We start from the raw sequence: 1,153,433 nt of genomic DNA, 5'->3' as shown, positions 1-1,153,433 counted from the left end.
AGAGGAAGACGGCCTAACGGTGTGCGGGACCGTAGCCCAGCTTCATGGAGACGGTTGCGAATGGTCCTCGCCGATACCCCAGGAGCAACAGTGTCCCTAATTTGCTGGGAAGTGGCGGTACGGTCCCCTACGGCACTGCGTAGGATCCTACGGTCTTGGCGTGCATCCGTGCGTCGCTGCGGTCCGGTCCCAGGTCGACGGGCACGTGCATCTTCCGCCAACCACTGGCGACAACATCGATGTACTGTAGAGACCTCACGCCCCACGTGTTGAGCAATTCGGCGGTACGTTCACCCGGCCTCCCGCATGCCCACTATACGCCCTCGCTCAGAGTCCGTCAACTGCACATACGGTTCACGTCCACGCTGTCGCGGCATGCTACCAGTGTTAAAGACTGCGATGGAGCTCCGTATGCCACGGCAAACTGGCTGACACTGACGGCGGCGGTGCACAAATGCTGCGCAGCTAGCGTCATTCGACGGCCAACACCGTGGTTCCTGGTGTGTCCGCTGTGCCGTGCGTGTGATCATTGCTTGTAAAGCCCTCTCGCAGTGTCCGGAGCAAGTATGGTGGGTCTGACACACCGGTGTCAATGTGTTCTGTTTTCCATTTCCAGGAGTGTAGTTCGTTGTATTTGTTCGTGGTGGATGCCACATGACACCTGTTCAGGTTGTTCGTTGGTTTTTTTTTTTTTTTTTTTTTTTTTACCGAGGGTAGCTAAGCCTCTGACCGAACACGCTGAGCCAACGTGCCGGCGCGTGCTTACACATATACTCCCCCCCCCCCCCCAAATCTCTCTCTTTTTCTCTCACTCACTCAATCACAACACACTCACACACAACTATGACAAGCATTCATCCAAATATTTCACACATGTAAACAGCAACTATTTACTAAAAAAAACCAGAGCCACACACTCGATCACTTCAGTGAATATTATGAGTACTGTAAGGTGCTCATTTCGTCTCTACAGATGAACGATTTGTCGTCATGATGCGACAGCCCTACTCTCAGCTTCGACAAACCATGTATGAAAGTGCAACGACGTCTTTGAGTAAGCACCGCTTGTAATCTTCAGCCGCAAAAGCATTTGAAGCAGCACAATGCGCACCCGCAGCCCGCCTGTGGGTGGTACCGGCGTCTACACAATATTCTTACATCTTAAATCTGAGCCACACAAACTCCAAAATCTGCAAGCCGTTCGCCTGGTCTTTCACCAGGCTGCTAATCTTCTTGTTTTGAGGTGTTATTCGAAAAGGATTATCAACTACATAGGCAGGCGTGTCAAATTCTTCATTATTGTACCTAATTACTTCATATGGATCGCAGCCTTTCACCCAGTCGATGAAACTGTCAGCATCCATATGAAGTAACTTCGGATCGGCAGAATTTGTGTTCATAAAGTCATAGTGAAAGCGGTACATGTGGAGTTTGGAGAGGTGCAGAATACACATATCAATATAGACAGGTTTAGTGAAATTCACTGAAACCATGGCCGTCTCCACAGCGACTACTGCTTGATTGAAGATGGCGACCCATTTGAAATTTGGCCTAGCGACGTAATCCCTTTCACCATAGCGCCCATCCCAGTAAACTAGATGAACTTAACGGTATTGTCTAACATTCTCCGAGGTTTTTCCGAAAAGTGAATTGTTAATAAACTTGTAAAACTATTTTTCGAAATCACATATTGTGAGCGCCTTCTGTTCAACGTGCTACTTCAATTAGCAATACACATAGCGGAAAATGGCTGTGCTCCTCGTGAAAATGGGTGGAATAAGCCAGTTCTACTTCCAGGAGGAATCCCTCAGCGGCATCCGCAGCCACATCATCCATCTTTTCTTTCAGTCTGACGATTTTTCCTTTGGACATTCATCGGAACCCTCCAAATTGTAGACTTCGTTGCCTAACACACTCGTTGCAGTTCTATACATCCAGGAAAAGGGTGTAACTTAAATCGTCAGATTGGCTGTACTCTTCCTCACTCATTTGTGTGTTATTCGTTCTGGTATACCTGTGCATGCACTGGCAAAGTTTGCCGCAAACCCCACATTTGAAGAAGAGCAGCGTGTCAACATCGGGCAACAGTTCGATGTTAACATGTGTTCTTATTAACATTGCATCCCATGAAAGACACGGTACAGTGTAATAGGAGGCAGGATCCAGATAGGATGTGCCGAGGCACACACTCCAGAATATCTCAAAGATGTCAGCGTGCATGTTTATTTCACACCCACTCTCCACATCCATTGTGGCGTGTCTGTTGCTTTACTGGAGAATGAATTTGTGTCATGCTCTGTGGTTTTGTGGAGGTTCTCCAACGAATCCGGGTATCCATATGGAAAGAACCCCTTCTTTATCACAAGCAGAAACATTGCATCATTGGTATATGCGGTTCTGGTAATATCGTATGCATCATGTCAGCAAGTTTATGAAGACGCATGTATGAAACGAAGAGAATTCGGGAATCTGTGCGATATTTTTGGCTCGATTCTCTAGGAAATAAAATACCAGCAATGACACTGACCTTATCACCCTTCAGTTCCAAATCACCAAAATGTTGAACAAGAAAATGGGCGGCATACCCACTAAAATTGTGGAGAAAGATAGGTATCTGTCATGGCAGTTAGTACTTCAAATTGCACAGGTTGTGACCTGTACCACGAAACTTATCCCTTACATGACAGTGGTCTCTACACGGAGCTTCCACGTCTCTGTTTAATGGCAAATATGACACTCTACTACTTGCTCTTACGAGGCATCGTTCTCCTGCGAGTCGATCATGGGAAAGTTGTTTTGATAAGTGCCATCAACTTCCCATGCAAGTTTTTCGAGCTCAGCGAGCAACCACCTCGCAGGATTATGACTAATATAAGATTCGAATTTGTTGTGACTAGACTCATACAAGTAAACCACTTATTGCATTGCTGAATACGGATATACAGCTCTGTGAAAATAGTATGGGAGGCTTCACCGCATGCTACAGAAGCTAGGAGGCTTTCGAAGCTGGCATATAAAACGAAAGGGTATGACTCTTGATGTTGGGTATTCTTAAAATTTAAGAACGTTTTATCCTCGATAGACATTTCCACCCAAACTGGTTCCTGACTAGAGCAATCAGTCGGATGCATTTCAATACCCTCTACTTTGGTAAAACAGTTGATACATGTTTGGCAAAAATGTCTTTCACTGTGTTTTTTGCTCATCTGTGCGAAAAGTAGGCGCGACATGCTTTTGGTCTAACGTAATGTTGCTCCTCGCCCTCAGAGAATAGCTACAAATTAATATGTTTGATGTACTGACAGGCTAATTTTGAAAAGTACTTTATGCTTCACTTCTCTGTTCTACGCAGTGTGCTCTTGGTCATCTTCTGGCTTGTAACCTTCCAGAGATTTGAATAACCAGGATTCTGCCTCTAGAATTTTGGTAGGTCCTGGAGTTTTACGGTGAATAATGTGCCCAGGAAATTGTATTATCGGCAGACATAACATATACCGTATTTACTCATATCCTGTGCATCTCTTATGTAATTCCTGTTACTAGCTAGAAGCGATCATGCAAAGCATTACGTATCCTTCTCATTTAAATTCTGGACGTTAATACAAGCATTTTTATTGGCAGTATGGCTGGGACAAATCTGGACCGCCCATTAAGAGGACAGTAGACATGTGAGTACATATCGAGGTGGAGTACATGGCTGAATGCCTTAACTCCATCGTCTTTCCTTCAAAATAGAAAATGGCTAAGTATGACGCTCTGGCAAAAGTTATGAACCACTCTGTGAATCAATAGCCCCACAATATCACGATAATTCTCCCCAAATTTGAACGATGCTTTTGTCCTCACGATTATCACTACACTCTTTAGGGGGATGTGTTAGCTCACAGTATAGAGTTGAGTTACACTTAATGGCAGGATACTATGAGTCACTGACTTTCAGACAGCATGCTTCTCAAAATCATCGAGGAAAGTGGCAGGATATTGATAGACCACATTCGAGTTATCAATGTGGGCTTGTGAAATCCAGTCCCCAAAAGCGCCATCAAATACCGAATAGTCCAGTGGAGCTGCAGGACCTTTGTGGTGATCTGTATCAGAGCAGACAGGGGGTGCTGCTGCTGCTAGGCCAGAGCGATTTCGAAGTGATGTCTGCTTAAGTCTATTACGACGATTGAGAGGAGGTCCAGAAAGCAACTACATTCCTGGAAATGGAAAGGGGAACACATTGACACCGGTGTGTCAGACCCACCATACTTGCTCCGGACACTGCGAGAGGGCTGTACAAGCAATGATCACACGCACGGCACAGCGGACACACCAGGAACCACGGTGTTGGCCGTCGAATGGCGCTAGCTGCGCAGCATTTGTGCACCGCCGCCGTCAGGGTCAGCCAGTTTGCCGTGGCATACGGAGCTCCATCGCAGTCTTTAACACTGGTAGCATGCCGCGACAGCGTGGACGTGAACCGTATGTGCAGTTGACGGACTTTGAGCGAGGGCGTATAGTGGGCATGCGGGAGGTCGGGTGGACGTACCGCCGAATTGCTCAACACGTGGGGCGTGAGGTCTCCACAGTACATCGATGTTGTCGCCAGTGGTCGGCGGAAGGTGCACGTGGCCGTCGACCTGGGACCGGACCGCAGCGACGCACGGATGCACGCCAAGACCGTAGGATCCTACGCAGTGCCGTAGGGGACCGCACCGCCACTTCCCAGCAAATTAGGGACACTGTTGCTCCTGGGGTATCGGCGAGGACCATTCGCAACCGTCTCCATGAAGCTGGGCTACGGTCCCGCACACCGTTAGGCCGTCTTCCGCTCACGCCCCAACATCGTGCAGCCCGCCTCCAGTGGTGTCGCGACAGGCGTGAATGGAAGGACGAATGGAGACGTGTCGTCTTCAGCGATGAGAGTCGCTTGTGCCTTGGTGCCAATGATGGTCGTATGCGTGTTTGGCGACGTGCAGGTGAGCGCCACAATCAGGTCTGCATACGACCGAGGCACACAGGGCCAACACCCGGCATCATGGTGTGGGGAGCGATCTCCTACACTGGCCGTACACCTCTGGTGATCGTCGAGGGGACACTGAATAGTGCACGGTACATCCAAACCGTCATCGAACCCATCGTTCTACCATTCCTAGACCGGCAAGGGAACTTGCTGTTCCAACAGGACACTGCACGTCCGCATGTATCCCGTGCCACCCAACGTGCTCTTGAAGGTGTAAGTCAACTACCCTGGCCAGCAAGATCTCCGGATCTGTTCCCCATTGAGCATGTTTGGGACTGGATGAAGCGTCGTCTCACGCGGTCTGCACGTCCAGCACGAACGCTGGTCCAACTGAGGCGCCAGGTGGAAATGGCATGGCAAGCCGTTCCACAGGACTACATCCAGCATCTCTACGATCGTCTCCATGGGAGAATAGCAGCCTGCATTGCTGCGAAAGGTGGATATACACTGTACTAGTGCCGACATTGTGCATGCTCTGTTGCCTGTGTCTATGTGCCTGTGGTTCTGTCTGTGTGATCATGTAATGTATCTGACCCTAGGAATGTGTCAATAAGGTTTCCCCTTCCTGGGACAATAAATTCACTGTGTTCTTATTTCAATTTCCAGGAGTGTAGTACATTGTAGTGTAGTTCTTGGGCCACACCACAGATTCACGTGAATGAAGTCAGATAAAGCGATTAGTCTTCTGGTTAGTGTCATGTGTCAATCCGCAGATGATCACTTTGTTCACCATAGACAGCATATCATTGAAAGCGTTTTTTTAAATAATGAAAAGTTTGTGCGCCGATTCTTTAGCCATTTTTTGTCTTGTGATGTTAAGAGTGAATAAATCTATTGTTATTTAGACCACAACTCCTCCCAGTGTACTGATTAACATATGCTTTGCCATTTTCTTTAAAGTCTTGATTGCAATTGAAAGTAGGAAGCTTTGCAGAATACTCGTCCCCCATTGGTTGAAATAAGCAAGGGAATGTCGTTTTTGGGTATAAATATGAGACGTTTTGGTGAGAGAAGTCATTGTAGTTTGAGATTTGCCAGAAACAACATTAGCAGCACCGATACAATCAACATAGATGAGGCACTTTAATGGAAATATTGGTTCATCAAAAAAATGGTTCAAATGGCTCTAAGCACTATGGGACTTAACATCATCAGTCCCATAGACTTAGAACTACTTAAGACTAACTAACCTTAGGACATCACACACATCCATGCCCGAGGCAGCATTCGAACCTGCGACCAGAGCAGCAGCGCGGTTCCGGACTGAAGCGCCTAGAACCGTTCGGCCACAGCGGCCGTCGTTGGTTCATCAGGAGCTAATTTGCAGCCCCAAATAGATGAAGTGTTTATCACATCAGGTCAGTTCAACTACAATGTGTTTACTGTACCTATAAACACCAATCATTTCGCAATTCAAAAATGGTTCAAAGGGCTCTGAGCACTATGGGACTTAACATCTATGGTCATCAGTCCCCTAGAACTTAGAACTACTTAAACCTAACTAACCTAAGGACACCACACAACATCCAGTCATCACGAGGCAGAGAAAATCCCTGACCTCGCCGGGAATCGAATCCGGGAACCCGGGAGTGCATCTCGCAATTAACTTCGAACTTCGTTTGTAGGCTCATTCAGTTGTAATGTTGTGATGGTTAGTCAGAATATTATATTATCAGACATCGCTGCAAATAACAATGTGATGAGGTACTCGTGGCCATATTAAGATGGGTTTAATTTATAATGTGAGTAAAGTACTACAAACGTATACATATAAGTTTTATTTGGTTATGCATCATACTTACTAAATTTTTCTTTCTTTACGGATGACATGGAGGCCGTGCGTGGATGTTAGCACCAGGAGTAGCTGACATGACTATGCTGCATCGTCGCCACAGCCCTGTACATCGAAGATGAATTCGCTGTGCCTGCAAAAACCACCTCCACAGTGTCCATCGTTATCATCACCTTCACCAACGTGGTATGGGCTGATGACACCAGATAGTTTGCTCAAATACACTCCTGGAAATTGAAATAAGAACACCGTGAATTCATTGTCCCAGGAAGGGGAAACTATATTGACACATTCCTGGGGTCAGATACATCACATGATCACACTGACAGTGTGTCCCTAATTTGCTGGGAAGTGGCGGTGCGGTCCCCTACGATACTGCGTAGGATCCTACGGTCTTGGCGTGCATCCGTGCGTCGCTGCGGGCCGGTCCCAGGTCGACGGGCACGTGCACCTTCCGCCGACCACTGGCGACAACATCGATGTACTGTGGAGACCTCACGCCCCACGTGTTGAGCAACTCGGCGGTACGTCCACCCGGCCTCCCGCATGCCCACTATACGCCCTCTCTCAAAGTCCGTCAACTGCACATACGGTTCACGTCCACGCTGTCGCGGCATGCTACTAGTGTTAAAGACTGCGATGGAGCTCCGTATGCCACGGCAAACTGGCTGACACTGACGGCGGCGGTGCACAAATGCTGCGCAGCTAGCGCCATTCGACGGCCAACACCGCGGTTCCTGGTGTGTCCGCTGTGCCGTGCGTGTGATCATTGCTTGTACAGCCCTCTCGCAGTGTCCGGAGCAAGTATGGTGGGTCTGACACACCGGTGTCAATGTGTTCTTTTTTCCATTTCCAGGAGAGTATTTATACCCTACTATTCCATAAAGAAGAACATGGTTCCAAAGGGCATGGTTCTGAGAAGCATATATTGGAGCACTACGCCAAAGCAGCGAATACTTTACCCACCTACTTACTGGTCAGGGCGGCAAACCAAGATGCGTTCAGCGACTGGAGTCATGGACGGCAGCAATCTGTTATTACTGGCACTCGCCCGAAAAATGCAAGCACGTGGTCTTGCGTTCAGCTAATTCGGATTGCAGGTACTTCACTACGAATCTCTGAAACCCCTGTGTATTCTAGTATGTAGGTGGACCTGTTTGCTGGTCTGTCAAACCAATTTGGCTCTGTACCATGACTATGCATGTCGGAATATGTCAAGTGTGTAGACTGCCGACTCAAGACAATTAAGTACACCCACACTTCGGTCATTGTGTGTGATGCTAGAAGCAGTACCTCTGACGGTTCAGATGGTGACTGGCACAGGCTCTAAGTGGAACGCTAGCAAAGGACACAAGTGTCACCGATTAGGTAAAGACCTGCAGTTCTTTACTAGCGAAGCACCAGTACAAGAGTGTTCTCTTCCCTTTCTCTCAGATATCCTCCCCAGCTCAGTATCATAGCACATTTACATCTTAGGCTACTCCCACTTTATCACAAGACAATCACGAGCTGGAGCGCCACATTCGAAACTGGGAGTCTGCCCATTGCTCTGCATACTCAGATTTGACCAACCAGAGACTTTAACGTTAACTGGGAGAAAAGAAAAAAATATTCAGGTTCGTGGCCCCTTTCCCACGTGTTTACACCATGTCTTTGCCAAAAGCATGACCTGTATGGACCCACAGCCATCCATAAAAAGATCGTTATCTCCCCTGTTGCGTACATTTCAAACTTTCCAAAGAATGGCCATAAACTCGCTAAAAGCCTCGTGCCTTTACAAATATGTTTTGTAACAGAGTCTGGACGTCTGGGCGCCAGTTAATTGTCCCACGGAAATTCAAAGAAACACACAGTCATCTCATCGGTTTCCTGCCCAACAGAGGCCATCCTCTGCCTTATTGCTGGTCTTCAATGCTCTGCCCATTACAGTAGCGACTCTTCGGCGCTAGTCAGCCTACCTGGATGCGGCTGCCGACCGACCTGCGCCATGCAACGTGTCTGTGCAATGAGACCGAGGAATTCGGCAGTCCACAAACGTTTTCACCCAGGTTCTGCAGAAAAAACGCTCTCCTCGGCCGTCAGCCGCCATACTCTTTCACAGCAGTCGTTTTAATCAGCACCCTCTTCCTTTGAACACAGGTAAAGCTTACCGCTATTCCTTCACAAAAGCACACAAGCAAGAGCATAAAACTATTACCAATCATTTCATCATATTAATGAAGTCAAATCATACCCATGTATAGCAACCAAGTAATAAAGATCAACTTGCCTAAGAACATTACGTTGCATGACGCCATACCAGAAGTGAGAGTGCCCTGCAACCCCTCACAACCCTCACAACCTCACTGTTTCTCTCAAATTTATTCTTGGCAAGTGTTACACTTTAAATTGGTTAGTGTGACATGGAACAGAATAAATTGTGACACTTTAGTCGGCTCATTATCAAAGAAATAAACATGAATCAGTCTTTGTTCACCATAAACCCTAGCACAATATTATACCCTGTCTTTACCACATTCAACCAGGGGTCATACGTACACTCTCTGCTGCATGCCTATAAAATTAAAATGAGAAATAAAAATGTGATGGGTGTACCATCGGGTCATATTCTTGTAGACCCAGACTTATATGACACATACTAAAAGGTTACAGGGTCATGCAAACATTTATCTACTCATTCATCCTGAAATTAGGGCCAGAGAAGGGTATTTCCCTAACCAGAATATAATAATATCCCTGCTCAATTACACACATGGCTGCATTCATGTCTTGACAGAACATATATCACAAACGTTCTCACATTCATCCAACATGAAAGATTCCTAGTGTTCAGTTTACATGTGTCATCTGTTCAGCTTATTTCTTTAACATATGTCAGTCTGTTCCTTTAGTGCGAAGATGTAAGTGTCAACACAACAAAACAACATATAAGTGACATAAAACAAGTGAATCGTTACACAAATCAAAAAATAATACATGAGTTCATTAAGAGAAAAAATTTGATAAGAAAATACATGTAATCTTGTAAAAATGAAATCAGCAATGACGTATATAAAACAAATTAATTGAATACAACAAATATCTCCTACTGTTCACTTCTCGAAAGTTTTTAAGGAGTCCGATTTTTAAATTTACAAATGTCACACTAACAAACACCGCACTACCCAAGTCATGTAACAGGTTAGATGTGGCAGCTATGCGGGATGAGATTGCCAAGATGGGTTACTGCTCTTACAGTACAAGTAGCACCTTTGGTGTGGCAGGACCTTGTCTGTGGCAACAATCAGTGGTGTCTCGATTACTGACCGTCTTGGATGATGTGGTTGTCAGCAATGCGTAGCCGCTGCTGAAGACGTTCATGGGGTGACCTGGGCAGCATATGGACACAGGTTTGAGGAGAATCTCCTTCCTCCGTCGCCGTCTCCGTCGACCGTGTCTCTAGACATGTAAGTACCTCCATCCAGCGCTCCACAGGCAGCCGCATCCCAGTGATGCACCCTCGTCCATCCATTCAGCGGTAGGTCCTTCAGGACCTTGGAGTCGGAAGCATCAGCGAAAGTGCTCTCGTGCCACCAGGGCACCAGCCCTTTCTTGACAGCTCGTGGCGTGATGGGGCACGTCCGCATCTGCCTCCATTCACATAGCCTGATGACGTCATGTCGACCAGCTGCCCTGCGGTAGCTATGTGGGTCACCTCCACCTGCTGACCAACTCCCGGTTCATAGGGCTGGCGGATGACCTTAACTGGCGCTTCAGTCCTTGCCGCCCCGTCTGCTCGGCTGCTAAAGCCGCTCCGCTGTCAGAGACCTGCCCAACTGCCATTCAGCTCCCGCAGTCTGCACAATGCTTACATGGGGACTTGGTGCCGTGTTAATTTCTCACAACCTTTCATGCAACTCAAAGTATTAAGCCAGCTTAGATCACACATTCACTTCAGTCACTATCATGCCATCTAAGTCTACTACTTATTCATGCAACCCAATTACTATAGAAGATCTACGAACTACTGAAGGTATGATATTTCCCATTACTTTTTCATTAAGGTGGCACTAACGCTGGTGTATGGCGTGGATCTCGATGAGTGCCGACGTCACCAGTCTGCTCTCTTCCCTGTGTGGCAAAACAACCACTATGAAATTCTCTTTTTTGCTGAAACTGACGCAGAATTTTCGCAGTTTGATGTACAAGTTTTCCACTCCAGCTCCTGAAATAAACATAAAGAAAGCACAAGGTATTATCGACATTTGACTGCAAAGCTACATTTCTTCTGTTCTTCTCCTTCTCACAAACTGATGATGTGCCTCGCTCACTCTGCAAAAACATACTAAAGTGACTCGCGCATTTCGTACTCACGTCACATAGTACAAACTATCACCGAAGATCTACCACTCAGGCGCTCACGAATTACTCGCGAAAGCCCACACGAATATCATCGCTCAATAGCGAGGAAAACCACATGCGAAAACCAAAGGCGAATAACCACAGTTAACAACAATCGCATAAGACGCGATAGCTCATCTGTGTAACCACACTCGAATAAAATATCCCATTCGTGAGAAACATTGCACCAAAGGCGGTATCCGTAGACGAAAAACACACCACAAATACGTCGCACCACTTGCGATGACAAGAATCAGCCCACAGCGAAGACACATTGCACTGGGCAATGGTCACAAACCACAGCAAAACACACAAGAAAGTCAACACGCCTCTAACGTGGACAATACACGACCATCCCGCAAATTACCTCCATGAGTCTCGCAAACTAATCTGAACGATGCCCTTATCTCACACACTGTACTACGAATTATATGCCGGATCGACCAAGGGCATTTCTGCAATGCACACCCAATAAACAGAAGAAATATGACTGTAGCTGAACTCCAAGATGTTACGGGAAGAATTATGTTCCCAATACTCGTGCACTTGTTTCGGACCCGAAGACATAAAATTCTATCGTTGTAATGACCCGAGTCTGTCGTTCCGTGCAAACTGCAAAACTGCAATGAGAACATATAAACTCGCTCGAAATAGGACTCAAATAATCAACGAAATTTCCGTGGTGTAATCGGCACATTTCTACGCTCAACAACTTTAATTATTCAGCTCTGGGATGACCAACTGTACATCTATAAACTTGATACATGCTACGAAGAAATACTTGTACAGTGAAATTCTAACAATGCCTCACTCTTACAACTAGCAGTAATGGGAGACGTTCCTATGCTAATTACCATATTGCATCACGAAACAAACTAGAGAAATGATTGTAGTCGTTAAAACTATTATAACTAAACAAAACTTATGCTACTATGCTTATGTTCAGCTATCACCGTGCATTAAACTATCTGTGGCTTGTTCACAATAGGAAATAGCCACCGTATGTCCTCCCTTCCATCTACATCTACATCCATGCTCCGCAAGCCACCTGACGGTGTGTGGCGGAGAGTACTTTGAGTACATCTATCGGTTCTCCCTTCCATTCCAGTCTCATATTGTTAGTGGAAAGAAAGATTGTCGGTATGCCTCTGTGTGGGCTCTAATCTCTCGGATTTAATTCTCATGGTCTCTTCGCGAGATATTCGTAGGAGGGAGCAATATACTGCTTGACTCCTCGGTGAAGGTATGATCTCGAAACTTCAACAAAAGCCCGTACCAAGCTACAGAGCGTCTCTCTAAGAGAGTCTTCCACTGGAGTTTATCTATCATCTCCACAACGCTTTCGCGATTAAATTATCCTGAAACGAAGCGCACTGCTCTCAGTTGGATCTTCTCTATCTCTTCTATCAACCCTATCTGGTACGGATCCCACACCGGTGAGCAGCATTCAAGCAGTGGGCTAACAAGTGTACTGTAACCTACTGCCTTTGTTTTCGGACTGCATTTCCTTAGGATTCTGCCACTGAATCTCAGTCTGGCACTTGCTTTACCGACAGTTAATTTTATATGGTCATTCCATTTTAAATCACTCATGATGCCTACTCCCAGATAATTTATGGAATTAACTGCTTTCAGTTGCTGACCTGATATAATGTAGGTAAATGATAAAGGATCTTTCTTTCTATGTATTCGTAGCACATCACACTTATCTACATTGAGATTCAATTGCCATTCCTTGCAGCATGTGTCAATTCGTTGAAAATCCTCCTGCATTTCAGTTCAATTTTCCATTGTAGCAAACTCTCTATATACTGCAGCATCATCCGCAAAAACGGTCAGTGACCTTCCGATCTTATCCACAAGGTAGTTTATATATATTGGGAATAGCAACGGTCCTACGACACTCCCCTGCGGCACACCTGAAATCACTCTTACTTCGGAAGATTCTCTCCATTGAGAATGACCTGCTGCGTTCTGTTATCTAGGAACCCTTCAATCCAATCACACAATTGGTCTGATAGTCCATATGCTCTTACTTTGTTTATTTATTTATTTATTATTGTTCCGTGGGACCAAATTAAGGAGAAGTCTCTATGGTCATGGAACGAGTCAATACATGAAATTATAACACGATAGTAGAAACAGATAAAATGAAATATAAAAGACATATTCAGGCGACAAGTCGTAAGTTTCAACAAAGAAAATCAACAATGTAACACTGGAATTTGCTTAATTTCTTAGCTCTTCCAGGAGCTCCTCGACAGAATAGAAGGAGTGAGCCATGAGAAAACTCTTCAGTTTGGACTTTAAAGAGTTTGGGCTATTGCTAAGATTTTTGAGTTCTTGTGGTAGCATATTGAAAACTGATGCAGCAGAATACTGCACTCCTTTCGGCACAAGAGTCAAGGAAGTGCATTCCACATGCATATTTGAATTCTGCCTAGTATTAACCGAGTGAAAGCTGCTAACTCTTGGGAATAGGCTAATATTGTGAGGGCAATGTCAGAATTCCCAGACTATTGAATAGGTGTCGACAAGAGGTTCTCGAACTTACACCACATATAGCTCGAACAGCCCATTTTTGAGCCAAAAATACCTTTTTTGAATCAGAAGAATTACCCCAAAAAGTAATACCATACGACATAAGTGTATGAAAATATGCGAAGTAGACTACTTTTCGTGTTTAACTATCACTTATTTCAGATACTGTTCTAATGGTAAATAAAGTAGCATTTAGTTTCTGAACAAGATCCTGGACATGGGCTTTCCACAACAGCTTACTATCTATCCGAACGCCTAGGAACTTGAACTGTTCCGTCTCGCTTATAATATGCCCATTCTGTCTGATCAAAATATCGGTTCTTGCTGAATTGTGAGTTAGAAACTGTAAAAACTGAGTCTTACTGTGATTTAGCATCAAATTATTTTCCACGATCCACGAACTTATTTCATGAACTACATTATTTGTTACTGTTTCAATATTACACACAACATCCTTCACTATCAAGCTGGTGTCAACAGAAAATAGAAATATTTTTGTATCACCTGTAATACTAGAAGGCATATCCTTTATATAAAAAAGAAACTGCAGTGGCCCAGCACCGATCCGTGGGGAAAGCCCCACTTAACAATGCCCCATTGGGACTGAACATCACTACCACTCTCAATATTGCGGTGAATTACCTTCTGCTTTCTGTTCTTAAAGTAACAGGTCAACCAATTGTAAGCTACTCCCCTTACTCCACAATGGTCCAACTTCTGCAGTAATATTTTGTGGTCAACACAGTCAAAAGCCTTCGTTAAATCAAAGAAAACACCTAGCGTTCGCAAACTTTTATTTAATCCGTCCAAAACCTCAGAGAAAAGAGAATATAGCATTTTCAGTTGTTAAACCATTTCTAAAACCAAACTGTATATTTGACAGCAAATTATGTGAATTTAAATGCTCCAGTAACCTTGTATATACAACCTTCTCGATAGCTTTAGCAAACACCGATGGCATAGAAATAGGTCTAAAATTGTCAACATTATCACTGTCTCCCTTTTTATAAAGTGGCTTCACTACCGAATACTTTAATCGGTCAGGAAACCGACCACTCCTAAAGGAAAAGTTACAGATATGGCTAAGGACTGGGCTAACATACGTAGAACAATATTTCAGTATTTTGCTAGACACCCAGTCATATCCATGAGAGTTCTTGGTCTTTAGTGATTTAATTATTAACTCAATCTCCCTCTTGTCAGTATCATGGAGGAGCATTTCTGGTAACAGTCTCGGAACACTTTTTTCTAAGAGCGCTATATGATTCCCTGTTGGGACTAGGTTTCTATTTAATTTACCTGCTATATTCAGAAAGTGATTATTAAATACTGTACTTATATGCAACTTATCAGTAACACCGACATTCCCACTACGCACTGAATCTCTATCCTCGACCTGTCTCTGTAGACCAGCCACTTCCTTTACGACTGACCATGTGGTTTTAATTTTATCCTGAGACTTAGCTATTCTATTTGCATACCACATACTTTTTGCCTTCCTAATAACATTTTAAGCATCTCACAATACTGTTTGTAATGGGCTGCTGCATTTAGATTTTGACTGTTTCTAACGTTTTGATATAATTGCCACTTTGTTCTACAAGATATTCTTATCCCTCTAGTCAGCCACCCAGGCTGCCTGTTTATGCTAGTACCCTGTTTTGAACGTTCTAACGGAAAGCAACTTTCAAGGAGCACGAGAAAAGTCTTGAGAAAAGCATTATATTTTTCGTCTACTGTATCAGCGCTATAAACATCTTGCCACTCTTGTTCCTTGATAAGGTTTACAAATGTCTCTACAGCAACTGGATCAGCTGTCCTAAACAGTTGATGACTATATTTAACATGTGTTGCAGTACAAAAGTCTTTTGGAGTTAAAATTTGTGCATCTTGATCTGAAAGTCCATTCACGTTTTTGCTAACAGAATGCCCTTCTAGTAATGAGGAATGTACAAAAATGTTGTCTATGGACGTTCTACTGTTCCCTTGCACTCTCGTTGGAAAGAATACGGTTTGCATAAGATTATATGAATTAAGGAGGTCTATCAGCATCCTTTTCCTTGCACAATCACTTATACAATTAATATTGAAGTCACCACATGTAACTAACTTTTTGTATTTCCTATAAAGTGAACCAAGAACCTCCTCTAGCTTTAGCAAAAATGTTGTGAAATCAGTGTCTGGGGATCTATAAATAACAACAGTTAGAAGTTTAGCTCCACTAAATTTAACCACACCTGCACAACATTCAAACACCTTTTCAGTGCAGTACTTCGAAACATCAATTAACTCAAATGGGATACCGTTTCTCACATACATGGCTACTCCCCCACACCACAAAGAGCTCCTAGAAAAGCTGCCAGCCAACCTGTATCCTGGCAAAGGAAGCCTCTGAATTATCTCCTTATTTAAGAAGTGTTCATATATACCAATAATTTCAGACTCAACATCTATAAGCAGTTCACTAACTTTATCTCTAATACCTTGTATATTTTGATGAAATATACTAATTCCCTCATTACTCGGATACCTGAGCTTCGTCAAAAGTGGTTCCTTTATTAGAGAGACTTCCCTTAAGCAGGAATACCTATCAGCTGACTTCAGTCTAAAAAAGGTGCAGCTCTAACACCCACTACTGCAGGAATTTTCCTATGAGTGATCCCACCACCCCCACATATGCTGTCACCTATCAGCTTTGCCAACCTCCCCTTCCATACGTGTTGAGGTGCAGGCCATGTCCATTGAAACCGGTCCTGCTGATAGACTCCACCGACACCACTGAAATGTGACCCATGCTTTCTGTCATCAGCGCACCCACAAGTCTCATGTTATTACGCCTGACGGCTGTATTAAGATGAGACCGATCGAGACGCTGAAACAGTTCCACGAAATGCACATTCGTGTTGCCAGTCTGAATGGCTATCTTTTCCAGGACACCATCTATGTCATACTTCTCATCCCTATCAATACTATTACCAGCCCCGCCCACAATCACTACCTGTTCATTAAACGACTGTGAGGAACTGTATCAAATGCCTTGCGGAAGTCAAAAAAAAAAAGAAATCTACCTGGGAACCCGTGTCTATGGCTCTCTGAGTCTCGTGGACGAATAGCGCGAGCTGGGTTTCACATGATCGTCTTTTTCGAAACCCATGATGATTGCTACAGAGCAGATTTCTAGTCTCCAGAAAAATCATTATACTCGAACATAATACTTATTCCAAAATTCTACTCTTCTTGAAATCGGGGATGACCTGTACCCTTTTCCAATATTTTGGAACGCTACGCTCTTCTAGAGACCTACGGTACACCACTGCAAGAAGGGGGGGGGGGGGCAAGTTCCTTCGCGTACTCTGTGTAAAATCGAACTGGTATCCCACAGGTCCAGCGGCCTTTCCTCTTTTGAGTGATCTGAATTGTTTTTCTATCTCTCTGTCATCTCTTTCGATATCTACCATTTTATCATCTGTGCGACAATCTAGAGAAGTAATTACAGTGCAGTTTTCCTCTGTGAAACAGCTTTGGAAAAATACATTTAGTATTTCGGCCTTTAGTCTGTCATCCTCTGTTTCAGTACCATTTTGGTCACTGAGTGTCTGGACATTTTGTTTTGATCCACTTACTGTTTTGATATAAGACCAAAATTTCTTAGGATTTTCTGCCAAGTCAGTACATAGAACTTTACTTTCGAATTCACTGAATGCCTCTCGCATAGCCCTCCTCACACTACATTGCGCTTCGTGTAATTTTTGTTTGTCTGCAAGGCTTTGCTATTTTTATGTTTGTTGTGAAGTTCCCTTTGCTTTCGTAGAAGTTATCTAACTCGGTTGTTTTACCACAGTGGCTCTTTTCCATCTCTTCCGATCTTGCGTGGCACATACTCATCTAATGCATATTGTACGATGGTTTTGAACTTTGTCCACTGATCCTAAACACTGTCTGTACTTGAGATAAAACTTTTGTGTTGAGCCGTCAAGTACTGTGAAATCAGCTTTTTGTCATTTTTGCTAAGCAGAAAAATCTTCCTACCTTTTTTTAAATATTTCTATTTAAGGCTGAAATCACCGTTGCTGTAACTGCTTTATGATCACTGATTTCCTGTTCTGAGTTAACTGCTTCAAATAGTTCGGGTCTAATGTCACCAGAAGGTCTAATATGTTATCGCCATGAGTCTGTTCTCTGTTTAACTGTTCAAGGTTAGTTTTCAGGTAATGCATTTAAAAATATTTCAGTGGATTCTTTGTCCCTGCCACCCGTTATGAACGTTTGAGTCTCCCAGTCTATATCTGGTAAATTAAAATCTCCACCCAAAACAATAACATGGTCGGGAAATCTACACGAAATATTTTCCATATTTTCCTTCAGGTGTTCTGCCACAACAGCCAGGGTGCCTATACAGACATCAAATTACCATGTTTGAACCTGCTTTAATCGTGAGCATCAGCCAAATTACACTCCTGGAAATTGAAATAAGAACACCGTGAATTCATTGTCCCAGGAAGGGGAAACTTTATTGACACATTCCTGGGGTCAGATACATCACATGATCACACTGACAGAACCACAGGCACATAGACACAGGCAACAGAGCATGCACAATGTCGGCACTAGTACAGTGTATATCTACCTTTCGCAGCAATGCAGGCTGCTATTCTCCCATGGAGACGATCGTAGAGATGCTGGATGTAGTCCTGTGGAACGGCTTGCCATGCCATTTCCACCTGGCGCCTCAGTTGGACCAGCGTTCGTGCTGGACGTGCAGACCGCGTGAGACGACGCTTCATCCAGTCCCAAACATGCTTAATGGGGGACAGATCCGGAGATCTTGCTGGCCAGGGTAGTTGACTTACACCTTCTAGAGCACGTTGAGTGGCACGGGATACATGCTGACGTGCATTGTCCTGTTGGAACAGCAAGTTCCCTTGCCGGTCTAGGAATGGTAGAACGATGGGTTCGATGACGGTTTGGATGTACCGTGCACTATTCAGTGTCCCCTCGACGATCACCAGAGGTGTACGGCCAGTGTAGGAGATCGCTCCCCACACCATGATGCCGGGTGTTGGCCCTGTGTGCCTCGGTCGTATGCAGTCCTGATTGTGGCGCTCACCTGCACGGCGCCAAACACGCATACGACCATCATTGGCACCAAGGCAGAAGCGACTCTCATCGCTGAAGACGACACGTCTCCATTCGTGGCTCCATTCACGCCTGTCGCGACACCACTGGAGGCGGGCTGCACGATGTTGGGGCGTGAGCGGAAGACGGCCTAACGGTGTGCGGGACCGTAGCCCAGCTTCATGGAGACGGTTGCGAATGGTCCTCGCCGATACCCCAGGAGCAACAGTGTCCCTAATTTGCTGGGAAGTGGCGGTGCGGTCCCCTACGGCACTGCGTAGGATCCTACGGTCTTGGCGTGCATCCGCGTGTCGCTGCGGTCCGGTCCCAGGTCGACGGGCACGTGCACCTTCCGCCGACCACTGGCGACAACATCGATGTACTGTAGAGACCTCACGCCCCACGTGTTGAGCAATTCGGCGGTACGTCCACCCGGCCTCCCGCATGCCCACTATACGCCCTCGCTCAAAGTCCGTCAACTGCACATACGGTTCACGTCCACGCTGTCGCGGCATGCTACCAGTGTTAAAGACTGCGATGGAGCTCCGTATGCCACGGCAAACTGGCTGACACTGACGGCGGCGGTGCACAAATGCTGCGCAGCTAGCGCCATTCGACGGCCAACACCGCGGTTCCTGGTGTGTCCGCTGTGCCGTGCGTGCGATCATTGCTTGTACAGCCCTCTCGCAGTGTCCGGAGCAAGTATGGTGGGTCTGACACACCGGTGTCAATGTGTTCTTTTTTCCATTTCCAGGAGTGTATTTCACATTTCGGATGTCCGCCAATTTCCTTCGATACTATTGCACTATTTATCGCTCCCCCTTCACTGTCCAGCCTGTCTCTGGGGTATACATTCCAATCAGAGATTAGAATTTCATTACTGTTTACATCTGGTTTCAATCAACTTTCCGTTCCAATGGTTCAAATGGCTTAACATCAGAGGTCATCAGTCCCATAGAACTTAGAACTACTTAAACCTAACTAACCTAAGGACATCACACATATCCATGCCCGAGGCAGGATTCGAACCTGCGACCCTAGCAGCAACGCGGTTCCAGAGTGAAGCTCCTATAACCGCTCGGCCACAGTGGCCGGCCAACTTTCCGTCCCTAGTACGATGTGGGCATTGTGACCGTTTACTAATGAGAGCAGTTCTGGGAACTTTCTATAGACGCTCCTGCAGTTTACTATTACCACATTAATATTTTCTTCTCTTCGCCTTCCTCCTGCTGTAACTGTTGCAATCGCGACCTCCAGTTTTATTCAATGAAGGCTTTAATGAGAGGTATGTAATGCACTCCTGCCAATCGTCCAGCTCTCAGGAACTCTAGCTCATACGCACGGCGTATCCGAAGCGGTCCACTGTACACATTGAAGAACTTCTGACACTGTTTCTTCTGTTTGTTTGAAAGCCTGAACGATTTAACGAGAATATTCTGTCCAACGCCAAATTCCCGGACCCGAGCCTTCCTACCTTCTCGCTCCCTCCTTCTTCTTCCACCTTCACGAAACCTTTCCAGCACCATCCCGATTATCTCTCGGTGCGGAATCTGTTTCCGCCGGAGAAATTCCACTAGCTCCAGTACTTTCTGTGATGGGTCTCTGTTCTTCAGCACAGTTATCGGTGCCAAGAGAGGTCGAACCATGTTGAAGTTCATTCACGACATTTTGGAAATCCTGCAACATCACGTCCCATGTGCTGTGCTGTCGATGACAGTAGATACGACACAGATTCCTCAGGTCCTTCATCCATCGTACGGCGGGGTTGGAACTCTGGTGATGTCCCAGTATGTAAATGGGTGCCATCCTATATCTTTCCAGAGTGTCCTTCCATCGTTTTGACCTGAATTGAGCCCTGTTATGTGTAATAATTTTGTCCACCTTGCCTACTTGCACTAGGAAGTCTTTCGTTAACGCTTTGCAAACAGTGACTGCCGTGTCTCGTCGTAACGGAGTATATGTAGCAAACTTTGATGTTCATTCAACGACTATTAAAACGTATCGGAAAACACACCGAGTGACAGGAAGCCGTCCCATTAAGTCCGCGGCCGCCATGTGTCGCGGTTTGTTTGGAGCGATTGGATGGAGAGGTGCCTTCATTGTCTGGCTGTCTGGTTTTGCCTTCCGACAGACCTTGTATACCTACAGAACCTTCCTTACGCGTCTTTCCATTTGATTAAAATGACACAGGTCCTTCAACGTAAGGAAGCATTTCCGTGGTCCGAAGTGGCAATAACTTAAGTGTGTGTACCAGATTGACTTATTAACTAACTCGTCTGGTATACAAAGGCTCCATATCGTTCTGGTTGCGTTTCGTCGGTGGAATAAGATACCCTTCCTTAGAAGGCAGAACATTCGTAGTTCGACTTCCTGGCGGTTCTTCCAACGTTCTTTCAGCTGCTTCAATTATGGACCTTTATCCTGCTCTCTTCTTATATCCCGTAATGATGCAGTCATGAAGTTCTAGAAGGCGACTTCCCGCAGATAGAATAGACTAAAGTGACTATCCCCCACATCTTCTCCCTTTGCATCTGGTCTCCCAATCAGTGAACATGAAAGTGCATCCGCAATTACAGTTGTTTTTCCCAGGAAAAGTGTGATGCTGAAGTCAAATTTTTGGAGGAATAAAACATACCGCGTCCGCCTATCGTGTTCCAATTTTGCCGATAGCAAAAATTCCAACGCTCTGTCCTCCGTAAAGACATGGATCTTGTGTCCAAGCAGGAAATATTCGAATATTTTGAAAGCCTACGCGATAGCCAATGCCTCTAACTCAGTTACTGAGTAATTCCTTTCGTACTTTGTAAGGAAGTGTCTCCCAAATACTATGGTCTTGTTTACTAATGTCCAATCTTCCATAATTTGTTGGAATATTACTACGCCAAGACCTGTTTTAGCTACATCAGCCCACATGCAAAAATCCGCTGTTAGTTCAGGGTGAGCTAGGATAGGTGCCTTCACAAGGACCTGTTTAAGCGAATTGAATCGATGATCCACTACCTCATCCCATATTCACGGAGTCTTCTTTCCTGTTAAGGCACAAAGTCTTGATGCGCCATTCTCCTTCGTTCTAATGAACTTCTTATAAAAATTTTACGAAGCCCATTAACTCTCTGAGGTCCTCCCTGGTCTGTGGTCTCGGGAATTGGGTTATAACTTCGAGTTTTTCCGGATTAGGTGCAATCCCTTTTGGCGAAATCATGTGCCCAATAAAATACACTTTCCTCGTTCCGAAACAAGATTTTTCAAATTAATTGTGACACCATGTTGCCTTAGTGTTCCTAGTAGTCCGCCAAGGACCTTGTTATGTTCGTCCCAAGTGGGCTTTGCGATGAGGATATCATCAACATAGGACATCATGTCGTTCTTCAGACTTCCCGACTAAATTCCGTTCATCCCCCTAATGAATGCTGCGGAAGGTATATTGAGGCCAAAAGGCAATCTCTGGAACTGATGACAGTGTCCTTCAACTAGGAAAGCCGTGTATTGACGACACGACGGGTGTAACTGAATTTGCCAGTAACTTGAACGGAGGTCAATGGACGAAAACACTTTGACATCATGAAATCTATGCAAGAGATCTTCTAGCTTCTACGGAAGGTCTGTTTCCTGCAAGATTATCGTGTTGAGCTGCCTAGAATCAAGCACGAGACGTATCGAACCGTCCGTCTTTTCAACTGCCCGCAATGGGATATTGTATGTGGATACGCCAGTTTCAATGATCCCTTCTTGCAGCATTCTCCATACTTCTTTTCGGAATTTCTCTCTGTATGCGATGGGATTGAGATATGGTGGGATGAAGAACTTCTGTAATTGTATATTGTCAATATCACAAACCCTCTCTTGTATCGTCTGACAGATCTCGCCCTCGGTGTCCTCTGAGTCATAGTGGCAATCTCTTTCATCTCTCGACACTGATTTCGACTTTCGTAAATGCCAGTCTTCTGAATCTACCCAGATCTTAAGGCACCTCTCCGGGACTTTCGCCCGTATCGCCCGATCGATGAATCGAAGCATGATGCTTTTATCCTTATTTAATGTCGCTGTACCACGTCCTAGATCCAATATTGTATTGTTTTCGCTTAGGAAATCAGTTCCGATAGTCAAATCAGCTGTCAGTTCTGGCACGATCAGGAAGTTTCCCCACCAGCAGGTGACATTGACATAGTAGCTCTAGCCTTGTCTTCATGTTCACTTCAGTTACCTTCCCTAATATTGCTCCTGTTTTTCTTAATCTTTTCACCGACAGTTCCGCCCAGTCTTGCAGTCCCTTACTCTGTCTGTAAGTCTCTTCCCCGATGGCCGAAATCCTATTCAGGATTGCCCTAACTTCCTTTCCTCCTATGGCTACCATAGCAATTTGATGCACGTCATTATGAGTGAACCCCGCTCTTTTAAGTTCACTTTCAGATGCGTTTTGTGCCTCGTCTGTATATTCAACTATTCATTGACGTTGGTTATCATTTCCTCGCGCCCCTCTACCTGGGTTCGGTGCCTGAATCTCAGTTTCCGTTTCGTCCGTTGTTCATTCGCGCACCTCTTCCATTATCGTTGAAACCGGAGCAATGGTTTTGCCATCCGTTGTTTTGTGGTCCGTAGCTTTCATTCCTCCTTCCATTCCAGCCTCTGTGGCGTAGTACACAATTAGTGCGATTCTCATTGCAGTCTCTTACTTGTTCAACTTCAACACTCCCGAAATTTTCTGACCGTGAATGGTTTCCGTAAGGCGTTCCATTGCGTTTATTTCAATTCCTATTACTACAATTGTTATGTTGTGGACGTGACATAGGGCCTGCGACATATCTGTCAGACTTTCCTACGTGTTCTCTGATATTCTCTGCTCAGAATGCGTACTCTAATTCGTAAAGAGTGTTACGGAAAGTACTGAGCTCCACATTACATATGCTAGCTAATACTAGTTGATATGGTGCAGAAGTTTGGTGTAACAGTGACGTATGATTTCACCTGTGGAGCATGGTACGTCAAGATACTGGTTCTTGTCAATCATTGTATCAAGGAACTTGACTGGGCTTTTGTAGCCTGAACTCGCGAAATTCTTGCCAACAATCATCTCGTACTTTACGCGCTCTTGCGTCTACTTGGATCAGTAGATACACTCCTGGAAATGGAAAAAAAGAACACATTGACACCGGTGTGTCAGACCCACCATACTTGCTCCGGACACTGCGAGAGGGCTGTACAAGCAATGATCACACGCACGGCACAGCGGACACACCAGGAACCGCGGTGTTGGCCGTCGAATGGCGCTAGCTGCGCAGCATTTGTGCACCGCCGCCGTCAGTGTCAGCCAGTTTGCCGCGGCATACGGAGCTCCATCGCAGTCTTTAACACTGGTAGCATGCCGCAACAGCGTGGACGTGAACCGTATGTGCAGTTGACGGACTTTGAGCGAGGGCGTATAGTGGGCATGCGGGAGGCCGGGTGGACGTACCGCCGAATTGCTCAACACGTGGGGCGTGAGGTCTCCACAGTACATCGATGTTGTCGCCAGTGGTCGGCGGAAGGTGCACGTGCCCGTCGACCTGGGACCGGACCGCAGCGACGCACGGATGCACGCCAAGACCGTAGGATCCTACGCAGTGCCGTAGGGGACCGCACCGCCACTTCCCAGCAAATTAGGGACACTGTTGCTCCTGGGGTATCGGCGAGGACCATTCGCAACCGTCTCCATGAAGCTGGGCTACGGTCCCGCACACCGTTAGGCCGTCTTCCGCTCACGCCCCAACATCGTGCAGCCCGCCTCCAGTGGTGTCGCGACAGGCGTGACTGGAGGGACGAATGGAGACGTGTCGTCTTCAGCGATGAGAGGCGCTTCTGCCTTGGTGCCAATGATGGTCGTATGCGTGTTTGGCGCCGTGCAGGTGAGCGCCACAATCAGGACTGCATACGACCGAGGCACACAGGGCCAACACCCGGCATCATGGTGTTGGGAGCGATCTCCTACACTGGCTGTACACCTCTGGTGATCGTCGAGGGGACAATGACTAGTGCACGGTACATCCAAACCGTCATCGAACCCATCGTTCTACCATTCCTAGACCGGCAAGGGAACTTGCTGTTCCAACAGGACAATGCACGTCCGCATGTATCCCTTGCCACCCAACGTGCTCTAGAAGGTGTAAGTCAACTACGCTGGCCAGCAAGATCTCCGGATCTGTCCTCCATTGAGCATGTTTGGGACTGGATGAAGCGTCGTCTCACGCGGTCTGCACGTCCAGCACGAACGCTGGTCCAACTGAGGCGCCAGGTGGAAATGGCATGGCAAGCCGTTCCACAGGACTACATCCAGCATCTCTACGATCGTCTCCTTGGGAGAATAGCAGCCTGCATTGCTGCGAAAGGTGGATATACACTGTACTAGTGCCGACATTTTGCATGCTCTGTTGCCTGTGTCTATGTGCCTGTGGTTCTGTCAGTGTGATCATGTGATGTATCTGACCCCAGGAACGTGTCAATAAAGTTTCCCCTTCCTGGGACAATGAATTCACGGTGTTCTTATTTCAATTTCCAGGAGTGTATTTAGGGAGCTGTCCTTGAACTCCTGGTAACTTCTACACGTTGCTGATATTCCGTGCATTTTCTCCGCAACTGAACTTTGCAAGTGTCAGCAAAAATAAAGTCTAATTGTTTTGTATTTTAAAGGATAATTTGGAGGTAAAGAGAGGTTAAACTGTGATATCCAAGTGCGTGGGTAGATAAAATTATCCTCATCTCGGAAAAATTCGAATTTTAGGACTTTTAAGAAGTGTTGAAAATCAAGTGGCGTTCCATCGACAACTTCCATCCTACGGAAAATATCAGTCCTTTCGAAGTCCTCGTTCGACGTCCCCTCATTTGTGCTGCCTCCATGGTTGGAGAAAATGCGACATCCATCTCACCATGTCTTCTGCTCGCTGCTAACAGTATGGAGTTATCCGTCCCGTCCGAATTTGTTTCTAGTTCTGTTGCGTTCGCCCTTGGCCGCATTTGAGATTGTTTCCTTAGCGCCTCCTCCAATTTCTTCTCCGTTCGCGTGTTGATCGCTTCCTGTTGAGATTTGAACGAGAGTCCGGACCTCTTCAGTCTCGCTCACTGGAGTTGCAGTTGTCACGTCCGAACAAGTCCCTAATTTGCGCAGCTCTGACTAATTTATCCATGGCCGCTGTCGCATGAAGATCCATGGCTTCACGTATTTTCGTGTCGATGCGGTGCTCCGCGTCATTTTTCCGCTTTTCCACACTCTCGATCGTCTTGTTCAAATTGACCACTGCCTCTCGTCCTTGCTGTTCTGTGCGCTTAATCGATTTCGGTGCTTCAGCTGCTACTTGTCTTCCGAACTTGCTACCGTCTTGGCGCTCTCTGCCGTCTTCTTAGCATCATGCGCAGTCTTTAAACCTTTCATTCCTTTGGTGTTTACTTTACGTAGGTTTTCCTGGAGTATTCTTGCCCATGACTTGTGTTCCTTCTGCATCTGATTTACCTGAGCACCGATATTTTTGATGTCCGTCCTCGTCTCGTTATTATCTGGCACTAACTCATTAATTTTCTCTTACAATTTGTTCTCCATACCCATTAAAAATGCCACCCGAATGAAGTCCTCTTCCTTTTCCTCAGTGTCGTAATCGAGCGAACTCAAACTTGATTTCTGCGGTGTTGTATCCGCATCATTGCGTACTCACACCGCCCTGTCTGCTCTGTCCGGATTTCGGCTAATCACTTCTGCTTCGATATCTTGTGGTACGCTCACATCTTCTATAACACGCGATCTGACACTGCCTGTCCCCTCAAGACAAGCCATATCGCTTTCGTCTCCCTGATTTCCTTGTTGCACAACATCGTTGTTGCTAACACCGTTCAACAGCAGCGCCTCCCTACATTCAAACTGTGCCTTCACCGTTTCATTGACCTCTTCCTCCATGACGGACGCTTTATTTTCCCGCTCCCAGTCTACTTTGTCTCCGTGCACCATTTCTCGTTATCATTCAAATTTTCTCTCCACACAAACTTTAACTATCCGTGCAACACGTGGACAACCGTATTATCTAACTGAAAGATATACGCAATACAATACAATGACTTTAAAAAAAATATAGCTAAGCAGTATGCAGTCCGAGACTGCGACAATTAGGGACCGATGACCCCAGCAGTTTGGTCCAGTAAGGCCTTGCGACAAATTTCCAATTTCCTACTACGACAGTAGTACACTAGATCCAGAATCGACAAACAACCAAAAACAAAAAATACAATAGTAAAAACCACAAAAATAATGCAACGCCGTTAGGAACGCCGGGAAAATGGTCGACGTGTGACACAGAAGTCACTGACGCAAATACACTGTAAATAAAACAAGTAAACACATAAACAACACTATCAGAGAATTAAGTATCTCAGCGCTAGTCAGCCTATCTGGACGCGGCCGTTAACCGTCTGGCGCCATCCAATGTGTCTGCACAATGAGACCAAGGAAGTCAGCAGTCCGCAAATGCTTTCACCCAGGTTCCTCAGAAAAAAAGCTTCTCTCGGCCCTCAGCAGCCATACGCTTTTACAGCAGTCGCTTCAATCGGCAACCTCCTCCCCTGAATGCTATTCCTTCACTAGAGCACACAAGCAAGAGCATTAAATACTACAAATAATTTCATCATATGAATGAAGTCAAATCGTATCCAGTTATAGTAACCAAGTAATAAAGATCAACTTCCCTAAGAACATTTCGTGGCATGCCACCGTATCAGAAGTGGGAGTGCCCTGCAGTCTCTCAATTCATATCTCTTGTCAAATGGTTATAGGTATGATGGTACCTGCAAGTGGCTATGCATAGGCCCCCGATAACTCACACCATTTTCAATGGTGTTTGTAAATATAGGAGTATATTTCAATGCAGATACACATTGGTCCATCACTTGGGCACCGTTTCCGCTGTTCAAAGAACACGAAGAATTTACCGATGCTTAAAGACTCCCTACATACAGTGAACAACTTCTGCAGCCCTCCAACCAGCACATCAGACACCACTGTCAAAGAGTACCATACATATTTCAGTAATGCACCTTTTGCAGACATTCGCTAGTGCAGGAGCCAATGATGTAAGCATAAGCCATCGCTCAGATTCCTCTAAATAGTTCTTCTGCAAAAATATTAATTATAATAATGGAAGGAAATAAGAATATTTTTAATCCACCAGCGAGGATCTTGCCTAAGATGCAGAGACGTCAGACAGGTGCTATCACCGAGAGCCCCACTTATGAAGCTGCTGCTGTTATTGAGAGATACAGGAGTGTGGCTGCATCGTGACACTACCAGCTCCTGATGCGTGCTTTAAAAAACTACGACAAATATCGGAATGATTTTGACAACATAACTCTGTGAGGAATCTTTATAAATCGTTGTGTAGTATTTCAAACGATCACGAGTTTATGCAATCAATTTCCACGTAAAATAATTGAAATTATAAATAGATGGATAATACTCTACATGAGACCCCACACATCAAACACAGTTACGTGGTTATCCATACTATTAGCAAAGACATATGTATAAGGATTCCAGATGATGGCACATTCAGCCATAACCTCTAAGTGTAGATGTAATCACACTGTGTGTGTGTGTTTGTGCGTGCACGCGCGCGCGCGTGTGTGTGTGTGTGTGTGTGTGTGTGTGTGTGTGTGTGTCTGTGTGTGTGTGCGTGCGGGCGTGCTTGCGTGTGCGCGCCGCATGTGTGTCATGGTTTGGATAACCCCAGGGTCAAAGGTAGAGTGGATGTTTTTCTTGGTATGCACACTGTTTCTCAAAACGCATACAAATGGACGAAAATGACTTTAATGCCATCCACATCAACCAAAACACTATTTGCGAAAACGCTGAGCAATAGTATTTGGTTCTAATGTAAGTAATGCAAACTTCTCTTGATTCCGTCTCTAGTAGTGGCATCAGTATATGACTGTGTGATGCATTTACACTATGCGATCAAAAGTATCCAGACACCTGGCTGAAAATGACTTACAAGTTCGTGGCGCCCTCCATCGATTACGCTGGAATTCAGTATGGTGTTGGCCCACGCTTAGCCTTGATGACAGCTTCCACTCTCGCAGGCATACGTTCAATCAGGTGCTGGAAGGTTTCTTGGGGAATGGCAGCCCATTCTTCACGGAGTGCTGCACTGAGGGGAGGTATCGATATCGGTCGGTGAGGACTGGCACGAAGTCGGTGTTCCAAAACATCCCAAAGGTGTTCTATAGGGTTCAGGTCAGGACTCTGTGCAGGCCAGTCCATTACGCGTATGTTATTGTCGTGTAGCCACTCCGCCACAGGCCTTGCATTATGAACAGGTGCTCGATTGTGTTGGAAGATGCAATCCCCGAATTGCTCTTCAACAGTGGGAAGCAAGAAGATGCTTAAAACATCAGTGTAGGCTTGTGCTGTGATAGTTCCACGCAAAACAACAAGGGGTACAAGCCCCCTCCTTGAGAAACACGACCACACCATAACACCACCGCCTCCGAATTTTACTGTTTCAAATGGTTCATATGGCTCTAAGCACTATGGGACTTAACATATGAGGTCATCAGTCCCCTAGACTTAGAACTACTTAAACCTAACTAAACTAAGGACATCACACACATCCATGTCCGTGGCAGGATTCGAACCTGCGAGCGCAGCAGCACCGCAGTTCCGGACTGAAGAGCCTAGAACCGCTCGGCAATAGCGGCCGGCCGAATTTTACTGTGGGCACTACACACGATGGCAGATGAAGATCACTGGGCATTCGCCACACCCACACTCTGTCATCGGATCGCCACATTTTGTACCGTGATTCGTCACTCCACACAACGTTCTTCCACTGTTCAATCGTCCAATGTTTATGCTCCTTACAACAAGCGAGGCGTCGTTTCACCTTTACCGGCATGATGTGTGGCTTACGAACAGCCGCTCAACCATGACATCCAAGCTTTCTCACCTCCCGCCTAATGTCATAGTACTTGCAGTGGGATCCTGATGCAGTTTGTAGTTCCTGTGTGATGGTATGGATAAATGTCTGCCCATTATACATTACGACCCCTTTCAACTGTCAGTAGTCACTGTCAGTCAACAGACGAAGTTGGCCTGTACGCTTTTGTACTGTACGTGTCCCTTCACGTTTCTGCTTCACTATCACATCGGAAACAGTGGACCTAGGGATGTTTAGGAGCGTGGAAATCTCGCATACAGACGTATGACACAAGTGACACCCAATCACCTGACCACGTTCGAAGTCTGTGAATTCTGTGGAGCCCCCCTTCTGCTCTCTCACGATGTCTGATGACTACTGAGGTAGCTGATGTGGAGTACATGGCAGTAGATGGCAGCAAAATGCACCTAATATGAAAATCGTATGTTTTTGGGGGTGTCCGGATACTTTTGATCACATAGTCTTTATCGCTTCTGGAATAACACCACTTTACATGGCATCCAAATAATTTTACCATTCTGTAACCACATAACTGGTCTTGGAACAGACTTATAGCTTTCTAGGAGCATATCAATGAACTCTCTAGGCACTGATTTAGTGCTTATGTTACAAAAATTTCGTATACTTTCTATGCATACAGATATCCTGTACGCCCACGTCGTATCCAAATTTTACCAAATTTTTGACACTTCCCACATTTTTCCTTTTTTTTTATTTTTCAGTTTTTCCGTATTCCGAATCTAAAGGTAGAAATGTATACGCTGATCAGCCAGAAATTTATAACCAATGACCTACTATCGATGTAAACCCGTTCAGGCGATAGCAGCGTCCCCTCTCAGGCAATGACTGCCAGTCAGACACATGCACGCTGCATGTAGCATTAGTGAGCATGCTGTCAGTGTGTAAAACGAGGAAGCCATGCAATCTATCTGAGTTTGACCCAGGTCAGGTTGTGACGACGTGTGGGCGTCTCTCGAGCATTTTGTAAACTGTACGACTTCTCGGGTGTTCGAGGAGTGTTGTGGCGAGTATCTTCAACTTGTGATGCAACCAAGGTGAAATCACGTCCAGACGTCATGGGGTTTTTGGCCACCAGTCATTACAGATGTCGGATGTCATAGGCTGGACACACTGGTAAAAGAGAATTGGTGGTGGAATGTGGCAGAACTAACATCATATTTTAGTGCTGGCTAGAGTACAAGTGTGTCAGAACACACAATGCGCTTAACACTCCTAACAATGTGCCTCCACAGCCTACGACCCATGCATATGCCAATGTTAACACCATGTCATCAACAACTATGACTGAAATGGACACATGGCCATCCACAATGAACGTTGGCATAGTGGCAGAGCATTTCAAGGTGTGATGAATCCAGATACTTCGTTCATCATGCTGATGGAAGTGCGCAAATCTGTCATCTTCCACCAGCACAGTTCCTTGACAGCTGTACTGAAGGATGGGGACAAGCTGATGGCATCTCAATTGTGCTCTGGGGAACATTTACGTGGGCATCCATGGGTGCAGTGGACCTCGTGCAAGGCACCATGAGGGCGAAGGAGTATTATACACTTGTTGCAGACCACATACACCCTTGATGACGCTCATGTATCCCGATGGCACTGACATTTTTCAACAAAATAACGCACCATGTCACACGGCCATGAGTGTGATGGAGTGGTTCGAGGAACACAGTAGTGAGTTCCAATTGACGTGCTAGTCCCCCAACTCTCTAGATCTGAACCTGATCAAGCACATCTGGGATACGATTTAAGATGGCATCAGAGCTCATCACCCCCGTTCTCAGAATTTACAGGAATTAGATTACTTGTGTGTGCAGATGTGGTTCCAGCTCCCTCCAGGGACCTACTGAGGCCTCACTGCTTCCATGCCATGAGAAACTGCCACTGTTATCTTTGCCAAATGTTGACATACTAGCTATTATTTAGGTGTTCATAATGTTCAGGTTGATCAGTGTATATGCTCTGATTAGTTACATTACCAGGTATGGTTAGCTACTCATTTGTACCACCCAACTTTGATACAGAGTTCCAGCCCAGCCAGGGTATCTACGAACTATACTTAATCCTCCATATGTCAGTGCTAAAACACACATGTACATTTATGTATAGCTGTGGGGATAGAGTGTTGATGTTATTTCGTTGTAAACACACATAGCAAAGTTGTGGTATTACATATATAGACTTCCCACTTGGTTCCCACTACTTACCCCCACCAATAGTAGAATTATAATCAGAGGCAGCACGGCCAGTTCCGGAAGTGGATATCAGCATCGCCATGAGGCTGTGTGGTAGTGGTAGCGGTAATGGGGCCAGCATTCCAGGGTGGTTCCAGAGTTGCATACAAACAGTGGATCCAACTGCATTAGGTGTGGCATATTTCTAATGGTGGATCTACAATGCGATACTTCTGGGAATATTATTAGATGTGGAACCAGCATATGTTTTGTCCAGGGATAATATTCAGGGCAGATCCACTTGCGCCACGTCTGGGATAGTGGCTAGGGTGGATCCAACTGAAAAAAACTATAATAATTTCTGTATTGATCCCCCAACATAAGATGCAAGGCATTGTCTGAAAGGTGGATCCAACAGTAGCTAACTGTACCTGATTATGTAAGGGATATCTGGGATTATTTTTCAGGCTGGAACCAGCATGCAGTACATCTGGGAATATTTTTCAGAGCGGATCCAACTGTGGAATGTCTTGGGCAATGAATGGGGTGGATTCATCTGTGAAAAAATTCCTGCATAATGTTCGGTATTGATCCACCAACATATGACCCAGGATAGTGCCTGATAGGGGGATATTCCTATGTCACCTCTAACACTGTTGATACGACTGCAGCAAATGCTTCGCCACCGCCACCCATGGCCTCCTCTGGCACTGCTCCCACCACCTCTAACACCCTCTTCACAATCAATTAGGGAAGAGTGGAGACCGCTCAGGAGGCCAATTCATGAACTAGCACAACGGTGCTATGTGTGTTTACAATGATGTAACGTCCCCACTCAAACTCCACGACAATCTATGTACATTATGTGACCAAAAGGATCCCGACACCTGGCTAAAATGACTTACAAGTTCGTGGCGCCCTCCGTCGGTGATGTTCAAATACAGTATGGTGTTGGCCCACCATTAGCCTCGAGGACAGCTTCCACTTACGGAAGCATACTTTCAAACAGGTGCTGGAAGATTTCTTGGGGAATTGCAGCCCATTCTTCACGGAGTGCTGCACTGAGGAGAGGTATCGATGTCGGTAGGTGAGACCTGGCACTCCACACAGTCTTTTCTCTGATGCTCAACCGTTAAATGTTTAAGCTCCTTACACCAAGCGACCGCCGTGATGTGTGGCTTATAAGCAGCCGCTCAACCATGAAATCAAAGTTTTATCAAGTCCCGTGTAACTGTCGTAGTACTTGCAGTGGATCTTGATGCAGTTTGGAATTCCTGTGTGATGATGTGGATATATGTCTGCCTATTACACATTACGACCCCTTTCAACAGTCAGCGGTCTTTGACAGTCAACAGACGAGGTCGGCCTGTACGCTTTTGTGCTGTACGTGTCCCTTCACGTTTCCGCTTCACTATCACATCGGAAACAGTGGACCTACGAATGTTCAGGAGTGTGGAAATCTCGCATACAGACGCATGACACAAGTGACACCCAATCACCTGACCACGTTCAGACCCCGTGAGTTCTGTGTAGCGCCCCATTCTGCTCTCTTACGATGTCTAATGACTACTGAGGTCGCTGATATGGAGTACCTGACAGTAGGTGGCAGCACAATGGATGTCATGTAAAGTGGTATAATTCCGGAGGCAATACACGTATTGACGCTAATACTACCAATGGAATCACGACAAGTTTGCATAGGTAGCATATGCAACTTAGATAACGAGAATCGTAGAATCTAATACTTTTGCTGGGCTGAAATTGGTTCAAATGGCTCTGAGCCCTAGAACTTAGAACTACGTAAACCTAACTAACCTAAGGAGATCACACACATCCATGCCCGAGGCAAGATTCGAACCTGCGACCGCAGCGGTCGCGCGGTTCCAGACTGAAGCGCCTAGAACCGCTTGGCCACCACTCCCGGCTTTTGCTAGGCGTTTTGTTTGTTTTTTTATTAAAATTTATCCTGCTTTAACTCTTTTTTCGTAATTTGCTATGATAGTATCAGTTGTACGACATTTGCAATGGCAGTTGCCCGACCTCTCTGAACACAGTGCAAGGCCCTCGCTGGAAACATAAAAGTTAGTATCGCTCTCTTCCGTTGTTGTTATTAATATTATCGTAGAAGAGCTTCGCATGCAGACTCTAAGCAAAGTGTGATGCTTACATCAATGGTGTCTGTACTAACGAATGTCTGCAAAGGGCGCGTTAGTAAAATGTATGGTACGCTTTGACAGTGGCGTCTGATGTCTTGGGTAGAGAGCTGTAGATGCCAGTCGCTGTGCGCAGGGTGTTTCTGAGCGTTAGTCAAATTTCCCTTACTCTTTCAACAGCGCAAACACTGCTCAAATGAAGTACCCGCACTGAAAAAATGTAATACTATATTTACGAACGCCAGCAGAAGGGGTGTGAGATACTGGGGGGCTATGCACAGTCACGGACAGGCGACATCATGCCTAACATCACGTGACTACAGATATGGATACTCATCTCCCATTGGTTTTCAGCAATAAGAAGGAGTCGTCTCGGCGCAAGAAGCCATCGCAGTCTGAGATTTCCTAGAAGGAACAACAACATCTCTGACAGAATCAACAGAGATGAAGAATGATGATGGAAATGAGGGTTCATCAGGAGCCGTTAACAGCCGCCAATTTGACCCTATTTATCCTACAGGTAATTACTTAAAATGATGTTTTGATCTGTTTCCAAGTTAACATATGATTGATATAGTTTCATTCTGATGATTAATTTCTTCTTCTGCTGCTGCAGATGTGATGGACGTTTTTGTACTCAGAAATGTACCAGCAACAACAACTCGATGACCTGACAAGCTGATGATGCATTTTTCATCTCAGTCTGGTTCGTCTATGACGTATTCACCATGTCTACAAACACAAACTTGATATGGACTAATGATGCTTGCTCAACAGCCAACGCAGCCGTGTTCTGGATTATCTAGTAGTCAGCATTGCCAATTGTTTCTGACACACTCAATGATAATACTGCAATGGGTGGAAAGAATTTGGTATTACAAGGCGTCGCTGCAAATAACGGCATGATGATGGCTCGTGGGCTTTTCAGATGCCACTAATTTAGAATGTGAGTGAAGTACTATAGATGTCTGTGTATATCATTTTTTTGGTTATGCATGATACTTATCAAATTATTCTTTCTTTACAAATGACATGCAGGCCGTACATGGTTGCCGGCTTGCACTAGCAGCAGCCGACATGACTATGATGCATTCGTTGCCCCAGCCCTGTACATTGAAAATGAATTCGCCATGCCTGCAAATACCACTTCCACGGGATCCATCGTTATCATCATCATCATCATCATCATCATCATTGTTACCAACATGGCATTGGCTGATGACACCTGCTAGTTTGCAGACGCAGCCGCACTATGGACGTTCGTCGTCACAGACCTAAGCAATATCAGACATAATTTCGACATCACTCTGGGCCTACCAGCAGCAGCGCCGCCTGCCTGCACTGTTACAGATTACCACAAAGGTCGTGTAGCTCCGCAGGACTACTCTGTGTTTGATGGAGCTTTTTGGGACAGGATTTCAAAAGCCCACGCTGATAACGAATGTGGGCTACCAATAACCAGCCACTTTCCTCGATGACTGCCAAGGCATTTTTAGAAGCATACTGTCTGAAAGTCAATGACCCATGGTATGCTGCCATTAAGTGTAACTCAGCTCTTTACTGTGAGTTTACACATTCCCCTAAAGAGTCGTTCAAATTTGGGGAGAATTGTTGTGATATTGTGGGGCTATTGATTCACAGAGTAGTTCAGAACTTTTGCCAGATCGTCATACTTAGCCATTTTCTAACGTGGAGGAAAGACGATGGAGTTAAGGCACTCAGCTATGTACTCACATGTCTACTGTCCACTTAATGGGCGGTCCAGATTTGTCCCAGCCATACTACCAATAAATATTCTTGTATTAACGTCCAGAATATAAATGAGAAGGATTCATATTGCTTTGCATGGTCGCTTCTAGCTAGTAACACAAATTACCTAAGAGATGCACAGAATACAAGTAAATACGATATATCTTATGTCTGCCCATATGACTGTGCGGCTGGTCTAGGCGGAGGTTCGAGTCCTCCCTCAGGCATGGGTGTGTGTGTTTGTCCTTAGGATAATTTAGATTAAGTAGTGTGTAAGCTTAGGGACTGATGACCTTATTAGTTAAGTCCCATAAGATTTCACACACATTTGAACATTTTTTTTCTGCCGATATTACAGTTTCCTCGGCACCTTATTCGCCGTAAAACACCAGGACCTACCAAAATTCGAGAGGCAGAATCCTGATTATTCAAATCTTTGAATGTTTACAAGCCAGAAGATGACCAACAGCAGACCCTGCAGAACAGAGAAGTGAAGCATAAAGTAGTCTGACCCCTCTACTTTTCAAAATTAGCCTGTCAGCACATCAAAGCAGCGCGGGATTAGCCGAGCGGTCTTCGGCGCTGCAGTCATGGACTGTGCGGCTGGTCCCGGCGGAGGTTCGAGTCCTCCCTTAGGCATGGGTGTGTGTGTTTGTCCTTAGGATAATTTAGATTAAGTAGTGTGTAAGCTTAGGGACTGATGACCTTAGAAGTTAAGCCCCATATGATTTCACACAATAACAAGAAAAAGCACATCAAATATATAAACAACACTGAGGAGCAGGCAGCGTTTATTGTGTGCTGTAGTAACCTCCATCAACGTCTCAGGTTGGTAATGTAACTTATTAGTATCACCTTCGGAAATTCCTTCAAGGTGCTTTGCTGGTTAAAGGAGTACATTGATGTTAACACTTGACAGAAGGCTCTCGTGAAATGCTATTCTGAAAAAGATTTTTATAAGTTAATGGACAATTCAGATTTCGGAAAAACATGGAGAATGTTAGAGAATACCCCAAATTTCATTTTGTTTACCGATGAGATGGATGTTATGGCTCACGTGGTTATGTCGCCAGACCAAGCTTCAAATGGGTTACCATTTACAATGAAGGTATACTCGCTGTGGAGGTGGCACCTCTCTATATCGGTATCTAATTTCTGGACCTATCCAAACTCCACATGTACCACATTCACTATGACTCTGCAAAGCCCAACTTCACCAATCCCGTGTTACTTTACATGGATTCAGACTGCTACACCTACTGCGTGAAAGGCTGCGATTCATATGAAGTAATTTGGTACAGTCATGTAAAATTCGTAACGCTGGGATATGTGGTCTATAATCCTTTTGTGATGACACTTCAGAACAAGAATATCGTTAGCCTGATGAAAGACGAGGCGAATTGTTCACAGGTTAAGGAGTTTGTGGGGCTGAGATCTAAGGTGCACACTGATCAACCAAAACATTGTGACCACCGACCTACTGTCGGTATAATCTACATCTACATGACTACTCTGCAATTCACATTTAAGTGCTTGGCAGAGGGTTCATTGAAACCACAATCATACTATCTCTGTACTATTCCACTCCCGAACAGCGAGCGGGAAAAACGAACACCTAAACCTTTCTGTTCGAGCTCTGATTTCTCTTATTTTATTTTGATGATCATTCCTACCTATGTAGGTTGGGCTCAACAAAATATTTTCGCATTCGGAAGAGAAAGTTGGTGACTGAAATTTCGGAGAAAGGTCTCGCCGCGACGAAAAACATCTATGCTGTAATGACTTCCATCCCAACTCGTGTATCATATCTGCCACACTCTCTCCCCTATAACGTGATAATACAAAACGAGCTGCCCTTTTTTGCACCCTTTCGATGTCCTCCGTCAATACCACCTGGTAAGGATCCCACACCGCGCAGCAAGATCCTAACAGAGGACGAACGAGTGTAGTGTGTGTCTCTTTAGTGGACTTGTTGCATCTTCTAAGTGTCCTGCCAATGAAACGCAACCTTTGGCTCGCCTTCCCGACAATATTATCTACGTGGTCTTTCCAACTGAAGTTGTTCGTAATTTTAACACCCAGGTACTTAGTTGAATTGACAGCCTTGAGAATTTATCGAGTAATCGAATTCCAACGGATTTCTTTTGTAACTCATGTGAATCATCTCACACTTTTCGTTATTTAGCGTCAACTGCCACCTGCCACACCATACAGCAATCTTTTCTAAATCGCTTTGCAACTGATACTGGTCTTTGGATGACCTTACTAGACGGTAAATTACAGCATCATCTGCGAACAATCTAAGAGAACTGCTCAGATTGTCACCCAGGTCATTTATATAGATCAGGAACAGCAGAGGTCCCAGGATGCTTCCCTGGCTATAGCAACATCACCTGGAGAGGAATGACAGCTAGTCAGACACACGCATGGTACACGTAATATCAGTGAGCGTGCTGTTTGTGTCCAGAATGAGAAAAGCACGAGATCTACCCGACTTTGAGAGTAGACTATGATTGCCTGGGGGCTGCGCACAAGCATGTCGGAAACTGCACGACTTTTCAGGCGTTTGAGAAATGCTATGGCGAGTGTCTTCAAGTCAAACCAAGGTGAAACCATGTCCAGACACTGTGTGGTCTGTGGCCACCCCACAGATGTCGGACATCGTAGCCTGGGCAGAGAGGCGACGAACTGTGGCGGAACTGACATCGGACTTTAATGCTGGGCAGAGTACGAGTGTGTCTGAACACACAGTGCACCGAGCACTCCTAACGATGTACCTCCACGCCCGCGACCCATGCATTGCTCAACGTTAATACCAAGACATTTGCAACTACGACTGAAATGGGCACATAACCATCCGCAGTGGACGCTGGCACAAAATCTCGATACCTTCTTTATCGAGCCGATGGGAGGGCGCGATTCCGTCATCTTCCACAGGAACAGCTCCTTGCTCCTGTACTACAGGATGGAGACTAGTTAGCGGTGGCTCCATTACGCTCTGGAGAACATTCACGAGAGCATCCATGGGTCCCATGGAGCTCGTGAAAGGCACCGTGAGGACCAAGGAGTATCATACACTTGTTGAAGACCACATACATCCCTTCATGGCAGTCATGTTTCCCTATGGCACTGAAATTTTTCAACAAGGTACTGCCCCATATCACAAGACCATGAGTGTGATGGGGTAGTTCGAGGAACACAGTGGCGAGTTCAAGTGGACTTGCTGGTCTCCCAACTCGCCAGATCTGAACCCGATCGAACACATCTTCGACGTGATTGAACATGGCGTCAGAGCTCATCGCCCAAAGGTGGACATACCAGCTGTCAGGTAGGTGGCCACAATGTTCTAGCTGGTCAGTTATGCATACTGTATACATGCAGCTGCCACCCACAACTGGGCTAAGGGTGCGCACCGTACTGCTTCAAAAGGTCTCACGATTAAAGGTTACAAGATGTACCTCCTAAAGGGTGTTGATGACGTTCCACATATGGCGCATAAGATGATCTTTTAATTAAGACGTCATGAGGTACATACTGCACTGCATCTTAAAGTAGGGGTGTGTATTTATTTGTACATAGTTCATGAGTGAGTGTCTGTGTGTGTGTGTGTGTGTGTGTGTGTGTGTGTGTGTGTGTGTGTGTGTGTGCCTCCTGCTGCTAGTCTTCGTTCCCCATATGTATATATTTTATTTTAAAAAATGATCAGAAAGAAAAGATTCATTAATTGTGAATATTCAGTATAGTGGAAGGAAATCAAAATATTGTATGTAGAATGATAAGCAAGAAAATGTAAGTATTTTATAACAGAGTAACAAGTCTATACAGAAATAAAGCCGAAAAAGTAGTATTTAACTTTCCCTTCTCTAGCTTTATTGTAAGTAAAAGTATGTGATAGTCATAAGCCACCAGAAAAAAATAACTCTGCAGGTAAAACCAATGTACGCAACAAGAAGAAATTATCGGAATTTTATTTTATTTACACGTCAAGTTCCGTAGGACCAAATTGAGGAGCGAATCTCCAAGGTCATGGAACGTGTCAGTACATGAACTTACAACATAAAATTATAACACATAAAAATAAACGTTCATGAACCTGAAAAAAAGTCTGGCCATAAGTTTAAGTAAACGCTATCAGCATTACAAAAGAACCAGCTAAATTTCTCAAGGAAATCCTCGACAGAATAGAAAGAGTGACCCATGAGGAAACTCTTCAGTTTCGATGTGAAAGCGCATGGATTACTGCTAAGATTTTTGAATTCGAGTGGCAGCTTATTTAAAATGGATGCTGCAGTATCCTGCACACCCTTTTGCACTGGAGTTAAGGAAGTTCGACCCAAATGGAGGTTTGATTTCTGCCGAGTATTAACCGAGTGAAAGCTGCTTATTCTTGGGAATAAACTAATATTGGTAACAAGAAACGACAATAAGGAATATACATATTGAGAGGCCAATGTCAAAACACTCAGACTCGTGAACAGAGGTCAATAAGAGGTTCGAGAACTCACATCACTTATTGCCCGAACCGCCCGTTTCTGAGTCAAAAATATCCTTCTAGAAAGGGAAGAGTTACCCCAAAACTTAATACCATACGACATAAGTGAATGAAAATAAGCAAAGTAGACTAATTGACGTGTCTAAATATCACTCACTTTTGATACCGTTGGACTAGTAAAAATGGCTGTATTAAGTCTTTGAACAAGATCCTAAACGTGGGCTTTCCACGACAGCTTACTATCTATCTGAACACCTAGAAATTTGAATTGTTCAGTTTCACTAATCATATGCCCGTTCTGTGAGATTAAAACGTCAGGTTTTGTTGAATTTTGTGTTAGAAACTGTAAAAAGTGAATCTTACTGTGATTTAACGTTAGTTTATTTTCTACAAGCCATGAACTGTGGTCATGCATTGCACTATTTGAAACCGAGTCAATGTTGCACACAACATCCTTTACTACCAAGCTAGTGTCATCAGCAAACAGAAACATTTTAGAGTTACCCATAATACTAGAGGGAATATCATTTATATAAATAAGGAACAGGAGCGGCCCCAACACTGATGCCTTGGGCACCCCCAGCTTGACAGTACCCTACTCAGACCCCACATCACAGCCGTTATCAACATTGCTGCCTGTTGCTAAAGTAAGAGGTGAACCAATTGTGAGCTACTCCCCTTATTCCGTAATGGTCCTACTTCTGGAGCAATATGATAAATCAACACAGTCAAATGCCTTGGTTAAATCAAAGAATACGCCAAGCGTTCGAAACTTTTTGTTTAGCCCATCCGGTACCTCACAGAAAAAAGAGAATATAGCATTTTCAGCTGTTAAACGACTTCTAAAGTCGAACTGTACATTTGATAGCAAATCGTGTGATATAAAATGATCAATTAACCTTACATAAACAGCCATTTCGATAACTTTTGCAAATACTGATGGCATAGAAATAGGTCTAAAATTATCTACACTATCCCTTTCTCCCTTTTTATAAAGCGGCTTTACTACTGAGTACTTTAATCACTCAGGGAACTGACCATTCCTAAAGGAAAAATTACAAATATGGCTAAATACAGGGCTAACATGTGCAGCACAGTACTTTAATATTTTGCTAGACACTCCATCATAACCATGAGAGCCCTTAGTCTTCAGTGATTTCATTATTGACTCAATCTCCCTCTTGTCTGTATCACAGAGGAGTATTTCAGACATCAATCTCGGAAAGGCATTTTCTAGGAAATTTATATGATTTCCTGTAGAAACTAAATTTTTATTTAATACACCAGCAATGCTCAGAAAATGATTGTTAAATACTGTACATTTATCTGATTTATCAGTAACAGAAACATTATTACTGCGACCTGACTTTATAACATCAAACTTGTGCTGCTGACCAGACACTTCCTTCACAACTGACCATATGGCTTTAATTTTATCCTTTGAATTAGCTATACTCTTCAGGGAGAGCATAAGGGAACTATTGACAGGAATGGGGGAACGAAATACAGTAGATGAAGAACGGGTAACTTTGAAGGATGAAGTAGTGAAGGCAGCAGAGGATCAAATAGGTAAAAAGATGAGGGCTGGTAGAAACCCTTGAGTAACAGAAGAAATATTGAATTCAATTGATGAAAGCAGAAAATATAAAAATGCAGTAAATGAAGCAGGCAAAAAGGAATACAAACGTCTCAAAAATGAGATCGACAGGAAGTGCAAAATGGCTAAGCAGGGATGACTAGAGGACAAAATGTAACGATGTAGAGGCTAATCTCACTAGAGGTAAGATAGATACTGCGTACAGGAAAATTAAAGAGACCTTTGGAGAAAGGAGAACCACTTGTATGAACATCAAAAGCTCGGATGGAAACCCAGTTCTAAGCAAAGAAGGGAAAGCAGAAAGGTGGAAGGCGTATATAGAGGGTCTATACATGGGCAATGTACTTGAGGACAATATTATGGAAATGGAAGAGGATGTAGATGAAGATGAAATGGGAGATATGATACTGCGTGAAGAGTTTGACAGAGCTCTTAAAGACCTGAGTCGAAACAAGGCCCCGGGAGTAGACAACATTCCATTAGAACTACTGACAGCCTTGGGAGAGCCAGTCCTGACGAAACTCTACCATCTGGTGAGCAATATGTATGAAACAGGCGAAATACCCTCAGATTTCAAGAAGAATATAATAATTCCAATCCCAAAGAAAGCAGGTGTTGACAGATGTGAAAATTACCGAACTATCAGTTTAATAAGTCACAGTTGCAAAATACTAACGCGAATTCTTTACAGACGAATGGAAAAACTGATAGAAGCCGACCTCGGGGAAGATCAGTTTGGATTCTGTAGAAATGTTGGAACACGTGAGGCAATACTGACCCTAAGACTTATCTTAGAAGAAAGATTAAGGAAAGGCAAACCTACGTTTCTAGCATTTGTAGATTTAGAGAAAGCTTTTGACAATGTTGACTGGAATACTCTCTTTCAAATTCTATAGCTGGAGGGGGTAAAATACAGGGAGCGAAAGGCTATTTACAATTTGTACAGAAAGCAGATGGCAGTTATAAGAGTCGATGGGTATGAAAGGGAAACAATGGTTGGGAAGGGAGTGAAACAAGGTTGTAGCCTATCCCCTATCCGTATATTGAGCAAGCAATAAAGGAAACAAAAGAAGAGTTCTGAGTAGGTATTAAAATCCATGGAGAAGGAATAAAACTTTCAGGTTCGCCGATGACATTGTAATTCTGTCAGAGACAGCAAAGGACTTGGAAGAGCAGTTGAACGGAATGGACAGTGTCTTGAAAGGAGGGTATAAGATGAACATCAACAAAAGCAAAACGAGGATAATGGAATGTAGTCGAATTAAGTCGGGTGATGCTGAGGGAATTAGATTAGGAAATGAGACACTTAAAGTAGTAAAGGAGTTTTGCTATTTGGGGAGAAAAATAACTGATGATGGTCGAAGTACTGAGGATATAAAATGTAGACTGTCAATGGCAAGGAAATCGTTTCTGAAGAAGAGAAATTTGTTAACATCGAGTATAGATTTAAGTGTCAGGAAGTCTTTCCTGAAAGTATTTGTATGGAGTGTAGCCATGTATGGGAGTGAAACGTGGACAATAAATTATTTGGACAAGAAGAGAATAGAAGCTTTCGAAATGTGGTGCTACAGAAGAATCCTGAAGATTAGATGGGTAGATCACATAAGTAATGAGGAGGTATTGAACAGAATTGGGGAGAAGAGGAGTTTGTGGCACAACTTGACAAGAAGAAGGAACCGGTTGGTAGGACATGTTCTGAGGCATCAGGGGATCGCCAATTTAGTATTGGAGGGCAGGGTGGAGGATACAAATCGTAGAGGGAGACCAAGAGATGAATACACTAAGCAGATTCAGAAGGATGTAGGCTGCAGTATGTACTGGGAGATGAAAAAGCTTGCACAGGATAGAGTAGCACGGAGAGCTGCATCAAACCAGTCTCAGGACTGAAGACCACAACAACAACAACATACTCTTTGCCTTGCTAATAACATTTTTAAGTACCTTACAGTACTGTTTGTAATGGGCTATTGTAGCTTGATTGTGACTACTTCTAACATTTTGATATAATTTCCGCTTTATTCTACAAGATATCCTTATCTCATTAGTCAGCCAACTGGGCTGTCCATTACTGCTAGTACCCCATTTAGAATGTTGTAATGGAAAGCAACTCTCAAAGAGCATGAGGAATGTGTTGTATAAACATCTTGCCACTCTTGTTCCTTGACAAGTTTTATAAAAACTCGCTATTGCTCTTGGATTAACTTTCCTACATCATTTGTAATTAAATATGACATTGGTTTGAGTACAAAAGCCATTTAGTGTTAAAATTTGTGCATCATGATCTGAAAGGTCATTCACACTTTTACTAACAGAATGCCCATCTAGTAATGAAGAATGAATAAAAATATTGTCTATGACTGTGCTACTTTTCCCCTGCGCTCTAGTTGGAAAGAACACAGTTTGCATCAGATCATATGAATTTAGGAGATCTACCAACATCCTTTTTCTTGCACAATCATATACAAAATTAATATTGAAGTCACCACATATAACTACTTTCTCGTACTTCCTACAAAGTGAATCAAGAACCTCTCTAGCTTAAGCAAAAATGCTCTGAAGTCGGAGTTAGGGGACCTATAAACAACAATTAGAAGTTTAGTTTCACTAAATTCAACTAATGCTGCACAACTTTCAAATATCTGTTCAGTGCAGTGTCGTGATACGTCCATGTACTCAAATTAAAAACTGTTTTTTTTACATACAGAGCCACTACCCCACCCCACAAGGAATTCCTTGAGAAACAGCCAGCTAATCTGTACCCTGGTAAAGGAAGCCTCTGAATTATCAAATTATTTAAGTTGGGCTCTGATATACCAATAATTTCAGAGTTAACATCTATTAGCAGTTCATTAACTTTATCTCTAATACCTCTTATATTTTGATGAAATATGCTAATTCCTTCTCTACTTGGAAACATTACATCCTCTGAAGGTGAGCCCTTAGTTAGACGGACTTCCTTTAAGCAAGTATACCTATCAGCTGACTTCAATCTAAAAAAGGTGCAGCTCTAACACCAACTACTACAGGAATTTTTGCATGAGTGACACCACCACCACCACCACCACCACCACCACCACTACCACCACCACCACCACAACCCACTACCCTGTCACCTATCAGCTTAGCCCGCCTCCCCTTCCCATACCTTTAAAGGTGCAGGCCATGCCTAGTGAAACCCCACTTACTGATAGACCCAACTGGCACCACTGAAATGTGATCCATGCCCTCCGCCATCAGTGCCTTCCCCAGCCCCACATTAACGCGTCTAATAGGTGAGGCTGATCATGACGCTGAAACAGTTGCACGAAATGCACATTAGTGCCACCAGTTTGAGTAGCTATCTTAATCAGGTCACCACTGACATCATATTCCCCGTCCCTATAGAGACTGTTCCCTGCTCCACCGACTATCACTACCTGATCCTTCTTCGTAAAATTCTTACATAACATTATGCTTTCACTCACCTCAACCAATCCTGCACTAGGCTTCACAATGCTGGTGACCTGGTACTCACTGCTCAATAATTCCTGCGCACACCTCTAACGTGGGAACTACCTAGCAGCAGAACCTTCTTTCTGCTAGACTTTGCAACTAACCTAGTCCTCCTAATTGCTGAGGACTGCTGCAAGTTACCTACATCTACGGCTGCACGAGGCTCCTCTCCACTCAACTCTGACAGTTGGTCGTCTCTATTGCATGTATGCAATGTAAAACTGTCTGGATACCTCCTCTTCCTAGCTACCTTCTTGCCAATGTGACGTAAATTCGTAAACGTGGTGTATCTCTACAGACAAACAAAATGAAACCATTTCAGAATAATTGGATTATTTTTGCAACAAAAAGAGCTCACAAATTGTCGAGTGGGACGTCGTTACAAGATGTAGCAGGCAGAGAAAGATTTTCGAGGGGCCATTAGGAGGTACTGGCCAGTTAGTCTGACGAACAGGTTTCGGACGCTATCTGTGACTGACGAAGTCTCTGAGCAAGGTGCAGTCGCTCGCTCTGTTCCGGACCAAAGAGTCTTGATATTCACAGAGGATGGGTTTACTAGTAGTTTGGAGCTCCAACATTAGGCTCAGACTGGGACCCCTTAGCGATGCGGCTGCCAGATAAGGGAAGAAATCCAGTCATTCTAAGCGTGGAAAGGGTGCTTCCAGATTCCAAGAAGAGCACAAGTGCAGCAAACTGCAGATGGTGGCTGACGCCGGTACCAGCTGCGTGTGACGCTTTGGATTAGAAGAGATTCTCTCTGGTTTTGGGGGGCTAGCTGAAGTGGTAAGGACTGCTAGTCTTGCTTCCAAGACGAGCTCACCATCTGTAGCATTTTCGACAAAACCGACTGTATTCCTTTGGTACAGGGCTGGGTCGACGGCTTGAATCAGAGGCTCAGACGGTTCTGAGATTATGTGGGCTGCAAATTCTTCGACTTGCCATCGGGTGGAAGGTTTCGAGGTCCCTCTTAATAGGTCATGGATCCACTACACACAGGGTGCGGCTACAGAGATAGTGGGGGCTGTGTGGAGGCGACTGGGCAATTTATTTAGGTTACATGGTCTCAGGAAACTACAGAAAAGGAATAAGGGGTGCACAGTGCAGGGAAAACATAGGAAGGTAGACCTAGCAACAATCGGTATTGTAGCTGTAAATTGTCATATCTATGTTGGAAAAGAACCAGAGCTCCATGCACTAATGGAAAGTACTTAAGCTCAAATTGGTTATAGGTATGGCAAGCTGGCTAAAGTCGAAAATAAGCTCAGCCGAAATTTTTACACAAGACGTGTTCGGGAAGAGTGGATTCAATGTAGTTGGCGGTGGAGTGTTTATTGTTGTCAGAAGTAGTTTACCTGCAAATATACTTACAGAGGGAAGAGATATGGAACAAGAGAGAGTACACAATTTAATCAGTTTAATTTGGAGGAAAGAAAGAACCCCATCGGAATGGAAGCAGTCTGTCATCTGCCCAATACTAAAGAAAAGAAACCAAATGAGATGCAGCAACTATAGAAGAATTACCTTACTATGCACAACTTTTAAGGTCCTGAGCATGTTGTTTCTGAAGCGGGTAAAACCATACGGTGACGAGGTACTTGGATTCGAAGAAGCAGGGCAGGGCAGTGAGAAATCAACTGTAGACTAATTACATATAAAAGGCAAATGCTGTCAAGAGCAGGGAATTTCACAGAGATGTTCACTGCCTTTCTGTGAACTTCCAAGAAGCCTGTGATAATGTGAACTGGTAAGCAATATGGCAAGAACTGTAAAGAGTATAGGTGCCTAGAAAACTAATAAAAATAACACAAGCATTTATACAAGAGACAACATGCATGGTGAAAGTGGACGGAAAGACGTCAGAGAAATTGAATGTGAAGACTGGAGTGCGACAGGGAGGCTGCCTCTCCCCTCCCCCTCTTCTGTTTAATCTACACTCCTGGAAACGGAAAAAAGAACACGTTGACACCGGTGTGTCAGACCCACCATACTTGCTCCGGACACTGCGAGAGGGCTGTACAAGCAATGATCACACGCACGGCACAGCGGACACACCAGGAACCGCGGTGTTGGCCGTCGAATGGCGCTAGCTGCGCAGCATTTGCTCAACACGTGGGGCGTGAGGTCTCCACAGTACATCGATGTTGTCGCCAGTGGTCGGCGGAAGGTGCACGTGCCCGTCGACAGCCCGCCTCCAGTGGTGTCGCGACAGGCGTGACTGGAGGGACGAATGGAGACGTGTCGTCTTCAGCGATGAGAGGCGCTTCTGCCTTGGTGCCAATGATGGTCGTATGCGTGTTTGGCGCCGTGCAGGTGAGCGCCACAATCAGGACTGCATACGACCGAGGCACACAGGGCCAACACCCGGCATCATGGTGTTGGGAGCGATCTCCTACACTGGCTGTACACCTCTGGTGATCGTCGAGGGGACAATGACTAGTGCACGGTACATCCAAACCGTCATCGAACCCATCGTTCTACCATTCCTAGACCGGCAAGGGAACTTGCTGTTCCAACAGGACAATGCACGTCCGCATGTATCCCTTGCCACCCAACGTGCTCTAGAAGGTGTAAGTCAACTACGCTGGCCAGCAAGATCTCCGGATCTGTCCTCCATTGAGCATGTTTGGGACTGGATGAAGCGTCGTCTCACGCGGTCTGCACGTCCAGCACGAACGCTGGTCCAACTGAGGCGCCAGGTGGAAATGGCATGGCAAGCCGTTCCACAGGACTACATCCATCATCTCTACGATCGTCTCCATGGGAGAATAGCAGCCTGCATTGCTGCGAAAGGTGGATATACACTGTACTAGTGCCGACATTGTGCATGCTCTGTTGCCTGTGTCTATGTGCCTGTGGTTCTGTCAGTGTGATCATGTGATGTATCTGACCCCAGGAATGTGTCAATAAAGTTTCCCCTTCCTGGGACAATGAATTCACGGTGTTCTTATTTCAATTTCCAGGAATGTATTTATTCCGTAGTCAGTTAGCACCAGACAGAGGCCAGTGCCGTTTCATCTGTGCTTCCAGAGTGACGTGTGCGAGCAGCAGAAGCAGAAACTAGTCGTATATTCAGTTTTTCTTATTAGTTCCGCAGGTTTAATTCAAATTACTTTGTGTGTTTATGTGCTTGCGTGGTAAAATTTTTCGGATGTTTCGAATTAGAAAGGGGTAGTATCAAATTTTAATAATGGTAGAGTGTAACATCGCATATGCGATTGTCATTTGTACTAAGACAGGGGTAAGACCGCATTGTAATATCTGTATAGTGGCGTAGTCGTGGGCATTTGATTGCTTGGTTCGTAAGTAATTATTCATATATAGCAGCTCAATCTGGCGCTGATGACGCAACTGTGCTGTCGCACATTACTGTTTTCTTTGTCGCAACTCTATACGTCCAGACATTAGCAGTAGGATGGATAGGGTGTGTGCATGCTGTGTGCGGGCGCAGGAGGAACTGGCCGCGGTTCGCGAGCAGCTGAGAGTGCTGTTGGCCACGGTCAGCCGCCTTCAGGCTGGTGCCTCGAGGTGCAGCGACGGCGGAGGGTCTGGCGCGTCGCTCGAGACACCCCAGGTGTCGCTTGCTGCGTCCGCTGACTCAGCCACCGAGGCACCTTCTAGTGTACCCGGCGCGTTGGGGCCGCCCTCACCTCAGGGTAAGTGGCGGACTGCAACGCGTTCGTGTCGCTCGAGGCGGAGGGCCAATGTGGAGGCTGGCCGGCTGGCCTCGCCCGTTCCTACTGTCAATGGGCAGGTGGCCGCTCCTTCAGCAGGGCCCGAGCAGCACACGGGGGCAAAGGCTTGCTGGTTATTGGGAGCTCCAACGTTAGGCGGGTGATGGAGCGTACAGGACTGGGAAGAATTCCAACGTGCACTCAGTTTGTCTACCGGGGGGCCTCATCCAAGAGTACGGGGTGCAGTCGTCTGCAAGTAGTTGCTCACGTCGGCACCAATGATGCGTGTCGCTTGGGTTCTGAGACGATCCTCAGTTCGTGCGGGCGGCTGGCGGATTTGGTGAGGACCGCTGGCCTCGCACGCGGTGTGCAAACAGAGCTCTCTATTTGCAGCATCGTTCCCAGAGTGGATCGGGGTACTTTGGTTTGGGGCCGAGTGTAGGGTCTCAACCAGAGGCTTCGTCGACTCTGTGACGGTCTTGGTTGCAGCCTTCTAGACTTGCGTTATTGGGTGGGCAATTGTAGGACACTCCTAGATAGGTCAGGGGTACAGTACACAAAGGAAGCGGCTACTCGGGTAGCAGAGTACTTGTGGCGTGCACATGGGTTTTTTTTAGGCTAGGCAGTAGTGCGAGGTGTCCTAATGAACACTCACCAGTCGACGTGCAGGCAGAGAAATCAGGACGCGCTCAGTGTAATGACACTTCAGCTATCAAGATAGTAGCAGTAAATTGTAAGAGTGTTCGGAATAAAGTTCCTGAATTTATTGCCCTCCAGGAAGCGTGTGGCGCGCAAATTATTCTTACGACTGAGACCTGGCTGAACCCTGAGATGGGAAGTTCTGATATATTTAGTGAGGGTTGGAACGTGTATCGGAAAGACAGATTAGACACCGTAGGAGGTGGTGCCTTCATTGCAGTTCACAAAAATATTGTGTCTACTGAGGTCGAAGTAGAGTGTGATTGTGAAGTTATCTGGACACGTTTAACAGGGCTAGGAGAAATAAAGTTAATTGTTGGGTGTTATTACCGGCCACCAGGTCCCACCGTGACAGTTCTAGAATCATTCAAAGGGAGTCTACACTCTGTATCGCAGAAGTGCCCGGATCATGCTATAGTAGTCGGAGGCGACTTCAACCTACCTAGTATAGACTGGGATGTCTATGGATTCGTTAAAGGTGGTACAGACAAGCCGTTGTGTGAATTACTTTCGAACACATTATCCGAAAACTGTCTTGAGCAGCTAAATCGACAGCCGACGTGTAATGGAAATATTTTAGATCTGGTAGCTACGAACAGACCAGACCTCATCGACGGTGTCAGTGTTGAGACAGGGATTACTGATCATGATGTTGTCATTACGACTATGGTTACGAAACTTAAAAAGTAGTTCAAGAAGTCTAGGAGAGTATTATTACTAGAAAGACAGATAAGCAGTTGTTAGCATCCCACTTAGTAAATGAATCGACTTCAATTACTTCCGGTACGATGGACGTGGAAGAATTATGGGCAAATTTTAAACACATTATAAATCACGCATTGGATAAGTACGTGTCAAAAAAGTGGGTTACGGACGGAAAAGACCCACTATGGTTTAACAGCGCAATTCGGAGAATGCTCATGAAGCAAAGACAGATGCACTCGCGGTACAAGAAAGATCGAGAGAATGAGGACAGGAAAAAGTTAGTAGAGATATGTGCAGCTGTAAAAAGAGCGATGCGCGAAGCATACAAGCACTACCACCGTCATAGCTTAGCAAAAGCGGGTCGAAGACTTCCATCCAGTCACTCACTGATCAGTCTGGCCTGGCAACGGAAGACAGCAAAACGAAAGGTGAAATTTTAAATTTAGCATTTGAGAAATCTTTCACGCAGGAGGATCGTACAAACATACCGCAGTTTGAGTCTCGTACAGATTCCCGTATGAGGGATATAGTGATAGACGTCCCTGGGGTTGTGAAGCAGCTGAATGGGCGAAAATAAATAAATCGCCAGGTCCTGATGGGATTCTAATTCGGTTTTACAGAGAGTACTCTACTGCATTGGCTCCTTACTTAGATTGCATTTATCGCGAATCTCTTGCCCAACGTAAAGTCCCGAGCGACTGGAAAAAAGCGCAGGTGACGCCTGTATATAAGAACGGTAGAAGGACACATCTTCAGAATTATAGACCAATATACTTAACATCGGTTTGTTGCAGGATTCTCGAACATATTCTCAGTTCGAATATAATGAATTTCCTTGAGACATAGAAGTTGCTGTCCACTCAGCAGCACGGTTTTGGAAAGCATCGCTCCTGCGAAACGCAACTCGCCTTTTTTTCACATGATATCTTGCGAACCATGGATGAAGGGTATCAGACGGATGTCATATTCCTTGACTTCCGGAAAGTATTTGACTCGGTGCCCCACTGCAGACTCCTAACTAAGGTACGAGCATATGGGATTGGTTCCCAAATATGTGAGTGGCTCGAAGACTTATTAAGTAATAGAACCCAGTACGTTATTCTCGATGGTGAGTGTTCATCGGAGGTGAGGGTATCATCTGGAGTGCCCCAGGGACGTGTGGTAGGTCTGCTGTTGTTTTCTATCTACATAAATGATCTCTTGGATAGGGTGGATAGCAATGTGCGGCTGTTTGCTGATGATGCTGTAGTGTACGGAAAGGTGTCGTCGTTGAGTGACTGTAGGATGATAAGATGACTTGGACTGGATTTGTGATTGGTGTAAATAGTTCAAATGGATCTGAGCACTATGGGACTTAACTTTTGAGGTCATCAGTCCCCTAGAACTTACAACTACTTAAACCTAACTAACCTAAGGAATGCCCGAGGTGGGATTCGAACCTGCAACCGTAGCGGTCGCGCGGTTCCAGACTGTAGCGTCTAGAGCCGCTCGGCCACTGCGGCCGGCGATTGATGTAAAGAATGGCAGCTAAATCTAAATATAGATAAATGTAAATTAATGCAGATGAATAGGAAAAAGAATCCCGTAATGTTTGAATACTCCATTAGTAGTGTAGCGCTTGACACAGTCACGTCGATTAAATATTTGGGCGTAACATTTCAGAGCGATATGAAGTGGGACAAGCATGTAATGGCAGTTGTGGGGAAGGCGTATAGTCGTCTTCGGTTCATTGGTAGAATTTTGGAAAGATGTACTTCGTCTGTAAAGGAGACCGTTTATAAAACACTAATACGACCTATTCTTGAGTACTGCTCGAGCGTTTGGGATCCTTATCAGGTCGGATTGAGGGAGTACATGGAAGCAATTCAGAGGCGGGCTGCTAGATTTGTTACTGGTAGGTTTGATGTTCACGCAAGTGTAACGGAAATGATTCAGGAACTCGTGTGGGAGTCTCTACAGGAAAGGAGGCGTTCTTTTCGTGAATCGCTACTGAGAGAACCAGCATTTGAGGCTGACTGCAGTACAATTTTACTGCCGCCAACTTATGTTTCGCGGAAAGACGCCAAAGATAAGATAAGAGAGATTAGGGCTCGTACGGAGGCATATAGGCAGTCATTTTTCCCTCGTTCTGTTTGGGAGTGAAACGGGGAGAGAAGATGCAAGTTGTGGTACGAGGTACCCTCCGCCACGCACCGTATGGTGGATTGCAGAATATGGATGTAGATGTAGATCGGCTGACTACCCAGGTCACTTGACCTCATGTGTCCCTTTTCTTCCTCTGGGCCGTGTGAAACAGCTGGTGTGTGACAATGTTGCGGAAACAGAAGAAGACCTCGTCGCTAGAATTACCATCACTGCTGGAACCACTGCGGATATGCCAGGAATGTTCGAACGAACACGACAATGATTCGATGATGTACTGCGTGCATGCAGTTAGTGGTCGCACATTCGATCAATTCGATAAGCTAAAGTATCTTCCGTGTGAATCATCCCTAGGGTCATAAGTTGCCATCAGGATCCATATCTAGCACAACTAAATATATTTGTTTTGATGTTCTCTACCTCGTGTATTAATTTGAACGAATACTTTCGTAATGCCCTGTATACCATCCACTAGTAGTGCTGCCATATGCCGTGTGTGGTTGGTTATTGCATGCTGACGCCGAACATAGGCAGTGGTCACATCAATGTGACTAGACTGTGTATGAATAATGGTTAGAAATTAATAAACCTAGGACAGGATTTCTACAACTGTTCAGTTTCGCAAGATAGAGTATGATTCAGCTTGAGGAGTATTCAGAAGAAACGTCGCTACATTTGAAGTGGGATCAGTCACTGTCGATGGTGTAGCTGTGGGTGGTGAACTCTGCATAGGGGTAGACACTGTATCTGAAGAAACGTAAGAAGCCAGAGATGATAATAAAAATCTCGACGTGTCCTTCTTGGCTACGTCCAGTTGCTCATTCAGAAGTAACAGGAAATTAGCTTTCAGATCTCTTTCATGCCAGTCACATAGTTTCCTAAAATCAGGGAGCATATACTGAAGAAACATCCAGTCAGCATTATCGACTGATGACTCCCGGTGCCTTTTCATTTCAGCAAGTTTTTAATATCCAACTTCGGCTTGTATGGGCAACATTCGAGAAAGAAAAGAACAAGGCAGCTCCACACTCCGTATAGTAGAGCGGCAATAGTGTCGCTCGTGGCGCGTTGCTGTCAATTCCGTCATGGACAACCTCAAATATATTTCACGTATTTTCTCGAGAATTTTGATATGTTAGGTACATTTCGTGCACAGCAATCAATGACCTAAAGCCCACCTAATGTAAACTGGCCAATGACTGCTTTCTTCACTGCAAACTTTTCCAAGTATGGCTGGTGATTTACTTATTTGCGAAGTGTCACAGTAACTATGGGTAGTAACTGAAATAAAACCAGTTTATTATAAAACTGTGATCACACACTGCAAAATGCTGAAAAATAATTTTCTTTAGCGAACAGTTCTCTGCCGCACGGGATTAGCCGAGCGGTCTATGGCGCTGCAGTCAGGGACTCTGCGACTGGTCCCGGCGGAGGTTCAAGCCCTCCCTCGGGTATGGGTGTGTGTGCTTACCCTTAGGATAATTTAGGTAAGTAGTGTGTAAGCTTAGGGACTGATGACCTTAGCAGTTAAGTCCCATAAGATTTCACACACATTTGAACATTTTTTCGAATAGGTCTCTCAAAATTGAGTAAGAAATGCACTACAGCAGTGGACATGTGTGAATCGCAAAACAGCGGTTTTTAAATTTTTACACAAAGAGAAAAAGTTTTATTGAGGGACTAACTACAGACACTGATGTAGCTGTTCTTCGTCTACATATAACAATTTTTTAGACACTTAGGTGACTTGAAATTTCCCTCGCCATCCATCGTACGACACAAGTTGCGTGGGGCTACCAGCTGGGCGCTATGACAGAGATACGTGGTGAAGCTGGGCGCTACGACACAGATACGTGTTGGTGTCACACTGACATTTCAGTGCATGTACTGCCTTACGACAGTAGTGTCAATAACACGACCTTTTGAAACCAAAAATCTTTGTTACGAGCACAACTGGCTTCCAGAAGAACTGAAGGCTGCTGATGACAAGCTACAGGTTTTCATCACCAATATGAAGGCACTGCATGTGGCAAACACGCAGCAGGAGTACTTTACGTCCGCTTATTTGCATTAAGGGGATGCACAAGTAGATAATACTGGAACTTGAGTGAATTCCAAGGTACCAAATGTTCAAATAACGTACGATAATGTTCCCGGGTAACATCGTTGACAACCACTAACGATGTGACAGGTGAACATCTTGTCATCAAGGGCAAAATGCAACAAGACATCGTTGTGCAAGGCAGTTCAAAACCTTCGCCGGTCCGGCCTTCACCGAAGTGGAAATTGAAAGACGGTGTAATAAGAAAGACAACGGTGTAAACAAAAAGCAACTGACAGCATCATCCAAAGGTGACTTACGTCAGACGTTATCGTTACTGGGACATGAACCATGAGTATGTAGTGTTAACTCTTTCCACTTGCTGTTTAACTAGGGACAGAAAGTGGCATTCCATATAGAATTTTGGCAAAAATTCTCAGCCTCTGTTTGTTAGATCACTTGCTATAGTTTGATTATAATTACTTGATAGTTGAAATCTGTCATTTGCTGCTACAGTGTTGCCAGATCTGCTGCCCGATACCGCGTGTTGTAGGTGACACACAACACGGCGGGTCACTTCACAAACACTGTTAATGAGTAACGCGGTGGTACATTGAAAGCGGCCACTGTGAGGTACGACGTGAATGGGAGATGCTCTGTCGACAGCCGATTTTAAATGACCGATGACTGAATTACGGTACACGACGGGTTTTATAGCCCTGAATTTAAACTCTTGTCCTAATTTAACAACACCCTCGTCCTGTGCAATGTGTCCGAGGAAACAGCAATCAACAATCTGCGGCAGAACTAATATCGCGACCACTTTGTTCACGGCGTTTAGGGCTAACATCTGAGAGCAAACTCAAGACAAAAGTTTCGTAATACGTTTGTTTTCATCGCCATCTGCCGAAGCAAAATTTCAGATTTAGTGGTAAAAGCAAATTGTAATTTCTCGCTGTCATTGGTTAACTGATGCTATCCTCACTATCCCAGGATGTACATGCCGCCTTACAAACCGGTGAGAAACCTGGTTGGCACTTGGTTGCAGATTATTCCGACTGAAAAAAGAATTGTAGGAAGAAAAATGAGAGCAAATAAAAAATTATATGATGAAAATGCACCAAAAGTGTTAAAAATAAAAGAATTATATTTAAACCAGTTGACTGTATGCAAAACATATCCAAGTCTTTTGATTATATTTAGAAAAATAAAAAAAATTCGCTGCATTTCACGAGCTGCGAATCTTCGACTTTCTGCTCATCAGGTTTCTGCGCTAATCACTACGCTGCGCCATTACACTACAATAAAGGTGCTTGTGTTTATGACCCAGGTCTCACAGTCGCAATAATTAATGGGCAGCCTTCAAAAATTCGGCTTCATGTAGTGTCATGGGAAGCTTATGTAATGTAAGTCGACCTCTGTGATTTAGTAACCACATAAATGTATGAAACTTGTGTATTTCGTTTGCATCGTTGTGTGTGTGTGTGTGTGTGTGTGTGTGTGTGTGTGTGTGTGTGTGTGTGTGTATTTTGTTCTTGGTGTCGTTATCACATGTGATGAAATACGACATCAAGGGCCAGACTCAGGATTCGAGATCCAAACACATCACAAAAGAGGATTTGGATGTGAACTAACTGTTGTGGCAGTTTGGCAACAGGGAATGTTTTGGGGGTGATGTTGAGTGCTCTGGTAGGAGCGAACCAGCTACAGCACGTGAAGTGTCAAAGTTCAAGTAATTTCAATCAGACTGTAGTTCAATCTCAACAGCTTCCTTAATGACACTATTTCAGTAACTTGTACTGCAGAGATTCTAGCGTGCAGTTACTGTGTGTGTGTGTTGTCTTTCGAAACAATACTGTGATAGTAAGTATGGAAAGTAAACACTATCCAAGTATTAGGCCTTAGACCCGTTCTGCCTGTCTGAGCGGTGATTGTGTGACAGATGATCAGGTGGGGTAATGGTGGTACTGGCGCACTTTCGATATCAAATTGATAGGCTAATCAATTAAACTGGACAGCTGATTGATTTATGGCCTTAACCTATTGTTATGCTAATTGATTTATGACCCTGTGTGAGCTGATTTATGACCCTCTTGGGTAATCTGTTCTTCTGAGAAAACCCCCACCCCATCACGCTCCCCCTTCTCCTCCTCCTCTCCCGCTCTTCTAGGAAATTCCCAACCCCTGTCTCTCTGTCCCCTGCACCAATTCAAGCACACTTTTGAAATCAAATTAATTGACTAACTAATTAAATAGATCAATTAATTAATCCCACCCCCTGATGATGTCATGGGTTTTTTCTGGCAGTTATGTGTTCCCTTCCCCCACGACCCCTCTGAGAACTGCCTTCCCCTCCACTATCCTCCCCTCCCCCAGCCAGAAAAAAATGGCGGGAAAAGTCGCACAGTCTGTGTTGAACTGTTGGAGTGGGAGAATCTCAAGACTGTACGCTAATATATCGTCAATCATATTGCATTAAATAATTTAAGGCATTGGGATAGGGTTCAAACAATTTTTAGGGATATTGTTTATTTAAACAATTTGCAGAAGCCACGGCAGAGCAGAATATTATTTATTTAAATAGTTTTTATGGTTTAATTTCACGCAGTTTATTTACTTCTAAGATCACAATACAGTTCGAAACTGACGGTGTCAAACAACTGGTGTTATCCTGCAGGAAAAAAAATTCACAGTACCAAAAGAAACTAGTAGGAGGCAGACTCAGATCCTATGTAGAGCGTTCCTTTCACCTACAACTCGAAATAAATAACTAAATACCTCAATATAATGAAAAGGATAATTTGCTACTCGCCATATAGTGAAGATGCTGAGTCGCAGAAAGGCACAACAAAAATGCTTTAGCTTTCGGCCAACAAGATCTTTCTCAAAATTAGACAACATACAGCTGTGGTGACGTGTGTGTGAGCTGCGTTTGCGTGAATGTGGGCATGTGCATATGATGTTAAATTCTGACAAAGGCCTTTTTGGCTGAAAGGTAATTGTTAGACAGTCTTTTTGTTGTGCCTGTGTGCCACTCAGCATCTCCACTATATGGTGAGTAGCAAATATTCTTTTCATTATATTCTCACATTGCATCCTGGATTTTCCACTGATTAACTAAATATATCTGTAACTCTAAATAGGACACTCACCACTTTTCGAATTTTAGCTATTTGTTTGAAGGCACTGCCAGAGAAAAAAAATCTGAGTCTACAGCTGCTGTGGTGTTTCCATAAGGCGAGGTTCAACAGCTGTAAAGTATTTTATGAAATGTATTTTAACCATCAGCTGTTTATTTATTCCATTAGTCACCTACCAGTTTCGGTTATCAATTATCATCCCGGATGCAGGGTACAACAGATTAGTTGAAAGCATCCCATATTCTTTTGGAGCTGAACAATATCGCAATTATCCAGTGAAATTGTACAAACAATTTGTCTTAGAATACTAATCCCCTCAGGGGCTAAGCATTCGTTTGCTGAGTACTGGCTTGGCGCCCCCGGGGTTCCTGAGATGGGGACTGGTAAGCGGCACCAGTCCTCTGTCACTGTAAGCTCTGGTCATACTTCAACGACCACCGTGCGGCGCGGAGGTGGAATGTTGTGTGTTTCGGAGGACGGGGGCCTTGGCTTCACCGCCTGGACTGCAAGGAAGGTACCCACATCTACCCTCAACCTCAAGGTGTGTTACGTGCTGAGGAGGTGAATGGTTGTTGAGGTGAAACAGTCTTTAGCGAGCAACCTCTGGGGCACCTGCCGCACCCCAGGCGAATCAGGCTTGCTCAGGCATGCTGGGCTCTGCCTGGGTCGACGGTTGCTTCCCAAGCGTCTCGTGGGATCTCCTTATGGAGCTGTCTCATGAAACTACTACTCCTGACGGGATGGGTGTACAGTCAGGCAACACCTACACCCACTCCTCCAAGAGAGCTCGGTTGGTCAGTCCTCCCGAAAAGAAGGCTCCGAGTAATAGTAACAGGGCATTAGTGTGCCATAACACTTTCATTTTAATCAAGCGAAATGGGGGAAGCTTTGAGAAGATATCGCCTTTCTATATTAACAAGGCACTGGGAGGTATTGCTGGCTCTCTGAAAAGTGTCAAACGACTACGTAATGGAACGCTTTTGGTGGAAACTGCTAATTCCACCCCAAATATCTAAGCTTCTAGGATGTAAGGCCTTAAGTGACTACCCAATCAAGGCTGAATTCATAACACCCTTCACTATAGTAAGGACGTGGTTACTTGGTGCTGAATTATGAGGAGAGTCAATGGCAAATTGGAAAAATCGGCAACGTTTATTCTAACGTTTAGTACTCTCGAATTACCGGAATATATCCTCGCCGGCTATATCCGCCTTAAGGTTCGCCCATTTGTTCCTAACCCCATGCTCTGCTATAAATGTCAAAGATTTGGGATGTAACAGGAAGGCCACGTGTGGCAATTGTGGAGACTGTCCTCACGAGTCAGGGACTTCTTGTACACTTCCTCCGAAATGTGTTAACTCTTCTGGGATCACCCAGTGTGGAGTAGAAAGTGTGGGGTTTACAACGAGGAAAAGAAAATTCAAGAGTTGAAAGTACAAAGACGTATACCCTATGGTGAAGCTAAAAAGGCTTACAAAGCCATGCAACCAACGGTTTTTGCAACTTCTTTCGCATCAGCCCTTAAAACACCAATAGCTAAATATGATGACTTGACACACACTGAGACCCCAGATTCAAGTACGAGCACCTGCACTTGTCACTGTACCTGTGGAGGAAATGCTCCACTTGCAACTGATGTCGCTCGGAAGCCGTCGGCAGTAGAGTTACCACCTTCAGAAGCCACCTAAGCTATCTCAGCAACCCACGCAGCCTCCTCCTCCTGTCAGTAAAGAAAACGTTCTTCTAAAAGTAGTTCTAAGTTCAAGAAAGCGCTAGGTAAGCCGTCGGATCGACGAGCGCTCTTCCTTTCTGATGGCGACTATGTTCTTGAAGATATGGACTCCCATTCGGAAGAACTAGAGAACGTGGAACCAGCTGATGTTCCCCCTGACCTCCACGGTAAATCACCGCCTACGAGGGAGAAAGGAAAGAACCACCATCGCTAACCAATGGCTTCCATAGGGATTTCTCTGTTGCAGTGGAATTTGAATGGAAGAATTGCAGCTGCTGGTCCAGGATAAACCATTCTGCATCTGCTTACAAGAAACGCATTTCAAAGTCACAGACACACTCACATTAGGGGCTACCACGTATAGAGGAAAGACGATACAGCCTGTCGGCGGGGCTAAAGGTGGAGTGGCTGTTTTTCTTGATGACAGATACCACTCCTCTGCTGGTCCTCTTGTCACGACCATCCAAGCAATTGCTGTGAAAGTTTTCTCACCGTTTACTATAACAGTGTGTTCTTTGTACCTGCTCCCCCATGACACTTTGGATGCGGACGCACTGGCAGACCTCTTCCAGGAACTCCCTGGCCCATTACTTCTTGTGGCGGACTTCAATGCCCACAATGTGCTGTGGGGCTCGACTACTACTTGCTCCAGGGGTCGGCTGATCGAGCGACTCGTCCATTCTGAGGGTATCTGCCTTCTGAACGCGGGTAGATGACTCACTTTTCGACAGCTACAGGGTCTTTTTCAGTTATTGATCTTTCCTTTTGTTCCTCAGCTATTGCAGATTCATTTCAGTGGGAAGTGGCTCCAGATTTACAGTCTAGTGACCACTTCCCAGTGTGGATTTGTCTGCCGCCTTGGACAGTGACCAGCAGGAGACCACGCAGGTGGATCATACAAAGGACAAATTGGTTACAGTACAGTCGACAGGCTATTTTCGAACGAAAGGATTGTGCACAAGAGGTGGTGGCCCATATCACTCATGAGATCCAAAGGGCTGCGGCAGAGTCCATCTCCAGATCTAGTAACCACCTCGGACGACGGCGTGTACCGTGGTGGAATGACGACTGTCGATTAGCAACCAGGGCCAGACTGACAGCTCTTTGGAACTTCAAACGGTGGCCAACTACAGACAATCTTCATGTCTTCACTTCTGCGAGAGCACATGCAAGGCGAGTGATCAAAGAACGGAACAGTGATTCCTGGAGGGAATTCAACCAATAAGATGGATTCCAGGCAAGGGTAGTCCACATCCCCTTACGGACTTGTCACATAATGGCGTCTTGGTTGACACGCCAGAAGAGATGGATCACGTTTTAGCTGAACACTTCTTTACTGTTACTAAGTCATCCAGACAAACTCCTGCTGTTCAAGTATTCCGTCGGACTGCAGAGATGAGGAAGCTCAATTTTTTCTCGCGTATTGAAGAAGTCTACAACCTTCCATTGTTCATGTGGGAACTGGAATCACCTTTATCTGCAGCCAAAGACACTGCTCCAGCACCTGATGAGATCCGTTATCTGTTCCCTGAAGCAAAAGGTCAGCTCCTCTCTTGTTTCAATCAGATTTGGTTTGATGGGCAGTACCCCACGACTTAGAAGGAGGCAATCTTAATTCCATTCTGGAAACAAGGTAAGGACCGGAGCGCCCCTAAAAGTTATCGGAGTGTCGCTCTTACTAGTTGTATGGGTAAGACTCTTGAACATATGGTAAACCGCTGCCTCGTTTGGCTGCTTGAATCCCGAGGTTACCTGAGCCGCTCCCAAGGTAAGACGTGTCTATTTCTATTGTCTATTGTCAAACTACAATTTATTAAAGATGTTTATATTTTATTAATAGGATTAAGTAGGAATAATTGATATTTGTCATGTTGGAAATAATTGTGGTAGCAGGGAATGTTTGCACCAAAGTAATGTTGGCAGGAGAGACCGCACATTGATATAATTTTAAAAAGGGCAGGAGAGACCGCGTATGGATACATTTTAAGAAAAGAGCGGGAAAGACCTCGCATTGATACATTTTGTTACGTTGGCAGGGATTGTCTGCACCAGAAAGCATTGTTGGCGTTCATAGGAAGCCAGTAGTAGGCGAGATATGAAGCGAGTCGGTAGCAGGTCTGAAGCGAGAGGTTGAGAGGAGCGGTGTGTCTGCCAGCCACCAGCTATGATTTACAAGAGATTATAAACGGATGTACAGAGACATCAGCTAACTATTATCATAAGAGGAACTAATATTATTGAATTATTTTTTGAGAAAATCAAGACTACTCAAGGTATGTTTATGCAATGCTAGTTGTAAGATTATTGTAAAAAGTAAGTCCCATTTGAACGTTTGTAAAATCATTTCATTCAGAATATAATTAATTTTTGCCAGCAATATTGCAATACTAATTATAAGCCATCCCAAAAACCATCAACTTTGCAAAATTTTATTGTTGTCAAGAAAAGTTTAACTATGAATTACCTAACTTCAGTCAAATTAATTAAAGAATAATGTCAGCTTTGCTATTACAGAATGTCAGCTTTGGTTATAAATACAGCCACTTATTATGACAGCCCACCAGCAGCTAATAGGAGTATAGTAAAACACAGTAAGTATATTTATGTCACAGTTCGATGTAGCAGTCAGATGGCGATCCAGTAACAGTAAAAAAGGTAAGGGACAGTTTTGGGATATTGCAGGTAACGACTGAGGGCCACGACGACGACACATTCTATGTTTCGTCGAAATAATCAGAAAATCACCTTTAATAAGCAGCATTTAAATTTCTATGCGAAGTTTGAGGAAGAGAATTAATTTCAAAGGGAAGATTTCATTTGTTATTATGAAACAAGAGATATAAATCCTAAAGGATTGTTTTATAAGTTACTGTAAAAGGGAAGGTTGCGTATCAAAAGGGATATAGAGGAGACCGGGAGGTTTCATCAGTGTGGTTTCAGGCGCTACCGTTCCACTATTGACAACTTAATTCTACTGGAGATGGCGATACAGGAGTCCTTCTAACGCCGAAACCATTTAGTTTGTGTGTTTTTTGACCTCGAAAAAGCATATGACACTACTTGAAGGTACAATATCCTTCGCCAACTTCATGAACGGGAACTACGTGGACGCCTGCCGCTTCTGATCCAATCCTTTCTCGAGGAGAGGCGTTTTCGTTATCGCATTGGCGATGCCATGTCTGATTTCTATGTTCAGGAGAATGGTGTGCCCCAGGGCAGTGTCCTCAGTGTCATTTTGTTTGCCATCGCTATCAATGGCATTTCCTCTGCAGTCAGAAGCCATGTCAAATGCTCTTTGTTTATGGATGACTTTGCAATTTTCTTCTCTTCCTCTGATCTTACGACGACGACGAGGCAGCTACAGCTCTCCATGAGGAGGCTGGAAACCTGGGCCCAGACAACTGGTTTTCGGTTCTCACCTGAGAAGATTGTGTGTGTCAATTTTAATCGTGCCCGTCGGAGTTTCAACCAACCAGAACTTACAATGGGGGACCTATCTTACTTTTTCAAGACACAGTGCGCTTTTTGGGTCTATTATTTGACTCGAAATTAACATGGCTCCCACACCTGAAATACCTACGAACAAAGGGCTTCCGGTTGTTGAACATTTTGAAATGCCTTGGCGGAAAAACATGGGGAGCTGACAGGTCCAGCCTCCTACAGTTTTACAGGGCATTTGTTCGATCACGCTTAGACTATGGCAGCGTGGTCTACGGATTGGCCCGTCCTTCCTACCTCCAGATGTTAGATGCTGTCCACCATGCGGGCATTCGGGTATCGACTGGAGCCTTTAGGACCAGCCCAGTTCAGAGTCTGTGTGCAGAGGCTGGTGAACCACCACTCTGGATTCGGCGACGTATCCTTTTGGCTCGACAGGCGCTGAAAATCTCAGCGTCACCTGAGTCGTTGGCATTTAGTTCAGTGATCCAACCCGCCTTCGAACGACTATTCAGGAATCGACCCCACGCGACCCAGTCATTTGGTGTACGTGCTACGGGCTGCCTCAAGGATCTCGATCTCTCGGGCATGAAAATACACACCCAGGGATGGGTGTATTCGGAGGCCCAAAGTGATTTTAAGCTTGACGCAGTACCCGAAAAATTATACTCCAGATATGGTTTTTATAACTTTGTTTTCGTCTGTTTTAAGTACGTACCATCGTTTTATCGTTATTTATACTGATGGATACCAGCAGGGGAATGCTCTTGGTTGTTCTGTGGTTTCCCCCGATAGGGTTTTTAAAGTGCGTCTTCCAGAAGAATTTACAAATTATGTTGCGTAGTTATATGGCATTCTAATGGCACTGGAGAAGGCTCACAGACATCATCGTACGAGTTTTCTTGTCTGTTCTGACTCTCTTAGTGCACTGCAAGCGCTTCATCAAATGTATCCGGCAGACCCGCTGATTCAGCTGATCCATGACTCCATGGCAAAGAGGTGATCTTTTGCTTGGTACCTGGCCATGTTGGGATACAGGGTAACGACATGGCTGATAAAGCTGCCAAGGAAGCATGTTGGGATGCTGCTGTCCACCAATGTCCCATCCCGTTGCATGCCATTATCTCATTTTCTGACAGATGAATTATGCGTCAGTGGGAGACTGAATGGTTGCAGGTGTCGGACAACAAACTGCGATCACTCAAACCGACCACAAAAGCTTGTTCTTTTTTCGTGTTAGCCTTGCCGCTGGAAGGAGGTTTTGCTTACCAGATTGCGCATCGGGCATAGCCCTTTGACACATAGCTTCCTGCTCCGAGGGGAGGATCCACCTTTCTGTGAAGTTTGTGGCGTGCCACTTTCAGTTCAGCATATGGTGTCCACGTGCGTCCTGTATACTGATAATAGGGCAGCCCTTTGTCTCACTGGAGATCTGCCCACCGTCCTCGCAGATACTGATATCAGTTTTAACAGAGTGGTGAAATTTTGTGAACTATCAGGCCTCATCCCTAAACTGGTGGGGAAGGGCGGCAGACTTTATTACATTATAAATGCTCTGCATGTGGGGACAACCTTCGTCCCCACCCATGAGATTTCCTGTTGATTTTTCGTCAGGGCCCTGATGTCGAGCACCCTCTCAACCCAACTCATCATCATAGAATACTGATGGTCATATCTTATGTCAGACAGACATCACAGGGTGGAGAAACATGACATCGTGTTTCTTCTGTGATGTCTCAAATTCTCACATAAAAATCGGAGAATACTCCCAACATACACGATCACGAAGGCTGCCCAACACATACGGAGTGTTAGTTCGCTATTCACCTGCCCAGAGGGCGACAAGGTTAGGTCAACTTCATCCTCATTCCTCACATGATTGGTCTAGGAGGCTCAGTTGTGGCTTGGGCCTTAAGCCGGAAATTTCCATTAGTTCCGCCCACTGTCTAACTCTGCCATGTGTCCTGCATGCCAAATGGTGTCGTCCTAGGAAACCAGCAACATATTTATTGGCTTAGTTACTATTAAATACTACGACTGCAGCACCTGTCTAGTGACATTTGACAATGACCGAAGTATTGGAAAAACCTCCTCCTAACCACTGTGGTTCTGGAAATATTAGTTTACCAGTTAAATATATACCCTCTTTCTAACTCGACCCAATTTTCCACATAAAATCTTTTATACCCATTATGGCTATCAATGCACTGATGTCGCAGTTTTCCACATCAAATATACACCTCTCTTACAAACAGATAGTCATTTTATCTGCACATGCCAGAACACTGACCACAGTAATGTTGCATTTCAGCGGCATAATATTCTTGACAAGTGATTATCATTTATAGGTGTATAACGTTCGAAAAATTGTAGTATGTCCACACTCACACGAGTTGGGTGTCGTTTCACACGTCCTACCACAGGGTCCCAGTACCAGAATCCTCCCGCCACATCGTTGTTGTCACAAATTTGTAAAGGAATAAAGGGTGTAATTACAATTAAAAAGCCCCTCCATCATTCATTTATGTTACATATACTTTTGCTTGATACCTGGCGTTTTCCGGAGCAGGAAGCACTGATACACCCAGCTGAGTCACAGATCCCTGCTAATTATCTCGAAATCTCATCAAGTTCCGACAGCACTGTTCCATAGTTAGAAGGCTGTCTAGTCATCCATCCATCGTCGACTAGGTAGAGAGCTATCACAATGAGAAAAACAGCATACTAAATTACAGCAAGTCATTCACAACGATGCCCCTAAGGGGCTCCATTACGCGCCTGACGTTGGAGCTCCCAACTACCAGTAAGCCCACCCTCTGCGACCGCCCGGATCTTGCAGACTGAGGGGCAACCTCTGGAACAGGACAAGCAGCCATGCCCAGCCGAAGATCAGTATCAGCCAAAGACAGAGCCTGAAACCAGTTCGTCAGCCAAACTGGAGAGGCCTTCCGTTCAGCCCTCCAGAATGTCTTTCGCCCCCTGCCACACCTCGAGACAACCTCCCACTCTACCACGGGTGAGGGGTCAGCCTCAATGTGGGCAGTATCCCTGGCAGCCATAGCCGTAGTCTGATCGGGGGATGCATGGGACGAGCTGGCTGTCCCCGACGAACCACGATCTGGACCCCCACAGTGATGCCCATTGGCAACAGCCTCAAGCTGTGTGACCGAAGCCAACACTGCCTGAAGCTGGGAGCGAAGGGATGCCAACTCAGCCTGCATCCGAACACAGCAGTCGCAGTCCCTACTCATGCTAAATACTGTTGTGCAAAGAACGTCAGAACTAATCTACAGGGAGCACAAACAATTTGACACAAAATTTAAACGGTTATTAAAATGCAAGATTACGTAGTAGATGCAGTAATGCTGCTACTTGTGCACTGCTAACATACTGCTAGGCGGCAGAAGGAGATTACGCAATTTTACACTATTAAGTTACTAAAATGCGATGCTACAACTCTCAAATACTTTAATACGCCCGAAATTTATGAATTAAACAATGCAAGTACCCAAAAATACGCAAAGAAATTAAGAATTAAACGATGTAACAAATAAGTGAGCTAAGAGTATACGACTTGCTGCTGACAGCTGCTTATCCAACGGCGGCAGGGTACAAATTTTAGGAACCATGTAACAGCGATAAACCACATACTGGATGCTGATTGAAAAGTGCACAAGCTATTTCAGCAGGAACAGCTGTTGCATAATAATGTTGTGGATGAGAAACTGGTCAGAAGTGTCCACCAAATTATAAAGTTATCTCAAAGGGACGGAGAGCATCCACCTATTATCTCGGCAAAGCAACTTTCATTACAGGTTTAATTATCTTGATCCGAATAGTAGTGTGCATCCTAAATTGTTGATATAAGACCGCATTGAAACGCTGCTGGAATACTACCGATAAAGGAGAAAGTTAATTTATAGTGGGGCATTTGAAAGAGAATGGATTTCGCTGGATGAATGACACTGAAAATACTTGTCGCAATTTAAAAGAGTTTCAGTATAGATCCCGGAAGGAATATTGGTCATCATAAATTCAGGGAGAGTTGTTGAGTTCCGAAGTGGAAACAGATACCAGCCAGATCGTGGAGCAATGAAAGGTTTTTATTGGTCATCATAAATTCAGGGAGAGTTGTTGAGTTCCGAAGTGGAAACAGATACCAGCCAGATCGTGGAGCAATGAAAGGTTTTTATGACTGCTAGTGGAAATGGATTTAGTGTATCAATATGGGAATGACTACAGAGTTGTTTGCCACTGGGATTGAACAGATATAGTCATTCTATATCCGCAAAGAATATATTGCACTGTTGAGAGATAATTACGAAAACTACATAAATTTCTTGGAAACGGTGGAATATTTACATGGACATGATGGCGGAAATACGAATGTAGTGTAAAGAGAAGATGACGGTAGGTAAATATGTATGATGTGTGACCACAGCAGCTGGTAAAACTCATGCAATGTACAACATAATGGGTGCAATGGCAGAATATGGCAATCCGTATATTATTCACGATCCATTAAACATTAATGGTTAATTTGGCATTAGAAGACACCAGCAGGAGGGGGAACGAAGTACGGAACGATGACGTAATATTTGACCTTCGTGGCATGAGACAGGAGAGCCTAGAGGCAAGAGGTCCGTTAGCTGTCCAGTTAGTACCGCTCATTTGTTGTTCTAGCAATTCTGGTCTTGGGGGTTATGTTGTGGTTGGCAGGAGAGCCAACACCGTGTTACTAGAGGAGACCGAATTGCACGCGTTTTAGCTCACGCGGGCTGCGTGAGGTCTGGAACAGGACAAGGAAATTAGACTTTAGAAAAACGGACGTAGCTGGTGGAATACTTAACTTTAATCCATTAATGATGAACGTCGGTTTTGACGGTACATAGTTTACAATATCAATAGTAATTGATAATGGCGCCTTGCTAGGTCGCAGCAAATAACGTAGCTGAAGGCTATGCTAACTATCGTCTCGGCAAATGAGAGCGTATTTATTCAGTGAACCATCGCTAGCAAAGTCGGCTGTACAACTGGGGCGAGTGCTAGGAAGTCTCTCTAGACCTGCCGTGTGGCGGCACTCGGTCTGCAATCACTGATAGTGACGACACGCGGGTCCGACATATACTACCGGACGTGGAGACGGGCAATGCATACAGCAAAAGACTTATGCACTGTCCTGCTCCATTTTCACAGTTTTTACAACATTACATTATAGACAAGCTCCGAGCACCCGGCATTGCAAGGTTGTTTAGCGAACAACAACATGACGCAGTTGGAAAAGATGGAAATAAGAGATCATTTAGTTTTGAGCTCCAAAACGGAATTTGAAAGAAAGTAAGGTTGTGAATGTTTCCAAAGGCCGTGGAATTTGATAAAGCGGAACAATTAAAAAGTGCAGGAGAGCCTACGGAAGAAAGTGATATTACACTCATGTTCAGAGAAAACATAACACCTTGAACGATTAGAGATAGGGAATTCAGATTCACAGGACACGTACATTAATATGTTCTGCAGAAATGATTAACATTTCAGTTCAGCATGTTTCCTGTTGCCTAGTAGACACTGTGTCCGCCATGGACTCTGATAACACGTTCCATGCGTGAAAGCATCGCCGCGTATAAGGGGCGAATGGCATCCTGTTGTATAGCCATCCACCTGGTTCCAAAGTTCACATGTGGTGGTTGGCATTGGGTCACAGCGCTGCACCCGTCGTTTCAGCGTATCCCACATATTTTCAATTGACAACAGGTCTGGTGATCTGAAGGGCCAGAGCAAAAGGCTGACATCCTGTGACACCAAGAAGGTAGCAACATGTGGTCGTGCATTGTTTTGTTGAAAAATGGCGTCTGGGGTCTTTTGCAGAAAGGGTATGGCTACGGGTTGCAGGAGGGACGTAGGTCACACTGGTCACAGTGCCCTGGACACACAGCAGCTGTGATTTGTGGTTGTACCCAATAGCACACCACACCAAAAGGCCTTGAGTTGGCACTGTATGTCTTGTGCGAATGCACTCACTGTGATGCCGCTCTGCCCCCGTCTGTGACGAACGAAATTCGGACATCATTTTCAAACAAAGAGTACCCGGATTCATCCGAAAACACTATCTGATGCCATTTCTGTCCCCAGTTCAAATGGTTCAAATGGCTCTGAGCACTATGGGACTCAACTGCTGTGGTCATCAGTCCCCTAGAACTTAGAACTACTTAAACCTAACTAACCTAAGGACATCACACACATCCATGCCCGAGGCAGGATTCGAACCTGCGACCGTAGCAGTCGCACGGTTCCGGACTGCGCGCCTAGAACCGCGAGACCACCGCGGCCGGCCTCTGTCCCCAGTGACGTCGTTCCATACACCATTGCCGTCTAGCATTTTTCTGCACATTCGTCAAAGGTAAGCTAACCCATGCCGTAATAAACGGGGACGGACTATCACCCCTGATGTACGATGTGTTTCACTGTTCTACTGTTGCGCCAGAGTCGAGCAGGACGCAGATATGTCCTGCACTGGCATTTGTATGAGGTGTCGGCCGTCTCGGGCGATGGTCTGGGTTGTGCGACCTGCCAATCTCGCCGTGTTCTACTGCCTTTCATGGACCATTTTGCTCACACCTGTTGCACTGCCGAAACACTTCGTCCCACACGAGCAGCAGTTTCCCACATGGATGTATCACATTCTCTCCTGCCAATAATATGCCCTCTTTTAGAGTCACTGATTTAACGGTACGGTTCGCGCATACGTCTGCGAAGCAACTGAACGTCTGCTCAAGTCATATCGATCCGTTACCTTCGGTTTATAGCGACAAAGAGAACCGCTGGCGCATTTTACCGGTGTTGCGCCGCGATATCGATGTTGACCTTGATCCTGCTGATCGACATGGTTCAAATGCTAATCATTTCTTCAGAACATACTAATGTACATGTCCTGTGAATATGAACGTATTATCTCTAGTCGTTCGAGGTGTTCTGTTTTTTTTTTTCTGGACATCTACAGATTTCTGTTCGTTGAGAAATCGTAATACGAATCGCCTTTCAGCCTGGGTAATAATGCTACATTGTTTTTGACGCAGAGAGCAGACTGGTGCGAAGCATAGTGCTTATGTGATCTGTCGCTTCATGACAGGATGCTGAAAGAGTGCCAATGTTAGCCTTTAGCGGGAGTAAAACCTAAAAATTGGTTGGTAAGCCAAGTTTTGACCGAAAAGCGGCGACTGAAGGTTTATTACATCATGAGGAGCTGCTACCAACTAGGGCTGACATTAGCCCTATTGTAGTTGTAGAAGTACGTGGGCTAGAGCCCAAGCTACTCATAGACAGTGGGTCTGAGGTATCTGCAGTTTTCCTAGATTATTTTGAGGCACTGCCAAGTAAAACAGACATTGCATTTCAAGCGCCAAGATTTTCAGATCACTAGGGAAACTGTCTAAAGCTTTTAGACGAGAAATGATGCAGCTTTTGAAATTTAAGGACATCTTGATAGAATATACCTTTTCAATTACTATGTTGCTTGGTGTAAATACACTGATGGAAAAAAAATTACAACATCAAGAAGGAGTTGTGCGACATAAACGAAAGCTGACAGGCTTGTTTATACATCTGAAAGATGACGTGTTTGCAAATTTCTCACCAGTCGCATTGGAGTGGTGCTGGTAGCGCCACTACAACGATTCAAATCAGGTTTGCTTTAAAAACACGCTGTAACGGTCGTGGGCCTAAGTTATCTTTGAGATTGGACTTGGTGAGTTGATGTTAGTCAAGAATGCCTTTACGAAGCGCTTAATTCAAAGACAGCTCCGAGCCAGACGCCTTCTAGCGTGCATCCCACTGATCCCAGACCACTGCCGTTTGGGGCTTCGGTGGTGTGAAGCGATAGCTCATTGGAGGGCAGGGTAGAAGTCTGTTGTGTTTCTTGATGACGGCTGGTTCTGCCTCGGTGCCAGTGATGGCCGTGTGTTCGTTAGAAGGAGGCCACTTGAGTATCTGCAACCATCCTGTCTGCGTGCTAGACACACTGGACCTACACCTGGAGTTATGGCGTGGGGTGCGATATGGCAGTAGGAGCACCCTCGTGGTTATCCCACGCACCATGACATTAGTCTGCTGATTCGACCTATCGTGCTGCCATTCATGAACGGCATTCCACGGGATGTTACCCAACAGGCTAACACTCGACTGCATACCGCTGTTGTGACCCAACATGCTCTACAGAATGTCAACATGTTACCTTGATCTACTCGATCACCAGATCTGTCTCCAGTCGAGCACATATGGGACATCATCGGACGAGGACTCCAGCGTCATCCACAAACTGCAATAACCGTCCTTGTATTGACCGACCGAGTGCAACAGGCATGGAACTCCATCCCATAAATTGACATCCAGTACCTGTACAACACAATGCATGCAAGTTTTCATTCTTGCATTCAACTTTCTGGCGGTTACACCGGTTATTAATGTACCAGTATTTCACATTTGCAAACTGCTTATATTGCCCTTACATTAACCTGTAATCTGGCAGTGTTAATCACTTAAATATGTTACCTTGACAAGTATATTTCTGAAATTTCATTACTCTATACATCAACCTTTTTTTGGTGATGCGGTTTTTTGCGTCAGTGTACGATTACAAGTACTGATTTTGTATGTAATTATTGTGCCAAGTCGGATTTTGATATGTGTAATTTGAAACTACAAGTAGGCGAGAGGTCGTTAGTGGTGCCTATCGTAAGACAAAAGGACAAATGTGTGGATAACTTGGAAGTTCAGTACTGAAAAGAACTGGGTGCAGAGCAAGGGATGAAATTAATCAATGTACAAAGACCTCGACGACAGAGAGAGAGAGAGAGAGAGAGAGAGAGAGAGAGAGAGAGAGAGAGAGATGGAGACTCAGATAGGAAGTGCAATGTTCTGGTTGGAGGGTAAAAGTGTAGGATATTTCCTTATCTATGAGAAGCTTCATAATTAAGCACTCGTGCTGTATAGAACAATTCGTCTTTTCCTTGTTTATGCTATTATCTTCCTTGTTCTATTCTTTCCCTTTTTATTTAGTCAATGTGCAATTTTTATTTTGTGAGTTTTGATATTTCGTATACAAGGGGAAGCAACATAATTTTGACATTTAAGTAATGTTTATGGGCGTGTATGATGGAACCTAAACGTTCATAGGCAAGTCGGATTTTGAATATATAAGGGATAAGAAAATCTGAGGGGCAAGTTAGAGAGAGACTTGACTGATCTGAAGATGACGGCAGAGATGGCCAAGGAGTATAGATGTGGACAATATTGGAAATGTGCTGGTTGGAGAGTTGTGATAAAGTTTCAGCTCAATGAGGATTAAGTCAAGAAACTGATGTAACAGCCGGAATTTTAGGTTCATTGATACATATACTCTTCGCCAGTGTAAGGCTATCATTAATGAGCAACTTTATAAATGATACGTATCACAGTGGAATCCAGGGAGAGAGATAAAGCAACACTGAGCAATATAAATATTTATATGTTAGTGTTGAATCTTAGGTATGTAAGAGAATGGGCTAAGCAGCCTTGAGCACTTCTGTAGGAGATTATCGTCTTTGGTGTTGTGAAATTAACTGGAGTGAGCTGCCACGGCTGCCTGTTTAGAAAAGTAAATTTTTTATCCATAGACATTTAAGGATTAAACTTAAGATGGGAATGAAAAACTAAGCCTTTAGATGGAAAGTTATTTGAATTGTAATTGATCGCACATCAGAATTCGCTATAGTGCACGGTGGCTGCATACAACCACTGAGTAGGTCACCCGTTATGGGGCCAGAGCAAAGTGTTAGGAGCGTTCTGGACAGTCTGAGAAAAAACTAAAACTAAGAGGAACTTTGCTGGTGGAGATAGCACTTAGCAATAGGCTGATGGACTCGTCTCAAACCGTGGAGTTTCTGACGGGAGAGGCAAAAGATGTCCATTAAAAAAAGTTGAGGGTACAGCACGATCAAAAAATTAATTGGCAATTTCAAGTTATTTTTTTAACTGTGGCAATACTTACATAGTTAGAGTTTGTAGCTTAGTTGAAAGAAATTAATGCCATGTTGTTACATCATCCCTCGTCTTACTGAGGGTTGGTAGGGCCCTGCTTATTATCTTGTTGTGAACGTTCTCAGCATTGTGTTAAGTAGCTGCTGATGACTGTTTTGGTCCCGACCATGGATGTCAGTTTTTATCATCTTTGAGAATATTGTGGGTCTTGTTGCCAAGCACATTCAGCGCTATCCTGGAATTTCGTTTTTCAGAGTTATGTGTAGATGCAGTACTATTGTGATCCCAGAAGGGAGACATTAATTAATGAAATTTAGAAGTGTTTCCTGTCAGTCAGAATTAGTGGCTACCATACAGGTTCCTGGAATTATGGTATACGAGTATGGTAAATGTATCCTTGCATTCCTTTGTTACTACTGTACACCAAACTAATCGGACTTTTATCCTTAACAATAGACTTGGTTCTTAGTAGAGTAGTGCATTATATATTTATGGTATCGACCGTATTCCTGAGTTTTATTGGGTTTATGCTAACCAGCTGGAGCGCAGCGTAAGAATGACTGCAGACCAGGTAAAGGGCAGGTAGGTTTCAACAGGTAGAAGACCTGTTGCTGGACTGCGAGTACACAGAAACACGCGATCACGTACTCATGTATGCAACTTACAGCTGTAGAAAGCTCATTTTGACATGTCGCCGGCTTGTTTTTGGTGTATTCTTCCTATCGGTTCGAAATCGATACAGTTATTATTCGTGTTCTAAATTATTATTATTATTATTACAGTATTAATTAATGCAATGATCAGTTAATAACTACATTTTGCTCTATTCCTGTTATCTTTTGCTATGCCTCTCTAGGTTCTCCAAGAACGTCATGGTCTGCTGCCTTTACAACTGCATTCTTTCTAGTTTTATTTCATTATTTTTCTCCATTCTTGATATTCTGGTGCTTCTTCGTAAATAACCCATTTCCACAGTTATTAGTCTTCTTTTGAGGTCAGTATTTAGAAAGTTCTGATCCATAGTATAGGACAGATTCAACAATTAGCCTACCACTCTCTACTTATTGTAGAAATGTTCTTGTCCCACCAAAAAGAATTCAGACACCCTACTACTTCTTTGCTTTTGCGTATTTTGTATTACGAATTCCACTTTTGTCAATATATGCCTCTAGATACTTGAAGTATTCTACCTTTATCATATCTCTTCCGTTACTGACGTGTACTTGAAATCTAGTGCCACCATTCGCTATTTTTGTTAGACTCGGCTGTGGTCCCAGTTTGTCATAGTCATGACATAAAGGTCGTATCATAAACTCCAGATATTATTCATCCTGAGCTAGAATGGCTTGTTCATCACCAGAACTTAACTAAAACACATGTACATCGTTAACAATGATTCCCATTATTTGCAGCTGTTCTACTACATTCGGAGAGCCACTTCTATGTATAAGTTGAACAAGATGGGTGACATACTGCAACTTCTAAATCAGCGCACTAAATAATAATGCGTGAGTAAGTTTATCGTTATATAATACACGATTAACAATTGAATTTTTGGACTCTTTCTTGTCCCCTGTTGGTGACAACCGGCACAACCAGGCGCAGAGGCGATATCCATGGCTCGTTTTCTTACAAACAGCTTCAAAATTACCATGGCGTTTCGTTTGCAAAGTCCCACGTGGTCTCAGACAGGAGTCGCTAATGAGCTAAATTTAATAGTGTTTCTTGTCAAACATTTGGTCTTTTTGTGTGTAAGTGCCGGTATAGACCTTACCCCTTTTCATTTTTATTGTGTTCACCCACTTCCTAGACGGGTTCGTTTGTTTCTATGAGCTACCATTCAATCTCTTCTCTAATATTTGTCTCTGTAGTTGCAGGTCCAACATCCGTTGCCACTTAAACGAAGCTTGTGTCGTGCAACATCTGTTTTTTGCGTTGGGGACAAGGAGACGTGTTGCCATATGTGTGAATCGTCAGAAGCTAAAAAGTGAGGATAGAATTTAATATCCCACTGAAGACGAGGTCATCTCGGATGAGACAGCAAATCTTCTGAGTTCTTGTGGAAGCAAGTATTCTCACATTCGTCAGATGTTATTTAGTAAAACTGCTGAAATCACTACATCATGATGGTCTCTCAATTGACTCAGTTATCTAGTCTTTACATCGTGTTTTTATAATTTTTAAAATATTTATCTTAGGCATAGTCATAGAAGCAATACTGATAGGGTAAACAGATGAAAAGAAACGGCAAATCCTTCCAAAGCGATAGACTTGGGGCTGTATCTCCTCCTGTTCTCCAATGCACAACAAATTATCAGTAATTTCATGGAAGTGAAGTGGTATGCCCTTTTCATACGAACACTCCGGTAGAGTGGTAGGCCAGTGAGATTTTCACCCCAATGGGTCCATTCTTTTCATATTGTAAACAAACTGGCCACTTGACTGTGGCCCTTATGTAAATAAAATGGCTGTTGGATGCTTTTATACTAACGAAAACAACTGCTCACTTGTTTTCATACTTATATTTATACATGTCCAATTTATGATCAAATGCTTGTAGGCTAATCTTAATGACCATAATTTATGACCCAAACTGGCTGTTCATGGAAGTATAATCTTAATTACCATAATTTATGACTCAAGAAAGGCCACCTCCTCCCCACTTCTGTAGGCCAATTGGAAGAAGAATACTATTTGTGTCATCTCATTGTCACTGTAGGCGTGTACCATGGGAAGCAAGGAGAGGATGTTTGGTGGCCATATTCTCTTCTATAACACAAACTGTATGCATGTATTAACAGGATTCTTTATTCACAAGAAAAAGAAGTTACTTAAGTTAGTGCAGGTGCTGTGGTACAACCTCATCCGTAATAGTCCACGTTAGCCTCACTGCTGGTGATGTATAAGTCTAGCTATTTAAACTACTTTGGTATCTAGGTAGTGACTGACTCTGTGGTAGAGGCTGAGCTAACTGCGACCCACTGGTCTACCACTGATGACTCAACTCATTGACTCACTAGATGACTGACTGGGTCCTCCAGTCCATGGTGGCAGTCTATGTACTGGCGGTCGAGAGGGCGTTGGCGGCACGTTTCTTGAGGGTTTGTCTTTGGCCTCTCTCCTTATAGGCTCACTTGCTCCACTATTAATTGTCGATATACTTGCAACCACTTTGCCGTCTGGAGTGCTGGCGCTAGCTTACGCCAGTACATTCCTCCATGCCCAAAACGCCACACTGTTGTCGTGAAGTGAGGCTGCAGACGACAACAGGCAGCGAGGCAGGATGCGGGACATAGAGATAAGCTGGGAGCAGCAGCTGTTGAGGACGGCATAATCCGGACCGTACCCCGCCATCTAGCTTGAGAGGCAACAGCAATGTCCTCCAGAAAACTCCTGCCAGGGCACACGTCCAGGCCTGAGGGCGTGTCCTTGGGTGATGACGACGACGGCGGCGGCGACGGCGACGGTGGGTTCAAATGGTTCAAATGGCTCTGAACACTGTGGGACTTAACTTCTAAGGTCATCAGTCCCCTAGAACTTAAAACTATTTAAACCTAACTAACCTAAGGACATCACACACATCCATGCCCGAGGCAGGATTCGAACCTGCGACCGCAGCGGTCGCGCGGTTCCAGACTGAAGCGCCTAGAACCGCTCGGCCACCGTGGCCGGCGCGACGGTGGGTCCAAGTCCATTGGGTCGGCGAGCGAGTATGGCGAGGGCGAGGCCGCATCGTCCATCCGCTCCTCCTGGGATGCCCTGGTGGCATCAGTGAGCAGCTGCGAAGGCCACATGGTGACATGAAGCCATGAAAGAAAAGCACCAGAATAACAGGGCAAATGAGATGCGCGAATTTGGTTCTGGTGGCGGCGCTGTAAACCATCAGGACCTGCTATCAAATACATAGAACAGCCAATGCGCTCCTGGATCACGCCTCTTTCCCAGCGTCCACGGTTGCCATAAACCCTAAAAAGATAATTGGCGTCCATTGGCGGCGCCGGATACTGCTGTAGGTTAGCACGTGTAGCGGCGGCCATGCAGAAGTTCGGCTGGTGATGGTCCATCTCGTGGGTGGGAGCGATAGGAGGCGAGAAAGAGTTGCAGCGCCTGTTCCCGTGTGTCTGTGGTGTGAAACGTGGCCATCTGCGTACGAAGTTGGACACTGGGTAAAATGGAGCACTTTTTGTATGACGAATGCCATTTCGTTCACAAAACTATTCCAAATCGCGTGAAGTGAACTGTGGTTCGTCGTCCGATACAAGTACTTTTGGCCACTCTTTGATCCAAAATATGGAGGACAACCCTTGGATTGTACTACGTGATGTGGTTGAAGCCATAGGCACCGCAAATGGAAACTTGGTAAAAGGGTATACCACTGTCACCAAGCGAGTGTTCCAAAAGGCCCTGCAGAGTCAATGTGCACTCGTTGCCATGGCGATTGAATCATAGGCCAAGCTGAGAATGTCTGTGGCAGAGAGGATTGGTTCTCCGCGCCTGCGCGACACTGTGCCGTGATCTGTTCAGTGTGGGGGTCTGTACACTGCCAAGCGCGGTGCGAATAATTGCCCAATGTCCTTGGTGGAGCAATCGCAACATATCCATTTGCAATACGAGGTGCATTCAAGTTCTAAGGCCTCCGATTTTTTTTCTAATTAACTACTAACCGGAAATCGATGAAACTGGCGTTACTTCTCGACGTAATCGCCCTGCAGACGTACACATTTTTCACAACGCTGACGCCATGATTCCATGGCAGTGGCGAAGGCTTCTTTAGGAGTCTGTTTTGACCACTGGAAAATCGCTGAGGCAATAGCAGCACGGCTGGTGAATGTGAGGCCACGGAGAGTGTCTTTCATTTTTGGAAAAAGCCAAAAGTCACTAGGAGCCAGGTCAGGTGAGTAGGGAGCATGAGGAATCACTTCAAAGTTGTTATCACGAAGAAACAGTTGCGTAACGTTAGCCTGATGTGCAAGTGCGTTGTCTTAGTGAAACAGCACACGCGCAGCCCTTCCCGGACGTTTCTGTTGCAGTGCAGGAAGGAATTTGATCTTCAAAACATTTTCGTAGGCTGCACCTGTTACCGTAGTGCCCTTTTGAAAGCAATGGGTAAGGATTACGCCCTCGCTGTCCCAGAACATGAACACCATCATTTTTTCAGCACTGGCAGTTACCCCAAATTTTTTTGGTGGTTTTGAATCTGTGTGCTTCCATTGAGCTGACTGGCGCTTTGTTTCTGGATTGAAAAATGGCATCCACGTCTCATCCATTGTCATAACTGATGAAAAGAAAGTCCCATTCATGCTGTCGTTGCGTGTCAACATTGCTTGGCAACATGCCATGTGGTCGTCCGTCAGCATTCGTGGCACCCACCTGGATGACACTTTTCGCATTTGCAGGTCGCCATGCAGGATTGTGTGCACAGAACCCACAGAAATGCCAACTCTGGAGGCGATCTGTTCAACAGTCACTCGGCGATCCCCCAAAACAATTCTCTCCACTTTCTCGATCATGTCGTCAGACCGGCTTGTGCGAGGCCGAGGTTGTTTCGGTTTCATGTCACATGATGTTCTGCCTTCATTAAACTGTCGCACCCACGAACGCACTTTCGACACATCCATAACTCCATCACCACGTCTCCTTCAACTGTCGATGAATTTCAATTGGTTTCACACCACGCAAATTCAGAAAACGAATGATTGCATGCTGTTCAAGTAAGGAAAACGTCGCCATTTTAAGTATTTAAAACAGTTCTCATTCTCGCCGCTGGCGGTAAAATTCCATCTGCCGTACGGTGCTGCCATCTCTGGGACTTATTGACAATGAACACGCGCCTCATTTTAAAACAATGCTCATCTTTCTATCTCTTTCCAGTCCGAAGAAAAAAAAATCGGAGGCCTTAGAACTTGAATGCACCTCGTACTTTGGGAATAAGCACACGGGATAGTCCACTGTCATCTCGGACTAGAATCACATCTTGCTGAATTGAATGTTTATGCAGACGTATAAAATATCGGCACACAACTCAGTTCTGGATACTGTTTAATGAACGAGGCTAAGACTTGCGAATGGAATGCAACAAAATGTTGAGGTCTGGGTCCGCTTCCGTGGCCCGTGCAATTTTTCTGTAGTGCAAGAGAAAATATTCCAGCAATTCAGAGTCCTGCGCATCGATTTGGTAACAAGATACAGCAGATGCATCAAAATCAGAGTGTGGGCCAATCGGAAAGCGAGATAGGATGACTGAATAACCATCCTTTGCCGTAAGTCTGTACACAATTTCGTACTGATGCCGCGAAAGCAACAAAGCCCAATGTTGCAATTTTTGAGCCGTGCATGTAGGACCCGGCTTTGACGGATGAAACAAGAACTGCAAAGACTTGTGATCTGTCCGTAAAAGAAATTGCGACCATACAAATAATGATGGAATTGAGTCACACCATACACAATAGTGAGAGCTTCGTTCTCAATTTGTGAATAATAGCACTGAGTTTGAGTCGACAACTTTGAGGCAAAAGCAATAGGTCTGACTTGTGTACCAATTCTGTGCGAAAGCACAGCGCCGATTCCGTAGGAAGAAGCGTCGGCTTGTAAAACTACCGGTTTGGCAGGGTCAAAATGCACTACACATCTGTCACTGCGCAAGGCATTTTTGAGTTTCTGCAATGCGTCTTTACAGTCTTTTGTCAACACAAAAGGTACATTTTTGCGACGCAAGCGATGCAGTGAAGCTGCTATCTGCCCTGCATTCGATATGAATAGATTTTAGTATGTCATTTGGCCTAATACTGACTGCAGTTCAGACATATTGCCAGGAACAGGCAGGTCGCGGATTGCAAGCATAATGAGACTGGAGAGGGTGCATACCCTGACTGTTTATCACTGTAGTTCAGTTTGAAAAAAGTCGCAGTTTTCAAGACGACACTTGAGTCCTTCTTCTGACAACACTGGAAAAAGAGTACGCAAATTGGCAAAGTATTCCTCTGGCGTCGAGGCACGACAATATCGTCAAGGATGTTTGAACAAAATGGCACTTTTTCAGTTAGCTGTTCCAAGTAACGTTGAAAAATGGCGGATGCGGAAGCACTGCCGAGGGCAAATGCAAATACTTTAACAGTCCCAAGTGTGTATTTTTCAACGAGCGCTTTCTGCGATTATTCATCCAATGGAATTTGCAGGTAGGTATCACGCAAAACTATCTCAGAAAATTAACGTCTTGCAGCAAGCCTGTCTATGATTCCTCATGGCGAGGTAACGGATAAGTGTCAACTACTGTCTGTGGGTTGACTGTAGACTTAAAGTCAACACAAATGCAAATGTGACCAGAAGGTTTAGGCTAACACCATGACATTAATGTGGATGTGTAAAAGCAGCCGGCCGAGCGGTTCTAGGCGCTACAGTCTGGAACCGTGCGACCGCTACGGTCGCAGGTTCGAATCCTGCCACGGGCATGGATGTGTGTGATGTCCTTAGGTTAGTTAGGTTTAAGTAGTTCTAAGTTCTTTGGGACTTATGACCTCAGACGTTAAGTCCCACAGTGCTCAGAGACATTTGATCCATGTTTTGTGTAAAAGCAGCAGGAAATTTAAAAAATATGTTTAAATCTGAGCGTTTCTATGTACACACACGAGACATCGTTAAATGACAATAACATTCAACACCTATGTTGCTGCCACCACGATTAGGGGCACGACTGGAATGGTAGAGGTATGCACTTTATTTAAAAACTAGCAAAATCCTGGGTGTCTCCACAGTCAACGTGAGGCACTGCACCGAACTAGGAGCTGCCCTGACTCTACATGACCCACTGCTGCCTTGGGATGGCTACCATTTCTCTCCGAAGTCTGCGGGCACCACCCAGAGGGGGCGGGAGAAATGGCCAGAGACGTGCAAAAGCAAGCATCAGTCGGAACCGTGGTCCTCTGTGCTTGATCACACCCCTCATGGTGTTTTTCTTCACACTGATCACCAGTTATTCGAGAATTTGCTTCTGTTTTAGCCATCTGCAATCTGCATACACCATCCAGTCAAAAGTATTCAGGTACCTCCTAGTGGATATTAATGTAAGATCTGTCTAGTGGTAGAATCGCATGCCATTTAAATGAGTAATGATGGCTGTGCCATTGTCATTGTGGTAACACACAGAACATAACTAGAGATTCTCTGGCTTTGGACACTGTCATGTGTAATTCATCTTTTTTCAACACATCTAATGTGCAATGTGCAATGCATATTAACGAAGATTCCCCAAAGTAGAGCTCCGTATATGCGCTTTGGCTGGGAACTTTAGCAGACTGTTGAAACTCTTGTAAAGTAACACACATCGCCGATGTCCAAGGCCATGGATCTCTAATAAACGCTAGTTGCGCTTGCTAATTAAACATATCCTTCTCTACCACAAAGAGTCTGAGAAAAGCTATTTTGTAAACAAGCTCATTATTTTCATTTCATTGTGAAGTCGGAATTTCTGCTACTACCATCTTTTAACATTCACCCCTGCTTCATTTACGAATGTCACGTGAAAAGAATATCTGTCAGTAAACTTCCATATGTTGTTGTTGTTGTCTTCAGTCCTGAGACTGGTTTGATGCAGCTCTCCACGCTACTCTATCCTGTGCAAGCTCCTTCATCTCCCAGTACTTACTGCAACCTACATCCTTCTGAAAACTTCCATATGAAACTTCTGAAACTTCCATATGACCTCAATTTATCGTCACAGTCATTGGAGGCAGTAATTGTTGGCCACATCATACCCCCTCCGATTTTTGTCACAATAAACGACTCCCTGGTGCACAATGCCTCCTTTGTAGCGTCTACCACTGGAGTTTGCTTAACGTCTTGTGCCAACTAAACGATCCCTTGACAATACACATCACTCTTCGTGGGATGTTCTATTAATCTGACGTAGTAAGGATCCTGACTGACGAGTAACACATGAAATCGGTCGAATAAGTGCACTGTAAACCGATTCCTTCGTTGATAAGATTCCCCCAGAAGAGCACATGATTTCCTATTATTTACGTTATGTGCTCATTGCACTTTAGATCGCTCCTGATGGCTACTTCCAGATTGTACAGTAGAGGACTTCGAGGCCTATTTATGTGGAATAGTTACATTTGCACACATAGGGTCAACAGCCAGCCCCTGCACTGATCTCTGATCCTTCACAGGACTTCCTGTAGTTTGCTACTGCCGTCTTATAGACAGCTGCATCATCTGTGAACATCTACATCCAAACAAATACTCAGCAAGCATTCGTACAGTGCATGGTGGGTGGTAAATGGTAGCGGTATTGCCGTTTTTCCTTCCATTCCACTGTCATGTATGGATTGAGTAAAAAAGGTTGCCTATATACTACCACACATGCCCTAATCTCGCATACCATATTCTTATGATCGCTACATTGTATATACACTGAAGAGCCAAAGAAATTGGTACACTTGCCTAATATCGTCTAGGACCGCCGCGCGCGCTCGCAAGTGCCGCAACACGATGTGGCATGGAGTCGACTATTGTCTGAAGTAGTGCTGGTGGGAGCTGCCACCATGAATCCTGCAGAGCTGTCCACAAATCCGTAAGAGTACGGGGGGTAGGGATCTCTCCTCAAAAGCAAATTGCAAGGCATCCCAGATATGCTCCCATAATGTTCATGTCTGGTGAGTTAGGTGGCCAGCGGAAGTTGTTTACACCCAGAAGAGTGTCCCTGGAGCCACTCTGTAGCAATTCTGGACGTGTGGAGTGCCATATTGTCCTGCTGGAATTGCCAAAGTCCGTCGGAATGCACAATGGATGCGAATGGATGCAGGTGATTGATAAGGATGCTTACGTACGTGTCCCCTTTCAGAGTTGTATCTAGACACGTCAGGGATCCCATATCACTCGAACTGCACACTCCCCACACCATTACAGGGCTTCTACCAGCTTGAATAATCCCCTGCTGACATGCAGGTTCAATAGACTCATGAGGTTGTCTGCATACTCATACACGTCAATTCGTTCGATACAATTTGAAACGAGACTCGTTCGACCAAGTAACAAGTTTCCAGTCATCAACAGTCCAACGTTGGTGCTGTCGGGCCCAGGCGAGACGTAAAGCTTTGTGTTGTGCAGTCGTTAAGGGTCCACGAGTGGGCATTCGACTCCGAAAGCCCATATCGATTATGTTTCATTGAAAGGTTCGCACGCTGACGCTTGTTGATGGCCCAGCACTGAAATCTGCAGCAATTTTTGGAAGGGTTGCACTTCTGTTACGTAGAACGATTCTCGTCAGTCGTCGTTCGTGCAGGATCTTTTTCCGGCCGCAGCGATGTTGGAGATTTGATGTCTTAGCGGATTCTTGATATTCATGGTACATTCGTGAAATGATCGTGCGGGAAAATCCCCCTTCATCGTTACCTCACAGATATTGTGTCCCATCGCTCGTGCGCCGACGTACCACTACGTTCAAACTCACTTAAATCTCGATAACCTGTCATTGTAGCAGCAATAGCCGATCTAAGAAGTACGCCAGACACTTGTTGTCTTATATACGCGATGCCGACCACAGCGCCGTAATCTACCTGTTTACACATCTCTACATTTGAATACGCAGTTTATTTGGCGCTTCAGCGTATTATGGTGGTGACAAAACAATATCCACAGTCCTGGTTGAATGCGTTTTCTCTAAATTTACGCACTAGTGTTTTGTGAGAAGTACATCATCTTTTACCCGAGGATTCACCTAGAATTTCCTGTCACATATTCGACAGCAGTATACCAACCTAATATAGTACTAGCAGCCACGTGTTGCGACTCCATACCAGGTCAGCCGCAGCCACTCACGTAATTCAATTTTATTAGTAGTAGTGTTTTAGAAGCCACATCTTATGTGGATGAATTACATTTACTAAGGATATCTGTCAGCATAGATTTGGTGTTTCTTTATGTACCCACTCCGCTTTAGGTGAGCAACTGCAAGGTAATTTACGATAGTTACTTTTTCAGCAGCTTATGATAGAACAGTACTGGATTTCTTCTCCTATGTATGCACAATGTGCTATCTTTATTTATGTCCAGTCTCTGTTCCAGTTATGGGTATTATTTTGTAAATAACTTCTTTCATGGATGAATTACATTTCCTTAAGACTTCTTGGTCCAAGCATCTGCTTTTGCTTTATGTAGCCATTCCACTTTAGGTCACCTTTAATTATATTGCGCTTAGTGTAGTATCCGCATGATACTGGCTTTTAACTAGAGTGGAGTATACCTCATCCCACACAGTCATAGCACAGTGTGAAGTCATCCCTCCTTTAGTTGCCTGACAGTGATTTGTCTGACCTAGGTTAAGCACACACTATCTGATCAAAAGTATCTAGCCACCTAACAGTGGATATCAATGTTAGGTATGTCGCCCAGTCAAAATGCAAACCATATTTAAAATAGAAAATCGCGACTGAAAAGGCTGGGACGTGTGAACAGGATTGAAGGCTGATTGTGTGTTCCACAGTTCAGCCTGAGAGTTGTTCAGACATATGTATATGTATCCCTGGACTTGTTTCTCATGTCCGCAGCATATGGGGATAACTGGAAGAACAACATGGTTCTCTTGAAACTCTGCTGGGTAATTTTAGTGAATGTATGTTCTAGGCAATGGTACACTGGCAATGGCAAGGAAATCGTTTCTGAAGAAGAGAAATTTGTTAACATCGAGTATAGATTGAAGTGTCAGGAAGTAGTTTCTGAAAGTATTTGTATGGAGTGTAGCCATGTATGGAAGTGAAACATGGACGATAAATAGTTTAGACAAGGAGAGAATAGAAGTTTTCGAAATGTAGTGTTACAGAAGAATGCTGAAGATTAGATGAGTAGATCACATAACTAATGAGGAGGTGTTGAATAGGATTGGGGAGAAGAGAAGTTTGTGGCACAACTTGACCAGAATAAGGGATCGGTTGGTAGGACACGTTCTGAGGCATCAAGGGATCACCAATTTAGTATTGGAGGGCAGCGTGGAGGGTAAAAATCGTAGAGGGAGACCAAGAGATGAATACACCAAGCAGATTCAGAAGGATGTAGGTTGCAGTAGGTACTGGGAGATGAAGAAAGTTGTGCAGAATAGTGTAGCATGGAGAGCTGCATCAAACCAGTCTCAGGACTGAAGACCACAACAACAACATGTTCGAGGTAGGCTGAATGATAATTCTACGCCAGACACTGTATATTTCCGATACAGGCCATAGGAATAAGATAAGATAAATTAGAGTATGTGCGTAGAGAAGATATTTCAGTGCTCTGTATTAATATAGGGCTGAAAAACCTCTAAAACCTATACTAAGCAACCTCCTCCATTTACAGTGATCTCTGATATACAGGGTGTAAATTAATAAAATCGACAAATTGTCTGGAGCTTGTACTAGGGTTCGGCTCAATACAGGGTGTTACAAAAAGGTACGGCCAAACTTTCAGGAAACATTCCTCCCACACAATTGCAGTCAGTGCAATGTTTACAAATGCGGAGTTGGCAGATGCCCATTTGATGTATGGATTAGCACGGGGCAATAGCCGTGGCGCTGTACGTTTGTATCGAGACAGATTTCCAGAACGAAAGTGTCCCGACAGGAAGACGTACGAAGCAATTGATCGGAGTCTTAGGGAGCACGGAACATTCCAGCCTATGACTCGCGACTGGGGAAGACCTAGAACGACGAGGACACCTGCAATGGACGAGGCAATTCTTCGTGCAGTTGACGATAACCCTAATGTCAGCGTCAGGGAAGTTGCTGCTGTACAAGGTAACGTTGACCACGTCACTGTATGGAGAGTGCTACGGGAGAACCAGTTGTTTCCGTACCACGTACAGCGTGTGCAGGCACTACCAGCAGGTGATTGGCCTCCCCGGGTACACTTCTCCGAATGGTTCATCCAACAATGTGTCAATACTCATTTCAGTGCAAATTTTCTCTTTACAGATGAGGCTTCATTCCAACGTGATCAAATTGTAAATTTTCACAATTAACATGTGTGGGCTGACGAGAATCCGCCCACAATTGTGCAATCACGTCATCAACACAGATTTTCTGTGAATGTTTGGGCAGGCATTGTTGGTGATGTCTTGATTGGGCCCCATGTTCTTCCACCTACGCTCAATGGAGCACGTTATCATGATTTCATACGGGATACTCTACCTGTGCTACTAGAACATGTGCCTTTACAAGTACGACACAACATGTGGTTCTTGCACGATGGAGCTCCTGCACAATTCAGTCGAAATGTTCGTACGCTTCTCAACAACAGATTCGGTGACCGATGGATTGGTAGAGGCGGACCAATTCCATGGTTCCACGCTCTCCTGACCTCAACCCTCTTGACTTTCATCTATGGGGGCATTTGAAAGCTCTTGTCTACAACTCCGGTACCAAATGTAGAGACTCTTCGTGCTCGTATTGTGGATGGTTGTGATACAATACGCCATTCTCCAGGGCTGCATCAGCGTATCAGGGATTCCATGCAACGGAGGGTGGTTAGGTTAGGTTAGTGTTGTTTAACGTCCCGTCGACAACGAGGTCATTAGAGACGGAGCACAAGCTCGGGTTAGGGAAGGATGGGGAAGGAAATCGGCCGTGCCCTTTCGAAGGAACCATCCCGGCATTTGCCTGAAACGATTTAGGGAAATCACGGAAAACCTAAGTCAGGATGGCTGGAGACGGGATTGAACCGTCGTCCTCCCGAATGCGAGTCCAGTGTGCTAACCACTGCGCCACCTCGCTCGGTAACGGAGGGTGGATGCATGTATCCTCGCTAACGGAGGACATTTTGAACATTTCCTGTAACAAAGTGTTTGAAGTCACGCTGGTACGTTCTGTTGCTGTGTGTTTCCATTCCATGATTAATGTGATTTGAAGAGAAGTAATAAAATGAGCTCTAACATGGAAAGTAAGCGTTTCCGGACACGTGTCCACATAACATATTTTCTTTCTTTGTGTGTGAGGAATGTTTCCTGAAAGTTCGGCCGTATCTTTTTGTAACACCCTGTATACTGTAGAACATAGTTCTTCTAATGTGGTTTGCGCACAATCCACCGCCTTCCTGCACGTTCTTCTGTCTGAGCCATGATCCATGATCAGACAGACGTCCAAAAAGGGCTTTAATGTTGTGTAATGTGGTTGGTGTCTATGAGGCTACCTGTTTTGATATAACAGTTTTGCCTTTCGGCCATTTCCATCTGCTTAGCTATGCACAAACACCATCCTGGCTTGCTCCTGACATGAATACCGGACCATTCTGCTGCTTACAGTTAGCTGAGACAATCACACGGCCTCCCACACACAAGGAGCATACGGCACGTGGACAGAGGAACTGTCACTCGTCAACGCCATATACCATGGCAACGATGCATTTCCGGACAGAAGTTCATAGAACCTTTTTTCCTCCATTTCCAATCAGGAACGTGTTACCGCAGTTTGTCGGTTTTATTAATGTTCACCCTGTCTATGGAACGAAAAGATGATTCCATACTTCGAGATTTGCTTCTCTTAACAATATTGTACATAGAACAACCAGATATGTAAAGATTTAGGGGTTTGATACAGATATTAGCCATTTTTACCATGTGCTGTTTGAGAGTGGAATAACTTAGACAACGGATTTAGGGCAGTGTAGCATATACACTGAAGAGCCAAAGAAATTTGTACAGCTGGCTGATATCGTGTAGGGCTCCCGCAAGCACGCAGAAGTACCGCAAGACGAACTGGCATGGACTCGACTAATGTCTGAAGTAGTGCTGGGGGGAACTGACACCATGAATCCTGTAGGGCTGTCTATAAATCCGTAAGAGTACGAGGTGGTCGGGACCTCTTCCGTACAGTACGTTCCAAGCCATCACAAATATGGTCAATAATGTTCATGTCTGGGGAGTTTGGTGGCCAGCGGAAGTGTTTAAACCCAGAAGAGTGTTCCTGGAGCCACTCTGCATCAATTCTTGACGTGTGGGGTGTCACATTGTCCTGCTGGAATTTCCCAAGTCCGTCGGAATGCACAACGAGCATGAATGGATGCAGGTGATCAGACAAGATGCTTACGTACATGTCACCTGTCAGAGTCGTATCTAGACGTATCAAAGGTCCCATATCACTCCAAATGCACACTTCCCACACCATTACAGAGCCTCCACCAGCTTGAATAGCCCCCTGCTGATACGAAGGATCCATGGATTCATGAGGTTGTCTCCATACCGTACACGTCCATTCGCTCGATACATTTTGAAACGAGACACGTCCGACTAGATAATGTGTCTCCAGTCATCAACAGCCCAATGTCGGTGTTTACGGGCCCAGGTGAGGCGTGAAGCTTTGTGTCGTGCAGTCATCAAGGGTAGGAGTGTCTCCGGCTCCGAAAATCCATATCGTTGATGTTTCGTTGAGTGTTTCGCATTCTGACACTAGTTGATGGCCCAGCATTGAAGTCTGCAGCAATTTTCGGAAGGGTTGCACTTCTGTCTCGTTGAATGATTCTCTTCAGTCGTCATTGGTCCCTTTCTTCCAGGGGATTTTACCGGCCGCAGTGACGTCGGAGATTCGATGTCTTAGCGGATTCCTTGCATTCACGGTACTCTCGTGAAATGGTCGCACGGCAAAGTCCCCACTTCGTCGCTACCTCGGAGGTGCTGTGTCCCATCACTCGTGCCCCGACTATAACACCACGTTCAAATTCAATTGAATTTTGCTAACCTGTCATTGTAGCAGCAGTAACCGATCTAACAATTACGCCAGACACTTGTTGTCTTACATATGCGTCGCCGACCATAGCGCCGTATTCTGCCTGCTTATATATCTCTGTATTTGAATATGTATGCCTACGCGTTTCCCTGGCTCTTCAGTTTATATCATCCATCTGTTGCAAGAACCCAGAAATATTTTCTTTGATAGGGACCTACTTGTGTCCGTTCAATACATTATCTCATTTTCTTACGGGCTGCAGAATAATAGTATTTGTGGCAGCTGCAACAGTTTATGGTGCTTTTTTCTTTTCTTAAGAACTATGGAATAATAAGATGTGCAATGTCCAGGCCATTACATATTCTCCAGCAGAATAAGATGATAATAGCCCTCTCAGTACTGTTAATTAAATAAGTTCTGTGATGAAATAAATGCACAAAGACTGTACCCTTAGTGGAAGATGGAGGAAACATAGGGAAAGGTGGGTAATAGGTCTACAGAGCAGTGATCAAATAGTTATTATTGGTGCACCTCAGCTGATACATTGTTCAGTATAGCAGCCACAGATGGGTATAACGTTGAACAACAATATATTCCTGCGAGGTGGCAACACACGATGCAGAACTACTTTAAGCGTTCGCATATGTCATGCATTTTAAGTTTTGCGTGTATTTCATATCCTCGGCGATTCTCTCGGAATCTGAAGATGATGCAATAATACCATTCCTTTAGATAAAAAGCTTGATCAATTCCTAACATATGCACATAGATATGACAATGGGGAAAAGACCCACCTGACTTGTAGCATCTACCACAGCAATTGCGCTAACTAAGACGTCATGTGCACTGCATCTTCTATTAATCCAAAATAGTCCCAGACTGATAAGCAATGTTCAAAAATCACTCATACAAGTGTCTTGTAATTGAATTCGTCTTTTATTGATTAGTTACACTTCCTCATTTAATCTTAACCTTATTTGATGACATTATGAAGTACAGTGTTCTGATCTGAGCGTCTTTAATGAGTGACTTCTTCTATCGATTGCATTTAATACATTTAGACAGTCCTCCACAGTGTAAAACATGAACAATCCATTCCATAGTTATAAATAGTAGCTTAAAAGTGTATTTTCTTGAAGCTGCCTCTGATGCCCTCTAGCCATTTTTTTCCAATAAGCCTCTTTCTGCTACTGTATTGCTGTTGTGTAGGAGAAGTGGTACCTTTGTCTCTAGATCATGCCTCTACTCTGTTTAGTCTTCCCATCTTCTACCACAAATTCGAATTACTTCTACTGGGTAGTGCTGTGTCTCATGGATATCTGTAAAACCGCTTTAATATTACTAAAGTAACAGGATATATTATTATAGGCAACGAATTATAATTGATATATTGTGGATGATTTGTGTGGTGATGGTGTCAGGTGTTTTTTCCACACAGTACACCCCGATACAGCATCGAGTCACTACTAACTTAACTTAGTGTATGTGTTGCCTCTGGAGTGTTGTTCCCACATCACAAAGCACTTGTTAGCCGAAGATACAAAACTTTGTAGTGCAGACGTGACAGATGGGTGTTGGCAACGAATTATGATTGTTATGTTATGGTATACTTCCCACTGCAACCTTGGGTCATTACCATGTTACTATATTAGGAAATTGCCTCTCACATGCTATTCTTATTTTGCAAATTTCTTGTTACCGCATGTGTAGCACAGTCTTAACAGTAGTGTTCTGCAGGGAATAAAATGTTGTTTTAAACCCAATGGAAGTCTGACTACATCGCCAAAGAGTGGTACTGTGTGTCAGTTCTACAGGTGACACTAAAATCAATATTTTTAATGTGGGTCAGTGTTTTCAAAGAAAATGGTAAGAGGATGGTGTAATCATAGCCACAATATTAAAAGGTGACCCATCTAGGTATTATCTGTGTGGGTATAAAATGTTGATGTTCAGTATATCACTCAACAAAAAAGCTGCTGTATCCTTTCAGTGTATGTAATTCAACGGAATTTTCTGCTAATTATACTATATAATTTTTGACTGAGTATCTCTAATACGATGTAAACTACGTTGAATATCCAAAAAAAATCTACTTATCTCACATGTAATAAGCAGTGGTAGCAGTTTAGAGTGATTTTTCCGTAAGACAATGTGTTCATCATCGAGTCCATCACACACTAACAGGGTTTTCACAGATTTTTTGCGTAGTAGTATATGCTTCATTTTTGACAAATGCACCAATGTGGAATGACCCTCCACTTGCATTAGCAGCAAAAGCAGATATCTTGTATCCGCCATTTTTATCTGTATTTTATTCATGTGCTCTGTTTAAAGTATGCTTTGGTTAGAGATCAGCAACAGCTTGGTCTTGTTTAAATAGCATTTATAGATGTCCTTAGTGAAAAATTTTTCCACATCAACTGCGCTCAAAGGCATGATTTCTTTGATAGGAATCGGCCTTAGTCTATTCTGTACCTTGCTTTTCTCTTAGTAAGATATGTGGAATGACAATATGCACTATGTGCAGTCCATCACATGTTGTTACAATATAACCATCCTTTTTTAAGGCGAGCCAACTGGGAGTAGGGGGTTATAACAGATTTTTTGTATATTCTTTAATCTAGTAAACACTTCAAATCCATTATCTTTATGAAAGTATGGAGAAAGATAAATGTATCAATTTGAGATAAGAGACTCTTGTCCAGAAACGACTGAGTCGAAAGTTGCTACTGAAAATCGTTCTGCTACCTCTGTCAATGGGATACACGTGCCGGTACTATTGCTGCTAAGATTTCCTGATGGGCAATTTTCAGAGGTGGTAGTGTGAACGAAACCAAGAAACAATGACTAGTAAACAAGTGATCTAAAATCCATAGCTTAACAGCTATGAGCATTTCTTCAACTTCAATACCGTGAAACACATCTCTTCACTGCAAGCGCTTTGGTTTCTCTGTTAATGGATGGTGTAGTATGGACAAAAACAATAAAAACTGTCCAGTAAACATAGGCTCTAAAACGCACACCTTAATAGCAGTAGTAATGATGTGTTTCATAGTAGCGAAGATGGCTCTGAGCACTATGTGACTTAACATCTATGGTCATCAGTCCCCTAGAACTTAGAACCACTTAACCCTAACTAACCTAAGGACATCATACAACACCCAGTCATCACGAGGCTAGCGAAGATGAACAACTGTCCATAGCTCTTACTTACTTACTAGGTTGGCCACACAAATTGTAGTCCGGTTTGGACCTCGTCAGTCAGCCTCCTCCATCTTCCTCGGTCCATGTAGTCTTCTCCGCATAGTCCCATCTTACACATATTCTTACCGAGCGGGGAGACCGCGTGGATTGAGGTGCCATGTAATGGGCAGCGCCGCCCATCCCGCCAGAGGTACGAGTCCTCCCTCGGGCATGGATGTGTGTGTTGTTCTTAGCGTAAGTTAGTCTAAGTTAAATTAAGTAGTGTGTAAGCCTAGGGACCGATGACCTCAGCAGTTTGGTCCGTTAGGAATTCACACACATTTGAACATTTTTACACATATTCTCTCTGATCCCATCACACCATTTCAGCTGGGGTCTTCCTTTCGGTCTGTTGCCTCTGATGTCTTCTTCCACGACGTGCCTGGTGATCTGGTCTTTTCGCCGCATTACGTGCCCGTACCAGATGAGTCTCCTCTCGCTAATCACAGCCACTGTATCCAGCAACTTGTACCACTCCTGCCATTCGCGGTTTTTCCTTTCCTCCAGTCGTCTCCATCTTTTATTGGCCCTAACACCTGTCTCTGAACAGCATTATCAAATATCAGGAGTTTTCTTTCTATCTTCTGTATCATAGTCCAGGTCTCTGCTTCATATAGGTCGACCGGATGTATTACTAGCCTGTAGATTCTAATCGTCGTGGAACTCGATAGAAGCCGGGACTTCAGCAGCTTTCTGAGTGCAGATATAGACCTGTTACCTGCCTAGATTCTTGCCATTATTTCCTGGTCAGTCCCAGTCTTTCAATAAGTACTGCCCCAAGACATTTGAAAACTTTTACCCTTTCAAAGATTTTACCATCTACATCTAAAGTTCTGCCATCGTTATCTCTGCTCACAAGATATTTGGTCTTATGCATATTCATCTTCAGCCCTGCTCTCAGTGCCTCTTCCATTAACACTGTTGTCATCTGAACCAGATCTTGCTGATCCTGTACTATTAAAACTACATCATCCGAATAAGACAGAGTTTTGATTCTTCTATCCAGTTGTATTCCTATCTCAGGCTTGTTACCTCTGCCAGTGCTCTTTCCAGAACTACACTCCTGGAAATTGAAATAAGAACACCGTGAATTCATTGTCGGCACTAGTACAGTGTATATCCACCTTTCGCAGCAATGCAGGCTGCTATTCTCCCATGGAGACGATCATAGAGATGCTGGATGTAGTCCTGTGGAACGGCTTGCCATGCCATTTCCACCTGGCGCCTCAGTTGGAACAGCATTCGTGCTGGACGTGCAGACCGCGTGAGAATACGCTTCATCCAGTCCCAAACATGCTCAATGGGGGACAGATCCGGAGATCTTGCTGACCAGGGTAGTTGACTTACACCTTCTAGAGCACGTTGAGTGGCACGGGATGCATGCGGACGTGCATTGTCCTGTTGGAACAGCAAGTTCCCTTGCCGGTCTAGGAATGGTAGAACGATGGGTTCGATGACGGTTTAGATGTACCGTGCACTATTCAGTGTCCCCTCGACGATCACCAGAGGTGTACGGCCAGTGTAGGAGATAGCTCCCCACACCATGATGCCGGGTGTTGGCCCTGTGTGCCTCGGTCGTATGCAGTCCTGATTGTGGCGCTCACCTGCACGGCGCCAAACACGCATACGACCATCATTGGCACCAAGGCAGAAGCGACTCTCATCGCTGAAGACGACACGTCTCCATTCGTCCCTCCATTCACGCCTGTCGCGACACCACTGGAGGCGGGCTGCACGATGTTGGGGGGGCGTGAGCGGAAGACGGCCTAACGGTGTGCGGGACAGTAGCCCAGCTTCATGGAGACGGTTGCGAATGGTCCTCGCCGATACCCCAGGAGCAACAGTGTCCCTAATTTGCTGGGAAGTGGCGGTGCGGTCCCCTACGGCACTGCGTAGGATCCTACGGTCTTGGCGTGCATCCGTGCGTCGCTGCGGTCCGGTCCCAGGTCGACGGGCACGTGCACCTTCCGCCGACCACTGATGACAACATCGATGTACTGTGGAGACCTCACGCCCCACGTGTTAAGCAAATCGGCGGTACGTCCACCCGGCCTCCCGCATGCCCACTATACGCCCTCGCTCAAAGTCCGTCAACTGCACATACGGTTCATGTCTACGCTGTCGCGGCATGCTACCAGTGTTAAAGACTGCGATGGAGCTCCGTATGCCACGGCAAACAGGCTGACACTGACGGCGGCGGTGCACAAATGCTGCGCAGCTAGCGCCATTCGACGGCCAACACCGCGGTTCCTGGTGTGTCCGCTGTGCCGTGCGTGTGATCATTGCTTGTACAGCCCTCTCGCAGTGTCCGGAGCAAGTATGGTGGGTCTGACACACCGGTGTCAGTGTGTTCTTTTTTCCATTTCCAGAAGTGTAGAAAGCACTGGCTGTCCAAAACAAACAACTGACTAACGACTCCGCGAATTTATACTCTACGGCTATCAATAAGCAATATTACTCCTCTCAAATACGAGAATACGCAAGGATTTTATGTAATTAAATATGCAAGCGCACAAACACTCGGAAAGAAATTAACAATCAAACTACAAAACAAATATGAAAGCTAAATATGCGACTCGCTACTGCACTGCTGCTGCACTGATACTTCACCAGCGGCTGCTTCCATCGATTCCACAATTAAAGAGACAAATTGGTCTTGGGGAAAAAACTGTTAGTAGGGCAAGTTTGGCACTTTTATGGCTTTAAGTTGGCGTCAGTGGGATGAGCCCTGATCAGCTGATGTATCAACATTGTTTTGTTTATAATCCCAAAAATACATTTCGAGAGGGTGAGTCCACTTGAAACGTCCACATTAGTTGAACAACGTTCTGGTATTCGTATTTTACATGCTGAAGGTGAGAAACCAGTGGATATAAACTGTAGAATGCCAAACGTTTATGGCGAAAGTCCTACGAATCGTGCAAATTTTTGCAAGTGGGTAGAGCAGTTTAAAAATAGTCGTGACTCAGTGACTGACGAACATCGTTCTGGCCCATCTGTTGCAGTTTCAACAGCCTCACTTGAAAGTTGAATTGATGGCATTATTCGTGCTGACCGGCGTGATATTGTGCAAATGATAGCTGATGAGGGTCAAGTTAGTACTGGTACAGTTCATAAGATTATCTGTAACAAGCTGAAGTACCGCAAATCATGTTCAACATGGGTCCGAAAGGAGTTGACGTGGCTACACAAGGAAACGAGGTTGAGAGTGTGCACAGAGCTAAAGGAACGTTATGAAACAAGGTGAGCACTTCCTCAAAAAAAATTAATGTGTGATTAAACTTGGGTTCACTATTACGAGCCAGAATCAAGAAGACAAAGCATGGAGTGGAAGCACACCAACTCACGTGTAAAGAAAAAATTCAAAACCCAAGCATCAACAGGAAAAGTCACATTGACAGTGTTTTGGGATAACGAAGGTCCAGTTTTTTATGATTATCTCTAAGAGCAGCGTACAATGAACAGCCTGCCATGTGAGAGAGATGTACTGGAAACAATCGTCGTCCTAAAAGACTGCAAAAGGGGGTAGTAGTTGAACATGCGTCTCCTAGATGTACAATCACAAACTGCCGAGGCCCTCTCAAGCCCCTCACTCCTCCTCCTCACCCCTGCCTCCCTCCGTCCACCTGCGGGGAGGACACATGCTTCTTCAAATGGCCAGATGCTCCGCAGGATGTCTCGCGCCCCCCTTACTACCCATCTATGACCACTGGCCACACCAGCTGTTCCGCTACCTTCCACAGTCGCTGGCAACACGCGGCATGCCTTGAGGCAACGGTCCTAGACAACACAAAAAGGAAATTTAGTAGCTTCTTCAAAAGTCGGCTGCTTGTGAAACAGGAAGCCCCTTCTGCCTAAAAAAGAGTGCAGCCTCACACCACAGTACCTTCAGTACAAAGCGAGATGCCGGCACCCCTCAGAACGAGATCATGACAAATGACTGCTATCCCGGCCGAGACAGAGCCGCTGTCTCTTACGGAACTCGCCCGCAGCTACCCGCCATTATGCGCTGGACTACTGAACATCAACGCAACTCCCATAATAAAGCAACTATTTATAAAAATGGAAAACACCCTCGCGACGATAATAAATGAAAATAGGTGAAGTCCATTTTATTTTAGTTTTATGAGCAAAACCGGTATAGATTTTACTTTCAACTGCACGATACACTTCACATCTCATTATTTTGTGACATCCAATGAAGTCCACCGCCACCATTCAGAAATGATCAGCAGAGACATGTCCACCATGTTTAAAATCAGGAACAAAGAAAACTTCGACTATTTTGCAGCGAAAATTAACGATCACCGCGGAATGTCCTCGTTATCTCCAAACCGTCATCGGAGTAAAGAAAAAGCGAGAATTTAAACTCCAAACACAAACATCTATATTAAGCAATTTTTTTCAGCTTGTTGAACAAATAGCACGACCTGAGAGCGTCTATCGCATTCAGCTTCTGTAAATAAACTATCATGCATGTGTGTATTACAAACATTTCAGACAATCTCTCACGCCAATGGCTCACAAATTGAAAAAAAAAAACCTCATTCATTTTACGTTCAACAATAACAAGCTATAATTCAAGGTGAAGTAGCTGTTTTGTACACTATGACAGGTCCCCTTTCACCAATGCGATGCTGTATCATACTAGCGCTTACGAAACAAATCGTGAGAGCCTGTTTCGCCCTGTGTAGGTGGGAGATTGAAATTTCGTTAAAAGATATCTCCACAACGAAAAAACAGAAGCGCCTATCAAGAACCATTCCGTGGTGCCCTAGCCATCTCTGAACCGCGCGATTGCTACGGTCGCAGGTTCAAATCCTGCCTCGGCCATGGATGTGTGTGCTGTCCTTAGGTTAGTTAGGTTTAAGTAGTTCTAAGTTCTAGGGGACTGATGATCACAGATGTTAAGTCCCATAGTGCTCAGAGCCACTTGAACCATTTGAACCTAGCCATCTCTTCCACCCGCCAGGTGACAATTCATTCCTATCAATTTGATAGGATAATTAATTAAATTGATCATGAGAGTCAGTCTGCATGGCGAGTAATTTTTCTTTTTTTTCAGTAGTCGGATTACACTCACCAGGTAGGTCAAATGGGAATCCGTGCAGGGAAGACGATGTTCTTTTCGAGGAACACTACTGAGAACAGACATTTGAAGCTGACCACAGAGAGATTCTGCAGCCCATATCATACATTGCGCATAAGGACTGCGCTATTAAATAAACGACCGTTGCGACTATGTTACCGTCACCCTACATAAAAAGCGGTCTTGAGTCTACAGGCGCGCACACACGAGTAACTGATAGCATTACGATTTCGGGTAGAAATGCTGTCTGCGATTTGGAACCAAGTTTATCCGTTCTATCACGTACTTGCGCTAGATCCTGTAGAGACATCTTTTAATGGCTCAAATGGTTCAAATGGCTCTGAGCACTATGGGACTCAACTGATGTGGTCATCAGTCCCCTAGAACTTAGAACTACTTAAACCTAACTAACCTAAGGACATCACACACATCCATGCCCGAGGCAGGATTCGAACGTGCGACCGTAACAGTCGCACGGTTCCGGACTGCGCGCCTAGAACCGCGAGACCACCGCGGCCGGCCATCTTTTAATGATTAGAGCCATTGACCAATCATATTCGTGCCACTCTCAGATTTCGAACGAATCACCTTTTTCGAGCCTATCTGCTAAGGATCCCATACAGCAAAGACTCCAGCGCTCTCCTTAGGCAGTCCCCCTGCAACTTGGTTGAGATCCAAATCGCTTCCACGGACCGGTAAAAAGCTTCATCACCTGTACTTTAGGATGACCATATACAGAGGCGATGTCTGTCAAGACAAAAATGTGGAAGACATCACAACATATGGAAACTGGAAGAGATCGAAGGTGACGATCTGTACAGTTAATTCATCTTCCCCATCGACAGGGTAGGGATGTCTCAGCGGTCCATTTCGAAAAGAGTTATTCCTCCATTTTGCAGTCATGTGCGTGATTACTGTTTCGGTGTTGTCCATCGCCGGAAGGTGCTGTTCACAACACACGTGGGATAGTACAAATAAAGAGAGGTACTGTCACTTTATTGGTGAAAAAAATAAAAACATGTGGAAGGCATTGCAGAATATGGAAATAGGACCAGTCTGTAGCATTGAGGAACGACACCGAACAACTGTATGGAGGTGATGACCTCTACACTTAATCGCATGCTCCACAGCGACAAGTAGCAGATATCCGGTGTTCTGTCAGGGCTCCCTCCATCTCAACCGGGTGGTGTTAGTCAATCATTATGCAGTTAGCACCAGTGAACCCAGTGGACGGCACGGATGGGAAAGATACCATTGATATGCAATGATGTACTGCAATACACACCACAGTTGATGGCGAGATCAATTTTACCCAGAAGTCGGGGAGATCTGTATTTCCCACATTCAGAAATCCGTGTAGAAACAGAGCGAGCTGAGTTAGTGATACAAGACCATGTTTCGACCACTCCGTAGAAATGGGAACATGTTGTCGGGTGATGGAGCCCCTTAGGGAAATTGCGGAAAGGTCGGGGAAGAAGGCCAGTGTTCACTCTGTCTGCTTGCCGGGGGGTCTCATCCGAGATGTGGTGGAGGCCCTACCGGCGGCGATAGACAGCACTGGGTGCACCCGACTGCAAATTGTTGCTCATGTCGGCACCAATGACTCCTGCCGTCTGGATTCAGAGGTCATCCTCAGTTCGTACAGGCGGTTGGCGGAATTGGTGAAGGCGGAAAGCCTCGTTCGCGGGGTGGAATCAGAGCTAACTATTTGTATTATCGTTCTCAGAACCGATCGCGGTCCTCTGGTTTGGAGCCGAGTGGAAGGATTAAACCAGAGGCTCAGACGAATCTGCGGAGATCTTTAGTGCAAATTTCTCGACCTCCGCTAAAGGGTGGAGAAATGTAGGGTCCCCCTGAATAGGTGAGGAGTGCACTACACGCCGGAAGCGGCTACAAGGGTAGCGGAGTACATGTGGAGTGCACATGCGGGTTTTTTAGGTTAGAGAATTCCCTCCCTACGCCCGACAAGACGCCTCCTGAGACGCCGCAAGGTAGGAGTAGGCAAAATTCAACAGGGAATAACAATATTAATGTGCTAATAGTAAACTGCAGGAGCGTCAATAGAAAGGTCACAGAATTGCTCTCATTAATAAACGGTCGCAACGCCCATATAGTACTAGGGATAGAAAGTTGGCTGAAACCAGACGTAAACAGTAATGAATTTCTAAACTCATATTGGAATGTATACCGCAGAGACAGGCTGGACAGTGAAGGGGGAGGCGTGTTTATAGCGATAAGAAGTGCAATAGTCTCTAAGGAAATTAAAGGAGATCCGAAATGTGAAATAATTTGGTTGAAGGTCACGGTTAAAGCAGGCTCAGACATGTTAATTGGATGTCTCTATAGACCCCCTGGCTCAGCAGCTGTTGTGGCTGAGCACCTGAAGGATAATTTGGAAAATATTTCGATTAGATTTCCCCACCACGTTATAGTTCTGGGTGGAGATTTTAATTTGCCGGATATAGACTGGGAGACTCAAACGTTCATACCAGGTGGCAGGGACAAAGAATCCAGTGAAATTTTTATAAGCGGTTACTGCATCGATGATTTCAGCTGTAAATAGAAATATTAAAAAAAGGTAGGATGAGTTTTCTGTTTACCAAAAGTGACAAAAAGCAGATTACAGAGTACCTCACGGCTCAACACAAAAGTTTTGTCTCAAGTACAGATAGTGTTGAGGATCAGTGGACGTAGTTCAAAATCATCGTACAATATGCATTAGATGAGTATGTGCCAAGCAAGATCGTAAGAGATGGAAAAGAGCCACCGTGGTACAACAACCGAGTTAGGAAACTTCTACGGAAGCAAAGGAACTTCACAGCAAACATAAACATAGCCAAAGCCTTGCAGACAAACAAAAATTACGCGAAGCGAAATATAGTGTGAGGAGGGCTATGCGAGAGGCGTTCAATGAATTCGAAAGTAAAGTTCTGTGTACTGACTTGGCAGAAAATCCTAAGAAATTTGGGTCTTATGTCAAAGCGGTAGGTGGATCAAAACAAAATGTCCAGACACTCTGTGACCTAAATGGTACTGAAGCAGAGGATGACAGACTAAAGGCCGAAATACTAAATGTCTTTTTCCAAAGCTGTTTCACAGAGGAAGACTGCACAGTAGTTCCTTCTCCAGATTGTCGCACAGATGACAAAATGGTAGATATCGAAATAGAATACAGAGGGACAGAGTAACAATTAAAATCGCGCAAAAGAGGAAAGCACGCTGGACCTGATGTGATACCAGTTCGATTTTACACAGAGTACGCGAAGGAACTTGCCCCCCTTCTCGCAGCGGTGTACCGTAGGTCTCTAGAAGAGAGTAGCGTTCCAAAGGATTGGAAAAGGGCACAGGTCATCCCCGTTTTCAAGAAGGGACGTCGAACAGATGTGTAGGACTATAGATCTATATCTCTAACGTCGATCAGTTGTAGAATTTTGGAACACGTATTATGTTCGTGTATAATGACTTTTCTGGAGACTAGAAAACTATTCTGTAGGAATCAGCATGGGTTTCGAAAAAGACGGTCGTGTGAAACCCAGCTCGCGCTATTCGTCCACGAGATTCAGAGGGCCATAGACACGGGTTTACAGTTATATGCCGTGTTTCTTGACTTCCGCAAGCGTTCGATACAGTTCCCCACAGTCGTTGAATGAACAAAGTAAGAGCATATGGACTATCAGACCAATTGTGTGATTGGACTGAAGAGTTCCTAGATAACAGAACGCAGCATGTCATTCTCAATGGAGAGAAGTCTTCCGAAGTAACAGTGATTTCAGGTGTGCCGCAGGGGAGTGTCATAGGACCGTTGCTATTCACAATACACATAAACGATCTTGTGGATGACATCGGAAGTTCACTGAGGCTTTTTGCAGATGATGCTGTGGTATATCGAGAGGTTGTAACAATGGGAAATTGTACTGGAATGCAGGAGGATCTGCAGCGAATTGACGCGTGGTGCAGGGAATGGCAATTGAATCTCAATGTAGACAAGTGTAATGTGCTGCGAATACATAGAAAGATAGATCCCTTATTATTTAGCTACAAAATAGCAGGTCAGCAACTGGAAGCAGTTAATTCCATAAATTATCTGGGAGTACGCATTAGGAGTGATTTAAAATGGAATGATCATATAAAGTTGACCGTCGGTAAAACAGATGCCAGAATGATATTCAATGGAAGAATCCTAAGGAAATGCAGTCCGAAAACAAAGGTAGTAGGTTGCAGTACACTTGTTCGCCCACTGCTTGAATATTGCTCAGCAGTGTGGGATCCGTACCAGATACATAGAAGAGATAGAGAAGATCCAACGGAGAGCAGCGCGCTTCGTTACAGGATCATTTAGTAATCGCGAAAGCGTTACGGAGATGATAGATAAACTCCAGTAGAAGACTCTGCAGGAGAGACGCCCAGTAGCTCGGTACGGGCTTTTGTTAAAGTTTCGAGAACATACCTTCACCGAAGAGTCAAGCAGTATATTGCTCCCTCCTACGTATATCTCGCGAAGAGACCATGAGGATAAAATCAGAGAGATTAGAGCCCATACAGAAGCATACCGACAATCCTTCTTTCCACGAACAATACGAGACTGGAATAGAAGGGAGAACCGATAGAGATACTCAGGGTACCCTCCGCCACACACCGTCAGGTGGTTTGCGGAATATGGATATAGATGTAAATGTAGATCTAGATGTAGCTCCAGCACCTGTGTACGATGTGTAAGGTCAGCGCTAAACGAAGCCTGCTCCTGCAACACGGCGTAGTATAAAAGACAATACAAACATTTACGTTGGTGTTTCTTATCGGGAAAATTAGGTAGACTGAACACCATACAGGTACTGCAGTCCAAAGCAGATGCGCGTCCCTCACGATCCATTTCCGTCTATCACCCAAAGTTTCTATCATCGTTATTCTGTACCATACAAGAGAGAAAAATTAAGAACTATAAAAGCTCCGTTACCTTCATCCTATAGATTTTTACCACATCTCTGATATATCGAAAACAATTTCCACTTATGTCCGTGCATCGAGCATATGAGGCGATCCTATTAAATATACAGGTATTGAGGTTCAAAACTGACATTAACATGTTGAGGTCCATGCACCGCCCCCCCCCCCCCCCCTTCCAACGGGAACTTGACATTGCAAGGTGTAAATAATGTTGCTGCTGCTGATCCCACAAATAAATGACAGTCACAGCATAAGGAAACTGGAAGTTTTTTGAGGCATTGTGGAGCGTCCAAACTGCTGTCGTATACCCGTTCCCATGTACAAGAATTGTTCTGCACCAATCAGAAGACATGCGAGTACTTTTTTTTTTTTTTTTTTTTTTTTTTTTTGCACTTTGCGACGTGACTTCCGTGGTCATCAGTCACCTAGAACTTAGAACTAATTAAACCTAACTAACCTAAGGACATCACACACATCCATGCCCGAGGCAGGATTCGAACCTGCCACCGTAGCGGTCAGGCGGTTCCAGGCTGAAGCGCCTAGAACCGCACGACCACAACGGCCGGCATGCAAGTACTTCCTCAATTTTCCCGCATTTCGGCGTATTTTCCCTCAATTTATACATATTGTCCAACATGTTAGCGATTTTATGTCACTTCTGTCCATGACATCACTTCTCATTCAGTGTTTTTTTATTAGTTGCTTTATTATAGGAGTCGTGTTGACGCTCAATAGTCTAGCACAGAGCGGCTGGCTGCTGTGGGTGAGTTCCCTAAGAGACCGCGGCTCTCCCTAGGTGGGGATAGCAGTCATTTCTCACGGTTTCGTTCTGAGGGGTGCTGGCATATCGCTTTGTACTGAAGGCACTGTGGCGTGAGGCTGCACTCACTTTAGGCAGAAGGGGCTTCTTGTTTCACAAGCAGCCGGATTTTGACAAAGCCATCTGGAGCGTTCTCCGGACAGGCGAGGTTGTGCTACTAAATTTCCCTTTTGTGTTGTCTAGGACCGTCGCCTCAAGGCATGCTGCATGTCGCGAGCGACCGTAGAGGGTAACGGAAGGCCTGACGAGGCCACGGTTGTAGAGGGGTGGTAACGGGGCACGCGACGCTCTGCATGTGTCCTCCTTGTAGGTGGATGGAGGGAGGCAGGGGAGAAGGACGAGGCCTGAGGGGAGGTGAGAGGGCCTCGGTTTTCAGTAGTTTGTGATTGTACATCGAGGAGAACGTACGTTCAACTACCGTCCCCTTTGCGGTCTTTTAGGACGACAATTTTCCCCAATACATCTGCTGCATTATGACCCATTCATTACGACTGCTGGTTTTTTTTTTTTATGACATTTTCGAAATGTAATTAGAACTGTGATGCATTTTTCCATCAGTTGTGATAGAATGTATTGGCTTCGATTACCTGGGCTGCAGGATTGTTTTGAGTAGGCGTCTGTAGTGAACTCTGATGTCAAACAGCAATAGATACTGTATGCTTACAGGTACTACAGGCCGGCCGGTGTGGCCGTGCGGTTAAAGGCGCTTCAGTCTGGAACCGCGTGACCGCTACGGTCGCAGGTTCGAATCTTGCCTCGGGCATGGATGTGTGTGATGTCCTTAGTTTAGTTAGGTTTAAGTAGGTCTAAGTTATAGGTAATACACTTTTTAAACTCCTGTCTGCCCAACACCAGCATCTCATATGTTGAACGTATATCCCACCAAAAAGAATAAAGAGTTCCTTACACCCCTGCCTTTTCCCCTCCATCTTTCAGGTTTAAGGTAAAGTCTGAGTGTGTCACTAGTTTCGGGTGGTATTGCGAAATTTTTTCTAGCAGGATAATACCAATTGCATGGTATCGTCAGTTTTTGAGACGTATTGCGATTTTATGCCGTCCTTGTGTAGCGCTGTACATATAGTTGTGTAATTAGGCCCGATCTTTATGATTAATTACTTAGTTAGGGCCGTTCTTTGGTCAGGTAAAGTACACTAACCTAACTTTCCTCTCCTGTATCTGGACAGTTCCCATGTCTTAGGGAGGTGCACATGGACTTCCTGTCCAGGAAGACCAGGGTTCGAGTCCCAGCAAGTGTACTGCCAATTTTAATTTATTGCCAATTACTGGGTGGGAGGGGAGGACGTCAGCACATCCCTGAGCCAAAGAAATTCCCGCCAAAATTGAAATTCCTGCCAATAGGGTAGGTTGAGGAGGGGGACGGGAGGAGGGGCTTGGGCCCACGTACAGACAGAGAAAAACACGTGGCGTCATCCAGGTGTGGGTGAGGGTGTGGCCGGGGGCGGGGGTTGATTAATTAATCAGTTTACTTAATTTTCATATCAATTTGATGCCAAAAGTGGAGTCAAAACTCCACTACCCTACTACTGTCCTGATAGAGCACCTAGTGATTTCCATTTGTTTGGTGCACTGAAGGAGGCATTATGTGGAAAGAGGTTCCAGGACAATGTGGACATGAAAAAGTTTGTGGGAAATTGGTTCAAACATCAAGATAAAGAATTTTTTGCAGCCGGAATAAAAAAGCTTGTAGCCCGTTGGAACAACTGCATATATGTTCAAGGGGATTATATTGAAAAGTAGAAAAGTAATTTTTTCTAAAAGTAAATGCGTTTTTCTCCAAACCCATTTGTCTCTCTAATTATTGAATGACCCTCGTACGAGACTAGTTCTGGAAGTACATTTTTTTTTAGGAAAAGTGTATTTGAGAAATAAGTACAGGATATTGTTGATACACTTTTTTACCATCTTTCTACATAATCGCCATTCCGTTCAGTACTTGTGGTGATCTGCAGCACAAGCTTCTTCACGCCTCCCTCGGAGAATTCTCCCACTAGTTCCTCCCCCCACTTCAGAACTTCTTTCTGCAACTGCTTATCGGCTGAAAAATTAATTGCACTCATGTATGCCTTCAGGGAGACAGAAGGATGATAATCTGAAGGCGCCAAGTCAGTTGAATATGGAGGGAGGGGGGTCAAAATATCCCAACCAAATGAGTCTAACAGCGCCTTGGTGGCTAAGGCTGCGTGAGAACAAGCACATTTCCCTCCTCAGCATTCCTCTCCTCTTGTTTTGAATGCTCCCTTTGCTTATTTCAGGGTCTCACGATATCGCTGTGCATTGATGACTTCCCCCCTAGCCAGAAATTCGTTAGACCATTTTTTGTCCGAAATTATGGTTTTGAATTTTTTAGCGAATGGGGAATTGGTGTGACGCCACTGTGACGACTGTCTTTTTCTATCAGGCGTGTAATGAGCCACCCAGGTTTCATCTCCAGTCAAAACAGAGCTCAGAAAATCCTCACCTTCTGCTCAAGAAACCTGCAGGCACTATTGACAGGATTTTTGTTGTGTTGGCCTGTCAACTGCTTTGGGACCCATTTTTCACACAGTCCCAACGTTTCCGTGAGTGTCTCATGTAAGGGTTCTGGGAAATTCTATAAATTCTATCACGGAAATTCCATACACTGTCTTTGGCGGCCTTCAGGAACAGTTTTCTCGATTTCTTTGCACCTATTCGTCAGTCAAAATGGAAGCTCTTCCTTTCCTCTATTCGCCATGAACATCAGTTCTGCCGTCAGTAAACTCCCTACACCAATTAAACACACTTGTTCTGCTCATAACGTCTTCGCTATAAATTGTTTTGATTCGCGAAAAAATTTTGGTAGATGTTATCCTTCCGCGAGTGGGAAGCGGATCACAGGACCTGGCTTGCACTTGGAGGGATTTCTTATCGACATCTTTCAAGTAACTGGGCATTAAAACTTGAGTTTATGTACCGCCGCGTTGTTGCGATACTCGCTGTGTTCAGAGAACCCGTGCCTGTTTTGCCCACTAGGCGCTAATAGGGTGCCAACGGGATGCTGCGTCCTCGGAATGCTACACAACAATTCAAACAAATAACATTAGTAGATTTATTTCTATAAATCAAAGATTTAAAAGTAGTAGTCGCAAACGAGGGGCGACTTGCTACATAGAGTCCTCGATATGTGAACTGCTCAGGCAAGTTGATGCACGCCACTGATAACTAATGTTCGCGATCCGGTGCCGATCTAAGCGGCCTGAGCTAGCAGGAGCGTCGCTTATATTAGCCTCTTCCAGAAGTCGCTCTTGGCGCGGCGCGGTTCAGTTCTGCGCACCATTGGCCGCCGTTTCCTCACCGACTTCTCTGCTCTCGCGTTCCTCACCTTCGTTCTGGCGGTTGTGGTTACGCCGGAACATTCCTCCCCCCTCCCCCCACCCCCACCCCCAAAGCGACGTGTATAGAGTGCGACCACGGCGGGGGATGCAGGAGCGTGGACGCTCTGATGGACCGCAAGCTGTGGCTGCACCGGACGACCAGCTTCGGGCCGTACCCCGCCATCCGGCCTGCGCTCCAGCGGAAACGTCCCCCGGAAAACGACCAGAAGGGTATGCGTCCACCTCCTGCTGCCATGAACCAGACGAAGGCGGCGAATGCTGCGGTGTGTGCGCGTGCAGCTCCGTCGGTAGCACGAGAGGAGGCGAAGGCTCCGTCTTTGCAGTGGCGTCCCGCAGTGCCGTGATGACATCCTCTGGCGGCAGCTGCGGCCGCGCAGTCCTCTGGACCGGTGAATCTGGAGGAAGAGAGACCGAACGACCATGGTGTACGTGACAGAGGCGAAGCTAATTTTGATGGCGGCGCTGCAAACCATCTGGACCAAAACAAGATACATGCAAGCGCAAAGTCGACGGACGATCTCGCCTCGTGCCCACCGTCTGCTACCGCTAAAAACAACCGTAAAAGACAATATCATGCGGCGCGAAGCGATACTCGCGGCGGATGCTGAGGAGGGTGGAGCAGGTAGAGCAGTGCGCGATGGCGGCGTCCGTGAAGCAATTCCGCCGGCGATGGCTCATCTCGTGGGTGCAAACGATACGAGGCGAGAAACAGTTGCAATGCTGGATCCCTGGTATGTGGAGTGAAGTTTGGTCATCTGCTGCTTGAATGTTCTGATAAAACGTCAAAACGTTCCGTTTCGCCGTTTGACTGTGCACTAGTTAGATGTTGGTTGCCATTGCGTTCACAGAATGTTTGAAATTCATGTGAAGTGAACTTAGGTCCGTTGTCTGACACTATTACTTCAGGTAGGCCTTCTAGGCAAAAAAAATCGATGACAGCACCTGAATTGTGGTACACGAAGTTGTATAGTTCATGGGCACAGCAAAAGGAAACTTGCTAAACGACTCAACCACAATCAACCAGCAGCTTTCCAAAAAGGTCCTGCGAAGTCTATGTGCACATGTTGCCATGGCGATTACGACTTAGGCCAAGCAGAGAATTTTTATGGCGGAGCGGACTGATTTTCCACACATGCGTGACGCTGTGATGTCATCTGTTCTATTTGGGCGTCCACACTCTGCCAAGTACAGTGTTGACGCGCGAACTGTTCCGTATGGACAATCAACCAGTGTCTTTGGTGAAGTAACTGCAACACTTTTTTTTGCAAAGCTTTAGGTATCAGCACACGTGACTGTTCACTGTCGTTTTGAACGAGAATCACTCCTTTCTCTATAGCGATGCTATGCCGACGTGCAAAGTATCGGCGCACTACAGAATTCTTTATGCTATTCAAGGAATGAGGTCAAGAGGGGCGAATGTATTTGAGTAAAACGTTGAGATCCGAATCAGCTTCCGTGGCCTGTACAATTTTGTTATAGTTTAGCGGAAAAGACTGAAGCAAGTCGGAATCCTGAGGATCGATGTGACAACAAGATGCAGCAGAAGCGTCAAAGGCTGTATCAGGGTCAATCGGAAGACGTGAAAGTGTGTCCGCATTACCATATTGAGCTGTCGGACGATACACAATCTCGTACTGGTACTAAGACAAAAACAAAGCCCATCTTTACAATATTTCGGCAGTTTGTACATCAACCGGTTTCGTCGGATGAAACAAGGACTGTAAAGGCTTGTGATCAGTTACTAAGTAGAATTTTCTGCCATACAAATTGTGGTGGAATTTGGTGACACCATACACAATAGTCAATGCCTCTTCCTCTACTTGTGAATAGTTACACTGAGCTTTGGACAACACTTTCGATGCGAAAGCAACAGGCCTGTCTTCATCACCAATTCTGTGTGAAAGCACAGTATCGATTATATTAGAGGAAGCGTCAACTTGCAATACAACTGGCTTGTCAGGCTCAAAGTGAACTAAGCATCGATCACTGAGCAATGCATCTTTAAAATTTTGAAAAGCTACTTGGCACTCATCTGGACTGGGAATTCCATGGAGACGCTGCGTCGATGAAGGAGACATGCAGGGAGTGCCAAAGATGGCGGACTTTGTGAAACCTTAATGGCAGACATTTCATAGTTCATATAGAAATTAATAGCAGCCAGAGGGATCATGATATCTCAAAAAGAAACATGTACATTATCATTATTTGCACGATGGTTCTCATGGTGTAATCAGATTTTCAATATCTTTATTAGTTTAAAGTTTAGTATCTGCCGATAAATTATACAAGTAACACATAGCAACGCATTTACAAAATCTAAACGGTTCATCCGATTTTGTCGATCGACGCGTCTTCAGAAAGCTATTAGTGTAAACCTACATTGGTATCAATTACAGGTATCTAACTTGAATAGTACATGAGTTATTGGAGGTCAAAGTGACCGATTACTATAGATCGCGTCAGGCCATAAGTACTCCACAGTTACTCGAAAACGGTAGCAGCAAGCTTATAAATATATTTATTCATCTATGTCTTTGTTTATATCCGATATACACTATTCGTGAAGAAATTGGTTAAATATTTACTGCGTTTTAGAAAGTACAGAGACATTAGGCTACTGGCCTACTTTTGTTTGCTATATCTTCGATATATGTCTATTTAATTTGTTTATGTATTTAATAATGTGTGTTAAAGCGTGTTTATGGTCCAGTTGTAGGAATATTTATTTAATTTCAAGTTAGTTAAATGTAAGTCCAGTATTTCGAATGTGTTTCAATATTTCTGTGAATGTGTGTGGCTTGAAGACATGGCAGGAGCGCTCTAGCCAATCACAGTGATCGTGAATAGGCAGATTGGATGGAAGTGGGGGAAGACTATGAGAGACTGCGGCGCGAGGGACGGGAAAGTCGCACAGGGCAGCAGGGGTGCTGGACGTGATGTGGCGACGGACGCACGGTCGAGGCAGAGACCTGCACAGTGTGGAGCCGTTTGCACGTGGTCGCGGCAGATGGAAGTACTTTGGAGTGCCAGCTTGTGCACTTGTCAGATTTCCGTGGCTTCTGCAGTGAAGACGTAGCGTGTGTTTAGAAGTGAATATCTCGCGAGCTATGTTGTTGCTCATAACTAATTACGTGAAGTAGGAATCTATTGTTACCCTGTTACTGAACTTATATTTTATTTAATTGCTGGACCATCAACACCAATAAGTGTTTTGCAGAAATATATCCCATCCTCTAAAGTACTTCTACTATCGTATTCATCATTTAAAGTCGTTAAGATAGTACCTGCAGATTTTATTTAATTGAAATCTGTGATTTATAAATTTCTACGTTACATTCGCAATTCCCGAGTGCTAGGAACCTTCGACCACTCGATTGATGTGTATATTCATATTGTATACTGTAGACTTAGCAGTATTTGGTTCAAATGGCTCTGAGCACTATGCGACTTAACTTCTGAGGTCATCAGTCGCCTAGAACTTAGAACTAATTAAACCTAACTAACCTAAGGACATCGCACACATCCATGCCCGAGGCAGGATTCGAACCTGCGACCGTAGCGGGCGTTCGGCTCCAGACTCTAGCGCCTAGAACCGCACGGCCACTCCGGTCGGCCAGCAGTATTTGTCTTGTAATGCGGCAGCTACGTATCCCAGCCCCTAGACAACGAAGCAAGCCAAAATTTTTAATGTTTCAGCTTTGAGTCCGAGGGTACGTAGTTGAGGGCCGCACACCAACTTTTCATTTTATTTTTTGAAAGCCCGAAAACTCAGTTCTAAAAAAATCACACTTGTCCAGTCTAGACTTTTGTCCTGCATCAGACAACACACGAAACAAAGCACGTAAATTTGCAATACGTTCTTGAGATGTTCGACCTGCTACTACAATATCGTCCAAATAGTTTGAACAAATGTTCAAATGTGTGTGAATTCCTAAGGGACCGAACTGCTGAGGTCATTGGCCCCTAGACTTACACTCTACTTAAACTAATTTATCCTAAGAACAACACACAGGCTCATACCCAAAGGAGGACTCGAAACCTCCGGCGGGAGGGACCGCGCAATCCGTGAAGTGGCGCGTCAAACTGTGCGGCCACTGTGGGCAGCTAATTTGAACAGTTTGGCACTCGTGCAGTCAGTTGTTCCAAACACCATGGGAAAATGGCGGGTGCAGAAGCATTGCCAAAAGGCAAACGCAAATCTTCAAACGAGGCCAAATGAGTATTTACTGCACACCTTTTGAGATTCTTCATCGAGTGGCACACTTTTTGAGATTCTTCATCGAGTGGTATTTGAAGACATGCATTGCGGAAATCAGGTTTTGAATAGTAGCTTACAGCGCCTAATTTGTTCACAACATCCTCTGGGCGTGGCAATGGATAAGTATCAATGACAGCTTGTGGGCTGACTGTAGACTTGAAGTCAACACACAGGCGAATACGACTTGAAGGTTTGGGGAGCAAAAGCAGTGGGCTTGCCCATCGACTTGCTGATATGGGCGCAATAACTCCGTTATCTTGCAATTCTTTAAGTTCAACAGCTACTTTATCCCGTAATGCAATGGAAACGGTTAGGGCCCGGCAAAATTTCGACTGAGCATTGCCTTTCAGCGTAATACGTGCAACAAATTTGTTAGCTTTGCCTAAACCTTCAGAAAAGAGTTCCGGGAATTCTTTTAGCAAGCTAGCTACACAGCCTTCTGTATTGAATGCACACACTGACAGTACATTGTCCTGAATGTTAAAGTCAAACAAGTCAAAAGAATCAAGACCAAATATGTTCTCACACTCGCGTGACAATAGCACTGTAAAACTCACTGTTCACGTATGTGAGGGATACATGGCAGGCAAAGTACATTTTCCGAGAACGTGAATGTCTTGTCCATTATAAGCCATCAGTTGCATGCCAGTTTTAGACAGGCGTGGGGAGCCTAACAGTTCATCTGTATGACAATTTAACAACGTGACATAGGACTCGTGCCCAACTGAAATTTCCCACAGAGAAGTAAATGAACAAAAAGTTTGTTTGACTGACATATCACTGACGAAACTGCTCGCTTGCTAGTTGCAGACTTGGAATATACTGGATTAATGGCTTGGGACTTGTGACGAGATTTGTGTGAGTGGGCCGAATTCTAATGGTTGTTCCATTGCAAATATACGGACTGCCTATGTCCTTTCCTACCACAAGCATAGCACTGAGATTGTCGGGAGGGGCAGTCTTGGCGTTTGTGCTGTGTACAACAGTGAGGGTAAGACTTAATTCTGTTCGCCTGTGTAGCCAGCTGTTTAACGAACTGCTTCTGCGGCGTGGAAGGTGGTTTACTTGACGTGGCTAGCGCACGCCGCCGGTGTGGAATGGGGCGATCACAACTAAGGGACTCAATCCGGCAAATAGCTGGCTGCTCAAATGTATGAGCCGACAAGGCACCGAAATCATGCTGATCTAGCATTTCCACTACCTGCTTCAAAATTTGTTCTCTGATTTTGACGTCAAGGACATTGTAGACGATCGCATCACGCGACGTAATATCTGAATGTAAAGAACAGCAAGCACATTTGAATTTGCATTTCCGTGTGCAAGTCTGTTACCCACTCACGATAAGTTTGTTCTGGCCATTTTTTGCAATTGAAGAATTGATACCTATCTGGGTAGAAATCTGATTCGTTTGAAACTGAAAAATCTACCTTAGCTGTGTGGCATCTAAAGCTTGCGGCTGCGGCGCCGGAGCAGGGGGGCGGGACAGGATTGATGGGAATGTTGGAAGGCACAAATGTAAAAAAAGAAAAATCTGTGGCCGTCGGCTCGTATTACGTTTGAAGAGTCGTCACCAGTTGTGGGGTCTTGGCCACACATCTCTAATAGGATGCCTACTGGATGCACCGTTTTCGGAATGCTATATGATAATTCAAACAAATAACATTAGTAGTTTTATTTCTATAAAGCAATTGACAATACTTAACTTTGGAGATTTATAAGTAGTAGTCGCAAACGAGGGGTGACTTGCGATATAATTTAGAGTCGAATGAATGGTTCGAATGGCTCTGAGCACTATGGGACTTAACATCTGAGGTCATCAGTCCCCTAGACTTACAACCACTTAAACCTAACTAACCTAAGGACAGCACACACATCTATGTCCGAGGCAGGATTCGAACCTGAGACCGTAGCAGCAGCGCGGTTTCAGACTGAAGCACCTAGAACCGTTCGGCCACAACGGCCGGCATGCTTAAGAATCACAGTAACTCGAACAGAACTCTGAAAAGTGTTTCGTTAATTAAAACAACGAGTGGTCCGGATGATTTGCATTTTTGCTAGAAATACTATTTTTTCTTGGACTCAGTTGCCCCAAAATATGTTTCCATATGACATTAAGGAACATTTTTGTGAAAAGGAAATGTGTTTCAGTAGCTCATCAGTGTGGACAGTAATTTAGTAATATAGATAACTACAGTTAAATGTGTTTGTTTCACGAGATTTAACTTACCATGGACCCCCGTCCCAGGTTTGCTCTGTGTGCTCTTTCACTACCAGTGTCAACATTGAAAAATGTACCTGTCCGCGTAAACAAAACTGTGTGTAAGTAATTGGATGGAGTGTGACACAAACCAATTACGAATCAGTCTGTTGGCTATGGATTAAGATCTCTTAAACATATTTTAGATAAAACCACTTTACACAAAGTAAAGTAAAAAATAACGAATTTGCCTTCAATTTGAAAAAAAAAAGTCAATACAAAATAAAATGTCACATACGTAGAAATACAATGGGAGCACAGTGTTAATTAAAAGCGTGTGGCAGTGCATTGGTCGGCAGTGTTTAAGAGAAACTATGCGGTGAAATGCATAAGAACAGCCAAATAAAACTGTGATGGTGGATTTTCTCGTTGTTCATTCCATGCATTAGATCATCTTATATGATCGTGTCATTCTTTTTATGGCTGGTTGCAGTCTGTCAGGCCCTTTGATCAGGTGTGTATAGGTTTTATGGGGAGTGGTAATCCATTAATCACTAACAGCTGATGCTAGCGTACATCGTTCGGTATAAAGACACTGGTATAACCACCTCATTCTCGCGGCTTGTTTTCTGCCCTACTTCAACATCCCTGGAAGATTGATCCGCCACTACATCAGTAACTGTTGTCACGCCTTGTTCATTAACCATCTGAAGTCCAACTTCATGCACTTCCAATGAGCGAATATTGTCATTGTCCTCTTGCTGCTTCCGTAATATTTCCTAAGCTACTAGGGCATTTATATCTAATGCTAATCGTGACAGCATACAAAAGGAAAAATTTTATTTGCTACGCAGGTTAGTGGAAATAAAACTAAGCTGCTGATTCAGGCCATAAGAGCATCGAAGAGGACTGGCTCGCGTATTAAAAAGAAACCACACCCACTAACATGACTGGACACCTTAATATGTGTCCAGAGGAGAAAGTAGAATCAAACCGCTGCAACAGGATTTGCACAAATAGAACATCTTATAAAGCAAGTCAAAGTAAAGACCATAAAGTAACATAAAACTTAGCGACCAACAGAAACGTGTCATTGGTTAGATAGTCTAGTTTTACATTGGCTCCGGCAGAATACATATTTCTGTGTGTACATCCTGGGAAACGTGCTACAATGGCTGTCTTCTTCCGCGTGCCAAAAACTGACGAGTTTTTGTGATGGGTTTGACAGTCAAATCGTTGTTTTCCTTGTATCAGAAGAAAATAACACATGAGCTCTCTGAAGAGATTAGTGCCCACACAGAGGCATACCGACCATCTTTCTTTCCACGAACAATACGAGACTGGAATAGAAGGGAGAACCGATAGAGGTACTCAACACACACCGTTAGGTGGCTTACCGAGTATGGATGTAGATGTAGATGTAGAAATCATTGTAAGTGCACATGTTCATTCAGCAGAACAGCTATTGTTACAAACAGGGAATTACGTCATCAAATATGGTAATTCTATAACTTACCAAGGTTGTAAATTATCGGCATGTTGACGAAATATTACGTAGCTTTGACTTTAACAATGGTCAGATTTCAGTGTTATCGGCTTATCGTGCCCTTGTTGTCAGTGCTGATAAGAATCCAATTCGCTCCTTCAGCATCTTCCAAGAAATGATAAGTGATTTTCCCCTTTTCTGCGATGATGATGATGTTTGGTTTGTGGGGCGCTCAACTGCGCGGTCATCAGCGCCCGTACAAAGTCCCAATTATTACACAGTCCGTTTTTTTTTCACAATCCAATCTAGCCTCTGTCACGAATGATGATGAAATTATGAGGACAAAAAAACACCCAGTCCCCGGCCAGAGAAAATCCCCAACCCGGCCGGGAATCGAACCCGGGATCCCATGAAACAGAGGCGTTGATTCCTTGACTCATTTTTTTATTACAGAGAGCACGCAGCCCTCTGACCGAACACGCTGAGATACCGAGTCGGCGCCACTAGACCACGAGCTGCGAACCCTTGTTGCGATGAAAAATATCATTCAGGACCATCCAGGATTAATATGCATCGAACGCCAGGAACAGTCAGGATGATTTGAATGGCAAATATTGGCCTACATCACATTAAGTGAGTGTTCATCTTATTTCATAAAACCTGTGTAAGTCTTTCTGTTCCAGTACGAAGTCGGAATTGCAAACTAGCCTGAAAATTTTTAATCAGATTCAGTTCATAATTCTGAGCAGAACAGTCTATAGCAGATACTTTTTGTCATGAAATTACTTTGTGGCAAACCACGCAGTATTGTTGAGTGTTCTTTCATACTAATACGTGCCAAGTTCATTTCTGAACATTTCTTCGAAAGTAGACAAGTAAGCAGACAGGCAGCGCTTGCAACACACTTTTCTAACGTTTCCATATAGAGCAACGAGAGCTGCTAGTCCTCTCGACAAAATGTGTAACCACACACCACCAGTAGACTGCAAATGTCAGGGAAGGTACTAGGCGATGCCATAGTTGTTGGTCACGCAACATTCTCCATTCCTGACCCCTTATGGCAAAAAAGCACATGTTTCGTGGGGTATTCGTAAGGTATCATCATACGCAGTCCAGTCACATTAATGTGCCCACCTGTCAAAAGCCTGAATAACCACTTTTCGTAGCGCGAACGTGCAGAAAAAGTCAGCGAGGTTCTAAAAGGTACCGATAGAAATGTGGAGCCATGACGAATCCAGTGTCGAGGCCAGCTGCGCCAGGTTTCTCCGCTGAGAGTCCATGGCATGAAGAGCCGGATATCATTGGTCCAACAGATAGTCGATAGAGTATAAATCCGGGATGTTTGGTCGCCAGGGAGTAGGTAAGCTCATTCTGATGCTCTTCGAACCACACATCTACACTGTTAGTTGTGTGACGCGTTGCATTGTCCTACTGGTCGATGCCATCGTGCCAAGGAAAATAAAACTGCACGCAGGGGTGGACATGGTCGGCAAGGATAGAGCCACACTTGTGATGATCTATTGTACCTTCCAGAATGACGAGATCATCCAGGGAATGCCACGACAATTATCCTCAGACCATAACGCTTCCCTCCTGTGGCTTGGATCCTTTGTTTTCATACCTTTCACACAGTACACGCCAACGGCCGTCTGTCTGATGGCGCATAAAACGTGATACATCTGGAAAGCCCACCTGTCGCCAGTCAGGGGACGTCCAGTTGCCTTATTGGCTTTCAAATTCTAGCTGTCGTCGCCGGCGAATAACAGTCAGTAGATTATATAGGCGCCTGCTGCAGAGGACCAACGTTCGCTGAAAGGTCGTTGAGGAGACACTATTGGTAGCCCCTTGGTTCAACTGGGCGGTCAGCTGCCTAACAGTTGCAGGTCTGTTCACCAGTAAACACCTCCACAGCCGTCGTTTACCCCTGTCATCTGTGGTCCACGGTGTATGATAATTGGCTCAGCATCCGTCTTCGATAGAGCCATTTTGCCATGCCTGGTATATTTTAAGCGAGGCGGCACGCAAAAAGTTTACAAACTTAGCCGTTTCGGAAAGGCTTCCATCCTCGGCCCGAAAGCCAATGATAATGCCCTTTTGGATGTCAGACAAATCGCTCCGCTTCCACATTACGACAATGACTGCATTGAAAGTCTTCGGGGTTTGCTGCCTGATTATAAAACCAACGTGATTCAATTTTTCGGTGATCCAACTGTCCGCCATCTTCAGGAGACGCTGCTGCTGCTGCTTAGTCCCACTGAAAACGGCTTTCAGTGGGCTCGGCAGCAGCATCAGCACCGTCTCCTGAAGATGCCGGACAGTTGGAGCGCCGATATATTAAATCACGTAGATTTTAGAATCAGGCAGCAAAACTGAGGAGACTCTCAAGACTTATTACGTCAGGGAAGCCTATGGAGTTTTCCACATCTCGGATATTCTTTATACAGGGTGGTCCATCTGAAGTTTCGGATGAGTATCTCGAAAACTATACATCGGGTAAAAATAGTGAGTAAGACAAGTTCGTAAGCTCAAAGGCGGACATCAAATGATACTGCACGTGACCTCCAGTCCCCGCCCCCTTGGGTGGGGAGGGGGGGGGGGCAACTCTTAAATCTTAAATGGAAACCCCCATTTTTATTGCAGATCCGGATTCTCCATAAAAAAATTTATTCCACCCGCCACAGTTTTTGACGGAGGGAGGCGGAATGGTATTAAAATCTCGTTCGGGAACTCTTCACAATTGCATTACTCGCCCGACAGTGGCGCTACCGTAGCCAAACTGCGAACTATGGCTCAGTATAAAGGTCGTTGCAATGTGATCGGACGTCACTTAACTTTCATATTGTGAACCATAAACATAAACTGACGAAAGTGAATTATTCTTCAGCGAAACATGGCTCACTATCCTCCTACATAGATTGTTGGTATGATGTTAATTTTAGGTGAATGCCATAACAATTACGCTGCAGCTGCGCAATTGTATGCGGATCGTTTCCCAAACAGACGACATCCAAGCGAAAACATTATTAGAAGCTGCACTCAACAAGCTCGAAATGGATACGTGCACCGTCCACCTCGTCATCGCGAATACAGTGAAAATGACGCTCGTACCCTCACCGTTCTCGCTTGGGTTCAACTGGATCCCGAAATGTGTAGTCGTGCGATTCAGAGACAAACTGGAATGGAATACTGAAATCAACTGTTTTGAGGATGGATTTTGAAGGCCCATAAATATCACGCGTATCATATCACACTGACACAGGCATTAACGCCGAAAGATATGCAAGTACGCGTGCATTTCTGCCAATGGGCCTTGGAAATGATAAGAGGTGAAAATGATTTTCTTAGATACATTATGTTCACCGATGAAGCCACATTCAAAAACAATGGCGAATTAAATCGTCACGATTGTCATTATTGATCCCCTGTCATTCCACACTGGCACAGACCAGCTGACAATCAACACAAATGGACTTTAATGGTCTGGTGTGGAATTTCAAATGGTTATTTGATAGGACCGTATTTTTTGACCGAAATGTTACTGGGGAATCTTATTTACAACTTCTCCGTGATGATTTGTTGGAGTTAATGGAAGATGTTGATTTAGAAACTAGCAACGAATGTGGTTCCAACTGGACGGAGCAGTTCTCTATTATGCTAAAAACCTGCGGAACATTTCAAATTTACGGTACCCTGGTCGGTGGATAGGACGCGGCGGAGAAATTCAGTGGCCTCCACGTTCACCAGACCTAACATCTTGCGATTTTTTCTTATGGTGTTATTTAAAAAATATTGTTTATGACAGACAGCCCACAGCCCGAAACGATATGGAGCAACGCATTAGAAGAGCGTGTGCAGCCATACCACGGGATGAGCTGCTCAAAACTGTGGACAACTTTCGCAGACTATTGACTTTATGCATTGAAACAAATGGGGATACTTTTGAACAATTTCTTCGTGGCTAATTTCATTAAGTAAGCACCCCAAATTGTGAGAGGCAAGGGGACTCACACTAATGAAGCACCCCAACATGTAAGAGGCAAGGGGACTCACACTGATGGATCATCCAATGGGAACATCATTCTACTACGTCCATGTCGTTGTTCTTGGCTAACATTAAAAGTAGGATACTGTACATATTGTACAAAAATAGCTTAATTTGGCGTAACGAAAGAATTGGTGCACATTTTTTATCAATTTGATGCGTCTTTCTCGGATAATTCAAAATAAATCAGAGTTCTTCCCCAATTTTACTTTTTTCTCGATTTCGGCGTTATCTGTCAATTGTTTAAAAAATGTTTCTCTCAAAACTTGATTACTTTATGGAGAATCCGAATCTGCAATAAAAATGAGTGTTTCCATTTAAGATTTAAAAGTTGACGCTCGCCTCACCCAAGGGGGCGAGGGCTGGAGGTCACGTGTAGTATCATTTGATGTCCCCCTTTGAGCTGGCGAACTTGTCTTACCCACTACTTTTATCCGATGTATAGATTTCGAGATAATCTCATTCGACACTTCAGGTGGACCTCCCTGTATATCGTCCACCGCAAGCCCTGCCACCTGCTGCCTGTGAATGGTTGCTGCACGCTGACGTCGAACATCGCGGTGGTCAGATTAATGCGTCTGGACAATGTATATAACCATTGACAGCTTATAACGAATTTGCGCGGATGCAGTGCCACATATTGATCATTAAGGAGCCATAGGAGACATTGTTTTCATTCAGTAGTCGTTTGTGTGTAAAAGCAAACGAAAATTACCTCAGAAATCGTAGCTCTAACCAGTGTCGAAAAGTATGTTGCAATTAGATTTTTGTGGGCGAAAAGATCTACAGCTACTGAAATTCGTCAGGAGCTGTTCCTAGTTAATTGGTCTATTGGTAATTGTTTGAAAATGGGGAGGAGCTCAAGATCACTGTTGCCGATTTCAGGGTGGAGATGTTGATACTAATCAAGTATTTAAGACACCAAACAGCTAAGGTTATCAGTCTCCTATTCAACAGCCAGGACAGAAGTAGTGTACTCAATCTGTATGCGTACAAAGTAAATTCTGTGAGCAAGAGTTCTAACTGTTTTCGTAGCATGTATCTGAGGCGGAACATGGTAATTAGCCCGATATTCACCTACTGGGATGTGGGAAACCACCTAGAAACCTCATCCAATCTGGCTGGCACTCCGTTCTCTCGTCGTCAAGCCCCCGTGCGAATTTGATCCGGGACCGCCATATCTCCCCGTCCGGATAGCAGTCGCGTTAACACCCGCAGCTACCCGCGAGGTGAATTTTTATGCGGAGGGCTTTAAGAAAATAGAGCAACTTTACGAGCAGTGCCTGGCAGTGAACGATGATTACGTGGAAAAGTTAAGTAAGTCTGCAAGAAACTAGAATTGCCAATACATGCTTTTTCTAACAAATATAACTTTTTTAACGATCGAATAGCTATTTCTTTCGAATATGGCTCGTATAACACAATTTTTAGCTGCAGATGACGTCTTTCCACTATCCACGCTCTTATGACGTACCTCCATAATGCACATCAAACAGAAACTTTCATCTCCTGTCTGACCACGAACACAAAGTTCAGCTCATCGCGTCCAACAGTCATAGCGCTATAAAACAGGCAGCGGTTGAGTCTGGAGTAATAGCAAAGTTAGATCGTTCATTAATCGGAGCGAATTTTTAACACTCTATCTATTCCGGAACGTTTTGGACACTGAACGTGACGTCACATTAAGTAACGTGCCGCAGCCTCATACTTCGACTCCTCTTAATATGTGTAATACTGTCCTTTCAAACCAGGTGAGCGCCACATCAATTTTAGAGAAGAAGCCATAGCAAGATAATACAGAGTTTAAACAGAGGGTTCCCCCGCTAAGGAAGCCATATTTAAGAATCAGTGTGTTTGTTTTGATTTAGATTTCCCACGGTTTATCTAATTCACTTCCGGTAAAGGAAGCTAGTTCTTGTTCTCCAATGACTTTCAGTGTGGGATGTTTAGATCAGGCTACATCTCCTGTTTCTACTGTGGTAGTCATTGAATTTACATATACAGTACTTACTGCGATTCTGACTTGAGGCTACTGGATTAACATTCTTATACTGTACACGTCCTAGGAGAACACCGGTTGCAAAACTGGCGATACCTCTTTCGTTCGCTCCAGTGCTCGTAGAACTTCTTTGCCCAAGAGCCAATACTGATATTATAACGCGGCTCATCGCGCCACCTAAGAACCTACATAAATTAGTATTTTACGAGGCCACAATAGATTAGCTACAGTAAGGGCACGATAAGTAGGTCGCTAGCCCTCCAAGTACCAAAGTCAGCACCGTTCGTAACACTTCGTGTCGATTGCTCCCAGTTTGAGACAGCTGCTACCCTCAGCCAACCCAAAGCTGAGACGCTATAATTGCCTGACAAAATGGTGGTGTTTTGTCTTTGTGAGTGGATGATTAACTGATTAATATCGGGAATTTTATTTATATTTAAATGCAATATGCAGTAAGAGACACTATTACAAATGTTTACTAAGTGCTTTGCATACCATTTCTTTCTACTTATTGCGTTGTATTACATTCTTCATTTAATTTCATATTCTTTGCTACAAACGCATACCGCATTTGAAGATGACTGTTTCTATAATGCTCTTACACGACTCCCTGTTATTTCTGTGTTAAAATTTATACCGTTAACAGCTGATCGGTACAAGTCGCCCACGCGAGTGAGTTGTCTCACATCCCCCAACCCCGCAGTGGCCGCTCTGCTTCTGGGCTAAGCTACCAACTTCACGCTACTGTCGGCCGAGTTCACCACCGTCAATTAAAATTAAGCACATATTAAAATATTACCGTCTCTGTAAGTATTTTATTTTGATAATTAGCAGGAGCACTACAATCTTAGGAAGCTCAAGTTAGTTGACATTTTTTGATTCCTCTCTAGTTGCTAGTAGGACCGTTGATATTTTTAAAAATATCGCGAATCCGGTAGATTGATATTTAACAAAATATTATTGGCAGCCGATATATCGAAATAAAATTCGATGTATCGACGGAAAAATATCGGCGTACCTACCTATAAAAACACCAGCTGCACATTGTAAATGTACTGCCAGTTTTAGAGCTGTATATTTAAGTATTGATTTAGCATTAGATATTCTGAACATCAACAAGCTAGCAGCCTGCTTGTCTCCCTTACAGCAATAATGAAAGGAAAAGGATGCACGTTAACGCTTGGAGATAACGACTTTGCTAAAATGGTAACTGCATGTAAGTGCACAGTAAAACGTGTCCGATGGGTCCGTCGTTCTGTTTCGTCACATATCAGATTTGTCTGGAATAATTCATGTCGAACCCTGTTTTTTTTTTTTTTTTTTTTTTTTCATTGCTGCAAACGCAAGCCGGCATTTCACCTCACACCGCTCCGCCCACCCAAAGACCAATCTTGTCATTTAGGTTTTTGTTTATCGTTTCCAAGAACTGTTCTTGAAGAATGCCGATGTGAAAAAGTAGCAAGCTAGTTGAGTTAAAAATTGTTTGTGATACTTCTTCACATCGGAACTCTTGTTATTTATTCTATTCATACCTCCCCCCCCCCCCCCCCCAGTGCAATTGGACTTCTTCTTTGTGCCATCTATACTTGCTTCACACAGTCAAAGAGAAAGAATTGACAGATGAAAGCTCAAAAAGTAGTAAGACTCCTTCACTCAGCGAAAGTAAAACTATACTCTACTACAATTTCAAATATTTACCGAAAATTGGGAAAAATAATGTAAAATAAAAATTTCGCCACCCAGTGTTACCATATCTATATATCGTTAAAGAATGTATCGCCGATGTGCCTTAGAAAATATGTATATCGATATGTATAAACATCGACATTTTATCAACAGCCCAAGTTGCTAGAAGCATATCATCATTATAAAACACGAATGTGAACAGCGGGCGGCACGAATACTTGACTGGGGCCGCAATTTGACAATCACTGGTCTGTACCATTACGGTAAGATAAAAGCATTTAATTCCAGTTATTTCAAGATGAGGAAAGTCTTATGCCACTGAGTGGATTCATATCACGTAAGTTCAACACGTAACGACCAGTCAACTTTTGAAAAGGAGTCTGAATAAGTTAACTTCACGTATTCGTAGCAAGTAACGTTGCGATTGCCACTATATGGCCCACAGAATGTGCTCCAAATGACAAAACTAAATTTGAGGACACGCAAATACAGACGTACTACATCCACATCAAATACGCATTTTCTCTCAGAATACGTAGAAAAAATCGCCGAATTTCAACAGTGCATGATTGTAATGTCCGGAAGTTTGAACACTTCCCTGAAAAAATTACATATTAGCTACAGGTATTTTGATCCACTGTTAATAATTTTTTGTTGCTAATTGGAAACACCAGAGAAGCACCAAACAGGCTCGTCGGTCTGCTACACTGAAGAAATAAACTGAAATCTTAAGTTTACTCTTCCAACCAATTGTCAGTGGCCCTTGGTCAGCTATTGCAGAGTACTTCGATGCGTATCAGGTGCAGAGGTAAGCAACAGGTCGATGATAACGGTATGAGTTGTCTCTCATGACCGTGCTGCCTCCCAGAATAAGATTAAAGAATTACTACGTGCCATCTCTTATAGTAGAGCATACAACGTCATAATTGGCCTGTGGAGCAGCGTAAGAAGGTATTATGGAGTGTTGTTCAATGACACAGAATGTGGCTTTTCTATAGGCGTGCAAGCATCTGTTGGATGCGTGGTCAACAGAATTTACCCGAATATGGTTTTTGTAGCGGTGAAGATTTTGTTCTATTCTGTTGTAGTTTTTCATAGTTTGGCGTCAGACCACTTTAAGCCGACGGCAAACGATCGCAGGTGTTTACGAAAAAATACTAGACATAAACACTGTTCCCCAACAGTGGAAATATCTGGGAATAACACTTTCTCTGTATCATCATGATAGTGGCCCTGGCCACAAAGTCCATCGTATTGTGATTCGAAGAAATAATGTGAGTCTGTTGCACTGGAGTGCTCAAAGTCCCGGCCTGAACTTCGTCCAACAACGCAGCTACAACTAATTGGGATGTTTCAGGAAAAACTCTGTGTTTAGTGTATCAAAGCTTCACACAAAGTTAAACGATGTAATGGTAGGATAAGGAGACCTCACGGGTTTGCTACTTGACAGGGAATGCAGAACGGTATACGGAGCCTTTGGCCATGTAGCGATGATAGGCAATGAGAACATATAACTCCATCTGTCTGAGAAAACTTATTAATTCCAGTAACCAGTGACTCCATTATCAAAGAGAGATTTGAAAATGCTTGTGTTTCTGTAATCTGCTAATAACTATTTTTCTATTATATAGTTACACGTGTCGCAACTGTATCTGTACCACTTCATATTTTTTTTAAGAAACTGTTTTCCTTTTTCCTGTAAAATTTAACAACAAAGTTACAAGGTTTCCATTGTCTACCGTCGATAGACTGTTTGACAAACTCCAGTACATACTGTCATGGTGTTGGTACAGGTTTCTTGAAAGTTTATTAAAGCACGTAACTTGAACCAGATGAGTGTGAAGGAGCGGACCGGATCTATTTAGCTCATTAGTATCCTGAATAATACTAGTCTTATAAGCGGACCTCTTTTAGAAAGCTTCCTTCGCATAAGCCTTTTGACACGTTATTGCTAGGTGAACGTGAAGAATAATAATTTATTGATGTGGAACAATGCAGAAACGAACACACCCCTGTCGCTCTGAAAGAAGATCTCGTAATGCAGATCGATAATAAAACAAAGTTTACGAATATTAGAGCAGTGACAATTTGATTTTTTAGAATTTTTGTAGCATGCAGTACCACAAAAAGTTTATGCTGAGAATAACGGATAACATATTGTAAGGCGAAATATATATATAGCTGATGTGAACAGTAATTCCCATTCGTAATGAATCCTCAGTTCAGCAGTGCAGTGTACTCTGTACTGAAACTTGCTGACAAATTAAAGTTTTGAACCAGGTTGATAATTCGTTGAAAACGAGCCTCTAACAGAATTGCTATTTCTCACAAGTGGACTACTTGCTGAGATGCCCACCACTAGTTCGTGGCTACACATACGTAAATCCAGGAAGCTGGCTTGGCAAGAGAATATAACGCGCTGTTTATTACTTTACCCGACTGCTATATTAATATTAAGCCTGAGCTCTCTTTAGCAAACTACACTGTTATTATGGGCATTAACAAATATTTACAGATTAGTTCTTATAATAAAAATTGTGGAATTCTTATCTCGTCTAGGGGATGATGTTCTTCCGCTTCTTCTGTATGAGTCGAAACGGTTCCTCTCGAAACATCAAACACTTGGGCTGCATTGATTACTCATGCACCCACCACACGAGCGCCAGGAACTTGAACACGTTCGAATGCAGTGAGCTCCGACATGATGCACACAACAACACAGAACACCGTTCTGACCACGACGCATTGAGAACATCGGACAGATGCCGTTCGCTGTGTAACCTTCCGGCTTGACTACCAACTGCACTTTATGATCAAACATGCACTTCTCGTGGTGTTTTAGTGTTTTCATCCAGCCCTAGAATTTCATCCTCTTTAGTTTTCATTTCGCAATAAGATATTTCTACAAGAATGATTTTTATCTGATAATATGTGACAAATAAGTCCCCAATTTTTGTTAAATGCACTAATAAATTCATTTATAAAGTACGGTTTTTAGTACAGATAGTACATTTTTCTCGTACAATTCATCTTTCATTCTATTTTCACATATTCTTGTATTAATCTAAATGAAGATTAGCTATCTTCATGCACACGACGAACGTTAGCTAAATTTTATACAACAATTGCCATCTTCACATGACGTAAAACAATGAAATTCCTGTCACCCGCATATTAATAATCTTGATTGTTAATTATGCACGAATTTACATTATAAATCAAGAACAAACAAAATACCCAACCATAGAAAATGTCAGTTACCTATACAAAATCGTAAGTTATTGTCTAAATTGAAGGTGGATGAGGGAGAAAGAAAAGTAATAGGGAGGCACTAATAATATCTGCTGCTTCGGGACTTTATGCGGAATCAGCGGCGACGAGCAAAAATGTGTACCGGACTGGGACTTGAAGCCAGGATCTCTTGTTCACTAGGAAGGCGCAGTAACCATTTCGTGGTCAAAATTTCTTATATGTTGGAAAATAGAAGATCAAAACCTGTCTTCCTTTGAGACAATAATACACTTTCCCAACTAAAAAAAATTTAAGCTGACCGATTTTGAAAATCGGTGAAGTAGGACATTTGCGTCCCAGGAACCTAACTAGACCCCTGTTTTAATGTGAACCTAGGATTTTCAGAGTTAAATATTTAACTTTAGAATCATTTTATCAGGAATGCAATTATGGAAAAAAGTATAATAAATCAGTACCAGAATACACTTATTCTTCTGACAATGAAAAACATGAGATATGGCACACAAGTTTTCAACGTAACATTTGAAAATGGCTTTTACATGTCACACACCAATGTTTTCTACATTCTATGAAGCTTTCTGGGGCATACATGTCCCGCCTCATACAAATTATGTGCCAACCAGCAGAATTACTAATGTGTGTAATAATGTTTCAAAACAATGTCTGTAATGTATAACGAAACACAATTACTTACTTCAGACATTCTTGGAATGGAGAAGATGGCGATTCGATATTATTTTCGCGAAACAGACACGCTACTAACACATGCCGCCCCATTTGATTGCTCACAGCCTTCTGTATAAACACCCCAATGCCCCCAGTAGTTTTTTCCAGATTCTGAAAGCCTCTCGCTACATGCTATCACTAGACAGACAGACGTCCCAACGCTCAAAACTGCATGTTATTTTAGTGGGACATGTGTGTCCCATCGACCATGAATGGGTTAACCATGCGCCACCTGGAATCAGTGCTCATCGCAAATGCGCGGACTGCCTCAGCACGCTCCCAGAAAACTCCCACTCCCACCAAGCGCCATCTATCTGCAGTCGCTGTCCATGTCCTCTGTGCTCGCTGATTTCATATTCCCGCTAGAGGTCAAATATAAATTAGCATCCACATTTAAGGCTGCTTCCTAATGCCTCCCTCACCCCTGCCCCTTCCCCGCCTCCCTCCCGCCAACCCCAACCCCCACGTCGCCCGCCGACCCTCACCGCCGTGATCACTCGGCTTAGTCCTACGATCACGGAGGAAGAGCTGTTGGCGGAGCTCAAGGCGCAGCCCCATCTGGAGGTGCGTGCGGTTCGCCGCATCCACAACTCAGGCGGCCCGACCCGTCTTTTCCAAACACGCCCCCTCCATAGACCGTCTCCTGAAGGAGGGTGCCCTTCTTTTTCACCAATGCTATCAAGTTGACCCTTCCCATTCCCCTCCTCAATCCCTCCGCTGCCAGAGGACTTGCGATATAATGCACACCCGACATCTGAGTGCCGCGAGGCCCCCACCTGACCTCACTGTAGGCAAGCCCACTTCTTATGGCAGTGCCCCAATCTCCAGCCCCCCCCCCCCCCTCCTGTAATACCTGTAATTTCCCTCATCCTACTTACTCCCAGAAATGTAAGGCCCGACCCCCTCCTACCATTCAGGAACTCACCGTTCCTGTCCGCCTTCTGGACGCCCCCACCCCTCCCGGCAATTCCTTTCACCCACCCCCTACCGCTGAGGACATCATCAAATTCCTCACCATCATCCTTCAGAATGTTCACCCTTTTCAGCGCCTGCACACCCTCCAACAGGTCTCCCTCTCTGCCCGTTCCGTTTTCCACCTAAAAATGTATGCCACCTACTCCAACAACCAGGCCCATTTCACCTTCTCCCGTCTTGACACCCTCATCTAAATCCCTGTCATGGAGCGACAGCACTGTATCCTTTTCAACAACATCTGCTCCCTTCCCGCCAACAAGAATCTCTTCCTGCATACCTTTGCCACCCATCGCGTGGATGCCTTCCTCCTCAATGAAACCTTCCTCCAACCCCACCACACCGTCCACACTTCTCCCTACCTCCTTCACCGCTCCGATAATCCCCTCCCGATTGCACGTGGCGAAGTTGCCATTGGTCACCACCGCCATCCCAGTTCGGCTCCAACCTCTCCTTCCCAACCCCACTGAACACCTGATCCTTAGTCTCTTCTTCCCCGGCCTTACCGTCACCTGCGCCACCATCTATGTCCGCCCTAACGCCCCTATTCCCTTCGACTTCCTCTCCCACATTGACCCTACCTTCTCCTCTTACATGATCGCCGCCGACATCAACATCCATAGTCCTTCCGCCGCCCAGTTACGGCGGTGGCATCGGTTCCTCTCCTCCCTTCAAAGCGACCTCATCCCCATCCCCCAGCACACCCGTCCCGAATCCAATTCCACTCCCGATGTTATCCTTCCCTCCCCTAACCTCCGTGGCTGCATAACAGTGGATGTCCTGGAGCCTATTGGTAGCGACCATCTCCCTGTCCTCCTCACCATTTCAGACAGTCGTCGCCCCCACCCCACCCCTCGTAATGACCCTCCCCCAAAGTACGTCCATGACTATTCCCGTGCCAACTGGAATGTCTACCTGGATACCCTCTCCACCCAGGTCGATAGCCACCCCTTCACCTACCACCACCCTGAAGATGCAACCCATGCCGCCTCCTTTCTCCAGCAGACCTTGTCTGAGGCCGTGGAGGCCCACATCCCTACTGTCGCCATCCACCCCCACTGTCCTAACTTACCCTCACAGGCCGCCTCCTCCTCTGTGAATCCTACCGTCTCTGCCGCGCCTTCCTCCACATGTGTGACCCAGACACTCTACAACGCCACCAGCAACTCCAGTGACACATTAGAAATTTGCTCGCGGCTAAGAAACGGCGGGACTGGCGACAGGCAGGCACTTGTTTAAGTGCTACCCTGCCTATAAACTCGTCCAAGTTCTGGTCTGCCTTCCTTCGCCTTATCGGAACTAAACCCTGCCCCTACTATCCTCTTCTCCATGATGATAACCCCTTCCCTGACACCCTTAGTAAGGCCAATCACTTTGCCTCCTACCTCTCCAATGTCTTTTCCGTCCACAATGATCCCAGTTCGATTACTCCCTCTTACCAGATGTCTGCGGTCGAACTGACACCTCTGCCCTCACCTCGCACCTGGTTTCCAGTACTTGGACAACATTGCACACACGGAACTCACTGCCCCTATCACTACACAAGATCTCATTGCTACACTCCACACAAAACGCAACACCGCTCCTTGTGTCACCTACCGTCACCTTCATGAAGCTCCTGTCTCTTTCCTCCCCACCCTGGCCAGGCTCTACAATGTAGTCCTGTCCACCGGTTACTACCCCAACCTGTGGAAAACCTCCCATATCCTGATGTTCCTTAAACCTGGTAAACCGCCGTCCGCCGTCTCCTCCTACCATCCCATCAGCCTTACCGCGGTCTTCAGCAAGGTCCTGGAGTCTATCCTCACCCGCCGCATCCACCAGCATCTTCGCCAGCACCGCATCCTTGCTGTTACCCATTGTGGCTTTCGGCCGTCCTTCTCTTCCGACGACCTTCTCCTTCACCTCACTCATCTCCTCTCCGAACAGCTTAATTCCCGTAGCTCCACAATCTTCTTCTCCCTTGACCTTGAACGTGCTTATGACCGCATATGGAATTCCGGTCTCCTCTTCAAGCTCCAAACCTTCGCCCTTCCCATTAACTATGTCCGTCTGATCGACTCCTTTCTTTCTCAGCGTCCTTCCTACGTCACCATCCATACCACTGATTCCTACACCTTTTTTCCCTTCGCCGGTGTGCCCCAAGGCTCTGTCCTCTCGCCCCTTCTGTACCTTTTGTATACGGCGGACATGCCGCCGCCGTCACCCCCCGTCCACCTTCCCCAGTTTGCCAATGACACCGCCTTCCTTGCCCTTACCCCCACCCTGCAGCGCTCCCAACACCTTCTCCAATCCCATCTTGACCAGTTCACCACTTGGTGCAACCAGTGGTTGCTCAAGGTCTATCCCTCCAAAACCCAGGCGCTCATTGTAGGCAAAACCACCCCCTCCTTCCGCTTCCTTGATTTCTGTCTCACCATCTATGGCCGTCCTATGGCCCTCACCCCCACCCTTAAGTACCTTGGTGTCACCCTTGACCGTCGCCTCTCCTGGACCCCCCATCACTGGACAATCCAAGCATAAGGCACCCTCCTGACTGTCTCTTCAAGCTCCTTTCTGGTCGTACGTGAGGTCTGGACCCCTCCACCATACTCCACACCTATAAATCCCTCATCCACCCAATCCTTTGTTACACCCATCCAGCCTGGATCTCAGTTCCCCTACCTTTTATAAATCCCTTCAAATCCTTGAATGCCATGCTCTCCGCCTTGCCTATCGCATCCGTCTCCCCTCCCCCACGCGGATCCTGTACGATCTCATTCCGTTCCCCCACCCTCCTCCTTTTCCTTGAAAGGATACAGATCCAGTACACCCCCCGTAAACTCGATCCTCCTCACCCACTTGTCTCGCCCATCCTCTCCCACCCCCGCCTACTGCCGCGCCTGTATTCCCACGTCCCACCCGGTCTCCATCTCTCCACCCTCCTTACCCTCTCCCAAGGTTGCTTCCGCCAGCTCCCCCTCCCTGATGATGTCCTCCTCCCCTCCATCTACCCCTTCTATCAACGCTGATCCTCCCCCCCCCACTTCCTGTGTTTTTTTTCCTTTAGGCACCCTCCCTACCTTCTCTCTCCTTTTCCCTCCATCTCCCTTCCTCCACCCCTCCTCCCCCGGGCTTCCCCTCCCCCTTCCTCACTTCCCCCTATCTCCCCTGCCAGTGGCATCTCTGCTCTCCCCTCTCCCACCCCCCCACCCCCTCCACCTCTCTTGGCAGGTCCCCGGACTCGTACACGCTCAGGCTCAGTGGACATTCGCGCGCCGGAGATCATCACCATCAGTGTCTCGTCTGTGTGCCTTCGTTTTGTGTTAAGTGTTCTTTCGCCATCACGCCACCACTGTTCACGTGTGCCGTCGCAGTCATCCGTGTTATGTTCGCCGTGTCAACAAGTGTTAGTGCTTTTTTCTTCTTGTCCAGCATGGACGGCTTCATGTTTATTTTTTTTCGTATCTACAGTTTTTTGCCCGCCGTTTTTATTGTATTATCTGTGCCACCTGTATGTCATATTATTGTACCACTCACGGCTGAAAAGCAGCGTAATATGCTGCTGACAGCCCGCCTTGTATAAGGTGCTTAAAATAACAATAAAGAAGAAAAAAAAGAAGGTTGTTGAGTCAGTCCATCAGGGCGAATCTGTTATATGAATGCGTGGTTTCACTCATATAATTGATTCGCCTCGATGGTCAATGAATCCACGGCCTTCAGTACAGATACACATTTACATTCGACTTCCAGCGGGATTCTAAAATGAGCGAGCGTGGAGGACATGGACGGGGACTGCGGATAGGTGGCGCTAGGTGGGAGTGTGAGTTGGCTGGTAGCGTGCCGGGCTGTCCGCGCATTTGCACTGAACACTGTGTCCAGGTGGCGCATTGCCAAACGCAAGTGCCTAGTAAGCAGGAGATCCCAGGTTCGAGTCCCAGTGCAGCACACGTTTTCACTCGTCGGTGCTAATTCCGCAGAAAGTCCCAATGCCACTGATACCATTAGTTCCTTTCCTTTCTCACCCCTCCATCTTCAATTTACATAATATGTACCACAAATGTGGATTCCACATGGTGTCTGTTCTCTAGGACATGTCCGAAAGAACAGGTATCATGCACTCATATAATCATAACTTATTGCCAAGCTATTGAATAACAATCGTAAGTATAAAACATATCGATGTATCGGGTTCTCCACTAATCGCCGGTCGGTGTGGCCATGCGGTTCTAGGCGCTTCAGTCTGGAACCGCGTGACCGCTACGGTCGCAAGTTCGAATCCTGCCTCGGGCATGGATGTGTGTGATGTCCTTAGGTTAGTTAGGTTTAAGTAGTTCTAAGTTCTAGGGGACTGATGACCACAGATGTTAAGTCCCATAGTGCTCAGAACCATTTGAATCTACTAATCAACTACATCGAAAGCTACGCTATGAAATCAAAGGCTAAAAATAAATTTAAATGTCGTGTAACTAGGGCCTGCCGTCGGTTAGACCCAGCCGGGAATCGAATCCGGGTCCTTAGGATTGACATTCTGTCACGCTGACCACTTTTGTTTAAAACAAAATATTCTCATTTAGTTCGTTGGATCTGTTAGGGGCTGACTTCGTAAGACATGAGTTTAAGTTCGTTGTTGATTGATTAACTCAGTTTTATTTATTACAGAGGGCAGCTAACCCTGTGACCGAACACGGTGAGCTACTGTGCCGGCTGACCCAAAATTCCAGTCTCAGTCCACCACGCAATTTTAATCAGTCAGGCAGTTTCATATCAGTTCACACTCTGCTGCAGAGTGATAAATTCATTCCAGTACTAGGTGCTGACTCCCACTGAAACTGAAAATGAGCCAGTGCGACACACTTCACTTGTTGGGAAGTCTGCTGTGTTCCGGGTCAGCAAGAAGTAAGCACAAAAGGGTAGGTGTCTGTTAATCGACAGTTGAAACGCACAATAATACCCCTTAGACGAATTGTAGCAAGGGAGCAAGGGATGGGAAAGATCGCCTTGGCACTCAGTATGTGTGCCTGGAGACCTCAGTCAACATGCTGAAAAGGATGTTTTGGCAACCACTGTGGAAACAGGGTAGAAATAGCTGAAGATTTTGACCCACGTTTGAACCAACGATGCCTGTGGCTTTGACTCAGAGGTCATAAATGGATGACCCTAGCGACTGGCAGACAGGGTTGGGAAGACCAACCTTGATCATGGAAGCTCACAACCTGTAGCATTGTCCACAGAACTGATTGTGGTCCCCGGATCTGAGATGAGTAAACGCTTGAACCAGAGGCTTTAAAGGTAGTGTGGCAAGTTGAGTTGAAACTTCCTAGAGTTACGTCGTATTAGTGTAAGTTATTGGAGTTCCAGTATGGGACACGGTTTTAAGCTGCCAGGAAGTTTTGGTCAGTACTGTCATTACTCAGAAGCAGCTCGAAACATTTAGCTCTTTAGTTGCGGCTTAAGTATTAGAGGAAGAGTTGACAAATCACTGGATAGATATGTACGTAGTGTGTGTGTGAAATCTGAAGGGACTTAACTGCGAAGGTCATCAGTCCCTTAGCTTACACACTACTTAACCCAAATTATCCTAAGAACAAACACACATACCCATGCCCGAGGGAGGACTCGAACCTCCGCCGGGGCCAGCCGCACAGTCCATGATTGGCGTGCCAATTAGACCGCTCGGCTAATCCCGCGCGGCTATGTACGTAGTAAAACATTCGTGATAGAAGGGATGCTTGATGGTATAGTCTATGTGAAGAATTAAGCGTAGCGCTATAGATGTAGAGATGCTAAATTAAACGCGTTTCACTGTGAGTAGGGCTTCGCCTGTAGCCTGCGACAACTACTGTAGTAGAATCTTATTTAAAGACCCCTCACGAAACCCAGATAACGTCTGGCCATATGTTCATGCTGTCAGTGGCGCAAAGATTAGTATCTAGACACTTATGAGTGACACAGAAACCGAAAATGTGCGTTGCAAATCCAAAGCAGAAGTTATAAGCTTCGTTTTCAAACGTTCCTTTACAGAGGAAGATCGAGGAGCAATACCCCCACTTTAATTCTCATACCACTGCAAAGATGACTCTACATCTACTTCTCTAGTCCGTAAACCACTGTGAAGTGCATGCTAAAGGATATATCCCATTGTAGCAGCTATTATGGAGGGTTTCTTTCCGTTCCATTAACGTATGGAGCGCCGAGGAATGGCAGTTTAAGTGACTCTGTGCTCGCTGTAAGTAATCTAATCTTGTCTTCACGATCCCTAAGTTAGCGATACATAGAAGGTTGTAGCATATTCTCAGAGACATAATTTTAAGACGATTCTCGAAACTGTGTAACTAGTCTGTCTTGGGATAGTTTAGGTCTATCTTCAAGAGGCCTACCAGTTCAGTTTCTTCAGCATCTCCGTGACATTCTCCCAAATCTATGATCATTCGCGCTGCCCCTCTCTGTAGACATTCAGTATCCCCTGTTAGTCCTTTTCAGTACGGGTCCCACATACTTGAGCAGTATTTTAGAATGGGTGGCACGAGTACTTTTTGTAAGTAATCTCCTTTGTAGACTGATTGCATTTCCCCGATATTCCACCAATAAACTGATGTCTACCATCTGCTTTACCCACGACTAAGCCTATGTGATCATTCCGTTTCATATTCATACAGATAGTTACACCTAGGTTTGTGTACAAAGGTATGAGATGCCTGATTCCACCTGTGCCTCATTGATATTATAGTAGTACGATACTACGATTTTTTTCCTTTTGTGAAGTGCATAGCTTCATATTACTGAGCATTTAAAGCAAGTAGTCAATCATCGCACCACTTTGAAATCTTATCAAGATCTGACAATATTTGTGGAGCTTCTTTCAGACAGAACTTCTTTATAGACAATAGTATAATCGGCAAAAAGTCTGAGGTTACTGTTAATATTGTCTACAAGGTCATTAATACACAACATGAACAGCAAGGGTCGCAACACACTTTCCTGGAGCACACCTGAGTTACTTCTACATCTGACGATGACTCTCCGTCTTAAATAACATGCTGCGTCCTCCCTACCAAAAACTTCTCAAGTGAGTACAAATTTCGCTTGATACCCATATGATCGCACTTTTGACAATAACTGTAGATCTGGTACTGAGTGAAATGCTTTTCGGAATTCAAGAAATACTACATCTACCTTGATCCAAGCCTCCAGTATGCCATGTGAGAGAAGTGTGAGTTTGGTTTCGCATGATGATGTTTTCGGAATCCATGTTGGTTGGCGTGGAGAAGGTCATTCTGTTCGAGATACCTCATTATGTTTGTGCTCAAAATATGATCTAAGATTCTACAACAAATCGCTGTCAAGGAAGTTAGACGGCAGTTTTGTGGATCACTTCTACCAGCCGCCGTGTACACGGTGTGATCTTCCAACTACTGGGCACGGTTTTTTGACCTATGTATCTACGATACATTACAATTAGAAGAGGGGCTAACTCATCTGCAAATTCAGTATGGAACCAAATACGAATAAGTTTTAACGATGTCAGCAGTTGCTCAATATCATTGGCACTAATACCTTTTTCACTCATATTTTCAGTGGTATGAGAATTAAAGTGTGGCAGTTTTCCTGGGTTTTCCTTTGTGAAGGAACATTTGAAAACGGAGTTAATCATTTCTGCTTTTGTTTTGCTACCCTCGATTTCAGTTCCTGTCTCACTTGCGAGTCACTGCACACTAACTTTGATGCCACTATCAGCACTTAAATACGACCAGAATGCCTTGGATTTTGTGAAAGATCGTTTGACAATATTCTGCTTCGGTAGTCACTGAAGGCTTTACGCATTGCTCCTTTGTCAGAGAAACGCGTTTCATTCAGAATCTTTCTATGTATAGCCCCATGCATTGTTTTACATGTACCGTGAAGCAATCTCCTTTTCTTAATTTCTTTACAGTGATTGTATACCATGAAGACTCCCTCCAACCATTAATTGTTCTACTGGGTACATCTTTGAAACCTGAGCCACAGTTCTCCTTCGCGCTCCTGTCCTGTGCTGGAAATGTCATGTTCCCCATCCCGATATGACTCTACCAGTACTATCTAGTTTACTGAACGTATGTAACATTATAATTGTTTTAGGGTTCCTTTGTACTTCTGTAATCGTTGCTGCCACAACTGCGTCATGGTCACTGATAACAGTTTCGATGTGAGCACCGTGCCCACCATTAACAAAACTGTAATTTTCCTAATTGACTGATGGATGATTAAATTCTCCACCGATGATTACAGTTTGACTGGGGAAATTACATACAAGTGAACTGAGGTTTTCTCTTAAGTTTTCAATTACATCAGGAGGTGAATCTAGTGGGCGATAGAAAGACCCAATCATCACCCTGATAATGAATACTGCCCAAACATTCTCACGTGCAGGTTCAGTTCCTGTTTCGATGGATTTTCTTGTCTACTACGACAAGTAGCCACTCCATTTCCCATTAGCCTATCCTTTCCATATACACTTAAATTTTCCCCAAAAATCTGACTGCTATCAGTTTCAGGCTTCAACCAACTTTCTGTACCTAGTATTATGTGAACCTCACTGCTTTTCAGCAGCACTTAAAACTCTGACACTTTGTTGGCAATGCCTCAGCAGTTAACTACAAGGATTTTAACCCTTCGGTGGGCGCAGCTTCCGTTCTTCCATGAGTGGACGCGTTGCGGCTTTTGCACCGCAATTAGTTTTACGTTTTTAACCCAAGGAAAAATAATCATCCCATCAGTAATAAATAGGTAAAATGCATCAATTTCTTTTTCCGTAATTTCAGCACTTGCTTTTGGACCTGGCAAAACTTTTAGGATGTTCTTGGCCTTGGTTTTAGGAGAAGAAGGAAGCGGTTCACTTATAGAAATAGTTTCTTTATCTTTTCCTACGTAAAATCGAAAATCCTCTGTTTGTTGTCTCCCCTCTTCAACCAGGTGGTCATCTGTTTCCTCTGCTGATTGTTCGGAGTCACTGTTGTGGTTTTCTTCTTCAGTAACTTCCTCTCCCGACTCAGATTAACATGTATCTGACAATTCTTGTAATTCTTCTTCTGACAATTCTTCAGGACGTACAATTAAACGGTGCCTGTCAAATGCCTTCTTTTTCTCCATTTCCACGCTTTTATGAGACCTAATGGAACTCATGTTTTTATAAAAGTAATATACTGTAACAAATCAATATCAAAGACTGTAAAAAGTAATGAAAATTGCTTATGGAAACTTTGATTCGATTCTAATATTCATTATATATTAATATAAAAGAAAGATTGCCTTGAGGCAACAGAAAAATACAAGTACAGAAAATATCTACATCACAAGGCGCGTGGCGGCAAACACACTGCAAACACAACACTCACGTTTTAACAACAATAGCGACCAAACTTCTGAAAGCATGAATAGCGCAAATGAAGTAAGTGGTTACATCCGTTGAGAACAACAAATATGTATCTCGACGTTGACGTAACTGTAACGCTATCTGTGATACTAACAGAAAACTAAATCTTCGGCTAACACCGAAGGGTTAATACTCTCGCTTGTGGGAGGGATCCTTTCGGATCTTAGACTTATACTTTGGGGTCTACTACAGCTGTCGCTATCTGGACTGTGTTAAGAGACGCCTAATGTAAAACACCCTAGTGTGCATCCCACAAACAGTCAGCTACCTGAGTAGCAGCCTCTGATGGATAGCGCGCACCTAAACTACACTCCTGGAAATGGAAAAAAGAACACATTGACACCGGTGTGTCAGACGCACAATACTTGCTCCGGACACTGCGAGAGCGCTGTATAAGCAATGATCACACGCACGGCACAGCGGACACACCACGAACCGAGGTGTTGGCCGTCGAATGGCGCTAGCTGCGCAGCATTTGTGCACCGCCGCCGTCAGTGTCAACCAGTTTGCCGTGGCATACGGAGCTCCATCGCAGTCTTTAACACTAGTAGCATGCCGCGACAGCGTGGACGTGAACCGTATGTGCAGTTGACGGACTTTGAGCGAGGGCGTATAGTGGGCATGCGGGAGGCCGGGTGGACGTACCGCCGAATTGCTCAACACGTGGGGCGTGAGGTCTCCACAGTACATCGATGTTGTCGCCAGTGGTCGGCGGAAGGTGCACGTGCCCGTCGACCTGGGACCGGACCGCAGCGACGCACGGATGCACACCAAGACCGTAGGATCCTACGCAGTGCCGTAGGGGACCGCACCGCCACTTCCCAGCAAATTAGGGACATTGTTGCTCCTGGGGTATCGGCGAGCACCATTCGCAACCGTCTCCATGAAGCTGGGCTACGGTCCCGCATACCGTTAGGCCGTCTTCCGCTCACGCCCCAACATCGTGCAGCCCGCCTCCTGTGGTGTCGCGACAGGCGTGAATGGAGGGACGAATGGAGACGTGTCGTCTTCAGCGATGAGAGTCGCTTCTGCCTTGGTGCCAATGATGGTCGTATGCGTGTTTGGCGCCGTGCAGGTGAGCGTCACAATCAGGACTGCATACGACCGAGGCACACAGGGCCAACACCCGGCATCATGGTGTGGGGAGCGATCTCCTACACTGGCCGTACACCTCTGGTGATCGTCGAGGGGACAATGAATAGTGCACGGTACATCCAAACCGTTATCGAACCCATCGTTCTACCATTCCTAGACCGGCAAGGGAACTTGCTGTTCCAACAGGACAATGCACGTCCGCATGTATCCCGTGCCACCCAACGTGCTCTTGAAGGTGTAAGTCAACTACCCTGGCCAGCAAGATCTCCGGATCTGTCCCCCATTGAGCATGTTTGGGACTGGATGAAGCGTCGTCTCATGCGGTCTGCACGTCCAACACGAACTCTGGTCCAACTGAGGTGGTGGTGGTGGTGGTTAGTGTTTAACGTCCCGTCGACAACGAGGTCATTAGAGACGGAGCGCAAGCTCGGGGTAGGGAAGGATTGGGAAGGAAATCGGCCGTGCCCTTTCAAGGGAACCATCCCGGCATTTGCCTGAAACGATTTAGGGAAATCACGGAAAACCTAAATCAGGATGGTCGGAGACGGGATTGAACCGTCGTCCTCCCGAATGCGAGTCCAGTGTGCTAACCACTGCGCCACCTCGCTCGGTGGTCCAACTGAGGCGCCAGGTGGAAATGGCTTGGCAAGCCGTTCCACAGGACTACATCCAGCATCTCTACGATCGTCTCCATGGGAGAATAGCAGCCTGCATTGCTGCGAAAGGTGGATATACACTGTACTAGTGCCGACATTGTGCATGCTCTGTTGCCTGTGTCTATGTGCCTGTGGTTCTGTCAGTGTGATCATGTGATGTATCTGACCCCAGGAATGTGTCAATAAAGTTTCCCCCTTTCCTGGGACAATGAATTCACGGTGTTCTTATTTCAATTTCCAGGAGTGTATTTAAAGGGACCCTGGCGCAAGTCCAGGAAGTTACAGTCTAGTTTGCCACAGAACTTTCAATGTCACTGTTTCAGTCCTTCCACTCGACTCAGAACCAGGGGGCCACTGTCTGTTCTGAGGACAACGCTGCAAATTGTGAGTTTCGTTAAAACTCCATGCACAATGCCGGTTTTCTCACCCTTCTCTGGCAGTCGCTGGACTGATCGAAGTATGACCTCAGAGACCAGACAACAAGCTTTGTTTGTTCCCACGTTTGCCACAACCAGTTGTTGGCTGCACCCTGTGCCCTTAATGGCTGTCGTTATAGCCTATTCAGTATGCTGAATGAGGTTCCCAGGCTTATACACTGGCTGCAACTAGTGTTCCTTCCTGTCCCTTTGATGCTATTTCCATAAAGGGTACCATTATTCGCCATATACTTGAATTACCGACGATTAATAGACCTTACCCTTTTGCGTTTGCCTTCACTTGATACAGAAAAAAGCAATGTTTTCTAAAACAGGTGAACTGGGTTCCACTGCCTCAGCTTCAGTTTCAGTGGAAGACAGCACCTCGAACTTATTGTTTAGGCGGGTCGGCATAATACCATGAGTCCTCCCTGTTATCTGCCTACCCCGTACAGGACACCTAGATTTACCATTGACACGCCACTCGCAGTCAAATGAAACAGTAATGACAGATCTCATGCTTTCTACAAAGGGGACAGGATCCACAGGAGAGGATAGTACTTCAGATACATATGGTACAGAGCGCATGACTCTAGGGAGCTCTTCCAACACACTAATTCACAGCAGCTGCCAATAGGGCGATTTCTAGCTGCTTGCGAACGTCAAGTAACTCATTCCGTGTTCGAGAACAGCATTCAGAGTGGGTCTGCATTATGGCTTGTGCAATGTTTTACAGGGCAGTCAACAACTAACTTTAAACAAAGCCTGCTCACTATCTTTTACTCTGTTGAACTAACAAACTACTAATTAACTATAAGAATTGAAGCAAAAACACAAAACGAGATTTCTGTTAAGGCAAGAGTAAAACTTTTCACAACAATTATTAGTTTCCTAAACTTTTTGAGGTTAATTACAGTCGCTAACGAACTCCAAAATAAAGCTAATTTACGATAAATATAAATAACACATACTCCCACTGAAAGGGAGAACTAGATGTAGCACAATATGTTGGTTATAATATGTGCTACAGTAACTAAATTACAAACGCCGATTTACTACGAATTAGTTTATGTACAGGACAACCGTAACTTGCTAAAATTCTTAAAAATATACGTTTATTTGCGTTGTTATACACTGAGATCTGTGATGATCTATTCTTTTGCAGTAACTGTGAATCACAAACGCTGATTTGCTAAGGAACTTGTTATCCACAACACTCGTAAATATGAAAATTTTCTAAAATATAGATTTGTAAGCGTCCGAAAATTCTAAAAAATAACCTCTCTCTCGCATACTTATACAATGAAATTAATGAACGATTGTCATGGACAAAGACAGGCATTCTAAAATATCAAAAATATTTTAATGCTGTAACTCACAATAACAGTACGAGTTTATCGTGGCACTCGCAAATGCTCGAAATTTCAAAATACATCACAATATAACGAGTATTCATATAATCAATGAAATATAATGCAGAAGAGCCACGAACAGTAAAATATGCGAATCTAGAATCTCAAAAATTTCAAATCGGCACGTGAAGTTCACACAAAGGAAAATTTCGAAGTCAGCTTTTATATATGTAAACAAATGTGTGCATTGCGCGTTTTTTTTTTTTTTCGTAGCTGATTCTGTGACAAATTCCAAATTCTACCCTGGTATGCTCAGTGGCAGAGATATGCGGGAGGGGGGGGGGGGGGCGTCCCATCACTTGTTGCAGAGTCGTCCGCCTTGCCACCCGCGCCGCCCCCACCAGTCAGTCCGTGCGCTATTCGTTCATTTCTTCGACTGACTGGAGTTATCGAGTAGTTGTACTTTCCTATTTAGCACGCGCGTCCGCGTCACCGTATTTTACACTCGTACGTTTCTGTCTGACACATAGGTAGCTAACACACACCTACGAGAAAAGTCGCGGCCATTCTAGTGATCTCGATACGTTATTTTATCTGGAATTTGTTCGAGAAAAGTCACGAATATTCAACTGTTTTCTTGTACAGAGAACCTTCAATACCTAGCATTATAAATACGGACTATTCATCGAATAGAAAGATAGTTCACATTCAGATGTACAAGAGTGACGATTAGTCGAGAGTGAGAGTGATCAATTGATTGTGAAGTACTAATAATAGTAATTCATTGTAATTCAAGGAGGATCGACTTAATGGCAAAGCTCTGTTGAACACTCTAACTGACATTGATTGTCCTATTGACGATGTAATTAACCAATTTGCCAGGAAGAATACGCGCATAGAATTCATCATTTAAGGAAGAGAACCACAATTGTAACTTTTTTATATTGTCGCAGAAGAGCTGAGTAGAGACGTGGTGTAGTGGTTACGATAATAATGTGTTGCACGGAGGGTCGTGAGTTCAAAACCGACCTGGACTGTACAATTTCAATTTCAATATTCGGTTCGAGTACATTCTAGAAGTATCCACAAATGGAAAGAATCATTGTACTGTAAAGTTCTGTAGCTGTATATATTCTGTATGTGTTCTGGCCGGAGGCAGTTCGCTCCGCGCTCTTGTATGTGCAAGTGCTGAAGTAACCTTCTTTAAGTGAAGTTAGTGTTCGTCATTCAGCTACTTACACCTTCTTCTACGTGACATTATTCTGGTGGAGACGCTGGGTATTGGAACCAGTGATAGCGCACATTATCGACGACACAGTGGCTCCCATCAGGCCACGACAGAGCCGCCGATCTACCGGAGATAGAAGAAGAAGAGGACGTTACGATGACAGCGACTGTGTGCCACCACATGAGACATCCTTCCGGGTTCTCTGGTGACGATGGCCAAGATCCAAAAAAGTGGATGAAGGTATATGAGAGTATAGCCAAATTTAACAAATGGGATAACACCGTGTGTTTGGCTAACGTATTTTTCTACTTGGAGGGCACTGCCAAGCAATGGTATGAGAACAACGAGGAGAAGTTCAGAAACTGGGAAGTATCCCAGTTGGTACTGCGCAAGTATTTCCGCGACACATAACGACAGAAGTGCAGTCTGAAGATGAATTAAAGTGCAGGGCACAGCGTCCAGGAGAAACCACGGCATCCTACATTTAAGACGTCTTGGAGTTGTGTAAAATAGTGGATCATAGAATGAAGGAGGAAAGTAAGGTTGCTTATCTCATGAAGGGTGTTGCTCATAACATGTATCGAGCCCTACTCCTGAAGGAGGTTTCGGCAGCAGACGACTTCTTAAAATGGTGCCAGTATATCGAGACAATGCATCAAAAAAGAAATACAGGCAAGAAGTTTGAACGGCTTCCAAACGTCGTATCGATGTCTGAGATAGAGCAGCAATTGATTTCACAAGTGTGCTTCGACAGATAGTGAGAGAGGAAGTTCAGAAGGCACTTGGACTGCACGGCGAGCAAAAACCCGAGACGCTTCAAAAGGTCACAAGGGAGGAAGTAGACCATACATTCAATCCAATCTATCGTCCTTCGTTTCCGTTTAAAATGGTGAAAAAGTCGAGACCCAGGCGGAGTTATGTTCCTACAATGCCGCATGAGGAACCTGTTTGGGCACCAAGGAAGACTGACGTCTGGAGGACTCAGGATAACCAACCAGTATGTTGCCACTGCGGACGACTGGGACATGTGGTGCGCTATTTTCGAGAAAGGCGGCGGATATTTGATAACACCGCGCCAGAAGACAGCAGACCGATCATAGCCGACGCCAACTCCGGGATGACGACGATGATATTTGGGTGCAGGACGACGTATGTCACCATCGCCACAAGCTAGCAGCTGAAGAGGACGCTCACCAGCGCGCCGATCAAGGTCTCCATCGCCGTTTAGAAGCTCCAGCCTATCACATAGCAGCCGCAACCTGGAAAACTGAAGGGTGCGACCTTCCTTGGAGGTGAGGCTGCCGAAGAGAAAAATCCTCCGCCGTCGATCACTATAAAAATGACAGGAAACTACGTCAATATTCTCATGGATGGTCCACCTGCTTTTGTGTTGATTACAGTAAGCTTAATTAGATAACTAAAAAGGACATTTACCCTCTTCCACGAACTGACGATACACTAGATTGTCTGAAGGGGGCTAAGTTTTTCTCAACCATGGACATATACTTGGGATACTGGCAAAACGAAGTAGAAGAGGCTGATCGTGAGAAAACTGTATCCATCACCCCGGAGGGCCTGTATGAGTTTAAGGTAATGGTTTGTGTAATGCACCAGCAACTTTTGAACAGATTATGGATAGTCTTCTACGTCAGCTGAAGTGGACGATGTGTCTTTGTTATTTAGATGGCATTATAATGTTCTCAGAGACATTTGATGAACATATAAAAAGACTATAGGCCGTATTTAAGTGTCTCAAATAAGGCGGACTGAAACTTAATCCAAGAAAACGTCCCTTGGAGCAAAAGAAATCAAAATACTTGGACACCTTGTCTCAAACGAAGATGTGCGGCCAGATCCAGAAAAGGTGGGAGCCATAACGGAATTTCCTGTTCCTAAAAGTATTAGAGATGTGAGAAGCTTCCTCAGAATATGTTCTTATTACCGTCGTTTTATCAAAGACTTCTTTATCAAAGCCAGACCACTCCAAGAGATGTTAAAAGCTGATGCTAAATTTATCTGACGACTTACACTATACTTGGTCTGTATGATGAGAGAGCACCTAAATAACTACACACAAATGCCAGTGGGTAAGGGATCAGTGCTGTACTGGTGCAAATTTCGGATGGAAAGGCGAAGTTTATAGCCTATGCTTCTAGGACACTTAAAAATCCGAGAGAAACTACTTAACTACAGAAAGAGAATGTCTTGCTGTGATCTGGGCCATGTGCAAATTTCGACAGTATTTCTATTGAAGGCCATTCACAGTCGTTACAGACCATCATTCACTTTGTTGGTTGACAGGGCTTAAGGATCTAACAGGATGACTCGCCAGGTGGGCACTACGTATTCAACAGTATGACATTACCATAGTGTACAAAAGTGGAAGAAAACACCGAGATGCCGACTGTCTCTCATGAAACCCTGTGCAAGACTATCAAGACTTTGATGAAGATGGTGACAGTCTCGCTACACTCCAGGACATCTCTGCTGAGCAGAAGAAGGCCGCCAAGATATTTCAAATTATGCTTGCCTTAAATCAGTCACAGGATGTGAAAAGACAATTTAAGGTAGTTAATGGATTACTTTGCAAGAAAAACTTTGATCCGTTTGGAAAGAGGCGGCTACCAGTGATTCCTAAACACATGTGCTTAGATGTTCTACAAAAATTCCATGACACACCTGAGGCTGGATATCTAGGTTTTATTAAGACATACGATAGAATCCGCAAAAGATTTTTTTGGAGTGTCCGTCACTATGTGTCGCACCGTCGATAGTGCCAGAGGAGAAAGGCAGTTCCTCAGAAACCACCTGGGCGACTCATACCAATGCCACCAGCCGAAACGCCTTTCCAGGGTGTGGGGATTAACCTCCTCGGACGATTTCCAACGTCTGCTAGTGGCAATAGATGGATTATTGCTTGCACTGATTATCTGACACGCTATGCCATTACAAAAGCAGTGAAAACAGCCGTAGCATCCGAGGTGGCCAAATTTATCGTGGAAGACATCGTATTAAAACACGGTGCCCCAAGGTCGTTTTTCAATCGATTCTTGTGACAGAGATAAACTGTCGGTGTAACATTACTCATCACAAGACGACTGCCTACCATCCGCAAACTAACGGGATTACTAAACGCCTCATAAGACCTTGGCCGACATGCTATCAGTGTTCGTCAGTTTTGAGCAGAGCAACTGGGATGAGGTGCTACCTTTCGTGACGTTAGCCTATAACACTGCCATACAAGACACCACAGAAAATACGCCATTTTTCCTGGTGCATGGGTGTGAGGTGACTACGACGATGGACAGTGTGTTTCCGTTACATCCTGATGACGTGGACGACGACTTCATCGGCCACGTGTTAACCAGAGCTGAGAAAGCTCGGCAGATAGCTCGACTCCTCACGCTGCAGGCTCAAAGAAACCAACGGTGAAGGTAAGACGCGAGCCACCGCCCTGATGTCTACCAGCCTGGTGACCTCGTCTGGATCTTCAGTCCTGTTCAGCAGGTTGGTCTCTCTGAGAAGCTCCTCAGGCGCTACTTTGGACCTTGTAAGGTTGTAAAACAGTTGCCTGATGTTACTTATTAAGTTGAAGATTTCGACCCCGACACTAGACGACGAAAATTAAGAGATATGGTCCACGTCCTTCGAATGAAGCCCTATAAGGATCCCTCAACCCAGGATAAATTCGAAGCTCCTGAGACAGGCAGCAAGCGTAAAGGTGACGAAGAGCGTAGCGGCAAAAGAAGATCACCGCCAGGGCGCTCGATACAATTTGAAACGATACTCGTCCAACTAGGCAACATGTTTCCAGTCATCAACAGTCCAATGTCGGTGTTGACGGGCCCAGACGAGGCGTAAAGCTTTGTGTCGCGCAGTCATCAAGGGTACACAATAGGGCCTTTGGCCCCAAAAGCCCATATCGATGATGATGCATTGAATAGTTCGCACACTGACACTTTTTGAAGAACCCAGCATTGAAATGTGCAGAAATTTGCGGAAGGGTTGCGCTTGTGTCACGTTGAATGATTGTCCTCAATCGTCATTGGTCCCCTTCTTGCAGGATCTTTTTTCGGACCGCTGCGACGTCGGAGATTTGATGTTTTAGCGGATTCCTGATATTCACGGTACACTTGTGAAATGGTCATAGGGGCAAATACCCACTTCATCGCTACCTCGGAGATGCTGTGTCTCATCACTCGTGCGCCGACTATTACACCGCGTTCAGACTCATTTAAATTTTGATAACGGCCATTGTAGCAGAAGTAATCTATCTAACAATTGCGCCAGTCACTTGTTGTCTTATATAGGCGTTACCGAAAACAGCGCCGTATTCTGCCTGTTTACGTATCTCTGTATTTGAATACGCATTCCTATACCAGTTTCTTTGGCGCTTCAGTGTATTTCATCAATGAGAAGCAGTACAATGTATCTTCTGTGTTCAGGATTTATACCTTTCTAGACAAATAACCAAGAAAATGTCTTGGATTCTGCTCTGTTATGACACTTGTGGAAAAATTATTGCACATGTGAGACAATGTAACAGGAGTTGCCAACGTTAACACACCCGTACACCGTAGAAATTTGTATGAGTGCGGTGATATTGAATGAAGCAGTGAACACAAGATTTCTGCTTCACAAGTGTATCTCGCTCTTGTTTTCGTAGTATTCAACATGCCAACTTGCTCTGACAAGAATTTTATGCTTTCTGTCTGACCTGACAGCTGGAGTGAAATGTTTTGTAGTAATGTATTAACAACACAGCTATCTTCTTCAGTATTACAACCATCTGCACAAGTAAACTTCTGATGTGTTTCTTCAGGTATTGAACCTAAGCTTCTCAAATTGTCAATCCTAACTGGAAAATCTGTTCTACCCACTTTCTTCGCCTGCACATCAGTAATTTTAACACAAAGAATTCAGTCATTACCAATGACTACATGACACAAAATTTTTGAGTATGGAATGTCTTTCACAAGCAAGAGCCGAATAGCATTTTCAGTATTTTGAAGTAGCGACTAACTATTCGTTTCACATTTATTTATCGTTCCTTTCAGTTCATGTAGGGACTTTTTAAATACTCTGCCTGACGGCTAATATAGAGCACTTTTAAGCTGCGAGTTCTCCAAACGTACTGTATCCTACGATCTTCTGGATGTTCCCAGCTCCGTGTTGGTGTAGATAGGTATGTACGGCAGCAAGGTATCTGAGTGCGAACTGCATCTGAAAAATCACGAATATTATGAAAGCTGCCTACAATTAATAACTAATTGAAGTGTTTTTATGGTATACAATGGTAAATATTTCCGACAATGAAAGCAGATGGTCGATGGGCTCCATATAAAGCTCGCAATTGCGAATATAATGTAGCTTTCATACAGTTTAAGCAACTAACCTTCTTCAGACGAGGACTATATAAACGAGCAGAGTAAGTTTCTACTGCATTGGTGTCGGTGACAGTTTCAATTCTTTCTATATCGTGTGGCTAAAAATGTTGTTCACAGATCTGTGAACAAAAGGAGGAAGAGATTAGAAATCGTATTCTAAGCATGAATTTGAACAACCACTAGACTTTTTGGTAGTTTACAGTACGTTTTTCAGCATGTCACACAAGATAGTGTTTTCTTTAGTAATATGTTTAGGGATGGAGGAAGAACAAATTTATGGCATACTGGAACTCACTAGAGATCGTCCCGTTGGAATAAAATTTTCTGTTTGTACCAGCGTGTCCACTTCCCACGTAATATTTTGTCAGCTGGGAAACTGAATACACTAACTTTAAGTCCTGACTCGTAATTGCTTTTGCAGGCAGGAACACAACACTTCCTTAGCATTACATACAGAGGCGCACAAAAGTATTCAGACACTGGAAGTAATCAGGGAAGTAAACCTTAAATGTGTTTTTAACTCAAAACATATGCTTTATTCTTTACAAATGTGTAATACATACACGTATGTCAATCTGAACATACAGGGTGTTTCAAAAATGACCGGTATATTTGAAACGGCAATAAAAACTAAACGAGCAGCGATAGAAATACACCGTTTGTTGCAATATGCTTGGGCCAACAGTACATTTTCAGGCGGACAAACTTTCGAAATTACAGTAGTTACAATTTTCAACAACAGATGGCGCTGCAAGTGATGTGAAAGATATAGAAGACAACGCAGTCTGTGGGTGCGACATTCTGTACGTCGTCTTTCTGCTGTAAGCGTGTGCTGTTCACAACGTGCAAGTGTGCTGTGGACAACATGGTTTATTCCTTAGAACAGAGGATTTTTCTGGTGTTGGAATTCCACTGCCTAGAACACAGTGTTGTTGCAACAAGATGAAGTTTTCAACGGAGGTTTAATGTAACCAAAGGACCGAAAAGCGATACAATAAAGGATCTGTTTGAAAAATTTCAACGGACTGGGAACGTGACGGATGAATGTGCTGGAAAGGTAGGGCGACCGCGTACGGAAACCACAGAGGGCAGCGCGCAGCTAGTGCAGCAGGTGATCCAACAGCGGCTTCGGGTTTCCGTTCGCCATGTTGCAGCTGCGGTCCAAATGACGCCAACGTCCACGTATCGTCTCATGCGCCAGAGTTTACACCTCTATCCATACAAATTCAAACGCAGCAACCCCTCAGCGCTGCTACCATTGCTGCACGAGAGACATTCGCTAACGATATAGTGCACAGGATTGATGACGGCGATATGCATGTGGGCAGCATTTGGTTTACTGACGAAGCTTATTTTTACCTGGACGGCTTCGTCAATAAACAGAACTGGCGCATATGGGGAACCGAAAAGCCCCATGTTGCAGTCCCATCGTCCCTGCATCCTCAAAAAGTACTGGTTTGGGCGGCCATTTCTTCCAAAGGAATCACTGGCGCATTTTTCATATCCGAAACGATTACTGCATCACGCTATCTGGACATTCTTCGTGAATTTGTGGCGGTACAAACTGCCTTAGACGACACTGCGAACACCTCGTGGTTTATGCAAGATGGTGCCCGGTCACATCGCACGGCCGACGTCTTTAATTTCCTGAATGAATATTTCGATGATCGTGTGATTGCTTTGGGCAATCCGAAACATACAGGAGGCGGCGTGGATTGGCCTCCCTATTCGCCAGACATGAACCCTTGTGACTTCTTTCTGTGGGGACACTTGAAAGACCAGGTGTACCGCCAGAATCCAGAAACAATTGAACAGCTGAAGCAGTACATCTCATCTGCATGTGAAGCCATTACGCCAGACACGTTGTCAAAGGTTTCGGGTAATTTCATTAAGAGACTACGCCATATTATTGCTACGCATGGTGGATATGTGGAAAATATCGTACTATAGAGTTTCCCAGACCGCAGCGCCATCTGTTGTTGACAATTGTAACTACTGTAATTTCGAAAGTTTGTCTGCCTGAAAATGTACTGTTGTCCCAAGCATATTGCAACAAACGGTGTATTTCTATCGCTGCTCGTTCAGTTTGTATTGCCGTTTCAAATATACCGGTCATCTTTGAAACACCCTGACTAAACACGCCTTATGTAAAAAAAAAAATCGAAATATACGATGGACAAAAGTACTCAGTCACTCATCAGTCATTATTGATAACGCGTCCCTTTCTCTGTATTACAGCCCTCAGTCTTTGTGACATAGAGTAAACAACCTTTTTCGTTATACCTGAACCGATATTCACCCATTATTCTTCTATCAGTGCACGCAAATGTGTCAAACTGCTCACATATCGTTTGAGTAGTCTTGTTTCTGTTCATTTCAGATGTTTTCGATGGGGCAGAGGTCCGGAGACTGCAGTGGGTAATGAGGCGATGAGTCCTGTTTTATGGGATCCACAGTTTGAGAATTTCCACTGTATGCTTAGGATCATTGTCTTGTTGGAAATAAAAGTCACCTCCAAAATCCAACTTCGTAGCACTTTTCGTCAGACTTTTTTGAGTATATCAAGATAGACAAATTTGTCCATGGTGCCTTCAATAAAGACAAGCTCGCCAACACCGCTGGAAGATCTGCATCCCCACACCATCACACTGCCGCCTCCATGTTTGATGGTTGCTTGCATGTTTTTGGGCTCCCACTCTCTGTTTGCGTGACACCACACTAAATTGCGGCCATCCACGTGGCTCTAAGTAAATTTGCAGTCACAGCAGTACTTAAGTAGTCATTCTCCCCGAGCTTCGTACACCATTGGAACGGGAAGACGCCCTAACTTTAATGTGCGGTACAATAGGAAGTACCCTCTGCCATGAACTTCTGGTAGTTTGAAGAGCATTGATGTAGACGTAGTTGTAAAAGCTGACAGTGAACAAAGTCGTCGTAACATGGGCCAATATTTCTGATATTCGATTGTCATTCTAAAACACTGTGTTGTTGCCAAAGATTTTTATATTGGCCTAGAGAGCAATTTGCGGCCAACAGTTCCCATCAGATCGCCGATGTTAAGTTCTGGGAGGTTTGGCTAGCACTCGGATAGGTGACTGCCCAGGTCTGCCGAGTGCTGTTGGTAAGCAGTGTGCACTCAGCCCTTGTGAGGCCAACTGAGGAGCTACTTGAATGACACTGTCAACTACCAGGAGAGTGGTGTGCTGATTGCAGGCCCGTCTGTATCCGCAGCCAGTGATGCCTGACAGCCAATGATTACGCCCAATACATGAATTCTTAAAACAAATTTAATATTTAGATTTTTTTGGAAGATTCTGTACCAAATTCTTGAAAAAAGGTCAAGTACTATATGAAACGATTTGTCTAAAAGTAAGAAAAAAACAGATTAGAGAAACATTGGACACAGCTTATTTGCTGTACATGATTTCTAGTGTCATTCAAAAGCACTTCAAATGTTTCTCTAATCTGTTTTATTTTCAACTTTTAGATAAATAATTTTGTAAAACTTTAGTCTGTTTTTATAATTATATTCTAATTTTGTTCAGAAAGCATGAAATATGTACGTAAGTACCGACTGTTATTTTATTATCATTATTAAGAGCAAGCCGAGTAGTTTCAGTTTACACTGTAATTTAGTATTCATTTTATTTTTTCAACATGAAAGAAATGCTTCCATCGTTTCTACAACAATGTAACTTTGTATGCGCAAAATACTTAGGCCATGAAGAGGAACTTTTTGAAATGTCATTTACATGGCTGGCAGCCGCTCGTCGTGAAATATTTCATTTTTCCCTCAAGTCACTGATTAAATGTTTCTTCATTACTCTTATTACTGTTATGTAATGAAACCTAAAAACCACAGGCTACATATATTTAAACAGAAATTTGTCTGTAGGGTAGGAGTAGTCATCTGGAGTAAATGGCTTTAGGTTAGATTTGAAACTTGTTTTGCTACCTGTCAGATGTTTTATGTTATTGTACAAATGATCAAAAATTTTTGTTACTGTATACGGAACTCATTCCTGAGCCACTGTCGGTTTTAATAATGGGTAATAAGGGTAATTTTTCTTCTAGTGTTGTAGGTGTGAACACAACACTTCTTCTCAAATTGTGATGGATTATTTATGACAAATTTCATACGTAAATGTATGTATTCTAGTAGTGCAGTTAAAATGCCTGACTCCTTGAACAGGTACACACATGACAAACGCAGATGAACACTACTCATTATTATTATTATTATTATTATTATTATTATTATTATTGCTTTTATTTGTGCAACCAATACTTTTTATTTAGGTGATGAGTTATGGCACACAATTATTTCATTAGACATTATTGAGTGGAAATATGCCAAATAGGTCAGTAGGTTGATTCGCTTGTTTTTAAGACTAGCACTTGCATGAAGACCAAAAGTAGCTGAACTTAATTGTCTGAGCAACTCAGTAATATCTTCTTCCGTTCATGTTTCCACGATATATACACCCACAAATTTGGAGCATTCTACCCTATTTTGTTACAGTATGTGCTATATCAATTCTTGGTATAAAAGTGTGTATTTTTCAAAACAAGGGAGAACTCATGTGCAGAAAACCACTTAATTCTTTGAAAAATATCATTAACAATCTCTTCTGTTGTTTTATCTCTAATGCAATTTATTATGACACTAACAATATAGGTAAAGACGGACTGTTACCTACCATAAAGAAGACACAGTAAGTTGCAGACAGGCACAATTAAAAGACACTTACTGTATGTAAGTATCTTTTCATTGTGCCTGTCTGCAGCGTAACGCATCTTCTTTACAATAAGTACTAATTTGTCTTTTTCCTACATTGTTGATTTTCCTACCTAGAGTTTTCATTGTTTTAGTATAACACTAGTATCATCTGTAAAAATTATCAGCTTAAGTTTTTCTAAGAGTGAACTACGTAATCAAACACCTGGAAAGATCACAAAAATAGCAACTGTAATATTTTATTAATTAGGCTTGGAAATTTGGTGGGTGACTGTACAAATAGCATTCTCAGTCCAACAACCCTTCTGGAATCCAAATTATGATATGGTAAGTAACTGTGGCTGCTTACATCTACATCTATACATATACTCCGCAAACCAACATACGATGCATGTGGGAGGGTACCTGGTACCACTAATAGTCATTTCCTTTCCTGTTCCATTCACAAACAGAGCAAGGGAAAATCGACTGTCTAAAAGTCTCCATATCAGTCCTAATTTCTCCCATCTTATCTTCATGGTTCTTATGCAAAATGTACCTTGGCAGCAGTAGGATCATTCTGCAGTCGACCTCGAATGCAGGTTCTCTAAATTAACACAAAAGTGCCTTGTGGAAAGAGCATTGTTTTCCATCCAGGGATTCCCATTTGAATTACTAAAGCACTTCTGTAATAATTGCATGCCGATTGCACCTATCATTAACAAATCTAGCAGCATACAACTGAATTGTTTCGATGATTTCCTTTAATCCAACCTGGTGGCAATCGCAAACACTTGAACAGTACTCAAGAATGCGTCATATATTCGGTCTACTTTACAGAGAGCTACATTTTCCCAAAATTCCCTCATTAAATGAAGTTGATTGTTCACCTTCTCCAGTACCAACCTGACATGCTCATTCAATCCCACATCGCTTTGCAACATTATGCCTAGATACTTAATCTAAGTGACTGTGTCAAGCTGCACGCTACTAATGCTGTATGCAAACTTCAATGTAAAACTACTCTTGGGTAAATTACTTTTTCAAATATTTTGGGGAAAAAATATCAGTTAGGAAACTGGATGGTAATTATTTAAGTTTTTTGTGACCATTCTCATAAAGGAGTTTGACAATTGCATATTTTATAATCTGTCTGGGAATATTCCATGTGTCATCAGGAGTACACTACACACAAGAAGCAGCTATATGGGTAGCGGGGGTTGTGTGTAAGCACGGTCTAATATACAGTATATTAGACTGTGGTGGAAGGGACTGTGCGGTTTTTTAGGTTATGGGGTCTCAGGAAACCACAGAAAGGGCGTCCGTCTAAAAGGGAACAGGTAAAATATAGTAAGGTAGTTGTAGAAACGATCGGTATTGTTGTTGTAAATTGTCGTAGCTATGTTGGGAAAGAACCAGAGCTCCAAGCTCTAATAGAAAGCACTGAAGCTCAAATAGTTACAGGTACAGAAAGCTGGCTAAAACTGGAAATAATTACGTCCGAAAAGTTTTCAAATGACCGAACAGTGTTCAGAAAGAATGGATTAAATACAGTTGGTGGTGAGTATTTATTATTGTCAGAAGTAGTTTATCTTGTAGTGAAATTGGAATAGGTATTTCCGTCGAAGTAGTATGAGTAGAGGCTATACTTGACAATTGGACTAAATTATTAATTGAATTGTTTTATCGATCCCCCCTGACTCAGAAGATGCAGTTGCGGAGCAGTTCAAAGAAAACTTGAGTCTCATTTCAAATAGGTACCCCACTCATACAATTATAGTCGGTGGTGACTTCAATCTACCCTTGACATGCTGGAAGTATTGTATGTTTAAACCCAGCGGCAGGCATAAAACGTCATCCGAAATTGTACTGAATGGTTTCTCAGCAAATTATTTTGAACAATTACACTCATCCTCATAAATTAAGGATAATGCTGATACAAGGTGAGACAACGCTCTGGTGGGCGGTTTGCGGGTTTAAATCACCTCTGGGTATGACCATGCAGTATACGCACGGTGGCGCTGGCAGCAGTCCATATATGCAGGGGTGTGTTGGTGAATGTCAGAGTACGGTGCAGCGAGTAAGTGTGCAGAAGTTTTCAGACGTGCTAATGGTAACTGTGTGTTGAAAATGACTCGAAGAACACGTATTGATGACGTTATGAGGAGTAGAATACTAGGGTGACTCGAGGCTGGTCAAACACAGCAGGTCGTAGCACGGGCCCTCCGTGTGCCACAAAGTGTAATCTCAAGATTATGGCAACGATTCCAGCAGACAAGAAACGTGTCCAGGCGCTACAGTACGGGACGTCCACAGTGTAAAACACAACACGAAGACCCACATCTCACCATCAGTGCCCACAGACGGCCACGGAGTGCTGCAGGAAGCCTCGCTTGGGACCTTACTGCAGCTACTGGAACAGTTGTCTCCAGACACACAGTTTACAGACGACTGAACAGACATGATTTGTTCGCCCAGAGACCTGCAAGGTTCATTCCACTGACCCCTGGTCACAGGAGAGCCCATAAAGACTGGTGTCAAGAACATGGTGCATGGTCATTGGAACAGTGGTCCCAGGTTCTACGTCTACATCCATACTCCACAAGCCACCTGACGGTGTGTGGCGGAGGGTACCCTGAGTACCTCTATCGGTTCTCCCTTCTATTCCAGTCTCGTATTGTACGTGGAAAGAAGGATTGTCGGTATGCTTCTGAGTGGGCTCTAATCTCTCTGATTTTATCCTCATGGTCTCTTCGCGAGATATACGTAGGAGGGAGCAATATACTGCTTCACTCTTCGGTGAAGTATGTTCTCGAAACTTCAACAAAAGCCCGTACCGAGCTACTGAGCGCCTCTCCTGCAGAGTCTTCCACTGGAGTTTATCTATCATCTCCGTAACACTTTCGCGATTACTAAATGATCCTGTAACGAAGCGCGCTGCTCCCCGTTGGATCTTCTCTATCTCTTCTATCAACCCTATCTGGTGCGGATCCCACACTGCTGAGCAGTATTCAAGCAGTGGGCGAACAAGCGTACTGTAACCTACTTCCTTTGTTGTCGGATTGCATTTCCTTAGGATTCTTCCAATGAATCTGAGTCTGGCATCTGCTTTACCGACGATCAACTTTATATGATCATTCCATTTTAAATCACTCCTAATGCGTACTCCCAGATAATTTATGGAATTAACTGCTTCCAGTTGCTGACCTGCTATTTTGTAGCTATATGATAAGGGACCTATCTTACTATGTATTCGCATCACATTACACTTGTCTACATTGAGATTCAATAGCCATTCCGTGCACCATGCGTCAATTCGCTGCAGATCCTCCTGCATTTCAGTACAATTTTCCATTGTTGCAACCTCTCGATACACCAGAGCATCATCTGCAAAAAGCCTCAGTGAACTTCCGATGTCATCCACCAGGTCATTTATGTATATTGTGAATAGCAATGGCCCTATGACACTCCCCTGTGGCACACCTGAAATCACTCTTACTTCGGAAGACTTCTCTCCATTGAGAATGACATGCTGCGTTCTGTTATCTAGGAACTCCTCAATCCAATCACACAATTGATCTGATAGTCCGTATGCTCTTACTTTGTTCATTAAACGACTGTGGGGAACTGTGTCAAACGCCTTGCGGAAGTCAAGAAACACGGGGATGACCTGTGCCCTTTTCCAATCCTTTGGAACGCTTCGCTCTTCTAGAGACCTACGGTACACCGCTGCAAGAAGGGGGGCAAGTTCCTTCGCGTACTCTGTGTAAAATCGAACTAGTATCCCATCAGGACCAGCGGCCTTTCCTCTTTTGAGCGATTTTAATTGTTTCTCTATCCCTCTGTCGTCTATTTCGATATCTACCATTTTGTCAACTGTGCGACAATCTGGAGAAGGAAGCACAGTGCAGTCTTCCTCTGTGAAACAGCTATGGAAAAAGACATTTAGTATTTCGGCCTTTAGTCTGCCATCCTCTGTTTCAGTACCATTTTGGTCACAGAGTGTCTGGACATTTTGTTTTGATTCACCTACCGCTTTGACATAGGACCAAAATTTCTTAGGATTTTCTGCCAAGTCAGTAGATAGAACTTTACTTTCGAATTCATTGAAAGCCTCTCGCACAGCCCTCCTCACACTACATTTCGCTTCGCGTAATTTTTGTTTGTCTGCAAGGCTTTGGCTATGTTTATGTTTGCTGTGAAGTTCCCTTTGCTTCCGCAGCAGTTTTCTAACTCGGTTGTTGTACCACGTGGCTCTTTCTCATCTCTTACGATCTTGCTTGGCACATACTCATCTAACGCATATTGTACGATGGTTTTGAACTTTGTCCACTGATCCTTAACACTATCTGTACTTGAGACAAAACTTTTGTGTTGAGCCGTCAGGTACACTGTAATCTGCTTTTTGTCACTTTTGCTAAACAGAAAGCTCTTCCTACCTTTTTTAATATTTCTATTTAAGGCTGAAATCATCGATGCAGTAACCGCTTTATGATCGCTGATTCCCTGTTCTGCATTAACTGATTCAAATAGTTCGGGTCTGTTTGTCACCAGAAGGTCTAATATGCTATCGCCACGAGTCGGTTCTCTGTTTAAATGCTCAAGGTAGTTTTTAGATAAAGCACTTAAAAATATTTCACTGGATTCTTTGTCCCTGCCACCCGTTATGAACGTTTGAGTCTCCCAATCTATATCCGGCAAATTAAAATCTCCACCCAGAACTATAACATGGTGGCGAAATCTACTCGAAATACACTCCTGGAAATGGAAAAAAGAACACATTGACACCGGTGTGTCAGACCCACCATACTTGCTCCGGACACTGCGAGAGGGCTGTACAAGCAATGATCACACGCACGGCACAGCGGACACACCAGGAACCGCGGGGTTGGCCGTCGAATGGCGCTAGCTGCGCAGCATTTGTGCACCGCCGCCGTCAGTGTCAGCCAGTTTGCCGTGGCATACAGAGCTCCATCGGAGTCTTTAACACTAGTAGCATGCCGCGACAGTGTGGACGTGAACCGTATGTGCAGTTGACGGTACATCCAAACCGTCATCGAACCCATCGTTCTACCATTCCTACACCGGCAAGAGAACTTGCTGTTCCAACAGGACAATGCACGTCCGCATGTATCCCGTGCCACCCAACGTGCTCTTGAAGGTGTAAGTCAACTACCCTGGCCAGCAAGATCTCCGGATCTGTCCCCCATTGAGCATGTTTGGGACTGGATGAAGCGTCGTCTCATGCGGTCTGCACGTCCAACACGAACGCTGGTCCAACTGAGGCGCCAGGTGGAAATGGCATGGCAAGCCGTTCCACAGGACTACATCCAGCATCTCTACGATCGTCTCCATGGGAGAATAGCAGCCTGCATTGCTGCGAAAGGTGGATATACACTTTACTAGTGCCGACATTGTGCATGCTCTGTTGCCTGTGTCTATGTGCCTGTGGTTCTGTCAGTGTGATCATGTGATGTATCTGACCCCAGGAATGTGTCAATAAAGTTTCCCCTTCCTGGGACAATGAATTCACGGTGTTCTTACTTCAATTTCCAGGAGTGTATTTTCCAAATTATTCTTCAGGTGCTGAGCCACAACAGCTGCTGAGCCCGAGGGCCTATAGAGACATCCAATTACCATGTCTGAGCCTGCTTTAACCGTGACCTTCACCCAAATCATTTCACAGTTCGAATCTCCGTCAATTTCCTTTGATACTATTGCACTTCTTATCGCTATAAACACCCCTCCCCCTTCACTGTCCAGCCTGTCTCTGCGGTATACATTCCAATCTGAGTTTAGGATTTCATTACTGTTTACATGTTGTTTCAGCCAACTTTCTCCGCTACCCTCGTAGCCGCTTCCGGCGTGTAGTGCACGCCTGACCTATTCAGGGGGACCCTACATTTCTCCACCCGATAGTGGAGGTCGAGAAATTTGCACCCCAGCTCTCCGCAGAATCGTCTGAACCTCTGGTTTAAGCCTTCCACTCGGCTCCAAACCAGAGGACCGCGATCGGTTCTGGGAACGATACTACAAATAGTTAGCTCTGATTCCACCCCGCCGATCGAGGCTTTCCGCCTTCACCAACTCCGCCAACCGCCTGTACGAACTGAGGATGACCTCTGAACCCAGACGGCAGGAGTCATTGGTGCCGACATGAGCAACAATTTGCAGTCGGGTGCACCCAGTGCTGTCTATCGCCGCCGGTAGGGCCTCCTCCACATCTCGGATGAGACCCCCCAGCAAGCAGACAGAGTGAACACTGGCCTTCTTCCCCGACCTTTCCGCTATTTCCCTAAGGGGCTCCATCACCCGCCTAACGTTGGAGCTCCCAATAACTAATAAACCCATCCCCCCGTGTGCCTGCTATGACCTTGCTGAAGGAGCAGCCACATGTCCACTCACAGGCAGAGCGGGCGATGCCACACGGCCAGCCTCCACATTGACCCTCCGCCTCGTGCGCCGCGAACGCCGCTGAACCCTCCACTGCCCTTGGGGAGAGGGTGGCCCAACCGCGCCCGGTATCCGCGAAGATGTCTCGACAGCAGGGACAGTGGGTGAAGCATGTAACACCTGGGGTGTACCTTGCGACGCACCAGACTCCCCACTGCCGCTACACTCCGATGCAGCAGCCAGAAGACGGCTGACCGCGGCCATCAACACGCTCAGCTGTTCGCAAAAAGTGGCCAGCTCCTCCTGCGTCCGTACACAGCAGTCACACATCCTATCCATCCTAAGGAATCAATTTACTGAAGAGACTTAATCAACTTTTGACTAGACTGCTAATTCACTAAAGGCGGCTGATTATTGACTAAACTGTGATTGCTAACCACTTCATGTAGAAAACAATGAAAATGGCACTACCTGTCTCTGGACTGTATTCAAAACAAACACTGACACTACTAGCACTATGACTGACTAAACGGACTCTCTCTGACTGTATTCAAAACAAACACGAATTCTATGGAACACTATTACTAGCACTCGACAATTAAAGCTTCCTAAAAGCAAAAACACACCGAAGAAGAAGTGACAAGTAAGAAAAATACAGTTAATACTTCAATTAAGGTAGCTCGCTACACAGCAGACGTGAAGCAGACGGCGGTTAGGGATGAGTCCAGGTATAGTCTGAACGGTGATTCTCGCCGGCTTTTCATCTGGCGTGAACCAGGAACCAGATACCAGTGGTCTTGAAAGGGGCCTGCATGGAGGTCGTGGTTTGATGGTGTGGCGTGGTATTATGATTGGTGCACGTACACACCTGCATGTCTTTCACAGAGGAAATGTAACAGGTCAGGTGTATCGGGACGTCATTTTGCACCAGTATGTCCACCTTTTCAGGGGTGCAGTGGGTCCCACCTTCCTCCTGATGAATGGTAATGCACGGCTCCACCGAGCTGCCATTGTGGAGCAGTACCTTGAAACAGAAGATATCAGGTGAATGGAGTGACCTGCCTGCCCATAGAGCACATCTGGGATGCTCTCGGTCGTCGTATTGCTGCACGTCTTCAAACCCCAAGGACACTTCAGGAGCTCTGACAGGCATTGGTGCAAGAATGGGAGGCTATACCCCAGCAGCTGCTCGACCACCTGATCCAGAGTATGCCAACCCGTTGTGTGGCCTGTGTACGTATGCATGGTGATCATATCCCGTATTGATGTTGGGGTACGTGAGCAGGAAACAGTAGCGTTTTGTAGCACATGTGTTTCGGGACAGTTTTCTCAACTTATCACTAATACCATGTTCGCTATGTGCCTATGCTATTAGCGCCAGATATGTATAGTGCCACGTTGTGTGGCACCACATTCTGCAATTATTCTTAATTTACGAGCACGAGTGTAGTTCAAGAGCCCACTCGAAGTGTTGCGAAAGCATACTTGACCGCTTAGCAACAAATAATCCTGGACAAACAGGGAGTATCATGACGAATACAGGGATTAGCGACCACAAGGCAGTTGCTGCTAGTCTGAATACCATAACACCCACAACCATAAAAAACACGAAGTGCATCTATTTTAAAAACCTAATAAAAATGCTCTTAACGCCTTTTTAAGAGACAGTCTTCACTCCTTCTGATCTGATCATGTAAGTGTAGAAAAGTTGTGGAATATTTTCAAAGACATAGTATCGACAGAAATTGAGAGATATATATACCACATAAATTAGTAAGTGATGGTACTGATCCCCCATAGTACACAAAACGGGTCACATCGCTTTGCAGAAGCAACGAAAAAAGAATACGAAGTTTAAAAGAACGCAAAATCCCCAAGATTGGAAACGTTTTGCAGAAGTTTGCAATATAGCTCGTAGTTCAATGCGAGATGTTTTTAATCATTTTCACAACGAAACTCTATCTCGGAATCCAGCAGGAAACCCAAAGAGATTCTCGTCATACATAATACACACAAAGAGAAAGACGCAATCAATATCTTCACTGCGCGATAACAACAGTGATGTCACTGATGACAGTGCCACGGAAGCAGAGTTAAAACATGTTTTTCCGAAACTCCTTCACCAAAGAAGACGAAGTAAATATTATTGAATTCCAATCAAGAACAATTGCCAAGATGAGAAACATAGAAGTAGATATCATCAGTGTAGCAAAGCAGCTTAACTCATTTAACAAAGGCAAGGCCTCCAGTCCAGATTGTACACCACTCAGGTTCCTTTCAGAGTATGCTGATACAATAGCTCCATATTTAGCAATTATATACAACCGCTCGCTCACGGAGCTCAAGTCACACCGATACCCAAAAAGGGAAATAGGAGTAATTCGTTGTATTACAGGCTCATATCACTAACGTCGATTTGCAGAAGGGTTTTGAAACATGTACTATGTTCGAACATTATGAATTACCTCAAAGAAAACGATTTATTGGCACACAGTCAGCACGGATTCAGAAAATATCTTTCTTGCGAACACAACTAGCTCTTTATACTGATGAAGTAATGAGTGCTGTCGACAGGTGATGTCAAATTGAGTTCACATTTTTAGATTTCCAGAAGGCTTTCGACACCTTTCCTAACAAGCGTCTTCTAACCAAATTGCGTGTCTATGGAATATCGCCTCAGTTGTCTGACTGGATTCGTGATTTCCTGTCAGAAAGGTCGTAGTTCGTAGTAATAGACGGAAAGTCAGCGAGTAAAACAGAATTAATATCCGGCGTTCCACAAGGAAGTGTTACAGGCTATCTATTGTTCCTGATCTATATTAACGACATAGGAAACAATCTGTGTAGCCATCTTAGATTGTTTGCAGATGTTGCTGTCATTTACCGTCTTGTGAAGTCATCAGACGAGCAAAACGAATTGCAAAATGATTTAGATAAGATTTCTGTATGGTGCGAAAAGTGGCAATTGACTCTGAATAAAGAAAAGTGGTAAGTTACTCACGAGTACTGAAATAAATCCGTTAAATTTCGATTACGCGATAAGTCACACAAATCGGAAGGCTGTAAATTCAACTAAATATTTAGGGATTACTATTACAAATAACCTAAATTGTAACGATCACATAAGTAATGTTGTGGATAGAGCAAACCAAAGACTGCGATTAATTGGCAGAACACTTAGGAGGTACAACGGGTCTACTAAAGAGACTGCTTACTCCACGCTTGTCCGCCCTATTCTGGAGTATCGCTGTGCAGTGTGGGATGCGCGCATCAGGTGGGACTGACGGATAACATCGAAAAAGTTAAAAAAAAAAAAAAGGTAGCTCGTTTTTACTATCGCGAAATAGGGGAGACAGTGCCACAGTCAAGATACGTGAATTTGTGTGGCAATCATTAAAACTAAGGCGTTTTTCGTTGCGACGGGACCTTCTCATAAAATTTCAATCACCAGTTTTCTCCTCCGATTGCGAAAACATTTTGTTGCCACCCACCTACACAGGGAGAAATGATCACTACGATAAAATAGAGAAATCAGGGCTCGCACAGAAAAACTTAATGTTCGTTTTTCCCGTGCGCCGTTCGAGAGTGGAACGGTTCGAGAGTGGACAGCTGGAAGGTGGTTAATTGAAACCTGTCAGCCACTTTATTGTGAATAGCAGAGTAATCACGTACATTTAGATGTAGATGCATAATATATATCACAAAGGACGTTTCTTATTAAGCTATAGCACCTTTTCAGAATTCTGTCTGAAATTCCATCAACACCACATGAGTCTTTTTTTTTTAAGAATTTTTATCATTCTACTAATTTGAGTGAAAGCTGTCTGTGATACGTCTAGTTGCTTGAAGTTCTGTGGAATGACATGTTTAATATATTCTGTTACTTCTTTAATGGAGCCATTTAACCGAAATTTCTCATAATTAGACATGAGAGGGAGCTATCTGTATTTGCTTTGAAGAAACATTTAATTCCACGATCAGTACTGTACTATTTATTCCTGTTGACTGGTTTCAGTCTTCTGATCTCCAAAAATGTCTTCTGGTTATACATTCTGTTCCATTAGGAGTGTATCACACACCGAGCGAGATGGCACAGTGGTTAGCACACTGGACTCGCATTCAAAAGGACGATGGTTCAAGCCCATCTCCGGCCATCCTGATTTAGGTTTTCCGTGATTTCCCTAAATCTTTTCAGGCAAATGCCGGGATGGTTCCTTTGAAAGGGCACGGCCGCCTTCCTTCCCAATCCTTCCCTAACCCGAGCTTGTGCTCCGTCTCTAATGACTTCGTTGTCGACGAGACGTTACACACTAACCACCACCACCACCACCACCACCTATGCCATACTGACATTATAGTGGATAATATATAGCACATTCCAAACAGGTTTGCTAAAAATAAAAACAATACAGTTACAAAACACCTTGTTTAACTATGGATGTCAACATGCACCCTTACTCCACCAATGCTTATTAGATGTCGAATTGCATAACAGACACATTTGTGCACTTGTTTACATTATCATGACGAATTAAATACATAATGGATCCACATTCCTCGAAGTACACAGCTGAACTGCATTCATTTCTACACAAGGTGCTTTTTAATTATTTTCATTTGAGACAAATCTGTTTTTATTTTTAACACACCTATGTGGAATATGCTACAGAAATGTCAACATGGCATATGTGATGCAGTCATACTGGAAGAGGACTTTATATAAACAAGAATTTTTGAAGACCAGAAGATGATAGTTTTATTGCTGAAACCTGTCATCAGGAATAAATATTACTGAATGTGATCTTGGCTATTAGAAGTTTCTTGAAACACTCAGACATATTTTTGCTGCTACATTTAGATAATGATGGTTGAAAGTGCTCATAACTTATGAATTATCTGTCACAACATTGTCACTTAGTCTAATTGTTATTGTATCTTGTAAACTCCCTGGCTATCCTGTCTCCCAATTAACAATATCCCATGTAGTTTTAATCTTGTTATCCTCATTATTTATTTCTGTCATGGTGTGCATACTTCTGGACATTTTAATGACTTTCCTTGAAATGATACTGTATTTTTCTAGTTTACGAGTAACATCAGATCATGACTTATTCTGGGCTTATATACATTTCTCTCTTCCTCTTATCTGGGATTTTAGTTCCCTTAGTTATCCTTGGCCTTACATTTCTCATGGAATTTCTGGACAACATTTTAGGAAAGCTACTTTCAAATATTGACACAAATTCACATACTTAATAGAAGCATCTCTTTCTATTCATACCTCATCCCATACCACCTCTCTTAAGTTACCCGTAGAACAATGTTGTCATTAATAAGCCACACTGCTCTTTATGATCTTGCCTAGGTTTGTAATGTGTGATATTGTTAATTTCCATTAACTGTGCATCATTATCAGGGAGCCCATTAACAACTGAGTAAACATTAATTGTTTTAGCTTGATCACTGTCAATAAAATTGTTATCAGGGTTCTATCTCTTGTTCCATAGGAGTTGAAAAACTGACTACTGAATTTAGATTTTAATACCTACATAATAACAACTTTTTTCCTATCTATATCATTAAAGAAATCTACATTGAAATCTCAGCAAACTGCTAACTGTTTAATCTTAACTGACAGATAGATAAATAATTCACCTGTATTTCACACAAAAAGCTGAAAGTTCCTAGGGCTATCTGTAGTCTACTGGAATTACCAGGGTTCTGATCTACACAAAAACAGTTTGTTTCAGTATTTTTGATTTTGTGTCCAACTCTTACATATGTGGCAACTCCCTTTTCCATATTAACCCCACATGTAAATGATGCTAGTCTATGACCCTTATATTCAGTTTCTACGTAACTGTGGTTACATGGTGTTCACAGAGGCACAGAACATCTATCACTTAAGAATTTTCCACATCTTCTAGACTTACAAGAGCCTCATCTATCTTGATATTCAGCCCCCTGATGTTCTGATGAAACAATTTAATTTTACTCTTCTGGAAAACATTACATATGTTATGGCCCTGTCCTACTTTAATTTCTTTTAAGACTCTCTGTAACCTGACCCTAACATAGGAAGTGTGCCCCCTCTGAGTACAGTAATCACAGAGATTTTGTCTTGTGTGCTTGTGCCCCCCCTTACATTTGCTTCAAAATTGTCAGCTTACCTGTTCTTTCCCCTGCAGGGCATGATTTGTGTATACCGATCTCCCAATTCCTGCACCAGGTACAACAGAAATATGAGACTTTTTTAGTCAAAAGCTACCCACTTAACTATTTGTTTATGTGGTTGACAGCTGTATTAATCCATGACTGGTCATTTCATAGTAAAACTTCCACAAAGTCCCACACAAGTGTGTGCTGATACTGCACTCACATTTAATACTATACTTTAAGTTGCTATCCAGGCTTTTTCCTGAAGCTACTACTATAAGCACCTGATCCTCTTCATCAGTATCTCTGCACATAGCCTCCATGTTCTTTGTCACCTGGCTAAGCTTGGCACCAGGTTTCACGATGCTTGTGACCTGGTATTCTGCACCTAGTTTTCCCTGTAGCATTTGGCCTCCACACCTCTTATGATTGTTAGCTAGCAATTCTTTCTGTCTGTCCCATTAGCTGGGTGCTCAGTGCATCTGACAGCCATGCAGTGGCTCTGGCTTAGATTCCTTGCTGAGTTAGTGATTTTCTCCGCTCAGGGACTGGGTGTTGCATTGTCCCATCATCATTTCATCATCATCGACACAGAAGTCACGTATTGTGGTGTCACCTGAAGAGAACTGCACCTTGGTGGCCGAACTTTCCCAACTCCTTACCATCAATGCTATATGATCATTTCAATTCAATTCCCTTCTTTCTACTGGACTTTTGTATCAACTTAACCTTAAAGTTGTTCCTTCAAGTCTGCTACACTCTGCTTTGATCAAAAACTGATTGAGAGTCTTCTCCTGTTCCAGGTAATAAGGCAAACTGAATGCTAAAGAGAATATTAATGATTTTTGATGTTTTCTTCTTTTGCTTATTACTTATGAGCATTTCTCAGCTGTTACTATCTCTTTCCCCTTCATCCTATCTAATTCAGAATATACCATTTCTAATTCCACCTGGCTCAACAATTGTCTTGTCTTGACTACACAATCCACAACTCCATGGGAGAGCCTCATGTGATACTCTGCTGGTTTCCTGTACAATCACCCCAGTGAAATACCAACCGACAGTCCTGATAAATTTGTGCCATACCAACTGACCTACAGCAACTCTGATATTTGTCACTCATGACTACACTTTTACCATAAACTAAAAAGCACTAAAACATACTTAAACTGCAATAAAGCAAGAATTAGTGAAAACTTACCTTCTGATGACCTGTGCAGCTAACTTCAAGTTGGCAGATGGATGTAAAACACGAGAATGTAAACATGGCACAGATATTCACTGAATGCAAGTTTTAGGTAGGAGATGACATAAAATGAAAGAAAACTGAAATGCACAAGTTTTTTAAGAATAAACATAAACTTACGCTATCATGAAATTGTTAATCGATCCTAACAAGGGAGTCTGGTTTTCATGCCGTTCGAGCATTTGACCAAAAATACAGTGTAACTGTTAAGCAAATCACATAAAAGACAATACTGTCATCTTTTGTAGAGTATTCCAGTGTTTAGAGGCCTTACCAAGTAGGAATTGTTGTCCTCTAAAGGCCTTTTTTAAGCAACTAAATGAATGATATTTATTTATTTATTTAATCCTTCAAATACTATATGTATAGAATATATACAAGGATATTGGACATGGTTAGGTATTTACAAGATAAAATACAGTTTGTATTGCAATCCTAAGGACTAGATATTGAAGTAATTTAGCACAGATTCATAAATACAACAAACATTACAGGCAACATACAAAGTAGAATATTAATAATGCATCTTTATTTTTGTTGTTTGGCTTTTATATATTCTGTCAAACTTTAAAAGCAATGATCAATTAAATATGCCTTTACTTCAGCCTTAAAACTACAGAGTTTACCAATTGATTTAATATGTTTAGGTAGATTATTGAAAATCTTTATCCCAGTATGTACTGTGCCTTTTTGGCACAATGATGTTCTCACCTGTTTCATATGAAGGTTAGATTTTTGCCTTGTATTGTGTGCATGTATATCTTCATTTTTTAATTAGATATCTGGGTGTCTATCAATATATTGTTTGATGAAAACTGATGGTTCGTAGATAAAAATGCAAGGAAGAGGAATAACTGACAGTTTTTTGAATATGAGTCTGCACGATTTCGTATTGTTTACCCCTTCAATAATTCTTAGTATTCTCTTTTGCATCCTGAAAAGTTTAATATTTGTTGTTGTATTGCCCCAGAAGATTATGCCATATTTAATTACAGAATGCACATAGGAGTAGTATACATTTAACAGGCTGGCTTTGCTGCAACAAGTTTTTAAGATCCGTATCATGTAACAGGTTTTGCTTAGTTTTCTTTGTAAATATTCAATGTGTACCTCCCATTTTGTGTTGTTCTGGAGCCAGAGTCCCAGAAATTTAGTACTGTCAACACTTTCAAGAACTCTGTCCCTAAGTTCTATTTCTATGTTTGGGTGGTGTCTTCCTTTTACATTATAGAAGTTCACTGCTACTATCTTTTCTTTGTTTATAATTAGCTTGTTGTAGCTGAACCACTGTTCTACACTGTTCATTGTTTGGATAGCAGAGTCTTTTAGTTTTTCTTCCGTTTTGCCACTAATAAGGAAGCTTGTATCGTCTGCAAACTGGAGGGTAGTTTGGCAATACTTGTTGTACATAAGATCATTGACATAGAGGAGAAACAGAATGGGTCCTAATACTGATCCTTGATGGACACCATATTTCTCATTTTCATATCCTGAATAGTAGTAGCTGATTTTGTTATGGTCAGTATATTGCACTTCAACCACCTGTTTGTGACCACATAGGTATGTCTTGAGCCAATCATTGGATATACCTTTAATTCCTAACTGGTCAAGCTTCTGCAGTAGGGCATTATGGTCAATGACATCAAAAGCTTTAGATAAATCAAGACATATGCCTGTCACAAACTCACTTGCATCCAGTTTAGTATAGATTTCATTAAGAAATTCAAATATTGCACTTTCAGTTGAATAGCCTTTCCTGAAGCCATGCTGTGAAGGAGAGAGAATTTTATTTTTATTTAGGAAATTAGACAATCTCTTATAAAAACTTTTTCTGAAATTTTAGAAAATACAGGCAGTAGGGCTATTGGTCTATAATTTGAAACACATTCTGGATTTCCTTTTTTGAACAGTGGTTTCAGCTTTGCTGTTTTTAAACATGAAGGGAAGGTTCCTGATGCCAGTGAGCTGTTGCACAAATGTGTCAAGGGTTCAGCTAAGGCAAGACAGCATTTTTTAATAATTGCATCTGGTATTCCATCAATTCCACATAAGTACCCTGTTTTCAAAGTTTTTATAACTGATTAAATTTCTTCAGAATTTGTGGGTGAAAGGAACAAAGATGTAGACACATTTCTCACACTATTGCATGATGGAGGTGATATTTTGTTGTGTTCTTCCAGTCCACTCACCACCTGTTAACCTATATTTACAAAATATTAGTTGAAGGTCCCTGCAATTTCTGTTGGGCAAGAAATCATTTGTCCTTCATAACATAAGTTCATATTTTTATATTGTTTAGTTTCACTTGTTGTTTGACTTTTTATAACTTCCCATATAGCTTTAGATTTGTTTTCTGAATTTTCAATGTATTTGTCATTTGCCATTGTTTTAGCTTTCCTTACAACGTTTTTGAGGATCCTCTTGTAATTCTTCAGGTACAAATGAAATTCATGAGGCATGTTGTGTGTCTTTGCTATATCGTGTAATCTTCTTTTCTCTACACAAGATATTTTAATACCTGTTGTAATCCATTTGTACTTTTTGAAGTTAGGTTGACATTTTTGCTTTTTTAATGGAAATGCAGCTTCAAAGTATGACATTTAGATTTCCATAAATTTTTCAAACTTTTTGTCAGTATTTTCACTTAGTCTCTGTACAAAAGGTTTATTTAAATAATTAATGGAAAATCTTATATAAAGATGTGAAACAAATACTAACAAAGAGATAGAGGGGCTGACCAGTACTTACCTCAGCTCAGTATAGCCGATAGATACACAAAAAACAACCGAAAATTTAAGTTCCTAGCTTTCGGAATAAATGTTCCTTCATCAGGGGGGAGAGAGGGGAAAGAAAGGGAAGCCTGACAACCATGCCTCCATCCTTGCTACCCTCCCTGTTTTCCTTTCCCTGTTGCTTCATAACCTGGGTTGTGAGTAACTAAATCCACTTTCCTTTCTTCCCTTTCTTTCCCCTCTCTCCTCCCTGATGAAGGAACATTTATTCCGAAAGCTAGGAACTTAAATTTTCGGTTGTTTTTTGTGTATCAAAAGGTTTATTTGTTTGTTAGTGGATTTCCTTGCTTCTTTTACAAGTTCCTCTTTCTCAGTTGTTTCACTTGGGGTGTGCAAAGCAATAAACTGTGCATAGTAATCACTGAAGCAAGTATTAAGATTTGCAGCACAGAAATTGTGATTTACATTTGTGTTTATTAATATCTGATCAATTGTTGAGCTAGTTGTTGGTGTAACTCTTATAGGAGAGTCTATGGTGGCTTTTATGTTATATGTTTCCAGTAGGGTCATCAAGCTTTGCTGGTCTTTTGAGATTTCTTGAAAATCAATATTAAAATCTCCACATATGATCACTGTTTTGTTGAATTTTTTTTATAGTATTTAAAGCTGCTTCTAGTTGATGACAGAAATCATTTAAGTTCCCATCAGGGCTCCTATATACACAGATGATTATTAATTTTAATGCAGAGAGTTCAACTGTGGATACTTTAAAAAATTTTTCTTCAGCTAACAGTTCAATGGGTTTTATGTTACAATAGACAATGCCATTTTTAACAAATATACACGAACCTCCATGACTGGATGTAATTTTACAAAATGATGATGAAAGATTGAAGTCTACATGTTTTGTGACTGACATTACATCTTTAGGCAGTCAGTGTTCAGTTATACACATTACAGAAACGTTTTTTAGCTCATCAGTACATAAAATTTTAACTTCACTTAATTTGTTTAGCAATGATTGGACATTTTGATGAATCAGCGTGAAAATAAAGGGTTTGTTAGGCTTTGGCATATTGTTAGACTTTGGCATATTTAATTGATCACTTACCTTTACCTTGTCAATAAAAAATCATTCAGGTGTGCTGGAAGTACTGCTTTTCTTTTCCCGGCTGCACCTATTCTTCTATTATCATCTGCAGCAGAATTTTCTTCTGTGTCTGGCTCCCCTGGTAGTTGTTCAGCTGCTGCTCCTACTGCTGATAATATTGCTGCTGGTGTTAGAGCTGGGTCTGCAATTAGTAGAGCTGTTACTGCATTCATTGTTGTTGCTGTGCCTGAATATTGGAGGCACCTAGTTCCTTCTTTTGTTGTTGATGTTGGTGAGTGAGGTCTTGCTGGCGTTGTTTCCTTCGAATATTTGGGGGGCCAATCCTGGATGATTTTGCTTTTGAGTGTTTGATGCCTCTTGATGATAATTTCGTCAATTTTTCCGACGAGCAATTTTTTCACCATGTTGTAACGTGCAATCCATGTAATGTGTGGAATCTGCGCCCCATATTATTAACATTTACGAGTTCTACATTTCTGAAATGTTTGCAAAGTAATGAAATTTGTTGGTTGGCATTGATTATTTCTTTATTTACGCATGACCAAGACGGTAAGTCATGCCGATGTGGAATGTTCACCACTAAAACATTTGTGTGTGTCAACTGTCCTAAGCACCTTTTTAGTTCTTGTTTTGCTTTGTGGGTTTCGTTTTTATATACGTCATTTGACCCACCAATTAGCACAACAAAGTCTTCAGAGGATAAGTCAGCAACGTCTGTTAATCGAACACGATTGCAAACTTCCGACATAGAAGCACCAGGCTTTATGTAAGCAATTGTTTGTAAACTGGACTGACCGTTCAGAAAGCGAGCAAATCCACGACCATAACTGTCTGCCATCAAAACTACTTTTCTTCGGTTAGGTTTCTCTGTATGTTTAGAAGGTCCACCGTCGTTAGGGCCAAACAATTTAGTATTAGCGCTGGACAAATACTTGATATTTGGGTCACGCAAGTGTTCAGGTCTTTCAGTTTCATTTCCTTTCGTAACAGTAGTTGAATTGTTAGGCATTCTTTTGGATGTATCACTCCGCGTATTTGTAGTTTCTTATCAGCTCCGAAGTTAGTTTTATCACATGCACAATGTTTCTTATCTTGCACGGTTGATTGCACACTGAACCTGCTTGTAAATGCGATATTACTCTCATACAATAACCTTCATTGAGAATGGAGAGGGATCAGGACTATAAGGAGAATTCTTGAGTGTCTCTCACTTGAGTTGGTGTAACTTCCGCATTGCGAGATTTGTGACATGGGGACATATATTATCATGAAGTAGCAGTACGGAACTTGGCACACCGTTCCACAATGACGGTTTTCGACAGATGTGCTGCCCATAAACATTCTTCATTCTCCAGTCAGTGTCTACTAGCATTTGCTCTTCAGCAATCAAGACAATAACAACAATACGTTGGTCCTGTTTGGACACATTTGGTAATAATGTTGCCATAATTCACACTTCCACATTTACCATCCACACATCAGAAAACCACAAATGTTACACTAATCTCTTGCCTACATGTCAGTGCCTATACACCAGCATCAGAGTTGCAATATGTTGCATATACGCTGCAGAAACGCCTGCAGATGGAAACTTTCTTATCACACCTTACTATTTCATAATAGATCAGTATAGTAAATTCAAAATTTTAACAGAGATGCTCAGAGAACATTCATGGAATAATTTTTCCCACAAATCGTGGTTGGGCACATTATGGAGGACTAGTATTTGAGGTGACTGCTGAATACAGGATGTTCATTTGATGGCACCCGATGTATAGAGCACTTCATCTCAGAAGTTATATAAGCATTAAGTTTTCACATGCCACTGTGTCAGGGTTGTACCATGAACACCTAGCATCTTGGGAAACTGCCACTAGCATCCGAATCAGCTGCCATGGGCAACAGGGAGGCTTAGTGCCCCCACTGATGTTGAAGATAGGTTAAAAAATGTGTTGAGACATTAATTTCGTTTCAGCATTTAGACAATACGTGTTTTACCATCATCATTTAATACCACACGCACAACAGTAAAACATATAATCAGTTATTCAGATTCAAAAATAACAACAATATTGTCACAAAAGAAACTGAGTAGCTCTATGGTGTAGTGGTTATGATACTAAAATGTTGCATGGAGGGTTGGTAGTTGAAAACTAACCTGGACTGTACAATTTTAATTTCTATATTTGGCTCAAGTACATTCTAGAAGCATCCACAAATGTAAAGAATCATTGTACTGTAATGTTCTGTAGCTGTATATACAGGGTGAGTCACCTAACATTACCGCTGGATATATTTCGTAAACCACCTCAAATACTGACGAATCGCTTCCACAGACCGAACGTGAGGAGAGGGGCTAGTGTAATTGTTTAATACAAACCTTACAAAAATGCACGGAAGTGTGTTTTTTAACACAAACCTACGTTTTTTTAAAATGGAACCCCGTTAGTTTTGTCAGCACATATGAACATATAAACAAATACGTAATCAGTGCCGTTTGTTGCGTTGTAAAATGTTAATTACATCCGGAGATATTGTAACTTAAAGTTGACGCTTGAGTACCACTCCTCCGCTGTTCGATCGTGTGTATCGGAGAGCACCGAATTTCGTAGGGATCCAAAGGGAACGGTGATGGACCTTAGGTATAGAAGAGACTGGAACAACACATTACGTCCAAATGCTAACACCTTTTTATTGGTCTTTTTCACTGACGCACATGTACATTACCATGAGGGGTGAGGAACACGTACACACGTGGTTTCCGTTTTCAATTACGTACTGGAATAGAGTGTGTCCCGACATGTCACGCCAATAGATGTTCAATGTGGTGGCGATCATTTGCTGCACACAATTGCAATCTCTGGCGTAATGAATGTCGTACACGCCGCAGTACATCTGGTGTAATGTCGCCGCAGGTTGCCACAATACGTTGTTTCATATCCTCTGGGGTTGTAGGCACATCACGGTACACATTCTCCTTTAACGTACCCCGCAGAAAGAAGTCCAGAGGTGTAAGATCAGGAGAACGGGCTGGCCAATTTATGCGTCCTCCACGTCCTATGAAACGCCTGTCGAACATCCTGTCAAGGGTCAGCCTAGTGTTAATTGCGGAATGTGCAGGTGCACCATCATGCTGATACCACATACGGCGACGCGTTTCCAGTGGGACATTTTCGAGCAACGTTGGCAGATCATTCTGTAGAAACGCGATGTATGTTGCAGCTGTTTGGGCCCCTGCAATGAAGTGAGGACCAATGAGGTGGTCGCCAATGATTCCGCACCATACATTTACAGCCCACGGTCGCTGTCGCTCTACCTGTCAGAGCCAACGAGGATTGCCCACGGACCAGTAATGCATATTCCGTAGATTCACTGCCCCGTGGTTTGTGAAACCCACTTCATGAGTAAACAGGTAGAACTGCAACGCATTCTCTGTTAATGCCCATTGACAGAATTGCACTCGATGATTAAAGTCATCACCATGTAATTGCTGATGTAGCGACACATGAAACGGGTGAAAGCGGTGACGATGCAGTATGCGCATGACACTGCTCACCGACCGTGGCCCGTGTTTGTTACAACACGCAACTGAACGTCGGAGGTTTCAAGCGTCAACTTTAGGTTACAATATCTCCGGATGTAATTAACATTTTACAATGCAACAAACAGCACTGATTACGTATTTGTTTATATATTCAGATGTGCTAACAAAACTAACGTGGTTCCATTTAAAAAACGTAGGTTTGTGTTAAGAAACATACTTCCGTGCATTTTTGTATGGTTTGTATTAAACAATTACACTAGCCCCTCTCCTCACGTTCGGTCTGTGGAATCGGTTCGTCAGTATTTGATGTGGTTTACGAAATATATCGAGTGGTATCGTTAGGTGACTCACCCTGTATACTGTGTGTGTTCTGGCTGGAGGCAGTTCGCTCCATGCTCTTGTATGTGCAAGTGCGGAATAAACCTTCGTTAAGTGAAGTTAGTGTTCGACATTCATATAATTACACCTTCTTCTACATGAAATTATTCTGGTGGAGGAGCCGGGTATTGGAACTTGTGATAGCACTCGTTATCGACGACACAGTGGCTCCCATCAGGCCACGACAGAGCCGCCGTTCACGTGGCGAGAAACCCGAGTTTGAGCCATATTCAACAGATTGCAATCTATCTAAGACAGAAGAAGAAGAGGACGTTACGATGACAGCAACTGTGCGCCACCACATGAGACATCCTTCCGGGTTCTCTGATGACGATGGCCAAGATCCAAACAAATGGCTGAAGGTATAAGAGCGTATAGCCAAATTTAACAAATGGGATGACACCGTGTGTTTGGCTAACGTATTTTTCTACTTGGAGGGCACTGCCAAGCAACGGTATGAGAACAACGAGGAGAAGTTCACAAACTGGGAAGTATTCCAGGCGGAACTGTGCAAGTATTTCGGCGACACACAATGACAGAAGTGCAAGGCTGAAGATAAATTAAAGGGCCCAAGATAACCAACCAGTATGTGTCCACTGCCGACGACTGGGACATTAGGTGTGCTATTTTCGATAAAGGCGGCGGATATTTGATTACGCCCACGTCAGAACACAGCAGATTGATCTTAGACGACACCAACTCCGGGACGACAAAGATGAACAAGGAGAGGTGAGTGCTGGACGATATAGGTCACCATCGCCGCAAGCTAGCTGCAGGAGAGGACGCTCCCCAACACACTGATCAAGGTCTCCATCACCGCTTAGAAGCTCCAGCCGATCACCTAGCCGCTGCAACCTAGAAAACTACAGGGTGCGACCTTCCTTGGAGGTGAGGCCGCTGAAGAGAAAAAACCTCCGCCATCGATCACTACAAAAATGATAGGAAACTACGTCGATATCCTCATAGATGGCCGACCAGATCAAGCTCTTCTGGACTCTGGGGCATCATATTCAGTCATTTTGGAGAAGTGCCGTAGCCAGTTGCAGAAAACCAAATTGGCGATCAACAAAACATCTCTGCTGAAGGTGGCTAATTGGAAATATGTAAAACCTAAAGGAAGATGTGTCATTCATGTGGGTATAAGTCGCCATACACACCCCTTATAATTCATCATCTTACAAGAGTGTAGTCATGATGTCATTCACGGATGGGACTTTTTGAAAGCTTCTGAAGCAATTATAGATTGTGGTTGGTCCAAGATTATGCTAGACAAGATGAGATATTGTAAACAGGAAGATGTGCATCGAAGTGTGTGGAGACTATGTGCTGGATGAAGTGATCATTCCTGCAGTCAGTGCTAGAAAGGTAGCTGTCATGTGCCGTGCCACGCATCAACCCATGGATCTTGTAGTGGAATGTAACAGAAGGATACCACTGAAGAATACTGTGGTCACCCTAGCCTCTGTCGTCTCGTTTAAGAACGGATTCAGTGACTAGTGGATAGTTAACTGTCGCCAAGAACCGCATATCCTTCCAAGACACATGTGAGTAGCGAACACTGAGCCGTTAATTATAGAACAGCTGAGCATCATAGAAACCAGAAACCTCCCACGCCGAGTCTGTGGGCGAAATCAGCGCTGCCACTACGAGACAAGATCTTCTAGCTCGACTATCACCAGCTCTCACTAAGGAACAACAGAAGAAGCTACTTGCCATTCTTCAAGAGTTCTCTGAATGCCTCAATCCAGAGGTTAAGAACAAACTAGACAAATCGATGGTGAAGCACCAGATTAGCACTGGAGACAATCAACATATAAGCCAGAGAGCATACCATGTGTCAGCAACAGAACGTCAAATAATTCGCGACCAGGTAGAGAAAATGATGAAGAATGACATCATTCAGCCTTCGCAGAGCCCATGGTCGTCACCAGTGGTCCTCGTCAGGAAGAAGGATGGCAGTTGGTGCTTTTGTTTTGATTACAGTAAGCTTAATAAGACAACTAAAAAGGACATTTACCACCCTTCCACGAATTGATGATACACTAGATTGTGTGAAAGGGGCTAAGTTTTTCTCAGCCTTGGACATGTACTTGGGATATTGGCAGATCGAAGTAGATGAGATTGATCCTGAGAGCCTGTATGAGTTTAAGGTAATGGTTTGTGTAATGCACCAGCTACTTTTGAACCGATGATGGATAATCTTTTATGTCACCTGAAGTGGACGACGTGTCTTTGTCATTTAGATGACAATATAGTGTTCTCAGAGACATTGAATGAACATATAAAAAGACTGACGGCCGTTCTTAGGAACAACAGAAGAAGCTACTTGCCATTCTTCAAGAGTTCTCTGGATGCTTCAATCCAGAGGTTAAGAACAAACTAAACAAATCGATGGTGAAGCACCAGATTAACACTGGAGACCATCAACAAGTCAGACTGAAACTTAATCCAAGAAAGTGTCTCTTTGGAGCAAATGAAATCAAAATATTTGGCCACCTTGCGTCAAACGAAGGTGTGTGCCCAGACCGAGAAAGGTGAGATCTATAACAGAATTTCCTATTCTTAAAAGTATTAGAGATGTGAGAAGCTTCCTTGGATTTTGTTCTTATTACCGTCGTGTTGTATCAAAGCCAGGCCACTCCAAGAGTTGTTAAGAGCTGATGCTAAATTTATCTGGGGTGGTGCTCAACAAGATTCTTTCTATGTGCTGCAAAAAGCTCTGACGACTGACCATGTAGTTCGTCTGTATGATGACAGAGCACCTACAGAACTACACGCAGATGCCAGCGGGTATGGGATCGGTGCTGTTCTGGTGCAAATTTCGGACGGGAAAGAGGACACTTACAAAAGCCGAGAGAAACTACTCAACTACAGAAAGAGACTGTCTTGCTGTGATCTGGACCAGGCGCAAATTTCGACAGTATCTCTATGGAAGGCCATTCACAATTGTTACAGACCATCATTCACTTTGTTGGTTGACAGGACTTAAGGACCCAACAGGACGACTCGCCAGGTGGGCACTACGTCTTCAAGAATATGACATTACCACAGTGTACAAAAGTGGAAGAAAACACCGAGATACCGACTGTATCTCAAGAAACCCTGTGCAAGACCATCAAGAATTTGATGAAGATAGTGACTGTCTCGCTACACTCCAGGATCTCTCTGCTGAGTAGAAGAAGGCCGCCAAGATATCTCAAATTATGCTTTCCTTAAATCGGTCAGAGGATGTGAAAGGACAATTTAAGGTAGTTAATGGATTACTTTTGCAAGAGAAACTTTGATCCGTTTGAAAAGAGGTGGCTACGTGATTCCTAAACACATGCACTTAGATATTCTACAGAAATTCCATGACATACCTGAGGTGGGACATCTAGGATTTATTAAGGCATACGATAGAATCAGAAATAAATTTTTCTGGCCAGGTTTATTTAAGAGTGCCCGTTACTATGTGTCACACTATCCAGAGTGCCAGAGGAGAAAGGCAATTTCCTCAGAAACCAGCTGGCCGACTCACACCAATTCCACCAGCCGAAACGCCTTTCCAGGGTGTTGGGACTGACGTCCTCGGACGATTTCCAACATCTGCTAGTCGCAATAGATGGATTATTGTTTCCAACGATTATCTGACCCGCTATGCCATTACAAAAGCCGTAAAAGCAGCCAAAGCATCCGAGGTAACAAATTTATCGTGGAAGACATTGTATTAAAACACGAAGCCATATTCTTCATGGGAGACTTTCTATTAAAACACGGTGCCCCAAGGTAGTTAATTACAGATCGAGGGAAATGTTTTCAAACAAATCTTGTGACAGAGATAAACCGTCAGTGCAACATTACTCATCACATGACGACTGCCTACCACCTGCAAACTTATGGACTTACTGAACACCTTAATAAGACCTTGGGTCACATGCCATCAATGTTCGTCAATGTTGAGCAGAGCAACTGGGATGAGGTGCTACCTTTGGTGACGTTTGCCTACAACACCACCAAGCAAGATACCTCAGGATTTACCCCATTTTTCCTGGTGCGTGGGCGTGAGGCGACTACAACGATGGACACTGTCTTTCCGTTACATCTTGATGACATGGACGATGACTACATCTGCCAGGTGTTAACCAGAGCTGAGGAAGCTTGGCAGCCGGTTCGAGAGGCCAAGCGGTCCTAGGCGCTACAGTCTGGAAGTGCGCGACCGCTACGGTCGCAGGTTCGAATCCTGCATCGGGCATGGATGTGTGTGTTGTCCTTAGGTTAGTTAGGTTTAAGTAGTTCTAAGTTCTAGAGGACTGACGACCATAGCAGTTAAGTCCCGCACGCTGCAGGCTCAAGAATGCGATCTCCAAAGGTATGACGTGAGCCACCATCCTGTTGTCTACCAGCCTGGTGACCTCAACTGGATCTTCACTCATGTTCGGATTGTTGATCTCTCTGAGAAGCTCCTCAGGCGCTAGTTTGGACCTTGTAAGGTTGTAAAACAGTTATCTGATGTTACTTATTAAGTTAAAGATTTCAAGAAGACGAAATATCAGAGATAGGGTCCATGTCCTTCGAATGAAGCCCTATAAGGATCCCTCAACCCAGGACAAATTCGAAGCTCCAGTGACAGGCAACAAGCGGAAACGTGACGAAGAGCGTAGCGGCAAAAGAAGTTCTAAGAAGATCACCGCCAGGGCGAGAATGAGTCATCAGGAGTCAGAGTATGAAGTGCCAATGACTCATTCCCGGACTAGGTGAACGTAACACCAAGACGGTGTTCTCGTAAGGACGGAGCAATGTCGGAGAAGAAGCTGAGCAGCTTCGTGGTGTAGTGATCTTGATGCTAAACTGTTGCATGGGTGGTCGTGAGTTCAAAACTTACCTGTACTATACAATTTTAATTTCTATATTCGGTTCGAGTACATTCTAGAAGTATCTACAAATGTCAAGAATCATTGTACTGGAATGTTCTGTAGCTGTGTACACACTGTATGTGTTCTGGCAGAAGGCAGTTCGCTCTACGCTCTTGTATGTGCAACTGCTGAATAAACCTTCGTTAAGGGAAGTTAGTGTTCGTCGTTCATCTAATTACACCGTCTTTTACATGACAATTTTTTACATAAAATATAGTTTTCTAGATTTAGTAGTCATAAAATCCATGATAACGTCATTTATGGGTCCTGTATATGTCGGAAGACATATAAAGGTGAATCTCCAAGACAACACATCATCTTCAAACTAGTAGTGGTACATGTTCCTAATTTTAAACCTCTTCACCTCAATAAAAGTAACATTTTCAAGAATAAAAGCACCAGCTTCATCTGAACACACTGTTGGCCATTAAAATTGCTACACCACAAAGATGACGTGCTACAGACGCGAAATTTAACCGACAAGAAGAAGATGCTGTGATATGCAAATGATTAGCTTTTCAGAGCATTCACACAAGGTTGGCGCCGGTGGCGACACCTACAACGTGCTGACATGAGGAAAGTTTCCAACCGATTTCTCATACACAAACAGCAGCTGACCAGCGTTTCCTGCTGAAACGTTGTTGTGATGCCTCGTGTAAGTAGGAGAAATGCGTACCATCACGTTTCAGCCTTTGATAAAGGTCGAATTGTAGCCTATCGCGATTGCGGTTCATCGTATCGCGACATTGCTGCTCGCGTTGGTCGAGATCAAATGACTGTTAGCAGGATATGGAATCGGTGGGTTCAGGAGGGTAATACGGACCGCCGTGCTGGATCCCAACGGCCTCGTATCACTATCAGTCGAGATGACAGGCATCTTATCCACATGGCTGTAACGGATCGAGCAACCACGAGTCAACAGATGGGGATGTTTGCAAGACAACAACCATCTGCACGAACACTTCGACGACGTTTGCAGCGGCATGGACTATCAGCTCGCAGACCATGGCTGTAGTTACCCTTGACGCTGCATCACAGACAGGAGCACCTGCGATGGTGTACTCAACGACGAACCTGGGTGCACAAATGGCAAAACGTCATTTTTTCGGATGAATCCAGGTTTTGTTTACAGCATCATGATGGTCGCATCCGTGTTTGGCGTCATCGCGGTGAATGCACATTGGAAGCGTGTATTCGTCATCGCCATACTGGCGTATCACCCGGCGTGATGGTATAGGGTGCCATTGGTTACATGTCTCGGTCACCTCTTGTTCGCATTGATGGCACTTTGAACAGTGAATGTTACATTTCAGATGTGTTACGACCTCTGGCTCTACCCTTCACTCTATCCCTGCAAAACCCTACATTTCAGCAAGATAATGCACGACCGCATGTTGCAGGTCCTGCACGGACCTTTCTGGATACAGAAAATGTTCGACTGCTGCCCTGGCCAGCACATTCTCCAGACCTCTCACCAATTGAAAACGTCTGGTCAATGGTGGCCGAGCAACTGGCTCGTCACAATATGCCAGTCACTACTCCTGATGAACTGTAGTATCGTGATCAAGGAGCATGGGAAGCTGTACCTGTACACACCATCCAAGTTCTGTTTGACTCAGTGCCCAGGCGTATCAATGCCGTTATTATGGCCAGAGGTGGTTGTTTTGGGTACAGATTTCTCAGAATCTGTGCACCCAAATTCCATGAAAATGTATAACATGTCAGTTCTAGTATAATATACACACCTGGAAATGGAAAAAAGAACACATTGACACCGGTGTGTCAGACCCACCATACTTGCTCCGGACGCTGCGAGAGGGCTGTACAAGCAATGATCACACGCACGGCACAGCGGACACACCAGGAACCGCGCTGTTGGCCGTCGAATGGCGCTAGCTGCGCAGCATTTGTGCACCGCCGCCGTCAGTGTCAGCCAGTTTGCCGTGGCATACGGAGCTCCATCGCAGTCTTTATCACTGGTAGCATGCCGCGACAGCGTGGACGTGAACCGTATGTGCAGTTGACGGACTTTGAGCGAGGGCATATAGTAGGCATGCGGGAGGCCGGGTGGACGTACCGCCGAATTGCTCAACACGTGGGGCGTGAGGTCTCCACAGTACATCGATGTTGTCGCCAGTGGTCGGCGGAAGGTGCACGTGCCCGTCGACCTGGGACCGGACCGCAGCGACGCACGGATGCACGCCAAGACCGTAGGATCCTACGCAGTGCTGTAGGGGACCGCACCGCCACTTCCCAGCAAATAAGGGACACTGTTGCTCCTGGGGTATCGGCGAGGACCATTCGCAACCGTCTCCATGAAGCTGGGCTACGGTCCCGCACACCGTTAGGCCGTCTTCCGCTCACGCCCCCCCAACATCGTGCAGCCCGCCTCCAGTGGTGTCGCGACAGGCGTGAATGGAGGGACGAATGGAGACGTGTCGTCTTCAGCGATGAGAGTCGCTTCTGCCTTGGTGCCAATGATGGTCGTATGCGTGTTTGGCGCCGTGCAGGTGAGCGCCACAATCAGGACTGCATACGACCGAGGCACACGCACACAGGGCCAACACCCGGCATCATGGTGTGGGGAGTGATCTCCTACACTGGCCGTACACCTCTGGTGATCGTCGAAGGGACACTGAATAGTGCACGGTACATCCAAACCGTCATCGAACCCATCGTTGTACCATTCCTAGACCGGCAAGGACAATGCATCCGCATCCGCATGTATCCCGCGCCACCCAACGTGCTCTAGAAGGTGTAAGGCAACTACCCTGGCCAGCAAGATCTCCGGATCTGTCCCCCATTGAGCATGTTTGGGACTGGATGAAGCGTATTTGTCCAATGAATAGCCATTTATCATCTGCATTTCTTCTTGGTGGAGCAATTGCCAGTAGTGTAATTTATAACTTTTTCTCATAGATAGATAAAGTAATAGATATACTGGTGACGTTGGAGGTAAAATGGGTGGACCACCAGTACAGAAATTTCAAAGTGGTTGACTCCATTAGCAATATACACTCCTGGAAATTGAAATAAGAACACCGTGAATTCATTGTCCCAGGAAGGGGAAATTTTATTGGCACATTCCTGGGGTCAGATACATCACATGATCACACTGACAGAACCACAGGCACATAGACACAGGCAACAGAGCATGCACAATGTCGGCACTAGTACAGTGTATATCCACCTTTCGCAGCAATGCAGGCTGCTATTCTCCCATGGAGACGATCGTAGAGATGCTGGATGTAGTCCTGTGGAACGGCTTGCCATGCCATTTCCACCTGGCGCTTCAGTTGGACCAGCGTTCGTGCTGGACGTGCAGACCGCGTGAGACGACGCTTCATCCAGTCCCAAACATGCTCAATGGGGGACAGATCCGGAGATCTTGCTGCCCAGGGTAGTTGACTTACACCTTCTAGAGCACGTTGGGTGGCACGGGATACATGCGGACGTGCATTGTCCTATTGGAACAGCAAGTTCCCTTGCCGGTCTAGGAATGGTACAACGATGGGTTCGATGACGGTTTGGATGTACCGTGCACTATTCAGTGTCCCCTCGACGATCACCAGAGTTGTACGGCCAGTGTAGGAGATCGCTCCCCACACCATGATGCCGGGTGTTGGCCCTGTGTGCGTGTGCCTTGGTCGTATGCAGTCCTGATTGTGGCGCTCACCTGCACGGCGCCAAACACGCATACGACCATCATTGGCACCAAGGCAGAAGCGACTCTCATCGCTGAAGACGACACGTCTCCATTCGTCCCTCCATTCACGCCTGTCGCGACACCACTGGAGGCGGGCTGCACGATGTTGGGGCGTGAGCGGAAGACGGCCTAACGGTGTGCGGGACCGTAGCCCAGCTTCATGGAGACGGTTGCGAGTGGTCCTCGCCGATACCCCAGGAGCAACAGTGTTCCTAATTTGCTGGGAAGTGGCGGTGCGGTCCCCTACAGCACTGCGTAGGATCCTACGGTCTTGGTGTGCATCCGTGCGTCACTGTGGTCCGGTCCCAGGTCGACGGGCACGTGCACCTTCCGCCGACCACTGGCGACAACATCGATGTACTGTGGAGACCTCACGCCCCACGTGTTGAGCAATTTGGCGGTACGTCCACCCGGCCTCATGCATGCCCACTATACGCCCTTGCTCAAAGTCCGTCAACTGCACATACGGTTCACGTCCACGCTGTCGCGGCATGCTACCAGTGTTAAAGACTCCGATGGAGCTCCGTATGCAACGGCAAACTTGCTGACACTGACGGCGGCGGTACACAAAGGCTGCGCAGCTAGCGCCATTCGACGGCCAACAGCGCGGTTCCTGGTGTGTCCGCTGTGCCGTGCGTGTGATCATTGCTTGTACAGCCCTCTCGCAGTGTCCGGAGCAAGTATGGTGGGTCTGACACACCGGTGTCAATGTGTTCTTTTTTCCATTTCCAGGAGTGTAGATTTATATGAAAAATAACAGACTAGCCCTTTTAGTTAATAGTCTGTGCCCCTTAAAACTCTACAAAAACGAAGCAACGTGAGAGTAGTAGAACCTGAGCAATAAACAACATCCTTAGTCCAGTGAAGCTTCACTGTATTTAGGATTTGTATGGAGGATCTGACACTTCTAACATTGGGAAGCTCTATTTCAGTGTGGTTCCAAGAGAAGAATATTAAGCTATCTGACTGTCCTGAGTTGACCCATTACTGGCTCAAAAAGGATGAACACTGTGATATGCCTGTAAGTGATAGTAACTGTTACAGAGCAATATCACTTTACCTCAGCTCTTTGTCCAACATGTTTCCAAGCAGTTGTTGTAGGAGCACACACTCTGCAGTTCTACTTTCAGTATGCAAATCAGCTATGCTTCCATCGTGAAGGACTGGTTGTTCTCAGTATGCAATGTCATACAGACAACACCAAATCTTCGTGTCTTAGTATTGTGATTTCTGTAGATGATAAGACCTCTGAGCTGGCAGTCAGTGACATCGTATATGTGATAGGTAGTGGTGTCGGGGCATCTGGCATAGTTTGATGAAAAGACATGAAATGGAATGTTTCATTATACACCCGAACCACTGTAGCACTCTGACTTAGTGACATGGAAAATTATCTTACTGGAAAATGCCATTTCTAGTGGAGAAGACATTGTCAATTAAGGGATACAAGTGATCAACAACGTTCACACATAAATTCATAGTAGTTTCTGTAACTAATAGACATTCCAAGGGTACTGAATGAAATGTCAGTAATAGAATAAAACAGTAATGATACACACCAGATGTATGTGCTCAGCAGAGATTCTCTCAAAGGAAGAAAGTTTCCTGAAATAAGCCTGATTTGATGTAATACAAAGTATCACTCCTCTGATGTAGCACATTTTTGTATCAACTGTAACATCATCAAGGAATCACAATAATGTTGGCTACTACAGAGATCATTAAAAATGGCTATGGGAGATACAGTCTGAAACATCTGCCATTTTGCTGTGTTGATAGTTGTGCTATAGATTACCTAAACTACTGGCCATTATCACCAAAATATCATATTTTACAGATGATTTGGGATATACCGTGTGCAAAATTTAGCACAAAGACCTGTCACCTCTATAATGGCTTGGCATACATTTGAGCAATACATCTATCCTCTCACTAGGTACCTACAATCCTGGATGATGTCAGTGACATTCCTCTTGAATCCGTAAATTCCATATTCAAGCACAAAGACCTGTCACCTCTATAATGGCTTCGCATTCATTTGAGCAATACATCTGTCCTCTAACTAGCTACCTACAATCCTGGATGATGTCAGTGACATTCCTCCTCAATCCGTAAATTCCATATTCATATGACAGTTGAATATCAGCTCCCTTAAATGGGTAAAAAATTTGCAAAGGAAATGGATAGATTTAAGTTAGATATAATGGGGATTAGTGAAGTTCAGAGGCAGGAGGAACAGGACTTGTGATAAGGAGAGTACAGGTTTATAAATACAAAATAAGATAGAGGTGTCGCAGTAGTAGGTATAATAATGAATAAGGAAAGAGGAGTGCGAGTAAGCTACTATGAGCAACATAGTGAATGGATTACCATAGCCAAGACATACACAAAGCCAATGCCCACTATAAGTTAATACGCCATTTAGGTTTTCAGATGATGAAGAGATTGAAAGAATGTGTGACGTGATAAAAGAAATTGTTCAGACAGAGAGGAAAACTTAATTGTGATGGATAAATCGAATTCAGTGATAGGAAAAGGAAAAATAGTAGGATAATATGGGCTGGGGGAATGGATTGAGAGCCACCCAGTAGAATTTTGCATACATACTTTCTAGGAGCAGATGTGTTAACTCTGTGCGGCAGCGCAGGGTCGGTCGTCTGTGTTGTTGTTAATACTATCGTTCAATCCACCTACCTCGATAGGATTCTTGCCGATGTCCCTTCAGTCTGTGGTAGCAGATACGTGCTAGGCAGTGTAAAGCAGCGTTGATGAAACCATTACCTAATACCTACCACAAAGATGCTGCGTTAACTCTAGTCGAAAGTCAGTTCCTGAACATTCATGATTAAAAAATCGGGCGTTCCGGATATTCAGTCTACTTGCATAAAAGCGTTTAAAATTATATTAACTTTGTTTTTTATTTATACTGAAACACATGTAATGGCTATCAAGTCCATATTTAATATGGTGAAACGTTATCATTGAAAGTTCACTGTCTGTATAACAAATATTCACTCGAAAAGCACCCAGAATTTTAGCAGGTCCAACCTAACTAATTTTCACGTTCTACCAGTCACAGACCCACAAGTATTTGCGAGTTAAACATTCGGTCGTTTCAGTGGTGGTCTTCTTCATAAGAAGCGCTCGCCAAAACATTCCGTACAGAGCACGAAACACGCCACGCGGAGTTGTTACTACGACCAGAAAGTTCACATGCTCGTATTTCTCAAACTATTTAACTTCGAAACACCAAACTTCCATGAAAGTGTTCCTAACTCCAGTCGCTTCAGTCACGATATGTTAGAACCGAAATTAGCTCACTATTTTCCCATCTTAAAGAGTGTTTTTAAGGAGCGATCTAACATCATGTTGTCCGTAGGCCGGCTAGCAAGCGACTTTCTTGAGGTACTCCCCTTTCTGCACACTCTTCTATTCGCACGGGAACAGCTTAACTCTGGCTGTTGATCTAAACGGCCAATCAGAACGTTCCTTCCTGATCATTCTCGTGGCAAATCTTGCCTTATCAAGTCATTAATTTGATAGTAATTAATGCCAGCAAAACTTCAATTTCTTGTATTATGTTTAATCAAAATAAGCAAAGTGCGAAATATTCTTCAAATTAATAAACAAACTTTTCCGCCTCTACTTTCAATCTGGCTGCGTTTATACAAAAGCACGTCACCTGAATCGGGGTGGCAACATAACTTTCCCACGGTTCGTTTGTACAAGGTTTTACTAAAAATGAAATATTAAATTTTAACGTATGTCCAACATACACTCTCTCAATCGTTCTCACGCACTTACACAACAAAATATAATCAGTTAATAATTTTGACCAATTTTTGTATTACTTAATGCAAAGTGACTCCAGTTTTAATAAGGAAATTCTAATTAGTTGATTTTTATGCGCAGACAACTTTGCTATGTCTTCAAATCATAATAAAAGTCAATTTGTTATTGTTCCCAACTTAGTTTTAAAAACAAGCGTAGGTCTTAGGACTTTTACGTACTATATATAAAGTATAATAAAGAAAAATCTGAAATTTTGACAGTATCATTCCATTAATAACAGAAGACTGTGTACCAAATTTGAACAAAATCAGATAACAACTCATATGGATTATTTAGATTCGTGGAGGGCATGATATAAATCTTCGTATCGACTGAATGTTACGCTATGCAGTTCTCACGGCAGGCAGCGTCAGCTTTGCTGTGAGCAGAGCGAAAAATAAACATACCCATCCTGCAGCCACCGTTCTTGACGGCTGCGTGCCTTGCTGCAGCGAATGTTATCTTGTAATAACTTGCTGCGTTACATCCGGTCACAATTTAACGGTTATGAACTGTAAATTAAAACCGAAGAATCTGCAAAAAGGTAGGAAATTAAGGAGCTGGGACCCAGATAGGAAGAACCAGAGCTTTTTGAGAATTTCAAAGGGAGCCTTAGGCAATGACTGACAGAAACAGGAGAAAGGAATACAGTAGAGGGCGAATGGGTAGCTTCGAGAGATGAAATAGTGAAGATAGCAAAGGCTCAAATAAGTAAAAAGATAAGACCTAGTAGAAATCTATGAATATCATAGGTGATGTTGAATTTAACTGATGAAAAGAGAACATATAAAATTGAAGCAAGTGAAAGAGAACACAAATTTTTAGAAACGAGATTGACAGGAAGTGCAAAATGGCTAAGCAGGAATGGCTACAGGACAAATGTAGGTCTATAGTAGGAATGGCTACAGGACAAATGTAGGTCTATTGGAGCATGTCTACCTAGGGCGAAATGATCGATACCATCTACAGGAAAATTAAAGAAGTCTTTTGAGAAAAGACAAACAGCTGTATGAATGTCAAGGGCTGAGATGGAAAACCAATACTAAGCAAAGAAGGGAAAGCTGAAAAGTGGAAGGAATATATAGTTTGGCTATACATGGGAAATGAACTTGAAGAAAATATTATAGAAAGAGGTGAGGGAGCAGAGAAGAATTTGACAGAGCACTGAAAGACCTAAGTCGAAACAAGACCCTTGGAGCAGACAACATTCGCTCAGAACTGCTGATGTCCTTGAGAGAACTGGCCAAGACTAAACTATTCCACCAGGTGTCTAAGATATATGAGATGGAGGAAATACTCTCAGACTTAAAGAGGAATTTAATAATGCTGATTCCAATGAAAGCAAGTGCTGACAGGTGTAAACATTAGCGTACTATCAGTTTCATAAGTCATGACTGCAAAATACTAACACAAATTATTTACAGAAGAATGGAAAAACTGGTAAAAGCTGACTTCAGGGAAGATCAGTTTTGGTTCTGGAGAAACATTGCACCATGGGAGGCAATACTGACTCTATGATTTCCCTTAGAAGATAGGCTAGGAAAAGGCAAATTATGTTTACAGCTTTTGCAGACTTAGAGAAAGCTTTTGACAATATGTACTGAAATACACTCATTGAAATTCTTAAGGCAGTAGGGCTAAAACAGAGGGAGGGAAAGATTATTTACAACTTTTCAGAAATCAGATGGTAGTTATAAAAGACAAAGGGCATGAAAGGGAAGCAGTGGCTCAGAAGGAAGTGAGAAAGGTTTGTTATCTATTTCCAGTGCTATTCACTCTTCACATTGAGCAAGCTGTGAAGGAAAGCAAGGAGAACTTTGGAAAGGAAATTAAGGTTCAGGGAGAAGAAATAAAAACTTTGCAGTTTGCCAGTGAATTTGTAATTCTGTCAGAGACAGCAAACGACTTGAAAATGCAGTTGAATGGAATGGATGGTATCTTGAAAGGAGAATCTAAGAAGAACATTAAGAAAATCAAATCAAGGGTAATGGAATGTAGTCAAATTAATATTAGTAAATGAGGTACTAATAGTAGTACATGAGTTTTGCTGTTTGGCCCATAAAATAGCTTACGATGGCCGAACTGGAAGGAATATAAAACAAAGCATGGCAACCACAAAAAAATCTTTGTTAAGATCAAATATAAATTTAAGTATCATATTAGAGCTTTGAGCTCAGATCCCATGCTTGCAGAAATATAATAATGAATTAAAGATGGGTACACCTCTTTGCTAGTACACAAATTACTTTTTTGTTTTATCATCCAAACATGTTTCACCACAATTGTGGCATTCTTAGCAGTTTTCTTTTATTATTTTCCTGAAATACATATACATCTCTTTTAGGTTAAGGGATATGATATATCAGATTCTGTTGTCATTTAAATGGTATGTACACTTCATATTTTATTTTACATTGTGAATGTCCTGTGGCTGCCAAGCAAAGCAGCCACAGTTCTAAATCAGTACACTATGTCATCTGAAAACATGAGGAATGTTAGATAATCATGTGCATTGAATTTTGCACAGTGTACCACCTTTAAAATTTATGTTACGGTAAAATTCATGGCATATGCCCATTTTTGGCCTTACCATTGTAGTACTTTGGTAGTTGTTAGCTGTGACAATTAGTTTTTATGTAACATGGTTTGTGTAGCATAAGTTTTTAAAGATTGGATTAAAAAAAAATCAATGCAGATGATTTTATATCATCAGTCGTGTTTGTAGATGACATGGTATAGAAATTTAGATCTGTGGCTGATTCTGGTTGGCAGCCACTGGACACACAGAATGTGAAATAAACGGTAAACTGCACGTACAATTTTACTGACAACAAAATCTGATGTATCATATTTCTTAACCCAAAAATGGGTGTATGTATGTCTTTGAGGAAAATAATAAAAAAAAAACACTAAGGATGCCACAACTGAGGTGAAACATGTTTGAGTGATAAAACAAAACAATAATTTGTGTCCTTGCAAAAAGGTGGACCCGTCCTTAATTCATTCTTTTAAATTTAAGTATTAAGAAATCTTTTCTGAAGGTACTTGTCAGGAGTGTAGCCTTGTATGGAAGGGATACATGTACAGTAAGCATTTCAGACAGAAAGAGAATAGAAGCTTTGAAATGTGGTGCTACAGAATAATTCTGAAGATTTGATGAGTAGACAGAATAATTAATGAGGTGGTACTGAATAGTATTGGAGAGAAAAGAAATTTGTGGTATAACTTGACTAAAAGAATGGATCGGGCAATAGGAAACATTCTGAGAAATCACGGAATCATCAATTTAGTACTATGGGAGGGAGGGAGAGAGAGAAAGAGAGAGGGAGAGAGAGAAAGAGAGAGGGAGAGGGAGAGAGAGAGAGAGAATAGGGGGTGGATGGGGGGAGGGGGGGCCGAATTGCAGAGGGAGACCAAGAGACAAGTACAGTAACCAGGCTGAAATGGATGTGGGTTGCCAGAGTCATTTGGAGATGATGAGGCTTGCACAGGATACAGTAACTCGGAGAGCTGCATCAAACTGGAACCCTCTGTAAAATTTTTCCTTATAGAAGTGTATAATCATCTTTGTTGTGTAACTGAGGCTAAGATGTTCATCATCTTGAATGTGTCTGAATATTTCACTATTATTCTCCCACTGTTGATACAAAATTATTGTCTTTTGTATATCATGTTTGGTGGGACTCTGCCTTCAACTGATAGTAGCAAGTCACTGTACATGTTGCATAACTGATGACTTGCACTCAGACAGCGTTTTTCTGCACAGTATTTAACTGCCAGTTAGAGGATTACCTAAAACAGTGCAACAGAAACAGATGATCAACATGGTGCTTGTAGAGTGAGGCTACCAGTTTTCTGTTATTGATAACAGAGACTACATGAGAATTGGTGGATGACATCATCAACAGAATTTGCTAAGCTGCTGATGCATTATTCCCAGAATATTCTTGGCAAAGCAAGTCAGGAGACATAAAAAGAGACAGTCTATTGCTGACAAAAAAAGTGCAGTTTGGCAAAACTGGGGATATTGATCATACTAAGTAGCTCCAGAAGCTCATCATCTGCAATTAGCTTCACAGTTTTTTTGATGAAAATTAGCAGTTTGGGGTACTCATCGCAGTTACCAGCAACCTTGCTAAAACATTCTGACACATGTGTCATTAAAATACCTAAAACGCAACCATTGATAAAGCCAAACCTTAGTTAAAAATCACACTCAATTTATACAACTCTCTCTCATATAACCACATTCATTCACCTTCAAACAAAAAAAAAAAAAAAAAAAAAAAAAAATTGTTTGAATTATTAAAATAACCTCATCAGAAAGGTACTGTCAAAATATAATGAATGGTGACTAAAATAAGTAGGTCTGCTGAACATGTCCAGCTGATATCTAGGGAAACCAGAGGGGGAAAAATAAGAAAAGAATATGTAAAGTTTCATTATTTCAACCATACTTGCATACTAAATACGTATCTTATTGGTTTCAAACAACAGAAAGTCCAGGTTGGAATACCAACAATTATGAATAGGACAGATTGCTGCTCACCATAAAGATGTCAGATTGGGTTGCAGACAGGCAGAATAAGAAGACTGTTACACACTAAGCTTTTGGCCAAAGCATTCTTCAGAAAAGAAAGGAGAAAACACACACGCACACACACACAGATATTTGCACAAGCAGGTGCACCTCACACACACAACCGCTATCTGGCCACTCTACTCTAGCTGGACTGCCCCAGCAGTGACCACGAGGACTATTAACAGGTACACACAGAAAGAGGGTTCAGCTCACAGCACCACTTGCACTGAATATCATTGACCTCAGGACACCAACTAGTCCATTTGCAGTGGTGACAGGCACATTCAGCCTGGAATCACATTGGCTGGAGTAGAATTGGCTTAAGTAATGATTCCCACTTTGAACTGAGCCCCGATGACCAGTGAAGACATATCTGGCAATACCTCAGAGAGTGGTGGGATACCAACCTGACTGTCAAAAACCATACAATCTGACAAACAAGAGTTATGGTCTGGAATGCCATTTCATTTCATAGCAGGACCCCTTTGGTCATTATCCATGGCACCTTTACAGCACAGCAGTATGTTGATGATATTCTACACCCTGTTTTGTTGCCCTTCATGGTAAGCCATCCTGGGCTTTACATTTCAGTAAGATAATGCTTGCCCAGCAAGAATTTCTGCTCCATTTCTCTGTGCTTGCCAAACCATACATTGGCCATAAAGGTCACCAGATCTCTCCTCAACTGAGAAAGTTTGGAGCATTATGGGCAGAACCCTCCAACCAGCTTGGGATTTTGATGATCTAATGGGCCAATTGGACAGAATTTGATATGGTATCCCTCAGAAGGACTTCCAACAACTCTGTCAATCAATGCCAAGCTTAATAAGTGCTTACATAAGGGCCACAGGTGGATGAACATATTATTGTCTTGTTCAGTTTGTGAAACTCTTTCTCTTGAATAAATCTTCCAATTTTTCTGAAATTGTGATCATTTGTTTGTCTGTACATGTCCATCACATCCACCAACTTTCATCATGTTCCAATGAGAGAGAGAAAGAGAGAGAGAGACTAAAACTAGAGTTTTTCCCTTTCTCTATGAGAGGATTAGAAAATATATCATGCTGATTAACTGTAAATTTACTGCTGACAGAAAACATCATACTTTCCTCAGTGGTTATCAAACTGCTGTACTCACAAGTTGCATAAGAAAGACACTTCAGAAGCCTTAGCAACATGGCCCTTATACCTCAGACACAACAAATGAAGTTCAACATGAGAGTTTAGACTTCCCATTGGAGCCTTCTAAAGGCTTAGTCCTTACAACATCTCTGCAGAGTCTCTTGAGTTACCACTTGTCACCAGGAAGTAGTATTGTGTGGTGTGACATGCATGCAATGCAGATAGTAGCACAACATGCATTTGGGCAGAAGAAAACCTTTAGAGGTAAAGGGCATGGATATGAAAATTCTTACCCATGGCTGCAATAAATTTCCATCAGGGCTCTGTAACAGGTCAGGGATCATTTCTATATGACTAAAATACAGTAAAATTAGTATCTTACATCTACATACATACTCTGCAAGCCACCATACTCTGCATGCTGCACCACTACCAATCACTTTCCTTCCTGTTCCACTCACAAACAGAATGAGAGAAAGACTGTCTGTATACCTCCATATAAGTCGTAATTTCTCTTACCTTATGTTCATGGTCCTTATGTGAAGAGTACATTGGCAGCAGTAGGATCATTCTGCAATCAGCTTCGAATGTTGGTTCTCAAAATTTTCTCAATAGCCATTCTTGAAAAGAGCATCGCCTTCCCTCCAGGGATTCCCTATTTGAGTTCTTGAAGCATCTCCATAATACTTAGTGTTGATCAAACATACTGTAAACAAATGTAGCACCCTGCCTCCGAATTTCTTCGGTGTCTTCTTTCGGTCCTACCTGGTGGGAATCCCAGACACTCAAGCAGTACCAAGAATCAATTGCAGTAGTGTTCTATGTTCAGTCTCCTTTACTGATGAATTGCACTTTCCTAAAACTCTCCCAATAAACTGAAGTCAATCACTCACCTTCCCCACTAGAATCATGTAATGCTCGTTCTATTTCATATCACTTTGCTATGTTACACCTAGATATTTAATGGACCTGACTGTGTCAAGTAGCACACTGTTAATGCTGCAGTCAAACATTGTGGGGTTGTTTTTCCTACTTATCTGCATCAACTTATATTTTTCTACATTTAGAGCAAGCTGTTATTCATCACACGAACTAGAAATTTTGTCCAAAACTTGTTGTACCCTCCTACAGTTACTCAACAATGACATCTTCCTGTACACCACAGTATCCCCAGCAAACAGCTGCAGATTGCTGTTCACCCTGTCCATCAGATCATTTATATACACAGGGAATAGGAGCAGCCTTATCACACTTCCCTGGGGCACAACGAACAATAAACTTGTCTCTGATGCACACTAGCTGTCAAGGACAACACACTGGGCTCTGTTAATTAGGGAGTCTTTGAGCCACTCACATATCTGAGAATCTACTACATATGCTCATACTTTCATTAACACTCTACCCTGGGGCATGGTGTCAAATGCTTTTCAGAAATCTAAGAATATAGAATCCGCCTGCTGCCTTCTATCCATAATTCACAGGATATCATATGAAAGAAGGACAAGTTAAGTTTCACATGAGTGATGCTTTCTAAAACTGTGCTGATTTGCAGGCAGAAGCTTCTCCATCTCATGGAACTTCATTGTTGTTGTTCCAGTCACCAGCACTGTAAGTTGGTATGATGCAGTTTCCATTACTCTCTCTTGTCTGGTATCCTCTTCATTCCAGCAATATTGCTGCATTCTGAATAAATAATTTGGATTAAACACTCATTTCTAAACCCTGTCTCTATGATGTTTTCTGTTCTTCATCCCTTCAATCATTGTTTTCAACAAGAACTCAAGTCGTAATATGTGCCCAACCATTATTTCTCTTAAATTTGTTATGTTTGGTATTAGACTTTTTTTTCTCATAAGCTCACTGTGGGACATCCTCATTCCATACTCAGGCAGACCATTATTTTTCAATAGTTGTCTACAAACCTACATTACAAAAGCTTCTAATTTTTTCAGTTCTGTGTTACCATTCGTCACATTTCACAGCCATGGAGAGTTCTGCTTCAAAAATTGCTTTTCATTAATCTTCTTTCTGGTCTTATAGTTCATATTTTTTACTGTTAACAGTTGTTTCTTTGTTACATAAATCTCTTTCATCTTGGGCAGTTCTTGCTACTGTGTGTTTCCATGTGCTGTCACTTTACTTACTTTGTCATTTTCTTTATATTTTAATCCCTTTCTTTATCTATTGTACTTCTGATATAGCATTATTTGTCTAACACTGTCTATCTTTTAAAAGTTTAATATTTAGTCACCAGCAAATTCAACTGCAAATCAAAATGACAATCTCTCCTACCTCACGCACATTGACTCACACAACCACTCCATCTCACATGCACTAAGACAGTGGAGAAATGGTGAAAGGTGCAATATCAGGGATTGAAACATAAAGAAAATGACAAAGGAAGTAAAATGACAGCACATGGAAATGTGACTGGCTGACCACTTACAAAAAACATGCGTAAGCCAGTCAACCTGTTGACACATTAAGAGCATCTCCTCAAAATCTTGCAAAACAAGGTGAAAAAAATCAAAAAACTTTGAAACTCTAACCACATTTGTTTGAATGTCACTTAAAATGGGGGCATATCTACTAGAAGATCTGCCGCTGGCCTCTGGTCTGAAAGTTAAAAACAGTCTGTAAAATATGGCGCACAGTGATCTGTACGCCACTGACACCACAGAGTGCACAGTTCACCCAAATTGTGATTTGGCAAGACTGTACTGGATACCCACAGGATGTAAAATAGAAAACATGGCTGGATATTTCTAAGGTGGTCTTTGGTGGAAGAACCCAAAACAACGATATCATCGAGGTAATTGTTGAAGCTGGCCACAGAGGCTATCAGCTGTTTTAAAAAATGCTGAAAAATTGCGGGTGTGTTAGTGATGCCAGTAGACAAGTGTTGATACTGGTATAAGCCAAAAGGTGTACTGACAGGGAGTAGGTGACTAGTAGCCTCATCCGAAGGGAGCTGGAGGTATGCTTCCAACAAAGGGAAGTAGTGGTTGCCCGATAATTTTGCAAACAAATCATCAGGGTGAGGCAAAGGATACTTATCTATGACAGGCTGTGCATCAATCGTGACACTGAAGTCGTCATAGCGGGAAAGCTTACCCATCGGCTTCTTAACGATGACCAATGGTGTAGTCCACTCATTGGAAGAAATAGGTCAAATAACACTGAGCGATGTCAAACAGGCTAATTCAGCCTAGACAGAGTCACGGAACTGGATAGGCACCTGCCGCACCCGAGAAGAATGAAAGCAAGTGCACTCTTTCATGGTAATGTGGACCTGAAAACCAGGTGCATAGGGGAAAACAGAGATGAAGACTCAGAGCATAGGGACTCCAGTTGCTGCTACGGGACTCAATCTGACACTGAACTTACCTCATCGCTAATAGATAAACTGAAAGCACTAAATGCATCTAACCCAAAAAGGTCTGCAGTATAGGAATGATCCGTGACAAGGAAGGTGAGAGGGCGAACAGCAGATTTGTAAGAGACACGAGTGAAGAACTGACCTAGGGTTGGAATCTTCTGTTTATTGTAGCCAACCGACTTCTGCCAAACCTGTGTGAGGGGAGGGGAGCCCAAGTCTATGTATATTCTCCAGGTCTACATACATTTGTGCATTTAGTAAACTCACTGCTGCTTCTGTGTCCACTTGCATTTTTAGCAGTTTATTAAAAATGCAAGTCAATAAACAATTTGTCTGGGAGACAGTCATTATAGATGAACTGTTTATGTCCATTGGTACTACTGTATCCACCACGTTTGAAGAGAAGTAACACCAATGCAGTGTGGCCTTTCTTTTGACACTAGTCATGAACAGTCTGCCATTTAGGGCACGCAGCATGCTCATGTCAGGTGAAGCAGTACAGACGAGACAATAGGGGGGCATGTGGCTGCCATCGTGACATGGCCCGTTGCTGCTATTGCCATAACCCTACACTGCCCCACATGACACTAAGTCGAAGTTTATGCAACTGCAATGGCTTCCCTGTCATTCTGAACACTTGTAGTGCGTCCAACAGCAATTGACTGAGCAACTTATCATACCTCCCCCCATGCAGCAATCTGATCGCCTGTGGACCATGACACTTCGAAGAACCGTGCTGTATTGAGCACATCCGTAAGTCTCGCATTCTCACACTGAAACGTTTTTTCGTGGACCTACCTATCCAGGGCCATACGAATAATGACATCATGCACCATGTGATCGGTGTAGGATTTGAGACAGATACTAGTGACAAATTTCCAATGACAGCTCAATCCATGCAATTCTCAGCTGAGGCTTTGTAAGATTGGTTTGGATGTTTCTGACAATGGTAAAATTCTACATGTGTTGCAGTGACATGCGCTCTGTCACAGAAATAGGTTGGGAGAAGCTTGCACATTTCATCAAATGATAAACTGGCAGGTTCTCGCAAAGGTACAAGTTGGCACAACGACTGATAAATGTGTGGTGAAAGCCAGGAAAGAAAAAAAAGTGCTATGCTACACACCCATGTGAAAAACCTGGAAATGTTGAGGAAACCATATCTCTTACGAGTCCCAATCTTCATCCAGTTCATCATATGCTTGAGAGGGTGACGGTTGCACTGACGGGAGAGTAACCTGCTGCAAACATGCAGATGCCACCCGATTGAGAGCAGTCATGAGAGCCTGCTGTTGTTCCGCAAAATCTTGCTGCTGGGCAATGAGTATTACTTCCCCCAAGATGTTTGTCGGGTGATATAGCACTGACACTAACACACGGAGAAAACCCAACGCTCACTCATTACCAAGTTTGCTGTAGCAAGAGCAAACATGATTTATGGAACAATATGTATAGAGCAACACATACAATACACTGTAGTACAGGTTGTGCGTAACACTGAACACACTGACTGGTCAATAGTAGCACAGGGTAAAGAATGGGCAGAGCACCCATTTGCGATCGCTTAAATAACGCTGTTTCTTTGGTGACTCACCAGAGCACATCAGGGGACCGACCCAGGTGGCCCATGTAAGCGGGCCTGTTAACTGTACGGATGCGTGACCTCTGAAATAGCGCGCATCATGGATGAAGGTACATCAGTCTTTCCTACACAGCTTGTTAGAGCAATGCTCCAGTAGCTACTGGGACACGTTCGGTCTTTTCCTGGTTTGGGGAGTCTCCCTCCACAGGTTGGGTAAGTGGTCTGTCTGCCATTCAGAATTAAAACATTGAGGGACGACTTCCTTTGATGCTAATTTCAAGTTCCGCAGCATGCTGTATCAGACGTAGTCGTGAGTGGGTGCAGTATTGAGAGCAGGAGACATGCTGAATACTGCTCCCATAAGGAGGGCAGTTGTAGGACTCCAAATAGTTGGACCTGAAGTCCCACTCACCCATTTACGTGGTAGCACGGTAATGCTGGAACCCTAGATCTTGGCTGGCAGTGGCAGTAGTCATTGCAAAATGCTCGGCCATTGTCTGCGCAATGTCTCCAGGTCTCGTTTGGAGACACCCCTGTTTCAACAACCCCATTACAAGTAACTGACTGCCTTTACCAGAAATCCTCCTAATGGCTTCCCATACTGTATCAGAACAAGTGGAAAGGTTGACAGAGTCTAGGAATGCTTGCCATGACCTTTTCTCGCTCTCCTAAGTGATATGGCGAGTCTCATCCTTCGGTAAGTGAAATGATGCGAGGTTTTCCACCATCGGGTGGCACTTAAACTGTCTCAGAGCCACACGTCTGACCCAGAGTACTAAATGGCATTCATCAGTCCACCTATAGATAGGTTGTGTCCGAGGATGATGAGAGGACTTCAGGATGGAGAAGTAAATGGCACAGTGGAGCATTACATGATGTGGTCCACCCACTCCTGGATGCTGTTGCAGCATTCAAACACAGCCAGTTAGCTGAACAGCATCTATTTAGCTCTGCTGACAATTCGTCGTGGCTGTGTCTGTTCAGGAAGAGCTCCATCGAGTAGGTGAATCCAGAGTGCAGAGTAGTCTATGGAATGAAGATCGTCAGTGACTTCTCACTGAACAGAATCCATGAGAGCTGGAGAGCAGAAAGAGAGGTTGATGGCTGAGGATGACCTAGTAGCAGCACACAGTAACGAGTGGGAGTGCCTGTGCTGAAGATGCACAGTCTGTGAGACGTCACGAGGCTTCCAAACCCTGGTCCCGAAGGCAAGTAGAAGTCAAGGCTCACAATACACAATGGGCATTGCAGTCTACAAGTAGGAGAAATGGTCAGGGGAGTTATTCTATAAGACCTGTGAGAGTCTCTCTTGTGGAGGTAAGTACAGTGGGCAAACAGTGATCCTCTGACACACACAAGGGAGGAGTGGTGTGTGTTACTGACAGACACAGCAACGCTGCCTTTGGCCCTTTCTCCAGTCAGATCATCCTTGTGTTGGAGGCTACAGCCCTGTAGCACAGGGATATCAGATGCTTTAAAATGTGTTTCCTGCAAACACAAGCACACGAGGCATTCCTGTGCTAGCAGTTTCAGTTCCTTCACATGTGTCCTTTCTTGTGTAGGCTGCTATGGGAATCAGCACTGACACAAACACGGAAGGAGAGAACTTGTGATTGCTTGTGCCATGAATCCAAAATGATCATATGAAACACTTGCTGATTAACGGAACACTTTATTTTTAAAAAGGAAAGAAAGATAACTTAACTTCATTCTGATGTGGCTTGATGTGCTTACTGTGACTCCTATATGCAATTGACACATTGTTACTACTCACAGAAAGCAGGCTGTGTATCGTCTTTCTATTACTATGTACTGATACTCTCAAAGTCTGTGACCGATCTGGACCTGACCAGTGATGGGCACCTGGCTAAGTCAGCATTGACAGGGAGCTCTGAACTCTGTCCTCCTGGAGATGTGGTGTTGCCCACTCTTTCCATATACGTGTGGATCAGCACCTTCTTGATGCCATTTTGTGACGCTGCGCTGGTCGTTGTTCAGTTGATACTTTAGCACTACACATCCTGAAACCATTAATGCTCTACAGATGTGTGGGAGCCATTTATCGTTGGGGTAGCACATATACCCTGTCTTTCAGGGGTGGAGGGGAGCTCACAATGGGTAGAGGCTCAGTCTTGGGGAGAAATGAATGCCCCAGGCCAATGTCAATGTCCATTGGCTCTGAAGGTCAATAATGGGAGATTTCAGACAGAGTGATGTCAACATCATCTGTTTATTTCTTGTCTCTGTCAGTAGTTGACATTCAGCTTTGTTTCTTTTGGCTTGGTGCAGTTTCAGAGCTACAACCACAGAAGTGGTAGTGGCACAACTGGACAGTGGACCAAACTGAACTTTTGGAGAGGCAGGAAACTCCACAACATCGGCAACCATGACCTTTTCTGATGTTCTGGGGGGATGTACGGGTTTCAAAATAACTGCAGCAGCCCAAGTACATTGATAAATGCAGGTACTAGTGGAGACATTAGCAACCTCTGTTTGTATAGCGGCATCAGCTTTCTGAACAGGCTTTTTAAGAGCGGAAGCAAAGGAAGTAGTGAATGTAGGGGGAATCTGTGACTAGATTGAGGACTGTTTGGTAGAAAGGCTGCAGCATGTTATCTTGGATGGAGAGTTATCAACAGATATAGAAGTAACTTTGGATGTGCCCAGGGAAGTATTTTGCAGATGATGCAGTTATCTGTGACGAAGTATTGTCTGAAAGAAGCTGCATAAATATTCAGTCAGATCTTGATAAGATTCCAAAGTGGTGCAAAGACTGGCAACTTGCTTCAAATGTTCAAAAATGCAAAATTGTGCACTTCTCAATATGAAAAAACATGATATCTTATGGCTATAATACAGGGTGATTCAAAAAGAATACCACAACTTTAGGAATTTAAAACTATGCAACGACAAAAGGCAGAGCTAAGCACTATCTGTCGGCGAATTAAGAGAGCTATAAAGTTTCATTTAGTTGTACATTTGTTCGCTTGAGGCGCTGTTGATTGTGCCATTTCAGCCAATAAAGTTTTTGGTCCCTTTTTCTTCGAAGGCGCTACTGTAACTGGACTACAGTATCTGGAGATGTTAGAGAATTGGCTGTTCCCTCAGCTCGAACAAGAAGCACAACAATTCATATTTCAGCAGGATGGAGCGCCACCACATTGGCACTTATCTGTCGGTAGCTACCTGAACGGCAACTACCCGAGGCGATGAATCGGCCGCCAGGCAGCCCCTTGACAGAGCACTTCATCACTGGCCTCCAAGAAGCCCTGATCTTACGCCCTGCTATTTTTTCTTATGGGGGTATGTTAAGGATATGGTGTTTCGGCCACCTCTCCCAGCCACCACTGATGATTTGAAATGAGAAATAACAGCAGCTATCCAAACTGTTACGCCTGATATGCTACAGAGAGTGTGGAATGAGTTGGAGTATCGCGTTGATATTGCTCGAGTGTCTGGAGGGGGCCATATTGAACATCTCTGAACTTGTTTTTGAGTAAAAAAAAAAAAAACCTTTTTAAATACTCTTTGTAATGATGTATAACAGAAGGTTATATTATGTTTCTTTCATTAAATACACATTTTTAAAGTTGTGGTATTCTTTTTGAATCACCCTGTATAATGAGTCACTGCTGGATCGGCCAACTCATACAAATACTTGCTGTAACACTTTGTAGGGATATGAAATGGAATCATCACATAGACTCAGTTGTGGGTAAAGCAGGTGCTAGAGTTCGGTTTATTGGTAGAATACTGGGGAAGTGCAGTCAGTCTAGAAAGGAGATGGTTTACGAATTACTCATGCGATCAGTTCTAGAATATTGCTGAAGTGTGTGGGACCCATACCAAGTAGGACTAACAATGGGTATTGAACACATACAGAGAAGGGCAGCAGGAATGGTCACAGGTTTGTGTGACCCATGAGAGAATGTCACTGAAATGATGAAAGAACTGAACTGGCAGACTTTTGAAGATACACACAAACTATCCCAAGAAAGTTTATTAACAAAATTTCAAGAACCAGCTTTAAACGATAACTCCATAAATGTACAACACTTTATGTATGGCTCACATAGGGATTGCGAGGATAAGATTAGCATAATTACGACACACACACAGGCATTTAGACGATCATTCATCCTGCACTCCATATGTGAACTGAACAGTAAGAAACCCTAATAACTAGTACAATGGGACGTACCCTCTGCCATGCACTTCACAGTGGTTTGCAGAGTGTAGATGTAGATGTATATGGGTCATTCCATGTCAAGTGTCCCAGTTTAGAAGACACTCCCAGCTCAACCATCTTCAATTTTGATGAAATTTGTACAGTATGTACCTGAGGGCCCTACATGAACTTATGCAAAGTTTCAGACTTAACCTGTAAATTGGTTCAGGTGCTAGAACCACTTTTGTGCAGACTACTTTTACTGAGACCGAAAAGTCGCAAAGAAATCGTCAAGTTTGGCATTCCAGTGTTTCTAATGTAAAAAAGCTAGACTCTTGGTTCTGGGTATACTGGTACAACATTTTGTCTTCTGCATACAAATGATGGAAGTAGAGTTCAGAAAGCAATGCATTTGGCATAATCTCAGTTCAAAGTGAGCAACAAATCATGTCACAAGAAATTTGTCCCATACTTTACGAGGCATAAGTAGTGGAGAAAGTGCGCTATAGACCTGGTATGCTGCCAAACTACTGTCTGTCTGGGTGTTTAGTACACCACAAATTTGGGCCTGGCTTGTGTGTTTAATTACTGTGCTACCATTCTGTAAATTAGCTAAAAAACATGAATGTATCAAAATATACCAGTGTTCAAAGTCATGTGTCTCAAAATGGACACCTACCACATTACATTCATTAACACCATTCAACAGAGCACATTTCATTCTATTAGAAAAACTTATTTTCATTTTGTGTCTCTTTGGGTAAGATGCAAATTGCACCTTAAATTTGAAATTTTGTTGATTATGTCTGCAGCATTTAAATATTCATTTTGCTGTTTTTTTGGTGATTTTAAACCTGGTTTTGACAAGTTCATTGCTAAATTTAACCATTTAACTATACTAAAGACTGCTACACAGTTTTTGCGAAGATGAGTGCTTATTAATTTTATTTCTTTTCTTTATTAGGACTCGAAAATTTGATTTTAGTGCCTGAACCGCATCTAGTTGCTGCTGAAATGGAAAAAAAGATCAAGTTAATGTTAGCAGTCTTGGAAATACTGATTCCCCATGACATTTAACGACATACAGCGCCTTAAAATGATTAAGCACTGTAAAGTACTACACAGATTTGAATTTTTGCAAAGATTATGCTGCAACCCATTTGGTGAGAAAAACCATACTGCACGCAAGAGTTTGACCTCAGTCAACACAGAAACAGCTGACTTGCTACAAAGGATCACTGTGTGTGATATTAAACGAGGCCAAAAAAATTTGTCCTTCCAGTAGAAAAGAATTTGATACACTGAAATATTCACAAATGGAAGTTACATAGCAGTCAGATGAAGATGATGAGACTAATATTGCTCACAATTTGTATACAAGCTTAAAAGTTGTTGGAATATCAGCATCAAAATTTCAATGAATTGGTGCAAGGCGTACAAAAGGATATGCAAACCACAAAATACATCAAATTGAAGGTGCAATTATTAAGAAAATTGCGGAAGTGGGAGGACTTGATTCCAGTGAACTGGAGCAACGATCCACAAGCAAGCAATGCTTGGCTTGTTCAGATTACAGTCAGCTGATCCAAGAATTGAAAGAAATGACATACATCAGATCATAAGGAGAAAATTCAAATTTTGACCTTAGATCCCCAAAGCTGGTCTATCAAAAAGACTATATAAGAGTTTTGTGTTTCAGAAAGAATGGTAAGAAAGGCTAGAAAGTTAAAAGCTGAACAGGGAATATTGGCACAGCCCAAAGGTAAATGTGGGAAAAAAATTTACGAGGCTGTGAAGGCAAGAGTCCTAGAACATTTTTATGCTGAAGAGTTTAGTCAGATTTGTCCAGGAAAAAATGCCTGTATTACTGTTTGGATTGATGGAGAAAATATTCAAAAAACAAAAATACTTATTACTGAGCAACCTAAAAGAAATGTTTGTTGCATACCGCAGTAAAAATGGACCAAAAATTGGATTTTTCAAATTTCATGTATTAAGGCCAAAGTGGTGTGTGACTGGAGGCACAGCTGGTTCACATTCAGTTTGTGTCTGCGCAATACATCAAGATGTGAAACTAATGTTGGCACATAGAAGATTACATAAAAGAAGATTACAAAATGTTACTGAGCAAAACTGTCTGGAATTTGGAAACAAAGGATTGCATGCTTCATCACTGTAAAGTACATCCAGGAACAAAAGCTCTAAAGGAATACTTGGAAAGCACTTTTGCAGATACCGATCCTGAGGATACAATTCAGTTGAAACAATGGACACACACTGACGGAGATACACTTGGAACCAGGAAAGTTACAGTGGAAGAATTCATTGAACTATTAGTTATGAAGCTTTTTGCCCTTTCTATTCACCACTACATTGCAAAGCATCAGGGGAAGCATTTGCAGTTCACTAAAGGTCTCAAACCAGGAGAACTGATTATATTAATGGATTTCGCTGAAAATTACCCCTTTATTGTCCAAGATGCAGTTCACAGGGAAAATAGCCAAGCTACAATACAGCCCTTTGTCATTTGCTACAAAGATAATGAAGACCTAAAAAGTGTCAGCTACTGCATAATCACTGATTTCCTCCGACATGACACAGTTGCAGTGCATGTGTTTTTAACGAACTGGATCAAATCCCTGAAGTGTATTTTTAAAGAAATTAAGCATATTCATTATTTTAGTGATGATTCTGCCACAGAGTACAAAAATTTTAAGAGCTTCCTAAATCTTTGCTACCATAAAAAAGATTTTGGCATTACTGCAGAATGGAATTTTTTTGGAACAAGCCATGGGAAATCACCATGTGATGGAATTAGAGGCACAGTTAAGCATTTAGCAGCAAGAGCTAGCCTTCAGTGCCAAATTGACAACAAAATCTCAACACCAACTGATCTGTTTGAATATTGTCAAAAAATGTGCATGACATTGAGTTTATTTATATTAAAAAATAAATTGTTGAAGATGCAAAAATTGAACACGAAAAACGTTTTAAGGATGGATGTACAGTGTCTGGTACAAGAGTCCCTCACCATTTTGTGGTAATTGATGAAAAACGACTTCAGATTCATAGAGTATTAAGTCATACATTGTCCTTTATAGCAAATGTTAACCGATATGCTAAAGTTGCTACTAAACATGTTGCCATTACTGAACTACAGCCTAGCCAGTATGTGGATTGCATTTATGACGGAAAATGGTGGACAGGAAATATCTGTGAACTTTCATGTGAAGAAAAAGATGCGTTGATTAATTCCATGCCTCCTCATGGAGCTGCTCAATCATTTCACTGGCCAACTAGAAGAGACATATGCAGGATTCCAGAACAAAAGATAACTGCAGTCATACCAGTTTCAGCTGCTTCAATGATGGGGTGGCAATACAGTTTTAGCTGGAAGCAATAGTTTTGGACATCAGCAACAAATTTAAATCATTTAACTTAAAAATTCCGCGTTACGGCTTGGGAACCATGAAGATACCCAGACGAGGCTTGGGAACCTGTTGGGTACCCACATTCAGGCTTGGGAACCTGCTAGACTCCCACCTTCAGTCTTGGGAACCTGCAGTAAAGAAACCTACCAATGGCTGACGTTGAATGGCTATCGGGCCCCTGGGCAATGGAGCTACCAGTCACTGTGATTAGTAGTGGCATAACCACCATGGACCAATGCAAGGATTTTTCTCGAATTACAAAAAATTTCAATAGCTTAGGTGCAATTTTTCCACATTATCCAAAGAGACACCAAACTGAAAATAATTTTTTCTAACAGAATGGTATTAATGAATGTAATGTGGTAGGTGCCCATTTTGTGACACATGGCTTTGAACACGGGTTTATTTTGATACATTCATGTTTTTTAGCTAATTCACAGAATGGTAGCACAGTAATTAAACACACACCTACACAGACAGTAGTTTGGCAAAAGACCACGTCCATAGTGCACTTTCTCCACTACTTATGCCTTGTTAAAGTATGCGACAAATTACTCACAACATGATTTGTTTCCCACTTTGAACTGCGATTATGCCAAATGCATTGCTTCTGAACTCTACTTCCATCATTTGTGTGTAGAGCACAAAAGTTGTACCACTACACCCAGGAACAAGAGCCTAGTTCTTTTACATTAGAAACAGTGGAATCCCAAACTTGAAGATTTCTTCGCGACTTTTCAATCTCGGAGAAAGTGGTCTTCACAAAAGTGGCTCTAGCACCTCAACCAAGTTACAGGTGAGCCTAAAACTTTGCATAAATGCATGTTGGGCCCTCAGGTTCATACAGTACAAAATTCATCAAAATTGAAGATGATTGAGCTGGGAGCCATAGGACACTTCACTTGGAATGAGCCATATGTAGATGTACTCTGGTATCTTCCATTCTTCAAGACATATGCTGCAGTTCCTACTCCAGACAGAATGAGCCCCAGAGCAGTTCGCATACTTCAGAGGAGATGAACAAATGATGCTTTTGTGGATGGCCCTACCCCATTTGCCACCAGTGGCTTCACCCTTACATCTTAAAGTGGTGTGCCCAAAGCATATTGGATTATGGACATGGGGTCGCAAACTTTAGCGGAGGTAAACTGCCTCGACATGCTCTGGGAGTTTTGTGCTACTGAAAGTAAGAATAAATGAGTCTGATTTGACTAGTGCATTTCTTTCAGCATCTCAGTGATACTCTCCCATTTCCTCTCTGGGAATATCTACAAGAGCCCTGCATGACACAATGCCCTTGCTATAGTTCAAGGTGGTTTGTAATTCTTCAAACCAATCACAAAGATTGTGGCCCAGTGACATGGTGCACTGTCATCCATAAAAATTCCAACATTGTTCGGGAACGTGACTGGCTGCAAATGGTCTCCAAGCACCCGAACATAACGATTTCCAGTCAATGATAGGTTCAGCTGGACCAAAGGACCCAGTCCATTCCATGTAAACAGCCTACACCATTACCGAGCCACCATCAGGCTGCAGAGTGCCTCATTAACAACTTGAGTACATGGGTTCGTGGGGTCTGTGCCACACTCGAAACCTACCATCAGCTCTTACCAGATGACACAGAGGCTCATCTGGACAGACCATGGTTTTCCAGTTGTCTAGGGTCCAACCAATATGGTCAAAAGCTCAGGAGTGGTGCTGCAGGCAATGCCATGCTGATAGCAATGGCACTTACACTGGTCATCTGCTGCCATAGCCCTTTAACACCAAATTTCACTGCATTGGCCTAATGGATACGGTTGTCATTCATCCTACATTGATTTCATGCAGTGTTGTTTGTGTGTAAAAACTGACAAGTCTACGCAAACGCTGCTGCTCTCAGTCTTTTAAGTGAAAGCCACCAGCCACTGCATTGCCCACGGTGAGTGGTAATGCCTGAAATTTGGTATTTTTGGTACATTCTTGACACTGTGAATATCAGAGTAATGAATTCCCTAATTATTTCCAAAATAGAATTTCCCATGTATCTAGTTCCAACTGCCATTCTGCGTTCAATTTATGACACACACAGCTATGCTATTTCTAGCATAAACCCCACTTTAATGTCAACTGACAAACATCTATACCTGTGTGAGCAGTGTTACATAGAGAGACTATTACCTGGACTATGTATTAGTAAACTTTTTGTATTGAGAAACTTATCACAGTAACATACAGCAACACTAACACTGCTATTCTTTACTGCATAAAATCACATGGGAAATCCAGTATCAGTATACACTGATTCTGAGCACTGTATCAATTCAGACACATTACTTGCTATTCAATACCAAATTAGACTGTTGTAAATTTGTGATTTAATCACAGTAACAGAAGCAGCAGACACTCAATGTTAAGATACCTTGAACACCTTTATTTTCAGATTCAAAAGTTGTAGTGACATAGTTTAGTCACATTTGAAATTGATGACAGGATTAGCAACACCAAAAAAATTACATTTGACACTGATGACAGATTAAGCAACACAGGAAAGAGCACATAAAGCAAAATAAATGGATACATCAGCAGTATAAAAGTATTCCCTGCATACACAGTTCTCTTCTAGCATATAAAATAAAATTTACAACCAGTAATAGACTGTATTCATAGATCAACACTCAGAAAATGGTATTTCACCATGACCTTAATCTCGATGTACTCAAAAACTTTGCTCATCACATCTTGTTGATATTATTCCTCGATTTTTAAGAAACTTACATTCATATTAACATAATTAGCTTAGACTAATATAGTAATAACTATACACAGATAATAACAAACTGGAATACAATGCAATTACTGATGGTTTCACTCTAGTTCCAAAGTATTCCATTTCTAGATAAATAAATATGAACTAGAGATTAATCACAACAGGATATGTACTGTTGGACCAATTTTTAAGATAATTTCTGCAGATTCTCTAGTTTCACTGTCCTCCTTGAGCAGAAGGAGTGTATGTGAACAATACAACCATCACCCAAATGTGAAGAAGAATCTGTAAAAATTAAGAAAAGAAATGGTAAGTACAATACAAGATCAAGAATCTACCTACACTGAAAGATTCTTTTCCATAATTTTGGGTGTTATTTGCTTACCATGTAAGAAAATACTAATACTCGGGCCAATGGGTACCTCCTTAAAAAGACACCAGTCCTAATACTGACAGCATCAAGTGTTGTATAAGCCCTTTTTACTCTGCGTGTCACTCCCGTGTCAAATGGTGATTCGACAAAAAGGCTGGGGACTTGAGCCTTGGCTGTAAACACACATTCACCTTCTTAATGCACCAAATAGAAGCAGAGTTAACACATACAAAAATGGCAATTTAAGTTTATGATGCTATTTAGTTGTTTTATTTCTGAATCTTGATTAGTTACAAAATAAAAGTATATAAAATGGTGTCATTTTACAGTACATGGAACACAAGATATGATGGAATAATCATTTAATGCAGAGTATAAGGCAGAGATGGACAGAATTTGAATAAATTTCTATCTAGATAATTATATAAATAAATAGATAACTAAAAAAATTTTATTTGCGAATAACGTGATTACTTCTCTCTGCGAATGCACGTGTTATTTTTCATCATGTGACTAATGAATAAAGTAGCCTACCACCACATTTTCTTTTTTTATTTATCGATTGGTACTGTGATGTGCATAGGCAGAGTTTCTTCCTATAGCTTGACAGCCTTTCTGTAGGACTGGTCCTCCCTCCCCCCCATAATCACTTGGAGAGTGGGACAGCCACAGCTGTATAAACCCACCACCATCCAACTGCACGGCATGGCAGTTGTTGCAGTTATTTAATTATTCAAATGCTCTTTTCTCTCCTGATGTCTTAACACATGTACTATCGTCCTGCCCCTTCTCCTTGTTAGTATTATCCATATGTTATTTTCCTGCACAGAACTACCACATTTCTGATCTTATCAGTCCACTTAATTTTCTGTAACCTTCTAAAGCACTAAATATCAACCACTTTGATTCTCTTCTTTTCTGGTTTTCCCACAGATCATGATTAACTTCCATACAATGCTGTGTTCTGCAATGAATCTTGCCTCTTCGGAACTTTCGTACAATTGAAATGTTTGATTCCATATAAATTTTGGCCAGACTCTGGTTAATTTTCATATTTAAATTATATATCTCACATCTGAAGATATTTTTGAACCTATCTAATTGGCAGAAGACTAATTTTCTGGTAATATATTTTTATTATTCATACCAATCCATTTCATAATATCTATCTTGAACCGTGAAAAGCAGTAATCACAATTGTCAACTTAAATGATCAAAGAACCAGTTTACAGCAAAAATAATACTATTATATGCTTCAGGTTTTATGCAAGCAAAATTTGACTCCTTTTGTAATTTTTCTAAGTTTAATTATTGATTACAAAATAAAACTTATACAATGACAGGAAGCTGCTATCTTTCACATTGTCAAAATTTACAACTTTATTTTATTAACCATTAGGCCCATGAATCTTCACATAAATAATAATTTTCATAAAACATTATATAAATTAAATATGAGAAACAACTTCACTTAAGACAGTCATGTTAATACTTGTTTGGACTACATCCTGTTCAGGAAGGTACTGGAAACTTTGTTTGTAATACTTATAGATAATTTTGTCATGAACTCTTTAGAGTTGTTTTAAAAAGGTTCAGAGGAAAGAGGGTTTAGCATCTGTTGAGTTTGGCACATGTTACTCTCTGATCAACTCAGTCTTTGTTTAGCTCAAGAATTTAGCACAATGTATACTTAAGAAGTGCTGTTGTAAAAAGTACATCAAGAACATAGCAGCAAATGAAGATTGTGTTTAAAAGCCACAGAATGTTCCAGCAACTTGTCATTTAAAAAAAAAACTGGACCAAACATTCCGAAATTTTATATAGGTGCAAATAAGGCTGCCTAGACAATGAGACCAACTTAGCAAGGTAAGTAATATTTATCTATAAATATAATATACTTTCTCTTACATACTAATTTAAGCATTGTCAGAACTATCATATAGGTACAACCACGTATGCACGCAAAGTTAAATTCTTCATTATATAGAAGCATTAAGTGGAAGGGAGTTACATTGTATGTGGGGGTGTCAGATAGAATAAAGACAATATTAGCTAGAATATTAACAGTGTTTTCATTTCGCAGAACAATTTGTGAAATAATGATACTAACAAGGGAAGTCTCTAAGCTTAAACAGGAATTTGGTGTTCCAATAGTATTTAGAAGCTTTACGTACAATGGCGATTAGAACTATGAAAGCATTCAATTGTGTTACTCTTAGATTGCCTACTGTCTGACGGTAAAAACGTACATAAGGTTCTTTGAGAAAATTCATGAAACAAAATGCATACTCAGGATAGGCACTATTGTCGAAAGCAATCTGGACAATTCTCAGAATCATATTATTGACCTGCAAAATCAAATGCTACTTTAATCACATTCTTGAGTTCAGCAACATGTGCAGGAGTGTTGTAGCCAGCTGTTTACAAGGAATTCTGAAGCATAGGCTGATACACTGAGCAGGCAGGTGGTTATCAATAATAAAATGCATTTCATAATGAATATTCTGTTTCCTAATTTAGTGTCAGAGTCACTGCAGAAAGTCCTTATAGAGTATTTTATCCTTCTTCCATACACACCGAAGAGCCAAAGAAACTGGTACACTCACCTACTATTGAGTAGGGCCCCTGCAAGCACGCGCAAGTGCCGCAACAGGACATGCCATGGACTCTACTAATGTCTGAAGTAGTACTGGAGGGAACTGACACTGTAAATCCTACAGGGCTGCCCATAAATCCGTAAGAGTATGAGGGAGTGGAGACCTCTTTTGAACAGCATGTTGTAAGGCGTCTCAGATTGCTCAATTATGTTCATGTCTGGGGAGTTTGGTGACCAGCAGAAGTGTTTAAATTCTGAAGAGTGTTCTTGGAGCCACTCTGTAGCAATTCTAGACATGTGGGGTGGTGCATTGTCCTGCTGGAATTGACCAAGTCCATTGGAATGCACAATGGACATGGATGGATTCAGGTGATCAGACAGGATGTCAGAGTCGTATCTAGATGTATCAGGGGTCCCATATCACTTCAACTGCAAACACCCCACACCATTACAGAGCCTCCAACAGCTTCAAGAGTCCTCTGCTGACATCCAGGGTCCATGGAGTTAAGAGGTTGTGTCCATACCCGTACACGTACATCCACTCAATAAAATTTGGAACGACACTTGTTCAAGCACGCAACATGTTTCCAGTCATCAACAGTCCAACATCAGTGTTGATGAACCCAGGCAAGGCATAAAGCTTTGTGTCATGCAGTAATCAAGGGTACACGAATGGGTGTTCGGCTCCGAAAGCCTATATCAATGATGTTTCATTGATGGCCCAGAATTGAAATCTGCAGCAATTTGCAGAAGGGTTTTACTTCTGTAACGCTGAATGATTCTCTTCAGTCATCGTTGGTCCTGTTCTTGCATGATCTTTTTCCAGCTGCAGCGATGTCGGAGATTTGATGTCTTAGTGGATTCCTCATATTCAAAGTACTCTTGTGAAATGGTGGTACGGGAAAATCTCCACTTCATCACTACCTTGGAGATGCTGTGCCCCATTGCTCATGCGCCGACTATAATACCACGTTCAAACTCACTTAAATCTTGATAACCTGCCATTGTAGCTACAGTAACCAATCTAACAACTGCACCAGACACTTGTAATCTCCACTTCATCACTACCTTGGAGATGCTGTGCCCCATTGCTCATGCGCTGACTATAATACCACGTTCAAACTCACTTAAATCTTGATAACCTGCCATTGTAGCTACAGTAACCAATCTAACAACTGCACCAGACACTTGTAATCTTATATAGGCATTGCCGACCACAGCACGGTATTCTGCCTGAACTATATACCTCCATATCTGAATAAGCATGCCTATACCAATTTCTTTTGTGCCTCAGAGTGTCTTATATATAAGACAAGTAAATCCAGAGGCTATACGTATTTTGTTGTTTTTGGTGGAATGGTCATCTATTCCATGTCTCTACCTGCAAATGAATCATTTGTCCAACATCTATTTTATAGCCATGTCTTTTACTGGATGAAGAACAGACTAAGCCAATTGTTGATTTTTCTCCATTTTCAGAAGTCAGTTCATAACTAAATCCATTTGGAATAAAACAATACCAGTCGCCATTTTTTAGGTTCTATTTTTAGGCTACTAGTTTCGACGATACACTACGTCATCTTCAGCCCTGCTTCAATCGAGTAACCTTCCTGTTACAAAATACAACAGCACTTTTAATTCGTCTCAGAATGATTATTAAGGGGAATGCGTGCTCCTTGGACAACTGTCAAAGCTGCTGACAGTTGTCCAAAGAGCACACATGCCTGTAATAATCATTACAGGACCATTTAAAAGTGCTGCCGTATTTTGTAACATGAAGGTTGCTGAATTAAAGCAGGCCTGAAGATGACGTAGTGGATCGTCGAAACTGGTGGCCTAAAAATAAAACCTAAATAACGGCAGTTGGCATTGTTTAATTGGATACTCCAGACAGAACATGGAGTTACATTCATCAAATCCATTTGGATCAGTTTTCCAAATGCAGTATGACTGTATCTGGAAACCTCCAGTTTTCTGGTTTAATTCTTTGACAAACCGGGCCCTAAACTGGCAAATATTTTGGTCTTCCTCTTGTTCTCTGGCTGTCATGAAAGTACAGCTGTGTCTACAGAAAATTCTGTATTCTTCATTGAGGCATACTATGAAAGCTGCACAGTATTTAAAACTTGTGCGCCCAGTTTCTCTTGCTTTTTGAATTGCCCAAAATTTCCTTCATTCCTTGTTAGTTCAAATTAGGATAGAATGGGTTGTTTCATCTCCATTTCTTTGACTGTCTTGTTTCCTCTAAAAGAATATTCATTATGTCTTTTTTGTTTTTTTTTGTTTTTTGCAGGTAATCAAATGTTGCTTTGATGTTTAGTGTGCTTTTTATACATGGATATTTCTTCAATAATAAGCTGTACGCTGCAACTTTACATGGAGGTGTATGGTAATTATCATAAATACATTTAGGACATTATTCTGAAAATTTTGTTAAAATATTGACAGTATTGGACTTATTTTCTTCTGGTGGAGGTTCATAGTCACCTGAACTGTTTGCTTCTCTTTGAGGAGTACTATTCCTGCCACTGCCAAGTGGACTATATAAAATATTTTTTTATTTCTGCTGGTATACTATGGTAAAAGTAAAATTAATACATGAGAGATAATGTAAGTTAAATAAAAGTAATATGATAAGCAGAGACATGACTATAAATTTTTATCACAAGTATCAGCTATTTTCAGTTAATTCACATATAATGTGAAGTATTTCAGTCAATGTAAAAAAAAACAACTGGTATGTAAAAAGTTAAGACTTTATCCTGAGGTGTGTGATATTGATAATTATGCTGGATTTAGTATTGGTAACATGGTAAGGAGGAAATGAATATTATGCTACTATCATGTTGTTTCTATATGGTAGGGTTATTGCTGTTGATGATGATTAGTGGTGAACTGTGAAGTGAAGAGAATATTTTGTGAGGAGTGATGATTAATGGAAATGCATTAGGTCTTTAGATTAATATGATGATGATGATGATGTAGAGTATGGAAATATAATGTTAATAAAGCAATGGATTAGGAACTTAGTGGCATGAATGGTAGTAATTTACATTCAGGAAATCATGTAAGTAGTTATGCCTAAGTATTTGTATCTGAAGAAAGTTGTCAAGAAAGAGTCTCATACAAGAGTGGGGGGAAAAAAGGCTGAGATTTGCAAATATGAAAGTACAGAGCAATGTAAAATAATAATGATTTAACTACACTAGTAACTGAAATGAAAAATTATGATTCCCATCGATGTTAAGATAGAATGACATAGAATCAAAGTAGAAACCCAATAATATAGGAAAAAAATTCTAATATACACTGAGATGGTAATTAGAGGATGTGGAAAATGTAATTCAAAAACAAAAATGTGAGTTGTAGTTGGAAAAAGATTCCTTACTAAAAACAATACATTTACTTTGTTACTGATGAAAAATATTTTTTATATAACATAATCTTAAGTGTACTTTGTACGTCCATTCTGTCTGTATGCTAAGGAAATTTGTACGTAATATTTGTATCTTTTTACTCGATGCCACCATAGACTATATAATTTATTTTTGTTTGTGAATATTACTTCACCAATTTGGATTTCCTTGATGCAATGTTTTTCTCTTACTCATCTGTTCATCTTTTTATAATCACATTACACTATACATTTATCTTCTACTTTCTTAGTATAAAAAACCAGATGCTTTCTGTAACAGTCTAATAATACACAATTATTAAATATGATGAATTAAAAATATATTTGGGGAAACTGGAAAGCAGAAAAATACGATTTATTTGCAGTTTATATTAGGAAACCTCCAATATGTAAAACATTCTAAGTATTTCTGGATTTTTTCATTGTTTATGTATCTAATTTGTGAACCCAAATAAGAAATGGGAAATTTTTTTGTCACGGATTACTTAAGCTATAATTACTTAAGCTATAATCTACTACTATGTACTACTGTTATTTGGAATTAACTGAAAAAAAAAAATATTTGAAATTACTGTCATGTTGGGAAGCTTAACATATATTTTGAAAAGAAAGTTTAAATTTTTACATAAAGAAATGTTATACTGAGATAATGTTACTATATCTATCCAGTGTTAGTAATACAAAAATATCTTTCGTGAATGAAAACTGTCTAAAGAAAAATGAAAAATTTTGTAAACTCTGTCATTTCAGTATTACTGTGGTGTTTTTGTGAGAAAAAGATAATAGAGAGTGGTGTTTTTCAGAAAAAAGCAAAGCTAATGGTTATATGAAGTACATAAAAATCAGTTATGATGCAAAATATATATTTCTTGGTTTAAAACTAATGTTGTACAATTATGAATGGAATGTAGAAATTATAATTCAGAGCAATTTTTCTATTTCAGGTATATTTATGATATTATGAAGAAGTTTTGTGAAATGTTCTGTAAAGCTAATGAAGTTTATGTTGAACTGAATTTTTGAGAGATGATTCATAGTATTGTGAAGTACAGCGATTCTTCGATGTTTCAGGTTTATGATACTGTGATGAGGTTTATTCCACAATATGTGTAATGATTCTGCAGTTGTGCAGACATTATGGAACTGAAATGTTAGGGACTTAATGGTATTCTGTTTGGTAATGCACTGTGCTTTTGCTTATGATGGTGTGCCGTATAATATTCTAAGATGGCCAGTAAGGCCTTCATCAAGAACAGACCTTCCCCCCCCCCCCCCCCCCCCCCACACACACACACACACACAAAACTTAGATGATGATGATTATGAACATTGGTATATAGTTATATTCTTGATGTTTATGAAGTTTGAGCTGGATGTGATTTGTTGGTAATATCTGAATTTTAATTAACGACTGTACGATTACACAGCATTGGTGTGAGAAAGAGTTAGCCTTGGTATGAAATGGCTTATATGAAGAGCTAAATATGTTGTTGCCAACTATATGAAAATTTTCAATGCCATCTGACTTTGTGAAAGTACAGCTTGGGGGATTGTACAGTGTAAAATAAATTGGTGAATTATTATGGTGAAAATACCTACCACATGTGACTTGTTTTACTAAAATGTGAGATTATTTGGACCAAGGCAACTGCCTGATGAGAATATTCCTTGAGATTTTAGAGGATTATTACTGTGTATAATATTTTTTTATGAAATGTGTTCTTACTGCTTTACATCAATATTTTACAACTGTGGTACCACAGCAAAACTCAAAAATTTATTTGAAATTTAAAAAGCTTAATGATCTTAATTCTTTGATGTTTACTACTTTATCCAATGGCTTGTTGTCCTGTGGATTACTATTTTACGTTTTTACCTCTATGGTTACATACAACTGATAGATTTCAGTGCTAAGCAAGTAGTACAATCCCTAGCTGGGTGACTGTATTTGTAGTTACGAAATCTTATCTGTAAAATCATAAGAAAGTTATTCAAAATGTCTTTTACTAAACATCAGTTCAAGAACACTTCATCCAGTTTTGGAAAGTGGTCCAGAATCACATTAGTACAATCCAATTGTATTGTACTGTAATTCTCAGGGAAATGTTTTCCAGGACATTAATTTTTCTTGTATTTCTCTTCATACAATCCTTGTATCTAGTATGTAGTGGAGGATCAAATTATGTCTTACAATCAGTTATTTTTTTCGATTCTACTAAAAATGTTATTTCCATGTGCTATGAAACTATATTTGTGCCATTTGCCAGTGTACAATTGAGTAAAAGAAATTGAAATAATTGAATATCACTATGTAGACATTTTATGAACATGTAAATTTTCTTTATTGTATGACTATTAAAATAATTTTATGGTTTTGAGGATTCTATGGAGCCACTTCAGTGCTCCAGTGAGCTAAGACAGACTTACGACACAGAAAGCCATTGTAAACTTTCTCCTATAACTGTCCAATTGCTAGATATACACGAAATTATGAAAAAGGTCTTTCAAAATCAAGGGTTCCATAACTCTCAACTTTTGATAAAAGTTTTTATAAAACACCTAATTTTCATGTGAGATATATTCCTTGGAGCTTTCTCACTTCAACTGAAATGTTCAATTCTGTATAAATTTTGGTTAGATTTGAGTTAAATTTTATACTTAAATTAAATATTCCACATCTAAAGATATTTTTAACACATCTGACTGCTAAAGGACTATTGTTCTGGAAATATATTTTTGATTAAATCAACAGTCAAGACCGCTATAACATTTGCTTATTATGACTGGTTTTGGCTTATATTAAAGCCATCCTCAGATTTTTTGGCTCTCTATGACTGGTGCTGACACCACCTCAGTTTTTTCATGTGATACCATTATCGTATACTGTGTAAGAGTGTGGTATTGTGACAAAACTGAAGAGCCATCAGCACTTGCCATACCAGGCCAAAAAATATGAGGATGGCTGTAACAGAAGCTGAAACCGATCATAATAAGCAAATGTTATTGTGATCTCGACTGTTGTTCTAATCAAATTTAGTACCAGATCACTGTGCTCCAAGGACAATGTTGTCTATATTTATGTAATATATTATTATTATTATTATTATTATTATTATTATTATTATTATTATTATAGATCCATTTCGTAATATCGATCTTGAACCACAAAAATTAATAATCACAACTGTCAACTTAAATGATCAGAAAACCACTTTACACTGAAAATAATAATGTGATGCTTCAGATTTTATGCATACAAAATTTCTACCTCCATTTATAATTCTTTTAATTTTATTACGGATTATAAAATAAATCTTATACGACAACAGGAAGCTGCAATTTTTTGTACTGTCAAAATCTGCAACTTTTGTTATAAACCATTTAGTGAGTCATATAAATCTTCGCATAAATAATGATTTCCAGGAAACATTTTATAAATTAAATAGGAGAAAGAATTTCAGTTAGTACTTATCTGGCCTACAGCCTGCTCTAGAAGGTACTGGAAACTGGGTTTGTAATATTTATTGAGAATTTTGGCATGAACTGTGTAGAGTTGCTTTAGAAAGGTTCAGAGGAGAGTGGGTTCAGGAGCTCTTGAGTTTGGCACATGTTATTCTCTGATCAACGAAGCTCTTTGTTTAGCTCAAGAACGTTGCACAATGCATATTTAAGATGTGCTGTTGTAAAAAGAATGTCAAAAACATAGTAACACACGAAGTCTGTGTTTAAAGGTCACATAATATTCCAGCAACTCGTTATTTCAAAAAACACCTGGACCAAATATTCCAAAAGTTTATATAGGAGCAAAGAAGCCAACCCAGACACCGACATGACTTAGCAGGATAAGTAATATTTATCAGCAAATTTAATATAATTTAAACGTTGTCAAAACTATTGTATAGTTACAACAGTGTACACACACAAAGTTGAATTCTTTGTTATGTATGAACATTATATACAAGGTAGTTATAGCTCTAAACGTAATTTCTATGAACTTTCTTCTCAAATTCAGTTCAATGGTGGGTACTAGATGACTCCTTTTGCCTAGAAATGCCCTCTTTGCCTACGGTAGTCTACGTATTGTGTCTTCCATGCTTCCTGTGTCATATCTTATTTTGCTGATAGCAGACTACTACTCTGTCTACTTCATGGTCCCCAATTTTGATTCTAAGTTTACTGCTGATCTTATTCCTGCTACTCCTGATTACTTCTGTCTTTCAATGTCAATACATAGTGAGTCTTCATTTGCCTGTCCATACCAATCAACAGATCCTACAATTCTTCACTTTCACTGATATTAGGAAAGTCATCAGCAAATCTTATCACTGACATTTACGTTCACGGTGAAAAATTATCAATAATAAGATGACACTGCTATAGTTGTCAGAGAACTGAGATTTAAGAAGTACACATGAAATTTATGAAATTGACAGTTAAAGCTTGTGTTTACAATAAATAACCTTTTATTGTAACTGGTGCTGGAAATTTTTCTGCACCCTATAGAGAAACAGTCACAGAGTTCTATACTATGGATAAAATTTACTTAATGTTATTTAGTCAGGTATTACGAACTGTCAATGCATTAAGAACATGTTAAATCAAGATGATGACCATTCAAGCAACCAAATTCAACCAAAACTGCCTTTTGTCTAAAGTAATACCACGCAAAATTAATTTTAATGTTAGGAGCCTCACTAAGTCAGCCAAAACAGTAAAGTCAAAGTGTGAACTGATTGGTTAAAAACTGAAATCAAATCATTATACAGACACGAAGATGCCCTTAAACAAATGCTCAAACTCCACTTGGCTCTAAGCAACTCCTTGACTCCAAAGCAATTTGTGCGTATTTTAGATAACATTAAAAATTGTGTGCGAAGAACAACTAGTTGTGTCAACTAGGCATAATCAGAAATTACTAGCAAATTACTAGCTGTCAATCCTAACAAACTACAAAGAGTAAAATCTCCTACCACATCAGAACAAAGGTTTTATGGCAGGGTGGTTAATTCAACCACTATCAAACTTGACAAAAACAAAACCGAATTACTTGAGAAGGGTCTCAAACATAATATCCCACCAATACTCACTGACAATAATATGAAAGAATTAATTGACTGCTCTAAAATGGCATGTGGCTCAGCTAAAATAAACAATAATGAAAACATTAGTATTGGGCTGCAAGTTAAGAATATTATACACAAAAACTTACAAAACCAAAAATCATGTAACTATGATTCCAAACTGCTCAGGGATATTAATAGAAAACTATCTGAAAACAAAGCTCTGGTAGGCAAACTGACAAGAGGAACTCAGCTGTTGTTATGTGTGAATTTGAATATATTAACAACCTCTAGAATGTTTCCATAATAACATCATGCATGAAATACACAGTGACCCCACATCCAGCTTAAGGAACTACTGAAATCTTCTGACTTCCTGCATCTGACTCTGATGTTCTAAAATGCCTTGTCATGAATCCATCGACACCAAAACTATATTTGCAGCCAAAGAATCATAAATACAATTGTCCTATATGCCAACCCAAGAAACAGTCCAGCATATTTTATCAGCAAGAAACAAAGACATTCCCAGTAACTTTTATACCTACGAAAATTTTTCAATCAAGAATAGCTATGAACTTATTGAACATATCAAAGACTTACCAATACCAGGAAGTGCCAAATTTGCTTCAATGGACATAGTAGACCTTTACACCAACATTCCTATACATGCCACTATTCAGATAATTAAAAACAACCAATTAAAACCCAAATGTTATCTAAGACTGAAATATATGAACTCACTGAACTGCTAAAACTAATCCTATCACACGATTATTTTATTTTTAATAACAAAATACATAAACAAGATGATGTTCTTCCAATGGGCAGTAGTTTGGCAGGAATACTTACATTAACCACTTAGAAAATAAATTTTTCCGATCAGATTGCTCACTTGAAAATAAAGTAATATACTGCTAAAGGTATGTGGATGATACTATTATCTTGTACAAAGATACAACTAAGGAGACAGAGAAACTTGTTAATGGTCTCAGCAGCATGCACAACAACAACTTCACTGTAGAACATCAAGTAGATAAGGGAATCAATTTTCTTGACCTTAGAATATCTAATGTAAACAGCAAACATGCCTTCCAGATTTACAGAAAACCCACCACTAGTGATGTTGTCATTAACAATTCCCCATGTCATCCAGTACAACACAAAATGGCATTCTTCAGATCTACACTTAACCGCACACATAAAATCCCACTCAGCCGACATGACGAACAAAAAGAAATTAATTTTATCAAAGAAACTGTACATAGAAATGGAGACAACCCAGATGTAATTGATAAACTTAACAACAAAATCAAAAGACACAATTCACTCCTCCTAAATCAGATTTGTTAGAAGGAAAAAACATATTCGCCCGCATACCCTTTATGGGTAAAATTTCATACCAAATCGCAAACCTCTTTTGGAAAACTGCTATTCAAATTTATTTTAGCACTAACAACAAGCTACAACAGCACATCATCCTCAACAATAAGACAAATAACCAATGCCACCACGAATCAGGTATTTATAAACTTTTACATGACAACTGCGCACAGTTATACATAGGCCAAACTGGAAGGAGTTTCGCTACAAGATGCCGTAAGCATATGGATGCCTTCCGGCTAAATAACTTTGACAAATCCACCTTTGCAGTGCATCTAAAAGACCATTGTCACTCAGCCACAGCCATTACAGACAACCTACAAACACTACACATTGTCAACAAAGGAAAGAAAATGGATTTGCTCGAAGAGCTAGAAATTTACATCCATAGCTCTAACTCACCACACCTTATTCTCAGCAAACATGTGGAGCTTGCGAACAAATCTTATCTCCATATATTTCATGAAATAGTCAAAAACAAAAACTCATTATCCTCTGATATCTAATAACAAAGTAACATGCTATGGAACTCCGATGTAGCAATCATACAACAGTTTAAGTGCCATATCGTAATTTCTAAAAGTCATATTGTAAACACATGCTTTAACTGTCATTTTCATAATTTGTAATAGCTTTGAAAATTTCATGTGTGTAACATCATTGTACTTCTTAGATCTAAGTTCTCTGAGAACAGTGGGGCTTAAAACAGTTCTGTCATTTTTGTAATTTGTAATAGCTTTCAGTAATTTCATATGTACAGCATCATTGTACTTCCTAGGTCTAAGTTCTCCAACAAAAATAAGAATAAAAAATTTCATAATGTGGATCAAAAAAATTTCGCAATATGTAACAGCTTTTTACGTTTGTATGTGTGCAACATCCTTGCACTTCCTGTGGCTAAGTTCTCTGACCATAACCTACCTGTTTCTGTATGAGAAACATCTTTGCAGCTCCTGTGTTTAAATTCTTTGATCATAGCCTACATATCTGTATGTAAACACAGTGTATATCACAAGTGCATGACACAGTACTGAAATATGCAGCTAAAAACGAGGGGGGGGGGGGGGGGGGGGCAGGACATGAAAATAATGATGATCATGACGATGATTGGTTTGTGGGGTGCTCAACTGCGCCATCATCAGCATCAGCGCCCATATAAAGTCCCAATTTTTTCAGACTCAATTTTTTACTCAGTCCAATCTAACCACTATCACAAATGATGATGAAATGATAAGGACAACAAACACCCAGTCCCCGAGCAGAGAAAACCCCATCCCACCTAGGAATCGGACCCGGGACCCTTTGATCCAGGGGCAGTAATGCTAGGCACTAGACCACAAGCTGTGGATGTGTAAAAATGATAACCAATGTGCAACTGAGTGAAAAAACTCCCACCACAGCATGATTATAATAAGGATGCTTCATCTTTATGTAAGTACTGACATATTTTCTAAAAATGCGGCCTTGCCATTTACAATTGTCCCACTTATATCTGTTTAGTCACAAGCAAATATTTTGCTTTCTATTTAGACAGTAATCTCCAGCAATATAAACATGTATACGAATGTATAAACACCTGAGGATGGGCATAAGCCCAAAACCGGTCATGTGACAAATACATAATCTTTTGCAGTCACTGGTAGTGGAAGTTTTTCTGCACCCTATATATTGAACATGTTTAAGGACAAAATTCGAGAGGACCTGGAGTCACAAGAAGGAGAAGTGTGTATGGTGTAATGGAACAAATTTATTTCTTATTTTTGCTGTGCCTCTCTCCGGCATGGGCACAGTGTCAGCTTGGTTATTAACAGATTTTGCATGGTTAATTTGCAATTAATTGACTGGATGCCCTTCTGGTTGCATCAGGGTGTCTCCTCCCTCCCCCTCCCCTCCCTCCAGGATGGAATGTGTGTACCCCACCTGTCGGGAGTGTAGTGTTATTCATGTGAAAGAAAACGAAAGTTATCTAAATGTCTGTGAATTGTGTAACTGAGACAGGACTTCGGTACCAGCCCAGTATTCACCTAGTAGAATGTTGGAAACCACCTAAAAACCACATCCTGGCTGGCTCACACCCAGCACACTGGCCCTTATTGTTAATCCACTGGGCGGACTTGATCCAGGGTTGGTGAGCCCCCTGTCCTGGAAGCAGTACTTTTAAACACATGGCTACCTGGTTGGAGCTTTGAAACATATTTAACTGATCTATGCAGTTACACAGAGTTCTCAATTTTTAAATTTTAATACAAGACACCGAGTTTGAGGACATAAAACAGTTTATAACATTTTCTGGTTCTACTGCTGAATCTGTGGATTACTCCCACGGAAAAAAAAGTGTTATGGTATTTTAGTTTCATGTTTGATGGCTATACGCAAAATGATACAAAAACTGGAAGACAGTCTCCTTAAACACAGCAGTATACTGACAGCTTCCCCTGAAGAAAGTGTCAAGATACGATCTGAAGTTTCTGTCACCCTTCAACAATAATCGGAGACTATGCAGGCTTACAACAAACTTCAGCCATATAGTAGCCAAAGAAATGTCACAGTAATAGGCAAGCTTACAGTAGCCAAAGAAATGTCACAGATATCGGATGACAAGTCTGAAAAGGAAGTTATGACACAGAAACATTACATATTTGGTACAAGCAAACTAACTGCTACTAGAGCAGTAGTGAGTCATGGTTCAGCAAATGTGCGCTAGTGGGGTGGCACTGAAGACAAAGACTATCACAGACAGTATCACATTACAATTTCAAGGGAAGGGTGAAAAGGAGAAGTATAATACAAATTTACCCAAAGACACTTAAGTAATAATGAGTCATTGTTGCAGAGATAAATATCAGCACAAACAGTGTGATGAATGCTCTCACAAGTGCTCAATATCTTAAAGAGTTTTCTGACACCAGATGACATAAACAAATTGGTAGACATTATCATCTATAAGAACATTTCTCAAAAATAATTTTAAGCATAAACTAACAACATAATATTCTTATTCCCATGTACAATGAAATAACTGCCATGTTTCATGTCAGGGAAAATAGAACATATGACAGTGCTGTTATAGTCCATCTGCATTTAATTTCTAATTTATATTCTCTCTCTCTAACCTGCCCCCCAAATTGTTCCATTGATAAAACTCATCCACCATACTCACTAAAGCTCACAATAACTGACTATCCACCATTACCTTAAAAAGTATCAAACCTTCTGCTTTCCTCTCCTGCAAACTTATCCAATTAATCTCTTCAAACTTTCCTTGTCCCTACCTCCACCCCTTGCACATGAAGCTAACCAAATGTACAGAAGCCTGCAACAATGCAGTGCCATGAACCGGTATTGCATTTTTCATGCTCCACCTTGAGACCACAACGTCATCACTATTTGTCATTCAGGCTCAGGTGAGGATGAACTGACTACACCAAGTGAATTGTAAGGTGCAAAATCATCAGAATATCAGCGATTCCAGGCAACACTGATTGAACAACAGATGCTACATCCTTTACCCCAGAGACCCCCCACCCCTCATGGCCACAGCTCAAGGCAGTAACCAAAGACTGTTGACCTCGGCCACCACAGTTCCTAACTTAGTAGACTGTGACTAATTCCTCTAGGACCCACACACAAGAGACAGAGTCCCTCAACATCATGCACCATTATACAGAATTAATTAAGCATGTGAAATAATTGAAAAGACCTACAGAGCTACATGACTTGACAGTTAGAAGAAATGAGGCATGATAAATATGTCTACAGATGGGTGAATTATTGTGGACTACTAATATTGAACACACAAACAAGTAAATAAAATAAAATTGCTACTAAACACAGACAAAAAGAAACACTTACTGTTTGCACTTTCAGACATAAATTTGTAATAAAAACTAAATTAATATTATGTAAAAACTAAGTACTGCAGATGCTGATTACTGCTTAACCCTGCTCAAGATTAACAGGATGATTTGAAGTTCTCATTAAGTATTTTTGGATCTTGTATACAATTAGGTAATTGTGTTCTTGCAGCATGGTTTTAAGTTTATGAAACAGGAAGAATTCTCTGAAAGCCAGTTAGGAAAATAGAGTGGGTGAGGCACAAAAGTTGTCCAACGTTGTGTCAGATGAGTGCCTTTAAGATGAAATGTGAGAGCTGATGCATTATCACGGCACCTTGCATACAACTGGCTTTCCCAATATTTGGGGCTCTCCCTGTACACAACTTCTCACAGGAGTGTCAAATACCATTGCTGTTAGTTTTTGTTTACAACGTGGCCTCAGTGTATGAACCTGTGATATATATTGCCTTTCTGTTCAACGAACATAGCTACCATAACTCACATGAGGGTGGCCTTTCATATTTTTACAGATGCTCACTAAAGGGCACAATGAGATGTGACATCATTATTGTTTTAAAATATGCCATTTGCTATGATTAAGAACGTGCAGCTTAGAAACTGGTTGAGTAGCTTTTTTGCTGTAAACCTTTAAAGAAACAGTGTAGTGAAAAAATGGAAATTTTATATGAATGTTTTTGCTGCTGGAAGACTTTTTTTACAGTTTTCATAAAGGCCTAACTCTAAACACTGTATCTATTCACTTCTTACAACTTTTGGTACTCAATCACTTTCAGAAAATACAAGATAAAAGCATTTTTAAACATACTGAAATATTGAAAACTGTAGTAATTTTATTTTGCACAAACTTTTAGCTGTGAAAAAAATCTGGACTCTGCACAATTTCACCAAACCTCAAAAACAAACTCACATCAACTGGTGCAAAGAAATGCTCAAAAAATTTGATTCCCAAAGAACAAAATCCATATATAACTTCATAACAGAGATTAAACTTGGACATATTCGTACAAGCCAGAAACTAAGCAGAAGTCCAAAGTTTGGGAGTTCAAAGATGAACCAAAACTGACAAATGTCATTTGTTTGCAAATAAAATGATAGCTTGTTTCTTTGGTTACACTGGACAAGTAATCATGATTGAAGAACAGCTGATGCTGAATGGCGTACGACATTTTGTTTGCCACAAGTTATCGACAAAATCAGGAAAACAAACAAAAATGTTGTGACATTATTCAGCATAATGCCAGCTGACAAACAACACATCAAACAATTGATTGTGTGATGGATATAAAAAACTGAATTAATGTCTCATTTTCTGTATTCTTGTGATTTATTGCCTAACAACTATTTTTCATCCTCATGCCAAACAAAAAATGTCTAGAGAGTAATTTTCATCACATTAAGAATCTGTTGGATCCTTAGAGAACCATGCTCTATCAGGTAAAAATATCAATGGGAAAAACATTGCCAGAATTGGTTTGGACTCGTGCAAAAAAATGAATAAAGTTTTAAAGCAAATATTTTGAGTACAATAACATTATTTGTACTTACACATTTTTCAGTATTCTTGTAATAAAGTAAACTCACAAATTTGGACTTCATTAATTTTGAATTCGCAGTAATTCAAACTGGTCTTTTGTCATGAAGATAGAAACACTGCCTTATGGTACTGAAAGACATTTGCGCCTTGCTCAGTTATTGTAAAATGTTGAAAGCATCCCCTCGTTTAGCACTTCCTTCACTTGTGGTCAATACTGAGTAACAAATGTATCATTTTTGTTCATGAGCATGCAACCAAGTCAAAGCCTTCCAAGTTCACTTGCTGAAAACCACACGATGAGTTATGTTAAATTCCATTTCCATGACCACTTAGAAGTATATTAAAGTGTTGTACAATACAAAACAGTAACTAAGACAAGTGTTAGGAGAAAACAGAAAATTGTTAAGTTTAGAAGATAAAATGTCAGCAACTTGAATGAAGTTAAAACTATCACTTTTCAAAATGATTGGAATAATCTTTTATGCAACAAAGAACAGAGTTTGGTTTTGAATGAAAAGTAAATTCAGATTTGTAGGATGCATTCGGAGCTCCAATCACGAAGGAAGTTTGTGACAAGCTGGATAAAGATGAAGATTTTGGCAACCAAATCCTGACTGGGCCAAGCACATGGAGTTTCCACTGAAGAGGGAGTCAGTGACATCAGTGAATGTACAAGTAACAGACAAATGAATAAACTGTAAAATGTAAGGGGAAACTTGGGACACACTAATCAACTTCACTGACATTAATCCAGATAACTGAGAGTACTATTTTACACTAAAAGAGATGTCACAACAAGTACTAAAAGAATAGTGCACACAAGGGTGTTGACCAAAAATAAGTTCCTTCTTTAAGCAGCTATCAATATATATTTTGGGATGAAAATATTGCCATTGCATCAACATCAGGTACAAGGTTGTCCTTGGCTGCCGTGGATCATTTTGTAGATCTAGATGACAGCAGCAATTAACAGGCAAAGTACATGCCACTTTACAGTTTGTTTGTTTTGTTTTGCTTTAGGGTGCAAAAAACAACTCGGGTCATATGCACCCAAGTCAAAACTATAGAACACGAACACAGAGAGGAGTTAAATGACTATACGTCAGTCCAAACTGACAGAATAGAAGACAGCTAAAAACAGGCACATGGAAAAAGGACTAAAAAAGGTACCATATAGAAACAGTGGTCCAAAACTAAAAATTAAATGGCGTTCGCCATATTGCTTCGGTGAATAAAAAGTAAAATGCACTGACAGCCCGCGTGTCATTCACTAACACGGCTGATAAATCGGACGGCAAGCCCCAGCTGGAACATAAATGGCTAAAAAAGGGCATTCCGTCAGGAAGTGGCAGACAGTTAATATTTGGGTGTAATGCAAACAAAGTGGTGGGGTAGCACCACTTAGCAAATGACAGCAGCTAAAAAGGCAGTGCTCAATGTGCAGCCAAGTTAAAATAATCTCCTCCCGGCAGGAGGGCCAAGAGGAGGTCGTCCAAGGCGCTGGGAGAGGCTTAGTAAGTCAAAGCTTATTTCCGTGAAGGGAGGACCATTGGCAATACCAAAGGGACACCACCTCCTGACAAACGGCAGAGATCATCGGAGGGATATAGGTAATGGCAGGCTGAGGTACGAGGACTGCAGCCTTGGCAGCAGCATCAGCAGCCTCGCTTCCTGGCAGACTGACATGACCAGGAACCAACTCACAGATACATGACATAAGATCCACCAAGAGTGAGCAAGTGACAGTTTTCCTGGAACTGCTGCACTAAGGGATGGATAGTGTACAACACCCACAGACTTTGAAGGGCACAGAGCGAGTCTGGGCAGAGAACACAATTGAAAAAGCTGTGTTGCAGGATGTACTCTGTGGCCTGATACAAGGCAATGAGCTTGGCTGCAAATATTAAGGAGTGTGCCGGAAGCTAATATCGAAGGACATGGGTGCCAATGATGAAGGCACAACCGACCCCATGGTCAGTCCGAGAGCCATCAGTGTATACAAAGGTACTATTGCAAAGCTCGTGAAACTGAAGGTGACAGACGAGGCTGGAGTAGTATCCTTAGGAAGCGAATGAAGGCCAAGGTTAACGTGGGCTGCTTCACGAAGCCAAGGTGGTGAAGGGTTCACAATCACCAGGAAAGTTGCAGGTAGTTTGAAGTTTAGCAGCCATAGCAAGTGATGAAAGTGGACTCCAGGAGGTAACAGAGAAGAGGGAAGAGCCCCATACTGAAAATCAAAGGAGTCATCAAACAAGGAGGCATAGGAGGGGTGGCCACGCATGGCAGACAAGTAGCATGCATCCCTGCTGAGGAGAAAGTCATGAGAGTACGACGTGGTAGTTCGGCGACTTCAGCATACAGACTCCCAACTGGGCAGGTTTAAAAGGCGCCCTTGGCTGAAAGAATGCCATGATGGCGGACAGTGTTGAGACGGCGTGCGAGGGAAGGGCATGAGGTGCATAAACAAAGCACCCATAGTCGAGTTTCCAATGGGCAATGGACCAGTACAAACGGAGGAGTTTGGATTGATCAGCACCCCAGAAAGTACCATTGAGGACATGTACAACATTGAGGGACTGCGTACAGTGGGCTGCCAGGTAAGATACATGGGAGGACCAAGAGAGTTTCTTATCAAGCATGAGCCCCAGGAATTTCGTAGTTTCAATGAACAGAAGGGCAACAGGCCCAAGATGTAGAAATGGTGGGAGAAACCATTTGCGCCGCCAGAAATTCATACAGACGGTTTTGTCAGTGGAAAAGTGAAAGCCACTGTCAATGCTCCAGGAGTGAAGACAATCAAGACAGTGGTGAGATCCATGGTGGGTGACAGGCCATTATAGGGTTAATGGCAATAGCAAAGAGGATGGCGCTCAGGACGGAACCCTGAGGCACACAATTTTCCTGGGTAAAGGTGTCTGACAAGGCAGAACCCACATGCACCTTGAAAACTCGGTCTTGTAAAAATGCCCAAAGAAAACAGGGCAGGCACCAATGGAAGCCCCACGTGTAAAGAGTACAGAGGATATCAGTTCTCCAGCTGGTGTTGTAGGACTTCTACAAATCAAAAAAACATGGCCACAGTCTGGGATTTCCGCAGAAAACCATTCACGACATGTGTGGACAAAGTAACAAGATGGTCAACTGCACAATGTCCCAATCAAAATCTACACTGTGCATATGTTAGTAAATGGCGAGACTCGAGCCACCACACCAGCACGGCATGAATCATACGTTACATCACCTTGCAAACACTGCTGGTAAGAGAGATGGGGCAGTAGCTAGAAGAAAGGTTTTTGTCCTTACTGGGCTTAGGTGTGGGTATGACGGTGGCTTCACGCCAGCATCCAGGATATGTGCCCTCTGCCCAGATGCAGCTGTACATGTTAAGCAGAAAGTTCTTGCCCGCAAGTGAGAGGTGCTGCAACATCTGAATGAGGATGGCGTCTGGCCTTGGGGCAGAGGATCGGGATGAACTGAGAGTATTATCTAGCTCCTTCCTAGTAAAGGTGGGCATTGTAGCACACACGATTCAAAAAAGATAACGGTATCACCCGAGCCTCCTCCGCACGTTTCCGATGAAGAAAGGCAAGGTGATACTGGGAAAAGCTTGAAACTTCTGCAAAATGGCAGCCCAATGCGTTGGAGACAGCTACAGGGTCCACAATGACATCATCAGCTACTGTCAGGCCGGAAATTGGAAAATGGATCTTGGTGCCAGGGAGCTGTCGGAGGTTGGCCAACATAACAGAGGAAGGTGTGGAACTGTTAAAAGAACTAGTGAATGAAATTCAGCTAGCTCTTTGAGAGCACATCTCCATGCACAAATTGCGTCGCAGCTGTGACTCAGTCCACCAAGGGACTCGAACATGATGTAGTAAAAAAGAACTGGGGGATGGAACATTCTGCAACAGTAAGCATAATGTTTGTGAAATATTCGACCTGGTTATCACAATTGGGGAAATGTTGTTCTTCGAAGGCCGCCAGGGAGGAGTAAAGCTGCCAGTCAGCCTTAGGAAGCTGCCATTTAGGCAGATAGCACACAGGAAGTGGTCGCTCGAGTAAGTGTCAGAAAGAACGGACCACTCAAGATGGGGGGCAAACTAGGCAGTGCACAAGGAGAGGTCCAAATGGGAATAAATGTGCAAGGAGTCGAAAAGGAAAGTGGGTGCTCCAGTGTTAGGGCAGAAGAGGTGAAGTTGGTTAAGAAGGTCAGCCAAGAGGACACCTCTGACAGGTCCTGGAAGAACACCAAAGGGGATGATGTGCATTAAAGTCCCTGAGAAGCAAAAATGGGGCAGGGACCTGCTCAATAAGCTGAAGGAAGTCTGACCTGGTGACATCAAATGACGGAAGGACATACATGGTACAGAGGAAAAAAGTCAGGTGGGGAAGGAAAAGACGAACTGCAACAGCTTGAAGACTAGTAGTTACGGAGATGGGTTGACTATGAATGTCATCCCGTATAAGCAGCATGACGCCCCCATGAGATGGACTGCCGACCTCATGGGGAATGTCAAAATGAATCGGTAAGAAATGTGAAAGCTCAAAGTGGTCATGAGGGCTCAATTTTGTTTCCTGAAGGCAGAGTACAAGGGGTTGCTACAACACTAAAAGCAGCCGTAAATCCTCTTTGTGGGAACAAAGGCCATGAACATTCCATTGGAGGAGAGCCACGATGAGGAAGAGATGTAAGGGTGTCACCTCGGCATCTGTCGAGTGACAGCTGGGGAAGAGCCGCTACTACAGGACACAGAAGCATGAGGATCTTGCTCCATGGGGTCCACAGAAGCACCAGCTTGCTTGTGTGATCAATCTGTAGAGTCAAATGCTGAAGAACAGTTGTTGGTGTGCACTGGCGACATGGAGGCTGGCCGGGCTAAGGTATCACATGGTGACACCATTGAAGAAGACTTTTGAGGTGGCGAAGGAGAAGACCGTTTGCCTTTGGTAGACTTCTTCAAGCCTTTACAGTTAGATGAAGACTCGAGTGATGTACGGCTGGAGGGATGGAGGATGTCTTCACTGGAGTACTCCTGTCTTTTGCGGCCTCCTGGTTGTGTAGCTGGTGGCTTCGCCCCTTGAGGCGAGAGCTTGAAGGCTTGTTGCACAGCTGCAATGCTATCTTGACACAGGGCGATTTCACAATCTCGGAGCTGAATTGGATGTCGCATGTCTCTGTGGCCATGTCCTTCATGGAGCAAGGAGTAACAAGAACAGAACCATAGGTACCAGATCGGAGAACACAGGGTTTGCAACTAGCCAGTAAGTTGCAAGCGACTGGATACGGTACCTTCCCCTTTACCCAGATTTCTTGAACAGCCTGCTCATTAATATACACTGGATAATCCTGAGAGGCGGCGGCATAGCCACCATTGCAGTTGATGCAGCAGGCAGAAGGAGAAGGAGAAGGACACACGTCCTTGTGTGCATCCCTACCAAAAGTGACATATTTGGCTGGGTGTCGACCAGATGTTCTAGTGTGGTTGAAATGATGACACTGGCAGCAGCGCTTTGGGTTTGGAACGTGCGGCCAGGCGGTGATAATTTCATAGCCTGATTTCAGCTTGGACAGAAGCACCACTCAATCAAACGTGAGAAAGAGTGCGGGTGGGCACTAAGAAGGAATCTATCTTTTTCATTATACAATGGACAGCAATGACACCCTGATCAGAGAGGTAAGAATGGATTTCAGCCTTGGTTAGACCGTCGAGCAGCCTGGTGTAAACTACACTATGGGAAGAATTCGAAGTTCTATGGGCCTCGACACGAACAGGGCGACTGAGGAGCAGCGAGGCAGCAACAGTTGTTGTACTTGAGAATCAGAAATGGCCTCCAAAAGCAAAGTGCCATTCCATACATGAGAGCAGGATTTCACAGGGCCAGCAATTGCATCTACACCTTCCTGAATAATAAACAGATTCACTGTGGCAAAGGACTGACCATCTTTAGTATGTGAGACCACAAGGAACTGTGGTGCAGTGGGAAGGATCATTGAATCATTAGCCTCGTAACACTTACGTTTTGTCGATGATGAGTGGGAAGATGATTGACTCATCGCAAGGAAATCCCCCTTGATTGCCAGTGTCTCTGATGGAGCACACCTTCCACCTGGGGGCCCCCTTCACAAGGGGGTGCACCCACCTTAGTTGATTGTTCACACCTTGGGCACACCTCCCGAACACCTGACAGAGGAATCAATCGGCAATTTTGGGGAAGGTTACAGCTCAGGCAATGACCCCTCCCTGGGCCTGGCCTGTACTGGGGGTATGTGCAAACACTAACTGTCGACCCGGGGCTGGGAATTAAGTGGTTACCCAGTCACCTGTTACGCATCAAACGCGTGGGCTGGCCATCAGTAGTGTACAGGGAGGAGGAAGAAAAAAAAGAGGATCCTCAAACGCTGAAGCGGAGGAACGAGAGGAAAAGGGAAACAAAGAAAGGAAATGGGAGCAAAAAACAAAGGTGAGACCGTTCTTACATCAGCGACAGAATGCATAACATTCCCAATAATTCCTGAGACATGTTCTCCAACAAAAAAGAATAGCAAGAAGATAGACATGCAGCACGGAAGGGAAAAAATGCTCTAAAGGCTGGAGCCTGGGGCACCGTTGTAGCCAAGCACGAACCCACCAAAGAGTGGCGAGCCCCTTGGAGGAAGGGGGGGGGGGGGGGGCGCAACTTTACAGTGAATGTAGTGCATCAATTTCCAGCAGACTGCAGACTTTCATTTTTGAAAGTATAGAGTAATATATACATGCAGTAGTGTACATAACAAGCTTGTTTAATGTATCCTTTGAATATTTATTTTAGCTTTAATTTGTGTAATCCTATTCTTCATTATTGTGATATTATCACATTACTTGATTTTATATTTAAATATACTGTACAGTACTTAACATGACCTTACAGTTCATTCAGTTTTCATTTAACCAATACATAAACTGTGATATTATCACATTAGTTGATTTTATATTTAAATATACTGTACAGTACTTAACATGACCTTACAGTTCATTCAGTTTTCATTTAACCAATACATAAACTGTATTCCAAATTATAACTTCAGATAATGATCTTAAAAAATTTATATACTTCGATGTTCCAGTGATTTGGACTAGGACTCACCCCAATTAGTATGAAGTAGAGAGGTATCATTGTAACTTAAAATTGTGGCTCTTGTACACTTTCTCTGGTGTGGCGATCCAACAAAGTGCATGATTATTTTGGTAGAGCCATATCTCATCTTTTGTCACAACACTTTTCCTGAAGTCTTCATCACTACCTCCATTTTGAAACCTCTCTTGATGAATGACAAAGCAATTCTCTTTCCATCCATTCAAACAAATATTTCAATAATGCAGTGCATGTACTGTTTAATGTCTCGATTGCAAGGCATAACAATGCCCACTTTGTTGGCGAGCTCTTTAACTTTTAACTAAAAATCTACATGAATCGTTGCATCTTCACATCACAATCTGTCGCTATACAAGGTTATCCAGGCCCCAAGTCTCTGTGTACTGACATTCTGGCTTCCCTTGTGAGACAATAGAAGAACTCTGTATGGTTCATGTACTCCTATCAGTAAATTCGCTCAGAAAAACTCTGATTTTTCCAAAATCATTTTCACTAATTTCCAGAGACCTATGCAATTCTGGAACACACTGAAATCCCTGTGGCACAGTATTGTATTGATTGGTTGGTTAATTTGGGGGAGGGGACCAAACAGCAAGGTCACTGGTCTTATCAGATTAGGTTAGGAAGTCAGCCGTGCCCTTTCAAAGGAACCATCCCCGCATTTTCCTGACGATAGCCCACTGAGCAAAGTTGAGTACTGGATGGCAATTCATTTTCTGCATTTCAAAGGAAACAACACTGCAACAATCCATGCAGAGTGGATGAAAGTGTATGGCAACAATGCACTAAGTTGCTAGGTGGCGCAGATATTTCCAGCGTCAAGAAAAATGTGGCACACTCACTCTCTGTGAAGAACAAGGAATCACGACATAGACGATAGAGGAAAAAAAGTGAATATGAGTCACTGATTAGTTTTCAACATCTTGCACAACATTTTGAAGATGGCAAAGGTAACACCTGCTAGTTTCTGTGACTGTTCTCATTGATTCAAAGAGTCCACTTAAAACTAAGCTTCCAGAAAATGCTGCAGCTGTGTTAGGCCAAGCCTGATGACTTCTTTAGCTACTTAATCATGGCAGATGAGTATTGAGTGTGTCACTATGACCACAAGATAAGGGAGCAAAGCAAGCAGTGGCCACACACAGTTTCTCCACCACTAAAATAGGTGAAGACTCAACCATCAATGGACAAGGTAGTGATGAGTGGTTTTTAAGACTGTCATGGAGTGGAGCTAACAGGAACACACTACCAAAATCTCCTGAGACTTGTCAAGATGAAGCAATGTATGAAGGGGATGATTTTGCTTCACCCAATGCCCCAGTTCACTCACAAAGGCACAAATGCTGCTTCTACAGGCTGTCAAATTTGGATCACCCATATTTTCTTGACATAGCAGCCAGTTACTTCTTCCTCTTTCCTCATATGACAAACCACTGCCCGATTGCCATGCCCAGAAAAATGAAGAGGTGATTTTTGAGGTGGAATGTTTCCTAAACATCCAAAATGCAGACTTCTACAGCCGAGGTAGCCACTAAGTCATCCACTATTGGGAAAAATTTGTCACACAGAAGGGTGAAAATGCACAGAACGGCTAACACCATCAGCAAATTTCATGGTCACAGCTTGATTTTTGAAGCTATTATTAAAACTTTATGATTACTCTCATTCAATTGTTATAGACTGAAATATAGTGGAACAAAGTAAGCTTTTTGTCCAAACTTGCTGCTAGAAACACCTAGTTCACTTCATGTATGGAACATTGTTCCAAAATTTTGATTCTTTGTTTTGTTTCCTAAATCTCACCCTCTATGTCAGATGGTTGGCCAAGAGGGACGCAGTAGCAAGAAGCTAAATTGAAACAACAGCCAATGAATTACATCTCTGAAATGTTCTTATTGTATAATATGATAGCTGCAATAGATCTGTGTAAGACTGCCAAGAAATGGTTGTTAACAGTAAGGCAGCCAAAGTGTTAGACATCTATATTCTATTAAAATTCCTTGTCCACTCAGAAACAAACATTTAGTTTCAGTTTATAATCTATAACACAGCTTCAATGTGGGGGAAAAAATAGTACTGAATACTGAAAAGATCATGTAATAAAATAAAAGTAAGTTCATCTTACCATCATCTGTATCATTCAGATTGACAAAGCCAGCCGGAGAACGATGGATGTGAGTGAGTAGCTCTTGATGTTTGTGCTGAAAAGGAAAGAAAGAAACCACCATAAAGGACAGCTTCACAAGTCAGTCAATAACTACTGTTACTGAACGACCCAATGTTGCAAATCAAACAAATAAAATTTCATCAAAACACAGTTTACAGTACAACTATTTTTTTTTTTTTCTCCATGAAATATTTACCTCTAATTTTTCTAGCTGCAACTGTGCAGCATTTCTTTCTGCTGTAAGAGTCTCCACTGCACTCTGTTTTTGAACAAGTGCATGAGTAAGACTATGCAACCGAGATTCAATATCATTAGATGAAGGCAAAACTGGTCTTTGGGACAGTTGTTTACGTAGTTTATTGAGTTCAATTTCACGATCACGGACTTTAGTAGTTAATGTGCTCTGCTGCACAAACAAATCCTCTCTTACCGCTCGAAGTTCCTAAAAACGGAGTTTTCAAAGAGTCAAATCAATATCTTTTAATATGACAAAATAATTGGTAATGCAAAAAACTTGATACAATTAAAAATACATTATGATAAAAGGACATTTTTTACTTGATTACCTAAGATTAAATATTTCCTGACATAAATATGGTCAGGTTTGCATGCAAATTGTTATGTATTCTACATTTTAAAAATTGCTTCACAATTTAAAATATTCCTAGTGTCATTTAAGAGTCGCTAAACAACTGAACTGGTCTGAAAATGACAGTGGCACAAAGCAATATGAACTAAATAAATTACATGGCATAGAATGGAATATTTTAACATTCAAATTTTCTAATTCCTATTGAAAGTGATGAGACATAAGAGAAACTCTTACTGTTTTACTGTCTTCACCTAATATTCACTGTCTTCACCTAATATTCATCAATATGAATTTAATATTCACAGTTCAATAGTGAGTCAATGAGGAAACTCTGAACAGTCAGCCAAGTAACATTTACGAATCCAACATACCTCTATGTGTGCTCGACAATCATCCTCAGCTGCTTGACGAGCTCGTCGTTCACTTTCTAGAGCTTCCTGGAGCCTACGTTCTGTGTCACGAGCAGTAGCCAAGCGCCGTTCTGCCTCACATAATTCTTCTCTCATACCTTGCAAGCGTGCTTCCAATTGCAAAACTTCTTCACACACTACTTCGTGTTCGTGTCGCAGAGCCTGCAGTTCCAGATAGTGTGTGTCATCTGTCGGGGTGACTCCTGAATTGATATCTGAAACTAATAATTGACCAGATGCCAATACAAGTAATGCTGACAGTTCTTTAAAAGTTACGTAATTGATAAACACGTGTTGTCATTAGACACACTGCCAGCAAAATTTATATTTTATTCATCATGGAGTTCTGCCAAGGGACTAAATGTAAGTATTGTATTGGAAGTCAGTTCCCCCACCACAGCGAGAAAAGATATTGAAGCTGTACTTAGCATATGCTTACTCACAAATGTACTTTTGAGAACATGCTAGGTTGATCTATTACCGTTCCCGTGCCTACCTGCCAACACATGGGTGTCTGTGGGCAGGGATGGGCAAATAGCTGATGTATGGGCAGTCAGATGGCTGAACTTCAGTGTACATGACTGTACTGCCCTAGTCTCGCACCCAAAGCAGGAGAGGCCATGTGCACAGAATGCATGCAATGGTGTAAACTGGCACGTATCCTATACCAGCAATGCCTGCCGGCGAGCGAGATGATGGGCACTCCCTTGTGCTCATGCTCCATGGGGCAGACTTGGGACAGCCTATCCCAGGTGAAAATCCAGCTAGGTCTCACACAGACAATAAAAGAATAAGTTGAAGAAAACTGAACACAATCAGTAGCTAAATCATTTCAGTAACCTACATTATGGGTTGGAATCTATTACCAGAAAATCAGCTCCCAGTCCAAGTTAAACAACACTGGAAATATAGCCAACAGACACATTACTCATGCAGTCACCAGAATAGATCAAGCACTCTAGTAGATTGCAGAAATTAAAATGGTGATGGAGTAAGCATAATTTATAAGCAGTGGCAATCCGGTGGTACTAAACTGCCACATGAAATAACATACATAGTAGTAGCAGCTTGATACTAATGTTGAGTTATAAGAGAGATGGAATTATTTATGACAAAGAATGAAAACAGGGCAAGTGACAGGACTTAGACAAATAACAGAGCCACTATAAGAGGAAAGCAAATATTAAAAGTGTAGACTTTATATCTTCCTGAGGGAGTGAATATATCACACAACTGAATTCTTGTCAAGGGGCAAGGGTCATTCTCTCTCAGAATTCTTCAACTCAGTTTTGCAACAGCACAAAGTCTGTTGATTGATGCTAATATGCCCAAAAAGACACAAAATAAAAATGGCAAAACTATCTTAATTAGAGCTCTTATGACATTAGCTGCATTGTTCAGTCAACTCTCTGCATCATCATGTCCAATTACATTTCTCCGAGTACTGTCTCATTGTCAACATGCAAGGTAAATCATTTACCTGGCAGCATCTGTATAAAACATACAGCTCATCCTCAGCCTCCCTTGCCACAGACACAGACTGAGGCAGCTAGTTTTTGTATATTTTTCCTCCACATTATATGATGTGAGCAAAAAACTGCAAAATATTTTCCTCTGTGCAATGCTGAAAATGATTGGGACTGATTTTAAATACCCAATAGCCTAATTATTAATGCTCTTACAAAAGCAATCCAAGGTGAATAAGATTAAAGTAATTAAAATATCAACACTAATTACATAAAATCTTCATTAAGATAAACCTTATTTTTCCCCAGTCTCATTAACTTTCACTTACAGATCAATCCCAAACAAAATTTTTACTAACTCTAGCTGTAAGTGTGCTGAAATTACACATACAGAACACATGGTAATCCAACGTGTTATAAAAACGTGCCTCATTGATTATCAAATAGAAGGTTGAGCTCACCATATTGAAAACACACATCAGATAGTCCTTTTATTTTTCTGTATTTTTTACGACACTATCACATGAGCATATCACAATGCTGCAACCATGTCCGACTAACCAGTGGTCATCTGCAGACTAACGGCACATGCCACAAACAGTTTCTGTGCATTGTATTGTTGACACACTGTAAACCATTTGCAGCCTGTGGTTTTAGTCTGTAGATGACCACTGGTTGGGTGAAACTAGTTACAAAATTGTGAAGTGCTCAAGTGATTGTCTCATAAAATAGATAACAATGAAGAACATAATCACTTAAAGTCCAAGACAGTATGTCTTTTTTTTCCAAATTGAGATATTGGTAACAGGAGTGTAGGGGTATATAGTAAACATTCTTTCTCCCATTGGGGTGCAATCATATGCATTAATGGCAAGGTGACAGTATTTTCAATAGAACGACAAACTGTGTCACAGTATCTCCAATACAGGAATACTTAGCTGCTTTTCCTGAAGCATTATTTCCTAAAATTTACATGTGCCATGAGGACCCTTTTTTGTGCCATATTGGATTCTCTTCTCTGCTTGGTAAATGCACACTATTTTAAAAGGAAAAATTAGTATTTGGGAGGGAAAGAATTCTGTAGCACGATCAGGTATTTTTAAAGAAACAATATTTGAACTCTTCCATTTGATGAGCAGTAGCTGGAATGCTGGAAGAGAACATAAAAACAGGAAAACAATCTACAATGATCAATAGATATACATCTGCAATTAACAGTATTCACTCATGACCTCCCTACCCAATTAAGGGGTCTAACATGCAACACACTGCCCACAGAACAAAAATTTTGTAATTCCTGAGCAATCCCTGGCCAGAATCTGAATGGGGGACACTTTACCTTTGAAATATTTTACCCACAAGGAAGTTGTCATCATTTAGTACTACAGTAATGCTGCACATCCTTGGGAAAAATAACAACTGTAGTTTTCATATGCTTTCAGCCATTCACAGTACAAACATAGCAAAGGCCATTTTGGCTAAAATTAGGCCAGATCAGTCAGCCATCCAGACTGTTGCTACTGACAGATGCTGCCTATCATCATTGCTACTGTGACAGATGCTGCCTATCGTCATTGCTACTGTGACAGATGCTGCCTATCTTCCAAGAACCACAGGTTTGTCTGGCCGCCTCTCACAGATAACCTTCTGCAGGTAAGGCACCTCACTTCAGCAAAATCCATGGGCAGTATGTCAACAGTGCCTTGGTACCTCATTAACTTACTTACTGTATATAGCAACACACTTATTTCCTGGAGTCTACCACTCAAGTAAGATATTAAGTACTTTTGCAATCATGTACATTTCCCCACAACCAGAGAGAGCAGCAGTGCTGGGTACCTACTGAGAAAAAACAGACCCTTCTGCATTCATGTAGAAGTGTTCAGCGAGGGTATAGAATGCTTCCATCCAGGCAAATTTTATGATAAAGCTAAATGGACTACTTCCACAACATGTCTTAAATGCTATAATATGCTCTACTGAATTTGATATTCTTCAAGGAATATTGTACAATACCCAGGCAAAGCAGAATTCAGCAGTTTTACTCTTTATTATTGATGGAACCACAGTTACAGTTACCTCTTGTGGCCAGATCATTTCCTTGAACTGTCCAGAATGTTCTTCAAATGAATCGCGAACAATTGTGGCACAGTGACATGGTGCATCACCACCCATAAAAATTCCATTATTGTTGGGGAACATGAAATCCTTGAATGGCTGCACTTGGTCTCCAGGTAGCCGAAACATTTCCCGTCAATAATCAGTTCAAGTGGACCAGAGGACCCAGTCTATTCCAAGTACATGCAGCCAATACCATTATGGAACAACCGCCAGGCTGCATAGTGCCTTGTTAACAACTTGAGACCACGGCTTTGTGGGATCTGTGTCACACTCAGACCCTACCATCAGCTCTTGTCAAGTGAAATCGGGACTCATCTGACCAGGCCATGGTTTCCCAATTGTCTAGTGTCCAACCGATATGGTCACGAGACCAGGAGAGGTACTGCAGACGATGTCATGCTGTTAGCAAAGGCACTCATGTCAGCTGTCTGCTATCATAGCCCATTAATGCCAAATTTTGCCACACTGTCCTAACGGATACGTTCATCGTATGTAGCACATTGATTTCTGGGGTTATATCATGCAGTGTTGCTTGTCTGTTAGAACTGACAATTCTACGCAAACATTGCTGCTCTCGATTGTTAAGTGAAGGCCGTTGGCCACTGTATTGTCCATGCTGACAGGTAATGCCTGAAGTCTCGTATTCTTGGTATACTCTTGACACTATAGATCTCAGAATATTGAATTCCCTTATGATTTCTGAAATGGAATGTCTCAAGCATCTAGCTGCAACTACCATTCCACATTCAAAGTCTTAATTCCCTTTGTGCAGCCATAACCATGCCGGAAACCTTTTCACATGAGACACCTGAGTAGAAACGACAGCCCCATCAATGCACTGTTCTTTTATACACTGTGCACGCAATACTACTGCCATCTATATACGTGCATATTGCTATCCCATGAACTTTGTTGCCACAGTGTAATCTGTCCCAAGGGAAATCAAATACAAAATCAAAGTACCATATTTATCTGAGTACACAACAATCCTGAATATAAGATGACCCACTTCAAGCATCTGCTTAAAAAGTTACCCATATGTCATTTACTGACCATCTACATTTCGATAATACAAGCAGAAATAAAATAAACAAAAAGAAATGGTTTACATTAATATGCAGAGAATTTTCTTTTCTATCCTTTTTGCTTGCTAACCCTGTCGTCTGTGATAGCACTATTTTTAATCACCACCGCCATCATCCGAACAGCACAGCTGTGATTTTATATCTTTGTTGCTGTCAAATATATTTAGTTGGTTCTTCCAAATGTGTTGTGATTTCTCAGGTTGTGGCTACAATGGGGCCTGAGAACCCAACTTTTTTTCCCCAAATATATTTCAGATTTCACAACTACCCTGACATGAGGATATTATAATATTTCTTGTTTAGAAACACACTGTCTGTCCGCTGCTCTCTCACTGATTGTGTAGAACCAGCAGCTGAAACAGCACCTTTTGTTCTAGTCATATGCCATGGAGACAAACATTGCACCATGAAACATGAAAGTACCCCACTGGCCCATGTCTAGACTTGTATCATCTGAAAAAATGAATACTGTTATTGAGTATTTTTAAAGTCAGTTCAGTTCTGTCTAGAAGGGGATTCCTCGTTCTCAGCCAAGCTGGTGTCACTGTTCTCCTGTAGTGCTATGCTTGAGCAACTGGGAAACACGGACTGCAATATCATCTAGAGTGCACAGGTCATGTGTAACAACTGCAACTACAACACAAATGAAAGATTGCAATCACAATTCAGACCTATTCTAAAACTTTCGCTTGTCCTGTGATCTACTGACGTCTGTTGGTACTGTTTCCACAACGGGTCTTTCCACTGTAATTCATTCTTGCAATAACAATTACAGTCAGTTTAATATGATTTATTTTGTTTGTTAGACATGTCGTTCTGGATTAATTTTCATTCTTGTTTCGTCTGAATGCCATCATGTTCTAAAGCTGATTAAAAGCTGGTTATGTTGTTTCTTGATATTCTAATACATGAACAGCAACAGAATTTCTTACTTGCAACCCACTTAATAAATTATTACAATCTCTCATAATCAAATAAAAATATTGATCTGGATTCTGAATCAATGGTTTTGGATGAAAACATTTTCAGTTTTGAATGTCATCTTTTTTTAATCATCACTTCTGTCAATTCACATTTCCTTCAAGAAGTCTCTGGAAAAAATCTTAAAAGTATTCTTTTTATATGCCCTTCAGATGGCCTTTCCAATGCAGTAATGCAATTGTATGATGTTTCCTTCAAAGGACCATCCAGTTTTTGGAAACAGAAATAGTCACCAGTGCCAAATTGGGTGGGTAGAAGATGAGGAGGAAGATTTGCTTGATTTTTGTCCAGAAACTGGCTGATGATAATCATGACATGTCAAAAAGCACTGTCAAGCTGCAGAAACCACTCCTAGAAATGGTTCAGACTGATTCGTCATATTGCACTTTCGAGTAAGCGAACTATCGTATCTTTTGTAGAAGTCACCAGTAAACATTTGTTCTGGAGGCATTAACTGTCCTTGAAAGACAATATGACCACTGAAGAACACTATGACCATTGCTTTCATCTTTTCTTTTGTAAATCTTACTTTCGTTAGCTTTGTTACCTGGAGGCCCATAGATTTGATTATTCAGTGACAAACTAGTTGCAGTACATGCCACCCTCTTCATCAATTCAAATATCTCCACTGCAGTTTTCCCCACATTTGAAGAAAAGCCTGATTGTTCTACAATGCTCTATTTTACATCAGTCACTGACAAAACACAACGATAACGACGACGACGACGACGACGACGACAACAACAAGAGAGATAGTATTAGTGGTTTTCCAGTGGAGAAGTGATTCTAGTAGCTCATCAGAAATACAACATACAACCTTTCATTCTTGTCTAGTACATTCATTCTTTCAGTGAAAACTGCCCTCTTTTGGAAACAGGGTACTATTAGATTAAGAATTACTTGCCCAAAAACAGAAGAACATGAAATTTCTCCAAACTCTAAGTTTCAGTTTATTCATATTTGCATGTATGTTGTTACAATATATGATCCACCACAATAAGAGCACTGTCATTATTGTGGTTTTTTTCCCTTAGCTGTTTCTCTCCTCACAGATGGAAAACCAAAGTCAAACACAATGTAAATTGAAAGCACTTGGTTGGTCATTCAACACACTTAAACTCTGATGTGGGACACATGATCATAGAGATTCCTGTTGTGAAGGAAGGAAGGAAGATTAGTGTATAATCTCCCATTGTCAACAAGGTCATTAAAGATGGAGCACAATCTGGGACTGGCAAAAGACAGGGTAGAAAATCAGCCATGCCCTTTCAAAGAAACCATCCTGTACTTCCTTTAAGTTTTTTATTAGGGAAATCATGGATAACATAAACCTGAATGGCTGAATAGCAATTTGAACTGCCATCCTCAATGTGAGTCAAGTGACTTACCGCTGTACCACCTAGCTCAGCGGTTTCTGATGTGCTTGAAAACACTTTGCTTCCTAAATTTTCTGCTATTGGTTTTCTTTAGCTTCACCTCCCTGAAATTGTGATTGAATCTGTGTTGGAGCACACTGTTTGTTGTATTTCTCTTACCTTTGCTACACCAACTGCTGAGAGTCTTCTGCCCAGTAGAACTCTCTAGCATTTGCAATGACTCACTGAGAGGTTCTGTTTTATAAGTGCATTTAAACAAGCAGTATTTAAGTTTGTCTTTACAATTTTGTCTGCATTGATACGTCATTCTTTTAGGCAGACTTCTCCGAAGCTACTGTAAACAATGACACAGATAAAAGAGAATTAGGGATTTACCTGCCTTTTTGGCCTCAGTGTAGAATAGATACAGACTTCAGAGTCAGGTGATGGGTGGAAGGGTGGTGGATGTGACCTCACCTGCACCTATTTACATGTACACTCCATAAATGCATAGGCATATACTTTTCCCCCACAGGATACAGCACATTAATTCTGTGCACCACTGCAACTGTAGAGCCACAGGAATTTCCAAAGGGGACATCCAAGAAGGGGCACCGAGTGAGACGGTGCAGTGATTAGTATCCTGGACTCTTATTTGGGAGGACAACTGTTCAAACCCATATCTACCCATCCTGATTTAGGCTTTCGTGTTTTCCCTAAATCGCTACAGGCAAATGCGCGGAAAGTTCCTTTGAAAGGGCATGGCTGACTTCTTTCCCCATCCTTTCCTAATCTGATGTGACCGATGACCTCACTGTTTGGTCTCTTCCTCCAAATCAACCAACCAACCAAGATGGGGCACTTGCCCCCTCCTCGTACCTCCAAGTATAGATTTTTTTAAAATTCGTTACAAAATTCTCACACTGTGATTTATCTGCGATTCTAATAAACCTAAGACTTAAGATTTCTGAGTGCAACAGAAAATTCTGTCTCTTTAGCAAACACTGAGTAACTTGAATTTTTTCGTTGGCATGCAGCTCACGGGAAAGTATACCATTTCCATGGTGCACATGTGGATTTGGCACTGTGTTGCAATCAAAGTGGACATGAATCTTTATGAAACAGAGACTCCAATCTCTTCTCTGTCATTTCCTTGCACAGCCCTTATTGAGCTGCTGAAAAGAACCACTCCAACACTCTGGTGTGATTCCACTAACTGTTCCCGAGTAACATAAATGTGCACCCTTTCTGCCTATTGTAAAACTTAATTACAAAGTATATACCATTTGTCAGTGGACAAAGAACACCTGTGATGGTTTCCAGAGTCGACTTTCAGGTTTATATGGCAGAGCTATTTTGGTAGTCTCTTTAAGATCACAGCCATGTTACACTGTGTGTGTGTGTGTGTGTGTGTGTGTGTGTGTGTGTGTGTGTGTGTGTAAACTTCCACATGGGAAAAATATATTAAAAACAAAGATTCCAAGACTTACCAAGCGGGAAAGCGCCGGTAGACAGGCACAATAAAATAACACACACACAAAATTTCGAGCTTTCGCATCCGGCGGTTGCTTCGTCAGGAAAGAGGGAAGGAGAAGGAAAGATGAAAGGATGTGAGTTTTAAGGGAGACGGTAAGGAGTCATTCCAACCCCGGGAGCGGAGACTTACCTTAGGGGGAAAAAATGATAGGTATATACTCGTACACACACACAAATCCATCCACACATACATATACAGACACAAGCAGACATTGTGTGTGTGTGTGTGTGTGTGTGTGTGTGTGTGTGTGTGTGTGTGTGTGGGCGCGCGCGCGCACGAGTATATACCTATCCTTTTTCCCCCTAAGGTAAGTCTTTCCACTCCCGGGATTGGAATGACTCCGTACCCTCTCCCTTAAAACCCACATCCTTTCATCTTTCCTTTTCCTTCCCTCTTTCCTGACGAAGCAACCGCCGGTTGCGAAAGCTCGAAATTTTGTGTGTGTTATTTTATTGTGCCTGTCTACCAGCGCTTTCCCGCTTGGTAAGTCTTGGAATATATCACACACGAACCGAAACACATCAGTCAAGGAGATACTGGACTGGACCAATGAGGTTTAAGGGACCAAACTGCAACTCTAACTGTATTCTGGGACGTTTAGACATAAAAGTTTAGAAATACACCTATACAATCATTTTCACATAAGTAGTCTTAGTCAGGCCAATACGTTATGAGGTGCCTTTACAATGAATCCATGGTTTATAAAATAAATAACAAAATTTTACCAACTGTTCTGGTGAATAACAGGGCCGTTTCCCCCCCCCCCCCCCCCCCCAAAAAAAAAACTACTGACGTCCTAAGTGCCCCATCATAACCTTAGAACACAAATATGTGAAAGTTAAAAGTGATTACACATTAAGCCCAATCAACAGAAGGAAAGAGAGCTAAAATCGACAACCTCCCCTTAGAGAAAGGTTCACAAAGTATGTAGTAGAGACAGTGGAGGTCCCAAACCAAAGATTAAAAGCCGTACACCATACTGCTAACAACAGCCCATGTGTCTTTCGCTAAAACGGCTGATAATGCTGATGGCAAACATACACTGGAATGTAAGGGGTTACAAAAAGGGGTATTAGGCCAGGAAATGGCCATCTGTCAAAGGTTGATGACAGCGAGCACAAAGTGGTGGCGGATCACTGCTTAACAAATGGTAATGGTTAAAAAGACAGTGACCAAAAGGCAACTAACATAAAATGATCTCCTTGCAGCAAAAAGGACAAGAGGTGGTCGGCCAGCTGTTGGGAGAGGTTTAATTCCCTGGAGCTTGTGCCCATCCCGAGAAGACCAGTGGTAATGTCAAAGTGACACCATCTCCCAACACACAGCAACATGAAGATCATCCAAAGGATTGGAAAAGCTAGTAGGCCGAGGTAGGAGGACTGCACCCTTGGCAGCAATGTCAGCAGCCTCATTTCCCATCAGACTGACATGACCATGAACCCACCTGAACATCACAGTGGCTCCCTCAACAGCAAGCAAGTGGAAGCTTTCTTGGATCCATTGCACTAAGGGGTGGACTGTGTACAGCACAGAGACTCAGAAGGGCACTGAGAGAATCAGAGCATGTGGCATAAGTAAAAAGCCTGTATCCCTAGATGTACTGGGTAACATGACAGTGAGCGATGACCTCTGCTGTAAAAATTCTAGCAGTGTTCTGGAAGTTGATACCAAAATGGTCTGTGCCGATGAGGACACACCTGACACCATAGTGAGTCTTAAAGCCATCAGTGTACACAAAGGTGCTATTGCTAAGTTGTGGGTGAGGGTCGAGAAACAGTTATAGATCAAATCTGGAAGTGAATGGAGCTCAAGATGATCATGGGCTGCCACACAAAGCCAAGGCTGTGAAGGGTTCACACCCACTGGGAATGTGGCATGTAGCATGAAGTTAAGCTGCTAGAGCAGTAGCTGAAAGCAAATTCCGGGAGGTAACAGAGACAAAGGGTGTGCTTCATACTGACGGTCAAGGGAGTAATCGAAAAAGATGGCATAGGATGGATGACCAGGTATGGCAGACAAACGACACATGTATCTGCTGAAGAAGACATCACACTGGTATGACTGTGGTAATTCGGCAGCTTCTGCATAGTCTCTCTCAACCGGGCAAATGTAAAAGTCAACAGTGGCCAAACACATTCCATGATGGTTGATTAGGTTAAGATGGCAAAAGATGGAAGGATGTGCAGAGGAGCAAATGAAACTCACAAAATCTAGTTTTGAATGGACAAAGGATCCGTACAAATGGAGGGGGGTGGTCCGATCAGCTCCCCAGGGAGTACTGCTTAGGACATGTAGCACACTGAGGGACTGAGTACAGTTTGCAACCAGGTAAGACACATGTGAAGACCAAGAAAGTTTCCTATCGAGCATATGCCCCAGGAATTTCTTGGTTTAGCAAATGGAAAAGCAATAGGCCAAAGATGTAAAGACAGTGGAAGAAGCCATTGTGCTGGCAGAAATTCATACAAACAGTTTTGTCAGTGGAAAAGTGAAAGTTACTGCCGATACTCCATGACAGGGTGTATATGTGGACAAGGAAACAAAATTCCCGGATCTCCCAGTTAAAAATACATTTTCTCCTCGATGAAAATACACTTTTTCCATGTTAAGTGACAGTATACTTGCCCTTGGAACTGTAAAGATTATCCTTTGAATGGATACGGTTCTATACAGCAGCGTAGAAGTTCCCGGCACATGGTGTGGGTTCCTGTACTCATGTCCTAGTTCATGAACCACGGGCAACGTATGAGTGGTCAAGTAAGTGGTCCCGACAGTAGGGATACCAGTTACTTTGGAATAAGGCTGCGCATCTCTGACATATTTCGAGTCGTGGTCACCTTTGTGCTCCTACGGCAAAGACTACCAAATCCACTGGTTAGTCCCTCAACCGTTAGGGTTAAAACGCAATGGGACGCGGGGCAAGTAAGGCTAGCAACCTGCTTCCCTGGCACTTTAAATATAAAGCTGGCAACAATCAGAACAAAATACCTCGGACCTTTGGAGGTGACGGAGTCCCACCTCTAACTGACAAACCAGGGACTCCTAAGATACGACTTGGCAAACAAATGGTAATGAGATGGGGAGCTATTAATATCAATGGGGGCTACTCTGGGAAGAAGGTAGAGCTGGCAGAGGCTGCGAGTAAGATGGGGGTGGACGTTTTAGCTGTTAGTGACATTCGGGTAAGGGGTGAGAAAGAAGAGGAAGTGGGAGAATACAAGGTCTACCTGTCAGGAGTCAAAGCAGGAATAGCACAATGGGGTGTAGGGCTTTACATCAGGAAAGAAATTGAACCCAGCTTAGTTGCAATAAGGTATGTAAACGAACGACTGATGTGGATAGATTTGACAGTGTCTAGCAAGAAAATTAGGATTGTGTCAGTATATTCGCATTGTGAAGGGACAGATCAAGATAAGATGGAAAGTTTTTATGAGGCACTCAGTGATGTAGTTGTTAGAGTAGAGGACAAGGGCAGTGTTCTGCTCATGGGTGATTTTAACGCCAGGATTGGAAATCGAACAGAAGGGTATGAAAAGGTTATGGGTATATTTGGAGAGGATATGGAGGCCAACAGAAACGGGAAACAACTCTTGGATTTCTGTGCCAGTATCGGCTTAGTAATCACAAACTCCTTTTTTAAACATAAGAACATTCACCAGTATACTTGGGAAGGCAGGGGAACCAGATCTGTCATTGACTCTGTAATAACAGATCAGGAATTCAGGAAGGCTGTGAGGGACACGCGTGTATTCAGGGGATTCTTTGATGACACTGACCATTATTTAATCTGCAGTGAAATTGGGATTGTGAGGCCGAAAGTGCAGGAGGTCGGGTCCATATGTAGGAGGATAAGAGTGGAGAAACTTCAGGATAAGGAAATCAGGCACAAGTACATAACAGCGATATCAGAAAGGTACCAGTTAGTTGAATGTAGTCAATTACAGTCATTGGAAAAGGAATGGACAAGGTACAGGGACACAGTACTAGAAGTGGCTAAAGAATGTCTTGGAACAGTAGTGTGTAAAAGTAAGATGAAGCAAACAGCTTGGTGGAATGACACAGTCAAGGCAGCCTGTAAAAGGAAAAGAAAAGGCGTATCAAAAATGGCTACATACTAGAACTCAGGTAGACAGAGAAAGTTATGTTGAAGAAAGAAATAATTGCAGCATCCAAGAAGAAATCTTGGGAAGAGTTTGGAAACAGGTTGGAGACTATGGGTCAAGCTGCTGGAAAACCATTCTGGAGTGTAATTAGCAGTCTTCGAAAGGGAGGTAAGAAAGAAATGACAAGTATTTTGGACAGGTCAGGAAAACTGCTGGTGAATCCTGTGGATGCCTTGGGCAGATGGAGGGAATATTTTGAAGAGTTGCTCAATGTAGGTGAAAATACTATCAGTAATGTTTCAGATTTCGAGGTAGAATGGGATAGGAATGATGATGGAAATAGGATCACATCTGAGGAAGTGGAGAAAATGGTCAATAGCTGGCAGTGCAATAAAGCAGCTGGGGTGGATGAAATTAAGTCGGAACTCATCAAATATAGTGGAATGTCAGGTCTTAAATGGCTACACAGGATAATCGAAATGGGCTGGGAGTCGGGACAGGTTCCATCAGACTGGACAAAAGCAGTAATCACACCAATCTTTAAACATGGAAACAGAAAAGATTGTAACAACTACAGAGGTATCTCTTTAATCAGCGTTGTGGGTAAAATCTTCTCAGGTATTGTTGAAAGGAATGTGCGAGTATTAGTTGAGGACCAATTGGGTGAAAATCAGTGTGGGTTTAGGCCTCTTAGAGGTTGTCAGGACCAGATCTTTAGCTTACAGCAAATAATGGAGAAATGTTATGAGTGGAACAGGGAATTTTATCTATGCTTTATAGATCTAGAACAGGCATATGACCAGGTTCCTAGGAGGAAGTTATTGTATGTTCTACAAGATTATGGAATAGGAGGCAAACTTTTGCAAGCAATTAAAGGTCTTCACACGGATAGTCAGGCAGCAGTTAGAGTTGACGGTAAATTGAGTTCATGGTTCAGAGTAGTTTCAGGGGTAAGACAAGGCTGCAACCTGTCTCCACTGTTGTTCATATTATTTATGGATCATATGTTGAAAACAATAGACTGGCTAGGTGAAATTAAGATATGTGAACACAAAATAAGCAGTCTTGCATATGCGGATGACTTAGGTGTGATGGCAGATTTTTATTGAAAGTTTGCAAAGTAATATTTCAGAGCTAGATCAGAAATGTAAGGACTATGGTATGAAGATTATTATCTCCAAAACGAAAGTAATGTCAGTGGGAAAGAAATATAAAAGGGATTGAGTGCCAAATGGGAGGAACAAAGTTAGAACAGGTGGATGGTTTCAAGTACTTAGGATGCATATTCTCACAGGATGGCAACATGGTGAAAAAACTGGAAGCGAGGTGTAGCAAAGCTAATGCAGTGAGCGATCAGCTACAATCTACTCTCTTTTGCAAGAAGGAAGTCAGTATCAAGACTAAGTTATCTGTGCACCGTTCAATCTTTCGACCAACTTTGTTGTATGGGAGCGAAAGCTGGGTGGATTCAGGTTACCTTATCAACAAGGTTGAGGTTACGGATATGAAAGTAGCTAGGGTGATTGTAGGTACTAGTATATGGGAACAATGGCAGGAGGGTGTCCACAATGAGGAAATCAAAGAAAAACTGGGAATGAACTCTATAGATGCAGCAGTCAGGGCGAACAGGCTTAGATGGTGGGGTCATATTACACGCATGGGAGAAGCAAGGTTACCCAAGAGACTCATGGGTTCAGAAGTAGAGGGTAGGAGGAGTCGGGGCAGGCCAAGGAGAAGTTACCTGTATTCGGTTAAGAATGATTTTGAAGTAATAGGTTTAACATCAGAAGAGGCACCAATGTTAGCACTGAATAGGGGATCATGGAGGAATTTTATAAGGGTGCTGTGCTCCAGACTGAACGCTGAAAGGCATAATCAGTCTTAAATGATGATGATGATGATGATTTAGAAAATGAAACTCAAGGGGAAAAAACATGTTTTGGAAAGATCTTTGATGTGCATATTTTCATATTATAAAAGTATAAATTCGAATTCCACCAACACGAAAAATCAAAGGTTTAAATCAATATACATAGTGTTGCTACAAGAAAGGCAAAGCTTTCGCATATAATATTTGTCTCTAAGATTAATAAGCTACAAGAAAAGCTAATCTTTCACATATAATGTTGATCTGTTTAGCAGATGTTACATTTTAAGATACATCACACAAATACGCCAGTAAAATTTTAAATACCAACGTAAATGTCTTCTGGCCTCGAAATTCTTCTAAATGGCTCGTCATCAAAGAATTGATTTTTTAAAGAGAGAAAACGGTCTGTGATTTAACAAATTCATCGTACATTCTCACACATAGTTCATCTTGTGTGACAGGATATTAACTTTGAAAATAGCGCTTTTCGAACAACAATTCGCAATATTTTCCCGAATCCTGTTAGAAATAGATTCATTTCAGCAGTTGCCAGCGAGCGCCAGATAAGAAGCGTCACTGCGCTTGTGCAGCTACGTATGTTCATACGTGTAAAACATTAAAAGATCTTACATTATGTCATAAAAGAAACACGACATCAGAGGATACTCCAAGAGCGTCGGAATCTCGTGAACCATACTAAAATGCATAGTTCGCCTTAAAGTGCACATTCATATGTCCAGATTCCCAATGATGTAGGCCTCCACCTGATATTAAGCTTTTTGGTGTGGTTTTCAGGACGTGAATTTTTCATTATGGCATAATGCCATACATGCTAGAAGATGAAAACATGCATTTGAAATGCAGCAAACAGTTGAAACTAGCCAATAGTGTGGAATTAAACACTTCATTTCAAGTAAATTGAATGCCTCAGCAGGAAAGCTTAATAAAAGCCAAATTTCTTTAGCAAACCAACAAAAATAACTTTATTGTTCTGCAAGGCGATTAATGCTTGACTGGAAAGGTGGAACTAAAATAAAATCTGAAACTAATAACACATTTTAGGCTTCCGTAATTATGTGAATGTATTTTAATTCACTTGATACCTCTCAGCCACAGAAATCCGCCTTGTTTCATTTGATGTGAGAGCAGTAAATGAAGAGGAAAAGAAAAATCAGTAAATGTGAACACGGGTCACGTGGAGATACACCCCCCACCCCCACCAGGGGTGCATTTCAAAATCACATGAAAAATCGATAGACCAACATGCGCTGGATGCTAGGTGCTTTGTGAAACAAAGTTTTTTTTCCTCAATAATATGAATTTGCCCCTCCCCCCAAAATTGCCGCCCGGTTCAGATACTCAGGTTTGCCCCCAACCCCCAATAGATCCAGACCTGATGCGCACGGGTGAATATGGCAGCTTGGGCGTGCCAGTTAAATTTTTTCAGGTACCATGTGGCTGGTTGCTGCTTACACAGCCAACAGCCACATTTCTGTAGCCAGAAGAGGGAGAAGGAACTACTCATACGCGACTCAACTGTGCGTGTGCATGAGGCTGCTCGTAACTGATCAAATGAGTCTAATGTAAACAGTCATGATGTCACACTCATTGGAGGCAATTTGTTGTTATGAAGTATTGCATAGTCTTCCGAAAGCCTTTGACACATTTTGCTGTTGGTAGACGCTTGTATGAGCACTGTGTTATTTTATATGGTGCATTTCCATTGCAATTTAAGTTTTAATTTCGTTTTTTCTCTTGTTCATGTTTTGATGCTGCAGTATTATTCTGCAGTAGCGGGATACAGTAATATCCCTTGTTGCAGTATCTGTTCTTACCAGTCAAAATTACAAAAATTTAACTGAAAACTAAAACAATGAAAAATTCCCGAGTTTTTCCCAGTTTTCTCCCAGATGAAAAAATTCCCGGGTTTTTCCCGGATCTCCCGGTTGTCCCGGGTAGTATACACCCTGCATGAGTAAACACATCGAAGACGTCACTCAAGGAGACAAGTCTGTGGAGAACTGCAATAGCTCACAGAGTCATATATGGAGCCGGAGGTGCCTGGTGGGAGACAGCCCACAATATGGTTAATGGCTATAGCAAAGAGGACGACACTCAGGATGGAGCCTTGAACCACCCTGTTCCCCTGGATAAAGGGGGTTCAACAAGGCCAAACCCATATGTACCTTGAAAACCCTGTCTTTTGAAAATTCCTGAAGGAAATGGGGCAGGCGGCCTCAGAAGCCCCACATGTACAGGGTGTGGAGGACACCAGTCCTCCAGCAGGTGTCGTAGGCTTTCTCCAAATCAAAAAACATGGCCCACAGTATGGTACTTGCACAGAAAACTGTTAATGACATAGGTTGACAAAGTGATGAGATGGTCAAGTGCAGAACTGCTTGCTCAAAATCCACATTGTCAGAGTGGAGCCACAATACCTGCTGGCCATGAATCGTATATTCTATCACCTTGCAAACACACCTGGTGAGAGAAATGAGGTGGTAGCTAGAAAGAAGGTGTTTGTCCTTACTGGGCTTATGTATGGGTATGGCAGCAGCTTTATGCCGGCGTCTGGGACATTTGACATCTGCCCAAATACAACTATACACATGAAGGAGAAAATGCTTGCCCCCAAGAGAAAGTTGCGGGAACATCCAAATGAACATCATCCCGCCCTATGGCAGAAGATCAGCACGAAGTAAGAGCATGGTCTAGGTGCCTCATAGTACGGGTGGTATCATAGCATTCATGATTCTGAGAGGAGAAGGATGTCGCCTGAGCCTCCTCCACTCATTTCTGAAGGAAGAATGTGGGGTGATAGTGGGTGGAGCTCAACATCTTTGTAAAATAACAGCCCTAGATGATGGAGATAGCAACAGGGCCCACAATGACATCATCTGCTATGGTCAGACTGGAAATTGGGATACGAACCTTGGTCCCAAAGAGTCGACTGAGGTTTCCCCACATGCCGGAAAAGAGAATGAAACTATTAAAAGAACTAGTAAATGAAATCCAGTTAGCTTTTCTGCTATCCCAAAGAATGTGACAAAACTGTGCACATAACTGTTTATAACAAATACAGTTCGCCATTGTAGAATGATGGTTAAAAATGTGGAGGCACATCCCTGCATGCATATCGCATCGCGGCATGCCTCAGTCCACCAGGGTACCAGTATACAGTGCAGTAAAGATGAATTGTGAGGTATGCCACGTTCTGTGGTGGTAAGGATAATGTTCATAAGATACTCTACCTTGTCATCATAACTGGGGAAATGTCGTTTGTCAAAGTGTGTCAAGGAGGAGCAAAGCCTCCAGTAGGCCTTAGAAACATGCCAATTGGGTTGACACTCAGATGGGGTAGGAGTCAGCAAACGGATAGTACATGGAAAATGGTCACTCAAGTACTTGTCAGAGAGAATGGACCACTCAAGATGATGGGCAAGCTAGGAAGTGCAGAATTAGATGTCCAAACGGGAACAAGCGTGCGTGGAGTCTGAAAGGAACATGGGTGCTCAAGTGTTACGACAGATGAGGTTGTGTTTTTTGAGGTCAGCCACGAGGGAACCTCTCAAACAGATTTTTGAAGAGCTCCATAGGGGATGATGGGTGTCAACAGGCAGCAAAACAGTCTGAGGGAGCTGACCAATAAACTGGAGTAAGTCTGCGCAGGTGACAATGAGTGATGGAGGGATATAGACATTACAAAGCGAAAAGGTGAAACGAGGAAGGAAAATGTGAACAGCAACAGCTTGCAGCCAGCCAGGGGTTCAAGGAGATGGTGTGCCTATGATCCTCATCCCAGATGAGCAGATGACTCCCACATGAGATGGAATACTGGGGAGGGGGGGGGGGGGGGGCGGGGCAGTGAAAGCAAACCAGAAGGAAACGCAAGAGGTCAAAGCATTTGCAGGTATGCAATTTTTTTCTTGGCGGCAGAAAACAAGCAGATGCTGCAATTCCAAGAGCAGCCATAATTCTCCCTTGTTAGATCTAATGCTTCAAACGTTCTATTGGAGACAAGTCTTAACACCCAGCCTTAGAAGACTCACTGCTACGGGGTGCAGGGGCTGGAGGATCCTGTTTCATGAGATCTACAGAGGCATCAGCATCCTCTCTGGATCATCCATGGCAGAAAAACAGTAGGTGGTGCACACCAGCGAAATGGAGGTCGGCTGGTTGAGGTATCAAGCACTGACACCATTGAAGAGGATCTCCGAGTTGGGAAAGGGGAAGGCCGTTTACCTTTGTTTGATTTCCTAGAGCCTTTACAAGTGGCAGACAAAGACTCAGATATTTGATGGCTGGAGGGGTGTAGAAAGTCTTCACGGGAGCATCCTTTTTGTTCTTTCTGGCCTGCTAGTTGTGTAGCAGGTGATTTCACTGCCAGGAGTGAAGATATGGTAGCTTGTTGCGCAGCTGTAGGAGAAGGTGCTGTTGATGCTACGGTGATATTTGGCTGTTCCACAACTGCAGTACTGAATTCGACGTTGCAAGTCTGCATGGCCGTGTCCTTCATGGAGCGAGGCATAGCAGGAACAGTACTGTTAAGTGCCAGATGGTAAAATGCAGGGCTTTCGACTAACCAACAACTTGCAAGCAATAGGGTGGGGTAGTTTTTCTTTCACCCAGACCTCATGGATGGCTTGCTCATTGAGATAAGTGGGACATTCACAGGACACGGTGGCATAGTTGCCATTACAACTCATACAGCAGGAAGGAGGAGGTGGGCAATTGTTCTTATGAGCATCTCTACCACAAGAAACACATTCGGCCATGTTTTGACATGACGTGTGTCTGGTTATAATGTTGACACTGGTAGCAACACATCGAGTTTGGGATGTACAGTCAGATGACGATGACTTCATTGCCTGCCTTAATCTTTGATGGAAGCACTACTCAATCAAATGCAAGAAAAAGAGTGTCTAGACACTAAGTTTGTACCAACCTTTTCCATTACCCGATGGACTGCAGTGATGCCCTGATCAGGGAGATATGTTTTAATTTCTCCCTTGGCCAGACCATCAAGCACCTGAGTATAAACAACACCATGAGAAGAATTCAGCATACGATGGATCTCAACATGAACAGGATAGCCATGGAGGAGTGAGGCTGTGAGCAGTTGTTAGGCTTGAAAATCACAATTGGTCTCCAGAAGCAAAGTCCCATTACATAGGCAAAGCAGGATTTCATAGGGCCTGAAACTGCATCAACACCTTTCTGAATAATAAGTGGATTAACTGTAGCAAAGGACTGACATCCTCCGGTACATGATACCACAAAGAATTGGGATGAAGCTAGGAGTTGTTTTGAATCTTTAGCCTCATTCCATTTGTGTTTAGTAAATATAGATTGATATGGGGATCAGCTCGTTGTGGAAAATTCACCCGTGTTTGTCAGTCTCCAATGGTGCACTCCTTCCAACTGGAGGGAGGGGGGCTCTAGAGGGGAGGGCTCACCCGCCTTAGGTGACCATTCACACCTCAGGTCACAGCCCGTAAACTCCTGACAGAGGTGCCAATTGGCAACTGGGAAGGTAACAGCTCACACAATCACCCCTCCTTGAGCCTGGCCTGTACCAGGGGGTAAATGCAAACCCTACCTGTCAACTTGGGGCTGGGAATTACAAGTTACCCAGTCACCTGTTAAGCATCAAATGCATGTGCCGGCCTTCTGGAGTGTGCAGAGAGGATAAAGCAACAAAAAGAGAGCTCAAATGCTGAAGCGGAGGAGATAGAGAATGAAGAAAGAAAGAAAAATATGAGGAGCTGTTCCGATGCTGGGCTATCAAAACTTCAGACCACATTACCAAAACTGTCCAAGACATGTTCCCCAAGGGAGGGGACAAACAATGGCAAGAGTATAGACATGCAGCATGGAAATGGTAGAGACGCTGCAAAGGCCGGGGTCCTGTGGTAATCAAGCACAAATTCACCAAAGTGTGGTGGGCCCCCTGGGGGGAATGCCAGTGGTGCGTACTATTAGCAAGGGAGGGTCACAGGCTAGAATTTCCTTCAACTTAAAAGCAGGTGGATTTTCTCCTCCTCTAGTTGTTTTTTTTAAAAATGATGTGCTCACAAAACTGTGCTATTCTGTAAATAATAAAAATGTTGCTATAAACACAAGTAAGATAAATGCTGTTTTACTAACTTTCTCCACGTAGTTGAGCAAGAGCGCGTTCCTTGTCTTGAAGAATGCGCTGCGCTCGTAATTTGTACTGGTCAAAGTCTTGTCGGGCTACAACAGCATCCCTGCGTGCAATCTCTTCCAATTGCAAGGCCTCCTGCCGTTCAGTTTCACTCTTCTTAACTGCTACAGATAAGACTTCCAGTTTGCGGCTAAAGTGCTCCAACAACTGATGCAGTAATTCTCTGAAATTCAACATGAGAAATTAGTGGCCCTATTTTTGTTTAACAGCCCCATAGTTCGCTAAGTTTTATTACACAATAGAACAAATATTCAGCTGGGTTTTAAAAAGAGATTAATTCCCCAGCACTTAATAGCCATTTCAGTTCGTTCATGGAGAAAACAAAACCTACAATACATTCAAGCAAGGTTAAATGATTTTACTAGTATTCTAAATTTTCATATTATAAAAACAGCAAAGAGTCATATGGTACTACAAACTGTCAAACAGTAGTTCATAAAGCATCTGTAACTTTAAGGCCTTACACTTAGACACAAGCTTAGTTTGCACATACATAGTTTCCACATTCTAACAGTAAAAAGAATCACATGGGAGCTGACCTGGGCAGCAAGCTGAATGCAGAAGACTCAGGAGTCCACAACACTTATTGTATTTTGACTACCCTCAGAACCGGTGTATTTCTGCGATTCAATACGATCTCAAGGAGACACGCCTTTTAGATGCTTTGCTTGGATTCAAAAAGCTTAATACTACTTAGTGCAACATATCAATCTATTGGCAGGGATCTGTTTCCTTTGATCTTGGCAATATGTCCACTTTTAGCAAAGAAAGTTCACACTATTTTCAAGGTCCATTCAGCAAGCTGCAAACACATGATAGTCACATTTTGTCAGCAGTTGTGATGTTGAATATAACATATCAAGCATCTTTCACTAGAATTATCATAACTAAATCTCTATTCCTATTTTAAGACTGTGTGTTATCCACTCATTGCAAATACTCCCCCCTACCTGTTATACCCTGTAAGCTTTTAAAATCATGATACACAAATGATCTCATTTCTGATGGTAACCACAAATACATACAGAAAATTGGGAGCCCCAGTGCCCATTTTGGGGGTTTTGAAACAACAGTGGTAAACCAAGCACCAAGGAAAATGTAGTGACCTCGGCTCGCAGGCCACTTCACACTTATCCATTAACACTGATGTCAATGACCAACACTGGTAACACAGCACTTTGAAACAGTCATGAGACCACTACCTGCCGTAGCATGAGCACTGGAGTGTGTGCGGTTGTTTGACACACAACGTGTGAAATAACCAGAGGGATGATAATAGTTTACACTTCAGTTATTTATCTTGTTGCTCAACAGACCAATAAAAGCACTTTTTTCAGTGAAGTGTACCATTTATTAAGTACCTACAAAGTAGTGACAAAAGAAAGTATCATGGAACAGCTACAGCAACAGTTACATAGCATCAGCAAAAACTGATGTTATGGCAGCTACAACTACTGTCTGATAGGCAGTGACAACACATGGAAGAGATGCCCATGCTGCAACAACTACACCAACAGTGGTTATGAACTCAAGTCAGAAACAAAGAAACCACCTACGGGGCATCTAAAGGATTTGCTGCAGTCATGCAGCCAGGTGGTGTCACTTGCCATCCACCTGCCACTGGTCACCACCACCTCTGCCTCCTCCCTGGCCATTACACTGCCTACAGCACAGTTAAACGGCATGGCATTTAAGGTAACAGCCCTCTGGATGGATTGTCTGTTATTGTGATTCATGCACATGGACACCCATTTCATCACCTCTAGGATAATGCACGACTCCACCAAATACGCACACGATATGGGGCTGTTGGACAGCGACAGTGCCAATGAGGTTAGTGACATTATCACAAATGCACCTGCCTCCGTAAAGCATGACTTACTAAAGAGGCAAGCTCATTCATCGCTTTCCCTCTCCAGCATGCAATGCTTAGGAAAATTGTTGCACAGGGAGGAAATTGGCAACATGGAGCTGTCACAGTTCATACATCATCTCTGCACCTTGGCCCCACAGCAGGTCCGAGACTCACTCCTATGGTCCACGTGGCTGTCTCAATTGCCTGAGATGCATCACACCCTGTTCTTGATAATGCAAAGATTGTGCACAGAGTAATGAAGTCTGCTACTCTGCATTTGTTTACTACAACACCTGCCAGAGAGAGGTTGGATGACATCACCTCGTGTCTTGACAAGTTGACAAATTGCAGGTTGCAGCCCTAAGCACATACAACCAACCAGATTGCATGTCATCACAAAGACAATGCAGTGTGGTCTCTTCAAGCTCATCAGACCAGAAAGAGTGTCTTTACCATTGTGATTTTGGCAAGAGAGCATGTAGGTGCAGATAACCCACCCCTGGGTGGTAAACATGAACAGTAGCCTCCAGTACCCAAAGGCCAAGTCAGTCAGCGTCCATCATGATGCTGGTGATAATGGTTGATTTGGAGAGTAAAGGGACCGCATCCATCATGATGCTGGTGGTAATGGTTGATTTGGAGAGTAAAGGGACCAAACAACAGTGTCATCAGTCCCTGTTGGTAATGGACAGGACTACTGAGATGCAGTTGTTGGTGGATACTGGCTTATTCGAGTGGCAATTTATCACAGAAGATGCAACCTGCACTATCATCAGGCTCGATTTCCTTTACTACTCTGACCTCAACCTTGATGTGAGGAATGCTTCCATTATGGACTGGGTCAAATAAGTTATGGTAGCATGCCAGCCCACACAATACAGTGAACCATTGGTATAGTTCCTCATCATGACATCAATGCTGGTGGGTCTGCTAAACCAGTTCCTGTTGATTATACAACCCCCTGGAGTGCTGTCATGGCCCATCCACTCAGCAGTGCATCACATCAAGACCTGATCTTCCTGTTTTCTCATGGTCAGATGGTTGCCATCCAACAAACTCCGCATCGCAAGAGAAGAATTTGATTAAATGATCCAAGCGTGCTGGGCACAACCATCAAAAATCAACTGTGCTTTTCCTGTTCATCTGGTACAAAGGAGGCTGCCAACCCTTTGGTGACTATAAAGGCATAACATTCTGACAATTTCTGACCGGTACCCTGTACACCACATGGGAGATGATTTTGTATACCAACTGCTGCAGCACACCATTTTCTTAAAGTTTGGATCTGTAAAAGCCTACGACCAAACACCTGTGACAACAGAGGACTTCAGAAAACCTGCAGTAAGTATGCCCTGTGGACTATTAGAATCCCATACATGTTATAAGCTCTACTGAATATGGCACAGATTTTTTAGTGTTTTATCAATGAAGTTTTGCAGGGATTGGACTTCTGCTCTGCGTACACTGATGACACATTGGTGGCAGTATTATCCATAGAACAACATGTAATATATCTACACACAATTTTACAAATGTTTGATAACTATGGAATCTGAATAAATCTGGCTAAACATGCCACTGGTGCTAACAAATTGATGTTCAAGGGAATCAGGGTGTCCACAACTGGTATGTATTTGGCAGCTGAGCACACTGCTGCAATTACAGCTTACCCGCCCCTGAAAATGTTGTGTGAAGTGCGTCAGTACCTGAAATCCACTTTTACCAAGATTTTTTTACCCTCAGCTGCCAACCCATCTGTCACTCCACGCCATTCTTGTCGGCCCAAAAGTGCACAGTTTCACACCTGTCACTTGGACTGATGAACTGGAGGCGCAGCCTTTGAAGCCTTCCAGCCAAGTCCCACATAAGCCACCTTCATTGTGCATCCGACTGCTTGTGTCCCATTGATGATTTTTTTTGGATGCCTTGTCCTACACTGTTGTTGCTGTGCTACAACAGAATGTGAATGGTTTCTGGCAGCCTTTGCAATTTATTCCCAAGAACATCACAGAGCAGCAGCACTCTTCATCACCACTTCATACAGAACTTTTAGCAGCCAAAGCAGCATTCAGGTATTTCCAATTCATGGTGGAGTGGCATGCCTTCACTATTTATAGAGGACATTAGTTCACGACCTTGAAATAACTATCCTCTGTGCAAATAAACTAAATTTGTTTTATTTTGCAATTTACAACAGACATTTAGCATGTAAGTTATTTGAAAAAGCAACCGTCGATGCTTTGTCTAGAGTGGACAGTAGCTCTGCAACTGTGGATTTCTGTGACCAGCAACAGAGGAAAATGATGAAGGGTAATTAAGGGATCTGCTGAAACACAAGATGAACCTACACCTGTATGTGCCTGCCCTCTGCAAGGTCTCAGTCACCCAAGAATTTGTGCTACTAGGGCACTAGTAATGCAGCATTTTGTGTGGATTGGTATACAGGACTGCTGTATGTGGATTTGGACCTGCATTCCCTGCCAGAAGCACAAAATACCATGGCAATGAGCTCCGAGCTGAAGTTCTGACATTCCACAGGGATGATTCTCAAACATCCACCTGGACTTAGTAGGTCCACATCCGGTCGCACTCAACTACCAGTACTGTCTCCCTTGTGATCAACAGATACACCAGGTGGCCAGAGGTAATACTGGTAACACAAATTGTGCTTGTTCATTTGCTGTTTGATTTCACATTTAAAGTGCTTCCAGAAAATTAGTTCTAACCAGAGTAGGCAGTGGGAGGCAGAAAAATTACTTGCAATAGCCTAGCTGTACAGGATACACAGGACAAGGAATTCACCATATCATACATCCACAAACAGCACTATGGAGTGCTTACACCATTTCTTGAATGCTGTTACAAGGTGTCATATAATGGTGTTGTGGATTGATACACTACCAGTATTGTTGCTGGGACTGCACAGTACATTAGAAGAAAACCTGCAGGCCTCTCCTGCAGAGCTGCTGTATGGAGAACCTCTGCATCTACCAGTAGAGTTTTTCAAACCATACCCAGACCCTCTCTCACACTCTAGCAAAAATTTCCTTGTGGTGCTTTTGGAGGCAAATGGGGGCTGTGTGTCCAAGTGGAACAACATGATGCAGAAAACACTCTACCTTTGTTTTCAAAGACCTAACAACGACAAAGTCCACCGCAGAGATCATTGTAGCTGCCCTACAATAAGGGCCCTTACACACTTATGGAACAAAAAGACAGGGTATTCCCTCTCTACATTAAAGAGTTAGATACAGTAGTGTCCACTAACTGATGCAAAGCACCTTACTTAAGTACACAACATGCCACTGGAATACAGTCCACCACAGGATGCAGAACACACCTTAGGCCACATATGCCAGCATTGCAATGTCATCCAGAGCAGTGACACTCAGTTGGAAACTGATTGGCCTCCACCCACCTACATGCAGCAGTCCCCTTGCAACACTAGACAACTACCAGCATCCAGCCACAATGGAAACTTGTTATGGATGAAAAATGTGGTTCTGTTTCAATCCAGTAGTCATTTCATAGTTCAAGTTAGTACTTTTTGTCTTATGGCAGTGGTGGTGGTGTAGAGATCTCAGCTCGTAGGTCACTCCTGATCTACCCATTGGCAATGTCGCGAATGACCAACACTCTCCAACAGAAAGAAGACCACTACCTGTTGCAGAACAATTATTACTGGTGTGTGTGCAGTTGTCTGATGTGCAATGCAAGAAGTAACCCGCAGGAAGATTATAGTGTATGTGATAGTACTTATTTATCTTCTTGTTCTACTGATCAATAAAGAGATTTACCTTTAGGTGAAGTGAAACAATTATTAAGCACTACAAACACAATGCTCTAGCAAACAGCATGTTAAATTCAATAATACTGATAAGTGCATGGGTACACAGAAAATTAATGCATTCTTTATTGGATGTTTTGTGGTAATCGATCCAGTAAGCAACACCGGAATTCCAATCTAAACTTCTAAGCAACACTTTGTGTTCCTCTACAACAATTATTGTAAAGTTATTGGGTGATGATCCTTTATTACACCACCTCTCCACTTTTACCACAGTTTCTCCTTGTGTACCTCTCTTCTTTCAGCCTTAAAATATGAAAATTTGGTTCAAATCTTAAGGTACATTCTTAATTTGCTATACTGTTGACAGTGTTAAAAATATTGTATACATACTGCAGTATACTACTCAAACGGCTATTCTGGTTAACACAGACTTTTCATGTGTATAGATAAAGTGTGTATGAATGTGGTGCAAAGCCTATGGGGGTGCAGGGGAGTGGGGAATGATGGGAGGGGGGAGGAGAAGGAAGCTATACAGCTATGATTTGGGGGAAATGTCATTTATATTTCAGTTTACTTTCAAAATGGTTTATTTAATTATTTATTTATTGTTCCGTGGGACCAATTTAAGGAGAAGTCTCCATGGTCATGGAACAAGTCAATACACGAAATTATAACACGATATTAGAAACAGATAAAATGAAATATAAAAAAAAAAAAACATATTCAGGTGACAAGTCGTAATTTTAAATAAAGAAAATCAACAGTGTAACACTGGAATTTGCTTAATTTTTTAGCTCTTCCAGGAGCTCCTCGACAGAATAGAAGGAGTGAGCCATGAGGAAACTCTTCAGTTTAGACTTAAAAGAGTTTGGGCTACTGCTAAGATTTTTGAGTTCTTGTAGTAGCTTATTGAAAATTGATGCAGCAGAATACTGCACTCCTTTCTGCACAAGAGTCAAGGAAGTGCATTAAACATAGATTTCATTTCTGCCTAGTATTAACTGAGTGAAAGCTGCTAACTCTTGGGAATAGGCTAATATCGCTAACAACAAATGATATTAAATAAAATATATACTGTGAGGGCAATGTCAGAATTTCCAGACTATTGAATAGGGGTCGACAAGAGGTTCTCGAACTTACACCACATATAACTCGAACAGCCCGTTTTTGAGCCAAAAATACCCTTTTTGAATCAGAAGAATTACCCCAAAAAATAATACCATACGACATAAGCGTATGAAAATATGCAAAGTAGACTACTTTTCATGCTGAAGTGTCACTTATTTCAGATACTGTTCTAATGGTAAATAAAGCAGCATTTAGTTTCTGAACAAGATTCTGGACATGGGCTTTCCACAACAGCTTACTATCTATCCGAACGCCTAGGAACTTGAACTGTTCCGTCTCGCTTATAATATGCCCATTCTGTCTGATCAAAATATTGGTTCTTGTTGAATTGTGAGTTAGAAACTGTAAAAACTGAGTCTTATTGTGATTTAGCATCAAATTATTTTCCACAAGCCACGAACTTATTTCATGAACTACATTATTTGTTACTGTTTCAATATTACACACAACATCCTTCACTATCAAGCTGGTGTCAACAGAAAATAGAAATATTTTGGAATCACCTGTAATACTAGAAGGCATATCATTTATATAAATAAGAAACAGCAATGGCCCCAGCACCGACCCTTGAGGAATGCCCCACTTAACAGTGCCCCATTGGGACTGAACATCACTACCACTCTCAATATTGCGGAGAATTACCTTCCGCTTTCTGTTCTTAAAGTAAGAGGCGAACCACTTGTAAGCTACTCCCCTTACTCCATAATGGTCCAACATCTGCAGTAATATTTTGTGGTCAACACAGTCAAAAGCCTTCGTTAAATCAAAGAAAACACCTAGCATTTGCAACGTTTTATTTAATCCGTCCAAAACCTAACAGAGAAAAGAAAATATAGCATTTTCAGTTGTTAAACCATTTCTAAAACCAAACTGAACATCTGACAGCAAATTATGTGAATTTAAATGCTCCAGTAACCTTGTATATACAACCTTCTCGATAACTTTAGCAAACACAGATGGCATAGAAATAGGTCTAAAATTGTCAACATTATCACTGTCTCCCTTTTTATAAAGTGGCTTCACTACCGAGTACTTTAATCGGTCAGGAAACCGACCACTCCTAAAGGAAAAGTTACAGATATGGCTAAGTACTGGGCTAACATACATAGAACAATACTTCAGTATTCTGCTAGATACCCCGCCATATCCATGAAAGTTCTTGGTCTTTAGTGATTTAATTATTAACTCAATCTCCCTCTTGTCAGTATCATGGAGGAGCATTTCTGGTAACAGTCTTGGAACACTTTTTTCTAAGAGCGCTATATGATTCCCTGTTGGGACTAGGTTTCTATTTAGTTCACCTGCTATATTCAGAAAGTGATTATTAAATACTGTACATATATGCGACTTATCAGTAACATGGACATTCCCACTACGCACTGATTCTATATCCTCGACCTGTCTCTGCAGACCAGCCACTTCCTTTATGACTGACCATATGGTTTTAATTTCACCCTGAGACTTAGCTATTCTATCTGCATACCACATACTTTTTGCCTTCCTAATAACATTTTTAAGCGCCTTACAATACTGTTTGTAATGGGCTGCTGAATTTAAATTTTGTCGGTTTTAACGTTTTGATATAATTGCCACTTTGTTCTACAAGATATTCTTATCCCTCTAGTCAGCCACTCAGGCTGCCTGTTTGTGCTAGTACCATGTTTTGAACGTTCTAACGGAAAGCAACTTTCAAAGAGCACGTGAAAAGTTTTGAGAAAAGCATTATATTTATCGTCTACTGTATCAGCGCTATAAACATCTTGCCACTCTTGTTCCTTGATAAGATTGACAATATTAAGTATATGTACAATAACCTAGCAGACATTCAAAAATTAATTAGTTCTTCATGCATAGTCCCATCAAGGACTGTCAACTTGTTGTCCAAAGTGCATGAATTTAAAGCCATCAAACTATTTAGGCCTATGGTACTATGGGAAATACTTTTATCAAGTCACAGCAAGGCTCTTTCAGACTAATTCCACAGCTTTTGTTATATGCACAGCTCTTTTAAAACCAAGATGCTTTTACACATTAATTCTTACAATAAAGTACAAAAAAAGCCACTGTTAGTAATGAAATTTTTTGAGAACAAACAGCAGCTTTACTGTTTTTGAACTGACATGTCATCAGATGGCTGTTCACGTTTAAAATTATTGTTTCACAGCCAAGACCCACTGGGAAAATTCTTGTAACATTCAAATGACACTTATAATCATGTCATGATCGCCATGGAAAAAAGAAAAAAGGAAAAAAAAACAAAGAAAAAAAAAAGACTGACCCCTTCCTCTTCTTAGGGTACACATCTACTAAATATCCACCAAATGAAGACAGACTGAGTGTAATAAGAGCAATGCAAGATGTGTTCAATGAATTCTTGAGTACAATTTTGTCTGCCGATATGACAAAAAACCTAAGAAGTGTTCGTCTTTCATAAAGTCAGTAAATGGACGAATGACATTTACTGAATCATTCAGCAATCATACTGGGATCAAAGCAGAAAATAGCACAGAAGAGCAAAATACTGAATTCCATTTTCCTAAACTGCTTCAATGAGAGTAGTGTACTGTGGTTTCTTCTTTTATTATAACTGAATGCTGGACTGATACTGAAATAAATAATAATATATAATCGTGTAAATAAAATAGAAAGAAACTTCCACATGGGAAAAAATATATTAAAAACAAAGAATCCAAGACTTACCAAGCGGGAAAGCGCCGGTAGACAGGCACAATAAAATAACACACACACAAAACTACTAGCTTTCGCAACCAACGGTTGTTTCTTCAGGAAAGAGGGAAGGAGAGGGAAAGACGAAAGGATGAGGGTTTTAAGGGAGAGGGTAATGAGTCATTCCAATCCCGGGAGCGGAAAGACTTACCTTAGGGGGAAAAAATTATAGGTATATACTCGAGCGTGCGCACGCACGCACGCACGCGCACGCACGCACACGCACACACACACACGCACACACACACACACACACACGCACACACACACACACACACACACACATGCAGACACATTTAAAGGCAAAGAGTTTGGGCAGAGATGTCACTCGAGGCGGAAGTGCAGAGGCAAAGATGATGATGAATGACAGGTGAGGTATGAGTGGCGGCAACTTGAAATTAGCGGAGATTGAGGCCTGGTGGATAACAAGAAGAGAGGATATATTGAAGGGCAAGTTCCCATCTCCGGAGTTCGGATAGGTTGGTGTTGGTGGGAAGTATCCAGATAACCCGGACGGTGTAACACTGTGCCAAGATGTGCTGGCTGTGCACCAAGGCATGTTTAGCCACAGGGTGATCCTCATTACCAACAAACACTGTCTGCCTGTGTCCATTCATGCGAATGGACAGTTTGTTGCTGGTCATTCCCACATAGAAAGTGTCACGGTGTAGGCAGGTCAGTTGGTAAATCACGTGGGTGCTTTCACACGTGGCTCTGCCTTTGATCGTGTACACCTTCCGGGTTACAGGACTGGAGTAGGTGGTGGTGGGAGGGTGCATAGGACAGGTTTTACACCGGGGGCGGTTACAAGGGTAGGAGCCGAGGGTAGGGAAGGTGGTTTGGGGATTTCATAGGGATGAACCAAGAAGTTACGAAGGTTAGGTGGACGGCGGAAAGACACTCTTGGTGGAGTGGGGAGGATTTCATGAAGGATGGATCTCATTTCGGGGCAGGATTTTAGGAAGTCGTATCCCTGCTGGAGAGCCACATTCAGAGTCTGATCCAGTCCCAGGAAGTATCCTGTCAGAAGTGGGGCACTTTTCAGGTGGTTCTGTGATAGGTTCTGGGTTTGAGGGGATGAGGAAGTGGCTCTGGTTATTTGCTTCTGTACCAGGTCGGGAGGGTAGTTGCGGGATGTGATAGCTGTTTTCAGGTTGTTGGTGTAATGGTTCAGGGATTCAGGACTGGAGCAGATTCGTTTGTCACGAAGGCCTAGGCTGTAGGGAAGGGACCGTTTGATATGGAATGGGTGGCAGCTGTCATAATGGAGGTACTGTTGCTTGTTGGTGGGTTTGATGTGGACGGATGTGTGAAGCTGGCCATTGGACAGATGGAGGTCAACGTCAAGGAAAGTGACATGGGATTTGGAGTAGGACCAGGTGAATCTGATGGAACCAAAGGAGTTGAGGTTGGAGAGAAAATTCTGGAGTTGTTCTTCACTGTGAGTCCAGATCATGAAGATGTCATCAATAAACTTTGGGTTGGCAGGCTTGGGTAACCAAGAAGGCTTCCTCCAAGCGACCCATAAATAGGTTGGCATACGAGGGGGCCATCCTGGTACCCATGGCTGTTCCCTTTAATTGTTGGTATGTCTGGCCTTCAAAAGTGAAGAAGTTGTAGGTCAGGATGAAGCTGGCTAAGGTGATGAGGTAAGAGGTTTTAGGTAGGGTGGCAGGTGACCGGCGTGAAAGGAAGTGCTCCATTGCAGCGAGGCCCTGGACGTGCGGAATATTTGTGTATAGGGAAGTGGCATCAATGGTTACAAGGATGGTTTCCGGGGGTAACAGACTGGGTAAGGATTCCAGGCGTTCGAGAAAGTGGTTGGTGTCTTTGATGAAGGATGGGAGACTGCATGTAATGGGTTGAAGGTGTTGATCTACGTAGGCAGAGATAAGTTCTGTGGGGGCTTGGTAACCAGCTACAATGGGACGGCTGGGATGTTTAGGTTTGTGAATTTTAGGAAGTAGGTAGAAGGTAGGAGTGCGAGGTGTCAGTGGGGTCAGGAGTTTGATGGAGTCAGGTGAAAGGTTTTGTAGGGGGCCTAAGGTTCTGAGGTTTCCTTGAAGCTCCGCCTGGACATCAGGAATGGGATTACCTTGGCATAATCATGTCAACTAGTATTGCTAAACAGACAAAACACAATGTGATCTGATGGGAAGCCTGTGATTGTGTTCAGTTCTACTCGCTCTGTTTGTCTTGGGGTACATACAAGCTTATGGAATTCTGGACCAGTTTTGTGATGGAACAAAAGACTTCTTAGCATACTTAGCAAAACCTGCTGTTATTAATGATGAGAAAGCATAAGATGTGAAGCACACAAGCTTCATATGTACCCAGTGAAATGTTGTAGGACTCTTACTGCTCACAAAAAATATATATGAGCTAATGGATAACACTGAAAGCTGCATGAGGCTGTTTAGAGAAACTGCAATGCCAGAAAATTCAAAATACGCGTTCCTCCGGATTTTACATCTTCTTTCTGCTATCACTTGATATAAACAACATTACCTATTTATATTTAAAAACAAAATAGGAATAGTCCATCACATTATTCAGAAATGAAAGTCAAGAGAATATTCAATAAAATCACTTCACTTTTAAAATGATCTACAGTATTAGTTGTTATATTACTGAATATTTCTTCTATCTGAAACAGTGCACATACAATAAAAATTTCTGTTATAGCTGTATGACAACATGACTAAAAACAGACATTTCTATCACTCTGTAAGCTGTTTGTATTTTACTCACAATACCACAATATATATATATATAGATAATTTTCTTAAATAATGGGAAGTTTCTCCTACATTATTAACTTTCTTATCTTTCTCACACTTTTCTGCAGTTATTATTCACTCTCTTCACATGCTCATACAATCATTACCATTCCACATGTCTTTTTCCTACATACTTGTAGTTTACCTTTCTTTCTTAGCTTGCATAAAGGAAAAGCCAAATAATGCTCTCTCCACTATCAACACTAAATATGATAATGTTTTTAAGCAGAATCAGTGTTGTAAAATACTCATTCACGAGTACATTAATGTTGGACTCTTACATTTTTGTTACCAAATTATGAAATGAAATAGGGTGCTCTTACAGCTGTTTCACAAGTTTGTGGTCCTCCTTAGGCCCCTTGTCCTCATTTTTAATTTGCATGAACTCCTCAAGCAATTGAACAGTTTTATTTGTTCCGATGACACCATTTTTTGTGTCACTGTCCTGGATGTGATGCCTAGGAAGAGAAAAAAAAGAGTCATCCATATCAGAGTATTTAATATAACAGCAGGAGATTTCTCATTTTTTTTATATAAATTAAGAAGGATAGTATTCTTACCAGTCAATATCGTGAGTATTTTTAAGGATTTCTTCAAGAAAACTCATCTTTTCATTAACATCTCTCAAGTGAGTCTGCATTTTTGTCATAGTGTTCCACTGTTGCTGAAGATACGCAACTCTGTCTTTGTACTCATTACAATCTAAGTTCATACAGAATAAACAGTTTAAGTATCAGAAAGTAAATGTCATTTATTATATAAAACCTACAGCAACAAAAATGGAGCAAAATTAAAAAAAGTGAACTTTAATATCAGTATATAAACAGCCAATAAAGAAACCAATGACGACTGTACTTAAAAAACGTCTATTTATGAACTGTCACGTGTGACAAAATTTAATTTTTTCCCAAGCAATTATGAGTTGTTTACAATGACATTATGTAGCTAACTAAAAATAAGTTCTCCACCATGATCCAGAAACGAACAAAAATTGTAATTACTTCACATCTGGCTCCAGCAGTAGGATGATCTTTTACTACTGAGGAACTGTGCAGATAAAAAACTATATCTGAAGTTCTATTTTGTTAAATACAGCTCCAGGGGGCATAGTGAAAAAGCACTCCAATTCATAACTGAAAAAAGAATTTAACTCTCAAATGTCACAGGAATTGTTTTGACAGACTATTAAGTATTTGTTTTCATAATGTTACTTCACAACTTAGAGAGTTATCCAAAGGAACATTTCTGTTGAAAGAATACAATTAATTTTTAAGTGGCACAGATCCAACAGAATAATTTATCAACAACGCTTTTCTTATAAAGTGAGTGGCAATAAAAGCACTAATTGTGTTCATGAATGAAAATACACAGTCCAGTCACATTAATGTGACCACCACCTATGTTCGATGTCAATGTGCAATAACCACTCTCAGATATATAAAGCAAGTCAAGGAATGAGGAAAACAATGCAGTCATTATGATACTGCAGAAACAGTGTAATTTATCCGATGCCCAGAAGGGCATGATCACTGGCTTTCGAGCCAAGGGTGGAAGCATTTCTGAAAGGGCTAAGTTTTGAACTGTTCGTGTGCTGCCACAGTTAAAGTATACCAAGCATGGCAAAATGGCACTATCCAAAACTGGAACTGAGGCAACTGTGGTGCACTATGGGCCGCAGATGACAGGTATGAACAATGGCTGCAGAGGTGTGTACAGGCAAATACACTTGCAACTGTTGAGCAACTGACAGCCCAGATCAACCAAGGGCTACTCTCAGAGTTTCCTCAACAACTGTTGCTGCGTATGGACCTCACAGCAGGTGCCTGGTTCATGAACCCACACTGGCTCCTATCCATCAGCAATGAAGGCTGGAATTTGCATGTCAATTCTGCAACTGGACAGACTGAAAACAAACACCCTGCAACAATTGTTGGAAGGGTCCAGGCTGAAGAGGGAATGTTATAGTCTGAGGAACGCTTTCGTGGCATTCCCTTGGTTGATCTCGCCATTCTGGAAGGCCTAACAGATCAACACAACAATTCATGTATCCTTGGAGACCACGTCCACCCTTACACACAGTTTTTTTTTTAACCTCTGCATGATGGTATCTACCAGCAGGACAACGCAATGTGTCACACAGCTCGAAATGTACATGTGTGGCCAAAGAGCACTGGGATGAATTTAGCATACTCCCTTGCCATTAAACTCCAGATGTGTATACCCAATCGAGAATCTGTTGGACACCTCTATTAGGTTATTCATACCACAGATCCTCATTCAAGAAATCTAGCCCAGATGACAACAACACTGGAGTCAACATGGCTCCAGTCTCCCTGTCAATACCTTACAGAACCTCTTTCTTAGCGGCCCGTTATTGTTAGAGGGCCCACACAACATAGACACAAGATGGGTTGCCGACCTCCTTTCAGGAGACTTTGCAAATAAACATGGAACTACTTCACCAGACAACATGTGACAGTGTTCCACCAATAGGAACTCATATGGCTCATGTAGCACTCTTGCCGACCTGGGTTTATAAGCACGCCTAGACTGTCAGACCGGCAGTGTTTACCAACCGAGAGGAACATCTCCAGCCAGTACGTATGCTGGCCCTAGCATCGTATTCACTCGCTGTAGTAGTACACTGTATTTTTTAGATTAGATTTTGGTCAATATTTTCTTCCATTGTTTTGTTTCCTTACCTGGTTTGCCACCACAAGAATTGTGGGGTTTTCCCTGTTTTTTCATGTGTTTAACACTTAGTGTATGCCAAGGAGGTGTCTTTCTTTAATTACAATGAAGTGCATTTAAATAGACTGTTAGTCCTTTCCTGCCGACTGCAGTATACTACAGTTATTGGCAACGAGGAAACAACTTTCATTTTCAAACGGAATGGTCTCCTCCGAAGAGCTTCTTCAGTCCTTGGTGGAAACTCTACAGCAGATTCAGCCAACGCTCACACATTCAGAAATTCACTCTCACTTGTCAGTGTTGCAAGAGGTAGCTCATAGAGTTGATTCCATCGCAGGTAAATTGAACACTTTGCATGTGGCTCCACCGGCATTTCCGACTTTCGATAGGTCTGTCTAACCATGGTCAAATTATCTCAAATGCTTGGAACAACATTTACTGGCACATGGGATCCATGATAAAAACCAAAGTCGAGCTTTTCTGAGCAACAGTCGGTCCACAAGTGCATCGTTTAGTTCAACAATTGAACCCCTAGCAGTCTCCTCGAGATCTCTCATTTACTCACATCAAGGGCTGCCTTTTTGAGTACCTAGATGCCCAAATACATGTCGCCTCTGCCCATCAGACTTTATTTTCTTGTCGAAAGTCACCAGGTCAGATTTATCAGGAATGGATTATGATGCTCCAGTGTTTCTCTGGCGATTGTAAATTCTGGTGCGCCAACGTTGCCTGCAAGTCGCCTTATGCATCATTGTTGATTCGTGATACGGTGGTGTTTCACACACCAAACAAGGAAGGGTCTTCGGGCTGATATTTTGAAGTTACAGGACTTGTCCCTCGACACCTGTCTGCCGATCACTCGTGCGTTTCAACAGTCTCACCAGCTACGACCACCACGCCTTGATCCAGCTGTTTACACGGGTCACCAGTTGCCTAGCACTGAGTGGGAGCCTTGTCGATCCATTGGTCCACTCCATGAGAGGAAGTCTTTCACCTGGCTTTCATCCTATCCGAACTGTTTCCAGACTCACCAACGGTTGGAGTGCCCTCACCGGTGAGCAGCCCAGTGGGCCATATTGCCGTGGTGTGTCAGGCTTTGCAAACACATCACATAGATGCCACACTTCCTCCGGATGCACAAGTTCATCATGAATCATCATCTCTGGACCTGGAAGCCTTGCATTCCATTGATGGGCAAGTATTCTCCATCATTCCCCAATCGGGTGCCCGTTTTCTCCTTACCTTGGAGGTTGCACATATTCCGGTTGTCTTCCAAATTGACACGGCATCATCCATTTCTATTGGGGATGGTGCCACATACCAACATTTGGGCTCACCGGCATTATCCCCATACACTCGCACGTTGCGCAGATTCAGTAATCACTCTATATCAGTCGATGGCATTTTTTCCCACACAAATCTCTTACAACAGTCGTTCCTTCACTGCTCAGTTTCGGTGGTTGGATCCCCTGGTGCTACTAACCGTCTGGGTGTTGACAGTTTTGGTTGTATGGGTTTATCAGTGAAGGATGTGGCACAGGCGGTGTCAATTCCCTCATCGGATACTCTCCTTGCCCCGTTGCTCAGCAAATATGAAATGCTCTTCTTATCCTCCACACCACTGGTGAAGGGTTTCACCATGCATGTGCAGCTTCTTCCCTCTGCTGTTCCTCATTTTTTAAGGCCCACCCAGTCCCCTTTGCTCTCTGAGACAGGCCCCAAGTGGAACTTCGCCACTGACAAAATGATGACATCCTTTCTCCCATTGCGCACAGTCACTAGGCGATGCCTATCATGGTAGTTGAGTAGTCGAACAGTGCTTTATGCATCAGTGGCTATTTTAAGGTCACAGTCAATTCTCAGTCCGTCACTGACGCCTATCCTATTCCATCAGTGGATGATGTACCCACACATCTTGCGGGCTCTACCATTTTTGCCAAAACTGGCTTGCATGATGCTTATTTGCCGTTGCCATTGGACAAGAAACTGCAGCAGATCCTAGTCATCAATACTCTGTGTGGACTTTACCGGCACCCCCGCCATTTTCCAACATTTGGAATGCCTCACAAACTCTGTTCCCAGGGTGTCCAATTATCTAGACAATGTCATAGTCAGTGGCATGGCCGCGGTGGACCTCGCAGACAAGCTGGATCAGCTGTTTCAGGTTTTTTCCAAGGCTAACCTGCCGGAAATAAAACTGTGACTTTTTTGCGTGGGAGGTCAGCTATCTCGGGTTCATCATGAATGCTCATGGCCTACACCTCTAAGGATTATGTCAAGGTGATTCAAAACCTGCCTCCTCCCATCAACGTGAAGCAACTGCAATCTGTCCTTGATCAAATCAAATATTATCAGTGTTTTATAGTCCACGCTGCCAAGATTTCGGTGCCCCTGACTGGGTTATTGCGCAAGGGTGCGCATTGGGTTTGGGACACAGCGTGTGAGCAGGCTTTCACACGTCTATAGTCAGCTTTCTTCCACCCTCTTAATCTGGTCGCTTACAATCCTTCCTTGCCTCTCATCGTCGCTGCCGATGCCTTGGACTACGGCCTGGGTGCAGTCCTCTCCCAAGTGGCTGATGGCATTGAGAGGCTGGTGGCTTTCGAATCCAAAAAACTGAGCAATGCTCGAACCAAATATAGTCAAACTAGAAAGGAAGCTTTGACACTGGTTTCCGCCCTGACGAAATTCTACGATTTTGTGTATGGTCGTCATTTCACGCTGCAGACTGACCACAAACCTTTGGTTTCTTTGTTTCACCTGGGTGCTGCTGTGCCCATCCAGAGAGCACGCCACCTCCAGCACTGGGCGTTCTTCCTGGTGATGTTCAATTTTGATACTGTCTACCGCATCTCTAAACAGCACACAAACGCCGATTTTCTGTCCCGGCTGCTTACCGTGGCAGAGCACGAGTTTGACACCTTCCCCTTGGTTTGTTTCCATGTGGAACTGGGCATGGACATAGCTCTGGATGTGCTTCCATTGGATGTTGATGCGGTCTGGTGGGCCACCACTCAGGATCAGACACTACAAAGTTCTCTGCTGCCACACTGCTGCAGGTTGGCCAACCAGCCGTCGTAGTTTCCACAATGCAAAGGTCCAGCATTCTTGGGATCATCCTTTTTCATAGTGATTCCTACGTTATCCAGGTGGTCATACAGCATGCGTTGCGCAACCGTGTCCTCGACCTCCTCCACAGATGCCATTGGGGCATAGTCCTCACTAACCAGTTGGCTCGGTTTGGATAAAGACATTGACCCCCCTCATGTCAGTCAGCATCACGTGCCAAACATGTCAGGCAGCATCCCCGCACCAGTATTTTTGTGGACGGATGCAGCTGCTCCATGGGAACATCTCCATTTGTATTTCACAGGGCCATTTCATGGTTCCCAGTGGCTCATATTTATCGACTCTGGGTCGGTCGGGATACCCTTATGCCTCCCGCATGATGAACACCACTTCTGCTGAGACTATCAAAATTCTCCAGTGCCTCTTTGCTGTCGAGAGCCTCCCCAAAACGATTGTTACAAATAACGATCCACAGTTTACTTCGACCAAGTTTAAGCAATTCTGTACTTCCAATGGAATTTCCCTCACCCATATCGCCCCATTTCACCCTGCATCAAATGACCAGGCGGAACGTTTCATGCGGACGTCCAAGACCCAACTCAATAAGCTAGTGAGCATCACCCGCTAGAGGAGGTAGTGCTTTTTTTTGGCTACATACCGTGCCACCCCCATGTCGGTGAAATTCCAACAGAGATACTTCATGGTCGACCTTTCTTCTCTCCCTTATCTGTCCTGGTTCCCAAGGCTTCTCACCCTCCCACTTGCCGACACACCCCTTTCACATCGGGCACATGGTCTAGGCGTGGACCTTCTCTCATCCATGGGCGTGTTGGGTGCCTGCTGTCATCACTGAACTCTGCAGCCAGGTGATGGCATCTCTCCGGTGGGCCAACAGTTCTGCCGCCTGCCAGCAACTCAACAACCAGCTCCGTCTGGTGGACCACAACGCCCGGAAGGGGGGGGGGGGTGCAGGGGGGGGGGCGGGACCCCACTAGTGCCTATCGCCGACCACCCTATGATGGAACCTCCGCTTCCGCCTCCACCTCAGTCGCTGTCTCTGCCGCCAGCTGCCTGTGCTGCGTCATCGCCGCCCGCCCCTGCCAGCCACAAACCCATGGATGTCAACCAGGACACCCCTACTCCTATGGACATTTGTGGTGCTGTGCATTTTTTTCCGCAGGGGGAGGAATGTTGTTGTGGCCCCTTACTGTTAGAGGGCCCGCACAACTGACACACAAGATGGGTTGCCGACCTCCTTTCAGGAGTGCAAGGAGAAACATCGCCAGCAGACGGAAACAATAACAAACTTTCCAAATAAACATGGAACTAGTTTGCCAGACAACATGTGACAGTGTTCCACCAATAGCAACTCGTGTGACTCATGTAGCACTCTGCCGACCTGGCTTTATAAGCACGCCTAAACCATCAGACCGGCAGTGTTTACCAACTGCTAGGAACAGCTCCAGCCAGTACTTACACCGGCCCTAGCATTGTATCCACTCACTGTAGCATTGTAGTAGCACATTGTATTTTGTACAGTAGATTTTGGTCAGTATTTTCTTCCATTGTCTTGTTACGTTATCTGATTTGCCACCACAAGAGTTGTGGGGTTTTTTCTATTTGTTCTTGCATTTAACACTTAGTGTATGCCAAGAAGGTATTTTTCTTTAATTATAATAAAGTGTGTTCAAATTGACTGTTAGTGTTTCCCTACCAACCACAGGACACTACAACTTCACTGACACTCTTCCTGCACACCTCACAGCAGTCTGTACTGCAAAAGGTGGTTATGCATGCTTTTGACAGCCAGTCACATTAATGTGACTGGACAGTCAGTAAAACAGAATGACATTGACGGTAAACATTTAAAAAGGCAGCAGCCATCAAGGAGAGAAACCACAGCTACAGCCTTCAATATTATTCCACAACCAAGGTGCTCACATCTTCCAATGAAATTGTGACCATATAGACTGTGGAACAAATAGCCAGATGAAGGAAATTTGAGACTCAACTCATCTAAAACAAAGTTAATGAATAAAAACTATGGAACAGCAAGTGAAGACAAGTAGTGAAGTATGAGGATAAGAGCTAGATCATTCTGAAAAACTTAGGAAAAAAACATGATGTGGACACAGTAATGCAGCACATATAAAACAAAAAAACACTAAGTAAGTTAAAAAATGTCTCTATACTGAATGCATTAATTCAGTCAGGTAATGATGGAGAGTTACAACTAGATGATCACATTAGTGATGTGAGAAGTGGATGAAGGGTGTAGAAATCACTTGAAATTGAAATACAGAAGCATAAAAATAGAAATGTGTAATGTTGAGGAAAGAAAATATGCAACAAGAAATCTTCTTCATATAGAGTACAACATGCAAAAGCAGGAGGAGGGGTTAGGGAAGGGTAGCTGACAGCTCACAGCAAGGTAGCAGGTGTGCGGAATAGGAAAGCAAAACAGAAAGGCAGTTGTACGGGATAGGAAAGTAACATACGGGCACTGGAGCTGGTGAACTAGTGCAGCACAATATGACGATGACATGGAGTACTGGATTAGGAGAGAGGGATAGATCAGAGAAGTGGAGACTGGGGGGCAGAGGATGTGGGTGAAGAGGGTCAACAGTGAATGAGACTGAGAGAATTGTGATAGCCAAGGATGTGTTGCAAGAACTACCTTCTGCATAGTTCAGAAATGCTAGTGCTGGGGGTAAGAATCCAGATGACACAGGTTTTGAAGCAGCCACCAACTTTGAGCATGTTGAGCTTGGCAGCGTGTTCTGCCACTGAGTGCTCAACTCTGCTCTTGGCTATCATCTGACTGTGGCCGAGAGCAGAGTTGATCACCCTGTGACAGAACACACTGCTGAGTGCTATGTGCTAGAGTCCAATGATTGCTTCAGAAGCCGTGCCATCTGGATTACCCCTCCCCCCGCTTTTCTTAACTATGCCGATGGGAGTTTTCCTTGCAGCACATCCTTCACTCCCATAATCTTCTCAGCCTCAGTCTCCACTAAATCACTGCACCCGCACCCTCTGCCCCCACGTTTCCTCCCCTATCCCGTCACCGTTTCCCCATCATGGGCCGCACGAACTCACCGGCTCTGGCGCCTAAATGTTGCATTCCTATGCCATGCACCTGCTGCCTCTCCCTTCCATATTCCAATTCTGCAAACCACCTACTGCCTCCTTCCAAGCCATCAGCTACCCTCTCCCAACCCGTCCTCCACTTCCACCTCTTTCTCCCTTTATCCACCATACCTGATACAGCCCCTCATTCCATTCTACATGACAAACTACAGTCCTGACACTTTAGTGTTCAGTTGGCATGATGTAGCTACACATTATTCGGTGAGTTGTCTGCTTCACTTCTACATTATTTACCTATCAGCATTTACTATCTTCATTGTGTTCCTTACATCAATAAACACTATCTTCTTGTTACTACTCACCTTTATACTCAATAACATCCATTTCCATTAGTCTCTGCAAGATTCTGCACTCTTAATGAAATTCAGTGAAGCTCAGTAGGTATTGGTTATTCAGCGAGCAATTTTGCCTTCTGTAGTTGTGTGGCTTGCAGAGATATACGAGGGCATGCTGGAAAGTAATGCCTCTGAATTTTTTTGTGAAAACTCTTAAGCTTTTTAAATTAAAAAACTGTATGAACATTCTACATCCTTATTTTCATTTCTATATATTTATTTCCCAACATAGTCACCCTGGCAACAAACACATTTCTCCTAACAAGCTATCAGTTTGCTGATACCATCACTGTGGAATGTTTGACTTTGTTATCACAAACACAACCTCACCTCTGTCAGCACAACTTCATCACTATCAAAGTGATGCCATCGATGGTGTTCTTTGTGTTTCGGAAATGGATGAAAATCAGATGGGGTCCAGTTGGGACTATATGGAGGATGATCAATGACAGTGAACCCAAGGCACCAGATTGCTGCAGGTGTCACAGTGCTTGTGCGTGGCCCCACATTGCCATGCTGAAGGAGAGGATTGTTCCACGTATGGAGGAACTCTCCGAATGTGTGGTTTCAGTTTCTCTCACATTGACATAGTCACATTACACGCTGCCATGTTACCCGCTACAATTCAAAGCTCTCTAGTGGCAAAGGGTTGCAACTTGCATCAGCTAAGTGGGAAAGTCAACCTAGTAATATACATCATTTGTAATACCTTGACCAACATTGTTAACAGAATAAAAAAATTCAGTGGCACTACTTTTCAGGATGCCCTCACAGATATTTCTGAAGTCAATGTCGCACCCTTAAGTCACTATTCTAATTTAAAGATTCCCGAAGTACACTAAATCACTTTATGAATACCTAAGGTTGAGACCCTCTCTTCAACCAAGATCCCCCATTTTCTGCGAGACATGAAATTCCACTTTCATGCCTACCAGTTATTGCTGAAGTGTGCTCAAGGTTTAGGGTAATAGATGGCAGGTGCACCTGACCAGCAGTAGTTCAGGAATCCTGTGTTTTCCAAGTTCAAACTTTGTCAACAAAGACTGGGCTCCTTGATGTGTTCCATTATTTAGCACCACCCACGAGGCGGAATGCGAAATGATGAGCACACTCCTCTCTGCATATCGTATACATGCCAACAATGCAGACAAACATTTTCAAAAGGAAAGTACATCGCAGAGTGTTTGCCCAGGAGAAGCTAGTAACCACTCTCAGACAAAGACCAACTTCTATAACACAGAAAAAGTCTGGTGGCCCTGGCTTTAGATAACCAGTTTCCTGCATCTTCCCTGCAAAGTGGTGCCCACAGATGGGCAGAAAGAAAACTGTCTCAATACATGCAAATAGTAAAAATATCTGTTTTTTTTTTTTTTAAGGAAACAAGAGTTCAATGAGAGAAAGATAAACTGAACTAGCTTGCTCTGCATTATCACCAGGCATATGGAATATGATATGGATGGAAGGAACTGAAATCCATGTTTGCTATTTGGACATGTAGGCACACTGAAAATCAATGAAGCCGCAGAAATTTCTGTAAGGAAGCTAATAGGCTTGCTTTGATTAGGGGTACAAACCAATAAATAACCTGAAATTTCTATTTTCTAACACACTCAGCAAGCACTTGAGGCATTGTAGGTTGACTTATAGCAAGTAAGGTTATGTTCATTGTCAACAAGAAAATTTATAAAAATATATGGTCAATATAATAAAAGCAACAGCTGCCAAGGAATCTCACAAATGCTGAGCCCCTGCACAATTAACAGGAGCAAGGTGGAAGGTAGAGAGATTAAGGTTCAACACCCCATTGGCAATGAGATAATTAGAGATGGAAATTAACAGGAGCAATGAAAATTATCTCTGAGCTAGGCAAGCATGCCTCCCCTCCTTCCTTTGTCTAGAAGTGATTAAAACAAATCTCACAATTTCCTTCAATACAGTTTTTAATTATGTTGAACATATTACATCAAAAGTTAATTTCCACTAAATGTTGGCCATCTTACACTGATAGGAGAGGAGTTGAATCAACCTTTCTCGATATAATATTTTACAAATTTTGCAGAAGCAGTTACAAATTCATATTTGTAAGTACTGTCACTTTACATCTAATTTATATGAACTGTGTCATTAATGAGTTTCACCATAAGATCAATACATCTCAAAGAAGAATGAAGTAACAGTAAAGTTCAACACTGCACCAACAACAAGGTCAACAGAGACAGCACAAGCTCAGACTGGGCAAGGAAGGAGTAGGAAATCAGCTGTGGCCACTCCGAAGGAATGATTCCAATATCAATCTTAAGTAATAATGCAACAATGGAAACTCCAGGCAGGAGTGTCAACAATGTAGGAAAAGACACATTGCTACTTACTGTTAAGATGATACGTCAACTTGCAGACAGATACAATTAGAAGACACTCACATAGAGCTTTTGGCCATTTGTCTCTCTCTCTCTCACACTCACACACACACACACACACACAATGTGTGTGTGTGTGTGTGTGTGTGTGTGTGTGTGTGTGTGTGTGTGTGTGTGTGTGTGTGTGTGGTTTTACTGATGAAGGCTGTGGCTGAAAGCTCTATACGAGTGTCTCAACTGTGCCTGTCTACAGCTTGACATGTCTTTGGGGTAGTTATTTTGAAGCTGTGAGAAAGGAGGACAGGTGTTCCAAGGCGTGGAAGCAGAGACAATGCTGAGGGCAGACGAAGCTAGGAGAGATATTGTTACATGAAGTAAACAGTAACATGAAGTAAACAGTAAGGGGAGAGCCTTGCAAAAATGCAGACGTCCCCAGATGCGGTCCCAAGGCGTTAGTTACTCTTCAAGGAATTAACATATAACTTCATATGTCGTCTAGACGCTGTAGTAGGTTGTCACCATAGAACTTTGTAACCAACAGGCACATACTAGTGTATAAAGCCAGCTTAATACCAGCCCTGAGATTTTACATTTAGCTTTCAGCTGAACAATGTTGATACTAAATAAGGACATAGTTAGTGCAACTGCATTAACATCCCCACTTTAGGAGCGGTAGAAGGGACCTAACTAAATCATGATTGGCAGGCACCTGCTAGAGACCTACGGGATTGGATGGGTGGCTTTAAGTGGGAAAAACAGTGCCCCCATGCGACTCTTCAAAACCCCTAAGCCCCTAGATTCCGCATTTTGGCAGAGTTCTCAGTCAGACGATCTGGACGCCAAATCCATGTTCGTCGACTCCAGCCTTAGTCCAGCTCCGCGTAAGTCTTTTCTCTCTCTCTCTCTCTCTCTCTCTCTCTCTCTCTCTCTCTGAGTGCCTCAGTGAACAGTATCGCTTTCAGTATGTTTTGTTTTGCAAGTAAGTTGTTGCCTTAAGATGCTGCTAGTGTTTGCTAATGTGGTTAGCATCCACTCCTGGGACTTCTGCACTGGCTTCTGTTGTAACAGTGTTATTCATGCTTTTTCTAACCCTAGAACTAGCCTCCAGTGTATTAGTTAGTCCTGTCTGGAATAAAAAAAATGTTTCAAAACCCTGTTTGTCCAAGAGTCTCCACAACGAGTTCCTACCGAGTCTCACCACCTGCATTTCTAGTAAATGCCTGTACCAGTGTTGGGTCAGATAGAAGAAAACAATCAAATGCCTTCACTGTGAATTATTGTTCTGCCTTCTGCTCTGTACCACACGGGAGTGCAGACTGACCAGCAACCCCTTTTTCCCTCTCCCACCTGTGTCAGGACATGACAGATTGTGTGACAAATTTAAAGTCTATCCTTCCATTGCTTTAACCATTGAATCTTTTTAGTAAAAACAACTCATGTGACGAAGTCGTATTTCCAATTAGTTACAGTTACTTCACAAGCCCAGGCAAGGCATTACTTATTATGCTGTAGGCTTAACACAGGCACTATTGAGTCGTGTGCTGCCGTATTCTATCAAAGATAATCAACAACTAATATGTCTATCAGGCACATCTCAAGTTGCTGTGAGGTGCATCTATAGTTGACCCTGCATTACATTCTAATTTTATATTAAGCCCATAGTTTTTTCTGGTTCTCTTCAAAATTCTTGATAATTGTTGATGGTCCTCATCACATATGAAATGTTTAATGTCTGTGAAATACTGGTAATTGTGTGGCCCATCTATCAAACTCTTACTGCTAACACCTTTTCATATACTAAAATGTTTACCATTTCATCAACTACAGCTTAGTCTAGAATAATCAAACAACTGAGAATGATGTGCGCATTCACAAGCCATTGAATGCTGTACGTATTTGCTAGTAAAAATCACTCTTACTATAGTCCCACCACTGAAGAGTGGATTATGCAGCTCATAAATGTTAATGAATTTTTGAATATGACAGCAATCATCTAACATAATTTTGAAATGAGTGTCACTCTATATGGTATAAGCCTGATAAAATGAATACAGATAGACTAAACACAAAAATTTGACATATGGCACAAAAAGCACAAAGTGATAAAGTGAAATGTCAACACTGACAGTATCTAATAACCAAAGTGCCAATACCTGCTCCACACAAAGATCTGCTTATGGAAATCACCGTGAAATACCAAGGGCACTATGAGAAAGATTTTTGTTCAAGTGCCATCTCTGATTTGTGCATGTTTTTGTACAAAATAGTAATACATGTGACATGACTTTTTGTTGCTAGCACATTATGATAATTTGGACAGGTATGTAGAATGTTTTCTGTCCTTAATTTTATATACTGAACAGAGTTGTCCGAAAATTATTTTTACAACCTCTGTCACAAGTCATTCAACAATTACATGCACCCAAAACAAAGACTTCAGATTTTTTTTCATTACAAATCAGTAGTATATCTTGTCATCTGACCATTAATATTATTATTATTATTAAAAGTGTTTGTTGATTGACAAGTCATGTAGCTTTAGAGCATTGCCACAATAAAAATCAGTCGCCCCTTGGGAAAGGCTCAGTCAAACAACACGCAAGCTGCAAGTGTGAGTAGAACACATTTTACCCTGCTGTGCTCAGTGATAGTCAAACAGCCAGCAGTATAGCATGTTGTCATATTATGAAAAGCAAATATACTTGTTAGGACTCGTTGCCTTGCCTAACCTGTGATTATATACCTTGAAAGAGTATCAGGCCACAGTCACAGTACAATATTCTCTATGGCCTGACCTCCCTGTTGTGGTACTTGTTTTAAATCCGATATTGATCTCTATGTATCATTCTTAAAGCGATTCGAAACAATATTCAGCAATGTAATGTTACGAAAGTTCTGGTATATAAAGAAAAAGTAAACAAATCATATAAAATGAAAATCTCCTGCACAGAGATGACATGCTGCTCTAAAATACAAACATTAAAGAAGAAAACAATTGAAATAACTTTTTAAACAAGTCTTTAGTACTCTCCTATTGGTTACATCAGTCAATAGTACCCACAATGAACTATTACTATTCATACTGCTTTAATGTATCCTTATGGAGGTGCCAACTGGTCACTGCTGTAGAATTGCACACAATGCAGCTAAATGTGATATATAAGAAGCGATCAAGAAGTTGAAGGCTATACAATCCTGAGTTGGTACGCCTGTCAGGTCAAATGTTCATGTGCACTAAGGCGATCATCTCACCGGTGAACCAGGGTGACGATAATACATCATGTCCTGCTGTGTGAAGTATGTAACTGCCTGTTGCACATCCTCATCTGATAGACATAATCGACAATTCAAACCCTTCTTTAGGAGACCGAAGGCATGATAATCGCATGGGGAGAGATCAGGACTACAAAGCAGGTGTTTGAGTGTCTCCCAACTGAGCATTACAACATCTGTGTTGTGGGGATGTGCGTTATCATGAGGCAGCAGCGCCCCTTTTTGCAGTTTTCATGGACATTTTGCGTTAATTGCATGCCATAATTTCTCCAGCATTGCACAGTACTCTTCCCTACAGATGTAAACACCATATTCCTCAAAATCAATAACCAATGCACCCTGATAAAGAACAGCGTGAGCGTCACCTTTCCAGCATATGGCTGGCTCTTTAATGTCTGAGGAGAAGGGGACACTGGGTGACAGCATTGCACCAGCAATGTTTCTGGCTCCACTTCCTAGTGGTGTAACCAGCTTTCATCGCCTGCAATAACACGCTCAAGAAACATGTTGCCTTCAACATTGAAGCACACCAGATACTTCAGGTAAACAGACATTCACTTCACTCTTTGTTCTCGGTTTACATGCAGGCACCCACTAGCTGTAAACTTTTTGGTAGATTAACTCCTACCAAATAATGTGAAGCCTAGCTCCTGCCAGGTAATGTTATGCACACTACCAAAACTGAAGTCAAGATACTTTCCTAGCTCACAAATGGTTATGTGCTGGTTCAACCTGACTGCATCGTCAACTGGCTGCCTGTTCTTGTTCATAATAGATGAGGCTGGCCTCCCAGATTGATGGTGTCTTGTGTTGAATACCAACCAGTACAGAACTTGGCGCATCATGCACAATGCTGGTTTTTGACATACATGCTGCCCTACACACATTTTTCATTCTCCAGTTTATATCTACCAGTGTTTGTCCTTCGGCAGCCAAGAAAATATAACAGCGCGTTGATCCTTTTTGGACGCATTAGGTAATAATGACACCATAGTTCACATTTTTTTCATTTACTGCACCCATGTCAGAATGTCATGAATACCACACTAAAACCCTTCCCTAAAGCATACAACACAGTTTTCATATGGTGTCCCTTGAAAGTTTCCTTTGTCACTGTGCCAGTTTCTTCATTCCTCTGGATTCTCAAGTGCACCAGTATGCAGTAGAATGCTACTTAATTCCTGTACCTTTCTAAAAAGAGAAGGGAATGATCTAAATCTTCCTCTCTTCTGATTAAAATTTGGGTTGTTTTATGGGTAGTTATGGGGACTCTGAACAGATGAGAAAACTCTTTCCCATCATGAATTCTCTCTTCCACAGCCACAAGCATCACACAAAGTTTTGCACTGTGAATTTTGAATATGTCTAGTAGGTGGTGCCTATGGGCATGACAAAACTGTATAATAACTGTCAACTTCATGTATACTCCTGCCACAACACTGATATGCACTCAACGGGAGTTTTAAAAAGAAAAATAAGTCATTACTATAGCTCTCCAGGCAAGTGATAATACATGGGCAAGAGAAAAGAGGATTCAGTAGCTATTCTCACCTGTCTCAACAGCTGTCAGTCTTTGTTGCAAAAGTTCGTTATCTGTCTTTGCATTTTGCAGTTCTCTCATAGAAATAGCATGATCTGCCATTAATGATGATTTGGATTTAGCAGAACTATTTTCATGTTTTTCACTTTCAGTCTTTTCGGTTTCAGCCTGCTGCCATACGTGCATTGTTGTCACAAGCGCTTCAGTTAACTGATCATTCTGTTCATCTTGGGGTAGATCAGTTGGTACCTTCTTCACACTAATGGCATCATCAAACATTTCTTTATCAATGTTTCTTACTGATGTGGAATATTCTAATGCATCATTTGTTGCAACAGTAATAATTTCTGGCACATTGGGCACCTAAAAAATAACAAAACAACAATGAGAACAGCAAACAAAAAGTATCCTGGCTGTGGTTGATTACCCATAAATTTTAGATTTGTCCGACTACGTTTGGTGTTATTTTCCTTTCACAACTTCAAAACTTTTTATTTCAGTTAAGTTTTTTTACAGGTTCCAAAGGGCACATTCACAACAATTCATCAAGGTGTGGAACATCAAATTAAAAACTTTTCTTTGTGAAAATATGGCTGCACACTACATGTTGGTCATTAAAATAAATGTTTTTTTGTTTGTTTATACTTACTCAGAAATTCATCTATAGAGTGGGATTGGACATATAATTATTTCAATTTTTTTAAAAAAGCTCTCATTATCTGCTAGCATCTTTAACTCACAAGGGAGGTGGTAGTCCAATATTTTCATGTCTACTTACCTTGTTCCTTTCTGAACAAGACTACGGTTAAGTTGTGGATAGTGCATGCTATTTTTGTTCAAAGTGAAATATTGATGAATGCTACTATTATATTCAAACTGAATCTGATTCTTCACAACAAATTTCATACAGGATCAAATTTATTGTGAAGCTTTGTTAGGATGGCAATTTTTTCAAACAGTTGCATACATGAAATTGTTAGTATGCCAGTTTTTCAGACAGTTACCTACATGAAATTTTAGGGTACGTACCATATGTTATCCTGACAGCACTTTTCTGTGTAATGAATACTTTGTGTATATGTGTGCAATTGCCCCATAAAATTATTCTGTGTGATGCCAGTTAATGGAAACTGCACAGTAAACTAATTTTCTAATAGTTTCATCAACTAAATCAGCAATTACACAAAAGGAAACTGGTGCTGAACTTGAGTGTTTGAAGAAAATCTATAAAATGTTATTTCCAATGCCAATTTTGACCAATATGCACACCTAGGAATTTTGATCAATGTGTTTTATATATTTCATTTCCCCCATGCTCTATTGTTATTAACGGTGATACATCTCATATGTACAAAATCGAATGAACTGTGTTTTTTCTAAGTTACATACCTTTTACTGAGGACTAATCAATAATACTTCTGAATATTTCATTTCTCTCTCATTTTGTTGATGCAGCTCCGTTGACCTTGATTATGTTAATTGCTTCATCAACAAAGATTTGCTTTATCAGCATCAAATGGTAGGTCATTAATATATAGCAAGGACAAGAGAGGTCCAGAACTGAGCCCTGTAGGGCACTCATCGTAATTTGTGCCCATTCAAAGGTACATCAGAATCAAAATTTAAATCTCTCATCACTTAGTTGCATAAATCACTGATTTAACATACTGGTGATCTTTTAATATATAGAATATCATTCAGACACACACAGAGTGTCATAAAACCTAAATCCTTTATCATTTACAACCATAAGTACATGTTTATTGCTTTATAACAACAGCTTGATCAGCATTTGAAAATCCTGTGACTGAATAACGATATTTATACATAAGGATAAAATATAATTTTCTTTCCGATTAACCTGGTTGCATATGAAAATGTTTTTACCTTTTAATTTATTATAAATTAACAGCCTGGGAATGCTGCTAGGAATAAAGTTTTAATCCATGAGCTAGCAACATGAAATTTTCTCTGTTTCTAGTATTACCTACATAAGTTGGAAATGGTTTCCTATAAATAAAAGGGGCATTCAATAACAAATGTAATGTTTTTTTTTTTTTTTTTTTTTTCCCTCAGGCTATTTTGGTTGATAATATGAGAAATGTGTTGTGTGATATAGTGGAATATTCCCACTTCAGCCATTATAGTTTCATTGGCTGGTAAAGCCATGGAAACACTCTTCTGGGACTCTGAAGGCGTTATACTGTTTGATGTCCTCCCTCATATTGCAATGAGCAACTCCTCCGAAAATTGAATAAACTGCTTCAGTGTGTTTGTCACCAGAAAAATGCAAATGCACTTCTCCTTCTCCATGAAAATGCAAGGCGTCACCCAAATCTGTGCACCTGAGAGGAGCTCACAAAACTTCACTGGACTGTTCTTCCTCAAACCCCATGTCAGTACAGACCTCGCAACTTCCGATTCCCGTCTGTTTTGGCTTAATGCGCAAAGTCTTGTGGGTGTCCCTGAAATAATGTTCCAGTCTGAGAAACAATAGGTGGTACTTGACACTACAAATACCCGTTGCTTTCTCTCTGTTACCAAGTGAGCTGGTGCAGTCATTAGCACACCGGAGTTGCATTTGGGACAATGGTAGTTCAAATACCTGTCCCGCCATCCAGATTTAGGTTCACTGTGATTTCCCTAAATCTCCTAAGGCAAATACTGGGATGGTTCTTTCAAAAGTGCATGGACAATTTCCTTCCCCATATGTTCACAATAAGAGTTTATGCTCCATCTCTAACGACCTCGTCGTTGATGGGACGTGAAACTCTAATCCTTATTTTTGTCTCTCTATGTTAAATACAAGCTGAATCATTTCAAAGCACTTTCTAATTTATGGACCATTAGGGAAAGGTCTGCATAGTTTAAAGGCTTTGTACAACATTATCTTTTAATGTGTCTTAGCTGCAACAGAAATATTTTTCCCCAATGGAAACTTCATTTACTCAATTAAGTGTGTTCAATCTTAACGTCACACACAAGTGCTGCCAACTGTTGGGCATCACTATCAAAACATATCAACAAGTCAATCTAGCAGCACACAGCAACTTGTGAGCGCCAGAATACACGAAAGTTGTTGGTTGGTTGGTTGTAGTCCACTGTATAACTGAATATTCTTATTATTATTATTGTTATTTTGTGTTACAGTGAATTAACAGTTAATTTATTACAACAGTGAATATTTCAAAATTAGTTACTTTGGTAAATAAAAAGATGTGAGGTGTAGAAACTATTACTCTGAAAATGGATACATACACTCCTGGAAATGGAAAAAAGAACACATTGACACCGGTGTGTCAGACCCACCATACTTGCTCCGGACACTGCGAGAGGGCTGTCCAAGGAATGATCACACGCACGGCACAGCGGACACACCAGGAACTGCGGTGTTGGCCGTCGAATGGCGCTAGCTGCGCACCATTTGTGCACCGCCGCCGTCAGTGTCAGCCAGTTTGCCGTGGCATACGGAGCTCCATCGCAGTCTTTAACACTGGTAGCATGCCGCGACAGCGTGGACGTGAACCGTATGTGCAGTTGACGGACTTTGAGCGAGGACGTATAGTGGGCATGCGGGAGGCCGGGTGGACGTACCGCCGAATTGCTCAACACGTGGGGCGTGAGGTCTCCACAGTACATCGATGTTGTCGCCAGTGGTCGGCGGAAGGTGCACGTGCCCGTCGACCTGGGACCGGACCGCAGCGACGCACAGATGCATGCCAAGACCGTAGGATCCTACGCAGTGCCGTAGGGGACCGCAACGCCACTTCCCAGCAAATTAGGGACACTTTTGCTCCTGGGGTATCGGCGAGGACCATTCACAACTGTCTCCATGAAGCTGGGCTACCGTCCCACACACCGTTAGGCCGTCTTCCGCTCACGCCCCAACATCATGCAGCCCGCCTCCAGTGATGTCGCGACGGACGTGAATGGAGGGACGAATGGAGATGTGTCGTCTTCAGCGATGAGAGTCGCTTCTGCCTTGGTGCCAATGATGGTCGTATGCGTGTTTGGCGCCGTGCAGGTGAGCGCCAGAATCAGGACTGCATACGACCGAGACACACAGGGCCAACACCCGGCATCATGGTATGGGGAGTGATCTCCTACAATGGCCGTACACCTCTGGTGATCGTCGAGGGGACACTGAATAGTGCACGGTACATCCAAACCATCATCGAACCCATCGTTCTACCATTCCTAGACCGGCAAGGGAACGTGCTGTTCCAACAGGACAACGCACGTGCGCATGTATCCTGTGCCACCCAACGTGCTCTAGAAGGTGTAAGTCAACTACCCTGGCCAGCAAGATCTCCGGATCTGTCCCCCATTGAGCATGTTTGGGGCTGGATGAAACGTCGTCTCATGCGGTCTGCACATCCAGCACGAACGCTGGTCCAACTGAGGCGCCAGGTGGAAATGGCATGGCAAGCCGTTCCACAGGACTATATCCAGCATCTCTACGATCGTCTCCATGGGAGAATAGCAGCCTGCATTGCTGCGAAAGGTGGATATACACTGTACTAGTGCTGACATTGTGCATGCTCTGTTGCCTGTGGTTCTGTCAGTGTGATCATGTGATGTATCTGACCCCAGGAATGTGTCAATAAAGTTTCCCCTTCCTGGGACAATGAATTCACGGTGTTCTTATTTCTATTTCCAGGAGTGTATTTTTGTATAAATCTTGCATCTAAAGTCATAAAAAAAATCACCTAAGAGCATTACAGCATAAAGAAAAAATGTCCTTCGTACAGAAAAGATTCAGGTTTGAAATAGTAAAATAATCAATTAATTCATCATAACAGCTGCAGTAGCTTTTGCTTCCTACCAGTTAAATGTGAAGTGAATCACAAAAACCATTGTACCTTTAAAGCCATAAACATTAAATTTCTCCAAATGAATGCTGCGACTTGCACAGTTAAATGCCTTGGACATCCAATAAAAAAAACTTGTTACGAACTATCTTGTCATTCTGACACAGATGGCAATGAAGTTGTAGATGGTATACTCAGTAACGAAGCTTTTATGGAATACAAATTGTGAACAATTCCAAATCTATACTGCTAGACATGCAAAACCATTGTTAACTTTGCCAAAACTTTTGAGAAGGAGCTTAATAGTGAAACCTATTAGTGGTAATTTCTTAAAGAGTGATCTAACGACACATATTAGTTATGTCTAGAGAGACACCTTGTTAAATTGATGCATTAAAAATATGGTCGTATACAGAAACTACAAAACACATTGCCATGCCTAATATCGTGTAGGAAATTCATTGGCATTCTAAACAGCTTTCAGTTGTCTCAGAAGTATAAATACTGGTCCCATATGGTTTTCAAGAGTATCTTATACCATTCTTCCTGCAAAATAGTGACAAATTCAGGAAATGATGATGGCAGTGGATAGTGACCACGCACCCTTCCTTCCAAATTAGACCACAACGACTCAATAATATTGAGATCTGGTGGCTGAGTTAGCCAGGAGAGATGCAACAGTTCATCCTCATGCTCACAAAACCAGTCGTGTACTGTGTAAGCTGTGAAAATAGGAGCTCTGTCAGCTTGGGACACAGCATCACCGTTGGGGAATAAACATTGTACGATGGGATGGACCTGATCAGCCACAATGGTCACATTCCCCTTGGCAGTAATGTAATCTAGTAGAGTAACCATGGAATACCACGATATGGGTGCCCAAATTATTACTGAACCCCCGCCATGTTTCACTTTGGGACATAACCTCAGCAAGAAGATGTAAACCATGTGAAACAAAATTCATTTGACCAAACAACATTCTTCCATTGCTCCACAGTCCATGTTTTATGGTTAAGGCACCATACTTTCTTGTTACACGCACATGCCTCACTGATAGTTGTTTTGGAATTCCAGCTTGCCCTGCAATTTCCTGTTCATGGTGCTTCCTTCATCTTGTTTTGGTATTAACAGGGTTTTGAGTGCGACATTCATTTCTGCTGTGACTTTTGCAGCTTTAATCCTCTTATTTTTTGTCTCTCCAATGACAGTCTGTCACGATCACTCAATAGACACTTTCATCTGCATTGTGACTTTGTGAACGACGTTTTTCCACCTTCCGTGTATGCAGTCTAAATCTTCAAGACAGTGCACATTGAAACACCAAACACTGCAGCTATCTTATTTACCATACAAGCAATGACAATCTGCCCATGTTCGAATGCAGTGAGCTCTGACATGAATGAAGAATAATTTCTCCAAAGACAAGGATGGTTTGAAAAAACAAACATAATGTCTTATGGGATAACAGCAATCAGTGATTTTATAATGTTAATTAAAAACTGTCTTGATTGCAAATTTTTTTATTCATATGACGGTTTCGGTTCATTCAGAACCATCTTCAGATCTCATATTTCAGTTACAGCAGTAACCCGTCTAAATCCAGCAATTTTCACATGCTACGTCACGTCACGTCATGTTACTCCTGTAACTGAAATATCAGATCTGAAGATGGTTCTGAATGAACCGAAACCGTCATATGAATAAAAAAATTTGCAATCAAGACGGTTTTTAAGTAACATTACAAGGATGGTTGTTTCACAGATGAAACTGAAATTAGCACTCTGACTGGAATCATTTTCCTTATTGGTTTTTGCCGTTGTAGCAGGACAAGTACTAGAGCAGTGTAGGACAACTCCAAAGGGAGTAGAACACAAGCCTGCCATTTAGCATTGAGCAAACATAAGATTTGACTGGGTGTTCTAATCCCATTACAGGTTTTTTTATCGCATTTGATCAGGAATGATATTTCTTGATGGTTCTTATAGCAGTAATGACAATAATTATAATAATAATATCAAATATGGTATAAAGGTATTCGCACTTTTAGATTGTAGAATAATGAACATGATGAATTTAGAAGTTTATTGTGGAAAACAGGAACCAGGGCCTTATTTAGTCAGCAATGAAGGGAGTGATTTCTTTCGCCTTGCCAGACCAATTTATAGTTCTAATAGGAACATTACTAATTATAATTGGTTTTTACAGCATTCCTCTACTGGAAGCATCACTTAAAAAAATATTATTTATGTTGGGTTACAAGTAGATATCCTTAGAGTAGCAAAGTAGCTTATATCACTTAATAAAAGCAAGGCCTCCAGTCCAGATTTTATATCAGTCAGGTTCCTTTCAGAGTAAGCTGATAAAATAGGCTCTGTACTTAGCAATCATATACCACCACTTGCTGCTCAAAAGATCCATACCTAAACACTGGAAAACTGCACAAGTCACACCAATATCCAAGGAAGGAGATATGAGTAATTCTGAATTACAGACCCATATCACAAACGCAATTTGCAATAAGATTTTGGAACATATACTCTGTTTGAACATTATGAACTACCTCAAAGAAAATGATTTACTGACAAATCGTCAGCACAGATTCAGAAAATATTGTTCTCGTGAAACATAACCAGCTCTCTATTCTGAGAAAGTAAATGGTGCTATCACAAGAGAATGTCAAATTATTTCCATATTTTTTTATATTTCCAGGTTTTCAACATCATTCCTCACAAGTGTCTTCTAACCAAATTGCCTCAATTGTGTGACCAGATTCACGAGTTCCTGTCTGAAAGGTTGTAATTCATAGTAATTGATGGAACGTCACCCAGTAAAACAGAGTAATATCTGGTGTTCCCCAAGGAATTGTTATAGGCCCTCTGCTGTTCCTGATCTACATATATGAAACAGGAGACAATATTGGGCAGCCCACTTAGTTTGTCTGCAGATGACACTGGCATTTACTGTTTTGTAAAGTCATCAGATGATTAAAATCAATTGCAAAATGATTTACACAAGATATTTATGTGGTGCAAAAAGTGGTAATCAACTCTAAATAATGAAAAGTGTGAAGTTATCTACATGATGATTCACACAAATCTAGAGGCTGTAAATTCAACTAAATACTTACGGATTCGAATTATGAATAACCTAAATTGGAACAATCACGGAGACAATATTTTGAGGAAAGCAAACCAAAGGTTGTGATTTATTGGTACAACATTTAGAAAGTGCAACAGGTCTACTAAAGAGACTGCTTACACTATGTTTGTTTGCCCTCTTCAGGAGTATTGCTGTGCCGTATTTAGTTCACATCTGATTGTACTGACAGAGGACACTGAAGAAGTTCAAAGAAGGACAGCTCATTTTCTATTATCACGAAATAGGAGAGGGCGTGCCACAGAAGTTATACATGAATTAGGGTGGCAATAATATAAACAAATGTGTTTCTCATTGTGGCAGGATGTTCTTGTGAAACTTCTATCATCTGATTGCAAAAATATTCTGTTGGCATCCAAATACATAGGTAAAAATGATGATCATAATAAAATAAGAGAAATCAGAAATCACATTGTTCATTTTTCTCGCATGTTGTTTGAGAATGAAACAGTAGAGAAATAGCTCGAAAGGCAGTGGCAGGCACTTAACTGTGGTGCAGAGCAATCAAATAGATGTAGATATATTCAATAGACGATGATGGTTCAGTCAGTGCGTCTTCTGGAGATAAAAGAAAACCTGTAATAGCCACTTTTTACAATTAGGCAAAAGTTGGAATTGATGTAGTGGGACCAGCTTTGTGCAAACTATTCAGTGGCAAGGAACAGGAGATGGCATGCCATTATTTTCTTTGATCTTCTGAACTTGTCTGGGATAAACACACTGCATATACTCAGTGAATAACAGCTATACAACAGTCAAATGAGATGATTCTTCAAAATCATTTTGCTGGGAGCCGATTTCACAGCAAATACAGAAGCAAGTTGAAAATCCTTTGGTGCCAGTCAAAATTAGGAACAGAGATGTTGTTTTAGTCAATACGGAAGTATCTAAATCCAGTCATCCTGAATACTGGCCTGTAGGTTCAAGGTGCTGTAGATTCAAGGTGAAGGTGCCACATGTGGCCGAGCAAAAAATAAATTACCAGAAGGTTCTGCTAAAAGTGTCTAAATTGGGTATGCTCAGATAACTGTTTAAGAGGTTAATGACTGTTTATTAGTTTTATCAGATTCAACTTTTATATTGTCAAATTTACCTTTACAAAATATACTGCAATGGTTTACTAAGTTTGCATACTTTATGTTTCATAATTGAAAGCTACTTTAAGGTGTAATTTGTTTTTAAATACATATTATGGCATAATACGTTTTAATAAAAATAGACTGTGTAAACATATAACATTGAAAAATTCAATGGATGACAACTATCATCCACACAACCTATTGTAACATTTTTAGGAGTGACCACTGACAGGTTAAAGAGGTTTGCTACATGTTTGATGGCATGTATCATTAGTTATTATTGTTAATTACTAGATTATCTTGTTCCCTGCTAGATTCCTCTTTCCTTTCTAACTACACTTCACACTGTTTTGATTTTATTTTCAAACCTTTTAATCACTAACATGACAAAAAAGCATTTTGATTTTCTTATAACTCTTCTCAATTAAAAAAATGCCTTTTTTTACATGAGAGAGAGAGAGAGAGAGAGAGAGAGAGAGAGAGAGAGAGAGAGAGAGAGAGAGAGAGAGAGAGAGAACACTGATTTTGCTGTGATAAAGAACACATGCGAAAGCTGTAAGGACAAAATTAGCAAACTGAATGAACACACAATCAGTTTACAGTTTATTGTCAGTACTTTCAAAACAGATACCACGAAATTACAGCTTGAGAAATATGAACTGAACACACTACAAGATAAAGACTTTGTCATACCTTTGGGAGGTTCTAACGACGTATACAAAAACAAAACAGTGAGTGCTACGTGTGATCTTAGTGTCTGAAAAGTATCACACATATAAATGTTATAATTGTGAATATTACACATCACCACGATCTTATGAGGCAATCGTGTGTTAATAAAGAGATACAAATTGCCAATAATCAGTTTGGTAAAATGTGCAAACATATTAAAACGTTAAATCCAGTGACATGAGTAATATAGGGTATAGATTTAGCACACAACATGGACTACACTTTAAGGGCTTGGGAAAAGAATATCAGGCAAAAAAATAAAAACCACCTTAAAATCTTCAAAACCAAACCCACAGTCACAATGCCATCACCAGACCCAACAGGAACAACAAAAAACACCTCAAAAGAAGGTAGAAGCTGCAGTTGCAGCAAAACACGCAAAAAACGTGAGGAGTAAGCAGAAAAAACTGAGACATACACATGACATATGCTTAAATATCTAATGAAAATGCCTAATCCAAGTATTATTATTATCATTAATTTTAGTGGCAGTGCCCGGAAACATTGGCACCTTTAACTCTTCCAGTTTCTGCCAGTTCAGACATCCTGCAATTAAGTGATTTACGAGCAAAGAATAACAATACTATGTGTTCTCTCAGTGGTGACATAGATACACTCATAACAAAGTTAATCCGAACTACTAAGCCTTGGGGTAAAATTATTATTTGTGGGGGACTTCAACATCAACACACTGAACCCAGATGGATTCTGCAACACATTTCTGAACATTATGTACAGCAATAGAATATCTCCATTGATTAACACAGCCACAAGGTAAATAAGCATTCAGCATAAATCACTGACTGACTTGGAGAAAGAAAATTGTGATGATGTTCTAAGTAACCTGTGCCTTTCACACCATTCCAGTCAGCTCTCAAAATTAAACATAGCTGTTACATACAAAACAACAATATTCATGTATAGAAGGGTCTTCTCTAAGCAAAAAAGGGTCAACTTATCATGCGAGTGAACAATGGAACACGGGGAAAAAATGTACACGAAGACTAGTACAGATAGGAAGTTTTCAAAGTTTCTATCATAATTTAAATTCAGTTTCGAAAATGTATTTCCAAAAGTACTACAAGTCACTAAAGCACAAAACAAAAGTAAATGGGTGACCAGTAGCACTCAAATATCTCAGCAGCATAAAAAAACCAAAATGACCCTGAATTTCAAAAATATATGCAGAAAAATTTTAGTAACAGTAAAAAGGTATCAAACTGATAAAATTGCAGAAACGGCAGAAAACAAAATAAAAGCAGCCTGGAATGTCACCAAACACACAGAAATAATTAAAAAAAAGACAAAACAGTTGAACATACAGTTACAGCACAATGGTACCACAATAAATGTACAAACACTGAACATGTTCTACACAATGATGTTGCGACTCACCACTTCATATGAAATGAGCAATGTTGTTTGTTCAGAACTTAAGAGATAAAATCTCAGCAGGTATAAATCAAGTGCCTGTGAGCTTGCTGAAACACTATATAGACAGTGCAAAGACCCTTTAGTGCACATCATAAATGAATCATTCACCATAGGTTGCTTCCCAGAGGCATAAAACATGCAAAGGTTCTGCCCCTACATAAGAAAGATGACCCCAAATATATAGAAAATTATAGGCCCATCTCTTTACTGTCATCACTTTCAAAAGCAATGGAAACCATAATGAAAATTAGACTCATGGAGTACCTAACAAAGTACAATCTTTTGTGTAAAGAACAGTTTGGATTCAGGCCTGGTAAAAGCACACAATCAGCTACCTCTACAACTATCCCAGGCCTACCCAAATTGCCCTGTATTTAATATATTCAGAACAAACTTCACAACAAAAAGAATACCAGTCAAGCACTGTTCGCTCACTCACACCCACCTCATGTCCACAGATGATAACTCATCAACACAATCTCAAGCATGCCCAACCTAGATTTCTCGAACCAGGAACCTTGACGTATAGAGCACTATACATTATCCCTCCGACATCTCCACATATAGCAGTCCCTGGTCCGAGATGCCGCAACTTTGGTAAGCCTCATAGGTTCTCCACACAGCAAACACCACATGAATTCAGCCAAAAGACCGAAAAGTTGCAGGAAATTTATAAGCAGCAAGGGAGTGTCACACATAAGCCTCCATAACCGAAAACTATTAATCTTCTGGGTCATATCCATACCTAACAGAGACATAACAACATTAATGTTAAAAATTCACACACGGCTAACAGAAAATGACACTACAGTAACTTACACATAAAAAAAACTACACAATCAACTCAATGCAAAATATTCCACACACACAATCAGCACCACGACAAAACTAGTCAACGTCTACCAGACAAATGAACCTAATACTACACACAACACGCAACTCACAAACACCACCAGAGAGCACCACAGACCCCAGCAAAACACCACCTACAAACACACCGCAAGTGCAAACTAAACCCACACCACCACCAAACACGACACTCCAAACACACCACCAGAGAGCATCACCGACCGCATCAACATTATACCTACAAACACACGAAACACACAAACTAAACGTCGCGCCACAGTGACGTCACACACCACAACAGCCTTACGTCATGGGTCAAACACGACCGGTGGAATCGGATGCTTCCGTTGACCCGATTTCCCCCCAAGCGTCAAACATGGTGTAGCAGTATTGTTTGCTGATGACAGTAACATTCTAATCAGTGAAACATCACCAATTATACAAAAGGACAAAGCTGAAGAAACTCATATATTTATGCAGATGGGTAGACAAATGAACTTTAAATGTAAAAAAAAACCCACAGTGTTAGTTTCCAAATAAGCAGAAAACCTAAACTCAACTTTTAAAAAGTGGAAGATGAGCTCACAGAACGTGTATCACAAACAAGACTTTTAGGGGTGCTTGTTGACACATAACTAAAATGGACTGAACATGTTACTGTCCTAGAGAAACAAATAGCTTCAACATGCTTTGCATTTAAAATAATAAATTCTGCATGTAGTAGTTCATGTACCAGAACAACATATTTTGCGTATGTTCATTCTGTGATGAGTAATGGGATAATGTTCTGGGGAACAAATGAGCAGAACAGACAAACAGTCTTTAAGCTACAAAAAAAGGGCTGTGTGAATTACAAAAAGTAGCGAGAGAAATCACTGCACGTCAGCTGAAAATGTGCAGTGTGCCATGAACGCAGGCTGGTGGGAGCAATATTATGCTATGGGAGACATTTTCCTGTACGTGCATGGGACCTGTGATAGTAATCGAAGACACACTGACAGCTGTGAACCACCCACACCCCTACATGCTTGATGTCTTCCCCAGTGGCGATGTCATCTTTCAGCAGTATAACTGTATGTCTTGGAGCCAGAACCATGCTACAGTGGCCTGAGGAGCATTATAATGAACTCAAGTCGTCGTCCCAGCAATCAAATTCACCTGATGTAAATCCTATGGAGCCCATCTGGATCACTATTGAAGGCCATCAGCATGCACGCAAATTAGCGGCCCATTAATTATGCAAATTACATGCACTCTGCATAGACATATGTATTTCATTCCAAACGTGGGCAAACACGCTATTACGCAAGTGGTCATAATGTTTTGGCTCATCAGTGTATTCACTGTCCCATTCTGTGATGCAATTGGGAAGCTGCCTCCACTGGAGCTACAGGCTGATGAGTACAGAATTCTGTATAAATTTCCAGGGAGGATTTTAACAATTAATAAGTTTACTTTCAGAGACAGCAAAGGACTTGGAAGAGCAGTTAAAAGGAATGGATAGTGTCTTGAAAGGAGGATATAAGATGAACATCAACAAAAGCAAAACTAGGGTAATGGAATGTAGTCGAATTAAGTCGGGTGGCGTTGAGGGAATTAGATTAGGAAATGAGACACTTGAAGTAGTAAAGGAGTTTTGCTATTTGGGGAGCAAAATAACTGATGATGGTCGAAGTAGAGAGAATATAAAATGTAGACTGGCAATGGCAAGGAAGTGTTCCGAGTATAGATTAAAGTGTTAGGAAGACATTTCTGAAAGTATTTGTATGGAGTGTAGCCATGTATGGAAGTGAAACATGGACGATAAATAGTTTGGACAAGAAGCGAATAGAAGCTTTCAAAATGTGGTGCTACAGAAGAATGCTTAAGATTAGATGGGTAGATCACATAACTAATGAGGAAGAATTGAATAGGATTGGGGAGAAAAGATGTTTGTGGCACAACTTGACCAGAAGAAGGGATCGATTGGTAGGACATGTTCTGAGGCATCAAGGGATCACCAATTTAGTATTGGAGGGCAGCGTGGAGGGTAAAAATCGTAGAGGGAGACCAAGAGATGACTACACCATGCAGATTCAGAAGGATGTAGGTTGCAGTGGGTACTGGGAGATGAAGAGGCTTGCACAGGATAGAGTAGCATGGAGAGCTGCATCAAACCAGTCTCAGGACTGAAGACCACAACAACAACAATGTATTTTGTCAATAGAAGTTTTTGTAGTGTGTTTCAAATAAAGGATTGATACTCATATTCATAGACATGTGTTTTTCACCAATATCTATCTTAATATTTTATAAAACATTCAGTTTCCAATGGAGATCATTGAGATCTCTTTGCAGGGTCATACTCATACTGCATTGCACTATTATTTATCATTGGACCACTGTGCATGTGTTTATATACAAAAAAATGAATGGTCAATGTAACCCCAAGTCATGGGATAACATTGACCCCTTTCAGTTATGTTTTCCTAGTAACCTATGAAAAATATAGCATACGTAGTGCACAATAGGTGATTGTATAGAAATAATGTACAGTAATAAAAATCACCATGAATAGAAACTGATAAATGCAAGAGATATTCTACATAAAAAAAGGTTACTGAATCAACTGTTACCTATCCTACGCGCTTCTATATTTCAACCACTGTTGCCCAGCTGCAGTGAGTACGGTCCAGGCAGTAATCAATAGTAATGACTTTTCCATTAACCTACAGTCAATTTATTGTTTACAGGCAAATAAATCGTTTCCATGCTATTCTGTGGGAAAATGAAAGTCTCATCTGGGAGGGGGGTGGAAGGCCAGTGTTTAAACTCCCATCAACAAAAAGGTCTTTTGAGATGGAGCAAAAGATCAGATTGGGAAAGGATACGGAAGGAAACCAGTCTTGCCTTTTCAAAGGAATCATCCAAGAACTCACCTTAACCAGTTTACGGAAATCTTATAAAACATAAATCTGGGGGTCCAGAGTGGGACTTTAAGTGATGACATTTAGTATCTTGACATCGCAGCACATGATTCGGCTAGTGGTGGGGGATTCATTTGCTGTATGGTAATATCACTGGAGCCACGATTTCACAGTTCTTAAAAACAAGAGTACTCTGGTCATTCAAACTGTGTTTTTTACGTCCCACTTATCACGTAGCTACATTTTTCATCGATTACTTTGGACACTGGAATGGAAATAATAGCTACTGAGATTAATATAGACACTGATATACCTCGAATCCATTTTCATACGGTTCTGTGGTAAGAATCTGTTCTGAAGTCGTGGAACCGGAGTCAACAACGATTGCAAGTGCATCGGTTTCCTGATACGAATCCTTTGTTTCTGCCAGTTCACAACTCAAACTGCTGAAAAAAATTCAATTACAAAATGACATATTTCACGATGGTAACGTTGTCATGGACTAAATGAGGTTGTTTGTACCCAGACTGAAATGACTCCCACGTTGGAGATGGTGAGTTCATCTTCTCTTTCTTTTCATTTTGGAAAGCAACCGCAGCATTTTGGTCTATTTGATTCAATAGGTCTTCAGCTTTTCCAGCTAAATCTTTAAACCACGCCATTGAACGAATGGCATGTGCTAGCTGCTATTGTTGACCTTTTGTATTAAGCAGTAGCTACCTACAAATCATTTTAAATCACAAATTTTGACGTCTTTCCTGAACGTAAACAAATCCAAAACTCAACAAATCACCCTCTGTCAACTTATTAGCCACATACACCTATTTTCATATCAAACAAATTAACATCAAAGATAGTCATTACACTTTTATGTTTAATACATACTTCGGCATCTGGTCTCCTCAGTGCAATGATTACTGGCGAAACTATGTACGCAATGAAAGGTCGTGAGCTAACTGAATTCAATTCTTTCGTAAATCTATGATGCAAGAAGTGAATGTGCTTAAGCTCTGATGATTAGACTGCACACTTCTTTGGCCTCTTGCGTTCATTTATTCATCGTGTTGTCAAAAGGGTTAAATAATAAGACTGATAATCCTGTGCCGTAATGGCTTTCGTATAATATTTATATCTAACCATAGGTTATTTGATCTAACTAACAAGAAATAGCACATCATTTGTAAACGATAACAAAATTATTTTAACCGTTTCACTGCTCTCTACTTTAGCAAATAATATGACTCTAACTGCTCGCATGACTCTGTGATGAGTTCAGCAGCAGCAGCATAACACCAGAGTCTCTTTGGATTTTTCTGCCAGATTTCGAGACAAAGTTTCGTTGTGGAAACTATTATACATATGTCACATTGAAGTCCACACTAAATTAAAGTTCGCCGATCTTTGGGGTTTTGCATTCGTTTAAATTTGGCATTCTTTTTTCGTTGTTTCTGCAACAGTATTAGGACATGTTTTGTGTACCATTGGAGACCAACTCCGTTGTTTGTTAATTTATTTGGTATTAATCTCTCAATTGCTGTCGACACTATCTCTTTGAATTACAGACACATCTGGTTCACACTTACATTGTTAATTCGAAAAGAGTGGAGATTGTCTTTCAGGAAGGCATCAAACGAGTTTTTATCTGCTTTTTTGAACAGATATATTTTTCATTTATCTTTGGTGGATTTGTCAGTTACGGTACTCAGTCTCGCTACGACAACCCTGTGCTCACTAATCTCTGTATCTGTTTTGAACCTCGTTATTATCTCAAGATTATTTGTTGCTAAGAAGTCAAGTGAGTTTTCACTCCGTTTGCTATTCGAGTGGGCTCGTGAACTAACTGCTCGAAATAAATTTCAGAGAATGAGTTTTGCACAATTTAGGATGATGTTTTATGCTTACCTCCGCATTTAAACATGTATTTTTGCCAACATATGGAGGGTAAATAGAAGTCCCCACCAACTGTAATTGTATGAGTCAGGTACATGTTCAAAATTAGACACGAGTTTTCTTTGAACCTTTCAGCAATTGCATCATCTCAGCTGGGAGGTCGGTAAAAGGGCACAGTTATTATTTTATTTAGCTTCTCAAGAATGACCTCTAGCCATACTAACTCACAGGAACTGTCTACTTCAATTTCGCTACAAGATGAACTACATCTAACAGCAAGAAACACGCCACTGTCAACAGCATGTATCCTTCCTGAACGCCGTTGTGTCATTCGCAAAAATGTGGGCTGAACTTATCACCAGCTTTAGCCAGCTTTCAGTGTTTATAACGATTTGAGCGTCTGTGCTTTCTATTAGCGCTTGGAGCTCTGGTACTTTACCAACACAGCTACAACAATTTACAACTGTTACTCCGATGGTCCCTAGAGCGACGTTCTTGTTGTGTTCGACCTTCACCTTTCCCTTCCTTTGTTTCCCTCTAATCTAAAAGTTTAATAACTATATCTGTTAGACTAATACTGTAATGGAAATTTGGCAGGTGTTTGATGAAACCTAATGACCACTACTATAACACTACCCCATATTTAAATTCATATGGACTGCTGAAAATAGTCAATTTTGATAGCTTTAGAGAATAGCCAAAAACTCCAGTAAAGTGAAATAACTGTAAAAAATAATTATTTGTGAACATTTTGTGAGTGCACAATTTACGTACATACAATGGTCTTGAAACAACTCTGTACCTGAAATTATTGTAATATCTCATTAAATTTACACTTCAGCGCGAACTATATTAAGAAAAGAATATAAATTTTAAGATTTTTGATTTGGCTTGATTGACATCCAAGCATATAGTCATGAATTACAAGCGATCATCAGTTGCCTACAGCACATTTCTAGAAAAGAAATGTCACAAAACTCCTGTTTGTTGTTAAGGAGCTCCAGATCAAAAAGGAGAAGAGAAAGAAGGGCAAATATTTGTGGAAGAAAAGATTTGGTGATTTTTGCAAAAACTTTCATAAAATGCAGAGCAAATACAGTAAAAAACTGATTTGCAGGACATGGTAATGAGACATAAAAAAACTTCTAAGTCAATAAACTGAGGAATGCGAGTTAAATAAAATCAAAACTCTGATGGGCACTAATTAGTCATTGGACATTGTACAATATACCAAATACAGTGCAAACAGAAAGCCTGCGAGCATCTTAACATCATGCAGCAGTGTTATTGTTACATTGTGCCATAAATACACTGAGCTGGTGCGCGTGAGGTATTAATTCATTGAAGATCTGTGCAGAAGATGGTCTGTGACTTCACATTGTGCTTGGTTTGTCATGGACAGTAGGGGGCAGATGTTGTTCACTGTGTGAGATGTGTATACAATAAAATGGAACTTTGTGAGTAATAGGATTATTCACCTTGCAGATATTTGGTCCTTGTTCCCTTCATAAGTACTTTCCTCCTTCATTCAAAGAGTATTTCCACGTCGCTTCACAGTGCTGAAAACGTCTTTCGGAATGTCCGTCCTTTAGTGCTCACGACGAATTATTTTTAACGTCATCGATAATGTGGAGACGGCATCTTTTCAGACGTGACCGTAACCTTGGGAAAAAGAAAAACACACGTAGAAGAAAGTCTATGAAGTAAATTGGCTGTGAGATAACAATCACATGATTTTTTTTTACATAAAAGTAGCGAATTATCAAAGATGATTGAGACGGTACATTGCCACAATTTTGATTTCTTCTTCAGAATTTTCTGAGGCAATCTTTTCAGTACGCTAGCGTAGTAGTAGTATGACAACAGTCCCCGGTTAATGGAGAAACAACGATCTTATCACATCTGGTGTTATGTTACACATCTGGAGTCAGGTTACCCAGTTGGGCTCCATGGTGCTCCCAGCTCCATCTGCCAGGGGAACTACCAGGAATTAATCAAGGTCGCAAAGTGGAATCACCAGCCCCTCCCATCTTCCCTGAGAACTTCAATTCTATCTGGACCAATGAATGTCATGTACCACCTCCACACCTTCGTCTTTTTTTTTAACTTGGACACTTATGTTCAAGGGAGTTGGACGGCATAGGGAAAGGATGTGTCTATTTGTTTAATAACAATTTGTTTAATAACAGCAGCAGAGACCACACCCTGGCATATATAAACTCCTGGAAATTGAAATAAGAACACCGTGAATTCATTGTCCCAGGAAGGGGAAACTTTATTGACACATTCCTGGGGTCAGATACATCACACGATCACGCTGACAGAACCACAGGCACATAGACACAGGCAACAGAGCATGCACAATGTCGGCACTAGTACAGTGTATATCCACCTTTCGCAGCAATGCAAGCTGCTATTCTCCCATGGAGACGATCGTAGAGATGCTGGATATAGTCCTGTGGAACGGCTTGCCATGCCATTTCCACCTGGCGCCTCAGTTGGACCAGCGTTCGTGCTGGACGTGCAGACCGTGTGAGACGACGCTTCATCCAGTCCCAAACATGCTCAATGGGGGACAGATCCGGACATCTTGCTGGCCAGGGTAGTTGACTTACACCTTATAGAGCACGTTGGGTGGCACGAGATACATGCGGACGTGCATTGTCCTGTTGGAACAGCACGATCCCTTGCCGGTCTAGGAATGGTAGAACGATGGGTTCGATGACGGTTTGGATGTACCGTGCACTATTCAGTGTCCCCTCGACGATCACCAGAGGTGTACGGCCAGTGTAGGAGATCGCTCCCCACACCATGATGCCGGGTGTTGGCCCTGCGTGCCTCCGTCGTATGCAGTCCTGATTGTGGCGCTCACCTGCATGGCGCCAAACACGCATACGACATTCATTGGCACCAAGGCAGAAACGACTCTCATCGCTGAAGACGACACATCTCCATTCGTCCCTCCATTCACGTCTGTCGCGACACCACTGGAGGCGGGCTGCATGATGTTGGGGCGTGAGCGGAAGACGGCCTAACGGTGTGCGGGACCGTAGCCCAGTTTCATGGAGACGGTTGCGAATGGTCCTCGCCGATACCCCAGGAGCAAAAGTGTCCCTAATTTGCTGGGAAGTGGCGGTGCTGTCCCCTACGGAACTGCGTAGGATCCTACGGTCTTGGCGTGCATCCGTGCGTCGCTGCGGTCCGGTCGCAGGTCGACGGGCACGTGCACCTTCCGCCGACCACTGGCGACAACATCGATGTACTGTGGAGACCTCACGCCCCACGTGTTGAGCAATTCGGTGGTACGTCCACCTGGCCTCCCGCATGCCCACTATACGCCCTCGCTCAAAGTCCGTGAACTGCACATACGGTTCACGTCCACGCTGTCGCGGCATGCTACCAGTGTTAAAGACTGCGATGGAGCTCCGTATGCCACGGCAAACTGGCTGACACTGACGGCGGCGGTGCACAAATGGTGCGCAGCTAGCGCCATTCGACGGCCAAACACCGCGGTTCCTGGTGTGTCCGCTGTGCCGTGCGTGTGATCATTGCTTGTACAGCCCTCTCGCAGTGTCCGGAGCAAGTATGGTGGGTCTGACACACCGGTGTCAATGTGTTCTTTTTTCCATTTCCAGGAGTGTATAAGTATACCCACATTTACGCATTTTTCCATATTTTTCGTGATTTCCTCAATTTCATGTACGTTGCGCCCATTTTCCACAATTTTTCTGTTTTATGTCTGAAGACACCCTGGAGCATAGAGAAAAGCTATAGACAGTGTCTTTATGTTTATAGAAAATTATGCCACTTTAGGTCTACAGACGTGTTCAAATTATTAGACTAAAGGCATTGTTTACAAAACTTTACATTTATTACACATTTACATCCACAAACAGAATATATTTGTGCACTCAACACTTTATTTTTGCATGCCGTTCTTCTTAATATACATTTTTGTCTTGTGTGGCATAGTTTTTTATCTTTTCACAAGTCATTTTAATATCATTGTCATGGTACCAGATTTCCTCCAGTTCCTCCATGAGATCTTGTTTGGTGGTTATTGTAAATTTCCTTACCCTATGTTTTACAATAGGCCATAAATGTTCAGTTGGGTTCATATCAGGGCTATGCCCTGGCCATAGCAACACTTTCAGTTGCTTTTCTTCCAAATACTTGGAAACACTTTTTGCTTTGTGGTAAGGTGTCCCATCATGCATAAAATGGCATCTTATTAGGAAACCACTCACTTAATTGGGGGAAAAGTTTCTTTCCAAGGATTTCTTTAGATTGTTCTTGCCTCATTGACCCTTCAACAATGTGTAATTTGCCAGAACCTTTCACAGACATCACCCTCCAGGCCACAATGAAAGCTGGATGCTTCACACATTCCTGCATATACTCAGCTGTGAACTGTTCTCCAGGAATGCAACGAACATATTGGCTGCTTTCTTCGATTCCAGTGAATACAAATGCATCACTGAAGCAGACCTGAAGCATGTGCACAAAATAGCAAATTAGAAAAGATGAGAATAGCAGCATAAGAGACCTCAACAGTCCCAAAATTCTTATGTGCATTTCTTTAGTATCATTAAAACATCACAGTTTCCAGCCAAAACTCCTAATGATAGAGATCAGACCCACTTCATTAACCATATCACTGCACATACCTTAGCGTAGTAATCACTTGTCCACTCCTGAAGTTGTTTAGCCCATTTCAATCTTTTGGTTTTGATGGCAGGTGTGATTTTCGTTTTTTTCCATGGTCGGCATGCCTTTAGAGCACATCCAAACAGCCTCCTTTTGACTGTCACAGCTGAAACTTCAACATACAAACCTTTCGGCTAATGGCTCATGTCTGTAGAAGTAAGTTGCCCTGTTTTAAGTCTTTTCATTGTTCTACGTCAGATTTTTTTCTTTTACATCCACATTTTCATTTCCTGTTTGGTTCTTATTCACCACATTTCTGCATTTAAAGTTTGATTCTGGTGGCAGTTTTCTGTGATATTCTCATTCTGTCAGCAATTTCTTGCTGCGTATAACGATTTTCAGTGAGAAGTTCTACCACAGCCGAAACTTTTCGAGGTGAAACATCTTTCGCCTCCCCTATGACCTCATGTTCTTTGGAAATTCCACAATTTATCCCTATAGCTAAAGACATACAAGTCCACAAGCTATATAATGGCCTGTTAATGTAGCAATAAGTTGATAGAACAAAGAGCAAGCTGAAGTACACCACAGAAACATGAAACATTACTGTACACACAGTTTCAAAGTATGTACACAGACAACTAACGCCAACACTATTTGGAGGGAAAATGGCAAATTTAACCAATTGTGAAAAATTCAGTGATCTGTGAGTTGCTTGGAAAGCAAATATTGTGACATCAATCAAACGATTAAAAGAAAATAATTATTACACTTTTCTCTCCTATTTTTAGACCAGATAACGTAAGAGTATCAAAAATAATCGTTTAGTCTAATAATTTGAACACGTCTGTATATGTTAATAACAAGTTAGTCATACGTGGCATCAGCAGAGACCACAATTAGTCAGATATATAAGTACTCTCATTATTCCATGTTTTACATGTTCTTTCACCGATCATTCTATTTTACAACTGGAGATGTTCTGGAGCTGGGTAGCTTAGGGAGAAGTTGTAGCGTGTGTCTATCGTTTAAACAAACACTTGAGTTCCGTTTGTTAATACAAATATTGCGTCATTTGAGGCACCAGTAGAGACCACACCCAGATAGAGATGGGATTACTCTCACGTATCGCAAATTTTATGTATTTTTTTCATATTTTCTACAATTTTAGGCATTTTGACCAATTACGCAAGACTGTTCGCCACGTAGCGTCGACGTCATGATGATCTCAGTATATCACAATGCAGTCCGGGCTCGAATTAGATATTGCTGATACAGAAGCATACGTACCCAAATGCATCTTTTACATCTGTGTCACTAGAGAGCTATTTTTTATAACAGTCTAATATTTCGAGGCACCAGCATAGGCCTCATCTAGAAAGATGTGTAAGTACTCTCATTCATCCCAAATATTATGTATTTTTTTCTAATTTTCCGAAATTTTGCGCACTGTACCCAATTAAGCGAGTTATGTGTAAAAACCGCGTAGCATCGTGTCACAACGTCACGTCATGATGTCACATTAGTGTCAAGTCTCGTACATGATGTGAATCAATCACAATGCAGCATGGTTCCGATTTACGTATCATTGCTAAACCATCATTCCGTTGCTACAATGTGACATCACAGTGTTAGAAACTAACACATTGGTAGAAATAGTGATATCACAGAGAATTCTATAAGTACTACCGATTTATAACCAAAGATATTGTATAAGAAATACGACTCTACATTACTAGATTGTTTGATGTCATAGTAAAATTCTGAAGCCTCAACCAAAGACTCTGTATTTGTAACACATCGCTACAAAATACACCTCTAGAGAGGTGAGCAGTGGAAATCAAGTAGCCTGCAGGGTTGATACTCTATATCACTCCTCAGACTCCGACGTATGTGTGTATAACCACGAACGCTGATACTTGCAGACACACTACCCAGCAATAGTCGTTAAAGTTGCGTTATAACGCTCTCCAGCTTGTTGGGTGACATAGCTGCTATAACAGTTCTGGCCGAGAGATTCCCCGCCCGCGATAATAACGGCAAAACATCCTAAGGCTTATTAGGAAATACCGAAGACTGGCGCAGATCCACACTGCTCTCCCCCCTGTATTCGCCGGATACTGCCGTGGCCACCAGGTCACGAACAGGAGGGGCTTAGCAAGGAAGTGCGACATACCGATATTGCCGGAGGGTGATGCGAATGTAGAGCTGGTGAAAGCAGTTACTAAGGCGGTGAGGACAGCTGTATCAACCAACAAGAGAGCCGTTGCGGCCTCCCCTTCACCATGGTTAGCCGAATTGGGACAGATGCACCAATCTGTAAGGAGGGCGAGGAGGTATTACCAGCGAAGTGTCGTCTGGGGAGAAAAGCAATGATGGCTGCAAGTGCACATAGAAACCAAAGAACAGTTCCAACAGGAGCTCAGGGCAGATAGGCTGAGGAGTTGCGACAAGTATGTACAAAGACAATTGGCTACTGACCCCTGGGGTGTCCCATACAAATTAGTACAGGAAAAAATAAGGCCACCTATGGTGCTATCTACAGTCACAGATGGGGACCGGATGACCGGGACTTGGCGGGAAACTGCCGAGGTCCTCCTCCAGGTCCTGTTACCTGACGATACAGAGGAAGATGACTCAGATGAACAACAAAGGATCAGGAGAGAAAACCAAGAGGTCTACATAAATAACATCATCGTTTATCCCTTCTCCAAAGAGGAGATAGGTGCCCAAATAAAGGACCTTGAGAAGGGCAAGGCTCCTGGCCCAGACGGCATTACAGTGGAAGTAGTACAGTTCCTCACCCCCCAGCTGGTGGCACCTCTCACTAAATTATACAATGAGCGTCTACGGCTGAGAAAATTTTCATTCGTTTGGAAAAAAGCAAATGTGGTAATAATCGAAAAAGGTCCAGATGAAGACCCCAAAGAAGTGAAATCTTACAGATCCATCTGCTTACTGGCACTGCTGGGCAAACTTTTTGAGAAGTCGCTAACAGACAGACTGACAGCACACCACTTGCTGTGTGTCGATGAGGGACAGACAATTTGGCTTCCGGTTGGGACGATCAGTGTCTGATGCAATCGCCCTGGATGCGAATGTCTGTGACTCTGACACAAGTACATTGTCGGCATCATGGTGGACATCAGTGGCGCCTTTGACAACCTGTGGTGGTCTGCGCTCTTTTATGCTTGTGGGAGAAGAACTGTCCAGGGCCGCTATACAGCTGTCTTAGGAGCTATTGCGAAGACAGGGAGGCCTGGCTATCGGCCTCTAGCGGAAGAATTAGCAAGAAAATAACAAAGGGGTGTCCGCAGGGCTCTGTCCTGGGGCCTCTCGTTTGGGACTTAAACATGGAACCCCTTCTGGATGAGTTAAAAATTAGTAACGATCTGCTAGAAGTCATAGCCTATGCAGACGACCTTCTCCTGTGGGTTGGCAGCCGTAGCCACGAGGATTTAGAACCAAAAGTTGAAAGAGCTATATCTATTCCCACGGCATTGTGTCACAAAGCAAAAATGACAAGCGAGCCAAGCAAGTCCACATACTTGCTACTAAAACGACAACTTATTAGGAATCCAACTGTTAGGATAAACAGCTCTCCATTTCTTCGGCGCCGTAAGGCGCGATATCTAGGTGTAGTCGTCGACGAGAGGTGGAACTATGCATCATATGCTGACACCATAACACAAAGATCATTAGAAACGTTAAATAACCTAATTGGAATTGGCCACAAACGCTTCCATCTCTCACCCAACCTAATTAAATGATATCACAGTAGCATCCTAATGTCAATTGTGGGATACAGGTCAGGGGTCTGGGCACACAGGCTCACGAGGGTTATGCCTGCTATGGCGGTAAGAAGGGTGCAGCAAAACATGCACTGGGGCGGTGAGGGGGGGGGCACTGCTAGTACTGAAGGGGCTCTGTCCCCTTGACATAAAAATCAGAGAACAATCCACCTGGTACTGGGTGAAGAAGAAAAGAAGGGAAAAGGTAGTGGAAATACTGGGGGTATACGTTGGGGATAAGATTGGAATAAAAAGAAGGGGGGAAGAATTATGTCAAGAGCAGTGGGATAATGATGAAATGGGGCGAAGAACATATGAGTTGTTGCCACACATTGAGGAGCGATTACAGCTTAAATATCTTAGACCAACCATAGGACTGCTGCACTTTCTTACTGGACATGGACCCTATGCGATACACCTATGTCGGTTTGGGAAGCGGGCTACATCACCGTGTGACTGTGGTGCCGTGCAAGGCACTCCAGACCATGTGGTGTATGAGTGCCCCCTCTTCGACGACGTTGCAGACGAACTTAGACAACAACTTCCTAACCACGACACGCTCAGGCATGAGAACACCTTTCACGTCCTGAATAAACTTTCAGATACAGTTTTCAGTAAAGTTCTCAAATCATTTTTACGGAACAATCGATAATAATTAATACCCGAATTAGACTCCCTGCACCTATCCTGATCCGCCGGGACATGGACTTGGCCAGCCGCTTCACGGCTGAGATCCGCCATGTCTCGGATTAGGGGGGGAGGCGCAAACTTTTCACCGAAGATGAGAAGTGCCGACAAAGACAGTATAGAAAAGAAATAGGTTAGTTGTAGGGTAAGTTAGGAAAACCCCTTAGGACAGTACTGCAGCGATTAACGTCTCTGGCCAGCCGAGTGCCTACAGGGGTTAGCTCGGTTGGCAAGGCCAACAACAACATAGGTTTGTTAAACGCTGGCACATCTGTAACGCTGCAGGTAGTGTAGATTAGTTAGGTATAGATAGTAGCATATACGTCAACAATAATAACTCTAGAGAAATAATAGTACGAGTAGAATCTGCAAACTTGTAGGGTTATCAATTAAGCTGCAGTAGTTGTAATATGGTTGTAATATTAGGACCCACTAATGTAGTAACGTGGTGGGTTAATATGTATCCTTGTAATTAATTTGAATAAAGATATTTTTTTCCGCTCCGGACTTGTCAGGGCGTACAGATCTCAATCGCCACTTGCTCTCAGCTGCACCTATGTAGAGAACTTGTAGTAAATTTGATCAATCAAATTCTGCTCAGCATCAGATCAATTCAGATTGCGTTATCCACATTTTTAGGGTCAGAGTGCTTGACTCGCTTCTGCCACCCAGGATCCTTGTCCATTGTGCTCTTAAACCACCTGTTAGTTGTTTACGGTATTCAATCAATAACTTGTTGAGCATAATTTATGTCTGTCTTTGTTTTGGGAAAATAAGTGTTGTTAGTAAACTAAATTCTGCATACATTCTCGTTCATTTATATAGCCTCCAAATAGGGTGACCTTTTATTGTGGCGTCCTCTGCCAGGATCTAGGATTGATGGCACCTTCTGCGAGCGTCAGATCGAATTGCCAGCGTAGTCATTCAATTTGACTTCCCTTGCGCAGAATTTTGAATTGATGGCACCTTCAGTGACCGTCTGCTAGTAGATAGTATTGCCTAGTGAAGTTTCTGTTTCCCATGTTTAAAGTGGTGCACTGGGTAGAGTAGATTCACCTTGCTGGCACCTAGACATAGTACTAATATTTAATTATTGTATGTGTGTATTTTCATGTTGTGATTGTGACTTCTGTGTCACTTGATTGTTTATTTCCGATGGCGAAAGGCGTTGTGCAGATTTGTTCGGATAGATTGAGGTTTTTGTTTGTTAGCGTAGACAAGCGTGCTGTTATTTGAATTCGTTGTCAGGAACTAGGAATCAGCATCTCACGGGAGCGTAATTTAGAGTAGAATCTGTGTAGCATAGATATGTGTAGTGTTTAAATTCGTTTGGGTCAGAATTAGAGTGCATGCTTACAAGAAGCTAGGCACATTCGCTGCAGAGTACCGGTAGTAATTGTGTTTTATTAACTATGGATCCACGTCAGATTATTAGCGGTGACCAGACAGATATTACACAGGATTCTCAGGTAAATTCAGTTGCAGACCGGGCAGAAACGTCGAACGTAGAACTTGCAGAGCATGACGACATGTCTCAGTCAGGTGACGAAAGTGAACGGGAGGCCGCAGCAGAACGAAATGTAGGCGCTGCTGGTACGCGACTCACTATCAGTGAGACTGGCAGACCAGAATCAAGAACGAAACGTCACAGAATGATAGAATGTCGTTCACCTAGTCTGGAAGGTGTCATCGGTGGATCTCAGTTTGAGGCTCTCATGCAAGAGGCAGAAGGGAAGAGACAAGAGGCAGAGAAAAAGAGACAGGAGGAAAAACACAAAGTAGTCATAAGAACGGTCACAGACGATTAGATGGAGTCAAGAAAGTGATCACAGGAATCCAAGAAGAGCTAGAGAATATCAATAAAACGACAGTAGAAACGTGTGAGGTCACGGACCAAGCGAAGCGCGATGCCACAACAGCGCGATTGGTAGCACGAAAGGAAACATCAGTGGCCAAATAACGAGTTAAACTGGCAAGAACTGAGGTGCGTAAGACAAAAGAGGCACTTGCAAGTCACCAAAAGCAAGGCAAAAAAATAGTTCAAGAAACGCAGGAAAAAATGAGTGAGCCTGCGAAGCGAATTGAAGAAACAGAAATCAAACAGGCCGAAATCTCTGAAGTTAAAGATCAGTAGGCCCGAGTCGCAGCGCAACAAAACGAGATGGCTAACGAGGTTCGGCAAGCACATGAGCGGGTCGCGCAATTGCAAACACAAACTCGTCCGGTAGAGCGCCATCGAGAGGATGACAGAGGTGAAGAAAATGTTTTGCGATGCACCGAACCGCTATATGAGGACACACCCCATGCACATGGGCGAATGCAGCAGGGATATGCTTCTGCCACGGCGAAACGCGTAATAGAACACGCTCCGTCGGTAACACATGGCATATCGGAGATTGAGCCGCAAAATAGTTGTACACGTCCGCGGAGGTCAGAAACGTTATTACGTGAAACTGACAACACGAAGGGATACCATAACAGTGCACAACGATCGTTTGGGCACGGATACATGGAATCACGGGCTATAGATGAGGAGGAAAATTCGTACGGCGAACCTATCGACCACAAACTTTTCTTTAGCACCCAGAATTTTCAATTCTACAAGGAGGCAAACAAGGCATTACATCCAAAGACCTGGGTGGCACTTTACGATCACGTGCTACCAGAATATTGGCCACTGAAGTACAAGCTCCACTTTATCTGTGGTTTCTTAGAAGGGTCGATTGCAGAACATATGCGCGGAGTTGCAGAGAGTTGTCGCTCCTACCAATAATTTAAGGACGCATTCCTTAGCATATATTGGTCGCAAGACACACAGGAGAGGATAAAACAGGAGATTACGTTAGGAAAGGACATAGAAGCGTCAGGATTTCGCAGTCCTGTCAAATTCTTAGAATCCCTGGTCAAGAAGAACCGATTCGTGTATCAACCGTACAGTCCCAAGGAAATTATAAGGCACTGCTACATTAGGTTACCTTTACGTTACCAGCAACTGCTCATCGGTAGATGCTGGGATGCAACCGTAGCTTTCAAGAGTGCGATGTGCGAACTAGAGTACATGAATAAAATTCAAAACCCGCGGGAAAGAAGTAAAAACAATGACCGTAACTGGCCAGATTGGCCAGAGAGGAATGACGATGGGCGAAATAGTGGAAAACATCGATCGAATCGAAACGAAAATTCTAACTTCAATGGGAATAACCAGCCATCATGGGAAAATAGAGGAAGACGAGGAAATTATAATCATAACAACAATAACTACCGATGAAACGAAAACTGGAGAGAGTAACAGAACTTTAACCAGGAACAACAGAATTCTAGGGACCAACAGCAGAGCAGTATCAGGACATACAACGGTCAAGGTCAGTGGAATGACCAACGTAGCGAATATGTGGAATTGAGGCCTCCTAACCCATCGCAGGGGTCACGCAGAGAAAACTCAACCTGGAATTGATACACAGCCGCTGCGGACTCCGCTCAAAACAATGCCGCAGAAACTATCGGAAACAGCGATATTAACCTGTTAGAGTACGAAGATACAACAGAACTGTTACGGAAAGTGAAGGAGATCATGACACAACCGGATTTGCTCCCCATCATTCGCATCACAGTTGGCAAGGTCAATCTAACCGGGATTGTGGACAGTGGGAGCCAAGTGACTGCGATATCGTTCCAGGTGGGGGAACACACTAAATTCTTCTTGCCTCCCTACCAAATCCCACACTCCTACAGACAGAAGGTTCCTCTCGAGATCAAGAGGATGCTTGACGAAGAAATCATTGAAGCCGGCCGGAGTGGCCGAGCGGTTCTAGGCGCTACAGTCTGCAACCGCGCGACCGCTACGGTCGCAGGTTCGAATCCTGCCTCAGGCATGGGTGTGTGTGCGATGTCCTTAGGTTAGTAGGTTTAAGTAGTTCTAAGTTCTAGGGGACTGATGACCTCAGAAGTCCCATAGTGCTCAGAGACATTTGAACCATTTTTGAACATCATTGAACCAACAGGCTCCACGTACAACAATCCGCTCACAGTGGTCGAGAAGGCTGACGGCTAGATCCGTTTGGTGCTGGTTTCGCGCGAAATCAACAGAATCATTGAGCCAGAGACAGATCGTCCGGAAAAGCTCCTGCAAAATTTCCGTGGTGTTACGGTTTTTCATCTCTTGACTTGTGGTCCAGTTTCTGGCAAATTATGCTCCACCTAGAATGCAGGAAATGCACGGCGTTCCTTGCATTTGGGAAATGCTATCGATTTAAAAATCTACCATTCGCGCTAACCGTGTCTTCATCTGCCTTCATCAGAGGACTTGACAGCATCTTAAAGGATTCCATGAAGCAAAGGATCACCGCCTACGTAGACGACCTCTTAATAGAGGAACCGACGTGGAGAGGACACAATGCGATCCTCAGAGAAATCCTACAGAACTTCAAAGAATGCGGCGTAACCGCCAACATCACGAAGTCATGCATGGGAACTTAACGAGTAAAATTCCTCGGACATATCATTATCGCGGAAGGAATCACACCAGGCCCGCACAAAATAGAGGCAATTACGAAATTTGCCACACCAGCAACCAAGAAACAACTACGAGGCTTCCTTATCATAGCAAATTTCAATAAATGATTCGTCCATGTGAAGACATTAGCGACACCGCGACTATGTCAGCTCAAAGGGGAAAAAAAAAAACGCCGTGGGAATGGAACAACGTGGTGGAAGATGAATTCCAAGCACTCAAAACCGCGCTGATTAATGCGCCAATTCTTTCGCACCCCAACCTGCAGGAGGACTTTTGCATGGTGTCAGACAGCTCCTACTTTGGGATTGCTGTAGTGATTTTCCAACGATATCAACAAGCAGGAAACATGGTGCCCAAGACCATCTCGTTTGAAAGCAGAGTCCTTAGCAAATGTGAAAGAAATTATTGGGTTACTGACTTAGAGACTTTGGCGGTTGTTTTCGGCTTCGAGAAATTTCGTTTTTTATTGTATGGGAGGAAAACAAGAGTATATTCCGACCACAAAGCCTTGGAATTCCTACTCACAGTGAAACGCTGAACCAAACGTCTAAGGTGATGGGCACTCTTGCTCAAGGAGTATGATTTTTCGATCACACACATACCAGGGGAGGAGAACATCATTGCGGATGCGCTGTCACGTGCACCCGTGGGGCTACAAACAAGTGAGGCCAACCTACTGGAAGACGAACACTGCAGCTTGTTCTATACGAAAAAGGTTGCATTTAAGAATTATGTAACCTCGAGCCTCAAGGACATCAGCAAGGAGCAGGACATTTTGCTATATTTGCTCTAAAACAGAGGGTGAAAGGCAAGAGGGAATCTAAACTGAGGCAGTGTTACTTAGTACGAAAAGGCATTCTGCTCTTTTGAAGTGAGGGAGAAGGAGTGCCCTGGCCCGTTTGCATTCCAGATGAACTGGTGAACAAGATCATCTGGCACGCGCAACGGAGTCACAAAAATTTTGACCCCGGAAGTGCTACTTAAAATTATGCACACTGTGCTATTTCAAGAATGTGGACAGAAGAATCAGGAAGGTTTTGGCTGCCTGCAAAGCGTGTCAGAAGTCAAAGCACGTCACTGTGACAACGCAAGCACCTCTACATCCCATCAAAGTTGAAACATCTTGCAGCAACAGATTTAATGGGCCCACTAGTGCGAACAAATAGAGGATACTGCTACATCCTTGTGGTAGCAGAGCTGACATCCAAGTATGTCACTTTAATCCCGCTCAAGAAAGCAACTGCGCAGTCAGTATGTAGAGCATTCTGCGAGGATTTCCTCACGCAAGTCGGCCAAGTCGACAGGATCATCTCCGAAATGGACCTTAGTTCCAGTTAGAGAAGTGGAAAGAGATGTTGCGGAAGCACAGAATCAAACCCATATTCGCTTCTATACGACATCTACAATCGTCGCCAGCAGAGAGTGTGATGAAAAGTCTGGGAAACCTCTGCCGTACCTACTACGCGAAACGACACGCCACCTGGGGTATTTTCCTACGTGACTTTCAGGACGAGCTGAACGAGTGTCACCAAAATAGCACCAATAACAATTCTCAAGAACAGGCAACCTACAGATCTCATCCATGAAGTTGTAAATTTCACCCCGCGAACTCATGAACAACACCTACAAGTTGTTGACCTTGCGCTCATGAGATTGTGTGAGGCAGGAGAGAAACGGAAAGAGAGTTGGTATAGAAAAGCACGCGAGAAAAGGCACCGAACTGGGGAAAAAGCGCTCGTTAGAAGTTTCAGTATATCTAACAAACAGAAACAGGTCTGTCACAAATTCTATCCCATCTATTATGGACCTGTCCGTGTCCGGAGAATCGCTCACTTGGACTCTCTGGAGTTAGAGACCTTGAAACCAAGGAAATCTCTTGGCATCCATCATGTCTGTCATGTCAAGCCATTCGTAGAATAAGTGTACATAGTAGATTTATAGATCAGAGAAGGTGCAGTATGTAAATAGTTTCAATGGATGAACTGTTTAACGTAAATGTTGATACTGTGTTAATTAGGGTAATTTTCCATTTGTTCTATTTCTCTTTTATTCTTTTTGTTCGTCATTTCAATTAGTTTTCAGCATGAGTCCTTGTTGGACGTGGTCAAATGAGTTGTGCATTTGTGACATCTTCACGACAACATTCACTTGCAGGTAGCAGATTGAATTAAAGTTCCGTTGCCAATTATATCTCATCACCAATTGGCACTTGTTGTGGCATACCAAACCAGGCACGTTGCAATACTGAGTACTCCAAACAACTGAATACTGCTATTAGTTCTTTGGACCTCACAACTGTTGTCCGCTTTCCGCAATTGAGCATCGTACTCTGTCTTAGCATTCTCGTAGAAGAGCCTTCACAATTATCACCATGGTCGATGAAATTATTTCTGTTTCCTTTCCGTGGTTTCTTGTACACTGTCCAAGGGATGGATTTAAGTCACTGTATGTTTTTCATGGTGTCTAGATAGTAAATCGTGCCATAGAGCATGTGTGTCTCGATTTTTTGATGTGTTTCGTATGGTGTTAGCGGTCCACGCTTTGGGCATGTGTGGCGCTAAGACTGGGTGTGATATGAGCCATCGTCTGTCGTGCGATGTAGCCTGTCTCGTGGTGGAATTTTACCAGCGCCATGTGAGCGCCATCGGCGATTTATTGTGTATGGGGAATTAGCATGGACAAGTGCAAGTCATGGTAGAGTGAAGAACCACAGATCCCGAAATGGGAAGCAGAAACGAAATGATGGACCATGGATGATACTTAAATTAGAAAAATATTTATATGTATATAATGCAGATGCTTCTGTTTCACTTCAGCAGCAGTGATCCTGACAGAGGAGACAGGGGGCATTCTTGTACTATGTAAAATTATGTGTACACAATCATAAAATGCCACTTCAAAGTTTTCAGGCAAATCACCAGCACCTGAGTGAGTAGACGCATTTCCTGGCCACTTCAGCGTCAGCAGACAACACCGCCAGATATCGAAAAATAAAAGAGGAGTATACAAGGAATAAAATGCATGTAATTTCTCTTCTGCAGTATTACCAAAGGCATAGGGTAGTACAATACGTTAGTATCTAGTATTGAGAGAAGTCTGCACGTTTGGTGGAGGTATAGAGGTAGCGCCAGCGTAAAATTAGCGTGCATGAGAGAAGTAGAACTAACCAAAAACTAACAAAAACACCTGCACACACAAACAGAGACACCTCACACCATAAAATTTACGTCCATACAACGTTAACAGGGCCCTGCAGTTTTGTATTCATCATTATTTTCTTTTTATGTAAGTGAATTACATCGATGTGATGACATATGTGAGAGAATATGGTACTTGACTACGCTTGAGGATTGTGCAGACTCCGGAATCAACACTTGTTATGTGTATACAGTATGGTGGGAAGAATACATGTCTAAAGCTTTAGACGATTAGGGGTGTACAGGATGTGGAAGGCACTAGCCACACCTGCCACGTCTATCGGCGACAGTGGCAATAATACGCCTGGGTATCGAGTTGAACTCAGCCTGGATGGCAGATAACGGTAGGTCATTCGATTTCATCCATCGTAGTGACTGACACCTTGTTACGTGCCAGTCTCCCAACTATACATTATCATATATTTTCGCCGGCCGCGGTGGTCTCGCGGTTCTAGGCGCGCAGTCCGGAACCGCGCGACTGCTACGGTCGCAGGCTCGAATCCTGCCTCGGGCATGGATGTGTGTGATGTCCTTAGGTTAGTTAGGTTTAAGTAGTTCTAAGTTCTAGGGGACTGATGACCACAGCTGTAAAGTCCCATAGTGCTCAGAGCCATTTGAATCATCATATATTTTCAAGGGCTGAGAGAAATGCTGGGGAGCGCAACAGCCGAACACTTTCTATGTCGAGACAGGCCACAACAGCACAGGTAACACATAGTCTTGCTTTATACAGGGTGAATATTAATAAAACCGAAAAGCTGCAGAAACGGACTCCTGACCTGCAAATGGAGGGAAAAAAGTCCTATGAACATGTGTCCAGAAATAAACTGTGTGCATGCAACGACAACAGATCGCCCTGGAACACAGTAGCGATCTGCATGTCATCCACGCTACAACAGATGTTCAAAGTGGCCTCAACGGGAGGCAATGTGCTGTTCTGCGTCGAGGCGTTGTGGAATAATAAGCGATACAAGTATGTGGTCACCAATAATCTCTGCCCACACATGATGCTGAACTGATGCTGATGAGACGCCTCAATCATTTCCTGGTGATTGTCTGTAGCCCACAGAAGACGACTATGCACATTAATGATGCCAGTTCTGGTGAAGGAAATTTTCTGCTGATAATCCCTGCACTCGTTGCAGATGACAGGGTTAGTAGGGGTTCCCATGAAGGATACACATAATAGTACTTTGGCTTCCATAATGTTGGAGAGCCACTTGCCTGGAGCTTGTGCTAGGGTTTGTCTCAATATCCAGTAGGACTCGGTCCTCCAAATCTGGCGTACGCAGAGTCCGCCGCCTCCCTGCACTTGATCACACAAATGCCCATAAAGGGCTTGAAATGTTGTGTGATGGAGTTGCTGTGTGTGACGGTACTTGTTTTGTTTAAGCTGTGGTGCCTCTGGACCATTTCCATATCCGTGGCCGTACACAAACACCATCTCGGCTTGTTCCCGACGTGAATACCGGACCATTCTGCTGCTTACAGTACGCTGTGTCAGTCACACAGTCTGCAACACACAGGTAACACACGGCGCGTGGTCAGAGGACCTTTCATTCGCCAGCGCCACGTACGGTGTCAACGACGCATTTCTGGACACATGTTCATAGGACCTTTCTTCCTCCATTTTCAGTCAGGAATCCGCCCCCGCAATTTGTCGGTTTTGTAAATGTTCACCCTGTGTAATTGATTGACAATGTTATGGAGATTTTGAACAAACGTCAGAAACGTAATACCTGCTGTCAAAATTACTGGCCATGCGAATAAAAGATGATCGCGTTGTGTACCGAATGATACCACACACCATCACGCCACCTGCTGAGTCCGTATGAGGATTGCGAATGCAATCTGGCAACGTTATTCTCGCCGAAACATCCATATGCGAATGCGTCCATCGTAATGACTTTGGTACAGACCTCCTGATCCAATCGATTCCATAGTCGCATTATGGTTGTTGGCTACTCACGCGTGCGAGCAATAATATAACGGAACCATAAATCGCTATCTGTATAGGCCACCACCCAGCCAGTGTTATATACCGACACAGGCTAGTAGACATTTCTCCTTCTTACACAATGCGTAACACGATCTTCTCACAAACAACGAAAACTGGAATGTCATTTCCGAATGAGAAACCTACTGCGTAATCTTTCCTTATATGCAAAATGTAGATGGCGTTATCGTATGTGCTTTTGTGTGGTTATGCTGAAATGCTAATCATTTGCATATGAAAACATGTAGTACTCTTCATCCTAGTTCCATGATTTTTGCCTGTTGCCCTCATGATATCGCAATTTTAATGAGCTACATTGTAGTTTCTATGATGATGTGGATTTCATTTGGCTTGGCTCCTGATGTCTTGGTCTTTAGCATTCATAGTAAAATACTTAAACACAGTGGATGTCAATAACGATAAAAGATTCCATTAAATCAAATACAAAATATCTCGCCCCTCCCTCCACACGAACGAGCGAGTGAACGCGTGCCCCCCTCCCCCACGCACAGAGAGAGAGAGAGAGAGAGAGAGAGAGAGAGAGAGAGAGAGAGGGAAGGAGGGAGAGAGAGGGAGGGAGGGAGAGAGAGGAAAGAGAGAGAGAATGAATGGCGATAAACTGAGCCCTCAGCATGAAAGCCTGTGAGAGACATCTGACGATGTATTTAAAAAGGAGAGGGAATACGTGGTACACACTAAGACAAAAAAAGACACGCCACGAAGGTATTATGCGAATGGGACGAAAATCGGTAGAAATGATGTATATGTACAGACAAAGAAGTGATTGCAACCTGCACAAAACTGGATGAATTATTCAAGAGAAAAAGCTTCGCAAATTGAGCAAGTCAATAATGTTGTGGTTCGCCTCTGGTGGCCCTTATGCAAGCAGCTATTCGACTTGGCATTGACTGATAGAGTTGTTGCATGTCCTCCTGAGGGATATCGTGTCAAATTCTGTTCAATTAGCGCGTTAAATCGTCAAAATCCCGAACTGGTTGGAGAGCCCTGCCCATAATACTCCAAACCTTAACTGGAGACAGATGCGGTGATCTTGCTGGCCAAGGTAGGGTTTCGCAAGCGCGGAGACAAACTGTAGAAACTCTCGCCGTGTGCGGGTGGGCGTTATCTTGTTGAAATGTAAGCCCAGGATAACTTCCCACGAAGAGCAACAAAACGGGGCGTAAAATATCACTGTGCTGCAGCGGTGCAATGAATGGGTCCTGCTAGGAAAAGCAATGGCACGCCAGAGTATCACTCCTGGTTGTCAGGCTGTATTGAGGGCGACAGTCTGGTTGATATCCCATGGCTGTCTGGACCGTCTGTAGGAATATCTTCGGCTTGGAATCTTATTGGTTAGAGTAGAATTGTCTTCATGGATGAATCTCGCTTCGAACTGCGTCTCTATGACCAGCAAAGACGTGCATGGTGAGTCGTTTTTCTTTTATTGCTTAGAATGTACTTACATATAAATAAATTTATACTCTCTCTCTTCCTTCCTCTCTCTCTCTCTCTCTCTCTCTCTCTCTCTCTCTCTCTCTCTCTCTCTCACACACACACACACACACACACACACTGATATACTTGCTACGAGATTTTTGACTTATAATGAAACAAATAACACTTTAGAATGGTTACAACTATTTTTAAGGCGAGATATGCACAGTGTGCAAAAGTTAAGGACGAAAGTAACTTTGAATGATATGTCACTGCCAAATAACATTGCTCAGTAAAACTTGGACCATACATGGGATGAACTGCTACAGTATAGTACAGAAGGTACACGAAATAATACGCAATGAGACGAACAGGAAAGACACTTTTATTTAAAGACAATAGTTACATTGAAGTCATCGTGACATTGCAGATGGCGGGAGACAGTTGTTAATTAGTTGTGTGATGACCACAGATGGCCATGCCTTGCTCTGCAGAGTCCTCCAGGAGTTCTTATGGTAGGGCATCCATCCCTCCACCAGCGCGGTTGACAACTCCTGGATGAACGTTGGTGTATGCGACGTTGTGCAACACGTGTCTCCAATGCATCCCCCAAGTGCTCGACGTGATTTAAGTCTGGGGAACGTGCAGGCCAGTCCATTCGCTGAATATCCTCTCGTTCCAAGACTACCTCTACTTGCGCAGCTAGATCTTGTAGCGCATTGTCATCCATCAAAATGAAGTCAGGGCCGAATGCATGCCTGAAAATCCTGGAAAGACACAAATGTGAAGGGAGGGCAGTGTCAATAACGTTGGCCAATGAATGTAACTTGTTCAAAGGTTTGGAGGTCAGTACACCTACGTAACGTTGTGCCTCCCCACACCACAACACTTGGGGACCACCAAGACGTTCATGTTCGACAATGTTCCTGGATACATTATACACTGAAGCGCCAAAGAAACTGGTATAGGCATGTGCATTCAAATACAGAGATTATTAACAGGCAGAAGATGGTGCTGAGGTCGGCAACGTCTGTATAAGACAAGTGTCTGGCGTAGTTGTTAGATCGGATACTACTGCTACAATGGCAGACAATCAAGATTAAAGTGAGTTTGAACATGGTGTTATAGTCAGCGCACGGGCGATGGGACACAGTAACTCCAAGGTGGTGATGAAGTGGTGATTTTCCCGTACAACCATTTCACGAGTGTACCGTGAATATCAGGAATCCGGTAAAACATCGAATCTCCGTCATCACTGTGGCTAGGAACAGACCCTGCAAGAACGGGACCAACGACGACTGAAGACAATCGTTCAAAGTGGCAGATGTGCAACCCTTCCGGAAATTGCTGCACATTTCATTGCTGGGCCACAACAAGTGTCAGCGTGCGAATCATTCATCTAAACATCACCGATATGGGCTTTCTGAGCCGAAGACCCACTCGTGTACCCTTGATGCCTGCACGACGCAAAGCTTTACGACTCGCCTAGGCGCGTCAACCTCGACATTGGACTGTTGATCATTGGAAAAATGGTGTCTGGTCGGAAGAGTCTCGTTTCAAATTGTATCTAGCGGATATACGTGTACGGGTATGGAGACAACCTCATGAATTCATGGACCCTGCATGTCAGCAGGGACTGTTCAGGCTAGTGGAGGCTCCGTAATGGTGTGGGTCGTGTGCAGTTGGAGTGATATGGGATCCCTGATACGTCTAGATACCACCCTGACGTGTGACACGTACGCAAGCATCCTGTCTGATCACCTGCATCCATTCATGTCCATTGTGCATTCCGGCGGACTTTGGCAATTCTAGCAGGACAATGCTACACCCCACACGCCCAGAATTGCTACAGAGTGGCGCCAAGAACACTCTTCTGAGTTTAAACACTTCCGCTGACCACCAAACTCCCCAGACATGAACATGCTGAACGTGCTGTTCAGAAGAGATCTCTACTCCCCAGTCCTCTTACAGATTTATGGACAGCCCTGCAGGATTCATGGTGTCAGTTTCCCCCAGCACTACTTCACACATTAGTCGCGTTCATGCAACGTCGTGTTGTGGCACGATATCAGGCAGGTGTATCAGTTTCTTTGCCTTTTCAGTATATATTTCCACCTCTCGACATATGGAGGTACGTTCAGTACTGTCGAACGTAATCTTTCAAAGGTGCAGGTATTACGGTGTGAGGAGGCAGAATGTTACACTGGCGAACTGACCTCCAAATCTCTGAACTTGGTACACACACCACTCAACGTTATTGTGACACTGTACTGTACCTCTTCCCCATGGGTGTTTTTTCAGTGGTGCATGCAACCACGATTTGATTTTTATGGATCATAATACGCGACTGCATCGAACAGAACAGATGGAGGGGCTCTTGGCACGGAGAATATTTGGCGAATAGACTGGCCTGCCAATGCTCCTGACTAAAATCCCATCGAACACATGTGGGATGCTTTGTGAAGACGTATTGGAGCATGTCCCGGTGCACCTTCGAGCATCTAATACACTCCTGTAAATGGAAAAAAGAACACATTGACACCGGTGTGTCAGACCCATCATACTTGCTCCGGACACTGCGAGAGGGCTGTACAAGGAATGATCACACGCACGGCACAGCGGATACACCAGGAACTGCGGTGTTGGCCGTCGAATGGCACTAGCTGCGCAGCATTTGTGCACCGCCGCCGTCAGTGTCAGCCAGTTTGCCGTGGCATACGGAGCTCCATCGCAGTCTTTAACACTGGTAGCATGCCGCTACAGCGTGGACGTGAACCGTATGTGCAGTTAAGGGACTTTGAGCGAGGGCGTATAGTGGGCATGCGGGAGGCCGGGTGGGCGTACCGCCGAATTGCTCAACACGTGGGGCGTGAGGTCTCCACAGTACATCGATGTTGTCGCCAGTGGTCGGCGGAAGGTGCATGTGCCCGTCGACCTGGGACCGGACCGCAGCGACGCACGGATGCACGCCAAGACCGTAGGATCGTACGCAGTATAGGGGACCGCAACGCCACTTCCCAGCAAATTAGGGACACTTTTGCTCCTGGGGTATCGGCGAGGACCATTCACAACCGTCTCCATGAAGCTGGGCTACGGTCCCGCACACCGTTAGGCCGTCTTCCGCTCACGCCCCAACATCGTGCAGCCCGCCTCCAGTGATGTCGCGACAGACGTGAATGGAGGGACGAATGGAGATGTGTCGTCTTCAGCGATGAGAGTCGCTTCTGCCTTGGTGCCAATGATGGTCGTATGCGTGTTTGGCGCCGTGCAGGTGAGCGCCACAATCAGGACTGCATACGACCGAGACACACAGGGCCAACACCCGGCATCATGGTGTGGGGAGCGATCTCCTACACTGGCGGTACACCTCTGGTGATCGTCGAGGGGACACTGAATAGTGCACGGTACATCCAAACCGTCATCGAACCCATCGTTCTACCATTCCTAGACCGGCAAGGGAACTTGCTGTTCCAACAGGACAATGCACATCCGCATGTATCCCGTGCCACCCAACGTGCTCTAGAAGGTGTAAGTAAACTACCCTGGCCAGCAAGATCTCCGGATCTGTCCCCCATTGAGCATGTTTGGGACTGGATGAAGCGTCGTCTCACACGGTCTGCACGTCCAGCACGAACGCTGGTCCAACTGAGGCGCCAGGTGGAAATGGCATGGCAAGCCGTTCCACAGGACTACATCCAGCATCTCTACGATCGTCTCCATGGGAGAATAGCAGCCTGCACTGCTGCGAAAGGTGGATATACACTGTACTAGTGCCGACATTGTGCATGCTCTGTTGCCTGTGTCTATGTGCCTGTGGTTCTGTCAGTATGATCATGTGATGTATCTGACCCCAGGAATGTGTCAATAAAGTTTCCCCTTCCTGGGACAATGAATTCACAGTGTTCTTATTTCAATTTCCAGGAGTGTAGTTATGAACCTCGCTGGTGGAGGAAAGGAACACAAGAATTCCTCACCAGCCATAATGCCATCATGGCAGCACGTTGCAGAGCATGCGTTGCCGTCAGTGGTGATCACACACCCTATTAAGAACCATGTACTATGTACTACCTTCTGTAATGCCCAGGGGACCATCACAAATAGCGGTGACTTCAAGGTGGCTTCGTTTTTGAATAAAAGTATCGTTTCTGATCGTTTAGTTGCGTGTTTGTTTCAATTATCTTCTGTACTATACTCTAGCAGCTGTTCCTATGTATGGTCAAAGTTCCTTCAGCGAATTTTACTTGGCTGTGACACATCAAGCGGAAGTTAGTTTCATCCTTAAGATTTGCACACCAGTGCATATTACATTTTTTTAAAAACTTGCTTTGAAATTGCACACATGTAGTGGACAAAAAGGAACTACGTTAGAATACGTCCATTCTTCTACGATTTTTCTCAATAGAGTGACACTAAATTTGAAGCTTAGGATGTGAGTAAAAAACATGTTTTATGACTGTGAATTAGTTTAATCACAGCCTACACATATGGTTATAATAACTTAAACGACATATTCATATAATAGCCACAAATACGTCTCCACGCAGTGACGAAATTAATTTGTACTCTGCGTGATGTGACGATGCGTTGAGTCGGATATCGTCGTTTTCACCTCTGTACATATTTGGCTTTCATAACTCTTTTTTCCCCAGTTAAATTCAACGCCTCCTCGTAAGCTATTTGACCTACTCAGTACTATTCTGTAGCATCACATTTCAAAAGCTTGTATTCTCCTCTTGTCTGAGTCGTTTACTGCTTACATTTCACTTCCAAATGAGAGTACACTCAAAACAAATACTTTCAGAAAATATTTTCCTAACGTCTAGATTTATATTCCATGTTAATAAATTTTTCTTCTTTAGAAATGACTTCCTCACCATTGCTAGTATGCATTTCATATCCTCTGCTTTGGTAATCAAGAGTTACTTAGGTGCCAAAATAGCAAAACTCATCTACTACTTTCAGTGTCTCATTTCCTAATATCGCATCGCCTGATTTAATTTGTCTACGTCCCTTTAGCTTTATTTTACCTTTGTTGATGTTCATCTTATAATCTCTTTTCAAGACACCATCCATTCCGTTCAACTGCTTTTCTAACTCCTTTGTCACCTCTGACAGAATTACACTGTCATCAATAAATGTAAAAGTTTCTATTTCTTGTTCTTGAAATTTAATTTCGTTTCCATACGTCTTGTTGGTTTCCTTCACGTTCCAGCTTGTCAGACGTTCGATTCACCTCGGTGATACTTCCCTGTGACATCACTATGACGTTACCATGTCCAGTTTCGACTGTTTGGGCAGTCTATCGACTTTCGTGGTCGTACCGAGTTCTGAGAAGTATAGAAGCCATAATAGATTTCGCCAGTTGACTCGAAGCTCGTTTTAGATAGGTTTTAAACTACAAAGTATGTCCTATGAATATAAGTTGCTTCAAACGTTGAGGATCTTATATGAATACTCAAAGCAAACCACAAATCCTGTATTTATCAACTACTTTAAACAATATAAACAAATACTTAAGACAAGTTATAACAAAAGCAAAGAAAATGGAAAATGACAAACAGATAAAAAATTCCAGGAATAAGACTAAAGCAACCTGAAGTATCATAAAAATAGAGACTGGTACTACATCATTAGCCCACAATAATATAGAACTTCATGAAAACTACAATAAAATATTCAAGCCCACAGTAGTGGCTAATAAATTTAACAACTACTTTTACAATGTAGCACACCACCTGCTTACCAAACATTAGAACTCACAACCAGACACTCCATTCAGATACAAAAATTCTTACAAGAACCCTAATCATGTCTCCAACAACACCTGAGGAATTATCTGTCATTATAAAAAGGTTACCCAATACATATTCAGCAGGTACTGATGAAATACCAGATATTATCATCAAAGAATGTGTAACATCTATCGTAGAACCAAGAACCATTAACAGATATTTTCAATTCATCATTCATGAGTGGTATATTCCCAAAAAAATCTGAAAATGCCAAAGGGACAACACTGTACAAGAAATGGGACAAACATGAAGCTGCAAACTATAGAGCTGTATCAGTAATGTCAGGCTTTGGTAAAATTCTTGAAAAACTATTTCTTAGAAGGTTGATAGTCTTTCTAAATAAAGAAAACATAATAAGTGATGTGCAACACGGATTCAGAACTGGCAGATCAACACACTCAGCTATTTATACCTTCTTAAATGAAATTCTAACTGCAGTAGATAATAAGCAACATGTATCTGGCATATTTCTTGACCTTAGTAAAGCCTTCGATGTAATTGACCATAATACTCTGTTGCAGAAGCTAGGTAATTATGGAATATGAGGCCTGCCAAACAAGTAGATACATTCCTACCTTAATGACCGTCAACAGATCACTCAAATAAAATACAAAGACATAAAAACACAAGAAAATTGTAATTTTTACAGTAATGCACAAAGCATTACATATGGAGTTCCTCAAGGGTCAGTCCTTGGGCCAATTCTTTTCATTTTTTTATGTTAATGATTTGTCAGAAAAAATAACTAAAAGGACAACAGTACTTCTTGCAGATAACACAAATATCCTAATCAAATCACGTGAGGAAGAAAGCCTACAAAAAACAGCTACAGGTATAATACAAAATTTGACACAATGGTTCGGAACAAACAAGCTAATAATAAATAATGAAAAAACAGTGACAGTCAATTTCCACAATTCACAGAAACTACATCCTGCAAGACCAATTTTTAAAATTGATGGAAAAACTCATCTGCGAGCGACACAAAATTTTTAGGTATACATATTCAGCAAACCCTAAAATGGGAGACACATTTTAACCATGTAAATAAAAAGCTAAACCCACTTAAATACTCAATAAGAATCCTCCACATGGCAGTACTCAGTCACTGCTGATGTACGACATTATTTTTTGGGGGAACTCTGTAGGTACAAACAAAACATTTAGGCTACAGAAAAAGATTGTTAGAATAATAAACCATGCTAAGTACAGAGACTCCTGTAGCCAATATTTGAAAAACTCAGTATACTGCCTCTTCCCTCCTTATATATGTATGAAATATTAAATTTCACAAAAGGAAGTATTTTAAAAATTGGAAAAATCTTCAAGTATAACTGTGATTACCACCCTCATGATACTAGGCAGAAGCTTTACTTGCCTGTCAGTACAGTAAGTACAAATATTTGTAAGAGAGGAGTGTATCATACTGGCATAATGCTGTACAATCACATGCCACCCTATTTGAAACAGATGCAAAATTACAAAAGTTTAAAGTGAAACTGAAAGAGTACTTGGTTGACCACTGTTTCTATTCTGTTTCCAAGCTTTTAGAGTACCAGAAAAGTGTAGTGTAACTGCTCAAATATTCTTAATAAGTCTATCATTTTATTTCATTATATTAAATTTGTCATCAATGTTCAACATGTACTGAATAATTTTTAATTATTTATCCTTTCAAAATAACAATGTGTATGATGTTGATATACTGTACTAACCTGATTTGTCCTACATCCTTTGTGCAAAATATGTACCACACATGATTTATGGAACCGATAAAGAAATACAAATACAAATACAAATACATATCTCTCAAAAACGTATCGTGCACTTAAATGGGAGAAACAGTCGCCAGTTATAAGTGTCTGTAGTGGCATAGTGGATAGCAAGTTGGGTTATGATGATAAGTTTAAATAGTGCGCTAGTTGGCGTATTGCTACTTTTAATTCTATTATTATATTCACTTTTCTAAAATATGTTATGTAATATTTGATGACAATTACATGTAATAGCGTTCTCGTACATGAGTGAACTGTCATTGTCAATAACTTACAAATTGAACATAAAACACGCAAATGTCAGCAATACGTTTGAAATAAGTTGACTGTCTGATAAAACAAACTAAGTACCACTTAATGTAAAAAGTATAAAAAACTAATACATCTGAAAAACTTAAAAGGTAATTACGTCTCAGCAGACTATAAAGTATAAATGAAAATTTACAAGAGATTCTTTTCTGAACCAGAACATCTTACAGAGGTACAGATAAAATGTATTCTTGTACTGGTGGAGGAATGCGCCTTCTGCTGTTTTTTGTCGTTGTTTGAGTTTCTTTCAAGTGCAAAGGAAGAAGTTCATCTTCCTTCCAGAGAAATTAGAACATACTTCACAGAACCAGTACACTTCCACTATTGGGAAAGCTTATTGTTAAGTACTTTTCACAATATATAATTATGTAAATAACGGGTATGAAGTTCTCAGATGCTCACTTTCAAAGAGAAAAAGCCAACAACAGTTTCCAAAATTGCAGTGAATCTACAAAATGAAGATATGAGTTGCTGCTGTAATTTGTGCGCAAGAGTGGCTACTACATGCACGTCGATTCTCCGTGTTTGAATCTTTGTACGGTTTCAGGAGAGTGCTATGGTAATACTACATTTATTATTCTGGTGTGCAAAACACGTATAATTTTGTATATGTAACTAGACGTCATCACGTTAAGTATATTGCCCTCAAATGAAAAAAAACAGGTCATAAAACAAAGTCAAGAAATCGAATAACATGAGGGAATGACACTATAAAAACAAATCTAAGACCGCTGCTTCAATTGAATTCAAATTTATAATGTCATCACAAGACTTGTATCACGCTGCGGGCTCAAAAGAAGGAAAGAGATGAGGGAGGTGGTGACTTATCCACTGGTGCGCAACCTTCAAATACGTTCTATTTATTAAGACACATACAACGACTGTGCATTTGTAGAAGGCTTTCCTGAAATGATCATAATCTGGTTAGCCACTCATTAGTTTCATGCTTCAAAGTAAATGGAGACTAAAAACAGCTTTGACGCATATTGCTTCTAAGAGGCATTAAGTTACGGCCGTAAGTAAAATGTATGCCAGATGTGAGCGTTATGCAACGAGAGGCTCACCGCCCTCAGACTCGATACGACCACGAAAGTCGATAGACATCCCACGCGGTCGAAACTGGGCATGTTCACGTCATCGTGACATCACGGAGACGTATGACCGAAATGAAGCTAACGTCTCCCTCACGACTTGCTCAATGTATAGGCTGAGTTTTTGTTGTTGATATTGTTTTCTTCAGTCCAGAGAATGGTTTGATGCAGCTCTCCATGCTACTCTATCCTGTGCCAGTCTCTTCATCTCCGAGTAACTATCGCAACCAATATCCTTCTGAATATGCGTAGTGTACTAACCTCCTGGTCTCCCTCTGCGATTTTTACCCTCCATGCTTTCCTCCAGTACTAAATTGGTGATCCCTTGATGCCTCAGAACGAGTCCTACCAACCGATCCCTTCTTCTAGGCAAGTTCTGCCACAAATACCTCTTCTCTCCAATTCTATTCAGTGTCTCCTTATTAGTTACATGATCTACCCATCTGATCTTCAGCATTCTTCTGTAGCACCACGTTTCGAAAGCTTCTATTCTCTTCTTGTCTAAACTATTTATTGTCCATGTTTCGCTTTCATACATAGCTACACTTCATATGAATACACTCAGAAAGGATTTCCTGGCACTTACATCTATACTCGATGTTAACACATTTCTCTTCCTCAGAAACGCTTTTCCTTGCCATTGCCAGTTTCCATTTTATATCCTCTCTACTTCCACCATCATCAGTTATTTTGCTCCCCAAATAGTAAAACTCATATACTACTTTAAGTGTCTCATTTTCTAATCTAATTCCCTCAGCATCACCCGAGTTAACTCTACTATATTCCATTATCGTCATTTAGCTTTTGTTGATGGTCACCTTATATCCTGCTTTGAAGACACTGTCCATTCCATTCAAGTGCTCTTCCAGGCCCTTTGCTGTATCTGACACAATGTCGTCAGCAAACCTCAAAGTTTTTGTTTCTTCTCCACAGATTGGAGTTCCTACTCCAAATTTTCCTTTTGTTTCGTTTACTGCACATATAATGTACAGGTTGAATAACATTGGGGGTAGGTTACAACCCTGTCTCACTCCTTTCTCTCCCTGCTTCCCTTTCATGTCCCTGGACTCCTGTAACTGCTATTTGATTTCTGAACAAATTGTAAATAGCCTCACGCTCCCTGTATTTTACCCGTGACACCTTCAGAAATTTGAAGAAGTATATTCCAGTGAACGATGTCAAAAGCATTCTCTATGTCTACAAATGCTAGAAACATAGGTTTGCCTTTCCTTAATCTATCTTCTAAGATAAGTCGTAGGGTCAGTATTGCCTCACGAGTTCCAACATTTCTACGGAATCCAAATTGATCTTCCCTGAGGTCGGCTTCTACCTGTTTTTCCATTCGCCTGCAAAGAATTCATGTTAGTATTTTGCAACCGCGACTTATCAAACTGATAGTTTGGCAATTTTTACACCTGTCAGCACCTCCTTTCTTTGGGATTGGAATTACTATATTCTTCTTAAAGTCTGGCGGTATTTAACTTGTCTCATACATCTTGCTCGCTGTGCGGGATTAGCCGAGCGGTCTCAGGCGCTGCAGTCATGAACTGTGAGGCTGGTTCCGGCGGAGGTTCGAGTCCTCCCTCGGGCATGGGTGTGTGTGCTTGTCCTTAGGATAATTTAGGTTTAGTGTGTAAGCTTAGGGACTGACGTCCTTAGCAGTTAAGTCCCATAAGATTTCACACACATTTGAACATCTTGCTTACCAAATGGAAGAGATTTCTCATGGTTGGGTCACCTAAGGTTATCAGTAGTTCTAATGGAATGTTTTCTACCCCCAGGGCCTTGTTTCGACTTCGGTCTTTCAGTGCTCTGTCAAATTCTTCACGCAATATCATATCTCCCGTTTCATCTTCATCTACGTTCTCTTCCATTTCTGTAATATTGCCCTCAATTACATCGCCTTTGTATAGACACTCTATATATTCTTTCCACCTTTCTGCTTTCCCTTCTTTGCTTAGGACTGGTTTTCCGTCTGAGCTCTTGATATTCATACAGGTGATTCTCTTTTCTCCAAAGGTCTCTTCAGTTTTCCTGTAGGCAGTATGTCTTACCCTTAGAGATATGTGCTTCTACATCCTGACACATGTCGACTAGCCATCCCTGCTTAGCCATTTTCCGGTTCCTGTCGATCTCACTTTTGAGACGTTTGTATTCCTTTTCGCCTGCTTTATTTATTGCATTTTTATATTTTCTCCTTTCATCAATTAATTCAACATCTCTTCTGTTACCCGAGGATTTCTACTAACCCTCGCCTTTTTACCTACATGATCCTCTGCTGCCTTCACTATTTCATCTCTCAAAGCTACCCATTTTCTTCTGTGATATTTCTTTCTCTTGTTCTTGTCAAACGTTCCCTAACGCTCTGTCTAACACTCTTTACAACCTCTGGTTCTTTCAGTTTATCCAGATCTCATCTTCTTAAATTCCTACATTTTTGCGGTTTCTTCAGTTTTAATCTACAGTTCATAACCAATAAAATGTGGTCAGAGTCCACATCTGCCCCTGGAATTGTCTTACAATTTAAAACTTGGTTCGTAAATCTCTGTCTTACAATTATACAATCTATGTGAAACTTTCCAGTGTCTCCACGTCTCTTCCACGTATACAACCTCCTTTCATGGCTCTGAAACCAAGTGGTAGCTATGATTAAGTTGTGCTCTGTGCAAAATTCTACTAGGGGGCTTCCTCTTTCATTCCTTATCCTCAGTCCATATTCATCTACTACTTTTCCTTCTTTTCCTTTTCCTACTATCGAATTCCAGTCCCTATGACTATTAAATTTTCATCTCTCTTAACTATCGAATAGTTACTTTTATGACATCATATATTTCTTCAATCCCTTCATCTGCGGAACTAGTCGGCATGTAAACTTGTACTACTTTGGTAGGCATGGGCTTTGTGTCTGTCTTGGCTGCAGTAATGCGGTCACTATACTGTTAGTAGTAGCTTATCTGTATTCGTATTTCTTTTTTTTCATTATTAAACCTACTGCAGCATTACCCATATTTGATTTTGTATTTATAACCCTGTATTCACCTGACCAGAAGTCTTGTTCCTCCTGCCACCGAACTTCTCTAATTTCCTCTATATCTAACTTTAAAGTATCCGTTTCCGTTTTTAAATTTTCTAACCTACCTGCCCGATTAAGTGATCTGACATTCCACACTACGATCCATAGAATGCCACTTTTGTTTTTCCTAATAATGACGTCCTTCTGGGTAGTCCCCGCGCAGAGATCCGAATGGGGGACTATTTTACCTCCGGAATATTTTACCCAAGAGGACGCCATCGCCATTCAACCATACAGTAAAACTGCATACCCTCGGGAAAAATTACAGCTTTAGTTTCCCTTTGCTTTCAGCCGTTCACAGTACTAGCACATCAAGACCATTTTGGTTGATGGTACAAGGCGACTTCAGTCAATCATCCAGACTGTTGCTCCTGCAACTACTGAAAAGGCTGCTGCCCCTCTTCAGAAACCAGAAGTTTGTCTGGCCTCTCAACACCTATGGTATGGCTATCCGTATCGCTGAGGCACACAAGCCTCCCCACCAAAGGCAAGGTCCATGATTCATGGGGGGGGGGGGGGGGGGGGGACAGAGACAGGCTGAGTAAGATGGAAGTAGTGTATAACTCTGTGTCACTCCCTTATCAACGAATGCCTCCCTTTCATGTCCATAGACTCTTATGTCTGCAATCTGGCTTCTGTACAAGTTGTGAATAACCCTGTAAGGCGTAGCTAAATGTTATTATTTTCACATAAAGAAAAAATTTATATTGGCCAATAATCTTCAAATCGTGTGCTACTTACATGAGTCTTTATATGAATTGGTGAATTTACTCATGGCTCTTTAGTTGTCCTATGCATGAAATCGCTTTCAGAAGTCAAACTGATAATCAAATTAACTAATTTAATAATACTGAACCTTATATTGCTGGTGTACCCATGCACCACTACAATAAAATAAAAACTGTGAATAGTAGAGGGAGTATGAATGAGAACAGTGGTGTAGTTAAGTTTAGACAATAATGACAAGTGTTATTAAACCTTTAGTAACCACAACTTTTTGGAGTATCAGCTCATAAATCCCACACAAAAATGACAAACACAAATCAGTTACGAAATGGTATTTGATAGGCATAGCATACACTGGAGTGGAAGCTATACAAATTCGCCCAGGAGTTTGTCCCTTTTACAACGCAATCAGCCTTTGTTTACACGAATCCACTGTGAGCTGCAACTCTATTCAGATGGAGTCAACTACGATCAATTATACCAAAAACTATGGTTCACATGAGAACAGGGAGCTGTGGATCTCATTTAACAGCCCCACGCCAGTGCAGCAGTACTTAACCGTTTCACCTTAATTCAGGCGGCAGCAGAAAACGGCGAGATGTAGCAGTTGTAATGTTCTGACACGTCCACGAAAATATGCAAACTACGTGCCCTGGCGTTCTGATTATCAGAACGCAGGATGTCTATCTCAATGGAGAGAAGTCTTCCAAAGTAAGAGAGATTTCAGGTGTGCCGCAAGGGAGTGTCATAGGATCGCTGATATTCACAATATACTTAAATGACCTTGTGGATGACATCGGAAGTTCACTGAGGCTTTTTGCGGATGATGCTGTGGCATATCGAGAGGTTGTAACACTGGAAAATTGTACTGAAATTCAGGAGGGTCTGCAGCGAATTGACGCATGGTGCAGGGAATGGCAATTGAATCTCAATGTAGACAAGTGTAATATGCTGCGAATACATATAAAGATAGATCCCTTATCATTTAGCTACAATATAGCAAATCAGCAACTGGAAGCAGTTAATTCCATAAATTATCTGGGAGTACGCATTAGGAGTGATTTAAAACGGAATGATCATATAAAGTTGATCGTCGGTAAAGCAGATGCCAGACTGAGATTCATTGGAAGAATCCTAAGGAAATGCAATCCGAAAACAAAGGAAGTAGGTTACAGTACGCTTGTTCGCCCACTGCTTGAATACTGCTCACCGGTGTGGGATCCGTACCAGATAGGGTTGATAGAAGAGATAGAGAAGGTCCAACAGAGAGAAGCGCGCTTCATTACAGGATCATTTAGTAATCGCGAAAGCGTTACGGAGATGATAGATAAACTCCAGTAGAAGACTCTGCAGGAGAGACGCCCAGTAGCTCGGTACGGGCTTTTGTTAAAGTTTCGAGAACGTAACTTCACCGAAGAGTCAAGCAGTATATTGCTCCCTCCTACGTATATCTCGCGAAGAGACCATGAGGATAAAATCAGAGAGATTAGAGCCCACACAGAAGCATGCCGAGAATCCTTCTTTCCACGAACAATACGAGACTGGAATAGAAGGGAGAACCGACAGTGGTACTCAAGGTACCCTCCGCCACACACCGTCAGGTGGCTTGCGGAGTATGGATGTAGATGTAGAAAGCGGGAATTTTTCCTAACTGAGTCCTAAAATCCTGGCAGATCTCAGTTTGAGGTGCACCCGTTTGCTTACCTGGCCAAACCAATTTCACTCACAGGCATGACGGTGCGTGGTTGAATTATCACCTATCTGATGGCCAAGTCAGGACGAATAAGGTCATCCTCGTGACACCCTATATGTCCGAGACGATGTGCAGTTCCACTGTTGGTACATTTCTAAACTCTCACAGCTCTTAGTCCACCACAAGACACAGACCACACGTCTCACCCACCAAGGAAAGATCTGAAGTTAGCCACCAGTGGAGGCCCAGAAGACAAGGACCCCAAAGAATCACAACTAATTTCCACCAAGCCTCAGTATGGGAGCCTAATTAGTACATTGCAAAAACCAATCGAACTTTACTCATGATTGGCCCCTCTTGACTGTTCAGTTGGCCTGGTAGACATTCCAGATACAGCATTGGGATTCTCATGCTGAGCAGAAATCCTCTCCTTTGCATATACTGAGAGGACCCAACCAGCGCCTCCAAATCTCTCTTGTATGAAAAAAGAAGACTTTAGACTAGGGAAGCGTCGTTCTCACAGTAAGCATGGCCATGTTTTGCCAAAAAACATCTACCTAGACGGGACCAAATGCCACAGACGTGTCTCTGAGATTCACTGTCACTAAAGCAAGCTGCAAATTGATATTCACCTACCTCTGATCGGTGTCTGCTCATTTTCCCTTCACTCTGCACCGTAGACACTTACAAGGTGATGAAAAAGTAGCATTCATGAAAACAGCACCTAATATCTACAATTACTGAGGCCGCGTAAATCTCGTTATGATAGTTTCTGTAAATATTCGTAATAAATTTTCGGGTGGACAAAGGAGTTCTGATCTTCATTGAATGTCCGGAAATCTGGTAAAAGTAGGTTTTATTTTCTTTGCTTAAACATCAGCCCACATTTAGTATGCAAAACTGCTATTATAAGTTCCCAGTTTATGTCACACGTAAAGGAGCCAGAATTCTCCTAAGTCCATTCCGAGAATAATCACGCGAATATACAATCACTTTCTACACATAACGTTGATTTCTTACGTAAGTCATTCAGTGTGTTTCTTTCACAAAGATTGCTCACCAAATATATTTTGTAGTAGAACACAGAACATCGCCAACAAGTCATACGCGTTTATCTCCCGAACAAAATATCCAACGACTCTCAAACTTTTACAAAATGTTTGTAGTAACAAAAGCCACCATTACTAATCCATCTGAACGCGAAGGACCGAACATGTCTTCATCTTACACATTTTACGGACGGACACATTTAACATGACCTTCGCGTCTCAAAAGTTAGTTCACGAGTCTCTCAATGCTGTTGCTCATAGCGCATATACTATTCGATAGAGTGCTGGAAAGTCTTCACTCTGATTGGTTGATCAAATGAACAGCCAATCAGATCAGTCTTCCAAGATCATATTCGCACCTAAACTGTTCTGAGCCAATCACTACATCAGATTCGTTGGCGTCTCTTCCACAAGCAAATTATCACTGTAATACGAGGGTCGGTCAAACAGTAATGCCTCCCATTTTTTTTCTACTTAAAAAAATTAAGTTAAGTGAAAAATTTGAATTTGGCGCCATTCCTCAAACCTTCTTCAGCAATCCACTCCAGTAGTAACTTTCTGTGTCAACAGGTGGCAGCACAGCAGAAGTTTGTAAGATGGCCGACATCGATGTTCGTTTGAGACAGCGTTGTGTGATTGAATTCTTGAATGCAGAAGGTGAAACGCCCATACGCATTCATGAAAGACTGAAGAAGGTGTATGGTGTTCTGACAGTGGATGTCAGCACTGTTAGACGATGGGTTCGTCGTTGTAAGGATGCTGAAGGGCAAACACCGTTGACTGACGAAAAGCGGAGCGGCAGGCCGGTGAGTGCAGTGACTCCACACAACATTCAGCAAGTTGATGACATCATTCGTGGTGACCGTCGGGTGACTGCAGATGAAGTGTGTCACATTATTTCTCTTAGTAAAGGCAGTGTGATCACGATTATTAAACATTTGGGGTACTCAAAAGTTTGTGCACGGTGGGTTCCAAGAATGTTAACCGATCAGAATAAAGAGGCAAGGAACACAATAGCCTCCCAACACTTGCAGCGCTTCCGTTTGGAGGGAGATGAGTTTCTGAAAAAAATTGTGACCGGGGACGAAACATGGGTGCATTTTTTTGAACCCGAATGAAAGAGGCAGTCAATGGAGTGGCGTCACACAAGCTCGCCGAGGAAGAAAAAATTCAAAACTGTGCGATCGGCAGGGAAAGTTATGGCAACAGTTTTCTGGGATACAGAGGGTGTGATTCTGGTTGATTTTTTGGAGCAGGGATGCACAATAAATTCTGTTCAATACGTCACAACCCTCAAAAAACTTAAAGCACGTCTTCAGCGAGGTCGCCCAACAAAATCAATGGCAGATGTTCTTCTTTTGCATGACAATGCAAGACCACACACCAGTCGTCACACCTCTGACGAGATTGTCAAAATTGGATGGGAAGGTTTGCCTCATCCCCCATACAGCCCTGACCTGGAACCATCAGACTTCCATCTGTTCGGGCCACTAAAAGAAGCTCATCGTGGGGTTCATTTTGAAGATGAGGAGGCCGTCAAAACATCCGTGCGTCAATGGCTTAGGAAGCAGAGCTGTGATTTTTACCTTGCTGGGATACATGCCCTTGTTCAAAGATGGACCAAAACTGTAGAGATGGGCGGGGATTACATTGAAAAATGACAAAATGATCCTCAATGTTGTGGTTTTCAACCTATGTAATTGCATTTAAATTTCCTGACAATTAAACGTAGAAAAAAAATAGGAGGCATTACTTTTTGACTGACCCTCGTATTTATTAATTCAAACTAAACGAAAATTAATATTGAGATAACTTTAGGAAAACATTACTCTACAAGTAACTATTCTGGCTGCCTTCTTACAAAAACAAGTACGCTTGGACATACATCATCAGCAATGTGGGTACGAACATCTTTCCCACGCTATGATTGCGTAATGCTTTACATAAAATTAATTTTTAAATTTAACTTATATCCCACATATGCACTCTCACTCACTCTTATTTACTCCCACAATGACATACGACACAAATAATAATTTTGTCTCAATTTTATATTACGAAAATGAAAATTAAAGCTTTAATACGAAAAATCTCAATTAATTAATTCTGCACACTGAGAGAACTGTGTACGTTTTTAAATAATACCAAAAGATAAACTATTGTAGTTACTAACTGAATTTAATTCCCTAAGTGTCAGTTTTTGGTATTTTAGGTAATTTTCTCTAATTTTTAAAATACCCCAGCCAGAAAACTGAGATTTTGCAACCATCTTCTTTTTAAGAACGAAAGGATACATATTAAGTTTTATCAAAATTGAATAATATTTAGTACCGTTTATTTAGATTGTTAGGGGCTTGAATATTCTGTAGCTGGAACTGACACTAGTAGCACTTCCGACGGCCGTGCTAGCGACAGGTGCGAATGAATCAAGCCAAGATACAAGCGGCTGTCACTGCCACCAGCTCCAAAGCTACGAGCCCGTACTGCATTAAAACACTACTGAGGATTGACTCGCGACGTTACACACAGTCCTTCATTTACGGAGTGATCTAATCGTTCGGGACCAACCATTTAGAATTTCTGAAAGAAGGCCGTTAAGCTGCCCAGACAGTTGTGCTGATGAAATACATGATTTCTCCGCTCACTAAGGAAACCTGAACACTTCCTGGTGTCAGGTTGGGGTGGGGGTTTACAGTTGTACCTCCACAAGGCATGTACGCCAGATGCGCTGCGCATATCGTTCCAACTCCTAACACGAGAATGCACGGAGTTTTATGACCTTCCCACATTTTGCACAAAAGCTCAGTTTACAGCAGTCTCTCTTAAATGGCTTCCTCCAACCACCTGCAGCCATCCGTGCATCTTCCACGATTGTCTGGCGCTTAGTTCAGGTAAAATGTCTTGCAATCCGGCGCCCTTCTGTCCGATGCTAAGTGGAAGGAGGAAAGAGCTTCGGCCAGAAGTCCCTTCGCAAGTAAGAACCACTGAACATTGTTACGAGAGTCACCCTCACAGCCAGTTCGCTGCACTCAGGATTTATGGCCCCCAATTCGGCTTACTCTCTGTTCTCGGTCACTACTGCTACAGCTGCCTCTGTACGCACAAATGTAGTATCAGGGAGCACCAAGATCATGACCTAAAATATGAACGTTAATCTGAGGGATAATGTTGTTAAAGTAAGAGAGGGAGGTGTCACCTCACAACATTCTGCTCGCTTTAACTTACCCTGATTCTTACACAAATAAACAAACATATATCCATACAACATTATCAAAAGCATTCTCTAAACCTAAAAATGACATAAATGTAGGTTTCCGTTTCTTTAAAATAACTATCAAGATAAGTCATAGACTCAGTATTATGTAAATTGAAGGTGGAGAGGAAGAAAGGAAAGGAAAGGGACTACTGATGTCAACTACACTGGGATTTTATGCAGAAGCAGCGGCGGCGAGTGAAAATGTGGGCCAGACTGGGAATCGAAATCAGGATCTCCTGTTTACTAGGCAGCACAGTGTTCATCACAAATGTCCAGACTATCTCTGCTACCCCCAATTCCCACCTAGCGTCGACTGTCTGCAGTCCCTTTCCATATCCTCCGTGCTCGCTACTTCGAGATTCCTGCAGCAGGTCAAACATAGTTGTGTATCCATAATGAAGGAGCTGGATTAATTGCCCATCAAGGTGAATCAATTATACAAATGAGTGATGTCTGTTGTTTTATATGTGTCCGACACAACAGATACCACCCAAGTAGTGGAACAAAGTTCGTGCCACCCCACTCTCCATCGTTGCCAAATTTATTCAAGATGGTGGATCCAAGATAGCAGCGATAGATATGACAATGTCGCAATGACGTCATGGTGGGAATTTAAAAATTTGGCGGAAAGATAGATCAATTGGGCTACCTCCACTAACCTAAGCCCATCCCCCCTCCCCTCCCCCAGAAAATGGCGGGAAGTTCAAATATTGGGGGGGGGGGGGGGGAGGGGAGAAAGCTCAATTGGGTTACCTCCACTAACCTAAGAAAATGGCGGGAAAGTAGGTCACTTGGGTTACCTACATTAACTTAAGTCATCTGACCACCGCCTCTTCCTAGGAATTGGAGGGGAAAGGACTCAGCCTGTGCTGGATAGGACAGATGTAAGTCTTCATTTAAACAGTCTTTATTTAAACAATATGAGGCAGTAGCTCCATCCAGTGTGTACTCCATGAGGTCTAGGGTCCAACTGACCTAGTACACAGTACTGCCACCAGAGGCCGCCGTCAGCCCTCCCATGACATAATCCAAGATGGCAGTATGAGGGAAAATGGCGGGAAAAGGACTCAGCCTGCGCTGGGCTGCTGGAGAGAGGAAGGGGTGTACTTTATTTATTTTTGAAACAATTTATTTAGGGACGAATTTCACATAGTTTATTTATTACACTGATACAAAACACTCACCCTGATGTGCTAGGGGTCACAGTAAATCGTTTGCAGGTTTGCAAACTACTTGTAAACTGTCGAAATAATGCAGTACACTGATGTACAAACACGCAAACAACCCGTGTCTTACCGAAATAATGCAGTACACAGCATACAGAAAAGCAAACTACTCGTAAATAACCGAAATAATGCGGTACACAGATGTACAGACACGCAAACAACTCGTAAACTGTCGAAATAATGCATTGCATAGCCTACAGACACACAAACAACTAGTAAATTGTCAAAATAATGCATGTAAAACGCCCTGCAGACACGCTCACAACGCTTGAATAGCCAAAATTAATGCAATGCACAAACACTTAGTTCACGTTAAAATCGCTTTTGAACTATCATCAACCGCAATGTATCAGTGAACAGTTCCAACGCGCACATGCATCGATGGCACCGTGAGCTATTGATTTCGGCCTGCTGCAGATGGCAGCCAGCAGGTGAAAGTTTCGTCTATTTTCGGGTATACAGTTAGAGTTCTTCGAGTATTATACTGATGTCACATGTCTATGTAAATAAGAGCCAAGTCACACTCTGGGCCACGCACGAGTATTTACTGTTGCTATCGCAATACCTCACTACCTGTGGATACCGATATCACAGGTTGCGCTATAGAAATCTGTTACAATGCTTCCCAGAATAGCACAGGGTTCATTGTTCATAATAATCCTAACGGGACAAGCGCATGTGTTTTTACCTGTCCAGCGTGGCTGGTGCATCGCCACAAAATGTTCGTGTGGCAACTCACCATCTAAAAGGTTCTCAGTGTTATACTGACGTCACATGGCTATGTAAATAAGAGCCAAGTCCACCGCTTGGAAATTGTAAAGTGCTGCAGAAATAGTTAACGGTCACTTTGGTAGAGCTTTCTTGATGACTCATTTTGTTTGAATCGAAATTCTTGTCCTAACAGGACCTGTTAACGAAAATAGCCCAGAATAACACCGATTCCATTCTTCCTGATGGTCCTAACGAGGCATCATGTGTTACCTTTCCTGGAAATCATAATATCCTGCTTTCAACATAAGTCTCAGAAACAGTTAACTTCTCACCACCAAAACCCTTCATCATATATGTTCATACTTGCGAAAACACCGTTAATCCCTAAAAGCATTCTTGTTACTTGGAGAGAGAGAGAGAGAGAGATGATGGTCGCATCAAGCCCTTCCAGAAATAGAGACCTTCCATAAAAGTTTCTCATTGGCTGAACATTCAAATGAAGCTCTCTCATTGGTCGCCTCAGTCTATATATAAACCCACAACCAACCTTCATGGTCCTCAGTCCGCTGCGGTCCGTCTTGTTGTGTGTCCCATTGTCTCTGTGTATGTACTTGTTCTTTTCTCTCCACAAGATGAAGATAGGTAGCTGTAGCAATGGTTCAGAGAGTAGCACCCAGAGGTTTAGAGTTCTGCAGACAGGATTACCAAGTGAGTAAATAATTTCTATTTTGAGTGTAAATTTTCGTGTGTTTATGTGAAATTCGCCTTATTAATTCCGTCTTCTTGTTATAGTACAACTCCAGGATTCTGTCTGGAGTGTGAGGAGAAACAGGATGGGGCTGGACTGTGGCAGACTCTCGAAGTACAACCTCCTGTGTTGGACAACCTCCTGTGTTGGGGTCACAGCCAGATTGCTATGTGAGTATAATTTTCATTGTAATTTGTTCTTGTATAGAAGCGTTCAACATTTTCTTATTTCATACTTGCTTTTCCCCCCTCTATCTCACTTGAGGCAATTGAAAACTCAGCTGGAGGCAGAGCTGGGGGCTAAAAAAAAAAAAAGAACTATCTACTGCAGCAACAGCACTGCTATGTTAAACAGCCTCCAACTGTGGATAGCCAACAACAATACTCAAGTAGGTATAGAAAAAAAATATCCATATGTGATATTTCTGTGGGACACGACATTCAAAATAAATAAAATTATGTCTCGTCATGTTACAGAAATAGCTCTAGAGGAGTTAGAGTAGTTGGACAGGCAGCTGGAGGCTTTTCAACAGCAGATGCAGGAACAGCCTCCAGCAAATAATGTGATGCGTGAGCACCATACTTATAAGTTTTCAAGAAAAAGAAAGATTACGTTTGTATGGCGCGCTAGTAGTATTGTCAGTAGTATAGGAAGTTTTCTTCTGTAACAAATCGCTTTACATATCTTTGTTGTAGGCGAGACAGACCAATTTCCAGATTCTGACGAGGACAGACAGATGTGCTCTGATCTGGCCCTATTAAATAATGATGATGACTTTTTTGAGGGTCTGGTGGAGTCACCTGATGAAGTGTTAATGCCCTGGAACCAGAGCGAAAGAGGTAATTACTCACTCTGCTTATAACCTTGTCATCGTCAGAGTTCTTTCTTTCACCATGCCAGCAGCGGTAAGCAATGTATTTAACTATTATTTATTTTCACTCTTCTTCTCTACAGCGGTAGTGTCTCCGCAAGCTCAACACGGTGCGGTGCGCATACCGGTGGTAGCTAAACCTTCTTCCTCACCAAAGTTGTGTCTGGTAAGGCAAGCCTCGCCTGTAAGGGCGCCGCCACCGCCCAGGCACCGCCGCACTGGCGTCCATGGGCCAGGCAACGAACCACCACCCCTCAAGTTACCGGGCTGGGTCTACAACAGCATCGGGAGTCATCGCCGCAGCCTGGCTGTTCCCATTGCTCTGACCCGGAAGCACCGCAACATCCTCCTCTGCCATCATCATCATCATCATTGTATGAGCCTTGTTGGTATTGACATACACACAAGGTACGTGCGCCTCTCCACATACTGACTTGTCCCTCCCCAACACCATCATAAATGGGGTGGACTCAGAACAGTATTGATACTAATATAGATGATGTTGTTGGTAGTGGCTGTTCTCTCTCCCGTCCTTTTAGTAAACGGCATCAGGTCAGTGATACCATACCGCAGTTAGAATACTCGGTGACTGTGGACACTTTTGAGGAGCGAATATCGTTCACGAGGATTGACAACATGGCAGGAGGGTACCATGACCCTGTTGGTTTTCTCTAAGGCGTGCCTTGCTGACATGGAAATGGAGCTCTTCAAGGTAGTCAATAATCTGCGGTATCCCGCCATTAAATGCAGTGAGGTGCTTTGCATCGAATTATTGCACCCTAGAACTTGAGTATGGCGTTGAAGAAACAACTCTTCATTATCTTTGGGAGGGGGGGGGGGGGGGGGGGAGAGATAGCGTGATAATGCGGAGCACATCAATCACTGTTTGGTTTCGTAAATGCACCTTGAGTGCTATACTGGCTCAGTTTTCCGAAATGGAGGTTAGAGGGTCAGCTAAAGCAGTCAGCCGAATACTACACCTGGACATCCATACACATGCCTATGATCCAGTAAATGGAGGGTCAAGCTATATCAAGCTCTCTAAAGATATAGCTATCAAAAGGGCATGTATTAATGTCTAAAATAGAAACGATCAGGCTTGTTTTGCGTGGTCAATCCTGGCTTGCGAAAGAAACTGCAATTACAGAGACCATTTGGGGCGTTCGAGTACATACCATGGGTGTTATAACTCTGATGGTAACTGCTGTCTGTTTCACATTTTCTGTGCAGCAAACTACGTAAATTTAACTATTAACTGTGATTTTCTTACTTGTCACTTCTTTTTCCGTGTGTTTTTGCTTTTAGGAAGGTTTAATTTTCGAGTACTAGTAATATTGTTCCATAGATTTGGTGTTTGTATTGAATACAGCCCCGAGACAGTTAGTGCTTATTTTCATTGTTTCCAACAAGAAGTGTCTAGTAACCATAGTTTAGTCAGCTATCAGCCGCCTTTAGTGAGTTAGCAGTCTAGTTAAGAGTTGATTACTTAACCCCCTATAGTGAATTATTGATTTCGTAGGATAGATAGGATGTGTGACTGCTGTGTACGGACGCAGGAGGAGCTGGCCACTGTTCGGGAACAGCTGAGCATGCTGATGGCCGCGGTCAGCCGTCTTCAGACTGCTGCCTCGGAGTGTAGCGGCAGTAGGGAGTCTGGTGTGTCACATGGTACACCCCAGTTGTTACATGCTTCACCCATGGTCACTGCTGTCGAGACATCTTCCCGGGTACCGGGCACAGTTGGGGCACCCTCTACCCAAGGAGAGTGTCGGGTTCAACGGCGTTCGGAGGGTCAATGAGGAGGCTGGCCATGTGGCACCGCCTGCTCTGCCTGTGAGTGGACATGCGGCCGCTATTTCAGAAAGCTCCGAGCGGGCACACGGAGGTAGGGGTTTATTAGTGATTGGGAGCTCCAATGTTAGGCGGGTGATGGAGCCCCTTAGGGAAACAGCGGAAAGGTCGGGGAAGAAGATCAGTGTTCACTCTGTCTGCTTGCCGGGGGGTCTCATCCGAGATGTGGAGGAGGCCCTGCCGGCGGCGATAGAGAACACTGGGTGCACCCGACTGCAAATTGTTGCTCATGTCGGCACCAATGATTCCTGCCGTCTGGGTTCAGAGGCCATCCTCAGTTCATACAGGCGATTGGCGCAGTTGGTGAAGGCGAAAAGCCTCGCTCGCGGGGTGGAATCTGAGCTAACTATTTGTAGTATCATTCCCAGAACCGATCATGGTCCTTTGGTTTGGAGCCGAGTGAAAGGCTTAAACCAGAGGCTCAGACGATTCTGCGGAGATCTTGGGTGCAAATTTCTATCAGGTGGAGAAATGTAGGGTCCACTGAATAGGTCAGGCTTGCACTACACGCGAGAAGCGGCTACAGGGGTAGCGGAGTACGTGTGGAGTACACATGTGGGTTTTTTAGGTTAGAGAATTCCGTTCCTAGACCCGACGAGACGCCTCCTGAGACGCGACAAGGTAGCAGCAGGCAAAACGCAACAGGGAACGACAATATTAATGTGGTAATAGTAAACTGCAGGAGCGTTTATAGAAAGGTCCCAGAACTGCTCTCATTAATACACGGCCACAGTGCCCACATAGTACTAGGGACGGAAAGTTGGCTGAAACCTGGTGTAAACAGTAATGAAATTCTAAACTCAGATTCGAATGTATACCGCAGAGACAGGCTGGACAGTGAAGGGGGAGGAGTGCTTATAGTAATAAAAAGCGCAATAGTATTGAAGGAAATTGACGGAGATCCGAAACGTGAAATAATTAGGATGAAGGTCGCGATTATAGCAGGCTCAAACATGGTAAATGGATATCTCTATAAGCCCCCTGGCTCGGCAGTTGTTGTGGCAAAACACCTGAAGGAAAATCTGGAATATATTTAGAGTAGATTTCCCGACCATGTTATAGTTCTGGATGGAGATTTTAATTTACCAGATGTTGCCTAGGAGACTCGAACTTTTATAACGAGTGGCAGGGACAAACACCCTAGTGAAATTTTTTAAGTGCATTATCTGACAACTGCCTTGAGCAGAGAACTGACTCCTGGCGACAACACATAAGACCTTCTGGTGACAAACAGACGCCGGTCGGGGTGGTCGAGCGGTTCTTGGCGCTACAGTCTGGAACTGTGCGGTGGCTACGGTCGCAGGTTCGAATCCTGCCTCGGGCATGGACGTTTGTGATGTCCTTAGGTTAGTTAGGTTTAGGTAGTTCTAAGTTATAGGGGACTGATGACCTCAGAAGTTAAGTCCCATAGTGCTCAGAGCCATTTTTTTGACAAACAGACCCGAACTATTTGAAACAGTTAACTCAGAACAGGAAATCAGCGATCATAAAACGGTTACAGCATCGGTGATTTCAGCCGTAAATAGAAATATCAGAAAAGGTAGTAAAGATATTTCTGTTTAGCAAAAGTGACACTAAGCACATTTCAGAGTACTTGACGCCTCAACACAAAAGTTTTATCTCAAGTATAGGTAGTGTTGAGCATCAGTGGATAAAGTTCAAAACCATCGTACGATATGCATTAGATGAGTATGTGCCAAGCAAGATCGTAAGAGATGGAAAAGATTAGATTAGATTAATACTAGTTCCATGGATCATGAATACGATATTTCGTAATGATGTAGAACGTGTCAAATTTTCCAATACATGACATAATTAAGTTAATTTAACAACATAATTAAGTTAATATAAGAACTTTTTTATTTTTTAAACTTTTTTAATAATTCTTTGTTTGGTTTTTCTCTTTTTTTCTTAATTTACATCTAAAAATTCCTGTATGGAGTAGAAGGAGCTGTCTTTCAGAAATTCTTTTAATTTCTTCTTAAATACTTGTTGGTTATCTGTCAGACTTTGGATACTATTTGGTAAGTAACCAAAGACTTAATTGGCAGTATAATTCACCCCTTTCTGTGCCAAAGTTAGATTTAATCTTGAATAGTGAAGATCATCCTTTCTCGTAGTATTGTACCTATGCACACTGCTATTACTTTTGAATTGGGTTTGGTTGTCAATAAAAAATTTCATAAGAGAGAATATATACTGAGAAGCTATTGTGAATATCCCTAGATCCTTAAATAAATGTCTGCAGGATGATCTTGGGTGGACTCCAGCTATTATTCTGATTACACGCTTTTGTGCAATAAATACTTTATTCCTCAGTGATTACCTCAAAATATGATGTCATATGCAAGCAATGAGTGAAAATAGGCGTAGTAAGCTAATTTACTAAGATGTTTATCACTAAAATTTTCAACGACCCTTATTGCATAAGTAGCTGAACTCAAACGTTTCAGCAGATCATCAATGTGTGAAACGTCCCCTTAGAAAAATTATAAATGACTGTGCTTAAACTGTCACACAATATTTTTAGCGCAACGCAATCTGACTTTCAAAAATCCCTACAAAAGAATGGCCCTGACTAACAATAACCTATACCTTTCATGAATCACTTACCTCACAAAAATCTTCGTTACTCAAATTACTGCAATACAGCGAGTGCCAATACTGCCAGATAAATAAAAGATTCTAACTACTGAAGTCACTAACCACTGATAGGCATAGTTAGCAAATGAAAGATTTTCATAGAGAACGAACAATATATTTACCTTAATAGTGTTCAAAAGTCATAATATATATATCAGTTCATGACATCCAGTCTTACAAATTTACTCTTTCTGTTGGACGCACGTCCAGATCGTCTGCTCTCAAAATTCCGCCATCTCCCTCCCCACATGTGTTTCTTCCAAGTTAATCTCTCATCAATGGACACACATAAAAATTTTGAATATTCTACCTTAGCTATATGCTTCTGATTAAGGTCTATATTTATTAATGGCGTCATACCTTTTACTGTACGGAACTGAATGTACTGTGTCTTATCAAAATTCAGTGAGAGTCCATTTACAACGAACCACTTACTAATTTTCTGAAAGGCAATATTGACAATTTCATCAGTTAATTCTTGTTTGTCAGGTGTGATTACTATACTTGTATCATCAGCAAAGAGAACTAACTTTGCCTCTTCATGAATATACAATGGCAAGTTAATAATATACACTCCTGGAAATGGAAAAAAGAACACATTGATACCGGTGTGTCAGACCCACCATACTTGCTCCGGACACTGCGAGAGGGCTGTACAAGCAATGATCACACGCACGGCACAGCGGACACACCAGGAACCGCGGTGTTGGCCGTCGAATGGCGCTAGCTGCGCAGCATTTGTGCACCACCGCCGTCAGTGTCAGCCAGTTTGCCGTGGGATACGGAGCTCCATCGCAGTCTTTAACACTGGTAGCATGCCGCGACAGCGTGGACGTGAACCGTATGTGCAGTTGACGGACTTTGAGCGAGGGCGTATAGTGGGCATGTGGGAGGCCGGGTGGACGTACCGCCGAATTGCTCAACACGTGGGGCGTGAGGTCTTCACAGTACATCGATGTTGTCGCCAGTGGTCGGCGGAAGGTGCACGTGCCCGTCGACCTGGGACCGGACCGCAGCGACGCACGGATGCACGCCAAGACCGTAGGATCCTACGCAGTGCCGTAGGGGACCGCACCGCCACTTCCCAGCAAATTAGGGACACTTTTGCTCCTGGGGTATCGGCGAGGACCATTCGCAACCGTCTCCATGAAGCTGGGCTACAGTCCCGCACACCGTTAGGCCGTCTTCCGCTCACGCCCCAACATCGTGCAGCCCGCCTCCAGTGGTGTCGCGACAGGCGTAAATGGAGGGACGAATGGAGACGTGTCGTCTTCAGCGATGAGAGTCGCTTCTGCCTTGGTGCCAATGATGGTCGTATGCGTGTTTGGCGCCGTGCAGGTGAGCGCCACAATCAGGACTGCATACGACCGAGGCGCACAGGGCCAACACCTGGCATCATGGTGTGGGGAGCGATCTCCTACACTGGACGTACACCTCTGGTGATCGTCGAGGGGACACTGAATAGTGCACGCTACATCCAAACCGTCATCGAACCCATCGTTCTACCATTCCTAGACCGGCAAGGGAACTTGCTGTTCCAACAGGACAATGCACGTCCGCGTGTATCCCGTGCCACCCAACGTGCTCTAGAAGGTGTAAGTCAACTACCCTGGCCAGCAAGATCTCCGGATCTGTCCTCCATTGAGCATGTTTGGGACTGGATGAAGTGTCGTCTCATGCGGTCTGCACGTCCAGCACGAACGCTGGTCCAACTGAGGCGCCAGGTGGAAATGGCATGGCAAGCCGTTCCACAGGACTACATCCAGCATCTCTACGATCGTCTCCATGGGAGAATAGCAGTCTGCATTGCTGCGAAAGGTGGATATACACTGTACTAGTGCCGACATTGTGCCTGCTCTGTAGCCTGTGTCTATGTGCCTGTGGTTCTGTCAGTGTGATCATGTGATGTATCTGACCCCAGGAATGTGTCAATAAAGTTTCCCCTTCCTGGGACAATGAATTCACGGTGTTCTTATTTCAATTTCCAGGAGTGTATAAAATGTCTACGCAGAGAATGATAGAAGCCCTCAGTGTTTGCAACGATGTTCACGCCTTAAGATGGTATTGGTGCAGCACCGCCGGCCGCGGTGGTTTCGCGGCTCTAGGCGTGCAGCCCGGGACCGTGCGACTGCTACGGTCGCAGGTTCGAATCCTGCCTAGGGCATGGATGTGTGTGATGTCCTTAGGTTAGTTCGGTTTAAGTAGTTTCAAGTTCTAGGGGACTGGTGACCACAGCAGTTGAGTCCCATAGTGCTCAGAGCCATTTGTTGCAGCACCTGTTCATTTGTACATCTCGTTGCACAACACCAGTTATTGGGCAGTAGTTGATCACACGGCCATGTAGAACTAGAGCATACACCGCAGTGTGTTCTGGGAAATTTGTCGAAGATTCAAATTCGGTCAGCACATCAATAGGTCCAGACTCAATTATCTCGTTCTGTTTCGAGCAGTCTATTACGATGAGCAGTGAAAGCTCCTTGAACTTCCGTGGACTGAGTAGTCACCCTCCTCCCTCTCCTTCAGTAATTTCATAGTAAGAAGCACGAAACCTTGCATACATGTCATAGGCTAGACTGAATACATTTCCATTCCACTGCAGGTCTAAATTTTCATATCGGCAGAATTCAGGATTCAGGCAGACTTTGGCATTAGTTAGCTTGCAGTTGTCAAATATGTGGAATCATTTGCTATATTACCTCTTCTATTAGTCAGAAACGCAAGTATGATGAATCTAGGTGTCTATAGCTGCGAGGAGATTTCAGTAGCTCATGTTTGTCTGCTCGCCTTCGGTAACACTGGGCACGCGAAAACGTCCCACGAGCGAAATGTCAGTGATAGAAATGTACCAGAATTCAGGACTTTTAATAGTTTCAAACGCTCCTCGTCTGATAAACTGATGTGAGTCATTTTCCATATTATCTTGCTGATTGTGATCACATTCTCTACTTGAGCTCCTTGAATGTATGAGTTATTATCCGTTGCACTCCGTACCAGATTGAGTTCTTGTTTAGCTTTCATAACAATCTGTCTCATGTCCTCAAGTAGCTCATAAACATTTTTAGAGGTATGCATGCTGCTCTATTCTACGGGTCATCTATGAACCACCCCGCATTTTCTAAACTATACAAATTAGCGGGTGATGCAGAGACGTATGTTTTAAGGGTTGATGTAATGCTGACATTGCGTGTATGGTCGATCGCAGACCCACTGACTTCATAGCGTATCTCTTGGAACAAGAATGCTAAAGCGTTACGTGTAAGCTTGGATCCCACTGTATAGCTGCCGTCAGTTTTCTTGAATGACCCCTCTAGATAAATGAAACTCTTACATGGAAGCGTCAGTGCGTCTTGCTGCTGAATGACAATCCTCATTTCATCGTTCTTGTTAAATGTGGTTGAAGCGTAAGGTTTATGAGAGAAGTATTCCTGACGTATAATTCTCTCATCATACTCTACTGGACTGGTTATACTGAGTGAGGATGTCATTGCGAGGTTTCAAGCCAACTGATTTAAGAAACTCATGGTTCGCACGTGTAATCACTTTGTGGTTCGGTAGCGAAGTTACGTGCTGTGGATTGCGTGCACTTGTTTTATAACGTACGTCCATCCTGCCTTAGATGTAATTGTGCATTGATTTTCTCACCACGAAAGTCAACAAGTTGATTATTCTGGTCCACAATATGCAGCTCCAAATAGTCCAATGTCTGAGCTGTCACTGGAAGGTACATTGCATTGGCAGGGGTCTCAACAATCTTATAACCCGTTGCAACTAAGGGGAAGAATCCATAAATAGTATTAATCAGACTGTCGTTGAGATAGGAGTTCGTTGCAATGTTACACTCGACTCGGATTGTCCTGACGGGAAGTATGTAAACAGTCTGATCTGAATTGTAAAATTTACTTGGATCCTTCTACAAAACCTGCTCTTTTGTGAAACCCTGTATGCGCCGTATTGAACCTTTCTGATTACGGTCAACGGTTGCATTTACAGTCCTTGATTCAGATTTAATTCTATTGGTGATTGCACGTAGCTCAATACGTTTCCCAGACTGTTTTAAGACTTCCTTTAAATTGTCGATATCGTTTGTACCCGGTTCTATTTCCACAATGTCTTTTTCACCATTAATATCCAGATGCAGTTTGTTGTTAGTCTCATTTATATTTGGGATGCTGTTGTACGCCTCGTGTGCAATCAATGCAATACTCCATTCACCAATACACAAATCATTTGGCCGTAAGTAATTTGCAAGCAATACAGATGATCGTTCTTTTAACGTCAAAGCGTATGACATTGCATCTGAACCTCAACTGATAAAGGAATGTTTAAGGCTCCTCCTTATACAGCATGCTTCTTCTTCTTTGTAAACATCAAGAGAAACATGATGCATAGATGTCCACAGGGGTATGTATTAAAGTCCTGATAGCGCCGATAATTGTAGAACACACGTCTTCTGTGAGTGAAGTATCACTGTAATGTTTCTGGCGGTTGCAGGTCATCAGATGAGTTGAAATAGTAGACGGTATCCGCATTTTTCATAACATATGATACCCATTGGGTGCCAGAGCCTCCAGCAACATCTACATTCACAATGCCATATTCACCATTTTTCCATAGCCTTCGGTAATGTATCCCGCATAAACGCACCACGGAATCTTGGACTCTTGAATTTCTTTCTAACAATCTTAAGAAGATCAGTATTTGTGAGTGGTCGACCTGGTAGGTCCGCCAATGAGCTTTTTTTAATTTATGAATAGACCAAGCCCTTTACTGTACGGTTTCAAGTATAGTCCTTTTCCGATGGCTGCGGCTTCCATCGTGTGGTTATGTCTTCTTGCCTCTTCTAACTGCGCTTGGGAGTTTTGTCAGTTCTTGGCCGTTCGAGCAATAGCTGCAGCACCACCAGCGAGGGACTCCACCGGAGAGAGAGTGGATAGGGCTGGGATAAGAAATGGAAGAAAACCGCCAGATGTCTTGGGTATTGGTAGAACTGGAGGTGCTTTAACCGATCCTCTTCTTCTCCGTATCGCCTTAGCCTTTTCAGCTAAAATCCTGTCTGCAATGTGACGACTTGATAGATCTTTATTCGCAGCGTATGCAATGTCATGTTCCATACACGCTTCGTCGAGCAGATTAACCCCCTTATCACCTCGTGCCAAGCGTTTCTGAAGCTTTGTCCCAGGTCCACAATAGTTATATCCAGCGATGTGTAATTCAACTGGCAGTTTGTCTACAATACCACCACCTCCTCTAATGCGTCTCCTAGCACGCATGTTATGCTACTGCGGTGGTTCTGGACTGTGTGCCCCCATTATATAGCATGTCGTTAGCATCAATTCAGGTGTTTTTTGTAGCAGGAAAACCAAGCCATTTGACTAGTGGTTTATTTCCCCAACGTCTTATGATTCTCTCCACGAGAAACACATACGGCTCTGAGCTTCTCTGCAACTCCTCGGTGTAGAAGCAGCCTGCAATTTCTTACCTTTACTGACCTTCAATATATAAGTTCCAGGATTCATTCCTTGCACCTTTGAAACAGTAAATATCTCTGTTGACCAGTTCAGTAGGTATGATTTCTCAAATGCCATCTTGTGCTTTGAAATAATTACCAAATCACCTATATTAAATTTCTGTCTGCGTGGATCCAGCATTTTAATGCGACAGTACACCGTATCCATGAGTACATTATCACGAACGTCGATTGGTCCCATTTTTATTGTGGTATGTTTGGTTCGATTGTACTGAGCAGTTATTTCTGGGAAATATCTGTCCATCTGTATGAACCGCGAAGGTTAAAGCACATCCACATTCGATCTTTTATTGTGCTGTTCAGACGCTCCATGATTCTTGCCTTCAGGTGAGTGAATGTTGAGAAGTGATGTATTCCGTACCGCTGCATCACGGTCTTGAAATACCTATTGTAAAACTCTCCGCCGTGATCGGTTTGGAGGTTGTCTGGGTATCGATTCGTCCCTGTCTGTAGCAAACGCTCAAAAACATCGGCGACATTTCTACCTGCTTTTGTTTTAACTGGTAATGCTCAGGCAAATTTGGAGTTTGTATCAATAACCATTAAATATATTTTGATCCAGTATTCTCATGTGAATATTCCCTCATATCTACAAGATCAGCTGGCCATAAGTCACTTCTACATCTACATCTACATCTACATCTACATCTACATCTACATGACTACTCTGCAATTCACATTTAAGTGCTTGGCAGAGGGTTCATCGAACCACAATCATACTATCTCTCTACTATTCCACTCCCGAACAGCGAGCGGGAAAAACGAACACCTAAACCTTTCTGTTCGAGCTCTGATTTCTCTTATTTTATTTTGATGATCATTCCTATCTATGTAGGTTGGGCTCAACAAAATATTTTCGCATTCGGAAGAGAAAGTTGGTGACTGAAATTTCGTAAAAAGGTCTCGCCGCGACGAAAAACGTCTATGCTGTAATGACTTCCATCCCAACTCGTGTATCATATCTGCTACACTCTCTCCCCTATAACGCGATAATACAAAACGAGCTGCCCTTTTTTGCACCCTTTCGATGTCCTCCGTCAATCCCACGTGGTAAGGATCCCACACCGCGCAGCAATATTCTAACAGAGAACGAACGAGTGTAGTGTAAGCTGTCTCTTTAGTGGACTTGTTGCATCTTCTAAGTATCCTGCCAATGAAACGCAACCTTTGGCTCGCCTTCCCGACAATATTATCTATGTGGTCCTTCCAACTGAAGTTGTTCGTAATTTTAACACCCAGGTACTTAGTTGAATTGACAGCCTTGAGAATTGTACTATTTATCGAGTAATCGAATTCCAACGGATTTCTTTTGGAACTCATGTGGATCATTTCACACTTTTCGTTATTTAGCGTCAACTGCCACCTGACACACCATACAGCAATCTTTTCTAAATCGCTTTGCAGCTGATACTGGTCTTCGAATGACCTTACTAGACGGTAAATTACAGCATCATCTGCGAACAGTCTAAGAGAACTGCTCAGATTGTCACCCAGGTCATTTATATAGATCAGGAACAGTAGAGGTCCCAGGACGCTTCCCTGGGGAACACCTGATATCACTTCAGCTTTACTCGATGATTTGCCGTCTATTACTACGAACTGCGACCTTCCTGACAGGAAATCACGGATCCAGTCGCACAACTGAGACGATACCCCATAGGCCCGCAGCTTGATTAGAAGTCGCTTGTGAGGAACGGTGTCAAAAGCTTTCTGGAAATCTAGAAATACGGAATCAACTTGAGATCCCCTGTCGATAGCGGCCATTACTTCGTGCGAATAAAGAGCTAGCTGCGTTGCACAAGAGCGATGTTTTCTGAAGCCATGCTGATTACGTGTCAATAGATCGTTCCCTTCGAGGTGATTCATAATGTTTGAATACAGTATATGCTCCAAAACCCTACTGCAAACCGACTTCAGTGATATAGGTCTGTAGTTAAATGGATTATTCCTACTACCCTTCTTGAACACTGGTGCGACCTGCGCAATTTTCCAATCTGTAGGTACAAATCTATCGGTAAGCGAGCGGTTGTATATGAGTGCTAAGTAGGGAGCTATAGTATCAGCGTAATCTGAAAGGAACCTAATCGGTATACAATCTGGACCTGAGGACTTGCCCGTATCAAGCGATTTGAGTTGCTTCGCAACCCCTAAGGTATCTACTTCTAAGAAACTCATGGTAGCAGATGTTCGTGTTTCAAATTCTGGAATATTCCACTCGTCTTCCCTGGTGAAGGAATTTCGGAAAACTGCGTTCAATAACTCCGCTTTAGCGGCACAGTCGTCGATAACAGTACCATCGGCACTGCGCAGCGAAGGTATTGACTGCGTCTTGCCACTTGTGTACTTTACATACGACCAGAATTTCTTCGGATTTTCTACCAAATTTCTAGACAATGTTTCGTTGTGGAACCTATTAAAGGCATCTCGCATCGAAGTACGTGCCAAATTTCGCGCGTCTGTAAATTTTAGCCCATCTTCGGGGCTAAACTTAAACCTTTAATCGCAACATGCCTACGAGGGTATGTTTTGCGTACTAGTTTGCGCAGTTCTCGAACTACTGTCTCCATACTTATTCGATGATACCTCTCTCTCTAAGCTCAGAGGTCGCTGAAGCAGCCTCATTCGAATGAGCTGTATTACCTGCAGCAGCTGATGCCATGAGTAGCCGTAGTCGATCTATTAGCTGGTTGAGGTCGTCATCATATATATACTGCGGGATTCGATTGTTCACTGCTTTATGCTCAATGTCAATACCATCACGGCTGCTGCTGCTATTGTTGTTGTTTTCGCCATCAGGTATTGGTTTTACAATGGTTTTATATTTCTTGTTGCTCAGGCTTTTCGCTATCTTATGTACATCAGTCATGTGTATTTCACGGCAGTTTCCTTATCATTAACTGAATAATTTATAGGTTTTTTTGGTAGGCCTTAGGAAAATAAGATTCATTAAGTCAGGTGTTCTCTCAAACCACCTATCACCAATCTGTATTGTGTCATCAGTTACAGTTATAGGATGCATGCCCAACATGTATAGTCTTCCCCTGCTAATGCGGAATGTTCTGTCTATCTGACCAGGGGCGTGACGTATAATGAATTCGTCAATGACAACGCCATCGTTATCGGGTGTATTTGTTTTTGCTGAGAGCTGCCTGAGAGATTCAGTAATCGGCTTAATGGTCTCTCTTAGTGTTTGCTGTCGATCCATATGCCCTAACCTCAGCAACTGTAATTTCTCTCGAACTGCTTTCCGCGCTTGAATCACTTTCTGCTTCGTTGACATCTCGGTGTATACTAATCAGACATCACCGCAGCGTTAAGCTTTATATATCCGGTCTTCTTCTTCCTCTTACTTTGTTCCTGCTCACTCTTCTCAACAACAAGGAACTCTACATCTCTTTTCCCGTCAACAGCCTCAGCCTTTTCGCTTAAGTCGCTTACTTTCTTACTGCCTTCGTTAACTAACTCATTTGATGCATTCACCATTCTCAGAAGAGTCTGGTAATACGTCTCTAGTTCTCAGCGTATACCTCCAACTTTATGGACAACAGTCTGAATTTTCGCCTCCATGTACAGGGGAATGTTCTGTCTGTGTACACCCATTCACTCGGGTTGAGAGCTAGGCATGTCCGCGAATTTGTCCATGGTGCAGCGTATACAGATGCATTAAACTCTCTTACCGTACTATACAGGGTGGTCCATTGATAGTGACAGGGCCAAATATCTCACGAAATAAGCATCAAACGAGAAAACTACAAAGAACGAAACCCGTCTAGCCTGAAGGGGGAAACCAGATGGCGCTATGGTTGGCCCGCTAGATGGCGCTGCCATAGGACAAACGGATATCAACTGGTTTTTTTTTAATAGGAACCCGCCGCCCCCACTTTTTATTACATATTCATACAGTACGTAAAGAAATATGAATGTTTTAGTTGGACCACTTGTTTCGCTTTGTGATAGATGGCGCTGTAATAGTAACAAACGTATAAGCACGTGGTATCACGTAACATTCCGCCAGTGCGGACGGTATTTGCTTCGTGATACATCACCCGTGTTAAAATAGACCGTTTACCAATTGCGGAAAATGTCAATATCGTGTTGATGTATGGCTATTGTGATCAAAATGCCCAACGGGCGTGTGCTATGTATGCTGTCTGGTATCCTGGACGACATCATCCAAGTGTCCGGACCGTTCGTCGGATCGTTAGGTTATTTAAGGAAACAGGAAGTGTTCAGCCACATGTGAAACGTCAACCACTACCTGCAACGAATGATGATGCCCAAGTAGATGTTTTTTTCTGCTGTCACGGCTAATCCGCTAATCAGTAGCAGACAAACTGCGCGAGAATCGGGAATCCCAAAAATGTCGGTGATGAGAATGCTACATCAACATCGATTGCACCCGTACCATATTTCTATGCACCGGGAACTGCATGGCGACGAATTTAAACGTCGTGTACAGTTCTACCACTAGGCACAAGAGAAATTACGGGACGATGACAGATTTTTTGCACGCGTTTTATTTAGCGACGAAGCGTCATTCACCTACAGCGGTTACGTAAACCGGCATAATATGCACTATTGGGCAACGGAAAATCCACAATGGCTGCGACAAGTGGAGCGTCAGCGACTTTAGTGGCTTAATGTATGGTGCGGCATTATGGGAGGAAGGATAATTGGCCCCCATTTTATCGATGGCAATCTAAATGGTGCAATGTATGCTGATTTCCTACGTAATGTTCTACCGATGTTACTACAAGATGTTTCACTGCATGACAGAATGGCGATGTACTTCAAACATGATGGATGTCCGGCACGCAGCTCGCGTGCGGTTGAAGCGGTATTGAACAGCATATTTCATGACAGGTGGACTGGTCGTCGAAGCACCATACAGTGGCCTGCACGTTCACCGGATCTGACGTCCCCGGACTTCTTTCCATGGAAAAAGTTGAAGGATATTTGCTATCGTGATCCAAGGACAACGCCTGACAATATGCGTCAGCGCATTGTCAATGCATGTGCGAACAATACGGAAGGCGAACTACTCGCTGTTGAGAGGACTGTCGTTACACGTATTGCCTAATGCATTGAGGTTGACGGACATCATTTTGAGCATTTATTGCATTAATGTGGTATTTACAGGTAATCACGCTGTAACAGCATGCGTTCTCAGAAAAGAGAAAATATAAAAATGCAGTAAATGAAGCAGGCAAAAAGGAATACAAACGTCTCAAAAATGAGATCGACAGGAAAAGCAAAATGGCTAAGCAGGAATGGCTAGAGGACAAATGTAAGGATGTAGAGGCTTATCTCACTAGGGGTAAGATAGATACAACCTACAGGAAAATTAAAGAGACCTTTGGAGACAAGAGAACCACTTGTATGACCATCAAGAGCTCAGATGGAAACCCAGTTCTAAGCAAAGAAGGGAAAGCAGAAAGGTGGAAGGAGTATATAGAGGGTCTATACAAGGGCGATGTACTTGAGGACAATATTATGGAAATGGAATAGGATGAAGATGAAGATGAAATGGGAGATACGATACTGCGTGAAGAATTTGACAGAGCGCTGAATGACCTGAGACGAAACAAGGCCCCCGGAGTAGACAACATTCCATTGGAACTACTGACGGCCTTGGGAAAGCCAGTCCTGACAAAACTCTACCATCTGGTGAGCAAAATGAAACAGGCGAAATACCCTCAGACTTCAAGAAGAATATAATAATTCCAATCCCAAAGAAAGCAGGTGTTGACAGATGTGAAAATTACCGAACCATCAGTTTAATAAGCCACAGCTGCACTGCATATTGCTGCGATAAGCCAGCCGCTGGTCCGCTGCCAAGATTGCGCAAGATGGTTGGCGGGTTGGGTTACCCGGCTTTGTAGGCGCAACATGCTGTTACATCCTTGAGCACCCCGGTTCTAGATGTATCCTTGTCTGGTTAATGGCTAACGCTACAGATCAGTTTGCAGAAAAATTACTTTATTTATGAAAATATACAGTGCAATCACCTACGAACTTTACATACTCACATACTCCTTTACCTTTTACCCAAATGAAGACAGACTCATTTAGAGATATTTTTCTCCTATTACGAGTGTATCTAGCAAGGCTTAAGCCGCGACAGACTTGACTTGTATGCAATTCTTCTTGTCTCCAGATGCTGTAGCAAACTCGATGTTCTTGACAGTTTTGTATACTGTCTGTCTTGCACGACGATGGTATCTCCTGTAAGGCATCTTGACAGCGTTCAATGCAGTTGCCTGTGCAGCAGCAGAGCGACTAGGCCGCTGTGCGGCGGTCGCTCGCTTATATAGCAGTCTGCTAACGGATGACCTTGAGTGGGACTTGGATTATTGCACACTGCCAGTGGAGCGCTATCCCGCTGGCAGCGGGCCAGCGACTGGCTTATCGCTCAGGCGTACGCACGCACTAGAAAGGCTAATGCGCGCATACCGGATAATGCTCCGCTGGCAGTGTGCAATAATCCAAGTGCCACTCAAGGTCACCCGTTAGCGGACTGCTGTATAAGCGAGCGATCGCCGCGCAGCGGCCTAGTCGCTCTGCTGCTGCCGCATAGGCAACTGCATTGAACGCTGCCAAGATGCCTTACAGGAGATACTGTCGTCATGCAAGACAGACAGTATACAAAACCATCGAGAACATCGAGTTTGCTACAACATCTGGAGACAAGAAGAATCGCATACAAGTGAAGTCTGTCGCGGCTCAAGCCTTGCTAGATGGACCTTCTGTGTTTTGTGGATGTCGACTTAATTTTAGTCTAGACATTAATGATTCTTTTCGTCGTGGTAATGGATGGTTTACTGTAGCCATTGTCCATAGAGGCACAGGAGTATCTAATGTCGGTGGACTTGAAAGTTTCGTTGACAGAGACATTATTGCCTTTCACATCTATTATATCGCAGAGCTTTCCAGTAAAGACATTGATAAATCAGCTTATATGTCGCCTTCTGGTTTGTCCTTATACACTCGTAATAAGAGAAAAATATCTCTAAATGAGTCTGTCTTCATTTGGGTAAAAGGTAAAGGAGTATGTGAATATGTAAAGTTCGTAGGTGATTGCACTGTATATTTTCATAAATAAAGTAATTTTTCTGTAAACTGATCTGTAGCGTTAGCCATTAACCGAACAAGGATACATCTAGAACCGGGGTGCTCAAGGATGTAACAGCATGTTGCGCCTACAAAGCCAGGTAACCCAACCCGCCAACCATCTTGCGCAATTTTGGCAGCGGACCAGAGGCCGGCTTATCGCTCAGTCGTACACGCCACTCAAGGTCACCCGTTAGCAGACTGCTATATAAGTGAGCGAATGGAAAAACTAGTGGAAGCCGACCTAGCGGAAGATCAGTTTGGATTCCGTAGAAATACTGGAACACGTGAGGCAATACTGACCTTACACCTTATCTTAGAAGAAAGATTAAGGAAAGGCAAACCTACGTTTCTAGCATTTGTAGACCTAGAGAAAGCTTTTGACAATGTTGACTGGAATACTCTCTTTCAATTTTTAAAGGTGGCAGGGGTAAAATACTGGGAGCGAAAGGCTATTTACAATTTGTACAGAAACCAGATGGCAGTTATAAGAGTCGAGGAGCATGAAAGGGAGGCAATGGTTGGGAAGGAGTGAGACAGGGTTGTAGCCTATCCCCGATGTTATTCAATCTGTATATTGAGCAAGCAGTAAAGGAAACAAAAGAAAAATTCGGAGTAGGAATTAAAAACCATGGAGAAGAAATATAAACTTTGAGGTTCGCCGATGACATTGTAATTCTGTCAGAGACAGAAAAGGACCTGGAAGAGCAGTTGAGCGGAATGGACAGTGTCTTGAAAGGAGGATATAAGACGAACATCAACAAAATCAAAACGAGGATAATGGAATGTAGTCGAATGAAGTCGGGTGGTGCTGAGGGAATTAGATTAGGAAATGAGACACTTAAAGTAGTAAAGGAGTTTTGCTATTTGGGGAGCAAAATAACTGATGATGGTCGAAGTAGAGAGGATATAAAATGTAGACAGGCAATGGCAAGGAAAGTGTTTCTGAAGAAGAGAAATTTGTTAACATCGAGTATTGATTTAAGTGTGAGGAAGTCATTTCTGAAAGTATTTGTATGGAGTGTAATCATGTATGGAAGTGAAACATGGACGAAAAATAGTTTGGACAAGAAGAGAATAGAAGCTTTCGAAATGTGGTGCTTCAGAAGAATGCTGAAGATTAGATGGGTAGATCACATAACTAGTGAGGAAGTATTGAATAGGATTGGGGAGAAGAGGAGCTTGTGGCACAACATGACTAGAAGAAGGGATCGATTGGTAGGACATGTTATGAGGCATCAAGGGATGACCAATTTAGCATTGGAGGGCAGCGTGGGGGGTAAAAATCGTAGAGGGAGACCAAGAGATGAATACAATAAGCAGATTCAGAAGGATGTAGGTTGCAGTAGGTACTGTGAGATGAAGAAGCTTGCACAGGATAGAGTAGCATGGAGAGCTGCATCAAACCAGTCTCAGGACTGAAGACCACAACAACAAACAACACATGTATCGCATTGGAACAACCGAAATAAAATGTTCAAATGTACCTACGTTCTGTATTTTAATTTAAAAAACATACCTGTTACCACCTGTTCGCCTAAAATTGTGAGCCATATGTTTGTGTCTATTACAGCGCCATCTATCACAAAGAAAAAGAAATGGTCCAACTAAAACATTCATATTTCTTTACGTACTCCACGAATATGTAATAAAAATGGGGGTTCCTATTTAAAAAAAACGCAGTTGATATCCGTTTGACCTATGGCAGCGCCATCTAGCGGGCCAACCATAGCGCCATCTGGTTTCCCCCTTCAAGCTAGACAAGTTTCGTTCTTTATAGTTTTTTCGTTTTAAGCTTATTTCGTGAGATATTAGGCCCGGTCACGATCAGTGGACCACACTGTATATGCAGAAACTCTTGAAAGTTTTCGTCTGTACCCACCAATATTCAGTTTTCTTGTTTTATCAATAACGAGAAAACCATACTGTGAATGATTCCAGCAATCAGCACATATCTTTACAAAATCATTGAACGTCATGTCAGTTCCTACTTGTGCCTGGTAAATGTGTTTTAAATTCAGATTGTCTTGTTTGAAGGCTATAATGAGGTTTGAATTATCCCTAACCAAGTGTTTCGCTATTTTGGAATATGTTTGGCTTAGATAAAATACATCAGCACCCATATGACGACCGAAACAGAAATATTTTCGAATTTGGTCTTGGTTTTCCACAGCAACATCGTCAAATGTGAAGACAGTGTTTGGCTTTGCTTTTTCAGGTGGAGGGATATTACCGCTTTCACTGAATGTCGTGTATGTAACACCATCTACACCGCGCGATATCTCCTGTAATAGCTGATACTTGGGTTGAAACAGTGTTTTTGAGAATACACAAACACGTTCAAATCGGACTCCATCTACATGTGTTAGCAGCGTTATGAGGACATAAGTCTTGGCACAATTGGATGGACCTACTATGATATCGATAGCTACGATGTCACAACGTAGGTGCGCACTGCCAGGTTGGCACTACGACAGACACCGACGACAGCGCCCTCTAGCCGGCGCTGTGCAGCTCTACGAGCGCCGCTCCAGATTCAGCCCATTTGATTCCGCATAGACGACCAAGCAACGTTGTTTCTATTTCATACCGGGCGAGTCACTACAGATTTTGCCTTTGTACCTTCTAGCCGGTGTTTGATTGATGAACGACTTCGCACCTACGTGCTCATCTGTACGCAAAATTAAGTAAAAGAGTTACAACCCATACACAGTAACCGAAGCATTTCACATTTTCGTGCTCCTACTCACTTCCTACATTCGGCCTACCCTTCAGTTTACAGGAGCAGACCCACGCGCCGCCTTCCAGGCAGGATACAAAAAGTGCCGACGAGGATCGCTGTTTCTCCTCTTACCTATTTGTTTTGCTCGGTACTACTTTAGTTGTTGTTGTGATATTCCATGTGACTGAATGTCTCTAAGTGCTCCCACCTTTTGTTATAAGACTTTCATTTGTGTAAACCATAGCTTCGCCACAGGAACATGTTTCGCTGTCCAATCTTGTTCGTTTTCAGGCTCAGCAAATGACGCAGCTGCTTGCTGCCGTAAATGGACTGGTCACATTACAAACTGCAGCTACGTCGGCGCCTCAGACGCCACCGCCTGTACCGACGCCGACGACGCCTCCAGCGCCGCCATTTCGTGCCTTCAATTCTGACGTTGAACGCTGTCCAGAATACATCACCCAGCTTGAGGCACACTTCGCAGCATACAACATACCAGTTACAGAGCGGCTTGCCTTCTTCATTGCCAACGCGGGTGTTGTGTTATACCGTCTGCTCGTAAAATTATTTCCCACCACCCGCCCAGAAGCTAAAACTTACGACGAAGTGATTGATGCTTTGAACTCCTACTTCCTTGACAGTGTAAATGTGGTAGCTGCCCGCTACAAATTCTTTCGCCTCCGGCGTGGTCCTACGGAGTCTAATAAGGCTTGGTTAGCGGACCTTCAGGGACTAGCTTCTGATTGAGACTTTAATTGCTCGTATGGACGCTCAAATGCGGATATAATGATTAGAGACGCTATTGCGCAGAATGTGGCGGATCACTGCATCCGCGAGCAGATCCTCAAATTTAAAAACTCTTCTTTGCAGGAAGTAGTGGACTTGCTAGACAGACAAGATACACTCCTGGAAATTGAAATAAGAACACCGTGAATTCATTGTCCCAGGAAGGGGAAACTTTATTGACACATTCCTGGGGTCAGATACATCACATGATCACACTGACAGAACCACAGGCACATAGACACATGCAACAGAGCATGCACAATGTCGGCACTAGTACAGTGTATATCCACCTTTCGCAGCAATGCAGGCTGCTATTCTCCCATGGAGACGATCGTAGAGATGCTGGATGTAGTCCTGTGGAACGGCTTGCCATGCCACTTCCACCTGACGCCTCAGTTGGACCAGCGTTCGTGCTGGACGTGCAGACCGCGTGAGACGACGCTTCATCCAGTCCCAAACATGCTCAATGGGGGACAGATCTGGAGATCTTGCTGGCCAGGGTAGTTGACTTACACCATCTCGAGCACGTTGGGTGGCACGGGATACATGCGGACGTGCATTGTCCTGTTGGAACAGCAAGTTCCCTTGCCGGTCTAGGAATGGTAGAACGATGGGTTCGATGACGGTTTGGATGTACCGTGCACTATTCAGTGTCCCCTCGACGATCATCAGAGGTGTACGGCCAGTGTAGGAGATCGCTCCCCACACCAAGATGCCGGGTGTTGGCCCTGTGTGCCTCGGTCGTATACAGTCCTGATTGTGGCGCTCACCTGCACGGCGCCAAACACGCATACGACCATCATTGGTACCAAGGCAGAAGCGACTCTCATCGCTGAAGACGACACGTCTCCATTCGTTCCTCCATTCACGCCTGTCGTGACACCACTGGAGGCGGGCTGCACGATGTTGGGGCGTGAGCGGAAGACGGCCTAACGGTGGCGGGACCGTAGCCCAGCTTCATGGAGACGGTTGCGAATGGTTCTCGCCGATACCCCAGGAGCAACAGTGTCCCTAATTTGCTGGGAAGTGGCGGTGCGGTCCCCTACGGCACTGCGTAGGATCCTACGGTCTTGGCGTGCATCCGTGCGTCGCTGCGGTCCGGTCCCAGGTCGACGGGCACGTGCACCTTCCGCCGACCACTGGCGACAACATCGATGTACTGTGGAGACCTCACGCCCCACGTGTTGTGCAATTCGGCGGTACGTCCACCCGGCCTCCCGCATGCCCACTATACGCCCTCGCTCAAAGTCCGTCAACTGCACATACGGTTCACGTCCACGCTGTCGCGGCATGCTACCAATGTTAAAGACTGCGATGGAGCTCCGTATGCCACGGAAAACTGGCTGACACTGACGGCGGCGGTGCACAAATGCTGCGCAGCTAGCGCCATTCGACGGCCAACACCGCGGTTCCTGGTGTGTCCGCTGTGCCGTGCGTGTGATCATTGCTTGTACAGCCCTCTCGCAGTGTCCGGTACAAGTATGGTGGGTCTGACACACCGGTTTCAATGTGTTCTTTTTTCCATTTCCAGGAGTGTACATTAGACATGGCTACTTCCGCGTTTGACGTGACCGCGGCACAACACGTGAACAGCACAGCCAGCCACGCCGCGCCGCTCGCACGCACGTAAACAAGTTTCAAACCAGGCACCCACTTAGAAAATGAAATCCTATCCGAACTGCTTTCGTGCCCACCCACGGGACAGTTGCCCATACCGTCAAGCACAGTGTTATTATTGTAGAAAGAAAGGACATGTGCAAGCTGTGTGTAGTAAGAGAAACTCTAATTCCCAACTTGTCTTCCATTGGCGTGGCTCGCGTGGGCGTCACCGCAACGGAAACAACCATAATCATGGTTCACATCAGCCTCTGGACTTTAATGGCATTTATTCAAAGCCTTCTGCATCACGCGCGTCAACAGCTCGTCGCGAGAATCAAGTTTTGTCTGACACTTCCTCTCGCATTCGGAGCAATGCGAGCAAACTTTTTGTGGCTTTGAACATTTGTGGACGCTCTGTTCGCATGCAGCTGAACACTGGTGCGTCAGTTTCTTTACTTAACAGATCAACATATGACTTGATTGGTTCGCCCCTGCTTCGTCATTCGCATTCCACGCTGACTGCATTTACTGGACAGGAAATCTCAGTGCTCGGCGTGTGTAGTTTGCAAGCCATGTATGGTGTAACGACCCGTACAGTGTCTTTCTATATGCTCCGCTCTAGTGATGCTACGAACATTTTTGGCATGGACGCATTTGAACTTGTTGGCCTCGCAAATCAGGACAATGTACTTTGCATCAACGCTAGTGACCATGCAGACAGTGTTGCCGCCTTGTGCGATGATTCTGCTGCACTCTTTTTCTGATGGCCTTGGTTGCGCCGCAGACTTTGCAGTGCATGTTGTAGTTAAAGACAATGCCATGCCTACTTTCCTGTACGCACGCCCGGTACCGCACGCACTGCACGACGCCAGAGCTGCTCAATTTACGCATTTGCAAGACAGCGGTGTCATTGAACCTGTTTCTGCTTCGCCATTTGCTTTGCTTCGCCTATAGTGTGTGTGTGAAGAAACCAAACGGTCGTCTCCGTATTTGTGCTGACTTTAAGTCTACAGTAAATCCCCAATGGTCGCTACGTTTCCCTTACTGCGTCCTGAAGACATTTTTGATAAGCTAGGTGCGAAAAAATTGTTTTCCACGATTGACTTGCGGGACGCATACTTTCAGATTCCGTCGACGAACAGTAGTAGCTCACATTGGATTGTTCAAGTTTCGCTGCCTTCCGTCCAATTGTGCTTCGGCTCCTGCTATTTTTCAGTCTTATTTGCAGCAGTTGTGTGCCACTGTCCCTGGTTGTTCAAATTATCTGGATGATGTAATTGCATCAGGCCGCACCCCTGACGAGCATTTGCAGAACTTGCATGCCTTGTATACTGTACTTTGGCAGGCAGGACTCAAGCGTAACAGAGAGATTCAGTATTCAGGACATATGATTAACGTACAGGGTATCCACCCCTCACTGTCACATCTCAGTGCGGTTAGAGACTTGCCAGCACCCAGGAACTTGAAAGAACTTCAGTCTGTGTTGGGCAAAGTTACATATTATATTCGGTTTGTACCAAATGCCGCGCAGATTGCAACGCCTTTGCATCGCCTTCGGCATAAGAACATTCCTTTTGCTTGGTCTTTAGAATGTGACGCTGCTTCCCACAAGCTCAAATCTGCTTTGTTGAGTGATCGCTGTTTGATTGCTTTCGATCCCTCCAAACCAGTGGTTTTGGCTGTCGATGCATCTTCTCATGGCATCGGAGCGGTTCTCTGACACTGCATTCATTCTGTCGATCGTCCGATCGCTTTTGCGTCTAAGTTGCTCAGTTCTGCCCAGCAGTCCAGAAAGATTTAGCTATTGTCTATGGAGTGACTAAGTTTCATGTACGGTCACAAGTTCTATTTGCTCACCGACCATAAGCCTTTGACGTTGTTATTCCACCCGTCAAAGCCAGTTCCGGCTTGTACTGCACAAAAGTTGCAACGTTGGTCTTTTGTATTCCTTCTGACTACAATTACGAAATCTTGTTTTGGCCTACGGCCCAGCGTGGCAATGCTGATGCTTTCTTTGTCTTGTCTACCTATCGGTCCTGACGATGTGTTTGATTCTTCCGAATTGTCCTGCATGTTTTTTGATTCGCAACATAAGGAATTAGCTGATGGTTTTCCGGTGATTTTCGTCGCATTGCTTCCGTGACAGCCGCCGATGCATCTTTGCACATTGTTTTGCAGTATATTCGTACTCAATGGCCTCCATCTGCTACGCAGATTCGTGATGCACTTGTTCGACGTTACTTTGCACAACGTCACAACTTGTCTGTACACCACGGTGTTATCTTGTTATGAACTGACAATGATCAGTCTCGTGTGTTGTAGTTCGTTCGTTGCAGTCGGAAATCCTCTGATTGCTGCACGCTGGTCATTGGGGTATAGTGCAGACAAAAAACAATTAGCGCGTCAGCACTGCACTTGTGTCGACATTGATAAACAAATTGAGAATTTGCTTGCTAACTGTCGCTCTCGCGCGGAGCATCAATCTGCTCCCTGCCAGCGCTTCTTTGCGTGGCCGACTCCTACTGTGCCTTGGCAGCGCGTTCATATTGATTTTGCGGGTCCTTTCTGGGACAACCGCTGGTTTATAATTATTGATGCATACAGCAACTTTCCTTTTGTTGTGCCTATGTCTTCTACTACATCTGCCAATACTATTCGGGCTTTGACATCTATTTTTTGTATTGAGGGCGTTCCTGAAATTATTCTCTCCGACAATGGCACCCAATTTGTGTCCTCCGAGTCTGAAACGTTCTGTGCTGCTAATGGCATTCGCCACCTGACCTCGGCCCCATTCCACCCCCAGTTGAATGGTGAGGCTGTGTATACATATAAATCGCAGATGAGCAAGCTGCGCACCATGCACTCTCGCGAGCACTCACTATGGATTTTCCTTCCTTTCTATCGCTCCCAGCTGCGCGCCACCCATTTCCCAGCGGAATTGCTACATGGCCCATCGGTCGCTCCTGCAGCTCTTGCACCCGCCGCAGGCGCGCTCGCGCTGCTTCGCCTCGTTCTGGCTTGGCGCCACAGGATTGGGTGTTCTATCGCGTTTTCTCTGGCAAGCGGCGCTGGGAGCAGGGGTGCAGTATTCGCCAGCTTGGCACCGCTTTATTTGTCATTTCTGGTCCCTCCGGCACTGTCAAACGGCATCGGAACCAGATCCGTTTGTGCCGTCCTCGGTTTTCTGCCGCTGGTTGCTTTCAGGCAGAATTGGAGGCTTTGCAGCTTCCGCCGCCTCAGCCCACGACTCCACCGACAGCGCCTCCACCGACAGCGCCTCCGCCGCTCGCACCTCCGCCGCAGGCGTTCCTGCCAACGCCACCGCTGCTTGTCTGGACACCTGCACCGGATGAACGCCTCTTGCCGCCACCACGGCCCCACCTCCGGCCACCGCCGTCGCCGCCGCTGAGTTCCTTCACAGTGCCGGAACCGAGGGATACTGAGGCTGCCCTAACGCCGCCACCGCCGTCGCCAATGGAGGTCGTTGCTCCGCCTCCTCATCTGAGCATACCCAGTGGCGGTGCGTGGCCTGGGCACGTTTTCCACGGGGCGTTTTCCTCACCCCCTCGTGAGCAGTTCGGGGTTGCTGGTGGACAGCGCTCCTTGGCAGTTCTGCTGTCCACCCTCTCAGTTGCGCCACCCCTGGGTCCCTCCACCCGCCGTCGGAAGCCCTACTCAATGACAGTGCGTCGTTTCAGGGGGGAGGGATGTCATATCGATAGCTACAATGCCACAACGTAGGTGTGCTCTACTAGGTTGGCACTACAACAGACACCGACCTCTAGCTGTGCAGCTCTACGAGCGTCGCTCCAGATTCAGCCCATTTGATTCCGAGTTGACGACCAAGCAACATTGTTTCTATTTCATACTGGGCAAGCCACTACAGATTTTGCCTTTGTACCTCCTAGCCGATGTTTGATTGATGAACGGCTTCGCACCTACGTTCTCATCTGTACGCAAAGTTAAGAGTTATAACCCATACACAGTACCGAAGCATTTCACCTTTTCCTGCTCCTACTGACTTTCTCCATTTGGCCTACCCTTCAGTTTACAGGAGTAGACCCACGCCTTCCAGGCGGGATACATAACCTACAATAATTGCACGTATATTATCAAAAAGGAAAATTCCATTCTTCTTCTTCAGCAGATCTTCTTTTGCATCTTCACAGGAACGGTCACCAACAATAAAGTCATTGTGATGAGGATGTTTTACACACCTTGCCATCATACTAACTTCACCAGGTACTGACAAGTAGGTAGCATATATAGTAAGATACACTTGAAGGGACGGTAATAGTATGTGTAGCCACTAAACTAAATCACTTAACCGACTGAGCTGTATTGGCTACAATTATTACAGTTATCAACATCATTATTTTTCAATGCTACGCCAGTTACTCAAAAAATGAATGATATAGTTACTCTTCATGGGTTATATATATATATATATATATATATATGATGGCAAGGTGGGTATATATATAACCATCTGCTGATTGATGTAGCGCTCTGCACGACATATTTCGTCCCAGTCGAACTCAGAAACTGGCACTTTAACATCCTTCGATACATTTTCCATTTCTATTCTAGCATGCAAGTACCAGACACGATGTGCTACTATACCAACTTTTACAAATTTCATTCCACTGGGAGTTAAATTGTATGTAGAACTGAAAAGCATGGCTATCGTCAATGCCTTCTTATACACAGCATCTACACTCTGTGCCTGCACTAGCACAGGGATGTTCTGCAGAGGTTGGTCATATGTCGGTGACCGGTACTGTCTTCCATCTTGCTGTTGTTCAGGACCACCAGCAGCATTCGATGTGTTGGGTGCAGATCGCAAGTTCTCATCACAAAAATCGATGAGTGGGACAGACAACAAAGACGAGTAAGCATTTACATGGACCAAGCTGTGGCCGGCCGGGGTGGCCGAGCGGTTCTAGGTGCTACAATCTGGAACCGCGCTACCGCTACGGTCGCAGGTTCGAATCTTGCCTCGAGAATGGGTGTGTGTGATGTCCTTAGGTTAGTTAGGTTAAAGTAGTTCTAAGTTCTAGGGGACTGATGACCTCAGATGTTAAGTCCCATAGTGCTCGGAGCCATTTGAACCAAGCTGCGAAAACAACCAATAACAACAACAGTGATAATGATAGTAATAATAATAATAATAATAATAATAATAATAATAATAATAATAATAACATTAAAATAAACGATCCACCAAACATAACAGACATGGAACACTTCTGGAGCAACATATGGTCAAACCCGGTACAACATAACAGGTATGCACGGTGGATAGAAGCAGGAACAGACACATACAAGATGATACCACAAATGCCTGAAGTGATAATTTTTCAACATGAAGTCACCAAAGCAATTAATTCTACTCACAATTGGAAAGCCCCTGGAAAAGGTAAAATAGCAAATTTCTGTTTAAAGAAGTCCACCTCAACACATTTACACGTAACTAAATTATTTAACAGTTACGTTGCAGACCCATACACATTCCCTGATACACTTACACATGGAATAACTTATATGAAACCTAAAGATCAAGCAGACACAGCAAACCCAGCTAAATACCGCCCCATAACATGCCTACCAACAATATACAAAATATTAACTTCAGTCATAACACAGAAATTAATGACACATACAACACAGAAAAAAATTATAAATGAAGAACAAAAATGCTGTTGCAAAGGAGCACGAGGATGCAAAGAGCAACTGATAATAGATGCAGAGGTAACATTTCAAGCTGAAACTAAACAAAGGTAGCTACACTACGCATACATTGATTACCGAAAAGCTTTTGATAGTGTATCCCACTCATGGTTACTACAAATATTGGAAATATACAAAGTAGATGCTAAATTGATACTGTTCCTAAACGTAGTAATGAAAAATTGGAAAACCACACTTAATATCCAAACAAATTCAAATAATATCACATCACAGCCAATACAAATTAAGCGTGGAATATACCAAGGAGACTCATTAAGTCCTTTCTGGTTCTGCCTTGCTCTGAACCCACTATCCAACATGCTAAATAATACAAATGATGGATACAATATTACTGGAACATTCCCACACAAAATCACACATTTGCTATACATGGATGATCTAAAACTACTGGCAGCAACAAATCAACAACTCAACCAATTACTAAAGATAACAGAAGTATTCAGCAATGATATAAATATGGCTTTTGGAACAGACAAATGTAAGAAAAGGGAAAACAAACTAAACAAGAAGATTACATGTTGGATAACCACAGCGACTGCATAGAAGCGATGGAAAAAACAGATGCCTATAAATATCTAGGATACAGACAAAAAATAGGAATAGATAATACAAATATTAAAGAAGAACTAAAAGAAAAATATAGACAACGACTAACAAAAGTACTGAAAACAGAATTGACAGCAAGAAACAAAACAAAAGCTATAAATACTTATGATATACCAATATTGACCTACTCATTTGGAGTAGTGAAATGGAGTAACTCAGACCTAGAAGCACGCCATACACTTACACGATCGCAATGCCACGAATATAGAATACATCACATACATTCAGCAAACAGAAAGATTCACATTAAGCAGAAAGGAAGGAGGAAGGCGATTTATCGACATAAAAAACCTACATTATGGACAGGTAGACAATTTAAGAAAATTCTATCTAGAACGAGCAGAAACTAGCAAAATACACAAAGCAATCACTCATATAAATACATCGGCTACTCCACTGCAATTTCATAACCACTTCTACAACCCTTTAGATCACATAACATCAACAGATACGAAGAAAGTAAATTGGAAAAAGAAAACACTACATGGCAAGCACCCGTATCATCTAACACAGCCACACATCGATCAAAATGCATCCAACACATGGCTAAGAAAAGGCTATATATACAGTGAGACGGAAGGATTCATGATTGCAATACAGGATCAAACAATAAACACCAGATATTACAGCAAGCATATTATTAAAGATCCCAATACCACAACAGATATATGCAGACTTTGCAAACAACAAATAGAAACAGTAGATCACATCACAAGCGGATGTACAATACTAGCAAATACAGAATACCCCAGAAGACATGAGAATATAGCAAAAATAATACATCAACAGCTTGCCTTACAACATAAACTTATAAAACAACACGTTCCCCCATAAAAGTAAGCACCACAAAATGTACTGGAGAATGATGAATACAAATTATACTGGAACAGAACCATTATAACAGATAAAACAACACCACATAACAAACCTGCCATCATACTTACCAATAAAAAGAAGAAATTAACACAACTAATCGAAATATCCATACCCAATACAACAAATATACAAAAGAAAACAGGAGAAAAAATTGAAAAATACATCCAACTGGCTGAGGAAGTCAAGGATATGTGGCATCAGGATAAAGTTGACATTATACCAATTATACTATCAACTACAGGAGTCATACCACACAATATCCACCAGTACATCAATGCAATACAGCTACATCCAAACTTATATATACAACTACAGAAATCCGTAATTATTGATACATGTTCAATTACCCGAAAGTTCCTAAATGCAATATAACATATACCGTACAGTTAAAAGGAAGTCACGCTTGATCAAGGTCCGCGTCACTTTCCATTTTTAACCAGACATAACGTCTGAGAAAAGGATGATAATAATAATAATAATAATGCTAACCACAGAGAAAGATGCTATATGGGATACTTACTTTTCCAATTCTTCCAGTTCTGCAGGGCTGTGCTGCATTGCGACTGCTGTTGATGCTTCATGGTTCTTCTTCTTCTGGTGCTGCTGGATGACTGAGAGAGACTGAGGTCCTAGAGCTGCTGAGCCTGTCCTATATCCCATCCACTGACGTTACCAGATACCGCCGTCCTACTGTATTAGGGGTTCATATTGGTTCCCGCCGTTTTCTCCCCAGACCGCCATCTTGGATTACGTCGTGGGAGGGACGATGGTGCCCTCTGGTGGCAGTACTGTGTACTAGGTCAGTTGGACTCCGGACCTCATGGTGAACACACTGGATGGAGCTACTGCCACAAATTGTCTAAATAAAGACTGTTTAAACAAAGACTTACGTCCATCCTATCCAGCACAAGCTGAGTCTTTTCCCCGCCAATTCCTAGGAAGAGGTGGCGGTCGAATGACTTAGGTTAGTGGAGGTAGCCCAAGTGACCATTTTTCCCGCCATTTTCTTAGGTCAGTGGAGGTAGCCCAATTGAGTTTTTTCCCCCACCAATACTTTAACTTCCTAGGCATCATATATTAGACGAGTGGGCGGGATACTACACTTATAAGAATCAGTATTGCCTCACGTCTTTTCTACATTTCTCTGGAACCCAACCTGATATTCCCCAAGGTCGGCCTCTACCAGTTTTTCTATTCTTCTTTACATGATTGTCAGTCCCTTGCAACATTGATTTATTTAATTGATAGTTTGGTACTATTCACACCTGTCAGCACCGGTATTCTTCTGAACTGGAATTATTATATTCCTCTTGAGGTCTGATGGTATTAAAATTGATCTCCGTGCAAAATTCTGCCAGGCTTCTTCACCATTCATTCATTTTCTCCAATCTATCCTGTACTACTATCTTTCCATCTTACATTTCCTCCTATCGAATTCCAGTCTCCCACCGTAATGAAATATAGACCTTCTGTAACTTCCTGAGTAACTCGTTCTCTTTCGTGAAAGATTGTTTCAGTTCCTTCATCATGTACAGAGCTAGCCGGCATATAGACTTGTAGTTCTATGGTGGTTGTTGGCTTCATGTATATCTTGGCTGAGATGATGCATTCGCTATGCTTTTAGTAGTAACTTACCTGAACTCCAATTATTTCATTTATGTTTAGTCCTGCTACCACATCAGCCCTTATGGTATTGTGTTAATGACCCAATACTCACCAGACCAGAGGTCCTGTTCTTCCTGCGACTATGCTTCAGTAATTATCAAAATTCCTAATTGGAACCAGCTCGTTACCCTTCTTAAATTCTTTAAACTATCTACCCAAATGAGGGATTTAACATTCCACACACCGACCTGTGGTATGCCAGTTTTGTTTCTACTAATGACATCATCCTCTTGTCTGGTTTGGAATATTTTATCTAAGTGGATGCCCTCATCATTAAGCCATACAGTAGAGCTGCATACCCTCAAAGAAAATAACAGGCGCTCGCAACACCATTACAGCAAGAACATGTTGGCTAATTTTACGAGGTGCGTTCGATAATAATGCAACACATTTTTTCGGCCAATTTCGGTTGAAAACATGCACAATATGCTGTGTGACATCGTGGAAATTCCCATTTCATCCACTATAGTTTCACGAGGTTCCGATAGGTAGCGACACTCTAGGTAGCCTTCAGAATGGCGTTTGTAACGGAGGAGTGTTCCAAGCAGAATTCTGTCACTGAGTTTCTTTTGGAGGTAAACCAGAGCATTGCAGATGTTCATTGGCGGTTTCAGAATGTCTGCGGAGATCTGGCAGTGAACAAAAACATGGTGAATCGTTGGGCAAAGCATCTGTCATCATCGCAACAAGGTCTCGCAAGCGCCGACTGGCCGCACTCAGATGTGGCTCCTGGAATGTTGGAACGTGCGGACACTCTCATTCGAAGTGATCTGTGGATCACTTCCAAACACATCGGTGGTTAAATGGACGTATCTGCTGGTAGTGATGAACGCTTGTCCACCAGTTGGGGTACTCAAGGGTGTGTCCTCACTGTCGTTCCTTGTCGCCTAACGGAAGACCATAAAAAGCAACTAAGTACCATCTGAGCGGAATTGCTTGCACGTCATGAGGCTGATCGTGACAATTTTTTCTCGGGTATCGTCGCAGGCGATGAAACATGGGTTCATCACTTCGAACCGGAAACAAAACGGCAATCCATGGAGTGACACCACACCACCTCTCTTCCAAAGAAAAAGTTCAAAGCCGCACTGTCAGCCGGTAAAGTGATGGCAACTGTCGTCTGGGAATTCTGTTTGACGTCGTCCCTTATAGAGCAACGATCAGCTTTGAAGTGTATTGTGATATCCTCAAGAAATTGAAAAAAATTACTTCAGCGCGTTCGTCACTACAAAAATGGGAACAAACGTCTCCTTCTCTATGAAAACGCAAAGCCTCACCCAAGTCTGTACACCCGAAAGGGCCAGACAAAACTTCCTTGGACTGTGTTCCTCATCCATCCTACAGCCCGGATCTTACACCTTCCCGACTTCCATCTGTTTGGCCCAATGAAGGATGCCCAATGAAGGATGCAGTGCATGGATGATGGGGAGGTTATTGATGCAGCAAAACGTTGACTCAGACATCGATCAGTAGGGTGGTACCAGGCGGGCAGACAGGTCCAAGTAACGTGCAGTAACGCCTTCGCGTTGTACGGAGGTTATGTTGAAGAACAGGATTTTGTAGCCGAAATAGTGAGGAATAATGTGGTGTATTGGAATCTTCAATAAAACCGACCTGCTGTCAGCAAAAAAGTGTTGCATTACTTGTTGAATGCCCCTCGTACAAGGTGTTGCACCATCGTTCTTAATATGCGATTCTCACCCAGAATTGGATTAGAAAGTGTAGGTCTAATATGAATGTATCTCATAAGTGTACGATGATTATTGCTCAAAATTGTTAATCAGAGTTTTTCTCATTGAAGTAAAACGTTGATCAGTTTGGACTGTTTTCATTTATTCCCATTTTAATGAGAGATCTTAAACAATTAGTGAAAGTTGCATTTATCTGGTAAGCGTATCGTTAACGAAAAAGTACGTTCAAATTAGGACGGGCGACAGTTTGTTAAAACTGCACAGTTTGAATAAGACTGTATTACCTGAATTTCTGTACTAATAAGAATGCTACGTTTTAAATCTTCTTTATAACATTGTGGAAATACAGGATATCGCATTGACATATGTTTATTTCAGTATATACTAAATGAAGAAGAATGACTTATCCTAAATTTAGATAACTCTTTTCGCGTCTGTCATAGCAACAGTAAAATTAGAAGTTACAGCTTTAAGTAAACACGATTAGTACTACTATTTTATCTCTTGTGACATGACGTTCCTGTAGGAAATGTTCCGACCAAAGGATTACTACATCTTCTCTAAGCAATATTCCCCCACGGCCATTTGCTTCATGTGACACGAGTGCACAGCACTTAACGAGAAGATGAATGTCTTGTCCTGGGTAGATTCTGCAGCATTCGTAGTGAATACTGTGCACATATGCCACACCCACACCTACGTCACCTTAGTGTGATGCAACAACTCCCGAATCTCATATTTTCCTATTCGTCGCGCCAAAAATCTGAACAAATGATGCTTGCTTATCCTGTTGTAATTAGCCACGAATAAACCAGCGCTTAGGTGCACTTGAAAGCGTTTCTTGCTGAATTCAAAGGCTCTTGTTGCGTTTTTCTGTTTCTGCACTAAATTTGAGTTTTTTTAAAAAAAACGCCTTCTGTAAAAGAAAAAGTTTCTTTTTTCTTAATTTTTGTTATGCAAATATGTTTCGATACCTACATGGAAGCTTCCGCTGTCTCGTCTATTTCTGTAAAATAGTGCACAAAAATCCTTTTTTGTTTCTTTTAGGCCTAAAAATATTACTTATGCTTTATTTTGTTATTATTGCTTACCTTACGAACACTCACAAGAAAGTAATTACATATATTTTAGGCCTAAAATAATTAACTTAAAAGAGATTTGTATATCGTTCACAGAAATAAGTATGAGATCCACAGAAAATGTCAGATAGGCGTCACAGCATATTTGGGTAAAAAATAAGAAAAAGTAGAAACACTGTATTTCAAATAATGTAGAGTGTCGATTGAGCCGTTTAGCATAGCCGTAAGATGCTGTAGGTCCGATCCCGGGTGATCTACAAAAAAGGAAAGAAGGAAGCTCCCCCAGAATAACGCAAATTTTAAGAAAACGAGAATTCCACACAACGGAAATGTCTTATTGAAAGATAATAGTAGTTCATAAAGCATGAAAACATGGGTACTGCACAACAAAATGGTTCAAATGGCTCTGAGCACAATGCGATTTAATTTCTGAGGTCATCAGTCACCTAGAACCTAGAACTTAGAACTAATTAAACCTAAATAACCTAAGGACATCACACACATCCATGCCCGAGGCAGGATTCGAACCTGCGACCGTAGCTGTCGCACGGCTGGAGACTGTAGCGCCTAGAATCGCACGGCCACTCCGGCCGGCAATGCACAACACATGGATACATTAATGAGAAGGTGGGATCATCTATCTATACCAGTAACAAGCGGTCACTGTAATAATGAGATTTATTAATGTAAAGCATCAACTATTAATTGCCCACTGAGATAAGTAAATGAACATTTAGCAAATGGGCAAGGGGTTATAATGGAGAAATGTAACACTAGCACAGGTGGGTAAGCACAATAAAAGCGAAATTATGAGGATAAATTGCGGATACGGGCAATGACTGTAATAATGGTTAGTGGCTTAAAGAAACAACCCAGAAAAATAAGTGTGAACACCAGTAGAATCGCCCAAGTGCGTTATGGAGGCAACGAGCTGGCCAAGAACGTTAAAACTGTGCAAATAACCCCCGATAAAAGCTAACTAGCATCGTGTCCCTTCTGAATCAGTGATTGCATCGCTCATTCACGCGTATCTCTCTTTCGATAGGGGAAGGTGGTGGCAGTAACGGCTGGAGAGCTTGCATGCAGCTCACCTTCTTTATTCCGTACTTAAGTGGAGATATCCTTCAGTATGACAACAAGATTCGTCTCATCAATCACCCAGAAGAAAGTCTTTACTCATCGGTCACCTATCAGCAAGTCTTCTCTATTTTAACCGTATGAAACTTGGCTGTTTCTACTATTATAGGAAGCTCGCCATCCAGTTACAGTGTGCTGCCTGGGGCACGTCCACCTAACGAGGGAAACTCCCCACGGAACTCCCACGAGATTTAGTGGTAAGATGGCCCGGAGGATAGCCCGTCAAAAACTGAACACAGATCAAGCATGAAAACAGGAAGAAAGTGTACTGAACTGTGGAACAAAAAGCAAAATACACTACTGGCCACCAAAATTGCTACACCACGAAGATGACGAGCTACAGACGCGAAATTTAACCGACAGGAAGATGATGCTGTGATATGCAAATGATTAGCTTTTCAGAGCATTCACTCAAGGTTGGCGCCGGTGGCGACACCTACAACGTGCTGACATGAGGAAAGTTTCCAACCGATTTCTCGTACACAAACAGCAGTTCACCGGCGTTGCCTGGTGAAACGTTGTTGTGATGCCTCGTGTAAGGAGGAGAAATGCGTACCATCACGTTTCCGACTTTGATAAAGGTCGGATTGTAGCCTATCGCGATTGCGGTTTAGCGTATCGCGACATTCAATGACTGTTAGCAGAATATGGAATCGATGGGTTCAGGAGGGTAATACGGAACGCCGTGCTGGATCCCAACGGCCTCGTATCACTAGCAGTCGAGATGACAGGCATCTTAACCGCATGGCTGTAACGGACCGTGCAGCCACGTCTCGATCCCTGAGTCAACAGATCGGGACGTTTGCAAGACGACAACCATCTGCACGGACACTTCGACGACGTTTGCAGCAGCATGGACTATCAGCTCGGAGACCATGGCTGCAGTTACCCTTGACGCTGCATCACAGACAGGAGCGCCTGCGATGGTGTACTCAATGACGAACCTGGGTGCACAAATGGCAAAACGTCATTTTTTCGGATGAATCCAGGTTTTGTTTACAGCATCATGATGGTCGCATGCGTGTTTGGCGACATCGTGGTGAACGCACATTGGAAGCGTGTATTCGTCATCGCCATACTGGCGTATCACCTGGCGTGATGGTATGGGGTGCCATTGGTTACACGTCTCGGTCATCTCTTGTTCGCACTGAACAGTGGACGTTACATTTCAGATGTGTTACGACCCGTGGCTCTACCCTTCATTCGATCCCTGCGAAACCCTACATTTCAGCACGATAATGCACGACCGCATGTTGCAGATCCTGTACAGGCCTTTCTGGATACAGAAAATGTTCGACTGCTGCCCTGGCCAGCACATTCTCCATGTCTCTCACCAACTGAAAATGTCTGGCCAATGGAGGCCGAGCAACTGGCTCGTCACAGTACGCCAGTCACTACTCTTGATGAACTGTGGTATCGTGTTGAAACTGCATGGGCAGCTGTACCTGTACACGCCATCCAAGCTCTGTTTAACTCAATGCCCAGACATATCAAGGCCGTTATTACGGCCAGAGGTGGTTCTGGGTACTGATTTCTCAGGACCTATGCACCCAAATTGCGTGAAAATGTAATCACATGTCAGTTCTAGTATAATATACTTGTCAAATGAATACCCGTTTATCATCTGCATTTCTTCATCGTGTAGAAATTTTAATGGCCAGTAGTGTAGAAACTGTGAGCGGTCCAAGTTTAACAAGTGTAATATTGAGCAAAGACGACTATCCGCAGCGTCGTGGCTCTGTGGTCACGATATTAGTCGGTGAAACGGCCGAGCCTTGTTCAACACTCTCGTGCCGTTTCTCTTTTTTATTCTTTTTCACAACATTATAAACTGTCATGTCGGTCACTGAAATGTTTTTTTCTCTTTCTGTAGTCTTGGCATCTGTCATACTATACATTGGTTACAGAATATGAGTCATGCTGTAAGAATACGTCACCATCACAAGTAAACGTGATGAATAGTGAGAGCAGGTGAGATATCACATAGACGTCTCACAGAAATGAAAACAACAAACGCGTGTGAAGTATGTTACAACAAAGAAATTAAAGAGTCAAAACTTCCAAAATTGAATGCAACTTAAAAAACGTGTGTTTTGACTGAGCACAGAAAAACTGTGTGATTGTGAAACTATTGCGTTTATTTGTTGCAGCTCATGCGACAAACTGCTATGTTTTCGCCGTTTTCTTGGGAGTGACCACATTCACCTTCGTACGAACATCTAAATCGTGCAAGGAGGTGTATCTCACTCATTTACCAGGCGTACAAATTAGGTGCTGCGGTAAGAGATTCCTGTCATATGACATATGTATTGTCACTAATGCCGTTTAAGACACACCAGACGTGTTTCCCGGTGGAGGATTCGGCTGACTTGTCGCCTGGTCTTCAAACATTTGCGGTTCCCTTTCAAAAACCACTTCCTTTCAGATGCTAATAGAATAGTTGTGCAGAATCAACTGTCATTATAGGTCCCTTCCTACCACCTCGCTGATGCAAACGGACGTTACACCACGACACAGACACAAATTTGAGTACAGAGAACAGTGTAGAAAAAAAAAATTGACATCAGGGAGGTTTGAATACGGCTCACTCGTTTGGCAGTCCAACACCGTGACCACTTAAACCTGACACCGTTTTGTTTACAGGCTGCTATGTATTGCAGTTGTCCTTGGACGGTTCACTGTTTCTGGTTTGCTTTTTTTCACTGTTCAGTACACTTTCTTTCTGTTTTATGGTTGATATGTGTTCAGGTTTTGACGGGCTGTCCACTGGGCCATCTTACCACTAAATCTGAGAGAGGTGCGATGCGGAGTTTCCTTTGTAAGTGTAATATCATAGCTGGTGAGAGGGCTGCTTTATGTTCAGTAAGAGGAGGAGGAGGAGGAGATTAGAGTTTAACGTCCCGTCGACAACGAGGTCATTAGAGACAGAGCGCAAGCTCGGGTGAGGGAAGGATGGGGAAGGAAATTGGCCGTGCCCTTTCAAAGGAACCATCCCAGCATTTGCCTGAAGCGATTTAGGGAAATCACGGAAAACCTAAATCAGGATGGCCGGAGACGGGACTGAACCGTCGTCCTCCCGAATGCGACTCCAGTGTGCTAACCACTGCGCCACCTCGCTCGGTACGTTCAGAGTAAGAGTTGATCTGCATATTGCAAAACATGCTGTTTTTTTCTGTCTGATTCAGAGTATCGTAGGACCGGTGCTGACCCCACGAAAATTGCTGAGAGAAAGACTAATAGCCCCCTGAACAAAGTTACCATATCTAGCAGACTATCAAGAGAAATAAATGGTTCTGAGCACTATGGGACTTAACATCTGCGGTAATTAGTCCCCTAGAACTTGAAACTACTTAAACCTAACTAACCTAAGGACATCACACACATCCTTGCCCGAGGCAGGATTCGAACCTGCGATCGTAGCGGTCGTGTGGTTCCAGACTGAAGTGCCTAGAACCCCTCCGTCACAGAGGCCGGTACTATCTAGAGAGTCTCAATTCTTATTGTGCTGTTCCCCCTACGTTATATGGGCTCTCTAAGGTCCGCAAGGAACGTGTCCCTCTTCGTCCGATTGTAAGTAACATTGGTGCTCCGACTTATCGTGTAGCAAAACACCTTGCTACTGTGTTGAGTCCTATAGTAGGTCGGTGTGAACACCACATTAAGAATTCTGCGGATTTTTTACGTCGATTAGAGCCAATGTATTTGAATGACTGATATTCTAGTAAGTTTTGACGTGATATGTCTCTTCACTGAGGTTCCCTTGCCTGGTTCGTTATGGTTAATTCATGTTAGGTTTGGTGCTGAATTAACGAACTTACTTCGACATGTGTTGATTTCCACTTACTTATAATTCAATGACCAGTTCTATGAGGAGACAGATGGAGTTGAGATAAGAAGCACATTGTCACATTGTCAATTCGTTTATGTGCTGCAATAAGCTGTCGCCAGCACACTGATCGGCAAAGACTTAGCAAGAAGATCGATAGTAGGCTCAAGATCAAGCGCACCTTTCAGAAGAGAGGCCAACGACACACTCACAAGCAACATACCGCCAACTCCCTCTGGAAAGCAAGTATTTAGAAGGCCGCTACTGACCGGAGAGGCTCAGTCAGTCTGTCACTAGCGCAGTCGCTCAGTCACTGGAGCACTAACTCGCACTCCAAGTAGGCGTCTGTCGGTGCATTGCGGCCTGATTAGTGCACATACAGGGACTTCTACTTTGCCCATAGCGATACTAAAGTTTGTAATAGCTAGAATACCGATATTGTGTGCAAGAGGACTATTTCGGAAGAGATTTTACCACAACACATGGACTCTCTTCAAAATAAGTAGCTTCCTGACATGTGGAACAATCGGGTCTACTGCTGGATGTTTGTGTCGCTCATACATTGGCCAGACAACCAAGACGGTGGACGTCAGGTGCAAAGAACACCAGAGGCACACCAGACTCGGGCAGGCAACAAAATCTGCCATAGCAGAGCACTGTCTGGAGCTCAGCCACTCAATGGACTATAACAACACCAAAATTGTGACACAGACGCCAAGATTTTGGGACAGTGTCATAAAGGAGGCCATCGAGATCAAGGTCACAGACAACCTAATAAACAGAGGTAGCGGTTACCAACTCAGCTCGGCGTGGAGTCCGGCTCTGGAGCTTATCAGGGCTCAACGAAATGAAGCAACAAACTCCTCCAGAAGCAGTGACACTGCAGGAGTAGCACCAGGCGGGTGCGGACCGCGAACGCCACTCCCGACGCAGGACAGGCCTCTGACAACCGCCACGACCGCAGATGATGGACGAGCCGAGCACGGACGACCGTCGGGCACCAGGGAAGTGCCAACACCGCAGGTTCAGCGCTAGGCGGGCGCGGACCACGAATGGAGCGCCAACAAAAGACAGGCCTCAGAGAGCTGCCACAGATGGAGACCAAGTCGGGCGCGGACGTCCGAGGGAGCACCGGGGAAGAAACAACACCTTACAAGCAGCTCCAGGCGGGCGCGGACCACGAACAGAGCCCCCGACGCGAGACGGGCTTCAGACAGCTGACACAACTGCAGATGGTGGACTAGGCGGGGACGGACGTCTGTCGGAGCACCAGGGAAGTGCCAACACCTTGGGAGCAGCGCCAAGCGGGCGCGGACCACGAACGGAACGCCACATGCGGATCCGGCCCCAGACAACTGCCACGACCACAGATGGTGGAGGAGCCGGGCGCGGACGTCCGTGGGAGCACCAGGGAGGGGTAAAAACCTCAGGAGCAGCACCTGGCGGCCGCGGACCGCGAGACACAGGACAGGCCTCAGAGAGCTGCCACAGATGGCGCCCAAGTTGGGCGCGGACGTCCGAGGGAACATCGAGCAAGAGACAACACATTACAAGCAGCGCCAGGCGGGAGCGGACGGCAGAGAGAGCACCCAGCGCCCTCTGGCCATAAATACTGGACAAGATCCTCCAACACGGCGGTCTCAGGTAGCACCTGAAGAAGGCAACGAGGTACGTGGCGGAGTGGCCGTGTGGTTCTGGGCGCTACAGTCTGGAACTGAGCGACTGCTACTGTCGCAGGTTCGAATCCTGCCTCGGGCATGGATGTGTGTGATGTCCTTAGGTTAGTTAGGTTTAATTAGTTCTAAGTACTAGGAAACTGATGACCTCAGAAGTTAAGTCGCATAGTGCTCAGAGCCATTTGAACCATTTGAGACAGTGGCCGAAATATTGTGCCAGAGCGACACAAACATCCGGCAGTAGACCCGATTGTTCCACATGTCAAGATCTCGCCAGGAAAGCCTGAAGAGTTACAAGTAGCTTCCTGTTTACGTAAATAAAGAACCCTGTTAATACATGTATGCAGTTGTGTTGTAGAAAGAGGATACCGGCCACCAAACAACACCCTCTCCGTTGATTCCTATGGAACAAGAATCTGCAGTGGCGACGAGGACGCTGTAGTTTATGGAAGGTTTCCAAGAACGTGCCTTAGAACATCTGAATTCAATCCACCCGAAGATTCGTGGTGAAAAAGAAAGGCTGTCTTGCTTTCTTTGTGTGTGTGAATTCATAAGTGACCAAACTGCTGATGTCATCAGTCTCTAGACTTACACACTATTTAAACTAACTTACTCTAAGAACAACACACACACCTATGCCCGAGGAATAACTCGAACCTCCAGCGAGAGGGACTGCGCAATCCGTGACATGGCACCTCGGCGCATCAAACCACGCAGCCACTCCTCGCGGTTCCTTTCTTTGATGTGTGGGTGAGGAGGAAGGTGGACGGTACGTTGGGGCGTGCTATTTATAAGAGCCTTACACTGTCTTGTACCTGCAGGATGACAGTTGTCATTGTGGCTAACGTGAAGGGGTACTTCTTACCTTGGTTCACAGGGCATTTGTCATTTCGGACCTTGAGAGTTAGTCAGCTGAGTTAGCACATCTCGAAGTCATCTTCCTTCAGAATGGTTATAGTGAAAGGCAAATTAGACGTGCGTTGTCCTATCGACCAACTGTGCACCGGTTGCGCGGTTTTTTTTATTTAATCGTATGGCGAGAGCTATCCCCATTGGGCAGACCTTTCGCCGGGTGTCTGTCTTTCAATCTGACGCGACGTCGGCGACCTGCAGTCGATGAGGATGACAGGATGAAGATGATGGCAGCACAACACCCAGTACCTGGGCGAAGAAAATTCCCCGACCCGGCCGGGAATCAAACCCAGGCCCAGAGGACTGAGAATCCATCACGCTCACCATCCAGCTACCTGGGGCTGACGAGGGTGAGCGATGATAATACCGAGGTGACTCCAAAGTCTGCGGCCTGTTTGCCCTACCCAGGGAGCGTTTCGAACAGGATTTGTCGTATGTTGCGGAAATTTGATGTGAAGTGTGTTTTTTCGACTACTATCTAAAATCAGGATCTTGTATAAGGCGGGTGTGTGTCGTATTCATATCAGATGTGGCATGTCATACATTGTTCAGACTATCAGAACCGTGAGGGACCGGTGTACCGACCACAGGCGACACAGCCAAGTATATCTGCCATTCCAGAACATTGTCTTGGTACCGGTAATCCTATGGAATATAACACGGAGATACCAGCATGCGCTCCCAGCTGTTGGGATAGGGTATTAAGGAAGCTGTTCAAATTAATTAGCAAATAACCTTATTAATACAGATGGTGGTTCTTGTTTAAATTCTGCGTGGAATCCTGCTCTCACACTTGCCAGAAAACAGAGGGACAGCGTTTATGCTACCACCCCAGTTTATTGTTAATTTCGCTATCGATTACTTCTGACGCCGGTCATCTTCGGCCTATGCTGATGTTAGTGTTTACTGGGCGTGTGTGTGTTGTCTTTAAGGAGTTTCTTTGAAAACCGATGTTTTAAATTCGCGTGTACAGGGCATACTTGCTGCAGTTTTGCCTTGAAAATGGGAGCGTGTGCTCCTGTTGAAATACCGGCTGTTGTCGATGACGTTATCTGCCTGCATTCCCGTAAACTATTTGAACATTTTATACGCCGAGAGAAACTTAAGTCTCACATTACTTATGAAATGTTTACGAAAGTACCTGGACTCCACGGTCTCTAAAACTGGAAGAATTAAATTCGGGCTGCTAGAGCTGTTAACAAATGATCAACACATTTAAATATAAAAACATAAGCATGACTTTATATTAGCCAAATTACCATAGATCTTAGTGAGGTTCACTGGATATTAGATGATAAATTGGTGTTGCTAATAGCAGTTAGTGAAAATGCAGTGTTGTTAATGTAGATTACTTCCTATTATCAAATGTTCAAATGTGTGTGAAATCTTATGGGACTTAACTGCTCAGGTCATCAGTCCCTAAGCTTGCAGACTACTTAATCTAAATTATCGTAAAGACAAACACGCACACACACACACACACACACACACCCATGCCCGAGGGAGGACTCGAACCTCCTCCGGGACCAGCCGCACAGTCCCTGACTGCAGTGCCCTGGACCGCTCGGCTAATCTCGAGCGGCTCCTGATTATCATGATGTGATTTCCTCTCTCTGATACTTACTTCTGTTTATCATCCTCCAATAAAAATGTTTTCTTTAATCTGCAACTCGTCTGAAAAGTCTCAAATTACAATGTAATGACAACCCTTAGCTGCTTACAGGCATTGACATACGTCAACGTGGACAGATAAAAATGTGTGCCCCGACTGGGACTCGAACCCGGGACCTCCTGCTCACATGGCAAACGCTCCATCCATCTGAGCCACCGAGGACACAGAGGACACTGCGACTGCAGGGACGTATCTCTGGCACGTCTCCCGCGACACCCACTATCTCAGCGTATTGTCCCGCACTACATTCGTAGTGCCCCGCCCATTATACTCATTACTCGCGGCGCGCTGCCGATTACCGCAAGAGTTCGGGCACTTGATGTGCATCTGCACAGAAGAAGAAGATGGTCAAGTGGCCGGTGAGATACACCACCTTAGTATATATAAAGTTCTGAAATACACAAGAATATATGAGCTTAACTTAAGTCTGACGACTCCGTAAACCTTTGAGATACACTCATCAGAATTGCAAAATATTTACATACTCCACATACAATACCTTTATATGTCTCCTCATATTATCCATATTTTTTACGTTAAGGTGTTCCTCACTAAATTCTACACACATCAAAAAAAAGGTTTTGCATCACCTCGGTTCCGACAGTTCTGAAACCTGTACAGAAAATTGGAACAGAGGTCAACATAAACATCATTTTCGCCCTTTTTATTGCTCATGAGAACCACACATTGCATGTTGTACCACCATACAGCGAGACCTTCAGAGGTGGTCGTCCAGATTGCTGTACACACCCGTACCTCTAATACCGAATAGCACGTCCTCTTGCATTGATGCTTGCCTGTATTCGTCGTGGCATACTATCCACAAGTTCATCAAGGCACTGTTGGTCCAGATTGTCTCACTCCTCAACTGCGATTCGGCGTAGATCCCTCAGAGTGGTTGGTGTGTCACGTCATCAGTAAACAGCCCTTCTCAATCTAACCCAGGCGCATTCGATGGGGTTCATGTCTGGAGAACACGCAGGCCAGTTCTGGGAACTGGGGTGATGCAAAACTTTTTTTGATGTTTGTAGTATCTGCAGGTGGTATTTGTATTGCTGTAAAATTATTTTAACACCGCAAAAGTGGACTTACCTGCATGACAGGTGCACTCCTGTGAACAGCATATATAAAATACACAAAGAAATTCGGCTTGAATTCACGTACCTCTGCTTGCGTGACGTGTTGCTAAACTAACCTTCCCTACGCAGCCAGTCAGTGAGTCATGGTACTTGCATATTTAACCAGAAGGACAATAAAATATCCTCATAAGCTCAGTAATCTATCGCGTTCGGCAAAAACAACAACCTCGGCACTCTATAGCTACCGATAATTATTGCAAATTTATCTCACTACTGCATCATCTGCATCTACATCCATACTCCGCAAGCCACCTGGCGGTGTGTGGCGGAGGGTACCTTGAGTACCTCTGTCGGTTCTCCCTTCTATTCCAGTCTCGTATTGTTCGTGGAAAGAAGGATTGTCGGTATACTTCTGTGTGGGCTCTAATCTCTCTGATTTTATCCTCATGGTCTCTTCGCGAGATATACGTAGTAGGGAGCAATATACTGCTTGACTCCTCGGAGAAGGTATGTTCTCGAAACTTCAACAAAAGCCCGTACCGAGCTACTGAGCGTCTCTCCTGCAGAGTCTTCCACTGGAGTTTATCTATTATCTCCGTAACGCTTTCGCGATTACTAAATGATCCTGTAACGAAGCGCGCTGCTTTTCGTTGGATCTTCTCTATCTCTTCTCTCAACCCTATCTGGTACGGATCCCACACTGCTGAGCAGTATTCAAGCAGTGGGCGAACAAGCGTACTGTAACCTACTTCCTTTGTTTTCGGATTGCATTTCCTTAGGATTCTTCCAATGAATCTCAGTCTGGCATCTGCTTTACCGACGATCAGCTTTATATGATCATTCCGTTTTAAATCACTCCTAATGCGTGTCCCAGATAATTTATTGAATTAACTGCTTCCGTTTGCTATTTTGTAGCTAAATGATAAGGGATCTATCTTTATATGTATTCGCAGCACATTGCACTTGTCTACATTGAGATTGAATTGCCAATCCCTGCACCATGCGTCAATTCGTTGCAGATCCTTCTGCATTTCAGTACAATTTTCCATTGTTACAACCTCTCGATACACCACAGTATCATCTGCAAAAAGCCTCAGTGAACTTCCGATGTCATCCACAAGGTCATTTATGTATATTGTGAATAGCAACGATCCTATGACACTCCCCTGCGGCACACCAGAAATCACTCTTACTTCGGATGACTTCTCTCCATTGAGAATGACATGCTGCGTTCTGTTATCTAGGAACTCTTCAATCCAATCACACAATTGGTCTGATAGTCCATGTGTTCTTACTTTGTTCATTAAACGACTGTGGGGAACTGCATCGAACGCCTTGCGGAAGTCAAGAAACACGGCATCTGCCTGTGAACCCGTGTCTATGGCCCTCTGATTTTCTGCCAAGTCAGTACATAGAACTTTACTTTGGAATTCATTGAACGCCTCTCGCATAGCCCTCCTCACACTACATTTCGCTTCGCGTAGTTTTTGCTTGTGTGCCTGGCTTTGGCTATGTTTATGTTTGCTGTGAAGTTCCCTTTGCTTCCACAGCAGTTTTCTAACTCGGCTATTGTACCACGGTGGCTCTTTTCCAACTCTTACGATCTTGCTTGGCACATACTCATCTAACGCATATTGTACAATGGTTTTGAACTTTGTCCACTGATCCTCAACACTATCTGTACTTGAGACAAAACTTTTGTGTTGAGCCGTCAGGTACTCTGTAATCAGCTTTTTGTCACTTTTGCTAAACAGAAAAATTTTCCTACCTTTTTTAATATTGCTATTTACGGCTGAAATCATCAGTGCCGTAACCGCTTTATGATCGCTGATTCCCTGTTCTGGGTTAACTGTTTCAAATAGTTCGGGTCTGTTTGTCACCGGGAGGTCTGATATGTTATTGCCACGAGTCGGTTCTCTGTTTAACTGTTCAAGGTAGTTTTCAGATAATGCACTTAAAAAATTTCACTTGGTTCTTTGTCCCTGCCACCCGTTATAAAATTTCGAGTCTCCCAGTCTATATCTGGTAAATTAAAATCTCCGGCCAAAACTATAACATGGTCGGGAAATCTGCTTGAAATATATTCCAGATTTTCCTTCTGGCGTTTTGCCACAACAGCTGCTGAGCCAGGGGGCCTATAGGGACATCCAGTTACCATGTTTGAGCCTGCTTTAACCGTGGCCTTCACCCAAATTATTTCACATTTCGGATCTCCGTCAATTTCCTTCGATACTATTGCACTTTTTATCGCTATAAGCACTCCTCCCCCTTCACTGTCCAGCCTGTCTCTGCGGTATACATTCCAATCTGAGTTTAGAAATTCATTACTGTTTACACCTGGTTTCAGCCAACTTTCCGTCCCTAGTACTATGTGGGCATTGTGGCCATATATTAATGAGAGCAGTTCTGGGACCTTTCTATAAACGCTCCTGCAGTTTACTATTACCACATTAATATTGTCATTCCCTGTTGCACTTTACCTGCTGCTACCTTGTCGCGTCTCAGGAGACGTCTGGTCGGGTCTAGGGAGGGAATTCTCTAACCAAAAAAACCCACATGTGCACTCCACACGTAATCCGCTACCCTTGTAGTCGCTTCTCGCGTGTAGTGCACGCCAGACCTATTCAGTGGAATCCACATTTCTCCACCCGATAGAAATTTGCACCCCAGATCTCCGCAGAGTCGTCGGAGCCTCTGGTTTAAGCCTTCCACTCGGCTCCAAACCAGAGGACCGCGATCGGTTCTAGGAACGATACTACAAATAGTTAGCTCTGATTCCACTCCGCAAGCGAGGCTTTCCGCCTTCACCAATTCCGCCAACCGCCTGTATGAACTGAGGATGACCTCTGAACCCAGACGGCAGGAGTAATTGGTGCCGACATGAGCAACAATTTGCAGTCGGGTGCACCCAGTGTTCTCTATCGCCGCCGGCAGGGCCTCCTCCACATCTCGGATGAGACCCCCCGGCAAGCAGACAGAGTGAACACTGATCTTCTTCCCCGACTTTTCCGCTGTTTCCCTAAGGGGCTCCATCACCCGCCTAACATTGGAGCTCCCAAGCACTAATAAACCCCTCCCTCCGTGTGCCTGCTCGGACCTTGCTGAAAGAGCAGCCACATGTCCATTCACAGGCAGAGCGGGCGATGCCACAAGGCCAGCCTCCACATTTACCCTCCGCCTCGTGCGCCGCGAACGCCGCTGAACCCGCCACTCCTCTTGGGGAGAGGGTGGCCCAACCGCGCCCGGTACCCGCGAAGATGTCTCGACAGCAGGGACAGTGGGTGAAGCATGTAACACCTGGGGTGTACCATGCAACCCACCAGACTCCCCACTGCCGCTACACTCCGAGGCAGCAGCCTGAAGACGGCTGACCGTGACCATCAACACGCTCAGCTCGTTACGCTCTGCGATTATTTGTGATATCTTATTGTTCATTTAAAAGCAAATTTTTATTTACTGCATACACACATGCGCAAATTCCTGTTATTAACTAATTTATAACCTAATCTATTGTCTTCCAGTGCATAAAATACCTCCTTATTACTTAATTCCTAGAAGTACACTAACTACAGCTTACCAATTTGCAATGAAGGCCACCAGGGTTGCATTCTGTCTAACGGCGAATTCGGAGCACCTGCCGTTCACTAAACTGGTCTCACATTTTTCTCTTCATCACGTCCTCGTAGATTCCTTCACGGATCTGGGCCACGTATTTCTACAATTTTCCAAGTCCTTCGTCTTTGATCATCACGTCCTCTGTAATCTCGCCTGTCATTTGACCCTCATCGCTGCCCCCATGTAAATGTAAATGTCGTGTGACTCGGGCCTCCCGTCGGGTAGACCGCTCGCCAGGTGCAAGTCTTTCGATTTGACGCCACTTCGGCGAGTTGCGCGTCGATGGGCATGAAATGATGATGATTAGCACAACACAACACCCAGTCCCTTAGCTGAGAAAATCTCCGACCCAGCCGGGAATAGAACCCAGGTCTTTAGGATTGACATTCTGTCGCGCTGACCACTCAGCTGCCGGAGCTGCCCCCATGAACTACGAGGATTGTGCCTATTCCACCTGTTACCATTTCTATGGGATGGATGCCTCGCTCGTCAGTTCGCATTCGGTGGTTCATATTGTGGCGATCCGTAAAGCACATGTAGAAAGCGCACTCGTTCATTGACATCAACTTCACGGTCATAACCAATCTCGTCAAGCCAATGAAAAAACGCCCCTGCATTGTTTATATCACGAATGGATAACATAATTTCTTACTGAACTCAGTTTGGTAGTTCTGTCTGGCAGATGCATATTACGATACGATATTACGATGCCTGTGTTGTTAATAAGGACGATGCAATGTTCCTTTGGACATGCAGGCACTGCAATATCGCATTTATCCGCCGATACCTCGCAGCGACTTTCACTTAAAATGTCCTTCCCTGTGCGGGAATTATATAGTGTGTGTACGAGCACAGGTTGTGAAGTTTGCGTCTGGTCATAGGTCGTACTTCTGCTTCTGCACACAGCGATCGGGATATCTGGATTCGAGTTCCTATCCGGCACAAGTTTTCACTGTCGTCATTCCACTATACAGCTGATGGTTGTTCGTATTCACAAGTACTAATATATTTCTTGTAGATTCATATTAGCTCCATCTGCTCAAACGGTGCATCCAAGGAATGGTTTCTTTTTACCATTTCTTTAAAATACTGCATCGGATACAAAACTACGATCCTGCATACGGTTTCATCATAAAATGCCTAATTTGACACTATCCTGTTTCTCTTGCACTCAAATACGTAGAGAAACACCTGTTTAAATTCGTACTACGTCCTGCACTTTATTACGATCATGTGCATGGTTGCAGCTACGTCTTCTCGTAGATGTGTTCCAATGATTTTATAACTGGCAGACCAAGACTTCTGAAGTCCGTCCTTAAACTGTTCTGTTCAAATTTTGGCATGCAAACTGTTCAATCTGTCCCGAAAGACCTCATAGTTCCGAACGGAAACAAAAATGTTTTCTTATTTCGTTCTCATCCGCGTCCAGATAATTTATTCTTACCAACACAGATGATTATGTGTTCACAGGAGGTAGTATGAGTTCGCTAAGTATACGACAGGGTCTGTCGGTTAATTCATGTAATTCCTCCTCTTCCTTTTTACTATTTTCATCGCTCATTTACGTCTCTTAGATCAGTGTACTGCTACCTTATCCATTATTATGTTGCTTCCCTTTAAACAATTCTACCAGCACTTCACGACTGCGGCGGTTGGCAGGTGCTTGTACTTCTTTAAACTGAGACAACACTTTTATTTCTTCTTGCTATTTTGAGTTCAGAAACATGGTCGTACCTGAGATACAACGTCCGTGACCACGTCTTTCTACTATCTGAAGACATCACCATCCTTTCGTAATTCGACGATTACATCCTTTCCCTCTTGAGTTGCCATGCCTAATTTATTTTCGCACTAGTATTTGTCTATCCGTTCGTCACACACTTGTCCGCGACCTGTTAACTGCTGTTGTAACCTGTTACATTCATCACTGTTTTCCTTGAACTGTTCTTCAATCTTTTTGAAACACACATCTTTTTCCTCGTCTTGCTTTTTGAAACATTCATCTGTGTTTTTGAAATTGTTGTCTATAATTTTAAAATTTTCATCGGTCTTTCTGAAAAATTCTACCATCTTATTGTGACGCAGATCGCTCTTCTAGTACTGACGCTTGTCCTGTAATGCCATTTCGGTTAGAATAAAGTGTAGATCAAAACGTGTCCGTAAAGAAGAATTTGGTGCATGATCGGTAACACCCTGTGACACATTTTTGCGACCAGTGGCTACGGAACATTCCACTGCTTAAGATAATATCACATTCTCTTCCCATAACAACTGCGCTTCAGATTTTGCAAGTGAACGTATCGTTATCATTTGCGCGACCCAAAAGCGCTTCACATATTGCGAGCCAAAGGCCTTACTGATCTTGACTCATTAGCCGTGGGACGGACTTGGCAGCAACACGATGCATTCCAGGATGCTGCGTCAGGATTTCATGACATGATCCAACTGAAATGTTACTTTCTTCTGCAATCTCTCGGACAGTCAGTCTTCGATTGGCAAGCACAATTTCACTGACGTTCCTAACATGAGCGTCGTCAGCAGACGTCGAAGGGCGTCCTGAACGAGTGTCATCTATAAGTACAGTCCGGCCATTTTTAAACCGTGTCAGCCATCCGTAACGGCGCGTACGGCTTAAGCACTTACCACCGTAGGCCTCCTCCATCATTTGGTGTTTCTCCGCAAAGATTTCTCGAGTTTCACGCAAAATTTAATGCAGACGAGTTGCTCCTCTAACTCTACCATCTCGAAATTCTCAAACTGTGCGACACTGCGTACTACTGAATACAGCACTGAATAATAACCAACAGATATACAACAATGAAACTTACGGCAGTCACACATTATACACAAACGTGTGCAGGGATGCCAACCTCATTTCGCTCCAACACACCATTGGCGCGAAATAACGAATGTTCCGGAATTTTTCCAGCTGATCTCGTAACTTGACCAAGGCCGCATCGACATGGATGATGCTGATCCGGAAGGAAGGTCATCGAGATCGACCACAGACCCAGGCAATCGAGGAAATGATCCGTTGCAATAGCAGATTTTCCGACGATCAAGATGTTCACACAGTGGTTCTCAAATGGCTCCGTTACCGAGGAGCAGATTTCTATTGTGTAAGAACTGAATGACTGTTACAACGGTTCTATGGTTGTTTACAGAGACCTTGTGTCTAAATGGTTCAAATGGCTCTGAGCACTATGGGACTTAACATCTATGGTCATCAGTCCCCTAGAACTTAGAACTACTTAAACCTAACTAACCTAAGGACATCACACAACACCCAGTCAGCACGAGGCAGAGAAAATCCCTGACCCCGCCGAGAATCGAACCCGGGCACGGGAAGCGAGAACGCTACCGCATATTGAACAATCAAAATGTCTTCGAATTAAACTAACCAGTCGAAGGTCTTACTCTGAATTTAGCTTTATCGATAGCAGCTGACGAGACCTGTGACATAAAGAATACAGGGCAACTTTCCCTTTTGTACGATTTATTTCATGTAGGTGTTCTCCAAAAGAACTTTTAGTGTTATTGCCATTGAAACGTCAAGTACACGGAGACGATATAGCAAATTCTGTGATTGTGTAGATTAAAAATCATTATATTCAACTCGATAAAATTGTCTCATAGTCAACTATGGGCGGAAAGTATGACCGGCGTAACAGATATGTTTGTGGCTATTTTGAAAGAAAAACTTAATAACAAGATACTTATTTACCATTGCATTATTCATAATGTAGCTCTTTGTGCACAGATATTTCCAGTAGAAAATTGCAAAGTTATCATAAATTTCATTACAGCTTAAGTTCCTAATCATCGAGAGTTTAAAGAATTTTTAATTGAAAGAGAGGGTGAGTACTGATGTCTTCTGTTGCACAACACTGTTCTTCGGTCATCAAGAGGAAACGTTTTGAGAGAGTGCGCTTCCTTATTAATATAAATTAAAGCATTTCTTCTTGAGAAGGGTGTTCATTATCCAGAAATAACAAACGACCAGTGGATCGAAACGTTTCAATTCATGGTTACATATCACTTAAATCAGCTCAGTTGTGAACTTCAGGCGAAAGTAAACAATTTTTTCGATGTCAGAAGTTATTTCATTCGAAAATAAATCATCGAATTTTGCTCAAGATTTTGAAAGAGAAACGTTAATTCACTTCTCAAGCCCATCGAAACATCGCTAGGAAAATACGAGTATTTCTAATATTGACATTTGATATTTCAAAACAACACTTTTAAACTTGAGAAAAGGTTTTCTCAACAGGTTTCAGTAAATCAGAAACAGGAAAGGGACATTAGTCTTTGACATCAAGAAAGTTAGTAATGCTGTTAATGCTACTGTAACAGAATTACACTTTTCTCCATTTAACACTGACAGACAAATGCAGCTGCTGGATTTAAAGATCAGAGTATTATGGTGCTCGAAATCTGAACATCTTTGCGCTGAAATAGAAATACTGGAGCTACACAAATTTGAATTTAGTACGCAGCACATGTGGTCTGCTTTGAAAGACCTGGAGAAGCAAGATATGTTGACTTTTTAAACAACTGGGATAGTATTCCTGCCTCATATAATTAGCCGAAAAAAATCTAGCTTATGATGTTCATTTCTTATTCTGGTCTACATATTCATATGAACAATGATTTTAAAGCTTGAACCTTATCAGGAGTAAATTGAGAAGTTGTCTTATTGATGAGAACGTGAAAATCGTGCCTACAATTAAAAAAACAAACATCGTAGAAACGTGACTTACCAAAGCTTTCTGGTGTAATGCAACTCCATTTTTCACAGTAGTGTTTGTCAGACATTGCCACAATTTAATTTTATGGATACCTTACAATTTAATTTTATCAATAAACAATATCGTTAACTAATATCATATCCAATTTTACTCAACGAACCTATATTTTAATTATGACTTAAAGCCTTAATTAAAGTTTATAAAGTTAATTTTAGGGAACGTTATGCATGAATAAAGATGTAGTGTCACGTATTGAGTAAGGTATGTTGAGATCGTTAGGGCACAAAGAGAGAATAACCGAAAGGAGTATTTATCTATTTTATTTATTCATTCTTCACAATTACCGTCTACTACCTGGGAAAGTAACATAGATATGCAAATCACATTTATGTTGATAATAAACGGTGGATACATTAATTCTTGATATTTATAAGTATCCGGCTCCAGCCGTCTGTCACACGGGGTTCAAGGTTGGATTCCTGGAATTGTCAGGGACTGGTACTAGGTGTATGCAGCCTCCTGAGACCAACCGAGAAGGCACTCGAAGGATTAGTAGCGTTTCCAAGGTCAAGGAACCCGACAACGGTCGGGAGAACGGTGTGCTGTCCACATATCCGTCAGTACCGCTTCCACTGTCTCCACGGGCAGGGGATGATAGGGTGGGCTTTCGGACGCGGAACTTTACGTTTACCTTACTTACAAGCATCACGGAAATGAAGCTAGTATATCAGTATGGATGGGAGAATTGGAATTGGTCGACCTCAGGGAACTACCTCAATCACATTAGGGACGTTTTCACCAAAGGTCACCTTAGGAGCATGCCACTTAATTTAATAACAATGCATCTACTCATATAGCTTAAATTTAAAAAAGAAAATGGTCTCGAAAGAAATTTCAGTTGTTGTACTGTTAATTATTTTTGAACTCAATGCTGGAGAAAGTCAGCGATCACAATGTAATATTTGAAAATAACTAAGAAACAATCTAGGTCGTAAGGCACGTTTCAATCATCACATAATCCTCGTCATATATCCAAATATATTGATGGATGATGGTTGTGTATGGTGTAGGAACTGCTGCACGACGATAGTCAACTTGTAAGTTTCTATGAAAAATTTGGTCTATTTGTATGATTACTGAATATTTTGTTCTCCAAATGTTTATCCTCTAACAATATTACGAAAGTCTCTCATTACAAAAATAGCACACGTCTCAAGCATTTGTGTAATTTGTGAAATAATGAAAACAAAGAGGTCAAATTAATACTAATCATAAATATTATTAGTTATCCGAGGGACAAAGATTTACTTCAATCGATAGTTCTGACAAAAAATACTATTCTTGGTTACCGTTAAAAATTCTTCCAAAAATCTTCTCCAATATTACAAGGAATGAAACAGATTTATAAACAAATTTTCATCTCCATAATAAAATACTCCAGATAGTTTCTCCCAGATCACAAATAAAAGACCTCATTCGCTGAAAAACTCAACTGTTCCCTCAAATAAGAACGCCCAGCGCTGCACAACTGACTGACTAGCGAGTGAATCAAAGATAAAACTAAACACAGGTTCAAGGCGATTAGTCACTAATCGTGCATTGCGCTGATTCATCTTTGTCCCAATATAGTAAAGGCGAATTATTTATAATAGCAGAAAACATAATGAAAACCTTATAAGCTGCTCACTCACTATCCTCATTCAGTGGTTCCTGCTTCATGCATTGTCATTGTCCATCAGTCTCGTTGGAGATTTGACGATGGTCATGTGATGACCGAAACCTGCCTTGCGATATAGATCGTTTTATAATTAATTTCAAGTTTTACTATTACCTTTTGGTTGTTTTGTCTTATGAGTTTGCCGACCAGTGTGTTAGGTGATCCATTAGCAGTGTCTTGAACCATCACCGTGACAATGAGCTGACTAGCAATGATGCACATTAACTAAGAAATGTCGCTAAAATTTTGGTGCCTACTATAGCGTTAAAATTTTCATCTGTTCATGTGTGAGAGTGGTAACTGTTCTTGATTCCGTCACAAAACACACTCTGAAGAATCAGTTTGCCGTTTAGTATTTTCTGACTGGCACTAATTCATTCCCCAAGAAAAGGCGCAGAGACTACACTTGAAGACTTCAAAGTACACATTTCACAAAAATTCATATTCAACTACTCTTTGGATTGATTTCAAGAGCTCGAAGGGTTTTCTAAGCGTCACATCGATTTAGCTGGCTCTCAGCCCTATACATCTCTGTCACTGGGAAGGAAACCTCATTCACACAGCGCGACGAAAAATATAGAAAAACTTTTTATGGGGGAAATTCTTCGCTCAGCTAACCGTCTTTGGTAGTCTTGAACACATAACCTCGCATTTCGGTTGCAGTGACCGTACAAGTACACCATCTCGGTGTAATCTGCATGTGTGAATATTTATGGCATCACAGGACAATATAGGAAGTACACCAATGAACTTTCCAGTTAAGACAAGCTAGAACAAGAAGACTCATCACTACACCGATTTGCGCAAGTGGCTTGTCTAGTTTTCAGCCACTGAACGGAGCATGCAACTGACCTACAGGGCAAATGCTGTGAATTTCAAATAGCTTTACCTTGAAACCTGATGACAATAGAGTGTATAGTTTCATAATATGGGAGTTTTTCCGTCTTTTGCAACTGTATATAGTCTGGTTTGGGCCGGACGCCCTTCGTTTTATTTAAAACATCTTCAGTGGGCAGTTTTTTGGCTCGTGTATCATTTCCATGCGTTCTTCTTTACACAGCCGTTCGATTTTTAGCACAGTGCACTTCACTGACCAACAATTTTTTCTCGTTTGCGTATTTTTACTTATACACACTCATCTCGTGTCCTTTCTGTATCTTTTTAAACAGACAGCCGTATCGTAGGTGCTACCACAGCAGAGGGGTATACGTGGAGAGGCAGGTCTAACCAGTGTTTCCTGAAAATGGGCAGCTATCATTAAAGTAGTTGCAAGGGCAACAATCTGGATAATTGACTGATGTGGTCATCTAACATAAGCCAGAATGATATTGGTTGTACTGATTCTCCGAACGGCTGAAATGAAGGGGGCGCACAACTCTACTTTATGGCTTAATAATGATGGCATCATCTCAGGAGGTAAAATACTGGCCTATTCGAATCTCTAAGCGGGAGCTACTTTAGAAGATGTCGGTAGGAAAAACAAAACTGGCATTCCACGGGTCGGAGGATGGAATGTTAGACCCCATAATCGGTTAGATATGTCAGAGAATTTAAAACGAGGACTGGATAAGTTGAAGTATAGTGAAGATAAGCGAAGATTACAGGGAGGAAGAGCAAGATACTTGTCGGGTGCGTACAGGGTCATCAACACAAAATCAAATGGGTTAATGCATGAGTAATACTAATAATGAGTAAGGAAATTTGTGCGGTCGTAAGCTGCTATTAAAAACAAAGTGAACATATTCTTGTCGCCAAGATGGACACAAAACCAACACCCACCACAGTAGTACAAGTTTATACGGCAAATGGTTCCGCAGACGATGAAGAGATTGAAGAAATGCATGATGAGCTAAGATAAATTATTCAGATACTCAATTAAGACGTAAATTTAATTGTGGTGGGGGACTGGAATTCGGTAGTAGGAAAAGGAAGAGAAGGAAAAATAGTACGAGAATATGTTCCTGGCGGAAAGAGCGAAAGAGAAACCCTCAAGATAGAATTTTGAATAGAGCATAGTTTGATCATAGCCAACACTTGCTTTATGAATCACGCAAAATGGTTGTACACTTGGAAGAGACCTGGAGGCATTGGAAGGTTTCAGATTGATTGTATAATACACTGAAGAGCCGAAGATACTGGCATAGGCATGTGTATTCAAATACAGAGATATTTAAACGGGAAGAAGACAACACCGCGGTTGGCATCGCCTCTATAAGACAACAAGTGTCTGGTGCAGTTGTTAGATCGGTTGCTGCTGCTACAATGGTAGCTTGTAAAGATTTAAGTGAGTTTGAACGTAGTATTATAGTTGGCGCACGAGCGATGGGACACAGCATATCCAAGGTAGCGACTAAGTGGGGATTTTCCCGTACGACTATTTCACGAGTGTGCCGTCAATATGAGGAAACCGGTAAAACATCAAATCTCCGACATCGCTGCGCCCGGAAAAAAATCCTGCAAGAACGGGACCAACGACGACTGAAGAGAATCGCTCAACGTGACAGAAGTGCAAACCTTCCGCAAATTGCTGCAGATTTTAATGCTGGACCATCAACAAGTGTCAGTGTGCGAAACATTCAACGAAACATCATCGATATGGGCATTCGGAGCCGAAGGCCCACTCGTGTACCCTCGATGACTGCACAACACAAAGCTTTTCGGCTCGCCTAGGGCGTCAACGCAAACATTGAACTGTTGATGAATGAAAACATGTCGCCTGGTCGGACGAGTCTCGTTTCAAATTGTATCGAGCTGATGAACGTGTACAGGTATGGAGACAGCCTCATGAATCCATGAACCTTGTATGTCACCAGGGCACTGTTCAATCTGGATGAAGATTTACAGTCTTCAGGTCATTCGGCAGAGTGTTGGCCCATCACTGTCTAGGTCATCCCTTGGGTTTCTTTCCCACGACTTCCACAGGGTACGCTGATTTTTCAGTGCTATCGTCCTCTGCGCGTAGCACATTCCAAAGTCACAGAAGACGGCTTTCTCACATTTTCTTATGGATTGCTACGACTCCAAAACGTTTCCTGGTAGCGTCGTTCTAACCTGATCCAGTCGAGTGGCGCCACCTGTCCATCTAAGCATCCTAAGCACCTTACTTAGCCTCCTCTCCCCAACATGTATATTAACCAGTTTTTCCAATTTTTTAAGAATGAAGGAGGACAGACTGATTGGTCTCATATCCTGGAAAGATCCCATCTGGGCCAGGTGGCGTGAACGGTTGGAATGTTCCCACTGCTCATTCGATTTCACTGAAGTCAACACGCTCCTTGGCCGGTTCCCAGTCTTCTCTTTGAATGACTGAGAACCATTGTCTCTCAGGGATCGCATTCTGGTCTGTATTATCCGCCAGATCATATTGAGGGAAGTGAGTTTTAAGGAGCAATTCCAGCATCTCATGTGCTGTCATTGTATATTCCCCATCCTCCTTCCTCAATTTACCTCCTGGATTAGTTGATACTCTAGCGAGGATTTTGTGAAATCTGGATTGAGCAGCTGTTCCCTCCACTTCCTCACAGAATGCCTTCCAGGATGCCTCATTTGGCTTGTATAATTGTAAGGTCGTAGTTGACAAGGGCCTTATGACATTTTGCCCATTGTCCTTTACGTCTCGCAAGGTCAAACAGTCTTTGTGCCTGTCTTCTTTGCGTTTCCAAGTTGTTCCACCAAGGCACACTCCTGTTTGTGCACTTCTTGGTAATTGAGTAGTTGTCCTGGTATGAGGTCGCTAAGGCAGAGGTTACAGACTCTGCTACTTTCCCAAACTCTACTGCACACCTTATCGAGGTTTTAATTTCTGATAAGCTTGAAACGTCCCCTTTGAACAATTATACATGACTGTGCTTAAACTAACACACAATATTTTTAGCTCAACGCAATCTGACTTTCAGAAATCCCTACAAAAGAATGGCCCTGACTAACATTAACCTATACGTTTCACAAATCACTTACCTCACAAAAATCTTCGTTACTCGAACTACTGCAATACAGCGAGCGCCACTACTGCCAGCTAATAAAAGATTCAAACTACTGAAGGCACTAACTACTGATAGGCATAGTTAGCAAATGAAAGATTTTGATAGAGAACAAACTATGTATTTACCTCAATAGTGTTCAAAAGTGATAATATATATAACAGTTCATGACATCCAGTCTTACAAATTTCAACACTCCACCATTTCTCTCCCCACATCCACCACTGCTGGCGGCTCACCTCCAACTGCGCAACGCTACTCGCTGATAACAGCCAACTGCCCAACGCTACAATGACAGACAACAATGCAAACTAGCCATAGAATGCACACAGCACAGCCAGTGATTTTCATACAAAGCGCTAAGTGGCGTTACCAATAAAAAAAACCTAAACAGCCCACTTACATAGCCCCAATGTTCCCCACAAAAAATTTTTCAAATTGTTTTGGGCAGTGGCCGATAAGGATTTGATAAAATTTTTCATCATTACAGTAACAACGATATCAAATGCACACACTTATTGATACAAAGTTGGTCAAAAGCTAAAATTTTCTCACAGTCCCATAAAGACAGTCCTGATCATTCATCACAGTAAAATTGCAGTGTATTTTTTTTCAAAGTCTGAGTAGTAAAAGAGAATGCACACGGAAGTAGTGGATTTCCATGCCATCTTGAAGAAGTAGTGTTGTCCTTGCAACGGAAAGACAGTGCTGACTCTTGTCATGCACACAGGTAATGGGCCACAACAGAGCAAACCCACAGCAGAGTCAGTCGAAGTTTCGAAGAATATTGGTAGGTAGGTCATAACAGAGCAGATCTACTGCAGTCCTTGTAGAAATAATGGTATTGGGGGGCCATCAAAGATGCAGACCCACTGTAGTCCTTGTAGAGATGGCCAGCAGCCATCTGTTGCGACTGTGCAGGTGCACAACCACCATTGAAGAGTCTTGCAGAGAATAAAGCAAGTCCATAAACCACCACTTGTGTACTCACAAAACTTTTTAAAACGTCCTTAGAACCAGCAATGCTGTTATCCAGTCCCTTGATGAATTATCAACACATGTGCAAACACTAACAGTCCCTACTTCTCACATACTGTCCATATACTATGACCAACAGAAACGTGTGCAGTGAAATGTAACTTACAAGTTACTTAATTTGATGAACTGGTGTCAATTACAATTTTATAAGATAAGAATACAATAATAATGGTACAAAATACATCATTAAAAACATAACACTACAGATAACATTTGTAGTAATAGGGGCTTTACAAAAGAATAGAAATAAACATAAACATCAGTGTTACAGAAATTATGACATAAGTAAATACATAAAAGATCAGAATAATTATTAAAACATAATGAGCATTAAAACAAAACAGAATAAATAATGTCTAAGCATCTTTAGAAAGTATATAACATATTATCAGAAAAATTCTACAAGGTAACTCTCATCAGATCACATAAAGACAGGAAGAACACAAATACCCAAGGGTACACAAACACATAGTGGGATAACACAAGGAAAGGACAGTGTTTGTTTTACTGCAGTATTTTGCAAACAAAACTTTCTTTACTTCTCGGAGAACTCCCTTTGTTCTTCATTACGTCCAAAAAGTCCTATCTACACCTGCTTTCTGTACTTTTTTTGTATAACTTGTCAATGCATATCTTCCAATTCATCACAACTCATTCTCTTATATAGTCTACCCCCTCTTAAGCTAACTTAAATGTACTGAGCTCAGATGCATAAACTAAGGGATGAGGCAATGCAGCAGCACAAAACAATTAATACAAACAGCAATGACAAAAAAATGCAATTTGGCAAAGCAAGCAGCAATATATAGAAGTTATATATAAGTTAGCAAAGAAAATGCAACATTATCACTAATATGAGCCAATGTGCAGCAAAAAGAAAAATAAAGCAGTAGTAAAACTGGCTTAACAGAGTAATACAAAGAGAAATTCAGTAGCACTATGCCTGGCACACAGCAGCAGCAAATGCAATAACTTATATCTAATCATGACAAAGCTCAAGCAGAAAAAATATTACACTAAAAATGGCCATGTTTAATACCTATATCACATCTTAACACTATGTCTTTTTGTGCTCCCTCGTTTTTTTTTAAGTAGATCATAAAATGGTTATTTACTGGATCTGTAGGCATATCTATATTAGTACATCTATTAAACTTTATTTTAACCAATGCTGCAGTGCAGATAGAAACTAGATACTAAACAAAATGAGCAATCTCTCAACTAGAAAGACAATAGATGAAAAATGTTTCTCATCATTTCATTAGGCATTTTGGCAAATATCATAAATTAAGAGCTCCACAGTATAATCATACGTTTTCATGTTTGAGCGTGTCGCATTCGCGATGCTTTCTACAAAGGAATGTCAATGGCGAGGATAATGGCCCCCTTTTTTTTCTCCGCCTGGCACACACTAATGGCTTTTTTCCAGGCATCTGTCGCTCAGCTGGGTGCCCATGACGCATTACGTGAAGGTGGTCACTCAACTTACTTACCAAAATATTTACGACACCAGTTTGCACTACAGTGACAGTCTCATATAAAAATTTCACAGGTCGAGAATTTGTGTTTCAAATCTGTAGAAACAAAATCCTGTAAATATAACAGTGTCCAAAAAACTTTCGCCAGCATAGTGATAGATTCACGCATATACACACATTTCATAACTCTTAAAGTATGATTCTCGGTTTCCAACATCCTTTTCCACAAACCAGAGTACCTAACCACTACTCATTCCTTGCTTTATTACACATATACATATTCGTAGACACTTCTTCAATATTTCATCATAATAAATACATAGCATAATCAAATTCCTCATATAGCATCAGCTTATTGATCATAGACATACCGCAACAGCGTAATGCACATCGTCATCATAACGTCATAAAACCTCAGCCAAATCTCAAAAACATCGTAGCTTCCTCCAATAATTTCAAAACCTAAAAAAAATTATCTTCTCATGTCCAGAGTTTCATCTACCTCCAACGTACTTTAAAAATCGTGATCGCATACCAAATACATCATTCAAAGCTCTCATGATATCACAATGGTTCCGAAAAAATATGAACAGTTCACAAAGTACAGACAAAAGACAATTCCATAAGTGTGAAGTTATCCAATAGTGTAATCACGTAAACATCTGTCACTGATGTAGTAAAAAAATGTTTGTCTCTCTCAGTTAAATTATCAGATAGCTGCATAATTCTGTGTTACAGAAATATGGTACCGATGTGTAAAGTTGTATAAGCAAATACCATATTAGCTAGGGCTCCTTGTGCTTGCCAAACACATGGTACACAAAGTAAGCGTGTTCCCCCCTGAGGATTAATGTAATTATACCCTCAGGTGTTACAGATTACAGCAATCGATTGAAATGTGTCACGGAAACCCTTTGTACCACTGTAATTCAAAAATCTTTAAAAATAAATGTTTGAAGTACAAAATTAATCACTCAAATGCGTGTCCTGTAGCACTAAATGTGCGTCTTGCTGTAAGATAATCTCTGTGGAAATGTCGTAGTTATCGTCCTCCGAAAGCTAAGTTCTGAAGAAGTCAATGTACTTACCTCATGATAAACAAAAGTGAAATGCTTTGCGTATAACTATCTTAGTTATTACGCTTATTGCCGTGATGAAGAAAGTACTGTGCTGTAACGTATTGTTGTGCTACGGAAAAGGCTGTCTCATTGTAGCTATACCACAAAAGTTACTACTAAAACATGTTTTCCATTCCAGAAGAATTCAGAAAAACTGTGCAGATATAAAACAGAAACACCGCAAAAGCAACATGGTAAATTGTCAGTCATTAGTAGCGTCGTGATAAAATCGTGTAGCTGTCAAAGAAACCAAATATTAAGACATCTTTAATGTCACAAAAACTACTTGAAATAAGGAATGTCTTTTCAAGTAAACCAAAATGTTGCATTAAAATCTCATTAGCAGTATATGTTCTAAGTATGTAAGCCTTATAGTCGTTAGTAATCGTGCAACTATCAAGCAGGAATGTACACACACAGTAACACTGTGTCCTCTGTTCACTATCACAATGCAGTGGTAATTACTGTCTAAATATGTTCCGTAGGTTCTAGACTGGATAGTTAACTTCAAAACATTGTTGCATGATAACAGTTGCAAAGTGTGACAACGCATACTAGTAACGTGAAGTGAAAAGTTTTATGGCAAAGACAAAGTTAAAAAGCAGATTATCTTTCAATAAACGGTTTTACATGTGAAATGTGGTGTAAACCTTTACTCTTTCTAGTACGCAGAGTTTCAACTTCAACGCAATTATCATGTGGTATACGTCGGATTCTGTAAGGTCCATAGTAAATCAGAAAGAATTTGTGACTCAAGTGTTTCTTCTTATGTGACAAAGAATGAGCTTTAATGAGAACTTTCTGACCAATATATAATTTCTTTGCATTTGCTTTACCGTGTAGTCTTCTCCTTTTGTCTGCTGCAGAATGTATATTTTTAATAGCCAAATCAATTATGTCTTTGTGTCGAAGTTTATGTGTATTCGGAAAAGGTACAAGCTCTCTGATTCTGTTCGGTGGTTCTTCATTCTTCAGTACAAGAATAGGTGGTAAAGCAGTGGAGTCATGAAGCATTTCATTCAGCACGTTTTGAAATAAGTGTAAATATCTGTCCCAATGCTGATGCTTTCTGTGACAATAAAGTCTGCAAAGCTTATTGATTTCTTTCATAATCCGTTCAGACGGGTTACAATGTGGTGAGTACAATGAAATAAAAACAGGTTTGATTTTATGGTTCCGAAGCATGCGTGACCAAAAACCAGATCTGAATTGCGATCCGTTGTCTGAAATGACTTTACTAACGTGTCCAACTTCACGTAAGAAATTTTTAACAAAGGCGTTGGATACATACCGTCCAGTGGCTTTACGTAACGGAGTGGAAGAAACAAATTTTGAAGTAAGCTCAACAGCGACTAGAACGTACGAAAATCCATTCGATGTTCTGACAAGGGGTCCCAAGAGATAAACAGCAGCAAATTCTTTTAATTTAGCAGGAATGATAAGAAACAACGGAGCACGATGTGAGATAGTAGATGGTTTAGCCTTTTGACAAAGTTTACAAATAGACAAGACTCTTCGAATTCTCTTTTCCATATTGCTAAAATAACAAGTCGTTCGAAGAATATGATAACATTTTCGTGGACCAAAATATGCGTAGCTGAAATGAATGTACCAAATGAGCTTATTAACAAAATCGTCTGGAATGCAAAGTACCCATAGCTTGTCATCAACAGTGCAGCGTTTGAAGAGTATGTTGTTTCTAACCAGATAATAATGCCGAATCTGAGTGTGCGGCTTTTCATGACATTTACTTTTGATGTCTTTCCAAATCGGACCTTTATCTTGTTCATGAGCAATGTCCTTTAAAGAGGTGGTGATGAAGCTTTAGGTTGCCTTCTGTGTTACTTTTCTCAAGCCCAGCCGGTGCGCGTGACAGTGCGTCCGCAACAATGTTCTCCTTGCCGGGAATGTAGACTATTGTGAAGTGGAATTCTTGCAGAAACAATGCCCAACGTTTTAACCTGTCATGATTTAATTTTGAAGACATAAGAAATTGTAATGCACGATGATCACTGTATGCTTTTACGTGCTTACCAGAAAGAAAGAAACGGAAATTGTTAAATGCCCAAACGATAGCTAAAGCTTCTAATTCAGCAACGGAATTTTTTTCAGATTTTGTTAGCAAAAGCAATGGTTTTCTGAACAGTAGTGTCATTTTCTACGGCTTCTTGAAAGAAATGGGCACCAAGACCGACTTCAGAAGAATCCATGCTAAGGCAAAAATCTTGTGAGAGATCTGGATGAGTTAGCATTGGCGCATTAAGTAGCGATTCTTTCAAAGAATTGAATTCCAACTGTGCTTGTTCGTCCCAGTTCCAAATAGTATTTTCTCCAGTGACAGAAAAAGTTTTGGTGTAGAATTTGCATATTCAGAAAACGACGGTAAAAATTGACGAGACCTAGAAAACTGCGGACTTGTCTTTTTGTGGATGGAACTGGAATGGCTCTGATTGCTTCTAACTTTTCAAGATCTGTCTGGATGCCTTCAGAAGAAATAATATGTCCCAAAAACCTCACCTTTGACCTACCGAATTCAAGCTTTTCCAAGTTAACTGTAATTCCAGATTCTGCAAAAATACGTAACAAACTGTTGAGGATGCGATTATGTTGTTCCCATGAGGCTTCTGCTATTAGAATATCATCCACATATAAGGTGATGTGACGTTTTAAGAAATCAGGTAATATGGAATTTAGCCCGCAAATGAATGCTGCCGAAGAAATGTTCAAACCAAAAGGAAGTTTCCGAAATTGATAACAAACGCCGAAACAAAGAAAAGCTGTGTATTTTCTACATTCTGGATGAAGTTTGATCTGATAAAAGCTGGATTTGAAACCAATAGAAGACAACACTTTTACACCATTAAATTTTTGAAGAAGTTCTTCAATCGTTTGCGGCCTGTCTGTTTCAGGAATAGTATTGATTTGTCTCGAATCTAAGACAAGCCTGATCGATCCATTTTTCTTTTCAACAACATGTAATGGATTGTTGTATGAGCTTACTGCAGGCTCAATAATGCCCTCGTCAAGCATAGATTCTATTTCTGTTCTAACACGGTCCCTATAATGTGCTGGAATTACGTATGGTCTAACACAAAATTTAGTATGCTCACGAACACGAAATTGGTATTGAAATCCCTTAATTGTTCCTGTTTTGTGAGCAAAAACTGTGGAATGCGCTTCTAGTATCTCAAAAAGGTCCTGCCTATCAGTGTCACTACAATTCTCAATTGTTTGAATTTTATTCTGAATTAACTCATTAGTATCAAATATGCCGTCGATATCATCCTAGTCAGTACTTGCAGAGTGATTGTTAGTGTCTAGTTCCGTAGAAAATTCCGAACTGTTGTCTAACAGAAGGTAAAGCCGATTAACTTCCTCGTCATGGTTTGAGAGCCAATCTTCAAATTTCAAAGCTATTGACTTACCTTCTTTCTCTAAACTTATTTGAGCATCGTGAAAGTTTAAGATTGCTTTGTAGTCATTCAAAAAGTCTACTCCCAATATAATTTCCGTCGACAATAATGGAACAATAAGAAAGTTCATAGAGAAGCTGTGGCTTTGACAAAAGAATTCTAAGTTGGTTTGTTGGCGTACATCTACACTTTGTCCAACGACTGCACCTTGTAGTTTAATCTTACGTAACGGAAGTGTGGGGCAATCGTTCGATTTGTTGCATTTGGTAAAGGCTGTTTCACTAATTACTGAAATGGGACTGCCAGAGTCAAGTACTGCCGTAAATTTTACGTCATTTACTGTAATGTGAATCACAGGATATGCAATGTTGTTATGTTTTACGTCGTGTTCCTGGAGTAAGATGTCCCTAATGTCTTCCATTTTTACGTAATTACTAGCTACGGCAGCTGCGTCGTCAGTTTCATACGTACGTTTTGTGGCTGCCAGCGGTATGAGTCATTCCATATTGTCTCTTTGTTGGCGCGCGTCGTTATTGGGATTTGGAGACCTAACTTCTACAAATTCACCTTGTCGAGAGAGCTCTGCTTTGTTTGAATCCCGCCAGTTCTGATGCAATTCAGGTCTGTCGTTACGATCATATCGTCTGTCGTCAAGTCGGTAGATTCCATAGTTACTTTCTTGTCGGTCACGTGGTGGAGAATTTCTCCCTGAATCGTAACTGCGCGCTGGTCCGTTGCGTCTAAAGTTTTTCTGTCTCCCTTGATAATATTTATTTTGGTTCCCATATTGTCTGTTTTTCTGATTGTCTCTGTGATAGTCACTACCACGGAGAGGTGATCTTTCCATGTAATTATTACTACTCTGCCAACGGTTGTCATACGGGTGGTGTCTGTTTTGGTCACGATTTGTGTTGTGAGAATAGCCTTGTCGTGTCCAGTTATTATTTCGTTCATTGCGGAATTGCGACGGATGTGACCTGTAATTGTTGTGTTCCTGTTTTCGCGTTCCGCGATTGTCAGTGTCAATTTCTAATTCTTGTAAGAGTCCCTGAAAAGCTTCAATGTCGTCTTTGCAACGTCCTGCCAAAATAATATGTCGTAAATGTTCAGGTAATTTGATTAAGCAAATGCGGATGAGTTCTGAGGGGCTGTATGGGTTTGACAGGTACTGATTCTTGTGCAACATGTCTTCAAAATATTTCACAAGACTGGAAAATTCAGATTGTTCGAAATGTTTCATCATTATGATGCTATGTTTTACTCGGTCTTGTGTGGCTTGAGACCAATATGCTGAGAGGAAGGCATGGTAAAATTCTCCTTCACTGTGGCAATCGTGAATGACCGATCGCATTCTTACAGCTGGTTCATTCTCTAAGTAGCCACACATAAATTCTAATCTGTGCTCTAATGACCAGTTGGGAGGAAAACAATGAGAGAATTGATGGAGCCATGCTTGTGGGTGAATGTCGTTGCCAGAATTCTTAAATGTTTTGAATTTACGTATAGTAATAAACAGCTTATAGTCAAAATCATCATGTCGGCGAGTCGCATGTCGGTCATTGTTACGTCATTTCGGCGTCTCCATCTCAAAATTCGGTGTACCTTGCCAATTTCTTTCATAATTTCCGAAGTGCCCTGTGTTATTATTTTGTGGCTGTTCCGTATTTCTATGTCCCTCTTCCCGTATTGGAGCGCGAGTGTCCTCTGAAATACGTAATTCTTGTATTACCTGTGTCAGCCGATCTTGTGTTTCCCGGATTTCTCTCTGGTGTTTCGTATTAATTTGATTCTGATTTTGTTTGAATTTCCTAATTTGTTCGAACTCTTCTGTGTCATTAAAGACTACCGGTTTTGTGTCATTCAGATTATCATCTACCTTCGTAGATAAACTATTTAGCTGATCCGAAAGTTCAACTACTTTCTCTGATAATGAACTGATTTCCTCCATGTGTCTTTCTGAACCAATTTTCAGAGAGTCTACTGTGTCCTTTAAGTTCTCCTGAGCTTTTGCAAGTTACGTAAGCGAATCGGTAGATGCAACTGAGTCAATTTTAGCTTGCACGGTCTCATGATTTTCATGAACAATAGTTTGCAGTTCTTTTATGGCTGGTTCATGATTCTGTAATGCATTTTCATGCCGCGAAAAAATAGGTTGGAAATGCTCACAAATTTGTGTTTTTACATCATTACAGACTTTTTGATATTTCGATTCGATTTTATGTAATTCAGTAGTTAAATCTTCACGTGTTTGTCCAAGTGTGGTGTCTAACTTTTGAAGTTTTTGCTGTGTTTGTCTCTGACTTTGTTCCATTTGTTGCATTAATTGCAATAATAATGTATTAGTGTCTGGAATCTGTTTCTCTATGCTTTTTGGCAGTGCATTTTCACCGGCAACATTCACATTTTGACTCATTTGAGAAAACGATGAGAACCCAAAACCTGAATCTACAGTATTTGCAATACTGTGTTCTGTCATTTCGGAATCCTGAGGCGAGCTCTTGCCGTCCGATCGATCGATAATGCTTCCCTGTTCACTAATTGTTTCACTGCCTACACCATTATTTGCAGACCGCTCCATTTCCCTATGCACAATTGCCAAATTACTACTTTGAACATTAGTTAATTCATTACTCGGCGGCGCTAACTCACTGCTTTCGTGTTCACTGTCATTTCTCAGTTTACTTTGAAGCCTAGTATTACGTTTTTCACACGCCATTATTGCCACACTATTTCACACGACAACACAGAAAAGCACAATTTGAAGAGCAAATTAACAAAACACATTAACATAGCATTGAAAATAATATCTAGTTAATTGCAAGCGCAGCTGAGAAATACTTGGTGCAAATCTACATGCATGCCACAACAGTTTTACTGTACAACAATGAAAAACTACAACTACAAAGGAAATTCTCTCTATAATTACGCGCTAGCAGTATACAAAAACTACACTAATTACACAAACTACAAGAAAAAATCAGAAGATTCCAGTGAGGTATCCTCGGCTAAGGGTCGACATATGAAACGTCCCCTTTGAACTACACTCCTGGAAATGGAAAAAAGAACACATTGACACCGGTGTCTCAGACCCACCATACTTGCTCCGGACACTGCGAGAGGGCTGTACAAGCAATGATCACACGCACGGCACAGCGGACACACCAGGAACCGCGGTGTTGGCCGTCGAATGGCGCTAGCTGCGCAGCATTTGTGCACCGCCGCCGTCAGTGTCAGCCAGTTTGCCGTGGCATACGGAGCTCTATCGCAGTCGTTAACACTGGTAGCATGCCGCGACAGCGTGGACGTGAACCGTATGTGCAGTTGACGGACTTTGAGCGAGGGCGTATAGTGGGCATGCGGGAGGCCGGGTGGACGTACCGCCGAATTGCTCAACACGTGGGGCGTGAGGTCTCCACAGTACATCGATGTTGTCGCCAGTGGTCGGCGGAAGGTGCACGTGCCCGTCGACCTGCGACCGGACCGCAGCGACGCACGGATGCACGCCAAGACCGTAGGATCCTATGCAGTGCCGTAGGGGACCGCACCGCCACTTCCCAGCAAATTAGGGACACTGTTGCTCCTGGGGTATCGGCGAGGACCATTCGCAACCGTCTCCATGAAGCTGGGCTACGGTCCCGCACACCGTTAGGCCGTCTTCCGCTCACGCCCCAACATCATGCAGCCCGCCTCCAGTGGTGTCGCGACAGACGTGAATGGAGGGACGAATGGAGATGTGTCGTCTTCAGCGATGAGAGTCGTTTCTGCCTTGGTGCCAATGAATGTCGTATGCGTGTTTGGCGCCGTGCAGGTGAGCGCCACAATCAGGACAGCATACGACGGAGGCACGCAGGGCCAACACCCGGCATCATGGTGTGGGGAGCGATCTCCTACACTGGCCGTACACCTCTGGTGATCGTCGAGGGGACACTGAATAGTGCACGGTACATCCAAACCGTCATCGAACCCATCGTTCTACCATTCCTAGACCGGCAAGGGAACTTGCTGTTCCAACAGGACAATGCACGTCCGCATGTATCCCGTGCCACCCAACGTGCTCTAGAAGGTGTAAGTCAACTACCCTGGCCAGCAAGATCTCCGTATCAGTTCCCCATTGAGCATGTTTGGGACTGGATGAATCGTCGTCTCACGCGGTCTGCACGTCCAGCACGAACGCTGGTCCAACTGAGGCGCCAGGTGGAAATGGCATGGCAAGCCGTTCCACAGGACTACATCCAGCATCTCTACGATCGTCTCCATGGGAGAATAGCAGCCTGCATTGCTGCGAAAGGTGGGTGTACACTGTACTAGTGCCGACATTGTGCATGCTCTGTTGCCTGTGTCTATGTGCCTGTGGTTCTGTCAGTGTGATCATGTGATGTATCTGACCCCAGGAATGTGTCAATAAAGTTTCCCCTTCCTGGGACAATAAATTCACAGTGTTCTTATTTCAATTTCCAGGAGTGTATTATACATGACTGTGCTTAAACTGACACACAATATTTTTTTGCACAACGCAATCTGACTTTCAAAAATCACTACAAAAGAATGGCCCTGACTAACATTAACCTATACGTTTCACAAATCACTTACCTCACAAAAATCTTCGTTACTCGAACTACTGCAATACAGCGAGCGCCACTACTGCCAGCTAAATAAAAGATTCAAACAACTGAAGGCACTAACTACTGATAGGCATAGTTAGCAAATGAAAGATTTTTATAGAGAACAAACTATGTATTTACCTCAATAGTGTTCAAAAGTGATAATAATTATAGCAGTTCATGACATCCAGTCTTACAAATTTCAAAACTCCGCCATTTCTCTCCCCACATCCACCACTGCTGGCGGCTCACCTCCAACTGCGCAACGCTAGGCGCTGTTAACAGCCAACTGCCCAACGCTACAATGGCAGACAACAATGCAAACTAGCCACAGACTGCACACAGCACAGCCAGTGATTTTCATACAGAGCGCTACGTGGCGTTACCAGTAAAAAAAACCTAAACAGCCTACTTACAAGCTAAGTCAACATCCCTCCTATATGTCTCTGACTTTTTTTCCTGGGATTCCTACAGGCTGTGGTCTGTCTGATTCCCATTTCAACCTTCAATTTAATGTCATGTAGTCCAATGAGGATGGCTCTAACGCCACATACCATTGTTTGAAATAGCTGCCCATAATCATGGAACCAAAGGCTGTGTCAATTACTGCTTCCCTTATGCTGTTCCTGAATCTAGGTCCACCACCCCTATTCAGGACCTCCAGGTTGTCAGACAAGAGAAATTCAAGATGGTACTCACCTCTACTGTTGGTGTCCTTGCTGCCCCACACTAGGTTGTGGACATTGGCATTACATCCAACCAACAGCTGGTCGCCTTGCCGATGGCTAGCTTCCATCAGTCTCCTCAACTCCAAAGGACGAGGTGAGGTGTCTTCGTAAGGAGGGTATGCTGAGGCCAAAACAATTTCCTTCTTAATACATTCCTCATGTTACTGCATCCTGATGGTCACCAGGTCCCTGGAACAGAAATCCGTCATTGGCATCAAAGAAATTCCATTTCTCACAAAAGTGCATGTCCTGGAGTTTCTTAGATTTCTAGCATAAATCAAGTTAGCTCCAGTACCGAGGCCTGATACACCCCCCTTATGTAAGTAGTGTTCTTGTATCAGAGCCACATTCACTTTCTGTCTCCCCAGGCGACGGCTCAGGGCAACAGTGGCCCCTTTACTGTGCTGCAGAGTAATCGGCAGCAACTCAGGTCTCCATCTTGCTGCTATCATTGCTTTTGAGGTCTTTGATTACCCTAATGGTGACCTGCGAGAACCCTAAAAACAATTCCATGTCTTGCTCTCGCATCGCCTTCAGGGACTTCCCTCTGACCTCCACTACCAGGATTCGTCCTTCCGGTACAGCCTTCTGGTTGATTACACTCCAATCCTCTGTCGAGACTTTTGTGTTCAGGACCCCTATTTTCTCGAACAGAGTCTTTGGAGAGACATCCTTAAGGCTCTTTGTTACTATTATTGATACCATATCCCGCAGGGATATCATGGGCACCTTGTTCTTGAGACATTCCACCATATCCATGCCCTCAGAGACAAAAATGGGGGCACCACGATCTAGATAGACCCTCCTGAATTTGCACCCTGGACCAGGGTCCCCCCCCCCCCCAATCTTTCCAAAGAGTGCCATGTGCACGACCTCCTCCTGCTGTGAGGTGATTCTCACCAGTGGATAGCCTTCTTATATAACCGCCATCCTAAAACCCGAGACTCCAGTAATATAGGTCTGTTTCCTTATTTCTTGCCTCGGCTTTTACTGGACTTGCTTATCCTAAGCCAGCCGGAATGGACGAGCGGTTCTTTCTAGGTGCTACAGTCTGGAAGTGCGCGACCCCTACGGTCGCAGGTTCGAATCTGCCTCCGGCATGGATGTGTGTGTGGTCCTTAGGTTCGTTAGGTTTAAGTAGTTCTAAGTTCTAGGGGATTGATGACCACAGCAGTTAAGTTCCATAGTGCTCAGAGCCATTTGAACCATCTGAGCTTATCCTGAGAGGAGGGAGTATTAGATTCCTCCCCTATCCTCTTGGTACCTGTCTTTGACATTGAGGGGACTGTGTATCCCCTTCAACCTGGGACAGATTTTTCTTGGGGGTCTTGGGCTCAAGCCCTTTCAATTCCCTCCACTTTTGTTTGGGAAGCCACTCTTTTCCTTCCTTTTCTTTCTGTTGCCTGAGAAGTTTCCTCCTCTGGGCCCCAGACAGGGCTTTAATCTTGATCTGGTCCAACTTCTCAGCTACAGTTCCCACTACTTGCTCAGGCCGAGCCTGATTCAGTAGTTGGAGTGCATGCCATCGGTCCTGACCCCTATGTTTGGGTGTCTGAGGTCTCAGTTTGCCCCTAAGCTTGTTTGAAATTATTTTCATCAGTTGTGTCCATCTTGGTTCCACGATATTTGTGGATCTACATGGTCCATACCACAGAAACCCCACACAGTGTAAGGCTACTTACTCAGTGAGGTTGCCCGGTATCCCTGAGGCTCCATTTGCGACATATCTTCCCATGTGCCACACACCCCTTGGCACAGATCGCATCACACCTTGGATTGGGGAAGGGAATTGGGTAAGGAGTAGGAGAGGATAAACAAGAGAGGACATTGTGGGACACTCTTAGTCCGATCCATCAGCTAAGGCCTATTCGGCTGTAGTTCCTCTACCTCTGGCATAGCCCTCAGCTTCACACAAATATGCAAACCTCTCCACCCACACAGACTTTGTCAAGGTGGTGTCCCCCTAGAGAGGGTCCTCATCATACTTAGTTAGAAAGCTCCAAGACAGGAGATGTGGAATACAAGAGTAACTAATGCTTCACAACACTCTGCGTGCAATGACGACGTTTCTGCGTTACAGATAAGTCAAGAAACCAGCACTGGAGATAAACTGTTTATACCAGGGTTCATATTATTTTGTTCACCCCTTGTAGGGTACTGTCTACACTATGTGATCAAACGAATCTGGACAGCTGGCTGAAAATGACTTAAAAGTACTTGGCGCCCTCCATCGGTAATGCTGAAATTCAGTATGGTGTTGGCCCACCCTTAGCCTTGATGACAGCTTCTACTCTCGCAGGAATACGTTCAATTAGGTGCTGGAATGTTTCTTGGGGAATGGCAGCTCCACTGAGGAGAGGTATCGATCTCGGTCGGTGAGATCAGGCACGAAGTCGGTGTTCCAAAACATTCCAAAGGTGTTCTATAGGATTCAGGTCAGGGCGCTGTGCTGGACAGTCCATTACAGGGGTGTTATTGTCGTGTAACCACTCCACCACAGCCGTGCATTATGAACAGGTGCTCGATCGTGTTGAATGATGCAATCGCCATCGCCGAATTGCTCCTCAACAGTGGGCGAAAGAATGTGCTTAAAACATCAACGTACGCCTGTGCTATGATAGTGCCACGCCAAACAACAAGGGGTGCAAGCCCCCTCCAAGAAAAACACGACCACACCATAACACCACCGCCTCCGAATTTTACTGTTGGCACTATACACGCTGCCAGATGACGTTCACCGGGCATTCGCCATGCATACACTCTGCCCTCGGATCGCCACATTGTGTACCGTGATTCGTCGCTCCACACAACGTTTTTCCACTGTTCAATCGTCCAATGTTTACGCTCCTTACACTAAGCGAACCCTCGTTTGGCATTTACCATCGTGATGTGAGGTTTATGAGCAGCCGCTCGACCATGAAATCAGAGCTTTCTTACCTCTCGCCTAACTGTCATAGTACTTGCAGTGGATCCTGATGCAGTTTGGAATTCCTGTGTGATATTGTGGATAGATATCTGCCTATTACGCATTACGACCCTCTTCAACTGTCGGCGGTCTCTGTCAGCGAACAGACGGGGTCGGCCTGTACACTTTTGTGCTGTACGTGTCCCTTCACGTTTCCACTTCACTATCACATCGGAAACTGTGGACCTAGGGTTTTTTAGTAGTATGGAAATCTCGCGTACAGACGTATGGCACAAGTGACACCCAATCACCTGTCTACATTCGAAGTCCGTGAGTTCCGATGAGCGCCTCATTCTACTCTCTCACGATGTGTAATTGACTAGTGAGGTCGCTGATATGGAGTACCTGGCAGTAGGTGGCAGCACAATGCACCTAATACGAAAACCGTATGTTTTCGGGGGTGTCCGGATACTTTTGATCACATAGTATATCTTACTACATACGATCCGTGAATGACATTATGATAGTAATAAACTATTTACCCCGTGTGCAGGCTAACTGATGTAGATTACTGTGCATAAGAAAAGAATGTATAAGATATGTAATAGATAACACATTCACATAAATAAATGGCGCTTTTCTAGTACCTCACCCTCTACTGGAATATAAAGGTAAGATTTTGACACCGATCAGCACTTCAGTAGGAACAAGCACAGATTGAAACACGCAATTCTGTAGTTGTATATTGTAACCTCCAACCTATTAATACCATGTTCTTTAGCCAAGGAAGACACAAAAGTTTTTAGTAGTCCCACGAGCATTTTATTAAATCTATAAGGTGATTACCAGTAGTTTTATTCGCTCCTGGGCTTAAGATCTGCCATTTAAATTTGTTATGTATCTTAATTCTACAGTTACAGTTCAAGCACGTCTTACAGTCAATCCCAAATTTCTTATCGTTGTCCAAAATCACACTGCTGTTTCCTTGGCAGTCTCCTTCTGTGCAGAGGTCGTGTTTTGATATTAGATAGTCACACATCTCCATTTTGTTAAAATCCCGATAATATATAGTGTTACGTCCAAACCCAAAAGGTAAGTCGTCTACAAAAAGCTGTTGCAATATTACTGGCAGCTCTTCCACGAGAACATCCACTTTAACGATATTGCAGTGCCTGTGCTGTTCAGAAGTACAATGCAATGATTTTCGGACATGAACGTGTGTCTGAAGGAACAAATACGATAATTACAGTGATATTTCTCGCAATAAGAGGGAAAATCGGGTTTGAGTTACAATACGGCACAAATTTTCATTGCCGTCATTCCATACGCAGCTCATAATTGTGTGTATTCGCAACTGCGAATATATTTCATGTATTTCATAATGACTGTAGTAGTCATTATGAAATACATGAAATATATTCGCAGTTGCGGATACACACAATTATGAGCTGCGTATGGAATGACGGCAATGAAAATTTGTGCCGTATTGTAACTCAAACCCGATTTTCCCTCTTATTGCGAGAAATATCACTGTAATTATCGTATTTATCTGGCGACACAGGGCAAGAGACTTTCAATTAAAATGTCTCCCCCGTAAGGGAATATATATAATGGATGTAAGAGTGCACGTTTTTGACACATGGTAAACGATGTATCGAAGATTGGATCTGGCATGAAGCGTGCTTGGATAGTAATGGTAGGGCGATTGCTCGCGATAAACGAGGAATCCGGGTTCCAGTCTTTGTCCCAAATCTGTGCTGATGTCACACCTCCAGAACCTGCCAGGGAACTGGGGGGGGAATTCAAAATGGTGGGTGCCCTTTCCGGGGCTCTAACCCCACTCCTTGTAGGTGGAAAGCCCAACTGCACCTCCCTACTCAGGGAAAGGGGTAAAACCGCTCCCTCACCCCATCCTCCAGAAATTTGCGGGAAATTCGAATTTGGGTGAGAATTTTTTTCTCCACTCATATGACTACAACTGGTGGGGAAGGCTCAGTCTACACTGAACAGTGGTTGTTGCAGCATCATGATGTGTTCAATCAATGAGATGAATGTGAAGGATAGAGCAGCTTTCAGTATCTAGATCACATGTACATATTTGAGAGGATACTGTAACTGTAGCTCACTACACAGTGGCTGGAAGATTATGAAATTGAAAGAGTGTAGGACAAAGAAGCAGAAGAATTCGGTTCAGCAGATTGTGACAATGCAGTGGGATGGAGCCAAAATGCATGTTGCAACTGTTACATACTCATGCACACATGTAGACTGTTGACATATTCCACATGAACCATTCACTCTTCCAAAATGTAAGAGGCTAATTCACTTCAATGGAAGTATATTATGTAATAAATACCACTGAAAAGCATCAATTGCTCATCCCCATCCACTTCCTCCTCCACCAACCCATCCTCTCATTTCATTATCAGTGGTTCGCCATTCTTGGCGCTATGCGGAATGTGTTATATTCAAGAGGTGCTGGTGTTTAACTGGTAGGAGTTTAACAGCAATGTGGCCTGTAAGCATAAAGCAGAGGGGATGTGTCCATAGCCTCCTTCATGCGGAATGGAAAGGAGTTATATTGGATGAGTGCCTGAAGAAGAGGAATACTGTCCAGCAGATAATGGCTATGCTGCAGAATGCTATCAAGATGCAGTCCACAAGTCATGAGAACAATGCTGTTGTTATAAATGCTTGTCATTTTTGAAATTCTCAGGCAGTTTTCCACCTTACGAGAGATGTGTGCCTCCAGTTGAGAGCAATTGGTCCAGTTTACATTTATGCCACCAGTGGCGCTTCAGATTGACAGTAGCCAATAGGAACGTAGCATCCAATCACACTACAGATATAAGGCGGGACCAGCAGCTCTGCAGTCTCAGTTATAGTCAGTCAGTCAGTCAACATGAAGTGCCAGCTGAGATCGGGCAATGCTGCCCAACTGCAGCAGCATCAATATAGGAAGAAGCCATGGAAGAGTAAGTACCCCTTGCTTAATGTCTGTGTTTATTGTCATTGTAAAAAGATGAAATCTTTTTGCTGCTATCATCGCTTGTAACGGTTTTTCTTCTGTCTACATAAGTGGATGCAGCATCCTTCAGGCTGTCAGGACCTGCAACAGTGATGTGTCCCATCCTGTTGGGACATGCATCAGTGGCACCATCCAGTGTTTCAGGACCCACAGCAGTGATAGCACCCTGAGATCCTGTTGCACAGCTGGTCAGCTTGTTGGAGCAGGAAAATGAGCTGTTATTGTCGGCTGAAGACACCCAATCATTTCCTGACTCACAGATGTGCGTTAGGATTCCTAAACAGCATGACGCAAGTCGGCACTAGACCACATCATACACGCCATTGCAGAATATTCCAGGGATACTGCATGGACAAAGTGAGGATGTAGTCGATGACAATATACTGTTTTTAGCTTGCAGTCTCAGAGTACAGTGAGAAATGTACACAGCAACTTTTTGCATTACTTTATTCTCCTTTGGTATATTTTCAAACTCAGTACTGCAATTTGAGACCTTATATTTATTTTATACACAGTGCGATATGACTAGGGACTGTGCTTGTTGTTAGCGGATACAAGGAGAGTTGGCTGTTGTTTGTAAACAGCTGGAAGCTTCGTTGGCTACTGTCGACAAGCTTCTCGCTAATGTTCAAAGTTGCGGTGAAGTCGGGGCGCGAGTGACGAGACGTGCGACACCTTTGGTGCCACTGGAAACCCCTGGTGACCTGGACGTCGCTGTGGCTTCTCATACCCAACATCTGACAGGTCCGTCCTCACTCCAGAGTGGGTGGCAGGCCATGGTGGGTTCGCGTGTCACTGGGTGGAAGGCGAAAGAGGGAGCAGCCATGCGGCTGGCTCCCTACTTCTTAACAACTGGTACGAGGTGCTACCCAGTGTTGATGACAACTCTGGTCCAGCACAGGATGCCTCTCCTTTTAGGCCAGCAGTCGATTTTCCTGCCCAGTCCGAACAAGTACAGAAGGTGGGTATGTTAGTCATTGGGAGCTCCAATGTTAGGCGAGTGATGGAGCCGCTCAGGGAGATAGCAGGCAAGGTTGGAAAGAATTCCAGTGTGCATTCGGTATGTTTGCATGGAGGCATTAACCTTGATGTGGAGGAGGCCCTGCCGGCGGCTATCGAGCACACTGGGTGCAACCGTCTGCATGTAGTGGCACATGTCTGCACGAATGACGCCTGCCGCTTGGGTCCTGAAGCCATCCTCGGCTCCTTGCGGCGGCTGGCTGATTTGGTGAAGGCAACTAGCAAAGCCTGCTGGGTACAGGCTAAGCTGTCTATTTGTAGCATCGTACCCAGGGTTGATCGAGGTCATCTGGTTTGGAGCAGAGTGGAAGGTCTAAACCAGACGACTCTGCGACGGAATAGGATGCGAATTTCTCAACCTCTGGTATCAGGTGCAGAATTGTGGGATTCCTCTTAATAGTTCAGGTTTGCACTACACAGAGGAAGCGGGTGCTAGGGTAGCAGAGTATGTGTGGCGTGCACATGGTTCTTTTTAGGTTAGACGAACCCTCCCTTGGGATCAAAGACGATTTGCCTGTTAAATCAGCTCCAGAGTCCTAAGAGAATATTGGTCCTCGCAGATCAAAGATAGAAAAAATTAATATGATTTTAGTAAACTGCAGGAGCATCCAAGGAAAGGTCACAGAATTAGTATCGCTTACTGAAGGTTACAATGCACAGATAATATTGGGAACAGAAAGCTGGTTGAAACCAGACGTCAATGACAACGAAATCCTAAGTTCAGATTGAAATGTTTATCGTAAGGATAGGTTAGTCGCCAATGGTGGCGGCGTGATTATTGCAGTAAAAAATTCGATGCAGTCTAGCGAGGTTATCACGTATTCCGAATGTGAATTAATCTGGGTGAAACTGAGTGTCAAAAAACGGTCAAAAATGGTGATCGGATGCTTTTATAGACCACATGGGTTAGAATCTGTAGTTGTAGAGCGCTTCAGACAGAACTTGCAGAATATAATTAATAATTTTCCTGATCATGTCGTTGTAGTAGGGGTTGACATCAACTTGCCAGGATAGACTGGGAGTGTTATGCCATCAAAACTGGTGCCAGAAATGGGGAATCGTGTGGCATTGTTTTGGATGTCTTGTCCGAAAATTACCTTGAGCAGATTGAGAACCAACTCGTGAGGGCAACGTCTTAGACCTCCTGGCGACAAACAGACCTGAACTTATAGAATCAGTTAACGTAGAGGAAGGTATCAGTGATCATAAGTCTGTGACAGCATCTATGACGATGGGTCCTACGAGGAATGTTAAAAAATGTAGGAAGATATATTTGCTCAGCAAGGATGATAGGATACAAATTTCAGAATATCTCAGCAGTCAGCATAAAATATTCGGTGATGAGAACGAAGACGTGGAGAACAAACGGAAAAAATTCAAAGGCATCGTTCAATATGCCCTAGGCAAGTATGTTCCGAGTAAAGTTTTAAAGAATGGGAAAGTTCTACCATGGTTTAATAGCCGTGATAAAAAAGCTCTTCGTAAACAAGGAGTACTTCATCTCAGATTCAAGAGAAGTAAAAACGTAGCTGACAAACAAAAGCTGAACGAAGCGAAAATGAGCGCAAGGAGAGCACTGAGAGAATCGTTCAGTAATTTTGAAAGTAAGGCGATGTCAACTGACCTGAGTAAAAACCCTAAGATATTTCTGTCGTATGTAAAATCAGTTAGTGGGTCAAATTATCTATTCATTCTCTCAGCGACCACACCGTCACCGAAACGGAAGATAACAGAGAGAAGGCCGAAATACTGAATTCGGTCTTCCGAAGCTGATCCACCGCGGAAGATCGTAGCGCTGTCCCTCTTTTCAATCGTCGCACGAACATCGGAATGGCAGATATTGAAATAATCGATCGCGGAACTGAAAAGCAGCTACAGTCACTGAGTAGCGGAAAGGCTTCAGAACCAGATGAGATACCTATAAGATTTTATAAAGATTGTGCAAAAGAACTTGCTCCCCTTCTAGCAGTAATTTATGGTACATCAACTGAGCAACGAAAGGTACTTAACGACTGGAAAAGAGAGCAGGTCATTCCCGTTTTTAAGAAAGTCCGTAAGACAGATCCACACAATTACAGACCTATATTGTTGACGTCAATCTGTTGTAGTATTATAGAACATGTTTTATGCTCAAGAATTATGACGTTTTTGGAAAATGAACATCTCCTCTATAAAAATCAACATAGATTCCGCAAAAAGAGATCCTGCGAAACTTAGCTCGCTCTGTTTCTCCATGAGATCCACGTCAAGCAGCAGATGACCACTGAGTATCATCCGAGCCGTCCTCCTGTGGACATTTACTGTGGTGCTCTAACTCTGTCCATTACAACAGTATATGATGACTCTGCACTCCATGTGAATCGGGTGACGCATCCATTTATCTACAGCTCTCCACTGTTGCAATCTTGTTTGGTCTACAGATGGTGCTATCCATTGTGTTGGAAGGACTGAACAGAAGGCTGCTTTGTGTTAAAGCTGTGTTAGCAACACTGCGGAGTATCTCTGTACGAAGAGTGTGCGTGTAGACGATTTCGAACAGTGGGTCAGTATGCAGCTGATGGAAACTAATGAACTGCCAATAAGTTAGAGAAATACATGCTGAATTCTGTGCTTGCAAGAAAGCTTTGTTTTCTATATTCAGTACTGGTGTTATGATAAAGAAAGACTCTGTTGATTTAGTGCACTCAATGTAGGATTACTGAATAAAGATGTATATAAATATGTATGTGTTTTATTTCTTACCCCTCATTATACTGCAAGTACTAAAGCTGCTGCTACCAGTATTTTCACTGCAATCAGCAGAGGATTATGTCATACAACTAAATTCTCTACAAAAGCCCATTGCTGCCAGTAGCTAACATAGTCGGTATCATGGCAGGGCATAGCGTTCATTACTTTTGTATAAAAACTCAGTGCACGCTAGTGCCTGATGTAGTCGTTCTCATGGCAGGGTGGATGAAGCATCAAGACTTTGTTGTAAGCTACTGGAGCTGTGATGGTGTGCATGAAGACCGAAGGAAGAATGGCATACTCCTACCTGACAATATATGTGCAATAATTATATGTCCATCCAACTGTTCGAAGACAAATGTTCTCATGTCACTGCTAACACACCTAGATGGAGTCTGCTTTGAGCATGTATGTGTATTTTTAAAACCAGTGTTCAGCCTAAATACCAACTATTACAGGACATATTGCTGGGTGTAGATGGTGTAACATACATGACATTCAGTGAGAGCAGTGATATTTCTCTACTGGAAAAAGTAAAGCAAAATACAGTGTCCATATTTGAGAATGTTGTTGGGTAAAACTAAGATCAAATTCGACGATATTTCAGTTTTGGTCGCCATATGGCTGCTGATGTATTTTAGCTCAGTCAGGCATATTCCAGAATCCCAAAACAGCTGGTGAGGGAAAACGCAAACCTAATTACAGCATTTAAATCGGACAATCTAAATTTAAAACACATTTACCAGGATCATGTAGCAACCGATGCATCGTTCAATGATTTTGTAAAGTTATGTGCAAATCGGCTGAATCACTCATAGTATTGGTTTCTCCTTATTGGTAAAACGAGAAAACTGAATGATAGCAAATGGAGACAAAACTTCCAGAAATTCTTATAAACAGCCATGGAAACAGGTGAGTACATCAGTATATACATCACCATGGATAAATTCTCATGCATGTTGGGCACTCAGTCTGATACGATGGCTGTGCATAGACAAATCATTTGGTTATACATGGACGCTAGAATTCCAACTATCGAACGTAAAGTTGGAGGCATACGCAAGGAACTAGAGATGTACTGTCGTACCCTTCTGAGACTGAACAGTACACTGAATGATCGGGTTGATGCAATGGAAGAGAATGTAAACGACTTAACTGAAGGGAAACAGCTGTTATTGACAACCAGGCATTGTATAGCCGGGTTAATGCAATCGAAAAGAAAACAGGCGACTTAACTGAAGGGAAAATAATTGTTACTGAGAATGAGAAGCAGCATACAGAGAAGAAGATCATATATATAAAGCCTCATGCTACACAGAAGTCCGATTTGTATACAACGAGATGTTCACTAAGCATAGAGTCATTGAGGCACGGAAGTCCGTTTGTGAGAAATTATGGCTGCTGAGGTTAGGGCATTTGAAGCAGAGCCAAACACTAAGAGAAACCTTTAACCTGGTCTCTCAGTCAACTCAGAGCAGAGTTACGTAGTGACAACGATGCCATTGCCGATAACACTAAGCGTTACAGTGATACTAGGGTAGACAAATTATTCGGCCTCCGCAGAGTAAAACCATACATACAGGGCATGCAGCCTATATGTTTAACTGGAACACAAAACAGATCGGTGATATACAGTTTCAGAGAACACCTAGTATACTGTAAGTTATTTTCCTAAGGCCCACAAAAACTGTAAATTATTCACCTAAAGCTCAGGGAGTGTTGAGAGGCACCCACATACCTTGCTCATACTGTGGCATCAAGCAGTCAGGCCTACAAGATGAGCGGTCTGCCAAGCGAGTGGATTCATTTTTTATTTATCAAATAACATGAGCTCTAGTACTCACAATTAAGTTACAAATTATTCTTCTGTTTGAATCTTAACCAATGGAAACGGATAACGCACATCTAACTATTAAAAATTTACACAACTCTGATTGTTCACTACGCACTGGCAATACCACATTTTCTTTCTTATTCAACGGCTTTGATCAACACGTGGCCATCGCACTGAATATAAATGGTACACACATTTTAAATTCTGGGTATCATGACAACATACTATTCGAAGGAAAAGGCTACCAATCTTTTTCTTTTCACTATCGTATTTATTCTGATAAATTCTATAACCTAAACACACAAATTCTATAACCTACAACAATAAAACATGAGAAATTCCGCCCAGTGGGCATGGATTTGCATTGGTGATTCTCTGTCTTATGGTCTCGTAATTATTTAACACTACAGTGCACTTTATGGATAGGATGGTGGATCTTTTGCTATATCTCACACTTCGACTCTCACACCCAACATCACGAAAATTCCCTCCAGACCGAGCGGTACAAAAAGGAACATGCATTACTCACTGCCTCTGAATCTATCTTGTTACTCTCCCATGCCAACCACTCATACTTAAATTTCATAAAATACATCACACTGGGACAAAGAACAGTCACAACGTTATAATCACATCACTTTCAGCTTTCCCACTTAAATTAGTATTTATCTCAGTTTCACACGACACTGCCCCACTTCGTAACTTTTTCTTTCCTACTATGAACTCTGGAGGATATGTGCACGTCTTACTGTGCAATGCAAGCCAAGTAGCGTTGCTGGATAGACGGCTGACTCACCTCGCTTCTCTCTCAGAGTATTATAGTTTGCATCAAGCGTCACAAGGAAACATAACACGCAAAGTAATATTAAAGAACATATTCATCCCACACGTGAGTCCTCAACTGATACCATGGACGAGTACTTCTCTTTATCCTTTGTCTCATACACAGATTGAGACTCACACAGTACTCACCACGTGGATGTACTCGTCTCTAATTCCAAGTCCTGCACACGCCATTTCTTAAATATTTCCAACTTATAGTACACACGCTAGTAATTCAGCTTAACTTAAGCACTCGGAAGTATTTCAACTTATTGCTACACGTGGTTTCATTGTGACCGTTGGTCACTTCCGAAGATTACTACGATCCCCTTAATATTACCTGCCTGACATTTAATTCTCCCCACAAAAGTTCCTGTAATAGAGAAATTATTATTCCAAACGACACTTAAGTATTTCACATGCATACCATGTCTCCACTCTTTTTTCTTTACGGAGCACACCTAAGACAGGTCTTACCAACACAAGATCCAGAGTGCTGAAACATGGCCGATCTCGCACCTCCGCCAAGGTGGGGGAGCACCATGCTACCGTATTGGTCAGCCACATTTCAGGCACTCAAAGCTCAGGTAAATTTCATCTCTTTGGTCCCACTAAAGGTGACCCAAGTACCGTCTCATAGATGATCATATATTGCACATTCACTATCTCTGGTTAGCAGACGACCATACATTCATTCATTTCGCAGATCTCACCAAATTGGATGTAGGGATTTATTTTGTGGGAGTGCACATGTGATCAATTAAATAAATAAATTGTCATTCTTTCCTACACTGGTATCCGGCTTCGGTGTATTAAGTGAAATTGAGTTATTATTACAAAAAAATGTTGTTCTGACAAGAATAACGGAGAATTTTGTACCTATTTTCAATGTCAAGCGGTACTGTACCCTTTCAGTGTATCATGAGATGTTGCATTTGACTAATCTGCATAAGAATGTGGAAAAACAAAGCAATGTGAAACACAAATCCATTATAAAACCTGTTTGGATGGTGAAAAAATAGCTGAGGTGATGGTATTGATATCCAGCATAAAAGAGAGATCAATTGACTCCCGCGGTATATATATTACGACGACGCCAATGAGCTAATAGATCGGCTATGGCTGCTCATGGCATCAGCTGCTGCTCGTAATACAGATCATTCAAATGAAGTTTTTTCAGTAATTTCTGAACTTAGAGAGAGAGGTACCATCGAATAAGTATGGAGACTGTAGTTCAAGACCTGCACAAACAAGCACACAAAACATGCCCTCATAGATATGTTACGATTTAAGGTTTGGATGACCTGTGGCAGCTGCGTCTTGTCGACATGAGGGAATATTTGCGTGTCAGTAACTGCTTCAAATATATTTCAATGGTCATTGATACTTATTCAAAATTTTTCTGGGCATTAGCTACGAAAAGGAAAATGGGGAAGGATGTCGCATAGGTATTTGAGCGATTGCTGCAGACGGGGGCGAATCGAAGCCCAGACAACCTTCAAATAGATCACGGAGGTGAGTTTTTCAACAGATATTTCAAGACTGTGATGAAGAGGTACGGAATTCATCACTACTCGACATTCACCACCTTAAGGCGAATATCGTGGAACGTCTGAAAAGAACAGTGAAAGCCCAAATGTGGGTGCATTTCAATCTTCGTGGCTCACACAAATGGACCGATACCCTGCCGCAAATAACTACGCAGTATAATCGAACCAAAAACGCACAATAAAAATGAGACCATTTGATGTTCATGATAATAGATTCCTAGATACACTATGCAATCATATTGGAATGCTAGATCCACGCAAACAGCAATTTAATGTAGGCGATTTAGTACGTATTTCAAAACATAAGACAGCATTTGAGAAATCGTACATGCCAAACTGGTCAACTGAGATACTCACAGTTTCCAAACTGCAGAGAAAAAATCCTAGAACTTACTTCTAAAATGACATCAGTGGTACTGAAATTGCAGGATGTTTTTACACATAAGAGTTATAGAAAAGCTTAGAACCAGATGTGTATCTCATACAGCGGGTGCGTCGAGGGAATAGAGCGTTAGTTAAATGGCTTCGTTTTCCTGCATCACAAAACAGATGGATTGTCGATAGCAATTTTCTATATAGCAGGGTGCGCAGACCACAATCACCACAGTAGTATAACGTGCGTGATAGCAGAAGCATTAGAGGATGAGGAGGTGGTATTCTCGACAAACTATCAGTCGAATTACACATTCCTGAATATAACTACTGTGGATCTGGAACAAAATTTCAAAAACGATTGGTACTCAGTGATAAGGGGATAAATCAGCTTGACGAAGTATGTGTAGAACGCGACATCGCATACGCACCAAATAAAAATCGTCACACTGAAGATCCATTTTAGTTGATATTGCTGTAGGTCAAGTGATTACAGCATTTGCAGCATTTCCACCAGCAGGGCCTCACACGGTAATGTGTGACGCTGTGGAGTGTGCTTCACATCCACTTCAGACCTGAACACTCGCGCTACAGCAGGCTGAGGCATCACCTCTGTGAAAGAATAACAACAGTTAAGTATAATGTTCCACATAGAGATCGATGATTTCAGTGTTATAATCAGAGTGAGTATAAACAAAAAACAATTACCTTTTACACTCTAGGTCCACGACATTGGTACTTCATCAACATTATCAGGAATTTGCCCCACTCACGCATATACGTCTTCCTCCTCTAAAAGGGCCAAGCCACAACGTCTTCGTGTCTCTTCCTCAGAGGTTAATTCCTTGGCGCACTCAGGCATTTCACCCTCACCAGAACTGCCGTGACGCCAGCAATCCATATCACTGAAATCATGCACAACAGGATAGTGATTATAAGAAACAACAAAAAAAATCGGAACTGAAATTGCCTACAAAGAGATATTGATTATAACTACGAAAATTATAACTATTATAACTACGAAAATTAAAGTTCTTTCCAGATGGAAGTGATGACTTTCTGGTCATCATCCTCGACGCATACCCCTGTTAGATTCTCCACTTGCTCCATAGCAAATTCTACAACAACGACGAATATATGTCTCTCACAACTGAAGATGGTGAAAAAAAATTGTCGAACAGCAACATGTTACAAATGCACTCACGTTTTTGATGTGTGGCTTGATGCTGCTGCGTTTTGGCTTCCAGCAGCCCCTCAAGTTCGGTCAGCTGCCGCTCTAATGCTGCAACAGCAAGGCCAAAACATTTATTAACGCTTGTTACGATCTGAACACATCAAGAGCCGTTTTCTGAACATGTAAACTATCACACGCACAGAATTTGGAGATGTACTTACATGGCTGCTTCTCAGCTTCCTGCCAAAACTCTAGGTCGGCGAGAATTTCGGTAATGAATGCTGTAACAGCAAGAAAGAGAACTTTCATAACTACTTGTTATGGAAGCTGTTGTTTTTCGTATAGATACTGTCACGAAAATGTAGCATGATCTCGAAAAATTTGAAAACTAAGACAACATTTTTTAACTGTCGCAGTCTGAACTCATAATTTTTCAATAAGATTTACAAGGCGATTCTGAGCTATTACTCCAAGGTTTGGCATTTCCCATCACTTCTGCCACTGGCGCTGCTACTGGCTGAACGTTTCATACTGCAATGAGCACACCAACTCAACTAGACAATGCCAAATTCATATTGACAATGATTGTGGAGGGGTTGGGCTTTATATACCTTCAGGCTCCACCCTCTATTTTTCACAGGACCAATAGGAATTCAGAAGGCCATTCTGGTAAGTTGGAACATGCCTTCTTCTTGTTCAAGCAGTGTGGGTTATGCCTGGTGTAGGTGGCTGAGGAAACAGAATGTTGCTGTGATGGGAGAGCTATGTTTAAAAAGAAACACCCTCTGTTCACTTTGGGCAAAAAGATAGACAGAACTTTTGAATACATCCTTTGTTTGACAGCAAGTGGCTGCATGCTGCTGGAAAAGACGATAGAGCTGCTATCTTTTGAAAAACATCCTTTGTTCGTTCTGTGACAAACGGATAACATAGCATTTCCTCAGCTCCTGCTGCAGGTGGTTGGAATCATCATTGTTTGCTGGTAGGAAGTTTGTTTTATTCGAAATCAGTCTTTGACAGCTGACTTCAATCAGCTGCATTCTTTTAAATAGATGTCTCTGTTGGTCAGAGCACAGCTGTGGCAGGAAGCTGCTGTCTTTCAAATACAAGTCTTTTGTTCATTCTAGAGGGTGCAGCAGGCATCCACTGCTGCGTGCTTCAGAAATAGTGGCTCAGCTCGCATTCCAATCGTCTGCTGCTTCCCTTTGATTGCTACCTGTCTCGGTGGGAGTGTTTGCTGGCTGCGGACTGTTTCATTGTGTTACAGGTGGACTGGACTGGCTAAGGTCACCTGGGGTTGCTGCGACATGGTAGGGGGCAGGCAGTGTGGAGTGGATCAAGGCCCCCCCCCCCCCCCCAGCTCATGTGAGGCAGCTGCTGCTTAGCAGGCAGGCGGCACAGAGCATGTGTAGGAGGCAGGAAAGGGTTGGAGCCAAGCACACCACTAGCAGGAGGTGGAAAAGGGCGGGAGGGGACCTGCTGACATGCAGCTAGCAGGCTCTGTGCTCAGACAAGGCCTATTCACTTGCGAACACCAATGCTGGGTGGATGGAGTCAAGGCATTGCTTTCTCAGTGCGCTCGCACCAGGCAGCGTACTGCAGAGTGTCTTAATTATGGTGAAACTGCACTATACAATATGGCCGGAAGTTAAAGAAGAGTATCCCAGTCCTCTGATTGCTAATTATGTCCTCTGTAATGCATAATTTCCCGATTTCCGTCCTCTGAATTTTTTCGTTTTCTACACCTTATTTCCATGTTATAAACAATTTCCATTTTATAAATAATTTCCATCAATAATTTCTGTTAATGTTACGTCCTCTGAATGCACAAATGAATTTTACCGTGAAATTCTCTCGAAATTCGATTTTATCGGGAAAATTCAGAATTGCCGCGAAAATTCGAAATTCCTGCCGATAAGGCAGATGGACGATGGGGATTGGAGAGGAAGGGAGGGGAGGGGGCAGAGGAGGGATAATTTGCATAATTAAATTGATTAATTTGGATAATTAAATTTATTTTTTTAATGTCCCGTCGACAACGAGGTCATTAGAGACGGAGCACAAGCTCGGGTTAGGGAAGGATGGGGAAGGAAATCGGCCGTGCGGGATTGAACCGTCGTCCTCCGAATGTGAGTCCAGTGTGCTAACCACTGCGCCACCTCGCTCGGTTTAAATTGATTAATTTGTATAATTAAATTGTAATGTTGCCACATCTACCACTACAACACTATACCAGGATGGGGGAGGGAGAGGAAATTTGACAACAATGCAGATTGCTTTTGGCTACCACACCAGCAGTGACAGTAACGCTGTATTCCATACATTTCACTTCAATGTGAATTGGCATTAAGATTTAAGTTATACCTCTCGTTGGTATGACAACACTTGTATCCAGTATTTGCTAATACACTGAGCAACACAATTAAAGAGTCACTTTTCTAAATGCATAATTGTCTCCCTTTGCGAAATAGAAGTTTGAGATTTGACTTCAAAGTGCCTACAACTGTCCTCTGCAATCGTGCAAATGTGTGGCATCCTGTGACATCACCCTTGGGGCTGGCAACGCTTCAGACAGCAAGGGGTCGGCACATGGAAACAAGGCCAGAAACAGGTATGTTTCTGTTGGGTACCAGGACACATGGGTATTGTGGGGAACGAAAGGGTGGATGTAGCAGCTGAGGAGGTGTGTAGTGATCCTCAGCTTTTTCAATGTGGTATCCCTCTGCAAGGTATCACCTTACTCTTGAGGTACAGAGTTATGTATCAACGGGAAGACGAGTAGCTGGAAGTGACTGATAATAAGTTACATCTAGTAAGAAAGCTGTGATGGATCTTCTTCCAGCCTCGCAGATGGGATGAGGTCCTCCTTACTCATCTAGGTGTGGGCCAGAATCTTCTGACACATGGCTTCTTGCTCCAGCGTGACAACCCTCCAATGTGTGGTGCTTGTGGTGTATAGATCACTGTGCGACACATTTTATTAGACTATGTTTTAGCTTTTGACCAGATGGTAGTGGTACATTTGTCGACAGACCTGCAATCTATTTTAAGTGACATTGAAATTAATGTAGTTGGAGTTTCAAAGTTTTGTAATCTGTCCGACTTGTTTCCTCAAATTTTAGGGTGATGGTCTTAATGTGTTAAAAGGGTGATTCACCCACACACGTTTCTTATAAGTGGTCAGCCAGTCACATTTCCCTGTGCCATTCTTTTATCTCTTCTGTGGATTTACTTCTGTTTTAATCCCACGTATAGCACCTTTCACCATTCTCCGTTGGATTAAGAACTGTGAGGTAGAGTGGTTGTGTTGGTTAATGCGAGTGAGGTCGGAGTGAGTGAATAAGTGTCATTTTATAGGTTTCCTCATCACTATGTGACAACATATGATTTTACCTGTATTCCTTTCTTTTACAATGTGTAAGTGCGCTGATAACCTCAGCGTTGAGTGCCCATAAACTTCACCTCTCCTTTTGATGCCTCTGTGATGGAGGTTAGAACCATGATGACCAGCATTGAATTCGTGCGGTTTTCTTATGGGTGGCTGAGGAAAGCATTCCAGACATACCGCCCTCAGTACCGACACAGTGGCATAAAGGGCGTAAATGAAACCACCTCTTCCCCTGCTTGTTGTGAACAGAATTGTACAACATATCAGTAGGTATGGTGAGAAAATATAGTCAGATGTTGTCTTTTTGCGACCCTAATGAGGCCAGACGACTCTTGTAACGTCAGGTAACCCTATAACCAATGGCTTGAGGTATGGGAACCTGGGAGGCCAAGCATGACAGAAGTGGAAGCTCTGCACGCAACCCTCAGAAAAGGATGTGAACAATAGGTCTTTCATGTATGTAGCAATATGGGGTGGAGCGCCATCCAGCATAAAAGTCGTACCTTCAAGCAGGTGTCTATCAGCCAGGCTTGGAGTGAGGCAATTCCGTAACATGTCAGAATATCTCGCATCTGTTGCGCTGACAGCTGAAAATGGAGCATCCCGTGTTTCCTGAAAGAAAAAGGATCCAATCATGATTGCTGTGATAAATCCGCGCTACACCATGACTTTTCTCGTCATGCACTGGGGTTTCCATGGCAGTTCTAGGATTATATTACTGTGTGGTGTCTGTTCATCTGGACATGTCCGAAAGGACAGACACCATATGGAATCCACAACTGTGATATATTATATGTAAATTGAAGGTGGAGAGGAGAGAGACCAAAGGAATTGGCCTGTCTAGATGATGAGTAATGAATCCACCTTCCTCAGTGCAGATGCACAAGTGCGTCCAACCTCTTGCATTGATCTCAGAATAGCGAGCATGAAGGAAATGAACAGGGACTGCGGATAGTGGCACTCTGTAGGAATGTGGTTTAGCTATGAGGTCTGTTCCGATAGTCTGCGCAGTTGTCCCGGATGGCACAGTGGTTAATGCACCTGCCTAGTAGGCAGGTGATCCAGGGTTCGAATCCCGCTTCGGCACACATTGTTGCTCATAGCCACTGATTCCGCATAATGTCCCAATGCAGCTGACATCAGTAATCCTTTTCCTTTCCTTTCCTCTCCTTTCTCCCCCTCCACTTTCTATTTACATGTGGTTCTAGAGTTTTTGGTAGCCCAAGTTCTGCAGTTGTGGGTGTTGACAGACCCTCTGAGTGTGAAATGGGCTTCATAGGTCAACAACATGTTAGACAACAAATTGTCATCTTCCCCCATATTCTGAAGTGCCCACAATTCAAATGCTCTTGACGTCACAAAATCAGTGGCTAATACTTCATGATGACAGATAGCATTGGATGGTACGCCCGTGTGCTCTGCAGAGAGCAGTGTGTGGAATGCTGCTGTGATACAAAACTTCACTAGCGCCGACTTCACCACGCAGAGATGAACTCGCAAAAGTCTCCATTTCTTCCTGAACTGTCCAAGAAGCAGCAGCATTGGGTCTGGTTGCCCACTATGGGGCCGATCATATAAACAACCTAGTGTTTTGAACTTTGTAGTCATTTTCTTCACAGCAACACCTGTGATGGGACCTTTATCCATAAAAATACCCTTCTTATGGCGACAAGATCGTAAAGCTGCAATAGTAGATTATCCATTCTGATAGTAAAGCTTCACTAAAAGTGCCGTTTCTGGTAAAGTCAAGATGCCATGTCTGCTAGCACGTCTGACTACCTCTCTCACTATCGTTCCTTTTATACACAGTTCTCATGCTGTATCACTCACATGTTGCTGTCCAGTGCCAGCTGTAGATTGTTTTTTAACTTTTTTGTTTCATTAAAACCGAATGTCATTTTAGGCATGTGTGACAAGTTTTACCTCTCTACCTACGTTGCTCTGTGAATTAGTGTATTTTTAAATGTTAATGGACTATTGGGTCACACTGTACACACACACACACACACACACACACACACACACACACACACACACACACATACACACACACACACAGATAGAGATGATGTGCAGCTGGCAAACTGGCCTTCTCTCAGAGTCCCAGGAGCTAACCACATAGAGAGCCAGCAGACTCGCCATAGTGTCTACACTCTGGGAGCACACAGACAGTGACTGCGCTCAGCCATAATACCCCCATCTATCCCATCTGACACCATCATTCAAAACTCCTACAGGAAAGAGAAGCTTTAAATCAAATAATAATTGTAAAAATAATTGTTAACATATGTATGATTATGATCATAATCTTAATTTATTAGCAACGCTTGTTCAATGATTCCCAACCAGCCACCTCACTCTGGAGCACAGATTGAGGTCCAGTGTTTACATGCCATCATTGGTGATGGTATGCTGCAGTCTATAACATCAAAGAAAATCGTTAGATCATGACTATATACAAAAACAGGCACACGCACTCAGATTATTTTCGACATATAACAGGAATATTGTCACTACTGAAATGAGTGCACCTGCAGTCTTCGTTACTATCACCTGGTTTATCCTAAGAGTGCTTCATAGCTACAGTTTCTAATGCTGACAGTTGGACTAACACTGAAATGGACTTAAGCTGTATAGCTCGAATTACATGTAGTCGAGTGCTGGAGAGAAGCAGGATATACTGGCATATAGTTTCTGTACGTTTATGGGGGTCAAATGTGGCCAATGGGATAACTTCCTGCCATTTTTTCAATCAGTAGCAAAAGAGGGTGTTGATACAACTGTTTTCATTGCAAGTGTTGACTGAAGGATAGTTGGATATATGTATGGTTTATTTATGCAGATGTATTACACATTGATTCCTGCTACTGTATGGAGGGTTGATAGCGCACGGGAGATTTACCAGAGGCTATAAATTTCGAGTATTTATTATTAAACGTCCCTGTCACTCTCCATTATCATACAGAATGTGTGCATTATATCGGCTAGTTATCCAAATGCATATAATTTCTGATAGAGGTGAAAAATTGGAAAATGTCTGCTTTGTATTATTTAGACTGTGTTTGGAGTTTATACGGGAAGAGTCGGATGTGCTGTTTAAAATAAGAGCAGCCTATATGATGAAATGAAATTATGCTGCACTTCCTGGACTGTGATGCACAGCGGGTCTTACGAGTCGGCAGCTGTGGCTCAGTGAGATATCTGTCTGGCCTCTGCGATGAGTCGACAGCCTCTTCACCTCTGTGCATGTACAAGTAGCATGTTGCTGTACCTTGAGTGAACTGACTGTTCATATGCACAGAAGACTTCCTGCTGCCCAGCATGTTAATAGGTGAGTGATCACCACACAGTCCTGTGTAAGAATGGGGGTGTCTGCAGCGGTAACACATAAGCCACTCAAGTTGCCAGCCAAGTACGTGTCACTAATCTGTGCAACGACCATCACCTGAAGTGCGAATTTTTTTACACTTGCTCCTTACAGCACATTCGTTTTTAAAAAATTATAACACGCAATTAAGTGCAACGTGAAGTATTTTGACACGCCAATAATATGAGAACAAGATGTTTACATATTTCAGAAGGTTATGATATGTCGGTAAGAGCAGTGCGATGTATTTTAACACAATGATAATTTGAGAACAAGTTCCTTATGTGCTTCTAAAAGTTATAACGTGTCAGTAACTGGAGTGTAACGTATTTTAGCACACTGATCATGTGAGAACAAGTCCTTTAATTTTTTCTGAAAATTACAACTGCACATCAGCACTGTGTGGATGTGTTTTCTAGTAGATGCATTCTATATCAGTTGAATTCTGCATATCCACTGTAATGCCAAAGTGTCTGGACAGTCATCACGTCTTTTTTGGGTCATAAATTACAGAAATTAAGACATTTCAGTCAGCAGGGTAACGCTCCTTTGAATTTCCCCCACATTTTCACACATCTGCAGTAATGTCAAAGTTTCTGGACAAGCAGGCCACCAAAGCATTTATACATCACCCAACTGGCTTAGAGGAGTGGGGCACGGGTATGTTGTCTCTTTTTTGGGCCATTATTATAACCGAATCACAAATCAGATGTTTTTAAACACAATATAATATCACCAAGTGACTGGTTTGTGTACCAAAGAGTTCCAGGCCAAGTGGACAGTTTTTTTATTCAAGGGGCCCATTGAGCTCGTGCTGGTACAACCCCCCTGCTATGGATCCGCTTCTCGGTCAGCGGTTCATTTACATTTGGGCATTTGATGTGCACCCACCGTGATTAGTTTATTTTGAACAGTCAGTCGTTGGTGTGAAGTGGGCTTAAAGCCGTACTGAACTCTGTAAACAGGCTCAGCAGCGGTGAGAATTAAACAAAAAGGATGAGATTTCACTATTTAGGGATGGGGAGGGGAGTGTGAAGTTGAAGTTTTCACTGGACGCGAAGCTACCTCCGTTATGCCACTACAACGTATCATCCGCTACCGGCCATAGCGACAGGATCCTGCATCCCTGGCAGCAGTGCCAAAGCCGCGCCTTCCCCCCTGGAAAACTACCTTTCTGCAATTCTTTCTACGCAGATTTATAAAATTTTATAATCTTGTAAATACACTCCTGGAAATGGAAAAAAGAACACATTGACACCAGTGTGTCAGACCCACCATACTTGCTCCGGACACTGTGAGAGGGCTGTACAAGCAATGATCACACGCACGGCACAGCGGACACACCAGGAACCGCGGTGTTGGCCGTCGAATGGTGCTAGCTGCGCAGCATTTGTGCACCGCCGCCGTCAGTGTCAGCCAGTTTGCCGTGGCATACGGAGCTCCATCGCAGTCTTTAACACTGGTAGCATGCCGCGACAGCGTGGACGTGAACCGTATGTGCAGTTGACGGACTTTGAGCGAGGGCGTGCGGGAGGCCGGGTGGACGTACCGCCGAATTGCTCAACACGTGGGGCGTGAGGTCTCCACAGTACATCGGTGTTGTCGCCAGTGGTCGGCGGAAGGTGCACGTACCCGTCGACCTGGGACCGGACCGCAGCGACGCACGGATGCACGCCAAGACCGTAGGATCCTACGCAGTGCCGTAGGGGACCGCACCGCCACTTACCAGCAAATTAGGGACACTGTTGCTCCTGGGGTATCGGCGAGGACCATTCGCAACCGTCTCCATGAAGCTGGGCTACGGTCCCGCACACCGTTAGGACGTCTTCCGCTCACGCCCCAACATCGTGCAGCCCGCCTCCAGTGGTGTCGCGACAGGCATGAATGGAGAGACGAATGGAGACGTGTCGTCTTCAGCGATGAGAGTCGCTTCTGCCTTGGTGCCAATGATGGTCGTATGCGTGTTTGGCGCCGTGCAGGTGAGCGTCACAATCAGGACTACATACGACCGAGGCACACAAGGCCAACACCCGGCATCATGGTGTGGGAAGCAATCTCCTACACTGGCCGTACACCTTTGGTGATCGTCGAGGGGACACTGAATAGTGCACGGTACATCCAAACCGTCATCGAACCCATCGTTCTACCATTCCTAGAGCCGGCCGCGGTGGTCTCGCGGTTCTAGGCGCGCAGTCCGGAACCGTGCGACTGCTACGGTCGCAGGTTCGAATCCTGCCTCGGGCATGGATGTGTGTGATGTCCTTAGGTTAGTTAGGTTTAAGTAGTTCTAAGTTCTAGGGGACTAATGACCACAGCAGTTGAGTCCCATAGTGCTCAGAGCCATTTGAACCATTCCTAGACCGGCAAGGGAACTTGCTGTTCCAACAGGACAATGCACGTCCGCATGTATCCCGTGCCACCCAACGTGCTCTAGAAGGTGTAAGTCAACTACCCTGGCCAGCAAGATCTCCGGATCTGTCCCCCATTGAGCATGTTTGGGACTGGATGAAGCGTCGTCTCACGCGGTCTGCACGTCAAGCACTAACGCTGGTCCAACTGAGGCGCCAGGTGGAAATGGCATGGCAAGCCGTTCCACAGGACTACATCCAGCATCTCTACGATCGTCTCCATGGGAGAATAGCAGCCTGCATTGCTGCGAAAGGTGGATATACACTGTACTAGTGCCGACATTGTGCATGCTCTGTTGCCTGTGTCTATGTGCCTGTGGTTCTGTCAGTGTGATCATGTGATGTATCTGACCCCAGGAATGTGTCAATAAAGTTTCCCATTCGTGGGACAATGAATTCACGGTGTTCTTATTTCAATTTCCAGGAGTGTAGTTTAATAAAAATTAAGCACAGCGAACCCAACGGTCCAGTGAGATTCGTTACAAGAGCTACACGTGTTAAACGCTTAGTTCAGCGATTAGCAAAGAAACCTAACACTTGATGCTTTGACATATGTCAGAGATTCATCTGCGCTAGAATAACAACAGAATGTTTAATACGTAAGCATTCGTCAGTGCTATTTCTAGAGTGTTGCCACACCAGATGCTTAAGTAATGCAGCCAAATCAGCAGTAGCAGAGCATACCCTTGCTTTCAGGAGAATTCGACTTTTTAGATAACGAGATCGTAAGACGTGCTTGAACCAATCTGGCATGAAGAATTTCCAGCCGACTCCAGGGCAGCACTTTCCAGAAGGAGAAAGGGCAAAAACCCGTTGCTGGGTTGGCAGGCAATTTCGGTCACCAACTATCCCTCGAGTGGAGGGAGATTTTCAAAAGGACACCGTAACTGTGGATCCTATCATGGCGTGATATCACAATTCTTGGAACTACATTTATTAGCACAGTGAGCAATCTGTTTTAATAAATAAAAGAAATAGGGGAATATAATGACTTCTTTAAACGGAGACATATCTCTCCTATTAAAAGTAATAAAATATTAATGTTTTGCAACAAGGAGAAGAGGACTGGCTTGTGGTTGGAAACTTTGCGATTGCCTGTCAGTCCAGTTCGAAATCGAATGGTTGGGTGCAATACGGACACTAGACCGCTAAAACCCGTGGGACAGAACTTCACTCCTGAGTGCATCTTCATAGTCGCCGGACGTGCCCCGGGGGCAGCACAACACTGGCTGAAGTGCCGTACAACGCATGGATCAATTACTATACTCGCTACCATGTGTATTATTTATAGAATATCTTTCACAATACCAATATTTAGTCATAGGAGTAACATGTGGGTAAGTATCAGGATAATCGTTGCAGGAAACTTCATTTGGGGTTCTGTGCTCTTAAGGTGATATTGTTGTGGCTCGTGACAGAATGATCACGATAACACGTTATTAGACGTGCAACTTCTTTGTTAGGACTTTGACATGGCGATGAGCCAAACATTTTTCATTCTTTTGTAGGTGATAAGGCTTAGTGGTGACAATCTTATTCGACAGTTAACTTGTTTTGGTATACTACAAAGCAGTCAGCTGCCTTATACGAGCGACATTATGAATTCGCATTCTTACAAAATGCGGGGCAGTGTGAGAGGGAAACAAAGGAGTTTACATCGTGGAGGAAATACCTGTCACGCCCACCCAGGAAATAGGTGTAAGCACGGTACACTTAGGTGAACAGAATCATACTATCTGAAGACACAACGGTTAGCAACTCGCATAGTATAATTAATGAGCCACAGAAAACTTATTCTACAATTCTTTTTTATTCACACAGTAGGTCGTCCCAACCAAAATTTCGGAGCAGTATTCGGAAATCGTTAGGGAATTCAGTATTCTGAGATCCACAGTGTCAAAAGTGTCTCGAGAATAACCCCATCACGAACAACGCAGTGGCCGATAGCATTCAGTGAACGATGGAGAGCAGCAGCGTCTGCGGAGAGCTGTCAGTGTTAACAGACAAGCAACGCTGCGTGAAGTAACCGCAGAAATCAATGTGAGACATACGAGGAACATATCCGTTAGGACAGTGCAGCGAAATGTGACGTTAATTGGCTATGGCAGCAGACTACCGACGCAATTGCCTTTGTTAACAGCACATCGCCTGCAGCACCTCTCCCAGGATTGTGACTCTATCGGTTGGATCCTAGCTGGCTGGAAAACCGTGGCCTGATCAGTCGAGTCCCGATTTCAAGAGCTGATGGTAGAGTCCAAGTGTGGCGCAGAGCCACGAAGCCATGGACCCAAATTGTAAACAAGGGACTGTACAAGCTGGTGGTTGATCCACAATGGTATGGGCTGTATTTACATGGAATGAACTGGGATGTCTGGTCCAATTGTTCCGCTTATTGACTAGAAAAAGTTATGTTCGGCTATTTGGAGGCCATCTGCAGCCATTCAGGGGCTTCATGTTCCAAAACAACTATTGAATTTTTACAGATGACAATGCGTCATGTCACCTGGCCACGATTGTTCGCGATTGGTTCGAATAAAAATCTGGGCAGTTCGAGCGAATGATTTGGCTACCCAGATCTCTCGACGTGATTCCCATCGAACATTCGTGGGACATAGTCGAGGGATCAGTTCGAGCACAAAATCTTGCACCTCCAACACTTTCGCAATTATGGACGTCTGTAGAGGCAGCATGGCTTAATATTTCTGCAGGAGACTTCAAAACAGTTGTTGAGTAGCTGCACTAAAGGACAAAAGGAGGCGCGACACGATATTAGGGGGTACCCCATGACTTTTTTGACCTCAGTGTATATACTCCCCTGTATTTTGTTGGCTTCGTCTACCTTCGCAGCTCACCATACACAGTCCTCAGTCGACAAAAATCGAAATCCTTCCGTCAAATTCAGCACCGGTTCGTCGTCCTTTCAGATCCTGCATTACCGTAGCGAAGTAGCAACAAGGATTCCATGCTGAACACGAACGAGCTGTGTAGGCGGCAGCTGTGTGAAACAAGCGCATTTTGTCACATAAACCATTTTAGCTATCGACGTTTGTTGAGTAGTAGTAGTTTATGTATGAAGCTACGAGGGCGTGCTGAAAAGTAGAGCCTCCGAATTATTTATTCTGTTCTCATTATCGGATGTGGTATTACATGTCATGCATATTGCTCGGTCGACTTTCCCGCTTCGATGACGCAAATTACAACCCTCGAACGCTAGATGGCTCCGAACTGTTGCGTGTAACATGACGGTGCATAATGTAACTATGTCTGTTCGTGAGGCACAGCGTGCTACAGTCGAGTTTCTAACCGCAGAAAACGTCGTCCGCACATAGAACACTCTCTCCTTTAGCATGAAAATGCCAGAACGCATACGAGCGCTGCGAAATCTGCGATAACCCGGCGTCTTGGGTTCGTTATCATATATCATCCTCCATACAGTCCCGATCAGGGCCTATCCGATTTTCATCTGTTTCTAAAACTTAAAACGCACCTTCGAGGACTTCACACTGATAGTGATGAAGCGGTGCAAACATGTTGTGGGACTGTCAACAAAGTCAAACATTCTACCGAGACGGTGTCAACAAACTGATCTCTCGTTGAGAGAAATGTGTTCGTCTCAACGGTGACCACACTGCGAAATAAATATGTAGACGTGAAGCGCAAAGATACAGAATGTTAACAAATGTTTTATTTAAAAAAATTTGAGAGTTTCACATAAAAAAACTCGCGGCATCACTTTTCAGCACGCTTTCGTGGAAGAGTGAGACTGTGACAACAGCGTGGGTGTACAGTTGTAGGGCGAGGGAAAGGCTTGTTCTCGTAGGCAGAAAATAGGAACATGAGGGGTGAGAGAACTTATGTACCTCTCGCGGTTAATTCTGACATCACCTTTCCTTTTTTTTTCAATCTGTCAGCTATTGCGCCCTCTCGATACGGTACTCTTTCCGGTAACTACTGCTGATCAATGTTTGCAAACATGTTTGAATCACGGAAACAGCTATCTGTGCCAGAGTCAGCCCAGATCAAGGGCGCTGGCGTTTGAGTGTGTTTGAGCCCCCTTAGTTCGCCTATTTTTGCGTCTGCTTATACTTTCAATGTCCATCGGCTTATGCATTCGGTTTACTGTTCTGTGAAACTGATACTGAAATGGAGTGGACAAGACAGCGTGCTTTGTTACTGATGTAGTATGATGCAGAGGAGTGCCTATAGAATGTGTGCAGTTCAAGTAACAAGGATGTAAATGAGAAACAAGGATCTCCGGAAGTAACTGCTGCTGCATTAACAGCAGCAACTGCTGAATCGAGAAAAACATCAGGTCGCTAATCGTTCAGTATCGTCGAGGCCTTGAGCCAGTGCTTCAGATAGAGTATCTGATCCAAAGTATACAGACACCTGTGTGTAATGCAGAATTTACCGCTAGATGTCACGAGAGGTGGCCAACCGCACAGTGGGCCAACTCCTCCAAAACCTGCACAGAACAGAAACAGGGAAGGGTGCGACTTCCGAAATTTTCTGTAGATTGCGCTGGTGCATACTCGTCCACTGCTGCGGTGGCATTCCAGCCACAAGTCGATAGACGTGCCGTGACAGCCGCCGGTAAACAATGTATCGGACACATTTTTCGCATATTGTTTGTGGGGCCTGTTTAATGTATGACAGCGATCTTGCTCAACTCTCAGGATAAAATAAGATACGTAGCACTACAAAGGGTATGTTTATGACATGTTTAAATGGTGTAATGATATATATCGGCTTAAACTAAACTACTTACCACCCGAAATCGTTAGCTGCAAAATTACTTCTGCGTCGCTCCACCTTTATAAGTGGCTCTCCTACTACCTTAATAGTATAGTTATCGAGTTCAACTGTATTTGAGTGCGCATATTTATGCGTTTTTACTGGTCAGTTATTTTTCTATCATGCGTCAATGTCACAGGGTAAAAATATTATTCCTTATTATTGCAATTACTTCATAAACTATTATTTGCACAAAAAATGGCATTAGGGTTTTTCTGCATAACTATTCAGAACTGTGATGATAATTTTTTTCGCAATGTATCAAACAATTTTTTGGAAGATTACAATTTTCCTGATTACTATTTTTTTGCTAAATTCCGCAGAACTACTCAAATTTTGTAAAGATAACTCTAGAACTGTAGCATATCCGTCACGAACTCTGTAAAAAATGTATATTTCTCGAAAGTCACATGCCAGCTTCACCAGCCTCGCAATATTCTGCGATATGCCCGATACCGACATCACTGTATATAGTACTGATGCACAGATAAGCCGTAATCGAAACTGCTCCGTTGCCGATTGGTCGGCTATCTGAAGTTGCCCAGTAAGCTGGGAATAAGGATATTCAGTGTCACCGAGAAAGTTTTACACGTAAATACTACCGTGAGAGAACAATGGATGATGTCTGCCATCGGCTTCTGGAATCTTCGTATCCGCTCGTCTCAAGATGACAGAAAAAAACAGCTGAGGAAGATGAGTAGATGCCACGTGAGGTAGAAGAACTGATTTTCGAACCATCTCCCAGTGGACAACCCGACAGCGACGCTGCTGAAAGCGGTAGTGATACAGGTGAAGAATGTGACGACGATTTCAACTGAAAAGCGTAAAATATTGAATAAAATATTTCAGTAAGGCAATTTCGATTCCTAATGCGTTATCATCGACCTCAAAATACTTCATACCCTAAGTTTTATTCGAATCCGCTAAATCTATAATTTTTGATCCATCAAATTGGATCCGCCATTTTGAATTACGTTATTCCGACGAATTGTCAATCAGCGACCCATACACTCTAAAAGGAAGACTATTTTGTGGGATTTTGTATCCATTTTTCTATTATGTCCACGTTTTAAAGAGAGTTGGCCCATTGTGCGCCGGTAATAAATGAAACGTGGAGTACTGCGTTGTCAAAGAAGTAACAGCAGGAGGACTGAGTGACTTCGTACGTGGACTAGCCATAGGACGTCACCCGAGTAACAGACCTATCAGGAACATTTCAACACTTCTAATACTACCCAAATCGACTGTTGCTAACGTATCTGTCAAAGGGGAAACGCGAAGGAACAACTACAGCTAAAGCAAGACCAGGCAGACTTGATGTACTGACGGACTGTAGAACATTGCGGAAGTTGGCTGTAAAAATTCGTATGAAATCAGCGTAAGAAATCACTCGTGGGTTCCAAAGTGCTACCGGCAATCCACCAAGCACAATGACTGTGCACAGGGAGTAAAAAGAACGAGGCATAATGGTCGAGCAGTTCCTCATATGCCATACATTCAACCTAAACGAAGCTTAGGTGCCGCAAAGAGTGACGCCACTGGATGGCGAATGAGTGGAAACGATGAATCACGCTGCACCGTGCACCAATCCGATGGATGGATTTGGGTTCTGGAGAGCGTTACCTGCTATCGTGTGCAATGCGAACAGTGAAGCACGGAGGTAGTGTTATGGTGAGGAGGATTGTTGTGGTTAGGGTGTGGTCCCATGAACACTTCAAAATTGTGTACTGCTTAAGTAGAGGTGCAGTTCGGATACTATGATTGTATCAGCACGGGAGGGCACCCTGCCATAAAGCAGCGTCGGTAAGGCAAGAAGAAGGGAAGAAAGAGTACCGTTTAATTACATCATCAGAGACGGAGCACAAACCTGGATTGGTCATTTAAGGATGGGGAAGGAAATCAGCTGTGCAGTTTCAGATGATCCATCCTGTCACTTACCTGGAGAGATTTATGGAAATTTCGGAAAACCTAAATCCGTCAAGTCAGACGCGGACTCGAACCGTCGTCCTCCCGAATAAGAGTCCAGAGTGCTAAATATTGCACGAACTCGTTCGGTATATTCGAGACAATAGTTTGTGGACAATAACATGCCCAATGTCCCAATCTGAAAGCTATAGAACACATATGGGGTGTCGAATTCGCTCCACACCCCAGCGTCCAGCACCACAACCTCGTCTGGTTTCGGTTGTTGAGGAAGAATGCTCTGTCATTCCTCCACAGACATTCAGGTACCTCACCGGAAATTTTCCCAGTAGAGTTGAAGCGGCCACAAAGGCGAAGGGCAGTGACAACACATGTTGGTTTAGAAGCTTTACATAGCATTGTTATTAGAATGATGAAAGCATTCAACTGCTCTTAGTTTGCCCACTGTAGCTGGTTGTCAGTAATAGAATGCGTTTTCATAATGAAAATTCTATTTCCTAATTAGTGTCGAAGCCACTGCAGAAAGTCCTTATAGAGTCTGTTATCCTTCTTCCATATATTTTATATTCTTAGAAGACACGTAAATCTAAAGGCTGTACGTATTTTGTTGCTTTTGGTGGAATGATCATCCATTCATTGCTTTTACCCACAAATGAATCATTTACTATTGTCGTGTCCGTGAGAGCACTCCAAGAAACACAAAGTAGTGTATACTTCCGTTAATTGCGACATTGTCATAAACAAAATTCACGAAAAGAATTTTTAATTGCCTTTTAAATTTTTCCCACTTGTGCTATCCTCCAAATGTATGTTTCGTGGGAAATTGTGTTCAACAGCCTTTTCAACTTTCTCGTCGAAAGTTTTATTTTTTCTGAAGACAAATTTATAGCTCTTTTGTTAGGCGTCCACTCGTTGAAAGTCTAACATCTATTGCACGAGCTGTATTGTGCGCAGACTAAACCGAGATGACTGTTGATTTCTTCTCCGTTTCTAAATAGTGTCGCACCAGAAGTTAGTTCATAATTAAATCCACTTTGAACAGTTTCCAAATGCGGTGTAGCTATGTGTAGAGTTTTCTTGTTTACTTCTTCGGCAAAACGGGCCCGAGACTGGCGAATACCTTGGTCTTCCTGTACATATGTGGCTGTCACGAAAGCAGTGATGTGTCTGTGGTACACTCTGTGTTCTTTCTTGATACGTGCTATGAGAGCTACAGAACATTTAAACTTCGTGTGTCCAATTTCTCTTGATTTTTGAATTGCCCAAAATTTCTGGTGATGGTAATGGACACATTTTCCTTCGTTCCTCGTTATGTAGAATTAGGGTGTCCTTTTATCTCCAATTCCTTGACTGCCTTGTTACCTCGAAATGGATGTTCATCACGCCTTTTTTCTGCACATAATCAAATATTAACTTTGATGTTCGATGCGCTTTTTATAGATGGATGCCTCTTCAATAATGATATGTAGGTCGCAGCTTTACCTGGGGGTGTATGGTAATCATACGTTCAAGATGTTCTTCCGGCAATTTTCTTAAAAGCCTAACAGTATTGGATTTCTTTTCTTGTGGGGATTTATAGTCACCAGAACTGTTCACTTCTCTCTGAGGAGTACTGCTCCCGCCACTGCCAATAGCACTACAATCCTGAATACCATGAATCATGTTATCGTCTTATAAAGTCGTTTTCTTAATCCACTATTCTATCCAGTGTAACTTCGGCTGAGCAGTCAAATGAATATTCTTGTTTCTGAATAACCAGATTAATCAAAAACATCGCGAAAGCGTCGTCATCGCATCCTACACCGCGTTCCGTTGGACAACGCCTGCTTAACTTGGATGCCACAATATTTAAAATGTTCCAAACATTAATGGTCTCGCTCATTTTTGCTCTGTATGTGTGCCAATACTGACACATGTATACTAAACACGTCCTCGATAAATCAGCATCATAAAGTTAACAGTGTAAAATATTATGGTTCGTTGTGACACTTCCATATTTCATTTGAATGGTCACACAGTTTCATCAGAATTAAATTAAATTCGCGAGTAATTCTTCAAATGATACCGTTTTCGCTTTTAATTATAACTGTTTTATTGCAGTATTATAATTTCGGCTTCTGTGTCATTTTCAAGCATAAGATGGATATCGTATTATGGCACAGAAATAGTAACTTCTTCCCCGCGTTGACTCTCTGGAGTCAGCATGTAAATTGTACAGGTACACTAGCTGAGCTAACTATTTGACTGGCGTGTTAACCCCATCCCCTTTCCTCCGAGACTGCAGGTGATGTGCACAAACCGAGAGCAACGTGATCGTACGCCGTCGCAGGCGTGAGCCGGGTCTGCGTACAAATTGTTGACTACAAGTTCCCGTTCGAACGGAGAGACGTCTCTTGTCAGGGCAGTCGAGTCACGATCTACGTCACTGACCACAATCGCGACGTCGTCGGCGGCAGAAGTTTGTCCCTGTTACGACACTGCAACGTACCCTCCGCCGTGCGCCGCAGACCGGCCGGCGGGTACGAACGTCATCGCAGAAGTGGAGTGCGCTCGGCGGTAGTCGGCTGCGAGAGCGACACTAGCGCCACTGTTGGCGCGCGCGCCGGACAGTATTGCCATCTGTGAACTACGCGCAATGCCGGCCAGGTGGTGGTGACGTGCGCCGGCGGCCTTCGACTGGCTGCGCCTGCGGCACACGCGGGAAATGAGTTTTGTGGGCGCAGAAGGCGCGCGGTACCTGCGGCGCGCCGCCTGCCACGAGATGCGCGCCGCGCGCAGACGCCTGCGCCTCGCCTGCGCCGCCACCGCCGGGGCGCTGCTGCTGCTGTACGCGCTCGCCGCCTTCAGTCAGCGCGCCACGCGCAAGGTAGCCCACTCTCGTGTACGCAGCCGCAGCATCTCGCGTGCGGATTATCATTCTCTCGCTGGTTTTGCACACCGCTCGGCAAAGTGTTACTTACCACGATTAATTAATCACGTTAACTTCTTTCAAAACGAGTCCACAGCCTCTATAAATTCTTTAACTGACTTCATTTTTCTTTTTCTTGTCATTGTTTTATGGCGCTATTGTATTTTCGGCTTTTGTGCCATTTTGGAGAGTAAGATCTGATGTCATACGATGGCATAGAAGAACTTTAAAAATAACGATCTCGTTGGGCTGCATCACTCACGGTGGTTGTTATCAGGGACACGAGTATATTCGTGTTATTTACATGCAGTCTTAAGAGAGTCAACGACAGGCGGCAAAGATTATTATTTCTATGCCACAACGTGACATCAAATCTTACGCTTGGAAGTGACACAGAAGCCGAAGTTACAACAGCATAATAAAACAGTTACAACTAAAAGCGCAAATGGTGTTTTTTGAAGAATTAATCGCGTATTTAATCTAACTGCGATGAAACTGTGTAACCATCCAAATGCGTGTGCCGCAACCAGTCAAAGTGTTTAAAATTTTATGGCATTGATTTATCAACGAAGTGTTTCGAGGCGCTAAGTGCTCACTATTAGGCATCAAGGTATACAAATTACTTAAACATTATTTCCGCTCCCGATAGTTTCTTGAGTTAGCTACAGTCTAGTTAATAATAACAGTAGCGTAAATTATGTTTGAGTGATTTTTACGACTCAGTACTTGACGGTGAACACTAGTGTCTCTAAACGCTTCGCTCATACATTAATGTTATAAGATTAACAATCTCGAACATTGTGACCGGCTGCGGTACATACATATTTCCTTTATTATACGCAGCCACAGAAATTATCTGCCGACATAACTAGTATTATACTCAATAAATGCTTACCTTCCATTGGACAGGACCCTTTTTTCAATAACTAATCGTTTCTCAAGATAATTTTTAAAATAAATGCCTTTCGTTTGGTGTGAAGGTGCCCTCGGTGTATTTATCACAACTATTAAAAATTTATATTCTAATTACGAACAAATATTTACTATTCTTTCCACTTCCAGTATTAGACCTTTGCCTGTTACGGCATATTTATATATGTATGTCATTAATTATTTGTAACGGTCACTTGAAATTTTGATGTATTCGACATTTTGGGTTTGTTGCCACCCGGAAAAACCGAAAATATTGATTAATTATCAATTGTGCAGTTGCAGGGATGTAGAAACATGATTTATGCTATCATTAAACATTATTTTACATAGGTTAAAAATTTGTCTAGGTTTGACAGAAATAATTCACTCTCTCAGCTGCTTTCACGTACACTCGATCTTCGGCATAGGTTATCGATTTTCGACTGTTTCTGTTAAAATAATGACGCTAAACGCAATGTAGCTCGATGCAGCCAGACCGCGTGTGTTGCCAGGTGACTGCAACATGCACATACGAGTATTTTCCTTAACATAATAAGTAAATTCATGGTTTGTTACCAAACGTCAACACCATGCAATAGAGGGTTAAGCACTAGGGAGCCATACCAATATTCCAAAAAATCATAAAACTAGGCTACAACTACACGTTCCCGTACAACGAAAACAGAGTGAGGTGGCGCAGTGGTTAGCACACTGGACTCGCATTCGGGAGGACGACGATTCAAACCCATCTCCGCCCATCCTGATTTAGGTTTTCCGTGATTTCCGTACATCATTTCAGACAAATGCCGGGATGGTTCCTTTGAAAGAGCACGACCGATTTCCTTCCCAATCCTTCCCTAATCCGAGCTTGTGCTCCGCCTCTAATGACCTCGCTGTCGACGGGACTTTAAACACTAATCTCCTCCTCCTCCTCTGAGTTTAACGCGCCGACGATGATGAGGGCATTAGAGGCGGAGCACTAGCTCAGATGCGACATGGATGAGGAATTTCGCTCATGTCTTTTTCAAAGGAACTACCATGGCATTTGCCTTCGATCTGGGGAATTCAACGAATTTCGATTGTTGGAGGTTATGGGCGTATTTAGATTGTAAAAGCATGCTAGTTATGTAAAAAAACGTCAACATCGAAGACGGACAAGCACTTACGTCTCACCTGAAGAAAGGTGCAACCGTACCGGAAGACTGTAGTAAATAAAACAATTAACGGCAAACGCAGAACCTAATTACGTAAAATAACACCGATTTCTTCCATTACATGCTGCAAATGGCGAAGCTCATTTCGGGTATCATTTGTTGCTGTTCAGGCATTTGAATCTTAACTTTTGCGTTTGGCTGATACAAATTTGTATCCTACATACATGAAAAATTCCACATGTCGATTAGCCTCGATGAATCTCAGGCAGCAACAAAGTTTTATCATTTACAGAATTGTCTTCAGTTTGAATGAAATGTTGCACAGGTTGAACGTTGAAACACTAGGCAGAAACATAATTATCACAAATAGTGGGCCCAATGTGTTCTGTAATTTGTATGTGTGTTAATTTAATCCTGTGGAACAATCGAACGTCATATATCTTTATTCGAAATTTGCATTGCTCGCTCCGCAGGAACCAGTGTTACGCTAAGCCATCAAATATAAAGATTCTCACATTTGAACAACAATGCATGCCATCTGATGATCAGCTCGTAACCGATAATGGCACGAATAAATGTTGCTTAAAGTGCAAAGTGAGTCAGAGCTTCAATCATTAATTAATTATTCGATTGCTTTTAACTATCGGATGGCTTCTTATATACGCTGAGTGCAAAACTTAATAAAGGTAAGCACGATCGTTAGCTCTCAACGCCAGAGACAACCGATCCGGGAAGAATGACCTACTGGTAAATTACGGTGATTGACGGAACAGTTTGTGAAACTCCTGAGGTATAGCGACCTAGTCTTCCAGTACACCCACTACATTTTGGGAATTACAGTTCTGTTGTCAAAGATTTCAAAGCTAGAAATTGTGAGTTTGAAATGAAATGAAATGCGATAACTAATCGAAAACACGTAACTGTGTGCGGAAACTTCCTTATTCTTTGCACAGTCATCATTAGTGAAAAACTTTAACGCATGCACTGGCGATTTCATTGCCAGTCACTTCTTTATCTTAGTCTCTTAAAGTCATTTACTCAAAATTAAAAGACAATATTGTTCTGTCACTGAATTCTACTGTTATACGTGAAATACACTCTAAAAACTTACAACTCACACTTTATGCTGAGCTTTCAGTAATTAACATTACACATCGAAACTACGAGAGCATGCTGAAAAGTACTGCTTCAGAATTTTTATGTGAAATCTCTTAAAGATGTTTAAGTAAAACAAACGTTATTAAAATTGTACGTCTTCATTCTTCATGTAATCATATTTATTTCTCAACATAGTAACTCTGGCGGCGAACACAATTATCCCAACGAGCGACCAGTTTGCTGATACCGTCACTACAGTCTGTTTGATCTGTTTGACTTTGTTGACGGAACCAAGCCCTCACCTCTGCTTCAACCGCTTCATCATTAACAAAGTGAAGTCCACGAAGGCGTCCTTTAAGTTATGGGAACAGATGAAAATCGTATGGGGCCTACGCGGAAGTGTATGGAGGATTCTTGCAGATGGCACAGCGCTTGTGTATAGTCTTGCATTGACATGCTGAATGAGAGAGTGCTCCATGCGTGGACGAACTCTTTGAATTCGAAACTCGATTACAGTACGCTGTTTCTCACGCACCGACATAGTTACATTACACAAACCATGGATCAAGGCAGTCAGACAGAAGCAGTTTTTCTTGACTTCCCAAACACATTTGACTGAGTACAATGCACAAGCCTTTTACTGAAATTACGATCATATGGGGGAGGGGAGCAAGGGAGGGGGGGGGGAGGGGTTACCAAGCGAGATTTGTGACTGAATTAAGGATTTCTTGGGGGCGAGAACACAGCACGTTATCTTGGGCGGAGAGTAACAGACAAATGTAAAAGTAACGTCAAGCGTGCCACAGGATGGTGTCTTGGATCCTTTGCTGTTCATGTTGTACATTCATTACCTTGCAAGCAATATTAATAGTAGCGTCAGGTTCTTCGCAGATGCTCCAGTTATCTGTAATGAAGTACTGTCTGAAAATGCTGCATAGATAGTTAATCAGACCTTGATAAGATTTCAAAGTGGTGCAAAGATTGGCAACTTACTTTATATGCCGAGAAATGTAAAATTGTGATTTACACAAAATGAAAAAAATATGACTACAAAACCATTGAATCACAGCTGGAATAGGTCAAGTCGTAGAAATGCCTGGATGCAGTAATTCGTAGGGATATGAAACGGAACGACCACATAATCTCAGTCGTGGGTAAAGTGGGCGGCAGACTGCACTTCTTTGGTAGAATACTACCGAAATATAATCAGTCTACAAAGGATATTGCACGAAAAACACTCTTGCAACCATTCTAGAATCTTGCTCATCTGTGGGACCCGTGCCATGTAAAGTAAAGAAGGATGTTGAACGGATATAACGAAGGACAACAGGAATGATCACAGGTTTGTTGGACACGTGGGAGAAATCACGAAGAAGCTGAAAGAACTGAACTGGCAGATGAATGAAGACAGATGCAAACTATTCCATGATAGCCTAATTAGAAAGTTTCTGTAACCAACTTTAAGTGATGAATCTAGGAATCTATTATAACCCTTACCTACGAATATGTCACTTCCATAGAAACCGCGAAGATAAGATTAAGCTAATTACAGGGTGCAAAAGGATGTTTAAGCAGTCATTCTTCCCGTTAATGGAACGGAAAGAAACCCTAATAACTTGTACACTGTGCCATGTGCTTCACAGTGTTTTGCAGAGTATAGATATAGATGTGCCTTCGAGGTCAGAGGAGTGACAGATTGCATTACTGACAGTGACACTGTTCCATGCACACCCGCCTTCGTATTTTGCAATAGTCGCCTATGGGGTGCTTGAAAATCTTTTTAAACTAATCTTTCCAAGTGATATTCTTCATTACTACTGAACTGAGCCGTCATTTTTTATCCTTCGAAAGCGTTAGTACGAAATCCATATACCAGGATATTCAACGGGGCTTCGGAGTAGTTATAGGCATTTCATTGAAATTTGCTTGTCTTATTGAGCTTCTGGAGTCTTGTATAGGCAACTAGAGAAAATGATTCTGTGTAATGCCGTCCAGAGAGCATTTTTCTCAATGAACAGCTTTTGCACTCTATTCTACGTCGATGGGTTCAAGAATACGTCTGCTTATTTTTAATAGTGCGTTGTAGTTAATGATATTTCATTCATATGTGTTTGCTGTTTCATGATTTTGATTTGAACATTAAAGGATTATTTTCATTACTGATAAATACGCGGTGACAAAAATATGCTGGCAGTAACTTCTGCCGTTGAGAATGATGTATTGTTTGACATTAAGGCGTCAGTGAAGTCACGGGAGATTACTTCTGGAAGAGTACCATTAAATGATTTTTAATCTACGTCCATGCGAAAGCTACACACAGCAGCTCTAGCAGTGTATTTTCTGTCTAATGAAGGAAGTCAACATAAAAAAGCGTATATTTTGCTGGTATACGGTCTAATATTTTATTGAAAAACTGCCTATTGGCTTCTGTCTGGGGTTCTTCGGCCGACGCTCATCTAATGACCTTACTGACGTTTCGCTAACACCAGTGGCTGGCATTATCAAAGCTTCACCCTCCATTGCCGGTGGTGAACTGAAGGGTGAAGCTTTAACAATGCCAGCCACTCGTGCTGGCGAAACGTCAGTAAAACCATTAGATGAACATCGGCCGAAGAACCCGAGACAGAAGCCAATACGCAATTTGTCAACAAGTGACCACGAAAGCCTTAAAATTTTGTAATATTTTATTGATATATGATGCAAGTCTCATTAGTCATGCTGAGAGGGACATCGAAATATTATCCTCGGCGTTCGTGTCTATTTAGATAGTTATCCTGTAAAGTTGATTTATGATAACACTAATAACATGGGGAATCCAGCTTCAACATTCCGTCTTAAATTGAGAGCTATTTACGAACTTTTTCTAACACAGTTAATCTGTGCTTCCATTTACTTATAACGCATAAAAGGCACCCTTTAGATAGGCAAGATAAAATTAAAACACTCAAAGAAATATATATATATATAAGACTAAAAAATGAACAGTGTTCTTTTCCGTTGTTTTGATTTTTAATTGCTTTCAGTCATTAGTTTCAGATAAAAACTGAATGCTACGAAGGGGTGTAGCAGCCAACTGAGCTCCATGCTCTTGATCAGACGCTGTGTTATTAATTCAATGGTCTTTTGCACAAATTCTTGGGGTAGCGGTTCTTAAAACAAACATTAACCATTTTTTTCATAAATCAAAGTCACAAATCTCCAGAATGCGGTATGTACAGTACGAAAATTATACGGTTATTATGCCACGCGGGGTAGCCGTGCGGTCTCAGATGTCTTGGCACTGTTTGCGCGGCTCCCCCCGTCGGAGGTTCGAGTCCTCCCTCTGGCATGGGTGTGTGTGTTGGCCTTAACGTAAGTTAGTTTAAGTTAGATTAAGTAGTACGTAAGCCTAGGGACCGATGACCTCAGCCGTTCGGTCCAATAGTTCTTACCACAAATTTCCAAATTTATACGGTTATGACATTGTTTTTCTCAGTTCACGTTCTGGACTAAGTTACAGATAGTTTCAGATTGTTTGACGTCAATAAAAGAATGAATAACGTTTCAATGGCTATACCTTGCTGGTTATCATGGATAGCTAACGTTAAAAGTAGACAGAGTTTTACGGGTATAATTGCAGATATTTTTATTGGTGACAGCGGATAGTGTACTGAACTAAATTACAGCAGTATTTACTTCATTTGAAGAATAATAATTATATCTAATAGTGGTAGTATGTTTTAGGGTGGTTGGTACCTCAAAGTACATCAGCCTATACTGAAAGGCGTAGTCCAGTTAGTGACGCATTACGACGGTGCAAAAAACATCAGGTAGTAAATTATGTGACGAGTTTGGGAAATACTGGTAGACGCTCAGAAAAAAATACTAACACACTGAAGTGGGTAATTATTAAGGTACCAATGATCACAGTATGTGAAGTCAAACCTCTAACATCCTGCATATTGGTGGTAGGATGACACTACGGCTCGAAAATATGCGGCAATGGTTTAATTGTACGTCTGTGGAACATCTATAAATAAAGTTCCAAACCACCTAATGATAATCAACCTTCAAAGGGAGCCAACAGAACAAGAAGAAAAGCAGAAGCATAAGGAGAAGAAGAAAAGTGCACGAAAATTAGTTATCAACATTTCTATCATTAGCTGTGTATTTCTTACTGTAATTGCATTAAAGTTAGTTTACCGAGAGTAATAACACGAAGAAACTACAGAAAATTCAAAAGGATTCTGGCTTCTGCTATCAGGTGTCGCTTCTCCGTAACCAGTGTTGCAAGATTAACGGCTAAGAAAAAGCTAAAGTAAACCAACGTTATCTGAGTTAGAGTGATCTTATCAACGGAATTTTATTTCCGCGTGTAACACACTTCTGCTGCTCAGATCATCAGAAGTGTGACTTCGTATATCGTTACGAGTACCGCTTCTGTGGAAAGAGGCTGAACAAATAGAACATTAACTGTGAAGACATAACAGACATAAGAATGTAGCATATAATTAATCAACTGCAAGCAGCGAGATTTGAGAACTCATTAAACACTGATGCTTAAGCCAAGAAGATAATATTGTAGAGGCTGTCTAACTGCAGGCTCCTTTTTTCTTTTTTTTTTTTTCGTGTCAGTTCTTGAAACGGAAGGGATAAGTGAGAGGCGTTATCTTCTTATCGACAACGATATAATTACAAACGAACTAATTTAGTCTTTACTAATGAGGGCTTAAGCGATCCAAAACTATCTGCAACTGCAGAATGTTAGCTGTTAAAGACTGAAAAATCATGTGAAAGGAGTAGGTGAGGCGCTTGAGAACAGTTGGTCATTTGTTGCGATTTTAAGGAAAACAGACCCTACAAGCAAGACACTGGTACGATTTTTTCTTGAGCAATGTAGAGCTTTGTTGAAACCTCACCAAGTTTCACTTAGGTGTATACTGATTTAAACACGCGCTGCTATCAAAATCCCATGTGTCCTTACACAGGAAACTTTGTAAAAAGACAATATTACCACATCTACATCCACAGCTACGCGGGTTGGCCAGAAATACGGAAACAGCGGAAGAAATGAATGCCTGGACATAAATCGAGATGCTAGCCAAGCCTCCAGGCTGCGCTGTTGTTCTATTTGACGACGGACAGCTCTTGTTCATGTCCTCTGTACGTTACACGTGTCCGTCGCAGTCAGGACGTTGTTCTGTGTAGTTGTGAGGCTATTATGTCAAGCATCGGTGCATTATAACGTGGTAAGGTTGCTGGTGGTTCGCTAATCAAGGTAACCGAAGTGTTTGTCGTTTCAAGAGACACCGTACCGACGATTTACAGTCATTTCCACAAGAAAGTGTATGCCATAATTTTAAATGTAACGCCCGTAGCGACATCACTGGTAGTGGTCTCGAATCTGTATTCAGTGCGCTTTTGCACAGTGGATAGATAAACAGTGTGAGAATTGAATGTTTTGTTTTGTTGCTTGCAATCTAAAAGAGTGCAAAGTATCTGAAGTATCACGAGGCAGTTTATCTTGTAAATCATCCAAATGTCCGTTAAGAAGCTATTTGGCTCGAACGAGGCAAAGTGGGTGCTTCAAGAGGATAATGATCCGAAACATTGCAGATGTCTCTGTACAGCGTGGAAGTAAGACAATGGGGTGTCCACGATGGATTGGCCTGCAATGTCTTCGAACTCAGCAGCATTAGTGGCAGAACAACTGAGAGAAAATCAGGAAAGCATTTCACATAAATTTTCTCAGCATGTTATAGTCTTAGATGGAGATTTCAATTTACCAGATAGAGACAGGGACACTCAGCTGTTTAGGACGGGTGGTAGGGACAGAGCATCGGGTGACATTATATTGTGTGCACTATGCGAAAATTACCTCGAGCAGTTAAACAGAGAACCGACTCGTGGAGATAACATCTTAGACCTACTGATAACAAACAGAACCGAACTTTTCGACTCTGTAAGCGCAGAACAGGGACTCAGTGATCATAAGACCGTTGCAGCATCCCACAATATGGAAGTAAATAGGAATATAAACAAAGGGAGGAAGGTTTATCTATTTAGCAAGAGTAATAGAAGGCAGATTTCAGACTACCTAATAGATCAAAATGAAAATTTCTGTTTTCCGACACTGACAATGTTGTGTGTTTATGGAAAAAGTTCAACGCAATCGTAAAATGCGTTTTAGACAGGTACGTGCCGAATAAAACTGCGAGGGACGGGAAAAACCCACCGTGGTTCAACAACAAAGTTAGGAAACTACTGCGAAAGCAAAGAGAGCTTCACTGCAAGTTTAAACGCAGCCAAAACCTCTCAGACAAACAGAAACTAAACGATGTCAAAGTTAGCGTAAGGAGGGCTATGCGTGAAGCGTTCAGTGAATTCGAAAGTAAAATTCTAATTACCGACTTGACAGAAAATCCTAGGAAGTTCTAGTCTTACATTACATCAGTAAGTGGCTCGAAACAGCATATCCAGACACTCCGGGATGATGATGGCATTGAAATAGAGGATGACACGCGTAAAGCTGAAATACTAAACACCTTTTTCCAAAGCTGTTTCACAGAGGAAGACCGCACTGCAGTTCCTTCTCTATATACTCGCACAAACGAAAAAATGGCTGACATCGAAATAAGTGTCCAAGGAATAGAAAAGCAACTGAAATCACTCAACTGGACCTGACGGGATACCAATTCGATTCTACACAGAGTACGCGAAAGAACTTGCCCCCTTCTAACAGACGTGTACCGCATGTCTCTAGAGGAACAGAAGGTTCCAAATGACTGGAAAAGAGCACAGGTAGTCCCAGTCTTCAAGAAGGGTCGTCGAGCAGATGCGCAAAACTATAGACATATATCTCTGACGCCGATCTGTTGTAGAATTTTAGAACATGTTTTTTGCTCGCGTATCATGTCGTTTCTGGAAACCCAGAATCTACTCTGTAGGAATCAACATGGATTCGGGAAACAGCGATCGTGTGAGACCCAACTCGCTTTATTTGTTCATGAGACCCAGAAAATATTAGATACAGGCTCCCAGGTAGATGCTATTTTCCTGAACTTCCGGAAGGCGTTCGATAGAGTTCCGCACTGTCGCCTGATAAAGAAAGTAAGAGCCTACGGAAGATAAGACCATCTGTGTGGCTGGATTGAAGAGTTTTAGCAAACAGAACACAGCATGTTGTTCTCAATGGAGAGACGTCTACAGATGTTAAAGTAACCTCTGGCTTGCCACGGGGGAGTGTTATGGGGCCATTGCTTTTCACAATATGTATAAATGACCTAGTAGATAGTGTCGGAAGTTGCATGCGGCTTTTCGCGGATGATGATGTACTATACAGAGAAGTTGCAGCATTAGAAAATTGTAGCGAAGTGCAGGACGATCTGCAGCGGATAGGCACTTGGTGCAGGGAGTGGCAACTGACCCTTAACATAGACAAATGTAATGTACTGTGAATACATAGAAAGAAGGATCCTTTATTGTATGATTATATGATAGCGGAACAAACACTGGTAGCAGTTACTTCTGTAAAATATCTGGGAGTACGCGTGCGGAATGATTTGAAGTGGAATGATCATATAAAATTAATTGTTGGTAAGGCGGGTGCCAGGTTGACATTCATTGGGAGAGCCCTTAGAAAATGTAGTCCATCAACAAAGGAGGTGGCTTACAAAACACTCGTTCGACCTATACTTGAGTATTGCTCATCAGTGTGGGATCTGTACCAGGTCGGGTTGACGGAGGAGATAGAGAAGATCCAAAGAAGAGCTGCGCGTTTCGTCACAGGGTTATTTGGTAAGCGTGATAGCGTTACGGAGATGTTTCGCAAACTCAAGTGGCAGACTCTGCAAGAGAGGCGCTCTGCATCGCGGTGTAGCTTGCTGTCCAGGTTTCGAGAGGGTGCGTTTCTGGATGAGGTATCGAATATATTGCTTCCACCTACTTATACCTCCCGAGGAGATCACGAATGTAAAATTAGAGAGATTCGAGCGCGCACGGAGGCTTTCTGGCAGTCGTTCTTCTCGCGAACCATACGCGACTGGAACAGAAAAGGGAGGTAATGACAGTGGCACGTAAAGTGTCCTCCGCCACACGCCGTTGGATGACTTGCGGAGTATAAATGTAGATGTAGATGTAGATGCAAATCCGATCGAAAATGTTTGGTCGTATATTAAGATGAAACTTGAAGGGAAGCCAATATATACGTCGACGTAGCTGTCATATAAACTCACAATGATGTGGAGATCGTTACCGAGAGAATATACAGAAAAACTCGTGAAAAGCATGCCAAAAACGTTCAAACTATAATCGTTAATGGCGGCGATTGTAATAACTATTATTGTGCAATAATCAAAAATTTATTTGGCAAATGCCATTTGTTTGTTTTTGGATGAATTACATTTACTTAAGATTTTTCCAATGTCTCAGCCTGGAACCTACTTTTCCCACATTTAGTTTTTGTGCTTATTCCACTTAAGATTGCTCCGGACGATTATGATTAGTACTGCTTCCATGGATTTTTCGCCAATAGTGTAATTGGACAGTTACGGATCTTTTCTTCTATTAATGTGCAGTACGTTATATTTATTTACGTTGTAGGTCCCTGCACCAGTAAACTGATCCTGCGCAAGCCTTCCTGCACTACAGCCTTACGGCGTTGAGCCTTCCTATAGTGAACCTTGTTTTAGTGAACAGAATAAGCAACGATCTCAGTGTTTCTATTCGGAGGACGTCACGAAATTATCTCGTTACTTCTGTCATACCTTTCATGTGATGGATGTAGGAGCAAAGTTACAGTTATTATCTCTCTCGTGAAAGCATAAAAACTCATTTACTCAGCGACGTGGGATAGCGGTTAATACATACCACTTTTATTCGGGAGAAGCAGTAAACGAACGCTCGTTCTGTTGACCTGATTTTATTCGACAGTTCTTTCCGTGGATCGCTGAACCCAAATGTCGGGACGGTTCCTTCGATAAGGGCACGGTCGATTTCTTCTCTCAGAGCACGTGCTCCATGTCTAATGACCTCCACGGCGACCGGACGCTGAACAGAGATAACCTCCCTTCCTTCTTTTGTTCCTCCTTGACGATAAAGCAATTGTACAGAAGGTAGATGTGTCAGCGAACCATCAAATATCATCCTGCGTTTAAACTACTTTCAGCAGACACGCTGAATTTTGTAACACATTATCTACCATAAAATTGAGGAACGCAGAGAAAACGTTGTGCAACGCCGAATATTTTATGTCTGTCTGTATTGCGGCGTATTTAAAGGGCAAAATTAAAAAAAAAAGAAAGCTCTATTTATGTGTGTTGCGTTCACCTGTAAGAAAATTATAAAATACCGACCTGATATCAGACTATTTTCCGTTATTAAACCAGTGCCGCACGGGGTTGCCGCGCGGCAGTCCTCCCTCAGGCATAGGTGTGTGTATTCTCCTTAGTTGAAGTTAGATTAAGTTGTGTAAGCCTAAGGACCTTTGGTCCCATATGAACTTACCACAAATTTCCAATTTTAAACCTGTGTTTTCCATGACCGTATTTAGTGAGATGGCACAGTGGTTAAGGCACTATTCTCGCATTAGGAAGAATGGGGTTCAAATTACCTCCATCTTTCCAGATTTACGTTTTGTGGATTTTTCTCAATCACTTAAGGCCAATGTCAGGATGGTGTACTTGAAGAGGGATCTGCCTCCGATCTGTCCCTAATGATTTCAGCGTCGATGGGACATACATTCAGATCTTCCATTATTCCACGATCACATTAGCGCTCTTTATTTCTAGAGCTTAATGAAACCGCATTTAAGTCCTACCGGATGTTATCACGTAACTTCTGAGGAAGATTTTGAAGCTACCTTGCAAGGAAAGCTCCTTCAATCGATTATATGTCAAACAGGAATGAGACCTTAGCCAAAAGCGGTTTCACTGTTTCTTTTTCAACAGCTCTGTCAATTTATTTTCTTATTACATTTTGACAAAGAATCGATAGAGGAGGAAACTTTTCCTTCATATTTGAAGAAGCATCGACACTTATGTAGAGTAGAAATTTGTAGAAAATCTAGATGAAGATGAATTCATCAGGTTTCGATTCACAACCTTTGATCTAAGAATGCTATTTATTATCAATACTCTCGCAAATTTCTCCTAGTTATCCCATAGTTTACAGAGCAACACTGAAATGTATTCACTACGGTTAAGGGATAGTCTACTTATTTCAATAGCAGAAGGCACCATAAGCAAAATATTAATCCTATGAAATATGTAATATTACGTGGAATGATTAGAAAGTATCAGCAAACAATTTTTAAGTAGGTTTTTGGCTTAAGTATTTGTATCAGCAGGTACATACATCATAGCACTACGCTAAAATAATTTACTCAAAATTTCTCACGGCGAGCAAGTACTTTTCCTCTAGTATAGAATGTGTCACATTGTTTCCGCTAAGATACATACCAACAGACTCGTACACTACAACCTTCAGGTGGCGGCGTACATTACACTGTGCTCACATTAACATTGCAAATTACCTCGTTTAGAGAATGCATCCTTTCTCTGCGTTATTCACCGATTTTGACTATACAGAGTTTACTGGATGAATTACACCGAAGAGCCAAAGAAACGGGTAACCTGCCTAATATCGATTAGTGCCCCCGCGAGCACACCAAAGTGCCGCAACTCGACGTGGCATGGACTCGACTAATGTCTGAAGTAGTGCTGGAGGGAATTGACACCATGAATCCTGCAAGGCTGTCCGTACATACGAGGAGGTGGAGATCTCTTCTGAACAGTACGTTACAAGGCATCCCAAATATGCTCAACAATGTTCATGTCTGTGGAGTTTTGTTTAAACTCGAAAGAATGTTCCTGGAGCCACTCTGTAGCAATTCTGGACTGTGGGGTGTCGTATTGTCCTGCTGGAATTGTCGAAGTCCGTCTGTATCCACAATGGACATGAATGGATGCATGAAATTACAGTGAAATTCTGACCATTAGTTGCTTACAGGCATTGATTAACATCGACGGGACCAGTTGGAAATGTGTGCCCTCACCGAGACCCGAACCCGGGATCTCCTGCTTATAGGGCAGACGCTCTATCCAACTGAGCCATTGAGGACACAGAGGATAGTGCGACTGCAGGGACTTATCTTTGGCACTCCCCCGTGAGACCCACATTTCCAACTTACTGTCCACACACTACATTTGTTGTGCCCCTGCCCACTATTCTCATTACTCGCGGCAGTCAATCTACCGACTCCCGTAAGATTTTGAGCAATGTGAGTGCATCCACACTGAAGAAGATCATTGGCCGGTAAGCCTTTTCCATATGAATGTGAGATCTGTTCTTTCGGACATATCCGCACAACATTGTAAAGTAAGTGTAGAGTGGTTCTCAAGACTAATGTTGATCTGAACACAGCTGTGCTTCGTTAGAGTTGGTCCTGCTGGACTTCGTATAGTCTTGCTTTTCTTATACCTTTAACTCTTTTATCCATTCGATTATAGGGGGACTTGTGGTATAATGTGAACACCTATTTATGTAACATTGACTTATTATGCTGCTCGCATTAAGCTGCGGTTGTCAAGGCTATAGAGAAGCCCAGCTGACTTGTTTAAGATCCCACCATTGTGGGCCTTGTTATGTTATGAGGATTGACACTGAGCGCTAGCAGGGGTGATCAGACATGCAGGGCCGACAGTTTTTGATGGAGCCTTCCTAGAATTCCACGAATGTGATCACAAGGAAACCATATAAAACGTAAGTCAAAGTGGGTGGATTATGATTTCATTTCGGTTCCTCGCTAGTATGAGTCCAGAACTTAGCCTAAGCGGCGATCTTCTAGGACTGTGCGTTCTCTAGAACTGCGGGCCAGTCCCACTGTGCCAGCTTTTCAAATTATTTGTTCTGAAGCCATCTCACGAATCAGTGCTGGGAATGTTACGCGCCAATGTTATGGTGATTACTTTTGAAATAATGAACAATTTATTTACTTTTTCTCGTCAGTCTCGTTTTAATTTGACTGGCCCTTACGGAAGAGCAAACACCCGGTTACTCGCTGTTCACCCAGCTACACTGGTCACTTATTGCTATGCCTGGAGAAGTTTTTAACCACTTCCCACCATGAATTGTCTTCTTAGTATGAGTTTTTAAAATAGAGCCAACCATACTAGACTATTTAACGGGCCAGCGCTATGTTGATGGCATTCTTCAACCACATGTGCAATCATTCCTGTATGGTCTACCAGTGGCACTTTTCCAGTGTACACATACAGCTCGAGTTAGGTCGTGTTCAGACTCTTCCACGGCTGGCCTGCTTCCCAGACTTACACCTACAGAGCACGTGTGGGACCAGTTGAAACGCCAAATGCCGCCGTGTCACTCTGTACCTGAGTTGAGAGTGGTTGTTCAGGATTTGTGGGCCAATATGCCTTAGAGTAACATCAGACGTTTAATCAACTCGATGCCGGACCGTGTTGTGGATGTATTGCTGCTAAATGTGGTCCAACGCGTTATATATTTTGCATTGCATTTGTATACATGTCCCCACTGTATTTGTTTGCAAGTCTTGACTTTGGGACCAAGTGAATCTCTCATCTGTATCATTATGTCTAGTAAATTTCATTTTGTTCCGATGCTCCTCTCTTGGTGAGCTGTTTTTACTGTTCCAGAGTGTATGATGCAGTAACATTTTACGAGCTTCTACAGACCACCAGCAACATTCAAACGATATGTTTAGGCGAGCTATTCGTATGGAAGTAGGTATATGCACTATCGCCCGAACGCTAATGATTAGAGTATGATGGAACAACCAAAGTAGCTGCTTGTTATTTGTAATTACATCAAAGAGGTAAGTGAAAATCCTTGTAGAACACTTTCGATTGATTCCAGTAAGATAGGCCACAACTCGCTGGAATTGGTCCAAGAGATATCATCGTGGTCTACCGACAACGTTAACCACATACATCGCAACGAGGTGTCAGTATATTATCAGTCCAAGTACGAACCGTTGTAATTCTCCTTCCACCACAGATCCAGCTACTTAACTACATTACTGCGGATACTATTATACTTTTTCCTCTGATCAGTACTTCTCACGACGCTTCACTCACTTCTTGAAACTTTGTGGTAGTCAACCAAACCGATATATTCGTTCGCTCGAGCACATTTTTTCGTCATTACTGATATTCGTACATGACGAAGCTGATGAAGGTCGTCATATCGCCATAGGAGGTAACTGCACGGCTATTAATAGCGAAATATCGCGAACAGCAGCGAAAGACAACTTAAGTCCTGTTTATCTACGTCTGTCTACTCGGTAATCACTGCGCTGATCATTTACTCTAGTAATTTTTAATAATAATGTTCAATGGCGGGAGCGATCTACACTTAAACATGGAATCCGAACAGCGTATCGTACCTGGAGAGTCATCACCTCATTGTGAGATATCGGCTAGGTAAAAGGCAGACTGAAATATACCGTGGTCCGACTGGTATACGATCCCGTAACCTTTCTGTTTCCAGACACACTCTTTACCACTCGATCACCAGGCCACGAGTAGTGTGTAATAACGCTCCCTCTGCCACCATATCGGGGCGTTTCTGTATTTATGCATTCCTCTTTGTCTCTCGAACGTAAACGCGAGATTGGAGTCACTCTAGTAGGAACCACAGATCGCATTGTCGTGCGTTATTTAGCTTTATTCCATACTTTCCAAGCCATCGAGCACTTGCTCCTTGTATCATAGCCGCACCCCGTCTAATTAACTCAGAGCGAGGAGCAGACAGAATAACAAATGAAGTAAGCCTTTCCATGTGCAGTGATGTGTCACAGTGCCACCTGCTCTGGTTACGTCACTGGACGGAAGAGAGTGTTTATGGCCGAGATTTTCACTCGTTGAAACTGCCGGCTCTGCCGCGAAGGACCGCGCAGCTGTTCTGCCTCAGGGCGGAGTTTATTTTCTGTTGCTAAACTAACTTATAAAGCGACACTTCCTTAAATAAGTGAGTTCTGGAGGTTCTGGCACGGAAATCTGTTAAAAACTTCCGCTGCTTCCTCTCGGAGTCGTACCGCATCTCAGGGCGCGTGCAGACGGCCAAAATGTAACAATGGCTTTTATCGAAAGAAATAGAAAGGCACGGGACATCTTTCGCGTCACATCTTCGTCGTTTAAATGTTTAAAAATCACTAAAACACGTCTAACTTTGTGAGGTTTCTCATTTATATGAGAGTATGCAGTTCGGACATGGGTTTCGATTCCTTTTTTTCAGGTTAGGCAGAAACATTTGTGTTCTGAATGTGTGATCAAACGATATCTGCAGCTAACGTTTTCATGTCTTTCCTGTTGAATCCTCTACCTGTCATTATACAGTAATAAATTTTCTGATAGAACTGGGATTTTGAGCTAGGGTTTGTTGTTCCGTCTACATACAAACCATCAGCGACGGATTGACTTGACCACTATTATTTTCTGTTTACTTGCATTAGCTGTTCTGCAATATTTTAGAAACCATAATATTTTCCGCCTGGAATGTTATTAAACGCATTTATTTACGACCGTGGCTTCGGCTATTGTACCATTCTCAAGTAATTGCACTCTGTGAACTGAATCAATGCATATTCATTCCTCTGCAGTAGACACCGTCCTCATGTCATTCTTTTTTACATATGTTATACAGAATACATAAGAAACATGATTTCTCATCATCTGTATAAAAGAATGCAATTCATTAATATATTGCAGTTGTGAAGGTTTCGACGAAATAGATACCGTCGACAAACAGTGTGAGAGAGATGACAATTTCATATTACATAAAATAACATCGATGATTTTAATTATTTACTGACAAAGTAGTCAAAAGGAAAGTAGCATACGTTAAAATAAAGTCACTGGAAGCTCGTGCGAATGGGTGTGTTGGGAGGGCTATCAAGAGTCATGCACCAAAGATACTAAAGGTAACTCAAGACTCAAGTAGTATCGTTTCCTGTGGATGCTGTGTTCTCTACAGGAAGTACAGAATCTACCAACAAATCCGAGTTGCTGTCTGCCACTAAAACTGAAATTGAATCAGTGAGACCCACTTCATCTATTGGGAAAACGTTAGTGTCCCGTTTCAGTGGGAGGCGAACATAAAAGAGTAGGGGTCTATTAGTTGCCGACAGTTCAAACGTGCGGCGAATATTCACTTAGGGAAATGACAGCAAGGCTGGGAAGGAACACCATGTGCACACAGTGTGTGTGCCTGGAGGCCCCATTCAACGTGTTCAAGAGGCTATTTCAGTGCACACTGAGAGAACATGGTGTAACCAAATGCATATTGTGGAGCACGTTGGGATAAACAATGCCTGTCGTCTAGGCTTTGAGGTCATACTCGGATCATTCCAGAGACTTGGAGAGAACGTTGAGGCTATCAGCCTTGATCATCGAGTTTCAGTAAAGCCCACAATCTGCATCGTTGTTCGCAGAACATATTGTAGCCCCCTGGTTACGAGACGAGTGGAAGGCTTGCACCACAGACTTTGAATGTTTTGTGAGAAGTTAGGTTGCGACTTCCTAGACTTGCACCACAGGGTTGAGAATTTTGAGGTCCCGCTAACTCGGTTAGGTGTGCCTACACATCAGAGGTTGCTATCCAAATAGTTGACTGTGTGTGGGATGCACAAAAGGGCTTCTAAAATTAGGTGATTCTCTATCAAGTCTAGATAACGATAGCTGTAGGAGACCGGGAAGTATCAGTGCACAATCCAAAGAAGTATTCCAACAGACGAGAGTATTAAAGTCCTAGTGAGTAACTGCTGAAACATCCGCAACAAAGTGTCAGTGTTTGAAGCACTTCTAAAAAGCAGTGAAGCTCACATAATAATCAGAACCGAAGGCTGGCTAGAACCCGAAACTGACAGAAGTGAGATTGCTGGAGAATATTTAAACATATACTGAAAGGATAGGCTAATAGGAAATGGAGGTGATGTATTTGTTGTACTAGACAAGAAAATCACATCAAAGAAGATAGAAATTGAAGCTGCGTGCGAGACTGTTTGGGTAAGGCTCACTATCAGAGGTGGTCCCTTCTTTCAGGAGTGCTAGTTCTGCAAGGTTCGCAGGAGAGCTTCTGTAAAGTTTGGAAGGTAGGAGACGAGGTACTGGCAGAAGTAAAGCTGTGAGGACGGGGTGTGAGTCCTGCTTGGGTAGCTTAGATGGTAGAGCACTTGCCCGCGAAAGGCAAAGGTCCAGAGGTCGAGTCTCGGTCCGGTACACAGTTTTAATCTGCCAGGAAGTTTCATATCAGCGCACACTCCGCTGCAGAGTGAAAATCTCATTCTGGTCATTAAATTATTACTGGATTTTTCTAAAGTAAAATGTTCAAATGTGCGTGAAATCTCATGGGACTTAGCTGTTAAGGTCATCAGTCCCTAAGCTTACACAATACTTAACCTAAATTATCCTAAGGGCAAACACACACACCCATGCCCGAGGAGTCGAACCTCCGCCGGGACCAGCCACACAGTCCATGACTGCAGCGCCTTAAGACCTCTCGGCTAATCCCGCGCGGCTTCTAAGGCCAGACTGGCCTCCTGATGTAGCCCGAAACTTAGAGAAAACCCGAGTTCGCTAGTACGTAAGTTACCCAATCATACTGTAATTATCAGAGGAGACTTTAATCAACCAATAATCAATTGGTATAATTATTGTTCTGTTAGTGTCGTGTGTGACAAGATACCCTGTAAAATATTACTAGATGCGTTCTCTGAAAACTATCTATAAACATATATCGCAATCCCAGTCATGATGGAAACATACTGGATCTAATGGCAACAAACAGACCTGACGTCTTTCAGAATGTCCACATTGAAGGTAGTATCAGTGACCATGAGACAGCTCTAGCAACAAAGAGTACCGAAGTGCAAAGGAAACTAAAATAAGAAGAAAGATCCATGTTTTCAATAAATTAGATAAGGAAGCAGTACTGTCATATCTGAATAAGGAAATTGAAACTTTTAGCTCAGGACAGGAGCATGTAGAGGAACTATGGCTGAAGTTTAAAATAATAGTTGGCCATGGACTTAATAGATATGTACCAAGTAAATCAGTTCATGATGGGAGGGACACTCCATGGTGCAACCATCACTATAAAGAAACAGACTACTGCACAATATGTTGAATGTTACGTCTGGCGTGTTCCAGATCTGTCTCGAGGAGCGTTAAGTGCAAAGCTTGTTATGAAACAAATCTTTGATCATACGTGGCGAGCGAGTGCATTGCTCGTTCTTTTCTCTATATTCTTAACATAATTCATCGTTGACTTTGGCCACTGTACACAACGTAAACACCGCCACAGTGATAATAACAAATTGGGTGTACAACAGGTTATATTTGTTATTTATGGGTCGCCCAACCACAGAAACGCTCTAGGGTAGTGAGGGCTCTAGAAATCTAAGCAGAGACGGTAACACTTATTTATTTGCTCTAATCATTGACACAAAGCACAGTAAAGCTAACACGAGAAAATTCTCTAAAACTCAAATCTGTGCCTGAAAATAGGAAAGATTGTACGGAGAAAGCGCAACGAAATCTACTGTACTGGGCAGCTCGCAGAATCAAAGTTAACGCTGTAACTAGACGCAAAAACTTATAACGTGACAACGTAAGCAAGTAACGAGCTGTTTAGAACGTAGATGACGCCATCGCAATTTACGACACTTGCTTTTCTCCAAATCAGCTGGTGTGCCCCAGTTAGCACCATAGGAGGCCGGAGACTGCCTGTCAATGACGGCCCAGACACGAATACACTCCAATTTGTACTTTCAATAAAGTCAACATGGAGGGGACGACTCAGATTTGTTGCAAATGTGATGGTCAAGAATATTACTTACTACGTGAAGAAGCCAGGGAATGCAGAAGCAATTTCCCACTCTTTGTGTACAAAAGGCACAGTAATGAACACGAGGTTGGTATCAGCCTTGAGCAGTGTTTCCTCAATTAGTAGGATGCCTCGTACCAGGCATGGTGGTGGGCTAGCTCAATGAGATTGGATGGCCAACATTTTGGAGCAAAAGTATCCATCTTTCTCACACTGTTCAGGCATCTCTGTCTTCAAAGTGTGTGCAGAAAAGGCAAAATGTCAAACTCAATTATTCTCTAGGGATGGCTGTGGCCACACAGCGCCCCCTGTTCACAACAAACACAACAAACTAGAGCACCAGATGTGTACACAACAGCGAATTGTCGTCCATGAAGACGAATGCCTTGCCCATATGCTTCCGATATGGTTGCAATATCAGTCGGAGGATGGCATTCACGTATCGTACAGCCTTTATGGCGTCTTCCATGACCACCAGCGGCGTACGTCGGCTCCATATAATGGCACCCCAAAACAGCTGGGAACCTTCGCCTTGCTGCGCTCGCTGGACAATGTGTCTAAGACGTTCAGCATGACCAGGTTACCTCCAAACACGTCTCCGACGATTGTCTGGTTGAAGGCGTATGTGACACTCATCGGTGAAGAGAACGTGATGCCAATCCTGAGCGGTCCATTCCACATGTTTTTGGGCCCATCTGCACCGCGCTCCACGGTGTCGTGGTTCAAAGATGGAGCTCGCAATGGACGTCGGGAGTGAAGTTGCACATCATGCAGCCAATTGCGCACAGTTTGAGCCGTTACACGACGTCGTGTAGCTGCACGAAAAGCATTATTCAATACGGTGGCGTTGCTGTCAGGATTCCTCCGGGCCATAATCCGTAGGTAGCGGTGATCCACTGCAGCAGTAGTCCTTGGGCGGCCTGAGCGAGGCATGTAATCGACAGTTCCTGTCTCTCTGTATCTCCCCATGAGCGAACAATATCGCTTTGGTTCACTCCGAGACGCCTGGACACTTCCCTTTTTGAAAGTCCTTCTTGGCACAAAGTAACAATGCGGATGCGATCGAAGCGCGGTATACTCGCAGACCGTCGAGGCATGGTTGAACTACAGACAACACGAGCCGTGTACCTCCTTCCTGGTGGAATGGCTGGAACTGATCGGCTGCCGGACCCCCTCCGTCTGATAGGGGCTGCTCAAGCATGGTTGTTTGCATCTTTGGGCGGGTTTAGTGACATCTCTGAACAGTAAAAGGGACTGCCTCTGTGATACAATATCCAAAGTCAACGTCTATGTTCAGGAGTTCTGGGAACCGGGATGATGCAAAACTGTTTTGATGTGTGTATAACGTATGAAAAATGGTTCAAATGGCTCTGAGCACTATGGGACTTAACATCTGAGGTCATCAGTTCCCTAGAACTACTGAAACCTAACTAACCAAAGGACATCACACACATCCATGCCCGAGGCAGGATTCGAACCTACGACAGTAGCAGTCGCGCGGTTCCGGACTGAAGCGCCTAGAACCGCTCGGCCACCGCGGCCGGCTATAACGTATGAATTCGAGAAGTGGAATGTATCAATTACCTTCTCCATCCATGTGTTACTAGGACAACTGAATTTGCGAAGACCAGGTGTGTTATGCAGAATGGCCCAATGTACAGGAAAAATATCAGGGACAGACGGGTATTGCGGAAGCAGTCACAAGTATCAGAAAAGTGGCAGTGCTACAACAAGGAGGAATACGAAGAACGTGAATCCACGTGTCTTCTACGTAGGATAGAAGCTGCTGGTGAGAAAGCACTGCTTCTTCTTCAAGAATAAATCACAGAAGCTACTTTCCCTGTACATTGGACCATTCTGGATAACACACCTTGTCTTCGCAAATTGAGCTGTCCTAGTGACACATGGATGGAGGAGGTAATTCGTACATACATCTACATCTACTTGCATACTCAGAAAATTACATTTAAGTGCCTGGCAGAGGGTTTATCGAACCACCTTCACAATTCTCTATTATTCCAATCTCGTACAGAGCGCGGAAAGAACGAACGCCTATACCTTTCCGTACGAGCTCTGATTTCCATTATTTTATCGTGGTGATCGTTTGTCCCTATGTAGGTCGGAGCCAATAAAATATGTTCGCATTCGGAGGAGAAAATTGGTGATTGGTATTTCGTGAGAGGATTCCGTCACGACGAAATCGCCTTTCTTTTAATCGTGACCAGCCCAAATCCTGTATCATTTTAGTGACACTCTCTCCCATATTTCGCGATAATACAAAACGTGCTGCCCTTCTTTGAACTTTTTCGATGTACTCCGTCACTCCTGTCTGGTAATGATCCCACACTGCGCAACAATATTCTAAAAGAAGACAGACAGGCGTAGCGTAGGCAGTCTCCTTAATAGATCTGTTACATTTTCTAAGTGTCTTGCCAATAAAACGCAGTCTTCGGTTAGCCTTCCCTACAACATTTTCTGTGTGTCCTTTCCAATTTAAGTTGTTGGTAATTGTAATTCCTAGGTATTTAGCAGAATTTACGGCCTTAATGTTTGACTGATTTATTGTGTAACCGAAGTTTAACGGATTCCTTTTAGCACTTATGTGGATGACCTCACACTTTTCGTTATTTAGAGTCAACTGACAATTTTCGCAACATTCAGATATCTTTTATAGATCGTTCTGCAGTTTGTTTTGATCTTCCGATGACTTTATTAGTCGATAAACGACAGCGTCATCTGCAAACAACTGAAGACGGCTGCTCTCGTTGTCTCCCGAATCGTTTATATAGATAATGGACAGCAAAGAGCTTATAACACTACCTTGGGGAAAGTCAGAAATCACTTCTGTTTTACTCGATGACTTTCCGTCACTTATTACGAACTGTGACCTCTCTGACTGGAAGTCACAAATCCAGTCACATAACTGAGACGATATTCCGTAAGTACGCAATTTCACTATAAGCCGCTTGTATGGTACAGTGTCAAAGGCCTTCTGGAAATCCAGAAATACGGAATGGATCTGAAATCACTTGTCAATAGCATTCAACACTTCATGCGAATAAAGCGCTAGTTGTGTTTCACAAGAACGTTGTTTTCTAAACCTATGTTGACTTTGTGTCAATAGACCGTTTTCTTCGAGGTAATTCACAATGTTCGAACACAATATATGTTCCAAGATCCTGCTGCATGTCGACGTCAATGATATGGGCCTGTAATTAAGCGGATTACTCGTACTACCTTTCTTGAATATTGGTGTGACCCGTGCAACTTTCCAGTCTTTGACGAAGTGGCCGTGCGGTTCTAGGGGCTGCAGTCTGGAACCGCGAGACCGCTACGGTCGCAGGTTCGAATCCTGCCTCGGTCATGGATGTGTGTGATGTCCTTGGGTTAGTTAGGTTTAACTAGTTCTAAGTTCTAGGGGAGTAATGACCTCAGAAGTTGAGCCCCATAGTGCTCAGAGCCATTTTTTTATGTCTTTGGATACGGATCTTTCGTCAAGCGAACGGTTCTATACGATTGTGAAGTATTGAGCTAATGCATCAGCATACTCTGAAAGAAACCTAATTGGTATTCAGTTCTCAAGTGTGAAGCCATTCATACATTATATAGTTATTTTAGTTAATGGTGTATGATTTGTATTTATTATGAAGTTTGCTATGCATGTTGTAATGGAACAGACAGTCAGCTAGTCGCTTGCAAAATTCACGAAACTACACGCATTTCCTGCTTCTGTCACATATATTCACCAAAACTAGTCTGGCCCGACACTGTTCGGCAATGGGCTAACTTCTTCAGATGCCTGCTGTTGATAAATCCGTACATTGTGTTGTACAATTTTCTTGCGAAATTATGTTTTTGGTGGGCGAGCCTTTTGTGTTAAGTGGCGAAACATTGCGTCCTTTACGAAGAAAACGTAATTTAAGCTAACATGTGCGATAAGCTGGTAGTGAGAAACTATTGCGGTAAATAAAAATAACAGGAGCATAAAAAGTGTGCAGGTTTGTAAATATCGGAAGATAGTCGTTGACATCAATCATTTCCATTGCAATAGAAGCAAATTTCAGAGTTCACATTGATTCTGTCCAAAGTATTTTTCTAATGGTGTCTGTCTGTCTGTGGAAGGTCCCAAAATGTTACTCCATTGTAACTACGTACAGTGACAGACCAAAAATAGGGAAACACTATAAACACCACACATTATCACGCCTAATACGGTGTAGGAAACATGCTGGCATTTAAAACAGCTTCTAGTTGTCTCGGAATGGATAAATACAGTTCCTGTATGGTATTCGAGGAGCTTTTGTGCCGCTGTTCCTTGCAAAATAGTAACGATGATGTAGGTGGATAGCGATCACGCGCGTTCCTCTCCAAAGTAGGCCACAATGGCTCAATAATATTGAGATCTGGTGACTGTAGAGACCAGAAAAGGTGCGAAAATTAATCCTCGTGCTCAAAACCCAGTTCTGAATGATGCGAGGGTTTGTGAACGGCGGGCCCTGTCGTGTAGGAGCACAGCGTCACCATTGGGAAACGAACATTGTACCACGGCATAGAACCGATCAGCCAAAATGAGCACATAACCATTGTCAGTAACGCGACCTTGCAGAGTAACCGTGGCCCCTTGGGTATGGCTTCCCAAATTATCAACGAACCTCCGTAATGTTTCACTCTTGAGATGTAAACTGGGCAAGAAGCTGGAAACAGTGTGAAACAAGACCAAATGACTTTCTTCCATTCCTCCACAGTCCAGGTTTTATTGCTTCGGAACCACGTTTTCCCGATACGGACATTTGAATCACTGCTGAGTGGTTTTGGGATTCGAGCTGGCCCTACAATTTCCTGCTTATGCAGCTCCCTTCGTGTTGTTCTGGTGCTAACAGGGTTCGCTAGTGCGACATACAGTTCTGCAGTGACTTCTGTTGTTGTCGACCTCTTATTTTTCGTCACACTCCTCTTCAGTTACCTTCGGTCGCAATCGCTCAGTACACACTTTCGTCCGAGTTGTGACTTAGAGGATGATGTTTTTACGCTTTCTCTGTATGCGGTATAAATCTGCGATATGGTGCCTCTTGGAACACTGAACATTTAGTCTACCTTGGTCAGAAAGCATCCCCCATACGACCATCAATAATTTACCCACGTTCGAATACTCCGAGCTCCGACAGAATGCATTCACAACTACTGAACGTGACTGATACTTTCAGTGTACTGAGGAGATTGCAAGGGTCAAATACAAGAGCGCGGCATCCGGGTTTGGCTGGCATCTGTATGCGTTTGTCGCGGTGTTTCCATATGTTTGTCCAGCCCCAGTTTTTTTTTCTGAACAGATACTAGTAAGAGACAAGACATTCCCAATATGAGACAATTGACACAATGAGTGCAAATTTGAGTCATTCCTTACAAGAAGACGGGAACCAGTAACAATTAAGTAACAGCATGGGAGAAATATTATGTACATAATTACGTACGGTATGATGAACCAGAATACTGAAAAATACATTTAATTTACTTGACAATGTTATCACTGGCATAGATATTTATAAACCACGATCATAAATATTTTGACCTGCTCATACAGCTTAAAGTGCAGCGCGCTAACTATCGAATGTGCACGGCGGGTTAACGGCCGTTGTCCTGACGTACTGGCCAGGCTGAGTGTGATTTTCAGACGGTTTTGCACACTGGCTTTGGCAAACATAGGACTGGATAGCAAGTCTCCATCTCAGATAATACAGTACACACACTGCCAAAATAGACGTAACACAGAGAACAAACTCCTCAGCTGACGACTGTGGTGATAGGAAGTGTATCTGGGCAGAAAGTTAAAAGCAAAGTAAAATGATTTATCCATTCGTGAAAAAACGCGGGCCCTGTACGACGGGATAATCTCTAGAAGAGTGATTTTAATTATTAGTTCAATAAAAGGAGAACTGGTGCTGCGTGGGAAACAATGTATTACATACACTGTAACATGGCAGAGCAACCACCAGAGGGGCTGGTCTTGTTATAAAACTCGTTTCTCAATGTATGAACACATGTTAGCGTGGCAGTATTGCCAGTTTAGCGGGGAAAATACTCCGGTACGTGACATAGGACGGCTTTACCAAAATTCGTGCTTGACAGAGGGGCTCGCCGTGTCGTCTGCGGTATCAGCTTCGAGCTTGACATAGCTTGTGAGACTCCCCTACGAAACAGTGTGGAGGCTGAAGTGGCCTCAGTTTGCACCTGTCCGCGCCTTCAGTCCTTCGGCGCACCGCAGCGGCGATGCACTCTTTCTGCGCGAGGTTACCACGCGTGATGCTTGTGTGATCGCTGCCCCTCTGTCCGTCGCCCTCAGCATTCGCACACCCAAATTGTTGTTCGATCTTTGAACATTTCAGAGTCAGTTTATGATCTTAACCTCCGCCATTCTTTAAGCAGAGGTAACTCGGATGTGGGGAGCGGGGCAACAAATCCCCGAATTCACAAGGCTTTATGATGTGGGGTGGAATTAGGGACAAACACAAATCACAGATGGTACATGTTCAGCGCACTGTGACCAGTATGACCTACGTGAATAACACCCGTAGCCATACCCTTTCTGCACAAAACCCAGATTGCATTTTTCAGCAACACAACGAATGACCACATGTTGCTGCACGAACACGCGCCTTCCTGGTGTCACAGGATGACAACATTTTTCCCTGCCCCGTCAGATCACCAGACTTGTCGCCAATCGAAAATGTGTGGAATGTGGTGAAACAACGGGTGCAGTGCAGTGACCCAATGTCAACCACCACAGATGAACTTTGGAACCAGGTGGATGCAGCACGGGTAGCTGTGCTACAGCATGACATTCGCTCCTTACACGCGTCGATGCTATCACACGTGGAAAAAGTTATCCGGACTATGGCGGACCCTGTGCTTACTAGGCAACAGGACATGTGCTGAACCGAGGTGGCTGAAACGCTAATCATTACTGCAGAACATACTAATGTGCGTGTCCTGTGAATATGAACGTCGTACTCTAGTCTTTCAAGGTTTTTTGTTATTTTCTGAACACGAGTGTACATGTAGCAATGTATTGGTAAGAAAATTCGTTCTACAGGACAGCATCCGGCCATACATACGAAGGTTCTTTTTCAAGGTTCCTTCGATATCCTTGCTTAACGTCGGGATACTAAGCTCAAAAGTGCGACAAAAATATTTGTCCATCTTTTTTTCTCCCGGGGCACATTTTTCAATAGATGAACGCCTCTTTATTTTCTCATATGGAATGTAAACGAAATATACACATCAAAAAAATTTTGCATCACCCCAGTTCCCAGAACTCCTGAACATAGACGTCGACTGTGGATATTGTATCACAGACACAGTCCCTTTGACTGTCCAGAGATGTCATTAAACCCGCCCAAAGATGTAAACAACCAAGCATGAGCAGCGGCTATTAGACGCAGGGGGTCCGACAGCCGATCAGTTCCAGTCATTGCACCAGGAAGGATGTACATGGCTCGTGTTGTCTGTAGTTCAACCATGCCTAGAGGGCCAATACCGCGGTTCGATCGTGTCCGCGTTGTTACTTTGTGCCAGGAAGAACTCTCAACAAGGGAAGTGTCCAGGCGTCTCGCAATGAACCAATGCGATGTTGTTCGGACATGGAGGAGATACAGAGAGACAGGAACTATCGATGACATGCCTCGCTCAGGCCGCCCAAGGGCTACTACTGCAGTGGATCACCGCTACCTACAGATTATGGCTCGGAGGAACCCTGGCAGCAACGCCACCATATTGAATGATGCATTTCGTGCAGCCACAGGACGTCGTGTTACGACTCAAACTGTGCGCAATAGGTTGTATGATGCGCAACTTCACTCCCGATGTCCATGGCGAGGTCCATCTTTGCAAACACGACACTACACAGCGCGGTACAGATGGGCCCAACGACATGCCGAATGGACCGCTCAGGATTGGCATCACGTTCTCTTCACCGATGAGTGTCGCATATGCATTCAACCAGACAATCGTCGGAGACGTGTTTGGAGGCAACCCAGTCAGTCTGAACGCCTTAGGCACTCTGCATCAAGGTGGAGGTTCCCTGCGGTTTTGGGGTAGCCATCCGCCGACCGATAGTGCAACCATATCGGCAGAATATTGGCGAGGCATTCGTGTTGATGGACGACAATTCTCGAGCCCATCGTGCACATCGTCTGAATGACTTCCTTCAGGATTACAACATCACTCTACTAGAGTGGCCAGCATGTTCTCCAGACATGAACCCTATCGAACAAGCCTGGGATAGATTGAAAAGGGCTGTTTATGGACGACGTGACCCACCAACCACTCTGAGGGATGTACGCCGAATCACCGTTCAGGAGTGGGACAATCTGGACCAACAGTGCGTTGATGAACTTGTGGATAATATGCCACGACGAATACAGGCGTACATCATCGCAAGAGGGTATTAGGGGTACTAATGTGCACAGAAATCTGGACTACCACCTCTGAAGGTCTCGCTGTATGATGGTACAACATGCAAAGGTGTGGTTTTCATGAGCAATAAAAAGGGCAGAAATGGTGTTTATATTGATCTCTATTCCGATTTTGTGTACAGGTTCCGGAGCTCTCGGTACCGATGTGATGCAAACCATTTTTTATGTGTGTAATTGGGAAATGAAATAGTTTCTGGACTGACACGCACTAACCGCTTGTATGGCTTGTAGAGCATTAACTGCCTAGAGAATAAAGTCTCCCACAGGTTTTATACCCTAATAGTCATACACTGACCAGCCTTTAGGTATTCACAGTTTACTCTTAGGAATGATTTTGTTATGGTTATCACTGAACTTAGGTACCAACTATCTGATCAAAAGCAACCAGACACTCGTATGTAACAGGGAACTGACCTCTAGATGTCAAAAGAGGGGGGGGGGGGGGGCATCAGTATAAATGGAGGCGTGCAGTGGAGCATTGTGTTGTCAGTAGAGAAGCAGTAACAGCGATATGGGTCGTTCAGGAGAGATTTCGAACGTGGACTACTCATTAGGTGTCACCTGAGTAATAGTTCCGTCAGGGACATTTCATCTTCCTAAAGCTGCCCGAGTAGACTGTCGGTGATGCTATTGTCACTACAGATAAATTGAGACTAGCTATACCTCACTGTAGTGACGGAGAGAGACTGTCGAGCATTGTGGAGGGTGGTTGTAAAAAAATGGCACGACATTAGCCGAAGGAGTCACTCGTGAGTTCTAAACTGCTACCACAAGTCCAGCTAGCACAATGGCTGTGGCTAGGCAGTTAAAAACTATTGCGTACAGTTGTGGAGCACCTTGTTGTAAGACACAGGCCTCTGTAGTCAATTCTAAACGTCGCTCGAGGTGGCGTAGAGAGCGACGCCACGAATTCTTTTGTGTGAATAATCACGTTACACCCTGTGGCACTCCGATGGAAGGAGCTGGCTTTGGCGAATGCCAGGAGACTGCCTAGAGAATAAAGTCTCCCACAGGTTTTATACCCTAATAGTCATACATTGACCAGCCTACCATCATGTGCGGTGCCAGTGGTGAAGTAGGGAGGAGATGGTGATGCAGTATGGTGCTGTTCTTCGTTGCTAGGGTGTGGTCGCCTTATTGCGCTTAAGAAAACGCCAAATTCGGAAGAATAAGAACACATTTTAGTGCGCTGAGCGCTGCGTAGCGTTGAGGAACAGTTCGGAGACGATGACTGTTTGTATCAGGATGACAATGCACCTCAACATAAAGCAGCATCTGTGAGGTAATGGTTTGTGGACAACAACATTCTTCAATGAACTGGTCCTCTCCGAATCCCGACCTGTAACCGATGGAGCACCTTTGGGATGAGTTAGAGCGTCTACTTCGCTCCAGACCCAAGCATCCAACATTAGTACCGCCACTGGTTTCGGGTCTCGAAGAATAATGGGCTGCCATTCCTCCACAGACATTGAGATACCTCACTGAAAGTGTCCCCAGAAGTGTTGAAGCCGTCGTAAAGGCGAACGGTGGACACACCAGTTATTAATGTCTACTAATAGGTGTCTGGATACTTTTGATCAGATAGTGTACAGTGTAAGCATTACCTGAAGATGGTTGCTAGTCGCCCGAAACTTGTTACCCTCTAGTTGTTATTACATTATATTGCGATCGATACCGTGAAATTTTATAACTCGGAAATGAACCGAAGCAAGAAGTCTCACCCGAGCGGTCTAAGGCGCTGCAGTCATGGACTGTGCGGCTGGTCCCGGCGGAGGTTCGAGTCCTCCCTCGGGCATGGCTGTGTATGTTTGTCCTTAGGATAATTTAGGTTAAGTAGTGTGTAAGCTTAGGGACTGCTGACCTTAGCAGTTAAGTCCCATAAGATTTCACACACATTTTTTTGAAGAAGTCTCACCGAGCGACGTGGCTCAATTGTTAGGATGCTGGAAATCGTATTCGGCAGGGCCGTATTTCAGGCTATCCTTGTTTAGGTTTTATGTGATTTTTCTAAATCGCATATGCCGAGGTGGTTTCTTCGAAAAAGGACACTGTCATTTTTCTTCCTCATTTTCCCTCAATCCGAGTCTATGCTCCGTCTGTAATAACCTTATCGTCGACGGGCCATAAAATCCTAATCTTACTTTCTTTCAGCAATCCGTGCGCCAAATTAACAATAAATGGTCCGATACACTTGTTGTGTGTAATTCGTAGCTGACTCTCCACGTTCGGTTATAAAGTCACCGTTGTAATTCACTAAATACACTTCAGACACACGAGACAGGAATAATTTTAAAATACTGAAACACACAACTCACAGTTTATACGTTCACAACGCAAATTGAGTACATGGCCTCACGTCCTCCTCGAAGCGAACCACGTGTAAAGTTGTAAGGACAGGAATTACATCTGAGCACATGAACGACAATACTGCAACTAACTGATGTTTATTAAATGAAACAAACAAGCCGACGAAACACAGACGATAGCGACTTTGGACAAATTCCGCATCCGAGAAAGTGCCGCTCTTTGTTATACGATGGAAGTTTTTAGTGTAATGTCTCTTTGAGATGTTACTTATTGAAGCAGGAGCGCCAGCTAGTCGGGAAAAAAACGTGGAGAAGGAAATACTTGGTTTCCCAAATCATTCGAGCGAATGCTCCTTAAACAAAGCCTCGTCTTGCCCCATATCCCAGTGTCACGTCAACAACGGCACAACATTAGACTCTAATGAGCCACATCCTCCTCGCCTTCATTATTAAAAGTATATTCAGTGATTCAAGAATAATTTGGTCAACATGGAACGGAACTCCTGCTCACTTTATTGTTTAAATATTTCCGAGGGATGAAGACACTCGAGATAGATGCATGGAAAAGCAGTTCCTCAGTGACAAGTACTTCCATCTGGCTGTATGAACTGCTCTTGAGCAACTTTGCTTCCTATGATCACAAACGAGGTCTGTTTCATCGATGAATTTATGGAACAGTTTGTTTGCACTTCGGTCTCAGGCTGAGGGACGAGGGCTGGCCTTCATCTCGGCCATTTGGTTCCTACCTCGGCTTTACAATTTGTAATGAAAGATTCTTTTTTTCTATTGACTGTTTTAATTCACTATTTTTTCTGTTACGAAAGCAAACCTCCGATCGTGATTTGCGCTTAAAATCAATATGTAAGCAGTAAACAATTTTTTCCGAGCACACGAAAAACAGCAAATCGATCTCAGCTTCTCATTTTCGATTACTGAAACCGTGAAACGTTTACTATTTGTACCTCAAACATATAATCATTTATGGTATCATTTTCTCATTTCACTCATAAAATTATCCTTTCAGTTGTTTGCGAATCGAGATCCCTCGTCTCAAACTGATACCTTTGCTTTTCTGTATCTTCTCTGACAGTTTGAACCTTCATCATCATTACCATCATCATCATCTTGGAAATATCCTGTAATGATTTACATAAAAATATTTAGAATGTGATGTGTAAAACTGTCCCCGCAGATTGCAGGTCCAAGAAAAACAGAAACGAGGGTGATGAAAATACATGTAAGTAGCCCATGAAAACAACATTTAAGGTGTCGCATTTTTTAACATATGATAATTTATCGATGTGCAAAATAAGTATGGGTTTAAGATGCCACATGCAACATCGAAACCCGTCACGTCATGCTACTGAACGAACACACTTGTGGTCATGTTATTGCGGAAGCGTGTGTCAGGTTCCTTAGGCATAAATCCGGAGATAATTGGTGGGGGAGCGGTGAAAGTGGCCGGTAGACCAGCTCCAAGGCAAACACGGTGCCCACATTTTCATTAGTGGTCACGCTTGATGAACTTGCTGGCCAGTAAAAATGATTTTATTCTTCGACAAAGGTGAATAGTCATCGAGCAATTTGACGCAATAGTTGGAACTCTGTATTCATGTTCGGAAGAGCCAGGTTAAAGTCCTCGTCCGGTTATCCAAATTGTAGTTTCCCGTAATTTCCTTACATCACTTCAGATAAATGCCAGATAGGCTTTCCCGACGTAGTAAATGTCAGATGGACACTTCCCGGAGGCCTGGTATTACTCTTAAGGAGCCAAGATGACGAACATTTGTTTAGCCAAAATATTTTGAAGTTTAAGCGACGTCTTCCGACGTTAACATCTGAGAACGGGATGGTTGCTTCAGAAACAAAAGACAAATTTCTCTCTTATCTCTTTTCAATTAAACACTCCGCCTCGAACGACCGATCGTCTAATCTTCCGTCATTTCTGAAAAGCTGGAAAGTTACAGGACCATCTGCACACTTTTGGAACATTTTCAAGATCACAGTTACAGAAAAGATGTTACGTCTGATCTTATTTCTAAGGTTTTTAAAGGCGTGTAGGTTGAAGATCTTTGTTGACGACGTATTTACTCGTCAGGGTAACTATAACCGTGCCGAAAGATTCCTTTTTTCACGGACTGAAGTGATTTTGGGAAACCAAGGAAAACTAGATTAAGTTGCTTAAGTTGGAATTAGAACTGCGACTTTCTTAAACTGGAACCGAGGATTGTCACCATTGTACCACTCACTTCAAGATAGATTTTTAAGAATTTTGAGCCAGAGAAGAATTGTTTTCGAAGACTTTTAGTTCAGAGAAATTTTAATTTCGAAAGTAAAAAAGAAAGTTGGTTTCAGCCTACAAGAACCAACCTCGAGGAAAAAAATCACTTCTATTCAACTGAAAAAGAAATTTAAGTTACTACTGTGGTGGTCGATCGAGTCGTAATCCTATTGAAATCTACTGTTGTTACAAAGTTTCATTATCAGTGCTTGCTGGCGGGATAATGGGAGGTACTGGCATTTATTTGCAGACTAATGGCCTGCGTCCAATGTCCGGGATTAAATTCCAGACATTTGCACAACTTCATAAGGAACAAGGGCGTGTTGAACTATTCATGGTCATCCGTCCGTTCGATGGGGTAGCCACCACTTGGAGTTGTTTATCAATTTCCAGTTTTACTCTTATCTCCTATCGCCACCAACCGTATGAGCACACCACTTCACTGTTTACCTGTTCCCCCAAACGAACATTTACTCCTAAAAACTTAACAGACGTGCCTCCAGTATGGTGTCAGACTGACATGCTTGCAGCAGACGATGAGTCACGTTACGAAGTATGTACATAAATAAGAACAGTAGCGCCACCTCTCTCGTTGCTGACATATTGTTGGCGGACTGGAACGCGTGGTTTCACACAAAAACTTTCAGCAGTTCTATAATTTAGTATTCTGCCCTCATGGAATTTCCATTGCTTTGCTTCTTGCAAATTTTATTAATTTTTAATTGGCTTCTAGTAAGTTCTCATTGTCTTACAGATGAGACAGCACCTCTTTTTATTATCAAAACAGCGCAATACCATATTAACAAAGGCAGAGATTGGCAATTTAATTGCGATTATGAATGAAAAGGAATATTGACATAACACTAGATTTTCTGAAGAGCAACAGTATCACCAAATTGACCAGTGACCCAAAAGCAAGGTACAACGAAAAGATCCAATAAACACTGAAAAGCATCAAGAACACCTTCACAGGGATCCAGATAAAAAGAGCAACACAGGAAAGGCCAAAGGCACCCAACCAAATTTCTCTACCGAAAGTGCACGAACAAAATATTCCATTAAGATCAGTCATTAAGTTCAGAATGCTCTGTCCTATCACCTAGCCCAACATACACACAAATTAGTAAAGAAAATATATACTTTTGAAAACAACAAGAACTTGGGAAACTCAAAAGAATTGGTTGACAGAATCAAGAACACAGGAAGCCTTATGTCATTTGATGTCACATCAATATACACTGTGTTCCAGTAGATAAAGCGATCACCATCATCACACGAGGACTAAAACCTCAAGGCAACACAGCAGACACACCCACTGAGCCGGCCGGGGTGGCCGAGCGGTTCTAGGCGCTACAGTCTGGAACCGCGTGATCGCTACGGTCGCAGGTTCGAATCCTGCCTCGGACATGGATGTGTGTGATGTCCTTAGGTTGGTTAGGATTAAGTAGTTCTAAGTTCTAAGTCCCATAGTGCTCAGAGCCATTTGAACCATTTGAACACCCACTGATGATATGTCAACCATACTCAGGACCATAACAACACAGAATTACTTAGTGTTTAAAAAAGAATTTTATTCCCTACACAAACGACTGCAATTTCGACCATAACAACACAAAAGTACTTTTTGTTTAAAAAGGAACTTTATTCCCTACACAAACGACTGCAATTTGGATCAGCGATTAGTGGCTTCTTAGCCAAAATATTCATGGTATCATTATGTCAAAGATATAATACGTCTGATCCATGAACTACATACACACATAAATACAGCTTCACAATGATACAAACAATGTAACTCAAAAATTCACTTCATATTACAAACAGAAACAGAAGACACACTAAATTTTCTGGATATCACCAAACAAAGAATAAACAATACTCATAATTTCGCAATGTTTAGAAAATAAAAACCACGAGCATCACCCTTCACAATCACACAAACCACCCATTGACACACATACAAGGAAAATTCATATTCATGCTTCACAGATTAAAGAGAACGTCTATAAACGAATTGAACTACACACAGGAGCTACACACAATGAAAGAAATAGGAAAGGAAAATGTTTATAATATACATATGATAGAGAAACACAACCACCGAATATATATACAGAAAAGAAATGAACAGGTCACATATACCTTGCACAACACAGAAAAATATAACACACAGACAATGACGTCATGCAAGACACAACTGAGCAACAACCCACACACACAACAAAATGGAACATAGTTGTCTACAATGATAAAATAGAACAGATAACATTTGAAAGAACACGGACTTCAAATAGGACAGAAGACAGTCAAAACAACGCGGGAAAAGCTCAGAACATAGGAAACATCCAGAGATAAAATTCAACAGATCAGGCATATATGAACCTTCATGCAACACATGTCAGACGGTATACATAGGACGAACATACAGGAACGATAAAACAGGACACTCAGAACATATCAGAGCTCCAAACAATAGCAGCCCCCTTAGCACGTTTGCTGACCACGTAATAGCCCCCAACCTTCACCCATCTAAAATAGAAACAGGTTTAAAAACACTAAAATCCAGCCACAGCCTATATCATATACTAACAACAGAAGAAAACTTCCACGTGCAGAAAGCATTAGCGCCAATAAAACATATTGTAAATTGCTACACTAGACCACACAAACATTATTTAACACATTAAAGGATCTTTACAGAAATGGTAACACGAACAGATAAAACACACACACACACACACACACAAAATAAAAGAGAGGGCAAGAGGGAACAATTTGGCACGAGACGCAAATGAACGCCAACTGATAGACACACAGTAACAGCGTTTGCACTGTGTGTTGACGAAGTGAAAAGCATTATTTACGAACGAATTTCTGCAAAATACGTGTAGGATTTGTGCGTGGCTTTCAGTAACGCCGCACGGGAACGTAGCTGAAAAAGGATTTGCCGAAGCTAAACACAAATAATCGCAAATGTAGGCGCGAAATATCCTCACACCGCAAAATTACGTCTATATCTAAAATGATGTTTTAACTAGACAACCAAATTCACACTAACATCATTTAGTAGTAGGTGACAAGGTACTGGCACCTGAGAGACCAGCTTAATGCTGTAATTGTGTACCGTGATTCGTCACTCCACACAACGTTTTTCCAATGTACAATCGTCCAATATCCTTACACCAAGCGAGAGACCTCTTGTGGCATTTACGGTCGTGATGTGTGGTTAATGAGCAGCGGTTCGACCATGAAATCCGAGTTTTCTCATCTCCCGCCTAACTGTCATAGTACCTGCAGTGGGTCCTCATGCTGTTTGGAATCCATGTGTGATGGTCTGGATAGATGTCTGCCCATTACACATTACGACCCTCTTCAACTGTCAGTGGTCTCTTTCAGTCAACAGACGAGGACAACCAGTACGCTTTTGTGCTGTACGTGTCCCTTCACGTATCCACTTCGCTATCATATCGGAAACAGTGACCTAGGGATGTTTAGGAGTGTGGAAATATCGTGTATAGACGTACGCCAAAAGTGACACCCATTTCACCTGACTACGTTCTAAGTTCTTGAGTTCAGCGGAGCGCCCCATTCTGCTCTTTTGTAAGTAGGCTGTTTAGGTTTTTTTTATTTGTAACACCACCTCTGTATGAAAATCACTGGCTGTGCTGTGTGCAGTCTGTGGCTGGTTGGCATTGTTGTAATACTGGCCATTGTAGCGTTGGGCAGTTGGCTGTTAGCGGCGCGTAGCGTTGCGCAGTTGGAGAAGAGCCGCCAGCAGTGGTGGATGTGGGGAGAGAGATGGCGGAGTTTCGAAATTTGTAAGAATGGATGTCATGAACTGATATATATATATATATATATATATATATATATATATATATATATATATATATATATATATAATGACTATTAAGGTAAATACATTGTTTGTTCTCTATTAATATCTTTCATTCGCTAACTATGCCTATCAGTAGTTAGTGCCTTCAGTAGTTTGAATCTGTTATTTAGCTGACAGTAGTGGCGCTCGCTGTATTGCAGTAGTTCGAGTAACGAAGATTTTTGGTGAGGTAAGTGATTTGTGAAACGTATAGGTTAATGTTAGTCAGGTCCATTCTCTTGTAGGGATTACTGAAAGTCAGATTGCGTTGCGCTAAAAAAAAAAAATATTGTGTGTCAGTTTAAGCACAGTCTTGTATAATTTTTCTAAGGGGACGTTTCACTTTCGGTATGTCTAATGACTACTGAGGTCGCGGATATGGAGTACCAGGCAGTAGGTGACAGCGCAATGCACTTTATATGAAAAACGTATGTTTTTGGGGATGTCCGGTTACTTTTGATCACACAGTGTATCATCCCCGGACGTAACAGTATCAGAACAACCTCCACTACGACAAACTTTGTCGTTGTCTGTTACCATCAAATCTCTCCCATAAACGACAATCGCTGAAGGTCGGTCTCACTCACTTATTCAGGTTATAACATTCCCGTCAGGCCTGCTATATTAAGTAGTATCTAGCTTGTGAAGCACAGATACGCAATTCCTGTGCTGAAATGGCTCTCAGCTGAATATTTGATGCCTATTTTTAAATCACTGTAGAAGGAAGTACCCCGTACTGTACTCTCCTCCCCCCCCCCCCCCCTCTCTCTCTCTCTCTCTCTCTCTCTTTCTTTCTCTTACACACACACACACACACCAAACAAACACACACACACACACAAACATACACAAACAAACGGGCGAGCGGAGAATCACATACTTGATTAATGTATGTACACTCCTGGAAATTGAAATAAGAACACCGTGAATTCATTGTCCCAGGAAGGGGAAACTTTATTGACACATTCCTGGGGTCAGATACATCACATGATCACACTGACAGAACCACAGGTACATAGACACAGGCAACAGAGCATGCATAATGTCGGCACTAGTACAGTGTATATCCACCTTTCGCAGCAATGCAGGCTGCTATTCTCCCATGGAGACGATCGTAGAGATGCTGGATGTAGTCCTGTGGAACGGCTTGCCATGCCATTTCCACCTGGCGCCTCAGTTGGACCAGCGTTCGTGCTGGACGTGCAGACCGCGTGAGACGACGCTTCATCCAGTCCCAAACATGCTCAATGGGGGACAGATCCGGAGATCTTGCTGGCCAGGGTAGTTGACTTACACCTTCTAGAGCACGTTGGGTGGCACGGGATACATGCGGATGTGCATTGTCCTGTTGGAATAGCAAGTTCCCTTGCCGGTCTAGGAATGGTAGAACGATGGGTTCGATGACGGTTTGGATGTACCGTGCACTATTCAGTGTCCCCTCGACGATCACCAGAGGTGTACGGCCAGTGTAGGAGATCGCTCCCCACACCATGGTGCCGGGAGTTGGCCCTGTGTGCCTCGGTCGTATGCAGTCCTGATTGTGGCGCTCACCTGCACGGCGCCAAACACGCATACGACCATCATCGGTACCAAGGCAGAAGCGACTCTCATCGCTGAAGACGACACGTCTCCATTCGTCCCTCCATTCACGCCTGTCGCGACACCACTGGAGGCGGGCTGCACGATGTTGGGGCGTGAGCGGAAGACGGCCTAACGGTGTGCGGGACCGTAGCCCAGCTTCATGGAGACGGTTGCGAATGGTCCTCGCCGATACCCCAGGAGCAACAGTGTCCCTAATTTGCTGGGAAGTGGCGGTGCGGTCTCCTACGGCACTGCGTAGGATCCTACGGTCTTGGCGTGCATCCGTGCGTCGCTGCGGTCCGGTCCCAGGTCGACGGGCACGTGCACCTTCCGCCGACCACTGGCGACAACATCGATGTACTGTGGAGACCTCACGCCCCACGTGTTGAGCAATTCGGCGGTACGTCCACCCGGCCTCCCGCATGCCCACTATACGCCCTCGCTCAAAGTCCGTCAACTGCACATACTGTTCACGTCCACGCTGTCGCGGCATGCTACCAGTGTTAAAGACTGCGATGGAGCTCCGTATGCCACGGCAAATTGGCTGACACTGACGGCGGCGGTGCACAAATGCTGCGCAGCTAGCGCCATTCGACGGCCAACACCGCGGTTCCTGGTGTGTCCGCTGTGCCGTGCGTGTGATCATTGCTTGTACAGCCCTCTCGCAGTGTCCGGAGCAAGTATGGTGGGTCTGACACACCGGTGTCAATGTGTTCTTTTTTCCATTTCCAGGAGTGTATTTAATAAATTCCGTTCCGAGGAAACCATGCGCATTCGTCAAGAATGTCCTTGGCTGAGAACAAGTGGGTCGTGTTGCTCTGTGGTGTCAATTCACGAACTTCGTGTAGGCCGTCGTTCAGGTGTCGTCAAATTCAAACTCTGCCATTCTGTGCTGATATTCCATCATTCGTTGTTGAATCATGCAAAAGAAACTAGAACATTCATTCAGTGAATGCTAGACAGAAAAAGACATGAATATCGACAATACTTCCTTAAGCATCATACAGAAAGGTGCGTACTATTCAGCAAGTTTGAGTTTGAATTAGCTTCCGGCAGAACTGAAAAAAGAGTATTAACTCCAAGTATTTAATATCAAGCTGAAAGTTTCACTTGTGGCACACTCTTTCAATTTTGTACAGGAGTTCCTCGCAATAGTTAAAGTTATCTCTTACTTATTCTTACAAAATATTTTTATGTTTTATTTGTTATTTAATTCTTTCGTTCATAAATTTTCTATTGAGAATTCTATAGACCATACATTAACTCGTTTGACGATCAGGTACCTTTGTTTCGCAAGGTCCCACGGAAACTAATAAATAAATCAATAAAGTAAAACAAATAGTAAGAACGAAGATGGTGAATGAGTTATGAGACCAAACAAGGAAATATATTCATTCCGCCCTCAAATTACATGTTAAGGTAGAAAAAAAGAATGTGTTATACCCTATAGACATCTAGAGAACGATGGAAGACTGATTAACAGCGAAGAGCCGCACATTTCTTCAGAGCAGGAAACAGGCAAAGATAATTAGTTGGGAGGCAAGACACAAAACGACTTAGAAGAAATTGGACATTGGACAGATGACCCTACTCAACAGATAAAAATTCAGACTACAAGTCAAGATATTCATAGGTTTCCAGGAAGATAAAACAAGCATAAAAATAACTAGAGTCAATTGGTTCGATGAGAGTAAAAGATCTCTTTCCGAGAAAATGAAAGTGTTTTGGGGAGGATGAAGCAAACGAACAGTAAATAGTTATCTTGACGTCATCCTTAGTTGAAATAAAAAGGTGTTAGTTTTAATAATTAACACTGAGATGAAAAGGTAATTATGTGTAATTGGTGCAATTCGATATATTGCATTCACCATGGAGGGGGGGGGGGGGGGGGGGGGGGGACAGGCAAGATTAACTGACAGCGAATTACCATAAGAATTGTATACTACTTTACGACGTCATATACTGGCGTATTATTTATGTATTTGCAAGCAGATGCTATAATGCCTAAGCGTAGGTCTTTGCAGACAATTAATAGTAATACTTGCATTTGTGCAGTATGATAGTCTTATTGAAATAAAGTAACTGTGAGTCCATTAAATATTCTAGGCACTTCAGTCCAGAACCGCGCTCCTGGTATGGTCGCATGTTCGAATCCTGCCTCGGGCATGGATGTGTGTGATGTCCTTAAGTTAGTTTAAGTAGTTCTAAGTCTAGGGGACTGATGACTGATGTTAAGTCCCATAGTGCTTAGAGCCATATGAACCATTTTTGAAGCATTATATATTTAGGTATTATAGCCCCAGCGCAAGAAACTCGCGAGTTTTTATCACACAGGAATTCGATGCCGTCTATTAACTTAGCCTGTCCACGTGAGCTGTCTCAAGTACAACAATAGTTTTTCTGGACGTAGCACTCGCCTTAGACTTTTTATAATTAATTTCAGCAGCGCGTTATTTCCTCTTGCAGATATATCTATTCCTCCCTTCCTATACGATTCACTTTCGATGTTATCAGTAGATTCGTTACCGAATAAGCAAATGGAGAACTCAGGTTGCAATACGACTAAAACTCGTAACAATACAGCACCAACTTTTCTACATTTTTAATGAAATTAATTTACAATAAAATTTTATATTTGCCTTAAGTGACGACCTAGATTTCAATATGACTTGACATTTACAATGTAACATAAACAGAAGCAAAAGGACAATATTAAATCGCACAGAGCAAAATAAATGAGCAAATTTTACAGTGCACATTACGAAATGACATTAAAAACGAAACAGTTTGTGACCGATCAACTTCTTGTTGGGTAATGCTGTTATTCACTGAAGTAACTCAAACTTTTTGAGGACAGCACGGTACTCTGTTCATTGTGTGGTAGTTGCACATCATTTGATCGACTTCATTATAGAATTAGGGAATTTTAATATCAGGTATGACAACCAGGACAGAACTTCTTGCGAAGAAATTCTAAGCCAAGTTCCAAACAGATGCCCATTACACGTAGTTTGCAAACGCACTAATTGAAATTTATATCCTAACAGTTCTGCCTTGAGTTTTGAAATTTTAAGCCACAGACGAAGTCGTTTATGTCTCACTGAATGAAAACATGTGGGTGTGATGTCGAAAAGGAATATTCCAGTGGATAATGGTACTTAGATTATCACTCTGTATATAGTAATATAAAAAATGAAAATGAAAGGTACACGACACGTGATGTATGTCCATCTTTTCAGAGATGGCTGCGGGACTCAGCTGTTCGATTCAGGATGTCAAAGTAAACACCTTTCAGCCGTCTAGTTTCCAAACTTATTTTATTTGGCTACCAGTTTCCGCAATTTCTTACTCCATCTTCAGGCCCCTCATCTACGTGTAGGACGCTTTCATTTCGGTTCTGATCAAAACAGGGGCCAGCAATAGTGGTATTAGTAGATTTCTGCTTGCTATAGCGATACCTTCAAATATCATCTGCAAGCAGAAATCTATCAGGCATCTGTCTGAAATAATGTGCCGGCAGATGATGGTTCAAGGTAGCGCTATAGCAAGCATAAATTACTAATACCACTATTGCTGGCCCTGTTTTGATCAGAACCAACATGGAATCTTTCTATATGTAGGTCAGGGGCCTGAAGATGGCGTAGTAAATCGCCGAAACTGGTAACGAAATAAAATAATTTTAAAAACTAGACGGCTGAAAGGTGTTTAATTTGACAAACTGAGTGACGGAAAAGTCCTGAGGTAACATACGGAAAGAATGACAAATAACAAAAAATTTATTTTTTAGTATTATCTGAGCTTGTTCGCTATGTAATAGTTACAGCGCGATTCGTGGTGCATCCCATTTCATAAATTATTCGGCCATCAATAATTTTCTACCCATTGTCAGTAGCGTATAGACATTATATTCGTGGCACTATCACTGTCTGCCATCGACACAACAGTTCCATGACTGAGGACTTCATGTATTCTGCCAGTATAGAACTTTTAAGGAGGACGATGCGAGTTTTCTGAGCCTAGTCTGTTTGCGATTGGTTCGAAATCATCCAGAAACATTTGAACTTATAATTAAATCGTATAAATCTCCAGGAGATTTACCCAATGCATCATATGCGGTATATGATAGAGAATTCTGGATACGACAAATGTTTCTGCCTGCTAATATTGTGTTATTAGAAGTGGCTATCGGGAAAGAATCTATCTTCCTGAGGCTGACACCTACCGACTTATTCCATGCCTCGACAATGTCGAACTCTTCGACGGGCGAAATGAGGCCTTCCGTGAAATTAACTGGGCATCACATAGCTTTGGAAACATTGCACTTTATTTGTTGTCACACAATTTTTCGGTAGGATACAACATTTTGTTTGCAAATGTGACCCTAATATACATTTTCTGAAGTTTACTACATACACTTCTCACCAGTGTTTTGAACCAGTATCTTAAACAAGCTGAGTGTTTTATGTTTGAACACCAACTTAAGCAGGCCATTATTTATATACCTCTATTGGACTCGTACTGGAGAAGGGCAGGATATGAATCTGCTTCCAGGCATCCTGATTTATTGGTGCTATGGTTTCCCTACGTCGTCGTAGGTAAATGTGGAACTGATTCTTCCGGCAAGACCACAGCCGATTTCCTTCTCAATCATTGCCCAGCTGTTACTGCACCATATCCAGTAACCATGATGTCCAGAAGGTGAATTATAATCCTTTCTTTCATTCAGAATCTGTAAAAATAGTTTCATTAGTGATGTCAAACAAGTTACTGAAACATACGTTTCAAAACGAAGTGTAAGTTGAAAGTATCGTAGAGTATTCGCGACCGAGGACAACGTTATTACTCGTAACGCTTCAAATGCTATGTATCTTTTAGGAAACCAAAATGAGAAGATGTATACAGCAATCTTTAAAGTTACAAACAATATAGTTTTAACATAATTTCATGAACCTTAAAGTATCATTATTTTTTTTTCTGGTTCCATGAGATCAATTGAACCAAATCTTCGCAGTCTGTAACGAATCTCTACATAATTCTCAGTCCGCTGATAAAAAATGAAATAAAGAAACACGAAAGAATAGTATTTGCGATATATGTAAATAAAAAACACATTGCAAACATAATCACTCAATTATCGTTACTAAAAATATTTAAAAACGAAATATAGGAATGGTACTAGAGTTGAAAATGAATGGACCGTTGCGTTCTACAGAGGTGACACTGCACATTAACGTAGATCTTCCATTGGGTGCACTGCCCCCTTTTTCTTCAAAGGTGTGTCCTGTCAGTCAATCATAGGCCAGGCAGAGGACGTGCTGGATGCTGCACAGTGAAACGTAATTTGAGCAATGAGGACAGGCATATTTTCTGAGCGCGCTGTCCGGTGAACTTGTCACACAGAGAAACAAGGCTCTGTAGCTTAAAATAATGCAGTTTTTCTTATGGTAAGAAGCAATGACTATTCCGCAAGAATGCTGTTACATATTTAATTACAAATCAAACGGATTTAGATATTTCAAATAAACGTGAGTGGCAACTTTTTAAGTATAGGCGAATCTGCTTGCTGTTAACTACAAATTCATTGTTGTAGGTTCGTCCAAAATTGTGTGACAGTACCCCTTGTACAGTACTTAGACGTTATAGGTTAGTTTGTTTCGGTTGAATAAATATTTTTAATGATTGGCTAGTTATTTTCTACATATGAAACGTGCTGCGTCCTAAAATAGCCAGGAAACAAATTTTCCTGTTGGTAGCGATCATTATTGGTCAGTTGATTCTTTTCCTAATGAAAATGTGTTCGTTTCTAATGCAATTGTCCAGAGAGGTAATAAAATTATCATTCTGTTTCAAAAGCATTCATATTATACATTTTATTAACACGGTATTGCATCTACCACTTCACCGTTTTAACCTGACTTTCACTGTGGGCGGAAATGTATGCCACTTAACTTGGATTAAATTGCGGTCGAACATAACATACCGATCCACACCATTCTAGCCATTTGAGTCACTTAGAGAGACTGATCTGCTTACTTTCCCAAATACCCCGTTTCAGTTTGATACGAATCCTAATATTCTATGCCCAACGACTCAGAAGATACTGCAGTAGCCTTTAAACTCTTATATTGTTCACAGCAAATTAAAGTATCTCTAATATTTAGGGGCAAATGTATCTAAAAGTTTGAATTTAATAGCGGAGTAGTATTCTGCCTGATCGAGCAATTTTATGAAATAGTGACGAATCTTCGAGTCAGAAGCAGAAGTGGCAATTTTCATGCACCGTTGCACTTACGTCACAGATCATTATCAGGCTGATCGAGTAAACTGGCTCAGTTTTTACAGCTCTGGATCCGCATTCTGCGGAATCGTGATTCTAATAGCCTGTAACCATTCTGATTTAGTGCTAGTTTGTCGAAAATTGATATGTTGAGGCCATGGCAGTGTGGAAATACAAGTCAGTTCTGACGATAAAATAAATCAGCAACCATACGCTGTTAATAGTGTTATTCATTTAGCACCGTAACCTGTTTCGAACCGACAGGTTCACCATCAGACGGCTGCTCGCATTTAAAATTACATCTACTTTATATAATTTTAAACATGTGAAACGTCCCCTTAGAAAAATTATACGTGACTGTGCTTAAACTGACGCACAATATTTTTAGCGCAACGCAATCTGACTTTCAATAATCCCTACAAAAGAATGGCCCTGACTAACATTAACCTATATGTTTCACATATCACTTACCTCACAAAAATCTTGGTTATTCGAACTACTGCAATACAGCGAGCACCAGTACTGCCAGCTAAATAAAAGATTCAAACTGCGGAAAGCACTAACTACTGATAAGTATAGTTAGCAAATGAAAGATTTTAATAGAGAACAAACAATGTATTTACCTTAATAGTCATAATATATATAGCAGTTCATGACATCCATTCTTACAAATTTCAAAACTCCGCCATTTCTCTCCCCACATCCACCACTGCTGGCGGCTCACCACCAAATGCGCAACGCTACTCGCCGCTAACAGCCAACTGCCCAATGCTACAATGGCGAGTATTACAACAATGCGAACCAGCCACAGACTGCACACAGCATAGCCAGTGATTTTCATACAGAGGTGGTGTTACAAATAAAAAAACCTAAACAGCCTACTTACATAGCCCCCATGCTCCCCACAAAAATTTTACAAATTGTTTTGGGCAGTGGCCAATACAGATTTGAAAATTTTTTTCATAATTACAATAACAAAGATATCAAATCCACACACTTATTGATACAATGTTGGTCAAAAGCTAAAATTTTCTCACAGTCCATAAAGACAGTCCTGCTCGTTCATCACAGTAAAATTGCAGTGTTTGTCTCAAAGTCAGAGTAGTAAAAGAAAATGCACACGGAAGTAGTGGATTTCCATGCAGTCTTGAAGAAGTAGTGTTGTCCTTCCAATGGAAAGACAGTGCTGACTCTTGACATGCAGACAGGTAATGGGCCACAACAGGGCAAACCCACAGCAGAGTCAGTCGAAATTGAAGACTATTGGTAGGTAGGTCATCACAGAGTAGACCCACTGTAGTCCTGGTAGAGATTAGGGTATTGGTGGGCCATCAAAGATGCAGCCCCACTGTAGTCCTTGTAGAGATGGGTAGCAGCCATCTGTTGCGACTGTGCAGGTGCACAGTCACCATCAAAGAGTCTTGTGGAGAATACAGCAAGTCCATAAACCACCACTTGTGCACTCACAAAGTTTTTGAATTGTCCTTAGAACCAGGAATGCTGTTATCCAGTCCCTTGCTGAATTATTAACACACATGCAAACACTAACAGGCCCTACTTCTCACCTATTGTCCATATACTATGACTAACAGAAACGTGTGCAGTGAAATGTAATTTACAAGTTACTTAATTTGATGAACTACTGTCAATTACAATTTTATAACATAAGAATACAATAACAAAGGTACATAATATATCATTAAGGAACATAATAGTAGAGATAACATTTGCAGTAATACAGGCTTTACAAAAGAATAGAAATAAACATGCACATCAGTGTTACAAAAATTATGACATAAGTACATACATAAAGATCAGAATAACTTTTGAAACATCAACTTCACATATGAGCAACAAAACAGAACAGATAAATAATGTCTAAACATCTTTACAAAGTAAATAACATATTATCAGAAAAATTCTACAACGTAACTCTCATCAGATAAACACATAAAGACAGGAAGAACACAAATACCCAAGGGTACACAAACACATAGTGGAATAACACAAGAGGAAAGGGCAGGGTTTGTTTTCAGTGTAACATTTGGTACCGCAGTCCAACCCAAAACTTCATTCCATAGATCGTCCCTCTTATTTCAACATTTGCTCCAGCCAAAAAAAATCCTATCCAAGCATGCTTTCTGTATTCTATTCACATCCTGTTTCAAAAACAGTTTTTCTCCACTGTACACTACATTTTTTGGCCAAATAATTTTCTTATAACTTCTCAATGCATTTCTTCCAATTCCTCATAGTTAGTTTCTTATATATTCTACCCCCTCTTAAGCTAACTTTAAAATCTACTGAGCTCAGATGCTAAACTAAGGGACAAGGCAATGCAGCAGCACAAAACAATTAATACAAACAGCAATGGAAAAAAAGGAAGATGTCAAAGCAAGCAGCAATATTACAACTATATAAGGCAATGCGCAGCAAACAAGAAAAATAAATCTGTAGTAAAACTGGCTTAACAGAGTAATGCAAAGTGAAATTCAGCAGCACTATGCCTAGCAAACAGCAGCAGCAAATGCAATAACTTATATCTAAACATGACATAGATCAAGCAGAAAAAATAGTACACTGAATACAACAATGCAGATAAGGGAAATGTCTATTCACATCTTAATATCTATGTAATTAAAGTGGTGCACCACAAAAATTAATTCTACAAAAAATTACCAAGTGCTTGAAAAGAAAATTATATATGCAGTTATTGTTATTAGTCCCTTCTTATTGTTCTTTCCATTCCAAGAGCTCCTTTTTCGACGAATGTGGATCATAAAATAATTATTTAATAGATCTGTTGACAGAAAGTGTTCACATTAGGAAATGCGTTTAAGTTTATTTTATAAAACCAATGCTGCTCCGCCATCTCTCTCCCCACATCCACCACTGCTGGCGGCTCACCTCCAACTGCGCAACGCTACGCGCCGCTAACAGCCAACGGCCCAACGCTACAATGGCGAGTATTACAACAATGCGAACCAGCCACAGACTGCACACAGGACAGCCAGTGATTTTCATACAGAGGTGGTGTTACAAATAAAAAAACCTAAACAGCCTACTTACACATGAGTAGCCGACTGATGATAAACCTGTCTGTTAGAAATTATTTTTTCTTAGTAAATAGCATTATTAAAAGTTGCTGGTCTGTGTTTCTATTTTCCTATAAGAACTAGCCGATATTCCGATTTAGGTTATCATGATTTCTATAAATCACTTGGCTGTTTTCAAAAGTTCCCAAAATATTAATTCAGATTATGACGTCGTACCTAGATCTTACTCTCCCTTTCACTTTCAGTGTAACGCCTTCTGCACCTTCGTGACTACCCTGCAATTTACACTTAAGTGCCTGGGAGAGGGTTCATCGAACCACTTTCACACTATTTCTCTACCGTCCACTGTCGAACAGCTCGCGGAAAAAACGAACACTTCAGTCACTCCGTGCGAGCTCCGATTTCTCTTATTTTATTACGATGATCATTTTTCCCTACGAAGGACGCCATCAACAAAATATTTTCACATTCGGAGGAGGAAGCTGGAGATTGAAATTTCGTGAAAAGATCTCGCCGCAACGAAAACCGTCTTCATTTTAATGGTTGCAACATGAACTTGCGAATCATATCGGTGACACTCTCTCCCCTATTTCGCGATGGTACATAACGAGATGCCCTTCTTTGACCCTCTCGATGCCCTCCGTAAATCTTATCTGATAAGGATCCATTTGCGCACATTCGTACGCCAGCAGAGGACGGACAAGCGTGTGTAGGCAGTCCCTTTAGTGGACAGTGGGAGCGAATATAACGATACCAATTTTTCTGCTTCATAAGGGAATATATATACTGTGAGGTTACTGTGAGGATCCCTCGATCCCTAAATAGATGTCTGCAGGATGACCGTGGGTGGGCCAAGTTCAATGCACACTTCCACGCATTATTGCTTCTAATTTTCTTAAAGGATCCGTGACACAAACTTAGTCGGAATCCTTCTCATGTTCAATTATTTTGACACAGTACGTTCGGATGTTGGAGAATCGAGTCCTTCACTATGTCAAAATTTTCTGGTATGATGCCAGTTGACGGTCGACCGGAGCAATAGTCATAAATGTTTCTAAAACGCTTATGCCATTCTTAAGGTTGTGTCTGACCGAAAGTATTGTCTCCAAACATGTTTTTCAACATTTGATGCAATTTTACAGCGCTTTCCCCAAGTTTAAAAAATGGCTCTAAGTACTATGGGCAGATGTTGTTGAGGTGTCAGCGAACTGCAATGCGGAAATGGGATGGTGCAAATGGCTCTGAGCACTACCGGACTTAACATCTGATGTCGTCAGTCCCCTAGACTTAGAACTAGTTAAACCTAAATAACCTAAGGCAATCACACACATCCACGCCCGAGGCAGGATTCGAACCTGCGACCGCAGCAGCAGTGCGGTTTCGGACTGAAACGCCTAGAACCGCTCGGTCAAAGCGGCCGGCCCCAAGTTTAAAACAATAATTTATACAGACAGGCTGCTGTTTCAGATCAGCAAAAAAGCAAACTCAGGGAAACACTACAATCGAAATATGCTCACCGACTAACCAAACAACTCAGCTCGCAGACACAGTTATTCAAGAAAGAGGTATGGAGAGACGCCTAGCAATATTTCAATGTACTCGTTGCCACCTGTGTGCAAAATATTTAGTTCAGGAACTTTTGCATATTACCTCGTTACATTGGAAGAAGATAACTTGTCCGTGCCATCTGGCTACAACTGTCAATACATAAAGATGGAGGATTAATCCGATTAATCCTTCGGAACCAGTAGCGTTATTAAGAAAGAAAATTATGGCCAAAGTAGAATTTTATTTTAGTCTTTGAGTAGTTGCCACAGATACGTCACGACACGTAAGTGTATGATTACTTCTTAAAGCATAAACTAACAACGAACCTCTTGAGTGTGAGGTCGCAAGTTCAGTCTTCAACAATTTTGTTTGAAGATGCTGTGTTAGCAATTATGACAGGAAAAATATTAACTGCTAATGACTCACCACGTGCATCAGGAACGCGACAGAAAATGAGTGGCAGAGAGGTGCAGAGATCAACCTTCTATGGGATGCACGTATCACACTTCACAAAATGGACATCGTCGACATTCAAGACATGTTTACAAAAAACGTTAATTTGCACTATGAACACAGAATGAACAATGGCGCGCCACAGTGGTCACGAAGGTTTGCGCTATCAAGATCCAAGGCGAACTCCATGGCAGTTACTAACCGTGCAGGTCGTTCAGATAGGTATCCACTCTTAAAGAATGCACATAGAATCATACGTGTGTGATGAGAACTGATGGAATGTGATGGCATTCGACCGAATGTGGAGCTTATAGTCAAACAGACTACCCTTTAAGGCGTAGCTGCAGGTAGAGCGATAATATGTTTTATTGTCACGGGAAAGACAAATATCTAGAGGCTGAATTTTCCATCGTTTCCAGCTGGTGTGAATTGCAATGTGACACACTTTTCGGGAGGAATAATTAATTTCTAAAGGAATATGATTTTTATACGCAGACCTGGAATCAAGTAACAGCAAGTTATTTTGACCAGCTATTGGTCATAAACAGTGCTTATACCATAGTTGTAGTTCTCCTATGCCAATTTCCCCACTCTTGCTTGTTGTAACGTAAACACTCCCTACTGCCCTTGCAAGATCACGTAGACGAGAAAGAATCGTAGGGGGCATAGTACCTCTAGCGTCTCGCTGCACAATAAATAAATTTCCTGCCAATTTACCATTCATATTAACAGTCGCCATAATTGTATACGAATGCGTTAAGGCACTGATGTTAGCTAACATCCAGGGTTCTTTTCATATGCATTTTCTCTTCAAATACCGATTGGTCGGAGTTGAAAACAAATTCCCTACTGAACGATGGGATGAGTTTGTTTCATTTACAAATTTTCGATCCCATTCCGCAGTTTGCTGTGCATCTTCAAGTTAACGCTGTGTTACAAATGTCATTATCTTACGTCTTCAAATTCTGTAGCAACGTTTGTAGTTATGGAACCATCCACTGCTTTCCTTGAAATCACTGTAATCTATATCGCGCGCAGTTTTATGTGCATAACGTAGTAGGTCACTAGGATACACATCCTGTAAATTGTATGGAGCGTCAAAGAAACGCTAGACACCAGTTTTTGTAATAAGTGCGTCTTGTTCTCTCTTGAATATCCGTAGGTTTTCTTGTGCACTACACGGTCATATTGTTGAGGACTTAACCGAGATATGTTTCCAATTTTTTTTTTTTTTTTTTTTTTTACAATGCCGCTGATAATTTCCATGTAGGTAGTTGGGTTTAGTACGCGCTCCTTGGAGAACGATTGTCCTTTAGTACGTTTCATCGGAGACGGGATTTGTGGCTCCCTGTCCGACAAGGATGATGAACTAAATGGCTCGACGCCTATTTCATTATCACTTTCACTTGTTAAGCTCTTATCGTCAACATTGCACTCTTCATGTACATTATCCGCACAGTAGAGCGAATACGACACCACGCATTGCATCTTGCAGAAACGCTAATATTTCATCTGACATTTCTTTTTCATTCTGTGAAATTTCTTGGTTCCTTTCTGACGAAATGTCAACTTCTGCAACTGTTGTTGTAGATGTAACTGAAGGTTTGCTTTGTTTATCGTTGCCATTGCTCTGCTTCAACAGCACTGTAGCCTGTTTTGAGTTACTCATTGACTAAGCAATTGAACTACGCTTCATAGCCTCATGCTGTGCACACTGTTAGATACCTTCATTTCTGCCCCATGTTGCCGTTAGCAGCCAATATGTGCGGCGTCGAATGCCGTAAACATCATTGGCCTTTGACGACTTTGCACTCAAGGGGTTCCTTGTAAGTGGAAAGGGCAAAACCTATAGTAAGGCGTGGCAAGGGTGTGTAGGAAGGAAGAAGCAAGTGTAACTTTCCGTCTACACGAGGTCATTAAATAATGGTTAAGAAGTCAGTGATACAGCAGACAAATTAATTAAATATTTGGACTGCAGCATATCTCTGTAGTCGAAGCGCTGGCTCATCTGGGCGAGACCGTGGCAGAAAAACGACGGTAGCGTTACGGTGCAACCACCCCGGGCTTCGTCTATAATGATTTGAGAAAATCATGCAAAATTTAAATTTGGATGTTCGGATGGGGATTTGAGCCCTGCCTCCGGTGAATACAAGGGCAATGACTTAAGCACAACATCAGTTCGGTCTATGGATTGGAACAGAAGAGGTGTACTGTACGTAAAATGTGCATGTCTAGACACTGGACTACATAAAGGAAGAAAGTAAGTATACGATGTTCTACACACAATACCAGAACCATGATTTATCTTAGCGACTGTTTAACCTATAGTGTGCTTTGATAGACACTTCAAGTCTCGATGATAAGAAAATAAATAGGAAGATATAATATTACCATGTCCTGCCGCATGTCGACGGAAAATTCAGTTAATATTTGAATGATATATTTTACATACAAAAAACTAATATTTTAGAAAAATGAAACTGTTAAATATTGTACATAATAATAGTGTAGTGTAGTTAGTTTTCACGGAGGTAGTTGTTATTCCACAATAGCGCCGAATAAGAATTTGCCTCATTCACAATCACCTTGTGGTGATCATTAAACAGTTAGACATTTCATCTACAGCTTTACGATAAATACGTTATGTAATGAAATTATTTATAAATATTACACCTTAACTACAATACTAAACGAAAATATGACTTTTCTTCTGAGTAGAGCTTGGACAAAAGACGACCGAGTTATGTGGAGGAAAAACCTTTTTATCACTTTCTTAATAAGTTAAATTGCCTAACAACTATGAAAGTTAATTTTAAAAGCAATCTGAATATGTCTGCAAGTATACACAAATTCCGCAAACCACTGCACAGCGCATGCCAGAAAGTGTCTGTTCCACCTTCACAAATACTGTAGAGAGTCACTAAAACCAACCAATAATAGCTACTCCTTTACTTATTTACATTGAATTTTTAGGAAAGGCTAATTAATGTGGTTACGACTCTACTTTCGAGGTTCTTGCTTCTACTCCTTACATCGTGTATCCCTTTTGATACAAACAATAAAAAGTTCCGCTAGAGTGTGGGCAATGTACGGCTATTAACTCTGAGCGTAGCTCACTATCATCAACAGGAGGTGGCCGTACACGGTTGCTTTATAACCCCACAACACAACATAATAATGTTTATCCCTAAACCTTATACTAGCAGTGAGACATTGGCGAATAATTTAATGAAAGATGTACTGGAATTGAATCTGTTGGTTGAAATTCCGAAGTGTAATTATATTGCTCAAAACATTGATTTTAACTTTGGTATAAATCCCTTTTATTTTCCAGAAAAGCGCAACGAATGCAAATGGTGGCCACATACATATACCACCAGTGAAAAATTTGGAATTACTTTGTGCAGCCACAGCATTTACACCCAACGGCTTGCGCTAAATAATAACGTACAAGTCCCGCTACACGAAAATAACATTCGTAGCATTGACATCGCCCATAACATTACCAATTACAGATGAAACCAAGAAGAAAATACCTCGCCAAAACTCCGGATGAAAGACAATGAGCCAGTCACGTGACCACTCCTCGATTCGTTGCAGATACTTTGATGCCGACCACCATTCGTAATTTTCACAATAATCTCATATAAATACTTAATATAAAAATATATAAAAATCTTGGCATGCATTTTACAACCTCTTAATAAACTCATGTGTACATTATTTCAACAATTTTAAACAAATGTCACATGTAAACCGCCACTTCTGGCTCTCGAGTGAAAACACTAACTTGATCTATTTCATAAATCAGAACTATACTTAAATAAAGATCGAAAGTTATTGGAATATTAAAGAAGGAAACTCATGCTGATAAGATCATTTGTGTCTCTGTGGAGGATTCCGTAATTATGACACTATTTACTAAATAAACTTATTACTTTGTTAAATAAAAAATTGTTTGACTAGAAACATTATTTGCTTATTATATTGCGGACATTATTCTCTTTCCTCCGGTGTAGCACAAGTGTGACTTACATGATGGGTTGAGTTGTTACAATTTATTATAAACAATAACGGTAATAACGTTAATAACTTTATAGTGTTAAAGCTCCAAACGTGGATTTGTTTTTAGCGAGCTCTTTCCACTGCCGCGGTTCCAAAACAAAAAAAAAAAAAAATGGTTCAAATGGCTCTGAGCACTATGGGACTCAACTGCTGAGGTCATAAGTCCCCTAGAACTTAGAACTACTTAAACCTAACTAACATAAGAACATCACACACATCCAAGCCCGAGGCAGGATTCGAACCTGCGACCGTAGCAGTCACGCGGCTCCGGACTGAGCGCCTAGAACCGATAGACCACCGCGGCCGGCAGTTCCAAAACACTTATTGGTTTTTCTCTAGCATGCTTGTAACGGCTTTTACGTATTTTCATTAAAACTATATTAGTAACGACATTCCAAGTCACAAGCCTCGTCATCTTAGCTCGTCCTGTGGCCATGCCACCGAAACACACCCCTGTTTCTGCCTGGGAAAAACGCGATGACCGCTCAGCCTCGTGACTTGCTAGCCCCCTTTACTTGCCTCAGCTCGCCTGTCCGACAGCTGGACGCTCAACATTCACGCCGCCCCACAACCGACCTGTCAGTTTCACTCCGTCCAGTGGCAGTCGAAGCAGGTGCTTGTAACGTTACGTGGTCTATGAGAACTACGGACATATATTCTCTTACTGATTATTGTCGTCGTGAAATACATTTATCACTAAATGGCATGTATGTTGATTGATTTGGAGGGAGGGGACCAAACAGCGAAGTCATCGGTCCCATCGGATGAGGGAAGGAGGGGGAAGGAAATCGGCCGTGCCCTTCAAAAGGAACCATCCCTGCATCAGGATGACCGGAAGCGGGATTGAACCCTCGTCCTCCCGAATTCGAGTCCAGTATGCCAACCACTGCGTCACCTCGCTCCTTTGACAAGTATGCGAGTCGATCCACATCACATCCTTACGCCTTACGGAAACATTACTCAGTTAGGTACACTGTAAATGTTTCCCGCCTCTTTCTGCTACTAAAGGAAGATTATTTACTATCAGTTCATACAGCATTTTGGAGAAAGAAAAATCAATACGTTTATTGAGCTTTATAGAAAGCTATCGAAGCTCTTTTTCTCACCATTAATGTGATCTAAACATATCTTAATTAAATTAATTAACACTAGATGGCCAGGGAATGAAACGAAATTATAAGAGTTCCAGCAACAGTGAATTGTCTACGACATAAACCAGGTTTCTCGGTTTTCATATTGTGTGAATACGAAAAAATGCCACATTGAGTTGTGTGAGCAGGACAAGAGATGCGGAATGAACTCAGCATGATTCAAGTGATGAGAAATCCCTGAGTAAGCATTATCAACTTGCGCTTCGCATCAGTAAACAGTAGTTTTCCGAGCCAGGGATTCCAGCAGGGTTGGTGCACTTGTTCCTGCACTTCTACATCTACATCCACATTTATACTCGGCAAGCCACCGTACGGTGCGTTTCAGAGGGTACCCTGTACCACTACTAGTTATTTCCTTTCTTGTTACACTCGCAGATAGTGCCTCCGTGTGAGCCCCAATTTCTCGAATCTTATCTTCGTGGTTCTTACGCGCAATGTATGTTGGCGGCAGCAGAATCGTCCGGCAGTGAGCTTCAAATGCCGGTTGTCTAAATTTTCTCAATAGTGTCTGTCGAAAAAAACGTCGCCTTCCCTCCAGTAATTCCCATTTGAGTTCCTGAAGCATATCTGTAACACTTACGTGTTGTTCGAAATTACCGGTAACAAATGTAACAGTCCGCCTCTGAATTGTTTCGATGTCTTCCTTCAGTCCAACCTGATACGGATCCATAACACTCGAGCAGTAATCGAGGACAGGACACACCAGCATCCTATGTACGGTCTCCTTCACAGGCGAACGAATCTTCCTAAAAATTACCCCAATAAACCGAAGCCTTCCCTACCACAGTTCTCATATGCTCGTTCCATTTCATATCGCTTTGCAACGTTACGACCAGATATATAAACGACATCAGTGTGTCGAGCAGGACACCAGTAATACTGAAACCGAGCATTACTGGTTTGTTCTTCTTACTCATCCGCATTAACTTAGATTTACCCATATTTAGAGCTAACTGCCATTCATCACGCTAGAAATTTTGTCTATGTCGTCTTGTACCTCACACTCCTATTCACAGCATCTTCAACAAACAACTGCAGATTGCTGCCCACTCATTCCGACAGATCATTTATGTATATACAGTCCTGGAAATGGAAAAAAGAACACATTGACACCGGTGTGTCAGACCCACCATACTTGCTCCGGACACTGCGAGAGGGCTGTACAAGCAATGATCACACGCACGGCACAGCGGACACACCAGGAACCGCGGTGTTGGCCGTCGAATGGCGCTAGCTGCGCAGCATTTGTGCACCGCCGCCGTCAGTGTCAGCCAGGTTGCCGTGGCATACGGAGCTCCATCGCAGTCTTTAACACTGGTAGCATGCCGCGACAGCGTGGACGTGAACCGTATGTGCAGTTGACGGACTTTGAGCGAGGGCGTATAGGGTCCATGCGGGAGGCCGGGTACCGTACTGCCGAATTGCTCAACACGTGGGGCGTGAGGTCTCCATAGTACATCGATGTTGTCGCCAGTGGTCGGCGGAAGGTGCACGTGCCCGTCGACCTGGGACCGGACCGCAGCGACGCACGGATGCACGCCAAGACCGTAGGATCCTACGCAGTGCTGTAGGGGACCGCAACGCCACTTCCCAGCAAATTAGGGACACTGTTGCTCCTGGGGTATCGGCGACGACCATTCGCAACAGTCTCCATGAAGCTGGGCTACGGTCCCGCACACCGTTAGGCCGTCTTCCGCTCACGCCCCAACATCGTGCAGCCCGCCTCCAGTGGTGTCGCGACAGGCGTGAATGGAGGGACGAATGGAGACGTGTCGTCTTCAGCGATGAGAGTCGCTTCTGCCTTGGTGCCAATGATGGTCGTATGCGTGTTTGGCGCCGTGCAGGTGAGCGCCACAATCAGGACTGCATACGACCGAGGCACACAGGGCCAACACCCGGCATCATGGTGTGGGGAGCGATCTCCTACACTGGCCGTACACCTCTGGTGATCGTCGAGGGGACACTGAATAGTGCACGGTACATCCAAACCGTCATCGAACCCATCGTTCTACCATTCCTAGACCGGCAAGGGAACTTGCTGTTCCAACAGGACAATGCACGTCCGCATGTACCCCGCGCCACCCAACGTGCTCTAGAAGGTGTAAGTCAACTACCCTGGCCAGCAAGATCTCCGGATCTGTCCCCCATTGAGCATGTTTGGGACTGGATGAAGCGTCGTCTCACGCGGTCTGCACGTCCAGCACGAACGCTGGTCCAACTGAGGCGCCAGGTGGAAATGGCATGGCAAGCCGTTCCACAGGACTACATCCAGCATCTCTACGATCGTCTCCATGGGAGAATAGCAGCCTGCATTGCTGCGAAAGGTGGATATACACTGTACTAGTGCCGACATTATGCATGCTCTGTTGCCTGTGTCTATGTGCCTGTGGTCCTGTCAGTGTGATCATGTGATGTATCTGACCCCAGGAATGTGTCAATAAAGTTTCCCCTTCGTGGGACAATGAATTCACGGTGTTCTTATTTCAATTTCCAGGAGTGTAGAAAACTTTAGTGTCATCTCGTTGTCACTGTAGGCTTGCACCATGCGAAGCAAGATGAGGATGTTGTTGGTGACGGTATCCTCTTTCTACAACACAAACTGCACGCATATATTAACTGGGTTCTTTATTCGTAAGAAGAGAAAATTACTTAATTCAAGATACTCCAGGTGTTGTGATAATAGCTCTCTGTAATAGACCACGTTAGCCTCACTGCTGGTGAAGTAAGAGTCCGGCATGTACAGTGCTGTGGTCGCTACGTTCTGCCTGACTCTGAGCTAGCGGCTGAGATAACTGATACTGTGACTTTCACTGGGCTGCGACTGATGACTCGACTCGTTGACTCACTCGATGACTGACTGGAACTCACAGGGCCGCGGCGGCGATCTAAATACTGGCGGCGGAGAGGACGTTGGTGGCGCTTGTCTTCCGAGTCTGTCTTTGGCCTTTATTGATCTTCCCATAACCTCTTTGCCACATGGTGTGCTGGCGCCAGCTTACGCCACCACAAGAACAACAGCGGTCTTATCGCACTTCCCTGGGGCACTCCTGACGATACCCTTATCTCTGATGAACATTCGCCGTGAGAAAAACTTACTGGGTTCTATTACTCAAGAAGTCTTCGAGCCACTCACATGTCTGTGAACTTATTCCATACACTCGTACCTTCGTTAACAGCCTGCAATGGGGCACTGTTTCAAATGCTTCCCAGAAGTCTAGAAATATGGAATCTCACTGTTTCCCTTCATCCATAGCTCGCAGTATATCATGTGAGAAAAGAAGATGTATGCAAAGACCTTATGTTCCTGGTGATACGAAAGTGAGGATGCACACAAGCCTTCAGGTTTAATGACTTATATGGAAGGTTAATGGCTTCCAGGGACCTGTAAACATATAAAAGAAACACACCAGATACAAAAGTGATATCGAAAAACTTACTTTTCAAGCAGAGGAATAAGCATTGATGATGTAGGGATCACGTACATGCTAGGAACGTAGGAACTTACTCGTGGAAGTGTCAGTGAAATGGACAGCTGGACACATGAGAACATACTGTCAGATCTACGTGCTGAGTAATTGTTTCTTGTGTGGTAGTAATACCATTATACAGTAGCAACCTTTCTCTTCAGCTCCACTAACTCTCCTTTACAAGTCTCCATGATAGTTCGTTTACACTGAAAACTTATTTAAGCTCTAAATGTATTCAACTGACATTTCAGACGAAGACCTTTTTCTCGTCCTTCTTGTAAAAAACCATATTTTTCTTTGCTTGAAAGTAACTGAGAACAAGTTTTCTGTTCCTATGTTCCATGAATTAATCGTAAATGTAGTTATGACTGGTTTTTATAAACATATAAGCCATTAATAGTGAGGCTGAAGCAAATATTTACAACGCAACTACCCAATCTAACTGATTCCATAAACAAGCTGCACCATGTGAAACAATAATAAAAACAAACCGTAATAGAATGAGAAATTGTACAATTTCACAACGAATTATGGCGGGTATAAATTAGTGTTATAAAACCACAAGATCATTGTATCGGCACATTAGCCTACTCCTCTAAAATAGCACTACAGGACCGCCGAATTATTTGTGCTCTTCCAACATCAACAGTTTCTCACGCCTTCACTCCTCAAACTAATGCCAAGAACGTCTTTTTTAATTGGCATTTACCCACCACTATAGAGCTATCCATCACACCTGCATAGTGTAGTTATTAAAACAAATTCCATTTTGCATCTCATTAAAAACACCAGATTCATTCGATAAGAATGGGAAAGACATCACTTTTTGTCGTGTGAACCCTGCTTGGCGGTGTTTAGACTGCAACAACCGATAATTTTTATTTTTATTTCATTTTATTTTATTGGTTTCAGGTAAAGTGTATTGCAACATTTTAAATTATATCACATAATTATACAAAGAGGATATTGGACTGATGTCATTACCACAAAATATAGAACACAGCTGTGCAAGATAATCAGTCTACAAAGAAAATTAATCTGATTGCACCATTACAATAAAAGCCACAAAATTTTGATATAAACTCTTATGCATATCTTTTACTGAAATGGTGCAATCAGATTAACTTGTTTTGTAGATTAATCATCTCCCACAGTTTTATGTTTGTATATACTCGTATATATGGAAGATAAGAAAAATTCTCATAATTTGAAGTTCCCTTTTACGAAGACGGATTAAATGTTAAATACATTTCAACATACCTACCCACAGAACTAAGAGCTACTGTAAAAGAAAATTAATCCCCAATTTTTAGAATTTTGTTCAGTGAAATTGTTCTTGGATGATCGTATTTATCATATTCCATTAGTATATGTACAATGTCCTCGTCAGTGAGGTAGGAATCACAGCTTGGAGAGGATATTAACTTTAAGTAATATCTCATTTTATTAGTGTTTGTGTGGCCTGCTGTTAGTCTGTTACTAGTAATAATTTATTTTCTAGAGAGCACCGAGCTGAGAAACCAAGGATGACAGCCAATTGCAGCCGCCTTGGTTTTCAACTGAAGCACATTTCCTGAATACTTATGCGAGTAGTTTCAACTACAACACTAACAAAATATGTACCTCTGCACTCCTATTTTAGGAGTTTCTGAATGGCGTGAAGAAAAGTTTATTGTTCCATTAAAAATCAGTACTAGTTTCAATATCTCGGTTAATACAAAATTTAGGAGGAGTAAATAAAGAACTTCGTCACGTGCCTCTCAGCGTACTATAATTTTCCGAAAACCGCGCTCCACTATCTTGACCAGTTCACGAAATAAGATGGGTGGTACGTCTTCTTGCGGGACACTTAAAATTTGGAGAGCAGTTATCTATATTGCTTGAAGAGGATCAGTGCCTCCCCTATCTTACTTCGTAGAACCTCGCGATTTCGCACATTGTGGGGGAGACTCTCCGAGGCTTAGGTATCTAAAAAACGAAGTAAAAGGAGAAGCGTTTGCACGCGTCGGCTGTGGAACAAGGCAGATAAGAGGCCGCATTTTGCAGTGGCGCTCCCACGGTATACTCCCTACCTCAAAGACCTGCCGCAAATCACCAATTCCGCCAGCTTGTGCACTCGCTTTAACACTGGTAAATATACAGGGTAGTCTGAAACAGTCTGAAAATCTTGTAAGGGTGTTGCAGGGTAGGCTGTGCTGAGAAATAATTGTTAAGAAAAAAAATCGAGTCGTTTCGCCGTTTCCGAGTTAATTAGCATCCAGGTAGCCAATCAGGCTGTTGCGCGTGCAAATTCAAATTCCGTCAGAGACGGTGTCGCCACATGTGTTCTTAATTTGGTTTCCTAAAATCGTACAACAGAGCGATACAAATATTGGTCATGGGAACGGTAGTTAGGATCGAACCCCAGCCAAAGTCTGAGAAGTCTCATGCGCCATCATCTACGTTATGAGAACAACTGGCATTCATTGTATCTCGCGGACTGCTTGAATCTGCGCGCGGAACGGCCTGATTGGCTAACTTAAATGCTAATTAACTCAGAATCGGCGCGACGTATCGATTTTTTTTCTGAACAATTACTTCTCAGCAGAACCTATCCTGCAAAATCCTTACAAGCTTTTAATATTGTTGCTGACCATCATGTTTATACCACTGGTCGTGAATGGTGTTCATTTACTACAAACAGTCGATTTGATTGATATTAATATATTCGCAGTAGATTAACTGATAGGTATGAACACTATTTTTATGTTTCTAAGTCGGTAGGCTTGGGATGTCAGCGAACAAGTGAGTGTAATATGTATATTTACAGATGACCTATGTAACATTCGTCTTCCGAGCTGGTTTTGTGTTCAGTTAGCATTTGTCACCTGTGGATTTACTCTTCTTTCTTCTGATATGAGCGCCCGTAAGTTCAATTCAGAGTAACAAGACCTACATTATAAAGTATAAAATGAGTACAGGAGTCGTCTTTAAGATTTTTTTCAGGTAGTTCATTCCGCGCCGTACATGTAAACAAATATAGCGTCGTGAATTCAGTTCCGAGTTATATCCAATTTTGTTGATTGTATGCTGTGAAATGCTTCTTCTAATGAAGAATCAACATTGAAAATATTACGTCACACATTATCTCGAAAATGTTATCCGCTGAGATAATGTAAATTACTTCCGGCGACAGAGCTCGTACAGAATGAGTTCCAACAATATGCAACATGACGAAAACAGTTTACACACACACCTGAATGTAATACACGTATTATTTACATATTTTTGGTTATGTTTGATAGTTAGAGGGATCATACTGACATTCGTGAATATTTATTTTAGACCTATAAGAATGACTTCATAGAGGTGGCATAGTTCCATGGCAAATGTATTATTGGCTGATCATGTAACAAACCGTTGGGAAGAGATTACAGAGGCGCACGCAGAAGATTCAAAATCTGGAGAAGAATCTGATGCAGACGATGTAGCTACTATTTCTACAGTTTCATACACTACTACACTAACTGATGATAGTGTGGCTAACACGGTGTCAAGTGGACTAGTGGGTAAAACGTCTAGTACAGATGCAGCATGCAGGGTAGACAGTTTGCCTGCGCTCCAGGGAGTATTTCATGAAAGCCGTCAAACTGACTCTGGCACTGAAGTGCCTGCAACTATGAAATTATATGCATGGTCTAAAGCGGGTTGTGAGTTCCAGTCTTCCACGAAATTTATTCATCCTGGGCGTACGTTTGCTAACAGAAGTTGACATCGCTAATTTCCTGTAAATTTTTCAGACTTTTTTAGCACAAATTTTGTGCTACAGATCCATTTGTATGAATATTTACCGTTCCATTAATCATGATGAACTTGGAACTACATTACAACTTGAACAGTTTTATTGATTACTATTCCCAAAACGTACATATCAATATGTATTTCTTTGTTATTCTGAATAAAACGATTTATGACTTATGTGGATAAACTTAGCTGTCAGTGCTGGGAGTTCCTCCAGTTTATTGTTTTTAAGTACGACTTACATTCATCAACATTTACACCTGCAAATATCCTGCTAGGGGTCAGCACTCACTGAATGCGGAATGTTACTGCGTTCCATTATTAACGAGACAGATGGAAAAAAGTAAGTAAACTGTTTCTTATTTCAAACGCAATCGCCGTAACTGTTAATACATGGATCCAGCTTGATACAAGACGATAAATGCCTCCACGGAAAAATGTTTGCGGTTGCTTACGGAAGCAGGCGTACACCTATTCGTCTGAAGCAAATCGACGACCCCGAATGTCTTTGTTGAGGGCTCCAGAAATATGGAAATCGCATGGGGAGGGGCCGTATGGAGGATGTGTAAGGTTTTCTCAGCGAAACATGTGCGGCGTACTCGAAATCACAGGCACGTAAACTCCGGGAAAATCCTGATGACATTTTCCTTTGAGCGCAATGGCCCAGTGCTCATTGCCTTTCTGGAACACGGCGCCACAATTACCGCATGGTAGGTGTACACTTGGAAATGCACCATCAAGTCCAGACGCCCGGGAATGTTGACGGTCGACATTTTTCTATTGCAGGACAATGACTGCCACATGTTACACGGTTGTTTCGACTAGGCTGCAAGAGTTTCGCTGGGAGGTCTCTCCACATCCTCCAAACAGTCCCGATCTCTCCCGATCCAGTTTCCAATACCTGCAGCTCTGAACAAAGACATTCGTACTTTTTGGCCATCCGTCTCGTTTTCATTTGACTGCCCTTTATGCAGGGTAGTCAGTAACAGTATAAATATCTTGTAAGGATGCTGCAGGGAAGGTTTTTCTCAGAAGTAATTGTTAAAAAATAGATACGTTGCGCCGTTTCTGGATTATTTAGCATTGAAGTTAGCCAGTCAGGTCGTCGCGAGCGCAAATTGAAGCAGCCCGCCAGAGATAGTGTCGTCAAACGTAACGTGTTCTTCATTTGGCTTCCTCAAACTGAACAAACGTAGCTTTTGTTCAGCTTGCTAAAATTTATCACATTCAAAAAAGGCGCATTTTAACTAATGAGCATGTGAACAAGTGGTAACACACGGACCCACAGATGTCGGCGCATTGCCGCGTTTTAACGCGTGAGCATCTTGCTGGCGCAAGACATAGTTGGATAACTTCAGTGCTAAGTAACTCAGAAATGGCGTAACGATTCGAAGTTTTTTCTTAATAATTGTTTCTCCCCTGCAACACACTTACTAGCTTTTTAGATTGTTTCTGTCCGCCCTGTACAAGAGGCAGTCAAATGAAAACGAGAGAGGTGGAAAAAAGTAAGCAAACTGTTTATAATTTCAAAAGTTGTTGCCAAAACTGTTAGTACAGTCAGTGCCTTCAGTGCATAATGTTTGCGTTTGCCTACGGAAGATTTTACCCAGGTGTGTATCTACTCATCCGAGGGAAATCAACGGCCACGAATGTCTTTTTTGAGGACTCCAAATACTGGAAATCGGATGCGCAGAGATCGGGACTGTATGGAAGTTGTGAAAGGCCTTCCCAGCGAAATCCCTGCAGCCTAGTCGAAGCAAGCTTGGGAACTCGTAGGCGTTCCTTGGCATTTGGAGTTGACGGCACACTTCAGTTTTGGAAAATATTCACGTACCGTGCGTTAATTGTGGCGCCGTGTTCCACAAAGTCAATGATTCTGAGCACTATGGGACTTAACATCGATGGTCATCAGTCCCCTAGAACTTAGATCTACTTAAACCTAACTAACCTAAGGACATCAGACAACACCCAGCCATCACGAGGCAGAGAAAATCCCTGACCCCGCCGGGAATCGAACCCGGGAACCCGGGCGTGGGAAGCGAGAACGCTACCGCACGACCACGAGATGCGGCCGGAAAAGATCTCACGACTTGTTGCTGTGCCTGTTATTTCGACAACGCTGCAGTCGTTTAGCGTGGAAGCCCTTATACATAAGGGGCAGTCAAATGAAAAAGGGACAGATGGACAAAATGTAAGTGTTTGAAGCCTCCATACATGGTCTGATCTCTCCTGCCTTGATCTTACCGCACTTCTGCGAAATATACGGTGTTGTAGCATAATCAGTTTACAGTTTAACTAGAATATTAGTCCTTCAGTAGCAGAATTAGTTTACAGTCTAGCTATAATATTAGTCCTTCACGGTTGTTCGACAGGGTTTTGAGATAAGAAATAAGTCTTTATTTTAAGGATTTCCACGTAAGGGCCTTGAACATCCCCGCAATACTCTGCCTGACCCGACTAAGTTATTAAGAGGGCTTGTCATAAAGTTTGATTTTCACCTAGAAAAAGTCAAGTTGCGACCACGAATCTCGGTGATGGTGTTGACCCTTCTTTGCATATTCACATTTCAATGTGACACATATTTCGCAGTGATGCATGACTTGACGAAGACATTGACTGTACAAGTCTGCATTATGAGCGTTTAGGAAACGTTCCACCTCGAAGAATCACATCTGTGCAGTTCTGGAAATGCCTGCCACACGGTAGTTTCTTCATTCGAGAAGTCTCTGGGTGCCATCTTAGGAGATTACGTGGGTTAAGGCAAAATTTGATAGCCCAAAGAAGCACACGTTTGGCTGCGGACTGCGCAGAACGAGCTGGGGCGTTGAAGCACCACCTTGTGCAGCTTCCCTCGAGGCCCCGTCTTCACGACCTCCCGTAACCTTGTCAGAGTTATCGGTAGTATGCTCCTGTGACGGTTTGCCCTTTACGAGCAAAAAAAGAAAAGAAAAGAAACCAGCCCAACCTTCCCCGACTTTTTCAGGGGCGGTGAACCCACGTTTGAGCTGCCTGCCTCGTTCCTTTGCCTCGGGGTATTCGCGATACCTCCAGCACTCGTTCACGGTAATTAGGGGGCTAAAAAAGTCATCTGCAACGGCTACACACTGCTGCAATATTTCCACTACTGCTCCGGTTCGGCGGGCTTTTTGAATGACGTGAGCACTCGAGGGCCATAGTGGGCGACAAACTTTACCGTGTTGAAGATATCGTGCAAGGTTTTGAAAACATTCACGACGGATTTTCACTTTCTCCACTATCACCTTAGTTGTGATACGTTTTCGTGCGCAAGGACCTTCACTCCTTTTTGTGATGCCCAGTTTTTCAGAGAGAGACGGTTTGTCTCTTTGTTTGAACACACTGAAATATTTCGCGCCATGTAATCACTAATCAGTGTCTCATAAGCTCTCTGGACAAAAAACGATTAATCTGTGCAGTGGTGTAACACACTTCGCTACGAAACACAACTTCGGAATTGTGGTCGAAGAAAGATCCTGACAGAGGAACCGGAGATGCGTTTCACGGCTTGCGAATCAAAATCACTTCCAAACCCGATAGTAATTGCTGCAGGCAGTGAATGGAGGTTCAGCCCAAGCTGTCAGGAGAGAACACGGCGACGGGGGCTGCATGCAGGGCACATTTGGATTTGCTCACCGCACGAGCGACCATTGCTCCCCATATTTTTGAAGACAACAGCAAAATTGATCGGGCAGAAAGAATGTGTGAATGGGTGGAATGGCGCGATCAAATCGTCAGCGAGTGGCTTAACCTGGATGTGACGCATCTGCATAACCTTGTGGACTCACTTCCTAAGCGAAGCCAGGTGGTTTTCAAGTCTAAGGGAGCAGTTACACGGTGCTTTCTCTAGGGGTGACTAAGCTTTGGCCGGTGAGCTTTTGATGGTGCACTGTTTTCCAGAACTCCAACCAACTCGCCACGGATCGTTGAAACGTTGTTCCTCTTCAGATGGAGAACACGTGTTAACGCACTATACTCCACCTTACAAATGCGCTACGACTTTTTGTTTTGGCCCAGGGGGCTGGCTATGGTACAGTGGCAGGTGGATTTCAATGTGTACCAATGCTGCAGACATCGACTTGCAAACAAACAATAAATTAATCACGTAATTTGATTTTTTCGGCACGATAATTATAAAAGGGAAAATAAGGGAAGACAACACTGTATCTGGATGAGTGTAAGGTAGAACATAATTTCTACTCACGAATTTTGACATTTGTATTGAGGATCAGTAAGGACGTAGAAATAAAATTCCGATTCAATTTAAAAATTCTGTGGGAAAAGACTAAACAATAAGATTCATTGATGTTCTTAACCCTCTGACTCAAATTAAGGACAGCTTACGGGAACTGTTCCAAAGAATGAGCGAACTTTACACATATTTATATAAACAGTCGTTGAAGTTTTAAGGCTTGCACAAGGTGTTATGTACTGCACAAGTCGGACTTAAGTGTGAGTTTAGAAAAATAGAAACTCGCTAAGCTTTAAATCTGCTGATAAAGCAAGATCTTAAACATAGTGTGACTTGATGAAGCAGTGAATAAATGATCGTATGGCACTGATGCCTGAGAAACTCTACATGGAGTAGTTCGGCCGTCGAGTTGCAAGTCTTTTCAGCTGACGCCACACTGAGCGGCCTGGATGTCACTGAAGATGAAATAATGATGAAGACAACACAACACCCAGTCCCCAAGCGGGCAGGACCTCTGAGGCGGCCGGGAATCGAACCCGAGTCCGCTGCATGGTAGTCAGATTCGCTGACCACTCAGCTAAGGAAGCGGATGGTTAAGCAGTAAACAGAAAAAAAATCTGTCTCAGATGGAGGAAGACGAATGAAGAAATCAACCGTTCTCTTATGTAATGCACTGTCGGCATTCGTCTGACACACGGTGCCGGACGGAACTCTCGAAAATTCTGAAACAGAATGGCTATTCCAGAATTCGAATAACGCTTCCCCTGCATTTGAGTCCAATGTGTTAACCCGTGTAGCACATTTTCTTTAGTTGAAATCAGGAGAAGTCAGATAGATTTTGAAAGGAAAAGAGGACTGATGGAATCTTTCCTCAGATGGAGGATCGGGTTCCTGGTACTAATGATAATGGAAGATGAATTACAGGGTAAAAAAACCGACAAGAGTTTATAACGTTTCTCCAGTAAGAAACAGAGAGAGAGAGAGAGGGACAGAGAGAGAGAGAGAGAGAGAGAGAGAAGAGGAGGAGCGAAACGAGAAGAAGAGAAAGAAGTGGAGGAGAAAAGATTAAACCCAAGATACGAATCACACCTTACTCCATTCACATTACTGTCAAGGTCTGTCCAGTGTTGCTTGCACGACTAAGGCTGCTCTGATAAATTATACTGCGCACCTATGTCACATAAAACGGGTTATGGTCGTTGGCTAACGTGTCAAATTACTGAATTTTCAACACGCCTAATGCTGTTGTGAGAAATTATATCGGACACCAGAGCCACACGAAACGGGTTGTGACTGCGATTTGCGCCACGTTAGCTCGCCCGTGTCCCAGAACTAGCGACCAAGTCTTCCATCATGATGAAAGTTTTCTGCAGTATGCCCTAGGAAAGTTTTAAATAGTGCTGTACTGTCGGTTTAGATGAGAAGAAGCAAGAATAAAATAACTGAAACTGACGCTGTTCCTCTTTGTACCTGACTGCAGTCAGTGAGCATTTCAGGAGTGGGTGAAAGTTGTTGGATTTGTACATAACTCCTCTAATAATTCGTTAAATGTAAACAGACATTCAGTTTAGAACTATCGATTTAATTGTAAATGACATCCTCTAAATTTCAAATTCTTCTTCATGGAGTAATCGTAACGTAACCTCGGAAGGCTCTCAAGTTGCTTGGTTGCTAGAAGTGTGTTTTATGAAAATAAATCTATACAACGCGTTGTACTCCCAACGATTTGTCACCAAAAAGAAAAAAAATTGTTATTTGATAACTGCTGGGTACAAAATTTCTTTAAGCTAAAATTACCGAGCGAAAAGGCGAAGCTGTCAGTTCAGCGCAATCGCGTTCGGAAGGTGTTCCTTGGTTACTCGAAAACGATTAAAGTGAAATGGGCGATTCTAAAACGATTAAAATTAAATGGGCGTGATTGATTAAGTCTTAGTATCTCGTCGACGATGAGGTCATTAGAGGCGAAACATATGGACAAGAATGGGGAAGGGAAACATTCGGGAATCCTTCTCAGTCGATTTAGTCCTTTCATGGTTAATTTGATACATATGTGTCTAGTGTTACGATGTAGCAAAATGCTTTCGCAGAAAATTACCACGGACCAGAAGGCTGTGAGCGATCAAACGGACGGCGTGTATTTATAGGTGGCAGAACGCGTCTGTTACATGTAAATCAAATCAAATCACTATCTTCTCCATCCCAAGAATGTCTGAAGTAACTAATTGTGTTTTATTATACATCACAGACATTGTTTTGAAACATTACTACACACCTCAGTAATTTATTTCGCTAGTTTGTACATAATTTGTATGTTGTTGGATGTATATGCTCCAGAAAACTTCATAGAATGTAGAAAACATTGGTATGTGGTATGTCAATGCTATCTACAAATGTTATGTTGAAAACTTGTATGCGATATTTCATCTTTTTCATTGTCAGGAGATAAATGTGTTTTGGTGCTGGTCTGTTGTATCTTTTTCCGTAATTGCCATCCCGATAAAATCATTTTACAATTAAAAATTTCACTCCGAAAGTCCTAAGTACCCATGAAAACAAGGATCTAGCTATGTTCGTGGGACACATCTGTATCACTTCACCGATTTTCAAAATATGTTAGCTTAAATTTTTTTAGTAGTGAAAGTGTATTATTTGCTACAACGTAAGACTTTTTTGACCTTTTATTTTTTTAATATATGCAAAATAATGTTTAACATGGAAGGATTAAGAATAACGCATCCGCCTGTGGGCTGAACGACAGATAATCCGGAAGGAAGTGTAGAAGATGCTTCAAGATGACATCAGTGAACCTTCAGAGTCCTTGGTCCTCTGATGTGGTCCTTGTGAAGAACAAAATGATGGCATATGGCGTTACAAAACTGTACTGTAAGTTGAGGTCATTGATGTGAGTCTCTTATGTAGAAGATTACTTCATTTTCCTTTTTTGTTTGTTGGTGTGAACTGTGCAACTTTCCATCCTTCCGTACGGATCGTTCGTCGATCGCGCGGTTGTATATGATTACTAAGTATGGAGTTATTACTTCAGCATATTGTGAAAGGAACCTAATTGGTATGCACTCTAGACTGGAAGACTTGCCTTCATTAAGTGACTTAAGTTGGTTCGAATTCTCGAATATTTACGTCGTCTTCTTTGGTGAAGGAATTTCGGGAACTAATTTCGAGTTCCTGTAAAACATCGCCAGTCAATTCCGATGCAGAGGAAATAAGAGCAGCCACAGATTTTCCGACGGCTCGGTACATTCGTGATACAACTTTACTCGGAAAGTGTTCGTACTACCTGCGATTCAAGAAAGACTTCTGTACCATGGCACTTTTCTAGGAGGAACTACTGCAGAGAAACGCTAAATTTTCCTGGGACGAAGTCCAAGAAAGATCTTTCCTTGTCCTTAAGGAGGCACTATCATCTTCTCCTGTCTGAGAACTGCATGATAAGAATGCCGCGACAGAACTTCACACTGACGCTAATGGCTATGATACAGGTGCAGTTGCAGTGCAAATTCAAGAAAGTGCCGAAAGCGTACTCTGTAAATCCTAGACAAACTACTCTACAGCGGAGAAAAATTGCTTATACAAACAAAAGGACACCGACTGCCATTCAAGGTATCCCTTGGTGGGACACGGCAGCATGTATGAAGTCTCGCTCATCTCTGTACTAAATGGAGCTGCTGTGAACAGAGGGAAGATCCAGCACTGCTGAAAAACATCTAAGCCTTAAAGTTGGAGGAACCGACCAAAGGAGAATTCCAATTAATAAATGAAACAGTGTATAAGACGGAGAGGAAAGGGTTGCTCGTCATCCCAGCTCATCTACAACCAGCTATTCTGAAGTTTTTCCACGATATTCCAACATCTGGTGAATTGAGATATGTGAAAAATCTAGACGAAATCATACTCAGGTACCCCTGGCCAGGTTTGTGCCGATCTATTAGACCCTATCTGAGTTACTGTATAGAATGCCAGCGACAGAAGCACGTTCCACAGCTACATCCGGGTCAACTGGTAGTATTTCTGTCTGCAGCAGCACCACACCACCGAACTGAAATCGACCTCTTGCGGAAGTTGCCGAAGTCGACAAATGACTACCTCTCTGACTGCCTCACTCACTATGCTACCACCAATGCTGTGCCGACTGGTGAAGCTATGGAAATAGCAAAGTTCCTTGTAGAAGACATCATTTTGAAGCATGGAGCACCCATATGTTGATCTCTGATCGTGGAAATATTTCCATCCGACACTACTATAAGAGATAATTTCACGTTGCATCATCACGCATAGGATGAGGACTGCCTGCCACCTGGAGATAAATGGTCTCACAGAATGCTGTAATAAGAGGTTGGAAGATATGCTGTCGACGTATATTGATGTCGAACAGAAAGACTGCAATGCGATATTGCTCATCGTGACATTCGCACACAACACGGTGAAGCAAGAGGCTAGATGCTTCACACCATTGTTTCTGCCCCACGGTCGAGAGGCCGAAACAGCAATGGATACACTGTTCCCAGTTCAGCTGAACGATACGTGAAACACCTCATCAGCAGGAAAGACGAAGCAAGACAGCTGGCTCATATACGGTCCCTGGACACACACGAAAAGGATCGACAGTGATGTACAGCCAACCACCGGCCAGTGAGACACAGCCAAGGTGACTTCGTACCGATTTTTACGCCTGTACGAATTATCGGAAAAGTTACTAGAGCGCTACTTTGGGTGATATCGTATCCTTCGTCGTTTGTCGGACGTCACATATAGAAATGACGCTTATCCCTTCCCTTGGGTGCGAGGTCGCAAAAGGCCAATGATGTTTACGGCATTCGACGCCCCACATATTGCCTACCATGCAACCACAATATTGGCTGCAAATAGCATGGGGGGGGGGAGGGGGGGGGTGGCACGGGAGGTATCCAATGGTGAGCGTAGCTGAACTGTTTAGGTGACAAGTGGCAAGTAACTCAAAACAGTGCTTCAGCAGATCAATGGCTACGATAAACAAAGGAAATATTGTATTATATGTATAACAACTGGTGCCCAAGTTGACATTTCGTCAGAAAAAAATGGTTCAATGGCTCTGAGCACTATGGGACTTAACATCTGAGGTCATCAGTCCCCTAGAAATTAGGACTACTTAAACCTAGCTAACCTAAGGACATCACACACATCCATGCCCGAGGCAGGATTCGAACCTGCGACTGGAGCGGTCGCGCGGTTCCAGACTGAAGTTCCTAGAACCGCTCGCTCACACCGGCCGGCATTTCGTCAGAAAGGAACCCAAGGAATTTCGCAGCGTGAAAAAGGAGTGGCAGATGAAATATTAGCGTTTCTGCAATATGTGTCAGTGGAATGTGTGGTGTTGTAAACACTCGACTGTGCGGGCAATGTACATGACGAGTACGATAATCTCGAACGTGTTTAACAAATGAAAGTGCTAGGCCATGTAGTTCATTATCCCTATCGGACAGAGGGCCATAAATACCATCTCCAGCGAGACATAGCAAAGGGCCGGCCGGAGTGGCGGTGCGGTTCTAGGCCCTACAGTCTTGAACCGCGAGACCGCTACGGTCACAGGTTCGAATCCTGTCTCGGGCATGGATTTGTGTGATGTCCTTAGGTTAGTTATATTTAAGTAGTTCTACGTTCTAGGGGACTACTGACATCAGAAGTTGAGTCCCATTGTGCTCAGAGCCATTTGAACCAACCATAGTAAAGGACAATCCTTCTCCTTCTCCAAGGAGTGGGTACAAACCATAATTACGTACATGGAAGATCGTTCGCAGCATAGTAAAAAACCATTATGAACATTTCGAATAAGTGCGCTGCAATATCATCGTGTATAGCATAAGAATAACTACGGATATTCAAGGAAGAAGAAGACGATTTATTACAAAAACTGGTGTTTGGCGTTTCAGGGATGCTCGATACAATTTACAGGATGTGTATCATAGTGACCTACTACGTTATGCACATAAAACTGCGTGCGACATAGGTTACAGTGATTTCAAGGCAAGGATAGACGCATAACTTTAAACAGTACTCCAGACCTGGAAGACTTAAGATAACGAAATTTAAAACAAAACCTCAACTTGGTGATCCACAACGAACTGTGGAACGACCAGAAAATTTGTGGATGGTAGGTGAGGTAAACAAACTTATCCTATCGTTCAAAAAGAAATACGTTTTCAATACGACCTATCGGGAATTGAAAAAGAAATGCATTTTTTATTTACATGTCAAGTTCCGTAGGACCAAATTGAGGAGAAAATCTCCAAGGTCATGGAACGTGTCAGTACATGAACTTGCAACATAAAAGTAATAACAGATAAAAATAAATGTTCATGAACCTGAAAGAAAATCAGTCCATAAGTTTAAGCAAACGCTATCAGCATTACAATGAGAATCAGCTTAATTTTTCAAGGAACTCCTCGACAGAATAGAAGGAGTGACCCATGAGGAAACTTTTCAGTTTGGATTTGAAAGCGCGTGGATTACTGCTAAGATTTTTGAATTCGAGTGGCAGCTTATTGAAAATGGATGCACCAGTATACTGCACACCCTTTTGCACAAGAGTTAAGGAAGTCCGATCCAAATGGAGGTTTGATTTCTGCCGAGTATTAACCGAGTGAAAGCTGCTAATTGTTGGAAAGAAACTAATATTGGTAACAAGAAACGACAATAGGAAATATACATATTGAGAGGCCAATGTCAAAATACCCAGACTCGTGAACAGAGGTCGACAAGAGGTTCGTGAACTCACACCACTTATTGCCCCAACCGCCCGTTTCTGAGCCAAATATATCCTTCTAGAATGGGATGAGTTACCCCAAAACATAATACCATACGACATAAGTGAATGAAAATAAGCAAAGTAGGCTAATTTGCGTGTCGAAGTATCACTCACTTTCGATACCGTTCGAATAGTGAAAATGGCAGTATTAAGTCTTTGAACAAGATTCTGAATCTGGGCTTTCCACGACAGCTTACTATCTATCTGAACACCTAGGAATTTGAACTGTCCAGTTTCACTAATCTTATGCCCGTCCTGTAAGATTAAAACGTCGGGTTTTGTTGAATTGTGTGTTAGAAACTGTAAAAACTGAGTCTTACTGTGATTTAATGTTAGTTTATTTTCTACAAGCCATGAACTGAGGTCATGTACTACACTACTTGAAACCGAGTCAATGTTTCACACAACATCCTTTATTACCAAGCTAGTGTCATCAGCAAACAGAAATATTTTAGAGTCACCCATAATACTAGACGGCATATCATTTATATAAATAAGGAACAGGAGCGGCCCCAACATTGATCCCTGGGGCACCCCCAGCTTGACAGTACTCCACTCAGATCACACATTACAGCCGTTATCAATATTGTGAATAATGACGTTTTGCTGCCTGTTGCTAAAGTAAGAGGTGAACCAATTGTGAGCTACTCCCCTTATTCCGTAATGATCCAACTTCTGGAGCAATATTGTGAGATCAACACAGTCAAATGCCTTAGTTAAATCAATAAATACACCAAGCGTTCGAAACTTTTTGTTTAGCCCATCCAGTACCTCATAGAGAAAAGAAAATATTGCATTTTCAGTTGTCAAACGACTTCTAAAGCCGAACTGTACATTTGATACAAATCGTGTGATATAAAATGATCAATTAACCTTACATACACAGCCTTTTCGATAACTTTTGCAAACACTGATGGCATAGAAATGGGTCTAAAATTATCTACATTATTCCTTTCTCCCTTTTTATAAAGCAGCTTTACTACTGAGTACTTTAATCGCTTAGGAAACTGACCATTCCTAAAGGAAAAATTACAAATATGGCTAAATACAGGGCTAACATGTGCAGCACAGTACTTTAATATTCTACTAGACACTCCATCATAACCATGAGAGTCCTTAGTCTTCAGTGATTTAATTATTGACGCAATATCCCTCTTGTCTGTATCACAGAGGAGTATTTCAGACGTCAATCTCGGGAAGGCATTTCCTAAGAAATTTATATCATTTTCTGTAGAAACTAAATTAGTTAATTCACCAGCAATGCTGAGAAAATGGTTGTTAAATACTGTACATATATCTAATTTATCAGTAACAGAAATATTATTACTGCGAACTGACTTTATATCATCAATCTTGTGTTGCTGACCAGACACTTCCTTCACAACTGACCATATGGCTTTAATTGTATCCTGTGAATTCGCTATTCTACTTGCATACCACATACTTTTTGCCTTGCTAATAACATTTTAAGCACCTTACAATACTGTTTGTAATGGGCCACCGTAGCTTGATTGTGACTACTTCTAACATTCTGATATAATTCCCGCTTTGTTCTACATGATATCCTTATCCCACTAGTCAGCCAACCGAGTTGTCCATTACTGCTAGTACCCCATTTAGAATGTTCTAATGGAAAGCAACTCTCAAAGAGCATGAGAAATGTGTTATGGAAAGCATTGTATTTATCATCTATATCATCTATATTATCGACACTATAAACATCTTGCCACTCTTGTTCCTTGATAAGTTTTGAAAAACTCTCTATTGCTGTTGGATTAACTTTCCTACGTAGTTTGTAATTAAATACGACGTTGGTTTGAGTACAAAAACCTTTTAATGTTAAAATTTGTGCATCATGGTCTGAAAGGCCATTGACCCTTTTACTAACATAATGCCCATCTAGTAATGAAGAATGAATAAAAATATTGTATATGACTGTGCTACTATTCCCCTGCACCTTAGTTGGAAAAAACACAGTTTGCATCAGATCATATGAATTTAGGAGATCTACCAACATCCTTTTCCTTGCACAATCATGTACAAAATTAATATTGAAGTCACCACATATAACTACTTTCTGGTACTTCCTACAAAGTGAATCAAGAACCCTCTCTAGCTTAAGCAAAAATGCTCTGAAGTCGGAGTTAGTGGACCTATAAACAACAGCAATTAGAAGTTTAGTTTCACTAAATTCAGCTAATGCTGCACAACTTTCAAATATCTGTTCAGTGCAGTGTCGTGATACGTCTATGTACTCAAATGAAATACTGTTTTTAACGTAGAGAGCCACTGCCCCCCCCTCCCCCCCCCCCCCCCCCCCCCCCCCCGCGCAAGGAACTCCTTGAGAAACAGCCAGCTAATCTGTAACCTTGTAAAGGAAGCCTCTGAATTATCAGATTGTTTAAGTGGTGCTCTGATATACCAATAATTTCGGAGTTAACATCTATTAGCAGTTCACTAACTTTATCTCTAATACCTCTTATATTTTGATGAAATATGCTAATTCCTTCTCTACTTGGAAACACTACATCCTCTGGAGGTGAGCCCATAGTTAGAGGCACTTCCTTTAAGCAGGTATACCTATCAGCTGACTTCAGTCTAAAAAAGATGCAGTTCTAACACAAACTACTACAGGAAGGTATCCTGGCAATTAATAGTTCCAACAAAGTTGTATCAAAATTAACTAACATCAATGCTTTAACGCATTCGTATGAAATTATGCCAACTGTTAATCTAGGTGGTAAATTGGCTGGAAGATTATTTATTGTACTGCTAGAATTTGGAGGTGCTCTTCCCCTCTACGATTCTTCTTCGTGTGCGTCACCTTGCAAGGGCAGTAAGGAGTATCTACGTCACAGCAACCAAAAGTGGGAAAATGGGCATAAGAGAACTACAACTGTGGTACCAGCACTGATTTTGGCCAATAGCTTGTCAAAATAACTTGCTTTTGCTTGATTCCTGCTTGCATATAAAAATCATACTCCTTTAGAGCAAACTATCCCTCCTGGAAAGTGAGTGACATTGCAGTTCATAACATCTGGAACCACTGGAGAAAATTAGCCTCTGGATATTTGTTTTTCCCTAGCCTACAAAACATATTATCGCTCTGTCTGCAGCTACGCCTTAAAGGATGGCCAGTTTCACGAAATGTTCCACGACAGACTGTTTCGCATTCGTTGCATGCCTTCACATTTCACCACTTCTTATCACGCCCTCTTTAAGAGTTAATACCCAGCTGAACGTCCTGCACGGTTTGCAACTCCCAAGGAGTTCGCCTTCGATCTTGATAGTGCGAACCTTAGTGATCGCTATGAGGAGCTATTTTTCATGCAGTGTCCATGGTGCAAGTTATTGGTTTGTTTTAAACATTTCTTGAATGTCGACGATGTCCATTTTGTGAAGTGTAATACACTCCTGGAAATTGAAATAAGAACACCGTGAATTCATTGTCCCAGGAAGGGGAAACTTTATTGACACATTCCTGGGGTCAGATACATCACATGATCACACTGACAGAACCACAGGCACATAGACATAGGCAACAGAGCATGCACAATGTCGGCACTAGTACAGTGTACATCCACCTTTCGCAGCAATGCAGGCTGCTATTCTCCCATGGAGACGATCGTAGAGATGCTGGACGTAGTCCTGTGGAACGGCTTGCCATGCCATTTCCACCTAGCGCCTCAGTTGGACCAGCGTTCGTGCTGGATGTGGAGACCGCGTGAGACGACGCTTCATCCAGTCCCAAACATGCACAATGGGGGACAGATCCGGAGATCTTGCTGGCCAGGGTACTTGACTTACACCTTCTAGAGCACGTTGGGTGGCATGGGATACATGCGGACGTGCATTGTCCTGTTGGAACAGCAAGTTCCCTTGCCGGTCTAGGAATGGTAGAACGATGGGTTCGATGACGGTTTGGATGTACCGTGCACTATTCAGTGTCCCCTCGACGATCACCAGAGGTGTACGGCCAGTGTAGGAGATCGCTCCCCACACCATGATGCCAGGTGTTGGCCCTGTGTGCCTCGGTCGTATGCAGTCCTGATTGTGGCGCTCACCTGCACGGCGCCAAACACGCATACGACCATCATTGGCACCAAGGCAGAAGCGACTCTCATCGATGATGACGATACGTCTCCATTCGTCCCTCCATTGACGCCTGTCGCGACACCACTGGAGGCGGGCTGCACGATGTTGGGGCGTGAGCGGAAGACGGCCTAACGGTGTGCGGGACCGTAGCCCAGCTTCATGGAGACGGTTGCGAATGGTCCTCGCCGATACCCCAGGAGCAACAGTGTCCCTAATTTGCTGGGAAGTGGCGGTGCGGTCCCCTACGGCACTGCGTAGGATCCTACGGCCTTGGCGTGCATCCGTGCGTCGCTGCGGTCCGGTCCCAGGTCGACGGGCACGTGCACCTTCCGCCGACCACTGGCGACAACATCGATGTACTGTGGAGACCTCACGCCCCACGTGTTGAGCAATTCGGCGGTACGTCCACCCGGCCTCCCGCATGCCCACTATACGCCCTCGCTCAAAGTCCGTCAACTGCACATACGGTTCACGTCCACGCTGTCGCGGCATGCTACCAGTGTTAAAGACTGCGATGAAGCTCCGTATGCCACGGCAAACTGGCTGACACTGACGGCGGCGGTGCACAAATGGTGCGCAGCTAGCGCCATTCGACGGCCAACACCGCGGTTCCTGGTGTGTCCGCTGTGCCGTGCGTGTGATCATTGCTTGTACAGCCCTCTCGCAGTGTCCGGAGCAAGTATGGTGGGTCTGACACACCGGTGTCAATGTGTTCTTTTTTCCATTTCCAGGAGTGTACATACATCGCATAAAAGGTTGATCTCTGCACCTCCCGGACACTGATTTTTTGTCGCCCTCCAGATACACGTGGTGAGCCATTAGCAGCTAATATTTTTCCTGTCTTAATTGTTAAGACAACACTTTCAAATGAGCCTTACTAAAGATTGAACTTCTGATCTCTCTCTGAAGGGGTTCTTTGTAAGAAGATCTAGATCCAAGGGGTCGTTTTCGGCACCAGTGACAACAGTTGGTCACCGTTTCATCAATGGCGCTATATGTAATGCATGCAGAGTCGTTGGCTGACGAGATACGGGTCGCCAGTTTAACCCCGACCACCAGCAATTGTTTTATTTAGTAGGTATTGTTCGTGGAATGGTTTCGAAATTTCGTCTTCTGTAATGTTTGTATACTCTAGAATATTCAATGTATAAATAGCAGCCCTGTCTGCCCAAGAGTTCAGTTCTGTCCATATTAAAGGCGCTTTCAATACCAAGTACTGTATTTCACTGGCAACCCTGCTCTCAGATTGGACGATAGCGTGGTTACGATGTGTCGATATGAACTCCACTACATTGTATTCCTTACAGAATTATTAAAATATTTTTCTTAAAATTTTACGGTTGTTGTTGTTGTGGTCTTCAAAAGTAGTTGGAAATCTCTGCAGATAGTAGGCCTACGGGACGTAGGAGTAATAAAATCTCATGTCAGTTCAACGCATGATATGAAAAACGAATATCACATGCAATTCATAAAATACGCACCCTTTAAGTTAACAAACAACTTATTATTTGCTGCAATACAACTTGCTTGGAACCTCCGCATGTGCAATATTGATAATAAGAACGAAGTCTCACCGAGTTCTGGCACCAAAGAGTCGTCGCTACTAATTATTACGTACATATTAGCTGCATCGATTTTAACAACTGTTCTTTTGGAAGTAGTTGTCATCCTAGTTTTTTACAGGTGCCGTATTCCACAGAACGAAGTTCTCTTAGAAATAAAAGTTTACATATATACACTCACAGAGCAATAGCAGACTCTCCGCCATTGCACTGTCCTAAATACCTTGTGTACGTGATACTATCGCCAGCTCTATAGGCGTCAGTCTGGGTGTTTCGAGCTATTGTGCTCCATTTATGAACAACATTCTATGTGGTGTTTTCCAACAGGATCACGCTCACCCGCATACGGATGTTGTAACCCAACATGCTTCACGACATATTGTCTTAACCTGCTCGACAACCAGATCTGTCTTCAAATGAGCACATATGGGACATCATCGGACGACAACTCCAGCGTTATACGAAAACACCACTAACCGACCCTGTATTGACCGACCAAATGCTACAAGCATGGAACACTATCCCAAAAACTGACATCCGGAAGCTGTAAAAACAGTGCATGCACGTGTGCATGCTTGCATTCAACATACTGGCCGTTACACCTGTTATTAATTTACAAGCATTTCACAGGTTCAATGGCACATCTCGCGCTTACGTTGAACGGTAATTTGCAATGTAAATCACTTAAATATGTTACCTAGACAAATTTAATCGAGAAATTTCATTACTCTACATTTATTACTTTTCGGTGCTGCGATTTTTTTCTGTCCGTGTACTTACATTACGCACTTCAATTCGGAGCCCTAAGAATGATAACGTTAATTTTGTCTAAGAGTTTTCCCGTAAAAAATTCGGAGGCATTACTTTTCAACATGTCCTCTTACTTTGGCAGATGCGCTGATGCTGCCTTCAGTTTGTATCAGTTTGAATGGTCGCCAGTGTAAATGAACAATATTTTACTACGGGCATTAGATGTGAATATGTCAACCCTGCGAAGATCCCATTTATAGCGTAAGTGTTTACGACGCATCACAAGGAAGAATAATCAGAATTATCAACGTAAAGGTCTAATGACATTTTGTCCCCAAGAACGTGACATACCGAATAATAACTTCGATGAATGTAAAACCGTGCGTTATAAACTGCACTGCCTGAAAGCTTCAGTAGAAACAAAAACTAAAAGTAACAGCTCCTCTTTTCAACTGTATATTTGCTACCTACTGAAGGTGCACTCATTGAAATACTAGCCGACACTCTTATTCCGCTAATCATCGCTATATTGTCAACAGTTCTGGGGCGGTTCTCCGATTTGGTACTTCTGTGTTTGTTCCTGATTTAAAGGGGCGCCACCAGCTCTGACTGATTTCCAAGAACATCGGTAGTTTCTTATCGCATCGGACTACCAGGTCTTGCGGAAATGCTTCGTAATCAGCCAGCATATTCTGCCCGCACCAGTTCCCAAGCGGCGAGCGTGACTAACAAGCTACTGGCCAGGTCGAAAACGGTCTTATCGTTTTCCGGCCGCTGGAACTCACGTCTACTTTTGGATTAATTTTACACGGGCCTATTCATCTTCGCAATTAAAGTACAACACTAAAAGGAACTGCACGCCTCTGGCGTCAGTATTACGGGACTGCTAGTTTACAACTACTTCACCATCTTCTTTGCCTTACACTGTAAAATCGACAACTCGAAAACGCGGCCAAAAAATCTGCTCCGTTACGTAAATAGAAACGTTACGTCCTAGCAAGCCGGTGCATAGCACACTACCCTGTACTGCAATCGTTATACAAGATGCGTCTGGAAAGTTTAGTGAATGGAATCAGGAAGTAAAATGACTAAGAGCTACAAACAAAATACCTTTACTGGCCTTCAGATATATCAGCACTAGCTACAGCACACTTGTGACATCGGCTGGAAATCTGGTGCAAACTTTCAGCAAACGCTTCTTGCGGAATCGCTAGAAGCAACGTGTCCGCGCGTTGTTAAATATCCGCGACCTTTGCAAACGTTCGTGAACAATAGTTTTTACACTGTCTTTGCTTATCTTCATACCTTCTCCTCTCATTATCAAAGACAGCCGCCGATCGTCCGCAAGCATTCCTAGCATTCGTGTCATTGCAAAATCGAGCGTGAAATGGAGTAACGTGTTAACACGAAGTTTTGCTTCCAATTAGAGAAAACGGCGACGGTGACTCGTGGAATGTTGGTGCAAGTGTGCGGCGTTGAATCAGTGAGTAAAAAGTGTGTGTTTGTATGGTTTAAACGCTTTATAGAGGAAAAGGATGGTGTCGAGGATGAGCCGCGATTCAGTCAACTCACACAATCCCCGTAAAATCGAACGAGAGCGACGGATGCTTGAGAATGATCAGCTGCTGTCTTTGAGAATTAGAGCAGAAGGATTGAAGATAAGCAAAGACAGAGTAGGCACTATTGTTCACGAACGTTCCCAAACGTTGCGGATATCCACCAAAGCGTGACCACGACGCTTCGAACGATTCCACAAGAAACGTTTGCTGACGGCTTCCAACGGCGTTACAACCGACGCCAGAAGTGTGCTGTAGGTCAGTGATGACTACTTTGTAGGCTAGTAAAGATCTTTCATTTGTAACTCTTGTTTCTCTTATTTTATGAAATCTTTCACCGAACTTTTCAGACGCACTTTGTAAAACGGTCTTTCCAATGACGGGACGACTGTTTGTTGACACTTCTCAATATTTTTCTTTGGCGATTTCTGGGTGTTTTCAAGTTGTTAAATTCGGTGGCTCAGATATCTGGTAATGCTAAATCTCTGAGCAGCGGAAAATCTTCCAGTAGCTGTGTGAATCAAATAGAACCTAATGTGCACTGAAAAAGTGAGAGCCATAATAAATTTCATTCTTTAAACATGCGTTAGCAGTTCGACTTTCCACTTTTCTTTAGACGCTTGACTTGAGGGCGGTACTGCTCGCAGGCCACTGTCTGTGGAAGAGCAATCTGTCGCTGTGAACAGTCATTACTTCCGACATCTTCCAACTGACTGCTCTTAGTGTGTGTGGTGTTTTTCTGGTTATCACGAATATCTTTGGCCTGGGCTCCTGGACAGCATTCAAATAGATTCCCGTTGAAGAATAGTATCATTTTCGGGATTATATTACATCCCTACTCAGTTTCACAAGAAGTGGTATTGCTTCGCTGAAAGACAGGTTTTGAGATAAATATGATCGTTTTATACGATCGACTTTCCCATAGTATCCTGTGCACAATCCTTACCTCAGACACTGAAAGGTAAAAGGATTTGTAATTAACAATTCTGTCGGCACGTTCTCTATTTTTTTAGGAGACTCTAAATGTACTAGCATCTGATAAAGTTAAAATTTTCACGTTTCTTAGGTTTACGAACAAAAGAAAGGATTTTCACGTAACAGACTAGTCAACAGATTGTTACAAATTCGTATTTGTTCCAATTTGTGCATTTTTCCCTGGCGTTATTTAGAGAAAAACGAAATTGAGATGACTTTCCAAAATTTTTAACGGCATTTTTATTTAACTTCGTGGACACTGGTCATCATCAGTTCAGCCAGTCTCCCTTTCATGATATCCGAACAGAATATGAACTGCATTCTAATGCTGAACTACATATTTTCTCTCCCTTTATTTTATTTATTTACACGTCTATTCCATAGGAACAAATTGAGGAGCAAACCTCCAAGGTCATGGAACGTGTCAGTACATGAGATTATAACATAAAAGCAATAACAGATAAAAATAAAATGTTTATGGACCCGAAAAAGTCAAGCCTTAATAATCAACAATACAAAAAGAATCAGATTAATTTTTCAATGAATTCCTCCACAGAATAGAAGGTGTGAACCATGAGGAGACTCTTCAGTTTTCGATTTGAAAGCGCGTGGATTACTGCTAAGATTTTTGAATTCTAGTGGCAGCTTATTGAAAATGAATGCAGCAGTATACTGCAAAACCTTTCTGCACAAGAGTTAAGGAAGTGCGGTCCCAATGTAGGTTTGATTTCTGCCGAGTATTAACTGAGTAAAAGCTCCTTATTCATGGGAATAAGCTAATGTTGTTAAGAAGAAATGACAGTAAGGAATATATATATATTGAGAGGCCAATGTCAAAATACCGAGACTCGTGATGAGGGGTCGACAAGAGGTTCGAGAACTTACGTCACTTATTGCCCGAACCGCAGTTTCTGAGTCAAAAATTTCCTTTTAGAATGTGAAGAGTTATCCCAAAACATAATACCATATGACGTAAGCGAATGAAAATAAGGAAAGTAGACTTCAACAACATCCTGAACGTGGGATTTCCGCGACAGTTTACTATCTATCTGAACACCTAGAAATTTGAACTGTTAGGTTCATTAATCATATGCCCATACTGTGAAATTGAAACGTCAGGTTTTGTTGAATTGTGTGTTAGAAACTGTAAAAACTGAGTCTTACTCTGAGTTAGCGTTAGTTTATTTTCTACAAGAAATGAACTTAGGCCATGAACTGCACTATTTGAAAACAAGGCAGTGTTGCACACAACATCCTTTATTACCAATCTATTGTCATCAGCAAACAGAAATATTTTAGAGTTACCCGTAATACTAGAGGGCATATCATTTATATAAATAAGGAGCAGGAGTGACCCCAAAACTGATCCCTAGGGCACCCCCCCCCCTCCATTCCATGTGACTGTACCCCACTCAGATCCACATCACAGCCATTCTCAACACTGTGAATAATGACCTTTTTCTGTCTGTTGCTAAAGTAAGAGGTGAACCAATTGTGAGCTACTCCCTGTATTCCGTAATGGTCCAACTTCTGCAGCAATATTTTGTGATCAACACAGTCAAACGCCTTGGTTAAAACAAAAAATTTGCCTGCCGCTCGAAACCTTTTGTTTAACCCATCCAGTATCTCACAGAGGAAAGAGAATATAGCATTTTCAGTTGTTAAACGACTTCAAAAGCCGAACTCTACATCTGATAGCAAATCGTGTTATATAAAATGATCAATTATTCTTACGTAGACAGCCTTTTAGATCACTTTTGCAAACGCTGATGGCATAGAAAAAGTCTAAAATTCCGGGCACACAGACACACACACATTATAGGGTTGCAAATTCGTGCGCCTAGGATAAGTTCTTTAAAATATATAATTATTTTCCCAACGACTATAATAATTAGAGTTCATAATACACTGACGGAAAAATTGTAACACACAAAAAATGTGTACTAATGAAATTTCGGGAATATATTTGTCTAGGTAATGTTTAAGTGATTAACATGCAAGATCACAGTTTAATGGAAGATACAGACAATGCTAGTACATTAATAAGAGGTATAACTGTCAGAATGTGAATGCAAACATGCAAAAGTGCATGCACTGTGTCGTACAGGACCAGATATCAGTTTGTTGGACGGAGTTCCATGGCTATAGTACTTGGTCGGTCAATACAGGGAAGGTTAATGCTGTTTGCGTATGACGCTGGAGTTGTCATCCAATGATGTTCCAAATGTGGCCGATTGGAGATAGATCTGGTGCTCCAACAGGCCAAGGCAACATGTCAACACCCTGTAGTGCAAGTTGGGTTACAACAACGGTATGTGGACGAACATTACCCTGTTGTAAAATATCTTCTGGAATTCTGTTCCTGAATGCCAGCGAAACAGAGCAAATCATCAGATTGACGTACAAATTTATAGTCAGGATGTATGGGATAACAATTCCGTCATACGACATCACACTCCAGGTCATAACCCCAGGTGTAGGTCCAGTGTGTCCAGCATGAAGACATATTGGTTGCAGACACTCAACTGGCCTCATTATAATCAAGACGGCCATCACTAGCACCGAGGCAGAACTGGCTGTCATCAGAAAACACAACAGACCTCCAACCTGCCCTCTAATGAGCTACCACTTGACAAGCCTGAAGTCGCAAGTGGCGGTGATTCCCGGATAGTGGAAAGCACGCTACAGGGCATCTGACTCGGAGGTGTCCTTGAAGTAAAGTCATTCTTGACTAACTTCGATTCACCACGTCCAGTCTCAAAGGCAACTAATGCTCACGACCGTTAGAGCGTGTCTTTAAAGCAAATCTGATTTGCTAAATATGAATAGACACCATCCTTAAGATGTAGAAACGCGCCTACCAACTTTCGTTTATATCGTACAACTCCTTCTTCATGTTGCGATTTTTTTCCCGTCAGTGTTACTTTCAACATCTTCGCACTAGTAGAAAACAGTTGTCTTCGCTTTACTTGACGGTGTAGTAAAGTAGTTGCGACTTAGGATCTCACACGGAACCCCTTGCGAACGAGGTTGCAAGTCCAATCTTTAGTAATGTTCATTTTAAAGTGCTATTTTACAGATGTAACAGGAAAAATATTAGCTGCTAATGACTCACCATGTGCATTAGGAAGACGACAGTAAATGAGTGGCCGGGATGTGCAGAGATCAACCTTTTGTGAGACGTATGTATTACACCTCACAAAATTGACATCTTCAATATTCAAGAAATGTTCAAAACAAACCATTAACTAGCACCATGAACACCGCTTGAAAAATGGTGGGCCACAATGACCACAACGGTTCGCACCATCAAAAACTCCTTGAGAGTTACAAACCGTGCAGGACGTTCAGATGGGTATTCACTCTTTAAAGAATGCATATAGAACCATATTGGTGTAACGGGTTGATAAGAAGTGGTGAAATGTGAAGGCATGCAACGAATGCGAAACAGTCTGTCGTGGAGCATATCGTGAAACTGGCTATCCTTTAAAGTGTAGCTGCAGACAGAGCGATAGTATGTTTTACAGGCTCGGGAAAAACAAATATCCAGAGGCTGAATTTGTCCAGTTGTTCCAGGTATTATGAATTGCAACGTCACTCACTTTTCAGGAGGGACAGTTTTCTCTAAAGGAGTATGATTTTTATATGAAGACCAGGAATCAAGCAAAAGCAAGTTTTTTTGACCAGCTATTGGCCAAAAGCAGTGCTCGTACCACAGTTGCAGTTCTCTTACGCCCATTTTCCTACTTTTGCTTGCTGTGACGTAAATTCTTCCTACTGCCCTTGGAAGATCACGCACACGAAAAACAATCCTAGGGGACAGAGCACATCAAAGTTCTCGTAGCACAATAAATAACTTTTCAGCCAAATTACCACCTGGATTAACAGCTGGCATAATCGTATAAGAATGCGCAAAGGCACTGATATTATTTAATCTTGATGCAGTTTTCTTTGTACCTCTAATTGCCAGGACGCCTATCATATGCATTTCCTTTTCAAATACCAATTGGTCGTAGTGGAAAACGAATTTCTTACTGAACGATGGGATAAGTTCGCATATGTCATCTACAGACTTTCGGGTCGATTCCACAGTTTGCTGTGCATCGCCAGGTTGACGCTTTGTTTGAAATTTCGTTATGTTATCTTACAATTCTGGAGTAGGCCCTACTGCTTGAAGTTATGCGAGCATCCACTTCTTCTTCTGAAATCACTGTTTGTTGTGCATAATGTCGTAGGTCACTATGATGCACAACATTAAATTGTATTGAACATCCCTGAAACTCCCAAGCACCAGCGCGCCTTGTTCACCTTTGAATATCCGTAGTTTTCCTTATGCACTACACTGTCATATGTCTGCGGAATTATTCGAAATCTCCTCATAATTGTTTTTTACCATGCTGCTGATGATCGTCCGTGTACGCAGTTCCGTTTAGGACCCGCTCCTCGAACGATTGTCCTTTACTACGTTTCACCGGAGACGTGATTTATGGCTCGCTGTCCGACAAGGATGATGAACTACGCGGATGGACATCTGTTTCAGTGTCACCTTCACTTTCACTTGTTTAGCACGTGTCCTCATCATTGTACTCCTCATGTACAAGGTCCGGACAGTCGAGGTTTACACCATACTGTGAAATTCCTTGGATTCCTTTCTGACGAAATGTGAACTTCGGCCAGTATTGTTGTAGAGGCAATGCAATGTTCCCTTTGTTTATCGTAGCCATTGCTCTGCTTCGTGTAAAGACCACTAGCACTGTAGACCTGTGACTTACTCATTGACTAAGCAGTTGAGCCACATTCCGTAGCCCCATGCTTTGTGCACCATTGGATACCTCCAGTCCCTCCCCACGTTACCACTTGCAGCCAATACGTAGGGCTTCGAATGCCGTAAACGTCATTGGCCTTATGCGACCTCGCACTGAAGGGGTTCCTTGTCAGAGCTCAGCCGCTGATGCTACGGATGGTGACATCTCGCAAAAGAATGATTGCGTCTATTGCAGTCGATGAGTTTGCTGTCTAAATCTTCTTTGGTTTCAAAGAAATTGAATTATTGCCACCGGAAGTTTAAGAAATAATAACACGTTACGCACTGCGTCACAGTTATGAGATACTCGAGACTGTCTGCACGTAGCGTTGTTCCTTATGCTGGCAGGAGAGATGCAACGTGTTCCTATGTTTACCTCTAATATGTAGCCGCACTCCCTATAGGAAATTGATCGTATGTCTTTGTACCTTTAAAAGCTGCCTCATTCGCAAGAACATCAACTACTTCACACCTTCTTACACCACGGTGTCCTTCCACTACATACTGATATCCATTCTATCTACATAATATGTAGCGACCACCTGTTATTTAGTCTATTATGCCGAGTACTTGTTGGTTCCCTACCAGCATCGGCGCTGAGCACAAGTCTGATATTTTGACGATTGTATGTTCGTTTATGTTGTCGGGATCATCATTATATCCTCCTAGAGTTTCGATGTTAGCTCTAGAGTCCTCCGACTATGTACGAATGATCCATCTAGTTACACGTTTTCTCCACAGCGTGCGCTGTCCCGTAACGCATTTTACCACTCCACTAAGAGAATTCTGTCACGATTTCTTTTGGTGTAAAATTGCGCATTTATAAAAAATAAAGAGAAAACTGGCGAGGAACGTGGTACTGTACTGGAGACGTTCGTGAGGTGTGACTATAAGGTCTGAGCCAATGATGCAACGGAGTCCGTCGAGTAATTGTGACACAGAAGGAAGAGAAAACGCAAGTCAGTTCTCACTCCGGTGCCGCTAGTGGGAATAAGCGGCGCGGCACATTTTCACAAGCTATCTAGCATACATATCCTTCGTCGATGTTTTTTCGCTCTCACTTAGGCAAGTAATATACTGGATCCCGTCTACAGAAGAGCAGGGCAAGTCGACGTATCGTGTAACACTGCACCGTCCCGGGGCCTGGGAGGCGCCTTACGGTGTGGAAGGCCGCTGCGATCCGAAGCTTTTTTGTATTTGCGTGCGCATTGGCGTCTTCCACCGCCGCTTCAGTGTTGTTTCTGACGTTCGGTGTGGAAGGCTACGGCGGAACGTGCAACTCTAACAAAAAAGAGTGTAGGCGACTGCGCGGTAAGAAAGAATTAAATATAGTGTTACGCCAGTGGTGTCGCTGACGCAGATGAGAGAATGAAGGATCCTGGTGCCTGTACGTAGGCTGCACGAGATCCAGTCTACCGAGGGGACAACGAGATGCGTGAAAATCACCGCCAAGATTGTATTGTGCTCTCACTGCTTAACATATCCCAGAGGCATTATACTTGTACTAACTCGAATACAGGGACAGTTTTACCTGTCTCGGTCCGCGGCCTAGTGGAGGAACGTTCAAACGCCTTACTATTAATATCAGGGACTTGGAAGGCAGTGTTCGCGTACCTCTCTTTCGGATACCAGACAAAGTTGAGAGATAATAATTCATTCCAATCGAGCTAGGGATAACAGCAGAAAGTCTGAAGGTAGAACAAAAACCAATTCAGTGAGTATTAATTATGTGTGTACAATACATAAAGTTTATCGAATAGAAATCTACACCTAACTGAGAAAGCGCCAGTTTCTATCATCTATTCTCATCATTGGAGACAAATGCGTTCAACTGCATTTTGTGCCGGCTACAATACGAAATAATACAGAAATCTCTATTTACAGCATAAAACCCTGCAATACTTGATATAGAAATTCAGCCACTAAATAGTCAGCATATCTCAATGTCTCACTGCCTCTACTGATGCCCATATAAGAAGACCCATAGATAGCTGGTCGTTAACATAAGGTGCATTAGTATAATTTGTATCTGCAGTTTCGAGAAAGGATACCACGACAGGCCTGACAAGCAGTGACAGATTACGGAAGGCGGATAGTTTACATACCACATGGAGAAAATGGTAAGAGAATACGGAAATATGGAGTTGTGATGTGAGAGTCGCGTATTTGTACGCATTTTATAAAGCTGTATTTCTATGTTTGAATAGCTCAGGCTCTGTGCGCAGGACGTACGCGACGTTCAATTTCTCCCAGGTCTGGTTGGGGCACAGCGATTAGGGCGAAGGCTCGGCGAAATCCATCGATTCGAGGCTTCTACGGAAGTAGATGAAAGTACTTAACTAGGAATTGATTTATTCACTTATTTACTATTACTGCCAAGACTACGGCCATCAGGCCCTATCATACATCTAACCAGGCTCCTAACAAGTCGAGTCAAATTAATATCTTAAATACGTTTTTACATATAAGTTAGTTAACAAAAATTAAACATAAGTGCCGGCCGGTGTGGCCGTGCGGTTCTAGGCGCTTCAGTCTGGAACCGCGTGACCGCTACGGTCGCAGGTTCGAATCCTGCCTCGGTCATGGATGTGTGTGTTGTCCTTAGGTTAGTTAGGTTTAAGTAGTTCTAAGTTCTGGGGGAGTGATGACCACAGATATTAAGTCCCATAGTGCTCAGAGCCATTTGAACCATTTGAAACATAAGTGCCGCAACAGCAACTAGAATTTGTTGGTAGATTCTGTACTTACTGTAGAGAATACAGCATCCACAGGAGATGATACTACTTGGCCTCGCGGGATTAGCCGAGCGGTCTGAGGCGCTGCAGTCATGGACTGTGCGGCTGGTCCTAGCGGAGGTTCGAGTCCTCCCTCGGGCATGGGTGTGTGTGTTTGTTCTTAGGATACTTTAGGTTAAGTAGTGTGTAAACTTAGGGACTGATGACCTTAGCAGTTAAGTCCAATAAGATTTCACACACATTTGAACATTTTTGAAACATAAGTATATCGTGTTCCGACCAAGTCTCCCTGACGTGCAATACAGACCCTCTACCGGACGGGAAAGTGCACGAATTGCTCTAGAAAAAATTCTTTGGCCCTGTGTGCAGCCACTCGTGTAAAGCCTGGTGTACCTCTTCATCCAAATGAAATTCCATTCCTTCCATCATCTGTTTCAGCGGATCAGTCACTTAGGACGAATATGGAGGACGTCGAAGAGCATAAAATGTAGATCAGTGATGGTTGCAACTGTTGCACAGGGAGTATGAGGTCGAGCATTTTCATGTTGCAGACGTCCGAGTCGATCTGATCTGATCTGATCTGACTGCAGACTGCGGATACTGTTTCCCCTTGGTGTGCAGGGTTTTAAAATAACGCATCGTTCAGCACGAAAGAGAGTCAGCTAAACTTCCCTGCAGATGACTACGCCAGGAACGTCTTGGGTTACGGTGAGGGTAAATGGCTTCATTACTTGCTTGCTATCTCTGTTCCGCGCTGATGGTAGTGGAGCAGTACTTATTGATTTAATGATTGCCTCAAGAAAGCCTTCACCTTCTGCTTCCTAGCTCCGAAAAAGTTCTTCACAGTCGTCAACGCTCTGCTGTTTCAGTTCTGGACAGATGACGTGGCGTTCACCTTGCAGATACTCTGTGAAACCCAAACTCGTCACGAATAATGTGACGTGCTGAGCCATGGCTAATGTTCAGATCCGCGTCTGTTCCACCCATCGCCATATGGCAATGGCCCATCACAATGGCTTCAACTGCAGCAACAGACTGGCACCATAACTCTGTGGGACCAAGCTGGGCAAGGAGTATCTGCCACATGAGTCACACCGTTTCTGAACTTCCATTTCCGGTTGTACACTTGCTGCAGTAATAAACGTACCTCACCATACTGGACTTTCATTCGCCGATAGATATCAGTAGGTTTCGTAACCTCGCTGCTCGGAAAACATATGACAGAACGCTGTTTTTCATTGGTGCATATCGCAAGCTGGTTTTCGGCAGCATTTCGCTTGTCTACAGGATGCTGCCACCTGCTGGACGATTTTTAAAGCACTGGTAACTCTGCTGAGAAGTTGCAGAACCATGGAGCGGCAGACTTAATGCCAATTACGTTATTAATGTTTTCGTTTCACTCCTTCTCGTACATATTTTACGTTATGGTCATATAAAATTACTTATATTTAATAAGGGATACAATACTTGGAAGTAACTCTAATATAAATAGTGGACAGTAGTAGTCGCTATAGGAGAAAAATGGACTTTGTATTAGTAAATGACAACTTGAAGAACGAAAGCAGATTACAGTCAGGTAAATAGAGAAAGAAGAAAGTTACAGAATTGCAAGTAATGAAGAAAGGGGAAAAAAAGTGGCATGGCTGTCAGGAAAACGAAAACAAAGTGAAGCGTAAGTCGGAAAAGATGGAGGTAATAATGAATTAAGGACAGGTTCGCCGTTTTGCAAGTACGCAAATTACTGTTTTGTTTTATCACCCAAACATGTTCCTCCACAGTTGTGGCATCCTCAGTGTTTTTTTTAATTCTTTTCATGAAATACATACACAGGTCATTTTCAGGTTAAGGAATACGATAGACCATATTATGTTATCATTTAAACTGCATGTGCATTCCACCTTTAATTTTACATTGTGTGCGTCCTGTGGCTGTCACCCAAAATGAGCCACAGTTCTAAATTAGTGCATCAAGTCATCTGCAAACATGAGGGGTGTTAGAAAATCGTTACATTGAATTTTTTGTTTATTATCCAGTCTTTAAAATGAATGTTTTGGCAGACTTCGTGGTATATGTCCATTTTTGGCCTTACCGTAGTAGTATTTTGCTGGTCCTTAGCTATGACAAGTTTGTTTTTATGTATCAGAAGTGTTTTTGTGTAGTTGAGCTGAACCCGTGGACATCGATAGAAGTTTCATGAAGCTTAGATACGGCGAAATATTTCGTGTAGTTTTTTATTCGTTGATTATGTTTCGTATTTTGACAGTGTTACGTTTTGTCCTGCTCGTTTGTAAATACTGCATCCTGTTATGTTTCTGTGGGTTGGGGACACGTTTCACTGAACAAGTTTACGTCTGTGGTGCGTTTCCGACTGTTGATGCTTTTCTGTTTTAAATTGGTTTGACTTAACTTTGGATCTGTTCCGTTTATTTCTGTTCTATCGCGCGCGCACGCGCGTGCGTGCGTGCGTGCGTGTGTGTGTGCGCGTGTGTGTGTGTGTTATTCTTTGTTGTCCGGTAATTTGTTTAGAGTGTTGACTAGTGTTTTGTTACATCGTACTTTCTGGTCACTGGGAACTTTTTTGCCTTATGTGACAGCTTTCTGGCTGTGGTACTGTTTCTATGCCACTGTGGTTGTGGCTGTTTCTGATGAGGTAGACTGCAAATGTGGAATATATGCTTTCACTATCCAGTGCTCTTAAATGTTCTGAGTATCTTACCCTGAATTTTCTACATGTCTATCCAGTATTCTTCGCACGTTAACTGCTACATACCTGATTTGTTCAATTGATCTGTGGTGGTGGTAGGTATTTTTAATATTTTCTGCAAAGTGTTGTTTATTTTTTATGGCATATTTATACCCGTTTTTCTCATGATGTTTCCTATTCTTTGTGTCCAAATGGTTCAAATGGCTCTGAGCACTATGCGACTTAACTTCTGAGGTCATCAGTCGCTTAGAACTTAGAACTAATTAAACGTAACTAACCTAAGGACATCACACACATCCATGCCCGACGCAGGATTCGAACCTGCGACCGTAGCGGTCGCTCGGCTCCAGACTGTAGCGCCTAGAACCGCACATCCACTCCGGCCGACTATTCTTTGTGTTATTTTGTTGTCAAACGTCAGTGTGTGTCATGTTTTCTTGTTGGTTGTGGTTTCATCATCTTCTGTGTATTGTGTGTTCTCTGCTCGTGTGTTGTGTTGTAATACTGCTGAGTGTGTTCTGTGTCAGTTGTGTTGTTATTTTGTGGTTTAGTTTGTCAATAACGTTTATTTCTTAAAGATTTTCTGTGGTAATCTCTCTGATTATGTTTAGTCCTTGTGTGCAGCTATCTTTGTCCACTGAAACTCTGTTCAGTCGGCGCAGGAGGTATCTGAGGCTGGCCTGCTTTTGGGCTCATGAATGGTTTGCTCTGTTGTGAATAACTGTACTGGTTGATGTAGGTTTCTGTATACTGGGAACCGGTGTCGGTGCCTTTTGTTTTCTGTTGTGGTGCCTAGGAGATCTATTTTTTGTCTCTTTCAGTTTAAAGGATGAAGTGTATTTTTGGGTGAGTAGTATTGATGTCTCTGAACAATTGCAGCACCCGGCCATGTGTCACATCTATCAAGCAAATTATGTCATCAACATAACGGTACCAATATATATTATTTTTTACTGTTTTGGTTTTATAATCTCTTCAAAAATTTTGCTTTCAAGATGGATAAGGAAGATGGTGGCCAGCAGGGGTGACCCCATCGGGAGTCCTTCCTATTGGATGTACAATTCATCTTTAAATCTGTGATTATCTTCGAAATAGTTGAGAATTCTTGTGTCTGTGTATGCGGGACAATGTTTGTCTGTCTTAATTGTCTTTCAATTATTTTGATTGTTTCTGAAGTTGGATCTGGATGTACTTATAAATTCATGTGGTGTCAAATGAGAGTGGTGGAGCTGTGTTGGGTACATTCATATCTTTGATTTTGTTTATTAGATCATTAGTGTTTCCTAAGCTTTTGTTGTTTGTATAAGCGTAGTGTTTTTGTAGAAACGTGTGCATGTGCCAGGCTGAATGATACCCTGGTGCAGTTGTGCAATTGTGAAGTTATGAAATCAATCACAGGCCTTATCGGAATATCGACCTTATGAATCTATTGTAAACGTATGAGTATGGGTTCCCTGGGGTTCTTTCGCGTTGTTCTTTTAATCTGTATATTTAATGTTTTATAGTACTTTATATATGTCTCTTTTTAATCTGTGGATGCAGTCACTTTTTAGCTTTGTTATTTGGCATTCAGTTATGAAATTCAGTATTTTCTCGGTATAGTCTTTTCCATACATGACAACCAAAGTTCTTCCCTTGCCTGCTATTGTGACAATTGTATTGTGTTATTTCAGTTTTTTGTGTGCGTCTTTGGCTGCTTTTTCCTCTGTGATTATCTTAATATTGCTGATGGTTTTTTTTCTTTCTGATAATTTGTCTGATATCTTCTTCTATTAGTTCACTGGTTAACCCTGCATTAAAATATCCTATATTTTCCCCTTCTTCCTGATAGTATATTCATTTCCTGTTTATGTTTGCTATTGCTGTTATGTGACTGTGTGTTTAGATTGTGTTTGGGTTCCCTTTTGGAGTAGTTTTTCTTCCTGTATTGAGAATTTTATTTCAGTTAAATTCGCAAATTTTGCATAGAATGCATGTTTTGTGTACTGTTGTCTGTTGTTCAACAGCTTGTGTAGTTGTGTAGTTGTTCCTCAAGCTTCTTTTGTATTTCTGTTTCTGTTCACACAGCTGTCCACAATAGTACAGGGCACCTTATTCTAAAGTCGTACAGCAGTAGCAGAAAAGTAGTTCTGAATGCTTTTGTGTCATGGAAGGACACACTGTCATACTTGATAACTGAGACCTTGTGTTGTGATTATGACAAGTACTTGACCTCTAATGTGAAGTACTGTGGCACATGCACACTGAAGGTCCGATGAAGTTAACAGAATGTATGCTAGTTCCAAACTCACTCAACAAGAATAATTTTCTTACTGTTACTTTTATCTTTCGCCTTTCCAGATATTTACTCTTATGACCTCCCGCCCCCACTCCCGCCTCTCTCTCTATGTCTTTACGATCGATACAGGTGCTGTACTTCAATTAACCTAAAACTGTGATCTGTCATTAATATATTAATATGAAGGTAATGCCTGTACTGAAATACATCACCACAGTCCAATGCAAATAACTTGCACTAAGTGCCAGTGTTCGAACCTTTTATAATATATCACAAACTGAATTATGTATTAGCGTAATTTAAGCTTTAGAGGTTCAGCATTGTATGCTTCATATCGTTTCAAAGTTATATGTAAGACTTTCAGCTTCCAAACAGGTTCTGAGGATCCACTTCTGCACAAATATGACAGAGAAAAAAGAGGAACCATCTTTTCTCATACACTATGTCATCAAACGTATCCGGAAACTTGTCTAAAAATGACTTAGAAGTTCGTGGCACCCTCCATCGGTAATGCTGAAATTCAATATGGTGTTGGGCCACCCTTAGCCTTGATGACAACTTTCACTCTCACAGGCATGCGTTCAATCAGGTGCTGGAAGGTTTCTTGGAGAATGGCAGCCATTCTTCACGGAGTGCTGCACTGAGGAGAGGTATTGATGTCGGTCGGTGAGGCCTGGCACGAAGTCGGCGTTCCAAAACATTCCGAAGGTCTTCTATAGGATTCCGGTCAGGACTCTGTGGATGGCAATCCATTACAGGGATGTTATTATCGTGTAACTACTCTGACACAGGCCGTGCATTATGAACAGGTGCTCAATCGTGGTGAAAGATACAATCGCCATCGCCGAATTGCTCTTCAACAGTGGGAAGCAAGAAGGTGCTTAAAACATCAGTGTAAGCGTGTACTGTGATAGTTCCACGCAAAAGAACAAGGGATGCAAGCCCCATCCATGACAAAACACGACCACACCATACACCACCGCCACCGAATTTTACTGTTGGCACTACACACCCTGGCAGATGATATTCACCGGGCATTCGCCATACCCACAAACTGCCATCGGATCGCCACATTGTGTACCGTGATTCGTCACTCCACACAACGTTTTTCCAATGTCCAGTCGTCCAATGTTTACACTCCTTACACCAAGCGAGCTCTCGTTTGGCATTTACCATCGTGATGTGTGGTTTATGAGCAGCCGTACGACCATGAAATCCGAGTTTTCTCACCTCCCGCCTATCTGTCATAGTACTTGCAGTGGATCCTGATGGAGTTTGTAATTCCTTTGTTATGGTCTGGATAGATGTCTGCCTATTACACATTCATCTACATCTACATCTACATCCAGACTCCTCAAGCCACCTCACAGTGTGTGGCGGAGGGTATCCTGAGTACCTCTATCGGTTCTCCCTTCTATTCCAGTCTCGTACTGTTCGTGGAAAGAAGGATTGTCGGTATGCTTCTGTGTGGGCTCTAATCTCTCAGATTTTATCCTCATGGTCTCTTCGCGAGATATACGTAGGAGGGAGCAATATTCTGCTTGATTCTTCGGTGAAGGTATGTTCTCGAAACTTTAACAAAAGCCTGTACCGAGCTACTGAGCGTCTCTCCTGCAGAGTCTTCCACTGGAGTTTATCTATCATCTCCGTAACGCTTTCGCGATTACTAAATGATTCTGTAACGAAGCGCGGTGCTCTCCGTTGGATCTTCTCTATCTCTCCTGTCAACCCTATCTGGTACGGATCCCACACTGCTGAGCAGTATTCAAGCAGTGGGCGAACAAGCGTACTGTAACCTACTTCCTTTGTTTTCGGATTGCATTTCCTTAGGATCCTTCCAATGAATCTCAGTCTGACATCTGCTTTACCGACGATCAACTTTATATGATCATTCCATTTTAAATCACTCTTAATGCGTACTCCCAGATAATTTATGGAATTAACTGCTTCCAGTTGCTGACCTGCTATTTTGTAGCTAAATGATAAGGGATCAATCTTTCTATGTATTCGCAGCGCATTACACTTGTCTACATTGAGATTCAATTACCATTCCCTGCACCATGCGTCAATTCGCTGCAGATCCTCGTGCATTTCAGTACAATTTTCCATTGTTACAGCCTCTCGATACACCACAGCATCATCTGCAAAAAGCCTCAGTGAACTTCCGATGTCATCCACAAGGTCATTTATGTATATTGTGAATTACATTACGACCCCCTTCAACTGTCGGCGGTCTCTGTCAGTCAACAGACGAGGTCGGACTGTACGCTTTTGTGCTGTACGTGCCCCTTCAAGTTTCTACTTCGTTATCAGATCGGAAGCAGTGGACCTAGGGATGTTTAGGAGTGTGGAAATCTCGCGTACAGACGTATGACGCAAGTGGCACCCAATCACCTGACCACGTTCGAAGTCCGTGAGTTCCGCGGAACGCCCCATTCTGCTCTCTCACGATGTCTAATGACTACTGAGGCCGCTGATATGGTGTAACTGGCAGTAGGCGGCAGCACGATGCACCTAATATAAAAGAAAAGTATGTTTTTTGGGATGTCCAAATATTTTTGATCACGTAGTGTGTTAGTTAGTTTGAATGAGTGAATGTGTGGCATTGTCCTTTAAACGACTGTTCGCACAGAGATACACGATATAGCAGAAATATCGAGAAATGTGTTTGGTCATAACGATCTCACCTGCCACCCGACACCCACGTACAGCGTTCGTTGTCGTAACGAAGAAAGGACTCAATGAAGGGAGATTAGGGATGAATCTCCCGCGGACGAAGAGGTGATTATTTTCGCAGCACAAGCTCCAATATAAGAAGGACAGGGAAGGAAAACGTCATTTTCCTCAAGCGATTTATTACTGCGATCTGAACCGCTGCCGTCGTGAATGCTAATCCACGGCTTTATTACGGAGCGACGTCGCTCTACGTGTCGTGACGAGAGACCACGAGAGAGTGGAATGGATCTGGGTTCCCACATGTTGAGGTGTTGGGTGCCACACGAGTAAAATGTTAATGAGAAAAAACTTCAGCATTGTCATATCTTAGTGAATTACTTCCGGTGTTATAAGTAACAGAAACTTGGCGGGAGATTTTCAAACCGAAAACCGACAACCCACAGCAGTGTTTGCGTGTAGAGAGAGTGGAAGAGAGTCCTTTTCAGATATAAGCGATTATCCATCGCTACTCTCATTGAATAATTCCCTCAGCAAGGTGGCTCAGAGACTCGAACTTTGCTAGGAATCGGGTTCATTTCACCGTCCGACCATACTGAATTAAGTTTTCTGACGTTTCTGTAACTCCCTTAGGGGAACAGCGTGGTGTTTCCTGCCCAAGTACAAATCCATAACTTACACAACCTATCGACAATTAATGGACGGCACTTCTGTTACTTTATGGAGTGACACGACTTGACGATGAAATAGTTAGAAGCGGAAACCGATTTGTAGAATGATGAATAACTGTTATAATTCGACTTTACCGTGAGACACAATGTTTCGAGCTTGTCTGCAGTTTGCACATCGGCTGTAATGTTACCAGATGAAATAAATTTGCCAGTGAATAAAGGTAAATAGAGAAATTAGGTCGCGGGGATGTTGCATTGTTCTCCTGTATACCATAAACCGGGTATACTCTGACCGATTTTCGAATTTAAATCTGATTATCATGACTGTTTTTAACTTCTATAATATTTATGTTAGTGAGCGTGGGGATTTGTATTAAAGGATTACATACTAATTACTACAATATTTTTTCTAAAATGCAGAGGAAGCGATGGGAAAAATGTAGGTGGTCCATGTTAGCATGGATTCTGGGATACATTGACTGGCTACACTTCCGCAACAACTATCAGCTAAAATTTCATTTGTGGGCAGTATTTAAAAAACACGATGAAATTAAGACCACCCAAAAATTTATGTTTGAATAACAAGTACACTGTTTTTGTTCTGAATATAGAATTGTTCTACCAAGAAATAACAGAAGAATACATAAATAATATAAACAAATACACTGATATAGTTAAGTGATTTATTAATGCTCATGAAAGGAAAATCGTAGTACGATACATAAATCGAAGTGTGATCCAACATCAAAGTAACTATAATGAAAGGTGCTAAGATGAGCATCAAACTGAAAGCTCCAAATTTAGCTGAGCATAATGCCCTCAGTTTCATCCATCTTGGGCCTAAATCCTCGTTTCAAAACGCCAATTACAGCTAGAGTTAAGATTTTATGTTCTTCATTTATCGAGACAATATCTGGCACTTGTGACCAGACGAGCATCATTCCTTGTTTCTGGAAATATTCGACATTATATGTTGCACCTGAATCACTACGTGAACCATAACTGTTTGCAGTTTGAGCAATATGCGATGGACATTTGTTTTTCTTAGATGTAGCCACATTAACAGTCACAAAAGGGACTTCGTCTATGTACCGATGGTTAATGTATTTATTCATTAGTGTCACACTGTCATTGGCATCAACACCGTTTAATAAATTGTGTATCTCTAATCCTGAGGTAACAATGACCAGTCGTCAAAGTAGCCTTGAAACAGAAAAATCATGCACATGACCTCAGAAATCGTAATATAGTGGCAGATATATACATGTGAACAAAAAACTAATGAGTGGTGTATTTTGACAATTAATCATAGTTGAAAGCACCTATCGCTTTGCTGTTAAATGATATCGATGGGTCGCACGGGATTAGCCGAACGGTCTCAGGCGCTGCAGTCGTGGACTGTGCGCCTGATCACGGCAGAGGTTCGAGTCCTCCCTCGGGCATGGGTATGTGTGTTTGTCCTTAGGATAATTTAGGTTAAGCAGTGTGTAAGCTTAGGGACTGATGACCTTAGCAGTTAAGTCCCATAAGATTTCACACACATTTGAACATTTTTGATATCGATGGGTTCTGCAAATCCTATTTTAACACACTTTTTCAAATACAATTATAAGTCGAAACAGGTTCGCGGGGCCATTTAGCGTATATTGATGGAGCTTTACCACCAAACAATATATACTAAACACCCAACTGAGAGCTAGTAGAGAGCTGTAAAACGTTTGATGTATGAGTGATCAAAGCAACCACGGCGGTCGAAGAGTACCCGCTTTACCGCACTTTGAAAGGTATTGGGAATCTTATCGCTCTACCCTGAAATGTCACCCCAGAAGGTTACATAGACATTCGTACCAATTACGTGCAGCCTGGTAAGATTCAAGAAACTTGCCCTTCACAGCCGACATCGCTGATGCACTCATCAAGCTGTCGCTCCTCCTGTAGGCAGCCGATAGAAATCCTAGTCCTAAAAGAAATTTCCGTGTATAGATTTAACGGACAAGAGCACGAAAAGTGCTGGCGTACATAGTCTGATCACCAGATTCCGCGTCACTGGCCTAACTGCAATGCTGAAGCTCTACACAATATCTCACAGAAAGAGAGCGTATGGCACTGTTGACAGTGACCCACAAGACGGCTGTGGACATTAAAGTCCCTTCTTGTTATTCAAATGCGGTAAGCTACGTGCAGCTACTGGGAAAAAGCCCGCGCCTTCATTTATGCACAACTCATCCACAACAATAAAAACCTGACAGTACGCTGTACAAGTATGATTGCATCTAGCACCGAGACACAGATTTACAACTGACACTTCATTTGACAGTTGCTTCTACATTCGTGTATAGTTCACCTATAGCATTACAAACACGACAGCACACGGTACAAGTTACCACCACGATACAGCTACCCGTATGACGCTTCACTGAGGAAGGCATCGGTAGACCACTTCTTCTAGAGTGACCGAGCGAAATGACGTCGTGGTTCAGAGATTATACTCTCATTTGAAAGGAGCGGGGTGCAAAGGTTTGTTTGGTTATCAATATTTAGGTTTTCTGTGGTTACCACACATCTACTAGGGTGAATGTGAAGAATATTCGACTGTAAAGGACACGACCGATTTCCTTCCTTATCCTTGTCATATCCAAACCAGTCCCCCATCTCTAACGATCTTGTGTTCGATAGGGCGTTAAGTTCTTGTCTTCCTTCCTTCCACATTGATCTTTGCGAGAAGGCAACGCGGTATTCCTTCTCCGCTTCGAAGATGAGAGCTGAGCATGGGTCTGACATTGACTTTTGATTATGCAAGACAGTATTGAAACTGAATACTGTGGGCATCAGTTTAAAGGGAGTACCTGTTCATAAAGTAAGATCCGTACTTCCACGAATTGTTAGTGATCTGTTGCTTTGGACATCGTTCGGATTTGAGTCCGATTATACGATTCTGCAGATCAGTGGTTTCTCCACAGGTTATAAACTCTTCCGTCAACATCTTCACATCAGCCATCACTGAGGGATAGGACGCCTTTCCATATGTTCACATACAGTAAATACTGTCCTACAGATATGCACGTGTATCGAACTGTTAAGTCTCGATACTTCACATATGAATAGTATCGTAAAAATGCATCGTACTTATAAAAGTATCGATACACTGAAGTAACGATAGTTATCTTTGAAAAAAAGATTACATACTGTCTATCACCTCCAATCTCTCTACCTCTGTTTTTGAAATCTATCTATAATAGAGAGATGTAGTCGGTTTCCAAAAGGCTTAAACAGTTTTAATGCCTTAAGCAGCTAAAAAATAGCAAATCTTCGGCGGAATACAATGTCCTTGCAGAAATGTGAGAAAACACAGACTACAAAAAGGAGTCGATGATATCTGGCAGACTTAAAAAATACCAGAAGATTGGAAAATAGAGCTGATTATCCATTGTAATTGTATACAGTTACCGAGGGATATCTGCCCTCCCAGTGACGTATAAAATCGTCTCAAAAGCTTTGCAAAAGAAGATCAAAAAAATCAAATGGAGGAACACTTAGGAGTATATAGGGAGGGTTCAGGAGAGGAAGATCATGTGCATTTAACTTACAGCTGTTACTCAGGTACAAAAAATCTCGAACACAAAATATTTATGTAACTTCTGGTGATTTTAAACAAGTCTATGAGTCAGTCGATAAAGACATATCACTTGATGTCCTTGAAGAATCTGGAGCTGATTATAAAACAATGGCAATTATTAAGCAGTCTGACTAACACAGTTACCAAAGTCAAATTTTTAAGTTAAGTATAAAAAACCTTTCGAAATTAAAATAGCCGTGAGACAGGGGGATAGACTGTCTCCGTTATTATTCAACTGCGTTTTGGAAAAAGTAATACGCGGATGGAGAAAAATAACAGAAGAAGTGGGACTACGTAAGGTGAAGCTTGGAAGAAATACAGAGAAAAAATTTATGCAGAAGGGGTTTACAGCTTTAACTAAGGTTAAAATCTGCATTGTGCAATACACAGCCGTATCAGCATATTTTATTAGAGATAATAAAATATACTGATACAGCTGTGTATTGAATAATTCCGTTTTTAAAGAGAGATAGCTTTGAAATTGATCACTTACGTTTTGCTAATGATGTATAAATCTTAGCAGAGAACCTACAAGATACAGTAAAACAGATAAACATCATCCAGAGGCAGCAGGAAAAACTGTATTAACATTTCATTTGAAAAACCATGTCCCAAAACATGTAAAAATAAAGGAAGTGTCAGAATTTAAATACTTGAGAGAAATGATCCAGCCAAATGTTCTCGCCGGCCGCGTTGGTCTAATGGTTCTAGGCGCTTAGTCAGGAACCGCGCGACTGCTACGGTCGCAGGTTCGAATCCTGCCTCGGGCATGGATGTGTGTGATGTCTTTAGGTTAGTTAGGTTTAAGTAGTTCTAAGTTCTAGGGGACTGATGACCTCAGATGTTAAGTCCCATAGTGCTCAGAGCCATTTGAACCAAATGTTCTCGAGAAAGCAGGTAACAAAACTAGAGCCAGGAAAATGGAAATGTCAACTCACTTGACAAAGAACAAGTACAATAAGAAATGCTTATCTATTACATGAAATTGAGGCATACAATGTAGTGATTAAAACCGGGTGTCCTTAAGCTTTAGAATGCCTCCCCATAAACAGAGCCAAACCGTTTTTGAGAAGGAAGAAACAAAGAAGAGTAATCGGAAAAACTTTGGGTCCAGAGTATGAAAATGAGATTAAAAAATTGAGAAGCAACCAGATGGTGTATGAAAAATAGAGAATATGACAGAGACAAGAAGAAAGCGGAGGATTACATGTTATGACCGCTTAAAAAGAATGGATAACAAAACGCTGACAAAACAAATATTCAGCTTCTTTGACAAAAGTCCAAAAACTCATAATTCATCGTTTATAGAAGTGAAGAAAGATCTACAGGAGTTGGGAATAACGGACAAAGACCTAGGGAACACATTAATTCATGAAAAAGATAGAAAGCGCCAAGGGTTTCCAGAAGAGAACACAAAGGAAGAGAGGAGGGTCATGCACAGAAGAAAGATGAGAACAACAGAGCAAGAATGAAGAAGTATTGGCAAGCCAAAAAAGGAAAAGAACATGATTTCATAAATCAGCTGTTTTACGTGGTCGTGAGTTGCCCAAATTCGAATAATAATAATAATAATAATAATAATAATAATAATAATAATAATAAAACAAGCTCTAAGTCAAGCAATTATTTTATTTTCATTAAATACTACAATCCTTAAAAATTTGGAACTGGAAATACGAAATTACAGAAAATTTTATCAGAAAATTTGGTGAATAGTATCCGAAAGTGAATAAATCATATCTCACCTAAACTCCCCATCTTCCTCTGTACAATCACTGAAAAACAATATTTTGTCTAGTAGTTTCACTGATAATTTGTTTCATGACAAATGACAACTTCACTATATAGGCTCTCTGAGGACACTGACGTCGCTGCAGTTGACAGTTATTGGTTGGCTAGCTTTTACAGTGTGGTCTAAGTAAAACTCGACTGGAAAACATAAGGCTGACCCTTGTTAATGAACGGTAGAACTGCCCATCACAGAAAATACTGCAATCGCTTGCTGTTACATGTCTGCGCATGTCCATCTCCCGCATGCTCTGTCCCGAGTACCTCGCTGCGTCATTACGTTTGAGGAGTGACTTGAGCAGACAGGTTGCATGCGACACAAAATGACGGTTACGAAAAAACAGTGCTTGCTCGTTGTCGAGTGTTAGGCGAAGCACAATTCGTGGAAAACGTGTGCGGAACAGTCTGCGGAGGACTTTAAGACTGGAAGTGCATTAGCAAAACCCCGAGCAAGGTTTTCAATGCAAAACGTAGTGATAAAATAGCGAGGAACGGACCCTGTAGCGAATAAAAACTGTAGCTATCCGAAAGGAGAACGTAAGCCAGAAAACATTGCTCGATTGAAGGAAAGCGTGAACCAAAGACCAACGAAATCTCAACGTCATTTACAGTGCAAGAGAGAATTAACAGATCGAAACATTAAGAAACTGGACTTGCATCTGCATCCTTACAATTTAACCGTTGGCATGAGTTAAAGCATTCAGAAGAACTTGTATGTGTTGAGTTCAACCAGTGGTTTCTGGGTTAAGTGGAATCAGGACTTTTGGATACTCAGGTTTCCATTTCTTCAGATACGGCGTGGTCCAGTCTGTCACGGTATGTGAACTCATAGAACATGCGCCATTGTGCATCAGAAAATTGAAGAGCCGTTGCATAATGTCAAGATGGTTGTGACAATGTTTGGTGTCCGCACTGTAGCACGATTCTTTCACCAAACACTTAATGCTAAACTGTCTGTCCAGAAACTGTTTAATCTGTATAGGGATCACCTGGCAGAAGATGAACGTCTGTATTGATATCTTCAACCAGACGGAGCAACAGCACATACGTCCATGACAACATTGTCACGAATGCAAGAGGTGTTCGGTGAATAGAGGACAATCTACAAAGGCACTACAATCTCCTGGCCACCTCGATCATGTGATTTGTGATTTTTACTTATGGGACAAATTGAAGGCTCATATGTACGCATATAACCCTCACACACTGGAATGTTCGGATACAGCATTAGTAGTATAGTGCTTGACACGGTCACGAAGTTTAAATACCTATACGGAACGTTGCAAAGCTATAAGAAATGGAACCAGCATATGAGGACTGTGGTAGGGAAGTTGAAACGTTTATTGGGAGAATTTTGGGAAAGTGCGGCTCACCTGTAAAGGAGACTACATAAAGAACGCTAGTGCGACCTATTCTTGATTACTGCTCGAGTATGTGTGATCCGTACGAAGTCTGATTAAAGGAAGACATCGAAGCAGTTCAGAGGCGGGCTGCTACGGTAGTTACCGGTAGATTCGAAATCACACAAGTGTTATGGAAATGCTTCGGGAGCTGAAATGGGAATCCCAGGACGAAAGACGACGTTGTTTTCGAGGGACGCAGTTGAGAAAATTTAGAGAAGCTGATTCCAGCATCTTCTGTGATGTTCATTAACAACGGTCAACCCACGACTGCATTACTTTTATTATTTTTGAAGAGTGTTTTATATTGCTCACCCTACACAACCGGGGGAAGAAAACTTTCATGTTTTCCCATTATTCGAAAGGATTATCCCACATTGCTAAACACAGATATTGCCAAATAAAGGCTCACTCCGCATTCTTGCTCAGCCAGAGCGGATTCGGAAGAGGCGTCTTCTCCAGATTTTTGTCTTTTGTTTTCTGTGTGCTAATGTCTCATGAATGTTTCACAAGCCATATACGAGTTTCAAGAGAAGAATCACTATGCGATCCGTCACTGCTTGTAGCACTGGCGGTAGCAGCAAGACTAATTGCTGAAAAACATGTTATTGTAGGTATTGTCTTAGGACTCGTTCTGGGATTCTGAAAATGTACGTTTCTTTGAATCTTGGGTCACCCAAACGGGATATTGCATCCTGATGATTATCTGGTTTGCCTGCTGATACAATAATTATCGCGCATAAATTGCTGTAACCAAAAATACAAAAGCAGACAAGTTAGTCGAATGTTGAAAGCAAAGGGACTCCAGGTGAGCCAGCTACCTACGTTTCCAAGGTTGCTGATGCCTCGCATACTTTTTATTTTGTTTATTTTCTTTTTCTTTTTTTCTGACTCTCTCGCTCGCACTCACATCGCTCATTCAGTTCTTGGCCTGACTTGTTCTACCTGCATCGTTGAAAGTGTTGGGACTGAATCATGTAGCCAACGTTTCGGGTAAATAATAAAAATGTAATAAATCTTTATTACAATCATTGGATTGTGAAAGATGGAGATATGTAGGTGGACTGCACATTTATTTGCAGATAGTTTCAAAATAAGTGGAAATTTCATGTTACGAGAGCGAAGCAGTCGCTTGTAACAGCTGGGGAATAACCGACTTACGGTAGTGACAGTAGTATCTCTGAACTTCTGTATCTTTGTCTCAGTTGTAGAGCAGAGAGTAGTCAAGTGTTGGACATGGAATAATCTGGCAGAACGCTTAGTGCAGTGCATATTGGAGGATGATTTTGCTCAAGAAAATTGTTGGGAATTATTAATATGATGGAAGGACTTACAGACGCAGCATTTATGGAACAGAGAGAATGGATCTGTATTATGGATATGTTTTTAAGGTTATAATTTTCTTTCTGGCGCGCACTGATAATATTAACGATTCTTGCAACAGACAACTCCACTTCTCCATCTCACATTAGGTCATTTCAGTTAAATTCATTTCAATATGCGTAATAGTAAATGCATTTCCTTGTAAGTCTTTTGCAAAGAATGTGAAGTTTTTGGCTTTCCGTGAGTCTTATGTTCTTATGAAATAAGAGTTTGAAATACAGCATTGTCATTATAATTAACGGCTTAATATTTTCATTTCAAATAAGAAGTTTTTCTAAGTGTCAGAAAATCGTACCAGTAGTTCGGTTTTACTGTAGCATATTTTAGCTGGCGCGATTTCTTCATGCTGTGCTGTTGCTGCTGATTATGCTGCAATTTTTCTGGTGAGATTCGTTACATTTCTTGTTAGTTCTTTTGTTTCTCATCTCACGTTTCCATTGCGCAAAATTCTAAATATGTTCTTTCTAATTAGATTTTTAATGGGCCATTGAACAGTTTGTGTTTCATAGTATTGCAAAGTAATTTCAGTGTTTCAGTTTTCTCGGCAGAGCACGGTGTGATTTTGGTAGTGGTTTTTCGAGCAACAATTTTGATTTAATTTACTGCACAGTGATTGCCAGTTTTGTCTTTATGTAAATGTGTGCAACGAGACACGCTGTTCGAAATAGAAATTTCAGTTCAACCTTTTTATAACGGAGGACAGTACATTTTTTGAGTAAAAAGCAAGCAAACATTTTAACGCTCACAAACGAACGATCGAGTCAGGCCAAATAACTTTCACTTGCTATAAAGTACTCATGTGAGAAAAAGTGTCAGTTCAAATGAATCGAATAAAAAATTATGTACTAGACACTAAGAAGTATCCACACTTTTTCAGTGTCTCTACTTACACGAAGAAGGCGGACGGCCATTCGTTGGACTCTGCTAAATCATAAAGCTTTGACTGCAATTATTGAGATGGCCTCAAATATCCTATATAAGTTAGTAAGGATGCCTCCTGCGTGCCTCTTCCAGCACGGAGAGGCAAGTAAGTGCGGGGCTTCCTCTGTTCAGTCGCTGCCGAGCGCGTGCCCTTGTCGTGCAAGGTAGTACGGGAGGGCTAAAACACAAACGCTTCTTAATGAAGCGAAAGAAAATGCGCTGACTCACACCTAATCGGAGCTCCCATGTATGCATACGATCGTGAGAACATCATTGTGTGGAATCATTGTTCATATCTCTTTTACCGAATCAGGTGACACAGCGGGTAAGGATGGTCTTACAATCGGAAGCTGCCGAGCACAAAATATGGGCTCGTCAATCTAATTTAGGAACCATTTCATCAGCGTTAGAGGTCAATCTGAAATGTGGTCTACAGCTGTTCTGCTATGTTTTTGTTTCTGCCCTCCGCTCTTCATCTATTTATAACAGTCAGGTGCAGCATAATCTGATCATTATAGTGAGATCGCAGTCTTCGCCGTATTGTCTTTCTGTTCACATGTCTCTCGGTTATTATCTGTAGCAGCCCACTGTCTGACCAGTCAGCAACCACTCGGTGACGAAAGGTACGATTCCCAGGCCAGTCGAAAACTTTTCCTTGTATTGAGGACTAGAAGAAACTTTTTGTAGTCAGTTTGGTTACAAAAAGTTAGCAGGTATTTGAATTATGAGAACGCGCTCCGGTTGGAAGAAGCAGTCAGGAATGACCGGGAGGCGGGAATGCAAATCGTGTGTTCCTCCATACCGACATCCAGAGTAAAATGGATGACGGTCGGTATCGTATAATCCTTAGTCGAGCATAATTTTAGTAAGTTTTGGTAACTAAATGTCCATAAAGGGGCAGACGCTTAGTAATTATGGAACTCCCTATCACTGTTCGAAGGACCTCAGTTTTTATTCTGCTAGTCTATTGCATGTTCATCACTAATCTGAAGCGCACCGTGTAGAATAAATGACGTCTTCAGTGTCAGAGAGAAGTGAGGAAACCCTGGACTCACATCTGCATTCAAATTACCTACGCTCCGAACATAGACATTTTTGTTTCCTGCAGTTTCTCCAAATTGAGTAGCGCGAAATATGGGCTGATTGCTTTCTAAAAGACACGACAGATTTGTTTCCTTATACTTTGCAATGTGAGCCTGAGACTCCTCTCATTGCTGGGGCCTCAGCTATAACCTTACTGCCTTCTCCTTCTTTTTATGAGTCAACAGTTTCCTGACTTATTTGCTGATGCAGCCCTTTCCTCTTCATCTGTGTCACACCTGTACCCCGTGTCTTCAGTTATTCCAGTCTCTGTCTTCGCCTTCAGTTTTTACTTTGTCTTTCAGCACAAATATTAGTCCCACTCTTGAAAATTTATTTTATTTTTGTCATTTCGTATTCAATGTATCGACTGAACAATAAGCACAAAAGTCTTCATCCTATTTTATACTCTTTCTATTCCGAGAACTTCGTTCTTTGCCTTCCATTTTGATTTTCCTCTTGTTCTTACTGAATAGCACCAATATTTCGCTACACCTCACATCTATTTTTATGAGAATTTCGAACACCTTGCACCATTTTACATTATCGAGTGCTTTGTATAGGTCGATCAATCCAATGCATATATCTTGATTCTTCTGAAGTCTTGCTACCATTAACAATATCAATGTGAGGAATGCCTCATTGGTGTCATTACCTTTCCTAAAGCCAAACTGATAGTTATCTACCAGATCCTCAACTTTCTTTTTCATTCTCTGTATATTATGCTTGTTAACGATTTGGATGCATGAGATGTTAAACTGACTGTGCGGTAATTCACGAACTTACTTGTTCTTGGTGTATGTGGGATCGTGTGTATGAAATTTTTACAAAAATCTGTTGGGATGTCTTGACACTTATAGATTCAGCAAGCCATCTTGAATAGTTGTTTTGTTACCACTTCCTCCAATGAGTTTAAAAATTCCGAAGGAATGTTATCTATGCCTTCCTCCATATTTGATCACAAGTCTTTCATAGCTGGATAGCTGACTCTAATACTGCATGCCCCATTTCTTCCCTACCGACTACCATTTCTTCTTCTGTCACCTCACGAGACATCTTCTCCCTCTCGTAAAGGCATACATTACTCTTTCTACCTGTCTGGTCACTCCTCTGCTTTTAACAATGGAATTTTCTTGCATTTTAATGTTGGCATCTTTGCTTTTACTGTCACCAAAGGTTGTGTTGACTTTTCTATGTGCTGAATAAATCCTTACAATTGTTCTTTTTCAATTTCATCGCATTTTTCCTACAATCATTCCGCATTGCCTTCCCTGCACATCCGATTTATTTCATTTCTAAGTCACTTATATAGCTGTATACTTGTGTTTTCCGAAACATTGTTGTACTTTCTTCTTTCTTCGATCAGTTGAAGTATTTCTTCTGTTACTCCAGGTTCCTACTTAGTTACCTTCCTTGTATCTATATTTGCTTGTCTATACAGATGCAGATTCCGATTCGACTGAAATGCCCACTTTGCTGTTCTTATCGCAGTATCTACGGTCTTAGAGAACTTCAAAAGTATCTCACATTCCTTAGTACTTCAGTATCCCTTTGCTTTCCAAAATGATTCTACTGTTCGATTCTCTTAAACTTTAGTTTGATCTTCATCATTACTAAACTGTGATGTGAGTCTATATCTGCTCCTGCGTATCCTTTACGATCCAATACCCAATTTCAGAATCTCTGTCTGACCATGATGTAATCCAGCTAGCGCCATTTCGTACCTCCAGGCGTCTACCAAGTATACTCTTCTTCTTGTGATTTCTGAACTGTGTATTTGTCGTCACTACCTGAGATGTATTGCAGAGCTTAACTAGTATTTCTCTTCTCTCATTCCTACAATGGAGCTGATATTCTGCCATTCATCTCCGGAGTCCAGATTTCAAAGGCATTTAACACAAAACTGTAAACAAGAAAGGGCTTTACATGATTTCAAGGGAGCTATATTAGGACATTAAATTCGTTTTCTTTTAGGTGAGTGCGCCTAGTAATCTTCATTTTATCGTCTCTACACAATTTCAAATGAATTAGGGGATAGTCCCGCCAATAAAGATACAAGCCTTTTAGAATGTTAAAAATGTAATATGAGTTTCAGAAATATACATAATTTTATCACATATGTATTTCCTTATCTACATCTACATCTACATGATTACTCTGCAATTCACACTTAAGTGCTTGGCAGAGGGTTCATCGAACCACAATCATACTATCTCTCTACCATTCCACTCCCGAACAGCGCGCGGGAAAAACGAACACCTAAACCTTTCTGTTCGAGCTCTGATTTCTCTTATTTTATTTTGATGATCATTCCTACCTATGTAGGTTGGGCTCAACAAAATATTTTCGCATTCGGAAGAGAAAGTTGGTGACTAAAATTTCGTAAATAGATCTCGCCGCGACGAAAAACGTCTTTGCTTTAATGATTTTCATCCCAACTTGGCGTATCATATCTGCCACACTCTCTCCCCTATTACGTGATAATACAAAACGAGCTGCCCTTTTTTGCACTCTTTCGATGTCATCCGTCCATCCCTCCTGGTAAGGATCCCACACCGCGCAACATTATTCTAACAGAGGACGAACGAGAGTAGTGTAAGCTGTCTCTTTAGTGGACTTGTTGCATCTTCTAAGTGTCCTGCCAATGAAACGCAACCTTTGGCTCGCTTTCCCCATAATATTATCTATGTGGTCTTTCCAACTGAAGTGGTTCGTAATTTTAACACCCAGGTACTTAGTTGAATTGAAAGCCGTGAGAATTGTACTATTTATCGAGTAATCGAATTCCAACGGATTTCTTTTGGAACTCATGTGGATCACCTCACACTTTTCGTTATTAACGTCAATTGCCACCTGCCACATCAAACAGAAATCTTTTCTACATCGCTTTGCAACTGATACTGGTCTTCGGATGACCTTACTAGACGGTAAATTACAGCATCATCTGCGAACAACCTAAGAGAACTGCTCAGATTGTCACCCAGGTCATTTATATAGATCAGGAACAGCAGACGTCCCAGGAAGCTTTTCTGGGGAACAGCTGATCAATTTTACTCGATGATTTGCCGTCTATTACTACAAACTGCGACCTTCCTGACAGGAAATCACGAATCCAGTCGCACAACTGAGACGATACCCCATAGGCTCGCAGCTTGATTAGAAGTCGCTTGTGAGGAACGGTGTCAAAAGCTTTCCGGAAATCTGGAAATACGGAATCAACTTGAGATCCCCTGTCGATAGTGGCCATTACTTCTTGCAGTGAAGCGTGAAGCGTGTATAAAGTTGATGAGCATTTCTAGTCTTCTATTTTTGTCAGTTTTCAACATTTTGTTGACAGGGAACCAGAAAATTTATTAAATTTCTTAAAGCGTTTATTGACGATTCTGGCAACAGTTGCAGTACGTGTATTAGGCGACTAGTTTCAAACTTTAGAGGTTCATTTCCAAGCCTGGCCTCCTGAAGCTGCACTGACAGTGCCTGATCTTATTGATAAACATCAAAGTGGCAACACATGCTTTGTAAATGTTTGCACAATGAATGTCGCAGTTCACACATGCCTCTTATCTAGTCAAAATCAGATTCGACTAGACTAGGTGAGAGGCATATGTGGATCTTGACATTCATCTTGTAAACATTTATAAAGCATATGTTACCACTTTCATATTTATTAATAATATCAGGCACAGTCAGTGGAGCCTCATTAGGCCAGGCTTGAAAATGAACCCTTAAAGTTTGAAACTAGTTGCCTAATATAAGTACTGCAACTATTGACAGAATCGTTCACAAAAAGTTTAAGAAATCGTATCTCATCATCAACTGAACGTTAACTGCACTTTTGCTGATGAGTTTATATTTGATTTTCTATAAAATACGAGTGCATTTCGGAAAATCAGTGATCTTTGAAAATCCGCTCCAAAAATTGTTCAGCTCTTATGTCCTGAGTCTTTGTTTGCAGCATTCAGATGATTTACATGTATCAACAACACCCTGCCGCTAACTACCCGCACTTCATCAAACATCAGCTGTTTCGGAATTTTGTTTATAACTGTAGTATGGGCAAATATTAATGGATTCTGGACAGTGGTCTGATGAGGAGCTGATAGTCGAGACATGGGCGTAATATATCTAATAGAAGATAAACGCTATGTACAGTATATTTTAGCGGTTTTGTGACTGCTCTATAGAAATTTTCGCTGTACAGTAACGAATACTCTACAAGCTGAAATCCTTCCTTTGTTATTATTGGAGGGACGTTAAGTTTCGCTCAAAAAAATCACTAGTGGAGTCAAAAAGTTTTGAGCATTTGTAAAATGGCTTTAAACGTTGTAATAGATAACAATTGATTTCGTTTTTTAAAATGTTTATATCGTTTCGCCCTATAGACCGGTCGAAAACTAATCTCAGCAGATATAGCTTAGCAAATCTGTGCGAAACCTAAGCCTATATGGGTGGCCTGGAATTTGAATTCGATTTATCTTCTTTACGAGTTCAGTGTTTTGTCACTGAACATCTGTCAATGAATTTCGTGAAATTGTTTTCTTACCTCACCTCTTCTTTAATGTTATCGTTTTTTGTAGGTCTAGATGGGAATTGTTTAAATTGACAATTTGCAAATTGTCAATGTCGTTTAATGGCACCGAACTTTATTTTAAGTGAAACACGTGTAGAATAGTGAGTAAAATGTTCAAAATATTTCAAAATGTATTTACATGTTGTACACCTGGTGCCCAAGGAAAAAAAGTCTTATTTGAAAGAACATATACATAGTATGTTTATATGGATGACCATCTTCTAGAGTATTAGAAAAAGTCAAACAATAATTGATGATAGAATTTTGGGACCTCCAAGCATCTGAAATTTCCAACATACATAAGAAGACTGTAAAAATACCTACGCACAATTCAGTGGGCAATCTTGGAAGGAAAAGAAATGTAAAATATCCAACACACTTAAGAACAAACAGAAATGGTGAAAGACTGACAGATATGTGTAACATAAACCATTTAAAACTTATGTCCACACATTTTTGCAAAATTCGAAGGAAAGCAAAAACTTGTATATATCCGCATCCAAATGTAGGATAATTTCAGTTGATCACAGTTCCATTCCCAAAAGGGATATCAACGAAATTACGATTGTTAAAGCGACCATAAATGTAGAGTTTGATTCAGATAATTATCTTTCTAATGTTAAAACACAGCTTCTCTCATCTAAAACAAAAACGGAAACCCAAACGACTAGCCGAGCGGTCTAAGGCGCTGCAGTCACGGACTGTGCGGCTGGTCCTGGCGGAGGTTCGAGTCCTCCCAAGGGCATGGGTGTGTGTGCTTGTCCTTAAGATAATTTAGGTTAAGTAGTGTGTAAGCTTAGGGACTGATGACCTTAGAAATTAAGTCCCATAAGATTTCACACACATATGAACATTTTGTTTTTTGAAACCCAAAAGTTATCAGACACAACTACAGTAGAGCCAGTTTGCAAGAGAAAATATGGAAAACATTGGAGAAGAAATTAAGACAGCTAAAAAGGGAGATTGGAATGAACTAGAGGTGCAAATTATTGCAGCGGCAGAGAAAACATTAGCAGAGCCAAAGAATAAAAATAACATGGACAAACGTGGTGTGTGAAAAAGTTCTAGACCAAAGAGCTCAAAATGGAGGAAATAGGGATGTACAAAAAAGGGGAACACCTAGAACCATACAGACAGCAAAGGAAAAGAACTAAAGTAACCATTAAAATCATAAGAACCTCTGAAAAATCTCAGATTATAGAAATACAAGAAAATTTCACCAAAATCAATATTAGAAACTTTTAGCAAACTTTTAAACCGTACTGAAAGTGTGTCAAGCACCAAGTATTTGTTTCAAACATGAAAATGACAAAATAGAGTTAAATAAGCAGGAAAGTTGAGAAATACCAACAAAAAATTGTTAAAGTTTAAACAGTAGAAGAATTACCAGTAAATCTTGAGAATTATTTCCCACCAACACAGCTAGAAATTCAAGGAGCCAGAAAAACGCTGAAAACAAAGAAAGAAAGTGCTGAAGACTTCATTACAGCAGAATTATTGAAATGGTCAGAATCTAAGATCATAAATGATTTACACTTGCATTCTGACAGCATTTGGAAAAGAAGAAAAATTCCAGAAGAATGGAAGATAGCAATGACTCACTCACTACATAAAAAAGGAAACAAACAAAATGTAACCAGGTACAGAGAAGTTTCATTTCTGCCAGTGGAACACAATTATTCAACATGGTGGCGCTGCTGTTCGTGTTCCTCCAAGCCATAATCCGTAGGCAGCGGTCATCCACTGCAGTAGCAGCCCTTGGGCGGCCTCAGCGAAGCATGTCATCGACAGTTCCTGTCTCTCTGTATCTCCTCCATGTCCGAACAACATCGCTTTGGTTCGCTCCGAGACACCTGGACGCATCCCTTGTAGAGAGCGCTTCCTGGCACATAGTAACTATGCGGACGCCATCGAACCGCGGCATTGACAGTCTAGGTATGGTTGAACTACAGACAACACGAGCCGTATACCTCCTTCATGGCGGAATGACTGGAACTCATTGGCTGTCGGACCCCCTCCGTCTAATAGGCGCTGCTCATGCATGCTTGTATACACCTTTTGGCGGGTTTATTGACATCTCTGAACAGTCAAAGGGACTGTGTCTGTGATACAATATCCACAGTCAACGTCTATCTTCAGGAGTTCTGGGAATGGGGGTGATGCAAAATGTTTTTGATGTGTCTACAAGTAAGAAAAGAACTCAAAAGAAACATCAATGAATCAGAAATAAAAGTGCTAAAAGTATTTAAGAATAGTGCTTTCAAGGCAGACGAAATAAGAAATCGGGAACAACATGGACAGAAGAAATGAAAAGACAACATGGGAGGACGATGAAGGAGTACCGCAAAAATAGCAAACAACAAAGGAAGGAGAGGAACTGAAGTTATTAAGTGACCCTAGTTTGTCAGTACAAAATTTAAAAAAATGATGAATATCTGAATTTAAACATGATAAGTAATGTTGTTGTTGTGGTCTTCAGTCCAAAGGATGGTTTGATGCAGCTCTCCATGCTACTCTATCCTGTGCGAGCCTCTTCATCTTAAAGTAACTACTGCAACCTATATCCCTCTGAATCTGCTTACTGTATTCATTTCTTGGTCTCCCTCTACGATTTTACCCCCCCCCCCCCTCACGCTTCCCTCCAGTACTAAATTGGTGATCCCTTGATGACCAGAATGTGTCCTACCAACTCATCCTTTCGTTTAGTAAGGTTGTACCACATATTTCTCTTCTGCCCAATTCTATTCAGTACCTCCTAATTAGTTATGTGATATAACCTTCTAATCTTCAGCATTCTTCTCTAGACCACTTTTCAAAAGCTTCTATTCTCTTCTTGTCTTAACTGTTTATCGTCCATGTTTCACTTCCATACACGGCTACACTCCATACAAATACTTTCAGAAAGAACTTCCTGACACTTAGATCTGTGCGCCATGCTAACAAATTTCCCTTCTTCAGAAACGCTTTTCTTGCCATTGCTAGTCTACATTTTATATCCTCCCTACTTCGACAATCATCAGTTATTTTGTTTCCCAAATAGCAAAACTTATTTACTACTTTAAGTGTCTCATTTCCAAATCTAATCCCCTCAGCATCACCCGACTTAATTCGACTACATTCCATTATTCTCGTTTTGCTATTGTTGATGTTCATCTTATATCCTCCTTTCAAGACAAGGTCCATTCCGTTCAACTGTTCTTCTGCTGTCTCTGACAGAATTACAATGTCATCGGCAGATCACAAGGTTTTTATTTCTTCTCCCTGGATTTGAATTCCTAGTCCAAATTTTTCTTTCGTTTCCTTCACTGTTTGCTCAGTATACAGATTGAATAACATCAGGGATAGGCTACAGTCTTGTGTCACTCCCTTCTCAACCACTGCTTCCCTTTCGTGTCCCTTGACGCTTATAATTGCCATTTGGTTTTTGTACAAATTGTAAATAGCTTTTCGCTCCCTGTATTTTACCCTACCACTTTTAGAATTTGAAAGAGAGTATTCCCGTCAACATTGTCCAAAGCTTTCTCTAAGTCTACAAGTGCTATAAATGTAGGTTTCCTTTTCCTTAACCTATCTTCTAGGAGAAGGCCTAAGGTCAGCATTGCCTCACATGTTCCTACATTTCTCAGGAATCCAAATTGATCTCCCTCTACCAGTTTTTCCATTCTTTCGTAAAGAATTCGTGTTAGTATTTTGCAGCCGTGACGTATTAAACTGACAGTTCGGTAATTTTCACACCTGTCAGCAACTGCTTTCTTTAGAAATGGGATTATTACATTCTTCTTGAAGTCTGAGGGTATTTCCCCAGTCTCGTACATCTTGCTCTCCAGATGGAAAAGTTTTGTTTTGGCTAGCTCTACCAAGGTTATCAATAGCTCTAACGGAATGTTATCTACTCTTGGGGCTTATTTCGACTTAAGTCTTTCAGTTGTTTACCAAATTCTTCACGCAGTATCGTATCTCCCTTCTCATCTTCCTCCACGTCCTCTTCCATTTCCGCACTGCCCGCAAGTACATCTCCCTTGTACAGCCTCTCTATATATTCCTTCCACCCTCCTGCTTTCCGTTCTTTGCTTAGGACTGGTTTTCCATCTGAGCTCTTGATGTTCATACAGGAGGTTCTCTTTTCTCCACAGATCTCTTTAATTTTCCTGTAGGCAGCATCTCTCTTCTGGTGTCTCCAGGTCTCTTCCATGTTTACAATCTTCTCTCATGATTCTTAAACCAAGTGTTAGCTATGATTAAATTATACTCTGTGCTAAATTCCTCCAAGCAGCTTCTTCTTTCATTCCTTCCCCCCAGTCTGAATTGGCTCTGAGCACTATGGGACTTAACATCTCTGGTCATCAGTCCCATAGAACTTAGAACTACTTAAACCTAACTAACGTAAGGACATCACACAATACCCAGCCATCACGAGGCAGAGAAAATCCCTGACCCCGCCGGGAATCGAACCCCCAGTCTGTATTTCCGTAGTACTTTTCCTTCTCTTCCTTTCCCTACTATCGAATTCCAGTCCACCATGACTAATTAATTTTCGTCTCCCTTAACTATCTGAATAATTTCTTTTATCTCATCATACATTTTCTCAGTCTCGTCCTCATTTGCAGAGCTAGCTGGCATATAAGCTCGTACAACTGTGGTGGGTGTGGGCTTCGTGTCTATCTTGGCTACAATAATGCGTTCACTATGCTGTTCATAGTAGCTTACCAGTTTTCCTATTTTTATACTCATTATTAAACGTACTCCTGCATTACCCCTATTTGATTTTGTATTTACAACCCTGTATTCTCCTGAATAGAAGTCCTGTTCCTCCAGCCACCGAGCTTCACTTATTCCCACTTTAATTCCCATGATATGTATTTATGAAGATAAATTTAAGAAAAAAATAATTTCATTGGTGCCTGACTGTTTAACTTACTGTACAAAAGTGAGACCATGTACGTTACACTCTTTCTTGATCCCAGTCTAATTAGTTTTTTGCGACTAGCATCTTTTTTGTCGTTATGTTTGATTTCATGATATAGTACATAATTTGAAAGATTTGTACGTTTTCTAATTTGCAAATAATACTACTATCGTAAATTTCAAAAACTGGTTAGTGGTTGCATTTTTTCTGGTGCGTCAGTGTGAACTAGCCACGTGTTTTATGGGCATAAAATTTAACTCCTAACACGGGCAGGAGAAATGACATTCCGTAAAACCTACTGAGGAAATTTTTGTCTAAGATCTTAGGTTACCAAGCGATGCAAGGATATTGCATATATTACTTATAGTTCGTTAGAAATAGCCGGGGACAGGCAAGGTAACTTTTCTAACGCAAGCTTTTCGTACATGCATGCCCCGGAATGAGACGGTGTCACGTCATAAAGAAAGATGGGTGACCAGTTTTTGTCTATTACCATGAAAAACCTTTACTAAGAACAAGGAGTCCAATGTCCTCTTCTTAATCGTGGGTCACATTGGTCACCGGCACGTCTTTTCTTGTCACAGATTCTGTGAGTTGAGACGTCAGTAATATCGTTGCTTTCCGAAAGGAACTGTCGCGGTGTTGGAGTCGGATCGTTTAGAAGGTCTTCAAAATATTTAAAATAGAAAGATTAATTGGAGAGACCAGTCCCCGAGCTGCAGAAAGACGTCAAGTATCTCTGTGTCGCCAGCATCAATTATTTCTGTATTTCTTAGTTACTACAAAAGGACGCTTAGCATGTGAGTTCTGTATATTGCTTAAGAAACCGACGTTCTTGGTGTAACTCATAAATCAGCGGCCCCTTATCTGTGCTTGCTGCATCACAGTTTATGCCCGCCGGTTCATCTCAAGAGACCCACAAATACTCCTTGATTTCATCACGATGCGCGCAGCATACAGCAAGAAAAAGTGTTCCATCGTTTGTGGCGTGAGACTGATAAGTTCGATCTTGTTTGTTATTACGAGAACTTTCCATCACCTTCTTAGCATCCTTTCTTCCCCATATCACCTAGAAAATTTCAGCAAGAACAATAAGGTTTCCTACAAATTTGTGTTCTGTTCACTTTGCGCCTGCGCACTTACCTCACCAGTATAACACATTCTAATGTTACAACAAAGCAATAACTGGGAATATTTACGTTTTGGGCAAAAACTGGCTGATGATCTTGACTAAAAGCAAATATGACTAAATATTATGTTCATTAGGGAACAAAAACAGAGAATGAACATACACATTGTGTTTTTATGAAGTCTCGACGTTTGAACTTGTAGTGTGAGTCATTAAGGGCATGCACCCTGTTTCCGTGTGTATTTGTACAACAGATGAACATGCAGATAGGGAAAAGTACCACGAAAATAACTATGGCAACGTAAAGAGAAATGATACGTGGGTCTTACGGAAACTAAAATTCTAGGGACTATCACGTCAATAAAATTAACCACTGAAACGTATTTGAGCATTCAAAATTATAATTGCTCGCATAGTAGGCGGACTTAGATTCCTATTATTTAATCTGCAAACATGGCTGCTGTTACACATCCGAAGCTAAATAATGATGTTTTACGTCTATATACTGTATTTATTTACACATCTTATGTCAAACAGCTCTCACTGTAAGAAGAAGTCAACCAACAGAACTTAGCATGTGAGTTGAACAAGGTATAACAAGTAATGAAATGTTCATTTTTGATATGAACCGAATTGTTTCCGATATACCTTTAATGTATTTTTTTAGTGATTGGGAAGAGCTTCAGTATTTTCTAGTTCCTCTATTTAAGGGATAAACAAATTTTAAATCAGTGTGTAGTAAATCAAAGCAGAAGCAAAACATGGTCTTAATTACGATACACATAGGAAGGCAGAACATCCAATGCGAGTTTGTATTACGTGACAAGCTAAACTGAAGGCCCCGATCGCTCCGTTGTTTTTGTGAAGAAGTTAGAAAGATACAGACATAACAAACAACGTACGCTCCGGTAAAGTTACAACTGAAACATTGTCAGGCGATAAACGACAGTTAAAAGTTCAGCACTTTTCTTTAGCTATACCACTCACCAACTATCATTAAATGAGTATTTATTTTCCAAGCGATGTCTCTTGATTCCACGTCTAGTCTAAATAAAGTACTGTCCACTTGAATCCCGTATCTTTATTTTTCCGAAAAACACCTTGTATGTTCTTTTCGCAGTCTTTTTTCATCGTTTACACGTGATCATTCTCTCAATCTGTCGGCTTTTGAAGCCGAATACATCAGTTAGAGTAATTTTTCCTAGAGTTTCTTTGCTAATCTTGCACTCCATGTATGTACAACAAAAGTTGGGGAGCGCAGCGAGTAGAAGACTACTCGCAACGAGAAATTTTCGCAGCGTTGGTATCCTTTTTAATTCTTAGTAGTATTACATAAATAGCTGATTAACAGCACATTTATGCGCAGCATCAATGGAATACTTACTGTGAAACGCTTCATATTTGGGGTATGTACTGTATCCCACTCCTTGTGTATCATGTCCTTCCTTCGATATTATGCACACCATTGACTTAACACAACGCCACCATTGATCAACCACACTTCTGCACTATCTTCGCTAAAACTGGCGCTCGTTTCTTAATAACCTAGCTAACAGTATTAATAGTAACCTTTGACTTTTTGCAGACGATACTGCTATCTACAAAATAATGTTATGTCTGAAAAAGGACCGAGCGAGGTGGGACAGTGGTTAGCACACTAGACTCGCATTCGGGAGGACGACGGTTCAAACCCGTGTCCTGCCATCGTGATTGAGGTTTTCCGTGATTTCCCTAAATGGCTTCACGTAAATGTCGGAATGGTTCCTTTGCAAGGGCACGACTGACTTCCTTCAGCATCCTTTCCTAATCCGATGGGAACGGTGACCACGCTATTTGGTTCCCTCCCCCGCGACCAACCAAAAATATGAAAAAGAGACACGAATGTTCCGTTAGCTCTTGATATGATTTCAGAGTAGTACGATCTTCGGCAGCTTTCTTTAAATGTCCAGAAATGTAAAACTGTGAAGTTTGCAACATGCGTAAACGTTTTATCCTGTGATGAGTATACCAGTGAGTCACAAATGGAATCAGTCAAACCATACAAGTACTTGGGTGTAACAGTTTATGGGGATATGAAATGGAGTGACAACATAGGCCCAATCGTTAGCAAAGCAAGCGACAATGTGAATGTTGCAAATATTTCAACGAGACACCTGCTCGTTATTTTCAGGTGCTTACTGAAGTGTTGCTGCAGTGACTCGCCAATATGTGCGCTGACTCGCTAGAAGACGGAAGGCTCCACGGGATGGGGCTATAATGTCATCTTACACGAGTCACAGACCACGGCAACAACCAGTGCCCCCTGCTGGAGAAACGGGCCACGGTCTTCGCATGCGTGACGCGCCGCAAAAGCGCGACAGCAAATCGAGGACCAGCGCGCGAGCGGGCGGAGCATTGGCATCCTGTTTAAGTGTGTGGACTTCGATTGCCCGTCTGTTTGTACTTGGATACGTTCTTCTGTGGCCAACTCTGCCTTAGTGCCGCCAATGCTGGCTCCCGTGTATTGCTGAGTTGAAATCCCATGTCTCTGTTAATCAGGTCGTTACTCAAACGTGTTTCGACTGCTTCTTTACTCATGTAGTCCCAGTACGTGGAGACGAACGAAACGATCTTTGTCTCCCCGTAGTTCACGCTATGTCCCGTGTCACGACAGTGCCTAGCAACAGCAGACTTCCCTGTCTGACCCATTGTGGTGTGACGCCTATGTTCAGCTACACTACTGGCCATTAAAATTGCTACACCACGAAGATGACGTGCTACAGACGCGAAATTTAACCGACAGGAAGAAGATGCTGTGATATGCAAATGATAATCTTTTCAGAGCATTCACACAACGTTGGCACCGGTGGCGACACCTACAACGTGCTGACATGAGGAAAGTTTCCAACCGATTTCTCATACACAAACAGCAGTTGACCGGCGTTGCCTGGTAAAAACGCTGTTGTGATGCCTCGTGTAAGGAGGAGAAATGCGTACCATCACGTTTCCGACATTGATAAAGGTCGGATTGTAGCCTATCGCGATGCGGTTTATCGTATCGCGACATTGCTGCTCGCGTTGGTCGAGATCGAATGACTGTTAGCAGAATATGGAATCGGTGGGTTCAGGAGGGTAATACGGAACGCCGTGCTGGATCCCAACGGCCTCGTATCACTAGCAGTCGAGATGACAGGCATCTTATCCGCATGCCTGTAATGGATCGTGCAGCCGCGTCTCGATCCCTGAATCAACAGATGGGGACGTTTACAAGGCAACAACCATCTGCACAAAGAGTTCGGCGACGTTTGCAGGAGCATGGACTATCAGCTCGGAGACCATGGCTGCGGTTACCTTTGACGCTGCATCACAGACAGGAGCGCCTGCGATGGTGTACTCAACGACGAACCTGGGTGCACGAATGGCAAAACGTCATTTTTTCGGATGAATCCAGGTTCTGTTTACAGTATCATAATGGTCACATCCGTGTTTGACGACATCGCGGTGAACGCACATTGGAAGCGTGTGTTCGTCATCGCCATACTGGCGTATCACCCTGCCTGATGGTATGGAGTGCCATTGGTTACACGTCTCGGTCGCCTCTTGTTCGTTTTGACGTCACTTTGAACAGTGGACGTTACAGTTCAGATGTGTTACGACCCGTGATTCTACCCTTCACTCAATCCCTGCGAAACCCTACATTTCAGCAGGATAATGCACGACCGCTCGTTGCAGGTCCTGTACGGGCTCGTCACAATACTCCAGTCACAGCTGCATGGGCAGCTGTGCCTGTACACGCCATCCAAGCTCTGTTTAACTCAATGCCCAGGCGTATCAATGCCGTTATTACGGCCAGAGGTGGTTGTTCTGAGTACTGATTTCTCAGGATCTATACACCCAAATTGCGTGAAAATGTAATCACATGTCAGTTCTAGTATAATATATTTGTCCAATGAATACCCGTTTATCATCTGAATTTCTTCTTGGTGTAGCAGTTTTAATGGCCAGTAGTGTATCTTTAACAGTGCGACCCATATGATTTCCCACACTGGCACGGGACGTTATACACACCAGTCTCCTTAGACTTAGGATGTCTTGAACAGAACCCAACATTGTTTGTACTCGCAATAGAGAGCGGAAGACACATTTTATTTGATGTTTCTTGAACAACCTGCTGATCCTAAAGGAGACGCCACCAACAGAGAGTAGGAAAACAGTCCACGTGGAGTTCTTCCTTTCTTCTAGCTATTATTGAGGTTTATAACGTGCAGGTTGAAATGTATTACAAATCTGTTCATCAGAGTACCCGTTTTGTATAAAGACAAAGCGAAGATGGCTAAGGTCTGCCGATAAGCTCCCTGCATCCGAGATAACTCTAGCCCTGTGAACGAGAGTCCATAACACGCCTCTGTGTTGAGATAGGTGATGGCAGCTCGGAGTTCGTTGATACAGGCATCTAAGAATGGGAGATCTCCTTTTTCTCCATCTCCATGGCGAAGCAGATACTTAGACAGAAGGAGTTAAGGTATTCCTGAAATTCAGGAAGTGTTGCTATCCTGTGTGGCCGTACCCCAAAGGTGTCGTCCGCATATCTCGAGAAATATTTAGGTTTCAATTCCGCTGAATGAAGTGCGTTTTGCTCGAAGTCTTGTTTGAGAAGATTAGCTACTATGGAAGACAAAGGGCTATTCATAGCAACACCGTCAATTATCTCAGAATGTTATTTATAAAATAAAAACTAAGTCGAGGTAAGGTCCTCCTCCACCGAGGTCCTGTAGGTTGTAGTGAATCACCGGAGGAACTCATGTGAACAAAGAGACCACATCGAAACTCGATATCTTACATCTATTCAGATACATTATCCAACATGACACCCGTGTACCAATGAAGCAGTTATTACGGCAGGAAAGTCTCAAACAGCACATCACATAAATATTTATGTCATTTGCAGAGTAACAATTATAACTATTAGAAGTCGTATTTTTTTAGGTTGGGTAGTACCAACATGCACATGTGGGAAGAACAATCCATTAAGCTTATTTTCCCCTGGGCAGCAGGTTTGGTATCGAATTGTGGACGTACGGATGCAACATGGTTGGTCTATACTCACAGGGGTAGTCCACTTAGTGGCGCAGCTACAACCGTACTGAAAACATGGGGTAGTAAATTATGTGACACGTTTGTGGGGAGACTTTTCCACACTTTGTACTTACACAGAACATTATAATCACCCACTTAATAACCGTATGTTCTCATTGGCGACACATCATGGCATGGAAGCAGTGAGGCCTTGGTAGGTCGCTGGAAGGAGTTAGGACCACATCTGCACACAGAGGTCACCTAATTCCCGTAAATTCCGAGGAGGGGGGTGATGAGCTCAGACGCCACATTCAATCACATTCCAGATGTGTTCGATTCGGTTGAGACTTGGCAAGTTGGGGGTCCAGCACAGGAACTGGAACTCGCTAATGTGTTCCTCGAACCACTCCATTACACTCCTGGCCTTGTGACATGGCGCATTATCTTGTTGAACAATTCCACCGCTGCCAGGAAACATGATCGTCATGAAGGGGGCGTCCATGGACTGCAACCAGTGTATGATACTCATCGGTCATCGCGGTGCCTTGCACGAGCTCCAATGGACCCACAGATGGCCATGTGAATGTTTCGCAGAGCGTAATGGAGCCCCCGCCAGCTCGCCTCCGTCCTGCAGTACTGATGCCAGGGAGCTGTTCCCCTGGAAGACGACGGATTCGCGCCTTCCCATCAACATGATGAAGTAGGTATCGGAATTTATCACTCCGTGAAATCCTCTGCCACTCCGTTAACGTCCAGTGTCGATTATCACATGCCCATTTCTGTCGTAGTTGCCGATGTTATGATGTTAATATTGGCACATGCAAGGGTCGTCGGCTACGGAGACCCATCGTTAGGAGTGTTCGGTGCTCTGTTCAGACACACTTTTACTCTGCCCAGCACTCATGTCTGATGTTAGTTCAGCCACAGTTCACCGCCTGTCCTGTTTTACCAGTCTGCCCAGCCTACGTCCGATATCTCTAATGAGGGGTGGCAGCCCAAACCCACGATGTCTGGACGTGGGTTCTCCTCGGTTTCGAAACGTGTTAAACACACTCACGGAAGCAGCAGTTTCCGAAATGCTGGTGCCGAACTTCCGGGACATCACAATCTACCCTCGGTCAAACTCAGATGCATTGCGTGCCTTCGCCGTTCTACACACGGAAGGCACGCCCACTCATACTACATGCACCGCGCGTGTGTCTGACGGCAGTCCTTCCTCGCCAGGTGACGCTGCTATCGCCTGGACAGGTTTATATCGATAGTAGGTCGGCGGTCAGAATGTTCTGGCTGGTCGCTGTGTAAAGGTAGCATATATAAAAATATGTGCACTTATCCCTGTTGCACCTATGTATTACCACCCCCGACGTATTGCTTCTGTACGGAACGCAGAGATGATATTTAACTAATTACAGACAACACAGACACATTTAAGCAGTCATAAGAATGGAACGGAAAGAAATCGTAACGTGTGGAACAATGCAAAGCATACGCTCTCATGCACTTAAAAGCGATATGCTATGTATGGATGTAGTTGTAGACCTCATCGTCAATAAATTTAATTACGTTAATAACGAATTTCGTGCGCTTCCTTGAAGACATTTCCCGGGGTTATTTCCTCGCTTAGCTTGCACGGTAACAGCATGATCTACTCTGAAATGGATTGTCACGTAACCCGGTTCAGTCGTAATTGCAGTTTGTTTTGTACTGTAATACAAGATTCTTGGTTGACGGTGAAAAGATGAAGACAAGGGAAACAGAAGCAAAATCTCTCTAGATGGAAGAGATCTACAGTCAGTTCCACAAGAAAGTGTACGCCGTTATCTGTGTGAAGTAAAACGCACAATTATAAATTTATGTTTACATGAAAATACATGTTATTACTAATTCCACATTTACCTAATAGTTACTCCAGTCGCCGCCATTATAGATTATAACCACATTAGCACTCTCTCCGGTACGTCATTCACGTTTCCAATCTCTAAATATCGTTCGACCTACTTCGCAACAGATGTCTTTGATCCTCTAAGAATTTTAGCAGCAGTTCCATACGAAAGCTTTGGTCGCTTTGGATGATTTTTGAGGAACACTGCCTTGTGACGCTTCAGATATTTTGCACTCATTTCAAACTGCAACCGACAAAACAAAACATTCAACTTTCACACTGTTTATCTATAAACTGCGCAAAAGCACATTGATTACAGATTCGAGGCCAATACCAGAGATGTCGCTGCGGACTTTCTTGTGGAACTGACTATATATATAACTTTTGCAGTTTCCAATAGCCGCAGAGTTTTGGATCCAACTTCCTCGGATGGAAGCTAGACCATCTGTGGGAGAGTAAGAGAGTTTGTTTGCAACTGGCTTTCACTTAGATGTGGCTGCAAATAGCACCAGACTCTGAGTAGTGTGGCTGCCTGCGCCGTCTCGATTGATTACCAGGAGTTGACGTTGCGATAATGGCCCGCCTCGTGGGATAAGAACATGGCACAACACGAGAGCCGCAGCGCTTGTTATTCGCCACTCACCATTCTCCTCGGACCCATAACACACTCGTGCGGCAGTCTGAACACGGCTACCCCTTTTACCCGAGCGACTTTCCTGTCAAAATCGAGTAGTCGTTCTAGGTGCGTGTCACACATTTACGTGTAAGTCAGTCGCCAAGCAAGTCGATAGTGGATCAGTGACGTCAGTCATCCATTAACACTGCCGAGTGTGGAGTTCTGAATCCTTGACTGTGAGGTAGACTGCCCGTGAGAATTGGCGTCATCTGCTAACATCGGATTTAATCTATTCCTGCCGAGCTCCTCCTGTTATACTAATGGATTTCTGCTTCTCTGTCTTCTTAACCTTTAGTCGTAGTTTTAGAAATTCTCATGAGAAATTACAAAGGTCGCACTTCGAAAAGCAAAACGTATTTACCTTTCAAAACGCACAGATTGAAAATACCGCTTCAGTTGCAAGGTTCGTTTTATTTTTCAGTAGTTCAAACACGACAGGTTTCGGGCTCTTACTTGCCCATCATCAGGTCTGTATATTTTTTTATCTTATGACTACGGCGCATTTTTGTGCGTCACTATTTGTGTCCTCACTAAGTTAAAATTTTCCTATCTTTCATGATGTAAAATGTGTCTTGGGTCTTATCTTACGTAAGGCTCGTCGAGTCGTCGGCTTTTAGTTAGCATCTTTTGAATTGATCCTACTTTTAATTTGTCCCTTTAGTGCAATTCCTGCTAGCTATTGATTGGTATAGTACTTTTTCACAGTGTGGACTGTAAGGTATTTCTACCTTCCATTTTGTTCAGTAGCGAGATGCTTTTTAATAGGTGTGGCACATGTGTATGTTCTTTTAACTCATGACTGTGGCCCGCTGTTTCACGTCACCATATACACTGAAACGCCAAAGGAACTGGTATAGGCATGCGTTTTCAAATACAGAGAATACGGCGCTGCGGTCGGCAACGCCTATATAAGACAACAAGTGTCTGGCGCAGTTGTTAGATCGGTTACTGGAGCTCCAGTGGTAGGTTATCAAGCTTTAAGTGAGTTTGAACGTAGTGTCATAGTCAGCGCACAAGCGATGGGACATAGCATCTCCGAGGTAGCGAAGAAGTGGGGATTTTCCCGTACTTCCATTTCACAAGTAAGTGTACTGTGAATATCAGGAATCCGGTAAAACATTAAATCTCCGACATCGCTCCGGCCGGAAGAAGATCCTGCAAGAACGGAACCACGACTACTGAAAATAATTGTTCAACGTGACAGAAGTGCAACCCTCCCGCAAATTGCTGCAGATTTCAATGCTAGGCCATCAACAATTGTCAGCGTGCTAACCATTCAACGAAACGCATCGATATGGGCTTTCGGAGCCGATGACCCACTGCACGACACGAAGCTTTGGGCTTCGCCTGGGCCCGTCAACACCGACATTGAATTGTTGATGACTGGAGACATGTTGACTGGTCAGACTAGTCTCTTTTCAAATTGTATCGAGCGGATGGACGTGCAGGGGTGTGGAGACAACCTCATGAATCCATGGACCCTTCATGTCAACAGGGGACTGTTTAAGCTCTTGGAGGGCTCGTAATGGTGTGAGGCGTGTGCAGTTGGAGTGAAATGGGACCCTTGATACGTCTAGATACGACTCTGACAGGTAACACGTACATAGGCATCGTGTCTGATCACTTGTAACCACTAATGTCCATTGTACATTCCAGCAGGATAATGCGACCCACACACGTCCTGAATTGCTACAGAGTGGCTCCAGGAACACTCTTCTGAGTTTAAGCACTTATGTTGGTTACTAAACTTCCCAGACACGAACATTATTGAGCATACCTGGGATGCCTTGCAACGTGCTGTTCAGAAGAGATCTCCTCCACCTTGTACTCTTACGGATATATGGACAGCCCTGCAGGATTCCATCCATCACTACTCCATACATAAGTCGAGTAGACGCAACGTCGTGTTGTGGCCCTTCTGTTTGCTCGGGGAGGCCCTACACGATATTAGGCAGGTGTGCCAGATTTTTGGCTCTCCAGCGTAGATCTCCACTAAATTAAAAACTTGCATGCCACTAATGGAAAGGGAAAATTTTCATTGTGTTTTACCGTTCATATATAAATTTTAAGTCGCCTGCTTCCAGTTAGTTTTACCACAGCTCTGTTCTACCCCTGTTCAGTATGGTCCTTTACCGCTCTTAACGTACTTTTAACGCCTTTCATATAAGTTTCAATGTAATTTTTTTTTCGTTTTGTATGTAAATCACCAATTCAAATTGTGAACGACCGGGCTAGTTGTCCGCGCGTTGTTCTTCTAGTCAACAGATGGCAGTACGTTCGCCACTTTGGTTTACCAGTTAACTTCTCCCTCCGTGGTCTGTCCTCGCCGGTTGTACACCGCGTCCTGCACTCGTCCACCGCGGCGCTCGGGGCCGCAGCACGGAGTGTAAGTGTCCTGGTGTTCATTGCACATTTCTTTACCCAGGCAGTCGTCCGTAGTATTGTCTGGTGTCACTTTGCCATTGACTTATGTTTTACCGCACCTAGCCCGACCGCTGTTTTCTAGAATGTTATGTGGAACTTCTTTTTTGCTTTTTAATATGTACTACTGCGTGTAAATACTATTATTAGCTCCGGTCTCTTGTTTATTTTCAGCAAAAAAACCCGATGATGTGCATGTAAGAGCACGAAACCGGTCGTGTTTTAACTGGTTAGAAATAAAAATAACTTTACAACTGAAGCGGTATTTTCCACCTCTGCTATAATACTCAGTTACGGATGCTGCTCCGGCAGGATTGTTTGCTTTTTAAAACGACTGGACAGAGAAAAAGCCTACAGTATGCGTAGAAAAGAACGTAAATGGATAAACATTTTTAATGAAAGTTCTTCAAACAGTGAAAAAGTGAGATCTACTGGACGAGAAAAATAAATTTTGACGTGTAATTGGGACTTGGTAGGAATACAGTATACAAATTATAAGGCAAGAAGGCGCTGTTCACTGCCTTCTAAATACTGTGGATGACACATTTCCTGTTCTTCCAGTACTCAGTAATGTGGAAAGTTGTAAAGAACATTCACTCTGAAGTTTGCGTTGGTTATTAATAATCTCTCTCATCATTGCTTCTTCCTACATTCTGCTACTACATTAATTTTTTTCGTGAAAACGACGCTGTCACATAAACCTACTTTCACAGTTCAAAAATGGTTCCAATGGCTCTGAGCACTATGGGACTTAACTGCTGAGGTCATCAGCCCCCTAGAACTTAGAACTACATAAACCTAACTAACCTAAGGACAACATACACATCCATGCCCGAGGCAGGATTCGAACCTGCGACCGTAGCGGTCGCGCGGTTCCAGACTGTAGCGCCTAGAACCGCTCGGCCACTTCGGCCAACCCTTTCACAGTTCAGGTGCAAAACTTGACAGCAGACACCTCTCTCAACACACGAAAACGACCTCTCGTCACAAGCGAGTGCGGTACAGGAATAATCCTCCAGGGACGCTACAGTAGACACACTTTCCGGGAATGATCGATTAAGACCAAGTCGCTCCCGTAAAATGGGCTTAAAGTGCCTGCATACGTTTAGTATTTACTGATAACCCTAGATAGCCGAACTCTCAAATACTGAAACGGCCCTCACCGCATCTAGAATACTGTCTGTATTGTCTGTTAACAACGCGATTTTACTCGGTTAAGATGTCGAACAATAAAAAGAAAGCTTGTGACGCAATTACAGTAGCTATAGCTGGCAAGAAACAACAGAAAACGACGAAAAAGAGGAAATGGGTCCGAGAATGGCTCTAAAAAGGAATAACTTGTCGCATATTAATATACCGACTGAAATCAGAACCATGAACGCTAAGGTTTTCATAAATTACGTGCGGATGGGTCCTGCGTCATACGACAAATTATTAATGTCTACTCGACGTAAAATAGAGAAGCAAAGTACGTTGATGAGAGAACATTTCTTGTGGATACTGTTCTGCAACCTCATGCATTTCATATAGTTAATGAGAGAGAGAGTCGAGTCGACGAGAGAAGAGGAGTAGCTTTGAGGTTGCTGACGACAGGCAGTTTATTGGAATGCTTCAAGTTTACAGCAGTAATATTAGAAAAACCGACATGGAAACCTGAGAAGCAATTATATATTCGTTTCATTCATATATACAGATAATTAACGTAAACCTTTTTCACGTTCTGTGATACAAGTAGTTTGGTGAGCCTGACATTGATTTCACAGACAAAAAAAAATGGCTCTGAGCATTATGGGACTTAACATCTGTGGTCATTAGTCCCTTAGAACTTAGAAATAGTTAAACCTAACTAACCTAAGGACATCACACACATCCATGCCCGAGGCAGGATTCGAACCTGCGACCGTAGCAGTCGCGCGATTTCACAGACACTTACTATTCATTTCATATACGCATATGACTTCCTTTTCGGATTAGAAGCGTTTTCCCACACTGCCGAGTAAATCAATAAGCTAATACTCTGTTTTCAAATTAATAAAAAATGCCATAATGGTCTCTTCATCGACCAGTCTAAAGAGGTAAATACTACCAATATCCCTGCGTAGGCCTATTAATACTGGTGTGTGTCAGGAGATTACTTGAAAAATTGAATCTGAGGTATGTACATAGAAAGACGAATTGAAAACATAAACCGTACACTAACTCCGTGCGGCTGATTTATGAAGCTCTGTCAACACCTGAATGGTGAATTTTATAAAATCGTCAAGATTCAACCTCCTTGTAACATAATAGTACATCTGTAACAATTTCATCCAGACAACTAATTTAAGAATGTTTACTCCAACATGTACGTGTGAACATCTACATCTACATTTATACTCCGCAAGCCACCTAAAGGTGTGTGGCGGAGAGCACTTTACGTGCCACTGTCATTACCTCCCTTTTCTGTTCCAGTCGCGTATGATGATATAGACTGGTGTGCAAAACTTAAGGAGGAAACTAACTTTCGCATGATGCGTTACTGCCAAGTAACACAGCCCGATGAATCTTGAACTATGCACAGAAAGAACTGCTACAGTATAGTACAGAAGGTAACTGAAAGAAATTTTCATCCAGACGAGACTCGCATTCGGGAGGACGACGGTTCAATCCCGTCTCCAACCATCCTGATTTAGGTTCTCCGTGATTTCCCTAAATCGTTTCAAGCAAATTCCGGGATGGTTCCTTTGAAAGGGCACGGCCGATTTCCTTTCCAATCCTTACCTAACCCGAGCTATCGCTCCGTCTCTAATGACCTCGTTGTCGACGGGACGTTAAACACTAACCACCACCACCACCACATCCAGACGAACAGAAATTCGAAGACAGTAATTACACTGAAGTCACCGCGACTTACACTGAGGTGACAAAAGTCATGGGATATCGTATTGGACCTCCTTTTGCCCGGCGTAGCGCAGCAACTCGACATGGCATACACTCCACAAGTCTGTGGAAGTACCATGCAGAAATATTGAACCGTGCTTCCTCTACAGCTGTCTATAATTGCGAAAGTGTTGCCGGTGCAGGATGTTGTGCACCAACTGACCCCTCGATTATGTCCGATAAATGTTCGATGGGACTCATGTCGGCCGATCTGGGTGACCAAGTCATTCGTTCGAATTGTCCAGAATGTTCTTCAAACCAATCGCGAACAGTTGTGGTTCGGTGAGATGAAATCGTTGTTAGGGACCATGAAGTCCATGAATGGCTGCAAATGGTCTCCAAGTGGACGAACATAACCATTTCTAGTCAATGATGCGATCAGTTAGACCAGAGGACCCACTCCATTCCATGTAAAAACAGCCAAACCATTATGTTGCCACCACCAGCTTGCACAGTGCCTCCTTGTTGACAACTTGGGTCCACGGCATTGTAGGGTCTGCACCACACTCTAACGCTAACGTCAGTTCTTACCACCTGAAATCGAGATTCATCTGACCAGGCCACAGTTTTCCGGTCGAATAGGGTCCAACCGATATGTTCACGAGCCAGGAGAGGCTCTGCAGGCGATGTCAAGCTGTTAGCAAATGCACTCACGTCGGTCATCTGCTGCCATAGCACATTAACGTCAAATTTCGCCGCACTGTCCTAAGGGATACGTTCGTCTTACGTCTTATATTGATTTCTGCGGTTACTTCACGCCGTGTTGCTTGGTGTTAGTACTGACAGCTCTACGCAAACGCCGCTGCTCTCTGTCGTTAAGTGAAGGCCGTCGGCCACTGCGATGTCTGTGGTGAGAGGTCATACCTGAAATTTGGTATTTTCGGCACACTCTTGACACTGTGGACATCGGAATATGGAATTTCCTAACGATTCCCGGAATGGAATGTTTCATGCGCATAGCTCCAACTACCAGTCCACGTTCAAAGTCTGTTACTTCCCGTCGTGCGGCCGTAATCATGTCGGAAACGTTCCCACATGAAGCACCTGAGTTCAAATGACAGTTCCGCCAATGTACTGCCCTTTTATACCTCGTGTACGCGACACTACCGCCATTTGGATATGTGTTTTTGACTCTCCTATCACTTTTGTCGCCTCAGTGTATGGTGGTCCCGTGGACATTACAAAAGGCAGGACAGAGTTCTTAATAGGGTGTGTGATGTGACCACCGTAGCCGATATTGCATACCATGCAAGCGCTCCCATGCTGGCCACGTGGTTGGTAAGGAGTTCTTGTGGTAGGGCGTTCCATTCCTCCACCAGCGCGATTCCCAACTGCTGGGTGGGCATAGGGGCATGTGGACGTACTGCAACACGTCTGCCCAACGCATCGATGGGATTTAAGTCGGAGTCACTGGCAGGCCAGTCTATTCGCCGAATGTTCTCTCGTTTCTAGAGCTACATCACCTGCGCTGTTCGATGCGGTCGCCCGGCCGAATTAGACCAGTTGTATATGCCAGAGCTGGCAGAAATTTCGCACCCAGTATACTTTCAAATCCCCTACAAATTTAATCACGTATTCTTCCTACTCTACTCTAGTCTGTAAAATTTCGATATTGTTTATCCTTTCCAGTATTGCAATTTTAATGGCCAGCAGTGTAATATAGTCTTAGCACAATTTTTCTTCTAATTAGTATTTGTTTTGTTTGGGTTGTGCGTTTGGGTACTTACGGTGACAACATAAAAGTGGAATACTTTATTGTCTTATTACACTCCTTTTCTATCCACATTAATATCATGAAGATACACAAACTTTACTGTCATAACTACGCATTAAAGAAACAAGTTTATATAGAAAAAAAAGCTTTTCAAGACGTATACTCTTTGGGTCTTGTATTCTCGGTTGTTGCGTTAACTCTTTCGGGAACCACTTCGCACTTGTTTTTCTGTACTAGAGCTTGTTACCGATAACATGATGAACTGCGTCATCACTTACTTCATCCGTTTTTGTTACATGTTCAGCCGTAATACGTCGATCTTCAAGAATAATGCCGTCACTTCGGGTTTCAAGTGATGAAGTTGACACTTCAACTGGACAGCCAGGACGTTGTTAGTCAGTAACTGCCGGCCGGAGTGGCCGTGCAGTTCTGGGCGCTACAGTCTGGAACCGAGCGACCGCCACGGTCGCAGGTTCGAATCTTGCCTAGCGCATGGATGTGTGTGATGTCTTTAGATTGGTTAGGTTTAATTATTTCTAAGTTTTAGGCGACTGATGACCTCAGAAGTTAAGTCGCATGGTGCTCAGAGCCATTTGAACCAGTCAGTAACTCGGGTTCGAGCATTTTTGAGCTGTTCAGCTCACTTATAAAAGTTTCTGTAGTGTACACAACTTTTACCATACTGTAAAGTGGTTCGAAAAAAGTTTTTAGCTGGTTTTCACCTTCAGAAAGGAAAAAAAACTATCACTGAACATTGATCAACTAATGTGGCAACTTCAAACGGGCATGCTGTTGTTAAATGCAATATTGAGGTTATAAACAAAATACTTTTCATCCTTCAGCTGTTGACAGCTCAGCCGCCCCATGTGGCCGAATGGTTCTAGGCGCTGCAGTCTGGAACCGTGCAACCGCTACTGTCGCAGATTCGAATCCTGCCTCGGGCATGGATGTGTGTGACGTCCTTAGGTTAGTTAGGTTTAAGTAGTTCTAAGTTCTAGGGGACTGATAACCTCAGGTGTTAAGTCCCATAGTGCTCAGACCCATTTGAACCATTTTTTTGAATTTTGTTGTCAGCTCATCCCAATGATCCCAATCTACAGTGATGAAAGTACAAAACTCCTCCTAAAACCTCTTTCATTTCTACAACAATTTTTCTCTTTAATCCTCGAATGCCCTCGTAATTTTTCTAATCGTTTCGCATTTGATTGGTCGTGCTGTCGCCTCGGAATCGTATAGCGACAGATCAGAGCGCATCGCTTCAACTTCTCCAGGTTGTAACTTTATTGCGTTATCTGTCAGAGAAGGAGAGTCTCCGCATCTAGAGAACCTGTTTCTACTGCAATTCCTTGTCTTGGTAAAGACTTCACTATTTATTACGTCAAGTCTCAAGAACTATCGCAATTCGGCGCAGAAGAGCGGCAGTTCTATGAAGTTGGTTCATAAGTTCGTAGCGTTTTTATTTCGCATGTTAGTATTCCGGTTCATATGGGTTTATTTATCGATTGTCTTTTATTTGAGGTTCGTATTGGTATTTGAATTTACATTTTGTGATTTAGATATAGTGAGTGGAGCTGTGGACGCTAGAAAATGGAGTGTCAAGTGGCAGATATTCTTCTGTTTGAGTACAGTAGAGGGTTGAAAGCAGAGGGAGCAGCCAGAAACATTTGCGCCGTGCATGAGGATAATGCCATTCGACAGAGCACAGAAAAAGAGAAGGATCGTTTTTGACATTAGTGACTCTCCAGGTTCAGAAAGACGTCCGGGGTATGATGAGCATCGTTTAAACGCATTAATCCACAATGATCCACGTGAGTGTGCTCGAGAACTGGCAGATGTGATGGACTGTGATCATTCCACCGTCGTGCGATATTTTCGTGCAATGGGGAAGGTTCACAAATCGGGTGTATGGGTACCGCATGCTCTAAGCCAAATTCACAAAGATCAGTGGGTGGCCGCATGTGCGTCTGTGCTTGCGCGTCACCAAATGGCTCGTGAAAATACCGACCATTCGTGTCCTGTTTCGTTACTGGTGACAACAAACGGGGTCTTTATGCTAATGTAAGGAAAAGAAAGGAATGGCTGAGTCCAAACAAAGCAACAACTCCTCGTACGATGACCCGCGTGCGTTCACAAAGATTATGTTTTGCCTCGGGTGGAACATCGCGGTGTGGTGTACTACGAATTGCTTCTACGAGATGTAATTATCAGTGCTGACACTTATTGTCAACAACTGAGACGTCTTCCAGACGCAGCCCAAGAACACCGCCGAGCAAGAGTGCGTGAAGTGATGTTGCCCCACGATAACGCCCGCCCGCATTGTATTCGACTGACAAAAGACACTGCACACGAATTGGTTTGGGAACTCATCCCACACCCATCTTATTCACCCGATCTTCCGTCCTCAGATTTCCACATTTTCCGCTCTCTATCGACCAACTTTCAAAGAACTTTTCCGGATGAAAATGCACTCCGAAGATGGCTCGACGAAATCTTCGCCTCAAAACCACGTGATTTCTACTGTCGCGGGATCGAAAAGTTGCCCCAGCATTGGAAGATCGTTGTAAATTGTGAAGCACAATACTAAAGTCTCTGTTATGTGTATCTGTTGTGTTTATCGCGGCAGAGCGCTACGAACTTATGCACCAACCCAATATTTTGAAGCAGGTTGAATTCTAGGGTTTCATTACGATGTTACGACGGCTCAGTCATCACTGATGTGTTATTGACCGGTGATTCTTAGACTATCTGGCAGTTTCACCTAAATTTACTTAGTTTTCTGAGTACGTCATAATTTTACTACCTCTTCCCAGAATGGAGCACGTAGTGTTGCGGACGTAACACCTAAAGGCCAGCTACACTAGCCTCAGTATTACGCTTTACGGCATTCCATTCCGCAAATTAGCACGCTGGGCACGGCACGCTGAAATGGATGCTACGGCTCACGGTATACTGCTGTGGTATGTCCAGGCTCACAAGAAACACGGGATGTGATCTAAAGCTGTAACTGATAGCCGCCAAGCAGTAGACGTTGTCGCCAACCATGTATGGGGTTCATACGTCAGTGCTGGATTCCAGTGTTGTCAGTTATTTAGCCTAACTGTTACGACCATCGTTTCCTGCGACGATAGCGAAATACAGGGTTTTTGTGTTACTGCTTATGCGTTTTCTCCGTCGTTGCGCACGAACTAATACACCCGCTAGGCAGGCTGCTATCACAGCATGATGTCCCGGCTATTGCTTAGATTGTGGGAGAGGTGGCGTGTTCGTGTTCGTGTTCTTGTGTGTGTGTGTGTGTGTGTGTGTGTGTGTGTGTGTGTGTGTGTGTGTGTGTGTGTGTGTGTCTATTTAGATTACTTTGCGATCGATATACTTTTTCCCTCTCATTCTGCATGTAGTTTCCCTTCACTACGTTACATATGAACAATCAGCGAGTGCTTGTTTTCTCGAACAATGAAAGAACAAAGTTGTATGTGGAATGTTAGCTTGTCTCCGTACAGAACTTTGTTTTCCGAAAGACTCGACGGTACATACATCAGTAACTTAATTTCAAGACATTGGATCTGTTTGAAACTAAAAGAAGTCTAAAAATGCAAGTGCATTAACCGAATGTAAACTAAACTAGTTAGGAGACATTTCGGAAAAAAAGTCCACAAAAGCCGTCATTCTGTTAAAAACTTCTTACTGGCGTGTCATTTGTATTTGCTCCAGTAAATCGTAACTTCTGATAAGTATGTGAACAACCGTTCTTCATAGAACAACTAACTAAAATACCTACGGTTGTGACATGCAGGACAGTGCAAGAGCGCACACCGCCAACGCATTTGCGATAGTATTCGGAATGTCTTCGATCATAGTATATTTCATTTGTTTCCTCATTACCTATATCCAAATACATGTGACTTTTATCTTTGGCTGGGGGTGGGGGTCGAGTCCTCCCTCGGTCATGGGTGTGTGTGTTTGTCCTTAAGATAATTTAAGTTAACTAGTTTGTAAGCTTAGGGACTGATGACATTAGCAGTTAAGTCCCATAAGATTTACCACACATCTGAACATTTTTTTCATCGTTGGGGATGTTAAAAGATATCATGCTAACAACTCTCTTACAGTCGAAGAGTTAGAAGACAGTTATCCGCTTGTTATTTCAAGAATTTCAATAAGCTTTTAATGATTAAATAGATTTCAGCTGTGTAGTCATTATTAATAGCCCGTAAACACTGAGTCAGAACATGGCAGGAGTCAGTATGTCCATGAGTATTCTATCAGAGAACAGAAATGCGGTTGCGTTGCGAGGTACCAACCTTGCTTTAGCACCTCGCTCTTCGGAGGACACCACAAAAAGAAAGTTTAAGTGATATGCTAGCTGATGTCCCTTATCATTTAGCTACAAAATAGCAGGTCAGCAACTGGAAGCAGTTAATTCCATAAATTATCTGGGAGTACGCATTAGGAGTGATTTAAAATGGAATGATCATATAAAGTTGATCGTCGGTAAAGCAGATGCCAGACTGAGATTCATTGGAAGAATCCTAAGGAAATGCAATCCGACAACAAAGGAAGTAGGTTACAGTACGCTTGTTCACCCACTGCTTGAATACTGCTCAGCAGTGTGGGATCCGCACCAGATAGGGTTAATAGAAGAGATAGAGAAGATCCAACGGAGAGCAGCGCTCTTCGTTACAGGATCATTTAGTAATCGCGAAACCGTTATGGAGATGATATATAAACTCCAGTGTAAGACTCTGCAGGAGAGACGCTCAGTAGCCCGGTACGGGCTTTTGTTAAAGCTTCGAGAACATACCTTCACAGAAGAGTCAAGCAGTATATTGCTCCCTCCTACGTATATCTCGCGAAGAGACCATGAGGATAAAATCAGAGACATTAGAGCCCACACAGAAGCATACCGACAATCCTTCTTTCCACGTACAATACGAGACTGGAATAGAAGGGAGAACCGATAGAGGTACTCAGGGTACCCTCCGCCACACACCGTCAGGTGGCTTGCGGAGTATGGATGTAGATGTAGATGTATATGTAGATGTAGATGCCTATAGGACGGCGACTATGTTGAAGAATTTCAGTAGGCGAAATTCGACAAGTGTTTGACACTGCATTCATAAGATATGACGGTGCTCGTCCCACAGAAGGACGTCATTTGGGGCTTTTGCTATATATAAAGGTAAACTTAATTTAGTCAGGCATGGGCCTTGGCGCAGTAGATACACCGGTTCCCGTGAGATCACCCAAGTTAAGCACTGTCGGGCGTGGTCGGCACTTGGATGGGTGACCATCCAGACCGCCTTGCGCTGTTGCCATCTTTATGGGCGCTCTCAGTCTCGTGATGTCAATTGAGGAGCCACTCGATCGAATAGTAGCGGCTTCGGTCAAGAATACCATCATAACGACCGGTAGAGCGGTGTGCTGATCCCACGCCCCTCCTATCCGCATCATCCACTGAGGATGACACGGCGGTCGGATGGTCCCGGTAGGCCACTCGTGGCCTAAAGACGGAGTGCTTTAATTTATTCACATTGAGTCCTAGATTATGCTCAACTCAGGGAAGAAGCACCGATCCAGCATGTGGCAAATACCGGAGAACACTACCGCTGTTGTCGGCTGTGGCTAATTTCATCGAAGTTGCAGTCGATCACAACAAGAATCGTTAAATTAAACGCCGCGACTATTTCTTGGTAGGCAATAAGCATTTCGGACAAATACACTGACAGAAAAATAACTCAACATCAAGGAGGAGTTGTGCGACATAAACGAAATTTCGTAAGCGTGTTTCTACATCTGAAAGGTGATGTCTATCCAAATTTCGTGTCAGTTTCATAAAAATGGCGCTAGTAGCGCCGCTATGATAATGCACATCAGGTTTGCTTTAAATACAAGCTGATACGGTGGTCAGCGTTAGTTACCTTTGAGATTGGACGTGGTGAGTTGATGTTAGGCATGAACACCTTTAAGGCGACGAAGACGCCACGATCAGTACTTCACTGAGTTTGAACGAGGTCGTGTAGTAGCGCTACTAGAAGCTGGATGTTGCTTCTGCGATACTGCAGAATGACGTGACAGGAATGTAGCCACAGTACGTGATAGCTGGCAGCGGTGGTCAGGAGAATATACGGTCGCAAGAAGACCGGGCTACAGACGGCCACGTGGCGCTACCGAGAGGGAAGACCATCGTGTTCAGCGTATGCCTCTGTCACAGCGTACTGCATCTGCTGCAGAAATCTGAGCTGCAGTTGGCACCTCAGGCACACAACGGACTGTTAAAAATCGGTTACTTCAATTATAGCACCGAGTCAGACGCCCGTTAGCGTGCATTCCTCTGACCCAAAATCACCGTCATATGCGACTTCAGTGGTGTCAACCGAGAGCTCATTGGAGGGCAGGGTGGAGGTCTGTTGCGTTTTTTGATGGAAGCTGGTTCTGGCTCGGTGCCAGTGATGGCCGTATATTTCTTAGAAGGAGGCTAACAACCAACCTGTTTGTGTGCTACACACACAGGACTTACACCTGGAGTTATGGTTCGCGGTGTGATTTCGTATGACAGCAGGAGCGCTCTCGTGGTCATTCCACGCGCCCTGACTCCAAATCTGTACGTCAATCGGTAATCTGACCTGTTGCGCTGCCATTGGTGAACAGCATTCCAGGGGGTGTTTCCCAACAGGCTAATGCTCGCCCACATACCGCTGTGTAGCCCAGTATACTTTACACTGTCGACATGTTGCCTTGGCCTACACTATCACCAGATCTGCCTCCAGTCGAGCATGTGCAGGACATCATCGAACGACAACTCCGACGCCATCCACAAACAGCATTAACCGTCGCTGTACTGATTGATGAAGTGCGTCGGGCGTGGAACTCCATCCCACAAACTGACATCCGACATCTATATAACACAATGCATGCACATTTGTGTGCTTGCATTCAACACTCTGGCGGCTGCACCGTTTATTAATACACAGCATTTCACATTTTGCTATTACTTATCCCGCTCTTAGACTAACCTGTGATCTTGGAATGTTATTCACTTAAATATGTTACCTAGACAAATATATATCCGAAATTTCATTGCTCTACATTAATTATTTTTTTCCGTCAGTGTAATCAGTCACTCCCAGAAGAAATGGCACAAATAGCTTCTAACAGCTCCTCCAGTCTTGTTAATGGCTTCAGTTCAACGAAAAAGAGAGCTCACAAGTTTCTTCACGTATGTCATATTGTGCTGAAACCATTGATTGTTGGCCGGCCGGAGTGGCTGTGCGGTTCTAGACGCTACAGTCTGGAGCCGAGCGACCGCTACGGTCGCAGGTTCGAATCCTGCCTCGGGCATGGATGTGTGTGATGTCCTTAGGCTAGTTAGGTTTAATTAGTTCTAAGTTCTGGGCGACTGATGACCTCAGAAGTTAAATCGCATAGTGCTCAGAGCCATTTGAACCATTGATTGTTGACTGTATCCCGTAGAGCTACCAGACTGTAGTTATGTTGATGGCTACGTTTCACCCACTGTCCCAAATAGTTACAGATATTTTCTATGGGTTTAAGCTCTGGTGATTTAGCGGGCCAGTTGTATTGCGATTGGGTGTCCGAGTCAAACTAGATACGCATGCGTGCACCTCTGTCAATAAGGCTGTTCTCATTCAAAAATAAGGAAGCATCCACAACATACTCCTCTTGAAGAAGCAGGTGAAAGGGCAATACCTGATCACTGAGAAGACTCAAGTAAACAGCCTGGTTCTTGTTCTCGGTTACCTGAATGAGTGGGTTCAAGTCACGGTTCAACATACACCCCCAAAACATCAGAGAACCACCTCCGGCCTGGCCTGCTCCCTCCATATACTGCGGGCTACACATCCCCTTCGGCGGTCGGCACAGTCGAAAACAGGCAAAATCGCAACTCATTGGACCATACTACACATTTCCATTCAGCCCCTTCCCAATTTCTGTGTTGTTTGGCCCACTGAAGACGAGCAGCTTCATGTCCTGCTGCACTCAGTGAGCGTTTTTGACTTACCCGACTCCGAATGTCCATTTCATGCAGCCCCCTTCGCAATGATATCTCGAAAATTGGTTAAGATGGAGCTGCACTCACTGACAGCAGCAGCAGCTTTGGTCTTATGTTGTGCTTGACGGGGCGTGACAGTCGTGTCCGGTGCCTATGTATTAGGAAAATTTTAGGGCTACTGTTACTAAGCCGTCTTGCTCGGTTCAGGCTGAAATACCATTCCTTGTAAACACACTGGACAGTCCGCGTTGAACACCATCATATCGGACAACTTTGTTCACCGTGTGATCATGGGTAAATGCAAAGACAATAGCTCCTTTTTGCCATTCTGCACGTTTCCACCTCCCTACATCTTAGGCGCTGATTCCATGAAACTGACTGGGACATACACTATTTGATTAAAAGTATCCGATTGGGTGTCCTAGTCAAACTAGATACGCATGCGTGCACCTCTGTGAATAAGGCTGTTCTCATTCGAAAATAAGGGAGCATCCACAACATACTCCTCTTGAAGCATCAGGTGAGCTGTGAAATTACTCACTAGATGGTGCGAGAAGCAGACACGCCAGTGTAGTGTGTTGTCAGTAGAGAAGCAGAGACAGCAGAATGGGTCGGTCAGAAGAGCTCACTGACTTCGAACGTGGCTCTGTCACCTCAGTAAGAAACCCGTCAGCCCGTCTAAAGCAGCCTGGTTGTGTAATGGAAACGCGAAGAAAGAACCACAGCTAAACCAAAACCAGGTATACCTCAAGTACGGACGGACAAGGACCGTCAAGTATTGCACAGGGTCACTGAAAGCAAATAGCACGAAATGAACGGAAGAAGTCACTTGTGAGTTCCAAAGTGCTAGCATCAATCCAGCTGGCACAACAGCTGTACGTAGGGAGTTAAAAAGAGATGGGGACAGTGGTAGAGCAGCTCCGTATCTGCAGTCAGTGCTAAGCGACGCTCGAGGTGGTGTACAGAGCGACGCCAGTGGGAACGAGTGATGCTGAATGACGAATCACGCAGTCCGATGCCAGAGTTTGGGTCTGGCGAATGGCTGTAGAACGTTACTTGCTATCACGTGTGGTACCAACAGGGAAGTACAGAGGAGGTGATGTTACGGTATACTGGTATTTTCGTGTTTGTGGTGTGGTCCTCATATTGCACTTACAAAAACACTAAATGCGAATGGATGTGAACTGATTTACGGCAATGTGTACTGCATAGAGCAGAGCAACAGTTCTGAAATGATGGTTTTCTTGTATCAGAATGACGGTGCATGCTGTCATAAAGCATCATCAGTGAGGCAATGGTGTGTGGACTATAATATTCCCGAAACGGAATAGTCTGCCCAGAGTTCCGAGCTGAACCCAATACAACATCTTTGGGATTAGATGCAACGTCGAATTCGCTCCAGACCCCAGCGTCCAACTTCACTTTCGACTCTCGAGGAAGAATGGACTGTCATTCCTCCACAGACATTCGGACACCTCATTGAAAGTGTTCCCAGTAGGTGGACTCACGTCATATTAATGTCCACTAGTAGGTGTCTGGATTGTACACACTACTTCTCGGTCATTAATATGTCAGCGGTGGATGTTGATATGACGGCCTGGTACCACTTTTACACCATCCGCAGCGTTCCACTGAGACCATTGTGTCTTTTTAACTGCCTAAGTAATATTTTGTCCAGTGAGCTGTTTACATAATGGCAGCCGCACGGAGGACCAGATACTCACAGTGACGCTATTGGGTGTTTATGGTGGATAAACGTCACCCACAAAGCTTCGTACGGAAAATGGAGGAACTACTTGAAGGGAAATCGGTGACTTCGGTTACGAAACCCGACATTAGGGAAGGCATCGTGCAGACCACATGCCTCTCCAGTACTGCTGTTCACCGACAATTCAGTTACCGGACGAAGGAGAATTCGTCGTCAGGACGCATACGGTACGGAATTTAGTTAACCTTTAAACTTATGCTAGGAACTTCATGACATCCGTATTTGAAAGACGAATAAGGTAACGAAATACGAGAAATATTTCAGGCTTGTTAAACAACCCAGTAAGGTATATGAGACTGTGCGTTCATCTGTGCTGCTTCTCATTTTATGAAAAAGGGGGGGGGGGGGGGGTACAGTCGCCACAAATACATTCTGGCAGATTAAATGTTTTGTCACCACGATGACGGTAGACTGTTGAATTTTATTTTGAATATGTCTCTTCGTTTTAGTTTATGATCAAGCTTACGGCGAGTAAGCTTATGTAAAATACTTTCAGCAGAATTTAATTTCTATAGATAAATGAAAAATTTGATTTTGTCTCGGCAATGCAGCATCAAACTGGATGCGTCGCTTTTCACTAATGCAGTCGCACAATCATCTCAGATGTACAAATTCCACGCTCATCTCATTCAGTATTCTTGTTTTCGAACGCTAGGTTCCTAAAAACTCAGTCGTAAATTTTCAAAATTCAAATACTCAACGATGTAGCAGACATTTTGGTCATAAGTTGCTCATTATCCCTGATTCAAAAAAGACAATTGAAGTTTGGTGCCACCTGCAGCTTTGCTGCCTCACAATAAAATGATTTTTTTTCGTAGCAAGAAAAAAAAATGGTTCCAATGGCTCTGAGCACTATGGGACTTAACATCTGTGGTCATCAGTCCCCTAGAACTTAGAACTACTTAAACCTAACTAACCTAATGACATCACACACATCCACGCCCGAAGCAGGATTCGAACCTGCAACCGTAGCGGTCACGCGGTTCCAGACTGAAGCGCCTAGAACCGCACGGCCACAACGGCCGGCCGTAGCAAGAAGATAACCATCTATTGGGGTATGCTGATGCACGATTGTACATGAAGACTTCCGCAACAGAGCGTATTCCCTACACGTTCGCTGAATAATTACCAGCACAGCTGCGAGTACGGCAAGCGTAATTCCGTGTACTGCTGCCAGAGTTGCGCAGTCGTAACGGGGAGCCGGTGCCATGAACGAGATACGATGTTCTTCCAGGGAACTCAGTTTCCCTTCTGGTTAAAAAAGCACATCCACGTGTTCTCTCATTACATTCAATTCTTACTTATAATCCACTGAGTTCCAAAACACCCGCCGTGAAATCAAAGATGAGCTATCTAAATCACACGGATCAGTAAATGTAATAGAACAATGAACGAGTTAGTCTTCGTTCATTAATACGAATAGCGTGGAGCGAACAGCCTATAAGGCCAAGGCTACACCACGTTCTCCTTTACCATGCCTATTAAAATAAGCGTTTACAATTTATGTGTATTTTCTTCTAGATTTTGTTTATAAACAGGTCTGGCAGTGAAATACTGTGTTAAGTAAAGAATACACACGTTTTGTCGTAATCATATTGTACGTCACTCTATTTTTCCGACATTTTTCCCATCCCTGAAATGCTGTTCTTCAAAATCTGCAAAATATCCATCTACGCTTCCCGTAACATCTTAATTTGAAGCAACAAAAAAAAAAAAAAATACCGTCGCAAATTACCTTACATAAGTCAATTGTTGGAAGTCAGAGGGAGTCAGATCTCGTGATCTAGATGAATGTGGCTACACCTTATAGTTCAAATTGCTACGTTTACCACTGCCAAATCATCTTTCGTGGTAGATTTAATGTCGTGACTACTTTCGTTTGCAATGCAGACCTGTTGCGTATTTTTCAAAAAAATGGTTCAAATGTGTCTGAGCCTATGGGACTTAACATCTATGGTCATCAGTCCCCTAGAACTTAGAACTACTTAAACCTAACTAACCTAAGGACATCACGCAACACCCAGCGTATTTTTCATCAAGCTAACTTAGAAGTCTGTCTTTGCATAAGATGAAAACTACTTCACATTTTTAGAAAAATTTAGAAATGAGACCAAACTGCTGAGGTCATCGGTCCCTAAGCTTACGTACTACTTTCCATCAGTCCCAAGTTTGATTTGGACACGAGTGCTTTACTGAGCCTGGCCCTACTGGAGCTGTTACGCCTTCCTCAGACTTTTTTAACTGTCTTACTCAGCCAGTCCTCCTCCATGAACCATGGACCTTGCCGTTGGTGGGGAGGCTTGCGTGCCTCAGCGATACAGATAGCCGTACCGTAGGTGCAACCACAACGGAGGGATATCTGTTGAGAGGCCGGACGAACGTATGGTTCCTGAAGAGGGGCAGCAGCCTTTTCAGTAGTTGCAAGGGCAACAGTCTGGATGATTGACTGATCTGGCCTTGTAACACTAACCAAAACGGCCTTTCTGTGCTGGTACTGCGAACGGCTGAAAGCAAGGGGCAACTACGGCCGTAATTTTTCCCGAGGGCATGCAGCTTTACTGTATGATTAAATGATGATGGCGTCCTCTTGGGTAAAATATTCCGGAGGTAAAATAGTCCCCCATTCGGATTTCCGGGCGGGGACTACTCAAGAGGATGTCGTTATCAGCAGAAAGAAAACTGGCGTTCTACGGATCGGAGCGTGGAATGTCAGATCCCTTAATCGGGCAGGTAGGTTAGAAAATTTAAAAAGGGAAATGGATAGGTTAAAGTTAGATATAGTGGGAATTAGTGAAGTTCGGTGGCAGGAGGAACAAGACTTCTGGTCAGGTGACTACAGGGTTATAAACACAAAATCAAATAGAGGTAATGCAGGAGTAGGTTTAATAATGAACAGGAAAATAGGAATGCGGGTAAGCTACTACAAACAGCATAGGGAACGCATTATTGTGGCCAAGATAGATACGAAGCCCACACCTACTACAGTAGTACAAGTTTATATGCCAACTAGCTCTGCAGATGACGAAGAAATTGAAGAAATGTATGATGAAATAAAAGAAATTATTCAGATAGTGAAGGGTGATGAAAATTTAATGGTCATGGGTGAGTGGAATTCGGCAGTAGGAAAAGGGAGAGAAGGAAACGTAGTAGGTGAATATGGATTGGGGCTAAGAAACGAAAAAGGAACCCACCTGGTAGAATTTTGCGCTGAACATAACTTAATCATAGCTAACACTTGGTTCAAGAATCATCAAAAAAAGTTGTATACATGGAAGAACCCTGGAGATACTAAAAGGTATCAGATGGATTATATAATGGTAAGACAGAGATTTAGGAACCAGGTTTTAAATTGTAAGACATTCCCAGGGGCAGATGTGGACTCTGATCACAATCTATTGGTTATGAGCTGTAGATTAAAACTGAAGAAACTGCAAAAAGGTGGAAATTTAAGGAGATGGCACCTGGATAAACTGAAAGAACCAGAGGTTGTACAGAGTTTCAGGGAGAGCATAAGGGAAAAATTGACAGGAATGGGGGAGAGAAATACAGTAGAAGAAGAATGGATAGCTTTGAGGGATGAAGTAGTGAAGGCAGCAGAGGATAAAGTAGGTAAAAAGACGAGGACTAGTAGAAATCCTTGGGTAACAGAAGAAATATTGAATTTAATTGATGAAAGGAGAAAATATAAAAATGCAGTAAATGAAGCAGGCAAAAAGGAATACAAACGTCTCAAAAATTATATCGACAGGAAGTGCAAAATGGCTAAGCAGGGATGGCTAGAGGACAAATGTAAGGATGAAGAGGCTTGTCTCACTAGGTGTAAGATAGAAACTGCCTACAGGAAAATTAAAGAGACCTTTGGTGATAAGAGAACCAATTGTATGAACATCAAGAGCTCAGATGGAAACCCAGTTCTAAGCAAAGAAGGAAAAGCAGAAAGGTGGAAGGAGTATATAGAGGGTCTATAAAAGAGTGATGTACTTGAGGACAATATTATGGAAATGGAAGAGGATGTGGATGAAGATGAAATGGGAGATACGATACTGCGTGAAGAGTTTGACAGAGCACTGAAAGACCTGAGTCGAAACAAGGCCCCCGGAGTAGACCACATTCCATTGGAACTACTGACGGCCTTGGGAGAGCCAGTCCTGACAAAACTCTACCATCTGGTGAACAAGATGTATGAAACAGGCGAAATACCCGCAGACTTCAAGAAGAATATAATAATTCCAATCCCAAAGAAAGCAGGTGTTGACAGATGTGAAAATTACCGAACAATCAGTTTAATAAGCCACAGCTGCAAAATACTAACACGAATTCTTTACAGACGAATGGAAAAAGTAGTAGAAGCTGACCTCGGGGAAGATCAGTTTGGATTCCGTAGAAACACTGGAACAGGTGAGGCAATACTGACCTTACGACTTATCTTAGAAGAAAGATTAAGGAAGGGCAAACCTACATTTCTAGCATTCGTAGACTTAGAGAAAGCTTTTGACAATGTTGACTGGAATACTCTCTTTCAAATTCTAAAGGTGGCAGGGGTAAAATACAGGGAGCGAAAGACTATTTAGAATTTGTACAGAAACCAGATGGCAGTTATAAGAGTCGAGGGGCATGAAAGGGAAGCAGTTGTTGGGAAGGGAGTAACACAGGGTTGTAGCCTCTCCCCGATGTTATTCAATCTGTATATTGAGCAAGCAGTAAAGGAAACAAAAGAAATATTCGGGGTAGGTATTAAAATCCATGGAGAAGAAATAAAAACTTTGAGGTTCGCCGATGACAATGTTATTCTGTCAGAAACAGCAAAGGACTTGGAAGATCAGTTGAATGGAATGGATAGTGTATTCAAAGGAGGATATAAGATGAACATCAACAAAAGCAAAACGAGGATAATGCAATGTAGTCGAATTAAGTCGGGTGCTGCTGAGGGAATTAGATTAGGAAATGAGACACTTAAAGCAGTAAAGGAGTTTTGCTATTTGGGGAGCAAAATAACTGATGATGGTCGAAGTAGAGAGGATATCAAATCTAGACTGGCAATGGGAAGGAAAGCGTTTCTGAAGAAGAGAAATTTGTTAACATCGAGTATAGATTTAAGTGTCAGGAAGTCGTTTCTGAAAGTATTTGTATGGAGTGTAGCCATGTATGGAAGTGAAACATGGACGATACATAGTTTGGACAAGAAGAGAATAGAAGCTTTCGAAATGTGGTGCTACAGAAGAAAGCTGAAGATTTGATGGGTAGATCACATAACTAATGAGGAAGTATTGAATAGGCTTGGGGAGAAGAGAAGTTTGTGGCACAACTTGACGAGAAGAAGGGATCGGTTTGTAGGACATGTTCTGAGGCATCAAGGGATCACCAATTTAGTATTGCAGGGCAGTGTGGAGGGTAAAAATCGTAGAGGGAGACCAAGAGATGAATACACTAACCAGATTCAGAAGGATGTAGGTTGCAGTAGGTACTGGGAGATGAAGCAGCTTGCACAGGATAGGGTAGCATGGAGAGCTGCATTAAACCAGTCTCAAGACTGAAGACCACAACAACAACAACAAACTCAGCCAGTTTGGTGGCCGCTGTGACCGAGCTGTTCTAGGCCCTTCAGTCTGGAACCGCGCGACCGCTACGGACACAGGTTCGAATCCTGCCTCGGGAATGGTTGAGTGTGATGTCCTTAGGTTGGTTAGCTTTAATTAGTTCTAAGTTCTAGGGGACCATAGGCCTTAGATGTTAAATATGCTCAGAGTCATTTGAACCATTTGAACTTACAGTTTCATGTGAACTCCGAGTCACGGGACAAAACTGGTATCATACATATAAATCGTTGACAGAAGTGAAATGAGTAATAAGTGACAAAAAAATAATAGGCGAGACTGTGGATTTAAGGCAAGATTACTGGATTTGTAGTCTGACACCGGTTTAGTCACCAGAAGGACGGGGCTTCGAATACGCGTCCGCCCATCCAGATTTAGGTTTTCACGATTTTCCTAAATCGCTTAACGCAAATTACAGGATGATTGCTTTGAATCGTACACACGCGATTTCCTTACTGAACCTACCCCACTGTGACCGTGCGAACCTTTTCTAACGACCTCGTCGTCAATGGGACTTCTGATAGTAAGATTCGTGCTGGATTGGTGAAGGCTGTGGTCTTGTTTAAGGAATGATCCTAGCGTTCATCTGAAGTGATTTACAGAAACCAAGAGAAATCCGTGTTAGTGCCGCCGTACGGAGCATCTGAACGACTTTTCTTCAGTACAAGTTATGTGTCTTAATCGATGAGTGAATAAAAAAAGGAATATTGACGACTATGATGACGGGATACAAGTTAGATGTAAAGGTAAAGTATTGGCCTGACTGCCGGTAGAGAGCGCTAGGAGAGGATGGTGGCGGGCCCACAGCCCCGCCGATGGTCGTTTGATATCAGGCTGAGTGGACATGGGGCCGTCCCCGAGGGACTAGAACGGAAAACACCGCCACCTACATCCGGGATCGAATGTAGGACCTCCAGGACTGGAGTCCAGTGCTTTATCTGCTAGACCACCACGGTTACACAATTAAGAGGAACACAATAAAAATGCAGTAGCGCTGACGTGATCACAGAAAACAGTTGTCTATAATTTGTCGCTTTTTCCCTCACTGGTTAATGCAGGAAGTCCAGTTGCTACCACCGATTAAAATACGGCTGTAACCGAGCACGCTAATGCCGCTTGTGCAGTGGCACTTGACTCGGAAATAGTCAGCCTGAATCCTGGTAGAGGAGCCAGTTTTCATCGCTACCATTAGAGCGGCAAGGGAACGAGAGGCGGTGGTATAAAAAAACCTCTTAGTTACAACTTACACCAAATTTCTTTGCAGTGTTACACCGAGAGCATGCAATTCTATTGTACTTATCCGTCTGTCGGATTGCACAGGCCTTTATCCTCTTCCTTTCATCCATAACAATGTAAAGCGGCATACTGTACAATTACCTATTAAGATTACACACATGACACTCCATAGCGTCAAAACCACGTCCACTACGACCTTGCCCGAGAAGGTAATGCGGGATTCCCGTATCTGCAATGAGCGTTGATTTCCTGACTACGTGACTGACTCTGAGTGTCATATAAGTAAATACATCTATCAAATCACATTAGCACGTTACACCCACAAAATTTTACCATTCCTTAGGAGTCTTAGAATGCCAAACACCTCACCTCAACTTTGATATCCGTCTTTCTTCTTCTGACATCCTTTACCAGCTGATGACACTCCCCCACCCTCCCTCAAACTCATCGAACACATTCGCAGTTCCCACGCATCCCGTAAACTCTAAGATGAAACCCGCACTATCTCCCCAATCCTCTCCAGTCTTGGGCTGCTGCTGACACCCTCATTGCACTTTTATATCCACAATACCCTACTCTAAGAAAAATTCAACAGGCTCGTTGTTTTTAAACCAAAAATCTGGCCTGGAGTCTACTAGTGCTACAAGCTGTAGCCGTCCATCCCACGATATTTTCCATAGATTAAGGCTCCTAAAAAATGGTTCAAATGGCTCTGAGCACTATGGGACTTAACGTCTATGGTTATCAGTCCCCTAGAACTTAGAACTACTTAAACCTAACTAACCTAAGGACATCAAACAACACCCAGTCATCACGAGGCAGAGAATATCCCTGACCCCGCCGGGAATCGAACCCGGGAACATGGGGCGCGGGAAGCGAGAACGCTACTGCACGACCACGAGCTGCGGACCTAAAGCTCCTTCTAACTAATACACCCTACCCCCACCACGTGGCCGAGCGGTTCTAGGCGCTACAGCCTGGAGACGCACAACCGCTACGGTCGCAGGTTCGAATCCTGCCTCGGGCATGGATGTGTGTGATGTCCTTAGGTTAGTTAGGTTTAAGTAGTTCTAAGTTCTAGGGGACTGTAGACCTCAGAATTTAAGTCCCATAGTGATCAGAGCCATTTGAACCACCCCACCAAGTCAATCTATACATCTGCATTGCCCTTCATCTCTCCACCCTCCCCTTCTACCATCACGGCACTTAATGAGAGCTGGCTCGCTAAATAGCAGCACCGTCTTCCATATCGTAGCACCTGTCACACCATCACCAACTTTATTTCTGTAGTAAATAACCGAAAGAAAACATTTCATTGTAATTTGATTTTATTGTATTAATCGTTTTATCTATAAAAATGTTATGTTTGTATTTTTTAAATAATTTGGATTGAAGAGCAGCAGCATAGCTGCTGACAGCCCGCCCTGCCTCAACTCATCCCCTATGAGGAAAATGTAATGACCAATAAAGAAAAATATATGTTACCCTTGTCTTTCACTCTTAGAAATAGAACGCGTAAAAGCATTTGAATATTAAGGTAGATTCTTATTGAAAGCGAAAATAGAACCCACCACTGTTAATGATGCTATTCATTTTTTTAAAAAATAGAACCGTTATAACTTGTGAACCATTTGACAGCTGTCTGGAGACTAACCTGTCTTTTCGAAACAGATAGAAGCACTATTTTTTTAAGAAGCACTATAATTAATGGTGGTGTTGGGGGGGGGGGGGGGGCGGGGGTCTGCTATCAGTAAGAATCTCCCTGTATTTGCATACAGCAACGTTTTCATTACGTCACTTTTTGATGAAATTTCATATGGAAAATTTTAATAAGTGAGTCAATAAATGATAGAATACAGGCAGAAGTTAAAGAGCCGTCGATTTGAAGGTAATCAAATACCGAGTTCTAGTTCGCTTGGAATAATGTTGGAAAGCCTTGTTGAAAGGCAAATCCGACCCAGCCTTCTTGAAAGCACCGTCCTGGCGTTCGCCTCACGTATGTCAGGGAGAAGACGGTAGATCAAAGTAAGAATGAAACTCAGTTGGAGAGTAGTACTGTAATTGGCGTCGTTTCTTCCACGAAAATTTCTCTCTTGCAGAACAGTGTCACAGCTTTACCCAAAATATAACGGTTACAAATATGGGGTACATTTTAGAAGAATGAAATGATACATGTGTAATTATTAAACGACTCAAACTATTAGAAGCTGCGCAGGAGTAATGCTACAAGCATATAAATTCATGAAGCGACTTGCAATTTCCTTACGGCGTGAAAACCAATTATTGCACAAGAGTAACAGTCATCACTGCAAGTTAAATGCAAAAAAGTGAGTTGTTTTGATTACTTGCGTGGAGAGAGAGAGAGAGAGAGAGAGAGAGAGAGAGAGAGAGACGTCTTAAAAAAAGAGTTGCAACACTGTTGCTCAGCAGTTCAGTTCAGTAATTATCTTTCACCACTGAGGTCTCTTTCTTGTTTGCATCTACACACACTGTTGCTAGAGCGCTGTTTCATGCGCTTGTGTGTAGTGGAACCAAAGGTTCACGTTCTCTAACAACGAATTGCCCTTTGATTTGTATGTTGTGTAATTAAGCTTTTCGTTTCTCCTGCTGTACCTGCTCCTTCTTTTTCTATTTCATCATCATCATCTTCTTTGTCACTACAGCCTTTTAATGGACCTTGGCCTCCTTAACAAACAGCCGCGGTTTGAGGCGTCATGTCACGGATTGCGCGGTCCCTCCTGCCGGAGGTTCGAATCCCCCATCGGGCATGGTTGTATGTGTTGTTCTTAGCATAAGTTAGTTTAAGTATTATGTAAGTCTAGGTACTGATGACCTCAGCAGTTTGGTCCCTTAGGAATTCACACACATTACAACTGTGTTCCCTGCCTCAGATCTCCACGTGCTGGGAAGCACAGCGAACAACACTTTGTCCCAAAAAAAGTGGCTCCAATGGCTCTGAGCACTATGGTACTTAACTGCTGAGGTCATCAGTCCCCTAGAACTTAGAACTACTTAAACCTAACTAATCTAAGGACATTACACACATCAATGCCCGAGGCAGGATTCCAACCTGCGACCGTAGTGGTCGCGCGGTTCCAGACTGTAGCACCTAGAACCTCTCGGCCACTCTGGCCGGCCACATTGTCACACCATCTTGCTCTTGGTCGGCCCTTTCTTCTGACTGAATAGTCTTCCTTTCATTATTCTTTAGGACATCCTGTCAGCTGCCATCCTCTCCATATGTCCTGACCAGCGTATTCTCTTAGAGCTAATAAACGTTAGTGGTTATAATTTATTCTCCATTTCTGACCCATAAATAACAACTGGTCGTATAAGAGAATTGTATACTCTGATTAGAGAATTCTGTAACACTTGTAAATTTCCATAACAGGCCCTCCTCCTTGTGTCTTTCTGGGGTTTATTTTTTCATATTATTATCACTAGTTAAAAACGCACACAGATAATGAGAGCAGCATTTTTAAAGTTAACATTTACTTGCCTTTGTTTTTTGAATAGAGTGCTAGCTTGACTTTGGCAGTCACATTTCCTAATAGCCGAGGTGGACCATCTCGTGAGGTAGCTAATGGAATTGAAGATATTTTCATCTCAGAAACTGGCCATCAGTGAGACATCCCCCATCAGACTGTGTGCCTGTCTTGAGTGATAAAATCAAAACGTCTTATTGGATGAGGGTGAACGACGTTCTGAGAATTTTTAAGCTTTCTTTGCATTCATAACTATTTCTCGGTCAGCCTTATCTTGCAGACCGATAGATTTTCTCCAGCGATAAGCATTTGAGCAATTCCGCAGTATGTTCGCATAGCGGTTGCAGGAGGTCGGTGTGTTTCCGGGGTGAGCACCGCGCCCACAAGCTACTGCGAACCCAATGCCGAAGTGTGCGCCTATAGTGCTGAGGCCGGCGAACAGCACGCGTGCTTAGTTAACAAGGATTAAAGGCCACGCCTGAGTCACTGAAAGATAATGAGCGACAAATTCCGAGTAATTCATTTTGAAATACTGCCATTTACGCTTTATCTCTTTCAGGCTAGCCGAAACTGAATACAAATAATGCTGTTTGTTCTTCTCCGAGATACGAATCGATGACATAATTTCCCAACTTTATAAACGTCGGAAGCGTTGCCTCTTAGCTGTATGCATCGTAGTTTCCAAACGCGAACACTCGAAAAACAAAATATACACTGTACAAATACTGTCATTATCCTGCGCAAATATTCATAAATCTGTAATTTGTAATAAACGAAACTACCAGCTTTATCGCACATTGTAGATGTTTTAAATTAAACTGTGTTTCTCCTTTCCGTTTAAAACGAATTTCAGTCGGCACCCTGGGATACTCCACAATTCTTCTTGGTTCCACATGACACAGACTACAGATGTATAGCGCATCATTTCTTTATATCACTCTAAAATGAAATTATAAATGAAAATGCAAAATTTTCTACAATATTAAGTTCCCTTAACCGATTTTCCGGTTACAAGGCTATCATCAGGCTATAACTGACAGTCGTTACCGAAAAGGATATAGTGCTAGTGAGCACACTGAACAGATAGTAACACGCAGAGTGAGGTGCAAACACGGAGTGAAAGTCATCTTCGACAGAGTGACAGATCGAAGCAAAAGAGTAAATATATCTTGTATGCGTGTGCGTGCATGTGTGTGTGTGCACGAGTGCTGGTGCGCGCGTGTCTCTGTGTGTGTCAGGAACATGAGGAGGATGGCAGCATAAGCAAAGAATTACAGTCAACAGAACAAAGATGTACATGCAGAAATACAACAAAATTTCTATTACAGGTTTCTAGGGGTTGCGGATGGGACTTAGTAGATAAAATTTTGACAAGGAACCGATGTCCGGAAATGTATCGTTTAGATGTAATATAAGTTTGACAATAAGATCAATTTCAAATCTCCCTCTTCACGGTACGCTCACAGCGGAGACAATGTGTGCTCTACAAGACCCTGTGACATGGGCATTGTTTCGAGTACTCGTCGCCGTGCTGCCTTATACGTGACGAAGGATGTCCTGTTCTAATCGAGGTGCAGCGCATCCTTGGAGCACCACAGACAATCCTTGCAGGTACAATCGTTTCAGCTTCTAGTAAACTTTGTTGTAGTCGGACAAAAATATTTGTGCTATCACAATTACGACAAGAACTGACGACAGCGCTCTCTTCTGTCCGCATGCGTAACGTGAAGCGGGAGATCGGAAAATGATTCGATTTTCAATCTTATTTTATAACCAAACGGTATATTTCCGAGCATGGGTTCCTTATCAAACGTTTATCTACCAAGTCCCCTGTATACCCATAGAAGCCAGTAATATGAATTGTGAATCAACCTCTATAACAATTTCACTTAAGTTATCAAGAAACGAGTATTTGAGAACAGCTTGGAAGGTAATGCATATAGATGATGATACAGAAGCAGAGTAAAAGATATGATTGACAGCTGCACCAAGCTGAGTACCAGGTATTGCTTTGTTATGTATTTATTTTAATCTTCTATTGGTCCATCTCCTGCTCACTCTTTCTGTGTCCATTTCCTGCTCCACCTCTCCCCATCTATCTCTTCCTGCCCCCTCTCTCTTCACCTCCTCTACTCCTCTCTCTGTCCATGTCATCCTCCACCATGTCCACCTGCTTCTTCCCTCTCAGTCCACCTCTTCCTCCCCTGTCAAAGTCCATGTCTTCCTTCTCCTCTCTTTGCCTCTCTTCTCTTCTCCCTCGTTCCTGTCCATCTCCTCTTTCCTCTCTCTGTCCACCTGCTCCTCCCCTATGTCCATCAGCTCCTGACCCCTGTCCATCTCCTCCCCCCCCCCCCCCCTTCTATCTTCCCCTCCTCATGGCCTCCTCACCCAGGTATCTGCGCCTTACAATCTCTAAGCCCATCTCCTTCTCCTACCTCTATCTTTCCATCATCTACTCACCCCCTCTCCGTCCACCTCCTCCATCTCTTCCTCCTCCTCGCTCTGTCCATCTCCACCAGTGCTCTCTCGGTCCATCTCCTCGTACCACCTCTCTCTATTCATCTCTACCTCCCCCTTGTGTCTGTCCATCTCTTCCTCTTTCCTTTCTCTGCCCATGTGCTCCATCCCCACAGACAATCTGCTATTTCCCCATCCAGCTCTTCCTTCCCCTCTAAGTTCACCCCCTCCACCCCCACTATTTGCTCATCAGTCCCTCTAAGTCCATCTCCTCCTTCCCCCTCTCTCCATCTACTCCTCCTCTTCCCTTTCACTCTCATTTACCATCTCCTCCTCTCTCTGTCCATGTTCTCCTCCCCCCTCTCTCTCCTATTTCTCCCCCTCTCTCTGTCCATCTACTCCTCCTCTTCCCTTTCACTCTCATTTACCATCTCCTCCTCTCTCTGTCCATGTTCTCCTCCCCCCTCTCTCTCCTATTTCTCCCCCTCTCTCTGTCCATCTACTCCTCCTCTTCCCTTTCACTCTCATTTACCATCTCCCCCTCTCTCTGTCCATGTTCTCCTCCCCCCTCTCTCTCCTATTTCTCCCCCTCTCTCTATCCATCTCCTCCTCTTCCCTTTCCGTCCAGTCTCCCCTTCCCCTCTTCTGTCCATCTCTTCCTGTCTGTGTATGTCCTTCTCCTCACCCCATTCTTGTCATTCCGTGTAATCAGTCCCACCCCAATAAGAGGTTGCTGGTTATTACCTTCACAGTCTTTATTTCCAGATAATAAGTAATTTGTTTACTGTGCGGTCCTGCCCATTCGTCACTTATAGGTTGCCCAAAGAATGCTGCTTTTTCAGATAGTTATACCACAATTCAAGCAGATCATATTAATGGTTTGTATTACTATAAAGAAGATTGACAATATTTAACTTCGGATTTACAACGAGCTGTCGCAAGCGATGGGCGACATGCAAACAGTCAGTGTCCTTCACTGTATACAATGTCCATGTAAGCATTCACACTCGCTCATAAGTCACTGCTTTCGTTAATGTCACTGCTCATCTAGGCCTCTTTGCTAGTGTCCGTCTTCTACTCTCCCTTTACTGATCCCGAGGCTGGCAGGAGCGGCGCTTATATTCTCTTCGTATAGATTTAATATATTTCATATATGTTTCTACACATGTTTCACCTGTATCTCTATCGAATTTCGCTCTGTAGTTTCGTATTCACGCAGCACAACGTTTATTACCTTATTGCTCCTGAACAGTGATATAATTTTCCAGGTACTTCCAGTGGTATAAGTGAATACAATCTGCGAAATGTGTTGCGAACAGAGTTGGTAGTAAAGAAGTATTAAATTAAAAAGTCATGCATGACGCGGTAGTTCCTCATGTATCTCATTTTCATGACATCATATCTCCTGAACTGTGTGTCGTACAACGAAATTGTCGCAGCAGAAGCTGAGTAGCACCGTCGTGTAGTGGTTATGATACTAAACTGTTGTATAGAGGGTCGTGAGTTTAAAACTCACCTGGACGGTACAATTTTAATTTCTGTATTCGGTTCGAGTGCATTCTAGAAATATCCACAAATGTCAAGAATCATTGTACTGGAATGTTCTGTAGCTGTATATATACTGTATGTGTTCTGGCCGGAGGCAGTTCGCTCCGCACTGAAGTTAAGTGAAGTTAGTGTTCGTCATTCATCTAATTACACCTTCTTCTACGTCACAATATATTTCTCCAAGTACATTCAGTGGTGTATGTGAATACACAGTGCAAAATGTGTTGCAAGTGCAGTTAGTAGTAATGACGTTCAAATGTGTGTGAAATCCTATGAGACTTAACTGCCAAGGTCATCAGTCCCTAAGCTTACACACTACTTACCCTAAATTATCCTTAGGACAAACACACACACACCCATGCCCGAGGGAGGACTCGAACCTCCGCCGGGACCAGCCGCACAGGTAGTAATGAAGTAATAAATTAAAAGATCATGGCTGATGCGGCAGTTTTACTGCATTAACAGCGAAATTGTACTAAGAGATAAAAATTTTTCCTTTCGTTATTTTGTGAGGGTGTGAGCCAGAGAGTCTCGTAAAGACTTGAAATAATGTGTAAGGATGGTTGCGAGTTCCTAAGTGCTCTCATTCTCAAATACTGGGTGAATATTGTTTGGCTACTTGTGCGTCGTGAGCTATGCATTCTTTTAACCACCAACCCTTTGAAAGGTAGTGTTTCTTACTCTCACAGCGGTTCTTTCCAGTAAGTGATATTGGTACCAAACTAAACTAAACTAAACTCCTCCCGAACAGGCCATGAAGGCCCAACGGTACCTACTGGCCGCCGTGTCATCCTCAGACCATAGGCATCACTGGATGCGGATATGGAGGGGCATGTGGTCAAGACACCCCTCTCCCGGCCATATGTCAGTTGCCGAGACCGGAGCCGCTACTTCTCAATCAAGTACCTCCTCAGTTTGCCTCACAAGGACTGAGTGCACCCCATTTGCCAACAGCGCTCGGCAGACCGGATGGTCACTCATCCAAGTGCTAGCCCAGCCCGACAGCTCTTAACTTCGGTGATCTGACGGGAACGGGTGTTACCACTGCGGCAAGGGCGTTGGCGATATGGGTACCGAGCCTGGTTGAATTCGATGCAGCGGTTTAGGAAAAAATGTCGAACATGCATACTTAGATACATACATACACATTTGTAATATGTATGGGTATATGAAGAATTACGCTTACTGCATGGAAAACGTACATACGAATATAGAAAATCCAGGAAAAAATTGAGCAATAATATCTAACAGACAGTGTGAAAATAATTGGGGCAATTTGAGTTTCCAGAGGGAAAGTAGGCCTATTAAGCTGTGATTTATCATTTAGTAATAAATATTAAGATTCCTGTAGCACATTGATAGTGGGTGGTATTGTAAACCTAAAACCACTTATCAATATTAATTTATGCTGTAGGACATTCACAGTTTCGTGTTTTTCGTTCACAGTTATAACGTTGTTCTACCAGGCCACTACTTACTTACTTGCTTACTACCTTGGCCACACAAACCGCAGTCGGTCTTTGGCTTCACCAATCAGCTTCCTGCAGCGTCCTCGGTCCATGTATTTTACTTCAGACAGCACCAGCGTACTCATATCGTTTCTGACCTGCTCAATCCATCGGAGACGTTGTCTTCTCCGTGGTCTTTTGCCTCTAATGTCTTCCTCCACTACCTGCCTGATGATCTGGCCTTCTCGACGCATTACGTGTCCATACCACGTCTTCTTCTTGTGATCACTGCAACGATGTCCATCGACTTGTATAGCTCCTGCAATTCACAGTTCTTTCTTTTCCTCCATTCATCTCCATCCTTCACTGGCCCAAATATCTCTCTGAGGATGGCATTATCAAATGTCAGGAGTTTTCTTTTCATATTTTGGGTGATGGTCCAGGTTTCTACTCCATACAAGACTGCAGGTTGTATTATTGTCTTGTAGATCTTGGTCTTTGAGGATCTCGATAGAAGCCGGGACTTTAACAGCTTTCTCAGAGCAAACCTTGATCTGTTTCCTGTTTGTATTCGTGCGGTAATTTCCTGGTCTATCTCGTTCCTTTCATTGAGTATAGCCCCAAGATATTTAAAGTCTTTTATCCTTTCAAAGACTTTATCCTCCGTTTTCAGGGGTCTGTCACCATTTTCTCTGCTAACTACGAGGTATTTTGTCTTACCCATATTCAACTTCAGACCTGCTCTCATTGCCTCCTCCATTAATGTGTTTGTAATCTTAACCAGGTCTTGTTCTTTCTCTGCTATTAAAACTACATCATCCGCATAGGCCAGGGTTTTGCTCCTTCTTTCCAGCTGTATTCCTGTCTCTAGGCTTGCTACCTTTCTCAGGGCTCTCTCCAGTACCAGGTTAAACAGGAGAGGGGAGAGGCAGTCCTCACCTTGAACTTCTTTGATATGTTTCCATTTACTTTCACCATGCATGTTGTCTCCTGGGTACATATCTGTGTCAGTTTTGTGAGTTTGCTGGGAACTTGGGCACTTTCGAGTTCTTGTCAAATTGCTTGTCTATTCACACTATCATATGCTTTATGGAAGACCACAAAAATGCAGTGAACATTTTTTCGGAATTCCCAGCTCTTTGCTAGCACTTACCGTATTGTATGTAAATGGCCTACAGTTGACTTTCCTTTCTGAAACCTGCTTTTTGGAATCCCAGTACTTTCTCGACATGAGGTGTTAGTCGCTTCAGTAACAAAATGCTCAAGATATTATAAGCTCTACATAGTAGTGTGATTCCTCTATAGTTGCTACATCCCGTTGGGTCTCCTTTCTCTAGTTTAGGGCAGATGACAGACTCCTTCCATTCGTCTGGGATCCTTTCCTTCTTTCAAATTAAGCAGATTAAGTGGTATAGTCTAGCTCTTCCCTCCTTCAGCATCTCTGGTGCCTTCCCACTCTTCAGCAATTTTATGGTCGCTCTTACCTCTTACATGCTTGGTAGTTCATAGTTACAGTATCTCTGTTTTCTCTATATGATTCTTCTTTTTCATTTTCTGTTGTAGCACTCATGTAGCATCCACATTCAGGAGGTTTTCGATGTAGTTTTTCCATTCCTCCATAGCTTCCATTTCATCTGTGATTATCTGTCCTTCTTGACCTCCGATCACTTCAATCTTTGGATTGTATCCTTTCTTGAAGAACCTGACTGACTTCTGCCAGTTTTATTTTGCTGCTTATCAACTCCCGCTTTTTTGTTCGAAGAACGTGTCTTGTTTCTCTAGCTGCTTCTATGTATCCCAACCTTGTTCTTTCAACCTGTTCGTTTGTCAGCCACAACAGTTTCGCTGCTTTTCTCTTGGTGACTGCATCTCTACACCTATCGGTAAACCATCCTTTGCTCTTCCTCCTTTTCTTCGTGGGTTTCAGCACCTCACTTGCAGGATCTTTAAACGTGTCTTGATTCTCGACCAAAACATTTCAATATCATCTTTTTCTTGTTCTTCTATGGAAGCAAACCAGTTTCCAATTCCAAGTGCATATCTTTCCTTAATGTGGTCCTCTTTCAGTAGGTCTGCATTTATTTTCTGGTCTGCTTCTCTTCACCTGCTGTACGGCTTTCTATTTTCTCCTGTATGGTTGTCACCACAAGGTAATGCTCTGATCCTATTTCTGCACCTCTTTGAGATTTTACATTCTGGATAGCATTTCTGTGTCTGGCATCCACAAGTATGTGGTCTATTTGGTTCTGACTCTCCCGGTCAGGTGACTTCCATGTTGTCTTATGGATGTTGCGAGGAAAGTAGGTATTCATCGTTCTTAAGTTTTTTGAAGCTGTCAGTGTGCCTAGTCTCATTCCATTGTTGTTAGAGGAATCATGCAGACTGTGAAGCCCAGCGTAAGGTCTCAATATATCTTCTCTTCCTACTTTAGCATTGGCTTCACAAAGGAAAACCTTCACATCGTATGATGATGCATCTTTATACACAGATTCCAGGTCTTCGTAGAAACTGTCTTTTTCACTGTCATCTTTATGTTCTGTAGGTGCATGGAATAAAACCAGAGTTAAGTAGTAGAATTTTCCTTTTATTCTTATCCAACATATTCTTTCATTAGCAGCCTTGAAGTCCACGATCTTTCCCCTTACTCTGTTCGCTACTAAAAAGCCCACTCCAAACTGATGTTTACCTTCTTTATTTCCACTGAAGACGTAGCTGTACCACTTTTCTTTGTGCATTCCTTCTGCAGGCCATCGCCTTTCTTGTAGTGCCTCTATGTCTAGCCTGTACCTGCTCAGTTCTTCATCAAGGACCTTCACATTTTCAGGTGAGAATAGTGTTTTTGCATTCCAAGTGATCAAATATTCCGTCAAATATATTTGACAAAGATCTTTGACATAGCGCTAGAAAGGGTATTACACCGTCATCAAATTTTTCGTCAAAGTTCAAGATGGCTGACAACAACTTGTTATTAACCGCATGCACATACCGCAATTGCATTGTGTGCACATGCGGAAAAGAAGAGGGGGGGGGGGGGAGGAACCATATGTACGAGGTTGACAGTCTTAAATTCCTGGGATTACAACTTGATAATAAATTCAGTAGAGAGGAGCACACCACAGGACTGCAGAAACGCCTTAACAAATCTGTATTTGCAATTCGAGTGTTAGCAGACATTGTTGTTGTTTTTGTTGTGGTCTTCAGTCCTGAGACTGGTTTGATGCAGCTCTCCATGCTACTCTATCCTGTGCGAGCTTCTTCATCTCCCAATACCTAATGCAGCCTACCTCCTTCTGAATCTGCTTAGTGTACTCATCTCTTGGTCTCCCTCTACGATTTTTACCCTCCACGCTACCCTCCAGTACTAAACTGGTGATCCCTTGATGCCTCAGAACATGTCCTACCAACCGATCCCTTCTTCTCGTCAAGTTGTGCCACAAACTTCTCTTCTCCCCAATCCTATTCAATACTTCCTCATTAGTTATGTGATCTACCCATCTAATCCTCAGCATTCTTCTGTAGCACCACATTTCGTAAGCTTCTATTCTCTTCTTGTCCAAACTATTTATTATCCATGTTTCACTTCGATAAATGGCTACACTTCATACAAATACTTTCAGAAACGACTTCCTGACACTTAAATCAATACTCGATGTTAACAAATTTCTCTTCTTCAGAAACGATTTCCTCCCCATTGCCAGTCTACATTTGATATCCTCTCTACTTCGACCATCATCAGTTATTTTGCTCCCCAAATAGCAAAACTCATTTACTACTTTAAGTGTCTCATTTCCTAATCTAATTCCCTCAGCATCACCCGAATTAATTCGACTACATTCCATTATCCTTGTTTTGCTTTTGTTGATGTTCATCTTATACCCTCCTTTCAAGATACTGTCCATTCCGTTCAACTGATCTTCCAAGTCCTTTGCTGTTTCTGACAGAATAACATTGTCATCGGCGAACCTCAAAGTTTTTATTTCTTCTCCGTGGATTTTAATACCTACTCCGAACTTTTCTTTTGTTTCCTTTACTGCTTGCTCAATATACAGATTGAACAACATCTAGGAGAGGCTACAACCCTGTCACACTCCCTTCCCAATCACTGCTTCCCTTTCATGTCCCTCGACTCTTATAACTGCCATCTGGTTTCTGTACAAATTGTAAATAGCCTTTCGCTCCCTGTATTTTACCCCTACCACCTCTAGAATTTGAAAGAGAGTATTCCAGTCAACATTGTCAAAAGCTTTCTCTAAGTCTACGAATGCTAGAAATGTAGGTTTGCCCTTCCTTAATCTTTCTTCTAAGATAAGTCGTAAGGTCAGTATTGCCTCACCTGTTCCAGTGTTTCTACGGAATCCAAACTGATCTTCCCCGAGGTCAGCTTCTACTACTTTTTCCATTCGTCTGTAAAGAATTCGTGTTAGTATTTTGCAGCTGTGGCTTATTAAACTGATTGTTCGGTAATTTTCACATCTGTCAACACCTGCTTTCTTTGGCATTGGAATTATTATATTCTTCTTGAAGTCCGAGGGAATTTCGCCTGTCTCATACATCATGGTCACCAGATGGTAGAGTTTTGTCAGGACTGGCTCTCCCAAAGCTGTCAGTAGTTCTAATGGAATGTTGTCTACTCCCGGGGCCTTGTTTCGACTCAGGTCTTTCAGTGCTCTGTCAAACTCTTCACGCAGTATAATATCTCCATTTCATCTTCATCCACATCCTCTTCCATTTCCATAATATTGTCCTCAAGTACATCACCCTTGTATAGACCCTCTATTTACTCCTTCCACCTTTCTGCTTTCCCTTCTTTGCTTAGAACTGTGTTTCCATCTGAGCTCTTGATATTCATGCAAGTGGTTCTCTTTTCTCGAATGGACTATTTAATTTTCCTGTAGGCAGTATCTATCTTACCCTTCGTGAGGTAAGCCTCTACATCCTTACATTTGTCCTCTAGCCATCCCTGCTTAGCCATTTTGCACTTCCTGTCGATCTCATACATCAGACGTTTGTATTCCTTTTTGCCTGCTTCACTTACTGCATTTTTATATTTTCTCCTTTCATCAATTAAATTCAGTATCTCTTCCGTTACCCAAGGATTTCTACTAGCCCTCGTCTTTTTACCTACTTTATCATCTGCTGCCTTCACTATTTCATTCCTCAAAGCTACCCATTCTTCTTCTACTGTATTTCTTTCCCCCATTCCTGTCAATTGTTCCCTTATGTTCTCCCTGAAACTCTGTACAACCTCTGGTTCTTTCAGTTTATCCAGGTCCCATCTGCTCAAAATCCCACCCTTTTGCAGTTTCTTCAGTTTTGATCTACAGTTCATAACCAATAGATTGTGGTTTGAGTCCACATCTGACCCTGGAAATGTCTTGCAATTTAAAACCTGGTTCCTAAATCTCTGTCTTACCGTTATATAATATTTCTGATACCTTTTAGTATCTACAGGGTTCTTCCATGTATACAACTTTTTTGATGATTCTTGAACCAAGTGTTAGCTATGATTAAGTTATGTTCAGCGCAAAATTCTACCAGGTGGCTTCCTCTTTCATTTCTTAGTCCCAATCCATATTCACCTACTATGTTTCCTTCTCTCCCTTTTCCTACGCTCGAATTCTAGTCACCGATGAGTATAAAATTTTCGTCTCCCTTCACTACCTGAATAATTTCTTTTATCTCATCATACATTTCATCAATTTCTTCATCATCTGCAGAGCTAGTTGGCATATAAACTTGTACCACTGTAGTAGGCTTGGGCTTTGTGTCTGTCTTGGCCACAATAATGCGTTCATTATGCTGTTTGTGGTAGCTTACCCACATTCCTATTTTTTATTCGTTATTAAACCTACTCCTGCATTACCCCTATTTGATTTTGTATTTATAACCCTGTATTCACCTGACCAAAAGTCTTGTTCCTCCTGGCACCGAACTTCACTAATTCCCACTATAATTAACTTTAACCTATCCATTTCCCTTTTTAAATTTTCTAACCTATCTGCCTGATTAAGGTATCTGACATTCCACACTCCGATCTGTAGAACGCCAGTTTTCTTTCTCCTGATAACGACGTCCTCCTGAGTAGTCCCCGCCCGGAGATCCGAATGGGGGACTATTTTACCCACCAACGGCAAGGTCAATGGTTCATGGGGCGGGGGGGGGGGGGGGGGGGGGTAGCAGACATAGGCAACATAAAAATGAAAAAGCTTGCATACTTTGCCTACTTTCATTCCATAATGTCATATGGGATAATATTTTGGGGTAAATCTAAGTCAATGGAACGAAAAACTAATCTAATCTGTGTGAAGCCGTGGGTTTTACGACGACACGATAAAAGCATTCAACAAAGCTTGTTACGTGAGCTTACAGTGGAAGACGGCAAGTCGTACATCAATTACTTAAGAATGGATGAGCATACATTTCTGTATGTGCTCAGTGAAGTGTATCCTCATATCACAAAGCACAATATTCACTTAAGAACCGCTACATCTTCAGAAGACAGGCTCACTGTAACACTCTGATTCCTTGCTACAGGAGAAGGTCTGTTAGGTTAGGTTAGGTTAGGTTAGGTCAGGTCAGGGCAGGTCAGATCAGGTCAGGTCAGGTCTCCAATCTTCTTAATCTGTTTTTGTATTCAGGGTGCCTCACGTTGTAAAGCGCCTCATCAGCTTCATACATCTCTATTAATTTTGTAGTTGTCGGCACACACCAATTGTATTTACCGCCAATGTTTATAAAAACACTACAGACGACAGAACGCTACAGCGATGCTAGCGCTCCATGTGGTAACATGTCACGTTGCAGTGAACAGAAGACAAACGATTTCTTTGATCAAATCTACAGCGAGGCCCTAGATTTGATCAAATATTGGACGACATTTCACAAAGTCCCTATTACACCATCAAATATCTTTGACAAAGATATTGGACAAAGAAATTTGATATTGTCATACCAGCCTTAGATAGAAAAAAAGTTTTGTCTAGAGCAACAGATATAAGCATGTGCCTGTCAACTTAAACTGAAGGAGGGCTCTTTTATAACTGTAACAGTATACAGGTCCAGGAAACTTTCATTTATTCCTGGAAAACTTGGATGCCTTGTTGTGCTATCTGTCAGAAAGGGGAAAGCAAATTGTTATTTTTGGGGACTTCAATGTTGATTCACTGAAAGAGTGTAATAGGAAAAATGGCCTGTAAGTCTTGCTCGGTTCTTTCAGTTTGAAATCTGTCATTAATTTTCCTACTCGAGTAGTAAAGGACAGCAGTACATTGATAGATAACACTTTTATAGACCAAGATAGGTTTAAAAACACACATTCTTGTCCTGTTGAGAATGGACTTTCTGGTCGTGACGCTCAGCTAGTTACAGTATATTACATAGTTCCATTCAGTAATTCAAAACTACCCTCCAAAGTTGTGCGTTCAATTAATGCCTCAACAATTAGAAATATCAGACAAAATCTTCAGCAGTTAGACTGGGATGAGGTGTTCAAGGAACCCGATGCTAATTTAAAATATAACTTATTTCATGATACACTGTAAGAGAATTTGAAAACTGTTTCCCCAATAAAGTAGTTAAATCTAATTATAAGAAACCATGCAAAAACCTTGGCTTACTAAAGGAATAAAAATATCTTGTAACCACAAAAGGGAGCTGTATCTAACAACAAGAAAGAGTAATGACCCTGAAACAGCCAAGTATTATAACAACTACTGTGCTACATTAAGAAAGGTTGTTAAAAAGGCCAGAAGCATTTGCATCATTTCTGAGATTAATACCTCTGATAACAAAATCAAAACAATTTGGAATATTATTACGAGGGAGACAGGGCAACCAAGAGTACAGGATGACGACATCACCACCAAAGCGAATGGAAACTTGATTAACAACAAGCCAGAAGTCGAAAACGTTTTGAATAATCATTTTTTAAATGTTTTAGAGAAAATAGGATCTAAATGTTCATTAGAAGAAGCAATGTAGTTAATGGAAGAGGCCTTACCCACACCATTTGATAAATTGAAATTCCACCCACCTCTCCTTCCGAAATTAGGAAGATAATAAACTCTCTCAAGAATAAAAGCTCACATGGAATTGATGGCGTTTCCAGCAGGATAATAAAAGCTTGTTCCCAAGACATAAGTGGGATTCTTAGCCACATATGTAATAGCTCTCTGAAGCCGGGTATCTTCCCAGATAGACTGAAGTATGCCACTATTAAACCACTGCATAAAAAAGAGGATGCGTCTGATCCCAAGAACTACCGCCCAATCTCTCTTCTGACTGCCTTATCCAAAATTCTTGAAAAAGTAATATATTGTAGAGTAGCTTCACACCTTTGTAAAAGTAAAGTTTTAACAAAATGTCAGATTGGTTCCCAGAAGGGTTTTTCAACGGAGAATGCTATATATACTTTCACTAATGAAATATTAAATGCTCTGAGTAACCGAAAGCCACCCGTTGGGATTTTTTGATTGTGTAAGTCATGGAATACTTCTAGGTAAGCTCAAGTACTGTGGTGTGAATGGGACAGTACTCAAATGCTTTAAATCATACCTACCTGGAAGAGTGCAGAAAGTTGAAGTAAGCGGTTCACATAATATACACACAAAAAAATGGTGATTTCTCAAACTGGGGAACAATCAAGAATGGGGTGCCGCAAGGTTTGGTCTTGGGTCCTCTGCTGTTCTTAATATATATTAATGACTTTCCATTCTATATTCACTATGATACAAAGCTGGTACTTTTTGCCAATGATACAAGTATAGCCATCACACCCAACAGACAAGAATTAACTCGTGAAATTGTAAACGATGTTTATCAGAAAATCATTAAGTGGTTCTCTGCAAATGGGCTCTCATTAAACTTCGACAAAACAGAGTATATACAGTTCCACACAGTAAATGGAATGACACCATTAATAAATATAGACTTCGATGAGAAATAGGTAGCTAAGGTAGAATATTCAAAATTTCTAGGTGTATGCATTGATGAGGAGTTGAACTGGAAAAAACACACTGAGGATCTGCTGAAACGTTTCAGTTCAGTTACTTATGCTATCAGGGTCATTGCAAATTTTGCCGAAATACATCTCAGTAAATTAGCTTACCCCGCCTATTTTCATTCTCTGCTTTTGTATGGCATCATATTCTGGGGTAACTCATCATTGACTAAAAGAGTGTTCATTCCACAAAAGCGTGTAATCAGAATAACTGCTGGAGCTCATCCAAGATCATCCTGCAGACACTTATTTAAAGAGATGGAGATCTTCACTGTAGCCTCACAATATATATATTCACTTATGAAATTTGTTATTAACAATCCGAACGAATTCCAAAGTAATAGCAGTGTACATGGCTACAACACCAGGAGAAAGGATGACCTTCACTACTCAAGGTTAAATCTAACTTTGGCTCAGAAGGGGGTTATTTATGCTGCCACAAAAGTCTTTGGTCACCTACCTAATAGCATCAAAAGTCTGACAGATAGCCATATAGCATTTAAAAGGAAATTAAAATAATTTCTTGATGGCAACTCCTTCTACTCATTAGATGAATTTTTGGATGTAGTAAGTGAGTAATTTCCCCAATCGCGACAAAAAATTAAAAATATTAACTGTCATCTAATATTTTGTGTAATGTAATATCTTGTATCGACACCTTTTATTAACCTGACACGTTCCACATCAGTACGAAGTGTCGTATTTATGATCTATGGAACAAGTACTAATCTAATCTAATCTAATCTAACTCCTTATTCGTGACTCGCGCAGTTCATATGGCTGCTGCGAAAATGTCAGCTCCAACAAACCTCACTTATATTTTCCTTCATCGTCGTCAGAGACCCCTAATTAGTAATAACATAAAATCTGTAATGAGCGCGTCGGTGCACCCATTCAACTTATGACCCAGAGTATGTGTATAATATTCATAATATAATGCTTTCCGATTTACCTACAAGGAAAGAAAAATTTCTCCTCGCAGAAGACCTTTACTTTTTGTTGGAGAAAGTTTTATCTATAGCATGGAAAACCGTTTAAGGGCAGAATTCTGGAACACAAAGTCCCATTGTCCTGGCTCTCTCTGCGCGGTGCAAACACGCTCGGGTTTGCACGTACGTACGTGTGTGTGTGTGTGTGTGTTGGGTGGGGTGGGGGAGGGAAGAGAGAGAGAGAGGGGGGGTCATCAGGTGGCAATCAATGTACAGTGACTGGACTTGACGGATGTTTTGAGAGTAACGAAGTGTTAATTACTGCATTGTTCTGTGTATGACAGCCATCTATAATGATCTCGTTCTCGATGGGACGTTAAACCAGTCTTCCTTCCTTCCTAGTAAATGAGATATCCAGACGATTCTACAAGTACACTAAACAACGATCGAATCTAAATTTACGGGAAAAATCGCTGTAGACGTGCACATGCTTCCGTGCCGGAAACAGGAGGGCATATACTTTCCTAATGATGTCACACAAAAGAATCGAGAGCAATTCATGTACATTTCACTAAGCGAAGAAGCAGGAATATCCACAATTTCACCTGCTTCGGTTACGACACTTCAGTATCGAAACCGTCTGCTAATCTTTTTTTGTGTATGGCGTTCATGTATTCCATTGGTTTTGTCTTGCTTAGGTTATTTTTCTTTTCAGCAAGAGGACTATAATGCTTTCATTGGAGGCATGCAATATTTTCAATCATATTTCTGTAAGTAGACGTTGTTGTGTTGTCATATGTTTTTACCCTACTCGTTACCGAAATACGAATGTGGATTTCAACGAATAGATTAAAATCTAACGGAATGGAAGAGTTCGTAAATGGATAACGTGGATTTTTATTCTGGACTGCTGCTGGGCGGATGCACCGAAAACGATTTAGCACGTCGACATGTATTTTGTGTCAAGTGTACAATCTGTCTCATTACGCTGTGTTTTATCACTTCGTTCAGACTCTGCATTTGCACTTCAATGATGAATGTTTCCCACAAACACGTCACATGATTTGCTACCTGATGTTTTCTGCGAGGTCGTAATTGCACCACTAAGTGAACCACGCCAGTCAGTACAGACTAACCGTTTAGTGCCCAGCGTCCAAACTTCAATACCTGACCTGATGGCCAGGGAAGAAAAGCATTAATCGCTTGCTCTTGCCACATGTACTTCGAGGTACTAACCAACCTAAAAACATATTACTCCTAATAGCTATAATTATTAGTCTGCAAATGAAGTAAATACTGATGTAATGTTGTTCATGGCATTGTCGTCTGCCACCAGTAAAAGTATCTGCACTTATACCGCTAACACCCTGGTTAATCTTTAGTTGACAGCCAAATAATACATCATTTCGGACTCTTTTTTTTAATCTACAGGTTAGGCTTGTCTGTAACAGGGTGGTGTTTGTGCTTGTGTAGTCTTTCGTTCGTAAACTTTCAAACATCGATCTTACACAAATACAGAGTTTACACATAAATTATACTGACCATTATTAGACCGTCTATGCCTCTGTATTTTAAAATCATTGTTATTCCTTTATTAGTGACAGGCTGAAAGTTTCACTCGAACTTTGAGGTGTTTTAGGAAGAGTACAACCTAGGAAAGGCCGGTTGACGTCATTTCCAGCTTGCACTTCGAGCATGACCCTGCTTCACGCCAGCCCCAGAACACAGTTCTTGTTTATCGTGAATGTCAAGCGCTGTGTATCTTCCTCTTAGAATAACGGATTGCATTGATGTATCGTGCAGCGCTTAACGCCATTTTTAAGCGACTGATCATTGTGTGTATGTCCCAGAAAGATTGCTATATCTTCTACCGTAGTTTATTACTGAAAACTAGAATGTCCAGTATTGAGCACCTGCAAAACAGAACCACCAGTACTGCTACTTATCTGTACCTGTTGCACAGCAAGCAATTTTCTTCTATCGCACACTGAAATTAAATCAGATTACGTCCAAATGAAAAAAATAACAGTACTTCTTCTCCAATTTACTGTCAAGGCCGGTTGTCCAGGTGCACGTGCAGGCAGTGAATTGTCTCAGCAGATCACCTTGGCGGTGCAAGTATCAAGGTTATATGCGTTCATCGGAAACCACGGCGGGTCAGATTTAGTGTAGGAGGACATGAATTTTAAGATCTGCATACTCCTGCTCATAACAAATCACCTGACAAGTAATAGGTCCTTCGTAACTGCAGCACCACATTTGCACAGTAGTTTACGAGATCATTTAACATACACCATTTTAATTCTGAATAACAAACACAGTAAGTTCACTGGGAGATATTGCCATGTCGGAGACTTATTGTGGAGATAGTATCTGACTGATTAACTAAGAGCATGATTTTCAGATTGCCTGATGCTCACGTCTTCAGTGCTAATTAGCTCGGAAACGGCGCAACGTATCGAATTTTTTCTTTATAATTATTTCTCAGCTCTACCTACCCTGCAACACTCTTACAAGCATTTCAGACTGTTTCGACCACTCTCTATACATGATGGATACATTGGTACACTGGGTATTCTACGGGTCATGCGATTCCTAGGCTTGTCTTTAAAAAGAACCTAAAAGAGGCTAATGTATTGTTTCCTCTGTTGCCAAAAAGTAACAATTAATTGACAGAACATGGCGAAGAACAGTAAGGTTCGATACACCTTCTACAACTACGACCGATTATAACTGATATTATGTGACTCGTGGTGATATAATTGCCTATAGTCAACAAATTAACACGAATTCTTCTCCAAAAAATGATCTGATGGACGTTCTATACGATCTCTTTATAATGAGGAATGCTCCACGAAGAGCACGTTGTGTCCCAGCAGTTCTATGTAGACGAGCATTCTGTTGTAGCACATCACCGTCCTGTCGAAGAAATGGCAGCAACACAGATGTAACAGCCTATGCAGTGTAGCGGTACCATTAAGCCCGGGAGAGGACTTGGGTGTCTACCTCTACATCTACATCTAGATATATACTCCGCAAGCCACCTGACGGTGTGTGGCGGAGGGTACCTTGAGTACCTCTATCGGTTCTCCCCTCAATTCCAGTCTCGTATGGTTCGCGGTTTTGTAATCTACTTCCTTTGTTTTCAGACTGCATTTCCTTAGGATTCTTCCAATGAATCTCAGTCCAGCATCTGCTTCACCGACGATTAATTTTATATTCCATTTTAAATCACTCCTAATGCCTGCTCCCAGACAATTTGTGGAATTAACTGCTTCCAGTTGCTGACCTGTTATATTGTAGCTAAATGATAAAGAATCTTTCTGTCTGTGAATTCGCAGCACATTACAGTTGTCTACATTGAGATTCAATTGCCATTCCCTGCACCATGCGCAAATTCGTTGCAGATCCTCCTGCATTTCAGTACAGTTTTCCATTGTTACAGTCTCTCGTTATACTACAGCATCATCCGCAAAAAACCTCAGTGAACTTCCGATGTTATCCACAAGGTCATTTATGTATGTTGTGAATAGCAACGGTCCTACTGCACTCCCCTGCCGCACACCTGAAATCACTACTTCGGAAGACTTCTCTCCATTGAGAATGACGTGGTGCGTTCTGTTATCTAGGAACTCTTCAATCCAATCACACAATTGGCCTGATAGTCCATATGATCTTATTTTTTTCATTAAACGAATGTGGGGAACTGTATCAAACGCCATGCGGAAGTCAAGAAACACGGCATCTACCTGGGAACCAGTGTCTATGGCCCTCTGAGTCTTGTGGACAAATAGCGCGAGCTGGGTTTCACACGAAAGTCTTTTTCGAACCCCATGCTGATTACTGAGGAGTAGATTTCTAGTCTCCAGAAAAGTCACTATACTCGAACATAATACGTGTTCCAAAATTCTACAACTGATCGGCGTTAGAGATATAGTTCTGCACATATGTTCGACGTCCCTTCTTGAAAACGGGAACGCTATTCTCCTCTAGAGACCTACGGTACACCGCTGCAAGAAGGGGGGCAAGTTCCTTCGCGTACTCTGTGCAAAATCGAACTGGTGTCCCATCAGGTCCAGCGGCCTTTCCTCTTTTGAGCGATTTTAATTGTTTTTCTATCCCTCTGTCATCTATTTCGATATCTACCATTTTGTCATCTGTGCGACAATCTAGAGGGGGAATAGGCAGCTCACCAGGCGTACGCCTTCCACGTGTACGTCGCATACAGACAGAACCTACTCTCATCGCTGAAGACAACGGAGCGCCATTCCACTCTGCAGTCACTTCTTTCACGATGTAGCTGTGCTTCGCAGAAGCGTGGCGTCTGTGGTGGTCTTCCTGCTGCAAGCAGACGGTTCCCAAAGGCCCTCAGCAGGTGCAACATGTGCTCGGACTTCATAACAGTCGGCCATCACTGTCTGCATAATGCGTCGATTTTGACATGCGTCTGTTCTACAGTTGTGCGTTTCACACCTCCGATATATTATGCCGATCGTGAACAGAAAGCCGTCATGTCCATCTAACTCCCTGTAGGCTGAAGCTCTTCAGCAGGAGTACATACTCGTGAGTGGGGCACGGTTGTACCCTAGAACGGCTGTTACTAACATTGTCACTTCTAAACTGAGCACAGTTAGTGCCTGTCCTGTAGAAGACACCCATCGGGATAGCCGTGCGCATTAAAGCGCCGCTGCCGGGACGGAGAGGCGCGCAGGCTCCAGATCCAATCAGCACGGAGGATTAACTACGAGGGTCTGTGTGATGGCCATCTCGGTTGCAATTTTTAGGAGATTTCCCACATTCCGCTAAGTGAATACTCGGCTGGTACCCAAGTCCCGTCTCAGTGACACGATTCGCAAACACTTCCAACACTTTGCTCACTTTCTCACGAATAACGCTACAGACAGTTGGGGTACGCGTATTCCGTCCCGGGGAGTAACGGGGTGGCAACATGGAGGGTAGGGGGTAGGACGTCAAATAGGCCTATTTGGAGCAGCAGAGGCACCTCAGGACCTTTTAATTTACACTGTCTATACTTTTACAAATAAATTAGTAGAACTTTGTCAGCATTACCAGGAAGGATTCAGGTTCACACTCATAGCAGTGGAAGTTAAAAAAACATAACAAAATAATTTTCTTACATGTGAAATTTCATCACATTTTCACTTACTATTGGCTGTATTTGTTGCTATAGGTACACTTTTCTTCCTAAGTTAGAGACATTCTTCGATAAATTTTGCACAGAATACAAGCCATACTTACAGGTGTATGAAACTCTAAAATTTATGTAATTTATTTATTTAACATTTTATTTAATTTTTTAATTTTTTTATATATATTTATTATACATTTATTATATTTATTTAATATTGTTAATATTTATTTTATTTTATTTATTTTTTAATCGATGAGGTGTTACATTTTAAATTTCACGTTTAGAAAAAAATCAAATTTTATAGTTAATTACCTCAGTTTTTACCACAGTTTTTAATATATTTGGAAAATTCGAGAGTTAAGTACACCTGTAAGTATGGTTTGTATGCTAGGCAAAATTCATCGAAGGATCTCTCTTACTTATGGAAAAAAATGTACATACAGCAACAAATGCAACCAATAGTAAGTGAAAAAATGATGAAGTTTCACATGTAAAAAAATAATTTGTTATATTTTTGAACTTGCACTGCTATGAATGTGAATCCTGAATCCTTCCTGGTCATGCTGACAGAGTTTTATGATTTATTTGTGAAAGTATAGACAATGGAAATTTAAATATCCTGTGGTGCCTCTCCTGTACCAAGGCGGCCTGTTTGACGTCCTACTCCCTTAATAACCGTTCCGATGCGGAACACAGGCACAAGAAGAGAAGAATAAGTGTGTTTCCATGATGGTCAGCTGATTGTGCTGGAGGAAATAAATTGGCCACGTGGTTGAAGGAAGTTGTTGCACGAAAATGTGGAAAACATACATCAGGATGGCTGGACGAGGAATTACATTCAACGCTGCAACGGGTGCAACTTTCTCGATGGGTGATTTGGAGCTACTAGGAATACTAGTCGACGAGAGGAATATCAGAATTAATGAAGATATTCCCATCAACTGTTTCTACATCATTGGCGCAACGGATATGTGAAGGAACTTTCACAGCGTAAAAGTGACCGGACTGAAGAAACATTTTGACGTCCTTAAACCGGTGAGCGTAGAAGAGACGTATATATTTTTTCCGGATGTAAGCTGGCACCCATAATCCTCACATCACACTAACTTATGTGCTGTCGCTCTTCGTGTATGCACATCACAGAACCGTGGTCCGATTTAGTTATACAACGAGGAATCGAGATACGACATCTGCTGTTCTTATAAAAGTTGCGCTAGCTGGGACTATATCTGGTGAATATAATCCGCCTGCCTGTATGGATCAACGGTAACATTTTCAGATGTGAAAGTTACGATGCGATTCCGTCACTTGTTTTGAGCAGAGAATGAAGAAGGAATTTTAGAGTTTAACAGCACTCTGACATAAGAGGTTAAAGGGTATTGCGGAACGAACTGCCCGCCTGATACGATTAAAGGAAACTACGCTGCACCTAAGCGAGGACGGTCAGAAGGGCTTTAAACCCGAATCTCCCCGAACAACAGTCCAGCGCCTTAAACACTTTAACATCTACCCATTTTATACTGAGTAATGAAGCTCTTATTGTTTTGTGAAATTGTGACACAGATTTGGATTATAAGAATATTCTTAGCATTTACGAACTATCACCCAAGAACACACCAACAATGAGCTGGTGCTTCTTAACAAGAGGAACTTCCATTCGCACGAAATAGTGTGCGAAGGAGTAATTTAACAAAAAACATTAATAATCTTGTCTGCTTATAATAATCATGGTATGAATTAGACAACACAAACGCTTATACCGTTTCCTATCCACTTTGTAGTATTGCGTGAAAATAAGTGTTTGCGTTCTGTTTGCTCCAAATAATTGGTGCAACGACGAGGGAGTAACCTATAATTCCCTGAGGTGACAAAGTCATGGGATAGCAATATGCACATATACAGATTGTGGTAGCATCGCGAGAACAAGATACAAAAGGGCAGTGGATTGACAGAGCTGCCATTTTTACTCAGGTGATTCATGTGAAAAAGTTTCCGACGTAATTATGACCGCACGACGGACATTAATAGACTTTGAACGCGGAATGGTAGTTGGAGCCAGACGCATGGGACATTCCATTTCGGAAATCGTAGGGGATTCAGTATTCCGAAATCAAGAATGTGCCGACAACACCAACTCTGAAGCATTACCTCTCGCCAAGGACAACGCAGTGTCTGACGGCCGTCACTTAACGACAAAGAGCAGCGGCGTTTGCGTAGATCTGTCAGTGCTAACAGTCAAGCAATACTGCTTGGAATAACCGCAGAAATCAGTTTAGGACGCACGACGAAAGTATCCGTTAGGATAGCGCGGCGAAATTTGGCGTTAATGGGCTATGGCAGCAGACGACCGGCGCGAGTGCCTTTGCTAACAGCACGACATTGCCTGCAGAGCATCTCCTGAGCTCCCTACCATATCGGTTGGACCCTAGATGTTTGGAAAACCGTGGCTAGGTCAGATGAGTCCGACTTCAGTTTGAAAATTTGAAATTTGTGGTAAGGTCTTATGGGACAACACTGCTGAGGCCATCGGTCCCTAAGCCCACACACACTACTTAATCTAACTTAGGCTATGAACAACACACACACCCATGCCCGAGGGAGGACTCAAATCTCCGACGGGGGGAGCCGCTCGGACCGTGACAAGGCGACCAAGACCGCGCGGCTTCCAGGCGCGGCCCGATTTCAGTTGCTAAGAGCTGATGACAGGGTTCGAATGTGGCACAGACTTCACGAAGCCATGGGCCCAGGTTGTCAACAAAGCACTGTCCAAGTTGGTGGTGGCTCCATAATGGTGCGGGCTGAGTTTACATTGAATGGACTGAGTTCTGTGGTCCACCTGAGCCGATCACTGACTGGAAATGGTTATGTTCTGCTACTTGGAGACCATTTGCAGCCATTCATGGACTTAATGTTCCTCAACGACGATGGAATTTTATGGGTGGGAATGCGCCATGTCACTGGGCTACAGTTGGACAATTGGAACGAATGATTTTGCCTCTCATCGAACATTAATGGGACATGATCGAGAGGTTAGCTCGTGCACCAACATCCTGCACCGGCAACACTTTCGCAATTATAGACGCCCATTGCGGCAGCATGGCTCAATATTTCTGCAGGGGACTTCCAATGGCTTGTTGAATCCATGCATACCACGTCGAGTTACTGCTCTACAAACTGCCTATTGGCTTCTGTCTCGGGTTCTTCGGCCGACGTCCATCTAACGATTTTACTGACGTTTCGCCAGCACGAGTGGCTGGCACTGTCAAACCTTCACCCTCCATTGCTGGCAATGGAGGGTGACACTTTGACAATGCCAGCCACTCGTGCTGGCGAAACGTCAGTAAAATCATCAGATGAACGTCGGCCGAAGGACCCGAGACAGAAGCTAATGGGTAGTTTGTCAACAAGTGGCAACGAAAGCCTTAACAATTTTGTATTACTGCACTACGTCAGGTAAAAGGATGTCAGACACGATATTAGGAGATATCCCATGACGTTTGTCACCTCAGTGTAAAAAATAGTAGTGGTTACAACCCCAGCAGACCCCATCCAATAAAATAGATATGTGAACGTACCTGTATTGCTGTTTGACGTCTCCGGAAAATTTTGATTGAATAGATGCTAGTTATAGAGAAGTGTTATCCCTAGAAATTAGTTAGGAATTGCAACAGAAGTAATACAAAAGTCAGACCTCGGCACAAAATGTGTATTTTGGTGCACTGTATATGCAAATGCGATTCCTGTGTACAGAACAGATAATGTTTAACCATATTATCGATCATCAGCTGCTAATTTCATTCACAACATTAAACTTTTATTCTTCATCACCCAAAGAGGCGTGAAGTGGAACAACCGCCTACACCTGTAACTACGAAAAATAAACTATAAATTAATATACACTGTAAGACTTGTGATGTGTAACTCATCCGAAGAGGAGGCCGCTCTCAAATGTGTTAGCAGACCTATTCTTGAGTATCCTTCACCTGCTTTGGTGCCATGCCAAGTATGACTGACTGAAGAGACAGAGAAGTTCAAAGTAAGAGCAACTCGATCCAGTTCTGGATTGTTTTATCAGTACGAATCTGTGTCACAGATGTGTAGTAGACTCCAAACCAAAACTCAACAAGAGAAGAAATGTACGCAACGAAATAACTTTTTTTTTTTAAGACTGAGGGAGTCCGCATCGTTAGAAGAGTGTCTAAGAATGGCTACCACATAAGTTCATTTTTCCTTATGAAAATTACAACATCCAGAAGGAATGAGAAACAAATTGACTTTAGTATACCTATTAACTATTATGTTGCAAAGAAACGTTAAACTTTTTTCTGTCCAACAGGAAACTAGTATCTCTGTTGGCTCTGAGCACTATGGGACTTAACATCTATGGTCATCAGTCCACTAGAACTTAGAACTACTTAAACCTAACTAAACTAAGGACATCACGCAACACCCAGTCATCACGAGACAGAGAAAGTATCTTTGTCACACTGCAAACATTTTCTCATCGCTTTACATTTCTGTTTTCTTCCTCCCATCTAATCTTCTTATCTTACCCTATTTCTCGTACTTCATCTGACCAGTCACAGTTTTCTCCTCATTGATACCTCCTGCACCAGTGGTCGTCAAACTGCGGCCCGCGTGCCTCATGCGGCCCAGATCACGTTTTCGTGCGGCCCGCGACCCTCCTCGGCTTCGCACGGGTAGCATTAATTATCTACTTGTCTGGCGTAGCGGTGTTTTGTTTACGGAAACTGCGTAGAATTGTGATTAAAGTCGGGGAAGTAATTAGGTAACTGAAAACTATCCACCACTTTCATTTAACGCGCCAGTTGCTGGTGTTCCGCAGCGCTGAAGGCGTGAGCGGCCTGCTAGCCAACAATGTGAGCCGTGCATCAAACTCGCTCGTTTGTCGGCGGCGGGCTCGTTCCGCAGTCGCCTCAGTGTTAGCTTTGTGGTGTCGGTGTGTCAGTCGTGAACTAAGTTACGGTGCCCCTGTGCGTTCGTCGCCTATTGCGTGTATTTATGCTCATATTTCGTGATATAATTATTAGTGGAATAATTAATGTCTGATGTACCCTCAAGAACAGTGACTAAGAGGAAAACATGTGAAGAGAAAAGAAGTTTCCAAGAAATATGGGAAGAAGAGTTTTGCTTTGCAAGTAGACACAAAGAAGGTACTTGCTTAATATGCCGGGACACATTTGTGGGACTGAAGAGATACAATTTATTTCGCCACTACACACGTAAGCACAATTCATTTACAGTAGCTTTTCCTTTGAATTCAGATGAAAGAAAGGAAAAAATTGCTCATCTAAAATCTACCATCCGTCGTCAACAAAACGTTATGTTAGCAGCAGTTGGGCAAAGTGAGGCTGTCACAAGAGCATCGTACCAAGTATGCAATATTCTGGCAAAAAAATGAAAGCTTTCACTGATGCTGAATTAGTGAAGCAATGTATGATGACCGTTTCTGTAATTTTGTTTCATAATTTCTTCAACAGTAAACAAATATCAGCTGAAATAAATAAGCTCACACTTTCAGAATCTACCTGCCGACATCGTATAGGAGATATTTCAAAATATATATTTGAGGCAGTAGTAAATAACGTTAAACTATGCAAATACTTCAATCTTGCATGTGATTCCAGTACAGATTTAGCGTCGATGCCTCAGTTTTCATTATTTGTGCGTTACTGCACAAATGATGGGGTAATACAGGAAGATTTTTTAGCAGTTATAACCATGAAAGGTCACACAAAAGGATGTGATTTTGTGGATGCAATTAAAGAATTTGTAAAAAAAATGACTTATCTATGAGCAAATTAATAGTATGTTCCGATGGTTGTCCGTCAATGACGGGCGTCAACAATGGTTTGATAGCACTGATTAAGAAGTAACGGAATTTGCCAAATTTGCTCTCCTTTCACTGCTTACTCCATCAAGATGGTTTGGCATGTCAAATTTCAAATACCATATTGAAGAATGTTATGCAAACGGTTATAAGCATTATAAATTTCATTCGTACCCGTGAACTTAATCACTGAAAATTTAAAGAGCTTCTGCAGAAATTGCAAGCTTGTTACAGTGATGTTCTCCTACATACTGCTGTCAGATGGATAAGCAAAGGAAAACTGCTGGAACGGTTTGTCAGTTTCAAATCTGAAATTATTTTATTCTTGCAACAAAGTGGCACAAATTATCCTGAACTTGATGATGATGAATGGTGGATACTGACAGCTTTTTTGACGGATATTATACAAACATTCAACACACTTAACTTCGAATTACAAGGACCAAACAAGTTAATTGGGCAAATGACTAACAAAATATTTGCATTTGAAGCCAAATCGCAATTATATATAAATAAACTCGAAGTAAATGATCTGTCTAATTTTCGAATTTTTGCTATGCTCCGATCAGGCTTAACTATCGCCGAAACTATTTACCAAAACATGAAAGAAAATTTGGACGTCTATTTGGAAGAAATAAAAAACAGATTTGCAGATGCCAGATATATGCAGCTGCTGTTTCACTCTATTAGAGAACCCTTGGCATATTGGGCATGATGATCTCAAATTATTTTGCCAATTTGGATTTCCTAAAACTAATTTGCTAAATGAAATAATCGAACTAAAGCATGACACACAGCTTGAAGTTCTGTTTATAGAACATCGTGAAACACAACACTACACTGAATTTTGGAAATGTGTGCCTAACAATCATAAAAATTTACGAGACTGTGCGCAGTTCATTTTAACGCTATTTCCTTCAACTTACCTTTGTGAAGCTTCATTTTCAGAAATGAAGTACCTGAAAAATAAATATCGTAATCGGTTGTCCAGTCATTCAGAAGACGCAGTGAGGATTACATGCAGCCCAAACGACGCAGATATAGACGACAGCGCCAAAAAAGTTCAACATCACAAGTCACATTAATGAAAAATTATTTATTTGTATTTACGTTTGTTTTGCAATTATAATGAATAAAAACCAGAGTCAATAAGGGACCTGTAGCTTTGTTATATAGCCTGTTGCATGTGCAGTGCATCTGTCCTTTTCTTATTTTTTAAATTTCTTACTTATTTTTACATTTTTGAAAGTCTGAGATTAATGCAATTATAATAAAGTTTTTGTGGCCATTTGAATATTGTAATATAATATTTTAATCATACATCTATCTTATCTTGCATGAAAGTAGTTTAAAATAAATTTCAGGAACAAGATACACTGATCCCAGATTTTTTTCTGGTAGTGGCTCAAAATTACTTATGATTCCCTTCCTTCCCTTCACCTTTCACATGCCCCTGCCTAGCTACATGAATATTGTAAGATTATTCAAGTCATGTGAATTTTATTTTCATAGAGATAATTAAACTGGAATGAATTAGTCAGATGCACTGTATGCTTTTTTCCAGTTTACTGAAATTTGATCAGGAGCATTTTATGCATTTTTCAACACTCGTAAACATGGTGACAGTCATTCTGTGAAAGTCTGTGAATGGCACATATCATCATTGACTCATGCTACCACAATGATTATTCCAGTCGGTCTCAACACTCGACTCCTGTGAAGACTGACTAAAAATGCAATTGTTGACAACGTGGCACAACTACTCGTATGTCTCCTACGAATATATCCCTCATAATCTAATAGTTGTCAAACCGGCGGACGGGTATTTAAAAATGTTTTTCCCTATATTGCAGAATTTCAGTGTCATAAACATGACTTATAGTTGTCAGAAACTGAACAGCAATGTTATTTGGCGAAGGAGTCACATACATCCAACAGTTGCGAGTGATTTGTTTCCGAAAGTACTATTTCATTTTAACAGGTGCTAATGTTTGCAGTTTCTGACGAATGATAAACGATATACATCGAAATCCGGTAAAGAATAAATGGTTTGCAGCTGTCTGTTGTACCTGTCTCCTTCGTCATATGAAAAATATACTGGAAGAATTGTAAGTAGGAGCGCGTAAAGTTGTTCTATCACCTTCATAGGTGCCACTTGGTAGAGGGGCAGATAGATTTCTCGTTGCGGTGGGAGGGGACGTAATAATGGAAATGTTTTCTTGTTTGTTTCTCAGTGCTGACAACAAATGGGTGTGTGTGCCTCGTACCAATTATCCGCTATTGTATCAGTCTTAAATGAAAGTGCGTTGGATTCATGAATACGCATTATAGAGACGGTCATATGCGGTACAGATTTGTTAAAAGAAATAGTTAGTCATTAGCTCTTAAAAACGTATGTGTGTGTGTGTGTGTGTATGTGTGTGTGTGTGTGTGTGTGTGTGTGTGTGTGTTTATCTTCCACTTCTCCCCCTAAACCCTCGGATCGATTTCAGCCACACTGTTACACATATTATTTTCAATCTGTAAATAAATATTGTGGGGTAAGCAAAGGCAACGCCTTATTGGGGCGTGGGATCGTAAAGTGGAGGGAGAAGGGGGAAGAGAACGTGGACACATACAGAGGGGGTGCGATATGGACAGATAAAGGGGCGAAGAGATGGTGAGTGAGGGGAAAGTCGAGATGGACGATAGAGAGTGAGGGAAGGAAGAGACAGAATAACATAAGATTGGAATAAATACATATCTAGCCAATGCCAGGTATCGCATCTAGTGTGAAATAAAATTAAGGCTGTTGTAGTTCAGTCAAGTGAGTTGAAGAAAAATGACTTTCAAAACATGTAGAAAACAGTTGTGATCGTGTCTCATGTTACATAATACATTTAAGTATAAGTCCATTTGCTGTTATTAACCATCTGTTCACAAAGACAACGCAGCAACATTTCGTCGGGCAATTAACAGTGCTACAGTTTACAGGTCATGGCGGGTGACAACAAACTGGAACAGAAAACATTCTATATGTACTGGTCCGAATGGTATCGGCTTTAACGATAAGTGCTAGAAACTCAGTGGTAAACCTCTCGCTTCTTTACTATAGCTAGTCTATTGGAGATTCATAACACCATTTACGTGATTTGTCAGTTAATAAAAGACCTGGGAATCTGCGGCCAGAGGTGCCACATCATATTGTTAGTTTTGGCCTTTGAGCAAAAAAGTTTGACGACAACTGTTCTGCACTGTTCTCGCACGTTTCTGTTAGATAAAACTACTCAGATTCGACAAGAACGTTGAGGAAATTCCTTGGTTGAAATAACACTGGCATTTGTTAAATTCGGCGTATTCATTATTATATGTATTGCCATTATTATTATTATTATTATTATTAAATTTATTATTATTATTGTTTTATATTGCTCATGTGTCATACAAGTTGTGATTTTGACTCACTGAGGATGTCTGGCTAGATGTAAGAGAGCGCCTTAAGGTCCTAATCTTGTCACGTGAAATAAATTCATAAACGAATAAAATAAGACTACATACAATTAAAACTTTTAGATGCCACGTGCTGCAATAAGTGCTGGCATCAGATCAGACAGACCTCGATAGTGACACTGAGAAATGATTTTAAAGTTAGTTTATATCTGTTTCTAGAGGTCATCTATATTGCTTACAGGACGAGCATCAAGAGTGTGTCATCTTACCGAATTACTAAATCTTACACGTTTTTAATGGGTGACATTTGTGGGGATGCGTGCCCTATGGAGAAAGTCTACTTTCATGTACAGTGACGTACAGAGAAGTGGTCTTGCACATTTCTTGCAAAATATGAACGGATATTGTCCTTATGGAAAGCAGTTTTTGGCATATGTAGAAGGTGGAGAATGACGCTTAATATTCCCTCATCGTGGAGGTGGAGCCAAGCTGTCGCTCATGTATGAGAAGATGAAGAAAGAAATCGATCAACGTTTTTTTTTGAGGAATTACAAAAAATCCTCCTCGTGCTATGTAGATAACTCACACTGGAAATAAGTTGCAAAAATAAAGGCTCTACAACTTCGTTGATGAGGTGAATACTAATATCACCCAAAATCGGGATTGTCAGTTATACCTAATGACATCCCAGAGGTTCATGTCAAGCATTCGTCCTAGTGAGATGAAATTATGCACTTCTGTTGCGTCTCTAGTGAGCTCTGTCACCGGTGTAAGACAGTCTGAGGCGTCACTCGTCAGAAAGGACAAATTATTTCAGGTCAGAAAGTGATTATCTCCATGACGAGGCTATCGTTTTAGAGGCGTCTTTTTCCTTGGCATCAGGGATATCTTGGCTTAGATGAATACTCATGTAGCGTTCATGTCACTCTCTGGTGAACTTTTGAATAACTGTAGCCTTGCTCCAATGTTGTCCCGTCGTTACACTGAACCACCATGTTTTGTTGTTACCGTTGTAATTCAAGTGACTGTTCTCTCACACTGGCGGTACTTTCTGTTGCACATTGATTAGTTTTTGATTATTTCGGTTTTATTTAGTCCTTGAATTCGGCGCATTCATTACTATATTAACATTGCAGTCTACTTTAGTACATTTCTCTCAGATGAGCTATATCCTTAATTCAAATTACGTACAGGTAATACATTCCGTGCATTGAGTATCTTGTAAACGAATTAAATGGCTTAACTGTTACAATACTGCAATCGAATTTGGAAGGTTTGTTAAAAAAAAATTGTCCGCCCCTAGTTATCTACGTTTTCTGCATTTTTAAAAAATCCGTTCAGGCAAATACACGAACGATGCGGAAAAGCTCGACGGCTTTCCTGCCCCTTCGCTGTACAGTCTAAGCTTGTGCGCTTTTCCTCATGACGGGAAGACGTTAGATCCTAAACTTTATTTTGAAAGTTATGGAAATTTCATATCGCTTGCTTCGTTACTCCATGGTGCTGCGATGTACACGGACAGTTGTGTACAAATGGACGTGTTGGAGTGTATGGATGCTTCGAGATGTTCACCCTTCTCTTGCAGCGATGGTGATTAGAACAAGAAGGAAGACAGTTACCGGTACACCATTTTCACAAAACAGTGATAAACGAATTAACGATAGTTGTAATCACATTCAGTCCCCACCAGTTGGCCTCATGCGGACATCTCAGAAACATTTGTTGACCAGCCACAGCATGGCTAACACGCCGTAATAGCGTGTTGGTCCACCTTAGACCTCATAAAAAATTGCAGCTGGTCGTGACATCGATTTGAAAGTCTTTGTATCGTGACTGAAGAAACATGGCACGAAATACCGACGTACAGGCAACAGCTCTTGTAGATTAAGAGAAAGGAGTTTGCGGATTCAGAGCTGACTTTCTGAACGTTTTCTCTAGGGATGATATCCGCCAAATCTAAGACAAGTCTTAAATTTGGCACACTGGACTCGCATTTGGGAGGACAACGGTTCAATCCCGCGTCCGGCCATCCTGATTTAGGTTTTCCGTGATTTCCCCTAAATCACTCCAGACAAATGCCGGGATGGTTCCTATCAAAAGGCACCGCCGACTTCCTTCCCCGTCCTTCCCTAATCCGATGACCTCACTGTTTGGTCTCTGCCCTCAAACAATACAATCCAAAATAAATTAGAATTTATGATCCGGTTCACTAAATGTATCGAGGAATATATAAAAACCTTCCTGTTTGGCAGTGAATGATTGTTTTACGTATGAAAGCAACTCATTTTAATAAAATCCCTTTGAGTGTTAGGCTTTGTTATAATGAAACCTAAAACAACTGTAAAGCTGACGTCTCGATCGTCTTTGCACCGGTTCTCTTTAAACAGCTGTAGTTTGGCGCCCTTAAGAGAACCGCTACAAACACGTTCGAAGTGTCGGCTTTATAACTGTGTTAGTGCTTCACTATAGCGCGGCCTAACATCCACTGGCCGTCAAAGCATACGTACCTCTATGAAATACACTTATTTTTTACGCATGCAATTTGTAGATTTCATTCGAGATCTGGGAAGACAGCAAAATAGCCACATGTGGTTGACACAGCTCGTTTATTGTACACAAAAAGTTTCCTACTATAAATTTCTTTAGACGTGGGAGTGAATAACCGAAAGTCAGAAGGTCCCAAATCTGAGTAAGAATAACTATGTTCCTGCAAGTCCCTTAGTATTCCGTTTCTTGTTTGAAGTGGTAGGTCAAAGACTCTCCCATAGTAAAAAATTGATATAATTGGACCTTTATTTCAAAACGGTCGAAGAAGAACAATTCTCATTTCACACAAAACTACACATAGTCAGTCCGAGTACAAACCCGAGTTGAGGAAAGAAATCGATCGTGAGCTCGTCTGAGCAAACTTTGTCCTAAGAGATTTACGGAAATCAGGGAAAATATTAATCTGGATGTATCGGCGGGAATTTGAACCGCCCTCCTCCCGAATGCAAAAATAGTGTCTTAACCACTGCGTCACATCGATCGGTAAGGTGTGCAATATTCCAAAACCATTCATCAGTGATGCAAATGTCCGTGACAGGAAAACGTGGTGCCGAAGCCATAAAACCCTGACTTTGGAGCAATGGGATAATGTCATTTGATCGGATGAATCTTGTTTCACACTGTTTCCAAATTCTAGCCAAGTTTATTCCCCAAGAGTGAACATGGCGGTGGTTGGGTGGTGATTTGCAAAGCCATATCGTGGGAGTCCATGGGCCCCACGGTTACTCCACAAGGTCGCATTATTGTTAAGGATTACGGGACCATTTTGGCTGATCAGGTTCATCCCACGGTACAATGTTGTGATCCTGTGTGACAAGATGACGGGGCCCTTTCCCACACAGCCGGTTTTGTAACCACGAGATGAATTGAAGGAATCACTGCCGGCCACCACAGACACCAGATGTCAGTAGTATTGTTACCTAAACGTTCCACTGCTTTGCAGGGAAAATACTGTAAGATCTCCTTGGAGACCATACGAGGCCTGTATTTATGCATTCCGAGACGACACGAAGCTATTTCGAATGCCAATGGGTTTCCTCCAGCGTATTAGGCATAATAATATGTTGTGTTTCCGTAAGGTGACCACATTTTCTATACTCAAATTCGGGACATTAACATATTTCCTAGGCCCAAACCCGGGACACATTAAAAACTTTGCAAAATAGGCTATATTTATTGTATGGGAAGGTGGTTTCAATTAAATGTAATAAATACAAAATATGAATTAACTTTGTTACAAAGAAAATCACATTTTCATCTTATTAATACCTTCTAAGATGAATAAGTGTGACCAGGGTAACTGTATTTATCAGTGCCGTGAATTTTCTTTATCAAGTCTGTATTTTTCGACAACATAAGAAAAAACTCGACACAAGTTTCATCATAATTTATTCTACTTACTAATATTGCTTTCATGGTTTCTACAGCCAACTGTGTTTTGTCACTTGTCCATATACTGTTCATGTGGCAAAATACCCTTTCAGTAGCATCATTAGTGCCAGGAAGGCAGAAAAGAAACTCCACTAGCTTGAGTACATTTGAGAATGGCACATGATTCTGGCTGAAATGAGAAATCGTCTCAACCCATCTTTCACCTGGAACAGTGTTGTTAGCACAACTGAACTTGTCAAACGTAATATACCATAACACGACGTAACACAAAATTCAATCTGATATACTATGGCGCACACAGATGACAAATAGTAGTATTCTAGAGACCAGCATACACTGCGTTGGCGACGCCAAAGTCAACGAGAGCGTATATTACTGTTCGTCTGTTCGAGTTACTTTGTATTTCGTTTGAATGTTTGCCATAAAACCTCCTCTGCCTCTTCCATGACTAGCAGAAAATATGCACATTTCTTCCTTCTTCGGGTTCGAGTTACGGTTAGAACCGTTTCGACCGCGCGAATGCGTTCGAGTGCGACATTTTTCCAGTTGCCGTGGTCTCTGGCTGCCCATTAGCTGTTCGAGCTGCGGCCAACACGTGTTTGCACAGTAGAAACAGTTTGATAACGGTTTCGACAGTTTTTCGTACTCTCTTGTCAAACAATTTACCACCATAACTAAAACTAGTAATAAAATAGACCAATACAGGTGAAATGAATGTCTAATTCGTGACAAATTTGGTCATTATTGTTAATTTCTGGACAAACAGGTGTTCCGAATGACCTTTGGAAAAATTCGGGACAGACACACGAAAATCGGAACTGTCCCGAAAAAAACGGGACGGATGGTCACCTCAGTTTCCGCCGTTTCCATATTTCTGTCCAGCCCCTGTAAGTAGACGTAGATTTTCTTCTCCGGCACTGTAGTTTGCATGTGGACTCGTGTGCATCTTTTGAATAGATCAGGGATACCAGCTGTGCAGCGTACCTAGAAGTGACGAGAGAGTGTGCAGACAGAGAGGCGTGGCTGCAGCCGAAAAGCGGGAGGCACCTCTGGGGGCCTGGTGGCCTCCGCGAATCTTGCCCCCGCCACTGCCCTGTCTCCACATCCTTCAACTCTGCCTGGCTGCGCGCAGGTGTGAAAGGCACACTCCTGTCGTGGTCTGGACAGTCTCAAAAAATCAGTCTTTACTCGGTACTGAGTACAGCAAAATCAGCTATAAGCTGAAGCCAGCATATATGACTACAAAGGGGTCGTTAATCTCTTCAAGAAGCGTCGTCGAGCAGATGCGCAAAACTATAGACCTATATCTCTGACGCCGATCTGTTGTAGAATTGTAGAACATGTTTTTTGCTCGCGTATCATGTCGTTTGTGGAAACCCAGAATCTACTCTGGATTCCGTAAACAGCGATCGTGTGAGACCCAACTCGCTTTATTTGTCATGAGATCCAGAAAATATCAGATACACGCTCCCAGGTAGATGCTATTTTCCTTGGCTTCCGGAAGGCGTTCGATACAGTTCCACACTGTCGCCTGATAAACAAAGTAAGAGCCTACGGAATATCAGACCAACTGTGTGGCTGGATTGAAGAGTTTTTCACAAACAGAACACAGCATGTTGTTCTCAACGAGAGACCTCTACAGATGTTAAAGTAACCTCTGGCGTGCCACAGGAGAGTGTTATGGGACCATTGCTTTTCACAATATATATAAATGACAAAGTAGATAGTGTCGGAAGTTCCATGCAGCTTTTCGCGGATGATACTGTAGTAAACAGAGAAGTTGCAGCAGTAGAAAATTGCAGCGAAATGCAGGAAGATCTGCAGCGGATAGGCACTAGATGCAGGGAGTGGCAACTGACTCTTAACACAGACAAATGTAATGTATTGCGAATACATAGAAAGAATGATGCTTTGTTGTATGATTAAATGATAGCGGAACAAAAACTGGTAGCAGTTACTTCTGTAAAATATCTGGAAGCATGCACGCGAAACGATTTGAAGTGGAATGATCATATAAAATTAATTGTTGGTAAGGCGGGTACCAGGTTGAGGTTCATTGGGAGAGTCATTAGAAAATGTAGTCCATCAACACAGGAGGTGGCACAAAAAACACTAGTTCGACCTGTACTTGAGTATTGCTCATCAGTGTGGGATCCGTACCAGGTCCGGTTGACGGAGGAGATAGAGGAGATCCAAAGAAGAGCGGCGCGTTTCGTCAGAGGGTTATTTGGTAAGCGTGATAGCGTTACAGAGGTGTTTAGCAAACTCAAGTGGCAGACTGCAAGAGAGGCGCTCTGCATCGCGGTGTAGCTTGCTGTCCAGGTTTCGAGAGGATGCGTTTCTGGATGAGGTATCGAATATTTTGTTTCCCCCTCCCGAGGAGATCACGAATATAAAATTAGAGAGATTCGAGTGCGCACGGAGGCTTCCCGCGAACGATACGCGACTGAAACAGGAATGGGAGGTAATGACAGTGGCACGTCAAGTACCCTCCGCCACACGCCGTTGGGTGGCTTGCGGAGTATAAATGTAGATGTAGATGTAGATGTAGATGGTCGGCAGATTATCAAACTGGACAGCAATTCCTTATAGCACGGACGAATATTATACGGCCGGCCGGTGTGGCCATGCGGTTCTAGGCGCTTCAGTCTGGAACCGCGTGATCGCTACGGTCGCAGGTTCGAATCCTGCCTCGGGCATGGATGTGTGTGATGTCCTTAGGTTAGTTAGGTTTAAGTAGTTCTAAGTTCTAGGGGACGACTGATGACCACAGATGTTAAGTCCCATAGTGCTCAGAGCCAATATTATACTCTTAACATTTTTTGGAAAAGTGTATGAGGCTAAAATCACCATTTATCACATTTTACATACATTACAATATGAAAGTGGTTACGATTCCAGTACTGTACATGATCTTTGAGAAATTAGTATGCTATAACGAGAGCTTCTAAATGTCGCGATATGGAATCAAAGAACGCTCAGATAGGTTCCTTGCAAGTAGCGTTGTAAGAGAGCTCACAGAGCATCGACAGTGGACCCTGAACATCTGTGATGGACATGTTGCCGACTAACGTTATGCCAGCAATTTACAAGTGCCTCTATACTTTGCTGGCCACCGTATGTTATGTCTAGTGTATCACTGTCACATCCTCCATCTGCCGTTGTAACCGCAAATGGTGTGCGGGTATAGTCTCCGTATGAACTCGAATCTCTATAATTTTATCTTCGTGTTCCATACGTAAGATTAAGTAAAATTTTGATTGCCTCTCCTGGAAATGTAATTTTAACAGTAAGTCACGCCGTGGTGCACAACGCCTCTCTTGTAGCCCCTGCCACTCGAGTTGCACTAGCATCTCCGTGACGTTTTCATTCTTACTAAACCAACTCTTGGAGCAACGCGCTGCTCTTCTTTCGATCGTCTCTATTTCGTCTGTCAATCTTACCTGCTGAGGATCCCAGACTGAGGAACTGTACTCAGGTATTGGTCAAACGAAAGTTTTGCAACTTGCCTTCTTCACGGATTGACAGTATTGCTGAACATTTTTTCCATGCTGCTGAGTATGGCATCTGCCTTTCCGACGATTTTATTTACGTGGTCACTGCTCCAGATATTTATAGACTGTGACTGTTTCCAGTCATCGTTCAGCAATCACGTAACCAAACAACAGCCGGCCTTTCCACTTATTCGTGCTCAGTACCTTATATTTCATTATACTGATTTCGAGTTGCCAGTTTCTGCACCGAGCTTTGATTCTCTGAACGTTTTTCAGCATTTCGTTACAATTTTCTAGCATAGCGACTTCTACACATGGACACACATGATTGTCCCACGCTAATAACGTTGCGCAACAAGAGGGGCACATTGCCAGAAGAGAACAAGTTCCAGGTTTCCTGCAGAGACACTTCTGTTGCGGTACGGCTTAAAGGGGCATCAGAGTGTGCGATTCAAGATATATGGCTATTGGGAACGTATTCTAAAGTTGACGTATGTTGGACACTAGGATTTTGTAGGCAATACGACTAAGTTGCACACAGATTGACCGTGAAATTATGGCGGTATGTGGAACAAATGCAATGTCACGTCCAGCCGTAGTGAAAAGGCGCCAGCAATCTGATCGGGGGCTCACAGACGTGGGTGATGCTGATCGGAGAGTCCAGATCTTACACCGTGTCATTTCCATCTATTCGGCAAGCTGAAAGGTCTACTGGAGGGAAAGAGATTTTCTAGTGATGAAGATGTTGACACAGCGGTTGTGGAAAGCGTCCGTGGCCAAGGAACAGATTTCTGTCGTCGAGGAACTGAACGTTCCGACCGATGATTACGAAGTACGTTTACTTGCGTCACATCTTCCGAAAGACGAAAACGGAATTTTCGCTGTAGTCTTTATATGTCAAGCTCTGAATGGGATTTGCTAGCCCACTTACATATGGAGTCTCGAAAACAGCTGTTCCAGTTGCTGAATTAGAGAGCACAGACGCTATATATCTTCAAAACAATGGCTCTGAGCACTATGGGACTTAACATCTATGGTCATCAGTCCCCTAGAACTTATAACTACTTAAACATAACTAACCTAAGGACAACACACAACACCCAGCCATCACGAGGCAGAGAAAATCCCTGATCCCGCCGGGAATCGAACCCGGGAACCCAGGCGCGGGAAGCGAGAACGTTACCGCGCGACTATATATCTTCACTTGAATATTAGACATAGACATGCTCAGTCTAATATTTTTGTTTCTCCTTCACTGCACAATAAATCACTCCTTCCATATTAGTTGAATGTTTTGAAAACGAGACGTAATTTGAGAGCCGAAGCATGTTTCAAAAACAGTTCTGCGATTAAATAGGAGCGAAAGTAGATTGTGGAAGTGGAAAACCGGCAGCTAGAAAAGGATTTCCATAATTGATTTTGGAGTGTTTACATGGCCGACCAGAAACGGTATGGATAAATCGGTTTGCGAACTCCGGTTTTTGGAGCGCAAGTAAATACACTACTGGCCATTAAAATTGCTACACCACGAAGATGACGTGCTACAGACGCGAAATTTAACCGACAGGAAGAAGGTGCTATGATATGCAAATGATTAGTTTTTCAGAGCATTCACACAAGGTTGGCGCCGGTGGGGACACCTACAATGTGCTGACGTGAGAAAAGTTTCCAACCGATTTCTCATACACAAACAGCAGTTCACCGGCGTTGCCTGGTGAAACGTTGTTGTGATGCCTCGTGTAAGGAGGAGAAATGCGTACCATCACGTTTCCGACTTTGATAAAGGTCGAATTGTAGCCTATCGCTACTGCTGTTTATCGTATCGCGACATCGCTGCTCGCATTGGTCGAAATCCAATGACTGTTAGCAGAATATGGAATCGGTGCGTTCAGGAGGGTAATACGGAACGCCGTGCTGAATCCCTCGTATCACTAGCAGTCGAGATGACAGGCATCTTATCCGCATGGCTGTAACGGATCGTGCAGCAACGTCTCGATCCCTAAATCAACAGACGGGGACGTTTGCAAGACAACAACCATCTGCACGAACAGTTCGACGACGTTTCCAGCAACATGGACTATCAGCTCGGAGACCATGGCTGCGGTTACTCTTGACGCTGCGTCACAGACAGGAGCGCCTGTCCGCAGCTCGTGGTCGTGCGGTAGCGTTCTCGCTTCCCGCGCCCTGGTTCCCGTGTTCGATTCTCGGCGTAGTCAGGGATTTTCTCTGCCTCGTGATGACTGGGTATTGTGTGCTGTCCTTAGGTTAGTTAGATTTAAGTAGTTCTAGTTTGAGCCATTTTTGAGGAGCGCCTACGATGGTGTACTCGACGACGAACCTGGGTGCACGAATGGCAAAACGTCCTTTTTTCGGATGAATCCAGGTTCTGTTTACAGCATCATGATGGTCGCATCCGTGTTTGGCTACATCGCGGTGAAGGCACATTGGAAGCGTGTATACGTCATCGCCATACTGGCGAATCACCCGGCGTGGTGGAATGAGGCGCAATTGGTTACACATCTCCGTCACCACTTGTTCGCATTGATGGCACTTTGAACAGTGGACGTTACATTTCAGATGTGTCGCGACCCGTGGCTCTATCTTTCATTCGGTCCCTGCGAAACCCTAGATTTCAGTAGGATAATGCACGACCGCATGTTGCAGGTCCTGTACGGGCCTTTCTGCATACAGAAAATGTTCAACTGCTGCCCTGGCCAGCACATTCTCCAGATCTCTCACCAATTGAAAATCATCTGGTCAATGGTGGCCGAGCAACTGGCTCGTCACAATACGCCAGTCACTACTCTTGAAGAACTGTGGTATCGTGTTGAAGCTGCATGGGCAGCTGTACCTGTACACGCCATCCAAACTCTGCTTGTCTCAATGCCCAGGCGTATCTAGGCCGTTATTACTGCCAGAGGTGGTTGTTCTGGGTACTGATTGCTCAGGATCTATGCACCCAAATTGCGTGAAAATGTTATCACATGTCAGTTCTAGTACAATATATTTGTGCAATGAATACCCGTTTATCATCTGCATTTCTTCTTGGTGTAGCAATTTTAATGACCAGTAGTGTATATTAAATGAGATTTCGTGACTATGTTGAGAAACAGTGTCATGTATCTGCGAACTTTGAAGTGTAGTACACCATTCAGTTACCGTTATTTGGCCTTCCATAATATGTGTAATTCAGTTTTTGAAATCTTATCGACACACCATTCGTCCAAAAAGTTCCATTCATTTTATTCCAAGCGTATAAGGGTCGTCAGCGCTGTCACTGTGGTAGCAGCTTGAACTAACAACCGTAAACAACAGATGTGCATTCCAACAGTCAGCTGTGAGCAGGTGGTGTTAAGCAGAAGACGTGCTGCTAAATGTGCCAAATTGTTGTGTCACAAATCGCAACTGAGGAACATTTTTAAATCGAGTGTTCAAGGCAGTCTACAAAATGTTTTTAAGAAGAGAAAAATCTGTGTGAAGCTTTTCCCGCACACCTTGACTCCCGAACGACTACAACGACTCGTGGACGCCTGCGCGACTTGTTTGAACTGCAAAACGCGGAAAATTCGCTTCTGGAAATAATCATGACGGGTGACGAGACTTGGTGCTATCAATACAAACCCAGCACAGGATGACAAAATTTTTCGTGACTGGAGACATAACCGACATTCAAGTCAATGTGACGCACACGTTGAACCACAGCCAAAAGAATAGTCTTTCTGACAATTTCACGTGGTTGTATGAACAGTGTGCCTTGTACTGAAGGGGGGGGGGGGGGGGGGGGGGGGGGAGAAACTATATAGAGCATCTGAAACATTACAATCACCATCTAAATTTTTATATATTTTTTATTAATCTACTCTCGAAACTATTTGGATTGATGCACACCATCATCTTTTAACAGCTTCGTGGAGGTTCTGACGTTATCCACTAGGTCACACATATTGCGAACAGTAATGGTCATATAATACTCAACATCTAATTAGTAGGGAGACACGTCCTTTGGTTTATTAGTCAAAGATAGTACCCAAAACGACGGCTGTGCAAGAAGGTAAACTGTTGTACTCATCATTATTTGAAGAAGGCTGCACATTCCCTGTGATATGAGGCCAGGATCTGTCCTACTGAAATGCGAGAGCTATTCGGAAAGTAAAGTCCGATAGGTCTCGAAATGGAAACTACAGTGAAAATCTGATGAAGCTTAGCACAGATGTTTTGGGCGGTGTTTCTAGTATGCCTGTCGACCGCGTCACATTGCTCTTTTCAGTTCTGAGCACACAATGAACACGTAAAGCTATCTAGAACAATAGCGTCTCCTACCAAGTATGGGTGCCCGCTGCGAGATTACGCCTAACTTCATCAACCCCACATAACCCACCTGTCATGCATTTCCTCCTTCGCGACAATTCTCGGCCGCATACTGCAGGGACAATGAGGATACTCCTCTACCGTTTCTGATGGAAGGTGTTTGATCACCCAACATACGAGTTCGGACTTGGCGCTCTCTGATGTTCATCCCAGCTCGTACGAACCGCTGTCTCTGGAGACAACATTTTGGTTCAGACGACGAACTGCAGACCAGCATAGAGACGCAGAGGCGGCTGTCTTATAAGACGAGGTTATTGGAAAGTTGGTAGAATGCTACGACAAATGTCTACGTCGGAGTGGTGACTATTGGAGAAGTAGCTGGAAGGCGAAGCAAACTGTTGGAAATAAAACAGTTTTGATTTTCCCTGTGGTTTCCATTTCGACGACGTAGACAGCTGTACACTCAATGCGGCAGTCGAGTCTCGAGTCAACATTGAAGGTGTACAGCATATCAAAACTATGCGGACAGAATGTCACTGATCTCATGCTGTGATTACACTATGTAGCCCAGTATCCGCTTGTCGCTGCAGACGCTCAGCTGCTGTCCTCTGGTTCAAATGGTTCAAATGGCTCTGAGCACTATGGGACTCAACTGCTGTGGTCATTAGTCCCCTAGAACTTAGAACTACTTAAATCTAACTAACCTAAGGACATCACACACATCCATGCCCGAGGCAGGATTCGAACCTGCGACCATAGCAGTCGCACGGTTCCGGACTGCGCGCCTAGAACCGCGAGACCACCGCGGCCGGCCTGTCCTCTGGTTTCACACACATATTATTATCGCAGCAGCGGCATTTTCTAGATCCAGTTGTTTTGTTCTTTTTGAAGGTTCTCAAATACTGGTACTGCACCTTGATATTGTCGAGACATAATGGCCCTTACTTTCACGTTTCCACTTCGTTTGATGGCTCTTCAGTGACTGGGCTTGACGGAATACGTCTTCTGTCTTTGGATTCATTAACCCACTTTTGGCTTAAATAAGCTGCCAAAATAGACATTTCAGTAATGACAAGTTTCCTGTTTGGCTTGCATAAGATTATTTTCAGGACTATAACATCGTTATTCATGCACTTCTGAAGTATTTATACCGCACCTTACATTTTGTTTAAGACAAAAAAATTCCGTAAAATGCGGTAAGTAGAACCAGCTTACAATTTTAAAAGAAAAAATTGGTAATTTTAAAAAGAAATATGAACATCAAAATTATGTGAGACTAGAGGTCTTGCGCCTAACTTTAAACTTATAATTAGATTTGAGGCCTAGCTCATGCTTTTATAGCACAAAAAAAAATAAAAACTTGGTGTTTCTGTTCATCCTGCAGAGAACAAAAACAGCAGTGTTAACATTATTATTTTTTATGTTTATTGGTCTTTGGGGTAGATAGGGACTTATCTGGTCCAACAAAGTCCTCTTCAACGCAAAAATTAAAAATATTACATGAATTTTGGTTTTTATGCTGTTTTCCAAATAAATAATGTTACATCTCTAAGTACTGTATTGTAACATTAAATTGATGAACTTGGTTTGTTCGTTGATGCATTAAGTCACTGACATCGTGTTTAAACATGACGTCTTTGAATCTGCAGGTCGTACATGCAGAAATAACAAAGAGCTTACGAACAACATCTCCTTGACTAAAAAATGACTTCTCATCAACCTTGTTTTTGTTTCCTTCAAAGAAGACGACATAATCTTTGCGTTCTAAATAACAAATATCACTTGCATAAACTATAAATGACTACTTACTCTTCCCGTATACTGTAATCACAGCATAATTTCCTGGGGTGAGAATAGTACTTGGTGTTTCTTCACTTACGTCAAATTCTTGATATTCTGAAGAAACATTGACAATTACTGTTCCTATTCACCCCCCCCCCCCCCCCCCCCAAATTCCGAAAACAAATCCTACGTTTTTAATCAGCCGAACCGCAAATCAGGTTAAAGTATACTTCAAAACTGAACTTGCGATTAATGAAACGCAATTGCGTATTTCCTTACGATGTACTTAAACTAAAACAATGCTATTTAGCTTAATATTTACAGAAAGGTTTGAAATAAGGAAGTGCAGCACGAGATGGTTGTCATGGAATGAATAAAACATCAAGTGACAGTGTCGCCAAATTTGAAATTAATAATTTCCCTGTTAGACTGGTTGACTGGCAACCTACACAAACGAATCTTTGAATCATATTCCCATTTGTCTTCTGACACTATAGCCTACACATATTTCTGGAAGTTTCGCTTCTATTCATCCCGCTGTTTCTATTTTCCCCACTTTACGGTACAATCCCAGTCGCATGTCTCCCATGAGATCCAGTGTTTACAGTTCTGAAGTTAGTATGTTCGTGTTTCTAGGTCTCTTTTCTTAATAACGTTTATCTCGGTACGAGAATAAGAGACATTACTTTAAAAAGATTCCTTTAATTACTGCGCATTTCAACAGTTCATATAATTTTCATAAAAGTGAACCACAGCCTGCGGGAAAACAGGAACGGCCGAGTCGAGACATTTGAGATGTGATGATATAAAGGATGTAGCAAATGAGCTGAACTGATAAGAAATGAGGAGGCTCTTCGCAAAATCAGCTATGAGATAAACATGTAGAGAACAGGACAGGGAAAATGGAGAAGACGGTAGGACACTATTAAGACATCAAGGAATACCAGCCATGGTCTTCGAGGGAGCTGTAGAGGGTAAAAACTGTAAGAAAAGATGTGTGACAAATAATTCAGAAAGATGGGTGCTAGTGCTGCTATAAGGGGTGGAGGTTGGCACAGGTGCGAAATTTGTTGCGGACCGCATTAAACCAATGAATAGACTGATGAGCCAAAACAAAACATTACCGAATGAAATGATACTGCACGGGCTGGATCAGTTTGGAGTTTAAATGCATGCTTCGGAAATATTTGATTACATGACACCCTGTTGTGCACTAATAAATAGAGATCAACAGGAATGCCATAAGATTCGGTATTTATAGCTCAGAAATATGGTATTGAAGTTAATTAAATATGAGGGCCTGTGCACTTTCTTAAGTATCCCTCATTTCGGTGTATGAACAATAGATAATAAATGATTTCTTTAGTCATTATGCATTTTTGTCGCATGTATTGTCCACTAACAAGGGAATGGTCAGACTTGTCATGGCGAAAAATGTATTGCTTTTTTTTAGCACTGTTATTTAACTGTGCAAAAGGTCCGTATGCAAAATCGTAGCTGCTGACATGAACTGGAAGTGACCTAAAAAAAATCACGAACTTGGCTGTGTTTCCTGCTTGGCGCTTGCAGTGACGGCTGGCCACCCCTGGAAATGGTGAATCGCGAGCGTCGTGCGCATGGTCGTGGAGTGCGGCCGTCTTATCGCGGCGTTCACTAAAGAGGAATATCGCTGCACGGTTTTGGTGGAAAGGGAAAACGAATATTCGTTTCTGTGGCACGCACGTCCTTTTAATTTCTGGTACGTATTTCGAAACATACCGTCGTGAATCTGGTTAGAGATGTGAAAGATGTTCTGTACATGTTCATCTATACTCCGCAAACCACTTTACGGTGAACATTCAATCTCCCCTCACAGGTGATGGCGAACCCTGTAAATGTTTTGCTGCTTGCCATGGAGATATACCACAGACGCCAAATGAAGCAATCAACAGAAAACACGCGTGAAGACTATGTGTGTGCGACATGGTTGTTAAACTTCTAGACGAGCATGTAAATGGCGCAGACATGTGATTAGAAACAACTGAAACACTCGATATTGCAGACTGTAAATCTACAGACGGCGAAGACACCGACGAAAGTTGCACTCATGAAGGCCCTTCGAGTGATAGTGCCACGTACCATCATCAATTATCTCCGAAAGTAACACCAGCAACTACAATTACCTTATCAAACAAAGAAAAAGCGGTGACGTATTGCTTGAACGAAATTGGTAAGAAACGCCTACGAGTCAGTACTGTTCAAAATAAGTATCGCTTTGTCCTTTCTGAACGTGAGTTGTATAGATGGAAAAAAGGAATTTTCTGGACGACGTATGAGTCGACTGAAAATTGCGACGGAGGTAAATGCGCGACTTTATGAGCTATTTACCGATGTCAGACAACAGTCATTTAGTATCAGCGATACAACTTTGCGTGATTGGGCGTTAGAGATTGCCAACGCGATAGGCGCTAAAGAATTTACAGCTTCACAAAGTTGGATTAGTCGCTTCAAAAGATCACATAAAATTGTGGCAAGAAAAATAACAAAATTTGTATCGAGAAAAGGGTCGGAAAATGAAGTGACACAAATAGAAATGATAGAAGCTTTTCTTACGAATGCAAAAAATAAGATCGCTAGTTTTAGTGAATCGTACGTGTTCAATGCAGATAAGTCAGGTTTTCAAAAAGAAATGAGTGCAAAAAGAACACTGTCATTCAAAGGGGAAAAACATATTGAGGCGATTGCGCAGTCCACGACTGCACTCAACCACCCATTCATACACTATAATGCCCATAATTAGTCTGAATGGTTCATTGCTGCCTAAACTAAATGTGTCTCTTCAAGAAGCAAGTGGACGTTTTGGACCACGTGTCAAAAGAAGAATGTTCTACGCAAACAATCTTGTGGTAGACGCATCGAAATCTGGCAAAATGGGAAATGAAAACGTTACACTTTTCATGCGTCATGCTTTTCTTCCGTTCTGCGGGAAGAAATCTTTTGTCCTTCTAGATTCGTGGTCAGGTCATAAAAGGTCTGATTCATTAAAAGTTGTATTTCGAGCCCACCCTGACAAAGAAGTAGAGATACTTCAGATTCCACCCGGCACGACGAACGTAATTCAACCTGTAGACAGAGAATTTTTCAGTCAGTGGAAGGCATTTTACAGAAAACTAACAGAGAAAATTATTGTGTGCAGATCACTGCAAGTTCCTACCACCGTGACAATATTCTCAAGCTGCAATCAGTAGTACATTATCAATTTTCCTCCCCACAGTTTCAGAATTTGGTTAAATATGCGTAGCACTCCTCGAAAGATACTGATTCTAGGCCTGATTCATTCCTAACACCTGCCCAGTTTTGTCTTCGGACTTCTAACAACGTCTGTGATTCGCAGGGCTATCATATGTCGTCTGTGCTTGTATGTTCTTGGTGCACAAAAAACCTATGTTTTGAACATTGTATCAATATTTCGCATTTTTGCGGTAATTACAAGAAATAAAATTTGGACGTGTTCTAAACCGTATATTTATTTGTTTCTATTTCATAGCTATTTGGAATGAATGTTGTAGATAACATATCAGCCATATTTGTCAACGAATATTTAATTATCATACGATCGCTTTCACTGGGGGAATCAGCTCTCTCACTGCTGTGGCAAGAGAGCGGCTCGTAGCTAAACGCCACCTTGTCGCTAGATGGCGTTGGTATAACGTAGCGAGAGAGGTCAGGGTTGTACAAGAGGCAGTTATAAGCGCGGAAACCATGCGACAATAATGTCTTATTTCATAAAATTGTTTACAGATTTCCAGGTCATGTCAGCAGCTAAAATTCTGCATACAGACTTCTTGCAATGTTAACTCACAGTGGTAAAAAAAGAAACACAGGTTTCGACATGACAGGTCTGACCGTTTCCTTGTAAGACATTAGTGTGTGCTTGTATACTACATAAGCAGCTTCAGATTGAGTTTAAATATGTGAATGGCCAGACTGTTTTGTGTAACGCTACGGTAGAACTCGTAAACGTGGCTTCGAAAGGCTAATGGCCACAAAATGAGTTTACTCGAAGCTGACGTGTCGTTGACTTGGCCTACACAGACCACATGGCGGCAACGAACGAACATTTCTTAGTGCTCATCTAAAAGCATACAACCCAGCGATGTTGTTCGAACACACCTACTGCGTTCGGGTCGCTGAGTCACTTTGTCTGACACTCTTGTTTGTGGTGCGTCTGAACCTGAGTCATCTTCCATTCACCTGAGTTAAGCTGACATCGGAAGAAGGGAGCTTGCGCTGGAAGTGAAAATTATACTTTCCAAACACATTTCCTTTATTGCCTGTGCACATACCCTCTAAGACAAAAAAAGACACACCACGAGGGAATTTTCTGAGTGGGATGGAAATCGGTAGATGTATTGTACATGTCTTCGGCCTAGAATCTCGTAGATTGGTGTAGAATTGCCTTCAGTGATGTGTATCGCTTCGAATTGAGCGTGACTGAAGACGCCCCGGCCAGATCTGCTTTTGAGTCCCACCAAACGAATAGTTTGGTAGCTAGTTTCGTCGTTGTTAAGTAACGTCGTATTTTCTCATACGAAAAACACCTACTTGCCAGGAAAGTTCCCCATAAAAGCATTTCACGACAGAGTCTAGTTTTCTGATATTCCTCTCTCAATATGAAATTTTACAAAGCTCCATGTCAAATAGGATGAGATCATTTTGTGACACCTGAAAAGAGATCTACTTCGTCCTTGTAAGGTCCCTCCCACGATCACAACACTGCTCTTAGCCTCACCCGTTGTGACATTGCGCAACGAGATGCATCGTTTTCCCGATTTCAGAAGCTCTCGATGTTACAGACACCTTAAAAAATGTTGTACACATATTTTAATTCAATTCATAGCTACCGATAAGGAACATATTTCTGTTTATTTTATTTAAGAAATTAAGCATTTCATACTCTGAGAGCTCATTTTCAGGCTGTCCATATATTTAAAGCACAAATAACAAAAATAAAGCTAACCTGAACAGCAAAACATTTTTGATAAAATCTATTAGCGTTTGCAGACAGAATTTGTTACCACGATGCTATGTTAGTTGGTGGACGGCACTACTTGTGTCGTGGATTCTGCTAGAATATGTAAAGTTTTGAGAATAATGCACTTCACATCTTGCTATATAACCCATACATGTTCTGGAAGTTTGATCTGCATCCACGTCAATAGTGTCAAGAATTCTCGCACCAAGTGGACAATAATGTCTTCAAAGGCAGTGCCAAACGGGACACTGCTAAGATTTGGAATTTAATAAGTGCATTAAATTTACTTCTACACAGTGCCTGCAAAAAATTATTTAATAAGTAAACCGTAGTTTTAAATGGTATCTGTGAAATACATTTTAATCCTTTTGTCAGTCCACTATTACAACCCGAGCCAGCCGAGAAGGATTCCCGGCATCCAAACGTTGTTGATAATGGCCGTTGACCCCAACATGAGAATATATTTCTAATAGAACAGTCTGTAAACAATGCCAAAAACTCACAGCTGGGGTCCTGTGCCAGTTCTTTCAGTCCCGCCACTTTCTTTCCATGCTCCCTTTGTTATTTCCAAGACATTCCTCTATCTCTGTTACACAACCATTAATGCAAGTGAGTAGTTTAAATCAACCTGGGTATAATTAATCTTTACTTTTACAATGGAATATCAAGTTTGTTTCTTTCTGCTCTAGCTGCGCCACCCATCCAAAAGTTCTGAGATTAATGTTAGTCCTAGCGCATAAACGACTTCAGCGCAGTAACTACGGCAGCAGCTTGAATTAACAATTATACACAACAAATCTGCATTCGACCAATCAGTTGTGAGCCGCCAGTGTTAAGTCGTGGGGCATGTGGCCATAGTGTGTCAAAACTGTTGTGTCACAAATCGCACTACTGCAACTTCTCTAATCAAGTGTCAAAGATATTCTCCAGAATGTTGTGAAGAAGAGAAATATATTTACGAAGTATGTCCCCCTAACCGTGACTCCCCAACAAAAACAACGACGCAATAATATCTGCTGCAGCTTGACTTAAATGCAAATTATGAACAATTGTTTTCTGGAAAGAAAATCACGGTTGACGAGACTGACACAATGCGACGAGGTGCAGAAATTCACGCGAAGGGTCAACACTTTGACGAAGTTACTGTCGTTCGAGCCAATGTGATGGGCGAGGTGGAAACCACAGAAAACAAAATCTTTCAGTCAGTTCCACGTGGTTGTATGAACATTCTGTTCGTTGTGCTCAAGTGGGAGGGGAGAAGGGTGGGCGAGACTATGGAGAACACCTGAAGCATTAAATCCACTATAGTAGTTTTTCTGTATTTTTTATTAATCCAGGCTCGAAGCTTTGTGGACTGATGGCGTATTATCGTTTCCATTATTTATACCATAACCTTTTCCTAATACTGAATTCCATACTGGATGTAAAAATCTTGTAACATGCATCGTAATGAATGTAACGTAAAATAAGATGAATGATTGATTATACGTAAAACAGGGCCTAACGACCGCAGTTGTGTTAGGATCAAAAAAGAACAAGAATTCACTTACAGTACTATTGCAGGTTGCCCGCACGATATTCAGTATGGACGTTAAAACTCCTCATTATTCCTCATAAAGGTGAGGTTTTGAAAATTTATCAGCTTCAATCTTGGCAAACACGATATAAGTTAATTCAGTTTTGCTATCTAGACATCCCTAAACACACACACCACGTTTAAAGCATAAAACCACGCCATAGGAGCGACATGCTCCCGTGAAATCCTTTTTACTTTAGGGGGGGATGGGGGGGGGGGGGTAGGTAGACACTGGCCCGATAGTTCGGGATCCCACGGATCACGTACTCATCTCTTTAAAATTATTCGCAAAGGATACTTTCATTAATCCATCGCTTGAGTGTGGGAATTATCTTAGTTATATCTTTCTTTCAGTAAAACTCACTGCTGCAAAGACATCTGGTGCAGAGAATGTGTTGCAGTAACGTTACCATGGATAACCGACTTTCTGCAGGCTATGAGAGGCACAAACTCATAGTCAGCAAAGACCTTGATAACCATCACATCACTGTCAGCAGTGGGACACGTCAGAAACACTTCAAGCTATGATAATTAGTGTGTCCTAATACAATTTGTTCTCCTTGCTCCGTTACAGTCTTGAAACTGCAGACGGATCTGCAAAACTTCATTTAAACCAACGTCAGCTATGTTCAAACGGACTGATCACCGCAGAACAGTCTGGTCATGTTAACCTAATGTTACTGTTAACTTTTAGCATCTAATACTTCACTAATGTATAGGAAACGAAGATTGTCTTCCAAAAAACAAAGCAGACGCCAACAACACCAGAATGCGACAGAAGAAAATGTGTGGAGTATATATGTGAGCCTTCAAGAACCAAACGTAGAGGTTCACACGTCCACTTACTCAGATTCCTGCCCAAATCATCTGTTTTCTCCCCCACGGTATTCAAATGTTTGTTGCTTAAATCTGGACATCCTTTCTTTATTTTCCGGTAAAGTTGTGAACACGTAGATTCCTGCCCAGATCATTTGTTTTCTCCCCCACGGTATTCACATGTTTGTTGCCTAAATCTGCACACCCTTTCTTTATTTTCCGGTAAAGTTGTGAATACACATCGCACGACTCCTGGAAGTTCACTATTTGAACTATACAATATTTACTACTGTTTTCACGAAATGTAACATGATCAGATTCAGGAACACGCGATCTCTGTGTAACCATACAACTTTTTAATCGCTAGATAGCTACAACAATTAAAAGGCTACCGGTTGCATCCGTTACATGCAGTCATCTTAGCGCCTATTGATAAAAATGGTAAATCTAAAATTGTCAGACAACACCAATGGATTACAACAAAACCATGTTGTAATGCGTTGGCTTTGTGCCATCTTTTTACTTTCGGGGTGGCCGAGCGGTTCTAGGCGCTACAGCCTGGAACCGCGCGATCGCTGCAGTCACAGGTTCGAATCCTGTCTCGGGCATGGAAGTGTGTGATGTCCTTGGGTTAGTTAGGTTTAAGTAGTTCTAAGTTCTAGGGGACTGATGACCTCAGAAGTTAAGTCACATAGTGCTCAGAGCCATCTTTTCACTTTCTCTGTTTTATCAGTAGTTCTAAGGAAACTGGTTCTCTTGTAATGATCAGGTCGATCTACACATATTAAAAAGTTATATGCGTTTGCTAGTACGTCTAATTCGCCCGCCCGGCTAGCCGCGCGGTCTAACGCGCCGCTCCCCGAACGGGAAGGCGTGCCGGTCCCCAGCACGAATCCGCCTAGTGGATTAGTGTCGAAGTCCGGTGTGCCGGCCAGCCTGTGGATGGTTTTTAAGCGGTTTTCGATCTTCTTCTGCAAATGCGGGCTGGTTCCACTTATTCCGCCTCAGTTACATTATGTCGGCGATTGCTGCGCCAACACTGTCTCCACGTATGAATACACCATAATTACTCTACCATACAAACATTTGGGGTACACTCGTCTGGTATGAGACGTTCCCAGGGGGGGGGGGGGGAGAAGAGGGGGGGGGGGAGGAGTTCACTGGGTGCCGAACCGCACAATAACCCTGGGTTCGGTGTGGGGCAGCAGTGGTTTGGGTGGACTATTGTGGGGTTGTGAGCCACTGAGGGCTACGGCAGGACGAAGCCTCTCCGTCTTTTCTAGGTCCCCGGTTCAATACACAACCCACACAGACACACACACACACACACACACACACACACACACACACACACACACACGTCTAATTCAGCCTAGAAAAAACAAGTGGTCTACTCCCTTTTCCTGTAATACTGAGCTCATGTACTCTACTCTATTGCTGGCCCATCATGCTCCTCTGTATGTATCAGGACATTTTAAAATGAGTTTCATCTTGCTGTTGTTTCTCATCAATTCAATCAATAGTGAAAATTTTCTGCGCTTATTTGTAATAGTACAACTTCTCGAAAGCAATAATGGATCGTTTCTCGTCAAGTTTATGTTATGTAACCCCTGGAAATGGAAAAAAGAACACATTGACACCGATGTGTCAGACCCACCATACTTGCTCCGGACACTGCGAGAGGGCTGTACAAGCAACGATCACACGCACGGCACAGCGGACACACCAGGAACCGCGGTGTTGGCCGTCGAATGGCGCTAGCTGCGCAGCATTTGTGCACCGCCGCCGTCAGTGTCAGCCAGTTTGCCATGGCATACGGAGCTCCATCGCAGTCTTTAACACTGGTAGCATGCCGCGACAGCGTGGACGTGAACCGTATGTGCAGTTGACGGACTTTGAGCGAGGGCGTATAGTAGGCATGCGGGAGGCCGGGTGGACGTACCGCCGAATTGCTTAACACGTGGGGCGTGAGGTCTCCACAGTACATCGATGTTGTCGCCAGTGGTCGGTGGAAGGTGCACGTGCCCGTCGACCTGGGACCGGACCGCAGCGACGCACGGATGCACGCCAAGACCGTAGGATCCTACACAGTGCCGTAGGGGACCGCACCGCCACTTCCCAGCAAATTAGGGACACTGTTGCTCCTGGGGTATCGGCGAAGACCATTCGCAACCGTCTCCATGAAGCTGGGCTACGGTCCCGCACACCGTTAGGCCGTCTTCCGCTTACGCTCCAACATCGTGCAGTCCTCCTCCAGTGGTGTCGCGACAGGCGTGAATGGAGGGACGAATGGAGACGTGTCGTCTTCAGCGATGAGAGTCGCTTCTGCCTTGGTGCCAATGATGGTCGTATGCGTGTTTGGCGCCGTGCAGGTGAGCGCCACAATCAGGACTGCATACGACCGGGGCACACAGGGCCAACACCCGGCATCATGGTGTGGGGAGCGATCTCCTACACTGGCCGTACACCTCTGGTGATCGTCGAGGGGACACTAAATAGTGCACGGTACATCCAAACCGTCATCGAACCCATCGTTCTACCATTCCTAGACCGGCAAGGGAACTTGCTGTTCCAACAGGACAATGCACGTCCGCATGTATCCCGTGCCACCCAACGTGCTCTAGAAGGTGTAAGTCAACTACCCTGGCCAGCAAGATCTCCTGATCTGTCCCCCAATGAGCATGTTTGGGACTGGATGAAACGTCGTCTCACGCGGTCTGCACGTCCAGCACGAACGCTGGTCCAACTGAGGCGCCAGGTGGAAATGGCATGGCAAGCCGTTCCACAGGACTACATCCAGCATCTCTACGATCGTCTCCATGGGAGAATAGCAGCCTGCATTGCTGCGAAAGGTGGATATACACTGTACTAGTGCCGACATTGTGCATGCTCTGTTGCCTGTGTCTAGGTGCCTGTGGTTCTGTCAGTGTGATCATGTGATGTATCTGACTCCAGGAATGTGTCAATAAAGTTTCCCCTTCCTGGGACAATGAATTCACAGTGTTCTTATTTCAATTTCCAGGAGTGTATTTATTTAATATCGCAGTTTCAGTTTAATAAGGTTATTTCTCCACTAATTTTAACCTAGATTTATAGTAATATTCATGATAAATACGTTGTGCATCTTTTCTTCAAAAATTAAAATTATGTTGACTGCCTTAAGTGCACTCTTCTATGGCACCGTTTTCAGTTCCCTGTCACGTGTCCGTTCTATGTCACAGAAAAATAGTCAAGTTTTCTCTATACTTTATCCACATTCACTTATTTTAATTTAGCTCACTACTATTTTTAGAATACCCACTACAACTATTAACCTACCAATATTGCAACAACCATTATTCTTCGCTTACAAAACTAGTAACATTACTCGCGATCATATTTGTAAATCTGTGTTAAACTGCTAAAGTAACAAAATATTAAGCGAAAATTCACTTAAATGCATATTAATTAATCGCGGTGCGTTATTACAACCTTGGTTAGGTCGTGAGGAAAATGAATTGGTTCCTGAGCATAACCATCAGAAATTCAGTGTCGTTACAATTTCCGTTGGTCCAATATAAGCAGTAAAGGTTTTATATCTGATTTTTTAAATTTTCCAGCTGACACATCTACATCTATGTCACTACTGTGCAATGTATACTGAAGTGTCTGGAAGAAGATTCATCGAACCTCCTTCAGACCATTTCTCTACCATTCCATTCTCGAACAGCGCGTTGGAAAAATGGACACTTAAACCTCTCCGTACGAGTCTGATTTCTCATATTACGATGATAATTTTTTCCCTATGTAGTTGGGTGTCAACAGAATATTTTCGCATTCGGAGAAGGAAGTTGGTGATCGAAATTTCGTGAAGAAATTCGACGCACCGCTAAACGCCATTGTTTTAGTGATTGCTACCTGAACTAGCTTATCATATACGTGACACTCCCTTCCCCATTCCACGATAATAGGGAACGAGCTGCCCTTCTTTGGACTTTTTCGATGTCGTCCGTCAATTCTATCTGGTAAGGATCGCATACTTCACAGCAGTACTCTATCAGAGGACGGACAAGCATAGTGTAGGCAGTCTCTTTAGCAGACCTATTGCATCTTCTAAGTATTCTGACAATTAAATGCTGTCTTTCGTTTGTCTTCCCCGCAACATTATCTATGTGATCGTTCCGATTAAAGTTGTTTGTAACTATAATTCTTAGGTATTTAGTTGAATTATCTGCCTTTAGACTTGTGTGACGTATAGTACAATTGAAATTTAACTGATTTCTTTTAGTACCAATATGGATGACCTCGCACTTTTCCTTATTTACAGTCATATGGCACTTTTCGCACCATAGAGATATCGTGTCTAAGTCATTCTGCAATTGGTTTTGATCGTCAGAAGATTGTACTAAACGGTAAATGACAATATCATCTGCCTAGATAGATACATACCGCATGAGTTAATAAGAGACGGGACTGATCCACCATGGTACACAAAACACGTCAGAACACTGTTGCAGAAGCAACGAAAAAAGCAGGACAAATTCAGAAGAACGCAAAATCCCCAAGACTGACTAAGTTTCACGGAAGCTCGAAGTTTAGTGCTGACGTCAATGCGAGATGCTTTTAACAGTTTCCACAATGAAACATTGTCTCAAAAAATGGTAGAAAACCCAAAGATATTCTGGTCGTATGTAAAGTACTCCAGTGGCAAAAAATAGTCAATACCTGTCACTGTGCGATAGCAATGGAAATGTTACTGATGATGGTGCCACTAAAGCCGAGTTACTAAATACAGTTTTCCGTAATTCCTTCATGAACGAAGACGAAGTAAATATTCCAGAATTCGAAACTAGAACAGCTGTTAGCATGTGTGACATAAAAGTAGACATCTTAGATGTTGCGAAACAACTCAAATCACTTAAGAAAGGCAAGTCTTCCGGTCCAGTAGGTATACCAATCAGGTTCCTTTCAGAGTATGCTTATACAATGGCGCCTTTCTTAACAATCATAAACAACCACTCACTTGACGAAAGGTCTGTTCCTAAACACTGGGAAGTGACACCAATATTCAAGCACTGACCTCAAACTGCAGTAGGATTTTGGTGCATATAATGTGATTATGAATCACCTTGAAGAAAATGACTTATTGATACGTAACCAACACGGATTCAGAAAATATCGTTCTTGTGTAACACAGCTAGCTCTTTATTCCCATGGAGTATTGAGTTTTGTCGACAAGGGATCTCAGATTGATTCCATATTACTAGATTTCCAAAAGGCTTTTGATACCGTTTCTCACAAGCGACTATTAATCAAATTGCGTGCATACGGAGTATCGTCTCTGTTATGTGACTGGATTCGTGATCTCTTCTCAGAGAGGTCACAGTTCGTATTGATAGGCTGTAAATCATCGAGTAGAACAGAAGTGGTATTTGACGTTCCGCAAGGTAGTGTCATAGGCCTTCTGCTGTTCCTGATTTACATAAATAATCTAGGTGATAATTTGAGCAGCTCCCTTAGATTGTTTGCAGATGACGCTGTAATTTACCGTCTAGTAAAATCATGAGACGATCAATTCCAATTACAAAATGATCTAGAGAGAATTTCTGTATGGTGCGAAAAGTGGAAATTGGCACTAAACAAAGAAAAGTGCGAAGTCATCCACATGGGTACTAAAAGATATCCGATAAATTTTGGGTATACGATAAATCGTACAGATCTAAGGGCTATCAATTCGACTAAATACCTACGAATTACAATTACGAACAATCGGAACGACCACATAGATAATATGGCTGCGCTTTGTTGGCAGAACACTTAGAAGATGCGACAAACCCATTAAAGAGACGGCCTACATTACACTTGTCCGTCCTCTGCTGGAATATTGCTACGCGGCATGGGATCCTTACCAGGTAGGATTGGCAGAGGACATCGAAAAAGTGCAAAGAAGGGCAACTCGTTTCGTGTTATCGCGCAATGGGGGTGAGAGTGTCACTGATATGATACGCGAGTTGGGGTGGCAGTTACTGCGCCGAGATCTATTTACGAAATTTCAATCACCAACTTCCTCTTCCGAATGCGAAATTTTTTTGTTGACACCCACCTATGTAGGGAGAAACGATCATCATAATAAAATAAGAGAAATCAGAGCTCGAACGGAAAGATTTATGTGTTCCTTTTTTCCACGTGCCATTCGAGAAAGGAATGATAGAGATGTAGCATGAAAATCTTTGCTGATCCATTATTGTATCAACAAATAGTATGAAAACGGTTCGATGAACCTTCTGCCAGGCACGTAAGTGTGAATTGTAGAGTAACCATGTAGGTGTAGGTAGGTTTAGGTGTAGGCAAGCGAAAAGGGCTGATCAAATTATCTCCTAAACCTTTACATGCGTCAGAAGCAGTGGTGGTCTTGTAACACTACCTTGGGGACCGCCAGATGTCTGTTTTACTCGGTGGCTCTCGTGACCTCTGTGACAGGACATGACGAATCCAATCGTACAACTAAGACAATGCTCCAGAGGCACGTAATTTGATTAGCAGTCTCTTTTGAGGAACAGTGTCAAAAGTCTTCTAGGAATCTAACAATATAGAATCGTTTTGACATCCCCTGTCGATAGCACTCGTATGTTTAGTATCAAGAGCTTTGGTACAATATTCAAAACTTTTACGTGCATGTGAATTTAAGGCTGTGAAACATGGCATTATTAATCACTGTTAAGTTTAGTGATTGGTTAAGAAGAGTTTTATTGCTAAGAAGGCTTAAGCCGGTGTTCGTATTTCAATGATCTGATGTCCCAATGACATCTACATCACAAGAACAGCTATTTAACCACAGTTTTTGGCATTTGCTGGTGAGAAATATCGGCATCTCGCTGCGCTCTTACTGTCTGAATCCTGAAGAACCCGCCCACTCTCTCACGCTCTCCCTGTCCCCTTCGGAAACCTGGACCAAGGTGACTAGGTGGGGATACATTCCCGTCTCTCGGAAATTTGGATAATGTACTTTGCCAGCAGCACTGACTATGAAAGCTAATGGCATCAAAGAAACGGAAGAGTCTCGAGTGGCCAGCCTCCAAGTTAGCGGTAGTTCTAAGGAGCGGCACGTCTGGTGTTAGTGGGAGGTTGGGCAAGAGCGAATACGTCACCCGGAAGCGCGCGCTGTCTGGCAACAAACACGGAGCCCCTGCTCCAGCGGCCCACTTCCTCAGCACAAATGTCAAACACTCATCCACGCCCAGCTCTCCCAATCCATTTACAACCATTTCAGTGGCTGCTCGCGACAATGGGCAGCTCCTCTCGCTTATTTCGGATGTATGCTGTCGCTGCTGTACTTAGGCTATTCACGTAAGATTTTTGTCCGTATTTTTGTAGGAGAATGACATCCTAACATGCGTTTTCAGCAGAGTGCACTAAAATGGTTCTACACGGTAGCAATCGATGTGAGGGTAGATAATTCGAATCCCATGCCTGGAAGACATTTTCGTGACTTGAACATTGCCGGAGATAGAAGAAGGATTTCGACGTACAAATCCTAATCACTAACTTCTGTGCCAATATACTGCGTTAAACTCCAGATGTTGTATCGTCTTCTGGAGTGTGGGATTGATACAGCATTGGTGGTTTTCCATCTATCCTACGGAGACATTCAGCTCATCTACTCCCTTGGTGTTTTGAAAGCATCGGATATCAGTATCTCATTTTCTTCCATCTAATACTCATCGATAACCACACACTCAAGAACTACACTGTGCAGTTATCGACGTGATAGAGTTACACATCTAGCATGTACTACACGGGTAGGCAGAAATGACTAGTAAATTATATTCATTGGCATAAAGACACCCATACTGACTTGCTGTGTTTTTACTAGCACTCATCGAGTACGGGACCTATTTCGAATACAATATGGAGACTACTACGGATGTAGAACCATTTCTTCTGGGTAAGGATAATGTAGGAAACCATCAGTCTCCTTACTGAAGTTCTATACCTCTGTTTGCCTGGTATAACGTAAAAAAGTGAGATGACCATTATTGGATTTTAAATCTGATCCTCCAGAAAACGACCAATTGTTGTGGTACACAGATGGGGAGTTTCAAATACACTTCCGACCATACTGATGCGATTTTCCTTCGTTTTCCTGAATCGCTTGCAGCTTAGTTCGGAAGAGTTTCCTGCCCACATTCTTGTGCAAACTAAATAGTGGTCCGTCTCTGTTGATCTCCGTGTTGTCTGGATGTTAGACGCCAACCTTCCATACTATCTTTTAATTAGAACGAAACTTCTCATTCTTATGTCGAATAACTGACCGATGTACAAAAATCTTAGATTTCAGAGATTTATTTCTTCGCCACCTGTAATTGTTTAATTACGAAAACAGCACACTAAGGCTCATATTTTAAAAGTCTATTATTATTTTTCTTATCATCATCATCCATGTGTCGGAGCTACTAGACCACGGTATGTACAACAAGAGCCATTTTCAGACTTTTGTATTAGTTTTCCTTGGTGTCTAAATTACATTCATTCTTTCAGAATGGGGTCTTTTCAGTTCGTCAAACCATGTTCTTCTGGCCTTCTTGGGCTTTTCTGCTGGGTCAGCTGTCCATTCGTGAATTTTCTGCCTGAAAAATGTTCTGTCTGGTGCACCACGTATGATAGTCTTGCTTTCTTTAGGTCTGCTTTTACTACACCGATCCACTTTATTTTTTCAGTTTTAACCTTACTGCGAAATCCACAGAATTCCATAACGTGTCTTGTTAATCTAGTTGGTTCCATTCTTTTAAACTGTCCATAGATTCAAACCTATGTTTTTTCTTATTTCAATAATTGTTGGTGTGCTTTTCAATGTATTTATTGGCTCTTACTCTGATTGTGCCTTCTTCAGCATACTTTACAGCTATTATTTTTCTGATTACTTTTCATGCTATCTTTTGGATTTCTTCAGTGACACTCTTTCTGTTTAAAATGAGTGTTTCAAGGCCCCTTTAGTTAACTGAGTTGTAGTGTCTCCGTTTTGTGTATTATTATTACTTTTATTATTACTGCTCCTACTAGCTGTTACCTGTTGCTGGCTCCCATATCAGTAGTTACGTTATGAGGAGTGACTTTTTCCATTTCATCGGCTTTCGGGACGTACCCATTCGAATGTCAGCTATGACATTAAGTAAATTCAAATAGTCGTGAAAAGCTAAATCTGTGATGTCTCTGGTTCTCATGAGATAGCAAAGAATGTAATGAAAGGGTGAAGTTTTAACTCAGTTGCATCACTTACCTAGGATGGTTGAATTAGGAAATGAAGAACAATGATTAATGTATCGCCAACGAGACGGCAATTGTAGGCACGAGATGGAGTACTTGCTCACATCTGTATATATTACTAAATTAAAGACTCCCCCCTCCCCCCACCCCCCTGTGTTTCTGTCTGTGTGAAGGCTAATATCAGCAGAAACTACAGGGATTTTGATACGATTTTCACTAACAGATAGATAAGCCACTAGGAGCATTTGCGCGTACAGGGTGTCCCAGGTGAATGGTCGATATTCAGGAATATGACAGGAACGATCATTCAAAGCAAAAAAATCTAGTAACCAAGGGTTCTAAAATGTATACTGTAAGGGCTATGAACGCTTGTTCATCTTCGCTATTGTGGAAACACGTCTCTTCTGCTGAGCAAGTGCTCATAGCTCTTAAGGTATGCATTTTAGAGGCCATGTTTACTAGACACTAGATCGTTTCTATCATATCCCCGAATATTGACCATTCCGCCTAGGACAGCCAGTATAATTTATGATCGTTGCTCCAGACAAATCGTCCGGCAGTACATACGAGGGTGTTCAACAAGTAATGCAACACTTTCTTTCTCCCTCTCGGTTGAAACAAATTTGTTGTGGGACGTCGTGAAATATTCCCGCTTCATCTGCTATAGCTTCATGAAGTTCCAATAGCTGGCGGCACTGTACGTAGCATTCAAAATGGTATCTGTAACGGAGGTGAGTCCAAGCAGAAAATTGTCATTGAGTTTCTTTTGGCTGAAAACATTTTGGACCGTGCGGACACTCTCATTCAAGGTGATCGACGGATGAGAATAAAACACCTCGCTGCTCAGCTGGACGTCACTGTCGGCAGAGCTAACACATTCGTCCACCAGTCACAAAACTTCAAAAATGGTTCAAATGGCTCTAAGCACTATGGGACTTAACATCTGAGGTCATCAGTCCCCTAGACTTAGAACTACGTAAACCTAATTAACCTAAGGACATCAGACACATCCATGCCCGAGGCAGGATTCGCACCTGCGACCGTAACAGTAGCTCGGTTCCGGATTGAAGCGCCTAGAACCGCCCGGCCACAAAACTTCATTGGACTGTCCTCCCTCATCGATCCTACAGTCCGGATCTCGCACCTTCCAACTTCATGAAGGATGCACTCTGAGGGAAGCAGTACGTGGAGGGAGGTACCATTCGGGCATACAGGCCCTCCCAGTAAGGTGGCGTAAGGCCGTCGCATTCAACGAAGATTATGTTGAAAAATAAGGTTTTGTAGTAAACGTTCAAATGTGTGTGAAATCTTATGGGACTTAACTGCTAAGGTCATCAGTCCCTAAGCTTACACACTACTTAAGCTAAATTATCCTAAGGATAAACACACACACCCATGCCCGAGGGAGGACTCGAACCTCCGCCGGGACCAGCCGCACAGTCCATGACTGCAGCGCCCTACACCGCTCGGCTAATCCCGCGCGGCGTTTTGTAGTAAAAACCATGGGAAATAATATGGCGTATTCGAATCCTGAATAAAAACAACCTACTTTCAGAAAAAAGTGTCGCATTACTTATTTAGCGCCCTTCGTACTTACAAGGAACGCCTTGAGGGAGAGGTGTGCAAGTTAGATCTTTAGTAAATCTAATTTTACAGTGTTGTATTAATAATTGGGACAGGAAAAATATGTGCATCAGGAGGGCGACAGAAAATTACGTTCGATGATCTGCAGAGATCAACCTAATGTTCAAAACAAACCATTAGCTTACACGTTGAACAACGAATGAAAAATGGCGTGCCACAGTGGTCACAAAGGTTCGCACCATCAGGATCGGAAGTGAACTCCTTGGGAGCTAAGAACCGTGCAGGTCGTCCAGATAGGTATCGGCGCTCGAAGAATGCGTATAAAATCATACTGGTGTAACGGGTGATGGGACCTGATGAAACGCGACGGCATGCAACCGAATGCGAAACAGTCTGTTGCGGAGCTTATCGTGAAACTGGCTATCCCAGCTGCAGAGAGTGCGATAACGTGTTTTATAAGCACAGAGAAAAACAAACATCTAGAGGCTGAATTTGTCCAGTAGTTCCTTGTGATGTGAACTGCAATGTCACTCATTTTTCAGGAGGGCTAGTTTGCTATAAAGAAGTACGATTTTTATTCGCAGACCAGGAATCAAGCAAAAGCAAGTTTTTTGACAAGCTATTGGCCAAAAGCAGTGCTCATACCACAGTTGTAGTTCTCTTACGCCCATGTTTCCACCCCTGCTTGCTGCGACTTAAATATTCCCTACTGCCCTTGCAAGATGATGCACATGAGAAGAAATCGTAGGGGCAGACCACCTCCAACTTCTCGCAGCATAATAAATAATTTTCCAGCCAATTTACCATGCAGATTAACAGTCGGCATAATTGTATACGAATGCGTTACGGCATTGATGTTAATTGATCTTGATGCATCTCTCTTGGTAGCTATAATTTCCGGGGTTTCTCTCACACGCCTTTCTTCTTTAAATCCCAGATGGTCGGAGTTGAAAACAAATTCCTTACTGGACGACGGGATAAGTTTGTTTATCTCATCTACAAATCTTCGGGCCGATTCCGCAGTTTGCTGTGCATCGTCAAGTTGACGCTTTGCTTGAAATTTTGTTATCTTTTTACGTCTTCGAATTCTGTAGCACTGTATGAACTTAAGCAACCATCCACCGCTTCCCTTGGAATCATTGTACTCTATGTCGCGTGCAGTTTGATGTGGATAAGGTAGTAGGTCACTATGATGCACGTCCTGCAAATCGTATCGAGCACCAAAAATGGTTCAAATGGCTCTGAACACTATGGGACTTAACATCTGAGGTCATCAGTCCCCTAGAACTTAGAACTACTTAAACCTAACTAACCGAAGGACATCACACACATCCATACCCGAGGCAGGATTCGAACCTGCCACTGTAGCGGTCGCGCGGTCCCAGCCTGAAGCGCCTACAACCGCTCGGCCACGCTGACCGGCGTTTCGAGAATCCCTAAAATGCGCAAACACCAGTTTTCATAACAAGTTCGTTTTGTCCTTCCTTGAATATCAGCAGTTTTCTTATGCACTACACGGTCATATTGCTGCGGACTTATTCTAAATCTATTCATATATATATATATATATATATTTTTTTTTACTATGCTGCGGATGATCTTCCCTATATGTAATTATGATTAGTACCGGCACATTGGACAATGATTGTCCATTACTACGTTTCACTGGAGACGGGATTTGTGGCTCCCTGTCTGATACGCATTATGAATTACATGGCTCGACACCTCTTTCAATATCACTTTTAGTTTTACAGCATGTGTCGTCATCATTGTACACCTTGTGTACATTGTCCGCACATTAGAGCGTATACAATTCCACCCATTCCACTGAATCATCTTGCAGAAACGGTAATATTTCATCTGTACCTTCTTTCTCACTCTGTGAAATTCCTTTGTGCTGGAATGTGAACTTCGGGAACTGTTGTTGTAGATACAATGCAATATTTGCTTCGTTGCTCTGCGTTGTATCAGCGCCCCCAGCATTGTAACACTGTTGTGAGTTACTCGTCGCCTAAGCAAGTCAAGTACGCACTGTAGCCTCATGTTGTGCTCACCATTAGGTGCCTCCAGCCGCACCCCCTGTTGTCATTTGTAGCTAATATTGTGATTCCATGGTAGACAACATGTGCCGTGCCCTAAATATCGTTTGCTGTTTGTAACCCCACAATAAAGGGGTTCCCTGTTAGCGCCACCTGAGCGAAGTCGGAGCAGGTCGCTAGAACAATTTTATTTTTGTCAGTTGTAATCATTTACATATATTTACTTATTAATTTACTCTGTGCCGTACGTTTGAAGTCTTCGTTCATCATCGGATGCCTTACTGGACCGACATCCGCTAAGAAAAACGCTTTTTTATGTGGTTTATCGATCCCCACTTTTTAACGTATGTCATATTTATTGCAGTCTGTATGCTGGGTTTCTGATTGCTCTGTGTTTATAAGCACATGTTGAGAAGTGCATTGAAGACTCTGACGTCGACGGAACGTGCTATTTTCCTGTTATGCGGCGGTGGATTGAATCTGCATCAGCCGGCCGCTGTGACGGAGCGGTTCTAGGCGCTTCAGTCCGGAGCCGCGCGACTGCTACGGTCGCAAGTTCGGATCCTGCCTCGGACATGGATGTGTGTGATGTACTTAGGTTAGTTAGGTTTAAGTAGTTCTAAGTTCTAGGGGACTGATGACCTCAGAAGTTAAGTCCCATAGTTCTCAGAGCTATTTGAACAATTTTTGAATCTGCAGCGCCAGCATACTGCGGGCAAGTGGAGGAGAAGTGGCGATGTATTGTTCTCATTAAACAAGCTGTGCGCAATCGTGCTGAGTTACATCCCAAAACCTCTTCGCGATGAGCAGGCAAAGTGCTGGCACTCAATTTCATCGCCTATCCTCTCTCTCATTGCCATCAGCAACGAACACACCATATTGTACGCTCCATACATTCATTACAGTCTTCTTTTCTGAGCAAATACGTGAGATTCAGAACAGTCACATGTAGCATGGAAGAGTGTGTGAAGGAAAATATCGCAGCTGATCTGCCTCCCGCGGTATCCTGCCCAATTATAGTCTGTGACACTCCCTTTCCTTTTTTTCTTACTAACTCTGCATGTGATGAACTTTCACTTATTATTGTAACATCTGTTACCGGAGCCTGATGCCAGTTCTGCAACCACATCAGCTTCACCTGAGCAACAGAAACCGTGATTGCTATTTATTAAATTATGTTGAAGTGATCAGTTTGTTTTCCGGCAGGGTACTTTCGGAGGTAATAGAGCAACAATTGAAAACCAAAACCAGACGGGCCAGTAATCAACTTAACAGTCGTTAAACCGCCATTGCTATTCCAGAGGATCTGATTCACCTCCTTATGTTACAAGTTATCGCCTTAGCCTGTGCGCTATAAGAGCAAACCTGGTGTTAAAAACAGCCACATGTCATAAATAAATGCTGGCAACAGAGAAAAAGGTAATGAAACAAAGTTGCAGCTCGTAACCCCGATTTTACGCAGTTTCGGAAAAAAATTATGAATGAAGTGAAACAGTAGCTTGCTACTGTTGGAAAGAGACATTATATGATAACAACGTTTACGGCTTAGTCGACAGACTGCGAAATGTGTTACTGTCAGTTACATGCAAATTTATAATAACTTTCTTTTTGCATAGCAGATTTACCCTCAAAATATTATACCATAAGAAGTATACGCAAATAAATAATTTACTGATTTAAATATCAATAAATTTTGTTTTTACTGGCAAACTTGCTGAGCCTATTCGTTTCAGGAGGTGGGCTATTTGCTACTTGATTCTTACAGTTTGTTCTCAAAAATGGTTTTACGGGAGTTGTATTCGTAATGAACAGAAAGGTAGGAAAGAGAATGAGTTACTGTGAACGATTACTACCGTCAGAATCGACAGCAAATCGAGGGCAACAACAACAGCTCAGGTGTACATTTCGACATTATAAGCAGAAGATGAAGAGAGAGAAAAGTATATTGAACGTGTAATTCAAAATGTAAATGGACATAAAAATCTAATAGTCGTGGGTACGCTGTAGTGAGAGAAGGAATAGAAGACAGAGGCACGGGAGAATATGGACTCGGAAGTAGGAATATACAGTTGAAAGACTAGCAGAGTTCTGCTGTAGACTTGAGTTAGTAACAGCGAATACACTGTTCAAAAATGACAAGAGGAGGAAGTATACTTGAATAAGAGCTGGAGACACGTGGAGGTTTCAGCTGAATTACATCATGATCCAACAGAGATACAGAAATCACATATTGTATTGTAAGGCATACCAAGGACCAGATACAGACACAAATCACATTTGTGTAGTGTAGAGCAGTGGACTGAAGTTTAAGAGAATCGTCCGGAACAGTCAGTGTATGACGAAGTGGGATATTAGAGTACTAAAGAATGATGAGGTGCCTTTGAAGTTCTCCAACAATGTAGATACTGTGACATTGATGGTCACAACAGTCCGTTCAGTTGAAAAGAGGTTGACGTCCTTGGAAGAGTAATAACAGAAGTTGGACAAACAAATATTCGTACGAGTAGGGTAACTACGAAAGAAGCATGGAATACAGAAGAAACAATTCAGTTGTCAAATTAGTAAGGAAGTGTAAGAAAGTCAGGAAAGGAAAGGAGTGCAGCAATATAAGTAATTTAGGAATGAAATTAACAGGAATTTCAAGGAAGTCAAGGCGAAATGTTTGCAGGAAAATTTGATGAAGTTGAAAAAGGAATGGTCGTTGGAAGGACTCATTCAGTATATATATATATATGAGAGGTGGCGCAGTGGTTAGCACACTGGGAGGACGACGGTTCAATCTCGTCTCCGGCCATCCTGATTTAGGTTTTCCGTGATTTCCCTAAATCGTTTCAGGCAAATGGCTGGATGGTTCCTTTGAAAAGGGCACGGCCGATTTCCTTCCCAATCCTTCCCTAACCCGAGCTTGCGCTCCGTCTCAAATGACCTCGTTGTCGACGGGACGTTAAACACTAACCACCACCACCACCACCACCACCACCATCATTCAGCATATAGAGCAGTGAGAACAACGTCGGTGAACCGAAAAGCAAAGGCGTCGATATTAACAGTGCAAGAGGAATTTCACTGTTAAACGCAGAGGAAAGAGCGTATAGGTAGAAAGAGTACGATGTAGGCCTCTGTGAGAGGGTGTAAATGTCTGATGAGATGATCGAAGAAGAAATTGGAGTCAATATGGAAGACATGAGTCATCCAGTACTGGAACCAAAATCTGACAGATCTCTGGAAGACTTCAGACCGAATAAGGTGGAAGGAATACAACACATTCCTTAGAAGTGTTTATAACCATTGCGCGGAGGTGACAACAAAACGACTATTTGAGTTAGTTTGTAGAATCTATGAGTCTGCAGTCATACACTATGTGATCAAAAGTATGCGGACACTTGCCTGACGTAGCGAGGTGGCGCAGTGGGTAGACACTGGACTCGCATTCGGGAGGACGACGGTTCAACCCCGCGTCCGGCCATCCTGATTTAGGTTTTCCGTGTTTCCCTAAATCGCTCCAGACAAATGCCGGGATGGTTCCTTTCAAAGGGCACGGCCGACTTCCTTCCCCGTCCTTCCCTAATCCGATGAGACCGATGACCTCGCTGTCTGGTCTCCTTCCCAAAAAATAACAACAACACTTGCCTGAAAATGACTTACAAGTTGGTGGCGCCCTCCATCAGTAACGCTGGAATTCAATATGGTGTTGGTCCATCCTTAGCCTTGATGACAGCTTCCACTCTCGCAGGCATACGTTCAATCAGCTGCGGGGAGGTTTCTTGGGGAATGGCAGAAATTCTTCACGCAGTGCTGTACTCAGGAGAGGTATCGATGTCGGTCTGTGAGGCCTACCACGAATTCGGAATTCCAAAACACCCAAAAGGTGTTCTGTAGGATTCGGGTCAGGACTCTGTGCAGGCCTGTCCATTACAGGGACGTTATTGTCGTGTAACCACTCCGGCACAGGCCGTGCATTATGAACAGGTGTTCGATCGTGTCGAAAGATGCAATAGCTATCCCCAAATTGCTCTTCACCAGTGGGAAGCAAGAAGATGCTAAAAACATCAATGTAGGCATGTGCTGTGACAGTGATAGGCAAAACATCAAGGGATGCAAGCCCCATCCATGAAAAACACAACACAATAACACTACACACGATGGCAGATGACGTGCACCGGGCATTCGACATACCCACACCCCGCCATCGGATCGCCACATTGTGAACCTTGATTCGTCACTCCACACAACGTTTTTTCACTGTTCAATAGTCCATTGTTTACGCTCCTTACACCAAGCGAGGCGTCGTTTGGTATTTACCGGCGTGATGTGTGGCATATGAGCAGCCGCTCGACCATCAAATCCAAGGTTTCTCACCACCCGCCTAACTGTCATAGTACCTGTAGTGGATCCTGATGCAGTTTGGAATTCCTGTGTGATGGTCTGGATAGATGTCTGCTTATTACACACTACGACCCTCTTCAACTGTCGGCGGTCTCTGTCAATCAACAGAAGAGTCGGCCAGTACGCTTTTGTGCTGTACGTGTCCCTTCAGGTTTCCACTTCACTGTAACATCGGAAACAGTTGACCTAGAAATGTTCAGGAGTGTGGAAATCTCTTGTACAGACGTATGACACAAGTGACACCCAATCACCTGACCACGTTCGAAGCCCGTGAGTTCCGCAGAGCGCCCCATTCTGCTCTTTCGCGATGTCTAATGACTACTGAGGTCGCTGATATGGAGTACCCAGCAGCAGGTGGCAGCACAATGCACCTAATACAAAAAAAAGTATTTTTTGGGGGTCTCTGGATACTTGTGATAACATAGCGTTTCATCAGCTTTCTGGAAAAATATCATTTACTCGAGGCCAAAGATAGCAAGGCTGTATAAGTGCGACAACTATCGCCCAATCTTATGAGCACAAACCATGGACTGAGAGTAAACCGAAGGCAGACCATAATTAATGAGGAGTAGCAGAAATGACAATAGCGATAAATTTAACACCAAAACTGGGGTCCCCACGTAAACGAATTCTGATACTTTAAAAGCAAAACATCGTATGACGGACGAAGCAAGTAGAAGGTAAAAAGTAGACAAGCATTGCACGAAAACAATATTACTAGTACTAATCAGCTTCAATTTTAGGAAGACTTTTCATAGAATGTACGTCTGGAGCACGGCAGCGTATGGAAGTGAATCATGAACTATGGGGAAACAGGAAAAGTGGAATAGATGCATTTGAAAAATGGTTCAAATGGCTCTGAGCACTATGGGACTTAACATCTGGGGTCGTCAGTCCCGTAGAACTTAGAACTACTTAAACCTAACTAACCTAAGGACATCACACACATCCATGCCCGAGGCAGGATTCGAACCTGCGACCGTAGCAGTCGCGCAGTTCCGGACTAAAGCGCCTAGAACCGCTCGACCACCACGGCCGGCAAAGAATAACAATCTATCGAGAAATCCACCGTTTTATTACAGCAGATCTAGATTTCAACTATTACATAGTCACCTTCAGTGCGTATAACAACATATAACAACTATGGACTAATGTCTCTTGTTGTTATATGCGCTGCAGATGACCACGTAAAATTTGAAATCTAGATCTGCTGTAATAAAACAACGGATTTCTCGATCGATGGCTGTTCTTTTCTCCATTGTCTATAGCAGTTTAAATTATGATATTCTTAGTTTCCTTCTTCTTTGACTTTCATGTCAGTCTCCTTCTTAACAATTCTCCATATTAGTTTTGCTTTACTATTCGAACTTCCCACTTCAAGGTATGCTGTGCACGCACTTTTGCTGAGTTTCTTAATATGACACAATATCGCCTAAAACATGTAAGATCTTCCTTATCGACACATGTTCTACTCATCTTCTAAATTTCACGTTTTGTTTTTGAGAGACTTTGTCAATGAAATCCTTTTTTATAAAAAAATAAATAAACTTTTCACGGGAAGTTTTAGTTTTATTGCTAGAATTTGTTTCATCACAAAATTAGTCAACGCCGGCCGCTGTGGCCGAGCGGTTCTGGGCGCTTCAGTCTGGATCCGCGCTGCTGCTACGGTCACAGGTTCGAATCCGGCCTCGGGCATTGATGTGCGTAATGTCCTTAGGTTAGTTAAGTTTAAGCAGTTCTAAGTCTAGGGGACTGATGACCTCAGATGATAAGTCCCATAGTGCTTAGAGCCATTTGAACCATTTTTGAAAATTAGTCGTCAACCTTTTTCTCTCTTTGATCACTTCCAAATGGTTCATGCCAACAAAAGCTGGCGTGTACTAGCTTAACTTCAGCTTTATGCGCAAATAAAATTATCTGCTAACGTTATGTGGCATAAATCTACATCAGTAACCAAAATTACGACTGATACTAAGTTATAAATACCTTTACATAAATTTTTTCTATTAGAATACTTCGAAAAGCTAATATCTAAATGATTAGAAATTTGTAATCCATGGTCTTGATTCAATAAAAGCACTATAAAGATGTATGGAATACAGCCACAATTACAACTACTTAAATTTACAGTATTAACTTTAATCGTCATCTTTTAATTTTCTTATGGGTACCCAGTATAAGAGTGCCTATATTCGTCTTATCAGTCATTCATCATGAATTATTCAAGTCCTCATGCTGGCATAGTAGATTTATATAGCTATGTAGAAAGTTGTCAGTAATTACATTCAGATTTTCAGTAAGTGGATATGACGTTAGGAAAGAAAGTTACACCAAGTTTCTCCTTGTTCTTGAGAATCAAAAACGTTCATTTGATAAGAAACTGAGTAGCAGGCGCCTGTGATATGAGAGAGTCAGCGATTTGATAAGGCGGCACATAATTAAATGTAATTATTGTACAGAGGGCTGAGTCCATATTTGGTTGATGAGCATGGTGCGTGAAACAATAAACGAAATTGTGTTGACTTTTCTTATAATTAAGGGATAGGATGATATTAATTTATAGTATACTGATTATTCCCCTCAAATAACAGGTTAGGGAGCGCCGATCATCCTAATGACCAATCACCAACAGCATTATCACATACTCCTACTCAGTGTGAGACTGCGGAGATGGATGGGATTTAACAAAGCACGCTGGTATATGATCGGACAATAAGCAACTTTACGATACCATTTTCTCTCCCTTTGATGAGCAAAAATAGTCAATGAACATTTCTTCTACTACCAGGATTCGAACAGGCCACCAGAGAGGATCGAGGGCCACTGCAGTTTCTTGCGTCAGAAGCCTGGTCCATGGCGAGGAGCATCTGTTACCTTCTTGATACAAGAAACGGTTAAAGAGTGACAGCTTTCGTAGAAATCAGAAACGAAACACAAGCGAAAGTAAACTTAAGGATATTGTCGACTACTCAAGTCATTTTGAATTTGAGAAAGTACCAGAAACACAGAACACGCATCGGAGCAGAAATTGGAGTGCAGCATTGAGACTTTTTTGCATATTTTCAAAAGGGCCGAGTAGCGGAGATGACTGTGTGGCAACAAAGCAGTGAGTGACTTTCAGGAATTCCGAAGAATAAACAAATCTCGGTTGGCGAGAACGCGCCTGCACACATGGCGAAATTGCAGCGACTACGACGTGCAAGCAGTACGCTTAAAGTGACGTCCCACTATGCTGGGCGGCGGAGAAATACACACCCGTAAAACAAACTTACGCCTCTTGTAACAACGTCATTTCTTTTCTTAAACTCATAAATCCCGGACTAAATGGATGTTAGAAACTTGATTCCGATGATTTGGAAGGGGTGACGGAAACTTTAAATAGCGTCTTTATGTTTTCAACCAGTAAAAATTATATCTTTGTATTATCCGCCCTTGCCTGTATCCTGGTAGGTATGCTGTGTATAGGGTAGACGAATTACGTTATTAATGCCCAGGTTAGCCTGAGATAGATTTTAGGTAACTTTCTATTTTCCTTTAGGTTTCCCACTGGGGCATCTGTTCAGTCTCATATGAAGCGTGAATAGGTGCTATAGGGAAAAATCACAGGAAGCTCTTCTTGGCAGGTAGAACAACAAAGACGTTAAGCTCAGCTTCAGTCCAAACACACATACGTATTTTTCAAAACATTTGGCAGTACTTTTATTACTTCAACAGCACTGATTATTGTTGTACAATAGATTATGAGTGTATGTTGCCAAGCATAGCTAGATAAAGGCTCCTCATTCAAACAAGATATGTTTACAGTGCTATTCACGTGCAGTGAGGGGGATTGAAATGACCGTGGCGTCGCAGAACTTCATTTTTTATTAGTTTCTCCTTCATTTCCTATTCGTTCTCATTACATTTTATGTCCACCCAACATTCTTCTCTTGCATTCTTAGCTCTTTCCACTTCCTATATCAGCACGATCTTACACTGGTGCTATAGCAAAATCATTCATTTTCTTCTTTGCTGTTTCTACGCTATTGCCTATTTATTGCCTCGTATGAATTGTAATGACGGCACTATCACAAAGTTCTTTTAACATTAAGGTATGGTAGTTTTAAAGAATAGTACAGATGATATTATCAATTCAGAAAGCATTACGGATACAAATCTTGTCGGAGAAATAGCTGTCTGGTGTAGAAAATGTTTTTCAGCTCCAGAGACAAGTGCTATTTGACAGAAATTCAGCTAGAGTGCAATATTTCACCTTTACGTGGTTGCCGCTGCATTATTGAAACAATAATCACTACTTTCACTCAGAGTAATTTGAGGACACTACGGAAAAAGTGAGTCAATTTCTTATGAAAATACAACTGGTATGTTGGACAAAGTTTGCCAACCCTTTCGACGTCGTGAAAGTTGGACATACGGCATTAGCTTCAGAGTGGATAAGGACGAGGAACGAAACTACGGGACTGTGTTCATGTAACTATACTGGCATTTGCTGAAGAAAAGATTGCCGGACGGGAGTTTAAATTATCGTGTCTGTGTTACCTCTCTATATTTCTAACACGGCTTCATCGATTTATTAGTTCTCCATCGTATTAGTTCTAGGATTAAAAGATTCTGTCGGTAATAACGGAACACTAGTAACCTTGTGATAGGTCTACTGAAACACACTCACTCCGCATCCTCCTTCTTTATTATCCTTGGTCAGATGTTACATTTCGTGGCAATCTTCCTCTGTTAATAACTGGTTTCCCAGGATGGGGCTGATGAGCACTTTTTCGACGTTCGTCAATCTTAAGCTAGACGTCTTTCAAGTAAAGCTTCTCAAGCTTACGTTACGCAAAAGAGTAATCTTGTCTTCATTTACTATGTTTTAATCGTCACATTACGTTCGTTAAATGATCGCTCGAGGAGGAAAAGAACAATTAACTGAGCGATGGAAAAAACTATTTTGATAAAGAGTACGATGGCCTTGCCGTGGTCCAATCCTGTTATAAGAGAAGGTTAAAGAACTCTGCCATACATCTCGAAACACTCAAAGCACTTGCAAACCAACGTATTCGATAGGACATAGTTTCAACATTAGAAAGAAAAGTATTGTAGAGATCTGGGAAATGAGGTAAACGCCTGTCTGACATCCTAAACTGCAGCAGGAGACGTGTTCAAAAGATAAAATACATATTTCACCTGTTGTAGGTCAGTCCAGACCTCTCCTCCAACGACACGAGAAACGAAATATGGTCTGAGAAGACAGTAGAAACTGAATGGACAGTCAGCCATAAAATGAAGCTGCGAAGGACACATAGGGATCGGACTTGCACAGATAGTAGCCACTGAAAGAGGTTATCTGACTCACCAATAACAGGGAAGAGCTGCTGAAACTAACTGTAGTTCACGAATAAAATAATAAGCACAAAAAGGAGATAAATTGTAATGGAAGTGGACTGTGGGGAGAAGTGATAAGTAACACTTTCAAGCCGAATCAATTCTTTTCTGTTCCCATAATAGAATACGTTCATTAGGGTTCTATTTATCGCTCACCGTACTAATCCAGCTTGAAACTTCGCTACCAATATTTTCTTGACTGTTGCCATGTGATGTTTTCCGACATATTTTCCTTAATGTAGGAATAGTGATAATGTTAAAGCTTCTAAACGCTCAATTGTATTTCTTGAATGAGTTTACACAACGCTTACTGCTGTCCCTTATTCTACTTTCGAGAGTGGCACATACTACAGCATTTTGCCGTGCGTCCTAGTCGTTTTGTCCCACATCAATCACAAGGCATTAGGCGAAATCATAAATTAGCAGAAATGACAGCGTTAAATTCTGTTTGTTGCTTATACATTTCCTTGGCCGTTTTATCGAGTAGACACAAGTCTTAACCTTTACGGTTTTATTAGTATAATTTTCTGTCTACAACTCTCTCTCTCTCTCTCTCTCTCTCTCTCTCTCTCCCTCTCCCTCTCCCTCCCTCCCCCCTCCCTTCCTCCCTCCAGCCTCCCCTCTCTCACTCTCTCTCTCCACTTATTTGCCGTACCAGGAAATATGTAAAGAGAGTCAAAACTTCCCATGTGAAGATAGAAAAGGTTGTAATGTAGAGGCAAATTCTGTTGTGCAGAGCATGTCAAGGCACTGCACTAATGATCACCATCAAGTAATGAACCTTCTAGCGAAGATAAAAACGTGTCGAACACTCTGGTTCGCGGCCTGTGCTACCTCCCGTTGGTATGTTCATTTGGGCGCACGGGTTCCTACTTCAGAAATAAGAGCGTACCCACGGTGCCACCTGAGGACCAGGTTCGAGCTGCGACAACAAAAATAATGTCGTGTATAATGTTGCAATTAAAAGTGAGTCCGCATTTACATTGCTGACTAGACGGCCCTGGTGAGGCAGCCACCTGCAGCTCCTCCGCTCACAGGCCATCACGTCACGTCTTCAGTGGCGAGACCGTTAACAAAAAGTTTTTCAAATGAATTCATCGAATTTTCGTTTGAATACTTCCTTTAGTTTCAATCGTAGTTAATTTTAAATCCAGTTTTCACCACGTGTGCTTGATTTCTGCCGAACAAGAGCGTACAGAGTGCTATGAAAAGAATAATATTGTTCAATAGAACCTATACCAGTTCGCTTTTTAGGCTATTGATATGAAGCTCTTTTACTTCTAGAAAATTTTGTACTTTTACCATCTGTTTGATACACAAATATGGATGTGTTACCTGCTTACATGTTCCACCACCATTTAACTTTATAGCACTGCTATACTTGTCTGTTTCTCTCACGCAGAAACTGCATGCGAAGCATTAATCCCTCTATTAGGAAGAAACAGCTCAACGAATAAGGAGCTAATATTGTCGTAACAATTAAAGTAGAGAAATGTGCAAATCATAATTCAGGTCATAAGCGTCCTGCAACTCCTTTTTCAGCTAAAGTTTACTGTCATCGTTGGAAACACTCTGCCGTCACGCTTCGCAGTTTGGGTCTCAATTTAGATCTAATAGTACTTTCAGTCTCAGCTCTTCATTTATTCTTCATTTATTCAAGCATTAGGCATTTGCCTACTACGTCCTCTTGCTCTGAGGTTATTTCCTATCTGATCTCTCCATCTCTCTCTTGCTCTGTCTATTGGTCTTTTCCCTGTTGGTCAACAATTCATTATTATTATACGCATTGTATTTTCATTCATTCTTGTGACACGATCTCTATATTTATTGTTATACTTCTTGATCTGTTCATTTGTGCTTTTAAGTTTTAGTTCTATTATGACTGTTGTATTCGTTATCATATCAAGCTGTCTATAGCCTATTTCTCTTCCTGAAAACCTCATTTCCACAGCTTGTATTCTTCGTTCATTTTCAGCTGTTATTGTCCAGGTCTCACCGCCGTAAGATATACACTGACAAGCCAAAACATTATGACCACTGCCCACCGCGATGTTCAGTGCCTTATGGTAGTGTTGCGGACATGTGACGCAGTAAGAAAGAACGTATCCGTGAGAGAGACTAATGGGCAGTCATTATAGCGAAGGTGCGGACCACAGATGCGGAAAGCCACTGGTATGAGCGGTTTTCACAAATGGCACATTGTTATGGCCTTGAGGCTAGAAACGATACTCTCTGAAACGGCGAAGGTGGTTGCGTGTTGGGATACTACTGACGCGAGCACCTATGGAAAGTAGTTGAAGGGAGGCGACATAACGAATAGGCCGTATGGTATTGGATGACCACGTTTCACCACAAAACGTAGAGGTCGCAGGATCCCCCACTGTACAGTCTAGGATGGGCAGCGATCTGTGGCAGATCTGACAACAGAGTACAGTGCTGGAGCAGGCGCAAGTGTCCCGGAGCACAGCGTTCAAAGGCCATTTTTGAACATGCAGCTCCACGTCACACGACTCCTACGTGTTCCTGTGTTGACCCAACGACATCGTCCCCTATGATTGCAGTGGGCACAGCACCACTGAGTTTTCACCGTGGATCAATAGGAACGTACCGCATTTCTTGTTGCACTAGGTCGATGGTTGGCCGTCATCGAGGCGAATGCCTAGACGAAACATGCACCGCGCCGCAGGTGCACGCCAGTGAGGGCAGAATTTTGCTATAGGGTAAATTGACTTGTGCTCCCATGGGATCTCAGCTGCCACTTGAAGGCATCATGACAGCAACGAACTACGTGAACGTTTTGTGGACCAGCTGCATCGCTTCATGGTCCATGTCTCTCCCTATGGTGATGACATCTTCCAGCAGGACGACTGTCCGTGTTGCGAGGCCGTGCTGCAGTGGTTTGAGGGGCATTATACTGAACTCACATTGATGTCTTGGCCAGTAAATGTGCCTGACCTGTACCCACTGGAACACATATCGGGCGCAAGTAGCGTGCCCGTAACCCACCATCCCGTCATTTGTGGGAATTACTTGATCTGTGGTAGACGTCTGGTGCCACATACTTCTGTAATCCTTCCAAGGACTTGTAGAATCCATGCGAATCAGAATCTCTGTTGTACTGTATTTGAAAAGGGGAACAACACGCTATTAATGTTTTGGCTCATCGGTGTAAATGGTATTGACATTGTTTTGTAGAATTTTCGCAGGGCATCTTTCTTCGCCTTTCATTCAGAATTCTGTATATGGTCCCATTAATATATCTGACCCTTTTAATACTTTATGTACGTCTTTTTCATTTGTGAAGAAGATAAACTCGTTCGCTCTCTCTATTTCCTGGTCGTTTACTATAATTTTGCATGCGACAGCCTCTTGACCTTTAAAAATCATGACGTTTGTTTATTTGGTTGGAGACTGATAAGTTATGGCTCGTGGCTGTAATACGCACATCACAAAAAAGTTTTGCGTCACCCCAGTTCCCCGAACTCCTGAAGATAGACGTTGGCTGTGGATATTGTATCACAGACATAGTACCTTTGACACTTCAGAGATGTCACTAAACCCGCCCAAAGATGCAAACAACCGTGCTTGAGCAGCGCCTATTAGACGGAGGGGTCCGACAGCCGATCTTTTCCAGTCATTCCACCAGGTAGGAGGTACCCGGCTCGTGTTGTCTATAGTTCAGCCATACCTAGACGATCAACACCGCGGTTCGATCGCGTCCGCATTGTTACTTTGTGCCAGGAAGGGCTCTCAACAATGATAGTGTCCAGGCGTCTCGGAGTGAACCAAAGCGAAGTTGTTCGGACATGCAGGAGATACGGAGAGATAGGAACTGTCGATGACATGCCTCGCTCAGGCCGCCCAAGGGCTACTACCGCAGTGGATGACCGCTACCTACGGATTATGGCTCGGAGGAACCCTGACAGCAGCGCCACCATGTTGAATAATGCTTTTCGTGTAGCCACAGGACGTCGTGTTACGAGTTAAACTATGCGCAATAGGCAATCGTCGGAGACGTGTTTGGAGGCAACCCGTGCAGACTGAACGCCTTATACTCACTGTCCAACGAGTGCAGCAAGGTGGAGGTTCCCTGCTGTTTTGGGGTGGCATTATGTGGGACCGACGTACACCGCTGGTGGTCGCGGAAGGTGTCGTAATAGCTGTACGATACGTGAATGCCATCCTCCGATCGATAGTTCAACCATATCGGCAGCATATTGGCGAGGCATTCGTCTTCATGGGCGACAATTCGCGCACCCATCTTGTACATATTGTGAATGACTTCTTTCAGGATAACGACATCGCTCGACTAGAGTGGCCAACATGTTCTCCATATATGAACCCCATCGAACATGCCTGGGACAGATTGAAAGAGGGCTGTTTATGGACGACGTGACCCATCAGCGACTCTGAGGGATCTACGCCGAATCGCCGTCGAGGAATGGGACAATCTGGACCAACAGTGCCTTGATAAACTTGTGGATAATATGCCACGACGAATACAGGCATGCATCAATGCAAGAGGACATGCTACTGGGTATTAAAGGTACCGGACCTCTGAACGCCTCGCTTCATGGTGGTACAACATGCAATTTGTGGTTTTAATGAGCAATAAAGATGGCGGAAATGATGTTTATTTTGATCTCTATTTCAATTTTCTGTACAGGTTCCGGAACTCTCGGAACCGAGGTGATGCAAACATTTTGATGCGTGTATCTAATTTATCAATCACCTTTTGAAGGTTGTTCTGCACGTAAATTGTAATTAGTAGCTGGTCACCAGCAAAGAGTGTTGTCATCAGATAGTTTCGTTGGTTAAAGTTACGATTATAAAACTCTGTTTCTTTTAGTCACTGTCCCCACCATCGATATTAAAAAGTATTGGAGACAAACTGCATCCTTGCCCTTGCGAGTCTTCGGTCATACACTATATCCAGATATGAGTAGAGAAATACCCTTTCAGTTCTCTTTTCTTAAACAGGAATTTCATTAATATGTTCGCTATCTTTGTCCATACATTTCGGGTTTGTAAGTAATGTCATTACAATGACCTATGGAGCATGTAACTACGTAGTACGCCATATTATCAATAAATTTGTTATAAACAAGAGAAAGCAGATTCATCTGGAAATCCAGTTACGTAGGGGCATTTTGCTCCTGTGTATTCACATTTCTGGCTCCAATAATAAATTCAGCCTTTTAGGTTAGACTTCACCGTGACCGTTATGAATATCAGTTCTTCTTCTTCCTGGGCTTTCACTGGATCGGCATGATAATTTATGGACTTGGCAATGTTAGTGGTAGATGGTGACCAGACCGCCTTCCTGTCGCCACCGCTTCCGCCAGGGTGCGGAATGTGTGTATCCCCTCTGCTGCGAATAGTGTTATGTGAAAGTGTGCCAACGTTTTCTAAATGTAACTGAGGCGGGACAGGAGTACCAGCCCGGCATTCACCTAGTCAGATGTGGCAAAGTGCCTGAAAACCACATCCAGCCTGGCCGGCACACCTCCTCTGTCGTTAACCCGTCGTGCGAAGTCGATCGACAGCTGTCGCGCCTCCCCAAATCCCGGAACCGGTGTGCTAACACGCACATCTATCCTGGAGGGCTAAGTTATGACTGTCAGTTGAAAATATAAATTATTGTAACCAGTCTCATTTATTATACGTCTCCTTACTTGTTTGGGAGGGTTACTTTTCATCAGCTGGCGGATTTCTGCCAATTCATCAGCTATGGATGTATTGTATATACGACTTTCGGATATCCAAAGACATTGTCTTTCTGCGATCTCAGGCTGCTTTTAGATGACATGCGAGGTGTGACTATAAAATAATGAGACTGATGCTGTCACAGAGTAAGTACGCATGCGCCGAAGGTGAATGGCCAATAGCTGTGAAGCGTGAAGCCTCAGTCGAATGCGATATCTCTGGTGTTTGAAGACAAATCAAAGTGGGCGTGAGCTTCGTCTGTGTAAGAGCTGCTGCAACTAAACTGAGTGTATGGAGCACAATGTTTCTCAAGTAAGCGAGTTTCTGAGTGTTCAAGCTTTTCCAAGCTGGCTGAAAAGACGGAGATTACGCGTAACCGGGACGCCCTTCAACGTCAAAAGTCGATGAAAATATAAAAAAAGTGGGTAATCTGATTCGGTCTGACCGTCGGTCGAGTATTCGATCAATTTCTCAAACTGTAGGAATTGACAAAGAATGGGTAAGGCAAGTTTTACATAAGTAATTTTATACGAGAAAAGTGTGTGCGAAAATGGTGCCGAAAATTCTTACTGTCGGACAAAAAGGAGCTCGTGAAAATATTTACGTTGACACTCTGAATACCGTTGAAAATGATCCTAATTCCACGGTAAGAGTGATTAAGTATTACGAATCTTGGTTTTTCTCCTATTATGCAGAAACTAAGTGCCAGTACGTCAAATGGAAGGGCGAAAAAAGCTCGAATGAGCAAATCATGATTCGAAGCAGTGATGAGTGTGTCTTTTCGATATTCATAATCAACGTTGCTACCTTGACGTTGCTCAATTTGTTCAGAAAACAAGGAAACAACGACCGTAACGGTGCAAGAATGAGTCATGGGTTCTGGATGAAGAAAACGCACCGGCTCTTATAGCACCATCTATAAAGAAGTATAGCAGCCCTGTGTCAGATCAAACGCCTCATTCGCCTGACCTGGCGCCATGTGACTTTTATCTATTCCCCAAGGTCAAATCTGCTTCAAAAGGAACATGATTTCAGTCTGTTGAAGCAGTGAAAGAAAAAGCGGCTCTCGTCATCGAGGAGCTCACAGAGGAATCCTTCCATCACTGTTTCCATCAATGGGAAATTCGTATGGGGCGTTGCAGGGATAGAGGAAGGGACTATATTGATGGTGACAATAAATAAAGACGTATATTTTTGAAACAAAATGTTTTACAGCAATCGTTTCGTTATTCTATACCCATACCTCGTATACTTTCTGTATGGCATGTTCGTTTAGTTCAGTTTATAGAAAATGCACACGATTGGAAAAGTAGCCTGAAATCACTGAAAAGCAACATACAATACATCCGTGGCTTATCAATTGACATAAGTACACCTGGTGTCGGAGGTGTAATGCTCAGAAAAGCACTGTAGGAAATATAATAAATGTGACTGGGTACTACTGTAACTTGTTGTTTCAGTTGATAAATTCACCCGTGAAAAACAAACTTGGGTGCAGAGCCCAGAGGCAGAAAGCAATTTACTGTTGCGCAAGCCTCCGTCAGCGTGACTCGACGTCTATGTCGTTCCTTGACTCGTGTTAAAGGCCTGCCACTCATCACAGTATAGCTCCCAGCCACGAGCTAATAAAGAAATTACTTTCCTCTTTTTCTTCCCCGTAGGTAGCGCAGCCGTCAAATGGCCCGCCTCGCACTCGGAATTCAGTGATTGGAATCCCGATCCATCCCACTTGAGTTTCTCCTTACTCTTCAGAGAGGAAGAGGAAACTCGATATTATCCGACAGCACTGCATCAATGTAGACCCCGCATCAGAGGAGATAGTGGTGTGTGAGGTCGACACCTGGGACGGAGCGCATTCTGTTCCCAGGATGTACCACGGGTCTCTCCTCCCGAGTCCCTCACGAGTTCCAGTGATCCCATCCTGGTGAAAAAAAAAAAAAAAAGACAGCACACCACTTCACGGAAACAAAGCCGGCCAAAGGAGAGGACCTCAGTCACATGACACTCGAAATGCCAAAAGCACGAAGATCAATGTGAATATCTGCCAGTACAAAGGAGGACTTATTTTCTGAATCCGACACCGAGAGTTGGAGGTGGTACAGCTCTCCGGATACGGGGTCGTGGGCTACAGATGGTGGATTGCCTTGATCCTTTGTAGATAAAAGAATAACAGAATTACGGACAGTTACGACCTACGCATAGTATTATTTCACCAATCTCCGTAGCCTTTTTTGCCATTGCTGGCAATTTCTTTTCGTTATTTTAAACGTTTGTTTTAATTTACTGTAAAGATAAACTGTTATAACAACACGATGTTAAAGTCCACTACTGTCAACATTGCATATTTAGCGGAAACTACCACATTTTGCTGCAAATCATGCCTATAGTCGTACAAGTCTATCTCCGCAGTGTCTGGGCTATTGTTGGCATCCCTTCCGTCCAACGCTCAGTAGACTACACGTAACCAGACATCTCGCCTTTACTTAACTGTGATGCCTTGAAAAGCCATCCTGAGGTTTCTTAGACTTTTAATCTAGTAAGCTATGAAACATATAATCGGTTAATCTTTCTGACTTATCATTTCACTTACATTTCTGTGTATTAATGCCTGCTTTCCCACCGAGGCAGTCTAGCTATTACATTCGATACACAAACTTCCCCATTATATTCGCAACCTCGCGTAAAGCTTTTCCCTGAAATATACAAATAAAATGGGTAGCAACCATAATCGCCAAGGTAGTGCGACATTCCATGCTTTCGCAGAAAAAATCGTAATTTTAGTCTCTCTTGTGCAATAGTAAACACTTCAAAATTTCTGCAATCTGCGGCCGTTGTCTCTGCAATATGTCTAATATGGTAATCTTAATTTCATGCTAATCAAAGGTGGTTGAGTAATTATCTGTTTAATCTTTCCAGTTTCCCAGTTTGTATTTAGATTGACCATTCAATAGGACATACACCCAAATGTTAATGGTACTATGTTCGTTGAAGTAGTCCCAAATGCCTCAATACTTCTGAGAATTGCATTTCTCTGTACTCTTCTTAGCGCTGCGGTAGATTTCACGAAATTAAGTCCGTGGGCTTATGAGCCTGAACTGCAGTCTGTTACTAAAACACGGAAGCTATTACGATAAACTTTTATAGCAATAGGAGGAAAGTCTTCGTCAAACACTAATAAGTTTGTTGGTCACTAATATAACTCTCCCGTTTACTTGCTCAGTGCGTAAAGTAAAGCTCTATCTTTCTTAAAAACGTAATAAGTGATTCTATCTTCAGCTGGTCCTTCGTCTGAAGACGAGATGGACCCAGTACGTTGTCCTCGATAGTGAGTGTTCATTGGAGGTGAGGGTATCATCTGGATTGCCCCAGGGAAGTGTGGTAGGTCCGCTGTTGTTTTCTATCTAAATAAATGATCTTTTGTGTAGGGTGGATAGCAATGTGCGGCTGTTTGCTGATGATGCTGTGGTGTACGGGAAGGTGTCGTCCTTGAGTGACTGTAGAAGGATACGAGATGACTTGGACAGGATTTGTGATTGGTGTAAAGAATGGCAGCTAACTCTAAATATAGATAAATGTAAATTAATGCAGATGAATAGGAAAAAGAAACCCGTAATGTTTGAATTCTCCATTAGTAGTGTAGCGCTTGACACAGTCACGTCGATTAAATATTTGGGCGTAACATTGCAGAGCGATATAAAGTGGGACAAGCATGCAATGACAGTTGTGGGGAAGGTAGATAGTCGTCTTCGGTTCATTGGTAGAATTTTGGTAAGATGTACTTCATCTGTAAAGGATACCGCTTATAAAACAATAATACGACCTATTATTGAGTACTGCTCGAGCGTTTAGGATCCCTATCAGGTCGGATTGAGGGAGGACATAGAAGCAATTCAGGGGCGGGCTGCTAGATTTGTTACTGGTAGGTTTGATCATCACGCGAGTGTTACGGAAATGCTTCAGGAACTCGGGTGGAAGTCTCTGGAGGAAAGGATGAGGAAATTTGGAGAACCAGCATATGAGGCTGACTGTAGTACAATTTTACTGCCGCCAACTTGTATTTCGCGGAAAGACCACAAAGATAGGATAAAAGAGATTAGGGCTCGTACAGAGGCATATAGGCAGTCATTTTTCCCTCGTTCTGTTTGGGAGTGGAACAGGGAGAGAAGATGCAAGTTGTGGTACGAAGTACGCTCCGCCACGCACCGTATGTTGGATTGCGGAGTATGTAAGTAGATGTAGACAGCAGTTGGATCCGAACCTGACTGTCACCCGCCATACGGGCCGACAACTAGGAGTCATGGTCTGGGGTGCCATTTCTTATCATAGCAGAACCCCTTTGGCTGTCATCAGCGACACCCTTACAGCACAGCGGTTCGTCAACGATACTACGCCTCGTTGTGTTGCCCCTCGCGACAAGCCATCCTGGGCTTAGTGTTCAGCAAGATAATGCCTGTCCACACACGGCGAGAGTTTCTATTGCTTTTCTTTGTGCTTGCCAAACGCTACCTTGGCCAGCAAGGTTGCCGGATCTCTTCCCAGTTGAGAACGTTTAAGGCATTATGGGCAGGGCGCTCCAACCATCTCGGGATTATGACGATCTAACGCGCCAATTGGAGAGAATTTGGCACGATATCCCTCAGGGGGACATCCAACCACTCTATCAATCAATACCGGGCCGAATAACTCCTTGCATAAGGACCAGTGGCTTTTTTTACAGGAGCTAAGGAACGAGTAAATAAATAAACTGAAAAAACAGTCAAATATTTTGTAAAGTGATATGTCTAAAAGTAAGAAAGAAAATAGATTATAGAAAAAATTGACATGCCTTTGAATTATGGTCGAAATCATATACGAGAAGCGAGGTGCTGATCTGAAATTTAAAGTTTGAGGTTTAACTTAGAAACTTAGAATCCTAGAATTTTAGAGTGCTACAGGATATTTTTCTGGTAGATTATTTAGATCACTAGATAAATATCCTCTAGTACTCTGTAAAATTCTAAGTAACTGTACATGATTTGTAATTCACTAAACCGATCCGAGGAGAAAAGATCCTAATCGTACGTGAATATTGCCGATTACTTCGCGTTACCCAGGACTCTTAAATAACCCGTTGTGCTACTTTACTGGAAAGCGACAACGTAACGGGACAGCACTGCCCTTAATCTACATGTTTGTAACGAGAGCATAGTAAATATAGATCAATTTCAGTGGCAGCCAAATTTCTCACCGGTCCGAGGCTATTTTGACATGTTAGACAGAAAATTAGTTTTCCGTCATTGTACGTCACTTTTAGTGTTCTCTACCTTCACCTTATGGTGATAATGGAAGTAGAGGATATGTCCTCCGAATCGGGGTGGACACACTACGAACTGACATGGCACGAATCCCGAGAAGATTTTATTGTCTTGAAATTGTCTCCAGGTTTTATACGACACAGTCAGCTACCATTATAATTGAAGAATAATACAACAGATATCACATAAACATTGCCGCGGCACATACTGGACAACACACACAAGTCACAAGCCAAACTTTTATTTCATCTTGCTTCAGATTTCATTCACACTTACTACACTTCCCACACCTACAATGAAACGCCAACATTGGGCTAAACACGGTTCTACAGGTTTTTGAAGGTAGTATAAACACTTATGGCTGCCAATATACTAACTAGATGGCGATTCAATTCAATGGTCTGTCATTTTTTAGCCTACATATTGAGTACCGTAGTCCACCTCAGCAATATTACTAGCAAACAAAAGCTGTCCAATCCCATTTGATGACAATCCCATTTGATGACCCACAGAAGGAAAAAAAATCACATTTAAAATCTGCCGCAGGCTTGCTTCCTCAGGCAGCTGTATTAAAATGCATCGCTTGGAAAACACGTAAGGATGGAGCCAAAGAAGGAACTAAATGTATGTGCCTTCCAATGGCTGCATTTATATTCCAACCACCAAATGAAGCAACACAAGTGACAGATTTTAGACATCTTAGGACTGCAGCAGATTTTGTTCGCTTCTGATATTGTTAATGTGTGCCAGACAAGCAGTCGAAATTTCAATCGCCAAACATAAATGTATTAACAGCTATAAATATTATTTATCATATTCGAAAGTGACGACAATTTAGTGAGAAGAGTCATTGTCTCTAGATGCTAGTGTCGTCAGTTAACAAGTTTCTTTGAGTGACCATCAAGCGTGGCTAGCAAACACAGAAATATTCGTTTTGTAAATAAAAACCGCCTTTTCTTGATGCAAAGTATTTTATTCCTTCCAGAAGCGCCTTTTACTTTAAGGCATCTTCAGTGGGATCTAGAATGATACAGTTTTGATATTTGATATGTGACATTTATAGATACAGTCTCACATCTCGTTTTTTACGTAAATAAGTGATTACTTAGAGTTTTTCGCGTTTTTAGTTGGCATCGGCGTTTGCTCTCATCTGGTCACATGCTTGAGATCGCGCTACAACTCCACTTACGAAACGCACGCAAGTTTTCGTATTTCGAACTTTTTCCACAATTTTCATATTGTTTACCCACACACACACACACACACACACATATATATATATATATATATATATATATATATATATATATATAGGGTGTCTCACCTAACTTTGCCTATCTCTGGAACAACAATATATAATCGAAAACGGTTTTCACCAGCATGAACGTAAGGCAGGGGCTTCAGAAACCAAACACTCACAAACTAGTGTACTTTTAAATGGACACCCCCTATTATTTCATATGCAGTCAATGGCATGAAAAATCACAATAATAATGGCGTTGGTTGCATCGCAATACGTCAATTACATCGCGAAAAATTGCGAAGCAAAGTCGACGCTTGTAATAAATAAAGCGCACAGCTAGGGCACGTCCTGACAATGGAACCTCCCCATCGCACTCTCCTCAGATTTAGTTATAAGTTGGCACAGAGATAGGCCTTAAAAAACTGAACACAGATCAATCGAGAAAAAAGGAAGAGGTTGTGTGGAACTATGAAAAAAAAAAAGCAAAATATACAAACTGAGTAGTCCATGCGCAAGGTAGGCAACATCAAGGAGAGTGTGAGCTTACGAGCGCCGTGGTCCACGTGGTTAGCGTGAGCAGCTGCGGAACGAGAGGTCCTTGGTTCAAGTCTTCTCTCGAGTGAAAAGTTTAATTTTTTATTATCAGACAATTATCAAAATTCAGGCACTCACACATAATCAACTTCGCTATCCAAAATTCCAGGACATGTTCAGATTTGCTTGGACATATGCAGAATTTGACGGTCTACACACGGAAACATTTGAAAACGTAAAAAACATATGTTTTGACAGAGCACAGGAAAAACTTTGCGACTGTAAAACTGTTGCATTCATTTGTTGCAGTTTATGTGACAAACTCTTGTGTATTCATCACTTTTTTGGGAGTGATTATCACATCCACAAGAAAACCTAAATCGGGCAAGTGTGCAAGTTAGGTGAGTCGACAACATATTCCTGTCATGTGACGCACATGCCGTCACCAGTGTCGTATAGAATATATCAGACGTGTTTTCCTGTGGAGGAATCGGTTGACCTATGACCTTGCGATCAAATGTTTTCGGTTCCTATTGGAGAGGCACGTCCTTTCGTCTACTAATCACACGGCTTTGCGGTGCGGTCTCAAAACACGGAAACTAAACTTATTACAGTGAACAGAGACGTCAATGAATGAACGTACAGATCGTAACTTTGCGAAAAGAAATAAAGTAAACTTTTCACTCGAGGGAAGACTCGAACCAAGGACCTCTCGTTCCGCAGCTGCTCACTCTAAACACGGGACCACGGCGCTCCTCAGCTCACAGTGTCCTTGATGTTACCTATCTTGCACATGGACTACTCAGTTTGTATATTTTGCTTATTTTTTCATAGTTCGACACAACAACTTCTTCCCGTTTTCTCGATTGATCTGTGTTCAGTTTTTCAAGGCCTATCCACTGTGTCAATTTATAACTAAATCTGAGGGGGGTGCGATGGGGAGGTTCCCTTGTGAGATTCAAGCGTGCTATCCACGCTGCCGGCAACCGTGATGTGATTGACGTACTGCATCAGTGGAGTGGTAATGTATGGTGTGATACTGTACGACAACACATCAAATGGTTCTAATGGCCCTAAGCACTATGGGACTTAACATCCGAGGCCATCAGTCCTCTAGACTTACAACTGCTTAAACCTAACTATCTAAGGACCTCACACACATCCATGCTCGAGGCAGGATTCGAACCAGCGATCGTAGCAGCAGCGCGGTTCCGGACTGAAGCGCCTAGAAATGCGCCGTCACAGCGGCCAGTTGACAACACATCATTGTCCCATATTTCATTGATGGCACTCCTAAAGGGGGACAGTTTAGCCCTTTCTTGAGTTGTACCTTATCGAACCGGTCCACCTCTTATAATGTGTCAAATAATGCGGTATCAGAATGATAGATGTCCTGCACATAATGTTTATTGTTGCGAAATGACAACTAGAGGTACAATTAGTGGTAGCACACTTGGTTTCACGTTTCTAAACCTCATAAGTCCTGAAATATGTGGCTTTTAAAGGATAGCAACGTCGTCACAGTTTCTGACGTAATGCATCGCATGTAGTACTGCGCTCAGAGCAGCGGTTACCAGCACTGGCGCCTGTATCCTGCCGTAAACATACCAATATCACCACGGCACGCTCTACCTTCGGTGTACAAGTCTCTCCTAATCTGGTCTGCTGAACTGCTTTCACACTGTAACGTAATTCACATTCGTTGCCACATTAAAACCTGTTTTCTTGTGACTTGTTACAGTTGCCGTCATCTAGTCTATATGCCGACCTTCAGTAATGAATAAAAACTAGATATTATTTTAATTTATGACGAATGTCACAGAGATGCAACCGCAGCTGTAGCAACGTATGCTGAATGCTACCCAAATCGGCGGTGTCTGTGACGTCGAACCATTGGCAACATCTGCAAGACACTCACGGAAACAGGAAGCTGGGCTCCCACAAAACGGCGACATACAACGCCAGCGACTGGCAATGGAAACAAAATTGCTGTTCTGACTGATGTAGCGCACAAGGAATAAGCCACAGTAATGTGTGCACAGTCTTGCATCGACATCAGTTTCATCCGTTCCACATCTCACTGCGCCAAGAACTGTACGGAAATGACTTTAAATCCCGCATTGCATTCGGTCGTTTTGCACTTCAGCAGTTGCATGGTAATCCAGTATTCCTAAGCAATACGTTGTTTACGGACGAGGCTTCATTTACAGGTCATGGTAATGTGGATCTGCGGAACATGCACTACTGGTCCGAGCCAAATCCCCACTGGATTCGCCAAGTTGCTCATCAACGACAGTGGAGTGTCAGTGTTTGGTGCGGTATCATTGCTACCTGTATTGTAGGTCCCTATTTTTAGTATGGAACATTGAATGGACAGCGATATGCATCATTTCTTCAACAGACGCTAGCGCTCCTCATGGAGGATCTAGGACTGGAAACTCGTTTATCAATGTGGTTCCAATATGACGGATGTCCCGCACACAATGCAAAAGTTGTCAGAGACGTTCTAGATGCGACGTTTCCAAATAGGTGGACGCAGCGGGGAGGTACTGTGCGATGGCCAGCACGGTTCCTCGACTTGACGCCATTAGACTCTTTTCTCTGGGACGCAGTGAGAGACAGAATTTATCAAGAATCCCCAACGACAGTAGAGGATATGCACCATCGTATTACTAAGACGTGTGCGGCAGCATCTGTAGAAACTCTACAATGTGTGCAACACTCTCTCATTACCCGTCTGTCGGCCGGCCGCGGTGGTCTAGCGGTTCTAGGCGCTCAGTCCGGAACCGCGCGACCGCTACGGTCGCAGGTTCGAATCCTGCCTCGGGCATGGATGTGTGTGATGTCCTTAGGTTAGTTAGTTTTAAGTAGTTCTAAGTTCTAGGGGACTGATGACCACAGATGTTAAGTTCCATAGTGCTCAGAGCCATTTGAACCCGTCTGTCATTTCGCTAGAATAAATATACATTTACAATTTTGAAAACTTAACTTTGCGTTGGACGTGTTACTTGTTTATTTTTGTGGATTGTGCATACCTTCCCATCGTGTGAGCCGCTGACACAGGCAGCGTGAGGTGCACGCTTGAGTCCCAGGAGGCGCTCTATCTGTGCGCTTCATTTAGTTCAAGCGTCAACTTCGCTTCGCAATCTCGGGATGTAATTGACGTATTGCGATGCAAATCAACGCCATTATTTTTGCGATTTTTCATGCTATTGATTGTATACGAAATAATAGGGCATGTCCATTTAAAAATACACAAGTTTGTATTGAAAATAGTATTGGTTTACGTTTTAAAATTTCGCATAGCATTTGGTTTCCTAAGTTCCTGCCGTACGTTCAAGCTGGTGAAAACCGTTTTTAATATCTACTGTTGTTCCAGAGATATTTCAGGTGGCAGAGTTAGATGAGACACCCTGTATATACACACTCTTTCTCTCGCTCTTACACACACACACGCACACACACGTACATAAACATAACAGAAATGAATATATTTCGTTAAGATGGCAACATGTACGCAAACAAACAAAACAGTATAAGACAAAGTGAACTCACAGTACCTACGACTTTAAATCACTGTTTTCGATCAAATATCTGCAACTAGAGACAGAAGATTAACAGTGCTCCACAGAAATAAGGGCAAAAAATATGAAAATTGTGCAATAAAAAGTTCTGAATGTGAAAACGTGTATGTGTTTCGTAAGTGAAGTTACAGTGCGACCTGCAACATGTGACGAGATGAGAGGAAACGCAGGTGCCAACAAAAACCGCGAAGATCTGTACCTTTGTAAGTAATCGCTTATTTACGTAAAAAACGAGATGCGAACTGTTTTATAATCTACAAATATCACATTTCAAAACGAAACTGTATCATTCTAGATTCCACTGAAGATACCTTAAAGTACAAGGAGAAACGTGTCTGGAAGAAATAAAGTACACTGCAACAATAAAAGGCGGTTTTTATTTGCAAAACGAATATGTTATCAGTTACGTACCCAAATGTTAAGAGTGCTTTCCAGCGTGAGACTAAATGCCGGCTGCTGGCGTTGCGGTCACGTTACACGGTACGGAAAGTATGTTAGTATAGCGGCGATACCGACTGCAAATAGGACAATCCACTGATAAGTCACTTTCACAGATGGACGGTTGTTGCAGCCCGGCACCTGAAAACGAGCATCGCGGGAATGGCGAAACTCGTCCGCTGTTCGCATCGAACTCTTGCCAGCATCTATGGAAAGTGGTTGACAGGCACTGAAACCCGAGCGGGTGACAAAATGGAGATCGGAGACTTGACCGCTCTATATAGGAGGGTAGTCAGTGATCTGTCGCAGATATGACGACAGAGTACAATGATGGTGCTGGCACTAATCCTCAACGCACAATCTTGAACATAGGGATCCTCAACAGACGACCTTTAAGTGTCCCCATCGTGACTCAACGACACCGTCATGTACGAATGCAGTGGGCACGGGATCATTGAGATATGGTCGTGTGTCAATGAAAACGTGTCGCTTGAGGTATAAATCACATTTTTGGTCAAACCAGATCAATTGTCGTCCACGGATACGCCGTCACAGAGGCGAATGGCTGCTCGAAACATGTACCACGATACGGACGCAGGCCGCTGGAGGGCAATATTTCACATTGGCTTTCGTGGGTTGTAGTAATCGAAGGCACCGTGGCAACTGCAGACTACGTGAACGTTATTGCGGACAATCTGCATCCCTTCAAGCTTTATGTCTTCCCCGACGGCGATAACAGCTTTAAGCACGGTAACTGTCAGTGTCGCAAGGTCAGAATCGTGATACAGTGCGTTGAGAAGCATGATAGTTAACTCATATTGATGTCTTGGCCGCCAAAATCGCCTGACCTTAACCCAACGACAGACACTATCGGGCGCCAGCTCTGCGCCCACAGATCGCGGGCCCGTAGTTTACGGAAACTGCGTGAGCTGAGTGTAGACGTGTGGTGTCACATACCGCCGGATACTTGCGACTCCGTGACACTAGGAATCGCTCGTTGCTGTTCCGCGTTCCATAGATGGCCAACACGCTATTACGTAGGTGGTCATAATATTTCTGTTCATCAGTTTACGTGTAGAAGCATGTCATTTTTTAGTAAATGGATTTATTGGATTTGTTTCAATTGCAGTGTGCAGAACAGTTTACTACATGTCATCACTGTATGAAATGAAACAAAGTTACGTTTCAAGATCGCTTTAAGGTCGATGTGAATACAGACGATTCAGGAATTCATATTAAAGTTTTAGCCGTGCTTGATGTCAGTGTAAGTTCATACTCAAATATTTACTACAGAAACATACAGCGTGATTCTTATTTACGTTTAAAAACCCTCAAAGCGACGCAGATGGTGCTGAGACAAGTAAATTAATATAAGACACATAGGGCCGCAAATGTCGGGAAATACCCCAAAAGAGGATGCCAAATGTTGAATATGTGACATCACCAGGTGCCGTATCTCGCTGCACATGCAAGGTTGGGCTCGTCGCTGGTAGTGGACAGTACTACACATCGTCCCGCTAGAGTACTCTGTTTTCGTAAATGGCAACCGAATCATTTTTGTCTCATATTTCAACTACTACGAGCAGTAAGCGTATCACATCGGAACGTGCATGAACGAAAACAGAGTACCCTAGCGGTGCGATGTGTAGCACTGCCCCTATCGACGAGGGTAGAATCGACAAGCCCAATCGCTTCATGCGTGACGAGGTATGTGTACTTGTGAGGCCCTACAACCAACCGTTCTGTGTGCTAGACACTGTGGACCTACACGTGCAGTTATGATCTGTGATGCGATTTCGTATGACAGCAGGAACATTCTCGTGGTTACCCCACGCACCCTGACTGCAAATCTGAACGTCAGTGTGGTGATTCGTCCTGCTGTGCTGTCATTCGTGAAAGCCGCTCTTGCTGGAGGTGTTTTACAAAAGGATAAAGCCCGCCACATACCGCTGTTCAGTCCAACATGCCCTACAGGATGTGGACATGTTGCCTTGGCCTTCCACATCACCAGATCTGTCTTCAGTCGAGCACATATTGGACTCATCTGACGACAACTCCAGCGTCATACACAAACAGCATTAACCCTCCCTGTATTGACCGATCAAGTGGAACAGGCACGGCACTCCACCCCAAAAACTGACATCCGGCACCAGTGCAACACAATGCGTGCACGTTTGCATGCCTGCATTCAACATTCTGGTAGCTTCAAATCGTTCAAATGGCTCTGAGCACTATGGGACTTAACTTCTAAGGTCATCAGTCCGCTAGAACTTAGAACTACTTAAACCTAACTAACCTAAGGACATCACACACATCCATGACCAAGGCAGGATTCGAACCTGCGACCGTAGCGGTCGCGCGGTTCCAGACTGTAGCGCTAAGAACCGCTTGGCCACTCCGGCCGGCTTCTGGTAGCTACGCCGGTTATTAATGTATCAGCATTTCACATGTATAATTGCTTATCTCGCTCTTACATTAATCTGTTAACGTGCAATGTTAATCACTTAAAAATCCATAAATTTCATTACGCTATATTAATTATATTTCGGTGTTGAGATTATTTCCGTTAGTGCATATTCTTATAATGCTTGATGGCGACCCCCGTCCTTATAAAATTATTTCCCGGGGCAGGTGCCTTTGACGGTGGCAGTTTTCTCCATCGGACGTTCTGTTTTCTACAGAAAGACTGCAACGCCAGCAAATTGGAGGTAAATGCAGGAAGAGCGAGGAGGCTCGATCATTGTTACTGGGGCTGGTAGATGGCTTTGAATGTAAATAAATGTAATAATGTATTGCCCATAAACGGGTGAAGATATCCGTAATTGTTCTATTGCTCCGCAGGTGATCAGTCAGTGAAAACAATAACAAACGCAAAATATGTAGGAGTAACTGTCCGGAGCTACCGTTAGTGAAATGAGTACATGTCCAAGCTGCAAGTGTCTAAGGTCCATAATAGAAATGTCCCACAACAGAATACCTACTGTGATGGCCATTAAAATAAAAGCACCGCAAAAGAAAAAAAATAGCGAAATTTTATTTACTGTGTGAGTACACTATAGTAGCCCGCCTGGCTAGCCTCGTGGTCCAACGCACTGCTTCCCGAGCGGGAAGGCGTGCTGGACCCCGGCACGAATCCACCCGGCGGATGAGTGTCGAGGTTTTCTATCTGCCTCGACGAATGCGGGCTGGTTCCCCTTATTCCGCCTCAGTTACACTATTGCTGCAGAAACACTGTCTCCATGTACGTGTACATCATAATTACTCTACCACGCAAACATTTGGCGCACAATAACCCTGAGTTCGTCCTGGGGAGGCGGTGGGGTGGGTGGAATGCTGTGGTCTGTTGTAGCGTTGTGAACCACTGAAGTCTACGTCGGGACGAAGCCTTTCCGTCGTTTCTAGGTCGACGGTTCAATACACACATACACTTACACGCACACTATAGTGGCAAGAATACAAGATTGAATCTGGAGCAAATTTGGAAGTTTGCGCGGAGAGAAGTTTAGTAGGCACAGATGCCACCTCTGGCTGCAACAGTGACACTAACCTGGCTGGGCATCGAGTGGGAGTGACAGATAGGGGAACATCACTCCATGTGGCTTCAGTGCTATTCCAGAATTCATGGCTAGCAGTGGTGGTCGAGCGGTTCTAGGCGCCGGAACCACGTGACTGCTACGGTCGCAGGTTCGAATCCTGCCTCGGGCATGGATGTGTGCGATGTCCTTAGGTTAGTTAGGTTTAAGTAGTTCTAAATTCTAGGAAACTGATGACCTCAGATGTTAAGTCCGGTAGTGCTCAGAGCCATTTGCACCATTTGAACCGAGCACCACCCCATTTCCGCATTGCAGTTCGCTGACACCTCAACAACATCTGCCCCCGACGTTGGATAGTACGCGAAGGTCCTGTAGCATGGCCTGCTAGATCACCGGATTAAAACCCCCTGGATTTTTACCTCTGGGAGCATCTGAAAAGCTTTGCGTATACTGAACCAGTTCCTGATGTGCAGAACCTTCAACAGCGTGTTCACGACGTAAGTGACGCTATTCGGTAAGAGGCCGGAACGTGCGAAAGAGTGCATTGCATCTCATGGAGACATCTGTTGTGACATGGACGCGATGCAACTTTTTACTGTGTTCCGGGACGATCTGTTGTCGTTGCACGCACACCATCCATTTCCGCCCCCGTGTCCATAGGGCCTGTTTTCCTCCATTTCTATTCAGGAATCAGTCTTTGCAGTCTGTCGGTTTATTAATGTTTACCCTGTATACAATACGTAGATCTCAATTCTCCTCCCAACTTTTATGTTGCATTCCGCTTTCATACTGTTGCCATTTTAGTGGTCAGAGGTATAGTCTTCTTTCATAACAGAAAAGTACATAACCAGAGGCTTAATTTAAATGAGCATCTGCCGTTTTTACCAATTCTCTGCGCGCCTCTTCTTCTGACTCTACCTTTATGATTTACCTGCTTTTGCATTTCCACAAATTTTAATGCTTATTATAGAAGAATCTGGAAAGTGGCATTGCCAGCTGTAAAAATATGTTCACCTCATAACCGTAAAGCAACATTCCACCTAGCTCCGTATGTTTTGACCACTAGAAGTATCTTTTATACCTTTCTGGGTGCGGGAAGTTGGCGTTGCCTTTTTAACCGTGGGTGGCATTTACCTTAGCAACCTAAGGGCAGAAAACTGAACATCTGTCCTCGGCCTTAGTTCGACTATTGGGAGCTAAGTAAATGTCAAGTGACGTCCATCATTCGTATAAGGCACTCTGCACATTTACAGCGATTAAAAATTCTACTGTCTGGGAGTTGTGATCAGGATCAAACTAACGGAGCCGATCTGAATCGTATAACAATGGCATGCACGAAGTACAAGGAAGAGAAAGAAGTAGTGAATAGGGAATTGGACGCACGGGAGTTTTCCCTACCTGCAAGTATTACCTCCGTAACTGCTAAAATTTTCATAGCATAATACTTAAAACAGGCAAATATACAGATTTCAACTTTATACCACTCCATTCGAGTAATCGTATGGAAACAGCCCCTCATTGGAATAATACGTTGTGACTTGGTACATTTAAAAAGAATAAAAACTTAATTTTGCATATGAAGGCTCGAGGCATATCGAATGAGATACTCCATACACAACCATTCTAAGAATACACTTGTACGTAATATCCCCATGATTATAATTAAATCTCCTTGATATATTGTACTATCGACGTAGCTGAGCCTATTCTGTAAGCTTAATTTAAGCCAGTTTCACATTACATCTGTGCAGTTACACTGATTATTGGTTATAAGGTCGATGTAAATAAATATAGAAAAATATAGAAAAAACAAATAGAAATAAAAAATAAACATTATTTCGCTTTAAAAATGTCCATTTACGTCCCAGTCTAGTCCTGATTCTTCGCTGGCTATCATCTCGAGCACTTTATGTATCAAACGCCAATTCTTCATCTCGTTTCGTCAGTAACGGCTGAGACCCATTAGGACACGTCTCGCTCCTTTCAGTAGTGAGATTAACTGCGCCGATTATTGGTTATAAGGTCGATGTAAATAAATATAGAAAAATATAGAAAAAACAAATAGAAATAAAAAATAAACATTATTTCGCTTTAAAAATGTCCATTTACGTCCCAGTCTAGTCCTGATTCTTCGCTGGCTATCATCTCGAGCACTTTATGTATCAAACGCCAATTCTTCATCTCGTTTCGTCAGTAACGGCTGAGACCCATTAGGACACGTCTCGCTCCTTTCAGTAGTGAGATTAACTGCGCCGTGCAGTGGCCGCACGGTTAGAGGCGCCATGTCACGCATTGCATGTGTGTGTGTGTGTGTGTGTGTGTGTGTGTGTGTGTGTGTGTGTGTCTGTGTGTGTCTGTGTGTGTTGTTCTTAGCGTAAGTTAGTTTAAGTAGTGTGTAAGTTTAGGGACCAATGACCTCAGCAGTTTGGTCCCTTAGCAATTCACACATTTAAACATTTTTTGAGATTAACTGCCTGTCGCTCTTCGGGGCTTCCCTCGGCGCAACTTCATTACAACCTGTAGAACTGTCACATATTATCGTGCCATTTGACATTAATGAAGGGAGATACGCAAAGCAAACTGCTTTCTGTCATTTTGATCACTAAAACAAACAATGGCGCGCACAAACGTTGCTTAGCAATAACGTTTAGTAAGCTCTATAATGTTCTCAGTTTTAGATCTTATCAGTACACAGACCCAGAATTTTGTGCTTTACGTCGGGTTAACCGTTTTCGTATTTTACTGTACACTATTTGAGACCATCTATGTCAAATAACTCGTGAGACGTAAAAAATTCGAAACCCGTTCCATCCGCGTGTACTTGCTGCAGAATAAACCGCTTTTTCTACCTCGTGGGCTGTTTCGTGCGTTCCAGAACCTGACCACCGGTGCGGGCACGAAACATGCCGCGCGAGTTCATGCTAATACAGCTGGAGCAACAACAACTTGCTTTTTGTTTGTTGCCTGTTAAAGCAGCGGCTCAGGTGACTGTCTACTCGCTTAGTGCACCTTCGACATGGACCTGATTATGTTCGCTACCTTTGTGTTAAGAAAGACATTGACCATCGAATGTGTGGTCAGTGATCTTCGCAGTGCCTCTTGTCGTCATCTCGCAGGTTACAAAACGCACTAAAGGTGGCATGAAAACGGGACACGCACACTCGTCATTAGTAGATATGGACTGCAATTTAGGTACAAGAGGAAAATACGAGGTTAGTTGTGCCAGTCCGGCGTCATTAACGAAAGGCATTCTGCTTGGTTAGAACTGAAACTCAGCGTATGTTTTGTGACGACACGTACTCTGCAACGTTTCTGGAACTGGGCTCGAATCTTGTAGGAGCAGAGCTTAAATTCCATCCAATCACTCCAAAGAGGTTTTTCGTAGTGCATGTAGGTCATCTTAGGTGAATTTTGAGATAGTAGATTGAAGAAAGGTACATCCATTATTCATCCTCGTCCTCTATCTCTATTTTGATCTCCACTGACTCTGTCTCGTCAGGGCGCCAAACTTCTTCGTAATCTAATGGTGCAATCACACGAAAGAGTATAGAGAAACGGGAGGACAATAAATGACAAAAAATGAGAATGGTAGGAAGTTATAACCAATACAAAAAATTTTTCAGCGTAACGAAGAGTTTAGATCGAGTATAGGTAGATGTCAGGGCCTATACTGATACCGTTGGTTATATACAGTAAAACTACTTTGTTGATGAAGTCATCACCGATAAAGGTATTGCAGGTATATCTACAGATATCTGTAATAATAATTACTTTGTGGTCAACAGTTAAAAGACATTGAGAGTGTTACGATTTTCATCTATTTGCGTGATATGCGATCGGTAATAATAAATATTAACGTATTAAATGTTCGTAGCTCGTGGTCTAGTAGTTGATCGCAGGGTCCTGGTTTTGATCACAGGTCAAAAAATGGCTCTGATCACTATGGGACTTAACGTCTATGGTCATCAGTGCCCTAGAACTTAGAACTACTTAAACCTAACTAACCTAAGGACATCACATATCCGTGCCCGAGGCAGGATTCGAACCTGCGACCGTAGCGGTCACGAGGTTCCAGACTGAAGCGCCTAGAACCGCACGGCCACACCGGCCGGCCTTTTTATCACAGGTCAGGTCGGATTCTTCTTGACTCGGGGACTGGGTGCTGTGTTGTCCCAATCATTTCATCTCATCTTCACAGACACGGAAGTCTTCTGAGTGTTGTCAAACAGAGGGGCTAACACCAAGGGGCCGAACACCGTCAGACGGGGACCCTCTGCCAATGACGCAATACGATAATTTCAAGTCATTTCAGTTTATTAAGTCACTATATTACCTATACGGGACGTATTGTCACTAAATTGACTTCAGTGCCCAGTGAATGGTAGATGCGTTGTTTACATCTACAACAACTACAGATGGCGACATGCCCCCCTCCTTAGTTTTCCGAAACTCCTGGACATGCATCCTGCTTCCATCGTATCACCAACTGCCTTACGTCTGTGCGATTCTTGTTTCTTTTGGAGTAACAGAGGACACATACAAAGTTACCGAAATCTGCCACAGCACGACATGGGGCTGTTCTAGGATACTCCTTCCCTTGGAACCTCTGTTTCGTGGACACACTTCTGTTTGTTTACCACTGACGACAGAAATAATGTTGTGTATAAAGACAGTGAATCTATCAATGTTTCTCTTAAACATATTTACAAATATATAATGCAGTGGTTAATAAAGTGAGAAGTGTATCATTAGATATGATTTACAGGGTGACAATTATTGAACTACATGGAAAAAAACCTAAATTAGTTACAAACTACGGCATGCAGACACTTTATTCAACATATAAACGTCACTACAGATTTTCGGATTTAGGTTATGGTGAAACTGACACGCCTGCCATCATTTTCGATGACGTGGCGCAGACGAATAGCGAAATTCAGCTGGATCCGCTAAAGTGCCGGAACATCAATGCTGTCGATGACCTCCTGAATCGCTGTTTTCAGCTCAGCGATGATTTTGGGGCTATTGGTTTGCAGCTTGTCTTTAATATAGCGCCACAAAAAGGATTCGCATGTGTTCAGATTTGTAGAATCAAGGTGCATGCCAGTGGCCTCTGGCTACCCCAGAGCCAGAATGCGGTCCCCAAAGTGCTCCTCCAGGACATCAGACACTCTCCTGCTTCGATGGGGTCGAGCTACGTCTTGCATGGCCCACATCTTGTCGATATTAGGGTCACTTTAGATAATGGGGATGAAATTATCTTCCAAAACCTTCACGTGCTGTTCGGTAGTCGCCGTGCCATCAAGGAATATCGCACCGATTATTCCGTGAGACTGTACACCCCACAGTCACCCGTTGGGGGTAAAGAGTCTTCTCGATCGCGAAATGCGGTTTCTCAGTCCCCCAGATGCGCCGATTTTGCTTATTGACGAACCCATCCAAATAAAAGTGGGCTCCGTCACTAACTGAAACCAACAAGGCGCGTGCGCAAGCGAATACTAATACCCATAATACCCCGCGGCCAACCGTGCAGTTTGAATGTCCCAACGCTAACCGTTCAGAAGTTATGGCGATTTTATTTCATATTGTTCAATAACTGTCACCATGTAACATTTAGGTGAACTAGTGTAAATTTAATAAACGAACTATATGACTAATTTTCAACAGCCTGGAATATGTGACGACCACTTGTAAGACGACTTCATTTGACATTCCAAGGTTGCGGGAATGTTTTCCACCAAGTTCATAAAATTCGTTTCAGGCTCTGACCGCTATGGGACTTAACATCTGAGGTCATCAGTACCCTAGAACTTAGAACTACATAAACGTAACTAACGTAAGTACGTAACACACATCCATGCCCGAGGCAGGATTCGAACCTGCGACCGTAGCGATCGCGCGGTTCCCGACTGAAGCGCCTAGGACCGCACGGACACACCGGCCGGCAAAATTCGTTCCAGTAATTACAACAGAAAGATGTAACTTGTGGAACATATCAAGATTATGACAGGCTATGTTGAATTAAAGTATTCTCATAATCGGCCTCAGAGTTATTTGGTAACAAGATAAATTGCGCAGGACAGGGGCAAGACTGCTGGCAGAGTACCGACGCACGGCTTCGAATTCTATACAAAATTTTAATATCCTTAAATGTGGATGCGTTGGTGATTCTCTTATCCGCAGACGTTTGTCTGTCAACGTACTAAATTTTGTTTCATAACACTACTCTGTACTTCTTGTCACTGTTCTCAAATGGTTCAACACGTTAGATAAAAAGCTTGTCAGGTGATCTGCGACCATCTTTGGCACTAAATGGCAATGCACTTGTCTTAGTCGCTAAAATAATATTTCTATATATCATCTCATGACGCGTTTTCGGGAGTACCCTATCATCAGATCAGTTAAAATCCATACAAAGCATTTTGTCGCTTGCTGCTCCCTTCCGTAACATCATCTGTTCCTAAGGTTACGGAAGGGACAAGATATTTTGTATTGATTTTAACAGATCTGATGATGAGGTTCTCACGAAATGCATTATGAGATGACAAATAAAAAAAATTGGCGATAAAGACAAATCTATTAGCATTTAATGTTTTGATACATACTTTTGTTTACTTTTATGTAGCTTTAAAGATATACTTTGATTTTACTCTCCGTGATGCGTACACTGTTTTATCGTTTGTGACTAGTTAAAATTGTATGTTGATCCGGAATCTTGAAGATGAGTCTTGAAAGTAGCTTAATCATAACACTACAGACAGTGTACGGCCGCCATCCGCGCACAGTTTTAAACAATCTTTTTCACCAGGCGAGCAGCCGTCGAGGGCTTAAAAGTGCTGCTGCAGCTACGTGTCTACGAACCAGACCAGTGGCACTAACTCAGTTACTTCATATTTTTACCCTTCAGCACACATAACGCAGCAGTTCAAGCAACATGTTCCACTTCCAAGAAAAATTGCTTTGAAACGTCATTCGTCATGGACACCTATGCACGATTTCAAGAAGAAGTTTCACATTTGTCTGCTCTGTGCTTCTTCATTAGAAAGATTTGAATTCCAGTCATTAAAAAATCCTACGCATTCATTTGAAGACTTTAAGACACGGCTTGCGGCTTAGAGCCTCACCGTCGATGACAAAGGATATTATAGAAATACTGTGTATGTTAATAGTTTCTTTCTAGTTATTTTAAAAAATGGCTCTAAGCACTATGGGAATCAACTGCTGTGTTCATCAGTCCCCTAGAACTTAGAACTACTTAAACCTAACTAACCTAAGGACATCACACACATCCATGCCCGAGGCAGGATTCGAACCTGCGACCGTAGCAGTCTCACTGTTCCGGACTGCGCGCCTAGAACCGCGAGACCACCGCGGCCGGCTCTAGTTATTTTATATCGATGACAATTTTTCATAAAAAGTCTTTGGCTTACAAGCCGATTAATTTCTCTTTGTAGCTGGAAATTTTGGATGCTATCTCGTTCTTATTACCAAGAACCATCGCTGGTACCTGGAACTAGATGGTTAAAGAAAGATGAAGGTTTGACAGTATCACTGAATTGCATCATGAAAAGCTTCATTCTCAGCGAAACGATTACACTTTTTGATTATTGGGTTTCACAGACGAGCGTAAAATGTAATTTACGTGCGGGAATGGCTCATACTTCGTTCGGAAGACACGTCTTTGAATGAAGGAAACAAGATTAATGTTTAACGTCCTGTCGCCATCGAATTCATTAGAGATTCAGTACAACTTCGGAATGGTTAAAGAACGTGGAAGGAAATCGGCCGTGCTCTTGGAAAGGAACAATCCCGGCTTTTGCCTTGAGCTATATAGGGAAATTGTGGAAAAGCTAAATCTTGGTGGCCGGACGTGGATTTGAACTATCGTCCTCTCGAAAACGAGTCTAGTGTTACTGCGCCACTTCGCTCGGTAACATGTATTTGAGATACAGCTGTTTAACACTTGGCATTTAATGCTAGTTACAGTTCCAGTTTTGAAAGCTACTTGATACGGCAGCGGTTGTCACGCGAGAAACGATGGACGAGCTGTCTCCCTGTAAGGTCAAACAGCGATAACTGACGTGAACATCTGCAACTCTTATTGACCGCGGGTCTGCCCTCACAGGTTCAAGCGTCGGTAGAGTTTCAAAATAGAAGCTTAATCGATTGAGATACACGTTGTTACACATATAACTCCCTAGGATTGCCTGTAGCATTACGCAGCTGGCTCATAGAACCGACTGACCATATGGCACACCAACTAAACTGCACCTGGGAATCTGGGAGAGTATGTGAGTTTAGATTTAAAGGAACAAGGGAATGAAGTAATAAAACTTATACAAGCGCATTGTAAAATACAGACAAAACAGTAACCGAAGTAACGGCTATTTGTTTGCAAGTGCAGATGTTCATATATTTGTGAAATCGCTATCTGGTGCCGGGTAACAGTCAGAAGCGTATTTGTACAGCCCATGCGTGACAACGTGCTTGGATGCTCCTTGGCATGCTACACACAAGAAGGTCGAGACGTGCCAGCGACACGAGCCCTGCTGGGGTCATCCAGTGCGAGACTAAGGGTCTTCCAGCAAAGTAATGCGAGTTTTAGGTTGTCATAGCCACGTTCAGTCAAGTTTATATCATCAGATAATGTAGGCCACTTCATTCGGCTCATTCCTGCGTTCTGGAGGAGTTTTCGCGAGTTGGGCGTGGTGTTCTCTTGCATTATGGACCTGAAAGAAGAGTCATCGTCGAAATGTTGACTGCATGGCTAGACAATAAGTTGGAAGATCCTCTCCCGATACTGCACAGTCGTGAAACTACCTTCGATAATGGTTAGGAGCATCCGTTACACTTGTCTGAAATGTAACTGGCTCACTCCGATGATAGCCGGAAGGACAGCAACCGAAACGTCAGTGGAAGAGTTGTGATATGCACGGCTCTATGCCCGGAATTTAAGAATTACTATCTTTTTATCCGCGGCTTCACCCACGTATGGCCCAATATCTCCTATATCTGCCCACTACCCATCTCCATGTTACACCTTCCCCTCCTCTCCCTCTCTCTGTCTATCCGCTCCTCCCCCTCTGTCTGTTCATCTCCTTCTCCCCCACTCTCTTCGCATCTTTTCCTTGCCCTCTCTCACTTTCCATCCCCTTCTCTCCCTCTCTCTGCCCATCTTCTCCTCCCCCATCTCTCTTTCCATCTCTTCCCTTCCACATATCTCTGTCCATCTCATCTTCTCCGCCGGCCGCGGTGGTCTAGCGGTTCTAGGCGCTCAGTCCGGAACCACGCGACTGCTACGGTCGCAGGTTCGAATCCTGCCTCGGGCATGGATGTGTGTGATGTCCTTAGGTTAGTTAAGTTTCAGTAGTTCTACGTTCTAGGGGACTGATGACCACAGATGTTAAGTCCCATAGTGCTCAGAGCCATTTGAACCATTTGAATCATCTTCTCCCTCCCCTCCCCCCCCCCCCCCACTCTTTCTTCGTTCACCTCAGGGGAAGCGACAGGAAAGGCACTTGGCCACCCTCTGCCAGTAATGTTGCCACATCCAGATTAACATACTCACCGCGTGAAGATACGGGATAAGGCCATGAAAGAAAAGAAGAAATGCTCAATTTTTGCCTGTCACTATACGTCCTTTCAGCTAACACCATATCATCATAATGTTCCTTCTCCTTCAGAAACTGATTAAATGGTAGGAACACGTTTTATATCCACAACGTCTGCTCTGCACACTTACACCAATGTCGCATGCACCCTCATCGCTTTTTTTCGCAATATATAGCAATACTTGATGTTGGTCCATTATTTGATTACACTGTGACACAAGTCTTCGTGCCCACTACGTCTGACAGGATGTGGTTCATAAGTTCGCTTCGGGGTAGAGTATCAACGTCGCTTACGCCCCTCTGCATATTTCTGGATGTGAACGCCCACACATGCAACTGTAACACACGTTGGCAGAGATATAGCAGTCCATCCAACAAAATAATTTAAATGTACTTCATAGCTCAAAGGAAACTACATCAGTGAAAAAGAAATGTGGGCATCTCAAAATACACTGGGTAGAAACGTTAGCCGTGAATTAGGCACCTACAGTAGATAATAAAACCAAAGAGTCAAATTGTGAATGGAGGAAAAGTCGTGTACTATGTATTAAATTTTGAGGACATAACAGTTGGTTTTGGCTTGTTGAAAGACTAGGCTGTTGTTTCGCTCATCGACGGGGTTACTAAACATTGTAGACATGACTGGGCGGCGTAGAAAAACAATTCGCACAATAAATTGAAATGCAATGAGGTGATATTATAGCCATACGAGAGGTTTCATTGACCTTCTGAGAAATCTGGAAAGGTTTCTCTGTAAAGAACACAGGCAGTTTCCTGCCCCAACCTTCCATTATACGAGCTAGCTCACCGTCTTAAATGACATCGTCCAAATCGTAACATTCACTTCTTCCGAAAAATTACCCAAAAATTTTGGTGTGAGGTGTTAGCTGACTATCACTGTTAACGCCGGTGTTCCGTAGGAGGCACACTGATTCTGTGTGTTGGACGTAAACGTCAGTGGTGTACAAATTGTCGTCTCGACCGCCGTGTCAGGTGAGTTTTAGTTGTCGGTTGCACGACGATCGCAGGACAAATAGAGAGCCAAGCTGCAGATACAGTGCAGGAAGCCGGGCTGCGATGAAGACTGCCGTTTGTCTGGATTTACATCAATATCTAACATCGCACGGCTCCGTACGGAGATCACAGTATTGTCCACCTGTCGTTAAAGCCCCAGAGGTTCTCCAGTTTTTCTGATTTTCCCGTCGCAGTAATATCGTGAAATGTGTATGGGAGCTTGTAATATTCTGCCTCACTTCTTCGAACGTACGACGTCTTAATGTTAAGAGTAATCGTCGTGATGTAGAACAGTTCCCTTGGAACGTCTGCCACTGGACTTTGATGACCTTCTTCGTAATATATACTTATATGGATATATATCCGTATAAGTATATAGTTCTGCCAATGCCGGCCATGACCTTCTTCTTCTGTGTGGATGGACACATATTCCCGGAACTCTTACGGGACTTGGTAAGAATGACTTTCACGAGTAATGAGTGTGTTGGGGTGGGACACTACGAATGTAGTGTGTGGACATACAAGGTGAGAATGTGGGTCTCGCGGGAGGCGTGCGCGAGATAGTCGCTGCAGACGCACTATCCTCTGTGCCCTCGGTGGCTCAGATGGATAGAGCGTCTGGCATGTAAGCAGGAGATCCCGGGTTCGAGTCCCCGTCGGGGCACACATTTTCACTTGTCCCCGTTGATATATATCAACGCCCGTCAGCAGCTGAAGGTATTAATGTAATTCTAATTTCTTTCTTCGTAATGCTCTCACTGTTACAAGATGAACCCCTGACAGAATGCAATTGTCAATCTCCTTACACTTCATCTCCGTACAGCCCACTTCGGATGATGTACTGAAAGTTGCTGTCGGACGTATAAATGGAGCAAAATTGTGTTCAGTGATGAAAGGAGATTCTCGCTTGGCGCCATTGAGGGTCGTCATTCGGGGAGGTAGCAACTAACGGAGAATTTCTGCCAGAGATATTACGAAACAAGAGCGGGAATCTTGCAGTGTAGAGCCACCAAGTGCAAAAACCTTGCAGTACTCTTCCTTCAGGACAATACGCGTAAACAAATTCATCACGTTACCCAATGCTATCCCCAGATTGTTGGTAAACTTCATTGTCCCGTTTGGTAACCACATTTGGCGTCTCGATAAACCTGTCACGTAATGGGAATGCGTCTGGTCCGAGGTGCATACCGGCAACATACCGGCACCATCGCGACAACAGGAGCAAGTAAAGTGGATGCTAGAGTTGTGTGCAAAACTTAAGGGTGAAAGCAGATGTCGCATGATGTGTCACTGCCAAGTAACATAGCTCGATGAAACTTGGACCGTACATAGAAAGAACCGCTGTAGTACACTAGAGTACAGTACGGGCCAGAAGACAACTGAAAGAAATACGCAATGAGACGAACTGAAATGACATACTTATTCGAAGACAATAATTACACTGAAGTCACCGCGATTCTCGAAGGTCCCCTAGACATCACAAAAGGCGGAATATGATTTTTAACAGGGTATGTGATGACCACGGACGGCAAAGTATTCTCTGCAACGTGCTCCCATGCTGCGGCAGGACGTTACGTTCCTCCATCAACGCGGTTGACGGCTTCTGGGTGGTCGTTGGTGCATTAGGACGAGCTGCAATACTTCTCCTCGACGCATCTCACACATGTTTGATGGGATTTAAATCGGGTGAACTCGCAGGCCAGTCCGTTCGCTGAATATGCTCTCGTTCCAATGTTTTCTCTCCACCTGCGCTGTTCGATGCGGCTGCGCCTTATCATCCGCAAAATATGGTTTCAGTGCCGAATGCACCCCCGAAAAGAGACAGATGGTAAAGGAGTAGTGTCGCAATGACGTTGTCTGGTGAGTGTACCACAACAACCGGACCACCAAAACGATCGTGTGCGACAATGTTCCTGGGTACGCCACGTGTTCCCACCTCTCTCTGAATCAGGATACTCCAATATGATCGCTTAGGCCGCCCAGGTGTACTTTGGGAGGCATAATGGTGTATGGAAGGACTGACCTCCAAACTACTGAACACGGTACACTCACCAGTCAACGTTACTGTGACACTAAACTCCTCTCCCATATGCGTCTTTTCAGGTGTGTGTTTGTGCATTCCTCTCTGACTTCATTTTTACGGAGGACAATGCGTGATTATATCGAACGACGTAGGTGGACGAGCTCTCGGAACGAGAGGATGGATATTTGGCGAATGGACTGGCCTGCCCATTCCTCCGACTTAAATCCCATCTAGGACGAGTGGAATGCGTAGGGGAGACCTACTCTAGCAGTTGTCAGCCACCCTGATGGAGGAATCAAACGCCCTACCACAAGAACTCCTTACCAGCCTCGTGGTCCACATGGCATCACGTTGCAGAGCATGCATTGCCGTCCGTGGTGATCGTGCACCCCATTAAGAACCGTGTCCAGCCTTTTGCAATGTCCAGGGGACCATCGATAACCGCGCTGACTTTAGTGTGATTATTGCCTTTCAATAAAAGTGTCATTGCTGTTCATCTCATTGCGTGTTTCTATCAGTTGCCTTCTGGACCGTACTGTACTGTACTTAAATGTAGCGGTTCTCTGTATGTACGGTCTAAGGTTAATCGAGTTATGTTATTTGGCAGTGACACATCGTGAGAAAGTTACATTCGTCCTTACGTTTTGCACACCACTGTGATATCCACACTACGTCCTCCTGTGGTCGCGTCGGTGACGAAATGTTTCCGGTGTTCACCTCGGACCAGATGCGTTCCCATTACGTACCAGGTATGTCGAGACGCAAATGTGGTGACCAAACGGACACTGCAGTTGACCAACAATTTGGGAACACCATTGCGTAACATGAGAAGCTCGTGTACAGGCATTGTCCCGAAGGACGAGTACGCGAGAATTGCAAGAGAATTAGAAGTATAAAACATGAAGGGATATAAGTGTCCGTAATAATATTCACGTAATTCTTTGATGTCGTACAGCCTTCGATTAATACTACAGGTCTCGTGGAAACCCGGGTGAATGTCTGAGGACATTCCAGCAGCTGTCAGCCACTCTGATGGAGGAATAAAACGCCGTATCACAAGGGCTTGTGTCCGTATGGCGGTGCACGTTTCGATCATCAGTTCACTTTGATGAAGGCGTATCAGGACACGACTATCGACCTGGTGTAACACGAAATATGAGTCATCTGACCAGGCACACGTTTCCATTGGTTCACGGTCAAATCTCGACGGCCCGGGCCCATTGCTGTCGTAATTGACGATGTCGTCGGATCTACTTGGGAACACGTAGGGATCGTCTTTTGCGGAGTCCGGTGTTTAATAATTAGTGGTGAACAGACTGCTCCGAAACACTTGTGGCTTATACTCTGCCCACCTGTCCTGCTTTACAGAGCAGCAAGCCTTAGACTTGTACGTTCTGGGATGAGGCGTTGACGTCTACCACCTTGTCGCCCGCTCGTGTTTTCAGTGCTCTTCAATCACTTTTCATTGATGCTCACGACAGTAGCACGTGAACAGCGGACTAACTTCGCCGTTTTCGAAAAGCTTGTTCGCAGGTGAGCCATAACAATCTATCCTTTGTCAGAGTCGTTTATTTCAGTGGATTTCCGCATTTGCATTCCGTATCGTCGCTAGAATGATTCTCCAGTCTTTTTGTTCTTTATTGTTGTCTCAGTTCCCCACAACGGGGGTGAGCTGCCAGTGGATAAAAACTATAAGTCTAGCACGCAGAGGAGAAGAAGCCAGCCAGGTGAAGTACAGGTTTTAGGTCTGTCCAGCAAGCATAACATCACAGTCAGCGTATACAAATTCAGACGCGACTCATATAAATTCAACCGTACTGTTAGCACTAGCGGTTAGCACCAGAGTGAGACACACACTGGCTTCTATCAGAAAGCGTCAGCACTTCCGCGTTTGAAAGAAAAGTCTGCAAGCGGGACCGGACGGCCACACGTGTAGCTGCAGATTTATACTGAATTTGAATACTACACACAGCAGTGGGTGCAAGAGGATACCATCCATGCTCCGCAGGCAAGAGAGCCATCGTCTGAAGAGCAATTCGAAATTTTCTATTACGGATAAGATACGGATTTATAGCTCTACAGAAGCCGCCTAATTGAAATGATTTAATATATATGTGGTGTCTGTTCTTTCGGACATGTCACAAAGAACATACACAACACATACACTGAAGCGCCAAAGAAACTGGTATAGGCATGCGTATTCAAATACAGAGAGATGTAAACAGACAGAATACGGCGCTGAGGTCGGCAACGCCGACATAAGACAACAAGCGTCTGGCGCAGTTGTTATATCGGTTACTGGCGCTACAATGGCAGGTTATCAAGATTTAAATGAGTTTGAACGTAGTGTTATAGTCGGGGCACGAGCGATGGGACATAACATCTCCGAGGTAGCGATGAAGTGCGAATTTTCCCGTGCGACAATTTTACAAGTGTACCGCGAATATCAGGAATCCGATAAAACATCAAATCTCCGACATCGCTGCGACCGGAAAAAGATCCTGCAAGACTTGGGCCAACGACGACTGAAGAGAATCGTTCAGCGTGACAGAAGTGTAAGCCTTCCGCAAATTGCTGCAGATTGCAAGACTGGGCCATCAACAAGTGCCAGTGTGCGAACCATTCAACGAAATGTCATCCATACGGGCTTTCGCAACCGAAGACCCGCCCGTGTATCGTTGAAGACTGCACGACGCAAAGTTTTACGCCTCGCCTAGGCCGTCAACACTGACATTGAACTGTTGATGAATGGAAACATGTCGCCTGGTCGGACGAGTCTCGTTTCAAACTGTATCGAGCAGATGGACGAGTACGAGTATGGAGACAGCCTATGAATCCATGAACCTTGCATGTCACCAGGGCACTGTTCAGTCTGGTAGACGCTCTCGAATGGTGTGGGGCGTGTGCGGTTGGAGCGATAAGTGACCTCTGATACGTCTAGATACGACTCTGACAGGTAACAGGTACGTAAGCATTCTGTCTGATCACCTGCGTGCATTCATGTCAGTTGTGCATTCCGACGGACATGGCCATTTCCAACAGGATAATGCGACACCCCACACGTCCAGAATTGCTACAGAGTGGCTCCAGGAACACTATTCTGAGTTTAAACACTTCCGCTGGCCACTAAGCTCCCCAGACATGAACATTATTGAGAATATCTGGAATGCCTAGCGACGTGCTGTCAGAAGAGATCTCCACCCATCGTACTCTTATGGATCTATGGACAGCCGTGCAGAATTCATGGTGTCAATCCCCTCCAGCACTACTTCAGACATTAGTCGAGTCCACGTCACGTTGTGTTGCTGCACTTCTGCGTGCTCGCGGGGGCCATACACGATATTCGGCAGGTGTACCAGTTTCTTTGGCTCTTAAGAGTTGTCAGGCGCATTTTCTCTCGTGTTTCGGCAGTTATTTGCAATTTATTTTTTGCAGTTGTAGCTGCAGTCGGCCCAAACAAATACTGATCATCACGTCTTTCATGTGACGCCCAGTGTCGATGGGGGACAGTGAAACACGAAACGTAGCCAATACTCCACCAGCGATTGACCACTACGTCGCTGCAGGTCAGTAACAGTCATCGCGAGCCAGGGAGCTGCTATCACTGCTGGAGTATTCTTCGTCTTATACTGGTCCCTTTTGTTACATATCGATAAGATGAATACTGCACTAGATTAATTTTGGACGCTCTATCGAATGGGCACGTAAAATTGTGTTTCAAAAATCATTTTGTTCGTAATATGAAATAAACCGTCACTTTCCGGTTACACTGGGCGTCGCACGAAGGGCATGATGAGTAGTATTTGTTTGGGCTGCCTGCAGCTAGACATTGCAAATAATACATTGCCAATATCTGTAGAAAGACCAGAGGAAATGCGCCTGACGACTCTTGGGAGACACATCCTGTATACAAGGTGGTCCGTTGATAGTGACCGGGCCAAACATCTCACGAAATAAGCGTCAAACGAAAAAACTACAAAGAACGAAACTCGTCTAACTTGAAGGGGTAACCAGATGGCGCTACCATCAGTCAAACGGATATAAACTGCGTTTTTTTTTTAACTAGAAACCCCCATTTTTATCACATATTCGTGTAGTACGTAAAGAAATATGAATATTTTAGTTGGACCACTTTCTTCGCTTTGTGATATATAGCACTGTAACAGTCACAAACGTATCAGTACGTGGTATCACGTAACATTCCGCCAGTGCGGACGGCATTTGCTTCGTGATAGATTACCCGTGTTAAAATGGACCGTTTACCAATTGCGGAAAAGGTAAATATCGTGCCGATGTATGGCTATTGTGATCAAAATGCCCAATGGGCGTGTGCTATGTATCCTGCTCGGTATCATGGACGACATCATCCAAGTGTCCGTCCGTTCGCCGGATAGTTACGTTATTTAAGGAAACAGGAAGTGTTCAGCCACATGTGAAACGTCAACCACGATCTGCAACAAATGATGATGCCCAAGTAGGTGTTTTAGCTGCTGTCGCGGCTAATCCACATATCGGCAGCAGACAAATTGCGCGAGAATCGGGAATCTCAAAAACGTCAGTGTTGAGAATGCTACATCAACATCGATTGCACCCGTACGACATTTCTATTCAGCAGGAATTGCATGGCGACGATTTTGGACGTCGTGTACAGTTCTGCCACTCAGCACAAGAGAAATTACGGGACGGTGACAAATTTTTGGCACGTGTTCTATTTAGCGACGAAGCGTCACTCACCAACAGCGGGAACGTAAACCGGCATAATGTGCACTATTGGGCAACGGAAAATCCACGATGGCTGCGTCAAGTCGAACATCAGCGACCTTGGTGGGTTAATGTATGGTGCGGCATTATGGGAGGAAAGATAATTGGCCCCCATTTCATCGATGGCAATCTAAATGGTGCAATATATGCTGATTTCCTACGTAATGTTCTACCGATGTTACTACAAGATGTTCCACTGCATGACAGAATGGCGATGTACTTCTAGCATAATGGAAGTCCGGCACATACCTCGCGTGCGGTTGAAGCGGTATTGAATAGCATATTTCATGACAGGTGGATTGGTCGTCGAAGCACCATACCATGGCCCGCACGTTCACCGGATCTGAAGCCCACGGATTTTTTTCTGTGGAGAAAGTTGAAGGATATTTGCTATCGTGATCCACCGACAACGCCTGGTAATATGCGTCAGCGCATTGTCAATGCATGAGCGAACATTACGTAAGGCGAACTACTTGCTGTTGAGACGAATGTCGTTACACGTATTGCCAAATGCATTGAGGTTGACGGACATCATTTTGAGCATTTATTGCATTAATGTGGTATTTACAAGAAATCACGCTGCAACAGCACGCGTTCTCAAAAATGATAAGTTCACAAAGGTACATGTATCACATTGGAACAACCGAAATAAAATGTTCAAAGGTGCCTACGTTCTGTATTTTAATTTAAAACACCTACCTATTACCAGCTGTTCGTCTAAAATTGTGAGCCAAATGTTAGTGACTATTATAGCGCCATCTATCACAAAGCGAAAAAAGTAGTCCAACTAAAACATTCATATTTCTTTACGTACTACACGAATATGTAATAAAAATGGAGGTTCCTATTTTTAAAAATGCAGTTGATATCCGTTTGACCTACGGCCTGGTCCGCAGCTGGTGGCCGTGCGGTGGCGTTCTCGCTTCCCGCGCCCGGGTTCCTGGGTTCGATTCCCGGCGGGGTCAGGGATTTTCTCTGCCTCGTGATGACTGGGTGTTTTATGATGTCCTTAGGTTAGTTAGGTTTAAGTAGTTCTAAGTTCTAGGGGACTGATGACCATAGATGTTACGTCCCATAGTGCTCAGAGCCATTTGAACCTACGGCCTGGCCATCTAGCGGGCCAACCATAGCCCCATCCGGTTTCCCCCTTCAAGCTAGACAAGTTTCGTTCTTTGTTATTTTATCGTTTGACGATTATTTCGTGAGATATTTGGCCCGGTCACGATCAATGGACCACCCCGTATATGCGGTAAAGTACTCATGCTGTGCTGTGGGGCGATCGGTATGATCGGAGATGAACATACTTTGTACGCCGCGGTCGCAGTGTAGACACTTTTATTGTTCCAAGATGTCCGGATTTAACAGTCTAATGCTACCATCACCTAATCTTATGGAACTAGTTATAAAATTGTCATGTTCATTACGTGAACATGATACAAATCAGCTGCATTTTTATCAAGAGATGTATACGTGGGGAGTGGCTTTTATGCTTTGCCGATGTAACATGGAAATTTTATTACAAGGTCCATAAGACCAGGCGGGGGTATCTTGGAGCAACAAAAGTGACTACACTGCGATCGCAGCGTACTACGTGTGTTCATTTTCTGCATATATGCGAATGATGACACCTTCAGTACAGATGCGCGCTACGACAGACCTCTTGCGGGAATTACGTGAAGCTGCAAACAGAGATGTTAATAGACGGTGGAAGCTACATATGAAGTGTGCTACAAGTTGATATTTTGGGCCAAAGCAATAAGGCGACCGCTTGCGCAAAGCGGGAAATCCTGGTTCGGGGCCCGGTCCAGCAGAAATTTTCACTTGTTGTCATTATATTTATTTCAGGGCCGAATTGCTGCTGAGGTCTGAATTTCTCTTACATCATGAAATGATTTAATTCCTTCACACGCATTGGCAGATCAGGTGATGGCAGCCTAAGACTGTTGAAACCGGGCATCTTGCAAAGTGAATATTATATCTCAGGCGTAGTTAATTAACGTACATGATGGTGATATGTGAACGAAGGCTATAGAGCTATTTTCGTACTGTTCTTGATGATGATGATGATGATGATGATGATGATGATGATGATGACAGATGGCAAGAAGCTGGCCGGTGTGGCCGAGCGGTTCTAGGCGTTTCAGTCTGGTACCGCGCGACCGCTACGGTCGAAAGTTCGAATCCTGCCTCGGGCATGGATGTGTGTGATGTCTTTAGGTTAGTTAGATTTAAGTAGTTCTAAGTTTTAGGGGACTGATGACCTCAGAAGTTGAGTCTCATAGCACTGATAGCCATTTGAACCATTTGAAGATGGCAAGATATGAAACCTGATGCCTGCTCGTAGCGTACTTATGTGGAGTAGCGCACAAAGCCGCGCAACTTAACGACCTCTTCTGACGGACGTATGACCGTGAGCTCCGAAACAATTGTGGCTGCACCAGCGTTGTACGCTGTCGCCAGGCCTACCACCTATCCTGCTTTTCAAAGAGGACAGTCTTCCGACCTCCAAATTCTGTGATAAGACGTGGACGTACACCTTGTTGTCTACTCGTAGTTTCACCATTCTGAAACCACATCTCAAAGATACCCACGACAGTGTCACACGAACAGGCGACCAGCTTCGCTATTTCCGAGGTGTCCTTGCCAGGCACCGCGCCGTAAGAATGTGCCCTTTGTCAAATTGGTTTATGCCATTTGTGCCCCTTATCGTGGCTACACCATTACCTCTTTGTTTCTACTCCGCTCATATACTTTCCTTACAGTGGCGGGTGGCCACATCGCCAACAGGCGGAATTTAGTCTTGCGGCGGACAGCGATGATAATGTTTTGGCTCATCAGCGGAAGAAGCAAGATTAACGTATAATGCGCTGTCGAAATCGAACAGCCAGCCGGTGTGGCCGAGCGGTTCTAGGCGCTTCAGTCTGGAACCGCGTGACCGCTACGGTTGCAGGTTCAAATCCTGCCTCGGGCATGGATATATGTGATGTCCTTAGGTTAGTTAGGTTTAAGTAGTTCCACGTTCTATGGGACTGATGACCTCAGATGTTAAGTCCCATAGTGTTCAGAGCCATTTGAACCATTTTTTGAAACCGAACAAAAACTCGGACTTGGGAAAGGTAGGGAAGGAAATTGCTGAAGTCCTTTCCAACGAACCATCCAGGCATTCACCTTAAGCGATTTAGGAAATCATGGAAAATCGAAATCTCAATGGCCGGCAGGGGATTTGAGCGGGTGCTTTGGCACTGCACCACCTCCGTCGATGAGCTCTTTGAATACAGGGAGATTGGAAACGAGTGCGACATTGGGACATGAAGGGAGTATTCATTTGGCTTCAGTAATGACTTTATTTCAGGAAAACCTGTATAGACTGGAAGGGTAACTCTCAGAGTATAGATTGGCAGCAATGAAACAAACATAAAAAGTTGTTGTTCTTCATCGTTGGCGCTAGTATTCAGAGTGGTGACATCCGCGATAGAAAGGGCAAATTGTGCCACAGAATACACAAAAACATCATCAGTAATCGTTGTTCAGATATATTTTAGGACCAAGTCTGGTATAGTGACACCGCACACCACACCGTCACCCCATTGCCGCAGGATAGTCAGCGCGTTTAACTCAGCTACTTTAGAACAGCAAATGCAGTAATGGATAGACACCTGCCGTGTCACAAATGGAACCCACATCGAACATTTGTAAACCTCCATAGCAATGGTAGGAGTTAATCTTTCAGTCTATGTGTGTATTTCTGAAGTGAAGTCCTTACAGTAGTCACGGGAATGATTGGTCTTTGTCACATTCATTTTTAATCGCCCCGTATATCTTCCGGTGCTATAATAGCGATGAGACTAGACAGTGGCAAGCTTTCTACGTCGTCCATCACCCAGCCGGGAGAAAGGAAGGTATGTAACTTCGACTTCAACGTCTCGTGGACTCGTAGTCCTTAGAGGCGGAGCACTGGCTCAGTTTACAAGGATGGGGCAAGGAGTCGACCATTGCCTTGTCTAAGGAACCATTCCGACATTCATCACGAAGTGAGTTACTGGAAACACTAAAGGCTCGTAATGGTTGGAGGTGAATTTGAAATTACCTGCTCCCGCATACGAGGCCTGTGTCCGACAATTCGGGGAAAACGACGAAACGAAAACACTTCAGTAAGAGGCTGCAGGTGGACGTGTGAGCAAACTCTCACAGCCGTGACAAGCGCTGCGCGGAGCCGTATCTCGTGGTGTGAGGCGAGCTACTCGCACGCACACGAGGACATTATCAGTGCAAACAGCCAGCGGCGCTCGCACTTCACAGGTGGCGAGACAAGGCGCGTGCTTGGCGTGGCTCACGCTGTGTATCCGCTCGCTTTCACCACTTGAGCAGCACTACGCTAATTTTTTCGTGGGGAGTATTGAACCTGCCGATACCACACGTATTTTTTGACGCATGGCGTCCCAATAATGGCAGACGTAAATCGCTCATCGAATTACATATTTACTACAGTGAAAAATTTTAATTCACGTTCATTGGCTTCACCAGCTCACAAACACGTGCAACTTAACCTAGACCTCAGGCTATGCTGCAGATCAGATTGTCACCACAACCCATATTCCAAAAAATTATAGAGACGCAAAATAAATATACGATATTGCACTGCCTGTGTTATTCTGATTACGATGAAAAGTTCTTTCGGAGATGCAAGCAGCTGGTGGTTGTCCTTATTCGCAATTGCGAATTCAATTGATGCACAAAATAAATATTGTCATTGTTCTGTTAGATCTTTATTTCTTCACGCATGACGCCACAGGGCAAAGGACTATTATATCACAGATTAAATTCGACATCATATATCGTCACAGGGCAAAGGACTATTATATCACAGGTTAAATTCGACATCCTATATCGGAATCAAATCATCACTTTCATGATCTGTTTTATGGACATCTGTTTGCCTTTTGCTCTAATATAGTAAATACGAACTTCCCTAGATTTGAAACTTTCTCTCAGGTGAAACTCTGTGCCGGATCGAGGCTCGAAAAGGGAGGCTTGCGCTTTGCGAGCAGTGTTCTGAACAGACTACGCCATTCAGGCAATGCGCAAACATTGCCTGCACAGTTTCAGTTTTTCGAGTACCTTCCTCCTACAGCCCAAACTACACGAAGGATCTCCTGCTAATCATGCTGGAGTAGCACTGTTGAAAGAAAGGACATGGCGGAGAAATGGTTTCGATACACTCTATGGGTTGTTCTCGAATGTACCTTTCACTTTGCTTGGATTGCGTGCTGCTGTAAAACATTGTGACAGATTATAGTTGCGTTCATCGGACAAGTACATGCAGGCAAGACGAAATGGACACTAGAACAAATGCATCGGTTATTTGGTCAGACTTCAAATGATACACACAGAAATAATAGGATTTTCACAATTAATGAGAAGTTGCTCAATTTCTGGTGAAGAAAGGGAGACATATCGGTTACAAAATGACGCTTATTAAGCTGGACGTAATTGTTTTTTACTAAGGACAGCAGCAAACTTTTGCTTGGTGCAAATCATAACATATTATTCAATTAGGAGTTACTTGAAATACAAATTGCTTTTTTTCTATCACAGTAAGTTGAGAAATTAAAAGGAGTCAAGAATATCTACAGTCTGATCCTGTAATCAAAAACATTTCTTAAGTGACTGTGGGTACGTACATTAAACATCTCAGCCAAGAAATTTGTACCTCACGAAAACTGTTATATCTTCCAAATACCTCGTGAAAAATGTTACAACGATTTAGTTTACCGTTTTAAGTTCTGCGAGGTTTATCTTAAGGATAAATTGTTAACATAAAGTATGAGAAAACATATAGAGGATAAATTAGTACATACTACATCAAGCGTACGTGGCTACCATTTGCACACATTCAAGAATCTCTCTTCATATCATTCTAATGAAATCTCGCTCTGTAAAAGTAATGTGTAAAATTAAGATTACAAAAACTATGCCCCCATTGCACGAATGCACAGTTGTGTATGCCTGACAGAATTAGACAGCTAAAAGAACATGAGTAAAAAATATAAACATATCATAGAAAACTTTCTTCTTTACAAACGAACATCTGATGGTTATTGCAGAGGTCATGTGACACTACAACCAATGGAAATGGAAATGAGCGTATGGCATTGTTGGCCGGGACGCCCCAACCGGGAAAGTTGGCCGCTGAGTGCAAGTCTTATTTTAGTGGACACTACGTAGGGCGACGTGCGTGCCGGTGATGAGGATGAAATGATGATGACAATACAACACCCAGTCCACGAGAGGAGAAAAATCCCCAACCCGTTCGGGATTCGAACCCGGACCTGCTGCATAGGAGGCAGGCACGTAACCACCCAGCTAAGCATGCCGACACTACGGCAAATGTTACCGATATAACAGTACATCCCCCCTACCATTTTTCTTGAAAGCGAAAGTAAAATAAGGGTTTAACGTCAGGCCTGCAATGAGGTCGTTACAGGTAGAGATAGAGCCGAAGCTGGTATAGGCTTAGCCAGACGATTCGAATTGTCGTCTTTTCGAACGCGACACCAGAGGCACAGTAGGGGGATATCGAATCGATCAAAAATTGTCAGATAACCATATGCTGGAAACACTCCGTTCTGGCACTGAACGGCAGCCAATCAGCGAGGAGTGCGCGGTGCTCAACAGGTGTTGTTCGTTGCGAGAATTTTTGAGGTCACGATAGTAATTTGCAACATACCAGGAATTTTTGAGAGAGTTAGTCAATCATTCTACAGGGATATTTACCTTTTAACGGAGTTGAAGCCGGAAATTTCGAGCATTTATTGTAAAAAATGATACGGGCGAAAACAAGAGTGTTGAAAATCTAATTTGTCTACAGTTACCGATCAACTTTTCAGAATACTAGTTCATTTGTGCTCCTCATACAGCAGGACAAATTAATTACGTAACCTTTAGATTTTATTATTAAAAACATGGCACCTTACAGTGTCACATGTCCTCCACGGTACTGTAATGCTGTCTCTTTAATGCAGTGTATTACACCGTCTAACAAAAAGAATAGAGCGCCCATAAGGAGAGGAGCAAATGAAATGAAATTTATGGATTGAGCTGGTATGTGATGTTATTTCAGTGATTACAAAATCGAGTCAAATGTACAAGGAACTTTGCAGAAGGAGTCCACTTATTAGTATGACCTTTTACCCCCCTCTGACCTGGATGTATGCAATGATTCGGTTGGGGAAGGTGTCATGGAGCTGTTATACCCCTTCCTGAGGCAAGTTGTCTCGCAACTATTGTAACTCGTCCTTGATATCCCCATTATAGGCACTGTAACGGAACTGACGTCTGCGTTGGTCCCACACATGTAAATCGGAAACAGCTGGGGTCCTGCTGGCGACGGGAGAACCTCAGCATCATGCAGACAATTCATAGAGACACCTGCCATGTGTGGAATGTTGTGTGTGACTTCATATAAGAGGTGGGCTACAGTGTGATGCTGCAACTATCGTTGTGCGAAAGCTGGACAGGAGCAGAAGTGATTAGCGAACAATATAACATTACAAACAGAAGATTCACATATCTTGTATTTCTTCAAGTGTACGAAGACTAGTCACAAATAATGCAGCAAGAATTAGAGGCCAGCTCGTACAATAGCAACTTTGATGAGACTCGCTGTACTAAGCACAAACGATGATGTCGTACAAGTGCGTTGACTCGCTGCCGCCTCCCGTCCTATGTTGCGACGGCCGAAAGCGCTCATGGTCCAGAGCAGTAGGTGTACACCATTGGGTTCTCAGACCCTGCGCGACTGCTATCGCCGTCTAATAGAAACTTTCAATTCCACTGCTGTGACGCCTTTAGCATGGTATCTATATGTGATACCACATAGACGAATACACTGATCACCCAGAACATTATGTCCACCCACCTAATAACCGGTATGTCCACCTTCGGCACGGATAACAGTGGCGACACGTCATAGAATAGAAGCAATGAGGCCTTGGTATGTCGCTGGAGGGACACACAAGTCACTTAATTCCCGTAAATTCATGGGAGGGGGGCGATGTGCTCTGACGCTACGTTCAATCACATCCCAGACGTGCTCGATCGGGTTCAGATCTGGCTATTTGGGGGCCAGCACGTCAACTGGAACTCACCACTGTATTCCTCGAACCACTCCATCACACTCCTGGCCTTGTGATATGGCGCACTATCTTGTTGAAAAATACCACTGCCGTCAGGAAACATGATCGTCACGAAGGGGTGTAAGTGGTCTGCAACCAGTGTACGATACTCCCCGGTCATCAGGGTGCCTTGCACGAGCTCCACTGGACCCATGAAAGCCCACGTGACTGTTCCCCCGAACATAATGTAGCCGCCGCCGCCGATTGTCTCTGTCCCGCAGTACAGTTCTCAAGGAGCTGTTTCCCTGGAAGAGGACTGATTCACGGCCTCCGATAGGCACAATGAAGAACTTATGGGGATACGTCAGACTGTGCAACGCTCTGTCACTGCGCCAATGTGGTCATGTGCCCATTTCAGTCGTTGTTACCAATGTCGTGGTGGCACATTCAGGGATCGTCGGCTGCAGAGTGTTCGGTGCACTGTGTGTTCAAACAGACTTGTACTCTTCCCAGCATTTAAGTCTGATGTTAGTTTCGCCGCAGTCCGCCGCCTGTCCCGTTTAATCAGTCTGCCCAGCCTACGACGTCCGGAATCTGTAATGAGGGGTGGCCGCCCAACCCCACGACGTCTGGACGGTGTTTCACCTCGGTTTCGCCACATGTTGAAGGTATTCACCACAGCACTCCTAGAACACCCGGCAACTCGTGTAGTTTCCGAAATGCTCGTGCAGAGACTCCGGCCATCTCAATTTGCCCTCGGTCAAACTCAGATCGCGCACCTTCCCCATTGGACACACGGAGAGCGCGATCACTGACACTACTTGCACCGTTCGTGTGCCTGACTAACAGTCATACGTCGCCAGGGGACGCTGCTATAGTGTGAACGGGTTTATATCGATAGTAGGTCGGTGGTCATAATGTTCTGGCTCATCAGTATATTTTCCTATTGAAAAATGGACCAATATACTGTTACTTAAGACGTCTTTGGCGTACTGTTGTGCCGTCAGATTTCCCTCAAAGATTACCAGCCATGACCTGAAACCAAACTGATTGTCCGAACACAATAATGTCAGGAGTAGCAACGTTGTGCCTCACCAAAACAGTAGAAGAACGGAACCTCTTCCCAGGTCAATACCCACCGACGAAGTTCATCCGGGGTAGCGCAAAACCGCAGTTCATCGGTGAACACAGTGCGAGGACTCCATCCTTCCTGATAACGGCAGCCCTTTGTGTTGTGGTGATAACGGCGCCTACGGTAATTCTTCAGTCCAGCCGCTGCTAGTCTCTGCAGCATGACACAGAATGTTGCAGCGAGTCCATTATTTGACAACCACAGATGTGCTCGGTGCACAATACGGCGACCCTGCCTTGTGGTTGACATGAACATTGGCGATGTGTATGCCTGCTCCAACATGGGGCCACTGTCATATCCGAATGCCCCACAAATTAAGATATTGCACGATTCGATCAGTCGGCCAAGTCTAGACGCAAAATGAGGCCCCTACAAAGTCTGTTAGGTGCCGATAACGGTGTCTCACAAGAGAACGTCACATCTTCGTGTCTTCCATAGGGATCTGACACTGTTCGTGCCCCTTATATTCCTTACAAGGCCTGGTAACAGCAATAAACGCGAACAGCGCTAATAAGCTGTGGTGGACTTTCTACCAGTCACACTCTCATCATTTACATAACTGCCAGTGGTGTAGACGTGTACCAAGTTACACTGATATCCGACCGTGTTTTCTGGGTGCTTCACTTTTTTGTCAGGCAATGTATCTTAAAATATTAAGTGAATTACGATACGCATGGCATAGTTGATTTAATAGCCAAGCTGTTTCCAACAAACATAACAGAAAAGTCGCGTCTAAAGTAACTAGCAGCGTAGAGAATTTTAAGTTCGCATAACTCTGACCATTCAGCTTCAAAAATTTCCTCGAGCTTGTTTAACACTTTATTTAATGTAATTAAAAAACATAAAATCAGGTTTAAAAATTTTTGCTTTAATACTTCGTTAATTCCTATTGAATTAATCCTAAATTGCTTTGAAACTTCCTGGTAGATTAAAACTGTGTGCCCGACCGAGACTCGAACTCGGGACCTTTGCCTTTCGCGGGCAAGTGCTCTACCAACTGAGCTACCGAAGCACGACTCACGTCCGGTACTCACAGCTTTACTTCTGCCTGTATCCGTCTCCTACCTTCCAAACTTTACAGTAGCTCTTCTGCGAAGGTTCGCAGAAGAGCTTCTGTAAAGTTTGGAAGGTAGGAGACGGATACAGGCAGAAGTAAAGCTGTGAGTACCGGACGTGAGTCGTGCTTCGGTAGCTCAGTTGGTAGAGCACTTGCCCGCGAAAGGCAAAGGTCCCGAGTTCGAGTCTCGGTCGGGCACACAGTTTCATATCAGCGCACACTCCGCTGCAGAGTGAATATCTCATTCCGGCTAAATTGATTTGTTTCAAATATGATACAAAGTCATTAAAATGCATAAAATATTCAGATGGCATGTAAGCCCCGACCGTATTATACAGGCGAAGTATATTAAGGGTCTGAAAAGTCCCAAATAATCATACAGCTAAGATTAGTGCTTCTGGTACTACTTACAACAACATTTTTTCTCTCATTAATGTGCAAAAAATATTGCGTTCTCAATACTTTAAAAGGGGTCTAGATTCCAAATTTGCAGATGAGCAAAGATCAAATCTGTGTCTCTAATTAAAAAATGTTGGTTAGTAAGATCCTGTATTCCCAAAACATACGTCGTTTGGTACCGAAAATGCTCTCTTTCGTCTCACTGGAGTTGAAAGAAAATAATTTTGACCCTTCTGGACATTTGCTTTACAATTGTGAGTAGACCAAGTGCAGTTCTGTGTTTGAAATCAATCAATTTAAGTGTCGATTTTACGTCACAGTATGAAATATAGGAATTCGCTAGGGTCAGGTCGACCATTGCATAAAACATTCTGTATCAATGCTTCTTTGACCTCCTGTCTGATTCATAAGGAGACCTCAGCAAGTCAACTTTATCACCGCTAGCTACGTGTTCATTATAATCTTATACAACTGTCAGTGCCACTACTTCAATCTTTCTGGGTTCTTGATACACTACGCACTTCATTTCCACGATAATTTGAAAGAAAGTGAACTTCACGATTGTCCATCCATATCCTGTGAAGTAGTAGCACATACTTGAAGTCATATAGTTTGAACATTTTCTTCATTGTCTGCCTCTTCCTCAATAGCAGTTAGTTCAGGTTCTGTCATATTTTGTGAGGTACAGGCACGCACCTGAAGAGTTTTTGCATTATTATTTCATAGAGTAATCCGCATCATTCCATCTGCATTGTCATCACTTCATCAGATGGTGTATGAAAATCATATGGAAAATTTCCTTGTTGAGTATAAATTTTTTCGTCTGTTACCTCTATTTTGCAATAGGTAGCCATGGCCCGAAACAAACAAAATCATACTAAGTTCACCAATGTTTTACAAGTCACGTATTATATCTATTGTTTTTTATAAAATGAAGTGCTACATTGTCCTCTACAAGAATCTGTTTTTGTTTACAGAAGTTTCTCTGAAAGCAGAAAAAGTTCTAATGATCAAAGCGAAGCAATAAAAAGTTAATGTAACCTCAACTTGCGACGTCACTGTGTTGGACCTAACAGGTCATATTTTACGCTATAATTGAATACCACAAGGGTTTTGTATTAATATTTTATCAAAATTAACATCAGTGTTTATAAAGGTAAGTATCCAGCAATTGTCACTCACCTCAGATCACATTCGAACCTCAATTTTATTTACGTAACCCTGCAGCATTGTTTCACACACCAATCAGCCATTTGCAATACAGCTATTCACAATTCAGGCTGGTGTATAGGCTTCAGAATGGCGTGTACTGACATCTCCGGTAGGATGCACAGACTGTATGGAGTGGCACCTTTCAGTCGCTATAAGTCTAAGACTGCAGTCACAATGGCACAGATATCGGTGGATTCCGCCGACGTCCGACATCGGTCGGAGACGACCGATCATTTCAAATCAGAAAGCCATAACGTGCGCGGTCACATAATAAAATCTCACTGTCATAATACTGCACCACTTTACTCGGTGAGAAACATTTCAGCTGCCGTTGACGAAGAAGGTAACGTATTTTAGATGCCTCCGCAGGAACTAGTGGGAGAGTCCACCTGTTTGCAGACGGGGTTGTATTCGATTTTTTTTTCTTTTTGTAAGTGTCACTTGGCGAACATATCATGCAGCCAGTAGCCTGTTACGTAGATAGTTCATCAGATTACAATTATGTATAAGAATATACAGAGCATATACCTGTAGTAGTGTCATTAGCTAACACGACATAAAATGTACTTTTGTACAAAGAAGACTATTATCTGGACTTCACTGTGTGTGGATCTGTGCACAAGATGTTTAAGGGGCTGATCAGTACTCCAGATATTTGGGCTCCAGTTCCTCGTAAATTCCGATGAATTTAGTTCCCTGTAATATCCTGATGAACGATCAATGAAAAATATCAATTTATAAACGGCTCAACGTTGTGCGGTAATCTCTATGTGTCCTACATGTTGCCTCAAGAGCTCTGCAGAAGATTTTTCACAACCTTCTGGTACACTGAAAGCCGAATTTCTTTAAATTCTTGTGAAGCATGTTGAACAGTTCTTGTCAGGTTTTTGAGCTCACCAGAATCGATGATGTTCAATGGGTTCAGATCGCTGCTTTTACCAGGTTATACCAGCAAATTAGCCTAGTTTTCTAATAACCACGATGTCTTCGTTCATCTCGTCAGATACGAACGGGACCAAACGAACCACCAGTTTCATCCTCTTTGCTGCCGCTCTCACCTATACTGGTGGTCAAAATGGATCTGACGCCGGTTTCTTAGTGATAATTGACGAATCAGAGAAATAAATTCTGTAATATTTGACAAAAAAAGCTGTTATCGTTTCACACTATAGACTTCAGAGTTCCGCAGAGCCTACCAGTTAATTTCTTAGACCTACTTTCACGGCTCCTTCGGAGTCACTCATTTGTCTTTCTTATGACATTCTGAAAGAAAAGAAGTACTTGATGCTGATGCATACCTCCAGACGAATACGCTTATATCACTCGTAAGGTATACAGTGCCCTGGAGACTTTCAGCAATACATCGTATTATACAGTAAGCCTCCTGTAGTGTTAATGAACAAGCAGTTTGACTTGTGGTAGTGTCCTAACTTCACTGTTGCATAGTAATTGAAGCAATTTGCTTTCTGATGCAAAATCCGTTATTGTTTCCACTACACACATACAGACTGTACAAGACGGAAGTGAAGTAGAATATTTGGCTTGAAGAATATTGGCTTGAAGATGAAGTTGTCTCTGGAATACGATAACCCATCGGCATGTAACTTATTATGAAGTATCCCGACAACAGTGTCGTGCGGCTGCCCGTTTTTTCTGTACCGCGCATTTGACTTTGATTGTATGCGTTATGGGTGTTATCACTCGTGTTTATACAGAGGAATATAATTGGTATTCCAACGTGATACATTCGGGCAGCGAAAGCTACTTTTTGTTTTTAATGAGTGATATTAGTCGTCAAATCAGAGTTCTTGCCTGTTCAAAAAGCAGTAAACGACGAGTCTCGATTAATAAGTCTCTTCTTACATTCCATTATAATTACCCGGTCGCAACACAACAGTCACGACTTTCGGTTGATAGCATTTTCCTCAGCCTTTCTACAGCTGTAATTTGACATGCGACGATTTTCGCTCGTTTTTTAGTGTTAGCAACATTTCTTACCAGACTACGTGTCGGTGGACAAATGAAAAATACTGTAATCAGCTCTTTATCTTAACAGGCAGTAAATTTTCTATCAATGGATGCAGGAACGGTTCCGATAGTACCATAGAATAACTCAGAAATGAAGGCAATGGACGTATGTACAAAATTTGTGGAAGATACGTACGTGTGTGTATAATAATCATCAATTATGATTTAATTTTCATCACAAAACGCTTTCCCATTGATCCATTTAGGTTAAGAATCTAATAGAAGCCTCTCTAGTGTCGATAACGGCTCTTTTAGTTGTATTAGGAATATTGACATGAGACTAAAACTTATACAACTTATATAACCGGAATAACATTGCCGTGGGAGGATCTTGTGTAGTACACATTTCTGCCACTACGCGTGTATAGCGCAACTCATTGCCAGTTCAGTGTCGCCTGTGTTGTCGACCTGGCTCGTTCTGTTCATCTGCAGTGATTGTTTTTGCTAGCGCTGTTTTGTTCTTGTTTCGTTTTTATGATGGAAAGTCAAAGTGAACAACGTGCAACAGTGTAATTTTTGTCTGCTCGGTAAATATACTGCTGAATCTGTTTTAATGTTGGAAACAGCTTACCAAGATGACGCTCTTGGGTAAAACTCAAGTGTACGAGTGATTTGCTCGATTTGAAAATGGCGACATGTCGATTGATAACAAACTGAATGGACGTCCATAAACTACCCGAATCGATGAAAATATCGAAAAAATTCGAGAGCTTGTTCTCACAGACCATCGACAGAGAATTGGTCAACTGACAGAGATTAGTGGGTTACCTTGGAGCTCGGTTCAGCGAATTTTAACGGAATATTTAGAACTGAAAAGGGTAGCTGCCAAGTTTGTTCCTCGGGTTCTGACTGACAACCAAAAGGAACGTCCAGTTGAAACATGTGCTTTGAACCAAAAGCTTGAAACAGATCCAGATTTTCTGCCAAACGTCATTACTGGTGATGAGTCATGGTGTTATGGTTACGACCCAGAAACGAAGAAAGAGTCAAGCCAATGGAAGGCGCCATCGTCACTCTGTCCAAGAATATGTCGTCAAGTCAAATCAAACATCAAAACAATGCTGATTTGCTTTTTTGATGCCAAGGGCGTAGTTGATTCAGAGTTTGTTCCCCCAGGTCAGACGGTCAATCAAACCTTTTATTTGGAAGTTTTGAGAAGGTTGCGCAATAGTGTTCATAAAAAGACACGATTTGTGACAGACAGGAGACTGGTTCTTCCACTACGACAACGCACCTGTACACATCAGCCATTTCTGTTAGACATCGTTTGGCTAAAAATGCCACGGTTCCGCTACTACACGTAGCTTACTCGCCTGTTCTGGCTGCGTGCAACTTTTTCTTATTTCCACGCATGAAAAGGGGCATGAAAGGACACCTATTTGACAATATTGCAGAAATAAAAAAAACGAGGGAGGAGCTGTCAGCCATTTCTAAAGATTACTATAAAAAACGTTTCGAACAGTGGAAGCACTGGTGGGACAAATGTATTAGCTGTAATGGTGAGTATTTTCAAGGGGATAAGATTGTTTCGTAAACAATTTCAATATATATAGCTTTTAAAAAATAGTTCCGCTTTTCTTGGGTACCCGCTCGTAGAAGGTGAACATTAATAAAACCTGACTGGAAGTGGAGGAAAAAATGTTCTAAGAACATGAGTCCGGAAATGCATCGTTGCCACTGTAGATGGCGCTGACGAATGAAAGTTCCCTTGACCGTGTGCTGTGGGTTCCTTCTGTATTGCAGGCAGCGTGACTTACGCAGCGTCTGTAAGAAGCAGAATGGTCCGGTTTTCATGTTGGGAACAAGTCGAGATGGTGTTTGTACACGGCCAAGCAGATGTAAACTGTCGTGTGGCAATATCCGGTCCTCCAAATCTGGTGTAAGTACAATCCGCCGCCTCCCTGCACGATCATCTGTCTGAAGGACCCATGATCACACAAACTCCCAAAAAGGACTTGAAATGCTGTGTGATTTGCTTGGTGACTGTGAGGGTACTTGTTTTCGTACAGCCGTGTCGCTTCTCGACCATTTCCATCTGCCTGTCCGTACACAAACACCATCTCGACTTGTTGCCGACATGAATACCGGACCATTCTGCTGTTTACAGACAATCACATAGCCTACAACACACGAAGAACATAGGACACGTAGTCAAAGGAACTTTCATTCGTCATCGCCATCTACCGTGGCAAGGATACATTTCCGAACACATGTTCATAGGACCTTTTCTCCTCCATTCCCAGCCAGGAATTCGTCTCTGCAGTTTGTCGAGCGCATCTTCCACTTATAGCACTCGGGAATCAGTGCTTTGTTGGTAGGATGTTGTCTGGGGGGTGCGGCTTTCATCTGGAACAGTGTTGATGCTCCCAGAGAAAGTAGTTCCTCATTTCCGCTACGTACAAATGTATTATGGTCAAATGTTACATGGAACAATATGCCAGTTGCTCATAATTATACGACTTGGTACTAAAGAGCTTTCTTGAGATCCACAATTCCGTATTCTAGACTCTAAAGGATCCGGAGCAACAGTAGCCACTTAGGCTACTTACGATCCTGAATCCATACTGGAATCCATACTGGACAGACATGTCAAACAGAGATACTTAATAGCAGTCAATTAATCAAAAGTAGTGTTGCAGTCTGTTCGTGACTCGGGGCAGGGACTGTTTGTTATGGACTTCACAGGTAGTATTTGGGTAGCTTCATTACAACTTCATGAACTAGCTTGCCTTTCAGTACGTCGTCATAAAGTTGTGTACACAATATATTCTGATCATAACATTTTCCTTGTAACGTACATGTTGAATAATGCAACCGGTACTACGTCTTCACCAAAATGTAACGAAACTATCCAAATTAAATGTATCATATCTTGAAGCTAAGTCTCCGTTTCCTTAATACATTTCTAATGATAAAATTAAAAAAAAAACTATCTACACATAACTGCTTAGTCATTCTTTCATTACTACCAGATGCGTTTCAATTTTTGTATCAACGGGCCATCAGTGCTTTACTGGAAGATTTACGAAGGGTCAATTTCATCATGGTATATCAATAACAGAAAGTAATTGGCGAGCATATGTGTTTCTGTGTTAAAGCTCATGTTTTAGTGGTCATTCTGGTCATGTCTGTCCCTGTTTCCAAATGGACACCGACGAATCTGTGGTCGATTTTATCACTTACTTTCATTTTTGTTGTGTTCATTTAATGCACCTAACTAGTGTAAATGTGAGCTAGCGTGGTGCTAATTTACGAATTCCCTCTTGTCTTTTGTCGTGTGTATGTACCGTCAGTCTTTGCCTCTCTTTTTTTGCGGCGGACGGAGAGGGTCAACTTGTGTGTGTACATACGGCGAATGAGGTGCGTATGCTGTGTAATCGTTGTGTTCTTTCTGTGTCCCGATAAATAATTATTTTGTTAGTGGTAGGGTTGCGAGTGTCTAAAATGTAACGTGGTTTCGTGCGTCGATCGTCTACTACGTCTCAGAGTTACGAAAGTGATGAGTCACAAAATTTTGCAGTGCGCCAATGACGATGCTTTGATACAGAAATCTTATCATTGTAGAAAATAACAAGGGAAGGTGGCTACAAGTAAAATCTCTGTATTAATGACGGAAACGAGTTACAGGTATAAGTCTATCACTTTGTACTTCAAATAAATAATATCTTCCTAGGCCGCCGAGGGAATTTTTTTTTTTTTCTATTGAAATGCTCTCTATATCCGATGATAGCAGTAGACGAAATACGTCATACGGGGAAAGCCTTAACCGATTCAGAGAGAAATTATTTGTTTGAAAAAAGTTTTTGTTGGAATAAACCAGTAATTTAGAACCGCGCGGGTTAGCCGCTCGGTTTAGGGTGCCTTGTCACGGTCCGTGCGGCTTCCCCCGTCGGATGTTCGAGTCCTCCCACGGGCGTGAGTGTGTGTATTGTCCTTGGCGTAAGTTAGTTTAAGTAATATTAAGTAGTGTGTAAGCTTAAGGACCGATGACCTCTGCAGTTTGGTCCCATAAGATCTTACCACAAATTTCCAAATTTGCAAAACAGACGTAGAATGAGTTGTTGTACATTAATCTCTCTTGATTGTGCCACGAAGTGAAAGAGCGTGTCATTTTTGGTGATCTGGACATCGATTGGAACCGTAAAACTCTTTTTAGAATTCGTACTTGAGTCGGCGTAATCAGAAGCCTTTTAGAATCACTTCGTTGTCGGTCCGTTTATCCGTCTCTCCGAGTGTAAAGCCCCATTTTTTCATTAACGGTTAGGAATGTAATGTTGAAATTTATGTCACATACGGAAGTCTACGATCCCTTGGCATAGAAAAAACTTCAGTTTCTAAGTCAATGCAATAAAAAGAGTTATTTAGCACAGGCCTGCCGGGGTGGCCGAGCGGTTCTAGGCGCTGCAGTCTGGAACCGCGCGACCGGTACTGTCGCAGGTTCGAATCCTGCCTCGGGCATGAATGTGTGTGATGTCCTTAGGTTAATTAGGTTTAAGTAGTTCTAAGTTCTAGGGGACTGATTACCTTAGAAGTTAAGTCCCACAGTGCTCAGAGCCATTTCAACCTTTTTTTTGTGTAGCACATGATGAAGGCTGGCAGAGTTTTGTTATCACAGTGTATATTCATACGTGTCGTGTAAAATTGTGTGATGTGGTACCAACTGGCCATAAAAATGGAAGGAGACAGATGTATACCTACAACAAAACCCGCCCATACTATCGCAAGTCAGCATCCAGCGTTATGCTTGAAATAGCTGTGTAACTTCTGGAAAACCATCTGAAGAAGAGCCTGAAAAGGTTCCGATTATGGAATGAATAAATAACTACGCCAAAAAAGTGACTGGTTGCAGTTTTATGTATGTACATCTTCACAAAGTCCTATAGGGTGAAGATATGTGACTACTTTGATCGTGATCTGCCAATCACCTGGAAATGTTAATGTCCACGCCCTCCTTCGCGGTAAGAGCCGTCACCGGTTTTCACCCTTGCCGTTTCTTTAGTATCCCTATCATCCACAGAGGCGACGTCCTTTGCCAATCCTGTATAAGTAATTGCAGCGCGAGAAAGACTTTCCTGTACGAAACAACTGTTCCAAGGGGACACAACAAAAAGAACGTAATTCGCGAATGTTTCTACTGAACAAGAGATGAAGGCACTCAATCTAAGTCAGGTGGGCGGCTCTTCAAATCACCGTCCAGCCATTGAGATTTAGGTTTTCCGTGGGTTTCCTAGATAGATTAAGGCAAATACTGCGATGTTTCTAGTGAAAAAGACGAGGCCGATTTCCTTTCCCAATCTGTCGCTAATGATGTCGTCGTCGACGGACTGTTAAGGCTCACTAATGATGTCGTCGTCGACGGACTGTTAAGCCCTAATCCTCACTGATCATGAAGCTGCGTGTAAATGTAATAAAAAGTACTGTCAGTTCACCGTCATAGTTCTATTGGAAACAGTTTTCATAGTTCAAATTGAATGTAACTGATATCAGAGGTGCAGGTGGAAAGCTGTCAGCGCTGGTGGGATGGTCTTTAACAAGAATGAGACTTCTAAGCTGAGGCGTCTCTAGGAGACTACGTTGTGAATATGTTCGAAGCCGGTGATCGTCTCTCGTCAGTGCTTGACGAGGCCGGTAGCTGTGGACAGCAGTCCCTGCGCACGGCCGTCCTAAGGTCGCAGACTTGGCTTTTTCAGTTGCTCAAGAGATACGCCGTGACGAGAAAAACGCACAGATGCATCCGTCAAGGTCAAGCGCCAGTCCCCTGCGAATATCGCTATGACGCTCACTCCGCAGCCAAGGACTGCGATTAACCATTTAATTGCTGTATTCCGAATTGTGGTTTGTCTCCCACACCTCACAATTCCGCGTATAATACAATAAAGCAAACAAGAACTTGGCCGTAAAAAGTAATGAAAATTAGATTTTTGTTTCATTACCTGGCTTCAGTTTCTTTTTATGTCCCCACGGTCACAATATCCTTGCTGAGCGAGATGGCACAGTGGTTAAAACACTGTACCTGCGTTAGGGGAAACGGGTTTCTTTTTACAGCCACACATTTTTTTTTTCGTTCCTTTCTGTACATTGATGAAGGAGAGTGCCGGTTTTGTCGTTTTCTTTTTTGTAGAGGGGGCGGTCGATTTCCTTTCCCTTCCTCTTTCCAACAAAACATTTATATTCGAAATATTCTGAAAGAAGTAGACACATTTTTTTAGGGTTCCATACCTTAGCCGGTGAAAACAGAGCCCTTAAAGAATCACTTTGTTGTCTGTCTGTTCAGACACCCATTTCACAGCAACAGTAGATGTATCAACCTGAAATTTGTATAAAATACTAATGTGTACGGTCCCTTGGTGGTGTAAAAAAGTAAGATTCTACGTCAATGCACTCTGAAGATATGACCATGTATACAAACTCGCTCAGCAATACTTATAGATGAACTGTCTAATAGTATCAGAAAAAGTCTTAAAGTGTGTTAAAGGGGAGGTTGTGATGAGAAACAATTGCTAAGAAAAAAATTCGAAATGTTGCAACCGTTTACGCGTTATTTAGTATTGAGATTAGCCAATCAGGTCGCCGCTCGCGAAAATGCAAGCAACCTGCCACAGACAGTGTCGCCAGACTTGTTCTTCGTTTGGTTTCCTAAAACCGAAGCAACGTAGCTCTTGCTCATCCAGCTTTAGTTTATCATTTCCGAAAAAGGCACATTTTAACTAATAAAGAGCATTTGAACAAGTGATAACTCTCAGACCCACAGGTGTTTGTGCATTACTGCATTTTAGCTCGAGGAATTGCTCGAATGTGCGCGTACAACGACTTGATTGGCTAGCTTCAATGCTAAACAATTCATAAACGGCGCAACGTATAGAACTTTTTTCTTAACAATTATTTCACGACGGATCCTCACGTGCAACATCTTTACAAGCTATGCACACTGTTTGTGACCACCCTGTATACATAATTAAGTTTGCAGGAACCCTCAGAGCGTGAGTCCTTCTCCCACTTACCCAGTGTTACATATACACACTGTTAACACCGAAAATGCAGATAAAATACCTTGTGCAAACATCAAAAATTTTTCGCCGTTAAATATTAGTTGATAATCTTCACTGTACTTCTGATTCTGAATCTGTAAGCTTTATTACATAAACTACACTCATGGAAATGGAAAAAAGAACACATTGACACCGGTGTGTCAGACCCACCATACTTGCTCCGGACACTGCGAGAGGGCTGTACAAGCAATGATCACACGCACGGCACAGCGGACACACCAGGAACCGCGGTGTTGGCCGTCGAATGGCGCTAGCTGCGCAGCATTTGTGCACCGCAGCCGTCAGTGTCAGCCAGTTTGCCATGGGATACGGAGCTCCATCGCAGTCTTTAACACTGGTAGCATGCCGCGACAGCGTGGACGTGAACCGTATGTGCAGTTGACGGACTTTGAGTGAGGGCGTATAGTGGGCATGCGGGAGGCCGGGTGGACGTACCGCTGAATTGCTCAACACGTGTGGCGTGAGGTCTCCACAGTACATCTATGTTGTCGCCAGTGGTCGGCGGAAGGTGCACGTGCCCGTCGACCTGGGACCGGACCGCAGCGACGCACGGATGCACGCCAAGACCGTTGGATCCTACGCAGTGCCGTAGGGGACGGCACCGACACTTCCCAGCAAATTATGGACACTGTTGCTCCTGGGGTATCGGCGAGGACCATTCGCAACCGTCTCCATGAAGCTGGGCTACGGTCCCGCACACCGTTAGGCCATCTTCCGCTCACGCCCCAACATCGTGCAGCCCGCCTCCAGTGGTTTCGCGACAGGCGTGAATGGAGGGACGAATGGAGACGTGTCGTCTTCAGCGATGAGAGTCGCTTCTGCCTTGGTGCCAATGATGGTCGTATGCGTGTTTGGCGCCGTGCAGGTGAGCGCCACAATCAGGACTGCATACGACCGAGGCACACAGGGCCAACACCCGGCATCATGGTGTGGAGAGCGATCTCCTACACTGGCCGTACACCTCTGGTGATCGTCGAGGGGACACTGAATAGGGCACAGTACATCCAAACCGTCATCGAACCCATCGTTCTACCATTCCTAGACCGGCAAGGGAACTTGCTGTTCCAACAGGACAATGCACGTCCGCATGTGTCCCGTGCCACCCAACGTGCTCTAGAAGGTGTAAGTCAACTACCCTAGCCAGCAAGATCTCCGGATCTGTCCCCCATTGAGCATGTTTGGGACTGGGTGAAGCGTCGTCTCTCGCGGTGTGCACGTCCAGCAGGAACGCTGGTCCAACTGAGGCTCCAGGTGGAAATGGCATGGCAAGCCGTTCCACAGGACTACATCCAGCATCTCTACGATCGTCCCCATGGGAGAATAGCAGCCTGCATTGCTGCGAAAGGTGGATATACACTATACTAGTGCCGACATTGTGCAAGCTCTGTTGCCTGTGTCTATGTGCCTGTGGTTCTGTCAGTGTGATCATGTGATGTATCTGACCCCAGGAATGTGTCAATAAAGTTTCCCCTTCCTGGGACAATGAATTCACGGTGTTCTTATTTCAATTTCCAGGAGTGTATATTTAATACGTAATCGATGTAGTAGAGTATCTATTTCTGACTGTATATAACTTATTCTAATTATAATGAAAGTATTGTAAATTGCTGGCTAATAGCCTAGGGAGCTTCATTTAAATGTATCGATAGCAACGACGAAACGGTAATAACTGTGTCATTGTTTATCTTTGCGTATGAAGAACCTCTGTCGCGTTGCGAGCAGAGAGGAAGCAGAGCAGCTTGAGTGATGAAAGAGTATGGAAGTGTTTGTTGGGAGCTCCAGCAGACGCAATGTGCAGCTATGCTCGCACCAGTATAGACGCGCCGGATTCGTTTTTGAACCTGTGAAGTCACAAAAAGAAACCGCTGCGTTGAGCCGCGCCGCGCCACACGCGCTATACGCGTCTCAATTTGCCCATAACAACTGGTGTTATCATGCAGGGAAAAGAATTCAAATTCTACTCGAAACTAGTGGCAGACGAGCTGAACTCTACATAGGATGATCCCTTCAATTACAAGCTGGTGGGAATAAGGCTGGAGTGAACAGTACTATGTATGTTCAACTGGCGGGATTTTGGTGATGGACAGAGAGGAGCTTAATAAGTCTATTACCTTTAAAGAAACAGTAGAGGACTTCGTTTATCGCTGTTTGACGTCAAAGTTGGCTACAGACGCTTCCCACAGCATTGCTCGACAATCACCCTGCAGCCCTGGTCTCATTTTTCACAGAGGCCAATATACGCTACCACAACTGTTGGGAAATGCTTCGCTGTTCTAGTTACACATAGCAGTTGTCATGAAAACAAAACCAGAACTCGTAAACAATGGGTCGTAATGCAACATATGTACTGAGGATTGTGGAAGTCATTGTTAATAACCGACCCCAAAAGATAGCACTAGGAAAGAGGGGAAGCAGCATCATGTGTGTTCACCTCAATGTGCAATCAGGAAGTAACCTGCTTAGAGCGAGTCCTATCTCCCCCCTGTCACCCCTCATCCCTCCCTCTCTTCACTGTAGGTAGGGATACTGGCCTGTTCTATCCTGTCACTGATGGTCCAGAAAGAGATCCATCTAGTGGCGGTGATTTACTGTTCCTGATCTGCGGGAACCAGTCACAGATGAACAAAAGACGAGAACAGGACGCTTCCCGCAGGCTGTTAAACGTACCACCAACAACAAACTTTCAGAGAACTCTCCAGGTTACTTTTTGAAACGTCTGCTACTAGGGGAAACAGGTAGCTGCCACTGCGACCAATTGCCCTAGCTGAACGTATAGCCTCCAGCCTGCCACCTCGCAATCCACTCCAGCAGGCAGGCGCGGCCAGCTGTAGCCAGAGGTCCAAGCGGTCCAGGCGGTCAGAGCTATCGGCGCCGACGTACACAATAAGCCACAGAGCAAAGTGAGATAAATGGCAGCTACCCCGACTGCGAATTGTTTGTCTAAAACTGCAGCTGCAATGCACTGTCTCTACCATAACTGGTTGCTTCTGCTGGCTCACGCCATTCTGTGAAGGATGGCATTTCACTGTAACAGTTGTATTTAACATCAACACACCTCACCTCTTATAAGCGAGCACCTGTTTTAAAACAAGCGCAATTCTGGTGGTAATAAATGTCCTGTTTTCACGAAATTAGGCGCAGTCCATTTTCTTTTAGTTTTATGAGCAAAATCGGTATAGTTTTTTTACATCCGACTGCAGGATACGGTTCACATCTCTCTCCCCCCGCCACCTCTTATTTTGTGACATCCAACGACTCGAAAAGAAAACTACAGCACTGCCGTCGGTTACAGATGACCAAAGTACAGAGGTCAATGGTCTATGGCGATGCGTCTGACAGATGTATTAACTTATCTTACATCTCCTATACAAGCCCACCTTGCACAAAATCGAAAAGACTTCTATTATTTTGCTGCAAAACTACTGATCACAGCAGACTGTCACTGGAGTAAAGAAAAAGCGATCATATAAACTCCAAAGAGAAAAACACCTATGTTAAGCAATTTCTTTCAGTTTAATGGACAAAATTACATGGTTTGAAAGCGTCCCTGGCGTTCAAATTAGTGTCGGTAAATAAACTGCCATGCACGTGTGTATTAAAAACACTTCAGACACATGAAATAACATTACAGAATACAGCCTTTCATGCCATTTGTTCACATGTCGGAAAAAACACAATCATTTTACTTTCGGCAACAATAAGCTTTAATTCAAGAAGCCATTGTTGTTTTGTACATTATGGCAGGTCCCGTTTTACCCATGCAGTGGTATATCACACTGGCATTTGCAAAAAAAGGCACAAAAAGCACTCCGTCTTCAGGCCACGAGTGGCCTACCGGGACCATCTTACCGCCGTGTCATCCTTAGAGGAGGATGCGGACAGGAGGGTTGTGGGGTCAGCACGCCTCTCTCCCAGTCGTTATGATGGTATTCTTGAGTTAAGAAGTGACTGTATGGTGGACAACATGCAATGTGTGGTTTTCATGAACAATAAAAAGGGTGAAAATGATGTTTATGTTAATCTCTGTTCCAATTTTCTGTACAGGTTTCGGAACTCTCGGAACCGAGGTGATGCAAAACCTTTTTTGATGTGTGTAGTATTGTCACGTTCCTGCTCCAAAGACCATTCCAGATATATTCTTCACTTTTCAGATTAGAGGACAGAGCTCTCTCCTCTATGCTTAGAATTGTTGTAGTTCGTGAAATGCATTCACCATACGAGCTCAGTGTGATCGAGCGTTGTCGCATTGTTGGATGCTGTTGGCACTTAGTTTACCACCATAACTACGTACACAATTATATAGAATGAATTTTAAATTTCGGAATTTTAAACATGGTGGCGCTTTAGCAACGGTGCACGTAGAAACTTGTTAGGATTGGAAAATAACAGCTAGCCAGTTGCAGAATAAAAAATTATCAACGCTTTGGCATGGTTTCGACAAATATTAATTTGTTGTCTTTGATTCCATTTCAGGTTTTCATTTGTAACTATTTAATGATAATTTGTTCAATAGGTCAATTTCCCTTCTGAGGACGACAAATTTGTATTTGTCTAAATCATCGTAAAGGGTTAATAAACTTTTATTTCTGCAACTGGTTGGCTGTTGTTTTCCAACCTATCAAGTATGAAGAATGACATCTCTGGAGACCTGTGGAGACACGATTTCACGTGAAGGGACCTAGAAGTCTAAAGATCCACAATCGAAAACATATACAGACACTGCCTCTTCCTAAGCTTTCCTTTCACTGATGGTTGCTGGGTGGGAATGAGTTCAGGCATTTGGCCGAACCACAACACGGCAGCTTTCACTATGCAATCTAACTCGGAAGTCGACCGCGCAGAGATCGATTTCCGTTGCTGTGCAGTCCCTTGTGATGAGCGGTTAGCGGTGCACACAAACATACGACCTTCGTGAAGCTTTCAGCTCGCAGTACTCGATGATATCACCCTTCCGGTGGCTGCAGCACGGGCAGCCCGCTGTTGGAATGAGATCGTGACCCCATGACTTAGACTGCAAAACAGCAAATATGTTCCGTGTCGTAATCAATGGCTGACCATTCAGGATCACAAAGCTGTGTTAAGAAATCTTTACCCGCGTCTTCTCAAGACGCGGTACAAACATTTGATTACCTGAGCAGAGTGTGATGCACTTCAATCTGCTAATGGTCCTCATCGTAGTTTTTCCACCAAATAATGCATTTGCGGCAGGTGATGAAATTGGGCATCTCATCAATTTAAATAAACAAATTACTCATTTCGTAGTGGTATTTTCCAGACAGCCGTATATAAGCTGTTTTCAAGCCTCTTCACAAAAAAGAGATCTGTGTATGGTGCGAAAAGCGCCAGTTGTTTCTGAATAAGGAAAAGTGTGGTGTCATCTACTTGAGTACCAAAAGGATTCAGTTAAATTTCGTTTATACGATAAATCACACAAATATAAAGGATGTCAATTAAAGTAACTACCTAGGAATTACAGTTATAAACAACTTAAATTGGAAGGATCATATAGATAATGTTGTGGGGAAGCAAACAGAAGATTGTGTTTTATTGGCAGAACCATTAGAAGATGCGGCAGGTGTACTAAAGAGACAGCCTACACTACGCGTGTCCGTCCTCTGCTGAATATTTCTGTGCGATGTGGAACCTTGGCAGGTATGGCTGATGGAGGACATCGAAAGAGACCAAAGAAGGGCAACTTGTTTTGTATAGTCGCGAAATACGGGAGAGAGTGTCACGGATATAGTAATCGACTTGGGGCGGCAAGCATTAAAACAAAGGCGTTTTTCGTTGCGGCGTGATCTTTTCACGAAATTTCAGTCACCAACTTTCTCCTCTCAATGTTTTATTATATCCTACCTGCATAGGGATAACAGCTCATTGTAATAAAATAAGAGAATCTGAGCCCGCACATGAAGAGTTCATTTTTACCACTCTCTGTTAGAGAGTTGAACGGTAGAGAAATACTGTGAAAGTGTTTCGAAGAATTCTCAGTTGGTACACAAGTTTGGAGTGTAGAATAGCCACGTAGACGTAGAACAGTACGCAATAACCAACGTATTTCATTATAACCAGAAATTTCAAAATTTTTTGAGAAGATTGTGCACAATGAAATTTATGAATTGTGAACACTTAACATATGAAAATATTCTCAATAACAAATAGTTTGGATTTGAAAAGTTACTGTCCACTTGACAATATACAGGGTGTTTCAAAAATGACCGGTATATTTGAAACGGCAATACAAACTAAACGAGCAGCGATAGAAATACACCGTTTGTTGCAATATGCTTGGGAGAACAGTACATTTTCAGGCAGACAAACTTTCGAAATTACAGTAGTTATAATTGTCAACAACAGATGGCGCTGCGGTCTGGGAAACTCAATAGTACGATATTTTCCACATATCCACCATGCGTAGCAATAATATGGCGTAGTCTCTGAATGAAATTACCCGAAACCTTTGACAATGTGTCTAGCGGAATGGCTTCACATGCAGATGAGATGTACCGCTTCAGCTGTTCAATTGTTTCTGGATTCTGGCGGTACACCTGGTCTTTCAAGTGTCCCCACAGAAAGAAGTCACAGGGGTTCATGCCTGGCGAATAGGGAGGCCAATCCACGCCGCCTCCTGTATGTTTCGGATAGCCCAAAGCAATCACACAATCATCGAAATATTCATTCAGGAAATTAAAGACGTCGGCCGTGCGATGTGGCCGGGCACCATCTTGCATAAACCACGAGGTGTTCGCAGTGTCGTCTAAGGCAGTTTGTACCGCCACAAATTCACGAAGAATGTCCAGATAGCGTGATGCAGTAATCGTTTCGGATCTGAAAAATAGGCCAATGATTCCTTTGGAAGAAATGGCGGCCCAGACCAGTACTTTTTAAGGATCCAGGGACGATGGGACTGCAACATGGGGCTTTTCGGTTCCCCATAGGCGCCAGTTCTGTTTATTGACGAAGCCGTGCAGGTAAAAATAAGCTTCGTCAGTAAACCAAATGCTGCCCACATGCATATCGCCGTCATCAATCCTGTGCACTATATCGTTAGCGAATGTCTCTCGTGCAGCAATGGTAGCGGCGCTGAGGGGTTGCCGCGTTTGAATTTTGTATGGATAGAGGTGTAAACTCTGAAGCAAGAGACGATACGTGGACGTTGGCGCCATTTGGACCGCAGCTGCAACATGGCGAACGGAAACTCGAGGCCGCTGTTGGATCACCTGCTGCACTAGCTGCGCGTTGCCCTCTGTGGTTGCCGTACGCGGTCGCCCTACCTTTCCAGCACGTTCATCCGTCACGTTCCCAGTCCGTTGAAATTTTTCAAACAGATCCTTTATTGTATCGCTTTTCGGTCCTTTGGTTACATTAAACCTCCGTTGAAAACTTCGTCTTGTTGCAACAACACTGTGTTGTAGGAAGTGGAATTCCAACACCAGAAAAATCCTCTGTTCTAAGGAATAAACCATGTTGTCCACAGCACACTTGCACGTTGTGAACAGCACACGCTTACAGCAGAAAGACGACGTACAGAATGGCGCACCCACAGACTGCGTTGTCTTCTATATCTTTCACATAACTTGCAGCGCCATCTGTTGTTGAAAATTGTAACTACTGTAATTTCGAAAGTTTGTCCGCCTGAAAATGTACTGGTGTCCCAAGCATATTGCAACAAACGGTGTATTTCTATCGCTGCTCGTTTAGTTTTTATTGCCGTTTCAAATATACCGGTCATTTTTGAAACACCCTGTATATTTACCGTAAAATATGATTTTCTTGATTCAATCAACAATAAGAAATGATCAACATTGGGAGTACTGTATTTTCTCTCTTGGCTGAGACTTTGAACGTGTGGACCACGGTAGGCACATCGGACAAAAAATTAGTCACTCCAGGAGAAATAATGTTAATACCGCGTAACACCGCCTCTGGCGACGACAATGCTCTCACTTCTGCGAAGAACAGAATCCACGCCCGACAAAGTTCTGCACGTGAAGGCAGTCACTGTGATTAGATTCTGTAGAAATACAAAATTCCAGGGATATTGATTGCAACGTTCTACACGTTCCACACATGTTCTGTGAAATTAAGATAGGGTGATTTAGCGGCGCAGGCGAGATACAGTAGGATGGCTGAGTGTTTGTCAAACCAGGACCGTATACGTTCAGCCCTGTAAACACGGTTGTTGCTATCGTGGAAGATGGGAGTGTCCACCATACTCATCATACAGATGTAGGAGAAAGGGCAACACTTACTCATCGAAGATGTTGTAATGCTTCATATTAATGGCAACCCAAATAAGTGGACTCAAGTCACTGTACGAAAAACATGACCCCGAAACATCAGAGAAGCACGCCCGCCCTGAAACACATCCTCCACACATTGTGGATGTAACCTCTTATTGGGCCGTCGTCGCACTCGACTCCGTGAACCATTTCGTTGGTTGGTTCGTTGATTCGGGGAAGGGGACCAAACAGCGAGGTTATCGGTCCCATCGGATTAGGAAAAGATGGGGAAGGATGTAGGCCGTGCCGTTTCAAAGGAATCGTCCCGGCATTTGTCTGAAGCGATTTAGGGAAATCATGAGAAACCTAAATTAGAAAGGCCCGCCGCTGGTTTGAACCTTGGTCTACATCTACATCTCCATCCATACTCCGCAAGCCACCTGACTTTGTGTGGCGGAGGGTATTTTGTGTACCTCTATCGGTTCTCCCTTCTATTCCAGTCTCGTATTGTTCGTGGAAAGAAAGATTGTCGGTATGCCTCTGTGTGGACTCTAATCTCTCTGATTTTATCCTAAGGGTCCCTTCGCGAGATGTACGTAGGAGGGAGCAATATACTGCTTGACTCCTCGGTGACGGTATGTTCTCGAAACTTCAACAAAAGCCCGTACCGGGCTACTGAGCGTCTCTCCTGCAAAGTCTTCGACTGGAGTTTATCTATCACCTCCGTAACGCTTTCGCGATTACTAAATGATCCTGTAACGAAGCGCGCTGCTCCCCGTTGGATCTTCTCTATCTCTTCTATCAACCCTATCTGGTACGGATCCCACACCGGTGAGCAGTATTCAAGCAGTGGGCGAACAAGCGTACTGTAACCTACTTCCTTTGTTTTCGGATTGCATTTCCTTAGGATTCTTCCAATGAATCTCAGTCCGGCATCTGCTTCATCGACGATCAACTTTATATGACCATTCCATTTTAAATCACTCCTAATGCCTACTCCCAGATAATTTATGGAATTAACTGCTTCCAGTTGCTGACCTGCTATATTGTAGCTAAATGATAAAGGATCTTTCTTTCTATCTATTCGCAGCGCATTACATTTGTCTACATTAAGATTCAATGGCCACACCCTGCACCATGCGTCAATTCGTTGCAGATCCTCCTGCATTTCAGTACAATTTTCCATTGTTACAACCTCTCGATACACCAAAGCATCATCCGCAAAAAGCCTCAGTGAACTTCCGATGTTATCCAAAAGGTCATTTATGTATAATGTGAATAGCAACGGTCCTACGACACTCCCCTGCGGCATACCTGAAATCACTCTTACTTCGGAAGACTTCGCTCCATTGAGAATGACATGCTGCGCCTGTTATCTAGGAACTCTTCAATCCAATCACACAATTGGTCTGATAGTCCATATGCTCTTACTTTTTTCCTTAAGCGAGTGTGGGGAACTGTATAGAACGCCTTGCGGAAGTCAAGAAACACTGCATCTTCCTGGAAACCCGTGTCTATGGCCCTTTGAGTCTCGTGGACGAATAGAATGAGATGGGTTTCACACGATCGTCTTTTTCGAAACCCATGCTGATTCCTACAGAGTAAATTTCGTTCTGTAACGTCTGCACTGATTCGATACGAGCGACAGGCACATGCAGACCACTTACTGCTGTGACTTACTACATAAGCCGTGGGAAATCACATGACCCCAGTTTTATACCATTTACAGCGCCAAAAAGCGACCAGTGTTCTCTCTTAATTAATAGTTTTTGATGGACTTATCTAAGCGCGAAAGTTAAAATATGGTGGACTAGTAGACACAGCAAGTTCATGGTTTCCTTTGTCTCTTCATGTCAAACACAAAGTAAAAAGCAGTCAGAATTTGAAGCAGTCAGACACGTTGTACCTCAGAGTTCAATTTTCGACCCACTATTGTTTCTGATACGCATACACTGAGGTGACAAAACTCTTGAGATAGCGATATGCACATATAAAGAAGGCGGTTGTAAAGCGTACACGAGGTATAAAAGGCGGAACTGTCATTTGTACTCAGGTGATTCATGTGACATGTTTCCGACGTAATCGTGGCCGCACTGCGCGAATTAACAACCTTTGAACGCGGAATGCCAGTTGGTGATAGACGTGTGGGACATTCCATTTCATATATCGTTCATGAATTCAATACTCAGAGATCTACAGTCTCAGGAAACTGCCGAGAATACCACATTTTAGGCGTTACCTCTCACCACGGACAACGCAGTGGACGACGTCCGTCACTTAACTACCGAGGGCAGCGGCAGCTGCGTAGAGATGTCAGTGATAACAGACAAGCAACACTGCGTGAAATAACCGCAGCAATCAATGTGGGACGTTTGACGGACATATCCGTTCGGACAGTTGGGCGAAATTTGGCGGTAATGGGCTATGGCAGAAAACGACCGACGCAAGTGTCCTTGCTAACAGCACATCACCTGCAGTGCTTCTCCTGCATTCGTGAGCGCATCGCTCAGACACTACAGATGGAAAACCGTGGCCTGGTCAGATGAGTCCCGATTTCTGTTGGTAAGAGCTGATGATAGGATTCGAGTGTGACGCAGACCCCACGAAGCTATGGACCCAAGTGCGAGCTGGTAGTGGCTCCGTAATGGTGTGGGCTGTGTTTACAATGGACTGGGGTCCTCTGCCCGAACAGAACCGATCATTGACTGGAAATAGTCGGAGATCATTAGCAGCCATTTATGAATAACAATGTCCATGTCACCGGGCCACAACTGTTCGCTATCGGTTTGAATAACAATTCTGGACAGTTCGAGTAAATGATCTGGCGACCCGGATTGGCCGACATGAATCCCATAGATCATTTATGGGACATAATCGAGAGGTCAGTTCGTGAACAAGATGCTGCATCGGCAACACCTACGCTATTATGGACGGCAGTAGGGGCAGAATTTGTCAATATTACAGCACGGGAGTTGCTGAATGCATGTCACTTCGAGTGCTGCACTACACTGGGCAAAGGGAGGTCCGACGCGATACTGGGAGGTATCCCGTGACTTTTGTCACCTCAGTCTAAATGATCTTTGACTTACAGCTTCAGAAGCTACAAGTTCGATATTTCCTCTTACTGGAAAGCAGCTAATGAACTATTTGAAAACAGCGGTATGTGGTTCAAGGCTAGAGGATTAGCATTCCGTTTTGGCAAGGCACAGTACAAACAATTCAGTACTACTCAAGCAATGAAATACTAGAAGCAGATAGTGTTAAGTTTTTGGAACCACAAATAGATCACAACCTTAATTGGAAAAACCAACACTAGAATTAAAAAGTCCTGCAGATCGTTTATGTCTTTAATACGAATTATTTCTTATATAGGTGATTTAAATATTAAGAAACTAGTTCCTTTTACATGTGTCCCTTAATTAATGAGTTAAGGGGTCATTCTAGGCAAAGGTCATCTTACAGATACAATATATTCAAATACAAAAGCGTTTTTTAATAATTAAATGTGTTGTTGGTTCTACGACATTCTACAGGAAACTCTTCAGAAAAATTCGTACACTGTCAACGGTTTTAGCGAAACAAAGTAATTATGAGGTAACATCCTCTGTCATTACCAATGCTTCTCTTTTCTCAATAAATAATGCATGACATGAACATACAGTAGTTCTGCGACTAACATCAACCTCTACAAACTCTTCAAGGGATTACCGTTATTGCAGAAAGGGATCAAATGTATTCAAGCGTTCAACAAACTGCGATAGCTTACAGATTGTCTCATGAGTAAACTGGTGGAGCTGAATTGTTAATTAAGGGACTTCCTATTGGGGAAACCTTTCTTTTCTGCTGAACCGTGTCTTCTTGGATATGTTTATAGTTAGCGCTTTATGTTATTTTATAATTAATATTACCACATGTTTCATAATATTAAGTAATTTTACAGAATTTTGCTGGAATAAAATGTTGTTCCTTGACTTCATTCGACATCCCAGAGACACGTCTCAATGGGATCGATCGAATAAGACCAATATAATGTGATGTAAATATAAATTGTCTTATTTCGCTTTCCCTGAAACGAACTGCCGTCCGACTCAAAACCAAATTGCTATCTGCTCTTCTCAGATAGCTAAAGCAGATTGTAGCGCCGCTGGCTAGCAGGTGGCAGTTTTGTGCAGCGTTATTGCGGTACTCAGCTTTGTGTCAACTGCTTTTTTTCTCGATTTTAGATTTTTTTTACTTTTCCTACGTTGTATAGCCTTGTGTACACCAGAATGAATTTTCACTATTCAACGGAATGTGCGCCGATGCGAAATTTCCCGAATATTGCGGAGAAATCCTCTCTTCGAGGAGTACTAGTCCCGTTAGGTATACAGAACTTCTGTGAAGTTTGGAAAATAAGAGTGGGTTACTGGCAGCAGTAAAACTGCGATGGCGAAACGTGTGTCGTGTTTCATTGTTCAGTCAAATGGTTCAAATGGCTCTGAGCACTATGGGACTTAACATCTATGGTCATCAGTCCCCTAGAACTTAGAACAACTTAAACGTAACTAACCTAAAGACAGCACACAACACCCAGCGATCACGAGGCAGAGAAAATCCCTGACCCTGCCGGGAATCCAACCCGGGAACCCGGGCGTGGGAAGCGAGAACGCTACCGCACGACCACGAGATGCGGGCATTGTTCAGTCAATAGAAAAATTTCCGCGAACGGCAAAGGCTCCAGGTTCGAGTGCCGATCAGTCACACGGCTTTAATCTACCAGGAAGTTTCAAACCTCGTTTTCTGTTAAGGCCAATAGTTTTCAAAGAATGCTGAACGCTGGTTTATTTTGTTCAGAAAATTTCTGCTTCATTACTGCCCTCAGACGCTACTTATCCCCGTGCTTCTTCAATAATTAGGAAGTTACTTACTGACATTGAACAGATTTTTTCTTTAATTCCGTGTGTTATTATCTCGTGAAAATGAGCCGAGTACGGGTCCATCACACTTAAATGACTTCCGTAAAGGTGACATTACAGTGTCTATGGAATATCAAACAGATATTTTCGTATTTTTTCTTTTTTTGTGAAGACTTCCTAGCAAATACACTCCTGGAAATGGAAAAAAGAACACATTGACACCGGTGTGTCAGACCCACCATACTTGCTCCTGACACTGCGAGAGGGCTGTACAAGCAATGATCACACGCACGGTACAGCGGACACACCAGGAACCGCGGTGTTGGCCGTCGAATGGCGCTAGCTGCGCAGCATTTGTGCACCGCCGCCGTCAGTGTCAGCCAGTTTGCCGTGGCATACAGAGCTACATCGCAGTCTTTAACACTGGTAGCATGCCGCGACAGCGTGGACGTGAACCGTATGTGCAGTTGACGGACTTTGAGCGAGGGCGTATAGTCGGCATGCGGGAGGCCGGGTGGACGTACCGCCGAATTGCTCAACACTTGGGGCGTGAGGTCTCCACAGTACATCGATGTTGTCGCTGCACGTGCCCGTCGACCTGGGACCGGACCGCAGCGACGCACGGATGCACGCCAAGACCGTAGGATCCTACGCAGTGCCGTAGGGGACCGCACCGACACTTCCCAGCAAATTAGGGACACTGTTGCTCCTGGGGTATCGGCGAGGACCATTCGCAACCGTCTCCATGAAGCTGGGCTACGGTCCCGCACACCGTTAGGCCGTCTTCCGCTCACGCCCCAACATCGTGCAGCCCGCCTCCAGTGGTGTCGCGACAGGCGTGAATGGAGGGACGAATGGAGACGTGTCGTCTTCAGCGATGAGAGTCGCTTCTGCCTTGGTGCCAATGATGGTCGTATGCGTGTTTGGCGCCGTGCAGGTGAGCGCCACAATCAGGACTGCATACGACCGAGGCACACAGGGCCAACACCCGGCATCATGGTGTGGAGAGCGATCTCCTACACTGGCCGTACACCTCTGGTGATCGTCGAGGGGACACTGAATAGTGCACGGTACATCCAAACCCATCGTTCTACCATTCCTAGACCGGCAAGGGAACTTGCTGTTCCAACAGGACAGTGCACGTCCACATGTATCCCGTGCCACCCAACGTGCTCCAGAAGGTGTAAGTCAACTACCCTGGCCAGCAAGATCTCCGGATCTGTCCCCCATTGAGCATGTTTATGACTGGATGAAGCGTCGTCTCATGCGGTCTGCACGTCCAGCACGAACGCTGGTCCAACTGAGGCGCCAGGTGGCAATGGCATGGCAAGCCGTTCGACAGGACTACATCCAGCATCTCTACGATCGTCTCCATGGGAGAATAGCAGCCTGCATTGCTGCGAAAGGTCGATATACACTGTACTAGTGCCGACATTGTGCATGCTCTGTTGCCTGTGTCTATGTGCCTGTGGTACTGTCAGTGTGATCATGTGATGTATCTGACCCCAGGAATGTGTCAATAAAGTTTCCTCTTCCTGGGACAATGAATTCACGGTGTTCTTATTTCAATTTCCAGGAGTGTAGAACCCAGGATGTCATTAGCAGCGGGGAGGTAGGACCACAAGCGACAGAAGAACGTTCCATATCTCAGGGAAGGGTGACAGGATCGTCGCGGTTCACGACCAGTTTTCCACAGGGAAGTCACGCCACTGTAAAATTGTTGCAAACTTCATGAAGACTTTCAGATGAGCACAGCATTCTGCAAGGAGGTGCAGCAGATCCTCAACAAAAATAAATGCTTTAGGTCTAAATAGACGAAAAGATCCGGTATCGTTTGACAATGCGATTTACGATCAGTGACAAGAATCAGTCACGACTTTCAAATATCTTCTCCGAATGAGGGACTTTGAACGACCAGGTAAATCTAACCGAGAAAATGCAGACACCAGACTGAGCTCTGTTGGAAAAATCCTACGGAGTTTAACGCACCCAAGAAGGAGGATGCTTGCAAAATGCACTTTGGCCCAATTCTTAACTATATTCGTCGCTCTGAGATCCTTACCAATCTGAATTAACGAAAGAGATCAAAAGAAGAGTTGTGCACTTCATCAAGGTTGTTTGATTACAAGAACCGTCAACATCGCAGCGCGTCAGCAATCGTTGGTTAATATATTAAAAAAACTAGAAACCCGCCTCGACTCAGAAAATAGCACCTAGTGTTAACCTATGTTTCGGCGTAGATAACTACACCTTCTTCAGGAAAATAAAACGCCCACAAGTGCCTAAGAAGACCTTTGTCAATGATTAAAAGAACACCATAGCTATACATTTCTAAACGAAAAAAAGGCAAACACAAACAGTACATATATACAAAGTCTAAACCACTACTTAACTCCACCTCACCCCGGCCTATGTTCGATGGGCCATGACCCACCATAAACTGCAGCTATAAATGGTCGCTCACATGGTAGCGGGTCGGGCGTGTTCGGACATGGAGGAGATACAGAGAGATAGGAACTGTCGATGACATGCCTCGCTCAGGCCGCCCTAGGGCTGATACTGCAGTGGATGACCGCTACCTACGGATTCTAGCTCGGAGGAACCCTGACAGCAACGCCACCATGTTGAATAAATGTTTTTCGTGCAGCCACAGGACGTCGTGTTACGACTCAAACTATGCTCGATCGGCTGCATGATGCGCAACTTCACTCGCGACCTCCATCTTTGCAACCACGCCACCATGCAGCGAGGTACAGATGGGCCAAAAAAATGCCAAATGGACCGCTCAGGATTGGCATCACGTTGTCTTCACCGATGAGTGTCGCGTATGCCTTCAACCAGACAATCTTCGGAGACGTGTTTAATGGTAACCCGGTCAGGCTGAACGACTTAGACACACTGTCCAGGGAGTGCAGCAATATGGAGGTTCCATGATGATGTTTTGGGGTGGCATTATGTGGGGCCGATGTACTCCGCTGGTGGTCATGGAAGGCGCCGTAACGGCTGTACGATACCGAGTGCAACCATATCGTCAGCATATTGGCGAGGCGTTTGTCTTCATTGACGACAGTTCGCGCCCCCATCCTGCACGTCTTGTGAATGACTTCTTTAAGGATAACGACATCGCTCGACTCGAGTGACGAGCATGTTCTCCAGACATGAACCCTATCGGACATACCCGGGATAGACTGAAAAGGGCTGTTTATAGACGACGTGACCCACCAGGCACTTTGAGGGATCTACGCCGAATCGCCGTTGAGGAGTGGGACAATCTGGACCAATAGTGCTTTGATAAACTTGTGGATAGTATGCCACTATGAATAAAGGCATGCATCAATGCAAGAGGACGTGCTACTGGATATTAGGGGTACTGGTGTGTACAATAATCTGGACCTCCACCTCCGAAGGTCTCGCTGTATGGTGGTGCAACATGCAATGTGTCGTTTTCATGAGCAATAAAAAGGACGGAAATGATGTTTATGTTGATCTATGTTCCAGTTTTCTGTACAGTTTCCGGAACTCTCGGAACCGAGTAGATACAAAACTTTTTTTGATGTGTTTATTTTATTGATGCCCTCCTACATAGGGATAAGTGATCATCATAGTAAATAAGAGAAATCAGAGCTCATGCCGAAAGATTTGAGTGTTTATTTTTCCAGTGTGCTGTTCATTAGTGTAGTAGTAGTAGGGAAATAGCTTGAAAGCGGTTCTATGAACCCTCTGCAAGGCCTTTACGTGTGAATTCCACAGCAGCTATGTATACGTAGATGAATATGAAGACAACAACAGCAACCACACGACACCCACCACTAGACAACGGTCGAGGAATACTTAGTCGAAAGCTCGTGGGTTTTAAACTGCTTGACGCGGCTGGAAAACCGAGAGAATTTTATCAGCATATACGAGGGTTACCCACAAAGTACATTACGTTTTGGAATTAAAAATAAATAAAGTATTGGAAATTTTTTTATTATATACAGATGAAAGCCACACTTAAATACTACTTTTCTACATAGTTGCCATTTAAATTAAAGCACTTATCGTAGCGATGGACGATCTTGGAAATTCCTTCGTCGTAAAATTCGGCCGCCTGCGCCTTCAACCACGTAATGACTGTCTTTTGGGACAGAAAAGGTGTGATTTTTGTTGATTTCCTGGAAAGAGGCACTACAATAAACTCTCAAAGGTATTGCCAAACTCTGCACAACCTCAGAAGAACGATACAAAACAAGCACAGGGGAAAGTTGGGTTCAAAGATTCACGACAACGCCCGGGCCCACACGGCAAATGCCACTCGTAAAGTTCTCGAATCTTTTAAATGGGAGTTGTTTCCTCATCCGCCGTACAGTCCCGACCTGGCACCGAGCGACTTCCACTTATTCCCAGCAATGAAGAAGTGGTTGGCTATGCAGCGTTTTGATGACGACGCAAAGCTTCAAGAAGAGGTAACCACGTGGTTGAAGACACAGGCGGCCGAATTTTACGACGAAGGAATTTCCAAGCTCGTCCATTGCTACGATAAGTGCCTCAATGTAAATGGCAGCTATGTAGAAAAGTAGTATTTAAGTGTGGCTTTCATCTGTATATAATAAAAAAATTCCAATACTTTATTTATTTTTAATCCCAAAACGTAATGTACTTTGTGGATAGCTTTCGTAACACCGCGAAGCCATGTATTCGTATATTATCTCAAATACAAATCACAAGTGTAAGACTGAATATTCTAGGTGCACACAGCGGATTCACAAAAAATGCGTTTTGTTACGTGTGAATCAGTGGAACAACTGATGTTTAACGTTTGGGGAACTGCTTATTATTTCTGTAAAAAAAAATAGCACAATGATTATATGTACCATCCTATTCCATCCTCGGCGCTAGCGTTCAGTCATTGTGAAGATCAGAGACATAGCTTTAGTTCAGTTAGATGAGTATAAGAGAAGAACTCGGCGACAGCCCTCATGAAAGCATGATATGGTACTCAACGTGCAACCGAAGACGAGTTAGGAATGGGTCATAAAATAGAAGGTGACGAGGATAGGAATTAAAAATCGACTATGTCCTTTTCAGAGCATCTGTACCAACATTCAGTTTAGTCGACTGTGGAAAACCACGGAAAATCTAAGTCTGGAAAGCCGTCCCTCACGAATGCGAAGCCAGCTTCACCTTATCGACGGGTGTCTCTCTAATTCTCCAAAACTCGTACTCTTATGGCGTAATTGGTGGCTCACCACGTGGGATAGACAGAGATCTGGGTTCGCATCCCAGTCAGGCACACAGTTTGTAGCTGAAACATGTATCATCGCATAAAATACTCGGCATGGCGTAAAAGAATTAATTCACGTAAATCCCTGTCTAGAATGCCAGACCGGGATTGGAAGCCAGTAAACGAGCACTGTGTTTTACCGCTGTACAGAGGAACCACGTGTGGAAGATGCTATGACACCCGATTGCATTCACCAACTGGTTTCTAGGTCAAGAAAATGAGGCAGAACCCAACTGTATTCGTGAGTCTTTCAGACGCGCTAAGCAATATTTACTTGACGTTCAAGACCTTGGCAAACGTCTGTTTAAACCAGTGCTCCGAGAATGCACAATTGATACCTCCTACCAACATTACTCAAAAGTTTGAACCTCAAATATCGAAAATAAATGTTAACGAAAGAAACGGGTATTACCCAAGCCTTTTTCCCAATTTTCCCGTCTTTAACTAAGCATGGGATAGATTAAGGAACAGCTGCAGCAGTAAACAAGAAGTTCACAATGGGGTATGATGGGGATGGAAATCGGCCGCGTCCTTTCAGAGAATCATCCAGGCATCCTCTTTAAGAGATTGAGGGAAATCACGGACAACTCAAAGCTGGACGGCCAGCCGGGGATTTGAACTGCCGTTCTTCTGTGTGTTGACCACTGGTCCACCTCAGTCGATAGTAAGCTATTAGTACCTGTGAACAAAGGTAGCACGTATCAGGAAGTGCAACTCCGCGTAAAGATGGAATTAACTATTAAATTTATCTCGTACGATCTCACGTTGACTCTAAGGTCATATGAAGTATATTATAGTGACTTTTGTGCTGCTCAAAACTAATGATTACTGACAGGGAATCATATTAACAGTAGATTAGCTCTCGGAATCAGAAGGAGATTTTCACTCTGCAGCGGAGTGTGCGCTGATATGAAACTTCCTGGCAGAGTAAAACTGTGTGCCAGACCGAGACTCGAACTCGGGACCCTTGCCTTTCGCTGGCACGTGCTCTACCAACTGAGCTACCCAAGCATGACTCACGTCCCGTCCTCACAGCCTCACTTCTGCCAGTACCTCGTCTCCTACCTTCTAAAGTTTGGCCCGCGTAAGGCAAAGGTCCCGAGTTCGAGTCTCGGTCCGGCATACAGTTTTAATCTGTCAGGAAGTTTCAGCTGTCAGAATCTTTTTATTGATCTTTTGCTTCTATAAGCAGACATATAATCCAGTGGCATCCGAAACCATGAGTCCCTTACACCTAAATAGAATATATGCCTCAACAGCCTCCAAAATATTGTCGGTGAAGTTTGGCTTCACGCTGTATAACTTTCAGGTACTTGCGCTGGCCTTTCTGCATTCATCTCTTTAACATAGTACAAAACCAGTTAACAAGGATATCTGAATAAAATCTTTTTGGTTAGTAGGCCGCGTCATTATGAAACACTAAAACAACTAAAATTCCAACGTTCTACATCTACATCTACATCTACATGACTACTCTGCAATTCACATTTAAGTGCTTGGCAGAGGGTTCATCGAACCACAATCATAGTATCTCTCTACTATTCCACTCCCGAACAGCGAGCGGGAAAAACGAACACCTAAACCTTTCTGTTCGAGCTCTGATTTCTCTTATTTTATTTTGATGATCATTCCTACCTATGTAGGTTGGGCTCAACAAAATATTTTCGCATGCGGAAGAGAAAGTTGGTGACTGAAATTTCGTAAAAAGGTCTCGCCGCGACGAAAAACGTCTATGCTGTAATGACTTCCATCCCAACTCGTGTATCATATCTGCCACACTCTCTCCCCTATAACGCGATAATACAAAATAAACGTAAGGGGACACCAGAGTGCTGCTGAAAAGCAAATAATTATAGTTATCTGCTATACTATTAATTGCACACATAGTATTTCGAACAAACCTAAAACACTGCGATGAATAGTGGTAGATAAAGTGGTGAAATGGAGACACCCGAGAGTTTTAATACACCGAAACTGATTAGTGAGGCTAAAATTAATGACTTATAAAGAATATCGAAGTCTTCCAAATGTGGACCAGTCAAAAAATTCCTATAGGCATCTGAAAGTGACGTTGTTACTACTACCATTAATCTAGAAGATTTGCGCTTTCATTTCGTGGGCGAGTTTCAGTTAAGCGATTGAATCCTGACCATCGTACAATGTTCCTTTGTCATACAGTGAGGCACCAAAGAAACTGATATAGGTATGCGTATTCAAATACAGAGAAATGTAAACAAGCAGAATACGGCGCTGAGATCGGCAACGCCTCTATAAGACAACAAGTGTCTGGCGCAGTTGTTAGATCGGTTACTGCTGCTACAATGGCAGGTTGTCAAGATTTAAGTGAAGCTGAACAGGGTATTCTTGTTGGCACACGAGCGATGGTACACAGCATCTCCTAGGTAGCGATGAAGTGGGGATTTTCCCGCACGACCATTTCATGAGTGTGCCGTGAATATCAGGACTCCGGTAAAACAACAACTCTCCGACATCGCCGCGGCCAGGAGAGATCCTGCAAGAATGGGACCAAAGACGACTCAAGAGAATCTTTCAACATGATAGAAGTGCAACCCTTCCGCAAATTGCTGCGGATTTCAATGTTGGGCCATCGACAAGTGTCAGCGTGCGAACCATTCAACGAAACATCATCCATATGGGCTTGCCGAGCCGAAGGCCCATTCGTGGAACTTTGATGCCTGCACGACACAAAGCTTTACGCCTCGCCTCGGCCCGTCAACACCGACATTGGACTGTTGATGAATGGAAAGATGTCGCCTGGTCGGACGAGTCTCGTTTCGAATTGTATCGAGCAGATGAACGTGTACGACTATGGTGAAACTTTAGGAATCCATGGACCCTGCATGTCATCAGGGGACTGTTCAAGCTGGTAGCGCTCTCTGATGGTGTGGGGTGTGTGCAGTTGCAGTGTTATAGGATCCCTGATATGTCTAGGTACGACTCTGACTGACAGGTGACACGTACGTAAGCATCCTGTCTGACCACCTGCATCCATTCATGTCCATTGCGCATTACGACGGAATTGGGAAATTCCAGCAGGACAATGCTGCACCCTACCCGTCAAGAATTGCCACAGAGTGGTTCCAGGAACGCTATTCTGAGGTGAAATACTTCCGCTGGCCACCAAACTCTCCGGAGACGAACATTATTGAGCATATCTGGGATGCCTTGTAACGTGCTGTTCAGAAGAGATCACCACACCCTTGTACTCATATGGATTTATGAACAGCCCTGCAGAATTCATGGTGTCAATTCCCTCCAGCGCTACTTCAGGGATCAGTCGAGTCCATGTCACGTCATGTCGCAGCACTTCTGCGGTATTATACAGGTGTACAAGCTTCTTTGGCTCTTCAGCAATGTGTAGCTTAAGATGTGCAGTTCACGGTCTCATTCATTGCGTGTTTAGACCTTCCCATATATGCACTGTAGCAAAGAGTGCCAGTTTCTCCTATCAGGTTTACTGTAGATTTTATTCACTCACTTGCAAGAGATGTCACGATCTGGGAGTTAAGATCGCCAAGCAATCTTGCGGTAAAATTTCTCTTGAGGGTAGCAGAGGTATACCCAGTACTAATGTTGCTCAACTACATTCAGATTGTTGCTGAGAGATGACGTCAACCTCGAGGACCATGCTGGCTCGGTTCGATTTCTTCATCGGCTACTGAAGAGGGAATAAAGGAGGGAAGAGATAATGTACTGTCGACACTGATGCCATCTGAGAGGTAACACGAGGTGGCAACAGCCTACTATGGAGAAGGTAATCTGATGTAACTTTGCATAAGAAACTGCGTCGGCATTCACTTCAGGTTATTCATGGAAAACACAAAAAACCTAAATCATCATGATTACATGAGAATTAGCCATTCGTCCAGACTATTTTACCAACTAATCCACCTTGGTCGGTTTCACCGAAGAGGGTGTTGCTACAGCGCAAAACCTGCTTCAAGAAAATGGTGTGCCTCACACCGTACGGAAAATTCTTGGATAAGTCTGCATCTGCACTTCATATAAATCTGCATTATCACAGTAATACAGTTAACTGTAACTCTTAGGTAGTCGTAGAAAATGAAGAAGAAAGTGTAGAAACTAAAGAAAAAATTGTTACTGGGCAGCAGATGAAAGTGCAGGAAACAAAAACTATAGACCAATTTTCAGCAATTGGTTGCTTCAAATTCCATTCCGACAATACCGATCAGAATTTTTCTAATACACACAAAATGAATGACACTACTAATTCTCCAGCTCTTGATGTAACCGATAGTTTTCGCCACAGATGACTTCAACACCAACGAAAGTTAAATCCCACGAGAAAAAAGTCGAACCTAACTATGACCTAAAATTTTCACAAGCTGATGGAACAACACTATCGTGTGTAAAATTGCAACAACCAGAAACAGTGGCCCAAAAGGACCCAACAGAATCCAAATTCGGATGCTGAAGTACTTCTACAGACGTGAATCTGTCTGCGGCGACAGGTATCCGGCGTCTGCTTCGAGTTGAGCAAGTGGCGGCATACACGTTGCAACGGCTTCCGTTGTCCAGAAATCACAATTGCTTTCATCCTGCACGCATACGATCTAGACACTACTGTGGTAATCTCAACATGGTAACCTGCGCTGTTGGGAACCATGGTGCACAAACACTAAGTGTGGTTTTGGGAGACATTGGATTCAAAACACTTTTACATATTGAGGACGGTCATTACTGCAGATGCTACATCTGGTGCCTCCTATGATTCGAACACACTTTAAGGTAGCAGCCGGCAGCGGCGTAAACAAACAAGCTCTTAGACTGCAGTAGGGAGAGAAGCGGTCTGGGGGAACAAGCTCTGCAACCCTCTCGTATGGCTGGAAGCACAAACCAGTGATATGTGCTTCTGCGAAAGCGGAACTGACACAACGAGAGCGACCGCCGCCCATAGACCAAAATTAGTGTTTGGTATTTTCTGTACTCTGAGACCCTACAGAACATTTCTGTAGGATTTAATGTATTTACATACTTTATAACATGAAATAAAACAAAATTATGCTATTTTTATCAGATTCTTTATTTTTTATCAACAATAACTACGTATTATTCAGATGACGGCACCCAGTCTTGTTTATTTGAGCAGTCTGTTTCTATTGGGGACTTCTCCTATTCATCATGTTCAGCCTAATCCGTCCTTCATCTGAGAGCAGTATATGTCTTGTTCCTTTTATGAAAGGTGTGCTGTTTTTCCGGTCTCATGCCTGGTATTCTACACCTACATCCATACTCCGCAATCCAAATGACGGTGTGTGGCGGAGGGTACCCTCAGTACCTCTATCGGTTCTCCCTTCTATTCCAGTCTCGTATTGTTCGTGGAAAGAAGGATTGTCGGTATGCTTCTGTGTGGACTCTAATCTCTCTGAATTTATCCTCATGGTCTCTTCGCGAGATATACGTAGGAGGGAGCAATATACTGCTTGACTCTTCGGTGAAGGTATGTTCTCGAAACTTTAACAAAAACCCGTACCGAGCTACTGAGCGTCTCTCCTGCAGAGTCTTACACTGGAGTTTATCTATCATCTCCGTAACGCTTTCGCGATTACTAAATGATCCTGTAACGAAGCGCGCTGCTCTCCGTTGGATCTTCTCTATCTCTTCTATCAACCCTATCTGGTACGGATCCCACACTGCTGAGCAGTATTCAAGCAGTGGGCGAACAAGCGTACTGTAACCTACTTCCTTTGTTTTCGGATTGCATTTCCTTAGGATTCTTCCAATGAATCTCAGTCTGGCATCTGCTTTACCGACGATCAACTTTATATGATCATTCCATTTTAAATCACTACTAATGCGTACTCCCAGATAATTTATGGAATTAACTGCATCCAGTTGCGGACCTGCTATTTTGTAGCTAAATGATAAGGGATCTATCTTTCTATGTATTCGCAGCACATTACACTTTTATACATTGAGATTCAATTGCCATTCCCTGCACCATGCGTCAATTCGCTACAGATCCTCCTGCATTTCAGTACAATTTTCCATTGTTACAACCTCTCGATACACCACAGCATCATCTGCAAAAAGCCTCAATGAACTTCCGATGTCATCCACCAGGTCATTTATGTATATTGTGAATAGCAACGGTTCTACGACACTTTGTTTATTAAACGACTGTGGAGACCTGTATAGAACGCCTTGCTGAAGTCAAGAAACACGGCATCTACCTGTGAACCCGTGTCTATGGCCCTCTGAGTCTCATGGACGAATAGCGCAAGCTGGGTTTCATATGACCGTCTTTTTCGAAACCAATGCTGATTCCTACAGAGTAGATTTTTAGTCTCCAGAAAAGTCATTATACTCGAACATAATACGTGTTCCAAAATTCTACAACTGATCGACGTTAGAGATATAGGTCTATAGTTGTGCACATCTGTTCGATGTCCCTTCTTGAAAACGGGGGTGACCTGTGCCCTTTTCCAATCCTTTGGAACGCTACGCTCTTCTAGAGACCTACGGTACACCGCTGCAAGAAGGGGGGCAAGTTCCTTCACGTATTCTGTGTAAAATCGAACTGGTATCCCATCAGGTCCAGCGGCCTTTCCTCTTTTGAGCGATTTTAATTGTTTCTCTATCCCTCTGTCGTCTATTTCGATATCTACCATTTTGTCATCTGTGCGACAATCTAGAGAAGGAACTACAGTGCAGTCTTCCTCTGTGAAACAACTTTGGAAAAAGACATTTAGTATTTCGGCCTTTAGTCTGTCACTAACGTATTAATGGAGCAGATGTCAGTACTAACCTGTTTGTTGGGTCCAGATTGTATTCTTATCGTGAGAGTTTCCTAGTGAACGTTTGTGTGTACAGAAAAACGTGCTGGTTGCAGGCCTCGGCTACTTCTTCTGACAAACTGCCTGTGGGTAAGAGGGCATGTTCAATGACCGCTGGACTTGTGTACTGTGGCAGACGTAGGATACCATGGATATAAATCAACATGCAGTCCTGCTGTTCCAATAGCATAAGAAGAAAATTTGTCTGTGCCTACCTTATGTCCACTGGAAATAGCTTCAAGAATAACCCTGAATTGACAGATGAGTTGCAGATCTATACCTGACATTTCTGCTGATGTTTCAGGGTCTGCAAAAAATCTTCTACTGCCATTTCGATCATTGTTCTTTCCATAGCCTTGCTTGGGAACATGTACTGTTAATCCCAATCGACTTCTAAACATTTCCTGTGTGACTCATTTCCTCTCTTGGACATGTTTCTTTTCCTCTATTGAACGGTTTTCCCACTTTTTGGTGTTTATTTTATAGGGCCAATGCAAAAAATTCATAAATGTAATACGGGAGTGGAGTACAGACAGGCTGCCCTGAAGAGCCTCTGTATTTATTACTTTTGTTTTTCACAAGTCATTGAAGTATTTTGAGATAGCCTTGCAAATGTAGCATCTCATTGTTGATGCTGTCTCTGTTGCTGCATCTAGTCATTAGCAATGTGTGTTAATGCGACTTTTGTTTATTGTAATATTTCAGTTTGCCTGTTGATATAACCAATTTCTTCATTAGTAACATAATCTGTTTTGTGAATAAATTTCATTTCTGTTGACCTGCAATAGCGAGATTTTCCAAAAAATTACGTCTTTATACGCAAATAAAGATGACTGAGATATGTTCACATCAGAATCGTGATATTTTCAGATTTTCGTTTAAACTGAATTTACTGTGAAGCATCACAACCGCATTTATAGATAAGTTCCAATGCATTTATGTCATCATTTGCAAGTCTTTAAAATCTCTCACAAATATATTAATCGCTCACATGTGTGACCGAGCAAGGCTCGTAGTTGAATCTCCACACATGTGGTAGTCACCTGATAAGATTCAGTCACAGGCTGGCACTACCTCTTGAAGGGACAGACCTTCTTATCAGCTGTTCGGATTATTTCGTAATGTTTTCTTGTCAGCGAGGCTTCCAAAAGGCCTTACAAGGCTAGCATACGTGAAAGTAGTTTTTGTGCTTGTAAGTCTCTACGACCCCGATCTAATACTTGTCTGCATTTAGCTCCCCGTGTAGGAGATGAAGTAATATCTTTAACCAATTTCGAATTCTCAACATTTCCACGTTTTCAAAGCTTTATTTGACGAGCATACGTTAATTCTGTGGGGCCACAATGGTTTCGTAATAGCTGTGTCTTACGCCTTTTACTGCTTTCGCTTAACTTTGACGGTCTATCAACTCGAGTGTTTCAATGGTTCAAAAATGGTTCAAATGGCTCTGAGCACTATGGGACTTAACATCTGTGGTCATCAGTCCCCTAGAACTTAGAACTACTTAAACTTAAGTAACCTAAGGACATCACACACATCCACGCCCGAGGCAGGATTCGAACATCCGACCGTAGCGGTCGCGCGGTTCCACACTGAAGCGCCTAGAACGCTCGGCCACACCGCCCGGCGTTTTAATGGTACTTTGCAGTCAATTATGGTTATGTTTAAGAAGGTACTTTCAACTTTCTTTAATTGTGACTTAATGTAAGACAGTTTATGTTTAAAACCTTTCTTTTCTTCGCCAGGGAAGGAAGGAACTGATAATATATACTTTTTCATGAAGTCCAATATTTTTACAAACACTTTTCAAAACATCTCTTCGTAGGTTCCAGAGGCCTTCTCTTGTCATATTTTTTACTTTCGAAGGACCTAGGATAAAAACAAAATGCTTTCAGAATTCATTTCGGAAATGATGTTTTTTCTAGCTGACAGCTCATTAATGTAAAACAGTCGTACAAAATCAATCTGCGGTTTTCAGCGGCTATTCTCAGAAGAGGAATACTTTTGTATCACACTATATAAACAAATATGCAAGGAAACACACTGAAGTATATCAAAAAGAATGATTACTAATAGAAGTAGTAAATAATACGAATGAAGATAACTGTAAATAACGGTATATACTCGGATCTTCGGAATACATATTGCTTTTCACCACACTTCAAGTGAAAACACACTTTGACACATTTACAAACGCAGAGTGATTTCAAGCCAGTAGAGAAGCTTCAGATGCACTGTAACCGAGACGTAAATGCACACTAGATCTACGGCGTATCAGTGCACAATAAGCAAATAACACACTGCCTCAGCAACGCCGCACCTATCAGACTATCGCAGGAAGTTATGCCATTCCGAGAATTATTCGCACTTGAAAAGCGGACTTTTGGCCAGCTTTTAGGGCAAAATACTCCTATGTTCACCGAACGATTTGGGGTCGCGGGAGGCATACTCGAACATCTCGATGGTTCTGGAGTAACCCCTTTACTAGCTCAAAATAAGGAATCGACGAGTAAAACACAAGATAAAACGAAGTTGAGTACACAAAGCATGCAGTAGTGGCTGTCACAATAGCTTGCTGAGGTAGGTCATGTCCGTAATAAGGTAATAAAGGCCCGACCTTTACTCGTACTTTACGCAACCGTAGTTCAAACACCCCCCCCCCCTTTTACACTTAAAATGCCACATTAAAGTGTCCGCACAATAGAGTCCGAAGTATTGCTCCACCTGCAGGCAGCGCTCATGCCATATTTCCGCCTGGTTGTCAGCCTCCGTAGCTGAGGGATCAGCGATGCTGACGACCACGCGGAAGACCCGGGCTCCATTCTCGGAACTTCCAGGGCTTTTCCGTGGTGGGAAGATTGGTACGGGTGTACTTAGCCCGTTGAAGCTAACTGAGTACCTATTCGACAGATCAGTAGCGGTTCCGAGGTGAAAAAACCTGACAAAATGGTTCAAATGGCTCTGAGCACTATGGGACTCAACTGCAGTGGTTATCAGTCCCCTAGAACTTAGAACTACTTAAACCTATCTAACCTAAGGACATCACACACATCCATGCCCGAGGCAGGATTCGAACCTGCGACCGTAGCAGTCGCACGGTTCCGGACTGCGCGCCTAGAACCGCGAGACCACCGCGGCCGGCAAAAAACCTGACAAATACCGGGAAAGCGGTTTTCTGACCACGTGTCCAACCATGCCGCATTCGGTGCCACCAGTGCTGGATGACTTTCGATATGAATAAGGAACGTAAGAGTTTTCCTTGGAGATCGACACCGAGCGAATTGACTCGGATTCGGAGATTTACTTTTCCGCGGTTTCATTAAATCGATTAACGCGAATGATGGGTTAGCTCATTTGAAATGGACATGACAGATTACCTTCCCCATTCTCGTCCTATTGCAGCTTGTACTTTGTCTCTAATGATCTCGTCGTCGATAGACCGCTACACACTAATCGTTTCAGGCCAAAGCCGGGATGGTTCCTTTGAAAGGGCACGGCCGATTTCCTTCCCAATCCTTCCCTAACCCGAGCTTCCGCTCCGTCTCTAATGACCTCGTTGTCGACGGGACGTTAAACACTAACCACCACCACCACCACTGTTCCCTGGCCTTACACTTGTCTGATATGTTTCCTATAGAATATGTTTGGAACGTGGGTAAAAGAAAGCATATACGTTACGATCCACCACACGCACTACTGACACTTTGAAACTCGAATACCACCCACGAGGAAAAAATTCGCCAAGAACATGTCCAGGCCCGTTTTGAGTCCATACTATGAAGTTTAGGGTCTCTGACTGTGCCATAAATCTGATGATTTATGCATTACCGGGCACCTCCTCGTGATACGAAATTCGTTTCACTAACACGCAAGGTTACAGTAATTTACAAGTTTTTTTTTTTTTTTTCTACGGAGCTTTGGGGTTTCAGAAGATGACTGTGAGAAAAATACAATACATGCAGAAAATTTACACTTATGAGCATCTTCAAGTGTCGATTCATAATACAATCCGTGGCCTAGACGCAGAGTGCACTATTAGGGATACATGTATCAGAACATGTAGACAAATCATCGATTCCGTATTGTCGGATCTTCTCAGGTCGCCCCTGCATATAGGCAACACAAAGTGGGCTGCAGACGTTGGGCCTACGTGGACGACACCAGCAGCAGCAATGCACGTGCTGTTTCACTTCTATCGATGTTCACTACGTCACAAACGTCGCCCAGAGAAAGCACCCATAATTTGAGTTAAAACCTTGAGAGATGCTCTATCCGTTGAAATATGTCTGTTCACTGTATGTTATTTATTATTTATTTATTTACACGTCAAGTTCCGTGTGACCAAATTGAGGAGGAAATCTCCAAGGTCATGGAACGTGACAGTACATGAAATTACAATGTAAAAGTAATAACAGATAAAAACAAAATGTTTATGAACCCAAAAATATGAAGCAATAAGTTTAAGTAAACGCAATCAACAGTGCAACACAAGAATCAGCTTAATCTTTCAAGGAACTCCTCGACAGAATAGAAGAAGTGACCCATGAGAAAACTCTAGAGTTTCGATTTGAAAGTGCGTGGATTACTGCTAAGATTTTTGAATTCTTATGGTAGCTTACTGTAAATGGATGCAGCTGTATACTGCACATGTTTCTGCACAAGAGTTAAGTAAGTTCGATCAAAATGCCGGTCTGATTTCTGCTAAGTACACTACTGGCCATTAAAATTGCTACACCAAGAGGAAATGCAGGTGATAAACGGGTATTCATTGGACAACTATATTATACTAGAACTGACATGTGATTACATTTTCACGCAATTTGGGTGCATAGATCCTGAGAAATCAGTAACCAGAACAACCACCTCTGGCCGTAATAAAGGCCTTGATACGCCGGGGCATTGAGTCAAATAGAACTTGGATGGCGTGTACAGGTACATCTGCCCATGCAGCTTCAACACGATACCACAGTTCATCAAGAGTAGTGACTGGCGTATTGTGACGAGCCAGTTGCTCGGCCACCATTGACCAGACGTTTTCCGTTGGTGAGAGATCTGGAGAATGTGCTGGCGAGGGCATCAGTCGAAAATTTTCTGTATCCAGAAAGGCCCGTACAGGACCTGAAACATGCAGTAGTGCATTATCCTGCTGAAATGTACAGTTTCGCAGGGATCGAATGAAGGGTAGAGCCACGGGTCGTAACACATCTGAAATGTAAATTCCACTGTTCAAAGCGCCGTCAATGCGAACAAGAGGTGACCGAAGACGGTAACCAATGGCACCCCGTACAATCAAGCTGGGTGATACGCCAGTATGGCGATAACGAACACACGCTTCCAATGTGCGTTCACCTCGATGTCGTCAAACACGGATGCGACCATCATGATGCTGTAAACAGAACCTGGATTCATCCGAAAAAACGACGTTTTCCATTCGTGTACCCAGGTTCGTCGTTGAGTGCACCATCGAAAGCGCTCCTGTCTGTGATGCAGCGTCAAGGGTAACCGCAGCGATGGTCTCCGAGCCGATAGTCCATGCTGCTTCAAACGTCGTCGAACTGTTCGTGCAGATGGTTGTTGTCTTGCAAACGTCCCCATCTGTTGACTCAGGGATCGAGACGTGGCTGCACTATCCGTTACAGCCATGCGGATAAGATGCCTGTCATCTCGACTGATAGTGATACGAGGCCGTTGGGATCCAGCACGGCGTTCCGTATTACCCTCCTGAACCCACCGATTCCATATCCTGCTAGCAGTCATTGGATCTCTACCAACGCAAGCAGCAATGTCGCGATACGATAAACCGCAATCGCGATAGGCTACAATCCGACCTTTATCAAATTCGTAAACGTGATGGTACGCATTTCTCCTCCTTACATGAGGCATCACAACAACGTTTCACCAGGCAACGCCGGTCAACTGGTATTTGCGTATGAGAAATCGGTTGGAAACTTTCGTCATGTCAGCACTTTGTAGGTGTCGCCACCGGCGCCAACCTTGTGTGAATGCTCTGAAAAGCTAATCATTTGCATACCACAGCACCTTCTTCCTATCGGTTAAATTTCGCATCTGTAGCGCGTCATCTTCGTGGTGTAGCAATTTTAATGGCCAGTAGTGTATTAACAGAGTGAAAGCTCCTTAATTTTGGGAATAAGCTAATATTGTTAATAAGAAATGTCAAAATACTCAGACACGTGAACAGGGGTCGACAAGAGGTTTGTGAACTTACAGCATTTATTGCCCGAACCGCTCGTTTCTGAGCCAAAAATAGCCTTTTAGAATGGGAAGAGTTACCTCAAAATATAATACCATACGACATAAGCGAATGAAAATAAGCAAAGTAGAATAATTTTCGTGTCGAACGATCACGTACTTCAGATACCGTTCGAATAGTAAAAATGGCAGTCTTTGAAAAAGATACTGAACATGGGCTTTCAACGACAGTTTACTATCTATCTGAACACCTCGAAGTTTGAACTGTTCCATTTCACTAGTCATATGTCCATTCTGTGAAATTAAAACGTCGAGTTATGTTGAATTGTGTGTTAGATACTGTAAAAACTGAGTCTTACTGTGATTTTGCGTTAGTTTATTTTCTATAAGCTATTAATTTATGTCATGAACTACACTATTTGAAACCGAGCCAGTGTTACACACTACGTCCTTTACTACCAAGCTAGTGCCATCAGCTAACAGAAATATTTTGATTTACCTGTAAAACTAGAGGGCATATCATTTATATAAATAAGGAACAGGAATGACCCCAACACTGGTCCCTGGGGTACCCCACATTTCACAGAACCCCACTCAGACCCCACATCACAGCCATTCTGTGAATAATGACCTTTTGCTGTCTGTTGCTAAAGTAAGAGATAAACCAATTGTGAGCTACTCCCCATTTTCCGTAATGGTCCAACTTCTGGAGCAAACATTTTGTGATCAACACAATCAAACGCCTAGTTAAATTTAAAAAAATATGCCCATCGTTCGAAACCTTTTGTTTAACCCATCCAGTACCTCACAGAGAAAAGAGAATATAGCATTTTCAGTTGTTAAAGGACTTCTATAGCTGAACTGAACATTTGATTGCAAATCGTGTGATATAAAATGATCAATTATCCTTACATACACAGCCTTTTCAAAATGACTTTAGCCGGCCGCGGTGGTCTCACGGTTCCAGGCGCGCAGTCCGGAACCGTGCGACTGCTACGGTCGCAGGTTCGAATCCTGCCTCAGGCATGGATGTGTGTGATGTCCTTAGGTTAGTTAGGTTTAGGTAGTTCTACGTTCTAGGGGACTGATGACCACAACAGTTGAGTCCCATAGTGCTCAGAGCCATTTGAACCATTTTTGAAAATAACTTTAGCAAACACTGATAGCATAGAAATAGGTCTAAAATTGTCAACATTATCCTTTTCTCTCTTTTTACAAAGCAACTTTACTACTGACTACTTCAATCGTTCAGGAAACTTACCATTCCTAAAGGAAAAATTACAAATATGGCTAAATACGCGGCTAATATGTGTAGCACAGTACTTTAATATTCTGCTATGCATTCCATCATATCCATAAGAGGCCTTAGTCTTCAGTGATTTAATTATTGACTCAATCTCCCCCTTGTCTGTATCACAGAGGAGTATTTCAGACGTCAATTTCGGAAAGGCATTTGCCAAGAGAGTTATGTGAGTCCCTGTAGAAACTACATTTTAATTTAATTCACCAGCAATGCTTAGAAAATGATTGTTAAATACTGTACATATATCTGATTTATCAGGAACAGGAAAAATTTCACAACGAACTGACTTTATATCGCCGACCTTGTGCTGCTTACCAGACACTTCCTTCACAACTGACCATATGGTTTTAATTTTATGCCGTGAATTAGCTATTCTACTTGCGTATCACATACTCTTTGCCTTCCTAATAGTATTTTGAAGCACCTTACAGTACTGTTTGTAATGGGCTACTGTTGCTTGGTTGTCGCTACTTCTAACATTTTGATGTAATTCCCTCTTTGTTCTACATGATATCCTTATCCCACTAGTCAGCCACCCAGGCTGCCTTTTAGTGCTAGTACCCTGTTTAGGACGTTCTAATGGAAAGCAACTCTCAAAGAGCATGAAAAATGAATTAGGGAAGCATTATATTTGTCATCTATGTTATCGACACTATAAACATCCTGCCACTCTTGCTCCTTGACGAGGTTTATAAAACTCTCGTTTGCCGTTGGATTAACCATCCTACACAGTTTGCAGTTATATGTGACATTTGTTTGAGTAAAAAACGTTTTAGTGTTAAAATTTGTGCATCATGGTCTGAAAGGCCATTCACCCTTTTACTAACAGAATGCCCAGCTAGTAATGAAGAATGAATAAAAATATTCTCTATGACTATGCCACTGTTCCCGTGCACCATAGTTGGAAAAAACACAGTCTGCATCAGATCACATATGAATTTAGGAGATCTACCAACATCCTTTTTCTTTCACAATCGTATACAAAATTAATATTGAAATCACCACGTATAACTAATTTCTGGTACTTCCTATAAAGTGAGTCAAGAACCTTCTCTAGCTTGAGCAGAAATGCTCTGAAGTCAGAGTTATGGGACCCATAAACAACAAAAATTAGAAGTTTAGTTTCACCAAATACAACTGCCTCTGCACAGCATTCAAATATACGTTCAGTGCAGTGCCGTGATACGTCTACGGACTCAGATGGAAACTGCTTTTTACGTACATGGCCACTCCCCCACTCCGCAAGAAACTCCTTCAAAAACAGCCAGTTAATCTGTATCCTGGTAAAGGAAGCTTCTGAATTGTCAAATTATTTAAGTGGTGCTCTGATGTACCAACAATTTCAAAGTCAACATCTATATGGAGTTCACTAACTTTATCTATAATACCTGTTATATTTTGATAAAATATGCTAATTCCTTCTATACTTGTAAACATGACGTCCTCTGAAGATGATTTCTTCCTTAGAGGGACTTCCTTTACGCAGGTATTCCTATCAGCTAACGTCAATCTAAAAAGGTGCAGCTCTAACAACGACTACTACAGGAATTTTTCCATGGGTGATCCCACCACTACCCACTACACTGTAACCTATAAGCTTTACGAGCCTTCCCTTCTCATAACCACTGAGGTGCAGGCTATGCCTAGTGCAACCCGATCTACTGATATATTCAACTGGCACCACTGCAAAGTCTTGTAGTTTTCACACAGTCGCCTTCTGAAACCATGGACCTGCCTGTGAATAACCATGTTTGCTGTGTGTCGTCAAGATCGGTATTACTGCATATCGCGACGTTCATAATTATGTCTTTCCTTGAGTGTATTAGCACGATAACGACAGTTGCCGCCACGTAGTCTCCTAAGGAACGTTTTCAGTATGATGAAAGTTTACTTTATAATGAGCAAATCCGGTAAACATAAATGAAAGCAATTCATCTACCTGTATTTAAATTGCACAACCTGTAAGTTCTCGAGAAAAAATTAACTGGAGCTTTTTAATGGAATGTAGTTTAATTTTGTACTGCAACAAGTTTTCTCTAGAGGCCGCCGTTTTCGTTTTATTCAAGAAATACACACATATATAACTTTACATATGTTCCATCGCAGAAACCATTTGGAATAAGGTATCTGTCTGTATTTAGTTTTTTTATTCAAATGATCGTTCATATCATATCTCCGAATATTGACCGAGACAATCTTTATACATGGGCTATCATGTATGTTAAAATAATTATGTGTTACATAAACCGTTATATTTAGTATCAAATGGCTCTGAGCACTATGGGACTTAACTTCTGTGGTCATCAGTCGTCCCCTAGAACTTAGAACTACTTAAACCTAACTAACCTAAGGACATCACACACATCCATGCCCGAGGCAGAATTCGAACGTGTGACCGTAGCGGACACGCGGTTCCAGACTGAAGTGCCTAGAACCGCACGGCCACACCGGCAGGCTATGTTTAGTATCCTATCCACCCACAGTATTAAAACCTTTATAAAGGATACCAACACAGAGACAAGAATAACAATAAATGCAACAGACATAGAACAAGACATAATAGTACATCTCACAACACTATTCAGACAACAAGAAATCAGAAGAGTAACAAAACAAAAAGACGACGACTAGAACAAATCAAATAAGGATACAAAGAATAAAGATGTGAACTCGGATGGAGAGGTTTTCAGTCAAGAAAGCGAGTTGCAAGCTGTATCACTGTGCCAAAAGCGCAACGAACACAGTGACGCCTCAAGTCGCCGTGTGTTCTGCTCCGCGCGATCTTGTCGGTAAGAGTGCTGGGGAGGGGGGGAGGGCAGTAAGAATGGTGGGGGAGCAATGAGTGCTAGTGAGCTACCTTGCAGTCCGATCCCTGAGAATGGTGGGGAGAAGTGAGCTAGAGAGACAGCATACGGTCCGATCGGTGCTGGGGAACGCTGAGCTCTTGGGAGGGGAGTGATGCCTGTATCGCACTGCGATACTCTCCGACGGCAGCTTTTATGATCACACATTCCGAGTATGATGCTATGCCAAAGGATAAGGCGTAACAACTCACTCTCAAAGTATGTAAACGTTTATTGAGCTTCTGAAATTTGAGACATTCTTTTGAAATCAAAACTGGAAACATGATGCTTGAAGTGTTTGCTACCTGAATGTGTCGTACTGAAGCGACGTTGGTAGTGTGTGCCTCGATAGCTGTGCGGCCATCGCAGTGTACTGTGAAGTAAAGGGATACAGATTCAATTCCTGGTTGGGGGTAGAAAATTTTTCTTTCAACTCCAAGATTGGGTGTTGTGTTATACTTACTTTCATATCGTCATAATTAGTATTACTATTGAGATGAGTGAATGAGTACTGCCCGACAGCCAATAAATTGAAAAAAAAAGAAAGAAATGGATGAGGAAAAGTTCGTGTACTAATAAGGTATGCAAATCCACATGTGCACATGGTCTATAAAACAGTTTTGGGAAACGTCTTCTTAAGGATGTGGGGAGGGGTGCCATTGCAGCAGCCTAGCGCAGAAGTTTCATGCTGCTCATTACAGCCACCAGAGACGCATTTTGAAATCAGATGAGCTACCATTCTTATTTTCCGAATCATCCATCATCCAATCTTTAGAAAGATGGGGCTCTTTGTATCAATTCAGGAGTGGATAGCCCATCTCTAGCCCACACACATAAAAGGAGTAATCAAAAGGAGTTTAGTTGATGAGTCGGATCATAGTCCTCCCAAATGGAGGTTTCGGTACTCTGCGACACTGTTCGATTAACAAATTTATAAAAACATGTAAGTCATGCGTATAAAAGAGTGATTTTCACAATCGCTCGGTATTTGTCGGGACGACCTTCACCATCAAAAACTAGTTGTTTACTGATCCTCGAATTCAGCTCAAGGCAACAGACGGACATGTTTGTCTTCACGGAATTCTGCCTTGTTTTATCTAGAAGTGTTGGAACAACAGCATTCCGTAATTTCGTATCTCTTGATAATCTTTTTCTCTGAGACACTCGGATCTACGTATGAACAGCGTTCGCACATTAGCTGTTGCAGATAAATCTTTCACATTTAAGTCACAGGTCCAAGTAATACCTTGTGAACAGCTGATATAATTTTGAGCAGAGAATTACTTCTTTGTACACCTCTTCGTTAAGAGGAGGAACTTCGTTTGGACTAATAAGTACGTGATATCATGTGCAGCTTGCCGTCGTTGAGATCATTAGAGGATAAAGAGTTGGTTTTCAAAATAACTACTATCTCTCTTGCTCTTTCGTACTGTACTTAAGTGCTACTAGCTCGTCCAAGTGATATATTGTTTTCCCGTAAAATAAAATCATTGCACGATTATGAATCAAATTCGAGGCTCAAACTTGAAAGTTTTACACGTCTGTCAATTGAAGTTTGACTGTATAAAAAATTTTCGAGAGAAAATACTAGCAGCTTTCAGTCGATTTGCGTCACATACGCTGATGAGCCAATACATTATGATCACCTGCTTAATAGCTTCTTTGTCCGTGTTCGGAACAAAATACATCACTTATTATGCGTATCAGTGATCTGACAGTTTGATGGTAGATGTCTGGAGGTATTTGGTACTATGTATCCATGCTCATCGTCAAATATTACGTCCAGCCTTGTCGTCAAATATTCGGTGTCTAGGAATACTTCATACTCGGTTCGCTAGACAATCAAATCAAACAAGTCGTATTAATGAGTTTTATTACAAAAAAGTAAATGATAATACTTAACTTTGACAGTTGCACAGAAGTGTCTTAAGCAAAGGGAGACATACAAAATATTAAATCTTCTTCATTATAAACAGTTCCAAGTCTGAGCTACGTAAAGTGTACAAGTGAGGTAACGAGCGTCGACGCTTCTATCCAAGTCGCTAGTCTTGAAGCTACTATTCAACTGGGCCTTCGCCAGTCGATCGCAGCGCTTGTGTCCTCTTCACATAGGGGCCGCTGCTGTCGCTTTGTCGTTCTGGAGAGAGGTCGGTCAGCGTGCGATTGGCTGACGTCTTCTCACTGCCATCTCTTCTCTATCGTTTCCGGCTCGCGTCCCGGCGCTTGACTTAGCGACAACCATGTGACATTAGATGTCTACGCACAGGCTATGTAATTTGCGTAAATAATAGGTCGCTGATTGGCATATGCGGTGATGGCGCCCAATAGCGACACAGGCGAGTTCCATAGGATTTACCTCACGCCCACGTGAATTCACTATAATGCTCCTCAAACCGCTGTACCACGGTTCTGGCTTCGAGACACGGACAATTATACTGCTCAAAGATGACATCTCCGTCGGGGAAGACATCAAGCATGAAACGATGCAGATCGTTGACAGCTGTCAGCATGTCTTCGATTACTACCAAAGGCCCCATGCAAGCGCAGGAGAATGTCTCTCGTAGCATCATACAGGTTCCATCAGTCTGCGTCCATAGAGCGCTGCACGCTTCGAGCCGCCGTTCACATCGCTGACGGTGTTTGTCGCGACGACCAGCTTCGAGCGATCTAGAGTAGTATAAATGTAATTCACCTGAGAACCGACATGTTTCCATTGATCGACGGTCGGATCCCGATGGTCCCGTGCCCACTGCATTCGTGATTGACAATGTAGTAGGGTCAACATACGAGCACCTAGGGGTTGGGAGCTCCACGATCAACAATATGCGATGTACGATATGAGAACGAAGTCTTTCGCGACGGCTCTTATACACTCCTGGAAATTGAAATAAGAACACCGTGAATTCATTGTCCCAGGAAGGGGAAACTTTATTGACACATTCCTGGGGTCAGATACATCACATGATCACACTGACAAACCACAGGCACATAGACACAGGCAACAGAGCATGCACAATGTCGGCACTAGTACAGTGTATATCCACCTTTCACAGCAATGCAGGCTGCTATTCTCCCATGGAGACGATCGTAGAGATGCTGGATGTAGTCCTGTGGAACGGCTTGCCATGCCATTTCCACCTGGCGCCTCAGTTGGACCAGCGTTCGTGCTGGACGTGCAGACCGCGTGAGACGACACTTCATCCAGTCCCAAACATGCTCAATGGGGGACAGATCCGGAGATCTTGCTGGCCAGGGTAGTTGACTTACACCTTCTAGAGCACGTTGGGTGGCACGGGATACATGCGGACGTGCATTGTCCTGTTGGAACAGCAAGTTCCCTTGCCGGTCTAGGAATGGTAGAACGATGGGTTCGATGACGGTTTGGATGTACCGTGCACTATTCAGTGTCCCCTCGACAATCACCAGAGGTGTACGGCCAGTGTAGGAGATCGCTCCCCACACCATGGTGCCGGGTGTTGGCCCTGTGTGCCTCGGTCGTATGCAGTCCTGATTGTGGCGCTCACCTGCACGGCGCCAAACACGCATACGACCATCATGGGCACCAAGGCAGAAGCGACTCTCATCGCTGAAGACGACACGTCTCCATTCGTCCCTCCATTCACGCCTGTCGCGACACCACTGGAGGCGGGCTGCACGATGTTGGGACGTGAGCGGAAGTCAGCCTAACGGTGTGCGGGACCGTAGCCCAGCTTCATGGAGACGGTTGCGAATGGTCCTCGCCGATACCCCAGGAGCAACAGTGTCCCTAATTTGCTGGGAGGTGGCGGTGCGGTCCCCTACGGCACTGCGTAGGATCCTACGGTCTTGGCGTGCATCCGTGCGTCGCTGCGGTCCGGTCCCAGGTCGACAACATCGATGTACCGTGGAGAACTCACGCCCCACGTGTTGAGCAATTCGGCGGTACGTCCACCCGGCCTCCCACATGCCGACTATACGCCCTCGCTCAAAGTCCGTCAACTGCACATACGGTTCACGTCCACGCTGTCGCGGCATGCTACCAGTGTTAAAGACTGCGATGGAGCTCCGTATGCCACGGCAAACTGGCTGACACTGACGGCGGCGGTGCACAAATGCTGCGCAGCTAGCGCCATTCGACGGCCAACACCGCGGTTCCTGGTTTGTCCGCTGTGCCGTGCGTGTGATCATTGCTTGTACAGCCCTCTCGCAGTGTCCGGAGCAAGTATGGTGGGTCTGACACACCGGTGTCAATGTGTTCTTTTTCCATTTCCAGGAGTGTATATTCTCGGTATTCTTGCCGTGTCAGTCCGGGATAAAATCTCAAGCTTTCGACGATAGCCTCCATCGTTATCGTTAGGAGCAACTGACTGTTTTCATTGCTGCTGTGTTGGTCTTTTATAGCCCGTGGACGGCAATTACGTACTGCGCTGGTGGCGCCACCGCTTCCGTTGGAACGTAACCCTGCAAGGAAGTGTCTGCTGCTTCTCTGCATTGAGCGCTCGTTTCCATGCACCGCTCAGATTCTTATTTCAACAGCCTCCTTAATAACAGAATCCCAGTATGTGGAAGCAATGGGTAGAATTTTTGTTTCATCGAACTGTATTTTCTGTTTGTTCGCGAGGCTATGCTTCGCAACTGCCGATTTCTCCATTTCTCTATTTTTAATATGACGTTGGTGTTCTTCACAGCTGTCGGAAACGGTACGAATGGTCTGACCTATATAATTGCTTCCACACTCACAGGGGATATTATAAATTCCAGGGATCCTGAAGCCGAAACTGTCCTTACAGGGTGCATCATCTCCTTAATTTTCTTAGGAGGACGAAAAATCGGTCTTATACCCCGTCTACCCAGGACTCTTCTCATTTTGCCTGATACGCAAGTGGGGTAAATACCTATATTGATGCAACGTAGTTAAAAGTCAGTCTTGCAAAAATAAGTCAGTTGTTCCAGGTTTCAAAGAGCAAGACTCAATGAATTAATGTTTTATTGTGATTTTATTACGACTTGGAATCAGTAATGAGAGAAAAAGGATTTAATTAAATTTCAGTTTAGAAAAGGCAAAGATATGTACTTCTTTATTCACTTAATGGTTATTTCAAGGATTTCAATGCCGGCACGATAGCTCAGCGTGTTCGGTTGGTGGGTTAGCTGCCTTCAAGTGGTTCAAGTGGCTCTAAGCACTATGCGACTTAACTGAACTTGAACAGGTGTCATGGGAGATCAGCAAAAAAAAAAAGGTGGTTACGTGCTTGTCTATCATACACTGGACGCAGGTTCGATTCCCGGCCGGTTGGAGATTTTTTCCGCCCATGTGTGTGTTGCATTGTCCTCATCATCACCGACGCGCAAGTCGCCCTGAATTAAGACTTGCAACCCGGCGACTGAACTCTCCCGATGGGCCCTCCCAGCCAACAATGAATGCCACACGATCATTTCAATTCACCGTAAGGAAGTGAAACGTTGGTTCGTAGTAGACTATAGCAATCGTTAGCGAGCCGGCCGCGGTGGCCAAGCCGTTTTTTTTTTTTTTTTTTGTCGTTGCGGACGTCGCAAGACATCCTGTTCAAGTTCGCTGGTTGATCCTTCACTCAATTTTTTATTACAGAGGCCAAACGGCTCTCTGATCGAACACGCTGAGCTACCGTGCCGGCGTGAAAACCTCATTTTGTTCGATTTTGTTCGTTACATCTGCTCGGGGCGGACATCGTAAGACATCCGTTTAAGTTCGTTGTTGATCGATTAACTCAGTTTTTTTATTACAGAGGGAACTAGCCCTCTGACCGAACACGCTGAGGTACCGTGCTAGCATTCTAGGCGCTTCAGTCCGGAACCGCGCGTCTGCTACTGTAGCAGGTTCGAATCCTGCCTCGGGCATGGATGTGTGTGATAGGTTAGTAAGGTTTAAGGAGTTCTAAGTTGTATGGGACTGATGACCTCAGACGTTAAGTCCCATAGTGCTCAGAGCCATTTGAACCATTTTGATCGTTAGCTTGAATATAGTAAATAACCAGCAGATCCTTTATTGTATCGCTTTTCGGTCCTTTGGTTAGATTAAACCTCCGTTGAAAACTTTGTCTTGTTGCAACAACACTGTGTTCTAGGCGGTGGAATTCCAACATCAGAAAAATCCTCTGTTCTAAGGAATAAACCATGTTGTCCACAGCACACTTGCACGTTGTGAACAGCACACGCTTACAGCAGAAAGACGACGTACAGAATGGCGCACCCACAGACTGCGTTGTCTTCTATATCTTTCACATAACTTGCAGCGCCATCTGTTGTTGAAAATTGTAACTACTGTAATTTCGAAAGTTTGTCCTCCTGAAAATGTACTGTTGTCCCAAGCATATTGCAACAAACGGTGTATTTCTATCGCTGCTCGTTTAGTTTTTTTGCCGTTTCAAATATACCGGTCATTTTTGAAACACCCTGTACTTATTGATAGAACAGGGTTTTTGTAAGTACGCCTGGGGTTTGAGAAAAAGACTGCGTGAAAACTACAAGACAGACATTATATATATATATATATATATATATATATATATATATATATATATATATATATATATATATATAACTCCTGGAAATGGAAAAAAGAACACATTGACACCGGCGTGTCAGACCCACCATACTTGCTCCGGACACTGCGAGAGGGCTGTACAAGCAATGATCACACGCACCGCACAGCGGACACACCACGAACCGCGGTGTTGGCTGTCGAATGGCGCTAGCTGCGCAGCATTTGTGCACCGCCGCCGTCAGTGTCAGCCAGTTTGCCGTGGCATACGGAGCACCATCGCAGTCTTTAACACTGGTAGCATGCCACGACAGCGTGGACGTGAACCGTATGTGCAGTTGACGGACTTTGAGCGAGGGCGTATAGTGGGCATGCGGGAGGCCGGGTGGACGTACCGCCGAATTGCTCAACACGTGGGGCGTGAGGTCTCCACAGTACATCGATGTTGTCGCCAGTGGTCGGCGGTAGGTGCACGTGCCCGTCGACCTGGGACCGGACCGCAGCGACGCACGGATGCACGCCAAGACCGTAGGATCCTACGCAGTGCCGTAAGGGACCGCACCGCCACTTCCCAGCAAATTAGGGACACTGTTGCTCCTGGGGTATCGGCGAGGACCATTCGCAACCGTCTCCATGAAGCTAGGCTACGGTCCCGCACACCGTTAGGCCGTCTTCCGCTCACGCCCCAACATCGTGCAGCCCGCCTCCAGTGGTGTCGCGACAGGCGTGAATGGAGGGACGAATGGAGACGTGTCGTCTTCAGCGATGAGAGTCGCTTCTGCCTTGGTGCCAATGATGGTCGTATGCGTGTTTGGCGCCGTGCAGGTGAGCGCCACAATCAGGACTGCATACGACCGAGGCACACAGGGCCAACACCCGGCATCATGGTGTGGGGAGCGATGTCCTACACTGGCCGTACACCTCTGGTGATCGTCGAGGGGGCACTGAATAGTGCACGGTACATCCAAACCCATCGTTCTACCATTCCTAGACCGGCAAGGGAACTTGCTGTTCCAACAGGACAATGCACGTCCGCATGTATCCCGTGCCACCCAACGTGCTCTAGAAGGTGTAAGTCAACTACCCTGGCCAGCAAGATCTCCGGATCTGTCCCCCTTTGAGCATGTTTGGGACTGGATGAAGCGTCGTCTCACGCGGTCTGCACGTCCAGCACGAACGCTGGTCCAACTGAGGCGCCAGGTGGAAATGGCATGGCAAGCCGTTCCACAGGACTACATCCAGCATCTCTACGATCGTCTCCATGGGAGAATAGCAGCCTGCATTGCTGCGAAAGGTGGATATACACTGTACTAGTGCCGACATTTTGCATGCTCTGTTGCCTGTGTCTATGTGCCTGTGGTTCTGTCAGTGTGATCATGTGATGTATCTGACCCCAGGAATGTGTCAATAAAGTTTCCCCTTCCTGGGACAATGAATTCACGGTGTTCTTATTTCAATTTCCAGGAGTGTATATATATATATATATATATATATATATATATATATATGCTCTGTTCATATATACGTTAGTGGACAGAGCATCTATCCAAATTTTTAAGCTCACATTACACGTGCTCGATGTGGGCGCAGTTCATGACGCGGCAAACGTGAATTTGTGGAAGTCTCAGACGCAAGTTTCCTGAGAAGGCACGTCGGCAGCCCGTTCTGAAAATCTGTTCACTAGGTTGCCTTTCTGCAGACGCGATGCGTTAATACAGAGAACTGATTTGTCTTCATGTTCTGATACGTCAGCCCTCTAGTGCAACTACGCCACTGTGCGTGTTACGAATTGATTGTTGAAGGGATGCTGTATCCTCTACTTAATTAAAATGAGAAAAGCCCAAAAAGAACGAATTTCTGTTTACAACAATATGAACTAATTTTTTTCATAGTTTCCTTTGAACTCAATACACTTTGACCAATGTTTCTCTAGTAAATAATTATGTGTTATACAAACCGTTATATTTAGTATCAAATGGCTCTGAGCGCTATAGGACTTAACATCTGAGGTCATCAGTCCCCTAGAACTTAGAACTACTTAAACCTAACTAACCTAATGACATCACACTCATCCATGCCCGAGGCAGGATGCGAACCTGCGACCGTAGCGGTCGCGCGCTTCCAGACTGAAGCGCCTAGAACCGCGTGGCCACTGCGGCCGGCGACACTTATAACTGTAGTCTGTTTTCTCTACGAGTTTTAAACTATATTTTATCCCTGATGTGGGCTCTTGCCCGCCCGTTGCTTACAGGATGCCTAAAGGATGTTACGTTCTCGGAATGCTATAAAACAGTTCAGACAAATAACATTAGTAGTTTTATTTCTAGAAAGCAAATTGACAATACTTTACTCCGATTACAGCAAATGTCGCTAGCGAGAGGCGACATGAAAACAGTGAAGTTCTTGCTATACACAAAGTCCAAGTAAGCACTCGATACGAATCACGACAATCTGATAGCGTAGCACTAATGTCAATTGCAGACTGGGCAGATCTGAGCGACCGAGGCTGACAGGAGCGGCGCTTATATTCACTTCTTCAAGGTGTCGCTCTTGGCGCGGCGCGGTCCATGTCGGCGCACCATTGGCCGACGTTTCCTCACCGCCTTCTCTGGTCTTCCATTCTGCATCTTCGTTGTGGTGCTTGTGGCTACGCCAGAACACTTGATGACTTTAGAATTTCAAACAGTGAATTGCAGTGAAAACTGGAAAAATCTTCTTGTAACTATACTTAGTCGTAGGACAAGTATTGCCTCTTGCGTTCCTGCATGTCTCCCGAACTCTAACATCTTCTTCAAAGTCGACTCCTACAAGCTTTCGCATTCTTCTGTAAATAATGAGTATGAGTATTTGGAACCACGACTTATCAATCTTATCAATCGGACAGTCTGGTAATATTCGCACCTGTCAGCATCTGACTTCTTTGGAAGTGCAATCAATACATTCTCCTGTTTCATCTATCTTTCAAACCAGATGGAATTGTTTTGTTATGCCTGGTTTTCCCAATGATTTTAATAATTCAGATGGAGTGTCAGCATCTCCAGGTACCTTGTTTTCACTTAGGTCTCTCAGAGCTCCATCAAATTCATCTTACAATATCATGTATCCCATCACATATTCATTTACTTCCTCTTTCCTTGCTATAAAACAGCCTTAAATTTTATTCTCTTGTGTAGCCCTTCTATACATTCCTTCCACCTTGCAACTTTTCCTTCTTTGCTTACAAGGGTAACTCCCCCTCGCAAACCAGTCAGGTTTCATGGTGAAATGGCCCAGTGGATAACCCGTCAAAAACTGAACAAAGATCAAGCATGAAAAAAGGAAGAAGATGTACTGAACTGTGAAAAAAGAAGAAAACGGTCCAAGCTCAAGATATTCAATATTAAGTAACTAGCAGAAACCATGGGTTCGTGGTCGTGTGGTCAGGGTGTGAGATTTCAAAGCAGAAGGTCCGCGCTCAATTCTCCCTTGTCCCCTAATTTTTTATTCACTAAATTACGAACTTTCCGTCCGTTTATTGACGTGTCTGTTCTCCTTCTGTAGTCTTGGGAATTGTCATGCTATACTTTGGTTATAGAGTATGTCATGTGGTAAGAACATAGACCTCTCACAGAAATGAAAACAACAAATAAATGGGTGTGACCTATGCTACAAAAAAGGAATTCAAGAACCAAAACCTCTAAAAACTATAGACAAGAGTCACAACATGTGGTACTCGTGTAGAACAAATAGGAGGTACGTGTATCTGGAGGTCCCTTACTTCCACCTCGCTGTTGCAAACTGGCGTTACACCACGACACAGACACGCATTTGAATACAGCGAACAGACTCGTCAACGCCAGTACGGCCAGTTCATAATTTTGTGAGGAAAAAAATGGAGCACGAGGGAGCTTTGAACACGGGTATCCGACCTCGCAGTCCAATGTGCTCGATGTCGCTTATCTTAGGCGTGGACCGTTAACTGTTTCTATTTTCCTTCTTTTCTCGCAGTTCTGCTCACCTTCTTCCTGTTTTCATGCTTGATCTGTGTTCAGTTTTCGACAAGCTGTCCACTGGGCCATCTTACCACTAAATCTGAGGGGGGTGCGATGGGGAGTTTCCCTTGTTAGTACTGGCTTTCCATTTGAGCTCTTGATATTCATACAGCTGCTTCTCTTTTCTCCAAAGGTCTGTTTAATTTTACAATTAGCGACATTTGTGTTCTCCTATTTATGCAATCTTCTGTATCTCCATCTACATAAATACTCCGCAATCCACTGTACGGTGCGTGGCGGAAACCTCACTCGTACCATTACTAGTCATTTCCTTTCCGTTACTACTCGCAAATAAAGGAGGGAAAAACGACGCTTCGTGTGCATCCGCACGAGCCCTAATTTCTATTATCCTCGTGGTCCTTGCGCAGACTATACGTTGGAGCCAGACGAATCGTTCTCAGGTTCAAATGCCGGTTCTCTACATTTTCTCAATAGTGTTCCGCAAAAAGAGCGTCGTCCTACCTCCAGAGATTCCCACTTGAGTTCACGAAGCATCTCCATAAAAAATGTGTGTGAAATCTTGTGGGGCTTAACCGCTTAGGTCATCAGTCCCTAAGCTTACACACTACTTAACCTAAATGGTCCTAAGGACAAACACACACACCCACGCCCGAGGGAGGACTCGAACCTCCGCCGGGACCAGCCGCACAGTCCATGACTGCAGCGCCCCAGACCGCTCGGCTAATCCCACGCGGCATCTCCATAAGACTCGGATGTTGATCGAACCTACCGGTAATAAATCTAGAAGCCTCCCTATCAATTGCTTCGGTGTCTTAATCCGATCTAATGGGGACCCCAAACACTCGAGCAGTACTGAAGAATGGTCGCACTAGTATGCAACTCATGGTCTCCTCTTCACAGATGAACACACTTCCCTAAAATTCTTCTACGCCTTTGCGTTTATCCTCTAGCGATTGCTGGTTGCACTTCCTGTCAATCTTATTTTTAGATGTTACTACTACTTTTCGCCTGATTCATAACATTATATGTATATATTTTAACATTATCTGGCCACAGTACAGTTATTTGGCTGCTGCCAGTCTGTCCCCCATGTGAGGGAAATGAAATGAGGACTATAGTATTGGGTTGGTGCATAAGTTCGCAGCGTTTTACCATCACAACAGAGACACATAACAGAAAATGTACTCATCAATAATATATCCTCCTTCATTGCTTACAACAGCCTGCGAGCGCTGAGGAAATTTTTCGATTCCGCGACTGTAGAAATCACATGGTTTTGAGGCGAAGAATTCGTTGAGGCATCTTCGGAGCGCATTTTCCTCCTGACAGGAAATTCCTTGAAGTTATTTGATGGAGAAGGACAAGGCGAAAATCTCATGGCGCAAGATCTGGTGAATAAGGTGGGTGCCGAATGACTTCCCTACCCAACCCCTGTACAGGACTTTTCCTGATCGTAGAGAGTCACTACTGACACACCGGTACTCCTTAAAACGAGAAAACCATTTCCTGGCGTGTTCTTTCCAATGGTATTATCCCCATATACAGCGCAAATGTTCCTGGCTGCCTCCGCTACTGTCACCACTCCATTGGACTCAAACAGAAGAATATGTCGGAAATGTTCCGATTTCTCCACTTGGCACTGTATTTTCAAGCATCCACATCCCCACTCGCTATCTCCAAATGACAAAATGACAATATGTAAACTCAAATAGCAAACATTAACTACAAATAAAAAGTGACAATCGATAAATAAACCCATACCAGTGGGAATACCAACATGCAAAACAAAAACGCTACGAACTTATGCAACAAGATAATAAAAATATGAGTCTGTCGAGTTTATTGCTTTATTTTGTAGTTGATCGTTGCTGAAGTTTGCGGCGGGCTGTTGGCAGGTGCGGACGGGTGGGTCTGACGGCGCGCAGAGCCATCTGTGGGCAGCGCTGGTGCAACAGGGCACCTACCTGCAGGCAGGCGCGGCCGGCAACGAGCCGTTCTCGCGTCACGCCTTCAGCGCCGCCGCCAGCAGCCGCCTCCGCTGCGACCGCCCCTTGCCCGACACCAGGCACCACAGGTAAAACGCCTTCTCCTCGCTCCTCCACACCTTTTTGACTAACCCCGACAGCGGGAGCTCTGTGTTTCTCGGGTTATCGAATCCGTCATCTTGCTTCGCATTCAGAAACATCAGAACTATCGAATACTTCTTCGTATTGACCATTGTGGGTTCTATCCCAACTTCCAGTCTGGAACGGCGCGACCGCTACGGTCGCAGGTTCGAATCCTGTCTCGGGCATGGTTGTGTGTGATGTCCTTATGTTAGTTAGGTTTGAATAGTTCTAAGTTCTAGGGGACTGACGACCTCAGAAGTTAAGTCCCATAGTGCTCAGAGCCATTTGAGCCATTATCCCAACTTCTCTTTCGATGACCGATACTAAAATTTCGCATTTACTATCCCATAAACTGAGTGCCAGTAATAAGTCATCTTTTTAACTGACTCTTCCTTTGCTTCTTGATAGAACAACATAATTATACACCATCATCATCATCATCATCATCATCTTCATCTTCACTTCAAGCATTAGGCCATCTCTTGTTTTGGTTTTTACGGTACCCATTGCGTCTTCGATCTTTCTTGATATCTTTTCCCAACTTGCTTAAGCCTTCTTATAGGGAGAGGTAATCTTTCTCCACTCATTGTTTCGAGATGTTCATTCTGGCATCTTCTATTTTCTGTATGTTGTTGAGGATGTTAAATATGTTCAGGCCTACCTTAATTTCCAGATTACGAAATCTATTGGCTCTTGTGCATCCTTGTATTGCACTTAGGAACCTCATCTCCATTGCTTGTACGCGACTTTCTGGACGTTCAGCTATAAACCACGATTGACTTCCGTAAACAAGCACTGGAACTGCCATTTTCTTATAAAATCGCAATCTTGTTTCTTTCCTCGTATTGTTCCGCGTATATTTCCAAATTTTGCTAACTTCTTCCCTGTATCTTCGTCATACTCATATGTGACGTCAAAATCTAAATAATTAAAATATTTGACCTCTTCTATTGTGCTGTTGTTGACCATAATTTTTGGTCGTACGGGATATTTCTCTTCGAGAACCATTGATTTTGTCTTCTGTTCTGGAATCGTCAACTGGTACTTTTCATAAACCTTACCTAATAAATGTATTCCCCTTTGAAAGTCATCTTCATTGCCGGCCGGAGTGGCCGTGCTTTCTAGGCGCTACAATCTGGAGCCGAGCGACCGCTACGGTCGCAGGTTCGAATCCTGCCTAGGGCATGGATATGTGTGATGTCCTTAGGTTAGTTAGGTTTTAATTAGTTCTAAGCGACTGATGACCTCAGAAGTTAAGTCGCATAGCGCTCAGAGCCATTCGAACCATTTCATCTTCATTATCTGCCAGCAGTGTGACATCGTCTGCATGTAAGACACAATACAAGCAGGAATTACTGTTATATATACATGAAAATCGCTATATTGCGTACGCTCTAGAGGATTAGTTCATTTAGTTATGATAACCGGTTTTCCTTAAATGCCATAATCAAACTTTAATTATTGTCGTCAAACACGTTACAACGTTTCTAAACAATATCAGAGGGGATACTATTCATCTAGGCTGAGACACGAACTCACAGTAACTGTCACGTTTGACAGTGCAGTGGTATGCAGTTAAGAAGGTAAAAAAATCGAACAGAAAATAAATGTAAAGGAAGTATGTTCCGGCGTAACGTCAAGCGTCGGCACACCGTCAAGAATGGAAGAGCAGAGAGGGCTGTGAGACGACGTCAGCCAATAGTACTCTGACCGACACTTCTGTAGGACAACACCGAGACAGGAGCGGCCTCTACACGAAGAGTCAGGTTGGAGACCTGACAGTGTTTACTTGCGAGTATGTGCGCGTTGTTCGTTATGGTCACGAGTGTTGCTCGGCGTTGTGTAGTCGTAATGTCTGAGTGAACGTTGACTTGTCGTTCGCCTTGTAAGGCAGCGTGGTTATTTCGTACGCGTCCCGTTGTACTTGGTATATATAGGCGACCGGCGTTCGTGTCCATATCCTGCCAGCGCCCTGACTACATCAATCGGGCCGGGGCTTAGCAAGCATGGGGCTAAGGACAGGAATCCGCGGCCAGGCGTCTCTGCCGCCGCCCCTTGGAGCAGTAATGTGACACCGACCGCTAGACGGCCGTCCCGGCAAGCTTCCCGCTGCGCTGATAGTGCCACCATCCAACTGGCAAAGGACCGAGGGAATCGTCCCTGCCGCCACAAGTCCACTGACAGTGATACAGTGTCGCGTTAGGGACCAATCTTTCTCTTCGTCCTCTAACGATTCCCGTGGTCTCCTGGTGATAGAACTCTCACATAGTGACAGTCAAGCCATGTCGGCCCCCAGCATTAATACAACCGACCGCCACACAGACGCCCCATCGGGTGCTCCCTCGTCTACACCATCTTGTCAGCCCAACGAGCCTTCTGGGGATTCCGACCATGTCGGTCCCCCCTGTGATCGACACTCTAAACAATCTTCAAAAAAATGTGCAAATGGCTCTGAGCACTATGGGACTCAACTGCTGTGGTCATTAGTCCCCTAGAACTTAGAACTACTTAAACCTAACTAACCTAAGGACATCACACACATCCATGCCCGAGGCAGGATTCGAACCTGCGACCGTAGCAGTCGCACGGTTCCGGACTGCGCGCCTAGAACCGCGAGACCACCGCGGCCGGCAAACAATCTTCCACTCGTACCCGTCACAGTGGTCGTGATTCGGATACCGATGCCTCCGTGGACCAGGACGTCCACCGCCAACACCACAAAAGAAGGAGAAGATCCCCCCTATCGTTGTTTACAATCCCAGAAACTACATTAAACTGAACACTGAACTGCAAAGCCTTATTGCTGGCCAGCTGCAGGCAATATAACGGAAAGACAGCGTCAAGTACCTGCTTGACATCATGGATGATTGTCTCCTAGTCCTCAACTTTGTGAAGTCCAGGGCTATGCACTACTACACGCATCAGGCTTCTGCCGACAGAAGAGCAAAAATTGTCATCAAAGACCTTCCTTGTGAAGCTGCAGAAGCAGATGTCAGAGATGAGTTACTCTGTCTCAATTTCCTGGACCCTTTGATTCACAAACACAATAATAGGAACCCAGAGACCCGCAAGTTAATTGGTATGCTATCCATGTTGTCTTCCTCTGCACTGTTGATGGCTTAACCTATGATGCCCCCCATGTGGTAGAAACTCTGGCCGACACGTTTGAGGCCCAAAACCAGTTTCGTATCCAGGACCTCACGCATGATGAACACGATATTCTAGCGGCCGTTGGCGCTTTCAGACAAAGACCATCTCCATCTGCCCCTCAACTTACTTCCACGGCGGAAATCCAGCGGATCCTCCGGTGGAAGCATGGACGGTAGGCTCCAGGTTTCTATGGTGTTTTAAACGAACGCCTCTGCCGGCTCCCACACAAGCCACTGGTATTATTTATCAGCATTCTGAACCGCTGTCTCACCAATGGCGCATTTCCCCCACTGTGGAAGCAGGCCAAAATGAGTGCCATCCCAAAGCCCTCAAAGGATCCTATGGTGCCTACTAACAACAGGCCCATTAGCTTTCTGAATGCCATGGCCATGGTTCTCGAATCTTTGATCCTCCACCGCATTTCCCAGCCTCTGGCGGTGGCTGGGACCATCCGTCTGGAACAGTTCGTATTCGCTTCCCACCTGTCAGCCGAACTCCAAGTCCTCTGGATCACGGAACATGTCAGCAAGGGCTTTAACTCCACCATGTCGACACCAGCGGTTTTCCTGGACCTGCAAAACTCTCATGACAAGATATGGCAGGACAATCTTGTGTACAAAATGCTGACACAGACGACCATACCCAACATCTATGTGAAGATTGTAGATAATTTCCTCCTTTCATGGTTACTCGGTGAGGTCGACACTCCAGCTTATGTCACGTGTTGATGGATACACCTCAGGGCTCTGTGTTCTCTCCCATCCTATTTAACATTTATTTTAACGATATTCCAGTCCCCCTACATTGCCACCTGGCACAATATGCCGATGATACGACGCTCTATACAACCGGCCGCAACACAGACAAGCTCAGTACTCGCCTCCAGAGACAGGTGGAAGTGACAGTGACCTGGTGCTGTTCCAACAAGATTGCCCACAATGCCGCCAAAACTACAGCAGTCTACTTCACTAAACAGCGCCCCATCCTCCACCACAACATCACTATATCAGGCGTCCAGGTCCCATGGTCCCGATACCAAATACCTAGGTGTCTGGATGGATAAAAAACTGCTCTTCCATCGCCCTGCAGAATGTGTAACCCAAAAATGACTCAAGCTGATCAAAGCGTTGTACCCAGTGTTCATCAGCAGGGATCTGAACCTCAAGCTCCAGCTGTACTGGATGGTTGTCCACCCTTCCCTCACCTATGACTCCACTGCGTGGGCTACGATTAGTGCTTCCCAGATCCTCTGGTGCCTGCTGAATAAGGTGCTTCGGTGGAGCCTGCATGCCCCTCCCCTCTCGAGGGTAGTTACCCTCCACAAGGAAATGGACATGGCCACTCTCAAGATGTCCATGCGAGAGAAGGCAAGGCATCTCTATGTCACAGTACAAGGCTTACACGACACGGTTGCTGGTTTACAAAACATTGGCACCACGACACCCTGGCACTGGCACCAGCACCCAGTTCCTCTCACCATCCTTGAGGACTCCGATTCTGATCACAGTTAACATTAGCCTTCTTACGGCCACTCACTCAGGGTTAGTATTGACTTGACCACTGGATGGGTGTCGACCATCGTAAACAACCGGTGTTGATACCTAATGTTGTTCATCATTATGTTACCGCTTGCCTGGAACTTGAACATCCACCGTCAGAGCGTGGTATGCGACTTCAAGTCTCACTGCCACATCTTCAAAGTGCACCCCGGTGATGTCTTTGGAATGGCATCACTGTCGAATGGAACAGTTTTACCATACACCAACACAGCAAGGTCGTGAGCAACCGATGAAGCTGTACTTAAAAAGCCGCAGCCCAGTGGAAGACAAGCTGATCTACAAACGCTACAAGGGTGATTTAGGATTTGTACTGCTTTATTTTTATTGCGAATTGTATATTCTGAAGAAATTTCTTATTTGTCTGTTGCCCACTGCTTGCGACACTTCCGTATTTCACAAAAGTTAAATATTGCCAAATATCTTACTGTAATAAAATCTCATTAATGCGATTTGCTTGAATTGTTGGCTACCGATCCGGGAATGCAGGTTTCCTATTAGGCGAGTGGGCAGAACACAATAAAGTAAACCAGGAAAAACATTAAAAATAAACTCGGAAAACGGTGCCTATATGATAATTGAAATTAAATTAACTGTTCCAATAAAATAAAATTAGGTCCTGACAAGAGTACTGAAGCATACCTTAAAGACGTATTATACGTGGACAGTGATACAGAAAAACAGTTAAAAGTAGAACTGATAATTGTAATAACACAATATATGGACTACATATGCAATGAAAGTAAAATAAATAAATATAGAAAAATGGAGGACTAGAAAGGGATGGATAGTGTGGAGAGCAATGTACAGTGAGGATTAAGTGAAGCTTAGAAGATGGGAAGTGCTGAGTGGTGTTTAGTCATTTAATGGTCTATTAAATCGAGACCGTGGGAAAGTTATTCGTTGATATTTAGGGCTTCCAGTAGGTTAAGTTTTTGACATTTGTTTGCTAATGGAGGACATGAGACTGTGGCTGTTATCTGTGACCCTTACTGAGTACATGCTCAAAAAACGTGGAGTCATAATTCTGAAACCTCCAGCTGCACTAATGTTGAGGCAACATAGTTACTATGTCTCTGCCTGACCGACCAGTGCCAAACGGTTCACAATCTGGGAACGTAATTTTGTAAGCCACACTACTGGCTAATAACTGGGTCTTAACTTTGATATTGAAAACATACTTGGCTGTGGTGTTCCTTACATGGTAGGAAAATCTATAGTTGGAGAATTACACAGTTTCTTCTACACTCTGTGATACCAGTCCTAGCTATGGGAGTGTACTCCACTTCCTGTGGACAGTGAAAGGAGCAGCACAGGGACCATAGAAGAAGCATATAATTTTCAGTGCTGGTTTCCTATGCAAGGTGTGGTCAAACATGACAGGATTGTAGCCGTTGGTTGCGGCAATAAATTTCAACTCTTGTTTGGACATAGCAACAGCTGTGAGACAGTGTACAATGGAGTGGAAAGATGCATGTTTGTATGTTACTGAGTGTTGCGAGAAAGAAGGTATTAATGTGTCTGTTGTTGTAGGCTTTCTATTAGTTTTGAAACACTGTGTTTGGGTACAGATGGCAATAGTTAGATCAAGACAGTTTATAAACTTGTTGCCAATCTCCATTGTTAACTGAATATTTTAATGTTGACTGTATAAGATATAAAAAAATTGGGTTGGTTGCCTTGCAGTACCTGTTCACATCCACAGTAAGTCATCCACATATCTAAACCAATATTTAATATTTGCACTAAAAGGCTCTTTAGCCAATTTAGAGAGCTGATTTTTCCTGGTTTTCTCCCTTTATATGTATTTACTGTTCAGTTTTTTTACCTTTTTAATTGTATACCACTGCACTGTCAGAGATGACATTTACTGCTTGTCCATGCCTCAGTCTTCATGAGCAGTATCGGTTTCAATGTTGTTTACAAATTTTGTAACTTCTTTGCCAGTCGGAGTGGCCGAGCGGTTCTAGGCGCTCCTGATGACCTCTGCAGCTAAGTCCCATAGTGCTCAGAGCCATTTGAACCATTTTGTAACTTCTTTGACAATGGTAGGCAGTTAGTCCTCTAGAACATATAAACTACTGTGCTTTTCATTTATAATAAGCAATCTTCCATATTTTCTCCTTGTCCTCGAAAACTCCTACAACCGTGTTTGGCATGACCTCCAAACCATATTTATCTATACCCATCTTACTGCATCCTTCTTATTCAGTCGACTGTCTTATGAATCTATAAGCAGTACCAATTTTAGGACGATGGTTCAATCCCGCGTCCGACCATCCTGATTGGTTTTCAGTGATTTTCCTAAATCGCTCCAGGCAAATACCCGGATGGTTCCTTCGAAAGAGCACGGCCGACTTCCTTCCCCATCCTTCTCTAACCCGATGAGACCGATGACCTCGCTGTCTGGCCTCTTCCCCCAAACAACCCAACCCATCCCAAATAATTTTAGTTTGTTCCACTCCACTGTGGGCATCCCCTAAGTGTTCTTTCTTTCTGCACTCATCCATATTACAGACATATATATATTTTTGTGTTGTCTCGTTGTCACTGTAGGCTTGTACCATGGGAAGGAAGGAGACGATGTTGTTGGTGGCTGGTATCCTGTTTCTGTAACACAACTGCACGCTTGTATTAATAGGGTTCTTTATTTATAAGCATAGAAAATTACTTAACTCAAGATAGTTCATGTGTTGTGGTACAAGCTCTTCTGTAATAGTCTACGTTAGCCTCACTGCTGATGAAGTATAGGTCCTGCTATGTTCACTATTCTGGTCGCTAGGTACTGACTGACTCTGAGCTAGAGGCGGAGCTAACTGCGACTGCCATTCCCACTGGGCTGCGACTGAAGACTCGACTCACTGACTCAGTGGAGGACTGACTGGGTCTGACTGGACCCTCTGGTCCACGGCGGCGATCTAAGTACTAGCAGCCGAGAGGGCGTTGGCGGCGCATTTCTTGGGAGTCTGTCTTTGGCCTCTATCGATCTACTCGCAACCTCTTTGCTGCTCAGTGTGGTGGCAACAGCTTACGCCAGCACATACATAATTCTTCCTTGTGTTCAACTCTCCAGTTGACTAACTAAAATATTACTGTGATGATATTTTGAGTTGCGTTGATGTACTGGAACAATGCTCTGAAATACAGTAGTGGAGGAAGTTGGGGACATTCAGAAATTATTTCGAAATGGGATGATTTCTATTTTATGGGCATTAGACTGTAGTCTAAATCATGTTTCTTTCCCTAATGTTTCGTCTCCTAATGCTGCAGACATCCTCAGAGAGTATGAACACGTTATTATTTAATTTTTAAACTTAAATTCAGCAAGAAGTTTATATTTGAAAAGTAAACAACTACATCTTTATAGTCTCTGAGGATATCTCAAGCATGAGAAAACGAAACATTAAACAAAGAAACTGTTGGACTGGACGAGGTAATACTCGTCGGTACAGTGGTGGGTTCTTAGCTTTACTGCTAGAGGGGTCCGAGTGATACTTAACATATAGAATATTAGATCACTTTATTGTAACTTGAACAAGATGAAACACTTAACTTTGTTATGATCCGTGTCCACAGGAATGTCGTGAGTATTTATTACTGTCACAAAACATTAATGTATCACTTGATACAGAACAAGATACCAGTCTCTTCTCACAGAGTACAATTTACTATAAGATTTTATGCAGAGTTCTGTCTTATACAACTGTCACACAGCTGGCTCGGTAGGGAGACGGTGCTGTCGTGTTAAATGATGATTGCCGACTGACCTGAGCGGCATTGTACTAAGCGAGCTAATGTGGTGGCTCAGGGAAACTCTTCTGGCTGTTCAAATGGCTCTGAGCACTATGGGACTTAACATCTGAGGTCATCAGTCCCCTGGAACTTAGAACTACTTAAACCTCATTAACCTAAGGACATCACACACATCCATGCCCGAGGCAGGATTCGAACCTGCAACCGTAGCAATCGCGCGGTCCCGAACTGAAGCGCCTAGAACCGCTCGGCCACCACGGCTGGCTCTTCTGGGTGTGTCTATGCCACTGTCTCTCATTCTCTGCTGCTTCTAGCAGCGACTACGTTTACTTAAGGTTCTGTCACAAGGTACCGACCTCGCCTCGGCACCCCGTTCTTGAGACTACACCGCAGAAACTGTTATATGCAACAGATGTGCTTCGTGTACTACATAAAGCGGCAGGAAGAGAACCCCTCCCACACAAACTAACTGCTGTTATTGATGTTGCTTGCTAAACGCACAGTAACACAGTCTTCTCACAGGAAAAGAATGGAACTACGACGAGATAATGTTGGCAGTACAGACATGTGTCAATATACAATACTTGCCTTTATAAATACTTAATTTGAGTATGATACTGGGGCGAAACAAATTAGTTAAAGTTCACTAACTACGAAGACAGGCTTATACCTGACTCTAGTAAACGCTAACTAAACTAGTAGTCTGCCCAGTCCGGTTCTACTAGCGATGACAATTTTGGCAAATACTGCGACACTGTGAGATTGTGCAGACGCTGTCTGATGAATGGAGCTATGTGTCGTCTTAAATCCATGGTTGGTAGATGTATGTTCGTTTCCGAACTATTTTCCCGACGTCAGGCGTAGCCAGGATATAGTCCCTTTTTGAGCGCTTACTGAAGTATCGGAACGTAACTATAGCTGATGGATAGGACTATGTGAATGGCGTAGGGTGGAAGCAAAATATATTCCGTTATTTTCGCCCTCTATGGCGTCCGATCAGAACTACGTGACGCCAGACTGAAGCCTGAGTTGGTGTGCGGCAGCATCTGTATGTATGTTCGTGTGCCGCAGCAACCGGAGGACACAGCACAAACGTGCTTAGATCACCACCTAATGTCCATAAAACAGAAATTGACAGGAACGTAAACACCAGCCATAGAACCCTGCGTTGTACTACCCAACCATTATTGCACTTGGCCTCCTGTTGCCGTTATCGGAAATGAGCGGTGTCATTGCAGTAAACAAAAACCACATCATTTTTTTGGACTGTAGTATACTCAGTGGAAGTCCAAATAACTTCACGAGCAAGATGTGTGGCCAGAGCTGACTGATCGGCTTCGAGCGCACAGGTAAACACACGAGCCGACCGTACAGCCCTCACTCCCAGGTGCAATAATATTGTGGTCGACTAATATAATTGCGAAACTGTTGTATCCGATTTCTACGAGGTGTCCAACAAAAATATCACTTCGCGCATTCTGTAGCTCAGCCATGTCTCCGCAGTATCCTTTGTCTCGAACACTGGCAATAAATCCAACGAAATTCTGGTCGTACGTAAAGTATGACACCGGCAAGAGATAATCTATGCCTCCACTGCGCGACATTCATGAAAATACTATCGATGACAGTGCTGCTAAAGCAGTGTTGCTAAACACAGCCTTCTGAAATTCTTTCGCCAAAGACGACTGAGTAAATATTCCAGAATTAGAATCGAGAACAGGAGTACTGTAGCAACTTAAATCACTTAATAAAAGCGTGTCTTCCGGTCCAGACTGTATACCAACTAGGTTCCTTTCAGAGTATGCTGATGTACGAGTAATAGCTCCACACTTAACAGCCATACACAACCGCTCACTAGACGAAAGATCCGTACCCAAAGACTGGAAAGTTGCACAGGTCACATTAAGAATAAATATAGATTTGGATCAGTAACAGTTCCATTCATCGCATGTTATTCTGTCGCACAAAAAACATTGGCATGTATCCTTTAATGAGCAAGGTGGTGTGATCTCGTTCTCGGATTGAACAGGCTTCAGATTTCCTCCGTTTCTCTAAAGCGTATCAGCGAGAGAAGAATTTTATAGTCAGTCACAGTTTCGGTGCCTGAATGACTTACATGTACGTGTATATGTTCCACGAGTTTTAGTCTTGCAAGTTTCGCAGGAGAACTTCTGTGAAGTCTGGAAGGTAGGAGACGAGGTAATGGAGGAAGGAAAGCAGTGAGGATGGGTCGTAGGTCGTACTTGGGTCGCGATAGGCAGGGGCCACGAATTCGAGTCTCATCCAGGCACACATCTACATCTACGTGATTACTCTGCTATTCACAATAATGTGCCTGGCAGAGGGTTCAATGAAACACCTTTAACCTGCCTCTCTACCGTTCCACTCTCGAACGGCACCCGGGAAAAACGAGCACTTAAATTTTTTTGTGCGAGCCCTGATTTCTCTTATTTTATCGTGATGATCATTTCTCCCTACGTAGATGGGTGCCAACAGTATGTTTTCGCAATCGGAGGAGAAAACTGGTGATTGAAATTTAATGAGAAGATCCCGTCGCAACGAAAAACGCCTTTGTTTTAATGATTGCCACTCCAATCCACGTATCATGTCTGTAACACTATCTCCCATATTTCGCGATAATACAAAACGAGCTGCCCTTCTTTTTACTTTTTCGATGTCATCCGTCAGTCCCTCCTGATGCGGATCCCACACTGCACAACTATACTCCAGAAAATGGCGGACAAGTGTGGTGTAAGCAGTCTCTTTAGTAGACCTGTTGCGCCTTGTAAGTGTTCTGCCAATGAATCGCAGTCTTTGGTTTGTTCTACCAACAGTATTATCTATGTGATCGTTCCAATTTAGGTTATTTGTAATTGTAATCCCTAAGTATTTAGTTGAATTTACTGCCTTCAGATTTTTGTGACTTATCGCGTAATCTAAATTTAGCTCATTTCTTTTCAGACTCATGTGAATAACTTTACACTTTTCCTTATTCAGGGTCAACTGCCACTTTTCGCAGCATACAGATATCTTATCTAGATCATTTTACAAGTCGTTTTAATCATCTGATGAATTTACAAGACGGTAAATGACAGCATCATTTGCAAATAATCTAAGACGGCTACTCAGATAGTCTCCTATGTCGTTAATATAGATCAGGAGCAATAGAGGGCCTATAGCACTTCCTTGGAAAGTGAAAATCCTTTGAGTAATCCTACAAAACTCTTACCTGTTTCTCGAATACCGGCAAATTTTGTTCGATAACTTTCATTTTCACCAGCTTTAAAGGGCGAGGGAAGAAGAATGTTTTTATCCTTATGCGCTTCAGATCAATCGGGGACATAATATACGACCATGTAATTGGTTACATTGTCTTGATCCGGTTGTACACTTAATACTGAGCGAACATGGTCAACTAGAATGAGTTTCCCGCTATTACAGAACCTCTACCGCTCGTCATAACTGAAAGAAGAGAGATAAGAGTGTATACTTCTCTTGGAATTCATAAGTAAACACATCCTGCGGTTGATAGGACAGTTTTTTATGTTCTTTTCACCACTTAAGTCGTTTCTTTTCATACACATGACGTATACGAAATTTTTCGATAACAGTACTACAATGATCGCTTATGTTCACTTTCCGTTGTACTGTTAGAGTTGACATAGTGCTTTCTAGACGCATATCAAGCTCAGAAGTGATCTGTTTATTGAAGGCAACAATCTTCATCGATTCCCCCCGCTATTCATTATTAAATTTAGGCCTTTTTTCACCATTGTGACTAGCGGTTGAAAGAAGGAAGGAAGTAAGATTAGGGTTTAGCGAGGACACTAGAGACAGATTAAGCAGACGACGTATCCAAATGAACTCCATATGCTGTCATGACACTCGATGCAGTAGCTCTCTGGTGCACCTACTAAGCGGAAACTGACATTCTTCTTTGTTGGATGTCTGTTCGTCCCATTGTGATGGTAGATGTACACCATATAACGATCTCAGACGTACTAACAGGTCAGAACACTTTCAGAAATTCCTAGTGCTGTAGACAACGGCCGTCAGGTTGACATTTAGTGGGCAGAACGAGACTTTACCAAGTGGCGGACAAGGTTTCTGATTAGAAATAGCACTTCCTCACGGACAGAATTCAACACTGAACGGAACAAGATCGACAGATGTAAACGTAGTTTCTGGGGTTCTGTAAGGGAGTGTTACGGAGTCGCTACTATTTACAATTTATATTAATGATCTAGTGGATAACGATGGAGCATCCATGGGGCTATGAGCAGTAGATTTGTTGTCTACAGTGCGATTGCATCCCAGTGTGGCGGAAGCGAATTGCAGGAAAACCTGCAGGGGACTGATGAATGATGCAGGGCCTCGTAGTCTACCCTGAACTTAAATAAATATAACATATTTGGGACGAGTTCTACTACTTTACTACCACACCACTGGTGTCAAGTCGCTGGAAACAGTCACTATCGTAAAATACCCAGGAGCAGTGATTCATTTGTGACGTTACGCACCGTTACGCCGTATCGATACTTCTAACGAGAAAAAATCATAACCGCAGATTTTGAGATGTGGAACAACAGAACGTTTGCTGCGGTTGAATAGATGTAAAGCAAATGTTGTATTCGCACTTTTCAAATGCTCAGAAAAGCGTTAAAATAACATTTGAAGAAGTCTACATATCAAAAACACACCCTGGAAGGTTGTCACAATACCGGAACCTCTTCTTTTACAAATCAAGCACTACCTAGGAGTAGCCATCCGGAGCGACCTGAAATAGAAATTGAATGACCACATAAAATAAATAGTAGGAAAAGCAAGTGGCAAGCTGAGATTCGTAGTAAGAATCTGAAGAAAGTATAATTCGCGAAAGAAGTGGTGTTCAAATCAGTCGTTCGACTTATTCCTGATTGTTTCTCAATTGCCTGGGACGCTTACCAGGTTGGTTTAATGGAACAGACTGACAAGATGTAACGAAGAGCGGCACGGTTCGTCGCGGGACCGTTTAGTCGGCGCGAGAGCGTTATGGAGGTGCTCAACAAACTGCAGTGGCAGACGCTACAACAGAAGCGTTGCGCGTCAGGGGAGGTTTACTGTTGGGATTCCATTTCGTTAACGTTTCGGCAACATACTACATTCTCCCAAATACTTACCACGAAATGCCCACAATAGGAAAGTTACAGCTATTATAGAGGTTCATACCACAAGCTGTCGATAATGGAACAGGGAAGGGGATGGGGAGGGCGAATCAGATAGTGGTACCAGAAGTACCCTCTGCCAAACACCGCAGAGTGGCTTGCGGAGTACAGACGCTAGCTGTAAGCGGAGTAAGATGGTACGAGGAGTCGTGACAGGGTGGCAGAAAAGACGTATCGTATTTGGACGTGCAGAGTGGGAATGAAGTGCCCGGTGTACCAGCAAGAGTTGTCCTGCGTGTCTACAAGGAATGGTTTACCACTCACAGACATGCAACAAGCCGTAGCAACGGTGGTCGGAAGAAGATCCCAGCAGAAATGAGCGGAGGCGGGTGTCACCCTTTGTCAATGACAACAGCAGCTCTCAGAGAATGCACATCCGTCTCAGTCGGTTTGAGAGAGAACACTGCGAAGGAAACTGCACGCATTGGACCTTTGGAGTCTCGTACCTCAGAAAATGGCATGCCTCTTAGCAGCATATGAAGCTGTAAGTCTGCAGTTGGACAAACAAGACAGAAACTTGACAATAGCTGCCTGGAGGCGTGTACCGTGGTCTGACCAGTCATAACTTGCCTCTTTTCAAATTATTCTAGGAGTTGAGCGCATCAATGGCCCCACCAGGTGGCTAATGCACAGTGTGTCGAGGGCGAATTTCAGCCTGGAGGTTGTTTTGTGATGTTTTGCTGACGATTTTCATCAAATAACTTCAGCTTATTCAGTCACTACCGTGTGTAGTGTGGCAACAAGGACATAAGCACGATTTGTTAGTGTGAGTTACCTACATCAGGGGTAGGTATGCACTCAGGGGCAAACCTATTGTTCTCTTTTGAATAATGCACCCTCTTCATTGACAGGTTATGACCCCCTGGGGATAATCCACTCTTTTGATTGACAGGTCCTTAGCCTATTGTTACTGTCACCCTGCACAAAAAGCGGTCTTGGTTCTACAGGCACACACAAAAGTCGATGATAATGTAACGCTTTCTGGTAGAAATGATGTCAGCGATTTGAAACAAGTCTCTCCATTCAGCCACATACTTGCGTTGGATCTTATGCAGATGTCTTTTAATGATTACAGCCACTGGCGAACAGTATCAGTGCCACTCTCATATCTCGAAACGAGTCACCTTTTTCGAACCTATCTGCTACAGGAAAACTCCAATGTGTTTTAGAGAATTCCTCGATCTCTACCCCGGCCTCCCTGCAGATTTGTCCATGTTATCGCCCCAATTTAAGTCGGAACTGAACGAAGTTGGAGAGCACTAAACTACCACATTCTGCAACCCGTGTAGAAACAGAGTGAGCTGAGTAAATGCGGCAGGCTTTGTTTTGACCACTCAATGGAAATGGGAACATGTTGCCGTAGCTCCGCCAACCGTGTACAATGTGTAAGTCAGCTCCAAATGAAGTCGGCTGCTGCAACGCTCGGTAGTATAAAAGACAGTACGAACAGTTATGACGGTGTTCCTTATCTGGAAAATTAGGACGGCCTCGCATCATACAGGTACTGCACTACGAAGCAGATCTGCATCAATCAGGGGCCATTCACATCTATCACCCAAACATTCTATCATCGTTATTCTGTATCATCCAACAGAGAAAAATTAAGAACAATAGAAGCTCTGCTAACTTCATCCGACAGAGAACTCGGTAAGACTTTTACCACATCTCTCTCTTCCGATATATTGAAAATAAGGGCCATCTGTGTGCTGGCGTCTGGAATATGTGGTGATCCTATTAAATATAGAGGTGTTGATCCATTGGATGGAAGTTGCTTGGACAGACCAGTGTTAAGTCTCATCGCCTGTACGGTGGGAGGTCCATATCCAACAGACTATCAGTCGCAAGAGAGGGTCTCCTTTTTGTTGTTTCATACATTGTTTTTTTCTGCTGTATCACACTTTGTACATTGCCGTACATTTTGTTTCTTCCGCTGCTCCTTCGAGGTCTGTGTCTGGTTCTAAACTGGCATTAACACGTTTCGACCCATTACCTCTCACAGAAAACTAGACATTGCATAGTGTAAATCATATTGCTGCTGCTACCACAACACACACACTGGGTGATTTTAAATAAAAGACAGACACAACATACAGAAACTGGGAGAGTTTTGCACTGTTGTGGAGCATTTCCAAACTGCTGTCTGAAGATGATTGACGACTTCTACATGTAAACTCATCTTTCACAGTGATATAATAGCTGACGTCTCTGTGTTCTGTTTCGATTAATTCCTCACATTGCAGTCATGTACGTGATGACTGTTTTGTTGCTAGCCATCCCCTGAAGGTGCTCCCACTCCAACAAGACTCTTTTGTCCATTTCAAACAAGCAATGTCAGTCAGTCATTATCTGTTAGTCAACAGTGATCAGATGGGATGGAAAAGACACTGTCAATGTATTGTAGTAATAAGCATCACAGCCGATAGCGCGATAAATTTTAGCAATTTTACCATAACATCGACACCGACCATGATGTGGCAGCATGCTTTCAAAATGCTGCATCATCGCTAAACCACCTCTCCGCTGCTTTGTGAGTACCTGCAGCACTGGCATCAATTTAATCTGCAGCTGACCAGAAGTAGGACACTACATTCCACTTCTGTGAAGGAACAGTGAAAGCCGAGTCCGTAAACGCTGTCCTGCACCCATACAAGGGCATAACATTGCTCCAGATGCACCCCTTATTGGAGAATTGTAAATATGAAACTGTTATCATGATATAACAGATGATTAAGAACAAGAAACGGGTGGTTTTTATGCATCATGGAGCCCCAGACAGATGGAGTTTGGAGAATTTCACATAAATTAACTGTGCTATCAATTTTAAAGTATTGTTCTAGTGTCTGGAGCCACTACCAAGAAGGTATTGGTAAGAGAGAACATAAGCACATACACCCCTAAGGCTACACGGTTCTGCACTTAAAACATGCTATAATGTTAGAGCAGTGTGGATTCCAACCTATTACCCATAGGGAATCCAACGCTGTTATTACACCGATGTAAGAAATATATCTCCAGTGCATGACATACATTCTCCTTGCAGGTTTCTCTACCATAAACTATGGTGAAGAACTGTGAAATGGAAAAACTACTTTCTTAAAACATTAATTCTTTGCGATACATGCACAATATCGCTTTCCAGAGGTATATTTGCCCACTGTTAATATCCGATCATGGTTCAGAAATTATACTATGCTCGCATCAGTGCTGTATAAAATGATTGTTAATAACGGAGAATACCTCTTACAAAGAAAGAGTCAAACGCACTGATGTTTGACATGTGAAATTACATGTCATGCAACCACTAACTCCACAAACAGAGCATCTATCAAACAGATGTATACACGAGGATTGCTGTATCTCTGTAGTTATGAAACTGAAGGCTCGATTTTATGCCAAACATGCGGCAGGGGAATGGAGTATGTCCCATAAATCTCCGTTTGTCTAGACAAAAGCACCGAAACAGGATGGACATTTTTTATCACACATGACATGGAAGTCATGTGATGATTGAGAGGTTTACTGTTAATGATTGCTCTAAGTCACACAAGTTATGCCACATGCCTGATGCACCCCAACAGAACAACGTGAAAAAGTGATTAAATGACCTACAGCAACATCTTCCTCTCTCTCTAGAATGCATCACATCATCAGTCTACCATGAAATCATACCCTGTTACGACTCCCTCTCAACCGATAGCGCCATCCCCTTTCTTTCACCCTTTAACGCAAATGCAAGTACGTTTAGTGGCAGATGGTTCTCTTTTTTCCAGGAAAGCATCAAAGACAGCTGTCAACTCGAGTGTATCACTATTAACTTGACGAAAAAATTGACTGTTTGCCTCGTTCCCATTGCTTCCATGTTAACGTTTCCTCATATTCCTCTTCCTATCGCATGCTCGTTTTCATGTACAGGAATTGTTCAGTACCAACCAAAGACATATAAGTTCTCCCTTAATTTCCATGTATTTCGCCGTATTTTCCCTCAATTTATGAGTATTTTCCGTCATTTTTCGTAATTTATCGACTTTATGTCACTTCTACCCATGCGATCATGGCATCACTTCTAATTCCGTATTTTAGAATTGCTTGTAGTACAGCTACTGCAAATGCAATTTTTTTTTCAGGCGCCATAATATAGCACTGCACTCAGTCATGGAGCCTTCCTTCCTCTTTCTGAATGTAGTGGAGGGAACCACTTTAGGAATCCTATAGTACTTTTAAAACCCTATCGCATTTCTGATAGGTGTATTACACGCAGGAATGTAATCAGGTATGGCTCTCTCTCTCCTATGTGGTGCAGACGGGGGCTAGCCTGCAGTCAGCTGAGGGCGCGCGCCTCACGATTGCTATTTTGTGTGATTGGTAGGATTTTTTCAGCAGATATGTTTAGTAGAAGCGGTGTCGTGGAGGAGGGTGTTGTGCTCTCAAACACTGGTGTGTACAAGACCTGTTGTTGTTGTGGTCTTCAGTCCTGAGACTGGTTTGATGCAGCTCTCCATGCTACTCTATCCCGTGTAAGCTTCTTCATCTGCCAGTACTTACTGCAACCTACATCCTTCTGAATCTGCTTAGTGTATTCATCTCTTGGTCTCCCTCTACGATTTTTACCCTCCACGCTGCCCTCCAATGCGAAATTTGTGATCCCTTGATGCCTCAAAACATGTCCTACCAACCGGTCCCTTCTTTTTGTCAAGTTGTGCCACGAACTCCTCTTCTCCCCAATTCTATTCAATACCTCCTCATTAGTTATGTGATCTACCCATCTAATCTTCAGCATTTTTCTGTAGCACAACATTTCGAAAGCTTCTATTCTCTTCTTGTCCAAACTAGTTATCGACCATGTTTCACTTCCATACAAGGCTACACCCCATACAAATACTTTCAGAAATGACTTCCTGACACTTAAATCTATACTCGATGTTAACAAAGTTCTCTTCTTTAGAAACGATTTCCTTGCCATTGCCAGTCTACATTTTATATCCTCTCTACTTCGACCATCATCAGTTATTTTACTCCCTAAATAGCAAAAATCCTTTACTACTTTAAGTGTCTCATTTCCTAATCTAATTCCCTCAGCATCATCCGATTTAATTTGACTGCATTCCATTATCCTCGTTTTGCTTTTGTTGATGTTCATCTTATATTCACCTTTCAAGACACTGTCCATTCCGTTCAACTGCTCTTCCAAGTCCTTTGCTGTCTCTGGCCGAATTACAATGTCATCGGCGAACCTCAAAGTTTTTCTTTCTTCTCCATAAATTTTAATATCTACTCCGAATTTTTCTTTTGTTTCCTTTACTGCTTGTTTAATATACAGATTGAAGAACATCGGGGAGAGGCTACAACCCTGTCTCACTCCCTTCCCAACCACTGCTTCCCTTTCATGCCCCTCGACTCTTATAACTGCCATCTGGTTTCTGTACAAATTGTAAATAGCCTTACGCTCCCTGTATTTTACCCCTGCCACCTTCAGAATTTGAAAGAGAGTATTCCAGTTAACATTGTCAAAAGCTTTCTCTAAGTCTACAAATGCTAGAAACGTAGGTTTGCCTTCTCTTAATCTTTCTTCTAAGATAAGTCGTAAGATTAGTATTGCCTCACGTGTTCCAACATGATCTTTCCCAAGGTGCTTCTACCAGTTTTTCTATTCGTCTGTAAAGAATTCGCGTTAGTTTTTTGCAGCTGTGACTTATTAAACTGATAGTTCGGTAATTTTCACATCTGTCAACACCTGCTTTCTTTGGGACTGGAATTATTATATTCCTCCTGAAGTCTGAGGGTATTTCGCCTGTCTCATACATCTTGCTCACCAGATGGCAGGGTTTTGTCATGACTGGCTCTCCCAAGGCCGTCGGTAGTTCTAATGGAATGTTGTCTACTGCCGCGGCCTTGTTTCGACTCAGGTCTTTCAGTGCCCGGTCAAACTCTTCACGCAGTATCTTATCTCCCATTTCGTCTTCATCTACATCCTCTTCCATTTCCATAATATTGTCCTCAAGTACATCGCCCATGTTTAAACCCTCTATATACTCCTTCCACCTTTCTGCTTTCCCTTCCTTGCTCAGAACTGGGTTTCCATCTGAGCTCTTGATATTCATACAAGTGGCTCTCTTTTCTCCAAAGGCCTCTCTAACTTTTCTGTAGGCAGTGTGTATCTTACCCCTAGTGAGATAAGCCTCTACATCCTTACATTTGCCCTCTAGACATTCCTGCTTAGCCATTTTGCACTTCCTGTCGATCTCATTTTTGAGACGTCTGTATTCCTTTTTGCCTGCTTCGTTTACTGCGTTTTTATATTTTCTCCTTTCATCAATTAAATTCAATATTTCTTCTGTTACCCAAGGATTTCTATTAGCCCTCGTCTTTTTACCTACTTGACCGTCTGCTGCCTTCACTACTTCATCCCTCACAGCTACCCATTCTTCTTCTACTGTATTTCTTTCCCCCATTCCTGTCAATTGTTCCCTTATGCTCTCCCTGAAACACTCTACAACCTCTGGTTCTTTCAGTCTATCCAGGTCCCATCTCCTTAATTTAGAACCGTTTTGTAGTTTCTTCATTTTTAATCTACAGTTCATAACCAATAGATTGTGGTCAGAGTCCACATCTGCCCCTGGAAATGTCTTACAATTTGAAACTTGATTCCTAAATCTCTGTCTTACCATTATGTAATCTATCTGATACCTTTTAGTATCTCCAGGATTCTTCATGTATACAACCTTCTTTTATGATTCTTGAACCAAGTATTATCTATGATTAAGTTATGCTCTGTGCAAAATTCTACCAGACGGCTTCCTCTTTCATTTCTCTCCCCCAATCCATATTCACCTACTACACTCCTGGAAATTGAAATAAGAACACCGTGAATTCATTGTCCCAGGAAGAGGAAACTTTATTGACACATTCCTGGGGTCAGATACATCACATGATCACACTGACAGAACCACAGGCACATAGACACAGGCAACAGAGCATGCACAATGTCGGCACTAGTACAGTGTATATCCACCTTTTGCAGCAATGCAGGCTGCTATTCTCCCATGGAGACGATCGTAGAGATGCTGGATGTAGTCCTGTGGAACGGCTTGCCATGCCATTTCCACCTGGCGCCTCAGTTGGACCAGCGTTCGTGCTGGACGTGCAGACCGCGTGAGACGACGCTTCATCCAGTCCCAAACATGCTCAATGGGGGACAGATCCGGAGATCTTGCTGGCTAGGGTAGTTGACTTACACCTTCTAGAGCACGTTGGGTGGCACGGGATACATGCGGACGTGCATTGTCCTGTTGGAACAGCAAGTTCCCTTGCCGGTATAGGAATGGTAGAACGATGGGTTTGATGACGGTTTGGATGTACCGTGCACTATTCAGTGTCCCCTCGACGATCACCAGAGGTGTACGGCCAGTGTAGGAGATCGCTCCCCACACCATGATGCCGGGTGTTGGCCCTGTGTGCCTCGGTGGTATGCAGTCTTGATTGTGGCGCTCACATGCACGGCGCCAAACACGTATACGACCATCATTGGCACCAAGGCAGAAGCGACTCTCATCGCTGAAGACGACACGTCTCCATTCGTCCCTCCATCCACGCCTGTCGCGACACCACTGGAGGCGGGCTGCACGATGTTGGGGCGTGAGTGAAAGATGGCCTAACGGTGTGCGGGACCGTAGCCCAGCTTCATGGAGACGGTTGCGAATGGTCCTCGCCGATACCCCAGGAGCAACAGTGTCCCTAATTTGCTGGGAAGTGGCGGTGCAGTCCCCTTCGGCAGTGCGTAGGACCCTACGGTCTTGGCGTGCATCCGTGCGTTGCTGCGGTCCGGTCCCAGGTCGACGGGCACGTGCACCTTCCGCCGACCACTGGCGACAACATCGATGTACTGTGGAGACCTCACGCCCCACGTGTTGAGCAATTCGGCGGTACGTCCACCCAGCCTCCCGCATGCCCACTATACGCCCTCGCTCAAAGTCCGTCAACTGCACATACAGATCACGTCCACGCTGTCGTGGCATGCTACCAGTGTTAAAGACTGCGATGAAGCTCCGTATGCCACGGCAAACTGGCTGACACTAACGGCGGCGGTGCACAAATGCTGTGCAGCTAGCGCCATTCGACGGCCAACAGCGCGGTTCCTGGTGTGTCCGCTCTGCCGTGCGTGTGATCATTGCTTGTACAGCCCTCTCGCAGTGTCCGGAGCAAGTATGGTGGGTCTGACACACCGGTGTCAATGTGTTCTTTTTTCCATTTCCAGGAGTGTATGTTTCCTTCTCTCCCTTTTCCTACTGACGAATTCCAGTCACCGATGACTATTAAATTTTCGTCTCCCTTCACTACCTGAATAATTTCTTTAATCTCATCATACATTTCATCAATTTCTTCATCATCTGCAGAGCTAGTTGGCATATAAACTTGTACCACTGTAGTAGGTGTTGGCTTCGTATCTATCTTGGCCACAATAATGTGTTCACTATGCTGTTTGTAGTAGCTTACCCGCATTCCAATTTTCCTATTCATTATTAAACCTACTCCTGCATTACCCCCATTTGATTTTGTGTTTATAACCCTGTAGTCACCTGACCAGAAGTCTTGTTCCTCCTGCCACCGAACTTCACTAATTCCCACTATATCTAACTTTAACCTATCCATTTCCCTTTTTAAATTTTCTAACCTACCTGCCCGATTAAGGGAATTGCCATTCCACCCCCCGATTCGTAGAACGCCAGTTTTCTTTCTCCTGATAACGACGTCCTCCTGAGTAGTCCCCGCCCGGAGATCCGAATGGGGGACTATTTTACCTCCGGAATATTTTACCCAAGAGGACGCCATCATCATTTAACCGTACAGTAAAGCTGCATGCCCTCGAGAAAAATTACGGTTGTAGTTTCCCCTTGCTTTCAGCTGTTCGCAGTACCAGCACAGCAAGGCCGTTTTTGTTAATGTTACAAGGCCAGATCAGTCAATCATCCAGACTGTTGCCCCTGCAACTACTGAAAAGGCTGCTGCCCCTCTTCAGGAACCACACGTTTGTCTGGCCTCTCAACAGATACCCCTCCATTGTGGTTGCATCTACAGTACAGCCATCTGTATTGCTGAGGCACGCAAGCCTCCCCACCAACGGCAGGGTCCATGGCTCATGGGGGAAGGTACAAGACCTAGGATATATTTAGTGCTAGGACCTATTTGTAGTGGAAATTTCAATATTTGATTTGCATAGTGTTTGTGTGTGATATTCTAATGTACTCAGTCGATTTCCCGACAAATTCTGTAACTAAATAAACAAACTATATTCCATACACTGCCATAAATAAATAAACAACATTCCAAACACTACAATCGATTCCTTCCAAATGACCGATCAACTGAATCTTCTTCCCACCAATTTCCAGGTAGGGGAGGGGGGTTTCCCAGAGGGTGGATTTTATTAATTGAGCTGTTTAATTAAGTAGTCAGTCATAATGATAAGAGCGAGAGGGGGCTATTTGAATATGTCAGGCTTGAAAGTGTACCTGTATCAGCGAGGTGAAGGGGGTAGGTTGGAGGTTTCCAGAGGGCTTGGGAGGAGGAGGGGAGGGAAGTGGTGGGAAACAATAGGTTAAGAACCTGTCAATCAAAAGGCTGGATTATCCTCAGGGAGTCAAAAACTGTCAATGAAAAGGGTGGATTATCCCCAGGGATCATTACCTGTCAATTAAAAGAGAACAATAGGTTTGCCCCTGACTGCATACAAGCTCCTGATCTAGGCAACCCATACTAACAAATTGTGCTCATGTCCTTGTTGCCCCACTACTACCATGAACATGAACCAGCATGTTTATTTCAATGATCTTAAAAGGTCTAGTGTTGCCATTTCTTCTAAATCTCGCATCTCCATGGTCATTATGCTGTTGACACTGCCACTTTCCCCTATGACAACAGCCGTGTCCGCAAGACATTTCTGGTTTGTCAAACACTGACATTGTGTCGCATGTCAGCTGGTACGCTGTATCACCCGATCTTAATACTATAGAAAATGTGTGGGAATACTTGGAACAGCACGTGAAACGCAGCAATAAGCTTCCCCTCAATCTGGAAGCTCTACAGGATCTAATGTTCAGTGAGTGATTCGCCTGCATATGACATACCAGAGGAAACGTGTGGATTCTCTTACTCGCCGCAATGAATCCATTATCAAGGTTAGAAATGACGCTGTGTAAGTGTTTAGGGAGTCGAAACAGCTAAGGTCATCAGTCTCCTATTATCCACCCCACCAGGACAGAAGCAGTATATCCAGTTTGACTGTGGATGGAGTAAGCTCTGTGTGGAAGTGTGAGAAAATGTACAAAATGTTTGCATAGCGAGTGTCTGAGGTAGAACAATGTCACCAGCCCAGTATTCACCTATTGGGATGTGGAAAACTGCCTAAAACCAATTCTAAACTGGTCAGCACACCAAATCCTCAAGACTAATCTGCCAACCGTATTCAGCTGTGCCATCATACATCCCCATCCCGCAAATGGTCGTGTTAACACATGCAGCTACCCAGGCGAGATTAGAGGTGATGTTGCAAGGTATCAGAGTGATGTGTCTTGTGGGTAACTAGCTTTTTATCCGCTGTGCTTATGTGCACATATAGATGACATTACACAAAGCTCTGATAGCGTTTCAGTTAAACCTGAAGCTGTGTTTGTGCTCTCAGTATGGCACTCGGCTTAGTAGTTTCGTAACTAGAAATTACATATGTATGAATCTAAAATGTGAAATACGTAGAGAATTTTGTGATGTATCATCACGATCTATGGCGTAACAAACTTCCTTCAGAATCTCAAAGATTATTGTGTCAGCTAATTCATTCTCCTTAAATCGTTTTTGATATTCGTCAGTCATACTTAAGAAGATAGTCGTCTGTGACCCTTTTCATTACTTTAGAAAATCGATGTAATACACTTTCAGAAAAAAAATGTTGGCCCTTTTAGACGTTTCCAGTACCTCATCTATGGGTATGAGAACCTTTACGTGATCAATTACACTAGCATTGTTGCATAACCGACGCGGAATATCCATCTTGTGTGGCAGTTCTCCGGAATGACCATCCCGCCACCCGGAAGACCACAATTTGACCCATTTCAAACTCGCTCATTTGGCTGTAGGAAGCACGAGTGCTTCTCCGTGGCACATTTGCTAGCTTGCTTCATACGTCTGGACCACACTAAACCTTCTGGCTGTTAACATTCCGAATTAAAGGGTAGGCGCAGATGGCGCTCTGGTAGCTGTGATACTACGCTACCTGTTGGCGGACGCTGCTGAAACCATTATCAGTATATCTACTATTCCCCAGGCGGCGTATGCCGTCATCCGATCAAAATCGACATCGTCTATCCATGTCTGGCAGTGTACTTTGACTGATCTGTAGATGTTTATGTCATTCTTTTTATGAAGTACGTGATTGTTTCAGGTTTCCTGTGAAGATTCCGGTGGTAAACGTTTTCTGCGATGATTCCGGTGAGATTCTATATTGCACGCACTTCGTTTAATGAGCTTATATGTGATACCACTGCACACAACCGTTGTCGGAATACAACATACAGCACAGGACATTATGTAAATGAAGGACTTAAAATTAAACTGCACACCTTTGCCCAGTGTCACTCTCGCTACTACAGGTTTTTATCCGAAAGCTGTCTCAGCAAGCGCAGATCGAGGCAACGACACTCCCACTATTGACGCAAAAAATGACGAGCACAATAGTGTTCTGGCTAAGCGAATGCAGCGCTAGCTATAGAGGGCCGGTGCCCGGAAACTCGGCCAGTTCCCATCCGACACGCCATTGTCTTTGAAACTGGCCCGGCGAGTGGACCGTTGGTCGGCTATGACACTGCGTGCTCAAGAGTGCCTCGCAGAACGAAAGACAGGCGTGACTGTGGTGACCATAAACAGGTATCGTCGGAAAGTCGGCTAACAAGTGTAACCACCCTTAGCAGTACTCTACGTCAGGGTTCAAAGCCCTACTCACTACAGTATACAACTGAAAATTTTAATTCTTTTCCAGAGCTTAAGGATACCCTTCCTGCTTCATTGTACGTTTATACGTTACTTATTGCCTTTTATATGGTTCACACCATATTTTACAAGTTGAGCGTTAACAAATATCCAGACAGTTTAAGAATGTGTTCTCATGCCAATACAGTCATATTATAAACGTCGTTTACTAACTACTGCCTCTCAGTATATTTAATCCTTATTGAAATTTGTCCTAAATAATAGCCGGCCGCGGTGGTCTCGCGGTTCTAGGCGCGCAGTCCGGAACCGTGCGAATGCTACGGTCGCAGGTTCGAATCCTGCCTCGGGCATGGATGTGTGTGATGTCCTTAGGTTAGTTAGGTTTAAGTAGTTCTAAGTTCTAGGGGACTGATGACCACAGCAGTTGAGTCCCATAGTGCTCAGAGCCTAAATAATATATCTCTTTTTCCAACAAACAGCTCAGTTCATACATACAATACCAGGAACAAAAATGATCTGCACAAGGACTTAAAAGCACTTACTTTAGTTCAAAAAGGGGTCCACTACTCATGGACACTCATCTTCAATCATTTGCCAGCAAGCATAAAAAATTTAGTTACAAATAAAGATCAGTTTAAAAGGAGCCTGAAAGACTTACTAGCGGCCAACTCTTTCTACTCCATTGCCGAATTTTTTAATAGAAACTAATGATTTATATATTCATACTATTAGTATTGTTATATCAGCTTTAAAAAATTGACATGTTCCACATCCACGAGGATCTCCTCAGCACGGATCTATGGAACGAAAAACTAATCTAATCTAATCTAGTCAGCCAGTCGTGATTCATAAAGCGCTTTCTGTCACTTATTATTGGTTCTCATTGTTGTTCCCTTCTTCCTTTTCCAACGTGCCACAACTTCAGTTTCAGTGTTTTATTTGAGTTTTATGGGTATACAAATATACGATGCTGCTTTATAAATTGTCATAGTAATGCTACCGTCACAGACGCTCTTTGTTACGCACTTGAGCTAGAATGTGAAGACATGACTAGTAACTGTATATATATTTTAAATGAACCGGAAAGTTGCAGACTAAAAACTGATTTTAATACTATATTTTTATATTACGATATATAAGATTCTTACATATCCACAAATGTAATTAGAAAACTGATATTTTTATTTAAACGAGAGACTATGTTACTATACAGGGTGAACTGTAATAAAACCGACAAACTGCAGAAACGAATTCCTGACTGGAAATCGAGGAAACAAGGTCCTCCTGCAAGGTTCGCACGAGAGCTTCTGCAAAGTTTGTAAGGTAGGAGACGAGGTACTGGCAGAAATAAAGCTGTGATGACGGGGCGTGAGTCGTGCTTGGGTAGCTCAGTTGGTAGAGCACTTGCCCGAGAAAGGCAAAGGTCCCGAGTTCGAGTCTCGGTGCAGCACACAGTTTTCATCTGCCAGAAAGTTTCATATCAGCGCACACTCCACTGCAGAGTGAAAATCTCATTCAGGTATCAGCTGATCCAGCCCTTAGGATCGTCGCAAATGGTCAGCGTAAATGCTCACTTGGTAACAGTGACATCGAATGCAAGCAGTGATATTAAAAAACCGACAGTTTTTACAAGTGACATGGCAAGATTTTATCAGCATAAGAATAAGATTTTCTATTCTGTGACTCCAAGGATTTCACCTAGATGGCTTCGCTGCCAAAGAAAAACTTTTAAGTATTTATGATAATAATAACACGTCTGAAGAAACCTTCCGGTTATATTAACTTATATGATTTACATTGCAAAATTACGGGAATTGGACCACAAAAACAGAACACCAAAATTTCACAGGATAATATCTGAAGTCTAGAAAACAGAGAAAATTCAAAAATAATGGAGGAGTGCCTTGATGGGCCCACTCCACAAGAAAGGAGACAAAACGAGTCCTCATAATTATAGAGGAATCCCACTTCTTCCAGTAACTAATGCAATTCTCTCTAAAACATTGTTGAACCGATTCGAGTCCGAAGCGGACCCACAGACTGGCGAATACCAGGCGGATTCATTAAAGGGAGATCTTGTATTGAACAGATTTGGAATATCAAAACCAAACTAAACATCACAAGATGCCGGAGCACTAGTCTCACATTTGTGGAGTTCAATTCTTTTGACGGACAAACTCTGCTTAATAGCGTAGAAGAATTGGGGGTTGACAGAAAAACCATGGCCGACATCCAGAAAACATTATCGTCACCCCCGTCAAAAGTGATATTCACGGGAGAAATCTCATTCATAATTCACGTAAGGGTCGGACAAGGATATAGCTTATCGCCACTCTTGTCCAACGGCGATTGGAAAAAAAAATAATGAGAGAATGGGAAAAGCACATCAAACGTATCCCAATTGAAAAAGAGAAAGAGTCACTGTGAAATACTTAGCTTTTGCAGATGACGTAGCTATATTAATAGACAACAAATGTGATGCCAAATTAGCGCTAGATAAACTTAATGAAATATCTTGTAAAACCAGACTACAAATTTCCTATGAAAAAATTCAGTACATGGACACCAAATCAACCGGAAAACTCTCACTGAAAACACAGTGCGGAAAAATAACTCGGGTCACTCACTTCAGTTACTTAGAAGAAACTATTTAACTCTCAGGACTGAATACGATCTCTAACATAGAAAGAATATTCAAACTTCCAAAGACGTACAAACTGACATGGAATCTCTGCACTAAAAGAGCAGTATTTCTTAATACAAAACCACGAATGGAATCTCTGCACTAAAAGAGCAGTATTTCTTAATACAAAACCACGACACTCCTACAATGTTGTTTAACCAAGAAACTTGTATACGACAGTCTCCATAGTAATTAGAGGGATGACAAAAATTCACGACCTTACGAAGCAAGGACGGAAAATCCTTAGAAAGAACTATGGCGGTGTTCTCCGATAAGGATCATGGGTCAGGCGACCTGCAACGGAACTCTACAAAAACACAGACAGCATTGCAAATAAATTTAGGGAAAGACGCCTGCAGTTCTACGGACTCCTGTGGAGGACGGATGAATATAGACTCACTTAGAAAATTTTCAACGTCGTTAATGTAAGTAAATTAAAAACCAGGTAGATGAAACAAACACAAGAAGACATGGAGCGATTAAAAATCTCAGAAGAAGAAATTGAGGACAGAAAACAAATGAGAAATGAAGGCAGAAACATGAAAATTTGACAATCTTAAAAAAAATCAAACAGCAGGGTAAAAAATATGGACAGAGAAAAGGGAAAAACACAGTGCATTAATAAAGAAGTCTTGAGAAGAAATGAAATGAGGAAATTAGGAGTGAAGCTGTGACTGCCACAAGTTCACACGCACTCCTAAAGGGAATAATCGAAGGGAATTACAAAAACTTGGAAACACCAAGAAACACAACACAGTACCATGCCTAATACGTTGTAGGAAAACTATTGCATTCAATACAACTTCAAGTTGCCTCGGAATGGATAAATATAGATCATGTACCATTTTCAGGAGAACCTTATACCATTCTTTCTGCAAAATAGTGGCAAATTCAGGTAACAACAGCGATCAGGCACCCTTCTTTCCAAAGAAGAACACAAAGTGCCAATAATGTTCAGATTTCGTGACTATGGTTGCCAGGGGAGATTCGATAATTCATCCTCGTGTTCTCAAAACCAGTCCTCGAAAACGCGAGTTGTGTTAACAGCGGCTCTGTCGTCTTGCTACACAGCATCACCACTTAGGGACAAATATTGTACCGTGGGGTGGACCTGATCAGCCAAAATGGTCACCTAATCCTTGGCAGTAATGCAGCCTTGCAGAGTAACGATGTGGCCCACGTAATAGAATTATGTAGCTGCCCAAACTCTCACCGAAACCCCACTATGTTTCATTTTTGGGAAGTATACTCTGCTAAAAGCTGGGAACAGTGTGAAACAAGACTCATCCGACCAAATGACACTCTTCCATTGCTCAAAAGTCCAAGTTTTTATGGATTCGGCACGATGTTTTGCTATTACTGGCATTTGCCTCACTGATGAATGGTGTCGGAATTCCAGCTCACACTGCAGTTCTCTGCTTATGGAGCTCTCTTCATTTTGCTTCAGTGTTAACAAGAATCGGGAGACCGACATTCAGTTCTGTAGTGACTTTTGCTTCTGTCATTCTCTTATTTTTCGCCGCAGTCCTCTTGGACGACAGCCCGTCACGATCGCTCAACATTCATTTTCGACCGCGTTGTGACTTAGCGGACGCTCTTTTTCCACAATCCCTGTATACTGCATAAGTCTTCAATACGGCACCTCTTGTAACACCAAACAGTTACGCTCTCTCGGTTACGGAATAACCCACCATACGAGCACTAACAATTTGCCCACGTACGAAATCACTTAGCTCCGACGTAATGCACTCACAACTGCACAGAACACAGTTCTGACCGTGACTGACACTTCCAACGTATTTAGGACATTGTACAGGTGCCGTACGTGGTAAAATACATCAGCACAGCCTCATTTTATTGGTTTGTATTAACAGGGGCATTAAAACACGAAGAATATCCAGTACTCTAGCAGCGACTGCGCAGCGCTGCTGCATGGCGATAACGGTCAACCTGGGCCACGATGGCACACAGTCGCTACAGGAGTCTCCTACTTTTTTCTCCCTGTTAATACATATCGATAAAACGAATATCGCACTAGAGTAAATTGAGACCGCACAGTCGAAAAGGCACCCTAAATTCCTCTTTAAAAATGTTTTTGTTTGCGACAGTAAATAAAGCGACACATACCGTCTACAATGAGCGTCACACGAAAGACGTGATGGACAATATTTGTTTGGTATGACTCCACCTACATATTGCAAAAGATAAATGTCAAATATCTGTCGAAGCACCAAATAGATTGCACCTGACGACTCTTGGGAGAGACAGCCGGTATATATCGGTGATCAAAAAGTCAGTATAAATTTTAAAACTGAATAAATCACGGAATAATGTAGATAGAGGGGTACAAATTCACACACATGCTTGGAATGGCATGGGGTTTTATTAGAACCAAAAAAATACAAACGTTCAAAAAATGTCCGACAGATGGCGCTGCATCTGATCACAATAGCAATAATTAGCATAACAGGAAATGCTCAATATGTCCACCATCATTCCTAAACAACAGCTGTAGTCGAGGAATGATGTTGTGAACAGCACTATAAAGCATGTCCGGAGTTATGGTGAGGCATTGGCGTCGGATGTTGTCTTTCAGCATCGCTAGAGATGTTGGTCGATCACGATACACTTGCGACTTCAGGTAACCCCAAAGCCAATAATCGCACGGGCTGAGGTCTGGGGACCTGGGAGGCCAAGCATGACGAAAGTGGCGGCTGAGCACACGGTCATCACCAAACGACGCGCGCAAGGGATCTTTCACGCGTCTAGTAATATGGGGTGTTATTTTTTGGTTCTAATAAAACCCCATGTCATTCCAAGCATGTGTGTCAATTTTTACCTCTCTATCTACATTATTCCGTGGTTTATTAAGTTTTCAAATTTATACTGACTTTTTGATCACCCGGTATTACGGGGTGAGTTAGATAAGACAGGCCACCCCAAATATATTCAGAACGAATAAATGTACAGAGATGCTGCTTTCACCAAGCTATAACGGACAATGTGGTTATTTCGCGAAGTTAGAACTACTTCTTATCGTTTATAGCCCTCGACCAACGATACCGACTTTGTTTTCTTCCAGTGGATCTTTATACGTCACAGTCGAAAAAGTCGCCAAATTATTACAGCAGCGGTGCGTTTCTACGCTGAAGAGTATTCAGGCACTGCCAAGCGCTCACGATCTGTCTTTGAATACTTTAAAAGAAAGTTCTAGAACCTGAAGTGTGGAGAATAAAGCACGGCAAGGAAAAAGAAGAACAACTGATGAAAAAACGGAACTAACATTCTAGCAGCAGTAACACATAATGAAAATGTCACTAAGAGGCATCTGAGAGTACGATCGGAAGCAACAATAGGAGTGTTCTGCGGACACTACAGTCCAACGCATTTCACGCTCTTCACTTTTCACTGCATGACAGTGACTTCCAAAATTATTTACAGTTCCCCGAATCTTATCTGCAGAGAGTGGAAAGTGATGCGGCTTATCTACGCAAAATTTTGTTTAAGGAAGAAGACTCATTTTCAAAATATGGGCAGGTCAATCTTCGCACTATCCATTAATCTTCAGTTGAAGTCCGCAGCTCGTGGTCGTGCGATAACGTTCTCGCTTCCCACGCCCGGGTTCCCGGGTTCGACTCCCGGCGGGGTCAGAGATTTTCTCTGCCTCGTGATGACTGGGTGTTGTGTGATATCCTTAGGTTAGTTAGGTTTAAGTAGTTCTAAGTTCTAGGGGTCTGATTACCATCGATGTTACGTCCCATAGTGCTCAGAGCCATTTGAACCATTTCTTCAGTTGAAAATACACGCTAATTCAAAAAAAGTTTATTGATGGGAATCTAAATACACTCAAGCATCTCGTGTTCGTAAGGCATGCTGTTGCCGTGGTTATAGGAAGACGTCCCGCTGGACATACGGCAGTCAGTGTGGTACCAGCATGACGGATGTCCCTCCCATTCCACACATGTAATGATAAACCCTCTTAAAGTAACATTTGGTGAGCAATCAGACAACTGGTCAGGGAACGCAGAATAAAAAACACTTCTATACTTTTATCTCTGCCGAAAATTGAGACAGGAGGACTACTAGGAAACACAAACGATCTTCGAAGGCAAGAAATGCCTTGTAACAAGGGCCTGTGCTGCCGTTAACTCCAAATGAAATTCAACGTGCATTATAATTTCTCCAGAATCAATTTACAGCGTGTATCAATGCTGAAGGCCAACATTTTGAGCACTTGGTATTTCAGATGTGATAGTAAAAATACGAACCGTACCTGAGATACGTGTTCGCTTACACTTGGTATAATAGGGCAGGCGTTTGTGGAACCTCTCCTCCTGACGGTAGCACAGTCGTTTGCGGCGCTGTTATATTGATACTATTTGATCAAGTCCCATACATGTTCTGTCGTTGGTGTTCTCTTACAAGCTTGTTTCAAATGTCACAGAAAAAAGTATATGGTTCCATCAGAAAATACAAATTCGATGTCGCCATTCGGCGACTATAGATGATAAAATGTACTTGCGAAGGCCAGGAAATTCACAATATTGTCCGCTATAACTAGTCGAAAACCGCACATGTATATACACTGCAGAGCCAAAGAAACTGGTACACCTGCATAATATCGTGTAGGGCCCCCGCAAGCAACGCAGAAGTGCCGCAACACTACTTGGCGTGGACTCGAGTAATGTATGAAGAAGTGCTGAAAGGAACTGACACCATGAATCCTGCAGGGCTGTCCGTAAATCCGTAAGAGTACGAGGGGGTGGAGATCCCCTCTGAACAGCACCTTGCAAGGCACCCCAGATATGCTCAATAATATTCATGTCTGGGGAGTTTGGTGACCATCGGAAGTGTTTAAACTCAGAAGGGCGTTTCTGGAGCCACTCTGTAGCAATTCTGGACGTGCTGGATGTCGCATTGTCCTGTTGGCATTTGCCAAGTTCGTCGGAATGCACAATGGACATGAATGGTTGCAGATGATCAAGCAGGATGCTTACGTATGTGTCACCAGTCAGAGTCGTGTCTACACGTATCAGGGTGCCATATCACTCTAACTGCACTCGCCCCACGCCAATACAGAGCCTCTACCGGCTTGAACGGTCCCCTGCTGACACGCAGGATCCATGCATTCATGAGGCTGTCTCCATACCCGTACACTTCCATCCGCTCGATACAATTTGAAACGAGACTCGTCGGACCAGGGAACGTGTTTCCGGTCATCAACAGCCGAATGTCGGTGTTGGCGGACCCAGGCGAGGCGTAAAGCTTCGTGTCGTACAGTCATCAAGGGTACACAAGTGGGCCTTCAGCTCCGAAAGCCCATATCGATGATGTTTCGTTGAATGGATCGCACGCTGACACTTGTTGATGGTCCAGCATTGAAATGTGCAGCAGTTTGCGGAAGACTTGCACTTCTGTCACGTTGGAGGATTCTCTTCAGTCGCCGTTGCTCCCGTTCTTGCAAGCTATTTTTCCGGCCGCAGCGATATCGGAAATCTGATGTTTTACCGGATTCCTGATATTCACGGTACACTCGTGAAATGATCGTACGGGAAAAACCACACTTCATCGCTACCTCGGAGATGCTGTGTCCGATCGTTTGTACGCCAACTATAACACCACGTCCAAACTCATTTAACTCTTAATAGCCTGCCAGTGTAGCAGCAGTAGCCGATCTAGCAACTGCGCCAGACCCTTGTTGTCTTATATGGGCGTTACCGACCGCAGCACCGTATTCTGCCTGTTTACATATGTATGTATCTGAATACGCATGCCTATACCAGTTTTTTTTGGCGCTTCAGTGTATTTACTCATTCTAGATGTATTTGTGGTAGCCTGTCTTGATGAAAAAAGGGAAGCACTCAGAAGCCGAGGTGCAAACGAACTGAAACTTCACGGCTTGAGAGGGATGTGATGTTATTTCCGTGATCACAAACTCGAGTCAAATTGGCAAGGAAATTGGCAGTATACGGCAGTGCGACGTTGCACTCCCTCTGGCCTGAATGCATTCTCTGATTTGGTTGGGGAGGATGCCATAAATCCGTTGTATCCTATCCTGAGGCAAGCTGGGCCACAACTGTTGTAACAGGGCCGTAATATCTTTGGTACAGACACTGGGATAGAGTTTATGTTCAAGCTGTTCCCTTACGTTTTATATCAGAGACAGATCTGTGGATCCTTCCTGTAATGGCCCATGTCATTGTCTGCGTAAGGAAATTAAAGCCCAATAAAAAGCAAATTTAATGAAATGAAAACAAAGCTACAATTCTCCTTCATCAAAGCATAATTACGCAGCACAAGAAATAGTTCACAGTTACGTCTCTGTCTTTGAACTGGGTGAGAGACGTTAGCTCAGTGGTGTGTCAGCCACTGAAAACTGAATCATAATTATTAGATTCGAAGTAGTGATTCACGGGGAACTGATTCTAATTACACAAACATTGCCTCTCGCCATTATACAAAAGTCCTGGAGCTCCCCACTGTAGAGGCGAAGGCCCGCCATAGCTCGAGAACCACCGCTTGTGGCTACACGTAATGTCGGAGATGGCGATCCGAGGCAGGTAGACTTCCATCGGATGACAGTTCCAAGGAGGATTCCAGGAGAGTGGAAGCTGTCAGCGCGAAGCCCAGAGAGCTCGTCTGTGCAGAACTGACTAGCCTTAACTGTGCACAGGCCTAAATAGTGTTGAGGAGCCAGGATACTGTGAGACCTACTTTCGAGCACCTGATACTGTAAATGAAAATATGTCCACCCTGACTGCTGCCTCTTGGAATGATGCTGGTGACACCTGTTGGCGAAGTATGTACTCAGTACTACAGCAGCGGTGTTCGCCATTGTAGCCCCAGCGACTTTTGGCATCGGCCACCTATGGTGCAGCACTGTTATGCTAGAGGGCTATCAGCCTCAATATTGACTCTGTGCAGGATACGGTGACCGATGCGCAGTGACCAGTTTTCGTCCAAAGCGCCGGGCGAGTTCATTCGTTTGGTCGGAAGGGCAGGGCGACAAGTGTTTGCCACTTTTGGGCCGGTTCAAATGGTTCAAATGGCTCTGAGCTCTATGGGACTTAACTTCTGAGGTCATCAGTCCCCTAGAAAGTAGAACTACTTAAACCTAACTAACCTAAGGACATCACACACATCCATGCCCGAGGCAGGATTCGAACCTGCGACCGCAGCGGTCGCGCGGTTTTGAGCCGGTCACCGATCGCAGAAGCGAGGCGCATGCCCTGCAATCTTTCTCAAACGATTTTACAGAAATTATTCGGTAACCTTATATGTCATATTCGTTATGATGTGCCCATCATTTCGTTAATAGTCATAGTTATTGTGATATTTACTTGAAAGGAAGACACTGCGCGAAATTCGGATAAGTTTGCAATGAAAAATAGGGATCAATATGATTTTGTGTTTGGTGAATATATTGAATTTTTCTCTTAGTGTCGGGTGCGGGTCACTGTCTATCACCAATCTTGAGAAAACTGATGTGACGTAGCACACTCATTTGTGATGTCGCCGCACCAGCGATAAATTCAGAGTGAAATATCCACAACATGTCATATATTTTATAAACGGTTTGAGATATCGAAATGAAATGTTAGCAAATGATAGTACACAAAGAGGAGAGTATGTTTCCACATGGTTATTAGGCAAAACTTCATTTTCTACCGTGTTGTTCCTCTAACAACAGACTTCTTGGGTGAAAGAATGTAATTTTTAACGACCATCGATACGTCGTGAAATGAGAAATGCAATGGGTTTTGGAACAACATAAGTGAAGAAATTACATTTTTATTTCGTACCGAGGATGTGCTTTTTCATAAGATACTGACCCTGCTTTTCCTCAGCTCCTCGCTTAAAACAACAAAAACAAAAAAAACACAATTTCACAATTATCTCGCCATTACGTCTGCACGACATGTTAGTGAATTGAAACTGTGTAAACTCTGCTGTGTTTTGTAAAAAGAATTAGATTTTAATTTGCCAACAAGAGAAATGTGTAGGTTTTACTCAAATTTCGTTGCTCGTGACACTTCTATGAAAGTTACAGATGGTTAAGAAGCCTGGCCAAAATAAATCGCTGCATTTTCAGCAAAATTCCTTTTAGATACTAACCAAAGCAGAGGTAACAGATCTTTTTGGATGATTACTATGTAAGTGTGGACATGGAGGGGCCTCGCTTAATATTTACAAAAAAATGCGAGTGTAGGCTTCAGTTTAGAATGGCACTTCTCCTCCAGCACTTGACATTTCCCCTACAGCGTCTGCCCGTAGCCCCACCACTACCACTCTCCCCTCGTGTGCCCTGCCGTCTGCGCATCTATCGGCCACGATATTCTGCGAGAAATATACCACCCGGCCTGCCCTTACAAGAGAGATAGTAAAACATCATTGCTTCCAAGGAGGTGGCAGTGCTACTGCAGTGTATGGGGGAAGCAGAGAACCTGGGGGACTGCTTTCAGTGTCCATGAGAGTGGGCGCCAGGCCTTCAGGAAGGATCGTGCAACTGGGATGTCTGGCCTGAGGGCAGCCAGCAGTCGCGATGGACACTCTTTGGCGTCAAGGGGACTAATTCTGGAACAGAAAACTCTGGGAATTTCTCTGTTTGGGCAGATCGCGCACTCCAAGGTCGTACTTCGTTGATATGCCTCTGCTGCAGGCATCTGGACTTCGATCATTGCTCTGGCCGAAAGGTGTGTGATGTGAACCGATATACACTCTTGGCGACCCTGCTAAAAACTAGTGCCCAGACTGCATCCTGAGGGGTGACTGCGCGAATGGCAGGTGGTAGACAGGAGAGAGTTGGGATGGATGACAGATAATTGCTATCGATACAGCTGTCCATGAAGTTTATCGGCCATACCGGATCTATCCTGTGGATAAGAGCGGTAGAAGGCCAGAAATAAACTGAGCACTCCATGTAGATTATGATGTCAGTGCAACTTTGCCAGCTAAGTTTTAAAAGTGCAGAAAAATCTCTCTGCCAGTTCGTTGGAAGCAGGCTGGAATAACACTGTTCACATTAAAGCTATGCCATTGTCCACACAAAAACTAGAATTCTGCTGACATGAATGGAGGGCCATTATCTGTCACGAAGGTTCCTGGGAGCACTACTATTGAGAAAATGCGACATGAAGCCTGGATGATTTTTGCTGATGGTGTCAAGTGCATCTGTGAAACATAAGGAAAACAGCTGACAGCATCTATCATGATTAACACAGTAAACTAGAAAGCGTTGTGTAAAATCTAGATGGGTGCTAGCCCACGGGAATATCACGTCAGGTAAAGGAATATACAGTGGGGTGGTGGTGCCTACTTCCTTTGACATGTCGAGCTCGCCACAACCATGTTCTGTACCTCTGTGGATCCCCCTCCCAGAAGATATGTTGGTGGGCCAACCATTTGGTAAGGACCATACCCCAATAACCTTCTTGAAGTAATGTCAAGACACAGTGTTGGAATGCTTGTGGAATGACCACTCTGATGCGGCCATCATCTCCTTGGAGCAAGAGGACACCATTGAGAGTAGACAACTCATATCGGTAGTACAAGTACGCCTGAATGTCCAGATGTTCAAGGATCTTGTGATCTGCTGGCCAATTATTCTTCACCAACTGCCTGGCTATTGAGAAGACCAGGTCCTCTGGCGACCAGCGGATGATAACTTTGGCGTCAATGATTAAGCTGGCCACTGCTGCCTCAGCTTTGGCGTCAGTATGAAAGCAGACGTCAGGAGCTACATCTTTGGGTCTTGTCCCACTGGGAGACATGTTAGGATGACCACATCAGCACTTTGCACTGTAGATCATAGTGATATCCCAGGAGGAACAGCGCCCATCTTTGCAGGTGTCAGATAGTCCTGATCAGAATATTAACGTGGGCATTGAACAATAGTAAGGGAGGCTTATGATCTGTTATCAGGATAAACCGCATCCTGTGAACATATTCATGAAATTTCTTCCATGTAAATATGATAGCTAAGGCTTTCTTTTCGATTCGACTGTAATTTCGCTGTGTCTGCGTTAAAATCTTGGAAAAAAAATTCATTTGGTCGTCCAGCTCCATCGATGTGTGAGAAAGAATGGTCCCCAAGTCACAGTGGGATGCAACTGCCACCACTGTCAGGAACTTGGAAAGATCAAATGCCGTAAGACATGGTGGCCGGAGCAGAGCCTTTATAAAGTCTCTAAAAGACATGCTGCAAGTGAAGGACCATTGACACACCACATTCCTGCAAAGGAGCTGATGTGGTTCGACAATAGCTTCCAAATGAGAAATGAATTTTCTGTAATAGATCAGTTGACGTAATATGGATCCGAATTGTTTGACGTCTCTTAGGACTGGTAGGTTTGTATGTCGTCAGTATGATACGGAGTGTGGCGTATCCCTAATACGCTGAAAATATGCACTCAGGTATTCCACGTGTAGCTCAAAGAAAGAGTATTTTTCCTTATGACATTTCACGTTAGACTGTTGGAGCTCACTGAACATGAAGTCCAAATTATCCTGTGCATTTTTGCCAGTAACAGTGATATTGTCCAAATAATTTGCCATCCCCAGAACATACCATTTCAGGTGTTCCAAATAGCATTGGAATATGGCTGGTGCATTGGCGACAACGATGGGCAGGCGATTCTAACGAAAAAGACCAAATTGATTATTGATAACCAGGATGGTATTGGAGGTTTAGTCCAAGAGGAGCCTCAACATAATGAAAACAGTTCATGCAAATGTGTGCCATGTGTGGAAGAATTTTGTCATGTTGTAATATGCCACCATGACTCTGTCGCATGAGATGTAACACATGAGGATGCAGGATGTCCATGACGTATTTTTCTTCTGTCAGAGTTCGCTCAGTTACTACCAGCCTTGGCCTGAAGTCATACCCTACGGTTCCTCACACCATGGCGCCACTATGCCTCTCTAAATATTGGATGAATGGGACGTTTCCCCAGGTCGCCGCCATACTCGTGACCATGACCGCACAGGGTAATGCAGAAACGCGATTCATCGCTGAACACACTGAAGTACCATTCATCAACAATACATTCCTCCCAGTCACAGCATCACTCCAAAAGCAGCGTATGTTATGTTAAACACAGGCTGCGCGTGGGACGGTAATTCCATACCCCAGCTGCTGCAAGTCTCTGACTAGTGGCGATTGATGACACATTATTTTGGAAGGAGACCATTACTTGTTCTCGGATGACAGGTGCAGATGCGTAGGGTTTGTTATGTGCTTGTTGCATAGTACAGTAATCCTCCCTCGTGGTGGCAAGACGTGATCGACCGGAAACCTGACGATGAGTACGCCTGGGCTCACATCCCCATGCAATATGACATCGGGCCATTCTAGCTTCTGAATGCCCCAGAAATCTTGGACATTGCAAGATTCGATCAATAGGACAAATGGAGACCCACAACGAGCCTCTTTTCAAACTGCTTCAGGTGTTGACAACGTTTTCCCACACAATTACACAGCATCTCCGTCCCCTTTACGTTGACCACTCTGTATCTGACGCTGGTCACTCCCCTTATATACCCTGCCAGGCCTGGTAACAACAGTAAACATGAACAACAATAATGCACTCTAATGCCCATTCTGGTTGTCACAGAGAATTGCTGTTCTAATCATTTACATGCCCACCGTTGGTGTATACGTGTAAAAAGTTACGTTACATTGATATCTGACCATGTCTCCACGGTGCTTCACTTTTTTGCTATCGACAGATGGTCAAGTGATTAAACCCAATTTCAACTAATAAAGTAGACAATACAGGTACTATCCGCGGAAAACAATGGCGTTTTTTTAAAAATACACTGAAGCTGCTCACCCAAAATATTTTATATCGTTCCAGTAGCATTCTCTTTTTTTCTTTTCTTTAAATTGTGTTTTCTAGATGCGTATTACGCTCATCAGTCACTCTCGTGTCTGTATTCATTTTATTTAAGATACTAACCCTGTCTGCCTCCTGTCCCCAGTTTTACTTCCACTGTATTTAGCGGATGCGAAGTTTTCTCCTGATTTCTCTATTAGATCTGCGATTGTTGAAGGAAGCAGGGAAAGAAGATTAGGGTTTTACGCCCTGTCAACGGCTAGATAATTAGAGACCATAAGTTCGGACTGGGAAAGGTTGGAGAAAGAACGGTCATGTTTTTTTTCCAAAGGTAGCATCCGGTCGTCCGTCTTTAGTGTTTTAGGGAAACCGTGAACTATGCAAAACCTTAATCTGGAGGCCTGAACGGGAATTTGAACCTGATGTGCCCTAACGCGAGTCCATTTGTGACTGTTGTCACTGACACAACTGGGAGGACTCTGGCAACTTGCTTTTATATCATGAACGTAAGATCGCAACGATCATTGACGTCAGGTGACTTACAACACATGATGATTGTTATAACAGTTTCCACTTGTTGCAAGAAAGCAAGTAAACATAGCCTGAAAGTTGTATGTTTACACATGGATCTACAGCCACCAGTTAGAACTAAAACTGAACATCTAGAAAGACGATATGTATAAATACCATATTGGAATTGGGTATTGATATAGGGCAGTAATTTAATGATTCTAAGGTATGTTCCCCCCCCATGAACCATGGACCTTGCCGTTGGTGGGGAGGCTTGCGTGCCTCAGCGATACAGATGGCCGTACCGTAGGTGCAACCACAACGGAGGGGTATCTGTTGAGAGGCCAGACAAACGTGTGGTTCCTGAAGAGGGGCAGCAGCCTTTTCAGTAGTTGCAGGGGCAACAGTCTGGATGATTGACTGATCTGGCCTTGCAACATTAACCAAAACGGCCTTGCTGTGCTGGTACTGCGAACGGCTGAAAGCAAGGGGAAACTACAGCCGTAATTTTTCCCGAGGACATGCAGCTTTACTGTATGATTAAATGATGATGGCATCCTCTTGGGTAAAATATTCCGGAGGTAAAATAGTCCCCCATTCGGATCTCCGGGCGGGGACTACTCAGGAGGATGTCGTTATCAGGAGAAAGAAAACTGGCGTTCTACGGATCGGAGCGTGGAATGTCAGATCCCTTAATCGGGCAGGTAGGTTAGAAAATTTAAAAAGGGAAATGGATAGGTTAAAGTTAGATATAGTGGGAATTAGTGAAGTTCGGTGGCAGGAGGAACAAGACTTCTGGTCAGGTGACTACAGGGTTATAAACACAAAATCAAATAGGGGTAATGCAGGAGTAGGTTTAATTATGAATAGGAAAATAGGAATGCGGGTAAGCTACTACAAACAGCAAAGTGAACGCATTATTGTGGCCAAGATAGATACGAAGCCCACACCTACTACAGTAGTACAAGTTTATATGCCAACTAGCTCTGCAGATGATGAAGAAATTGAAGAAATGTATGATGAAATAAAAGAAATTATTCAGATAGTGAAGAGAGACGAAAATTTAATAGTAATGGGTGACTGGAATTCGAGTGTAGGAAAAGGGAGAGAAGGAAACATAGTAGGTGAATATGGATTGGGGCTAAGAAATGAAAGAGGAAGCCGCCTAGTAGAATTTTGCACAGAGCACAACTTAATCATAGCTAACACTTGGTTTAAGAATCATGAAAGAAGGTTGTATACGTGGAAGAACCCTGGAGATACTAAAAGGTATCAGATAGATTATATAATGGTAAGACAGAGATTTAGGAACCAGGTTTTAAGTTGTAAGACATTTCCAGGGGCAGATGTGGACTCTGACCACAATCTATTGGTTATGACCTGTAGATTAAAACTGAAGAAACTGCAAAAATGTGAGAAATTAAAGAGATGGGACCTGGATAAACTGAAAGAACCAGAGGTTGTACAGAGTTTCAGAGAGAGCATAAGGGAACAATTGACAGGAATAGGGGAAAGAAATACAGTAGAAGAAGAATGGGTAGCTCTGAGGGATGTAGTAGTGAAGGCAGCAGAGGATAAAGTAGGTACAAAGACGAGGGCTGCTAGAAATCCTTGGGTAACAGAAGAAATATTGAATTTAATTGATGAAAGGAGAAAATATAAAAATGCAGTAAATGAAGCAGGCAAAAAGGAATACAAACGTCTCAAAAATGAGATCGACAGGAAGTGCAAAATGGCTAAACAGGGATGGCTAGAGGACAAATGTAAGGATGTAGAAGCTTATCTCACTAGGGGTAAGATAGATACTGCCTACAGGAAAATTAAAGAGACCTTTGGAGAGAAGAGAACCACGTGTATGAATATCAAGAGCTCAGATGGCAGCCCAGTTCTAAGCAAAGAAGGGAAGGCAGAAAGGTGGAAGGAGTATATAGAAGGTTTATACAAGGGCGATGTACTTGAGGACAATATTATGGAAATAGAAGAGGATGTAGATGAAGACGAAATGGGAGATACAATATTGCGTGAAGAGTTTGACAGAGCACTGAAAGACCTGAGTCGAAACAAGGCCCCCGGAGTAGACAACATCCCATTAGAACTACTGACGGCCTTGGGAGAGCCAGTCATGACAAAACTCTACCAGCTGGTGAGCAAGATGTATGAGACAGGCGAAATACCCTCAGACTTCAAGAAGAATATAATAATTCCAATCCCAAAGAAAGCAGGTGCTGACAGATGTGAAAATTACCGAACTATCAGTTTAATAAGCCACGGCTGCAAAATACTAATGCGAATTCTTTACAGACGAATGGAAAAACTGGTAGATGCAGACCTCGGGGAGGATCAGTTTGGATTCCGTCGAAATGTTGGAACACGTGAGGCAATACTGACCTTACGACTTATCTTAGAAGAAAGATTAAGAAAAGGCAAACCTACGTTTCTAGCATTTGTAGACTTAGAGAAAGCTTTTGACAATGTTGACTGGAATACTCTTTTTCAAATTCTAAAGGTGGCAGGGGTAAAATACAGGGAGCGAAAGGCTATTTATAATTTGTACAGAAACCAGATGGCAGTTATAAGAGTCGAGGGGCATGAAAGGGAAGCAGTGGTTGGGAAAGGAGTGAGACAGGGTTGTAGCCTCTCCCCAATGTTATTCAATCTGTATATTGAGCAAGCAGTAAAGGAAACAAAAGAAAAATTTGGAGTAGGTATTAAAATTCATGGAGACGAAGTAAAAACTTTGAGGTTCGCCGATGACATTGTAATTCTGTCAGAGACGGCAAAGGACTTGGAAGAGCAGTTGAACGGAATGGACAGTGTCTTGAAAGGAGGATATAAGATGAACATTAACAAAAGCAAAACGAGGATAATGGAATGTAGTCAAATTAAATCGGGTGATGCTGAGGGAATTAGATTAGGAAATGAGACACTTAAAGTAGTAAAGGAGTTTTGCTATTTAGGAAGTAAAATAACTGATGATGGTCGAAGTAGAGAGGATATAAAATGTAGACTGGCAATGGCAAGGAAAGCGTTTCTGAAGAAGAGAAATTTGTTAACATCAAATATAGATTTATGTATCAGGAAGTCGTTTCTGAAAGTATTTGTTTGGAGTGTAGCCATGTATGGAAGTGAAACATGGACGATAACTAGTTTGGACAAGAAGAGAATAGAAGCTTTCGAAATGTGGTGCTACAGAAGAATACTGAAGATAAGGTGGATAGATCACGTAACTAATGAGGAGGTATTGAATAGGATTGGGGAGAAGAGAAGTTTGTGGCACAACTTGACTAGAAGAAGGGATCAGTTGTTAGGACATGTTTTGAGGCATCAAGGGATCACAAATTTAGCATTGGAGGGCAGCGTGGAGGGTAAAAATCGTAGAGGGAGACCGAGAGATCAGTACACTAAGCAGATTCAGAAGGATGTAGGTTGCAGTAGGTACTGGGAGATGAAGCAGCTTGCACAGGATAGAGTAGCATGGAGAGCTGCATCAAACCAGTCTCAGGACTGAAGACAACAACAACAACAAACAAGGTATGTTCCCTGTACGATACATGAATCAAGCTACATGACAACACTAGCCCTTATCGGCTGTATTTACCTTACTGAAAGTTTAATATCCGACAGTGATTATGATTCCCTGCTGTCCTGTGTATCGATATGCTCCACCTCAGAACAATAACTAAGAGCCTCGAGAACGATAAGGATGTTTAAAAAATTACACGCTATATTAATTTTAATACAGGATTTTTTAAGTTGCTTTATTGAGAACTTGCTGAAGTGGATTGTCTTACAGCCTGACCAGCTGCAGGAAATATTCCAGTTACGTAAAGATGCCCGTTCATGGGCTGATTGTACCTGATGACAGCAACAAAATCGACATGGTTTGTCAGTCTAAAGGTAAAACCAGAAAACCACAACAAGTTATGCGGGATAGGAAGGGTAAAACCCTCCACTAACATAATCAAACAAAAAACAGGAAAATTCACTTTATCAAACATAAATGGGAACGCTTGCATAAACATACCTGTGTTCAGAATTGTAATTCTGAGTGGAATACCGGTAAAATAACGGCAGCTTCTTAACTTACGCTCTGTTTACATTAACCTATGAAATCTCCAAAATAATTTCAGATCAAATGGAGCATGGCAGCAAAGACAATCACAAAGGAAGAACTGACCAATGTATACTACAAAGAATTAATAAGCACGTGATGCAATAGGTACAAAAGCTGACAAAGGCAACACGTTAGTTGTAATACAAATTGATATTTATAAAATTAAAGTTTCTAATTTTTTGAAAAGAGTGATGTACAAGGAACAACATGATCACGCAAACAAATTTAGTGCACAAATCAGGAAAGCCATTAAGGAATGTAACTATTTCTTCACAGACGAAGAAGAAACAGAATGGATTATTATGAACACCATAGCCCCAGCATTGTGTGCACAAACAGAAATTCATAAAAAGACATCATTATTTGAACTATCATTGATAGTATTGACAGTCATCTCCTATATTTTATGCAAAAAAACTCAATTATTTACTCAACAAATTCTGTACATGTGAGAAGAACTACACAATAAAGAATACACAAGAACTAAGTGTCCAAATCAATACTATTACTATTCATGACAATGGTACACTGATTTATTTCTATATTACTATTTCAATTAAAGAAACCCCAGATATGGTCGAAAATAACTTAATAAAGCCCAAGAAACTATCCAGTTCAAATCTGTCACCTCATTCAACTGTTGCAACCTACTGTTACTTAAACAGCTTTAGTTTCAAGATGGTATATATTCACAATTTGGTGGTTTAGTCATGGGGAACAAGATGGCTGGATCTGTGGCCAACATATTAACTAACCATAATGAAGACAAAATTTTTGATCGATTTAAATAGAAAGTTGACAAAACTGTTTACTGTAAATGAAACTTTAGTCATTTTGAAAGGTGTAGAGGAGAATGTCGCTAGTATTCCGTCATGATGAAACAGTGTACATGATAATATCAAACACACCAATGAAGTCGAAGTAAATAACTGAATAACTTGTTGAATGTGAAAATAAAGAAAAAACTCAATACACAAATCCTAAATTTTTCAGAAACCAATTACTACAGTTACATTAATCAGTAATGGTTCATGCCGCCCAGTAATCCATTAAAAACATACTGTCATGCAGTGATGTGTAGAATGATAAATCTTCAGCTTGATAAAAACGAATTCAACCGAAAAATAGTAACCCCTGAAAATTTAGCTAAACTGAATGATTTCGAACTAAAAATGGTTCCAGAAATGTTCAAAAAAAGTTAAAAATAAAACAAAAGTCAGCCACAAACAAATTAACTCAAGAGAGAGAAGCAGCTAAACAAAACACAATTTTTTTCCATATTATGATAACATTTTGAACAAATAACCAACACTTCCGAAAATGTGAGAATATACTTCCGATTTTCCTCCAAAAAATATTAAAAGTATGAGGTGATACATTGTACATACAAGTGAACCATCAAATATATAAGTAATGTTTAAAATTGCATGTGGCGATTGTAACATGATACACATCAGGTAAACCAGAAGAAATTTTCGGATTTAATTGGTATGACAAATGGAATCTAATGACAATATTGCAAGAGCACCCACAGTGCATCTCGTAAACAACAAACGCACATCCTAGAATATTTATGATAAATTCTAAATATTTCACCACACGAAGAAAGGGAAGAAAATTAATATTCTAGGGGAAATAGAAAATTTTAGTCAATTAAAAATCAACCACATACGTTTATCAATGAACAAACTGAACAACAAAACGGAAAGCATCCTTGTATTCTGCTTGCATCTAAGAACACTAAAGTAGCAATTCCATTCATAGTTTAAACACTGTGAGATAAAGCTATTTATATTGTTTATATACTAAGCGAAATTTTAAAATTTCTCGTTTTTGTGCACCATTTTTTTCTTTGTATTGAGCAGATCGGATCATGCAATAATTTCAGTTCATCATCTTTCTTTGTTGTTTCTTGTTTCTCTAGTAGTCTTTCACCTTATCCCCATGTTGTATTTCCCTAACTTCTCTCCATGTTGTTTCCAGCTTCTTATTTCTTCCATTTTGAAAGCTTTCTAAATGTAGTAGTTTTTGCTTAAAAATATTCCTTTCTATTAATTCCAATTCTTTAATAATTCCTAGTTCTTTTTCTGTATCTGTAATTCATGCTACTGTCGATTCCTTTGACCTGAAATACAAGATTATTTGTTTTGTTAGCCTGTTCACACTCATTCAGCAGAGTCGTCCCAAGAAAATTAATCTTCGCTTTGCCATTACTTTTGATGTTTCCTGTATATTTTCGTAGATCTGCTCATTACTTCTCACTTTCTAACCATCTGTAGTTTGTTCAGCTCTCATAGTTTTCCTCATAATATATATTTCATGTACCTCTATTCTGTGCTGCTAGTATTTCATTGTTAAGTATTCACATGCATTCAAACATTCCACCATTAAAGTGCACAGTTTTAGTTTTGTTTTTGTACACATGCATTTCTTGTTGTAGAATTGTTTTTCACATCATATGCTCATTCTAATTTATTAACTCTTATATAGGCTGCAAATTTTTCTACTCGGTTCTGCTATATCCTTTCTCCAAGGTACGTAAATTTACTAACTCTTCCTATTTCACCTATTTCTGTTTTTGTGTATTTACATGCTTTTTTGTATTTGTCATGAATTTTTTTCTCCTGAAATTTTATTAACAGATCTATTCACTATTTTTTCCACAGGCCTTATCTGACTAACTACTTCCATCAGATTTTCTGAAATCACTCCAAAGTTATTAGCAAAAGCCAGGCACTTTAATTCAATTTGATTTCCTTCCCTGACTTACTGATTCAAGTTTGTGATTCTTTAGCTCCAAATTCCAAGTATTTACGATTTTTCCTAGAACACAGTTAAGGCGATAAGTTGTTCCTTGTCTAACGACAGTTTTTTTTTTAAATAGCTCAGACACTTCTCCCATAATTTTAACTTTTGATATATTTGTATGAGATCACAAATTATGTTTACTAATTTTGCTTCAACGCCTAATTCTCAAATGATTTTTGTGTTATTTCTGTCTTTAGAGAATCAAATGTTTTCTTGAAATCGATATATGATACTGTTACAGGTTTGTAGTTAAACATTCTGTGACGAATTATTGATTTTATGTTAAAATATGTTCTGTACTGATCTGACATTCTCCCAGTTCCTCCTATTCTGTTCATGATAATTTTTCATAATATTTTGTATGCCATTGACTGAAGTGACACTACTCTGTAATTTTTGACATTTTGTTGCCTCCATTTTTATGAACTGACCGTATTAACGCTAATTTTCACTCTTCAGGAAACTTTTCTGTTTTTCAAATGTTCTCAAGAAGCAATTATAGGTCACTTGTAACCTAGGCGTCTGATCATTTAAATAATTCTGCTCTAATTGAGTATTCACCTCCTGCTTTGTGGTTTTCGAGTTTTTGGGTGGTTTCACTAATTTCTAACACTGTTGATAGGAAACCTTCCCCAAGATTTTCTAGTGCTGCTGAAAATTCTAGTGTAACTGTTCAAATTTGACAGTTTAAGAGACTGTAAAACAATTTGACTTATAATCACAACTATCCTTGTTATTTAATCATTTTTTCCCTTTTCATAGATGAAACAAATGCTTGGTTCTTGGTATACTTTAACTATATGATTTAAGTTAATTTTGTAATTTTGATGAAAGTTTCATGTATTTGTAAAAATTAAGTCGAAACAGGGCCCCGGGAGTAGACAACATTCCATTAGAACTACTGACAGTCTTTTGAGAGCCAGTCCTGACAATACTCTACTATTTGGTGAGCAAAATGTATGAGACATGCGAAATATCCTAAGACTTCAAGAAGAATATAATAATTCCAAACCCAATGAAAATTACCAAACTATCAGTTTAATAAGTCACTGCTGCCAAATACTAACACGAATTCTTTACAGACGAATGGAAAAACTGGTAGAAGCCGACCTCGGGGATGATCAGTTTTGATTCCGTAGATTAAGAAAAGACAAACCTACGTTTCTAGCATATGTAGACTTAGAGAAAGCTTTTGACAAAGTTGACTGGAATACTCTATTTAATATTCTGAAGGTCGCAGGGGTAAAATACAGGGAGCGAAAGGCTATTTACAATTTGTACAGAAACCAGATGGCAGTTATAAAAGTCGAGGGACATGAAAGGGAAGCGGTGGTTGGGAAGGGAGTGAGACGGGGTTGTAGCCTCTCCCCGATTTTATTCAATCCGTATATTCAGCAAGCAGTAAAGGAAACAGAAGAAACATTGGGAGTAGGTATTAAAATCCATGGAGAAGAAATAAAAACTTTAAGGTTCACCGATGACATTGTAATTCTGTCAGAGACAGCAAACGACTTGGAAGAGCAGTTGAACGGAATGGACAGTGTCTTGAAAGGTGAATATAAGATGAAAATCAACAAAAGCAAAACGAGGATAATGGAATGTAGTCGAATTAAGTTGGGTGATGCTGAGGAAATTAGATTAGGAAAGGAGACACTTAAAGTAGTAAAGGAGTTTTGCTATTTGGGGAGGAAAATAACTAATGATGGTCGAAGTTGAGAGGATATAAAATGTAGACTGGCAATAACAAGGAAAGCGTTTCTCAAGAAGAGAAATTTGTTATCGTCGAGTATTGATTTAAGTGTCAGGAAGTCGTTTCTGAAAGTATTTGTATGGTGTACAGCCATGTATGAAAGTGAAACATGGATGATAAATAGCTGGACAAGAAGAGAATAGAAGCTTTCGAAATGTGGTGCTACAGAAGAATGCTGAAGATTAGATGGGTAGATCACATAACTAATGAGGAGGTATTGAATAGAATTGGGGAGAAGAGGAGTTTGTGGCACAACTTGACTAGAAGAAGGGATCGGTTGGTAGGACATGTTCTGAGGCATCAAGGGATCACCAATTTAGCGTTGGAGGGCAGCGTGGAGGGTAAAAATCGTAGAGGGAGACCAAGAGATGAATACACTAAGCATATTCAGAAGGATGTAGGCTACAGTAGGTACTGGGAGATGAAGCAGCTTGCACAGGATAGAGTAGCATAGAGAGCTGCATCAAACCAGTCTCACGGCTGAAGACCACAACAACAATAACAACAACAACAAGTTTTTTAAAACTTCTTTTGATCACATTTGATGTTTCTTAGCTTTGTTGCCTGAATTTTTCTAGGTTTTCTCCTCTTTTTAGCATCTCCATTTCCTTCATGTCCACCCCCGGTAGCTGAGCACAGTCTGCGTTCGGCAGGGTAGCAGTGCGCACCGCGCTCGGCCGTCCACGCCGCTGCGCGCGCGAAGTGTTTTGTTTACTTCCTCGTCACAGGGCTTCTCAGTCGAACACGCCCTAATGGCCAACTCTTACAGGAACAACACTCTTAAGTTCACCTTCTCAAATGAATACGGACGACCCAAAGCACTGGCCGTCGAACGCTTCCTACGCGAAGACGTGAAGATCCCCCTTGACGAACTCATCGGCATACACTTATCGATCATTACCAGCGTCGGTTATATTAAGATGACTTCCGACGCTGCCTGCAATGAGATTATTCAAAGGACGCGACATGGACTAAAATTTCGGCACTCCGACGGAAACGTCGGGCCTGTGGATGTCGACCATGCAGGACTTTGCCTTCGGATGATCCGTGTATTCGAACTTTCGAGGTGAATGAAAATGAAGTCATCGTGGCGCTAAGCGCGTTCGGAAAAGTCCAGAGCCACGTAGCCGAGACATGGGCACAGTTTACGACGTATCCGGTGCTGAATGGTGTGAGACAAGTCCGAATCTATCTCAAACGGCACGTTCCGTCGTACATTTCTATCGGCGGCTGCCGTGCGGTGGTCATTTACGACGGACAACCTCGAAGATGTTCCGGTTGTGGCAAAGAAGGCCACGTCCGTAATGAATGCCTGCAACGCCGCATCACACAACTAAGGCCCAACGATACGAACACCGACAGAACCACGACCACCCTTCCAGTCACTTATGCGGCGACACTGCACGTCCAGCCCACACAAGACGCCGTTCATGAGCGTCTCTCTGGTCCGATACACCCGGAGGCGTCCCAGCACATTGACACCGGCGATGCGGCCCGTGAACATGTCCAACAGCCGGACACACCCACCCTAGAAGATCACAAGGATACCAATGAGAGTGTTCTGGAGAATGACGACCGCATCATAGCACCCGCGGCTTTTATACCGGAACGACGTGAATCTCTTCCTTCCTCAGACACCGAAACTCATTGCCGAAAGCAGAAGTCGCCCAAACGACAAAAAAAAAAAACGCCGCAAGATATCAGAATCGACCATTGAGCCCCCTCCGCAGGACGAAGAGATGGCGCATCACTCTGACGGAGAACACGATAACACTTTCTCCTCTGCCACGGAGACGCGTCATCCACAAGACGGTGAACCGTCCAACAGAGAGCGTGCGCAAGCCCCGCGCCCAGAAGCCATGGAACATAGCACGCCTGTTGTCACCGACGCAACTGAGCCGACTCGGCCGGCGCTGCCACCTCTCGCCGATGTCAAACCTGTCGGACATTTTTCATGGGTGGATGACACGGATTTCCCACCTCCATCTGATTCGGAAATGAGATTTGTTCCTCCGTTAGACCAACACTAAAATGGGAGAAGTTTCTACTGCGACTCCTGCGACTTCTATGGACTTCCAGCATCCACCACAACAATCTTCACCAGCTACGAACCTATCGGCAGCACGGATCTCCCATCAGGCGTACCGAATATCTACTATCAATACTAACAATATCGGCTCCCACGCTAAACTTCAACTACTCCGTGACACGCTAAGAGCAGCGGACATCGACATCGCTCTGTTACAAGAACTGAGGACAGCAACTTGGACTGGGTGTTATGGATATAAGACGTACGCCGCTCCTGCAGCTATGGAACACACAGGCGCAGCCATCCTCCTCCGAGAAGGGATTGCAGTTTCCGATGTCGCATACCTCCCAACAGCGCGAGGGATGGCCATAACAGTTGAAGGACTCAAAATCATAGATATCTACGCCCATCGGGCACTGATAAACGGAGGGATCGCTCCCAGTTCTACGCAGAAGATATCACACCTTTATTCCTCGGTCGATACGATCATCTCATCGTAGGTGGAGATTTCAACTGTGTTCTCGAGCGCACAGACCATGAACCTACGTCGACAATCTATATGGCGCAGTGCAGGACCTTGGAAACTCAATGTCGCGCTACTGCGGGACCCTGAATGTCGACAACAGGTCACCGACACGTGGCACACCTGTGTTCAACGAATTATGCGTTACGAGACCACACTGCAGTGGTGGTTGCTGTGCGCCAAACCGGCCATCCGACGCACATTGACACACTATGGCAGAGCCAAAGCCAGGTGGAATCACCATACCACTGATTTCTACTATAGCGCTCTATGTGAACTCATGGATCAACCTCCATCCCCGGATCGTCTAAAAGAAGCTCAACGCATTAAGGCAAAGATTTTAACCTTAACCAGATGCTGTCTAGAGGGAGCTATTGTACGAGCACGCAGCAAAGATAGGATTAACGGTGAAGAACCTTCTATGCATCATATTATTCAAAATGTTCATCGACGCCGACAAGCTTTAATGACAACTTTAGACTTACCTGATGGACGACGGCTGACTTCGCAAGCTACCATTGCGGATGCATTCACAACGCACTATAGAGTTTTCTATCAAGAGGTACCTGCCGGTGCAGAGGCCATTGCTGATGTTGCCCAGGAGACACTTGGTACTCTAAACGAAGCAGCATCAACCCTCCTGACTTCTGAAGTGACCACCGACGACGTCCAAGGCGCTGTGGCCAAAGGGTCTCTGAATCGATCTCCCGGCCCGGATGGTTTACCTCTCGAATTTTACAGAACCTTCCAAGATTTGATGATGTCACGATGGAGGGACATGTACTGGGAACTTTTGTCCGGCGCGGCGAACCCGCCACCAATGTTCATGAAAGGCTTACTTGTACCAGTTCCGAAACCGGCAGGAGGAACACGACTCGACAGTTATCGGCCGATCACGTTACTCAATTCCGACTTAAAGGTTTTCACACGCCTTCTAGCAGTGCGACTCACACATGTCTTACGAGAAGTTGTTTCCCACGAACAAACACCTTTAGGCGGCGATCGTAATATACAGACAGCCCTCAGTGAATATCGAGATGTGATCGCTGTGGCATCACGCTCGCGACTGCCAGACGCTTTAATCTCCATCGACTTCAAACAAGCGTTTGACCGCGTCAATCATGCATTCCTCAACGCAGTGATGAACCGAATGGCAATTCCCCCTACGTTCACGCAAGTGATTATGCGGCTCCTTCGTGGAGCAACGTCCAGACTTCTGGTCAACGGCAGACTTACAGAACCTATACGGATTGAACGCTCAGTACGGCAGGGTTGCCCCTTGTCGGCGGTGCTTTATGCCATTGCGATGGAACCACTCATTGGCGGATTACGGCGACGTTTCACAGATATTCCACTCCTTGATCATATGTTCCGCTGCCGAGCTTACGCGGACGACTTGCCCTCGTCGTACGTTCAGCGGCTGACGTACAAGCTGCGATGCAGTGGATTACCCGTTACAGTGCAGGGGCAGGGAGCGCTATGAACGTGGCAAAATCATGCGCCATGAAGATCGTTCGCGGCCTTCCCGCAGACAGCGTAGTCCCATTTCAACTGGTGGACACCCTTCGCTGTCTCGGGTTGGTGCACACGCGAGACATTCGCCGCACCTCGGCGATCAATTTACAGGCGCTGCTGCAACGCATCCGGGCCAACATACAAAATCAAATACTACGCCCGCTGAATATGTGCCAGAGAGTCACCTTCGTCAATACCCATCTGGCAGCCCGGATACCCCATATAGCGCAGATTCTGCCCATCACTGCGACAATGGCGGCCAGATTACAGGCGGCTTTCGGCTATTTCATTTGTTCTGGACACATCTTCAAAGTCCAGTATGAAGCTCTCACCATTCCGAAGCGGGATGGTGGCCTCGATCTGGTTAATGTGAGAGCCAGGACTACGGCACTTTACACCAATACTATGCTCCGGTTATGGAAAAGCCAAAATGCTAGTTTTACTGGAACACCGAGCTCGCACCTGTTTCCAGACGCCCACCGACGTCTTTGGCACACATCCCACCTCCGATGTCACATATCGGACGTTTCTTTTTGGAGTACAGCTACATATGCACCGAGCTCCCAACGACCAGGAAGACGACCACCCGCGACATCTACCGCCTTCTCCGAAAGTCTCCACCCCGCAACCCCGTCGAAACACGTCACCCCGAGGTTTCATGGCCTACAGTTTGGAAAACTATCCACCAACCATATCACACCACTGACACCACCTCTATGTGGTACCTTCTCGTCAACGGCAACTATACTACAAGACAGAAACTGCATCGTATCTCACTGGTGGACTCACACCTGTGCCTCAGATGCAATGTCGAAGATACAGATTTACATTGTTTTGAGTGTGGGCCAGCAGCAGCTGTCTGGACCCTCGTACAGAAGATTGTGGCTTTCTACCTCCGAGTACCACCACATCACGTTTCTCCTACTATGATGATATATCCCGACACGACCTACTTTCCACCGGCTAAGTGGCACGCCAATAGATGGATCAGTGGCATGGCTGTCAACTACCTCTTCCGGGACGACATCGTCGATCCGGCGGACTTTTGGACACGCCTCCAAGTACATCACCACACCCTTTGCCGACATCGACACTATCGGGCCACTTTCGCGAACTATTTACAGAGTATTTTCACCAACCCGCCTCAAAGCTGGAATCTCAACGAACAGTGCCAGCCAAGACTGGACGATCCCACGTTCCCCTTCAATGGTCAATGAGAGAATGCATTTTGTTCTCATGGCGCACCAAAGTGGAGCATGGCGCGGAAAGTATTCCTATTTTATTTCACTTCTCTTTTCTCCTCCTCTTCTAAGTTTTTTTCTCCTTATACATGTTTTTCCTTTTCACACATAGCTCTCTATCTGCAGCCTATGGTGAGACTGTATACTCATTTATGTTAACAAAAAAAATAAAAAGAATAAAAATAAAGAAGAATAAAAATAGAAGGCCTTTTCCTGAAATATAGCTACCTTTTATGTTTTCCGTTTTCAAAGGATATGTGTTATTTTATGAAGAACGTCGTCTTTTATTTTCATACACAAGAGGTTCTTATTTGTTTTCTTATGAGCTGCAAAATAAAAAAAAGATGATAGAGCACTTGCCCGTAAAAAAAATTCAAAAAAAAGGAGCAGCTGGCAAAAAAAGTGGTCACCGCGACAGAATGTCAATCCTAAGGGCCCGGGTTCCATTCCCGGCTAGATCGAAGATTTTTTCCTCTAAGGAACTGGGTGCTGTGTTGTCCTAATCATCATCATTTCATCCCCATCGACGAGCAAGTCGCCGAAGTGGCGTCAGATCGAAAGACTTGCACCCGGCGAACGGTCTACCCCACGGGAGGCCCTAGTCACACGACTTTTTTTTTATTTCCTCCATTCCGCTTCTTTACACACCTCATTCCAGCATGTACTCTTTTATTTTTGACCAATCGTAATGTTCTCTTTGCCTGGAGGTCATTCCAGTCAACTTTTCTAGCAGTCTCAGATTCTTCTCGAGAGTTCTCTACATTTATTTATTTATTTATTGATTTTGTAATACTGACTCTACTGGAGTCGTATCTGATTTCGTTCTAGGTTTTCTTTTTCGTTTTAGATGGGAGGAATCATGTTTTAACCTTAGAGAGATAATGATCTGAATCAAGTTTCTCATTTCTGATTCCAAACATTGACAGATTCTCCATTATTCTTCCTGCTGGCTTCCCTTTACAACTTCGGTAGTGTTTTGTGTATCAACTACATTCTCATCTAAGAATCTCGTTTCTGCATTGCTAAGTTTTGTGTATGGATCTCCTGTAAAAATTATTGTAAGTGGTGCCTCATATCTTGATAATACCTGTATTTGTAATAGGTTTTTTTTTCTTTGGATATCCACATATAGCTAGCGTTACTCCTAAGAGTTGTCAGCCACATTTCCTCCTATGTTTCGTCAGACATTTTCAGTATTTCGTTTTTGCAAAATGCAGCTCGAATCAGTCTGAACACATAGTGTTCATCACATCTTTCATGTGACGCGCAGTGTCGATGCAAAGCGTCGGCTTGTCTCCCTTTACAGTAAAAATTATTTGTCATGGGAAATTTGAAGTGCCCGTTCAGCAGAGCTGTCCAATGTTAGTACAGTGCGATATTCGTTTTAGTGGTATGTATTAACAGGGAACTTATAAAACGAAGAAGAACCATTATTGCAGCAACAACAGCGCCGCCCTGGCCCGCACTGACTGCTACCACTATGCAGCAACGTTGCTCAGTGGCTGCTGGAATAGTTGTTACTCTCCGTGCTTTACTATCCCTGTGAATACGTACGGCTAAAAGGAATATCGCACTGAATTAATTTGGGACGACTCTGTAGAATGGGAACGTGAGATTTCCCTTTAAACATAATTTTCTTTTTAATGGGAGATGAACCGACGCTTTCCGTAGACACTGCGCGACACACGAAGCACGTGATGGGCAATATTTGTTTAGGCTGACGGCAGTTGCTCATTGCAAAAACGAAATTGCAAACATCAGAGAAAATACGCCTGATGACTCTTAGCAGGAACACTTGGTAAATGTGTCAATAGATCTCTGAAACTGTTAGGCTGTTCTCACTTTTGTTCATTGGTCAACGTTATATACGATTAAGAAAAATTAAATTTGTGAACCAAAGCTAACGGATGCACACCATTTAAATACACTGCTAATTTCGTCTTTTTCCGTTTAATTTACGTTCACCCCATTGTGTTCCCATTTCGTGGCGACAACGTAGTTTTTTTATATAGCTAAGCACTGGACAATGGCTTAAAAAGCTTAAACTAGTAGCGAAAAGAAGAAGCAGTTTAAATAAATACAGTGGGAAAATTAATTCATTTAATGAACTTATGACTATGGCACCCAGTATCAAGAAGTCGAAATACTGGTAATACCATGTAAGTTATAACATTGTCAAAATGTGAGAAGTATTGCTATTATAGTTCTTATTTCAGTTGAATGACACATGAACTTCTCAAATTTTCGTACAAATGTTTTTAAAATAATGTATTTTCTGCATTGCAGTTTATATTAAATTGATTAACTAAGCAGTAATGTAAACAAATTATACTTTTCTATATATTAAAACACTTTAAATTATTGTTGTTATTTTTTTTAAAATCTGATGTGTGTTCCACTTTAACATTTGTAGTCATAGCAAATTATATTACAGGGGATAGCGGAAGTAACAAACTGTGACACCCCAAGAACCCAAACCTAGATATGCACCTGCCTTGACAATTTGTGCCAATTATAGCCTAGATTCGCTAGCAAACGCATGTTACATGCATGTTTGGGCCATTTGGGGAGTAAGTGCATATCTCGGAGATTTCATCGATTTTAATGCGTTAGCACGAAAAAAATGGTTCAAATAGCTCTGAGCTCTATGGGACTTAACTGCTGAGGTCATCAGTCCCTTAGAACTTAGAACTACTTAAACCCAACTAACCTAAGGACATGACACACATCCATGCCTGAGGCAGGATTCGAACCTACGACCGTAGCGTTCGAGCGGTTCCAGACTGTAGCGTCTAGTTCCGCTTGGCCACGTCGGCCGGCAATGCGTTAGCACTTTTTACTGTTTTTTTTCTATAAATTACGGCAAAGTGCAGAACATGAGCAATTTCGAGAATTTTGTTGTAGTCTGGAAATTCCATAGTGAGCTCAAGCGCCCTAGTTCTGTTTGGTAGATGACGGTAGAAGTCAGTATACTTCGCACCAATAACTTTAAATAAAAAAAAGTCTTGTTGTTGTTAAACAGCGCTGCTCTTATTTCGTGAAGGCTGGGCAAGCAAACAAAATATTTTATCCTTATCGGAAATGTGTTACATGTTTAGCCTACATGTTACATCGTGTAGCTGAAACAGTACGTCACAAATACGACAATGTGGATACGCTTATATCTTCAACAAGTAACGTAAATATATGCACGAAATGCGAAGGTTGAATAATGATTCTTACAGCATTAACTAATTCATATACTGACTTTTTTCCTGTTCGTGTTGCTTCATTTACAGATATACTGTCACATTTAGCTTTGCCACCACAACCGGTATAGCGTATTGGATATGTGCCGTGATAATTTTGATGAAGTCTGTAAGAGACCATAAATTCCCGTAAATTTATTGAAATTAACATCTGTTTGCTTCATTCCCTGAAGAGCCTTAAGTTACTGCCCCCTATTTGGTTTTTTTTTTCCTTTTTTTCAGTTGTGGGTCGTAGACAGTTTGGGAGCGACTGATACAGCTTACATTAAAGACACGGAAGTGGTGTTCAAGATAGCGGATTAGAAACAAGACCCGATTTATATCAAATCAGAGTTTTGTGCATTTGCCTGCCTGCACCAATAGCGGTGTTAAAGCCATAGGTAACTGGTGGAATATTTATTTAAAAGACTGAAAAACCTTTGCAACCATCCTGTGGAGAAGTGTGTGATGCAGCTAGAGATGAGATGATCGAAATTAACGTGCAAATCCTGGTTCTGTGTTTATGAAGTGGACAAAAAAATGTTTTGTGGTGAAAATGTAAGAGAATTTCAACATGAAATTTCTTAATTATGCGCCTGTCACTTCTTGCGACGCAGAAAGGAAATTTCTTTCGTACAAATATGTTCTGTCTGATAAACGCATGAGCCTAAGTGAACAAAGGAGAAATTGGTTGCAGTGAACTTCTTAGAAGAAAATGGAAGTAAATGTAGAACTGAATGTTGATACCACATGATTTTATAGTTTTGTGACTCTCTCTGCATGTTTAACGGCGTGACACTCCCAAAGTGCATATACGAAAATCCGCGCTCTAGTGATAATAGAGGGAAACAGTGTTGTAGTAGACACTTGCATTACCTTTTTTATAAGTAATTTCTATGTCTATATTGTAGCTAGCGAAGAGTGTGCAAGGTATTGAAATTATTACCCAAAATAATCTGTTCACAGTTGCATAACTCTGCAGTTAAACCGAGCGAGGTGGCGCAGTGGCTGGCACACTGGACTCGCATTCGGGAGGACGACGGTTCAAACCTGTCTCCGGACATCCTGTGGTGTGCGTACTGTAAGATCTTCGGTACACACACCATCAGATAATTTGACTTGTCGCTCTAATGAAGTAGGCGAGTGCCAGCAATATGTCTCGTGGTTTTATCGTGGCGTGTTTATCTTCTGCCGTTAGGTCAGACGATAGAATGCCACTTCCTCGCTTGGAGTAGCAGATTGACGGTGACCAACTTAAACAGAACTTGATTAATTTTCACACATTTATTAAAATAATAACAATCATAAACCTTACTTAACTTGATTCTGGATGCTATTTACAATTGACAATCTGAAGTTCCTTTGGTCTCGGTACGTTAATCTTATTCTCACATATCTCTAATACTTGACAAAGTGTCTATACATTTATCTTCATGGCTATGTACAGGAATATGATAGTCTTATTAGGCGCAGACTAAATCTTGACTACAGACTAATGCAGACTGGTACAGAGTAATGCAGACTAACTAATCGGAGGTCTGTACACTTGTTATAATACCTCACGCGTTCAGGTATCACTGCGCGAGTGTGATCCGCGAGGAGAAGAGGTTCTACGTTAGCACCAATCTCCCTGGCTGCGTTACATATTAATACGCGGATCGGCGGAAGCAGAATTTGGTCCGTCTCTTAGTCAGCGCCATCTCGTAGTGCGGAGACGGACGAGCGCTGCGCCTGTGCTGTTGTGTTTAGTGGGGCGCGCTCTAGTGGGAAACTTGTGTACACTCTGACTACGCGGGACTATGTACACAACACATCCTCACTTAGGTTTTCTGTAATTTCCTTAAATCGTTTCAGGCAAATGCCGGGATGGTTCCTTTGAAAGGGCACGGCCGATTTCCTTTCCTAATCCGAGCGTGTGCTCTGTCTCTAATGGCCTCGTTGTCGACAGGACGTTAAACACTAAAAACACCTCCTCCTCCCTGCAGTTACGATCATATGCAGCAAACAAGCTATATAATACATCACATTATGAGCACGGGCTTGATAACGCGTTTGTCCAGCTTTCGTGCGCGGTGTAGTAGCGATTATGCATGGCAAGAATTCCATATGTCCCTGGAAGTATGTTACACCAGACGTCTACGCAGTACCGGTTAATTACAGGCCAGTGGTATGTAGGCACCAAGCTACCGCCAGATAGCATTCCAGATTTTTTCATTGGGTTCAGATCAGGCAGTTTGGTGGCCAAGACATCAACTTACGTCCACTGTGCTACCTTTCTGACCTTGTAACGCAGACATATATCGTGCTGGAAGATGCATCCCTTTCGGGGACGACATCAAGCAAGAACGGATGCGCATGATTCACAATAATGTTCACACAGTCCACAGCTGTCGTGTACCTTCTTTTACTACAACAGGTCCTATGGAAGCTCAGGTGAATCCTCCCAGTGCAGTGTTGCTGCTACCGACGTAGTCTGAGACGCAGTGGATGTTTCGAGTAACTGTTTGCCTGAATAACGGCATATCCATACACGACAATCGACCAGGTATAACAAGAAATGTGATTTCTCCGGCCAGGCAACCCGTTTCCATTGATCACTGTCCAATCTTGATGATCTAGGGCCCACTGCAATCGTAACTGACGATGTTGTTCGGCTAACATTAGTGGGGGTTCGTGCAAAATTTTAACAGTGTGCTACAATGTGGTGGGCTATAGCCTTTTGACTTGCAAGGATATTAATCGTAACTAACTTGAATATACTAATTTTACGTTCATAAATTTAACTGTTTAAATACATTTTAATTTTGTAATTAATAGTTTATCATTGTGAGGAATAAAATAAAATAAATTAAAGTGAAGAAAATGTTGATAGTGGTGGAAATTGAACTAGAGCTGACAAATTGCTAGTCAGTGCGATAAGCCACGATTAACCACTTTTATTTTTCTTTTATTGATGACTTCAGGCTGGATGGAGACAAAATGGACAGGGGTAGTAACCCGATGTCGGGTCACGACGCCTCCTTCCCGCCTGTTACTGTGCTAGTCCCTGACATGATACTGGCCTGTTATTTTACTTATTTTAAAAAACTTTTACAGACATAAATTTCACAATTCGAGGAGTCAATACAAACCAATTTTTTTTCTCTCTAGGAACAACACAGTGAGAGAAGGATCCAGAACAATGGGAAACAAACAGAAACCATCCACTACCTTGACGATTAAAGGAAAGGATCAATATTGCAAATAAAACACGATAACTTGGTAGCCTCGGCCACTTCCAACGCGAAAAACACGGCGATCGGGATCACTGTCATGCGCGACTACATAGTGGACGTGGTGTTAGATCGTTGGTTGATTGTGGGTTGGGTTGGGTTGTTTGGGGGAAGAGACCAAAACTGCGAGGTCATCGATCTCATCGGATTAGGGGAGGATGGGGAAGGAAGTCGGCCGTGTCCTTTCAAAGGAACCATCCCGGCATTTGCCTGGAGCGATTTAGGGAAATCACGGAAAACCTAAATCAGAATGGTTGATTGTGGGGGAGGGGACCAAACCGTGAGGCCATCGTTCCCATCGGATTAGGGAAAGATGGGAAAGGAAGTCGGCCGTGCCCTTTCAAACGAACAATCGCTGCGTTTGCCTGAAGCGATTTAGAGAAATTACGGAAAACTTAAATCAGGGTTGCCTCCCGAATGCGAGGCCGGTGCGCTAACCACTGCGCCAGCTTGCTCGGTGGACGTAGTGTCCGAGAAGCCATATAGTCGTATTAATCTTCTATCGAGTTAAAACGTTACGCCATATAAACAATACTGAGGCCTGATGTTGGAAAGCGGTAAACCTCCAAGGGGACGAAACCTTGCTACCACTTCATACCGGAGTCGAAAAATATGATTTTTCCATAGGAAACTACCGGATTATTGCATTATTTCTGCGCCACCATCGCTGGGAGCAAAAATATTAGTACAACATGATACACTTCGTGAAGAAGGCCAAGGAAACGGCCTTCGTGTTCACGAATTGCCCCTTGAATTCTATCCGTCACGTCCCGCCAGTTTAGTGGAGCCATTTTCATCGGGTAGTAATCCCCAACTATTTGTGGCGAGCAACCACCGTGGAATAGGATGACAGCTTGATGAAAACTCCGAATTGGTAACAGGGTACATTTCCGTTCATTAACGAGGGCCCCAGAGAGAGAACAAAATGAATCCAATATGTCGTCGAGCAAGGATATGTCATCGAAATGTCGTAGCCATACTATAACATCATCCACGTACGCTCACACCGAGAAAGGTTTTCCCAATATCTTCCAGCCATATAATTGATCAGCCACATGGTGAAGTAGATGCTCTGGGGACAACACAAAAATAGACAGCGAGAGGGGGCTTACCGCAGTATGATTGAGACTGGTCACCTCGAGCACCTGCACGAAGAAGCTGTGACTGACCTGGTCAAATGCCTTATTAAAAATAATAAAAAGTAAGGCTCTAGAAACAGAAATAAGTTCAGCCACCGAGACGACGTCCCGGCATTCGATTACAGAAGTCAGGATCATGCGCCCAGGCACACAGCTTTGGTGAACTGCAAGAATTTTCTCCAGAATGAGATTTTCACTCTGCGGCGGAGTGTGTGCTGATATGAAACTTCCTAACAGATTAAAACTGTGTGTCGGACCGAGACTCGAACTCGGGACTTTTGCCTCACGCGAGCAAGTGATCTACCATCTGGCTACCCAAGCACGACTCACGACCCGTCCTCACAGCTTAAATTCTGCCAGTACCTCTTCTCCTACGTTCCAACCTTCACAGAAGCTCTTCTGCGAACCTTGCTAAACTAGCACTCCTGGAAGAAAGGATATTGCGGAGACATGGTTTAGCCACAGCCTGCGACATGTTTCCAGACTGAGATTTTCACTCTGCAGCGGAGTGTGCTTTGATATGAAACTTCTTGACGAATTAAAACTGTGTGCCGGACCGAGACTCGATGTAAAGGTCCCGAGATCGAGTTTCAGTCCGGCACACAGTTTCAATCTGCCAGACAGTTTCAAGAATTTTCTCGACGAACGGCTATTAAAGGTAGGGTTGACAGTTTTTTAATCGAAATTAAGGAATGAGATCGGGCGTAGTTCATCAATGCCTGGACCTGCGGTTGTCTTTGGAGTTAGATCGATTTTACCAACCCTGAAAGGGGCAGGAATCACCTCATTAACCAGTGACGTCATGGTATCACCTATAAGAGCCCAAAATTGTACGTAAAATTCCTTGGGAATACCATCAAGTCCAGGCAATTTTTGCGACGGTGAACCAACAATAAGGCGATATATGTCATCTCTAGTAAAGTCCCTTAGGAATTCATTATTTAATGCAGGAGTAACCACGCAATCCACGAGACGAGTAATGCATCACAGAAAATCGTATCAGTTACACGGATGTCATAAAGGTCGGTAAAGTAACTGTAGATCCCTCTCGAAATATCTCGTTGGGACGTCAGCACATGACCATCAGTGTGAGTGAGGGATACGATACATGCACTTCTTCGACACTTCCGTGATCGGGTAAAGTGATATTGGGAAGTCAGTTCATTCTGTAGGAATGAGCGTGATTGTGATCACACCCTAAGTCCTTTCATATGTTGTATTTTCAAGTTATAAGAGTCGAGGGACATGAAAGGGAAGCAGTGGTTGGGAATGGAGTGAGGCAGGGTTGTAGCCTCTCCCCGTTGTTATTCAATCTGTATATTGAGAAAGCAGTAAAGGAAACAAAAGGAAAATTCGAAATATGTATTAAAATCCATGGAGAAGAAATAAAAACTTTAAGGTTCGCCGATGACATTGTAGTTCTGTCAGAGACAGCAAAGGACTTGGAAGAGCAGTTGAGGCGAATGGACAGTGTTTTGAAAGGAAGATATAAGATGAACATCAACAAAAGCAAAACGAGGATAATGGAATGTAGACGAATTACGTCGGGTGATGCTGAGGGAATGACATTAGAAGTAGTAAAGTAAAGTAGTTTTGCTATTTGGGGAGCAAAATAACTAATGATGGTCGAAGTAGAGAGGATATAAAATGTAGACTGGCAATGGCAAGGAAAGTGTTTCTGAAGAAGAGAAATTTGTTAACATCGAGTATTGATTTAAGTGTTAGGAAGTCGTTTCTGAAAGTATTTGTATGGAGTGTAGCCATGTATGGAAGTGAAACAATGGACGATACATAGTTTGGAAAGAAGTGAATAGAAGCTTTCGAAATGTGGTGCTACAGAAGAATGCTGAAGATTAGATGGGTAGATCACATAACTAATGAGGAGGTATTGAATAGGATCGGGGAGAAGAGGAGTTTGTGGCACAACTTGACTAGAAGAAGGGATCGGTTGGTAGGACATGTTCTGAGGCATCAAGGGATCACCAATTTAGTATTGGAGGGCAGCGTGGAGGGTAAAAATCGTAGAGGGAGACCCAAGAGATGAATACACTAAGCAGATTCAGAAGGATGTAGGCTACAGTAGGTACTGGGAGATGAAGCAGCTTGCACAGGATAGAGTAGCATGGAGAGCTGCATCAAACCAGTCTCTGGACTGAAGACCACAACAACAAGAGCAACAACAACAGCCCGCATCTCGTGGTCGTGCGGTAGCGTTCTCGCTTCACACGCCCGGGTTTCCGGGTTCGATTCCCGGCGTTGTCAGGGATTTTCTCTGCCTCGTGATGGCTGGGTGTTGTGTGATGTCCTTAGGTTAGTTAGGTTTAAGTAGTTCTAAGTTCTAGGGGACTCATGACCATAGATGTTAAGTCCCATAGTGCTCAGAGCCATTTGAACCATTTTGAACAACATTTTCAACTGAAAAAGCTTCTCCTTGACATAGCGGACTGGTGGACATCCAATCCACAATGGAGATTGTCTGGTACCTTCACAAAATTGTCGGAAGACGAAACAATAAAATTCCTGGGTCTGTCGAAAAGCCCTCGCACTGTCAGCGCCGTAATGCGTTAACGCTTTCTGTGGCAACGGCTTTGCATGCTCTGACCAACGTTCCATAAGACAAGGATAACGGTACTGGGAATGCGAGTTACAGGTTTAAACCTCTCGAACGATAATCTCGGGGGAACTGTCCTCTAAGACAAATGTGTTTAACATCCAGGGGAGACAATACGGTTTTAGTGGTTGTAGCTCATGGTATAATGTGACACGTAGGGCACAGTAAGAGTGAAACAAGTAGGTATCACGTCTATCGGTAACAGATGCCAGATAAAGAATCAGACAGATAAAAATAATCGATTCTGCTGCTGGAATAAGCTGTAAAATGCGTATACCTGGAAAGAATTAGTGACACATTCATGAATCACGTTTTTGCGAAGAGTGCATCAAATCATCTAGTTTCTTGCTAAAATTAAAACTGGGATCTGATCCGCAGGACACTAAACATAACAGAAGTTTCTGCGGAGTTTTACGAAATAAATAAACTATATCGTTTTTTGTAAAAACGCATTCAGTCCGTGAAATGACCACAATTTGAAGGATCATAAAGAAGAATTAAACTAAGGTTACAAAAGTACAATCTATCCATTGCCTATCCATTGGCCGTTATCAAGAACTTCGAAATCTGTCAGTGGTATTCCCTCTCTGTAAAATAACACACTATCAGTAGATCGCTTAGGAATCACATTAAAGAAAGTAGAAAAGCTAGGAATAGAAAAATAATCAAATACCACCTCTAGCAAAAATATTATGTCTTCATTTGAATCGTACATAAAGTGTCGCAGAGCCACAGTCCACGGCAGATTCAACAGATGAATCTGGATGTCAAGTGCTGCAGCACTTTCTTCCAGCCAGCCGTGGTGGCCGTGCGGTTCTCGGCGCTTCAGTCCGAAACCGCGAGACGAGACTGCTACGGTTGCAGGTTCGAATCCTGCCTCGGGCATGGGTGTGTGTGATGTCCTTAGGTTAGTTAGGTTTAAGTAGTTCTAAGTTCTAGGGGACTGATGACCTCAGATGTTAAGTCCCATAGTGCTCAGAGCCATTCGAATCATTTTGAACTTTCTTCCATCCTCTTTTTGTTTCTTCTTTTTTCGCGACGCCGCATGCTCAGGCTGAAAACGCTGTTTATTGCGGGACAGGAGAGAGACTTCCGCATTGGGTGACGTTAGGGGGGGGGGGGGGGAGGGGTGCGGGTGATCCTGCTGAAATTTAGCATCTGGCACAGGCGACACACCCCACTCCTCCACAGGTGGGCGGCGCGGCTCCTGAGAATCACTGGAAACGAAAACGGCCAGTATGTCTTTTACAGTACACTGGTACACTTGTGCCGATATAGGTCTCATCAGCAGCGGCCGGTGGCACACTTTCCCTATCCATAGGTACAGAAGATAGGTTTTGACCATAGCGCAATTACAAAAACTGCTCCTCTAAAATTTCTCTTACTCTATGTTTGACAATATGTTACACGTAAGTTCAAGGAAAAATACTGACCATGGGCTGTGAGGAACATAGCACTCATAGTGCTGGTAGGTAAACATCACATCAGAGCAAGCATAGTCGAAAACTGAGAGCTGCGTCACTCGTCTGAGTTGATCATAGAGCGGCTGACAATCATTTCAGTACTCGGTAGTGGTTTCTAGTTATCACGGGGAGAGTGTTACAAAACATGCTTTCATCCATTTTATTTGCATACCAGCACGCATTCAAGAGAAAAGGCGTCATTTTAGTGCGATTTCCGACCCGTATTCAAAGCGAAAATAGCGCAGTTTTTCTGCAGTATTTACAGTGAGCAGTAGTGTATTAGCGTATGATAACCTGCCGCCATTGGTCAACATGATAACATGTTGGAATCATCTCCTGTGGAGCGCCGTGTTCTACAATGTCCTGCCACAGGTCGCCACCTATCTCGTTTTACTGAAATGGCGAACCTCCAACGTGCACGTGTGACTTGGACGTCTAACACCTTCATGCCTACTTGTGGTTTCCCAGTCCATCAACCACTTTCCATAGATGATCACGACAGTACCATATGGATAACCGTCCAGCTGCGCCATTCCCGATATAACACGTTCCACATCATTACGAAGTGTCGTATTCATGATCTATGGAACAAGTATTAATCTAATCTAAATTCCCCGGCAACAGACAATATCATTCTGCCCTTTGTGACAATCGCTTGTACTATTGGATTTAACCCGTTGCGGACTGTGTCGTCACTAGAATGATTAGAATGATTCCCCATTCGTCTCTGCTCTGCTTACATACTCTATGTGATCAAAAGTATCCGGACACCTGGCTGAAAATGACTTACAAATTCGTGGTGTCCCCCCCCCCCCCTCCATCGGTAATACTGGGACTCAGTATGGCGTATGCCCACCCTTAGCCTTCATGACAGCTTCCACTCTCGCAGGAATACGATAAATCAGGTGCTGGAAGGTTTCTTGGGGAATGGCAGCTCATTCTTCACAGAGTGCTCCACTGAGGACAGGTACTGATGTCGGCCGGGGAGGCCTGGCACGAAGTCGGCGTTACAAAACATCCCAAAGGTGTTCTATCGGATTCAGGTCAGGACGCTGTCAGGCCAGTCCATTACAGAGATGATATCGTCGAATAATCACTCCACCACAGGCCGTGCATTATGAACAGGTGCTCGATCGTGTTCAAAGATGCAATCGCCATCCCCAAATTGCTCTTCAACAGTGGGAAGCAAGAAAGTGCTTAAAACATCAATTTAGGCCTGTGCTGTCATATTGTCACGCAAAACAACAAGGGATGCAAGCCCCCTCCATGGAAAACGCGACCACAACATAACTCCACCGCCTCCGAATTTTGCTGTTGGCACTACACACGCTGCCCGATGACGTTTACCAAGCATTCGCCATACCCGCACCCTGTCATCGGATCAACAAATTGTGTACCGTGATTCGTCACTCCACACAACGTTTTTCCACCGTTCAATCATCCAATGTTTTACATCAAGCGAGGCTTCGTTTGGCATTTACCGGCGTGATGTGTAGCTTATGAGCACCCGTTCGACCATGAAATCAAAGTTTTCTCACCTCCTGCCTAACTGTCATAGTACTTGCAGTGGATCTCGATGCAGTTTGTAGTTCCTGTGTGATGGTACGGATAGGTGTCTGCCTATTACACATTACGACCCCCATGAGCTGTCGGCAGTCTCTGTCAGTCAACAGACGAGGTCGGACTGTACGCTTTTGTGCTGTACGTGTCCCTCCACGTTTCTACTTCATTATCACATCGGAAACAGTGGACTTAGGTATGTTTAGGAGTGCTGAAATCTCGCGTACAGACGTATGACGCAAGTGACACCCAATCACCTGACCACGTTCGAAGTCCGTGAGTGCCCCATTCTGCTCACTCACGATGTCTAATGACTACTGAGGTCGCTGATATAGAGTACCTGGCAGTAGTGGCAACACAATACACCTAATACGAAAAGCGTATGTTTTTTAGGGTGTCCGGATACTTTTGATCACATAGTGTACTTTCCTGACCGCCTCCGGTTCCCTCAACGCCGCAGGGAGCATTCAGTCCCATCGCGACGTTGGATGCCGCCTGGCTGCGCTTTGGGCATGTGACGCGGTTAACAGAAGTGAGTAAGCGGGGCAGACACAGGCGGGAGATCACCCTAACGAAGATATGGGCTGCAAATGGAGAGCTACATTGAGATAAGTGACTTTGACAAAGGGCAGATTATTATTACGCAGATCACGATGGTTGTCTCCACAAACGGCGTCATCGAGGAAAACGGCGGCTCGAAACGTACAGCGTACCACTGACGCAGGCTGGTGGCAGCAGTACTGTGCTATCGGAGACATTCTCCTGCGCTAGCATGGGACCTCTGGTAGTAATCGAAGACACGCTGACAGCTGCCAACGACCTGAATCCTTTCGTGCTTTGTCTTCCCCGACGGCGCTGTCATCTTTCGGCAGTAAAATTATCTGCATCTCGGGGCCAGAACCGTGCTATAGTGGCTTGAGGAACGTTGTAGCACATTCATGTTGGTGTGTCGTCGACCATATTCGCCAGATGTAAATCCTACGGAACCGGTCTCGGTCGCTATGGGGCGCCGTCACCGCGTACAAAAATCAAGGTTCCGTTATTTACACAAATTACATGACCTGCGCGTAGATTTTTAATGCCACATACTTCCACAAACCTACTAACAATCTATCGGATCCCTGATCAACAGAATCAGTGATTTATTTCGTTTCAAAGACGGACAAACAAGCTGTTAAGCAGGTGGTCATAATGGTTTGGCTAGTCAGTGTATATGTAATAAAACTACTTTCGGGAAAGTGACTCCTCTTGGCATATATTTTTCATTTTCCATGTTTTTATGATTTTGTCCGGCCACAACAGTAATGCAAGACCAACATACTTCCTTCTCCTGAATCTGGCTACAAATCAGCTGCAGCCAACACCAGAGATGGATTCTTTGCCCATTTTAGTAACTAAACTTGTCCTATACGTTACAATGTGGTACTGTCGAGCTACATCTTGTGCGTTTTGTTTGTCTAGTTGCAGAGAGATGATATACACCATAGACAGCGACAAGACAACGAGCGTGGTGATTTCCTTCCACAACGAGGCCCGCTCCGCCCTCCTAAGGACTGTCGTCAGGTAAGTTACTGCTCTCCAACTTTAATACCAACTTCGATATCGAAATCGACACACAAATAATCCAGTTTTCTATCGAGTATCATTTTCACCCACCTCAGAACACAAATAATTTCTTTCTGATAAGATAATTGTCCAATCCAAAAGGTCAAAACCTGCCCTTATTTTTACACAGGAAGAATACACCGAAAGTAACATATTGTCAAAATTTTAGTTGCTAAGTCACACTGCAATTATTTGTTTAAAAAATGTTGGAAATTGCCGTTCGCAGCTCACCGGGCGACTGGAGAACTATACGACGCTGCCGTAGTTGTAGCAAGCAGAGCATGCGCAACATGGTGGCTACATATCATTCGTTGACAACTCATCGGTAAACAGACAACAAGGCACAACGTGATCATAATTCGTAAAGCGAATTCCAGGTTCCTTTGATAGTTCCTCTACCACAACAGATTTTTCACAGTTCCCATTCACTCGTCTCGAAACTCATTTAATATCCATAACAATTAGCAGTTGCCTTTACGGTATCACTAAGTGTTAACAATAGAGATAAAGCTTAATTAATTTGCTTTGTGATTTCTTCATATATACTTGCACCTGTCTCTGTGCAGGCTCCAGAATTTTACAGTAACGTGGAATCCAATTAATGTTTTCAACCTTACAATGATCAAATGCAGAGGAACGCGGTATGCAGTAGAATTCACTTACTTCTCCTGAAGACCTACATGTGTGTTTTTTATTAGTCAAATCTTGGACATTCATTTCAATGATGTCGATATTTGATTAGAAATTGTGGAAACATTAGAAGAAACACTTTTCGTAAAATTTCAACATGTGTTGTATAAATGGAAGAAAGATTTACGTAGAGTACGAAACATGCACCAAAATGAAACTCGCACAAGTGTGAACAAAAAACTATTCGAAAGGTTTAAAACTGCTCGCGAGATAACTATGAAACAACGCCGCACGGTATAGCCGCGCGGCCTAGGGCACCTTGTCACGGTTCGCGCTGCTGCCCCTATCGAAGGTTCGAGTCATCCCTCGGCCATGGGTGTTTGTGTTGTCCTTAGCGTAAGTTAAAGTTCGATTAAGTAGAGTGTAAGATTAAGGACCGATGACCTCAGCAGTTTAGTCCAATAGGACTTACTATAACCATAAAATTTCCAAATTGAGACGAAACGCTGGGCGCTCTGAATACCAGGTGATATGAACATTACTGATTTGCAGTCTTTTTCAACCTGAAAATTATATGGAAAGGAAGTCGCAAAATTATGAAGTGTACCTCAAGTAAACCTCAAGAGCAGACGTCATTAATAGGTCATACTATAGAGAAATTCGTAGCTGATGTGAAAATGAAGCTTCTTATTATCCCCTAAAATGATGTACAAAGCCAATCAGTTACGTTTTGTGCAAGAACTACGTGCAAACCGCACTTTATCATTTCTAGTGAAAAAAAGGCAATCACTTGTGCGGTCGGTGAGTGCTGTGACTTATTCTTATACAACAGTGCTAATGAGAAATATCATTGGGTTACTACTTCCGCAGCTTTATATCTGTCTTCAGCAACATCAAGCCAAATTAAAACAAAATATTAGAAAACGAAGACTGTTTACTTACAAAAATCTTGTAATCGACTTATTAAAATCTGGAAAGATGCAAAAGAGTAATTTTCAATGTTCATCTGAACGTCTTCTTATATAAATGTAAATGTCGTGTGACTAGGGCCTCCCGTCGGGTAGACCGTTCGCCGAGTGCAAGTCTTTCGATTTGACGCCACTTCGGTGACTTGTGCGTCGATGGGGATGAAATGACAATGATTAGAACAACACACCACCCACTCCCTGAGAGGAGAAAATCTCCGACCCAGCCGGGAACCGAACCCAGGCCCTTAGGATTGACATTCTCTAGCACTGACCACTCAACTACAGGAGGCGGACAGTCTTCCTATCGTTTCTATGAAATAATTCATTCTTTTTGTTGGACTCTTGATCTGGGCATAATGATACCTCCGTCTTTAGGAGGACAACGAAAAGAAATTCATATTCCACCCGGAATTAATAATGTAATTCAATCTCTCGACATTTTTCAAAAAGATGTAGGAGAATATAATTTCCAATAGCTTTTTGCCATTTCAGGTTTATCCGCGGTACATTAATGCTTAACTTCAGTCATTTCTGCAGTGTCAGTTTGCATGACTAATTTGGTCAGGTATGCCCGGTACGCAGAACAAAGCCAGAATCATTTCCTACCCAGTTCTAGTTCTATCTGAAAAACGCTAGTAATTACTGTAGAGTGCCTGAATGCGTTAATTCTTATTTTATCAGGCATGTCTGGTGTAAGGAAAATGTTAGTTTTCGTCTTCCAAAAGAAACTTCGCATTTTTGTGACAACTACAGGAAATAAAAAAGAGATTGATTCCTCATTATTATTCAAAAATTATCATTAGAACTGTGCCACAGGTACAGTTATAAAATGTTTTATGTCAATAAAATGAAGTCCCGCCTGATAGATGGTTCAAATGGCTCTGAGCACTATGGGACTTAACATCTGAGGTCATCAGTCCCCTAGAACTTAGAACTACTTAAACCTAACTAACCTAAGGACATCACACACATCCCTGCCCGAGGCAGGATTCGAACCTGCTACCGTAACAGTCGCTCGGTTCCGGACTGAAGCGCCTAGAACCGCACGGCCACCGCTGCCGGCCGTGATGGATGAGTCTGTAATGTAACATCATTGCCTTGATTTTATTTCCTCTGCTAGTCACTTGTGCAACAATTACAACAGTTTAGCTGTTGATATGAATTGCAAGTTTGCAAGTTGCCCAAAAAATTGATTATTTGAGACATTTCTGGTATGGTTTAAGTGGTTAAAATTCGCGAGTGTGCTCTTTGGACTTAGCGCTACGCGGCGCTACGTTCTCTTATCACGGGTGCGTCTGCTTATCCGCCGATTCACACACTAGGCAGGAAGCGTTGTACAAATCGCTGTCATAAGCGGTTTTTCGTACGGCAAAAATGAGTAATTTTAACATTTTTAAAAAAAATACGTGCAGTGCGCCTTATCAGCTAAAATTTTGGCAGTGCGTTTCTTTTGTTGTATTCTTCCTGTGTGAAAAATTTCGGGGTAGGTTTCGACATGTTGGATTGGACCATGCCGTAGTGAGTCAAATGATTTACAACAATGAAGAGGCCGTCGGATTACAAAACCAGGTTTACGTGTCTGACTCTACTGACAAATATACTAATACATTCGTTTTGAAGATATCATTACCTAAGTATTTCATGTAACAACAAGTTTATAATTGAGAAGCACAAGGGAGCTACAATAAATATTATATATCGTTTTAAGGTAAACTGGTCGTGACAAGTTATTGTCTTCGAAAAGCAACCTTCTGGTGTTTAGGAGACACTACAGTATATAAAAGATTCAAACGTTTCTGAGCAACTAATAGAATTTAAAACACAAAAACAACTTTAGCATGTAATATGATACAGCAAGAAGAAATAGCTCTACGAAGAAATTAAGTGAAAGCTGGAATTGAAACTTTTGGCGAGCTTCATTCGCTGTTCCCAGTTACTTTTTCCACCGCGAAACACTTTCCTCCCACTCTAACTTCCTACTTTGTCGTTTACCTTGAATTGCTGACAGTTTTCCTGTGAGCTACGATACTGGCAGTCATTAGGAGTAACCGTGTAACTCCTTAAGCAGAACCTGAAAGCAGTGAATGTAATATCATTTTCATAATTTCGCAGAATTATAATATTTCGAGTTTTGACATTACAGCTGAGTACCTCAGTTGACAAAAACAGCATAGAGGCAAGGAGCGGCCCTGTAACGATATCCCGCTTCATTTCGCCGTCTTATTTTTCAAGAAGTTCTGTGTACTTCAAGATTGTGAGATCGAGGAGTTATTTAGGGAAGGTTTATCTGCGAAATGTAGTAGGATCGCTCCAGCACCAACTCCGCCAATGAGCTAGAAATAGTACGGCTATTTTGGATAATCTTGAAAGATAAATCATTTACTAGACATAATTTTCTTCCTTCCGAACGTTAACTACCGCACAAGCTCAGTTGAATGGCTGTACGAGTAATTACGAAAAGAATTCCACATTCTTCCCCTCGTCTCAGACTAACAAATGGAAGCGCTTAGAAATTTCATATGCTGTCGGGTTCACGAGCTCTTTCGAATGTTATATTACTCTTCAAAAATTGAGGTATGAGAGAAAGAGGGAACATCCATATACTCACTTGGAACACGTACTCATGAAATTGTTCTTATGATTACTATCTTATTCTGGTAACTGAAAAACGCGTTGGTTCTACACCAATGAGCCAAAACATTGTAATCACAACCACCACGAGTTGCTAGGGTTACGGGCACCTGAACTTTGACGAATGACAGAATGTTATGGCTGGTGCCTGGGGACGAAGAACTCGGAAATAGAAAAGCAGGTCGGATGATCGCGTGTTACTGTCATCAGCATCTATGGAAAGTGACTGAAGGACGGTGAAACTAAGAGTTAGACGACAAATTATTGGACGTTTAGGCCCATCACAGATCGTGGATGGAGAGGCTTACCCGCTGTGTGAAGCAGGATAGGTGTCAATGTGCGTACATAGCTGGTGTAGGCAAAAGTATTTCGTAGCACTCCACTCAGCGCACATTGTCGAAGATGGAGCTCCCCAGTAGAAGACCCAAACGTGTTTCCTTTGTGACATAACAGTGCTGTCAATTACGATTTCAGCGGGCACGGTATCGTTGAGATTGGGCCGTGGATCAACGGAAAAGTGTCGCACGAGTCACATTTATTGTTACACCGTGTCATTCGCTGTGTCCGAGTATGCCATCAGCCGGCTTCCAGAAACGCGCCCCGCACAACGGTCACAGGCCAATGGGCGCAGCATTTCGCTAGGGGGGGGGGGGGGAAGGGGGGGGGGGGCATTCACTTGGCTTTCCACGGGAAGTGCAGAAGTAATCAAAGACACCAAACAACTGTGAAGAACATGAACATTGCTGCGGACCACCTAAGTCCCTCCGTGCTTGTTCTCTTTTCGACGGCGATGGCACCTGAACAGTGGGATAATTGAACGTGTCACAAGGCCAGAATCGTGCCAAAGCTGTGTGAGGGGCACGACAGTAAACTGACCAGCAGATTCGCCTGACCTGAACCCGGATAACACATCAGGGACGCTATCGGGTGTCATTTCTGCGGCCGCAACCAGCGGCCCGTAATTTAGGGGAACTGCATGAGCTGTACGTAAACATGCGGTGAGATGCACTTCTGAAAACCTATCAAGGGCTTGTCTAATCTACAGCACGCAGAATCGTTGCTGTACTACGTTCGAAAGGTGAACCCGCGCGCTACTAAGCAGGCGTTGGTAATATCATCTAGGAAAATCGGGTTTTCTGCCGACAATCCACGTCGTCCTTGCAGGGTATTTCGATCGCGTAACTCTCAGTCTTTATTGCGTGCTCTCTGAGGTTCCTTGAGGCCTCAGAGAGCACCTGATGAAGATTGCGAGTTACGCGATCCAATATCGTGATGATGATGTTTGATTTGTTGGGCTCTCAACTGCGCGGTCTCAGCGCCCGTACAAAGTCCCAGTTTTTACACAGTCCAGTGTGTACGCAGTACAATGTAGCCACTGTCACGAATGATGATGATGATGATGATGATGAAATGATGAGGATAACACTAACACCCAGTCCCTGGGCAGGGAAAATACCCAACCCGGCCAGGAATCGCACCCAGGACACCGTGATCCAGAGACAGCAACGCTAGCCACTAGACGACGATCAAATATTGTGGAGATATAAGCGGATTACCGGTAGAAAACGCAATTTTCCAAGATGACAACGTCTCTCTGGGAAAGCCTGAAGAGCTACATGTACTGGTAACGTTTTGGCTCATCGGTGGAAATTACAGCATCAAAGACACGAAATCCTCAACGGCTGTTTTCTCAGCAGTGAAACGTATATGTCCGAAGGAACTATGCATCGTATTTCTGAATAACACAGGCACTGCAATATCGTATTTATCCGCCGACACTGGGCAAGCGACTTCCAAGTACAATGTCTCCCCTGTACGGGAATATACGTAATGGATGTACGAGTACAGGATGTAGACAAATGGTTGACGACATATGGAAGTTTGGGTGTGGCGTCACTCGAGCTTGGATAGACACATGATAAGGCGACCGCTCTCGACGAGCGGGAAATCCGAGTTCGAGTCCCGATCCCCCACAAATTTTCATTGTCGTCCTTCCATTATGCTGCTGATGGTTGTCCATGTTCGAAACTTCGAGTACATTTAATGTATTTCATAACGGGTGTAGTCAACGCTGTGCCTCTTCCTTTGGACATGCATGCATCGTATTTCTGAATAACACAGGCAATGCAGTATCCTAATAATCAGTTTGCTTCAGCGTTACACGCAACAGCGCTATCTTCTACCATGAATTTCTACTGCAGGCAGTCTTTACGCATGGATTCAATGGGACTGTCTAATGTAAAAGGATAGAACTGAAGAGCATATTTTTGTGATATCTTTTGCTGTGACTAATGTAAGGCAAAAGGACGGAAGATTAGATTTTAACGTACCGTCGATGACGAGGTTATCAGAGACGGAAGCACTAATGTGACGCCAAATAAAGATATCTCAGTATATCAGGTGCGATAAGAAATATTGGTGCAGTGGTAACAAACCTGAAATATTTCGTTGTGGAATGCTAGATAGAATATCTATGAGCTACCATAATATTTTATGGCGAATAGATAGTTGGACTCTGGATGGACTGGAAAGGAATCTACCCGAAGTTGCTGAAATGTGGATGCGGAGAAAAATGACAAAAACATGCTGTTCGGGAAGACGAGTCAACCTGAAAGTCTTAGGGGAAGTCAACGAATAGAGAAGATTATTAAGTTAGATTGAAAAGAAAAAATAACGTTCATTGGTCGTGTCATCAGAGATATCATTTTCTATCATTAACGTTGTTGGAAGGAAAGTGCTGAAAAAGAAAAAGTATGGACCCGCTTGCCACCTATACACTGAAGAAACGGTGATGTTTCGAAAACGGTTCTAGACAGTAGTTAGGTAGTTAGTTTTGTGTTTCATGGATAATTTGCATAATAAGTCGTAATGGTATGGAATGCGTCATTTTACATTCACATCGAAAATTAGTTTGTAAATATGGCAACATGCTGAATATTTATAAGCTTTCTTTTTTAAAAAAAAATATGTGTGCAGTTGTGAGTTAGTAATTCTTTCTCACCATCCGAGAGGTGGCATGAGCCCTCTCTTATATTTCTATCTTTGAGTAATTCGATTTTCCTCTCTAATTGCATGCGGTGAAAAGTCGCTATTCCTTCACAGGCGGACTTCCCATGCAGCGTCTTTCGTCACCCGGGTGGTCCGGTGACAGGCGGGTTCTGCTGGTCTTGAAAGGGTTAAGCTGACGGGTGTGAAGGAGTCGAGTGGATGCTTTCCAGACGCCGACATTGTCATAAGAGCGGCGGCGACACGCCCACAGGGGCCTGAAGGAGCGGCTGGGCTAGAGATTCCGTTAGTTCGCAGAAACTTAGTGAAAACACTTTCTGGCGGGCTACCAGCCAGGCGTGGGAATGACTAGTGTTCCCAGGCAGTCTTGACGGGCAAATTCCCATGTTTTCTGCAAAATCATAACTGTGATTGACTAGCTTAGGGAATAGCTCCGTGACGTAGCAAAATCGGCACAGAAAATGGCGCCAAGTATCTCCATTGGTGGGATAGTACTGCGTCGGCAATAGAGGGGAATTTGCCGCCGGTTTTCGAGTTGCTGATTGGCACGTTTAACCACGACCACTGTCGTGGGGGCGGCAATGTTCTGTGTTCGACTTGTACGGGTGCTCTTCAGAGAGTCGGCTCTCCCCTTTCGGCCGGAGTAGGTTACAAGACTGAGCTCTCGCTGCTCTGGACAGCCTGCCTTCCATTGGCTGTCTAGTATACTTTCATTTAATTGTAACTGTTTGACGAAGTTGCTGAACTTTCGACTTCAATGTAACTTTCAGAGTGCAGTTGGCAATTGAGCTTTCTGCGTACAAGCGGCCTATTTTGTCCGTCTTGAGCAGTTTCTTCCAATGAATCTCAGCCTGACATCTGCTTTTCCTACAGCTAGTTTATGTGGTCGTTGTTAGTACGCTTCGAACGGTTGCTCCTACGTATTTTACGGTTGGTACTGTTTCTAGTCATTTATTGAGAACAGCGTAATTGGCCAGCTCGCCTGTTTGTGAGTGCAACGGGTTGGTTCAGATGGCTCTGAGCACTATGGGACTTAACATCTGAGGTCATCAGTCCCCTAGAACTTAGAACTTCTTAAACCTAACTAATCTAAGGACATCACACACATCCATGCCCGAGTCAGGATTCGAACCTGCGACCGTAGCAGTCACGCGGTTCCAGCCTGAAGCGCCTAGAACCGCTCGGCCACCACGGCTTCTGAGTACACTGCGACATTTGTTCACGTTGAGGATCGACTGCCACTCACAGTACCAGTTATCGATCCTCCGCAAGTCGTCCTGTATTTCGCTAAAGTTTCCTGGAGCCGCAACTTCAGCATTGTCCGCTTGGAGCTTCCAGCGTTATCCACTAGATCCTTTACATATATTGTAAACAGTTGAGGCCTTATAACGTCCTCGAAATTACTTTTACATCTGTCCACTTCATCCCATTAACAACCACGTGTTGAGTTCTGTCTGCTTAAAAGTCCCGGAACCAATAGTTGGAAATCTGGTCCGAAACTTGATAAGTTTGTATTTTTTTTAACGAAGCGAAGGTATGGAACGTGTTCAGTGCCTTCCGAAAGTCATGGAACGGGAAGTAAACCTGGGCGCCGTTGTCACGGACAAAGACAGCGAAGTTTCCAAAGGTCTCTGTTTGTGGATCCATATTGATTCCTACAGAGGAGATTATCGTTCTCCAAAAATATACGTGAGTATGTACTGTGTTCCATAACCAGGGCAGGTTTTAAGGTCAAGCGGCGCAAGCAACTCTGGAAAGGGAAACAAGTGTAAGAGTTCTGCAGAAGAAGTATCACAACTAGTAGGGCCCGCTTGGAGCGCCAAACTGAAACGGGCGCCAGGCGTGCAAGCGTGAAGTGTGTATATAGTGCGTATCACAGTTGTCAAAACTGACGCAAGTCACAGAGAGAAAAAAAGAGGGGGGGGGGGGGGGGGGGGGACGCCAAATGATAAGTCGCTTGTGCGGAGAAATGTTCTCGAATCGATCGTGTCCATAACTATATAACAGATTGACGACAGCGATACAGGTCTATAATTATGTGAATCTGCCCTATGACCCCCCTTGATAACGGGTACAGCCTGCGCATTTTTGCAGTCGTGTGTTACTCCAGCGACCTACGATAAACTTCTGATACAGTGTCAGCAGTTGTTTTCACGTAATCTTTAAAGAATCACACAAGAAGCTCATCAGGTCCACAGATATTTCCTCTGGCCACAATTACAGATAATTTTCTGTTCCACGATATCTGAATATCTGCGATCTCGGCTTTCCTGCAGTGACTGAAGGAGGAATTGCAGTGAAGCAATTGCAGAAGACAGAATTCAATATTTCGGCCACAAGACAGTATAGCCGCTATATAACCTGAAGTAAATTAAGAGCGACGTAGTATCTCCACTGGGTGTACCGAATGGTGGATATGTTGACACTAATTTAAGATCAGTGGAAAACTTCAAAAGCCTCTCACTTCGTTTAAATAAGCACAGCAGGAAAAAAAGTAACCACCCCCAGTAGTCATCAAGTTAATACCGTATACCATTACCTTTAGCCGTGATAAAAGCCGCAATTTCGCCGGGAAGGGAGTCCTCAAATTTCTTCGTGTATGCCACATCAAGCTGAAGGTACTCACTGATGGTTACATCCCGCAAAGCTGCCTGACTGCGTGACGTCGATTGCTATGTTTCTCCCGATTTTCCAAATAGACTCACGTATTCACTGTCTAGTAGCATCCGGTGACTTAGCAGGCCGGTCGATGTGCGATATGGCACCTAAGTACTCGTCAAACCGGCGACCAATGCGTGCAACCCTGTGAACACGGGTGTTGTCATCTTGAAAGACAGAAATGTCCACAACATAGTCATTATGGAAATGTGAAAGCAAGAACAACATCTGGTTATCGAGAATATTGAAATCAACATCCTGGTCCATATTCACTGTGACTTTGATGAGTGGGCCCAAGTCATGGTACGGAAAACACCCTAAAACGTGACCGAACCACCTGCCGTCTGAACTAGAGCCTCCACACGCTGCTAGTTAAACCCGTCGTAGGGCCTCCGATGCACGCGGCAGCTTGTATCATTCGAAAAAGAGATAAAATTACAATTATTCAGACCACACAACTTGCCTGCAGTCACCTACCGTCAAGTTTGTGTTTTTTGGCCCATTGAAGGCGTGGACCTTCATATACCGCTGTGAGCAACGGCCTTTTGCGAGGAACCCTGTTCCAGTTGTCTACTGCATGCACTTCCTTTCGTAACATTCTTTCGGGAACTGATTGAGATGGACCTGTATTCATTGAGAACAGCAATTACTATTGGGTTAGGTACGGATTGTCACTAGTCACGAATCCCTGTCGTTTAGAATTTCTTCACGACCTCTGTTCCTACGCCGTACACGCGTTGGGCAGCTCGCGTTAATAAATCAACAAATCTGGCAACGTAATTCATGGTTTTGCCACGGGCACATACAAACTCCAAGGCTGCTGTCACGTCTCTATGTCAGGTCATCTTACTTCGCTGATTACACCCAGCTGACTGGCATATACACACGACTTCACTGATAAGACTTACGTCGGGGCTGTAGGGTCACATCACCGCCTACTAGCAGTTATGCACCACCTGCAGCCCTCCAAAGCGTTCTGTGGCCCCTTTACGAGGGTGACAGGTATTTTGTTTATCTGTGGGCCAAACTACAAAGCGACACGATGTGAGACTAACGCGTAAAATCAACAAAAGGGAAACTGAATGGAAGGCACATTTGTCGGGATAGTGTTGTGGATCTCCACTGACGAGTCAAAACGTTACGACCACCTGCTTAATAGCCAGTTGGTACACCTTTTGGACGCACTACAGCAGCGAATACGCGTGATACGGATTCAAAAAGTCCTCGGTAGGTTTAAGAAGGTATATGGCACCAAATGGCCACGCAAAGGTCACGTAGTTCCCATAAATTACGGTCTGGTGGTTTTTTGACTCTTAGCTGGTGCCCGATGGCGTCCCAGACGTTTTCTGTTCGATCCATGTTGCACGAATTTTTTCTCCATAATGACAACATGACTTGACTACCATGCTCCTCAAACAACCATAGCACGATTCTGTCGTTCTGACACGGACAGCTATCCTGCTGCTCCGACGTCATCGCAGTCGGGGACGACATCGACCACGAAACGACGCAGGTGGACAGATGTCTTCCACTACTATCACAGCACCCCCCCCCCCCCCCCCCCCCGTAGTATGACACTGCTCCCAGCGTTGTGCGTCCGTCATACCGTGCGTGTTTCAAGTAGCTGTTCTCCTGGATGACAGCGAATCCATACACTACTAGCAACCTGGTTTAACAACAAATATGATTCCTCCGACCAGGCGCCATGTTTCCATTGATCCACGGACAAATTTCGAAGATTCTGTGCTCGCTGCAAAGGTAAGTGACGATGTCGTCGGATCATCCTTGCCGTACATAGCGGGCAAGCCTCCGTTGAGGCGTGGAGGTCCAACAACTTACCGCCTACTCGTGTTTTCTCTGGCCTTCATCCAATTTCCATAGATAATATACACACATCAAAAGAAGTTTTGCATCACCCTGGTTCCCATAACTCCTGAAGATAGTCGTTGACTGTGGATATTGTATCACAGACATAGTCCCTTTGACTGTTCAGAGATGTCACTAAACCCGCCCAAAGATGTAAACAACCATGATTGAGCAGCGCCTTTTAGATGGAGGGGGTCCGACAGCCGATCAGTTCCAGTCATTCCACCAGGAAGGAGGTACACGGCTCGTGGTGTCTGTAGTTCAACCGTGCCTAGACGGTCAATGCCACAGTTCGATCGCGCCCGCATTGTTACTTTGTGCCAGGAAGGGCTCACAACAAGGGAAGTGTCCAGACGTCTCGGAGTGAACCAAAGCTATGTTGTTCGGACATGGAGGAGATACAGAGAGACAGGAACTGTCGATGACATGCCTCTCTCAGGCCGCCCAAGGGCTACTACTGCAATGGATGACCGCTACCTGCGGATTATGGCTCGAAGGAACCCTGACTGCAACGCCACCATGTTGAATAATACTTTTAGTGCAGCCACAGGACGTCGTGTTACGACTCAAACTGTGCGCAATAGGTTCCATGATGCGCAACTTCACTCCCGACGTGCATGGCGAGGTCAATCTTTGCAACCACGACACCGTGCAGCACGGTGCAGATGGGCCCAATAACATGTCGAATGGACCGCTCAGGATTGTCATCACATTCTCTTCACCGATGAGTGTCGCATATGCCTTCAACCGGACAATCGTCGGAGACTTGTTTGAAGGCAATCCGGTCAGGCCGAGCACCTTAGACACACTTTCCAACGAGTGCAGCAAGGTAGGCGTTCCCTGCTGTTTTGGGGTGCCGTTATGTGGGGCCGACGTAGGCCGCTGGTGACCATGGAAGTTGCCGTAACGGCTGTACGATACGTGAATGCCATCCTCCGACCGATAGTGCAACCATATCGGCAGCATATTGGCGAGGCATTCGTCTTCATGGACGACAATACGCGCCTCCATCGTGCACATCTTGTGAATGACTTCCTGCAGGGTAACGACATTGCTCGACTAGAGTGGTGAGCATGTTCTCCAGACATGAACCCTATCGAACATGCCTAGGATAGATTGAAAAGGGCTGTTTATGGACGATGTGACCCACCAACCACTCTGAGCGATACGCCGAATCGCCGTTGAGGAGTGGGACAATCTGGACTAACAGTGCCTTGATGAATTTGTGGATAGTATGCCACGATGAATACAGGCATGCATCAATGCAAGCGAACGTGCTACTGGATATTAGAGGCACCGGTGTGTACAGCAATCTGGACCACCACCTCTGAAAGTCTCGCTGTATGGTGGTACAACACGCAAGGTGTGGTTTTCATGAGCAATAAAAAAGGGCGGAAATGATGTTTGTGTTGATCTCTATTCCAATTTTCTTTACAGGTTCCGGAAATCTCGGAACCGAGGTGATGCAAAACTTTTTTGATGTGTGTATTTTGGTTAAATGGCAGAATAGGTAGTAAATATTCAAATCCTTTACTTTGCTGATCAATTTCGGTCACCGTGTGACCATCTTCAGTGCTAAAAATGCATAAGAACCATCAGACATGATCTTAACAAAAAAGTGGCCTTATTTATATCAGCCATTGTCATATGGGACATTATTGTATTTTTGTTAATTTTTTATTACTTTTTGTAAATACTTATGCTGAAACATCGATTAGATGTGAAAAGGCTATTTTTGATGATAACTTCTCTGTATTTGTTTTTAAAAAACTATTATGTGTTTTTACGTTGGGTATATTCGTATAAAATTTTATCTTGTACTTTGGGTCATACGGGGTAACTTTATTGCATATTTTTCTTTTTATTGTGGCTGTACTGCGCTTTTAAAGTTTTTCTGTGACTTCTGGCAGTAAAAAGTCGTCATCTTATTTTAAAAGTTATGTTTTATGTAAGCTTTGGTTTTTCTGTTGATGGTATTTGTTGTTTTTGATGTCTTCGTGGTGTACGCTTTGTAATATAGAGGGCACTATGATGCTTGTTTTGCAATACTGAGCTTAGTTAGTTGGCTGTGTAAACTACACACTCACCGTAAGTTGGATCAGCAACTGCTAAGGTTATAAGATTGGCCTCTCTGTTAATTTAAAAATTATTGTATTCAGTAAAAGTGAATATATCTGTTGGAAGTAGTCGTCGTGGTACATGTCACACCCCATAGAAAATTTTGTGTTATTATGATATGAGCGTACAACATTCGAATAATTTGGTACGTACGAGAATCTGTACATAAACGCAGGCTTCCGCGGCCATTGTACGTTCAATAGTTTTTTTTCTGGGTTTGTGACCACATTGGCAATATTTAAAACTACCGACGTTACGGTCCCTGTTGCAAGTGACCTTCTTCAGGGTGTTTTTGTTTACTGCTGAATGAGAAAACTTTGTTTCTTATATACCCGCAGACGCGGCTGTTATCTAATTCTGATAGACTGTTAAGGTTGAAGGGAAGGGATGTTAGAAGTCTTTATTGGTATTTTTATTATTTCTTTTCGTTGGTGGAAACCCGCCGTTTTAATTGGTGTTTGCATTACTGCAAAGAAATAATAAAAACACCAATGAAGACTTCTAACATCCCACCCCTTCATCATTAACAGTCTACCAGAATTACACTCCTGGAAATTGAAATAAGAACACCGTGAATTCATTGTCCCAGGAAGGGGAAACTTTATTGATACATTCCTGGGGTCAGATACATCACATGATCACACTGACAGCACCACAGGCACATAGACACAGGCAACAGAGCATGCACAATGTCGGCACTAGTACAGTGTATATCCACCTTTCGCAGCAATGCAGGCTGCTATTCTCCCATGGAGACGATCGTAGGGATGCTGGATGTAGTCCTGTGGAACGGCTTGCCATGCCATTTCCACCTGGCGCCTCAGTTGGACCAGCGTTCGTGCTGGACGTGCAGACCGCGTGAGACGACGCTTCATCCAGTCCCAAACATGCTCATTGGGGGACAGATCCGGAGATCTTGCTGGCCAGGGTAGTTGACTTACACCTTCTAGAGCACGTTGGGTGGCACGGGATACATGCGGACGTGCATTGTCCTGTTGGAACAGCAAGTTCCCTTGCCGGTCTAGGAATGGTAGAACGATGGGTTCGATGACGGTTTGGATGTACCGTGCACTATTCAGTGTCCGTTCGACGATCACCAGAGGTGTACGGCCAGTGTAGGAGATCGCTCCCCACACCATGACGCCGGGTGTTGGCCCTGTGTGCCTCGGTCGTATGCAGTCCTGATTGTGGCGCTCACCTGCACGGCGCCAAACACGCATACGACCATCATTGGCACCAAGGCAGAAGCGACTCTCATCGCTGAAGACGACACGTCTCCATTCGTCCCTCCATTCACGCCTGTCGCGACACCACTGGAGGCGGGCTGCACGATGTTGGGGCGTGAGCGGAAGACGGCCTAACGGTGTGCGGGACCGTAGCCCAGCTTCATGGAGACGGTTGCGAATGGTCCTCGCCGATACCCCAGGAGCAACAGAGTCCCTAATTTGCTGGGAAGTGGCGGTTCGGTCCCCTACGGCACTGCGTAGGATCCTACGGTCTTGGCGTGCATCCGTGCGTCGCTGCGGTCCGGTCCCAGGTCGACGGGCACGTGCACCTTCCGCCGACCACTGGCGACAACATCGATGTACTGTGGAGACCTCACGCCCCACGTGTTGAGCAATTCGGCGGTACGTCCACCCGGCCTCCCGTATGCCCACTATACGCCCTCGCTCAAAGTCCGTCAACTGCACATACGGTTCACGTCCACGCTGTCGCGGCATGCTACCAGTGTTAAAGACTGCGATGGAGCTCCGTATGCCACGGCAAACTGGCTGACACTGACGGCGGCGGTGCACAAATGCTGCGCAGCTAGCGCCATTCGACGGCCAACACCGCGGTTCCTGGTGTGTCCGCTGTGCCGTGCGTGTGATCATTGCTTGTACAGCCCTCTCGCAGTGTCCGGAGCAAGTATGGTGGGTCTGACACACCGGTGTCAATGTGTTCTTTTTTCCATTTCCAGGAGTGTAGATAACAGCCACTTCTACAGGTACATAAGAAACATCCAACAGTAAACAAAAACATCCTGAAGAAACTTGCGATAGGAACCAAAACTTCGTTAGTTTAGCGTATTGACATTGCGGTCACAAGCACAGAAAAAAATTTATTGAATGAGTATCTGTACATTTGTATATGTTTTATGTTTCTGAATTTTTTTGATGGTGGTTATAAACAGGACCACATTTGTGTTAAGATCCTCATGTCTGATGGTCCCTGTGCATTTTTAGCACTGAAGATGGTCACACAGTGACAGAAATCTATCTGTAAAATAAAGACTTTCGATATTTATGACCGATCATACCATTTATTCAAAATATATTGGCAATAATACGATCGTGGTGCACATGGTTCTCAGTGGAACTAGACATAAGGATTCCCATAGATTTGCACTATAAGCACGCCAACAAACGTTCAGCTTCGGCGTTTCCGACAAGCTCGATTTCAGACAGTGGGAATAACAATCTGCTCTTTATGAAAGCCACTTACTTTGGTGGATTTCCCCATTTGCGGTCCGTATTGCGGTTACAATGTTCGTGTTTGCTCCGCTTAAACGTTTCCCTTACTGGGCCATGTACCAGCAACGCCTCGAGGCGGTATTCTATATCGCGGTGAGCAGCGGTCATACTATTTTGGCTCACAAGTGTATAAAGGAAACAGCATACAAGACACTAGTGTTACCAATTCTCGAGAACTACAGAATCGTTTCGAATCGTCACCTTATCTAGCCTACATGATTGTAACGAACAAATCCATAGAGGGGCTGCTAGGATCGCAACGGGTCGGTGCAGCCCATACAAAGGGCTACCACGTTGCACGGAGGAACTTAAGCGGGAATATTTGAAAGAAAGGAGACAATTGCTTCGTAAAACTTTTTTGGGTAATTTTAGAGAATCAGTATTCGATGCAGACTGCACAACAATAAGCTGTTTCCATCGCGTACCTCGTTTAGGGATCTTGAGACTAAGAAGACAGAGAGTAGAGCGGGTATCGAGATTCTTCTTGTTCCTCTCTAGGCAAATGGAATAAGACAGAAGGTAGCTAATGGTGGTACAAAGTATCCTCTATATGTACTGTGCGGTGACTTCTCGAGCATATATGCAGATTTTCAGATGCCTAGACGCGACGTTTGCAGAGGTTTGTCCTGTATCTCGTACTAACAGCTATCCTGATGTTGTTTTCGGTGTAACATTACGGACGAGTGACGTTGGTGCAAGAATTATCTTACTGAGTCTGCACGAAACAGGCTCGAGCAAAGAGTTCTTTTATGATATGTGAACACTATGTAAAGCTCGTGCTGACTACCATACACTTCGGCTTATTAGCGTGCCCGCTCCATTTATCGTACTGTATATCTGTATCAGTATTTTTTCTTATGAGGAGGAAACTGTTCTCACTACATTTTTAGGGTGTTTTGCGCAGACTGAAGGCGACCATTCTCGAATTTCCGGTACACGTCGCAGAACTACTTTGGATGGCTATTACCACAAGCTACTGGACAAACCTGTTACAGGCGTATGTTGCACCGTGTGATTGTCCATTCGAATCTAGTTATTCGTTGTGAAGTAACATCAACAAAAGGTACAAGTTATTGGTTGCGTTTGTTTTAATAATGCCTAATATTCCTATTTAAGTTCCCTCCTGTGAGCTATACTGACGTGTTTTGTCCCTAGTAGCTCGTCTCTGAATTACTTCGACATCCACTTTCAGGACTGCTTCATAAACATCCCAAATACTGAAGCAGTATTCTGGAAACACGTAGTGCTCGACAATACACTTTGCCTAACGCTGCTAAAAACTGTTCTTTCCAACATTTATGTCATCGTTATTGTAACGGCTTTTTGTTTTTATCATAATAGCATAATCAACCGCACACCCGCCGAGCTGCTGGAGGAAATACTGCTTGTAGACGACTTCAGTGACAACGGTAAGCACACACACACACACACTCACTGTAGACTGTCCTAACTGCGTGTTGCGGAGATGACAACAGCATTCTTTTTTACAGAGGAGGACGGTACGCTTCTTGAAGCCATTCCAAAAGTTCGGGTCATAAGGAATACTGTCAGAGAAGGTAAGTAGAACTGTCCGTGTGACAGCACTGTCACTAATGTCAACTCGTTTTTCGAATTACAATAGGCCTCTGAGATGAAAGATCATTGACACAGAAATTTCACTATTTTTTTAAGCTTCGCTACTTTTTCAGCTTATCATTCCAAAATCGCGATTACATAAGCCTATCGCAAACCGAATAAAGATTTTTCCCTGCACTTCTTCCACCATACTAGAAACTAAGATGACCAGACAAAATATTAACCACTACGCTTGAAAGAGCACACTCGTGTCTTTGGAACGCTACAGATGGTTTCCACCTGGCACCGTCGTCTAATTCTCCATCGCTGACAGCAAAGTGCTGTATATGTGTCAGTCAGTCTTACGGAATCAGCGCAGTAAAATGAGTCGAGCGTACTCGTAGCAGAATGAAAGGAGCTATTGCTTTTGACGTGACCGTGACAACGCCGTGCTGAAGTGCTTTGTTGTATCAACACGGACTGTCCAATATCTCTACCTCTCGCAGTTGTATAATATGACGTAAGAATAGTGGCCGCGTCTCCGGACGAACATTCCGTGAAACGAACGTCTGGAGTCAGGTCCCTCACAGAAGACCATTGATCACCCTTAAACAAAAAGCAGCACATCTTTAGTGGACCAAACAACATAGAAACTGCACAGCAGATGTCTGGATGCGTGTAGTGTGGTCAGACGAGTCGTGATTTTGTCTCTTTTCCAATGACGCAACGTGCAGAGTGCACTAGTCGCCGTATGATGCGTTTAACTTGCAGAGTATGCACAGGGGTGACAAAAGCCATGGGGTATTGATATGCATATATCACAAGGTATAAAAGGTGGAGCTGTCATTTGTACTCAGATGATTCATGTGAAACGGTGTCCGACACAATTATGGCCTCACGACGGGAATTAACAGACTTTGAACGCGGAATGGTATTTGGAGCTTGACACTCCATTTCGGAAATCGTTAGGGGATTCAATACTCCGAGATCAGCAGTGTCAAGAGTGTGCCGAGAATACCACATTGCAGGCATTGCCTCTCACTACGGACAACGCAGTGACCGACGGCATTCACGTAACGACCGAGCCCAGTGGCGTTTGCGCATCGTTGTCAGTGCTAACAGACCCTGCTTGAAAAATCCGCAGAGATCAATATGGGATGAACGATGAACATATCCTTTAGGACACTGTGTTGTTAATGGTCTGTGACAGCAGACGAGCGAGCCAAGTGCCTTTGCTAACATCGCATGTAGCGCCTTTCCTTGGCGGCTGCAAAACCATGGTCTACTTAGATGAGTCCCGATTTCAGTTGGTAAGAGCTGATGGTAGGGTCGAGTGTAGCGCAGGCCCCACGGTTCCGTGAATCCAAGTTGTCAATAAGACATTGTGAATCTTGGTGGTGGCTCCATAATGGAGTGAGCTGTGTTTCATCGAATGGACTAGGTCCTCTGGTCCAACTGATTGTGTTCTGCTACTTGGAGACCATTTGCAGCCATTCACGGACTTTGTGTTCCTAAACAACGATGGAATTTTTATAGATGACATTGTACTGTCACCAGGCCGCAATTGTTCGCGATTGGTTTGAAGAACATTCTGGACGGTTCGAGCGAAAGATTTGGCGACCCATCGAACATTAATGGGACATAATCGAGAGAATAGTTGGTGCAAAAGATCCAGCACCGACAACACGTTCGCAGTTATGGACAGCTATAGAGACAGCATGGCTCAATATTTATGCAGGGGATTTCCAACCGTTTGTTGAGTCCATATTACGTCAAGTTTCTGCACTACGCCGGGCTAGAGGGTTTCCGGCACTATATTAGGAGGTATCCCATGACTTTTGTCACCTCAGTGTAGAGGGTCTAGTTGAGGCAAGAAATGGTTCTGTTATGTTTTGAGGGTGTTTTTCGTACCATGGCCTACTTATTCTGCTTGCCACTAACGTGGTCAAGGATATTTATTTCACCATCAAGTGTTGCCCTTCTTTTACATCATCACGAAGGATATGGTGTGAAGAGTATTGTATTCCAAGAAGGCAGTAGCTGTGTTCACAAGCCTGCATGCGTCAGCTGCTGCTATAACAAATACTCTGGTGGCCTGTCTCACAACGACTGGTCCACCAAATCCCGTAGAATATGCCTGGGACTATTTGAAACAGAGCGCGCAACGTAACACTCAACATCCCCAGAATCCGATACTTCTACGTGTTTCTAATCATCAATGAATGGCTTCAGACAGACATGGTATATCTGAAGACACTGGAGAACTTTTTTCCTCGACTAATTGAGGCCGTTATTGAGAGGTGGTGTCCCACTGTGTTAGCGTGACAAATATTTTATTAGGCAACATATAACTGAATATACATATTTTGTTTAAGCAATTCTCATTTTGGGGTGCTTAAGTTTTACACTAGGTCAGATACGTGCTTTCGCAAGAGTAAAACGACACATTTTGTGGTTCAGATTAGTGTCAAGCACTTTAGACTTCTGGTGATACAGAAACTTGTTTGTGCACTTCATAAATACAGATATTTGGAGTGATAATAATTAAAGTTCCAATTTAAAAACGCTCGCAAGGAAAGAATCGCTGTTCAGAATGAAATTAAATTTGACGGAGTATTATCGAAGAATGGGAAGACCTTATGGCAACATAAAAATTAACGAAAATTTTCTCACTAGATGGCGCTGTTGGCGTCATAACGTAAATGGTTTCTGCCACAAATGACTGATGAATCCAATGCGACGACTATGGTGCAAGTTGCACATTAAACCAACCGTACTTTGCAATAAGCATGACCGCACAAGTTTGGCAGTCAACAGTTGTGGCACTGTTAGTTAAGTGAGTCCATTAACCACTGGAAGTTCGTACTTCATAGGATTGGAAAAATCGGTTTTTAACTGTCCTGAGGCCAAAAACCGCATAAAAAGCAACAATCAATTTTTAACTGTCGTGAGACTGACGCAAGACGCGCTCACTATGTTTTCCTCTGTTTCCTGCCACAAGCAGAATTCGAGGAATAGCACTTTTCAACAACAGATCGGAGTATCCCTCTGCTCACGCCGTGCAATGCGTGCCTTCAGTTCAGCTATGTTTGTAATCGGAGCACTGAACATAGCCTCTTGCAAATAAACCCACAGCCGGAAGTCACCCCGTTCGATCAGGTGATGTGATCGGCCAGGTTATAGGGAAATGGCGGCTGATAACTCTAGCATTTCCAGAATGCTTCTGCAGCAGCTGCTTCACTGGCTGTGCAATCTGTGAAGGAGTGTCATCTTGCATAAAATGATCCTATCCACACATTCACGATGCTGAAGGGTTGGAATGACGTTGGTGCGCAAAAGGCTCCCGCACCGTTTACCAGTGACAGTACGGATAACAGGACCTGCAGGAGCCACCTCCCTACGATAAACGATGTCGTCAACCCAAACGCCGGCCAGAGTGGCCGAGCGGTTCTAGGCGCTAAAGTCTGGAACCGCGCGACCTCCACGATCGCAGGTTCGAATCCTGCCTCGGGCATGGATGTGTGTGATGTCCTTAGGTTAGTTAGGTTTAAGTAGTTCTAAGTTCTACGGGACTGATGACGTCAGAAGTTAAGTCCCATAGTGCTCAGAACCATTTGAACCATTTTGTCAACTCAAACCACACGGTTACCTTAGGGGAATGAAGTGGTACCGCTTGGTATGCGAGCGGGTTTTCGGTTACATATGTTCTACAGTTCTGTGTATTGGCATGTCTATGTAAATGGGATTTTTCTGTCCACAAAATGTCCCACGGCCATTCATTGTTCTCTTCCACGTGAGCAAGAAATTATAGAGCAAACGCTTGTGTTACTGACAGGTCAGCAAGAAGCAACTCCTGAACATGGGTACCTTTATATGGATTGCAGTGCAGGATGTTTCGTAGAATTTCATCCACCTTGCTCATAGTTATGTCCAAAGATTGGGAAATTTCCGTGCCCTCTATCATTCGACCCTTCCTTCAGTGTTGTGGCCACGTTTGCTACTGACGTAGGATCAGTTGTCTTCCTCCCTCCACCACACTGCATTTGAAAAGAACGTGATTATTTTCTCCAGAGCCTTGGCAGACATCGGAACAACGCCGTTTTTCGTACCTTTGAGTGTCCAGAACTTCTACAAAGCTACTCGCCCACAGTCACCATTCCTGTGAAAGAGCTTTACCAGTAGCTCGCGATCCTACTATGAAACAGTCATGTCGAGCGTCTCAGACGAAAACTGAGGAACAACTTTGTACCCTAAGTCTTTTACGTTGCATATTCTGACGCTTAGTGCGCCATCTAGTGATAAAATGACGGTTAATTATTTTTAGTTTCCATGAGATTTCCCCCTTCTTCGATAACATTCCGTTCAAATATGACGCTACTCTGAGAGTGATTCTTTTTTTATATCGTTTTGAAACAGGAACTTCAATTATAATCACCCTGTATATTTGAAGAGAAACGTGTCATATCATAATTATCAGGTAACCGTGAAATATGCCTACTACAACAGAAGAGAAGAAACAAGAATGTTTTCGAGCACAGATGTGACAAAGTCACGGAACGTCGATATGCACATATACAGATGGCGGTGGTATCGCTTACAGTGGGACAGTGCGTTGGCGGAGCTGTCATTTGTACTCAGGTCATTCATGTGAAAAGGTGTCCGACGTGATTGCGGTAGCACGATTGGAATTAACAGACTTTGAATGCGGAATGGTAGTTAGAGCTAGACATATGGGACATTCCATTTCGGAAATTGCTAGGGAATTCAATATTCCTAGATCCACTAGATCCACAGTTTCAAGAGTGTGTTGAGAATACCAAACTTCCGGTACTACTTCTCACCACAGACAACGCAGTGGCCGACGACGGCCTTACCTAAATGATAGATCAGTGGCGTTTGCGTAGTCAGTGCTAACACACAAGCAACACTGCATGAAATAACCGTAGAAATCAATGTGGGATGTGCGAAGAACGTATCCGTTAGGAAAGTGTGGTGAACTTCGTCGTTAACAGTCCATGACAGCAGACGAGCGACGCGAGTGCCTTTACTAACAGCACGACATTGCCTACAGTGCCTCTCTTAGGCTCCTGACGATATCGGTTGGACCCCATAAAACTGGAAAACCGTAGCCTGGTCAGATGAATCCCGATTAAGTTGGTAAGAGCTGATGGTAGGGTTCGGGTATAGCACAAACCCCTCAAAGCCTTGGACATAAGTTTTCAACAAGACACCGCACAAAGCGGTGGTGGCTTCATAATGGTTTGGGATGTACTTATACGGAATGGACTGGGTCCTCTGGTCTCAGTGAACCGATAATTAACTGGAAATGGTTACGTCCGGTTACTTGGGAACCTTTTTCAACCAATCATGGACTTCATGTTCCGAAACAACTATCGAACTCTTATGGATGATTTTGCGCTATGTCACCAGGGCACAATTGTTCACCTTTGGTTTTAAGAACATTCTGTTTTATGACGTAAAGTCAGATCTGGCACGCCAGTTGGGAACGACAGAGAGAAGTCGGCTGTGAGAAAAGGTCAGCTAATCACACGGTGACCGACCTCCCTCCAGGATGACAACGTGACAGCAGTGGCCCCTAGGTGAAGAGGACATGAGCGCCGCGCCCCACTGATGGCAGCCCACTGCGATAGCAGCTTCAGTGTTAGCCACCTCGTTAGCAGACGCATCGTAGTCTCTATCATTAGTACTCTCTACGTAGCACAGACTTGTGTTTGTCTGTTCTGAAGGAGACTGATTATTTTGTATGTTGCCCTTTGCTTGCGACACATCTATCAAAGTTAATTGTCTTGTTGTAATAAAATTCAAATACGAATTGTTTGATTGTTTATCTAGCGAACCGAGTATGCAGAATCCCTAGACACAACATTCTGGACAAGTTGAGCGAATGATTTGGACCCTGTGTAACAGTTATAGGACACAATCAAGAGATCAGTTCGCTCAGAAAATCCTGCACCGGCACACTTCCGCAATTGTGGGCTGCTATAGAGGCAGCATGGGTCAATGTTTCGGCAGGGGTCTTCCAACGAATTGTTGAGGCCATACCACATCGAGTTGCTGCACTACATCGGGAAAAAGGAGGTCCGACACGATGTTAGGAGGTATCCACGACTTCAGTCACTTCAGTGTAGTTAATATGGAAACGAATTTTATTTATTAGTTGCAGACTGCGAATTTATAATGATACCGCTGCTAACAACACAAGATGTGCAATAGTCGCAACGCAATGAGACCGTCAAATGAGTCTGTAATCAAAGCTGAGAATATCATGTTTCACATTAAATTCCCTTTTAATTCCTTGAAAACCGAGGTTATTTATTTAGAAGCATGTATATAAGTTTGTACAAACTATGGAAAGAAAGTTTGCAAAAAAGTGAAATTTCTACCTTAGTTTGGTATTGTCATCTAAACCGAACCTAAAAAAGTAATTTCTGTTTCCTTGTTTTTCTGTCCGACAGGATCAACAAGAACTCTAGAGAAGGAAATGTAGGGTCTTTTTCTTACTGAAGGTATGAACTTATGTATGGGTGGAAGATACCCACATATACAGACAATTACAATTTTTTTAACTATACGATTATTTTGAAGACCGTAGTTTTAATGAAATTTGTAAATGTTTTTCTACAACAGAAATCTTTAAACTTTTCCCAGTATCTTTTTACACAACAACTTTCGTTAGAGATTTAACGTCTTGCAAGAAAGTATATATAGTTTTTTACTAATGAAAATGTAAGGAAGGAATGGAGATTAGGGTTAAATGTCGCTTCGACGATATGACCATTAGAGAGGTCCGGACAAGCGCAGAGGGTGGGATTGCTTGTCATTGGGAGCTCCAATGTTAGGCGGATATGGCAGCTAAGGACGGGAAGAAAGCTAATGCGCATTCCGTGTGCATACCGGCGGGAGTCATCCAAGATGTGAAAAGGGTCCTTCCGGACGCCATGAAGGGTACAGGGTGCAGCCAACTGCAGGTGGTGGTTCATGTCGGCACTAATGACGTGGGTTGATATGCATCGGAAGAGATTCTCTCTGGTTTCTGGCGGCTATCTGAGTTGGTAAAGACTGCCAGTCTTGCTAGCGAGGTGAAGGCAGAGCTCACCATCTGCAACATCGTCGACAGGACCGATTGCGGACCTTTGGTACAGAGCCAAGTGGAGGATCTGAATCAGAGGCTCAGATGGTTCTGCGACAGTGTAGGCTGCAGATTCCTCGACTTGCGCCATAAGGTGGTGGGGTTTCGGGTTCCGCTAAATAGGTCAGGTGCCCACTACACACAGGAGGCAGCTACACGGGTAGCAGGGGCTGTGTGGCGAGGACTGGACGTTTTTTTTTTAGGTTAGACAGTCTTGGAAAAGATAAAAAAGGGCTCCAGTCTCAAAGAGTACAGGGCAAAGAAACGACAAGAATCGACCAAGCAACAGTCGGTATTGTAGTTGCAAACTGTCGTAGCTGTGTTGGAAAAGTATCAGAGCTTCAAGCCCTGATAGAAAGCACTGCAGCTGAAGTCGTTATAGGAACAGCAAGCTGGATAAAGCCGGAGATAAATTCTGCCGAAATTTTTACAGAGGCGTAAACCGTGTTCAGAAAGGATAGATAAAATAAAATAGGTGGTGGTGTGTTTATGTCTGTTGGTAGTAGTTTATCTTGTAGTGAAGTTGAAATAGATAGTTCGTGCGAATTACTATGGGTAGAGGTTATATTCAACAGACGTACCAAAATAATAATTGGCTCCTTCTACCGACCCCCAGACTCAGATGATATAATAGCTGAACGGTTCAAAGAAAACTTGAATCTCATTACAAATAAGTACCCCACTCATACAGTTATAATTGGTGGAGACTTAAATCTACCTTCGATTTGTTGGCGAAAATACATGTTCAAAGCCGGTGATAAACAGAAAACATCTGAAATCGTACCAAATGCTTTCTCTGAGAATTGCTGTGAACAATTAGTTCATGAGCCCACACGAATTGTAAATGGTTTCGAAAATACACCTGACCTCCTAGCCACAAATAATCCTGATCTAATAGAGAGCGTCATGAGGGATAAAGGGATTAGTGAACACAAGGTTTCTGTAGCGAGGCTCAAAACCATATCACCCAAAACCACTAAAAATAAAAGCAAAATACACTCCTGGAAATTGAAATAAGAACACCGTGAATTCATTGTCCCAGGAACAGGAAACTTTATTGACACATTCCTGGGGTCAGATACATCACATGATCACACTGACAGCACCACAGGCACATAGACACAGGCAACAGAGCATGCACAATGTCGGCACTAGTACAGTGTACACCCACCTTTCGCAGCAATGCAGGCTGCTATTCTCCCATGGAGACGATCGTAGAGATGCTGGATGTAGTCCTGTGGAACGGCTTGCCATGCTATTTCCACCTGGCGCCTCAGTTGGACCAGCGTTCGTGCTGCACGTGCAGACCGAGTGAGACGACGCTTCATCCAGTCCCAAACATGCTCAATGGGGGACAGATCCGATCTTGCTGGCCAGGGTAGTTGACTTACACCTTCTAGAGCACGTTGGGTCGCACGGGATACATGCGGACGTGCATTGTCCTGTTGGAACAGCAAGTTCCCTTGCCGGTCTAGGAATGGTAGAACGATGGGTTCGATGACGGTTTGGATGTACCGTGCACTATTCAGTGTCCCCTCGACGATCACCAGAGGTGTACGGCCAGTGTAGGAGATCGCTCCCCACACCATGATGCCGGGTGTTGGCCCTGTGTGCCTCGGTTGTATGCAGTCCTGATTGTGGTGCTCACCTGCACGGCGCCAAACACGCATACGACCATCATTGGCACCAAGGCAGAAGCGACTCTCATCGCTGAAGACGACACGTCTCCATTCGTCCCTCCATTCACGCCTGTCGCGACACCACTGGAGGCGGGCTGCACGATGTTGGGGCGTGAGCGGAAGACGGCCTAACGGTGTGCGGGACCATAGCCCAGCTTCATGGAGACGGTTGCGAATGGTCCTCGCCGATACCCCAGGAGCAACAGTGTCCCTAATTTGCTGGGAAGTGGCGGTGCGGTCCCCTCCGGCACTGCGTAGGATCCTACGGTCTTGGCGTGCATCCGTGCGTCGCTGCGGTCCGGTCCCAGGTGGACGGGCACGTGCACCTTCCGCCGACCACTGGCAACAACATCGATGTACTGTGGAGACCTCACGCCCCACGTGTTGAGCAATTCGGCGGTACGTTCACCCGGCCTCCCGCATGCCCACTATACGCCCTCGCTCAAAGTCCGTCAACTGCACATACGGTTCACGTCCACGCTGTCGCGGCATGCTACCAGTGTTAAAGACTGCGATGGAGCTCCGTATGCCACGGCAAACTGGCTGACACTGACGGCGGCGGTGCACAAATGCTGCGCAGCTAGCGCCATTCGACGGCCAACACCGCGGTTCCTGGTGTGTCCGCTGTGCCGTGCGTGTGATCATTGCTTGTACAGCCCTTTCGCAGTGTCCGGAGCAAGTATGGTGGGTCTGACACACCGGTGTCAATGTGTTCTTTTTTCCATTTCCAGGAGTGTATATCTATTTGAGACAGCAGATAAAAATTCGCTTGATGCCTTCCTAAGAGAGAGTGTCCATTCCTTCCAAGCTAATTATGTAAGTGTAGACCAGATGTGGCTCAAATTCAAAGATACACTATCGACAGCAATAGATAGATTCATACCGCATAAGTTAATAAGAGACGGGACTGATCCACCATGGTACACAAAACACGTCAGAACACTGTTGCAGAAGCATCGAATTAGCATGCCAAATACAGAAGAACGCGAAATTTCCAAGACTGGCTAACTTTCACTGAAGCTCGAAATTTAGTGCGGACGTCACTGCCAGATGCTTTTAATACTTTCCACAATGAAACATTGTCTCAAGATATGGTAGAAAACCCAAAGAGATTCTGGTCATATGTAAAGTACACCAGTGGCAAAAAACAGTCAATACCGTCACTGCGCGGTAGCGACGGATATGTTACCCATGATGGTGCCACTAAAGCGGAGTTACCAAATACAGTTTTCCGTAACTCCTTCACGAAAGATGATGACCAGAACAGCTGGTAGCATGAGTCACATAAAAGTAGATATCGTAGGTGTTGCGAAACATCTCAAATCACTTAAGAAAGGTAAGTCTTCCGGCCCAGAAGGTATACCAATCAGGTTCCTTTCATAGTATGCCCACACAGTAGCGCATTTCTTAGCTATCATATACAACCGCTCACTTGACGAAAGGTCTGTTCCTAAAGACTGGAAAGTAGCACATGTCATACCAATATTCAAGAAAGGAAATAGGAGTAACCCATTGAATTACAGACTCATATCACTGACATCAATTTGCAGCAGGAGTTTGGAGCATATATTGTACTCGAACATTATGAATCACCTTGAAGAAAATGACTTATTGATACATAACCAACACGGATTTAGAAAATATCGTTCTCTTTATTCCCATGAAGTAATGAGTGCTTTCGACAAGGGATCTCAGATCGATTCTACATTCCTAGATTTCCAGAAGGCTTTTGATACCGTTCCTCACAAGCGACTATTGATCAAATTGCGTGCATATGGATTATCGTCTCAGTTGTGTGACTGGATTCGTGATTTCCTCTCAGTGAGGTCACAGTTCGTAGTGATAGACGGTAAATCATCGAGTAGAACAGAAGTGATATCTGGCGTTCCGCAAGGTAGTGTCATGGGCCCTCTGCTGTTCCTGATTTACATAAATGATCTAGGTGGTAATCTGAGCAGCTCCCTTAGATTGTTTTGCAGATGATGCTGTAATTTACCGTCTAGTAAAATAATGGGACGATCCATTCCAATTACAAAATGATCTAGAGAGAATTTCTGTATGGTGCGAAAAATGTCAATTGGCACTAAAAAAAAGAAAGTGCGAGGTCATCCACATGGGTACTAAAAGAAATCCGATAAATTGTGGGTATACGATGAATCGCACAAATCTAAGGGCTGTCAATTCGACCAAATATCTAGAAATTGCAGTTACGAGCAACTTAAATAGGAAAGACCACATAGATAATATTGTGGGGAAGGCGAAACAAAGACTGCGCTTTGTTGGCAGCAAACTTAGAAGATCCGACAAACCCATTAAAGAGAAAGTCTACATTACACTTGTCCTTCCTCTGCTGGAATATTGCTGTGTGATGTGGGATCCTTACCAGGTAGTATCGACGGAGGACATCGAAAAAGTGCAAAGAAGGGCAGCCCGTTTCGTGTTATCGCACAATAGGGGTGGAGGGTCACTGATTTGATACGCGAGGTGGGGTGGCAGTCACTGAAACAAAGGCGGTTTTCTTTGCGGCGAGATCTATTTACGAAATTTCAATCACCAACTTTCTCTTCTGAATGTGAAAGTATTTTGTTGACACCCACCTACGTAGGGAGAAATGATCATCATAATAAAAATAAGAGAAATCAGATCATTTATGTAAATCAGGAACAGCAGAGGGCCCATGACACTACTTTGCGGAACGCCAAATATCACTTCTGTGCCTTTTTCACGCGCCATTCGAAAGTGGAATGGTAGAGAAGTAGCATGAAAATGGTTCGATGAACCCTCTGCCAGGCACTAAAGTGTGAATTGCAGAGTAACCATGTAGATGTAGACGTAGATGTAGAGACAAGGATAAGGATACAATCGTAAATCGGCCATGTCCTTTTCAAAGTTAGCATCATGACATTTTTCCTAAGTGATTTAGAGAAGCCGCAAAATCCTAAACCTGGAAGGGCAGACCAGGATTTTAAGTCTGCTGCGAATGACTGTTAGTCATGCGAGGCGTCAGTACACAGCCTTCCTCGAAATGAAGATTCATGTTGAGTTGCTTCGCTACACGAAACAGCTCTTTACAGTGTGAGTGGCTTAGTCCTCGCAACATTTCGGGTGAGCTATCCAACACGCGCCGGCTTGTCTCCTGCGCTGTACAGATACTCTCTTCTAGTCTGCAAGAAGTAGCGCCTCTAGCAGAAAGAACGAGGCCAAATATGTCTCAGAAATTGATGGTGCTTGCGAGATCGTATAAGCAAGACTCAGTAAACCTACAATTAGATCCTTCTATTGAGCACAAGTCTCGCTGGCGAATGAATCCGAAAACTTTAGAGAAAACTACACCCCGTTGATACATATGTTTCCCAATCATGCAGTCATCATTGGATGAGAGTAATAATCCAACAACTGACTGATATAACGATAATTTACTGGGTAATCAAAACGTCAGTTTAAATTTGAAAACTTAATAAACCACCGAATAATGTAGATAGAGAGGTAAAAATTGAGGCACATGCTTGGAATGATATGGGATTTTATTAGAACAAAAAAAAAAAAAAAAGTAATGCTAGACGCGTGAAAGACCTCTTGCGCGCGTCGTTTGGTGATGATCATGTGCTCAGCCGCCACTTTCGTCATGCTTGGCCTCCCAGGTCCCTTGACCTCAGTCCGTGCGATTATTGGCTTTGGGGTTACCTGAAGTCGCAAGTGTGTAGATAGATAGAATAGATATTTCGGAAGCCCATTCATGACAGAAAATAAAGTAGATCTCATGGCAACAAATAGACCGGACCTTGTTGAGGATGTCCTTGAAACTGGAACCAGTCGCAGTGAGGCAATTATAGCAACAATAATTAAGGAAGTACAAAGGACAACTAAAACGAGGTGGAAAATTTACGTAATCAGTAAACTAGATAAACATGCAGTGATGTGTCCCAAACAGGAACACGAAACGTTTGGCTCTGGGTAGTTCAAATGTTCACATGTGTGTGAAGTCTTATGGGACTTAACTGCTAAGGTCATCAGCCCCTAAGCTTACACACTACTTAACCTAAATTATCCTACGGACAAACACACACAACCATGCCCGAGGGAGGATTCGAACCTCCGCCGAGACCAGCCGCACAGTCCATGACTGTAGCGCCTAAGACCGCTCGGCTAATCCCGCGCTGCTCTCCGGGTAGTAACTGTGGCTCAAGCTTAGAAGAACAGCGTACCAAGTGGATATACATGTAGCTAATAGAACAGCTCGCTGTGAGGGACACTCCATGTCATACAATATGTGTTGAGTAACAGCGATTTCTGTGGAGTAGGTGTAAAACAAAGCATATGGCTACAAATAGAGATATGCTAAATGAAATGCCTTTGGCTGTCAAAAGGACGATGATTGAAACCTTCGACGACTATCGTAGCAGAATATTATCGAAATACGTGCCACAGGAGCCAAAGAATTTCTAGTCATATTCTAAGGCTTTTGGTGATGGCAAGTTAGTTTACAGGCACAGTAACTGAAACTGGGGGTAACAAAGCAAAAGCAAAAGTGCTGAACTGCGCTTTGAACGTTCATTTACAAGGGAGCATCCAGGAGTAGTACCGGTGTCGTTGAGAAACAACTGAAAAACTAAAATTGAAGTAGGCCCCAAGGATCGATGGAATCCCTGTCAGATGTTTTACAGAAACTGCAGCTAGGTTAGCGCCTCTCTTAACCATAATATACTGCAATCTCTAGAACAAAAAGATGTGCCGTGTGGTTGAAAGAATGCCCAAGTCACGCCAGGCTTCATGAAGGGAAAGAGAACTGGTCCACTAAACCATTGGCCATTATCATTGACGAGTTGTTGAATCTTAGAACAATTTATGAGATCAAGCGGAATGATCTCCGTGCCAACCAGGAAAGAATTCGAAAACATCGGTCATGCAAAACCCAACTTACGCTTTCCTCAGATGTCATTCTGAAAGCCATGGATCGAGACAATGAGGTAAATGCAGTAATTGCTGACTTCAGAAAAGTATTTGAGTGTCAAATGATATTTGCTACTGCACTGAAGACTTGTCGGTAGGGAGGACGTAGCATTTTCAAGTGTTAACAAATGAAAAACAGGAGCATCTCTGTCGGTAGGAGTGCCATAGATACTTTGATGATATAATTTGCCGTTAACTTTATTGGGAAGGGACAACACCAAGGTCCACATCATGTGTAAGTGGCCAATATAAAGAAATATCTGCAGATAAAATGACTCTTTCAGTGAAGTATTTACCATTATTGTGAATCATGGATAGCTTCGCGTGAGTTCTATGACATGCGAAGATGTTTCCATTAAGTATACAGCATATATTAAGTTCAAAAATGTATCGAGAATGCAGCGCGTGACGTCGTCGACAACCGCCGATATTTCGAAAGGAGCACACCCTGCCATTTTCAAGGCAAAACTGCAGCAAGTAAGAGCTGCGCAAGCTAATTTAATAACACACACACACACACACACACACACACACACACACACACACTGTAAAAACTAGCGCCATGACAAATCGAGGATGGCCGACGTCAGAAGTTATCGATAGTGAAATCAATAATCAATGGGTGAGATAGCATAAACTCTGCCTTTTTTTTTAATGACAAGTGAAAGACCAGGATTCCATACAGAATGTAAACAAAACCCACCATCTCTATTTATAAGATTACTTGCTTACTTGCTTATTTAATTTCAACTGCTTCCTAAATAACACTATCCCAATAGCTGGAAGTGCATGCTAGAGTCTCCGTTTTGTTATATTCCATAGGATGGCCGGTGCCTAGACAATGTTCTGCAATGACAGATTTGCTCGGCTGTTGCAAGCGTGTGTGCCGCTTACTCTCGGTACACCGGCCCTCCACAGTCCTGATAGTCTTAACGTCACAACTTCAAGGAATACGGTAGACAACCGCCCTACGCAAATCAAAATCATCCTTTACGGAACTTAAAAGGACCTTGCCCTTAGATGGTGGTCGGAAAACACACTTCACATCATATTTACGACCAGTCCTGTTCGGAATGCTCCCTGCACAAGGCAAAAAGGCCGTAGACTTTGGTGCCACCTCGCTATTATCATGACTCACCCGGTACACAGTTGGTCAGTTGCTCAACACACGTCTAATCTGTCTTTCACGGTAGCCATTTTTCAGAAGTGTAGACGATACTTCTGTTGATTGGCCTCATGGCAGTGAGAATTTGAACGACTTTTTAGAACACCAGACTACCTCGGCTGACAAACTCTTAGGGGCCGACATGACATGGGGCTTGTGAACCAAGTTATCCCTCACGTTGACAACTGTCAGCTTGCTAATACAAGTCAGTGTGAGTAGGCTTCCTATAAAAAGCACGTCCCAACGTACTATCCACCTAACCAACACATCAAGGATGGGAAGACAGCCATCATTTATCACCTCCATCCTCAAACGAACATTATTTGTGTTGACTTCTGGTGTTCTAAAAAGTCGTTCAAATTCTCACTGCCATGAGGCCAATCAACAGAAGTATCGTCTACACTTCTGAAAAAACACACAGGTTTCAAAGTCTCTGACTCCAAGGCACATTCTTCGAAATCTTCCATGTACAAATTAGCAGTGATAGGTGTCAACGGGCTTCCCATCACATAACAACACGGAGAGTCTGGCAGGCTTTGGGACAGTGTTATTAAAGAAGCTGTTGAAATTAAATTAGCAAGTAACTTTATAAATAGAAATGGTGGTTTTCGATTAAATTCTGCATGGAGTCCTGCTCTCTGACTTGTCAAAAAACACAGGGGCAGAGGTTATGCTGCCTCACCCGTTGATTATTAATTTCACTATCGATAACTTCTCACGACGGTCATCTTTAGTCAGTGATGGTTCTAGTTTTTAAAGTGTGTGTGTGTGTGTGTGTGTGTGTGTGTGTGTGTGTGTGTGTGAAAACCAAGGTATTAAATTTCCTTGCACAGCACTTACCTGCTGCAGTTTTGCCATGAAAATGGAAGGGTGTGCAGCTGTCGAAATATCGGCGGTTGTCGATAACGTCACCTGGCTGCAACCCCGTAAGTTTTTTGAACAAAGTATACGCCGGCAGAAACTAAGGTCTCACAGCATATATTAAGTTTCCACAAGACTAACAAAAGTTGAGTCATTTTTGCAAAAATTATTTATTTCCAAAACAACTTCTAGTACTCCATTAAATTTTACTGTAGTCGAGTGAAGATTTGTCATTAACGACATGTAATTATACAGCATTCGATCTGCGTCTTTTCGTGTGATTATTTTTTATCTAGAAATGTCTGAAATGAAAGCCCAGATTTCTGTAGTTTGTTGTAAAGGCTTGATGTGAATATCGCTGTCAGCACAGACTGTAATATGAATTGCAGAATAGCAGTTTATACTTTCGGTTAATAGGCATGCTGTGCAGAATTTAGAGAACCAAGTGAATGCTATTATCATCACGAACAGTATTGCTAGGTGTTTGAACATAAATCATCAAACAGCGAAGGCTGGTGTTAACTGTGCCACTTTGTACACATTGACTCCAAATATTTATCACTTTGTGTCATTTTGTGAACGCAGATACACTGTAGCATGGTCGAGGTATGTTGCTTTCAGCTCTATCAGTTTGAAAAAAGGCTTATAGACTGACAATACCATGGTGCGTTATGACAGAGATCAGCGAAAGCAAAAGATAACCGACTTATTAATAGTGCTTGTAGAAGTTGCGAAAACTATTGAAGTGACACTGAAGGTTATGCAGACGATTAGCAACTATCTTCGGGCATGCAGCATTAAATTATACAAAAAAATTATATGTCGAATCTTTCACGAAGTACAGGAATTGACAAAATAATAGAAACGCTGTACTATAAATACACCTAATTTTCACGGTTTTCATTTTCTAAACTATTTGTAAACCACAAAAATGGCCTTTGTTTCTTCGTACTACCGTATAACATCTCTGGAAGTGTTGTGCATCGGCAGTGAGTTTCTAAATGTTGATGATCTGCCGGTATGTCGCACCCACGCGAGTTCAGTAGTACTCAAGTCTGGAAGTGTGGCAGGGCGGAGACTATGTAGAACACCTGAAGCATTAAAACTACAGTCTTAATGTTTCTCGATTTTTTCTTAATCCAGACTCTAGACTTTTTGGACTGACGAGGTTTCTCGAAGTCAACCTACAGCATCCATGTATACAGCCGCTGATCTACTACAGACATAATGAGGTTGGGGGAGTCGGATATATTTTTTAAGCTGAGTAGCAGCAGAAGGAAATGCATAGAAATGAGTGATTATAATCCACAACTACTCAAGTATAATATAGAATAGTTTAATCACCTGCGTATAAAATTAAGTAGTTTAAACAATCAGTTTTATTTTTAAAATCAAAAACAAGGGATAAAAACTGTTTTAACAGAGAACTAAATATATTTTACTGTGAAACATGATTCGAATTACATTATTTGCACTTGTCACAAATAAAAGTCAGACTGTGTTCCTCAACTCCCGTACAGAGTTCGTGGGCCTAGAGGAAGCACAACTGGTACTTCATCCACTGCTCTTCTGTCCTCGAATCTGAAAATTTTTCTTCGCGGTACATGCACTCATTCTCCTGTGTTGTCGAAATGAGATCTAGGAGTGTGCTTCCTGCTCTTCGCAATCTTCTTCTCTTCAACTGCTTTCAGTTTCTCCTAGTGTTTGCTTTCTTCCTCTTCTCCTCGTTTTTTATTTGCCGCTTCTAGGTCACTCTTAAAAGGATATGTTGCAAGTCTCGCTGCTGAGATCATGTTTCCGCTGCTGCTTTTAAATTTCCCCCCTATAAAAAGCGGCCAGAAGCCACCGCAAGAGATGGCAACTTTGCTCTCTTTGACGCCTTTACACTAAAGCTGTATACCTTCTAATAAATGGTTCAGATTGCTCTAAGCACTATGGAACTTAACATCTGAGGTCATCAGTGCCCTAGACTTAGAACTACTTAAACCTAACTAACCTAAGGACATCACACCCACCCATGCCCGAGGCAGGATTCGAACCTGAAACCGTAGCAGGCGCGTGGTTCCGAACTGAAGCGCCTATAATCGCTCGGTCACAGCGGCCGGTTACCTTCTAATAGCATGATCGAACTATAAATAACTAAAGTAGGACTGCCAAGTCAACGTTTGACGCTTTCAACACAATGTCATTAAAAAGACATGAGTCACATTCCCTCTCCATAATAAATACTCAAGCTGGCCACTTACTTACACTGTGATGACAAAACTCATAGGATACCTCCTGATATCGTGTAAGCCCTTCTTCTGCCTGCCGTAGGGCAGCATCTTGACGTGGCGTGGAGTCAAAAACCTTCAGAAATATTGAGTCATGCTGTGTCTATAGCCGTCCGTAATTGCTAAAGTCCTGCCGGTGCAGCAGTTTGTGCACCAACTGATCTCTCGATTATGTTCTTAAATGTTAGGTGGGTGGCCAGATCATTCTCTCGAATTGTCCAGAATGTTCTTCAAACTATTCCCGAACAATTGTGGCCTGGTGACATAGGGCAATGTCTTCCATAAAAATTCTATCATTGTTTTGTAACGTGAAGTCCATGAATGGCTGCAAATTGTCTCCAAGTAGCAGAACATAAGTGTTCCCAGTTAATGATAGATTCAGTGGGACCGAGGACCCAATCCATTCCATGTAAACTCATCCCACGCAATATGGAACCACCACCGAGCTGCACAACGCCTTGTTGACAATTGGGTCAACGGCTTCGTGGGGTCTGCGCCACACTCGAACCCTACCATCAGCTCTTACCAACTGAAATCGGGACTCATCCAACTAAACCACGGTTTTGCAGTCGCCTAGGGTCCAAACGATACGCTCACGAGCCCAGGAGAGGCTCTACAGGCGATGTCGTGCTGTTAGCAAAGGCACTCGCGTCACTCTACTGCCATAACCCATTAACGCCACACTGTCCAACAGGACACGTTCATCGTACATCCCATATTGATTTCTGCGCTTATTTCACGCAGTGTTGTTTGTCTGTTAGCATTGACAACTCCGCTTCTGCTCTCAGTCCGTAAGTGAAGGTCGTCGGTCACTGCGTTGACCATTGTGAGAGGAAATGCCGGAAATATAGTATTCTCGGCACGCTCTTGACACTGTGGGTCTCGGAATACTGAATTTCCAAAGATTTCCGAAACTGAATGTCCCATACGCCTAGGTCTAATTACCATTCCACGTTCAAAATCTGTTAATCCCCGTCGTGCGGCCATAATCACGTCGGACACCTTTTCACGTGAATGCCCTGCCCTATTATACCTCGTGTACTCGATACTACCGCCGTCTGTATATCTGCATATGGCTCTCCCATGACTTTTGTCACCTAAGTGTGAAGCGGGCAAGCCTCCTCCACCACTTTCTGCAGTAGGGCGTGGACGTCCAACACTTTGTCGCCTACTCGTCGTTTTACCCTCCTTCAGACAGTTTCTATAAGTGCTCACGCGAATAGCCGGCCATTTTCGCCGTTTCCGAGATGGGCGTTCCCAAGCACAGGGCGCTGCCCTTCGTGAAACTCGCTTATGTTAGTGGATTGTCACGTTTGCGGCCCTTATCGCTGTGCCGCTTATGCACTTCCCTTACCGCATCACGTGCCCGCACCGCTACCAGCCGGCATTCAATCTGGCGGAGACCAGTAGTCAGAATGTTTTGACTAATCAGTGTGCCTATTTCAGGAAGAGATATCACAGGACAGCCTGAGCTAGTCCCCACCTTCCTCATTAATTTCGTAACGCAGTGAAATTACAAGAAGAAAATGTTCCTGGCAGCGTTTTGAATAAAAGAACGTTGCCCAGTACAAAGAACATTGTTATATGTATAACATAACTGGGACATTCGTGGAAGGAGTGCTACGAGTAGATGAATCTGTTGAAGTCGGCCGTTACAGGTTGCTTCTGCTCAGTACCAGTAATATTAAACAATGTTATTCGCTGTAACATTGTATTACAGCATTTTGTAATGTATAGCGACAAAATTTCAGTAAGTACTACAAAATTTTTGAGACCATGACTGGTGTTGTTGTTGTTGCTGTTGTTGTGATCTTCAGTCGAAAGACTGGTTTGATGCAGCTCTCTATGCTGCTCTATCGTGTGAAAGCCTCTTCATCTCCGAGTAACTACTGCAACCTACATCCTTCTCAATCTACTTACTATATTCATCTTTTGGTCTCCCTCTGCGATTTGTACCCCCCCCCCCCCCCCCACTTCCCTCCAGTACTAATTTGGTGATCCCTCGATGTTAGTGGAGTCCAATCGAGCGATTCCTCCTTCTAGTCAGGTTGTTCCCCAAATTTCTTTTCTATTCAGAACCTCCTCATTCTTGGGTAGCACCACATCTCAAAAGTTGCTGTTCTCTTTTTGTTTAAACAGTTTATCGCCCATGTTGCGCTTCCATACATGGTTACGCTCCACACAGACACTTTCAAAAGAGGCTTCCTAACACTTAAATCTATACTCGATGTTAACAAATTTCTGTCAGAAACGTTTTTCTGGCCATTGCTAGTCCACATTCTATATCTTCTCTTCTTCAACCATCATTAATTATTTTGATGCTTAATTACCAAGCCTCATCTACTATTTTAAGTGTCTCGCTTCCTAATCTAATTCCCTCAGAATTACCTGATTTAATTCGACTTTTTCATTTGTTTCCTTTACTGGTCGCACAGTGTCCAGACTGAATAACATCGGGTATAGGCTACAACTCTGTCTCACTTCCATATCAACCACTGCTTCCCTCTCATCCGCATTGACTCAGAACTGCCGTATGGTTTCCGTACATGTTGTAAATAGCCTTTCGCTCTCTGTATTTTACCCCTGCCACTCAAAGAATTTCAAAGAGTGTATTCCACCCAACATTGTCAAAAAGTTTCTCCAAGTCTACAAATGCTATAAACGTAACTTTGCCTTTCCTTGGTTATCTCTGTATATCGTCTATGTTTTTGTAGAAACACACATAGGTGTTTGTTTCATATACTACCCGCCCTGCAGGACTGCTGTATGTGTGTTGCATGAATCGTGTACATTCGCTCCCAGCATCCACTGCGCGACGTTCACCAGACGAAATAGTAATGAGCCCCCTTAAAAGAGCATAGGCTATCGTGTTTATAGGTCCCCATGACCACCATAAGAATGATATCACACAGCGGACTGTTCACTGTGTGTACAAGGATTGGTGTGCCACTCGCAACCATCTAATACAGAGTAAGAAGAGTGGCCCTAAATAGATCCTAATCGACGGGGAGTGGAGACGAGTGTCACTTCTTCTCGATAAAGATGGTTTCAAATCCGACAGGAAATGACGGTGTTAGTGAATGCCTTCGCTCTAAAAGGGCTGTGTCCATCTGACTTACGAATATGCTTGAATTGAAATCTCTCTCAACTAACTTCCAGAGAACATTGAGAATAGAACAGCTTGCGATGGCCATTTGTAGTCGGGTACATAGCAAAAGGTGACTTATCGCCGCTGCACATAAGGCTGCACGTCTTCAGTGGTCCAAACAACCCAGAAACAGCACCGTAGCTGAGTGCAAGCGCGTAGTATGATCCGAAATTTTGGCACTTTTTAGTGATGCAAGGCAACAAATGCACCTGTGGTCCAATGAGGCGCTTGACCTGCAGTATGTGGACGGTGTAGTGACGCTGAAAACGGTTTTCAGATGTTTTGGAGTTGTTTTCGTACCAGTAATTGGGCCTTTTTTTCTGCTTACCATTTATTTAATTTATTAAATCGTATGGCTGGGGCCCCCCGTCGGGCTGGCCGTTCGCCGGGTGCCGGTCTTTCAATTTGACGCCAATTCGGCGATCTGCAGTCGATGAGGATGATAGGATGATGATGAGGACAACACAACACCCAGTCCCTGGGCGGAGAATATTCGCCGACCCAGCCGGCCGTTGTGGACGAGCGGTTCTAGGCGCTTCAGTCTCGAACCGCGCGACCGCTACGGTCGCAGACTCGAATCCTGCCTGGGGCATGGATATGTGTGGTGTCCTTAGGTTAGTTAGGTTTAAGTAGTTCTAAGTTCTAGGAGACTGATGACCTCCTATGTTAAGTCCCATTGTGCTCAGAGCCATTTTTTTCCCCGACCCAACCGGGAATCGAACCCGAGCCCAGAGGATTGACAGTCCGTCACGCTGACCATTCAGCTACCGGGGGCGGACCTGCTTACCATGAACGTCATCAAAGATTTTTTATTTCAGTGATCACGGTGACCAAGTTTTGCCATTTATTCTACATCTTCGCGATGAATATGTTGTGGACACTCCTGTATTTCAAGATGACAACAGCGGTGTGCACACGTAGGTTCCAGGTTTGACGAATACTCAGGCACCCTATTGTATCTCGACTGGCACGCTAAACCACTCATTTCATCTCAAAGATGATGTCTGAGACTATTTGGAAGAGCTGGTGAAACGTGGCAATCAACATACATTGAGTTTGTTAGTTCCACACTATCTAAACATCAATGATTGGCTTCAGCTGGATGTGGCATACCTGAAGAAACTTGCGGCCTCTCTTCCTGTCAGAACTGCGCCTATTAAAAGGCTAGAGGCGATTTTACACGGTATTAGCGTCATGTTTCCTAGGAGTTACTAATTCCTGTTCAGTTATCACAGATTTCGACGTGGACAATAACCTGTAATTGCAAATTATTCTACAGTGGAACAAGAAAAGGGAACACTCGACGTTTAGCATTTAACCTATGTTTCTTCTAACACCTATACATTTGCTACCTAGAGAATAATATGCACGGAAGAAACATATTCCCGTTAACTAATTAGTGAGTAGCGTCTGAAAAATTAACCACACTAATGAGAATCATATACAGGGTGATCTGTTTCCTTCATGTACAAACTCTAGGGATTGATCGAAGAGAGGATACACGACAAAAAAGTTATAATGAACTTATGTCCGACAACCCCCCCCCATGAACCATGGACCTTGCCGTTGGTGGGGAGGCTTGCGTGCCTCAGCGATACAGATGGCCGTACCGTAGGTGCAACCACAACGGAGGGGTATCTGTTGAGAGGCCAGACAAACGTGTGGTTCCTGAAGAGGGGCAGCAGCCTTTTCAGTAGTTGCAGGGGCAACAGTCTGGATGATTGACTGATCTGGCCTTGCAACATTAACCAAAACGGCCTTGCTGTGCTGGTACTGCGAACGGCTGAAAGCAAGGGGAAGCTACAGCCGTAATTTTTCCCGAGGACATGCAGCTTTACTGTATGATTAAATGATGATGGCATCCTCTTGGGTAAAATATTCCGGAGGTAAAATAGTCCCCCATTCGGATCTCCGGGCGGGGAGTACTCAGGAGGATGTCGTTATCAGGAGAAAGAAAACTGGCGTTCTACGGATCGGAGCGTGGAATGTCAGATCCCTTAATCGGGCAGGTAGGTTAGAAAATTTAAAAAGGGAAATGGATAGGTTAAAGTTAGATATAGTGGGAATTAGTGAAGTTCGGTGGCAGGAGGAACAAGACTTCTGGTCAGGTGACTACAGGGTTATAAACACAAAATCAAATAGGGGTAATGCAGGAGTAGGTTTAATAATGAATAGGAAAATAGGAATGCGGGTAAGATACTACAAACAGCATAGTGAACGCATTATTGTGGCCAAGATAGATACGAAGCCCACACCTACTACAGTAGTACAAGTTTATATGCCAACTAGCTCTGCAGATGATGAAGAAATTGAAGAAATGTACGATGAAATAAAAGAAATTATTCAGATAGTGAAGGGAGACGAAAATTTAATAGTAATGGGTGACTGGAATTCGAGTGTAGGAAAAGGGAGAGAAGGAAACATAGTAGGTGAATATGGATTGGGGCTAAGAAATGAAAGAGGAAGCCGCCTAGTAGAATTTTGCACAGAGCACAACTTAATCATAGCTAACACTTGGTTTAAGAATCATGAAAGAAGGTTGTATACGTGGAAGAACCCTGGAGATACTAAAAGGTATCAGATAGATTATATAATGGTAAGACAGAGATTTAGGAACCAGGTTTTAAGTTGTAAGACATTTCCAGGGGCAGATGTGGACTCTAACCACAATCTATTGGTTATGACCTGTAGATTAAAACTGAAGAAACTCCAAAAAGGTTGGAATTTAAGGAGATGGGGCCTGGATAAACTGAAAGAACCAGAGGTTGTACAGAGTTTCAGGGAGTGCATAAGGGAACAATTGACAGGAATGGGGGAAAGAAATACAGTAGAAGAAGAATGGGTAGCCCTGAGGGATGAAGTAGTGAAGGCAGCAGAGGATCAAGTAGGTAAAAAGACGAATGCTAGTAGAAATCCTTGGGTAACAGAAGTTATACTGAATTTAATTGATGAAAGGAGAAAATATAAAAATGCAGTAAATGAAGCAGGCAAAAAGGAATACAAACGTCTCAAAAATGAGATCGACAGGAAGTGCAAAATGGCTAAACAGGGATGGCTAGAGGACAAATGTAAGGATGTAGAGGCTTATCTCACTAGGGGTAAGATAGATACTGCCTACAGGAAAATTAAAGAGACCTTTGGAGAGAAGAGAACCATGTGTATGAATATCAAGAGCTCAGATGGCAACCCAGTTCTAAGCAAAGAAGGGAAGGCAGAAAGGTGGAAGGAGTATATAGAAGGTTTATACAAGGGCGATGTACTTGAGGACAATATTATGGAAATGGAAGAGGATGTAGATGAAGACGAAATGGGAGATACGATACTGCGTGAAGAGTTTGACAGAGCACTGAAAGACCTGAGTCGAAACAAGGCCCCCGGAGTAGACAACATTCCATTAGAACTACTGACGGCCTTGGGAGAACCAGTCCTGACAAAACTCTACCAGCTGGTGAGCAAGATGTATGAGACAGGCGAAATACCCTCAGACTTCAAGAAGAATATAATAATTCCAATCCCAAAGAAAGCAGGTGCTGACAGATGTGAAAATTACCGAACTATCAGTTTAATAAGCCACGGCTGCAAAATACTAACGCGAATTCTTTACAGACGAATGGAAAAACTGGTAGATGCAGACCTCGGGGAGGATCAGTTTGGATTCCGTCGAAATGTTGGAACACGTGAGGCAATACTGACCTTACGACTTATCTTAGAAGAAAGATTAAGAAAAGGCAAACCTACGTTTCTAGCATTTGTAGACTTAGAGAAAGCTTTTGACAATGTTGACTGGAATACTCTTTTTCAAATTCTAAAGGTGGCAGGGGTAAAATACAGGGAGCGAAAGGCTATTTATAATTTGTACAGAAACCAGATGGCAGTAATAAGAGTCGAGGGGCATGAAAGGGAAGCAGTGGTTGGGAAAGGAGTGAGACAGGGTTGTAGCCTCTCCCCGATGTTATTCAATCTGTATATTGAGCAAGCAGTAAAGGAAACAAAAGAAAAATTTGGAGTAGGTATTAAAATTCATGGAGACGAAGTAAAAACTTTGAGGTTCGCCGATGACATTGTAATTCTGTCAGAGACGGCAAAGGACTTGGAAGAGCAGTTGAACGGAATGGACAGTGTCTTGAAAGGAGGATATAAGATGAACATTAACAAAAGCAAAACGAGGATAATGGAATGTAGTCAAATGAAATCGGGTGATGCTGAGGGATTTAGATTAGGAAATGAGACACTTAAAGTAGTAAAGGAGTTTTGCTATTTAGGAAGTAAAATAACTGATGATGGTCGAAGTAGAGAGGATATAAAATGTAGACTGGCAATGGCAAGGAAAGCGTTTCTGAAGAAGAGAAATTTGTTAACATCGAATATAGATTTATGTATCAGGAAGTCGTTTCTGAAAGTATTTGTTTGGAGTGTAGCCATGTATGGAAGTGAAACATGGACGATAACTAGTTTGGACAAGAAGAGAATAGAAGCTTTCGAAATGTGGTGCTACAGAAGAATACTGAAGATAAGGTGGATAGATCACGTAACTAATGAGGAGGTATTGAATAGGATTGGGGAGAAGAGAAGTTTGTGGCACAACTTGACTAGAAGAAGGGATCGGTTGGTAGGACATGTTTTGAGGCATCAAGGGATCACAAATTTAGCATTGGAGGGCAGCGTGGAGGGTAAAAATCGTAGAGGGAGACCGAGAGATCAGTACACTAAGCAGATTCAGAAGGATGTAGGTTGCAGTAGGTACTGGGAGATGAAGCAGCTTGCACATGATAGAGTAGCATGGAGAGCTGCATCAAACCAGTCTCAGGACTGAAGACAACAACAACAACAACATGTCCGACAATGCATGATTTCCGTTCTAGAGACCATTTACTCAATCATACTTTGTTACAAAGACTGCAGTCTAATAGGCGCTGCACCATGGTAGTGGTACCTTGTGGTGGATGTGATACAGCCTTGTACACAATGCTTCTGTATTCCAAACGAGAGCTTGCCAACATAATGTTTACTTACGAACGAAGGGCAGCAAGTTTGTATCAGGAGACCCATCCCTGCTGGAAACAACCACAGCATTCAATGTTTGCAACAGTTTTTGGCTGTTTGTTTGAAACAGGGTCGCTTCAGGAGCAGGAAATCATGAAAGATGTGCTCGAAATGTTCGGACACCAGATTAGGAGGAAAATTTGATTAACAATGTGGAAGGCAATGACCGTGTCAATTGCCAGGCAGTTGGTCCGCCATTGCAGGATAAGCCAGACTATCGTGTGGAACATTCTCCACGACAATTTTTACTACTCTTATCACTTACAGCGTGTGCAGGGCTTACTAGCGACAGACTTTCCACATCAGGAGCAGTTTCCTCAATGGTTTATTCACCAGGCAACCACGATTCCAGGATTTGTGTCATCCATCCTATTCACAGATGAGGCCATCTTTACGCAGAGTAGTATCTTCAGCTTTCGTGGCCATCATCTGTGGGATAGTATGCAAAACCCCTACCATATGGTGACAGTGAATCATCAACATCAGTGCAGTTGGAATGTCTGGGTCAGCATAATTGGCGACCGTATTTTGGGACCAGTCTTCCTTCCACGTCACCTAACAGGCCGAAACTATAGGAATTTCTTGTGGGTGACTTTTCCTCCCCTGCTGGAAGAAATGCCATTGATGTTTGAAAGGGTTATGTGTCTGCTACGTGATGGTGCTCCAGCCCACTTCACCATTACTTCCGGACACATGTCTTCCCTGGTCGATGGATTGAATGAGGGGACGCAGTTTCGTGGCCTGTTCATTTACTGGATCTCAATCCACGCAGTTTCTGGTTATCGGGCTAGCTCAGAAGTATTGTGTATGCAGAGCCAATTCCAGATGTGCAGACACGGGAGCATCATATCCGTGGTCCTTTTGACACTGTTCTGATGCAGCATGGCTGATGTAAATTTTTGGGACAGAACATGCTATGGCACATAAATGCATGTGTTGAAGCACATGGAAACAATTTTCAACACATACTGTAAACACCATGCACTTCTGGACGTAAATTCATTAGGCCTTCTTTGTTCCATATCCTCTCATCAATCAATCACCCTGTATAAAGTCACCCTGTGTAAAACAAGTTGCTTAGGCTGATTATTTTCTGTTTATCATACATATTTCCCCCTATCAGCATTACATAGTATTGACAGTGGTGATGTCATGTGTCAGTTCCATTCTAATTGAAACAGCTAGAAGGTGGATGTTAAAATGACAAAAACAATCATCTTCTCAACTGCAATGTTGTTTGGTAGGTTTCAAAAATTAGTGCCTTATGGTGAGTTAAGCAGGTGTTCAGTTCATCAACTTCTTGGCCGCTTTTTATGATTTCTTTTTTTCATGTTCACAATTAAGAGGAAATAAATAACAGTAAAATTAAGAATGATGTATCAAGTCACCAACAGTTCCTGAACTTCACAATAAACAATCTTGTCTTCTTAGGCCTAATCAGGTCACGCAACATTGGAGCCAGGGAGGCAAGAGGCAACTATTTAGTTTTTCTGGACAGCCACTGTGAGGTTAACACTGGATGGCTGGAGCCACTTCTCAACAGGCTTTCACAGGTAAAGGTCATCAGTTAAGTATTATATATCTACTAACTCGTACATGAAAGTTTTTTCATCTACTAAAGTTTTTTCTAACTAATGCCTTTTCTAACAGTTATTATTTTTAAATTGAAAGAAGGAGCCAGAAGGGGGTTGCACAAAACAAAGCCAGAGCTACTAAGGCACTTGGCAACATAATACCCAAGATCACTGTTCTCCGATGCAGACCCTCCTTCTATTACTGGACATTTTGTAACATTTGTTCTGCCACCATACACAATGATTGGTTCAAGTAACTGATGAGGTCTGGTTTAAAGATGTTAGTGAGGTAGGTGAATTCTGCACTGGTGACACTGCTGACAGCTTGTCTCACCAATACAACTGAGGCTGCATTACGTTTAGTCTGGTAGTTTCTGAAACTGTGGTTGATAGATGGAGGGTTAGTCTCATTATGTTATATATCATTCCATTTGTCAATATTCTGCTACTTCTAACTCCAACTGTTTTGCCACTGTGAGTATAGCCTGCTCATAGCAGTTCTCCACTACTATTACAGCATTGTATAATGAGTAAATCCAGTAGAATCATTCCTGCTGTGAATATGGTTTGGGCTCTGTAATATTCCTCAGACACCCTTGTCCATCTGCTTTTCCTAGGAACAGCTCCGTGTTGCATGTATTTTTATTGGTACAGATTACCCGAATCTGGCTAACCGTCCTCCTTCCCCTCTCACACCTGTCTCATCGGGCAAAGATGTATAGTGAAACATCTAAATTGTGCATTAAACTGTACCACTGGCAATAATACCATTACCTACTCCATCCTGACCTCTATCGATATTATGTAGTAGTTCTATCTGCTGGGCTCCACAATAAGTCCTACCTCAGTCAGCACATCTTCCTGCACCCTGTGTAATGCTAACAAATATTACTCCAAGGTTAGCAATGCTGGACTCAGCTGTCCTTGTACTGTGTGTTAAATAGCTTCCTGCAAGCTTCTCATCACTGTCCGTGCTTCCCAGATGCTATTGTTTCAACATTGTCCCTGTGGTGACTCACGTGTCTAACAAACCCCCTCGAGAATGAGATTTTCACTCTGCAGCGGAGTGTGCGAAGATATGAAACTTCCTGGCAGATTAAAACTGTGTGCTGGACCGAGACTCAAACTTGAGACCTTCGCCTTTCATGGGCAAGTGCTCTGCTGAGTTCGAGTCTCGGTCTGGCACACAGTTTTAATCTGCCAGGAAGTTTCAAACCCACTCGAGTTGCATAATTCCAAAATCCTGATTCACAGTATTGGTTGATGCTTTTCTGTATTTCAGTAACTCTCCCATCAGTTTCCCTAACATGCTTGCATTGTTCAGTACTTCATGTTCTAGACTTGCTATCTACATGGTATGCCATTTAGCCAATGCCTTCCTGATTCCTACTACTTCACTCTTTCTGTAGTCCCATTCACTTCTCTGGTGTCTTACTCATTCACAGTCCTGAAAGCTATCTTCACTATTCTCTCTCCGTTATCTTATGGTCTATCTTCCATCACCATATAGTTCACAGCACTCTTATCTATTGCTCGCTACATTTTCTCCCTCAGCTGTCCATAAGACCAATGTAGTTAAACATATTCCCTCAATACTTCTCCGAGTGCTCCCTTGATGTTTGCATCTCACCTTAGTCCAGAAAACATGTCTTCCAGCCTTCTTACTTCATTTCTTAGTTTCCATGCATTCAAAGTCTAAGTGTCCACTGATGGCTGGTAATTACCATATTTTCCTGCCTTGTAAACTGTGCTCCACTGTGCAGGCAATGATCATAAAGTACCCACACCTCAAACCTGAGGAAGAAGTGTAGTACTGCCATGGCTAGAATCCCCTTCATCCTTAACCTTGGTGCACAGCAACCTAAGGACTAGGACTACAGGGACTGTCTCCCTCCCCTTAAAATAAAGTCTACTGTCACTGGTTTATATTAGACACACATATGGGAAAAAAAGAATCGTATTCTAAATACTACAGTAATACTGCACATGAAACTAACTTGCTACACAATACAAATCATTACTCTCCATAACTCCTTACAATGCCTCAAAATCCTTTAAGCCCATGATCACATTATTGTAACTCAAAGTACATTATGTGTTCTCATTAATTTCCTTGACTGCAATGCGTATGGTACTTTCTGCATTGGTTATTGAATATCTGAGCATTCACACCTACGTTTTTTTCTTTTTTGTCTGATTACCAGAAGTATTTCTCAGTACTTGTGGTGATGTATCTGGAGCACCTCAAAATGGCCGTAGCATCCAACATGCACTATTGTGTTTTTATAGGCAACTGTAGCTTCACATTAACTGGAGTCATGGTCTCTATCACCTGATATGGTCCTTGCTATCCTGTGACAAACTTTTTTGTCTTACCCTATAATGTAGAAGTCTTCCATTGCATTCAACTGCTGCTTCTTGTTGCTCCAAAGCCTTTGCATTTGTCCTCTGGATGTGCCTCCCCACCTATGTCAATGTTTTTGTGAAATTATGCTCTACCTTCTTGTCTCTACCGTACATTGTTTCAATCATATCAAATGGCGATGGCATTTTTGTGCCATAAATCACCTCATATGGATTAACAAATCTGTAGTACTGTACTGGTGTAAACCTTCAAATTGTAAGGTGCCATTACAAGTGAAAGATATGGGTCCCAGTTGTTATGGTGTGAGTTTACATATGGGTAGTCACTCGACATGTTTCCTACAATATGGTGTACCTTCTCTATTCCACCATCCATATGTGTGTACTAGCAGACTAGTTATAAATTTGCAAATCTGTAGCAATATACATAACTGTTTCATCAAGTTGAGCAACCAATGTCAGTAGCCAACTGTTGACAATGGCTTCTCCCACTGTTGCTGCATACTGATTAGGGACTGTAGTCATTTCCAGTCATTTCCACATAGCTAGGAAAATGACCAATAACTCTCAACACAAAGTGGTTTCCTACAGGAGTCCTGTTAAATGTATCCAACACATCCATTTCAAGCACTTTAAATGATTTTGTAGGGTCTTGTAATCTCTGCAATAACACCTGTTTATGGCTCATATCTGCTGTCAGTGCACACTGTGCACTAATCCTCACACATCTCTTTCTTCCTCTCCACCAGTACCTCTCTGCTACCCTCCAATTTGTTGCCCTACAAGCATGACTTCCAAATAGTACATGATTGTGAGCTTCCTTTAGTACTTCCTCTTTGCATTTGTGTGGCACCACCATGCATGACCCTAATGTTGTTACCTTACACAACAGACTGCCACATATGCTGAACTGCAGCTGTACCCTATATAGCTTGCAGTTGGAAACATGCACTACCTGCCATTCGCCAAGGCCTAGCCCTTATGTTTGTATTGTGACCACCTTCTTGCTCAACCCATCTACATTCCTATGTATCTTCCCTGGCCTTTGTACTGCTTCATGATCACGTTACAGAGACACAATGCCCACATTGTTAACATGCTCAATGGCCCTTCAAGCCTAATAAACACTTTAGGGCTGTACAATGCATAACTACCTTAAATTTTTCCCAAATGAGACAGATGAAAAAGTAAATAAATTATTTATTATTTTAAAAGTAAATGTCAAATCTTATCATCCAAAGCAAATCAACAGCCATAAATGTTTTACTTCAGGACTCCAAAAATATGGAAATTGCATGGAGAGAGATCAGGGCTTAATGGAGAATATGTAAGGGCTTCCCAGCAAAACTTCTGCAGCATTGTCAATACAATAGGTATGCCAGTCCATGTAAGCCTAGATGATCCTTTGAAACACTGTGCCATAATTAATTCACCATGGTACATGGACACTTTGCAAAAATTGGAGCATGCTATCAAGTCAAAAAGCCCAGGAATATTGGTGGATGGCATGATCTGTTTCAGGATAATGCCCATCCACAAGTTGCCAGGGTTTTTTCAACTACAAAGCAGAAATTCCGCTGGGAAATCTTTACACACCCTCCATACAGTCTCAAAATACCCCCTGGCGTTTCCTTATTTTTGGAGCCTTGAAGAAAGACATTCACCACTGTTGATTTGCTTTGGATGAAGAGGCGCATGCCTGGGACAGTCTGCAATAACACCTGTTTATGGCTCATATCTGCTATCAGTGCACACTGTGCACTAATCCTCACACATCTCTTTCTTCCTCTCCACCAGTACCTCTCTGCTACCCTCCAATTTGTTGCCCTACAAGCATGACTTCCAAATAGTACATGATTGTGAGCTTCCTTTAGTACTTCCTCTTTGCATTTGTGTGGCACCACCATGCATGACCCTAATGTTGTTACCTTACACAACAGACTGCCACATATGCTGAACTGCAGCTGTACCCTATATAGCTTGCAGTTGGAAACATGCACTACCTGCCATTCGCCAAGGCCTAGCCCTTATGTTTGTATTGTGACCACCTTCTTGCTCAACCCATCTACATTCCTATGTATCTTCCCTGGCCTTTGTACTGCTTCATGATCACGTTACAGAGACACAATGCCCACATTGTTAACATGCTCAATGGCCCTTCAAGCCTAATAAACACTTTAGGGCTGTACAATGCATAACTACCTTAAATTTTTCCCAAATGAGACAGATGAAAAAGTAAATAAATTATTTATTATTTTAAAAGTAAATGTCAAATCTTATCATCCAAAGCAAATCAACAGCCATAAATGTTTTACTTCAGGACTCCAAAAATATGGAAATTGCATGGAGAGAGATCAGGGCTTAATGGAGAATATGTAAGGGCTTCCCAGCAAAACTTCTGCAGCATTGTCAATACAATAGGTATGCCAGTCCATGTAAGCCTAGATGATCCTTTGAAACACTGTGCCATAATTAATTCACCATGGTACATGGACACTTTGCAAAAATTGGAGCATGCTATCAAGTCAAAAAGCCCAGGAATATTGGTGGATGGCATGATCTGTTTCAGGATAATGCCCATCCACAAGTTGCCAGGGTTTTTTCAACTACAAAGCAGAAATTCCGCTGGGAAATCTTTACACACCCTCCATACAGTCTCAAAATACCCCCTGGCGTTTCCTTATTTTTGGAGCCTTGAAGAAAGACATTCACCACTGTTGATTTGCTTTGGATGAAGAGGCGCATGCCTGGGACAGTCATGATTCCATTGGCAAGTGAAAAATTTTTCCATGAAGGCATTGACAATCTTGTCTCACAGTGGGATATATGTATTAATGGTTATAGCAATTACTTTTGAAATAATATACAGCTAGCTTATTCTTTCCATCTGTCTCATTTTCAGTTGACTGCCCCTTATAAGTAACACCACAAATATGTAATTGTATATATAGGACTAAGCATCTTTTTTTCCATAGTGGAATAGTTCTTTTCTGCTTTGCTTAGTTGATACAATCACAACTGTATGTTCCTCACCAATGACCTCATGGGCTCGATATGCACTCCAATGCCTGATTGGATGCATCACGTGGTAACATAAATTCTTCCTGTTAGTCCAGGAATACTAAAAATGGACTCAATGTTATTGCTTTCTTCAGTGATTCAAACACACTTTGACATTACTCTGTCCAGTTAAATGTAACACCTTTCTTTAACAACTGTATAAATGCTTATGCTTTATCTCTGAAGCCCCTCACTAATTTTGCATAATAATTAGTGAGTCTTAGAAATGATCACAACTCCTTACCTGCTTTAGTAACTGAACCTTGGGTCTGTTTTCACTCCTTCCCTGCTGATTACGTGACCTAAGTAACCCAATTACTGCCTGACCTCTAGGTTCATTGTCAAACATGCTGCCTACAGTGTTTCAAAAATTCTCTTAATCACTGCCAATGTTCATCCATATCTTCTGAAAACACAGTTATATCATCCAGATATACCAAATGCTGCCTGGGTTTTAATCACCTCTGAACCCCATCTAATAACTCGTGAAATGTTGCCAGAGCATTCTTCAATCCAAATGGCATCCTTCTATACTGATAATAACCCCAGGGTACTGGCACTGTCCTAAATCATCAACAGCCTCCATGATATTAGGGATGCGGTATGTGTCAGTCACCATCTGACTGTTAAGATGTCTATATACACAGCAAAACCTACATTTCTTGGTCTCATCTGTTCATTTCTTTGGCACAGTGACAATAGTGGCACCCCATGGCCTAACACTTTCTGTTGTTATTCCGTCACCTAACTGTTGGTCAATAAATTATTCTGTAATTGGCTGCAAATAATGAAGCAACTGATACTGTTAATGATACTTCATTTCCATTCAGTATTTGATGTTGCGAATGGGTGTTGCCTTTAACAGTCCTTAAGGAAAAAACATGTCTTCAAACTCATATCATAAATCCACATTTCATTTGTTTCTGTCCCTTGTAGATGCTCTATTTTCTTACATAATGCAATTCTAGCAGCGGTATGTTGTTGACCATGGCTGACATTCTGTACCTCCAAATCATTCTCCAGGATATTCAAATTTGCTATCATCATCCACTTCATTAAATTTGTTTTGTTGGGAGTAAAAATATCAAGATTCAAGGGTACCATCTCCCTCTTGTATGTGTACAGTGCTTCTCCTTCCAAAATGCCATGAGGCATCCCATATATCACTCTCTTTCAGTGGTTATACCACACACAACACAATACTGACTGGTAAGTCTGGCTCCACACTCACCCAAAGTGGCTTTCCAGAGCCCTTAGTCCCAGTATCATGTGATCAAGCCTCAGTGATCTTGTACAAAGTTTAGATCATGTGTCCCTAAAGACAGACACCGTGTGCAACAGCATTCCATGGCCAACAGTTTTCCCTTGGTGAAAAGCTGTCCCAATGAGTTCCACTATGTATTTTCAAAGATAATTTTGGCACAATGTTCATTCAAAAAGTCCAACCCTAAGATAATACAATAACCATCACTTACATGATGCAACACATCCATACCTTGTTCAAACTGAACCACCTCAATTTGAAAACTTAATTCAATCAATCCTGTTGCTCTCACATCACTATCCCCTACCCCATGCAACCTATGGTATTGGGAGTACAATCATTTTCGACTGAAAAGCTCTCTACTCACTACTGACACATGCACCCTAGTATCCAAGCTGCATTGACATTTACTGGGAGTGCCACTCAACAGACTTGGGATTCGCTTCAATGTTTAACACAGGCCAATTACCTCATTATTTACCTCTATTGCCATTCCCATTATTTTTCTGCTGATAACCACCCTTCCAACACCACTGAGGCTGCTGAGACTGCCACATTTACAACATTTCAAATCATTGGAGAATGCCCCACATTAATCAGGTACACCAGTTCCTAAACTAATTTCCTTGTATTCTGTTGCTAATGTAGCATTAGAATATAGAACTTCTGAGGTATCTGTCTACATCATGTTGAGTGAAAGGCCTCTCAGGAATGCATTGAGAGCTCTATGTTTGGTTTCCTGGAGTGTTACCTTATTCATTTTGTCATTCTCCTCTAACTCATAATCCCGTATCTTAACTTTATGTATTCTATGGATGAACTCCTCTACTGTTTCCCTATGTTTTCTATAAACATACTCAGTTGCCCCTAAAAAATCTCACACAGTTTTTCTTTCTTGACTATTTATAGAGGCATGTCTCAACTGCTTAAAAGTTTGTGCATCTTTTAACAGATCATTACATCTATCAGACGTCTTTGCCTCACTGATATATGGCAGTTTTGTCATCAGTAACAACTGACTATCTGATCAAATACAAAAATCTGCTGATGTCTTCAAGTGCTCCAAAAAAGACACCTACCAGAAAAAGGAGTGATCAATCTGATGGAGGGTGGATTCACTTCACGTTCATACAGCTAGACATGCTTACCATTCATCTGTCCCTCTAACTCTGACTTATCTGCCATTATCTGTGCTACCTTATCTTGTAAAACTCATACTGCTACTGGCCTGGACTCAAGGATGATCTCAAGGTTATCTTAGACCTTACTCAAGTCAGTACATTATTGATATAAGTATGTAATAACAAAGTTACAATCACTGAAATAAAATATTTATTGTGAATGTTCAGTGATGTATAGTAATACACTACATGCTGTTAATTCTCCATTTCCTTTGCCTTAGTTAAAAACCCATTTACCTCCTAAAGTATTCCATTTGGACAGTAATTCTTTTATATTTCTTTGATGTTTTCATAGATCTGTCCTCCTTAATCATAATGAGGGCAGGTTCCCAGGCTTTGCTGAGGACAAAGGTGCAGCTACAGTTTATCAGTTGGTCCTTATGTCATATTAGGGTGGCTTCATTTATTACACAGACTCAATATTCAGATGTCTATGCCAAAATTCTGGTGTAGTCTTATACCATAGCATGTAATATTGGCAAATGGTGTGTGCAGCCCCTGACTCACTTGACTGGAGTAAACGGGTGTGGTGGTGGGGTTCATGGCAGATATCTTTGACTGTGAGCACCATTTGGCCATTAGACATATATACCTATATTGATATACTTCTTCCCACATTGGCAGGTATCTGATATACCCCAGCCTTACACAGTGTGGGATTGTCCTTTACACTCACTAATAGTGCCCCATATTTAGTCAGCAGGTGCAAAACCATCTTAATGGAGTGATTTCTAAGGATCTGTCCAATTACCCCAATAAAGTGCAAGTGAGTATGACCTGTTCCTTTTCTCATTATTCTTCTTTGTCTGTAAGTTGTGTTGTTATCATGGCATGTAGGATTTGTCAGATTTAGCATTCCAGGAAGCTGTTTTTTCGAAACAACATTTGCAGATGTTCTATTTGTCCAGTTCTGTCACAGGCTTATTCTACCCTGTCAGAGGCCAGGCCCCCGGGGAAGCAGCCATGTTAGATACCAGCTCTGCTACAACCACTGCACAGCATTTTACATTGGTATGACAACCAACCAACCGTCAATCAAAATGAATGGCTACCGCCAAACTGGTGCCAAAAACGAGGCGGCTCACCCATTGGGGCAATATGCAGCAGAGTACAACATGCGAGAGTTCAATGGATGCTTCACAACCAATGCCATCTGGAGCCTCTTCACTACCACCACCTTTTCTGAGCTGCACAGATGTGAGCTATCCTTACAGCACATCCTTCTTCACTCCCATAACCTCCATGGCCTAAACCTAAGGTAACTCACTGCCCACCCCCCCCCCCCCCAACCCTCACCCAGTAGTGTGTGTGTGTGTGTGTGTGTGTGTGTGTGTGTGTGTGTGTGTGTACCCCCACCCATTTTGTGTCAGCTAGTTGTGTGCTGTCATCTCATGCTCTAGTCAGTGAAATCTCATACCCAGCTGTCTGCCACCTGACCCCTCCAGCTGCACCATTACCTAGCCCACAGACGGCTCCTCTCACTCCTACAAGCTGCTAGACACTTGCCTCCAACCCTCTCCGTGCCTCCTGTACCTCTCCACCCTTAATCCCACTCCATTTTACAACCCCATCTCACCCAGTACACACTCCATGGTCCAGGAAAGAGCTGGCAGTCGACTGAGAACACTGTAGGGAGACAGCCGTGTGCATGTGAGTGAGTCTGTGTGTGTGTGTGTGTGTGTGTGTGTGTGTGTGTGTGTGTGTGTGTGTGTGTGTGTGTGTGTCTGTGTGTGTGTGTGTGCATGTTCCTCCTAATAGCCTGAAAAAGGAATTTCATTCTGAAAGCTAGCTGAACAAAGCTCTGGACCTTTTGTTTGTACATCTGTCGATAATGCAGTGCTTCTGCCTTTTGGTAAGTCATCTCCTTTATTCTCTAAGAATTCATGGGAGAATTTCCATGTCTCAGAGGATATGAACCCCTGTATCATTTTCTTGAGTACTTCATTCCTCTATGCCAGATGGTGGCAATTCTCTGCTTGTAAGAATAATTTCATGTGTTTTCTTATAGCAAACCAAGAACCCCAAAGTGCCATCTGCTCTTCTCTCTTCTTTAAATCAGGATATCCAGAAAAAGAATCACTCTGTCAGCCCCGTCTATATCATAGACCATTATCTACTTACTTTAAAGCTTAAAATGCAGTATACAATGTTCCTACTACTATGAAACGTATTATCTACACCTGCATGTACATTCATATTCGCAAGCCACCTGACGGTGTGTGGCGAAGGTACCTTGAGTACTTCTATCAGTTCTCCCTTCTATTCCAGTCTCATATTGTTCATAGAAAGAAAGATTGTTGCCATTCCTCTGTGAGGGCTCTAATCTCGCTGATTGTATCCTCATGGTCTCTTCATGAGATATATGTAGGAGGGAGCAATATACCGCTTCACTCCTCGGTGAAGGTATGTTCTCGAAACTTCAACAAAAGCCCATACTGAACTACTGAGAATCTCTCTTGCAGAGTCTTCCACTGGAGTTTATCTATCATCTCCATAATACTTTTTCTATTACTAAATTATCCTGTAATGAAGCGCGCTGCTCTCCGTTGGACCTTCTCTATCTCTTCTATCAACCATATCTGGTACAGATCCCACACCGTAACCTACTTCCTTTTTTTTGGACTGCATTTCCTTAGGCTTCTTCCAATGAATCTCAATCTAGCATCTGCATTACCAACAATTAATTTTATGTGGTCATTCCATTTTACCGGCCGGAGTGGCCAAGCGGTTAAAGGTGCCACAGTCTGGAACCGCGAGACCGCTACTGTCGCAGGTTCAAATCCTGCCTTGAGCATGGATGTGTGTGATGTCCTTAGGTTAGTTAGGTTTAAGTAGTTCTAAGTTCTAGGGGACTGATGACCGTAGAGGTTAAGTCCCATAGTGCTCAGAGCCGTTTTAACCATTTGAACCATTCCATTTTAAATCACTCCTAATGCCTACTCCCAGAAAATTTATGGAATTAACTGCTTCCAGTTGCTGACCTGCTATATTGTAGCTAAATGATAAAGGATCTTTCTTTCTGTGTATTTGCAGCACGTTACACTTGTCTACATTGAGGTTCAATTGCCATTCCCTGAACCATTCGTCAATTCATTGCAGATCCTCCTGCATTTCAGTACAATTTTTCACTATTACTACCTCTCTGTATACTACAGCATCATCCGCAAAAAGCCTCAGTGAACTTCTGATGTTATCACAAGGTCATTTATATATATTGTGAATAGCAATGGTCCTACAACACTCCCCTGCATCACACCTGAAATCACTCATACTTTGGAAGACTTCTCTACATAGAGAATGACATGCTGCGTTCTGTTATCTAGGAACTCTTCAATCGAATCACACAATTGGTCTGATAGTCCATATGCTCTTACTTTGTTCATTAAACGACTGTGAGGAACTATATCAAATTCCTTGCAGAAGTCTAGAAACATGGCATCTACCTGGGAACCCATGTCTATGGCCCTCTGAGTCTCGTGGGTGAATAATGCGAGTATCTCGTTATAGAGGCAAGTGAGCCATGCGGAGTGGGCGCGCGTTTAGAGGTGCCATGTCACTGACTGTGTGGGGCCCTGCCGCTGGAGGTTCAAGTCCTCCCTCGGGCACGGGTGTGTGTGTTGTTCTTAGCATAGGTTAGTTTAAGTTAGTTTCAGTAGCGTGTAAGTCAAGGGACTGATGACTTCTGCAGTTTGGTCCCTTAAGAACTCACACACATGTGAACATTTAAAGGCAAGTGACTCTACAAACACAAGTGTGATATACACTACTAGAAAGGTACATGCTACATGGCAATAAAACTATTCAACAAGTTACCACATGATATAAAATCTATGCTAAATATTAATGCTTTTGAAAGATAAATTAGAGAATATCTACATTACTGCTGCTTCTGCTCAGTAAGTGAATACTTGAACCACAATAAATGTATAGATCTGTAACTCTTGTAATACATTAACATGTAGAACTATAGAAAACTGTCCTCCGTAGTAACTAGAGTTAAGTCCATTATCATCTACATTGTACCACATATGATCAATAAATAACTAAATAAAAAGTATCTGGACACCTATTAATGGACGTTAATATGGGGAGTTCCACCTTTCACCTTTACAGTGGCTTGAAATAACCTGGAAGCACTTTCAATAGGGTGTCTGAATGTCTGTGGAGGAATGGCACCTCATTCTTCCTCAAGAGCCACAACCAGAGAAGGAAGTGATGTTTGACACCTGGCTTTGGAGCAAAGTCGAAATTCTGGCTCATCCCAAAGGTGTTCCATTTGGGTTCAGGTCAGGGCTCTGGGCACACCAGTCCATTTCAGGAATGTCACTGTCCACAAATCATTGCCTCACAGAACCTGCTTTATGACAAACTGCATTGTCATTCTGATACATTTAGTATAATAAAGGTACAACACTCTGACCATGAAACATGCCCCCATAACATAACACCACCCCGTCTGTACTTCACTGTTAGGATTACATATGATGGCAAGTAACCTTCTCAAGGCATTTGCAAAACTAAATCCTTCCATTGGATTGCCACACAGTATAGCAAGATTATTCACTCCAAATCATTCATTTTCAGTCATCCTCTGTCCAATGATGTTGCTCTTTACACCATCTCAAGCGTCACTCAATACTGACTGCAGAAATTTGTGGCTTATAAGGAGCTGCTCAACCATTGCACATCTTCCTCAGCTTCATACACATTGTGCTAGCTGGATTGAGGGTAGCATCTTGGAACTCACAACTGATCTCTTCTGCTGATTCAATGAGATATTTTACAACCACCCTTCACAATACTTGACAATTCTAGTTCATCAGTACGTGAGATCTGCCTGGTCTTGGTTTAGCTGTGGTGTTTCCTTCACATTTCAACTTCACAATCACATTGTGAACAGTCGACATGAGCAGCTTTAGAAGGCTTCAACTGTCCCTGATGAATTTGTTACTCTGGTTCTTGTATGAAATCAATGAGCTCTCCTGATGGACCCATTCTACTGTTACTGCTTCTCTACTGACAACACAATATTCACCACATCCTTTTATACCATTGGGCTGCCTCTCATGTAGTAGTCAATTACTCATTACATAGTTGTGTGTGGATACTTTTAATAGGATAGAGTACTTCAGAACCCTGATGCTACATATAATTGACAGCAGCTCTTCACATTTAGTCACAGACTACCTGGTGTGTCGTTTTTCACCAACCAGTCCCAAAACACAACTCAGTTGGTTTTATTTATTTATTTAACTTGATCCATCTGTGAGCATTTTTATGCAATTGATGTCATCATAGAGAGTTTACATATATTCTGCAAATAAATTTTGTTGACATAGTTACAGTACACATAATAATAGTAATAATAATAATAATAATAATAATAATACAAGGAACATAAAATATACACTAGAAAACAATTTCTTAATTTACCATACATAGAAAATTATATCCAGAAGTATCAAATAAACTATTGCCATACTGAGATAAATACAAAATAGTTTACAGTTAGAAATAATTTAGCATCTGAGGTCATCCTTAGAACAGTTTTGAAATTCTGAAATATTGTAGAAAGCCTTTTTTCCAACAATGTTTGAGTTTTTGTTTTAAAATCATTGAGTGATATATATATATACTTGTGCATAACTTATTGCCCTTTTTATGAATAGGGATGACAACTGTTCTTTTTGGAAGCTCTGGAAAATGGCTACTGGCATACGTGCAGTTTATTAATGTGAAAAGACGAGTTGATATGAGATCCACTATTTTTTAATCACAAAATTTGATAAGCCATAAATGTTCTGATCTTTTGAATTTTCTAGTTTTGTAATTGTTTTAACCACATCACATACTTCTATTTGTGTCCACTTGAAAGTTGGCCCAGTGTTTGCACAATTTTGAAGAAACTGATTGCCAAAAATGGGGTCTAGATTAGGAGCATACGTTGAACCAGAAATATACTGACCAGAAGTTGGAGTTGTAGTCGGATTTGCTGCCTTGACAAAAAATGGATTAAATTTATGTGCTGCGATACTGACAGTACTTACGATTTCTTTACAATTTATATCTGTACCCAACTGTGCTTTTATAATCATTCATGCTGGTTTACATCTATTATTTCATTTTTCAATGTAATGTTCATTTTCCCTACAGTTGGCTATTCTAATTTGTGATCTATAATATCCTTTGAGGTTGTTATAAGTGGTTTTGTCCACATTACCACTTTTTACTTTTTCATAGCAATGAATTATCAAGAGCCTTAGTTTCTGTAAGTTAGATGTATACCATTTGTTCTGTGTCAGTGCCTGGGTCTTCTACTTTAATTCTATATTGTTTTTGAATCTTTGAGCAATAGACATTAAAGGTTTAAGAGATAATTTTGATGAATCTGTTGAAGGCTTCCTCTACACATTTGTCAGAACTACCAGCGTGCATGATGACTAACACTTAAATCATTATGTTCACCACTGACATAATTTGTTATTAAATTACATACAATTTAATGTACAATATACCACAACATTAATTAGAATGTTACAATAAATCATATAATTCTTAAATAAAACTAAATCATATATCCTATAAAAACAATGTGTCATAGTACTTTAAAAGTTTCAGGCCTAACAACTATTAACCACCTGTCTTCTTATGAAAAGCCTAGTCAGAAAAAAACTGCATAACTTTTAAAACATACAAATTGATTTTGTAAATAGTTAAAATGCATTGCATAAAAATATAGTATACAATACATGAAATACAATAATGTATAGTGTTGGCATTTTAGCAAATTTTAGTGGTATATAAAAATGTATTTTATTAGATCTGTGGAGCACAAACTACAGAAGATGTTACAGAGCAATTAAATGTTTTAAAGTAACGCAAATTTTGAAATGAAAAACACAATAATTTTCAATTTATAGCTTAAATATTCTTGTTCTGAATACTTGCTGTAGTATTGCTATGTTTGCACTTTGGGCCAAAACAGCAAGAGTTTATACAGTATGTCTTCCAAACCATGTGTTCATGGGCGCATTACTGTTGGACTGTAGTCCTAGACTTCTATCTGAAGATGAAGTCTGGTCTCTGAAACACATTTTGATTAACAAATGTATATATTAAAAATGGAAAGAGTAAAGAAAACCATTTGCTGTATAGTTCGAACACTGAGTGGCAGACAGGTGCCTAAAAAAGACAGAAATCATAGCTATATATTTGGATAATGTTCTTTCTTGGAGTTAACAAGTATCAAAAATGTACTTTTCCTCTAATGGTGCTCACTGTCCAGAGGATACTAAATCTTAATCTACCTTCCATCCCTTATTTAAAAATGGCCACAAAATAATACTTATTTTTCCAATTCTTCATTTTTTGATGCCTTAATTGTGGTTGTTTCAGATGTTGTTCTCCTAAGAAAATTATGAATTTTATAGTGGCTCAACAGGCTATTCCACACTTGTAAACAATGTTGTAGAAGCTATATACTGCATGTTAATAAATCCTGGATAAAATAATCATACCCTCATTTTTAAACACTAGATGAATTTAAAGAGTTTAATGACTGGCTATAATTATCTATGACTTATTTTCCAGTTGTCATATCTATGAGTACCATGCCCACCATTTATCAAAAAATTTATGTACCTCATATGTCTTTGTACAGTTTGTAAATCTTACACTGCTCTCTCAGCAAAACGAAAGTAAAGATGCCTTGCCATTAGTCTTACTTTGACCCTATCATATCATGTGTTAAATAAGTAACTGTGTATTGTGGATGATTGTATGTTAAGCACAGTGGTATGTCTTTGATATTGTGAAAAAAATGTGATAATGAAATGGAGAGAGAATGAAACTTAGCATCGGCACCGTCATGATGCGAAGACTTGATCCCAATGAACAACTGTCCAATAATGCATTGAAGTGAGATTGGTATTTAACACAGGATTATTCACAAAAAGTAGGCATCAGAATCTATATGTCAAACATGACTGCTTGAAAACAGATGGTATGACAGAACCTGTTCCAATGTTTACTACTCAAATTGGCTAATTGGAGGTCATACTTCAGATCATATTACATGACACCACTGTAATTTAGTTACAAGAGGTATGAAGTCAGGCATCTTTTATCATTACTGAAGAAATAACCTTAGAGGATACCTAGGATATCTATTCCTTAACAAAAATTGTCAAAGTCACTCAACAGCTACCAAATCATGGGGTACAAGTTATTTAATAATCTTCCTCAATCTGTTCAAGAATTACCTGAACAATTATTCAAACAAACAATTCATGACTGTCTAGTCCTCCACCCATTCTATGATATAAGAGAATTTATCAACTGTAATATAATACTAAAATGTTGTTTCTTTCAAACTATTAATTTATTTTAGTATGTATATGACGTTGTCTATTGCTGTAATTGCCGAATGGCAATAAAATTATTATTATTATTATTATTATTATTATTATTATTATATTGCACTCAGATCTTCTTATATACTGCACAACATCATTTTCTATACATATCAGACAGTAAGTGGAAGATTGATAAGAGTTGTACATGTTTTATGAGAAAAAATACTTAGATGAAAAGTATTATAAAAATTTTAAATGTGTAAAGCACATTTAGAGAAAAGGAGAGTGAGTTTTTGTTTCAGTTATTCAATATACCTTTCACAATAAAATTTTCCTATTTTTGTGCCTCTTTACTTTCTCTGAAACTAGGTATGCCCTTGCTAAAATGCAGGACAAAATTATGGGAGGAAATAGCCTTAAAATATTCTTCTTTCTTAACAGATTACAATACAGAGTTACAATGCCAATGTTTCTCAAATAGTTCAAATGACTCTGAGCACTATGGGACTTAACTTCTGAGGTCATCAGTCCCCTAGAACTTAGAACTACTTAAACACAACTAACCTAAGGACATCACACACATCCATGCCCAAGGCAGGATTCGAACCTGCAACTGTAGCAGTCGCGTGGTTCAAGACTGAAGCGCCTAGAACCGCTCGGCCACACAGGCCAGCCAATGTTTCTCAATAAAAAAGGATTATGCTACTATAATACAACTGGCTCTGCCCTTGGGACATAAAAAGAAGAAACTTTATGGCTTAATGTTCCTTCAATGATGATGTCATTAGAGATGACCCTGAAATTTGATTCAGCTGAATGAATGCTTAAAACTGAGTCAAAAGTTTAAAAACTTACACTTCTTACATTTATACTGTGTTTCTGAAATGTATACTAAAGAAATTATGTTATTATTAGCTGTAATTGTGGAGATTTCTCTCTTTACAGAATCCTCTGCTAGTTGCTAGTCCTGTCATTGATGTGATAAACCAAGACACATTTGAATACCACTCTTCTTCATCTCAACTGAAAGGAGGTAAGCAAGTGTTGCCAAATGTGTTTTAATTTCCCACTGTCATTAAATAATGTACTGCAACATGTTTTGCAGGTTTTGATTGGAGTCTTCATTTCAAATGGTTGCCTCTCTCAAATGAAGAGAAAGAAAGTAAAAAAGATCCATCTGAACCTTTCACGTAGGTAAAATTTTCCTTATATGACATAGAAAGTAATTCTTGTCTCCCTGAGTTAACTGCCACTAAAGAAAGTAGTATGCTACTTTTATAAAGGGAAATACAAACTTTGAACCACTTTGTAATACATCTTACATAAACCACACCAACATTTTAACTGCCTTTCTGCAACAGGTACTGTGTTTACAGTGTTGATAGAAACATGTTTTGTCCAGCAGTAATGTTTATCGAATGCGTGGAAGCTTAAAAAAAAAAAAAAAAAAAAAAAGTGGACAAGTGCATGTGGGACTTATGCTCTGAGGATTTCGTACAAACTTAATTACATACATAGATAACAATTTCATGTGGCACAGTGGCCTGGTGCAGGTCTTTCTATTGGACCTCACTTTAGTGACTTGCATACCACTAACTTACCCCAGTTATCCAACCAGGGAAAGGAGTCTGCAGTTTAAGTTGGAATCTGGACCATGTGCTGTTTCTGGTGACTCCTCATATCACTGAGAGTGAAGGCTAGGTTAAAGCAAAGACTAAAAACTCTGTGGCCCGACCAAGATTTGATCCTGTGACCTCTGTTTTGAGGCATGCTAGACCACCAGACCCAACAAGTAAATATTTCATCTATACATTTTGATGAAGGAGTTTGTGAGTATCAATATATTTGACATACATGGGTGCATTTTTTAACTGCATTGGCTTGGAAGCTTAAATTTTTCGTGCCACTAATGTACTGTAGGCCTTAGTACCTTACATAAATGTCAACTTAATACTTCTACTTATTCCTGAGAAAAAGGGGCCTTAACAGACAGATAGAAGGACAACAAAGTGATTCATCCATATGGGTTCTATATTTACTGTCTGAAGTATGGAACCATGGATAAGAAAATAAAATAAATGATTGATTCAAAAATATCCAATTTATGACAGGTACCAGTTGGTACTACACAGCAGCTCTGTGCACCAGCCTCTTATATCATCTAGAGCCTTCAGCTGAGGATGGTCTTTTAAATCAGAGCTGGGAACCAGAATTAAAAATGAAAATTTAATAATATCTGGTCTGCTTTTTATTAAAGTATTGATTACAGTTAGTGTTGTTCCATAATGACGTAAAAATTTTTAATCATTGGTGCACAGTAGTTCTCTGCACCACCTCCTCCTGTCATCTTGAACCTTGCTCTGAGAATGGTCTTACAGACTGAAACTAATAGCCAGAACTAAAAATAAAAATTTATTGTGCTATGGACTGCTGTTAATTAAACATGCTGTTTATTAAACATGATCACTGTTTTTCCATAATGATGTTAATAATTTTCAATGCTGGTACATAGTATGTATATTCTCTTATAAAAGTTACTGTACATAATTTATCAAAGATCAGAATGAGAAATAATAACCTTATCTACAATACTACATAGTAAACTGAGAAATTTTCAGTGAACTGGCTAATTATGTTGTAGAGTCAATAGATAGAAAAGTTACTTTTCAAAGAAATCTAATGTGTTTCTTCTCAACATTTTATGATGTTTGATAGGTGACTTTTATTTAGAAACTTGTAGTGTCTACAGGATGTGCCAGGAGGAATGGTCAGTATTCAGGGATATGACAGGAATGACCATTAAAAGCAAAAAGGCCTATTAAAAATGGGCTCTAAAATGCATATCTTTAAGAGCTATGAGCAATTCTTCATCTTCAATACTGTAAAACAAATTTCTTCTAGCACAAGCTCTTTGCTTTCCATATTTTGGGAAAAGGTAGTATGGACCAAAACAAGAAAAAATTTCCTGTTAATCATTGACTCTAAAATGCTTACTTAAAGAGCTATGAACACTTCTTTAGAAGTGATGTTTCACAGTAGTGAGAATGTAAAGATGTTTTCTGTCTACTCTGTCTGCTGCCTGCAACACTCTCAAATGGGAATATTCTTGATGAATTTATCTTATCATCACATTCCATAAAGAACTTAGATGAAACAGTTCTCCTAATTGTCATGATCATCATTTCATTTCCTCTTTAAAGATAGTCCCAGAACCACTCAGCTGATAACTCAAGAAGTATTAATGAGTGGAAAAGCTGCATTCTCATGAACATCTCTGAATGAAGTGTCAGAGCACAGGTGCATTAGCAAGCAAGATTTTGGCAAAAAAAGTATGAACTTTGCTCATCTGTCACTTGCACCTGCCTCCAGAATCTTGCCCTGCTAGTGGGAGTAGGTAAACTACTGTGAAACAGTGTAACAAGTTCCAATAACTAAAAACTACTGTAAAACAGTGCAAACAGTTCCAATAACTACCTAAAACTATCTGAAGCTCACATGAAAAATATTGTCACTCAGAATTTGAGGACGGCTGTCAATTTAATGCATAAGGAACTAAATGAAGTGACAAAATTAATGCTGTTCAAAGGCCTCTACTTTGCTCCAGTTATAAGAGCATTACTTAAGCATGAGAGCATAAGCAGCATCAAGAAAGCTATTCATAGGTTCCCCTCTGGTGCTGCTGAAGAGGTAAGAAAGATGACATGTAGAAAAGTCCTCAACAAAGTTAAAATGCCAAAGATTAACATCTCTGTGAGAGAGAACTTGGAAATACAGGCTCTTTTTGAGAAGAACGACGTAGTTAGCCTAGCAACAGACGAAGACAGTGCAACTGTGGTGCTGCATCAGTTGACTACTGGTGGAAGATTGGGACATTGACATAAGACCTGGCTTACAAGCAAGTGAGAAAGAATTCTTCACCAGCTGTGACATGGAAGACCATCTCACTCCTCACCAGCTCAGGCTTAGACAAGGAATTGCCAAAATGCTGTTCCCACAATAACTGACACTGCTACTGCTTAATGGTCTTGCAAAAATGCATAAGCAAGGAGCACTATTTACGCCAACAGTGAGAAATAAATTTTCCCTATGTGTGGTACTGTCCAAAACTTATAAGGTTTCTGAAGTCTCTCATGGGTCATTGCCCTCACTATGTCAAGCACTCAAAGACATTTTTTAAAGTGCTTCAAAAACTGTGTCTGGGTAACAGTGACTTCCTGATCAGTTTTGATGTCACATCTCTCTTCCTTCATGTGGGCACCCATCTAACACTTCTTAGTAGTTTTTCATGGTCACAAATAGTGACCTGTGCTTGAACAGGAGGGGGAACAGCAGACTGCAGAAAGTGTAAGGGCATCCACAAGCACACAAGGCAAAATCCCTGTCGTTACTGGAGAAAGAGGGCAATTTTTTTTAGGTTAGTCAGACTATAGACAGACAGTCTTCAAATAGACTAAGACACTAGGACAGAACAGGACCATAATGTACATAACAGTTTCTAGAAAGGTAAAATTAATTGGTTTCATCGTAGCATTAGGTAGCTGAAAAAAAAGTTATATAAGTTTCTTGTGTCTCTAGCAGATGTGGAAATTTCTGAAGTGATAGATGCTAAGTGCCTATCTCAGCACCATCTAACCACAGGGATAAAGAATTCAAACATCATGGATTATAGACTTAAATTTTTTGTGTAGAATTTACAAGGCAAAAGGTATTGTGGCACATAGAAAAGTTGGACAAAAGTAAAAAATATTGGAAAAAGCAGTCTTTGTGTACATTAGGACCTAAACGCACATGCTTGTGAGTTTTTACTGCAGAAGAATTCTCTACAGATCCTCTGAAAGAAGCTTTCAGCTATTTATGAAAAATCTAGGTGTGTTACTGAGCTACCTATCAGATAAGAAGAAACAGGTAGTAGTTTGTGAGATTTCAATGTAGATTTCTTAAAAGATTTTGACAGGAAAAATGAACTGGAATCTTTATTTGGCTGTTTCGGCAGTGAATTTCCCAACTTATGTGCAGCAGTATAGCAGGAGCCTGATTGATAACATTTTTATAGACGGTGCTCAAGCTGAAACGATTAATATGTACCCAGTTGTTAATGGACTGTCTCATCATGGTGCACATTAATTAATGAAATTAGATAATGTAGCATCTTACAGCTGTGAGGTGTACAAAGCATTGACACTTATTAATGAGACCAGAACAGAATGTTTTAAGAATAAGTTGAGGTATATATATTGAAGGAGATCGTAACGTGAAGTTCAATATATTCCACAGGTATCCTGCAAAGCTACCCCCTCCTCCCCCCCCCCCCCCCCCCCCACACACACACTGAAAAAAATACTTGCATTCTACAAAAAATACTGTAATGCTTTCTATAAAAGTCATTAAAATGGCCAGAAATATGTGCATCCTGATAGACATTAATAATACCTTGAGCTAGAACCAGGATACTGACCACTGGCAACTCATGGGTTACACTGAATCTGATTTACTTCAAATACTTCCAAGCCACTATTCAATAAGTGGAGCACTCTAAATTGACAACATCACACACACTTTCTGTCTTGAAATTTTTTACGAGCAATGTACACTCACTTGAAATAATAGCTGTATCCATTCAAGCAACACAAAATAATGGAACAAACTCTATACAGAGAATGTAGTCTTGTCCATCATACAGTAAAGTGTGCATTGCTTTGCACCCCACAACTTGAACATGGTCCCCACATGAAATAAAAACTGACAGTAACAAGGTACAGATTTCAATCACAAGTTAAAGTTTTTTGTGGGTTACTTTTTCTATTTGTCAAATGTAACAATTTTAACATAGTACACTGAAAGTAAGAAATTTTGAAAATGTCACACTTCTATAGAAAACTGAGGGTAAATAGCAGGCCCATTCACTGTGACTGGGTTTCCAAAGTAATACCATGATAGCTGTTAACTATAGTTGATGACCATCACCTTCATCTAAATTAAAATCTGGCGCTCCCATAGATTATTATTATTATATGCGTATAGTTTTAGTTTAATATAATACAGTGTTAAACTACCCATACATATATTTATACAAAACATTTGCATAAAAATTAACTTATGTTGAATAGTCTGTAAATTGATTTATTCCATATTATTATTGTATATCAAGAGCTACAGAATTTTGTCATCATAGTTTACACATTATATAAAATGACATGCACTTTTGTTTGAAGTCCTTTGAATTTCTGCAGTTATTGTGAACAGTACAGCAACATATGAATATACACTATTTTCTCCATTTACAAATCCTGATTTAATATTCCTAGGAGTCCAACCATTGCTGGTGGATTGTTTTTAATCAGCAAAGATTGGTTTCACCAACTTGGGGCTTTTGATCCAGGCTTGGACATATGGGGTGCTGAAAGCCTAGGTAAGTATTAACCCATTAAGATTTTATATGTACAATGTAAGGAAGATTATCACATCCACAGCTTAATAAACTGTGAAGGAATTTTCAAGACAAGAGGTTATGCTAAACATATACACTATGATTGTCTTTAAAACATAGAAACAACAACTTCTCAGTTTCCATTAGTGAGTAATAGTCAAGTCCTTTAAAATTGCCACTACAGTAAGACATTTGTTTTAAATATAAGATACTTTTCCCCTTTGTAGCCCAGTGGGGTTTTATGCCTATAATAAACACACACATCATGTAACAATAAAGATAAATTTAGTTCACTATGATGCATAACAGCAGATGTTTGATAAAGATCTTACTATCTTAATATAGGGTGGTTATTGATTATATTATTATGAAGACAAGGACAGTTTTATGGTAAACCATAAAAATTTAAACAGATCAAGATACTAATTCCAGTGAATTTTCATGTTCATTTGCTGCATAGACCCAATTTAACTACCTTTTAGATGCATGGTTTTTACACTGATATATAAATATATTCCATGTTTACCTTTTTTTCAGTAAAATTTGATTTATATTGTCACAGAAGAAGATGAGTAGAACAGTCACTATGGTGTAGTGGTTATGATACTAGACTGTTGCATCGAGGGTTGTGAGTTCAAAACACACCTGAAGTGTAAAATTTTGATTTCTTTGTTTCGTTCTAGTACATTCCAGAAGTATCCACAGGTATCAAGAATCATTTTACTGGAATGTTCTGTAACTGTATATATACCGTATGTCTTCTGGCTCAAGGCAGTTTGCTCCTCACTCTGTATGTGCAAGTGCTGAATAAACCCTCATTAAGTAAAGTTAGTGTTTGTCATTTATCTAATTACACTTTCCTCTATGTGACATAATTCTGGTGGAGACACTGGGTATTGGAACTTGTGATAACGCACATTATCAATGACACAGTGGCTCCCATCAGGCCATGAAAGAGCCACATGGTGAGAAACCTGAGTTCGAGCCATATTCAACAGATCACAATCTATCAGAGACAGAAGAAGTAGAGGACATTACAATGACAGCAGCTGTGTGCCACCACGTGAGACATCCTTCCAGGTTCTCTGGTGATGATGGCCAAGATCAAAACAAGTGGCTGAAGGTATGTGAGTGTATAGCCAAATTTAACAAGTGGGATGACACCATGTATTTGGCTAACGTATTTTTCTACTTGGAGGGCACTGCCAAGCAATTGTATGAGAACAACGAGAAGAAGTTCACAAGCTGGGAAGTATTCCAGGCAGAACTGTGCAAGTATTTTGATGACACACAATGACAGAAGTGCAATGCTGAATATAAATTAAAGTGCAAGGCACAATGACCATGAGAAACTACAGCATCCTACATTCATGATGTCTTGGAACTGTGTAAAATAGTGGATCCTAGAATGAAGGAGGAAGATAAGGTTGCACATCTGATGAAGGGTGTTGCTGAGGACATGTATGAAGCCCTACTCCTGAAGGAGGTTTCAACAGCAGACGGTGACAGTATATCGAGACAATGCATGAAAAAATAATGACATGCAAGAACTTTGAAGAGCTTCCAAACACCGTATCAATGTCTGCGATGGAGGAAGGAATTGATTTCACAAGTGTTCTTCATCCGATAGTCAGAGAGGAAGTTCAGAAGGCACTTGGATTGCACAGTGAGCAAAAAACCGAGATGCTTCAAGAGGTCATAAGGGAGGAAGTGGAACAGACATTGAACCCAACCTCTCGTCCTTCATTTCCCTTTAAAACGAAGAAAAAGTCAAGACCCAGGGGAAGTTATGTTCCTACAATGCCACATGAGGAACCTGTTTGGGCACCAAGGAAGACTGCTGTCTGGAGGACCCAGAATAACCAATCAATATGTTTCCACTGTTGACAACTAGGACATGTGGTGCACTATTGTCAAGAAAGGTGGCTGATATTTGATGACACCCACACCAGAAGACAGCAGACTGATCTTAGCCAACACCAGCTCCGGGAAAACGAAGATGAACAAGAAGATGTGGGTGCAGGACGACGTGGGTCACCATCGCTGCAAGCTAGCCGCTAAATAGGATGTTCCCCAACACGCTTATCGAGGTCTCAATTTCTGTTTAGACGTTCCAGCTGATAACCTAGCCACTACAACCTGGAAAACTAAAGGGTGCAACCTTCCTTGGAGTTGAGGCCACTGAAGAGAAAAATCCTGTGCCATCAATCACTACAAAAATTATAGGAAACTACGTCAATATCCTCATGGATGGCCAACCAGCCCAAGCTCTTGTGGACCTGAAGCATCATATTAAGTCATTTCAGAGAAGTATCACCACCAGCTGCAGAGAACCGTATTCGTTGACAACAAAACATCTCTGCTGAAGGTGGCTAATATGAAACATGTAAAACCTACAGGAAGATGTGTGATTCGTGTGGGTATAAGAGGCCATACAAAGCCCTTAGAATTCATCGTCTTACAAGAGTGTAGACATGACATCATTCTCGGATGGGACATTTTGAAAGCTTCTCAAGCAATTATAGATTGTGGTCAGTTGAAGATCATGCTAGACAAGATGAGATACTGTTGACAGGAAGATGCGCGTCTGAGTGTGTGGAGACTATGTGTGCTGGATGAAGTGATCTTTCCTGCAGTCAGCACTAGAAAGGTAACTGTCATATGTCATCGCATGCATCAACCTGTGAATCTTGTAGTGGAATGTAAGAGAAGCATACCACTGAAGAAAACTTGGTCATCCCAGCCTCTGTCGTCTCATTTAAGAATGGATTTGGTGAATTATGAATAGTTAACTGTCACCAAGAACCTCAGATCTTTCCAAGACGCATGTGTGTAGCAAACGCTGAAGCCTCTGCTGTCTCATTTAAGAATGGATTTGGTGAATTATGAATAGTTAACTGTCACCAAGAACCTCAGATCTTTCCAAGACGCATGTATGTAGCAAACGCTGAGCCAGTAATTGCTGAACAGCTGAGCATCATAGAAACATCCCATGCCAAGTCTGTGGGCGAAATTGGAGATACCGCTACAAGACAAGATCTTCTAGCTCAACTATCACCAGATCTCACTAAGGAACAACAGAAGAAGCTACTTGCCATTCTTCAAGACTTCTCTGAACGCTTCAATCCACAGGTGAAGAGCAAATTAGACAAATCAACGGTGAAGCACCGGATTAGCACTGGAAACCATCAGCCAATAAGCCAGAGAGCATACCATATGTCGGCAACAGAGTGTCAAATAATTTGTGATGAGGTAGAGAAAATGATGATGAATGTCATCATTCAGCCTCCTCAGAGCGAATGTTCGTCACCAGTGGTTCTTGTCAGGAAGAAGGATGGCAGTTGGTGCTTTTATGTTTATTACAGGAAGCTTAATAAGATAACTAAAAAGGACATTTACCCCCTTCCATGAATTGACAAAACACTAGATAATCTGAAGGGGCTAAGTTTTTCTCAACCTCGGACATGTACTCGGGATACTGACAAATCAAAGTCGATGCATTCATCACCCCTGAGGCCCTGTGTGAGTTTAAGTTAATGCCATTTGGTTTTTGTGATGCACCAGCAACTTTTGAATGGATGATGGATAATCTTCTAAGTCACCTGAAGTAGACGATGTGTCTCAGTTATTTAGATGACATTATAGTGTTCTCAGAGACATTTGATGAACATGTAAAAAGGCAGACTGAAACTTAATCCAAGAAAGTGTCTCCTTGGAGCAAAAGAAATCAAAATACTTGGAGACCTTGTGTCAAATGAAGGTGTGCGGCCAGACCCAGAAAAGGTGAGATCTATAATGGAATTTCCTATTCCTAAAAGTATTAGAAATGTGAGAAGCTTCCTCAGATTATGTTCTTATTACCATTGTTTTATCAAAGACTTTTCTATCAAAGTCAGGCCACTTCAAGAGTTGTTGAATGCCTATGCTAAATTTACCTGGGGTAGTGCTCAACAAGATTCGTTTGATGTGCTGCGAAAAGCTCTGACGATTGACCCTGTACATGGTCTGTATGATGAGAGAGCACCTACAGAACTGCACACAGATGCCATTGGGTATGGTATCAGTGCTTTCTCGCTGCAAATTTCGGATGGAAAAGAGAAGACTATACCCTATGCTTCTAGGACACTTACAAAAGCCGAGAGAAATTACTCAGCTACAGAAAGAGAATGTCTTGCTGTGATCTGGGCCAAGTGAAAATTTCGACAGTATCTCTATGGAAGGCCATTCAAAGTTGTTACAGAACATCATTCACTTCATTGGTTGATAGGCCAAGGATCCAACAGGATGACTCACCAGATGGGCACTGCGTCTGCAAGAGTATGACATTACTATAGTGTACAAAAGTGGAAGAAAACACCAAGATGCCGACTGTCTCTCAAGAAACCCTGTGCAAGACCATAAAGACTTTGATGAAGATAGTGACTGTCTTGCTGCACTCCAGGATCTTTCTGCTGAGCAGAAGAAGGACACCAAGATATCTCAAATTATGCTTGCCTGAAATTGGTCAGAAGATATGAAAGGACAATTTAAGGTACTTAATGGATTACTTTGCAAGAAAAACTTTGATCCATTTGGAAAGAGGTGGCTACCAGTGATTCCTAAACACATGCACATAGATATTCTACAGAAATTCCATGACACACCTGAGGCCGGACATGTAGGATTTATTAAGACATACGATAGGATCTGCAAGAGATTTTTCTGGCCACGTTTATTCAGGAGTGTCTGTCACCATGTGTTGCACTGTTGAGAGTGCCAGAGGAGAAAGGCAGTTCCTCAGAAACCACCTGGCCAACTCATACCAATTCAAACAGCTGAAACGCCTTTCCAGTGTGCTGGGATTGACTTCCTCGGACAATTTCCAATGTCTGCTAGTGGCAAGAGATGGATTATTTTTTGCACTGGTTATCTGACACGCTATGCCATTACAAAAGCTGTGAAAACAGCCGAAGCATTCAAGGTAGCCAAATTCATCATGGAAGACATTTGATTAAATCACAATGCCCCAAGGTTGTTAATTACGGATTGAGGGAAAGTTTTTCAATCGAATCTTGTGACAGAGATAAACAGTCGGTGCAACATTACTCATCACATGATGACTCACTACCATCTACAAACTAACAGGCTTACTGAACTCCTTAATAAGACCTTGGCGAAAATGCTATCAATGTTCGTCAGTGTTGAGCAGAGCAACTGGGATGAGGTATTACCTTTCGTGATGTTTGCCTACAACTCCACCAAACAAGACACCACAGGATTTACGCTATTTTTCATGGTGCATGGGCGTGAGGCAACTACGATGATGGACACTGTGTTTCTGTTACATCCTGATGACGTGGACAATGACTACATTGGCCAGGTGTTAACTAGAGCTGAGGAAGCTTGGCAGTTAGATCGACTCCACACATGCTGCAGACTCAAGAAAACGATTGCTGAAGGTACGACACGAGCCACTTCCCTGTTGTCTACCAGCCTGGTGATCTTGTCTGGATCTTCACTTCTGTGCGGGAGGTTGGTCCATCTGAGAAGCTCCTCAGGCAATACTTTGAACCTTATAACGTTGTAAAACAGTTGTCTGATGTTACTTACGAAGTTGAAGATTTCGACAATGACACAAGACAACGAAAGATCAGAGATACGGTTCACGTTGTTAGAATGAAGCACTATAAGGATCCTGCAACCCAGGGTAAATTTGAAGTTCCAGCGACATGTAACAAGAGGAAAGGTGATGAAGAGCATAGTGGCAAAGGAAGTTCTAAGAAAATCACCACCCGGGCAAACATCAGTCATCAGGAGTCAGAGTATGCAGGACCGATGACTCGTTCCCGGACTAGGAGGACACAACACAGACACACTGTTCTCTTAAGGAGGGAGCAATGTTGCAGAAGAAGCTGAGTAACGCAGCCACTGTGGTGTAGTGGTTATGATACTAGACTGTTGTATGGAGGGTGGTGAGTTCAAAACTCTCCTGAACTGTACAACTTTAATTTCTATATTTGATTTGAGTACATTCTAGAAGTATCCACTAATGTCAAGAATCATTGTAGTGGAATGTTCTGTAACTGTAAATTTACAATATGTGTTCTGGCCGGATGCAGCTCACTCTGGACTCTTATATGTGCAAGTGCTAAATAATGAAATGAAATGATCGTATGGCATTGTAGACCGGGAGGCCCGATGCGGGGAAGTTCGGCTGCCGTATTGCAAGTCCTTTTTAGTTGATGCCACTTCGGCGACTTGCGAGTCAATGATGATGAAATGATGAACACACAACACCCAGTCATCATGAGGCAGAGAAAATCTCTGACCCCACCGGGAATCGAACCCGGGACCCTGGGCGCAAGAAGCGAGAACGCTACCTCAAGACCAAGGGCTGCGGACAGTGCTAAATAAATCTTTGTTAAGTGAAGTTAGTGTTCGTCATTCATCTAATTACACCTTCTTCTACATGATAATATTTCCTTTCAAAAACTTCAGTCACTTTGTCGGTGAGGGACATTTTCAGGTTCTTTTTGAATGCTTGTAAGACATGAATGTTCCATCTAGTATTCAAACTGGCATGCTGTAGTAAATGTAGGAACCATGTACTGTATCTGACTAGCATAAAGAGTGATCCATCTTGCATGACACTGAAAATATGCCAGTATTGTCAATGGATATAATTTTCGAGTTCAAAAATTGCAAACTGGAAGATCATGTCTGGGCATTCACATGAGATAAGCAGCCATTACTAATTGAATCATGACAACAGCACTAATACAGGCTAAAGTTACACTCTGTGTCAGCTGGAAATCTACTGACATAAGTAACTTTGACAAAAGGCAGATTGTTATTTACCAGCACCAAGGAACAAGCACTTTAGAGATGGTGAATTTGACCAGCTTTTATCATACTACTGTTTTGAACACCTATGGAAAGTGCTTAAAGGATGGGTAAGGTAGATGACAAGCTGTTGGACATCCACACCTCATTACAGAATGTGTAGATTAGAGATTTGCCACTTTGTGTAGCAGGATAGGTAGAAATTTGTATGACAGAGTACAGTGATGGTGCAGCCACAAGTCTTTCAGAACACACCAAATGGGTTGTCTCCAGATATTGTTCAGGAGAATGGCTGCTCGAAATATGCACCACTCCCTAGACACAGGCTGGTGGAGGCTGTATTATTCTATGGTGGACACTCACCTAGGCTTCCATGGGATCTGTGCTTGTAACTGAAGGAACCATGCCAGCTATGGACTACATAAAGATTATTGCGGACCACCTACATCTCTTCTCACTTGATATCTTCCTGACATTGAGGGCCTTTTCCAGCAGTATAACTGTGCATCTCACAATGCCAGAACTGTGCTACAGTGGTTTGAGGAGCATGAAGATGAACTCATGTTGATGTCTTGGCAACCAAATTTGCCTGATCTGAATGCAGTAGAACACATCCTTGACACTATTGGGCACCAGCTACATGCCAACAAACAACTGACCCATATTTTACAAGAACTGCATTACATGTGCATGGGCATTTTGATCCATCTACCTCCAGAAACCTGCAAAAGATTTGTGAAATCCATGACACACAGAATTGTTGCTGTATTGCTTTCTTCCCAAATGTGGACCAACACATCGTTAAGAAGGTGGTCATAATAATTTGGCTGATCAGTGTACATACTAGTGATCGAACATTTTTTTCTACAATTTTTACTTACATATTGGGGTGAGTCTGATTTTTAGTATAAAGATAAAATTATACATGTATGTCCACACTTGATACTGAGTCTTGCGCAAACAATCTCTTGTGCAACTTCAGTTTCTGTTTTGGTGAATTTAAGTTTCTTGTCTATTGCAATGAATACACAACCTCAGCTGCCCAATAACCTGTCATTTTGGTATATGTTTAGAATTACCCCAATCACCTCACTACTGCAATTTTGTGTTTCAGCTTGCATTATGTGTCTAGTATTACAGGAGTGCTTCAAACAATGACAATTTGTTGTTAATGTTTTAGTAATTTTCCACCACAATGTAAATAGTCTCATCTATGGAGTGCACTTCTTTGGATCTTATATTAATACTTCAGGGTAATTATGTGTACTCCATCTGGGTAGCAACCTCTTATATGTAGTGCACCCCAGAGTCATATAAGGAATCCCTACAGTTCTCATCCCTTTATGCAAGTCTAGGAGTGACATCCCATCACGTGCCAGAACCTTCACAGTCACTGGTTCACACCTCCCACCTGACTCACAACCAGGGGCGCACAATCAGTTATGAATACAATACTGCAGATTGCGAGCTTTGTTGAAATCCCATGAGAAAGGCTCTCAGCATCTCTGACAGTAATTAGGTTGGTCCAAGTGTGACCTCATAGCCCAGAGGGGAGGCATTGTTTGTTCTGATACCCACCACAATCTGCAGCTAGTTGCACTCTGTTCTTCAGTGGCTGTTGGAATGGTCTCTTCAGCATTATGACTGATGCCCCAGTTATTCATTTTTACCATTTCCTTTAGGGGTATTGTTACTCAACAATAATTTGAAATGCTGATTCCCAGCAGTTAGTTTTATTAGCTTACAGTGCTCTGAACATCAGGGCACAATGAAATATAGTGTATCTGGTTGAATTTTTAAAGGACCGGGTAATAGTGAGCACTGATAAGTGACTGGTTCACGGAAGTGACAGACTTGCTGGCATAATAGGTGTGACAGAAATGACATGGGATTAGACTAGACAGGCAGGATATTGTTTGTAAAGGCTCTGGTAAGGTTATCAGCATATTTAGGTAACTCCTGCTTCCCACTATGGATGAGTGCCTAAGAGTGCAAGTATGTGTAGTAGCTACTTTTTAATGTGGGTTGGGTAAAATCTGTCACAATGGAGCTACTGTTGCTGGTTTGATATGAACCTGAAAATTGGAGATCATCATCTATGAAGGTTGCTCATTGAGCTGAAAAACTTCAGATAAAGGAGAACTGAGCAAATTAAAGCATTCATGAGTTAATTGTTTCAACAAACAGGGCTTTAGGTTTGAGTATAAGGAACAAAAACATCAGTCACAACAATAAAAAATGCAATTAACTATGGTCCAGCACATAGGAGTGTGACTTTATGATGTGGACTTATTTGTGCTGATGAAAAGAATTAGCGTATTATGGATCCTTGTTGCTTACAAAATCTGCAATTGGTAATAGAGTTGGAATCAGAGTGAATTTTTGACCCTTAGCCTGTACTGGGAAGACAACTTCATCAGTTATATTCCCTGGGAGGCTGATCAAGTTTCATTGTGGACTTACTTTTGGTTGTTGTCATTTGTCTTCTTAGGTCCACACCACAAGGCTTCTTTATTTGTGATCTTATGAAAATGAACTTGTGACAAAGCAAGCTGGGTTAATTTTACTTCTCCTCTTGTTTTGCCATCTGCCTCCTTAAAATTCATTTTGCTCTTAACTAATTACCATTAACATACATGAGTATAATCTGCATTTTCATTAAAGAGAAAGGTTGGCCCCCAGTCTTAAATAATATAACAACAGAACTAAATTTGTGCTTAAGTTTATGTATGTAATTGATTTTATAATTTATTTTGTCTATTCCGAGTTAGTATCTTTCACTATAGGGTGAAATCAGTCATTGTTTTGTAACTTAAATTCTATTGTTGACATATAAACAAATATAAATTCTGAATAATTATAAACATTTGGGAGACGAAACAATAGCATTCTTAAAGGATCTATTTGGCAAAGCTAACCCTTAATTAATTCCAAAGTAATTAACAGTTTTTTCAAAAGTATTGTTTACATAATGATATGTGTTAATTTCATCACTTAAACAAATAATTTGGCCTAACTCTTGTAGTAGAAAAAACTGTTAAAAGGAACACATTTTTTGATGTATGCAGTTAATTTAGTGAGTTAAGTTTTAATTGTAATTTCTGTAAATTTAACTTCTAACACTGTGTACTTACAGTACCTATTATGGTGAGTATGTATAAGTGCCCAATTTTTGGTCCCAAGACAGTCAGTCCATGGCCGAGTTTCAAACGAGAAACTTGTGTTGGTCACAACAACGACAATGCTTCAATTGAACTGTGAAATAAGTATTACACAATTAGGCTATGCAGTAAAACAATAAAATTGTCTGCTCCATAGGTACCTGATTATTCCAAAAGAACTGTGGATTATGTGGTTATGTTTTTACTGCTCATAGATACTCAACAGTAAACTATTGTAGCAGTATGAGGATGTTCACCAGAAAAGTATTAATCAGGCTTATGGAAAGTTCAAACAATAGTGCACTGGCCATATATAACTGTGGATTATTGGGGGGTTGTGAACAGTGAAAGTAAAAGACTGTGAAACACAACTGTGGATCTGTCAGCTACATCATTTACAGTAGATAGTAGTTGCACTTCCACCCCCTATTTTTTCAGCTAGTATGTCTACACTGAGCACATTCAACAAAGAAATAAACGAAGGCAAACCCTTACAAACTGTTGTGAAATATCTCAGTTTTCTCTATCCTCCCACACAGCTTACTGTGGACGTGGAGGAGAATCAGAATGAGCCATCATGAGCCTGAACATTCTGAGGAGATGGAAAAATAACAGTTCCATTGATGACAATCTGTACAGAGCCTGCTATGCACACATTTGAATTTACATGGTTCCAGATATTCACCACAATTCTCAAAGTTAATTTGTTTTGTGTATCTTATACACAAGCAAGCAAGCAAAGCTCCATGTTATGACCCTGATGGTCCAAGCAGGACCAACTGACTGCCATGTCACCTTCTGCCAATGGCATCATTCAGATGTGGTATGGAGGCACATGGGGTCAGCACACCACACACCCAGTCACTGTCGACTTTCTTGACCTTGGAGCCCCTACTTCTCACTTAAGTGGCAGTATTGGGAATCAAATCCTGGTCCTCCTCATAGCTGCTAGACATTCTGACCACCAAGCTATGGAAGCGGACCATCATGTGCACAAGGAGAGAGAAAATCACAATGTTTACAGTCTGATTACTTAAATGAACAGGACTCTGGGCTTGAGTATCTGAAAGAGGAAAATAGGCACAACAACAAAAACACTACATCTACATCTACACCCATACTCCACAAGTCACCTGATGGTGTGTGGCGGAGGGTACCCTGAGTACCTCTATCAGTTCTCCCTTCTATTCCAGTCTCGTATTGTTTGTGGAATGAAGGATTGTCGGTATGCTTCTGTGTGGGCTCTAATCTCTCTGATTTTATCCTCGTGGTCTCTTCGCGAGATATACGTAGGAGGAAGCAATATACTGCTTGACTCTTCGGTGAAGGTAAGTTATGAAACTTTAACAAAAGCCCGACCCGAGCTACTGAGCGTCTCTCCTGCAGAGTCTTCCACTGGAGTTTCTCTATCATCTCCGTAACGCTTTCGCAATTACTAAATGATCCTGTAACGAAGCGCACTGCTCTCCGTTGGATCTTCTCTATCTCTTCTATCAACCCTATCTTGTAGGGATCCCACACTGTTGAGCAGTATTCAAGCAGTGGGCGAACAAGCGTACTGTAACCTACTTCCTTTGTTTTTGGATTGCATTTCCTTAGGATTCTTCCAATGAATCTCAGTCTGGCATCTGCTTTACCGACGATCAACTGTATATGATCATTCCATTTTAAATCACTACTAATGCGTACTCCCAGATAATTTATGGAATTAACTGCTTCCAGTTGCTGACCTGCTATTTTGTAGCTAAATGATAAGGGATCTATCTTTCTATGTATTCGCAGCACATTACACTTGCCTACATTGAGATTCAATTGGCATTCCCTGCACCATGCGTCAATTTGCTGCAGATCCTCCTGCATTTCAGTACAATTTTTCATTGTTACAACCTCTGGATATACCACAGCATCATCTGCAAAAAGCCTCAGTGAACTTCCGATGTCATCCACCAGGTCATTTATGTATATTGTGAATAGCAACGGTCCTATGACACTCCCCTGCCACACACCTGAAATCACTCTTACTTCGGAAGACTTCTCTCCATTGAGAATGACATGCTGTGTTCTGTTATCTAGGAACTCCTCAACCCAATCACACAATTGGTCTGATAGTCCATATGCTGTTACTTTGTTCATTAAACGACTGTGGGGAACTGTGTCAAACGCCTTGCGGAAGTCAAGAAACACGGCATCTACCTGTGAACCCGTGTCTATGGCCCTCTGAGTCTTGTGGACGAATAGCGTGAGCTGGGTTTCACACGACCGTCTTTTTCGAAACCTGTGCTGATTCCTACAGAGTAGATTTCCAGTCTCCAGAAAAGTCATTATACTCAAACATAATACGTGTTCCAAAATTCTACAACTGATCGACGTTAGAGGTATAGGTCTATAATTCTGCACATCTGTCCGACGTCCCTTCTTGAAAATGGGGATGACCTGTGCCCTTTTCCAATCCTTCGGAACGCTTCGCTCTTCTAGAGACCTACGGTACACCGCGGCAAGAAGGGGGGCAAGTTCCTTCGCATACTCTGTGTAAAATCGAACTGGTATCCCATCAGGTCCAGTGGCCTTTCTTCTTTTGAGCAATTTTAATTGTTTCTCTATCCCTGTGTCATCTATTTCTATATCTACCATTTTTTCATCTGTGCGACAATCTAGAGAAGGAACTACAGTGCAGTCTTCCTCTGTGAAACAGCTTTGGAAGAAGACATTTAGTATTTTGGCCTTTAGTCATCCTCTGTTTCAGTACCATTTTGGTCACAGAGTGTCTGGACATTTTGTTTTGATCCACCTACCACTTTGACATAGGACCAACATTTCTTAGGATTTTCTGCCAAGTCAGTACATTAGAACTTTACTTTCGAATTCATTGAACACCTCTGGCATAGCCCTCCTCACACAACATTTCGCTTCGCGTAATTTTTGTTTGTCTGCAAGGTTTTGACTGTGTTTATGTTTCCTGTGAAGTTCCCTTTGCTTCTGCAGCAGTTTTCTAACTCGGTTGTTGTACCATGGTGGCTCTTTTCCATCTCTTACGATCTTGCTTGGCACATACTCATCTAACGCATATTGTACGATGGTTTTGAACTTTATCCACTGATCCTCAACACTATCTGTACTTGAGACAAAACTTTTGTGTTGAGCCATCAAGTACTCTGAAATCTGCTTTTTGTCACTTTTGCTAAATAGAAAAATCTTCCTACTTTTTTTAATATTTCTATTTACGGCTGAAATCATCAATGCAGTAACCACTTTATGATCACTGATTCCCTGTTCTGCTTTAACTGTTTCAAATAGTTCGGGTCTGTTTGTCACCAGAAGGTCTAATACGTTATCGCCACGAGTTGGTTCTCTGTTTAACTGCTCAAGGTAGTTTTCAGATAAAGCACTTTAAAAAATTTCACTGGATTCTTTTTCCCTGCCACCCGTTATGATTGTTTGAGTCTCCCAGTCTATGTCCAGCAAATTAAAATCTCCACCCAGAACTATACCATGGTGGGGAAATCTACTCGAAATATTTTCCAAATTATTCTTCAGGTGCTCAGCCACAACAGCTGCTGAGCCCGGGGGCCTATAGAGACATCCAATTACCATGTCTGAGCCTGATTTAACCGTGACCTTCACCCAAATCATTTCACAATTCAGATCTCCGTGAATTTCCTTTGATACTATTGCACTTCTTATCACTATAAACACGCCTCCCCCTTCACTGTACAGCTTGTCTCTGCGGTATACATTCCAATCTGAGTTTAGGATGTCATTACTGTCTACGTCTGGTTTCAGCCAACTTTCTGTCCATAGTACTATATGAGCGTTGTGACCGTTTATTAATGAGAGCAGTTCTGGGACCTTTCTATAGACACTCCTGCAGTTTTCTATTAGCACATTAATATTGTTATTCCCTGTTGCATTTTGCCTACTCCTACCTTGCCGCATCTCAGGAGGCGTCTTGTCGGGCCTAGGGAGGGAATTCTCTAACCTAAAAAACCCCCTGGTGCACTCCACACGTTCTCCGCTACCCTTGTAGCCACTTCCGGCGTGTAATGCACGCCTGACCTATTCAGGGGGACCCTACATTTCTCCACCCGATAGCGGAGGTTGAGAAATTTGCACCCCAGCTCTCCGCAGAATCATCTGAGCCTCTGGTTTAAGCCTTCCACTTGGCTCCAAACCAGGGGACCACGATCGGTTCTGGGAACGATACTACAAATAGTTAGCTCTGATTCCACCCCGTGAACGAGGCTTTCTGCCTTCACCAAATGTGCCAACCGCCTGTATGAACTGAGGATGACCTCTGAACCCAGACGGCAGGAAACATTGGTGCCGACATGAGCAACAATTTGCAGTCGGGTGCACCCAGTGCCTTCTATCGCTGCCGGTAGGGCCTCCTCCACATCTCGGATGAGATCCCCGGCAAGCAGACGGAGTGAACACTGGCCTTCTTCCCCGACCTTTCCGCTATTTCTCTAAGGGGCTCCATCACCCGCCTAACGTTGGAGCTCCCAGTAACTAATAAACCCCTCCCCTCGTGTGCCTGCTCGGACCTTGCTGAAGGAGCAGCCACATGTCCACTCAAAGGCAGAGCAGGCAATGCCACACAGCCATTCTCCACATTTACCCTCCGCCTCATGCGCCGCGAATGCCGCTGAACCCGCCACTCCCCTTGGGGGAGTTTAGATATTTTAGTTTAGATATAAACGATACGTTTGGTCATGGTAACGAGTATACAGTGACAAGGAAGAAGGAGAAACATATGCAAATTTACCAAAATCCTTATTAGCCAATTCAGAAATATGGTAAGTGCGAAAGGCAATAATGTCTCTGTCAACAAAACTTTCAAGTCCAGCAACACTTGGTACTCCAGTACCTCCTCGAACAATGGCAACAGTAAACCATCCGTTACCATGACCAAACGTATCGTTTATATCTAAACTAAAATTAAGTCTACAACCGACGAAAACAGCAGGACCATCCAGCAGCGCTTGTGCAGCGACAGACTTAACTGGAATACGATTCTTCTTGTCTCCAGCTGTTGTAGCAAATTCGATGTTCTCGATGGTCTTGTAGACTGTTTGTTTAGAACGGCCACACAGCCATTCTCCACATTTACCCTCCGCCTCATGCGCCGCGAATGCCGCTGAACCCGCCACAAATATTTAAGTCTGTCGCTGCACAAGCGCTGCTGGATGGTCCTGCTGTTTTCGTCGGTTGTAGACTTAATTTTAGTTTAGATATAAACGATACGTTTGGTCATGGTAACGGATGTTTTACTGTTGCCATTGTTTGAGGAGGTACTGGAGTACCAAGTGTTGCTGGACTTGAAAGTTTTGTTGACAGAGACATTATTGCCTTTCGCACTTCTGGTACCCGCGAAGATGTTTCAACAGCAGGGACAGTGGGTGAAGCATGTAACACCTGGGGTGTACCTTGTGACGCACCAGGATCCCCACGGCCGCTACACTCCGAGGCAGCAGCCTGAAGACGGCTGACCGCGGCCATCAACAAGCTCAGCTGTTCGCGAAGAGTGGCCAGCTCCTCCTGCATCCGTACACAGCAGCCACACATCCTATCCATCCTAAGGAATCAATTTACTGAAGAGACTTAATAAAGTTTTAACTAGACTTCTAATTCACTAAAGGCAGCTGGTTATTGACTAAACTGTGATTTCTAACCACTTCTTGTAGAAAACAATGAAAATAGCAATACCTGTCTCTGGACTGTACTGAAAACAAACACTAGCACTACTGGCACTATGGCTGACTAAAGGGACTCTCTCAGACTGTATTCAAAACAAACACGAAATCTATGGAACACTATTAATAGCACTCGACAATTAAAGCTTCTTAAAAGCAAAAACACATGGAAGAAGAAGTAACAAGTAAGAAAAATACAGTTAATACTTAAATTAAGGTAGCTCGCTGCACAGCAGATGGCGGTTAGGGCAACACTAATAGTCATGATTAATCTCACAGAGAAGGTGTGATTGATGACATAGAATTATTGGTGTCAGTATCACCAGAAAGTATCAACCAGAACATTATGGCCACTGAGCAGCCATCAATATAACCCATCAAGGTGATAGCAGCATCATCTGGCAAGAAATGACTGCTAGTCAGATACATACATGATGCATGTACTGTCAACGAGCGTGCTGTCCATGTGTAAAATGGGTAAGCCATGTGATCTATCTGAGTTTGACCAAGAGCACACTGTGATAGCCCTGAGGCTCTGCATGAGCATTTTGGAAGCTGCACAACTTGTCAGGTGTTTGGGAAGTGCTGTAGTGAGTGTCTTTAACAAGTGGTAAAACGAAGGTGAAACCACATCCAGATGTTGTAAGGTAGGGTGGCCACCCATTATTACAGATGTCGGACATCATAAGCTGGGCAGACTGCAAAACAGGACAGGTGGCAAACTGTGTCCGATCTGATGGGCAGAGTACAAGTGTGTCTGAACACAAAGTGCACCAAACACTTCTACCAATGGGCCTTTGCAGCCAACGGCCCATCCATGTGCCAATGTTAACACCACAACATTGGCTTAACACCACAACGACAACTATGATGGGAATGGGCACAAGAGTGTCAGCACCCGATGTTGGTGCATTGGCAAAGCATTGCACAGTCTGATGAATCCCAATACCTTCTTCATCAAGCCAATGGGAGAGCACAAATCTGTTGTCTTACAGGGAAACAGTACCATGACACCTGTACTGTGGAATGGAGAGAAACTGGTGGCGGCTTCATTATGCTCTGGGGAACATTCACATGGGCATCTATGGGTCCAGTGGAGCTTGTCCAAGGCACCATAATAGCCAAGGAGTGTCATACACTGGTTGCAGACCACATACACCCCTTCATAGTGATCATGTTTCCCAAAACGAGTGGCCTTTTTCAACAAGATAATACACCAAGTTATAATGCCAGGAGTGTGATTGAGTGGTTTGTGGGACACAGTGACAAGTTCCAATTGATGTTCTTGCCATCAACTCACCAGAAATTAACGTGATTGAACACACATGGGATATGATTGAATGTGGCATCAGAACTCATCACCCTCCTCCCTGGAATTTATGGGAATCAGGTGACTTGTGTGTGCAGGGGTGGTGCCAACTCCCTCCGGCGACCTACTAAGGCCTCATCGCTTGCATGCCATGATGCCTCACTGCTGTTATCCATGCCAAAGGTGAAGGTTGGTGTACTGCACTGCTTCTATATGTGATAATAGCAGTTATTAAGTGATATGACATGATACCAGCTATTAGGTAGGTGGTCATAATGTTCTGTCTGATCAGTGTAAGGTATACGCTTTTCGCTGATTTTAGCCTCATTATGAGATTTGGACTACCTTCAATCAACTTGTCATCAATGGGACATTAAAAAATAATCAACCTTCTTCAGCTTAGGATTTTATAAGAAGTTTGGAAACACAATTGAATTCAGTATGGAGTGAGATACTGTCTCTGGATCATTAAAATACAACATGAAATAAGTTAAAAAAAAACAATGACAGTAGGATGGCAGTAAAAGATGGTAGTGAGACATGTGATATGACTCACACTGCCCCATCACACCTTACCATTTTTACAGAGTATCAACATTCCTTAGGAGCAGTTATCAGTCACCATCAGTCACCTGAAGTTGGTAAAAAAGCCACATCACCAAAAATTTTTGGTTAAGCAGTGACTTTACCTGTCAAATACCCACAAATAATTCCTTTGGTGTGTCTGTTGTTGTTTAGTGTAGAATATTGATTTTCCTCTTTTCATTTGGCTTTAGTGTCAAGTTATAGTTTTGCAGAGGTAATCAAATTATTAGTATCTAACTATTTGATGCAACTTTCTCTTTCACTTTCTATCCAGCTGACTTTCTTTTGATATTTTGTATCTCCAATTTAATTTCAAATTTTTCATCTTATATTGTTGCATGCACTTCAGTTTTAATTTATTTATTCTTGATTTCAATTTATGTTTTATTTATTAACATCTATGGATTTAGTATGATAAGTTTTTTTCTGTTTTAACTTCCACTTATCTTCAAATGAGTCAGTCTTGAAATTTGCCTTGTCCAATTTTTCTAACCTGCTTCTTACCTCTTCTCTTCCAAATATTTTAGTCCTACAACATACAAGTGATATTAGAAATCGAATTTTTACTTAGTTGTTCATTTATTTAGAAATTTCTCTCAAGACATGGATGTGTGGAGGAAGGCTTGAAATCATTCCCTGTAGCAGAGTGGGACACGTGTTCCGAAAAAAGCATCCTTATTCATTCCCACGTGGAAATGCACAAACATATCTCAGGTAAGATTAGATCCTTCAGCATTATCTAGTACAAATTTGAGTCTATGCAAATTACTTAACAGTTAAAAAATTAATTTTTAGGAACAGCAGACGTGTAGCAGAAGTATGGCTTGAAGAATACAAAACATTCTTTTATGAAGCAAGGCCAAATGCTGTTGATGTTGAGATTGGAAGGTATGCCTTCAATAGAAGTCATTCATTAATTAGCAAAAATGTCCTAAGTTGGGAAAGAAGCTCTGTACTCTGACACAAAAAATGTACAGTCAGAAAACTATTAACATTCATTCTTTATTTGTTTATTTTTCCAAGAATCATTTTAATACATCATTTGTACATATGGTATAGGACAGTGGTAAGCCTTGTTAATTTACAATACAGTAGTCATTTTGACTACATTGTTGACATAATCAAAATACATAATACTGTATGTTGCTTCTACATGTTATAATAGCAGTTATTAAGTGAGATGACATGATAAGCACAACATAAACTATATTATGAATTGACAATTAGTAAAATTTGGTAAATGAGGTTTACTTATTATGATGTTCCATAAATTCAGACAAAGAATAGAAGCAGTGGTTTTACTGTTTTAACTTTATTTTAAATGCATATAATGTTGGTATGCATTTTAGGTAAGAAGGCAAATGGTTATATAACACAGCTCCAGTATGATACACTCCTCTTTTGCATAAGTTTGTATTTACTGTGTTCATGTGTAGGTTCATCTTGTGCCTAGTTTCATGAGTGTGTATATCATAGTTGTGTGTGAAGATATTTTCCTTTTTTTAAGATGCTCACTTTTGTGAAAATTAGTACTTCATATATATACAAACAAGGCAATGGCAATATTTTGAGAATTTTAAAAAGGAGTCCACAGGGATCCTTGAATTTATCTTTTTTTATCACCCTGATAATCTTTTTTGATCCTGACAGCATATCCTAGTGAATTAAATCTCTTTTTTAAATTGTTTAGGCGCACCTCCCACTTCATATCTGACTGAACATGAATGCCTAGAAATTTTGTGTAACTGACCTTCGACACATTTTTTTCCTTTGATAGTGAAAACAGGGTGTGATGTGGAATTTAACTGCCACAGATTCTTGATGAGCCTATTGGTCCTTAACCAGTGCATTAAGGTATGCATAATTGATATTGCAGCCTCCAGCAGATTTCCCTCATTCTGTGATTTAATTAGAATCTTGGTGTCATCTGCAAAGAGTACAGCGGTTCCATAATGTGTTTTACAAGCCAAGTCATTTATACACAGTAGTAATAGTACGGGTCCCAGAATTGACATTGGTTCACAATCTTTGTGTTTCATTTCTGTAATCTGCTGTTGATTACTGAGATACAACTGGAGCCACTTTTCTGACCTGCCTCTAATTCCATAATTTTTTAATTTATGCAAGAGAATGCCATAATCAACAACATCAAAGACTAAGTAAGATGCAGAAATATCCCAGATGCATATTGCTTATCATCCACTGATTTTAATACTTCATTTACGAAAGCAAAATTTGCTGTGTGAGTTTACTTCCCAACTTTGTAACCATGTTGGGAGTCACTTATCAGGCTCTTTTTATTTAAGAAATCTGTTAATCTTCTAAGGAACATTTTTTCCACAATTTTGCTGAAGCCTGACAATACTGAAACTGGCCTAAAATTAGCAATATCACTTTTTGCACCTTTCTTATGCAAAGGTGTTACTTTTGCAGTTTTTAGATTAGTTGGAAAGGCACAACTCTCAAAAGATGAATTTACTATGTCTGTTAGTGGTTCCACAATAAGTCTTGCACTGACTTTGATAATAGCATCTGGTGTCTCATGAACACCCACTGAATATTTATTAGGTAATTCTTTTAGGATTCTTGACAGGTCCTCAGGTGTTGCTGGATCCATGAATAATGTGTTTGGATGAATTTTTTGAGCTGAGTGACTGGCTGGCTGTTTGTCAAGGTGTGTTTATTAACTGCTATGCTATGTTAGAGAAATAATTGTTGAAAGCACCAGTCACATGTTTAGGGTCATTTAGTTTATTTTTATTCCTAATCAGCTCTATATTTCTGTGATTAACTGGCCTGGTACCCATTTCTTTCCTTATTATTTGCCAGGTTGCTTTAGTTTTATTCTTGGGATTACACAATATTTTGCCATTTTTTTGTTGTTTTGATTTTGAAATAACTCACATTAGTATTATTTTGTATCTTTTGAAGTATGGAATAAAGTCAGGATTCGTATTTTGCTTGGAGTACTCATACAATCTCCTGTTATTTTGACGTGATGTCCTTATCCCTTTTGTAATCCACTTTTTTGTTTTTTGAGTAGATTTGAATGTAGTTATTGTCTTAGGAAAAGCCATTTCAAAAAATGTTTGAATGTAGCCATAAACTTAGCATATTTCTCATTGGTATCATTACAATCATATGCATCTTTCCAGCTTTCACCCTTTAGGAGAGAACAAAAATATTCCACATTTTTTGTACTGAAATTCCCTACAGTGTGTCATATTCTATTGGGAATTGAGTGTCCTGAAATATTCATTGGAAGAATTTGAGCATTATGATCACCAAAATCCATGTTCACAACTTGTATATTATAGGCATATTTGTACTTATTTATCAAGATCTGATCAATATTGAGTAATAGAGATATAATGTAATGGTCATGCCATCTACAGTTGTTTGATATGTGTACATCTGGAACTGCATAGTCATGTTTATACTCAACATTACACAGCAGCTAGCCATTGCCTTTGCATGTTTATACATAAAATATGATGTATTGCAGAGGGCGAACTTTCAAAACAGTCTTGCATGGGACTGTCACTCAAAATGTTCACATCTAACCTTACCATCAACTGCTGTCATTCATGGACAGTATGGCAGTTTTCAATATTGACATTAGTTGTTATGATGGTTGGCATGGTCACAATAAAACTATTGAGTACTACATTATAACAAAACATAAATACAATTAAAGTGCGCTGAATTTTACTGAACATAAAACAGACAAGTAAGACCCATCACATTAAGGAAAAGGAAAACATTTATGAAAAGTCATTATCATATTCAACTGGAAAAAAGGTCTATAATTTACACTAAATAACAAAACATTTTAACAAGCTGAAGCTTGCAGTTCCTGTCAGTTAATTTTTTTAGATCTGCCAGATTAATGGTTAAGCATACTGTTATGTCTCTATGATGGAATGCTTGACACATGGACCCCAACAATCAAGTCCCATTTGAATCCTCTCAGTTATCTCCCGTTATTTATAATAATGCTGCAGTGATGCATGCATATAGTTTCAAAAGGCCGTACATGGAGCAGTGCTTTGTTATCTGCAGGGGTACCTCAGACTTTTGTGTATGAGGTCACCATCAGAACCCGCCATGGGCATCAGTCTATTTAAGGCTAGCTCAGCTATGCTCAGTGGCAGTGCTGGGTCATCTGCAGAGGGTACCTCAGACTTGTGTGTATGATCCATTATGATTGTACTTCATTTAATGTGTACAGCACTGTCAAAAATAGCAGATTTATTAGGGTGTCTGGAGATTCTTGCTAACATAGTCTATTTTTGTTTACTTCTTTAAACAGTGTCCTCTCTGCAACCCAACAGTAATGAAGTTTCCATTAACTAAATTTGTCAAATGGTTCAAGTGGCTCTGAGCACTATGGGACTCAACATCTGTGGTCATCAGTCCCCTAGAACTCAGAATTACTTAAACCTAACTAACCTAAGGACATCACACACATTCATGCCCGAGGCAGGATTCGAACCTGCGACCGCAGCGGTCACGCGGTTCCAGACTGATGCGCCTAGAACTGCACGGCCACACCAGCTGGCTAAATGTGTCACTTTAGCTGCATATTCTGCATTCATTTCAGCTTGCTATAATGCTATTTATCCAAAACAGATATTCAAATTTATTTACTTTTTATTGTATAGCTTATTTCTACCACCCACACATTTCACTTTTACTGAGGAACTCTTACTTATGTGTACTTTCAACACCTTTCACTTTTACATTGAAGCTCTATACCTCCAGAAGAGAAATATCCATTTTAAAATCTCGCATCTCCATAAATTTTTATGAGTGATTGCTAGAGTTACTGTGATGTATTGCTCCGGGAGCCAGATTAGTTTCTTATTGTCAATATTGAATCACATTGCATAAAGACAAGTATAGGTAAGCCGAAATGTCTGAAGTTGTCACATGAGAAATTTAACATTAATAGTTGCAGACCTTTTATGTGATGTGTAGCTGTTGTCTACTGTAACTGTTGTAATTTGTTGCATGTTTTTAACAATAATAGCAATTAAAAGACATGTACACAGTGTCATTGCCTACTGTATACACACACACTGAAGCAAATATGAGCAAGATACTGCTTCCATCTATAATTGTTTATAGCACAAGAGGACATGGTACTCTGATGTATTCACAAATCACTCAAAAAATCACATTCGTATATTTGATGAGTGGCAAATTTATAAAGCTGTTGCTAGAAAAGTGTTAAAAAGCATGTGAAAACATTCTTATTATTTGAAATACAGAAAATAAACTGTCACTGACTCCCTTGAAAGTGCCAAAAAAGAATTAAATTCCCTTTCATAAAATTAATACAATCTCAACCACATTGCTTTCACACTTCAGCAGCTAAACAGCCAGTGTGCAACATTGGTTCAAAATGTATCACTTAGGTATTGCAGTAATTATTGTGTTGATATATTTAAGGATTTCTTAGTTTCTTGTCAATCACTTAGCTAGATCCCAGCATGTTAATGGTGTTAGTAACTCAAACTATGGAAGCACATTGCTCCATTAATTTAATATTCACTGAGAAAAGGATTGAAAGTTTCTGTACTTTATAGTTTTAATTTGCATTACTTTTCAGCTTAGAAGAAAGATCAAAACTTAAAGAACAACTGCAGTGCAAGCCATTTCAGTGGTATCTGGAAAATATTTTTCCTGAACTCAGGTGAGTTGTTCCAAATAAACTATTGCTGTTGGTGTTATAAAAATGTTATGTTATAAAAAAAACAACATTTTCTCATTCTGTGTATCCCCTCATTAACCCTTTCCACTCCAACAGCAAGTTGTGCTCAACATTGTAAATTTTGTTTTCCACTCCAATGTTGAGCCTCATTTGACATGATTTTTTGTAGCTCTCACATGATCTATTTTCAAATATGACTGTACTAGGTGTCAATGCTGCATAGTACTGCTATCAAGGAAGGCCTCTGTTAACTTGGGATCAAACTGTAGCAGTTGTGTTGAGAGAAAGGCTGTAATTATTACATTCTAGTTAGTAGGTGCAAAATTGCTAGTTCTCCATGCACAATCCTTTCTGAGGAAGAGATTGTAGGGCTTCTAGAGGAACATCTAAGTGAAAATGAGAGTGACAATGATTTTAATGACAATGATTTTGATTATGACAGTTATTCATTTGTAAACAATTCAACTGAAATGACAATGGAAACACTTTACTCTGAATAGTTGCAAAAAATATGACACAGTGAAAAGTTTTGTATTGTAACACTTAGGAAAACATATTTGAATGAAAGTGCACTTTTTGTTTTAAAGTATATCCTAATTGTTGGTTACTGATCTCATTGTTTCCATTAAGAGACTCACACAATTCTCTGTGGTTCATTTGCTGCCCAGGCAACAGCGATTAAAATTAGAGTGCCCATCGATGCCCTGTGTCTGCATCACAGAGCATTGCAGAGTGCAACAGGTTCGATAAACAATCATTAATCATTGCATTTATATTATTTCTCAAAAGCTACCATTGTTAAGCGTTTATAATAAATTTATGTGTAAGATCATAAGTGCCTTGTTTACAAAAACAAATGCTGAAGAAAAGACATTTTTTAATGATTAACACAAAGCTACATTGGTGCTGAATATTAAAAGATGTCTTTTCTTCAATACCTGAGAACTGTGAGACGTGACATACTTAAAACATGCCAGTTCTTGTTGTTATACAGTTGGTAATGTGTGATAAAATTCTTAATTAATAAGAACTCAATTGCTTCCATTTTCATTAAAAACTATATGTTCATTTTAAAAAACATGTGGTAACAAGAATAACTAGGGTTGTGTATAGTGTACTTGAAAATATAACACAACATAAAGTGTTCATTATCATACAAATCATGTGTAGTATATTTAGGTTCAGAGTCAACACTAACTTTATTTACACACTGAAAAAGTAGATGATTGGTGCACCAAGTACAGTACTTGTTAAGTTATCATAGGCTGACAAATTAAGAATGAAACTGTGAGTCAAATCAAAACCATTACAAGGAGAAAAGTCTGTAGTGAGCACATAAAACCATCCCAAGGAAAATCTAAGCAGTAACCAAGACTGTTACACAGTCATCTCTACATTCATGAGAGCAATACTAGTAGACTTCATGTAAACAGAATATTGGCACTTCATGTATCAGCATGCAGATTTATCAAGTGAAGCTGCCCAGAGTCAATGTCCAAGTTATGTGTTGCTGGCAACTCTAGTGTCTACCACTGCTTCAAGAACATTCTAACTGGCTATTATTGATACCACCAGAGTCTAAGCCCATATTTGCTTCCAATGTAGTTATTAAATCTCATCTCCATTTAACCAGACCATAGGGTCAGTTGTTCCCAAATGGTATCTGGTTGTATGACAGAGGAGGATGACTGCAACAGGTGTTGCTGTATCAACCTCAGTAGGTGCCCACATGTCACCCCGCAGCTCCTCAAACTCATTGGTAGAAGGTAAGTGTGGTGTGGTTGATTGTGGTATCACTGCATGTCCAAAGATGGGGCATATGACTGGCACCAACTGCTGTGAGAGCTTTTGGTACCACTGATGGTTCCTGTGGCAGTGGCTGATTCTTGTGGATGTCAACTGCCCCCCCCCCCCTCCCCCCACCCCATTTATATTTGACAATCAACATATGCAATCACTTTTGGCTGAAGGCACCACCCTGTATCCACCCCGGCATGTGCCTGAATGTGGAAGCCAAAATGTGGAACCTTGTGAGGCTGTACAGTTACTGCTGTATTCCCTTGGCTCATTGTGGTCATTGAAATGGATCCAGGAGTGTTCAGTACTTCAGTCTGTGAATCACCTCAGTGGGGGTTGTGGCCATGGACAGAAGAGTAATGTGTTGCAATGTGGTTAGGAAGAGCTTCATTGGAAGATACTGTCATCATCACTTCTTGCATTTTGGTTTTGAATGTCCCAACTAGCCACTTGATGTCTATGTTGGGAATTTGCTCCCTGTATTTTACCCCAGCCACCTTTAGAATTTGAAAGAGAGTATTCCAGTCAACATTGTCAAAAGCTTTCTCTAAGTCTACAAATGCTAGAAATGTAGGTTTGCCCTTCCTTAATCTAGCTTCTAAGATAAGTCGTAGGGTATGTATTGCCTCACGTGTTGCAATATTTCTACGGAATCCAAACTGATCTTCCCCGAGATCGGCTTCTACTAGTTTTTCCATTCATCTGTAAAGAATTCGCATTAGTATTTTGCAGCTGTGACTTATTAAGCTGATAGTTCGGTAATTTTAACATCTGTCAACACCTGCTTTCTTTGGGATTGGAATTATTATATTCTTCTTGAAGTCTGAGGGTATTTTGCTTGTTTCATACATCTTGCTCACCAGATGGTAGAATTTTGTCAGGACTGGCTCTCCCAAGGCCGTCAGTAGTTCCAGTGGAATGTTGTCTACTCTGGGGACCTTGTTTTGACTCAGGTCTTTCAGTGCTCTGTCAAACTCTTCACGCAGTATTGTATCTCCCATTTCATCTTCATCTACATCCTCTTCCATTTCAATAATATTGTCCTCAAGTACATCGCCCTTGTATAGACCCTCTATATACTCCTTCCACCTTTCTGCTTTCCCTTCTTTGCTTAGAACTGGGTTTCCATCTGAGCTCTTGATGTTCATGCAAGTGGTTCTCTTATCTCCAAAGGTCTCTTTAATTTTCCTGTAAACAGTATCCGTCTCACCCCTAGTGAGATAAGCCTCTACATCCTTACATTTCTCCTCTAGCCATCCCTGCATAGCCATTTTTCACTTCTTGTCAATCTCATTTTTGAGACATTTGTATTCCTTTTTGCCTGCTTCATTTACTGCATTTTTATATTTTCTCCTTTCATCAATTAAATTCAGTATAACTTCTGTTACCCAAGGATTTCTACTAGCATTCGTCTTTTTACCTACTTGATCCTCTGCTGCCTTCACTACTTCATCCCTCAGGGCTACCCATTCTTCTTCTACTGTATTTCTTTCCCCCATTCCTGTCAATTGTTCCCTTATGCACTCCCTGAAACTCTGTACAACCTCTGGTTCTTTCAGTTTATCCAGGCCCCATCTCCTTAAATTCCAACCTTTTTGGAGTTTCTTCAATTTTAATCTACAGGTCATAACCAATAGATTGTGGTCAGAGTCCACATCTGCCCCTGGAAATGTCTTACAATTTAAAACCTGGTTCCTAAATCTCTGTCTTACCATTATATAATCTATCTGAAACCTGTCAGTATCTCCAGGCTTCTTCCATGTATACAGCCTTCTTTTATGATTCTTGAACCAAGTGTTAGCTATGATTAAGTTATGCTCTGTGCAAAATTCTACCAGGCGGCTTCCTCTTTCATTTCTTAGCCCCAATCCATATTCACCTACTACGTTTCCTTCTCTCCCTTTTCCTACTACCGAATTCCAGTCACCCATGACTACTAAATTTTAGTCACCCTTCACTATCTGAATAATTTCTTTTATCATAACAAAGTAAGACAAAGCAAAGATAATGTTCTTTACAGGAAATGCTCAATATGTCCACCATCATTCCTCAACAATAGCTGTAGTTGAGGAATAATGTTGTGAACAGCACTGTAAAGCATGTCTGGAGTTATGGTAAGGCATTGGTGTCGGATGTTGTCTTTCAGCATCCCTAGAGATGCCGGTCGATCATGATACACTTGCGACTTCAGGTAACCCCAAAGCCAATAATCACACAAAGTGAGGTCTGGGGACCTGGGAGACCAAGCATGACAAAAGTGGCGGCTGAGCACACGATCATCACCAAACGACGTGCACAAGAGATCTTTCACGCGTCTAGCAATATGGGATGGAGCACCATCCTGCATAAACATTGTATGTTCGAGCAGGTATTTATCAGCCAGGCTGGGGATGATGCGATTCTGTAACATATCAGCGTACCTCTCACCCATCATGGTAGCAGTTACAAAACCAGAATCGTGCATTTCCTTAAAGAAAAAAGGCCTGATAATGGTAGCTGTGGTAAATCCAACACATACTGTGACTTTCTCATTGTGCAATGGAGTTTCCACGACAGTTCTAGGATTTTTGGTAGCCCAAATTCTGCAGTTGTGGGCGTTTACAGACTCTCGGAACGTGAAATGAGGTTCGTCGGTTCACCACACTTTACTCAACCAATCATCATCTTCCGCCATGTTTTTCTTTTAGCATTGTTAAGTGTTTTAATTCATACCCAAGCAGTTACTGTAAATACAACTCCGTGAGTGCCAGTAGTGCTGTTTATCTCAGATTACATGTCAATTGTTACCTTGAAATTCTTGCATATGCACCCTGGACTCTTTGGTTTCTTTATGGTCAGCATGGGTGCATATTATTGGCTAGAGACACCAGCATGATGATGTTTTTATTTTCCATGCAGTCTAGCTCTGCTATTGGATTTCTCTTATGGAGAAAGAAATAAGGCAAGCCCTGAAGGGAGAAAAAAAAGGAAGAATAGGAAATATAAATCACAAGCCTATAATTGTAAATATTAAGATAACCTATATTTGCTGCCATGAAACCTTATATGTCTCATAACATAATATTTACAGTTGAACAATTGTCATTTATGTTATAGACCACTGATGATGCCTAGTACAAATGGTTGACACATGTTTGATTTAAAACAAAATAAACATTCAGTTGCAAAAATGGATAATATTTATTCTTATCTAGCTGATACATGTAACTAATGAAGCATTGCTGCAAATACTAATTATTGTTCATTAAAGTAATATTTTTCAGTAATGCTTCATTTGTATTTAACATACTTATAAACTTTTATAGTTCAGCACAATAAAAAAATTGCACAAAGATGGATTTATGGATGGGGAAAAGGAGGGGGTGGGGGGGGGGGGGGACACAACTTCAGCATTTCTACTCTGGAGCCAACTGCTATGTGTCTTCAGTGATTAATCCTCTATAGAGCACAACAATTTTTTGCTGAAAGCAGCAGACACACATTACTAAATTTCTGCTTATGGCTGAGAACAAAAAATATGTCTCTCTACATCAATAAACAGAAACTGAAAGTTACTATTTTTTGCTAAAAATCAATCACAGTTCATTTCAGGAAACATGACATTGTCCTATTAAAGTCATTGACATGTGCTCCATTTTATTTTAAGACTCTGTGTACATCAAGTGTAGTTGTATTCTAAATGCAATATTTTAATTTCAATATAAATATGACATTAAAAATACTGATAGCCTGATGAAATGGAGATCCAGGTGGGAGTAAATCCTTTATTGTGCTGATGCATTTCAGGTGAAGCATCATATTTTAAGGTGTCGGAACTGGCACCATGATAAAACCTGCATAATACTCACTTTTTATTGTTTTTATATATGGACTTCATGCCTCAGCAGTTGTGCTTCTAACCACCACAGTTGTGAGAAATCATTATTGAGGGTGCAACCATATGTTGCTTCCTCCACACAGATATGTGAAACTTTATTTTACAGGTCCATCTTGATCACAAAAATTTTACACTTCATTATTACCAGTTTTGGCTACTGCCATCATCAGATAATAAAATATTCAGATGTAGTATCAACATCAAACTAAACATGTAGGTATGTAGTAAGTGCTCACAAAACTGGTAATAATAAAGTGCAAAATTTGTGTGGTCAAGATGGACCTGTAAAATAAAATGCCAAAATATGATCAGGGACTCATTTTCTGACTTTATGTCTTCAATTTATAAGACGTGTGAAATATGTGATGTTATATATTTATGAATTTTTTACTGTGATGAAGGTAACAGAGGTAGCTTGAAAATGCCCAAGGGGTCAAAATTAGCTAGTAGCTAAGTAACGTGATCATTTCAAAATAAAACCACCAATTAAAAGAAAGTGACTTCTCTCAAGAAGTCCACAGTGGAATTGGACCTATATATAAAAAGACTATGAATTTGTAACAAATTTTCATGTTTTTAACAGATTTCTTCTATTGACAACAAAACGTATAGATGACTGAAATGCATCATAAAAGCACGTCCATTTCTGAAAATTATTTACATAATCATGCAAGGTGAATCAGGGAAACATTCAGTAGCTTCTTATTGTGAGACATTGCAAGCTGTTGCTTGGGCTACACTGGCAACACTGAATCTGCTGTCATCCAAAAAGACCACACAAACCCACTCCTTGATGGTCCAATCTCTACTCTCTTGGCACCATTGCAAATGGTGTCACTAGTGTGCAGGTACCAACAGAATACAACCAATTGATCATTGAGCTAAGAGACCACATCTATATAGTAATCATGCCACTGTGTAATGTGAGATTGCATGGCTTAAATCCCGTTAAATGTGGTTGCAATTGCACCCACTGTCTGACCTCGGTCACTTCTTGCTTGCTGCACAATGCAGTGGACATTTGCTACTGTAGTTGACTGTGATCAACCAACTACTCTCCTCTCTTGGGCACCATGAACTTGAAATAATGCTGTGAGCAGTACCAGATTCCTGAGCTACACTTGTCACACTTCATCTTTCTTCCAGTTTCCTGATGATTCTTCTCCATGGTAAGTCATCCAAATGTTGTCTCCAGACCATGTTGTGATAAAGAACACCACCACAGGGCACCGCAACTGCTCACTGATCAATACACACAGTCTTCTCTTATTCCTTCAACTGCTTCATGTCACAGGGCCAGCCCTATTTGGTGCTGTAATCACACTGACCTCATCCTATATGACCTCCAGCTTTCCGTGCACATCAGAGACCTCTGGCAGCATGCCTCTGCTCTTTAATTCATTTCCACTAAGTTGTTAATATGTTATGTCACATGGTCTACCTCATCCTTAAGCTCTGCAGAGCTGTGTATTTATCAGCCACTCAACCCTTGGAATTTTATTTACTTGCTTATCTCAGGGTTTATTGCAAGCCTTTCTACTTGAAACTATTTGGGCATGTCAAGGTCTTAACTGTGGCTGTGCTGAATGCATATATAGTGTAATGTCAAGTTTATACTTTTGTTGATGATACTGATGATGTTAATAATGCTGCTGCTGATGAAACCTGGTCTCGCCTTAAACAGCATCAAAAGATCCACCAAGCTAAATATTCTCTTATCAGTTTACAGATGATTTCAAGCTTTTTCTTAAAAAAATTATATTGGTGCTGAAACAATATCATAGGTTTTTATATAGGTACTACAGCAAGTTGTTTGGGCAACAGACAACGTAGCATATGAATCCATTTGATGAGGTTGTCAGTTTAGACAAACCTCTCCGTGATAAACCTGCTGAGGGTTTCTGGAGCCCTCATGCCTTTAAAAATGCACTGGACTCAATGCACTCTAACAACCTGGTTTAAATGGTGTTTCTGGTACCGAGCGCCATGGGTTTCGAACTCGATGACCCCTAGAAGTTTCTGCAGCAGTCCACCATAAGCCGTGGCTGCACGCGCTCTTGGCCTGAGTCTGATGTGAGGGGGCCACTGTGGAGCATGTGATACCAGCGGCCAATAGCGACATACCCAGTTATGTATTTAGGTGGCTGCCTCACACTCAGCAAGGCAAGCTGGTATTCGCTTTGAGTCAGTTGATATCTCACTTACAGATATCACATTTATGTTCCGAGTGCTTACTTCCCATTTACGAGTGGGCGTTGTTTTGATTCTGTGAAGTTATCTCTTGTGACCCTATTGCTTAATACTTTGTTGTTGATCTTGGTGTCTTGCTTGATTGTCTGTCATCATGCTTGATCTTCCATTCCCATTCGTCCGTCTTATTTGTTCGTGGGCTACTTCCATTCTGTCCTGCCACATTTTCATTAGCGATAACCTTGCGACTATTCCTGTTGCAGTTACAACAGTGTTAGTAGCAAGCAATTGTGACAATACACCAAGCCCACTTACTGTCAACTAAACTGTCTCAAGTCAGTTATTGTTGCAAAGTTTATTAATTGTGATGTAAAACCATGTAATGCATCCAAACATCTCATCACAAGTGGAAACAAACACTCACTGCATGGCACCAAGCACTGAGTTCCTTTACAGCTATTACATTACTTGTACACTGTGTTTTTCTGTGTAATTATATGGTATACTTGTGACAAGTGTCGCTGTGAAAAAAATGAACACAAAGCTCAAAGTCATGGATTGTTTGGATAATGAGCCATGTAGTGGGTACCAGACAAAAGTGAAACTTCCCGGCAGATTAAAACTGTGTGCCCGACCGAGACTCGAACTCGGGACCTTTGCCTTCTGCAAGGTTTGCAGGAGAGCTTCTGTAAAGTTTGGAAGGTAGGAGACGAGATACTGGCAGAAGGGAAGCTGTGAGTACCGGGCATGAGTCATGCTTCAGTTGCTCAGATGGTAGAGCACTTGCCCGCAAAAGGCAAAGGTCCCGAGTTTGAGTCTCAGTCGGGCACACAGTTTTAATCTGCCAGGAAGTTTCATATCAGTGCACACTCCACTGCAGAGTGACAATCTCATTCTGGAAACATCCCCCAGGCTGTGGCTAAGCCATGTCTCTGCAGTATCCTGTCTTTCAGGAGTGCTAGTTCTGCAAGGTTCGCAGGAGACCTTCTGTAAAGTTTGGAAGGTAAGAACGAAATACTGGCAGAAGTAAAGCTGTGAGTACCGGGCGTGAGTCATGCTTTGGTAGCTCAGATGGTAGAGCACTTGCCCGCGAAAGGCAAAGGTCCCGAGTTTGAGTCTCAGTCGGGCACACAGTTTTAATCTGCCAGGAAGTTTCATATCAGCACACACTCCGCTGCAGAGTGAACATCTCATTCTGGCAGACAAAAGTGCTTCAGACAGTTCAGGAGGAAATGGAGACTTTAGCAGGTTCATCTCCAGATGGTGAAGTCAGCTCTCAAAAGCCATGCATCACACTGGCATTTTATGCACTACTGTTTGGAGAGCACCAAGGTGTACCCTCCAATGCTATCTGTACAAATTATAGCATCGTCATGAATTTTTAGCAGAAGTGTCATAGAAACTCTGTTGCATGATGAGAAAGTCACAGTGTGATGTGGGTTTGCCACATCAGTCATGATCAGACACTTTTTTTGTCAAGGAAATGTGCATGCAACTTTTCAAACTGTCAGTGTGATGGGTGTAGGGTATGCCTATATGTTACAGAATTACATCATCCATAGCCTGGCTGATAAACACCTGCTGGAAGGTATGACTTTTATGCAGAATTGCACTGCACCCCATATTGCTACACATGTGAAAGACCTTCTGCACACATTTTTTTTTTTATTTGAATTGTGTGCTGAGCCACCACTTCCATCATGCTTGGCCTGCCAGGTCTGCACACTTCAATACATTTGATTATTGGTTGTGGGGTTGCCTGCAGTTGCAAGTCTACCATGGCTGTCCAGCCTCATTAGGGATGCTAAAAGACATCATCCATCAGCAATTTCTCCTCATCCATACTGATATGCTGTACTGTATTACTCACAACACTGTCCACTAACAGGTATTGTTGATGAATGATGGCTGACATGCTGGGCATTTCCTATAAAGAGCATTGTCTTTGCTAAAAATCAATTGTTATGATAATTATTGCATTTATGTCATATGAGGCACCATCTGCTGGTCACTTTGTGCACTTTGTTTTGGTTTCAGTAAAATCCAGTGTCATTTCAGGCATATATATATATATATATATATATATATATATATATATATATATATATATATATATATATACATTTCTACTTACATTATTCTGTGAAGTATTGATTTTTCAAATGTTAATGGACCTTTGGATCATCCTGTACACAAAGTGTTCAGAAATTCCTCTTACAAAGTTCTAAGACTTGTAAAGGGGAGTGAGTACATAGTGTTTTGAATTGGAGCCCATGTCAGAAATGTACCATTTTTGTGCTATAACCATTTGAAAACATGTTGGTAATGTGACTGTCTTTGCAAGTAATTGATTATGCATGACCCAGTACATCACTTGTTTTGCAGTTCCACCAGTTAATAGCCAAAGAAATTGCTTGTGTGCTTTTTGACATGTTCCCTTCAGTGTGATGCAGTATGCTCTCTTCGGATGTGCAGCATCTCAGTGGAGCACCACAGCCACGTGAGCTGACAGTGAAGACATTGTATGATTATGGCAAAAAGCGTAGGTAAAGGAGTCAGACATTGTGGAGAATGATTTTCATAAAGGTGATGAGCAGCTCTTTCATTACTATGAGCTTCAGAAGGATCATGTCAGTGTATTCTTCAAATGTGTACTGAACTATGTTGCTCTAACACCTACAGACACATGAATGAAGCTTGAATGAGGTCAGAGAGGTGGGATAGATGTCAAATAACATCAGAAAACCTGACATAACCACTCCCCGCCATGATTAACCTGTTGTGTAACTACCTAGCAAACATTTCTGGACATGGGATCCTGTTCAAAATATAATGCATGCACTCCCCTCTATGTACTGACTCTCCTCTACAAGTCCTAGTAGTATGTAATTGGAATTTCCAAATACCCTGTATGCAGTTATATGTACACACTTACACATAACTTCATTACCTACAATTTATTAACTACGTTATTTATAGATATCAAAAGTAATTTACAATTCTGTGCTCAATTTTCTGATTGTGTATCATTTTGTACACAAGAAAAAAGCACAGTTGTAATAGGTTAGACTCCACAGAAAGGTGTAGGTAGCTGGTAAGGAAGTGGCGGAGTATGAAAGTCAACTGATCAAAGTAATGACTTTTTTTCAATTATTCATTTTACTATGATAATGTAAAGTTCAAGATGGCAACAATAATCTAAAATGAAGGTAAGCAACCACTCATCTGGAGCTAATTGATGCATTTTCCAATTTAAATACTCCCCCCCCCCACTCTCTCCCAAACCTCACCCCCCCCCCCCACACACACACACAGTTTCTAAAGCAGTGTTTGTGTATGTGAAATTTTATGTGCTGTCATGTATGTCTTAGAAAGTAACAACTGGAATAAAACATTCATAGATCCAAACACTGAAAATACATAGTTCAGAGAAAGAGACAGATAGGGTGTGACACACAAATCAGACGTAGGAGAATGGCTACTTGTTCTCATTTCAGTTTGTTATTAGTTTATCTTGATGTTCAGAATAACTTTTTATTTAGTGATATCTGTAGTTTTTCATGTTTTTATAAAACAATAATGACTAGGTTTTTCTCCTTTGAGATCCAGTTACCACACAAAAGTGCTATACCATTCATTATTAATCTTGTATGTTATATATAATTGAATACTCCATAATATGGTTTTAAAACAAATATATAAACTATTTCATAGGATACAAGTATTTTGGACAGTGTCATCCTTGATACATGCTCTGAGTTAGTTTCCTGTAAACAAGTTTTATAATTTTTCATTTCAGACTTCCAAATGAAGACAGCAGTGCATTTGGCCAGTTACGTCAAGGATCACATTGCTTACAAGTTGAAAATGAAAAGTCACCTGTATCACTTGCCTTGTGCAGTGAAATGTCCACATCACAAAACCTTTGGGCATACAATTCACACCTACATACTATCCAGCATGGTAAGCTGTGCCTCGCTGTACCAGAGGGCACTGTAACACCACGTCTTCAAACATGCCACTCTTCACCACAGCAGGTAATACAGACTACAAACTGAAACTACTGTAATGACCATTGAATGATCAATGGTACAAACAACTTGAAGCAATTATTTTCTGTGTCTTTATTAACTTTCTCATACATAGTTTGTTACTGGTGATTTGCATTCTTAATGACTCTGACATTACAGTGAACTTAATCTTATTGTTGATAATACTAATATTCTCTCACACAGCATTATTCACATGCTCTCTAAATGAACACACCCTATGATTTATAAAACAACCATTATTTGACTTATTATGACATTTTCTGTCAAGAAATGCTGTGTTTATATTGCTGGGTTTTATTCATCAATGCACACCCATAATCTATCATGAATTACTTCTTTATACATTATCACTACCAAATCACCTACTTGCTGATTATTTCCTGGAATTTTGTTGATTTTTAAAAAATGTGTTTGTTTTAGCAATAAAGACCACATCTCAGTACAAATCTTGTCTTAGGTGTTTACTTTGTATTGTAGCCAAGTTAATTTTACAACTGCAAGTAATATGAACCCAAGTTAATACCCATGAACAAAACCAGAATTTCCTTAAACAACACCACACAATAAAACAGTATTTGAAACAGTCAACATCCAAAAAATTGAGGTAACAATTATATTTGAGAATCAGTGTAACAAAGGCCTCTGTGATGAGATATAAACAGAATCCACTTGCTTGGCTGTATATTTATTTCCTATAGAGGGCTAACAGCCATACCCTTAGGGCTACAATCCTTTGAGTCATAGCTGCCGAAGGCAGAACTGTGTGTCATATAAATTATATTGCTGCTGCTCTCTGAGATCATCTCCATACCACTAGAATGATGGGTTATTAGATCCCTATACCCTTTAAGAGTTAGTGCCTGTAGTGAAACTGGGACTGGTGATATAGGAGGAAGGGAGATCAATATCCCTGCCAAAGCTCTATTTACAATTGGTGTCATTGACAGGGCATTTGTAACTTGTTCCTCTACTGACATAGTACTTCCACATTTGGGAGCAGTGGTTCAATCTCCATATGCTTCCCATAGTCCAGTGTCTATGGTCTCTGTCATTTTTTGTATCAGTGGTCCAATGTACATTCAAAATGATCCAGCATAAATTCAAGCGCTGGCAGACAGGTCAGGAACATTAGAGCAAAGAGAGCTGTGAAGAAGACATCAACCAAGTGCACACTGACTGACCCCTCTCAAGGACGGCAATGTGACAGCAACCCCCTCCATGCAAAGAGATTATAAGTGCTGCACTGGCCTGGCCATGGCCAGTTCTGTGAGTTCTACGAGAAGCATCAAGGCTGGCGAGCTGGATAGAAGCATTCACTGTATTACTCTTCACTGTATAACTCTTGTATTATGAATTGTATATACTGAAGTGATTTCTTGTTTGTCTGTCACCTTTTGCTCACAACACATCTGTATTTATCAAAGTTAAGCATTGTCATAAATTGTCTGTAACTAAAATTCATTAATACGATTTGCTTGAACTGTTGTCAAGTGATCTGAAAAAGCATGTTTCCTAGGCACCCCATATTTGGCAAGTAGGTAGGATATAACATTGGCAATGAAATGTACAAAGAACCCAGAGCTGACAGCCACCACTGATTCTCTGTTTTGTTTTGTCATGGGATATTGTGTTTTGCTGGTGTCTTAATTCTACAGTGTCTTTCCTTCACAGGGGTGTGTTTACTTGCTTTAATAGTGTCTTTTATAGTGTTTTTGCTAATCAGTGTTTTAAAGTGGACATTGCAAAAATTTTCTTTGCTTTTTTACTTATATATGTTGCTTGTATTGTCTGTTTATTGCATTTGTCTCTTGCAACATGCCCACCCCACCTCTCCCACCCCTCCTCAGGTGCCACAGTTTCAAGGATAGATACAACAGAGCCGACACAGGCGTTTCAGTTTCAGAGTCAACAAATCACAACTCTACTAAATACAGTACAGCAGCTATTCATTGCTCAAGCCACCAATATGGTGCAGCAGGCACTACAGTAACTCTGAGTGCCATACCACCTTTTTGCCAGTTTCATGAACAAGAGGAATGTCTCAAGTGGTTGCAACAGTCTGAAGCTCACATTATTGCTCACAACATATCAGGTGCTCTAAAACTCCATTATTTATTGTCAGTAGTAGAAAGTGCAGTGGTTTACCTCATACAGAAGTTATTCCCTAATGCAACTCTGAGTGAACTTTCCTATGAACAGGCTGTAGATTTGCTTATTAACTATTATGACTAACAAGTGAATGTGGTAGCAGCTAGGTACTAAGTCTTCAATTGTTATAAAGGTCAGAACAAACTTATCACTAGTAGGTAACAGATTTGTAGGGTATGACAAGGAAATGCAAATGCAGATGTGTTTGTGGTGCTTTATATTCAGATGTTATGTTGTATGATGTGATTGTGTGCAATGTCACCAATGTCAAACTTTGAGAACAGATTTTGAAACAGTTCAATCCATCATTTCAGCACATAGTGCAAATACTAGATCAGTATAATTAAGGTGCCATGTCAGCTGAAAAATTTGAGCAGCCAAAAATATGTTGAGTTGAGTCACCCCTTGCTAGTGAGCAGCCCATCAGGCAGGGGCATCTTGCGTGTGCCATGCCACATAAACAGTTATCCATGCCACGCAAACAGCTCTCTAAACAGGCAAATGGAATTAGGTCATGCCCTCAGTGCTATTCACTGCACAAACTCCAAGATTGCCTGGCCAGACAAGCACAGTATTACACTTGTGGCAGGAAACGTCATGTACAATCTATCTGTTTGCAGCAGAACAAACATAAGAATTCTGCTCACTCACAAAAATTTTGTCACATGGCCCATGTAATTAATGTAGAGTATTAAAATCGTGCAGCAGGCATTAGCAAAACTAGCAAGTGAACAGTTTCTTCAGTGCTACACCAGTCCAACAAACTTTTTGTTCATTTGTGTATTAATGGAAAACGTGAAATTTCAGTTTGACACAGGTGCCTCTGTACACTGCTGAATCATAACACATATGAACTGTTAGGCTCCCCATGCCTGTCTTAAACTAGCATGCACCTGATAGCTTATAATGGGCAAGACAATCCCGTTCTTGGAAAATATACTTTGCTTGCTATGTATCACTCACATACATGAACTATAACTTTCACTGTACTACAATCATGTGATTGTGAGAACATATTTGGTCTTGATTCTTTTGATTAGTTTGGCTTTCAAATTCAGGACAATGTGTTGTCAGTGTCTGCATTCAATGCAAAAGACAGTGTAGCTAGTTTGCTGAAAGAATTCCCTGAACTTTTTCTGAAGGTTTAGGCAAGGCAGACAATTTTGTTGCACATATTACTATGAAAGACAATGTCCACCCAAAATTTTGCCAGGCCAGAACTGTACCCATTGCATTATTGGACAACTTAAAGACTTGCAAGATAGCAGAACTTGTGCCCATACCAGCTAGTCAATGGGCAAGGCCACTAGTTTTGCTCTCCAAACCTTCAGATTGCACTCGCGTCTGTTGACTACAGTCAACCCCCAAACTGTGATTGATACTTACCCCTTTCCATGCCCAGAGGATCTTGTGAATAGATTCGGCACTGGTCGCTACTTTTCAAAAACTGATTTGTGCAAAACATTTCTTCAAATACCACTAGATGAAGAATCTCAAATGTGTGTGTTGTGAACACTCACTTTTGCTTGTTTAAATATTTGCATTTGCTTTTTGGCAGTGCTTTCGCACCCACCATTTTTCAATCGTATTTGAAGTAGCTGACTGCTCAAGTACCAAACTGTTCAAACTATTTGGACAATATTGTTGTACACCTGAAAAACACATTGCAGATATGTGTGCTTTATTTCATGTGTTATCTGATGAAGTGTGATGTTTTTAAACCCAATTTGCAGTATCTTGGTCACGTCATAAACAGTCAAGGTGTACATCCTCTTCAGTCACATTTGTTAGCCATACGGGACCTGCCAGACCCTCACAGCGTCACAGAATTGCAGTCAGTTTTAGGGAAAATGAACTATTATATTCAGTTCATACTGAATTCTGCACAAATCACATCTCCATTGCACTGCTTGCATTTCAAGAACGCTCCCTTTGTTTGGATGGGTAAGTGCCAAGAAGCTTTACAGAAACTGAAAGATTCATTGCTCAGTTAACAATGCTTGGTTCACTATAATCCTGACAAACTAGTTGTGTTGCAAGTTGACACTTCCTCTTACAGAATTGGCGCAGTGCTTTGCACAGAATTGGTGATAAAGACAGGCCAATTGCTTTCACATCAAAAGTGTTGTCAAAAGTCAGTGTAACTATTCACAAATAGAGAAAGAGGCATTGGCTATTGTGTATGGTGCCACAAAATTCCACTGCTTGGCCTAAGTCACAATCACCACCGCAATGTGTGCACATAGATGTTGCAGGAGCTTTTTGGAAAACCTGTAGGTTGATTGTGGTAGACTCTTATATCAAGTTTCCTTTTGTGAGACCTTAACTTTTCTCAAGGCACAAATGCTGTGCCTTGAGAATGGCAGGGTGTGCTCCTGTCGAAAAATCGGCGGTGTCCGATGACGTCACCTGGCAGCAGACCCGAAAGTTATTTGAACAAGTTTCCTTTTGTTGTGGCAATGAACTTAACAATGTCCCATAGTGCAATTCGGGCATTGTCCTCTATTATTTGCCTCAAAGGTTTGCCTGAAATCATAGTGGCGAACAATAGCCCTCAGTTCACGTCAAATGAATTTGAATAGTTCTGTGAATGCAATGGCATACAGTAGCTAACTAGTGCAAGTGGAACGTTTTGTCAGAACCTTGAAGCAGCAGATGGCCAAACTCCGCACCTCACACACGAGGGATGAAGCATTGCATCTGCTTCTCACCTCCTGTCACTCACATCCACGAGATAGACCTTCGCCAGTGGAATTGCTTCATGGCCGCCACCATCAGACACTGCTTCACCAGCTCCACCCTCCTTAGCATCAAGCGCCAAAGGAAGTCCACAAGTATCACTTTGCACCACACGATATTGTGTTTTACAGGGTCCCTAGTGGCGCAATGCGAGATCCTTCCTCGACTTGGTGCATGCGTGTCTCATTTCAGGTCCCGACAGATTTCAGCACTGACATCATAATCAAATTCGGCACTGTCATGTGCATCACAATCCTTCTGTGTCTCTCCCTCAGATTCACAGATCTCGAGGACAGTGTGGCCACTGCAATGACGATAATCTGTCACCGTGACTCAGTTGGACGACCCTGTGGAGATGGAGCTTTCACCTCCTCGGCCTCCTCTTGTCCTACTGATGGAGCTGGACTTGCCCCACAGCAGCATCAGATTCATTCTACAGCTGGTTATGGGCTTCAGGAGGTGGACACATACCCTTCTGGTTATTTTCCAAGGGACGTTTCTGCCAGAGCGAGGGCTGGATGGCGGGGTATGACCAGAAGCCTGATGTCCCCTGCAGTCACAGCTACTGGTTCAGTGCAACATCCACAATCCTGCCTATCCTCCCATTGTCAAGCTCCTTACACAATGATTGTCTGTCACTTTGGGGGGGGGGGGGGGGGGGGGCAGGAATGTTCTGGCATAAAGTCAAGTGCCGGCATGCCAGTCAGGAACATTAGAGCAGAGAAATCTGTGAAGATGGTGTCAGCCAATTGTACACAGACCGACCCCTCTCTGGGATGACAATGCAACAACAGTGCCATCTAGGCAAAGAGAACATAAGCACTGCACCTGGCTGGCTGTGGCCAGTTCTGCACGTTCTATGAGAAGTGTCAAGACCAGTGACCTGGATGGAAGCATTCACTGTATTACTTCTCTTGTATTCCAAATTGTATATACTGAAGAGATTTCTCGTTTGTCTGTCACCCTTTGCTCGCAAATCATCAGTATTTCTCAAAGTTAACTATTGTCATTTATTTTCTGTAAATAAAATTAATTAATATGATTTGCTTGAATGTTTGTCTGGCAATTCAAGAAAGCAGGTTTCCTAAGCACCCCGATGAGTAGGTAGGATACAACGAAAGTTCATTCATCACAGCACAATATGCGTCCAATGGTGACATAGGTGTGGCACATTGGTAGCCTTAGATTAGATTAGTACTTGTTCCACAGATCATGAATACGACACTTCATAATGATGTGGAACATGTCAAGTTAATAAAAGGTGTCCATACAAGATAATACATTACACAAAATATTATATGACACTTAATTTTTTTTTGGGGGGGGGGGGGGGGGGGGGAGGGTGGTTGGGGAAATTTGAAATTACCCACTCACTATATCCAAAAATTAATCTAATGAGTAGAAGGAGTTGCCATTAAGAAATTATTTTAATTTTCTTTTAAATGCTATTTGGCTATCTGTCACACTTTTGATGCTATTAGGTAAGTGACCAAAGACTTTTGTGGCAGCATAATTTACCCCCTTCTGAGCCAAAGTTAGATTTAACCTTGAGTAGTGAAGATCATCCTTTCTCTGAGTGTTGTAGCCATGTATACTGCTATTACTTTTGAATTCATTCGGGTTTTTAATAGCATATTTCATAAGTGAAGATATATATATTGTAAGGCTACAGTGAAGATCTCTAGTTCTTTAAATAAGTGTCTGCAGGATGATCTTGGATGAGCTCCAGCAATTATTCTGATTACACATCGGCAATGAACACTCTTTTACCCAATGATGGGTTACCCCAGTATATGATGCCATATGAAAGCAGAGAATGAAAATAGGTTGTTGTTGTGGTCTTCAGTCCTGAGACTGGTTTGATGCAGCTCTCCATGCTACTCTATCCTGTGCAAGCTTCTTCATCTCCCAGTACCTACTGCAACCTACATCCTTCTGAATCTGCTTAGTGTATTCATTTCTTGGTCTCCCTCTACGATTTTTACCCTCCACGCTACCCTCCAATACTAAATTGGTGATCCCTTCATGCCTCAGACATGAAAATAGGTGTGGTAAGCTAATTTACTGAGATGTATATCGCCAAAATTTGCAATGACCCAATAGCATAAGTAGCTGAACTCAAATGTTTCAGCAGATCCTCTGTGTGTTTTTTCCAGTTCAACCCCTCATCAATGCGTACACATAGAAATTTTGAATATTCTACCTTAGCTACTGATTTCTGATCAAAGTCTATATTTATTAATGGTGTCATTCTATTTACTGTGTGGAACTGTATATACTGTGTTATGTCAAAGTTTAATTAGAGCCCATTTGCAGAGAACCACTTAACGATTTTCTGAAAAACATCGTTTACAATTTCATCAGTTAATTCTTGTCTGTTGGATGTGATAGCTATATTTGTATCATCAGCAAAAAGTACCAGCCTTGCACCTTCGTGAATATAGAATGGCAAGTCATTAATATATATTAAGAACAGCAGAGGACCCAAGACCAAACCTTGTGGCACCCCATTCTTGATTGTTCCCCAGTTTGAGAAATCACCAGTTTTTTGCATATTATGTGAACTGCTGATTTCAACATTCTGCACTCTTCCAGTTAGGTATGATTAAAACCATTTGAGCACTGCCCCATTCATGCCACAGTACTTGAGCTTATCTAGAAGTATTCCATGATTTACACAGTCAAAAGCCTTTGAGAGATCACAAAAAATCCCAACGGGTGATTTCCGGTTACTCAGAGAATTTAATATTTCATTAGTGAAAGTATATATAGCATTTTCCGTTCAAAAACCTTTCTGGAAACCAAACTGACATTTTGTTAAAATGTTATTTTTACAAAGGTGGGAAGCTACTCTACAATACATTACTTTTTCAAGAATTTTGGATAAGGCAGTCAGAAGAGAGATTGGGCAGTAGTTGTTGACATCAGACATATCCCCTTTTTTATGCAGTGCTTGACAACATCATTCCCTAAAAGCAACTGATGATAGGACATCATCATCATCATCCACAGGCTCTGTAGAACACTCACACAAAAGTGCAAGTTAGCCAGTCAGAAATGTAGTTAGAAATGTGTCCTCTTTGTCAGCTCAGGCAAAAATACAAGTAGAGCAGATAGAAATTCCAGTAATCGTAGTGGTAGTAGTAGTAGTAGTTGTTGTTGTTGTTGCTGCTGTAGCAATTATCATAGTGGTAGGGCACAAGGTACAGCAAAAATAAGGAAATTGTACACTGAATGTTACTGCAGTCACAGCTGGCAGAATTATCGACAGTGTGTTGCTATGTGTTTTGCTTTCAAGAAATGTGGACATGGGGCTGCTATCTATCTAAGCCACCCACAGCATTTGTCATAAAACGACACTGCATTGCCCAGCATCAACAAATACCAAAACCCCACTCAAACTGAGGATCTCATGTGTACATAGCTTTTCCATTGGATACCAGAGCTTTTGTTTCCTTTGTCAGGAGCTAGGTGCACAACCACTCCATGAATTAAAGATCTGGAATAAGATATGCCACACTGTGAGCGCAGAAAATTGTAGTATCAACTACAATCTGTGGAATCAGAATTTTATTGTCTCATAATGTACAAGTTAAATCATTGATTTTATGTACAGGAGAATTGTCAGCTTATAACTATGATAAATTATACATGGAATATAATATTTTTATATAATCACAATAAAATCTGAATATTATTTATTATTATTGTTTTTTATCCTGTCCAGATGGTCAGGTCATCAAAAAATTCATCAACAGAGTAATCACATTTCTGCACCAGAGTGCTATACAATTATCTTTTTACTGCCTCAGTTTCGATCTTTCTAAAATTTGTGTCTTTCAGTTTATTGTATACTTCATTCCCATATATTGTGGAGTCTGTGTAAAAAGATTAAGCCTGTGTGTAGGCAGCATGAAGCTTTATTTGTTTCTAGTTTTGTAACTATGCTGGAAATTATTTGATGCTTAGTTGTATTAAGATCTCTCACTACTGACTCAAAGTAACTATGGTATACTACTTGTTTTGTGCCTATACTAGTGACATTGGCTAAGGTTGTCATAGCAAACGACAGGGTGTTTTGTTTATTTTTTAGATCATCTATGTGTGAGGACCATGATAGTTTTCCGTCCAGTTGTATTCCTAAGAATTTAACATGTTCTGTTTCATTTAGCTCCTGGCTTCTTTGAATAATGTGAATATCATTTATTCAAGACTGTTTTGTCTTAAATTGCATCAGCTGTGTTTTTGATATATTTAGCTTTAGGCCATTTAGATGGAACCAAACAACTAGGTTTTCTAGAGTTTCTATGAAATTTTCAGGAATTTTTTCTGTGTTTTTATTTTCTACCAGTACTGATGTGTCATCAACAAATAAAACTGAATGATAATTTATATTTGTGGGTAAATCATTTACATAAAAAAAAGAAAGAGGATTGGGCCCTAACTCAGCCCTGTGAGATGGTTCTCCACTTCGAGGAGTACTTCCCTTTTCGTGATGTTATGACAACCCTTTGCTTTCTCTCCATTAAATATGACTTACACCACTGTAAGGTGCTACACATAATTCCATTTTTTTCGTTTTATATAATAGTATGGAGTTATTCATGCAGTCAAATGCTAAACGACAGAAGATTCCCACAGGTTTTTGTGACTTGTCCAAAGTGGAACTAACTTTAGTCACAAATTTATTGATTGCATTAATTGTATTTTTGCCTTACTGGAATCCAAATTGATTTTTTGAGATAACATTGTATTTGTATCAGAAATTTTGGATTTGAATTGCAACAATCATTTCAAATATCTTAAGGAAACATGGGAAGAAGAGAAATTGGACAGGAATTTCCCATGTCATCTTTGGAGCCTTTCTTTAATACTAGTTTGACTTCTGCTTATTTGAGTAAGTCTGGAAAGTGCCCATCTTCAAGTGATTGATTAATTATGCTGTGTGGTAGATGTGTTATTATATTTAATACTGCCTTAATAACTTTGGCAAGTATTTCATCCCATCCCACAGAATTTTTATTTTTTACATTTAGTATAGTTTTCTCTACATCTTTTACTGTTACTTTGTTAAATTTAGTAGGCTCTCTTTCTTGCTCTGAATTGAGCCAAATAAATGTACATTGCCTTGATAAGAGACTACATCAACATCAGATTTTGCTACATCTATGAAGGATTTATTAAAATTTTCTGATATCTGAGTAGGATGTACAATTATTTTATTTTGTACCTTTATTTTAGAGATTTCCTGGTTGCTAGGTTTGATTCCAGGTTCAGATTTGACTACTGTCCATACTGCCTTGGATTTATTTGTGTGGTTTTTAATGAATTTAGTGTTGTCCATTTCCTTTGCTGCTTTTGCAATCTTCTTAAATAGTTTTTTATATGCTTTAACATATTTTGTGAACTCGGGACTCTTATTTGATTTCAGCTCAGCATGTAGCTCTTTTTTAAAGTTTAGTTCTATAAGCAGAGCAGAGTGATCTGAGATACCTAGGTTTAAAGAGAATTTGGCAGTGTTCTCAAATAGGTGTAACCATTTAGGATTTGTCAGTAAACCCTTGATTCCTTAAATAATCAAACTACCATGTATAAAACAGCTTCAAATGTCTAATTATGTTACAAATGAGTTAATGTGTTGAATATCTGACTTTAAATATGTAAGCAAAAATAGTTTATAAAAATTTAAAGTTTATTGGAAGGCACTTAGTGTTTTCATCATGAAACACTGGATGAATGTCGTCTGTGTAATTTACACTCCATTTTAAGCTAGTTTTTCACACACCTCAATTATTCTGAAGTCTTACCTTCTGAACTGCCTGTCATACAGTGACATAATTTTGCAAATACATTCTGTGATACATGTAGATACTGTCAGCAAAGTGTTTTATGAATAGAGTTAACAGTAAATAAGTAATTAATTAAAACATGACTCATGATACTGAAGTTTAACTGTCTGCCATTTTTAGCAAAAGCTAGTTTTCCATGCATCTGACTACTTATGACACAATAGCTCTTGAACTATGTGTCATTCAGTGATATAGTTTTGCAGGTGCATATGTGAATACTCTCTGCAAACTATGTTGTAAATAGAGTCAGTAATAAAGAATTAATGAATTAAAACATTGTTCCAGATGTTGAAGTTTGACTGCATGAACAGAAAAGATATAGTACCATAAGTGATAAACATTTTCCTTCAATCATTTTGTGTGGGGTGTGAGCAAGAGAAGTTTCATGAAGGTTTAAAATTACGTGTAAAGTTTGTGTCACTAATTGCTCTCATTCTCAAATACTGCATGAATATAATCAGGGTATTTGTGTGCCATCAGCCATGCTGCCTGAAGAAGAACATGCAATTTCTAACAATAGTACTTGCCTTACTGTGTTAAACTTTTAATATAAAATCATACCTCTTAATGAGAAGATTAAAACAGCACTTTAACAGTTTTAAATTTGGTTAATAATCACCCAAAATTTTTATAATTGGATTATTGTTACTGCTGGAAGCAGTTACATAGGCAACCTATTATTAGTACTGTGTTCAAGAATAGTAGCTTACTAACATAGATGGTTTCATATAGAATCGAAAATTGAATATCGCTTATAAGAGCACGGTCATCAACAGGAATTCATACTTCAACTGAGAACACAATTATTAAGCACACATAAAGTATACGTGGAGATGAACTGCCTGCCTCAGTAGTGAGTGCTCCAATTTATTCATACAGAGAATGTTCTAATGAAGCACAACATTCAGGCCCAGAACATTTCAGAAATTTTAAATTTTAAATGATATGTAATTACAGGAAGTGGGAAGCATACTGGTGACCTACACAATACTATCTAACACTTATAACTGTTTCAGCTGCGGATCAAGTAATCTAACAGCCACTAAATGTGTCTGTATATGAGGAGCCTCATTTCAAATTGTATTATGTCCACCAATGGACAAAACTAAGTACAGTTTCTGAAGTGATGTTTCATGCTGTGAAGTCAGGTTGTAACAAATCATATTCACTAACAGTGTAAATAGCTGTTGAAAAATAGCTGTTGTTTCAAATCATATTCAGTCCTCTATATTGTGTGTTTGAAACCGTATTGTGTCCAACATTAACACTACGTGAAGCTGATTAGTTACATTGCCCAGCTGGTTGTACGATAATCAGCAGGCTTTCCTTAAAAATGCCACATGTTCAGTAATGACAGTTATCTTTTACTTGGTGACTGTGTGTAACGGAACAGCTTTTCATTCAGGCAGAAATTGTTATTGGTGATAATTCAAGAGACAGCTGAAAGAGTGAAAATAAAACCAAACATAGCAAGAGCAAGCATTCCCTGCAGGGAAACAGTGACTGTTGAAATTACAGTTTTTCAGGACAGCTACAAGTTACACTCACTATGTTTAGCTGAATGGTTTCACTCTTTAATGCTCACATTAAATTAAAGAGTCAATAAAATATACTGACTGTGACTTTTGGCTGCCCTGAAAAACTAAAAGCCAAACATATCCATCAACTTAAATCATAATTGAGCAGAGAGTATTAAGCAAAGTAGACTGATGTGAATAATTTACCATGCAAACAATTTGGGGTTGACTGGAGCAGCATAGGAGATTTAGATTTCTGTGCTAACATCTTCAATTCAGTTGCTAGGATAACTGGCAATGAGGAAGAATTTTGTATGTCAGTTTGTGTTTGTTTGGAAGAACAATGAGGACTGAATCAAATTTTAAGCAAAACAAACAGGATGACCATTCTGAATACTCTATTAATCAAAACATTTAACCAGAAGATTAAGATTTTGGACTAACAGTTTTGTCAATAATAACACAATTGAGTATTTAAATAATACAATATATTATTACGGAATTGTAGCAGAAAGACAAACAGATTGTAGCCATTTGGTTCTGAGTCAAGCGGAAGGACTGAACCAGAGACTTTGAATGTTCTGTGACAAGCAAGGCTGTGACTTCGTGGACAAAGTTTGAAGCATTTCTGAAAAGCAGTGAAGCTCACATAATACTAGATACAGGAAGCTCATTGAAATCTGAAATTGATAGCAGTGAGATTTTTGGGAAAACTTTCAGTGTATATCAAAACGACAGACAATTGAGAAATGAAACAGGTATATTTGTCACAGTAAACAAGAAACTCAGATCCACAGAGATAGAAATTTGAGCTGCATGTGAGATTGTTTGGGCATGACTCAGTATCAGGGGTGGGCATAAAATGGTAATTGGATCCTTATATCACCAGCCACCAGACTTGTCTCTTGATATAACCAAAAACTTTAGAGAAAACCTCAGTTCACATGTACCGAAGTTCCCCAGTTGTACTTAATCATCAGTGGAGACTTAAAACATTCAACAATTAATAGGGAAAATTACATTTTGTTAGTGCTGGGTACGATAAAATATCCTGTGAAACATTACTAAATGCCTTCTCTGAAAACTACGTAGAACACCACTCAGAATGAAAATACATTGGATCTAATCACAGCAAATAGTCCTAACCTCTTTGAGGATGCCCACATTGAAACTGGTATCAATAAGCATGATGTGATTATGGCAATAATGATCAGCAAAGTACAAATACAAACAAGTACAAACACAATAACTTCATATTTAACAATTTTTGAAAAATTTCTGAGTTAGGAATAATCAGCTTTTTTGCTTCTCCCGTAAAATTTTGTTTTTTGGAGATGAATTAATTTGAAACAATGCTCCTCATATCAAAATAAGTGGGCAACAAACCACACAAGAAGTCAAATGATAAGCTACGAGGTTACATGTCTTTCAAATCTTTCACAGCAGTATCCCTGAATAAAATCTTCTTGGCTTTCAGGCAACATTATTTCAAACCTAATCTTCAAGGTTTTAACAGCTATCCCCAGCATCACTATCATCAGTAGCACAGCTTCAAATGTTGGGACTGACACATAATGCTGCTTATATAACAAAGGTAAATATGGGTGCTGGACACTTGTAGAGAAGTGGGAGCAGCCATTTCAAATGTGGTGGCAGCCCCTCATGCCCCTCAGACATCACTCTGTCCTGCAGCAGGCCCATGTTCCTAGAAGCTGCCCAAATGTTCATCATGTGCATGTGTCATTTCAGCCCCTCTCTGGAAGATGCTGCTGTCTGTTGGCTGCATAATGAATATCCAGAGGACTTTCAGCTGATATTTATTTATTCCAAAGAAAATCAGTTGCCTTACAACTGTACGTTATTTTGATGCTTATCTCATGTACATACAATCAATTTCAAGGCAACATTGTCTCATATTCTGACACCTGGTTAGCATGCATCATGAACTGAATTCCATAAGTACTGTAGCTGTCATTCCATCAAGAAAGGTGCCTATGATTTGTCTGCCACACAGATTGATATTTTCATGTCAAACAGCCTCTGCTCTCTGTATCAAAACTATGTCATTTTTCTTCGACACATGAATTATCAAACAGTGTGGCAGACACATTATAGGCACCTCCCATGTAGGAACAACAGTTATGGTACTTAGGGCATTCAATTTGTGTAGTACACCTAACAGGTACCTGAAGAGGAAATAATATTGTCTTGAAATTGATTCTATTGATATAAGAAAACATCAAAATTTAAAAAAAGAAAATTGCAGCTGTAAGGCTCACATTCAGTAGTTTTACTCCTGGCAACAGTGATAGAGAAAGCTGTCAAAAGCTTGAGGATATTTGAAATGACATGTCTTGAGAACCAAGAAGATTTTACTCAGCCTACTATTTTCTGTGTGTGATCACTATTTGTGAACCAGCTCAGAAATGTGATTAATAAAAGTCAATAAAAAAATAGGCTGGACATGAGTATAATAAATGTTTCTAGTCTTGCAAAACAGAAGAAACTACTGGAGTTTTGTGTTCCAAGTTTCCTTCTAATGATGAAACACTGGAAATGTAAGTTCTCACAATACTGGCCTGAATATGAGCAGTGTTTGGTAGTGTTAGCAGAACATTGTCCCATACTGCTGTACATTTCAGCAGACTGTTCTACTGTTTCTGTAGTGTAATGAACTGTCTCATAATTTGGTGCTGTAATTCCTCTTGTTGTGCTGTTGCTGCTGACATAACTCAATAGACTTTGTGTCCACGAAGCACTAATAAAATTCATTGGTTCAAGTCCTGTCATAGCTTAACATTAATTAGGCAGGTCACTGCCATAAACCACATACTTCGTAGGAACAAAAACTATCACTAGCTCAATGTTAAAAAATGCAGTGGAGTGTAAACATTATGACTGGAATTAACATGTATCTAAATCATTACTGATGAATTAAACAAGAATCATCTTATTCAACAACACACAATCAAACAGAGTTCGAAATGAAATTCCATGCCCAGAAAAATGAAATAACAGTTGTATTAGAGAACTGGCATAATGATAGCTTCAATAAAAAGATACAAGCTCCTGATCTACCAGCGTGGCTGGGTAGTAATTTCCTGGAGAGAGCTAAGGGGCAGTACGTAAAACATGTTAACTGTGACCACTTGGGTCATGATAGTGAATGACAGAACTGTGTGTCAAATGGATAAAGTCAATGCCTCTCTCCAAGTCTGTCTCCATATTGCTGGAATGGTGTTTTACATGTGTCAGATAGTACATTACATAAAATTAAGACTGTAGACAAAAGTCATAAACCCTGGATGAAGCAAAATATTTGCAGAAGTCAGTCAACAGAATGGCCTGCAATACTTGCTGATATGAACATGATTGGGCATCTTGAGACTAGTTGAAACTTGTAGAACACCACTGCAGGAAACTTCCTCATGTAGTGGGTGATATCAGTAGCAACATCTCAACCACCAGGTGGACAGCATGCCAAGGAGGAAGCAAGCATATTACAATGCAAGGGGTAGAGCATCATGATGTTGATTTTGATCTGAAAGTTGTGAGAAGCTGTGCACTTTCACACAGACTGACTTTACTTTGGTCATTGCTTTGTTTTCATTTCACAGGAACGTAATTTTTTTAGTTTAATATATCCTTCTATTCCATGCTTTACAGGAATCAATCTACACATGTTCGTAGATATACCAATGATGCAAAACTCTTTTGAGCAGTTCAGTTTGTGAAATTTTGAAATGCAATGTGACCCACTACTATAAACCATTTATCTTTTTTTGATTTTTCCATTATCCCATTTAATATGGGATCCACTCTTTTCAGGATTTGGCAAATTTTATTATATGACTGAGTGGCAGGGCACCCTTCTCAATACCAGTCACGCAGGAAACCTAAGGGAGGGAAGTTGTGCATCCCATCTGTATGTGAATCATGTAAATATGTGTGTTATAATATTTTGTTGGATGGAATTTGGGGACCTACCCTTAATTTGCCTAAATGAACATGGTAAATCACCTAATAACCCTACTCAGGCTGGCTGATGTACGAGCACATGATCATTAACCCACTGCACAGGTTTGATCCAGTTCTGGCTCCCCTACCTGTCTGACAAGCTAGGCCACTGTACTAATATCTATTGTTCTGCTATAAATCATCATAATTATTGTGTTCCATATACATTCGTTAGGGCTCAGGCGAGGTGAATTTGCTGGCAGAGATATGGACATGAACTGACTGCCACACTCCTTGAAATACTGTAGCATGATTCTGGCTTGTGACATGGATGATTATCCTGTTAGGATGCACCATCATCATCAGGGAAGACATCAAGCATGAAGGGATGCAGGTGGTCCAAAATAATGTCCAAGTAGTACACAACTGTCATAATGTCCTTGATTACCTCTGGTCCCTTGGACATCCAGGTAATTGTCCCCAATAGCATATTACTGCCCCACAGGCCTGCTCTCATGGTGTGGTGCATGGTCATTGCATATCCATACAGAACCAAGTGCTGATAACCTCGTCATTGAGTGCCTGTCAGCTTACAACATCTCTTCTCCCTCCGACACAACTGTCCACCTGATGTAATGAGAAGCATGGTTCACCTGATCTGATAACACATTGCCATTAGTCCAAGATCCAATCTCAATAATACCTAGCCTTCAGAAATCCTAATTTGTGATGCTGTTGGGTCAACATAGGAACATGTAGGGATTGTCTACTGTGGCGTTCTGTTTTCAACAATCAGCACTGAATGGTGTGTTTCTGAAATACTTACTCTTGGACAACCAATGTACACTATCTTTGGATCTACACAGATTACCTCCTTTCCTGCTTTACAGAGCAAACAGGCCTCCAAACTCGACATTTTGTGATTAGGTATGAACATCCAATGTCCTTAAAAAAAGTTTTCATAGATTCTCATGGCAGTAGCACATGAAGAGCTGACAGGCCTTGCTGTTTCAGAGCTGCTTGTTCCCAGGCACCAAGCCACAACAATCTGCTCTTTGTAAAAGTCAGTTATGTCAGTGCATTTCCACATTTGTAGCCCATTATCTTGTTAGAATGTTTCCCTGTTTGTTTCCACTTGTCTCTTCTCAGCTTACATACTTTCCTTACAGCATTACATGCCAAAAGTGTCATCAGGTGACACTCAGTCTCATAGTGGCCAGTCTCATCAGTTTATAGGTTACAAGTATATTTATATCAAATATGGTAAAAAGTGTTAGCAGATGCCCATCTTTGTTTAAAAGTCATATCTGTAATTGGTAAAGCAACAGAGATTTTGTTTTCTCAGTTTAAAAGAAACATGTGGAGCAAAACAGAAAAAAAAATAATAGCTATTCACAAATTTTTAATGCAATCTGTTGATGACTCCTACTGCAACTTCTAAACATAGACTTTACTTCAAGATCTGTCAAAGAAACTCAGGAGCTTTTAGCCCTAATTACACAATGCATCACTGAGCCTAGCACTAAGAAAATGCCAATGTAACTAAAGCTGTAACCTTAAATTCTGTATTTCAAAGTTTATTTACACAGGGAGACCATGTTATGTTACCACACAAAGTTTCACATCGATAACACAGAATGGTGATAGTTGAAAAACAATGGAAATAGCTCTGGGCAAATGAGGTACCAGGTCCTAATGAAATTTCAATAGGATATAAAGTTGCCGTTGCTGCAGAATTCCTCACCAAAGGTAACAGCATGATGCATAAATGCTACACACAGTTATAGAGGAACTTCAAAATTGTCCACTCAATTGATTATACAATGAGTGGAGGAGATATTTTATTGAGTGATGGAGGTATAAATCACATTGAAATCTTAAGCTAAATAACTTCGCAGCTTGGAAATGTGTGTCCTTCCCTAGGGGTGTTTTAAGAACATTTTGTCACGCAAGTGACATCTTATTTACTTATTTATTTATTTAGGATCCATGTCATCATACAAATGATATTGAACTTGTCATACACAGAAATTAAAAATGTGGAATGTACAAAATGAAATTGAATACAACATATACCAGTAAATTTATAATTTCTTTGCATATTAATGTTGTGTAATAATTTTTTCCCAATAATAATTACATGTAGAATAAATAATAATAAAGATGGTAAAGTAGTATAGTATAAACTGAAACATGCAAAGGTAAAAACTTCTCACATGATTTACCACAAATGTTCAAATCTGTGTGAATTCCTAAGAGACCAAACTGCTAAGGTCCCTAGACATACACACTACTTAAACTAACTTAAACTAATTTATCCTAAGAAAACTACACACACCCATGCCCGAAGGAGGACTCAAACCTCTGGTGGGAGGGGCCACGCAATCCGTGACAATATGCCTCAAACCGCACAGCCACCCCGCACGGAGATTTATCACAAAACTGCAGTATGTATATTGGAGATTAGTTTATAAAATCATTTTCTTGGTCTTCAAGATATTCATTTACTGAGTAGCAAAATTTATCAATTACAAATTTTCTAATTTAAAATTTATGCCATCCTGTAAAATACTTTAACATATTGAGATAATGCATTGCAGAGCTTTAATATCCATATAGCGTACACACTTCTCAGTTTGTGATCTTTTTATTTGTTCTATGTGGATATCATTCCTGTTTCTTGTGTTATATTTGTGACCATCAGCATCTGTGTGGAGATTGCTTAGATTTGCTTTGGTCAAGAGTACATATTTAAATATATAGAGTGATGACAAAAGTAAGTATTCCTGATTGCCTGAAAAGAGATCTGCAGTGATGATGTGTAGGACTGTGGCTTATTATTTGAGCAGCCTGTGTTTGCAAGATAAAAATTTCTTTTAAATTAGATTTTGAACTGGCACAGAATGCTGTCCCATATGAGGCAATGGAATGAAGTATGCCATTATGATGCCTTCTAAGTCTGTGTGTAAAGAGTCTTACACACTGTTTCCAGTTCATAGCTTCATCTAGATGCTTTCCCAACAGTTTTGCAAACTGCACTCTCTTATTAGTCTGCAATCTAGTACTAGATGAATGAGTTAATACTGAATCATTTTACCAGACTGTATGTAATTTGTTTTCTTTGCATTCAATGTAAGTTTGTTTGCACTGAACCAAGTCTCAATACTTTTTAAGATTTTATTAGTAGTGGAATGTAATGAGTTTTTAAAGTTGTTCACTATTTGATGTGTGTCATCTGCATATCATACAATTTTGGTCATATTATACTGTAACTCAATTCATATACATGAGAAAGAGTAATGGTCCTAAGACGCTGACTTGGTATATTCCTAAAGGAACTTCTTTTGCTTTTGAAACTAAACTTACTTGTTTATTTGAATTAACAGTGATGAGCTCTACAATCTGAGATCTGTTTTTGAGATATGACTGGACCCACATTTTAGCCCTTCCTCTAATACATACTCCTTCAAGCTTATCAAGGAGGATTTAATGGAAGTTGGTATCAAAGGCGTTAGACAGATCTAAACTAATCCCTACTACAATTATGTTTTTTTCCAAATTTATAATTGTTTCTTGAGTGTAGCCTATGACTGCAGCTTCTATGCTGCATTTTGCACAGAAATTCTATTGATTACAATTTAAAACTTTATTGTTGTCTAGGTAACTTGTGACTCTTAACTTCATCAGTTTTTCTAATATTTTACAGAAAGCAGAAAGAAGTGATATTGACAGAATTTTCCTATTTTATCTCTGTCTCGATTTTTTAATATTGGTCTCATTTTTGAGAGCTTTTATGACTGAGGAAACACACCTTCACTGAAAGATAAATAGGCAATGTGTGCTAAAGATTTTGAAATCCGTGCTGCAGTGTTTATTATTACTGATTCATCTACATCTGCTGCTATTTTTTGTTTTAAGCCCCTAGTCACCCTAATCACTTCCTGTTCATTTGTTGCAGGAATTCAGAGCCACTCCCCCCTTCTATTTTCCCACACAAGCACCACATCATTTGGCACCATCTCCCTTTCCTCTCCCTTCCTCATACATTACCTGTTATTTGTTGAGCTCTTGGTAAGACTTTTAAAAATAATCTGAATTCTTGAGCATGGAAATGAGCTGTTTTCACTATAAATTATGATACACCCTGAGTACAAATTCTGTACAAATGGCACTTCTGGCACCCCTCTCACCTTGGCCCACCAAGTGGTCACTTGTGTTGCTTGGGCCTTGAACCAGCCCTGTCTGTCCCTTTTGCATATGATTAGCATAGGAAAGTTAGAACAACATTGCTTCTGTGTCATGTACAGAATCAAGTAAATTCTCAAACATATTGCTGGTATGCCACTTGCAACCCTATTCCATACACAGATATCCTCAATGTGCTCACTAAGTGAGGTGACACAGTCATAAGACACTGGACTTATATGTAGGAGGTCAGCGGTTAAAATCCCCCACCAAGATTTAGCCCTTCTGTGACTTTCCTAAACTGTTTAATGTGAATCCTGAGATGGTGCCTGTGAAAGAATGTGGCTGAATTCCTTCCCCATTCTTCCTCAATCCAAACCTGTTCTTGATATTTAATGACCTCATCATCAACATGATGAGACCCCAATCACCCTTCTTTTTCTTTCTTTGAATGATCTCAAAAATATAAATGCAAATTACTGTAAAAGCTACATTTTTCTAATTAAATACTGCTACATAACTTCAGAGAACCATTATGTCACATTAAATTGTAAAACAGTTTTGCTATTCTGGATATAGACTACCTGACAAAAATGTGAAGCACTTAGAAGGGGAGAAGAGAATGAAATGAAACTTCACAGGTTGAGATGGTACATGGTCATTATTTCAGTGATTACAAAATTGAGTCAAACGTATAAAGAACTTGGCGGTATGAGCCCACTTATCAGTATGATGTTGCACTCCATCTAATCTGGATGCACACACTGATTCGGTTTGGAAGGATGTCATAAAGTCATTGTGCACTCTCATGAGGCAAACTGGCTCACAATTGTTGTAACAGGTCTGCGATGTCCTGGATACTGGCACTGGGATTGAGTTGACATCCAAATTGATCCCATACATATTCTATCAGTGACAGATCTGTGGATTTTGCTGGCCACAGGAGTAGCTCATCATCATGCAGACAGTTTGTAGGACACCTGCTATCTATGGACAAGCATTTTCTTGTTGAAACATGGCACCACAATATTGTCACATGAGGGATAATGCATGAGAACACAGGATGTCTGTCACATACCATTGTGCTGTCAGAGTTTCTTCCGTTACTACCAGCTGTGACCTGAAGTCATACCTGGTGGTTCCCCACACCATGACACAAGGAGCATCACTGCTGTGCCTCTCCGAACCATTGGAAGAATTTGACCTCTCTTCAGGTTGCCACCAGATTCATCCAGGGTAGTGCAGAACTGTGATTCACTGCTGAACACAATACAATGTCATTCACCAGCTACACATTCTTCCTAGTAACTGCACCACTCCAAATGTGGCCATTTGTGTTGTGATGATAGAGGCATCTAAATGTGGGACAACAATTTGCTACTCCTGCTGCTGGTAGTCTCTGACAAATAATATGGAATAACACAGAATTTTTCAGGGAATCAATTACTTGTTCTTGGATGGCAGGCACATATTTGACAAGGTTATAATGTGCCTGGTGCACAATATAGTAATATTCCCTCATATTGGTCAGACGTGACCAACTAGAAACTTGAGGATAGGCATACTTGCCCTTATGTTCCCATGTAGTGCAACATTGGACCACAGTCATATCTGAATGCCCCAAAAATCCAGATATTGCATGATATGACCAGCTGGCCAAATCGAAACCCACTGTGAGGCCACTTTCATATTCTGTCAGGTGCTGATAATGTTGTCTCACATGCGTATATCAGTATGTGGCATCTCTGTGTCCTTCACAGTAATCACTCAACATCTGATGCTGTTCGTGCCGCTTATATACCCTACTGAGCCTGGTAACAACACTAAATATGAAAAACACTAACACAATCTTGTGGCTACCTGTTACAGAGAATTGCAACTCAAATCTCTTACATACCTACCAAAGGTATGATCATATACATAGATACCTTGACATCCAACAATGTCTTCTGGGTGCTTCACTTTTTTTTGTCAGGCAGTGTATCATTTTATAACAATCATAAATACAAGTAAAGGAAACGAATGGTTTGAGAGAACAATGCAATGGGCTTGGGAAGCAAATATATCCTAATGGGAATGGTAAACGATACAATAAACAGAGAAATTTTCACATTTTCAATAGCATCTTAACTTAATATACCACAGGAAAATTGTCAAAAGGTAAGCTTTGGCAAGGAAAAAAAAAAAAAAAAAAAACCGGAATGGGGCTCAAAGTACTATACCAAAAATCAAGTATCTAAGCAACAAGTGGATACAATTATAGCTAGCACTCAATGAGGAAAATGCAGATGTGTTCATTATTACAACATATGGTTTGTCCAATAGCATAATTACTATGACTAAATTTGACAGCTATATACTGCTCAGTAATTTCAGTTTATCATAATATAAAAAAGGGGGAGGGGTGTTGACATATATTATAAAGATTAACTACATTTCACAAAACTGGATTTTATCATGAAACTTAGTATGTAAATGACATTTGAATTTTCAGCAATAAAGCTAGTGGTAAATAAAGTACCCCTAATTATTATAGGACTGCACAGATCTCCTAGTAGCATAGTTGATAATTTATTACAAGATACAGAAAAAAATGGTTGACACTGTATGCAGAAAATATAAGAACATGGGTATTGTTTATCTGGTGATTTTTTTTAAAAAAGCACATAATATTCTGTGCAGCTATAATTTGCCAAACAGAGCTGATGGGCCAACCAGACTAGCTACAAACACCTTTATCTGTATAGATAACGTTTACACTGACTTAGATAACTGTACAGTTGATAGAATAAACTTTCACCACTCTGCCCATCTTTGCCAGATAATGGAAATACTGAATATACATGATTCGCAAAGCACATAATGAGATGAGGGAAATAAGATGTGTAAGTGAGAAGTCTTTAGAGAAGTTAGTCTGCATCGCTGTCTGAGACATGGTATGTTGTTTATTGTGCAGAAAATGCTGCAGACAAAATGGAATAACTTTTATGACATTTTCTTCATTCATTTCAATGTAACATGCCCAATTACTCTCAAAAATAAATATGCTGAAAACCATGTAAGACTGCCTGCAGACAGCTGGAGGACAAAATGTTTGTTACTTGGAAAATCTATGAAGAGTCCCCAAAGACATCAGCTAGAGATAACTACCAAATATATTGAAAAGCCTATAAACAGGCACCAAATTTATACACTAAGAAAATTATACAACGAAAAGTAGCAAACTCAAATAACAAAATAATCAGTATGGAACTGTATAAATGGGAGATTTAACAGAAAAACAAACCTTAGTGTCAGCAATATCCAACTGAAGAGTGATAGTGTAAATGTTTTAGAGCATTAGTGGCTAGCAGTGTTTTTAATATGCTTTTTAGTAATTGAGGTAGCATATGTTTGAACTTTGGAGCTGATGAGGAGCTAATGACTTCAGACCACCTTACCAGGTACATAAATTAGTATACAGGTATGAAACAGATAAGCTGAAACAGGACAAATTAAAATTAAGTGTAGAATGAATTCTCTACTGCATGGGATGAAATTTCCTCCATTATCTTAAAATGATGCAAACACTCACTCATTCCTGTTCTGGTACATCTTTATGAAAAAAGATTGAATGGAGTTGTTTTTCCATCTGAATTGAAGTATACAATAGTCAGCCTATTACACAAAAGGTAGTGCCAATAAAGTTGAAAACTACTAACTAATCAGCTTAATTCTGATCTTAATAAAAGTATTAGAAAAAATATTGCATTAAGATTAGAAAATTTTCTTATCCAAGAAAAAGTCTTAAAAGAAACCCAACATGGTTTTATGATATGTTACTCAACAACATTTGCCATATGTGACCTAGTGCATACAATATTAAAGAAATTAGGTGAGAAAGGAAAGATGGCATGTTTGTGCCAAGACTTCTCACATCCATTTGATATTTCATCTCATGAACTTCTACTTGATAAACTGGAAACTTATGGGCTACAAGATAGACATGAACACTCACAAGTCAGACACAAAGTGGCCAACATTATTCAGAAGTACAACTTCAGTCCAGTTATCATAAAGTGCAGTGTGCCCCAAGGGTCAGTTCTGAGGCCTTTGTTGGTCATGTTATATATTAATGATCTGTCCACATGGCACAACAGAAGGTACTTAACTATGCAGATTGCACAACAGTTATTCATTGGGGACCCAACAAGAATGATCTGGCCAGTAATTTTTCTGGTGTATTATTCGAAGAACTAATTCAAAGATAATCACTTAAGCTTAAACATTAGTAAAAGAAAGCCAAATGAACTTCCAAATAGATCATCAAACATATGGAGTGCAATGGAATGTTGTATCTGATGATGGTACAGAAATACAATTGGACAATAAAACTTTGTTTGGTGTAATTTTAGACAGACATATCTCTCAGGAGCATCACATTCATCTTTTATGCTAAAATTAAGAAAATCAATTTACACAATAAGAACAATGTTGCAAGTTCTCAGTTATGAGCAAATTATTATTATCTAACTATGCTTTAGTGCATCCATATCTCACATATGGAATTAAAGTATGGAGGTGTGCTGCTACCAAGCATGTAAATAGGATGAAACTTCCTGGCAGATTAAAACTGTCTGTTGGTCCAAGACTCAAACTCAGAACCTATGTCTTTCATGGGCAAGTGCTCTATCAAATGAGCCACACAAGTGTCTTCATAGCTCTACTTCCTCCAGTACTTCTTCTCCTACCTTCCAAAACTTCAGAGAAGCTCTCCTGCAAAAATTATGTATGTATCTCATTCTAGCTCATAAAAGGGTTACTCCAAAAGCTAGCAAATTTTCTTTTTTTTCTGTATGTGTAGAGAGAACTCCATTTTTCTGCTTTTCCATGAGTAATATACAGAATAACATACAGATTACATTTGACATGCTGAAACTAATGGAGAACAATTTTGTAAGCTTTTGTAAATTTTTAGCCAAATAATATTCTGAGATGTGTTCATCTTCATAAAACCGTATACTTGATATATGAGTTAATATATTTAAATTTGCTGCAAACCAGCAAATCAATAGACTCAATTTTTCTGCTTTTCCATGAGTGGTTTCCTTTAATCTAAAGGTATTAACAATGAGTAATATACAGAATAACATACAGGTTACATTTGATATTGTGAAACTAATAGAGAACAATTTTGTAAGCTTTTGTAAATTTTTAGCCAAATAATATTCTGAGATGTGTTCATCTTCATAAAACCATATACTTGATATATGAGTTAATATATTTAAATTTGCAGCAAACCGGCAAATCAATAGAATAGTTTCATCCCCTGTAGTTTGTTTCTGATTGTTGACATTTATGATGAGGAGTTTAAAACCCTTTTCATCTCAGCAAAAATTTTAGTGCCCAAAGTCAGTAAATTCATTTTCACAAGGAGACATAACATAATTGATGCAACCGCTTACTTGACACAGGTATCTTTAATGCAATAAATGAACCTGAAATTGTGTTAGTGACACTGTTCTAATAATCAAGACAGTAAGCTCTTTACTGAGTACAAGTGACTTGTTCATAACTGAAGTAACTTGTGTAAACATCAATGTTAACATGGCTCTGAAGGAAGTTTAACTGATAAGTGTGTGTTTTAGGAATGGAGTCGACATGGTCGAGCAGTAATACTAACTGCTAGAGGGCAGTGCCTTGAAACAGGAATACAAAGTGAAGTTATGTTATCAGAGTGTCGGCTTGGAGCACTGTCACAACAATGGGATTTCACTGTGGAACTACAAATGCAATATGATTCCTCCGTCCGGATTACATGATTGTCATAATCAGTTTAAAACATATGTAATAAATCTCATGGAAAAAGATGAGATAATCAACATTATGCTATATACATGTTGTCTTTTTTTATTTAGGCTACATGTATATGAAAATAGCATTTAGCTACCAAAACTATGTTTTGTGGTGATGAAACAAGAATGTGTAAATGAGAAATCATTCTTATCATAACAGAGATTCACTTCAGGGGCATTACCTAGATAAAATAATGAACTGAGTTAACAATTAAGGTGCTTAAGATGTTAGAGATATAAAAATGTCAATTAATGGCTGTGAAAAATTGAACTAAAAAGAATGTTATTTATTTTAATGCCATGATGGACACATGAATATTGTTATTTATAATCATAGACAATGAGATAATACAAGTATATGTGATCTGTTATTTTGCAGATCAGACTGTACATCACAAGTAGAATTCTAAGTTCTCTACCAGCTTCAGTTTGGAATATACTTTCCAAAACATGATTAAGCTAAGACTGTTTCATTCCACAGAGCTGTCACATTCTGTAGTTCTGGTTTATAATAAATTTGTTACTTAAATTTAAAATGTAGTAATATTCTGTAATTTCCCTTAATTCCTGACCAGCTAGAGGGATCTAAATATTACCTGGAAAGGTAAATACACAGTGATCAAATAACTATGACACCTTTTTGAGTTATACCTCATAGTTGTGCAAATAATAAATGGTTTTTAAGCTTCATAACAACAAATCCAAATTACCTGTACTGGACCAGTACAGTACTTTTTTAGCCTCATGAGCTACAAAAATAATTTATTTAGACTGTAGCATAAAAGAAAGTCATGCTGTGTGTATTCCTGCAGTATTACAAGGTAAGCTAAATAAAGTGCATAGTTCATTTGCACAGGACATTTATGACAAAATTTTCAAGTGAATGTGTAAACTTATTACTTACTTTTAATTTTTGGAATGTCTGGTCACTGAAGCCTAGACTGACAGGCACTTTCAAACTGATGATAGAATTAATCTCAGCATTGGATAATGATTTTGAATGGTTTCTACTTGATGCTGAATGAAAATGCTGATGATGGATACTGGATTTAGAATTCCTTGAGAGATGATTAGTTACCATCCTCCTTCCTTCATATGTGAGATGTCCAGTGTAAAACAGTTTTCTTGCAGTCTTGATTTTTTAAGAGAGAGTAGGTTGTTGTGGGAAAGGGGATGAATCATCAGAAAGATCTAGTCACTTCACATTGGTGTGCAATTAGTGCAGTCACAGTTTTTCATGAGTAATGAATTTGAATACTGATCTCATTATCCTGGACTAAATCTATCAAATATAACAGAATGGCAAGACAGCTAGGAGTGAGCGACAGCTCTCTGCCAAAAATGGATGTAGGTGCAGCAGAAGAATGTCCTGGTGAGGTTACTACCACTTATTTATTGATATTTGTTTACAATAAAGGGACTTGGGGAACTGCAAATGATGATGGTGAGCAATGTGAATACTCTGTCACCACAACCCTCAGCATGATGGCCTCTAGTTACTTACAGCCCCTGGACAAAGTACAGGCTACCCAGCAGCAGTAGCTGTGTGTACAACCAGCTGCATCAGGCTGCAGTGTCCCAGAGTTAGACGTCCTCAGTTGACACCTCGGCAGAGGAAGGGATGACTGGTCCCTCACATCATACCCCCAAAATAGCAACAAAGCATTGAGTTGCCTGAGCATTCAGGTGCTCAGGCAATGGGGATTGGATTTGAGGCATTATCAGCATGGCACTATCCATCACAGACTGGGCATCACTTAACTGCACCAACTGTTTAATGATGATTAAACACAGCAGCTCCCAGCTGATTATGTGGTGGTGGCTGCATATGTATATCATGCCAAACAATCTGGAACAGAGGCACTGACTGGCTGTCATATCTGCAAGTAGTACTTCCTGAAGACTTAGTCATGCAGGGGTATGCACAGTCTGACAACACAGAGACGGCTGTTTCCACTGATCACACAGTGCAATGACCAGTGCCATCTGACTCTGGTTGTGGCTTCCTATTCTGCTGTAGTTTTAGTCCCTTACAATTCCTCCTTTCTAAGAAAAAATGTGTCCTTGGATCTCCATTTAAAATTTTGCTGTATCATAGGCACTAAATTATTCACACTTCACAAATGGTGTCACTTGCTCCTTTTTCACTATTTATACTTTTTCTGAACATGCTAGCTCATGACTCATACATGGAGTGTTCATTCACAGTTACTTCTGTCCTTTGTCAGACTGTTTCTCATTGGTGAGCAGCTTTAAGCTCCATTACAGGAAAGGGATCAGATATCAGTGAGGCTTCCTAAAATTAAAGCTGACTTTCTTTCATCAACTCCTACTGTATCATCGTCTACAAGTTTACACTAATAATTACTACCTGTCATGAATGACTACAATGTGCTGTGGGCTAAAGCCTTCCTTAACCTGTAGGGAACAAAACTGACCATTGTGAACACAATGGTATGTGCACTGCCCTATTGTTTTTCGATTCTGGCCTGCATGAGATCTGTGGTTTGCACACTGTTGTTTTACTCCATATTCTTTTATCTTAGTAGTCTGGAAAAGCTTATTTACAGCAGTAGGAGATCACAGTAACCATGCTTCAGTCATGGTCTCAAGACATTGTGGCTGAAAATGTTATCTGAAGTACTATAACCTATCATGTTTTTCATTGTTAATTAATTCTTTATTTAATTCCTCTCACTCTCAGAGACATATCTAGTGATAACATGGAAACTATATCAGACCTACCTGTAATGTACAACAGACGTATCATTTTCCAAGCAACAGATGCTATATCAGCCCAGCTGTATGTTATAAATCCCTTTACTTCCACATATCTTTTGACATCTGATAGATTTTCCCACTTTGTCACTTCTTTTGCTTGTTGGGCTATTATTGGTGAATCGAGCCCTATCATGGACATTTCTGCTTGAGGGACCTGGGACAGTGTAATTGGTGATATCATGTCTAACAACCATCGTCAATCCATGGGTATCTCAGCACTTTTACTGTTTTGAGACAATGCCACATGATGTGAAGACAGTAAAACTTAACCACACATGGGTTTCAAAAAAGATATTCGTGTGAAACCCAGATTGCGCTATTCATCCACGAAACTCAGAGGGCCATAGACACGGGTTCCCAGACAGATACCATGTTTCGTGACTTCCACAAGGCATTTTATATAGTTCCCCACAGTTGTTTAATGAACAAAGTAAGAGCATATGGACTATCAGACCAATTGTCTGATTGGATTGAAGAGTTCCTAGATAACAGAACGCAGCATGTCATTCTCAATGGAGAGAAGTCTTCTGAAGTAAGAGTGATATCAGGTGCGCTGCAGGGAAGTTTTGTAGGATGCATTGCTATTCACAATATATATAAATGACCTTGTGGATAACATCAGGAGTTCACTGAGGCTTTTTGCAGATGATGCTGTAGTATATCGAGAGGTTGTAACAATGGAAAATTGTATTGAAATGCAGGAGGATCTGCAACAAATTGATGCATGGTGTAGGAAATGGCAACTGAATCTCAATGTAGACAAGTGTAATGTGCTGCAAATACAGAGAAAGAAAGATCCTTTATCATTTAGCAACAATATAGCAGGTCAGCAACTGGAAGCAGTTAATTCCATAAATTATCTGGGAGTAGGCATTAGGAGTGATCTAAAATGGAATGACCATATAAAATTAATCATCAGTAAAGCAGATGGCAGACTGTAATTCATTGGAAGAATCCGAAGGAAATACAGTCCGAAAACAAAGGAAGTAGGCTACAGGATGCTTGTTCACGCACTGCTTGAATACTGCTCACCGGTGTGGGATCCGTACCAGATAGGATTGATAGAAGAGATAGAGAAGGTCCAACAGAGAGAAGCGCGCTTCATTACAGGATCATTTAGAAATTGCAAAAGTGTTATGAAGATGACAGATAGACTCCAGTGGAAGACTCTGAAAGAAAGATGCTCAGTAGCTCAGTACGGGCTTTTGTTGAAGTTTTGAGAACTTACCTTCACTGAGGATTCCAGCAGTATATTGCTCCCTCCTATGTATATCTTGTAAAGAGACCATGAGGATAAAATCAGAGAGATTAGAGCTCACACAGAGGCATACCAACAATCTTTCTTTCCACGAACAATACCAGAAGGGAGAACCAATAGAGGTACTCAAGGTACTCTCCACCACACACCATCAGGTGGCTTGCACAGTATAGATGTAGATGTACCATTGTGTCACTCTATTATTGTTCTAATTTATCAGAACTGTACCATGGCTTAAACCTTTCTTGATTAACTAGGCAGTAACAGTTAACTGTTTTCCCTAGGGGTCACATTTTTCCAGATTATCTCTCCTAGTATTTTTGACTTAGCCGTGACCTTAAATCCTAAATTAAGTCTATCTTTACTCATTAACATAAATGTTACTCCTATCATCTTCCTTGGCCTAAAGCATATGCTCTATACACTTCCTACTTTCAATGAAAAAGCTTATGCCTAATCTGCCTTATCCTTAAGAAATTACCAAAGTTTTCAGGGTACTCAAGGTTTCTAACCTCTGATCCAAGCACAAACACAGCTGGCTGGTGTAATGCCCTAATAACACAGATTTGATACTTTTCAGATTATTTCTTCAAGTTGTAGTTATTTTTTTCTTGTCAGTTAGCATGAGTGTGAATAGCAGTTATCCTTATAATTCAGAATTTGGAAATATTTATGCACAAGAAGTCAGTGGCACATTTTACCTCAAGACAGAAACATAAGCTGTCTCATCAGCTTATCACACAACTTAAATGTAAAGTTAAAGGAATAAATAAAGCAGTTACATGTATACTACTTCCTATATATAGTTTTTAAATGGCTTATTGCATACCAATAACAGGATATTCTGATTCACATATTTTACTTACAAAATCTTCTCATGTCAGGCAGAAAACAGTATATTAAACATGCTGGAAACATTTCTATTCAATATTGTGGTGTCTACAACACTGATACCACATAATCAGTACAACATCAATGAATACTCATTTATTACAATAACACAAAATCATAACTTCCAGTTCAAGTATGACATTTGTCAGAACCTGTTCTGGCTGAGAACAAGTCCAATACACAACATACTCACTCTCCAGAACTAGACACTGTCTAGAGTTAAGTCTATTACTGTTCTCGCTAAGCGGTCATGGCTACAGAACTGCTGTACCCATGGACTGAAGAATCCAGGTGAAGACTGTGGATCACAGATTCGAGACAAGAGCGCTGCTAACTCACTGTAGCATGAGTTAAATAGCCATATGGATTGATACTGGGAATCTGCATGATTGATTGTGGCTATCAAGTGATATCACATATCAACTCATGGCTTCACAAGCAGTGATGTCATCCCTCATCCTGATTGGTGCACATGACAGAGATGCACAAAGTAGTGCAGTCATCACTGGGAGCCTCTCTTTAATGTGGTTATGTACTCACTGCTGTTGCTTCACCTTAATGTAGACCTTAACACTCACCACCCATGACAGAAGGGCAGACTACCTGGCAGGAGCTGTGGTGTAGCACACAAAGTTTCGACAAATGTACAAGTATTGCAGTTGGAAGTTTAGAAAAGTGTTCTTTATCTCATCTAGAAAGAACATTAATGACAATGCAGTAGATGCAATATTGTTCATTCAGCATCACATGTATGCTAAAGATTGTCTAATGATTCTAATAAATTCCTGTCTAATGATTCCAATAAATTCCAAACCAGTAGACTTGTTTTTCAAGTGACGAATTGTGGAGAAAATGCATCTGTCCCACCCAAAGCAGGTAGCCACATAAACAGTTAAATGTGGAGCCATAATATGTATTTTGTAAAATTTTCATTAAAAGTAATGTTCATAACCATACCTACCTGTCTCTTTTTAATTATAAAATGCCCAAAAAAGATTTTGCACCATCCTCGTAACTTGCATAATTGTCTTTTTATCAAACTCCCTTTCACAGTTCTCTTTGGATCATATGAAATCACTATGTACAAGCACTGATATAACAGAAGTAAGCTTAGATCAATTATTTGCATGTTCCATGGATCATAACTCAAAATTCTTGCTCTGCTGTAGAATGAACCGGTTTACACTGTGAAGCATTTTCTCAGTAAAAAATATTGTAATATGCTGACCATTTACATAATTATCTTAAGCTTCCTTTTTCATACAGTATTTTATACATAGTTATATTCCCCCCCATCCCCCTCTCACTCTCTCTCTCTTTCTCTCTCAATACAAACTGGTGTTATATTTATGACTGAATACCTCACTCATTTCTGTGCTATACTATGGCTGAGTGAAGGATAGTACATCTTTTCTTCTTCTAGTATTATATTTATGAATGTTACCATTGTACTTGAATTGGGACTGATTCAGCAGCTGCTTGTAAGCTGAGCTGATTAAAGAGTTGTTTATAGCTTAGCACACACTTCTATGGCACAGATACTTATTGTTCTGTGGGTTGTTGTCCCTGAATATAATGTTAGAAGGTATTAGTGAACTGAAATGGGAAAAGTGAATGAACTAGTTGATATTTTCTTCTCCAAATCTGATACTACCCGAAATGTAAAAGTTTCAGAGCTTAGATATTTAACAAGATCTGTAACATACGACTTCCAATTCAGGCTCTTATCAATATAACCAGTTCAGAATTTAGAATATTCTGTTTCATTTATTGACTTATACTCAGACATTATTTCTAATGGTGTAGACAAACTTTGGACAGTATAGAACTGCATGCACTGTGTTTTATCCCTATTCAGTGAGAGACAATTTGCATAAAACCAGTTATTAATTCTGAAGAAAAACTTTACAACTTTTCAAGTGTTGAAGTTTACCCATTGTCTTGATCATAAGACTTCCACCATCAGCAAAGAAAAACATTCCTGCCTCTTGGATTTAAACTACGTGATCAAAAGTATCCTGACACCTGGCTGAATATGACTTATGAGTTCGTGGCTCCCTCCATCAGTAATATTGGAATTCAATACGGTGTTGGCCCACCCTTATCCTTGATGACAGCTTCCACTCTCGCAGGCATATGTTCAATCAGGTGCAGGAAGGTTTCTTGGGGAATGGCAGCCCATTCTTCACGGACTGCTGCACTGAGGAGAGGTATCGATGTTGGTCACTGAGGCCTGGCACAAAGTCAGCATTCCAAAACATCCCAGAGGTGTTTTATAGGATTAAGGTCAGGACTCTGTGCAGGGTAGTCCATTATAGGGATGTTGTTGTCGTGTAACCACTCCACCACAGGCTGCACATTATGAACAGGTGATCGATCATGTTGAAAGATGCAGTTGCCATCCCTGAATTGCTCTTCAACAGTGGGAAGCAAGAAGGTGCTTAAAATATCAATGTAGGCCTGTGCTGTGATAGAGCCATATAAAGCAACAAGGGGTGCAAGCACCCTCCATCAAAAACGTGACCACACCAAAACACCACCACCTCCAAATTTTACTGTTGGCGCTACACATACTGGCAGATGACATTCACTGGGTGTTCACCATACCCAACCCAGTCATCAGATTGCCACATTGTGTACTGCAATTTGTTACTCCGCACAACATTTTTTCACTGTTCAATCATCCAATGTTACGCTCGTTACACCAAGAGAGGCATCATTTGGCATTTACCAGCAAGATGTGTGGCTTATGAGCATCCGCTTGAACATGAAATCCAAGTTTTCTCACCTCCTGCCTAACTGACATAGTACTTGCAGTGGATCCTGATGCAGTTTCTAATTCCTGTGTGATGGTATGGACAGATGTCTGCCTATTACATATTATGACCCTCTTCAACTGTCGGCGTTCTCTGTCAGTCAACAGACGAGGTTGACCTGTACACTTTTCTGCTGTATGTGTCCCTTCACATACCCACTTCACTATCACATCAGAAACAGTGGACCTATGGATGTTTAAGAATGTGGAAATCTCATGTACAGATGTATAACACAAGTGACACCCAATCACCTGACCACATTCAAAGTCTGTGTATTCCACGGAGTGCACCATTCTGCTCTCTCACAATGTCTAATGACTACTGAGGTCACTGATGTGGAGTACCTGGCAGTTGGTGGCAGCACAATGCACCTAATATGAAAAAATATGTTTTTTTGGGTGCCCGGATACATTTGATCAAATAATAATAATAATAATAATAATAATAAAATTTTATTGTCATTCAGCTGATTACAGCAACAGACAAAGCCAAGAGCATATATTTCTACATAAACTACGATATTGATGTAAATTGGTTTACATAAAATAGGTACACATTAGAAAGCAGTATTTTCGTCTTCAAAAAATTCATCAGTGGTGTAAAACGGATTGTTCACTAGTAGCTTGTATAATTTAGCTTTAAAAATATTTACAGCAGTTCTTTAAAATCAGCACTTAGTCTATTAAACATCCTTAGTCCAAGAACTAAGTAGGAGTTCTGCGATTTGGATAATCTATGATATGGCACATCTACAGATGTTCTGTTTCTAGTATTGTAGCTATGAATATCACTTCTCAACACAAAATTAGAGAAATTGTTTCTAATGTACAATAAAACATTGTAGATGAATTGTTTATTACTGTAAGACACTGCAATTTAATAGCCCGAGGTTTACAATGTACTGTTTTATCAGAATCTGTTATTATTCTTATTACTTTCTTCCATAAAAGTAAAATGTCATTTACATGACAGCTACTACCCCACAGTAAGATTCCATAGGAAATGATGCTTTGGAAGAAGGCAAAATATGCTGATCTCACATAGTCATTTGGAACATATCTTTTTAAATTTCTAATTAGGTAAACAACTCTTGAAAGTCTAGCCAATGTATTTCTAATGTGTGGTTCCCATGTCAATTTGTTGTCAATAGTAACACCCAAAAATTTGACAGTTTCTAGTTCTTGGTCATTAGAAATCTCTTTGAGGCTAAAGTAAAGTGTCTGGGTTTTGTTTTCATTTAGTAAGAAGCCATTAGCTTTGAACTATAATCAGGACTGAGAAAGGGTATTTTTGGTCAGTGTTTTCAGTGTACTTAGATCAGAGTTTTTATGTATAAAAGTTGTATCATCAGCATACAATATTGTGTGAGAATTTATGAACAAGGGCAGGTGAGGTCACTAATAATTGGTATAAACAGTAAAGATCCAACCCCAACCCATGAGGCACTCCGTACCTAAAATTAACCAAATTTGATCTCTCCTTACCAATGCACACAACTTGTTGATGGTTCTCTAGAAAATACCTGAACATATTTATACTGTTGTCATCAAAACCATAGTAAACTAGCTTATTCAGCATAGTGTCATGCTCTACACAGTCAAAGGCTCTGCTCAGGTCACAAAATGTAGCCTGGGCATAGTCCCTAGCCTCGAACACATCTAGTACTAATTTTACAAGGGAGTCCGTTGCAATCGTTGTGGATTTACCTTCCCTAAATCCATACTGTTTATCACTAATTATATTTAGTTTACCCAAGTAGACACTAACTTGCTCATACATAATTGTTTCTAAAGTTTTTGAAAAAACAGTTTATGGACATAGGTCTGTAACTAGTGCGACAGTTCTTTTCCCCTTTTTAATATATGGGCACAACTCTATAAATTTTTAGTATGTCGGGGAACTTACTTTCAACTAGGCATTTGTTAACACAAAAAGTTAAGGGATAAATCACACAATCAATAACATCTTTCAACCAATTACATGACATATCATAATAATCAACACTAACTGATGGTTTGAAATTTTTCACTATTTTTAGGATATTATTTGGGCTCACTTCTGTGAAAGTGAAAGTGCTTGGGGGAAACTTTTCAAAGCAGCTGTCCATAATACTAATTGCATTTTCAAGGGGTTTGTTTATTGAGCTACTGATTTCTTCAATGGACTGAATACAATATTTATTAAATTCTTCTTGGGTAATGGCAATTTCCTCTTTGTGTTTAGTATGAGCAATGGAGTTTATTACACCCCAGGCCTTTTTGCATCTATTGTTAGATTTTTCAATGTTTACTATGTTATGCAGTTTCTTCACTTCATTTATTACCTTCCGATAATACTTCTATTTGGCTTTAGCATACAGTTCATTATACAGTTCTGATTTACTGGTTTTGTACTGTGGAGTATACCATTCCTTCGTGTTTCCTTTTCTTGTAATTACTACTAATATTCACTGTACATATTTTCAGATGGATGTCATTTTCTAATATATTTAAACATATGGAGAAAAACTTGGTGAAAACAATATCAGCTGAACAGTGTTGAAGCCTAATAAAATGTGTGTCCTAACTGAAATAAGTGAGGGCACGTCTAAACCTATACATCCTCTCTCTGCTCACAGGTCTAGTAATCACAATTTCAGATTCTGTTTTGGTGCAGTCTGAAGTTACATTATTAAGACTAAGATATACTGCATCATGGTCTGAGTAAAGGAAACTAATTACATCAGTGGACACACAAGTTCTCTTAATATTTGTAAATATATTGTGTAGACAGGATGAGCCTCTGGTAGGTTTGCAATTAACATAGTACAGGTTAAATTGTCGAAGCACATTTTTGAGCTCTGTCACAGTTTTTCTGTCCTTCAGGACATCAAAACTTGAATTGACATCCCCACCAATGACAATATTGTATTTTTTCCATTTTGGTATACATATGTACATTAAGAGTTCCTCAAGTTTCTCCAGAAAGATATGGGGGTCACCACTAGGTGGCCTGTACACTACTACTATCATTAGCTTAAGATTCTCACATAGTGTATGATGGCAGATAATTTATGAGAACAATAACAAGAACAGACCCAATATTAAATTAAAATTGCATTCTCAGTCAGTTTGGTAGAGTACACCCCATCTTTAATTGTGAACAGCTTTCATATACTGTTCAGTTTAGATTTGATTAAATTTACTTTCATTACAATTGATCCATAGTGAGTAGGTCCTCCAGGATGTAGAACATGTCAGAAAAACAATAATACATGACAAATATTTACTACTCAAACAAATAAGCTAATTTACCATTCCACAGGTCTCAAGTGGAATGATCGTCATTTCTTAATGAACACTATATGAAAGAATCATTTTACAAACACTAATGCACTGAATTTAAAATTTAAAAAAGTTTTTTATTTATAAGGTAATAAACATGTAATAGAACTATTATAATACTTATTTACAATGAACACATTACTGCACTGAAACTGTGCAGAAGTTATATATAGACACACACACACACACACACACACACACACACACAGTTGGCCACCAATAAATCCTTCAGAGGCTTCTCTTAAACTGAATTTCATTGGTTGTTAAGCTTTTTTGGCTGCTGGGAAATTATTGAATATGTGTGTTCCTGAATAATGCACACCTTTTTGTACAAGAGTAAGTGACCTTAAATCCTTGTGAAGATTATTCTTATTTCTAGTATTGATTCCATGAATTGAGCTGTTGGTTTGAAAAAGTGATATATTTTTAATGACAAATTTCATTAAGGAATGAATATATTGGGATGCAGTAGTTAGTATCCCTAATTCCCTAAACAGGCTTCTGCAGGATGTTCTTGAGTTCACACCACATATAACTCTTACTGCACGTTTTTGTGCCCAGAAAACTTTAGCTTGGCTTGATGAATTACCCCAAAAAATAATCCTATATGACATTATGGAATGAAAGCAAGCATAATATGCCAGCTTTTTCATTTTTATATCCCCTATGTCTGAACTTCATGTAGTGTGTTTTATCAAAGTTTAGTGACAAAGAATTGGCTAGGAACCAGTGATTAATGTCGACAAATACTTTATTAGCCAATCTTTTTGAGACTACACTTGATTTGCTATTTATTGCAATGTTTGTATCATCAGCAAACAAAACAAACTTGGCCTCTGGTAATGTTACTGATGAAAGGTCATTGACATACACAAGAAAAAATGTGGGTCCTAGAGTGGAACCTTCTGGAACCCCACATGTAATTAGTTCTCAGTTGGATGATGCCTGATAGCTTAATGCATGTCTCTTTCCTAATAACACCCTTTGTTTCCTGCCAGAGATACAAGATTTGAACCATTTTGCAGCATTTCCTGTTACACCATAATATTCTAATTTACTTAAAAGGATATTGTGATTTGCACAGTCAAATGCCTTTGACAGATCACAAAATATACCAGTTGCCTGCAATTTTTTGTCTAATAAATTAAGCACATTTTCACTGTAAGTGTAGATAGCATTCTCAACATCAGAACCCTTTAGAAATCCAAACTGCAACTTTGACAGTATGTTATTTGAGATAAGATGGTTATAAAGCTAGTTGTACATTACTTTTTCTAAAATTTTTGAGAATGCTGGTAAAAGTGAAATTGGATGGAAATTTGTGCTATTTCTTCATCTCCCTTCTTAAACAGTGGCTTAACTTCAGCATATTTCAACCATTAAGGAAATATTCCACTGATAAACAACTGGTTACACAGATATCTTAATATGTTACGTAGCTCAGAATCACATTCTTTAATTAACTTTGTTGATATTTCATCATACCCACTAGATGTTTTTTATTTTAAAGATTTTATGATGTACATTATTTCTGCTGGGGTAGTGAGGGTCAAATTCACATTATGGAAGTTACTTGAGATGTCTGGTCTGAGGTATTGCATAGCAGCATCTACATAAACTGACAACCCCATCTTTTCAATAACAGTTATAAAATGTTTTTTAAAAATTTCTGCAACACGGTACACATCTGTCACCAATGTATCATTTACTCTTAGTGCTATTTGTCCCTCTTCATGTGTAGTTCTACCGGTCTCCTCCTTCACTATATCCCATATTGTCTTTATTTTGTTATCTGATATGACTATCTTTTCCTTGTAATATATTTGCTTTGATGTCTGTATTACAGTCTTTAAAATTTTGCAGAATTATTGTAATGTGCTATAGCATCAACATCAGAACTATTTTGGATGGACAGATATAGTTTTCTTTTTGTTTTACAAGATACTCCTACTCCTTGAGTAATCCATGACTGCTTTGTAGTCTTTGCTCTAACCTTGGTTGGTTTTGGGGAAAACAGTGTTCAAATAAGGTAAACACTTTATTAGCAAAAGTGTTATATTTTTAATTCATGCCATGAGCACTGTAAACATCACTCCAGTGAACATCTCTGAGGAGTGTCCTAAAATAATCAATTTTTGGCTTATTGATTACCCTCTTGAGCTCAGATTTAACAGATTTTATATCCTGTTCAGTACTAACAATTAACAGAAGGAACTGCATGTCATGATCTGAGAGGCCATTGACTATTGGTTTTGTAATATAAATTTGTCCATTGTACTTTTCTATAAAGATATTATCAATGGCTGTTTGTGAGCAATTGGCTACCCTAGTTGGGAACTTTACAGTGGGAATTAAGTTGAATGATAGTGTTACTAACTCAAATAAGTTCTTATTGGGGGAGCCTTTAAGGAAATCTACATTGAAATCACCAGCAATCACTATTTCTTTGTTTTTGGTTGTTAAATAGGCTAGTACAGCTTCAAGGTGGTTTATGAACAGATTAAAGTTAGCTGCAGGTGCTTGATATACACTTAATATTATGAAGGATTTTTGTGAAATTCTACTTCTGTTGCACATGCTTCCATATGCTGTTCTAGGCAAAATTTATGAATGTCTATGTTCTTAAATTTATGACAGTTCTTGATGAATGTGGCAATTACTCTTTTCTCCAACACTGACTTTCTGTCAACATGCCAGGCTCAGACTGTGTACATAATCACATTATGGCAAGAAGAGTTGTCAGCATGAGAAGTTGCACAATAAAGTGCCATACATCACTAGGACATCATTCAAACGTTCAGCCACTAATAAGAACAGACACTGAAAGTTTGCCTCATAGCAGTTGGCTATGGTCATCAACATTGGCTGGTTGTTACTGCTCATAAATTACGTCTCATAGATACCCCAAGGACAATAGAACAGAATATCATGCTGTCTTTTTCAAGGCAATTTGGGGCCTATGTTGACATACACAATTCATGACCATCCCCATAGAATCAGTTTGACTTCTAGGGATAGAACATAAAAAGTACAAACCACCCAACACCATGACATATGCAGAAAGTGAGTAAGGAATGTCTGAAATGGAATATGGATCAATTATACCAGCTTCTCAGCAATCAGCACCATGATATATGAGTAAGGCGAGCAAGGGACACCTAATATGGAGTCTGAGTCAATGGCATAAGGTTCTCTTCACTGACAAGTGATGGGTTTATCTGACAACTGATGACTATCATAGGAAAATGTGGAGGCAGCCAGATACCAATGCATGTCACAGCAGTTGGTCCCATGAGTTCAGTAAACAGCTAGGTCAGTCATGCCTTGGGTCAGTATCATATACAGATGTCATCACTATCGAGGATACTTTAAGGGCTCTGCAGTGCTGAGACAAGATCTACTAACATATTGTTCAGCCTTACAGTCAACATTTCAGCAGTGGGTTCTTGTTTTAAGGCATTACTGCATGATCACACTACATCCACATCATGAAAACCTTCTACAGAATGCCAGTCCATGGCCCCTGCAGTAATCAGGGTTGCACTGTGCTGGATGTGATATATATAATAGAAAGAAACTTCCACATGGGAAAAATATATTAAAAACAAAGATTCCAAGACTTAACAAGCGGGAAGGGCCGGTAGACAGGCACAATAAAATAACACACACACACACAAAATTTCGGGCTTTCGCAACCGCTGGCTGCTTCGTCAAAAATTTCCACATTCATCAAGAACTGTCATAAATTTAAGAAAATAGACATTCATAAATGTCTGTTTGTGTCTGTGTATGTATGGATGGATATGTGTGTGTGTGTGTGCGCGCGCGAGTATATACTTATCCTTTTTTCCCTCTCAGGTAAGTCTTTCCGCTCCCGGGATTGGAATGACTCCTTACCCTCTCCCTTAAAACCCACATCCTTTCATCTTTCCTTTTCCTTCCCTCTTTCCTGACGAAGCAGCCGCCGGTTGCAAAAGCATGAAATTTTGTGTGTGTGTGTGTGTGTGTGTGTGTGTGTGTGTGTGTGTGTGTGTGTTTGTGTGTTATTTTATTGTGCCTGTCTAACGGCGCTTTCCCGCTTGGTAAGTCTTGGAATCTTTGTTTTTAATATATATATATATATATATATATATATATATATATATATATATATATATATATATATATATATATATATATATATAGGGTGAGTCACCTAACATTACCGCTGGATATATTTCGTAAACCACATCAAATACTGACAAATCGATTTGTTCGCACATCTGAACATATAAACAAATACGTAATCAGTGCCATTTGTTGCATTGTAAAATGTTAATTACATCCAGAGATGTTGTAGCCTAAAATTAACGCTTGATCACTACTCCTCCACTGTTCGAACGTGTGTATCGGAGAGTACCGAATTACGTAGGGATCCAAAGGGAATGGTGATGGACCTTAGGTACAGAAGCGACTGGAACAGCACATTACGTCCATATGCTAACACCTTTTTATTGGTCTTTTTCACTGACGCACATGTACATTACCATGAGGGGTGAGGTACATGTACACAAGGTGTTTCCATTTTCAATTACGGACTGGAATAGAGTGTGTCCCGACATGTCAGGCCAATAGATGTTCAATGTGGTGGCCATCATTTGCTGCACACAATTGCAATCTCTGGTGTAATGAATGTCGTACACGCCACAGTACATCTGGTGTAATGTCGCCGCAGGCTGCCACAATACGTTGTTTCATATCCTCTGGGGTTGTAGGCACATCACAGTACACATTTTCCTTTAACGTACCCCACAGAAAGAAGACCAGAGGTGTAAGATCAGGAGAATGAGCTGGCCAATTTATACGTCCTCCATGTCCTATGAAACGCCCGTCGAACATCCTGTCAAGGGGCAGCCTACCGTTAATTGCGGAATGTGCAGGTGCACCATCATGTTGATACCATATACCTCGACGCATTTCTAGTGGGACATTTTCGAGCAACGTTGGCAGATCATTCTGTAGAAACGCAATGTATGTTGCAGCTGTTTTGGCCCCTGCAATGAAGTGAGGACCAATGAAGTGGACGCCAACGATTGAGCACCATACATTTACAGTCCACGGTCACTGTCGCTGTATGAGCCAGCGAGGATTGTCCAGGGACCAGTAATGCATGCTCCGTAGATTCACTGCCCCGTGGTTTGTGAAACCCACTTCATCAGTAAACAGGTAGAACTGCAATGCATTCTCTGTTAATGCCCATTGACAGAATTTCACTCGATGATTAAAGTCATCACCATGTAATTGCTGATGTAGCGACACATGAAACGGGTTTAAGCAGTGATGATGCAGTATGCGCATCATACTACTTTGACTCAGTCCACCGGGTCTCGCAATGTCCCGTGTACTCATGTGTGGGTTCATGGCAACAGCAGCTAACACACCAACTGCACCTGCTTCTCTTGTGACGGGCATGTTACAGACCCGTTTGCGTGCTACGACCATACCTGTTGCATACAGTTGGTGGTAGATGTTTTGCAATGTCGGCACGTTGGATGCTCTCTGTGTGGGTACCGTTCTGATACACACTGCAGGCTTCAGCTGCATTTCGTCGACACTCGCCATAGATGAGTATCATCTCTGCCTTTTCAGAGTTCCAATACACCATGGTCACAGTTCCTACAACACTACACTATCACAGACGTCTGGTAACACGGTGTACTACAGTTGGTCTGCATGCGGAGATGAATGCAGAATAACAATAGCAGCAAGCGCTACATGCGGACACTGCGACAGCTAGACCAAACCACAACAGTGCACTACAGCCACACTCGTACACACGGTCGTCATCGTAAACATGTCCCTGCAGATGCTGCTCGCCGATCGTGGCCCGTGTTTGTTACAACACACAACTGAAAGTTGGAGGTTTCAAGCGTCAACTTTAGGTTACAATATCTCCGGATGTAATTAACATTTTACAATGCAACAAACGGAATTGATTACGTATTTGTTTATATGTTCGTAAGTTTGTGTTAAAAAACATACTTCTGTGCATTTTTTATGGTTTGTATTAACCAATTACACTAGCCCCTCTCCTCACGTTCGGTCTGTGGAATCGGTTCATCAGTATTTGATGTGGTTTACGAAATATATCCAGCCGTAATGTTAGGTGATTCACCCTGTATTTTAATCACAAGTATACAGATGTCTACTGCAGGATGTCAGCAGCTTAGACACACTGGTGGAATAGATGCCAAGCCAGAAGATGCTGACACATGCACATCTTGCAGTCTGGAAGTGGCTGCAATGGCTCATGTAGGAGGCTGTTACATCATGAGTGGATGACAATCTCAGTAGTGCCACCAACACAAATAGAATGCAATGGTGGTCCTCAGCTCTGCTAATTGATATCCAGTGTATTCTCAATGACACTGAAGATCAATGCCCAGGAGACACATCCTCCAGCCTCATTTGGAGTGCATGTAGCCATGAAGAGGGAGGCCATGGCCTCCCATTAAGAGGGAGAGGCTGGCAGCACTAATGTCTGCTGCACGAACCAGGGTGAGCGGCAGCAGTGACTCATCTTCAGGATGATGGATGATGATCTCCTGCTGTACCCTCTTGGTTAGACTTCCAGAAGACCAGCTGGTGACTCATCTTCAGGATGATGGATGATGATCTCCTGCTGTACCCTCTTGGTTAGACTTCCAGAAGACCAGCTGGTTGGTGATACTCACAGCATCTCATCAGTTTTGTCTCAGTAGTAGGTGCTGCAGTTCACTGCGGCTAAGTCCCTCCAACGGGGCTTTTTGATCCATGGAAGTTTGAAGGTGGCTAGGTGAGTACAGGGTTGACCAACATAAGCCTCTCTCCTTTAAAGAATCACTGCAACTGAATAGAAATCTGCCAGGACAGGAGGGTATTTATGCTGGTTGCAGTCGCGCTCTGGTAGGGTGAGGCAGCAGTGCTTTCATGCATCCTGATTTTCCAGTCTGGTCAGCTTTCTTGGTCACTTCAGGACATGACAACTTTACCTTTCAGATGCTCTTTTGTGCTGTCTTGATAACTGAATAGTTGCTCTTGTGATAGATGTGGGCTTTCTTGTGACACTCTGTGCAGTCTCCATTACGATGGTGTCCTTCTGTTCCCTTGATGTCATTGTGTTTGGAGTCTTGCAATAGTTTCCATGTCCACTGCCACTCAGTCAGCATTTCTCTCTTGCTGGCATTCCACCAATCATTGACTCTGTTGTGTTGGCAGAAGAGCCAACACCGTGTTACTAGTGGCGGCCGAAATGCACGCGTTTTAGCTCACGCAGGCTGGCATGAGGGGGGAAGAACTATACTGACGTGAGGTCTGGAACATGACCAGGAATTAGAATTCAGAAAGCGGACATAATTAGTTTGATACTTAACTTTAATCCATTAATGATGAATGTTGCTCTTGACGATACATGATTCACAATATTATCTGTTCAGAATACATTCGTATAGTAACTGAATATGGCGCCTTGCTAGGACGTAGCAAATGACATAGCCGAAAGCTATGCTAACTCGCCGTCTCTGCAATTGAGAGCGTCTGTAGACAGTGAACCATTGCTAGCAAAGTTGGCTGTACAACTAGGGTGAATGCTAGGGAGTCTCTCTAGACTAGACCTGCCGTGTGGCAGCGCTCGGTCTGCAATCACTGATAATGGCGACACGTGGGTTCGACGTATACTAACGGACGGCGGCTGATTAAAGGCTACCACCTAGCAAGTGTGGTGTCTGGCGGTGACACCATAGACTCATTCTGCACTGCTTCTGCATTCGCAGAGAAAAACTTTGATCATTTTGCAATGTCCACCTGGAATACTATTCAATGGTACATTTCCCCCTTCCTTTAGAAAATTCTCCTAGAATTTCTCTGGATTGAGTATCTCTGTAATAATCTCATCATACATGAATGACATCAAAAATTATACACTGTACAATTTAATTATCCTTTCACTCTCTTGAAGCTGAATCACATTACCCTTGTATTGACTCTGAATCTTATAACATTATATTCTATGTTCAGTCCAGGGGATCAATTATATTGATGTTTGTTGAAGTCATTACTTACATGCTAACACAATTTTACATTTACAAGTTTATTCAATGGTTCGACACATAATCACTTATTAAACCATAGCTCTATTAACTAACCAGTTAACATGCATTTGGTGTACAGGTGACTCTGAACAATGTACTGACTGTCTAAAGCAAAAGTAGATTGCACTAATTGCAGTCAGGATCACTACAGAACTGAAAGATGTAACACTCACAGTTCTTGAGTTGTGATGTTGTCTATCGTGATATTTATGCATGAGCTCGAGCATTTGCTCTGCTGTGATTCCTCCTTTTTGTGTCACTAAAGGTTCATCTAGTGAGCGTAGGATGTCTAGATTCAAGGCTTTATCCAGGGAAGTTAGGTTTTGAGTTGTAAGCACCTCTAATGGTTTCTCTGACCAATATAACATAGTGTGCACGAACGACTCTGTTAAAAAGTGGCTAAGGCGGTGGGCGAACTTGTTGAAAGAAATTATCCCGACACCTTTTTTGAAATGAGACAATTTTTTGACAGAAAAACCAACAGATGCGAATTCAAATGGGCAACATGAGCCAGGCCTGGGGAGGCGAGGGTGAGCCAAGACGTAGTGGTTGGTGTAACATAGTTCGCAGCAAACTTAGGCAAAGTTAAAGAAAAGTGGTGGCTGCCATTCGGACAAGTGAAAATGGCATGGCAGCTAAAGAAACAAAGTCCTCAGCACCAGAGCACTGGGAAGACAGGATGACGTTCACAGCTACAGCGCATCTGGCGGTAGAGTGTTTCAGCTGACAGGCGGCAGGGTACCTCCAGCACGATCACGCAGCTTGCTCCGACCTGATTGGTCAGGAGCTGAGAAAATCGCAGGGGTGGCATGGAAAGTTCCAAAGCATGGCCTGGTCAGCTATGCCTAAGTGGCGTTACCTTGTCAGCACATGAGGGAGGCGCGTGATCGAGATTGCCCACCTCAGTGCTGACTTGCTGCTGCCAGACCATGGGACGAGAAAATTACAGGCAGCTGAAGCTGCTGGCTAATGCTTGATCGTAACAAGAAAATGAAATAAACCTTTTCTGAGAAAATAGAGATAGAATCCCCTACTATCTGGCTCAAACTTACACTCCTGCCCCTTCCATGGGAGTGGAAAATGTATGTGATTTCGCTCAATGCAATTGTTATTTAAATGTTGACAATTTTAGTTTGCAAAGACAAAATAGACATTGTTTGATTGTTAAAGGTTTCCACAGAAGATGGCACGGGCCTCAAACTACGGGTAGGAGTAGAGACTTTGAAGACCTCTTAGGGGTTACAAAAGGGCTTACACACTACAACAATATTATGTTTACACAAGAACAAGGAATAAATATTATAAAACATCAAAACAAAATTACATCAGTTAACAAGCGTGAATAAAACACATTGGAAGGTAATAGTTTGAATCATGAGTACACGCCAGGCATCTTTATTTCTTAAATGAATTTAAAAGCATATACGTATCACCACAGAAGTTACATGCAAGGCTGAGTGGCGCGATGCGGGGCGTTGTGTTGTCCTCGGCAGGCAGCGCCCAAGCTGGCGGCTAGAAGGGGGTGTGGCGGTGGCCAGGCCTGTCCACTGGAACTCAGCGCAGTGGAGTATGAGGGAAGGTTCACACACATTTAAAAGGGGATTAACCTAGGGGAGCACTTCACTATGCTGCACCAGTTTTCACATTAATTAATAACACAGTTGAACTCTAAAAATTAAAGGAGGGCACATGCCTTGATAGGCTTTTCTTTTGAATCATTGGTGATATCCACCATGAGGCTGGGGTCCTGGAACTATTGGATGGTAGTCGTAACTGTTGACAAAATCCCTTTTTATACAATATCCATATCAGTAAAATAATAAAAATAGCAGTGACTAGGATTACTGTGACACTGGGTACAATAGTTGTATGTAAATTAGTGGCTGTCTGCCATTAACTTAAATGGCGCTAACAGGCAATCGTAAGAAATTTGTCTCTCTCGTGTTTTAAAAGGTCATTGATTGATGTTAAAAGGTGATCATTCAATATATTAGATAAAACAGATAATTCAGTTGACAAAGGAACGACAAATGAGATTTCAGGTAGAAGAAATGTAGGTAAAGGGGCACAAATACTGACAAAGTAAGCCATACTGGCATGAAAGGTTACAAGAGGTGTGTTACACATCACAATAGGAACTGTTTGCTAAAAATCTGCCGTTTGAGATTTGTATCTCATATGTTTGTGACGAAATTATGTTCCTAGCAAAGAAGTGTTAATATCGTAGGTTGGTCTAATGCGTATAGGAGGTTTGTGCTAATGATTTTAAAGCAGGGTTCCACTAGGAAATGACAGTTGTTGAACAGGGTGGTGATTTGACGCTTTCCCAAGAAAAGTCTAATCTCACATCCCATAGGATGGTTTCGAAGGACGATTTCACGGCACGTGAGAATATGAACATGTATGAATTCATTCAACTGATTCTGAGACATTGTAGAATATTTTTGGTGATCCGGACTAAAGACTAGAATGTCTGCCATATTCCAGCGTGTATACTGTCTGGTTGCTGACCACACAGCAGGGAACACATGTATCTTGTATCACTCAAATTGACAATACGAACAGGCAAGGGGTATACGTATATGGAACTATAGCGTGTTGGTGTATTTTAATAACTGAGTCCTAGCCATAGCATAATAATCAGGTAACATAGCTTCATGTTCAGGCAACACTAAACACATTGACAGGGGCAAATCGGTGGTAACAGTCTGCACTACTTGGGAGGTATAAGTTCTGAACTCAGAATTTCACACAATCCTAGTTGTATTGTGACACGTAAATTGACAAGTACCAGTTGGGTAGTCTGCACATTATGTTATAGCATTGGTATGGCTTCAGATGCTTCAAGGTTTAGTGTAAGGTGGGATATCTTGGCTTGTATAGACACAAAATCTCATTGTACAGAGTTCTTAAAAGATTCATATTGGTGGAGTATCATAGCTGTAACACTGCATATTTGCCTAGTGCCTTATGACAAATTGTCTTCAATGTGCGTTAATCGTACTTGTTGGCATAATAACATCGCATGGTTCTGTTGAGTAAATGTGTCAATTTGTCTAATTTCTTTATTCTAATGTCGGCCCTCTTTATGATGGGGACTCCGAATACAGTTTTGAGTATGGCGCCTCTGGCGTCGAACCAGGCTCGTTTTACATGTGGGGTTGGTATGGTTGAAACTATATGATGCAGTTCGCATTGAAGGTGATCAATATTTTGCCTAAGATCACGTAATACCAGTAAAGCTTTCTTCTGACCCATTTGTACAAGCAATGATTCATATCCTAACATTTGAACGGCAGTTTGTTGCAATGCTAACTCTTTCTTTATGAGGGACATGGTATCAAGTATTGTGTTAATCACTAGATGATGTGGGGCATACCATAGATTTTCGGGTTTCTCAAACATGATGCCTGACACCGAAGGATGGTTTGTACATGGTGGGGCACTGGAAACCATACAAATAGCTGACAGCAGAAGTATCCTCTTCATGATGAGGCGACTGTTGAGGACAATATAGTGGCAAATGTGATAGGGCATGTAGTGGAGCACTTGCATCCATGTAATTCCAAATGTCCAAAATCTGGAAATAAACAATGGTCTGAAATCCTTCTGGCAGTCCAGAATGGTGAAAATACGTTGCATGAACGACAGAAAAAAAATGACAATCATTTGTTTCATAACCTTGAGTGTAGAGTAGTGAGCAAAGATAGAATGTGCACACCAATAGTACTTGCAGACATGGTTCGAAAGAGGTGACTGAAGGTTACAAGAAGCGGTCTTCTCCCCTTATATTAGGGAACAAACGTATTCTCACAAGTGAAGGTCAAGTATTTGCTGAGCAATGAGGTAGGTCAGCAGTTTTTCAAATCAACGGCCATTGAGCTGTGAACTTCACAGTATACAAAGTGTTCGACACCAAAGTTGATGGCAGTAGCACTAATAATGTGGGTGGGGGGTCAGCACAGCAGCTATGTCAGAGCAGCGCGCGGTAGATGACTTCAAGGCTTATTCTCGCACTACGTCACTGTGCTATGCAGGAGGTAAGCAGCGGGTCTAAGAACGAGAGAGAAATAAAGCATACTGATGCTGTTTACCGTGCTGACTGTACTTTGCACTCTCAATTACTTGCAGAACAGAAACTTTCCATGTTTCTGGGCTCCTACACCCAATGAATGTATTTATGTGATTCAGAGTGAGAAGTGGTGAATATAAACATCACAAAAGGGATATAATATTACTGAATAAGGATAGATGAGCGCAATCGATCTGGTTCATTAAGTGATTTCCAAAAAAACAATAATTATAAGGCATGTAATTATGGGTTCATGCACCCATTGAACAGATAAGTTAATCTAATAGTTTCAGGTTCCTGTTCTCAGGTACGAAAATTGTGTCGTTGAATGTCAAATCGTTGAGAACAAGAAGAAAAAAAAAAAAAAAAACTTGATGAGAATCTAGAAATTTCCACAGTGGAAACAGAAAGTGTAAGGGATTGAGTTATGAAAAACTAAGTTGAGCATTATTTCTGATGAGCTTTTCCTTTGTGAAGGTAGAATGTACAGCACATCATTGACATGATGGTATCACCTACTCAACCATTTATACAACAATACTGCAATTCCAAGATAACTGCTACATATTTCTTCTTAACACTCGACCTCTCTCTCAAAACAAACTTTGTTGCATGACCAAATTCGCCATCTTCATCCTCTCAGCATTTTGTGACTAAATTTGCTGTCTCTATAACTCCTTGGTTCTGGCATCACCAGGTCCAGATAGTTGCTTAAAATTCACAGCTATCCTTGGATATATCGCAGTGCCCTGAGACACATCATACAGTCAAATAATACTGCTTCAGTAGTCAGAAGAAAATACAATGGAAGAACAGTGTCAAAGAATGCACAGGTTTTGAACTGAGATTTCTGCTTACTGATGGTTAAGCTGTGGGCTAGACATGGTTCATGTCTGACAGTGCTTGAACAGTGATCTTCAGAGAGCACAGAACACTGTTATCATGATCTGTTCTTCAACACGAAAGAGTTAAGTACATGGAATGGGCTGTGGCACAAAAACTAAAGGTGTAATGTATGTTGTGGTTAGCTGAAGTCTGTGCAGTTCTTGGCTACTTCATGCAAGATGCATGACTCTTCAGGTGTTGTTCTGTTGCAAGTTGAAAGATGAAAGTGGGTAGGATGGACTATGCCACAAAATTGAAAAGTTGAGGAATGATATAGACAGCTAGGGATCCGTGCGATTGCCAGTTGAATCATGCAAGAAGCGTGCCCTTGTAGGTTGCCCTCTTGAAGTAAGTTGAACTAGGTGTTGTGGCCAATACTGGTTAGCGCTCACACATAGAGTGACAGCAGAATCGAATGTTACTTATTGGTGGCAATCACCTCTTCCACATGATAACACATGAACAATGACCGACGGCACTTAATTGTAAGAAGGGTGGAACAATATCTCATTTGATGTGGTCTCGAAGGTAGATAGGACCAGTACTGTCAGAACGAACTAGCCAGCTGACAGAAGAGGAAAAACAGGATAGCTTCCACAGTTCGATAGTAGAGTAAGTGATACAGGGGAGGGCAAAACATCTTAGCAAACATCATTTTTGGCTCTCAACTGGGTTGATTCCCAGCAATAGCCGATTGCTCATTTAATGTGTTGCATAGGTGGAGAAAAAAAGGGAATTGCAGAGGTGCCTTTATTATTCAATGAACATCAAGGGGGGAACATAGTAAGTTGACACAAGAACCAGAGGGGATTGGTTGGCCCCTGGCTTATCTAACAAAGAAGATGTACTGCCAAAATCTCTTGACCTGTGGGGGTTATTCACTCTGTTTACATGACCTACAGTAGGGAGACATGTGGCATGTCCCTCCAAATAGGCATTCAAACACAAATGAAATAAAGCATGTATAAATCTTAAGTTACCCTTCCATAATAGTTTCTTTTCTAGAACATTATCAGTAAACACTTAAATAATGGGCAATACTTGGGAACTTATTCAGGTATAACTGAAATCCCACAAAATAAATAACTACCCTCATAACTCTGGCAACAAATTAACACATGGAAACATTAGGCTCATTGATGCAAATGCTTAATTACTGGTGCTGGAAAAACTCTAGAGGACTGCCTTTGCAAAGAATTGATAATAAAAAAAGTCAAAATGATTACTTAAAGTAGGATATAGACATAAGTAATTGACAACCCATCGCAGTGACACACACAGTGGCAAAACTGTGATAAGAGCAAAAGTACAAAATACTATCTCCCTTACACAAAACTCCCTTATTCTCCAGTTATATTTAGTCGCAAAATAAGTATAAGTAGTTTCTATTATTCTCTTTATGCTCTTGTTTGTATCTCCATGCTGATTGACATGCCTTTGGTATGTCTACCTACATGAATGCTGTCGTTAGGTCATGCCAATGTTATTAGTAATTCTGTATAATAGTACAGTGTCAAGTTAATACTTCGTCTAGCAATATTTTAGTTTAAAGTGGTTGCATATCTCCTTCAGTTCTTAGATCGATAATTGCCATTACCCTCCTTGATATTATTAAACGTTAACCTATTTTGTACGTCACCTGCTTTAATTTGTACTCCTTGTCTCGCAACTATGCAATGTTGCCTATGCAATGTTGGTTTTTGGCAGCCTCCTAACCAATTGTGCTGAGTTATAATTGTTGCTCCTTTTGTTAACTCTCTCACCTTCCTGCTCCTTAATACTTGTTGATGACGGTTCGACGATACTGGTTGCCTCTTGATGACGTCGACATAACTTACCTGCCGATGTTTTTGTTTTTGAATAAAATTAGAGTCCATTTTCCATGTGTAGAGTGTATAGGAAGGAAGGTAATTTCTTAGTGTTGAAAATGTGCATAAAGTTTTACAAAATATTTGCCGTATATTGGTTAAGAATTCTATGTTGAGGATCAGTGCTGTTTGAAGCACTAAGATGCAGCAGATGTTGCACTCGTAAGATTGCAGAGTGCTGACATTATAGTTATGGCTGGATCTAACCGGTGTGGGAGCAGTGCTGGTATCCATGGCCACAGGATCCGTCCTACTGGCAGAGCATTGCGTGCTAAATAACTCTGGAATAATGGAGTTCAGTGCTTGTTTTATAGTACTAACGGTGACTGCCAATGTAACTCGTATACCTAATATCATTGATAGAGGCATAGATGACTTCTCAAGTAACTCTTTGCAGGTCATGGATTCAATGCTAGTAGGAGTTGTCTCTTTCCCAACTGAAGTATGTGGCAGTTTTACATTTTACTTTGACTATTATTCTGTTGAAAGTTACTCGTATGGTGTTCAATTGGAGCTTTTATCTCTCCCTTCTTTACAACTCGTGATTAGTATGTACATAAAACACTCTCAATGATACTGTTGCAACAGATTAAAGATTAATTTCAGTAGTAGTAGTATTAGCGAGGGTAAAAATGGTCTCATATAAGGTGTAGATATTTCGTGTACTTCTTGCTTTTGCTAATGTTTATCATAGCCATCATTGTATACTGCACAAGGTGACATGGGTTAGACGCTTTGGGAATGCATGTGTGTGTGCTTCCTTAACCATCATTTCTCTTGCCTGTAGCTGGATACAAAACAGATGGCTGGGCTTGGTCCCAATGAGGGATGGGGCAGTGGTGGAGAGCAGAAAAGGGCCTTTGTATGTGGAGGCTGGGTAGCTTTCCTTGCTACGCACTGAGTTAAGTGCCTCTGGGTGGTTACTAAATTTCTTCCAGGCTTACCTTATGTCATTCACAACATTAATTCATAGGAGCCTTCTTTTCAAGGGACTCAGATAACTTAATTGTTAAGATTCATGGAACTATCACAATTCATTTACTCACTTAGACACTCTGTTCTTCCAAAATGTATGTAATTGATAGGTTTTATACTTTTGTGTGAGTTGTGATGACAACTTGACTCCCTTAAATATTGTTTACTGGTACTTGAAACTTGGGTCTAACAACTTCTGAAATTGACACTGGGGTATGCAGTTAGCACTGTTATTCTGGATTGGTACTAAATCAGTTTTTACTCTACTTTTCTCTATTTTATGATGGCATTTCAAACTTGATCCTTTTGGTTGATGTGTTTCCCACACAGTGATCACTTTACTGAATAAATATCATGGCAAGGGTCGGATTCCTTGAACGCCATATAGATCTGTTTATGAACCACAAGAGTGGCAATACAACATTGTTGGAGACTGATTTGAGACCCCAACATCTCCTATTTTGGTGGATTAGGCAGTATTTACAACAACAACAAAAAAAAGTTTTTTTTTCATACTGAAAATTCAAATAAGTGACACAAATAGATTTCTATCCTAGAGTAAAATCAGTACAATCTGTAGGGCAATATTAGGTTGGTGAGTTTATTTTTATAACTATCTTCTTTGGGTCTGTTGGTTACATTGCAACCAAGTGATGGAATGTATGGAAGCGTAGCGTAGGGGCTTACTCCGGGGAGTGAGGGGTACTGTGTCACAAGGCAGTGGGGAGGGGTGGAATCCTAATGGATGCTCACATGGTAGGAAGGGCAACACTTGCGGTTTGTAAACATCCTGCGTGTGGCTATCTTTCCTGACATTAACCACACAACTTTCTCTTTTGCATTTGGTATACAAAAACGTGTAGTATTATGAACACCTACCTTGTTGTCTCTCCAGCAGCATATTAAGAAATAATAAAATAGCACTTAGGGAGGACTCCTTTTACTTTTAAAGTAACATGTTTGATGTTCAACTTGAATGTAGGTATTCTTGTTAATTGAAACCACTGTCTCTCTAGCCTGGTGTTTGAATTGTTTTTTCTCTTTTTAACATTGTTATTATGGGTGTCTGAAATCTTAGCATAAACATACATGTAATGTGGTGTATCCCAAACTGTAAGTAGAGGACGGCAGGTTGTCACTGATCTTATGCTAATGGCAGTTACAAATACATGTTACTAACATGCTTTTATGCCAAAGCTCTAACAGCTGTTGCTGTTTGCTCTTCACTAAATCAACATGTGATGTGTCATTCCATTTGAAATATAAAAGATTACTTGATTCTCACTCTGTGTGTTCTACTGACAAGGACAGCATTTCCCTTAATTCTGTGACTAATGAGTGATAGTGTTTTCAGCTCTTTACTGCTATGACAACATTACTGGAGACATTGAATTCTGCAAGACAAAATAATTACAAAAAACTCCAATCCCTTCGCATTAACTTATGACATCCTAACTTCTATTACAAATGGTTTCCAATACTTATGAATATTTACGAAAAACATGCACAACTTAAATGAATACATTGCAACGACAGCAGTTTCCCATCAGTTAATTCTCTTGCTTCACTAAAGACTTTTCAAATTGAATACATGGCATGCTGGGACTAGTCCCTGGATCATAATCCATAGGGGCCTTATGACCTTAGAGTATATCTAGGTTGAGCTACAGGCGGTTGCACTACTTTCTTTCTTGTCTTCTTGGCTGGGGCTACTTGTGTAGCAGCCTATGCTTTACTGTCAAACAGAGGTGGCTAGGAATCCTAATACAACTTTAATCTGTCAACATAAATGATCACTGTCTGGTCTGCTAACTGAATTTCTGCATTTTCAGGCAATGTAAGCTGTATGATAGGGTATGGACCTTCATTCATAGGAGTAAACTTCTTTGTCCTTCCGTTCTTAACTACTGGATTGCGCAACATCACTAAGTCCCCTACCTTGTACTCGGGGATTATTGATCTCTCATTATTCCTTTTTAACTGCTGAGCTACAGCTTTTGCATTGTTTCCCTTTACTTTCTTCCAAATAGCTTTTAAACTTTGTGCTAAACCTTTCACATCCATGGATCTAATCCCTGGGGGCAGTTTGCCTATTCCAAAAGGTGAATTCATAGGTCGGCCATATATGGCCTCATAGGGGGAGTATCCAGTGGCCTCATGGACATGGCTATTGTATGCTGACATGATGTATTGGACGTACCTGACCCACGCAAAATGATTTTTATTGACATAATAAGAAAGCATACGTGTAAATGTGCGGTGGCCCTGCTCTAAGTGTCCATTAGCCTTAGGGTGAAACAAGAGGTGGCTAGGAATCCTAATACAACTTTAATCTGTCAACATAAATGATCACTGTCTGGTCTGCTAACTGAATTTCTGCATTTTCAGGCAATGTAAGCTGTATGATAGGGTATGGACCTTCATTCATAGGAGTAAACTTCTTTGTCCTTCCGTTCTTAACTACTGGATTGCGCAACATCACTAAGTCCCCTACCTTGTACTCGGGGATTATTGATCTCTCATTATTCCTTTTTAACTGCTGAGCCACAGCTTTTGCATTGTTTCCCTTTACTTTCTTCCAAATAGCTTTTAAACTTTGTGCTAAACCTTTCACATCCATGGATCTAATCCCTGGGGGCAGTTTGCCTATTCCAAAAGGTGAATTCATAGGTCGGCCATATATGGCCTCATAGGGGGAGTATCCAGTGGCCTCATGGACATGGCTATTGTATGCTGACATGATGTATTGGACGTACCTGACCCACGCAAAATGATTTTTATTGACATAATAAGAAAGCATACGTGTAAATGTGCGGTGGCCCTGCTCTAAGTGTCCATTAGCCTTAGGGTGAAACAAGATCGTTCTCCACTTTATGATTCCCAATAGTTGACAAACTTCTGTAAATGATGCTGACATAAAAAAATCGTGCCTTGATCTGTAAGTACAGCTACAGGACTTCCATATGGTAACACCAAGTGGGTGACAAATGCTCAAGCTACAGTTTCTGCTCACATGTCCGGTATGGGGACAAGAATTAGGAATCTGGAAAAATGATCTACAATTGACAATATGTATTGGTTATTCTGTGGGCTCAAAGGGAAAGGACTGACAATATCTAGGGCTACTAAGGCACAGGGGCAAGTGACTTCTGGCACTTGTTGCAAAGGTACCTTTGTTTGAGGCGGCAATGACCTCCTAATGCATAGAAAACAATTTTGTGTATACTTTTGCATGTCTCGCCGTCTGCCTTATAAGAAATAATAGATGGCTATTTGACAGTTGGTGGTGCGAAGACCATTATGACACACTTGCAGGCTATCATGGCAGTGTGCTATTATCTTAGGATGTAATTCTTTCAGGATTACTACTCATTTATCCAGTAGGGTTTTTTGATACAAAATTCCATCTTCAACAGAAAATTCGGGCAAAGTTTCATACCTCTGGCATTCAACATCTCTTTGCTGTGCTTCCCTTAAGTCTTCAATAGAAATATCATTATTCAAATTCACTCAATTTTAAAGCCCAATGAGTTAACCTGCTGCTGGGATCTTTTAAGCTTAGCATCCACTGCAATGAGGCATGATCCATAATAATAGTAAACTTCCTCCCGTAAAAATAGCATCAAAAGTAAGTTACGCCAAACATGAGCACTAAAAGTTCCTTCTCAGTCATACAGTAATTCAATTTCACTTTGTTAAGCTGTTGAGATGGATAACCAATTGGTTGCTCTTCTACATCAATTTCTTGTGACAAAATGGCTCCTATGGCATAATCTGAGGCATCTACTGACAGAATAATTGGTTTTTCAAAATCTGGGTAGGCTAGTAAAGGGGCTCTAGTCAAAACATGTTGAATTTGTTGAATTACTTCATCACATTCCTTGGCCCAGGTGAAACTAACTCCTTTCTTCAATAGTTTAGTCAGTGGCTTAGCAATGGTAGCATAATTGTTCACAAAGCGTCTATAATAATTTGCAAGGCCTAAGAATGACTGTAATTCTTTGGTACTTGTTCATGTTGGAAAGTCCTTTACTGCTGTGGTCAAATGGGGGTCTGGTTTCACACCTTCCTCACTTATTATATGTCCTAAATATTTCTCCTGCAATTGAGCAAAGGCACACTTCTCCAGTTTCACACTCAGGTGGGCTCCTCTCAACCTTTCCAACACATCCCTCAATCTCACTGCATGTTCCTTTAGGGTCTTAGAAAAAATGATAATGTTGTCTAAATATACTAAATGTGTCATGGGTTTTAGTCTGCGCAACAACAAGTCCGGAAATCCCTGGAAAGTGGTGGGTGCATTCCTCAAACCAAATGGCATTCTTGCAAATTCATATAGTCCCGTACGTACAATGAAAGCACTTTTATGGTGATCCTGAGGTGCAACAGGGATCTGGTGATATCCAGAGTGCAAATCAAGTGTGGTGAGAAACTTACAGTTGCCTAGCCAGTCCAAGATTTCATCGATACGAAGTAGGGGATATGTGTCTGGAGTAGTTACTCAGTTCACCGCCCTCATATCAACACATAGACGATAGTCTTTCTCACCATTTGCTGACTTCTTCAGTACAATGACCACGTGAGACACCCACAAGCTTGAGGAAGGCTGAATAATTCCTGCTGCTAACTGCTGCTGAATCGTATCTTCAACTACTGATTGCAAATGGTACGGTAAACAATATGGCTTTTGTACAATCGGCTGAGCTTCACCATTTGGAATTTCATGCTGAACCAAATCCGTAGCTGGTATAAGCTTCCTCTCTTCAAACAACCAAGAAAACTCCTCTAATACTGGCTGTAACATCTTTATCTCCTCAATACATAAATGGCTTAACTTATCTGACAACTGATTCTGTAATGACGGTGCTACATAATGCACTTCTCTAACCGGAAAATTCTTTTTCTTCCATCCCTTCTCATCTTTACTTTGTTGAATCCTGGCTCGTCCTACTTCTTCCAAAATCTTTTGTCCACTAGTGACAATAGTACCTTTCGGTATTATAACATCTTTGTCACCAAAATTGTCTATACTCACAGATATTGTAAAACCTTTCTGTTTTCTTTCTGGTCGACAAATACTTCTCTTAATATGAAATTGTTGATGATCTAACACATCATTCTAGGTGAGCGGATCCACCAGAATGTCTGTCTTCAGCTGCCTCCAATTCTTGACATCTATCCAAAGAAATTTTCCACTTCCGCCTCTTTTTCTAACATGGACGGTGGTTCTTATCACCCACATTCATGGTTTTATGGGAGACTGTGAACGGCACCTTTCACAGCTTCCTCACAACTGATGGGTTGGTGCACTCCTGAAACAATGAATTGCTTCACCTAACTGCACAGTTCACATTGGATAATTCACTATCACCTGATAACAGTGCAGGAAGTCATTCCCTAATGTGATGCTGAAATCGTGTTTCTTTAGCCTCACTACTTCCATCTCTTGACTGTAACTATTCTCATCTATTTGCAGGTTCACCACAAACGTACCTGCAGGGATAATTGTTTCTTCTAAAAGACCACTAATATGAAATTGAGGTGGCTGCAGCACCCTTCAATTATTTTTATCTACAAATAACACACTCATTTGTGCACCAGTATCAATTAGAATCTTAACTAATTTGTTCCTGAGTATGCCACTTACACTAATATGTTCCACCTCTTTACTCTCTCTGGCCCTCACCGGGTGTATTATTCTAGTCGGGGTGAGGGTGGGTGGTGGAGCCTGCTCCCCACTCATTTACCTGATTCAACCCCACATTGCGGCGGTGACTGCGCATCTGATTAGAAAATAGTGACTTTGTTGGGCAAACATAATTGAGATGGCCTACAGTCTGGCAAATAGTGCAGAAAGGTGCACAACAGCACATTGCAGTGTGGTTAGGTCTCCCACAATGCTGAGAACTTACTTCCCTTGCTAATACTGGTAATGGCTCTGGCAGATGTGGTGTGGCAGCACAGAAGTGCAATACATCTTCGCATACTACTGCCAACTGACAGCATCAAACAGAGGGGTGGCAGAGGCCACTTTAACCTCTCCACTAATTCAGGGGCAATACTGGGAATAAACACATCAATTGCACAGGCTTCTGCCTCCGAGCATAAAATCCTATCCTCACCAGTGTTTTCGCCCAGCTCGTAGGTACAACAAGATATGGCTTGTATGTGATCTGCAAAAGCATCAAAATCCTTGTTAGGCTTCTGCCTAAGAGTTGATAATTGATCTTGGTAATAGCCAATACCTCTGGTGTTGGAATAACGTGTCATTAATCTGCAGACCAAAACTTCAAAATCATGCGTATCCCTCAATTCATCCACTGTCTCTATGAACATTCTGGCTTTCCCTGTCAATTTTGATCTGGCTACATTGACCAATAGATCATCCAGCCAGGCACAAGTGTGACCCACATCATGAATATTCTGTATGAACATAACCACATTTTCATTGGACTTTCCAGAAAAGGTGGAAATGAAAGAAGCTGCAGGAAAATTGCTTACTTCTGCTATGTTATCTGAGGTTGTGGTAGTTGTATTAGTGACAGAATTAGTATTAACTGTCACAGGTTGCACAGTTGTTACAGGTGTGGAGCTAGCCACAGGTACAGAAGTTGGCACGCTGGCTTCCAGCATCTGTTTCAAGGTGCAGTTTTGCTCGATTAACTCTTGATTTTGTATGAACAATTGGTTCATTCTAGCACTGATAGCCTGAAGCAGGTCTTGTGATGCAGCTGCCTCTCTGGGAGTATCCTGTTCCGTTGCTTGAGTTCCCATCAGCATGTTTACAAAATCAGGGGGCTCTAGTGACCATGAGATGAATGTTACAAAAAAGGGGGGCCAGAAAATAACATAATCCAACAGTGGACCTCCCAAAATGTTAAGGTTTGAAGTAATGGTAGGACTTACGTTGAAGTTGACTCAGTGCGACATGTTGGCGGCGGTGACAGTGAGGTGAAGTGGCAGACAGCAGGATTGTCGGCAGTTGTCATAGATGCAGGCTGGCTATTACTAGATCCTCGGGCAGCAGCCGATGTGTTGGTGGTTGATGATGGTGGCTTGCCCAGCTCACAGCTGCATGTCTCCTCATGTGGCAGCAGATGACGCGACGACGTCTGTCCCGCATCACTGGTTATCTCAGACTCGGGTGGCTGTGGCACTGCAGCGTGCACCCTGTGTGTATCTACTGACACAGCCACGTCCCATGCGGTGCGAATGAGACGGCCAGTTCGCACATTCTATGTACGCGAAATGCTTGGCGCTAAAATCGTAATGCAGTGGAAGTGTCCTGCCATGGCATACCACTCATTGTCATAGAAAAGTGCTAATGATGTTATGTTCAGCTTTACCTAAGCAGCATTACCTCATCAGCACATGAGGGAGGCGCATGATCGAGATCGCCCACCTCGGTGCTGCATTGCTGCTGCCAGACCATGGGATGAGAAAATTACAGGTAGCTGAAGCTAGCAACTAATGCTTGACCATAACAAGAAAATGAAATAAACCTTTTGAAAGAAAATAGAGATAGAATTCCCTACTATCTGGCTCAACCTTACAATAGGTTTTGTCCACTTAAGTGCAATTGTACCAGGGACTGTAACAGGAAGGCGAAACATCATGCCTACTATGTTAGAAATTGTACCAATCATCAATACTATGCTGTCCTGCAATCTCATTCCTTTGGTTCTCCATGTTCATAGTAAATAATGATAACTATTTCTAGGGAGAAAATTGAGAAGACTCATTGTGCACTTAGTCTCTGGAAATGATGATACGGGGTTAATACTTGTCTTCTACATTCAGTTTCTTCAGTTTTTCTCAAGAACAATTATACCTCACATGCCTGTGTGCCAGTCAAATCACTCCTCTTGGGTAGATCATAATACTTTGTCTCTGACTTCTTCAGAAATCTTCCAGTAACATCAGAACATAAGCTTCCCTTTGCCCATAAAGTACCAATGCTTCCCTGGTTTGTTCCTGTACCCACTTCTTTCCACTTTTCCACTTCACTAGATAGGTGTGTGCTGTGAAACATTCATATCTGGCATTCATGCCTACAATTGGGAATGGAATTAACATGTGTAAACATGCTGTATCAGTACTCATTTCAATGTTTGACAGGTGGTAAAACAGTGCGTGGTAAGGTTTCCTCAGTTGGTTCCACTATGTGTTGTAACTCTGCTGTGAATTCCTTCTGTGCTCTGGATAGTCTGACTAGAAATTGCTGTGAAGGTAACAATGTAAGACTCGGTTGTCTGTGAATGAATTGTGTACTGCTTTTTGTGATGAATCTATTCCCATCTTTGCATCATTCAAACTGCCTGTCAATGCTCACAGTAAACTAGCTACAGAAATTCTTCCACCCAGGGCATTCAATTAATTTTTTACTGTCTCTAAGTCACTATTTGTGGCTTGGACTGTATCTCGTATACATTTTATTAGTTTGGTGGCTAGTTCCTATACTACCCTGCTGTTATTCAGCACATGTTGGTCTAAGTTTGACAACTGAGTGATTTGCCATTCCACCATGTTATGGTAGCATCCACTTCTGATTGTATCTGTCCTACCATGTTGTTCTAGCTCCAGATGCTCTCATTGTTGACTGTGTCAAATGCTGTTTTCAGCACATTGCTGCCTGCATCTAATCATCCCCCTCTTTCTACACACTGGTGTTTAACTTAAGCTGTTCTCTTAGATTTTCATACAAGAATTGTAAACCTCAGTATGCCTCTTGTACTTCCCATGCATTGAAGGACAGTCTAAGTATCCACTGATAGTCAGTAAGACATCTGGCTGTTTAGAGAAAAGTACTCTAGGTTCAAGAGACTGAGACTTCAATGCATTCACTACTCCTCTTCTTGTGAGGTGCAGGAACATCTGGATTACAACATTCTTTCAGGACCCTCATCTTAGTATGCCACCTGAGAGAAAGAAACCTTCATCACTTCCCCTCCCTCCTCCAAAAGGTGAGGCTACATGGATTAAATAACACAACCCTAACATGCAACAAAACTAACCTTCATTGTATCCTCTGACACAACTTATCAACAAAGCGTGAGTAAGAAAACAAAACCTGTAAATCTCATGATACACAGGATGCAAAATAAATTCATGACGCTCCTCAATAAACTAGACAAAGACAATCAGTGTTAAACACAACTATCAAAATTGATCTGAAAGTTAGTCACAATCCCAGTTATCAATGTGATTGAAGTTCACAAGTTATCCTGTGTGCACTTTGTTCACTACTGGCTGATTCTGTCTTTTCCTTCCTAGACTTAGTATTTTGTACTGCAGGTGATGGTGCCACTTGTGGCAAAGCAGCCACAGTTCCCTTAAATTCCTTAACACACACCATGTGAATAACAAGTTTTCACAGCTATCTGTATCTTAATATTAACAGACGATGTCATTTCCACCACTTTGTACAGTCCATGGTATTGGGATAAGAATTTTTTCATTGGGGCTTTAGGTGTGTATGAATTCATAACAAAAACCCTTTGACCAACCATATAATGTGGCAACTTCCCCACATATTGTCCTATTTGCTACTGATGCTCCAAAGCTTTTGTATTTGTGTGTTTTACCTTTTGCCAAAACATCTCACAACTTTTTCTCAAACTTCTTTACCATTTCTGCATCAGTTCCAAGCTTTGATTTTATCACTTTGAAAGATGAAGACTTTTTCCTACCATACATCACGCCATACAGCAAAATGTCAGTAGCTGTGTGGGCTTTGGAATTGTATGCAGTGGTGATGTAATTAAGATATACATGCTAGTTCTCACTACTACTATTCACATAATAGCATAACATCTTAGAAATCGGGAGATGAAGTGCAATTTTCCTGCTTAAATGATCAGCATTAGTGAGCTTTTTACCCAGTTTGTGTACCACTTCATATTCAAATTCACCCAGCCTTATCACACATCTTGTCAACATATTGAAAGGGGTTTTTAATCCTGACAACCACTTTAACGTGACATGATCCATCACTACTTAAAACTTTTCACCATACAAGTAACAGTGGAAGTATAAAATACCATTATGCTAACACCACCTTCTCCATAGTGGAGTAATGTCATTCTGCTTTATTCAGTTGTGTAGATGTGGACACTACTGGATGTTCCTTGTTATCCATAATATGGCAGAGAATGCACCTGACTACCACATTGCTAGAATCACAGGATGAAAAGAATGTCTTTTCAACACAGGGAAATACTGAAACTGAATCCAACATCAGTGCCTGTATCATAGCATTAAACATCATTTCCCAGCCATGTTATAGTTCTGGGTGGAGATTTTAATTTACCAGATATAGACTGGGAGACTCAAATTTTTATAACTGGTGGCAAGGACAACGAATCCAGTGAAATCATTTTTAAGTGCATTATCTGAAAACTACCTTGAGCAGTTAAACAGAGAACCAACTCGTGGTGATAACATATTAGACCTTTTGGTGACAAACAGACCCAAATGATTCGAAACAGTTAATGCAGAACAGGAAATCAGTGATCATAAATCGGTTACTGCATCAATGATTTCAGCCGAAGTAGAAATATTAAAAAAGGTGGGAAGATTTTTCTGTTTGGCAAAAGTGACAAAAAGCAGATTTCAGAGTGCTTGACAGCTTAACACATAAGTTTTATCTCAAGTACAGATAGTGTTGAGCATCAGTGGACAAAGTTCAAAACCATCATACAATATGCATTAGATGAGTACGTGCCAAGCAAGAACGTAAGAAATGGAAAAGAGCCACTGTGGTACACAACCAAGTAAGAAAACTGCTACAGAAGCAAAGGGAACATCACAGCAAACAAAAACATAGCCAAAGCCTTGCAGACAAACAGAAAATACACAAAGTGAAATGTAGTGTGAGGAGGGCTGTGCGAGAGACATTCAATGAATTCGAAAGTAAAGTTCTATGTACTGACTTGGCAAAAAATCCTAAGAAATTTTGATCTTATGTCAAAGTGGTACGTGGGTCAAAACAAAATATACAGACACTCTGTGACCAAAATAGTACTGAAACAGAGGATGACAGACTAAAGACCAAAATACTAAATGTCTTTTTCCAAAGCTGTTTCACAGAGGAAGACTGCACTGTAGTTCCTTCTCTAGATTGTCACACAGATGATAAAATGGTAGATATCTAAATAGATGACAGAGGGATAGAAAAACAATTAAAATCATTCAAAAGAGGAAAGGCTGCTAGACCTGATGGGATACCAGGGATACCAGTTTGATTTTACACAGAGTACGCGAAGGAACTTGCCCCACTTCTTGCACCAGTGTACCATAGGTCTCTAGAAGAGTGTAGCATTCCAAAAGATTGGAAAAAGGCACATGTCATCCATGTTTTCAAGAAGGGATACCGAACAGATGTACAGAACTATATACCTATATCTCTAATGTCAATCAATTGTAGAATTTTGGAACATGTATTATGTTCGAGTATAATGAATTTTCTGGAGACTAGAAATCTACTCTGTAGGAATCAGCATGGGTTACAAAAAAGATGATTGTGTGGAACCCAGCTTGCGCTATTCGTCCACGAGACCCAGAGGGCCATAGACACGGGTTCCCAGGTAGATGCCATGTTTCTTGACTTCTGCAAGGCATTTGATACAGTTCCCCACAGTTGTTTAATGAACAAAGTAAGAGCATATGGACTATCAGACCAATTGCGTAATTGGATTGAAGAGTTCCTAGATAACAGAATGCAGTGTGTCATTCTCAATGGAGAGAAGTCTTCCAAAGTAAGAGTGATATCAGGTGTGCCACAGGGGAGTGTCGTAGGGCCGTTGCTATTCACAATATACATAAATGATCTAGTGGATAACATCAAAAGTTCACTGAGGCTTTTTGCAGATGACGCTGTAGTATATCAAGAAATTGTAACAATGGGAAATTGTACTGAAATGCAGAAGGATCTGCAATGAATTGAGGCATGGATTTAGCTACAATATAGCAGGTCAGCAACTGGAAGCAGTTAATTACATAAATTATCTGGGAGTAGGCACTAGGAGTGATTTAAAATGGAATGACCATATAAAATTAATCATCAGTAAAGCAGATGCCAGACTGAGATTCATTGGAAGAATCCAAAGGATATGCAGTCCGAAAACAAAGGAAGTAGGTTACAGTACACTTGTTCGACCACTGCTTGAATACTGCTCACTGGTGTGGGATCCGTGGCAGATAGGGTTGATAGAAAAGATCTATCTTCTCTAGAAGATCCAACAGAGAACAGCATGCTTCATTACAGGATCATTTAGTAATTTCAAAAGCGTTATGGAGATGAAAGGTAAACTCCAGTGGAAGACTCTGCAAGAGAGATGCTCAGTAGCTCGATAAGGGCTTTTGTTGAAATTTCGAGAACATATCTTCACCGAGGAGTCAAGCAGTATATTGCTCTCTCCTACGTATATCTCGCCGCAAAGAGACCACGAGGATAAAATCAGAGAGATTAGAGCTCACACAGAGGCATACCGACAATCCTTTCCACGAACAATATGAGACTGGAATAGAAGGGAGATCAGATAGAGGTACTCAAGGAACCCTCTGCCACACAACGTCAGGTGACTTGCAGAGTATGGATGTAGATGTAGATTTAGCGATGCTGTGCTGACATGCAAAGTATTGGGGCACTACAGAGTTCTTTATGCTATGCAAGGAACAAGGCCAATATGTGAGAATGTATGTTAGCAAAATGTTCAAATGTGAATCAGCTTCCATGGGCTGCACAATTTTCCTATAGTTCAGCAGAAAATATGGAAGCAATTCAGAATCCTGAGCATTGATATGATGACAAGATGCAGCAGAAGCATCAAAGTCTGTATCAGGGACAATCAGAAGATGTGAAAGTGTATCTGAATTACCATGTTGAGCTGTTGGATGATACACAATCTCATAATAGTATTGAGACAACAATAATTTCTAAGTAGAATTTTCTGCCATACAAATAGTGGTGGAATTTGGTGACACCATATACAACAGCCAAAACCTCTTTCTCAATTTGTGAGAAGCTACGCTGAGCTCTGGATGACTCCTTGTGATGCGAAAGCGATAGGCTTGTCTTTATCATCAATTCTGTGTGAAAGCACTGCACCAGTTCCATAAGAGGAAGTGCCAACTGGCAAAACAACTGGTTTCTCAGGATCAATGTGAACAAAGCATCGATCACTGAGCAGTGCATTTTTAAGTTTTTGAAAACCTGCTTGGCCCTCATCTGCCCAAACAAAGGGGACATTCCTGCAATGCAATGGAGCTACAATTTGTGCAGTATCTGGTATGAACCAAATATAATAGTTTGTTTTCTCTAAGACTGACTGCAATTCTGAGACACTGAGAGGAACTGGCAAATCTCATATGGCTAACAAATGCGACTGAAGAGGATGTACATCTTGACTTTTTATGACATGACAAAGATACTGCAACTCAGGTTTTAAAAAAATCACACTTGTCCAGTCTCCACTTACGTCCTGCATCAGATAACACACAAAACAAGGCATGCAAATTCTCAGTTTGATCTTCAGGGGTACGACCTGTTACAACAATATTGTCCAAATAGTTTAAATAGTTTGACGCTTGAGCAGTAAGCTGTTCCAAATAGCATTGGAAAATGGTCGGTGTGGAAGCAATGCATAAAGGCAAATGCAAATATTTAATCAAGCCCAAATGAGTATTCACTACACACACTTTTTCAGATTCTTTATCAAGCGGTATTTGAAGATACACATCGCACAAATCAGTTTTTGAAAAGTAATGACCAGTGCCTAATCTGTCCATGAGATCCTCTGGGCATGGAAAGGGATAAGTATCTATCACAGCTTGTAGGTTGACTGTAGACAAAGTCGACAGAGAGGCAAATGCGACCTGAAAGTTTGGGAAGCAAAATCAGAGGCCTTATCCATTGACTAGCTTGTATGGGTGCAATAGCTCTGCTATCTTGCAGTTCTTTAAGTCCAGTAGCAACTTTGTCCCAAATGCAATGGGAAAAGATCTGGCTTGGCAAAATTTCAGCTGAGCATTGTCTTTCATAGTAATATGTGCAACAAAATTGGTAGCTTTGCCTAAACTTTCAGAAAAGAGTTCTGGGAATTCTTTCAGCAAGCTAGCTACATTGTATTTTGCATGGAAGGCAGACACTGACAGTATATTTTCCTGAACATTAAAGTCAAACAAATCAAAAGAATCAAGGCCAAACATGTTCTCACAATCACTGTTCACATATGCAAGCAATTCATGGCAGACAAAGTACATTTTCCTAGAACATGAATGTCATGTCCACCATCAGGTGCATGCTAGTTGTAGACAGGTGTGGGGAGCCTAACATTTCATATGTGTGACAATTCAGCAATGTAATAGAGGCACCCGCATCCAATTGAAATTTCACACGTTTTCCACAAAGAAGCAAAGGAACAAAAAGTTTGTTGGATCGGTGTAGCGGTAAAGAAATTGCTCTCTGCTAGTTTTGCTAATGCCTGTTGCAGACTTTGAATATACTGCATTAATGACATGGGCGTTGTGGCTAGATTTTTGTGAGTGGGCAGAATTCTTTTGTTTGTTCCATTGCAAACATAGGGATTGTACATGTTCCTTCTAGCCATAAGCGTAACATTGTGCTTGTCGGGAGAGGGGGGGGGGGGGCTTTCTGGCATTTGTGCCATGAAGAACACTGTAGTCATGACTTAATTCTGTTCACCTGTGTAGCCACCAGTTTAGTGAGCTGCTTATGTGGTGTGGAAAGTTGTTTCCATGGCATATCGAGTGCAAGCTGCCACTGCTGAATGGACTGGTTGCAAACAAGGGACTCAACCCAACAAGTTGGTAGCTGTTCAAATTTATTGGCTGGCAGGGCACCTGAACCGTACTGATCTAGTATTGGCACTACTTGCTGAAATGATGGATTGGACTTTTTCATAATCTGCTCTCTGAGTTTGACGTCAATTACACAGTACATTATCACATCACACAACATAACATTTGAATATAAAGCACCACATGCACATTTGAATTTGCATTTCCTCATCATACCTGGCAAATCAGTTACCCACTCATGATAAGTTTGTTATGACCGGTTTTTACAATAAAAATATTGATACCTAGCTGCTACCACATTCACTTCTTGGTCATAATAGTCAGTTAGCAAATCCACAACTTGTGGTATGGAAGTTCACTCGAGGTGACATTAGGAAACAATTTCTGTAGGAGCCTAAACACTGCACTTCAAAAAAATGGTTCAAATGACTCTGAGCACTATGGGACGTAACATCTGTGGTCATCAGTCCCCTAGAACTTAGAACTACTTAAACCTAACTAACCTAAGGACACCACACACATCCATGCCTGAGGCAGGATTCGAACCTGCGACCGTAGCGGTCATGCGGTTCCAGACTGAAGTGCCTAGAACCGCACGGCCACACCGGCCGGAATCACTGAACTCCCTACTGTTGAGAGAAAGTAATGGCTTTTCACAGTACCTAGTATGTTGTAAGCAATTACGTGGACTTAAAACTGTTACAGCCACTTGAGCCACCCCTCCTGTTGTTCATGAAACTGGCAAAAAGGCAGTACAGCATTTGGAGGTGCTGTAGGTGTTGCTTGTGCTGCATTAGTAGTTTGGTTCGCCAGGAACTGCTGTACTTTGTTTAGCAGTGAAGATATTGGCTGTCTTTGAAACTGAAACATCTGCATTAGCTGCAGTGCATCTAATGCTGGCAACTGTGGCGCATGAGCAGGTGGTGGTATAGGTGGGGTGGGCATGTTGGAAGAGACAAATGCAACAGACAAGGCAAGGAAGAAAAATAATTACAAAAGCAAAGAAAATTTTTGCAACTCCCACCTGAAGACACTGATTAGCAAAAGACATGAGAAGAGACTGCTAAAACAAGTAAACACCCCTGAAAAGAAAAGACAAGAGAGAATTAAGGTGCCAGCAAAACAAAGAAAATTTCATCGCAGTGATGTGCGGGGCTTTTTTTTTTTTTTTTTTTTTTTTTTTAATCATTGTTGTCAATTTTTACATCCTGCCCACTCATCTAATATAGGGTGTCTAGGAAGCTTCTCATTTATGGAGAACGCCAACAAAATTCAGTGGAAGCTAGAGACTTACACACTGAAAGATATTCTCAATGTACTCACTCTACACATTATACATTTAAATATAATTGAGAAAAACTGGATCTTAACGCATCAGAAACATATCCAGGAAAGGAAAGTTACTAATGAGAAATCGAAATTGGTACTCTTGCCACTGTGGTCCAAGGTCCTTGTGTTAGTTCCTGTCAAATTGTAACAAAATCTGGCACGGGCCAGAGTAGTGTCATTCATGTTCTGCATAAATATCATTCTTACCATATTAGTCACCACCAAGAATTAACTGGTATGGATTGTATGTGTCACATTGAATTCTGCGGATCGATTTTTTCTTGTGTGGACTTGTAAAATATATTGTTTATAAAGACATTCCAACAACACCTGAAGATATGCGAGAGAGAGTTGTCAGAGCATGTGCTTCGATAAATGCCAATGTGATAAGGAATATCACTCAATCCATGCTAAGAAGATTGCAGCACTGGACTGATACTAATGGTCATCACTTTGAACACCTTCTGTAAATGGACGTTCATGCCACTTTTGTGACCTTCATTGACCTTCAATGACCTTACTGTTACACATCATTGGATTCATCTCAATAGCCACTATCATAAAATAAGTACCAAGCTATAGCATCCCATTTAAAAAACAAAGTTGACCTTCATGTCTCTGAAGTGATCCCACGTAGTAACAGAAAACCAACATCATATGGGTCCCTGTTGTCCAATGCAACATTTGTCCCACCAACTTTTTAGCTCCTATCATACTTTTGGATTTATTCTTGGTAGCAATAGCTAGTGACTCACCTTGAAGATGCTGCTTCTCTCTTGGTGTTGTCCTAGTCAGTGTACTATTGGCTGATGTCATCTCACCGCCCTCTCTGCTCTTCCAATCTCCATTGTCATGCCGGCACTTGTCATTATGCCAGAACAGCATGACTAATGTAACTAGGAATGTACCACTTGGATTAAATAAATCTGTAAATTTTCCTGTTGTTTCCTTATAAGACTTTACTTTCTCACATAATACATGTGGAACATGCCTAAAAATTCCTCACTTGACCTATTTGTATCATCTTCTGCTAATAGCATTTAAATTAGCAATAAGTAAACCCTTTGGCAGACTCACATTGTCCATGCCAAAATTATCAAGATTGACTGGAGGCATAAAATCTCCATCTACTTCACTGACATGTTTTATGCTTCTGCGTACAAGACAGTGTGACATCCAATTCCTTTTTGCTTTCCAGTGGCTCTACAACACATAATATGTCCTTTGGTAAGACCAGATTCCTAGTACCTTGTGGTATGCTACTACATGAATCAATCTTTAGTGTATGTCTCTGCAGTTTATATAGTACCACCTTCATAATCAATTACCCTTGCAACATCGTAACACTTACAGCTGTTGCCAATAGCAGAAACAAAGTTCCACCAAATGCAGTTGTGTGCTGTTAAAGGTGAATTCTTCCATGATGTTTATCAAGAAAAGCAAATCATAGTATTGTGCAGTACCCCTCAACAACATGTGTCAACACTTCCTTATGCTACCAAAAAACTCTTAGTTCCCATGCCACAGGTGAGCAGTGTTGTCCCCAGTGACATCACATCATTATCACTGACCCCACCTAACCTATACTGCATAGACCTCAGTCTCTTTCTGCTCAAGAAATCCAGACTGACAGGCAACACATGAGCACCTACATCTACCAAAAATTTATGTTCCCCAGCATTCACTGTGCCTACCAAGCAGCTTTCTGTCTCTGTATGTATTTTTGCAGTCCTCTGTTCTACGGGGAATGCCATCCAGCAGTTGAGGCACTGCTGTTCCTGTTTAACAAATGCTTATTTGGATGTTCCTTATCCCATTTTCTGCTGCAGCAATCACATAGTTTGTATCCCACTGCTCCACAACCACAACATTCCAACTGGTGACATTGTTTCCTGATGTCTCCCATATGCCCACACTTATAACTAGGAGAAAACATTTTGGTCATTTTGTTTCCAAGTATCAATGTCAATTTCTTCCAGATGTATGGCAATCCTAATAGCAGCAGAAAAATCACTTGGGTTTTCCATCCTCATCCTTCTGGTTCTGTCAGCAGAAATACTCCCCACAAACACATCTATAAACTTACTCTCTGTCTCATGCAGAATGATTCTGTCAATCCCTGAATTTCATTTTAGCTCATAAGTTTATGCATTTACCTTCATAATCCTGTCCGAGAAGGATTCCATCAATTCACCATGTTTCTCTGACAACCCACTGAGTTTCTCCTAAAAATCTTGTGAATGTTTTATTTATGCTAACACTGGACAAGTCCAGCAGCCAGCTCCTCAAATGTTTGTGGCTTCATCAGGGTCTCATGGTACATAATTTACATCTTTGCATTATCCAATAATTGTATCCTAGCCATATTTAAGGAGGCTTCTTCTGACCAGTTCCCCAGTTTGGCAGCAGCTCTCAATGACTAATGAAAATAGACAGATCATCAACCATTTTCCCCTAAAACAGAGCTATGAGGCTAGTGTTACATGATCAATTGAAAGGTCTGGTATGTTCAACAAGGCTTTGAACTCTCATGAATCAGATTGTGCTTGCCTACCAGAAGCTTGTAATGCTTCTACTTACTTTTGTAATGCAATTTTACTGAGCTTCTGTTCAGCTGTCTGCCCTTTCATGTCTTCCACTGTCTCATGCAAAGTTGCCACATGTCTAACATTTCTGCAACCTCAATTTGCTGTCATACAAGAAAAATAAGAAAACTGTACCCACAATGCACAAACAACAAACAAACTACACTAATATTTGTGCTGTATCATAGCTCAGTGAGATTGTGTGCACTGCTGTGCTCTGCGGCCAAACCTTCTACATGTACACTACTGCCCATTAAAATTGCTACACCAAGAAGAAATGCAGATGATAAATGGGTATTCATTGGACAAATATATTATACTAGAACTGACATGTGATTACATTTTCATGCAATTTGGGTGCATAGATCCTGAGAACTCAGTACCTAGAACAACCACCTCTGGCCATAATAATGGCCTTGATACGCCTGGGCATTGAGTCAAACAGAGCTTCGATGGCGTGTACAGGTACAGGTGCCCATGCAGCTTCAACACGATACCACAGTTCATCAAGAGTAGTGACTGGCATATTGTGACAAGCCAGTTGCTCGGCCACCATTGACCAGACATTTTCAGTTGGTGAGAGATCTGGAGAATGTGCTGGCCAGGGCAGCAGTCGAACATTTTCTGCATCCAGAAATGCCCGTACAGGACCTGCAACATGCAATCGTGCATTATCCTGCTGAAATTTAGGGTTTCGCAGGGATTGAATGAAGGGTAGAGCCACGGGTCGTTACACATCTGAAATGTAACGTCCACTGTTCAAAGTGCCGTCAATGCGAACAAGAGGCGACCGAGACGTGTAACCAATGGCACCCCATACCATCACACCAGGTGATACGCCAGTATGGCGATGACGAATACACGCTTCCAATGTGTGTTCACTGTGATATCGCCAAACACGGATGCAGCCATCATGATGCTGTAAACAGAACCTGGATTCATCTGAAAAATGACGTTTTGCCATTTGTGCACCCAGGTTCGTCATTGAGTACACCATCGCAGGTGCTCCTGTCTGTGATACAGCATCAAGGGTAACCGCAACCATGGTCTCCGAGCTGATAGTCCATGCTGCTGCAAACGTCGTTGAACTGTTCGTGCAGATGTTTGTTATCTTGCAAACATCCCCATCTGTTGACTCAGGGATCAAGACGTGGCTGCATTATCCATTACAGCCATGCAGATACGATGCCTGTCATGTCAACTGCTAGTGATACGAGGCCATTGGGATCCAGCACGGCATTCCGTATTACCCGCCTGAACCCACCAATTCCATATTCTGCTAACAGCCATTGGATCTCGACCAACGCGAGCAGCAATGTCACCATATGATAAACCGCAATTGCGATAGGCTACAATCCAACCTTTATCAAAGTCAGAAACATGATGGTACACACTTCTCCTCCTTACACGAGGCATCACAACAACGTTTCACCAGGCAACACCGGTCAACTGCTGTTTGTGTATGAGAAATCGGTTGGAAACGTTCCTCATGTCAGCACATTGTAGGTGTCACCATTGGCGCCAACCTTGTGTGAATGCTCTGAAAAGCTAATCATTTGCATATCACAGCATCTTCTTCTTGTCAGTTAAAGTTTGCATTTGTAGCATTTCATCTTTGTGGTGTAGCAATTTTAATGGCCAGTAGTGTACTTACATACAGTTTACACTGCCTGAATGCACAGCAGCTCATATCCAGACAAATTATGATATAGTTACTTCATCAGCCTCAGGCAAACTTCCCTGCTATTTCCAAGAGCTGAGAAGGTCTGCAGTTTAGAAAGTGACCCTTGTAAAGTACTGTGAGTGTCCCTATGACTCAAAATGGCCATGAATAAAGAGACATAATAAAATCCATGACATTGGCTGATGATGCTGTAGATGTGTGGATGTGGCATTAGGCATAAATGTCTCTACCACTGACACCCACTTGCTGACACCAGATACAGATGGCCAGCCCACAGCCCCCACAGTTGCCATGCCTACACTATGCAGGACACAGTGGTGAGGATCCGTCAAACACTCAAAAGCTTTAAGAAATCATTTCTGTCAGTTATATATTTACTAAGCACACATACACAATTGTCTTCCATAGGACGCCAGCAGCTTAGGCACATAGGTGGAGCAGACACCAGGACAGCAGATGGTGACACATGCACACCTTGCAGTCTCAAAGCAGCAGTGATGGCTCACTTAGCAGGTTTCTATGATGTGAGTGGACAAAGGCTCTGATAGTTCCACCAACACACACAGCATTGGACAGTGGTCTGCAGCACTGCTAATTGATGTCCAGAGCACTCTTGTCAGTGTCGTATCTTGACACTGGGAGCAACCTTCCAGCCCCATTTGGATTTCATGTAGCTGTGCAGAGGAAGACCATGACCTCCAGTTAGGAGAGAAAGGCTGGTAGCATCAGAGTCTGCTGCAGGAACCAGGGTGAGTGGCAGCAGTGGCTTACCCTCACAATGGTGGACGACGATCTGCTCCTACACCCTACTGTTTAGGAGTCCAGAAGGCCAACTGGATGGTGATAGTCACACAACCCCATCAATTTTGGCTCAGTAGTAGGCACAGCAGATCACATCAGCTAAGTCCCTCCAACAGGTCCTAATGATCCATGGAATTTCAAAGGTGACTAGAGGGTCAACTGACATAAGCCTTGTCTCTTGACGGGACCACTGCAACTAGATAGAAATATGCCAAGACAGGAGTAGTATTTATGTTGTGTGTGGTCATGTGCTGTGGTACAATGAGGCAGCAATGACAGCAGGGGTACTAATTTTTTTGTTTCATCAGCTCCCTTAGTCGTTTCAGGATTTGTCAACTTCACCTTTCAGACATTCTTTTCTGTTGTGCCAGTAATTGAATAGTTTCTCTTATGATAGATTTGAGCTTTGTTGCAATACTCATAGGAATTTTTTCGTAAGACTTATTTTTCTCATTGCTGCTCCCTTTGAATCTAAGCAAACACAAATTGGTGGATACCCAGGTGGTGCATTTTTTTTAGCTCTTTAGCTTACCTTTCACAGTAAATAAAGAAAACCAAGTAATATGGTGGTACAGCAGTGGAAATATGACAATCAAAGTGAAGAAAATTGAATTGTGTTTTGGTCATCCAGCATTGTGAGAATAATTCTTCATCAAGGAAACATAATCATAAGTAGTGAGTTTCAAAAAATCCTAAAAATGACTGCCTCACAACAATGCTGCAAGCTGTTAGTATCAGTTGTAAACAGCTTGATTTTAATCTAAATTTTTGCCTAAAATTTAAGTCAATCAAGAAAAGAGGGAAACGTAAAGAGAGAAGATTAGCAACAATTTTAAATGACCATCAAGATTTCCTCACAACCCAGAACTGTGATACATGTATATGAAAACAGTATTCCCTTCATAAAATAGATAACTCATTCATAGATAATGAAAAGCAGTGCATTAAACCAATAATGTCCCAGTCACATGTGCACCTCTGTTGTCTGTAGAGTGCAGTCTCTTTGTGGCACTTATAGTTCACTTCAGGATGGTGGGGAGTATAAGTGTTGTGATTTTACTGTTAAGATGAATTACAGTGATGCAGTCAAAAATATAGTTTGTGTGAAGAGCAAAAGCAATTTCTCAAAGTGTAATGAATGCCTTTTCACATTTACAGTGTGTAACCAATGATCTAAGAAGGGAAAGCAACAGATTGAAGTATGAAAATATGCATCTGATGTCAAAGCAAAATGTGCATGAACTGCTGCAAGCTAGAGGTGATAAATCATCGGAAGGATAAAAGTAAAGAAGCACGAAGCACTTGATGCAAAACTGTCACTTGCAATATACCACACAAACTCTGTGAATATAAACAAATTTAACAGCTTTCCTTCAAGTGGTGGACAAAGAGAGTTTTAGTCTGTGTGCTGACACACAACACAGCCCAATTCAGCACTACACTAAATCTGAATAGATTACAACAAAAATAGGGGTTGCTATGAGTTTACATTTAATGCATTTAGATCATAAATTTCTATAATTTCTATAAAACTTAAGTGCCCTTTCAAACACTTGATATTCAGAAATATTGCACAGTGCAGCATAGCAGGCATGTGCTTATTCATGTGGTCAACACCTGTCAACATGTAATAATTGTGGTCACTTATAGAGCTCCTTCTGATAATTTCAGGTACTTTATCAGATAGCTAGAGCATATGCTGCAACAATGTATACAAAAATCAAAGAATACAATAGTTATTTGGATTTTAATACAGATTTTCTAAAGAAATCATGCCACAAAGCTGATATTATTCACCTGATGCATTTCCCCTAAAGAGTCACTGCCAGTTTTAGCACATTAATTGACAAAATCATTGTTTTTAATTACAAAACTGACTACATTTCTGTCAGGCAAGTCATAAGTGACCTTCCAGACCACTAATCACAAATGCTGACAGTTAACATAGTGAATATCAGAGCACAGTTGAAAATTGCTGGAGAATGACAAGAAAAATATGTCCTTGGACAAAATCAATAATTCAGGTAATAAAAAGAAAATGATGTGAAATTCTATAAAAAGTGAGACAAGTGTTGCTACACCCAAGGCTTCCAATATTGTCCTTAACCACAAAAATAATAGTGTTAGCGATAAGCGAGAGATCACCAAGATCATCAGTGAACACTTTCTAAGTGTTGCTGAGCAGACAAACCTTAGGTCAGTTCTGCGTTAGATGACAGATATTCTCAAACAGCAAGTTCCAAACACTTTTGGTGAAATAATGTTATCTCCATAGCCACCAGAAAACTTAAAAACACAATTGTCTCAATGAAAAATAAACTTTCAACTGGTGTGACATTATCTTATTAAATCTGCTGAAACACTGATCTAGTGAACTATGTCAAATACTGACCCATACCCTTAACTCAGAAATGTGTTAACATATATTCCCAAAGAGGCTGAAATTTGCCACTATAAAATGTATTCCAAAAATGTGATTAGTTAGACTGATTTCACTTGGTATTACATTTTCAAAAGTATTCAAAAAGTTTTTGCATGTTAGGAATGTCAAACATCTCAAAAACTTTAGTACTTTAAATAAATAAAAAGTAGCTTGTATTTTTATAAAAGAAAATATGGATTGATCAGGCAATCTTCACATTTGTGAAATATGTCTTAGATTCCCCAGATAAGTACAGTTCACCACTGAGTATCTTCTGTGATTTTATTGAAGCCTTTGATTGAATGGATCATGAACTACTATTAGAGAAAGCCTTGCATTATGACATCAGACACCTACTGCTAACAGGAAGCAGAAAGTAATTTTGGAAGCTGTTGTTTGCAAATCAGGAATAGCTGTTTTTTCACCCAAACTGGGGTGTTATTTATGCTGGAATTCCACAGATTCTCTTCCAGGACCTTTATTGTTTTTGGTTTATGCTGATGATTGGCATGCAGCTGTGAAGAATAGTGTTGCACACAAATTTACCATGTTTGCAAATGACACCAGCACTGTGACAGAAAATCTGCCAGACATAGAAACCAACAACATTTTATCAAAAATCTATAACAGGCTTACTGTTAACTCCATTTTTGCCAACCTAAGCAAGACAAATTTTATGCAGTTTAGATCGAGTTATGAAAACCCAGAGGAATACTCAGTGACACTCAATAACCAGCAGTTACAGAGAGCTGACAGCACTAAGATCCTGAGCATTCACTTGGACTGAAAACTAATCTGGGAACATCACATTCATCAAATTGTGAAGAGATTGAACACAGCAACTTTTGCACTAAGAGTAGTGTATCATACTGATCAAACAGTCATGAAGACAGCTTATTTTTCTTATGTGCACTCTATCATTCCTTATGGAATTATCTTCTCTCCATTTGCTCAAAATATCTCCATTGTCCAGAGAATACAGAGATTAAGAGTCACATTTAGAATAAGTCCAAGAACCTCCTGTCACAAATTATTAAGCCAGCTCAGAATACTTACCACCACTGTGAACATATTTTCTCTCTGGTATGCTTTGTGACAAGTAACCCTGTTTGTTTTGTAAACAGCTCAGAAGTTCACACACATGACACTAGACATAATAATGACATTCACTGCCCAGTAAAACAGCTGTCCCTGGTGCAGAGAAGTACTAAGTATGCTGGAGCAAACTTTTTCAACCCTTTTCCCACTGAGTTTAAAAACTTAAATAATAATGAATCCCTTTTCAAAACTAAACTATGCCAATTTCTCTTGAATCACCCATTCTACTCTGTTGTGATATTTGTGGATGAGAGCTTACCTAAGCTAAGATATAGCTAAACAGTTTCATGATTGTCTAATGTTAATTCATGCATTTCCTGTAGATTATGTTATTTCATTCAGTCCCTCTGTGGTGTGGATATTTATTTTTATTGTATATGTGTTGCTGAACTGACTACCCAACAGAGTGACAACAACTATGCCTGCAAAACTGTCCTGAACACATCACTAATGAAGTGCGAAAATAATAATTTGTCAAATGTTAATATAAGTATTTTATATAGGTCTTGTTATTTTGATTTGGGCACTGTGTAGTTCATATACATATTTTTACTGTAATTGTATCACAGAACTGATTGCCCAGCAGTATGACAACAACTCTGTCTGTTACTTTCTTATAAACATGTTGCAATAGGGGATTATAGACAATAATCCTTTATTGTTTTGTTTGAAATACTGTAACATCTATTGAGTAGTAACCTGCAATTTAACATACATGTAAATACACAGGGTGGGGTAGTTAAAACAGTTTTGGGAAACTACACATCACACTACAAAAAGGGCTGTAGTAACAGTTGTTCGTCTTGAATGGGGACCTCCTTGTCCAACTTTCAGGGTGAGGGAGGAGGGTCAACTTTGAAATTTTCAGTAGGAATGCCCAATTTTTATCAGATTCAGATTCTCTGGGAAAAATTTGTAACTTTTATATGGAACCATTTTATCATTGCGTGATAGACGGCACTGTAATTAACACAAATAAAAATGGGTTACAATTCATTGAAATATGATAATATCTCAGGAAATTACCTAAAAGCTTAGGATCCCAGAAGGGTAGAGAGGTAGTATTCTTACATGCTGTAATGTGACAATGGTGTTTTTATAGCAAACCAACATGATTCTCCAGTCCATAACACATTACAGTATTATGGTGTCTACATTATTGGTGTAATTACCTTCACAAATTGTGTCAAAGTGGAAAGCAGTTGGAACAGGTCATTCGTTTGTTTGTCAATGCAGTAACAACTACATTTAGTGTTCCCCAGGAACAACAATGTGGATGTAGTAATTTTTAGTTCCATTCATGGTATTTATTTAATGAGAGTCCCCTATCCTCTCACCATCAGGGTGCTTGTTTTAGGTGAACCCCCTTTCCACTCACCATCAAGTTGGTTGTTGGAGTTGTGTCCCCTTGCCTCTCACCATTGGGGTGCTTATTTTAGTGTTTTTCTGAAGCAAATGTTCAAAATGGGGCCCATTTGATACAATACATGTTGCAACCCTGTTTCTGAAAACAATCTTACATTTCTAAGTATCTCTTCACTAATGTTTGCACATTCAGTGATAATTCACTGCCGCATATTTGCCGCTGTTGTTAGTACATTCAAATAACATTTTTTTTTTAATGTTCACCACAATAAAAAATCTGGAGGCATCAAATCAGGTGAACGTGCTGGCCACTCTTGAGGGCCTCTTTGTCCATTCCATCAACCATGATAGTGTCAATTCAGAACATCACAAAACATCCATGAATAATGTGCTGGACAGCCAACATGTTGAAACCATATACCCATTCTCATTTGAAGTGCAACATCTTTTAGTAGAATTGACAAAATATTATCTAAAAAGTCATCATATATTCAACAATTCACATTACTGCCTATGAAGTAGGAGCCAATTATCTGGGTACCTAACACACTGCACCAAACATTGACACTCCAGGGGTGTTGAAGCTTGCTTGCATTAACCAGTGGGGATTCTCCACTACCCAATAATGCAGCCGGCCGCATTGGTCTAGAGGTTCTAGGCGCTCAGTTCGGAACCGCACGACTGCTACGGTTGCAGGTTCGAATCCTGCCTCGGGCATGGATGTGTGTGATGTCTTTAGGTTAGTTAGGTTTAAGTAGTTCTAAGTTCTAGGGGACTGACAACCACAGATGTTAAGTCCCATAGTGCTCAGAGCCATTTGAATCAACCAATAATGCATGTTGTGCTAGTTCATGTGATCATGGTTTGTAAACATTGCTTCATCAGAGAGAATACCCTGTGAATGAAAAGCATCATTTGCTGCTAGTTGTTGTGGTATCCAATTGCAAAAGTTCAAGTAGCTTTGAAAGTCATCCCCCCCCCCCAAATGTTGAGTTTGATGCAACAATAGGTGAGATGGGAGGTATTTGTGTTCATGCAGTAATCACAGAACACTTTGTCATAAAAATCCTGCACCTCATGCAATTTGCCGCAAACTAATGTGAGGATATGCTGCAGGTACAGCTAAAGCAACCACTGCAACATTTTTATTCATTGTAGGCCGTGGTCAGATTCTTTGTGTGGACTGAATACCTCCAGTTCCAGTAAACAGTTGGATGATACTGTGAAAAGCCATTGCAGAAGAAACATTTCTCTCAGGAAATAGGTTTGCATACAATCAATGAGCTTCTCCTGAATGCCTATCTGATGTAATGTACAAAGGAATAATATGTACCCACTTTGCAGTCATCAACATCATTGCACATATAGAAAGAGATGTTTGCAGTTGGGGTGTTTGCAGTAAAGTGAACCATGACCGCTTTGTACCATTGTTTCCTTGTCTGCTGGTTGCAGTACAGCCACAGTCAGACTCAACACAATGGAACTACATCCTTGCACATAGAGGTGTTGCACCTACAGCAAGAGTCTGAACACAGACTACGATGCATGGTCACCATCCATGCAACACAGATGGTTATTTGAATGGTAAAAAATATATTGCAGACAATCTTTAACATACCGAATATTCCCCTACCACTTCTCAACAGTTTGTAACCCATTTGATTTGTGTCAATTTCAGCACCATCCATTGGGAAATGATAAAATTGTTCCATACAAAAGTTACATTTTTTCATAGAATCTGAATCTACAATAAAAATTGGGCATTCCTACCGAAGGTTTCAAAGTTAACCCTCTCCTATCACCTGGGGATAGGGCAGGAGGATCAGGTTTAGTGTCATTGGATGTCCCCTTTCGAGATGAACAACTTTTATTACAACCTTTTTTTCCATCTAGGTTGTATTGTCCCAGATATTTCCAAACACAGTTTTAACTGCATCCTGACCCATTCCATAACCAAGGTGAACTCATTGCTTTATGGGTCCATGGAATTAAATAAGTAAATACATGGTGTAATTTTCCAAGGAGGCCATTTCCCCATATTTTTCAGAATAGAATCCCAGAGCATCTTGAAGCTGGTCATCCATAACTCACATCTCAGTAACCTTGACTGTGCTATAAACTGTTATTTCAGGCTTTGACACTGGTTCTAAGATACAGAACCAGATTAACTACATAAATACCATTACTGTTTGAAGAATGATTCTGATCATACATCTGTCAGTAGGAAAAGTTGCAGTTGGTACAATCACAGATAGGTCATATGTCATGGAAAGATGAATTTTTGGCGTTGGTGAGCTTTTGGTGGATGAAGATATCATGTTGGGTATGTGAATGGAGCTTCACACCTTTTCTGGTGGTCACAAAGATACCATTAATGCTCAGAGGTATTGCAACTTTATGTGTAATTTTACAGATATGCAAATATTCAAGACTTACTCCTCCCGAATTATAATGCCTATTTATGTCAAACTGCACTGGTGAAGAAAGTTTCTCACGGGTAAAGATATTCATTGCATGATTTGGGCCTTGAAATATGTCTGCTTGTGTCTGTGTATGTGCAGATGGATATATGTGTGTGTGTGTGTGTGCGAGTGTACACCTGTCCTTTTTTTCCCCTAAGGGAAGTCTTTCCGCTCCCGGGATTGGAATGACTCCTTACCCTCTCCCTTAAAACCCACATCCTTTCATTTTTCCCTCTCCTTCCCTCTTTCCTGACGAAGCAACTGCCAGTTGCGAAAGCTCGTAATTCTGTGTGTGTGTTTGTGTGTTTTGTTCATGTGCCTGTCTGCCGGCGCTTTCCCGCTTGGTAAGTCTTGGAATCTTTGTTTTTAATATATTTTTCCCATGTGGAAGTTTCTTTCTGTTATATATATATATATATATATATATATATATATATACCATGTCATGCACAAGAAAATCTATGGATATTCAAGGGAGGACACAGTTCACTTGTTACAAAAACTGATGTTTGCTCGTTTTAGGGATGCTTGATACAATCTACAAAATGTGCATGGTGGTGACATACTATGTTATGCATATCAAACTGCAGACAACATATATTACAGTGATTTCAAGGAAGCAGTGGATGGTTGCATAACTTCAAACAGTGCTACAGAATTGGAAGACATTAGGTAATGGCATTTCAAACAGCAAACTGCAGAATAGGCCTGAAAATTTGTAGGTGAGATAAACAAACTTATCTCACTGTTCAGGAATTTATTTTGGACTCTGCAAAATTGTAATTGGGAGAGGAAATGTATATGAAAGGAACCCTAGAAATTAGAGGTGCCAAGATCAACTAACAACGACGTCTTAACACATTCATATACAATTATGCCAACTGTTAATCTGGTTGGTAAATAGGCTGGAATGTTATTTATTGTGCTGCAAGAAGTTGGAAGTGCTCTATCCCCTATGATTCTTTCTTGTGTGTGTGATCTTGCAAAGACAGTAGGGAATATTAATGTCACAGGAGCAAGAGTGGGAAAATGGGTGTAAGAGAACTGTTTTTGACCAATAGCTGGTCAAAATAACTTGAGTTTGCTCACTCCTAGTTCGTGTGTAAAAATCACACTTCTTTAGACAGAACTATCCCTCCTGAAAAGTGTGTGACATTGTAGTTCATTCCACCTGCAACCACTGGGCAATTTCAGCTTCTGAATGATTTTTTTCTGTGTTTATAAAACATTTTATTGCACTATCACAGCTGTGTCTTAAAGGATAGCTAATTGCATGATAAGTTCCATGGCAGACTGTTTTGCATTCAATGCATGAAATCACATTCGATCAGTTCTTGTCACCCCTTTACACCGCTACGATTCTACATGCATTCCTTAAGAGTGGATACCTAGGTGAATGTCCTACATAATCCTGAGTTTGCATTAAATCTCAATGGTGCAAACCTTTGTGATCACTGTGGCAGCCACTTTTCATTTGGTGTTCAGGATACAAGTTAATGGTTTGTTTTCAACATTTCTTGAATGTTGATGATGTCTATTTTGTGAAATATCATACATACATCCATAGAATGTTGATATCTGCACCTCTCAGACACTCATTTTCTGTCACCTTTCCTGATGCACACAGTCAGTCATTAGCAGCTACTTTTTTTTTTTTTTTTCATTTTGTTTCGGCCTACCAGGGACCATGGGGCTCGTCTTAACTGTCAGCTAGGTTCTTCTGCTTTTTCTTGGCCCAGTATACCTTCATCTTCTGGCTGCTCAGTTGTCTTTAATGGGATCTACAGTTCCTCTAAGTCTGATTTAACAGAGGTGATCCACTTGGCTTTGGGCACCTTTCCCCTAGTTATTACTGAGAGGATTCTGTTGGTGAGCCTGGAGTAATTCAGGTGGGTCATGTGCCCATATAAGGTAAGTCGCCTTTTCCTTATATGTGTTAATATGTCTTCCTGATGTTCATAGAGCTCATTATTGTGCCTGATTTTGTAGATACCGTCTTCCTCTCTTATGGGTCCTAGTATTTGCATCAGGAGCTTCCTCTCTTTAAGTTCTAGTTTCCTGAGTGGACTCTTTCAATTAATCAAGAGGCACTCAGAGGCATAGAGTGCAGAGGGTTTTAATACCGAGCTGTAGTGCTTCAGCTTTATGTTCTTGGATAGGTACTTGGAGATATAAATGTTCTTACAGTAATGATAGGCCCTCTCTAACTTGGTGCACCTGGTTTCACGCTCACTAGCTGAGATCCATGCTCCCAAGTACTTGACTGCAGGAACTTAGCAACTAATATTTTTCCTGTCATAATTTTTACGAGGTGTATTCAAGTTCTAAGGCCTCCGATTTTTTTTCTCCGGACTGGAAAGAGATAGAAACATGCGCATTGTTTTAAAATGAGGCCGCGTTCATTATCAATATGTCCCAGAGATGGCAGCACTGTACAACAGATGGAATTTTACCACCAGCAGCGAGAATGAGAACTGTTTTAAATACTTAAAATGGCAACGTTTTCCTTACTTGAACAGGGTGCAATCATTCGTTTTCTGAATTTGCGTGGTGTGAAACCAATTGAAATTCATCGACAGTTGAAGGAGACATGTGGTGATGGAGTTATGGATGTGTCGAAAGCGTGTTCGTGGGTGCGACAGTTTAATGAAGGCAGAACATCATGTGACAACAAACCGAAACAACCTCGGGCTCGCACAAGCTGGTCTGACGACATGATCGAGAAAGTGGAGAGAATTGTTTTGGGGGATCGCCGAATGACTGTTGAACAGATTGCCTCCAGAGTTGGCATTTCTGTGGGTTCTGTGCACACAATCCTGCATGATAACCTGAAAATGCAGAAAGTGACATCCAGGTGGGTGCCACGAATGCTGAGGGAGAACCACATGGCTGCCCGTGTGGCATGTTGCCAAGCAATGTTGACGCGCAACGACACCATGAGCGGGACTTTCTTTTCATCAGTTGTGACAATGGATGAGACGTGGATGCCATTTTTCAATCCAGAAACAAAGCACCAGTCAGCTCAATGGAAGCACACAGATTCACCGCCACCAAAAACATTTTGGGTAACCACCAGTGCTGAAAAAATGATGGTGTCCATGTTCTGGGACAGCAAGGGCGTAATCCTTACCCATTGCGTTCCAAAGGGCACTACGGTAACAAGTGCATCCTACGAAAATGTTTTGAAGAACAAATTCCTTCCTGCACTGCATCATAAACATCCGGGAAGGGCTGCACGTGTGCTGTTTCACCAAGACAATGCACCCGCACATCGTGCTAACGTTACGCAACAGTTTCTTCATGATAACAAATTTGAAGTGATTCCTCATGCTCCCTACTCACCTGACCTGGCTCCTAGTGACTGTTGGCTTTGTCCAACAATGAAAGACACTCTCCGTGGCCGCACATTCACCAGCCGTGCTGCTATTGCCTCAGCGATTTTCCAGTGGTCAAAACAGACTCCTAAAGAAGCCTTCGCCGCTGCCATGGAATCATGGCGTCAGCGTTGTAAAAAATGTGTACATCTGCAGGGCGATTACGTCGAGAAGTAATGCCAGTTTCATCGATTTCGGGTGAGTAGTTAATTAGGAAAAAAATAGGAGGCCTTAGATCTTGCATGCACCTCATAGCACAATTTTTCAAACAAGCCTTACTGAAGATTGAACTCACAACCTCACACTGAAGGGGACCCTTGTGAGATGACCTGTTTTCATTTACTCATCCTTTCCACTGAAGTTGACCAGGTGTCATTGTATCTCTGATCTTTGCAAAAACAATGCATGTTGTGATTCACTGTCTACAGAACTTGTACTTGTCCATGAGACAACTCGAGCCTCTGTTCCCGTGCCCAATTAATTTTAAAAATTAACTCTTGTGATGTCAGATGAGTAGTTCACGTGTCTTCGGTCACACAGAACACACATTACTTTTTTCCTAACATAGCTAGAACACAGTTTATCACCACTCGCACTGCTGGTGACACACTGAGCACCGTAACGAACATGCATTTCCAGTGGTTGATGATAGTGGAGATCAAAAAGTGAACACCTAGCCAGAATCAAAGTCCAAAGCATAGAAAAAGTCACCCTAAGCATTTGCAAACAGCCCTGGGAGTAATTTAAATACAAAAATGTAAACATAGACAAGGCCAATCACCTGACTATCAATGGCACATATCAAAGGCTTCAGAGCATAGTGAAAATTTCCAAATGCAGGGCCACAGTATTTACAAACACTATAGGCCCATGTGATATCCCCACAGTGATGGCACCACCCTCCCTGGGAGTAAGCTGCAGCCACAGTATGAAACTTGAGTATCTCTGACCTTTTCTGCTCATCAATATTCATGCTGAGCAGAGAATCTGAATCACTAAACCTCTGCCCTATTTAATCAACATGTACATGTGGAAATGGTCCATCTTGTGTGAACTTCATTGAGGAAATGGAGATTGAGACACTGGAATCCCCATCAAAGACTCCCACATTATTTCCTTATTGCATTCAACCAAATCATATGTCAGTATTTTTGCCGGCATTACTGGCCAATTGATAATTTCTGGGCTGCTGCTCTGGTTTGCCAACAGGGGAGTGAATGTCAGCCATAGTTCAGACAGAGACAATGCTTCAGCCTCCATGGGCATCTCAGTCTAAGAATGTTTGAACTCCACTGAATGTGAGACAACGGGTTGTCCGGCATCAGTAGGAGCCAGAAGTGGCATAAGTGTCCACCTTCACCAGCTCATGTCCTTGGTCACTGTCAATCCCTGTTGGCACCTAAATTAGGGGCAGAAGTCATAGTGGTTGCAGGTGGGCTGTTGGGTAAATGAGTAATGTGTGTAGTTGTGTGAGTCATGCTCAGTCAGCTGCAGAGGAGAAGGGGGGGGGGGGGGGGGGAGGTGGTACATTTCATTGTGGCTGGAGCTGATTTGCCGCCACCTGTGGCCGATGCTGAGAAAGGTGACACAGTAGTTAGCACACTGGATTCACATTTGGGACGATGGTTAAAATTCCCATCTGGCCATCCAGATTTAAGTTTTCCACAATTTACATAAGTCACTTAACTCTCGAGCGGATGTGCCTATGTATAAAGTGTGTCAATCACAAGAAACATTGTTCTGTAAAAATCCATTGTTGTTTTACAATTGCAAACTCATACCTATTCCTTCATTACTGCTTCAGCTAACACAGTGATAAGTTCTTTTGTCGTATGTCCAAGTGAGCAGCAGTAAAATAAAATAAACGGTGAGCTAAGTGAGGAGAAAATTACAATATGTGCAAAAAAATGACACAGATTCCAAACTAGAAGCACAATCGCACAGTGAGGCAGTTATCTATGGAGATAATTAGTAATCAAATAAGTGGTTGGGATGAATCTGTTGCAACTACACTGTTTAATGCTTTGAGTGAGTCATTGGTGAGGAGTAACCACTTGTAGACAGAAACAGAGTGATATAATGAAAGTTTATTTTATTATTGTTTGATTAAACAGTGATTTCGCTCATATAATGTAAGTTTATTTTACCATTGTGTAACTAAACTGAGATTTAACTATGATTCTGCTCATACATATTTACCCTGAAACATAAAGACAGCTATTCATTACATGTGTACAAAGTATGCCACGCCCCACTAGTCTTATGAAAAATAGTGTGCTGTTTGAGAGTTAAAGCAATTGAAAGGGCACAGCCAGCATCTTTTCCCATACTTTCCTAATCCAAGCTTGTGCTCTGTCTATAATGGTCTTATTTTTGACAGAATCTTAAAATCTAATCTTCCTTCCTTTCATTCTATTGCCAGTAACGACACCCTCAGTCCGCCCAGGGTTCCAGCTGAAAGTGCAAGCTCATACATGGGAGCCCATGCAGTAATAAGGCTGTGTGCATGGCCGGCAAGGCAGCTCAGTCAAGTGCAGCATGTTGAAGATGTTACAAGGTCTGCATTTGTGTAAAATTTTGGCTAGATCATGTAGGTTGTGAGGATGCTGGTGAGTGGTTCCCTAGAGTTAGCTGCCTTTATCTTGTGCATCTAGTTTTTAAAGATCCTGACTATCTGCATGGTTTTCAAATTGGACATTGTATGGAAGAGGGCAGTGGTCAGGTGCTCAATACCATTGCATTTATAAAAACCCTGAAACATGGATGCCATGAATTGGGGGACATTGTCAGAAAACAGGGTGGAAGGTGTCCACTCTATTGCAAATATGCTGTGGTAGTGGTAGCCATCCATGCCACATATGGGAAGCTGAAAAGGGCATTGACAATTAGCAGCCACATCGCCCCTTGGAGTGGTAAGGCAAAATACATGTGTACTCTTTGTCACAAGTGGTCAGAACATGGCCAAGGGCTGGAATGCTGTGCCAGGGCTGATTGATTGTGGTTGCAGCCCCTCCAGTTCTGAACCCTATGTTCTTTGGTGGTGTCACCGCTGGGCTAGAACACGAGCATTGTTGCCTACATTCTACACATTTCACAATGTGCAGTGTAGAGGACACTGAAGTGGACAATGGGGAGAATTACCACCCAGTATTCAGGTTTGTCTCAGGCTAACAATAAGACACCATCAGTTACATAAAACTGGTGTAATAACATAAGATATTTGCACCAAGCCCACTGTACAGTATACTACACACTGCAGAGTAGCATGATTGATGCCCTTTTTTGTTGCCAATTGACACATCATTATGGGCACTTAATTGAGAATGTGTGACTGATGGAATCTAAGGCTAAATACTGTGCTTCATGCCTGTCAGAAACTGCATTTGGAACACACAGCAAGTGTGAAAGTGTGTCTGCATTTGAGTACTGTGTGGTGGGCCTATAATGGATCTTGCAGCTGCTGCACCATCTTATCAGGAAGTTAGAAGTGGAGACTGGTTTGTGAAATGAGGGAGTTGTAATCAGTGATCAGGTGAAACTTAGCACCATACAGGTACAATACATGAAACTTCTTGATGCCAAATTTACACAATGTTATTTCTCAAGTTTATATTTGAAACTGAAATCATATTACTTAGTTTTAAAGACCAGCATGTTAAACCATTGCTGGGGTTTTCACAGCTGTGTCACTGGAGTATGACCCATAACAATAGTGATGTTTCTACTTGATAAGTAACATTTGAAATAATTTATACCAAAAACTCGTGCCAGAAACACTTTTTCAGTAATGCTTTAGTTAAGCTCGGCTTGACTTAATAGACATCTTTGTCTTTAAAAGTCACCATGAACTTGGCTTAAAACACACCTTATGACACAATCACTATTGCTGCAAGGTAAAACGGACAGTTTCTCAAAATCAGAATAGGCTAATACCAGTAACTGCATCAGAAATCTACACTTTTCCAGTTTTAGATCTACATCTATACTCTGCAAACCACTGTGAAGTGCATGACAGAAGGTACTTCCCATTGTGCCAGTGATTAGGGCTTCTTCCCATTCCATTCCTCTATGGAATGTGGGAAGAATAATAGCTTAAATGCCTCTGTGCACGCTGCAATTAGAGTAATCTTGTCTTAAGAATCACTACATGAATGATACATGGGGGTTATAGTATATTCATAGATTTCTCACTTAATACTGGTTCTTGAAACTTTGTATGTAGACGTCCACAGGATAGTACGCATCTTTATTCAAGAGCCTGCCAGAACAGGTTTTCCAGCATCTCTGTACTATTCTCCCATGGATTATACAAGCATGTGACCATTCGTGCTGCCCTTCTTTGTACACTTTTAATATCCCATATTAGTCGTGATTGATATCAGTCCCAAACACTTGAGAAATATTCTAGGATGGATCACACGAGTGTTTTGTAAGTTATCTTTTTTGCAGACTGACTGGCTGCATTGTACTAGTATACTTCAAATGTTCCGAAGTCTGTCATCTGCTGTAGCTATGACTGACACTATTTAATCATTCCATTTCATATTCTTACAGGTTTTTACACCTGGGTCTTTCTAGGAATTGATTGATTCCAACTGTGATTCATTGATATTATAGCCAAAAGATATTACTTTTTATGTGAAGTGAACAGCTTTACATTTCTGAACATTTAAAGCAAATTGCCAGTCTTAGCACCACTTTGAAATCTTACAAATATCTGACTGAATATTTGGACAGCTTTTTTCAGATAGTACTTCATTACAGATAACTTTACCCTCTTGCTATTCGTATTGTATATTGCTGATCTGACTAATAGTATTAATAGTAACCACAGATATTTTCCATGATGGCTAAAAATTGTATCAGTATTCTGTTGAAAGCCTACTACAGTATTTGAGACCCATACTTATATTACTGGCCTAGAAAGGATCTGTGTGTTCATTTACATCTACATCGGCAGAGGGCATCCTGTACCACTACTGGCCATTTCCTTTCCTGTTCCACTCACAAACAGAATGGAGGAAAAATGACTATCTATATGCCTCTATAAGAGTCCTAATTTCTCATAGCTTATCTTCACAATCCTTACACACAATGTATGTTGGAAGAAACAGAATCGCCCTACAGTCAGTTTCAAATTCCAATTCTCTAAATTTTCTCAATAGTGTTCCTTGATAAGAATGCCACCTTCCCTCCAGGCATTCCCATTTGTGTTCCTGAAGAATCTCTGTAACACTTGCATGTTGTTCGAACCTACCAGTACCAATTCTAGCAGCCCGCCTCTGAATTGCTTCAATGTCTTCCTTTAAATCCACCTGGCATGGATTCCAAATACCTGAGCAGTGCTCAAGAATATGTCACATTAGCATCCTACATGCAGTCTTCTTTACTATGAACCACACCTTCCTAGATTACTCCCAATAAACCAAAGTTGGCCAATCACCTTTCCTACCACAATCCTCACACACTTGTTCCTTTTCATATTGGTTTGCAGTGTTATGCCCAGATATTTAAATGACAAAACTGTGTCAAGCTGGACATTATTAATACTGTATCCAAACATTATGAGTTTGTATTTCCTACTCATCCACAAAAACTTATATTTTTCTACATTTAAAGCCAGCTACCATTCATCACAACAACTAGAAACTTTGTCATCTTGTATCTTCCCACACTCACTCAACTTTGACACCTTGTCTGTCGAGTAGGCTCTCAGAGACCAGTGTGGCCTGAGCTCCCAGTTGGTGCACATCGACAGCACAGAAAGATACATATATAGCTCCTTTTCCGTGTTTACTTCGTAGATTCTTACTTAAATTGCGTGAGAGTTTCGTATAGGAGGTATAATTTCGAGTTTTAGTTACTGTAATCATAAATTCAGGCAGATTGTAGCACAGTTGTTAGGCATTTGTACAGCATAGTTCATACATTCTTTGCGTGTTTCCCTTACGTTATCTAGGCACAGACTCATGTTTCAGTAACTGTTGTTCAACATCGACTAGAATGGACAGGGACTGTGATTGCTGTGTTCGGATGAGGGCTGAATTGGCAATCCTTCACTCACAGCTGCAGGCGGCGCTGACTTTGGTCATGCAGCTTGAGGCTGTTGCCAATGGGCATCACTGTGGGGAGCCGGACTTGGGTATCACGGGGATGTCAACCTCGTCCCGTCTGCCCCCAGATCGGTCTGCCACTGTGGTTGCCCTGGTTACTGCCCGCAGTGCAGCTGAGCCCTCACCTGTGGTTGATTGGGAGGTTGTTCCAAGGTGTGGCAGGCAGCGAAAGACATCCCCGGAGGCTGATCAGAAAGCCTCCCTGGTGCGTCTGAAAAACAGGTTTCAGGTGCTGTCTCTGGCTGAGCCAGATGCAGCTGCCTGCCCTGTTCACAGGATGATTCTTAGCCTTCAAGGTCCGGGCAATCGCATAGGGTGGGCTTATCGGTAGTTGGGAGCTTCAATGTTAGGCGAGTAATGGGGCCCCTTAGGGATATGGCGGCTAAGGAGGGGAATAAATCCAGTGTGCACTCCGTGTGCATTCCGGATGGAGTCATTCCTGATGTGGAAAGGGTCCTTCCGGATGCCATGAAGAGCACAGGGTGCAGCCAGCTGCAGGTGGTGGCACATGTCGGCACTAATGACTTGTGTCGCTTTGGATCTGAGGAAATTCTCTTTGGATTCCAGCAGCTATCTGTTTTTTGGTGAAGGCTGCCGGTCTAGCTTACGAGATGAAGGCAGAGCTCACCATCTAAAGCATCATTGACAGAACCGACTGCGGACCTTTGGTGCAGAGCTGGGTGGAGGGTCTGAATCAGAGTCTCAGATGGTTTTGCAACCATGTTGGCTGCAGATTCCTTGACTTGCGCCATAGAGTGCAGGGGTTTCGGGTTCCGCTGAATAGGACAGGAGTTAACTACACTCAGCTGGCAGCTACACAGGTGGCGGAGGCTGTGTGGCATGGACTGGGCAGTTTTTTAGGTTAGAAGGGCTGCAATCTCAAAAGGTGAATGGCAAATACAGGACGTGCTTGGATCAAAGAACAGTCAGAATTGTAGTTGTAAATTGTTGTAGTTGTGCTGGGAAAGCCCCTGAACTTCAAGCGCTAATAGAAAGCACAGAAGCTGAAATCGTTATAGGTACAGAAAGCTGGCTAAAGCCTGAAATAAGTTCTGCAGAAATTTTTACGAAGTCTCAGATGGTGTTCAGGAAAGATAGATTAGGCAGAATTGGTGGTGGAGTGTTTGTGTCTGACAGTAGTGGTTTATCTTGTAGTAAAGTCGAAGTAGATACTCCGTGTGAATTGGTATGGGTGGAGGTTATACTTAACAGCCGAACTAAGTTAATACTTGGCTCCTTCTACCGACCCCCACACTCCGATGATATAGTTGCTGAACAGTTCAGAGAAAATTTGAGTCTCGTAACAAATAAATACCCCACTCATATGATTATAGTTGGTGGGGACTTCAACCTTCCCTCGATATGTTGACAAAAATACTTGTTCAAAACTGGTGGTAGGCAGAAAACATCTTCCGAGATTGTCCTAAATGCTTTCTCCGAAAATTATTTCGAGCAGTTAGTCCACGAACCCATGCAACATGTAAATGGTTGCGAAGACGCACTTGTCCTCTTAGCCACAAACAATCCAGAGCTAATAGAGAGCATCATGACTGATACAGGGATTAGTGATCACAAGGTCGTTCTAGGTCGTTCTAGCGAGGCTCAATACCATTTGTTCCAAATCCACCAGAAACAAACACAAAATAATTTTATTTAAAAAAGCGGATAAAGTGTCACTAGAAGCATTCCTAAGAGACAATCTCCATTCCTTCCGAACTGACTATGCAAATGTAGATGAGATGTGGATCAAATTCAAAGATATAGTAGCAACAGCAACTGAGAGATTCATACCTCATAAATTGGTAAGAGATGGAACTGATACCCCATGTTACACAAAACAGGTCCGAAAGCTGTTGCAGAGGCAACGGAAAAAGCATGCGAAGTTCAGAAGAATGCGAAATCCTGAAGATTGGAAAAAATTTACAGACGTGCAAAATTTGGCGCAGACTTCAAAGCGAGATGCCTTTAATAGGTTCCACAATGAAACATTGTCTCGAAATTTGGTAGAAACTCCGAAGAAATTCTGGTCGTATGTAAAGTACACAAGCGGCAAGACGCAGTCAATACCTTCGCTGCGCAGTGCCGATGGTACTGTTACTGACGACTGTGCCGTTAAAGCAGAGTTATTGCACGCAGTTTTCTGAAATTCCTTCATCAGGGAAGACAAATGGAATATCCCAGAATTTGAAACATGAACAGCTGCTACCATGAGTTTCTTAGAAGTAGATACCTTAGGGGTTGCAAAGCAACTCAAATCGCTTGATACGGGCAAGTCTTCAGGTCCAGGTTGTGTACCGATTAGGTTCCTTTCAGATTACGCTGATACAATAGCTCCCTACTTAGCAATTGTATACAACCGCTCGCTCACCGATAGATCTGTACTTACAGATTGGAAAATTGCGCAGGTCGCACCAGTGTTTAAGAAGGGTAGTAGGAGTAATCCATCGAATCCATATAATTGACACTGGTTTCAGTAGGGTTTTGGAGCATATACTGTATTCAAACATTATGAATCGCCCCGAAGGGAATGATCTATTGATACGTAATCAGCATGGTTTCAGAAAACATCGTTCTTGTGCAACGCAGCTAGCTCTTTATTCGCACGAAGTAATGGCTGCTATAGACAGGGGAGCTCAAGTTGATTCCATATTTCTAGATTTCCGGAAAGCTTTTGACACCGTTCCTCACAAGCGACTTCTAATCAAGCTGCGGGCCTATGAGGTATCGTCTCAGTTGTGCAACTGGATTCGTGATTTCTATCAGGAAGGCCACAGTTTGTAGTAATAGACGGCAAATCGTTGAGTAAAACTGAAGTGATATCGGGTGTTCCCCAGGGAAGCGTCCTGGGGCCTCTGCTGTTCCTGATCTATATAAATGACCTGAGTGACAATCTGAGCAGTTCTCTTAGGTTGTTCGCAGATGATGCTGTATTTTGCCGTCTAGTAAGGTCATCCGAAGACCAGTATCAGTTGCCAAGCGATTTAGAAAAGTTTGCTGTATGGTGTGGCAGGTGGCAGTTGACACTAAGTAACGAAAAGTGTGAGGTGATCCACATGAGTTCCAAAAGAAATCCGTTGGAATTCGATTACTCGATAAATAGTACAATTCTCAAGGCTGTCAATTCAACTAAGTACCTGGGTGTTAAAATTACGAACAACTTCAGTTGGAAAGACCACATAGATAATATTGTGGGGAAGGCGAGCCAAAGGTTGCGTTTCATTGGCAGGACACTTAGAAGATGCAACAAGTCCACTAAAGAGACAGCTTACACTACACTCGTTCGTCCTCTGTTAGAATATCACTTAAATGTGAATTGCAGAGTAACCATGTAGAGGAAGATGTAGCATACACCACAGCATCATCAGTAAACAACTGCCGGTTGCTGCCCACCATGTTTGTCATCACATTTTTGTGTATAGAGAATAACAATGGGCCTATCACACTTACCTGGGGCATTCCTGAGGATACCCTCCTCTGATGAACACTTGCCATCAAGGAAAACATACTGGGCTGTATAACATAAAAAGTCTTCAGGCCATTCCCATATCTATGAAACTATTCCTTATGCTCATACCTTCTTTAACAGCCTGCACTGAAGCACCGTGTCAAATGCTTTCCACAAATCTAGAAATATGGAATCTGCCTGTTGCCCCTCATTAATATTTCACAGTGCATTATGTGAGAAAATGGTAGGATGAGTTTTGCACGAGCGATGCTTTCTAAAACCATGCTGATTCATGCACATAAGCTTCTCAGTCTCAAGAAAATTTATTATATTCAGTCTGAGAATATGTTCAAGGATTCTGCAACAAACTGATGTTAGGCATATTGGTCTGTAATTTTTCGGCCCCATTCTTTTACTCTTCTTATACACAAGAATCACCTGCATTTTTTCCCTGTCACTTAGTACTTTGTACTAGGTGAGATATTTGTGATAAATGCAAGTTAAGTAAGTGGCCAATTCCATAGAATACTCTTTCAAAAACTGAATTGGGATTCCATCTAGACCTGGTGAATTATTTGTTTTCAACTCCTTCAGCTGTTTCTCCATTCCAAGGATGCTTATTACTATGTTGTTCATATGGGAGTCTGTTCAATGGTCAAACTATCATATGTTTGCACGATTCTGTGTACGATTTCTTGAACATGAAATTTAAAATTTCAGCTTTTGTTTTGCTATCTTCAACTGCCACACCAGACTGGTCAACAAGTGACTGGTTGGAAGCCTTAAATATCCTTCCAGTTTTACACAGGACCAGCATTTTTTCAGGTTCACTGCCAGATCTTTTGCTAAGATATAACAGTGGTAGTAGTTGTATGCTTCAAGCATAGATCTTTTCACAGACATATGAATCTCTACTAACCGTCACTTGTCATTATTTGCACATTCTCTTTTGAACTGAGAGTGTAACAGGCTCTACATTCTCAGCATTTTCCAAATCTCGTTATTAAACCATGGTGGGTCTTTTCCATCCTTAATCCACTTACTAGGCATGTAGTCCTCCAGACCACAATTTACAATCTGCTTAAACTTTGTCCATAATTCCTCTGTGTCCATCTTACTGGAACTAAGTGATGTCAATTCACTGTCTAAGGGAGATGCTATCAAAAGCTCATGTGCTCTTTCTAACAAAAACACTCTCCTTGCCTTTATTAACTTTCATAACCATAGTTGCTATTATGACATCGCAACTGCCAATCCACATTTCTATTCTGATGTTGTCAATAAGGTCTGGACTATATGCAGCTACAAGGATTAAGATATTTCCATTTTGTATGGGCTATCAAGCTAGTATTGACACACTACTGACCACAGACATTCTTTGAATGACTCTAGAACTGTCACAACAGAATTGGGTGACCAGTAAAAACACCCACCAATTAACTTGGTTTCACCTAGACCTATTATACATGACCAGATAACTTCACTGTCACAATCACATTTGACCTCAAGAGAGATGACAGCAAAAACAGTGTTGAGGCAGTGGAAGCTGTGTACAGGTGCAGAGTGCATACACAGTGACTGCTCTGTAGAGGAAGGCAGACTATGCCAACATCTCTAACCCATGGCCATCAGATTGTGATGATGCACTGTTCACTACTAAGGTGACAACAACCAGCTTGCTCACAACAGCACCAAGTGGCATGACAGGCAGCAGTCAATTTTGATTTCAGTGAATTGTAGCATAGTTCATGCTTGACAAGGTAACATTTTCACTTTATGTTGGTAACTAACCACTATCAGCCCCAGTTAATCATTTGCCAAAATAAATGATGCACAAATTGTAATTAAGTGGTCACTGACCAATGAAAATATTGTTGACCAGGTGGGTATGCATCCAACATGTAATGCTAGCTGTTCCAAGGATGGAAAAGCAAATAGACAGCGGACAAGGGATGAACAGTGACTTTGAAGCAAATGATTAATAGGAATTTTAAAAAAGAGACTTTGTTTTATTAATGAAAGGAGGCTAGATTAAGTAGGGGCTCTTGAGCCTTAATTAAGGGGATGAATATGACAAACAGTCTCATGAGGAGGAAAAGAGATAATAGGAATTACCAACAGGACTGAGAGCAGCTTCGCGCATGACATCTGAGCTCTAATAAAGCTAGTGGTGCACATTAGACGTCTGGAAAATAAAGTCAACCACCAATGGAGCAGTGCTGAAATGAACAATGTCAGAAAGCGACTGTCGTGGTTAAAATCATGCAACCAAGAAGGAATTCTCAACTCATTTGGCTTCACAGGAGAGTGTGGAGTCCTGTCCTACAACATTGATCTCACATTTACCAGTTCAGCTCAGAAAAATCACAAATCCAGTGCTAAGTGTGAACAAAATTGCCTTGGTCATTATCCATATGTTGTGACATTATTGTTCATTATTATACAAAAAATCTTTTATATTCATGTCAACTTTTAAAAATAATGTATATGACTTTATGGGAATAAACTTCCATTGTAAGTCATCAAGAGCCAAAAGCACTTAATGGTAATGCACAACTAAATCAATATCGAAATGTATACTTACCTTCAGGGACTATAGCTCAACTCTCCCTGGGTGATCCTTTTGTAATAAAGTGTAATAACCAGAAGAATATTTCCATTTATTGTTGTTTTTTTATTCTTTAACTTCTTCAGAAAGATAAATTTAAGATTGTCCAAACTTTCACACAGGTCGGTATTAAAATTTTGAATAATACTCAAACATGGTTACAACTGATACTGAGCAATACAAAGGCTGAAGCAAGACTGCCAAAAATGAGCTATAGCATTCTCTCCTGCTGGATGATTTATGTGATAAGATGCCTTAGATGTTTTTCATGCATTGTTAGTTCCCAAACAGGATTAAACATAAAACTGAAAATTAAACTTTCACATAAGTTCAAATATTAAAAAATGTCCTTCAACAAATGGAAATTCTGTTTACATACTTTAAATCATGGCTGAATATGTTTTACTGTATAAAATTTCATAAGTTACATAATGATAACAATTGGTTTCAAAACACATTAACTACATTTATAATTACAAAATCGATTTTCAAGCTAACATATATACTGAATATTGACTTGGTATTAAACATTTTTCATCATATCTAAGGTATACAGTTTAGAAAAATGGTTTCAGGAACTGATGAGTTGCACATTTTTATGAAATTTTCCACAAAAAGTAAATTTAAGCAAAATAATGACTTGAAAGACCAAACCATACTCACTTGAGCATAAAGTATTAATAATTAAAACTCATATCTAAGTGGAAACAAGTTTGGTCATGCTAGCAGCAGTCCACAAAATGAGTGTTCTATACACAACCAGTGTATTGAGATGATCATCAGTCCTGACACTGACAATTTCATAATATTGTTTCCTTATGTGCCATGTTACAACATGACATACTGAAACTGCTCTGTGTCACCTTCCGCTTGGAGAACAAAAAGTTCTTTCTGTACTAAGTCACAGAAAAATATAAAAGAAAATATATTCTCATGAGACTGGTTTGTGGGTTTGTACATTGATGACAGTGGTGACATTTATTGCTGTAAAGAACCTAATATTATGTAGTGAAGTTATTGTAGATTTTAAATTTGAAATAATTTGGCTAAAGGTAAGCATCAAAGATAGATGAAAGATGGAAATCAAGATGCTTTTATTGATGACACAGCTAAGGAGTTATAATGCCAGAACGCTTAAAAGAAAATTTCCTGACTGTAGATTGGTAATAGGTGGAGATTTCAACCAACCAGCAATACTCTGTGAAACTCTTGATGCCACAAGTGGCCAAACTGCTTGTCTAGTTCCCAGAATGAGATTTTCACTCTGCATTGGAGTGTGTGCTGATATGAAACTTCCTGGCAGATTAAAACTGTGTGCCGGACCGAGACTCAAACTTGTGACCCTTGCCGTGAGTCATGCTTCGGTAGCTCAGATGATAGAGCATTTGCCCAAGAAAGGCAAAGGTCCGGAGTTCGAGTCTCGGTCCGGCACACAGTTTTAATCTGTCAGGAAGTTTCATATCAGTGCACACTCCACTGCAGAGTGAAAATCTCATTCTGGAAACATCCCCCAGGCTGTGGCTAAGCCATGTGTCCGCAATATCCTTTCTTCCAGGAGTGCTAGTTCTGCAAGGTTTGCAGGAGAGATTCTGTGGAGTTTGGAAAGTAGGAGATGAGGTACTGGCGGAAATAAAACTGTGAGGACGGGGCATGAGTCGTGCTCAGGTACCTCAGATGGTACAGCACTTGCCCACGAAAGGCAAAGGTCCCGGGTCCAAGTCTCGGTCTGGTACACAGTTTTAATCTGCCAGGAAATTTCATGCCTGTCTAGTTTCTCAGTGGTCATTTTTGTATCAAAATTAAGTATGACACAGATAATGCTTAAATACTGACTTTGGTCTTTTGAAACTATTGCAGTGAGGAATCATACTATGATTCTTCGTTTCGATAGTCAAGTCAATATTAAAATGATACATATTAAAAGAAATGATGGAGGAACAGGAAGTCAACTAAAGTATCTTAATACAGGCTATATAACTGAACCTGGTGAGAAATGTGTACGATTTTATACAAATATTATAAAATAACTGCTCCCCTTCAAGGAGCAGTTTATTGTAGGTTGCTAGAACAACAAAATAATCCAAGTGATTGGAAAAAAGTGTAATCCATTTCCATTTCCAAGACTGGAAGTCAGACAAATGTGGATAATTCTGGTTTTTTATTATTTCAATCTGTTTTAGAAATGTGGACCATGTCTTGCACTCCCTAAACATTGAGTGACTTAGAATCACCTCTCTCTGCTCATTCATGAGATTCACTAGCTTTAAGTCATTTTACACAGTTCTGCAGTTACCACCTAATGAACAAAATGTGACCCTATGGAATATCAGACCAGCTTTGTGACTGGATTGAAGACTTCCTAGCCAACAACTTAGTCCATTTTTCTTACCCAGAAAAAATTATCAGATTGTTATGGGCTAGTAGATAACACCAAAAGTTCTGTACGGTTGTCACTGGGTGTTGATGTTGCATGTAGGGACGTCAAAACAAGAGAATATTGTAGCAAAATGCAGGATGACATGCATGACATCAACACATGCTGCTAAAAACTGTAGTTAATCAACATAAACAAATGTAATGGATTGTAGATAAACAGGTTCAAGGACCCATTATTGCGTGATAACACAACTGGTAATCAATAATGAGGAACAGTCTCAATTATTTAATACCTAAGGTTGTACATCGAGAGCAGTTTAAAGTGGAAGGTCTACACAAAACCAGCTGTAGGAAAGGTAGGTAGCAAACTGAGATTCATCAGCTGAATCCTTACAGAACACAAGTCACTCACGAAGGGAGGTAACCTTGCACTACAGAACCCTTAACAGGTATGACTAATACAGTAAATGGAGAAAATGCAAATAAGACTTGTGCATTTTGTCAAGGGTTGATTTGCTGTTAAGATTTCTGAGAGTGCATGTTCCAAGACGATTTAGGCAATATATTGCTTCCAACCAGATACATCTCACAAATTGAACATGATGGACAAATGAGAGAAATTTGAGCTCATATAGAGTCATAATGACTGAGAATTTTTTTCGAATGGAACAGGGGAAATAATAATGATAGCAGGAGCACCCTCGCCCACAAAGCACACTGTAACTTACAGAGTGTACACGTAGTTGCAGACACTGGACATTTAATAGCCTTATATCCCTCTTTCCCTCCCCCCATGAACCATGGACCTTGCCGTTGGTGGGGAGGCTTGCGTGCCTCAGCGATACAGATGGCCGTACCGTTGGTGCAACCACAACGGAGGGGTATCTGTTGAGAGGCCAGACAAACGTGTGGTTCCTGAAGAGGGGCAGCAGCCTTTTCAGTAGTTTCAGGGGCAACAGTCTGGATGATTGACTGATCTGGCCTTGCAACATTAACCAAAACGGCCTTGCTGTGCTGGTACTGCGAACGGCTGAAAGCAAGGGGAAACTACAGCCGTAATTTTTCCCGAGGACATGCAGCTTTACTGTATGATTAAATGATGATGGCATCCTCTTGGGTAAAATATTCCGGAGGTAAAATAGTCCCCCATTCGGATCTCCGGGCGGGGACTACTCAGGAGGATGTCGTTATCAGGAGAAAGAAAACTGGCATTCTACGGATCGGAGCGTGGAATGTCAGATCCCTTAATCGGGCAGGTAGGTTAGAAAATTTAAAAAGGGAAATGGATAGGTTAAAGTTAGATATAGTGGGAATTAGTGAGGTTCGGTGGCAGGAGGAACAAGACTTCTGGTCAGGTGACTACAGGGTTATAAACACAAAATCAAATAGGGGTAATGCAGGAGTAGGTTTAATAATGGATAGGAAAATAGGAATGCGGGTAAGCTACTACAAACAGCATAGTGAACGCATTATTGTGGCCAAGATAGATACCAAGCCCACACCTACTACAGTAGTACAAGTTTATATGCCAACTAGCTCTGCAGATGATGAAGAAATTGAAGAAATGTACGATGAAATAAAAGAAATTATTCAGATAGTGAAGGGAGACGAAAATTTAATAGTAATGGGTGACTGGAATTCGAGTGTAGGAAAAGGGAGAGAAGGAAACATAGTAGGTGAATATGGATTGGGGCTAAGAAATGAAAGAGGAAGCCGCCTAGTAGAATTTTGCACAGAGCACAACTTAATCATAGCTAACACTTGGTTTAAGAATCATGAAAGAAGGTTGTATACGTGGAAGAACCCTGGAGATACTGACAGGTTTCAGATAGATTATATAATGGTAAGACAGAGATTTAGGAACCAGGTTTTAAGTTGTAAGACATTTCCAGGGGCAGATGTGGACTCTGACCACAATCTATTGGTTATGACCTGTAGATTAAAACTGAAGAAACTGCAAAAATGTGAGAAATTAAGGAGATGGGACCTGGATAAACTGAAGGAACCAGAGGTTGTACAGAGTTTCAGAGTGAGCATAAGGAAACAATTGACACGAATAGGGGAAAGAAATACAGTAGAAGAAGAATGGGTAGCTCTGAGGGATGTAGTAGTGAAGGCAGCAGAGGATAAAGTAGGTACAAAGACGAGGGCTGCTAGAAATCCTTGGGTAACAGAAGAAATATTGAATTTAATTGATGAAAGGAGAAAATATAAAAATGCAGTAAATGAAGCGGGCAAAAAGGAATACAAACGTCTCAAAAATGAGATCGACAGGAAGTGCAAAATGGCTAAACAGGGATGGCTAGAGGACAAATGTAAGGATGTAGAAGCTTATCTCACTAGGAGTAAGATAGATACTGCCTACAGGAAAATTAAAGAGACCTTTGGAGAGAAGAGAACCACGTGTATGAATATCAAGAGCTCAGATGGCAGACCAGTTCTAAGCAAAGAAGGGAAGGCAGAAAGGTGGAAGGAGTATATAGAAGGCTTATACAAGGGCGATGTACTTGAGGACAATATTATGGAAATAGAAGAGGATGTAGATGAAGACGAAATGGGAGACACGATACTGCGTGAAGAGTTTGACAGAGCACTGAAAGACCTGAGCCGAAACAAGGCCCCCGGAGTAGACAACATTCTGTTAGAACTACTGACGGCCTTGGGAGAGCCAGTCATGACAAAACTCTACCAGCTGGTGAGCAAGATGTATGAGACAGGCGAAATACCCTCAGACTTCAAGAAGAATATAATAATTCCAATCCCAAAGAAAGCAGGTGCTGACAGATGTGAAAATTACCGAACAATCAGTTTAATAAGCCACGGCTGCAAAATACTAACGCGAATTCTTTACAGACGAATGGAAAAACTGGTAGATGCAGACCTCGGGGAGGATCAGTTTGGATTCCGTCGAAATGTTGGAACACGTGAGGCAATACTGACCTTACGACTTATCTTAGAAGAAAGATTAAGAAAAGGCAAACCTACGTTTCTAGCATTTGTAGACTTACAGAAAGCTTTTGACAATGTTGACTGGAATACTCTTTTTCAAATTCTAAAGGTGGCAGGGGTAAAATACAGGGAGCGAAAGGCTATTTATAATTTGTACAGAAACCAGATGGCAGTAATAAGAGTCGAGGGGCATGAAAGGGAAGCAGTGGTTGGGAAAGGAGTGAGACAGGGTTGTAGCCTCTCCCCGATGTTATTCAATCTGTATATTGAGCAAGCAGTAAAGGAAACAAAAGAAAAATTCGGAGTAGGTATTAAAATTCATGGAGACGAAGTAAAAACTTTGAGGTTCGCCGATGACATTGTAATTCTGTCAGAGACGGCAAAGGACTTGGAAGAGCAGTTGAACGGAATGGACAGTGTCTTGAAAGGAGGATATAAGATGAACATTAACAAAAGCAAAACGAGGATAATGGAATGTAGTCAAATTAAATCGGGTGATGCTGAGGGAATTAGATTAGGAAATGAGACACTTAAAGTAGTAAAGGAGTTTTGCTATTTAGGAAGTAAAATAACTGATGATGGTCGAAGTAGAGAGGATATAAAATGTAGACTGGCAATGGCAAGGAAAGCGTTTCTGAAGAAGAGAAATTTGTTAACATCGAATATAGATTTATGTATCAGGAAGTCGTTTCTGAAAGTATTTGTTTGGAGTGTAGCCATGTATGGAAGTGAAACATGGACGATAACTAGTTTGGACAAGAAGAGAATAGAAGCTTTCGAAATGTGGTGCTACAGAAGAATACTGAAGATAAGGTGGATAGATCACGTAACTAATGAGGAGGTATTGAATAGGATTGGGGAGAAGAGAAGTTTGTGGCACAACTTGACTAGAAGAAGGGATCGGTTGGTAGGACATGTTTTGAGGCATCAAGGGATCACAAATTTAGCATTGGAGGGCAGCGTGGAGGGTAAAAATCGTAGAGGGAGACCGAGAGATGAGTACACTAAGCAGATTCAGAAGGATGTAGGTTGCAGTAGGCACTGGGAGATGAAGCAGCTTGCACAGGATAGAGTAGCATGGAGAGCTGCATCAAACCAGTCTCAGGACTGAAGACAACAACAACAACATCCCTCTTTCACTTCAGCATAAAGTATTTACTTTGAGACTATGATTTATCTATTCTTTTATTAAAATCAATCACAACCCACTCCATGGTTTCCAAAGCAGTCTATGTAGGGTAAAAATAGTGAACACAGTGTTCCACGTTAATGTGCCACTTTGTCACGAATTTCCTGAATTATACAATTTATGATGATGATCGCATAATATTGATATTTAAAATATCTCATTATGTTGACCGTATAACTATGCATCTCAGGAGGAATACAACCAGCTTTGTTGTGTTTCAACAACATCAGTGACCTATCACTGAGTAATAGGGCTGTTCTGTGAAGCTCACCATTTACCCATTTCATTACATTTTCTAACATCTACATTCACTTATACAGTGAAGTGACAAAAACTTTGGGCTACTTGCTAATGTTGTGTCAGACAACCTCTTGCCTGGCATAGTGCAGCAAGTCAATGTGGCATGGACTCAACAACTCATTGGAAGTCCCCTGCATAAATATTGAGCTATGCTGTCTGCATGGACATCCGTAATTGCGAAAGTGTTGCCAGTGCATGGTTTTGTGCACAAACTGAGATCTCAATTATGTACCATACATGTTTAATGAGATTCATGTTGGGTGAAAAGGGTGGCCAAATCAGTACCTCGAATTGTTCAGAATTTTCTTCAAACTGGTGACATGTCGCATTATTGTTTATAAAAATTCCTTCGTTGTTTGGGAAAATGAAGTCCATGAACAGCTGCAAATGGTCTTTAAGTAGCTGAAAATAACCATTTCCAATCAATGATCAGTTCAGTTGGACCAGAGGACCCAGTCCATTCCCTGTAAATGCACCCCACACCATTATAGAGCCATCAGGATGCACAGTGCCTCGTTGACAACATGGGTCCATAGCTTCATGGGGTCTGCACCACACTTTAACCCTACCATCAGCTATTACCAGCCAAAATCAGGGCTCATCTGACTGGACCGCGGTCTTCTAGTCATCTAGGATCCAATCGATATGGTCATGAGCCCAGGAGAGGCACTGTTAGCAATGTCATGCTGTTGGCAAAGGCACTCAAATCGCTCATCTACCGCCATTGCCTATTAACGGCAAATTTCAGCACATTGTCCTTACATGTATGTTTGTTGTTTGATAGTGATTGAGGGAACTCTGACAGCACAACCGTATGTTATGGACATCCTGCATTCTCACTTGTTACTACTCACGTGACAGTATCGTGCTGCCATTTTTCAACAGGGCAATTCATAGAGACACATGAAGTGGCTTTACGACACTCTTTCCAACAGAATCAGTGTGTGCATCTGGACCACAGTTGGTGCAACATTGTACTGATAGTGGGTTGATATTGCTACACAGTTTATGATGTTGCTGAGCACCAGTCATACTATATTTTTTAAAGGAACATACCACAATTTGACTGTTTTGTTGTTTATTTAAATACAAGCCAGGTTTCAGCCTTTTATGCCATTTTCAGCTATTTGATTTTATGTCTTTAATATATATTGCAGGACACTTGACAACATGTTAACTGATTTGCAATATATGTTAAAGACATAAAATCAAATACTTGAAAGTGGCATAAAAGCCTGTTTAGCAATAAACAATAAAACTGTCATGACAGTATGTTCCTTTGAAAAAATGATACTGGTAAGTTGTTTGTAAATTTAACTCCATTTTGTGATCTCTGTAATAACATCATGAACAATCTCCGACCCATCGAGGTGTCCCCCCCCCCCCCCCCCCTCCTCCACTTTGCAGTGCTTAAATTTTTTGTCAGGCAGTGTACTTATACGATGTCACACACTCAAGATGTTCACCACTATTTTCATAATCTAAGACTATTAGGTTCTTTCAGTTTCTTGCATTTATCCACATTTAACGAGAGCTGAGCAGAAGCTTTGTCGAAGTTTTTTTCTGCATTTCTTTACCATCATCCAACAATGATACTTCCCTGTACACAACAGCATCATCAGCTGACAATCCTACAGTACTTCTGATCCTATATGATAAATCATTTCTGCTTACTGAGAACTGGTAACACAGGTCATCAATGCTTACATGAGTGACAATCTGCAGCTGACTGCGATCCGACTTCTCAATTGTTGATCTGGCAGGCAGATCCTCCCCAGATATATACAGAGTGCCCATTGGTCTTGTCCCCCTACTGTGATGTTATTTCTCTGAAAGAGGTCATCACACACCCAAAATTGGAACTGCCTAGAGCCCCTAGTTTCTTCTCTCTGTGTGTGTAGACCTCAACAGAGGAGAAACTGCTGCACAAGTGGGAGAGGTAAGGTTCATTATTAGTCACATCCTCAAAAGCAGCAGTCGTGACAAAACTATTTCACAAGTGTGCAAGATATATGAGACTTGCAAAATACCCTCAGAATTAAAGAAAAATGTAATAATTGCAATCCCAAAAAGTCAGATGAGGGTACATGTGTGTGAGTGAACTATCAGTTCAATAATTTACGGTTGCAAAATACTGACACGAACTATTTATAAAAGAATGAAAAAATTGGTGGAGCCAAGCTCAGGGAATATCAGGTTGGGTTCCAGAGAAATGTAGGAACACAAAAAGCAATACTGACCCAACCGTTTATCTTAGAAGATAGGCTGAAGAAAGGTAAATCTATGTTTATAGCATTTGTAGATATAGAATATTTTTTAGAGTGTTGACTGGAATACTGTCTTAACTTCTCTTCAACCTGTACATAAACCAGACTGCAATCATAGAAGTTGAAGGATATGTAAGAAAAGTAGTAGTTGAGCAGGGAGTAAGACAGGGTTGTAACCTATATCCAATGTTATTCAATCAGAACAATGAGCAAGCAGTAAAGGAAACTAAGAAGATACTTGGGAAGGGAATTTAAATTCATGGAGAAGAAATAAAGAGTTTTGGTATTTGGCAGTGGCATTATAATTATCTTAAAAACAGTGAAGGACTTGGAAGAGCAGTAAACAGAAAGGATACTGTCTTGAAAAGAGGTTACAAGATAAACACCAGCTAAAGTAAAACAAGGGTAATTGAATGGAATCAAACTAAATCAGGTAACGGCAAGGGGGAAAATTAAGAAATTAGTCACTAAAACTAGTAGATGAGTTTTTCTATTTGGGCAGCAAACTAACTGATGATATCAAAATTAGAGAGAATGTGTAAGCTGACAATAACAGGAACAGTGTTAACATCAAATATAAATTTAAGTGTTAGGAAGTCTTTGCTGAATGCATTTGTCTGGAGTGTAGCCATGAAACACAAACGATAAGCAGTCCAGAAAAAACATGAACAGAAGCTTTCAAAATGCGGTACTACAGACAACGATTGAAGATTAGATAGGTGGACTGAAAAACTAATGAGGAGATATGTAACTGAATTGAGAAGAAAAGAAATTTATGGCACAACTTGATTAAAATAAGAGACTGGTTGACAGAATACACCTAGAGGCAGCAAGGAAAAGACAACTTGGTAATGGAGAGAAGCAAAGGGGTTAAAATTTGTGAAAGGAGAAAAGGCTTGAATACAATAAGCAGGTCAAAACGGATGTAAGATGCAGTGGTTATGCAGCGATGAAGAGACTGGCACAGGATAGATTAGGAAGGGAAACAACAACTACATCAACGATATATATTAAGGAAGACTGGTGTTAACATCGTGTCAATGATGTGGTCATAGAACACAAGTTCAAACTGGAGAAGGCTGAAAAACGAAATCAGCACTATACTTTTCAAAGGAACCTTGCCTTGAATGGTTTAGAAAACCCACAAAAACCTAAATTTGTATGTATGAATGAGGACTTGAACCACCAACCTCCTGAATGAGAGTCCATTGCTATGTATCGGCACTCACCTGAACATATCTCTACAATAGTGGCTAAAACATTACATTAATCTGAATCAGGGAGCAGTCATACAACCAGAATAACCTATGTCCTTCACAGTACCCCACATATGCGAAAAATGCCAAACTTCTCCATAGCTCAGATTCTATGTGAATCTGAAGGTCTGCCCTCATAACTGCCTGGCTGAGTCCACAAGTAAGATTAACAAAACAGCTTATCAAATTAAATAAGACCATGCTTCATAAAAAGCCTTCAGTTTGATCAATATCAAACAGGATTATGCACTGGTAAGAAAAGCAAAGTGAATTTGGCATCCTGAAAAAGTATCTAACTATGAAGTGCCTTTAGTGAGTATTGTTCTTACATCTGCCCTTATGAATAACTCTCTTACATTATTTCAAAGGACCAAGCCCCAATAAATGGAAAGGGAGGCCGAGAGAAAATTGCTGTCAATGTCTCAATGACACTACTGTACTTTGCAGCATGCCATAGACAACTCCATTAGAAAGTCACCTAAGGCAAGCAGGAAACCAGTGTGTGTGTGTGTGTGTGTGTGTGTGTGTGTGTGTGTGTGTGTGTGTGTGTGTGTGCGTCACAAGGTTCCTCTGAGTGGTCATTTATATACTGTTAGTAGATAAAGAATAAAAAGTGTGATAGCTATGTGTTTGGAAGAGATTTGGCAAATAGTTAAATAACCCTTGTAAAGAGAGATACTTAGTACTACATACTGCAGTATAAATGTATTGGTTGGAACAGCTCTTAAGATGACTACACCTGAAACATGTTTACTGCAGAAATTGCATAAAACTGTAGAAGAAAAGTTTACTTTTATCTGCTATTGTAGTGGGCAACAGGTTATGAAATTTCCTCTTTTTCTGCTGCAGTTGATAAGTGTCACTCGCCTATGCTTGCAGTATATGCTTGTATCTCTTCCATAAAAGCTAGTCTACTAATGAATGTACAAGTTCGTATGCACTTTCAGACCATAACATTACTGGACAGATCCACGACAGTGCCAGTTAGCAGGAAGGTAATACACCTCAGGTTTTTACTGAACAACTAAATTCCGAGCCACAAATCTTGCTACAGACATTTGCTTCTGGATATCAAATTTGTCTTGTATACATATATTGCATCCTAGTCACCGCCCTTTTATAACTGCATTAACCCTACGAGAAGCCACATGTTTAATTCCATAGTGTTCCCTCAATGTGTACGCTTATGCGAGTACCAGAATTGTTCCAGCACTCTCTTCACTGTCAACTAATCTCCAGTGTTGGCTCATTCTCAATATATTTCCACCTTTTTTAATTTATTCTAATTTGCAATTAAATTGAACTTAGGACTGTTTAGAGAGAGGGGAGTGGACAGCTACTAATCTAAAAAATGAACTTGCACATGTCACTGAATAATGTCTCAAGATTTTCTGACTAATGTGACAGACTAAAGCTTCACTTCATATGACTGTCCTACATTTATGTTTTACCTCCCTGTAAGTTTTAAAAACACAGAGATACTAACTCACAATCACAAATGGAAGAAAACTACAGACATTAAAAAATCTATAAGTTATTGTTTTATAGAATAATTATAAATGCTTTGGTTCAAAGAGAAATTTTATTACAACAACACATATTCAAAGGCTACGCTTTAACATTTAAGTGACAAAGCAGTCACAAATATATAAGTTCATTATTTTCACAATTTCAGCATTTGTACTACTCAAATACAACAAAGAATATGAAATTTCGTCATGTCCATTTTAAAACTATTTCAATGGAATGATCCTGTTAATTTTATGATGCTTTTTATATATGATATCAAATTAATAATGCTTTAAACAATATGACATCTTAAGTCCTCCATTTCCAGCCTGATCATTTTCGAAATAGAACAAACAACAATAAAGCTTACATCATCACAGTGTATCCAAAACTAATGCACTCCAATAGTTTTAACTTAGTTCAACAACATTACCATTTCATCCTAAAACAGGTACTTAGTGGATTCCTTGATTATACACTGTGTACACATTAACTGACAACAGTGAAGACACAAGCAGCATAGAAAAATGCTGACAAAGAGAGTGCAGTGAAATGAATTACCATTAGACTGTATAATCCATTTATTTACTACTATCTGTTTTCAGCAACAAAACTTTTCTTAACTTAAATACACAAAATTTACTAAAATAAATTGCCATAAAATGGCAGGTTCCTTTACGTATTAATGGCAATACTGAAAACCAAAACGTATACATAAAAAAAAGACACATTGTTACCTTTAAACTGTGTCATTGTTTTTGTATTCACATACTTAGCAGGTTTTAGAAAAGCATTCCATTTAGGGCAGACAACTGACCGTTGAAAACCAGTGCATTTCTGAAACATATCCAGTAAGTGTATAACAAAACAATGATGCAGCTTAAAGGTAACTAAAACATCATCATTTAAAATGTATTTTTCAGTTGCAAGGTATGAAGTCCGCATGATATTCCAGAATTTATACAGTTGTAAAATAAAGAACAAGCAAAGAAAATGGACATTTAGACATATCAGCATATTTCACAAATACTATCAGCATGAAAATGTCAGTCTGACTTGAAAGAGAGCATGAAATCCATTTACTGCTTCACAGCAGCTTGGCTGAGAAATAAGACAAGGAATATACAAATGAAAAATTTTTTTTTCTCTAAATTTCATTATAATAGCAAGAATTTTATTACTATAAAGTTCATTTCATGCTACCATGGCTTCAAACGAGAAATAAAAACTGCACACTTAACTCCTCCAGTATTTTCCTCATAAATAACTTAGGTCAGTAAAAAAATGAGAAATCTTACAGAGTATCAAACATAGATTATCAGGTTCAGACTCTTTTTTTATGAACTGCAACACTTTTAGTCATTATAGATACTGTGCACATATAATGCTTACAGAAATGCAGTAAAGTGCAATTTGTGCTACTTCACAAAGCAAGTAGTTTTCTGAAAATGTTAAGTTGTGATGAAAATCATATAAAATTGTAACTGTGGTAGTGTTGTGCCTATCTCTGCTAACTTTTCTGGGCAAAAATATGTTAAAGAAAGAAATACAAACTTTAGATGAGAGCAGAAGGATTAAGCATTTTCACGTGAAAAGCAAAACACCTGTGACTTGCAGGCACATGCAAGTTTCCATATGTAAGAAAAACAATACCAGGACACCTCTGAAATGATCTCCCACTTCCTCCACATCCGCTTACGAAAAGCGAATATAAACATGAAAAGATCGAATTGGAAAAAAAAAAAAGATCAAGTAAAACAAGAGTGCTGATTTTATCCACATCTGCCTATTACATCCTCATAATGTGATAAGCGGGAAATCACAGTTAGCCATATTTTGTGTTTAGAAACTACTCGTAAACACAAGATAGAGAACCTAAATGAGATATAAAAGAAAAACAACATACCTAACTTATCTAGAAATGAATATTAAGTACAAAAATTGGTTTAAAATATACAAACAGTCTCAAACTGTAAGATCTGGCAAAATTATGGAACATAGTAACACCAAGATCAATAGATGAAGAAATCAACAATTATTTATAGTGCCAAATCACGCTAAAGCAACACTACTGGATGACAAAGCCATAAAGCACAATACTGATCTACCATATGACAAAGGCAAGTCAAACTCCCAAGATAAATATTGTTTTATAACCACCAAAAACATAATACTGTTAAAAGAAGGATCACATCTTGTGCATCTGTTAACATTTATATCTTATCATCAGAAATCATGTTGAAAATGGAAATACTTGCTGCTTGAACTGAATTTGATACCAGAATAGACTTTATGATACTGCTACTGCTAAATTCTGCCAGAAATTCTCCGACTTTTATAAATTACACAATCTGTCAATGTCTGTATTGTACATTAGCATATCATTGTCCACAATAAGCATGACAACAACAACAATAATATTAATATTAATAATAATAATAAATTATTATTATTATTATTATTATTATTAAGCTCATTATAGAACTTCAATAGCTACTGGAATATCACCAAATAAGAGCCCAAAATTATTAAAATACTGATAAGATTGCTGGTAGAGTTAATGTACTTCATAAACAACATATTATAATCAATCATACAATAAACAGCTGTATAGTAGCTACTGTGTTGGCAGAAACATCCACACTAGTATCATTAAACAAGTGCTCTCACTTATTTTGCAATGCAAAATTTTATGGCACAGAACATGATGTGATACAAGATGCAATTTAACAGAAGTCGATAACAGTAAGCATTTCTCCTTTGAAAGCTACATGAAATTGTGCATTTTGTTTTTATGAATTCCGCACAATTTAAAAATAAAAGGATTGGGAGATGATGAAATGATTTAAATATCATTTGGTTTAAACAAATATCACCCCCTTCTGCTGTGGTACTCCAACAAACATTGATGCCAAGGAAGAGTAATAAATTCCAATGGCATTAATAATAATAAATGCTAAATGATACAGCATCTATTATTAAGGCATTTTACCACGTACCTCACAGATTACATTATGAGTGACAGTTATAACAATGTCTACCCTTGTCATGCTTTTGGAAAATTAGAAAATAATTACCACTTCAGTACAAATGTTTAATCACAAAAGTTATTTTTCAAACTGAGGACCCAAAAAATACGTATAATTCTTCCCTCGTTTACACAGTCTAGCCCCTCTTCCCTCTCTCTCTAAATCAGTTGTGAAAATGTAGGCACTGGTATGATATCAAACTCTTGTGTAGTGAGGAATATTCTCACTAGACAATAAAAAAGAAGAAAAAATCATTTGATGGATCCAGTGTGTTCTAACATCACTTACAACTTCATCAGTGTGATATATATGTCAGATTTTAAATTAATTGTCTGACAGTGTTGTTACACAATGAACTTTGAATTACTCTCAAGAAAAGAAAATATCGTAGTTCTTCTTTGAAAAACAAGAGAAGGGTATGAAACAACAACAACAACAAAAATTCAAAGGGTAAAATTCATCCATTGTTCTATTACTTATCCAGAGCATCAGAGGATTCAAAGAATCAGTTGCTTTTGCACTGTATCTGGCATTAAAATGCCCTGACACTGATACACAAAAAATTTAAAAGAAATCACCTCACGCTGGTTGAGTGCATAAATCAACTGATTATAGAGTTAAAATGACCTTCAATATTAATCTAAATGAATGCAACAAATACACAATAAAGATTCATAAGTTGCTGCATCTCCTTTCTATTTTAGTGTAGTTTCACTCAACATCAAATAGCAGTACAAGAACTATCCATGAGACTGAGTGAATTTTTTTATAACTGACTTTACAGGGTAATTGCTGATGTTCACTGAGGTATGCTTTATGGTACCAAATTCATAGTATAAAAATTTCTTCAAAACTGGAGCCCAAATTCAGATTATCACTGTGTAAAATGATTTCTCTACCTGATGATTCTTTTTAGCAGTTACGTGCAAGTAAAATGTCATTAGGTTGGAGCCATAAGTGTAAAGAAAAGTAGTGGAAAACTGCTAAGTATGTAAGCTAACATTCCCTACCTGATAACAATATAACTCAATATTCTATATTCAAATTACTAGAATATCTATATTTGTGTGGTAAAATCAGATAAAATTGTGAACTGTAACTCCACAACCAATTTTACGAACTGAAGTCACAGAGGTATACAATGACACATTAACTGTGTATCGCAACTTTTAAATTTAGAAACAAAAGTAAATACCGGCACACCTAAAACAATAGGCCCCTTTTGATCATAGTTTATTTTACCTAGCCTGTTTACTGTTGGTTGAAAATATTCTCTCTTTTTCTTAAAGTCAGTTTTCAACAATCCCTTTTGGTGACCACCAGCAATGTTAAGGGTGACAATTGTGAGATTGAAACCACAAGAAGAAAAATGATATTTAGTCATCCATGATCATTTGTTACACTTCAGTTAAGTTATTACAGAGATATCACTGGTCACCACCAACAACAATTAACGACTAAAACTTGGTATCCTACATATTCTACAGGAATCAAAGTTACACCTAAAGGTGGAAGGTTGTATGAAACAAAATATTTACTCGAGTTTACACTCCTGTAACTTATTCACCATCACGTATGCATCAGTGATATGTGGTTTATGATACTAATATAACAATTAACGAAAGTTACTATCGCCTCTCATGCACCATACAGTTACTTTTAAGCTTCAGTTCCACGTAGTAATAACCTGGTTTCAGAAACATTTTCCTACCTGTAAATGCACCCACTGTATTTACCAATGGCTGATATAACCCACGAATAATTGTGGAAATTTCCAGTACCTAAAGCTTTTAAATAAATTAGATTATATGTACAAATTATAATTTATGCACCAGTGGTAAAAGTATATTATGCATCACTTTACAAACAAATAGAGAGCTGTCATGTGAAAAGTGTGGCTTACGATGTGTTATGTACTGAGACAATCCAAATAATTATGAAACCACACAAAAGTATATTGGCTGGATTATTGTTAAATGTGAAGTCAGTGAGAGCATCTTGTGACAACTGACTGCACACCTGAGAAATCATCAATCATGAACATCACCATAATAAAAACCTGAAGTTACATGACAAGTGTATATTACTGCCAAAATGCAACTGAATTACACGTACAATGAATGCAACAAAAACTGTAAATATTTTTAATTCCCAACAAATAATTTGTACATATGTCTCCAGTAATTAATTATTACCTTATGGGAAATAATGGACATGATATAAATAAACAGAAACTTAATCTATTTCCTGGAAGATCCCCTATCAGCTTAGAATTTATAATTGTAGCCATTCCCACAGAAGTATAAGATTCAAAGAATGAGAAATCTTAAGAATGTGTGTAATGAGAGATTTCATGGAAACAGAAATTATGAGCATGAATTTTAGAGAAATTTTTGCTACATTTTTTTCTATACTTTGTGATGTGCACCATTTTTACTTTAAGCAAAACAAGCATAACACTGCACTCAATCCTTTTTTAATGAGTATAAAACGGGGCCATAAAAACATATTCCATTAAAAACTGTGCATTACACATTCATGTTTCTCATATATTACTTTAATAGACCCAGTTACTACTGTGTGAATATTATTTAGTCAGAACACTTCACAAACAATTAGTGATTCAAATATATTTGTTTGCATATTATTTACATTAATACAAGTACAATAATTTTTATTTCACATACTTCCTAAATGGAAGTAATACTGAAACAATCTCCTCAGCAGATCATCATCTCGTTCCCCATATTCCAATATTGCAGCTTATATACGTGACAAGATCACCACATATTTAATCATGCAGTGAAGTTCTAACAAGGGTATTTGTGGGAAGCCCAATTTACTTTACCCAGTACTCAACCAGCAAAAAGTTAAAGAGGAAGGTTACTTACAAACACAGTTATACATGACTGCAATGGTATCTGTTTATCTTGTGCCTATACAGTAGTTTCACATGTTACCTGTCAGCCATGTTCTGAACAAACACATCTGATACAACAATTAAGGTTATAGGTGGAATGTAGGAAACTTACAGATCTACATCTTCACAAGTATTTCAGATGGAATGTTCAAATAAGGACCAGTTTGTGAGAGAAAGAGGAGGGAAATCCAATTGTAAGGTGGATGAAATGAAGTTTTGCCACATTCAGCATTCTAAAACTACACGAAATACAACTTAACCCATGTTCAAAAAGTGAAAACTGTGATGGTATCACAATCTCTCAGACTTTTAATAACCTTGAGCTTAAGAATAGCCAATGCTTGCATTACTTGAAAGCAAAAGAATGTAAAAGCTGGGTGCTTTCAGTTTTGACATTCTGCAAAAAACCTATACAACCAAATCTTGTGAACTAGTAATATCATATGCAGACATCCATTCTTAAATTCTTTCCACAAAATTTTTAAGGACCACAATTTATAAGAATGTTTAATGCTTAAGAAATAGCAATATAACACACAGTAGAATATTTTTGACAGCTAGAAACTTCTTTTCGGAGAAAGTGGAAAACATTTAACAAGTATTTCTTTATATGTGATAAATTCCAAACAAGACAAAATAAGTGTACAGATATTACTTCAAATTTAAAGAAGCTGCAAACAGATAATACTAATGTGCAAGTTTACAGCTATATGCAGCACAAATCAGATTCTGTATTGAGTATGTTAAGAAACAGTATACAACAATCTCTCACCAATTAATTTACAATTTATATAATGTGGTACCAGTACAAACACTGAATTTTTCTATTAGTTTATGTCAACACAGAGTTTTCATAATATGTATATAAATATTTCACAGGTATTTAATATAATTACTTCTAATCTTCAAATATGTAAAAGACTGAGTGAACAAATTGAAATGTTCCAACAGCTTCCAGCCACTACTCCATTTGCCACTCATCCAGTTAAACAAAGAAGAGGAGTTGTAAATTATCATTCATTTATTTAGGAAGTTAAGACAATTATTGCATTTCTAGGGAAAAAAAAGTTTCCTTAGAATTACTAGTATATCTGTTCCTCACCCACTAAAAAAAATTTAAAAAATATCTTTCCCTTATTTTAGAATCTCTTCTAAAGCAAGTTCGTGTCTCCATCAAATCAAAGTACTTTTCTTCCTAGCAAAGGTGTCAGAAGTCATGACATAACAATAAAAAGTTAAACAGTAATTCATGAACACTACAGTAGTGGAATTAATGGAATCTTTCTTATTACCGCCACAGAAAAGCACAGTGCTGTGTAAAACACAGCCTTTTGATCACTGGTACTTTCATATAATCTTACACACACACACACACACACACACACACACACACACACACACACACACACACACACAGAGAGAGAGAGAGAGAGAGAGAGAGAGAGAGAGAGAGAGAGAGAGAGAGAGAGAGAGAGAGAGAGAGAGAGAGGGGGGGGGGGGGGGAAGTCATGCACACACTGTAGCACTGTTGTGTCCACAGGAATGTGATTAAAATAGGAATATTGTGACACTAGAATGGAAAGCAAAGTCAATGTCTGCAGAAGATGGTGGGTAAACTACAATTCAAACAGGAATAATAATGGGTGGATGGTTAGGTACGAAGATAGGATAGGTAGGTAGTTGGACTGTAGGAAGAGTAATGTAAATAGTTCAGTATTAGAACTATGTGGTCAGCTTAACTTCAGTAAAAGGCAATATTTGGTTCTACGGGGTAAACTGGAACAATGATTAGTGAGAAATCTGTTGATCACAAGGCAGCATAGATGTGCGCATGCTCTCTCTTTCTCATAGATATGAGCAAAGACAGTTTTTATGGTGAGTTACAAGTAGTTTTGGAGCATATAACAATAACCCAAGTATTTCTGATTAAAAGAATGACAGAATTAGATTATTATTTTCAGCTCTTGTTAGAGAGGTAATTCTTAATAGGGAAGGTAGTACATAGAGGATGAATGAAGGTACTTTTTAAGATAAAAGCTGGGGGGAGATATGAGGAGACATTCCATCTGGGAAAAAAGGGCCAGTATATTCTTCACTCACTCAAAGAATGAGTGCCATGCATTTTCAGCTGCCATACGGGAAAGACTGCTACATTAGTTAAGAAAGATATGAGAAGAAGATATTTTTCAAGTTAGAGACCAAACAAGAGCAAACTTAACACAATAGAGAGATTATCACAGTAATTTTTTTCGTTTGGGAGAATACTGATGCAATGGGAGAAAGTTCACAATATAACTTTGCACCATAATGTATCACAAACAAGTTGTGAGTTTTAGGTCATGGGAATCATTTTATGCTGTGTTTATATTCACTGAAAGAGCCAGTGTGGAATGTGGCATCTGAGAACATACATATTTGTCCAAAGACTACAATGGTATCTGGTTTATGAGGCAACACAGATAAGGTTTTCAACTTGTTCCAACTAAATGTCAAGACAGCAAAATTAACCGTAAACTTTCATCCAACCCACAAGCTATGGTATGTACAAACTAGGATCATCAAGGAGTGGTTTGTGCTTTAAATCCCAGGCTTACGGTTGTCTTAATAGTTTCGGTAACATTAGTCAATGTACTAAAGTAGTAAAAAATCCAAATTTGGCACCACATTGATGAATAAGTATGGACTAAATAGGAAATTAGTGTGTGTAACTGTTCAAGAATAGTCCATGCTTACGAGATCTCCACAACACTTTAAGAATACCCAATATCCTACTCATCACAGTTCCTTTGAAAATTTTGTTTAGTTGTCAAGTGATTCTTGACGTACAAAATTTCCAGTTGTACATTCACTTGTCATATTTTCAATGGCCCAATACTGTTTGTGTGTGATTCAATGAGACAAAAAGAAAGTGAAGATAATGTCACAATCACACGCTGTTGCCAAGCGTTTCCTGCATTTTGGAGCAATGAGTTAATAATCTGAATGTCATTAATGCAATGATTTTGTTTTTTATGTTTTCTGACAGCACAATGACAAGTTGAAAATTTATTTGTGAAATGGCATTTTAATGTCTGCCTCTCATGAACATCACCTACAAAAAACAGTCAGCTATCAACAGAACATTCCACAGTAGATCTTAAAAATTTCTGTTAATACTGCTATAGTTTACAATTAAATATAAAATAATAACTAAACAAAGAATGCAATAGTTTAGTATTTGTGACATTTCCATTTTTTCTCTCATATTCAGTTTCACATCCTATGAATTATGGAGTGCATAAATTAGCACATAATGATGTCCAGCAACATGAAGAAAATACCACAAAATTCGCTTTTCTTAGTCACCGACCAACAAATGTGAAGTAAAATGTTCATTAGTAATTCTTTTTCATGAAAATGATCTCAGAACAATAAATAACAGTTCTAACAGATACACAATGGGAAATAATTTTCATAGTATGCAATTGGTACTGTCACACAATTTTAAATGATGTTATTAGATCAATCTGCAAAAAATACACTAAAATGAACTGCAAATATCTGAATATAGCCATTATTTTCTCATGATTAAATTGCAATAATGGTCTTCATTTCTGTTCTATGCAACAAAAATTGAAACAAAAATCAGAACAGTTACCCTCACCATTACAAAAATTTGCAATTATTATTTTTAAAAAACTGGGGCAGAATGAAGGTCTTACCAACATAACAGACAAGCTCATTGTAACAGACAACACTGATCTGACAAGAGATTATCAGAGCCCTTGAAAAGACACCATGGCTGCTAACATTTGCAAAGAAATAATATTACAGTAATAATAAATAATATTTCCCTGTTGCTCAAGAACTTGGCGCACACTTCTCAATTGGACACCATTTTGACAACTTGCATGTCTCTACCTACTCCAGTAAATCTACCAAGAAAACATGTCGCACAGTTTAATGTGGAATCTGAACCATGTGTTGTTGCTGCCGAATCTTAATATCAGAGGTGAAGGGTGGGTTAAAGGCACACTGAAAAAATTCAAGGTCCGACAGAGATTCAATCCCACCACCTTTTGGTTTCCAGGCTTGTGCTTCACCAGTAGACCACTAGTCCCGACATACTACAGTCACATGTTCTAGGAAGCTGAATGCACATTTTGCAAAGAAACATACGTAACAGATACACTGTCTTTAAATTTAAGCACAATTTATTTGCTATAAAGGAATGTAGAAGCTCGTGACACACACAGTAAGTACAACATGCTCAAACCTTGAGAGTGGGCATTAATATATCTCTAGGGTGTCGGTAAAGAATTCTGACCAGAGTACACATCATAAGTGATGACTAAGCAAGGAGTGAGTGGCTAGCAGTGCTGGTTTCCACAAATGTTTAACACAGAGTTTTATGGCACTGCATCATGAGATGCCCATTCCATGACTACACCTCGTAACTGGCACCCATTCCATAAGTTATTAACAACAACTTTAGAGTGGATAGCTTCAGCTGTTTCCCCTTCTAAAAAAACTAATAAATATAATTTTGTGGCTTCATTTTTAAATCACAACAGTAACAGCAGATTCTACAAAACCCATCGTCTATAAGTAACTTAGTTTCCCAAAAGCTTGGTATCAGATTCTCAAACAATATTTTTGATTAAGATACGAGTAATTTTCTGGTACTTATGGCAGTGCCATTATTTCAATGCAGATAGCAAATAGAGAGTGATTTGAATTTGTGTCAGCAGAAAATGAACAAAGCACATACAAGTGACATTAGTATTTCTACCAGCAATTCTGCACCAGAGGATTACTCACTGACCAATGCTTGTGCTTTCTCAGTCTCTGCTTCACAGAACTATTACTTTTAAAAAAAGAAAAAAAAAGAAAAACAGAGAGAAAAGTAACAGTAACAATAACAAAGTAATGAAAATGAAAAAAGGAAACAATATTTACAATCTTCCATTTCATTTCGCAAATGAACATATAACACAGCTCTAACACTTTCACATGTGTTACTATCACATTAAAATAGCGTTATATCAATAAACTTTATACAAATGTCACAAAAGAAACTTGCTACCAGATTCCAGCAGTGGCTATCTATACATACAAATTACTACTTGCATGTTATACAATACATGCATCATCACTGAAGCTGTCTGAACATAACAACACACATTCCCAGTGAAATTCAGATCCTGCTGTAACACCAGAAGAAGTTTTGCACCCATGAGCTTGGGCACTCCTCTTTGATAAAAGAGGGAATACCAGTGGACTATATGAAGCGTGGTGGACCTGAATGGTATGTAGAGTGTCCATGTCCAAGAGACGGTGATGGACGATATGGAGGGGGAGGGCTGGGACCGACAGCAGACAGGTAGCGATGGTAGGGTGCAGCACTGTGAGATGCAGCACGAGAGCTCGGACCCCTAGCTGATACAGTGCTGAGGCCTCCAAATCCCAAATGGCTTGCTCCATCACCGAGGTCAAGCTCCAATTCCTGACCGTCTTGTAACTGCAGTTGGCCAAAGGACGCTGTTGCCATTGCCACATCTGGCATTATGTCCGATAAGTGCCCATCGCTGCATGAACTGCTTTCAGGCTAATGGAAGAAAACAATCACTGCACTAATTTTTATCAATTCAACAAGATGACTCTACATTAAAGATAACTTACTTTCTCTCTCTCTCTCTCTCTCTCTCTCTCTCTCTCTCTAGCCACACACAAACTTCATCAGCCAAATAATGAAAACACTAACAGTTTAAATTAGCAGATTTAACAAGAATTATAAAATGTTAATTGAAATTGGATGGAAGAATACAAGGTATGGCAACCATACATGTCGTCCTATTTATTGACTAAATTCAATACTCTGTCTTTTTAACTCATTTTTGACTGTAATTGGTGGGTCACAATATATGTAACAAGATATGTAAAATACAATAAGACTCATCTGGGCTCTACTGAAGCATGAAACACAAAGTTGTTATAAAGGAAGACAAAGAAACTACTGATTTCAAATCCCTTCTTGAAGACTGAAGAGGTATAACAATATGGAAAAATTGAGATGGGGGGCGGGGGGGGGGGGGGGGGGGGGGGGAGAATAGTGGCAATTGCATAAGTTCATAAAACTGCACTACTAACACACTGACATTATGAACATCTTACAGTTATTCAAAGTGAAATTTACACTTAACTACTTTACCTAACGGTGCCTCAATGTGGACAGTCCCCATCCAACCTTCTTCATTTTTACTTATAGAGTAACATCCGGTTAACTTACACATGACAAGAGTCTTCAGTGTCAACACCTGAGTTTTTCCTTGTGTATACTATGCTCAAGTAAACTATGAAAATGCTGCCAGGTGACACATCATCGCATCGATAACCGACAGGTGACCACCCTGCCATTATCAAAGCAGAACTGCAGCAAGTAAGTGTTGTCCATACAATAGGACGGCCATTCATAAATTGAATTTAAAACCTTGGTTTGCATAGCAATTCCAGCCACACACACACACACACACACACACACAAATAAACATTAGCGCCACCACACAACCAAAGATGAACAAACGTATCGAAAGTGAAAATTACTAAGTAATGAGAGGTGTAGCATTAACTCTTCCCCCATTTTTTGTCAAGACATAGAGCAGGGTCCACATAGAAATGAAGCAAAAATCTCCATCTCTATTTACGAGGTTACTTGCTAATTTAATCTTAAATGCTTCCTTAAGAACACTATGCCAATAGCTGGAAGTACATGCCAGAATCCCCACACTGTCATATTCCATAAGATGATGGGTGCAAGACCGTGTTTTACAATACCTGATTTAAGGGTTGCCAGACATACAGTTTTAGCCAGAACAATACGGAATCATCCCATTTTGTTCTGGGCTCGGTGCAAACCTTTAACCATATGCCAAACATTCCGCTTTTGAACACGAGGTATAATGACTTATATTTTTTAATCTTTCAGTACCAAATTTTACATTGCATATTACGATCTACATGCTAGGGTGCACATGTGATGGTAGTTGGGACTGAGAACGAGACTGATGTGACATCAGAATCAGAACTGCATTGTGTGCAGTATATTAACAAACAGATCAACGAGTCATGCCTAGTTATTGCTCGGCAGAAGTCAACCAACTTAGGCCTGCTCACGTTTTATGTCGGTCGCTGTCAACCTCAGCGATCCAACACAGAACCTTGTCTTGTTGCCATTGCAAAGTAAATTGTTGGGATGTGCTCTTTTTATTGCCACAATATATGTTTTATTACTGGCTCTTTTCAATTTCTAATTGTCTATGATATGGAATTAGGAGCAAAAAAGCACCATCACTCAACATGGAACTATCAATTCTGACTGGAGCCTTGCTTGGGCATAAATTGCGACTGCGAGTGTAGCAATAGCACTGTATGATGGAAGTGTGGCTTGCTCTCCCAATGCCACACCCCAATAAGAATTTTTCTTCTTTTTCTGAACAAGCTGTACTTCCACTCCATGCAACGAGGCACATTGTTTCGTTCATTTCAGGAGCAAATTCAACACTTTATGCAAGCCATTGTATATTTAATGTTTTAGAACTTATTTCTTTGTGGAAGTAGTGTGTTCAAACTGGATGGGACTGTGACAAATCCCACAAAAAGAAAATTAGATATTCAAAACCAGCACACAATGGAATAAAAAACTGCATGTGTATCATTCAGTTTGGGAAAAAGAATTCCAGAATTGCGGCCAGTTCCAGAAAATGTATATAAAGCAAGGTGTACCTTATGTATTGGAAAAGATGGAGAGGGATTTTTGATTTTACATGGTGGCATAACTGATGTTCGGCATCAACCACACTGATAAAAAGTCTCTACAAGATGGACTCTGTTGAAGCAGACAAGGTATGTAGTAGGTTCACACTAATTTCAACATCTCTAATTTTCAAAGTAATAATCTATTTAGCCAATTATAAAAAGATGTTATTATTATTAGTGCTTTGTTCTTCATTTTCAGATAACAGCACCTGAGCTTAAACTCACTTTTCACACAGTTAAACATTATCTTAGCTATGCCAGCACTGACTGCAATGTAAAAATATCTTCTCAGTTATTCCCAGATTTGACAATTGTGAACAAAACCATGTGTGGTAAAACAAAATGTGGGACATTCCTTACTGGTGTTCTGAGACCAAATAGCGTCAATAATTTAACTCAGAAGTTGAAGAATAACAAGTTTTTTGGTGTGGGATTTGACACTTCCAACAAAGGTTAATCAAAAGTACTATCCTATTTGGGTGTAAGGTATCTTGATGTGCAAGCAGGTGTGTCCCACAGTATTCTAGATTTCTATGAGGACTCTGATGAATCTACATCTGCAATGGCTGAGCAGATCTTGAAAAGGATTCCAAAATACGAGTTGAATTTGTTCCGGGTTTAAAGTTTTACTGCTGACAACACAAATGCAAACTATGGGAAGAGATCTCTCTTCACGTTTACTTACAAAAGGAAAATCATGATACAGTGAAATCAAACTGCTGTGCACATATAGTCCATAATTACTGTAAATCTGGTATGATCACTATGTCAATAGATATCGAAATGTTAGTAATTAAGACTTTCAACTATTTCTCAAATTCAGCTAAAAGGATATCTCAGCTGAAAGATTTTTTAAAATTTGTTAACATAGAATGCAATGCTTAGTTGAGACATGTTCCAACAAGGTGTTTAAGCCTAAAGCCTGCCATAGAAAGATTGTTGAGAAATCTTCCTACAATTATATCATACTTTTCTAGTGTAGACAATTGCCCAGCTTCATTAAAAACAACTTAATAGATGTGTCTGGTTCAGGAAAACAACTTACTTCAGTGGAATTACATCTACAATTTTCCTTGCACTTAACTGAAGGTGTTTTTTTTTTTTTTTTTTTTTTTTTTTTAAGGGTGCACTCAACTTAGAAAAAAAATGAACTGACAATTTGTGAAGTATACCACGTGATGGGAAAAATAAAAATGGAGTTACAACATAGAATAACTGACCTGTTTTTTTTTTTTTTTTTGTTATAATGTGAAATAACATGCAACAATTGCTAGATCAGTTGGAGGGCCTGATCCCAGGTGAAAAAGAAACACAACTGGAAGAATGCAGACATAGACACAGAAGCACCAAAGCAGTTAGTATAGGCATGCATATTCAAACACAAAGATATGTAAACAGGCAGAATACGCAACTGTGGTCGGCAATGCCTATATAAGAAACAAGTGTCTGGCGCAGTTGTTAGATCAGTTACTGCAGCTACAATGGCAGTTTATCAAGATTTAACAGAGTTTGAATGTGGTGTTATAGTCGCCGCACAAGCAATGGGACACAGCAAGTCTGAGGTAGCAATGAAGTGCAGATTTTCCTGTATGACCATTTCATGAGTGTACTGTGGATATCAAGAATCTGATGAAACTTGAAACTCTGACACCTCTGGGGCTGGAAAAAGATGGGACCAACAACAACTGAGGAGACTCATTCAGCATGGCAGAAGTGCAACCCTTCTGCAAATTGCTGCATATTTCAGTGCTGGGCCATCAACAAATGTCAGCATGTGAACACAAAAAAAAAATGGGCTTGCAGGGCCGAAGGCCCACTCATTTACCCTTGATGACTGCATGACACAAAGACTTACGGCTCACCTGGGCCAATCAATACCAGCACTGAACTGTTGATGGCTAGGAACATGTCGCCTGGTCGGACGAGTCTCATTTCAGACATTATTGAGCATATCTGGGATCCCTTGCAACACTGAATGTCGGCAGGGGGCTACTCAAGAAGACATTGTTATCAGGAGAAAGAAAACTGACGTTCTACAGATCGGAGCGTGGAATGTCAGATCCCTTAATCGGGCAGGTAGGTTAGAAAATTTAAAAAGGGAAATGGATAGGTTAAAGTTAGATATAATGAGAATTAGTGAAGTTCGGTGGCAGGAGGAACAAGAATACAGGATTATAAATACAAAATCAAATAGGGGTAATTCAGGAGTAGGTTTAATAATGAGTAAAAAAATAAGAATGCGGGTAAGCTACTACAAACAGCATAGTGAATGCATTATTGTGGCCAAGATAGACACGAAGCCCACGCCTACTACAGTAGTACAAGTTTATATGCCAACTAGATCTGCAGATGACGAAGAAATTGAAGAAATGTATGACGAAATAAAAGAAATTATTCAGATAGTGAAGGGAGACGAAAATTTAATAGTCATGGGTGATTGGAATTCAGTAGTAGGAAAAGGGAGAGAAGGAAACATAGTAGGTGAATATGGATTGGGGGTAAGAAATGAAAGAGGAAGCCGCCTGGTAGAATTTTGCGCAGAGCATAACTTAATCATAGCTAACACTTGGTTCAAGAATCATGATAGAAGGTTGTATACATGGAAGAAGCCTGGAGATACTAAAAGGTATCAGATAGATTATATAATGGTAAGACAGAGATTTAGGAACCAGATTTTAAATTGTAAGACATTTACAGGGGCAGATGTGGACTCTGACCACAATCTATTGGTTATGAACTGTAGATTGAAACTGAAGAAAGTGCAAAATGGTGGGAATTTAAGGAGATGGGACCTGGATAAACTGAAAGAACCAGAGGTTATACCGAGTTTCAGGGAGAGCGTAAGGGAAGAATTGACAGGAATGGGGGAAAGAAATGCAGTAGAAGAAGAATGGGTAGCTTTGAGGGATGAAGTAGTGAAAGCAGCAGAGGTTCAAGTAGGTAAAAAGACAAGGGCTAATAGAAATCCTTGGGTAACAGAAGAAATATTAAATTTAATTGATGAAAGGAGAAAATATAAAAATGCAGTAAATGAAGAAGGCAAAAGGGAATACAAACGTGTCAAAAATGAGATCAACAGGCAGTGCAAAATGGCTAAGCAGGGATGGCTAGAGGATAAATGTAAAGATGGAGAGGCTTATCTCACTAGGGGTAAGATAGATAGTGCCTACAAGAAAATTAGAGAGATCTTTGGAGAAAAGAGAACCACTTGTATGAATATTAAGAGCTCAAATGGAAACCCAGTTCTAAGCAATGAAGGGAAAGCAGAAAGGTGGAAGGAGTATATAGAGCGTCTACACAAGGGCGATGTACTTGAGAGGAATATTATGGAAATGGAAGAGGGTGTAGATGAAGATGAAATGGGAGATATGATACTGCGTGAAGAGTTTGACAGAGCACTGAAAGACCTGAGTTCAAAAGAGGCCCCAGGAGTAGACAACATTCCATTAGAACTACTGACGGCCTTGGGAGAGCCAGTCCTGACGAAAATCTACCATCTGGTGAGCAAGATGTATGAGACAGGCGAAATACCCTCAGACTTCAAGAAGAACATAATAATTCCAATCCCAAAGAAAGCAGGTGTTGACAGATGTTAAAATTACCGAACTATCAGTTTAATAAGTCACAGCTGCAAAATACTAACGCGAATTCTTTACAGACGAATGGAAAAACTAGTAGAAGCCGAACTAGCGGCAGATCAGTTTGGATTCCGTAGAAATATTGCAACACGTGAGGCAATACTGACCCTACGACTTATCTTAGAAGCTGGATTAAGGAAAGGCAAACCTACGTTTCTAGCATTTGTAGACTTAGAGAAAGCTTTTGACAATGTTGACTGGAATGCTCTCTTTCAAATTATGAAGGTGGCAGGGGTAAAATACAGGGAGCGAATGGCTATTTACAATTTGTATAGAAACCAAATGGCAGTTGTAAGACTTGAGGGGCATGAAAGGGAAGCAGTGGTTGGGAAGGGAGTGAGACAGGGTTGTAGCCTCTCCCCGATGTTATTCAATCTGTATATTGAGCAAGCAGTGAAGGAAACAAAAGAAAAATTCGGAGTAGGTATTAAAATCCATGGAGAAGAAATAAAAACTTTGAGGTTCGCCAATGACATTGTAATTCTGTCAGAGACAGTAAAGGACTTGGAAGAGCAGTTGAATGGAATGGAAAGTGTCTTGAAAGGAGGATATAAGATGAACATCAACAAAAGCAAAACGAGGATAATGGAATGTTGTCAAATTAAGACAGGTGATGCTGAGGGAATTAGATTAGGAAATGAGTCACTTAAAGTAGTAAAGGAGTTTTGCTATTTGGGGAGCAAAATAACTGATGATGGTCAAAGTAGAGAGGATATAAAATGTAGACTGGCAATGGAGAGGAAAGCGTTTCTGAAGAAGAGAAGTTTGTTAGCATCGAGTATAGATTTAAGTGTCAGGAAGTCGTTTCTGAAAGTATTTGTATGGAGTGTAGCTATGTATGGAAGTGAAACATGGACGATAAATAGTTTGGACAAGAAGAGAATAGAAGCTTTCAAACTGTGGTGCTACAGAAGAATGCTGAAGATTAGATGGGTAGATCACATAACTAATGAGGAGGTGTTGCAGAGGATTGGGGAGAAGAGAAGTTTGTGGCACAACTTGACTAGAAGAAAGGATTGGTTGGTAGGACATGTTCTGAGGCATCAAGGGATCACCAATTTAATATTGGAGGGTAGTGTGGAGGGTAAAAATCGTAGAGGGAGACCAAGAGATGAATACACCAAGCAGATTGAGAAGGATGTAGGTTGCAGTAGGTACTGGGAGATGAAGAAGCTTGCACAGGAGAGAGTAGCATGGAGAGCTGGATCAAACCAGTCTCAGGACTGAAGACCACAACAACAACAACAACAACAACAACAACATTGTCTAATGAAAAATGTTGAGAATTGCCTGCTCAACTGGAAGGTACTCCTCTTCATTGTGTTGAGTGTATTATGGAGAAAATGTCCAGTGAACATAATTATTTTAAAAAATGTCCAGTGTCGATAAATGTGTTCCTACTTTCCCTCACTGAAATCTGGCAACTCTAGCTGATTTGCTTTGCTGTTTTAAGTGTGTGTGACGCTTATGCTCAACACACTGGTCCTTCGAGGTCCTGACAGTCTGACCAATATATGACATGCCACAACTGCACGGAATACGATGGACATCCACTTTATGCAAACTGAGATCACACTTAACAGAACCAGGCACTATAGGTAGGAGCCAGCTTGCCTCATGAGAGGACTATATGGCTTTATGACACCCTTTCAAACCAAATAAATGCACATATCCAGACCAGAGGATTGCAATGTCATACTGATATATGGGCTCATACTGCCAATTTATTTGTTACTGAAGTAACATCACATATCATATCAACTGGTGAAATAACATTTCATTTCACTTTTCTTGTGTCAAGCAATGTATTTATGTTATGTAGTTTTGTCCTTGAATCCAGAATGATCAACATAAAATTCTAAGAGCCGTAAGTACCTTAAAAGATTTTAACTGCCTCCATAGAAGTCTGTATGCTTCCTGGTCCAAGCATACTTACCTTCTGTATACTTCCTAAAATGTACAAAAATTACCATCTCGGCTGAAAGCTGGCTTTAGTTGGAGATAAAGTCAGTTGAAATTTTTAGAAAGGACCTTCACATCTTCAGAAAGGATGAATTAAATACAGTTGATGTTGGCATGTTTGTTGATGCTAAAAGTAGTTAATATTGTAATGAAATCGAAACAGATAGTTATTGTGAGTTAGTATGGGTAGAGGTTATATTTGAGAACTGAAATAAATTAATAATTTGCTCGTTTTCTCAAACCCTTGACTCAGATGTTACAATTTCTGAAAGATTCAAAGAAAACTTAAGTATTGTCTCAAATAGGTACCCACTTGCTCAGTTACAGTTGATACCAACTTCAACCTACCTTCAATGTGTTAGCAAAAATTGAGGGTCAAAGCAGGTGGTAAGCATTAAACTTCATCCAAAATTGTAATAAATGTTTTCTCTGAATATTAGTTTGAGCAATTTGTTCGGGAGCTCACTTGAACTGTAAATGGTTACAAAAACACAACAACGTCATTGTAGCGAGCCTGAATACCATCACATCCAAACCCATTAAACATACTTGTAAAATATATCTATTTGATACCTTCCAAAGAGACAGACTACATTCCTTCTGAACTAAGTTTATACCAGATGTGGCTTGAATTCAAGGAAATACTATCAACAGTAACTGAGAGATCTATATCAAATAATTTAATACGAGGTGGAACATATCCGTCACGGCACACAAAACACGTCAGAAACACTTGTAGAGGCGATTAAAAAGTATATCAAATTTAGATGAATGTGAAATCCTCAAGATCGGCAAAGTTTTACAGAAACTTAATATTTAGCAGGGGTAAATGTGTGATGCTTTTAACAATTCCCACAACAAAACTGCCTCGAAAGCTCGCAGAAAATCGCAAAAGATTTTTGTCATATGTAAAGTACACCAGTGGCCGTATACAATCAATACCTACACGGCATGATACCAACAGTAATGTTACCAATTACAGTGCCACTAAAATGGAGTTACTAAACATGATTTTCAAAAGTCCTTTATCAAAGAAGATGAAGTAAATATTCCAGAGTTCAAATCAAGAACAGCTGCTGACATGATTAATTTAGAAGTAGATATCCTCGTGGTAGCAAAGCAGCTTAAATCATTTAATGAAGGCAAGTATTCTGGCCCCAGTTGTATACAAATTAGCTTTCTTGCACACTTAGGAATCATATAAAACAGCTTGCTTGATGAAAGACGCACACCTAAATACTGGGAAGTTGCACAGATCACACCAAAACAATAGCAAGGACACAGGAATAATCCACTGAATTGCAGACCAATATCACTGACGTTGATTTGCAGTAGGATTCTGGAACAAATACCGTGTTCAATCATTATGAATTACCTCAAAGAAAACAAATCTACTGCCATCGCCAGCACAGATTCATAAAATATCGCTTCTGTGCAACACAACTAGCTTTTTACTCTCACAAAGTAATGAGTGCAATCGAAGTGGATTTCAAATTGATTTCAGATTTCCAGAACGATTTTGACTTCGTTCCTGCCATCAGTTTATAATCAAAATGTGTGTCTATGGAGTATTGTTTCAGCTGTGCATCTGGATTTGTGACTTCCTGTCAGAAAGGTCACAGTTCGTACTGACGAAAGATCATTGAGTAAAACAGAAGTGATACTTGGCATTCCCCAAGGAAGTGTTATATGCTCTCTGCTGTTCCTGGTTTATATAAATGATTTATGAGACAATCTGAGCAGCCCCCTTTGACTGTTTGCAGATTATGCTGTCATTTGCTGTCTAGTAAATTTATCAGAAGATCAAAATCAACTGCAAAATGATTTAGTCAAGATATCTGCATGGTGCAAAAAGTGACAATTGATCCTAAGTAATGAAAAGTGTGAAACTGTCCACATGAGTACTAAAAGGAATAAGGTTCAAAGGAGGACAGCATATTTGGTAGTACAGTGAAATACAGTAGACAGTGTCACAGATGTAATACATGGGATGAGGTGGCAATCATTAAAATAAAGGCAGTCCTCTGAATGCACAACTATTCAGTTGACACACACACACACACAATCATCGTAATAAAATAAGTGAAATCAGAGCTCATATGGAAAAATGTAAGCATTTGTTTTTCCCATGCATTGTTCAACAGTGGAACGATAGAGAAATAGAGTGAAAGTGGTTTGATGAACTCTCTGCAAGGCACTTACGTGTGAATTGTTGCTGTAGTTATCACCTTGCAACAGGCTTCAAAGTTCCAACTGAACTCATCTCAGCTCTGGTAGACCACCACCTAAAACCCATGACATAGTCTCCCATCCCATATCTACAATCCACCTTAAGATATGTGGCTGTGGGTGTTCTTTGCACAACTCCCCCCCCCCCCCCCCCCCCCCAAAAAAAAAATTGTCATAAATGTTGCACAGAAAGAATGACTGCATGAGCTTTGAAACACTTTAATTTACTTAACTACTTAAAAGACACCAACCACTTCCTGCAACAGGTCAAATCATTTCCCACATCTGTCCTACCTGAAACTTTCCTCATCCCAACTGAGACGACCTTGCTCCACACTGACATCCCTGCATACACACAGCTTCTCATCCTCAGAAATTCCTCTCCCAATGCCAACGTGAAAATGTCTTTATCACCATATTGGAACCAGAATGGCTTCATCCTATTCCAACCATGTCATTTGTTGCACAGTTGAAGCATCCCTCAACATCCAGAAACTGTGCTAACTGTCTTTATTGAAGACATATTTGTAGTCTGGATTTACTGTAAAAGAGAACACTATTCCCTGCAGCAGCTTAACTCCATTTCCCAATTGCAATCCACCAAGACACTTTTCCAAATCCAAAGCACTCTGACCTTCTTGGTGAGGCTCACGTCTATATTCTATCTGCTCCCAATACAAACATGTACTCCATATATGAAGCCAAGTTCATCAAGAGTAGAGTACTGAATGAATGCAAGTAATGAGAACATGAAAGGCCAAGTACAACGCAGAGTCAAAATCCATTAAGCAGCATGGCAAGATTGACAGTAGCTCATGCAACATACTTCAGTAGACTGAATCATGGCTGCCCGCCTACCCCATCACGGCAAGCAGCTAGAACTGTGTGACCTGCTGCACATATCCCTAATGGTGGTAAACACCATAAATTATATAATAATAATTATATAATAATAATAAATAAAAATAATATCCAGCACTATTCAGGCCTTGAATGCCTCACTACTCACTATCTTTGCCAAAGTGATTATTTTCTTATTTCTGAAATAAAATTACCCGTCTTGGAATTTATTCCAACTCCATCCACTGTTTCCTACCACTGCCCTCCTAACCTCTGCAACATCCTTTTCAAACCATTTGACATTCCCAAAGTATTATCCCTTCCTCAAAGTTCCTACACCTGCAATCTTCCCCACTGTAGAACCTGGCCCATACAGAAACCCACTACCATTTAAATTAGTCCCATCACTGGTACATCCTACATCTTTGTAAAATGGTTTATTGTCGTCACAAATAACCACATAAAATTTCCACAAGAAATTTCTAGATATGCGCAGAAGCAATAGTTCAATCACAAACACACTGAGAAAACCACATTGCTTTTTGCAAACCCTTGTCACCAGTTTTGTAAAGGCCTTATTGCTACTGCTGTGGAGGCCGAGTTGCCACTGCTCTTACAGTAGGCAGAGTTTGTGAAACGGCTTCTGGTGCAGTACACCACTAGGACAGTTTGTCCTTGCCGCTATTACAGAGCTATGAGCCAGGGCCAGGTAACGGGTTAGGAGAATGAAGGTTTTACAACACTCCAACAAATTAGTAACAAATTCACAGAAATGAGTTTAAAGGATTACTTATCTTTGCATCTCGACAAATAAGAAGCCTGCAACACTATTTTTAATATAACACAAAAGAGGCCCTCAATGGCTAAGTGCAAATAATCATAGGTAAACTTCACATTACATAGCAAATGCAATTTAAAACAACCGTCTGATCAATTCTAAGAGTTCACTAATGACGTTCCCTGTCTTAAGTTGCACTGGACGATGATCTATAGCCAAGTGTGCGAGAGCACTCTTCTATCTTCCAAGTAGGCTTCTGCTCATTATCATCTGGTCATTGGCGGATTGTACTTGGCCAGCAACTGGCCATGGCGAAGTCGATATCTTTATCCTCAGCACTGCCTGTGGTGCTGGTGGAACTCGCGCAAGTATTGAGTCTCTACAGCACTGACACCAGCTTGAACCTTTGCACCTCTGGTGCTTTTGCCTTGGCTGTGTCTTGTTCGGATGACACAGCATCATCAGTGTGGATCTACAATCTGACACTACCACTGTGGTTTTCTCAATGTGCTCACAATTAATTGCTTCCTTTTACAATCTGTAGATAGGCCAGTAATGACAGAAAATTATATTTTTTGTTGAAATTTGTGTTTGTACCAGCCAATAAACCATTTTAAAAACTATTTAAACAATCAACAAACATCTCATTAATATTTTACTTGCACATCTGATGGATGAGACATTATTGATGATCCACAGCTGCACAAACCCAAAGCTTATTCACTGACTAAGTTCTTTGACACTAGTTATATTTGCAGTACATGCAAGGCTTTGCCCATACGTATTTGACCACCATACCTACACATACATTTTGCAAATCAGGTATGGCCCCCACATCACCTTGGAAGACTTTTGTTCACAGAAGAGTTGCTGAGCTGTTTACTGTACAGACTCTGGCACCAGCCACGGCAACTGGAAGTGCAAGACATGCCACTACAGGGCAACCAGGTCATGGTGCATAGTGCTGAAGTCTTGGACACTTACTCGCATCTGCACAATCATGTGTCTAGGTGACACTACGCATGCACTCTTCCGTACACGCCTAGTTAGGTCGACACTCCACCCATCAAGAGCCAGTTATGATCCATTCTCCGACCAATTGACAGCTGCTACAAGTCTCCAATAAAAACCCAACACCTGCTGTTGCTGCCTCTGCTGCTGCCGCCACCGTCCTACAAACGTGTTGTTTAGCCCTTGCTGTGAGCCCTGTATGACACTGCACTTCTGTCAGCCACTGCCAAGGGGAACACTTCAAAGTATCCACACATGACTGCCCACGAGCTCATTACCTTGTGGGACCATGTCATTACAGTAACTTGCTGCTCATCAGTGGGCTATCTACAAGCTCCCAGCACAGAGGGACTGTGTCATTACTTATCCTCTCTATTCCTCGCAACTTCAATGTTTATGGGCTTTGTCCTAGTCCGCACATGTTAGACACTGTCAAGGACAACATTTCTGTCACTGGGTCACGTGAACATTGGTTCTCAGAACCTGTACACAGTTTAGTCATGTTAATAAACAGTTGTTACTACAAAGTGTGTATCTCAACACTGGCAGTCACATTACTCAGCTAAAGGATACTGAAGTATTAGATACAAGTGTGCTACCTATTAGTGACATAAAAAAATCTGTGCCAATTGACTGCTTATCACGATCTGTTGTACAAACATCTTCAGCTATCTGTGCATGCTGGACTGATCCAAACCTCCATATGTCACATAGTCTACATCCTGATGTCACAGTTCCCTACACCCATCATGCATCACCGAATGCCCACCAACATTATCAATTTGATTTCTGCACAGGCAGAATGAGACTATGATGAGTCGGGACCACTGTTGTTATTGTCATATACCCGATGAGGCTTGTAATACTTCATTTGCATGTCTGAAAGAACAGACATTATTGACGATCCACAGCTACATGAAATAATTTGAGATTTCTGCTCTGACTGCAAACTGTCTGTTCTTTCAAACATGCGAGTGAAGTATTACAAGCCCAGATGGGTATACAGTGATAACAGCAGTGGTCTCGATTCCTCAGTCTCATTCTCCCTGGGCAGCAATCCAATTAATAATGTTGCCGAGCATCAGGTGGTGACTATAGGAGACTAAGGCATAAGGATGTCCACAATGTGATGTGTGGAGGTTTGGGTTAGTTCGAGCAGGGTGCACAGATAACCAAATCGGTTAAGGTGACCTCTTGCACTAAGAGAGAAATCTGGATTCGAGTCCTGTTCTGGCACGAATTTCCATTATGGCACTAACAGGTACTATATGTACAACTAATAAAGCTGATGGCAAAGAATTGACAGACACAAATAAATTTTGTATTATCCCCTTAACAACTGAAATGTCATTCTTTCCAAAACCCTGACTCGTCAAAAGAAGAGCACCAGGTGAAACAGTTCATGTTATTTAACCACTAAGATGGATTTACTGCACAACTTTTTATATATGAAGAGGTACCTCTAAGCTGAACAAATGAATGAATATAAAAAAAGTGCCGTCCTTCAGAATACCCAGTATCTAGTGGCTGAGCTTGCTTTACAAGAGAACTCAAGTGACCTTAGTGCTTGTTACACCACAAAGACCATTTGAATCCTCTTGCCCAGTATTAGTTTACTTTAACTTGGAATACTGGAACTTTTCCTGCAACATTCTCTCATCACCACCCTCCTGGACTTACTTCCATTAACATCAGCTCCCCCCTCCAAACACCTCACGGACCTTATTTTCTCAATGGTAAAATATTCTCTCTATATATAAAATGAAGTCTCCAGCTTGCTTTTGCCTGTTTGCTTGGGCTAATCTCAGGAACTACTGTAGCGATTTTTATATGGTTTTTACTAATAGGTAGACTGATTTACAAGGACGGTTTGTGTATGTAATTTATGAATATTCCATGCAACTGGCCGAACTATAATGAATTAATCACTGCTGAGAATACAATATTTTTGTCATCTAATAGTGAATGGCAGAACTCGCAGCCTAGGCTGTTACTGGATGAACGAGAGCATTTCACCTTCACCACTCCTCGCAATAGGTGTGGTTCTACACTCTCACTAAGACAACATTTATCTGAGCTGTTATTGCTTTCTGTTCTGGGTTTTGCACATTTTGTGCTACACGCACATCTTCCTGAGTCAAGTCAATATCATCCAGGCCACAGAGCCACATAAAATTATTATTACCTGAAGCTATACTTCTAAGTATACCCTTTCTACGTTAAAGTCCCCCCAACATGCTTTTCTTTCTGTATGTGAAGGATAATCTTATTAGGAACTACTGTAGGGATTTTGGTACAGTTTTCATTAACATATACACTGATTCAGGGCAGACCAGGACGCCTGGTAGCTCGCAGCTTCCACTTTTGGCACAAGATGTCATTCCGAACGCCAATTAAATATAGAACACAACAGTTGTGCCACCTGAAAACTTTCCTAGCGAGCACTGCATAAATCATTTAAGTTACACTTTCCTAATGTTGTTCTCTATAAACTTAAATCATAACTCTATCATGTGACCTGTAAATAAAATACCCACCATGTCGCCCAAGTCATTCAGCTGTGCATACTTAATGCTACCTGTCTGAAGTCTGGGTGAGTCACAGATCATTTACTGAATTATTTATTTCTATTTTCAGTTCTCCCCCCCCCCCCATTCACTCACTCTTGACGTTTTCTTCCCACACTCTTTTCCTCTTCTCATACCACTTCTTGGTTGCACTAGTCATTCAACTTTTCATTTCTCTTCTTCTATAATTCATCATTATGTCTCACTCTGCCCCATCTGTCATCTTCTGTCTGAAGCCAGCACAGTGCTTAGCACTGCACTATGTCACCACCTACCCTCTCTGACATAATCTCCATCATCTTTGTCTCTCCTCTCCACACAACAGATGGCATCCCTCTCCACCCAGGGTCCTAGTGATCTACCCTCGACACTTTCCAACATCAACCAATCACTAGTCCCTGTTTCTTCTCTGAAGAAGGAACATCTAAGTATCAAATGCTAAAGTGTCTCTTTTACATGAGTAAAGTCTTATAAGAAGAAGAAAGAACATATTGTTGAAATTACCTCTCCGTGACTCCTATAAGCATCACCCTCCGTGACAATGGCTGGCAACTCGTGGCGCTGTGAATAACTTGTGTGACCACGTGGGAAGGTCATATTCCGGCCAAAATTTGGTGGTATCCCAGGAGAGCATACTGGCTGTTTATTTCCAACAGGTGCCTTAACTGGTTCTCCGTCCATAGCAACATCTTCCTCTTCTTCCTGAGCACAATAACAAGCTGCTGTCTGGAAATTTCAGACAAAGGAAAGTTCAATGAAATCATTGCAAATATTTATCAGCAAAGTTACCAACATTATGAATTACTGGCAAAAAACTGCTCAAAAATACATACACAGCTCTTAGTATATTAGTTTTCTCTACAAACAATTTCTAACTTTTTACTCTAAAGTTTTCGTGATTTATATCCTTTTACATCACTGATTAACAACAGAAAATTATGTTCATGATAAAAGAAGAGTAGTTATGAGTATATAACAAAATCATATTAAAACATTTGTTTTCTATGTTAATTGTACTGTATTTTAATAAACCACACCTACATTTAGTAAGAATGAAGGCATCACAGAGATGATTAATCAACTTTGCTGCAAGCAAAGCATTCTGCAATAAGGTGCGGTTTCATGTTAAAACGTTCCAAGAATAGTCAACAAATACATTCCTTCCTCCTACATATATCTTATGAAAAGATCATGAAGATAAATTAGAGGGATTAGAGCCTACACACAGGCTTCTTCCTGCAAAATATTTGCAGCTGGAACAGGAAAGGGGGGAAGTGACACTGGTACACAAAGTACCATCTTCCGCACACCAGGAGGTGGCTTGCAGGGTATAGATGTATACGTAAATGTTTTACATATGGCTGCAGATCTGTAAAAATATCCACCTCCTCCCAGAAAATAACAGGAGGTGCCCATGGTAAAAAAAATCTTTGATCCAGTACTCTTTAACAGAAATCTTTTCCTTTCTTTACAGGTAAATGATTTCCAACATGAAAACATGCATGTCTTAATTGCTCACAGCAATGAATTTTCCTCAAAAGTTAAAATGCTTGGGCTCTCCAGGACTCAAACCTGGACCTTTGTATTTTGTGATGTAAGGTCACTTTCAATTTAGACACAGCTGCAGAGTGGAAGCTTTGATTCCGATTCATTTCAGCACTTATAAGATACAATACACACACACAATACTCTATTTTGCTTGTCACTTCTGCCAATTACATATGAAATTAAGAAATATATCTCCATGTTAAATTTTTGTCTCTTAAAAAGTTTTAATAATAAAAGAGTAACATCTGTAAGAACTCCAGTAATACAATTATTTCAATTTCTATTAGTCAATAATAATAAAAAAATGTCACAGGTTTGCCCTTGGTGAAAAGGGAGGATGTATGGCAAAACAAAAATTAATTTCAGTGTTGAAGAATAATATACAACCTCTGTTGAGAAAGTTCGGTGAATGTGGCTATATCACAAACAGATTGTCGAGTTACCTGAGACAGCAGTTTCTGTCCTTCGAAGTAAACCCCATCGATGATAATGCTCTTCTGGTAACAGCTGTACAAGTCACGGAAACCCTTCGTGCAATCTGGGGTCCTTACAGATAGACTTCAGTTGGGTCATAACATAATGTCCGAACCTCTTAACTTTCTGCACAGATTTCAATTTTACAAGTGAGAAAAAAAAATCTGGGGCAGACAAGTCAGGGGAGTAGAGTGGGTTATTGAGTGACTACACCCCTAACGGTCAGGAACTACTGTACCAGAAAGACAGTGTGCGCCCAGGTACTTTCATGGAAAGGGATCAATTCATCTTGTTTGGTGTACGGGTGCATACCCATTTTATCTGTTACAGCAGACATTTTTGTATTTCCATACATATAGCAGCATGTAACATGCTGCCCACCAGGAGGCTTTTTTTTTTTTTATGAATGAGACACTCAGATTCGAAGAACACGGCAAGCATTATCCTGAGGTGGGATCTTTCACTATGTTCCTTCTTGCTTTTTGGCAATTTTATAACCCCACCACTTTATACTATGTCACTTACCTTTGGAATCGTACCTCACACACCAGGTCTTGTTGCTCACGATGATGGTTTTCAGGAAATTTGGGTCTCTACCCACCATGTTGATGATGTCTCCACAGGTGTTATTGAAGTTGCATTTTTTATGGCATCAAGGTGTGGGGAAAAGGTCAGGACCAAAGCTAGCATCACTTTGAGGTGGGCACCATTCCCACTTTGTTGTCCATCATTCGTGCTGTCACATGACAATCCTGGGACAAGAGTTTCTTTACTTCCAGTACACTCTCCATGGTGCAAACAGTTGCAGGCCAGTCAGCTCAGTGGTTGTCTTCGAAGGTGTCTTGCCCTTCTCGGAACCACTTAAACCAGTCAAATACACTTCAAGGTGACAGTACATTCTTCATAAACTATTATCAGCATTTCAAGAGACTAACTGATTTTTCAAGTTTGAAACAAAATAGCATATTCGTTCACTGATCCATTTTGTGTTCTGACTGTGTGCAATACACCTTCACTCTAAACCATGCAATTTACATGAGATGGAGATTATTGTTTAACATCCTATTGATGATGAAATCATTAGAGATTGAGCACAAGCTCGGATTAGGGAAGACGGAGAAGGAAATTAGCCGTGCCCTTTCAAAGCAACCATCTCGGCATTTGTTTTAAGCAATTTACGGAAATCACAGAAAATCAAAATGTGTATGTCTAGACATGGGTTTGAACCATCGCCCTGTGTGCTAACCACTGCACTACCTTGCTCAGTCTTTTTCCACACGAGAAGGACACTTGCAGTACTGCTGCTGGGGAACTTGTTCAGCCATGTCTTGACTTGTCTGGTGTGGGATCTGGTAACTCTTACCACTGTGAGCATGTGACATTATTCATCAAACTTTCTGGGCAGAGGCTGTATATCACAACAATCGTACAAAAATAGTGCGCTGTAGGACAATCCTATAATGAACAAGTAGTTGCGTTATTACAAAAATTGATGCTGACTTTGATGCAGAAATATAGAAGTGAAATTTTAATAGTTTTAGGAGTATGGTAGAGGTAAGTAAAATGCCAATTTTACATAAACAAAGTTAAATAATAGATTGCTATGAATCATTAAATGGCAAGAAGACGATTCAAGAGAGAGAGAGAGAGAGAGAGAGAGAGAGAGAGAGAGAGAGAGAATATTGCAGGATTATATGTTAATCCTTGTATTAGTGGAAGGAAGAATTTGCAGGAATATTCTCATTGATTTTAAAGAACATTAGATAATTTTCATGGACTAATGAAATCAAATGATGTCATTAACACAATGTGGACAAAAATGTTACACAAGCAGTCTTTGGGTCCTACACTATACGCAAAACTTTCTCACATCACTGATGTCTCAATAGTCTTTGTAGTACAGCACTGCAAAGGATATTTGTATGTCATTATCTGATAAATAGAAGTTTTGCTTTGGAATGTCAGGTATGATATTCAAGTTGAGGAGATTCTCTACAATGTATGAGCAACAATACTGAAGTTTGGCAATTACTTGTGCAAGAAATATGCTCATACTCAATTCTTCTGAGGGCGTTCATCACTACTGGTTGAGTCAGTATCAACAGGTCACATTGATATCCTGTGTACCACCTTACATTGATTCTATCTGTACAGGCATTCTTACAGCCATTTTTCTGACAAACTTTCAGGAAGAAGATATGTTATTTAATTTGTAATTTGTCTTACACTGATGAGCCATAACATTATGACCACTGCCTTGGCACCGCATGCACAGAAATCAGTAAGGAAAGTATCTAAGAGGAACAAAAACAAATTGGGAATCATTCTAGTGACAGTATGAGCAGCAAATGAGGAAATCCCCAGACATAACTGACATGCACAGAGGACAGATTATCAAGGCATGTTGCTGGGGTATCAGCCTTTTGGAAATGGTGAAGCTGGTTGGGTGTTTGCATGCTATGGTCTTGAACATCTACTTCCACTCGACGGACAGTGAAATCAAGAGTAGGTGACAAGGTGGTGGACATACATGCCTAGTCACAAGTCACAGAATGGAGGAGCCGGAGACTTGCTCACTCTGTGGCAGCTCTGATGGCAGTGTACAATGCTTGTGCAGGTACAAGAGTTTTGAACACACCATTCAGTGTACATAGCTGAACATGAGGCTTTGCTGCAGATGACTCCCCCCTGTTCCCATGTTGATCCAACATTGTCCATTATGACTGCAATGCACAAGGAATCAACAATATTGGATCATGGATTAATGGTCACCAGTCACCTGGGCATACGAATCACATATACTTTACACCAGATTGACAATCATTTCCAGACGGCTGCCTGAAACATGCACCTTGCTATGGACGCAGGACAGTGGAAGCAGTATTACACCATGGAGGATATTCACGTAGATGTCCTTGGGGCCTGGGGTAGTAATCATAAATACCATGACAGCTGTGAACTACATGAACATTATTATAGACCACCTGCATCCCTTCATGACTGATGTCATCCTCAAATGCAATGGCATCTTCCAGCAAGATAATTATGCCACAGTAGTTTGTGTAGCATTATACTGATTTCATGTTGGCATCTTGTACACTAAATTCACCTGCTCTGGAACCAATGACGCACATCTGGGATGCTATTGGACACCAGCACCATGGACACAAACCACCAGCTCATAAATTAATCTTAATTGTGAGACCTGTGCCTAGGTATCTGATGCCACATACCTGCAAAAACTTGCCAAGGACTTGTTGAATCAATGCAAGGCAGAATCACTGTTGCACTGCATTCCAAAGGTGGATCAATATGCTACTAAGAAGGTGGTCATAATGTTTTGGCTCATCAGTGTACATTAAAAAGGTTTCAAAATAGGAATAACTGACATTCTAACAAAATGTCTATTTCATCTTTCGATCGAATGATTGAGAACTTCACCACATACCAGAACTACCAACAACTTATAACGCAGTTGCATCCACAGATATGTAGCAGTCTAACCATGTGAAATTATCATGCTTTAAGACACAGTGCTAGTGAATATCACAGCAGTGCAAATAAAAGCAGCCACAAAATAACATAACATATAAAAGCAGCACAAACATTTTATACATTTCTGTTTTAAAACTATTTATAACCAAAAAATAATAATAATAATTCATGGGAACCCAGATATCATTGGGCAACAGGTACATATTTAAGCAACTACCACATTTCTACTATTGGGTGCACTGAGGAACTGACTGCATCCACAAACTATTTTCTCACCTTCTAAACAGGGAGAAACCAATTCATTGTTGCAATATCCTTCTCCTTCATATCTTGAATAAACCAATGCATAATTTTCTATTATACCCTAAATCCATGAGTTCCATATGTTGCCTGAACCTTTTCACTTAATAATAATTCTACTATACAGATCATAGCTAATCCCTCCACTAATCATCAAATCCTACACAGTTCTGTTTTGTTTTTAAGAACATGACAATGGAGCAACAAACATAAACTTGCTACCAGTGAATATACTATACTATTGCTTTTTTTTTCCTTTGCAGACATTATCTGATTGATAAACAGAATTACTGCTTCATCATTTTAATAAGATTATTATTATTATTATTATTATTATTATTATTCCATGTTTCTTCCTCTATCCCTATTAATTTACATTGCTTTGTAATCTACTTCTCCTCAACCATATAATCTTGTTCTGTTATTTAAAATACAAAATCAATACCACTTACAATAGTATCTGTTTCTCAATTACATATTACATGCCAAGTAAAAACACATAATTGTTTTTATTTTAACCCATCATTTAATTTTTTTTTAAATGGTGAAATCATAAATGTATTTTTACCTCTAGCAAATCAGAGACAGCATCTGGCAAGTTGAACTCTCTTACAACACGAAGTCTTAATTGTTTATTGATTTCTTGGCGATTAGATAATGGCAAGGCAATGGCTCTTTGGCAGCTTGGAGACTGTCTTAACTTCTGCTCCCTTTTTAACATAGCTGTCATGGTGGCAGCATCTGCAAAAGGGCAAATTTTTAAAGATATGTATAAATGTTGAAGATAAAAACAGTAAGTACCTCAAGTAAACAATTTCAATGCAAAAAGTTATTACATTTAGAAATATACATTTAATCCTTACTATATGTGTAATAAAAATAACTGTGAAATCTAGTAACCATTTTCAGATAATGGCTTTGTAATCTGCTTCTCCTCAACCATATATTCTTTTGCTGTTATTTTAAACAACAGCTTTTAAAGATGAAATGTGGAACATTGCCCATACCTGGAAGTGCTGCAGCTAGAACATCAACACCAGCTGCACCCATTGGTCGAGGTTTCTCCTCCACCATGTACAGCGTATCAGGAATGTCAGGGGCATATCGAGCTCTTCGTATTCGAAGTAATTCTACCTCCTGTAGCATATGATCATCAAGCTGTGCCTTTATTTCTTCATAATATGGCATGAACAGACGAGGCCGAACAAAAAGTCCATTATTCTTCCCACATCGTATCCATGCGTTTAGGCGCAAGTTCTCTCTTTCATCTCCTATCATGTGACTGGGTGGCGTGCTTACAAGGCCCCGTCTGATTGCTTGGCTAAGTACTTCACTACTTGGAGGCAGTACATGGTCCATACGTACCAGTGGCAACAAATCTGACAAAATTTCTCTAAGTTCAACATCACTCAGGTCGCGTTTCTTTACACCCTTCCTTGACACTGAATGGGCTGTATGGCTAAGAAGATTAGGCTCTGTGGAGATTGAAAGGAAATAAAGGCAATATATGAGATAAAAATAAATTATCAGTGATAAATTCAATATATCCAGCAGAAAGCAGCACATCTAACAGGAAAAACATACATTATGAAGAAAGAACAGTAAGCAAATATTCACAAGAAATAAGAACCACTAAACAAAGCAGCTTTTAACATATGTGATGGTAACCGGCTGTTCATAATTGGTATAGAATAAAGCAGTTATACAATGGCTATATTTTTGCAAAACTCTTCAGGCTTCACTAATGATACCAGTTTTCAGTACCAGTTATTATATTAGGTTATTATATTAGCACATTATGGAACCCATTTACAATGAGCTACACCTCTGCCAATTGTCCTCATATCTTAGCTACAGCCAGTCTTCACTTTTTTATTGTGTGTGTCACTCTTAAAAAGTCAGATCATTGTAATACAAACTTTTCTACAACTTTTATTACAAAAATCTGATTTCCACTTTTTATAGTTATTTCCTAATGATACATGGTTTCACTATTACAGGTGACATAAAGTCATTCCTTTCCTTCTCCAAGAAAACTACTATAGTGACAAATAGTTCAAGATTTGCAGATCTTTGAGGTCACGATGTCAAAAGCCACTACTTGTTTCCCAGTCTGAAGTGATCACCATTATGGTTCAAAATAGGGCCAATGTGTGCCATATCTACATAAAATATAGAAAACAACAACAGTCCACACACACACACACACACACACACACACACTCTCACACACACACACACACACGCAGAGAGAGAGAGAGAGAGAGAGAGAGAGAGAGAGATTCATAAATCCTCTATATCCATGACACTATGCCCTGTCAAGGAAAGTACCAGACTTTATCACTAAATGAACATATGAGATGTGTTCAAAAGGTATCAAAAATTTTGTATTTTCACAGATAGTATTTGTCTGATTTGCATGATTTATTATTGCCGTGTTGGTAAATAAGGCTGAAATGTATTTTTACACTGGTAACCACATTGGATGTTTAGTCTGTGGTCAGCTGTCAAGAAGGTTAAATGTGTCTGCCTACAAGTGCCAATTATTGATTTGTTTTAAAAATGCATCAGAGAATGTTCAGTCAATTTTGCTATAAAAATGGAATAATAACAAAGATTTAGAAATGCAGAATATTGCTTTTGGTGATTCTGTTGGGAATAAAATGGGTTTACGAGTAGTTGTTTCCTAGATGGCCGTGAAGTAGTAGACTATGACAAATGTTCTGGATGCTGCAGCACATCAACAACTTGCAAAAGTATGTTTTAGTCTATAGCCACAATTTATTTTGATGATTGGTTACTGCTTTCAGACAGTACCATCTTCAGGCGCATGCCACAAAATCTTTTCGGATGTGTTGGATATAAAATGTAGAACAGAAAAATTTGTGCAAAAGAAGGTGCGTTTTGAGCGAAAACATCAGCAAATGGAAGTTGCTCTGGCATTGCTAAATGAAGTCAAGAATGATGCATAACTACTGAAATGCGTCATAAGAAGAGACGAGACATGGGTGTACAGGGTAAGACATAAGAACTGTGACTCAATTGCCCCAGTGGAGGAATTCTGGATCACCAAGACTGAAAAAAACTCAGCAAGTGTAGTGAAATGTGAATATTTGCATCGTGATAATGCATCTGTACCCACTTCATTGCTTGCTCATGAAATTTTGACAAAAAAAAAAAAAAAAAAAAAAAACAACCCACTGTACTGATGCCCCATCCTCCATATTCACCAGATAAGGCCCTGAGTGACTTTTTTCCTGTTTCCAAAAATAAAGAGGACCTTAAAGGGCCAACATTTTACGAGCTTATACGAGTTTAAAAGTGCATCATTAAATGAGCTGTGTACTATTTGAAAGAGTGAGTTCAAGGGGTGTTTCAGGGATTGGAAGGAGTACTGGCATAAGTGTAAATATCTAATGAGAACTACTTTGAAGGACAAAACATTAATGTAGCTGAACAAATAAAATTATTTCCAAAAAATTAAAATTCCCGAAACTATGTGAAAACATCTTGTGTCAGAATAGCAACTTTTCAACCTTCAGTCGTCTAAGGCCAGACTCAAGGTAACCTTCAGAACTTATATCCTGGACTGCATGGCCTCAAAGGGAGCCCTTTTCTTACTGAGTTTATTTGTACCCTCTGCAACTAATTCTGGAATGGCACCAGTGTGGTGTGTCTCTAATTTTCGGTGCACCCAAATCTCTCTCTCTCTCTCTCTCTCTCTCTCTCTCTCTCTCTCTCTCTCTCTCTCTCTCTCTCTCTGTGTGTGTGTGTGTGTGTGTGTGTGTGTGTGTGTGTGTGTGTGTGTTCCTTCAATGTAATTATGGTATTTTCTTTTTAAACATGTTCTATTAACAGCCAAGCAGGCCACAATGAAAGTCGAGAGCAACCTATTGTTAAGATTCCAACAATGTAAAAAAATGACTGCACTATCATAATCTACAGACTTTACACCACATGTTGCCATATTGTGACATTATTAGCATCTATTGTGTGATTACAGACAGTACTTCCAAAATAGACAACATCAATGTTTCCTTTCGACCACATGCCATCATTGAATTCTTAGTTAAAGGGGAAAACATGTGATGCTGAAATTCACTTCAGTCATCAATGTGTATACGGAGATGCCTGCATGTATGTCAGCAGTGCTAGGAGATGGGTGAAACATTTCAAATATGGAAACCTGAGTATTCAAGATGAACCTCATGACAGCCACCCTCGAACTGCCTCCAGAAACGCAAAAAGGAGAGTTGATGAACACATTAGAGAAGACAGGTGTATCACAGTAAACAAAATTGCTGCAAAACTTGCAGCAGGACATGGCACAGTGCAAGAAACGATTTAAGGCTTAGGTTATCAAAAAGTTTGTGTCCGCCGGACCCCACATTTCTTGACCTAAGACCATGAACTTGAGAGAAGAACAATCACCCAAAACCCTCAGAAACTTGAAAATGAAGATGACTATTTTTTTGGTGAGTATTGTGACAGCCAATGAAAACTGGTTCCATCATTACAAGCCTGAAACAAAATACCAGAGTACGCAATGGCACTGCTCGGATTCATCGCTGGAGAAGAAGAACGGCGGCACATTTTTCTGGGAAAGTAATGGGCACTGTCTTCAGGGATGCACAGGGTTACATTCTGACTGATTTCTTTGAAATTGGACAATCCAGAAATGCCGTTGCCTCACTATATCCAGACACTTTTGAAGCTCTATTGTTCATTGCACAATAAACGCCCTGGGAAGAAGACCATTCTGCAACAGGATAACGTGTGTCCTAATAATGCTCCTGTTACTGTGGAGAAGATCAAAACATTTGGCTGGAAAACTCTTCCACGCTTTCCCTACAGCCTTAACTTGGCACCCTCCAACTACTATCTTTTTGGTTCTGTTAAGGTACAGAAGTGAGGCTAACATTACAAGACAGTGAAGGATGTTTGGCAAGCAGTGTGTTAGTGTCTTCAGGAAGCTGTAACGGAGTTCTATCGCAAGGGTATTTCCAAACTTGCAGAAACATGGGAACGTGTGCAAGACTACAAAAATAAATTTTTACGGACCAATCTGATGCCTTGGTAATCCGATGCAAAATCCTGGGTCATGAAGTTAAATGAATAACAACTTCCATTCTACATTGACTGCATGTGGTGGGCTGGTATTTGTCACACATTTTATTCATCTGCAGAACAATTTGAATTTGACTCTTTTTGAGGGTTTGGGTGAAAAAATTACATTAAAAATGACATAAAAATGATGACTGCACACAATTTTTGTAAATCCATGGCAATCACAACAACTGTGGCGGTGGTGGTAATCGTTACAGGATACCACCCTTCCTTTCCAGGTTCATTTAGTGTTTAAAGATAGTTCAATGTCATCTCCATTTAACGAGTGCACAATCATATCTGTGCTGTTACAGACTATTTTTTAGTGGTTCTTGTTAGAGAGACTTTGATTTATTGGTCATTTTGTTAAGCAAGTTTCTTTATTTGGAAGCAACTCAAGACACAAATGTGTAACAAATAGCGTATAACAGACATCATTTTAGCAAAATAGTTCATCTAGGATTAAAAAGGAATCACCGATTGGAACACACGAATAAATTTAGCTTAAACTATGGCATATATATTATTATTCTTCATAACAACACAGTTCAAAACACACTCTCCCCCAACATAAAACTACCACATTTTTCTGCATACTAACAGACAAAGAAACACATTTCTTTGTTCTCAAATGCTATAACGATATCAGAGTTACAAAGTGACAGGCACCTGGATGTTAAAATAAAAGCTATCATACCAGTTACCAACCAGAGAATGAGCTTAGTCACACTGCCTGTTTGTTTGGCATTGTCATACCATACTCCAGTCAACAATTACAGCTGCTTACATAACTGTTGTGATTCATTTTCATCATGTGTTCTGTGTATTTTTGTTATCTTTTAAAAACACACAAAAGGATGTCTGCAGCTAATAGTGACAGTATGCAGCGAAATGATAAGGCTATTAAGATCCTGCAAGGCGAACTCATCACTGCATATTAACGGAAGACACTGGATGGGCTTCAGTACTGAATTGCACAAGTGCGGCTGCCGCACAAATTTGGGTATGTGGGTGACAGCGAACCTCCAACAATTCCCACTTGCATGTCGAGTTGTCAATCATTTTGCTATTCTAACCCAAGCGTAGGTCCTACAGCTGAGTAATACAATAAACCATACAACAGCCCACAGTTGACATGGTGCCACAGCATAACTTACGATCACATTGATATGTTGTTGTGTCTGTGCATAACAAAACTCTTTATTTTGCAGTCTTGTGCACATTCTCTTCCTAAACTGGGCTTTGCTATATGTTCTGCAATACCAGAAACTGAATATTGGTTACTGTTTTGGTATTTATAAACGGCGAATAAAAGTATTTCAAATTATCTCTGATAATATATATAAAATATTTCATCTGAATACAATTCACTATGAAATAGCTTTTATCAGGTAAATTCGCATTTTCATATTTTGAAGCATAATTCACATCTTTATTTGCATTTTTCGCGAATGTGAATTGTTCAGATGACCACATCACATATGGTGTCAATGTCCATTTGGTAAGTGATGCTAAGGAATGGGGAGGAGCATGCTATGTACAGCTGAGGTACTCATACAATACTATCACACAAACCATTCCAGCCACAAAGCAAAAAAGGTATATTTGATTGCAGATTGTATCCCACACCATGAGAACTATTTATGGCAAATGTAGGTGTGGACATGACTAGCATTTGCTAATGGTTTTTCAGTTAATCTCGCAACATGCAATAAAGTTCCCACAAGTGATGTGGTTGTCAGCTTATGGTTTTCCACTGAGCTCAAAACCAAGACACTTAGGTGACACTGTGACAAGTTTGGTTGTGATGATTTACACTTGCCCCATACAACTTACAGCTGTGATGTCCCTATAATTAGCTTACAAACACATATGCCACAGACTACTACCTGCAAAACTGATTCTGTATGGAAAGCACACAAGGATTACAAGAGCAAGTAAGACAATGATCAATCTTTATAAACATATCTGCAAATAGTTCAAAAAAACTTATTGTAACGTAACAAGTATTTCTGACAGTTCAGAATTTAAAAGTATAATTAATTAATTGTAAACATATCCCAGAATTTGAAACAGTTCTAAAAAGTAACAGGATGCATTTAATATTTTGTGCCAAAAGTTTTACAAAACATGAAATCAACAGTAGTGTGACACTTGGGACAAATCTAAGTGTTTACCAAAATAACAGGATGCACATTTTTGCACATTTTTTTGCAGTGAGTACAAAATGTCATTCCACAGAAAGAGAGTTTAGGTTCAAGCTGTTCAGGCAAATTTAACTCTCAAGAGCAGCCTACAAGAAGCTATACCCTTCTACTAGCAACTACAGTCTGTAAAAATAGTTTGTATCTTTAAAGAAAACATCACTTTACTAGCATATATGCTCCCGGCATATACCATAGCAACTCAGTGAAATTTAAACCCGCCTCCAATAGACTGGGCATCAACACATTGGGGGTGGGGCAAAGATATCAAGATTAAATTTATAAGCACACATTTTTCTCAGACTCCATTTGAATGTAACATAGATAATGAAAAGTAGTACGGCTGTATTAACCTGAAGGTTGGTATGAATACTACAGTGCTTTACTAGGCATGGCTCTATTGTCGTTGCCTACCTCTGACCTCTGAACTGCCTGAATTAGGTAGTTACATGGATATTTACAGATGAACATGGACCCCTAATCACTGTGCAACTTGTCATTTTTTTGTATTAACAAACACTGTCAGAGGTGAAAGAAGATTTAAGGGAGAGAGAAAAATTCTATAACTGACCAGAGATTGAACCCCACAACTTTGGATGTAGTGTCTCGTACTTTATCACCAAGCTATACACTTTTACAGTGAGTTACTAAGTATATATGTACATCCTTCACTACAACCACAGGAAAAGATACAACATCCTTCTCTTTTCAGCTCCTTCACACCAATCACTTCACTTGTGGAACCCAACCTAGATCTCAGACTGAACTACAGATAAGTTTGTCACCACAGCCAAGATTTCATATTTCACATGAAATTAAGAGGGTTGGAACTTAAATAGTGGCAACTATTTATTCACAACCGATACAAAAGAGTTACATGTTTGCACCTTTTACTGTCCTTCAAAGGCACCTTTTACTGTCCTTCAAAGCAGTCACCAGCGTTGTGTAGAACCCGTCACCAGCGATGTGGAACGCATAGTTTACCGTTATCAGAGCCTGTTCTGCTGATGGTGGGAATGTAGCAGTCTACTGCCTGTCGAATCTCTGGAAGAGTTTTGAAGCGAATACCACAAAGTGGTTCCTTCATCTTCGTAATCAAATCAAAATCACAAGGACTTAATTACGGGGAGTATGGTGGATGGTACAGTACTTCCCAGTCCCATTGACAGAACAGCGCAACCACAGCTTGTGCTGTATGCGCCCACTCATTGTCGTGCAAAATGATGGGTGGGTTACACAGAAAGTGTTGGCACTTCTTCCGCAAAGCTGGTCACAGGTGATGATCCAAAAATGAACAGCAATACGACTTAAGTCCTTGTGACTTTAATTTGATTCCGAAGATGAAGGAACCACTTCATGCCATTCGCTTCAGAACTGTTCCAGAGATTCGACAGGCAGTAGCCCGCTCTATTCACACCATCAACAGAACAGGCTCTGCTAACAGTATACTACACCTTCCACATTGCTGGCAACGAGTTTTACACAATGCTGGTGACTACTTTGAAGGACAGTAACAGGTGCAAACACGTAACTCTTTTGTATCAGTTGTGAATAAACAGTTGCCAATAATAAAACCAACAATTTGGGGCAAATACAGAGTGTGTAGGAAAGGTTGTCAACCAAATTTGTATTTTCTGATGTCTGGTTACTAGCTTGGCATAATGCAGGAAGTGAAGGAAAGTGTCCACAAAATGCAATAAATCTGTGTTACTCTGTTTGTGGTTATCATCTGATTAACAGCTTGTGGCTCCACACGATCCCCCTCACTGTCTGCTTCCTGCCCAATATTACGAAACATTGTGAACATCTGATTTATACAGTGCAAAAGTACAGTCTGTGGACAGCGCCTTTTAAACTTCAACCCTTGGCAGCCAGAGAGACAGTGGTCGTGTGTGTGTGTGTGTGTGTGTGTGTGTGTGTGTGTGTGTGTGTGTGTGTGTGATATGGCAAGTAGCAATCTGCCCTTTTTTATGTATGATGCAAAATAACTTTTTTCACCTTCAGGTGCTAGGACTGACACCACCACCTGCTACCATTTAACTACGCAATTCAGCTTTGTAGGCAAACTACATCCAATTTTGAACAAAAAGTCACATTTGAAGTTAGATAAATTATACTTTAATAAAGCTATGCAACAACAGCAAATTAAATGACAGAAAAATGTAACTTCCTCTTGCACGCCGTTAACACTTCCCATGGTAGTTTTAGTGTCAACAACAAATCCTCCATTTTTCTATACACCCCTCTCTTGATTAAAACTCCAATTTCAAGATTTCTTACAAACAGTTACTGCATCACTGTAACTTAGTGTGCTATACAGTAGCAGGGCATTCTCCAGTTTACTAGTTTGAAGTAATTGGTATGGCTGATGACTTGTTTTAGTCTGAATAAGAATGGTACTGTACTTTGATCGGTTTATGGGTTTCAACGCACCAGTAATTCTCTCCGCCCTTTATGACTAAACAGGTATTTGGATATAGGTTCTCTCTGGTCATAAATGGTCTCGCTCATTTCAGCCACCTCATTAATATAGATGTTGATCTTATAATGTAATCTACCTACTCATCAAGAAATGTCTCCGTTAATCTTAAACACCAGTGCAACTGCACAAGCACCTAGGGGAATGAATAACCATTCAGGTCAACCCCTGCGTGTCTGAGTCTCCTAATTCTAACACTGGAATGAGGGTGCGCATAAGTCAAACTCACATTATCCTAGATAGGCCACAAGGCTACAAAAATACAGTGATGTATACAAGAGTGTACATTTATGTTCAAAACAAGAATTGAAGTTCTTGAAAGACTACATTCTTGTTCTTTATCACCAGGTCCCTCATTACACAAGGAACTCCAAACAAATTAAAATACTTTCCTAAAAAACACAGCACTGCTGACAGGAAAGAGTCATTTTCAAGTAATTCTTCACTGGATTGAACAACCCAACTAGGTAAAATAGAACACTCTGGACTGTCCATATAATGACAACTAGGCACATCATAGCAAAAAAAATGTAGTCAAATTAACATATCAAATACAACAGTAGGAATAATTGTAAACATTGGGCATAAAAACTCAACTACATGAAGAAATGCTAATAGCAGACTGATACATCAAAATATTACTTAACTATCTCTGAGACCACAAACTATACCATTGTTGACTAACAAAGATTTAAATGACAACCCCCCCTCCCCAAAGCAACAGGACAACCCATGGAAGCAGCCTATCGGAGATAGCCCGCAAAACAAATACCAAGAATTAACACTACAGAACAAATGCATTAAGTGATGCTTAACGGTCTCATGGCAAACAAAAATTGCAGAAATAAGTGAGATACTGAACAAAAACTGAAGGCAACAGTTTTTCACTTCAACAAAATTTCGTGGACTTGGTGTCAAGATACTGAGAACAATTTCGTGGACTTGGTGTCAAGATACTGAGAACCAAAAATAAAACCACATGCAAATACATTACGAGCATTGTGGAAGGGAAGGGGTTAATACAGAATATGCACGGGAAAGCCAAAGCCCCTTTGAAAGTTAAAATTAAGTGACTTAAAGGTAGTGGTGTAACTCTTGAGTAAATAAAAAGTAAGTGCCTACCTTATCTACAGTTCAACATCTCCTTTCTATGGGGAGTAGTTATCTTGGCTCATTGCACAGTATGATAACCAAATAACCCTCAGTGTCTTTTCAACAGTAGTTAATAAAAGCATGATCAGCATTTACAGTGCTTGAAGAAAGGAAAGGAAGATTAGAGTTCAATGTCCTGTTGGCATTGAGATCATTAGAGATGGAGCACAACCTCAGATTGTTTCAAGGCTGAGGAAGGTAATCAGCCCTGCCCTTTCAAAGGAACCATCCTGGCATCTGCCTGGAGCAAGTTCGGAAAATCACATAAGAGATGGAAAAGAGCCACCATGGTACAACAACCGTGTTAGAAAACTGTTGCGGAAGCAAAGGGAACTTCACAGCAAACATAAACATAGCTAAAGCATTGCAGACAAACAAAAATTACGCGAAGTGAAATGTAGTGAGAGGAGGGCTATACGAGAGGCGTTCAATGAATTCGAAAGTAAAGTTCTATGTACTGACTTGGCAGAAAATCCTACGAAATTTTGGTCTTATGTCTAAGCGGTAGGTGGATCAAAACAAAATGTCCAGACACTCTTTGACCAAAATGGTACTGAAACAGATGATCACAGACTAAAGGCCGAAATACTAAATGTCTTCTTCCAAAGCTATTTCATAGAGGAAGACTGCACTCTAGTTCCTTCTCTAGATTGTCGCACAGATGACAAAATGGTAGATATAGAAATAGAGAACAGAGGGATAGAGAAACAATTAAAATCGCTCAAAAGAGGAAAGGCCACTGGACCTGATGGGATACCAGTTCAATTTTGCACAGAGTATGCGAAGGAACTTGGCCCCCCCTTCTTGCAGCGGTGTACCGCAGGTCTCTAGAAGAGTGAAGCATTCCAAGAGATTGGAAAAGGGCACAGGTCATCCCCGTTTTCAAGAAGGGATGTCGAACAGATGTGCAGAACTATAGACCTATATCTCTAACGTCGATCAGTTGTAGAATTTTGGAACACGTATTATGTTCGAGTATAATGTCTTTTCTGGAGATTAGAAATCTACTCTGTAGGAATCAGCATGGGTTTAGAAAAGACGGTTGTGTGAAACCTAGCTCGTGCTATTCATCCACGAGACTCAGAGGGCCATAAACACAGGTTCACAGGTAGATGCCGTGTTTCTTGACTTCCGCAAGGCGTTTGACACAGTTCCCAAGAGTCGTTTAATGAACAAAGTAAGAGCTTACGGACTATCAGACCAATTGTGTGATTGGATTGAGGAGTTCCTAGATAACAGAAGGCAGCATGTCATTCTCAATGGAGAGAAGTCTTCCGAAGTAAGAGTGATTTCAGGTGGGCTGCAGGGGAGTGTCATAGGACCGCTGCTATTCACAAAATACATAAATAACCTGGTGGATGACATCGGAAGTTCACTGAGGCTTTTTGCAGACGATGCTGTGGTGTATCGAAAGGTTGCAACAATGGAAAATTGTACTGAAATGCAGGAGGATCTGCACCGAATTGACGCATGGTGCAGGGAATGGCAATTGAATCTCAATGTAGACAAGTGTAATGTGCTGCGAATACATAGAAAGATAGATCCCTTATCATTTAGCTACAAAATAGCAGGTCAGCAACTGGAAGCAGTTAATTCCATAAATTATCTGGGAGTACGCATTAGGAGTGATTTAAAATGGAATGATCATATAAAGTTGATCGTCGGTAAAGCAGATGCCAGACAGATTCATTGGAAGAATGCTAAGAAAGGAAGTAGGTTACAGTACGCTTGTTCGCCCACTGCTTGAATAGAGCTCAACAGTGTGGGATCCGCACCAGATAGGGTTGATAGAAGAGATAGAGAAGATCCAACGGAGAGCAGCGCGCTTCGTTACAGGATCATTTAGTAATCGCGAAAGCGTTACGGAGATGATAGATAAACTCCAGTGGAAGACTCTACAGGAGAGACGCTCAGTAGCTCGGTCCGAGCTTTTGTTAAAGTTTCGAGAACATACCTTCACCGAAGAGTCAAGCAGTATATTGCTTCCTCCTACGTATATCTTGCGAAGAGACCATGAGGATAAAATCAGAGAGATTAGAGCCCACACAGAAGCATACCGACAATCCTTCTTTCCACGAACAATACGAGACTGGAATAGAAGGGAGAACCGATAGAGATACTCAGGGTACCCTCCGCCACACACCGTCAGGTGGCTTGCGGAGTATGGATGTAGATGTAGAAAACCCAATGCAGGATGACCAGGTGTGAATTTGAAACGTCATCCTCCTGAATTCATAAAGCGCTTGAAAAGTGATACTATACAACAGAAGACCTCAAAGGGGTATTTGCATTTTCTGGCTTAGTGATTGGTAATATTAGGTCGTTCTTCCAGAAATATGATACTTAGACCCCACATTACTGCATATTAATGAGCTACATACAGATTGGATGGAAATGAAAAAAAAATTTAACTTTTAGTTCGTACCTCGATCTTCCATTCGGCGAATTAGTTCGTGTTCTCCCCATTTCAAGACAGCCTGCAGAACTTCCAGTTCACTTGCCTAAGAAAATTGAATACATTAAACTTTCAAATGTATACAACAACATAAATTAGTAATTATATTAAGGCAAAGAGGAGGAAAAATAGATACTACCCAATATATATAGAAATTGAGAGTTATTAACTGAATAAATTAGACAGAACAACCTCTTGCAAATATTAATCAATACATTTCCTCATTGTGTTAATCTCCATCTCTTTAACTAATGTTTCACTTAATTTAAAAAATAACAGAATTGGAAATATGCAATTGAACACTGTATTGCTTATTGTAGTAAATGACACTGTCTACCATAAACTAAGCATGGCAGATATACACAATACATAATAATGGGTGTGTATTATTTAATACTGATTGGGCACTACATAGACACAATGACCACTGCAATGTAAGCCACTCTGTGGTGTGCAGTAGACAGTGTATAAAGTGTGGTTAAAATAAAACTGATACACAAAATTCAGTAAGTTCACATAACATAAGTTACCCTAATCAATGAACAGGAAAACTATTCTTCGCGGAAGTTACAGGAATTGCCCATCATTGATATCAATGCACAACCTTGTTGCTGTGTAGGTTGTGCTGTCAAGAAATGATGAAAACACTTTTTGGGTTCATTTTATTTTAGGCACTCTGTAGTACATCATTAACATTACAGTTCCATTTGAGGCTGGTATGTAAGCCTAACTTTAACTGTGATAGACACTACATAATGTGTGCATAGAAGATAGTAATGTGTCTCTTGACTCCCCTTTGAAGGAGGACACTCTTAAGTTCAAGGTTGGTCCTGTTTATAAAGAATAATGTCTTTATTTTAGTTTCTCTCAGAAGCACTTGTTGAGCACGTATGTGATACTCTCACACCAATTAAACAAAATCATGAATAATCTCACAGGTTTTGCTTAAAACCTTATAGATTTCTTATACTAGATTCCAATACTGTTGAGATAATCACATATTGCACTTGGTTATGAGCAAGAACTTATATGTAGGTTCCTTTGATATGTATTGGAGTTGTGTCAATCTGTGGATAAAAATACCATGTTTGATCTAACACAAGGATGCTATTTTTGACATATCATTAGTATAACTATGTCCCACATCCACTGTACTCATGTCAATTATCTGATGTTGAATCATATCAATAATACAGAATAAACACAACACCACAAATAGAAATTATTCTGTCCATTGAACTGATAGCCTGCAGTGCACAAAAAATAAGAAATAAATGTCATGTCTATATTTGTGGTCCTTTTGACTTTGTTTCGCAATAAGCTTGCAACTTCTTTTAAACATGCAATCATGATCGCTGCTTTCTAAATAGTTTTAGAATACTGTTGTCAATTTGAGGCGGACCTTTCCCATCTTTGTTATCTCTTATGGCATATATATAGTTAGCATACACAACATTACAGCCCAAGCCATACATATCCCCCCCCCCCCCAATCATATTTTTGTAGAAGCAGTTTTTAAGTGGTGGTGGTTGTTAGTGTTTAACGTCCCGTCGACAACGAGGTCATTAGAGACGGAGCGCAAGCTCGGGTTAGGGAAGGATTGGGAAGGAAATCGGCCGTGCCCTTTCAAAGGAACCATCCCGGCATTTGCCTGAAACTATTTAGGGAAATCACGGAAAACCTAAATCAGGAAGGCCGGAGACGGGATTGAACCGTCGTCCTCCCGAATGCGAGTCCAGTGTGCTAACCACTGTGTAGCTGGATAGTCACAAATAAGTTCATAGTCACACTACCCACACAAATATATTTTGCCATTCTTTTTTCCATTGGGTGCCATAACTCATGTTTCAATATCCTTAAGAACGCTTTTCCATTCTTCTAGGGAGACTGAGTCAATAAGTTTGGATCAACTTACTTCCAAGAGATCTCAAAACTACGTCATTTAGACACTCAAGATAAACATCAGAAACCATGTTGAGTTCAGTTTTGCATAAATATCCCCCCCCCCCCCCCACACACACACACACTTAAAGTAACACTAAATGCAACTTCCTGGCAAATGAAAACTTAGTTCGCTTTGCTGATGATACAAGTATAGTAATCACACCTGACAAACAAGAATTAACTCATGAAATTGTCAATAATGTCTTTCAGAAAATTACTAAGTGGTTCCTTGTAAACGGAATCTCACTGAATTTTGATAAGACACAGTACATACAGTTCCGTACAGTAAATGGTATGATGCCATTAATAAATATAGACCTTAATCAGAAGCATATAGCTAAAGTAGAATATTCAAAATTTTTAGGTGTGTCCATTGATAAGAGATTAAATTGGAAGAAGCACATTGACGATCTGCTGAAACGTTTGAGTTCAGCTACTTATGCAATAAGGGTCATTTCAAATTCCGGTGATAAACATCTTAGTAAATTAGCTTATTACGCCTATTTTCACTCATTGCTTGCATATGGCATCATATTTTGGGGTAATTCATCAATGAGGAATAAAGTATTTATTGCACAAAAGCGTGTAATCAGAATAATAGCTGGAGTCCACCCAAGATCATCCTGCAGACATTTATTTAAGGATCTAGGGTTATTCACAGTAGCTTCTTAGTATATATACTCTCTTATGAAATTTGTTATTAACAACCAAACTCAATTCAAAAGTAATAGCCGTGTGCATAACTACAATACTAGGAGAAAGGACGATCTTCACTATTCAAGATTAAATCTAACTTCGGCACAGAAAGGGGTGAATTATACTGCCACTATAGTCTTTGGTCACTTACCAAATAGTATCAAAAATCTGACAGATAACCAACAAGTATTTAAGAAGAAATTAAAAGAATTTCTGAATGACAACTCCTTCTACTCCATATGGGAATTTTTAGATATAAATTAAGAAGAAAAAGAAGGAAAAAACCAAACAAACAAATTTTTAAAAAAATTTAAAAAAATAAAAAAGGAAGTTATATTAACTTAATTGTTGTTAAATTAACTTCATTATGTCGTGTATTGGAAAATTTGACTCGTTCCACATCATTACGAAATATCGTATTCATGATCCATGGAACTAGTATTAATCTAATCTCTAATCTAATCTAAAACTGTGTGTTGGACTGAGACTCGAACTTGGGACCTCTGTCATTCGCACGCAAGTGCTCTACCACCTGAGCTCCCCCAGCACGACTCACGACCCATCCTCACAGCTTTACTTCTGCCAGTACCTCGTCTCCTACCTTTCAAACTTCACAGAAGCTCTCCTGGAAGGTAGGAGATGAGGTACTGGCGGAAGTAAAGCTGTGAGGATGGGCCGTGAGTCGTGCTTTGGTAGCTCAGGTGGTAAAGCACTTGCCCTCGAAAGGCAAAGACCCCAAGTTCGAGTCTCGATTCGGCACACAGTTTTAATCTGCCAGGAAGTTTCGTATCAGCACACACTCTGCTGCAGAGTGAAAACTTCAATTTGATAACACTAAATATTTCACACAAATATCACAAAAACTGATCCGACAAACAGAAATGAAAGAACGTCAATACAGGCTAATGCCTCACGCACTACCCTTCTCCATTTCAAACCATGAATTTCAATACCTCTTACACCCAATTTTAGCGAGCTATCAGTTATCACCATTATACGAAAATACTGCTGATGGAGTAATTTTACAAACGACCCTAGAACACTCTAGTAGATGAATACTTTGTGACATTTTCAGGATTATAAGGTCATTTTTCCATTCTCTGTAAGTAATGTACATCAATATCCCTCTCTGAGAGTACTGCAAATCAGTACTAAATGGACCTACAATTTTCATTAAATGGAAAATTAACTAAAATTAGAAACTGTACAGGGCAACCATATAAACTCTGTCACCCAAGCACCTATTTCCTGCATGCATCACTTGGATGATTATTCAGGAGAGATTACACGAATTATCACAACTAGCCATAGTGTAGCTTAGATGCCCTATTTCCAAAAGTAAAAGATATAAAACTTTTCTGCAAACAATTTTCAAGCAAATAGTATGCATAGAGTAATACTACTACTTATTTCATGACAATTTATGAATTTATTACTATTATTTCAGCTCTCCTTCCCCCCACTTGGAACATTCAGTTTCAGACCACTTTTGTTAAACAACTATAAAGGCAGGAGAAAAGTAAGTATATTAAAGCTGAGAAGGATTTTATGGAGACTGACTCTAGCTGAGAAAACCTACAGTAACAGCAATAATATACTTGAGTCTGAAACACTATTCAAATAATTTAATGCCCATTTAAGGTGACAAAATCAAACAATCGCACGAATTTTGTTGCATGGAAGGTGAATACTCTGTTGCAGGTCACTGGGGAGAGGAGGCCTCTCTAAAAGAAAAATCACATTTGTGGTGCATCAATCTCTTCTCTATATTGTACCTCTTGACACATTATAATGTCTGGAGTCAAGCTGTGTGGTCTATGGATGTTCCATTAGGTCGACACAAGAGCATTACATCAGTATGGCAAACACCAATGGAAGATTATGAGAAAAGCATATTATTACATGCAAAGATGCTACTAAAATGACTAAATTTAGTCTGCACAAACAATTCTAAGGAAATGTTACTGCCCCTACAATGCCTACCTTATAAATGCTACACACATAAAATTAATGAGATTATGGTATACACTGAACCCCACAATCTGCAGAAACAAAGAATGAAATAAACAAAAGGTGTGTGTGTGTGTGTGTGTGTGTGTGTGTGTGTGTGTGTGTGTGTGTGTGTGTGTGTGTGTGTGAGAGAGAGAGAGAGAGAGAGAGAGAGAGAGAGAGAGAGAGAGAGAGTCATGGCAACTATGGTACATCTTGTGATGAGAACTCTAAGATATGCACAGAATCAAAATCAGCTACTACGCTTCAAAATAGTCAATCAGTGCATACACACAGTGTCGCCAATCTTGGGGAAGGGGATGAACCCCCGCCCCCCCTCCCCCAATGGCTTTGCCATCAATGTGTGCCGCCTGTCACCGAAATGTAAGGACATTTGCCCCGTTTGCAAAGCGCTTCCCTTGCAATGGTTTCCTTTGTGGAATGTGGTCGAAGTTGCATGGGCTGAGGTCTTGTGAGTAGGGTTGGCAATAGAGGATCCATTTTGTAGCATGGCCAACCTCACAATGGATGTTTCAGGCAATGGTCTCAGCCATCCACGAATGCGGTCGCAATCTGTCGGTTGATTTGGGTGATGTTTACCGTGAGATTTCAAATGTATTTACAGCAATTATGGTGATGTGACACATTTGCACGATATACCATAACTGCCATGACTTATGAAATTTCTCCTCATATAATCAAAACTCCTGCATTATGATAGAAATTTAAATAGTAATTTTCTAACCAGATTTGAGAGCAAACTTCATACCAATTTGGTAATGATTGAGCAGCCCATGGTCCAATACCATTATGTCCAATGATCAAAGAACAAACACATAAATAAATGACATTCTGATGTCAAAGTCAGGTAATGGCATCAAACTAATCACTCACAGTGCTGTGGAAAATGACCCCAAAGCAATGTTTAGAACCTAATGATGCAAACCGTACTTTTAAGGAAATACTTGAATGAAGTTTAATCCATAAATATTAAAAATGGAAATATATATATATATATATATTACACTGATATAACTATTTCTCCTTTTAAGCTACTGACTAGGAACTGCTTCTCCATTTACTCCACTTATTACTTCTCACCACTTGGTGCATCTCGCATACCGTTTGCGTGGACATATTTCCTGCTACCATGCCGTTGACATCCATACACCAGATCAGTGGTGTTACAGTTTACAGTGTCATACTACTGGTATAAATGCCACTAGTTACAATTCTTTCACAGTACGTACCTGTGATCTGAACACATTTAAGTACCATCTGTTTCACTATCATTTAGTTGTGCCCAAACTTCTTTTCCTCTATAGTCACTTTCCGACACTTAATATCAGTTAATGATTGAGAAATGGGTTCTAGCCCCATGATGCACTTCACACTTTGTTTCTGCAGACAGGTTCCCTGCTAGCATGATACTGGCCTCACTACAGCAGTTTGGAGATTGGGTCCCAAATTTCCCACCCATAGCACTGCTTGTCATTGGTATTAACTTATTTTGTTCATCATTAGGTTTTTATACATTACTTCTTATGCTGCTTATGTGCACTTACATTTTTGATTATGCCTTATGGCAACTACAGGTGTGTATGGTTTTGTTTTATTATTTTATCATACTTTTACCCCCACCGAGACCATCCTCAAGAAACGCATGTCATTAGCTCCAGTTCTGGCATGAAATCTGAAACTGTTATTTGGCTTCTTTACACCGTTTTTGTGCAGGCGCTATGAACTACATGTAAGCATTTACTAGCTCTTATTACATTAATGTATTCTTTATTGTCTTACTTATCGCTCTTGCATTTTTTAGGACAACAGCAATATGCAAAATACATCTTATTCTTGACACTCAACAAAAATAACATTATAGTTATAAGTACATACCATTTCTTTAAATTTAAAAAATATTTGAAACTTTTCATCCTTAATTTTGATATTCTTACTTAAATTCTACTTGTTTGTGGTCCATTTTCTGTACAGCCTTCTGATGAAGGGCACTAAATGCCTGAAACCAGTTAGGAAACTAAATTTCTTTTACGCAACTGGATGGTGATTAATTCGATACATACAACTACAGTTGCTGAAGATTGATAAATTACTAATGCTAACATTGTATTTTTTTTTCCTTAGGGTTTTTACTGTCTGTTTTTAAACTACTTTCATATGAATTAACTTTTACCTCATCCACCAGCTGCAAGGTAAACCCGTAAATGGTTCCTTCAGTTGAAGATGTCTTTACAGATAAAGTTTATAATATTGAGGAAAATTTCAATCAATATTTGTCCACACTTTCCAGAAGAGAAACACAAGGTATTCATATACAATACAATCATGCTTCGCATGTTCCAATAAGCTGTCTTTATTTTTGTAAATAGCGATAACAACATGAGTAGTATAAAGCAGAGACATAAATCATAAACAACAACAATTATTATGAAAAAAATTAAAAACGTAAAATAAAGATGTCAAATAAAACCAAAACTAACTTTAGGCAAAACCATAATTAGAAACAAACCTATATGAAAAAATAATAATAAGCAACTGAATTCCACAAAACACTTATTTATAATGGTAACAATGTAAACATGTAACATCGCTGACCCACTGTCATCCAAGCTGCCAGAAACATAGCACATATAGTAAACAAGTACAGCTCCACTGTACACCTGGGAGAAAGTAATAATTCTAAAACAGATAGGACATGACAACAACAATGTTACGTGTAAGGTAAAACACCTAATGATATATTATAAATTTTCAGATCATAGTTACAAAACCATTATATTAAGACCATCATTTGTCTATGTATTTACAGAGCACCTGACGATGGCAATTTGCCAAAATGGGCTCATTGTGAATGAGATAAAACATAAACATCTTACATAGCAGTGTAGCTGGCTATTATTCATAAATAATCATGTCATTAAAAGAGATATTTTGCACTGCAGGCCCCAAAGAACAAAATTTTATTTTTGTTTATATGTACAAAATGTTATCAGTTTCTACGCTATAACTAAATCTTCAGACGTCCATAGTACAGTCCAGTCAATCAACTACAGAATACAGCGAGCAAATCAAATAGTGTGCACACAGAAGATAAATTGTGAAGGCCCAGCATGTCCCAATATATCTTCTAAGTTTATCCATTTCATTTGCTCGCTGTATTCCACAGTCAACTCACTGGACAGTAATATGGATGTTAAATATGTTAGTAACATAACTCTGAAATCAATAACATATCATAAATGTAAACTGTAAAACTAATGTCCTACACCTCCTCATTTGTTTTTTGTTATATATGGTACATCCTTGATGCTCATCTTAGAAAGTTAGTTTCTACAACTTCAGTCGTCTTGTGTTTCTTCTCTGTAACAATCCAGCACTCCAAAACATAGATAGTAATTGGTTCAATAATGGCTTCACATACATTAAGTTTTGTTTTCAAACCAATTTTTGTGGACCACAAAAGGGAGTTCAATTTTGATATTGCTCTCCTTCCTGGGGCAATCTGTTTCTCAAGTCATCTTTGCAGGTTCCATCTTTATTAATTATACTCTCTAGGTATTCACATTATTCACAATTATCGATGGTTACATTGTCTGTTATTTCAAGATCTATCAATTGTGTTCCTATGGTTCAGTATTCTATCTCCTTGATGTTCAACTTCAGTGCCGATTTGCTATATTCTATTAATTTTATCATCATCGTTCACAACCACCACCACCACCTGGTCTTATGCGAATAAAAGGTACAGTACATACAGTGGTCTTATAATTGAATTCCTGTTCTACTGCATTTGTTTTTCCAGATCTCCAGGATGATTTGTAGATATATTTATGAATAATGTTGGAGATTATCAATTGCCTTGATTCAATCCTTCATTTTAAAAGATTTATAGCTTATAGATCCTACCCTTAACCTTACATGCACATCTTTATGTATGTCATACATACTTCTTACGTATAACGAGTCAATGAATACCACATAGTTCCAGTTCTTCAAATAGCTTGGTTAAGAGGGTCGTCATCGTAACCATGACAGGAACAGTCGCGGGGTTGCTGTTAACGAAAACGCAGCGGGACCGAACGGGAGCAGCCCGCGAACACGTGTGACGACAGACAACCGAGTAAGACACCAAGATCAGCAACAAAGTATTAAGCAATGGGGTCACAAGAGATACCCTCACGAAATCAAAACAACGTCCACTCATAAATGGAAAGTAAGAACACGCAACGTAAACATGATGTCTGTAAGCGATATATCAACCAACTCAACGCAAATACCAGACTGCCTCACTGAGTGAGAGGCAGCCACCTAAATACACAACAGGGTATGTCGCTACTGGCCTCTGGGACTACATGCTCCACAGTGGTGCCTTCACGTTAGACTTGGGACCAGGACCACACACAGCCACGGCTTACGGTGCACTGCTGCAGAGACCTCTAGTGGTCATCGTGTTCCACGCCGTCTGGTGCGGATTCGAAACCCATGGCGCTCAGTACCAGAGATGTCATAAGCTTTCTCAAGATCGATGAAAACTAAATGCGTTTCCAAATTTCATTAGGATTTTTTTTATATACATATATATCTGCAGGCATAGGGAGAACATATTATCAACATACAATCGACCTGCTCTAAATCCACTCTATTCTTTGATGTCTACAATTTCTGCTTCAATTGTTTCTCAGAATCCTACCACACAAATTTCCAAATTAACTGGTTACACTGATGCCAGTTTCCTTTTTTGCTAATGTAACTTAATATAGAAATATTAAAATATTCTGGTAGCTCTTCATCTTCCATCACCAGTTTATTAAAGAAGCACGCTAATATTTCCCATGAGGTACTCTGTCCATATTTCACTAACACAATACGTATGTGTAATTAAAGGTCCTGGTCCAGTGAATTTATTACATTTCATCCATTTGACAGTCTTTTCTACTTCATTGTGTGTCACTGGTTCTACATTAAAATTATCCACATCTTTCAGCTGATATAGTACCTGCTTTTGCTTAAATGAATATTCCTGTACTGAATTAACCTTAGCTATGTTAAGCTTTTCACTGATTCCCTAACACATGTAAGAAGAAAAAAAAACAGTTTTGGGAGATACTGTTTGGAATTAGAGCTAGCTATGCATGCCACACACACAAATCTGGCTTATGTTCCTCTTGCATCAGACGAACTTCAGTACCATCATTTGTTGCTTGGGTTGAAAAATATATACAAACTGTAACAGCAAGTTTTTTAATTTGTATACTGGGTGACTGGCAATGGTGAAAATGTCATACTGAGTTGAAACTTGAAGGATTTATTATTTTTGATAACTGTGGCATTACTTGCTAAGAAGTACATAAGAAAGAACTATTGGACAAAATTTATAACAAAAGGTGCTATTTCTAGTCACTCACATCAACACCTGGTAATGCTAAACTGCTACATGATCACGTGAACAGAACACAATGAAAGTCAAATGTGCCCTTTTTGGCTTAATAGTCTTAATTTTATTACAACAGAGCTATGAATTGGTAAGAACAAACCATACATAATTCAAAAAAATTGAGCTCTCAAAACACAGATTTAAACTGTCTCAGAAGTATTCACTGGAAATGAGAGCTGCAAGTGCCAATACATTTCAGTCCTGGCACATCATTTGGGACACAGTGATAATGGACGATCTACAATCCACAATTACCCATCACTTGCACAAACTCTGTAAAGGCAAAAAAGCTGATTCCTCATGGGTTCACTTAACAAAAATGATACTACTACTTTCCAACATGTAGTATCATATGGAAGACAAAAGTATATAAGCTACACTTTGAAGCAGGACACTTTTCTGCAACTACCACAGTTACCGACCTCTCACCAAGTAGTGCCATTTCTTCAGCAATATAACAGTTGACTAAAGTTAGCTGATGTTTTGAATTGAAGAAATTCCTTAAAAATCCAATTAGTATCTCATTTTGACAAGCAAGCACTGAATTGTATCAGTTCTCATCAATATACATTATGAGACCAAAGCTTTCTGGACATCTACTATTGTCCATTCCAACAGCACTAGTCACATAAATAACAAGGTTGAGAATCTCTCTCTGTTACAATTACAACATTTAATTTTTAAGATCTGAATTCTACAAAGTTCAGACACAATGAAAGTGTAATTTAGTTTCATCCTTTGCAGCACTGTGCGAATAGTTATTTGTAAGCTTCTGACAGAACATGTTTGACATCCAATGAACATAATAGTTCATCCCAAAGACATTTGTAGGTTTCAGATCAGAGCCTGGATTGAGCAAATCCATCAAATCCATTTATTTTTTAACGTTAATGCAATGGTACTACCTTTGGATAGAGCAGAATTACTATACCAATATAGTAAAGATGCCTTTTCAAAAAATGGGGGAGCATTTTATCAACCAAAACTAATAGCCCGAGCCTAAACTACAGTGGAGGGGGGGGGGGGGGGGAACACCCACACAACACCATCAGAGCACCACACCACCTCTATCAAATTTAATTGCTACCATAAGACCAGTTGAGTACCAATCACCAGGCATCCACCAAGTCTGCTCATAATCACAACAACATCAAGTATTATAACTAATCACTCCGCACAAACTACTACTACCACCTCATATATCAGTGATGGAATTGTTTTGCAGTCATTTAATGAAACTGCACATTTGTTCTTGTAATCAGTGTGTTCTGTGTAGCAGTACAGTGATTAAAACAAAATTCTATATATTTCAATGAAGATCTGTGCTTGAGCTGCAATGGAAGTTATCTTTAACAGATGACAAAGATGTACAGTAATCAGTTGATGTATTAGATTTTAAAATTCAGTACTCCTTAATCATTTAATTTTTGGGCTCATATGAGCAAGGATTGTGTTTAATGCTTCAGTGACATTTCCACTTCACATCAGCAGCATATCACCAGCAGTGAACCTAAGTATGTTTAACACCTATGAAATTTCTCCAACTCAGTGACTGGACTTGGGAGTCCAATTATCATGTACCATTCAAACTCAGATCTCTAAGAGACAGCTTCCAGCCCCACACTATCCATGTAAACATCAACCAAATGTGGCTTTCCTGGGGTGATGGCAACTGAAAGTCTTACACCAAGTAGGTTAATAAGAGATCGACAGATCCCTTGTGGTACACAAAACAGGCCAGGACACTGTTTTAGAAGCAATGAAAAAAGGCATACCAGATTTAAAAGAACACACCATCTCCAAGACTGGAAATGGTTTACAGATGCTCGAAAATAAGTGTGGACTACAATACAAGAGGCTTTTAATGGGTTCCACAATAAAACTCTGTCTTGAAACCTGCCATAAAATCCAAAGTGATTATGCCCATTTATAATGTGTATGACTCACAAGACACAGTCAATATCTATGCTGTGAGAGAGCTGTGGAACCACTAACAACGACTGTGTCACTAAAGTAGACTTACTAAAAATGGATTTCTAATATGCATTCACCAAAATAAATGCAGGAAACATTGCAGAATTCAAATCAGAGAAATTTGGAAATAAATACTTCTGATGCAATGAAACAAAATGAAGCAACTTAATAAAGGCAAGTGTTCTGGCCAAGACTGTGTACCAATTGGCCTCCTTTCAGAGTATGCTGATATAGTAACTTAGCAATCATATGAAACTTGATGAAGTATCTGTACCTAAAGACTAGTAAGTTGCACAGCTCACACCAATGCACAAGAATGGAAATAAAAGTAATCTGATGACTTATAGACACCTATCAAGGATATTGATTGATTGCAGGATTTTGGAACATATATTCTGCTCTAACATTATGAACTACCATGAAGAAAACATTCTACTGACACACAACCAAACCAGATTCAAAAAATATTGCTCTTTTGAAACACTACTCGCTCTTTATTCACATGAAGTAACAATTTCCAGTAGTCTGTGACACGATTCCTCACAAGTGGCTTCCAATCAGAGCAGACTGGCAGAACACCTATAGAAGATTAATCTACTACAGAGACTTTCAACACTATGATTGTCCATACTTTTCTGGAGTATTACTGTACAGTATGGGGTCCTTAACTGATAGTACTGATGTAGGACTTTTTTAAACAAAGATCAGAGAAGGTTAGCTCATTTGGAGGGATGGACTGTTGGGATCAAAGGGACCAAACTACAAGGTCATCGGGTTCTTAATTTTTTGTGTGTCAAGCCAGGAACAGTCCCATAGAGAAAGGACACAAAAGACAAATCTCAATGGACCTAACCATACCCGAGAATCAAGAAAGCCAAGAGAGAGAATCAAGTAGAAGTGAGAGAGGGATAAAAGGGTGAAGGTGGGAGAGCTGCTCCACACAGAAAGCAGCTGAAGACCCCAGGTGGCCAAATTAGGTCAGTCCAGAAGGATTTGGGCCACTGTGAAGGTGGGCACCACACTGACAGTGGGGTGAATCCTCAAATCAGAGCATGTCACTGTGGGTCAGCCAAGTGAGGCCAATGAGAAGTTGACAGAGGACAGTAGATTCCCTGAGAGAAGCAGGGAGGGAACACTGCCATATGGTTTTGGTCTCCTTTACAGTTTGCAGTTTACTCAGAGAAACCAGGGCACACCAGTCCACATTCCAACCCGCCAACAATTGTCAGTGTACAGTCGTCCGACTGTTTCTAGTACCCCCATCTCAGAAGTTGGCATCTTAGTAGCCCATTTTGCCAACCTGCCAGCACGTTCATACCTTAGGATCCCTAAGTGACCAAGGGCTCATACAAACATGACCAACTCTCTAGCATGGTGTACGCCATACAGGAGACCCTGGATAGTCACAACCAATGACTGTTGAGGGTAGCACTGGTCAACAGCCTGAAGACTACTCAAGGAGTCACTGCTGATTAAGAACAACTAGCCAGTGCAAGAACAAAGGTGGCTGAGGTATCAAGTAATGACCACAAATTCTGCAGTGAATATACTTCATCTTTTAGCAGAGAATATTACATGAGTGTTGGCAAAAACGGTTCATACATCAATAGTAGGGTCACTAGTGTGTACCACTTCTGAACCTGGAAATGAGTAAGAATGGCCAGGAACAGGGGCAAAAAACCATGGAGTCAACATAGTCTTTCAGTCCCAAGGATAACTGGAGACAGGTCTGAGGATGCCATATACATCATGGGGAAATACACGAATGCTCGCTGACAAGAGGTGACAGTGGGGAAATTGGAGTTCAGAACATGACTCCAGTCTTGTCCCTCCATTGTGTACAGGAAAAAGGACACGGCAGTTCACATACTTAAGGGAGCAGCAAATGTGTATTGCATAGTTGAGCAGCAGTTGTTGGTGGCTGATCTGTAGGAGAGGGACACTAGCCTCTGCAAGTAAGCTGTTCACAGAGCTGATCCAATAGCCACATGTTGCAAGTTGGGCCTCATAATGGTGTACTGGCTCAAGCATCAGCAATGCTGAAGGTGTTGCTGAGACATACGCCAGGTTCCCATAATCGAGGTGTGACAGAATCAGAGCTTTTGTAGAGTGGGAAAGCGTAGAGCAGTCTGCACCCCCAGCTGGTGTTACTGAGACAGCAAGGAGTATTAAGGTGTGACCAGCATGTTTGCTCAAGTTGACGAAGCAATGTCAACTGGTACTGAAGGCCAACCCAAAAAATGTTAAGACACCACCACACTGACCACTTGGTCCTCAAGGGAGTTTTGGTTGAGGATTGGCAGTAAAATGGCAACAGAACTGCACAACACCTGTCTTATTGGCATAAAACCAGAAGCTATGGGTGAGAACGTCGGACTGCACATTTTCTATGACACCCTGCAGTCAGTGTTCAGCAATACCCACAGTTGAGGAGCAAAACAGGAAGAATTACTCTGAAGACCCCATAGCTGTAGCTAGACCACTGACAGCACTAGAAAAAGTGGGACACCATTCTCTAGTACATGGTGAGTAGTGTGGAAAGCACCAACTTCAACCCCCAGTGAGACTAGAAGTTCTGGACAAAAATCGGGAGTTTGGCCTGGAGACCCCATTCGTGGAGCGCAGCGATGATGTGGTAATGCCATGTGGCACTGTAAGCCCTATGCAAGTCAAAGACGACAGTAATAAGATGTTGACGCCAGGCACAAGCTAACTGAATAGCAGACTCCAGGCAGACCATATTATCAGCAGTAGAATGGCCTTGGCAAAAACCACCCTAGGACGGAGCCAAAAGACTCCGAGACTTAAGGTACCAACCACAGCTGTCAGCTCACCATGTGTTTGAGGAACTTGCAGAGAAGATTAGTGAGGGTAATTGGGCGGATAGATATTCATCTCAAGGGGTTGTTTACCTGGTTTCAATACTGGGGCTATCATGCTTTCTTGCCACTGGGATACAAACTCACCCTTGCTTCTGATACAGTTGAAAATGGGAAGCAAGCGATGTTGACAATCCACTGATAAGTGTCTGAGCACATCACCCAATGCACTTTCATACTTAGTATGATTCTTAAAATAGCCATGATAGTCCTGAGGGTAGAGGTTCACATTGCTGGGACACTACTTTCCTTAAGGGTGATGCAAAAAACAGGGGACATGCACAAAAGGGGTCACAGCTCAGTCAAGTGGTGGTAAAAACTGCTACAGTTCCACTGCAGGATCACACTATCAGTATCCTGTGGGGGCATGAAGCGACCAAGGATGTAAATCATACCTCAGTGCTGCCTGCTACCGTACACATTTGCTTCAAATCAGGGTATGCGGGGGGGTCTGGGGCCACATGGGCCACCAGAAACGCTGCCTCAGATACAGAGACAAAACATGCAATGTCTGGCAGGGCTTGTCTCTCCTGGATTCTGGGACAGAGAAGGAATGTGAAGTCCTACAACCTGCAACCTGTGGCTCCTTCAGTCACAGGCTAGCATCCGGTTGCAACTCAGCATAGACCTGGAACAGACTGTCCCAAGGGACCCCTTCCTGGTAAGGGAAGCAGGAGGAGGGCATTGCTTCTCCAGCTGGGGGTTGGGGCTGACACCCCCGGTGGATAGGAAATCATCACTCCCAAATGGGGTGTGTGGGAAGCAGTAGAAGCAGGACCCTCAACCACTAGGGGAAGGGGTGTAGGTGGGCAGCCCGAGGACTAAATGCAGAAGAGACAGAGGGCGATGGCACAGTAACTAAAGAGGATAATGTCATCGTATCAATAGCATATGTCACTGTCATACATGTAGGATGTAGGCAATTGTATTTCTTCTTGGCCAGTTGATATGTGAGGTGGTCAAGGTCTTGTATTCCTGGATTTTCTTCTTCCATGTCAAAACGGTGCAGTCTGGTGAACAGGACGAATGGTGCTCCCCGCAGCTGACACAGATGGTGGAGGGGTACAAGGAGCATTTATTTGCAACTGACAGCCACAATCCCTACAGATGGGCCTGGCACTGCAATGCACGCATTTTTAGCACCATGGGAGGAGGAATATACGGTTTGACATCACAGTGATACATGATCACCTTGACCTTTTCAGACCACGAGTCACCTTCGAAGGCAAATATGAAGCCTAAGAGTATTCACTCTGGTTTTTTTTATTTAAAAATCCCAGCTGGACACGACAGACAAAATCACCACTTCAAATTAGCATGCAATTTGTCATCAGTCTGAAAAAGTAGATCTCAGTGGAAAATTATACCCCATACCATATTCAGACTTCTATCGGGGATTTATTCTGATAGGAATATCATTTAGCTTGTCACAGGTGAATAAAACCCATCCATGACTGAGTGGGGGGGTGGGGGGTGGGGGGAGGCTGTTTTAAGAAGAAAGGAACCCCTTTTCACTCTTGAAACTACTGCTGCCACTTTCCCAAACCTGTCCTTGAGGTGTTCACCAAAGAACAAAGGCTTTGTACTAAGAAAGGAATCTTTGTCAATCCAAGAACAAAGCAAGTAAAGGGGGAGGGAGAGGTGATGGGAGGGGGGGGGGGGGGGGGGGGAAAGAGGAAGAGTATTTCTCACCTTGTCTCTGAGCCTTGTGTTTCTCAGACAGTGTAGCCAGGAAACGAAACATTTGGGATCATACCTCTCTGCTTTGTAATATGTCTTAGCTTCAGAATAGGCTTCTGGGGCTGTGTGGCCACCAACAAAAGATAGTTTAATTCACTTCACGTGCGACTCTTCCAACATGGTACCATACACTCCGAATGAGGGCTCTCCCCACAGGTGACAACCATACACAGCAACAGTTACATCTACATCCATACTCCGCAAGCCACCTGACGATATGTGGAGGAGGGTAACTTGAGTACCTTTATCGGTTCTCCCTTCTCTTGCAGTCTCATATTGTTCTTGGAAAGAAAGATTGTCAGTATGCATCTGTGTGGGCTCTAATCTCTCTGATTTTATCCTCATGGTCTCTTCGCGAGATATGCGTAGGAGGGAGCAATATACTGCTTGACTCATCGGTGAAGGTATGTTATCGAAATTTCAACAGAAGCCCATACCGAGCTACTGAGCGTCTCTCTTGCAGAGTCTTCCACTGGAATTTATCTATCATCTCCGTAACGCTTTCGCAATTACTAAATTATCCTGTAACGAAGCGCGCTGCTCTCCATTGGATCTTCTCTATCACTTCTATCAACCCTATCTGGTACCAATCTCACACTGGTGAGCAGTATTCAAGAAGTGGGTGAACAAGTGTAATGTAACCTACTTCCTTTGTTTTCAGACTGCATTTCCTTAGGATACTTCCAATGAATCTCAGTCTGGCATCTGCTTTGCCGACGATCAATTTTATATGATCATTCCATTTTAAATCACTCCTAATGCTTACTCCCAGATAATTTATGGAATTAACTGCTTCCAGTTGCTGACCTGCTATATTATAGCTAAATGATAAAGGATCTATGTATTCACAGCACATTACAATTGTCTACATTGAGATGCAATTGCAATTCCCAGCACCATGCGTCAATTCGCAGCAGATCCTCCTGCATTCCAGTACAATTTTCCATTGTTACAACATCTCAATATACTACAGCATCATCTACAAAAAGCCTCAGTGAACTTCCGATGTTATCCACAAGGTCGTTTATATATATTGTGAACAGCAACGGTCCTACGACACTCCTCTGCGGCACACCTGAAATCACTCTTACTTCGGAAAACTTCTGTCCATTAAGAATGACATGTTGCATTCTGTTATCTAGGAACTCTTCAATCCAATCACACAATTGGTCTGGTTGTCCATATCCTCTTACTTTGTTCATTAAACAACTGTGGGGAACTGTATCAAACGCCTTGCAGAAGTCAAGAAACAAGGGCATCTACCTGGGAACCCGTGTCTATGGCCCTCTGAGTCTCGTGGACGAATAGCACAAGCTGGGTTTCACACTATCATCTTTTTTGAAACCCATGCTGATTCCTACAGAGTAGATTTCTAGTCTCCAGAAAGTCATTATACTCTAACATAATGTGTGTTCCAAAATTCTACAACTGATTGACGTTAGAGACATAGGTCTACAGTTCTGCACATCTGTTCAATGTCCCTTCTTGAAGATGGGGATGACCTGTTCCCTTTTCCAATCTTTTGGTGTGCAACGTTCTTCTAGAGACCTGCGGTACACGGCTGCAAGAAGGGGCAAGTTCCTTCGCGTACTCTGTGTAAAATCGAACTGCTATCTCATCAGGTACAGCAGCCTTTCCTCTTTGGAGCGATTTTAATTGTTTTTCTATCCCTCTGTCACCTATTTCTATATCTACCATTTTGTCATATGAGAGACAATGTAGAGCAGGAACTACAGTTCAGTCTTCCTCTATGAAACAGCTTTGGAAAAAGACATTTAGTATCTCGGCCTTTAGTCTGTGATCCCCTGTTTCAGTACCATTTTGGTCACAGAGTGTCTGTACATTTTGTTTTGATCCACCTATCACTTTGACATACGACCAAAATTTCTTAGGATTTTCTGCCAAATCAGTGAATAGAACTTTACTTTCGAATTCATTGAACGCCTCCCACATAGCCCCCCTCACACTACATTTCGCTTCGTGTAACTTTTGTTTGTCTGCAAGGCTTTGGCTATGTTTATGTTAGCTGTGAAGTTCCCTTTGCTTCCACAGCAGGTTTCGAACTTGGTTTACCTGGCCAGTAAACCATTGCCCAAAGTCCCCATGCCCCAGCCATGACAGGCAGATACTCCTTGGCTTGCGCAGGGATTTTCCAGCTCAGGCACCAACAGTGCAATCCCTGATTGGTCAGGGGGCTGCCACAGTGCACATATTTGACAACCCTTCCTCCCTACCCCACCACCTCGCATATGGAATGACTATCTTGCTGGGTTATGGGCCCAGTACTGCTGCAAGAAAGAAGGGTGCAAAGAGAGGAAGGAATAAAAATGCATTATATGTCACACTAGGTGACCTTCCCTGTGTGATCCACATTCCATTTAATTTAGAAAAGAAGTAGCAAGTCAAATGTAACAAGGAGACCTTAGAAAAAGAGTGTCCAAAACAAAAAAGCTCTAAGAACAACTGGTGCTAAGAAGAACATCCAACGGAAAAGTGGACAGGAAAAATGAACAGTAGGAAGATAGACTTGCAGCACGGAAAGAGAAGAAGTGCTGGGCGGCTGGGACCCCATGGTGACCATGTACGTATTCACAAGACGGATGTGACACCCTGGGGGAGGCAGCTCATTTGGTATTACTGCAAAATGAGGGGGGGGGGGGAGTATTAGATAGATATGATAAGTGAGTTGTGGGTGACATTCATTAAAACACAGGCTTTTTCACTGTGGCGAGATATTTCCACAAAATTTCAATCACCTATTTCTCCTCCGAATGTCAAAATATCTTGACAATTCCCACCCACGTTGCTGAACCATCATGATGAAATAGAGAAATCAGTGCATGCATGGAAAGATTTGAGAATGGAATGGTCACTAGTCTGAAAGTGGCTCAATGAATCCTCTGCCAATCACTTTAGTGTGTATTGCAGAGTAATCAAGTAGATTCATTTACATGCATATCACAATGTAACAAAGAGCATATTTTGAGAGGTTCTTAGAGAAGTATGGTCACACGGTGTACTACGTGGTATTCCCTTCTTTACAATTTCACTACCAAATATGACCATTCATGAAAGACTAATAAATCATTTGAGAACAGACACAAATAAGAAGAAAATTAATTATATAAATATCTGCATTATCAGTAACTGAATTTATACTCCATAGTCCACTGTATTCTATGGTGATGGATGTGTGCTACTACCTGCGTCACCTGACTACTGTAGCAACTTAATAAATAGGACAGACCTTTCCATTACTAAAGAGCTCTAACTTGCTGCTATGGTTCGTTGTCCTAATCCTGTTCTGAATACCAAACCTACAACTATTGCCAAATATTCATGTACGTCTCCACATTTTCCCTGAAGAATGTCACAATCTGAACTGTTGACAAATGTAACCTAGGGATGAAGACCATTTCCCTCTCCCATCACACCCACTCTCCTCCCCACTTCCTACACTTTATTATTTCAATATACTCAGTCAATTCACTTCATATTTGGACTTAGTAACCACCTTGTTGAACCTGTGAGAGTCATACATGGCAGGGAACATCTTCCCTCCATTTCAATAGACAGTACTGTTTGAATAAATAATTCATTCTACTCTGATAACTGCTTTAATGAGTTTGTTTTATTTCATGTCTTTTTTGCTTAGTGCTGTATTTGAGTTAAGAATAGTGCCAAGAATCAAAATAATTATAGGGCTACAAAATCTGTTAAGCTACAGCTATCCCCAATGTGAAAATTAGTTTCAACATCACAGTACTTTGCTAGGCACGGTACTATTGGAGGGGGTATGCCCTTGCAATCATCTAATCTTTAAACTGACTCACCCAGTCAGTTATACAGGGATGCTCAGCTTAATGATTACAGAAATGTCAATAACTACCAATCCCATTTTTCAAAATTTTTGAGAAAATGATGTATTCTAGCATTGTATCCCACCTTAGCAACAATATCATCATCATCAAATCACAATTTGGGTTATAGAAGAGTTGCTCTACTGAGAATGCCACTTACATGATCATTCACCGAATTTTACAAACATTAAATAATAAGATGATGCCAGTTGGTATTTTCTGTGGCCTATTTAAGGCATCTGACTGTGTGAATCACAGTATTCTCCTATATAAACTGAAGTTTCATAGGACTGATGGTATATCCAACTAATAAATAATGTTTTTTCTAAGCAATAAAATGCAGAAACTTGTACTTAGTAATTCAACCAATATAATTCGGGGATGTAATAGTGGCGGGAGAAATCATGTATGGGGAAGGCAAGGGCTCAATCTTAGGTCCACTATTTTTCCACATACTACAGGATCTTGCTAATACAGAACAAGCATAATTAGTTCTTTTGTGGAAAACACTAGCATTTCAATCAATCCAAGCATACATACGGAATCAGAAGAAATGGTAAACAATGTTCTTAAAAGTATCATTGACTGGTTGCTTGAATGGTCTCACCCTCAATTTTAAAAAAGGCACAACATATTCACTTCTGCTCATCTAGAGGTATTACATCAACGATAAGTGTAGCATATGGTGAGGAAATACCAGAATAACCTAGTTCAAGCACATTTGCACATAGAATCACTGCATATCTTGGGGAGAAAAATCAATAAGTTGGCATATTTTCATCAACAATGTCATACAGAATAATGTTCTGGTGTAGCTCATCTTTAAGGAAGAAAGTCTTCGTTGCTCAAAAACGTGTTGTAAGAATGATATGTGGTGCTGCCCCACAATCATCTTACAGATGTGTTTAAGGAGTTGGATATTCTTTATTAATGCTTCGCAATATATTTATACCCTCAAGAAGCTGTTTGTGACTAATCCACTACTGATATAAATGGACAATCATGTACATGATTACAATACCAGAAGGAAAAATGACATTCATAACTCCATATTAAACTTGTCTTTAGCACAAAAATGGGTGCACAATGCGCCAACAAAAATTTTCCAGTGATACAAAATGAGTTAGACAGCAAAGCAAAATTTGAAAATGAACTGAGACAGATTCTCCTTGACAATTCTTATTTTGTGGAGTAATTTCTATTATTGTAAGGTGTTACAGGTGGTGGGTAGGAGTTACTAACTCATATCTGCATATCTTTTTGTCATGAAAAATAAACAACAAGAACTTTTAAAGATTTAGAAATATTCACAATGTAACCACATGTACATACCATGCAAAATGATCTATGGAACACACAACAACAACAAATGTTTAATGTCATCAAGGCAATCTTGTCAACTTCCATTTCAGTCTAAAAATCAAGGCTCATGTGATGTGATTAATAGGAGTGGATTTCCTCACTTTGAAAAATACAGTAATTTATAAACTAAACATTTTCGAACTTCTGTTTGCAGTTCATACATAGAATTAATTGATGCAAGGTCATTCAGATAACTGGAGTAGGTAACAAATTTGCAACACCTCCCATTTAAATTCAGTATGATTGGGTAATATGGAGAAGTAGCAGAAACTCTTACATGTGCTCGAAGATTAACATAGTTTCTCTTGAACAAACGACTACCACCTTACTATCCTCATATGATATAAAGCTTTTTGCAAGTCTTCTGTGTCATAGCTAATGCACTGCTATCTAACTGAAGAAAGGGAAGAAATAATGACATCAGAGCTAACATTTATTTGGCACTAAGGTATTGGGAACAAAGCCTAGGTTCACATTAGGTACAGATGAGAAAAATCAGTCATAATGTTGTTGGAGGAATAACTGCACCATTTACTTGAAATAGTTTAGAAAAACCACAGAAGACAATCCAGAGTAGTTGGGTAGAAGTCCAGTGTCTTAATCAGTGCACCACAACAATCTATATATTGACTTACATAATGCAAAACATTTGAATACAGAATACAAGCAAGAACAACAAGCAGAAAATAACTTATTGAGTCCCATTAATTAATATAAAAATAAGTCATACCTGCAAGAAGTGACTGTGCAGAGCATCAATCAAGTGAGATTTATCAAGCTGGTGTAATACAGGTGACTGTGCCACTGTCTGAAACTCCTCTCGTAAAAAGTGAAGAGCCTGACGGTGTACCCAAGCTGAACCATGAGGTTGGCTTCCCCATCTCAATACTGTTGGTAGTGATTCCAAAGTCAGCCACTCTAAAATTAAATCTTCACAACCCTGAGAAAGTATATCCAGTTCCAAGAATCTGCCAATCTGATAAAGTTCCATTGCTTCTTCCAAAGGACTTGGACGTGTTCTACCAGTATTTGTCAGGGCTTGCACCTGTAATTACAGTGGTAAAAGACATGAATCACAGATATTTACAGGTACAGTAATAAAAAATAAACATGGAACATTTAAAATGAAAACAAAGAAATGTGTAACAAATGACTTATTTATTAACAATTGACATACCTCTCCCAAACTTCCTGCACTGCTTCCACAACCACTGCCTCTTAGTATTAATGAAAGGTCCACAGTATCCAAATAAACAGCATGTAACAGCACACGAGCATAACGTTTTGGTATTACACTTTCATCCAACACTATTCTTGTTGGTATATGAAGAGCTCTTTCTGTATGCTCCTCTCCAGAGCGGGTACGACGCTGTATCAAATTGCGGAAAAAGGGAGATCTTGCACTCAGAATTGCCTTATGACAAGGAAGTTCTAGTTTTGGCCGAAAGCCATATTCAGAACTTCCTGAGTCTGGCCTCTGATAATCCCCGTCAGAAGTAAAAACCAAAGCAGCATCAGCATAATCACCCGTTTCTAACAGATATCGCAAGTCATGATCAAGAGGATTTGGCATACCAAATTCCTCACCAAGCCTCTGTAACAAACCAACATCCAAACTACCATCATGAGGACAGATGTCACCTGTGTATAAATATCGTAATAAAGCAGAAAACATCTGAACATCAACTCCAGGAGTCCTAAGCTCAAGGCAAATGCGTGCTCCATATCCTGGACAGCCAGCAAGCAAGTCTCTGAAATACGGACACCTCGCAGACAGCAAAGCACGATGCACTGGGAAGCACAACCCTCTGAACACCAAATCTGCATCTGTACAATATTTAAAATCGTATAACGTTGACAGATCTTGTTTGTAAGTAGCGGCTGGTGGTCTTGCCAACTCTGCTTGCACTGATAGGTCCTTCAAGGCTGCCAATGCCTCGTATTCTTCCAATAAAGCTCCAACTTCCATAGGTCCCCATTCAGCAACCAGCTCACGTAATACACGCCCGTGATCACACGCCTTTGATGACCGACGACGACGAATAAATCTTTTTCTGAGTGTTGCAAACCCAGTTGCTTTTTTCTTCCTCTCCCTACAAAATTCAGAAGCCAATGTAAAACCACACATAAGGAGCACTGAACGAGGCAGAAAACAATAATATAAAACGCCCATACCTTACAGCCACTGACAGTTGTTCACTTGTTCCTGAAGGTGCAACAACAGGTTGAAAAGCAGGCGAATATCTGGCAGTTTGAGTCATAGCACCAACTTGGCCCTGAGACTCTGCTGCCAGGTTGGAGGCAGATGCTCCCATTCTACCAGTCATGCGATCATCTCCCGCCCAGCAACTACGCTGCAACGCACAAGGAATGAGGGCTCGAAAGACATTCATTTCTTGCCCAGCATCCAGGCTGCAAAAACAGATCGAATTAACCAAAATCGGAGAATCTCTAATTACTATTGTATGATCAAGCTGGAATGTAGCATAAGCAATATAAACTAATTTAAAACTGTTTCCTATTCTCTTGTATCAAACTTTGTTTGAAAACTAAAAAAGTCATGCCCATCATGCACACAAGTATCTATTTATCGTCTTGATTGCAAATAAACGATGTGTTGCTTTTCACATGTGTGTTACTCACCTGAGTTTAGAACTCGCATTTTGTACTCGTTATTCTCTCTCAAGACCCTCGCATATCCACACTATGTGAACATAAACACAGCTCCACACAGTCTGCCGCCATGTTTACATTTGTCTAATGTTTTGACAATCGCATACTTTAAGTTCACAACGGAAATATAAACCATCCACTTAACTTTTATTTCTGAGAGGCATTTCTAAGCATGAAAGTAAGGCCGAAACTATCCAATAACTATAAGTCTCACGCTCATTGAGCAGAAAAACTCTACTCTTTCGGCTTGAAGTTTTCTCATCGAGACTACGACAGTACACTACAGTAAGCAGCTGCCTGAATGTTGACAATATGAACATGTGCGTTTCACTCATTAGGCAAACGCCCTCACATTTTCAAGTATAAGAAATTTTAAAAGAACACTGTAAATACAACTACGAAGTTGTAAAAAATTATACAATATGTGATAGCAACATGCTATAGCAGTTACTACGTAGCATCTTTGGCCTCCCGAACATCTAAAAATATAAGTCTATCATCTTTGTTCGTGTAGCCATATTCTGAACCCAGAAGACTGCAGGTTGAGCCATTGAAGAAGAATTTGCAGTTCGAACAACTTGTAAAGAAAATGATTGGAATTCAAGGAGCACTCCGTGTTGCCCCGAGATTTGGCAGCATGATTTGCCAAAGTCGCTCTATTGTTTCGGGTGTGCCCCGAACAAAAATTTCAAAAGCGGTATGTTTGTGGAACTTATCTGAGATGAGCATTACACTTACAAATATCTTTTATTTTTCAAAATCATTTTGTGTAGCTAGTTAAAATATAGTAGTAATTTAGATGATGAAGATATTTGTTGATGCAGTTCTCTGTTTCTAAATGATTTAATATTACCACAAGTTGATAATGTTTCGAGCTGGTTCTTTTCTATTCTAGGGTCGGAAAGAACAGGCCGCTAAGGTTTGCTGTAGCGTGCAAGTCTTACTTCGAATTATTTTCGATACACTCTGGTTGTAAGACATTTGTGTGGAAGTAGAAGGCCGTATAACATTTACAACATAGTTCGCTACTTGTGAAAACCGTATAATGCATTAGTTACCGAGCGATATTGCACGGTGGTTAGCGCACTGGACTCGCATTCGGGAGGACGACGGGTCAACCCTGCGGTCTGGCCATCCTGATTTAGGTTCTCCGTGATTTCCCTATGTAGCTTCAGGTAAAGGCTGGGATGGTTCCTTTGAAAGTAATGACCAATTGGACTTTAAACCATAATCTCCAACGCCTGTTAGTTATGATTGTTAAAAGTTTAATCAGCCCGCTGTTTACGTTGTATGAACGTAAACCGGAATATTAATTATTATTTTTTTTTTCCGTTGGGGTGTGGGGATGGAGGTGGCAACAGCATGTCATCCTAGTCGCCCTTTGTGATAAATATTTCGTATATTAGTATAATAGTGCTGAGCTTTGTTCAACGTTGTGGTGAACCTCTTGTGTTAACAATATAAATTCATTATGCATTGTAGAGCTTTTCTTTTTCAGACACTGGAGCAGTAATTTCATTAGGGCCCTAGGTAAACTATATGTAGTGATGAATTTATTTGTAGAGCTGTTGAAAGTTACTCAGCAGAGAAGCTAAACTTCCTAAAAACCTGCCAGGAAACCTCAGAAGTGTTTTCAGAACTATGAGATGGTTACTTCATGTTTTTATCTGCCAGTCAATATACTGATTTCTGAGTTATGCATATATTCTGTAAAGCCTTTGATGTTCCCATAAAAGACCATGCAAGTTTGTGACAACTGTGTAATCAGCTCTGGTGAGTGTGAGTGACCACTACTTGGGCATCATACTTTGCATGTACCATCACTGCAGGTAATGTCTGCATCAGACCAGGAACTGGATCCATATGTCAAGAATAAGTGCACACTGTGTGTGTGTGTGTGTGTGTGTGTGTGTGTGTGTGTGTGTGTGTGTGTGTAAAATTATGTATTCCGAAATTCGTTTCATGATTACTTCAAATTTATTTTGCTTTTGTTAGTGTGTGATTGTGCTTCTCTTTGCTACCCACCATTTGTCATGTGGTAACACTAATCAATATATCCGTTTTGAGGTTGGAGGTTAATTTGGTTGGAAACGGGCAAAGGCAGTGAGTGTGAATATGTAATAGTTTTGTGGGAACGGATTGCTTTTGGGTATTGCTGTTTGTTACCTCCATTTCTATTGATAACAAATGTAGCTGCAAGGTAAATTTGGTAATGTACTCAGTAATAGAAAAATCTTAATATGTCCTGTATGAATATTAAACATAACTCTGGGAAATGCACTTTGACATGTTTAAAGGGTGTAGATACAGACTGAGAAATTTTGAAGTACACTGTAAATGGAAAAAGTTGAGACAATTTTTGCATTGCCTACTATATTGGGTGTGGAAAGTTCACAATAAACTCGCATGTGAAGTAATCAATGTGTTTATTTGGGAAATTTAAGTAAGATGCAGTATGCAGTAACAGGGTTGGGTGAAGCATTCACATTAGTAGATTTATTTGTACAGGGGTACTGCACATATCATGGTATTAATTTCAGAATGAACACATTTTCATACTTGATAACTTTCCAAGTTATGGAGTGCTGGCTCATGGGAGTAACTGTATAGATTGAAGACTTTTGTTAGTGCCAACAGCTTCTTTTACCACAACTAGCATAATCAGCCATAGTTACTAGGCAACAGTGTTTACAGTGCATATCCGTACTGGTAAACAAAAGCAGATGTAACACTAGTATTGCCACAATTAACGGCCATACTGTTTCGTATTGGATGTCAACAAGGACACAACATGAAAATGTTTTATACATGTCTCATAATTTATTTGTAACTGTTGTGCATTGTTTGGACAGCTTTTTCTTATTTATATGGCTAGAGACAGTATTATGGAATATATTTTCTATAAGTGTTCAATTAATGTGAACCACTCGACGAAATGGATTGGTCCTGTAGAGACTTTTTATAAAAATGAGCTGAAGCTAGTGATTTAATTTCACTGAAACTGGTAGTCATTGTGTATTTGTGCAGTCTGGGCAAATAATCTTCTATAATAAGATAAAGTGTTTACATTGTGCAGTTACCTCCCAATACAGCTGACAGTGTCAGGTAATCATCATAGTAGTTCTCTAGTCCTTTCCATCTTCTGTTGGTCTTATGGTTGAAGTAAAATATGAAAGAGGCAGCATACTTTAGTTAATAGTAAGTAAATTGATAAGTTGTGTGATAATGCACACATTGTCTAACAAAATCTCTGCTGTTGAGTTCAGATGTGCTGGTGAATGTGTATGCAAAATGAAAGTTGTAGTAAGAGACTGATTTGTGGTGTAGCCAAATGTCTACATTTGTGTCACACTTAACACATTGATTCTTAATAAGAGATTGGTCTTCTTGCAAGAACCAGTGCTATTTCCCATGTAGGGCATTGGTTTATCATATAAAAATAATCTAATTATGAAATTGTTAAATTCTGACATTTGTTGACCAATGTGTGCCTTCTAGAGCTGATAAATATAATAAATTTTAACAATATTCATAGTTTCCAGAACTTTCTGTAGGAAAGTATGTGACCTTCCTACTTACTCCACTTGGATTGCTCTTTTTTTTCTGAGTGACCTGCAATTCTTCAGTTTCATTTTTTGTTCCCTAGAGCTACACTTGTACTTTGTATACACTACACTAAATTGTGCCTTCTGAAGCAATGTAGTGACCAGCATCTCTCACGCAATGTGGCAGACTCATTTTTGGCTGGGAACTTAGAGATATTTTACTTGGACACAGAGCTGTGTAGGTTCCCTTCAGTATGGGGTTCCTATAAAAGGCATCCATTCAACAACAAAAAGGTTCCTGCAAATTTCCTAACCACACCATTCACTGGTGGTCTAAAAGTTTGTATGTTCAGATCACCTATTACCAGACAGTCAAGAGTTTGTTCTACTGTTAAAAATGTAAGTGGTTGTTATGGAATGCACAGTGGTTTCACAAGCATCCTGTGAAGCGTGTGAACTCTTTGGCCATAAAGCAACAGCAAATGTACTTGATGTTAGATATATTTGTCACCTGTGACATCACTGCAGGCTATTAGTGTGTGGAAAGCTTTGTTGCGTCGTTGACATCCCCACAAATAAAGTTGTCTTGCTTGTAGTCAAATGCATTCATACATTTTAAGATGATTGCTGTGAAGAAAGAAAAATGAGGGAAGGACCATGTGCATGGACATCCTTTGATGTGGTTCTGCTCTCTGCTGCCAAAAATTGGGGTGTGTGGTTTTCTATCTCTTCAGAGCTTGAAGGTGGTTGTGGTCCCTGTTATGAACAGCTTACTGACATTGACAAGCTCAATTGAGTTACTGATATTGTCATAGTGTATCTGAAATAGCTTGTATAAAATAAAACTGTAACAGTATATATTTTCTTACACCTTGTGACTTGTAATGAGTGTTGACAGATGTGTGGAAATGTTGACTGCATTCACATTAATTTCATTTGGTGCAGTTTCTTTCCATTGATGTTACTAGCAACAAAGCTGCTAAAGGTTCTCTAAACTTTTAAGTCAAAGAGACATTAGTGTAACCATTTGCAGCCACATAAATTGTTTGTTAGTAATTTGTTTGCCCAAGGATAATTTTACAATTATATAGGTTTGTCATCTTAATGCAAGGAATATCAGTCTTTTTTTTTTAACTGAGAAATGCATTGCTTTTATAATTGTGATTGATTTATAAATCGTAAGTTTTTGCTCTTTGTTTACAGGAAAAATACGTCCTGGCAACAGTCCTGGCAACCAGTATTTGTGTTATACCAGCCTATGTTTTGGTTAATTTGAAGCATTATTCTGGAAGAGAATAACAGGCTTACTTTCTGTAGAGTACCTTAAAATTTTGGTGTAAATATTTCACTGTTATACTACTTAGTGCATTGTTAATATTGTCAGCTACTGTGTTGGATGTAAGCTTGCTACAAGCATTAACTAATGAAATAGTGCTGGTTGTGCATAATACAGTTGTGTGAAAGTAAATTATGGTGGAAGTTGTCATATTTTACTTGTGAATGATGTACTAGCTGCAATAAAAGTTATTATGTACAAAGTACGTATGTTCTAAGTTTTCTTAAAATACAAACTGTTATATACAGCTTACATGAGAAAATAGACACAAAAATGTTTTCGGCTGAGTTATCTGTAAGCCATAATAGTAACTGCTTAAAACAGCAGTAGCAGGTAGTTCATGGTTTCTTTGCATTAATTTGTATTGCAGTTCCTTGGACCAAATCCCACACAAAATACTTATCTTATATAGGACCAGGAAGGCAAGGACTGAAACATTCTGCAAGAATTATTTGTATGTGCAAAAAACTATTGCTGTGAAAAACCGTAATCAGCTGATGTGATTAAGCTCTGTGAACAGAATTTCCTGCTCTTTCAAAAATGTTTGCACCTATAGAAAATTCAGGAAGAAATGCAATATGTATGGGACTAAATTGCACCTCTGATAAATACCAAGTGTTGGACAAGCATATAGAAAAGATGGCAAGTTGTCTAGTTTCAACAGTCCTGGGCTTAGTCTGAGAATTGAGCAATTTTCCTCCTTTCCTGGGTTCCTCTATACTGATCCACTACTATTTGGTGAGTAGTGATCTATCTTTGTACTTCTTAGGGTGTAATGGGGTCTAAATTTCCAGTGGAAGAAATGTTCTGATATAACAACGAAAATAATCAATATTTGACTGTAAGTTTTCCTTCTCGTCCCATCCAGTAAGTCCCCCCTGAATTGCAGTTCTTGGTGACTTTTCCAAACTCTACTCCTTTTGTTAAACCTCTCCGATCCTTTAGATTTTTTATCTAAATTGTGCTCTGGAAGTTGGAAAGCTGCAATAAACTTGGTGGTAAGTGGGTCATTTGTATGATAAAATGTCTTTTTTTCCTCTTGGTATGATTTTAGTGCTGAGTGTCATTTATGTGTAGAATTGTATTATAACACACATCACAAGCCCTGTCATCAGATGCAGTAAATGTTATGCAATGTTTATTTGAAATAGTTGTTTTTGGAAGGATTTAATATCATATTTTGCTGTAATTGGTGTCCTTGGATCGCCTTTTGTGCGAATGAGCTGTGTAATGTATCTGGTATTTGCTTGTGGAAAATCAGTTTGACCTGGACTGCAAGCAGTCTGTGTTAGACATAAGTGCTGATACAAAACTTTAGTCAGCAATATGTCTCAATTACAGAAATATCACTGCTTGGAATCTGAATATATAATTTGTGGTGCCATGTTGGAGAAAGTCAAATCTATACTGTGTTCGTATGATATGGGGAAGATCTGTCCCAGAGACGTAATTCATGGAAAAATTATAAAAATCTTAATGACTTTGTTGGGATCATCCCTCAGAGTTGATCCACTATAAGTCCCTTTATTAGACGTAGTTCTGGATCTTTTGAATGAGCCCAGGTTGGTGCAGGAATAGCATAAACATGATGGCTTAATTGTTGGTGTAAAATATATTTAAAATTACTTTCAGTAGAAATAATGTTTAAATTGAAACTAGTACCATTTTTGATTATTTACACACCATACTGATATCGGACTAAATCTAAAATGTTATTGAACTGTTTTCCATACATAACAAATTGAAAACTTGATATGAACATTGCCTATTGTCACTAAGAATTTTTTTTTTACAGTAACAGTGGTAACAAACATAATTGTGTGTTCTAAAAGTTTAATATATTATGTGGAAATGTCCAGAAAAGTAGAGCTCTGCGTGTGCCCGCTTGTGCCACGTTAAGATGAACTCCTATAAAGTTTTGTAAAACTAATTTATTTAGGTAACTTTACCAATATTGTGAGGTGAAATGTATAGGAAAGCAGGAATGTTTGCCAAGTGAGTCAATAATAGTCCTTAGAAGGGAAAGAACATAACATTCCTGTTTAATTTTCTTGCCTTAAATTAGTACCTAGTTAACATAAATTGATGCCAGTGTATGAATTATAGTGGATATCCAGATACATTACTGATTTACAGTAAAACTAAAACATCTAGGAGATAATCATTATTATTCCTTTGGGGTCAATGGCATGTGAAAGTCTTTCAATTGGACATCAATTTGGCAACCGTTGTGTCCTTAACCTAATAATCCTACTGGGGATAGGGACCTAAACTTGGAATCCAAACCTTGCCATTCCTGGCAAATCTTCGTCACAGAAGGAAAAGGTAGGTTAAAAGTAAATTGAAATATTCTGTGATATTTGTTTCCAGTCACACCCTTTATCACCAGGCCTGACACCTGTGGCATTAGTGGAAGCACTATGAATCTGAGATAATGACTATTCACAGGATGAACATTCCAAGGCACCACATTCTTAAAATTATGTAACTGTATGTATTGTTGCATGGATCATGAGAGCTAAAGTTACTTCATCATGTGAAAGAGTCAGTACATAGGTTACAGGCTGCTGAGTGGAAAATTTATGAACAAAATTATTAAAGATGTAAAATTGAATAGTATATGAATAAATAGCACATTAGAGATCTCGACTACTGTTTATAACTTCTGTACAGAATAGGAATTGGCTCAACTAGAACTTTCAACTTGGATTTGGGTCCTTGGCATTTAGCACTCCCCTCCCCCAGCTCTGCTGCAAACCTGTTGAAAATAAAACATGATGGAAAAACCCACACCTTTCTGTACAGTGATTAGTGTTATCAAGGTACATATTTTTTTTTCACCAAGTGTTCTCTGAATGAATGCTGAAAGAGCAAATATTATGATCTTCTGGTAGAATATATGTGTAGGCATGGTAAAGTTAAAATTCACACATGAACAGCAACCTACAGAGTTCACACACTGCTGGTCAGTATGTATGCCCTTGTCTGGGTTAAAAAGATTCTTACTGTGTGCAGCGTTGCCCCAAAATATGCCGCAGTACTAAATAAGTGAAAGCAAGCAAAATAAACAAGCCTCACATCTGTGTCAGCAACAGTGGAGATCATGGTTGTAGTGAAGGTAGCAGCATTGTTTTTTCATGAGCTCTTGAATGCAATACTACCAAGAAAGCCATCCATTTACCTTACATTCTACGATTTTAAAATGATCTCCACTGACTGGCCATTTTGAGACAAAAATGCCTGTCTGAATACTGTATCGAAAACTAGGCATTGTGTTTTGTTACATTCAAATGTTACTTTCCTTTGAAACCTGTATGCTTATTTAACGGATTATCCTATTAGCTGCATAATTCATTCACGTTCAACATATTTTGATAGTAACACTTGTCATTCACAAAGGGAATTTTTTGAGACATCTGTCATGTAAAGACAGGTGTCATTTAAAGCCTTACTGCTGTAAATACTGTCATTCACTGATGGTGTCAATAGAACTGGCTGTCCCTCAGAATTCAAGTCTGGCCATCTGCTAGATGCAGATGTTTCTGGGGGAAGTTTTGTCCTCCCTCCAAGCCATTGCAGTGCGGTATCTACTAAAGATCCAATGGTAAACACCAAACAATGTAGACAGTCATGAGTTTGTCCACACCTTCCTTCATTTCTTAAACCACATTTTGGCTGTCTACTAATGGCGTATTAGTCTGATGAAAACTCAGAGATAATTTGCTACACTTTGTAATCCACTTGTGATAGCAGAAACTACCAGAAACGTATCCATGAAGCAGCTCATGGAGGCATCAAGATAACAGCTTATGTTAGTGTTTCCTCTTATAGCAGTTGCCAGATACTTGCCACTGGTTGCATGAACTCAGTGATTGTCCATAGCAGTTAAACTTAGACATGTTTGGTTAGCATAGAATTGTTTATTATTATAGTTTGAGTTTTTGATTTGTCAATCATTGACATATTTTAAAAGTTCTGGTATTTGACCTGCAGTTTTATGTAGGGTTGAAACTTTTAAATGTTGTTTACCCATTATAAAATAGTTGCAGGTGGAGAAATGTCTAAAATTAACAATGTACTGTTCACTTTGGGTGTAACGAAGGGGTGAAGGCACTAGAGGCATTTTGAAACATCTGTATCATGTCAAGGTTGAATGCTATTGGGCAAATCACACCAGAATAGGATTTCCTAGTTTCAAGAAAGATTGCTCCAGTATGAATGAGTTTTCTCACTCAGGAAGTCTAAAGTCTGCAGATTGTGAGGTGTGTGGCAGAGGGTATGCCCTGGTCTACCAGTTCAGGTTTCTCCCCATTCCATTCACATATGGGGTACGGGAAGAATGGTTCTTTGAATGGCACTGTGTGTGCCGCAACTATTTTAATGTTATCCTCACAATCCCTATGCGAGTGATGGAGATTGTAGTATATTCCTAGAGTTGTCATTTGAAGTCAGAGTTTGGAACTTTAACAGACTTTCTCAGGATAGTGTGTTCCAGTTAACTTCCTTCAGTATCTTTGTGCCACTCTCCCGTGAATCAGACAAACCTGTGACCATTAATGTTGCCAGTCCCTCTATGTGTTCTCTGCCCCCTGTTAGCATTATCTGGCATGAGTTCCACACACTCGAACAATATTCTAGAACTGGTTTCACAAGTGATTTGTAAGTAAGCTCCTTGGTACACTGATCACACTTCTTCTGTATTCTACAGTAAACTGAAGTGTACCATCTGCTTTGCCCACGACAGAGCCTACTTCATCATTCCATTTCATATCTCTCCCCCCCCCCCCCCCCCCCCAAAAGTGTTACACTGGGGAATTTGTATGAGTTGGCCAATTTCAACAGTGACTCATTCCTATTCTGTTCATAGGATATTATTTTTTTGTTTTTTTCCATTTTATGAAGTGCACAATTTTACGTTTCTCAATATTCAAAGCAGGGTTGCCAATCTCTGCACCACTTTGAAGTCTTATCAAGATCTCACTGAATATTTATGCAGCTTTTTTCAGATATTAGTTATAGATAGCTGCATAATCTACAAAAAGTCTGTGTTAACTGCTAATGTTGTCTGCAAGGTGATTAATTTGCAATATAAACAGCAATGGTCCCAATGTACTTCCCTGGGGAAAACCTGAAATTTCTTCTTCTGACAATTACTACATCCAAGATACCATGGTACGCCCTCCCTACCAAAAATTCCTTAGTCTAGTCACAAATTTCACGATACCCCCATATGGCCATACTGTCGACAATGTGTAACTGAGTCAAATGTTTTTTGGAAATCGAGAAATACTGCATCTACCTGACTGCTTTGTTCCAAAGCTTTCTATATGTCATGAGAAGAGTGAGATTTGGTTTTCACAGGATTGATGTTTTCTGAGTCATGCTGGTTGTCATTGAGGAGGTCATTCTATTTAAGATACCTCATGATTATTGAGGTCAGAATATGTCCTAAGATTCTACATGAAATTGAAATCAAGAATATTGGATGGTAGTTTTGTGGATCACTTCTTCTACCCTTCTTGTAGAATGGTGTGACGTTTGCTTTTTTTTACTCTTCGCCAAGAAGAGGGTGCAGTTTTTTGTTTGAGGGTTCTACGATAGATTATAGTCAGAAGAGGAGCTAACTCAGCTGCAAATTCAGTATAGAATCTGACAGGGATCTCATCAGGCCCTGGAGCTTCATTCAATTTTAACAGTTTCAGTTATTTGTCAACACCATTGACGCTAACATTTCATTCATCTTTTCAGTGGTACGAGGATTAAAGTGGGGCAGTTCTCCTATGCTTTCCTTTTTAAACTAACATTTGAAAACTTAGTAAACCTATCAGCTTTTGCTTTGCTGTTTTCAATTTCAGTTCCTGTCTCATTCATTAGGGACTGGTCACTAACTTTGGTGTCACTAACAGCCCTTACATACAACCAGAATTTCTCTGGGTTTTGTGAAATACCATTTAATAATATTCTGCTAAGTCATTGAAGGCATCACACATTGCTATCTTGACAACCAAACTAGTTTCATTTAGCAAGTGACAGTTTTCTCATTCCTGCAGCTAGGTTTTATAGCTACTAATAATGCCCAGTTACATAGGCAACAAACTAAATATCATAAATCAGCTACTTTCGTTGTTTTTCTGTCTTACATATACTGAAACTGGTAAAGCACATTCACAAGAGGCAGTTAATATTTTTTGGAGCATCTGCAGTAGTAATACTGTAAAAAATGTGAGTAGACAACATTATTGTGATATAGACTAGAAAATGAATTTCTTAAGATCACTATCATTTGCACCATTCCCAAAACAGAACAACACAAATGAAAATGTAACCCAGCATTGACTGCAAAACATGAACATTCACAAAGAGAGACTTTGTAAGATATGAAGAACGTAACATTCCAAATGAAGATAATCCACTGTACAAGGAAACTGTATGATCAAAAATGTATATGAAACCAGCATATGTGCGCAGTACAGGTTTGTTTACAGCTTCTGCTAACGTGTAAGGAATGGCAGTTCTCATCAGGGTACTGAACAGGTAACACTAAACACTGGCAGTAATGTCAAGAGCAAGTCAGCGTTTAGCAAAACTCATTCAGTCTATAAATACTGAAAGAACAAGAAGTGTCATCTACTCATAATTATTACAGTATAACTGATGCTTTGTGAATAAAAATGCAAAACCGTGTATGTTGAAGAGCTTTTCGACTTGCAATTTGCAGTGAGACAGAGAACCTGAGATGACAACAGGTTCACAAAGTTGTGTGTGGTGCTGAGATTCTAAATAGAATGCTACTAATTAAGTCCCGGGTGGTTTCTGATACGAACAACGTCTCTTAGGGTACCACACTATTCGTACGAGAATTATTGAGGTGTAAGGTGACACCAGAGACGGGTAGATGCTTCTAGAATTTGCAGAGACTGTCCATACATGCTGCTTTGGGACATTACACTGTCACTACTTTACTTCGACATTGGTCATTGTCAGCCATTTTATAGAATGTATGTATGTATGTGAATCTGAGTGCAGAGCCAATTTATCCAAATAACTAATGGTCAGTATATTTCGGAACAGAGAAAGGAGGACTGCAGCAAGCAGAATACTATCTGTAACATGTATAACATATGAAGTGCCTTTTCACTTCAGTTTCATAGTACACTGTAATTGTTATACAGTTATGTGTATAGTTAATGTAATTATCGCTACAATAAATGTCATTTGTATCATTAGCAGCTCATTAAGTCAAAATTGTGTGCATTGTCAGATTGTTCAAAAGTGATGCCAGATACAAGAGATGTCGTCTTCAAATTGCTCACTCCTCATTCTGGGTGGTTAGGAAGGATTCCTCTAGATGGCCCATGAGTGGGTTGGCATTGAATGATGCCATGTGGGTGCCCATTGCTGTACTCCAGATATGGTTGTAGATAATGCATTCAAAGCAGAAGTGATTGTGAGTGGGGATATAGTTGGTCATGGTGTCCAGGAAAGGGGGTGTGGGTTTGGAATCTGTCAGATGTTGAGAAAGGTAATGTTCAACAGCAGCAAGGCCATGGGCATTAGGGATGTTAGAGTAAAGGGATGTGGCATCGGTAGTGACAAGCAGCGTACTGTGTGGTAAAGGAACAAAACCCGTGGAGAGTTGGTGGAGGAAATGGTTGGTATATTTTATCTAGGAGGGTAGGTTGCAGGTAATAGACTGAAAGTGTTGGCCTACAAGAGCAAAGATTCTCTTAGTGGCACAGTAACCAGCCACAATGAGGCATCCTGGGTGGTTTGGTTTATGGGCTTTAGAAAGCATGTAGAGGGGGCAGCAGTTTGGGTTTTGGCGGAGACCTTCTGGCAGGTAGTCCTTGCAGTTCAAAACAACAGTGGTGGAGCCTTGGTCAGCAGGTAGGATTATAAGATCAGGCTCAGTTGTCAGGTGATGGATTGCGGTTTTTTCTGTAGATGTAAGTTAGCTTGCATGTTGAGGGATTTAGAGAATGATGGTGAGGCAAGGTTCAAGGTTAAGAAATTAGGGAAAGTAAATGGGGTGATTTGGGTGCTGTGGGGGTAGATCAGTGTTGGATGGAGGAGTCAACTGAGTCAGCCAGGGCTCTACATCTGGGATCCAGGAGGAGAGAAGGTCTTTAATAGCTCCAGCATGATTGAGTTTGGGAATGGAGCAAAAGGTAAGGCTTTTGGAAAGGGCTGATACTTCCGTGGAGCTAAATTTTTTGGAGGAAAAGTTCATGACTGTTTAGGTTCTGGATTCCGTATGGTGATGGGAGTTTTTGAGTGTGAGGTAAATATAGTAAGTCTGTAAGGCAAGTTTGTCAGCTATGGGGAGGAGTGGGGGAGCTTTGGAGGATAGTGGTAGTTCAAGACAGGAGTAGGAAGTGAACAGGTTGGAGAGTTTTCTGAGATGGCGTTGTGCAAGCTTCTCTATTTCCTGGAGGCCAAGTGTTTCATTGTGCTATATGGAATCCAGGAATTTGGGAGTGCACAGCGGGAGAATTTTATGTATGGGGAGGAGGTACTGCAAGGAGCTTTGGGGCTGATTGATGCGGTTTTGCAGGAGGTGAAGGTTAAGGGTTGGTGGAATCTGATCAGATGGCGGTAATTGTGGAAGGAAGGGTTGCAGCCAGGGATGGGTAATTTGATGGTAATAGCACCCCCCAAATTGTCAGTGCAAACATATTCATGGGCCAGCTAGTTGAATCTTTTCTGACCACACTAAATCTCAAACTCTCACCTGGTTAGATTGTTTTGAAGAAATATTCGTGATCTGGATCAAGAGTGAGGACACACTATCCACATTCCTCCAGAACCTCAACATGTTCTCCCCCCCCTCTCTCCCTCCCTTTGTTTCACCTTGTCCTCCTCAATCCAACAAGCCACCTTCCTTAATATTGACCTCCATATCAAAGATGGCTACATCAGCTCCTCCATCCATACTGGACCTACCAATCACCAGCAATACATCCACTTCAACAGCTACCAACCATTCCATACCAAGATGTCTCATCCATACAGTCTAGCCACCCGTGGCTATCACATCTGTACTGGTGAACAGTCCCTCTCAAAATATACAAAGGGTCTAAGTGAGGCCTTCACCGACTGTAATTACCCTTCCAACCTTGTACAGAAACAAATTTCTTGTGCCTTACCTCTTCAGTCATCTACCACCTCCCAAAGGCCCATCGTCTGGCCCCCCATGCGGGCTTGGAGGTTAGGCTAGGCCTGAGGTATTCCTGCCTATCGTAAGAGGCAACTGAAAGGAGTCTCACACCTTTCAGCCTTTATGTGATGCTCCCTTGTAGGGTTTGACCTCCATTTTTCAAACTTTTCCCGTAGAGCAAGCCCATTGGGGAAGGGCGCCTTACATGGTGCATCATGTCCATCGTGCATTGAGACCCTTAGCCCACTTTCTCGTCGTGGCACTGCAGTCCCGCTAATCCATCTCTTGAGCGAGGACACCTTCGGGGTGTATTTTCCTCCACCCACTAAACAGTGTTTTCAGCACCGACAAGGACCATGGAATTCTTGGCACCTCATATCCAACACCCAACACAGTAGACAGTCCATTGTGGTGGATCCACAATGTACCCTGTCCGTTGTAGCCCCCTGACTACACAGGTATCGATTGGCGACTCCATGGAGTCTTCTGTGCACCACGACCAGATAATGGATATAATTGGAAGGACAAACAGCATTGGTCTTTCTTTTTTTCTTTTTTTTCTCCGCAAAATCGATTTTTGGCTGCTGAGCAAGTTTATGTGATCGCTCTAAACTTGTTAATACCAGTGCGTACAAATTTTAATTGTATATTACAGCACTGAGGATGGTCACTAAGTGACCGAAAATCGATTTTGCGGATAATAAAAGAACAAAAAAAAATACGACCAATGCTGTTTGTCCTTCCAATTATACACAGGTATCGCTCTGCTGATGCCTGCACCATTAACGACCCATGTATGCCACGGAGTAAATACCTGTCACCCTGGTGCGTCGGGACTCCCGGCAATGGCTATCCTGCCAAGTGACCGTTTCGGCTGGGTGGTGCCCGTGGGGAGGGCCCCTGATCGGAGTGGGTGGCATCAGGGCGGATGATGCGTGATGAAGCATACCATGTCGTCACTTGGTGATCAAACACCAGCAGTCTCTAAGTGTTCCAGGACTCAGTACAATGCAAGAAAGCATGATGCTAAATCGTCGCCCTCCCTGGCCACCACACCATGGGAGGAACACTAGGCTAAGGATGGCAACGAACCTTATTCGCCCTGGTACCTTGTACGTACAAGAGCTGATGGGGACTCCTTTGTCTCTATAAAGCCTCAGTTTTTTGTAGAGCATTTAGAGGACATGTTTGGGGAGGTGGAGAGCTTGTCCAAAATGCGGTCAGTATCAGTCTTCATAAAAATGTCATCCTCTGCCCAGTCACGGGCCTTACCTGCTTCTGAAAAGCTGGTTTTTTTTTCTGTTACCATCACACCTCATAAGAACATAAATTCCACAGGGACCTTCTTTGGCAGTCTGACGTTGAGCTGCACACCAACTTAGAGCAACAAGGAGTTTATTTCGATCAACGTGTCCATCGGGGGTTCGAGGGATAATCAGGTTGCGACAGTGCCTTCATCTTGGCTTTCGAGGGTGACACATGACCCAATAAAGCAGCATCCTTTGTCCAGTCATGGGCATTACTCACTTTTGGCAAGTTGGGAGATGTTTCTGCTACCATCATGCCTCATAAGAGCTTAAATATTGTACAGGGTATTATATTCCACAGGGACCTTCCTTTGCAGTCTGATGACGAGCTGCACACCAATTTAGAATGGCAAGCTCTTCATTTCATCCGGCATGTCCATTGGGGTGTGGTGAATATCAGATTGCCACCGGTGCCTCCATCTTGGCCTTTGTGGGTAACACATTGGCCGAGAAGGTCAAGGTGATGGTCTACCACTGTGATGTTAAGCCATATATCCCTCCCCCCAATGCGGTGTTTTAATTGCTTGAAATTCGGCCAATTGTCTTCCAGCATCACATGTCAAGATTGTGGACATCCATCCCATCCCAATACTCCATGTGCCCCGCCTCCCATTTGTGTCAGCAGCAGAGAGTATCATTCCCCTTGTTCACCAGACTGCAGGATTTTACAGTGAGAAAGGAAAATATGGAATACAAGACCCTGGACCGACTGACATACACTAAGGCCAAAAGGAGAAATTTGAGCGCCTACATTCTCTGGCTATGACCTCTTATGCCACCGCTACGAGAACAGTTGTAGCCCCATCAGTTCTGCGAGTTCCAGTCGGCTCTCAGAGCTGAAAGACTACACCTGCCCCCTTGATGGTGGGGGGCACTTCCCTCCCTGTAGCTCTCGCACCATGTACCTCGGGAGCACTGCCCCCCCCCCCCCCCCCCCCAACCATCGGGAACAGCAGCAGCCAGAGAAGCGTAAGTCGTCTTCAACTCCGCTCACTAGGAAGGGGTCCCTTAGGTCACTCCCTTCCCAGTTTTCTGCTAGTGGGAAAGATGACACCCGCCAGCGCCCAAAAGCAGCTTGTCGTAGGGCTTCATGATCATCCTTTGTCCCAGAAATTGGATCAGTGAAGTCCTTCCAGCCAGAGAAACCCAAGGAACAGCAAGATAAATCCAGAAAGAAGACCCCCAAGACCAAGGGAATTGCAGTGGCACCCACAGCACTGCTGCATAAGAGCTCTGCGTCTCAGGATGAGGTGAAGATACTGGATTCTGCTGAGGACCTAGATCTCACCAGACCCACAGACACAATATATATAGCCTGTTCAGAAAGTAAGTCTGTGGCAGCAGGTGGTCCTGAGGCATAGACTACCTCATTGAGTGTTTCATGCCTTCTTATTCTCACGATCACATCTTCCTCCCGTGGAATTGTGGCAGCTTTTTCCACAACCTGGCAGAGCGGCAACTGATAAGCTTTACACCTGCTTTCTGCATTGCCCTCCAGGAAACCTGGTTCCCATCAATGCGGACCCCCTGCCCTTCGCAGCTACAGGGATATTACAAGAACCGATTGACATGGCTACTTAACCTTTGTCAGTTTAAATGTAAGTGCTGGCAGCACCTCAATGATCTGTGGTGCCTGAGCAACGCCAACTGGGGTGCACATCGCTCTACACTACTGCAGCTCTACAGAGCCCTTGTTCAATCCCACCTTGACTATGGGAGTCTGGTTTACAGTTCGGTGGTGCCCTCAGTTTTGCATTTCCTTGACCCAGTGCACCTCTGTGGTGTTCGCCTAGCGACGGGATCTTTCAGAACGAGTCCAGTGACCAGTGTCCTTGTGGAGGCCAGAGTACGCCCATTGTGGTTCCGACGTGCACAACTGCTCACCAGTTATGTTGCGCACATTCGTAGTTCTCCTGAGCATCCGAATTACTGTCTCCTTTTCCCACCCGCAGCAGTTCATCTTCCACATCCACGG

The 1,153,433-nt window shown here is 42.1% G+C and overlaps 3 protein-coding genes, 1 long non-coding RNA gene and 2 other non-coding genes across 8 annotated transcripts; 3 read left to right on the top strand and 3 right to left on the bottom strand.

Annotated features, from left to right (window-relative positions):
* Positions 1-205,709: 205,709 nt before the first annotated feature.
* LOC126298005 (golgin subfamily A member 5) lies at positions 205,710-300,237 on the bottom strand. Of its 3 annotated transcripts, none has more exons than XM_049989324.1 (11): positions 299,495-300,237; positions 299,286-299,415; positions 284,017-284,368; positions 268,151-268,292; positions 267,914-268,048; positions 255,253-255,473; positions 234,549-234,808; positions 233,782-234,027; positions 233,544-233,619; positions 206,452-206,612; positions 205,710-206,351 (listed from the first exon to the last, which is right to left on the bottom strand). In XM_049989324.1, exons 1-11 carry the CDS (start codon positions 299,632-299,634, stop codon positions 206,283-206,285), a joined length of 1,932 nt encoding a protein of 643 aa, XP_049845281.1. In that variant the 5' UTR covers positions 299,635-300,237; the 3' UTR covers positions 205,710-206,282. The 3 variants fall into 3 exon arrangements, with proteins under 3 accessions (XP_049845281.1, XP_049845280.1, XP_049845282.1); XM_049989323.1 differs by having other exon boundaries at positions 299,286-299,418; positions 299,495-299,837; XM_049989325.1 differs by lacking the exons at positions 299,286-299,415; positions 299,495-300,237 and adding an exon at positions 298,985-299,077.
* Positions 300,238-447,927: 147,690 nt separating this feature from the next.
* LOC126298822 (polypeptide N-acetylgalactosaminyltransferase 16-like) lies at positions 447,928-983,171 on the top strand. Its single transcript, XM_049990289.1, has 14 exons — positions 447,928-448,272; positions 783,031-783,209; positions 852,626-852,727; positions 870,501-870,568; positions 870,650-870,715; positions 898,414-898,535; positions 915,725-915,812; positions 915,885-915,969; positions 921,085-921,188; positions 939,361-939,487; positions 939,569-939,661; positions 944,388-944,471; positions 956,153-956,390; positions 982,428-983,171. Exons 1-14 carry the CDS (start codon positions 448,111-448,113, stop codon positions 982,599-982,601), a joined length of 1,692 nt encoding a protein of 563 aa, XP_049846246.1. The 5' UTR covers positions 447,928-448,110; the 3' UTR covers positions 982,602-983,171.
* Positions 462,502-462,576, bottom strand: Trnai-uau (transfer RNA isoleucine (anticodon UAU)). The gene has a single exon. It is a non-coding gene; the product is annotated as a tRNA-Ile (tRNA).
* Positions 724,527-724,601, top strand: Trnas-cga (transfer RNA serine (anticodon CGA)). The gene has a single exon. It is a non-coding gene; the product is annotated as a tRNA-Ser (tRNA).
* Positions 983,172-1,065,617: 82,446 nt separating the features above from the next.
* LOC126297659 (BTB/POZ domain-containing protein 7) lies at positions 1,065,618-1,136,466 on the bottom strand. The gene is made up of 9 exons (XM_049988743.1): positions 1,136,084-1,136,466; positions 1,135,616-1,135,852; positions 1,134,618-1,135,533; positions 1,134,171-1,134,485; positions 1,111,515-1,111,590; positions 1,099,156-1,099,623; positions 1,098,717-1,098,889; positions 1,092,836-1,093,057; positions 1,065,618-1,077,099 (listed from the first exon to the last, which is right to left on the bottom strand). The coding sequence occupies exons 2-9, from the start codon at positions 1,135,831-1,135,833 to the stop codon at positions 1,076,773-1,076,775; spliced, it is 2,715 nt and encodes a 904-aa protein (XP_049844700.1). The 5' UTR covers positions 1,135,834-1,135,852; positions 1,136,084-1,136,466; the 3' UTR covers positions 1,065,618-1,076,772.
* A 147-nt stretch (positions 1,136,467-1,136,613) lies between these two features.
* On the top strand, positions 1,136,614-1,141,199 carry LOC126297660 (uncharacterized). Its single transcript, XR_007552561.1, has 2 exons — positions 1,136,614-1,136,810; positions 1,140,862-1,141,199. It is a non-coding gene; the product is annotated as an uncharacterized LOC126297660 (long non-coding RNA).
* Positions 1,141,200-1,153,433: the final 12,234 nt, after the last annotated feature.

The sequence above is a fragment of the Schistocerca gregaria genome, chromosome X, assembly GCF_023897955.1.
Source record: "Schistocerca gregaria isolate iqSchGreg1 chromosome X, iqSchGreg1.2, whole genome shotgun sequence".
Classification (NCBI taxonomy): Eukaryota; Metazoa; Arthropoda; class Insecta; order Orthoptera; family Acrididae; genus Schistocerca; species Schistocerca gregaria.
The sequence above is the reverse complement of the archived record's forward strand: the minus strand, read 5'-3'. Positions and strand labels throughout refer to the sequence as shown.

Coding starts and splice junctions, on each gene's coding strand:
- LOC126298005 (XM_049989323.1), bottom strand. CDS start 299,634: ATGGCGTGGTTTAAAGATTTAGCTGGAAAAGCTGAAGACCTATTGAAT. Junction 268,293..284,016: donor ACTGACAGCTGTTGAGACAG/GTGAGAATAGCT, acceptor GTATGAACTTAG/ATTGTAATGAGTACAAAGAC. Junction 206,352..206,451: donor TATTAGTATTTTCTTACATG/GTAAGCAAATAA, acceptor TAATTTTTACAG/ATTCTTCTTCACATTTGGGT.
- LOC126297659 (XM_049988743.1), bottom strand. CDS start 1,135,833: ATGAATGTCTTTCGAGCCCTCATTCCTTGTGCGTTGCAGCGTAGTTGC. Junction 1,134,486..1,134,617: donor GTGCAGGAAGTTTGGGAGAG/GTATGTCAATTG, acceptor CTGTAATTACAG/GTGCAAGCCCTGACAAATAC. Junction 1,077,100..1,092,835: donor CTTATAGGAGTCACGGAGAG/GTAATTTCAACA, acceptor TTCTTCCATTAG/CCTGAAAGCAGTTCATGCAG.
- LOC126298822 (XM_049990289.1), top strand. CDS start 448,111: ATGAGTTTTGTGGGCGCAGAAGGCGCGCGGTACCTGCGGCGCGCCGCC. Junction 783,210..852,625: donor CCCGACACCAGGCACCACAG/GTAAAACGCCTT, acceptor TTGTTTGTCTAG/TTGCAGAGAGATGATATACA. Junction 870,569..870,649: donor AGACGACTTCAGTGACAACG/GTAAGCACACAC, acceptor TCTTTTTTACAG/AGGAGGACGGTACGCTTCTT.